The sequence below is a fragment of the Python bivittatus genome, unplaced genomic scaffold (assembly GCF_059951505.1).
Source record: "Python bivittatus isolate LINGU-HERP-01145 unplaced genomic scaffold, Pbiv_v1 ctg000140_np1212, whole genome shotgun sequence".
Lineage (NCBI taxonomy): Eukaryota > Metazoa > Chordata > Lepidosauria > Squamata > Pythonidae > Python > Python bivittatus.
The window spans coordinates 17,401-1,170,833 of NW_028277043.1; the positions used below are offsets into that span (position 1 = coordinate 17,401).

Below are 1,153,433 nucleotides of genomic sequence, written 5' to 3' on the forward strand. Positions count from 1 at the left end.
CACCTTTCAACCATATATACAGTATATGGTGGTTTGATGATGCTCTCCCCACCTTTCAACCATATATACAGTATATGGTGGTTTGATGATGCTCTCCCCATCTTTCAGCCATATATACAGTATATGGTGGTTTGATGATGCTCTCCCTATCTTTCAGCCATATATACAGTATATGGTGGTTTGATGATGCTCTCCCCATCTTTCAACCATATATACAGTATATGGTGGTTTCTTCATGCTCTCACGACCTTTCAACCATATATACAGTGTATGGTGGTTTGATGATGCTCTCCCCACCTTTCAACCATATATACAGTGTATGGTGGTTTGATGATGCTCTCCCCACCTTTCAACCATATATACAGTATATGGTGGTTTGTTGATGCTCTCCCCATCTTTCTACCATATATACAGTCTATGGTGGTTTGTTGATGCTCTCATCTTTCAACCACATATACAGTATATGGTGGTTTGTTGATGGTCTACCCATCTTTCTACCATATATACAGTATATGGTAGTTTGATGATGCTCTCCCCACCTTTCAACCATATGTACAGTGTATGGTGGTTTGATGATGCTCTCCCCATCTTTCAACCATATATACAGTATATGGTGGTTTGATGATGCTCTCCCCATCTTTTACATATATTTACAGTATATGGTGGTTTGTTGATGCTCTACCCACTTTCAACCATATATACAGTGCATGTTGCTTTGAGGATGCTCTCACCATCTTTCTACCATCCATACCGTATATGGTGGTTTGTTGATACTCTCCCCACCTTTCAATCATATATACAGTACATCGTGGTTTGTTGATGCTCTCCCCACCTTTCAACAACATATACAGTGTATGGTGGTTTGATGATGCTCTCCCCATCTTTCTACCATATATACAGTATATGGTGGTTTGTTGATGCTCTCCCCATCTTTCTACCATCTATACAGTATATGGTGGTTTGTTGATGCTCTCCACACCTTTCAACGATATATACAGTATATGGTGGTTTGTTGATGCTCTCCCCACCTTTCAACCATATATACAGTACATGGTGGTTTGATGATGCTCTCCCCATCTTTCAACCATATATACAGTATATGGTGGTTTGATGATGCTCTCCCAGCTTTCGACCATATATACAGTATATGGTGGTTTGATGATGCTCTCCCCATCTTTCAACCATATATACAGTATATGGTGGTTTGATGATGCTCTCCCCATCTTTCAACGATATATACAGTATATGGTGGCTTCTGATGATGCTCTCCCATCTTTCACAGCCATATTTACAGTATATGGTGGTTTGATGATGCCCTCCCCACCTTTCAACCATATTTACAGTATATGGTGGTTTGTTGATGCTCTCCCCACCTTTCAACCATATATACAGTTTATGGTGGTTTGATGATCCTCTCCCCACCTTTCAACAATATTTACAGTATATGGTGGTTTGTTGATACTCTCCCCACCTTTCAACCATATATACAGTGTATGGTGGTTTGATGATGCTCTCCCCATCTTTCAACCATATATACAGTATATGGTGGTTTGTTGATGCTCTCCCCATCTTTCAACCATATATACAGTATATGGTGGTTTGATGATGCTCTCCCCATCTTTCAAGCATATTTACAGTATATGGTGGTTTGTTGATGCTCTCCCCACCTTTCAACCATATATACAGTATATGGTGGTTTGATGATGCTCTCCCCATCTTTCAACCATATTTACAGTATATGGTGGTTTGTTGATGCTCTCCCCATCTTTTACACATATTTATAGAATATGGTGGTTTGATGATTCTCTCCCCACCTTTCAACCATATTTACAGTATATGGTGGTTTGTTGATGCTCTCCCCATCTTTCAACCATATATACAGTATATGGTGGTTTGATGATGCTCTCCCCATCTTTCAAGCATATGTACAGTATATGGTGGTTTGATGATCCTCTCCCCACCTTTTTACCATATATAATGTATATGGTGGTTTGATGATGCTCTCCCCATCTTTCTACCATATATACAGTATATGGTGGTTTGTTGAAGCTCTCCCCATCTTTTACACATATTTATAGAATATGGTGGTTTGTTGATGCCCTCCCCACCTTTCAACAATATTTACAGTATATGGTGGTTTGTTGATGCTCTCCCCACCTTTCGACCATAAATACCATGTATGGTGGTTTGATGATGCTCTCCCCATCTTTCAACAACATTTACAGTTTATGGTGGTTTGATGATGCTCTCCCCATCTTTCAAGTATATGTACAATATATGGTGGTTTGATGATGCTCTCCCCATCTTTCAACCATATTTACAGTATATGGTGGTTTGTTGATGCTCTCCCCATCTTTCAACCATATGTACATTGTATGGTGGTTTGATGACGCTCTCCCCATCTTTCTGCCATATATACAGTATATGGTGGTTTGTTGATGCTCTACCCATCTTTCAACCATATTTACAGTATATGGTGGTTTGTTGATGCTCTCCCCATCTTTCAACCATATATTCAGTACATGGTAGTTTGATGATGCTCTCCATCTTTCAACCATATTTATGGAATACGATGGTTTGTTGATGCCCTCCCCACCTTTCAACCATATTTACAGTATATGGTGGTTTGTTGATGCTCTCCCCACCTTTCAACCATATATACAGTGTATGGTGGTTTGATGATGCTCTCCCCATCTTTCAACCATATATACAGTATATGGTGGTTTGTTGATGCTCTCCCCACCTTTCAACCATATATACAGTATATGGTGGTTTGTTGATGCTCTCCCCATCTTTCAACCATATATACAGTGTATGGTGGTTTGATGATGCTCTCCCCATCTTTCAACCATATTTACAGTATATGGTGGTTTGTTGATGCTCTCCCCACCTTTCGACCATATATACCGTGTATGGTGGTTTGATGATGCTCTCCCCATCTTTCAACCATATTTACAGTATATGGTGGTTTGTTGATGCTCTCCCCACCTTTCAACCATATATACAGTGTATGGTGGTTTGATGATGCTCTCCCCATCTTTCAACCATATATACAGTATATGGTGGTTTGTTGATGCTCTCCCCATCTTTCAACCATATATACAGTATATGGTGGTTTGTTGATGCTCTCCCCACCTTTCAACCATATATACAGTGTATGGTGGTTTGATGATGCTCTCCCCATCTTTCAACCATATATACAGTATATGGTGGTTTGATTATGCTCTCCCCATCTTTCAACCATATATACAGTATATGGTGGTTTGTTGATGCTCTCCCCATCTTTCTAACATATATACAGTATATGGTGGTTTGATGATGCTCTCCCCATCTTTTACATATATTTAGAATATATGGTGGTTTGTTGATGCTCTCCCTATCTTTCAACCCTATTTAGAGTATATGGTGGTTGGTTGATGCTCTCCCCACCTTTCAACCATAAATACAGTGTATGGTGGTTTGTTGATGCCCTCCCCACCTTTCAACCATATTTACAATATATGGTGGTTTGTTGATGCTCTCCCCACCTTTCGACCATATATACAGTGTATGGTGGTTTGATGATGCTCTCCCCATCTTTCAACCACATATACAGTGTATGGTGGTTTGATGATGCTCTCCCCATCTTTTAACCATATTTATAGTATATGGTGGTTTGTTGATTCTCTCCCCACCTTTCAACCATATATACAGTATATGGTGGTTTGTTGATGCTCTCCCCATCTTTTACACATATTTATAGAATATGGTGGTTTGTTGATGCTCTCCCCAGCTTTCGACCATATATACAGTGTATGGTGGTTTGATGATGCTCTCCCCATCTTTCAACCATACTTACAGTATATGGTGGTTTGTTCATGTTCTCCCCACCTTTCAACCATATGTACAGTGTATGGTGGTTTGATTATGCTCTCCCAATCTTTAAACCATATATACAGTATATGGTGGTTTGTTGATGCTGTCCCCATCTTTCAACCATATTTATAGTATATGGTGGTTTGTTGATGCTCTCCCCACCTTTCAACCATATGTTCAGTGTATGGTGGTTTGATTATGCTATCCCCATCTTTCAACGATATTTATAGTATATGGTGGTTTGTTGATGCTCTCCCCACCTTTCAACGATATGTACAGTGTATGGTGGTTTGATTATGCTCTCCCAATCTTTCAACCATATATACAGTATATGGTGGTTTGATGATGCTCTCCCCATCTTTCAACCATATATACAGTATATGGTGGTTTCTTGATGCTCTACCCAACTTTCAACCGTATATACAGTATATGGTGGATTGTTGATGCTCTCCCCACCTTTCAACCATATGTACACTGTATGGTGGTTTGATGACGCTCTCCCCATCTTTCTGCCATATATACAGTATATGGTGGTTTGTTGATGCTCTCCCCACCTTTCAACCATATATACAGTGTATGGTGGTTTGATTATGCTCTCCCCATCTTTCAACCATATATACAGTATATGGTGGTTTGTTGATGCTCTCCCCATCTTTCAACCATATTTACAGTATATCGTGGTATCTTGATGCTCTCCCCACCTTTCAACCACATATACAGTACATGGTGGTTTGATCATGCTCTCCCTATCTTTCAGCGATATATACAGTATATGGTGGTTTGTTGATGCTCTCCCCACCTTTCAACCATATTTACAGTATATGGTGGTTTGTTGATGCTCTCCCCACCTTTCAACCATATATACAGTGTATGGTGGTTTGATTATGCTCTCCCCATCTTTCAACCACATATACAGCGTATGGGGGTTTGGTGATGCTCTCCCCATCTTTCAAGTACATGTACAATATATGGTGGTTTGATGATGCTCTCCCCATCTTTCAACCATATATACAGTATATGGTGGTTTGTTGATGCTCTCCCCACCTTTCAACCATATATACAGTATATGGTGGTTTGATGATGCTCTCCCCACCTTTCAACCATATTTACAGTATATGGGGGTTTGTTGATGCTCTCCCCATCTTCAATCACATATACAGTGTATGGTGGTTTGATGATGCTCTCCCCATCTTTCAAGCATATGTACAATATATGGTGGTTTGATGATGCTCTCCCCACCTTTCAAGCATATTTAGAGTATATGGTGGTTTGTTCATGCTCTCCCCACCTTTCAACCACATATACAGTACATGGTGGTTTGATGATGCTCTCCCCATCTTTCAACCATATTTACAGTATATGGTGGTTTGTTGATGCTCTCCCCACCTTTCAACCATATATACAGTATATGGTGGTTTGATGATGCTCTCCCCACCTTTCAACCATATATACAGTATATGGTGGTTTGATGATGCTCTCCCCATCTTTCAACCATATATACAGTATATGGTGGTTTGTTGATGCTCTCCCCATCTTTCAACCATATTTACAGTATATGGTGGTTTGTTGATGCTCTCCCCACCTTTCAACCATATATACAGTGTATGGTGGTTTGATGATGCTCTCCCCATCTTTCAACCATATATACAGTATATGGTGGTTTGTTGATGCTCTCCCCATCTTTCAAGCATATGTACAGTATATGGTGGTTTGATGATGCTCTCCCTATCTTTCAACCATATATACAGTATATGGTGGTTTGTTGATGCTCTCCCCACCTTTCAACCATATATACAGTATATGGTGGTTTGATGATAATCTCCCCACCTTTCAACCATATTTACAGTATATGGTGGTTTGTTGATGCTCTCCCCACCTTTCAACCATATATACAGTGTATGGTGGTTTGTTGATGCTCTCCCCATCTTTCAACCATATATACAGTATATGGTGGTTTGTTGATGCTCTCCCCACCTTTCAACCATATATACAGTGTATGGTGGTTTGATGATGCTCTCCCCATCTTTCAACCATATATACAGTATATGGTGGTTTGTTGATGCTCTCCCCATCTTTCTACCATATATACAGTATATGGTGGTTTGTTGATGCTCTCCCCACCTTTCAACCATATATACAGTGTATGGTGGTTTGATGATGCTCTCCCCATCTTTCTCCCATATATACAGTATATGGTGGTTTGTTGATGCTCTCCCCATCTTTCTACCATATTTACAGTATATGGTGGTTTGTTGATGCTCTCCCCACCTTTCAACCATATATACAGTATATGGTGGTTTGTTGATGCTCTCCCCACCTTTCAACCATATTTACAGTATATGGTGGTTTGATGATGCTCTCCCCACCTTTCAACCATATATACAGTATATGGTGGTTTGTTGATGCTCTCCCCATCTTTCAACCATATTTACAGTATATGGTGGTTTGTTGATGCTCTCCCCACCTTTCAACCATATATACAGTATATGGTGGTTTGTTGATGCTCTCCCCATCTTTCAACCATATATACAGTATATGGTGGTTTGTTGATGCTCTCCCCACCTTTCAACCATATATACAGTATATGGTGGTTTGTTGATGCTCTCCCCACCTTTCAACCATATATACAGTATATGGTGGTTTGTTGATGCTCTCCCCATCTTTCAACCATATTTACAGTATATGGTGGTTTGTTGATGCTCTCCCCACCTTTCAACCATATATACAGTGTATGGTGGTTTGATTATGCTCTCCCCATCTTTCAACCATATATACAGTATATGGTGGTTTGTTGATGCTCTCCCCATCTTTCAACCATATATACAGTATATGGTGGTTTGTTGATGCTCTCCCCATCTTTCAACCATATATACAGTATATGGTGGTTTGTTGATGCTCTCCCCACCTTTCAACCATATATACAGTATATGGTGGTTTGATGATGCTCTCCCCACCTTTCTACCATATATACAGTATATGGTGGTTTGTTGATGCTCTCCCCATCTTTCAACCATATTTACAGTATATGGTGGTTTGTTGATGCTCTCCCCACCTTTCAACCATATTTACAGTATATGGTGGTTTGTTGATGCTCTCCCCACCTTTCAACCATATATACAGTGTATGGTGGTTTGATGATGCTCTCCCCATCTTTCAACCATATATACAGTATATGGTGGTTTGTTGATGCTCTCCCCATCTTTCAACCATATTTACAGTATATGGTGGTTTGTTGATGCTCTCCCCACCTTTCAACCATATATACAGTATATGGTGGTTTGTTGATGCTCTCCCCACCTTTCAACCATATATACAGTATATGGTGGTTTGTTGATGCTCTCCCCATCTTTCAACCATATTTACAGTATATGGTGGTTTGTTGATGCTCTCCCCACCTTTCAACCATATATACAGTATATGGTGGTTTGTTGATGCTCTCCCCATCTTTCAACCATATATACAGTATATGGTGGTTTGTTGATGCTCTCCCCACCTTTCAACCATATATACAGTATATGGTGGTTTGTTGATGCTCTCCCCACCTTTCAACCATATATACAGTATATGGTGGTTTGTTGATGCTCTCCCCATCTTTCAACCATATATACAGTATATGGTGGTTTGTTGATGCTCTCCCCACCTTTCAACCATATATACAGTGTATGGTGGTTTGATGATGCTCTCCCCATCTTTCAACCATATATACAGTATATGGTGGTTTGTTGATGCTCTCCCCATCTTTCAACCATATTTACAGTATATGGTGGTTTGTTGATGCTCTCCCCACCTTTCAACCATATATACAGTATATGGTGGTTTGTTGATGCTCTCCCCACCTTTCAACCATATTTACAGTATATGGTGGTTTGTTGATGCTCTCCCCACCTTTCAACCATATATACAGTATATGGTGGTTTGTTGATGCTCTCCCCATCTTTCAACCATATATACAGTATATGGTGGTTTGTTGATGCTCTCCCCACCTTTCAACCATATATACAGTATATGGTGGTTTGTTGATGCTCTCCCCATCTTTCAACCATATATACAGTATATGGTGGTTTGTTGATGCTCTCCCCACCTTTCAACCATATTTACAGTATATGGTGGTTTGTTGATGCTCTCCCCACCTTTCAACCATATATACAGTATATGGTGGTTTGTTGATGCTCTCCCCATCTTTCAACCATATTTACAGTATATGGTGGATTGTTGATGCTCTCCCCACCTTTCAACCATATATACAGTATATGGTGGTTTGTTGATGCTCTCCCCATCTTTCAACCATATATACAGTATATGGTGGTTTGTTGATGCTCTCCCCATCTTTCAACCATATATACAGTATATGGTGGTTTGTTGATGCTCTCCCCATCTTTCAACCATATATACAGTATATGGTGGTTTGTTGATGCTCTCCCCACCTTTCAACCATATATACAGTATATGGTGGTTTGTTGATGCTCTCCCCATCTTTCAACCATATATACAGTATATGGTGGTTTGTTGATGCTCTCCCCATCTTTCAACCATATTTACAGTATATGGTGGTTTGTTGATGCTCTCCCCACCTTTCAACCATATATACAGTATATGGTGGTTTGTTGATGCTCTCCCCACCTTTCGACCATATATACAGTGTATGGCGGCTTGTTGATGCTCTCCCCATCTTTCAACCATATTTACAGTATATGGTGGTTTGTTGATGCTCTCCCCATCTTTCAACCATATATACAGTATATGGTGGTTTGTTGATGCTCTCCCCACCTTTCAACCATATATACAGTATATGGTGGTTTGTTGATGCTCTCCCCATCTTTCAACCATATATACAGTATATGGTGGTTTGTTGATGCTCTCCCCATCTTTCAACCATATTTACAGTATATGGTGGTTTGTTGATGCTCTCCCCACCTTTCAACCATATATACAGTATATGGTGGTTTGTTGATGCTCTCCCCATCTTTCAACCATATATACAGTATATGGTGGTTTGTTGATGCCCTCCCCACCTTTCAACCATATTTACAGTACATGGTGGTTTGTTGATGCTCTCCCCACCTTTAAATCCATATATACAGTATATGGTGGTTTGTTGATGCTCTACCCATCTTTCTACCATATATACAGTATATGGTGGTTTGTTGATGCTCTACCCACCTTTCAACCATATATACAGTGTATGGCGGCTTGTTGATGCTCTCCCCATCTTTCAACCATATTTACAGTATATGGTGGTTTGTTGATGCTCTCCCCACCTTTCAACCATATATACAGTATATGGTGGTTTGTTGATGCTCTCCCCACCTTTCGACCATATATACAGTGTATGGCGGCTTGTTGATGCTCTCCCCATCTTTCAACCATATATACAGTATATGGTGGTTTGTTGATGCTCTCCCCACCTTTCTACCATATATACAGTATATGGTGGTTTGTTGATGCTCTACCCATCTTTCTACCATATATACAGTATATGGTGGTTTGTTGATGCTCTCCCCACCTTTCAACCATATATACAGTATATGGTGGTTTGTTGATGCTCTCCCCACCTTTCAACCATATATACAGTATATGGTGGTTTGTTGATGCTCTCCCCATCTTTCAACCATATTTACAGTATATGGTGGTTTGTTGATGCTCTACCCACCTTTCGACCATATATACAGTGTATGGCGGCTTGTTGATGCTCTCCCCATCTTTCAACCATATTTACAGTATATGGTGGTTTGTTGATGCTCTCCCCACCTTTCAACCATATATACAGTATATGGTGGTTTGTTGATGCTCTCCCCACCTTTCAACCATATATACAGTATATGGTGGTTTGTTGATGCTCTCCCCATCTTTCAACCATATTTACAGTATATGGTGGTTTGTTGATGCTCTCCCCACCTTTCAACCATATATACAGTGTATGGCGGCTTGTTGATGCTCTCCCCATCTTTCAACCATATTTACAGTATATGGTGATTTGTTGACGCTCTTCCCACCTTTCGACCATATATACAGTCTATGGTGGTTTGATGATGCTCTCCCCATCTTTCAACCACATATACAGTGTATGGTAGTTTGATGATGCTCTCCCCACCTTTCTACCATATATACAGTATATGGTGGTTTGTTGATGCTCTCCCCATCTTTCAACCATATTTACAGTATATGGTGGTTTGTTGATGCTCTCCCCACCTTTCAACCATATATACAGTGTATGGTGGTTTGATGATGCTCTCCCCATCTTTCAACCATATATACAGTATATGGTGGTTTGTTGATGCTCTACCCATCTTTCTACCATATATACAGTATATGGTGGTTTGTTGATGCTCTACCCATCTTTCTACCATATATACAGTATATGGTGGTTTGTTGATGCTCTCCCCACCTTTCAACCATATATACAGTATATGGTGGTTTGATGATGCTCTCCCCACCTTTCAACCATATTTACAGTATATGGTGGTTTGTTGATGCTCTCCCCATCTTTCAACCATATATACAGTATATGGTGGTTTGATGATGCTCTCCCCATCTTTCAACCATATATACAGTATATGGTGGTTTGTTGATGCTCTCCCCATCTTTCGACCATATATACAGTGTATGGCGGCTTGTTGATGCTCTCCCCATCTTTCAACCATATTTACAGTATATGGTGGTTTGTTGATGCTCTCCCCATCTTTCAACCATATATACAGTATATGGTGGTTTGTTGATGCTCTCCCCACCTTTCAACCATATATACAGTACATGGTGGTTTGATGATGCTCTCCCCATCTTTCAACCATATTTACAGTATATGGTGGTTTGTTGATGCTCTCCCCATCTTTCAAGCGTATGTACATTATATGTTGGTTTGATGATGCTCTCCCCATCTTTCAATCACATATACAGTGTATGGTGGTTTGATGATGCTCTCCCCATCTTTCAAGGATATGTACATTATATGGTGGTTTGATGATGCTCTCCCCATCTTTTAACCACTTCTACAGTGTGTGGTGGTTTGATGATGCTCTCCCAATCTTTGAAGCAGATGTACAGTATATGGTGGTTTGATGATGCTCTCCCCAGCTTTCAACCATATTTACAGTATATGGTGGTTTGTTGATCCTCTCCCCACCTTTCAACCATATATACAGTACATGGTGGTTTGATGATGCTCTCCCCATGTTTCAACCATATTTACAGTATATGGTGGTTTGTTGATGCTCTCCCCACCTTTCAACCATATATACAGTGTATGGTGGTTTGATTATGCTCTCCCAATCTTTCAACCATATATACAGTATATGGTGGTTTGTTGATGCTCTCCCCATCTTTCAACCATATTTAGAGTATATGGTGGTTTGTTGATAGTCTCCCCACCTTTCAACCATATATACAGTACATGTTGGTCAGAAGATGCTCTCCCCATCTTTCTACCATCTATACCGTATATGGTGGTTTGACGATGCTCTCCCTACCTTTCAACCATATTTACAGTATACGGTGGTTTGTTGAGGTTCTCCCCACCTTTCAACCATATATACAGTACATGGTGGTTTGATGATGCTCTCCCCACCTTTCAACCATATATACAGTGTATGGTGGTTTGATTATGCCCTCCCAATATTTCAACCATATATACAGTATATGGTAGTTTGTTGATGCTCTCCCCACCTTTCAACCATATTTACAGTATATGGTGGTTTGTTGATACTCTCCCCACCTTTCAACCATATATACAGTACATGTTGGTTTGAAGATGCTCTCCCCATCTTTCTACCATCTATACCGTATATGGTGGTTTGTTGATGCTCTCCCCACCTTTCAACGATATTTTCAGTATATGGTGGTTTGTTGATGCTCTCCCCACCTTTCAACCGTATATAGAATACATGGTGGTTTGATGATGCTCTCACCATTTTTCTACCATCTATAGACTATATGATGGTTTGACGATGTTCTTCCCAGCATTCAACCATATTTACAGTATATGTTGGTTTGTTAATGCTCTCCCCACCTTTCAACCATAAATACAGTACATGGTGGTTTGATGATACTCTCCCCATCTTTCAACCATATATACAGTATATGGTGGTTTGATAATGCTGTCCCCATCTTTCAACCATATATAGAGTGTATGGTGGTTTGATAATGCTCTCCCCATCTTTCAACCATATATACAGTGTATGGTGGTTTGATAATGCTCTCCCCATCTTTCAACCATATATACAGTATATGGTTGTTTGATCATGCTCTCCCCATCTTTCTACCATATGTTCAGTATATGGCGGTTTGATTATGCTCTCCCCATCTTCCAACCATGTATACAGTATATGGTGGTTTGATGATGCTCTCCCCATCTTTCTACGATATATACAGTATATGGTGGTTTGATGATGCTCTCACCTCCTTTCAACCATATTAACTGTATATGGTGGTTTGTTGATGCTCTCCCCATCTTTCAACCATATATACAGTATATGGTGGTTTCTTCATGCTCTCACGACCTTTCAACGAGATATAGAAGACATGGTAGTTTGATGATGCTCTCCCCACCTTTCAACCATATATACAGTGTATGGTGGTTTGATGATGCTCTGCCCAGCTTTTAACCATATATATAAATGGTGGTTTGGTGATGCTCTCCCCAGCTTCTAACCATAGATGTGGTTTGCTGATGCTCTCCCCACCTTTCCACCATACATCTATATGGTAGCTTGATGATGCTTTCCCCACATTTTCACCATATAGTTATATGGTGGTTTGATGATGCTCTCCCTGCCTTTTCACCATTTATCTATATCGTGGTTTGGTGATGGTCTCCCTATCTTTTCACCATATATCTATATGGTTGTTTGATGATGCTCTCCCCACCTTTTTACCATATATCTATATGATGGTTTGATGATGGTCTCCCCATCTTTTCACTATGTATCTATACGGTGGTTTGATTATTCTATCCGCACCTCTTAATCATAGATGTATGGTGGCTTGATGATGGTCTCTCCACCTTTTCACCATATATCTATATGGTGGTTTGATGATGCTCTCCCCACGTTTTCCCGATATATCTATATGGTGGTTTGATGATGCTCTCCCCACCTTTCAACCTTATATATATATGGTGGTTTGATGATGCTTGCCCTATCTTTTAACCATATATATATATATATGGTGGTTTGATGATGCTCTCCCCACCTTCTAACCATAGATGTATGGTGGTTTGATGTTGCTCTCCCCAGCTTTTAACTATAGGTGTACGGTTGTTTGATGATGCTCTCCCCACCTTTTCTCCATAGATGTATGGTGGCTTGGTGATGCTCTCCCCACCTTTTCAACATATATATATGGTGGTTTGATGATGCTCTCCCGATCTTTTAACCATATATATATGGTGGTTTGATGATGCTCTCCACATCTTTTAACAATACAGTGGAACCTTGGTTTACGAACTTAATTTGTTCCGTGACTCTGGTCGCGACTCGAATTGGTCGCGACCCGAAGCAAATTTTCCCATAAGGTTCAATGTAAACAAGCACACCAAAAACCTTCACAGAACGCTAAGAAACAAACCACAAGCCTCACCTTATTTCTCCTTGCTACCTATTCTCACCGACAGGAAGCTACGACCACGTGTCAGCAGGGAGAATGGCCCCGTATCCTGTTTGCAACCCAAGGTGGAGTTTGCAAAGGAACGCAAATTTTTGCGGCAGGAGCTGGTCGTCACCCAAAAAGTTCGTGAACCCAAGGTTCCACTGTATTTTGTCTTGAAAGCAGCGTTGAAGAGCTGCTTTGGTCAAAGTCTCAATGAAACAAAGAACCCCAACATAAACGGAGTCTTAAAATTAAAAAAAAAAAAACAGCTCTTGTATGTGTCTTATTTTCAATGCATCTTTCCAAAGATGTTCATATTGTTAATGCAGTGTACACAACTCACCTTTTAGGCTACATAAGTACAACTTTTTGTGCCCTAGGCAACCTAATTTAATCAATACTCTAATCAAAGTAACTTTGTATGAAAGATGCTTTCATTTATAGTGGCGCTCCATTGTTTTTCTTTAGTAAATATGCAATGTTTTTCGACAAAATGTTTTCCCCAAATATGCTAACTCATATAGTCTCCTCTAATGAGGGACTAGGAACATCAGCTCTTCATGGGTAGTGTGGCTAGCTTTGCTGTCATTAGGCAGATTGTGGCATTTCCCCATAAAATGTATCTGCTGTACATTTCTTTTAAATTTCTACCTGGGACTTTCTGTCTACAATGCATGCATTATATCAATTTATGATCCCTCCGTGGACAGTTTGTAAGCCAGGCATTTTGCAAAGAAAATGGTTTGGATTCGCTTAGACTTAAAAGTCGTCTTCCTTTGCCTGTTTGATCCTAAATTGGTTTTGGTCTGTTTTGTTTCTCTGAATCCAGTCACCGTGAGATGCCTGGAGATAAGAACAGGATTCTTGGTGAGGTGAGGTTTATTGCATGGGTACTTGACCCCTGTCCCTTGAGGGTGATTAAACCAGATGGAGGAATGTAACTGACTGGATAATGGAGGTTGTACATGCCTTGTTAAGAGACAGTATACTGCCAACAGTTTTAGAATCTACAAGGGTAGTTCATTGTACTGAAGAAACTTTCATTAGATCCTGAAAGTTGAGAGAGAGAGAGAGAGAGAGAGAGAGCGCTATCATCCTGTCAAAACAATCACATTCTTGAAAACAGGTAGGTATATCACAGCTATAGAGTTCCCAAAAGGACATAGACTATTTCCTATTTTATTTAGTTTGGGGACAACTTTAATTAGTCTGTGCCAGGACAGGGAATATCTTTTTCAGTTCTCCTGGACCCATTAGTGGTATTCTGTGAGGTCAACAATGACATCCTCCTGGACTACCAGACAAGTTCTTGGAGGAATTTTGCTGCTCCCCCCCTCATTCTTGCTACTGGTCCAAATCCATCAGTGAACTTAATGGCTGATTGGTGGCATGAATTTGGGCCTTTCAGCTGCCTCTCCAGATCTTTGATGAGATGGATGGATTGATGGATGCATGGATACATGAAAGGATGCATGGAGAGATAAGCAGATGTTCAAATGGAATGACTGCAATATGTAATTACAGGTATTGATTAAATAATCAGGTAACCAGGATTATGTGGACAATATTTATAATATGAATACTTTATAGAAAACTGTAGAGGGTACCTTTCACTGAAGCAAAGTAAAGAGCATTTATCTTGCCTAGGAGGAATGTGTCTTCTCTGGTGAGACTTGCTATAGTACAGGGCGACATAATATAGAAGCAAAGGAATGTTCAGAAATGAATTTTAACTAGATAGAAAGGTAATCAATTAACTGTATAAATTTTGAGTCAGTAAATGAATCAAAAAATGACTTACAACATTGACAGCCTTATTTTTTTTTCTCTATGCATGCCTAGTCAGAAGACCACTGGTTCATTGAGACTTCCTTACAGATAATAATGCAAATGGATTGTAGCTTCTTTTTGCATCCACCAAAACAGAAAAAGAATTGGATATGAGATGAGAGTGACATTGGTTAAATAGCTTTATTTCAGTCCCTGTCTCTTGTTTTCAATGTACAATTATTCACATTCATTCTGCCTGAGACTCTTACTATTACACCAGTTCCACTTGATTTCCAGTGTGCTCACTTGTATTCTTGTTAGGAAACAAAAAACAGTAAGGTATAATACTTTATGCTTAGGAGCTTTGAGAAGACTTGCAACCATTCCTTGAGTTCTGAAGTTTTGGTTTTTGTAAATGGGGATACCACCACCATAAAACTTACTCCTCTGGACAAACAATGACAGGGGTATGAATGCTCCTGGAAAGGGCAGGAGTTTGGATCAGGACCAGGATCATGGTGTAAATGTAGTTCTCTTAGGATTTGTTCTTTGAATGATACTGATAGTGATGATGGTGACGGTGATGATGATGATGATGATTTATTAGATGTATTATAGCCACCCATGCAAAAGACTCTGGGCGGCTGGTAATTTTCTTGCTGTTATGTTGATGGAAGGCACGTCTAAAGCCAGCGAGCAGCTTCCTTGTGACCTGGACATCAAGATCAACAGTGAAATGTTCTTTCTCACAGGAAAAGAGAAAAGAAACACTTGCATAGAACTTTCATTCACTAGATAATAGGTTCAGGAAGGTCTCTGGACAGTGATGTTCTTAAGAGAGAGGGAAACATAAGGAGAAATAGCTAAAATAAATTGAAAACCACTACAGCCACTACAGTGATTGAAATAAGAATAAGAGTTGATATTTCACCTGACTCCTGGTGACTCTGGGTAGTTTACAGTTTTTAAAAAAACATTAAAACCAAAGAAACAACAAAAAATGAAGAGTAAAGATGGCAAATCTTTTTAAAAAAAAAAATTCTTTTTTTTCTATTTTTCTTAATTAAATTGCAAATAACATTATCAATCCTCTCTCTCTCTCATAGCAGAATTTGTGCCACCACCAGGAAGGCTTTTTCCCTCTCTCTGGTCATATCTGCCTTACTAATGGCAGAAACATCTGAAGGGAATCTATCTTAACTAGATATGGTCAGTAGCTTGCCTATACAATTACAAATATTCTGGAACTCGGCTTCTAAAGCTACAGAGATTGAGGAAGACTGTGTAGAAAGCCATGGAGATAACCTTGGAGAAGATATCCAGAAGCTGTTAGGACAACAACCCTTGCAGAAGCAGCAACAGCAGCTAAGTCCAAAGAGGCAGGAGAGCATTAGAAAAAAAGACTCAGGCTGGCTCCTCCCTGACTCTCTGTGGTGTAAGAGGGAAGGAAGGGAAAACACAATCAAACTTGCAAGATTCTGTTACTACAGCCTATCTCAATAAAGTACAGTGGTACCTCGGTTCACGAACTTAATTCGTTCCGCGACTCTGGTCGCGACCCAAATTGGTCGTGACCCGAATCAAATTTTCCCATAAGGTTCAATGTAAATATGGTTAATCCGTTCTGACCCCTACAAATTTGGTCGCCAACCGATTTTGGTTGCAACCCGAATCAAATTTTCCCATAAGGTTCAATGTAAATACAGTTAATCCGTTCTGAACCATGTTTGTTTTTTTTTAAACCACAAAAATATGACACAAAGTACAGTACAAAGAGAGAGAATGCTAACCTTGCTCGACGCGACTTCTGGCGTGGAGGACAGGAAGGCGGGTGGGGAGGCGGTTATGGTTTGGAGGGAGAGTCCCCCTCCCTACAGGAAGCCACGACCACGTGTCACGGCGGGGAAAATGGCTGCAGATCCTGTTTGTCACCCGATCCGGCGTTCGTGAATGGAAGCAAAATTTTGTGAACGGTGCTGTTCATGACCCGAATTGGTCATGAACAGAAGCGCTCGTGACCTGAGGTACCACTGTATAGTTCTAGTCTTCCTGTAGAGTCAGTTTCCTGATCTGGTCTCTCTCGTAGGACTGACAGACTGTGAATGAATGTGGATGCTCAGCAGTTTTTTTAAAACTGTGAACATATTAATGGCATGCAATATGACAAAAACTGAAACTAACATGCTTCTTACTCTAGTTTGCTTCAAATCTCTGTGAGAGAAGCAGAGATTTTAATCCAAGCTGTTTTATTTCTGTGGTTCCATTCATACATGAATCTCATCGCTTGGCATTGAGATTTATCAAGCATGCGCAGAGTAACTGTTGTTCATTTGAACTTGTCGAGGGTTAGCTGCAGCTGACATTGTGTGTGTGTGTGTGCATGTGTGTGTGTTAAAAAGGAAACTAATGAATTAATACATTTTCTGGGTGTGCATTATGCACTGAATTATAAACTGAGCACCTGTGTTGGCTTCACAAAGTATGCTATGATACAAAAACCAAAACCAACCCACATGGTAAACTCTAACCAAGCTATACGTGTTGTGGGAATTCAGTGGCTGGAGTTTTAACTAACCTATTTTAGCGTGCTGAATGAACACAGCAAGACATGTCATCTGTTTCATTCTCTTCCAGATAATTCAAGCATCTCAAGGTTCTCCTGTTGGCTTCTGCTGGCTGTTAGAAGCATGCATGGGCAACCCAACTGTCTTAACCCATTGTCCATTGGCTTTTAAAATTACAATAGTTTATCAAAAGAATTTCCAGGTCTCTATATTTCCCCAGTTAAAGGCATCTGAGCAACATCCATCTCAAGTGGAACATAATTAATTTGATGTGAATTACACCTGGGATGTATTTAGTATTCTCCTGTTCTCAGCTCTCCAGCTAATGTAATGCTTTCCTTCCAAAATAGAAAATCAATGAAGAAAATCATATACACACACTTCATTTATTCAGCTGAGAAAGATACAATATTAAAGAAAATCTCTCCTTGTTTTATAATACCCTTGGTGATAGCATATTGAAATTCTTGGGGGGAAGAAGAAATGATTATATCAGAAGCATCAAACACTGAAACACTGCCAAAAAGCAAAACAAATCAAAGCTTGGTGTGCGCGCGTGCGTGTGTGTAGGAATGGTTCACTCACGTAATAGAGTGCAGGAGGGATAAATAATTAACAGATAATATACAATAGCCTTTCAACTGTGTCAGACTGAATCATGTCACTGGTCTCTAGAAAAAATGGACAGTTAATAGAGAAAAGTGGGGGACTATCCCCAAAAGTGACATCTGTAAACTATTCAAAGATCCCTTATAAATACAGCATCCATAAGAAAAAATAGCCTTGCCACTAGAAATACCTTTCCTTCTACGGATTCCCAAATTGTATTGCATTGGCCACTTGCAGCAGGGAGATTCTGAGTAGTATTGAACATGTCAGCAGTAATATTATCCCAAGGGATGGAATAAGTAAATAAGTAAGTAGCTTTTATTACAGTCCCAGAGTAGCAACATAAATGCCAATACCTAAAAATATATAAAGTGCAGGTGTAGAATATATAAGCACCTTGCAGACGATAGGCACCTCCACAGTCATCTTTTCGTGAGCTTTCTGTGAGCTAGCCCAAAGAATCCTGCTACTTTCTTTCGTCGTAATAGGTTGTCTGATCTGATAAAAGGCGAGAACCGTAAATATCATCTGAACGTCTAGGAAGAGCCAATAAAAGAGGTAAAACCAAATCATTGTATCTCTTTATTTGTAAAAAGAATCTAATCATCTAATGCGCTATGGCCTACGCAGGAATCCATATACAGATGTTTGAAGAGCTAAGCTTTCAAGGTCCTCGCCATAGATGGAGCATTCTACCGTTTTGTGTTCTCCCACTTTCTTTTTAAATATAAAGTTCTTTGTACTGATTTAATGAAGTGATCTGCAAACATCTCATCTGCAAATGAACCCTCAGTAAAATCCTGAATGGCCCTTTTCTACCTTTTATCTTTCACCCAAGAAGATCTTCAAATGGAACTGGGCTATGAGTCAGCAGAGCATCCAAGCCCAGTGAGATCCTGCCTTTTGAAAACTTAACAGATTGCTTTCTTTTTGCTCTTGCTTTCCATCCTAAAAGTTCCAAACATGTCCATGTATATTTATTCTTGCATAAAAGTGTTGAATAGATGTTATATATTCATTGTTCACTGATGTTTCCAATGATCATATGCACTTTGTTCCTCATCAAGGTCAGAGAAAGCGCAAGTTCCCTTCTACTTTTGAAGAGTAATTCCCTATGAACTATACATTCACTCTCTTTGTCTTTGATTTAGTCAGCAAATAAAATAATAAAATAAAATAAAAGGGGGGGGGGTGGCAGTAGGGAATGTTCATTGAAGAGAGGGGTAGTTTATCCATGTTTCCCCATGTCCATGAATCTTTAGCAGAGGTCAGATGGAACAAAAGTTATCTAAGAAAAGATGAAGTAGCCCGAATGCTAACCGGACTTCACCTTTCTTAGCTTCTGATTTCAGAAAAGGTCACCCATCTGCTGCCATCTGCTGAGAAAGTCATTATAACTGTTTACCAAAGAACACAGTCTCCAGGGACTGTATCCTATCAGAAGTTAAGAGAGGGGGTTATATTATTAAATTGTCTCCTATTGAAAATATCTTTGCTTGCAGAAAGCCTGTCACACGAAGGGAAGACTTCTATCTCAATTATATGGGCTTTAGAGACCCAAGAGGATGAAACAGGGGGAAGGGTCTTTATTCATATCAATAGGGGAAACAAGGTTTGTCAATGACACTCATTTCACAGGTCAGATAACTACAGCTATTGCAAGCATCTGCTTAAGATGCCCTATCTTTGAGGGCAGATACCTAGCATGTGTATCTTTCAAGGTTGTAGTGTGTGTAAGAGCCAAGCAGTTATATACTATGGAGTCCTTGGAGTTCTCTGAGCTTGGTTGTTTTCTTGCAAATGTTTCATTACCTGGCTAGGTAACATCTTCAGTGCTAGAATGGGATGGGGTTTGCTCTCTGTTTATATACAGTGGCATGCCCTGCCAGTGTTGGTGGGTTTTCTTTTTCTTGGTAGTTCCTTGATTAGGGTATTGTTTGTCTGGTGTTAATCCTGGTGTTAATCTCTGCTTATCTGGGTGATGACTGCTGGTGAGGAGATGTTCAGGTCTTTTGTCTTCCTTTCTATTGTCTCTTTTGAATTGTGTGTAGATGTTGTTTATCTCTATGTGTCTGTTGATGGCTGCCTTGTCTGAATACCAAGCTTCCAAAAATTGTCTTGCATTTTTGGATTTAGCTTGGTCTAAGATGCTGAAAGTTTCCCAGTTGAAACCATGGTTACGTCTGTCTACGTGTTGTGAGATTAAAGAGTTTTCATCATGTTTTCTGACTGCTAGTTGGTGTTCATGGATGCGCTCTGCTAGCCTTCTGCCTGTCTGTCCTACATAGTGGTTATATACTAATAAACCAGTTATGCTACCATTTTTTACTTGAGTAAGCACATTTGCAGAAAGGTAGGCATGGTGGCAACTGCATTTTAGTATTCTAGAGGTATCAGGAATAGTGAGTTGTTTCCTTTTAAATAACTGCAAGTGATCTGGGTATCTTTAACATAATTATTTCATTGGGTACATTTCCAATTAAAACTGAAAAAAAGCAAAAAATATTGGGGTTCAAAGCACAGACAAAGCTGCTATAAAACGGTGCAGTTAAGCAAGTCTGTACTTCAACATTTCCATCATGATCTGAGATAGAAAGTTCCCTGCACGACCAATTTCACTGGTGTATCTCTTCATTTGGAGAAGCAACCTGCCATTTTTGCACTCCATTTAATTCAGCCCAAACATTTCCTTTCCATCACTTGCCATTCAAATCTATGTAAAACTCACTCCATTTGAGCATTTGGCTGTGAATAAAATACATATTAATTCCCAAGTAATACATTTGTGCTGTCAGATAGCATTCCCCTGGAATGCAATTTTCCATCGAATGAACTTTATTCGCTGCACAGCAAGGTAGATGCACCCACAACAATATCTTGTCAGATTTATTCATTATCCCAGGCAGTGGGATTTCAGCAACATTGGATGTTTTTGTACTGATGGAGCCCAATCTACATGTGTGTCCTTCTATGAATCATTGTGCTACATAATGGGAACAGGGTGAGAAATAGCACAATTGTTTTGATTGTCCTTTGGACTGATCTGAGAAAAGCAATTATCACATAGGGGTCTTATATCCAAGAGGAGGAGATGGAACTTCCATATTCAGAGCCATTATAGCTTTAAGGATCAGAAAGAGTTAGGATGGCTCTGATCTTCACATCTTCCTTGTCTATTCATTGGGGTATCTTGTATCTGCTCTTGGAAACCAAACCTGGTCTAATCTAGTAGAACTTTGATTGGCTTGCTGTAGGTTTGATTCCCATTGTTTAAGGATATTAAACATACTTTCAGAGATTACATTTAGAAAACACATCTTGTGGAAAAAATGCATTGCAAAAGAAAAATATTAGGACACATCTAAATGCCATGTTTCATGCTGATTCGTTTAGTAGGAAAATGGGATAGATCAGACATATGAAAGAACCTGTAAGAATATGATATGGACCATGCAAAAGCTGCTATGGATCACTGGTAGAGAGTGAATATTTTAGAAAGAAGGTTGTGGGTTCAATACCCAGTATCTTCAGGTGGATCTGGAGAAATTTCTGCTTGAGTTCCTGGAAAGCACTGTCGACAATTCTGAGGTAATGGTCTGATCCATTACAAGGAAGCTTCCACTGTTCGTATCTTCTGTGGTAGTAGAACATCTGATGCTGGAAAGGATTCCATTCAGAAACCATGAGAAGCCACTGCCAATCAATATCACTGATCCTGGGTCTGATATTGTATGAGAGGAAGAATTAAAGCTCCTCAATCTGTCACTATAGTTTTGTATTCTTCCTTAGAGAGCACCATTTTTATTTCTCGCCAAACTCTTAGCATGGTCCTCATCCTTCTTCTGCCTCTTCAGCAAAATAATTCACTGTCCCAGGTAGCATCTTCTGATCTTGACCAAGGGATCTAGACCAAGGGAGCCATCTCATTTCCCCTCCTTCCCCCCACCCCCATTTCCTGTCTTACCAAACTCCCTCCTTCTGTTCTCCAGCTGTATGCGAGAACTCCAGGAGACTCTTCAGACAGTTGGAGTCAATTTATAGGCTCCCAAGAAACAGCAACAACAAAAAAAGTAACCTAGAGACAATGATACCACAAGGAACAAGATTGATGGGCTAATAATCTGTATCCATTTCTCTCCTAAAAACCATCAGCATCAATTACGGTGGCAGCTGTAATTGTGTTGTCTCCAAGCAAGGAAGAGACTGACACCACCATTGTTCTAACAAGTCAAGAGGTACCATCCTTAGAAGTGACATCGTTCAATACGGAAAGGAGGGGAAGGTTCTTTTCCTTGAAAAATATGTGTAAGGTAGGGGAAAAACCTGTGCTATTGAATACATGTTGTAATTAGTTGTAGCTAAATAATTAGCAACAGAAAACACCTCCAGGAAAGAAGTCGAAACCACTCTTCCCATTCCTATCTAGGTAGACTGACCTCACTTAGCACCTATTATCAGGCATTTTCCAGGTGTCTTATTAAATTCTGTATTGCCAAGATATCCAGGGCTTGACATAGCTCTATTTTGTTCATTTTACTACAGCAACGGCAGTGCAATAGCAACTGCTTAGGAGATTAATTAACTTGTCAAATAATTAAGCAGACAGCTCTGTAATTGAGGTTTTGGTTTCATAATTGATTTATCACTTTTCTAGGTCTGAAGTCCCTCCAACCTTTTTTGGTGGAGGAATTAAATATCAAATTATCTCACATTTAAATTCCAAGATCTTACCCATTTCCTAGATTTTTCTCCATTAGATCCTTCTTCCCCTCTTCCTCCTTTTAGCAGGAATTTGGAGAGAGAGTTTTCTGTACGGGAAAAAACAACAACTGCCATTGCTTTGGTATCTAAGCAAAATGGATTTGACAGCCCAGTTGAAGATTTGACTCCTAAAATCCCTGGGAAAGTTATCCTTTTATTAAACAGCAGTAAAGCTGATAGATAGCTGATGATTGCCTTAACTTTTATGTATGTCAGCAGTTAAGAAGGAGTTGAGACGTCCTCTTGATGAGGCACAATTGCCAGTCATTCACTACATTAGCAACCTCCCCAAAGAATATTTTCAATACAGGTATTCCAGTTATGGAATTCTTCCCTGCCCAATTACAACTGACCCTGAATCTAGTTAGCTTTTAACGTTAATTGAACACCCAGCTGTGCAGCCCATCTTTCAACAGTATTTACTTAGTGTGTTTCTTGCATTCCTGTCCTGGTTAGGTTTGAAGGTTTGAATATGTATAATGTTGCATGAAGTTTGTCTCTTTTGAGTAGGTGGTAAATTTTGTATGATCGCGTTGGTTTGCTTTATTGTGCTCCACTTTGGGATTTATCCTAGAGATAAAGGAAGGATTGTAAACAGTAAGGTTCTGCTGCCTGAAGAGGCAAAGTACAAGTCAACAGCTCCTTTGTTCCACTTTTGGAACTTGGGCTTGAATCAATTCTGTCCTCCCCAACACCTGAGGACATTGATCCAGCTTAGGAAGGGCTGGGCAAAGCAGCTAGGATGTTCAGTTCTGGCCTTCCACAGACACTGCTGCTCTCTACTCCAAGTTCTGAGCATTTGCTGCCCAGTTTGGCCCCTGGCCAATTTGGGCTGCAGAAATAGAGTCTTTATGTGATGCTGAAAAGTCACCTTCGGCAGCAAGCAGATGCAGCTGATATTGGTTCTTTCCCTTTCTTTTCCTAAAGGCCAGGAAACAAATTCCTATTCCATTAAGAAATGAGGAGACAAAGAGAGAGAAAGGGAGGGAGGTGATAATCAGCATGACCATGTCCTTTCTCCTCGGGCCTGACCCTTACTTTTGCTGGTTTGATTATTCTTTATGGGGGATATCAGTCTCCAAGTCAGTCTACCATGCTACTGCCCTGCATTCATACCATTTCTTTCCCAGCTCAGACACTGAATATCTTACTTGTAGTAGCTTGCTGCCATAGCCAATTTCTTTATAGGAAAGAACATTTTAATTGGCCCTGATTAAGTGGCAGGAACCAAGCAGATTCTTTTGCCTTTCCTGAACATGGATACATGAAGCATTCCTTAAACTGGCAGAAAGAGAGAGAGAGCAAGAGAGAGAGAGATTTTACAGGGATGAGTTAATAGGTAGTTAGAATTTGTCCTGTCAAACACTTTGGATTAACTTACAGGCTTGAGCACCTCTTCCAGTTTCTAGAAGAAGCTTCAGTACATGTATTACACATGTGTGGAAGTCTTTTCTGGTGCTTCTGGTTGTCAGCTGAAACACTCTTCCAGCAATTGGACTTGCTAGTCAAGGCTGCAAAAGATATCTCAGAAGGGTAGTGAAGCAAAGCAAGACGGCAGTTTTGGTTTTAGAATCAGCTTTGCAAAACAGCTTCACAGCAATCTTGGCAGAAACTTTCAGAGAAATTATAGCCACAAAGTATCACATTCCAAGAACAGTCATGCAACATGTACTTTAAAAAGAGAGGTGCGCAACTTGAAACTCTGGAGCACGTGTGGCTTTCCAAAGCCATGGGTGTGAACTTCAGAACTCTTTCCAAAGTTGCCACCAAGGTATCATTTTCAATGTGGCAAGAGGGGAACATTATTAAACACATGGGTAGTAATTAGATCAACAGGGAATGAAATTAAACATTTCGTTTTCTTCCCCTGTCCCACCTAATTTCTGGACTGTGATCACCCCCTCCAAACATTTCATTAAAAAGCATAACTCCTTCCAAGCTGTTCAGTAAAAGGGAAAATAAAGGGATACGGTAATATTGTTCCACTGATACTATCTTCCCTCAGGGCGTGCCTTGCATGCTTGAATGGGCTATTGCAAAATGTCCATATTGCCATGGACCACAATTAAAACTTCTCAGGACAATCAGTTCACCTGAATGTCTAAGGGTGTGATCTTATACACAGTTCCCTGACAGTAAGGTCCACCAAACAGAGTGAGATTTACCTCTGAGGATGTATGTATGGGATTAACAAGATTTAATTCCAGTGGACTCTGGGTAGCAAACAAAAATAAAATGAACTTAAGCAAAATATGGGAGAATAAAATTAATATGTCAGTTTCATATGAAGGCAGCCACAATCAATGGGAGCCAAAGGCATGATAAAATAGGACCGGTTTCATTTGCTTGTGAAATGCAAGGAAGGAATCTCCAACAAAAGGTAGTCCCAGAGGGTGGTGGCTACTACAGCAAAGTCTGTTGTATTGTCCAGGTCCCATGTAGCTTACAAGAAACGGGGTAATCTCAACAGCCCCTCTCTAGATCTCCAGGCCACATGGGCAGATTCAATTCCAGCAAATGAGTACCTGATGTATTTCAGAATGATGCTATGGAAAGATATAAAATGAATAGCCACCAGTTTGAATTGGGTCCAGGAGCATACTGGTGAGCAATGAAACAACTTCACAATTACTGTTTTTTGTGCCAGTAGGGTTGTATCATCAGCTGCCATATTCTATACCAGTTGCAGGTTCTTACTTATCTCCAAAGGAAGCCCCATATAGAATGCATGGGGAAAACTGCTCCTTATTAAATCAGTTTCCTTCAACTGGACAAACTGGTTGGGTATGTTAGCATGGGGAAAGTCTTTTATACAAGCTTTCTCTTAAGAAATTGAAGGTTACCTGCACAAATGGCTGACAACAACTATAAAACCAGAATATATTTCAAAATCACAAATAAAATAAAGTGGCTGGTAGGCTAAATCTATTTTTAAAAGGTCAACCCCTTAAAGTAACTTCTAATGCAATTTCACATGCATTTCATATAAATAAAAAGTCCAATGTATCTGGATGGTAAATGTAGCTGTTTCATATGTTGCTAAAAAAGTTAACCTAAAAACCATCAAACAAAACAAAACAAAACCCATTAAAAAAACAAATCAAAACCCCTAAAAATCCAGTTTCATAAAATCAGCAAGATAAAATTAGCAGCACTGACAATAAAAGCCAGTCTCATTATTAAACAACAAACACACACACACACATCAAACTGCAAATTCGTTGTTTTTAAAAATAGACCAGCTTTATAGTGTTTCAAATATAACTTAAAATAACATTTATATAATATTCCCCAGCCTTCAGCAACTCATGAACCCTGCTTTGTAGGCAGGCAGAATAATTGTAGAAAAAGCCTTTTTCTTCTCGATTACTTATTCTTTACTGTGCAATTTTCCATGTGTCTTCTCAGAAGGCTGTCCCATTGGGTTCAACTTTGGCCCAAGTCAGTTGTCTCATGGGCCAGAGCTGCACAACCTAAAGTCCTAGAGCCAATGTATGTCCCTCTGCTCCAAAAGTCTTTAGTGTGGCTTCCAAAGACTTCAAAAAGGGCTTAAGATAAAGGGTCTTTCAAGTTGATTTCAATTCCTGGTCATTTCATGAGTGCATCTACATATTTTTCTTGGCACAATATGGAATTGGTGTGTTTGTTTGTCATGTTTTATAGGGCTTCCCATCTCACAAATGTGACTCTGGGTTGCTGACAAGGATTTAAAAATACAATATAAAATTATTTTTTATTGATTTGTGCCTTCGAGTTATTGTTGACTCCTGCCAACTGCCTGGACAAGTCCCTGAAGTTTTCTTGGCAAGATTTCAGAAGTGGTTTGCCTTTGCCTCCTTCCTAGGGCTGAGAGATAGGTCCCAAGGCCACCCATCTGGCTTCGTGCCCAAGATGGGACTAAAACTCACAGTCTCCTACTTTCTAGCCTGGTGCCTTAACCACTACACAACACTAGCTCTCAACAACATAAATACAATGTATAAAAAATACAGTTCTCAACCAATTAAGCACAAAGTGGATCCCCAAAACATCATATACCAGCATCATGGGCTCAATTATCCTCCTGGCCTGGAAAAACAGCCAGGTCTTCAAGGGTTTCTGAAAGGTGAACAGAGTCAGGACCAGGGAAACCTCAGGTGGTGTGATGTTCCTGAGGGCAGGCACAGAGTTTGTCATCACTAGGTCATTTTTGTTCTGTGTTTTTTATTTTTTTAGTCCTGGGACTTCCTGGTCATCCCTCATCCAACTGCTGTCTGACTCTCTTAGCTTTCTGAGATCAGCCAAAGTCAGCTAAATAAATTCTTTTCAAGTCAGGCTTGGTAGCTAGTGACTTCATGTCCATGCACAGTTTTCTTGACATCAGTATGGAATGGTTTGCAATTGTCATCTGTCAGAATGCCTTTTTGAGCTTTTTTTTTTTTTTTTTAACTTCTCAGTCTAAATTAAAGTCCTTTATTTTGGTAATTGGCCAGCCTTATATAACATAAAGCTTGGGAATAAAAGATAAAAACAAAACAAAACACCAAAATGAAATAAAAGATCAATTGAATACAGCCAGAACAAGTGAAGCCTCCTTAGTTCACGTCAACCACTTTAAACATGGAGACTATTTGTTTATTTAGCAAATTGATATGGCTGTTCATTTTACAAAAAGTGACTCAGAGCGGCGTACGATAATGCAAAGGTTTCAGTGAACTCTTCTAAATATGGCTAAAAATATAAATTGGAGGGTCAAGATGTATTGTTGTTATAAAACATTAGTATTGTTGTTGTTATTTGTTATGGCCATCTATTTCAGTAGACTCTGGATGGCTTACAAAATCCAAATGCACAGTTAAAACAATTTTTTAAAAAACATAAAATAAAACAGAGAGCCTACAGACCTGGATTTCCTATGGTCTCCCATCCATGAATTAACCAGGACATGTCCTGCTTATCTTCCAAACTCAGACAAGCTCATTGGCCCAATTATTGCCTTCCTCTTTCCCCTTTCCCCACATTCTAACTCACTGGAGATCATGTCTCTTCATTTTAAATTTGATAGGTATGAAGAAATATAGACTGGGTCTTGAGAGTGGAGAAGAGGTGAGTAAATTGTTAAAGGGGGACTTTCAAAAAAGATTACTCCATTCTGAAAAAGAATTTCAAAAAAACCCACCTTGGTTTGATCTTGTTTGGTATAAGATGGAGTGGATTCCCAGATTCTGTTCCTGTATGCAGCAATAATGAAGAACACTCCAGGAAACCCTGCCATTCCTCTTTCTTGACCTTGACTACCTCAAAGGGCTGACCACAGGGTGATTCAGAACATCTCCAGTGGTTATCATGCCCAGCAATGACACAGTTATGGATGAGGGTGAGGAGAGGGAAGAGGAATGAAAGGCAAGTCACAATTGCTGAAATCAGCAACCCAAGTAGGACATCGTTGGGTTTTTTCTTAGCAAGGTTCCTTTTTCTTCCTAATTTAAAAAGCAGATGCTTGGGAAATAAAATTGCCCCCTCTGCCGCTCATCTATTGCACTCAGCAGGGCTGGCATTTACTCGTGAACCCCTGCATCAAAGATAAATGAATCAGCTCCAGTAGTTACTTATAAATAGTTTCCCATTAAATGCTCAACAGCAACAACTTAGGAAGACAATGGGCCCTGGGTGACTCTCTCTGCATACAACAGTTCATGGGCTTCACTCCAATTATCCCCAAAGATAACTGTAAAGATAACACTGTTTAAAAATATCTAATGTTTTATTCAATATTGTGGTGAGTTTCAATTACTCCCAATTATAATTCAACAGCTTTCTATTTAAAACAATTATTGTCCTTCACAATGTGTTTGAAGTTAAATACAATGCCTGACATTATTCATCATTGTGTTGTGTTGTATTATGTTATGTTGTGTTGTTTCATTTCATTTTGTTTCATCTCATTTCTCATTAAGTTTGCCCAAGCTTTCATTAACCCTTCAGGACAACTGCATGCTTGTGTGAAATAAAGATATTCCAAAAAGTTTGTGTATGGTCAAAATCAATTTACTCCATTACAAATTAATCAGATTCAACAAACAGGGTATAAAAAAGTGTTTCCATTGTGATTCTGGAGCTCCTTCACTTTTTTTTTTTAAAAAATTGTTGCTAGATTGCAAGGGATAGATCCTGCTTGCTTTAATTTAGTCTGGGCTGCAAGATCTAAGGAGGATCAAAGAAGATGTCTTCCACACATACAGATGCCCTGGAATCCACCTTTCTTTCTCCACTTCCTGCAAAGTTTGGATCTGCTTTTCTTCTCAAAGGAGAAGGATCAAGATATATCAAGTATTACTCAGGGTAGAGAAGGGTACATCTACATAAACAAACAAACAAATAAAAGATCGGTATCTGGTGCTGAATTTGGATACTGAATGGTCCAGTCTAAACAGCACCACTGACCACAAGGATATAAAGTATCTGACTTTAAAGGAGGTTAAAGAAAAGCTCGTGAAAAGGGGCTTAGCCATTTCTAAAAGAGCAATAAATTGAATGCAGGTGAGTAAGAATCGCTGAATTTTTAATAATCATGGATAAAGAACAAAAGGCAATGTCTGAAGTACTATATGGATGTAGGGGAACAAAGGATGGTTTGCAAGGAGAGATATAGTGAATGTTGTTGACATCAGCTTGACTTAGCTATGTTTCCTTTTCTTTTTCTTATTTCAGGTATCCGATTTCTTTGGATTATTCTTTCTTACTCCTTTTCCACAGTCTGCATCACATTGCTTACCTTGAAAGGGAATATCATGATGAGTATTTAGAGTGTTTACATATGCACATAACAATCATAGGCAGTTGTAGTGTATTTGTCAAATATAAATAGAGAGGGTTTAACAGCTTATAGCACCTCCACAGGGTTGGAAGTCCTGATTCCTATTTGTCATACATGGTTAGAAGTGACAGCAAAGTGGTTGAACAGGAAGACAAAGAGGCTTCAGGGATCAATCGAGGACTCCCAACTGAGGTTCTTAGTGTTAACACGTGGCTTACTAAACCAATCTTTGATCCTTAGGGAACAGTTTTTGGGTTCCCCAGAGGTCCTGCTGAAAAACAGGGAACTGTGTTCACTTCCATTTCTTTTCCTGATGGACAAATATATGATGTAGATCCTGCAATGCAATCCACTGATCCTAAAGAGTGACCAAATGTCTTCCAATCACATTAAAACAAAAGTATAATTGAAAGAGGAATCTTAACACAATGTTCTCTTAGCTTTTTCTCATTTACCAACCCGGAAATTTAATTCCATGCATGACATATCAAGGATTAGAAGAAGTAGCAGACTTGATAATTTCAAGGGCATTTCCTCCCTGCAACTTATTTTTAAATTCAGCAATGATTACGGACACAGGCATGACAAAAAAATATTGGGATGAATGATCTGTCCTTTGGATAAAAGATTTGCTCCATCATGCAATACTTTAAATAATGGCAGATACCATTGTAACTGCAGCTATCCTTTCCTGTACAGTGATTCTGGAAGATGTGTTGTACCATCACTTTCCTGTTCTAGGATCCCTTTTCCACATAGGGTTCATGTAATTAATAACAGATCATCATATTGAACCAAACAAACTGGTTTAGCTCAATACACTAATATCCACACATACACAAAATTAACCAAGGCTAACACCAGCCAAGGTTAGCATACTGTGTTTCTGCAGCAACACAGTCTTTAACTGAACTAAGTTAAAAATTTTGTGTGAAGACAGCATCCGTAAGCTCATCGATCTCCAGCTTTCTAACCAGGTGAAGAAGCTAATGTCAAGCAAGAAGAGAAATCCTTTAAGGGACAACCTTTGGATGACTTTACAAATAAAACAAGTTAGCCCTGGCATGCTTCTCTTGAGTGAGAAGTTTAAGAAAAAAGTCTTGGGGAAAATATGGATCAAGTTCATTCATACAAGAGTATAAAATTATTACCTTGAACATCCTTGCGTTCATACCAAAATATTATTGCTGTTAGTGTCTCTGGAGTTTTAAACCTTCATCAGTCTTAGACAACATGATCACTGGGAAGAAGTCTTCTACTCAAGGTAGAGGGTAACTTTTCAATGGCTCCATGATGTAGTTAAGATTTATGGAAAGGGAATCCACTGCAGATGGGTTAATAGTTAAGAGGGTAGAGATGCATCATACATCAAAGCAGGGATGAGATTTTCTAGTACTTTGGGGAGAAGGGGTTGTGAAGCTTAAACGAGGGCTGTCACCAGTTTGCATGATTGCCCTGCCTCAAAATGGCAGGATACTATACTCTGATGCCCGTTTTTGCTAATCAGGCAAATTATCAGCATTTGACTGGAGAGCAAGCAGAGACATCAACAAATGAAAGAGAGCATGAGAGAGAGAGCATGTTCAGGTAAGTTACCCACGCCTATTGTAAGCAATGACATCTGGTTGGCTGTATCATCATTCCTGCTAGAAAACATTCTTCACAAAGTTTCACCAATCTTGCTCACCAGCTCACCAAATTCTGCAGAACAAGAACAGCCTTTCTGCCAACTCTGGAGCTACAGGGTAGGTACAATGAATGAAGCCTGTGACAAATGCCTCAGATAAGTTTTGTTCTTTGGAGATTCTTTTCTCACATAAACCAAAATTCCACTTCATTTCTTCCTCCCTGCCTCTAAGCTAGAGAGGTGGGAGGAGAGGTAGATCATAGGCCTTGTTCATAACAATATCCTTGAAAAAGGAGAGGGTTCTGGTGATATCAATTTTGGGTTGGAAACTTAATTCACAAACTGTATGACAAAACTGGTCTTACAGTAAGATGTAACTGGGGAGGGGACCTTTCTGACTTTATTCAGACTGCCAAAGGGGTGAAACAAGGTTGTATTTTAGCACCATTGCTTTTTGACATATATATTGACTCTCTGATTAAAACCCTTCACAGAGCTGATATCTACATACCCAAATTAGGCGACAGACCTCTCCCAATTCTGCTCTACACTAATGATGCAGTTCTTCTCTCCTTGTCTTCTGTAGGCATGAAGCAGGCACTAAGAATCCTGGCATTATACTGTAATAAGGAACAACCAATTATCAATTATGACAAATCTAAAATTTTAGTTTTCTCTAATAAAAGACAAAGGCACAAGTGGACCATTGAGTTAGAGCAGGTCAAATGTTTTAAATACCTGAACATAGTATTTCTGGCCTCCAGGAAATTAACAGCCCAGGTAAATTATGCCACTTCCACAGCCCAAAAGAGCACACACGCAATACCCAAATTTTATAGGCAACAGGGTGCAAACTGCATTCCAGCAGCTATCAAACTGTTCATGGCTAAAACAGTTGCCCAACTATTATATGGGATACAACTTGGCCCATATGCAAACTTAAGGGCTTATGAAGCAATTCAATCGAATTTTTTTAGGACTCTGTTTGGTACCCCAAAATGTACCCCTAATGCAGTCTTGAGGCTTGAAGCATTAAGGCCCAAGCCTGGACCAGGATTCTAATCTCAGGTCTCAGAATCAGGATGCCTCTGCTGCTGTCAGACAGCTACCAATCTCATTGGCACCATACTTGTGTAGAAGAACTTTGCAGCCTTGGCTGCTCTCCAGAATATTTAGGCCAGTGAACCCTGGAAAAGGCCAAATCAGTAGCAAAAGAAAGAATTAGGGACATTGATCACCAAAATGAGATCATCAGTGCGCCTGGATTCTACTGCCAATTGTTATATAGCTGCAAGCCCTCTACTGCGGGGTATCTATACAATCTAACCCTAAGCAAATATAGATAGGCCTTTTCCAGAGCCTGCTTTGATGCCCTCCCTTCAGCACTGCTGGTCGGAAGATTTCATGGGGCTCCTTATTTACAGAGACTTTGCCCTTGTGGATCCAAGGAGGTAGAAACTCTTGTTCATGTCCTTTTATGGTGTCCTTTTTATGATGCCCCAAGATGTGCTCTGATCTCTCCATTCATCTCTAAATTTGAGGGCCATACTGATAAATTTTATGTTTATTATTACTTAAAAAGTAATAAAGGGATGCTGACTTACATACCAGCTGGTCAAATATCTAGTTATGTTACACAATTGCACAAAACTTTTAATTAGTTCAGTTGCATTACTGTTTCATTGTTTTCCTCCTCCCCGATAACAAAGTATTGTGTTGATTATTTTTACAAAGGTTAGTCATAGACCGTAATAAAAATATTTGATTTGATCTGAAGATGAAATAAATGCATCTGAGAATGAATATTCATCCATGTAATGCTTTCTCTTAAAACTTACCTTAAAAGGCTTCCTTTTCTCCCTACTGAAGTTACCTTTTCTTGCTAGCTCATTCCCATTTGCTCTTGGGGTTCCCCACCCCCACCCCCAGATCCAATATCTGTCCACACTGGAGCTGTTCTGAGATTGCTTTGCTGCTGTGGTGATGTGATTAAAGAATTAACTACCTCACTATTAGTACATTCAGCTCACTCCCATCAAAAGCAATTAACGTGGATTACATATATTTTGCATGGAAAATATCTTTCGTTTCCAATTTGGAATGACTCCAGGGAGGATTAACAAGCCCAGCTGAATAAAATAATATGCATAAAATAGGTCACATATCACTGATAAATTTAAATCCAGAAAAGTGCTCCAAGAATCTTAGTGGCAAAGCATGTCTTACGTTGCACTAGCAAAGACCTAATACCTTTGATCTACCTACTTAGTTTCATCCCTCAGAACTTACTGATGTTCTGACATATATTTCTTCTTTATTATTGCCTAGAAAAAGGGCATGTGTTATGAAACAGTTTTTTTTAAAAAAAATTAGCATTATCTTTAAGCACTGGAATTATCCTTTCCTTTCAAAAGAATCAGTGAAAATAAAATCCTAATTTATGAAACCTAGTTTTGAAGGCATCCTTAGCAACATGGTTTCTCATGGGCCTGTCATGATGGATTATAGTATGGAGACATTAAAGGGAATGGGCAGTAAAAAAAATAAAAATCTAATTTACAAAACAATAATAAAAAACACTACAATATCAAGGTATCTTATCAATAGAAGGGAATATATTTAGCTCAGGGTTGAACTGTGGAATCCTTGGGGTTCTCTGAGCTTGGTGGTTTTCTTGCAAATATTTCATTACCCGGCTAGGTAACATCTTCAGTGCTAGAATGGAGGTATCTTATGTAGGAACTTGTCTATTAAAACATGAGGGGTTCTTCACAATCAACAACTCACATCTTCAGCCTAAATTGATATTATACATAGTATAGCTCACTTTATTCTGTCATTTGTTAATATCCTGCCTAAGAAATGACAATAAGGATGAAGGTGATGTTGATGGTACCGGTGGTGGCGGCGGTGGTATCCACTGTGCTCGGTGTTGCCTACCACAGAAACATACCAAGGACACACCTGTGTTCAGAAACTAAACTCTCAAAAGAAATATTTTCATGCTGTTAACAGCACATTGATTGAAAATAATACTGAAGTGAATAGAACGGTCTCTTAAGTCATCCTTCAGTAGCTAAAAAAAGTCTTCTGGGAGAGCTGTCAAAATTCTAGGGATCTGCAATTCCTATATTTATACACTTGTTGAATGGTGCAGGTGGTATGTTGTTGTTGTTTTAAATTTATTGACCATCTAGCCCCAGTGGACTCTTCTTCAGAATAGCACATAATGTTCTTCAGAATAGCATTTTTTTTTAGTCCAAGTCTCTGTTGGAAAAGACTTCTTGGCTTCATCCATTTTAAACTTCTTCTGAGGCATCCAGTTTATTCCACACAGTGCTGCCTTCTTATAGGGAACAGTCAGATAGTAGGATAGACTGCAACTCTGAGATTCCTTGACGGTTAGCAATGCTAGCTAGGCCTCATTGGCATTGTCAGCCAAAGCACTTGGAAGACATCAGATTGGTTATCATTAATCTATGTTCACCAAGGCATTACTCCCCTGAAACCTGAGTTTAACAGTTTTATCTTGCCCATCCCCCTTCAAAAGCATCTGGGTAATCCTGAACAGGACAGCTGGATGGGAATCTATGGATGCAATAAGTACAAAAAAGACCCTCATGACTGACTGGGCTTGTACTTGAACATATACTAGAGCTCACTCATATTCACTTTTTGTTTTATGCCACTTTCCAATTGCTTTATCTCCCACAGGTCCTCTGAGAGCCAGGGAGATGCACAGGACTGATGACAGAACAGAGGATAAGCAGAAGAATGTCGTTCAGCATATTGGCTATCTCTGCATTCCAGGAGTCGATGAGACACTGCCAAACTATCTAGAAACTCCCAAAGCACTCTCTAGAAACCTTCAGAATCCAACTAAGAATCTCTTTTCCCCTATGAACTCTTTGGCCATCTACTCCAGATCTTCCCTGCCTCCAGTCCTCTTCAAACTGATCTTTGGAGGTTACTGCTTAGGCTGATATGTTCCCAGCTCCCAGCCTTCTGCTTCTCTGGCCTCCACATCACATCCTCCAAGCTGGCAGCTATCTGCTCTTCACTTTTGCCAATGTTTCTCTCACTGACCTCTGCAGGAACACCATACCTGCCACCTGAAACTCAAACACTCCACTTAGGTGAAACTCTCTCCCACAGTCAGCCAGTCAATAATGATAGCTGCCATATTGTGTTGGCTACAGCTGCCAGCACGGTTCGCTTTTTGTTACTTTTGCTGCTGTCTAAGGATAACATCCAACTCAATCTCTCAGAAAGGTTTTGGTACATTGCTCCATTGCATTGTCCTTTGCCTTAGCCTTCTTTCCTTCTTCCAACATCACCTCACTTTCATCATAGACTCTAATACTCAACACTTTTTCACCACTGTCCTCCCCAAACAGTTCTTCTTCCCTTCTATCATTTTATCATTTTATCTATCATCTCCACAATCCTATCACAGTTGCCCTGTAAAACCACCACTAAAATAACAGCAAAACCTCACACCAGCTGAAAGCACTGTGCGACCTGGGTACTTTTTCAGGTGAATGGGCAAGAGAATCTATTCATGCTGTAACATCCATAGAAGTCTTATTTGGTACATCATCCTGAATTGAAAGTAGGCCTTTTTCCTTACTGCATCTGCGAGACCACATATTTTGGGATCATCCTTTCATTTTTTCCTTTTCTAGATAGTCATGAAAATGAGTACAGCTTAAAAGCTGCACTGCATCCTTACAGCACTCTTTTGGTTTACACCTAATGTATATTCAGTTTCATGCAATATTAAAATTCATCCTTGAGCATTCTTCTTTTTTGATTTTCCACCCATCATTCTCTGAATCCTTCTTTGTGGCTTGTAAACCTGAAGACAGACCATCCCTTCTTATAAGCTGATATGGCACTCCTTCCTAATGAAGTGCAAAATACAAATACTCCAGAGAAATGAATAGCCTGGATGTAAGATGGATTGATACTCCTTAAGGTTTTTCCTTGAAAGAAAAAAACCCATCTACAATTGCTCCAGACATTTTATTCCTGAGCTATTCAGACGTTCAAGAAGACTTCTATTTTTTTACCATCTAAATGTGTTGCCCTCTTATTCTGTTTTGTGGCTTCTTGTTCTAACGACTCTAAGAACCAAAGGCTGCATGATGATGATATTGATGATGATGATACCATCCACAAGTAATTGAATAAAAAAGAAATTAACTACATTGCTTAATCTATTCCTTCTGTGCTCTCTTCATTCGTATATAAGCACACACACAAATGCACACACACAAACACATACACACAGAAAGATGCATGCACACACACATGGTTGTTCCATACTATTCACAGGTTTTTGTCACCTGCAGAAGCCAATTACTGCTATACTCGGCATGTCTGTTCAATAGGCATTACAACTGTAATTACTTTTGCTTCACTTCCTGCTTATTTCACAGGTGACAGAACCGGGGCATTAAAAGAGTAGACATTTGCATGCCCAGAAACTATTGTCTTGCATACAAATTGTACCCCAAGCCAAGTATCTGGCAGTCCGGAATTGGGTCGTTTCAGAACAATAGCAACAGGGCCTGGAAATAAAGAGAGGGCAAAGTTTGTACTGAAGAATTCTCTTGCCCTGATGGTTAGAAATACACCTAGGGACAACTGAAATTGAAATCTTGCATACCAAGGAATGATATGAGTGAATTCTTCAAATTTTGCTCAAGGAAGAAGAAACTCTCCAAGAGGTTCTTTAGGACAGGATTCTCCATTGGTAATGATAGTTGCACTCTTACCACTCAAAAAACTCCATGGAAGAAGTTCCTTCTTGAGCTGTTCCCCTGGGATTCAATGGTGTTGTGGGAAACCAAGGAGGCTACAGACTACAGAGTAGTGAGTGTCCAATAAAAAGTAACATTCAAACACACAATCTGGCCATGAAGTAACTGAATAAATACAAGAACATTGCCTTCCATGTATAAGAAATTTCACTGAAATTCTGTTCTGTTTTGAAGAAATCTCAGATACAAAATTCCTTTTATTCAATTGAATGAGAATTGGTAAAAAAAAAAAAATGAAGACAATTTTCTACAAGGCACTAATTAATTCACTTCCATTTCTGGAGCTGTCATCTTCCTGGGGCAGGTGAAAACCTTGAATGTGGTCCCATTAATCAGTGCAGTTTTCAATTTATCCCCCTATGTTGAAGTTACTGATCTACATTTTCTTCTTACCTTTTCTGTTTGCTGTAGTTGAGTTTTGCCATACCTTGGCAGTCTTTTTCATGAAACAACAAACTGGCCATACAACTGAGCCCCAGTGGTTCAGGCTAGCATTATCAGATGCTACATATTGTTTTCCAGGTGTGATGCACCCCTCTGTGTACATAGACATAATCTATTTTGTAAGCTTGCAGAAAGCTCAAATTCAGATATTGCCTTGGGCTAAAACTGAAGATGGGCAGAGAAAGGGAATGACAGAAAGATACATACAGGAAGTCATCACATTGTTTCAACATAGTGCTAAAACTTCAACAAAGTTTTCTGTAAAGAAAAAGTCTGGTTGAGCTAAAGAGAAACATACAGGTGGACTGAAGTTTGTACATTTCCAAGATTAAAAATAAGAGGCTTGTGATGAAGACGTATTTTCTAAAAACGGAATGGAACTTCTTAGAAGAAAATGTTTGTATTGATTCAAAAGCTCCAATTAACTGTTGGAATTTCTGGTTCTCCTTTATTTGGTGAAATTGGGGAAGCCCCTTTGCTCTCTGTGGATATAGCGAAGAATGTCAGGCACAAGTGAGCCTCAGTGAAAAACTCAGTAGTGTGGATTGGTGCCTGCATTGAGATTAGTGAGTTCTATGTACAAGCTGGGCTTACCCATGAAATTCTCTATGATACAGTGGCCCAATGATTCTCTAAGCCTAACTTACCCAACAGGGTTGTTGTGTGGGCCAAAGGAGGGTGGATTGAGCCAGGACATCTTGATCTTTCTGGAGGAAAGCTACAGTGTAGATGCAATCAATATAAAGTACTGTTTAGTTTCTCTGAAAGACAACTTGCCTATCCACTTCTTTCATATCATATGTCATTGCTTTAATACATTGCCATAGAATAGGACAGATAGGCTTTTTAAACACTATCAATCCACACTCTACATTAGGGTCATTTCATGACATTTTGGTGCCTGAAGAAGAGCAACAGATGGTGTCCTACTCCTATCACCCAAGTCAAGGTGCAGACATCATGAAGTCAGCCCAACTGCTTTGGCCCCTGAGATTTTTAAAAAGAAAATTCTACAAGTACCTCTCCCCATAACCAGAAGAAAACATTAGCTAATAAGTTTAGTACCAGCTGACATTTCTTTCCTGACACTCAGAATCTGCTGCCTTGAAGCAACCACATCACACTTCCTAATGGTAGTGGTGGCCTTGAATGGAGAACGTTCAGAATGAAAACAGCAGGAAATGGGTGTGGATCCTGGAGAACTGAAGTCATAAAGCTAGTTAGCAAACAGCTACTTAAGCAGCATAATACCAGAACCTGAGAGCTCCCACAACACTCATGGAAGTATTGCAAACTCAGGATGTTGTTGTGTGACCCATCTCTTTGTGTGTGTTACTTCCTCAAGAGCCACCGAGCTACTGCTTCTGTCTGGTGCTGGAAACCTTGTGCAGTCAGACAGCCTCCATGGGCTTTTGAAGTTCATTAATTAGCATCTTTTCTTCCTTAAATGCTTGGATAATATTCGCCTATTCTAAGGCATTTCCCCAAGCCCTCATTTTAATAAAACTGGTACTTATGAATATTTCAGTATTAAAGCCCTTGGTCATAGGAAGATGAAGAATGCATTTTAAAAGATGGCAACTCAGGAATGACTAAATTGGAGAGGCCACCTGTTCCCTCTGGGATTGGTAGCACTTCCCCGATAAAATATTGTCTATGAGGCAGTCACTCTTTTTTGAATGTTTCTCAGATATGAATTAGGGGAAAAGAGGCTGCCATGCTTAACAGAGTGGGAGAAGGGAGACTTCCACGAATGCTTGTTGAGAAGACCATTCCCCAAAATGTATGACTCACAAAGGACAAGGTAATTCAGTAATTAAGGCATATACAGTGGCATAAATACAGTGAAAGGTTACAGATGCAGCTGCATTGGGGCTTACAACAGTTCTTCTCTTCTCTTACTAATTACTCACTCTAAAGTGGAACTACACTATGACATCTCCATCCATTCCTCCATCCATCCATCCATCCATCCGTCTGTCCATCCATTTCCATCTCCAGGAGTGACTCATGGAGAAAGACAATAGGGAGGCTTTTTGAGGTCAATTAATCCTTCCTTTCAGGAACTCTGAAAGTTTCTGAAACTTACTTGGGCACAGTGGCTCCAAGTCTTATTTAAAAGGAGAAAAATTTAAAACAAGTGACCTCTAGGAGAGAAGACTTTCTTGGTCTGTGGCACCAACTTTCAGTCAAGGACATTTTTATTTCACCTGCAGTTTAAAAAATAGCTTTAGTCCCTTGGTTTAAAATTCTGTGTTTTAAAATTTAGATATTACTGTTTTTCTTGTTTTTCTACCGTATTTCTTGTTGAGAAATTTCTGCTATGTTATGGCTAGATAAATAGAGTTAGTAAGCAAGTAAGGAACCATTCTGCTTCAGTTCTCAGAATTTTAGGAAACCTGTTAGTATGAAGTTAAGCATTTTGGCATGGATGGCAAGTTAATTCACTGGGATAGGAATTTGAAACTTGTGGATTTTGCTGTCTGGCTCCAGAAATGTATTTCAAATACTAAATCTGAATTCAAGATATTGTTTCTTCAAGTGCATGCCGTTTTCTTGGCAAGACTTTCAGAAGTGGTTTGCCCTTGCCTTCATCTTCTGGCTGAGAGAGAGTGACTGGCACAAGGTCACCCAGCTGGCTTCATGCCCAAGGTGGGAGTAGAACTCATTGTCTCCTGGTTTCTACTCTAGCACCTTCACCACCAGACCAAACTGGCTAAAGTTCACCCATCTGGCTTTGTGCCTTAAGGCAGGACCAGAACTCAGAGACTCCCAATTGATATACTGTAGCCAGGTGTCTTAAACCACTACATCAAACTAGTTATATATACACACATGGACACACACACACAAATGCATACACACAAAGCAACAGAGAGTGGGGAAATCAATTAAATTGTGAAGATTTCTGTGTCATCAGAATTTTACACAGACCATATCCTTGGCTCCTCTTGTGTGTTAGGAACTATTACAACTGAAAAGGTTTCCTTTTCAGCACTCATATCATTCAGCTTTCAGGGATGCCCTGAAAATTCTTAACTGACAACAATATTCTATGCCCCAACAAAAGTAAAACATTTACTCCCATAATACATGCGCACAACACATTGCCTGTATTTATTTGCTCCCAATGCTGGAATTCTGAATTATCTTGATCCTTGTTCTCAAGTTGCACCAATGGGTGATTTATTATTTATTTTTAATCAATGTATACAATGGCAGGTTTAATCTTCATAATAACTGCCTTTCTCTGGGTGGATTACTGCATTAGAGAAAACATGCAGACCAATAACAAAACTAATAACATAAAAACAACGGAGGAATTCCTAATCAGTTCAGGAGGACAACATATTTGCAGGTGTTTGTAACCAATAATAGGTGTGCAAGGTGGAGCTCAGAATTCCATCTAGAAGGAACCAAGTTGCGGAAAACCGTGCTTAGTGGGCTCCACATTGCATTCTAAATAGGTCTTATCTTCATCAATGACAGAGATCTTTTGAGGCAACTTTCTCTAATACAGAATTTTCCAGGTGTGTTAGTGCAAGGGCTAGAAGGACCAAGGCCAAACACAGAAAGCATGTCAGCCTTGCAAGGCAGTCCAGACAAGAAGCACACTCAGAAGTACTAGGTCTACTTTATTGTAAGGTTCAGAATCTTGCAAGTCTGAAAGTCCATTTCTCAAAAGGGTCCCTTTTGAGATATTTGCAATGCCCACATTCCTTCTGCGGGCTAAACTGCCTCTTACCCAATTGTTGTCCTGCCTGTGGCTCTTCTCCCTGTCTCCCAAGATCATTTCCATACACCATTAGAAAGCCCGAGACCAGATAAGTCCATGCCACAACAATGCACAGATCTCTCTCTCTCTCTCTCACACACACACACATCAGGAAGAAACAACCCTCTCTGAGTCCATTAGGATGCACAGGTAAAGCTTGAACCTTGGGATTGCTAGCTATATGCCCCCAGGCTTATAGCGGGCAGTTGCTGATGTTCTACTTCCTTATGGCTTTTCTAGTAGTGTAATAACAAGCCAACTTATCAAAGAGATCAGTCCAAATGACCACCTTAGTAAAGCTTGACAGATTTTATCTTCAAAGTAAGCTGACTAAGAAATGCAGGAGTTGTAGCTCAACATATCTGGAGGGCACCAGTTTAGAAAAAGGGTGATACAATGGAAGAGTTGTTTCTGTGAAAGGTAGCTTGCATATCAACATCTACTCCCTGGCCCACAAATCCAGCAATCTCTTGCTTGTAAGTGCTCCCGCAAAGGGAAATCACCAATGAGAGAAGCAATGTTTAAGTCTGCTAAGCTTTCATTTATTATGCAAGTGTCTGTGTCAGGTCCTGCAAATGGAAACAGTCATTTTATGGAGAATAAATGGGGTGTGTGTGTGTGTTTTAGATGCACCATGTTAAATATTCTCAACTCCCATATTTTATTCCTGTAATTCCCACAAAGATAATTGCATAGGAACGGAGATCCATTCTAGAATAGACAGGGAACAATGATACATATTTTTCATCTAGTAATTACTTAACGGGTGAAAGACATTGTTACCAGTTTGAAGAACGGCTTCAACCCTTCCTGGCCTGAGATGAAACCTCTCTTTTTTTCAGTGATTTTACCAGGCACCTGAAAACATGGTCCTCTCCATCTATCCTTGTAATAATTGCATTTTTAATCACAGTGGACTGTTTACTTCTGAACATCCCACAGGTTGGGAAATGGAATGCAATTGTGGGGTTAATGTGTCCATTCACAGCTCAGATTCCTTGATGATAACAACTGTCAGATTGGCAAGAAATTACAAAAATCAGTTCCCTCCTTCGCCCTCTGTCCCTAATGACTGTGCTCAAATAAGCCATAAAATGTTGGGGAATTGCAAGGGAAAAGGGAATTCCTTCAGATTATCAGAGAAAAATCAGACCAGATGAAAATCCTAATGTTAATTATTGTTAGCATTAACTCCCCAGAACCCTTTCAAAAACTACTGCAAGAGTGTAATTCTTAATGGAACAGATAAGAAATTATACAGTGTATGTATATGTGTATATATGTGTATGTATATATATATATATATAGAGAGAGAGAGAGAGAGAGAGAGAGAGAGAGAGAGAATGAGGCTTAAGCATTGGTGAAAGGTTATTCTCTCCAAATCCTCAACTGTCTAGGCAATCCTAAAAGCAGCCCCATCCCCTTACATGATATTAAACAAGATCTCAGTAACCTTGAGCAGATGAAATAAAGTCATAGCAGTCTAACTAAAGCCTCTTGCATAGCCATCAAGCACATTCGTTTGCATTAAGTCAAGGTAGCGATGCTGCAAAGCTAAAGGATCCCTTCTTCACTCCGAAGTGCAAACATGTGAAGACACATGTTTTAAGCTTTGATGCCACAAATGCACTAATTAAAAAGTGGAAGCCTTTAAAACCATCGTCATCACACAGTATTCTGTCAAAGCTAAAGGGGTGAGATTGACTTTTACAGCTGTTGATACCGATGTAAATGAAAGCTCATAAATATATGATAAGGAAGAATATGTTATCTGCATTCTAACTCCCTTCCCTTTTTTTTCTTTCTGTCCTCTCGCCTTTCCTCTTCCAACTCCCCAAGAGATCACTACAATTCATGTGTGCCAAGTCACCATGGAGACTACATCCCAGTGATGTCAACGGTGTGTCTCAAGCACAGCACTGAAGCTTTGGAACTTAATTATTTATTAATTGGAAACAGGGCTGCCTGACTTTCTCCCTTATCTTTCTTTTCCTCTTTCTAAACCTTAACAGGCTTCAGAGATCAAACATCTTGTTACCAAGACTGGAAAGGAAATAAAAATGAGCACACAGGGGAGAAAGGTTTGCCTCTTCAATTACAAATAATTAATTAGAAACACTCTAAACAAGCCAACAAACATATAACCAGTAGCAGCAGCCTTCAGTTCAGGTGCCTAGAGGTCAGTGAGTTGGTAAATGTTACAAATAGCAACTAGATGAACAGATATTTCCAATCTGATTTCTAAATGAACTGTTAAATGAGAGATGGGTTTTTTTACCCCTCTTTGAAATAATTAAATGAGCATTAATGGTGGAAAGAACGTTACACATGTCTAAAGGTAGAACACTTGAGGAATTCAATCTCTGTAAATTGCCAAATGAATTGATTTGATCTGCTGGTCCCAGATAAAAGGTAAATGAAAGATTTTAGTTATCCACTGTTTCCCAACCTGTCCCTGTGATCTCAGCTCAAGAGAAATAATGAAAACCTGTATCAAAATACATTTCAGAATGCAAATTTCAAAAGAAAATATATTTAGAAATGTTTATCTAAATATGACAACCTACGTATACGGGCTGCATCAAATTGACTTTCCAAAGTAGAGCAACAATTCAGATCGAATAGCCAAACTGAATCATTGACTTGAACTGGATGCTTCCCGTTTTCTCCTCTTTCAAATAGATTCCAGATCAAAGCAAAGCCATTCTCCAAACTGGTTTTATTCAGAGCTGATCATGCACATCATTGTATCCCTCTCCCTCTACTGAGAGAGAAATACGGGAGATTAACACAGAAATGTAATGGGATGGAACAAACACAAACAGGCAATATAGTAGCAATGCACGAAAGAAATAGATGGATCCATTCACCCATCCTTGTCAAACGCTATCTACATGCATTTCACCTATCAGCTGCCTTTCCCAAATGGGATAGAGTTGTCTAATACTGGATGAGAGACTAGCAGGCAATTCCAGGTCAAAATAATTTCCTGGAAGAAAGCAATGGGGAACACTTCTATATTCCAAAAACTACACGCACATTGACTAGGAGGCAATTTTACCTTCAGTTATTAAATTATAGAGAATAGTCTATCAATTTTAATTTAATTTAATTAAGTTTGATTAAGTTTGCGTTCCAGTCATACTTACTCTGTCCTTATCACTTTTGGTAGTCCCATGTCCAGCATACTGCTGAAAGAAAGTGGAGGTTCTGTCTTCCACATCCCCCAAAAATGTTCTGGAGGGAACGTCCTCTGGTGTGGTGGCTAGGGCACCATATCAGAAATGGAGAAGCCAAAGTTCAGATCTCCATTAATTAATAAACCTTCCTGGTGTGAATTTTCTCCCAACCTAACTCAAGGATGTTGTGAAAATAAGATTGGGAAGATGAACTCTGCCCTTTGCATTAAACTCCTTGGAGAAATGATATGACAGAAAAGAAAGGTCTAAGTCTCTTGCAACATCTTGAGGTAGATAGATGAGGATATTGTACTTAAATTTCATCCCAGGCACAACAGATCCATGCAGTGAATCCAGAACTTGCTCAGTCCTTAAACCCCTCCTTCAGCAACCACACTGGCTCCTGATAAGATGGCTTAATCTAGTTGTCCTATTCTCAGGCTGCTTTAAGACATTTCATTTTCTGAAGAAAGGGCAAATAGCTCCTCTCCTCCTGCTAGGATCCCCATTTAAATTTGCAGCACCATTCAAATAGACTTGCCCATGCCTTTCTTTGGTCCTACCTACTCCCTTCTGGTTTACTTGAGACTGGTAACTTTACTCTGCTGTACTCTACTTTACAGCAGTTGATCCTCCACTTTACTTTGTGGTTAATACATTGTGTGTACTAGTGACAGCCCAAGCTGTTTTAGATGTGGCTGCATTCACCCTGAAAGAGCCAAGCCAGGGACTGGGAGTCTTTTTGACCCTCAGCTGCCATTGGAAATGGTGCTATGGGTGAAGTGCCCCTTTGCACAATTATGGTCAAGGCTCCTGCTGTCATAGTTCCTGAGCAAGTCAGATCTGGCGATGGTTACCCATGCTTTGGCTGTATCCTGATTGGAGTATTGCAATGGGCGCTCCATTTGGGCTACTTCTGAAAAGTGTCTGGAAGTTGCAACTGGTGCAAAAGTGAAAGCTGCAGAGAAGAGGAGGACAGTAGCTAGGGTTCAAAAAGCAGTAGCTAAGCTGTGAACTGGTGTGAGATAGTCAATATTAAAGATTCACACTGGTTTAATGGACAGACTTTAAGTGGCTGGCCATAAAAGGTTTATGACCCAACTGAATAAGGGACTGCCTCTTCCACTGTGAAGTTGTCCAGCCACTCAGATCTGCTGGAGAGGCCCTTCTGAAGATGCCCTTCCTTTCAAAGACTCCCATTACCATCATTCAGGAGAAAAGCTTCACTCACACTGCTGTCAAGTTGTGTAATGCATTGCTCTAGAGCTTGCCTTTAACCCAGCCCTGTAAGCCTTTAAAAAACCTGTAAAAACACAACTCTTCTGACAGGCTTTTAATTATGACTTAATTTTAATATCCTGTTTCAGTGTATGCTTGCAAGCATTTTATTCAGTGTTGTTGCAGTTTAAATCTTGCTTGTCACCTTGAGTACTTGACTGAGTCGAAATGCAGAACAGAGATCAAGCAAAAGGAGGAAGAAAAGAATCAGCTGCCATTTCAATTTGTCAGCAGTATCATTTTTGATGCCCATAATGCACTTGAAGCCATGTTATGTCAGATATATAGTGGGACATTAATATGGTGGCCACACTAAGCCACCAGGCACCATTGCATGCATCAGGTGGCGATAAATAAAAGAATAAATCCCTCAGGAATTAGTATGTACTGGACAGACCAGGCTACTGGTTGCTCAGCTAGACTCTGACCCTTTTCCTGCCTTGCACATACAGATTTCAAAAAGATACAGAAAGCTGAGGCAGTTCTAATAGGTTATATTGCATTTCTATTGCATGGTGGAATTCAATTTTTCTTTTGCAAAGGACTCTATTAAAGGACACAGAAACGAAGTTCGAAATTCTCCAGATCAACATCAAGCTCTGTGTATTGAAGTGCTATAGGACCAAGTAGGGAGGAAACAAAAACTATTTTACAATATGTCATCTGGCGGGGTAAAAAAAAAAAAGAAACAACTTCAAAAGAAGCAGAAAATGGGGGAAGATTGCTTTGACCCCAAACACAATTTCAAGCCAGGCTACAATGGAGTGCAAGGCACTGAAGAGTCCAAAAAACCCCACAATAAAATAAAATATGAAGCAAATCTAACAAGCAATGAAAAGTAACAACTCTGAGCTCAAAAACAACCATTAAATGTTAAATGTTCCATTTCTAACTTACAATAACAGCAACTTTAGAGGGCTGTTTTACCAGCATGTTCTCAGGCACACTGGGAATGACTATGCTCACCAAAAGGATCAGAACACATTTAGATTTTATTTTCATGTATGGCTCCCTTTTTTAATAGCACCTAAAGATGAGAAATACTGATGGGAAAGAAATGGAAAAGGGATTCACCCCTATCTAGACTAAACCAAATAGATGTCAGGAATTAAGAGACCTCACACTGTTTTTCCAAGTTTTGCAGAAGCACATGCGTCCACAGTTCAGAACCTTGGAGCAGCTGAGACTACAACAGCCAGGCTAATCTTTTCATGAAGACATATATTAGCAGCAATTTCTATGCTAGGATTACTGGAACGTATCTAGCACCATCCCAAGATGAAAGGAATATTTTGTATATTTTGGGGAATTGCAAGATTTGCAGACGTGTGACAAACTGGGTGGGTTCAGCGCAATGCACTAAATCCACATTACCAATAAAGAGTTGTAGTGTTTGTACAACAAGCTGTGCCCAACTAGATAAATCATATTGTGGCTTAACATTATGGCCTGGTTCACACATGTTAAGATCGTGACTGAGTCCCCCACAACAATCTTAACTCCCCAGCCCATTTTAGCCTAGGCTGGGATATTGTGCCTATTTATTTATTTATTTATTTACTTTTTCAACCGCCCATCTTCCCCCAATGGAGGAACTCTGGGCGATTCACAACAAACATTAAAAGCATAAAATATATAAATACATAAAACCTTAATTAAAAACATTACTAAAAAGAGAAGGAGAGTTCAAGAGGATGAAAAATCTGAGGCTGGAGGCAGAAGGCCTCTATGGGGCTAGCCATCCCCATGCTTGAGGTATTCCCACCCCACCCCAGGTGGCAGAACCAGGTCTTCAAAGCCTTACGGAAGGCCAGGAGTGTGGGGGCCAATTGCACCTCTGGGGGCAGAATGTTCCAAAGAGCGGGGGCTACCACAGAGAAGGCCCGCCTTCTGGACCCTGCCAGTCAAATTTCTTTCACTAAGGGGGTCTGAAGCACGTCCCCTCTGTGCGATCAGGTGGGACGGGTTGAAGTCATAGGGGAGAGGCGGTCCCTTAGATAACCTGGTCCCATGCCATGTAGGGCTTTAAAGGTGATAACCAACACCTTGAATTGGATGCAGAAACAAACTGGCACCCAATGCAGCTCGCGGAGCAGAGGCATTACATGGGCCCTCCTTGGGGCTCCAACAATAGCCCATGCAGCTGCATTCTGGACCAGCTGTAGCTTCTGGATACTCTTCAAGGGTAGCCCCATGTAAAGCACATGCAACTCTTAAGTCCTAATAATTGTTCAGTGATGAACTCAGTGGGTTTAGTGGTTAGAGAATGTTCACTGACTCTTGGAAGTTGGAAGTTTGGTTGGAAAACTGAATGGAGTAAAGAAAGAACCAAATACAATGGTTGGACAGAAGTCCTCCATGTTTCATTTCAGTACCAACATGTTCTCCCTGTTTTACTTCTTTCTGCTTAATTATAGACTGAGGCCGGGGGGGGGGGGGGACTGTTGTCAACAAAAACAAAGCTAAGGAGGAAATGGGCATCTGCGAGGGTGTGTGTGTGTGTCAAAAAATCACATTGGCAGGCATTGCCATGTAATTGAAGCATCACCTTCTTTTTACATGCAATGGCCCCAGTGATTGTGGCCATCAACTTTAATGCTTGCCTCATTGGAAGCCCCAGAAGGAAAGGTTTCTTTACATTTCTATGCAAAATACATTTGGGGGGGGGGGGTCTAGGGTCACAAAATGCTTTGACCTGGTTTGATTTTTCATCCGTTAACATCACAAGAAGTTATTGTTCAATGAGTGCACCATAGGCATGCTTGACCTCCACACATAGTCTTCTTTCTCTGTAGAAACTTTTGGAATCAGCCTGTGACAGGAACATGAAGTGTTTTTCTAAAAGTAGAAATTTGTACAATTGCATGTGTGATCAAGGCACTCTGATGTAAAGGAAGTGCAGAAAGACCAAGACCCCTTGTCCATCTTGGTAATCTAATACAGGAAACAAAAACTCTTGCCCCCCCCCCTTCAAATTTCCAGAGAAAATTGTCCCTTTTCTTAGCTCTTTTACTCCTCTTTTCATTTGGTCTTATACAAAGAGGAGAAAAAGAGAAGAAAAAAGACAACACAGGATTAGAACTCAATAGCCAAGCAAGCTCTTTGGAAGAATTCAATCAAACCTTTCTCTTGAATTCACATCTGCTACCAGGCATTGATCATTTGTTTCAAACTCAACAGATTTTGTATTTCCCCCTTTTTCTGGAGGGTGGGGGACAAGCCATAATGGTATGATTAACATAACTAACACTAAGTCACTAAGCATGCTGAGGCATAGTACAATGTGTGATTCATCCATTTTATATGGATCAGAGCAGATGAGTTGAAAGTCACGTTGCTGCTGAATTTGACAACTTGAGGTGCTATTTTGAATCCTAAGGAAATAGAATGGTTGCAGCACAGAGCAATGTCCCATACATCTAAACTGAAGAGGCTTTCAGTAAAAGCAAAGCTTTGGTAAAGCTTCCTTTTCATATTGATCAATGATGTGCCATCAAGTTGGTGCTGACTCTTAGCAGCCACACAGATAGATTTTTTCCATGATGATCTGCCCTTAACCTGATCCTTCAGATCTTCCAACAATGCACCTATCACCACTGTAACTGAGTCAATCCACCTTGCTGCTGGTAATCCTTTTCTTTTTCCTTCTACCTTTCTCAGCATCAGAGCTTTCTACAGAGAGCCAGATCTTTGCATAATATGTCTGAAATATGATAATTTGAGCCTGGTTATTTGTTCCTTCAGTGAGAACTCTGGGTTGATTTGTCCAGTAATCCAATTGTTTGTTTTCTTGGCTTTCCATGGTATTCCCAGGAATGTTTTCCAACACTGAAGTTCAAAAGTTTCAATATTCTTTCTAACTGACTTTTTCAAAGTCCATCCTGTTCATATACTCACCTAAAAATAACTCTTGCTTACCATAGGTGAGCAGATATGGCTATTTCAAAATCTGCTAGATTTGGTTTGCAAAATTGAAGAACAAGTAGATTTTCCTGGTTGATAATGGATTCTTTATCACTTTTACTGTCACTGATACTTCCAAACTAACACAAAGTTCACCGAGACCACTGTCAGTCTCTGGCAGCCATTGGGTGGGCTGTTTCCAATTGTGTCCAACCAAGTCAGCTTTGGCTTGTTATTAAAATTACAATTCTTCTTTCATTCCTCACTCGCTTCTTAAATGAAGGCTAAGACTCTAAATCCCTGGCTGGAAACTTTACTGAAAGCCTCTGGCAAGTTGTCAAGGGGAAGGGGAGGGGAGAGCTTATTATTTGCAAAAGAAGCCCTCCTAATTGGAAAATGTGATGAAGAGAAAATAGCGAATTCTCAGTAATCGCCTTCCAAAATGATAATGCGTGCAGTTTAATGAATATTAATGTACCGTATTTATGAAATGAGGAAGTTTTAAACGTGCGGGAGAAAACTGTTCTTTACATATGTGGCAGTCAAGCATAGAGTTGTACAGTTGCTGTCAGTCTCTGGCCAGACAAATAAATTCATCCATTTCTGCTACTTTCTCCCCTCTTACACACTCTAACAGATTCACACTACTGCCCACTTTGAAGCTAAACATTTTGCTTCTCTCAAGATTTAGCCTTTCTGCTGAGTGTTGCCAGGTTGCCATCCACAATAATGGATGTTTGGCTAAGAATTATAGGGTATCTAAGTTAGATAGGGTGGCCGTGCTCCAGGTCCCCTCCCTTAAATGTTGCCGTCTGATGGGACCTTGTAGGCATGCATTCTTGGTGGCTGCCCAGCCCTTTGGAATAGCCTCCCACCTGAGATCCAAGTCTCGCTCCACTCTTTCAGCCTTCCAGAAGGCCATGAAGACTTGGCTCTTTCCCCAAGCATTGGGCTACGATGGGAGTTGCTGCTTGGTCCGGTGCCTGAGGGGAAGGGTATTTTGGTTTTTAGATTTGTTTTTATGGATTGTTGTGAGCTGCCTAGAATCATTATATGAGATAGATGGCCATATAGGTCCTGTAAGTAAGTAGGCAAGTAAATAAACAAAGGAGGACTGTGTAGGAAGAGCTACAAGCATAGTAGAATGATCTGCAGAGAATGGATGAAGTTTACTCCTGTAAGATGGACAACTCTCACTGGCAAGTGACATAAAGGAAACAAAGATATTCAAAGCCATTTCCATTTATCTTTCATAAAATTACTAGGGTGCTGTGAATCTTTGATGCAAGGATCTGATTTGAAACTTATCACTGAATTAATCTGGTACATCATATCCAAACAGGTGCCATCACATTGACTGGTAAATTTTATTGATGTTTACGTACACACTTTTTTCAGGTTGAATTGTGGAACTCAGATGACCTGTTTAAAAGATTCGAATAGCACACCAGGATTGAATCAACTTGACTTTAAATCAAATCACAAACTGGAACTATCTCACAGCCCTCTAATTATTATTCTGTCTTTCCACTATAATTTATGTTTTGACAGAATCTGATTCTGATCTCTGTTATTATTTCTTGTGATTTATACCAACGGTCAGCAACATGACTCTGCTGATCTTGAGCTTCATGGGGGCAGTCAGGTCACTGTCTATGGCTGTCGCTGAACATTATGTCAGCTATGGCTGGAAGGACTTTATCTGGGATCCCTAGATTGCCTGTTCAGCTATTTCGTAAGGACCCCTGCTGTTAGCAGCCCGATTCAGCACAGTATATATACAGGTATCTGCACTCCAACACTGGTCCTCCCAGGCTTGCCAGGTCTTAGCAGATCAGCCTCCCGGGATTCTTTCCATACACCTTTTTAATTGTTTGAAGTACTTTGGTTGAAGCACCCCATAGAACTCCTCCTCCTAAATTTGCCAATCTTCTGGGATTCTGTAAGTGTAGATACTTGCATAGCAATGGGAATATCAATCTTCTAGAGGATCTACATTTGGTCGTCTATGAGGTTGATATGCTCCTTCTCCATGCCCCCACCCCTGGGCTGTGCAATTGTCTTATCTCACTTGCAACCACAGCAAAAATGTAGACATATAGAGATGCAGATGCAGGCCAGTGATTGGACAGCACTTCTGTTGTCCTCTGCTGATAGCAGATAGCAGAGCTGTTGGAACTGAAGCAAAGCAGATCACTGCCCCTGAATATATCCATCAAAAGCACCTTCTTCACACATGCTAGAATACCTGCAGAGAAATCTGATACTACGTTCATGCTAGAACATCTTAACTGATTTCAACCTGCATTCAGCAATGGGCTGATAATGAGATGAAGGCTATTTCATGAAGACACATCCTTGACAAATGGTTAGTGAGGCATTGTCATGCTATAGCAACCAGGATGTGTGAATGAGCCCTAAGACTGCTATTGCCTTGCTCCAGCAAATTAATCTTCTCTTTATTTCTCTAGCATATCTTCCATCTTTATCTGTCCACCAACTCAAATTCTTTGTCATCAACTATACATTTAATATATATATATATATAAAACAAATAAATCCTTAAATTAAGATTGAGAAATCTGTCACTTTCACATTCTCCCACATTTATTGCTGTTGTTTTTAAAAACTCAATTACTTTCCACCCCATTTAGGAAGATTTTTGAGAATGCTGGAAAACTCTTATCAAAAGAGGAGCTGCACGAACTCATATTCTTCTGCACGAAGAAAACCTGGCATGAAGATTGTAAGGCTGCCTGAGCCAGCCATGGACAGTAGTTCATAGAATCATAAAGCTGGAAGAGATCCAGATGTAGAGGTCATCTAATCTAAGTTCCTACTCAGTGCAAGATCCACTACCAGGTTTCTGACAGATGATCATTGGGCTAAGGAGAGCTCACCATATCATGTGGCAGCCTACTTCACTGGCTGACAACTCAAAGTTAGGAATGTCCTCCTGATGCCTAGCCTGAAGCTTCTTCCTCATTGTTTTAATGCATTGGTCCTCATCCTGTCATCTGGGGCAATACAGAACATGTCCACTCATTCTTGTTTGACAACCCATCAGATAGTTGTAATAGACAAGTTGCCTGGCAGAGGGAAAAAGACAAGATAAAGAAAAGGAGTGACCTCACTAATTCAGCACCCCACGTAGAGTTGAGCACACAAGAACATAAGCTACTTATATAAACCTTCTGCCAGAGTGGGAAAAAAATACAAAAAAATAGCTAAAGTGGATTATGGATATTCAAAGCCCACAAGAAGGGAATTGGATGTCTGGCTGCCTGGAATTCATTCCAGGATCATCATTTGGCAGACTGGATTGCCCCTTGGTAATAGTTAAGATCCATCCATCCATCCATCCATCCATCCATCCATCCATCCATCCATCCATCCATCCATCCATCCATCCCCTCTTTCCCTCCCTTGCAACCATTTACAAACTATATATGTCCATGCTAATGGCAATGTATTACTTTTTGGCAGCTATGCTGCACACATTCCGAACAATGAAACAAATACACTTTATCTAAAATAAAGAACAGGCTGCAGCGCCATGGGGAAAACAGCTTCCCTTCAAGCACAGACAAATCCACTTCTCTGTGCTACGATCACACATGACTCCCATTATAGGCATATTGTAGCCACATGCAAAGGGCCACTGTGTGCATCCTTCAAAGGACGCCTTATGAGCAGTAGATGAAGATATATCTGATCTTCCCCAGACTGATCAGCATTTGCCTTCATGCCAAAGCTAAGTGGGGCCATGCCACTTAGGAGGAAGAATCACAGAAGTGTGTGGGCAAATGAGATGTCAGGGTTTGCAGATGGGGAGATCTGGTCTCTCATTCTCAGCAACGTTCCTGCCAGGTTTGCAAGCAGAGGTAGGTATTAATTGTTTTTCTGCTGTACTTCAGTGCCACCACAACAGATGGTTAGAGAATGTATTGCGGTGGGAGTCAGGTGACAGGAAAGATGAATTCAGTTCTGTTTGGCTCTATAAAGCTGCAGATGAGATGGGAGAAGCAAGAAACTTAGACTAAGCTAACATCCAGCAGAGTATTGTTCCTTCAATGTTTTCTAGCAGCTGCTTTTCAGTTTGATGAACATGATTTTTACTTTAGAAATGTTTTCAGAGGGGGAAGAGAAGTTTAATGATATTTAGGTGGGGTGGGGATAGGGTATTCTGGATTGGAAGGCAGTATATTTATTGACATGTGTCATGTGTAAATGCCCGGTCTTTCATGATATAATCCTCTATCAATAATCTACAGCCTCTCTGGCTTCCCATACTTCAATTAAATTCTAGAGGGAGACATCAGGGAGATCTCCTTCCATGGGGCTTTTCAGTAGTGACTTTAGTGTCACCAAGGAGTTCTGCCCTTGAGCAATTGTTGGAGGATCCTTTCCTCTTCTGCAGAAGTTCAGAGACATTGTCCATTTAATTGCTCTGCCCAACACAGTACAGAATTTCAAAAGACCAACTGTTCCCATCTCTGGTTTGGGGAACCTGCTGTTGTCTCTGAACAACAAAGAGACTTCACTAGCTTGCTTGATTGCAACCTAATCATTTTAGTAGTTCTGAAGAAGCAAAGTCAGCTTTGTGGACCCCACTAGCATTATCAAGGTGTGCTAGTACAGACAAGTCCTTTTCCTACCAGCGATGCCTTAGGTTGGACATAATCATTTACATCTCCTTTGGTGTGAATTGGAAATACAGATTAATGGGGAGGAGGGGGAAACCTCAGTTTCTGTTGATGCACAAAGGATGCTACCTGGTCTGTATCTGTCATTCTGATCAGCAGCTCAGAGAAGAATCTCCTCAACCCTGTAGCACTGTTAGGAATGAACACCCAATACGGGGTTCCATGGTGCAAGGGGACCTCAAGTTTAGCACCATGTGCATTCCTTAAAAAAAACAGTGATAATGTTTGGTTTCATCCACCCTCTGGGAAAAACAAAGATGCCAGGTTTGACTGCAACATGCTTACAGCACCTCTAAACTCTTTCAAAAATTGAAGGAATGAGAAATTACTATTTTCCCTGCTCCTTAGAGGGGAGGAAAGGAAAAGGGGAGATCAGCTGAATCCACACAACAGACTAGATCCTAAATCCGAGTCCTGAAAATGCCATTGCTAAATTCATATTGCATGCTATGCCCAATAAGTTGGCTTCAGGAGATGGCCAGGATCACACATGATGCTAGGAAAATGACTGGCTTCCCACATCATGATGAACTAGACCCGATTCAACCCAACTCTGTTTTAGCTTAATTTAACATTGCTAAGCCACTGGAGGGAAAGGGGGAGACAGAGGAAGAACAGATGGCAGAGGACAGGGAAGGAAACTGGAAGGTAGAGCACTTAGGCATACTTGGTAGGGCTCCCTCAATCACAAAAGCATCACTACCCAGACCCACACAGAGATGGCATGCTTTTCCATTTGTAACATGATTGGTTATTCTGCTCATGACAACTACCTTTCTATCCCCATAAGAACAACTCAGTAATTGGCCCAAAGCACCCAGTAAGCTTCCTTAAGTAAACTTAGATTTGAGCTGCAGCCTCCCTCATTTTAATCATAACACCAAAAGTGATGGCTAACACACAACACCCTCTTGTCTCTCTATTTGTGAGAACAGGCTCCCTAATCTTTTAGTAAGTGACCAAGGAAGTGTCAGCTCTTTGTTAAGCCTCAAGGAGAGAGTGGGTTGGCACAGCTGAATAAAGCAAGTTCAAAGGGAGTAAACAGGGCACACCATTAGGGCTCCTGGTATTTATCTGCACAGTGGTGTTAGATGTTGACAAAAATTGGCCTTGAAATGCCCTGCTACATCACCTGGAGGTCTAAAGAGGTATTTTAGAAAGTGTCTTAGTGAGCAGTAACTACAGTGCACAAGGCTTTTGAAGGAAATTACCTCCTTCTTAAGTATAGTCATTACCTATTCCTGCCGATTTCTCGGTAATTTAGTTTCATAGGTTTTTAGGTTTTTGTGTGGTTTTTTTTTTTAAAAAGAGAGAAATAATTACTGTGGAATCTACACTGAAGCTTAATGGGTGAAGATAATCATGTATTTACTTGATCTTTATATTGTTAATGCCAGGCTGTCATGCGCTTAACTTGAAATTCAATGGTTAGGAAGGGTAACCCTCTAGATATGCTTGATGCTACCTGGAGAGAATATGAGATAATTTCAGATATCTCTTTATCTTTTGACAACAAAACAGACCCTCCTTTTTCAAGTAGTTTTTCAGGTAGCAGCCTTCACAGATTGCCGTTGAGAAAATGTGGTTGTCAGGTTCACCTAGAGATTTTCTCTGTAGACTTCACCGATGTTGTGTCCAAATCTGCCTTACTCAGAACTTTTCTTCACCCCTGAAAGAAGCTTCTGTTGTTCTACCTTACCTTCAGAATGCCTGAGAAAGTCTTTCAAATGGGACAGGCATTCAGGACTGGTGTTAGCCCTTCAAGGTAGGCATGGTAGGGATTCTAGGAATGCTACTTAATGGTTGTAGGGTATATTATTGGACAGGACATGTCCCATCTTATACTAAATAAAATCAAGCTGGGGGTACTTTGAGTTACTTTCTCACACTATCTTCTATCTCTGGACTATGTAATCTCTTATCCAAGTCTCCCCTAAGTGGCTGTCTCATGCCTTCCCTGAGATCAGCTTTAAATTCCTTTACACTTGCCAAGAAAACTACATGGACATCGCCACAAAATCACCAGAAGTCCATTTTGACCAGATAACTTTCAAGCAATTTATGAAATAGTCTTCCTCTTCTGCCAGCGGGGCGGGGGGGGGGGGAGGGTGCGGGGATTACAACCTGTAACACTCTTGAAGTATCTGGGGTTATATCAGCCAAACCTTCCATTGGGTAGAGGTGGAACTCCTCTGGTTTAGTTCAGTGGCGAATTAGGCCAGCATCTACATAGCTCATATGAATAGGATGGTGGCCCCAACATGTCATAGCGAAAGGCCTATTTCCAAATTAAAATGGTATGATTCTCCTCTCCTTTCATTCCTGTGGAGTTCAGAATAAAGAAACCCTAGGGTTTACAAACTCTCTTCCACCCCATCTTCCATTTGAAATTCTGTATGTTATTTGACAGAACCTTCTTCTATCCAGCTGCCATTGGAGACATGGCTTCCTGTCAAATAAAGCTGCCCTGGGTGATGGGCACAAAGCTAGGCAGCTGTCAGCTACAATCTTTCAAGGAAGTGCCCTTTGGTGTACGGTAAAGTCCAGTTTGTTAAGGAACAACGCTGATTTCTTAAATGTTCGTGCAGTATCTAGGGTGCTTTTGGAAGTGCTTAAAGATGGACCAGGAACAGGAAAGGAGATATTCCTGACTATGGAAAACAAATTATTCAACGCCCCCCCCCCCCACGTATTTCTAAAAGATCCATTCTTCTGCTGGGTGTGAAGAAACAGCTTGTATATCGGAAAGAAGTCTGGGGGGAAAGCAGTGTGTGTGTGTGTGTCTGCACACAAAAGTGCATGTGCATGCACGCTTTGCAAGGAATGTGTTGTACATACATCTTTTCGAAACGTTGCTTCCAGTCAAGACTGAGCCTTCCAGTCCTAGACTCTACGAAACAAGTCTGCTTTCTACTGAGCAGATATGTAAGCCATTTTTTGCAACTTTTTTCAACTACCACCCATTCAGTTTAATGAAGGAGAATTGGTTTTTGAAATCTCTTTCAAAGCCAAAGAGAATGTCAGTGGAGAGTTTTAGAGTTGAAAGGTGATGTTCTAGCACTTCTTTAATGACAAGGTAGTTGAGGAATGGGTGTGATTGTCTTGACTTATTTGTCTCCGGCAGTCTGCAGCCTCCCTGGCTTCTCGTAGCCAAGGCAAAGAATGCAGGGAGCTGGAGTCCGCCAAAGCATGGGTTCGACACCTGCCCAACATCTGCCCAACACCTGCCTTTCCAAGGAATAGCTCTGAAGGGGCATTTTTGAGTAGACATCTTGCAATGTAGGATTAAGTAATATTGGGCTGGAGAAAAAAAGACAATTTCTCCCTATACTAGGAATTCATGGTGGTGAAACTGTTGAGTGCAATGGGGATACTTTTCTAAAGGGGAAAGAAACTTCCTCGTGGACAATTTACTAGCATGAAATAATGGCATACTTAAAGCAGGATTTGGTTGGAGTGAGGAAGGTTCCTTAAACCTGGTTAATAAGTCGCATATTCTCTTTAGCTGTTTTCCTTGGGGGTGGGTGTCAAACAGCAGCCAATTTTAAAAGGTTATATATTATAAATTGGCTTTATTTAGCCTTTAAACAGACTTTTGCCTAAGCCATTTCCTTTAAAAATGTACTTTTGCAGGCTAGATCTATATTGACCAAAAAAAGGAAGAAAGGAAGGAGGGAGGGAGGGAGGGAGGAAGGAAGGAAATACAAACTCTAATTCAAAATAAAACCATTACCAAAATTTAATTTAACAGATGTCCATGTGTGTATCTGTATTACGCACATCTGTATGTGTGTATGTGTGTGTGTTAGAGACACTCAACAGTATGTATGCTTTTGAGAACTTGATGTTTGCTTGATAGCTGATAGGTACTAGCAACTCAATACAGCTTTCCCAGTTTTGGGGGGAAGGAGAGAGATAAAGAAAAAATTTGACAGCCTGAATGAAGCTAGAGAAGGAAACAAAAGACTGAACTTTGTATGTGGCTATCAAGAAGATCCTTGCAGAATTTCAAAAACATTCTACCTGGGAGAAACTTAGATTTTTATTTTTTTTTAAAGATAGATATTGTCTCTTCATACTGCTCATTTTGGAAATGTGAATGGTCAGTGTCTATGGCCTTTCCTGGGTTTGCTTGTGAGTAAAATCCTTTAAAAATTGCCTGTGTGTAAAAACACAATTTCTTATGGTTTACAAGAGCCATTTCATTCCTGAACCCAAAAGAAGCACTGAGAGAGAGGGGTCTCTTTTTGCATTATTTTTGCCATTTTCAGTTTTTGTAAGTACCTGTAGTAAGAGTAAGGAGTTGGAGCCAAACTAGTATGAGTGGAAGGAATACAGCCAATTTCATCTTTGGACACATTCCAGGAAGAACTTCTAAGAAAGCTACTTGGGTGTGGTAACAAAGTTTGAACCCATTCTTCCACTGATGCAAGACATTTGCAAGCTTTGGAGCAGGAAGAAAACCATTGCTGGATCCCCCCCTTCTTTTCTTGCATAATACTTTAGCAACGTGTACAAACATTCCCCCCCCCCTTTTGCAAGCAGAAAACAAGCCATTGTTGCTTCAAATATTGCACGTGAAACAGAAAGATCCAACGATCAAGTCTAGTCTCAACCATGAAAACTCATTGGGTGACTGTAATGGTATGTGGGAATGACCTTGGGAGACAAGGGGAAGAGCCATAGCCAAGGGAACAGTCGGATAAAAGGCAGATGAGCCTGCAGCAGGAATGTGGGTGGGGCAAGTGGCTCAGAAGGGACCCTCCCTAGTTTCTCAGGCTGTAAAGGGGACAGGGGATGTACTTTCAGACTTGCAAGATTCTGTTAATGTAACCTTACAATAAAGTAGGATTAGTTCATCTGGACATGCTTCTTGTCTGGTCTACCTTGCAAGGCTGACAGTGACATTGAGTTTGCCACTGTTTCTAAGCCCCACCTACCTCACAGGATTGTAGTGGTGGTGGTGGTGGTGCAGGGAGTTGGCAAGGAAGTGCTACATGTGCTATCTGGGATAGAAGCAAAGGTGGGATATAATCTAACAATGGTCTACATGACAGTTTGGTGATCCTTGTCCTCCAATGGTGAGCAGTTTCTAAGGCAGAACTTCACCAGCCTTGTCATCCTGTGAAGAAAAGCCCCCAATTGCTGGGAATGTGAGCAAGAGGTTGAGACTCTGTGGGACTCATTTTCTCTTTGTAGACTTCCCAGAGGCATTTAATTGGTCACCGGAGAAGAAAATGAGCTGGTGTTGCATACTTCTTAGAGCATTATCAAGGGACTTTTTTCATCAGAGGAGAAACTTGACATCTCTCAATCCTCATTAGGGACAGGGTGAAGTAGGAATAAGGAACAAAAAACATATATATGGACACAATGGTTAACCTATGGGCTGTCTGTGGCCCCAAGCCTTTTTTTTTTTTTGGGTAGACCTCAACCCTTTTCCAAACCAAATTACTAAAATTAGCAACAAGAACTATCAGATTATGGCACCAGAATTCCCTGTCAGTTTTGGGAAATGAATCGAAGGAAATAGGTACGGTATGCTAACATTTAGAGTAACTGCATCTCTCCAAACAAAATCCCAAACCAGCAAAAATTAGAGCAAACACACACAACAGCCAGGCACAAGCTACTAGCCCTCTCTTTTCTATTGATGTGATCATGTACATAATCACTACTACCCTGGCCCAAAATTAATACATGAACGTGTGTTTCCTTGCTCAGAGACACAGCACTCGCTGCTCCTGTCCTAGATAAATCTAGGATGGAACTGTGGCAAAACTGAGCTTCGTATCAATCCAGAATATGGTGGGGGGAGAGGAGATAAACACAAAGGAAGACAATTTTCCATTGCCTCTCACTATTCACAATGTGATCCATGTATAATATAAATTTCCACAAAGACAATAGGACATGGATTACGCCATTCTGCAAAAAAGAATATGGCAGGAGTTCTGCCTGTATGAAACATGGTTCCACCAGTAACTGGATTTCATTATACTTCAGGAGTTTCAAAGAATGGACATGAATACAGAGATTATGCACACACACAGTCACGCACACACATGTACCTACTGCTTTATGGTGGGAAACCTGCTTTGCATCAACCATTATGCTAGATTCCAATAGTTGCTGCCTGCAGACCTTTCGAATTAAATTTTGCATGGATTTTTATGAGCCATCATGGCATGCCATCTCAAAGTCCCCCAACCTCACTGCGTCCTCCCTGGTGTGAGATGAAATGGAGTTCATGGCAGGAGGTTAATGGATGCTTGGGAGCAAATGGCATGAAGTGTATGAGGGTAAAAGGAGAGGGAATCAGCCAATTATTAGATTTGGGAGTGGGGAGAAGCTGAACAAACCTTTTACGTCTCCAAATAAAAACTGCATTAAGTTTTTTGCAAGAAGCCAAGACATGTTGGAATGAATGTGGGCTGTCAGACTGGTGGTGCCAAATGCATTCCATCTTCAGTTCCTTCCAACCTCCTCCTCCCCAATTCTTTCAGTAAAAGGATTTTTCCAAACTTCTTTTATTATCCACATCAGGATCCCATTAAAAAAAGAAAAAGAAAGACGGAGCTTCTTCCACTCCATCCAGGAAGGATCATCAAAGAGGGATTTGGGCATTAAAGTCTATGTCTTCTTCTTAGCTAAAGATCACACTGCCAATTTTGGCTGTAGAACTTCAGTGGTGGTAGTGGGGCAATAGGTTGCTTAAAATACTGGAAGACAATTCTGATTACAGTAGAGAACCAGATTCACTGAACCAAAGGGATGGACAAACTTTTTGGGATATTTTTAATTTGGGGGGCTTCCAAAGGCTGTAGGGTTGTTCTGAATACATAAAGAAAATACATGACCCACCCACCCATTCCCACCACATATACACCACCACTGCTATTACTGTTGAGCTGTCAAACTTTGATGGCACATCAAAGGGGAAGATAGATTTCACCCTTTCCTCAGAGAGAATAAATAACCATTGTGTGGCCAGCAAAAGTCACGACAGGCAACTCCTGGCAGTAGTTTGAACCACTGGTGGTTGGTTAGTTATGGGCTGATAGTAAGTAGTTTCATATGTTGCTGGTGGCATTTTTCTTGGTGGAAAGAAATAGAAGTGAGATTTTCCATCTCTTCTGCCAGAATAACCTGTCTTGCCTTGGTACTGTGCCAGTTTAGTGGTAGGTGGTGGCCCCATCTGCCACTTTAGGTCAGAGAGTAACCTTTCTTCAGCATATCCTGTTTTCTTCTCTCCTTTAACTTTCTTGAAAGAGGAGGAAAAGGGTGCAGAGAACAGCCCCATCCACCACTGCTTGCTTGTAGTGAATGAAGATTAACTGTGTTCTGAGCAACAGGCTTTATGTTTACTAACTATATGGCCTCAGCATGCTGATATTAAATGGGACACTGTGTTTTACTGCCAACCTCACCTGTCTAGTTCCAATTGGGTTGTTCTACAGATTATGGCTAGAACATCTAATTAATATCAATTACTTAGAGTGACCTGTTTAAGAGAAAACTAATAGAAACCAGGAAAACCAGAGGAGGTCTTGACAGTCTGGTTATAACAAACTAAAGAGGTCAAATTGTCGCTGAGCAATTTTCAAAATAGTCTAAGTCTACATTTACTTTTGCTGGTTTCCTGTTCCCACCTACTGTATGCCACTCATGAGTGGCACACCATTGACTTAAGAAAGGGGTGTAAGCTTTTTCCAGTTTATGAAACGTTTCTTCCCTTGCAATTATGGGGGGTATTTATTATTAAGCACACACCAGAGCCTTAATAGTACAGATATAATGGCATATATTGGAAAGATTTGCATTAAAAAAGGAGTATTTGGTATAGTTGAAAAAAAGGTTTGTATTAGGGCTGTCCTGTTAGACACCCTTGTTAGGCTGGGTCATGCTAACTTGCTTTTAAAGACTTTTTAAAATCTTAAAGAAATCAGTGATTGCAATTCTCTACCCATGAAGGTTTTCCAGCAGACTCAGAAAACAAATATACAAAAAGCAAGCAACATTAATGGAACAAAGCCAGCCACCACATTCTGTGATGCTGGTAACAGCCTGGCTCTAAGCAGACCCTGACGCCTTTCCATGCAGATCACAAAAAATATTATGGCATGGGACCAGGTTGTTTGAGAGGCTGCTTCTGCCCAGTTACATCTACCTGTCCCATCAAGACTGGCAGGAGAGGCATGTTATGGGTCCCATCTATGAAAGAGTGTCATCTGGCTGGACCCAGGAAGAAAGCCTTTTCTGCCATGGCACCCACCCTGTGGAACATCATCTCCTCGGATCTTAGATTGGCCCTTACCCTTTCGTACGTTATGAAGTTCTTGAAGACATGGCTCTGCCACCATGCTTGGGGGTCCAACAATGGTGGGGAGCTGTTATAATGGCTGTACGGAGCTGAAGTAGAATGAATTCTGCTACTGATTGCGATTTTACATTTCTTAAATTGATTATAGACTGTGTATATATGTTTGTCTATTGGTTTTTAACTTGTTTTTTATTGTTTTTACCTGTTGTAAGCCTCCCAGAGTTGCTTAGATGAGATGGACAGCTATACAAATCAAAATTGATGATGATGATGATGATGATGATGATGATGATGATGATAGCATCACATATTGGAGTGGTAGAATTGGAAGGCGGAATTTGGAAACAGCTGCCTTATATTTTCCAAGTTGATTAATTTCCTTCATGACTGGAGCTCAGGAAGCAAAAGATATCTCAAGAGCTAGAAATCTAACTTGGGTCAAAACCAAGACAAGAAAACCTGGTGGACAGGAATTGGACAGACTTGCCACAGTAGGGGCTGGCAGTTGACACAGCTTACATCCTGACCTGAAGTTCATTTTACAGGGCCTTAAAGCACCAGCACAATCATTAAAATTAATTCTTCCCCTACCCAACAGATACTCCCAAATCAAAGTGAGCAAAGCATAATGAAAACCCCAGCTTCACCCCTTCCATTAACATTATTACACTAAGGATTATTACAGCCCTTGACCGCCACCCAAAAATATTCTGCCCCCAGTTGCCAAAAAACTGTCCACCCCTGTTTTATATCTAGTCATGAGGTCTCTGTTGTTGAATGCACATTTTCCCCAAGATACATCATTGTGTATGCAATTTTTGAGCCAAGGATGATGCATTTTGGCAAGCTCCATGCATTATGGTCATAGAAGTTGTGACAAAAATCTATTCTCGTGGCCCTGCCAGCATGTTGCTAAAGTCTTAAAGAAATCAGTGGCAGATTTTCTTGTTAAATCTTTATCTAAGATGCAGTGTTTTGCAGATGAGCAGAAGGAGCTATTAAAAAGCAAAAAAAAAAAAAAAGGCAGAAGCAAGGTAATAAACTGTTTGCAATAAACTTGTTTCCAAACAGGAATAGGACAGAATGCTGCATTTTCTACCATTTCTAAGAAAGCATTCACAGAATAAGTCAAAGAGAATATTATCTTTAAAAGCTTATGCATTATTCTCTTAAAATGCAAATGTTTCCATTCTGAGCTGAATGCATAAAGTCCTACAAATCAAATATAACCGGTGTTGATGAGTAACTATGCAGGCCTGGAAAATAAAAGTAGTAGTAATAGTAATAGACAAAAAATAGGCATTCTTATGGAGGGTGGGAGGAAGAGATGTAAGACATTATTTTAAAATTGTTCTATTGATGTGCTGTGAAACAAAGGGGTTGTTAACTTGAGAGAGCCAAAGTAGCTTTTTATTCTTGATCACTTCCTTTTCAGCCGGCTAATAAAGAAAAGCCTTTTGCTGGATCTGTCAACAGAGAGAATGCAAAATGAAAAATTCAAGAGCCGTTTTTCCCAAATTGCCATCTACACCACAAGACACATTTGGTTTTGTCTTCTTAATGTGTTTGCAACGAGCTGCCTGGGTGTGTGTTTTAAGAACACTGTAATCAGCTCTCCATTGGGAATAACATCCACTAACATTTCAAAGTCTGGGTTTTATGGAGCTCTCGGCGGGAGCGTGGAAGAGAGTTGGATTTGACTCCTGCGCAAACGATGATGAAGCTGATTATTGAGGAAATCTATATTCAGATGTCCCAGCACTGAGCATGGTGCACCGGCATCTTGCTCAGTGAACGCCACCAAGACTCTCAAATGCACTTTTTTCCTAGTCCTCTTTGCAGAGAGTAGAGGTTGCATCTAGGACTTTTGGAATACACAAGATATTTTCAGCTGCTAAGCTACGACTTGACTTCTTCCACTGCACAGTGTTTTATGTTTCTGGATAATTTGTTGTTCAAATCATATTTACAGATCTAGTAGATTATGCTGAAAGCCTCTTCTTTTTCTTTTTTTAGCATGCTGAAGGCATATTTAAAGGACATTTCATTAGAACTCATCAGAGGGAGATAAAAAGGAAACAGCCACTTCTGTGCCTTGTGGAGACAGTAGCTCCATCAGATTCCTCCTGTTCCTGAATTGTATACAGCTGGTCATTATTTAGAAGCTGTAAGTTTTAAGAACTGATGCTGGAAACTCCAGTTTTCTTCATCCCTCCCCATCCCCTTTTCCTTTTGTGATATATCTACTGCTCATAAACATTTAGTCAAGCTTTTTCAATAATTGCATCTATGCCATTCTGAGAGGTTTGGGGACTGAAGTGCAAGGTATGAATGTTTTTAAGAAATATTCTTAAGGCAAAGGGCTTTGCTCATACTGGCATTCCTCCCTGCTTCTACCAAGGTAGCAAAAGTGGGAAAAAATGCATTACATTTGAGAAAACTGAATGGGAATAAATAGGCAGGAAGAAGGATACTGTGACACATGGAAGTGACTCCAGACAATTTATGACTGGAAAGAATGCATGGATTGTCATTTCCTCTGGGAAATCATGGGGTTTGCAGATTTTTCAAGAGGAATCTGCATTTCAAGGTTCCCGCATTACTCTATGACAGTCTGTACTTGCATCTCTAAAGCACAAAGTCAAGTCAAGGTGATGCAAACAGTGGGGCCAGCAGATATTCAGTCCCAAAAACAGACTAGAACAGCAGTTGGATGCTTATACGTTTTTTTCCTTGTTAGGTTAAAGTAATTTGTCTTAGCAGAGCTTGCACTTAGAAACAAATCAGCCATTGCCCATAAATATTGAAATTATAATTTAGCTTTTAGTGGAAACTAACACAAACATTTAACTTCAGGGAGGAGCAAGCTTTCAGCAGAACATTTTAACTATGCCAACAAACTGCTATTGTTCGCACATTCTACTAAGTTTTCTTTTGCTTAATGGCTTGTTGAATAAACTACAACTGGTTGGATTTGCACAACATGATAAGGCATAAATCACACCTGACAAGATCCAATCACTGGGTCATATAAAGTGCTAAGCCAAAAACCGAACAAACCGAATGGTGATTCACAGTGAAAAATGAAAGTAGTTAATGTCTTTTTGATTATTCATCCTTCCCAGGAGAACTGAAATAGCCAAACACTACAATTAATACTTATATGCTGAACATAAACAAAGAAATTACTTTCTATTGGCATTTAGCTGCTTTGACTAAAGAAACAAAGACCTTCATCAACATTTTTGCCAAAACCAGAATTCAGGTGAATCTGGAAGTTTTTCCTTCAGAGAAGCCAAATGTGTTCCAATAATTCTAGCACCATTTCTGAAAAATAATTTAATGCATTCCTGAGTTTGCAGTAGACCTCAGCCACCATAATATTCAAAACAATGTCTGGAAGAGGTTCCTCCAGACTGAAGCATTTCAGTGAATTTCAAAGGAAGCCAGCTTTTGATAAAAGCAATGGCATTCCCATGAGAATTTTGTTGGCTGTAGTTTTAAATATCAAAACAGAACATGTTGAAAGTAAATATATCCCTCTTTATGGAGAAACCTCAAACAAAGATGGATAGCCCTTTAGTTGTAGAGAATCAAGATGATTAGATCAATATTACTTAAAAAGTATGGGGAGATGAAGTCTATCTATCTTACCCTGAACTATGAATGAACAGGAGAGCCATAGAACTACCAAAGAGCCTATGGAAGAGTCTATTAAGGCTAGGAAAAGTATTTTGGACTGTTATGCTGGAAATATATGCCTGCAAATATTAGTTTAAGGGGAAGAAAGGCCATTTCTTCCTTACCAGAATCCACCCAAGTAAACATAGAGAATGCATTCTGGCCATTGTAGGAAGAGAGACATGATAGTCTAGGGTAGCCAAAAATCAGGAACTTAGTGGTGCCTACCAGCTCACAAAAGCTTGTGTCTTTTAATAGAATGTGTAGCCTGAAAAGTTCTACCAGGCTCCTTCCTGGTTCTTTAGTTACTGGAGGTCTTTGGATTCCTTTGAGCAGAACCTTCTTGTGGGTCCTCACTCTAGGATTCCCATTTTTTGGACCTTTAGAGATTTGGCCCTATTATTCTAGAATCAATTTCCTTCCTTCCTTCCTTCCTTCCTTCCTTCCTTCCTTCCTTCCTTCCTTCCTTCCTTCCTTCCTTCCTTCCTTCCTTCCTTCCTTCCTTCCTTCCTCTCTGCAGAAATTTGATGGCTTTACACTGGCTTTAAAGACCTTTTAATTTCATTTATTTCATTAGAGATCAGATGGCTTTACAAACCTTTACATTTCATTACAGATTCTTTTTATTTCATTAGAGGGTTAGCGTGGAATTTATTTGTTCTGCCCTACTGTTATTTAGCTAAGAGTTCCGGATTAACACTTATTTTAAATTATCATGTTCTTGATTGTTCAAGATGAATCTTTGTGGTTTTTTGTTGATCTGTTTGTTTTATATGACATTTTAGTGTGCAAATAAACTTATGATAAAGACAATTGCATGGAAAAAGAATTATCTGTTAGATTTAGTTGCATAGGAAAAAAGGAGAGAGATGCTTTTTTGGTGATGGGCTACAGTTGACTACAATTGATGGACTACAATTCCCACTATGCTCAAATAGCATGGATCTAGCCCAAGCAAAACTCCCTTTGGTAGGAAAAGGTAACCAAAACAGTGATGGTATGTATCTAGGAGGAGGAGAGTGATGTGGGAGATCAAGTCTCTAGGGAAGGAGAGGGTGCATTCCAGGAGCGGGGAGGAGTCAAGAGGCAACATGGTCCACAGGGGGAGCATGAGAAGAGTAAGAGGTTCAGGATAGCCACTCCCTAGAATCTCCCAGGGTATGTCCACTAGTTGCTGTAGTATAGATTGAGTTGGGGAAGATTCTGTCTATACGGTATAAGCAAATAAAGGGACTCTACTAGACTGGACTGTTTCATCATTGTTCTTGGGCTGGGCCTGACAAAAACCCAACCAATTCTATATTTCCTTTCCCGCTGTCATGTTCTATCTCATCCTGAGGAACACAAGGCACGAGATGTTCGATCCCAGCTGCCTGTCACGGGTTGCACTTGTTTAAAATAACCAGAGTTAATCCAGTTTTGAAAACACTGGTTGGCCCACTGTCTAACCATTCCAATTTACCTTGCCCCCTTTGGGTACAGCTGAAGTAATTACTTACATCATTAAGTGATGCCTTCAACTTTTAGATCTCCTGAAAGACATGCCATATCACTCATGTCTCCTCATGTGTGAAGTGCATTGTCTTTCCCTTTAAGGAGTTTATTGCCTCAGTGACCTTTATATTTAACAAAAAGGCATTTTAATCTCTGCCTCTGCTGTTCCACTAAGTGGTTTCTCACTGGACTGGCACTGAATGAGCTTTCTTGCTTTGGCAGGCTCAGCTAAACTATTGTGACCTGGACTGAAATCCTCATTTTACAGCATATATTTATTGTTGTTGTCTTTTGTTAATAAGCTCAGCTCATTGTCTCTTAAATCCAAACTCATACATCCAAGGACATGCATGAAAAAAGAGAAGGACTTAATTTATTGGACTTGTTTGAGTCCAGCTTACTCTTAAGAAACTATCCCAGAATTTAGCTGACTTGTCTGGGCTTTGAAGGCCACACCTGGTTAGTACTTGAATGGGAAATCATTGGAAAATACCAGGGCTCTGGGCTACCCTGGAAAATAAAAACAAAATCCCAGAAGAAAGCAGAAGGAATTTGCTTCTGTGGCATTGCCAAGAAAATTATGTGGATATGTCCATGAAATTGCCAGGAATACATCTTTCCTTGAAGGAAACTTTGCTCTTCGTAAGGGAAGAAAATACAGTATAATAATACAGCTTAATTTTAGACTAGGAGGTCGTCAAAACCCATCACATATGGCTTACTCTGCAAAACATGGTTAAGGAACCAATGGCTTAGGCTGTTACCAGTACATCACACTCAGCTCTGGCAATGATTGTCTGAAGATAAGAGGAAGTTGAGTGTTGATGGTGGTTATTAGGTTCACATATTGCATTAAATAAGAAGCAAGCAAATCACATCATAGTTGTGTTGACCTTGGTCACTTAAAAATCTAATTTAGATCATTGATGATTCAATCTATGGCCCAAACCCAGGAAATGGGTTCTTTTAGGAACCAGCTTAAGTGTGTTGTATGAATATAATCAATGATTTAGCATGTTGGGTAACAGAATCATGAATTACAGTGTTGTAGGTCATCTAATACAAATATGAGAAAAGAAATCCAGAACTGCGTTGTCCAGAATAAAAGCGATCTGGAACACTCTTCCAAGGAATTGCTTCCATGGTTAAACTCCTCTAGTAATAGGTTCCATCTATACTTAATATTGAGTTTACAGTTCAGTTCTACTTTGTATCCTCCAGCTCAGTAGAACAGTGAAAAAAAAAGGCAATAAACAAGCCCAGAACAATAAAGGTACAGTAAGGGCTTGCCTCCTCTTCTGAAGTTTCCTAGATTTTTACTCAATTAAAACATGTGGTCCTTAGAAATAGCTTGCCAACTAGCAAGCTAAATCAGTGGTGATTGGTCTTCCATTCCTGTGTCTATAGACCCAGGATGATGGCAGGAAGTGCCTGTGGCAAGGTCAATATTAATGCACCTTAAGTGCACCAGCATTTCATTTCATTTCATTTCATTTCATTTCATTTTTTACTTTTTTTATTTATCAAATTTCTATGGCTGCCCATTTCACAAAAAGCGTCTCTGGGCAGTGTACAATACTTAATTAAAACAATAAATACATAAAAACAATCATTATTTTAAAATGTTTTTAAAAAAAAAAAAGGCACAAGAGAGGAGGAAAGTTAACCACAGTAATTTTCTAAACCTCTTGTCAGTCAAGTGTTTGCCCATTATTTTAAAGTTAGCAACAGGAATACTTCCACATATTAACAAGCAAATTATTTATATATATATGAATGAAACTACCCTCACATATCCTGTGATATACAAACATCATACCACCTGAGCTAGTAAGAGGATGAAAAATTATCTGAAGTACTGATATTATATAGTGCTGCCTCTTTTAACACAAATTTTAACTAATTAGGCTTTGTACAGGAAATCAAATGCAATTGCACAAAGACTCAATTTTCCATACAGCTGAGGATCTGACCTTTCAAGAGTTGGGAAAGAAAATTATCTTTAATTAACATGATTAATCATTTCCTGTTGTTTCCAGTTAATTAGGGTTTGGATTATTTTTTTTTTTTTTAAAGCTAGCCAGATGGATTGATGGATGGATGGGGAATGGTGTGGGGAAACACAATTACTGGGATGATGTCACTTCAAAACCATTACACTAAGCCATGGATTGCCGAATAAATCACAATTGGCTGGATTCAGACAACACACAATGCTTTAAACCATGGTTTCCATGCTGCAATGGTTGAGTTCACACAACACGCTAAATTCAAACCAAACAAGCCACATTTTGAGCCAAGCCAAAGACTTGTTGCTGCTGCAGAGCCCCTGAATGATAGGAGATCAGTCCTATACATCTTCCATGGGTCATATTGCATTGAACTTGGTGCAAATTTCTTTTGCACAAAGGCCTGCACTGGATGGCTCTGTCTTGTCATCAGCCCTCCTATTCACAGTTGTGGATTTTCCTCTTCTGCATTCAGCCTCTCTTTTTATCTATTTTCTGTGCATACCATTTTTCTCTGATGTCACAGTTAATCTAATTTAACCAACATAGCTGAATGCTTAAGAATCATTTTGCCTCTTAATATCTGAGCCCTGATGAACTTTTCAATGGATGCAAATTGATAGGGTAGTAGAATCTTTGTTTACAAGACTGAAACCGCCCAAGCAGAGGGTGGGGGCTTTCTATAGAAACCCTGCCCTGAATATCTGAAATGCTTGGACTGAATCCTAGTTGAAAAGGACCTTTGAAGCCATCTAAGTCAACCCCTGGCTCAGTGCAGAAATCCAAATTAAAGCAGCCCTGACAAATGGCTTTCCAGCCGTTGCTTCCTTATGCCCCATGATTAGGAGTGGTAAATTGGTTCCAGTGAAATCTAAGTGGTTGGCTTCATTCAGATTATTGATCTAATCTGATTTGACTTTCCAAACTGATCTGGAAAATCCAGTTCACTCAATGTTCCATTTTTTTTTAATTGCCCACTTGATTGAAATACATCCAATTTAGAAAAAACAATTTGCAGGTTCAGTCAAATGGTATTTTAATTAATTACTGAATGATACCTATGTACAGCGCCATTGATAGTTCGTGAAGCTTCCTAAGAAAAATTTACCATCTTTCTGAAACTACTTCAGATTGACTCATTAGGCAAAAATTAAACTTGGTAACAGTTTGCAAGGACATTGACAACTGGTTTTGTTTTACTGAATACATTTTAAAGTATAGTTGGGGGCTAGGGACTCTCAGCACTGTCAAAACATGGCCCATCTGAGTGAATGAGGTTGACCTGGGGAATGTGATGTAGGATTGCAGTTTGGACTACAAAACCAGAAAATCTCTCATTCCAACCACTCCTCTTCCATGAACTGATTAAATAGTGTGGTTTGTCCTGAGATCCATTAAGTTTGGTTCTTCCTTCCCCACTTCCCAGCCTTCAGTACTAAGAAATCTCATTAAAAAAAATAATTTTTTCTTCCATTCTACTGCTTTTATAGCAAGATTACAAAAAGTAAACAGGCTCTAAACATACAAAGATAAACAATGAAAGAAATAATGAAATACTGATAAGAATTAATAAACAACAGACACACACACACGCACACACACAGAATAAACAGGTCCAAGAAATAAAAATCACCCCTGCAAACTTAAAAAAAACAACAACAATAGGGTAGGATTTTCAGATAATTGTTTAATCCTTCTGTATTTGATAATAATACAGTATTATATTAAGGTATTTATTGAAAACCAGAGATAGATCGATAGATAGATAGATAGATAGATCGATCGATAGATAGATAGATAAATGTTTAGTACTGGTATTATTTAGGTTTTTGCTGGATTTTTTAAAAAAATCAACTTCCTAACATATGGATTTTGGCAGAAGGAGACATGGAAATCTGACCTACTCCATCAGCTTTGCTAGAAGACTAACTCCATCAGAGTCTCCCTTCTGTGGTAAGGGAGCAATCAAATACAATTAGTACAACCCAAGATACTGAACTACAAAATGCACTTTGTTCATAGTTTATTTTAACAAGTGTCATTTACTTTCAATTATTTATGGCCCTACTTAGTAAACTCATAAAGGCACTCTGGCATATTGTGTTAAAAGTAATGGATTCTAGTAATACAAACCCTGCATTATTAAATTTTGTTGAGAAACTCAAGAACATCAGGGGTATCTTTGGAAAATATAATTGGATCTATAGATTAGGCAAGACAAGACATTTTGGGACTCTTCATACATTGCATGTTACTTGTGCAAAAATATATTAAAACATGTGTGCTGCTATGGTGCAAATATTTCTTTAGCATCCAATCATGAAATACCACTAAGATTCTTTTTCCAGTGTCAAAACCAAGAGGTCTGTAAGTTCCTCTGCAGGAAAAACATGGGAAAATTCCAAATTAAAAACTTGTATTTTTTTAAAAAATATGAAATGTTCTTTGTGTTCTTTGTGTCCTCCTCAAAAATCTAAGGTTTCCCTAGAGTTCCTGTGAATGTATATTAGTGTCAGATGCCTGTCAACTCTTTCTCTTTCATTGCTATCTCCAGACCCCTATCTGTCTATATGGAAAATACTTTCCCAAGTTGAGTTGAACTCCTGGTTACTATTTAGAGATGCTCAACAATGTGGAAGTGATTTCCCTTCCCTTCCCTTCCCTCCCCTCCCCTCCCCTCCCCTCCCCTCTTTTACTTCCTATATCAGGCTACAAATCCTGGATTTTCCCAGTTGGCCTATGACTGCACATGTTTAGCTTTTTAATATAAGCCAAGTTTGCTTATTGGTGCCAGCTACTACCTATAAAGGTCAGGAAATGGGGACTTAAAGCACTAACAGCAGCTTTCTTTCTGTCCAAGGACAAATCTAGGTGGCAATCCTATGTGTGCATATTACAAGTATGCCCTCTGGGATTTCTACCATCTATTAAACCTCTATTTCAAACTATGGAGCACAAACCTCTATGAAGAAGGAGAATTGTGCATGATTTTCTATAAGAGTTCTTCTGGAGAATGGCTTGTTCTTTTAGATAGTCACCCTTAACAGGTGAAAGGATTAAGACCAAAGGATTAAGACTTGGTGACAAATTGCCCTGCTAACTGGCTGATTGGCTGTTTCAAAACCCCTGAACTCCTGGTTTCTTATGATTCTTGATCTTTAAACAGGACTCAGAGGGGGCAGGTCTTCTAACAAAGAATGTCTTGGAATCAACAACTCCCCTGTGAAATAAGAGACAAAGCTACCTTGGAAGAAGTGTCATCCTATGGCAGACATATCTACCCTTGGGAAGGAAAGGATTAGAGAGGAACAAAAATATTATGAAGAGGGAAGAAAAGGGCTGGACATTTCATTGCATGCTGGCTCCAGATGAACATGTTTTCTCTGCTCTTCCATTGGCAGCAAATAGATGTCAAATGAGATTTAGAAAATACTAAATAAAATTTGCCAGTTTCCTCCCCTAATAAAAGGATGCTCCCTTTTTGTTTTTATCTAATAACTCTGTGGGTTCACTTTTGGGCATAGCCAGTGATGTCACTACTCTTTGGTCATCATATTGCCGTCGTTCCTACATCCTGCCCAACCATGGGACATGAGAAGCTGAAAGCCAAGTTTTACCCAAACATCAGCCTATGTTGCTCCTATCCAATGCATCGTCCTCCTCGATCTATAAACAGTGACAATGTTTCTTTTATAACGCTGAATTCCATCTTTTCTCTTTGTAAAAGAACAGATTTGGGGACTTCATTTTCTGCTTTTCCATCACTCTGCTTTACATTGTTTATAAGCACTTATAAACATGAGCATTGCCTCATATTCAGCCAAAGAGGCAACTAAAATAAAATAATAAAATAAAACCTACTTCTCTTCCAATGTCTTTTTGTTGAAAAAATTATAAAAATAAAAACGTTGCTCTTATAATTCAGCTTTGCCCCTGGTCTCACACCATTGGACCTGCCACTAGAATTAAACAGAGACTGTTAAACTGATTGCTCCAAGGAGAGGGAGAAAGAACCTAACACAGCACTTTGAGGTAAAATATCCTAATAAAAACAGAATCTCATTTAAATTTTATTTCTCATGAATTTACAAAATACAGACAGTCCAAGGCTAATAAGAGAGAGGAGTGGGGGAAGGGGGTGACCTTAATTTTGAATGATCTGTTTTCAAAGATAATGCTGAAGATAGCAAAAAAAAAAAAATTTAAAAAACAGAAAAAATGGAAAAAATCCAGCACTAAATTACGCATAAAATTCAACTTGTGATATAGAAGGAAATAGACAAGTCAGAATATATGGCAAACTACAAAATGTTCACCATCGCTGACACCTAGTGGACAGAGTCATCAGTACTAAAGAGGGCCCTTGTTGGGGGGCAGAAGACCAGCACCCCCTTCTAAATGTGGTCTAACCAATGCTTCCATGTCTCCATTTTTAATTTCTCCCCCCCCATTTATGGGCCTATCTTGCTAAGTATATCAACTCAAGCAAATTATGCATGACTCTACATCAGCTCAATTCAAGAGATAACTGCTATTCTTGATACATGGATACATGTTACTCTCTCCTTCCAGGAAACTGATAAAGATTAAGAGCTTATTAGGGGGAATAAACTGAGAACCTAAATCAGCACTACCAAAATGATTGAATACATGAGGCTTCAAAGCACTCAAAGGCTAGAAACTCAGTCAACACTCCTATAGCACACAATCACTCGAATTGCGTCATAAGTAGCTGTTTTAAGAATATCAGGTTCCCCGCTCCTTCTAGGAAGTCCCCGGTATTCCATAAGGTTTTGTTTCACCATCCCAGGACATCAGCAGTCAGTCTTACTTGGCCACTCCAGTCACTAAAAGCCTTAAATTAAGCCTTATTTATTTGGACATATTACACAGCCACCCATCTCACCCTTGTGATAAAACAGATGGGTTTTATTCTGCCAGGGAGTTGAGTCATGGAGAGTCCTGCTTTTTTAAACCACTCTTTCTTGCCAGCTCTTTTCCTTGGAGGACTAGAAAGGCAAATGAGGCAAAATAAGGGATTTAGCTTTGTTTCCTGGATAGAATTAATTTAATCCTACGTTTGATTGTCTCAGTTTGGAGCTAAATCTAACCTTCAATTAGCCATTTTCTGTTGTTCCTGCAGTACACTAACTCCTCATTCAATGATCACTTAATAATTATGTGAGTTGTGGGAACAGAACTACAGATTGTACGTAGTAAGCGTTTAGCTGAAATATGCTTCTCAGCTGTTTTCAGCCATGAATGCTCCCAAGGGCTGTATAGTACGGGCCATGCATGAGCTAGCTACAATCTCTACAACAGCCTTGTAAGGCAGAATTTGGGGTCTTCGGGTACCCAAATTATTTCGGGAGTTACTTTTAATTAACAACAGCCAACAGAGTTGTTGGTATTCAGATGTTCAACAACATCTAGTATATTTCTCATGGTTGGTGTAATAGTTTGTTATTAAACACACACACACACAAATGTATTTCAGATAAGGGGATCTGAGGCAGTGAGAGAGTACATGTCTACATCCTGGTTACTCAGCATACAATCATGGATGTCCCAACCGGTGATCTAATCACCTTTACAGCCTTCCCAGGCATGACAAAGAAAGTTGGTGTGTGTGGAGGGGTCCTTTCCACTTTCTGGTACACTTTTTTATTTCAGCAGTGAAAATAAAAATGTCAAAAAATTCACAGTAGTCCAACTCATTTTTCCCCTCAATTCATGCCCTCTTTCAGTGGCCTATGTGGGATGTCAGCTGTGAACACAGGTAACACAACTGACCAGAAGAAATCTAGTTAACTGTGTCATAACAATGAGACACAGATGCTTCCCTAAGTGCAATGTGGGAATTAACCAAAGACATCACATCGGAATGGGGTAGTTGTTGAATTGCAGTTTACCACTTGTAGTGTAACTCTCTCAGTATGTTAGAATGAGATGGAGCTCCATTGAGTTATGTTCAGTATTAATGCTCACTGAATCTCTCCTTCAGTGAGAAATATGTATTAAGACTGCGAGGAGGAGGAGGAGGAGGAGGAGAAGAAGAAGAAGAAGGAGGAGGAGAAGAAGAAGAAGAAGAAGAAGGAGGAGGAGGAGGAGGAGGAGGAGGAGGAGAAGTCGTCCACCTTCCCCTTAAACAGATGCTTGATAAAAGAACAAGGCAGACAATTGATAGATTTGTCCCATTAAAAATATATTTGTATGATTTGCATTTTATAATTGTTTCTGCAAAGGATGGCGTGAACTGAAATGCAGTACAGCTGTCTCTTTTATGCTCCCCCATCACCACCCCTGTGGAGTGGCAGAATGTTAAATAGCTCCAATCCCATCAGGCAGGAAAAGATGGGAATGTGTTCTTTTAATCATTCCTTCAAGTACAACACCAAAATAGGAATCATCCCCCCCACCCCCATTCACTTGTCTCAGTCTACCCAGGAAGCAAGCAGTGGGGTATGAGGACCAGCTCTATAGCTGTTTCTCATGGTCAAGTTTAGGAGGGGGTTTCAAAGCTCACCCTGACTTCCCACCTCTTTCTAAACAAAGCAGGGGGAGAAATGATGGGTCACAGCTCCCAATTATTAAGCCCGCTGAGATTCTAAACACCGGGCTATTACAGAGTGAACAAAGATACTTGAAGGTTTTCTGATTTCAATTAAGATTATTATCTCCTCTGAGGGATGGGCTGTGGCTGTTGGGAAATCTCTTTAACTAATCTGTTTTGAAATGATAGCAGTTAAATAGAAAATAGTAGGCCTGTTTGTATTACATTAGAGCTCTAGCTGGTCTCGGTCTCTGTTCCCATTCTCTCAAATTCTGCCTTGTAAAAAAAAGAAAAGAAAGAAAAAAGTTGCAGAAATGGCATAGGATGCTGCATTAAGTCAATGAACCACACCTTCTTTTCTGTAACAACCATGTCTGATATGATGTTCGAGTGCCTATCAGTTTGAGTTTTAATCTCTTTGTTTTGCAAAATTCTCAGGCACATGGTCCCAGGGCTGTTTTGCAAACAGTAAAGCCAGATTTTCTACATAAATTCCAATGGACTGTTTTTGCAACCTTGCATGTCATTATACTCTGGGTGATTTTACTACAACCACTACAATTTCACCCTTCACTTTCACATAATCAGCATTTGGCATGGTCAGAAATATAATCGATTTTGGTTTAGATAGTATCAGTCTGCTGGGCTGGCTCTTGAGCTGCCATGATTGTCCTCTTAATTTCCTTTTTTTAGGAGTGTCAGATTTCAGCCATGATCATGTTAGACTTCAATCTACTTTTCCTTCAATATCATGCATATACTGATCTGGAGTGGCTTGTTTTTCCAGGCACTAATAAAACATTGAATCACTTCCTTCTAGTATTCTGATTTAGGTTTTTGTTGCCTTCAAAAGCCTTTCTTTACAAACATCCATAAAGAGAGTTCATTTTTCCTGACGTCATCATTCAGATTATATGTTTCTCCACAGTTTGTTCCTTGTAATAGTCTTCTACCACCTCCATTTCTGGATATGAACTATAAACATTGTTACACTATTATTATACTATTATTATTATTATTTTTAATTATTTGTTAGATTTATATCCTGCCATTTCTCAGGAGCTGGAGGTAGTTGTCAGTCCTATTAGGTAGACCAAACTGGAAAATCAACTACAGGGATCACTGTACTAGTTAAGATATTGAATAAGATTGGGATATCAAAGGTTGCCCCCAGGGTCCTGTAATAACTCCTGTTCTGGAACTCAGTGCTCTCACAGCAAGTGCCACTCTGCTTGGCTAGATAAAATACTTTATTTCAGATAGAAGCAACCATAGATGTGATGAAGAACCACTTCAACAGAGAATAAAAACCTGGTTCTGTATATAAAAGGAAGGGAGGCTAAAAATACTTCTACTGAGATTGACTATAATAACTGAATCTTGCAAGTCTGATTTGGCTGTGCCTCTCCCCCTCGCCCCCCAGGATGAGATGGTTAGATAGCATCACTGAAGCAATGAGCATGAAACTGAGCAAACTCAGGGAGACAGTGAAGGACAGGAAGGCCTGGCGCGATAGGGTTCATGGGGTCACAAAGAGTCGGACACAACGACTGAACAACAACAACCCCCACACACACTTTTTTTCATACTCCACTGAATCAAGGAAGCATCTGCCTGAGCCACTTCTGAATGTTATTTCATGGTTCTAGACTTAAAAAGTGCTTCACCCTCTTTTGCCTAGGTAACGGTTCTTACATTTTTCCATCAAGATCATCTCTCTTATTCTCTACATGAGTAAGGTAGCTCTTTTCTTTACCCCACAATAACAAACTTGTGATGAAAGTTGGTCTCAAAGAAGGTCAGTCTCAATAAGGGAGTTTTGGGGGCTACAGGTGGACTTGAACCTGGGTTTCTCTTGAGGGGGCTGGAGCTGCCAAGCTAGGAAATGGACTAAACAAGACCATTTTGTAAACCCTGACCAGGTGGCACCAGGTCAGTATGAGAAATAGACTGAAAGCTATCCATTACAAAAAAGCAGGATAAAGCAGCTCAGGATTTAAACATGGGTCATGCATATATGAGAGAGCCAGTTTGGTGTAGTGGTTAAGGCATCAAGCTAGAAACCGGGACACCATGAGTTCTAGTCCTGTCTTAGGCACGAAGACAACTGGATGACCTCAGACCAGTTACTCTCTCTCAGCCCTAGGAAGGAGGCAGCGGCAAACTACTGAAAAACCTTGCCAAGAAAATGGCAGAAACTTGTCCAGGAAGTCACCAGGATTTAAGACTGACTTGAAGGTGCACACACACATGCATATATAGAGAACCAGGTTTTTATTCTCTGTGGAAGTGGTTCTTCATCACATCTATGGTTACTTCTATCTGAAATAAAGTATCTTATCTAGTCAAGCAGAGTGGCACTTGCTGTGAGAGCACTGAGTTCCAGAACAGGAGTTATTACAGGGCCCTGGGGGCAATCTTTGATATCCCAATCCTAGTTCAGTATCTTAATTAGTACAGTGGTTCAGTATCAAGCAAGTTCTGGTTCTCAGCAACTCAAGGGAACTTCAGCACCTTAGACAGCACCCAGAAAGTCTTCCTCAATGAAAACGAGCTCAGCAGGGGGCTGTTGCTCGAGCAAAGATTTATGCACAATTCTTGGCCTTAAGGTGGTCTGATGTTGCAGCATCTCCAATCTTGTGGGACGTTGGGGTTTAAATGGTCCTAGCTGTTTCTCTTAGACTTTGAAGTTGCTGAGTTTGCAATAAAACATGAAAAATTCATCCTCAGAGCCACAGTCCAAAGTTAATGATTTGTACAACCACCTCAGGCCTAGAAAATTAGGAAGAAGTACAAGTGGGGCACCCCATGGTTCACAGACTCTGAGTCTTCCAGCACTGCCAAGCCACTGACCCAGGAGATATGACACTTCTCTAATAGGTTATTATATCTCTCGAGATCTTTGCATCTTGCTTCTGAAGACAATTGCACGTTTGTATAACTTCTTACTGAAACATGAAGGCAACAAAATTCATACTGCTGCTGGCAAGGTTTGTTGCAAACAGTTGATTTGTAACTACCTGTGAAAGATTGCTGGGCATCTTTGCTAAAATAATGATTTCTGTGAATTGCTAGCTTCAACTTTCCTCTTTTAATGCACCCTTGTCCCACTTTCCCCAAAAATAATTCTGTAACTCTCAGTGACTCAGTTGCAATGAAATTGCTAGTGGGTTTCTTGTTTACTAGTCTCTCTAGAATCAGACTGCTTGTTGCCTTCAGGTGGAAAGTCCTGGATCTAGTGGGTGAGTGCCCTACGAGGCTACCACATTTCCACTGACTTTCCTGATTAATAGGAGATCAGAATATGACAGCCCTAGATTTCTTCCTTTGGATCTTGACATAATCCACCCATCCATTTTATACCTGTAACCCTCCCCTAGATTTCCCACTCAGCACACTTCTTGAAAGATTTCAAAGGGGGTTTTGATTGAAAGGTTTCCTGGTTTTCACTTCCTGAGGATGAGAGAAAAGTGAAATCTAATACTTGAGTTTCAAGGCTTACACTTCTCTGATATGTGTGTTTCTACTGCAAGAAAGCTGACGGAAAGGTCTTGAAGGTAGATATTACACTCACTGACCAATCTATCCTTGAAGCAGATACCTGATACTTCTATAATCTGGACACTTTCCCCCCCTCATCACTGGCAAAGAAAATAAAATCATAAATCAAATTATAAATTGCAAGCCCAATATACTACACGATGCACTGCTAATAATAATAGTATACCGTAAGCTGTCATAAGTCTTTTTGTTCTTTTTATGATTATGGATGCAATACATAATTTGAGTCAATCAATAATTTTATGTTGCATAAAATATAATTTATTCCTTTTTGACTCCCTTTGGTAAAAGAGACATGTAATACCTGTTATAATTTTTTAATATATTTGTTTAAAGCTTGAATAATTCTCATCACTGTTGTTCATGCCACCTTATCTTTTGTCTGTCTGTTTGGTGCCTCTGTTTTTGGTTTCTTGGGTATTTAACAGAAGGTTGCTGAATCATTTTCAAAGGGTGCCCTACAAAGAGTATATAGAGTAGTGGAGTCTGAAAGTTGCAATAGCGTGCATTTTGCTTAGTTAAAATATAAACGTTTCTTCAGTAGATTCTACGGTGACAACTAAAATGAGGAAAGTTGATTTTAGTAATGATTAAGAATTGTTCTGTTGTTTTTAATCGTTATTTAAAAGAGGGATCTGCAGATAAAAATAGAAGTTCATATTTTAGTCAGCTGACCAACTTTGCAAGTTTCCAGAATAAGCAATCTAAATTCAATCTTGGACTGCATTCCTTACTTCTGTTATAACATCTTGTCTGATTAAAACAACAAAGAAACCTGAGGAATGCTCAGAAAGATGAAACAAATGCCGTTACCTTGTGAATGGATGGTGTTGTTTTCTCAACCTAGCTCAAAGATCTGAGCTACCAGATTTTTTTCTGTGCTCTTCCTCCATAGAAGATGGCATGTGTAAGATTCCCATGCAGTCCCAACCCAGCTACTAACCAATTCCAGATCCACCCAACTATTGGGACATAAGAAGCTGCCCTCTACGATGTCAGACATTGGTTTATACATGGAATAGTAGAAGTTCTCCAGATCAAGCAGCTCAAGAATAGAAACATTGAAGCTATCATATAATGAATCAGACCATTACTCCCTCTAAGCCATACTGCCAATACGGGCTGGCAGCAGCTCTTTGGAGTCTCAGACTGGTGGCTTTCCTAGCCTTGCCTAGAAACACCAAGGATTGGCCTTGCGTGCAGAGCTACAGCCCTCGCCCAGAAGAGGGAAACAAAGCAGCTCTCATATAATGAATCGGACCACTCATTCTTCTAACCAGTATTGCCAATTCTGACTGGCAGCAGATCTCCAGAACTGAAGATAGGATTTTTGTCAGCCCTACCGGAAAATACTAGAGATTAAACCTCACATCTTATTCATGCAAAGAAAGTTCAGCATGTGTGAGCTATGGTGGTTGTGTAAATTGGGCTGGCAGGGAAATCACAACAGTCATAGTCCTATATTTCTGATAATATTCACCTTGAATAGTACCACAGCATATACTTAATCAACCAAACTTAAAAAAAAATCAGCCTAAGCTTCCTTTTTTCATTTGTCATAATATCTAAGTATTCCTAATGTTTAACTGAACCATCTATGTGCACATTATGGAAAAAAGGCTTTTGAAATCTACTCGCAGAAGACATTAATAAATAGGGAATTAGATTGTCCAAGTCATACCAGAGATGAATTCCTTGCATTGATACCATCTCCAGCAAATGGGCTACTTGGTTGGATAAATGTATTTATTAAATGGATGGAAGATTGGTAAATGGAATTCTTGTCTCACCAAACTGTATTAGCTTCATCCTAACTTAACATTTGTTTTCTTGAGATGAGACAATGTTTATGAAATCTCAAAGATGTCATGGACTAAAAGTGGCCACTGTTGATTTGATCAGGCTTTCGATATTAAATTTTGCAATTTGCAAGCCCCATCTCTTTGCTTAATCCACAAAGATACCTCACAAGCATGACAGAAGACTCCAGAGTAACTGTTAAGTCTCCAGTAGACTTGAAAACAGGGAAAGGAAATCTACATAATATTTAATAAATCTCACCCAAGTTTTGTTTAAATCTATTTAACCTCTACTTTAAAATGAAAAAGGAACCTTTGTTTTGGTTTTTTTTTTCCCTCTGAAATTTCTTTGACAGGGTGCCCAAAACCTGGGAAGAGTTATCAGATGCAGTAAAATCCTATTAAACTGTCATGAAAGGTTTTGCATTTCATTTTCCTTCATTGCTGATTAATAACATATTTTTGCATAAATAGCTGCTTTTGACACTCCATCTGTAACACTGAATTGCTTTTTCACTTTGCTGTTAATTCATCTGTTTGACCATTCAGTACTAGAGCTGATCTGAATGTGGATTTATTCCAGCTATTCCTCCTACTCCCCTCCCCCCCAATTTTAACCTTGATTTTGTAAATATTGCTATAGTAAAAATAAAAAGAGAATGGATGAAGTATCAATTTGCCATTATTTATCATATGTATTTTTACAACCATTTTCTTCACGGCATTGTTTGTGTGTGTGTGTGTGTGTTTTAATATTTCAAGGGAACTTTTAAAGTGAATGTAGATAAACACAAATGTCTAGAAATCAAAGGGCTATGTAGTTTAATTAATACTGTACCGTTCTGAAACCTTGTAAACTCACCATACTAGTATAACTCAGCTTGATACATGCCTTTTAAATAATGCAAATACCTCAATATAGATGTTCTTTTTGCACACCGCTTTCTAAAATATATACTCATGGGGGGAATAATCTTTTCAAAGCATGGTTTTTAAAGTGGATTATAGTCCAGTCCATTTCCTGCTTTCCATATGTGCTGCAGTCAAATTCATTTTGTCAATTCATGCAATTAACTCTCACTGAAATCTGTGGCAAATTTCTTTTACATCCATTCTGTAGATGGAACTTCTCACTGTGGGGATGAGTATGTTGAGGTTCTTTTGACGTATACAAATCTAACTGTTCTCAGAGATCCTGTATGCATAAAGTAAGATAAAATCTCAAGCTCAACTCTTAATTACTTCATGAACATGTCCATGTAGTTTTCTTGGCAACAAGCTGAAGAAGTATCCCATTGCCTTCTTCTGTTATGTTTTCTCAAATTCTCACCCTAGCATATCACCTTTGGATTTCTATCCAAATACTTACCATGTTGGACCCTGCTTAGCTTTTGGGGGATCAGCTAGGTGCTAGCACCTCCTGAGGACCCACATATGTGTATGTGGGTTAGGATAATAGACTTCAAGAGCTGTGAGACCAGCTAATTCAACCCATTGCCCAGTGGAAGAGTGCTACAGCATCTTTGACAGATGACCACACAGTCTCTATTTCAAGACCTTCAATGAAGGAGAACACACCACCTCTACTGGCCGATTGCTTGTACAGTCAGGAAGCTCCTCCTAATGTCTAGCCCAAACCTACTTCTTTTTAGTTGGTTTTGATCCTGCTGTCTGGGACAATAGAAAGTTAGTCCACTCCCTCTTCTCTGTGACAACCTGTCAGACATTTGAATATTGCTATCATATCTATCTTCAGTCATCTCTTGCACAGACTAGTCATACTAGATTCTTTTAACCACTCCTAACAGACTTGTTTCCAAGCCTCTCACCATCTTCACAGCCCTCCCCTGAGCTAGCTCCAATTTATCATTGTCTTTTTTGAACTATGATGCTGTAAAGACTGTGGGAACTAGATGGCATCAGAGGAATTCAGTGACTGCAAGAAGAGGTACACAGCCCAGATGTGCAGGCTGTGGGAAGGAAATGTTTTAAAGAGACAGGATTAGCTTGGCACAATTTCCCTTTTTTATGTATATAATTTGTATTAAATAAATTTTTAAGAGAATAAAAACAATACAAATTATGCAAGAAAAAAGTAAAGAAAGTAAAGAAAAGTAATAAGTGAAAAAAGTGCAAAGAAAGAAATACAGTAGTACCTTGGGTTACGAATTTAATCTGTTCTGTGACTCTGGTCGCAACCCAATTTGTTCGCAACCCGAAGCAAATTTTCCCATAAGGTTCAATGTAATTACCATTAATCTGTTCCGGCGTCCGCGGACCACGCGTCAAGGGCGGAAAAATGGCCGCGGACTGCACGGCAGGGCGGAAAAACGGCCGCGGACCACGTGGCACGGGCGGAAAATGGCCGCGGACCACGTGTCATGGGGGAAAATGGCCACGGATCCGGTTCGTACCCTGAGGCGGAGTTCGCAAACCGAGGTAAATTTTTGCGGCCGAAGCTGGTCGCAACCCAAAAAGTTTGTAAGCAGAGGTGTTCGTAACCCGAGGTACCACTGTAGATAAGAAAAAGAAGAGAAAAAAATATATAAAGAAGCAGTTTCCGATCTTCTTAACAGCAGTTACAAGTGCATCTATATTTTACCCTTTCTCTCTAAGGCTGTAATATAATTTCCTTCCTTCCATAGCCTACCCTTTCTAATCATCAAACCCATAAATCACAAGTTCATTTCCCCCCCTTTTTTCAGCAAAAAGTCCATAAGGGGTTTCAGCTTGGCACAATTTCCTTATGACCAACCCATGTGAGTTCCTGTTCATTGTAGTACACTTATCCAAGTGTTCACAAACATGCTGCTCGTTAATCTGATGGGACTTGCCCAGTATAGGTAGGTATCAAGCTAACAGGTCTGTAATTTCTCTAGTTCTCCTTCTTCTCCTTTTTGAAGAAGGGGATGACATTTGCTCTCCTCCAGTCTTATAAGATATTACCAGTCCTCTAGGGGCTTTCAGAGGATATTGAGAATCTATTATCACCTATGTTAATTCTCTCTGCACCCTCAGATGTAAACCATCTAACCCTGAAGATCTGATTTTTAAAAATATTACCTAATTATCTGTGACCCGCTCCTTAAAGAAATCTTAAACTGAAGCTCCCTGCTCCCACCTTCCCCAGTGGTATTAATAATGTGAGCTATAACTAATGATATAACAACGGCTTAACCAATATGCATATATCCTGTTCCACTTTGCCAGAGCCTGTCCTACTGAGTGATGGCTAGGTTGTGACCTGGAAATCTGCCAGTGCCAGGTGATCTTGGCCATTTGCAATTAAAAAGCTAGAAATGTGCACATTTCCTCCAATTTTCTTCCAGATCACTGCTCGTTCATTTAGCTTCAGCATTGTTTGAGTATGATTTGACTAAGAAAAAAAAAAAAACCAACAAAAAAAATCAATTTCATCAGGCTTTTGAAACTAATCCTGATTGAAATTCTAGAAGAAGCTGATCGTAGAGTATACAAAGCACGCAGACACCATGTTATCTGATCCTATTCGTGCACAATAAGTAACTCCAATAGAGGAGGACGTATGCCGTCCTCCGTGGAGGCCTTGTGCTCTCTGAGCTTGGTGGTTTGCTTCCAGACGTTTCATTACCTAACTAGGTAACATCATCAATGTGAGTGTGGGGTTTGTTCCCTGTTTATATACAGTAGCTTGCCCTGCCAGTATTGGTGAGGGTCTGGTTTTCTCCTTGATAGTTCCTTGTTTAGGGTATTTTTTTCTGCCTGATTGTTTGTCTGATATTAATCCCTGCTTATCTGGATGTAGGCTGCTGGAGACGATGTGTCTGGTCTTTTTCTTTCCTTCTTAGACTTTTTATTGTCTCTTTTGAATGATGTGTACATATATTTTATTTCTATATGTCTGTTGGTGGCTGATTTGTCTGAATGCTAAGCTTCCAGGAATTCCCTAACATTTTTAAATTTGGCAACAACCCACACTAACCAAGTGCTCCATTACCAAAGCAACAACCCAACCTCCCACAAGAGAAGCTATGTAAGAAAGTTATTCAGACGAGTACAAATGCACTGCAGCAACCCAGAACACCAGAAAAAGGAAAAAGGAAACAGACTACCTGAACAACATCTTCCAACAAAAGGATGCCCATGCAACTTTATCAAAAAGTGCCTGTCTACTCAACTCACTACAGCACAATGAATGCAAGCTATGAAAAGGCTAACACTACTATACAACAAAAACATCTCAGAAACAACCAACAGACTATTATAACCACATAGCATCACCATAGCACACAAACTAATTAAACCCCTCCAAAACATCTTAAGTAAACCAAAAGACCCAGTGGCCCAAGAGGGGAGGGGGGAAACAGGAGTCATCTACAACATTCAATGTAAGGACTGTAACAGCCACTATGTAGGAGAGACAGGCAGAAGACTAGCAGAGCTCATCCATGAACACCCACTAGCAGTCAGAAGACACAATGAAAACCCTTTAATCTCACAACACATCAATAGACCACAGTTTCAACTGGGAAATTCTGAGCATCCTTGACCAAGCCAAATCCAAAAATGCTAGGGAATTCCTGGATGTTTTGAGGAAGATGCTAAACATTCAAATGTAGGAAGAGCCAGAACTCAGCTATTTTTTGCTTAATTCTCGCATAAGACTACAAACAGTAAAAGCTCCCCTACCCCACTTCAGAATAAGTCTGTCTTAAATATAAAGTGATTCCAGTTTTCATTATGATGGATTCAACTCCTAGGGTAGCTCTGAGTTTATTTCCCCCTTGCTCTGGAGAGCCATGAGATGAGCAAAGAGAATCAGATGAAATTGAGCATCCATTAGAAAACCTAGTTGGGAACAAGAACAGAATGGAACTCCTTTTGTCAATGTTACTCCAGTGGAATTTCCTCACGGTCCACCATGGGAACTGGATGTGCCATAGAATCTTATCCCTTCTCAAAAGTAACTTAGATCCGCATATTCTCAGACTGTATCCTGACAAAAAAAATCACACATAATCTAGAGACTTGAAAAACCTTTTGGTTTGCACAGATTATTGGCCAGATCTATGGAGACCTGCAGGTATCCCCAGAGGGCCTTCAAGGAAGCAGAAGTGACATAGTTGTATCTCAGCACATAGGCGCTGCCTCCATAAAGCTCTTTTCAATCAGGCCAGCAATCACAAAACCTAAGTGCAGACCATTGTAAAGAGATTTCAAATACACTTGACTTTGCTATTTTGTCATAATTAATAATACACTTGTAATAAGAAAATCTGTATTTCAAATCCCAGTATATTACATTAATGTCAAATTCTATGATTTCAATCCCTTCCATTTTCAAAGCAGTTTAAAAAAAAAAAAGATGAAGAAGGAGAGGGGGGAGTGCAGTGGATAAATGTTGAAAGCAAGCTCAGTTATTGAAAGTATTTGGCTGGTAGGATAAAGATACCAGCACACAAATAGGATTAGCTTGTGTGAAAAATTATCGATGGCCATGCAATTTACACAGGGTTCATAAGCTTAGCAGCTGTGCTCTCATGATCAGGGTTCCTCTGCTTCTATCTTCGTCCACAAGGAAGTCATGGTCTCTTTCCATTCGGAGCCTTCTTTCATCAATCTTAAGGAATGATGTCTCTGAAATCCATAATTACTTAGTCCCAAATGTATTTTTTTTTCAGCTCATGCTGCTTCTCTGTTTACTGCATCGGAACTAAAGTTTTCTAAATGCCTATCTCTATGCTATGGATTTATGTATCCTGAGAAAATAAGGTCTCCCAAGGTCCTTGTCACCTAGAATGCCATCATTGCAGCATTCTAGGTGCCACAAAGAAAAGGTAGATGGGCTACCACCAAAACCATTTTCAACCATTTCACTGCCATTACCTACCACTAAGTGGGAGGAAGTAGAGGCTGGGGTTATAGGAGGAGTGTGGGAAAAAATTCAGATCTCAATGCTCCAAATTATTTTGTTTGCCAAGCCACAAAATAAACAGATTAACTCTCTCCCCATCACACATAAACCCACAAACACCATCACCAAACTATTTTCTGGTGTCCTTCAAAAATAGTTCATTTGTCAAGCTTGGATCCAGATTGATGTGTGAAGAGTTCAGCCATCATAGTAGGAGAGTTCGCTCAAGAAAACCATGGACATTCTACAGTAGGTAACTATCATCAATGGTAAGATGAGAATTGTGCAAGCCATGGTATTTCCTGTGAAATATGGAATATGAAAGTGAAAGTTGGACTTTGAAGAAGTAGGATAGGAAAAGTATTGACACTCTTGAATACTGGTATTGGAGAAGATTCCTGAGAATACTGTGGACAGCCAAGAAAGAAAACAAACTGATGGATCATCAAATAAATCAACCCAGAGTTCTCCCTCAAGGGACAAATGACCAGGCCCAAATTATCCTACTTTGGACACATTATGCAAAAATCTATCTCTACAGAAAAGGCTCTAAGGCTGGGAACGATGGGAGGAAAGAGAATAAGAGGACAACCAGCAGAAAGATGGATGGACTCAATTATGGAGGCGATGGGCCCACCACTGGAAGATCTGAAAGAACAGGTTAGCAATAAATTGTCATGGACAAAAATCTATCTATATGGTTTGCTAGGAGTCAAAAATGACTTGATGGCACATAATCCATCAGTCATCACTGGTGTGTCAGAAAGAAATCTCACTCCTTTTTGTTCTCAAATTCTCCATTTGCTTCATATTTTACATTGCCACAAATTCCATCTCTGTTCATTCCCGCTGCTTTCAGCAGGAATTCTAAATGCCCTTACAGAGCTCTAGCAACTCTGTTTTCCATCTAATGAGCATGAAGTTTTCAGACATTCTACTAATCATCCATCTGCCAGATTTCAGAAGGTTTAAAAGAAAAAGCAGGTGCTGGTTTCATAGGCAACTATAAAAGGAACTACAAATGTATAGTGTGATTCCTCTCCTTTCTCTCTTCTACCTTGGTTATGGTGCTTTTTTTTAAAAAAAGGGTCAAAACTGTTACAGTCGTCAGTACACAGTTAGAATTTGGGGATGATGTCTCTGATTTTTGCCTCCAATAAAAGAATCATTACTGACAGAAGGAAAACAAAAATTGTGGAAAGTTAGTTTAACTACCTGAGCATTAGTTCTTTTAACCTGAATCAAGCCTTCACTATAGCTTAAATAATCAAATACCGAGCTGATTGTTCTGGACACATATTCCAAAACCCATAATAACCCTCAGGGGGACCCATAATAATCCCCAGGGGTTATTTATTCTTTTATGTAGACACCTAGTTTGATTTTCTGGCCATAATCATCCAGGCAACCATTTTGTGGCAGCACCCATAACAGGCTTTCATATTCCAAATATGCCCACAGTCCCAAATCTAGAAAGTAGGATACAAGTAAGGATTTAGAAGAATAAAAATAAAATATACTAAGGAAATCTCAGTGAGCAAGTCAGCGGCGTAATTGTTTTTGAGAAGTTGAATGGAATCTCTCACAATTACAACAATTATGGAACATAGCTTCTAAAATCCATAGGTGATTGGGATCAATAAGGCATCACCCTCCAGGTATCAGGAAACTATAGCTTCCCACATCCTTGACCACCATGACCTTGTGTGGTAGGATGGCCTGAGAGAGAATAAGTGTCCTAAGTCACTCAGTAATCAAGTTCAAAATTAAAACTCAGCTATCTTATTCCAAGTCCAACATCTTAGCTGGACACATTTGCCTACCTGCTGTATCCCAAATCTTTCTAACACATTAATTGAACACTCAGAATGAGAAGAAGGGGGGGCGGGAAATTGGCCAAAGAGCTACATGTATTTATGGATTTGTGTTTTCCTTGTAATGCCTTCCCAGAAGAATCAGCAAGCTTTTTAAAAAGTGGAGATCGTGGCCTCTCTGTCTCTCCCTGTTTCTCTCTGCCAGTACATTTCTGCTATTGAATGGAGATCTTTATCATGAGTAATTACAAATGGTCCTGGGTAATCATCCACGTCATGGTACATTGAACTCATCTGTGTGAAACTGAGACATCCTTCATTTTCCTGCCTTTATCATAGATGTTGTGAAAACACCTCCATAGCATAGAGTGAATAATTCCGATGTGTTTATTACAACCTCTGACACAGGACTGGTGATAGGAGTAGAAATGTAATACCATTTATTTTTCCATGGCATCTTTCAGATATGATATCATTCTGAACATCAGTGGGAAGGTCAAAATGACCTTGGGCAGTCTTTTTTCCCCAGATGAAGTCCCCAGGTGTTACTAGCCTATTGCTTCCATTATCCATAGAAAGCTAGGTACAGGTCAAGTGATTTGTATATAGCTGGGAGAAACAGAAAAGTTTTCAGTGCCCTTTTTAAATACCCAGGATCCTCCCACTCTCCAGGCCCAGCTAGATATTAGTTTACTTGGAAATAGTCCTAGCATCTAAACCCTGGAGTGCAGACATATATATGGGCTTTGATTGCTGTGAAATGCAGTAGATAGAAATCCCATGTGTATATGGCTTCATGCTTGTTTGCCATAAACACACTTATCTAGGGGAGATTTACAGCCTGGGAGAAGCTTGACAGTTCTTTGGAACTGGTTATATAAGCATTGCTCCATTTTCTTTTCTTTTTTACAGTAGAAGAAGGAGGTTTATGGCAGGCTCCAGAAGTGAGCCTGTTGAAATCCTGGAGTCTTACCAGCTGTCTGAGAATGCTACCCAGAGATACCAGAACAGCATCATTCCTTCACTCCCAACAGCGACATGCAGTATAATTACCTGTAATCAGAAAAGGCTACCCATTGCAAAACAGGTCTCGCACACTTTCACCACACAGAATCTCCAGACTAGGTAGATGACATATAACAGGCTTCTAGCATTCAACCTCACTCTATTTTATAAACAAACAAACAAAAAATTAAAACTTTTTGAAATCCAACAATCAACATTATCTACTGAGCCACATCTTTCCTGCAAAGGGCCAATGGGACCGCTTGCACTTTGTATCCAGGAAAGTCTCTCCCAGCAACTGGAAAAAACAGCACTTGTGCAAATCCATCTGGGGAGAATTCTCTTGACTGATCATTCCCAAGGAGGGTTAATTTGCATCAGGGATTGTCAGTTGCTTAGAAACCTGTTTCTGATAATGAATCCATTAATGCTTTCCTCCTGTTTGCTCTTCTGAACTTTAGTAAAGCTAGTTTGCCTGTCATCTGTCTTAATTAACAAGTACCTACCAAAAATAAATATATGAGCTCCATAAAGGGCAGAGGCCACTTTTATGTCTTCTTTATGTACCTCTTCATTCACCATCTGACAGAGCTGCCACTTCTGAAGCCTTCAGTTTTATTCCACTCTTTCATCCACGTGCTTCCTCTAACTCCAAGAGGGAAAGTCTTCTCAAAGCTGCTGAGAAAACTTTCGTCATAGCTCTAGAGCCTCCAGAGAGCCAATGGCTACCCTTGCTAGGCTGAATTTCACATAGAGATGAACCTACATTCCTCTGAAGCTACTATTCTGAAAAGACCCCTCTCATCCTTTCTAAGGACCCCATTAGGCATGGATATGATGTTTTCTGCTTCCAACAAATCCATGGCAGGATGAATAAGCGCTAGAAATCCAGCTCAAACTTGTCATTCCCTTGAAGGTGTCCACTTTCCTTTTGAAAACATGCAAAGTGACCTAGACTCTTGCCTTTTCTTTTTTTCCACAACACAAAAATGCCCCCTAGAGAGGCACATTCTGCTTTGCAGCACTTCCTAGAAAGATCGTTAGAATCATGCAACGTTATATGGTCATGGGGGGCAAACTGTCTTCCAGCTAGACTTCTTGTACTTAAAACCTTGGGTCTTGCTCAGGTGGTAGATAGAGAGGAAGACCATAAATTATGAATAGGAAACAAACCCAAAGGACATAAGCCATTTTCCCACTTGCTCTCCCAATTGCAATTCTGGGCAGTTTAGAATCCATTTTGCAACCAGCTCTTATCTACTAATTGTTTTGCATGTGGAATTAACTCTGTCTTTGTTAGGGAGCATTTAACCAGTCTTGGGAATCCAGACAAAACGAGCACAAACATAAAACATAAATCATAAATCAACTTGCCAAGCATTTTTCCCCTTGAAATGCCACGAACTACCAAACTGGACTCTACCACAGCCTGGGTGACATAATTAAAAACCATCCGCTGCTGTCAGTCATTCCCAGCACACAAATTTGCAAAAATTAGCATACATTTTGGAAGAGTACATGGGAATCATGATGGAAGCTGAGGTTTAAAAAAAAAAAGGCAAGCTAAGTTATATTTAAATAAAGTACTGATTAGAAAAAGTATTGCAGAACAAAATTTGTGTTGGGTGGTCTTGTTCATTGCACAAGAAAATATGTACATTATAAGGAAAAGGTAACCAAGCTATAGGCTAGCAATTGTAGATGTAGGCAGTATTTTTAAAAGGAAATTTGCTAAGAAATTAAGTGAAATAGCATTGGAAGTGAGCATGTGTGGCATTAATATAGACTAGATTTTTTTATTGATCCTTACCCAAGGAAAACCTGGTATTAGGGGTAATAGAATTTCCCATCTGAGGACAACTCAAGTTTTACCCCATAATATTTTTTCCTGAAACAAAATCTGGTCCATCAGAAATGCTACCCCAGCCCGCATCATTGCTCCAGATTTCCATAATTTCTCTATTTCCCTGTTTTCTTCTAGCATGTACAGTTCTAATAGCAATGATGGAAGACAAGAGAGAGAAAAAAACTCATAGCCATGTGAGAATGGCAAGAAATGCTCAAAAACACCCTGAAAAGAAATTGAAAAGAAATCCTCAAGCGAGATAGAACAGCAGCTTTTATCAGAATGGAAGAAAGTCTTTTTCTTCACCCCCCACTCTCTAATGTTTCTGGTTAAATGCTATGGTCTAAAGTGGCTGAAGAAAATAAACCCAATTCCTTAGATGGCCCCCCCAAGACTTCTGGGCCAACTAACAGCCTGATTTCAGCTTAGAAGGCCGTTTACTATATCTTCCCATATCTATGTTGAAGCATCATCCTCACAACAAAACGAGAACCAGTTGTTTTCTTGATGCAGCAGAAAAGTAGTTTATTGCTTGTACTTGTTGAATCCTGCTCTTCCCAGAAACCAAGCACGGGTAACAAAGTTTGTTCCAGAGACTCGCCATATGCTTTGAAAGCAAAGAAGTCTGACTTGCTCCTTCATTAAAGATGCAGTGTACATTTTCTATTCATTTTCTATTCATGGGCGAAGGAAAGGAAGAGAACATCTCTGTGGTTGCCTCTTTTATAAATAGGATTAATTAATGGTTGTGTGTGTCCCTAGCAGCTTATAGGAATTTTAAAATAAAATACTAAATTGAGGGACTCAGCAGGAGATTATGCCAGGGAACATGGAAAAATCAAAGCGAGCAAGCGAGAATGGTCTCAGTCCATTCATTGACAATTAAAGCTGCATAGATAGCAGATGAGTTCCCAAAAAAGATTCTCGCTATATACACTAATCTGTGGAGTCCTTGGAGTTCTCTGAGCTTGGCTGTTTTCTTGCAAACATTCCATTATCCGGCTAGGTAACAACTTCGGTGCTAGAATGGGATGGGGTTTGCTCTCTATTTATATTTTGTGGCATGCCCTGCCGGTGTTGGTGGGGGTGTGGGTTTTGTTTTATTTTTTCCTCTGGTAGTTCCTTGATTAAGGTATTGTTTATTGCTTGTATGTCTGGTGGTAACCTTGGTGTTAATCTCTGCTTATCTGGGAGATGATTGCTGGTGAGGAGATGTTCTGGTCTTTTGTCTTCCTTTGTTTGGTCTCTTTTGAATAGTGTGTAGATGTTGTTTATCTCTATGTGGCTGTTGATGGCTGCCTTGTCTGAATACCAAGCTTCCAAGAATTCCCTCGCATGTTTGGATTTAGCTTGGTCTAAGATGCTGACAGTTTCCCAGTTGAAACCATGGTTACATCTGTCCATGTGTTGTGAGATTAAGGAGTTTTCATCATGTTTTCTGACTGCTAGTTGGTGCTCATGGATGTGCTCTGCAAGCCTTCTGCCTATCTGAAGATGTTACCTAACCAGGTAATGAAATGTTTGCAAGAAACCACCAAGCTCAGAGAACCCCAAGGACTCCACAGTTCAACCCTGAGCTACACATATTTGCTTCTATTGATACACTAATCTATTGAACTGCTGGTGTGTGCTTCTTTGATTATAGAAAAGCCTTTGATTGTGTTGATCACGTCAAGCTGTGGAAAGTGCTCAGAAAAATGGGAATCCCAGAACATCTCATTGTCCTCATGAGAAACTTCTATACAGGTCAGGAAGCCACAGTATGGGCAGAACGTGGTGAAATGGACCAGCTCCAGGTTGCTAAAGGAGTATGGACAAGGCTGTATACACTCCCCTTATTTATTCAACCTATATTCGGAATATATATTAAGAAAAGCTGGATTGGAAGAAGATGAGCATGGTTTTAAAACTGGAGGAAGAAACAAAACGAAACTGCTAGGGCTGAATATTGCCCCATTAAGATAGTACTAACATAATGTCTGTAGGATTTTGAACGTTTTGCACATCCTGACCTTCAGCATCTGGGTTAGGAATAATTTTTTCCCTTCCATATTTTCCCAAAATGCATTATATATTTGGCATTTGAACAAAAAAATAGATTACTATTTGTCACCTTTTTAAAGATAGACAGTCCAGTGCATAGATATTTATATTCTCTTTTCGGCTACAGCTTTTTTTTTTTTTCAGAAACACATAACCCCAGTAGAAGTTTACTGTTTTCAGAATCTAAGCATTGCCACCAAAATAAATTCATATAATATATCTTCATTTGCGCAGCCAAGCTGTCTCTTCCCCTTAAATGGGATTATGATATGTGGACAAAACCCACATTACTAATTCCTTTCTTAATACATTTGCTGAAATGTAGGCATAGGCCCATTTGGGTTATTTAAAGCACCAGTCTGTCTAGTTATTGTTAAAACTACAGAAGCTGAACTAAGCTGCAGTCTCTCTCATACTGAGCTCAACAGCTGGTAAGTAAATGGACAAATCTAGATAGTTTTTTAAATTAGAAAATGGAAGTAGTTTGTCCCTGTCTTCCTTCAGGAGGTTTTTTCAACTTCCCTATCTAGCCTATAGCCCTGGGATTCCTGTCCAAGTACTGAGTCAAAATCTCCTTAGCTTTTTCAAGATCAGACTAGGTTAGCTAGATACAGCCATCTGCTATGAAAATGAAATTTAAAATGCCCTGGACTAGAATCAGTTTGAACTCTTAGTGACTATATAGACACATCTATGCAGCTTTTTTGGAAACAGAAGTGACTTGTTTTTCTGGGAAATTTTTGATTTCCTAGCCTAGCCTAGCACTGTGGTGTTTTTTAATTTTTATTTATTTTATTTAGTGGACTTGTCCCCGCCCATCTCCCCACAATGGGGGACTCTGGGCGGTTTACATCAAATTAAAATCATAAATACATAATTAAAAGTTATAAAAAGAGAACCACACTTACAGAGATAGAAAAAAGTTCAAAAGATCCAAGAGGCCAATAGAGGCCACACCAGGCTGCTAAGGGGCTAGCCTACCCCATTTCTGACATCCTCCCTCCCCGCCCCAGGCCAGATGGCAGAGCCGAGTCTTCAAATCCCTCCAAAAGGCCAGGAGTGAGGGGGCCTGTCTCACCTCCAGGGGCAAGATGTTCCAAAGGGCCGGGGCTACAGCAGAGAAGGCCCACCTTCTGGACCCCGCTAGTCGGAGTTCTTTTGGGGAGGGGGTCCGGAGCATGCCCTGTGAGATTGGGTGGGACGGGTTGAAATCGTGGGGGCGAGGCAGTCCCTCAGGTGTTCCTTAGTGGTCTCCCATCCAAGTAGTAACTGAGTCTGGCCCCGCTTAGCTTTCAAACCCAGAATAAGCTACCAGCAATTGTCACCTGCTGAAATATAGTATGACTTTCAATATTCTCCACCTTTGACTCTACTGGCTAGTATTATTGTTTAAAAAATGGCATTAAAGGCATAGCTTACCTTTCTGTTCTTTTCTGAACAGACTTCCAACAATGCATTTGCCCACCATTTTTTCTTTTCTAAGAATGCCTGTTGGAAACTTTCATCTGGATTTATATGGAACCTTGAAGCTTCAGTTCTGAAGGGATTTAATTGAAGCACGCCTCTGCATCAAATCTGATTTTTGATTAAACTGATTTGATGCATTGAATCAAATTGGACGCCTACAGATTGAGCCAAAGATTTGATAGATCTGCGCATGTGTGTGGGCACTTTCATGCACATGTGTGTATGCCCTTTCATGCAATCAGATTGTCAAGGACACTCATTCTGATGATTCCAACTGCAAAATCAAATTGAATCACAACTACAAAACAAATTGACCAATTCACTTATCTCTGAATTACTAAAGCAATAAGGATCAATTGCTTTTTCACTAAATTACTTTATGAGCTAACTTTTATGCATATTTCCATAGGCTTATGTAGTTGCCTATCAAAAAAACAGAACCCGTTTTTCCCCTTCATTCTGATTTGTAGCAGTTCTGGTCCCTTGGATGAGTAAGGAGTGGCCAGAAAGCGTCACCTTGATTTAGTAGATACTGAAGCTTAAAACAGCAGAACAGCAGATGAATTTGCCATCAAAAGGAACAGGAACTTAAAGCAAATTTGTTTTTAGAGGAAAAACAAAGATGAAACAAACCAACTTTGAACAACAAAAGTTGTTGTTCCCCAATACATTGGGGAAGATGTATATGTTGGTCAACACATTGAACAAGTTCTACAATTACAAAGTTAGGCTTGCTGTGAAATGCACTTTAGCATCCATCTTCAGAATTGTTTCCCAAATATTGGCTGGACCTAAAGCATCAAAAGGACTCTTTGAAGTATTTGCTTTGATCTCCTACCTGTTTGGCTGCCCACCTGTGCTTTCATTTACATTTGCTTCCATTTTAGACTCTTGCAGTATTTTAAGGAAGATAAATTGGGAATGATGCCTTGAATTTCCCTTGTTATCATCCTCTTAAAAACATCTCCTGAGCTACAGATAGCCAATCTGTGCAGACACCATGAAAACAAAACAATGCTCAAGTCTAGTTCAGATGAATAGTAACAACCTTTGTGATTGAAAGAGATCCTTGGGTTGTATTGAGGAGGACAAATAATACTCCCCTATTACATGATGCTGACCTGCAAAGCAGGCAGAACAGGCACACTGAAGCTGTCTTATGGCCCATAAAAACCTGGGTACAATAAAAGAAGTTATTTATGTTAGAAAGCACTAGCGTCATTAGAAAGGGTGGACTTGGAGTGTCTTTAGAAGAGCAGAATGTAGAAGCACAGGTTAGTTCATAGCAAAGTCACCCATGTTGTTATCAGATCCTACATTCAGGCAGTAGAAGTAATTTTTGTAAATCCTATGTTATAATGCTTTTGTAAATTCGATGTATTACTTCGAGGGTATATCACCTGTAACATGGTGAGTTTTGGGGCTGTTCTGCATTCCTCTGATAAGAAGCCCAGTGATCCCTGTAACTGTGCATGCCAATAAAAGATACCTTGTTGCATCTATCTCCAAACCCTTTGATTCCTTATTTAAGTGGGTATTTTTCCCACAACAGTATCCATGCTCCTGTGATATGCTTTGTTTCTTTGATGCTTGAAGGGAACAGTGACCAAATTTCATTGACCATTTAGGACAGGGTTCCCCAAAGTGGTCAGTATTGACCCCTGGGGGTTATGATTGTTATTATTATTTGTAGTATTCATTAAATCAGTATTTATTAAATTATTTTCATATAATACATGTTTTGGCGGTCAATGAACAATCTGAAACTTCTTGAAGGGGTTGATGAACTGAAGGGTTTGGGGACCCCTGATTTAGGAGGCAAAGAAATCATTAACTAAAGCAAAGCAAAACAAGGTGGTAATGAAATGTCTCAACCCAAAGGAAGAACAAAGTCTCAGACAAGCTGAGGACATCTCAGAAGTTGATTAACAAGTAACACTGAGCACCAAATGCAACAGTAAAAAATTACATATTCAAGCATATGTTTCTGCAAGCCAATAAATAATTTGGAGAAATCATACCATGGATTTTGTTGAGCACTCTTATGCTTGTCAGAGGACTTTTTCTTCTTTTTATTTGGATGATGTTTCGTTTACTTATTTTCACAGCATGCTGCTATGTAACATAAATCAAATGTGCCATTAAGACCAATGCAGAAACCCATTTAACATAAGGAATTTGATCAAGATTTTAAATTGCAAAGCAGACCAATACAGAAGGGTCTGAATCATGAATTGGGAAGTTATTATTAAAATGGTGTTATTTATTTGTTTATATACTGCTATCTCCATCCATGTTGGTTTACCATGTAATATAAGCATAAAGAATAATTGGGCTCCATCTTGACAATGAAGGAAGTTACTGGAGCATAAACAAGCAATTGGGACTATATAGCTGTTACTGTTTTTCCAATTTCACAATTCAAATTTGGAGAAAAGATTAGCAGCATCACTAAAGCTGGCCCAAAAATAGAAACCTTTAGAGACCATATGCTTGCTTCAGATATGAGGCAAATATTATCACCCCATCATTGTATTTCAGCTTGATTTAAAATTTGCTATGCATGCATTAATAAAACACTGCCTCTCTTCTAGCAATCTCAAATAGATTGCATGTATGATTGAAAAAGAAGAAAACAAATTAAGACAATGTACTGCAATATTAATAACAAGCATGTGTTCCTGTACATGGGAAAACACCCACCATACACACACACACCCACACACACACACATATATATAGACACACTAATATATATATATAAACACCCTCAGTATTTGCTATGCATCTAATCTCATCAAAAATCCTTTTTTCTGTTCTGGTAATGGTGCACACTAGGTTATATTTCTCAGTGAGGAGGGAGAGTAAATCACTGAATGAACTAAAGAGATTAAAAGGTATATACATGCTAGTCAAGTAAAAAAAAAAAAATGAGAGGAGGGCTGAATACACAAAGCAATGGGTAATTCATTCCTAATACGTTTGATCTAAAGACTCAGCTCAGAATGCTAAAATTCAAGATGTAGTAAAGGAATGATGGACCTTTAGTTTAACCATGAAAGGCAATACAGACAGATCTGCTTCACAGACTCTTAGAAATCATTTAGACCAAATCTCTGATCAGCTGATATTTAAACGCTAGAAAGGCCTCCAATAAAAGTGAATCTGCGTCTTCCTAAGACAATATCTTTTACCATGGACACTTCTTACTGTTGAGGAGTTCTCTCCTCCACCTCTCCCAATCTAAGTCTGAACTGGCTTACCTACAATGCTTTGCAAACCAAGAATGTGAGTTCATATAGGAACCAGGTTAAGCGTGTGGCATGTTTGCAGCCAGTGAGTTCTAGTCTTCCTTGCTGGCTGAGGAATTCTGTGAGTTGAAGTCCACACACCTGAAAGTTGCCAAGCTTGAGAAACTCTGCTCTGGAGGAACAGAGAACAAATCTTCTCCCTCATTTATCTATTTTGTAAATGCCTTGCCTCATTTGCATTTCCTCCTAAATTATGTTTCCAATCTGTTGCCTGTTTGTTACGATCAACGGAGAACAAAATGGAAGTTCTGAGAGATTGGAGGAACTTGACCCCTCCCTCCTTCCCTCCGAACCCTCCTCCTAGCTTCTTCACATGGTCATGCCTGCATTGTAATTTCTATTTCTATTTTGTCCCAACTGTTCACTCTGTCTCCACATCTGTGGATAACTGTCGTTCCATCTGCTCTTCTCCCTTCTATCTTTTTTGCTTGTTTGTTTGTTTCCATAATAAGCTACCAATCTTGCACAATGTTCTCTGCCAACTCTCTGGTTTGAATAAAGGAAGGTTTAATTTGCACCAGCCAGGCTGGCTTTCTTTTTAACTGTCTCTTTGTGACATTCTTCAGGTGAGTTTATCAAAAGTGAAGCAAACCAAATACAGAACGCTGCTTTACGATCGCAGTTTGATTAGAGCTTATAAAAGAGACTGTTTTTCTCCCTTAGTCTCAGAAAGCCCGAGAATGACTTTCCATTACTGTTGGTGGAGTATACAATATTGTTGGAGGTGGCTGAAGGTATGAGTGGTGACTGGTCTTTTTTGGCCTGTTTCTTCATATCTCTAATAGCGCTCTGGCTGCTAACACTTTCCAAATTAAGAGAGCCCAAAAGGAAAATTTCCTTATTGATGTCCTGCTTTGGGATAGAAGGGAAGCTAGTCAAGCATCAGAGCACCGGAGACTACGTGATGAAAAATGGAATATTCACACCTTTTGCTACCTTGTCACCACATTAGTGCAAGAACTCCACCCAGAAACAATTTGCCAACATTCTCTGTTCTTCGGTAATACATTCTGAAAACAAATTCTCTTTTCCCAAACTGAATAAGAACTGGTTTTTAAAAATTCAGGAGAAATTCTCTTCTTGACCAAGGGATATGTATAAATGTCCTGTCTGCAACATTTTGGACTTCCCACATTTCCATTAAAGAGTCATGCTCCGGTGGAAATGGGCGGCATACAAATTTAATAAATAAAAAAAAATCTCTGATAAGGTAGAGTCCTTTGATGAAGAATATGTTGAAGAATTTCTTCTCATGGAAAAACTCAGGAAAATAATCCAACTACTTTCCCTACTAATAATTTGGTGGAGAATTCTGAAAGGCTATTTGTCCACTTCTAATATTAACACAGCAGATGGTACATCCAGCTGAACTTGGCTGTTCTAAAAACAGACTAAGCAGGAACAGAGCTATATTGAGAAGTTTAAAAAAAAAATCAGAAAGAAGGCCACAGTAAACTATTTTGACATTGTTTTCCAGGTAACAAGATGAACTAATCAGGAGTCAAGTGTTCCCATTTTTCCTATTAGTGGTCACCTCACCCTCAAGTCCAGAAAGGATAATTTGGTCCAACAGCAGTAAGCCAGTGCAAATGTTAAATTTCATGTCCCCTCAATGACAGTCCTTCAGAAAGGAACTGAGTTGCTATTCCACCTTCTGCCTGTCAGATCTTATTACAGTGATGAGATAATCTGATTAGGGAAACTGGGAATTATCAAGATTCATTCCCCATCCTTATTTTCATAGCATAACCAGAGCAAGCTACAGAGCATCAGCAACCAGGAAGCACATGTCAAGTTGCCTATTCAATTCTCTAGATCCCACCCCCCTTGCAAAAAGAAATCTCATTCCAAAATATCTCACTTTTCAACCCTTTATACTTTCAATGCATGGCTGCCTTCCATGTCCTCTGCTGTTGAAGACAGCACTGAAAGAGATGTGCTGAAATGCACCCCAGACCATCAGTGATCATTAAGGAGGCGTCCACTTCTGCTTGCTTGAGTGTTTCCTTCCTTATGGCTACAACCAGACTGAAGGAGATAACAATTACTTGATAGACATTTAAATAGAGTACAGATGTCAAAGGTGGCACCATGGCTGGTAACACCACCACAGTCCAATAGAAAGGTTGGCATCAGAGCCAGCAAGATCCCTCACTAATGCACCTTTCCTGCTTCTCTGCTGGTATGCCCAGCTAAAGGGTAGAACATATCTGAATAGGCACTTACAACAGTTGTCCTGATGCCTCCTAAGGAATAAACTCAGATCTATCACTTAGAATAGATAAAACTGACCATCAGGAGGCACTACATGACCAATTTCACCCTTTATTGGAACTCTTCAGACACGGGTAGCTAGATGTTATTCCAAGGGGTTCAAACCCTCTACCAGGTATTGAATTCATGGACATTCACACTTTAGATGGCTATATATATATAATGCACTAGCTGTAGGAGCTACCCAGGTGGCAGGAAGGGATATCCAGAAGTTCTCAGGATAGTATATAGAGTCCACCTTCTCTTAAGCTCTCAGAGCAGAGAGATACAAATGCTATATTATGTCATTCCCTCAGTACTTATTTATTTATTTTATCAAATTTCTCCCCTGCCCATCTCCCCCCAATGGGGGACCCTGGGCGACTTACAAAAAACATTAAAACCACAAATATATATAAAATACATAACACATCTAAAATTTATGAATGTGGTTTTACATGATTTCCACCCCCATACATGGGGGCATGATGTAATATAATCTGTGGTTCTGGGTGCCTTCCCTTTTTCTTCTATAAACAGAAAAGCCTGCATTGATAAAAGTCATCTTTTCCAAAAAGCTGTCTTGATGCAATTTCATGTATGATTTCATCAAGATTTTTTGTGTAGGATTTTGCTGGTGCTCAAAACACACTGTGTGTGCATCAGCAAAGCACCATGCGAAAACAACTTTACTGCACTGTTCCATCAAAGCGCATCTATGCATCAGTAAAAGTTCAAATGATCAAAGAAACAGAAAGCTGTGGCTGATTGCCTCCCCTCTCCTGTCCCTCCACCCCCAAATTAATGTTAGAAATTCCCATAAGACTAGCTACATTATTCATGGTGGTTTAAGATAGAACAACTCCAGTTATCTCATAATTCAGGGTAAGGAGAGGAAGGGCAGAGAAGACTCATGAAAAAGAATGGATTAGAAGAAGGGAAATCCTCATATATTGTAGGGCACCCATTAATCACTGAGTTTAAACATTGCTTAAGACTGCCTGCCTTCTGACTGGGCTTGCCAATAGCCTGCATGAGTGCTTCTCAATCTTGGCAACTTGAAGATGTGTGGATTTCAACTCCCAGAATTCCCCAGCCAGCCTTCTGGAGAATTCTGGGAGTTGAAATCCACACATCTTTAAGTTGCCAAGGTTGAGAAACACTGGTTTGCATAAACATGTAAGACCAACACAGAGTCTACCTTTGATCCCTGGAATCAACCTGAAGAAAAACAATGTCAGTCAGTACTTTCTTCCCAGAGAGGGGGCTGTTGGGAGTAATTGCAAAGCAGTTTTCAGTGCAGCATCTTCAAAATCTTCTTGTCATTGACATAATAGGATTGTCATTGTTTGCATACATAAGCATTTTTTAAATTTTTTTTAAGTACAGCAATATTGGGATATGAGACTCAGCTCTTGCACTGGCCCAATATGCTCTAAAATTTTATAGTCACTTGTGAGGGTTTTCCATTAACATCTCGAGAAAAAAAGAAAATGTTAGGGAGCATTGTTGGGATATGGAATTTGTACAGAGTATTTTAGCACTGATTAACACAACCATGCCAGATTTTTCTCCACGATCCCCTAGCCTTTGCCCATGGCCTTCTCCCCTATGCTCAGTCATCAAGTAGGAAAAAAGTTCAGCCTGCTTAGTCCAAGCTTAAAGCAGGGTGAAGGGGAGGAATGATGTATACTACTGACAGATTTATTTGGAAGTTTTAATCCTCAGCTGGGACTGAAACAAATCACAAATTCAGGGAAGGTGCAGCTGTAGAAAAGGCTAAGATAAAAGGGGATTGCAATGAATTCAGTGAGCCAGAGTGAGAAACACAAAGAAGAGAACATTTGACAAAGAGGGGAAAATATGGCACCGAACTTCTGATCTGGAAATTCATACCTCTGCATGTAGGCAGATGTATTAATATATGCAAAATGGAATGTATGAACAGGAGAGGAATTAGAAGCCAAAGGAGAAGTGACTAAGGTGGAACTCCGTGGATCTGGGAGTTTGGGAAGAGAAAGATCCATTTGGGTTCACCTTCCCACCTTGATCCAAGGAAGCTAAAACATGCTACTATTTACTTGCCTTGTTAGAGAGAGAGATGAGAGAAGATAGGGCTCCGAGGAAGTTATCACACTCTCCCAGTGGATACCTGTGATGGCTTACAAAACTTGGGTTAATATTATGAATTAATATTTTAAATCCCAGGGGAAACAGACTGCTGTGATTGGTTGTAACGGATGAAGTGATGGATGAAGTATTGTCTTGTGCATGAGAGAAAGGAGAAAAAAACAAGGAGTGCTGATGAGTTATGCAGGTAGTTATATCACAGACAAACACCTTTGGGCTTGCGATTGCTTTGAGCTGTAAATCACACGAGGCTCTCTTCCAATTACAGTGAGTTATGCAGGAAGTTGCAATAGAGGCCAGCATTCTGGTGATATGTCCTGATCAGGTTCACCTTTTGGGCTGAGCAAACAGCTTGCTGATCTACTGACCTATTTCAGCTGGAGCGTTCTTCTGAACTTTTTGAAGTTTGCATCTCTTACCATTGAGCAAGTCATTTGATAAAAGGCAGAGAATTTAGCACACCGCCATTTTCCTATTAAATAAATGTGCAAGGGGCAAACCAGTCTATTTTCCAGTCTGTATCACTTTTCACGCTCATACACACACAAAACACCTTACTCTACCCTGTGTCTGCATCTATCTACATTAATAATGGCTTTTTAAAAAAAATGGGTCTTGAAATTTATATTTATATAAATGTTTCTAAACTTTTTGTGTTGATACAGCCTGCAGTCTCCAACAGCAAAAACAAAGATCTGGCAGCTACAGTAAAATGATCCCTCTGCCATATGAGATTGATTCAAATGTGTAAAGGAACAAGGCAACTCACACAGATCCCAGTCCTTTGCTCCAAAAGTGATTCAGCCTGATTGTTCTTTTATGTAATGCAACCCAGCCTTATAGTTTGCATATAATTAGGAGTTCCAGTTTGATTAAGGCAATATGGATCAATTAATCATGCTTGAACTCTAATCTATACATTGATTAATAAATTAATTGCTTTGCAAAAACTCCATATGCAGAATTGTTATTTCTAAAGCAAGGAATGCCCAACTATTTTGTTTCTTAGCACCATGTGCTACATTGTACCAGATCTCATTTGGGAAAAGACATTTCTTCAATATTTTGACATACATTAATGATATGTCATACTGAAGATGATTAAGCATAGGAAGCTACCTTACAATTGGGTAGGATCACTGGTCCAATTCAGAACTGTCTGTTGTCTCAGTGACTTCTAGGGTTTCAGTTTTTTACACAATAATCTTACTGAAGCTTGAACTGGGGACCATTCACATAAAAAAGAGCTGATCCTACTTTTGGCTAGAATGAGGTAACTGCCTCAGATATCAGCTACAGGATCTGTGATAACACAGCATACTGAACCAATTCAGATAAAGACCTAGCAACTATATTTGCATACCATACTAGACTTGATCATTGTTAACCTCGGTTAGGTTTTTGTGGCTTAGTATGATGTACAAACCCACCCCAGTTGGTTAGTTTATAGTTCAATTTATTGTGCAAACCCAGAAATGCATTAAGCATGCTATGCACAGGCAACCAGCAGGCTGCAATGAAAGCACAGCAATTGTATCTCGTAACCTCCCTTCTCTCGTTAAGCTATCCGATTGCACTTAGGAGATTGGAAGAGGTTGGTCCACTGCAAGGGTCAATGAAGATTCCGATGGAAGTCAAGTCAGCTGTTGCCCATGAAATGAAAGAAGATTCCATTTTGCACAGCTAGCAAAAGATCTTAGTTCAGTCTTTGCACTACAGACCTTCTGAACCCTCATAGCTCTTTTTTATATAATTGGGCATGCTGCTTGCCACAGTACAAACACAATTTACCAAAATATTGTTGTGAAAGGCCAACTTGCTTGCTTTTTTCCTCTCACCTTTCTTTGCTCTACACCTCTTTTGGATAGCAACCAACAACACCATCTTGATGCCTCTTAAGAGGAACAGGCAAGGATGGGAGGGCTCAAAACTAACGCCTCCACAGCAGGATTTGCATGGTGCATTTAAGTCAGCACTTAAAATTCCAATTAACTTTGTAAGTTCATACTGACACAACCCATTTCAGAAGAAAGCACATCCAGGAAGAGCATGTTGCTTTCTCTTTTTGCTCCTCTTTTACTCACCCAGATCTTTTTTTTATAAAGCCAGTTGAGGGTTATCTTCTTTTCTGCTTTTGGAATGATGAATTGTTGAGTAAAGCTCAGCTGACACCAAAGAGATGGTTCCATTCAGCTGAAGAAACTACTCTCCCACAGTTTGGCAGCACTATTTTATGGAAGTGGACCATTGGCTTTCTCCCCATGAGCAGCTTCCTCAGCCACCACCTGCAGCAAAACAGTTTAGATCAGTGACCAAAAGCCATCAGAGGGGCATGAAGCAACATGAGTGCCATCACAAGCAGTTGGAGGGTGCCAGCTGATTCACAGGAGCATGCAAAATCTTCCTGGCTTCACACAGGGGCTTTCTGCTAATGGCATCACACCGTCAGTTTCCTAAGGACGAAGCAGAAGAGCCAGATCATATTTGCATGGATTTCACACTCTTTTCATTGGCTGAGAGGATATTGTGCTGTTCGGTGGGTATTTCTTTTCTGATTCACCACTCTAATTATATTTTACAGCAAGAATCTGGCCATTTTGTATATATATATATGTATAAAAAAAAAGCTGGCAGGAAGAGGTGAACAGATGTGACTCAGGAGAAGGAAGAAGAGAAGAATTCGTAAGATATCCACAGGTCTGGATGAAGCTGTCCAGGGTAACTCAACTGAAGGCAAGGGGTTCCCACTATTGGGGGACTGGTAGGAGCAAAACAGTTGCCATGATAAGAGTGTCTAGTGACAAAACACCTGTTCACAAGACGACAAAATGATGAGATTTCTCCCACTGCCACCTGTAGCCCCAGGACGGTTACCATCATCCTAATTTTCCTTTGTCTTTCATTGGGCACATGTGCACATTTCTAAGCAAAGCCCTGAGCTGCAGGCACACTCTTATTTTCAGTTTGTAAAAGCATATAACCAATGTATGTTTCAGAAGCATTCCTGGAAATTTGCTGGAGGATGACACTATGCTTTGTAGCAAGTCTCAGTCTCTCTCTCTCTCTCTGTCTCTTTCTCTGCCTCTCCCTTCTTTTTAAAGAAGAATCTATTTCAAAGGTTTGGTTGATGGGGAGCGTGATAGGCATCAACTGAAAACTCCGCTAGGCTAGGCAATATTCAGGGTTAACCAGCATCCTGGAGTCCTCAAAAACATATGTTCAGCTAGAAAGCCAAAGTGAATGGCAGGGTTGATACAAAAGTGAGTAAAATCTCTGTACATCAGTAGCATGTACACTGATGCAATAAGGCTAGGACTTAGGGCTAAACTCCAGGCTTGGTAGTCTAGGAGCTGCCAAAGATAATGGGGACAGACGGCAGCACACCTGGCATAAACCCTTGGGTAGCCTTCTTTCTTTTTTACATTACAGGCAAAGATTGTACTGGTCACGTACATGGATGGAGATGAGTTCTGTGTACAATGTGTGTGTGTGCATGTATTGCTCTTACAATATTCACGTGAGAATAACTGGTGCTTATTCTCATGTGAATTACTTGTTTCATCTGAAGGAATGCACATGACTATCTAAAAGCAGGTATTCTGTAAAACTACTGCATCTGGAGTCAAAATTATCTAGCTGTACCACTCCATTGTGGACGTTGAACACACCAGCCCAGGATGAGCACAGCTGGAGGCAAAACAGCAGTGTATGGTGATGGCAGAGGATAGATAATCGATTCAAAAACAGAATTGCTCACAAAGAGATCCCTTTGGGAGAACCAACCAAAAGAAACAAATAAATCCTAGAAAAGAATACAAGAGACACAAAGAATCTGCACCTGAAAAGGGGCTTTTCCCTTTAAAATCAAATTCTGTTCCCCAAAAATCTTTCCTCTAGAATGTTTGATGTAACATTATTCTTTCTTCATCTTCAGTAGCATTAACATCTCTGAAGAAAAAACTCGGGAGGCTTTAAGAATCAGATCCCAGCATTTGTTTTTTTGATTTATTTTCAAGCAGGGCATTTCAGAGAAAGATGGAAAAGGAATTATAACGCAAAGAACATGTCCTAGAACTTGAGATTTCTTTATTTTCCTGGTGGGGCAGAGGGACTTGTTCATGATTAAGGATGAAATTGCCTTGGGTTTTGATCCATACATTTTCCTGAGATTTTTACTACTGAGAGTAGTCATCTCCAGGTAAACAATGACTTTGGCTTTGCTGGAATATGATTATTTTCACAAATGTATGCTCATAACTTGGTTTCTCTTTTCTTTTCTAGGTTACTTCTCCACAGGCAACAGAAGGAACTAAAAAATCTGAGGCTGTAGGATACATCCTTCAATTGTTGTTCGTTATGAAAACTCTTCTGCAAAAAGAGAATTAGCCTTTTCTATCCCTCCATAAAAGATCTTGCCTGCCAGGATGTTCTCCACCACCACCACCACAGATTCGATTGCTTTCTTTATTCCTTAAAGCTATTCCTTAGATCTATATGCATCAGAAACATGCTCCAAGAGTTGTTGGGGTTTTTTTTGGCTCATAATATTGCTTCCTTTTGATTCCCCATCCTGTACCAGAGTCAACCTTAAGTCAGCTTTAGCTGTTCTGGCTTTAAAGTTGTGTTTGACCTCTCCGCTCAACACACTTATGCTGTGGATACAATGTAGCACAGCAACATTGCATTATTGTCAGGGAGCTCCACTTTAGGCTGGTGGAGACACACCTCCTCCTCTCTGGTCCCTGGACAATGACAATGTCCCTTTGACAATGACAATGCCACTCTGGTTTGGACAGCGTGAGAGTCCTTTCTTTCTTCTTCTTCAGAATAGATTCTCCATCCATACCTACCAAATTTCTGAATGGGGTGGTGATTTGGAAACCTTTTATCTGAACCACATCTGCCTGGGAACAGCGGTGGTGGTGGAACCATGTGATGAATTAGAAGAGTTAGGTTTCTCCCTGCTGCTTCATGGTATATCCCTCCTCACATCTCTCTGCTCTTGTTCAGGCTGCTTTTAAAGGCAGGTTTAGTGCTCTTCTGGAATAACATTAAACCTGCATTCAGCTACTTTGAATCAGATACCATTGTACCCATCATCAAAACATGCCCCCCGATCCTATTTCCATCCTATATTGAGGAGAGTAATTAATTGATGTTTTCTTGCCAGCTGGTGACATTGGGAAGAGGGAAGGGAAACAAAGCTGGGGGAGTCCACCCATTCTTGACCTTGGCATGCCCAGTACATTGTAAATAAGGACAACACCATTTACCAGCACTGTGTCTATGGCAGAATAGGGATGGCCAGTGGGGGCAGCAAACCTTATGCCAGTACAGCTTTCTGCTGAATCAAGAACTGGTGGATAACCCTTTAATTCAGCCATGAAGAAGAGCCCTGCCTTTTCTGCTGGCGCATACTCGTCTTTCCAAGTATTCTTAGAAATTAAGATGCTAAGGACCAATGCCTTGCTTTGCAGCAAGCTGGCTGCCTATTGTTAAAATATTGCTTTTTCTGTGTGAGCCACCTAGAGTCACTTGTATAGTGAGATTGGTGGCATACAAGTTTGGTTTATAAATAAATGAATAAATAAAACTGTGAAAAGATTCTAAAAAATCAGATGGGGCAGCTAGAAGACATCTGTGTTTATACTGGGATTTATACCTGGTTTAAAAGCTAGGAAGGAGGATTTGTGATGAATACAATGGGAGATGGAATTTTCTATAGTAGCTAAAATATTAACAGATGCTGTCCTGATGTATTTTTTGTGCTAAGCTATGGATTGTTTAACCAGAATATCTCCTCTAAAACTACAACTGGCTGTGTTTACACACCGCATTAAGCCATAGGCCAGAGTTGCAAGCCACAATGACTACATTCACCCATCACACTAAATCTTGATTTAACCATGGTGCATTGACTTAAACCACAATTAGATAAATTTACATAACACATTGAGCCATAATCCATGGCTTATAAATCACAATGGCTGTGTTCACTCATTTGCACTAAGCCAAGATCAATATGACACAATATGGCTTAACATTTTAACTTATGTATTGCACCTACTGTAAGTCACTCAGAGTGTTTCTGGAGGTGGGCAGCCCCAAATCAAATCAAATCAAACCAATCAATCAATGATACACAATTCAGGGTTTATACCGGACTTGCACTTGGAAAATTTGAATTCAATTTCAATTTAGCCACAACTCTCACTGGCTGACTTTAGGTCTCCTTTCACAATAATGTGCAATAAATGTATACCCCTTGAGTTTCTTGAAAGTAGTGTAAGATTTTGAAGAAGTCCAAGAATAGTTACACCAGGCAGAAGCTGCCTGGATGGAAGGACAAATCAACATTTGCCTTCTTCATGAGAATGTTTTGAGTTTATTTGGTTTATTTTGCACAAATGGCACTCCCAGATTGCTTTATAAATTAAAAGAAACTAATCTGGGATTTCTGACATTCAGATGTGGGTTAAAGCAATACTGAAGCATTCAGCCATAGTTGCCCTACTCTGGTGGTCATGTCTAGCTCAGGAGTATTTTCTTTGACATGAGTCATGTTGTGGGACCAAGGCTCATTAGTCAGATGGAAGAGGAAAAGCTGGGGTATCTTTTTTCTCCTCCTTTGTATGCTTTGTCTATCTTACTGTGTTTGAAATCAGTTGTGACCCATTTTGAGAACTTTGCTGGCTGGGGATAAACAGTCTCAAAGAGATAATAAAAGGAAACCAAAACCAGAACATCTTCTTTGACAGCGAAGCCCAGAAATGTGCTGTGCTAGCCTTCATTAGAGCAACAGACCCTCTCATTCTAAATAGATCATTACATAAGATTTTAAAAATTGATCTTACTAAATGTTGGGTCCTATTAAGTCCCAGATCTTATAAAAATGCCTTTTAACAAGGATGTCTTATCAATTCATAATTACTGTGTCTTTCCCAGAAAAAGCATAAATGAATCTTACAACTGTCAGTGGTGTTTTTATTTATCTTCTTCTGTCATTTTCCAGTTGTTAAATCTGGAGCATCAAACACATACTCTCTGATGTTAAATTAGGCCTGGAAAAATAGCCAACTCCTTTTTTTTTTCTCAACCAGTAGAGAGTTCCAAGTGTAAACATATGTTTTGCAGATTGGAGAAATAAAGACTCAGTTCACTTTCAGACAGCAACAGATGTGGGCCACAAAACCATTATTGAGCCAAAGAGCATGGAGAAAGATACGAATGCTTAATTAAAATAAGAGCTCATACATAATGATAGTTAAGTTCATACTTAATTATAATTCAAACTTAACAAAACAAACACTGGGACCTTGAAATTCTGCCTATGGCATATCGTTGCTTAATCTTCCTTACTGATGCTCACCCTTCCTTGGGTTAAGTTTAACCCCTTGGAATAAACTTAACCCACCTTCCCACCCCAACCCAGAGGCCAGCAATACAATACAAAATCTAAAATCATTTACCCAACAACAATATACACAAATATTATTTGTGCGGCTGTCTTCCTTCTTGCAACACAGGCCTATCCAGCACCATCCTCCCCATGAGAAAGAATCCAGGATAAAGAAAGGCAGATTAGCAGAGAAAAAGCAATAATCCTTTAAATAGGTATCTGCTCACGCTGGGTTTGTTTTGTTTTATTATCAGTGTATGGTTCTTAATACACATATTGCATTTCATTAATCACATAAACCATTTTCAGGACCTCAGTCAAAACATAGAATAAATATCTATTCTACAAACAGCTGGTCATAAAAGAAATAAAATAAACTTCTTACCTTGAAATCCTATGATCCACCAGAGTAGACTCTGCTGAGAAATCAGAGGCCATCATGGTCTGTGTTGTTCTCACCTAGAAGAGAGAGTAAATAATTATGGTTATATTTGACAGAATCACACAGTGCACAACCTATGTATATTTAGATAAGTTGTGTTCAAATAATCAATACGTTTTGATTAAACTGTGCTTAAACTTACAGAGTGGACCTACTTGGACTTTTATTTTCTAGATACGGTTAATAGGAACAGAAATGGCTATGTTAAGACCATCCAACAGGAGCAGAAGTAGCATGTGTCCCATAACATAGCCCATTTCTTTTGTCCTGTTACGGTCATAGAATGTCAGGATTTTCCCATGGGAAGAAATTCATCCCGTTATCTGTACAACAATATTATGTCTAGCTTATGTAGCTTATGTAAACAAAACAACTTGTGACTTTTGCACGCATACTGCTAAGTATTGCTACCTATAGGCGTGTGTATGCTAGTTACCCAGTGGGGGGGTATGGAGTGACAATATAACTGGAGTATTGTATGCCTAATCCTACAGTTGTAGGACTATAATTGCAGTTGTAGTAGAGCGTTAGCCACTATGTAGGTATGTAGTTTATGGGTTATGTAGTTGTAACTAATAACCAAGTAGTGTACCTCTTCTCAGAGTTTTTGTCTAGAGACTTTATGTTTGTGGATAAGTCTTAGATGCTGAATATATGAGAAGAAGTGTTTTTTCCTATATTTTGTATACAATTTGTATTTTATGAAGTTTTGCATTTTTATTAATAAACAACCAGATAATATATATTTTCTGGCTGAGTTTCTTTGAAGAACAAGATATGGACATTGCAGTTTGCAAACCTATCATGCTGGTGTGTATTTTTTCCCTGGGCAAAGTTTTTCTGGGAGCACTGCTGTACTCTGCTCAACATAGAAATCTTACCTGCACAACCCTTTTATCAGCTCAGTTCCTGGATGGATTGATTAATCAACCAATCTTTGGATTTCTACATGACAGTGTGAAAAGAGAGAGAAGAAAAAAGGAGGATCTGAATCTCATGCAAAAGGAGCTGCTCTGAATTCAGAACAACCCAAATATCCAAGAGGGAAAGAGATGCACAGACCACAGAATGTCAGATCTTTTCAATCTGCTAATTCTACCTTGCTCAACTTGCTTTCAGAAATATAAAAAGAAAGAACACCTTAGTCCTAGCAGCCTTAAAGAGCATACTTTTATCAACTTGTTTGGGTACATGTGTATCAAGGTGTGGATGGGAGCAAAGGAGGAGGACAATGGGAATTAAACCCGATACATTTAGGAATGAACAAGCCAGAATAATCTCCCCCATCCCCTCATGTTATTCAGAAGTGGCTTTCCTTGCATTGATTTATTGATTACAGAGGATTACTTTTGGGACATGACATTTTTCCCAGTTTTCTAATTGCATTTTCAAATTACGACACACAGGGAGGACCTCAAAGCAACCAAGGACATTAGAAACATTCACATGTTCAAAAATGTGCACTCATCATTAGCATGAATGCATAAGAAGTCAACATTCACAGAACCTCCAGCATGTAAATAAGGATGATTTGAAATCTCATTTCCACTTTTTAAAAAACTTCCCAATCCAGTCTGCAATTTGAGTGATCTCCCATCCTGGTACTAACCAGATCAGGCTTCCTTAAACTTTTTGAGGGCAGCCAAGCTTCACAAGTGCTGCCACAGTGGGGACAAATACCAATAATTAATGGGAAGATGACCCCAAGCCCTGCTCCCAACCCATGTGGGTTGACTGAACTTTGGAGAGACACATAGATTTGACATACAACAGCGTTTCTGAGGATTCAACATGCTTAAATTTGCACATCCACTGGTATATGCAATTCTATGTGCACAGTTCCAGGTTGGGCTAATCTTTCTTCTTCCACTCTCCCCATGCTCATTCTCTGGGTGCTTTGCTTGCCTGAAAAGAACTACAGATCAAAGAACTTACATTCATTTTATTTATTGCTGTGCTCACTTTGTTTTCAAATCATGCGGATGGAAGCAGATTTCCAAATACTTCCCAAATACTTTATTTCATTTCCAGCCCATTTGGCATTCTACGAAAATCTTATGAAAGTTGTGAATTCTGCTTAGAAACCTGTCGTGGAACAAAATTTTGTTTGGGCATTATGCTTAGGTTGTAGCTATGTTTAAGGGAATCGTATACCATAGGAACATCATGTGCTTCTAGTGCTTTTTCTTCCAAGGAAACTAAATCCTGCTCAAGGCTGGCAAAACATGTCACAGCTTGCAAGTGGGGTGCTCATATATAACTTGATGGCATTTGCTGGAAAGTCCTGTTGTTGAACGATGGGTGTTTCCTGCAACATTGCAGCAGATGCCATATTGGGCTAATAAACTGAATATGATTGACTTCCTTCCAGTACATCTGGAGAAGTTCTTCCCCATATATTTGTTAGAATAAAATATTACTAATGCTAGACAGCAATATAGTCAACATAGCAGCTATATAATCAATCCGCCACATAAATCTGCTCCACCAAGGAAAAGCAGAGACAAAAGAGTTCACCTTTTCTTAGAGACTTTCATTTCCCCAATTTGAATCAGAGTTTAAATCTTCAATGTTCAGGAGTAAGAAAGATGAAAGAATATTTAGCAACATCTTAAGCCTTTTACGTATGGCTTACCTGAATGCCAGGTACGGTATAACTCTTGAACATTCATATCTGGTGCAGTGAAGGGATCTCTCTCAAAATAGGTCCATTATCACCAATCGGTTTATTTTGCTGGCAATATTTGCACATCACCTTTTAAGAACATCAACAAAATGCAGTCGTTTTTACAGCGAAACAAGATAGCCATTCTTTTAAAAAGTTGGCTATAGAATCTTAATTCTAATATTTTTGTTTCTACTTCATCTGCACTCCAAGATCCCCCAAACTTTTTGGGTGGCATGATTGCTGAAAAATTGGTGGAGTGCCTTCCTATCATTCTGAAAGACACAATAAAACTGGAAAACGTATTTGACGCAGTTGAAATACAAAAATGAAATGCCTCAAAATGCAATTCTAAATCTAGGGAGAGTTATGAAAGTTGCAAGAGCTCATTGAATGGGTATCATCAACCTGCCTTCCCCCCATCAAATACATAACACAGTATATTAAAAAATAGTTCCATCAGCCACAATTTTGCCGACCTTTGCCTTACAGAATAACGTTATCAGTGGCTCCTGTCCTCTGGAAGTTTTGTTGGTGGAAGTTGTTGAAAATATTGGCAGAATCAAATTGTTGCACAGAATCATGTAGGGGGAGGTATATTTTTAAGCATCAGGACAGGTAATGTAAGATGTTACTGTCCAAAAGAGATAGGGGGCTAGTTCTTCACTGGTTCATTTCAGCTGTTCATTTTATGACTGTACCAGTTTTTTCCCCCCATAGATTTTCAAAAATAATTTTTAGAGCGTTCATAACCATTTACATTTATCACATGCAAGGGTATTCTGGCATTTCCCTTAATTTATATAAATATTAGCAATTATGCAATTTTTTCTGTCTTTGGCAGTTTGTAGCCTCCTTGACATCCACAATTCAGTTATATCTTCTGGGAAGCCCTCATGATATCATTGCTCCCATAGCCCTTTTTCTGGGTGGGAAGAATAGGCAGCCAGGAACACTTCAAGATTATGGGAAGAGGTGTAAGAGAAAATAATCATAGACATATATTCTTTATCAGTCCAATCCAGAAGTAAATTTAGTAACAGCATTAAGCGAAATTTGAGAGGAATCCCAAATTTCCTAAAAGTAAGGTAGAAAAACAAAAGCCTTTTTCACAGGGAAGAAAACTTCTGCGAAACTACAAATTATGAAACAGCATTAATGCTATGTCCATTTAGATTAAATTAAATCTCATGTTTTAGTTAAAAGTTGCCAAGGCTTACCCTTACTTTAGACCAGGTACACAAAAAGATGTCTGCTCAGTTCAGTTCAGAAATGACATCTATGGTGCTTGGCAGACACCAGTGAAAAACACCAATGAAATCAAAGCAGAACAGGATGATGGAAGAAAAGTGAGGAGGAAGGAGAAGAGAGAAACTTTAGAGCTGGGTGGATTCAAATCATCTTCCTACCAACCATAGGGTAGCCAATTTTGAGTTTCACCACCACGGCCTTCTGGTGTTACAGAAGGCAGAAAAAAAAAAATCTTGTATGAGTGGTGCTGCTGTTCTATAGAAAATAGATTCCAGATCAAAGGGGCCTGCTTAAAAAAAGTACATATGCCAGCTCCAGGGGGTTTCAAATATTTATACTTTGCTACATTTTTAAGACGCTCTTCGAGCACTGTGCTTGGAATCTGATAACAACACAAGCACTGTTCAAAAAAGCTCTTGGTCTTATCCAATTAATATAATAAGAAAATAAGCAGTAGTGTCTGCAGCTAGCCACAGTGAGGGGGAAATGATGACACATGCATAGTAACGTCACACTAATGCAGTGATGCAAACCCCACCTTTTCTACTTGCACCTCAACATAGGCTCAGGTAAGTCACAGGGTTTGCATGACGTTATGATACATTTTGTCAGTTCCACTGCTTCCAGAAATACCTGCCAACACCTATGAAGAGAGAGGAAGGAAGAACAGAGCATTTTTAACATTCATCTAGAGCAGAGGATAGCTAGCTTTTAATTTGGGGAAAGGAGGTTATCGCTACTACATGCAAATTGTTTTCAGATTGGAAACTATCCATGAAAGCCAGCCCCAACTATCAACACTTCTTTGGCCTTTAAATAAAAGCTCAACATGGAGAAGCAGTACAAGGCTTAAATTATGCTTGTTTTCAGAGCATATCTCCCCACCACACTATACCCATTCTCAATGGAGCTCTGGATTTCAGATGCTGGGGTTAAATTGCAAGACCTAGTTGGATTTCATGCCATGATATTATTCCCAGATGGACTTTGGGTGGCTAATCACATTGAGTAAATGCAATGATATGTGGGACAGACCTTGGGAGATTGGGCCAAGAGATGCTGCCAAGAGAATGGTCAGATAAGAGACAGCATCATCCACAGCTGGATAGTGGATGGGGAAAGAGGTTCAGAAGGATGTGATTCCTATTTTATGATAAAGCTACATTGACAGAATCTTGCAAGTCTGAAAGTACAATCTTCCCTCCATGGTCAATGGTATCGAAAGCCACTGAGATATCCGGGAGAGCCAGGACAGTTGCACCCCGCCCCATCCCGGGCCCTCCGAAGGTCATCAGCAAGCACAACCAATGCTGTCTCAGTGCTATACCCCAGCCTGAACCCAGACTGAAAAGGGTCCAGATAATCTGCTTCCTCCAAGGCCCTCAGAAGCTGCATGCCAACCACCCTCTCAACAGCCTTCCCCAAAAAGGGAAGGTTGGAGACTGGACAAAAGTTGTCTAACCCAACTGGGTCCAAGGATGGCCTCTTCAGAAGGGGGTACACCACCACCTCCTTGAAGACAGGTGGTACTACCCCCCTAAGGCCACAAAGAGGCCTTAACCACCACTTGGACCGAGCCACATGCCACCTTCCCAGAGGCCTTAACCAACCAGGAGGAACATAGGTCCAGAACACAAGTGGCCAAGCTCACAGCCATGAGAACCCTGTCCAGTACTTCAAGATCAACCAACTTGAACTCCTCCCAGATAACAAGGCCCAGATGTGCCTTGGTCACCTCCAAAGGATCTGCTCAGCCAGAGTCCAACTCCGAGTGGTTGGGGAATTTTATCTGCCAGATGCTGAGAATATTCCTCACAACGGCCCTGCAGGGGCTCTCCTGGCTCCTCCTTACCTAGGAGGGACCTGGTCACCTGAAACAGGGCCACTGAGCGGCTATCTGCCAATGCAGTAAGCTCCCAGTACTTTGATGAGATTAATCAATAAAGCCTTTCATGACTCAGGACCATATTATTCAAAAGAATACTTTTCCCTGTAATACAATATTGATCTTAAGAAACCTCTGCCAAACAGTGATTTGAACCTCATCAACTAACCTCATCAACTAACTTGAGTAAACAGACATTTTCCCCAATGGATGGACGTAACTAGTGGGGTTCAGTCCTAGGATGGGTGCTTTTTAACATACTGAATGATCTGAAATTAATGACTAGTGAAATAGCCAAGTTTGCTGATGACATGAAATAGTTCAGAGCATTAAAAACAGTAAGGGTTTGCAAAGAGCTCCAAAGGGATCCTTGTACATTAGAGGGATGAGCATCAAAAATGGCAGATATCATTGTGAGCAAGCATAGTGATGCGCATTGATGCCAAGTATCCTAACCACTCATATACATTAATGGAATCAGAGCTAGGAATGACTGACAAGGAAAAAGATCTTGGAGTAACGGTAAACAGTTCAATGAAGGTGTTGACAATGTGTATCCACTGAAAAAAAAAAAGGGTAACGCAAGTTAGGGATAATAAGAGATGCTACTGAAAATAGAGATGCCAGTATAATAATGCCCATATGGTGCAATGGTGCAATCACATCTGGCATTGTGTGTAGTTCTGATCACCACACCTCAAAAAGGATATAGTGGAGCTAGAGAAGTTTCAGAGGAGGGCAATTAAGATGATCAAGGGGCTGGAGCAGCTTCCTTATGAGGAAAGGCTGTGACACTTAGGGTTTTTTAGTCTAGAAAGGAGGCAAATAAGAGGGGACATGATTGTGATATACAGGATTATGCATGGTGTGGATAAAGTGGACAAGGAGAAGCTATGTTCCCTTTCCCCAAATACTAGAACCAGAGGTCACCAAATGACATTGAATACTGGAAGAAATCAGGGCAGAGAAAATAAATTATTTATTTTTACACATCATGTAAATAAACTTAAGAATCCATTACCAAGCAATGTGGTGCTGGCTACCAGCTTGGCTGGCTTCCAGAAAGCGTTGGACCAATTCATGGAAATCATGGTCATTCATGGCTATTAGCCTTGATGGCAGTGTGACTGCTTGTGAAGGCCATCTGCTGGGAGAACTAGCAGGTTTCCTTGTACAGCTAGTTGGCCACTGTGAGAACACACTGCTGGACTGGATGGGCCAGAGGTCTGATTCAGTAGGGCACCACTTATGTTCTTATGTTCTTAACCCCAGTTGGTGTGGTTTGGATTAGATGATGTGCCATCAAGTCATGTTCGACTCCTAGCAACCACATAGATAGATTTTCTCCCTGATGATCTTTGTGCAAGAGGTTCTGTATATACTGGAGCAGATACAATACACGTTTGACTTTCAAGATGGCAGTGTGAAACAGAACAAATGGGACAGTGTGCATTCCTGCAACTTACCATTCATTTTCCACCCCAGGGGAGAAATATTGTAGTAGGTGCCACAGATAGACAGTATGTACGTATCTCACTTTCTCTCTCCCCCAACACCCATCTTTCCTTTTGCCATATGCTGTGCGCTGTAGGGATTTTCAAACACCTGAAAGGGCTTGAAAGTTCGCAGGTTTTAAGTAGAATGGCATACTGTTACATGCTGTTATTTAAAAGGCAAAAGGCACCAGAGGGAATCTACTGTAGCCTTTGAGTTTCTCCTTTGAAAATAAAACAAAATGATAGATTAACAAGAGGTAAGATCTCAACATTCATAGGTGTACATGGATCAGACTCTTCCGTTGAAACCAATGGGATAGAGACCCTTGGCTGACCTTAAAAAAAGCTAAGCAGGGCCAGAATTGATCAGTACTTGAAGGGACATCACCAAGACTTCCTTGCCCTGCAGGTAGACTGTCAAGAAAACATCTCAGAAGATGACAAAGACAAATCATTTCATGTTGTTGCCAAGAAGACAACAGCTCACCCCTAAGAGGACTCTACCTGACTTCTGTTTGTCCTGCAATGGTCATTGACATTTACTCAGCTGCAATAGGGAGGCATTCCATACCCCAAAACGCAAGAGTTTCTCTTCTGAGATTAACTGCCTTCCATTGTGGTGTGTGATACATTAAAACTGTGCTTCCACATTCCGGTTTACTGCAACATAGGAAAAGATCTCTATATCTATCCCTGTCTCTATATAAAATCTTAGAGATTTTAGGGATAAGCACACGAGCAAAGCTGGTGGGCACATTTAGAATTTTGCAAATGGGTTGTGGCTGCTCTCCAAAATATGATCTATTGCAGAACAACCATTAACTATCTACCCTGTCTTTCTGAATGATCACAATTACACCAGCTTACCATTATCTTTTTTTTTTTTTTTTGAGGAGAGGGAGGAGGAATGAATAGTTCTGATTTTAGACAAAGCTGCAGCTTTCCATCATTTTTTTCTTCTAAAAAATTTCTATGTAGACTCAGAGCTTTCTTAGAAAATTAAGATGAGGCTGGTGACAGATGTTTTGTACCCAGCCAATAACCTAGGAAAAGAACCTAAATGAATACACTGGGGTGATAATGCTTGATGGGAACCAAGTCACGTGTCTGGAAGAAAAAAGTTGCCCTTGACCTGCCGATCTCTGAAGCAGTTCCAATGGGCTTGAAAATCTTTTACCTCTGAAAATAAAAAAGATTCCATCAATCACTGTGGCCCACCTCCTGACTATTTATAAATATTAGTTAGCATTGTGAACATATAGATCTATTTCTTGCAACAAGAAAATGGAAGTTAAGAACAGATCGATAAGTGTATTAGCACCAGTGGTCCCCTGCATACTTTTATTTGTCAAATATGACATCAGCCCGCACAGAAGACAAGATAATGGTACTCATTATGTTTTACACAGAGATGTGGCAAATGTGGGTCCAGCTACCATCCTAAGAATCTTTAAGTCATGTGCTTCTTGACTATAACTATCAGACAGTGGTTAAGAAAGCCAACTAAGAGAGTCCAGTCACGTTCAAGCATTATACCAATAAATAAAAATCCACAAAAGGGCATGCTGAGAAGTGCTGAACAGTTATGAACCTGTAATACCACCTTAAATATGGAATAAAATCACTGAATCGTCTTTCTTAACAGATTCCAATCCAAATATAACGGATGCTCAGGTTTCAGTCAGACAGAGACCTGGGTTGCTTAAAAATTGTTTCTGTTGATCCTTGTTCCCACAACATGCTTAACTGGGTTGATAGCAGTGGGGGTGGGATGATGTGTTGTGGGAACCCCCAAAAGGCTTAACTGACTCAGCCAACTAGCCACAATGGGGGTAATCTCACCATGCCCAAAGTTAATTCAACACCACCCCGTGTGTGGTGTAATGGTAACACCTAACCCTATAAAAGCCATTTTTATACGGAGGAGGAGGAAGAGGAGGAGGAGAGCAACAACCACAACCCTGGAGAAAAGGATTAGCAGAAGAAACAAGTCAGTCCATTATGGATCGTACTGCCAAAGCCTAGCAGTAGAGAACACATTTTCCAAATGCTGATTGAGTATGGAATTCAAGTCATGTCAATGGATTCCTTTCTTCCTAGTGAGGAAGATATTAGCAATGTAGATGGCCTACAGCCTCATGAAGAAATGCATAGCAGAAAACAAGAGCTGCAAGACCCACCACCAACTTGCAACAGTACATCCTTATTGGTTGCATTTATATTCCACCTTTTACCCTGGAGCTCAAGGTGGCTCAGAACATCACCAAAATAAATTCTAAAGGACATTGAGAATGTGGTAAAAAAGCAAAAGTCTCTTCTGCAGGAGGGGAAAAAAAAAAAAACTTTCTGGAGATCAAAAGAGAATGTATGTCTTAGAATCCCTATCAGCCTGACAATAAATTCCCTACTTTCTACTGATGCTGATCTTACGAAGCAATGGAACCTACACCCTCTCTCTTTTCATACAAACTGCCACTCTTAATGACAGGCATTTAGTTGGTGCCATATAGGACTACTCAACACTACATGGAAAACAGATTTAAGGTGGCAAGAAAAATTACCTTTCAGAGCCATTTTGTTTGAAGGTACAATGGGTCAGTGAATGGCAAAAATCCATCTTCCTTTAAAGTAAGCCATGTTGTAATCCTGTCCATAAACTCACCAGACTGGAAAAATGAAAGGTTGCATATCTATCTTTCTATTTGTCTTCAACAGCACAAGTTATCATCTGCTTTCATAAGAAAAAAAGACCCCCAGGAGACTATGCTCCACTTGCAAGGGCTGACAGCAGGTGAAATACCAGATGGGAAAAATGTTGAATAATAAATAAGCCTATCTTTTAGAAACCGATGTAGGAACATATTAAATGTTAATAGGGATAACAAGGTGGTTCCCCCTCCCCCGACATTTTCAAATGCATCCCAACTTCCCCAGAAGAACATTTTAGGTTTTCATTTTCAGGAAATCAAGTTTCTGAAGACAGCAGTATTTTTAAAAGAGGTTTGTTTCCTTGTTTCCTCACAAAGACAACTTTGGTTGACTGATGGCTCTCCTTTTCAAAGAAGGTGAGGAAAAGAGAGAGAGAGAAAGAAAGAGAGAAACACTATCTCTACCACCCAGACTGGATTTTTTAAAGACATAATTTGTGCATAAATAGGGTTTCAGCTGAATTTCAGGTCAACCTGTAGATAAATTTAGTACACAGTGATGTTCTAAATTCAGTATTACTCTGAACTGCTTTGTTCCTAGAACTGGATGTATCTGCCAATTTGGCTTTCTCTCATATTTAGCATATATAGTTGATTTCAAACCCATTTATGGAGAAATTTGGCTCGTTATGTTTAAGTGATGATTCCCTTAAGCTTTACCATGTTACCAGCACAACTGTCTCTGGGCAGTGTAAATTTCCATGATTTTTTAGACCTTTAGCAAGGTCATGGAGCCTCTGGCGCAATTATTTCATTGCCGTTGTAGACATAAAGTCACTATTTTCTAATCCTAGATAGAAAGGCACTAGCAATAACAAAGAGGTTGTTTCAGTACTCACTGCAAGTCTGACTTCAGAGAAGAACAAGAGGAGCAAGCACCTCTCAGGTCAAATAATTTGCTTCCTACCACTTGCAAGTTGAGTCAACTCACTAAACTGAATCCAAGGCTTTGGGATTGATTTAGATGACCCAAAATACTCTGGCACACAGGCAAACTGAATTCTAAGTCTGAACTGGAGCACTGCCCCAAAAGGTTCAAACTCCTTTTTCCTATGCCCCTATTCCTATGCCCTTATTAATGTAATTAAGTCCCTTTTGAGCAAAGGGTTTGAGATGCCTACTCAATGGGTGGAAGAAGATTCAGAATGCCAAGAACAAGAGAATTTCAGAAAAATCATTAGGCTTAACCAGTCCCATATGACAATTATTGATAGTATCAAAACTGAATAGGGAGAAAAGTGATTTCATTGCTAGTGCACCTTTAGGACAAGAGTTACACAACCTGAAGTCCCTGAGCTGCATATAGCATCATAAGCCTTGGACATGGACTCCTGATAATATCCCAAAGTGGCTGAAACACTGTACTTTTTAATGTGACTAAAAGGGGAAGATACTAAATATAAGTAAAATAATCATGTTCAATAAGATCAAAACAGTTAGCATGATTATTTTGCCTATAATTAAGTGGAATTACATTTAAACATAAATGAACTTTAATGGGCTTTTTATTCTGACCTTCCCCTACCTCCTATCCCACCCCCGCCATTAAATTCTCAAGTGTAGCCACTATGCAGGCCACTGAACGTTGATTCTTGGACCTTAAAATGCTATGCATTTCATTTTAGGAAAAGTTTCATTGGTAAGTGGAAACTTCAACTCCTGTACCAAGTATCATCATATGTTAATATCTGCAGATCTTATTGCAAAAACATGGCTGGTCGAAAAACACTGACTGCCCTGCCTTACTTACTATGGAGGCTCCCGAGATACCAAGCAAGAATCAATTAATGCCCTATTGTGGATAGAAGGCTGTACAGAATAATGAGAGGGAGATGGGGGGAAGCCAGAGAAGAAGAGAGACATGGAAATATTTCACCAAAGGTGAGGTGTTTGCAACCTGTAGCATCCCAGAGAAAACACTTATCTTACATACAGATGTCCGTCATGGGAAAATACAACCTGATCTTATTGTAGATTGCATTTCCCTTCCAAAAGGCAGCTTCTACTTGCAGAGATGAAATTGTTTGCTATTGAAACATTGCCAGTCAAGGACATTAATTGCTGGGGGATAAATTAAATGAGAAGGCAAAGAACTAAGATTCAAGGCCAGGAGGAGAAGGAGGAATACATGGTGGTGCGCAGGGAATAAACAATTTTATCCCATAAATAATAAGCTTTGAAAAGAGCCCTGATTGGAAAGATTAATCTGCAAAGAACCACGTTGTAACTAGGTTCAAGCTCAAAGTGTGTAGCATGAAACTGATGTTTGAAAGACAAATTCACCCTCAGGGTTCAGCTGAGCTGAAGTCACTAGTTCTCAAAGGGAACCAGAGATGCAAATGGCAGAGCAATCCTATTGTTTCTTGGAGTGCGTTGATTTTAAAGTTCTTCCAAAAATCCCCAATAACTTCCTGACAAGGACAGACATATTTCTGTCATTCAATCCTCTTCCAAAGTTTATTTATTTATTTTCAAATCCATCCTTCCTGTTGCTAGTCTTAAGTTTGTCTGACTGGGAGCTGGGAAGCTAATGAACCTTCTGATCCTTAGCATCTCCCATCAGGGGACTATCAAATCAGGATTTTCCCTGTGTCAGAAAGTCCCACGTTGAATTTGTTCCTCAAGCAAAGTCTCAAATCTTGGAATGTGGATGTAAAAAAAATAAAAATAAAAAAAAAATCCTATGGCTCCTGGATAACTACTTACTATATTAGACTGGAATCTGATTCTTTAGAAACTGTAAATGCAGAATGCATGCTATTTCTAATTTGCAAACTTACATATTTGTTATGTACTTGCATTTTTCTTCTTTTGAGACAAAAGCTATACTTAAGAAACCTACATTCTGAAGAATAATAAAACACCAGAAGCAGCTAGAAATGGATGTGAAAATAAAATGCCAGAAGTTTTTAGCTCCATATTTCTCAAGGTAAACTGCCAACTATCTAACAGATATCTTGTTAAAAAAAACTCCAGAAAAAAATTAATAGTTATTTGGCATTAATTTGTCATGCAATAATTATCCTATTAAATCTAAATTAAACAACTGACTTGCACACTTCATTTAAAATGTGAACACAGCAATTAAAGAGGAAAGGGGGAAAGAGCCTATCTCTAAGAACATCCTATCAAAATCAGTGTTATTATGAGGAGAAATTAATGGGTGAGTGTACAGATCTCAGAAACAATCAATTGCATACTGTATTTGACAATATTTCAGGGTGTTTTTAATTCTATACACCACCTGAAGACGCACTATGAAAGAGGCAGCATAAAAATAGTTCAAATACATGGAATTAAATAATACGTAAATAATAGTGTTAAGTGTGATGAGCAAGCTGTAGTTCAAAGAGAATTCTTTGGTTCAGTTAGAGATGTATAAACTTTTATGCATCCAGTCCATGCTAGTTTCATGCATACTCAACCATATGTTCATACTGTCCAATTTCCAGATCAGCCTGCAATTAAAAATTCTATGCAAAGCTTTCTAATACAGATTCCTTGGGCACAATGCTCTCTACCACACTTGGCTTTGTATATAATTCAGTTTCAGTTCAACTGTATGAAATATGTCCTCATATATTCATTTCTAAATGAGGTTCTGCTGAAGTCAACAGATAAAAAGACAACTCTGTTTTTATCCACATGGCAGTCTAAATTGGGAAGATGCTGTGAACGGCCATCAAACTGTGGGTTAAGGCAAATTCATGGAGAATAAGTTTCTCTGTAGCAAATAGTTGTGATGGTTTTTACACCTTGTGCAACTGATATGTCTAACATCAATATTTTAAAATATTTTATACTCAAGTCTTTTAATTTACCTAAAATTTGTTAAATGGTTTTTAATATATAAAGCTATCCAGAGCCATTTATGAGATGGAGGCATAGACATTTGTAAAAAATTAGTAAACACATTGCCAGTAACAGAAGCAGTTGCTGATTATTGAAGAAGTTATTTAAGAAAATTATTTACTAATCATTGAAGAAAGTTACAGAAATCAAGGCAACCTACCTTTCTTGAAAAGATGGACATGAAAAGAGAGAAATATTTATTAGAGAAAGGAAGAAGGGATGGCACAAATATATGGAAGAACTGTACCGTCCCCCCCAAAAATCCACAAACTGAACATTCACACAAAGGTTTGGTCAATAAATAGGAGACAGACATTCTAGAAAGTGAAGTTAAATGGGCTCTAGAAAATATTGCTAACAAGAAAGCTGTAGGAGCTGATGAAATACCAGCGGAACAGTGGCACAAGGACAGCTTTCTTGAGCCCATGAATGCACAATGTTGTCCTCAACCCAGCATCAACCCGCTGTGAAGGTGACCTCTGCATATCTTCTCTTGCCGTCCATCAAAAGTAGTGTTCTCTGACTTCTGCCAGCAGAAGCACTGCTGTGCAGTCTGCCTGCTATATTTCATTCCATTGTAGGTAAATACTTCCAACTGGCTGTCATGTGCTCCCTCCCCACCGATCACTGGTCTACAACCATGTCATCAAGATCTGCTTGCCCTCCTCTGAAGGGACCTTCTGATGGTGGACTAGTGAAACAAGGAGTTAAAAAAAAAAAACAAGTTTAGCAGTTGACTGGGGGAATGGGGTGTTAGAAAAGTGATTGGCACTTGCTTTCCCAACATGGATGGGAAGAGTAAGCAAGCAGAGGCATCCACCAATGGAGAACCATGGTAACTGCTGTCCAGTTGGCCACCATCTTTGCTAGAGATGAAGAATTAATTTAAATTTTAAACTATTTCTTAAGCTGGATCCATTTCCATCTGGATTCAGCACAGGAGACCAAAAGTTTAAGGCTACGGTGCAGAAGAGCCCCAAGTGCTACACATGATTTCAAAGCATTTGCTTTGAAATCATGTGTAGCACTTGGGGTTCTTCTGCACTGTAGCCTTAATTCCTGTTATATGGAATTAAGGAATTCCTGTTATATGGAATTAAGGAATTAAATATGGAAGGAAAGCAGGAGTCAAGAAATGGGGAAACATCACTTCATATTCCAATACCAAAAAAGGACATGGTAAAAAAAGGCTCAAACTATCAAATGGTTGCACTTATTTCCATTCTGGTAAAATTACACTCAGGATTTTGCAATCCAGACTTCAACAATCCATGGAACGAGAACTGCCAAATGGATTCAGAAGATCCAGGAGAAGCTGAGATCACACAGAGAACATGTTATGGATCATGGAAAAGGCAAGAGAGTTCCAGAAAGTCCTGTTTGCTTTAAAATAAAGCAATAACATTGCTTTATTGATTACACAAGCACTTTTGTGTATGTAGGCCATGACAAACTGTGGGCAGCCTTAAAAATATGGGTGTGCCTATGGAAGAATTTCCATGATTACCAAGAATTAGCAGGACAAAATATGGAACAAATAAATGGTTCAAAATTTGAAAAGAAGTGCATCAACGTTGTGTGCTGTTGCCTTATTTATTTAATTTTAAGGCAGAACGTATCATGAAAATGTTGGGCCAGAAGAAATAGAAATTGGGATTAAAATCACCAGGAGAAACATCACAAACCCCCAGATATATTGATGATATCACTTTGATAAATGGAAGTAAGAAAGGTTTAAGAAATCTCTTGTAAAATTTGAAATAGAGTGCAAAACCTGGCCTTCTGCTCAACATTAAGAGGATTAAGTTATGGCGAGAGGAAATGCCAACCCAATGCAAATAAGTCGAAAATTTGTTCAAGTCATAACAGACTTTATTTTCCTAGGGTCGAAATTTCAAAGGGATGGTGACTGCAACCATTAAATAAGGAAATGTTTGCTGCTTGGGAGAAGGGTAATGGCAAATCTGTCACAAAGATACATACTGTCAAAGCCATGGTTTTCCCAGTCGCAACATATGTCTATAAGAGATGACCATCAGAAAGGTGAATAAAGTAAAATTGATGCCTTTGAATTGTGATGTTGGAAGAAATGGCTGAAAACCCCTGGATCACAAGAACAATGAATAATTCAATACTGAACGTGAACACTTTCAAGTCAGCCTGGACTCCTGGTAACTGCCTGGACAAATCCATGCAGTTTTCCTGGCAACATTTTTGGAAGGGGTTTACCATTGCTGTTTTCCTTGGACTGAGAGAGAGGGACTGGCCCAAAGTCACCCAGGACTCAAATTCATAGTCTTCTAGTTTCTAGCCTGATGCCTTTAACCTAACCCTCTAATTCAATACTAGATGACATAAAGCACATTGCTAATTGGAAACACTAATCATAAAGCTAAAGCTTAGATATTTTGGACACATAATGTGAAAACAAAAGATGTTGGAGGAGATCCTGATGCTTGGAAAAATCAAAGGGAATCAAAAAAGAAAAAAGGGAAAGGAGAAAGGAAAAGAAAGGAAAAAGAAACTGACAGAAGGCAAAATGGCTAGATACTATTACTGATGACACAAGCAAGAGCTGCTGTGAATTCAGAGAAACAGTTAGTGACATATAATCCTGGGGAAATGTTGCCTATTGGGTCACAAAGAGTTGGAAGTGATTGAATTACTGGACAACGTAACAGCAACAGATGTACCATGCTGGGAACACATGTCTTATTTTTGAGCTTTCCAGTGACATATGGTTGGCCACTGTAGGAAGCAGGACTAGTAAGGACTTTGGTCTAATCCAGCATGTTTGTTAAGAGGAACCTGTCCCCTCCTTCTCTCCAACAAAAGCATAACCCAAATCCAGTTCCAGCTATGAGATTAAGCATAGAAGCCTTTGAATCCAAACAAATAAGAGGTAAGACCACTTTTCCCTTCTAGATCTGTGTCCTTTAGAGGAAAAAAAACTCAAATTCTATGCACAAAGTGTAGAAATGTCAGGAAGTGCTCACTTTTGTAATGAAAGCCACAATCCCATGAATTGTCCACTCATTCCTTATTGGTGTTATGGGAGTGAGGGCATCAATTAACAGGCTGGCCATCCAGGTTTATTGTTCAATGATCAAACAGATATTTAGACACAGATGGTTCAAACTCCAGTGTATGAAGCTCAAAGTAAACAGGGATTTGGAAGGCTATTTTTATCTAAAATAAGCATTTTGGGGGGTAGTTCATTAGAGTTGCTAGTCTTTAGCATTCATGCCTTTCTCCAGGTACTTGCAACATTACATCTTTGAGAAGGCTGCATCTGATGCACCTTGTTTCTGGCCATGAGCTGCTGTTTCATGTACTGCAACTGCTGGAGTAAACTTGAGAATATATTGACAGACATTATATGTATATTTTAATTCATAGTGTTAGCAAAACAAAACAAGAGCATCTCGGTTCTTTGGAAAGCAGGCAACCTTCATGCAATTGAATAGAACATGCAGTGGGAAGAAAGGTTTTCACTGCCAGGAAGAAACAATGCTTGAATAGGACTTGCCCGTGATCCTTGCTGTCACATTAGGAGGGTTACGACTGTGTCCTCCCTTGCGTCTGTGAAATGAAATAAGGCAATACAATTCATGCTGTGTCAAAACACGTCTGGGGATCAGGCGATGGTTCGGAGCCTGCTAGATGGTTGCATTGATTGATGCATGACTTGTACTTCCCTGCTTATTTATTTGGTTTGAAATTTTGGGTTTAATTGTGTTTTAATGGGGCTATTGCTTTTATTAGCTTTTGTATATTGGTTGTATTGTTTGGTTATTTTTAATTATGTGTACTACCCAGAGTCACAGATGTGAGACGGGTGGCTATACAAATTGAATGAATAAATAATAACATCTGTTCTGGAATTTTTCAAAGATTCTTTTGGAATTTCACTTATATGTGTTTTTGAGCTTATTTTCTCATGGGAGGTGATGGGGGTTGTTGGTTGTCTGGCATTGGTGTTTTCTTGGACATGATTTTCCATCATCATGAAGCCTCCTTGGCTGCCCACACTTCTTCATCAGAAAATGGGAGGAATTCCTACTTGGAATCTTCTCTTGGGATTGAATAGAGGTAGGGAAGTCACAGAGGCTGCAGATAACTGGAGAAGAGCGTTAGACAATGAAAGCCAGAATATGCCCACACGCTTTGGCATTTTGCCACCAAAAAACAAGACAAAACACCACACTCCAGACAAGCAAATTTCACTGAAATTTATTCCTCCTTTGAAAGAAATTTCAAAAACAAATTCACATTTACCAGCTCAAATAAGAACTGGTAGAAAAAATACGGATGATTTCATGGCTCTTCATAGAGCAAAGATCTGATCTCAGTGACAGGGTTTGTATTAAATGTGGCTTGCTTTTGGTTTAATGTGCCATGTGAAGCCAGCCACTGCAACTTATAAACCATGCTTGATAAACTAGAGTTAATTTATATCAAGGATAGTTATGACTTGTTTAACAAATTGTGACTCCGAAGAATGTATAAACTCAGCCACTAGCAGACCACTCTTATGTTCCTACAGTTGGAGAGAAAGGGAGTAGATGTGGGAAAGTCAAGATGGATGAGGAGTCATATTATTTCCTTGGCATCTTCATATCTTAGAATGAAGTCTATGTGTCAGACTCTCCCGAATTATACTACTACACATAAGATTAATATTACAGGGATAATTTGCTCATCTTTTGTAATGGTATGTGGGAATGACCTTGGGAAACAGGAAAAAAACAAAGCCAGGGGAATGGTCAGATAAGAGGTAGCTGAGCCCACCACAGAAATGTGGTCATGGCAAACATCTCAGAAGGGACCCTGCCTAGTTTCTTGGGCTGCAAAGGTGACAGGGGAGAACTGTACTTTCAGACTTGCAGGATTGATGTCAGCCTCGCAAGGTAGTCCAGACAGGAAGCACGCCCAGATGAACTAATTCTATTTTATTATAAGGTTACATTAACAGAATTTTTTTAAACATGTCCTCTGTTTGAAGGGTGATCATGTCCCTGTCCAATTTAAAGGTAACCTTTTTAAAGAAGATAGGAACGAAGAGTCCTTGAAATTGCCCAAGAACATTTAGATGTTGGACAGCAGTGAAGTGTCAAGCGATCTTCTTCCCCAGCATACAAAAGAGATCGTAATTCTTCTTAAATTATAGTTGTTCTTTCTAAATCTGCATATTCTCTCTTTTTTGCTGACCCATTCCTTCTTACCTCCTTTTCAGCAACCCTGAAGAATGCCTGTGTTGTGCCTGATAAATGCAAACCAAATGAATTTCTTCCCCATCCCTTCTACACGTACTACGCCCTTGAAAAAGTAATTTAGAAATGCGGGCAGCCCTTGAAGAATACACTCCCAGCAGAACTTTATGTGTGCTCCCTCCCATCAGAATTAAGGTGATGGCATCTTTCCTCCATTGTGACATAGTGGGCACACCACTTTTATATTTTGACAAACCATTTTATGTTTTCAGTATGGTTTTCATGCTGTTCTTTTATATAGCTTTTTAAATTGTTGTAAACTACCCAGAGTCATGTATTTGAGATGGGTGGCCATATAAATTGAAATGATATATAATCATGTCAACAGATCGAAACAGCATACTCCTTACTGTATATTATTCTTGATTTGCTGAGATTGTAAAGTTGAGAAGAACAATGCTACTTCTGCACTAAGATAGTAGGGTAAAGGTGAGCAGGCACGGAATATATGTATGCATGCATGTATGTATGTATGTATATATGTATGTAAGAGCTTTGTCGTGGGTTTTGTTCTGTTTTCCCACAAAGCCCTTGCAAGCTACATTTTGCACATTTGAAAGCCAAGCCTTGTGAAGATTGGGCTCAGCACTACTTCCAGTACAGAACAAGGAAAGTCTCTGTACAATCCTATCTGAAAAGTGACCACAAATGCAATTCAGTGGAGAATGCTATAAAGGATATTTGTTTTGCTACAAGGGCTGATAAAGAGAAAATAGATGGGAAGTTATTTCCACCCCCCTAACAAAAAAAGTCTCTTGACCACAGAGGACTGTTATAGCAAGGAGAGAAGGAGGATTAAAAATTGAAATAAGACTAATTTAGAGATCTAATTATTAGCAAATAGGTTTTGTATCAAACCCCCAAAGCAACTGGTGTTCTATTAGAAGTGCACCCTGTGGTTCACTCAAGAAAAAGGGATTAACCAACTTAGTCTGGAATATGGAGGCAACTGCAGTAAAGAATTACACTATTCTTTACTGCTAATGATCTCCCTCCGAGCCAGATAACTTTATGTTTCCCTTTCTCAGTTCTTTTGTATAGCTTTTAACCATAATTAGAAAAAGATTGCAGTTTTGCTGAAAATACTACTTTCAACTGAAAACAGTACTATGATTTCTCCTCCCACACTTGACATTCTCAAGAACTTCCTATCTTGGATGTGCCTTTTTTCTACCCAGAGAGCTTTATTTTCAATCCAGAATTGTATTATATCACCAAGTAACTTGGTAATATTAGAGATAAAATTTCAACCTGGGTGCCTTACCTTGAGAAAGGTTCACCAACATCTGGCTTCTTCAAAGGTGTAATACACGTTGGCTACATCAACATTCAAAGGAGATCCTCACCAAGGAAAGATTGGCAGATTTGTCACCCCACCTGATGTTCCCAGGAATCCAGCATAACCAAGAGTGAGAGATGCTGGGAATTAAGATCTCCAACATCTGACAAGCTGCAAGTGTTACAACCATTTAAAGGAAAACTAAGCAAATGACACCAGCATACACCAGAGACTTGTTTTTTAATTGTTTGGGCTCATTGTGGAAGACTTTATCAAATGTTCCCCAACCTAAATTAGCTATTTAGTTTATAGCTCTCAACATTTTGCTATGAGCCCTTGTACGACAGCTGAAGGCTGTAAAGGCAAAACACAAAACAGCTGAACAAACTTATTCCAAACAATATTGAATTCAAGTACTCCATCTAAAGAAGCTGTAAGATCAATGCAAAGCCAGGCAGAAAGAAAATGTATCTGGAGTTCCCTCAAAAGCAGAGATGTAGAATTTCTATCAGAGCAAGAGTCACGCTAGGTTTGCATAGTTTATCAAGGGCTCAATCCAAAAGAGCTCAACCGAGATCGATTTGGATTTCTTAAAAGAATGTAATTGTTTCTGCAAAGACTTAAAGGCATCTATTTGGCTCCCTATAATAAAGTGAGGTGAGACCAATGCCTGGTTAAGACGGCTTAAACTTCCACAGGCATGCAACTTTCTTGGGAAAATATATACAAGCAGTTTGCTATACCTCCTTCAGCCTCTCCAAAATTTCTTCCTAGCTTATTTGACAAGGATTGTTGGAGACTGCCAAAAGGATGCTGGTAAACCAGTCTTTTTGCACTACTCCTCTTTTAAGATCCACCAAAAGAGGAAATCATTTTCTTAGCGCTCAGCCAATAACTTACTTTAATGACAGGTAGGAAAACAGGGATTCTGAAACTAATGTTGGGCTTGAGACAGGATCATATGGGAGCAGACAGTCATTCAAAGAACCTGACTCCAGAATGATCAGAACTAGGGTAGACCTTGCCTATACCTTGAATCCAAAAAGTAATGCAAGCAAAGTGCCCAGATTTCCTTCATGAGCATACAGGTGTCTACATTTGGTATCAAGTAAAGTCTCAAGTCTCTGCACTGTATTTAAAGGGACCCTTTTGTAGAGAGCACTGGGGTTATATATTGGGCGGTATACAAATTATTATTATTATCATTATTGTTATCTCTAGGTATAAAGCAGCCACACAATAACCCAGTTAGACTAGTACTGTTTACTGTAACTGGTATTACCTCTCCAAATAGAAATCTATCCCTGGGCTGAGCAATGCCCAAGATGCCAGTTTGGATCACAGATGTAAAGGGGGCTCAAACTTTCACCTGCAGCCTCTTCATTAACCCCACACATCCCCACACTGAGGTTAAGAAAAGGGATGTTGTCAGCATTTGCACTAACTAAAATCATCTGAATCAGATGCTCATATCATATGAGATCAGGAATGAATCAGGGGCTTTCTATATACCAAAGAAGTTTCTAATGAAGCTCTTTTTTAAATAAATCTTGAGAAACATTTCAGAGAAATCTGAAAGTTTTGAGAAACGTGGTAGAAAGTGGTGTAGCTAAGTCATCCAGTCCTTTGATTTGATCTTAAAGAAAAGAGGAAAGGTGTGTACATGCATTACCTGAGAGTAAATTGTGGTTGTAGCTATTTTGTCCTTTGTCAGCTTCCCTTTTTTTAATTGACTTCATTTTTTCTCTACATCAGGATCTTCTCCAGTGGTTTTGGACTTTGTGTTCACTTAATTCTCTTAGCTTTAGCTTCATTCTTATTACTTTCAGTGAGAGTCTGGTTTACATAATATAGAATCAAACTATTGGTTCTTCTTGCGGTCCAAGGTATTCTCATAAATTTTCTCCAGCATCATAATTTAAAGGTACCCATTTTCTATTGTTCAGCCTATGTGATCATCCAGATTTCACAGTCATATTTTACAAATGGGAAAAACATGGTACGGACAATATGTACATTTTTTGTTGATGTGATGTCTGTGCACTTAACTTATTTGGGAGTAAACCACAACAATACATTTTAAAGTAAAAACAATCCAATAGGCATATATAACAATGTGGAGTCAGTTTAACCCTTTGTAGCTCTAAACTGGAGCTGTTTGGAATTCATTTTAACTGCTGGCAGTTAGTTGATCTTTTTCCTAATCCCACAATATACTAAATCAATCCTACCCATTTCCCCAAGTATGAGTATTGTGGGAAGAGGTGAACTACAACTCCCAACAACCTTAACCAGTTTGGCTAGTAGTGAGGGATACCCAGAGTTTTACTTCATCAATAACTAAATCTAAGTTTTAGTTTTCTCCAGCAAAAGACAAAGGGACAAGTAGACCATTGATTCCCATGAGTTAGAGTATGTTTTAAATACTTGGGTATAGTATTTCAGGCCTCTAGGAAATTAACAGCCCAGGTAAATTATGCCACTTCTACTGCCCAAAAGAGCACACACAATCATAACATTTTATAGGCAACAGGGTACAAATTGCATTCCAGCAGCAATCAAACTGTTCATGGCTAAAACAGTTGCCCAACTATTATATGGGATACAACTTGGCCCATATGCAAACTTAAGGGCTTATGAAGCAATTCAATCAAATTTTCTTAGGACTCTGTTTGGTACCCCAAAATGCATCTCTCATGCAGTCTTGAGGCTTGAAGCATTAAGGCCCAAGCCTGCACCAGGATTCTAATCTCAGGTCTCAGAGTCAGGATGCCTCTGCTGTTGTCAGACAGCTACCAATCTCATTGGCACCATACTTGTGTGGAAGAACTTTGCAGCCTTGGCTGCTCTCCAGAATATTTAGGCCAATGAACCCTGGAAAAGGCCAAATCAGTAGCAAAAGAAAGAATTAGGGACATTGATCACCAAAATGAGATCATCAGTGCGCCTGGATTCTACTGCCAACTGTTATACAGCTGCAAGCCCTCTACTGCGGGGTATCTATACAATCTAACCCTAAGCAAATATAGATAGGCCTTTTCCAGAGCCTGCTTTGATGCCCTCCCTTCAGCACTGCTGGTTGGAAGATTTCATGGGGCTCCTTATTTACAGAGACTTTGCCCTTGTGGATCCAGGGAGGTAGAAACTCTTGTTCATGTCCTTTTACGGTGTCCTTTTTATGATGCCCCAAGATGTGCTCTGATCTCTCCATTCATCTCTAAATTTGATGGCCATACTGATAAATTTTATGTTTATTACTTTTTAAGGGATGCTGACTTCATACTCACATACCAGGTGGCCAAATATCTTCATCATGCTATACAACTGTGCAAAACTTTTAATTAGTTATGTCGTTTTATTGTTTTATTGTTTTCTTCTTTCCCTGATAACAAATTATTGTACTCTTTATTTTATGAAGGCTGGTCATAGACCGTAATAAAGATATTTGATTTGATTCATCAATATCTGGAAGGTCAGGTTGATTATTCCATCTAACACACCTAACCAAACACGAATAAGTGAGGGATATCTGGGCAAAAAAGGTGTTTTTGCATATTTTGTGAAAACTAGGAAAGATGTCGTCCCTCCCCATATAAACCACTGTTTGCTCCTAGAAAAAGGGCAGGGTATAAATAATAAATAGCTACTTTTAAGACATCTTTAAAAGTACATTGTTAAAAAAAAATGCACTTATTAAAGACATTATCAAAAAGACATTAAACTGCATTCATGTCAAAATAAACATAAATGCAAATCTGATTTGGAACTGAGGCATTGTTATTCTAGCCCATATCTTTTTGAGCAACAAACTATAAGCATGAGAAAGAAGACCAAGCTGAGGTTTTTTTAAGGTTCTTCCTAGTATCCCATGGAGACTTCAAGCTTATTTACTGTGCTTATTTGGAACTGACAACAAAATATAATTTATGTTATGTCTCTTCAATACTTGGTCCTCAGCTGAAAAACTTCCAGAGCTTACTCTTTCTCCTTTTGCTAGGAGGCATCCATTCTCCTTCCTTCTTTTTTACCTCTCTCTTTCACATTCACAATTGGCCTATAAACTTGCTAATCAAATCCAGGTCAGATGCTGCTGAAGATAGTATGAACAGATGTGACTTTGCCAGGGTTGGGACAAGCAGATGGTTTCTGGATATATTGGATTAACATGCTTTAATTTGTCTAGAGTATTGCTATCCTATCTGCTAGGAAATGGAAATAGCATACTGGTATTATACCTTGGCTTGCTGTCATTCGTGGCCTTCCCCAATCTGCCCCATGCAGTCTCATGGGAGGGGAGGGGAGGGGAGGGGTTAACTCTAGAAAGAAAAAGGACAAGCAAATCAGTCCTTGGAAGAATGGTGAATGTATAAGCCAGATTGCAAATATTTAACCAAGATTGTCTGAATCATTTTTGCATGCATTATTTATTTAATTTCAGAATGTTTACTCTGCTTATGAATGATTCATGGGAAGAATCAACCTGTCTCACACACTGGTATATACACATAGAGCAGGTACCAATAGCTCTGTGTCTAGGTTTATGAGCTAAGGAATATGGCATGCAAGGAGAAGAAGGAAGGAAGGAAGGAAGGAAGGAAGGAAGGAAGGAAGGAAGGAAGGAAGGAAGGAAGGAAGGAAGGAAGGAAGGAAGGAAAGGAGCAGGAGCAGGAGCAGGAGCAGGAGCAGGAGCAGGAGCAGGAGCAGGAGCAGGAGCAGGAGTTGCTGCTGCTGCTGCTGCTGCTGCTGGCGGACCACTTTTTAAAGTTCCGGCTAGAAGATATCGTTCTCATAACCTAATCAAAAGACTAGCATTACGTGTCAGGTCAGATTTGGATGAAAGCAGTTGGCCTAACATAGCACACACACAGACATAGACACACACACCCATATATAAATTATCTCCTTCAAAGACTGTGAGTGGGTTGGATGATTCTCTCTCTCTCTTTCATAAAGCCTCTGTCTCTCATAACATCTCTTAACAGCAGAAAACAGCCCAGAAACAAAGATCAGTTTATTGGTTAGGTTTATTATCAAGAAAGTAAAAGGATCATATCAGAATCTTGGAAACTAAAGATGCCAAAACTCTAGCTCTCATTACTGAATTAATTCAGATGGGATCTCTCAGAGACATTCAAAGTTCTCTCTCCCAGAATGCAAGACTGAAGGACTGACCACCCTTTTTTCAGATAACACTGACACATCTGTCTGTTCATTGCTGCTTTGAGATACTTCCATTTCTTTCCCAGACCAAATCAACCACAGAGCACATATACATGTGTTTACAAGAATCCTGTGAGGTAGGTTAATGTGATAGAAAAGGGCTAAAACAAGATTGGATTCAATGACAAGAACTCAGAGCTAAACTCCCATTTTGCCTGCTGTCAGGCACAGGATATATTACCTTGGAACAGGGTCAATTCCATATGATATGAGAGGAAAGATATTAACTATAGTTTTTCAAACAATCCATCAGCAATAGATTTAGGTGGAACCAGAATCACTTGGTTATATACATGTTATAATTCTGCAGGAACCCAGGCGGACAACTCTGCTTCCTGCTAATATCAGTTACTATCAGTTCATACCTGGCATAGCAATGAACTCAACTCTCCAGACACTTCACCCCATATTCAGGAACTTCCTTGAAACAACAGAAGCTCATAGACATAACAGAGTTGAATACATTTCTTTATTGCAGACAGGATAGAAGCCATAAAGGTCCCAAAGATCCGCCTACTGCAGAACACAGGAATCAAGTTCAATTTTCTCTCTGTGTGTTCTAGGGTTTAAATACTAAGCCTTTCCCCCCACTCTTTTTTAATCACTAGAAATTTGACCATTCTCTTTCTTCTAACCTTGAGAATAGGAGAGACCTGCTTCTTTTTTATACAACCGTCCTGCCTGACCTGAAAATTGTTGTTTCTATTGATAGCTTGGGGCTTACAGTTACTTAAATTCATAACACAACAAAACAGTAAGAAAGTTTCTGATTCTCATGGTTACTAAATGCTGAGTAATAGCTCATATGCCAGACAAATTGATGAATATGATTTTGAATAATGAAGATTAGGCTCAAAGTCCCCCTTTACATCTCCCAGAGGCCTACAAACTAAAATAAATTGAGTTTTATTATATTACATGCAGAGCTTAATTATGGGAATGAAGTGGAATTATGCTGATATCCTGCCATTGAAGAAGTGACACACATCTGGTAGACTGCAATGGAAAACCCACTCTTATTTATCTAATCCAAATTGCTTAGGATGCCATTCATTGTTCTCTGCTAACTCAAGCCCATTTGATTGTCCCAACCACCTTTCAGGTGGCTTAAGTTGTAGGTGTGTATCCAAGTGAATCAGAGAGAGTGTGAAATGGATAACTGGCTTGAATCTCAAGTAAATTAGGTCTCCCCAACGGCTGTTTGGGCACTATTAGTCAGAGATTCAAGAGTAAAGCACAGAGGAATGCCAGGGCGTCTATTACACTCTAAAACCTGTAAGCGTTGGTGCTTTTGCTGAAACCTTATGAGATTGGGTGAGATTTCCAATATTTTCAGAAATGGGGAGGCATTTGGCAGCCTGAAAACACTACTGTCCCTGCTTGAACTGTTGGACTTTTATGATCCTCCTTACTCGGTGAGCCATTTATTTCATTGTCTGTTGCCAGGACTTATTGGCAGCTCTGATTGACTGAGTGACATACAACTCCCCAATCCATAATTGTGATTAAAACCACATACATTGAATTAAAAATGGAGACGTTATATTCCTGTGAAACTGGGAGTCCTGACTTAAACCCTAACAATAGTAATGAAGACCAATCCACTGGCGTGAGGGGTAGTCCTAACAGCCCAGCTTCCCTGGCTTATGAAACAACCAGGTTTTCACCCTTCTTCTAAAAACCAGGAGGGAGGGTCCAATTTCACATCCTGTTCCAGAAGAGGGGAGCATCAACCTTACCCGAGGCAGATTTTGGTTATTGCTTGCTTCTTTCCTTAGCAGAGAGTCTGGACAGAAATGAACAAGTCTATCTTATTGACTGAAATACATCTGCAAATGTGTCTTTATGTATATGTGTGTGTGTGTGTGTAATCTGAAAACACCGTGCTTGCCTTTCAGCTGCAAAAACCTCTGTTCGTTCTATTTTGTCTTTCGCCGCTGCTTGACGAAAGCAGATATGTTTATAATGCAAAACAACCTTCTGACTTCCAGCTTGTTTATTAATAGCTATAATACCATTACCTATCATCATAATAAGTCCTCAGAAATGTTTTCCCCTCTTGTAAGCGCTTTAATAATAGGAAGATGAAACACATTCTAGGTCAAGCCAGTAGTGTTTTTTCAAATAAGCATGAATCTCTCCTTCTGACTTTTTTTCTTTCCATGCCTTTCCATTATGCAGCAATCTCTTGTTTGGGGGTTATTATTAAGATTATTAATAATATTATTTGGGATTATTATTAATATTACCAGTAGTCCTCTTTCTCTATCAGATCATTTAATTCCCACTTTTCTTTTTGTAAGATGCAGTGCCAAATTTAAAACTAGAGCAGTTACAGGCATATCACAGGTAATGGATGCTAATGTAATCCTGAAATCTACCTTGTAATTTCTCTCTCTCTCTCCCCCTCTCCCTCTCTCTCTCTCTTTTCCTTTCCTTTCTCTGCAGAAGAGGAGAGGAAACGAAAAAACCTTTTATTGTCAAAGCCTTTGTTCTCATGGTGCTTAAGAGTTCCTTTCAAATCTCTCTTGGTGGCATAGTTCACACTTCTCCTTGTTCAAGATGGAGAAGAGTGCTCCTTTGTATGCTATTGTTTTATACCACATATCTTTCCATCACTCCAAAACTATCCTAACTGTTCACATTTCCCATTTTTGAAAAAAGATCCAAAGGAAGAGTTCTTTCCTAAGGTTTGGAGAGAATGGAAACATGGGAAGCCAGAGAGGTGACAGACTGCTAGAGAGAGGATTGCCCAGTGAAAGTCTTATTTTGTGACAGGATGGCTAAAGTATGCAAGTCCATACCCTCTTTTTCATTATCTAATTCTCTCTCCAGCTGTCTGCAGACTCCTTGGCATCTCACACGTCCATGAAATCCCAAAGGAAGACAACATAAAGGAGATCCCTTTAGGGAGACCAGAAACTGCTGGAGAAATGAAAGGCACTACTCCTTTGCCTTCCTCATAATTAAATAAGTGCAAGAACATTGTACTCCACTCTTCGAAGCTTGCTTGCTTGCTTATTTGTTTGTTTGAATTTATTAGTCACACACCTCCAAAGTTCTCTTCTTGGCTGAAAGACATATCAAAACCTTACTCTGTTTTTTCCAACCAAATGACAACTGGGAGGGGGGAAAAAGACAGGAGAATTTTTCTGCATGGTGTGAATGTTTGGTGGGCTTGGAATGCACACTTCACCTGGGGCTTCCTGCCTCACAACTTATTCTCTTTGAGCATCCCATGTAATGAATAGGAAGCATAATTTCCTTTCTTCATTAACGTTATTAATGCAATGGGCTCTCCCTCTATTTGGAATGATGAATATTGGAAGGCAGCAGCCTTCGACACATTCAAGATGTGTTGTGTTACCCTCACCATATATTTTCAGCAGCAAGGAAGATTTCATAAAGAAGTTATCCTCTTTCTTCCACCTGTTTCCTGATACTGCAATATATATTAAGCTTAGGTGTTAGGTGCATTTTATGGTGTATACAGTATTTCATAGAAACAGAGAAACCTATTGTCAGCCAATTCCCCCTTAATGGGATGGATTAGAGATTCAAGGATGACAGATTTGTGATAAAGGTTTTAGAGGTTACTGTGCTAAAAAACTAAATAACAGCCTCAATTGTTTTCACTGTCTAAGAAATGTCACCAGGGGCATTGGATATCATGAGCTGATACTGCCTGATGATCACAACAAAGATTATTTTATTGCAAACAAAATTCTGTTCATGAATAGAGGTCTCTGTTCCCATGGAGAGGTAGAGGAAAAGAAGCAGAAACATTGATGGTGGAAATATATGCCCTACTCAATGCTCCCCCAAACAATTGCCCCCTCCATCAGCTCCAACAAGAAAACAACTATATGTCACCAAGAGAACTCAGAAAGAAATTCTCAAGCACCTTACAGCAGTGTAAAGAAAAGCTTTTTCACAAACTGATCAGAACATTTAAGAGAAATTAGAAGGCAGATTCCCCCTTCATGGATTTTCCCACCCTTGAGGAGCTCTTCTTAAGAAGTTGCAAAGATTTTTTTTAAAAATAAGAAATTACATTCTGGTTGCTACAATTTAAACAGATCAGTTTAGGAAACCACTGTAGAGAGATGGAGAACAGGAACAAATGCCAATGTTAACATCTAGCACCTTAAACAAGAGAGTAAATTTAAAAACATCATCCAAAGAAATCTGAAAGAAATTCTCAACCTTCTTGAATAAAAATGCTAGCCTCTTTTACATGGAAAAATGTTGAGAAATAGTTTTCAGCACTTCATTAATTATCAACCTTAGACTTCCCACATGTAACTTTTCTTATTCGTAACCTAGAAAACAAACCCAGATCTACCTCCTTGTAGGACCATATTGATTTGGCAGAAGTCTTGGAAGCCAAGTTCCAAAAGATTGGATAGATTTTATGCTAGATTTTGTCAGATGATTCTATGAGAGAGCCAGTTTGGTGTAGTGGTTAAGGCATCAGGCTAGAAACTGGGAGACCCAACCTCCCACAAGAAGAGCTGTGTAAGAACATTATTCAGACAAGCACAGAAGCTTCTTTTGGAAGGCAACAGAAGTTTTTTTTTTTTTTCTTCCACAGTACTAACCTATATCTGATCTTGACCCTACAGGTAATATATAAGAACTTTGTTCCTGAACTTATTTTATAGCAAGGATTTGTTTGTAATCCTTGCTATAAAATAAGGACCATCCTGGGCAAGGGTATAAAGCAATAAATACTGCCTTGAACCCTAACAATGAAAACATATGATGGGTAAACAAAAGCAAGCTCATTTTTATCCAGATGCCAGATTCTCTGCACCAACCTCAGACATCTCTCATCCTCCCCCTAGTTTCCTTGCCACCTGTTCTGGATGGCAGAGAAACATTTATTCGGATTAGCACCAAAGGACTGGTGACTTCTCCAAAAGATAAACAGTTCACTGGGACGCTCACTGAAAGCCAGCAAGAAGGAAAGGCAGCAATGGCAGTGAGTGCAAACAATGTTAAAGGAGCTGCCAAGGATGAAACAGTAGAAAACACAAGAGTGCTTTCAATCTTGTCAGAGAGAAAGCGTGCCATCCTGAGTTAAGATCAAGATTTCTATATGTGCTCTCTGCAGCAACTTTTCATCCAAGATACCACCCATCTGGCATTTGTTGTTTTTACTTTGAAACAATATTGTACATTTTCTGACATCCCTTTAACTCCCCTTCTCACTATGAAATTACATTCTTTGAATGTAGGTGGTCCGGGGTCCAATCTCAAGAAGTCCAAGAAGGGCTGGAGAATATCACCATCAGCTCCCAGAATTCTTAACCATTATAGGTTAGTTAAGACAAGCATTCTGCCTCAAGATCATCTGGTTGAGGAAGATGGACACAGATGAACCAAAGGTTTGATTTCCTGACCTGGATAGTTCACACAATGCACTAAGCTATGGATGGTTAAATCATGATTCATTGCATAATAAATCTCAACTTCATACAACACACTACTGCAATGTCAAATAAAACTCTTACATACAATTTGTGCCAACCAGACTTCTGTGTTCCCCCAACTTTATTCTGTGGGAAAGCCAGCTTCAGATTTTGGCCAGTCTTGGGGAAGATGCTTTTAATGGACTTCTGTGCTCCTCATAACTAACATCACCAACCCATCTAACTTGCTGTGTTCATCTGACTTATCCACACCATCAGCCAAAAGCAGGGCACAGTGTTCTCTGCCTTCTTGGAAACAACAGATAAACAGGTAACTACAATTCATACATACATTCTTAAACTCTTACAAGAATGGCAGGATATAAACGTAATAATATGTAACATGTAAATGGTATACGATTCTATATAATACTATGGAATATGAGACAGTCATCTCCTCCTCTTTTTTGGGGGGGGGGGAGAATGGTGGCCATTTTTATACCTCCGTTACTATGGACTTATCATACACAGAACAAATATCAGCTAAACAGGAGACCTATCTATGTTACTAGAGTTGTGGCAGATGATCAAGGTTTCCATTTATTGATTTTTCCAAGAAATTTGCTCTTTATGTCCTGGTTCAAATAGAACCTTACCTGGTGATATACCAGCACATGGATGTACAGCAACAGCTAGGAGAAGGTAGTCTTAGTAGGATCATTGATCTTAGTGCAAGGATTGGGTTGGGTTCAACTTTCTTCTCAGAACGACTACCTGCATCCCAAAGAGATGGGTTTGAAGATGTCTTTCTCAAAGAAATAAAATTTCCTTGAGCAACTTCATTCTGCCTCAGGATTTCTCTAGTCTAGTTTTTGTTTGTTTTTGTTTGCTAAGAATAACTTGATTAAAAAAAAAAAAGTAGGAATCCAGAGAAAGAGTTGTGGTAGAAAGAGGCTAATCAAGCACCGGAATAAAATGGAACATTTAGGAATCTCATTTTCTATCTATCATTTTTGTGCTATCAATTTATTTCATTGGTATTTTGGAACATAACTAGCAGATGTAAATTCCCTTTTAAAGACACAAATGTTTACCATGTAAACATTAATCTTCTGGAGCAGAATGAAAGTGACTTGGTTTTGAAGGAACAAAACCTTTTCATATCTGTCTTAGTTATGTCCCATTTCTTGAATTGAAAAACAAAAAGGAAGAAATAGCAATGTTTAATTAGATCAATGGAGCTCTGTGAGTCAGCAAAGAAGAGGGGAGAACATTTTTAAAGATGAGATACTTTCAAAAGAAGTCTTCTCTGCAGATTAGAAATAAGCAGTGTTTTAGAATGTCATGTCTAGGAACAGTATGATATTTAACCTCCTCTTGATTCAATTTGGAATCTGGCTGGGCAAAGTGAGCTCATTTCCAAAACCAGCTTCTATTCAGGGAGGAAAAATAAAGATGTGTGAGTAATAACGCTGTGCTGAAATCTGTTTTGCAGTTTTGAAAAGTTCTGTTTTCCCTGTGAAATCCTTCTCTTTCTCCCTCTCTCTCTCTCTCATTTTTAAAAATTTTACTCTCAGGGTATGTGAGAATTTGTTTCCAATTTCTCATGGTTTTTATGAGCTTCCTTCGTATTGGGGGTGGCAGGGGGTGCAACTGCTTCTTGTTTCTAGCTCCACATCCTTCCATCCCTCTGAAGCTTCCCTGGCTTCTATTTCTCTGTCTGAAAAAGCCTGAGGAAAAGATGTTTCTCCTGAAGTTTTCTTTTTGGGAGGTGGAATGGATACATGGGAAGACATGGAGGTTGCAGACTGCTGGAGAGATGAAAGCAGGGCAGAGTCCTGGCCACCTCACAACTAAATCAATACAAGAAGAGCACTCTCTCCATCAGAATTTCTCCAACATTCTCCTTTGAAATACATTTTAAAAGAAAATTCTTTTTCATCAGATTGAATGAGAACTGCAAAAGGCAAGGGAACTTTTCTGCAAGCCATAGGTGAATAAGGATCTGTAGGAGAACAATTTATGGGTTGCCCCCAGCTTTGTATATTATCCGTCATGACTGGTAGAAAGTAGGAAATGTGCCCATTTCACATGGCCAACAGTCAATGGCTTCAAAAAGTTTCAACTGGAGATGTGGGTATTGGACCCAGGGCCTTCTGCATGCCACGTCGATTATGTATCATTGAGCTATGGGGCTTCCTCAAAAAAACAATACAAAACAGAACTTCTTTTAAAAAAATATCAAAGCAATCTATTTTCCGTTTAGCCTAGTCTTTTTGCTCCAACAAACTGCAAATTTCTCCACATAGATTATCCCCTCATTTTGATTAAAACCAAACCTAAAACTTCTTCAATATAAACATCCAATATCTATCACTCCTCCCCTAGCAGTCTTTGGTGGAATTCAATACAACTGTAATTTTTGCTCCCTGTCAACCTTTCAAGGTAGATCAGACTAGGAATCCAACATCATGCAGGTCACTATTACCATAAGTAAAGCTATAGTAACAGAATCTTGCAAGCCTGAATGCACTTCCCCCCTCCCTCATCTTCATGAGAACTGTGGAGGGCTTGTCTGAGACACTTACTCAGGTTACATTCCTGCCCCGAACTTGCCTTTTATACCTGACTGTTGTCTTGGTAGCAGCTCTTCCACCTGTCCCTCAAGGCCATTCCCTCTTCCCTCTATATTCCCTCCCAAAGATCTCCAAAATATTGTGTTGTCAATCACTCAGTTGGCTTGTCTGAATTCACCTCAGTTGGTTACAAGTTATGCAGACTTGCTTTCATTAAAAATAAGAGATTTCTTGATAGGCTTGCTCCCTCCACCCCACACCCCCACCTAGCACTGCTGTGCCATCCATTTAAGTTCTGGCTAAGCCAACATTTTCATTCATGGCTCAGAGCATCTTCTGTTTCTTTATTTTAATGTTCCAAATTGAGCTAGGACTTCTGTTGGGCTCAGGTAATTAGTGCTGGAAGACTTCGATTATCTCTTTGTACCAGTCCTCAACATCTGACACAAACCCACAAAATGAGCTTTGTTTCTGACAAATGCTAGCTCTGCCAGCATCTCCTCAGAGGCTGGTCCACCAAGTGAAGAGGAGAGATTTTGGCATCCTCTTCTTGCTAGGTGCCAGGTCCTTTTCTCTTATTAATACTCATCTAAGAGCCATGGATGAATGGGCTAGATGGGTAGAAGGAGAATCCCTTCTATTATCTTTCCCTGTAGCCGAAGAAACATATGGTGGTCAAGTATTCTTTCCTGTCTCCATTTTAAATGTTTTCCCCCCTTTCCAAACTTGCCTTGGGATAATTAAAAGGCAAAACAAATGGACAGTAACCTGAACAAGCCAAGGGAATCCAGATTAAATATTCAAACCACAAACATACACACACAGAGACATGGGAAAATGAGTCAGGTTATTAAATAAAATTAAGCAATTTCCCTTAAATGGAAGGGGGAATTAAAAGATGCATTTTGAACATAAAGCGTCAACAAAGGCATAATGAACAATTAAGAGACAAAAAAAGCTGTTATCTCTAGCCATCCTGGTGTAAAGATGCACCATAAAGAGGTTGTTAAGGAGAAGGAGGAGAGGTGGAAAGAGCAAACAAATCAGCAAAGGTTGACTGGAAGGAGAGAATGATTGGCAGAATGAAGGACCTTGGGGACACACAGCTCTCATTAAAGAAGCTGGCCATGTGCTTGGTTCTTCCTCCAAACAATGAATGGAGATGAAGTGAGGGGTGATACACCTCTTGATTCCAGAGCAGCTTATGACAGATGTGACCCTGATTAGGTGTTGGACTGAGGAGTGCTTTGCAAGTTCAAGTGTTATCTTTACCCTTATATGAATCAACTCAATTTGCACTTAACTTATTAATGCCTGAATGAGGATATAATTATTAGACTTATGAAAACATTGACAGGCTTGCTCCAGGTTTACATCCTTAACTTTGGAAAGAGATGAACCTTTAGAGTTCAACAAACTTGGTCCCCATGTATGAACATTATTCAGGAAACCAGCCTGGAAAAATATACATATGCATAAATAAATGACTATCACATGTTCTTCAGACCTGATGGGTAGTTAGATAGGAGGCCATCAGGCAAGGTTCACCACCTTGATATCTTGACCCAAACCAAAGGGGCAAAGGCAGCAAGATCTGCCAACAAACTATTATAATAGTCCAAATGAGACACCACCAAGGCATAAACTAACTTCTTCAATAGTACAAAATGATTAAATTCTCTAGATACTCAAAATATAGATTCCTGTTGCAAATTCTTGTGGTTTTACTGAAAAGGTTTAAGACAACGTTTCTCATCAAGTAGAACTCCCAAATCTCTTACCGCTGGCAATGCTGGCAGCTTACAGTACTGAAAAACAAAGGAAATGGGAGAAGGAAAAAAAGAAGGAAGACCAGGAGGAAAAACAATAACCTCAGTCTTCTCCAAATTTAAAGTTGGTGGGAACGCATCCAACTAAAGATCCCAGTAAGACAATTGGAAAGAGTAGACTATACCATATCATCCAAGACTAGAATAGAGAAACGCACCTGGATATCATTGGGATAAATAGGATAGCTGAACTTTAAAAAAAGAAATCAGAGAACAGAGATAAAACCAAGCCATGAAGAATACTAGAACAAACCAAAGCTTTTGGTCACAACATTGCTAGGCTTGTTCTAACAATGCAAAGAAATCAATAAGATCTGTATGACAGGAATCCTTATTATCAGCAGACAGATACTGTAATGGTCTGTGGGAATGACCTTGGGAGACAGAAGGGAGAGCCGCAGATCGGACAATGAGTATGCAAAATATATCTCAGTCTACAGAAGGAAAGGAGGGGCATGAGAAGCATTTCAGAAGGGACCCTCCCTAGTTTTTCAGAGGGTAAAAAGAAACGAAAGGAGAAATGGTTTCAGTCTTGCAAGATTCTGTTAAGGTAACATTACAATAAAGACAGAGCTAATATTCACTGTTGTGCTTCTTGTCTGGACTATCTCGAAGGGCTAACATCAATCTTGCAAGACTGAAGGTATTTCTCTTTTCCTCTCCTTTTGCTCTCTGGAAAACTAGGGAGGGTCCCTCCTGAAGTGCCTCCCATTCCCCCTCCTCTCTTTCTGTGGACTGAAATATCTTCTATTCACCAGTTTGCAGCTCTCCCTCCTACCTCCCAAGGTCATTCTCACATACGTCTTATAATTGTGTTCTACTTCATGAACATGTGACCTTTGTGAATCACAGCAAGGTTTTGGTGGCCATACATAGACGTGGGGCCTCTGGTTGCCCAGGTCTGGAAAAATAACCTGGGGCAGAAAGTTGGGAAAAATGAGACAATGAACATGATTAAATTTCAAGGATTCACCTACCTTATCAAGGTAAAGAAAAAAGGTGACTAATCTCAAATGATTTTGACCATGCCACCATGAGGAATGGAAGCAGAAAGTGAGTGATGGGAGTGAAGGAGGAATATTTGAGCTATAGAAAAAGAAGAGGAAGGACTCCAAAGTCAGCTACCCTATATTGATGGTCTTGATCAGCATGTCCCGACTTCCAGATATGTAGATTTCAGCTCCCAGAATTTCCTAGCCAGCATGGCCATTACAGAGAATTCTGGGAGTTGACATCTGTCCATCTGTAAGTTCTCAAGGCTGGAAAATACTGTCCTACATAGACTACATAGAGCCATCACAATCTAGTTTTGCTTTGCCAAACATTTCAAGAAGAGACAGGCAGATCAACAAGGTTTGATCTGTAGGGATTCATGCAGTAAGTGAAAAACATCTGAAAATAAAGAGAAATTGTTTTTGGCTTCATCTGTTCCTGTAATTTTTTTTAATATCCATTGGCAGAACAACTTCTGACTAGAAACACAGCTCACAACAAATGATTACCTGTGACTCTTATTTCTCTGAGAATAACATGGGGGTGGGTGGGTATTAATAATAATTTCACTGCCCAGAGTCTTGAAGATGTATTAAAATGTTGTCTGATAGATAAATAAACAAACAAATATATTTATTGTTAACCTTAAAAAAAAAATTGCACGAGCTGATTGCATGTAAAGTGTAAATAACAATCAGGATGTTGTCAGAATGATTAAACGCTCAACAAGCAGTCTAGAAGTAGAATCATTCTTCCCTTCTCAATGGTTTTTCTGCCAGATTTTGTAATAAGTGTATATATGCTTGGTCTCCCTCTCTCACCCAAACACACACAGTCACTCATACAAGGGGAGAGAGATTTTTTAAGCATCCAAAAATGAGTTACAGGTGCAGAAAGCTATGACTTACAATGAAAGATTAAAATAACTAAACACCCTACACTTGGCAGGAAAATAACTTCAAGGTGGGGAGATGATAAATGTCTCCTAATATTTGAAATGTGTTCTTGCCAGGAATGGAAACAATATTATGATGTGTGAGGAGTAGCAGGTAATAGAAGTAAGAAGCTTGTTTGTGAAATGAGAAAGGTGATGTTGATAGTGGTGGGGAAAACAAACAAACAAACATTGAAGTTATGAATGTTCAGCCTGGCAATGGAATATCCCTTTGGAATAATATGCTGTTAAATGTGGGGAGAACCTCCTCTTATAGAAATGATAAAGGCAAGATATGTCATTGTATTAAAAATTGATGCCAAGCAGAGAAACTCTGCTGGGTTTTTAAAGATATTCAATTTGATGAAAGAGAGGTTGCTTTAGAAATTCTAAGAATAGAATTTCAATAAACTTTTGTGGGTGGAATGTTGAAATCCTGACTTTGAGAAAGTGTTGGAGACCTCCTTCTCCTGGAGAAATTTGGAGAAAGTGGCCACTTCATTTCTCTGCCCAGGAATTGGGTGGAGAATTTCCCAAGGCCATTCATGCTCAGCTCCACTCAAAATCTTGTGGTTGCCACAGGCTTTGTTTAAAGACTTAGTAACCAGCAGTGAGTTTATTAAGCCTGGATTGAGTTATCTTCAGGATGAGTACCACTAGAATAAACACTAGAAAGCAAGTGTTAGCTCTTGGCACAATATATGGACAGTGATCAGGATGCATGTGAGAACTGGTCCTCTTCAGCCTCCTGGTAATGATGGTCAAAATTCTAGGGAGGGTACAGTGTGCAGCCCACCAGGGGAGTACAGAACTGCTAAGCACATACTCACAGAGAATGAACATTGAAACCACACTTAGTTGAACATCCTCCTTACACTTCTTTCAGATTAAACGAAGAGCTAAAAAGGACTTGGTGCACATGCCCTTTGCTTCATGTATGTGATTTCTGAATGCATGAAAGCAGTTTTCCCTTTATAATAAAACATAACTTCATGCATAGTTATCTTGCACCCTCCTGCTGTTTTTTTTAAGCCTTCTGCCTTGAGACCTGCCAGTATTAATGGCTCACTTTGTCATAGCCAATAATTCCTCCTTGGATGAAGCCTGGGGGAGGAAATCCCCCCAAATAAAATGGGCCATTAAATTGATCCAGGAACAGCAGTGACATTAGCTTGTCAGCCAGCCTGAGCTTCCGCATGGGACCCATTGACTAATAAACAGATTGTTAACTTCTGGTAATAAAGAATGTCTTCCAGATCTATGGTTAATGCTCAGGCCCGAAGACCCAGCATCTGGGTGGCTGGTTTCTCCATTCAGAGCTGAGCTCCATTAACAGAGAGAAAAGGAGGTCACATTGAGCTCTGAGACCCATCTGAATGTGCTTGAGATAGGTTCAGGGTAAAAGCTATTTTTTCTTCTGACATCTTTATGCAACTGTCATGCTGCTTCCACAAGACACAATGAAGAAGGGCTTGGGTGTTGATTTCAGTTCCATCTCTACTTCAGAATGACAATCTACAGTTTGCTATTTATTTAATACAGGACTTATATGGCCTCCTATCTCATCCAGTGACTCTAGGTGGTTCACAACAATCCATAAACCCTACTTAAAAACAAAGGTGCCCTTCCCGCCAGGCACCAGACCAAACATCCTCCCAGCTTGACCCCTATCCTAGCCCAATGCTTGGGGGAAGAGCCAGGTCTTCACAGCCCTCCAGAAGGCTAAAAGGATAGGTATTCCTCTGAACTCCAGTGGAACCCTGTTCCAAAGGACTGGGGTAGCCCCCAAGAAGGTGTGCCTCCGAGGTCTCATCAGATGGCAATATTTAAGGGAGGGGACTGGAGCTAATTTGCAAAGTAAACCAAACAAATATATGCAACTCTCTGTTTACATTATCTCTCTCTTGCTTAGTCGCCAATACTTAGTTTTACACATCATGCTAAGCTTGGTGTGCTACACGGACCAGGCCAATGAAAAATGCTGTAGCGTGCTACATTGTTGGGAGAATCCACAACTGATATGTATGGGATAAACAGGAAATCTGCAGCCTTCCAGATGTTGCTGAACTTAAACTTCCAGCAATCCTAGTCCATGTATTTACTTCTTGAGAGTGCTAGGAGCTATAGCTCAGCAAATTGAGATTGCCAGGGAGTCTCCATCTTTGCTCTAGTCTTCCAGTGGCAGAACCATTTGATTCCTTGGTCTACAATTTTCAGCTGCCCTCAAATATGCCTGCTAATCTACTTCCTTCCTGTCAACAGTATGCAACCTTAGGATAGCTTTTCAGTTATGACCTTTCTTCTTTTTCCTTAACTAATCCTCAGTTCAGCATCTCTATCCTATCCTATCCTATCCTATCCTATCCTATCCTATCCTATCCTATCCTATCCTATCCTATCCTATCCATCCATCCATCCATCCATCCATCCATCTATCTCTGAGGTTCAGAGGCCACCTAACCTCAAATTAACTCTGGGCAGCTTATATCAAAACAAGAACAATAAGAAGAATACAATAAAAAGGCAATCCCACGCATCTAGACAACATACAACCTCTAACAACCACAAAAACATCTCTAACAGGACTCCACAAACATCCCACCCCAAGGCCTGGGAGAACAGCTGAGTTTGTAAAGACTTTCAGAACATCATCAGGATGGGAACAACACAGATCTCTGGGAGGATATCATTCCACAGAGCAGATGCTGTGACAGAGAAGGCCCAACAGGTGGCATTGTTTGACTGAAAGGTCAAAGTGCAGTGACTCTCTGATCTTACTGAGTGGACAGAAAGAATGGGAGACAGACAGTCCCTCAAAAATATGGCCCTATGCTACAAAGGGCTTTATAGGTGATAACCAGCACCTTGAATTGCTGCAACAAATACAGCTTGCAGAGCAGAGGTGTCACATTAACATACTGGGGCATGCCCATCACTGCCTGCACCACTGTATTCTTGACCAGCTGTTGCATCCTTGGACCATTTTTGTTGCATTTGCTGAAGCAGCAGTTTCTTGAAAGAGAAATTGTTCTGAATTATAGTTTATGATGTAGGATGTCATCTAGTTCATTGTATTAGTCAACAGCTCAGGGTTAAAGCAAGCTTAATGTAATATAGATATAGATATATAACCAGTCTATGCATTCTACTGCTCTTTCAACCTCTTTGAATATGTTTGCACAAGATTTTAAATAAGGTTAATTGAAAACCTGTAGCTGTATTTGCATCCCATCTTAAACATGATTAGTGTTAACTTTGGTTGGATTTTCCCCCTTTGGGGCAGCTTAATGTGTTGTGTGAACCCCGGCTGTTTGGTTAGTTTACAAATCACTGTAATGTGCAAACACAGATTGTGCACTAACTCAATAACAGAGTTTAGTACATTAAGGGTTCATTGTATTTGGATGAACTCAACACTTCCCTTAGGCCTACTTGAACCAGTGCTTTACCGATAATCTATGGTAGCAATAATTTATACAACAAGAAGGTGGGGATTCTTTTATTGTTTTTGTTACACTATTTTATTTTTATTTTAAGGTGGTGGGCATAATTACAAAACACAATGGATCCAAAAAACAAAATGAACTTGATTAATTTTTAACCATCCCTACAGAACTTCAGGAATCTGCTGATTCGGAGCAAAAAAAAAAAAAAAAAGTATTCGAAGCTAATATTATCCCCATCTGGGCAATTTATCTTTTAAAATAAACTAGAAATGACTCTTGCCTTTGTTCCCTTAACAGAGTAAAGTCTCTTTGAGGAAAAACAGAGTACCAGGTGCGCAAGTTAGTAATTTACAGTAAGATGACTTCTTATTTTCAGCAATAGAATTTAACGTTCCTGAATTCTTTTCTTTCCCTTCTTAAAAATCAGAAGTAAACCAGATAATATGCAAGGCTGAATGCTTTTTCCAGGTCTAATTCAGAAAGAGTTTGGATGGATTGAACTGGTTATTCATAAAACTAAGGTAGTTCTAAAGTGGTATTTTGGATATCTATTATACTTATCCAAATATTGCTTAAGAGTCTGTAGGCTCTTACAATTTGTGTCCTTTTTGGAACAAAACGAATTAGCAATGGCTGGCAGCTAGTACAAAGTATACCTATGTTGCTTCACTGAGATTCAGAATTAATGGAAAACCAGAACTGGCTGAACAAATTTAGTAAGTGTTAGACCAGGGATGGGCAATCTTCAGTCTTCAATCTAGTTTCAATTTTTTTTCTGCAAGATCAGTTCAGATCTCTGGTAAGATTGACCTGTTCCCTTCATGCACCAAAAGAGAACAGATGATTTTGCTCTAAATCCATCCACTGCTTGCTTAAGCCCTGACCACCTGCAGCCCCCAAGAGAATACCCTTGAAAGTATGCAACCATTGACCTCCCCCCCCCCCCACTTATGCTATGTTAATAGCTTTGAATGCTTTTTTTAGTAGCAAACAAAGAACTAAGGATACTCAAATGGCAGGAGTGTGCAAAACGGTACACAATTTTCAGGAGCTGCTGCTGAGAAAACAAAGGCAGGATGAAGTTAGAAGACAAAGAGATTAGGAGGAATTTTTTTTTAAGATGGAAGAAAGCAAACTCTCAGAGAGAGAAATGATATGTCCTATTCCCATAGAAGTCTATGGGTAAACCAAAAACCAAAATATTATCTTTAGAACTGAGATTCTAAAGCCACTGACAGAGTCCCCACCACCACCACGAATCCCTCTTAAGTAATGAATTCCAACAGGTAAATTATGTACAACATGCAGCATTTCCATGTCCTCTGTCCTAAACCTCCCACCATTCAGATTGAATGACCCCATGTTTCCTGGCTGCCACACTATGCAGTGTCATATCTCTTTCTCATTTCTCCCCAATTTAAAAATCCACAACTGTTATAACCTAACAAAGAAGAGGCTTTGTGCCCGGCACTCTAAGCCAACATGATGGGTTTTGCTTGGCTTTGACTGATCATGTTGTGCAAATCCAGTGTTGCATTCGATAAAACATGGTTTAGAGTTTAATGCACGCTGTGAAACTAGGCAGTCAAGATTTACCTAATGAGGAGGAGCTTAGTACTATATATTGTTATATAGCAAGACGTTATGTCACTTTGCCAATATCACATCTTGCTGGCATAATGATATATAATTCTGTCTCTTATTGCTACCTTATGGGTTTTGTAGCAAACAAAGAACTAAGGATACTCAAATGGCAGGAGTGTGCAAAACGGTACACAATTTGTAAGAGCCTACAGACTCCCCCTAGCTAACCAAGGGGACTGTCTGCATCGATGGGTGGGTGAATATTTTGAGACCAATGATAGGCAGATGAAAAACCAATGGTATGCTTTTCTGTACTTCCTTCTATCACATAGTTCAGCTCTATTCATTCAACGGATGCTTTGAGGTGTCTCCGGATGAGAAATGGTATGCAACTGTATTAAATAAATTCTATAAATACTCATGACAGGTTAACCATTGCACTGTAATGGGACCTTGATGGCTTAGGAAGGAAGGATCAGATTTTTGGAGATACTGAAAACAGTAGATCATTATAGTTTATGGATGAGATCAAACCAGCATCATGGTGACAGGTGGTAAAATAAGCATTGCCAAGCCATTTTGGTGACACTGTTGGGTACAGAAAGAAGTCTCTTCAAGTCTCTTGATTAACAAATCAATAGTTAACAATTAACAAACAAATTTAGATTTCCCCCACCAATTAATGGATCTTTATATTTAATTTTCACTGAACTATACTAGGGTGTGACAAATGTCATGCTAATCAAATGCAAATGATTATTGGATAACCAATGAACTGAATCTGTAACAACACCACATTTTATATAGGCCTTAGGGAAATGGATGGGGAAACAACATTAAAAATTATGCAGGGAAGTCAAAGTGATTATAATTCTGTGAGAAATGTTACTGACTTGAATTAAATCTGTGAAGTTTTCCTCTAACCTTGTGATCTCTAAATATGATCGATTTAATTCCTATCCTAGCTGAGAATTATAGGTGTGAAGTTCAGCATATCTGGAGACTCCTATATGGCGGAAAGCTGTCTAACATTACATTTATCCTTAAGCACACAGATTAAGTCCATGCAGAATTCAACCCAATATCTTACCTCTCTCTGGGTCTCCCTCAACTGTACTGTCAATGTCACTGAAGATTTATCTACCATGTCATCAAGAGTTTAACTTTGCTTAAGGGCAAAACACATTAATAGATGAAGAGCCCTTTATCTTGTTCGAAAATCGTGAACATGGAAAACAGGAAGCTCAACAGCATTCAGGTTGTCCTACTTGGGCACAAAGGCACCAGTGGAATGAAACCTAACCCATGACAAAGAGCTACATTGATGCTAAGGCAGGTGATCCTTTTCTCCTTCCCTTTTTTTCAGAGATGTGCTGCCTGTTCACAGCATTTCAGACAACGATGTGAAGTTGCTAAGCAACAGTCCTAGTGGCCTCCTGTGGGTGGCCAGTTAACTGACACAGTGCAATGGGAACCATCATTGTATGTTGGCTTCTTTTCTTCCACATCTTTAAGTCAAGGAGGGCTGTTTTCTAAATATTTGAAATCCCAGCCTTTAGTTCTTCCGCAGCATTGCCCAGGAAATCTACCTCAACTGGCTGAGTTGGCTTTGCAGGAGAATTCATTTATCTGTGGCACCAAAAGATACAGTTTAATTGCCTGAATAGAGATGAGTCTTTGAATCAGGAAACTCTACTTAGAGTTATCTTCTGCTCCATGTTTTGTGACCTTCTCCTCCTGCTTCTCTCGAAAAACATAGTGTACAGAAAGAACATAAGCTTCACATAGACAAAGATCCAGAGTCTAATTAGGGATGGAGGAGAAATTATCTCAGCTTCCTTTTGAAAGCCATCTTACCTAATTCACACTTCATGAACCAAAACACAAATCAAAACACAGCTGTACTATGAAATATGGCCTTTCTCTGAACTGTGTGATGCAGTTCTTCAATCAGAAAATGTGTTGATAAGGAAAAGCACAAAATACGTCTTTTGTAAAGATTGTGAACAAAAATGCATTATATTAGGGAAAAATTGCTTGCAAAAATGTGTGTATTAAGGAAAAAAAGATAACAAGAAAAAGGATATGTATCAAGGCTGATGCACACAAAAGCATATGAAACTGAGTGCAGGGTTTTAATTTAGGAAAAAGATGAAAACAAGTAGATCCTACTTACTGGAAATCTGTTTTTTTTTCTTCTCTTACTATTATAATAACACCAGTGACATCTCGATGCACTTTCATCACAGATGTTTCTAGCTATAGTAGAACATTTTCCAGGCTGCAATTAGAACTGCAGCAGTATTTAATGGCTATTTTGCCTTCCGCCCTCTCCCCAGCCTGGAAACACAATGTCTTCCAAAATATTGCAAAAACAACAGATCCTGCCTTTATCCTACTGGATTAATTTTTAAGAGGCTCTGCCAGAGTCTTGGTGATGCAGTAATGTTGTCATTAACACAAGCTATGAATGTTTGCTTGCCCATTTTGTTAACATTTTGGAACCCTGATGTATGCTCAGTTTGTAGGAACGTCTAATTAGCAGAACACTGAAATGCCTGATCAGAAGCAATCTAGGTCAAGAGGCATCAGAAGTGCCAAATACTCATAATCAACCATAAAGAAAGTAAGGCATTGGTGAAAAGTCAATGAGAAATTTCCAAAGATGACTAAAGAATGAAGTAGAGAGTCCAGAAACAGTCCAAAAGGACAGAGATAAGCATTGGGTAATAGACTTCATGCAGCCAGCATTCCTGAACCTCTAGTAGGCCCAGTTGCTTGCTTTAAAGCCACCTAAATGGAATCTCTCCTCATAATAGGGTTACAAAGCCCATCTCCTGGTTAACCAGCCTGCCTCTGAGTCTGGGACCTCAGCTATGTGTGATTCCTGAGGATGGGTGGTACTTTAGGTTTTCAAAAATCTCCTGTCGGAAACAGGAGAACATCCTGAGATCCTAGATTCTTAAAGAAGAGATTTAGGGAAATGAGCATAAACATTGCCTCCCCTTCCTTGATAGGCTACCCTTAAGTCAGATAACATCCATTAGAAGATGCCGTGGGAAACTCTGAAGTATGACTTGGAGAACTGGCAATTAAATTGATCCAACTGTAGAAGTGGAATAAGTGGGGCTGTTATGCTCCTCAATCAGGGTTAGAAATAAGTCATTCTTTTTATTTCAGTGGCGGAGCCAGGTTACATTTGCTGGTTAATCATTCTGTTCTTTTTATCCTAGCTGTAGAAGAAGGATCCTGTAAGACAAAATGTTCTCTTCGCATTAGGAGGAATATGAAAAGTGGCTCTTTCGATCCAAGATAGGAGGAAGCTCCATGGATTCTTCTGTTGTGGGATCCAGCTCCAATCCTGCTCCTAACATTTCAAAATCTCCTGAAAGGAATACAAGTGGAATGAAGGAGAATTACACATTGATCAGCTTATGTGCTAAATGTCAGAGGACCCAAAGAGCAGCTCCAAAATATAGTATTTGGTGACAGGCTTTAGCATCCCAAGAATATCAGTGATCCCCTTTTAAGGGCAAAAAGTTTCTAGTCCCTGGGCCTGCCAAATCTGACTGCGGTTCAGTTCAGATTCACTGTTTATGCTTCCTTCCATTCAGCAATTGACTGACTGCTTAATCCTGCATGTATTTCAGTTTGATTAAATCAAGAGCCAGGGAGGATATTTGTTTTTAAATGATACACATGTATTTTGCGATAGATACAGTCTTTGAATATTCCCTCTAGTAGGAGAGAGAATAGAAAACAGGAGATGGATGAAAATTTCCTTCAACCGATTAGTTTGATAAGAGTGCATTTTAATTTGCACCTTCCTTCACAATGGAATGTTGAGATTTAAAAAAAAAACTGTAATCAAGTGAAAGAGAAAATGAAAGAAAAGTGAAACTGACATATTTATCTGCTGCAGACAAAGGTTTTGAATGCCTAGCTCTCAAAAGCTGCTACATGAACTTCTGGGTATTTGCGATGATGAGTAAGAGTTGTATTCTTTTTTCTCTTTTCTTAGGGAATTGATATTATGAAAGGTGAATAAACATTCTGGGAATAACTGTATCTCCTACATTTGTCAATAGAGGCAAGCATTTCTATCAGTGTGTTTTTGATAAGAACTTTCTACCATCTGCAAATTTCTCAGTGTACCTCTAAGACTCCAAGGTACATTGGATCCTCACCATTTCTTTTCCTTGCATTGATTTTAAAAAAAAAATTGTTGTGAAAAAAGTTTCAATGACCCAGGCAATGGAAGCGTCTGGGGAAATCTGAACTACTGGAAGAATGACTAGCATTAGATTTTACCTACTGTTATAGCCTTGAATGAAAAGTATCTGTTTATCCAATCACTTCAAATACTGAACCATCTTTTCAATAAGTGTATTGTCCCACAATGCTTCTTCTCTTGAAAAAGAAAAAAAAAAGTGGCCCTGGAATTTCTTCCTAAATAGAAAAGGAAATATATGTGTTTGTGTATGAGAGAGAGAAATGGGGCTATATGTAGAACAATAGCTATGAAAAACACAAGAGAAGGAAAAAGATGGGAAATAAAAGGAAAAAAAGTACAAGAATATACAACACTTGTATACTAATCAAAAATAATTTGTGTGTGTGTATGTTTGTGTGTATGAATATACATACACACACATACTGGTTTTGGTATAGTGTGGTATATATGTGTGTGGCATGTATATTTTTGGTATATACAGTATATGTGTGTGTATGTGTATACACATATATACACACAGAGAGAGAGACCACTTTAGACCATTAAATTATTGATAATTTAATAATAAACTGTTAAGCATGCTATAGGACTTGGATCACTGCATAAAACTACAATATGAAAAAGAACAGGGGCAGAAAAAAATAGCAGAAATCAACCATGGATTTCCCAAAACTTGTCTGTGAATGTGTTCAATGAGAAGTCCCAAGATAATCACTAATACTGATTCAATAGCGTCAGTGATAGTACAAAGGGGGAGGAGGCATTTCATATCAATAAAGGCCAGGCAGTTGGCAAAATTCTTTGGGGTAGAGATTAAAAACTGGAGATTCTGTGCACAGTCAATGGTATCGTCCTAGTGCATAGGGAAGAGCGGTAGAAACAGAGAGAACACCAGTCTGAAACAGTACAGGCTTTATTTATTTATTTGTTAAATTTATCCCCGCCCATCTCCCCCTATGAGCCTCCAGATGGATTTCCCATCTCAAGTTTCTACTCCTTCCATATTCCCCCCCTGAAGCCAATGGCTGAACATTGGGAGGGGGATATTGTCCACTGGGGGCTCTGACATTACAATGTTAGATACATCAGGGGGTCTTCTTCATTTATTTCTTACTATCATGCATACACTAAGCCTCTCCAAAATGGAAAGAAAATGATTCTCCCTTCATTCCCCCCAAAAAAGGCATCACACGTTTTCCATGATTTGCCATGAAATGTTGAGAGCATGATGCCAGAAGGTCCCAAGAGCTGAAGGTAGAACATTGCAATCTACCCTTCTGTTTCCTAAATGATATTTTGTTTCATCCTTTCTTGGGAGGAAAGGTAACACAGGAAAAGGACAAACTTCAGGGTGTTTTGTTTTTGTTTTGCTTTAATTGAGTTGAAGAGGAAACCAACCGACCAATTCTTTCATCCAGCCAGAGGGCTTGGAAAGACTTTGAATCCTTGTGCATTCTAGCATGTTGGAATTACCAAGTTGTGTTTGTCTCTTTTTCCTCTTCTGCCCTGTTGCTCATCTGCTAGATCAGCTGCTTGGCAGGCAAATTCACTGTGATCCCCACTGTGTTGGAATTATTGGTATGTATGGAATTACTTGATACAAATAGATGAGAATTTCCTTTCTTTAGCCTTTGATCAGATTTTACCAAACTCTGCCCATTTCGTTCATCTAAGATTAGTAAAATTCAGATACAGCTGACAACAAGCTGTTGGCTTTACCTAGCACTACTAAATAGCGACAATCAGGGTGAATGTGTAAGAACCCAAAGGTTAGCTCAAAGACTATTTCAAGGGGTGCTTAAAGTTGTGGCTAATGTTGGGTTGAAATAACATCTTCCCTTGAAATTTAATGGAAGGGTGGGAAGCCAAGGAGACTTACATGACTGAAAAGGTGATTGTTCAGTAGAAGACAGGACATTCATATACACACACCTTTGTCCCTTTCTAGCAGTGTCCCAGAGAGCTGGTCTAGTGTAGTGGTTAAGGCACCAGGCTAAAAGCCAGCAGACTCTGAATTCTAGTCTTGCCTTAGACACAAGACCAGCTGAATGACCTTGGGCCAGTCACTCTCTCTCAGCTCTAGGAAGCAGGCAATGGCAAACCACTTCTGAAATCGTTCCAGGAAAGCTGCAGGGACTTGTCCAGACAATCACAAGGAGTCAACACTGACTCAAAGGCCTCCTGGGGGTAGGGAGTATCCTGGGGGGTAGGGGAGCCCAAACTGTTCAGTCTAATGAGAGCAGCATCAATCATACCTTTGCTGGCTGGGGAATTCTGGGAGTTGGAGTCCACACATCTGAAAGCTGCCAAGGTTGAGAAACACTGCAATAGAAGCTCTGTCCTTTTGTAAGTACATGGTGACATCATATGCATGTCTAAAAGGGGTGGAGTTTGAGATCCAATGGTACAACACCACTTTTGTCATGTTGATGAAAATAGTCAGAGCTACAGATCTCCATAGCCCTCTCATTTCTAAAAAAGAGCAAGAACGCTACTTTTTAACCAAGGCTGTTGGTTCACAGTATTAAAAACAACTTTCTACTTTAAAACTTGAGTAGGTCAGGCTTTTGAAAGCTTCCCTGTAAAAGATCAATCCAGATCCCTGGCAGAGTATATTTTTCTCTCTCCCTAACAGCCTTCTGGGTGGGGACAGAGATAAAATAGTACCAGAAGAGCCAACATGAAAAAGAAAATGAATGGGAGCTGCCGAGAAGGAGTGTTAGAAAAGAAGAAATAAAGAGAAATGGAATCAGCGGTGATCTCTATATGAAGAAACTACCATTCAACAGTTCGGCTTCATCACTCTGCCCATCCTGGATTATTAGGAGAAATATTAGCATTTGTTTGTCAAATCCTTTGTCATTCACCTTGTATTTTTAGAAGCTTAGGCTATGAAAAAGTAAATAGGAAAAAAAGCCAGCCAATCCCAATTTTATAGATGGTTAATAACTAAACCAAGGATATAAAATACAAAAGTGGAAGAAAAAGAGTCAGCCTAAACTTTTCCTGTGCATTCTTTAAATTTTTTGTTCAGATCTGCAGGATGCCCTGGCCGGTGCTACTAAGAAGGCAGCAACACTTCACAAGGTATTGAGATCCTTCTTTTAAATCATAATAATGATGACCATGATGATGATGCTAGGATTAAACTAACTGTGTTTTGGGGCTATTGTTTGGCGGGAGGGCTGCCTGGTTTCTATTATTGTGGTTGTTTTTAGCCTGGGCTGTTTCGTTTTGTTGATGTTTTTAACTACTTTGGCTATGTATTGGATTTTGTAAGCAGCCCAGAATCTACTGGAGCACCCAGCCGTAAGAGATCTCATGAAATAAATACTGATTGTCTCTTCTAATAAATTACATCAAATGACAACTGAGCAGAAAAGATCAATGTCCTCAACTTCCACTGTGACAAAGGCATAAATTGGGGGTTGGCCACAGGTACCCAACCCTTGGGTGTGATTCCCAAAGTGTCCTCTCCAGTCCCCAAAAACCTTGGTTCAGACTCCAGAGTGTCTTCAAAAGGTAAAAGAAAATCGTACTACTTCATATAAGAGAAGGTAAAGATATTAAATATGTGAAGAAAAATAAATTAATTCATATATATCATGCTAACTTATATTTCTTTTAATGTAGTTGTAATTACACTGTAAATTAGAGTGAACCGGTATTCCTAACAAAGCATGGGGTTAGATGTGATCTCCCAAATTGCTTTTCCATCTTTAAGATTCTATAGTTCTATGAATTTCAGTTTTTAGCTGAACTGCTCCTACTTTGTGCCTTTGTCCCATTCATTTATAGACTGTGGCCCTGACTCAACCATAGCCTGAAACTTTTACATTCTTCCAGTATAAGTCATTACCTTATAAAAAGGAACTGTAGAGGGCTTTGGTGAGAGCTGGCAAAATATCAATTTCTTTCTCAACCTGATCAATTCTAAATACATAGCCCCTTAGGACAGAATATATTTTAGATTATCCTGAGGCATCTCTTTCCAGGATAGAGAGCTCTAATAACTTCTTGAGGGGGAAAAATATAATTGTTTTATAATTTAAATTCTGTCTTAGCCAAAACATGTTATCTGCAAAGGAAATAAATCTCCATGTTGCTAGATTTTTGTAGTAAGGATGTTCCAGTTAGATGCCAAGATTTTCTCATTTGTGGAATGAGAAAGTTCATGGAACGGGGGAGGCACTTGTTTCAAAACAACATTTCAGTCTGCTCAGCCAAATTTTGGCAGTTCCTTAACAATACTAAAAAATTTGCCAACAAATAATCCGAGTGTGAAATATGAAATTCAACCATAAATAAAATGGTTGGGTATATTGGAGAGAAGGTAAAATAGTTAATCAAATTCCATTCTGAATGCAACCTGTATTGAAGTCCCACGAAGTCAAGAATCAGTAGGGAGCTGAGCCCAGCAATCATGGAGTTGTCTTGGCAACAGTACAGAAGTAGCCTAACCCCATGATTCCCCAAATGTCTCCCCTCCAATTATTAACCAATTTTCACCCTGCTTAACTTTCTGAGATCAGCCAAGGTTATTTCAAGATCATTCTAAGATCATTTGAGATCAGCTGGATGATTTCAAATGTTTCATAGTTGTTTTAGTTTGTTGTATGGAATTTGTCAGTAGCAAATCTACAATCGAGTGAAGAAATTTGCTGGGTTCAATTCTGCCTTGAAATTTCTCAAGAACATGTAGAAGAAAAGAACATGTCTGAGAACTACACCCATAAGAATGCCACTTTTTTCTTCTTATGATTGAAGAATGAAGACAATCCCTTATAAATGTTATTTCACATCTAATGGACCCCTCAGAGAATGCTGAAAAAAAGGGACCCTGGATTTTTGTGCTGACATGCCAATAAATTTGAGCACTCTTTAGCTCATATGATTTTCTAGACATAGCTTCATTTTGGTTTCAAATCACAGCATATGTTAATCTACTTTTGCAAAAATATATAAGAGTCAGAGATATAATTAAAATGTTAAACAATAGTCCTAAAATATGGAATTTGTCATTTTATTTGTCTATTGAGCCTGGAGCTCAGGAAAGAAGATAATACGATGGCAATGAATAGAATCTTATCCTCCTGATATTAATGGATGGATTCAACATATGAATCTGTTACCCATTTTTGAAAAGTCTTTATAGTCTAAAAATCAGGAAATGAAGGAGTGTTTCTATATTATCTAGATTTAATAGCAGGTGTAAGGATTGAATTAATTCCATATTGATGCAAATGGATATTATATGGATCTTCTTTATTTTCTCCTTTCTGTTACGTTCAGTTTATTTGAGTCACAAAAATGTTTATAGGATTCTTTTTAATGGTATAACCATCACTGTGTTTCTTTTTTGTTGGTCTTGCACATTATATGTTTCATTATATAACAAAAGCAATTAAAATAATATTTTTTAAAACCTGTAAGAATTTCACGGAAGTTCTCCTTTGCAGTCAAGGTTGAAAGCCTATTGTCTTTCATCCAACTGAATGAAAATTGGTAAATAAGAAAAAGTGTAGGAAATTTGCACACACTCCCTGCTCATCTAGTCCCTAATAAGTGCACTTACGAGAATGTCACAAATTTCCCTTCTCCTTTGAGGGAAATTGGAAGGTAAATTCTCTTTCATTCAGTTTGGGGAGGGTGGGCAATGTAAGATCATTTTTCAGCACAGAATGAGAGAAAAACCAGAGTGGTGTACTAAGAAGCACATCCCTGAAAAGATTTGACATTCCTTCCCACAAGCAGCTTCCAGTGCCTTTGGGATGGGGATGTTGATTACTTTCTGGAAAGATGATGAAAAATATCTGCTCCCTGTGCCTGAAACGCAGCCTCTCTTCTGCTGTAACAGTTTCATTCCTTAGGCTATTCTTGAAGGACAGTTGAACTCCTGCCAGATTTTTTCACTTGTCTGCCAAAATATGGACCTTTTACATTTAAAGTGGGGGGGGGGAGAGAAAAAGGGGGGGAAACTCAACTGTGAGAGATTGTCATAGGAACACACACAGAGAAACACACATATTCAGCTTAATATATATATGTTTTCCTGCTATTAAGCTGAAGCACAAAACAGAGTTCACCCTCTTTCAGCCTTGCGAGATAGTCCAGACAAAAAGCACGTCCAGAAGTACTAGCTCTAACTTTACTGTAACATTACATTATCTTCCAAGTCTGAAAGTCCATCTCTCTCCCCTCACCTTTACAGCCCAAGAAACTAGGGAGGGTCCCTTCTGGGATATTTGCCACATATTCCTTCCTTCTGTGGACTCAGCTGCTGCTTGTCTGACTGTGGTCTAGTCTGTGGCTCTTCTTCTTGTCTCCCAAGGTCATTCCCACATCTCATTACATCCTCTGCAAAAAAAATTAAGAAAGGTGAGCTCAGGAGCAAGTTATTTTGGTGGTGGCTCCTGTTCTTTGGAACATCTTAACCTCTGAAACTTGTAGAGTCCTCCCACACCTGTAATTTCAGGAGATCATGAAAACTGACTCTTTATCAGAGCATTTGGAAGGTAGAGCTGGAACTTGGAATGCTTTATCCCTGATTTTTTTTTATATGATGATGTTTTAATGTTGTTTCATGACTAATTAAGTTTTAATGTTTATTTATGTTATTTTTTTTTACTATTATTCTTTTAATTAGGCTGCCCAGAGTCTTGGGAACAAGGCAGGCTATAAATTGTGGTAAATAAATGTAGTGAGGATAGAGATATATGTCTGTGAAAGAGACAGGGAGAAAAAAAAAGAAAGAGAAAGAATGCAGTAGATTAATTAAAAGTGACAAAGAAGTTGCTGCTAGTGTCATCTGTTTCCAGCACTTGGCTGCCAAACACTGCAGACACATAGAGACATTAAGGTTTCTGTTTTCAACCCTGATTGCCAGGGATCCAGATGATCAGTTTGTTCCAGGATCTTCTGCAGCAGAAGCCCTATCATCTTCCCCCAAACCCTGAACTGGCATATTGACTAGGAAAATGTATTCTATAAAGATAAATGGGATATATATCACCAGAGAGGTAATATCTTCTTCTGAGGTTTAACTGAAATGCTGGTAGCCAAGGGTCTTGGAATATTAGAAAAATAATTGTATAATGAACCTCATGATCCTTTGCATTGAAACTTCACATAATGCAGAAGTGCAGATCCAGATCAATGATAGACCTAGGTGGTTAAAACCACGATTCATATTTTGAAAGGAAATCTGGATTTTTATGGGAAGAGCTAAACAAATTTACGGAGAAAATGAAAGAATCAAAAAAAGAAAACCTTGAGAGATAAATCAGATTATAACAAATACTGTATTTATCCATGGTTCAACAGACCAACCAGGCATTTAAAAAAAAAAAATGGGGAAGGTGTAGCATATGGAGAACCATCAGATCTGTCTAATTGAAATAAAATTCACTTTCCCATAAAACATCATATCTCCTTTTAGTGCTCAGGATCTAACACTTCTTTTTTAGTACGCTCTACAGAAAGTTGCAGAAAATAAAAAAAAATAAAACCTGCTTTAAGAGAAATTGGAGAGAACTTCTGAAGCAGCCTGAGAATAAGGCAGAAAAAGAGACTCCTCTTTTCACAGGGGAAGAGAACTGTGGGAGAAATACAGGTCTGATTTACGGATGTTATTAAGACCATCATGACATCATCATCATCATCATCATCATCATCATCATCATCATAATACAACAACAACAACAACAACAACAACATCTAATTGTGTCACAAAGACACATTGCTAAATGTTTTTAAAGGATATGGCCTCATAACATCACCTCCCTCATTCCCAGCCTGCTGCAGAGGCAGCCTGAAGTCATCTTCACTGACTTTCACTGTTAGACTGGTGTTTTCCCTCTTCTCCCAACACAAGTTAATGTGTGGAGTCCTTGGTGCTCTCTGAGCTTGGTTGTTTGCTTGTAGACATTTCATTACCCAACTAGGTAATATCATCAGTGCACTCTGATGATCAGAGCATCAGTGCAACACTGATGATGTTACCTAGTTAGGTCATGAAATGTCTGCAAGCAAACAACCAAGCTCAGAGAGCACCAAGGACTCCACAGTTCAACCCTGAGCTACAAATATTCTCCAGAATATATCCTCTAGAATATATTGGAACAACTCAACATTTTTTGGTTTTTTGGGTCAGCTCCAGGATGGGAGAAATGCATCTTGTTGTGTCCTTAAGGAAGTGCCCCGAGGTTTAACTGAGAAGCCCTTTAGAGTACTTGGCTTCTTCCATTATGTTGAAGACACTTATTGTAGGGCAACTATGGGGAGATGTATTGCCTTTGTGTTGCACCCATGAATTTCCAGCAAGCATAGAATAGCTCAAAGGGAAACAGGATGCTAGACTTCATGTTGTTGTTGTTTGAGTTAGTACATCAAAAAAGTATTTGGGAGTTGATAACCCCAATTCATCAATGCAGGCCTCAAGGTTATACCATGGATATGAATGCCTTTTCTCCCCCCATCCTGTTCTTCTTCCTCTCTCTTTCTCTCTTTCCTTGGTAATTATTTATTTTGTGCTTCAAACTCACCCAAAGCTCTGCAAGACGTCAAAGGAAACAGCATTCAGCTGCAAAACGGTTATTGCTGGTCACAGGATTGCTGATATATTAAGGAGAGCAAGGATGCAGAGATTTCAGGTCACAGCAAGCAGCAGCAGTTCAGTCTTGGTCTTATTAACATGGGAAAAGAAACGGTCTTAGCTTGGGTCACTTTTAATAAAGGGAATCCAAGCAGCAAAGGTTGGAATGTGCATCTCCTTCAAAGAATGGCCCAATGACACAAGTCTGACAGTAGTTTTGACAGGTCCAACTCATCCGGAGGAAAAGTTTAGAAAGGCTGAAGTAAATTGAATAGCAATGTTTAACTATAAGATGTCTTTGGAACCCTGCTTGGTTGAAAAGAAAGGTGAAAAGCAAGTAAAATACTACCACAATGCATTTTCAACAGTTTCATACAGTGTCAAACAATTGCAAATGTAGCAAGCAAAGCCATTTTTATTTAGGGTGCATTTCAGCCTTGCAAGGTGACTATTAATCCTAGATCTCTGCAGTTTGTTCAAATCATATAAAGACTTCAGAATTCTTCTAAGCCCAGAAAATGCTGTGCCATAAAAACAAGTCACCATATTTCAATTACAGTTCAGGAAAAGCATACTGTTCCTCAGCATCTGATCCTACATTTGATATCTTTGGCAGATGGACTCCTGAGCTGACTCCATGGCAGGGTACTACATGATGGTCCATGCAGCTCTAATGGTGGCCTACAGTTGCAAGCTGCAGTCATCAAACACTGAATGGACCCTTCCGAACCAACCTGTGGAATTTCTAGGAATATATTCATTCCTTACATTTATTTCCCACCTTCCTTTCATTCTGAAACTCAGCACCATTCATGAAGCCCCCAGGTATCCTGCCTTCAGAGGCATGATCAAGGAAAGATCGGCTTAGCTTCAAGAAATCAGGGGTAGAGAACTTGTGTTTCTGCAGATGTAATAAACTACAGCCCTTCAGCATTTCTCATTACTGATGTTGCTGGAAATTGTCATTCAAGAATAAGTGGAGAGAGAAAGATGGGCTGGTATGCACAGAGATGAGGTACTACACTCAACCAATATAGACGGAAAAGGTCACTAAAATTTTAGCTGCTTTTGATGCTTGTTTCGCAAACTCTTGGCACATCACTTCAAGAGATGATGCTCAAGGGAATGCAGTCCTTAACAGAAAAAAATAAAGGGGGGCGCGGGAGGAGGTTCCTTATCCTTCAGACAGCCATTTCCAGATAGAACAGGCTAAATGGATTAATGCTCTAATCTCCTTTGAATTTCAGTTTAGGTGAAATATGATGATATTTCTTTCAACATTCTTTGGGCTGTGTCAGTGATATCTTTAATGCGCGCCACAAATAGAAAACGTGGTACGCAGGAAAATCCCTTATGGAACACAAACAAAAGGAGGGAGGGACGGAGGGACACACAAACTTGGTATTCTCCTCTCTTCTCTGTTACTCTTCACTGCTGGTAGTTGGTGCCACATTCTACTTTAACCTCTTCCTTTCCACTTCTCAGCTTGCTCAACCGCTCAGGGACCACCCAGAGACCAGGACAAAATCTATCCAGCTGCCTCAGATTTGGATGGCTTCTCCAAAATGGCAATCCAACTAAATTGCAGAGAGACTACTATCAGCCTCTAGGCACACATTTTCTCCAGCCATGCTGGAAAACCATCCACTACAAAAAGAAGGTGCTTTTTGACATCACCGAAAGTACTCCTCAAAAGCTAAAGCTTTTCAGACTAGCCCTGATTTCAATGCAGACCTGCCAAGGACCTTCACATTTTTTCAATGATTTTGCGGTGCCTGAACATAAATAGGAGAAGGGCACGCTAATAAAGAGAGGTGCTTTCTCTTGAAGAATATGTGTTGTTTTCCTCTGCTGCTCCAGGAAGCTGTTTAACAAGAAAAATAATAAATATTTTCATGCTTTTTTACATATTCCAGAGCAAACATGTTCACGATACGAAGATGGGGAAAGGCATTCCTATGCACCACTAAACCCTGGAGGAAAGATGACTCTTTCTCAAAGAATTCTAATGCCCTTCAGTAGAAACCAAGATGCACAGTGCTCAGAGTCAGCGCTTCACTCCACCTTTCCAAGAAGGTGAAGTCACAAATGGTAGAGAGGTTTAGTTCCAGGATGGACCAAGCCAGAGCTGTTGTGCAGTGTGACAACTTCGCAAGATTTCTTTTCTCTTCCAAAATGTATACTTGAAAAAAAGGCAGGCCTTTGTTTTAAAGAGATCACTGCAGTGGTGAATGCCATACAACATTAAATGTGTGTTTCATAACAGCAAAATTGCTGTAACTATTCAATGTGCAGTAGAATGTGCACAAAATGTTACAGCCAGACAATCTGCCATGTCTTCTTCTATGGGATCCATTCTGTCCCCCCATTTCCATTTTCCAAACTGTTTTCTTCCCAACTTGTCATCGTTCCTTGACTATTAACCATGTTCACTCTATTCTGAACTCTTTTAATGTTTATTTTTGTTTTAACAATTTGTACATGGATGGGTATTTTCCCATATTTCTACAACTTTGGGGTCCCCTGAACTTATTGGTATCTCATGGAGAGGGAGAACTCAATAGTAGATAGGAAATTGTGAACTAATTGCTACCAAAAATATTAATACTTTCAATTGAACACTTCTAGATTCCCTTTAGAACCCTAAAGGCTGAAGCTGGTGATGAAGCTGAGTCAGGGCAGAGTAAGGCATTTTGTAACCATGGGACCTTCGAGGCTGGGAAACAAACAGATACATGGTCCTTGATTTAAACAGGCAGAAGGAAGTGGGTCAAGATTCAAATATGGGGAGTGATGTATCTGTAGGTCAGGTTTTCTGCATGCAGCCTGATACAGAACTTTGTTCTATGTATGGCTTCTTAACAGTCTGCAATAAATCCACTGATTGTGTCTGCTTAAGGTCTAGTCTATCTGTCCAAACTTAGATGCGTGGCAAAGGGCTGGCAAAACGTAGGATCTATGGGTTCCACATCATCTTCTAGCATTCGCATCCATACCTCTTTCCTATTTCAGACTCAGCCTTGGGAGCTGTTGAACTATGTCTTGCAAAGCCAGACAGAATATCATGAAACACCAGTATAACACAATGAAAGAATGGCATCATGAATCGTAATGGGAGATTTTATGTATTTTCTGAACCAACAGGAGATGTTGAACAGTGAAGTTCTTTACAGAAAAGAAAATGCAAGGAAAAAGCTGGAAAACCTGAAACATCTACTTCACTCCAAACCTCTACCAGAAACAAAATTACCGAGACAAAGAAAAGTATGACAGTTGTCCAGCCAGGACTTTTTCTAGCCCTACCAGAAAATGTCAGGAATTGAATTGGGAGCTTTCTGCAACCAAAGTATTTGCTCATCCATGGAACCTATGCAGTGCCGTATCTCTCCATAAGAAGACACATCACTAGGAATCTGTCTCCCTTCCTTTCACTCCCCATAAAAACTGAAGACCCATTTGCAAAATACCCTCTGATACTTTTTTCCCCTCCCGCTGTTTGGTATTTTCTTCCCATTCGTTGTTGCTAATGTTTGCAATGGCAGAAGGAAAGACAGACATACCACTGGGTGGTGCAAATGGAGGTTGTAACTGCTGAGAAATGATTAAAGTATTTGACCTACCTTGAGAGGACCTGCTATAATAATCCCACCCTGCCAAAACTTTTCTGATCACAGCGAAGGTCATTTTGAAGGTATTTACACAGAGGTCTAACTGATATAGAACAAAACCCTCTCCCTCCTTCTCCTTCTATGACATTACAATATTAACAGCAAAAAGAAAGGAAAAAGGTTTGGGGGGGGGAATCTGTATTGAAGAGCAACAGGAGCAATGTGTCTCAGGCTTTAGCTGTCACTAGCAAAGCAGCAGATGAAGTGATGACCTGTTTCCTCTTTGCTGGGGAACTTGGTGTTCAGCCCTGTTCTCTGCTTCCACTGAAGGCCCAGAGTAGTGTGGTGGGACAGGTTTGAGTCTGGCTGCTCACTGCTTAGAGACAAAAGTCTTCTTCAGAGCTGGGAAAGGGGAAGGAAGGGGTATCCATCCACCTATGTTGGCCTCTGCTTCTGCTTTCCCACTTTCAACCCTTTAAGGGACATTCCTGGATTTCTCTGTCCATGTCCCCAAAGTCTACTTCTTGGTCAGAGCAGCTATCAGTGTTATAATCCACTTCATCCCCACAAGGAAGTTCATCATCGGTCTCCAGGCTGCAGCTGTTGTTGCTTCTGCCAGAGATTCACACACACAAAGAAAACAGAACATTGAATTGGATGGAGAGGGAAGCAAAAAGATGTTCAGTTTCAACTTGTAAGGCATCCAAGCACATATTGCAAATTCTGGGCTCAGTGGATAAGGAAAAGATTAGTATAACAAAGTCAAAGCCAGCAAAAGTCACTCCTTTTATAAAACTATCCTGAGAACTAATGACTTACTTTTGGTGCCATCAGACTTGATGTTAAGGCATATTGTGAGTGGTTTATACAAACATTGTGCTGAAATCTGCCTGCAATTTCAAAAAAGTTCCCTTCCCTGGCAACAAACAAAATAACCCCAAAAACCTTCTGTTTGCTATCCCCTTCTCAAAATGTTTAAGCATTTCTTTTGAATTTTTCTTTTGATTTTTTTAAAGCTTATTTTCTCATTGGAGGTAGCAGAAATGCTAGCTCTCCATTGTTGCTTTCTGTTTCCTTCACTTGGGAGCTTCCTTGACTGCCCTCACTTTGCAATCTGAAAAAGGCCATGGGAGGAGTTCTCCATCATAATGTCTTCCTTTAGGAAGGATGGACATTCATGGAGTCCTCAGGCTGATGGAGAGAGGACTATACAGTGAAGATAGGACATCCACACACCCATTTTTGGCTATCCCCTAATACTCCAATCGTGAACGCTTCATCAACATGCTTTCCTCCTTTCATAGTACAATTTGGAAACAAAAACCTCTTTTGTCACATCGACTAAGTGGTAGAGAATAGGCAGGAGAACTGTTTGCTATGGCAACGGTTATAGCATATGGGGGAGAACTAGAAGAGGAAATGCTATGTATGCTGTCTTGAGCTCCTGGAAGAAAAGTGAAATATAAATCTGTTAAACTCAGTTAGCTCTTTATCAATGCCCAAGTAAATAATGTTGTTTGTCTAAACTCTAAAAGAAACCACCATTTTCTATTAATGATGCTTTTAGCATGTTCATCTTCATGTCTTCTTCTCAATTCCTTTACCCATGCAATCTACAGCTTCCAAAATTTAATTTTTAGGGGTGCATCTGGTTACTAAGAAGTTTCAGTGAGAAGATATTTCAGGATATTCCACCTTCTTTTCCTGAGCAATTTCACTTGCCTGGCTTCCCTCAGAATTAAGAAAGAACATTTCCCTTAAGTAGAAAGTTTGTCACAAATGAGTCCTCCTCTGCCCCCACCAACCCCCCCCCCCCGTTGCCATTAGAAGAAAGCTAGAAAGTTGGAAGCCACTAGTATGAACTCCATTCTAATACTGTATATCGTTTTGTGTCATCAATGTATCATTATGCAGAGGTTAGTTGACCTGCACATTTAAATCTAACATCCCCTAACCCCTATCAAGTGTGGTTTATAACAGTCTCAGAGCAATTTGCAGCTTTAGGATGTGATAAATAGAATTCCTTGTTTTGATTTTTCATTTGCATATTTATTGAGCCATGACTTGATCTTAATTAGTTCTGCTTTGAATGTGTCTGATTGCCGGCTAGTTTGTGTTTCCTGAAAGACTGCTTTGTTGGAGTAGAGTTCCATATTCTTGCTGACATAACCAAAACAAGAGAAAAGACGAATCCAATGGGGCTGGTATTTATTCTGATGTCAAAAATTTCTCTCGCGCTGGCTTTCAAACAGCACTTCCTGTTCTATTAAAGGCACTCAAACTTCTGAAGCCAACCACCCAGATGAATTGCACTGAGGATATCCCAAACAGCCTCAATTTTCTCCTAAGAATAGGAAATAATATATTTGCTGAGTGTTAGCCATTTACTGGCTAGCTGAAAGTATTGGGAGAAGGTGATCAATCAGGAAGGGGGGGAAAAACCCCTAATTCATATTTTTAAACCAACTATTTTGAGCTCAGCACATATTTGGAGTTTTGAGAACATATTATGGTCTCGCTTTCAAAAACACAGCCACAGGGGCAAGAAAAGAGCAGGTTGGCTTTTCATAAAATGTCTTTAACGGTGGGCATGCATTCATTTGGGAAAGTTTATATAAAAGGCCTCCAGGAGGAAAAATGGCTCTTTTTGTACATCCAAATATGTGCATGAAAATACATAAGAATATTTATGCTGACTCTTTAAAAAAAGATGCAAAAATGGTACAGAATGACTTGTGTCTTTATGCAACAGCAACGAAGAGTGTGGAAAGCAATTTGGCTCCAAAACATCCCAAGATAAATAGCAGTAAACTAAGCATATCCTGAGTCCCCAAGACTATGCCTATTCCCTGTGGATAAGGACTCCAGAGTTCTTCCCGAAGTTGCTTATCTTACAGAAAAAATATTATTCAACCAAGCATTAATCATCCCAACTGGATTTCATTAAGTGAATGTGCTTCTTAAATTAAATGAAAATGGCCCCACCACATTTTTTGGAGCATGGCCACTGGCATGTCACTCAAAGGCAGAGTTTGACTTTTAGTGCAGTTAGTAGAGGGCAATGGCTTAACTGAGCATAAGGCAGCTCTCTTTTCTATGGATATTTTGGAATAGAGGTAGCCCAGGTTCACTGTACATCTCTTGCGATTCTCCAGACTTCAGGAGATCCATATCTCACCAACAGAGACTTTGTTATTGTGGTCATATTTTTTTTTCTCCAAGAATATGAGCTCTTTTTATTTATTTATTTATTTACTTACTTATTTTAAGCATAACTCAAATAGATATGGATATTGATCAGTTAGATAGATGCAGGGGTTGGGGATACAAATGGAATGGAAGAGGAGGATGTATCCCTAATATATATATATATTTTTAATCACCTTGCTGTTCTTTTCCTACTTTTTTTGTACGTCAATATTTCAGCAAGAAATGTATAAATAATAATCAAAAAGATAGATGGATTCAGTGATTAGGTGAATAAAATCTATTAGGCTTTGTCACTCATTACCTTGGAACAGTGGTGTCTGGGGGAATGTCAAAATCTGCAAGATGGCACATAGATCTTCTGCAAGATCTATGTTGATGCATCCACCATCCTGCAGATTTTGACTCCCCACCACACTCCAGGGGACATCTCTGTTCCAGGGTAATGAATGTCAGAACCTAACCGAGACTGCCAGAAGGCTGATTTACATGACCAGATTATCATGGGCAAATACGGGCCACTGACCATTTCTCAAGGGCAAGAACACATGATGTCATCTTCTATCCACACCAAACCCACTAGGAATACAACCTCTCCCATCTTTTTCTGCTAGACATCCGAAGCAGACTTTTCTGACTTGGGCCAGCTCAAGCACTGGCATCCTATTTGCCTGCTACACTTCATTTCTCTGTAAGCCAATGCCTCCTCTTCAGTTGGCTCTTGTGCACTGTGGCAAGAATGATGCCCCTTCCTCTCCAGTAACTGTTCCCCACCCTCCATGGCTTCCTTTCCTTTCCTTTCCTTTCCTTTCCTTTCCTTTCCTTTCCTTTCCTTTCCTTTCCTTTCCTTTCCTTTCCTTTCCTTTCCTTTCCTTTCCTTTCCTCTCCTCTCCTCTCCTCTCCTCTCCTCTCCTCTCCTCTCCTCTCCTCTCCTCTCCTCTCCCCTCCCCTCCCCTCCCCTCCCCTCCCCTCCCCTTCCTCTTCCCCTTCCCCTATTCACTAGAAGCTATTCTGTTTTGTTGTTTTTACAAATTCACTAATGGAGCAATAAAACAATGGACCTGTCTTTTGTTTTAGAAGTAAACTAATGAAACAATGAAACAATGTACCTATCTTCTCTCTGTCTCTCTCTCTCTTTTTTAAAGATTCATTGATGGAACAGTGACTCATGGACCTATTTAAAAAAATTGGCAAGAATTCTGCCATTTTCATTTTCTAGCCCAAGGGACAGGAAAAAATTCCATAAAACTTTTATTTACGCTCTTTCCGTAAAACAGTTTTTTTATGTTAAAAAAAACTTCCATAAAACAGTGCTGTCTTTTGTTACTTTTTTTAACTAGTCCAGGAGGGGTAAAAAAGCAGGGGTATCTATCAATCAGGTCCAGACAGAACATCCAGCCATCACTGTGGCCAATGCAAAGGAACGGGTTGAAATCCAGAAAGGGTTTTCAAAACTGGCTAGATTTCTGGCCAATTTACACATAAGATTAAGGCTGTAATGCAGAGAAGTTTAAGGTAAGGGAAAAATATTACTTTAATACCAGTAAGTGTAAGCATGACTTCATCCTTTCGGACTGGGGACAAAGAGAGAGGCAACATCATGGGGATATGGCAGAAAAAGATATTGCCAAAGTGTATTTGTGCCAGGTTGGGTCCAGGAGGGACAGGTCCACGGTGCTGGGTAGCTAAGCCCATTAGAAAGCAGTGATTTAACACAACTTTAGATTTGTAGAGTTTTGAAAAGAGAACCATCAGGAAAAAAAATCAGACCACCTAAGGGCCATCGACTGCCGATAAAAAAGGAATACCCAGAAATGGATATTTCCATAAGTCCCTAGTCTGTGCTTCTGAATAAACACTATCATCATCTAATACACATTTGTAGACTGTGCTTTTATGCTGGAGTTTACTTGTTTTCACTCCAATTGTGCAGGGGCACCTATTCTTAAATTTTTAATGCTGTTCTTTAGGCTTATAAATGGTCAAGCATTCAAAATGGTTTTTGGATGAAAGAAAAATAACTTCAGATGATATTCAAGAGTATAATACATTCTGGATGGGGAGTGATGAGCAAAAACTGTGCCTGTGCTTCTGAATACCAGTGACGTATTCCATTTCCTACAGTGCATTATAATAATTCACAATAGAGCTGAACAATTGTCTGTCTGTCTATTGATTGATCGATCGATCTATACATCCATTCATCCATCTACCTATTCATCATCTCTCACCTAGAATGTAGACTTGAGACATTTGCACTCAGGTAAGTGGACTGAACTCTAGGCCACTGCTGCTTGCTTTCTTTTATTTTATCTAAAGATTTTTATATCATTCTTTAGACAAAAAATTCTGGATAGAGGACATGGCAATACCTGGAGACAGCAGAATAAAATGGAAAGAACTGGAGAAAATCACAAAATACAAAGACCTGCAAATAGTAATAGAACGACTGTGGCAAAAGAAAGCAAAGATAGTACCAATAATTATGGGTGCCTTAGGTGCAATCCCAAAACATCTGGAGCACCTCTTGAAGACCATCAGCTTTGACAAAATCACCATCGATCAATTGCAAAAGGCAATTTTACTTGGAACAGCTTACTTCCTGCGACAATAACCTTTAACACCATCAAACAACAACACCTGCCTATCCCAGATCCTTGGGAAGGACTCAATAGGTGGATAAAAATTCCAAATCCAGTCTAAACATCTGGCTGACTGTTTGACCAACCTTAACAATAATATGGTGAGTAGGAGAGCTAGAGAAAGGCCACAAGTTCTGGGTTTAATCTTATGTTCAATCATTAATTTTCTTTTTACAGGAGAAAAAAATCTTTCTGTCAGTGCTGCATGAACATCACATCTTTTATCATCTGATAGCTTTAGGCCAAGCAAGCATTAATAAAACAAACTGACTTGAACAGATGCGTGGCAGCTGGGAAACAAACAGAGGGAGGGTTGAGCCTCTGCACAGATCTCCAGCATTCCTTATTTTTTACTTTTAATTTTTCCCCCTCAATTTCCCCCTTGGATAAAAAGAAGGCAGCAGTTACATTTTGGCATCCAGCTCCTGAAATGATCTGGGTGGGGAAAACATTAACTAGTTTCTCGACCTACTGATATGCTTATTCCCACATTGCTGCTCAACAACAGAAGTGGGTAACTTGAATCATCCATAGGGGCACTTTTTTTCACTTGTTCTAATTCACAAGAGTGGCATCACTATGGTAACTACAGAACAACATTTTTATAATGGTTTTAACTCGGTGTTTTCTCTTTTTCTAAAAAAAACAGGCTTTGATGGCCCCTAAGTTGTATCTTTCTGCATCTCATAGCATTCTTTCTTCTTCTCCAGTATCATAGCACCACAGTTCTGCACCACAATCTCTCATAAAACTCTTTGAACCTCATGTACACTCACTCCACCCCCAGCTCATCTTGCTTCTCTCTATTTTTGCACCAACTTGGTCCCATTCAGGTCCTCCATTTGCAAGTATCTTCTCATACCCATTTCTCAACTGCTCTCTCCCTAAACCACATTTCACTAGCTCAAGATTACATGGTTCTCTCTATACCCTATTGCCCTTTATTGTATGTATATCTTATTCTTTGGATCTCTTTCCCCTTTTCCCAACAAAGAAGGAAGGCTTTCTTTCTACAGTACCTCTCTCATTTCTTGGCTTCCCTTTCCACCAGTGTAGTATCCTTAGATGTATTATGCAATATATAGAGCTGGAAGTTTCTCACACTTAGACAAGACTATGGGGCCTTCCATAGGTAAACTCATTAATCCAAGATTTAGTGCTGTATTATTCATGTTCTGTATTATGCAGTGGGGCTTCAAGAGCTGAATGAAAGCTGAGCCAATTAACTCCAAAATTTAATCAACTTTCAGTCCCTTAGATGTGCTGCAACAATTTCTTGGGGATCCCCGCTTTGTTCTACCTCTATTGGTATTTCTGCCTTCCATGCAGAAGCTAAGGTGCAGTGGTTTCTTCACCTTCCCATTGTTCCCATTCTTCTTCTAATGGTGACTTAGTATCTTCTGTAGCTCCAGCTAGTCTGGACTGTAAGTGTGGTTAATGATATAACAGTCAAACTCAAGAAATTACAAATACAAGGATTTATAATGCAGCTGGCCAACTACTCTGGTAATGGCTGGTGTGGGTCTTCCAGGCTGTGTGGCCGTGTTCTGGAAGTTTTGTTTCCTAACGTTTTGCCAGCATCTGAGACCGGCATCTTCAGAGGACAGGAGCACAGACAGGAGCAGTTCTCTCTGTGCCCAGAGTGATGTGACCCTTTTGTGGGTATTTATAGAGATCTGGGGGGGGGGGAAGGGGGGATTGAGGGGGATTGGGGGGGTTGGGTTACTGAGTGGCTGCTTGTTTTGGTGTCAGAATATGTGTGCAGAATACACATATTGATATATGCAATCATTAGGTAGACTGGAGTAGACAACTTAACCAACTAACTTCTGCAACTTGACAAACAAAATTTACAGAGAAAAATGTTTTAATCATTTTGAAAATCCTTAATTATCCAAAGGCCCTTCATGTATTCAATATTGATTAAATCTAAGGGTGGTGGGTTTTGACTTCAAGTCAGTGTTGATTCCTGGTGGTTGCCTGGACAAGCCCCTGCAGTCTTCTTGGCAAGATTTCAGAAGTGGTTTGCCATTGCCTCCTTCCTAGGACTGAGCCAGAGGGACTGGCCCAAGGTCACCCAGATGGCTTTGTGCCTAAGGCAGAACAAGAACTCACAGTCTCCCACTTTTTAGCCCAGTGCCTTAACCACTACACCAAACTGGCTCTCTAAGTCTAAGTTTGGGGTTACAGAAATATCTTCATATCAAACTTGTTTGCCAAGTTCTTTTCCATCCCTTGGTGCATAGTTGTGGGGAAAAAAACCCTGTTTGGATGTTGGATGTGAGTCTAACTTCTCAAAGATTTAGAGGAAAAAAATGTGGTTTCAACAGCTGAAAAGTCAAAAGTTGAAAAGAAGCTACATCAATTTACAGCTTGGAACCGTGGAATCTTTGAACTTCCTTTTCATGAATGAACTTTACTTTGAAAGCTTTGATCGCATACCTTTTTTGGGGGAGGGGTAGTACAGCTGAAAAGGGGAGAGAGTGCTTTGTCCATATAGAAATGTTTTAGATAATTAGTTCTTATCTGTCTAATGGATGTGTCACTCAAAACTAGATCAGACAATGACAATTTGTAAACAGCAAGAGCTCCTGGTCAAACAAGACAGTAGGTATGACCTGGAAACTTTTACTAAGGGACAAAGTGATCCATTTGCTCTGTTTTCATCTACTGGGGCCAAGGCTTTTTCAGTTTCTGAACAGTGGAGCCCTTGGGGTTCTCTGTTTCTGAACAGAGTTTCTGAACAGTTCCCTAGCTCTCCTTACTCGAGCCATAGATGTGTTATTGAAACATTGCATGAAAGCAATGCTGAGATCCTGCGAGGGATCAAATGAAGGCCCGCTAACAGGGTTCATACTTCACAGTAAATCATGGTTTGCTGAAAAAAATTCAATTGGTTGAGTTTGGAAGCTGTGGCCCAGTTCTCTTACCAACTCGAAGACTTGTGTTACTCTGATATGTTCATTGGATAGCAATGTATCAATACAATATAAAATGAAAATAAAGAGAGGGGGAACAAAGGAAATTAGATGAGATGTTTCTAGGACAGTAAACCTTCATAAAAAAGTAAGGGAAGTGAAGAATTTGGATTTAGCTTTCAGAACAAAATATCAGTCTTAATTTAGCATGGTTATACCAAACTGTGCTGCCTTAAGCATTGATCAACCAAAAATTAAGATTAAACAAATGACCAAAATTTCAGCATTCAATTTTACTTAAAAAATGTTCAAAAACTTATATTGTACCTCTGTTCTCTAACCCCAACCATAAATATCATCCGTTTTATATCTGATGTTCACAATGGAAGTACCACTTATCCTATGACCCAACCAGGACCACCCTCATATGACAGATATTAGCAGGTTTGGGGAAACACTGCATTTTACAAAAATGAAAGAAAAATAAGCCAGAGGAAAAATACGGAGAAAAATGAAGGTGGATTGAGCATGGCATCTTCCTTGGCAGGTAAGTAACCACTATGTACATGTAAAGAAAAATCTGCAAGGCTCATCAACTTCCAACAGAGATTAAAGGATGAACTTCTCCAGTTCATTCCATTTCTGATTTGTGCACTGTTTGCACTATGGAATTTTGGAAGATGAAAGAGAAGACCAGTAACTCCAATAGCAACAACTCTTAGCACAATTAAACCTTCAAAGGAGCCTATAGATACAATGCCGTCCATTTTCCTTCTTCCTTTGAGAGGCATTATCCTAAAGGAGATATTTAATCAATTGTTTCATCTGGACAAAATGAAATGCTTAGCACGCCCTCTTTGCCTGGCCCCCATACATCTGTCTCAAAGGGACCCAAATTCCCATACAGTTTAGAAAGACATTACGTAGATCTATCTTTAATTGTTTCCAACACCAAATTAAATACAAAACTAGCTGTGAAGTCTTCCATTTACTTCTAGGATTTACACTGATTGATGGCAGAGGAATCCAAAAGGTGCCAAGTGGCCATCTCAGAAAGTTGGAAACAAGCCGCTGGGGGATTTCTAAGCACCACATGCTGAGAATGTGATTAAACACACTTCAGGCAAGAGGAGAAAATGCCATTCCTATTTCTTCAACTGTATTATTATTTTTCTAAGCACCTGAAGCTTAGGTGCTTCAAAGGTTGCAGCATGTTCTACCTGCCTTACTCCTACTTGTGAATCTAATAGACATCTTTCGAGGCAGGGAAACAAATAGCCTTACTTTAATGGAAGTGTAGCAGACCCAGCATGATGCAAACTGTTTTGAAACCTAGATTTTTCAGATCCCAATCCAGGGAACTATGAAAGCAACTTGAGAGCAGAAGGCACATTTAGAAAAAGGCAGATTTCACCTGAGCAACAAAGATTCCATTATTAATACCCTACAGGTTAGTCTGTATATAAAATACAGTAACATCAAAGGAATTATACAAGTAATGCTTGTATTTTTCTTGGAGCTAGAGCTCAATACTAAATAAGCGTCTGAAATTCTTTACCACATTTGTAGGCACAGAAATTGGATTTCAATAGAAGAGACTATACGTAGCTCAGGTTTGAACTCAGGAGCACTGATGATGTTAACTAGTTGGGTAATGAAACATATACAAGCATACAATCAAGCTCAGAGAACACCAAGGACTCCAGAGAAATTGGGTAAATGATTTCTCCAGATTCTTCCAGGGAAAGAAATTCTCCAACAATTTCTTAAGGGAAGGACTCCCTATTAGTTGCATAGTAGAATCATTACTGGAAATGTCTCTCCTGAGATGCTCCCTCAGAATTTAATGGAAGCAGGGGAGGCCTGGATGGTTTCGAAGAATGGATTGGGGAAAGACAAAATACTTATATGTTTGGCCCCTTCATAACTACTTAAAGATAAGAATGCCACACTCTTCACAGGAGGCTTTCTCCAAAACTTTCCTCTCCTTTGAAAGAATGTTGGAAAAAAAATTAATCTTTCATCAAATTAGATGAGAATTAGTAGTGAAAAATTCATGAGAAATTTTCTGAGAATTTTGCTGCTCTACTTTAAGCTATGTTTTGTGATTATATGAAAGAAAGGATTCAGATGAATTCCCCTCAGTATTCTGGATATCCAGAATATCAAGCAAGATTTTTAGGAAACTGTGTCCAGGAGCTGACTCCTTCCCCCACCAGTATCACTTTTGATAGAGAAGTTTGCAATTCACTGTGCAAGTTTTGCCTGTCCATTCTTAATTCATTACTTAACATTCATAACTAATGTGTCCAAACTCTTTGTTCTTCTATAATTCACCCCATTCATGAAACTTTGGAGATGTCCTTCTTTTGTTTCTTCTGCAAAAACAGTCATCTAACTATGCAAAGTTGCATGGCCAGGGGATCCAGAAATGACAAATGTTGAGCACTGGGTTCAAGAGGTGATTATTTGTTCAAGCATTTTTTAAATTGGCCTTTCAATCAGGAGATCCTAGCATTGTACAGATAACTGGCATTAAAACATATCACAATCTAAAAACAAAACAGAAGAATGGGAGCCAGAAAACACAGACAGATAGAATCAACAAAATTTGGGGCAGATAAAAAGGCTTGGAGAGAATGCCCAAATAAATGCAGGATTGTTAGCCAATTGCACTTCAATAAGAAGAGTGTCCTGTGTAAGGTTTGCCCCGTTCGACAGAGAAACTCTCGTGACACGTGTGGTTCACAAAGAAGGTTTACTCATGCGTAACGTAGTAGTCACAAGCAAAGCCAGGACTGGCTTGGTACAACTGCATCACTTGTTATATTCCCCCCTTCCCGCGCTTTTTTCCCGCCCCGCGATCACGTTGCAGCTGCGGATTATTGGCCCCCAATAATCCCCCTTGATTGTTCATGATGGCAGGATCGGTTAGGGTCCATTGTCCTTGATTGCCAGTCCCCCTCCGGCTGGGTTGGTCCCTCCCCGTTACGTGCAAGCCCGCAGGTTCTGTGCTGCGTTGCGATCTTGTTTCGCTGCCTGCGGCCCCGTTCATTGCTGGCTCGCGCCGTTATCAGTTTATAGTTAAAAGCTTCCGCTGCGGTTTTCCTGTTTGGCTGGGCGCAGGTGGCCCGTTAACTAGCGGCGCTTTCAGTTCCTCTTTTCCCCGCTAGCTACCGCCGGTGGATTCCGCGTGGTCTGGCTGCGAGCTTCCCTGAAGCCCCGTGCTTCCCTGAAACCCCGTGCTGACCGAACCTGACATCCTGTGGCATGGTGCTACTACAATGTGCTCAAAATACGACAGGAGTTCTAGTCAGTGGCAGGAGTCCCAGGTAAGGAGTGCGGGGGTGCCACAGGGGGGTGAGGGAGGCCCTAGGAGGACTGGCAAAAGCTGCACATGAGCTGGGAAAGGCCAGAGGAGGGCTTGTGAGGAGCGCAGCAGGCCCTATGCAAACGTAGGAAGGCTAGGGGGTGGATGGCGCCGTGTGAGTGCAGGAAAGCCAGGGGAACTTACCAGAGCAACTCGCGATCTTCCCTGCCAGCTTCCCCATTGACTTTGCTTGTGGGAAGCCAGCAGGAAAGGTAGCAAATGGCATTCACATGACTGCAGGGGCACTGCAATGATTGGAGCTTCAAGGACCGGTCGTAAGTACCACTCATTCAGTGCCGTCACAACTTCTAATGGTCACTGAACAAGTGGTCGGTAAGTGAGGACTACCTGTATTGGGTTTGCATTTTAATATGAACTGATCTATTTCTAACTGTAGTCAATGTTTTATTTGGGAAGTTAGAAATAGATCAGTTACACTTCCTTTCCCCCCCCCCCCATTTTTCCTATTTTGTGATGCAGTTCTTTGTTCCACTTCCAAAGGCCTTATGTACCTTACATACAAGGCATAAATATATATATATTTATGCCTTGTATATAAGGTACGTAAGGCCTTTGGAAGTGGGGACAGGGGAATTAGTGAGGTGGCACCCTTATTTTTAACATCCTTTTATTCTGTTTTATTTTGCTTTTTTTAAATATAAATATAGAGAGAGCTCAGAGTCACTTTTTGTGAGATCGGCGGTATCTAAATTTGAAATATAAATAAATATAAATAAATAAATAAAATATTCATTCATTCATTCATTCATTCATTCATTCATTCATTCATTCAAATTTGGACACTGCCCATCTTACGAGAAAGTGACTCTGAGCGGTTTTAATGTATTTATTTGCTGTTTTTATCTTTGTTGTACACTGCCCAGAGTCACCTGTGGTGAGATGGGTGGCTATATAAATTGGTTTAATAAATAATAAATAAATAAATATATACATTCTGTACACTAACGAAAGTATATCAGGGGAAATCCACTGCAAAACCTCATAGCAGAATGAAATCCATTAAAAAGTATGCATCTAAATGCATATGGATTTGCCCATGGAGCTGCTAAACATAAATAGGAGTAGAAATGGGGTGGAACAAACTCAGACTTAACAAAATATTAATATAGAAAACAAATATGGTATAATAATTAAAATTACAGGTTAGGACTAGGAAGAGCCCATTCAGGTCCTTGGAAGTTTGCTGGGTGTGAGCTCCACTAGGTAGACCAGATGAGGAAATCAACTCACCAGAAGGCTAAAACTACTTATTGAGATAAGTATATAATAACAGAATCTGGCCAGTCTGATTCTGCTTCACCTCCTCCCCTTCTTGTACTCCAGTGAATTAAGGAAACGCCTGCCTGAACCACTTCTGAATGTTATCTCTTTGCTCTGGACCTAAAAAATGTTTCAGCCCCTTTTCTCCATCAAGGTTATCTTCCTTACTTTCTACACTGGGTGACTTTGGCCCAGTCACTGTCTCTCTCAGCCCAACCCAATGGTTATACGGATAAAAGGAGGGGAAACTTTCATGTGGAAGATAAGTAGACAATAAATCAAATAACAATAAAGTTACAGAAAGTGAAACCAATTCATGCAGCAACTAGCTGATGACAGCTGGTCTCAAAAAAACGTCAGTGGGACTGGGAAATCTCTGAGAAATCCCAAAGCTGTAAACTAGATTGGGAAGCTGAAAAAAATGTCCTGGAACAAATCAGTGTTAATCATGTCCATATTGTTGCTAAGAAAATAGCATGTCCATATCTATGTAGTCACCAAGAGTTAAATGTGACTTGAGTTCATCCTTATTGTTAGTACATTTTAATATCTAGTATATTTTTTCTAACCAAATACCGCTACATATATTTGTCTAGCTCTTAATAAAATCTACCACCACATCATTTTGAATTCAGTAAGACTTTCTTTTCACAGTGTATAATCAGCTACGTTAATAAAAAAAAAAACTTAGCCTCTTGCCACGAGCTTCATTATTTTAAGTGACCTTGTGTTCCAATGTTTTTATAAAGATGAACAATTCTTCCAGATTATTTGTTCAGAATTGAATGCTTTTCTAAAAGCTGAACATGGTCACATGACCTGCTTTGTTTTATGGGTGCAAAGATGCTTCCCCCCTGAGCTCTTTCTTTGGATCAAGAATAGTAGGGAGTAGATTGTTTCTTATCCCCATTAAAATCCCACACAGGGATCTTTGGGAACCCCAAGTGAGAAGTAATTGAATCCTATAGGCCTAAGAAAAGTGACTTACAATATTGGTGAAAGCAATATGATAACTGTATCTGTCCTGTCAATCTTGGTCTATTTTTTTTTTTTTTTTATGAAGGGATGCTATTTCTTTCCATCTGAAAGTGGGAAATCATATCCCTCAAGTGCATTACTTTTTCATCTGAACAGCTATCTGATCTTAGTCAGGTTTGCTATCTGCAGCTTGGAGAGATATATGAAGTTTTCAAACAAAGTTTCAAGCTTAAGGTAACATCTAAAATATAGATTTCTCAAATCGCCTTGGCAGTGGTTGCTTGATAGGCTGCTTTGTGAGATAAGCTGATAACCCACCTTGCCCCAGGAGATGTTTTTTTGCTTTTAGACAACTAACCAGCTGAATAGCAGCCCCATTAAATCTGACGAAGTATATCTGTGGAATGACCATGGAGAGAGAGAGAGAGAGAGAGAGAGAGAGAGAAAGGGGGGGGGGAGCTATAAGCTATGGAAGAATCATTTGCTGGTTTAGTTTCACCCAAGGAAGAGTAATCTTCTATCTGATTGAGGTTTGAAGCCATGAAAATTCTCCAACTCTCCGTCAGAAAAAACCCTTTCATTCCAATTTCTAATATCCATCAGTCATGATGATTAGATGTTCTTACTAATATGCTAATGAAACAAAATCCCACATGTAAAAACATGAATGTATCTTATGAATCCATCTTTACATGCTGTTGAGAAGGAAGGAACAATCCTGAAAATCTCAATTTTCTGTTTGGTTTTAAAAGCCGTTTTTTAACCACCTTTCTTTCAAGAAATATGCTTGAATATCTCTGGGCAATGTCTATTGAAATCTCCAAAGCTGTAGAGGCTGAAAAAATGAAGCTCCTAGAGGACAGACAGGGAAAAGGATTTATAGTGGAATCTTAAATATGTCTACCAGAAGCAGCCTATGGCACTCAGTGTGAATTTCAGCCAAGTAAGCAGGTACAGAATTAAAATCTGTGTGTCTCCATAGGTTCTTTCTCTGTCCCAATCAGTAGGAAAACCAGACTAAATACCTAAAATAGCACAAATAGAACAAGCGATCAAAGAGATAGTTTATCATGCAGTTAGGACTGAAGATAAATATGATACCATTGTAATGCCTTCATACAAATCTACAGCTGGAGTTCTGAGTATAGTTCTGGTCACCGTATTCCCATTTATAATAGAGTTGGAAAAAGTGCAGAAGAAAGCAATCAAAATGATCATGGGATTCAAACATCTTCTTTATGAGGAAAGGCTACAAAGTGTAGCATATATAAATATTTTATATTTATATAAATATAACTACATTTATATAAATTATTTATTTATTTGATTTCTCCCCCACCCGTCTCCCCCCAATGGGGGACTCTGGGTGACTCACACAAAACATTTTATACAAATAAAAGGTGACCAGAGGAACACGATCTATAAAACCACACATGTCAAGGAGAACAGAAACATGGAAGAGTTCTCCTCTTTCTCCTAAAATATTAGATTCAGCAGTGAAGCTGATTGGAAGGAGATTTTGAATAGTTAAAAGAAATCATTTCTTCCCTTACATGAGCCTGTAGAATTCACTACCACGAGATGCGGTGGAGATCCCTTCCTTGGATGGCTTTGAAAGGGATTAGATAAATGCATCAAGGACAGTCTAACAAGGCCTATTAGATGTGAAGACTCAAAGTGACCTCTCAGTCAGAACAACATGCCTCCAAAGACTAGTTGTAAAGGAATACCAGTGGGAGAGAGCAACATCTCCAAATTCTATTTGTAACCATCCCAAAGACATCCAGTTGGCATCCATTCCATTCTCAGAAACAATATGCTGGATTAGGGTATCTCTATCAATCTACAATTTATAATTGTACTTATAACTGCTGTAAAGAAGATTGGAAGCCACTTCTTTATATCTTTTTTCTTTCTTTTCTATTTTTCTGGTACTCTTTTTCTTTTTTGCACTTTTCGTTTTTTCTTTCATTTTTTCTTTTTCCCTCTATTTTAGTTTGTATTAGTCTTATTCTTGTGCTTAACATTTTCGAAAAAAAAAATGAAAATTACCATCAGAAGAAAAGGGTGTGTTGTCAATCCTGATTCTAAATAGTTCAATTAGGAACTGCCTTCATCATTTCATGTTTCCTCAATTAACATTCCTGAGCTTTCGCGTCTAGCTTGTATTTTTGATCCATGCATGCAAATGGCTTCCCCGGTGCACATGCGTAACTATGATGGACAGTATGTTTATTATTCATTGCAGCAAAGGAAAAACGCTTTAATACCTTGATAATTTCAGCATCCCTATTTTTGTTGTATTTTTTTTCTTGTCATCTGGATATATGGTCTAATTTAGAGAACTGTGTCTTTTCTAAACATAAGTATTTGTATCAGTCCATCCATCCTTCCATGTGTGTGTGCATGTATGTGTGTTCAAAAGACATTTCCCTTAAAAAACATTATCCGATTAAAAGAAAACAATCCCTCTCTCTCAAGATCAAGTTATCCTTAGCACCTTGCAACAGGCTTCCTCTTCTGTGAAAAGCAATGTACGCCATTCTTTCCTGTGCCATCTAAAACACATTCATCAGGTCTGGAGAGCTTGGAAGCATACTGATAAATGGTTGTTCTCTGCCCCAGCTAACATCTCTTAAATGTTTAACAGCACAATTAAACATATGCCTGTTGGCTGCTCAGTTTACTTCTTTAGACCAGGCACTCTGCCATTCCTTGAAAATGTGTGTGAGTGTGCACATTAAATGTTCACGGATGGCAGAAGGAGCTGGGGAATCTATCTTCTGTATTTATTTATGGCATTTATTTATCAACAGCATCTATCGCACAGCATTGCTCACTGCTTTGTAAGCAATAGCTTTATCCATTTTTTCAGTGTACCTATTTATCTAGCAAGACCCTTCTCTCTGAAACATCTATCCATGATATTTGCTGTCTTCCAAATCATTTTAGATTCTTTCCAATATCCATCTCCATATATTTGAATTGTCTAACATATATCTACCCAAAACATTTACTGTGCCTCCCTGTGGTATTTCTTTATCTGACTTCAGAATCTTTCTGTAATGTTCTAGCTCAGTTTGGGCAACTGAAGATTCTGGGACTGGGGTAACTTCTTCAGGCTGTGACAGCTATCTCTGAAATGTGCCAATTAATTTATCCTCTGTCATAGGAAATATTAGGCACAAGGAAATGAACTTTGAGAAGGCACGCATTAATTTGGGTTCAGACCTTGTTTTTCAGACTTGAACGTCTCCTCTTCCGTTCTGCATATAAAAGCCATTCATTAATAAGAAAGTGAGCAAGTAAGAGCAAGGCTAATTGGTGGAAGAAATAGCATTAATAAGGAACATAAAAGTGAAGGGATGTGGATTCCTTGGAAGTCTCTATGGCTCACAAGAAGCTAGGTAGAAGTCCTTCTGCAAAACTTCACAAGATAGACATTTGTCTGCCTAGCACTGATCATCTGGAAAGAGGAATTAACCCCATTCCATCTCTGCACCTTTGAACTCAGACAGCCATCATCACTCAACCCTACAAGTGACATCCCTTCAAAGTTTGTCTAGTCCACCTTAGAAGCTCCATTGCGACATCCTCTCAGTAGACAGCTACCCATCCTTGGCTTTATAACTTTTAATGAGGAAGAGTTCGCCACTTCCTTAAAGCAGTCAATTCTGTTGTTAAGCATCTCATAAAATCCTAACAGTTTTCCAAGTGTTTTTGAAATCCTTCTCCTTGCAATAGAAATCCAACCATTTGAGTCCTGTCCTCTGCCAGGCTAGCCTATCTATCAAGGGAAGATCTAGGCCACCCTTTCTATCCCCTGCCAAAGAAAGACCATCATGTCAGGGAATACTGGCTCTTTGAAACCATTGTGTTAAATCCAGGTAATTGAAAATCAAATCCCAACTCCTGACCATACACCTGCCTCATATCTTCACCTAATCATCATCACCATCATCATCATCTTGAGGAAGGCAACTTTATCTTACTCTAAGAATTATGGCTGAATCTGGAAAAACTTCCAGGTTGGGGGCTAGGTCTTCCAGAGAAAGTGCAATTCCACCAAGACAATTAGAAATATTTTAATCCATATCAACCCGCTTACCTGTCCATAAAATCTCTGTCTAATGTAATTAAGATTTAAATCTTTTATGGAACTCCTAAGTGGCACTGAGAACTAGAACTGTGCATGGACAGCATTTCTTCTGAAACTCTGTTACGCTCACACACACACACGCATGCACACATACAGACACACATACATACATAAGTAAAGGGAGATTTCTGCCAATTTTCCCTTTCTCTATAGTTCTGATAACTTCCAGATATATGGACTTGAATTGCCAGAATTCTCAGCAGTAGCCATGCTGGCTGGGGAATTCTCAGAGTTGACTGCTACACATCTGGGGGCAACCCAGGTTGGGGAAGGCTGTTCTAATGATAGTGCCAAATATCTGACATCAGTATGGAAGTATAGAAGTGCACTGTTGTGATGTGCTCTAGAGAGATGTCAGCCCCACAATGTAGGGTTCCTTTTTTTTTTTTTGGTGCCTTCAAGTCAGTGTTGACTCCTGGCAACTGCCTGAACAAGTCCCTGCAGTTTTCTTGGTGAGGTTTTGGAAGCGGTTTGCCCTTGCCTGCTTCTTCCTAGGGCTGAGAGAGAGTGACTGGCCCAAGGTTACCCAGCTGGCTCCATGCCTAAGGCAGGACTACAACTCATGGTCTCCCAGTTTCTAGCCTGGTGCCTTTACCACTACACTAAACTAGGTAGAGCAGAACAGAAAGTCAGCTCCACAGGAAGATTAGAATTATACTGCATTGATATAGCCTAATATTAGAATCTTGCAAGTCTGATTGTGTTCTACTTCCCCTCCTCCTTATACCCCAGTGAATCAGGGAGGTGTTTACCTGAGCCACTTCCAAATATTATTTTGCTTCCCAGGACTTAAAGAGCATTTCAGCCCTCTTAAATTAGGTAACAGTTCTTTCATATTTCTGTCAAGGTCATCTCCCTTACTCTCTACATAAGAAAAGGAAAATGGAAAAAAAAACTATGATATACGACGAAAACACTCTTCCCTTCATGGAAAAGAACTTCAGAGCCAAGCTGATGTTGTATCTAAGGCCTGGGGTTAATTTCCACAATACAATATTGGAAGGAAGGAAGGAAGGAAGGAAGGAAGGAAGGAAGGAAGGAAGGAAGGAAGGAAGGAAGGAAGGAAGCCAGCCAGCCAGCCAGCCAGCCAGCCAGCCAGCCAGCCAGCCAGCCAGCCAGCCAGCCAGCCAGCCAGCCAACCAAAGAGATGGGACATGTATTTCAGACAATGGGTCCAGGAAATACTGTGTGCAATCTCTAGCTAAGAGTTTCATGAAGCAGGTGATTGTAAACACTTTCTTCTGCCTTTAGAAGGCATTATCAGTCACAGAAGACTATCCTGGTTCAAATAAATAAAGCATCAGCTAAGAGAACACATGCCAAAAAGAGAGATGAGATAGTGGGGGATTTGCTTATACAATACAACCCATTTCTTCTGATTTAGATACACATCATTTAACCCACACAGGCAATTGTCAGCCTTACAGGACAGGAAACATGACCAGATGAGCTAATTCTACTTTATTGTATGGCTACACTAACAGAATCTTGCACGTCTGAAAGTACAATTCTCCCGTCTCCTTTACAGCCCAAGAAACTAGGGAGGGTCTCTTCTGAGCTCTTGCCCCACCCACTATCCAGCTGTGGGCTATGCTGTCTCTTATCTGACCATTCCCTTGGCAGCATCTCTTGGCCCAGTCTCCCAAGGTCTTTCCCACATACCATTACAGCAATCTAGTTCATAACATCCATTTTCAGCAGTTAAGTACATTTTCCAACAAGTGAATCACAGCTAACAAGGTTGCCAGTGAGAAAGACAGTTTTGTATCTGCATGTTTTGCTTCTCCAAGCAAAAGACTTAATGCAGAAATCTTCTAGGAAATCTCAGAACATTATGCAAGTTACAGTTCCTTTTTTCCTTCTTTTCTTTTCTGCTCTGTATGCTCTTGGTTTGTTTTGTTTTGCTTTTTTTCCAACTTTGCTGAGACGAGATTGCATTGGGTGGGTGGGGGAGCTAGAAGGAGGGAGCAGAAAACATCAGTGGTAACCATCTTAGATACAGTGTGATTAAATCCAGGTCTCACTATAATTACACTACATTTAAATAAACTTAGTCTAGTAAGTGATTGTAATTAAACTACAATTAAACACTTTCTTCTGTAGCTGCTGTTTACCTGCAAAAAAAATCTCTTTAATCTAATATGGTGAAGATTGTGAGATGGGAATAGATATTCCTCCAGTGCTAGTAACATATTGCTGATATTTCCTGAGGATCAAGTGCAAAACACAGTATCCAGTCATAGGTTTCTTTATGCAATGACAGAATAAGGGTGGTGAATTGTCCAAAGACAGAACCAAAAAAAGATAATGAAAAATCAACCTCCTTTTGCCTAAAGAAACACAACTCCCAAACAAACCTCTCAGAATTTGTATTTTGGTTATGTAATTTGTGTAATCTCCAAAAAGGAAGCAGGATAGGGCTTTTTTTCAGTTACAATGCTGAATATTCCAATTCCCTACCCAATGAAACCTACCAAGCTAACTCCTTTAGATCCCCCTCTACCATCTTGCAAAATGGTGGAGCTGCTTCTTGGAGCTTTTCCTAGGGTTTGTATGCTTTCTGGATATAATTTTTGTGCATTTATTTCACTATCATCATTGGGGTGGAAGACAAGGCTATCCAGAACTGCTCATCAGCTCAGGAGCTAATGTGGTTTTCCACATCAATATCCAGAGAAAAGAAGCAGAAGGGTTTCATTGCACTCAGTGTCGTGCTTAGGGGCTTCTAAGAGAGATCTGGTTGGTTAGTATGGTGCCATACTTTGGCTCTTCCCATGACGTGAAAAACCACTTTTCTTTCAATTGAAACCAAACAGCTGAATGAAGTGAAACCCAAATGATCCAAAGAAGCATCGCAGTGGAACTTAAAACCTATACAACTTGGGGAAGGAACATGAAAAGCCTCCTGGAAGGACAGCAATAGAATCTTAATTATGTACCTGAACACAAGCAGAGATGAAACCTGGCAATTCCCCTAAAGGAGCATTCCACTATTCACAATCAGTAGGAAAATTCTCCAAAAGATCTAAAGTGATATCAACTCAGGGACCGTGTGGGAAAGTAAAATAGCAAAGGAGAGCAGATGCAGGATGCAGGATTTGCCATATCCCTGACTGAGGCTGGACATCTCACAAACCCAGAGCCAGCCTTGAACCTCAGTATCTCCACAATGAAGCCCCCATTTCCGGGTCCATCAGCAGGGCCTCCAGTGATAAAAAAAATATATGGAGGCCCTGCTGATGGGCAAATATATGGAGGTTGATCAAAACATGTGGGTTTGATATTTTATGCTTATTCTAAAAATGAATTCATTTTTATTTAGGTGGCTTTGATCCTACATTTCATAAAGAAGGCTTTTAAAAAACAGATCTTTTATAAATAAAGTCAGTCACCATTTGGATTTTCCTTGAACATTGTTTGAGGGCACCGTTAGTGGCAGCTCTGGCTGGTCCTAATAGCTTGCATGGATTTGGTTGGGTTGCATTGACTAACAGAATAATCCTGCCTTGACAACTTGAGTTTACATGCCTTTCTGAAAACAAAACAAAACCAAACAGGTCATTTATTTCAGCATAAGGGCAAGTGTGCGGCCCGATCTGTCACAAATGCTAGAATGTTGTGGCTGTACCTCTGTGGTGGGGGACATCAAAGGGAACTTGTCACAGCCTTTGCTCTCCTGTTGTCCGTAAGCATTGTGTTGCCCTTAGGCTGCAGTTTGACATTACCATAAGAAAGCATGTGTTATTTCCATGAGTCCACAGTGAAAATGGAAAAAGATGAAATCACGCTCTATTAAATTCTGGCTTATTCCAGAACTTTGGGCAGCACTGGCTGTTATACAAGTGGATTACAAATGGTCCTCCAGTAGAATTTCATACCATACATTTAAGTTTCCTTTCTCTCTTTCGTGACTATTTTGCTTTGTTTTGATTTAGGACTCAAATATAATTAGTTTATATAACTAAATTAGTTTATCTAATCCAATATATAAATATACTGGATATATTTAAAACAATATATTTAAAACAACAATTTCTCATACTTTTGACCATACTACCTGGGAGGGCAGCAACCTGCAATTCACAGCTGCATACAACATCCCATAGATTGCAATGCCAAAAGTCAGCACAGAATGATAATTTTGGGCACCACAATTTCTAGCCAGCTACGCTCTAGTAACCACATTTATATTCCTTTCAAATACTCCAATTTTTGAAAATATATCTCCTGGGCATTACAATGATATAATACTATCATCATGTCCCCTGGATCTCTAAGGGGCAGAAATGATGAGGGTGAGGATAAGGATGAGCATGACAATCACAGTGCAACCTCTGGTTAAAAAAGGTTTCACATATTTTATGTTGCTTAAATGCTATGCAACAGATGGCAATTTCCAGATGTGCACAGCTCAGCTACCCTCCACCACCATCTAAAATAAGTAGGGCTGGATGGGGGAACAGCAGGTAAGCCCAGAGCTGTAAGCTAGATTGAGAAGTTAAAAAACAATGAAGAAGCCACTAGCAAACTATTTCTATGCTGTTAACAACAAACAACAAAAATGCATGGACATTTCCATGAACTCACCCGGTGTTGAGCTTAGCTTAAGAGAGATCTTATGTTACTTAATGCTATGGGATGTTTAATATGCTTTAATATCCTTTAATATCCACCAACTGGAAATAGATGCAAACTTGTAGTTGGAAGAGCAACCACATCATTCCTCTACAAACTAAGAAGCCCACAATGTCTTCCCTTGGTGCCCACTGAAAGAAATTCACAAGCTGCAAAGCAAAATATCAGGCATTAACATCAATTGCAATCCTAAACCACCCAGAGTCACTCTGCAGTGAGATGGGCAGTAACAAAATTTAAGTAAGTAAGTAGAATGTTATGATGGCTGCATTTCTTTGTTTGAAAATACCTGAATTATGAATAAAAACAAGCAAGATTTCTCACCATCATCCTGAAGCACTATGTTTTTTTCTCTCAAGTATAAAATTGAATTAATGGTAGGGAGCTAGAATAATATTGGAGCAACAGTAACATTATCTACCAAGGCAGAAAATCACACCATCATTTTGACAAAGTCTTGGCCAAACAAAAAGACTTTCACACTTCTGGAATGTTTCAATCTAGTTCCCAGCTCAAGCAATGAATCAAAATGCATTTCAAAACAAAATTAGAAATGTGCATTTTAAGAGAACAGGCACTGAGAACCATGCATTTAAATACATATTTAAATAATAACATTAATATTGAGTTGTCCCATTTGGCAAATCAGTGATGAATGGGACAGAAGAATCATATGGGTGACCATGTGCAAATGTGACACGGATTAAAATTAAAATGATTTGTTATTTTCTAATACAAATGTGAGAAATATTGAGCAACATTTGCATGATGAAAACTATAGAAAATACTGAATGATATCCAAAAACCCCACTGCTTGATTAATTCGAATTTCAGCCCAATAATATCTCTGCCTTTCACTGCCTTCTCAAAGCAGCCACCAAGGGCCAGAGACCATTCATTTCCTTGTAATTCAAGCTCTGGATTTCAAGGAAGAATTGAACTAACAGTGTGGAAAAGTACACAGTTAACCTCAAGACAGAAATAGGAAGAGCTCTATTACCTAAGAATAGTGAAAACATTAACAAAAATTGCAGGGGGAGATCTTATTCATCTTCTTCCCATTTAGTGCTTGTAGCTGGTCGTAATATTAATTTAACTGTAAAAAGTGCTGTCTGAACGAAATCAGATAAAAACATGATTCAGGTAACAGGCTCTGTTCTTTAACAGTTAGATGGAATTACCCATTTCTCTGGATAAAAGAATGCCATATTTGAATGCAAGGACTTTTTAAAGAGCACGAACTGCCCCAAACTGCCACATGGAGGAGGCCCTCTCCAAAGTACCATTCAGTTTTTGAAATGATCAGTTAGTTCCAATATTGGCAGCAAGTCAAATCAGTCAAAATGCAATGGCAAGAGTTATTTGAGGACATAAGAAAAATGGAGAAGAAAAAATGTTGACATAGGATATAGTGAGAAGGAAATAGGAAAAGGACTCTAGCAAACATTTTGTCCCTGGTCCTTTCAGAGTCTTAAAAGAGTCATGTTTTAGCTAGTTAACTGCATAGCCCATAAAACATATGGTTTTCTCTGTTCACAGAACAGCCACAGAAAGTAAGGACTCAAGTTCCCAGTCTAGCCTACGCCTCTGAGATTTCCTGGGGTCTTCCATCCAAATCATGACCAAATATGCCTCTCCATAGCTTTTTAAATGATCATCCCACTATGGCACACAGTGGCCATAGTTTGCATAATATTTGTGTTCTGCCTCTTCCATCTGGGTGGAGATATATGTCAGTATGCGTACTGGTGGAACTAGATTTGCTCCATCTCTGTACAATGTTTCCTACTTGAGAAATATTCACTTGAGAAATATTCATTAATGTCAGGATGACTCTGTGCAAGTCAGACTGGATGAATGGATGGATTTAGAACTTCATAGTTCTAAACATTGTCATAGTTCAAGACTTTCACCTCTGCATTACATGATGTATGTTTGGTGCCGGTCCATTTCTTCTCCAGATACCCCCACCATTTCTTTCCCTTCATTTTCTAAAGCCAGATTATCCTCTCTGTGCTTATGAATCATTTTAAGAAAAATGGAGCCAAGCTTTTTGGCAGCTGCATTTCATGTATTGTTGTTTGTCTAAGTTGCTCATGCTGTTCTAGCACCTGATCTTGCAATCAAACCATCAGGGCTGAATGAAGCTTTGTTGATTCGGTTTGCTTCTCTTACTATTCTTGATCAAAACCAGGATGTGGCTGTTACCGTTCCATGCTCTTCAAACCACGTAGCTTCTTCCAAGCACATCTTTCAGTATGAGAAGCTATGGTTGTTGATTTGCTTTTTGTAAATTCCTGAAGAGATTTCTTCTATCTGCTAAATATGCACAATTGTGAGCACATCTCAGGGAGAAATGATGAAACCAAGATTTAAGGATTCCCCAAAAGCATTTCAGTTCATTTTCCATGAAGTTGCTTGGTTCATTTAAGGTAAAGAGTCCTTTGAGCTGAGCTCCACATCTGAGGACTACCTGGAAATTCCTCTGAATCTTGTGTAGGATTCAAACAGGCATGTGAAATCCCGTGTAGGATTTCAAATAAGTACATCTGGCCTCTCAGTTTAGATCCAGACTTAATTCAAAGAGACCTGGACCAATCAACACTTTCACAATTGTCTCTGGGAACATGAAAAACCACTGCATTTCACATGTGCCAAACTACATATTAAGATCTCAGAGATGTTGGGCAATTCTGAGTAACAAAAGTATTGAGCTTGAGTCTTAGCAGGCAAAGCTATCAAGAATTCAGGTTTCTTAACCCAGAATCCATTGGAAAAAGATCATTCATCCTGAACATACCATCATAAATAGTATATCTGGCAAGAGATGATTATGATAAGTTTTAATGATAAGCACCATGCTTATGTAATTTTTTTAACATGTCGTGTAAAGCACCTTCAACACAATACACAGGAAACTAGAAGTCAGCACAGATGTATCTACTTAGATTAACCTGGCCTCAGTTTCTGACTGGGCTAGTTCCTTAGTAAATTGTAGAAATTTTGTGGACATATATTGAACATGACATGTTTGACTAGATCTATAGTTGCCTTGCAAAAGAGTACTCATCAATAGTTCCTTATTAACCTGGAAAAAGGTATCAAATGGAGTGCCAAATAATTCAGTCCTGAAACTAGTACTCATCTTTCGGACTTGTGAGACAGAGAGAGAGTTTATCAAATGTGCTGGTTATACGTAATTAGGTAGAATAGCTAATATCTTAGAAGACAGAAACCAAAGCAGGGCCTTGGATATAATGGCCTAAGGGACTCCTTCCAATAAATCCTTAATTATCTTCTTACACCCTCCCAGCTCCTTATGGTCAGTTGTGAAGAATTCCTGCAACTCAAGCCACACTTGCAAGAATTATATGATTAAAGAGTGGAGAGGGTGGGAAAGGAGTTGGTTGACGTTGGGACAGATTGCAAAGCATGCCAATCTTGGTCAGTTTGGGGAAGAACTATTCTATCAGCCAGAATGATGTTCCTCTGAGTTTTTGTGAGGCTCACAAAAAGACCCACCTAAATTCAGGTGGTTATATGCTGCACTTTCCCATTTTCTTCTGGATGTGTAACAAAATGAATGAAAGCTTCTTTACCATTTAGAAGGGCCTCTTTAACTAATGGAACAGAGTGCCTGCTGTTTAAAAAGAGCATCACCCTTGAAATACATTAGGGAAAATCAGAACAGGCTCAAAGACACTGGTCAGGAAGAAGAAAACCAGATCAAGTGATTATGAGAGCATGTTCATCATTAATGATAAAAGAGATGGAGAGACAGAAAAGAAATTGGCTATGATTAAAAAAAGAAAAGTAAAAAAAAAAAAAACAGAATACCACTGAGACTAAATGGAGATGAGCTGCGGTTACTTATCAAAGACACAATCTCTCTGACATTACCCACAGTTTAATATCTCAAAGAATTAAGGGAGGAAAACTCTTCTGATTATGCTCCATTAACAGCTGCATGTATTTTTAATCCATTTTGCCAGCATGTCACACCTTCTTCCTTCTCCCTACTGGCATCTTAAGTACATGCTCTTTAATAGAATTTTTATGTGCTCTTTCTTTTAATAGAAGCCCAAACTTGGCATCTATGAAGACCATCAATGTCCCACACTGGTGCTCACTGGATGAACCGTACATCTTACCCTCATCAGTCCTTCTAATTATAAAGCCCAAATGGAACATGACTCCAAAATTCTCCCATGACCTTTGCTTTGGCCAAAAAGAAATTCCCACAGAGATTGAAAACCCAAACTTAGAAATGCTTTGATTCGTTTAAAAGGGCTGGAATAACAGACGAGGGACCTATAAGGAACTCTATTACATTGCCTTCATTAAAATAAGAAACTCCATCATTTCTGTTGCTGCCCCAAGAGAATGCTCCATGCCTAAAACCACATTTTAGCAATCTAACTCTGCATTTCTCTCCTGAGCCCCTCACTGATCTCTGGAAGTGGTGCATTCAAGGAGCCAGTTAAAATGCAAACCATTTCACTCTCCTTCCCCCCACCCCTTTTTTAGAGCATATTTCCACTTCCTCTAAGTCAATTAAAGATTACCACATCCTGCTTTAAGTTTTGATTTCTGTGCACCAAGAAGAGTAGCAACGGTTATTTTCTTGCCTATAGCACTAAAAAAAAAACCCAAAAAAGTGATGCTATGGAAAACTAGAGATCTTGAAAAGAGAAAAAAGATCATTTTCTGTTTGATTTGCCCTGTTTGTCCTCTTAATATGAAATATACTTATTATTCACTACCTAGTAAAATGGAAATCTGAAAAGAATAGTTGGTTATCTGTTTCCAAGCTACCTTTCATCCAAGTAATGCAGCCATCAGCACATAATATTTCTGGATAAAAATTAAGACCCACGGCCAGTTCACCATGGCAGAATCTGGTACTGAAAAGCAGTTCAAAGTAAGTAATTGAAGCAACTTCTCATCTTCAGAGCCCCAGTCCTGCAGCCGTTGCCTTGATATCAAGGTTATGTTGACACTCATTGCATGTAGATAGTGGCGGTTGTAGGTACCTTTCCCAATGTGTTTCTTCTGAGTTAGATTATGTGAATCAGATAAATCCAGTGTGCTTTACTGTCCATGTTACTAAAGCAGAATTCTAGTCTGGCATTATTTACTACAAATTAAAAAACATTGAAAGAAAACTTCATGCTTGCAACAATTCATAATACATAGATGCTTTCTATGCACCTTCCTTTCATTTATATAAATGAAAGTCTCTTTGATGTGTACTTTTCTCTGATCTAGGCTTTCTTCAATGCAAATTCCTTCAATGTAGGCTCTTCTTTATATGTAACTACTACTATTTAGAAGCAATTTTCAGGGGTGTACTTTGCCATAGATTCTGTATGTAAACATGTGCGTTTGCATGCATATTTATAATTTATATTTATTATAAATATTATTATAAATGTAAATATTTATTATATTTATATAATATATTATATTATATATTATATTATATATTTATTATATATATTATAATTTATATTTATAAGTCTACATATTTGACTTGGAGAAAGAGAAGTGCCAGCAAATTTTATTTGATACTAATGTTAACCACACCGTGGTTCAGAATTACTTCCAAAATAATTTATTTACAGCTATACTACAGGAAAATTGGATAGTTGATTCCATGCTGACTGTGCTGGCCATTCCTGCCACAGTTCCTGCCACAGTTCCTGCCACAGTTCATCCATCTCTTCCCTGGCAAGCTCACTTTTGAGGAAAAGAGACCAGGGAGAATAGCTTAACCACATTTGTAAAAAACTTCTCAAAAATCTCTACTGATTATTTACTCTAGAAAAAAAAATCTTAAAAAGGGGAAACATTTTACCAAATTTCCCCAATGGAAAATAATTTTTCCAACAGTTTCTTGGGCACTGAACTCACTACTGGCAGAGTAAGAGTGAAGCTCCTATGCCTTCAGGGAAAAAGACCAGAACACCTCCTCACCAGCAATCAACACCCAGATAAGCATAGATGAACACCAGGATTAACATCAGACAATCAATCAAGCATTAAACAACCACCTAATCAAGGAACTACCAAGGAGAAAACGGCACCCCCACCAACACTAATGGGGCAAGCTACTGTAGAGAACAACCCCACTTCCTTCTAGCACTGAAGTTGTTACCTAGAAAACAACCCAGCTCAGAGAACCCCAAGGACCCCACAATTTCAGCTCAGCCTAACAAGAGATTCTTCAAGCCTAGTGCCTTTTAGTTCCCACCTTTCTCTTCTATTAAAGATGGATTGAAGATTTAAGTAGAAGTCCCTGTTTAATTACAGAACTACTGTAACTGAGTAACTTTTGCCTTCTCTTAGAGCAAGGAATTGTAGCGATGAAGTGAAAGATTTCTATGCATGCCAACTGAAACAGAGAGCAGAAAGGCTGCCTATAAATATAGTGATCGCTAGACAGATAATCTTCTTTCCATACTTTTTGTCCTTTATGAATGTCAACCCCTAGAACACATGCATATACAATATTTTGGTATTTAATCACTTCCTGTTATACACAAGAAAACCCCAGCAGATACCTCTCCAAAGAAAACTTGCATGAGCATGATATACGAAAAATAAACTCATTTTCAAACTGAGCTTAGATCCTGGTGCATGTCATAGCTTTCTTGGTTTCAGAACAGAAATTATTTGCCATTGCCTTCTTCCAAGGTGGTGGTGGTTATTTTAGCATATAGTCCTGTGATTCTCTAATGTTCTCCCATCCAAATACTAACCAGGCCAAATCCTGCTTAGATTGTGAGCTCAGACAAAGCCAGCCATGTGCTACTACCAGTTGAAGAATAACAACTAAAACAAAATTAGGCTTAGTCTTGGCATAGCACTAAAAGCAAAACCTTTTGGAAGTGGAGAGCTGGGCACTAAGAATTTGTCTCTTGACCTCTGATTTTGTGGCAATGAGAAGAAGAGATCAGAGTCAAGAAATTAGAACTGATTGGTCAATTAATCACTCACCTCCCCCAAATCCCCAACAGCTACGTAGATTCTTTAAAATACACACACACACAGAGGGAGAGAGGCTTTGCCTTGAGGTAAAGCCAATTCAATTATTTTCCACGGCATAACTGTCAAGACCCAAATACTGGGTGGAATAATGAACTGATTAAATCCAGTAATTGCAATTCAGTGGAGAAAAGCGAACATCACTGAGATGGCAACAGCCCCCATTTTCTAAAATGCATTGAGATACCAATAAAAAGATGGCAAGGAAACTACCTTTAATGGAAAGTTAGTTCCACTAGGGAATTATCTGAGATATAATTGTAATTGGGTCAGGAACAGACAAGCACAATCCCCACCACTTAAAGATAGCAATAAAAGGTTGCTTTCTGTGAATTCCACACTCCCCACACCCAATTGCCAGCTGCTCAGAAGCAACCAGATGTATTTTGTTAGAGGTTTGCTGGATCATTACCATCAAAAGTTAGATTGTGCATCTCTTCCTTATCTTGTTTTTATATGTAAAACATTTTTATATATATAAAATGAAGCTGGATTGAAATAGATCACAGATGGTCAAAAGAAGGTTACTTCTTGACTTAAGAGAGAATTCCTTTGAGGATCTGCTGTCACCACAGAAGAACATCAGAAAAACTATACTGGATCAGACTGAAAGATAATTTAGTCTTGCATCCCATGAAAATGCCTCTGGAAGCCTACAAGCAGGTTATGCAGACAGTTATTCTCTCCTACCTTTAAAAAATGATTTTGTAGGATTAGACACATTCAAGGAGGGTCGCTCTACCAACTGCCACAATGGCTATAGAATCACCAACTTCAGAACTTCCCCTGATTCTAGTTGTTGGTCCATGCAACTTACATGCCATACATGTTCATCTTCCAGATGGAAACTGTGAGATAGAGAATACTAGACTATATCAGCCACTGTGTTATATTCAAGTGTTTGGAACTGGCCATTCAACAGAAGCAAGTCAAGGATGGAAGGAAAGATGTCACACATGGAAATGTTAGGGTCAGGTTCTACACATGCAACTCTGTCACTTCTATCTAACTCAGAGATGATTTCTGAACAGGGTTCAGTTTGAATGAGTTTTCAAGAAAAGAGCTCACCCACCCTGTTTAGTATTCATGCAAGTATTATTTCTATTCCGACTCAGTAAATCATCTATATTTTGCCTTCTGTACCTCATGTTAGCACTTGTGATCAAATTCAGATTAATCTGCATAACCTGGCTGATGAGTCAAGTGACATCTTGTATGAATCTATGATGAAATGAATGCTGTTCCCCCATTCATTCATGTGCAGATGGCCATTGCCCAATGAACACCACATCAAGAGATTGTTCACATTACCTAATCTTGTACTGCAAATCAAAACACTCCATGTAGCACTTTTTAAAATGACATCACATCTTAAAATGGAGTTACTTCATCCATTTCTTCAGCTTCTTATCTTCCTATGTGTTGCATAATCAGGAAGCATAGAATCACCAGCTTGTAAACTAGCCGCCATCTTCTAAGCACTGATTTCTTGCCACAAACTGCTGAACGCTGTTGTAAAGGTAGGTGAATGTTTTATATAGAGAAAGGTGAGGAAAATCCATTCTTCTCAATCACTAAGAAGCATTTAACAAAGTTTACATCTGGGAATCAATAAGTAAAGAAATGCATTAAGAGACAAATATGAATCTCATTTGGCCCCTGGCTGAGTTTGAATTTACATTTTTGACATTTTACACAGACACATACATCCGTGTACACGTATACATGCTCAATTACAGCATTTGTAGGGAATCTAAGGTATAGCTTCTATACTTGCTTTGTTCTTCCTCCCTTTCTTCAGCATAAGAGAACTGGGGGGGGGGATCAACTTATTGTAGGAGTTTGAACTGCTGGCTTATTTCTCCATGGAATCTATACGCTTTTCAACTCTTTTGAGATACGTTGCGCTGCACTGCCAAGTCTCTTAGTCTAAGATGCAATGAATTAATACAGTGCTTTAATGCTCCTCCTGGTTTTTTTTTCCCCCCTTCTTTCATTCGCTGGTAAAAAAAACAAACCAACGAGCCAACGAAAACTTACTCTACCTTATCTGTAGTTTCCAAACCCCAGTTCTTTAGAAGCAAATGTGCATTTATTTCACTGTGATGGTCTCAAGGGAGACATACCAGACGCACCTGATTCTTGTGAAAGATGCAGCTTCATCCAAAGAAGAACGAGGAGAAGGAGGAGTTGTAAGAGCTGTCCCAAGAGATTGTGGTGGTTATAGGGGCACATGCAGGCACTACAGTGTGGTGAATGAAGCATTAGAGGGGGAATAGTTACCTTAGAATGAGAGAGTGTTTGTAATTATTGCTTGAGAACAAATTATCCATACTCATGTGATGAGTCTATCAAAGTGTCCCCAATGAAGCTGGTGTAATTAGAAATGTTATGACAATGAGGCATGAAATCATCCTGAGTCAATATGCCACCTGCTGAATTGGAGGCTACTCAAGAGGCAGGGTATGTATTTATGCATATATGCATGTATGTATACATATATGTGTGTGTGTAGAATATACTTCGTATACTGTCCAGTCAATCTGCTGAGCTGCAATTCCGTATTCCCCTGCCTTGGCGTAAACTTCACAAAACTCAGTGGATCTTATTTTTAATTAAACATATGTATAGGTTTGTACCATGAGAACCAGTTTGGTGTAGTGGTTAAGGCAGCAGGCTGGAAACTGGGAGACTCTGAGTTCTAGTCCTGCCTTGGGGATGAAGCCAGCTGAGTGACCTTGGGCCAGTCACACATATTCAGCCCTAGGAAGAAGGCAATGGCAAGCTGCTTCTGAAAATGCTGCCTAGGGACTAGTCCAGTCAGTCACAAGGAGTCAATACTGACTTGAAGACACCAAAACAAACAAACAAAGGTTTGTACTATTATTCTTTTTAAATATGATACAATCCTCTGCAGGTCTATTTCAGCTGAGTCCTAGGATTGCAGCCTTAGTGGCTTACTAAGAGGTTCACATGGTCTAAAATTTTATTATTCCACCTTAGGTATTATTTAATAGGTATGTGTTACATACTTTACTTGTCATGACAAGTATGGTGTACACAGCTACCACCTTTCTCTTTTTTCTCTCCAAAAATAAAATTTAAATGCATTGAGATACCCAAAATACAACCACAGAGTCATTGCATCAAAAAAAAAATATTTTAAAAAATCGGAGAGATTTGTAGGGAAGATAATAAAACCAAATTTGCATAACTGTCTGACATATACGAACAAAATATTTGTTCATAATTCCAGAGAGGACACCCCAAAACCAAAGAATCCCATTTAATAGAAGTCCATTTCCTTTGTTATTTCTACTGTGGATTTTCTCCCTGATAATGATGATCACAATGTATTCTTCGGTTGGGCTCACACAACATGAGAAACTTAGCTAAAATGGGCCTGGATATCTTGTGGGTCAACATCTTGTTTGTGAATCAGTTCATCATGGATATTTATGTGTTTAGATGTCGCATGTTACATGCATACCAAATCATGGTTTGTTAATTTGGATTTAGCCTATTGAGTGAATTGGGCCAAGTGTTAGTAAACACTTACCCTGTCCCACAGCTACTTTCCATCAACTTATCCTTTCTCCGCTATTTGTTAATCTATTTATTTACTTATTTATTTATTCAACTCTCCCAGATATGTTTATAGGCATTAATCATAACCTCACTAAGTTTTCTTTTCCCCTTCCATACATAAATTTCATTTCTTTGCCTTACAGCTTTTCTTTCTGTTCCCCCCCCTCCCACCTTACCACAGTTGGACATTGTTTTACTTGCTGGTTTATGACCCTCTGTGACAGGGTAAGGACAAATACATAAAAATGTTTGTCATAAAATGTAGTAGAACATATTACAAATCAACTGTATCACTGGACAGCAGCTGCCGATCTGTTCCATCATGTGCCAGATTAGGCGATTTCATTTTATACTATGCCAAAGAATTCCATAAAAATATACAAGCATCAAGTTGTATCCTATCCAACTGGCTAAATTTATTCCGTTAAATATAATAAATGAGCTGAATGAAGCAAGAGCATTGAAGGAATGTCTCTCAGTCTCCCTATGTATCTGGGTGTAAGAGCTTTAGTGATAAGTCTCATTATCTTCATATATGGAAGATGCTAGGTCATCCCACCAAGAAATTGAGTTGTTTATAATAAACAACTTTTAAGAGTAGCCCAAGGAGATCAATTAAAAGGATGACTGCCCTGAAAAGGCAAAGAACATAGGTCTCAAATTTGTCACAGAATCCAGATGTGTGTTGTTGACTCCTTTCAAGAATGAGAATATGAGGTTGCCTGATAACATGGGCTAAGAATTTTGGTTATAATATACAGAAGGATCAGTGGGAAAGAATGTGGTTCAAAGGGCTGAAATTTGCATTACTGTATCTTATAACTTAAAAGAAAACTTCTATAAATGATGTACTATTGGTATATGCCACCAGAGATATTATCTAAAATGCATAAAAGCACTTCTAATCATTGGTGGAAATGTGGAAAACAGGAAGGGATGTTTTACCATGCATGGTGAACTTGTGAAAAAGTGAAAACATATTGGATACAAATACATATAACGATGCAGAGAACTTTAAAAATTAATATTTCAATGAAACCAGAATTTTTTTTACTAGGACTTATTGATAGCCAACTAGAAAAGACAGAACATTGGTTTTATATATGGTAACTGCAGTGAGTCTACTATATATGCAAAGATGGAAAAATACAGAATGATCCACAATGGAGAATTGGACTGTGAGGATGACAGAATTAGCAGAAATGGCATAATTGACCTGTTTGAACAGAGGCAAAACAATAACTCCTTTTCTGATAGGCTGGAAACCCTTCAGGGACTTTTTGCAGAAAATGGATAAAAATGACTTGATCATTTCTGGATTTGCTGATTGAAAAGGGTTGAACATGGGAAGAAGTGAATTATATGATGTGACCTTGATGGGGGAGGAGTGACAATAAGTATCTTTCTAACTGCTGTAAGGAAGATCAGAAGTTGCTTCTTTAAATATTTCTTTTCTTTCTCTTTTTTATTTACCACACTCTTTCTTTACCTTTTTTCTTTTTCTTAATTCTGTTTTCTATATTTTTTCTATGTTCATCTTTTATCTGTTTAAAAGTTCTGATAAAAATTCTAATAATAAAAAGAGAATGAGTATATGAGGCAAGCAATGGGTAAAAGATCCACTGGAGTGGGCCGCTATATTAAATCTATCTGCTGGTCAATGGCTTTGATTTGATATATTAAATCTAATATAACAAGAGCAATAATACATTTATTTCTATAACTGAAAAGTCTACGACAGGATCAGCAAAAGGGATAAGTGCAGGTTGCTTGGTCTTCAAGTTATGATCTTACACTGTTCAAGATGAACATGTCCCGATACTCATTTGCAGACAACTTAAGCTGCCAAAATGAGCTTTTCACTGACTGCCCACCTTGAAGACTTTCAGCTGGGACAGCATTTGATCTGATAGGACTTGCTAGCTGCTCCCACCATTTTTCTTCTCAAGCTACTCAACCATGAGAAGCAGGAGGGTCCCCCTCATCCCTTAATCTCTGATGCCTCTGAACTCCCAACCATACATCCTTTCACATTACATGGAACCTAGAAATTCTATCAAAACGATACCAAAAAGTGGACACTGAAAGGGGCCTTCCTCTCTCCAAATACTGTTTGGTTTATATATACTAGATAAGCTCAGTATACTTCAAATACATTATTTATCTGAAAGAAAAACTATCCTTCAGTCTTTGAGTGCTTTTTATGTAAAAAGCAAAAACAAAATAGGAATGTCCAGTATAGAAATATTTTAAATAACTAGTTTTTCCTTCCCCCAATAAATTGTTTTTTAAAAGGGAAGAAATATTCACCAAGAATATGATAATGAAGGTAGATGACTTTTTTTTTTTTTAGTTAATCTTCCTTGTTTGGCGAGGGGAGGTGTCATCCTGAATTCAGGCCTGTCTTCATTGATCTCACTTAATATTTGGCAGTTGACATATGACTATGTTTGATAGCTGGCATGTAATGATATTTAGAATTTGACAGTATTAATAATTGCCATACAGTAGTATTTAGTATCTGACAGTATTTGAAAAATGGCAAGCAGTGACATTTCTATCAACTTTTGTTGATTCAGAATAGTACAATTTAGTAGGTGACAGGTTACTAAATTAAGTATCTTGAAGTATTTGTTGATTGTTGAACTGTATTTTATATTTGGCAATGGTCAACTTGCCATCATGGAATTTAATATCTGATGTCACCAAAATACAGAGGGAGGAGACTTTCTCCCATGACAGGTCCAAATTATGTAAAACACTCTCTCTGAAGACCTCTCAAAACATGTCTCTTTAGTCAGACCTTTAAAGGTCAGTAGTGTTATTATTTGTGTTTTGATTTATTTCTTTTTATCTTTTGTATTTCTGTATCCTTCTGAGTTTGTTTGAAACTCAAAAAGGTCACTTGGAATGTTCAGCATGAAAAGAAAGACAGCATAAACCATAAACATTAAGTCAATAAAGTAAATAGATACCAACAGGCTCAAAGTATTCTAGCTTCCAGGGTGGTGGTGAAAATCAACATTTAAAATAAAATGAAAGAACTGATGGCAGAGTAAGGGGAAGAAGTTCATCAAATTTTGAATAATGGAAAGTTACATTTCAACTTTAGAATGTTCAGGAGATAACAGGGTTGTTCCAAGCAGTGTGAACCAAGGAATTATCCTCCAATTTTTCTAGGACTGGGAAAAAATATCAATAGATTGATTGGTCTGGGCCCAGCAAACAATTCTGGGTGGTTCATTATTAGATACATTGGATTTCTCTCACAAAAGATACTTGGCAAAGTCAAATCCCTCACTGTCATCTGAAATATTTACAGGATTTATTTCTATAAGCAAGAAAACTATTTAATCTCCAAAGGAGATTTAATTCTTAGGTGTAATAATATAGCCCCAAGATGTTGACAGGTGGTAGCTTCCTACCCACAGCCTGCACACTTTTTAAAATTTATTTTAAAAATATAACAGCAAGTATAAAGTCTCAAAAAACATGAGTGCTTCCTACAAGAGAGGATTGATCAACAGACATTAGCTGTTTGAGTATCTGCATTTGAAATGGGCCAAGTTCATATTGGATTAACTCAGGAAGAAAGCCAAGCTCCTTCCAAGCAGCGAATAAGCAGCCTAGATTTGTCTGGGGGAGCCAATCTGATTCTCAAAGTCATCTACTGAGTCTTTGCCAGTGAGTTTGGATCGGCTTCAACAAAGTACTTCGCACTGCAGAGGTGGTACAATACTCTTTCTTCAGGCGAAGGAACAAGACAGTTTATCTCAATAAAGTACTTCATGTCAGCTCACAGTCCCAAACAGCACTTGCAACACCCAGAAGGTTCTTCTGAAGAGTTGCTCCACTTTTAGAAGCTATATGACTTAATAAAACAGCTCTGAAGGGAGTGTTCTGCTCAAACCCTTCTTGAAGGAAAGGTCTCCTTCAAAGACCTGGACAACTTTATTTTCCATGCTTTCAATTTTGGCTTCTCAATTCGCAGAGGCCTCTCGGTTCTGGTTCATACTTGTGGAACACAGATTCTAAAGAACTTGGCGCCTATGCAGATTTTTTTTTTCCCAGTCTCCTCTCTGAAGCATTTTTAGAGTTTTGTAAGACTCTTTGCAGCCCATCCTATACTGAGATAGGGTCAACAAGGATGCAAAGAAGAATGCGATGGCAAACCATTACTGTATTATTCATCATTAGTTACTCTGATTTATTTCCTACCTTTCCTCCAGGAGCTGAAGGTGGTGTCAATAGCACTCCCTGATTCCATTTTTCTTCATAACAGTGGCTCTGTAAAGTGGGATGGGCTAAGAGAGACTAATGGGCCCAAAGTCACCCAATGAGTCCTTGAGAGGGAATTAGAATGTGGTTTTCCCTAGGTCTAATCCAAGACCTTAACTACTATGTCACAATGGCTCCATTGTCGCTAAGAAAATAACATGGACTCCCCATATAGTTATTAAAAGGTGAGTTCAACTCAAGGAGATTTTACCTTTATTGCTAACACTACTGCCAGTAATAATCATAAATCATAACAACAGCAACAACTGTCAGGTCCTTGGGAAGGACTCAATAGGTAGATAAAAATGGCAAATCCAGTCTAAACATCTGGCTGACTGTACGACTATCATCATCCTCATCCTCATCATCATCTACAAGATAGAATGCCTACTGTGAAAAGAGAGAGAGAGAACTCCATACCAGGGAATCAATAGGGAAGGAATGAAAAAATAAACTGCATATTCATGAGAGATGAAAGGAAATACATCTTCCTCCAGTATACTGAAGTTGTAGGATTCATTTGCCACAAGCGGTTGTGGACACCAGTTTGGATGGCACTGTTGGAATATATTCCTTATATGTTTACAGTAAGTTTAAATTAAGGATTGATGAAAGATTGTATAGGCAGTAGTAATGCCATTTTAGGAAAAGAAAAGGCTGCCTCCTGCCATTATAGATAAATGAGCACATCACATAGCAAAACCTATGTAAAGGAAGACATATATCTTACGTATAGGAAGACATATGTATAGAAAAGATAAAATGCCCATTTATATAGACATTGTGGTTAACTATAGATAAGGAAACATCTGTTTTAACAGCATAGGAAAGGAAGGAAGGACTACATGGGAGGAAGATACTCCTGCAGATAGAGCATGAACTATTGTAATAAGCGAATGTATTCCATTCTATTGATAATGACTGGCTACATCTTTAAACTAAAAACCTATAAGAAGGAAGACAGAAGAACAGTCTCAAGCTGATGCTACCCAACATTACTTGACAACCTTGGGTTGGATAAATGTTATTTTCTTTGACCATCACTGATTGTTGGGTGTGTCTTATTGGATTCCCAGCTTGGGCACCAACTGAGGGAAAAGAAGGTGTCTGATCCTTCTGACAATATAAAAAAGGGACTTAGACAAATGGATATACATGAAGGATAAAGTGGTCATTGATGATCAGCCATGATAGCCATAATCTAAAATAGTAGTTCTCCCATTTTGTGGTTTTGTAGCTCCCTAAAATAATAATTGAATTCATGACATCGTTAAAGATGGAGAAAACAAAAATATCCCAAAACTCAAAAAGCAAAAGAGGTTAAAAATGGTCTGCTGAGACACCAAAAGTAGCTGAAGAAATAGGAAAATAAAAGGTAGCAGCAACATAGGAAAAACACTATCCATCTCAATGCTGAGCTTCAGAGAAAAGCAAGGAGAGATGAGGCGCTATTTCTAGATACAGTAAGCAGTGCAAAGATACTGAAAATAACATTTGAATGGGGTGGACAAGAGATTTAGTTAAGAAAATTACAGAGATCAAGGAGCTTTTCAGGCAGTGATAGGCATGGTAAAACACCAAGAAGGCAAAGGTGTCTTGGAAAAAGAAGATATAAAGAAGAGATATACACACAAACATATATAGTAAGTATTAAAAAAAAGAGTCCCAAATCACTGATTTATACAGTGGTTTGATAACTCAGTCAGACATTGTAGAAAGCAAAGTTTAATGGGCCCTAGAAATTTTTGCTAACAACAAAGCTGCTGGAGTTTATGAAATGCCATGCAAACTGTTTAAAAACTTGCAAGATGATGCGGTTAAAGTGCCACTTGAGGTTTCTAAGCAGATATGTAAAACACAGCAGGAAAAGATCAATTTATATTCCAATACAAACCAAACGGAAGGGCTAAAAATACTCAAACTACTAAACAGTTTCATTTACCCCACATGCTAATAAGATAATGCTCAAGTTTTTTTGACCTCAACAATACAGATGTTGAAAAGAACTGCCAGATACACAAGTTGGATTCAGCAGGTAGAGGCATCTAAAACCATACTGCGAACAACCAGTATATAATGGAAAAAGCAAGATTATTCTAAGGCTCTTTGACCACGTAGACCACAACACACAGTGACTAATCCTTAAAAACATGGGTGTCCTAGGCCATCTCATATGCCTCTTGAAGAACTGTCATGATGACCAGAAAATAATAGAATATGGAGGACCTAAATGGTTTTTTAATTTATATTTTGTTTGTTTTGAGCTAAGGAAATATATCTTCCTCGACTCAAAATTTACAGAAACGGTGACCATAGCTATGAAATAGAGACATCTACTACTATGGAGAAAGATTGTAACAGACCTAGACAAAATGTTAAAATGTAGAGATATCACACTGACAACAAAGAATATGCACACACAAACTACATTATGGCTCTCTCACCAAGGAAAAATACTTTGGATCACAAGAATAACAAATAATTCAAGCGTAGATTTGTTTATTTATTTGCAGGGCTTATATAGCTGCCTATCTCATATAATGACTCAAGGTGGCTCACAACAATACATAAAAACATGGTTAAAAACAAAAGTACACTTCCCCCCAGGCGCCAGCCAAACATCCTCCCAGCTCAGCCCCCATCCTAGCCCAATGCTTGGGGGAAGAGTCAGGTCCTCACAGCCCTCCAGAAGACTAAAAGGGTGAGGATTCCTCTGATCTCTGGTGGGAGTCTGTTCCAAAGGACTGGGGTGGCCACTGAGAAGACATGCTCTGAGGTCCCATCAGGTAGCAACATTTAAGGGAGGGATGAGACAAAACCAGACTGCTTGCTGGAAGCATTAATAATGAAGCTAAAGCTTAGATATTTTGGACACAGTGCAAAAGCAAGACTCACTGGAGAAGACCCTGATACTTTGAAAATCAAAGGCCATTGAAAAGGAAATTATCACAAGGTGAAGTGGCTAGATATTATCACTGATGACAAAGCAAGAGTTTCCAAGAACAGAAAGAAGCAGTCACTGACAGACTCTCTATTTGTCTGTCCATCTATCTATCTATCTTGTCCATAATCCTAGTGAATTGATATCTACTGAGTCATGAGGAGTCAGAAGCAACTGAACAGCAACAGATACATTTTAAATTTTTTGTATACAGAACCTCTCCAAATAAGGAGAGGACGGGAGATTACCCACATGTGCTCCAGACAGCTACTTTTCCCAAGGAGACCACAGAACAGAGGTCTTCTGTGGATTTGAGTGCTAGGAGATGAAGGGATCAGCCATCATGCTCACAACGATGGCAGAGCCTTTTAAAGGACACTGGGTTCACTAACCTCACTTTCTAATCACTTTCAGAATCACCTATTTACTACCTTAAGGCTATTAGAGATCTTTGGAACAAGACGTTTGAAAAAAAACCACCTGGTGAGTTTACCTTCATACTTGAACAAAAGAAAAATGAATGACAAGCTTCAGAATTTAAAGAATTGGAAATAAACAGCAAAAAACTAAATAAGATTTTGACCCAGGAAAGGTTTAAACAAATTAAGGGTCCAGGTGAATTTGGAATATTAAGACTTTTACTACAAGTTTTGGAAATAAATGAACTGCCTTTTGTGGGAACTAAAATGTTTTGGCTTTACTAAATCATAACAAAGATTGAAGACTTTATGATTTCAGAAACTGGACTAGCCAAACAGCAATCAACCAAAACTGAGTTCAGATGTCTATTTATGGTATCCCAGGTTTACTGTATGCTGCTTTTTCCATTTGCCCATGTGACTGTACTTAAACACAAATGCATCACTGTTTCTAGACTTATCAGAGCTGCCAGGAACAGCAAGTGTTCCAATTTCCTTTTGGCCTAAGAAACCATCAGATTAGTGGTAAGCGATTACATTTTGAAAACCCCTAATCTGGTATTTTAACAAGGCCATCATCTGCATATCGGGCCACTTAGCCAGCATATCATAAGAGGATAATGACGTGGGTAGCTTTTTGCTTTTATACCCAAAGCTCTATCTTTCTTCAGATCACAGGCAGCAGGCATGCTTCCCTTTGTGCTATTCCTTGGAATATATCAAAACACTTCGCATACCTTAATTATAATTAATTGCTACTTCACAAACTATAAAGAGATGAGCAGCTTTGCTCCTTTTTTTTTTCTTCCCCCACTCTTCCTTTTCTTTTTTTATATTTGTTCCCTCTCTGTTATTCTTTTTATTCCATCCAGCAGCAGAAGGGACAGAAAGAACATCAGAGGGGTGGGGAAATCTGCCCATCTACTCCTTATGGTACCTTGAGGTCCTAAGACTGCAGGATATCTGAGACCCTTTTTTGTGGCCAAATAACCATTGAAAATCAATGGGCCCACTTTTTTATTTACTTACATCATTACTTTTTTTCAGGATATCAAGATGCATTCCTTTCCTCCACTTATTTTCCCCTACAACAACCCAATGGGGTAGATTGGCCTGAAATACAATGATTGGCCTAAACTCACCCAGTAAATTTTAGTGGCTGAAGGTGAAGGAGAACTTGGATGTCCCTGGTCTTAGTCCAATTCCTTAAGCATTTCATGACATTCACTTTCTTTAAGGAGGAAAAGGCGTGGAAATTATAGTGTATGAAATTATATGTATTGTCATTTTTCAGAGAATCAAAACCCAAACTCCAATCAAAGCCCCTATCTCTCCCCAAAAGAATAGAAAATATGAGCCATGAATACCTTAGTTCATCTCCTTTCCTTATGCAGTTAAAATGTTGAAGGGGCTTACTTCAAGTCAAATCAACAATGTAAGCAGCAGTGAAGCTCTTTTAGGTAGAAGTGTTGGCTGTTCCCATTTACCCACCCCAACTTCATTGCCAAAATCCTCTGGCCACAATATTTGTATGCATCTCTCAAAGTTTCGGGCATCACCCTATAGCCCCTACCATGAAATTTACCATTTTTAATGTGGCAGGAGAAAATGATTAAATGCATCAGGTGTTATATGAGTGGTGTTGGATTAATTTAATTCAACGTAAATATAAATTAAAACCATTTAATTTCAGCATTTTTCTGGGCACTGTCCATTTCTTTGCCTGGACTCCACCTACTTTCTGGAATATTATTCCTGTTCCTTGTTCTGGAGCATCCTTGGGAAAAAGACGCCTCCCTGGAGGAGAAGGCATGTAATTGCCATCTAGAAAAAGCTTTACCTAAAAATGTAACGATTTTCTCAAATAGACATTTCACTGGCTTTTCCCAAACTCAGTGGCTTCTCTTGGTCTTCACTTGAAGACCCTCATCCAACTAAACATCTAAGTTCACTTTCAGATTTGCTGTAGGCAAAAACCCAACCCCAGTTCTAGCTTTTATTTATGCCCATATTGCAACACATTGTTTATGGTGCCAAACGGATTTCTGACTTGCCTTCATAATCTTATTCTCTGCCAGAATGCTTAAAAGAGAAAGCAGATTGCCCTTGCTAACCTGTGGCATACTGTCCTCGAGTAGAAAAGGGAGGAGCAACGATATGGCTCAGAAAGATTTGCAGGGAGCTTCTTCTTTCATCCTGATCAGAAGGGAGCATCAGCTTGCAATCAGAGGCATAATAGCTAAACAGAAAAGATCAATTGGGAGCTATCAGTAATTAGTGCTGCTGTTACTGGCCTTTGCATTGGCGGGGAGGGAAATGAAATGGGCAAATCAACACGTGGTCCTTGTTGAACAAGAGGCCCTTGTTGCATAGAGACCTGGCCGTGGCAGGAAAGAGGCGAAGTAGAGGTGTTGATGTTTGCAAATTACCTCTCACTTTCCGTTCCATCACAACACTTGTCGCCATCTGGCCCTGTGTGCATTCTGTCTCCGAAGGCTATTATACAACCATCTGGTTCTCAGACTGAGCCAGGTGATGCTGGGACTCTTTTCCTGCCAACGTTGCAAAGCAAGAACAGTGGAGGGAGAATCAGCCTGGTAGGAGCAGCAAAATTGCAAATGGGGCACGTCGTATTGCTTGCATCGCTACTTTTCCAGATAAACGCATGATCCCAAATCTGTTTTCTTTCCCCCAAAACTTGGGGAAGCCAAATGCTAAGCTAATGCGCAAATCAGAGGAGGGATTCACACAATCTGCTAAGATTCAGACAACCATGGCTTACTGAATAGAGTACAAGAAATGAAACCAGGGTTTCAAGTTGAGCCTCAAAGAAGCAAACCACATTTTGACCTAGCATGCTGGGTAAACCCAGTTACTTCATTCTCTTTACCCAAGTCACCACACTCAACTATAGTCAAGGACATGGATATTAAAAAGAATTTTTTCTTCTATCAAATTCAGAAGAGTTGAAAGTGATAGATAGATAGATAGATAGATAGATAGATAGATAGATAGATAGATAGATAGATAGATAGATAGATAGATAGATAGATATGGAAACTATTCTATCCACTTTTCAATTTAAAGACAACTTATAAAACATATACTTATATATCATGCTTAGCCACAGTTATATATAAAGCACAGAATAAACCACAGTTGGCCCAGTTCACAGATCTTGCTAAATCATAAACTATGTTTGAAAACAATATTGGCACGCTGACACAAAACAAAGCTAACTCCAATGACAGACTCCTCATCTTCAAAAGCTAAACAACAGGAAAATACAACATGATCATCAATGAGCTGTGAAAATATATAACTTTTGAAATTGGCCAGTATATATTGATGTGAATTTGGTTCAGTTTGTTTTCCAGCATTTATCCAAACTCATGAGTCTTCATAAACAAAATGGGAGAAACTGATTGTTTAAATACACGTGGAATGTGGGAGAAAATGAAATGGACATCGTTATTTATTCCACATCCAGGCCTAGTTACAGGAGATCACTGGTCTGACCCTGGCTGATTTTAAAAAAAAAGCTAATCAGGACTGGATAGTACTTTGATGAAAACTACCACAAAATCCAAAGATAAATGGGGATTAAAAAAAAAAAAAACTTCTCAGAGGAAGACAGTGGCAAACTACTTCTACACTGTGGTCCCATAAAGTACATGGATGCATCCATGGAGTTATCAAGATACCAAGTTGACTCAAAGAAACATTCACCCTAGCCCAAGTTCAGAAAGATCTTATGTCTTTCAAAAGAAAGAAAACAAAGCATGGAAGCAACAATTGGGAAAGGAAATAAATAAGTCACTTACTTGTATAGATATGTATGCTGCAAACATCTTCAGATTCAATTTTAAAAAGGTATATAGTTTACACCCACACAGGCTTATCCCAGGTGCAAAGACATTTAAGGGAAAAGCTTAAGGAAGGCTCTATGGTGGAGCTGGAATGAGTCTGAAATGGTGGTGGAAATAGGTCTACTATTCTTAGGCTGCAGACATTCAGAGGATCACTAGACGGCAGCAAAGAACTAGTGTTTTCATCATTACTTTGTTGACCTCTGGTGGTCATCTGCAATTTTGCAGCCATATTTGGTAGACTTCCATAGGTCAAAACAGAGCAGCTCTATTGGTGTAGTTGTTGTCGTTGTTGTGGTTTTGGTATATAATTTTGATTAAGAATTTTGATTATAATAGGAAAATCTAATAGAAACTGAATTTAGAGAAAGAAAAGAAAATAGGAGTGAAAAGTGCAACGAAAAAGAAAGAAAAAAAGAAAAAGAAAAGAAAGAGAAAAGAATATAATAAAGAAAAGAAAAGAAATATATAAAGAAGTGACTTCCAACCTTCATCACACGTACAAACAAATCTAGTAACTCTTCGGCCTCTCTAAAGTTACAAACATTTATCTCTTCATTCCATACTCCATCTCTTATCTATAAACAAATCCATAAAACATCATCTTTTCAGTCCTGGTGTCAGCAGAAAGTCCTGGTGTCAACAGAAAAGAATAGCCAGAACTAACAATATATCTTATTTTAACCTTGATCAAAAAAACAACTTTATATTCCTTCCTTTTACTTCTAACAGTCTTAATCTTTAGTTTGTTCAAATAGTGTTGTAGGATTTGATTTCTCTTCATTTCTTCTTTGTTTCATCACAGGGCATTCTTCAAGGCTTAACAAGCCTCTTTTGTAAATCCAGTAGAAAAATATTATCCAGGTCACTCTCTTGGTATGTCATTTGTATTTCCTTTTTAAATTTTAAAACCTCCGCCAGTTTCTTTTGTAGATCCAGTGAAACATCCTTTTCTAAATCATTCTCTTGGCCTGTCAGTTGTAAATCTACTTTTGATACCACCTCTATCTTGTCAGATAACATTTCTTCTGCATCTGACATTTCTTCAATAACATACAGTCTATCCATAGAAGCAGACATCATTACTGACATTCTTGATATTGTGGCTACTATTTTCTGATTCCACTCCTTCAGTATTTTCATTGTCATAACCAACTTACAGACCTATATTATCTTTCCTCTACCTAACATTTTAGCCCCTCTAGTGTCGTGTTTTTAAAATCAGGAAATTATTTATCTATGTTGTATCTTGTAAAAACCAAAACAGGATCTATTTCCCACAAGAAGCTGTTTGTACTTTATAATTAATTCCAAAATCTTATTGAAAAAGTTTCAACATTCCAATTTTATCTGGAGCCTTAATCTGTTTATAACTTTCTAAGATCAAAATCTTATTTAACTTTTTGCTGCTTATTTCAAATTCTTTAAATTTTTAAGCTTATAATTAAAGTTTTCTTTCATTCAGGATTAAAGGCATGGTCACCTGGTGTTTTCAAACTTGTCATTGTGAAGGTCTCTAATAGCTTAGAAGTAGTTAATGAACAATTTCCAAAAGTGATTAGAAAGTGAGACTTGCAAATTTAGTGTCCATCATCTCCCGGTGCTCAAACCTGTGAAAAATCAGAGCACATGTGGACAATCTCCCATCCTCTCCTTATCCGAAGAGGTTCCAAGGAGCTGGTCTACTTACCGGTTCCTTGGTCTTTCCCACAGATGTTGGCTCTGCTTTTGCACAGCTGTCTTCAGTTTGCCATATCACCCCTGGAAGTCTATTGCTGCAGTTGTGCATTACAAGGTCCTACCATCCTTTGAACTGATACCCTGTCACCCTTCCTTACTTTTAACAGCAGGAGTATTTTGAACTAAACTAAACAGAGCTCTTCTGAAATTTAGGAAACATCCTACAGGAAAGAATCAAGAGAGATGATTTAAAAATCTCTAAATTTGAAATATAAATGAATCAATTAACAAACAAGCAGTGCCAAGGAACCCTGCCAGTACTTGTAAATAGAGATGACTATTGTTATATTACCATCCTTTCTTATACTTTTTTTTATGCAAAGCCCCATTGAATTGGTGGGAATTGCTTAGATATTTGTAGCTTTGTTCATTCTTTTCTCCACACCCTTGTATAGAATGGAGAGAAAAAATATGTGGTCTCCATTTTCTACAAGCTTACAATAGTTATATCATGCAAAGATATATACTAAGGGATGTGCTTTTGCAAGCTAGAATTTGCAGCTTTCTCTGCAATACAGTTTGCATCTCAAAAAAAAAAAAAGGGTTTAAATTTCAAATTTTAATGCCCCTTTTTCACAACAAGACATTATGGAAGTTGTGATAGAAAGAGGCATAGCATCGTACTAATAGCGGTAACCACAACCTCAGTGTCTCCTACTTCAAAACAGCCAAAGACAGACAAAATAAACCTAAAGTGCCCAGCAAATAAAATGTCAGACTGGATTCTGGGAGAGAAGATCAGCACAACAGAAGCTCAAATCCATCTCTTCCACTCAGTAGGAGATGTCTGGCTTCCCAGCCAATGAATGACACCCAGAAGACCTTCATTAGCAAATCTACATAACTGCAAAGTCCTCTGGCAAGTGTTTGTGTTCTGTTTTTGTTTTTTCCAAACAGAAAATATATTGCAAGCCTGTCTTTGTACTTGGCCAGTTTGATTATATTAGCTAGCCTTTATTTTATTTTTTTCCCTTGCCTTCTTCACTGACCTGAGATGACCTCCAGGCAATGGAGCATAGTATGTTAATGAGAACTAGCATTATAGTGCAGCTGGGGTTCTAAGGAATCTGCAACCTTAGTGCTCCGCAGGTAGGTTGGATCAAGGTAGGTAAGGTAAGCTTGCCAGGTAAGGTTGCCTTAGAGGGTGGAAACAGCCTAGCTCTTGAATCTTCTTTCCATATACCAGCTGATCTCATCTAGGCCTGGTTTAATCACTTCTCTTCTGCTTTACTTAGATGGCCATTTGGGAGGCAACATTTTAAGATGGTGGGGAGAGAGAAACTATAATATGTATTTGTATCTACAGAAGTAATGAATGGAACAGATAATTTACACCAATCATTTCGAAATATGCAGAAAAGGCACTGGTACTGGACTTTCTGTTTTAATTAGGTGATGCCAAGAAAATACCCACCACTATCCTATCATAATGCTTGTTTCCATTTGTGCAAACCGGTTGTTAAATTCAAAAAATCCCCTGCCCTCCTCTTTCTCTTACTGTTTCTTTTGCATACGTTCTCCAGCCTTTCCCAGTTCCAAGTTTTGAGGCATGGTGGGGCATTAAAGCAACCCCAGCTGGAGCTAAGGTGAAAGGAGAGTGGTGGGCAGCCAGGTGGTATTTGCCAGGATTCCTGCTTCTAATGAGAAGGGTTGCAGAGCGATCAGACGGAAGCAGAGAAAGACAGCACTAAACCAAGGTAGTTGTGATGGAGTGGAATTGTGAAGGCCAGGCTCAGGGAGATAAACATTTTGATTGATGTCAGGCCTAGCCCAAGGAACTCCAAGAGACCATGTAAATTCAGTCCAGCTATGTTTATTAGCTACAACCTCTAGCAAGAATCTTCCCAGACTGAAACCCCAGTCCCCGAAGTCAGCCAGTCACAACAGTGTGAATTCCCCAGGGAGGTGCCAGTCTCATCCTCTTGTTCTTCCCATGCTGTTCTGGCAAGCTAAGAAAATGTTTATCTCCCTGAGCCTGGCCTTCACAATTCCACTCCATCACAGTAGTAGAAGAAAAGCAACTCGGTGCATCATTGGGAGGCCGGGGGTGGGGGGAATGTCTGGGCCCCAGGGTCATCCAGTTGCTCTCCATGGCAAAAGTAGGACATGTCATGTATGCAGAGAGCCAGGTGGGCCAAAACAGTCCTCTGCATTAGCACTTCTTACAGTAGTGTACTATGGGAACCCACCAACAGGTCTAGAAATGCACATCTGAACATGCACACCAAATGCGACTGCAGTCGTAGTACATCAGTGCCTTCAGAACAAAGCCTGTGCTCATTACTTATTGATGGAACTGGTTGTTGCCTGATTTGGAAAACATCTCAGACACCGGTTGTTAAATGCCTCTTCTCTGAGGCTGAGTCTTGCAAAACTACATTTAATTGCATTTGAGCTCGCCTTTTCTTCTAATTTCCGTTTGGATCCTTTTTCTCCTTAATATGCACGCCCATGTATATACTTCCAACTGTCTTTTTAAAACATTGACTTGTGTTAAGTATATCATTCACAAATGGCTTGTTTTGTTTTTGAATGAGTCAGTTACTGTATAATAAACAAACTGAATTAAGCCTTTGAATCTGTTTCTGTTTCGTAGTCTGGCATCAGACAATACTGAGGAACTGACTTGCATCCCAAGTAGTGAGCCTGCTCATTCCATCTAATATCAAATGCGGCGATTTCATGTCTTATCAGTTTGGTGATGTAACAGGACAACCCAAAATTAGGGCCTTCCAAGGAGATCCCCAAGTTTGGGAAAAGTAAATTATTATGTACATTGAAGAAAGCCAGTTTGGTATATTGGTTAAGGCACCAGGCTAGAAACCAGGGGACCGTGAGTTCTAGTCCCACTTTAGGCACAAAGCCAGCTTGGGGACCTTGGGCCATTCCCTCTCTCTCAGCCCTAGGAAGAAGAAGGCAAGGGCAAGCCACTTCTGAAATCTTGCCAAGGAAACTGCAGGGACTAGTCCAGGCAGTCACCAGTCAACATTGACTTTAAGGCACAACAATAAAGTACACTGAAAATAAAAGAACGTTAAAAACTAAAGAGAACAAAAACTCTCAGGACCCTCTAGGATTATGGCACATCAGGTGAGGGAGACTGGAATTCCTCTGCTGAAGTTCCCAAGTGATTATGCTGGCATTATGTGAAATTAGAAAAATCACTATCCTCTCTTCTTATACAGTGAAGGATGGGATCAGGACATTTCTCTTTCTAGTTCTCCAGAAAATCTCTATAGGGTTAGAGGTGCCTCTTACCTAGCAACAAAAAGAGACTGACATTCTTTCTCCCTCCCTCCCCCTTCCATCTCAACTCTCTTCTACAGACTCTTACCCCAAGCATCCCCAATCCAGGCACATGGAAAAGGTTGTGACAGTCATCACAATGGTGCAAAGAGAACAGGATGGTCTTATGTAGGTGGGTGAAGCCAAGATTCTCTGTTCCCTTCCCCTTGAATTTATGTCTGTGTGTTTGTATGTGTTTCCTTTTAAATGACATGTACTGTAGCTCATTTCATAGATTGCACTACAATATTTCTGTGTGTCCCACCTCAAGATAATTGAAAACTCTATTGCCCTTTTTTCCCCAGAAAATATGTTTGGAGAAGATCTAGAGACTGCAAGCTAAAGGCTCATAAACCTCAAGCAGCTTTAGAACTTCGGTTGCTCACCCTGATTTAAATTGTCAATGACCAATATTCTATATATCACAGTTGGACAAGTTGGTGATACAGCAACACCAAATTTGGTGTTGTTTACAGACTATAAAGTTCATAAAAACTCTTTTCCAGTTGAATTCATCTTTAGTACAGCAATTGCTTTGTTAACTGTAATTCCAACTTTGTTCATGCAATTCCAGCTTGAGCTGGAATTCAGAGAACAGGGCAGAGTTCCCTGTTCTTCAACTCCCAAATATTAGAGGATGCTTCTGAGATGGTACATTTCTGGATCAGTGTGCAGAAATGGGTCTGATGGAGCTATTTTAAGTTGCTCTATTTGTTCCTAGAAATTGATTTCTATCTAGTGCTCCCTAGTACTTGAAACATGGTAATTTATTGGGTTTGAATTCTGGTTATACAGTTGTCCCACATTCACATCATGTTTAAATCTTAAAGGATTTTTCTGGGGAATCAGGTTTGGGGGATCTTCAAGATTCATGAACATGAAGCTGTAGAATCCAGAAATTTGGACTTCATAGTCTTCAGTATGATAACAGCTAGATGCTTGACAGAATATTAAACTGTTGCATGCTAGTTAGCTATCCCAAATGAAGTTCTCTTGGCTTGAAAATGGATGGAGGATAACATAAAGTTTCCTTCAAGTTAAGCTCAATGCCTCATGACTTCATGGAAGGGCATATGGATAGAGCCCCCATAAAGACAACCTTATAGAAGTAGGCTTTTAAAGTCCCTGGATTTTTCAGTATCAGCATCTAAGAAGAACTTTTGCTCCTCACCAGCCCCATCTCTTTCTTTCTTTTGCTTACTTCTTGCAAGACAGAACCAATGGAAAAAGAAATGGCAAGTGGGTGGGGAAAGGAGAGAAGGTAGTTTCTCTATAACCCAACACACTAAGTACTGTAGTGTGGGACTAACTATGGGACACAGAGCATGGAAGATTGTTTGTAAAAGAAAAACAGTATAAAATGAAGCCAAACATGAAAAACCATGAGAGAGATACTTTCCCAGATGTGGCTACAAGAGGAGCAGTACATTTTTTGAGGCAAAAGACAAAGGTCATATTCTGATGAAACGTTTGGAAAAATTGCGAGAAGAGTTAACACATTTGATATGATTAGAGAACCACCTCCAAAATTGTACCCTTACATAATAAGTAGGATGGGATAAATTAATTCCTTTCATTCCTGTTACCTGCATGTACCTTCAATCATAAACCTGTCACATTTGATTTCTGCAATTATCTGTAGAACCGTACAATTATTTGTACAAATATATTTACATATGCTACTTTCCCCAAAATATGCACTTTGTATGCTAATTCATTCAATTTTATATATGTTCCCCTGATCTACTCATTCTGAATGCACCTTCCCGATAGGTATCTATTTTTTAAACTAAAAACTGCACCCTAAATTTCAAGTAATGCCCAATCTGAAGGTTTGTTTGTTCTGATACACATATTTATCTAGAAAGTGAATGGTCAGTTGACTTAAAAATGGGAACCCAACAAATATCCAGGACTATAAGAGGCAATGCACTTTGGTTCCATTATACTAATAGATGCTGAGAGAATAATTAATTCTTAACTCTTCATAGAAGACAATTCTTCTGTGAGTAGCAGCAAAGAAAAAGAAAAAGACAGAATGCATCTAGATTCTCAATAGACTGATTATTTTAATCTCTCTCTCTCTCTCTCTCTCTCTCTCTCTGAAAGAACAGCAGAGTGATGAATTGTACTACCAAAACTGCATAGGTTGACTGAAGCCTGATTGCAGCTTTTTCATGGAATTAGAGTATTTTGGAAAGATGTGTAATTCAAACACTCACTGCTTACCTTTCACTTAGGGTTATACATTAAGGAAGGGGTCTGTTAGACACCTATCCATTTGCAATCAGTTATTTGTGTTTTCCACTTCCAAACACTTTGCAAAACTTCTGAAGAAAACATTCTGTATTAAAAATACCTGCTTCACCCTAAGAATTGCATTGAAGTAATCAACAAGAGACAGGTAAGATTGGAGGCACAGTCAAAAGAACGCTTGCTGAAATGTGTTAGATAGAAATTGCCTCTACCCAGGCTGACCATTGAAACAGAGGTGAGTTTCTATTTCTCTCTCCTTTGCAGATGTACGCTTCATTCATTCATTCTCCAACCCATTCTGATTCTGCTGCCATGGGGATGTGAGTCCATTTGAAGGCAATAAAATCAAGGCATAGTTAGTACAAATGTTGCTTTTCAGTACAGGGAGGTAAGAGCTTCAGAGACACAATTTGCAATTTTCCATCATGCTGTTTCTCTCCAGCTCAGCGTTATTACTAAAGGCTGTGTATCGCTCACCCCTCATCTCACCCATTGGTTTTATCCTGATGCACTTGATACTGAATTTGGCTTGATGCATCTTCACATCATCATGCTAACAGGGAAGCTGATTTTTATTTTTGCAATTACTTCAAGGTAGGGATAGGAGAAAAATGGTGGTATTTCTAAAGAGCATCATGGCTGATAGGAATATCGTATGTAGCAATTTGAAAGAAAATCGTAATATTGCTCTATCTGTGCATGCTCATTAAAAAAAAAAAAACTCTCCTCAACTCAGTTTATGGGTAGTTCTAGCCCTGTATCGTCTAGCTGTCTAATGTCCAAAAGCAGAGTCAATTTTTTGCTACTCCTCTAACCTTGAATTTGACCAAGAATTTTCAATAATGGTCCACCAAATAGGTCTCATATCTCGGAAAGAGATCTAGTTTAATCGGAACCTTGGGCTTGTTGGTTAGATTTATATCCCATGTCTTTTCCAGAACTCATAGTAGTGTACTTCGTCCTCTAATTTAATTCCTCCCTGGCAGTGAAATAGATAGTAACTGGCCCAATGTCATTTAGTGTCCTTGTGTTGCTTGGAGTGGATTTGAATCAGACTCTCCTTGTTCCTAATCCAACATTCTAATCACAATACCTTCAGATAGGAAGCAAGGTAGCTAGCTAAGAAATATATATGACTGGAAAGAGGCTATCAATGGTAACTAAGTTTGAGCTCTCCTGGAAGGTGGAATACTCTGGTAAGCATGCATTACACATGAATAAATCAACCCTCTTGCACAAAAGCTGAACTCACTAATCCCACTGTTTCCCAAAACTGATTTTGTAAACCAAGTTTTTTTTTTCCTTTTCTTTTTTTGCACCTTTTGAGAGTTTTGCTCTGGACAACTGGCTATAACACTCCAAAAACCTGATATCTAAGAGTGTTCTTTTTAACTAAAATATTAAAATATTATACACACACATTCAAATAGACATAAAAACTAGAACCATAGGAATCTGTGGACATAGAACTAAAAGCTCATTTATTGTCAGCCCTTCAAGGTAGGCCAGGTTAGGAAAAAATTGACAGCATTTTCCCTTCCTCCCTCTTATACCCAAGAGAGTTAAGGCAGAATATCTTTCTAATGCTTTCTTCCTCTTTGGGCTTAATTTATGTTTTACTAATTGCCATAATATAGTTTCCCAACATCATCTTGTGGTTCTCTACACTTATAGAGATTATTTGACAGGATGCATATTTGAGAAAAAGGAAGGGGGGGGGATATCAGTATGCTTAGCAAAAGAGCATGAAAGAATGGTGGAGAAATAGGAAAATATTCTTGTTTAAGAAAAATAATCTAAAAGGTTGCACACACACATATAAACCCTAAGCAATGTAACAACAATTCCCTATGGAAGTAGGAAATGGCTCCTAATTAATTATGCATGCTATGCAAGAGATGTAACCCAGTTTCAGAATGAAAACCCACAAGGAACAAAGAAAAAAATATATATGTTGGCGATAGCTTCATTGTCATCCTAACTTTGAGAAGGAAACAGAAGACCGCAGTGCTTGTTTTAAAGTTGTCCTCAACTTTTCCTGCTAAAACATTTCTCTGCTAACCTTCAGAAAGAAGGGAGAAGAGAATTTCTGACCATAGTTTCCAGAGAGACTAATATTTCTTGCAATCTGTTCTGTGGCTCACTGGTCACTGAATTTGCAGCTAGAGCAAATGAGATTTGTGTCAGAGATTGCCACGCTCAAAGCAACACTTTAAAGGCAACACCAGGAAGATCATTGCCTCTGGATATGCAAATCCTCCTTGTACTTTTGATATTCTATGCATCCTTTCCAAGGAACTCCAACACCTTTTATGCCTCTTCATGCCTAAACTGCCAGGAGTTGATCTTGGCTATGGCAATATATAAAGACAAGATGAGATGAGATGAGATGAGATGAGATGAGATGAGATGAGATGAGATGAGATGAGATGAGATGAGATGAGATGAGATGAGATAGATAGATAGATAGATAGATGATAGATAGATAGATAGATCTCGAAAGGAAAGGAAAGGAAAGGAAAGGAAAGGAAAGGAAAGGAAAGGAAAGGAAAGGAAAGGAAAGGAAAGGAAAGGAAAGGAAATCTCAGTATTTCTCTGACTCTTGCCCAGAAAGAAAGCTCCATGTGAATCTAAAAATAAAAATAAAAGCAGGTCCATGTAGCAATGTACAACTAGCAATTTACTTTAAAAATGTTGTTCTGCTTAATCTGTGCTGGTCTAAGATGGCAATAAAAAACTCTGAGTCTGAGTCTTTTCTGCTTAAAATTCAATGAAGCCACAAGCTCAGGAGTTTTGCAAGGCTTCTCAGGGTTCATAAGATGTTCTCAATTTCATTTCACTGTCCAGAAGAGTCATAGAACACATTGGATCCAAAATTCTCTCATTACCTAGCACAGGAATGGACAACTCTTGAATATTTCTAACTTTTTTCCAAATACTATTTATGCATTACTGAATTTTTACTCTGTTTCTTCCAGCATTCAAAGGTGGCTTATAACCATTTAAAAAATACCAACGCTCCATCATTTTAAGTAGCACCATCCTCTCAGCTTTCTTCTTCCACAATAGCAGCTAAGAATGGTAGATCCCTGCATGATTTCCATGGCACTTAAGACAAAGAAAGAAAGAAAAAACATAAAGACTTACCCCTTCTCACCATAATCAGGCATTATGTAGATTATTTAGGGGGCCTGAACAAAGCATTGTGTGCAAAGGGTGAACATTTCTTTCGTCTTGTGGATCATCTCAGATAATTGAAGGATAAAAACATTAAAGGGGGGGGTAACATGCAGACACAACCCACTCCTTCTTCTGCAAAAGAGAAAATGGAGATGGAGCACTTTAGAGAGACAGATCATAACTTCTCTTCCATTAAATGATTCATGTTTTCATCATGGGGGCTAGCAGGATACTTCCAAACAAACATTCCTGCTAGAATGGCCAGAAGTGGGAACTACCATCATTTTATTATAAACATAGCAGAGATATAGTAGTAAACCCCTAAATGGGCTCAGAATTGGAAGAAGGAGGCCTTCACTGACCTTGTGACTGAATTATGGACTTTCTTGTCTCAGGTGGTTGACCTGAGTTTCAGTCTCATTGTTGGCTTCCAAGTTAAGATGATTCCTTTTCCTCTAGGTATTTGAACCTGCTGTGCTGAGAATCTTTTAGTGAATGTATTCCTTGTTTTAAAGCAGCTTTAATTACCATGTATATTGTTTCTTATGACATCTCCAGCTTAAAGTACAGTTTATGAAGCATCCAATTTGCAATGGGAAAGCAGGATGTCAGCTGCCATAAATAAACAAATATAGAACATCTCAGGAACCTACATTTAATTCCTTCCCACAAGAAAATTGTTTTATTTGATGCATTTATACCCTCCTTTTCCACTGAAGGTTGCAGAGTATTTGTACATTACATTGGTGGCTTCTAGTCAAGAAGGCGTGATATTAAAAAGGAAAGAAGAAAAAAATTCCAAGAACCATATGATCAGAATCTTGGTGGATTCTGGGAGTATAAAAACTAGGCCATAGAGTTTCATGGGGACCATCTACAGAGATTGTGCCATATCTATACTAGACATGATCCAACTATGGAGCCGGTGTGGTTGATTCCAATCAGGAAGAAATCGATAAGAGGTAAACTTTAATTTTCTGTGTCCCACCCCACATAACTGTTCACTCAATTTCTTTAGCAAAGCTTGGTTGGCAGATCTTGAGGTTCTAGTAACAGCAACATGGCAAGCCTAGAATGTGCCTACCCCAGCATAATAACAGCAGAGTAAGAATGTTATAATTACCCCTTAAAAGAAGTAATTTGCAATATTTAATATAATAACCAAAGCCTGAGAGAGTAATTATTTCTCTAGCAGGGAATTCATCTTGGGAAGATGGTTTCATAATTATGGTGTACAGGCAAGAAATCTCTTTCCTTTGCAGTCACTAAGTGCCATAAACAAAAATCTTAAGAGGAGGGTGAGTTATCTAAGTTGAAATCTGGTGTACAAGAACAAGAGGGAAGAAACTCACAGATGTCTTCCCCTGGGTTTGGTCCACCAGAAGAATTAAGTACTCTTTATCTAATAGTACAGAAAAGATACAGAATGAGAGGCCACCTGCCTCACTTTCAGATCAAAGGACATGGCGTTGCAGAATTCACTCTTTTCTGGGAAAGGAGTGGGCCTTGAGAAAGGATTGACTGGATAGAATGATTTACAATACCTCAGTTCACCTCTTAAGTTTATTGCAATGGCTTGCTTACCTAGCAGTTTCCATGGTGCTTCAGATACAGGCCCAGTTCACCTGGTGAGTCCTTTCTATGAATGAATCAGTATCCCTGTTTGATCTTTGATATAATGAGACAGTAAAAGCAGCCTGGGAGAAAGACATTAATGTTCAGGCAACTCTAGTATGGTGCTACAAACATGATTGAATACACTGGGATTCAAGCCTAATTCTTAAGAATCGAGGCCATAAAGTGTTTTGCTTATTTTTTTAAAAATTTCACTTACGGCCCATGGAAAAGGAGTTGTGGAAGAACATTATGCAGATGAGTACAAACACACTGCAGCAATCCAGAACAGTAGAAAAAAGGAAACAGATCACCTATATAACATCTTCCAACAAAATGGATATCAAAAAGTGCCTGACCACTCAACCCACTACAGCACAACCAACCACAAGTTATGAGAAGGATAACACTACCATACATCAAGAACATCTCAGAAACAACCAGCAGACTATGACAACCACATGGGATCACCATAGGACCCAAACCAACTGAAGTCCTCCAAAATATCTTATGTAAGCCAAAAGAACCAGTAGCCCAAGAAGGAAAAAAAAAAAGGAGTCATCTACAACATACAATGTAAGGACTGTAATGAAAACAACCAGAAAGCTGAAAGTCTACAGAGCTGTGGTTATCGCTTCTCTCCTATATGGATGTGAGTCCTGGACTCTGTACCAAAGGCACATCAAACAACTGGAGAAATTTCACATGCGCGCTCTCTACTCCATCCTTGGCATTTGTTGGCAAGATTGTGTCTCCAACCTGGAGGTCTTGGATTATGCAGAGTCCACTGGCATTGAGTCCTTGGTTATCAGAGCCCAAATGCAGTAGGTGGGACACATCATGAGAATGGATGACCACCGTATGCCTCGTCCCTTAAAAGAAGTAATATAGTGCATTGGACTCTGGGAAGAGACCTTGAGATCGACCATGCAAGCACTACAAAGACACTGTGACAGAAACCCTATGCCACTGTGACATCCAGCCAAGAAAACTGGAAGCTGCAGCTGCTGACAGAACCCGCTGGCAAGCTTTGGGCTATGAAGCCTCCACCAGTTTTGAAGACAGGCACTGCCAAAAGCTGATAAAAAAACATGAGCGGTGTCACAGAATAACACCCACAGTTACTACAACAATGGACTTCCAGTGCCATTGTGCTAGACTCTGTGGTTCCAGACTGGGAAAGTAGAGTCACCTCTGTGTCTACAGATGAACTGGACGTGTGTCACTTTTGAACCAGAAGGACTACCATATTATAGTAGCCACTATGTAGGACAGACAGGCAGAAGACTGTCCAACATCTATGAACACCAACTAGCAGTCAGAAGACACAATGAAAACTCCTTAATCTCACAACACATGGACAGACTCCCATAGTTTCAACTAGGAAATTGTGAGAATCCTAGATCAAGCTAAATCCAAAAATGCTAGGGAATTCCTGGAAGTTTGGCATTCAGTCAAATCAGCCATCAATGCACACATAGAGGTAAACCACATTTACACACCATTCAAAAGAGACAATAAAAAAACTAAGAAGGAAACAGAAAGACCAGAACACACCCTCTCCAGCAGTCAACATCCAGATAAACAGGGATTAATACCAGACAAACAATCAGGCAGAAAAAAATACCCTAATCAAGGAACTACCAAGGAGAAAACCAGACCCCCACCAACACTGCCAGGGCGATCTACTGTATATACTGTAAACAGGGAGCAAACCCCACACTCACTCACACTGATGATGTTACCTACGTAGTTAGGTAATGAAATGTCTGGAAGCAAACAACTAAGCTCAGAGAGCACCAAGGACTCCATGGTTCAACCCTGAGTTACATATATTCTACTGGAACTACTCTATCAGTCATGCACAAAATATATAAAACAAGTGAAGAAACAAACAAATAATATGTGCTACAAAAATCTCAGAAGAGTTCCATAATACTCTATGAACTGGACTGCATTGGCTTGACAGAATAATTCGTACAGCTTCTGGGAAAATTTGGATGTTACAACTTCAATTACCTAAAGGCAGAAAATCCAAATTGCCTGAACTTTAGTCACTGGAAAGCCTAAATTCATTAGGTATCCTCTGTGTTAACCAAGATCAGTGATTCCCACTGTGCAAACAGGACTCACTTTGATTCAAATAAACAATTTAAATGGAAGTATGTGCTCTCCGAACCAATCAGAAATTAGTTCCCATCTAATGTACACTTCTGCTGCCACCTACTGAGAATACAATATAGTGATAACTTGTGTTTTCAAATAGTGATGGGGAAGTCCTTCCTGCTTGTCAACCCCCAACAGGGTGTGGGTCACCTTAACAGTGTTTTTGGACAATATTATGCCAACACAGTAAGAGTAGAGGGATATTATTGTTTTACTACCTTTATAATTTCTAACCAGGATTCATACCTGTAGTCAGTCATATTCACTCCTCCTTTTCTGCCATTAATGTTCGATTCCAACCAGATTTGATCCAGATTTGAATTCCTCCTGGGAGAATATGCTTTTGCGAGCTGAAAAGGATGAGGTTTTCTGTGCAGGCACTGCTGGCTGCCAGCCAACAAGATAGCAAGCTGGATGTCCTCCACCATCCAGTGATATGTAAACAGAGGCAGACCTTTTAGGAGAAAAGAATCCTTTTTACCTGTATCTAAAGATGGCAACTGTAAACACGGTTGAAGTCTTGGCAAAGGTCAAGACCAGGAACCCAATAAACAAGTGATGAATCCAAGGGAGAAGACAGGAGACAGAATGAGGTGGAACCCAGAGTTCAAAGCAAGGTAAACACAACAGGGTTGGGATTTGCAAAGTTGCTCTCAGCATTTTCTCTCAAGGAGGGAGGCCAATAAATAAGCAAGTTGAGCCACCACCTAAATTTACAGCTAAGATACATTACGTATTGGAGTCTAGTGGCGTGCTGGTCTGCTTTTTGGCCAGTCTGACTGACCTGCAGAGCTCAGCCCCCTGCTGTTGTATTTTACAGCATGCTTCTGCTTGGGACTGGGTGGGTAAACTTCAGAGGCTGTCAGTGATTTCAGGTAATGTCCTGGAGGGCTGTTGGATCTGCCTCAGCCAAAGTGGAGTTCTTGGCTTCAACACTGCTGGAATCATCCCATCCAGGACTGTTATCTCTAGATGCTCCTGGCTCTACTTCCTCCTCCTCTTCATCAGCAGGGTCATAACATGTGGCTAGATGATGATGTTTACATTGCACCCATTGCCTCTGTAATTGAATCCATCCAGCTTGTTGCTGGTCATCCTAAATTCAATACCTAAATGGAAGTCTCATAGAAAAAAAAAATCCCCTTTTTTTTTCTGCCATCCCAGTCTTCAGGGTGTGGAATAATAATATTAAATCACAGGAAACCAGATTCAGATTGAAAGCTAGGAAAAAATGTTCTAATAGTAAGTGCAGTTTGATAACAGAACCAATTGCCAAGAATGGTGATGAATTCCCCATCTCCCCAACAGATAGCAATACTTTGGAGATGTTTTAATTTGGATTCCTTGCTGCCTGCTTCCAACTCTATAACCTTGTGACTCTGTCATTGACAAGAAGACCCCTGAGCTACTCACCCCACATCCAGCCTTCTACTGATGGACATTCATTTTGCAAAAGTAAGTTGGAAAGAAATGTGCGGGGAGGGAGAGACTAAGACTGACTGTGCATGTCTGGATAACCATCACTTCATGGACCCCAGTGTTCCATTTTCTATCTTTTTTGTACTTTCAGAAATTGTCAATAACAGAGTAAATGTTCAGATGGCAAACACAAAAATTGGGGAAGACAAATGAGCGGGCAGCAAAATGAAAGTGCACAGCAAATGGTTTCCTACAACTGCTGATTAAACTTCATCTTTCCACCTCCCCCTATTCTTGATTTATACGATATACATCCCTGCCTCCATGTCCCTTGCCTGTCATTTTATTAGCTAGCAACAATTTAGAAGACCCACAGATTTCCTTTCTACATTTCACTTTCTTATAATAAAGGGGAAAGGAAGAGGTGGTAAAAAATTTAATCATTTTTGTCCTCCTGAAATAATTGCTTTGTGTGTGACAGTGGGGGTGGGGGTGAGGGTTAAGTTTTACAACTCTACATGTAGTTGGGAAAGCAAGAGAACCAAGCCTTCTTTTTGATCATGAGTGATGATGTATTCATTGCAGCACCCAACGAGATAATGATTTTATAAGCTATCACGATTCTTCTCACTAATGGAAATTAACTAGAGATATTTTATTCTGCTTAAAAATATCTCCATATCGTTTGGTGTTAATTTAAGTTTTGGCACCTATCAATGGCTTTCTCCAGAAAAGGTTAGAAGGTGGTTACAATGTAGAAGAAGGGGATACCATTGTCATCTCCAAGAGGAACACCTGCAATTACTGATGCTACTGACAGTCAAAACCAACTGGCTCATCACCTGAGTCCAGTAGAGTGGTATTCTCAGAGGCTTAACCAGTTCCAACTTTATTTCAGTAAACTTTAACAGGTTTATAACACAAACCCAAACTGATCAGTATTGTTTTTCTACAGCATCCAAACCCTGCTCAGATCAAATGGGTATCAGCCAGGGTTGAACAATCTGCATTTCTTATCTTGATTAACTCCTTCTTATTACAGCTGCCACTGTTCGTGGTGCAGTTGCCACAAATTGTTGCCATAGTGAACAATTGCTCATAGTTAATAAAAATCATCCCTGCCTGATAAGAATTTCTCTGAGCTTGATTGTTTGCTTGCAAACATTTCATTACCCAATTAAGTAACATGGACTACTGAGTGCTACTGAGTGTGGGGTTTGCTCCCTGTTTATATACAGTAGATTGCCCTGCCAGTGTTGGGGGGGTGTTGTTTTCTCCTTGGTAGTTCCTTGACTAGGGTATTGTTTTCTGCTTCATGGTTTGTCTGAAGTTAATGCCTGCTTACCTGGTAGTTGGTTGCTGGGGAAGATGTGCTCTGGTCTTTTTGTTTCCTTCTTAGCTTTTTAATTGTCTCTTTTGAATGTAAATGTGGTTTATCTCTGTGTGCCTATTGATGGCTGATTTGTCTGAATGCCAAGCTTCCAGGAATTCCCTAGCATTTTTTGGATTTAGCTTGGTCTAGGATGCTGACATTTCCCAGTTGAAACTATGGTTGAGTCTATCCATGTTTTGTGAGATTAAGGAGTTTTCATTGTGTCTTCTGACTGCTAGTTGGTGTTCATGGATGCGCTCTGCTGGTTTTCAGCCTGTCTGTCCTACATAGTGGCTGTTAACAGTCCTTACACTGTATGTTGTAGATGACTCCTGTTTTTTCTTCTAGGGCTACTGGGTCTTTTGGCTTACTTAAGATGTTTTGGAGGGCTTTAGTTGGTTTATGTGCTATGGTGATGCTGTATGGTTTTAATAGTCTGTTGGTTGTTTCTGTACCAAACCATCACCATCCTCCCAGCAGACAAAGACTAAACCATGGTTATTGTGGACAGAACACAATACATACAAAAAGCCAAAGAATTACTGGAGGACAAAGAAACCTACATCCCAGTAAACACCAACCCAATACAGAAACTAGACAACCTGATCGAGAGAACCAGAGAGCACCAAGGACTCCCCAGTTCAACCCTGAGCTACATATATTCTCTTCAATTGATAAGAATTTATCAGAAAAATGTATTTGTCATTTCCCACTATCATGAAGTTTGGAAGGTTAAGGCTAGAGGGAGTTAATTCTCAATAGCAGCTCCTATATTATGAAACAGCTTTCCCCAAGAAAGTAGATTGGCCCTGACATCATTGTGCTTCCTGAAGCAATCAGAAAGGAACTCTCCTAGAGGGCTTTTAAATCTTTGGTCAGATTTTTTTTAGTTTTAAAAATAAAGTTAATTAATTTTAACTTCTAAAGTGAATTGATTTGGTGAACACCATATATATGCTCTAAGTTACAGTTTTTAATTTTTGTAATGTATTATTCTATTGTGGATATTTTGCATTCTGTAGTTACTTTTGTATGCTGCTAAGAGTTGCTTAATTGTAGTGGTTCAGGAATCTAATAAATAAACAAACAAAGAAAGTCCTGCCATTTCTGACATAGGTAATTATGAAAACGATTGAGTTTACTCTTTAAAAATGACAGGAAAAAAAATTATATCAGTTGGGGTGGGGAACCAAAGAAGGGGGGAAAATCAAATCAAAAGCAGGAAAAAAATGGAAAATCCTAGCCTTGATCCCATTAGTGATGTGGCTTCTAGCCACCCTGCTGTAAAGCAAGAACATAAACTAATAGACAATCCAATAATTGACTACATGCCAAAATTATGTTCCTATGATGTATTTAGATGAATTGCATATGCAGCAATTCGCAGAAAATCCAGAACATCCTAACCATAGAGAAACTGCATCCAAATTCATGAAGCTGGATGGGTAGCTTCATGATCAAAGAATGCAGTATGATGCGAGGAGGATTATTTGTGTTAAGAAAAGGGTCTGAAGGCCACTTCTTTTCAATCACAGGTGCTCAGTTACAGATCCAGAAAATCATAGTTATGGCCTCCAGAGATCTCCAAAGCCATAGCTAGTTCATCATTTTTCATGGGTTAGGGAAAAAAAAGATCTCACATTGGAATATGTACTCCTGCAAATGTTGCTATGCAGTTCTTGGCTCAACAAGTCTAAAATGCACTTTAAATTATATTACCTCTTTATTTATTAAACCAGTTTATATAGCCGCCCATCTCACCATAGGCAACTCTGGGCAGTGTACAACCAAGCTAAAAACAATCAATACATACATTAAAAATATAAAAATCAAAATAGAACAGAGAAGAAAAGGATATTAAAAATAAGGGAGCCACCTCACTAATTAAGCATATATGTGTAGGTCAGTCTATTTTTCCTAATCCCAACTACAAACCCTTTGAGACAGCCAGTGCTCACCACCCTGAGAACTTTTTATTTGTGACAACATTCTGTTCACCTTTTCTGTTTCAAAAAAGACAGACGTACTGGTGATGCAAGTTCCTAGGCTGTTGCTGTCAAAAAAAGAGATTTCGAAACAATCACAGATTGCGCACAGCCTGGCTTCCCCCCTCATTCTCTCAGCTCTGAGAGACAAGAAATCTCAAAGAAGACAAGAGAGGGAAGAGGAGAAAATGATTTAAGTAATACCCTTAACCAGTGTCCTATATTTTCACGTAAGTTACAAACATGCACTAAATCCATTAACACTTCCAAGATGAAGAGATCATATTGCAGACTCCCTGCATGGAGTCAGAGATGATTAGACACTCAGATATGCTAATGGACAGGCAGACTTTTCTTTATCACTGAAGAGGTCCATAACTCTCATCAGAATGTAATAAAGAGGGCCACTTCAGAGGGAAAATCTGGACATAAATTCTATTCTCATTCTTCACCTTTTCAAGCTTTGTATTTTGATCTCAGAGTGGGGAGAGATGCCTTAAGCTAGGAAAGGAAAAAGTGACCTGACAGTTTTTGACACTTTCCACTCTTCGGAAGAATCTGAACAATGATCCCATAAGACTATTCAGCCTATTAAATTATGCTGCATTCACTCTAGGTAAGAAACAGCACAGATTCAGGTTTGCCAGATGTATTTTGTCCCATTTCCGGAACTCTAAACACCTTTAGTGAGAGCTCAGTAGAAAAGGCCTAGACTGAGAATGAAAAAAAAAAAAAAAAGGATTGTCTGAATCTAATGATTTGTTTTTGATATCAACACAGAACTCAGCTCACACATCTTTCACACAAAGATTCACTTCTATTCTGTCTGCCCTGAGGCCTCCAGTTTAACTATGAGGTTCCATGACATCTGAACCATTCCCTGGGGAAATTAAGATGGTAACACTAGCAATTCCATATGCCTGAAAGAACACATGCAAAAAAGATAGCATGTGTGTCATTCAAGGTGTGTTGAGTTGGGTTCCATCATAAGACTCATCAGCAATGTGCTTGGCAAGCAGCTTATTCAGAGTTTCTTCAAACCATCTGTGCTTTGGAAAGTCTTAGACTTTAGCCATGGAAAGATCCCTGGTATTTCCAATCAAAACACAGAACACATGATTTACAGAGCAAATTCGTAATGAATTTGACCATGGTTTCCTTGAGGAGCAACTTGAACAGAGAGGAAAAGAAAAAAAGGTGAATGCGGGATTTAGTTTTGGAAGCCACCATAGCTATTAGTTAGAAGATTTCAATTAAAAGGACTCCCATGAACCAATTAAATTAATTTTGTGTCATTAAGCAGCTAAGGAGGATGCATTCCCTTTCCTGCTTGGCTTGAGTTTGAGTTTCCCTGTCAGCATCTGGCAGACGTAGAATGACCCTGTAGTATCCATCAATATTTGTTATGTCCCATGGGGGAAAAGACCTGAATTTAAGAAAGAAGTGTTTATAGCCAGCTGAAGACTGGGTTCACACATCAGGCTAAGTTATAATATGGTTTATTTCCTTTCGATCCATCATGTTGTTTCAGCCCAACAACTATGCTCTATAGACCAAAGTTAGTGGTTTAATACATTGTGCAAATAAAGAGTACATCTGCACAGTTGCATTAACATGCCTCCTTCCAAACCTTGAGATGACAGAAAAGTATATAAACATAATCTGTGCTGCTCCCATAGCTGAATAATGTGGTTGGAGAGTGGAACTATTCTTACAGATGTAATGTAGGAAATTGGTGCACTCCTTGGTTTCTATTCCCTTCCACAATCAGTGTCACCTACTGTCAGGGAAAGCAGCCACTGGTCACATTCCATAATGTGAAATGAAAAATGGGGTGAGACTGGGGGCTTCCCTTCAGCTTTATTCCATGCTCTATCTTTGCCCTACCAACCAGTCACCTATATTTTTTTTAACCACATGGTGAACAATCTCTTTGGAGATCAATAGTTCTGCCAAAGCAAGCCAGCAAACAATCAGCTTGCCCCATTAGTTGATGTGGAGCTGATATATAAATTAACAGGTGCCTCATCCTTCATCCCACTCCTTCCATATACCCCACCAACTGATCAGCCAGAAATTTTTGTCATAAGACTAAACAATAATAGCAGCTTGAGATGTCATTGAAGATGGAGCTTGCATGGAGATTGATGGAGCTCTCTTTGCTTTATCCTGCTCTCCTTGTCCATGTAGTCAAGATGGGCCATAGCCAGGTTTAGTTTATTAAATAAACTGTGACTAATTAGTTAATCAGCCATACTTAAGGAAACCATATGATAACACAATAGGTGAATGCACTGAATTCAAAGAAATGCACTATTTTAACCACAGACTTCCTGATCTGCAACTTCATCTCATAGCCATCACATTAAATAATGGCAGGTTGGTTCTCCCTTAAGCAGAACACGCAGCTTAATCCAACTGAAATATATATATATATATATATATTGATATTGACTTTCCATTTAAAACAAGTGTCCGATTAGGACTGAATCCAAAGAAACATCAGTTTTGCTCTACCATTCATTCATGCAGCTCACGGACAGTAAGTGCCAGTCTTCACTCAACTATCAGAATGCAAAAGAGACAGCCCATCATGGCAGGGATTACAAACATTGATTGAAATGAATCAAATACCACACGTCCTGTGTAAACTGAGGACTAAATTTATAGTTACAGTAACTGCATCATTAGAGCTAAACATTAAGGGTATCACACGTCCCAATTCTAGCTCAATAAGAAATATTGATCAACAACTTTGCCAACACCTGTAATCTTAATAAATAGCAGACGGTATATTGTAGAGTGTGCATTTGCTCAGGTCTACGATCTGCTCATTTCTACTCCTTGTGTTTCAGTGATGTTTGTAGAGCTTGCATAAAGACTGCATCATTGCTTTCAGGCTGCTGGGGAATCGGGACAATAAACGTAATGCACTTTTGGCCTTTGATTGAGTGAGGCTATTCTGGTCCACCAAGATGTTAATACTCATTCTTCGTATTTTGTGTTTCTAAGTTACTCATATACGGCAGAAGAGATTTCTCCTTTATCAAAGGCAAAAAGAAGACACTGCCTTGACCCTTCTTTTCTACTTCGCTTGCATTAAGCCAAGGAGACTTTGACCATGAAACTATTATAAAATGTATCGCTTCAAGTGTAGGCCAGCTTCATAAAATAGAGGATAAGGCTCCCCAGAAGGTAATTCAGGCCAGATGGATGCTACCCTCTTCTGAAAGCATCCGTATGGAAAGGTGAGAAAACAGTAGCATGATTAATTCACAGATGGCAGTTTGCTAGCATGAATACAAAGCTAGAGGTGTCCATGAGTTTGGCTATTTATTTATTTATTTATTTACGTGACTCTGTTTTCTTTTTCTATTTGCATATTTATTTTACGACATGTCAGTCCTGATTGTCACTGATGAAAATTTTCCCAAGCACAGATACAAAACATTGAAATTATTTATACGATATTAAAATGATTTTTCCCCTCAAATGTTGCTGCAAGAAAAACCCACACTTTCAACATGCCCGCACCTTTAAAACCATAAAAGTACTGCAAATTCAGGAGAAAACTCCATAGCAGAGATCATCAACAGAAATACGGAAGCCACTACAGCACCAGTTTAAATCTGGGCGAATGGGTACGTCATCACTTGAAGCTGAAATCTTGGGAGGCTCAACACCAACCATCTTTGAATATGGAAGGAATTCCACAACTAGGACACTAATATTGACACTACCTTCTCTCTTGAGAGATTTCTGATGATATTCAACTATATCTTTCTTTCCCTGGCAAAGTAAGCAATGCTGTGGATGTCCTGGCCTGGCATCTGGATGCTGTAGGGGTCTGGATGGGGAACAATAAACTTCAACTGAACCCTGGCAAGACTGAGTGGCTTTAAGTTTTAGGACCTTCCAGATCTGGGACTTTACCATCTTTGGTACTGGATGGGGTGGCACTGCCCCAGACAGACCTGGTTCACAATCTGGGGGTCCTTCTGGACTCATGACTCCTGCACAAGGAACAGGTGGCAGTTGTGGCCAGGAGGACCTTTGTGCAACTTTGCATTGTGCGCCAGTTTTGCCCATTCCTGGATTGTGAGGCTCTGCTCACAGTTAGTCATGCCCTAGTCACCTCCCCTATGGACTCTACATGGGGCTGCCCTTGAAGAGAATCCAGAAGCTGCATCTGGGGCAAAATGTGGCAGCACAGGCAATTATGTGGGCCCCTAAGAGGACACATGTTACACCTATGCTTTGTGGGCTGCATTGGTTACCCACAAAGCATAGGTATAACGTGTGTCCTCTTAGGGGACGCACATCTGGATCCAATTCAAGGTGCTAGTTTTGACCTTTAAAGCCCTACATGGTATGGGGCCAGGTTATCTGAGGGACCACCTCTTCCCAATTACCCATCCCATCAATTCTGGTAGGAGAGGCATGCTGCAGGTCCCATCTGCAAAGAAATTCCATCCGACGGGACCTAGGAGGTGAGCCTTTTCTGCTGTGGCACCCACCTCTGGAGCATCATCCCTCCTGAGATGAGGTTAGCCCCAACCCTCATGTCCTTCCGGAAGGCCCTTAAAATGTGTTTTTTTTCAACAAGCCTGGGTATCCCCTGGAAATAGGGAGCTTGCATGTTGGCTGTATTATGTGTAATATTCTCCCACTTGTGGTTTTGTTTTTATCTTTGTTTACTGTTTTGTTTTTAATTGGCTTTGTAGTATATTTTTAACAGTCGATTTCATGGTATGCCACCCAGAGTCACTTTGTGTGAGATGGGCAGCCATTTACATGTGACAATTAAATAAATAAATTTGCCATTTTCTTTGTTCGTTTGTGCCTTCAAGTCAGTGTCGACTCCTGGTGACTGCCTGGTGGAGTCCCTGTGAGAAAAACGTTTCTTGGCAAGATTTTTGGAAGTGGTCTGCCCTTTCCTCCTCCTTCCTAGGGCTGAGAGAGAGTGACTGGCCCAAGGTCACCCAGCTGGGTCTGTGCCTAAGGTGGGACTAGAATTCACAGTCCCCCAATTTCTAGTCTGGTGCCTTAACCACTACACCAATCTTCATTACAGACACTTTAACTTTGTCCAAGGCAGATAACTTGCAAAATTCCCAGACAAAATAACTTGTTTCCACAGTGCCTCCCTTTTGTCAGGATTCAGCTTTATTTTATTGACTCTCAACCAGTCCACTGCCATGTCCAAGCAACAAACTAGTTCTGAATAGCCTCGCCTAACATAGATGATGCAAAAAATCAGAGTTGGGTAAACATCATCAACCTACTGACCTTCACAGGATAATATGTAGTTGTATATAAAAGAATAAGTTTATGATTATCATAATACCTGAGCAGGTTCAGTATAAGGTTGATACCAGATGCTTAAGAGTACAAGGATTGTGTTAATTGGGAATGAGAATGTAATACTGCTAAACAAAGCTTCAGATTGACATCAGATCAAATAAGCAACGCACAATATTGCTTATTTGGGAATGAGAATGTAATAATACTAAACAAAGCTTCAGATTGACATCAGATTAAATAAGCAACACTTCAGTAGCATGTATATAGCTGTACATTTCTAAGAATGGTTTGTAATGACAATCATTTCAAAGCCATTTTATTCACAGAAAATTGGTTATTTCAGTTTGCTATATTTTTAACAAACTAATATTAACATTAAGGTCTTATCAAAAATGGAATGTGTTCAAAAGCAACACAAAGGCTTAAAGAACAGTCCATACCATAATCTTGAGGAAGAGTGGATGAGTGAAATAACTGGGGTTTTAAAATGCTGTTCTATGCATATCTAATATCAAATATGCCCTGCGGAGTTTAATTAGTTTATTCCCAATTGAATGCATAAAAGACATAGCAAAATGAAATGTTGACAAAATGTGTGTGTGTGTGTGTGTGTGCACGCACATACACAGGATGAAATTTAATAAAAACAATTCTCTTTGAATCATTGGGCCAATTTCATCAATATTGGGTTGAACTTGCATTATTAAAAAAATGCAAATAGCTATCTGTAAAAGATACATTGCCTTTGTTCCACATATAGGATATAACCCTCTTCTAAAGTGATGCCTTAAATGATCTACATATATTCTCAAAATGATAGCATCTGGGGTTTTCTTGCTTCAAAACAACAGGTCTATTCATATGCAAATTTAACAAAAATTAGTTCATTGATTGGCTATAATTCACATGGTTAATAAGCTAGGAATTCTTTAATCAACTGCCTGTTCCCAAGTCAAATAGCATCACCAGTGAATTTTGTTAGAAACAATACTTGGGGTGGATTTAGTATTTCAAGAGATGCATGAAGTGTTTTCATAAGGCTTGGAGGAAGAATGATCAGGGTATGAAGGGCTTCCACAATTCTAGGCTGCCATCTAATTCCTCCAAAAGCCATGAATTTAGAAATGATCTATACATTTGTGACCTTTTGTAGAGTTTCCATTAAACCTGACTGAAAATGAAACCCCAAATGACTATTACTGAAATTTCTAGCTCAAGTGAAATATTCGTAGTGAGCTAAAAAAATGTCTTCCAAAATGTATTTGGAAGTTTTAAGCCAATCCTCTAGTTTAAAGTCAATCCTCTTCCTTCCATTGTGCAGCTTTTGGTTCTCACCTTGGTCTCATCTTACCTTGATCTATTGGTTGAGCTAGAGCTGCCTCTGTCTTTAAAGATTAATGCCCTTGTATTCCACAATTACTTTATGGTCCAAGCTCCCTAGCAAAAGTTCCTTGATTTATCTTTCTTGCGGTGGTGATCCTTACCCTGTGCCATAACCATGAAGGTCATAAGACGAGATATTTCTGTCAGCTCACACAGCATGCTGGTTGCCAGCACCACTTAATTTTCTGCGCTGTCAGGACACAAGGAGTGTGGTCAGGAGAGCCCATGGTTGCTTGTGTGTGTATGTGTGTGTGTGTGTGTGAGTGTGTGTGTGGGTAGGTATGTATATAAAGGTGTAAGATGCAGGCAGGAACAGCATACACTGAAAGGCGCAACCAAGGAGCTGGCATTGTGTACAGGAACATCTGCACAGTGTATGGGCTAGACCCTCCCAAGTCCAGATGGGAGATTCCACAGAAGGTCATGGAGAATAACAGGGCTAAGATCCTGTGGGACTTCCAGATCCAGACGGACAGGCAGGTACTGGCCAATCAGCCAGACATCGTGGTGGTAGACAAGGAGCAGAATACAGCGGTGGTGATAGATGTAGTGGTGCCAAATGGAGGCAACATCAGGAAGAAGGAGTATGAGAAGCTGGAGAAGGACCAGGGCCTGAAGGAAGAACTAGAGAGGATGTGGAAAGTCAAGGCCAAAGCAGTCCCAGTGGTGGTAGGAGCACTCAGGGCTGTGACTCCTAAGCTGGGAGAGTGGCTCCAATAGATCCCAGGAACAACATCCCAGCTCTCTGTCCAGAAGAGTGCAGTGCTAGGAACAGCTCAGATCCTGCGCAGATCCCTAAAACTCCCAGGCCTCTGGTAGAAGACCTGAGATTGAGGAAGTGTAATGGAAGGCATGTGTGAAGAGGATACTGGAATGGAGGATCAAGGTTATCAGAAGGAGGGGGAGCATTCCTGGAGAGGTTACAGAGCAAGCGGTTTCTCAGCCCACAGCAGGACCATGAGAACAGGAAGAAGCTGAGACTGGCCCTTCCCTAGAGTCTCACGGGGTATGTCCACTAGTTGCTTTAGCATAGGTTTAGTCTGGCGAGATTCTGTCTATTAGGTGCAAGCTAATAAAGGAACTGGACTGGACTGGACCACCTTGTTGAAGTTCTTGGGGTGGTCCTGACAGGAAGACACATACCATGCATAAGGATTAGATGGGATATATATATATATCCATCCCCTGATCTAGATCTCCTTTACTCAGGCTGTGTTCTCACTTGGACATAACAAATACATGCCCAAGCCTCACAGATTTCCCCCACTGTTCCACAACATTGGACTTATCTTAACTCCAGTCCATGAGTAAGACAGGCTTCAGTCACCCTCAGCTGTAGTAGTGTCAAAGTAGTATTTTCTTCCATATTTTGACACAGACCAATGACAATTTCAGGATGGTTAAAGTCCGTAAGTTTCCATCACCTATTATCTGGGAAGCTGACTACAGAAATTGGGAACAGACAGAATAGAGGCCGGATGGGGATCAGCAATGAAGGACAGCAAATTTCATGCCAGTATTATTTTCCATAACTTAAAGATGAGTAAAGAACATTTCAGCTAAGTAATGGGAAAAGGCTCCACCATGCACTAGGAAGGCTGTTAGTCTTTGGAAGTTGTCCATCTCTGAATTTGCAATACCACTGTTGGCTCAAAAAAGGCATTAATAAACTGTATAATGCAAATTCATGATATGAGCACCTGACTATTAAACAATGTTCTAGCACATTTTATTAAGAAAAATAAACTGTGAATTAATGCAAAAAAGATTGTTTGGAACAGACCTCTGAATGAACACAACACCGACTCAACTAGAAAAAGATTGATGCATCTATCAGTACCAGAAACGTGAGCAACTGTTACCGGGAATTAGACTTAAAATGTGAGTTTTCCAGTGCAAGTTCTCTTGCATTCAAAAGGCTAAACTCTCAGCTTGTAATCAAGTGTGGAATGCAATAGGAGGTAGATAGGATGATGACCACTGAAACAGATACCTTTGAAAAGATAATAACTAAAGCCATGGATATTATTACAAGGGTAATAGGCTCACCTGAGAAGTATAAAAAAAGTATTTAAACAAATCCAAAAGAAGGTAATGTCAAGCAACTGCCAGATTGTTGCAGACCAACAAAAAAAAAATATAAATTGACACATCTATATAATCACCAAGAGTTGAGTTTACTCAAAGGAGTAATTACTCAAAGGAGACATTATTCATTATATACAAGCTCTAGAAGCAGAGACACCAGGTCTTGGAATCCAATTGCTACCTGTAGGAGGGGGTACTCTATTCATATCCCATTCCTAAAGTTTCCTGTGGCATTTACTTGGGCACTGAGAGAAATGGGATGTTGAACTTGCTGATACTTCTATTTGATCCAGCAATAAACTTCTGAAGTTCTTACATACATATCAGGAGTCTTAAAACTGATTACAGTATTGCAACAACCTAGTATAATTTGTTCACCTCGACCTGTCCTGAGAGAGAGAGAGGAACTTTTATCACGGTGACCAGCTTGTTCCATCCCAATAGCACTGCATTCTAACCATGAACAATCCACCTTGTTCCCATGTTCTGTCGCCATGAATAAAACCCTTGGGATCCATCAGGAGGCAATGAGCTAAATAAATCTGTTATTGCTATTACTGTTTTGTCCTGCATTTATCCACAGAATAAAAGGTTAGGTAAGTTAATTTTCCAGATGCTTTTGCTTATTAGTTGAACAAAACTATCTGAGTGCCCGGCTATTACTTACCATCAAATTTAATTTGGTGACTAAAGCCGTCTTATCAACCTCTGAAGCCAAGACTTTATAATCAACTTAAGGAGTCATATATTTACTAAGTAGCAGCCAGGGGACATTCATATCCACCCAAGGGTCCAAACTTTTCAGCTTTGAGGGACAATGCAAAGGCTTTCGGGCTGATCAGATTCAGGATTTTTTTTTTTTTTTTGCTCTTCTCAGAGAAGTTATTTTGGTTCAGTTTGCAAATAGTGATCATTTATAAGAATGTTAGATAGCAATAAGTTGGATTAGATGGAACACCAATCTTACCCAGCATTCTGCTTATAGCTATGGACAGCCAGATTCACTTGGGAATCTCACCAGCTGATGAATCATCTTTAATATTTGCCTTCCATTTCCGATGCTTAATTTAGTTGATACAGAAATGCATTTCATGATTTATTTATGTGTTGTAGGGAAACATATTGTATTTGCCTGTAAGGAAGATTAGTTTCTCCCCAAATAATTTACCTTTAAAATGGAGGGGGGAGGGACATCTTACTTTCCCTGAGGATGCAGTAACGTATAATCAGTTTTTCTGAGGGGGGGGGGGATCATCTTAAATTCAGCGTTGTCTTCCTTGTGGGTAATTATGGATATTCTGTTTTTCCTGGACTTCCAGGAAAAGGACTTTGGAAAGCTGTATGATCATAGCAGATTGCCACATACTGAGTGAGATCATCAAGTCATCTAGCCCAATATAATATTGACTCTGATAGAGAGCAACTCTTCAGGGTTTTAAGCAGGAGTCAGTTTTTTTCCAATTCTTCCTGGAGATCACAGAATTCTAGAATCGTAGAGTTGAAAGGACCCACAAAGATCATCTAATCAAACCCTCCAAAGCATGCGGGAAAACCAATCAAACTATTCACAGTAAGTGGCTGTCCACCTCAGCATCTCCAGAGGTGGAGAGCCCATAACTTCCACAGGTAGACTGTTCCACTGTTGTACAGATCTTACCATCAGGAAGTTTTTGTTTATATTTAAATGGACTCTAAGTAATTACAACTTGTACCCATTATTTCTGAAGTTGGTAATTAACCCTTTTTCAGTGTTCCACTAGTGACAGGAGAACCCCAGGCTAGCTTCTAATTATCTAAACAGGAGAGCAGGAATGCAGAGAATGTAAACATGCAACCACCATCAGTGGATGGAATGAAGATAAGTGAGAAAAGGAACCCAAGACTTCTTTTTATAGAGAGCAGTGTTGTAAAGGGGCATGGAATTATATTCCATAACTTTCTTCCTGCCCACTCAGAAACTTTCAACTATCTAATATGGCTACCATATTCTGAATAAAATAAATAAATAAATAAATATTTCCTAGCTAAGTAATCCTTGAATCTGCAGTGAGTCTGAAAACCTCAGAACTTCTGTGTGCAAAACATGGACTTTGCCACTGATCAAGAACTCTTGGCCTTACTGATTAATTGCCATATCCTAAATACATTGGAAGTTTCCTAATGCTGAGTCTACAATCAGTTGTTGACTCTGGCAGTATGCAGTTTTTAAGGGATTCAGATCAGTGCCTTTCCCACTCCTTCCTAGGGGTATCAAGCAAAGAAGATGTCCTAGCATCAAACCATGGCTCCAATTGATCCTCCATATTTCCATATTGTCTGTGATTTTTTAATGTTTCTAGCATGCCTTTGATTTGGCCTAGACCTAGGTATATACATGTAAATATCTTAATTAGGTCAATATCTAGGTCTAGATATGAGGAAGGAAGGAAAGTAATCAAACAGGGTTAAAATGTTTAGCTCACATTCTTTCTTTCTTTAAGAAAAAAGCCCAGGTTGGCTTTAGCATCCAGCATTCTTGGACAGCCTCTACAACTTTCATTAGCTCTGATATATTCTTTAAATATTTACTTTTGTATATTTGCAAGTGTGTTTTTTCAAAACACACCTTTCTAATTCTCTCTGCCCATACTTCTCTGTTGTTGTTATTGTTAATATTATGTGCAACATTCCTGAGCAGAATGGGAAATAACAACTATTATTATTTCTAAACTATTTTATCTGTAAAAACAGGACTGTAGATTATTTTGGTACCTTGCTTTGTTTTGCTTTTTAGCTAGGAGCTACATTTCCAAAGTCAGAGCACTATGAAAACAGTTAGATAACTGAGTTGTTCATTAGTCCAAGGGTGGAGATGAAGAGAGTTTGCATCCCTGAGCATCTGAATGTCAAGACAAACGAAGTAATCAGAAACGCAATTCTCCAGTTACTGAACTTGGAGACTCTTGAGAAAAGAGCTTCCAAAGGGCATGGTAGGAGGGACTATCTTCTGCTCAATCCAGTTTTTCTGGGAAACTTCCCTGATGGGATCAGATTACCAAATAGTCAACACTTGGCTTCTGCCAGACCGTGGAAAGTCATCCTTTCCCAACACCTATGCTTTTGATTCTGGCATTCTACGGTTAAAAAAAAATCATCTCCCACAAAACATGAAGAGTTACAGTTGAAACTTCTTTGTAAGATGCCTGAGTTCTCTAGATCCTGATCTGAATTTGCTATCCATAGAACGGAATTGATCCCAAACAATGAATTATGGATTACCACTCTGAGGTTTAATTATACAACTTATCACAGATTGATTTACTGATCTGATTTGCAAAGTATTTGATGGTAGTGAAAAACAGTCTTCATTTACAGTATTTTTTTTTTTTATTGGCATACCTGGGCAAAATAAAAAAATAACAGCAGCAACTTTGGCTGCAATCCTATAGGCACTTACCTGAGAGTAAGACATATTGGTATGTTTCTGAATAGGATTATGCTTTTATTCATTTAAACTGCTCTTGGCTGAATATTATCATGTGGCTAATTTGTTTGATTATGTAGCAGGTTCTGTTCTATGGGGAAAAAATCAGCTTGCCATGTAAGTTATTGCATTTCCTGCATGATCTCTCTTTGGGTGGGATTTTCCATGCAATTAATACAGAACATGAAAATGCAAACAGTAGAAACAAGATCAGAAAAATATTGATTAGCCAATATTTGGATATTAGCCTGACAGGTAGACCTATTGGTCAATTTCAATTTCTCTTAGGTTCAGTTTGGCCTGTTTTCAAATCATTAATGAGATGAGGGGGAGGGGGAGAACTAAAAGGTTTGTAAGAAAATTCATGTGTTTTCTTGCACACTCATTTATAGAGCTTTCCCCATATGCACATTTTGCAAGCATTTTTTTTCCCTAATAGAATTGACCCATCTATATTATTTTCATTAGTACATGCTATTTAGAGCTCTTGTTTTTAATAGTGAAGTAATCGTGCTGCTTTGCTTTGTTTAGCTTCACAAAGCTTTTGGTAAGCAGTGCTGAAGATACACTATTTACAACCTACAACTTGTCCCAAATTTTGGTGAGCTAGACTGAGGAACATCTCTCCCCATCTCTTCTAGTGTGCTCCCATCAAAATCTAAGAGCAGTCTCCCCAATGACAGGGAGAAACTTTATCAAAGCAAATGGGGTTGCCTTTTTGTTTCAATAAAAAGAATCACATTGCCTCCCCAACTCAGATTTCTTCTGTGAAGCAAATCTGGATCACCCTGCAGAGGCCTAATGCATTTTTGTAGATGTTTTTCACACATTTTTTTAGACAACTTTTAAACTTAAATATATATTCAGTGTGCCCCAGTTTGCAAAACAAAACTGTATTGCAAAATTTGAACAATGCTTTATACAGTAAAAAGTAGACATGCATTAATTAGTGTATTAGCTCAAAAAAATGCTACAATGGGTAGGTCTATATTAAAAAGCAAGGTGTACAGATTTTCCCCCATTCCTATTCCTTGAAAGATAATTCAGTTCCACTAAATTAGCAAAGTTTTCATTTGAAAAATCTAACATGGAGTGCATTTGGTACAGAATTAACATTAAAACTACAAGTATTTCCCAGAAGTATTTGACTTTAATGGAGGTTCTATATAATCATTTTCTGAATCTTTGTGTATTTATTTTTCATGACTCCCTTGTTGGGGGTTTGAGCTTCCCTAAACTGTTCTTTGTATTCTTGAAAAATTAAAGATTATCCATCTGGATACTGGCAATGATAACTTAAGAGAATAATTGTGGAGTGTTCTCTGAATAAATGCTGAATCCTAAAGCAGATTTATCTTGTTATTAGTTTCTCATTAGTTCGATGTATTCCTAGAGAACCTATAAGCATGTAATTATAGGTTATAATCTCATGTGTACGCTGGTAGAAATTTTCCCCTCCTTTTTACTTGAGGGAAAGTCTGGAAATTAGCACAAAGGTAAGGTTGCAGAGTTGAAATATTTTCTGCTGTGGGTTTGAAACTCCCATTATCCCCTGATTATTGGGCAGCCTGGCTTATACTGATGAAATCTGCCATCCATTGCATTTAGCAGGCCCCAGTTTGCTTATACCTGTTCCAAAAGGATCTGTCATAGATTTTTGACATATGTATCAGCCAGATGACAACCCAGTAAGCCACTGGTGAGGATTAACATTTAGAACAAGCAGTAATTTATAAAAAGTATCATCCGTTTGAAGGAGGAAGTGGACATATTTCAAGTTAAAGAAAGGGGAAGAGTAAAAGTACCATTAATGGATGGAACTTTGGAAAGTTTTTTTGAACCAAACTGTATATATCCTATGATCACCCCAACTGAGGGCTGCAAGGAAAAAAAGGTGGAATATTTGGCAATAAAAAAGCCAAGAGTCTGAGCCACGTATACATTAGAAAAGTAGTTTAACATGTACACCCTCTGACAATTTTTTTCTCTAAATATTTAACTTAAAATTTGAAAGAAAAAAACTGCCTTGCAAAGCAGGTGGTAAAATGAATTAGATTGAACCCAATGTAGGCATCTTTACCCTCTGTGGAGTATAAATGTTCTCCAAGTTTGGGAACTGAAATGCAGTTCACTTGCTTCCTGTTTACTGGCTTGACACATAGAAGTACAGCTTAACAGGTCCATCCACGAATTTCATAATTAGTCCCTCTTTTAAAATTCACCTCCCAGTTATAGATCCCTCTGTAAAGTAATCAGAAGCCAACTCTATCAAGGTTCCAAAAGAGAAAAGGTTGTATAAGAGCCTTATCAGAGCAAACCAGCTGGAAGAACATGGATGGTATCACTAGCCTGTAAGCCATCACTTTAACTGCAGTACTAAATTCTGAGCATCTCCAATCCTTTTGTCACAGAGGTGACTAGAACCTTTTGAGCAACAAAATGTCAAAGAGATCTATATCCCTCCACTTTATGGGAATGGATCAGAGAGGCTCAGTAAAACTTGTTTGAACTTTTTCTTTCTACAATACTTCTCAAATGTAAAAATCCAGAAGAATTAGATTTCCACCAGACATGAATCCAAATTACCACGTTTGTCTGTGTGTGTACACGCAAGTATTTCATCAGTGCAGAAAAATGCTTCTCTTTTTTCAGCATCTTTTCCCCCCCACTCCTGATGAAAATATTCACTTATTATTCATGAATGCCTATTCTTGTAATAATTACACTGCTTTCCACCCTGACAGGGTGAACACTTACAAAGAGGATTCAGCTTTTATAACTCCTCTGTTGCTTATTTAATCATCCCATCCCGTGCTTTCAAACACAGCTTTCCAATCAGAAGGTCTAGCAACTTCATTCATTCATTCATTCATTCATTCATTCATTCATTCATTCATTCATTCACTCACTCACTCACTCACTCACTCACTCACTCACTCACTCACTCACTCATTCACTCATTCACTCATTCTTGCATTCTTTAAAAAGGTAAATATTAAATGTTCAGGTGAAGAACATACTAAAAGCTGAACAAACTTCCTTAATACAATTATTTAAGTTCCACTTCTGCTGTATCTTGCCTTTCATGCCTAAACTGATTTCTGTAGATGAAGTTCCTCTTCAGTTGCCTTTGGTTACCAGTGATGCAATTTCCTTTGTTATGTGTTGATCTATAGAAGACTTGTAAAGAAACTATTTGGCAGTGGAAATCTAATCTAATGAGGAATCAAGCATAACAATAGTGGCTCTTCCCAGTAAGTCTGGCATCAATAGAGACAGAGTACAAGGAAACTGCAAAGCTTGAAGGAGCCTTCGGTTTGAAAGGCACAGAAATGGTTAGCTTGAAGGATGGTCCATTTTCATTCACTGCTTCCTATTACGATGATTTTGTTGTCATGCCTTGCTGAGCCGGTTTCTTTCATGCCAAGCAGTGAGGAACGTTGGCAATAAGAGAAAATGAAACTCCTTTTTTAAAACAAAAACTTACCTCTATTATTGTTACTTAATGCTGTCCCAAAAAGGCAGGAATGTATAGGCTGACATACCAGTAAGAAGTATTAAGTGTTTGTGATTTTCAACTCATTAGGCTGGTCAGAGTTTCCTTAACTGTCTAATAGTCTTATATGTATGTGTGTGTGTGTATGTGTGGGTGTGGGTGTATCCTTACAAAACAATGTGATCTCCTTACAAGGACAATGCAGTAGAAACAGGGAGCTTTATGAAATCTCTTTTTTTACAAAGAGGGAATCCAGTTACAATGTTGGGACATGCAGGGATGCCAATAAGAGACATGAGACAGAGTTGGCAGTAAGGCTTTGGATAGCACCATATCGTCATGTGGGGGACGCGGTGGCGCAGCGGCTTAATGACGCTGAAAGTTGCTGGCCAGAAATGGCTGACGCTTCAGTGGTTCGAGTCCAGCCTTCGCGTTAAACAGGGTGAGCTCCTGTTTCCTCCCCAGTTCCTGTCAACCCAACAGGTCGAAAACTCACGTGAGTAGACAAATGGGTACTCTCACTCTGCTGGGAGGAAAAATGCTGGTGGCACCTTGGAAAAAAGGAGTCGGGAGCAGTTGCTGGTAAAAACACAAAACCGTGCTCGCCTGAAAAGGGTGCGAAGCAACGGAAACCCCACCTCCTGCGCTCGCCAGCTGGGCTCTGCTCTAGGAAGGAGGCTCTGGCAAACCACTTCCGAAACACTTGCCTTGAAAACTGCAAGGACTCGTCCAAGCAGTCACTGCAGAGTCAGTAATGACTGAGCGCAGATAAAAAAAATAGATATATATTGTCATGTAAACTGTAGATGCAGTGTACATAAAAGATTTCTGTGTTATTGTCTTACTTATACCTTGATTCCATACCAGTTCTCCACTACCAGCCAGCGATCTTCTCCAGCATCTCCTTGGAACAGCCAAGGACTGAAGATGAGACACTCGACATGCAAAGCTTTAATATGAAGTCCTAGTCCCCTTTGTTTTTCTGCACATCTTGAGCCAGAGATAGCCCTGATGATGTAGGCTAGAATACAAGAGAATTAGCATCCACAGTTATGATGATTTTGTTACAGCACAGGCCCTGTTAAGGCCTTATCTTTGCATGATCAACCCAATTTAAAAGAAAGCTTCCATATGAACTGGAAGCCTCCACAGTCAGTGAGAAAGGGCTTTTTTACACAATGTGTAGTTAAACTGTGGAATTCATGGCCGCTGGATGCAGTAGTTGTCACCACTTCAGGAAGCTTTAAAAGGATACTCCTGGAAGATTGGGTTGTCAGTGACTTCTGCGACCAATACCAATTGTTAGAGGGCAAGAGTAGAAGAGGTCTATTGCCTTCCTTGTAAGGACTAAAGCTTGTGAGATGTGAATCAGTATGCCTGAAATTGGACAGAACTATTGTGTGAACATGGTATTCCAGTGTTAACACTGGGAAAAACATGGCCAAGAGTCCACTGACACAAAAGGGTAGAAAGAAATGGTTTAAGAACTAAACCATGGAACATCCATCCATCCATCCATCCATCCATCCATCCATCCATCCATCCATCCATTCTATGGCTTGATTTCTGTGTTCTGTAGCAGGCAGATTTTCTCTGTATGTAGGACTTCTTTCTTGCCTCCAATGAAGTAAAGTATTTAGCAGCAGTGAGTTCTTGATGTTTCTACTATTATCAAGTTCCTGAATGCAAGTCTGAACTTCTGGAAGTTTCTAAGCTGCCTGGCCTGATACTAGATTCTCCTCCCCAGGTCTGCAAGCTTCTCAGAAGTACCTGGGTTATCTCTGAATAAAGAATGAATCTCTGACTTGGATTTATCTAATTTTCTGTACATAGCCATGGATAAAAGGTGCCGTCTAAAGCCCAACAACATCAAAGGCAAAACTCTCATTAATCTGAACAGAATTAAAGTGCATCGCTATGTTTATAAAGCTGCCAGCCAAGCTGCTAATTTTTTCCACCTCCACGGGCCTCTCTTCCATTGAACCTTCTGTTCACAAAATGTGTCTCTTTTAGACAAAAGATGGGAAATGAATATCTTCTACCTTTTTCAGTTTTATGACTTGCTCACCAACCAGCTAGGGTTCCCCCCCCCCCCGAACATTTAATTATCTTCCTTTATGAAAATGAGAGAAAACTGACAAAACTTAATTGAGATTCCTGCAGTAGCATTGCCAGTCTTATCCCCACCTCTCTCACTTTCATTTTTCAAAAATAGAAATATTCCCTCTCAGTTTGTTACTAATGCTTGCCATTTCTTTAGAATGTTGCTCATCTCCACCATCTAGTTCCATGCCTGTCCTTTGCCTTTTGCTGATGCACGTGAAACCAATGTGGAGGTCATGGGTTAAGGGGTTGGACTGAGACCAAGGACACCCAGTTTCAAATCCCCATTTGACCAACGAATTCATTGAGTGCGTTTGAGCCATTCTGATTCATCCCAACCACCCCACCGAATTGCTCACCAGCCAACTATACTTCTCTTTGAAAATATCATCATTCTGCTTTAGGAAAGCAAGAAAAAAGAGAAAGTCTTCCTAGCCAAGCCTAGTTGAAGACCTCTAAGAAGTAAGTGAAAGATAATGACAATTAGAGGAGAAGGCAGAGAAAGGTACTGTCAGGACCTTGGAAATCTCAGTGCAGGATCATGGAGTTAACTCTTAATAAGAATTCCTCAGGTGAAAACTTGGGACTTAACTGTGTATTAAATATCCTACACTCTGAAATATGGCCCCTCAAAACTGGACCAAGAACACGTGTTATTCCATTTTCCCCCTCCAACTGATTTTTCTTGGGTGTTATATTTTTTAGGCTGTAAGCCTAAGAGCAACAGAATCTTTTTTGGCTAAAAGATGTAATGGAATGCAATGCAATGCATAATAAATCTTCATTGTTTATGATCAAGAGAGTAGAAACGAAGTCCAATAAAGGGAATTTGAAATACCTGGATTTGTTTAGCCTTGGGAAGAAAAGGGGAATGGGTATGATAGCAATCTTCAAATACCTGGAAGGATGCCCCATAGAAAAGGCTCAAAACATGCTCTCTATCATTCCAACATGCAGGACATGAAATAATGGATTTAAATTACAGGAAGACAGATTCCAATTGAATGTTAGAAAAACATCCTAACTAAAAGCAGTTTGACGGTGACATGATGGGTTCCCCTTCATTGGATGCATTCTGGACAGCCATCAATCAGTTATTTTTTATTTGGATTCCTGCACTGAGCTGGGGTTGGACTCGGTTACTTCAATGGCCCCTTCCATTTTTGATTTTATGATCTTTAGAAACAAAGGCTATGTTGAAGGAATCTCTAAATTCTTAACTGGTTGTTTATCCTCCCTATATTTTTCAAACCCCTCAATCTTCATTCCTCTGTAGTGAAGACTTCTCAGAACTACAGTTATACCCTGATATTCACCCTTTGGAGACTTTTGAAATACCATTCCCCAATGGAAAACTGCTTTAAAAAACTGCATCTTTTGGAAAAGGGTGCACAAAAATGCACCTAATAGTGAATATAACTTGCATATTCGTATTTCTAGATTAAATGCTTGGCCTGCAAAAAGTAACTGGGATTACAAAGGATCTTTCCCTAGCAAAAAAACAAAACAAAACCCAGAAGGCTGACTCATAAATGCTATTGGCCAGTCTCAGATAACTTCTCTTAGCTTAGTTCTATGGGCTGCTGTACCCATGAATAAGAAAACCAACATTCATTTTATTAACAGCACCAGCAGGAAAAAAGGGAGGATGTTTCAATAGAAGTCAGATCTAGAGCCAAGAGACTCTAGTCAGAAGAACAAATCTTTTCAACTGACAAAACAGTGAATAAAATTGGGCATAGTATTCAGCTGATACTTAGCAAGGAAATGTTTGTAGGTTTCATTTTAATGTTTATTTTACTTTAAAGGATCAGCTAAAAGTCAAGCAGAATTTAGTGTAATAACCGCAAGCCTGCAAAAATTAGCAGTGCTTTTTGAGTTTTATCTTTACTTTCTCAATATTTCATAATATTCCCTACATTATTTTTCAGTGCTAATCTGCCTTCTACTGAGTGCATTATTTTAGGAGAGATGAACAAGTTCTTGGCTTTCTTGAGTATAAAGCAATTCTGTTCCAAATCCTGCCTTGCAGTTGCTCAAAAACTTTCTTCGGATGCAAAAAGGGCTTCTGTTTTTGTAGCTTATTTCAAAGATGACTTAAGATCTTCTTTCCTGTTCTTCCTGTGGTGTCCACAACTCCTAGTGTTGGAGGTGGCTGAAAGTGCTACAGTTATTTTTCTGTGACATGCTCTTCCTTCACTCTGCAGCCTCCCTGGCAGCCCATATTCCCCAATTAAAAAAAAAAAAGGTTAAGTGGAAGAGCTCCATCAAGAAGTCTTCCCATAATTTTGAATGAAAGAATGGAAATGTGATAACCCTTAGCCATCTTGTCATTAAATAAGCACCATCACCATCACCTACTGTACAAGAATATCATCAAAATACTGTAGATGTAGAAAGGGAAATTTAAAGGCAAGTTCTCTTTCATCATACTGAATGAAAACCAGTGGGATGAAAATCACATCTCTTTTCTACTCATCTCCAGAAAAAGAGAAAAGAAGGGGTGCCCGTTAATGACCATCTTCCTGTAATGTGGAGATAGACTAACTGGAGTATGCATGTTATAGCTATAACCCCTCCAGAGAAGATAGTCAAAGGAGCATGTTAAAAATGCTGTTTGGGGGAATGTTTGGCTCAGGTCTAGCTTGGCAGATCCCCAAAGTCAAGGTCAATGAGGAACCAGCCAAGAGAAACAAGACTTCCACGCTATGCAGATGTAGGTGCATGAATCATGTCCCTAATGTACTCCCTGTATCAAAATTATTTGTTCCTCTGCCAATACAATGGACATGATTATACCATTATTGTTCCCTGAAGGCCTTCAGAATGAGATCCCCAGGTGGGGAGTGGCAGGGGGCAGGGGATGATTTTGTCTTGCTTGCCATCATTTCATCTCCCTCATTTCTCTGATTTGATATAAAACCTATTGAAGTTAATGGAAAGCTTCCCATTGATTTCAGCAGGCTAATAAATCATTCTTCCAATCTTCACACAGACCTGGGTTGCAATTGTATGATGAGCAGAGAAAGCAAAGGAAAAATACCTTGAAACATGAAATGTGGGGTGGTGGTGGGGGGGGGGAGAAAGGGAGGGAATTGAAATCTCCATGTTTTGGAATAATGATCATTTCATCTCCCTCATTCCTCTGGTTTGATATAAAACCTACTGAAGTTAATGTAAAGCTTCCCATTCTTCTAATCTTCACACAGACCTGGCTTTCAATGATAGGACCTAGCCATTTTTCTAAAGTATCACTTGATGCTAAGAGATAGTACATCTCTAGTATTGTGACCGTACCCAACCCAGCCAACAAGGCCACAAGATTTAATAGCCCAGCAAATATTTGGGATAGTTGGGCTGTTCCATTGCTTCTCTTCTCTGATGCTGGGCAAGATTGAAGGCAAAAGGAGAAGAGGATGGCAAAGGATGAGATGGTTAGATAGCATCACTGAAGCAATGAGCATGAAACTGAGCAAACTCAGGGAAGCAGTGAAGGACATGAAGGCCTGGCGCGATATGGTTCAGGGGGTCACGAAGAGTCAGATACGACTTAACGACTGAACAACAACAACAAAATTGCTTCTCTTTTATTGATTCATGGACTCTAATTGGCAAGATCAAGGCAAATCTCTCTCACACAACATCCTATTTCCTATGGCTGGCCAATCAGTTACATCCTGAAAGTTGAAAGCCCAACATATTAATGTCTTGGCTTAACAAGGAGAAAAAATAAAACCTAAGTTTTGTAAAGTTTTATTTCCAGATCCCCTGAAAGCCACCCTATATTCCCCATAGGTCAGCAATTTCCATAAACCTGACTTAGAATGCTCCTCATGTCCCGAACTGTTTTGTTGCTTCCTACTCAACTCAGCCTGTGGGATCCTGTCTAGTATTGTATCAACCTTTGCACACATTTGGCATGAACATATTTCCATATTGCACACACATTGAAAGTTTGTTTTCGTAGAATTGAATTCTGTAAAACACACACAATAAGTTAACCTGAAAATAACAGAATAGTCATAATCCACCAGAGATCTCATAATGATAAGTTGTGTGTGTGTATGTGTTAGGTTCTATGGTAGATTAGCAATTCTGCAAGGATAGCTCAGTTGTTATTTCTATATTATAGATGTTTGGCTAAGGCTTAGCACATCACATCCCTATGCTTATCTTCAATTGGCATCTTGGGAGAAGTTTGGAGGAGAAAGAGGGTCATACCCCATTGAACTCCATGCACTCAGCAGAAGTTGTGAATACGGTTCAATGGTAACTCATCTGCTTTGCATGAAGATGATCAGGTTTCATCCCTGGCTTTTCTAGGAAAAGCCTCTACCAGTCAAGTTAGTAGGTGGACCAAGCAGCCAATGGGAATAGAAGCACAACTTCTATTCTAAAATCTTCCAAGAAAAAGCCACGCTATTTGGAAGCTTTTGATGATATAGCCTAGACTTCCTATAGCATTTTGACTCATGTTTTTTTGAAGAGACAGCTAGGATGCTGAGAGCAACCAGGCCGAATACAAAGCAGAGCTTTGTATTTTTTTGTTGTTGTAGATGGGTAAACTAATTTTCAGCAGGCATCCCAACTGTGCTGAGTTTGATGGACACAAGTTGAATTTTGAAAATCTGTGGGTGCTCTTGTAAGATGGCTGTGAGGGGGCTGCTTGCCCATTTACAGATTGGGAGGCAGGCATAGAAGATAAAGTCCAGTTTACCAGACTGAGACTTGTGCCCTGGTTTCTTTGTCTTTATCTCTGTACAGGTAGGCACACTTCCAAAGAAAGCATCTTGGCTGCAGCCAGCCATCATTTTAATTTTCTTTAAAAAGAATGCTTATACAGCTTAGTTGGGCCCAGAACCTTTCTTGGAAACAAATGTGATGCTGGAAGCTGGTGCTCTGTTCTGCTTTGCAACAGGCCAGGTCCACACTTCTTACCCCAAAATTATTGAATACAGAAGTCACTGAGGGCAGGTAGCATAGTAGGAATCAAGAAAGATACCTGAGGAATACTGTCCTGTTCAGACACCATGTTGGGGTCAATAGGACTATCAGAAATAAGTACACACCTTCCTAAAAGCCACATTCGTGAGACAGGCAGCTATATACGTAAATGTGATGAATGAATGAATGAATGAATGAATGAATGAATGAATGAATGAATAAAATGAAAAGAAATGCTGATTTTGACCCTACCAAGAAGGTGCTAATATTTTCCCTTCACTTTTATGAGGATAAATAGTGAAAAGTATAATAGGATATCTTCAGCATGAAAAATAATGTTTCTCTTATTTATAGCTGCACAGGTTTGTTAAGGCATATATTATGAATGCAGAAGGCTTTGGGTGGCTAGCTTCATTTAACATCTGGGTAAGGTGATTCTACGAACTGGGCAGTGTCATAACTCATGAAAGTGGGGAAAGGATGTCCCATTTTTTTCCAGTTTGGAGGAGGCTGGGTATGTTGTAGAAATTTCATTAAAAAAAAAAGAAACAAAATTAAGTGATGTGTATTGGAGAGCTGGCACAACAGTTTTTGCCTATTTTCCATTTTAGGTTTTAAAAATATATGGATGGAGGGGGCTCTGAGTACTGAAAAAATGGCTTAGAAGACACTCCCAGCTGTAGGCGTATAGGCTATCCATCTCTGCCATAGACCTGGCCTGAAACGTTGAGAGCAGTTCACTGGAGCTGGTTTATTACTTCATGATTGCAATAAAGAATGGTTGCCAAACTTGGATCAACTTGGTCTTTAGTTAGCCCTTCTAACCTTCCTCTTAATTATGACCTGCTTTCCACATTCACATGATAATTCTGGCCTTATTATTCACTCCGCTGGTTAAGTGGCTCACCTTTATATACTAAGAGCAAACAGTGTAGGATGACCGTTGTGTATGCCATTGTTTTCTATCTTCCTAGCTGCTACAAAAAAAGCTGAGGAGCTCTCATTTCTATTTTCTGTGATCCTTCTGGGCTAGCCATGGCCATTGATTAACTGGATGAAGTTGTTCCTGCAACACATTAATCACACACCCCAGAAGGAGTTGGGTGGCTCATGCCAAATAGAGCCACTATATCCAAATGCCATTTGTGAGGTCTTCAAATACAGGCTGAACGCAAGAGGTGCTGAGTTTTAGCTGATCACATCAAAATGTATTTTTTTAACCTTTTATTCTTCTTGGACTACAAGGACCTTTCTTCTCCCAGATGCGTGAGCTTTCTTGTCCTTAAGCAAAGGAGGAACTCATGTGATCCAAGGCTTTGGAAACCTTGGAAGCTTAATTGGCTGTAGGATTGTCTGGGCCAGGAAGTATTGGAGAATGAGAATAAACTGCTGCACAGCCACTTTCCTTGGTGGCAACAATTCTAGAAATCCAAGACCTTGCTACATCCTCAACAGGTGCTGCTCAAAACAACTGTCAGAGTGGAATTTGATTGCCTCCCTGATGGGAGCTTTAGAAAATCTGGAGTGGCAGGAGATCATCTTTCCCAAGCAGGTCAAGTGTCATGTTGGTTCATTAACTGTTGCATTTCTAAAATACATATATAATCCCCAGCTAACTCTCTAAGTCTCTTCATGAACATAATGTGTGGCAACTGAAGAGTTTGCATAGAAATTTTTATTTTATTTTTTCCTACCCTCATGTCTTCATATGGTGGTTATGAGGATAAAGGAGAGAAAGAATGATGGTATCCTGGTCTGAATTTTGAGGAGGAGGAGGTATGGGATACATAGATGGGGTACATCCAGGCCCCCAAAGCCCTTTTGGAGACTTCTGAAGCTACCTCTGATCACTTCTGCCCAAAATTGGCCAGATAGTTTCCCAGCATATTTAGTCAGGAAAACATATAAACCCTAATGTAAGTTTATCAGAGAAGCAACAAGTTAAGTTTCCTCTTCCACCCAAAAATGAAATCTTCCATCTAGAAAAAGGGAGGGAGGGAGGGAGGGAGGAAAAACGTCCCAGCCTTGCTCACTTTATATTATCACCCTACATACTATTGCCCTACGCATTTTAATGGAGGTCCTAACCCCAAAATCTTATTCCTTCTCAGTATAATATAGTGCATGTGAATAATTAGGAAACCAGTTGCTTTCTGGCCACTAGCTACTATATAAGTTTGGTCATTTCTGCTCTGCATGGCATCTTCTGAGCTGTCATGTTTTAGAATAGAATATCTGGCAGCTGAGCATTCCAGCATTAATCCACATAAAATCCCCTCCCAATTTCTTACATTTCATGTTGATTCAGTTCTCAGTTTACTACATCCAGCTCAAATTCCAGGCAACTGAAATTCTTGAAAGTAGAAGTTGACAGCAATGGAGAAAGCATGTCTTTGAGGAAAATCTCCATTTGAATTTCAGGGTTGGAACTCATAAATTAGGCCAGTGCCGGCTTTCTTTTCTTTACTTTGAGTCCATTTCATGATTAATTTAGTTCCAGTGAATTATCTTTACTCGCTACGGAGCAGAAAACACATTTCCTAGCCTATTAATCTCCACTCCGGACCCATTTAGAGAACTAAATGAGGGAGAAGTCATTTGAACACTTTGTTCTAAAAACAAGACACTTCTGGAATTCTAAAATATTCCAGGCCCTGAAAGGGGCAATAAAAATCATTAAAGTTGGGAGCAAGGAATCTGCTGATACAGTTAATGCCAAAGGTGTCCCCCTCCCCTGCCCATAGCAAAAGCAATGGAATACCAAAAGCAATGAGCAAAATCTGGACTCATTTCTGAGGTCCATTTCTTTAAAAATGTTTGTTTGGTTTTTTGGTTTTTTTGTTTAGAAGAGTAACAACATCTCATTCTCTCAGGCCTTACAAGCTTAACTCTCTATTTACACTGCAACAGAGTGTTTAAATCAGTCTTGTATTTGCTGCCCCTATTTTCTGCTTTCTAGAAGGCATATCAACTTATATCTTTATTATATGTCATGATTTTCAATTGTTTTAGGGATCCATTCTATGTTCCTGCTTTTAGCTAAGTTTACATTTTTATTTCGTTATCAATAGTTTGCAAGGGGGGGGGGAAGAAACACTTTACAGTGCTCCCTTAAAAAATCTTTGTTTGGAAAGATACAACTTCTTATGTTAATAAACGTGGGGCAATTTACAGTTGGAAAGGGAAATGAATGGCATGTAAATCTCCACCTAAGGTTTAATAATCAACTGGTAGTTCTTTGCTATTTCATACCCAAAAGGAAGGAAAAAAAGTCAAACAGCTAGCACAGCCAGGCAAGAGACGCAAAGCTTGCTCATTTGCAGCTGGTGTATAATTTGAATAACCTTGCAGATTGCATTAACAAGCAACACAATGGTAGGGGGTAGACATTGCCAGCTTTGATGTCTTCCATTGCTGTTTCGAAATTGACTCGCTACCTGCCTGCCCTGTCCTCAGAGTCATTAAATGTTATTTGATGAATTAATTATCTTGGTGACCTTGCCCACCAGGACAACCTCATCTGGCCCTTGAGCCTGACTTGGGTGTTTGATAACAAATGTGGAAGGCCAGTGGCTCCAACCTTATTTCAAAATTAAAAAAAAATAATCAGTTGGGTAATACAGAAAGGAGCAAATGGAGGAAAGGAGCTTAGGAAAACGTTAATGGCAAGGAGCTGAATTAGAATGGGCCGCCTATCAGGCCTGATGTGGTGTCCATCTGAATAACAGATGAATTCATTACTGCCACAGAGCCTGTGAAGAATGTGTTGGATAATGCTGGTGGATGGGGATGATGGGAAGAGAATACTGTTTGCAAAGAGATGGACAGAAAGGAGCGGAGAGGAGGAAAAAGAACAGTTTCACCTCTGAGAAAGTCTCTTTCCTCTGCATTTGAATGGACACAACAGCACAGGGGATCTTGTCACCTAGGGCCAAAAATTAAGCTCTAGGGGATATTCAAAAGCAGGTTAGATTGTACCCTTGCAGGCAAAGCCTGTGAGAGATGCACAGATCAGTCTACAACCTGTCTAGGTCAGCATTATATGTATTCAGTCATTAATTCATTCATCCAATTCAGTCTGCAAATTTATAGTATCCATACCCAGATGGTAATATGCATTTGTCTTATTATTAATTTTCTGTAGCGTGTGCATTTTGTAGAAAGCTTGCCCCTATTTCCTAACATATCCTTTTTTTTTTCCTATGCAACCTTTTGCCCATGTATGCACTTTGCTACCCAGATTTTCCCCATGTACAATAACGTTGCTGAGAAATATTATAAGACAAATGCTAGTAGACTCCGAATTAGATGGCTTGTTCATATCTCCCCAGATGCAGTTTGGGTACATCATGCCCTTCCACCTAAACAGAAATATGTCATGGGTTTGTCTGAAAGGCCTGTCTTATATTTGGTAAGGAATATCTCCCTCATTCTACAGATGACCCTAACAAAAATGAAGGAGCAAACCAAAGCAGACAATTCCAGTCAATCCATTCTAGCAGTGAGCCAAATTTCCTCCATTGCCCAGAACTAACATCTGTAAATGATGCTGGATAGCATCAAGAAAACTGTGTGTATGCCACATGCACTAACTAAGCTATACATGATGTGAAATATGACCATTGGATGTGTTTTATTGTTTATTTGTTTGTTTGTTTAAATGTATTGGCTGCCCAACTCCGGTGGACTCCGGCAGGGTAGAAAACTAGGGAAAATATAAAACAGCTAAAAACATTGAATCACACAGACAGCCCAGACTAAAATAATCTATACAACAAAACAAAGCAGGGGCCATTGAACAAATAAGAAATAGCAACCCCAAGCCTGGGACCGAAGTCAGGTTTTCAAAGCTTTCTGGAATCCTAGGAGAGAGGGTGCTGTCCTTATCTCTTGGGGGCAGTGGGGGGGGGGATGCTGTTCCAGAGGGTGGGGGCCACAACAGAGAAATCATGCTTCCTTGGTCCCACAAGATGGCAATGTTTAATGGAGGGGACCTGGAGCACACCCACAGCTGGAACACACTGGGTGGGCAAAAACAGTTGAAGATAAGTGGTCTGTCAAATACCCAGGCCCTATGCCACACATGTATGTTTTATACTTGAGTTTTCTGTGCTAACTGATTAAAATAAGCTAAACGAATTAACTGTTTTAACCTCCTGAACACCATGATCAAGTGATTTTCTGTCACTTATTTTCAGAAGATGAAGAGAAGTGGGAGGCAAGGGAAGGGGAAGAAAGGAAAAAAGAGGGAAGGGAGAAAAAGGAAAGATCAAAAAAGGAAAGAACTGATGGGAAGAGTGTCGAATCTCGGCTAGTTCAAAGATGCATGTCCAACAGAACGGGAGGAAGCCTGGCGAAGGAATCCCACTGATAAATCCATGAATTTTAATTGTGGCACTGTTGTTGTTGTTCTATGCATATTGCTGTAATATGCTAGGTACCTAGTAAATACCCATGGAAATAAAAATGGGGACTGTGCGGAGGAAGCTAAATTGTAGATATGAACACATCCATGCCTCTAAGGCCTCTCCTCTTTTCTACATGTTCAGTCATTGCTGACCTGTAAGGAAAAAAGGGGACACTAAAGGGCTTTTGATTCCAGGGGGTCTCCACTTAGAATAATTTATTTAATCCACCTTAAATTCCATTTGAGCCAATTTTAACCCAATGCATAAGCATCATCCTGGAAACAAACAGCATATAATTCCCTGCAGTGCACAGAAAAGATTTTCAAATCTAAGTTCACTGAAAGAACAGCAGGGGTGGGGGGGGGGGGAAAGGAGGGAGTATATTAGAAAGCCAAGATAAAAAAAGAGAGAGACATACTTAAAAAGAGGTTTTGTTTCACCGCCAAATCCAATGAAAAGAGGAAGCTGTACCAGTTACCAACTCTTCGCTGGTCATGACAAATGCAAAAAGGCAGAAAGCTTTGACTAGAACCTAATAGTTTTTCTGGCAAATGAGGCATGAAAGTTATTGTCAAGAAACAGGATGCCCATTGTGGTTGCTGGCACTTCATCTTCCCAGGTGAGAGAACTCCTAAAAGTTTAAGGTGACTGTGGGTTGTGGGCTATGAGGAGAGTTCATGAACACCACATCATATGATTTGATATGCCCCCTGAGAAGAGCTAATGGTCCAAGCAAAATGGGGAAAGACAACTTTCTGAGTGCTGGAGCTGAGTTGCCACGGAAGCAAGGTTAGGATTCTGGGCACAGATAAAAACACCATCTCTGACACCTATGGCTGTTGCCATGGCCGTAAACCCTGCGCTAAGAGAGGAACATGGACCAGAGCAACAGCTGAAGGTGTGGTCAGGCCCAGGCATCAAGAGTAATTTGGGGCCTCCAAGTAAGGGGGTAAACAATTCTTTAGGGTTGGGGTATCATATATCTTGAAAAGTTTTGCTCAGGGAACTGGTCCTTGATTATGTCGCTATATAAATGTAACCAAAAAAATGTTACAGCATCTTTGATAATCATGAGGGAAAGGGATTTGTGGCTGCTTCAGTCCCTAAGACATGGGTAGGAAATCAGGGCTGCAACTGGGTGTGCCCTGCAGACACAAAAGATGCAGCCTGCCGAAGCTCGGAGATATCGATACATGCAACAGATCAGATGATCAGTGTGATCAGATGGTTGGAAGAAGAGAGATGGCTAGAAATCCAAAAGATCATTAGAGTACCCAGAAGGAGAAGGAAGTTTTTTTATCTCTTTCCCACTAATGACAATTTAATTCATTGTGTGTTGGAGGATATGGGAAAGATTGTGGGCAGCAAGTCTGTGCGTGAATGGGAAGTGCAGACGTGTGGTTGAGGTGGTAAGCAAGCTGTCAGAAGACAACCAAAACAGTCCTTGGTGTTAAAAAGATTACTCACCTGATGAGGAAGGAAAATAATCTATTTTTACTTCAGATGAATCCTCAGTTCTGAAGGAGATTTTGGCAAGCTAGATTAAACGTATCTCCTGATAGAAAAGAGCACTGATTTGAATTTTGGACATATGTTTGAAAGTTCACATCAGTAACATATTCATTCCAGGACGTTCGACAACAAGTCAAGCTGATTTGGTTGGTTGGTTTTGTTTCATTTAGGAAATGAAAACATTTCATCTCCTAAACTGATATTCGGAAGGGGAAATCAAGAGAACATGAGGCTTACAAAAAGTGCGTGGCTGATGATACTTATCATGGAAGGGATATTGGACAAGGTCCATCCCAAGATGGCTGTACAGAGATCTGCCCTATCTCTGTATTAAGAGATGAGGCTATTAAGTTCACTAGACTTATCAGGCTGTCAGTGGGAATATTTCCACCTTACAGATGTGGCTATTTTGTATCATGGCCGAGCTGGATGGTGACTTACACAATGCCTCTGCTCTCTTAGGCATGCTTATGAACGCTGTTGGCGCCCTTTGAAAATATCCAGATTTGGCTTCTGATCAGATGAGTTCAAAAATGTAGAAAGGTGGGTAGTCAGTTCTGTATCCTCTTCTGTGGGTAGAAGGGAGCAGATGTGAAGTTGAAACAGCTTGGAAGCATGGATATAAAAGCTTGGATACAAATACAGTAATCTCTGATAGGTGGCATTTCTCACTGTTGCAGTAGGATGCTCAGTTGGAGAATAACATTGGCAGCTGAAGAAGTGGGAAATCAGAGTTAAACTATAGATACTTGTAATATGAAGGGGTTGGACAAAGCAGAGAGACCATAGCTCAGTGACAAAGTATAGGTATCACATGAAGAAAAAAAAAAATTCAGAGCAAATCCATTTAAAATGATCTCGGGGAGCAAGGGATGTGAAAAATTACCTTTCTTTGAGATAAGATGAATGTTTCTATATCAGAGGAGACAGTTCTGGTCCAGATGGGGAAATAGATTGGCAGATTCTGCTGGAGATGGAAGCTGTAGGGACAGACTCCCAAGAAGCTTTAAAAACCAGGCTGTTTCCAGGGTGAATCCAGTTTGATTTCAGTGGGGCCGCAGTGGTTTGTGAACTGGTAATGTTTTATTCTTTTTTGTATTTCCATAATATGCTGTGGGCATTATTATTGGTTTCTTTTTCTTTGGTTTTCTATGACTTATTTTTAAAATTGGTGTACCTTGCAGTTAGGTAGCTAATACATTGAATAAAATCTTCTTCATCATCATCATCATCATCATCATCATCATCATCATCATCATCATCATCATCATTTCCTGCAGAAACATTGGTCCACAGCATCCACTAACTGACCATCAAACTAAGCATTTGGTCTCTTCAGTTTTCATTTGTTGGACCATGGCTGACAGTTTAGCATGTGGTTTATTCAATAAACTATGGTTAATGTCGCTCTGCAGTGAGATGGATGGTGACAAATGTGAAATATAAATAAATAAAAATAAATGTGAACAATCCATACTTTAATGCAGTGCATGATCAAGACTTTTGACAGCATCCCAGGTTGTCAGGTACAATTCCATCCACTTTTTTTCCAGTAAATCAAACAGATAAGCAAAAAGACACTGGAAAGATCTGCATATATAATGCCTGGCAGTTTTCCCTGATGTATTCCCTTTGCACAAAACTTTTCCCAATACATACAACTTTTTACTACATTTGCACATAGCTTTACTTGCTTTGTGTGTCCTATTAATACAGCAAACACCCAAATTATGCTCAAAAAACTCAGCTGCTCATCAACATTTTTCGGTAACCAACTTTCCTAAATATATATCCTGTTGGTGTGTATGTATGTGTTATATTACATGTAGTTCTTGTTGTTAATTTTTAAACAGACAGTGTTGGATGATAGAAGGCGCTGTTCAGAATGTATACGTAGGGATGAGTTTTTTAACAAAGGCAAGGCTGCCATTGGCCACAAGCCAGGGAGAGGCTAATTTTCCTGTTGTCTAGGTCAGCTGCAAGCTCTAAAATTAAGCTAACTTTACATCACATTGAGAAATGACAGATTTGGCCCACTGACTGCCAGCTGCCAACTTTTAGAAAGATATTTTACAAAGTCTTAACAATAAAAAGAAAGGCACTATGGAACCATTAGTGCGACAACTCCGTTCTGAAAAATATTTTCTCCAGCTGACCTGTCCATTAATATGTTTTCTTGTCAAAATTTCAGGCAAATGAACATCAGCTAAGAACAATAACATAAAAAGTGTAGATGGGTAATAAGCAGCAGAGTGCATTTCTTCTCCAAGTGGAGACAGACTTAATTTCACCTTCAATTACTTCAGGAGACTTGAGTTCTGAAACACCTTGACCCTTTCTCCCACTTGTCAATCTGCCTCATGTTTTCATTCCTTGCTTTCCCAGGTGCCAGGAGTCTGCCTTCCTCGCTCAGTTATTTTGCTCAAAGGCTTCACCAGCTCCAAATTCTAAAGCCTGGGTCCTGATTTATGGCTGTTATGCATCCGTCTAGCCAGGCCCCAATGATTCCCTTTAATGACACACCAATCACTTGTCAGGCAGCTATCCATGGCCAGCTTGGCATTTGAAACACACACATAAATACATCATTTCTACATTCACATGTACCAGTGAGCATGACTAAGCTAAAGAAATGTCACTATTTTTTCTATTTTCTTTCTTTCTTTCTTTCTTTCTTTCTTTCTTTCTTTCTTTCTTTCTTTCTTTCTTTCTTTCTTTCTTTCTTTTTCCTTCCTTCCTTCCTTCTGCTAGAAGCATTTAAAAGGAATGAGCAACACTGTAAATATGGTCTCCAGCATCAAGAACAGGTGGTGCTAATGACTGCTAAAGCATCCCTGATGGGAAAGACTAAGAGCCCACTATAAATTATGGAACAGTTCTGATAAAAAGAAGGAAGAGGAAATGCAGTCTTGTGTTGGGGGAAAAATGGGGAAAGAATTATTTCAACAAAAGGATCATCCTGTGAACTGGAATTCCTTGCAAGTTGATGTGCTACCTTTCTCCACCTTTACAGGGGGTTTAAGCTAACTGCTTGGGACCAGATCATTTTATCATCTTGTCTCTAGTCAAAATACATTTTTCCATGTATTGCCTGCACCCAGTTATGTAAGTCCATTGTCCTCTTTGCAGACTTGTTAGGCAGCCTACTTCTAAGGAAATGAGATTACTCCTGTTTGGACATCTAATATGGGACTTTGATCTATACCTACTGGGGTATTGAAATCTGTTAAACTGGAGTGTTTTTAAATCTGGTAAAGACTTGAGCCCCTCAACCAATCTTGGACAGGTGGGCAAATATATAGCATGGTTATGTTCAAGCTAGGTGCATCATCCTGGTTAGATAGTTGGTGGGAACTACAATAAGACCAAACATACCAAGCAAGAAAATAGCCTTCCATCAGCAGGTTGTAGCTGATTTGGTGATGCAACTCAGTTCTTACAAGAACTTCCAATTTAAGGTTGCTTCCTGCTCTGATCAATTTGAATGCCTGGTTCTAGATGGCCATTCCTTCCTCTCAAGCAAAAGAAATTGAGTCAACTGGGAACAACAGACTGAACCAGTTTGCATGCATTTTGGCCAGCTTCAGATAGCAGGGGATGGGATCAACAACCTTGCTTCTTAGATTATGATAACCCTGATTAGGAAAACAAGGATCTGTTCTACCCTTAAGGTCTTGAACCTTAGCACATCATGAGATTTTAGATGAAATCTGGTTTCAGTTCTTTATTCATTTTGACACTGCTAATCATGTTCTCTTATATCAAATACCCATAACCCTTTCCCTGGATGTCTCCATCTTTCCCATTCATCATTATGTTTCATTATATTATAGTAAGGCATTACTAGGTTTAAGTTGTTTTTGTTGCTTGTTTCTGTTTTAAATGTATTTTTGTTGTGGTTGTTTTCTTATATGCCTCTCAGAGCTGGTTTGGAATGGAACAGTTAAGAAAATTTAATAATATTAATAAAACTACTACTACTTCTACAATTGCATCCTCATCTTTTTGTTTTCACTAGATATCCTCTAGTAGCTAAAATTTAAACTTGGCCAAAGCCTTATAGTCTAGGTACTAGAAAGCTCCTTTTAGCTGAACATTAACTTCAGTATCAGATTACATAAGGCTGAGAAAACATCAAAACCAGGACACAGCATGAAAAGTACATAAAGGTCCCATTTTCTGGTACCTTGAAAGCCAAGAGCCATTTTGGTTCCAGATAAATTGTTTCTGGTCTGACCTTTGTGCCCGGAGATCAGCAATTTCCTCTTCCAGATCCAAGAGAGTCTCTGCCTGGGCCATCACCTTCTTGCTGCATGGCAGGGATTTAAGCTGAAGGACCAGAAGTCCAAGACAGAACTTGGCGCCCATCTCTTCCAGTTCTGAAGTTCCCAATTGAAGTCCCTAGAAGCAAGAAAGGAGATGAAGGGGGATAAGTACCATTAGAACCTATAAGGACATTCTGTAATTGGCGCTAGCCTGGATCTTGTGTGTGTGTGTGTGTGTGTGTATCACTCCAGAGAAAGCAGAAAGACAAGTGATCATTCAAAACATTTTCCAAATGGATGTGGAAAACAAAGAGCCTTTGGCAGGCCGTGGGCAGGAAAACATTCAGGCAGTGATTTTTGATACAAAAAGAGGTGGTGCAAGCTGGTGATGTGTCCTTCAGTCCTCCAGTTCCACAATCCTCATTGGTCTCCCTTAGCAGACCCCCTCTTTACTTTCTTGCTACAATGAACTAAGAGAAATGTTGCCCCAGGCAGACTTGAAGAAATAGGGAAACAAATTCCCTCGATCATGATTTCTTTCCTCCAACCACATTAGAAACTTAACAATCACTAAATGCTTGTCTTTTGCTTGTGTATGTACATCTGTATCAGTTCCCTTTCTTCCCCATCTACTTCCTCCTCTCAGTCCAGACTGTCCCTGAAAGCCTTGGCACAATGCCTAGGTTTTCAACCCCTATTAAAATTATTCACAAGTAAACTAAACTGATGAGGTTATGTTGCACTTTGAAGGTGCACTTCAATGCAACAAAGCTTCAATCAAAGTACCTCTTTGAAGGAAACCAGCTAATCAAAGCAGCACTCCTCTGAAGTGCCAGATGAGAACAACTGCCCCACTTTCATCCAGATACCAGAGGGGGCTTATATGCAGAGAATGAGACTTCATTCCACCAGATGGGAATAGCCAGCCACGTTGAGTTATCCTACTTTGAATCAAAGGGTGGAGGTAGATTTTCTGAGGAGAGGGCTTCAGATTGAATCATGGCAACAGTCCTGATTCAGGCAATGGCACAGAGTGGAGTAGAGTCACTTCACACAGATTCACTAATTGAACACTCAGGAACTTCCTGTTAATTGTCCTCCATCACTCAATGTATGGCTGTGAGAGCTGGACCATAAAAAAGGCCGAGCGCCGAAGAATTGATGCCTTTGAACTGTGGTGCTGGAGAAGACTCTTAAGAGTTCCCTGGACTGCTAGGAGGTCAAACCAGTCAATCTTAAAGGAAATCAACCCTGATTGCTCATTGGAAGGATCGATAATGAAGCTCAAGCTCAGATATTTTGGCCACCTAATGCGAAGAGAGATCTCTTTGGAGAAGACCCTGATGCTGGGAAAGATTGAAGGCAAAAGGAGAAGAGGACGGCAGAGGATGAGATGGTTAGATAGCATCACTGAAGCAATGAGCATGAAACTGAGCAAACTCAGGGAGGCAGTGAAGGACAGGAAGGCCTGGCGCAATATGGTTCATGGGGTCACGAAGAGTCGGACACGACTTAACGACTAAACAACAATCACTCAATAATATTTTCTTCAGATCACATCTTAAATTATAAGCCTGTTGAGTGAAAAGTGTATCTCTTTTCTGGTGTTACTTTCATGTCATTTATGGGTGTTATTCCCAGGGCGCCCATTCTTCAGGGGAACATGTCATATCTACACATATTCTTTTGCATGACTAGTAGGTAAAAAATTAATATAAACATTCTAATGGACTAACTCATTCTATTCTCTACCCTCACCATGACTTTACAGGAAATCCAGAGTTGCAGTATTTCCAAGGACTACTGGACAACTTCCTTCCTTCCTGAAGCTCAAGCCAGAGCCTCTGCTCTCTGTATTCACAAGAGCTGGGCAATGGAATGGATCATCTCATGATTCAGTTGCAGAGGAGAAGCTCTTTGGATTCTTTGTGGAGCAGTTCTGAAGAGCTGTGCCAAAAGAAAGCATAAACTTTCTTCACTTCCAGAATTTCCAGGGTTAACTTGCTGCTTTATGTTAGGGTGGCTGACTTGTCCATGTTTGGAAGCTAAGCAGCAGGGTTGTCCCTGGTTAGTACTTGGATAGGAGATTGAAAATTCCAGAATTGTTGGCTTGACTGAGAAGTTGCCAAAAAAAAAAAAAACACACCTAGAGGAAATTGACAGAAATCCACTTCCACGCCATGGCTAACCACCCCCCCCCCCATAGTCTTATCAATGGAGCCAGCAGGAATCCACCTAAATTCAAAGGAGGCTTTACATCTGTATCAGGGAGCTACATCCTCCTCTAAAGAGTTGCCTTGGGGAGAATATTAACATTGAGACAAGAGAGTCTCTTTCCTTATTAAGAAAGTAAAGCACAGCAAGGATATCCAGCGTTGAGCTCAGCTCCTGGTGATTGTATCCATGCTGTTTTCTTAACAATGTCACTGAAGTGATGTGCCATTGCCTTTTTCCAGTCCAGATAACAGTTCTGGGCTTGATTCCTCATCCAAGCACTAACCAAGTCCAGCCCAGTTTAGCTTCCAAATCCAGACAAATTTGGCTAGCTGCTGCATAAGGGTTTTCGGCTTTTAGCCTTCTAACATTGTCCATGAGGTTTTCTTGGCAAGGATACTGGAGAGGGTTGCCATTTCCTTCTCCAGTGGACCACATTTTGTCAGAACTCTCTGTCATGACCTGTCCGTCTTGGGTGGCCCTGCACGGTATAGCTCATGGCTTCACTGAGTTACGCAAGCCCCTTCGCTACGACAAGGCAGTGATCCGTGAAGGGGCTCTTTGGAAAAGACCCTGATGCTGGGAAAGATTGAAGGCCAAAGGAGAAGAGGACGGCAGAGGATGAGATGGTTAGATAGCATCACTGAAGCAATGAGCATGAAACTGAGCAAACTGAGGGAGGCAGTGAAGGACGGGAAGGCCTGGCGCAATATGGTTCATGGGGTCACGAAGAGTCGGACACGACTTAATGACTGAACAACAACAAGCATAAGGGTTTTCCTCTCTCTCCCCCCCCTCCCAAACGTGGGTAAGTGTGTATTCCCGAATATAGGCTTGCCAAATAGGCATAACATTGGAAGACCAAAGTTAAAAGCAGTAGAGCAGTGTTGTCCAAACTTGGCCACTTTAAGATGAGTGGAGTTCAACTACCAGAATTCCCCAGCCAGCCATGGTACAATTCCCCAGGTATCCTTGCTGTGCTTTTCTTTCTTAATAAGGAAAGAGACTCTTTTGTCTCAGTGTTAATATTCTCTGCATGCTGGCTGGGGAATTCTGGGAGTTGAAGTCCACTCATCTTAAAGTGGCCAAGTTTGGACAACACTGCAGTAGAGGTTTACACACTCCCAAAGTCTGAGCCAGCTTCTGGGTTTGGTCTTTGCAGCATTCAGGATAGTTCCAATTAATATGCTATCCAACAGCTTGCCGCCTGAATTAGTGGGGAAGACGACTGTCAATTTATTTATACCCAGCCACAGGGCATTACCACTGTGTGTGTGTGTAAAGCTATTGTGATGCAGAGAGCATTCTATGAGCATACATGTGCAGACTAGCTGGTAACAAGGCAGATAATGCCAACTATTATCCCCCAGAGAGAGCACCTGGAATATTCTATTGCTCAGTGGATATAATTCTGGGTCGATTTCTTAATTTTCTTCCCCTCATTTTCTCCATGAACATATGGACTTTAAAACCTGGTGCTTCTTAATGTTTGTGAGGGGCTAATGGACCAGTTCCCATCTGCAGGTCCTCTCCATTTACAAACGAACCTTGTTTGGCAACATTTCTGCTAGTCAGGTTGATAATAGTGGCCTATTAATATCTTTCTGTCTAGTTCTACAGATCCTCTGGAGGACAGTTCATCGAATAAGGGAAGGATTTGCTTGTGAAGACATTGAAACTAAATATTAGACCTTCCCAGATAATTATTTGTGCCGTTCTGCTTTCCTGACTCTTGGTTAAGAGATGATGACTTTTTCGTACACTGCATCTCCCTCCATGGTTTCTCCTGAATATTTTCCAAGATGGTAATTTCTCCTCTTTCATCCATCACCATCCATTTTCTAGAGAATGCATTTATACTGCAAAATACAGCCCTGGAATAGGTTACTGGCCTTTGGTTCAAGTTGCTTAGGATATTGTTTTGCCTCTACTGCTACTCTCTGTGGATCTCTCTGCATGTTCTTGGGGCAAGGATTCTGCATGCTGAAATGCTGTTTGCACATTGGTGTTGCTAAATTCATAAAAATAATATTCTTCTCCTTTCAACTCTACTTCAGCAAAGGGAGGGAATCCAAAAGAACAAACAGTCTGGTGGTTTTGTTGAGTTAAAAACTAAAGCCCTGACTTGATTTGAAGAGAATTCAAGTGTGCTAAAAGTAATCCTCCAGCCATGGTTTTTTCCAGCTCTTATACCTGAGCTGTCAGGTTTACTAAAGCAACAGATGGGACTCTGAGCAGGTTAAACAAAGTGGAAGCAATTACAGTGGGGTGTTTCCCACGGCTGTTATTGTGATTTTTTCATTATTATGATGTTCCTGCCCATAAAGTTGGCTTTCCTTTTTTTAAAAGGAAAGCCTGTTAGAAAAATCTTAATACATTCATATAATGCTCAGAATCATGAAGCCACGGAAAAGTTTTAGCATGGTTGCTTCCTTATGCCTTGCAGAAAAATTGGTACTTTTTTCTGGATGGGAAGCTGCTGTGGTGAGTAAAATCAAATCCTGCCTGGCAGTGACTTCTGGGAACTTCTAGAATCATCTAGCCATTGCTGAGGTGATGTAAGCCTCTCGTCACTACTGCTACCCCAGCACAATGGTAGCTGGATGTATTCGGAAGACAATAGAAATTATTAGATGAAATGGCCAGAATAGGACCTCATCCAGTTTTTCAGCTTCTGTGTAAAGATTAAAATATTAATTGGGGTAAGGTCCAGTTCCATCTGGAGACTGGATTTCTAGGGGAGGAGTTAACCTACTCTCCATAAGTCTATCTCCTTGGCTGTTCCTTTATGACATAAAGCATTTTTTTATAAGAGCCAGTATAGTGTAGGGTTGAGATGGACTTGGAGAATCCCAAGTTCAAGTCTGCCCTTGGCCACAGAGCCATTCCTGACCTTGGGTCAGTTATCGCTTAGACCAGTGTTGTCCAAACTTGGCCACTTTAAGATGAGTGGACTTCAACTTCCAGAATTCCCCAGCCAGCCATGCTGGCTGGGGAATTCTGGGAGTTGAAGTCCACTCATCTTAAAGTGGCCAAGTTTGGACAACACTGCCTTAGACAGTTGATCTTTGTGAAAGACTATTAGAGGAAACTTCCCCATGACAGCTATTTTGAGTTCTCACAGAAAATGTGGAACATAAGAATAATGTGTTGGCACTGACTGCTCAGCACTTCATGTTCTACTGACCACAAGGAGGCAGTAGATAGAGTTAAAATTTACTGTTTCTACTCTTTGTGTAAGAAATTGCTAATCTTCCGCCTTTATTCCACACACATATACAAGGCCCATTTTTTGTAGGTCTCTTCCTGATAGGATATATTTGACTATGTGCTAGGCTTTGCCTATACTTAGACTGTATTTCCTGTAAATAAATCTTCTTTTTCATTTATAGCTATAAAGGCTGCTTCACTAATTCTTACTCAAGTTAGATTTATGTTCTCAGGAATGTACATACATACACAAGAATGCTTCAACCTCCATCAACATCATAACCATGACCACCACCACCATCACCGCCACCACATCACTGCAGCTTCACCAAGCTAAGTCCCTCCAAATGTTTTTGATGCTAACCCCATCAATCCTATCTTGCATATTCCTGGTTTGAAATGGAGCTCAAGTCAAATGCATCTAACAGGATCAAAGTTGACAACAGTCAATATAAACCAATTAGCGTACATGATATAGTCAACCAAACACTTTCAGCAGTGTCACCTAACCATGAATTATGAGCAAGCCACAATTTCTCAGGCTCACGCTCCACACCATGCCATAAATTACGATCTATAAATTCAATGGCTGGATTCACATTCTATGCTAAGTGATGGGATTAGTGCACTACAACCAGAGTATATATAATGTTTAGAAAATACTCAATCCTATTACTAAACGTCCTGTGAAACCAACAGCATGTGGCACATGTATGATTAAGACTGATGACCTGATCTATACCTTTCTGTTCTTACTAAAAATGCTATATATAAAGGTCAAGCTTCTGGTGAGAGGTGTTACATCCAGCTTACTCTGTGATCCAAAGGCAATCTGATTGCTTCGGCCGATCTAGTTGGTTAAACAGATATCCCTGTCCTCCTTCACTGATTTATGTGCTTTTCTCCTAAAGGCTTATGGGGTTTCCCATTCTCTGGTCTAGACAAACCATAGCTGCAGACAGTCTTTGGAATGGGGTCACTCTGCCCTTTGCCACAGCAAGTAACACTGACCTCCACTTCAAAGGCTACCATTTCCCATATACAGGAACATCAACCATATATAACTGAGCCAGAAATGGGAGAAAAACAAGGTGCAAAACTACATGCATTGAATGGTGGCTGTTCTTACCCTGACTTTGCTCAAGGGTGTATAAGGCAGGATTACGGTTCTATGTGGCCTCGTGAGCTCATTTTGGCCCATGCTGCTCATATGCTACATGGTTTCCTACACAGATCCAGGCTGTTGAAATGTGTTAAATGCAATTCATTAGAGAAAAGAGAGGTAATCTATTTTAGAGGGGAATTTTTATTCAGAGTTTGCCTACCTTTTGCAACACAGTTCTCTGGCATGCTATTCACAAGATAATACCCCAGAAGTATTTAGCTTTTCTCCCCTTAAATTTCATTGAGCTGGAATAATGTGTTCTTGGGTTTTAACAATGTAGTGGGGTGGGTGCATTGGGGTCAGAATAAAAGGGTTTCTGGCCTTCAGCTGCTCATCTTTGTTATACATCGCGATGCTCCAATGATGCTTAAGAGAGCTAATCATTGATTCGAGTCATTAGATGACAGAGGGAACAGCCTGCAGTGGAATCCTTGTTCCTCTGGCTGATGAATGGGGACAGAATCACTTTTCCCCATCTTCTACAGTCCTAGGGCAATTGGTAGTAATTTCTGGGTTTGGTGGAAAAGAAAATTAAGCTCCATCTCAGAAAAGACTAAAGCCCAGGTAGACTTCATCTTTGGTATGAAGAAAGAGATACAATCCTGTCCTCTTTAGTCTCTTGTTCATCTTCCTAGTGGCAGGATGTCTTTCCTCATTCTTATACAGACCTAGAGCAGCTAACATTGGCATAGTTATTTTAATAGGAAATGTAAAGAGACATAAGAAGCTTCTTTGTTAGAATGGACAAACGAAGCTAGACAGCGTTATTAAGCACAGGCACTCTGTGATGTGTGATCAGCTCTACCTACTGCTTTCAGAAGCATCAGATGTTTTTTGAATTGAGCACAAGCCATGTTTCCCACTGAGATTCATACAGAAGTATCTGCAAAAGCAAAAGGCAGCACATTTTCTCCCCTGCTGTTTCCCCACCACTTATTAAAATAACACTATTTTCAAGCAAGGTATCACACGCATCCCAAAAGCCTTTTGCGTGTCGCTCCTTCTTTAGAGGGACCAATCCACTGGGGATGAATAGGAGTCAGAAGTGATGCATGCTGTTTTGAATGTCAGAGATTCAACCCATCACCTGTGTCATCTGTGATGAGTTTCCACAGAACCAATGGCTGAAAAAAAGAAAGGCTGGGTTGGCCTTTTCTTCAACTCACTTGATCACTCATAGACTTCTCCCTCCACCCAAAAAACCCCCCAAAATGCATAGGATTATCCAGAAGGCCTTATGCTACGTAAATGTACTTCAGTTCTTGGCACAGATTAGCTCAACAATGTTTAGAGAATGGCAAAACAGTTATTACATTTAACAATCCCTCAGTAATCTAAATTATATACCAAAATAGGTCCAAGAAAGAAGTTGCAAAGTTTTTAGTCCTGGCAGAAAATTCAGATGTCTGTAGAAACTGGAGCTGTGTCCATACTGTCTCAATGCCTGGACAATATTTGTACCTGAATGACAATCAGCCATCTGAAGCTTAATTCTGATTAAGATCCAATTGCTGATGGTAAGCAGGATGAAATGTCTGGAAGAAGAGAGCCAGATGGTCCATATTATGTCATTCTCAAGAATTTGTCTGAAGTATGTGTTGGAAACTTGATGTGAAAGTTAGTTCTCATACAGGCCAAAGTAACAACTTAATACTGCATCAGGCTATTATCAAAACAAAGAATAAAAGGAAGTTGTAATTCCTGCCTCAGAAAGAATTGCTTCTAGCCCTTTACTTAAGCAGGTGGGAGAAAAAGACCATAAGAAATTTGAGCATGCATTATAATTTTAGAAGTTCTCATTTGATATTCAGCTGTTGGAGGAATTCTTTCATTATGGTTTCTTACCTTTTCTATAATCAAATCTATTTATCAGAAGTTGGATTCTTATGGGCCCACTTAATCGTTTCAAGCCCTGCCTACAGGGGAGAAGCCTGACCTTTGAGACTAGGGTGTCATGTTAATGCTACTTCTTACTAAGTTATATGTAGGCAAGTATTATGGTCCAAACCTGCTTCTATCATCTGAGCCCCTCTTCTCTCAGATCATATGCAGTACATGTTCTGGTTTTATAAGAACTTTATTAAGTTATAAAAAGCAAAAGGATAAATGCCAACAAGAACTAATAATCAAGAAGAAAAGTAGAAAGCAAGAAAGTTAGAAATAGAGAAAGAAAACAAAAGTGGTGGAAAATAGAGAAAAAGAAGAGGAAAAAAGAAATACAAAATGAATAATTTCTGGCTTCTTATACAGCAGACATAAATGAATCATACTGTGTAGTAACCTCTTACTCTAAACTACATCTTGATATATATATTTGTATAATCTATTGATTTAACTAATCATCAAATCCATATATCATAATTTCATTTTTTTTTCTGTTTCCTGCAAAAAGTCCCAAAGGGGCTGGCAGTACATGTTCTGGTAATCTGCAAAGTGAATCACTGTAATCTGCTCAACGCGGAGCTTCTCTTGAAGCAAATTCGGTGAGTTCAGGCCCCACAAAATGCAGTAACCCTGTTAATTCAGGAATGTCAAACTTCCATTCTACCATTCCTATTCTTCAGAGGGTTAGATGATTGCCTTTGGCTCTCAGGGTATATAAAGCCCACAATAGCTTGAGATCTGCATGCTTGACAGTTGTTTTATGCACATCCCTTTTCCTGTGAAGATTTGGTCACAAGAGGAAAGTGCTCAGGTTGTTCTATGCCACTAGCCGTAGTGTGCAGGATCTACACATTTTTGTGAAGGGAAGGGAAGGGAAGGGAAGGGAAGGGAAGGGAAGGGAAGGGAAGGGAAGGGAAGGGAAGGGAAGGGAAGGGGAGACTGTTCTAGCACACTCCAGCCTATAACTGTATTATTTAGATAAGCCAAGCACCTTGAACATGTTTCCTTTTTCCAGATGCCACCCAGCATCCACTACCCTGGACACTTGGCGAAGTGGGGCTGGTTCCTTCCATGCTTTTGGGCAGAGTCTGGCATGATGTGTGCATTCTTGGAATGTTTTGCTCATGTTTGCTTAAGTCAGTGCCAGGTTGCCCCAGGACTGACACATTCCTAGGAAGCATGAAGCCTTACTCCTGCTGTGATGGACAGCATGAAAACCACTTGAGTTTCGCTAAGTCTGATAAGCTGCTGAAGAAACTGTAAGGATGCTTGCACAACATATGGGCAGAAGGGAAAAGAACGGAAATGGATTTCAATCAATTGTCAGGATTTGTTTTGATACAAGAGCAATGTTGACATATATGCTTGGACAGAACAGGCCAAGTATCACCGAGCGTTACATGACAAGCTAAGAGCTTACCACGGACCTCTCTAAAGAAAATAGCAAGAGGAGAAGCAACGTTTGTACTTCTGCTCATCAGATTTCTGGATTTCACCCCAAATAAAAATGCAAAGATAGTTCTCGGGGAGACACACATGCTAGAACAGCAATTATTAATTTCTCCATGAAGGAAATCCCCACAGTACATGCTTAACAGGGCATTGCCTTCTGTTAGTCATGATGATGATTTCATGCATCATTTTAAAAAAATAGGAAAGCATTGCTTGTTTATCACTAAAGAATGGAACATACTTTCCCCCCCACCCTTAGTCCTTCAAACTAATTTCAGTCACCTTGGATGCTTGACTTGAAGACGGTGATGCACCACTTGCCTCTCCATCTCAAGCAGTCACATAGCTTTGGATGGCCGGAATGAGATCTCAGAATCAAGGAGAAAGGAAGAGCACAAGCTATGCATACTTTCTTTCTCCATGTTTTGGAATACCCAGTGCAGCCAGTTCATTTATATAAAAAATAAGGCAGCAACATGCTTGACACTCCAGATGGCACATAGGAAGGTGTACAATAGAGCACAATTTCTTCTGAAGCAGTACGCATTGGAAATGTTGAAAGCATCTCATGGACTTTCTCACAAAATAGCTGCCATGTCGTGGCTTGCCTTTTGGACGAATAGCAATGTAGTGGACGTGGCCAGTCACAAAATATCTGAATGCTACAGAGGCAAGCAGGCAAGTGTACTTCAGTTTATTTGCTTCTGCAGTCCCGTCTTCTGATATGCTGTCATCATTAGCCAGCCAGTACTGAATAGATCTAGCCTTTTAAAAAGGTAAAGGTGTGTTGCCTTTCAGAGGCTTAGCACATCATGTCCACCATTCCTTTATTTTAAAACAGGGTAAAAAAAAAAATGCCACCAAAAATTGACCATTTAACAGTGCAACATGAGGATCCCATAGCGAAGAACAAAATGGGAAGCAGAGGAATTGCAGGTTGCCCACCTCTGATTTACCAGCAGGCAAACAGATGGCATTTTCCTTGCCAAGCCCTCTTTGGCCATTTAAAATTCACACTTAACAAGGTTCTGGTAGAGAATGAATAAAGTAACAAATCAGTCCTTTTACTATCATACTTGGTCATAATGCCATAAACTGGTCCTCAATCTTTTATCTGAGTTGCAAGGAAACCAATAGCAGCATTAATCAAGGTTCCAGCAGCTATCCAAATTTAACTCAAGGTTCAAGGAGGAAGATGGTGGCCATTATCAGATCCAGGGCAGGGAACAAGGAATTCACATAAGTTGGCCCAAGACACATAACATCGTGGTAAGGCTGTCACTGAATTTACTCCAACAAACCACCTGTTTTCTGAAGCAACCTGAAATATTCAAGTCTTCTGCAGTCTTCACCCAGGTGCAGTTGAGGCTAAGCAGTCTTGATTTTGCTAGGATTCAGTTCTCCGAAGCTTCAAAAGCCTTCCCTGAGAACAGCGACTCCTTTACCTGGCTAACCTCTGTTTCTCCCACTGTTACTACTGGAGTTCTTGGGGGAGTTGAGAGACTTGCCTCCAGTTCCAGGCGAGAGTCCTCCAAATCAGGGTGGGGAGCAATACAGTCTGCTTTAAAACTTTCAGGGCTGGTATTGGGGCTTGGTTCTCTGGCAGCTGGCATCATCAGCTGCATTGTCTTCTGAAGATGACATATCTTGTTAGGTCTTGATATCAAAACACTATCATCTCAACATGCACCTGCCTTTTTCTTTTCATTTTTCCTGGACAGAAGCACACACATTCCTAGCCAAAATGTTCATCACCTCTAGAGAGAGCTACTTTATTGGGTCATTTCATGGTATAACCAGCGTGATGGAAATTATTCAGGAGGTGATGCATGAAGATTTTAGAGGAAGCCCCAATGGGTGCATCTCAAGCATAGAAACTCTGATAAGGTCATCCAGATTCACTATTAGCATCATTGCATAGGGGACTTCCCAAAGTCTCTCTTCTCTCCTGATTAGATTAGGAATTGGAGTTGCCTCATTACATTTATTAATGCTTGACCAGATGTTGACGAGAAATCAATGATCTTCACAGGTTCTGCTTGTGAGATCCTTTTCTGTCACTCATAATGTGTATTATAGATATATTCTTCATAATAAAGATCCCAGGGACTGAACAGCTTGGTTAAAACTTTTTCCAAGGCCATCCTTATCATTAGGCAAAACCATGCAGATGCTTCAGTGGCTATTCTAGGGAGTTATAAAAGATCAGCAAATGCTTTCTTTAATTTACTATTATTTTAGGTTTACTACCAGGGAAGAATAAAGTTGTTTGTGGCATTTCCTGCTCCAGGTGTCCAAATAACTTGATCAAATACTATGCACATTGGTGTGGGGAGTGAAGTGGGGAGGCTGTGCTTCACAGCCTTCTGATTTCCATATTTCATATTTAACTACCTGACTTCACACCAGAGCTCAGCAGTAAATCTCAGTTCTCCAGACACTTAACCCCTTATTCAAGAATAATCTTCCTTGGCAGAAGATTCTCAGACAGGACTTGGCTACATGAGACTCCTTATTTCAAAAGTCATATATACAGAGATGATTTGCCCTTTGCATTGCAAACAAGTCCAAGCTTTTGTATAACTCTGAGCTCCAGAATTTTCCTCCCACCTTTCTGAATGAACAGACACTTGGCCATTTACTTGGCAGACTGGGGTGTTTTAGATATGTTTACACAACAGTTCTTTGTAGGCTGAGAAATGCTTTTTGCTTGCCAGGTTCAGCCCTTACACTGACTATATTGCCAGCCATACAGACTGCACAACAGTATCACTCTTTTGATACTACCCATCCCACACATATACATACAGTACTTTTTCTTCTGTTTGTCATATTTTGCAGGAAGTAAATCAGAAAATGATCTTTACCCCTTTGGTTTGAATCCCCTAAAGCAGAAGTACCTTCTAGGGGCCAAGGACCATATTTACCACTGGGGTTGGGGGGCTGCATTACACATGGGGGCAGGGCTGGGTTTGGCAGGGGGAGTCCTAGAGCCTTTGATTGTGATGCACTTATTTTAAGAGCTGCACTACTCATGTGATTCCCACCTCAAAATGACAGGAAACTGCACTGTCAGTTTTGAGCAATGATAATCAAAGAGATTTCCAAGAAATGCAAAAAAAAAAGTTGTGCAAACCCATCCACACTGATTTATTCCACCACAATAATGAAACCAACCATAGTTTAGCACGATGCGTGTCCACTCTACCAGTGTTAACTAAGCCTTGCTTAAGCTTTCCACCATGCAAACGTCAGCCGACATGGGAGAACAGTTTCTGGAATGTCCAATCTGTGAACCAATGACCACATTCTCTTTATGGTTTCAATCCCAGAGCTACATAGGAAGCTAGATATGAATCAAATGCCATTCTTTCCCATCCCTGCCTTCAAAAGGTTCAGAGGTTACAAAATGTTGTCACAGTGCTACACAGACCATCAAGACTGGTCACTTCAAGATCTCAAGCAAGCACAAACAATGAGGACCTAAACAGGGAGGACAAGTTGTGTTTTTGCAAGTACAGTGGTACCTCGGTTCACAAACTTAATTCGTTCCACAACTCTGGTCGTGAACCGAATCAAATTTTCCCATAAGGTTCAATGTAAATATGGTTAATCTGTTCTGAACCATATGTATTTTTTTTTAAACCACAAAAATATGACACAAAGTATAGTACAGTATGAAGAGAGAGAACACTAACCTTGCTTGACGCGACTTCTGGCGTGGAGGACAGGAAGGTGGGTGGGGAGGCGGTTATGGTTTAGAGGGAGAGTCCCCCTCCCTACAGGGAGCCACGACCACGTGTCACGGCAGGGAAAATGGCCGCGGATCCTGTTCATCACCCGATGCGGAGTTCGCGAACGGAAGCAAAATTTTGCGAACGGTGCTGTTCATGAACCGAATTGTTCGTGAACAGAAGCGTTCATGACTCAAGGTATTACTGTACTAAAAAATAGGTTACAAAGAGTGACATGCTTTGACCCAGCCAGAAATGTCACCATAAAGAACACTTTTTCCTCTCTGCCTAATTATCATGGGACTGACATTAAATTGCATTGAGAAGGCAGTGGTGCTAGGATATATACCATGCATATATGAAAGTGTTAACCACTTTTAATAATAAGGACTAGAGCTGAAGCTACGCCGTGCATGTTTAGATGCAAAAAGCCTCCAAGTGATTGGTGTTCTTTATTAGCTCAATACAAATTAGGGCTGCTAATTAGAGATACAACAGGAGGGTAATATCCTCCTGCTAAAAACAAATCTCTCCCTTTTTGGAATTGAGTTGATTATGCCCAGTCATAATCAAATGGCCTGTTCGCCAGCCCCCAATAAATCCTAAAGCGATGACCCGTCAAGATTGGTTTTGTAATTCCCAGGAATTTGCTTCGGCATTAATGCGGATTTATTAAGCAAGGAGGAGGAAATGCACCACAATAAAAATGAACTAAATGGCCAGAAAAATCAAATCCTTGGACGCAGAACTCATTTGGAACAGCTCGTTTCGGCTGGCCTCTTCCGCATCCAAAATGTTCATTCCTGCCTCTCATGGTAAACGGGAACTGAAATATTTGAAAGAATCATCCACGATGAGAGCCCCACTTCACAGAATCTTCTGGGTTTTTTTTTCCCCCAATATTGATATGCTTTGGGGCTGATGGCCGGCCCGTATATTATTCACACCACATGACTGACTTCGTCAGCCCCTGCCTTGGGGAAAATGCTTAACCTAGTGCTGAAAACTCTCAAGCATTAACAGTTGGGTTTGTTTGTTTTTTTACCGTCACCATCATCATATAGGGATTCATACATTAATGCAAAATCCATGTCATTGGTATGTTATCTGATTCCATCAAGTAGAGCTTTGCTCTTTTCCCCCCTACCTGAAAACATCAGACAATCTGCACTTATAAACATTTTCACACATGTAATCAATAGACCGTTGAAGGAGCTGCCTTTTCTTTATTTACATTTCATCTTTTCATGCAACAGGATGATTAGAGCCGCTTAGAAAAATAAAGCCAGCAATTAAAGCACATAAATACAGAAATAAATAACAAAACCGTATCGGTACAGTTATCCTAATAGACGCTCCTTTATCTTTCTCTGAGAGGTGCTTTATTTAAATGCAAGTCATACCGATAAATAGTTTTGTATGCATCAGAGATATCTGCAGCAAGAACTGTGAATACTACATGTAAAAAAAAAAATCCACGGTGGATTTCTTTGACATCCCTCTTCTGCCCTCTTGAATATTCACAAGCATCAGCAAGAGTTCTACTATATACCTTCAACTCTTAAAAATAATTGTCTCCAATCTCCAGCCTGAGATGAAGAATAATAGGCTGATCGATGATGGCACATGCCAGCCACCTGCCCACCCCACCCCCAAGTTCTTCAAATTTCTAAGCTTGCAGACTTCCCAAGGTCCTGCTGGAGAAGGTGCTGCCCTCAGGGTCACAGACAGAGTTACCACCATTGTTGCAATATTGTGTGTTGCTCTTTGGCAAAGCACAGTACAGTGAGTAGCTTGTGTCTAATTACTTGCAAATAGAAAAGAGCTGAAAAGGACATATCCCCCACCCACCCCCAGCTCTGCATTTGCTAAAAGGTCATGGTGGAAGTGAGATTCCCCCCCCCCTTTCGCTTTCCCACTGAAGAGCATTATCAGGAGTTAATCATATTTGAACTTCATCATTAACTGCATGTTCTTCTTTTGCTATTTTCATTTTTAAAATTCTTTCTCTCCTGTTCTGTGATTATCATTTTCAGAGGCAGTGACTTCCTGAAGTTACAAAGTATGGCTACCCCAAATGCTATGGCTGCCAGTTTCTTAATTTCTTCACAATCCCAAGGCAAGGTTAGTCCACGAGGCAGGAAGCTAGAGAGCAACTGGAAGCTATGATCCCTCTATTCCTCCATCTGGATGTTGAAACCATATTTTTTTCCCAGATTCCTTCTTTAGTCAAATCAGTTCAGTGTGCAATCTGAACCTGGGCATAAACTCCACTGTACTCAAGAAAATGTATTTCTGACCCCCACAGGCAATCATCGTCCAAATCTTTTTCTGTATTCACACAACATAGTTTCCTACAATTTGCCTAAATGACAGGTTACAACTTAACCTCATTAACCCAATGGCCTAGAGTCACATGACACTCTAAACTATGAACTAGCCACATTGCCCAACTTTGCACAATATACGAGGCCAGGCTAAAAAGTGGTTAGCTAATTTATAGGTTCAGCCAAGGAGTTCTGAGAACACTGTCTCTCTCTTAAAGAGAGGGATCACAGTTTTAAGAGAATATTTTGAAAACACAGAAAAATAGAGTGATACCCCTATGTTGAAGGCAAATGAGGTTTTGTTTACTGCCCCTCTCTCTCTCTCTAAAAATGAAAAATTTCACTTGTTTCTATTCCAGAGATCACCTTTAAACCGCACATGTATGTCATATGAAAATCAAAAGATCTAGCAAACATTCTGGGAGAAACTCTAAACTGTTGAAGTTCTAAGTGAAGCCTAGCCACTAACCAGAGGTGAGCAACATGTGCACTCTCCAAACTCTGGAGCCCTATTAATCCTTGCCACTGGCAATACTAGTTAGGGTTGTCATGAGTTTCACAACATCTGGAATGGGCTACATTTCAAGGGCAGTTGGGTTGCTTCTTCCTATTCCAGTTGGAAGAGAGTCTTGTGGATAACAGCAAAAGCCAGACCATTAGAGGTAGCCCTGATAGAAATCATAATGACAAAACAAGGTTTTCATCCAGGCTGTAAGGGGGTAACCATGGTTCTCCCTCTGTGCATGGTATCCTTACAACAACTACTTGTCAATCAGAAGCTAGGAAACAGTGGGATGGTCCATGATTCCCTGGGGAGCATCCTTGCTGAATGAGAATTTTCTCTGTTGCCATTGTCAAGGCAGAGTCACTCACCCAAAAGGCAGGATATAAATAGAAGCAAAAGTGAAGACTCCATACTACTCTTACCTTTTTCTTCCCTCTCATAAGCCTATGAACAGAATCTCTTTCGAATACAAAACTGGTTCCTTCTGCCCCCTGCTGGCAATATGCATAATTCTGGGTCCATCTCTCGCCTCTCCTTGCCCATACATGTTTTTCCTGATCTTTCTGCAGATTCCTTTCCCTGCTTTATGGAGCTTTCTTCCACCTGCCTTCTAACTTGTGGGGTCTTCGTTGCTGATTTCTTTCCTTACCTTTAAGGCTCTAGTTCTTCACGCCACACGAACCTTTTGTTTCTTTGTGTGCTTTCTGAAAAAGTGTTGTATCTGCAGGAAGCTTTTTAGTGGAGATGGCCTGTCAGATGAACATTCTCTGTTCCCCTACATTCTTTCTGGGAAAGAACCACCAAGTGCTTGCATTTTTAAATCAGCTTTCACCATTGCCTTGGGAATTTAAGGCATTTCAGATCAATAACCACCAAGTGCCCTTCAATCCAACACTGTCAGCTCCATCCGCTGGCATATGTAGTGACCAGAATGTTGACTACAGAAGAGAGGGCATCAGCATGCAAGGGATGTTAGATAGATACTGGAGTTAGCATCTAAGCGTGATAGCTGTGGAGAAACACTTGGAAAAAGTTGCATGCAGCAGAGTGCTTCTCAGGCAGCACGATATTTTTCTATCACAAATTAGAGTGAAGCTGTGGATAACAGAGCATCTTCTTCTTCTTCTTCTTCTTCTTCTTCTTCTTCTTCTTCTTCTTCTTCTTCTTCTTCTTCTTCTTCTTCTTCTTCTTCTTCTTCTTCTTCTTCTTCTTCTTCTTCTTCTTCTTCTTCTTCTTCTTCTTCTTCTGTGCAGAGGAGCCTGAAATCTAGATTTGGCAATCCCAAATACAATCCCCCAAACAAGTGAAAGAAAAGTCTTCTTGCAGCTCAGACTTAAAAGAATGCAAGGAAAAGGAAAAACAAGGTATAAATCCTGTATCTTGTATAGATCAATAGACCATGAATTGACAGTATGGTTTCAAGCAACTCATTCTGGATTCAGTTTCATGCTAGCAGAGTAGCAAAGGAGAGGGGAGGCAATGCAGAGGAAAGACCCTGAATATTTAGAGTCAATAGTATGTGACATTAGATAAGATAAAGTCTCTTTCAAGCTGAGCTGACTTCATAGACACACCCAGGTAATTTTCTTAGCAACAGTCCATAAGTGGTTTCCCACTGCTTTCCCTTGGGATTTCATAATGTCTATCATCCAAGTTCTAACTAGGTCTGGCCCTACTTAGTTGTTCAATATCATGCGTTAATACTGTAAGGGCACATAATTCTCTTTACAGAAAGATCTCTCTTGCCCAGGAAGATTTGTTTATCCATCAAATAATTATGTATCCAGACTTTTAATTGGATCTCCAGAAATTCCAAGGGAGGGTTTTCCCATCACCTACCCTTTCTAGTGGGAGCTAGAAGTTACTGATCTATAGTTGCTTCCATTTTATTCCACTCTTCAGATTAATAGCCTGTTCCTTCCAAAGAGGTAGTATAATTAAATACTGTATATATTGGAAAACATACCCATGTCATCAACTGTTACTTAACATAATCTTGATCTAAGAGAGCTAGACATTTTAGTGAGTCTCCAGAGAGAAGGAGTTGCAAACTTTGAGGTCAGGGCCATATTTCTTTTGCTTAATGCTGTGCTAAACGTGGCCCTACAATTTCTCAAAAGTTTATTTCCATGGTGAAATAGGCTTCTCTTTTTTCCTCTTTCTCCTAATTCTCAGATTTTCTTTTCCATTTCTCTTAGGGGTGTTTTTGAGCCTCCTTTATTGATAAAGGGGGCATGGGGTGCTATCACTGCCTTTATTTTCTGTAATAAAGTTTTCTATCATACTAAAGTCTCCTAGGCAGCCCATCCAAAGCAACCTGGACAAAAGTCCATGGGAGGAATTCTCTTTTGAAGTCTTTCCTTGGGATTTCATGGAAGACTGGAAAGCCCAGGAGGCTGGATTATGCAATGGAAGAGAGGACTATCTCTCTCACACAGACCCTGCCCCCCCTTGGCCACTTTGCAATTAAACACATCCAGGAATGCTACATTCCATCCATGAGATGTTCAGCAAAATTCTCTCCTTTGAAAGAACATTCAAAAGCCCAAATCTCTTTCATCAGATTGAATGAGAAATAGTAGAGGAAGGGGCAAGGAGGAGAGGGTTTTTTGCATGGTATTAGTTTTGTTGAGCCCAACAGAACTGGTAAAGTCCATATGAGGGGAACCATCATCATCATCATCATCATCATAAGTCAACCCAGCGACCATCACTCCTCCAAAGGACCACAGCTGTCCATCAACAAACTTTATGGGACAAGATGCATTCATCCTTCATCTCTTCTTTTGCTTTGAACATCATCATGAGACTTTTGCATTCAACTTTGAGTTGAAACAGTAATGCACATTCAAAATTCTTCATCCCAACTAATGCATAGCAATCCTGCTCCAAAGTGCTTCTGTGCTTATTAGCACCAGCTCTCAGCTCAAATGCTGCACTTTCCCTGTGTCATAAGACTTTCCCAATTCTGAGTAACAATGTAATTCCCACAATTGCATGCTGCACAGTTCAAGTTTCAAGCCATCAATGTAGCTAATCATCTAAATCTTGAGCACTGTTCAGTGTCCACGTCTTGTTCCAAAGGCAAAATTTTAAACATTATTATAGGACAGATTTTCTTCTTTCTAACTGGTGTGGTCTTGGCTCATATTTTGTTTTCCTGTTTTAAGATTACAACCTGTCAATTATCCGAGTGCCTTCTTTTTACACCTGAAGTGAAGGATGTGGCTAGGTTTGAGTAGATGTTGATTCCTTGCTATTCTTAAGATCGGCTTTGATTCTACTTCCAAATTCCAGTTCAATTTAGCAAGTTTCTAAAACTTGATCCCAGAACAGTAGCATGTGCAATATGCCAGAGCTTTCAGTTCCTTCAGGTGATCTGCATTTCAATAATCACCACCATACTACTGATGCCCATGTGTGAGCTGATAAAATGGTGCAAAAAGCTACTTTGATGTTATTGGGTGTTATTGTATGAATGCATCAGAACAAGAGTTTTTTTTCTGAGATGTTTCACTGATGAATGCCTTTGCACATTCATCAAACCAGTGGGTTGTGTGTGTGTGTGTGTGTGTGTGTGCGTGATGTTTTATCAGTGCCCCCATAAGCTCAGAAGCACTGCATGAAAGGAACTTGATGTAACTGTGCAAGCAATTTCATCACTTGTTTGTTTGTTTTCTGTGTCTTTCTCATTTTGGTTTTTGTTCTGCTCTGCCTATAAACACTTGCTCATTAGTAATGTGGAGGAGATAAAAAGGAACTGGAAGCTGTTAGGAAGCTGTCCAAGAAATTAGTTTGTCAACATTTCAAATAGTTTTTCAACATTTAGAAATAAGAAGCAAGACAATGGAGGATTCCTATAATATAAATTCTACTTCAGAAACCAGATAAATTCCAAACTCTTAAGGGAAATTCTATTGAGGAGAGTTTAAGAAACAACCTTTGATGAAACAATCAAGTGATCTCTCTCTCTTTCTCTCCCACACACAGGAATATGCCATCAAAGAAGTCCTAACTTCTGTGAGCATAGCTCAACTCCTACTCATTGCAAAAGGCTGGGACAAGTACAAAATCTGATTTGTATGATAATCAACTTCCACAAATTATGTCTAAATATGACATTTAGGTTCAGGATGCACTCTGAAATAAATGCATTCTGCAATTCCAGCTTTGCCTTTTTTTCCTGCTTTTTTTGTTTTAGATTCATCAGTGCCAACATTTATATACTAACTTTTTAATATTAATTATGCATTATAGGAAGGAGCCATCCAATGGAAAATTCTAGTGCAGCTGATCTCTGTGCCAACCAGAGTAACTGAACTCCTTTTTTGTAGTCATTCTGGTGTTTTATAAAGCACTGTCCTACAGGTATCTGCAAGAGAGCAGCTAGAGATCCATTATGCAAAAGGAGGAAGAATGGTTAAGAAAAGTTAAGAAGAAAGAAGTCAGACTGTAATGGAAGGCAGATCTGGAATTTGAAAGAAACAAACAGGGATGCTGCTTTGGCCAACCAAGACTTTATATACAGCAATCAGCCATACAGCCAAAGCTCTTGACCTCACAAAGTTATAACAAAGCTGACTTCCTAGCTGTAGATGAAGTTTGCACGGTCTTATCCTTTGTTTCTGAGAGTAAGGGGAGAAGATAGATCTAAATCATCTCATCATAATGATTCATTGACCTGGTATCTCCCTTATTGTCATATCCAGATGTCAGATGTTTGTCAGAGATCATGACAGGTGACTCCTAGAACAGGTAATATCCCCCTATGCCTTTTTCCTATACCCATCCACCTTGGCTTCTCTTACAGCAATGTAAGAGTTTCCTATACCCATACACTGTATAGTTTTCTATACCCATACACCTTGACTTCTCTTCTCTTCTCTGGAAGCTTTCCCAAAGCTCTGTTCTCTCAGAGGGTTGCCTTTCTATCCTCTGGACCAAAGAAAGCAACCATTTTTTAAAGGCCATTAGGGAATCAGAATGCAATAGCCAGCTCAGACATTTATGTACCTCTCAAGCAGCCAGGGGCATCAGCTACAGATTCAACTCTCACGAGCAACACGCTGCTCCTGTTGAACAGATGTGCACAGCCTTGTCATGGATGGTTTATGTGAATATTACTATCAGTGCTAGAACTTTTTTTTAGGATAAACATTCCCAAAGCTTGGGCTCGCATATGTTGGTAGATTACAACACTCAACATTCCAAGTGATAACATCCATTGACCAGGAATGATGGAGGCTAATGTGCAAAAATATCTGGGGAGCACAGGTGGCATGGTAGCCTGTAGGATTAGAGGAGAAAAATGCATAATTGTCCCTTGATCTTTTCTCATTGTCTTAAAGTACATACTCGTGATAATTTTATTTTGTGATTGAACAATAGGGGTTACTTATGCTTATTTATATCATTCTAAGTATGTATGGTTTGAACTGTGGTGCTGGAGAAGGCTCTTGAGAGTCCCCTGGACTGCTAGGAGGTCAAACCAGTCAATCTTAAAGGAAATCAACCCTGATTGCTCATTGGAAGGATCGATAATGAAGCTCAAGCTCAGATACTTTGGTCACCTAATGCGAAGAGAGATCTCTTTGGAGAAGACCCTGATGCTGGGAAAGATTGAAGGCAAAAGGAGAAAAGGACGGCAGAGGATGAGATGGTTAGATAGCATCACTGAAGCAATGAGCATGAAACTGAGCCAACTCAGGGAGGCAGTGAAGGACAGGAAGGCCTGGCGCAATATGGTTCATGGGGTCACGAAGAGTCGGACGTGACTTAACGACTGAACAACAACAAAAAAAGTATGTATGGTACCTTATATGCTGACAAACTAAAAGTGATTTGAATTTCTGTTCTGATCTACACAGATATCGAGGAAATCAGATTTTGCTCATATTCCAAACATCTCTAACCTCTGGGCAAGTGGCTCATGAAAAGTGCACAATGGCCAACAACCTTTAAACAGATCCTTTCTTCCCGTGTCTCCTTTGAACACTGAATGACGCTAATATGATGGTGATTTATAACATTGCACTATTCACAGTGGGTGCAGCTGAAATTCAATCTCAGATTGTTAGTAACAAGATAACAGACTGTAGCAGTGACAAACATAAATGATTGAGAGTCTGAAATGTGTTTTAGATGTATATGGACTATGTGTGGATTTGATTTGGATCTGTGGACTCCTTTTTGAATTTCAATTCGTCTTGTTAATGTTGTATTGGATTGCTGGAATTTCAGATCCAAGGTGACAAGTACTGCATCTACTTAGGGATCAGTGTAAATCTGCTCCATTTTGTTCTCTGTATTAGTAATAAAACATTCAAATCCATGGTGAGCTTTGCATACAATTGACAATACATGCCAATTCTGGAATATATTTTCCTACCCAAATGTTGTCCCACTGTTCTTTTTATTTCTACATAGAGTTCCCTAATGCAAGATTTTAAAATATTGATTTCTCCAATGTAAGCTCTTTTTAGAATTGTAACTTACCCCTCTTGTCCATTCTTTAAAAATACAATTATTCTACCACAGTCATAATTGTGTACATTCTTCTTCAGATGCACATTTTGCTAACAAATTCTTTCCAAGCAGTCTTTAGCCCAAGGAAGATGAATGCCAGTGGATTCTGCTCAGCACTGCTATTCTGCTTGATCCCATTTTCCAGTTATATAAACTGTAGTGTTTATAGATATAAGATACCATTGGCTCTTAAGTCTTCCTACTACATAAAAATAAGGCATTTCTGACTTGAATGCTTGGTGGCCTTTATAGAAGCAGCGGTCCTTTTTCCAAACACAGTTTTCATGTTCAAGAATCTAAAATGGTACCTTTTTTAATGCTAGGGCAATCACTGGGGTCTCTGAACCATGATCCTGAGTTAAACCAAGATAAACCAAAGATTAGATGCAGAAACCAAAGGCACAATTCCATCCCACTTTACTCAAATACAAAGGATAGTAAAATGTAATGGCATGATAATTAAGGAAGGATGAAAGATGATAGAAACAATGCACCAAAAAAACCTTATTATATTGACAGATTCTAAATGTTCTTCCTCTTTGTTTTCTCCCACTTCTCTTTTAAACAAAACCTTCTTTTTCTTCTTTTGCCCTTACACTAGCACTTCAAAACAAATGTTTATCTCCTCTCAGGTCTCATTTATCTTAAAAAAAAAAAAAAAAAAGTTGAAATCATTTTGTAAACCATTGGCAATTGCTTAACGAATGTCGGCCTCTATGTCTCTCTCTCTGTGTATGTGCATGGATGTCTGTGTGTGTGCACATGTTAAAGAACACTCCACTGAAATGTAAATTGACTTTCTGATTAGACTGGCCTTAAAAAAGATAATAGAAATCTGGCAGGAAAAAGACCTTTAAATCAGGCCAGAGCTCAGAAGGTTCTCAGTCACTGCTGATGGTTCTGTCACCTCTGAAAATCCCTCCTGCCACTCTTATTCTCTGTTTTATTCTGTCTACCTGCTTTTATTTTGCCTTTTCTGTTTTTATTCAGAGAGAAGCAGTGTAGTTTACAAAGTGCCTAATGGACTCTGGCAAATTGGATTTTCTATCCCTGGTTTTTTCATCACATATTTTTAGTTGCTCTTTCAAAACTTCATGACTGCTTGGTGGCCCCATTAATACATTTCTCAGAGCAGGACAATGATCTCAAAACTCCCCAACGCTGGCAAAATGCTCATTGGAGTCTTTAAATAAAGGGCATTCAATAAATGACAGAGTTGGCAGACATTCTTTTCTACTTCCTATTAAATCTCTGGAATAACTTCTATTGAGTCCTTGCATTCTTCAGTGATGATGGTCCTTTATGTACTGACTTGCAAACCAGATAAAAGTTTTGGGTTGTTTTGGGGTTGACTTGTCTAGCTGATGTTGACTTGTCTAGTTGAAAGCCTTAGGTATGCAATAACCCCATGGGGGAATATATTTTTTCCTGAGCAAAACGGGCAGTTTGAAATTCTCAACAAATTTGTGGTTAAATGAATTGGATGGATAACTTCCCTGCATTTCTTCAATAATTTCTCCAGGGCAGGAACACCACCACTGAAAAAGCCCAGTGGGAGGAGTTCCTCTTTGATGCTTTCCTTTGAGAATGAACAGAAGCCTGAGAAGCCACAAGGAGAGGATTGTATGGTGAAAGATGTATGCCTTGGTCATTTCATTCATAAATTAGTGCAAGAGTATCCCCTGGCTCCATTTGAATTTCAGCAAAATTCTCCATTGAAAAACATTTCAAAAGCAAATTGCCTTTCATCAAATTGAATGCAACAAGATATGGGGTCATCACTTCTTCTCCCCAAATGGCTTTGCATCATGAGACATAGATTTAGTACAGTTATTTGGTCAGAAAATAGAAACTCTAAGGCAAAAGTGGACTGATTGGGAGGGCCAAGTGCCATGTCTGAGTTTCGAAAGGTATGCTGAAAAATAATTGGTTCCATTTGATTCATAAATACAGTGGTACCTCGGGTTACGAACTTAATTCGTTCCATGACTCTGGTCGCACCCCGAATTGGTCGCACCCCGAAGCAAATTTCCCCATAAGGTTCAATGTAATTACCGTTAATCCATTCTGGCGTGGAGGACAGGGAGGCGGCTATTGCTTGAAGGGAGAGTCCCCCTCCCTACGACCACGTGTCAGGGGCGGAAAATGGTCGCGGACCACGTGTCAGGGGCGGGAAAATGGCCGCGGACCACGTGTCAGGGGCGGAAAATGGCCGCGGACCACGTGTCAGGGGTGGAAAAATGGCCGCGGACCGTGTCACGGGAGGGAAAATGGCCGCGTATCCTGCTCGTACTCCGAGGCGGAGTTCGCAAACTGAGGCAAAATTTTGTGGCCGGAGCTGGTCATAACCCGAAAAGTTCATTAACAGAAGTGTTCGTAACCCGAAGTTCCACTGTAATTTCAATGCAATTAATAGGATTACTTCCCTGGATTAATAAAGAGCTAGAAATAAAAGAAGGCAAATATTTCTGCAGTCATGAGTCCAGATCGTGGCAAAGTCCAGGCTGTAAAGCCTGCTAGTGTAAAACAGCTGGTTCCAAATTAAATGCACCAGGGAAAAGACTTGCCTATGAAAAACTAATTGCCCCACCCTGAAGAAGCACATATTTATTTAAACTAGACTTTGTGAGGAGTAAACCACATAAAGAGTGAGCTTATAAAACAATAAATGAATAGATTGAGGAGTTGGGGAATTACTCATCTCTTTAGTTTAGCATTTGACTGCAGAAACAAATCAGATTGGGTGGGTCCAAATCCTTCTTGACAGTGGAAAACATACACATTTGCACAGTATTTTGCAGAGAAACCATATGAATGAGAACATCTGCACTGGCTTTTGGCATCGGGAGGGATTCATGGCCCCAATTATATTATGTTTGTTTAATTAAGCAAAGTTTGAGAAACATTTGGGAGTACCCTGGGGGTCTTCCCAGGATTAGGCAGGGAGACCGGTTCCATAGCTCCAGGAAAAATAAATCTTGAATTCCAGTCTCGCAAGCCCTTCTTCCACTATTCTTTTAAAGTATAGAAGTTCTACTACACAAAAGAAACGGGATAGAGAAAACACATGCACTCTGTCCACAGTCATCTCTATTCTCTTTCCTTTCCACTTGTGAATGATGACTGTAGGCAATGAAGAGCAGAATCTGTTTTTAAAAGAATAGATGGGCTCTGAGTAGGTACACTTCCAAATTGTACATCCACTTACATCAGCAAGGTGGCATGATTAAATGGGCTTCCACTGCTTTGGTGCTAAGTACGCTTGGGAAGAGATACCATTTGTGGCTGAACAAGATGAATACATGTCTAAAATGAAATAAATAAAATGAGCAATTGTAAGCATATGTGTGCTTGGCTATCCAGTGGAACATTTTAAAGCAAAAGAATGCTATAATGAGATCATCCCTGTGGGTTGTGACATGTCTTTTTTTCTACCCTACCATCTCCTGTCATACCCTGGCTGGTTATTTGGGAATCCTCTGGATTGTGAGATCCTGAATTTTAGCCTTAAAGCTCAGCTCTGGCTGGACCACAATAAATATTCTGACCATTAATGCTATTTTGATTACCCCTTGTTGATCCAGACCCCTTCCCTTAATTTTGCTACTTGTTCATCTCCATCATTATACTGAGCCAGTCTATAAATCAGAGTTACCTAGATTTCTTCCACACAATTAAAGCAACTCAATCTCCTAAATATTCACTTATGTTAATTACTTGATGAAGGAATCATGGGAAGGAAGGCTGGTGTGGATTCTGTCCATTCTTTTTTTTAAGAATTAAGTGACCAGGTTAAGTCTAAATCCAGCTCACTGTCTGCTCTGAGAAAAGAAATTCATTCCAGCAGAATTTCATTTGTAATTAAAACTTGGTAGAAAGAATCGTTAAATCAGATCTGAGAACAGTCAGGAGTTACATGCATCTCCTAAAATGAATAAGATGGCCAAGATTAACCTATCTTTAAACTATCAATCTTTCCCAGCTGCATAGGGCTGGACATCTTCCAGGCACTTTCTTGACTGATCAGGTGACCACACAATATCCAATCCAAGAAATATGAAGGAAAATGCCAGTACTTTTCAAATAACCCAATACTGCAATAAATATGGTAGCGAATAAATGAATGAATGATGAGAGAGATCTCATAGCCATGTGCAAAATATGTAGATGCTAACTTTATCCATCCTCACCATGGGGTTCCCTCCACCCCAGGGAACTACATATTCCAGAATTCCTCCTGTCATATATCCGTTCTAGTTACATTTCCAAACTCACTCCCAACAGATAAGTGGTGGAATTCTTTTTAATCCCTCCTCTCTCCTGTATCAACAAGATAGCCCATAACTGAGGGAGTGAATTTACAAATTCTTCATTTCCCTGGAATTCTGCAAGGAAAACCAAACAACCAGCTGACTTTGCTGGACCTACATCCTGAACGGATCAAGCAAATCAATGAAAAGCTACTCTGGACTTTTGAAAATGGAAAGGGAAACAAAAACAAAATGTACATGGAAGAGTCTTTGAAGTGTTCGGACGTACCTCAAAAAATCCATGATAAATGGAAATACAAGCTGTGATTCTTTTCACTCTGGTTTTTCATCAGCTCCCTATGCCTTATTTGCTATGCGTCAAGAGTTCATGATTATACTATGATCTTCATCAAAGGGCAATTTTCAGCTGCCAGATATATTTGTATAATAAATCTACACCAGATTGTGCTGGGCCCTATTAATGAGCAAGAGAGACATCCAAAATAAGTAACAACAAAATCTGAGCTGTTATAATTCCACAATAAAATTAAAAGGATGAAGTAGAAATGATATTTAAATGCTTTAAGGAGACACCATCAACATGATGCAATTCATATTCTATCCTTCCTTCTCCTCTGTTTTCTTTCTTTCTTTTTTTTTATAATTCCTACTTTACTACCCCTTTTTTCCACTTCCTGCTCTCACTAGATCCCAAATAAAGAAAGCCAATGGTTGCATATTCAAAGCTATTTGAAATTACATTTCTCCAACATGATATGTGAACCCAGTCAGAAAGGAAATTTGACAGCATAGTGCTGCTTGTTCTTGTCTGGTTCAACAAAATTTATGAGTTCTGCTCAGGATTAAACCAAGAATTGCCCCCTCCCCATCAGTTCCATGGCTAACTGTCCTATAGCAGAGTCATTTAAAACAGCCAGAAAATTGTACCTCTAACATGCCTGGAAGGATAAATTAACTTCATCTAGGGTAGGATTTACTACAACATTTTCACATTTTGATAACTTCCGGATTTCATTATTGCTCTCAAGATTACCCTAAACATGTTTATCAGAGTCAGAAATATATTACAGTAATAACCTATTTATGATATTGGTTTACACACAGGCATCGTGAGGTAGGTGTGTCCCATTTCACACACTTAATTCCCTCTTTAGCAGGTAGGTAATGTTCGGTTTTGGAATAGTCGTGCTCTATGTTGTCTAAGCTTCGCCAGGTGTGGTTATTCAGTAAACTATGGCTTATTGTGGTACATGTGCTATTCCATCCTTTGCTTAATCCAGTTTTATTGGATAAATCATAATGGTATGAGGCTGTATTATAGGTAGGTACAATATATATGTAATTCTAACTCAACGTTTTAAAATAATAACTTGTTGGAGAAACCATAGCAGCTTGGTTTGCACATAACATAACATCAAGCGATCAGAGCTGATTTGAAAACCCCAAATGATGATTCTTCACTGTTGCTAAATATCTAAGTTCTCTTAGGAATGTAGCATTCAGGGTCTCCACCTTAGCTCAGAAATTTTCAGCCCTGCTGTAGAAATACTAGCATACTGTCCCTAGAAACAGTTGACTTTATAGGATAATTTGGTTTGCCCTAGTTTTTCTAAACATTCTTCTTTCCTTGATAGTCCTTCACAGACTTGACAAAACAGAGTAGAGAATGTAATCAGCTTAAATTTTAGCCCAAAGACACCACCTAATATTACCAAGACCAACATTGCTCTATTTTTTTTTTAATACCTAACTATTTCAAAATTCATGGGAGCATCAGAGAAGGCAGGTCTTAGGAATATCATGGTCAAAAAGTGAAAAGGGACCTGGGAAATAAACCCTAAGACTGTGGGACAGTCAGGACAATTATTTAAAACTCATTACATTTTTGCATGGTCAAAGATACGTCTATCCTATCATTCAATCACAAAGTTTTCACTAATGAGTGAAGGGGGGGGGCAAGTGTTAGAGTAAAGAAAGATAAAGAAAGATAAAGAATCCAGATGCTATTCCCACAAAAGCAGGGAAAAAATCAAATAACAGCAGATGGGAGGGAGGGAGGGAGGGAGGAAGGAAGGAAGGAAGGAAGGAAGGAAGGAAGGAAGGAAGGAAGGAAGGAAGGAAGGAAGGAAGGAAGGAAGGAAGGAAGGAAGGAAGGAAGGAAGGGGTATCATTTCAGGCTGAAAAGATGGATCTGAAAAACACTGTCTGTCTTCTACATCCACAGTTTCAGAACTATTCTGATCTCCTTGTTGTTTTTCAATGCATGTTCTGTAATTTAACCATATGGCCTGGGGTTTATTCTCTAGTTACAGGCTTGGTGAGGCCCAAAATGTCAGCCTCAGAAAGAGAAGAATGGATTTAAGACATGTTGTTCTGGCTAAAGGGAGAGTTAAGCCTTTTGCTAATGGTGCAGCAGACACAGATATCTTCAGATGTTGCAAGGAGAGAACTTTGAAGTAGCTTCCAAAAACCCCAAGCTGTCTTTACGATCTGTCATTGAAAGCCATTTCTCTCTCTCCCTCCCCAACATTTTGTAATTTTGTTGTTGTGGCTCTTATATAAAACAGGCTGAGAGGATACATCATCCACTTGTTGCCTCAGCTCTAATTCAAAATCCAATTTGCAAGCCCGACTGTTGAGTAATGCCAGGAAAAGGTCAGGTGTTGATGCAATGCAGAAAAATCAAAAGAACACTTTGTTTCCAAAATTGGTCATCCTGGGTAGCGCAAGGCATCCTGCAGTGGTTGGGTGGGGGAGGTTTGAGTTAGATAAGACTGAAATACTACCGTACTAATGCAGAAGCCAAAAAAGAATAAGGGTGACAGCAAAACTGTACAAATATAGCCTAGACCATCAGGAAATCAACATGTACAAATTGTGTACAATGTTATATATAAGCGAGAGACACGGACAGAGATTTGAAAGAGCAGAATGTAGACCATCAGCTCAGTGAAACCATTAAGTGAAGAACTTCTGGGAAAGGATATTTCTAGAAAGGCAGGGAAGACAAATTTCCCAGGTCCCACACATCAAGAAGGCCAGATTCAGTCTACAGTTTATAATCTGAAAGCATTACTTGAAATAGTACCTGCTAATGATTTAACTGAAGCTAAGAATTGGTTAAAAACTAATCCAAATAATTAGTCCAATGCTTCCCCCTACGTGTTTTGGCTATTCAAGTCAAAGGCTCCCATTTCTGGGCCTTTGACTTGAATGGCCAAAACACAGAAAAGGAAAAATACAAAACTGGTTCAGGTATAGGATGCAGCGAGAAGATAGTGTTAAGGAGAGATTGCATGAATATTTAATGTTTCTAAAGGCCGTGCCAGGACCTCGTTTAACCCAGAAGAAGCTTAAATGTAGTGCTTCTGGAAATATGGAATTACTGTGTTTTGAAGTAAGGGAAGTAATAGATGCAAGCATCTAAAGAGGAGGAGGCTAGAGGATCACAGCATCTGGAATCTAGAAGTTACTTAATTGTAAAGCCAGATTGCCACCCAGAAAACCACAGCACAGGAAAACTTGAGAGCAGTTCCTCTCTCAATAGGTCACCTATATCCCCTCCATTCCACTTAACACAACCAGGTTTGTAATAGGTCATGCAAACAGTAAAACTGCTCACCAAGTAGTCTTTCTAAGGAGAGTAATACTACAATTCAAAGCCTAACTCTATAGACCATGTTTAGACCTTCCTGCCCAGGCACAGATTACTTTAGAATGGAGAGATCCTGTAACTGTCTCTGGCGTTACAGGCCAAAATTCACTTCTAATGCAATTTTGAATAAAACCAGGTATGACTTTTTGAGTTCCAGCATCCCAAAGGAAATAAACGAGGCAAAGCAAAATAAGCCAACATAGATTCTCCTCTATTAAAAAGAAGTTTCAAATAAATATCCATGCTTTTCATTAAATCAGAGCCCATGTTTTTCTCTTTGCTTACATTACTTCCAGAAGGGGTACTCTGCTGCTGCAGAGATTGAAAGGCTTCTACCTAATATTTAAAGCTGCAAGAAAAAATAATCACATTTCAGAACCTAAACATTTACAAAGAAGTAAACTCTGATGATCTTGATGGAACCCTTCTCTAAATAAATCCTCAGTGTTATGCACACATATGCTGTAGTATGTTCCATTTAGCACTTTGATGTTGAGTAAACATTCATAGACTCCATTGATCCATGTTTTAGTTTCATCCATATCTGAAGAGCTTTAATTATAACTTCCAACAGCAAGTTCTCTCTCATTCTCCCTCCCACATAATGGTGAGAAAATTGTCATCTTATGGAGCAGAAGGGAGCCTGCAGTCTTTCTCAGCAACTCACAAACATTGAGTCAAGCAAAGGGATGGTCGTCAAGTCAAGCTAAGCAAAACAGTCAAAGATATAGATAAAATTAGAACCAAGGCAACAGATCAGTTTGAAGCCTAGTAAGATAGCTGGTCCCAGAGAACTGAAGAAATATAGAAAATGCTATGTGCAATGTTTCAAGTCATAACCCCAGCCCAGTTGGTATGATTTAGGTTTGTTCAAGATACAAGCAGTTTACAAGCCATAGCAACTCCCAGGTAGATCAATACATGAGTTTTTACCTACAACCTGGAGCTGTTGTGCCTGTTGCACTTTTGATATTTAAGATATGGCATTATTCCTGTGGCCTTAGAGGTTGTGTAGATGAATCCATATAGGAATCCCAGAATAACAGTTCTGGGATTGTGGGGGATGATTCTTCTCTAGGATCCAGATCAGTGAATTTAGAGGGTTTGAAGGCCTCTACTAACACATCTTCCTCTTCTGAGAACAAACTAATTAGAGAGTGATACCCTTTTCCAACCTGATGTCCTGCAGATGTGTCAGACTTCAACATGCTGGCTGAGAATTCTCTCATATCCAGAGAGCACCAAGTTAAGGGAGTCTGCTGCACAATCCTGGTGATTTGAATTGTGCATTTAGAAAATGTGTTCATATTTTGAGTTGTGAAGCACAATTTTTGAAAGTAACCTTCTCTTTTTTTCTTTTTTCATCTCCTGTTTACAACACCAAAACTCTGAGAACTTACTTGGGCATACATCTGTTGCAGTTTCAGTTCTGGAATCAAACTATTTATTCTGATATCATTGGGTTTAAGTCAGTAGAGCATGATTCAATACTTTTATATCTTATGTTTGTATATAAAAAACTTACACCATGCATAACTATTTACTTCTGGCATATTGCTTTTTACATATGCAAATGGAAGGTCTGAATTGGCTAGTTTATTCTTTTAAAATCCCATGTGCTACTTCTATTAGCATTATACATTTGTGCAGAACAATCCCCTCCCTCCAGCACCAAGTGCCAGAATCTTTCAATGTGGAGCAGAAAACAGATGTTTTGTTTGACAGCTGAAATCCACTAAACCATGTGTCAGGGGAAAACTTTCTCCAAGATAGATCCACAAGGCCCCCTAACAGATGGATCACCACTTGGCCATCATCTAGCAAGCATCTGACACATATGTGCATACATTTGAAAAGAGATTATAAAACTTGTGTCCTGCAAAGGAACATGGTCTTCAAAATCAAATAAAATCAAATTATTTATGCTAAAAAATCAGCAATAGATACAACCAGATAAAATCAAACAGTTAAAAGTAAAGGAAAGAGAAAAAATTGTCAGGTTATGTTTGAAGCTAGTTCTTGCTTCATTTTAACTGCTGCAACAATACATTTGCCTACTGTGTAGGTGGCTTCATGGTTTGATTCTGAAAGTAAAAGGTGGGTGTAAAAATCATCCATTCTCCTAGGCGCACTTAGTAGGAGAGAGGTTAAGATATCCTTTCGAAGATCCGTATAAAGTTACAATAAAAAGGAACATGTTGAATTGTCTCAATTTCCCCAAAGTCACAAGGGTCAGTGTGCTGAGTAGGGGAATACTGGTGCCAGATTATAAGACAACTGGAAGGATGTCATGCCTGGCCCTGAAAGATCCTTTCTTTATGCTAGAGGAAGAAAGGGCATACAAATATCTTGCAGGTTCTCAGGAGCCTGGGTCTAGTTTACTTCTGGGGCTCAAGAGAGTCAATTGACTTCAGATTGATCATATTGTCCAATCTTTGCAACCCCAGCTTTTTGGCCTGAACAAAGTCTGAAGTTAAGGAATCTACAGGCACTGCAGATGTTCTTAACTTCTGCTGTACTGCTTTTATCCACAGTGAGAAATAATTGTTGGCTAAGACTAAAGACTAGGAACAAATCTGATCTTTAACCAGTATGAAACTGATAGTCTCCTTCTTCTTCAAAGTCCAATTCACTTCCATACAGTGTCACAGGAACACCATTGGTTGCACTATTCTGATATTTGTAGGTATAGACACATCACAACATCTGAATATCATTTCCAAGGCCTTTATGGCAACTCTACTAAGTGCTAGTCTGGGGCATATTTCTTGTTCCTTTATTGTTGATGGTTGATCCTAAAAGGCAGAAGCCATCTACCACTTCAATATTTTCATTGTCAGTACTAAGGCTGGTTATTGTATCTGTTGTTAAATATTAAAAAAGACAAAATTAATGACATTAGTCCCATTTTTTTCATGGTGCTCCTTGACTTTTATTACTAGAGCTTGCAGATCCTTGCATTTTCAGATATTAGAGTAGTGTCATCAACATAGTTTGGCATAATTTGGGTAGATGTTTTACTGATCCTTCTTCTGCTGCTTGCCAAGTTTTTGTGGGAATTCCATCAGTCCAAGGTTGGAACCTCCCTTCTGAGTTCAGTGATCTTTTGGAAGACTTTTCTTATTTTTCCATGTCTGTTTCCAACCAACTACTATAGAGACCTATATACTGACCAATAATCACTTCCCAGGAACAAGCAAAAAAGCTGTAGCTTGGATTTTCAGGCATCGTAAAGCCCTTTCTAACAATCTTCTATCTCTGCAAAGCAGGTGCAGTAGCTTCAGAACCCTGGACAGTACTGCCAACACCAACTTAGATTTTCCCTTGCATGAAACATTGCAGCTAGCACCTCTCCAGTAAAAGTAAGAGAGTTACCTTAATAAGGTAACTTGTAAGGCCTGGAGAAACTGACTGGGCATTATAGTTTGGCCAAAAAAGTCATTCCAGTATCTCCATGGCCTTACACTAGATTTCATAAAAGACTATTGCCTTAGTTGCTTATTACTTCTGAGGATCAAGGAATAATGAAAAAGGAAATAGCTGGAGAATATTTTCCATTATTTTTCTGCTTTCTGGAAACATGCAACATCCATGAATCAGAGCCAACCAGCACCAATACTGTCCTAGGATTTAGTGGACAGGATGCAAGATCTAAGATAGACAACTCTTCTAGAGAGGGCCCAGAGAACGAGTTGATCTCATCCATGGAGAAGCCATCTTTCTCAGACCAGCTAAATGGCAGATGGATAAAATTGGCATTAACATCACAAATAATACGGCTAAATGATTTGTCCAACCCCGTTTTCCCCAGAACAGGTAATTTGACTCTCAATTTCTCTTTGTATTTAAAACTAATTCTACATTCTGCTCTCTTCTTCACAGATGATGCTAAAGACTCTGACACTGGGCTTAGTTATCCCATAATACAAATCAAGAGCCTTTAATTCGTACATACCTTGCAATCCACTCTCCATAGCTGTATACACGTGTTGTGAATTAAGAACTTCTTGTCTGATACTCATTGTATCAGAGTTCTGCTAGAGCTCTGGCCCAAATTTGCACACCTCATTTCTTTACCTGTCTGCAAAGACTGAGCAGCTGTCAGGCCTAGCCCAAGGAACTCCAAGAGACCATGTAAATTCAGTCCAGCAATGTTTATTAGCTACAACCTCTAGCAAGAATCTTCCCAGACTGAAACCCCAGCTCCCAAGTAATGCCAGCCACAACATTGTGAATTCCTCAGGGAGGTGCCAGCCTCATCCTCTTATCTCTCCCTCTCGCCTCAGGAGATGAAAGAAAATGCTTTTCTCCCTGAGTCTGGCCTTCATGATTCCATTCCATCACAGCAGCACAGGTAAACCTAGTCCCTTTCAAAAGCTTTGGCTGTTTGGAACGCCACCTCTATAAGCTTTCAACTTTCCTTAATCATCAGAAGAGTGTCAAGGAAGTCTCAAAAGAAAGAAATCAAATTCAGCTGCCATCAATGGGATCGCATTGTGCCTTCATGCCTGACTCAAAAATGATGAGGAAACAAGACCTGCTCAGCTTCCGCAACTTAGAACAATTATAGTGGGCAGTGCAAACCCTGTGTTTCTGATTCTCCCTAAGGCTCTCTTCAAAGAGAAATCCATATTACAAGTAAAATCCACTTCAAAAGAAGCTGCCAAGTATCTGCAATCATTTTAAAACTAATTTCTGTCATTCCCTGTATAGAACATCCTTTGGTAGCTTGATCAGTTTTGCTGTCAATCGCTTTATCCAGGGCAGAACCATGTTGTAGCAAAATTCTATTTGGAAATCATCACGGACAGCATCATGCAAGGATGTGTACAGTGATCCATGATGCATCATCAAAGAGGAGCATAGAGTGATAGAATTTTATAGGACTGAGCAGCAAAATTAACACATTTGATAGCTAGGAAAACATATATCCAGAAACTCTCCCATTGGCATATTTTACTGATTGATCCATTTCTTCTCCAAAATCTAATCATGCTTTGCAGGCTTCCCAGAGGCATCTGATTGGCCACTGGGGGAAAGTGCTGGACTGAGTAGGCCTTCGATTTCATCCAGCAGAGTTCTTATATTTTTATCGTGTCCATTATATGGTGTAGATCATTCCAGGAAAAGTAAAGAGACATCAGAAGAGAAAGGTAGGAGATTTGTTGCCATAATAATTCATTAAGGAAAGGAACAATGGTTGATCTCAGCAGTCACTGTCAGCATTTTAAAAATGACTGGAAAAATCATTCTTTCGTGCTTACTAATAATTTTCCTGTGGTTTTGCCATTTTCAAGCAAAGGGAGTGAGAAATGACCATTATCCTGGTCATTTCTTTTAGCAAAAGTCTCTTTGCTAATGACTCAATTGGACTTTGAAGAGCAGAGCAGATATTACTCTGGGGAGGATACTGGAGGATTTTTATTCTTCCTCTTCCTTCAAGAAGAAAAGAACCATGCACAAGATCAATAGTTTCTTTGGTTTTATGTTTCAGTTTCTTAAAGCCAGTCAACTTATTGCATTTCCATTGATCAGACATACATGCAGGGCAGCTCAGCTGGGATCAACCAAGTGTTGCAATTTAATTCTCAGCACTTTGGAGCAAAATGACTAAGATAAAGTAGTGGAGGAAAGTGGGCAAAATTGCGGTCAGAGTATTGCTAGGATCAAACTCTGACCTCTTTTCCTCCTTGGAGGCAACAACCACACCTCCTTCCAAAATTAGATTCTAAATTTTGATTTCTAGTTTCACATCTGGAAGTCTTAGCATACAACAATTTTGTTGGAGAAACGGTCTATTTCAAACTGCAGAAGGGGAGGGGAATCCATTTTGCAGATGTATTTCAAGACTAAATGCTCCCTCATGTTCAGGTATTAGGATTTAAGAGAAAATGTTAATCTACAACTTGTGAAAAGAAAGGCTTGAAAAATTTAATATTGGAGAATTCCAATATGAATTGAATTGACTTGGATCTTTGTAACGCTCAAATTAAAGGATGTGATTCAAAGCTGATTCCACTGAATTGGAAAGTCAAATCACATTGTCAAATGAGTTACCTCCAAACTGATTGCTCAATTTTGAATGGCATTTGTGAGGTGCAAAGGCTCATTTTCCCAAATTACTTCAGAAATCAATTAGAATGATTCAACTGGATTAATACTTTAAATTAGCTCCAATTCAAGTTGTTGACCAATCTGCATACCCCTAATATTGACACAAAAATAAGCTGGGGAGGAGGAGTTATTTCCTTACTCTTCGGTGTATATAAGACATGCTGTATAACAAGGGTACCCTATACACTTAGAAGTGCAAACGTCTTAGTGAAATGGCTTATACTCCCTAAAGAAGATAGAATCATTTCCCCTTCCATGAAGATGGGCAAGGCTTCCATATATTCTCATGAACGCTTTACATGCCTCCTATATCACTTTCACTGCATTTAGCAACTAAATATTATTTAATTCAAGCCTATTCACTTTCTCACACTGTATACATTCTCTAAATTGAAAAAAAAATGCAGCCAACTTCTTTATTCCTACTGAAGAGCCAAAACCTAGTCTGCACACCTCTGCCCAGGACAGAGCCACACTACACTTCCCAGATGTTGCTGGTTCTTGCCTCTTCTACTCTTTCTATTTTGCCAGCCTCTTCCCAGCCAAGCTGAGCAAAGTAATCCACAGTAGTTTTTGCATTCACTCTTACTATCTTTCTCTTTCCTCCCTTTGGGGACTATAATGGCACTCTTTCAATCATCAAGCACAGATGTAGTCTTCACACTATTAAACAAGCTGCACAGCGACTGCATAAGCAAACCATATCCATATTTTAACATTTCCCCAGTTACATTGTCTATTCCTGCAGCTTTAACGTTTTTCAATACTTTCACAGCATCCTTCTCATTAATTTCCTTTTCATCAATTTTTTGGGGAATGGGGTGGGTGGGGGTGGGAATGAACATTTGTAGCATTTGTTTCAGTTCTGTTCTTTGATACTTCACAATCATTCTCCTACAAATTTCTAGAATCATCCTTCAAAGCACCTTCTTCCCTTCAGTTTCACGCCAAATAATGTTATTCTTAATTCCTAGTAGACTTGGTTTGGGTTATTTATATATTTACTTATTTACTGGCATATTCGTGCGTCTAAGTGCCCTCCGTTGCTGAAGCTCTCTGCATGGGAGATTATTTATTTATTTAATATAAGTTAAAACGATCTATTAAAAAAAAAAACCAATGGAAAGAAGTACAAGCGGTGTCAGAAAATCAGCAGCAACAATAAGCATACTGACAAATGCAGTAGATCAAATCACAGAAAAATAAAAATAAAAGTTGAATACTTCAAAAATGTCCCAAAGAAAAAGAAGACCTTCACTTAGCAACAAAATGACACGATGAAGATACTGGGTAAACTCTCTTGAAAGGCACACAAAGGTAGTGTCACCACCAAAAAGGTGGTATCTCTATTTTTTTTTTTTTAGATTTTTTTTATCCCACCTTTATTATTTTTACAAATAAGGTCATTTGTCACACTTCTTTTTGGTTTGTTTTGATGGTTAAATAGCACATCCCTGGCATAATGTAGGAATAATGCTACATTATTTTCCCTGACATACAGGAACATTGCTATGATTAAACCTCAGTCCTATGTCTATTTACTCTTTAGCACTCACTCTTCCCAGTATGCATATATCAATTTGCTTAGGGCTCACCTCTGCCGATTAAGGTAACAAATCCGAAAGAAACAGTTTCTTTGTAGGACAACATAGGAAAAGCTCTCTGCACTCTTCCAAGAAAATGCCATATTGCCTTTCAATTACTCAGCCATGGGGGCAACCTTAAAACAATCATCCGTTCTCTTCTAGATCAGTGATAGTCAATGTTCAGGATAGGGGAAGTGGAAGAAATAGGCTATTCTCAAGGCAGCATGCTCTGGGCCAGAGGACTGTTGAACCACAAACTCTGTCCCACCAGCCAGGTTGCATGCTAGATCATTGGCATGGGGGTGGGTAATTATTAAGGCCAAGCCCAAACCAGAACTTTTGGTTGCTGGGCCTCAACCATGACCTGTAGTAAGTGTCCTCTAATCCCAGAGGCTCAAAGATAGGTTTTAGTTGCAAGTGGGGAGAGATGCAAAAGATAGAAGGCCCTGCTCAGTTGGTGGGTTGGATGGCTTGGAAGTCTCAGAGCAACTCAAAAATCACAAAGTGAAATCATTGTGCTTCCTCTGATCTCCCCCATCCCACATACCCCTATATACATATTTACAAAGCAATTCAATCCTTCTCAGATCTTTTTCTAAAATTGTTTTGGCCAAGTCCAAACAAAAAAAATGTTTCAGGAACTGAAATCATCAGATGGATACTTTTCATTCAAGCCTGGAAAGCTAATCGAGAGATCGTTCCAGATTTCGGGTTTTCACATTCCCATCTACTGGATTACTGACTTCAATGAACAACAAAAATAAAAAATGGAGTAAATCATAAATTGGTGCAGTGAAAAGAAAGTTGATGAGGGTTCAACTTCTTCATTTGTGAGGCCAGGGCATTGACATTGACTCCCCTCTAAAAGTGCTTTGCAAATCTCCTTTTCCTTTTTTTCATGAAACAGTGATAGCCTTTTTGCTAAGATAAGTATAGTACCTACAATTCATCACCATCTTCACCTCCTGCAAGAATTGTGCAAAGTTCCATATACTGTCTCTTAAGAACTCTGTTTTTTTTTTCCTGGATCAAGCTCCTCATCAATAAATAGACAGAAGTATTCCCAGTCAATCCTGCCCTTGTAGTGATTTATTTTCAGCTAATACAGCAATAGCTTCTGGCTGGTTGATTTCTCTGTAATTTAGAGGACTGAAATGGATTTTAAGCATTTACTTGGCATTTTGACAATCCAAGTGGGGAGGGGGCAAAATGTTATACCACCTTCATCCCATAAAGCAGCTGAACAACAAAGAAATGGGTATGTCTTTAAATCTGCAGCAATGTAAAATTTAGGAACAAGAAGATTAGATTAGGTCAAACAATTATTTAATAAAGCACACTTTTTCCACAGTGGATTACCAGCACTTAAAGGTGATATTCTTTGCTTAGTATATTCCCCCTCCCTCTATGTGGAAATCAGTAATATACTGCCACTATGCGTATTAATCATGAACTCCAAGAATAAGTTCTTAAACAAATAAATACCATCATCCACAGAGGAGAAGGAACTTTCAGCAAGCTCACGAAAACCTTGAGATTTGCCGAAATGCAAAAGACAGAAGGAGAACCATGAAGTGGAAAGTCCAAAAGCAAACAGATAAAGACTCTACATGCTGGCTCATTGTTGGAGGGAAGACCTCAGACCAAAACATTGAAGGATGGGGACCTGGAATGCATACTCAGGAAGAGTTGGCTGAAACTGATGAGCCACAAAAAAGTTGCTAATCCCTAGATCCCAGTTATGTAGGCTTTTTAGATATTGTGGCTGATGGACAAGTTCAACTTCGCTTCAAAATGTTTTTTGTTTTTGTTCTGTTTTGTTTGTTTCTTGAAATTCTTTGCCATACAGATGAGAGAAAGTTGAGTGGGAAGAGAGGGACCCTTCATTTGAGAGTGATGTTGCCTCTACTAGATCCATCACAGCAGTTATCCCTTTTATTTAGAGAAAGCTTTGGTTGTTGCTGCTGCTGTTGTTGTTGTTTAAATAGGTTGAGGGATCTGACATCAGCAGTTAGTGCTCAAAACCTCACTGAACACCAATTTGCGGGATTAGATACCCACATGGCTCAAATCAAAGCATATACCATTGACTGTGGACTGGAATTAGAGAGGTGAACAACTGCCAACATAACCATTACCTGGAAGAAATGAATTGACCAATAATCCATGTTGCATAGAGGTATGGATGGAGGTTAGAGACAATGAGATTCACAGTGGAGAGGAACAGGAGGGCATGGAAAAAATATTTGGAGAAAGACAGCTGAAAAGGTAAAAGAAAGTTGGGCTCTTCTCCAGTTACTTGCTAAAGTTTATACTACAGCCACACTTCTACGAACTCTTTCACCATTTGATGAGCATTTTGTAAGTAAGTTACAAGGCATTAAAATATTAATTATTGGAAAATAATAGCTTTCAGTTCCCTTCTGTAGCTCCAATATAAATATCAGCATTTAAAAATTGATATTTATATATAAAATATATATACTCCCTGCAGGGATAACCAAAGGCGTGAAGGTCATGCCAGCTGCCCAGTTAAAGCAAGCAGACATCTATATCAGGCAGCAGTGATATAGGAAGATGCTGGAGGCCAATGATCTTCAATATCAGCATTTAAGAATTGATATTTCATTTTGGGTGTGGGATGAACAAATCAGTGACTTAGTGTGTTGGAGTGAGATGACAGACTATTTGAAAGCTGCCTGAACCAGAGATACTGCAAGCATGTTTATATTCTTACAGCAGAAGAGGGGAAAATGCACCCTTGGGCATATTTTAAGCGTGCTCCATTTTTTGACTAAATGATAATGCTAAAGAAAAATAGAAAAAAGGAATTAAAAAAAAATGAAAAGATGACCCTACCATTATTATCTCCTGATCCAGCTGGAATCGAGCTTCCTAACTTGCAAAAATCATTTGCAATATGCTTGGAGAAGAAATTTTTATACTACTTTATAGCTCATTTGCTTCCTTACAGACCATAAAAAATAAAGACATAGTTTTCTTAAAAAATATTTCCCCCCTTGTCTCTGATTGCGCTTCATATGCACCACTACAATATGTCTTATTTACAATTTACTCCATGCTGAGCAACCCCACAAATCCTGCTATGCTGCCTTATCATGGCAGAGAGTGAGGGGTTTTATTTCTGGGAGGAATAAGTGAAGAACACAAAAAGTGTACATTAAAAATATATATACTCCCAGCAGGGGCAGCCGAAGGCATGAAGGTCATGCCAGCTGCCCAGTTAAAGCAAGCAGGCATCTATATCAGGCAACAGTGATATAGGAAGATGCTGGAGGCCAATGATCACTTTAGCGATTTCATAATAGATGGGAGAAGGCAATGGTATATCATTCCTGTATTTTACCAAGAAAACCACATGGATGGATAAGATAAAGTGCCAGATGATGGGCCCCTCAGGTCTGATAGCACTCAACATGCTGTAGTGGAAGAGCTGAGGATGATTTGGAGTACTAATGGCATTTATGACCCAGCTAGATTGCAGCCTTGAAGATGTCTAATGGCTGATGTTGCTGAACAGGAAAAGGAAAACCAAGGTAGGAAAGGCAGAATTACAGTGGAAACACAAAAGCATAATCACGGGAAAGCTCAGCATAGTGAGAAACGAACTGGATTGACACACATTAACATCTCAGGCATCAGCAAGTTGAAATTGACTAGAATTGAACCCTCTCCATCACAAAATCATCCTATTCGTTACTCTGGATATGAAAAACAAAGAAGGAGTTATGTTGCTTTCCTAGTTAAGAAGGATATCGCAAAGACAGTTCTTGGGCCCACTGTATCCAATGACTGAATAATATCAATTCGATTTCACCGATATGTCTTTTATTTGAGTTTAACCTGTGAAGGAGAAGCAGAGCAGGTTGATGAGTTTTACGGTCAACTTCAATCTGAAATTGACAGAACATGCAAACATAATGTGCTGCTTGTGGTTGGAGATTAGAATGCCAAAGTTAGAAACAGTGCAGTGGAAAATGAAGTTGGACTGTGTAGCCTTGGAAACAGAAGCAGGAGGCTGGCTTATCAGTCTCTGCCAATCCAATGATTTCTTCATGGCTAACATAATCTTCAAACAACCAAAACGATGCCTATATACGTGGGCATCCCCAAATGAAGCACACAGAAATAAAATTGATTATATTATTGGTACAAGCAGGTGGAAAAACTCAATTGTAACAGCAAAGATATGGTTAGGGCTGAAGGGCTGACTGTGGAACAGATCATAAACTGTTCATGTGCAAGTTCCAACCAAGTTAAAGTGCAAGGACAAAGCCAACCAGTTTCCATGAGATGATTTTGGGCATATATCCACCATTTTCAAGGAAAACATCAGGAATCACTTTGAAGTCCTGGACCTCATTGGAGAGAACCAGGGGAACTGTGTAATGAAATCAAAGCAGTTGTTAGGGATGAAAGTGAAAAGAGACTGCCAAAGACCAAGAAACAGAAGAAAGCAAACTGGGTGTCAGAACCAGCCATGGAAATTGCCAAGAAGAAAAGAGAAGCCAAAGACAAGAAAGACAAAAATTTCAGAAAGGAACTTAATAATGAATTTCAGAGATCTGTTCAGAAGAGATAAGAAGCAGTGTTACAATGGCATCTGTAAAGGCATTAAAGATGGAAACAAATATGGAAAAACAAGGAAAGTGTCCCAAAAGATCTTTGAACTCAGAAGGAGGTTCCAACCTCAGACTGGTATACTAATGGATGCCAATGGAACAGATAGTAACTGGTTCAAAGAAGATCAAACTAATTTGGAAGGAGTAAATTGAAATACTGTACAGTAGAGATGTCAACATCTAAGATACCTTACAAGATATTCCCTATTTACAAGAATCTCTAGTACTAGATGAAGTTAAATCAGCAATCTGGTCATTACCAAGTCAGAAGACTGTAGGAAATGATGGAATATCTACAGAAATATGGCAAGCAATAGAATCAAGATTCTAACCAAATTATGCCAGCAAATCTTGAGAACAATGCAGTGGTCAACAGAACTGAACAGATCAGTTTACATACCAATACTAAAGACAGGAGACTTAACAAAATGAGCTAAGTATTATACAATATCCTAGTTTTAGAAAAGGCCAAGGAATGAGATCCATTATTGGTGATACATGCTGGATAATTGAAAAAGCCAAAAAATATAAAAATGAAGTCCATATGTACTTCAATTATTACAGAAACGCCTTCAGTTTTGTCAACCATGTCAATCTGTGGGATGTCCTTAAAAATGGGATCCTACATTTTATTGTCCTCATGTGAAGCCTATACATAGGAGGTGTGCATCCTATCCTGTGTATAGGCTTCACATGAGGACACTCTGCCTCCAGATCAACATAATACATTAAATAAGGCATATGGTTTGTTTAACCACAGTTTATTGAATAAGCCAAAACTGGCTATATTCACACTACATTCTAAACATTACATTCTGGTTTGGTGATCGTAAAGACTGAGTTCACACAACACATTAAACCACAATCAAACAACTGACATTGTAGCATAGTGTGTAATGTGAACTAACTAGAGAATGGTGGCTGATTTCAACCTATGCTCCAAAAGTTGCAGAAGATTCAACAGAAATATTAAAATCAGATGAGCACATCCATATGTATATGCATTGCCCCTGCAAATTTCCAATAATTCAACCATGTAATTGCAATAATTATAGTAATCACTGTAATTATTGTGACCCATATATAAGGTCAAGTGTTTGCCATATATTAAATTATATCTTTTTTAATCCCACATTTTAATGGTATATGGGAATGACCCTGGGAGAATGGGGCAAGAGACACTGCCTAGGGAATGGTCAGATAAGGGACAGCATACCCCACAGCTGGATAGCGGGTGGGGCAATAGGCTCAGAAGACACCCTTCATAATTTCTCAGGTGCAAAGGAGAGAGGGAAAGAATTGTACTTTCAGACTTGCAAGATTGATGTCACCCTTACCAGGTAGACAGCATACCCCACAGCTGGATAGCGGGTGGGGCAATAGACTCAGAAGACACCCTCCATAATTACTCAGGTGCAAAGGAGAGAGGGAAAGAATTGTACTTTCAGACTTGCAAGATTGATGTCACCCTTACCAGGTAGACCAGGCAGGAAACATGACCAGATGAACTAATTCTACTTTATTGTAAGGCTATATTAACAGAATCTTGCTAAGTAGCATGGGAAGCTCCAATTAAATGTCCTGCCTAAGACACTAAAACATCTCTGGTTTAGAGACGATGTGGGGCAAAAAGGCCAAAGCTATCCACAGACTGCTTTTACTGGTCTCATCGGAGGAAAAGATAGACTAACATAAAAGTCTGCTGAATTCTACCTGTCCTTCCACAGCTTCCAATATTATTCATAACAAATGAGAAACTGTCTTTTGTAGTAGCTGTTCGTATACCCCAGGTGTCTGCTTATTTGTTCCTTTGAAGTGGGATATATTTTGTGCACTGTTCCAGCCAAACAGAACAAATCTATTTGCCTCCCAAATGTTCTTTCCATATTACTCCTCTGTTTACCATTCCAAACAGTTGTCCTGGAATCCTCTGCACACTTAGAACAGCTGTTCTGGTCCTTTTTGCTCTGCTTCACTGATGCATGGAGTGACAACTCTATGGAGATGGAAACAAGGCCCCTAATTCTAACCATAAACTTGATTGCTAAATAATCATTTGTCTATTTACTTGCATAGGAAGGAAGGAGGGAAGGAGGGAAGGGGAAGGGGAAGGGGAAGGGGAAGGGGAAGGGGAAGGGGAAGGGGAAGGGGAGGGAAGGGGAGGGAAGGGGAGGGAAGGGAAGGGAAGGGAAGGGAAGGGAAGGGAAGGGAAGGGAAGGGAAGGGAAGGGAAGGGAAGGGAAGGGAAGGGAAGGGAAGGGAAGGGAAGGGTCCCATCATTTCTTTCTCCAAGGAATTCAGAGACGTTTCTTGTGATGCTCCATCCAGACCTCATCTATACTTAGATCTCTTGAGCTTCAAAGGAATTGAACAGTATCTGGAATGCCCTTTCTCCTTACTCTGTTGAATAATAGCCAAGGTAACAATTAAGAGGATCTATACTTTCTAACATGGAACATAGCAGAAATTGTGAAAAAGTAGCACAGGAATGGAAAATTCATCCTTGTTCAAACACATTGCTGCCCAACCTTTTTGAGATGGCGGGGGGGGGGGGAATTAAAGATTTCCAATATGACCCAAACAACCCATCATCAACAGTTTGGAGAGGGAGGGCTGAACTGATTAAAGAAGGTGAGAGGGTGAGCCAAGAACATTTGCTTTACTTCCTTTCTTTATACCTTATGATAATGCAGCACTGCTCAGTTATCAACAACAATACAAATTGTTGTAGGCCTGCATGCATCTCCCAAAAAGCTGTGGATGTAGCCCCCAACAATCAAATACACACACAATGTACGCACACTCATGCACACACACCCCCTTGGGTATACAATAGCTTTCTAGAAAGCCTCTAAAGATGGGCATTGCCAAAGTTAATTTTTAATGTGCTAGACAGGGAAAACTATTAAATACATAGAGAATCATCATAAGTGTACTTAATTGAATTTTAAGTAAATTTCTGGGGTTCTGGAGAATGAATTAAGCAGGAATCACCTAAGTTGCATAAATGGGAAAACTGCCCTCAATTCTTTTTGGAGGAGGAACAGAGTGTAAGAGGAATTTGCACAAGTCACACGTGGATGGGAGGCTTTCTGACCCAGTACAGAAATTGGCAATTCCAACATACACCCCAATTGTATCCTAAAGATCCTACCATTCAGTCTGGAGTAGTGATTAGTGATTTCTAGCTGAAGCACATGTAATTTAATTAGAGGAACAAACAGGGTGTGTCTGTAAGAACTAATGTTTGTCCTTGCAAAGGCTGGAGATGTGTTTTTAGTTAAATTACTAATGCTTTTTGATAATCTTACCAAGAAAACATTTGTCCTTTTACCTCAGTTCTTTTGATCCTACTGCACAAAATCCACGCCTGTTCCTCCAAGAGAAAACAAGAAGTTTTCTCAGATATTTGCCCTTACTAAATAGGGCAAATACTTTGAAGCACCATTAAAGGACAGAAAGCTGTCAATTATTTAGATTATATTTTTACCACTGGGGGGAGCACCACATGGGGAATTTCTGGGTCAGCTATCAAAAACTTTGTGGATATCTCTTGTCTTCACTTTTTAACTATTGCTACAAACTATCTAATATCAGTTAAAGCTGAACTGACATGCATGACTGAGTTTTCTGAACATTTCATACTTTTGTATCCTTTTAACATAATACTTTTTTCCCCACCAAGAGGGACAAATATTCAAAAAGAACTACTAGTTTTTTTGTTTATTTTTATTACAAAGTTAATTGTATTGGATCATGACATGCACAGTTTTACTTTTTTCATCCAGTTTTTGATTGACATTCTGGTAACGGTGATGAAAATGTTAATTTTTCTGTCTTGAGCATCAGTTATTGTGTGTTGTTGGTTTAGTATTGGATAATGTAATCCCAAATTGTATTGGGCTTTCTATAGATAAAGCAGAAAATAAAATAAACTAGATCGAACTTTTAAAAATGAAAAAAGGGGGAAAGAAAGTTATTGCCTGTGCAAAGCCCCAAGGAAAGGGCACGTCAGCTTAGTTGCCTTGGCAATAAAAAAATGCATTTACTTTCCCCCCATCCCCAGTGAGGGAAGTCTAAGGAATGGTTTTGCCTTTGGTGATGTCACCATACAAATTTGGCTGGCTATCTGGTGCTATGACATCATCATGACAGTTGTGTGATTCCTCATGCACTGGGATGAACAGTCAGAAGGGGAAGCATTTTTTTTTATCAACATCTGTAAGCACCACAAAGAACGATGACAAACTCACACCTAAAAAATATCCTCACTCTTTCTCTATGATATTTTAGATCCAATTTCAGTACAACACTAACTCTGCTATTGGAAAGCACAACGTATTGGAAATATAACTTGAATGCATTTCTAAATCTATCTCATACCGAGCCCACAGAGCTACAAAAATGGGTTACACCTTTTATGTTTCTCCACTTACCCCATGTAATGCATTGTACATTACATTGTAATGTAATTAATGCAGTGTTTCTCAACCTCGGCAACTTTAAGCCAGTTGGGGAATTCTGGGAGTTGAAGTCCACACATCTTAAAGTTGCTGAAGTTGAGAAACACTGCATGAATGGGATAGTCTTCTACTGTGCTTTGGTCTGCTCCTGAGGTGGTGATGTATGTTGCAATGAATAATTGCCATTTTTGCAAGCAGCCCCAGGCTCCTTCATGCTTAGCTCTGAAAAGAGCAGATATTCTTTCCCAGTAGTTGCTGATTGAATAGGACACATTGGCCTCACACTTTTCCCCCCATTGTTCGCTTTTTGAGTTAGCTAACATATAAAATAAATTGTTGTTTTGTGAGCTCCTTAGCCAAAAGATGGCTCACAAATATATTAGCAAATGCATAAATAAATGCATTTATTTATGCACCCTGAAGCAATGGAAGTGAAGAGAAAGTGAGCTGCAGTGCCTTGGAACAATGCTACGTATTGGAGAAATTATAGGAGCAAGCCCTTAAGCCAAATAATGGTGCTGTCCTAGGTGCTGAATTAAAGCATTGCTGTGTTGTCTTTGGAAAGATCCTGCAGCCCATGCTATTCAAACAAAGTGTGTTTGCTAAGCCAAAGTCACACTACCTTATAGAGTCCATGGCTACATCCAGAATAGGTGCTCTCCATGGTATAACTCCGCAGCACTCCTATTTCCCGCCAGACCACCACTCGGGCTGTGGAATCACGTGACTTCTCCACCAAGAAGCTGCAGCTACTCATGAGAAATGCAGGAGCCAGTTTATCCAAGATCTTTGGCAGAGTCTGTAACATATCAAACAATGGCACTGTTGGATCAATTCTTCTTTATTTTGGCACTTGCTTCTTAATGCTGTCCTTAAAAAAAATCTTGGGTTGATTTTCAATGGAACAAGCTACCCAGGAACAACTAGCCAATTTTGCTGGACTTGGATTGGACTTGCTTAGTACTTGAATGAGAAACCACAAGGAGATCCCAGAATTCTAGGCTAGGCTGAGAATTTGGGGCGGGGGGATTAGAGTTAAACTCAGATCTAGGAGGATGTGGTTATTTTTAAGCCATCCTGACTGACTGTTGATGAAACTAAGAAGTGAATTGGGATAGTACAGATTCACCTCTCTTTTCAAGATGGAGCCACCAGAGCAGCCCTGGGTGAACCTTTGTCCCTTAACCTTATGCCTTGCTTGACTAATAAGAATTTATTTATTTGGTTTATTTATATTCTACCTTTCTATTTAACTGAATATTGAATACCTGAGGTTACAGGATTAGAGAGAGAGATAATACATTTTATATCTATAGACACTTAAAATGTGCTGTTAATAATATAGCAATTCAGGTAATTATAAGAATTCAGCCTTGTACATTGAATGGAAATAACACATAAAAGAAGAAAATGGAAGTGAAAGGTAGCAAAGATCTGTCAAATGTCAGAATGACGATTTTTTTTTTTTGTCTTTAATTAGAAAGATGTCAGGCAGATACCAGCATTTTTTTTAACAATACAAACAATATGAACTAACAGTCATCAATACCCACAAAATCTGGATGGGCAGCAAATTAAAAACAAATAGAAGAAAATACATTATGCATAATAGATAGATGGAATTTCTTGCCACATTTGGATGTTATTATATAATTATATTACTCAGGCTGCAGAGTGAAAACTTTTCATCCATCGTATGAAGAGCTCAGAACTGATAGAAAAAACTGAAAAGAAGAAAAGAAGGAAGGGGAAAAAAATACTCTGCAATGCAAGCCATAGTGAGAAGCCAAAGGGCAGTCTATTATACGAGACATAACCTAGAGCTTGGAGGACATGAAATATGAAAGCTGTGCAACAATGTTGCTTCTGCACTGGTTCACAATCAACAAAATTCTTAGAGCAGCTGGACGCGTAGACACATTCGGACAACCTGGACACTCTTGGACCGTTCAGATACAATGCATTTTTCTTCAAGCTCTGATTAATCTGGCTGTTGATGATGATTTTAGCATGAGAGAGATGGGAGATGCCCACAAGCTAGAAACTGATTTGATAAATCCATTGGGAGGGTACTGTATATATCTTTCACTTTACCTAAGCAAATAATACTACATCTGAGTCCCATAAATGAAGGTAATTCTTTTCACTGATAAACTCTGTTTCTGGTCATCCTTCTGATGGTCCAGGAAGTTTCATGGAATTTTCTGCCAACATTATTAACCAACATGAAAAAAATGGGAGCTTTCTGCTTTGGAAAATTAGGGATAGATTCAGGAGCAATTCTGACAGTTTTAAAATGGCAGCAGCAAACACATGTTTTTATCAAAGGATGCTTGACATCCACCTTCTCTATGTTGCCTCACACTCACATCTGTTTGTTTTTTACTGGCAAACATTCTGTATTATATTATGGAAATCAGTCTCCTCATCACACACAGATAGAAAATTGCCACACAGCTAGACAAATTTAATAAATCTTTGGGAGGGAATTCCTTCAAGGCAAGTCAATGTTGCATAAACTGGCTTCTCCATGTGTTGGACTGCCCTCTAAGACATGTTTATTGGGAAAGCATCAAGAACTGAAATACATCATCCAACTAGCCTGCAATGCTATCTTCAGCTTCATGCCAGCTATTTTACTTGCATTTTTCCCTATCAGTTTCCATTCAGTGTTATTTGCTTTTGAAAACAAAGGGGAAGTTCTCTGAGCAGAGCATGATGTCTTTGTACTTACTGAGAAATAAGGTGGGTAAAAAGCTGCATTTCCAATTTTTCATTGTACAATTCTTTCTTTGGCAGTCTTAATTTTTGCAGGCTTTCATTCAAGGAAGGATATCAGGGGAGAATGTTTACCATGGACCTTTTCAGATTAAAAAGGATGAGCAGCCAGGATATTTTCAGTTGTAGCATTATCTACCACTTCCAGCAGGAAAGCAAGCTCAAAATCATTGCCCAAAGAAATCAGAAAGAAACCTCTTCAGCATGGGATAAAAACTGGAAAAACCAAGGAAGACTTTTGGAAAATGCTTCTAGCTTAGTCACAACACAGACATCAAGTCTTGAAAATAAATGGTGGCAACTTTTTTGAGACCCCATGTACCACTGAATGACTTTGCACATAGATCCATCTACACACAGAGCACAAAAATGGCTTCAAATCTCTTGAGATGTTGGTGACTTCATCCAATGTTACTTTGAGAAGATGTAGGAAAGGACAAACAGACTAAAAATGTGACACCTCTCCAGTAATGCTACTGATCTGTTTATGCATTTGGCCACCAATCAGGGGTTATAACCCACTCTTCAGAAATCAAAAGCTGTCCAATGATGAGTGAATTTATTTTTTTCTCTTCTTGATGGTCTTAAATGATCCCCATCACATATTTAATTTTTAAAATTCTGGGTAGGCTCCCAAATGAGTGCAAACAAAGAAAAGTTGACTTGCTTTTGTGCGAGTAGCAGCAACTACATCTCCAGAAATCAGCAAGCAAGCAAGCAAGCAAGCAAGCAATTAATTAATTAATTAATTAATTTCCTCGGCAGGGAGCTGAGCATGGGCACCTGCTGATGTTTGCAGATAACAGAAGACATCGAGAAATAAAATTGGTGGACGGCAAGCTTTGGTTGTAGCTTGACTGCTTTAAATTCTTGGGATATCTCTCTTTAAAGGCTGTTAGATTTACTTGGAAACTCTAGACGATACAGAATGTTCTGATACATGATGCTGGATCTTAGCATTGGCTCAGTAATTTACTACTCAGTTACAGTGGGGTATCTTAGGACGTTCCATATGCTTGTATCATTATAAATTCACACATTGAGCTAAGCTATGGATTGTTTTTATTGGCAGCATTTAGTTATAAACTCAAGGATAATTCAAACATGTAGCAGAAGGATACAGAAAAGAATAGCAGAAGAAGAATAAGCACATTAGCACAACCTAGTTGCATAAGCTTAAACCAACTGAGAGCAGCTGATCTACCATTTATATTCTGGTTGCCACTTAGCTTCCACTTACACTATAGGTTATGTTTTCACAATGTGTTAAACCATGCACTATGGTTTATACAATAGCCATGCCAAAAACTCAAACAAAGCCAGCATATGATCCCTTAGTAAAATGCTGTGCATCCTGTTTCAGTCTTGCCAATCCAACTTAAACAATGAAAAACTATATGCAGATTGCGGAGTTCACTTTAGCGCCTAAAAAAAATAGAAATTGTCTTTCTAATCAGCCTTTTATGTTAATTAAAGAACAATGCTGGTAGGTAAATGGAACGTAGGCATGTGTAGCACTCATTTGTAAACATTAGCAAATACGGATTTAATATTCTGTTTGTTCTAACCATGTTTCTTGGGTCTCAAGCTAATGATTCTCTCCCCTCTGTTTATTTCCTCATTAATTGCATTTTAATTGTACATTTTCAAAAAGAAAAAAAAAGTAAAGTAAAAGATCCATTTACAATAATGTGTGAAGTGTTTGGGAAGGAGGGTTTGCCCTCTCTCCTAACATATCCAAGGTCCCTGAAGCCGCAATACTCCTTTTCTGCTCACTCCAGCCAAGCTAGAATTTCTCAGGACTAATCTCCCCCTCTTAGAAAATGTATGAGATTTTTCTTCCTTCTTTTTTTCCCACCATCCTTGAGAAAGAATGTATCTCTGAAGGATTTCCTTCAAATATACTCATCATTATTCTTTTACTTGATTCCTTGGTTAAGCAACTTGTCCTCCAGATGGTTTCAGCAACTTCTACCTGCCCCATTTGAGGAGACTCAAGAATGAAAAGCTGGCAGGGGGAGTAAGCATGTAGAAAAGGGAGGAGCATCATACTGAGGTGCCAAATCTTCTCAGCAGGGTTTAGCACAATGCTTCTCTTATCTAACCAACAGCAGCCTGATGTTGGAGTCCTCCCAAGCCCTATTACCTGAGAACCTTTAATCGAAGATGCTAACAATTGAATCCAAGTTCTTCTGCAGGCGAAGTGCATGTTCAGATCCTGAGTTAAGCTCTCCCATTCTGTAATAAATGCCAGTAGTGTTATCTGATGATGAAGAGGACTTCATCCAAAAGGTTAAAAACTGTTAGCTTTTCAGAAACTGCAATGGTATGTGGGAATGATCTGGGGAGACAGGAGGAAGAGCCACAGACTGGAGAACCATCATGCAAAAGGTATCTCAGTCCACAGAAGCAGAGGGGGTGTGGGAAGCATTTCAGATGGGACTTTTCCTAGTTTTCTGGAGACTAAAAGGAAAGGAAGGGAGAAATACTTTCAGATTTGCAAGATTCTGTTAATGTAACCTTGCAATAAAGATTCATTGTTGTGCTTCTTGTCTGGGCTACCTTGAAGGGCTAACAAAAACCTTGTTCTGCTTTTATGCTATAACAAGGTCAAGATTTGGATCTTCATTTGTTCCTGTCAGTATGACAACTGATCAGGGATAATAACACTTGTAGCAACTTTTGGAGAATCGTACATCGCCCATTATTGTGGACAAAGGGATGTACAGTGTAATTTATATCATAGTGGGGACCACAGTTCAAGGATTCAAGGATAGGGACCTTCTGGATGTTGCTGAATCACAACTCCAGCATCCTTTTTGACGCTGCTTGTAGCTTCAATGTGCATATTTCAACAATATCTGAAGGATCACATCCATGCCCATCCCTGTGTAAGAAAATAGGCTACATAACAAACTACCAGTAAGATCAGTTTGCTTTTGGGCCATTAGCTGTTGATTCATGCCATCCACCTAAATTCCTGGAAGGAAGCATTATGATTCTTTTAATGAACCTGCCAGCATTGTCTGATTCCCCAAAATTCAACTGAAACACAACTCCCAACCTGAACCCAGAACTGATAGAGTCAATTTTGATCTTTCAGGATTCTACCATTGGCTTAGGCCACACTGAGGGATAGGAAAACAGTGAGAAATGGATGACATATCCACTCCTACACATATTACTAGGGTCTGGAGCCATCCAGTGGAAAGAATCGAACAATTCCTTGTGAAAGAGAGTAGACAAAACGTTATACTCTGTGAAAAAAATATGCAGAATTCCTTGCACCCAAATGCACTAAACGGCCACTTTGATAGCTTCTAAAAAAGGTTCCACAAATCTGCAGAAAACTATACTAATAACACTTAAATACTTAATTAAGGTATAGTATATGATATCTCTGGAAAAATTAACACATAAAATAAGATGTATTATGCATATTAAGGGTATGCAGACCAAGAGATTTATCTGATCAATGGCATTATTAGTAACCAAAAAAAAAAAAAAAAGGATAAGATTCCTCAGAACTGTAAAATACTCGGTCAAATATTTAATCTGATAATCTCATGTAATTGCATTATGTGTACTGAATATCATTTTTTATGAGTTGTTTGATTGTTTTTTTTCAATAAATTAATTAAAAAAATGTTTTTTTCCAAACAAATGTTTGAACAGAAAAACAAAACAAGGATATTTGAAACGTTTGTGTCACTCAAGCGCACACATTCCCAATTAGCATTCTCCCTGTTTTTTTTTTTCTTTTTCTTTTTAATTATTATTATTTGCTGTTGGTTTTGCCTTGAGTTGCTTTTGTTTTCAATTTCACATTATTACTGCCTTTTAGAGGGTTCTTTGTTTATTTGTTTTTTGGTTTAGTTTTGCAAAAACAATAAAATTGGGGGAAAGAGGGGTTTAAAACTTTGCTGAACAGGAATATGACAGCTATCTGCTATAACTTCTAAAAAAATCATGTTTCCCAGTGCTGAACTAGATACATCATCTTAGCCAGTGAGACTCCACTTGTCTTCTTCATCACATCACTTACACAGATGATGTAAATCCATATTTTCCTGGTCCAATTGACAAGGAAATCCCTTGAATTCTAAGAACTGTTACCTGAAAAACTGTATTCATGGATCAATGTATTGACCTATTTATGGATTTGCATTGCCCTTGCCTCTTTTTCTGAGTTGCTTCAAGGGACTGACATGGCAGTCAGTCTCCAGGTTTCCTGACAAACAGGTTGTAAAATAAAACTTTCTACAATCATCCGATGGCTGAGATGCATTTTTCAACTTGGGTCTCCCCAGTTTAACATCTGACCATTTCTGCTTTTCAGGGCATGTGGCTTATCTGACTGAACTGAACAATCTCTATCTGGGAGTTGCAATAAAATGTTGCAGCATATCCTCGGTTCTTAATGGAAATGCATTTGTTCAAGATCCATCGTTCTAGTTCACGATGCCAACCTAAGAGATGCAATAGGGGAATCCAGCTCAAACAATCTTCTATCCAACCCAAATGTGGTTTTTCTTTTTGTCTTTTCCAATCAACACACATTTTCTGGTGACGGAGTTCAATCATTATTATTTGGTTTGTATACACCTGATTTCTCTTTGTTTGCCTTCTTAGGTTAAAATATTTCTTTAACGTCTTTAAAAGGTCATCAGCCCTGAAAGAATTGGGTGTATTCTCCAAAGAATCCTCCAAAGTAGTACTTGCTTGGGTTTTAATGTAAGAAAGGATTTTAGTACAGAGGAATTAATTTAACTATGCTTTATTTGGAGTGGGGGTGGGGGGGGGAGGAGAACAAGACAACAGATGCAAAGAATAAGAAAAGCACAAGACTAAATATCTGATGGATAAATAGGTAATCTTATCTGACTACATTTCTACATTTTTTGTTTAAAATAGAACAAATATGAGTTTTTGCCTCTACCCATTTCCTCAACTTGGCTCCATCCATTTTGGGGAGGGGGGCCCTAACAGCCTTTTCAAAACAATTAGTGACTCTTGCCCCCCACCCCCAAGTTATATTTCTGTATTCTACAAATCTCGGTTCCTTTATGTCTTTTTCCTACTACTCAGTGCTCCCCATTGGTTCTGTCTCTGTGGTTGCTCATGATCTGATTTTTCCACTGGAAATAAAGATTGAAAGATGAATCCAGAGATGAGCAAGGCAATTTAATTTGGAATATCTATGCAGATGAAGGGGCTGTAAGAAGTAGGCCTTACCCGATAGCCAACATCCTCAGTGACCTTGGATGTATCTACTGTACATCCTGCCTGCCAGAGAGTCTCCTTTATGCTACATCCATATAGAAAGACATTCTTTCTCTGGGAGTGGCCATGGTAATCACAAAACACCTGAAGATAGAAAAAGAAGAAGAAACCAACTAAATGTTCAAGTCTCACAGGACTGGGTTGAGTCGTTGCTAAGAAACTGCTGCCCGAGAGTCAGAAGAAGTTAACATTTGAGATATCTGAGCATTACCTCCAGGCAAATACACATGGGATCCAAGAGAACCAATATTGATGGGGATACCAATGTATCACAAAGGACTTCAAAAGGGATCTAGGGTTAGTAACAATCGCTTTATGCAAAATAGTTGATTCCTAATAAGAATTAGGGACTATATTTCACTTCCTTGGCCTATATTCATCAGGAATAGAGAGTCCTATCTTGCTTCCATATCCTTTCATATGAAGAATTAAGCCATTGGGTGTCCTTGTCTTTGGATGGGATGAGGTGCCATCAATGGGAGTGGTGGTTAGACTCTGGATTTTGATCAGGAGAAACCAATTTCATCCACATTCAGATCTAGAAGACCAAGGATGATTTTGACTCTCACCCTAACCTACCTCATGGGTATTTGGAGAAATCATTAGAGAAGGGGAATACACTGTATACCCCCTTCAGTTTTGTAAGCAAAGGTTGGATATAAATCTAATCAAAGAAGTAATACGAGTGCACAATTATAGGCTCTAACAAGGACAACATATGTTCCTATAGCTGCTCATTGCCTGACACAATGTAAGCATTTTGGTTACCAAATGCTAGTAGATGCTCTACTGCTTCTAGGTAAGGCAACTTGGACAATTTTTAAATATGTTGAGTGGGTGCCCTGCTCTGCTTTATTAATAAATCCAGGATAATAATAGATAACAGGGGGCTTACCTGAACTATTGATCCATATTAATTTTAGGCACTCAAGCACCCCACTCTCATTCTCATTTACCATTCACAGAATCCACAGGAAAACTAAATCCCTTTTGACCCAGATTAAACTAGAGTACAGATATACTCTTTAAAGACCAGTTCTGGGATAACATACTGAGCAATAACAGGCTCATTTGCTTCCAAACATACCCTGTTATCCTTCTTGTAAGAATCAACACCTGCAGTTTACAAAGTAATTAAATACCTCTTGCTTTTCTTTACATTCATAGCATACAACATACCAATTTGAGTCAGAGCATAAGCAAGCAATTATGTGAAAACATTCTTGTACGCTATTATTTTATTGTGTATATCTCAGCGAAACAAAGAACAGGACTTACCTTCTCAGTTAACTGTTGTGTTTCTCCCCAAGTCATCCCCTAATCTAATCCATCTGCCTAGCTTCTGTTATTACATACAAAGGCGATAGTCTTGTCCTTTGCCTACACCAAATTTAGATTGCCTTTATAAGCAGTTATTGACTCTCATCACAGTGAAAAACTGGGGTTTATTCACACAAGGGGCTAATATTGACCCAGGCTTTTGAAGAACAATCCATTGTCCAGTTTTGCTGAGATAGGAAGTCAATACCCATCAGACATACATAACTTCTCGTGTCTTCCCTCCAGGATTTGTAATCTCTGTTACAAACAGAAATTCGGTGTCTTTAAACTAACATCCCCAAAAGGAAAGGGAAATACTATATATGGAAAATCAGAAGTCTAATTAATCTCCAACTCCCCACCATTGCTTCACTTATCCCAGGAACTTGCTTTCTATCTTTCCTAGCTAGCAAAGGGAAAGAAAATAATACATTCATTGTAAATCTCTCTTACTGTACAGTTTCAAATCAATATCTGAAATAAAACTTAGCTGTCCCTCAAAATACATACTTCTCCAAATTATATAATAATAATAATAATAATAATAATAATAATAATAATAATAATAATAAAATCTATCTATCTATCTATCTATCTATCTATCTATCTATCTATCTATCTATCTATCTACCTACCTACCTACCTACCTACCTACCTACCTACCTAATTCTTGATATTAGGGGAAATTGTTTGCAAAAAAGCTGAACATTAGGCAAAAGTGCAGAGAAAATGTTTAGATTTGGAGAAATGAATACAAAAAATATACACTATTCATACTGTGCTTTAAAAAAAACAACCAGCTAACCAATCCTATATCTGCAAAAATAAACAGAAGTAAACTGAAACAGAGAGATTTGGGCATCTCCCAGTCCTAGCAGCATTTGACAGATGATTAGTGCAGTAGAGAACAATCAACTATTTAGTAAAACCACTGCGATGCGCAAATCACTTCCCAAAGATCCAATCTGACATGGTTTGTGATCTGCATCTAAATAATTTTAACAGAAAGGTAGGGTTGATTCTGTGAGTGTTTTTCCACCCGAACAGTGTGAAACTAAGAGAGTGGGTATCAGTCATCTGTTAACTTACACAGTAGTCAGATACACCAACTTACACAGTTGTTGGACACATACTAAGTCACTTTATTTATGTGAACTCTAGAGAATCACATCATGGGGAAGAGGATCTCACACCAAAAAGCATAAAAAGGGATCCCAACACATACAAGTGTATACATTTCCCAAATTTGGACAATTCAGTGTCATTATTTGAAAGAAAGCATAGATCGGATAGCCCCTCAAAATGACTGGCAAACCATTCTCTTGTCAGTGCGACATGTCTCAGCTAAAAACTCAAGAGTAGACCAAATCTACTTATAGCATATCTAACTATAGGCAGTTACTCAAGTGTAGTCAGAGTTACGAATGAAACCAGCACAGCCTTGAACCACTTCTCTGAATCAAACACATGCTTTTTCTACCAATTATACCATGAAGCAAGCCTTTATATACTTCTTTCATGGACCCAGTAATGATACTAGCTGAAAAGTTCATCTTATCTTGGGTTTATTGATTGATTGATCTATCAAATTTCTAAGGTTGGCCAACTACACAACAACTCTAAATAGTGTACACTATTTAAAAAGTTAGCATATTATAAACAACAGAGAAGAATAAACATCTGGAAAGTGCAATAAAATCATGACCCTCAAGAACACACATTCCCCAATGGGGCCTGCCATACTCTCTACCCCAGGGCTTGGAGAAAGAAACAGGTTTTCAAGGCTTACTTAAACAAGATCAGGGGAGGGGTCATTCAAAACTTTGGGGGAATGTCGTTCCAGAAGGCAGGTGCTGCAATAAAGAAAACTCACTTCCTGAATCCCATCAAGTGGCACTTTTTAATTGATGAGATCTGAAGCATGCCAGCTCTGTACAATTGTACAGGAAGGGCAAAGACCAAAAGTGACAGATGGCTCTTCAAATAACCAGTCACCATGCCATGAAGAGCTTTATAGATGATATTGAATACCTTGAATTGTACCCAGAAGCCAACTGGCAGCTCACAAAGCAGAGGTATTACATGGGCAAAATATGGCATGCCAGTAACTGCTCATGCTACCACATTCTGGTCCAGCTACAGCTTCTGGGTGATCTTCAACAGCAGCCCTATGTACCACGTATTAAACAATAGTCCACATACAAAGTGATCAAAGCATGACTTTGAGGAGGGCCTCTCAGTCCAGAACTGGGCACAACTGGCACATAAGATTAACCTAGGAAAAAGCCCTCCTGGTCACAGCTGCCACCTGCTCCTTGAGCAGCAGCTGTAAGTCCAGGAGGATCCCCAAGGTGTACATCAGTCCCAGCATTGACTGGAACCAACCACAGAGAAAGGAGAACCACTGCAACACCATGCCCACACTCTAAGTCTAGAATAATATCATGATTGATGGTATTGAAAGCCACTGAGAAATAAAGGAGGGCCCAGTTGGTTGTACCACCCCATCTTGTCTCCACCAGAAGTCATCAACAAGTGTGATCAATGCTGTCTCAATACTATCCCCTACACTGAAACCTGACTGAAAAGGGTCTGGATTTCCTCCAGTGCCCTCTGAACTGCAGCCCAACCCTATGTTCAATAACCTTCCCTATAAAAGGAAGGTTGGAGACTTGATGAACATTGCCCAGGACTGTTGAATCCAACAATGGCCTCTTGAGGAGGAGGAATGCCATTGCTTCCTTCAAAGTGGACAGACCCATTCCCTCCTTCAAAGGATATCACTTCCCAGGCAGCCTTCACCAGCCAAGAGGAATATGGATCTAATAAACAGGCAGCCAGATTAACAAACTTGAGAACCCTGTCCACTTCTTCAGGAGTTATAGATTCAAACTTGTCCCAGTCAACCACACAATACTATGCTTCCATCACCTTAGTAGACTTCAGAGTCCAAACAAATCAAGTGTTTTACCCACATTCTAATCTTTCCAGTCATAGTTTGATCTAACCATAATTATGAAGGGTAAAGCTTGCTTTTTGGCTGCTCCTCCTCTAAATATCAAAAGGATTTCATAACTTCATCCCTGTACTTCACCGTAATATTTGGTATTGGTGAACTTTACTTAGCGAGTCTTTAATAGGGGTGGGGGGAGCTTACTTCCAAAGCAAGGAGAAAGCAGAGAGGGAGGGAGAGGTTGAACATGTATTAAGTAAAATCAATGAACTCTTCAAAGACAAGGAAAATCCAGTTCTCCTATAGCTTGTCAAGTTCTGAAGGCTGAGAAAGAGTGAAACAGAAGGATCAATAGCGAAGTCTAAAGCAAAGTTTGCTGATTGCTGGCACTGGCCTCTGGGTAAAAATACACAACTCTCTAGGTCATTCTGGATTCTAGGTAGCAAAGAGTTTATTTGGTACGTATGTTTGTTGAGCATTTGCTGCTGTTCAGTCCCGCTGAATGCAGCTTTGAACATTAAGTTTATTCATGGGCACTCTGGTCTAGACGTTTACAGTACTTTAATTTGCAAGTGGAGCCAAGCTTTCAGAAAACAGAATTCTCTGGAAAATTATCATACCCTCCAAACTCTCCACAACAGTTGTAAGCCACCTTGAGTCATTTTCCTGTGAGATGGGCGGCTATACAAAGTTGATTAATAAATAAATAAAAATGTCTTACAACACCCTAATAAGCATTTCTAAGAAAATGAGACCCAAATTGATATAACAACTTGATTGCAGTTATATGCTGAAATTAGCTATTTTCTCAGTGTTGTAATGTGGTTCAGAACTTTAAAAAGATGGATACATTTTTTTTAAAAAAAACATTATTTCAAAAAAGTGCACATTAAATACATTACATTAGATAAACTCCTTGTAAAAAATGAGCATATTAGGGAAATAGCAAACAGGATATATTTTACCATAGGCTAGAATTATGGGCATAGTTACTTATACTAACCACAGTTTCTTGAATAAGCCTGAAACAAATCAGGGTTAGTCTCACAAACAAGAAGATTGGTTGGCCAATTCCTGATTTGTTTTCCAGCCTTTTTAATCTGCCATTTCTTGGCAGGTTGTTCAGAGGCTTAGAGAGAATGAAAAAACAAATCAAGAATAAGCCCATAAATTGCAAATCCCAACCTGATTAGCATATCAGAAATAAGCCACAGCTGCAGTCAGTTAACCCCAAAGTCATGGTTTCAAATGATTATTTACTGCTTTAAAACAAAACATGGTTTATTCACTGGCATGATTACACATCACACTCAAGCTAAACAAAACACATAATGATGTAAAACTAAATGCTCATTCAGCAGTTAAGAAGGAGGAAAACTTAGAAGAAGGTAATTAGGGGTGTCTTCCGGAAGGGGGGCAAAAAAAAAAAAAATCAAGGCAGCCACAATCCCATGATTGAAGCCCACCCCTTTTTATATCTGTGTCCAACATGTGCAACAGAGTGGAGCTTCAACTGCATGATCATGGCCACCATCTTGGAGGTCCTGAAGGGAAATGTAAAAAATGGCAGTGACTCACCACTGGAACTCGTCCTTGGCTCTTGAGGTAATAAAGCAGGCCCTTGGTGTGGTAAATGGTGGGATGGTACACCGAATTGGGGCTCAGCCATTGCCTGTTCAAATCATCACCACTCAAGGAACACCGCTGGCTGGAATCAAGGCAGAAGGGGAAAAAAGTCTGAATAAAAACAGATAGAAAATCACTCCTACAAAAGGTGTGAGGGCCAAGTCCGTTCTGGATTCCTCTCCTTCTATTCTGTATTCCTAGAGGCTTCCATTTGAGAAAGAAGTGGTTGGAGTCAAACCTCCAGAGCTGTTTATTCGAGAAAAATCATTTCTCACTTTCATTCTCATTCTCTTTGCCAGCCGACCCCTGTGCAGATGGATTTAACAAAATTAGGAGCAGCCTTATTTTACAACGAGAGATAGATAGGGAAGGCTTTTACTTTAGAAGAGATTAATATTAGCACCTAAGAGAAAGTACACAATACATGCTGCTTTAAATAACTCATTGACATTAATATAACTGGAGTGCAGCAATAAACAATATATGTCCCCTGAAACAGTGTGGACTCAGGCAAGACAAAACAAAGCCAAATTAAAAAAAAAAAGTACATCAACTCTCAAGTCACTATATTAATAGATAATGAAATGGCATTGTTATACAACATTTGCTTGTCAGTTGCAAATAATTAGACTGAGATGGTGAATGAAAGGCTAGATTTCTTTTATAGATGTTGAGTGTCATATAAATCACAGGAGCCTGAAGAAGGCCACGAAAAGTTGAAAAACACCAGAAGTAAAGTTTCAGGAGAATAGTGGCCTGGGCGCTGCTAGGCATGTGTGATCGCATGGTTATTCCAGGAAGTGCTGGGGCAAAAATCTCTAGCCATTTAAAAGCCTTAAGCACACCAGGCTTTTTAAAACCATTTAAAAAAAAAAAAAAATAGAGAAGACACCTGGGCCAACTCAAACATTTTAGAAACCAAATACAATCCCCATTCCCACCCCACCCCGCACCAAATCTTAAATACAGTTGGGCAATTTCTTCGATGGATTTTTTATTTAAAAAATGGTAGGATTATTTGCCGGATTGCAAAGCTGTTCACTACAGCCACAGTAGACTCTTGAAAAGTAGATTTTTCCCATTAAGATCACTCTCTAAGTCTCTTTATTGCTTGTAACAAAACCATCATCAGTTCTACAAGGCCAAAGGGATAAATGTTTAAAAGGAACATTTAGAGTTTGGAACTAGTTTGCTTGGGACAAAATGTCAAGTTCCCCTCAGCAGACAGAACTTTGTGAAGCCTCCCAGAGATGTGAAATGACATGGCGAGGACTAAATATTTGAATTCAGGAATGGTGGCCATTACAAGCAGCTGTTAGTAATTATGAAGATAGGACCAACTCCAGAACTTGTTATCTCTCCTGTGTCTTCCTCTTTCCACATCTCCCTCTGGGTCAGGGGGTTATGAAATTCTGGCTTTTGTTTCCCTCCCTCACTAATTCATAGCAACTGCATGTTTGCATTCACTGCATTCCTGCTCCAAGAATCTCCAGTCAACGACGACACTGAATTGTACCAGGTTAACCAAAAAATAAATAAATAAAATCCAAGATCAAGCAACAAAATCATCCGTTCCTGTTGGGCTACTGTGCCACATGGAAGACCTTTCCAGAAATGGAATGGAAGCTCTTCAGACTGAAGACTTTTTAGCCAAACTTCAGAATCCTACCCAAGGTTCAGAGATGGCTGTTCATCAGGATGGCCTCATTTATGTGTCATTCATTACTCATAAAAAGTAACTTCTGTTTCTTAGTTGGGCACTATTCTGTCTGAACATCAACTGAATTTGGGCACTCTGCTGCTGGCATTCAGGAGAGCAAGATGGTGGTTCACTAGGCAGTTTTGTATGGGTGATGAGTTTTTTGCAACCTGAAAGACCAGCCCAAAGAAGTTTCCTCCAAGGGCATACTAGTCCCTTTCCTGCATTACAGTTAGAGAAGTTCAAGAAAAAAATAGAATGGCTGGTGTGGGTCTTCCGGGCTGTGTGGCCGTGTTCTTGAAGTTCTGTTTCCTAACGTTTCGCCAGCACCTGTGACCAGCATCTTCAGAGGGCAGGAGCACAGACAGGAGCAGTTCTCTCTGTGCCCAGGGTGATGTGACCCTTTTGTGGGTATTTATAGAGATCTGAGGGGGGGGGAAGGGGGATTGGGGGGTGTGTGTGGGGGTTACTGAGTGGCTGCTTGTTTTGGTGTCAGCATCTGTGTGTATCTTCCTGGGGATTAGGCAGGGATTTTTCTTCTATTGAATTGTTAACAAGGGGCTGCTGGGGGTGATTAGCAAGTTCATTGTGTGAACTGTTCACACGTCCTGGTGGTTGAGCTGAGTTCGTTGACCTTTTGCAGGCTGTATTTTTCAGGATTGGTAGCCAGGTTTTGTTGATTTTTAGACTCTCCTCTTTTTTATTGAAATTGTGCTGGTGTTTGTGAATCTCAATGGCTTCCCGGTATAGCCTGGTATAGTGGCTGTTGGTGTTGTCCAGTATCTCTGTGCTTTCAAAAAGGATTTTGTGTCCAGTGTGCTTGAGAGCATGTTCAGCTACTGCAGATTTTTCTGGCTGCTGTAGTCTGCAGTGTCTTTCGTGTTCTTTTATCCTGGTATGGATGCTGCGTTTTGTGGTCCCGATGTATACTTGCCCGCAACTGCATGGTATGCGGTATACTCCTGCGGCGGTGAGGGGATCCCTTTTGTCTTTTGCTGATTTTAGCACTTCTTGTACTTTTCTGGTGGGTCTGAAGATTGTTTGGAAATTGTGTTTTTCCATCAGTTTTCCCAAAACAAGCAGCCACTCAGTAACCCAAGCCCCCCCACCCCCCAAGTCCCCCCTTCCCCCCCCTCAGATCTCTATAAATACCCACAAAAGGGCCACATCACCCTGGGCACAGAGAGAACTGCTCCTGCCTGTGCTCCTGCACTCTGAAGATGCCGGTCACAGGTGCTGGCGAAACGTTAGGAAACAAAACTTCAAGAACACGGCCACACAGCCCGGAAGACCCACACCAGCCATCGTATGCCAGCCGTGAAAGCCTTCGACAATACAAAAAAATAGAAGTTTCTTGAAGCTACCAATATAAGCAGGTTGACTACTGCTGGTTATGGCCTATATGGCAAGGCTGCTGGATATATGAGGGATCACCTTGCTAAGCATGATTCTGCCCAAGTCTCCCTATCCTGTCTGGACATCTATAGAGAGCCTGCTTCAGATCCCATCCCCCTAGGAAGTGAAAGGAGTATGGGATACAAGACGGATCTTCTCTGTGGGCCACTAATTGTATGATTATGATTTCTAGAGTTTTCATGGATTTTAATGCTTGTGTTCAGCACACAGAGTTTTTGAGGTCGGGGCAGTATATAAATGCTGTATAGTCAAGTTGGAAATGAAAATACAACATACACATCATTATTAGCTGTGTACATAAGGGCCAGGCCTTTCAACAGATGTGGCTTCCCTCATTCTCTTCTTTGTGTGTCCAAAGGAGAGGCAGGATTTCTGTTATCATTTGCAACTGACTATTCTGATTATTCTGATTTACTGAACTAAGATTGAGCCCTTTGCTAGCACACCTAGTCACAAGATACGATAGTGACCTGTAGCTTAGATTGCTTTTATAAAATGAATTAGGCAAATGAATAGGGCATTTCCATTTCAAAGTTAAGTGCTCTGGAATTTATTTTATTTATTTTTGTTTATTGGATTTTGAGGCCACCAGACTCTGAAAAGACTCTGGGAAGCTTACAATGGTTAAAAGAAGAATAATTGGGGAGCGGGGAAAGGAATGTGTCTGCCTGGACAAAATGACATGAATAACATCCAAAAAACAATTCAATCAGATTCCGCTGATTCAGTGGTAGAACAGAAATCATGAATAAAGTTGGCACTCCTATCAAATAAGTAGTGGCTGTGTTCACACATGTTAAGCCAGTTGCTCAGACTGAGTTCAACACACTGACTCATGTTTAAAGTTCAATATATAATGCAAAGTTAGAATCTTGGATTGAGTAACTGTACTAAGGTTACTCAACCTACTTTTCTGAATTTGCATACTGTGCTAATCTGTAAACAAACCACATATAATCATATCATGCAAATACAGCTTAAGATTTTAGATCTCTGAGTACTTAGAAATGCTGTTACTTTATTTTTAGAGACTGGCTGGCTGCATACATAGCATAAAACCATGGTTTGTTGAACGAGCCAAAATACCTCATTCCACTCCAAAGACTAAGCTATAAACCATGATTTACAATCCACCTAGGGTTCCTATACTTTGAGCCAAATAAATCACATTATGAGCCTCGGTCTACCAGATTCTGAGATCAAATATGAGATAGACACCGTAGAACCACTGTGTGATTCTACTTTGAGGACAAATAAATTAACCATCTTCTAGTAAGATCTGGGATCTGGTTAACAATGGTTGAACAGAACAATGGGCTAGATAGCTAATAAGTCATACAGAGTTATGAAACTTTGTCTCGTACTCCCAGTATAATCCAGCTTTCTCCTGCAATAGCTCCACAGCCCTTAGCAACACAACCTTCCCACATTGGCCACCTGATACACTGTGACTGGAGTATCCCATGATTGAACTTGCATAACAGCTATGGCACTGCTGGAGAATTATATAGTCTGTCTGAACAGCCAGAAAGGACGTTTGTCTCCAGCTAATAAAATCGAAAGCATTATCTGCTTTTGCAAAATAGTAATGGTATATGTACCAAGCACAAGTTACAGACACTTTATAGATTGCCAGGAGTATTGAGGATTTTATCACTCATTCTGCATAGAGCAATTTATTACATCCTTCGCAGTTCGCTTTGTTGTTAGCATAATGCCTTAATTTAAAACTTTATTTTTAAAGAAAAGAAAAAGGGGCTTGAGGATTTTTACAGTATCGCAAGCTCCACAACAGTTTTGTTCCTTTCTCCTGAATTGTTTTCTTGACCCTGTAATTTTAATTTTTGGTCCCCCTGCTATTCATTCTACAGACAGCAAAGCATCTGCTGTTTCATATAGCCAATAAGCTGAAATCTGCTACTGAGATATCAGTTAATAACGAAGAAACATGCATACCAAAATACCGTCTGATCTAAACGTGAATAAACCAACAATGACTGATTTTGGCAAGTATACATAAACCCAAAGTCAAACGAATGGTTTTGAAGTGCGTGTGATCATTTTTAAAATTCCAATACTGTTAACAACATTTTGTTGTTGGGCCATTGGAGTCCATTGGAGCTGGGAAGACAATACATTTAAATCAATCAATCAATCAATCAATTTAAAATTGCTTTTCAATACTTGATTGTTTAGAAGCACAAGTAGAAAAAAAATTCCCCAAAGAGCAGAGATTCAAACCAGGGCCAACCCTACCATAAGACAGATTGAAACCACTTCTTCAGTCAGCAGGCACTAGGTTACAGAGCTGATGTTGAATGTCTATGTATTTTGATTTGAACAGTGCCCCTTTAATGAGTAATTCTCAAGATCAGGTGGAGAAGTTCTTCTGGAAATAAGATTCAGTGGCCGGCCAGCCTAGCTTCTATGCATGGAAGGGGAGGGTACTAGAGCACATCTAAGTCATTTAGCTACCTGAAGGACAGGCCAATAGAACTCTATCCCCTGTGCCTGAAATCAATATAAAACTGACCAACACAGCAACTGGATTTTTCTTCAGTCCTGGAAAAATATAGTATCTTCCCCTACACCAGAAGGGAAGACTCTAGCTCAGACGGGTCAGGTTAGGAATCTCACTGGCACAAAGAGTTTCCTCACCAACATTTCCCCATTATTCAGCATTTTGCTATCTGAGGCCAGTGATTTACCCTACCTAAACCTAGGGATGGGTTTGAAGAATGAACCTTGGGCCCCAAAATATATTGGGCAGTCCTGTTTCTTATCTTATCATAGGGATGGCTCTTATCTTTCCTAGCCATGGAACTTCTTAATTCTGAAACTTAATTCTTAATCTTAATGGAAGCTTGCCATTCCCCCCCCCCCCCGCCAAAGGTTGGGGCTTGTGATGGGATGTATCTACGAGGAGGAGAGTGATGTAGGAGATCAAGGCTATCTGGAAGGAGGGGGTGCATTCCAGGATGGGGGAGGAGGCAAGAGGCAACACAGTGCACAGGGGGAATCTCAAAGAGATTCAGGATAGCCACTCCCTAGAATCTCCCAGGGTATGTCCACTAGTTGTTGTAGTATAGATTGAGTTGGGCAAGATTCTGTCTATACAGTTTAAGCAAATAAAGGAACTGGACTGGACTGGACTGTTTCATCGATGTACTTGGGCTGGGCCTGACAGGGCTGTATTGGGATGGCCAAGCTGATGTAGTGATTGGAAAGTTAGATGGACTAATGGAAGCCCAGAATCCAATTCCCATTCAGCGATGGAGCCAGTGCTACTAGATCTGGAATGCTAACATCTGTTGGACCCCTGGAGAGCAGTAGTTTGGATGATCATCTGGATGTTTGCAGTCCAGATCTGGTAGCACTGAATGTACCTCACTTGCACCATTTGTTTCCGCTCCCTCAGCCTAGCTTCCCACATAGGATTGCGAGGATAAAATTCTGGGATTGGAAAGAAACAATATATACCCCATTAAACAACTGGAAGAAAAATAAATGAACTTCACCAGATGCTGTAAAATTTCAGCAGCTGCCAAGAAAGTCTGATCCAAGAAATACAACCTGCCTCAAGACAGAATGAAAGTACTCAACTGGGTAGAAAAATCAGCCCCTAACATATTACCATCTTACGCAGATGGAGCCTTAGTTTACTGGACTCTCATCCTGTTAATTACTATACCCAGGAGACTCCCCAAATTCCTAGGAGAACAGCAATAACATTACTTTCACTTCCTAAAGAAAATCAAATAAGAACACAGATGAAATTGCTTGAGGGAAGGCTTTCATGATTTGTGGAGGACCAAAGTGGCGATATTGCAGCTTTTTATGAAAGGGCAACATCTGGTCAACCTTGGCCAATCTTAGAAAACTAAGCAGGGGATGGGAAACTTCCAGGAAATTGCAGGGCTGTAAGCTGGCCTGGGAAATCAACAAACATTTCAGAAGAAAGCAGTGGGAAACTATTTCTATCCTGTTGCCAAGAAAATACCACACACCTGTCCATGAAGTCCCAAGGAATCAGCTTTAGATTTGCAGGAGAGCTTTATGAACAAGCCAGAATTTGAGAGGAAATGTCTCTTATAGAGGAATGAATCACAAGGAAGAAGGTATTATACAATTACAAGCTCTTGACTGCCAGGATGAAGACAGATATACCAAAGCCACCGTATTATTTTCTGGATCTATTCTACCCAATAAATCAGAACAAAAGTGACTCTACCAGTTAATTAATATTCCCCTGATATCTGAATATGCTCAATCCTCATGGGGCTGTTCCTTCATCCTTAAGGTTTTGTTAACACACACACACACACCCAGACACAGTTATTTTCTGTCCTTCAGCAGGCTTTGTGGTTCCCACAAGCTTGCTATGTAAGAGACTAGAGATACAGTATCTCTTACATAGAGATTAGAAGGACAGGGGACTGTGCCCCACAGGTAGAAGAAAGGAGAGGGAAAATGGTGAGGGGAAGAAACAGAAATGCAGTGGAAGGAACAGAAAGAAATATGAAAGAGTAATTTGGATACTGATGTAGACAAGGAAATTCCCTCTCTCCCCTCGAACTGGAGGCATAATATCAAAAGGAAATGAATATGAGAGAACGTGAGACAAAGAGGACAGGAAAAACTCTCAAATCACTTTTTAGGGAGAAAATGCTGCTGCAGCTGAGAGGTAAAAATGATTCCAAAATCTCTTGCCCATTATAGATAACTAGAAAGACAGGGCCCTTCGTATTGAGTGAATGATGTTAGGAGCGATAATAGCAGCACCTGGGGCACAGCCAGCTATAAAAATCTAAAGGGACATATTGTGTTTGATCTCTGGAGAGCAGCTTTGCCATTCACTGTGCATTGTCATAAGACCAAGGAAGCCTTGATGGTGATGTTGGGCAAGCATAGAGAGAGAGAAGGAAAAGAGAGACAAATACTCATCAGGAAGTCTTTGGAGCAGCATTTGGGCAGCAGCCATGTGACATGGAATTAAATGGTTCTTGCTAAGGAAAGAGGGGACAAGATCCCCCCCCCCCTTTTAAATGTGTGTTATGGAATTTCTGGGCTGAGCTCTTGGGAGCAGCATTTGAAAAATCAGACACAGATATTAATCTCTTGTCTTTGAAGAATTGCACTATGTTCCCATAACATCTCTGTTTAAAGACAGGGTTTGCAAGCTGGGCATTGGACACTGGTAAGTCCCAGGTCATAGTTTTAGATGTTGGGATCCACTTGCCAAACCCATTTTAATGGGTCAAAGGGACAGCTCCAGAGCTCTCTTGTTTTCCCAAAATCTCCTGTGATTATGTCACTCATTTTTGGGATGTGCTATTTCCTGCCATTTCAAGATTGGAAACATATGAAAACTACAGAGGAAATTCTAAAAACAATGAAGACCCATTTGCAGTCATCCCCCCAGCAGAGTGAGTGGAAAATTCTGTCTCTTTTCTGGTATACATCAGTTTTAACTTGAACTCTACCCAGTAAAGGTGGTGTGATAGAACTGATTTTTTAAAAAGGGGTCCAAAAAGCCCCAGTTTTATTTTTTTTTCAGTAGAGGCGAATCTCTCTCTCTCTCTTTTTTTTTTTTCCAAAAGTCCTGTTGAAATTGTTGACAGGACTAGGGATGCTATTGAGTTTATTACTGTAATTGTCACATGGAAGCTGACTGATCCTTTCAGCCATTCACACTGATAAAAAAACAAGACAGAATATTTAAATGCTTAAGTGTGATTTAACATAGAAAGGTGGATTTGCTTTGTTTTTTTCCAATCTTCAAATAGCTCAAAACATTATTATTAGGCAATTGAGCATGTTCTGGATGTGTCAAGTCCACAAAGTCCAAACCCCAATTCAGAAGAATTTTCATGAAACCAGGCCTGGTTCAGATAAATGCTCCTTTATTGTGTGGTACATGCAGCTTGAAACAAAACATTGCTAAAATGAAAGCCTGGGTAAACTTCCCTCTATTTATCCCCCCTCCCCTTGTTGCCCTGGTGCCTCAATTCCTTTCCACCTGGTGGTGACCTCTTTCCTTCCTCCCAGGGATACATAGCTCCTTCCTGGCCATCAGTCCCCCACTGGCCTTGCCTGCAATCAGGTCCGGCCTCATTACCCATATAAGGTTAAGCTCCTCACCATCTCCCAGTACTACTCCTATTACAACCATTAACTACTAGCCCCCCTCCCTAGTCACAATTGGCAGAAGCAAATCAATCAAACTCTTATTGACTGCTATGCTTTGTAAATTAACAATTGTTGGTTGATGCAGGTTCTGACAGGATGATTTAAGATTCAGGGGTTTTTAATCCCTTGAAAAGAAGATACAGAGAGAATGCATCTTTTTATCACTTTTCCCACAAAATGTGATTCCCTATTCCAGGTGTATAGAAATTTAAGCATTAACTTATGTGATATGTAGATTTATCACCTGAAATTTCTCTTGATTAGACTAACAGTTGTTATCCTGTTAATGTTTTAAAATGTGTATACTATTCTTTGTTTGGAGGAAAAAAACCCTCACCCTAAGCAGTATATGTGCAAATTTTTAAAAAGCACAGGCCTATGGATGTCTGCTTAGAAATAAGCTCTACTGAGTTGAATAGCACTGCATCAAAAATCCTACTGAACTGTAGCCTGCTTTCAAACAAACATGGAGTTACATGGTTAATACAATTTTAAACTAGTATGATACAGTAACTCAACCAATCAACCAACTAAATTAGGTTCCTTCAGAATAATATGAGCTGACCCACAGAAACCTTCCAAAAAAGGGAATTCCAAAAGACTTTGATCCACAATAAAAGATCTCTGCTTTTGGGAAGAACACCTGCATTCCCCATGCAGCAACTGGCTGACCCTTTAAGATAGAAGACTGGAGGTCTCAAACCTCTTGAGAAGGTCTCTGATCTTTACCTCCTGCTTTGGGGTTGCAGTTTAGTAATTCCTTAGCTTCCATACTGCAGTCCACCTGGTGTCTAAACCTGGTGTTAGACCTTTAAGTTGCTGCCTGAACTGAAAGTGATTTTTTTTTTCGCTAAGCACAAATCACAGGGTGTCCTCTTCAGTAAGATTTACTAAGGAAAGTAGTGATATAAGAATTCCAGCAAGTGAATTTAATTTTTAATTTAGAATCAGTATAGCTAGTGATCATAGAAGAAATCAATCCAGAGAAGACACAAGAATACGATAAGCTCTAGTTCCATGAAGCCAAGAAAACAAACAAATGGATCATGGAACAAATCAATTCAAAGTTCTCACTCAAGGCACTAATAACCAGGTTCAAATTATCATATCTTGAACACTTTATGACAAGACCTAGCTCCCTTTAGAAATTCATAATATTGGGAAGGTTAGGAGGAAAGGGAAGAGGATGACAACAGCAAGGTGGATGGATTTGATTACAGTGGCAATGGGTACCCCATTGGAATACTAAAAGGACAAGTTGGGGACAGATCATCCTGGAGAAGATCTATCTGTATAGTAATTAAGAATCAACACCTACTTGATGGCACATAAGCAATCTTAATATATCTAGTATACAGTATGTTAAGATGGAGAATTTCTGAGCCTTTTTCTCATAGCCTTATGGTGTGCTGAGCGAGAGGTGGCTCTTTTCACTGAAAATGAGGACATTTGCAGGTGCTTGTTTACATAACAGCTGCCGGAATCTTAATGAGTCTGAGACCAACATAAAATGCAACAATTCTTTTTAACTTTAAATATTAAAACACAAACATTCAGCATTGAAGGAAATAAATTTCAGAGCTGCCCAGCAAATAGGAAAAGCAGCTGGGAACTTAAATTTTTCAAAATCCCAAAGAAAATACCATGCTTGGTGTAGACCAAACTGCCATAATCCTGTTCAGAGGTGACAAAGGCATGACTGTCCTTTGTCAGTGCCCCCCATTTCATGAAAGACCACAACTGAAGTTGGCCAAAGCCCTTGGCTCTTGACCGATCCAGTAGTAGCTGTGACTCAGAAAACTCCCAAGATTATAAGCCTTCTCTTACAGGGGGAGCACAACCCCATCTAGAGGTAAAGTTGAGCATCTCCTGCAATCAATTGGCTTCTGAATTAACAGCCATTCCAACTTGCTTGGGTTTAGCCTAAGCCTGTTTTCCCCCTTCCAGACCTTAAAAGAATTGCATTCATGGGGCATGAATAGATTAGGACTGCACTGGAGATAAACCTGTGAATTATATATGGAAGTGAAATCCACAAATTCTTGCTATACAATAACGCTGAAGTGTGATGTAGCTGCTACTGTAAAAAGTCATTAAAAATATAAAAAATAAAATGCTCTTAATGCACTGAGTTTGATAGGGATGTGCACCGTTGCAAACCATTGGAATTTTCTCAAATTCTCCTACAATCCTTGTATTATCTCCAACCCCTCCCATCAAAAAAAAAGGGGGGGACCATGGAATCTGAAGTGATATGCTTAATTTTTTTTTTCCTCCTTCAATATCTTTTTAAAAAGCTACTCATATGGAGATTTTGCTAAGAACATAAGTAGTAGCTTTTAGATCTTTCCCACAGAGGCCCAGCCAGATGCTACTGAGAAACCAAAAGCAAGGCTTAAAAGCAACAACTGTTTATATGCAAATGTATTTAAATATAACCAAGTGATAGGCTGGAAGTAAGATCAGCTAAAATTACACCATTACTTCAGAATTCCCAGGATGATGCATCACAGAGACCCAATTTATCCTTAGTATTACTTCTGTATCCTAGGACAATGAATTGTAAAACAGTAGCATGCCCTAATTTCTTGGAAATTCCTACTTCTGTCTTTAAGCTTTCAGTTCCACATTTGGGGTAACCAAAGCATGACACTCAGGTGATTCTGTGCCCAGATGCTCTCCAGGGGAAAGAAGTAACAGATGCTCTCATTCTGCCAAGGGATCACAAGCCTTCAGTCCATTTTGCTAGTGCATAACAAAACACAGCTGAAGAGCCAGAGGGCACAAGCAGACTTTTGATTCTGTGTGGATGAACCTTTTCCAGTCTGCTCTGCTGCACCTGCTTTGCCCATGAAATATTTCCTCACCCATTTTAATGAAGCTGTGAAGGATAAAATGTCAACTACAGGTCTTATCTTCAGGGGGAGGGGGGAGTACTAGCTGGCTGGTCACTGCAGCATCCCTAATGGTGCAAGGAGATGTGTCTGCTCAGGAAAGGAGCCTCCTGGAGGATTTAAGGTAAAATTAAGGCCAAAATGATTTTGATAAGGTCACACACAGTTCCATTCAAGCTAAACAATCTCATTGTAACTGACTCAGAGCCTGGCTCAGCACTGAAAAGAAGAAAAATAACCAGAAATCTGAAAGCCTTCCTGTACGGTTTCCAATCTTCCAGAAGGTCCATCTGATCCTAATTCACCAAAAAGCCTCCACTTTCGTCCAGGATCTTCTGGAGCTCATGATCTGCTCAGAGCTGTACAAGAACCTCTAACTTCAGCATAGGCTGAGCTGTGACCTACTTGGCTGAGCATTCTTAGACATCTATGGTCTATCATGGCCTAGAGAGGATCAGAAGAGGGTCTTCTCCATCCAGGCAATGGATAATATACCTGCAGAAGTAACGTGCAAGCTACAGCCCACCTCTTTTAACTTGGCCTTTTGGAGTTAATGATTTGAGCCCAGATACCCCTTTTTTCCCCATTTATTGTGCATTTCTGTATCATTTTAATGTGATCCCCTTTGAGCATTCAGTTGAAGTAAAACAGTCCATGTCTGTACTCCCAAAGTTTTCAGTGGCAATGTTAAAAATCCATAACTGTCCACTTAACTCCCCCAAAAAGTTTCACTTAGGAAAAAAAGTCAAAAGCCTTGTTGTAACTGATTATACTGCTAATTACCAAGGTCTCTTGGTGATTTTCAATAAGGTGCAAAATCAAAATTAACCCTGTGATATTAAAAGAGTGGAGAATATAATTAAATTCTATAGTTGAAAGCTTGTTTTAACCTACGTGTCTTTAAAACCTGCCTAAAAATTATCAAGGAGACTAAACCCAATGTGGCCCTACTTCTACCCCTTCTAATGGTGACTCCAGACCACCATCAGTCCTTCCACTTTTTTCAGCCCCTCGATGGCTGAAAAATGAGAAAAAAACATAACATTGGACCTCCAGCCACAAATGTTGCCTCCTTTGACATAAATAGAATAAATAACCTCATACAGAATGTTACAAATCAATCCTTGACACCTGGCAATCCAAACTGTACCTCCTCATTGTTGACCAGTTTCTATTCTGGATCTATCCACTCTCTTCACTTCCTGGACCAACTGTTTTGGCTAATTCTCTTCTTCTGCTTTCATTCCCAAATTATGAGCAACCAGACAGCTTCACACAGCATCAGTTATGAAGAAAGGCCTTTTAGACAGGGGTTTTGTCAGCCCTTCAAGGTAGTCCAGACAGGAAACCAAAACTATGAGTACTAATATTACCTGTATTGTATTCTTACAGTAACAGAATCCTACAAGTCTGAAAGCACTTTCCCCCTTCCCTGCCTTTATCTTCCTGAGAACTAGGGAGGGTCAATCCTGAGATACTTTCTCAAATTACACTTCTGCTTTGGACTCAGATTTCTCTTATCATTTTCTATGCTGCAGCTCTTCCTCCTGTCTCCCAAGGCTATTCTCACAGCCTGTTACTGATTTCCACTTCTCTTGTCTCCTGTGCATTTCAACAGCACAAGCACACATCAGCAACCAGGGTGCCATGCGCTATTTGTGCTCTTTGGCTCCTGACCAGCTTAATAAAACTGCTGAAGATCTCCTTCTTACTTAAGAGGGGAGACGGTGCGGCAGCACAGAGGAAAGGCAGTTCCAGCCCTTTCTAACGCAGCCGCCGTGTGTAATATTTCCTCTTGGACAAAGAGCCCTCTGAAGCATCGGTGTGCCTTCTCCCTCTTTGCCTCCTAACAGCTTCGAACACTACCACCACCAATTAGCATAATGAGTTTTTGGTGTTTCACGTTCCATGTCTGACTGATTTTTGTCAGGCAAGACAATCTGTTTTTCTTAAGACAAATGATGCAGAGGCCATGTGCCTTGAATGTGGCACATGTGCCACTCTGGCAGATTTTCTATTGCAGCAATTAATGGTCCCCAAACAGCAGCAGCAGGACCACTCTGGTTTGCAGCCCACCCTTCTGCCCATAAAGCGTTCCATGTAGCTAACAATGAAAAATATGGGAAACTTTAAAAGCGATGAAAACGAGCTCAGATGGGAAAAGGCCTGGCTAAAGAGAAAGGCCTTGACTGTCTTCCTGAAAGGAAGATCTCAACTCCCCAGGGTGTATCTGTTGAAGCTTCCCAGCAATGAATGTAAGTTAGTTTGGATTTTCATGTGCAAATCAATCCTAAGTTCTATGGGAAGGAGAGGGCTGCATCAGGAGTACATAGATGGAGGCATCATGCTCTTGTTTTTCCTATGAGAGGTAACTACAGAGACTAGGACTAGAAATAACAGGTGTAAACTGCAGTTGCATGTCATTTGAATGTAAGGTAACATTTCCTGACAGTAATATTTGTACAACAGTGGAAGAATCCACCTATGCATGTTGTGGATTCTAGATTATGGTTCAACTGGTTTTTACGCTTTTTGCATAAAAGTTTGGGTGACCTTGGGCCAGTCCTTCTCTCTCAGCCCTAGGAAGGAGGAGGCAAGGGCAAACCACTTCTGAAAAACCTTGCCAAGAAAACTGCAGGGACTCGTCCAGGCAGTCTCCAAGAATTGGACACGACTGAACAGATTAAAAAAAAAAAAATTAAGCTCTCTCACACACATTCTGTTTTGATTTCCCTGATTTTTCCTCCTGCCTTTTTAATAAGAGGTACAAAGTTCCTCTGGGATAATTCTTTAACTTTTGCTGGAGAATATGTCTTCAAAATTACTTTGGTGACTTTCATTGGAGGTGTAATTCAGCTACACGCTGATACAGAATCTCTCTCTCGCTCTCACACCCCCCCCAAAATTTTCCCTCTCCTTTCCTTAAAATTGTTTTTGGAAAAGGAATTGCTTTGGATGTCCTTTTAGGCAACATTCTCCTTTCAGTTACCCAGCTTGAATCTGGAGTGGTTGCTCACCTCTTCCCAGTAAGGCAAACACAAGGGTTGGACATGATTTACAGCAGATATAGCCACCAGCTGACATGCAAGAAGGGACTTCATACTTCTCCCATGAAGTAAATTATAGCTCTTTCAAGGCAGCATTAGCTGAAATATGCTGAGTGAACAATCAAGCATGCCTTTTGCTAGCTCAGCTCCCTTCTCTAGGAAAACAGGAATATAAAAGGGATTTTGAATCTCTGTGATCTTCTCTGTCCATAACTAATAGTCATATTAGTGCAGGTGTGTCCTATATGGAAACAAGAGTTGCCAATTTGTGGTTTTAAGACCATCCAATCAAAGGAGGCAGTGATGGCTGGGGATGATGGGAGCTGTATCCCAACATGTCTAAAGCGCCCCAGATAGAAGATGGCTGGAACAGGATTGCATAGTTAATGTGCTTTTGCATTTAGCCTATTTAACCACACACTCCTTCTCTGGATGTTCAATTGCTAAAGGAGCATGGCAAAGAAAGCAAGCAAATTAAGTTTCTAGAAAGTAAAGTCAGAGTGAGTCCAGAGCACAGGGCCACCAATGATATTCAAATGATTCTCAGACTCAAATAATTGTAACCAGAAGAGTCAGGAATACATTCAATCCATTAGTCCAATCATTAGGCAGAAGATGGTCCATATGTTTAACCCAGTCAAGAAAAGGAAAAAAGAAACTTTGACATCAGTAGAGCAGCCAAGCTGCTACAAATGTTGTTTCAGTATCTTCCTATTCTTTACTGAAGGCTTTCATAATTCAGTTTTAACTTTCCACCCCAACTCTGTTATAATTATTCAAGATTCATCAGAGATTCTTGGGAACAGGACCCAACTCCAAGTAAATTCCTTTTCCTGAATGCTTTTGGCTTCATCAGAAAGAGCTGTCAAGGTCTGGTGAACAAGTTCTTATATCCAAGTCAAACTTCTAGGCATTCAGAGTTAATAAATATGACACTTGAATCAGCCCATTCTTTTGGCTCGGATAACTCAGAAAGCAGGATCTACTTCATCCATGGATGAGGATTCTTCTGAGGGGAAGGAGGGCAATGACAATATGGGGCAAGCACTACTACATCCCCAGAAAATTAAGGTAGACTACGTTCTACACATGACCTTAACAAACCCTTCAAATAGCTTATCATCCTGGCTTTGAGTCAAACCCTTCACCCAAGGTCTAACCAAAGACCATGTCTGACCTTGTATCTCTGTATGAAACTTCCATATGTCCTTATCTTTGCCCCCAGGATAAGAACCAACTTCGAGGGAAAATAGCATCAGTTCCCCATTTTGAATCAGCAGAAAGCATAAACCCTCAAAGTTTACGATTGCCTCATTTGTATTTCATTCTGGACACATAATAATGAGGTGCTTGTAATGCCAACAACCCATCTCTCCTTGAGCGGCTTGCAAAACATGTACTGAACAACATGGATGAAGGTCTTCTGTATCCCTTTATGTTGCGTGTTTTCTCTCCTTCCAAAGAAATCTTTCAAACAAATCCTCTTTCACTAAATTGGGAAAAAAAAAAAAAAAGCACTAGCCCCAGAGCATCCAGCCACAAAAAGAAGTGGGAACTCCAATTCACAGGGCTGATTTATCTAAATAAAATTGGAAAAGAAAATTAAATCAAGAGATATGGATGCTCCAAGCTTCTTTCTTTTTCTCATAATATGAACCAACATGCTCCATACATTATTTGAATGCTAATTTCCTGATCTCTGGTGGGGAGGGAAGGAAGGAAGGAAGGAAGGAAGGAAGGAAGGAAGGAAGGAAGGAAGGAAGGAAGGAAGGAAGGAAGGAAGGAAGGAAGGAAGGAAGGAAGGAAGGAATCAAACAGGCAGCTGCACTCGCATAACAGTTGCTCATCTAACTACAATTTCTCTGGGCGCTTCTCAGTTGTAAAGTGAAATGAAGCATTTCATGCACATTTCTAAAATAAATGCAAAAGGAGACAAGAAAGGTTCTTTTAAATCTCCGTTGAAACTTGGCTACCTTTTGATTATACATGATCCTTGCTTGCAACAGTGTGTCTGCAGTGCAACTTGGAGAAGCAAATTAAAAAATGGGTCAAGTCAGATGGAATTGTATCAGCAGGTGGGGGGGAAGGTTAATGAGAAAATAGATGGATTATACGGAAACCCCCTGAGAATCTTGAATCTAAATGGTTTTGCAGACCAAAGTTACTTGGGAAAACTTAATTTTAATATTTGAGTTAACAAAATACTGGGTGGGTTGTATCAGGCCAGATTTGTTCATTTCTACTGTCCAGGGTAATATATGGATTCTGTAAGCAAAATGATGACTTCTAACTGTGTTCAATTTCTAGAACCTTACATGAACACTTCCATGCAATTTTCTTGGCAGCAATACAGAAATAGTTTGCAATTACTGTATCACAGGATGTTTCTCAGATTTCCAGTGTAGCCTGGAATCTCTAGTAGTCTAACTCTGTCAGCCTTGTCAGGTAGACCAGACAGGAAACATCATCAGATAAACTAATTCTACTTTATTGTAAAGCTGCATTAACAGAATCTTGCAAGTCTGAAAGTACAGTCCTCTCCTCTCCTCCCCACACCACATCTCCTTTACAGCCCAAGAAACTAGGGAGGGTCCCTTCTGAGTCTCTTGCCCTGCCCACTATCCAGCTGTGGGCTATGCTGCCCCTTATCCGACCATTCCCTTGGCAGCGTCTCTTGGCCCAGTCTCCCAAGGTCTTTCCCACATACCATTACAAACCCCCATCCAAGTACTAACTCTCTCAGATAACTTTCAACCGATGGTTGAGTAGTCCAAGTCAGTATATTCAATGGTGAAGGATGGTGGGAATTGCAGTTCAGTGACATCTTGAGTCCCACCCTTTGCTCCAAGAAAATATATCAGCTTGTTTTGCAGATTTTCTACTGATTTGTTTCTTACATTTTATATGTTTGTTGATCAAATAATATGTACACTGTATTAATTAAAGTCTAGAAGTGACTTTCCACAGTTTCAGGATCTTTTCCAGTCTTTTGTAGAGATGTCAGGATTTGGATGGACCCTGTGCATTCAAAGAAAGTGCTCTACCATTGAGCAAGTAAGCGAAGTCAAATAATGCTGTGCTGAAGTCTGTCTTGCTGTTTCCTCAAAGTCAAAAAGGCTTCTGTTTTTCTTTCTCATTCTCAGGGAGCTTTAGAGTTTCTTTCATATTTCTCTGGCAGCTTACATATTAGGAATAAAAATAGAGTCATGTTACTACCAGATCTTAAACACACTAAGGTGGAATGAGACTCACCGAGCAGAGTGGGGATTCTTTCTGAGTAAACCTACAGAGCATTGCACTGCACATATGGTAATTCTTAAAGCATGACGGTGCAGCTGCCAAATCCTTGCTACCCTTAGGGAACTCCAAATCTGGCTGTGCTTTCATTTTTATACAAGTCTGCACTCCATCATTGGCTGGAGGAGACAGCATCTGTTCTGCTGTCAAAACCCGGCTGTTGCCTACTAGAAACAAACGTGTGAATTAACACTACATGTAAATATTAGCAAAACATGAATTTTGAAGTCAGCTACTGGTGTTGGACACTGAGAGAAGCTCTCCAACAGAGGCTTATCAACATGTATGACAATGGCTTATTCCTGGAATATGCGAGAGGTACATGATTCTTGCTACCCACTGAGTTTTTGAAGTGAGGTGAGATGAAGTGAGTTTATACATTTAAATACATCAGAGAGGATAGCATCTGCCAACAAATTATGACACGGAGCGCTCAAACATTTTTCTTCCACCAAGCCCTCACATTGCAGGGAAGGAGTCATTAAAGGCTGGATTTTAAAAAAAAGAATCTACACCCACAGAATAATTGAGGGAGAAACCTGAGCAGAAGCAGAGAATCTGCAAATTCTATCCAGGATACCTTGATGAATGGTACCACCACATGGCCTGATCTTGTGCTAGAACATTAAGCTTCCCAATATTTTGTGAAATCTCATGCAATAATGGCAAACTTCATGAGATATTGCAAGATTTTAGCTATTTTTATTATTCTTTTTTTAAATTTTAACCTAATTGAGAGGAGGCTATAGACACCATTTTGTGGGGAACAGAGATTCTGGGCCACACAGATGCCATGTTGCTAGTTTTTCTCTTGAACCATGTAATAAAGAAAGCTGGGCCATTTCTGATATCATCCACAAAGACAATGCTCTGGAAGACTGCTAATTGGACAAATTGAAAGATCATCCAAAATCCCTCAGGAAAACTCTCTTCTAACCTGTGTGACCCTCAGAATGGCTAGAGGAGCATAGCTTTGCTATGAACTTGTCCAGTTGTTGAGGCTTGCCAAAATGCATTCAAATACATTCTGATTGACCTTTAAAAACAGAATCGTAGAGTTGTAAAGGGCTTTAGAGATCTTCTAATTGTGGTCCCTGCTCAGTGAAGGATCCACTACAGCATCTCTGACTGGTGACCATTCAGCCTGTGTTTGAAGACCTCCAGTGAAGGAGAATCCATCACTTTGCATGGCAGCCTTGGAGATTTTCTCCTCTGCTGTTCCTAGACTATGAAATAGCTTTCCTTTACACTCAGATTGTTCATCCAGAATCTTGGATTTCTAAGGAAGGTTTTGAGACATTTGATTAAATTGGTACTTTGCACAACAAGTCTTCCATCTGATGTTCCTAAAAGAGAATTAGTCACCCTAAAGAAAACTGTTAGATTAGGAAATCAATGCAATAAGGGTGGAGAAGCAAACCCACTTTGCCTCCCTTATTCCCATGGTGTAGGCTTGAACATAAGCTTTGAGGAAGAGAGTAGCCTTGCTGGATTCCCTTGGGACAGGGGAGGAGTTATATCCATCTAAATGCATTTAACTCCACTAACACCCTCTCAAGTCAAATGTTATGCAGTGCTCTGAAAATGTTCCAGAATAGTTTCTCAAGAAAAATGGGTTGGCATTTGCAAAAAGTTGCAATCAATGTTGTGTGGTTGTTTTGATCCTGCCTAAAGGAACTGGCCCACCTACTGCTTGGAAGGCAGAGAAACATGACAAAGAGCCTTGAACTGATTGCTGAGGGTGGTCACCAATGAGAAAGAAAAAAGGACTGACTGGCCAATGGTGTGGGAAATGATGGGTTTCAATGCAAACAGGGAAAGGAACCAGACATGCAGAATCTGTTTTCTGACCTGCTAGTTTCTTCAATAGGATGAAGTGGTTAGAACCGTGAAGTTCATAACTGATGGATAGAGAGTGTTATTTTCTTTTTAGAAAAAGTGAGAGTTTTCTGAAACATGGTGGAACAGCTACAGATGGATAGCATCAGTGTTCCATCACAGATGTCAGAACTTCATGGTTAATCTTAAAGCATATTCCATGTTTGCTTGAACTCCACCCACCCACTTACTTTTTCTTTCCTTGTTCTTTTCCTCCTGTATATTTCTCCCTTAAACATGTTTTTCAGTAACAAACAAGTAGGCTTGTTGTAGATGGGTAAAATTTAAGGGTGCGTTTGTCTATGTGTTTCCTCTAATCTAGATATGAAGAAAGGGTGAAAAAGATCACTCTGTATCTCCATATTGCTTTAGTTCCATTATTTCACCCAGGCAAAAGACAATCTCAGTCTTTTTTCTCTGGATACACTTGAGTGGCAAGCTATAGATGATCCAAAAGTTGTCCTAAACTATTTCCTTTGACAGGTAATTTTGATTATCTGCTGCTTTGCTCAAGCAGGTAACTCCAAACTCTCCTCAAGCTTCACCTACGGCAAAATTCCACAACAACTTTAACCTGAGGTTATAATGGAAGACTAGATTTCAGAGGGACTAGATTTGTACATTAAAAGCTTGTGAATTAAGGATGGTCTCATAACTGATACCCTCTGGAGATGCTCAAAAGCTAGTTTAGACCTCCCCTTTTTAGTGATAACAAATTGGAATATTAAAGAGGAGAGTGAAGTTTTCTCTACCAGCTTTTATCAGCTTATAGGTCCATAACACTTAACCCTTTTCCTTTAGCATTATTCCTTTCTTTGACCTGGCTTTAAATGATTCCCTGAGATCTGAGCATCTTTACTCCACCTCTTTGGCTCATCTCAAAATCTTGTCCAGCAGTACAGTCCTTTGATGTAGTGTATAGGGAGGAATGACCTTCTAAAGCCTTCAGGTTATGGGATTTAATTCAACTCTGACATGTTTCCTCAAAGACGTTTTGGAGCTCTGCCCACTCAGCTTGGCAGAGATGGGCTTCTGAGGGTTCTGGCACTAATCATTGATTGATATGCATGTAAGCTGCTTGCTCACATCTTGCCAATACTTCTGAGCAATAACAGGCTGTCAATTTCCACTTCCTCTTGCTGGAGGGGATGCAAAGAATGTCTCTTCACTAAGCAGCTATTTATGCCAGATGTGGTCTTGGCAGGAAGCTTTTGATTGGCCAATACCTTGGTTCCAAATGTTATTTCTTGTTGCAAAAGATTTAAAGCCTGGTAAATGCACACTTCAAGGGTCATCTGTTGCTGTCTGCCTGAAAATTTGAAATAATTTTGTTGACTGTAAAGCCATGACTGGGTTTCTGCAGCCAGAAGCTGGAGAGGTTTAGAAAGTTGCACGATGAAGCAATTCTGAATTGTTAAAAAATGACGGTCATCTTCGAAAATTAGGGAGGGGAGCTTTCTATTATTCCTGCAACTTTCTCTCTTCCTTGACACAGTTTGTTTGTTTGTTTTATCAGTGCCTCTATGGATTTGCATCAGAGAGGGAAAATTGCAGATGAACTGAATGCATCGCACTTGGGGCGGGGGGGGGGGGAGGACTTTTTATGCAGAAAACACTGCTCCTGTAATTTATTTTAGAATTTCTCCTCATTCAACTAGGCATTAGGAGAAAAAGAACACAATACAAACAATATAAGCTGCAGGGATGCACCAGTATCCTTTGGTATTAAGAAAGCCACCATTGAAAAGCTTGTATGCACTTAAGCGTCCAATCATGTCTAGTCCATGTCACTTTTGTATAGGTTCATTCCAAATCTATTCTGCATTGTCCACCCATGAAGCATCCACATTACTTTTAAAGCCTTTCCAAAAAAATTAAATCTGTGCGTATGCATTTCTACCCACATGTCTGCCCTTTGCTACAGAAAGATTTCAATCATATATTTGTTTGGGAATGCTCTAGGCCACACCTTCATGAGGCATGTTTATGCCAAAAGAGAACTGTACTGTTAAAATGTTTTCCTTTTTTCCCTTAAAGGTCGGGAATGCTTCCCACTCTTTTTCTTCATGAATAAATCAGTCCTTAACTATGTGGGGATACGGGTTTGTGCCAAAGGTGCTGAACAGGCAAATATAATTGCTGCAGAATATGAAGCACCCAGAGTCGTTCTGCAGTGAGATGCGCAGTGACAGATTTGAAAAATAAATAAATAAATATAAATAAATAAATAAATAAATAAAATCTAGTCTGTAGGCTTCAGCTAGTCATTCATCATGCCCTGAAGAATACTCAAGTTTGCCCTTTACTTTCCTGGCCTGAGGATGTAACATGACCCTTGACTTTGAGAACTCATATGAGATTTCCCCACGGTTTCTCTTCCTTTTAGCTACATAGGAATGCATAATTTTAGTAATGTCCAAAAAGCCTATAAGCACCAGAGTCCATATCTAGCAAGAAGTACCCCCCCCCCAAAAAAAAAAGGAACTGCCATTCTTCCCAAGGCCTCAGGAGCATGTTACTGCAACAAAAAAATCTTCTGGTGAGAGGATAGCCTAACTAGTCATCTCTATTTGTGCTATCCAAGGTACTGAATTTCAAAATCTTTAATATTAAGACCCTCAGTTTCAAAACCCAGATCTTGCTTGATACTGCCTTGCTTCTTCTGATATGGCTTTGGCTCAGATTGTCTGCAGGACCACCTCCTTCTGCCTAGTTTCTCCCACATTCTTCAACAGAACAGCTTTTGCAGGTCCCACCACAGATAGAGTTAACATCAACAACGCATTTTTTTCTGTGATAATACCTTTGCAGTGGAACCAATTGTAGCAGAACATGAAGCAAGCCCCCTGCTTATTACAGTTTAGAAAGGGGATTTTAAAGTTTCAGGGTATTTATTCTGCTAAGTGTAAATGGTTTACATAAATGCTTATATCTTTCTACTCCATGTTGCCCAGAGCCATTTGGAAGTGAGTGACATATAAATCTATAAAATAACAACAGCAAGAAGCTCCCTTTGGATTATCAATCAGGCATGGACACCATCCCTGTTTTTAAAAATGAGGAAAGGACAGTGCAAAGGACAGTTATAATTTTTTCCTTCAATCACTGTAGTGGAATACAAAATAATAAATGATGGGAAGTTTTGCAAAGTGACAGATGCTTATACTGTGTGATGGAACCTGGGAAACTTTTTCTCCCAAGCTGTTCACAAACAAATAAAATATTCACTGTATGATCCCAGCAGCAAAGAGGCGCCCAATCAGTCTTCTACTTCTTCACTTTATCAACTGAGATTTGAAGAGGAAAAAAAATGAAATCTGTTCTCTGCTCCATTTTAAAGGATCAATTATTCTGCTGTCCTTCTAAATCCTCCTCTTGTCTCTTTGGTATGATGTGCTGCTAATATCGTAATTAAAGAATTATTAGCTCAAAAAGGAATTTTCAAAATTCTGTTCATTATTTCTTGGTGATGGAGAGAAGGTGCCATGGAAATGAAAGCTATGGCTGGGAAGATATAAACCTTATTAATAGGTTTTCAGATGGTTTTAAGTTTGAGAAGAGTCTGAGCAGAAAATATACTATGAATGGTGTTAATGAGAACGTTTAGCATCCTCTTATTCAGTATAAAAACAGCTAGCTCCAAATAATCAGCAGGAAGTTGCTTTTATATATATATTGCAAAAATTCTGAGCCAGTCAGAAGGCAACAGCCTACACCAGCTACTGTCAGAATTGAATCCAAAAAAGAATAATTGAGACAGAACTATAACTGCATCAGCAAGCAGGATCAGCTTGCTTCCTTCTTAAATATATTAGGTGAGGATTGGAGCAATATTACAAGCTATGGGCTGTCAGACTTCAGACTAGAGAGATCCTAGAAGAATTTCAAAATCTTTAGCAAGTCAGGCATCCACCAAGACCAACACTTGAGCTGGAGGTCCGCAGGTGATTCAAGAAGACCTCTGATCAAGCTAGTGGTCCTTTTGATCAGCACTTTGCTTACTTGTCCTTTCCCTTGGATTACAGTCAGGCAAAAATACACAGAAGAAGAATAAGGCTGAAGCAAGACTATTGAGGAGAACAAGGAGCTTCCCAATGAAGGGTCTGAGCTATAGGCTACTTTTAAACTGCGTCAGAAGTCTAAATTGTTCTACATTATTCCATGCTGGTTAGATCTCACTCCAACTATCACAACCAGTTTTGGACAACGCATTTTAAGGAGGATTCAGACAACTGGAATAAGTTCAGAGAAGGATACCAGAGGATTGGAAACTAAGTCTTATGAAGACAGACTAAAAGAGCTGGACATATTTTGCCTTGAGAAGGGAAGAATGATGCTGGGCAAGATGATCGCACTCTTAAAGTGCTTGAAAGGATGTCACAGAAAAGAAGGCCAAAACACTTTTTATATAATCCCAGAGAGCAGGAAAAATGCTCTCTGGGATTATATAAAATGAGAAATATACATTATTTTACATGTATATAAAATGCTCTCTGGGATTATATAAAATAAGAAGTATACATTAAAGATAAATTCTGGTTTCATTGTTAAATTGCTTTTACGTGTTAGGAAATGAAACGTTTCCTGGAACCGGTGACCCAAAGACATAGTGGATATACTCTAGTGGAGGCTAACCAGCCTTCTGTCTGCTATGTTTTGATTTAGATTTCTGCAATAAATTGGAATTGGATTCAAGGTACAGGGTGGTTTAGGATGAGGCCAAGAAAAACAGGAAAGGGATGCAGAAGGAAAGAAGTTACAGCTGTAAGCTCCCAGAATCTGATGTTACCTAGTTTTTTAGACTCTCTAATATCAGTCATCCAATATCACACACCCCTTCATGGATCACTGCCTTGTCGTGGCAAAGGGGCTTGCGTAACTCAGTGAAGCCATGAGCTATACCGTGCAGGGCCACCCAAGACGGACAGGTCATGACAGAGAGTTCTGACAAAATGTGGTCCACTGGAGAAGGAAATGGCAACCCACTCCAGTATCCTTGCCAAGAAAACCCCATGGACAGTGTTAAAAGGCTAAAAGATATGACACCAGAAGATGAGCCCCTCAGGTCGGAAGGTGTCCAATATGCTACTGGGGAAGAGCGGAGGGCATTTCCAAGTAGCTCCAGAAAGAGTGAAGCGGCTGGGCCAAAGCCGAAAGGACGTTCAGCTGTGGATATATCTGGAAGCGAAAAGAAGGTCCGATGCTGTAAAGAACAATATTGCATAGGAACCTGGAATGTAAGATCTATGAACCAAGGCAAGCTGGATGTGGTCAAACATGAGATGACAAGATTGAACGTCGACATCTTGGGAATCAGCGAACTGAAATGGACGGGAATGGGTGAATTTAATTCGGGTGACCATTATATCTACTACTGTGGGCAAGAAACCCTTAGAAGAAATGGAGTTGCACTCATAGTGAATAAGAGAGTGGGAAAGGCAGTAATGGGGTACAACCTCAAAAACGACAGAATGATCTCAGTGCGTATCCAAGGCAAACCATTCAATATCACAGTCATCCAAGTCTATGCCCCAACCACTGATGCTGAAGAAGCTGAAGTTGACCGCTTCTATGAAGACCTACAACACCTTCTAGAACTAGTACCAAAAAAGATGTCCTTTTCATCATAGGGGATTGGAATGCTAAAGTAGGAAGTCAAGGAGTAATCGGAATAACAGGCAAATTTGGCCTTGGAGTACAAAATGAAGCAGGGCAAAGGCTAATAGAGTTCTGTCAAGAGAACAAGCTAGTCATAGCAAACACTCTTTTCCAACAACACAAGAGACGACTCTACACATGGACATCACCAGATGGTCAATACCGAAACCAGATTGATTATATACTTTGCAGCCAAAGATGGAGAAGCTCTATACAGACAGCAAAAACAAGACCAGGAGCTGACTGTGGCTCAGATCATGAGCTTCTTACTGCAAAATTTAGGCTTAAATTGAAGAATGTAGGGAAAACCACTAGACCACTCAGGTATGACTTAGATCATATTCCTTGTGAGTACACAGTGAAGGTGATGAATAGATTTAGAGGATTAGATTTGGTAGACAGAGTGCCTGAAGAACTATGGACGGAGGTCCGTAACATTGTACAGGAGGCAGCAACTAAAACCATCCCAAAGAAAAAGAAATGCAAGAAAGCAAAATGGCTGTCTGATGAGGCTTTACAAATAGCTGTGGAAAGAAGGAATGCGAAAAGCAAGGGTGAAAGGGAAAGATATAAGCAACTGAATGCAGATTTCCAGAGAATAGCCAGGAGAGATAAGAAGGCCTTCTTAAATGAACAATGCAAAGAAATTGAGGAAAACAATAGAATGGGGAAGACTAGAGATCTCTACAAGAAAATTGGAGATATGAAAGGAACGTTTAGTGCAAAGATGGGCATGATAAAGGACAAAAAAGGCAGGGACCTAACAGAAGCAGAAGAGATTAAGAAGCGGTGGCAAGAATACACAGAAGAACTATACAAGAAAGATCTTAATGTCCCTGATGTCCACGCTGGTGTGATCACTGACCTTGAGCCAGACATCCTAGAGAGTGAAGTCAAGTGGGCCTTAGGAAGCATTGCTAACAACAAAGCTAGTGGAGATGACAGTATTCCAGCTGAGTTATTTAAAATACTAAAAGATAATGGTGTTAAAGTGCTGCACTCAATATGCCAGCAAGTTTGGAAAACGCAACAGTGGCCACGGGATTGGAAAAGGTCAGTTTACGTTCCAATTCCAAAGAAGGGCAACGCCAAAGAATGCTCAAACTATCGCACAATTGCACTCATTTCACATGCTAGCAAGGTTATGCTCAAAATCCTACAAGCTAGGCTTCAGCAATACATGAACCGAGAACTACCGGATGTACAAGCTGGGTTTCGAAGAGACAGAGGAACTAGAGATCAAATCGCCAACATTCGCTGGATCATGGAGAAAGCACGAGAGTTCCAGAAAAATATCTACTTCTGCTTCATTGACTACGCAAAAGCCTTTGATTGTGTGGATCACAACAAACTGTGGCAAATTCTTAAAGAGATGGGAATACCAGACCACCTTACCTGTCTCCTGAGAAATCTGTATGCGGGCCAAGAAGCAACAGTTAGAACCGGTCATGGAACAACCGATTGGTTCAAAATAGGGAAAGGTGTACGACAAGGCTGTATACTGTCACCCTGCTTATTTAACCTATATGCAGAGTACATCATGAGAAATGCCAGGCTGGAAGAATCACAAGCCGGAATTAAGATTGCAGGGAGAATCATCAACCACCTCAGATATGCGGACGATACCACCCTAATGGCAGAAAGTGAAGAAGAACTAAAGAGCCTCTTGATGAGGGTGAAAGAGGAGAGTGCAAAAGCTGGCTTGAAACTCAACATTAAAAAAACTAAGATCATGGCATCTGGACCCATCAATTCCTGGCAAATAGAAGGGGTAGAAATGGAAGCAGTAACAGACTTCATTTATTTGGGCTCCAAGATCACCGCAGACGGAGACTGCAGCCATGAAATTAAAAGACGCTTGCTCCTTGGGAGGAAAGCTATGGCAAGCCTAGATAGCATATTAAAAAGCAGAGACGTCACCTTGCCGACAAAGATCCGCATAGTCAAAGCTATGGTTTTTCCAGTAGTAATGTATGGCTGTGAGAGCTGGACCATAAAAAGGCCGAGCGCCGAAGAATTGATGCCTTTGAACTGTGGTGCTGGAGAAGACTCTTGAGAGTCCCCTGGACTGCTAGGAGGTCAAACCAGTCAATCTTAAAGGAAATCAACCCTGATTGCTCATTGGAAGGATCGATAATGAAGCTCAAGCTCAGATATTTTGGCCACCTAATGCGAAGAGAGATCTCTTTGGAGAAGACCCTGATGCTGGGAAAGATTGAAGGCAAAAGGAGAAGAGGACGGCAGAGGATGAGATGGTTAGATAGCATCACTGAAGCAATGAGCATGAAACTGAGCAAACTCAGGGAGGCAGTGAAGGACAGGAAGGCCTGGCGCAATATGGTTCATGGGGTCACGAAGAGTCGGACACGACTTAACGACTAAACAACAACAACAACAAAATATCACACACTTATGGAGAAAATCTATCTACGTGGTTTCTAGAAGTCGAAAATGACTTGATGGCACATTATCCTCATCAGGATCAATCAAACATGGGACAGTTCATATTTGCCTCTTCCAAACATGAGTGCTCCTGTCCAAAGTTTCAACCAGCCCCGCTAAGCTACACTCATGTCTGAAATTCCTATTCCATTCCTCCCCATTTCCTTTGGTAGCTGACACTTTCCATAGCTATTCAGCATGTCCAATCACTGATTAACAATTTGGGAGTAGGATGTTGTTCTTTAACAATTACTTTTTTAAAAAAAATCTAAATCCGCAAATTGCAGGATTGTCCAGTTATGCTGCTATCTCAACTTTAATCCCAGATGATGATAGCATGACCTGGAACTTTAAATCTTTCATTTCCAGCATGCACTTAAACACATACAAATGAATAGGAGGCATGCTATATGGTAACAGTGTAATGGGACAATCTCATGTGAGAAGAAAAAGAAAAGAAATGATTTGGTTCCTTTTCCCGTTACATGATCTTTATCTGTGTCTGTATTTAGATCTAGATAAGAAATGACAAGAAATATAATGTGACACCCTACATAGAGAAGCAGTGCTCTTTTATCCTTACAATAGCCCTGTGAGGCTGATAGAAAAGAAGAGAACAAGACTCTTGGTAAATCAGCTTACAGACTCAAGTACAAAAGAAATAACTCAAGAGCAGAGTGCTCACTTTGCATGCCAAAGGCCTCCAAGCACCAATATGTAGGGATGGGAAAGAGTCTTCTTTGAAATCTTGGACTACCCTGACAGTCATGGGTAAGTCAGTAGAAGGCTACTGATTCCTTGGCAGCTGAATCTGGTCTTTCTATTCCAAGATCGACCTTGAGACTGCTCATGTATACGAGATGGCTTCTGTATGTATACCTGGCCTCCTTCTGAAACAAACTGAATTATTTCCTTCCTTCTGTTTTCCATGTATCTCCTTTTACTGATTCTCCCTTCTCCAAAAACTGCCCCCTGCATCATTCCCCATCACTCTCTCTATTCATCCGGTCCTCTTTCTCCACAAGCAGAGTGTGTAGTAGGCGTGGGTAAAATTGGCTGCTTTGATTAGAAACAGGTGAACTGGAAGGAAGATAATAGTCTAGTCTTCCCACAAGTGATCTCTCAACAAGGGGTCAGTGATGGGGGTCAACAGCTGTAATCAGAGTCCCAATGCATGAAGGAAGAGAGGGGGGAGAATCTGTATCATCTAATAAAGCGCAATGGAGCAAAATGAAAGAAAGAGATGTTGGACATTCTCTGAATCTGAGTCATTTTTGTGTTCAAGAGGTGTCATTATAAGGATAAGAATAATGGACCCGGAGATGCAGAATCTCTGTTGATCTTGTAAATAATTGCTCCCATCCTATTTTCTCACCCCAAACTGATTATTTTGTGCTATGGATCAAATGTTGGAGTGCAACCAGGTGGAAAGGGGATATTGCCAGGTAAATAAAGTATTAAGATGCATAGAGAGAGAGACACAGAGAAGAGAAGGAAAAAGAGAGTCCTCTGTTGGGGCTGGAAGAAGTTTATATAGCTGCTCTAATTTTGTATTTTCAAATCATTAATTGACTTAAGTTTTTTTTTTTTAATAATACAATACTGTTTGCTAATTTTGGTTTTTTAAAAATGTGTTAGGGAAAAGTCTGCATTTTAGATGGGTTATACTATAGTTAACAATTTCTCTTATCTCAAAGAAAGAAACTGTAGCATAGCAGTTGGTGTTGGACTGGGACCAGTAAGACCCTGATACAAATCTCACCCCAACATATACCTCATTGTCTCCATTTCTCACTGCAGCCATCTCACAGGTTGTTGTGAGCATAAAATTGGCACTGTTCAACCTCCCATATACATGCCACCTTGAGTTCCTTAGAGAAAAGGTAGGATATCAATTGCAATTAATGACTATAAGCTGCCCAGTCAAATGTATGATGGTTCTGGAACAGCATATAGAAAGAACAGAGCAGCTAGAACCACCTTTTCTAGTACACGCTCTCCAGATGTTGTATCTCCCAGAATTCAGTGATTCCACACAAAAAAGAAGAATAAAAAGAAAAGAGAAGTTCCTGGCTGAGCTCGAGACACTTTGTTGCCTTAGGCAAAGGATAACACGAGAGAAATCTCAACGAACGTAGCCAACAGCATTGTTACCACCACAGAAAATTGGGTTTGTGTCCCACACCACAGCACAGAAAACACATTAGATTAAGAACGCTGTATGATTCTGAGCACCAAAAAGGCACAGAAGTCAAATAAATAAACAAGTCTGTAGTACCCTTGCCTACCCACAACGTAGGTGTCAAAACTTACACACTTCCCACATAGTCTGATTCTCTTCCACTCAGTGCTTATCATGGCAGAAAAGAGGAAGTCAGCATGACGGATTGCAGGAGTCTCTTGACTTATTGTGTCATTTATCACACAATGGCTTCCCATCCTGTGAATGCGGCCCTGTCTATACATCAACGTCGTTTCCTGCACCACCTCAGTGCATCAAAGAGAAACATTTGACTATGGCAAAGCAGTTCCTCAGGCTCATCTCAGTCCCAGATCTATCAAGTATCTTTGCTTTGCTTCTCTTAGGTGATTCTTGGTCACATAAACACATGCACACCAAGGATGCACTGAGGTTCTGCCTGCACTGGACAAAGGCATCAAGTGAAGATAGGAGGTGGGTGGAATAAACTAAAAGTCACAGGAGTTTAGGTAAAGGAAGAAGAAAGGGCAAGAGACTGAACTTAGATATAACACCAATGCTTCTGGTTTTTCGCTCCCAAAGAAAAAAATGCTGTTTTGTCTAGACCAGTGTTGTCCAAACTTGGCCACTTTAAGATGAGTGGACTTCAACTCCCAGAATTCCCCAGCCAGCATGGCTGGCTGGGGAATTCTGGGAGTTGAAGTCCACTCATCTGAAAGTGGCCAAGTTTGGACAACACTAGTTTAGACAAATGTGCTCCAAGGAATAGACTGGGGAAATGTAGAAACAGAAGGTACAATATACAGATCAAGCTTGGTGGGTCAGGGATATGATGGCTTTACTTATCTTGCCATTCAAGCCCAGAAATATGGCCATTCACTATGTGCTGTGGCTTAGTTTGCCATGTGAATATGTGCAAATGATTAGCTTATGGTTAAGCAGTCACTAATCCTCTTGGAAAACAGGAATGGCTGCAATGCAGAGCTAACCCAGCAGTAGCAGGTCTGGTGCTGCCCTTTATGTAAGTGCTGGGAGCCGGTGGGAGAAGGGAAATGACCTATCCCTTATCCACACAAATAGTATCTCTGATCCCATATGAGCCACTGTGAGTTTGCTCTCATTTGCAAAACAAACCAACCAGAAAATAGCTATTTCTCCTATTCAAAAGTATAAACTAGGGATAAAAAAAAACCCTACTTTTGTTGGCTTTTCATACTTCAAAAGGATGAAATCAGATGTTTTAAGCTACTACGAGGCTTAAAGCCCGTATGTTGCCTCCTACACCTGTCCCAAAGCTCAACCCCTAAAAACAGCCAAAATGCTGGCCTTGCAAACTTTGGAAATCCCTTCATCCCTCCAAAAACGTTTGACTATAACACCCATAATCCCTTGCCTTTGGCCATGTTGATTGAGGTGACAAAAGTTGAAATCCAACACATCTGGGGTGGGGGGTGGGGGTAAACAGACTGTTTGCCCTTGCTAAAGGTGATGTTATGATTTTTTTTAAAAAAAAAGTGAATGCTTTTCCGAAGACTAAAAAAAAAGATGGGGGGGGAGTCATAGAAATATGGGCTAAGTGGCCTGCCAAGTGAGGCCTTTGTAATCTCAGTCCTTCTCACAAGTGAGAAATTATTCATTCATTTTAAATCATTTATATCCTGCCTTAAATCAGAGCTGCTGTAGGCAGATTTCAAGAAGGTCAACTGTATCTCCATTAAAAACATTCTTTACATGCAGTAACAGCAAGACCAAAACAGTGCACGAAAGAGCAGAAAGGCAAAACATAGCTCAAATGTTGAGATTTAAAAAGAGAGAGGCCAATTAAAACAGCAAATAGAATTACCAGCTGAATGTCCTGAAATGACGGGAATTCTGGAAGATTAGTACTAAGGAACCAAGAGGAGAACTTGACCATCAACCAGTTTGGAACCATCTCGCCATTTAAGCTGCTTCGGTTTACAACATACCCATCTTTGCTACTTTATTGTTTGTGCAGCTGAAGTGCTCCTAAATAAGCAATGTTCCTGTTCCATAAACATGTAACGCAGCTGCAGAAGGGATCATGGGCAATTTATGCCTAGAAAATTAGTCAATAAAATTTTATTACGCTAGTCCTTAATTCTTTTATTAATATAAGGAAACCTAAAATTAAGTCCTTCCCAGCCAGAGAGTTATAGGCAAAACTCTGCAGGTCTCTGGAAAAGCTAGCGAGCCTCATGTAAAAAACATTCCTCCTTATTTTCTCGCAAACTATTTTTCTTTGCACAGGATGCCCTCTGCAGGTGCTATCTTTCTCAGAGACGAAGGAATACCAGAGTTCCAGCTACATCGAAAACCTGTTGGAATCTTGACTCAGAAATCGAAAAACGAGCTTTCTCTCCAAATGTTTTACCTCAAACATCACACTTTTGGGAGAGGTAGTATGAGACTCTTGCAAGACAAAAAAATAGTCTTGCAACTAACTGTGACCCAGCCATCCTTCAGTCAATGAGCTGTTTTACGTATTTGTAGGGTTGTGCAATGCTTCAGATTGGATTGCAAAAAAGAGAAATTCAGAGGGTGAGAGTGTGTGCGAATATAGCACAGGTCTACAGTTCTTTAGGGGAGCCCCATGGCAGCTGAGAGGAGAACTGAGCAATCCTGGGAAAAGACAAAGAGATGCAGTAAGGGCTAGGTTTGCACCCTCATGTGTGCTTTTCCAAATTATACACAAAGCACTACAAATCTCTCTCCCTCATTTTTCGATATAATAAAAGTATACAGAACAACAACAACAAAAGATAGAAAGTAAGGAAAAGAGAAGAGAAGAGAAGAGAAGAGAAGAGAAGAGAAGAGAAGAGAAGAGAAGAGAAGAGAAGAGAAGAGAAGAGAAGAGAAGAGAAGAGAAAGGGAATGAAAAAGAAGAAAACATATAGTTATGCTCTCTGCCCTTCTTCCTATTGAGTAATCATCTTATTCTTTTCCTTATCCTCGTTGGCCCTTTTGAATCCCCAAATCCAGAAATCATCAATTCAGTCTTTACTTCTTTCAACAAAAAGTCCATATAAGGTTTCCAGTCTTTCCAAAAAGGTCTTTGTTGTTTTTTTCCCTGACCAGCAGTGCACAGTCCTAATGTGTGGTATGATTAGAAACCATGGTCTTTGTTTAATTTATGGGAAATGTTGACTGTCCTAAAGAATGCTGATGTAGACCAAGAATTCTTACACCTTACATATGTTATCCAATAGCTCAATGCAAGAATATCTGTCATATTGAACAACTGTTAATGAATGGTGAATACTTCCAGGCAATTCTCACTGTCTTTCCCCTCTTTCACCATTCCCCCTTTTTCTTTTCTCCTCAGCCTGCCCCCCATATTTTTTTTCTCCTCCATTTTAAGACACCATATTTCTGTTATTATGAGGAAAGCCATATTAGTCAATGCAGCCAAAAATCAAGAGTTTGCTTGCACCTCTTCGGACTAACCATTTTTATTCAAAGGCATAAGCTTTTGTGAGCCATAGCTCACTTCATCAGATGCAGAGTGCCTAAAGTAATGTAGCAATAACTCACAAAAGCTTGTGCCTTTCGATAAAAATTGTTAGTCTGAAAGGCACTACTGGAATCCTCCATATACAGTATCTTATGAAAGCTTAAGTAAGAAATGTCTTCAAGGTCCCTCAAAATTGTATATTTTGCATGCAGACAAATTTCTCTATATTGTTGTTTTCTTGTTTCTCTAGTAAAAAAGGCCACAATTTACTTTTTTGGAAGTCAAATTAATTGCCCCCAATAGACAAAGAAATTAACAACCAAATAAATCTGGGACTCATCTATACAAAATGCAAGAGGTTAAAAAAATGATAGTCATATAAAAGTATTAGAAATATATATGTACTAGAATAATATTTGCATTAATTAAGTATATATAGAATTGTAATTGTTGTTATGACATATTAACATGCTTTTTTTGTATTTCTTTCACTTCTTTGTTAATCTTTCTATGTGTTTTTGTTCAATAATAAAAAAATAAAAAACAAAAAAAATCCCAAATAAATCTAGCCACTTGTTTGCTAATAAAATGGGCTTTACCCAGCCCAAATCTTAGTTTACTGATTTATAATACATGACGCTTACTTATGATGAAACTATCTAGAAATATCTTAACTGTTTGAAGAGTATCATTTACCGCAAACCTTGTTTCCAGATTTATCAAGTCAACAAATTGGTTTACCTATATCTGTATCAAATATTAGTAATCTAGAGCCTTCTGCAGACATTCTGTACGTACACAGAATCTATTACCTCTTCAGTATTTAACATGCTGCTGCTGTTTCTTGTTTTCCACATTGACCTAATGAATTTTTAAAAATGCATCTGTGATGTGATCGCACATATACATAATGGTACCAAAACTCTTCATAGGTAGTATTCCACTGATGGTACAGTGCCCTTCTGCGCAGAAGTTGTACATTCCCACCCCGAAAGAATTTCAATACAACCCTGTGGCTGATCACTGCATGTTGGTTTTTCTAGCAGCATTTCCGTTAATGCACATAGGCGCATCAGGAAGATGGTGGGGTGAAACAAACTGAAGAGCCTAAAGTCCACAGCAAAATGATCAGGGTAATGTCCAAAAAGTGACCTCTGTTCCTTTGTAATGCAGTCAATAAGAAACTAGATAATTTCGAACTCCAAAATCCAAGATGAAGTATGGGATACCAAAGATGAGAGGAGGGTCCCCACAGCTCTGCCTCCCTCTATCTCTCACACTGTGCTGAGAAGCACTGTAGCTTAATGGTAGAGCATCTGCTTATCATGAAGAAGTTCAGCCCCTAGCTTCTTCACTCAAAGTCTCCAGCCTGAAATTCTGGAGAACCATTGCTAATCCATGCCAACAGTCTTGGTCTAGATGGAATAATAGTCTAATTGATTTTAATGCAGCTCCCTCTGTTCCTAGATCCTAAAGGCAAGTTATGTATCTGCTTAATATGCAGAAAATCCACTAGTTCAATTCCCAGCATCTTCACATGGAGCAGAGAAAGAATCTCCAGAGAATAGTGTGGTAATCTTGTGCCACCTGGAGCAATAGCGTGGTCCATGGAAGACTGCTTCTTCCTAATCACCCGGCCTAGCTCTGCAAATAAGAAGTGAAAACTCCTAATAAGACCTAAGGAATGATACAGGGTTGTAATTACTGACCCAGCATCCATTTAGGTTTGATTTGCTCACCATTTGCTGCATACCCACCCCCAAAAAGAAGTCCAAACCAAGAATCTGGTTTGACCAATCCATTGATAGCTCACAATTTAAAATATGAATACTTTAAGTAAATCAACCTTCCAGCAAGCAAATTGGTTGCCTTATCTGGGACTTATTTTTGATAGTGAAAATGATTGCTCCAAATCCTTCTGACAAAAAACCAAAAAACAAAACATTATCCATCTGAAAACAGTCATCAACTCCTTCCCCAACCTTCTCAAAAATTTTAAAAACCTAAACAATCCTTTCCCTTGTTCTCTGTCTGCAAGAAAACCTTCCATTATTTTCATCACTTGTCTTTGAAACCACTCCAATTTATCATCATTTTTCAGTGCTGGGGTGGGTTGAGGAGTTCCAGATTGATAACTGGAAAGTTTTTAGGATCTTCTTTCATACTATTTTAGAATGAAAGGAAATGGGAGTACAGCATCTTTAAGGAATGGTTCAAAAGAGAAGATGGATTTCTTGCTGCATCCGAAGAAAATACAAACCAGACTACGATTAACTATCTGTTTAAAGAGGCTGCTACATTCAGGCTACAGGTTTAGGGAAATATGACCTTTCCAGAAGTAATTTCTCTCTACAACCCCCCCCCCCATTTATTCCTATTTCTAACAATCACTTCCAGCAATAAACAGAAAAGAGGCTCATTTCATCCCCACATTTCCAAATTCAGAATGGTCTCCGTTATTCCAGCCATGCAAAATTTGCTTTTATGACCAAAGGATGGCTTCCATTTTTTTAGCCTTGCCCTGTGATTACCTCACTGGCTAGTTTGTTCAATATTTCAGCCAAGTCTTAATCACTTTTCCTGGGATCTGCAGCCCAGAAGGTGTGTGTGTTTATTTTTAAGGGAAATAAAAGAAAATGAACAAAGGAGCCTCTCTCTCTCTTTCATTGATTCAGTAGGAATCAACACACATGAATCTGAATGAATGAGAAGAAAAGAACGATAAAGAATTCATTTTTCATTCATTTATTTTTATCGGGTTTCCTCTAGACTCTAGAGGATTTGTTTGGCAGGAAAGGGAGAGCAGCTACGTACTGCTTCTCCTGTAGTTTTTCCCTAACAGTTCTCATTCTATTTGATGACAAAAAGGTTTTCATCTTTTTTTCAAAGGAAAAGTGAATTCTGATTTTTTTTTTAAATCTAATATGTGCAGTTTGATGCCCTGTCTCTCACTATAAGATCATCATTCCAATCGGCTGGCTTCTAATACTCAGATATATCCCAACAGAAAATATCATAAGGAATGTATCCCACTGGGCTGTTGGAGACTGGGAAGGATGGGCATTCAGGAAGGGTTTAAGAGTGATGGGAAAATGTGACACAGAAAATACTACTAACAGCAGAAGTATCAGTAAGAGAAATTCAAAAGAAATTCTCAAGTACCCTGAATATAAAGTAGAAAAACAGAAGCCTCTTTTGCAGAGATAGAAAACTACTGGTACACCACAAAGCAAATTTAGCACAGCATTATGAAACTTCTCAAACGTGGTGTCTTCCAGAACTGTTAGAGAAGAGTGGGTTCAACTCCACCAATAGAAACAGGACTCCTTCAGGTTGGAAAGATCTGGCAAAATGGGTCTCCTTGCATTGGAATTTCAAGAAGTGTGCAAGTATCTAGGGCCAGATCTGAAAGCAAATCCCTTTCCTCTTCCGATAATATATCTCATTCTATACAACCATCCTTCAAATCCCAAGAATCAGACACTATGTGCAACTGAACTGACATTTCTACAGGCCAGAGTTATTTATTATTATATTCCACCATGCTGGGGAAGGCCATTCTTTTTATAATATACTTGGGAGTTCTCTGTGGGTGCTACTGGCTAGCTGTTTTCTTAAGTGATGTGTCAATATTTTTAAGTGTTGTGTCAATATTTTTTCTCATGTTTTTCAATTCTCATTCAATCTGAAGAAAAGGACATTGCCTTTCAATTTTTTTTTTTTCCCTAATTGAGAAGACAACCTCAGTGCCATTATGGTGGTCTGAGCGTGGAGTTCTTACTGTCCTAAGCTCTTCCTCTGAAGTGCCAAGGTGGGTACGTATTTGTGTTCTGCTGCTCTTTGTACAATCATTTCCCCAGCAATCTACAAGCATCTGTCCAGAAGTATGCAAGCTTGTCACGCTTCAGTTCAGCCCAAAGGAAAGGCATTAAGACAGAACTCTTCCCAAGGGGATTTTTCAAATCAGGCAGCCAGAGAAGCTGTAGGGTGATGGAGCAATTTGAAAGAGGAAAGAAAAACAAAACTTCCTTTAGCTGGCTTGCGAAAACAAAGCTCAAAATACCTAAAAATCATGTTAATTCTCTTAAAAATGGAAGTCCTCTTCCAGTGAAGAAGAAACATTTCAGGAGACTGGATGAGAGATCTGCACATGTTCTAAGAAGGATCTGCAATCTGACCTCTGTTAAACACCCCAAGTAACATGCAGAAACCACAGAACAGATGGCACTCACTCATCTGATGGCCGCATGTACGAAAATATGAGACACACAAAAAAGGGAAGACATGGAATGTGTTGAAGCAACTTTCTCCAACCTGGTGCTCTCCAGATGTCTTAGAAGTCAATTCCTCAAATCCCTAGTGAATATAGGGGTTAAGGATTAGGGGAATCCAAATCTAAGGCATCTGAGGGCACCAGGTTGGGGAAATCTCTTCTAGAGGGTTGCAGCTCATAGCCTAACACAGATCACTGCAATAACAGAGGCTGGTGATGGATCACCAGTCTTGAAAACACCCCAGGCAGCAAGTTAGTCAATTTCAAAAGCCCAAGGTTGCAAGGAGACAGCTGAGTTTTTGTGACTGTCACACCTGGCTGCTAATTAGCTACAGTCTTTCCCTTCCTTTGCCCAGTGGTGCCAACACAGCACTGAGTAGATCCAGAGTAAATTGCATTTTACAAAATCCCTTTCACCACCTCCCCTCTCAGCTTTTTATTTATTGTAATTACCTGAGTAATAAGATTTGTTTTCCTTGTTATTATATATATTACCACACAGGGCAACAACAAAAATAACAGCAGTGACAACGGCTGGGAGAAAGAACAACGGCTGAGAAGAATTATGCCTTTTATTTATCTCTGTGGTCATTATGGGGCCACAGAGCACAGACGGGGGAAGCGGGAGCAACGCAGAAGGGAGGGGCACATGGGGAACAGCTGTAAATAGAGAAGCTGGCATGTTCCTAGGGAGCAAAGATATTTAGGAGCGCATTCGCTAAGGAGGAAATAGTGGTGCTAAATGAACCCAGCTCATAATTCATGCAGCAAGGCAGCTTGGGCAGATAAGGGACAGAATAAATAACTCTGGAAAAATGAAGGCAAGGGGAGGAGATCTGTTAGCCCAGGAGCAGATTTTGAAGACCTGGTCTGCCAAACCAGATCCAATGTTTTCATTCCTTTGGGCCACTCCATGTGGACCCGTTTGGGATTTGCTACTCAGATGGGGTGCGCAATCCACCCATGGAAGATAAACCTACGCTTCTGTTGTAGGAACATTTGCATTTTGATCACAGGAAGTGGGTTTCTACTGAACTGGGCCATCACTCCATCCATCCAGGGACCTGTTTCTTGGTTATGCTAGTGATTATGGGGCACAATATTTCTTGCCTGCTATATATTTTAATGTTTGTATTGTCGTCATTTTTATTTTAAGTCTGTTCACTGCCAAGAGTCCCTTGACATGGGCAGCGATGCAAATGAATTAATAAACAAACTCAGGCTGGGTTGTGTGAATGGCACACTTGCCCATGGTTAACCTAACCATGGTTTACTCATGAACTCAATTTGCTAGGTTCACACTGTAAACCCACCACATGGGCTGGATTCACACAGCACAAAGTAATACAATATGTTGGCTAGCACGGGGCTCAGTGTGCCTTGCCCACCAGCCTGCGACTGGCAGGTATATCCCATCAGACCTGGCTCTGCCAACTCGCCTGGGTGTGAGGAGGGTAACCAATCCTGGGGGTGGCTGGCACCTTCAAGACGCTCCGGCAGATTAGCAACCATCACTTACCATCAATTCCCTTGGAAGATGTTACTTATTAATTGAACATCATTTGTTTGTATTTTAATCAATCTTTTAACCAGTATTTATTTTTGTTTTTACTGTAAAATGCCCAGAGTCGCTCATTGAATGAGACGGGTGGCAAATAAATTTGAAGTATAAATAAATAAATAAATCATTAAGAGCAGGAGGGCAGCAGAGAGGTAGAAACACAGTGTGAGAGAAGGTGTTGCCATGGTTACCAATGCCCTCCCGGTGCCATGATAAAAAAAAAATGACATCCCCAATGACATTGCAAGTGATGACATCATTGGAATATCCCACATGGGATGCTAACTTCTGCTCCACCACAGCTTTGGAGTAGGTTCTCCAGAAGCTATGATTGGTAACAATTCTCCAGTACTTGAACATAGGTCTTACGCAGTCTTTGCTTCCTTTCATCCCTGGAGATCCCACAAGTGAACCAGGATTTCCAGCAAGCAGTGTATGAATTTTATCAGTTCACATTGCTACAGAAAGGTTGGGGAACCTGGCAGTTTTCTCAAAAGTTCCTCTGCAAGCATTTAAAAACTATCAGAGCTGCTGGAAACATGCCTCACAGTCCTGATCCTTGCGGTGAGCCCCTTTTGGCTAAAAAGGGAAAGAAGAATGAGCTGTATGGTATCTTTGCCCCAATGTGCAAAACAGATCTTCACCTCAGCAACAAGTAGTTATTGCCCTAATTCCTCCTCTCCTCCTTCTCCTTCTCCTTCTCCTTCTCCTTCTCCTCCTCCTTTTTCTATGTCAGAGGTGGATTACCTGCTGTATTCAAACTGAACTACAATTCCCAACACCCTTTACCATTAGCCATCTGATCGGGGTTGATAGGAACTAAAGTCCAATATATCTGGAGAGCACCAGATTGCCCACCTAAACTAAGCACTTCCATCCATTTGTCTGCCTGCTTTTCCCACCTAGGTTCACATGATACACTGAATCCACTTTAGCCTTGTGTATTGCAGAAACTTAGTCCATCTATTTAGTTCATGGGGCACAGAGCCAGAGCTACATTTAATAAGAGGCTCCCAACCTACTGTGTAGAAATTATCTGGATGAGGAACAGGAATGTAGATAATGTAAACATGCAGCTGTCTTCTGCAAACATGAAAGAGTGGGAAAAGGAAGTCAAAGACATCACTTTGTTGAGAAAGTTGTGGTGCCATAAAAAAGCATGCAGGATTTGAAGCATGACTGGGTATCTGCACCATCACTCCCAGCCACTTAGAGACTGTTAACTGTTATGGTCACCATTCTACCAAGATAAGCCTGGCATGGTGATTGGAAAAGGAAGGGAAGAGCCATCATCTAACCTATTTAAAGGCCTCGTGCACTCCTTCAGCCTTAACATCATGCTGGAAAGATTATGGAGATGTTGCATCTCTTCCTCCCTTTCTCTCTTCCTCTTTTTTCTAAACATTTCCCTAAGTTGAGTTGATCCTTAGAATCTACGTGGTGCCAACTATCAGGCTTTCTTGGCAGCAGCATGGTTGCCACTTGCCATGGCCTTCTTCTGAGATCTTGTTTTGACTTTCCAGTCCACCATAAAGCCTCAGGAGTCCCCAATGGTCTCCCATCCAAGTACGAATCATACCCAATCATCCCTGGCTTCCAAACCCAGACAAGGTTAGCCGGAGGTGCCATGTTCTGAGACTTTATTAGCAGGAAGAAATATATCATGAACAAAACTCTAATTGTATTTCCCTGGGAGTCAGGGGCATGGAAGCAAAAATGCCTCCCACCTTGCCTAACACCTCCATGGAAGCCTTCTGAACTGGATGTTGGAAATATGACCTTTTGATATATGAAATATAACGTTGGACAGATGACCTCAGGACCTCCCAACCTACTGACCACAAGAGGCATTGAAGACTAGATATATAGGACTTCCCCTGCACTCTATTTTTGTGAGACAGTTCGTCTCAGTGTTTACTTCCTCCATTTGTCTTCCCGGTATCCTTGCTCTCTGATCCTGTGGCTAATAAGCTGTACCTAGTAAGGAGCTAGGCTTTACCTATGTATTTCCTGTAATAACGTTTCTGCTGAAATCACAGACAGATATCTCACTAGTCCTTGCTCAGATTAGATTCCTACTTTCCAGGAACATAGGATGCATTGCCATTAAAAACAGTCAGCCTCGGCTGCTGGTGGGGAGGATGACATCTGGCCTGGTGTCAGACCCAGCCCAACGGTGAAACTGTCCAGTAGAGTCAAGTTCCTTCATTTGCTTACACCTTATAGAGAGAATCTTGCCAGACTCAATCTATACTACAGCAACTAGTGGATATACTCTGGGAGATTCTAGGGAATGGCTGTCCTGAACCTCTTTCGCTTCCCACACTCCCCATGAGGACTGCATTGTCTCTTGTCTCCTTTCCCTTCCTGGAATGCACCCCCTCTTTCCTGATAGCCTTCATCTCTCACATCACCCTCCTCTTCCTAGATACCTTCCAGCACACCTGGATTCACAGTATACCTTCTGCCAAGACCAGGAAAATGACATGATAACTTTGCATGGGGTGTCAAACCAGCCACTAGTTTGTGAACCATGACTGGATCAGCATGCTGTGTAAATCCATCCAGTTGTGTTTTGTTTATTCAAGAAGCTACAAGTAAGCAAACCCAGAATGTGTGATTCCTGGCCTAATGTCAGATCCATCCTTTGGAACTGACTAGAGGGAAACAAATCAATTTATGGTGACCAGCATGCTATCCCAAGGGCTATGTGATTACCGCCAAATTGCAAAGACCTTTAGTATTGAGTGTGTATATTCTTCCATCAACTCCAAGCTTGATCAATGATCCTGCAGCTCTGAATCATTTTTAATTTAATACTTCGGGGAAGAGGATAAAAAAAAAAAAAATTCAATCAAACCCAGGCACAATTGGCAAGCAGGGGGAATTAGCATTTGGCAATGTTCATTATTGCTGTTTATGATGTTTGGAGGGGGGGTTGACTGATGCAATTAATAACCTTAAATTTAGAGATCATAAATAATAGTATTTCTCTGGAGCTGTAATGTCTGGGAAACATCAACTCAGAGCTCAAACTGCCACCAGCTTCTGATCCTGGCAGATGCTGCACTCGCTCACACACTTGTGTAAGTGCTGCCAGTGTGAATGTCAAACCGATGAACGTAGCAGGACTTCCACCAGAAGAGACATTGCTTGCTTCATCCGTAGGTGAGAGCTTCTGAGAAACTACAAAGGGTGCTGTAAAGGGAAGTGGTGGCAACTTCATCACGGCCGTTGGGCAGTGAAACACACGTGTCCACATCAGCATCTTTTTTATGACAAAATGGAATCTGTTGCCTTGGGTCTGCCGTGGCATTTCATTCTTTCTAAGGCTGAAGCTATGTGAACTAGGTCAGGGTGGGAGTCTATGGCCAGTTTTCCCCCGTGATGATTTATCAGCAAGCTTGAAAAAAAGATTCAGGCAGGATTGATTTATCCTGATTTGTAGTCAGAATCACCCCAGGTGAATACCTAATCATAGTAAAAGCAACAACAACAAGATGGTTATTTTGTTCAAGCAAGAGATCAACAGGGGCAAGTTTTCTTTAAACTGCTGACAAATGTCCTCCTTATGGTCACTCCCTTCTCTGCCTAACCTAGGAGCATCAACGCCCTTGAAGTCACTGCAGCTTCTCTCGTCTCTATGGCACTTCCCTCCCAACAGCTCCTGTAAGAGGAAGCAGGAAAAACTAGCTGGCTGGCTGGCTGGCATCTAGTCTTGTGCCTTAATTTAATCCCCCATGTTCACGTATTTAGTGTGCAGCACACCAATTTTCCTTTTTTTTTTTTCCTGCCAAGTCTCCCTCAGTTTGGAGAAAGACATTTTACTTCCGAGGTTCTTTCCAAGGAGAAGAGAATGGTGCAGAAATGGTGCACCACAGGGGTGTTGGGTTCATGCAGTTTATTTAGCAACCTAGGGGCAGAAAGATAGGCTTCATGATACAGTTTGTTCTCCAGTAATCTGCAACTTCCTTGGATTCCTATGTTGCCTTTACCTCCCACAAGGTTTTTTTTTCAGCTGCTTCAAGAGAATCCTGCCTTAAATAAACTGTGATAGGGTTCTGCCACCCCCTGGACATTGTAAGAGGACAGGCACAACAAAAGTTTATGCCTTTTAATAACATTGGTTAGTCAGAAAAGGTGCAGCACTTTAAAAAAAAAATTTTGGCCATTCCCTGGAGAAATTCACAGGAATCATTGCCATCAAACATGGTAGAAAAGTTTGAAAGCCCAGTTCTATTCAAGTGCAATTTAACTTTCTTACTTTGCTTTTGTCTGACCTTTCTTAAATCCTGTCCAATTTGTTCACCTAAGTTCTTTTTTTTTTTTATTGTCTTCAAAATTATATCTTGTGTCACTGGTCTTCCACCTCAAATATTACCTAGATTCAAAGACATCGCAGGGTCTTTATGGCAAAATCTGTATGATTCCCAACTTCTATACCTCAAAATGTTCACCTTCATAGCTTTGAAGAGCCCAAATTCATGATAGCCTGAAAAGTATTTCTTCCCTACACATGCACACATTTATGTACCACAATGAAATATGAACTCCATCTGCAACTGGGAGATGCTCTTTCAAAGAAGTGCATATCACAACAAACTGGGCTATTACAACCATTCTGAAATTAGCTTCCAAAATAGAAGCTGCTAATTTAAAGATGCAGTCAAATTCACATGATTGTAGATTGCCCGGTGAAAAGATTACATTGCACAAATTCCTTTAATACCTAAGATGTACGCAGTTATTTTTTCATCCAGCGCAGAATGTTAGCATGCAGCCCTTGGAACCAAATTACTATAGCTATTTCACATTCCACTTACCTCCACATGCTCAAATCTCGCAAGTCTGAGAAACCTACTTTGATCTGGTTTGATTTGGTTTGCTGTGAAGATCAAAATCATGATCTTGCATTGCTCACACAATCCACTACTGGTTTAACGGTGCAACAAGTCACCATTCATGTTCACAGCAGCTTCATGAAAATAGTAACACTGCTATGCTTCGCAGGTGCATGACTTAATTGCGCAGCCAGCTTGCAAAATTTCCTTTCCACTGGATACACTGTGAGGGGGGGGGGGGAGATTTGATATGACTACCCTTATATCTGTTACCTATTCAAGACATTTATCTAGTAGACATTGTATTAAAATGTTGGAAGCAAAAACACACCCACACACCCACAAAACTACTAGTGGAATCCCTAGAATAGGTCTAGAAGAACTATTAAAGGAGGAAGATTGCGTGCTGTAGAAATGTATTGCAAAATTATGATCACATCTACATTAAAACATTCACCATTTTCAATTTATATTTGACAGACAGATACATCCAACACAACTCCTGTAGCTTCGAGCAAGGTCATCAAGCAAGGATTAGGTCTCCTCCACTCATCAAAATGTATGAAAAGTGGAATCAACTTGCTTGTATGGTGGCAAAGCCCCATTCCTAAAACCCCATTTCTCAGTCCTGCCTCTGTGACTAACCAGGAAAGCTCTAGTGCAGAACATGATACTTCAAGGCAAGGCAAGGAGAAAAAAATCCCTCTTAAATCAAGAAAGATGTTGGGACAAGTAGGCAGAAGTGGCATCAATAGCATAACTAAATGGAAGGAGGAAAGATTTATAGGGGTCTGAATGTATTAGATGCAAAATCATTCTGCTCGTTAATAAGTCAGATCCGAATGGAGATACTCCAAATAATCACCTTGTTCAAAATTGTCCTAGTTGGCGTTTTTATGAGCTTTCAAAAGAAAGGCGACGACATTAATTTATACTATAGCATCTTGAAGGCAGTGAGTTGAAGAGAGGTGTGACCTGAAATAATCTAATGCATAGGAAACAGAAGTAAGCTGGAACGGTTCAGGGTTTTTCATAAATATTTACATATATTGGAGAAGAACACCTTCTCTATGGGGCAATTTGTTGGCACACCTTGCAAAAAAAGTTAAGCTATTTATTTACATTGCCTCCACTTTCCATCAACCATAGGGATGTCCTTATGTAGCCAAGCCTTTTTGCTTATCAGATATTACAGTGTCATCTTTCAGTGTCATCAGGAACTCTGATAGACTGAGATTTCCCTGGTCCCCCCAAGAAAAAAATGCAACCAAGAGGAATAATGTCATTCGATGGGAAAGCCTTCAGTAAAGTCTTCAGGTGTGCCCCACCCCAATGAGCCACCAAAGAGAGACAATTCAATATTCTCAGCACCATTTATAGAAAAATGGAGGTGACAGGGTGGGGAAATATCGACAGATACATGAAAACTCAAAGAGAACAACTTTAAAAATCTCAAGAGCACATTGATGAGTAAAGCTCAGTGGACAGAGAATTAGGATGGACTCATGGATATGGAGAATAGAAAAGATGGGGAAATGAAACTGAATTATCTTTAAAGGCGGTCTTACAATCTGTCTGAAAAGATGAACTGGAGCACTCCATGCTGCAATGTTTTGTGGTGGACCCTGCTTATATAGTATATCCCATGAGATAAAGAAACAGAACTCACAGATAATGCTCTTCATCCTCAAAGAACCTCCTCTCTCCAAAAGTTGCAAAGAAATGTCAAGAAAGGTCAGCTGAACCAGTCTCATCCCCCTTCTCCACACTTCTATTACTGACCATTGTAATGAGGTGCAATGATACTGAAAGGTTAGGAAAGCAAAAAGCATTGAAAGCAAAGTAGAGTCAGATTTGGTTCATAGTTGACTGAGGAACCATCTGGAATATCCAGGACTGTAGGCTAGACTGAGAAATGAAGAGAGGGGGGAAAAAAAAGAATATCTTGGAAGAAGGCATCAACAAACTACTTCTGTATCATGTCAAGAAAACTGCATGGATGTGTCCATGTAAGTTACTAGGAGTCAAGCCAGCCTGAAGGCAATTTTACTTCAATTTTCAATTTTGTAAAGTACTTGAGTATCAAAAAGACTGATTTAATAACCAACTCAGGGTATTAACCATTATTCCCCTGAATCCAGAGATCTCTTTGGCGTGTCTTCTCCATCAGAGCTTGGAAAGACCAGCCTGATTCCAAATCCTTCCTTCAAAACTTCTGTTGCTTCAAAGCAGCAAGAGAAGAAAATTAGAACATAAGAACATTCCCCATGTAGTCCAGCAGCCTGTTCTCACAGTGGCCAACAACTGCACAAGGAAGCCCACTAGTCTCCCAGCATGTGGCCTTCAGAGGCAGTCACGCTGCCATCAAGGGTAGTAGCTATTGATCTCCACAACTTCCATGAATTGGTCCAACCCTTTTTTGAAGCCAGCCAAGCTGGTAGCCAGCACCACTTTGTAAAGAGCAAATGGCATCTGTCATACCAACCCCTCCACTGCCATAAACCCAAACACCATTTCTAATCTTCATCTTAGGAGGGCAAAGATAATAGCCTACTTTACAAATTACTGTATTGTAAATGAAACTGAAATAAGGTATGTGACATTATGCATAGTGACATTTCCTGCCAAAGATGCAACATTAATCTTTTTCAGATGGAATCATACTTTTAAAATGAGTAACTAATTACCATCACTGACCAGCACTCAAAACACAAAAAACCAACACATCATCGTCGTCATCATCATCGCTATTGCTATTGCTGTTGTTGCTTCTATGGGCTACAGGGTTACACCATTAGAGATGTCATTCTTTGGGGCTTAGGGGATTAAGTAAAATAAAGGGGTTCACTTTAGCAGCAAGTGCTGGTTTGGGGACCCATTTTGAAAAAGTGAGCTTGGGAGCTTCAGGAAAGGAACCTAGGGGCAACATACAGCAAACAGGTTTGCCTTACTATCACTTTAAAATGCAGTAATGTGTGTGTGTGTGTGTGTGTGTATTTGTATCTGTATTGCCATCCTTTAAAAAGCGGAGGGATAAGACCATTAAGTCCAGAGGCTTGAAAAAAAAACCTAACTGCTGTGGCATTTCAATCATCAGCTCCCTCCAGAGGGTTTCTCTAAGCTAAATCTCCATGGGAGAGAATGGATGCACCTGGGGGATGTTATTCATGCCATCTTGGCTAAAGCAATAAAGACTCCTTTGAGCTGAATTCAATTCCTGGAGACTTTATAGACCCATTTGTGTCATTTTCTTGGCAACAGGACAGATGTGGTTTTCCACTGCCTTCTGGGATTGCTTGTTTTTTGACTTCCCAGTCTACCTACAGTCCTGAGATTTTTATGATGGTCTTCCATCCACCTATTAACCAAGCCCTGTTCAATTTAGCATTTTGCAATCCAGCAGGATTGGCTAGGACCTGCCAACCTGTGATTCTTCAGAACTAAATCTCCCTGAATTCAGTGGGACTTATTATCTTTTAACTGTATGCTAGATTGCTCAGGAAAGGCGCCCTGCAATGCACAGCATGTCATTTTACACAATGCAAGGTTTTATTTAAAAAATACTTTTTTTTTAATTGCAGATAACCAATTACATGGTAATCTCTTTTTTACTTACATTTTAACAAAGGGAGGAAAGACTGAAACTATTATCTTGGTTTAAATTCAGTGCAGGACCATTACAGAGTAAATGGGACCAGTTATGTTTGACAGCACATTAAAGAGAGAAGTTTCAGACATTGGTCCTGGATAAAAGAATGTGGGTGTTGCACAAGCAAATCTCTTTTTCAGCCTGTGAAATTCAGGATTATGCTGTTTTATGCATATTTAATCACATGCAAGCCCCCATGAAGTTAACGAAGCTTTCTCTCAAGTAAGATTGCAGCCTTAATAAAGTAACCTGATCTAAGGAGTACAGATAATTAATTTTTTAAAAAATGGGTATTGTCAGTTAGCAATTATTCAAGATTTCTTTCCATGAAAGCATTTTTAGCAGTGATGCCATTATGTAAAAAAAAATCAGCCTTTCCTGACTCAAGCAATGCATTTTAAGATAATTTACCAAACAACTAATGATTCTATTTTCCCAGGTTAATCAGTCAATAGAAAGCGTTGTCTTCATTAAATACATGCACACTGCCACTCTTACTGAACTGTTGTAATATTTATGTTAATTTGCTAAATAACTGATTAATTGGTTAAAAGGTAGGCAATTAATTTACCATAAAATGGATTAATCAGTGAACAGTCTTTCTAAATTCAAGCTTGGAGAACCCTCAAATAGATAAGTGGTGCCTACTCCCGGATTCCAACTATAAATGATTATAAGATAGGCCATAAATATTCTGTAATATTAACAGATATTTGACTACCATTGAATTACATAAAATTAGTAGTAGTAGTAGTAGTAGTAATCTACAACTAGATTCACAGTCAAAGACTGGTAGAAACTTAATAATTCAAGTCCTAACCAAGGACCTAAGAATTATTAAGGTAGCGTCTGAGGATATAGGCAGTTCCAAGCAGGGTATTGTTTGGTAAAATTAGGATGTTCAGGTCTGATAAATTCAAAATTTCCAAATATCAAGGGAGTCCTTTAGGTATTGCTCCCAAGGCTCCAATCACGATTGGTATAACAGTGAATTTCTTTTTCCGTAGAAATTCAATCTGCAATCTGCAAGTCCCGATATTTTGTAATTTTTTCCAATTGCTTTTCCTTAACCCTAGCATCACCCAGTACAGCGACATCAATGAACCAGACTTTCTTCTTTTCAATAACTGTTATATCAGGCAGGCTATGAACAAGATGCCTGTCTGTTTGGATCTTAAAGTCCCGTCAGATCTTAACCCACTCATTTTCCAAAACCTTCTCAACTGGATGGTCCCGGTGGTTCTTGCTACATTCAAATCCAAACCTCTGGCAAAGTTTCCAATGAATAATTTTGGCAACTGAATCATGCTGCTGCCTATAGTCAGTTTGTGAAATTTTGCTGCAGCCACTGATCAAATAGCTGTTATTAGTGTTGGTCGCTAGTCAGCCAGATGCTCAGAATGGATTTGGCATTTTTATCCACCTATTGAGTCCTTCCCAAGGACCTGGGATAGGCAGATGTTGTTTGTTGGGGTTAAAGGGATTGTCGCAGGATGGAAGCTGTTCCAAGTAAAGCTGCCTTTTGCAACTGACTGATAGTGATTTTGTCAATGCCAATGGTCCTCCAATGATACTCCAGATGTTTTGGGATTGCACCCAAGGTGCCTATAACTATTGGTATTATTTTTGCTTTCTTTTGCCACGGTCATTCTACTTCTATTTGCAGGTCTTTATATTTTGTGATTTTCTCCAGTTCTTTCTCTTCTATTCTGCGGTCTCCAGGTATTGCCATGTCCTCTATCCAGACTTTTTGTCTTTCTTATCAACAATTGTTAAGTCTGGGGTGCTGTGTGGCAGGTGCTTATCTGTTTGAATTCTACAGTCCCAGATGATGATGATGATGATGATGATGATGATGATGATGATTTTATTATTATTATTATTTGCAAATTGGAAATGTTACAATGTTTTGGAAAGCCAGCGATAGAAAAGCAGATATCCGCTCATTTAGGAGGTTTAGCAAAGGATGCCAAGTCACCCACCCTTCCTTTCCTTGGAGTTGAACATGGGTAGCCTCAAGAGCTAAGTGACGTTCATATACCAGAGCAAATCCAAGGGAGAGCAATAGTCAGAAGCAAAATCCTTTCTCGCGTTCCCTAACAGGTTGTTATACACCCATTCACACATTTCCATTTCCTATTTCCCACTGATGTCAGCCTTCCATGCTCAATTCTCAGTGGAATTTGGTGGGGGAGAGGCATCTTAATAGCCTCATTATAACTCAATCCTCTTGGCAATCACCTCTCAAGCTTCCTATTAGAAGAAGTGATTTGTGATGCCCACTCAGCCTGCACATCTCTGCACATCATTCCCACTAACAGCAGGCAGCTCTTTTCCTGAGCACTCTCTGTACATACTAGATTAGATCCTCATCCCTTCTCACTCGAGATCTCATGAATTGGTTTCCCTTCTCTTCTCTATATTGTACAATGTTTTTTTTCTTTCCTTTATTTCCATGGGCCATGCATGGAAGGTAGATTTTCTCTTTCCAAGACTTCACCATACATATGAAAATGAACAGGTAACATCCTGGTTTTTTTAGCCAGATAGATAACACCATCTCAAGATTAAAAACCCCATGGCATTCTCAAGGAATGACTAGCTACTATTTGATAGATCCTACTCTAATGCTCAATTTATGGATGTTGAAATTGGAATCCACAGTTTAAGGTAGCAAAGTTATCTATACTCCAATGGCAAACCAACCCAAATTTGGCTAAGAGTCATTATGGTGATCCAAAAATTCAATAAACATCTAAATATAACAACTCACTGGCCACTGATGACTCCATCTGGATTCAGCATGGGAATAATCTTGAAGATAAAGCATTGCCGCAGGAGATCAGCAAGGGGGTCGCTACTGAGGAGGAACTCCAGAGTCCCCTTCATTACCCAGCTGGCATTGCTCTCACCAGGGTGGACCCGTGCCATGAGTACCACATAAGGACGGTCACCTAAAAAAAAAAAAAGAGTATGCTTTTTATAATGGTTTTTTTTTCTTCTGCTTATCTAGTATAGTGTTAATAGTAGTAGTAGTATCTAAGCATGTGCTTACTTTATTGTTTTATAATCAAAGACCAAAAAATGAGAAAACAAAGAGCAATAATACAAATAAAAACACCATGAAAAAAGCATGGAAGGCTTATGAAAGAATCTGTCAAGTGATGCCCCTTAAAAAGCCTCAATTACCTGTATTACTCACTGGTTCTGAGAGCCAGTTCACACTGATGTTGAACTTCCAGTATGTTTTTACTTTGCCTTTCATTTGTAGCTATACCAAGTATGTCCTTTGTTCTGTCTGATCACATTTTAATATAATTTTTAGTAAAACTTTTTTTTTTTTAACTAAAGTTTAAAACTTCATAAAAGTTAGAAAAACTAATACCGACGAATACAAAGAGAGGAAGAAAAGAGAAAAAGAAAGCAAGCAAAGAGAAAGCAAAAAGGGCAAGAAAAAAAGTTAACAATAGAAAGGAAAGAAAAAAGATACAATGCAGTAGCTTCCAGTATTCTTCACAGAAGTTATAAAAACAATTATATTATAACCTCTTTCTAAAGTTACATCCTACTTTTCTTTCTATACTCTTCTTTCTATAATCTATCCTGCCTAATCATCAAAACCATAAATCACAAATTCATTTTTTAAAATGTTTATGCAAAAAGTCCATCAGAGGTTTCCAGTCACCAATCAATGCAGATACAGTGGTACCTCGGGTTACGAACGCCTCTGTTAACGAACTTTTCGGGTTACGACCAACTCCGGCCGCAAAAATATACCTCAGTTTGCGAACTCCACCTCGGGTTACGAACTGGATCCGCGGCCATTTTCCCTCCCGTGACACGGTCCGCGGCCATTTTTCCGCCCGACACGTGGTCCGCGGCCATTTTCTGCCCCTGACACGTGGTCCACGGCCATTTTTCCGCCCCTGACACGTGGTCGTAGGGAGGGGGAGTCTCCCTCCAAGCAATAGCCGCCTCCCTGTCCTCCACGCCAGAACGGATTAACGGTAATTACATTGAACCTTATGGGGAAATTTGCTTCGGGGTGCGACCAATTCGGGGTGCGACCAGTGTCACGGAACGAATTAAGTTCGTAAACCGAGGTTCCACTGTAGTGTCTTCTTCTCTAATCAAAGAAGTTAGTTTATCCAATTCAGCAAGATCTGTCAAGTTCACCAACCATTCCTCCATAGTGGGTAGAGTCAAATCTTTCCATCTCTGTGCATATAATCATCTCGCTGCAGTATCATATATTGAAATAATCTTCCATGGCTTTTTTCTAACTGTTCATCCATTAGTCCTAAAAGGAAATGTTCTGGATGTTCTCTCTCATCATGACTGTTCTTGTATGGAACTGGAAGGAACAGTTGTGGCTTGGTCTTTGTTACGTGCAGAAACAAGACCTTCTACCTGGTGCCCTCCACGGTCATTGCTATACAAATCTCAACCAATCCAGTCGTCTCCAGCATGGCTGAGAAGTTTGGGAACTGTAGTCTAACATATCCAGAAATCATAAACTTGGGAAACCCATCCTTTTGGTGGAACCATACCAATTCATCCTACAGACTAAAATAGCATTTTTGAATACTTGCTCACTGTTTTTCCTAAACCCTACAAAAAGATAAAGAGGCTGCACGTTTTAAAGAAATGTGCCATCTTTCAAGAAATGCAGCCTTTGAAGCAAGTTGAAATGGAATCAAAATAACCATCATAAAACCATCATAAAAAACAACGGTAAGAAAAATTGGTAATTGCCGTCACAGCAGTAAAACCACTTTGCTGCTTTTTTGTTTTCGTTCATATTCTTTTTATGTCCTTTCTCCTGTGGGAATTCTCAAAACTAGGGTATCGTGTTTGAAATGGTATAATTCATACTATTACTCCAAGATTCCCCCCCCCCCAATTTAGATACTCGTGTTGGGGCAGGGGCTTTCACCTTGTTAAGGACGCGTTGTTAGAAGACTTCTCTGAAGTAGCGGTAGTGGCTGTTAGAATCAAAGGACAATAGGATAGCGAGACTTCAGTATCTCCAATCACTAGGAAGTTAATGAAATGGTGGCGCAGCGGCTTAATGACGCTGAACGTTGCTGGCCAGAAATGGTCGACGCTTCAGCGGTTCGAGTCCAGCCTTCGCGTTAAACAGGGTGAGCTCCTGTTTCCTCCCCAGTTCCTGTAAACCCAACAGTTCAAAAACTCATGTGAGTAGATAAATGGGGACTCTCACTCCGGTGGGAGGAAAAATGCTGGCGGTGCCTTGCAAAAAGGAGTCGGGAGCAGTTGCCAGTAAGCGTGAAAAACCGTGCACGCCCAAAAAGGGCGTGAAGCAACGGAAACCCCGCCTCCTGCGCTCACCAGCTGGGCTCTGCTCTAGGAAGGAGGCTCTGGCAAACCACTTCCGAAACACTTGCCTTGAAAACTGCAAGAACTCGTCCAAGCAGTCACTGCAGAGTCGGTAACGACTGAGCGCAGATTAAAAAAACAAACAAAAAACTCTTATTTAGTGTCTCATTTTAAACATCATTAGTCTACACTGCAAACATGATTCCAGTCTCTCTCTCTTGCTCAGGTAATGAACAGCCACTTCTGATTCCAAATCCCTTTCAAGGTTTGCCAATAAGAAGGGAAAGAGAATGAAATATCTTCTTTCTGAAAATGATGTGCGTTGACAATCTTGATCCATAACTGGCAGCCTCTCTGACAATTATATGATTTGGTGTGACACTCCATGAGAGATCACTTTCGTTCTGTGGAAAAACAGCAATTGATAGCACCAGGCTGCTTTCAAAACTATTTTTTCATGCTTACCCAGATCACTTCTCAGAGATGAAAAGCTACCTTTAGTTGCTTCGGAGGGTTCAGATGCAGCCAAGGACAATGCAAAAACTGTATTTCTCACTTTTAGGAAAAGACATAAGTCTTTGCCCTTTGCCCTTCAGTTACTCCATGGATCTTAGGGTGAATGAAGCTTCTCTGTATAGACCCCCTAAATGCTGATGGATTAAGAAGATGGCAAATCAGTTTATTTGTAGTCCTCATCATTGACATATGCATTCACTCATAGACCTTGGTGCACAGAATCCGTCTCATCTAATCAGGGTGAGTGGTACAGATATAATATCATTCTAGTCCATGCATATCTATTACCAATCAAACCTGTCAAGCAAATGACAGTTAGTTTTACAAGGAGGACAATCCTGCTTTGACTGCTGTATGTGGACATTACAAGGATGGCCTTGTTTTCTGTCTGTGGAGCCTGGAGGGTGTTAGACAGGAATTTAGCTCCAGACCTTGCTTTTCTTACAATAGGGTTAATGACTTGAGCCTTGCCAACAGGAGGAATGGGGTTGCCAGTCTCCAAAGAAGTAGCCCAATCTTATGCAGTGATCAACCCAGGACACTGAGATTCAACAACAATAAAGCTTTTGGGATTCAACGTGTATAAAAGAAAATTCAAACCCACATTCACTCACTCATACAAATAACATAATACCCTATAGCTAGGCTGGCCAGACCTAGCCTTGGTTCTGGGGAGGACAGCTACATAGCACAGAAGAGGGCCCACAATTTGGGGTCTCCCAACAGAGAGAGCTTGTTCTTTTATCCCTTGCCAGCAGCACCCATCATACATTACTTTCTGCTTCTCCTCAACCTTTTGTGGATCTGTTCAGTTGTTGAGTCAACAGTTAACTGAGTACATGACAGTTAATTAAGTTTAACTGTTAATGTTCTTATCTATGGTTTCTACTTTCTGGTCTCTGTCTGGTCTGATCTGATCTTACTAAATCACTCCACTGTTCCATGCCTTAGTGCATGACCATAGTAGGCACCAAGCAGCAGATCCCATTCTTTCATACCCTGGTAGTGATCAAATTGCTTTCCTTTCACATTCCACTCACCTATTATTTTAACTATCCCTAGTGCCAGGTTACTTGCTGTCACCAAAGTTCAGAAAAAGTTAAATGAAGTTTGGCCAAATGTATAATAGAGAATATATACCTAAAAAGTGTTCTGGGTGTTTCTGTAATAGGAGTATAGGAGGGTGAACAAAGGCCAATCCACTGTAGTGATCCAAGTTAAAGGCAGAGTTGTGCCAGCTCACTTGGACCAGCAAAGTGAACCCCACCACTTCTTTTAGGAAATGGCTTCAACTATCAAAATGTGGTTACCTTAGGAAGTTTTGTTTTTCCCCCTAACATTGCATCAGAACCTGCTTGCCTATAACTAAAGACCATTATTCTAGGTCGGTTGTGTGTGGCCCTTCTTTTATTCTGCAGGTACGCCTTCTTTCAAGTAATACTTATTAAGTATTATCTTAAATCAATTTCTACCATTTGATTGGTAGATCTTCCCCAAAGGTGTTGTTCAAAAGGACCAACTGGTTGACCTATGGCCCGATCAGTGACATCACCTGTCTACTATACTGGCTGGGTGATCAATAAGCTTAAAGCTATCATTATTAGTAGTAGTATCAATAATATTAGTATAATAATTATCCACTCTTACCTGAAAGGAGTTGAGGTGTATATTTCATACTTCCAATTCCAAAGTCATTGCCTGCTGACCCCCTCCCCACTGCTTTCCCTTCTTCCTTCCCATTTTTTGCTTTGTTTTCTTTTTCCTACCATCATGATTTAGGGCTGGTCTCTGTTCTTATTGCTTGAGTGAAACTTATAGGACTGTACACTTGTGACTAGGAATTGCACTCATGAGGGCCCTAATGGACAACAGCTATAAATAGCACAAGGCCAAATAGAACTTATTGCCTTTTTCTTGTTCTTGTTCCCTCTAATTACCAATGACTATAGTTGTTAACCATTCTGATCTATTCTCACAATTTGATAAAGTGTAGCAAAAGATTATTGCTTCATTTCTGATTAAAGAGATGAGCTCTAGCAATCCAGCATGCCAATAATACTCTGAAATCTAAGCCCATGGTTTGCACAAGTTAAAGAGTAGAAGAGACAAATGAAGTAGATGTGGGAAGTCTCCCACAGGGTCACAAGTTCTGTTCTGCTGGAGTAAATTCAAACATTATTCCATTTCTAGCGCTAAGTAGAGTCAGCTTCCTCCTATTCTAAGCACCCCACACTGCCAGTCATCTTCTCCCTGCCCCTATACTTTAATTAATTTGCTGGAAGTGGTTTTTGGAAGGGTGCATCACCCCTGTCATCAAAACTGGAGAATGCTGAGGATTGGAAGGGCAAACAGTTGTTTCATTTGCCCTTCCAATCCTTAGTATTTTCTGGTTTTGATAGCAGGGCTGATGCATCCTCCCAAAAATCATTTTCATCAGCAAATTAAGTAAAGTATCAAGCAGCAATAATCTTCTGGGCTAAATGAGCATGGTCTAATTTTCTGGTGTCCTATCATTTTGCCAACAGTTGTGGCTGGCATCTTGAGAGGCAAAGTGATCTACTTTGTAGTGCACTTCTCAGCAGCTCACAGGCAACCGAGCAAGGACTGACTCTTAATGAACCAGCAGCAAAAAGAACTTCATCTGAAAAGACACCAAGCAGTAGCCTATCTCAAAGACAAGCCAGTCAGGAACTAGTTCTCTTGGATTTTCCTTTAAACAGACCAACTGGAAGTTTACCTGGATGAAGAACCAATCAGGAACCAGTTTTCTCTGATCCCAGTGACATGGACCAATTAGAAATTGGCTTGACTGGAAAGATCAGTCAGAAGCTAGATTACACAGTTACAAATACACCAGCCCAGTCAGTCCTTGCTCAGGTGCTTGTGAGCAGCCAAGGAGTATACTACTACAATCACTGCTTGACTGACGTGAAAGGCTAGATCAGCATAACTAAAATATGTGGTTGACCTTTCTTAGCCCAGAAGACATTCCATCAAACAAATGTCTACTTTCACAATGGGGTGGACACACTACAATTATGTTTGTCCAAAATAGTCTAGTCTAGTACCATGGAAAACAATTCTCCTCTATTAGTTTTGGTGAAATTTGGTGAAATTCTCATGGATTAGGGGTAGTATTACTGAATTCTTAAAGTAGGCAAAGGATATGTGTGAGAACATCTTGCCTTCCATTCTTCTTCTCATTCCAGCCTTCTCTTCAGAGAAGCTCTGCAGCCTCCCTGGCTTCCCAGCCTTCCATTCATTCTCAAGAGAAGACCACAGGACAGAACTCTTAGCATCAGGGATTTTTATTTCTCCAAATGTGGAACTAAAACAGAAAATACCACCAACAATAACCCCTTCCATCAACTCAAACAATAAAGTAAGCTCAAAAATGCCACCAAGTGGAATTTAAAAGAAATTCTTAAGCATCCTGAAAACCAAGTAGAAAAAGAGAAGCTGAACACTTGTTGAGAAAGGCAGGCTTCAGCACAAGAGATGACACTAGTAGCCTTTGGAGACCTGCCCAACTAGGCTGTCTTGCACCTTTGCACATGAAAGACATAACAAACTCAGGAAACAGCAGAACAGAATGGGAGAAATCTGTACACTGCTACTGTACAGCACCCATACCACACTGATGTGTATACCGGTGCATCACATGTAACATCCACAGACTTAAACAGTGCCTGATTATCCTGGTCATCAGTACTGCCTATGTGTGGTGCCCCTAATTCACAGCTGTCTAAAGAGCTGATCAACTCCTCCCTTGGCATTGCAAGATTCTCAGCACATCTTTATTTACATGAAGAGCTCAGAGCTCTTGATGATTCCTGGAAGCACGGTTAATTGGAGTGATGGGTGATTGCAGACCAATGCTTCATTTGGAAAGAGGCCCAACTGCCCAGAGCAAAAAGGTAAGCTGGGGTGATAAAGAGCACCGTAAGAGTCTAGATAGGAGGGAGAAAGCTCACTCAATCACTTTCTGACAAATGGGATATTCAGTGGCAGCTGTTCTGCAAAGAGGCAAACCTAATCAATGCAGCCATTTTGCAACAGGTCTCCCAATGTGCGCTCAAAATCTAAATCTGCTTCCCCAACCTCAAAGAAAGTGGCTTCCTAAATGGAGCAAACATCTGCCTGAGGGATGTCTAGTCTTGCAAACTAGGTGCATGCTATACAAGGCTTGATAACAGGCAGAGGCCCTTCAAGGATCCCCATGAAGATCAACTCTTTAGAAGTATGTGGTGGCTGTGTTGTGCAGCGCACTTATTGGATTCTGGGGAAGCTGCCAGTGAGCTCAGTTTGGCCATTTATCTCTGCAGAAACCTCATGTGGCGCATAACCTTCTTGGGGAATGTAAATAATGAAAAGCAAAGGAACCTTTTTTCTGCTACATAAACCCTCATCCAACATATCACGTCTTGTTACACTGCACTGCATTCTGACATGCTCAAACCGGAAGGCAGCAATGCTAACAAATGCCAATGGAAGAGGAAAGGGGTGCGTATCTGTTTCTGGCTTTTTCCCTGATTCAAAAGGGGGTGGGGGATAAAATCTAATATGGACAGGATTGAACCCCAGCAGTACTCCACAAATAAAGAGTCCATTGGTGTTGGGCAGCTAATACATTCAGATTAACCAAGGTTCTCTGGAATCTCCATGGCAAAGGCATTTCCAGTCTGGCTTGTTTCTTTAACTACAAATGCTAAGTTAAACTGTAAATTCCTACCTGCAAGAAACTAGCTTTTACCCCTGAATTATGCTGTTTCCTTTCATATACAGTAGAATGGGATTAATCATGTTGGAGTGGTAGAAGCATAGCATTTGTTCAGAAGATAAGCAGCAAACACTATTTTGAATGCTCCTTGACATGGAGTGCCTATCTCCTCTTCCTCATAGGTAGGATTTCCACTTTAAAATTATTAAATACAGACTCTAATATTTCTTAGTGAGGCACTACTTTGATCAGGACAATTCAAGATCACTGAAGGTGTAGTCAAGACTTCCTGTTCTAGAAAACCTTACTCAGAGAAGAAGGTAAATTAAACAATGGGAGGAAAAAAAGAAGGGGATCTGATCAGTGTCGCAAACCACATTTGTATTTTGTTAGCCTCAGATGAAACCTGGGAGTATACTACGGCTCTGCTAATGGGAAGAGAGACTTTTTAGAATTGTTTCTGAAAGCAAGAGAGATGGGGAAACCCTGGGTTGTCTCACAAGATTGAATAAAGTAAACGGTCAACTTTTCAAAATGGTGGAATGCTGCCCTTCAGGAAACCTGGTGAAAAAGTGAGCTCTGTTTTTGTGCATAGAGATTATTTTCACAAAATGAAGTGAGAAACTTTATTACCGCTTGAAAAATGGCTGTCACTAGCTTATGTGGCTTGTTTTAAAAAGGTGGCAAATTAAAAAAAAAATGTTATAAACAACTGCCCTCAGCATTCAAAATAAGCCTGCATAGAAGGAGGTAGTTCCATCATAGAATGTGACTGTCCCACTCCTGCCTTACTTGAATGGGTCCAGTGGCATCTCACCACCACTGGGAATGGCACTGGATGAGATGGACCATGGATCAGATCTAAGGAGGAAGAAAAAAAAGTTGCCACCAGAGACCTTTTGGTTGAGTTCTCCATAAAAGAAGGTCTATTGAGAAATGCAGCTTCCTTCAAGTCAAGCTTGATTTCAAGTCTGTGATTTCATGGACACATCCAGATAGTTTTCCTGACAGCAATATGGAAGTAACTTGCCACTATCAACTTCTGGGATGTTATTTCACCTTCCTAGTCTAGCCTAGAACCCTGGCATTTCCTGTGGGATACTAAACACATCCAACCCTGCTTAGTTTCCAAGCCCAGACAAGGTTTGCCAGAAGCTGCAACCTGCTGATTGAATTTTTAAATTCAATATTCCCTTCCCTTCATCATAACATTTCAGGTGGTTTTGGTTTCTTCTTCTGATAGCTTTCATCCATGCTTTCTCTCTTCTTCTTAACCTTGCTTCAAAGCATCTATGTACAGACATAGATTTTGGATAAAGCACCCAGAAAAAAAAAAATCTCCTTGCTTCTTCCTTACACTAAGCTGACTATATATCTGCCTCTATAATACACAGCAGACCTTTGCTAGTGTTGCACATAGTAAATAAGAACATTACAAATGTTAAATTGCTTTTTGCCCATGAACTGCCTTGTTCTCCATTTTCATATCCTAGTGGGGTTGTTTCATGAGCTGCGTTGCCTGGCAACCTCTTTTTGTGCTAGAATGGTATGAATGGACTAATCTTTTGAATGAGAAAGACTCTGAAAAGACCGGGCCATAAGGAGAAGAGTTCCAGACATAGAGACATGGCGCCTTTACCCACTGTTAAGCCCATGACTCAAGAGAGTTGGTGATTCCACTTAGAGACCCAGTTCCTAGCACAGCAAAGCAATGGGTGATGTAACATTGAGTGTAGACTTGTATGCTGAAAGTTTCAGTTTCAATCTACCTACAGCATTCTGAAGCAGCTGTCACCACCCTGCCATGACACAACGCCACTGTATGGGACACAACCTCACCTGTTCAACTGTGATGGAATGGTTTGGTGAAGGCTGCGGTCAGGGAAATAAGCATTTCCTTAGCCCCCAGCAGGAGCGGGGGAAGGTGAAGAGGATGAGATTGGCACCACCCTAAGGAATTTGTGGTGTTTGCTTGCTGGCTTGGGAAGTTTAGATTCAGTCTGGTGAGATTGATGTCAGGTTCAGCCCAGAGAACTCCATGAGACAGTACAGGTCTAGTTCGATAGCTTTTATTAGCTTTCAACCACAAGAATCTCACCAGACTGAATTTAAACTTCCCAAGCCAGCAAGCAAACACCGCAAATTCCTTAGGGTGGTGCCAGTCTCATCCTCTTAACCTTCCCACGCTCCTGCTGGGGGCTAAGGAAACGCTTATCTCCCTGAGCGCAGCCTTCACCAAACCATTCCATCATATCAACAGAGATGAAGGCTAAGAATTAGCAGCAAGACCTAACAAGGCAACTAGGTGGGCAAGACTAACAAACAGGGAATAAGCAAACAGTTATTAATCTGGCAACCAACAGGACCCTTAAACAGAAGGCTTTTAGGGCCAAGCATTCGGAGCACCACCCAAGCTTCCCTGGGGGCCATCAGAGAAGTTCCTCCAAAGTTTTGACTCCTAAGCAAGCCCTTGTTATGAGCAGATCTTTTCTCACTAGGAATCCAACCCCACAGGCACTGAATCAGTTTTATACCAATACTGTTGTGCAGATCGCAGTGGGATGAAACTGAACTAGCAGACACAGAGGATCTCAAGGTCCAGGAGGGTTCTTGCCAGTTGGGCCCTTGCAGGTACCTGATCATATCAAACTTTGGGTCTGGCCTGCTAATTTAGGTTTCTAATCCTTCCTAAGAACTCAGGCTGGCAACAATATTCACATTGGTATTCAACAGCCAGAATTTAATGTGGAAATGCAGTTATCATTACACATTTCAGTGGGCGATCTGTTTGTATGCATGGGGGTACACTTCATTTCATTGTGGAGTGCTGCTATCTACTTAAGACTGGCATCATTAAATAGGTCAACAGTAGCCATGAGCAAAATGAACAAAACAGGGAAAAATCCACTTGCTGCTAAATAAAGTGTCTTCATTCAGACAGAATCAAACCCTCTTCAGAGACACCGTGTCTATAGTATTATTTCAAGTGGATTTTTGTAATGCAAGCATAAATGGATTCCCTTCACCTCCCCTTTTTTTCTCAAAGTTATGTCTCCTCCTATTTAGGCTCAACAGTAGTGGTGGTGGTGAACTTTCAGAGATACCTCACCCTGAATCTAGGTGAGACAAAGCATGAGAAACCCAACTTCCAGTATCGCTGGAACTGAGAACAGAAGATCACAGATGGTAACATGGCGTGCCTGCTTCTCCCTCCAGTTGCAATGCTGTTGTTATTTCCTAATGCCAAAGTCACTCTTGTAAATGCAGACAGTACTAAATTGGAGTCATGGGGGCAGAAATATCCATCATGCACCGTTGCCATAGTATCTATTTCAAAGCCTGAATTTATTCTGCGGCAGGAGACAATTTGGGATCCTCTTAAGTATTTTCTGTTGATTGCTGGCCTTCTACCTGTTTCGAAAATGGGGTCTGGAATAGGTGTGTCATATAATTCCTATAAATTGCTTTGCAGAATGGAGGTGGGTTTCCCAAGACATGATTACTGAGGAGAAAGGGCTGGAGAAGCTTATATCTTTGGCTGAGCCTTACTAGTGGTGAATTAAACTAAGTTACGGCCTTTTCACATCATTTTATGTTACCTGAGCAAAATAGTACAATGTCGGCCTTCACAATCCAGGGTTCCTTATATACCCATCTGAGGAGGGGCTGAAAATGGAGCAGGTGATGCTCAATCATATTTATTGAGCAGAGACAGTGGCTGAATTTCTCCAGAATGAAAAGAATCTCCCCAACAATTTCTCAAAGTCTCACTTAGCAGCAGCATCACTGCTGAAAATCCCCCATGGGAGAACTTTCATCCTGATGACTTCCCTTAGAATTGAATGGAAGCCATGCAGATGGCAGATTACTAGAGAAAGGATTGTACAGTGAAAGACAGGCCACACACACACACACAGGGCTATATTAGCATTAAATAAGCTTAAGAATACCATTCCAACCATGTGAATTTCACCCAAATTCTCCTCTTCTTGGAAATAATTTGAAAAACAAATTCTTATTCATCCGATTGAGACATTTTTTATACAAAAAAGACAGAAGAAATTGGACCTTTTGTGGATTTTTAGAATAAATATATGTATTTGCATAATTCCTTAATATATGGGGCTAGAAACTGGGAGAACATGAGTTCTAGTCCAACCTTAGGCATGAAGCCAGCTGGGTGATTTTGGGCCAGTCACTCTCTCTCAGCCCATGGAAGAAGGGAATGGCAAACCACATCTGAAAATGCTGTCAAAAAACCTGCAGGAACTCATCCAGGCAGTTGCCAGGAGTCAAAACTGAATTGAAGCCACAAAATCACAAATTATGTGCACAACTTTACTCTTTCTACTTAGCTGTTAACATAGATTCACTGAGAAATCTCTTTTATACCAATTTCCCTGGTATCAGTTTTCTTTTTGTTACACTTATTCCCTGTTTTCAGTGCATCATTCAAAAAAGTGAAATTGTTTAGGTTTACCTCCTGTAAATAGATGTTCTTGTGTAGGTGGATTTTTTACTTGGGAAAGAATGGTTCTCATCAAACCCATTCAGTTCCATCATCCATGTTGCCATGGAGTCTCCCTGGACTGCTGTCAGTTCAAGATTTAAATAGACTATCCACAAAGGACTCAGTCTCTCTTGGACCTATTCTGGTGGCAGACAGGAATCCAAAATTTGACAGGTAGCCTGAAAGAATCTTCAAGTGCCAGCTTGCAATGATTGTTCCAAACACACTCAGTATTTTGACCGGGTCTTACTCAGAAGGAAGATGAAGTTTGCTGAGATACCTGAGTTTTCATCTCTCCAAGATTTCTCTGGGAGCTTTATATGTGAGTCATGCAGTGTACCAGTTGTTGGACTGTGACTGGGATGACCTAAGTTCAAGTCCATCTTCAGCCTTAACTTACTGGATAATTCTCAGCCCAACTTAACTCACAGGGGATTTTTACTGTAGGGATACAGTGAAGGGAGATCTTTATGTAATCTGCCTCAAACTCCTGGAGGAAAAGCAGCATATTAATCCAATAAATAAATACATTTAAGGAAGTCACCAGCAGGTACATAACACTGGACTGTGACTGAAATATGTGGAAGATGCATTTATTTTAAATAACTGAAGGAGATCTCACAATGGGGAAGAAAATTGGTCAGGGGGAAAAAAAACAATAAAGGCTTTTTAAAAAGACCAGAAGCCTTATATATATGGACTTTTTGCTGAAATAAGAAAAGACTGAACTGATGATTTGGGGATTAGAAAGGGTTGAAGAGGGAGAGGAAACAGTACATTGGCAATTACTCGATAGAAAGAAGGGCAGAAGTCAAAATTCTACATTTTCATTCTCTTTTTCTCTTTTCTTTTTTCTTATTTCCTATCCTTTTTTCTTATATTTCTTTTCCATTTTTATACTTTTATTGTATTGCAAAATTCTAATAGAGATGTTCAAAAAAATAACAATGGGGAAGAAAATTAACACCCTCGCCAGATTGCTGCTCTTATGACTTCACTCTCCTATGCCTTTGAAACTCTTCTCCAGCCCTGGGCCACGTACAAAGTCCTGGAGCCCTGAAATAGACTTAACGTAACAATTAATCCAGGCTTACATTCAGCCAGTATCCGAACAACTCTGGGGGCTCTCTTGCAGTTAGTGGAATCTGCAGAACTCTATCCCCATCTAGTGATCCAGTATTAAGCGTGCAAGAGGGGCTGAATTTAAGAACATATGTTTAATTTGCATAAAATAATCCCGTTTCAAGCTGATAAAAGCCCAAGACTCCAGGTTGCTTGTTGTGAAATGGTGAGGTCAGTACATTAGCCAAATCCTTTTGGAGAGGCCAGACGTTCCATCCTGAAAATGAATTGTCCAATTTTACAAGACGTGTGTTTTTTTTCCTTTTCAGCAGCCATTCGAGATTTGGGGTATTGAAAAACAGTAGGAGACCAAAGAGTTACCAGCAACCCTCTAGAGACTGGAAATGTTAATAATTCAAAGAAATAATATCTATAATCTTTACTAACAGGAGCAGCATTGTTAAAAAAGCAGGAGAGGCTATGCCCCCTCTTTTTCATACATATGCATGTATGTGCATACATCCTTACACACACCAGTTTGAGGATCACATATAATTGTTCCTTTGGAGCCCTTCATTTATTCTACGCCAGACTTACGTCTGTTGCTTGGCAGAACACCTTCATGGGAGAGCTGCCTTCAGGAGACGGCATTTGAAAATGACTACAATTGATCATTTGGTTTGGTTCTATTTGGCTGGGATTCAGTTCTTTTGAAATGTGCTTTCTCGATTCTTTTCTCAGTGTTCAAATTAGCATAGCCAAAGTGATATGTTTCTGTTAATAGCAGTTCCCTGCACTAGAAACGGGGGCCAGGTAACTCTTTGGTGGGGCTGTACGAAACCTGCTTGCAAAGTTGAGGGAGGGGGAAGATTACTGGAAGGCTAGGATCAAAGAGAACCTTGTGAGGTCCTATGAGTTATTATTAAAGGTAGGTTTGAGGATAGGGTTTGATGTGAGTTATTTTTCAGAGGAGAAGCCAAAATGGTGACTAGCTAACCCCTCCTGACTTATGACCAGTCTCACTCCCTCTCGCTTAATCTCTCCTTCCTCAACATGCCAACCAGAGGCAAGAAAAGAATCTGGACCAGTGCCAGTAATAACACTGGGGCTCTAAATCCAATTAAGAAGAGAAGCCAATGAGGATCAAGTCCTATCTCCCCACTGCAAAAGACAACATGAACAATAGATTCTCCAAAGGATATTATAACATGGACATAACATCCAGTAACAAGACAGGATACCTCCCTGACTCTCAAAAGATTCAACTCAAACCACTCTCTGGAGCAGAGTGATAATGGAGACAACCCCGAAACAAATCTTTCCACCCCCTACAGTTACATTATTCAGGGTTTTCATGATGTCTGCTATTGTCAGCAAAAATTCTGCTCCTGGGTTATTTTTCTTTGTTTTTAAACCGAGTCATTCCTATTTTAGTTTGTACAAGGACTACCATATCTGGGTTGCAAAACTCTAGTTGAGCCCTAGATGGCACCTAAGAGCTAGAATTATTTGGATCCTCTTGCTGCCATCTAGTGGTCACCAATTTACCTGCAGCCAGATACAATAGTCCTATTTATACAATACTCAGCACATTTCCTGCCTCAAAATGGGTAGGAAATTATGCCATTTATTTTTAGTCATATGCAATCCAAAAGAGTTTCAAGGGTACAGTATTCAAGACCACATTCCCAACATTATAAAAATGGTCACTGTGCTTTTTTGGAATAGTTCTGAACTTTGCATAGAAACCCTGAACCTTCTGGCATCTCAATTCATAACTGTTTTCTCTCTGTGTGTCTATTGATAGATGGTAGGAAGATTAAAAGATATGCCTGCCATCTCATGACAGACTTAGTGCATTAAATGGAATGTGCTATAATCAACAAATAACATCATACAGTCTTCCATCTTTTGGATGCTACTTGCCTTCAGCTTTATATTCCTGATTTCAAAGGGAGAGAATTAAATTTGGGGGGATTCTGTCATCTCAGAATGTTTCTGCTAAAAATTGCAGACAAGCATCTACTTTAGTTATGCAGTTTGGCATGTCAGAAGAAAATAAGGAAGGTCTGAATTCCACTTCCTCCTGGACAGAAAGCCATTTGTATCCAGACAGTGCTATTTTTGAATCCATTTTTTTCTTTTTCTCATACTTACATCAGCAGACATCAAAAAGCCCTTTAAATAAATAAATAAATAGAAAAGGCACTTGTTTAACTAAAAGAATACATTTGCAAATCTTAATGACAAGAATGATACCTTATGTATTCCATGAAGCTCTTTTTTTTCCCCCCTGTTCTTCACTTTTTAGAAAACTTTTTATGCCTGGATTCCAACCAGGAGGTGCATGACTTCCATCCCACTACAGACTTCAAATTGCTTTAAAAAGGTGTGTGTGGGAAGAGAAGATAAATCTCTGTCAAGAACTAGATTTAATAGTTTTAGCCCCATTATGAAAAGCAACTCTTTTTTTTTTTCTTTTCAAAGGTCAGCAGGCTTTTTATGGGAAGAGAAATACAGAGGGGGAGAACTTGGTAGTTAATAACAGCATTAGACCAACATATTCTATTCAAACTTTTCTCAGCATTTCAGGCATAGGCAGAAATGAATATCAAACATGGTGTGATTTGGGGAGATGGGGAAACAATTTAACAGCTTTAGCAACTTACTGTGAACAATATGAAGTGGAGAGAGTTGTCCTCAAACTTTATCTGGTTTAAAAGGAAAATAAGACTTTTTGCTACCAGTTCAAATATTGGCAAAGCTACAATAAATGCTGAGAGACAGTTTGGTGTAGTGGTTAAGGGACCAGGCTAGAAACCAGGAGATGGTGAGTTCTAGTCCGTTAGGCACAAAGCCAGCTGGGTGACTTTGACCTAATCACTCTCTCTCAACCCTAGGAAGCTGGCAATGGCAAACCACTTCCAAAATCTTGCCAAGAAAACTGCAGAGACTTGTCCAAGCAGTCACCAGGAGTCCACATTGACTCAAAGATACCCCCAAAAACCCTCCAATAAATGTTACCAGCCTTGCAGACTTCTTTACCCAGTGGGAATCAAAGTGCATTGTGAGTTTCCATTATTCACAGCCATATTAGGAATATTTTAAAGGAAGACAACAATTACAATATATCTTGCCGGCTTCAAGTTGGAGGAGAATGCTGTGCTATGAGATGCGCAGCCCCCAGAGAGCAGAGACTATTTTGATTTTCTGTTTTGAGCAAAGTGTGTTGCTTTGGAGCTATCCATGGTCCTGATGGTACTACGTGTCCTAGTTCTTGATGAAAGAATACAACCATGTGCAGACTGATATGCAAATGGCAGGGGACAGGGAGGAGAAAACATAATTGAATGTTCCCCTTACAAGGCAAAAAAGTGCTACATTGATAAAACTATCATGTCAAGAAGGTTAAGATAGAAGCCTACATGGCTAGCTCTCTGTTAAGGAAATATTCATTCTCTTCTTTGTACAGGAGCATTCAGCTATGTGAAATCTGACTTGTTGTTTAATGGGTTCATACGCATCACACTAAATGAGGGTTTACTTTATTCAATGGTGGTTAATAAGCCATAGTGATTCAAGCACAGTACTAAGACATAAACCATGATTTACAAAACACAGTGTCTGGGTTCACAGATGGCAGTAAGCAGAAACTAAACAAATTAGATTCTGGCTTATTGTGAACCACCCATCATTTAATCCTTTCATTGAGAGTCATCTTTCAAACTGATACTCAGTAATTTTATCAACTTTGGCATTCCAGATATTAAGTCTGCACAAAGGGGGACTTTACTTTGGGAAAGCTTGAGTGAAGTAGCTCTCCAAACCCAAAAAATGCATTAACTTACTTCAAACAACAAAGTTTGGCTACATCACCTCACTTTACTGGATACATGGGTTTCTGTACATACTCAGTGCATGTGTGGAAGCCCCAAGCATCAATCTAAAGTATAGTACTAAAACAAAATTGCCTTGATGTGATAGGACCATTCACCATTCTTCCCTGAGGCAGACCCAAGTTGACCCTCACAGCTTTATAGCATGTAATCTGAATCCAGCTGTGTCCCTACCATCATCCCTGTATCCCTACCATCAGGGTTGAGGTACAGCCAGCTCTACAGCCTAGGTTTAGAAACTGAAACAGAAATCATGGCATAGGTTAAGATGGAGTCATATTTACTTATTTGACTGAGAGGAGACATGAGTGCACATGCAAACCATGTCCCCAACATTCACATGCCTAAGCACTAAATGGGCAGTATAAAGAGAGCCTCCAATCTCTATTGGCTTGACAATGACTGGAACCCATCATCAGATTTACTGAATGAGCTCAGGATTCAATCAGGATTCACAGACTACAATAAACTGTTAACTGCATGTTAGCCTAGTGTGAAATGCAAACCCAACTGAAATCTTTTATATGGCCCTTGTTGCTCAGGAGAATCAATGACTAGCCAGGTAGGTAGAGAAGAAAGAATGATGGAACCACATGAGTCCGTATAATCTTCTTCACCTTCTGAAACAGCCAGTGCACTCTTTCCAACTTTTGATTGACTGAAGACAACCCATGCTAAATTGCATCAAGCATCAGGAATGAATTCTGTCTCTCAGTCACAGTAAAGCACAATGCAGTGTTGCTGGGTAAGACAGAATGTTTGGAATGATCAAGTGTTTGGAGCCAACCTTTGTTGTATCTAGTGGCTTCCTGGAAAAACAAAAACAAAACCTAAAGGCAACATCCTTGATAAGTTCAGCTTCTCCTTCCCCATTACAGTTGGTTAAATGAATTTGGTGAAGAAAAAAGAAAAGGGGGAGACAAAGGCTTATTAAAAAAAAAAAAAGAATTATCAAGGAAATTACATTTCCCCCACAACTAAGTAGCATGACAATTGCAACTGATAGAGCAAATTAAATTCTAAATGCACTAGTGATTTGAGAGATATCATTTTACAAAGTGCTAGTGAGAAAGCGTTGCTGCTAGAAAATGGAGTTAAGATCCAGAACAAGCCTTGGCAGTTCTGAGATCTGATCCAGACCCAATTACAGAGGGTTCATTAATGTACCTTTAAAAGATAGGGGGAGGACAATCCAAGAACAGTTGTTTCTTTCTTCCTTTCCCTTGGTACACCCCACAGCACATACAAAGACATAGTACACATACATGAAGCCACGGTTTGTTTAATTATTTTTATAGATCCAACCACAATTGGCTGGGTTTACACAACCATACTAGCTTGATGTTTCCCATATGGCATGCCAGAGGTACAATGTCCCACTAGTGTTTGCCAAGCTGATGGTCATTCTTTTGAAAATGAGAGGTTGGCATGCTGCAAGTATCTTCAGGTCATGCCCTGTATGTCCTCTTCATTTTCAGGAATACCTGAGGCCATATAAGCTTTCTTAAATGATAATTAAAAAGATGAGTGGCTTTGTATAGCATTGCTTACTCCAAATAATGCGATAGATATATAAGTATATACTGTAGATAATCAATCCATCTAAGTTTAATACTGCTGACATTGACTGGCATTAGGACTTTTGAAGAGAAGACAAAGGCCATACACCACAGCAAAGTTCATTGGCATGGCAGGGGGAAACTAATATCCATTTTATCTCCTTTGGTGGCCATTCCACCAGCTCAGTCAATGTTTTGCAGCCATCTGTTTATTAATTTGCCTGTCAATTTGTGTGTCTGTTTTGCATTATCATCTATGCCAACTGGCTTCCTATTCAGATTGTGAACAATAATCAATATAGCCATTCAAAATGTAATATCAAGCAAGGGCGGCCAAATATTCTGCAGCTGGAGAGACGGTCCCTTTCTTTAAACTCTATTTTTCACATTAGTTCTGAGGGCAACAAGAGGAGATACTGTCACAGATTTTTGACCACTTTTTCAAAGTGGGGAGAGGAGGATTTATTTAAAAATAACTGAATTGGGCATGTTAAGTCTAGGGAAGCCTACAAAGCTATTTTATTGGTTTTTTAAAAATGAAAATCACTCCTGAATGTTGATGGTGCAAATTTCTTGGCTCTGGGGGATTAAAAAAAGAAAAAGAAAGAAAGAAACAGCTGCCCACGCTGTACAGAACTGTAATAAGAAGAATTAGAGCCTTAATATGCTCCCCTATCTTTCTATTACACACACACACACACATTTTCTTTTACATCTGATCTTTTAGCTTGTAAGTCTGAGATGAGGTCTTATGTTGTGCCCTTTTCTTACTACACTCAAAAAAACCCTGTCACCACAACATCTTCAAAATCATTTTTAAAAATGCCTTGAATTTTCTAAATGATTTTTGCACAGGGAATGCAGCTGGTGCTAAATGCTTCTCTGAAGAGCAAAAACACACACACACACATACACACAAAGCCTTTGTGCATTTTTCACAGTATGGCTTTCACACAATTAATATTCACGTTGAAGCCCAGTTTCAGCTGTTTTCATTCTCATCTGACACAAATATTGTGTTTCAAGAGAGATTAGGTGGGATGAAAAAGGGAGGCGCTTGTAACAGCTATTAAGGAACAAAGCAAATTTTCATCTGTTCTTTTGAAGACAATGGTTCAGCCATTATATTCTTCTTTCCCTCATCTTTCCACTGTGTGCAACTGAAGGGGAAGTGGGTGTTGTATTCCAGGAACCCAGCTGGAATATGAAAAAAGAGTGGCAAATATTAAATGTTCAAAGCCGGGTCTCCAGGTAAGAAAAATTAACTCATCTGCAGGCTAGAAATAAACATAAAGCACTTTTCTAGAAGAAAACAGGTTCACTGGGGAAGAGCAATAGGGAAATGAACAGCCAGGTTTCAGCCCGAAACAAACAGATGGCACAACTTCTATTTTTTAAGGCAGGGTAGGCAAATGTTAGGTGGTCTTTTAGGGAGGAAGCAAAGGCTGTGGTTGGTGACACCTGATGCAAAATGAGCAAAGCTTCATGATGCACTTAGGGTTTGGGATGGCATTTCAGGAATATCTTGGCTTTTCTTTCTTTCGGGGGGGGGGGGGGGCTGAATGCTTGTTTACATGATTGTTTTAATGGGGATTCTTGCCAAAAAATGGAAGGTAATTCTGCTCTCACTTTGCAGCAGTTGGAGGGGGGAGGGCTCTAGGGGTTGCAAAATGGGCTGGGTTGGGAATGAAGGAGCCATGGCATTGCAGCTCATTCATTCATTCATTCATTCATTCATTCATTCATTCATTCATTCATTCATTAATACAATTTTGAGGCCACCCAACTTCTAATGACTCTGAGTGGCTTGCACTTAAAAGACATTTCACCCCATGAATGAAACTCTTTTAATTCTTGCTGAATTTCGACTCAGAGCAAATGAAGATTGTACATTAAGTAAAGGATACTTATTAAGGGAAAGGAGAACTGTTTCCACTCTTGTGACATCACTACAATGTGGTCCAACAATATTATGCCCCCTATAATGTTCTGTTTCTTATATTAATCACACCTTGCCTTTCCTGTAAGTAACTCAAAGTGGCATAGATAGGTTCATACCTCATTCCTCTCCTCACAACTGTACAAGGTAGGTTGGGCTGAGTGCAACTGGCCCCAAATCATTAAATGAGTTCCATGGTTGAGTGGGGACTTGAACCTGAAGTTTTAAAAAATGTCAATGTGTGACTAAAGGGGGATTTGAACCAGGGTTGCCCTAATCCACACGCTTTGGACATGCGATGCAAGTTGATAATGAGGGGAAAAATGAACATGTTTGGTGAAGCTGAGACAACAGAAGGGGATGATAAACCAAAAAGTGGTGGATGGGATTTAAAAGATGACTAGAATGTGTTTGGAAGAGTTATGAATCAGATAAAAGAGCAAGAGTTTGTCCATTCAACTACTAGGAGGAGAATGCAACTTGAAGGCATCTAATTAATTCCTCTTGGTTACACCCTTTGTCAGTTCACTACCCCACTGTTACTAAGTACTCTTTCTTCACTGAGCATGTAGGTTCTGTTTTCCTTTTTCCTCCAGGACCATCCCAATCAGTAGAGACAGGATAACTCTGTTTGAGCAAGAGAGAAAAGTAACATGGCATGCTTGGGGCTGCTGCAGTGTTCTGTCTGGGGAAGAAGGAAAGGGGAGGAAACATATCCAGAAAACTGCCAGAAAGATGAAGTTGCCCAACTTGAATAAACTTTAAAAACACATTTAAAAAAGAAAGAATATGGGATTCAAAAATGGTCAGCAATAATTCCTGGAAACAGTTGATCAAAGGCAACTCAGTATTTGATGGAACAGAGAAAGATTAAGGGTCCCAAGGATGAAGAGATGGAAGAAGTCAGAAGCAGGAGAGAGAAAGTTGGGCAAAGTCATCCAGAAGGGATGTTCATGGCTATGCAGGCAGCTGTGTTCTAGTGACTCAGATCATTGGTGCAGATGGTCAAAATCAGTCAAAATTCATGGGCAGCAGCAATTCTAGATTTCAGGAGGAATTTCTCAGCTCTATCTAGAAATGATAGTGACATTTTTATACCACCAATCTTTGCTAGAACTGCCTCTTGGCCCAGGATAAGAGTGCAAAAAGTATGTCTTATCAACCATTTATAGTCTGGCAAGATGTTCTGTCTGGTTCAGCTTGAATGCCTAGACAGTTCTTGCTTAAACATCACAACATGTGACCTTTTCAACCATACCTGTCTAGCACTGGACAAGTGATGGGAATTTACTACTGAACCTCAGAAAATGCAGAGCTCCATGAAATCTATACATTTGTTCCATGTCACAGTCTGGGTGGGATATCAGGGACCGTTCAAAGCTCGTTCACAATTTAGAAGGAGTTTACTATCTCGAGTGCCATATTTCACCCTTCTACAAGATAAATATTGGTGACTGGAAGCCCAGCACACATTGGGTATGTGAAGGCCTTCCTGGAACCAATCAGATTGGTTCCCACCCATTCTGAGCAGCACAGGAAATGAGTCCTTGCAGAACAGTGAACATGGGGTCCCTGCATTGCATCCTTATAATTTATTTCTAGGGCTGCAGCATGGAAAAGAAACTAGACAATAGCTCTGTATAATCCATTTCTAGCTCATCAGCAAAGGAATCACCTCAATGGCACCCATAGTTTGAAGGAAAGCTTAGTAAGGAAACCAGTCCTTACTACAAATAGGGATGGGAAAACCTACTATATCAGGGACTACAGTGACTAAGGTTTATACAGGACACTACTTGATGATATCTCCAATGTAGGGGTGTTTGATTTTAAAAAAACAAAAACTAAAATACACTTATCTAACTATAAATTAGATCACTTATCTAACTTATCAGAAATTTTATATAGTTATTTTACCCCAAACCAACAGATATGAGTTGGTATGGTTTGTGTTGTAAAGTGCGTGGGCTAATCACTAGGTGTTGTACCCAGTCCTGCTACGTTTAAAAGGAATCATTTCTTTGGACACATTTACTTGGTGGAGCCCCCTAGCACAAAACCCAAGAATGGCCATCATTCAATGGATGATTTCCCAAGATATTAATCACTACTTGGTCCACCATGGAGAGTCATCACAAACTCACACTGGTTATATCCCGCATGCTACACATTAACTATATATTTACTCAATGGAACAATTCCAAAAAGGCCATATTCTCATACATTTCCTATGTCAGCTCAGAAACACCATTTCTTCCTCCAAAAAGTTACTGAAAAGAAAGGGGAAGAGTATGTCTTCTTCATAATTAACATGCAGCAATGCCTGTCATGCAGGGAGAAGGCATAGTTATAATAACTCAGGAGTCAATAATTCATAAACCCTAATGCATTATTAATCAATTATTGAGGCCCAAATTACATTTAATGAGATTAAGCTGATTGGAGCACTAAGCTGTTTGAAACATATTGATTTAATCAATGTGCTTAATTAAACTGTGTACATTTTTCCACACAATCATTAGTTCACAGTGCCTGGCAAAAATGGCCATTGCTCACTGCTCCTCTTTCTCATTACTCTGCTGGTGCTGCTAATTGGGAAGGGCCAGGGGAAGCAGCGTTTACTGAAAAGGACAGGCTTCTTCCAAACCTCTTCCAAACATGGATCAAGCAATACAGGTGACCTAAGAAATGGATTTTGCTGGAAAGCTACCAGAGTCTGAGCATGCACCAAGCTGAGCTCGCCATTTCCATTAATATATCATGACATTTTCTAGAAAGGACATGATTTTCTTTAATTGAGTGGAGGTTAACCCATTGACCATGGGCCACATGTAACCTGCAGACCTGTGAAGTACTCATTTATGTCGGCATAATTTTCTATCAGAGGAGGAGGAGGAGGAGGAGGTTAAGCCACTTCTAGGCTTAATGCCCTGTCAGCCCTTCGAAATTGTCCAGACAAGAAGCACAACAATGGATACTAGCTCTATCTTTATTGTAAGGTTATAGTAACAGAATCTTGCAAGTCTGAAAGCATTTCTCCCCTCCTTTTCTTGTACTCTTCGGAAAACTATGGAGAGTCCCTTCTGAAATGCTTCCCATGCCCCCTTTCCTTCTGTGGACTGAGATTCCTTTTGCATGATGGTTTTCTAGTCTGCAGGTCTTCCTCCTGTCCCCCAAGGTCATTCCTACATATTGTTATGTGCACTGATTTAGCAGAGAATCTTCCTCACACACAACTGAATATTTAAAGAAAAGGGCAAAAAGTCCAGCTTTTCCTGTGATTATACCACTGCACACCCTATAGCCTTTGGTTACCCAAATAAGTTCCCAAATAAAAACTGTAGGCCTTGGATGTAAAAAGGATTATCCTTCACTCCATTCTACAGAATTCTTTAGTGGATGTCTTGAGAATAATGGTTGAAAATGTAACTGGGTTTATATTTTGAGAAGATAGCCAACCTAGCCTGCTTTGGCTGATCTTTGAAGCTAAGCTGGGTCCCCTGGTTAGCTTTTGACTAAAGTGGAAAGTCAAAAAATGCACCCTGGAAGAAAAAGATTGCAAATTGCTTCCATGTTGTTGTCAAGAAAATTGCATGAAAGTGTCCATGAAGTCATGAGGAGTCAAGCTTGACTTGAGGACATCTTTGTTCCTGTTCATTGGTTTTTATTAAAATTGCCCAGGGTACTTATAAGTCTTCATAAGAGGGGCAGAACATACTTGAGATTTAACAAAATCCAAAGGTAGGGAAAACTACAAAGTCCTTCCTTTCTGGCAGAGAGCTTCGAGTGTTTAGCTATTACAATTCTGGATTGGCATCCCTCCATATTCAGCCTTGTTATAGAATACTGAATCAGAGTTTGTTTGTTTTATTGAGCATTTATGCCGCCAAGTCTGAAGTGACTCATGGTGGTTAGCCATGTAAATAAGCTGTAAAACATAAAGTCCTCACAATTATAAATCCATAACAATAGTAACAAGCAAAAGTATAAAAATATGATAAATAGAAAAAAAAATAAGACAATCGTGGGCACCACCCCAATCTAATCACTGCAGTGCTGACCATCAAAGGACCTCCAGAAGGTTCTGATTAATAGTCTTATGGAATGATCCAAGGTAAGAGCTAACATCAACCCTGATTGCTCATTGGAAGGATTGATAATGAAGCTCAAGCTTTGGTCACCTAATGCGAAGAGAGGACTCTTTGGAAAAGACCTTGATGCTGGGAAAGATGGAAGGCCAAAGGAGAAGAGGACGGCAGAGGATGAGTTGGTTAGATAGCACCACTGAAGCAATGAGCATGAAACTGAGCAAACTCAGGGAGGCAGTGAAGGACAGGAAGGCCTGGCGCAATATGGTTCATGGGGTCACGAAGTCGGACACGACTTAATGACTAAACAACAACAACAAAGATCTAACAACATCTCTGGGGTAGGCTATTCTACAAGGTGGAGTCAACCACAGAAAAGCTGTTTCTAGGCTCCCACCCCTTTTCATAAGGCCCTCATACTGCAGGAGTGCAACAGAAGACATTGCAGGAGTGCAATAGAAGCTATTGCAATATCTTTGAATGCAGAGTTGGTGAGAATTTTGTTTTCTTCATCTTTGAGAAGAAATGACCAAAGTATGCATATTTACTCCCAAATGAGATCCAGACAGCTTGACATTTTCATTTTTTTTTTTAAAAATAATGCAAATACAGGAAGAAAGCTAACAAAGCTTTTGCTGTCAAGCCGCTGAAAAAAATAAGTTTCCTCGGGCAGGGAGGCTGCAGAATTTAAGCAGAACACTTGCAAATACAGCAGGATTACAATTCATGGGGATCTCTTTCAAATATACAAAACCAGAATGTATGTGCACTGAGGGGTTTTTTTTCCCCCTAGCAAGATTCACTTGTCTTCAAAAGCAATATAGTGGTTCAGGCATCAGGCTAAAAACCAGGAGGCGGTGAGTTCTAATCCTGCCTCGAGCACAAAACAGCTGGGTGACTTTGGGGCAGTCGTTCTCTCTCAGTCTTAGGAAGGAGGCCAGGGCAAGCCACTTCTGAAACCTTGCCAAGCAAACTGCAGGAACTAGTCCACACAGTCACGAGTCAAAAACTGACTCGAAGGCACACACCAGATTAAATAAATTAAAGCAGAGCGACAGTCAATAGGTTCTTCCCAGTGCTAGGAGTTCATAGAATGAATAACAGCCAGTCATCATAGTAGGAAAGGTAAGTGAGGCAGTATCTGAACTGTAGACTAAGCCCCACTCCTGGGAAAGGTGAGGAAGAGGTTTAACAGCCAGGCACAGAGAAGAACCTCCATTCAGAACCTTCATGCAAGCGTACTGTGGCAGTAGACTCATGTTGCCTCTGCCTTTTCTGTCTGCCTGTTTAACAGTGGAAGAGACTACACTCATATTTGATAGCATCCTTTGAAGTGCCCCAATATTTATCTATAGCTATCACACATGTTCCTTTGTGACGAATGGATAGACAGATAGATGGATCACATTGCAGAACGTATTGATCAATTTTGCAAGAGTTCCCCATTCATTCATCTACATCACCCTTTTCTGTGCCATGCTAGGCACAACAAATGAAGAGCAGGCTTTTCTGCTGCCGACCTATTCATGTAGGCTAGAGGTTGACACATACGCAGATCTGGAGAACCCTAGCCCAGTAGAGCAGCCGTCCCCATACCACACTTTCTACATTCAGAGCTCTCCTCATACTTGACTTGCCAGTCTTAAATGCTAGAAGTGATAGGGAGTGAGGCAGGTGAGGGCAATCTAAACAATAAAGTAAAATAAACAAACATGTTTGCAAATTGCTAAACAATTACACACACACACACACACACACACACACCCTAGAGAGAGACATGAAAGGGTACCCAAGAGTCTTTGGCACCACCCATAGCTCTCATGGAAAGCAGATGAGTTATCTCACAGTTTCAAACTCAACAGGCTATCACAGTAACCACTCAATTTTTTTTAACGTGATCATTAAGTGTTTGGCTCAGTGACAGTTTAATTTTTCCCATCGGTGCAGTTTCTATAAGATGCAGCCTGAGTACAATGCATAATAAGGCTTTACACTTTTCATAGCAAATAGTCCTGGGTAGAATCTCTGTTTTCGTTCCTAAGCAAGAACCAGTCACAGATATTTGCTTAGCTTCCAGATCCCAGAATGGGTCATAGGGGAGGGGGCATAAGCCAAGGGATATGGAGCGGAATGACCACATTAACTTCTTTGAAAAGTCAGCTTTATCCAGCACAAGAGCATTCGAGAGACCAAGCTCAATTAATTCAAAGATGGCTTTTCTTCTTCTTTTTCTAGAAACAGAATGACATTTTAATAAGCAGGCTCAGGTAGCTTGTGAGAATTGATCCATATCTCTAGAATTAGAAAAGGGCTGTGCCACTGGGATGTATAAAACGTGCACTTCTTAATAGGTTTGTGCATAGGAATTGAATACCAGGATGGCTTGCTACCCCTCTTGCCCATGTTCTGTGGGTGATAAGGAAGAAGCAATTATTGCAGAAGCTTAGAACAATTGGCAAGCTGAAACAGCCCTGAAATGGATATTTTAAATCACCAGGACACCAGTGGCAGGCCCAGCCTGGGAAATGTGGCCACAGAGCCCAAGCAGCTTGCTCTCTATACCACTGGAGAAGCCCCAGGACTAAGGAAACAGTTGATCTAATTAGGTCTTACTGAACTGCCACACCAGTTTCAGAATGTCTTGAAGGTGTATCTCAATGGGATAGGTAAGTTGAGGTAGGCAGGTCTTCCTTCAACCAGATACACTTTAGATATTTCAGACAACAGCTCTCTACTTGGCAATTATAAGAATCGTAGTTTAATGCATCCAGACCATGGAGGGCACCAAGTAAGAGAAAGCTGATTTTGAGGGACTTCAAGCTTAGTTCTCAACACCAAGAAACTCATCAGCCACAGGCAATTCTCCACTAACCTCTGAAACCTAGATCCTGTGCCTTCCTTGGGATAATGCTATCTACTTCTTGTCCTCTGGAATCACCTTTCGGGCTTGTTCTCCGGGAAAACATTGCCTGTCTGAATGCTTTCTCTGGTACTTGTGATGGACTACAGAACACAGCAGGTTCTCAGGAAGGAGGGAGCACATTCCAGGAAGGGAGGGGGGGTGAGACAAGAGACAACACAGTCCAGAGCTGGATTGTGGGAAGAAGAAGAGATTTAGGATAGCCATTCCTTAGAATATCCCGGGGTATATCCACTAGATTAGAATAATACAGATTCAGTCTGGCAAAATTCTGTCTATATGGTGTAAGCAATAAAAGAACTGAACTTGGCTGGACTGTTTCTCTGTTGTTCTTGGGCTGGACCTGACAGTACTTGACTTATTAATCCATTTAGAAGTTACTTACCCTCTCAATAACTTTGGGCAGTTTACAAGATACAGAAAAACTTAGTTTATATTAGCACTATGCACTATACTACTCCATACTTTTTTATCTTTGCAAACCATCCTTGTTTCCAGCATATCCATCACTGCTTCATGCATTGCCTTTTCTTCTTTAAACTTCTCACCTCCTTCTTTATGAGTGAGAAACAGCAGCAATAAATTGGGGGGGGGGGGGACCTAGAGCTTGGAGACAATATTGCTTATCCAACAACCTCCATATTGCTTATCTGCTCCCATAGGGTGTACAGGATGTTGTCTCATTTATTGAAATAAAATCCAAGGGACAGTTCAGCTAGTTTCTATGCGTGGCAGGTGGAGAGAAGAGACACCACTTTCACCTTCATTCCAAGAAGGAAAATGGTCCAGGGTAGATGCTGAAAAGTCTTTTCTGAGTCTACTCATATCCTGGAAATCAGATGTGCATTGGTGTTGATGACATATGGGACCCAGAAATGGTTCCCCCTGCCACTTCTGGCTGTTCCTCAAAACCATCGCATCAACAGTTGCATCAGTAACGAGGATAATTGTCTCATGAATTCAGCCAATGAGTCTTAAGAAACATACAAATGTAGGCAAGCAATCCATTTATTAAAGCTGAATAATTAAATTATTGCCAGACCTGGTTATCTATGTATATTGGGTATCCATACAAAGAACTTTCTAAGGAAGCAAAATCAGGCTTTGTTCACATAACATGCTAAACCAGTGATGGCGAACCTTTTGGGCTCAGCTTGTCAAAAATTCAGAAAATGCCTAACTTGACTCCACTGGCATGTCACACGCACACAACCCCCCTGAATAAAAGAGAAACAATTCACTTTTTTAAAAAAAATAAAGTCCAGTCATGTGTGGTGCTATGCATTATATAAAGAAACGTCAAATAATTACGAAAATGAAATACAACAAACTCAGTTTCTTTGGTAACTCAAACAGGGAGAACAGTTGTTGTCAGGTGTTGGTGAATACTGGTGTGTCACCCAAAATGTTGTGGCAGGTCACCTTTGACGCGTATGTCATAGGTTTGCCATCACTGTGCTAAACCAAGATGTTCAACGTGATTTACTGAATAAATCTCAATTGGCTACATTTGCAGAGCATGCTAAAGTAGGAATCAGGATTATAAGCCAAAATAGCTGGGTTCATAACTGTGTAAAATCCAAATCATATTTAGCATGATGAGTGAACCCGAGCTTACTCTAAAATGAAGTATGAAAGGATATAATCCCAGAAAAAAGAATCACATTATTCATCAGGAACTGAAAGACTTGAAAATTGACCAATAATAATAAAAGCAAAATTGCTAGCAACACCTCTATTTTTTCTGATCCTGGCCAAACATCAGCTAGTGTCCACATGGTCATTTGTCAAGTAGCAAAGGCTAATCTGAAAACATTTCCTCTCCTACTTCTGTCAACAAGACCTTTCAACCTCTATTGCATTTTTGCAAATCAGAACTGCATTCATCATTCTGAAACAGTTCTATTAAAAAAAAACCTTTCATAATCATTTCCTTGTCCTGTAAATTAAAGAACTTCTATAAAGCTAGGGGAAATGAATCGAAGGTAATGAACTTCCAAAAGCTGTAATTCACCAGGTTGCTTCCATGAAACAAAACCGTAGATAATTATTTCTGAAGCTATTTTATGGTATCTTCTTTTTTCAATATTTAATAAAAACAATTCTAAAATGTAGATAATTATTGAGCCTTGCCCCAGTGCAAGACTGAACATGACATGGTCTTTTCCTGCCAAATTACCCGATAAAAACCAATAGTCTGCAACATTGCAACAAAACTCTGGTTGTCCTTTCTGGAATGTACCTTACATTGAATTCCATTTAACCAAGCAGCAGCAGCTGCTGAACAGACATCTGTTCCTGAAGCAACTGTCCTTCATATAGATTTTTCACACAAGGAGTTGAACCAATGCCTACTTTCATACTGAGTGCTGAGCTAGTTATTTAACCATGGTTCTTGAACAGACTGGGCCCCCATAGCATGTTAAGCCATAAACCGCAATGGCTAGGTTCACACAGCACACTGAACCACAATCAAACCACACAACTGTTTTGTGGAATGTGTTAATCAGATCCATATCTTTCTCTTTCCCAAAGCACAGCTTCAAGGAGTCTCTCAAAAGTGTAACAAAGCAATGAGCTTTTCTCAACAGCAATGAAAATGGACAAGGTATTTGGACTCAGACCACAGTTTTACTGGATGCAGTTTACAATATTCAGGTGTGTGGTACTTAAGATCTAGATTGAGTAGAATAAGAGCCAAATGAAACAAATGACTTACGGAACTGTTTCAGGTCATCCCTGCTTTCTGATTCAGGCATGGCAGTGATGGTAAGAAGAGGGCATGGATTTCCTGCTAGAGTGTGACAGAGGGTCTGCCTCCTGAAGAAGACTTTCTTTCTATTCCTGGTTTGCTCCAAGACGTCAAGGTGGGACTGCAAAAATGGAAACACAAAAATGCAATAATTTACAAAAAGTCCTGCTGGATAAAACCATCTAGCCCAACACCTTGTAGAGTATAGGTATAAAACTGGAAGCCCCAAGGCCATGGGCAGACTTCCCATTAAAGTCAATGCCATAAGATACTGGAGGACAACTTCCTTCTCTCTCATCATCATCAGGTGTGAACTCTGATTTTAGCATTATGAGAACAAGAAGCAAGAAAATGAACTTAAATAATGGGAACATGTCATAAACAATTATTCAAGCCATTTTCCTATTTAAAGGTCTCCTGACTGCTTGCTGATAAATCATGAAGTGCAGCTATGAAACCAAATGTAAAGGTCTTTTGATCAGAAGTGATGTAACTACAGATCCCAATCCTCCCTTTGTGGGGCATCCTTCTGGGATAGCCAAGTCACCTAAATCAAGTCTTCACTACCAGCCTTCCCTAACCTTATACAGATGCTATAGTTACCAGAATCTTCTAACTAGCCTCCTACCATCTTAGTAGGCATGCTTCAACTAGATTATCTACATTTTAGCATTACAAACTTAGGTTGGCAAGCCCAACTAGCTGCTGAGCATCAGAAGTTGCAGCAAGAAGGACAACGTATGCTTATGACTTCTCTTATCACCCAATCGTCACAGGTTCTGCTGCAGAGAAGCAACACAAATGATGCTAGAACAACTGGCACATCACATTACAATGTGGGGGTTGTAATCATAGCCATTACCCTTATCTCTGGCGTCTTCTGCCTACGCTAAAACCTAGGCTGAGATTCACTTAAACTATCTATTCACCTTGCTGCAAGAGTGAAAAGATAAATGCTTTTATTATTAGTCCTATTCCTCCTGGTCATCATCTGGTTCTACTTCTGACTTTCTTTCAGTGCACCTCCTGACCCTAACCAAATTGCAGAGAGAATTGCAGAGAAAATGTTTCTGCATTTAGGAGATCCTGGGTTTGGTCCCTGCCATCTTCAGTATGAAAAACCAGGGGAAAAAAATTCTGTTTGAAATACTTGGTGTTGCCAGTCATAGTCAAAAATATCAGATTAGCCTGAACCAAAGATCTATCTTAATATAAGACCACCTCTTATGCACTGTTGTGTTTTGAATGAAAAGCTGGAGTTTTCAGTTTGGCTGTGCTTGCACGGGCAAACAATGCAAAGAAGAACATATCAATAGCTATTTGTTGTTATCACCTTGAAGAAAACACAATTGGTTCTGACTCAAAGAAATGCTAGCATTTAATACCAGTCTTTCATGAGGTTTCTTCTCAGTGTGCTGTAAATATGTCTGCAGTTATTAAATGCATATTAGATTGTGAACAGGGTTTCCAAGTCAGTTTCCCTACAGTATTTTATTGCCTTTCCAAATGCCTAGTGCTCCTGGGTTGCAAAACCACTTAGAATTCATTACCACTCTGAAGATAGAGAGGGGGAGATGCACCCATGACACCTACACACACACACACACGTTTGTACAGACTGATGCTGAAAAAGAAAACCTAGGGATGCACATATGTGAAGTGTGTTTTTCATTTGGGGTGCATGGGAATCATGCAGTCTGTAAAAATGAAATTGTTTTCCCAGGATTTTTTTTTTTTTTTTTTAAACTGCTTTGTAGTTGTAATGAAAATCTGCGAGTTATTTAAGTGACCCGGTCAAATTTATCTCTACAAAGATGTCCAAAGATGAAATTATGATTCAGGCAATGTCAGGAAATGAATGTTTCTCTGTATCTTAGTGCAGCAGAAACTGAACCTTCTATTCGTTTGACGCGTAATGTAAAATTAAGCTAAAGCTATGCCTAACTTCAGAAAGATTTCTCTCCTTCTTTAAAGCAGTGTAAAACAAAAACCTCCTTTATTGTTACTTTTGGGGGCAGTGTTTACACAACAGGTCCTTCTTACTCCTAATAGCTCTTCCTTTTACTGTAACTCTATCTCACCCACTGAATACCCATATAGCCAAATCTTGCTGAGTAAAACAGACATTATCTCACACACTGCATACTCTTGATTGGTTGGGCAGTCTATCAAGGAGCATCCTCCTGACTCTCAACTGGTTTAATCTCTCTCTTCCCATGACATTATTAGAGCTTTTGTTAGATGGGTACTAATATTATTCGAATTAATGAGCTGTATTTCTTTAGGGCTTCAGACCAGAGTTCTCTCTTAATCCTCCCTGTAAATTCTGGGACCCAATCTGTATTCTGAACACACAGATTCCACATTGACCACCTCTTCAACTGACCACCCAGCTACAACTGCACTCTAAATATGTTATCTGACCCTGGAAACAATTATATACTCTAGAAGGAAGGCCCCAATTTTACATAAGCCTCCCAATCTTGCAAGCGGTGATAGAAATATTAAAATTCTGCTAAAAATTACTTGCCCACAACTGATGGCAACACTTAGCTGACCCTGGTTGATCTCAAAAAGGCAAGAAAAGCAGGACCTGATTTTGATTAGATGGGAGACCACTAGGAAATCTTAGGGCTATAGATTAGACTTGGAAAGCAAAACAAGGAGAAGGCCGATAACAAACCACTTAAATATTGTTGCCCTCAAAACTATATGGAAATGCTCATGAAATTACCAACAACTGAACTCAACTTGAGACCTTCCATTTACAGACTAGTTAGAACACCACTAGCTATACATTCCATAGCTATGTTTGCATGACAAATTAAGCCAAAATGCTGGGTTAATGAGCATGTGCTGGTTAACCATGGGTTTTGACCAACTGTGTCATGAGTCCTTCCCTTCAAACTCTGGAAAAGCAGCATTACCATCATGGTAGAGTAGGTGTATGGATAATGGTAGGCCAGGTAGCAAACATCTTCCTTGTGAGGGAAAACGAGGCTGAAGGTGAGTGTATACAATGACTTCCCATGGGGACCTCCTGCTGCCGCTGCTGCTGCTGGACAGTTTCTGTAGTGGTTTCTGAAGGGAAAAGGAAGAGAAACAGTGGCTTTCATGGCTGCCTTCAAAACCAAGAAAGTAAGATTTAAAAAGAGGGTACAGTGTACAAGCTTTGGGGAAAAATATCGGAAGTGTTCATTTTTGTTATTTTTCCAGTAAGGTAGCCAGGCCACAGAATTACTTCTGGTAGTGCAGAAAGGTGAGGATTTGCCCACACTCACCCATGGCAGACAAAATGATAGGGTGGGACTGGTGGGAAGGGAATCTCCTCTCACACCCTCTACCCATTGAGTCAAATTCTACTCTCAAGGCTGCCTTATTCTGGATGCAGGCAGACACATGCAAAGAAAAGCAGAGGAGTTTAGCAGCGATCGAGACCCATGTCCAAAGCATGCAGAGAAATTCAGTCCATGAGGTCAGTGGAATTTGGTTTCTCTCTTCCATATTGTGCCCCTTTCTGCTTTGGGAATCATTCTCAGCCCCATAATGGCAACTGGCTTTTGACTAAGATTGACTCCAATTTGGAGGGGTCCTGTTCAGGAAGTGGCCTCAGAGTGTCCTTTCCTACATCCATCCTCCAGGTTTGTGCCTTGTAGAAAGTCAGTAGAGTTTTTTTTTTTTTTTCCTGATCCTTTTTTAAAGGTTGGTATAACTGATGGGAACAATAGCATTCTGGAGGCCACTATTCAGGGTCTCTACAATCCCCTGGGACATTGTTAGCCATAAATATTATGGAAATTTTGTGGCATCAGCCACAAAAAGGTCTTCATGGCCTTCTATCAGCCATTAACATTTTGGTTTTTTATTTCCTGCAACAATCCAGATAGACTGAATATCCAGATTATTATGGGGAAAAGAAGATGATGGCAATCTCTTCCATGGCTTATTTAGGCACAGCAGCTGGACACCTTCTCACTGAGATAATTTTTTTTCCATTTTGTCCCATTAGCCATATATTCTTCAGTGCCATGGAAATTTACCTTGGCAGGTAGCTTTTCACCTCCACTCATTGCTATAAAGTGGGCCCTGATGAAGTTTCTGAAGGATGTAGCAGGTTCTGTAAGGGGCTGAAGTGAGTGAGGTGGGAACACCCGAGTCTCACATGAGGCAGAACTGTCTGTGATACAAGGGATAAGTGGACAAGAGTTTCAAGAAAAGAATAGACCAAACTGAAGTGGCTTGAAAAGGTGGTAGGTCCAGATCTGAACCTTGAAACAAGCAAAGGTATGCAACAGGTTTCTTGTGAGCTGTTATATGCAGAACCTATTCATACGTATGGCTTCCTAATTCTATGCAATAAAATTACTTATTTAACTTTCTAATAAAGATTTGGTTTGATATTTAACTTCCTTGTAACTTCTTGAGAAGAAAGAGCTGGGAGAGAGGGAAGTTTATCCCCGAGCTTGGTGAAAAATGACAGGTTCCTTCTCAGCCCAGAATGGACTAAAATATCTCAGCTATTTCAGTGAAGAGAATACTGTAGAGCAGAACACAGATTGTCTCTGAATATCTATGCCTCCCGCACTTCCTTTCTCAGTTGAGTTCTTTTTGTTTCCACTTACTCACAGACAGAAAAGAATTATACCAAGATTTTCTTTCTACAACAACTTTTTCTTTCTCCCCTTTTGGCATTTTTTTTTTTTTTTAATAGTCACAGTTTCAAGGCTGATGGTGAAAGATTTCCCATTAGGTGTGATGAAGAGCTAATTCACGCATTTCAAAGAGACAGTATCGTAGCAAATTGCATTCCCGAGTACATTCTAGACAATAATTTCCCCCACCTAGCACCAATTATTCCACTGCTGAAATGTCCTGCTCTGAAGTGCCCTGTGATTCTCTCCCTTCCACTTTTTGATTGATACTGTTCCCAGTGCTACATTAAAATGCAAAAAAAATGCAAGAGACACTATTTAAATTGCCAATATATATATGTCATTGATTTTTCAGGTGGATGGTGGTTTTGTTTTATGCGAGGAGTTGGGGGTAAATTTCTAAATAATTATGTGGACACACACATACACATACATACATACATACATACATACATACAAGGGATTCGGAATAATTCTGATTTTCCTTGAAAAGACATTAGTAAGAATCTCTCAGCACAAATTCATTTTTGGAAGCGATACCTCTTAAAGCTTTTGCCAGTCCCAAACCCAAAATGCAGCGGTTGCTGATTATGTTGACAAATGTCTTCCACATGCACAAAAGCCTCCCCCACTGTCTAACACAGGCAATAAGAAACAAACAAGCTAGTTCTAGGAATGAACATATCAAGCCAGTCTGTCTGTCTGTCTGTCTGTCTCTTCAAGTCAATTTTTGACACCTAGCGACTACCTGGACAAGTCCCTGCAGTTTTCTTGGCAAGGTTTTCAGAAGTGGTTTGCCACTGCCTTCTTCTTCCTAGGGCTGACAGAGAGCAACTGGGCCAAGGTCACCCAGCTGGCTTTGTGCCCAGAATGAGACTAGAACTCACGGTCTCCTGGTTTCTAGCCTGGTGCCTTAACCACTACACCAAACTGTCTCTCCAAGCCAGTCTAACTAATGTTAAGGACTTGCAATGCAGTCCTGTGCCCTCTTCCTAAAAGATCCACTGGGCTATTTTCTGGTAACCAGGACTACATGGTTTATTGATTGATTAAGGTTGCCAAGTCCCTCACTTGGCAGCACAGGGATTAAATGGCATCACTTGAAGAAGCAGAGCAAGGAATGCTGGAATATTCTATCACTACCACCCATCACTTTTTATTTTCTGGGTTTAAGCTTAGCCAAGGCTTAACACACCAGGGTTTTTTCCCCCTCTGAAAATTTCTGGGATTATCATTTGATATAGGACAGTAAGTCCTTGCCCTAGGATCCCTGAATTCTCTTTCTGCTCAGCAGAAATTTGATCTCCTGTCCTATTCTAATGACATCCCTCAAATTGGTCACCCTCAAAGTGAACAGCAAATGGCCATGAATCCCCATGAAGGCTGGGGATGATGGGGGATGTAATGCCACACTTGTGAAGGGGAAAACGGTAACAAGACAGAGTCTGTGTGAGAAATACAATATACACACAGAAACCCACAGACACAACACTGCCTGATTTGATGGCTGCAAATTGCTGACCTCGGCTGAATTTACCTCCATCCTTGGCCAAAAAAAAAAAAAAAATCAAGAATCTGGGATCACATTTGCTGACTAACCAATGTTATTAAAAGGCATAAGCTTTCATGAGCTTTTAATAGCATTTGTCAGTTGGAAAAGATCTACCAAATTCTTGATTACTGGCTATCACAGACTGACATGTTCTTCTCCTACAACATCTTCCAACCTTGGAAACCCTCCCCTCTGAGAAAAAAAGTGGTTAGAAAGAAGATAGTCATACAAATAGCCATGCAATTAATATGCAAATGCAGGGCAAAGGGCTACAGAATCACTTTATAATTGTCAAAGCCCAAAGTTAGCTCTTTTTTCCTTCAAACGTTCCATCCTCCTCCTATCCCAGCTGGCATTACCTGGTAATTAATAATCATCATAATTATTATTGTTGCTATTATCACTTACTGTGCAGATTGTTTTTCATGTTCAAAGTGCTTTACAGACATTATCAAATTACTCCTCCATCTCCCTTCCTCAGCTAAATTAGCCAAACCAGAAGCAAAGAGATTGTTGCTATTTCAAGCAAGAACTCAGCTGAAAGCAACTCAGCCCTGTTCTTAGATGGACCATTGCAGGTGGCAACTCCTAGCTAACCTTGGCTGACCTGGAAAAAGCTAAGCAAAATCAGACTTCATATTTAGGTGGGAGGCCACGTGAAAACCTTCCTGTATGAAAGTCAGTTTTGTCTAAGATGAGCCCTGTTGAAATGGTATGTGGGAAGGACCTTGAGAGACAGGAGGAAGAGCCACAGCCTAGACAACCATCATGCAAAAGATATCTCAGCCCACAGAAGAAAAGGGGATGTGGGAAGCATCACCGAAGGGACCCTCCCTAGTTTCCTGGAAAGTAAAAGTAAAGGAGGGGGAAAATGCTTTCAGATTGGCAAGATTTTTTTACTGCAACCTTACAATAAAGGTAGGGTTAGTATTCATGGTTTGTGCTTCTTGTCTGAACTACCTCAAAGGTCTGACACCTGTAGAAGCTATAACATATTTCTTCTTATACGCTAATTTTATAAGGATATCCAAGCACTATATATATATATATATATATATATATATATATATATATATATCCCCATTAATTTTCCAGGCATTCACATCTATTCTATCTTCAATATCGACTGTCAAATAAGGATCTTGTAATCTTGTTAAATTATCTAAATATTGTAATATTGCCTATAGAATCTGTATTGAGATGGCTGCTTAGCATTAATATTTTTACTGTGGCTCATAGATTTTAGATTTCGTGATTATGACATTTTTGTGCTTGCATACTTTTTTAATTGGAACTGATGCCAATAGGTGAAAATGTGCTTACCCATCTATTTAAGGAATATCAATTCCATATGTATACGAATCCATTAAATATCTAGGCATGTGCATACCAAAAGATATAACTCAGTTAGTAGCATGTCATATAAATCAAATAGAGAGGTTTCTTCAGATATCAATAGATGGGAGTCATTAAACCTCACCCGTTGGGGAAAGGTGAATGCTCTCACAATGAATATTATTCCCAGATTAATTTCTTTTCTGAGAGAAATTCCAGTTTATCTATCTGGAAAATATATTCAGAAAATACATTCTTTGTCTAGGAAATTTCTATGGGGTTCTTTGATTCTGAGAATATCTTTACAGAAAATGCAACTACCAATTAATGAGGGAGGATTCAGTTTTCCGAATCTGGAGCATCATGCTGTTGTCAAGTATTAAATACTGGAAGCCAACACCAATGTCCATTTTCCCATTTGGGCACATGGTTTCCTAACATTCTTAGATGGGATAAATGTATGACAACTGCCTTGAGAACCCCAAAGGAGACTTTTCAATATGAATCTTTCAAAGTTATCCCAAGAAAGTTGCTAAAGAAGCAACTTCCTACAATTTCTGCCAAACAAAAAGTCCGGGCCCATTCCAATATGACAGTGCCTCACCCCCTTTGCCTTGTCTTCTTCACACACACACCCCGCTTCTCATAGAGGAATATTGAGACTGCTTTGAAGAAGGAATGCAAATTTAGGTAATCATAAATTTTACATAAACATCAGCTTAGCCCTGAAAGAGAAAGGGGGGTGAGAAAGAAACTCAAGATTGCCCCAGCTCTTGATATAATGAGAGAGAGAGGAACTTTGTCAGGCTTTCAAAATTTATTTTATTTATTTATTTTTATTGATTTATCATATTGGTCACCACCCATCTCGTTGAAACTCTGGGTGATTTACAGCAGAGATAAAATTCATTAAAATACAATATAAAACAGTCCTAATAATAAGTAGCTCCCAAGAAAGATGGAGAGTTGGGTAATCATTCAAGGGAGCATCATCAGGGCACTAACCACCCCCAAGCTTGGTTAGGGCCCATATCGCCCAATGCCAACCGGCAGAACCAGCTCTTTAATCCTTTTTGGAAGGCCGGGAAATAATATTCTGTTATTATACCCTATAACAGCAGAGTTCCAATTATTATTGTGGTGTCTGTTTCCTAATCTGTCCTACCTTGAATGGCTGACATCCCCCAACAATAAATGTAAAGAACAGTTGCCCATTTCTGATGGATTTCAAACAGGGTTGAAATGACGTGATCTGTAAAAATGGACTCCAACCCAACCCAGTCAAGCAAGCCAGAGTTCACCCATATTGTTCCCCACTCCAAAATGCATGTGAAATAGTAATATTGTAGCCAATGGGTGTATTGTAGTCATTGGATGTAAACAAAAAAGTGTGGCTAATTGTGAACGTTGCATATTGAAAAGCCTATATTAAGGGCAGTCACTTTTTAAACATATATACTAGGATGATTGCATCAAATACAACAAAAATTGTACACCAAACAATGTGGTTAGAAAAAACTGTAGACAACCATGAATATCATATTTTTTCCATTGACTTTTCTTGTTTTATTTTTTATGTTGCCAAAACCATGAAGAAAAGGAATAATATGTGATAGCCTGCAACACTTACTGGATACAGAATTAATCTTCCCTCCCCAGCTATGAGTTGAGACAAGAATTCTCAATTCTAAACTTCCAACTCATTTTTGGAGCATCCAAGCTGGATGCACAAGTGAGCTTACAACCCTCTAGCAAATTCAAAATGATATGAGTGCTGGAATTCATGGGATCCAGAAGGGAAAGAAGCTTATATTAAAAATAAATCACAGGAAGATACCTGGGAAGATGCCAGCAAGTGGTCCGTTTAGTAGGAATTATGTGTGTAAAATTCCATCCTTGGCCATCATTTGTGGTTCTCACTTGTCCTTCGCTTGTCTCTTAGCAAATGATGTCAGCCATCCATTTAATCAGGGAGGAAATTTAAATCAGGAAGGTACATGCCCTTGCTAACCAAAAAAGACCATGTTATTTGTAGTTTGATAGCAAACAGTTCAAAGTCCTAGCATGAAAGAAAACTCTGGATATGATGCTTTTGATCCTTCTGTGGTCTGACCGCAATGTTTTTCTTCCAGGGGTTGAACAGGGGCGGACAATTTCTAATGGCTAGAAGCTAAACTTTTAATTTTTAGTAGATATTGATATTGACCTCTGAGGGCTGCAGGGAATCTTTGTGGTAACCTAGTGATGCTGCCATAACAGAAAGGGGTCATTTTGATTCTTTTTTAATGGGTTTCATTGGGTGGCTAAAATCACACCACTGAAAATGAATGGCTTTGTCACCCAATTTCATTGGCAAATCTGGGGAGGGGCTTGATGGCAGCAAAATGGGTCTATGGATGATGCTTGTAGTGAAACAGACTCATTGACAGCAGGGCAGATGTTCAAGACAACACTCAAAATGTCCCAAAGCGATCTAATTTCTACTTAGCCAATCTGGTTCCTCAGATCTGCGAGGAAGAAAAATATTCAATATTTTGAGGAAGGAAAGAGCAAAACCCTCAAATCCCTTGGATTCTTCAAACAGAAGCATCCACATTGGTCTTTGAAGCAAAACCAAAAACACATCTCCTCAAACCTGAAAAGGTAAATTTCATTCCCTATAAAATGAGGAAGCTGGAAGAGAAGTTAGCTTTTCTGCAGCCTCCTGCCCCCAGCTTTGTTCTTTTTAACATCTTGCCTCAGGAAGGACACCAAAGAGTCAACAAGCAAAGCAAGAAAAAGGGAAGAAAATAAGGTTACATTTGCAGAAAACTAGGTGAAATTTCAACTATTGGCCTAGAAACAAACAAACAAAAAATAATAATAATCAGCATCCATTTAGCCAAGCTTCAAACCATCCACTTTGCCTCAGCTGAGGTTATACCAGGCACTGGAAATGACCAGTGGAATTCTGTGTTCAGCTATTGCTGCACGTCTTCAGTGCTGCTCTTGGTATAATCAATGTAAACAGTTGCCAGGAGAGCAAACAGCAAATTAGATCATTTTATAAAGGCTACCGTGATACCTCTTTTTTCCGGTGGTAAGTCCCTTCGTGCATGTGTCTGTCACTTGGCAAGGGGGAGTAAAAGTGAGCGGTGCTGTCAACAAGACCTCTTTTGACAGAAACGTTTCTAATAATCTCAGTAACATAAAAAACTCACTCTGGAGAGGAGAAAGGAAGACGACACATGACCAGAGCTGTGGCTGTCACATCTGTCTTTGTGAGTGAACTGTCCCTGCCTCTCCATGAGAGCAAGACGGATGTGAGTAGCGATTAGACTCTATGCGCGACACAGACTAACACAGCATACAGAAGAGAAATACTGGCTTATTTTAAAGGTTCTCCCATCACAGACAAAGCACCCACTAACTACAGAGGCTGCCTTCTGGGTCTCTGCCATGAATCTCTGCACTAGACCCCATCTCCTTCTAATTTTCTGCTGGGGGAAAAAGGGAAAATTCTGCTTCAACTCTGTGCTGAGAGTGACGGGCTCACTCCAATTCAAGGATGCAGCAGGAATAACCTTCAAAACTGGTTGCATCTCAACATGAGTCTCTCCTTTAACCTGACTTATTTCTGAACCTGTATGTCTGCACCATATGTGACCAGATCATTCAATCGCTTTTAGTTGCAAAGGGATAACAGAGTTAGCCGGTACTAAAAACAATCACCTCCCAATATCATCAGAAATGTTTCAACCAGAAAATTGTCTACCTATATCAGTAGTGTCTATATTGATTGATAATAGCTGTGCAGAGCTTCAGGCGGGAGTCTGTTGCAGCTGGAGTCCAAACCTAGGGCCTTTAGCATGCACAGTATATGGGCTCCCACTGGTAGAAAGTGTATGCTCTCCCTCGCCTCCTTAAAGTCCAGAAGGTGCCTGATTCAATAATATACAGCAGTGCCAAAGGAAGACTACTCCGAAAACAATGAACTCTCTTTGGTTTTGTACCCTAAAAAGAAAACTTATCGTAAGCTTACTTATTTACTTACTTATGGGGCACCATCTGAAAATATTTTACACAGTTGACCGCAGGATTTACTAATAGTACAATGAGCACTCCTGCAAGAGGGTCCACACATTATGCACGCATAGATAAGCATTCCTATTAGAATACATAACTGTATGAAGTTTCTGGATTGATTAAAGCGTTGGGTGATTATGCTTCAGGTTATGACATGAGACATTCACTTCTGAATGTCTCAAGCTATTGCTGAAAGTTAAAGGTGGTTAATCAACTAAGAAGTCATAACTAAAAAAAAAATAAGGAAAGGGTAGAATATTATTTGTCCTCCACAGATGGGGGACACAGAGGTTTCTTCCAATCTGGACTGAACCCTTTTATTAAACTCCCCTGATGAGACCTCTGTCATTTCTCCCCTCAAATCCCAGGATTAGTTTTCTATTACACTTTGTATTCTATGTCAAGCTTCTGGTTTCCATGTTTATAATTCTCCACCAGTCTGATCCACTTGATGGGGCAGTAGTACAATCAACCAAGTTACTGAGTTGGGATGGTAAAAAATAAAGACTTCTTTGGGTTGAGTCAAGTGCTAGTGACTACATCAATGGATTTCTTGTAGTTTTATTGGCAGTAATACAGAAGGGGTTTGTTCTTAACTCCTTTTGGATTCTCCCCAACTTCCTGCTGTAGCCTACAGCCTTAGCATTCCTTGGAGGTTTCTCATCCAAGTTCTAACCAATAACTCTGCTTTACTTTTCCAAGATCAACCAAGGTTGGCTGGATGCTGCCACTTGAACCACGGTACATGTAGTTTGGAGAGGGCATTATGAAACCATAACCGTTTGACAACTTTGAAGTTGAAGCTTACAGTATTTTCCTTCAGTATTCAGCCACTCTATAGGGATCTAATATCTGTGTTGAGGTTAAAGGCCACCTGTTTTCCTAACTCTTGTTCCAAGATGGAGGAAGCTTCCTATATAAACCCTCCCTTTCCTCTCCTATGGATTTCTTCTAAAATAACAAATTTTAATTAAATTATAATTCAGATTATAATAACCCTATCCCAAGAGCCGAGTTATATTCTGTTTGTAGTAATATTTTACAAAAGTGCCATGCACAGTGATTTAGCACGTGTCAGCTGCATGGATTTCAGAACACCATCTTTGTCTTCAGGTGTGCCTCATAAAATATCCTAATTATGCATCACACAGAGGTGTTCAAAGGGCTTTACATTATCCCAGCAATCTTCATGGAAAAGTGTAGTATGATTAGATCAGATTAACAGAATTAATACCTCCATGTTACAACAAAAGGAAGGAATGCATGGTTGGGAGATACTGAGTGGGTCCAGACATCGTGCTAACGGTGTCTCCTCCTCTCACTTTCTCTTCCTGACATTGCATATTCTCTCCCTCACCATTTACCAGACTATTGCAGATTGTTCCCAGCAGAAGACTGGACTGATGGCTTGCAGCGAGCTTCTGATATCAGGTCACTGTCTGCATAAAATTAGATCAAGGGCCATAGATCCCAAGGCTGATGGTTGTCCTCTCCTGTCCTACACCCCCTTTTCCTAGTTATTATCCAGAAGGCTCTTCAGGAATAAATATTGAAGCTTATTTTCCTTCAATATTCAGCCACTCTATAGGGATTTACCTCTAGACTTGAGGAAGGATAAAATGGTTACTCAGCCTAGGGAAAGTAAAATGCCCAGGAAGGAGATTCAGAATAGCCGTACTTGTTGTCTTGTTGTCCTTAAAAAGGGGGCAGTGAATATTTTGGATAGGCCTTTAAGATTCTATTAGATCCTGCAACAATAATGTAGCATTCCTAGACTCCCCATAGTGGCTGTTTTTGGACATTTGGGAGGGAGGGGGCTTTGAGTCAGTCTTGACTCCTGGCAACTGCCTGGACAAGTCCTCCAGTTTTCTTGGCAAGATTTCAGAAGTGGTTTGCCATTGCCTGCTTCCTAGGGCTGAGAGTGTGTGACTGGCCCAGGGTCACCCAGATGGCTTTGTGCCTAAGGCAGGAGTAGAACTCACAGTCTGCCATTGTGCCTTAACCACTACACCAAACTACTGGCCTACCTCAAAAAAGGGCTGAAGCCACTTCCTTTCTTTGATGTAGGATACACAAAAATCAACTTCTAGTGTGGATTAGAAGACATGTTTTCCCTCAAGAAAAACTCCAACAAATGGGAGTATCTGAAATGTCAAGATACTGAAGTGGATGGATGGACTTCAAATTAAAAAGGTAGATGTAAGGATTAACTGCAAAACATGTACATACACTTGTTAAGGCTTCCCCCAACATTTCCCCCCTACCAAGTATTTCATGGACATGTGTAAAGTGGGCTATTTTGCAAATTGCTCCCCTTAATATCCTGCATTTGGGGGGGGGTTGTTACAGGTGGTATAATTTTGGCCCTATAAGTAATATTAGCTATAACCTTCAGAAATAACTTTTCAAGAAATACTGTAGTATAAGAAGAACAATAGATTAGAGGTGCCAAGCGGATTTTGGAACAAGTAACATTTAGGGATATAAATTCAATGACAGGTTTGTAGCTTTTCAGAGCACTTTGGCATCAACTCCACTATATTTCCCATCCAGGGAAAATGCAATGGGAGAATCCCATTCCATCATCTGCAACCAGGTTACAATTAAGGACTTAATTGTACTTCCATAATTTAATCGCACCAGTCAGCGGCGATTTAACCATGACATAGTAACAGCCTTCTTAATGCTATTATGGCAGTAATCAGCTTCTGTATGCTTGCATCTGTTTAAGACTTGCCATTGAAGAGAAAGCCATTCATGCTGAGAGAAGCTGGGAGTAACAGAATCATGTAAAGGCCAAAGAAGGCTACTTAACTGGCTAGGTTGCTAGATATCTCAGAACGAACACACTGAGAAAAGCATAACCCCCCCCCCCATAAAAGAGTAACATATAACAAGGGAGATTAACTGTACCCCAAGCATATGCTGAATAAAATAAACAAATCAAGCACATTTCAATAGAGTAGACCAGTCTTTCTCAACCTTGGCAACTTGAAGATGTGTGGACTTCAACTCCCAGAATTCCCCAGCCTGGCTGGGGAATTCTGGGAGTTGAAGTCCACACATCTTCAAGTTGCCAAGGTTGAGAAACACTGGAGTAGACTGTTACCTGGCACCTACTAAACACAGTGACTTTCAATGCTTCAGAGTACCAATGGCAAAAGTACAGAGGCCCCCAAGGTTTGTTTGCTTGTTTATTTATTACAGTAAATTTATATGCTGCCCATTTCCCCCAGAGGGTGACTCTGGGTGGCTCACAATTAACATAAAACCTCAAAAACAGTTAAAAATATAAATATCCACATTAATTTAGTTAAAAAGTCAAACCATATAAAAAGTCCATGAATGTAAAAAAGACTAGAAACATTCAAGATGATGGGGGGGTGGGTAGAATCAATGACCCCATGAGCCAATTCCAATGGCGTGAGCCCCCATCAGGCCCCCAGGACATCTGGCATAGCCAAGATTCATCATCATCATCATCATCATCATCATCCTCCTCCTCCTCCTCCCAGCAGACAAAGGCCGAACCACAGTTATTATGGATTAATCACAATACCTGGAAAAAGTCAAAAAGTTATTACAGGACAAAGAAACTTACATCCCAGTTAACACCAACCCAGTACACAAACTAGACAACCTAATCAAGAGAACCCTTAACAACCTAACCAAGAAAGGCCAGATCACAAAGGAAGAACAGTGGCGGATGAAAAGCAATGGACCCATCTTCCCACACTTCTATGGACGACCAAAAATACACAAGCCTGACATACCGCTCTGACCAATTGTATCTTTACCAGGGACTCCAACATACAACATAGTGAAAGAACTGACAAAAAAGCTTGGACACCTCACAGAGAACAGTGAATATTCTATCACCTCCTCACTGTTTAAACATATGGTTTAAACCTACAGTGCCTCCAGAAAATAAAAGATGTACACATACAGTAGATGAATATGAAATTATGGTCTCATATGATGTCACAGCACTCTTTATGTCCATAAATCCAGAACTAGCAAAAGAGTCCATGTCAGCAGTACTACACAACACACCCGACTTAACCAAATACACCCAGATTGAAATACCCAGAATCATGGAGCTCATCAACCTCTGCCTCACTACCTATTTTCAGTTTGATGGACAAATATACCAACAAATCAGAGGCACACCCATGGGATCACCACTGTCAGGACTCATAGCAGAGATAGTAATGCAACACCTAGAAGCTACAGCACTTCCACACATACAACCTAAAGTATGGATCCGGTATGTAGATGACACCTTTGTTATAATAAAAAAGGAACAACTAAAGAAGACACATGAAACCATCAACTTCTTCAAAGGAATAAAATTCACAAGAGGGGAAGAAAACAACAGCACACTACCCTTCCTGGATATCCTCATCAGCAAAGGAAACAACAGTAAATTAGAAACCCAAGTTTATTGGAAGACAACCCACACTAATCAAGTACTCCATTACCAAAGTAACAACCCAACATACCACAAGAGGAGCTGTGTAAGAATGTTATTCAAGTGAGCACAAATGCATTGCAGCAATCTAGAACAGCAGAAAAAGGAAACAGACCACCTATTCAACATCTTCCATCAACATGGATATCCATGCAACTTTATCAAAAAGTGCCTGACCACCCAACCTATTATAAAACAACCAGCACAAGCTATGAAAAGGATCACACTTCCATACATCAGAAACATCTCAGAAATCACCAACAGACTATTACAACCACATGGCATCTCCATAGCACACAAACCAACTTTGTTGTTGTTGTTGTTTAGTCGTTAAGTCATGTCCGACTCTTCGTGACCCCATGAACCATATTGCGCCAGGCCTTCCTGTCCTTCACTGCCTCCCTGAGTTGGCTCAGTTTCATGCTCATTGCTTCAGTGATGCTATCTAACCATCTCATCCTCTGCCGTCCTCTTCTCCTTTTGCCTTCAATCTTTCCCAGCATCAGGGTCTTTTCCAAAGAGATCTCTCTTCGCATTAGGTGACCAAAGTATCTGAGCTTGAGCTTCATTATCGATCCTTCCAATGAGCAATCAGGGTTGATTTCCTTTAAGATTGACTGGTTTGACGTCCTAGCAGTCCAGGGGACTCAACCAAAAGACCCAGTAGCACAAGAAGAAAAAACAGGAGTCATCTACAACACACAGAGTAAGGACTGCAACAAACACTATGTAGGACAGACAGCAGAAGGCTATCGGAGCATATCCATGAACCCCAACTAGCAGTCAGAAGACATGATGAAAAGTCCTTAATCCACAACACATGGACAGACTTAAGCATAGTTTCAACTGGGAAACTCAGCATCTTAGACCAAGCTAAATCCAAAAATGTGAGGGAATTCCTGGAAGCTTGGTATTCAGACAAGGCAGTAATCAACAGACACATAGATATAAACAGCATCTACACACTATTCATCTGTGGATGTTTTTTTGTTTTGTTCTGTTGTGTTTCGTGCCCGTTCTTCTAAACCATACGTTTCTAGGCAGGAGATCCTTTCTCTCCATCCCCTTCACTTTATATAAACTTCTCTGGGAGACTTTAAGGCCAAAAATGGGATTTAAGGGCTTCTGATCCATAAACAAACAAAACCTCCTTAAATGGGAGGTCTTCATGTTGATCGGTGCTTTTTAGGAAGAGGACCACCTGCAGACCTTTCAAGGCAGGAGGTTATTAATTAGCAACAATCGTTCTATTTTAAAAAATATGTTAGAAATCATAGATATGACCATTCAGAAGTATCCGTGAGTCTAACCACAGGTAGGTATATTACAGTTTGAAATGTGGGTATCCATGGCTGTTATTAACGAGTAAGCTTTCTCCCATCCCTGTATATAGAAAGCTTCCAAGAGTCTCTGAGGTCATTATCCTATTTAGCCAAATATTTCCATTCAATAACAATTTGCTTGGTTTTAATTTCTAGCAAGCTGAAGTGGGAGAAATGCTTCTTATCCATGCAAAGGCTGAGAAAGCAAGAATGACTGTACCACTCAGAGGAGTTTGCACCTTGTTCCTCTGCACAAGTCACAGTGTTGTGACTGTGGAAAGATCTAGGTGAACGGCTCTTGGAGAGTTGGCCAGAAAGTCTTCAATCTGGAATTGGATCCATGTAGAAATACCCCAGTAAAGATTGGAAACGATCAATGGGGAAAAGTTTCAAACAACCTCTCTGTCTTTGAAAGGGTTAACAGTGTAAGACATGTGGAGAGAAGAGAAACCCCACTGGGGAGGGGGGATTTCAGAGCAGGAAAAGAATGCATAGAATATTATGGGGGAAATTGCTTTTCCACTGTTAGTATGCATCGCAGGCATGAGCTGTGCATTCTGCATCCTTCAGCATACACACAAACACACCAATCCTAAAATCCTTTGCTGCATGTTTGCAAACCATGTTGGAGGATTTTAGTTTGGAAGATTCCTGGGAAATTGCAAAACATACTTTCAAATGTTCAGGGACTACAATCTCCAGAGTGGCCATGCTAGCTGAGAATGTTGGGTTGTTAGTCCCAACACATCACCCATTGCTTTTGAAAACCCTAAAATGTGTATGCATACAATGGAGTAAGTAATGCTGATAGGCAGATGTTAATGGAATAAATATAATTAGCAGGAAGCTCAAATGTCACACAAGAAGAGGAGGAGCAGACACTTACTTGTAATAACAGATATCATAGCCCACCCGAATCCAGTGAGGTCTGCCCTGGAGAGCTTCCTTCACTGAATATATGACTGGTTGCATACCTACACAAAAAAAGGAGTTTGGGGTTGGGGGGACATATGATATGATTTCCACTGCAGTGGGATGGGAACAGCTGTTTTACTTATGGCACTTTTAGGGGTGAAGACAGAAATAATATTTTTTATACAACAAGAACTTTCTGATGCACCTCTACTGCTGACAATCTGAAGATATCCATTTGTTCTGCAAGTTCAAAGCAAAACCTGATTGTGTCAAACCTAGATTGGTGGACCTCTTCTGATGTCATCAATTTTTTTTCCAGCCAGGCCTCCAAATAGTTTTGCATTTGAGGGAAATGAAAAACGGCTATATAATATATTTTGATGGTTGATCTGATATTTGATTTGTTCTATGCATCAGTTATTCAACCTGTTCAGTTGGAATTGCCCCACACTCAGGAGATGTGTGAGGTTACAAGTCCTCCTTTCATATTATTTCTGTTTTCAACTTTCCCTACGCCCAAGCCATGGTCATTTCTCTGCTTGATATACATCAAAGTACACATTACTGGAACTCTGTGTTGAAGTCCCAAATTGCTTTGATTTTATAAAAATGCCATCCCCAGTTCTGACCTCTTTCTATTAACAAGGAAAGTCTCATGAGAGGATAACTGCCTTGCACAAATCTTCCAATCATACAGAAGACAGTAAGCACATTTGACTGAGTAAAACTGCAAGCTCTTTTCAGATTTCAGAAGTCAGTTATATGATCATTGCACACATTTCTGCATCTCTCCCATCCTTCCAATTTTGTAATTTTGTACATGGGACTTCCCATCCTTTAGGATCTGGGGGCAGAAAGGGCAACATTAATTCTCACAGAGAATTCTTACTGCTCTCACCAAATTACAAGATCCAGGAATCCACAATGAAAATTGGATGGGTTTGACAACAAGCTCAGTTTGTAATTTAGGCAGGTTATGTTACTAAAGTAAGTACAAAGAATTCCGTTGCAATAAAGTTGGTATTATATGGTCTCAGAGTTCCATTGCAATTGATGGCATTGTCTTTCAGGAGCCTCATTCCAAGCAGCTGGGACCAAGTTTCCAACTGACAAAACAGCCTTACTGTACTGACAAGTATGGGGTAGTTTTCTTTTTTCTTTTTTTATAAGCCAGGAAGAGGAAGAGAAAAATGAAGCAGCTGGACATACAGGAACAAGAAAATAATTTGTGTTTCTTTCCAGAACCTGTCTCCTGCACTACAGAAGAAACCCCCAAATAAATTATTTTTCAGCATCTGACGTTGCATATATTCCTTCCATTCCTTTGTTGTGCACCTTGGTTAAAATGGTAGATTTTGTTCATGTTGCATTTTAATGCAGCAGGTAAACAACAAGTGACCCAACAGGGCTCTAATCTCAAAGTGCTTACAGTATGGAGGGAAGGAGGGAAGGAAACTTATTTTTACTTTCCTGTAACTATCATGATTTACAGGTAGTTCTCATAATATCGCCCTACAGTAGGTAGACAAACTGCACGTTTCCTCAAACGTCTTCTAAATTACCATCCTGAAATAAGTATGGCCCTCTGCTCCTAACCTCTTTCTCATCATTTCCTATGACCCACCCACATCCTCCCTGCTCATGTGCTTCTTAAAAAGGAAGAACAAAAGCAGGAGGAAAATGAGGGGAAGAGGAGGATCCCATGGCCTCAACTTCCATTTCTTGATCATTCAGCTCCCAGTATACTTAAATGGAGCATTTGGAAGTGTTCATTCTGAAAATCAGGGATCTAGAACTGGAGGTCCCAGGACCACCTGTGACTCCAAGGGTCCCTCTAAAAATTGGTACTCAGGGAGCATTTAATTCTAGTTAATTTAATTTCAATTAAATTGTATTTAAATTCATCCACATGAAGGTTTTTTCACCTCCTTTCCAGTGTAGCCAAGGACATCCCATGACCTGAAAAAAGTTGTGAATTCCTGGTTTAAATGAACTAATCTTCTAGACAGCACCATCCTCTTAGTCAAACCCAAAAGAAGGTCAGGCTGCACTTCTATACCTCCCTTTCTATGCCTACCCCCTATTTGGGATAGGACATGCATCTTCTGACTTCTTTTGCCTTCAAGTCAGTCTTGAGTTCTATTATATCCATGGTCAAGTCACTGCAGTTTTCTTGGCAACATTTTCAGAAATAGTTTGCCCTTGCCTTCTTCTTCCTAGGGCTGGGAGAAAGGGATTGGCCCAAGGTCACCCAGCTGGCTTCATGCCTAAAGTGGAACTAGAACTCACAGCCTCCCAAGTGCCTTTAACCACTTCATCAAACTGGCTCTCTTTTGCTTCTCTTACTTTACATATATTGGAATTCTGTGGAGCCACACACCAATATGGAAACATCTCAGTACACAGTAAGAAAGGTGAAATACAAGAGCTCTGGAAGACTCAGGTTTTAGGGGCTCATTCACTTGACTTTCCCAAGAAAGGGCCTAACCATGGACAGTGGGCCCAACCCCTTCCCTGTGAGCGAAGTATGAGGATTCTTACCAAAACAAAACTGGCTGTTTGGCTTGTCACAGTTGATGATGTTGAAGCGGTATGGGATGGCAGACTTCATGGCACTGACCTCAAAATAGAACCACTGATGGTATTGGGGGTTGTTGATGTCAGAGTTGAGGATCAAATCATATTCGTACCTGGATTGCAAGGCACAACAACAGAGGTTAAACATCCATAAGATACAAAACAGGTTCATCTGAGAGCACTAATTGGCAGAATCCATGGAGTGTTAATGGATAACGCATATTAGTGTCATGACACAAAGCTAGCCAAGGAGAACAGGTAACGTAAAAGCCTAATCAATTGGCATGTACTGAAATAGGCCATTGGACCAGGGACGAGAGGAGGAAGAAAACGTTAGGCAGGAGCCTGATGTATTACAGGACTGTGTGGTCTGTTTATATAAGCTGACTGTCCAGCACTAGATGTAAGATATATGGTAGCCTTGGCTCACTGGTTGGATCCCCAAACCACTGCATTTTCACAAAGGGCTGGGCAAACACCTGAAGCTGCCAATCATGTGTCTCTCTTCTGAACCAGTATTTGAACTTGCAAGTGAAAACAATCAATTCTGGGAGTTCTCCTAGACTCACAGCTCCTGCTCAAGGAGCAGGTGGCAGTCATGGCTAGGAGGGCCTTTGCTCAACAGTTGTGCCTGTTCCTAGATTGAGGGGCTCTACTCATGGTCACACATGCCCTAGTCACCTCCCAGCTGGATCACTGTAATGCGTTCTATATGGGGTTGCCCTTGAAGAGTATCCGGAGATCCAGGGAGGTAAAAACTCTTGCTCATGTCCTCTTACAGATATTTGATCTGATTTGAAGGAAGAGTATCCAGAAGCTTCAGCCAGTGCGGAATGAAGTAGTGTGGGCAGTTATGTATGTTTCTAGAAGAACACACATTACACCTCTGCTCCACAAGCTGCATTGGTTACCAATCTGCTTCCTAGTCCAATTCAAGGTGCTGGTTTTGACCATAAAGCCCTACATGGCACGGGACCAGGCTATTTGAGGGATCACCGCTCCCTGATTACATTTGCCTGTTTCAGCAGAGAGGGCATGCTGCAGGTCCCATAGATTAGGGAGTTGGCAGGTCATAGGTGGTGGGCCTTTTCTTCTGTGGCCCTGCATTATGGAACATTCTTCCCCCCAAAGTGAGGCTGGCTTCATTCCTTTTAACTTTCTGGAAGTCCCTCAAGCCCTGGTTGTATCATCAGGCCTGAGGACTCTAGGGGACTGGTGAAATATTGAGATGGCTCCAGTGTAATTAACACCTTGTTGTTGTTGTTCAGTCGTTAAGTCGTGTCCAACTCTTCATGACCCCATGAACCCTATCGCGCCAGGCCTTCCTGTCCTTCACTACCTCCCTGAGTTGGCTCAGTTTCATGCTCATTGCTTCAGTGATGCTATCTAACCATCTCATCCTCTGCCGTCCTCTTCTCCTTTTGCCTTCAATCTTTCCCAGCATCAGGGTCTTTTCCAAAGAGTCCTCTCTTCACATTAGGTGACCAAAGTATCTGAGCTTGAGCTTCGTTATCAATCCTTCCAATGAGCAATCAGGGTTGATTTCCTTTAAGATTGACTGGTTTGACCTCCTAGCAGCACCACAGTTCAAAGGCATCAATTCTTCGGTGCTCAGCCTTCCTTATGGTCCAGCTCTCACAGCCATACATTACTACTGGGAAAACCATAGCTTTGACTATGCAGATCTTTGTCGGCAAGGTGATATCTCTGCTTTTTAATATGCTATCTAGGTTTGCCATAGCCTTCCTCCCAAGGAGCAAGCATCTTTTAATTTCATGGCTGCAGTCTCTGTCTGTGATGATCTTGGAGCCCAAATAAATGAAGTCTGTTACTGCTTCCATTTCTACCCCTTCTATTTGCCAGGAAATTAACACCTGCTCTTCATCTAATATTTTTTATTGTTTAGTTTTGTACCTTTCGTAATTTTAAACTTTTTAGTAACAACCACAACAATGTAATCGTTTGTATATTGTTTTTAGCTTTGTTGTACACCACCCAGTCACTTGCTTGTGATTTGGGTGGCCATATAAATATGAAAAATAAATTCAGTAATTTAATAACTTAGTCATTTCTTTCTTGTGTCATTTCTGTCTTCTGAAAACAACTTTTCTTAAGAACTGTGTGCCATGAAAGTATTGCTCTACTAATATGATGGATTTTCAAAAAGTTAAACATGGTTTATATTTTCCCCTCCTAGGTAACATTGGCAAATCATAGGCAACTGTTTCTCTTCCATCATGGTCTCCAAGCCTCATTTTTCCCAAAATGGCCTTGAACTCCTCACAGACACTGCTATTTATTTATTTGTGTATTTATTTATAATTTTATAATTTATAAACATAATATGTATATTATATTATTATATATATTATATATACATCAAAAATTATAAATATTATAAATTTATAACTTATAAATAATACTATTTGCAATACTTACTCCCTCACTTGGATGGCTTTGCGGAGATTCCCGGATTCAAATCTGGAAAAGAACTTTAAGCAGTTTGGTTCATCTGAATGTAAAGAACTGAAATAAAAGGCAACAAGATTAGCGCAAAGCTGACTGAAAAACAGCTATGCCAGTTACCCACTGAAGAAATTAACAGAAAGCCATGGAAATCACAGAGACACAGGTAGTTCACAACGATTAGGATTCCCCATAGGTTTCTATGTGTATTTACATCCCCCCATTTTACTGGGAGAACAAAGTGGCTTATACAGGGATCACAGTGCAGTTTAGCTCTACATCCAAACTCCTGTGAGGAACTTTAGGCTGATAGAAAATTACTCCCCAAGCTATCAGCAAACTTTTCATACAAATTGGTATTTGAACCTGGGTTCCTCCAGCTCAGATCCAACAATGGTATCACTACTTTATTTGTCTTTCTCCTGTCTCCAGCAGGGGACTTTCCAGGTCAGATTTTATGGATGTATAGAGGGGGAAGAAGGCTGTCAAGAGTCCATTACTCATCAACTCTCATTAACAATGTTCTAAACTGGGGGAAAAAAAAACACTTACCCAGAACTGTCTAAATCAAAGACAACTCGCTTGATCATATCAGCTGGTTGGACCACACGGCGGATGTCTTCAAATATTTTGGCCCTGTGGTAAGGAAAAAAGAGTTGATCTACTGGTGAAAAGATACCCAGAAGAAAACCTCTATGTTGGGATTCCTCCTTTTAGAACATCTCATCTCTTTCTTTCACTCATGGTCCTGTAAAACATGGGGGAACCATGTTGCAGCATGAAGTGGTCCTATCCAGACAGTCATGTCCTATGCCAGAAAACTTCAATCCATCTCCCAACTGTAGATTTGTTCCCCCCACCACAAACAGCCTATTTATTGGGCTGGGGGAAGATGTCTTCCCTAAAGGTATCAGAGTGATATCTGCTTTTCTTATTGGCACACATCACCTTAATACATATACAGTTAGTGAGCATGATGATCAATATGTCCCCCTTTGACACTTTGCTATCTTCCTATCCCTATATCTTTACAGCAGGGTTAGATGTGAAGGGAGAGAAACTTACTTTTGGATACCACATCTTCTTTGTTGTAAAGGCTGGCTGTAAGGAGGGGGTTGATGCCCCCAGAGATCTGGGAATGCCAGTACTCTGTAGTCTGGAATGGATCGGGTGCAACTAGCCCTTGCCATAAAGAAACAGGGATTGTGGAAAGGGATATTCCCAGGATGCCTCTCCAAGACCTGTGTGACCACTTCAGAAGCTTCCACTCTTTCCTGGCAGCCAGGCCCACAGGAATTCATATGTTGGAACTGGGATGTCTGCCTGTTCTGTAATCCATCTTGAGCTGTATGACCCTTACTAGAGATGATGCCTTCTCTGAAAGAAGTCATCAAAGGCTCCAATTCACCAAGAATTCTTTTTCCAAGTTCTTGAGGTTTCTCTTTTCTTTCCTCTCTGTGTACTGTCTTTTCTGAAGCCTTTTGGGTTTGTTCTTCTTCTTCTATACTTTGGTCCCCTTCTCTACATTTGAGCTCGTGCTTCAGAGAAGTAGCGCATGGAATGACATGGAGGCAGGAACATGTCAGGGTCCCAGAGATATCCTCAGAACTCAGCTCATCTTCAGATTCCAATTCCTTCTCCTTCACAATAGGAGAAAAAGAATAAACCAGTATGGATCATTGCATACAGCAGCTTTCTGAATAGATTGGAAAGTCAAAACCCCAGAAGGATCTCACCTGAAAGTTATACTGAACTTCAGGACACATGATCATATATTGTTTCAGTTCCGATTCTGGTCGGTCAAGCTCTGGTCTAGATAGGAGCTTGTCAATATCCTTCTCTAGATCATCATCCTTTCAAGATAAGAGCCAGTATGAAAAGTATGAAAGGAACCCTCTCTTTGGATTCATCTTCACCCATAGACTTGCCTCAAGTCTACTCCCATTATATTCCATATTCTACCACCACAACCATAACCAGTACAACATGGTAAGGAACACAACAGGATGTTTCTAAATGACAGGTCCCAACATCCTTGACTATGGGACATGCTTCCTGAGATTCCTAGCTGTATTTCCCAACATCTGGAGGGCCATGATTCTTGAACTGCATTTAAATCAACTCTTGGTGGGATGAAGGGAGGAAAAAAGGAACGCATAAACATTTCACCATGTATTTCAACTCATGCCTGGTCATTTTTGACAGTAGCGGGCATCATATATATCCACAGTTATGAAGAATAAGAAGGTAACTACAAAACAGGTGCCTACTGTTTTGGAATTTAATCTTGCATATGTCCAAAAGCCAAACTTCAGGACCTTTAGCTCAACATTATTTATAGCACCAATCTAGATATTTCTATAGTTAAATAAGACTTTTTCCACAAATAGCAAGATGATGGCCTTATCTATTTCAATGCATATCCCATTTTTATTCCACCATGGATTTCAATATATGCTTGGACCCTGGTTTTCTCCTCCCTTCCAGACAAGAGCCAGACCTAAGACCAACTTATCTGAAATGTAACAGTTATTATAATGTTCCTTCAGATTTTGGCCTGATCTGAATCTTGCTTCAGCAAGGCAGCTCTATGGCTGATTGGGGCTTTGAATATCTTTGCAGACATACAGAGAGGACAAAGAATCCCTGCTGATCTCCCCTCTGGCTTCTCATCTATTAAAAGTAGAAGGAATTAAGGCCTGGCTACCAAACACATGGCAGGTTGCTACAAAACAGGGTCACTTACCTCCTCCTTATTCTCCACATTGTCATTATCAAAGTCTTTCTCAATCTCCTCCTCAGCATCTTCATCACCATAATCTGCAAAGAAAAGACAACTAAGCCAAAAGTTGACAATCAAACTGTCCAAAGAAGTTTCCCACATGGGTCACTTAGACATTTATAGGCTCCTCAACACTAAAATAAGACTCATTGAAAAAAGAAACAATAAACCATGAATATCTATCTATACATTTGCAAAACAGAAAAAAACTTATACACAAAATAATAAATGTTAACCCAAATCACCAACATACCCTTGGGGGCGTGGGAGCTATTGGCATACATCTTAAATAGAATTGCTTTCTGATCAACTATTTTTTAAATCTTTCCATAATTGCAGGAAGTTATTACTGATCCTGCATGTTTTTGTCTTGGCTTATGGTTTGGAGCTTCCACCATCCTGCCAAACTATAACAAGAAATGTTTGGCACATCAACTGCCACCATGCTGTATGAGTTTCTTAAATCTTGGAGTTATCCTCATCTCTCCACCCAAAAAAACACCAAAAAAAAAAACCAAAACAGCCATACTGGTCACAAGGAGGAACCTTCTCTCAAGACAATACTATCATCAGAGTAATGAAAGGCTTACAAAATAACATGCAAGTTTTCATAGTTCCAAAAATGATTTAACTGCTCCATTCTATCTTCCTTTCTTGTCTTGATTTTTAATTTTCCCGGCACCCTTGCCCATCAACACTTCTTCTTCAGCAAGCATACTGAGTTTTTACAATCTTTATTGGCTTTGTTTGGGGGGTAGAGGTCTTCCTCCTATGGAGGATATTTTTCCCCTGAGGATATTTTTACTTCTGCAAACCTCTGAGTTGCCCCAAGTGTGCTGCTATTGGCTGGTGTGGGTCTTCCAGGCTGTGTGGCCGTGTTCTGGAAGTTTTGTTTCCTAACGTTTCGCCAGCACCTGTGACCGGCATCTTCAGAGTACAGGAGCAGAGACAAGAGCAGTTCTCTCTGTGCCCAGGATGATGTGACCCTGTTGTGGGTATTTATAGAGTGACACCAAAACAAGCAGCCACTTGTTAACCCAAACCCCCTCCCCACACACCCCCAACCCCCCCCCCCCAAGATCTCTATAAATACCAACAGGGTCACATCATCCTGGGCACAGAGAGAACTGCTCCTGTCTGTGCTCCTGACCTCCGAAGATGCCGGTCACAGATGCTGGTGAAACGTTAGGAAACAAAACTTCCAGAACATGGCCATACAGCCCGGAAGACCCACACCAGCCATTGTATTCTGGCCATGAAAGCCTTCGACAATACATTGTGCTGCTATTCTTTCATGGCACAAGGGAGAACGTTGTGCACTACATAAAGATCAACCCTTGCAGCCTGAACATAGGAGACAAGGAGAATCATATCCTTTTCCTTTTCTACTTGGGGTATTGTAACAATTTACCTTCAGGCCTGGGAAGTGAAGATTCCGTTCTCCCAGGAATGGGAAAGGAATAGGAACTGATAATTGCAGCTGAAGGAAGGGGCATCTTTGGATAGGTTTTCCTTAGGATCTGAGCCACTGTATTGACAATAGGGTCCAGATGCTTGCTAAACAGGCTGCCCTAAACAACAGCAAAAATGAACATTCAGATTATCACTTTCCCACTGCAATGTTCCCAAACTGATTATCCTCGTAACTCATTCCTAGCAATTATAATCTTTAGCCAACTTAATTAAGGACTGCCAAAAAGCACACTATTTGTGGGAAATAAGACTACTGTACAAGGTCTGGGTTGCTGTGATGGAGTGGAATTATGAAGGCCAGGCTCGGGGAGATAAACATTTTCTTAGCTCGCCAAAACAGCGTGGGAAGAACAAGAGGATGAGACTGGCACCTCCCTGAGGAATTCACATTGTTGTGGCTGGAGGACTTTGGGAACTGGGGTTTTAGTCTGGGAAGATTCTTGCTAGAGGTTGTAGCTAATAAACATACCTGGACTGAATTTACATGGTCTCTTGGAGTTCTTTGGGCTAGGCCTTGACATCAATGTGTATGCATAATATAGAGGTGAAAGGACAGCTTTTGAGTAGAAGCCACAAGATAGATAGATAGATAGATAGATAGATAGATAGATAGATAGATAGATAGATAGATAGATAGATAGATAGATAGAAACAATAAACCCGCAACATCACTCTGGATCAGATCATAACAAGGTTCTTTCTGGTGTGTTTGCTGAAGGGTGTATAAACTTTTGCAGGTTGGTTTTCTGCTGCAGCACTTTAGTTGCTCTTGGGGAAAAAAAACTAAGCAAGGTCAAACTTGGTATCTTCTGAGATGGAAAACTGCCTGGAAATACCAGGTCCATAGGCTGAACTGGGAAGTAAAAAAAATAAATAAATGAATTCTGAAAGCAGCAATCGTAAACCACTTCTATACTGCTGCCAAGAAAACTATGTGAACATGCTCTTGAAGTCCCCAGAAATCAATCTCGATGCAAGGGAGCCATTCTGTTAAATTAATTACAGTAAATATGATTATTTCCCATGTGTTTAATATCTATTTTCTTCTATCACATGAACAATTAAGTTTGGTGACCATTTTTAGAGGGGGTCTGAAGGCCGTACATGTGGCTTTCAGGAGCACAAGCAGCCAAAATTGTGCTACAGGTTTATTTGTTGATAAATAGATGTTTAGTGCTACTAAACATAATGTATTCACTGTACAGTGTGTATTTATTCCAGATGGAATTGACAGTTTCTTGTTCAAAACAAATGGGATGAAAATCCAATCACATTCTTATGTAAATGGTCATCACTCAGCTTAGCAAGAAAGATATGTGATACCTGGGCTGTTCTGTTTCTCCCTCTCTGGAGACCACCGTGTGTGAGCTAGCAGCAAAATGTCCAGTGCTACAAAACGCTACACTTTTAAAATGGTAAAAAAAAAATAAAAAGGGTCTGGTGATCGAGGTCATTTGGCTCTTGGGATAAAGCTTTTTAATTTGTTGGAAGTGCTGAGGTAAGTGCTTAGCTTAAAATCACATCATAACTATCATTTCAGGGTCCCCTTCATGCAGATTTCTTTGCCAGCTTTAGAGTTCTGAATTAATTCAGCTTGTTTGTGAAATGAAACCAATATAATAAAGATGCAATTTGCGAGTGTGACCAGCTAAGGTTGTGCCTATTGCTTCATTCCTCAATCCAAACTAGTCCGAGATGCAAAATCTGTAACAGGATTAAATATTTTAAGATTAACAAAAAGTTATGGGGTCAAATACATATATGCCAACCTCCCTCCATCCCATTTTAAAGGGAGACAGGGAGAATTTTGTTTGCTTTGCATTTTCAAGCAAATAAATTTCACTCCTATCTCTTGGACCATTATATGTTTCGGAACAGTTAAATTTTTCACTTCTCCGAATTTGGTGATGTAGTGTGGGCATCTATTAAGGTAAGCCGCACAGGAAAATACATGTGTTTGAGGACACTGCATACAAAATGAACGTGCAAGAAAAAATTCAATTCCAAAATAAATGTGAAATTTCAACTTCGGGGGGGGGGGGAAGCTTACAGATGCAGAACTGAGATAGAAAAGACTGACTGAATTATTTATCCATAATTCTAACAGGAAATGTTACATCATTTGGGGGATTTTCTTTTAATTTGTACATTAAAACTGGATTAGTTAATAAACAAAATAAGACTCAGCCTGCAATATATTGTTGACTATCAACTAATTTCTCTATTCAAGTTAGACTTTATGTTAATTTATAGCCAGACTTTATAGTTAATTTCCAAAAGACAAGGAATTGGGAACAAACTAGAGTGTTCATACTTTACGGAGGACAGATCTCTATTTGAAGGACTCTTGAACTTTCTGCTTGAGGTTGATTTCTAAAAACGACCTAATCCAAATCTACATTAAAGGTAAAAAACTGAAAGATCAGGGATCATGAATATAACCATCAATATTTCATCCCTGTCTATAAGCTTCTTTTGATCACAGTCTTTCCAAGTTTGGTATTTCTATTTAAATTATAATAAAGATGCCAAATCATTATACAATAATTACACTAAAATACAGAAATCTACATTTTCTGCAGGGTGTGTATGTTTTTAAGTGATGCATTTTGTCTTTGGGACAATTTGTAAATGGCCACTGTGGACCGTGTACAAAAAATATAAAACTAATGGAGTGCCTTGGCAACCACAAAGTCCTAACTCACTAAAGCCATATTGCGTGTTTTAGAATGTTGATTGAATACAGACTATAGGTCAGTTTATCATTAAGGCAGAGAACTTTAACCATAGCCTGTAAGTCACATGTTTTAATTTCAGTTACATTACCTAAATGTGGTCCATCTTGCAAACTGAACCTAATTCTTGTTTCCACTAGCTGTTATTGATCTGTCAAGGACAACCTCTTGAAGCAACCATTAACCCAAGCTATTCAAACAAGATTCTCTACTGCTCCAGTGCCTTCACCATCTATGAGCAAATGGGGAAGAGGATTAATTGAGGTCATGAAGGGGAAAAAGGACAATCTAGCTATTCCCCATAGTGTATGGCTCCAACCTAACAGAAAAAAAAATGGTGTCCCAATGTCAGATGAAAAGAAACCCAGGACATGCAGGAGACAAACCACCCCAAAGGCAATAGGGATATCTGGCTTCAGTGGTAGAAGAAGTGGATCTACTGGTGGGGTGATTAACAATTGGCAGGAGAGACCTCAACTATCTCTAATGCTGAGCTAAGTTCAGGATGTTATACAAACTTGGTCACTGAAAGTTTGCTTACCTGAGTTGTTCTGAAGAGGGTCTCCATGCCATGAATAAGAAGGAAACTCTCTCTCCCAGAGCGGACATTGGTGATGTGCTTGAGACAAAGCAAAAGACCCCTCCGGATTAGAATGTAGTTATTGGAGGTGTCTCGATGATGCCAATCCTGATACAGCCGGAGCAGTTGACAAACATAACCTCTGTGTACGGCTCGGCGACTATTAGATTCTGAAAGCAAAGTGCAGGGTGATTGAACAGCTACCGGAAACACGTGCAGATGGGCACATTTCTATTATCAGACATTGTAATGAGTGGGAAAATTCTACTTCAAAAGGTTCAGGTTAATGGAAAGGTAGCTGAGTTGTCCACCCAGGTGATGGGCAGAAACAACAGAAACTTGGGAAAATCAAATGCCAAGAAGCCAATCAGGAGGTTGGGTTTCCCTTCCCAGGTGAACTCTTAAAAAAGGAGAGAGTGGCTTCCATATTGCATCTTTGACTTTAATTTGGGGCATTGTGTTTTCTCTTCCAAAGCTGGCTGAATTTGGATGGCAAGTTAGGATCTGTGACACTATTTGCAGAATAGATCCTGTTGTATTTGATGGACTAGAATCAGAATTGTGCAAACTTGTTGTGCTACGTGTGTTGGTCTGAATAAAGATTTAAAATTCAATCAATGAGGGTGCTCATTCTTGGAAATGGATGTGTTTCTCACGAGCTTCCCTGACAAATCAAGCTACTGAAGGAACAGTGTAGCCGCTGACCTCCTCCCTGGAAACTAAGTGGCAGAGAAGATTTCTAGACTAAAGTAGCTAGTTAATACTCACCAGGATTGTGGAAAAATGCATTAAGATTGTGGGATGAAAGTGTGAAGACCTCTTACAGGATTCAGTGAATGCCCAAGCCTGCCCACTCTGTGCAGGCACCCATTACAGATGTTAACATCTATCTAGTTCAATTTGACATACATGCACCATTTTAGAACCCCAGCAAAATTCTATTTGGTATCTCTCTTTTCCACAGGAAACTGTTAATTGTGGCCACTATTGCTCCCTCACTCAGAAAGCTTCACTATGCATAAAATGTAAAGATGCCTTAAGCCAGGGTCAAGTCCATCTCCGTGCAGTTTTTTTTTTTTTGGCAGCAGTACAGATGTTCTTACCATTGCCTTCTTCCAAGATGGTTTTTCAAATTCCCAGTCTTGTCCATAACTCTAGAACTCTCTAGCAGTTTGTCCAAATGGACCATGCTTAGCTCCTGAGCACAGATAGGTTCAACCAGAAGCTGCCCACAGCTGTACTTGGGCTTTTAAGTTTGTTCCCATTCATCATGGGAGTTCAGCATTCATTAATACCATACTAAATAGCCAGTCAAGTGGTCACCTTTAGAAGAGAGGAGATGGAAGTGGCTCATGCCATTCCAAACATGGACAAAAGATTTTTTTTAAAGCAATAACCCAACACAATCTCTTTGTCCCCAAAGGGTTAGGGGACAAATCTTTCCTTAATCTTTCATGAGTACTCCATAGAGGCAAAACATTGGAAAAGTTGCACACAAATTATCATGTTTATGGATATTTTCATCACCTATAGAAAAATGCACAATCTGAGGTTCCTGAAAAATTTAAATTGAGTGCATATTTAGATTTGGTTCTAACTCCACCCATTTCTGCATCCTGAACTCACTCATTCTTAAGAGCATGGCACCCAGCATGTCAAGTGCAATCCCCAGACAGAAGGATGTTATAGTACTGTATACCCCCACCCTTCTCCCCTTTTGCCAAAAGTCCAGAAAATCCTGGTCAATGGCAGTGACACCATGTCAGCAGAACTCAGAGACAAAGAAGAACCTGTTTGCTTTGCAAATATTTAGAAAGGGATTCCAACTTGCATTTGCAAGCCACTGTTTTAAAGAGCCATGACATCTTGCATCTTGACATAACACATTGTTATTGTGAGTTGCCCAGAGTTGTGTTTTAAGATGGGTGGCTGTACAAATCTTATAAAGGAAGGAAGGAAGGAAGGAAGGAAGGAAGGAAGGAAGGAAGGAAGGAAGGAAGGAAGGAAGGAAGGAAGGAAGGAAGGAAGGAAGGAAGGAAGGAAGGAAGGAATTTCTTGTGAGAGTCAGCAAGACTACAGTGCTGCTGTTTTTGGTCAAATACAGTTATGATATGATAATGATAGAAGAAATGGCAAAAATATCCTAGACTTAGCAAGGCAATACTGAAAGCAGTTGGGCTGGAGTACACAGTACTTTTGACAAAAGCAAGGTGGATTTGGCTAAACCCATCTTAATAGAATTGCATGCTGAAATTCTGCGCTTCATAAAGTTCAACCGCTGTCTTAATTGACAGCATATCAGATAGGCCTGCATCCTCCAATGAAACAAAGACAGTCTGCATTGCAGAAACATCCCGACCTCATAAGGGTCTTTTTTTGGTTGCTGTTGTTGTTGTTAAAGGTCAAACTCATCAAAAGCTGTCAGAAGCTCAGTAATCAAAGAGACTAGTGAGCAAACACATTCAAATAGCAATCATGAACAGCCATTTAGACTGCCTGGTTGGTGCTATATGTGTTCTCTACTCTTCTAGACTCAGATTGACCCAGAGATACTAGCAAAGCCCTTGCATCATTGAAGGGACAAGTTTAAGGCAAGCTCCGTTTGTCAAACCTAAGCCTGCTTCAAAGATAGCCACCAATACTTATGATATAATTATCTGCCAAGATTAGTGGTCTTCATAACCATCTCCCCAAAGCTACAGAAACATCCTTTTAAAAAAGAACCATTGGCCATCAAAAGGAAGGAAGGAAGGAAGGAAGGAAGGAAGGAAGGAAGGAAGGAAGGAAGGAAGGAAGGAAGGAAGGAAGGAAGGAAGGAAGGAAGGAGAGAGAGAGAGAGAGAGAGAAAGAAAGAAAGAAAGAAAGAAAGAAAGAAAGAAAGAAAGAAAGAAAGAAAGAAAGAAAGAAAGAAAGGAGGAATAATTTATCTTCACCATCCTTTTAAAAGGATCCTAGAACCCTCCTTTTTCACTCATTCAAGAGACTGGTTTTTGGTCTTTAAACTTTTGTTATCTGTCTTTTTCTGATTTTCAATCATGTTGTACAGCTGCTATCATTCCACTGCTATCATTCTGGTATTGTTGTAAGGTGTTTTTGGAACATGCCATAGGGAAAGGTGCACAAAAATGCTTTTAAATAATGAGTCCATTTCTTAGTGAAAGATAAGAACTGATCCATAAAGAAAAAGTTTGTAAAACATTCAATATTGCTCTTATATTGTATTAACAGAATAAGCATTAATGATTATATTGAATTAACACAATTATATGGAGGAACCCAGCTAGGGTTGCACTTGGATCTACACTACAGGGACACACTCTGTGGCCCAAAGCTACCAGTGGTCCTACCAAGGCTTTAGACTAACCAATAAAGAGAGTATCTGCAGCTCAGGGTTGAACTATGGAGTTCTTAGTGCTCTCTGAGCTTGGTTGTTCTCTTGCAGACATTTCATTACCCAACTTTACCCTAGTTGGGTAATGAAACATCTGCAGGCAGGCAACCAAGCTCAGAGAGCATCAAGAACTCCACTTTACATGAACTTTTCATAGGAAGGAAGGGGGAAATTATAAATGACAATGGAAATAATGTTTCATTAAATCCAATCAATTGATTTTCTGCCTGGCCATGCTCACTTTTTGGGCTTCCCGGATACCACTCAGAGTTCAGCTTTGTCCTTGGACCAAGAATGACAACAGCAAAATGTGCATCCATCCGTAATGCACATTTAAGCCAGGAGGAGGAATGCAGAAAAAGCTAAATGATGAATGAGTCTGAAGCACAGTAGCTGTCACTCTTATCTAAACAATAATCAGAAAAAGCAAACTTTCTAGCATTGTTTTCAGGCCAGACTAACCAGGTCAGGGATTTCATATTTCCTGTCAAACATAGGGGGGAATATCGGAATATGTCCCCTTTCCTCATCCATAGGGAAGTCTGATACTCCAGTTCTTGATCCCAAACTGAATTTTCACTAAAGATGTTATATTCCCAGTGGAAACCTTTAAAGCTTGTCCCTTGTACTCTTCAAGGGATCCCAAAGAACCGTTGGCCATCAAGTAGCTTAGGAACATGGATGCATAGCTCTCCAAGTATTTCCTATTTAGTGTTTAAACATAAGGCTTAAATGGTTAAGTTATTGTACTAGAACTGGAAGAAGCCATGGAAGATCAGCGAGTGGCTTTGTGCCAATCCTTCTCTCTCAGCCTAGCCAGACTCACAGAGTTCTCATGGGGGGAAAATGGTGGAGGGCATACTAAGTATGCTGCTTTGAGTTCCTGAAGCAAAGCAGGATATAAACCTAACAAATTAATAAAATAATATTCTTACTTCCCAACAGTCCCCCAAACTTATACTTTGGAGCTGAAGCCAGGGGTCCCCCTCAGCTGAATGAGAGGAAGACACCAAGCATGGCAGGTTGGTTTACAAATTTGGAAATAAGTAAAGCAGTATATGTTACTATACTTCAGGGACCCATAAATGTGGGGTCTCTCACTATGTAACTGCATCTCTTGCCTCTTATTTGCTTTGCTAAACTACATGCAGTTTTACTCTGACCAAAGCATTTACTTTCCAGTGGTGGGTCAATGAGAATAGTCAGAAGGAAAGTGCTTTTTCACAAAGCACATAGCTAACCTGTAGAATTAGCTTCTACAAATATTCATAATGGCTACCAACTTGGACAACTTTAGAAAGAGCTTAAATTTATGGAATGTATACATTTATAAATTTATGGAAAAGGCTATTGATTACAATGTCTCTACATCGGCCAAATTCACACAACATTTGTTGCTTATTCAATAAAGCATAGATAAACCAAACAATGGTTTGGCAATGTATCCTATCTCAGAAATAATATGCCTGTCAATACCCATGCTGAGAAACAGAAGCAGAAGTGTGCCATTGAGTTTATGCCCAAATTGTGAACATCTTAAAGGCATTTGACTGGCTATTGTAGAAACAGGATGCTAGCTTAGATCCATCTTTGGATTAATACAGCCAGACTCTTCTTATATATTTGTAAAATGTCTGTTTAGCTAGGGCGTATACAGAATGCAACATTTATAATAACAGCAAAACATGAAGATGAGTTAAACAGGAGAAAATGTAGTTTTGATCAATATTGTCAGTTGTTATTTAGTTAGATGTTTTCACTGTGACATTTCCCTCTTTCATATGGTTGTAATTTTGTTGTGCTGAATTTTATTCTTTGTCTCCAAAAGAAAAACAAATACAGCAAAACACTGTCTACAAAGAGTTGTATTGTTAAAGTTTTGGGCTGATCCTCTTATCATTTGTAACTCAACATCCATATACATTAGCATGGAAAGATTTGGGTGAGAAAGGATCAGATTGGACCTGAGCTATACATCTGAAGAACTGCACTACTATTGTTCATATTCCAATAACGGTTTAACATGAACTACAGCAAACCCTTAGAATATAATGCTTTTTAAGAAAACTATCTGAATAACTCAAAAGGTCAAAACTATACTGATAGAATAGTACAGAATGACACTAAGGAAGGACTGGGTTCCCACCAGATCATCATCATCATAACAAACCATTGTGATCTGGTTAATGTTAACATTAGCCATGGTTTACACATCCCAATGCCTGCAATCATACAACATTTCTGTTTTAGCATGTTTTAGATCCCATTCTGATTTAGGGGAATGTTGAAAAACTTTGTTTTGTTTTTTTTCATGAACCTTCACCATAATCACCTTTCATTCAGTACCTTCTCCAGGGAATAATTGTAAGTATTATATAACACAACTTCCATGTGAAATAGGGTTTACCAATGATGTTTCTGCGACTGTTCTAATTTTAAGTATATCATTCCATAATCAACAGCCTACATTGGCTCAAAGTAAGAGGTTTTGGGCATGACCTTTGGAGGGTGACTGTCTCTTTTGATACCGTTCAAGAGATTGCCATGTCCAGTTCCTCTAAATTGTTTGCTTTTCCCTCAAAAAGACAATGCAACTGGCTTACCCAGGCCACCTTTTTTCTGATACCACCAAGCAAAGGCTCTGAGATCAGCTTCTACAAGCTAATTACTTTTCAAGATGCACAAGTTTCTAATGCTGGGGAATGCTTCATAGTTGACAGTGACAAATATGACCAACATTAGATTAAAATAACAAGCTGATAAACAAATTACTCACTAAAAATAAATACTGGATTAAAGCTTTTGGAGGACTGGAATAGCTATGGTAAGAGCACCCCCATGTGGAACCACAAAAATACAAATTGTAAGAAAAAATAAGATTCAGGGTATGGAAGAAGAGAAAAGCAAAGCAACAATATTTTAACTATATCCAGAAGAATTTTAATTAAACCAGCTCAGGGTTTTACACTACTTTGCAGAAGATTGTAACCCCCTGCTTCTTGGTGTAGGGTGCAGCTTCCATTACAAATTATAATATAAAATAAGTAAAGTATAACTTTTTAAAAGTGCTCCAATTCCACAAAAGCACGCTGTGTGCCATGAAAATATCCTAGTGGATGTCCTAGCCAAAAACAGACAAATTTGCTTCCCTGATTGAATTTGATATGAAGGGAGACATTGTGAAAAAGAAAAGAGAGATATTAGCTATGGGGCCAGGAGAATAACATTATGCTGTTCTTGCTGGACTGGGCCACTTCACGCCAGAGATGGAGATTCTCTTATTTAAATGCTTTTTTTCCCCCTATCAATAATTCCCAAACACAGAAAACGTAGAACAGTTCCAGCCTAGCCTTTTCCTTAAAATGCTGATAACTAAGGTACAAAGTGATGGTAGCAGAAGGTTAATATAGGAAAATATTCAAATAGGTGACCATTCAGTTTATTTATTTTATTTATTTATAAATCAAACTTGTATGCTGCCCATCTCACTATACAGTTGCAAGTGTAAAGTTGACAAGGTGATGGCTCAGGTGAGAGGATGTATGGCTTTCTGAAGCACCTTTGTGAAATGCAAAGTTCAATGAAAAGTTCAGCACCATGGAAAGTTCCACAAAGTACTGGCCCTGAGGTTCTGGATTTCAGAGCCATGACTTGCAATATTGCAAACCAAATCAAATCTTTATCATGGTCATAGACCAGGAGGTGCAATGCTACAATTCATGTCAGAGACAAGCTACTTGATAAGAATATATGAGAAACGTGATGCTTCAGATCACAGGCATCTCTAGTTCATATTTTGTTACTTCATGGCAGACTAGGTGAATTCAGGATGCTCACAGTCAGCAAATAATGGCAATTATACTCTTATTCTGGTTCATTGATATCTATTATATTCTGTCTTTCAATCAAAAGGTAATATGCAGACATCAGTGGTACTAGCCATTAATAGCCATACATTATCCTAAATACACCTAAATTGATGTCCATCACTGCGTCTAGTGGAAGAGGCTTACAAAACTATGTATACACAGCCAACAGAGATCAGAGCAACTTAGGCAGAAGACATTTAGAAACTCCATCATTCTCCGTCAACTTTTATTTCAAAAATAAAGGGTTTTAGGCTAAACTTCTTCCTCAGGATTGTGGGAAATGTCCCAAATTGCCCCTGGTTTGATTTTTCTTTTATAATAACCATGAAAGGAAAAACATGCCTTAGAAAGAATCAGATCTTGGTGGATTTGAACCAGACAGTGACCTGGTTGACACAGTGCATTAAGTTGTGGTTTACCAAATAAACTGCAATTTAACTGTATGTTAAATGGAAATGGAACAAGTTACCTTATGTGGCTGTGCAATATGTACACCTAATGACTCTCTACTCTGACTTCTAGTAACTATCAGGAAAAGGCATTTTCCAATTTTGTTGCCCAGAAATCAATGCAAGACTTTCATGTTAATGCATGTGCTTTATCACCAAGCTATGCTCTGTGAATTCTGAGTTTCTTCACCAACTGCACATTATCACATTTGTACTGATACCTCGCCAAAGACATCCTGGCACATACCATTTGTCCTTTACCTCTTTGGGGCTTTCAGTGACTTTTCTCCAAGACTCAGAACTCAAATACTAATATTGACTAGCCTTCTTGATTAAGAATAGCAATGTGAAACCTTGTTGTTCAACAACCAGCACAGTATAGACATACTGTAAACCCACACCCATAAAAAGGGAACAAAAGCAGAATTTTCTAATTTTCTACTACACATGCTCTCATTTCACTAGGGTATGTCTGATCAAAGTGGAACACACAATGTTATGCCCACACAATTATTTCTGTTCCTGTTATGTGCCAAACAGTGGTATATTGGCACTAAATCACAGAGTCTCCATGGAGATTCCAGATGTTGTGATCTGGAAGCATCAAATGCTCTTCCTAGTTTAAAAAATAATTTTCCAAATACAGGGGGAATGGCTACAAAGCTCCATGGATGCTTTTGTATCAGTGTATGCTTTTTTTCTTTAATCCTTAAAGCTACACACTGGTGGTAAGAAGATTTATTGATTTATTGATTTTAAAGAAAACTGGGAGGAAAGTATTATGCTGACTACTTAGTCCTAAATTAGACTGGGTCACCAAATACTTAATTACATTAAATTAGAAACTGAAGCAGGACAGTTTGCGTATTATCTAGGTTAGCCATAGAGGTGAGGGTAATTGAAGGCAATAGAAAAGAGAAGTATAAGGTAAAAGTATCTTCTCAAGGAATACCTCCTGCCAAAAAACTGGAAAAGGATGACTTTTTGTTCCTCAGTAACACTATTCATCAAAACGCTCCATTCTCATGGTTGTGCTTTAATGCTACTTCGATAATGTCAGATCCCTGGAGCTGGCTAGCAAAAGAAAAGTTTAAAAAATTATCCCTTCCCATTGATTTCCTCTTTTTTAATGTCCAATGTTTCCATTCTAAAAGATGAAGGCAGCACCAGAGTTGACAGATTAAGATTTAAAGCCTGAATTAAGGTGTTTCCTCATTGTAATAATCTGACCTTTAAATACAGGTACCAAGGTTAATGCTGGCATATTATTTGTGAATTGAGAACTTCAACCAGTGGGTTTTAAAGAGCAACTTCTAGAGCTTTGATGTTTCACAAAAGCATTCAAATCCTAATGTTCATGAAAGAGGAGAGAGTGTGCAAGTATTTGGGGCAGGGGAAAGGAGGGGATACTCATGGGTGAGAGAGGAGGAGGACAATACAGGGTTGTGATTTATCATCAGGAAGATTGTCTCCAATCAAAGAGCACTTTTTCTTAATCAAAGCTTTATTAAATTCTGGTAATAAATGGCTCAGTTGTTTAGGGATGGAAGAAAGAGACATCGGAGGATATATCGTTGGCTTCAAGAACATTCATTCTTTGTCTATGCGGGATTGTGTGAGGGCCTTTTCCATTTGGCAGATACTTTAAACACAGCATAAATACTGCTGCAGCTGAGTGTCACCATAACTTAGCAATGTTCAGTGGTTAGCTTTTTTCTCCAAATTGAGGTTTTCCTTCTCTGCCACCAGGAACCTTCCCTCCCCCACAAAAAATAGATGTATTCAAGTTTATTTCTAAGCCAATTTCCTGGTCTGCAAAATGTCATCTCATCTCTCCTTGAAGTCACACTGATCCCATCAGGATAGTGGAGGTAGTAGTGACATAAGAATCACAGGAAGAAGCAAGCCCATCTCTCCCTTCCCTTAGTGGACTTGACACTCCTCCCAGCATCATACTAGGACAGAGGCTGGTTCACCCTTAGGAAATGCATTTTTGTAAGGTACTAATATTGGAATGGTTCTTGGAGGATGGGGAGCCAACAGACTTTCTCATCCAGACTTTCCCAGCCTTGCACCTCCAATTATTTGTGGACAACAACTCCAAGCATCCCCAATGGTCAAGGATTACTGGGGGCAGGGTTCTCCAGGAATTAAGTTAGAAGCCCTATTTGAAGATGCTGAAGAAAAACAACACTTCATAGAACTTACAATTCATGTATGATTCAAAACAGAAGTCTGTTCAAATGGGCAGTATATTAGTGCTGCTTACCCAATTCCCTGCCCTAGGTTAATTATACTAACAGCATCATCTTTACTTACCATCACAAAAATGCCCCTTGAGCCTATAGGCATTCTTGCAAAAGCAAAACAAGGTGATAAATCTCAATGCTTGAGTTAGAATAAGAAAATAAGATAATTTGTAAGTAGATAACCTTCTGGAGATGGGGAAGGACCTAGAAGTGAGACCAAGAATTAGCCTCAGTTTGCCTTCTGTCACAACTGACTAGTCACAGCCACCATTTTGTGAGAACGACTATACTATGAATCTTGCCCCTTTATTGATGGCACCAATAACTTTCTTATTGCTTTTGGTAACTTATGAACCCTAAAGTGAGGTACACATGGTGTGACATGCTCACTCTGCACTACATTTTGACAGTCTCAGGGTCCTGTTGCATTTTCAGAGGAGTGATACTAATTAGAATGAAGGAGGGAAGAGATGGACAGACTTTAGGGAAATGAGAATATTGCTGGGTACGCAGACAGCACAGGAAACAGTGAGTAGGCAGAAAAAGTGAGAAAGGTAGAAAAGCTTACTTGATTTCAACAAAGCTGCCAGAGCTTCAACAGCTGCCCTAGGGAGAGAAAAGGAAAAAAAGGGAAAGATCATTTTCTTCCATAATTTCAGTAACCTTTGGCTTTCTAATCTCTCCTGTGGTCCCCCCAGCTACTGCAAACTGATAAAAGAGCTCCAAATAAAAGATTTTATTTTGGTATTCCTACCAACTTGGAAGGCTTCATTTTTTGGGCTTGGTTCCATGAAACAATTAGCCCTGGAGCTTTGCATTAGTACTGGCTGATCTGCACTGGGCAGTTTGTACAGTTATCCCAAATGTCAAGGCAATTTGGGCAATATTTTATTCTTGATTGAGTGTCTTCAGATCTTCTCTCTCTCTCTTGCCATCTTTTACTGCTGGTTTGGCATTAATAGTCAGATCAAATCTAGGCTTGGCTATTAACTAATTTCCTGGTGCTTCAGCCAGCTGTTGCATTCATAAATAACACTAAACTGGGATTTCTGATTTTTTTTTAAGGCACCCAAGAAGTACTGGATCTAGGAGAGTTGAAAAAGGGGCCTCAGGAGCTCGGAACCAGGACTAGTTTCCCATTCATCTCTTTTTCCTTTCCCATTCTTCATAAAGGAAGACTGCAGTGTGCTGTAAGTTCAGGTACACCACACCCAGTGCTCTATTTTCGTATTTCAAATTATTTTTTAGGCCCATTTGCATCTAGTTTGCCCACAGTTATTTGTTAAACCTCCTTCTACAGGACAATTAAAATCTGGAACTTCTTAAGTTCTATCCTACTCTAGAAAATTATTGTGATTTTGAGAAAACATTGGGGGGATTCTTTTTTCTGAATTTAAGTAACATCTGCCAGTGGAATTGGGGGGAGGGGGTATGGTCAATATCGGCAAGCTGGCAAATAGAAAGTTACGACGTGCACATTCAAAAGGGTGGGGGTTGCATCGCAGCATTTCTCCTGCCATGTTTTGACCAACCCCAACATTCCCATTCAAGGAATATACTTCAACAGCAGAAATATCAAAGGTGGAATTCACAAAGGCTCAACCCACACTATCTATTTTTCCAGAACAAAACATATACAAAGTCTTAAATGGTCAGGAGGCATCTACAAAACCCTCACAGCCTCACTACACTATAGTTTTGTTATGTTATTAGCAGGTAGAAATATCTATGTAACTCTGTTGTGATTGTGGTCCTTCAAGTCAACCCTGACTCCTGGTGATCAAGCTGATGCAGTTTTCTTGGCAATATTTAAGAAACGGATTGCCACTACCTTCTTCCTAGAGCTGAGAGCGTATGACTGGCTCATAGTTGCCCAGTTGGCTTTTGGGCCTAATGTAAGATTAGAATTCATGATTTCCTGGCTTCTAATCCAATGCCTTTAACCACTACAGCAAGCTGGCTCCATCTGGGCTCCAATGATAAGCAGGACTAAGCCTAATTAGAACTTGGATGGGAGACGACCAGAAAACCCCAGGGTGGCATGATAGATTGGGAAATGGAAAAAATAATGGAGAATATGCATAGCTCAGAGATGAAATGTTGGGATCTTTGTGTTCGCTGAGCTTGGCTTTTTTTCTTGCAAAGGTTTCCTTGGCAAACTAGGTAGCATCATCAGTGCTTTGACATAAGAGTGGGGTTTGCCGGCTGTTTATGTGGGGCAGTTTTTCCTATCTGTCTTGTTGTAGTTTGTGAACCTGCTTCTGATTTGGCTTGATTGGTTGCCTTGTTGCATCTTAGATTGTTCTTGATTGCACAACCAGCAATCAACATATGAATAAGGGAGAACCAACACTATAGGCAAACAAACGCTTGCAAGGAAAAAGCCAAGCTTAGCACACACCAAAATTGCAACAATGGATAAAATACCCCAGATGTAGCTGGTAACCAACTAAGAGAACTACGTCCCCATGTCCATGAAGTCACCTGGAATCCAACTCAGCTTGAAATTGATATACCTTTAAGCTCTTTATCAACAAAGCCTCTAATGATTCACATTAACTTTGGCCCCAACCCCATTATCAAGCTGCAGCCAGAAATAAATATTTCATTGCCATCCAACTGTAACACATTGCAAGTCCACTCCATGGCCAAGAAGAACTGAGATCCTAGCACATCATTTCCCACCAACATCTACTGCTCCAAGGTCTGCGCTCCTTCCTTGTTTGACACACAGAAGCACACACAAATATTTTGGAGCCCTAGAAGCAAGCAAATGAATAGCCCGTAAGAGCCAGCTGGGCTGACGCTTTGGTGCTAGCAATTTGCTGATTGAAAAACAGGGGTGTGATCACAGTCATTGGAGGGAGAAATGACAGCCAGACAGTTACTGAGAGCTGGCCAATGCAATACTAGCCAGTTTGAGCACTGGGGTGCCACCTGTTGGCACAACTATTAATAGACTATGTCAGCCTACATGCAGTAAACACTGAAATCCTTGTGCCCAGTGGAGATTATGAAGAGGAACAAGATGGAGACAGGCAGCTTTAACAAAGAAGGGAGAAGAAAATTAGCACTTCACCCCCACCCACTCCAAAGATGTTTTGCATTCACTGGAAGAAAACGCAAAGCATTAGCAATACTTGTGTTACTGCTGTGATACCATATTTCATTGGTACAGGATGATTTACCAGATAAAACCAACCATATAAGAAAAGCAACAACATCACTATCCAAAATCCAACAACCAGCTTAAGTGAACAGTATCCATTTCTCTGGGGCTTGAGCAGCAAAATTAACCTTAAAAGGGCAGGGTAGCTGCGTCATATGCACTAACAACACCCATTGATAACACAATTTAATAACTTCCATTCATAACTAGGAAAACATGGTTCATCCCAGGTCCTCTTCCTTCAATAGTCTCTTCCCAGCATTATAAATACCACATGGGCAGGCCTCCATGAAGTGAATTCCCTTAGACCTCCTTCAGAATAAGAGTAGATCCAAGGGATTTTAGGCATGGCAGTCATGGCAGCTGGAAAGAAGACTCCAGAGAGCTCCAAGTTCTCCCTTTATTATATTACATACTGTCTTGGCACACTCTAAAGCCAACTAAAACTTAGCCACAAGCTCTTGAGAAGTTATCTAAATATTTAAATGTCCTTTCTAGATTTTGTAATCTCAGATGCCTACAAGGTTGAAGATTTTGGGGGAGGGCATTATTCTTTGGGCTTGAGAATGATTTCAAGGCTGCCTCCTCTGACTTGAGGAGCCCCAAATATGAACCTGTCTTCCTCTAAAGACTTCTCAATCATGTGTTCTTCTTGAACTAGAAAGTCTAAGGGTTGAAGGACAGCATTGCTGGGTTTCACCTCCAGGACATTTCCTTTCTAGAGATGTTTCTGGATAAAATATCCTCAGTGAGGTGCTATGCTTCCTTGCAAAGTCCCAAACTTTGTTCATGATTCTAGATTCCAAGGGATGGGGTTTGTTGACTTAACACTACTGGTTAAGTAGGAGGAGGTGGTGGAGGGATAATTGAGAAATGTATGGGGATGTTTGTGCAAGAGTGAGAAATATAAAGAGAGAAAACAAAGCTCTGAAGCATAAGGGAAAGAGACCATATGCTAAAAGAACAGCCTTAACCTTTGATATGAGAAAAGACACATGGCAAAACTTCACACCAAAGTTTTGATTCACAGACCTTGTTAATGGCTTTTGCATCAGTTTTCTGTATAAAATAACCAAGTTCCCAGCCAGCCTTCTCATAACATAGACGCAAAAGTACATATCAATATAACAACAGTATTGCCTAATATTCCCAAATTTTGGAGCTTTTGGATACATTGAATTACATCCCCCATGATAAATTTTAGTCATTGAGGGCATATGTGATTGATGGGATTAGAATGGGTCTCACAAACATAGAATGAGCGATACTAAGTATTAAATCACAATTTATCAAATTGAAAATTACAAGAAACTGGGACAAAGAAGGTTAAGGTGCATATTAACAGACAGCTCATTCCCATTCTAAATCTATTATTTATTGGCATCAAATCTTCATGATGGAGAGCCAGATCATAGGTCAGTTCAGTCTGAATGCCACAGTCTATCCTGAATGTACTCCTATTCTGCATAATTGAGTGGATGGACTGGCCCATCCTATTAAGACTTCACAGGTTAGCTTGTTTTTGGTCTACAGTAGTATCTTATAGAGGTTTGTAACCATGATCTATGGCTTAAAAATGTAAACTCAGCCAACTGTAGCATACTTTAAAAAAAAATTACCAAAACCTTGGGTTTTGTTTTGTTTTTCCAAAAATTGGCCCATTTATGGATCATTCCAAAATCTCCAAGAAATATTTTTTTGGTCTACACATTCAGTTGGTTGGCTGATCAACTAACTGGTGAAAAGGCAGATGATGACTCTACAAATTCTTTAACAGGTTGACTGCTCTTTTTCTATGGTATAATCATACAAGCTTCTTCATAATCAAAAAACCATTGGAGCAAGGAAAACAGAGGGGAAACCTGTAGCAATCTGGCCACAGAGCTCTGAATGACAAAAAGCTTTTGAAGCATCTCCAAATTACAGACTGAATTGTGAACAAGGAAACAGATTGACAAATGCTGCTAGCAAATTAAATGTACTCATACTTGAACAACAGAATGCAGGGAATCCTCTATTGTTCTCCATGCCAAATGAAAATTGGATTATCTAACAAGACTGGACAAGGACTGTAATAAAGAAAGAACAAGCTTTTATCTTCATGACGCCAAACCTGAGAGAACTTAAATCAAAATTCTTACACTTCCTATATACTTTTGCAAGGGGATATCAGACCAGATTTCACACTTCAATGACCATAGTCAAATGCATTTCACCACAGCTGAATTCCTCGACATGCATATGTGTAAAATAAATGCACACTCTGCACATTAAGTCCTGCAAAATTTCTGGGTTGAATTTTTCAGTATTTCAAGTTGCCCTCCAATTTAATTTTCCAAGCTGAGTTGAAGCATGCAGCCTGATTAAAAAGAACCACACAGAAGATTATTAGCAATAATTTCATTGTTTGGAATGGATGCTTTCTCCCAGGTCAATTAAAACACCTACTACTTTGTTTACACAAAAGGCTTGTGACTCAATTCAAGGGATTTCAATGTAAAGGTAAGTGAATAAAAGCTAAACTACATAACCTAGTGGAATGTTGGCTGGGTAAGCTCTTTTCTGTTGCAAAGTTGCCTCAAGAGGAAGAACCCTGGAAAAAATAAATAAATAAACAGCATGCCACCCCTCAGTCATTGTCCATGTAGGATCAGCTACTTTCCTCAAAAAAAAAAAAAAAAACAAAAAAACTGTCTCACAGCTACTTTTCTATTTACTGTATTTTAGAACCTTGTTAGCAAAATAAATGAAATTCAAAAACAGTACCAAGAAAGGAATTTCAAAAACCTAGCAGGAGAAGCATATTTCTGAAAGGGCTGACTAACATGCATATCCACAGAAATGACAACCAGAGATCCTCCCTATGATGATGGACTACAACTCCCAGCATTCTTGAGCATTGGGCATAACAGTGCTGGGCAATGTAAGGCAGTAATATCTGAAAGGCTACAAATCCTGTACTAATTCTGAATCTAGCATGAAGATTTTGTTTTGCCCTGAGGCTGAAACCCTATGCATTTACTCTGGGAGTAATTTCCATTTAACCCAGCAGCTGGATTTATACATGTCCTAAGCCATCCACCAAAAGGAGAAGAGGACAGCAGAGGATGAGATGGTTAGATAGCATCGCTGAAGCAATGAGCATGAAAGTGAGCAAACTCAGGGAGGCAGTGAAGGACAGGAAGGCCTGGCGCGATATGGTTCATGGGGTCACGAAGAGTCGGACACGACTTAACGACTGAACAACAACAACAAAAAGCCTTTTAATCCATGGTTGGCTGAAGAAATCTCAATGACTGAGTTCATACAACAAACTGAACTGAAACCAAACCAACCATTTAACACATATATGAGAATTCTTCACTGAAAACCTCTTTCCAATAAAAGGACCTCAATGCCATGCTTTGGCTATGGAACTATGCTCTGTAAACGTCTTCCTTCTTCAGTTCTATCACTTCAAATGTGCACTTTAATCAACAAGGCAGACTCCAGTAATCTGAGACTCCAGTAATATAAATTATTGTAATTGCTATGGTTAAAAATTACAACCCAAACTGTTGCCTTCACCACAATGAATAAAGGCTTACTGATGGTATTTCAGCATTGCATGAAATCTCAGCCTCTAGAAATAAGCTTAACAAAATAATGCAGCAGTTGTAAGAGTGCAGTTTCAGGATCCATATGAGAAGATGCAATTGTCTGATATCACACCAGGCAGGATGTTGGTTTGTACTAGTGCTTTTTCCTCCAAGTGGCTTCAGTTATCCAGGTTCATAGACAGAGAGATTTCCTAGTTTTGCTCTTTGAATTCCTTCTTAACAAGAGGTCCTGGGAATGTAATATGGGTCTTTCTGCACACAAAGGTTCTGCTTGGATGTTAATCTGTAAGATAGAATCCTCTTCAAGCCAAGCTTGACTCCAAGTAAGATACAGGTATTTTTCTTGGCAACAGTATAAACCTGGTTTGCTATTGCCTTCTTCTGAATACTTTCTGCCCACTTCTCAGACCACTCTACAACTCTAGAATTCCCTGGTGGGCCCCGCCCATGTATTTACCAGGTCTGACCCCACTTAGCTTTTGCAAATCAGCCAAGGTCAGGTATATGTTGCTACCTAGCTTGACCACTCTAGCTGCTCCTTAAAAATTAAAATTCAAGATCCTGTTCCAATGATCTGGAGAAGCCCCATAAGATTTCAAGTCACTAGGTGGAGAAGAAGGCCTGACACATCTGACACTAACCAAGTTTCTCCCATGCCACAAATTATACTGTTTAGTTGAGGGAATACATTCTGCAAATACTTCTTGCAAAGAAACATCTTCATTTGCCGGAGTTATCTGGTATGCAAAATAAGGCCTTCCTATATTCTTGGTGTAAGAATCAGAGTACCTTACTGCAACATTTTGACCCAAAGGAAGATTCTGTCTTGAATTAAGACCTAACCTATTGTACCCTGGCTGTTGAACTCTCTTCTATAAGCTTCTGTATTCTCCAGCCAGTGCATACCTTTCAGGCACTTTGTAGATAAAAGATAATTCCTGTCAAAAGAGAACCTAATGCAAAGTGTTCTCAGGCCATTGCTTGCTGATGTACGAGAGATAAGAGTCCTCATTTTTAGGCTTATCTATGAAGAGATAACATGCAGCAAAACTAATTTGAAAACAGATGAATGAATGAATGGGGAGAGCTGGGGACAAACTAAAAAGAGGAGATCAGCCAACATAGCAAGATAAGAAAAAATGGCAGGAGATTATTCCATGAATAATAAATCCCTGGCCAGAGGAGTGGAATAGATGGCAGTGGAAAGAACCAGAAGACGACCTCAATGGCAAAATCAAATACCCATCTCTCCACAATCTTTGATGAGGGCAAGGAGCGAGGTGAAAAAATGGTTCTTTCCTGTGGAGTCCATGGGGTTCTCTGAGCTTGGTTGTTTTCTTGCAAACGTTTCGTGCACTGAAGATGTTACCTAGCCGGGTAACGAAATGTTTCCAAAAACACGTTTGCAAGAAAACAGCCAAGCTCAGAGAACCCCAAGGGCTCCATAGTTCAATCGTGAGCTACACATATTCACTTCAATGGTTCTTTCCTTCCAGGAGTTTAAAGGGCCTGACATTAACTGCATCTCATCCATTAGGGCAGGAGGTAGAGAGTGAGGGGAGCAGTGAGCTGTAGGGGAAAAGCTGCCATGGGATCTCCTCAGCACCATAGTAGAGGACCAAAGGCAGCATTCCAGAAGATGTACCAGGGAGAATGCCAATAGCCATGATCGCCCGATTCCAGTCATTTGGGCATCTGTGGAGACTTCAGCACTAAAGATGGCTAGCAATGATGGCAGCTGTGATCCATCATATCTGGAGCACAGCAGCTGGGAGAACATAGTTGTACCAAGGGATTTCATGGGATGAAAGTTGTGGAGAGACGCAGCTTATTGCCTTGACCATCACCTGGTAGAAAGGCAGGTACAAAGTTGGCAAGGGTTTCTCAGCAATGGGCTGAGGAATTTGTGAGCTAAAGACCATGCATCTGGAGGTGGTATGTTTGCTTTTCTAATGACACCCTTTTTGCTTGTCCTATCCTACCCATATCATTTAGTCTTTAGTTCCACATGGAATGTCTGGCCAAAGGTTGTCTGCAATTGCCTTCATTTACCCAGGTGCAGAATGGGGACTTTTCAGTTGAAGCACCACCACCCTGGAGGGTATGACAACTTTTAAAGGATAGGCTAGCACTTTATCATTGTTATCATTTTGCAAGGTTTCTCATTTATTTTTATTCTATCCTGCCTGTAAGTTATTTTATAGGCCTTATTTTAATGCATTTTGATGTTATAAGCTTGCACTTAGCTGACATTGTGATGTTGCAAACTACCTTGAAAGGCCCAAAGAAATATTTCTTTTACTTAAACAAATCCATCCAATTTACACATTTGGGGAGCATCCTTTGGCAAGGCATTTTTGCTGTGGCTTCCTTTTGGGTCTGCCTTTTTAGGAGTGTCTCTTCCATACCAGCAAAGATTTCAGCTTCTGCCTGGAGCCAGTCTAAAGAAAACTCAGCTGTAGAGTTTTGTTGATAGATCTCTGCCTTGGCGCTGCCAGCCTTGATAACAGCCCAAGAGGTATGAGTGATGTGAAGAGCCTTGACAAGCTTATCACAGCAGGAACCTGCATATTGTTTCTGTCACTAGTTGGCCATCCCTTACCTAACATATTAAACTTGGCCTTGGGTACAGCCCTGGAGATGCCAAGGATTCCAGAAGAGGCCTGGATAAATCTTTTACTGTGGAAAGTCACATAGAATATGTTTATATATATAATTCCTGCTCATTGATGATATGTGGCTTCTTCAGCTGACCAATTGCCTTTGGAAGGGGCACACAACCCATGCAAATTTAGACCATAGATTTTTCTCTTTCTCAAACCAAACTCTCTCACTTGTACTTTGCAGTGCCAGAATCAATCTACAGAAGCTGACAGGGTTTCCACCAAGCATGTCCTGGTACCCACCTCGTTTGTCTCCCTTACCTTTGTCTCCAGCTCATTAGCTCTGTCTATTTCTGAAAACTCATCCAAAAACATCTATTCTCCCACCATAACCTGCCCTTCTAATTCTCCAATTCCTCTTTGCTGTTGCTACTTCACTCTTCCAGCATCAGTAACACAAAATTGGCAGGGTAATCATGTCAACTCTAAGAAGCATTTCTATGAAATAAGGCTTTATTGCTTATTACAAGTTGAGCAGGTTGTTCAAGGAGAGAAATGATGCAGACATAAAAACAGAGATGCATCAGGAAGTATGTAAATGAAACTACTTCCATCTTCAGAGCTCATTTGTTGCATTCAAATGGCCCAAGGTATACAGCTAAAATACAATGTTTTATTTACTTATCTTACTGATGTTTCCTCCCTGTGTGCCAAGCCATCTGAATTAACAAGTTAATAACTACTGGCAGAGTAATAAGTACAGTCCTTCCACCCATCTTTTAGCATGATTGCCATTTTTAGTATTATCAGCATGGGAAGCATTGGACCAAATGAAGAAGCAGAACAGAGCCCACTCAATCCTCTACAAGAGATCTTGGGTAGATTTGCATTTCACACTAAATCATGGTTTGCAGAACCATAGCTTACTGAATGAAACACGCTTGACCAGGTTTACACCATGCACTAAGATAGGAATAGGCGATCTATAGTTCTAGCTTCATATGCAAATGTTGCATCTCCTTTCTATAGCTCCGAGAATCTGATCTGACTTTAAACTGAATTTTAATTTCCCATCATACTGAGGCAGGAAACTTGCTAACTCTACTGTAAGCTTAAATAGGCTTAATAAAACTTAAAAAAAAAAAATTAAAGGAAACCTTTACTCCATCTCACACACACACTGGCACACAACCAGAAACAAAATCTGGAACTCCCAGCCCCACTTGTTAATGAATACATTGACTTTGTACCATAACACATATAACATAGCAATTGTCAGCCTCCCAAAAAATACATTAACTGCAGTCCACAGCTATCAAAAGTACTTAGCTCTTGTGGGAATCCATTAGCATTTACATCCACAAAGGATGGGTAAGGGGGCAAGTGACATCAAATGCATCATGTCATCATACAAACAATACAAATTAGGTACTTTCATCAGACACAAAATGATGCAAATATGTAATTGGTGTCATTCATGCAATGATGTCATGACATACACATCATCTTTTTGACATTGTAAATTCTACCAAATGCCTTTGGCTGTTAGCTATATTTTTTCCAGCCAGAATTCCAGACATATCGCATTAAGACTTTGGGTGTGGGACTAATCTAATTACAGTAGTAAAGAGATTAATCTTACATCAACCCCACTGGGCACATAAAACAAGCTGCATGATCTATAGACCCCAACCCATCCCTTCAAACCTGCCAGCAAACTTTAATTTTGAACATAACAGAATGGGGAAAAAAATCAACATATTGTGAATAATCATTAAATGTGTGAATTTAATTTTGTTGAATTTAAATCATTTTAGCTTCATCCTGCTTCATTCCATCGTTTGGCCTAATTGGTCACTTTTTCAGAGGCCCCTCAAAAACGACATGCTGTCCTCATTTTGAAAAAGTTTGCAAACCTCTGATACCAAAAAAATGGGAAGGTTTAAAGTGGGAAATACACATAACTTGAAACACCTACTAGTTGGCTAACTGTCTCTGTACACAGTCTTTCTTCTTCAAGAAAGCAGATCCCTTCCAATTTTGTTTTAAAAGCAGAATGCTCTGTTCTAAACCCCATATGCACGATTGGAAAGGAGACCTGCAAATCTGCCAGCAACTAGCCAAATGTGCTTAATTTTTAAAACTTGGTTTTTGCTGGGATCCATGCATGGTACGTTCACAATCCCTTTCCAACAGGATTAGTTGCTGCTTTCCAAGTAAAACTTAGCACAGTTAAAGACTTGCACGGTTCAGAGCCTGGATATCTTTGAGACTGCCTTCTGAGTTAAACATGCCCACTTGGTGAGACCTAGAGGAGAAAACGTACTGAGGGTCTCAGATCTGAGGAATTGCTATCTACAAGGACCCTTCACCCCAAGCTTTATCGGTGATGCCCCCTCCCATCTCTGGAGCACCCTGCCACCAGCTGTTTGGATCATCCCTTCCCCCATATCGTACTTTCAAAGAGCTGTAAAAGCATGGTTCTTCAGAGAAGCATTTAGGAATGTCTGAAGATTCTGCTTCTTGAAGTGTGACCCATTAGGGCCTTATTGTTGTTTATGTTATTGACGTTTTATGCTTTTATTTGAAAACTGCTCAGAATCTTTATAAACGGAGCAGGCAGGCAGGCAGGCAGGAAAAACCACCAGCAAGCAGGAATTAATGTTCGCTGGCCTCCCACTTTATCTCCAAAGCTGTTTAAATATATCTAGGGGTCTCCATAGAATATTTCTCAAAACAGACCAGCAATATTGTCTGTTGCCAAAGAACAAATTGGTGTGTCGGTGCACTGAATTCACTTCTCATGCTCAAAATATAGGCTAGCATGGAGCAAAGAAACATGGGTGCCGTCCAACCTCTGCTCCAACCAAGCACCGTTAAACAATCAGAAAGCAGAGCTGCATTCAAATACCAGGTGGGGTCCACTGAGGGCAACATTTCACAGCTTCAGCCAACTGTGTTGCCTTAAAAAGTGCATGCTTAGCACATGCTTGTCTTGTTTTTCTCTTGCCCTTATTTCCCAATACATCTTTGCCTGTTACTTTCCCTCTCCCAACTTCAGCACTTCCATCCATCTGAAGAGCCACATTCCAGAGTTTCCTTGCATGCCTAAGAAATGAGTCCCCTAGCTTTTGGAACCAACAGGCCCATCTAGGATTTTAAAGCATGCCACAGAAGGCACACCCACTCAAAGGACACCCAGTTTCCAGAAGACAAATGGAGGAGATGGTTACCTCCTCCTCTCTAGCATCCCAGGATGCTTTCCACCAAGCCAATATACTTTTATCTTGGGGGATGGGGGGGGAGTGAATCCATCTCAAAAAACAAGCAGTGGTTTGCACCAATTCACCACTTTTATCTACAATTAATATTTCTGAAAGTTTGTGGGACCCAGAATTATTATTGGAAAGGTAAATTAATGTTCTTGGTGGTGATACAGAAATAGCTTGCTCTTGTCTTTTTCCAAAACATTTTTTCAACTTTCCAGTCTAGCCTCCAGCTCTGGGATTTCTTGATGGTCTGGCATCCAAGGGCAAACTAACCCTGATCTCCTTTAGCATTTTTGGAATCAGCCAAGGTCAGTTGGGTGCTGCCACCTGCTGTGATTCCATTTACATAATCATTTGAAAGTATGAGATAGATGCTGTGGCACTTCCAATATTTATTTTCCTATTTTGGGTTTTCTTTCCTGCCACAAATCCCCTTCTTTCAAAGTGACCCTTGGCCTCCTTCCCTGTTACACTTACTAAGGTGTTCATCAAAGATGGATAGGGACATATGAGCTGATGTCAGCCCTGTCTAAGATAGCCTCTGTGGCTTTGATTCATGGAGGAACAAGAACTGCTGAAATCCTTTGAGAGTAAGCAGAAGTGACAGTAACCTATGCTTATCATAAATTATGGAGTAAGCTAAGTGTTAAGCATAGGGACCATTCAGCGTTTGGGATTTGAAAGCAACGAAGCACATGGGGTCAAGCACATCACACTTGTCTATAACTCATTAAAGCAGCTGGGTCTTCTTCTCCCAGGGTCATGCATTTCCAATGTGATCCTGGGAAAAAGTGTAACTGGCTTAAGGAGCTGCAGACAGGTGCTATGTGCATGCATTATGCACCCTGAAGCACCTTTATTCCTTCAAATTCAAAGCAGTGCACAGACCTATTAAGCAGTCCTAGGATCACAAGCTCTTGTCACTCACTCCCCTTATTAAAATTGAGAAGGCCTTCTAATTAGATTGACAGTTCTTTGAAGGATTGCATCAGTGGGTTTTATTCATTAATGACAATATAGCATATATTATTAAAGGTAGCAGAAAAGACTCCCCAGATCAGATCCAAGATCAGAAAGGACAGAAGTCCCATTTCTGATAAAGAATCCTTTGGCATTTTTCCCAAACAGGGTCAACTGGGGCATTTGGTGAACCTTCATGTAGATAATCCAAGAGTTGGCACTAAGTGAAATAAATAGCAACATGTATCTTGTTACTACATGCTTGCTGGCTTAGTAAATAGTTGAAATCCCAATGATCAGAGGAGCTGATTCTCAAAATGACCTTGATTTAATGGGGCAAAGACAGATAAACTGCATGGGATAGGAGATGGGCAACTAGGAGAAAGGGTGAGTTGCCAATACTATTTTCTTGGCAGCTAAGTAAGGCATGTCAGTCCTCAAAAAGAGATAGCTCATTCTATCCTTCCTACAGGAAGAGAAATTACTGCAGACCTTGAGACCAAAATGTGGAATTTGACATGGGTAGAAGTCTAAAAACTTGAATGGCAGATCAACCCCAGGATTGTAGGTTAGATCTGAGAAGTCAACAAGCATCTCAGAAGAACACAATGACTTCTGCATTGTTGCTAAAATATTACATGGATGTGTCCATGAAGTCATCAGGAGTCAGACTGAACTTGACTCAAGAAAATAATTACTTCATGATATGTGTAGCAAAGAGGAGGTGTGCACCTTGAAGTGATTGTGTTAGATTTTGAATGCCAGGTTCAATCTTGTCTTGACTACATTTAGGCCACTCACATCTCTTACCTACACTGAAGGCCTACCTTCAGTGTTATTGTGAAAACAATTCAGTGGCCACTTGAGAACCTCCAGCAGAATTTATTATGCATTCCAAGCAATCTATTCTATTCCTGAGCTGGTAACCAAGACATTTCTCCAAACATTCAAGTTCCTGTAACTTAACCTTGTTAATTCTAGGCTTATGCTTGTCTTTTAATCAAGGGAACAATGCAGAAAAATACTAACCTCCTTCACTAAAAATCTCTACACTATTTCCTATCAGACATGGCAACTTCTTGGATTAGCTGTGCCAAAGGTGTCAGAGGCAAGGCATTTAGAGCCAGCAGACAAGCTGGGTTTGCTATTGATCATGTCTTCCCATCAGACATAACAGTCTCAGTTACCTTCCCTGCTGTCTTTAAAAAAATAAGACAGAACTGCCTCAAACTAGTCTTTTGAGACCACATGTCTACCAAAAGAGAGATATTTATCAATGAAGACATGTAATTTGTTCTTGTTTGCTAGACCGTTAACACTGCAATGAAAGGAACAGGAGAGGAAGAAAGGAAGAGAGAGGAGGAAATTATTATTTGATTGCCATTAGTCTTAAACTGATTTTTTTAAAAAATGGTTGAGTCATAGCAAAATCATATGTTTAATCAGAAGTGATTCTCATTTCATTTCATAGCACTTCCTTCCAAGTAACTGGCTTGAAATATCACTCTTCCATTGTGATTCTTATTCCAAAATACATGTGCCATGCACCAGTCCAACCAACAATAACCTTCCGTTGAAATCTATGGGATATTAGTGCAGCAATCATTCAATCAGCGCATTCCTTCTAGTTTAAGCACCACAGAAGGCAGAAGGGCTTCCATCTGAGCAGGGATCTATTGTACCATAAATTCCTTAACTCTATCTAGAATGGAACTCCATATGTGCAAGTCAGCATCCTCCCGTGAGAAAGAAAGCAACAGCTCACTGGATCTGGCCAATAGCTTATCTAAGTCAATGTTCTGTGTATCAGCAGTCAGTCACATACATTCAAAAATCTTACCCATATGGACCGGAGAATGTTTGCCCTTTTCTATTGCCTGTCCCCGATGATATTTAAGTGATGCTGCCCTTTAGAAAGTAGCATACCAATGCAGTGATCAAGACTGTTAGCCATTGATGGACTGATCCTCCATATATTTGTTCAGCCCCCTTTTAAAGCTGCCTATGGCTGCCGTCACCATACATGGTGGCTGTGACTTCATGTTTTGAATATACATTGAAAGACCTTCTTCTATCAGTCCTCAGTCTCCATTTAACATAAAAGAATGGCATCATATACCAACTGCATAGGAATAGTAGAAAGACCCTCCTCTCATTTTTTTTCAGACCACTCTCTCTTTTATACACCTCCACCCTATTCTTCCCTCCTTAACAGTCTTCTTTGGAAGCTAAACAGCCCAAAACATTGCAGTTGTTCATTTCAGAGAACTCTAATCGTTTGGTTACTCTTTCTCACCATTAAGTGAGCTTCAAACCAAGATACATGAAGTTGCATCCCAGAGTTTGCAATAAGCACTCCTAAATTAAGTTTGGCATTAACACAGCTTGCCACTAGAACATTTCCTCCAGCACTGTTGGGACTGTTCGTTGATAGCACCTGAAGCAGCTAAGCATATCCTGTCATCTCTTAGCCGCACTGATGCATGTCCCATTCTCTGCATATCTGCTTCTCTGGAGTTATAATGTGCTTCACTAGTTAATCTTTCTGCAGCAATCCAGCAGAAAAGACAGAAAATAGGGCAAACAGGATTAGCTTGCTCACTTAACTGTAACTAGGATGTATCAATCATTTTTCCAATAGTTGCCCTGTCTGAGGCTATATGCTTTGGGAACCAAGCAAATCCTGAGCTTTGTAGAATACCCCTGCTCTTCCTTGTCTTTCCCAAATATCCCAGCTCTTAAAGTAAGAGCACATAGGGACATTTCCTTAGAAAGTTTCAGATGCCAAGGACACACATAGGCATTGCTTATTGAACTGGCTGCTGCTGAGCTTTAAATATTGCAAGGGTATCTTGTTCCCAGCTTAAGCAAGTTGTTCCATCAGGTGGCCATGCAGTTTCTAGTTAAAACAAGGTGAATGGCAGCCAGAAGAAAATGCAACTTTGCTTTTTGAATAATGGATAGTTAATATCCTACCAGTAAGGAACTGTGGTTTGAAAATGCACACACATATATGTTCCATAGTGATTGCTGAGACACTTGAGTCATCCTGATGTTAACATTTGTCCCCCAGCCATGCCCTCTGAGACTAGACCACGTCAACAGAAGTTCTGACTTCTAACCATGCCATCTTTACTTCCCCATAATTCCCTAGGTTCTATACAGATCCTAAGGGAAGGAAATGGCGGACAGTGCCATCTCTTCTAGATATAAAGAATGCTGAATTGCTTTAAGTCACCATGTGATTTGTTTAGTTTGGGATTAGCATGTTATGGGAACCAACGGTATCTGTTTTGACAAATCACAGCATTTTGCTCTATGCTGTGTTCTTCTTACATCCTTAGCAGTAACATTATATTCTACAAGTTTGGATTCAGGTTTCTGCAGGAAATGGAAGAAGAATCAAGTGATATCACATATATCATGACATCATACAAATAGCACAAACTACATAGTTGTGTGTCATTTGTGCAATGATGTCATAATGCATATGATGTCACTGTAGCTTCTTATCATGCCTCTGAATATAGACAAGATGCACTTAGGAGCATAGCTAACACAAAGAAGACCTTTCTTCAATGTGCATTGAATGGGATTTTTGCTATTTTATTTTCTCACTTAAACTTATATTTCCAGAAACTCCAGGCAGTTTACATTATTTAAATGAAGCGGGGTTAAAACCAACCCATTAGTAACCATTATAACTCAATCAGATGTACATTTGCAGAAGCATGATCTTCACCTGTCCTTGAAGAAGCACATCTTCATAGCTCTTCAAAATCCCACGAAGGAGGGGAAGATTTGGAAATTCATGGATGGGCTGTTCCAAAAGGAGGGGGTGGCATCACCAAAAAGATTTGTGTACTCCATTTCAGGGAAGAAACATTGGATTCTTAAACATTCTAGAAGCAAGTTCCAAGAAGGAAACAAAGAACTGACTCAAAGATTTTTATCTTATGTTGATGAATCTGCATACTCATTACATAAATCTACCTGTGCATTAAATTTATCATCATAATAAATATGAAATGCAATGGCAGAAGTGACTGCAGCAAGCATATGTTGGCTTAGTGCCTTTAATGGAAGAGAGGATTCCTAAGGTTTGGGAGAGGGGGTTTTTTTGTTTGTTTTTTTGATTAAGCCAGCACATGATATAAAACTAAGAGAAAACAAATTTGTAAAAGCCCTGGCAAGCCTATTCTAGACTTCTCAAGCAGTGAAAAAAGAGGAAGATGGATGGGAAGATGATGTGTTCATTAATGTAAATTATAATGTGAAAAACGACCTTATGACCAGAGATAAGTAATGGGAATATCTTGAATTCTAACAAAGGTAATACATGAACTGAAAGCAGATAGGATTGCATTACTATACAGTGTTAAAATCTCTTGTGATGGTGAATGCTGTCGTTTGGAAGAAACTTTGAAGCATAAACGTTAATGGCTGAATTTTATTTTATATGCAACTTTTGTCTAGCTGCTCCTTGAGAATGTTCATACACACAGAGAGATCATTTAAACATCTTTTCTTTGATGCATTTGCTTTCTGAAACAGTTTATTACATGTATCTGCTAAGCTTTTGTATTTACTGAGTTACAGCTTTCCTTTTGATTACAATTGTTGCGCTGATTGCAACACAGCCTTCATTTGTTCTAAAATGTATTTGTCCCTTATGAAAACATCACACAATCCCATCTAAAAGAGAGGGGGGAAAATGGTTTTTAAAAAAGCAAGAATCAATAGTCACACGTACAATAACTACCAAGGCTTCAAAACAAAGGGGATAACAACTGAATACAGAATCCAATCCAATCCAATCAAAATTCCAGGCACCACATTTTTGGAAGGACATTGACAAACTGGAGCATATCCAGAGGATATCAGTCAAGATGACAAGGGGTCTAGAAGGAAAAACGTGAGGAACGATCGGAGGCATTGTGTATGTTTAACCTGGAAAAGATATGAGAACTGTCTCCAAATATATGAAGTGTTGTCATGTAGAAAACAAAGCAGAATTGTTGCAGAAGACAGGACAAAAAGCAATGAGTTTAAATCATAAGAGAGTAGATTCTAGTGAGACATCAGGAAATTTTCCTATTGGTAAGAATTGTTCAATAATGGCAAAGACTGGTTTGACAAGTGGTGGACTCTCCTTTGCTTGGGGGCATTTAAACAGAGTGGATAGTCATCTATTGGGGATGCTGCAGCAGTGGATTCCTGCACTGACAAGGGGTTGATGGAGTAGATGATCTCCAAGGTACATTTCAACTGTTATATTCTATGACTCCGTAAGCCAGGCATGTTGTGTTTTACAAAAGACCCATGCTTTCATTACATGGTGGAACAGACCTGGCATGAGAAAACTGGCTATTCAGACAGCTGTCAGGATCCCCAACCTGACAAAGTTCATGAGAGCAATCACTATTCCTGCCATTAGCAGCATTCCACATTTTCATGGGTGCAGAAGCAACATAATGCATCTAATTCAGTACTGTCTTGTTTACAGTTTTGTTTAGCTCTTTGTCGCTTCCCGTTACCATCTGCTAATGGGGCCAACAAATTGTTCATTTGCTAAAAATGTTAAGTGGGCCCAACAGATGCACTGCTTCCTGCAGCTGTCTCTTCACCAAGGCTCTTCTGATTTTTGGTGGGAGTAACAGCATCTTTTCAGCTTTTTCAATAACCAAAATCACGGGCAAGCTTATGACAAGCTTCTGTTATTTGGGATCCAGCATGGTTTAACAGCCACAAAAGGGCCTTGGTGAAGCTTAGTGGTGACTATGGGTCGCCTGTCTCCCACCCTACCATATCTTGCCATTTTGTTTTGTTTCTGTGAGCTTCAAATGGAATTAATCACATGAATTAATCCCTAATGCCTTTGTCAAAAGTAACCATGGAAAAGTGTTTCGGGAACACAAAGAAGACAAGACTTGTCTAAAATAGGCAATCTAAGTACTAACTAACTAACTAACTAACTAACTATCTATCTATCTATCTATCTATCTATCTATCTATCTATCTATCTATCTATCTACCTATCTATCTATCTATCTATGCTGGACTGGAATGGTGGGAGGGGAGTAAAGAATGTGCTCTCATCTCCAGAGGAGCGAGGAAGAGATAAGTGGAGGAGACTGGCACCTCCCTAAGAAATTCCATCGCCTGGGAACTGGTTTCATTCTGGGAAGATTCTTGTTAAGGGGTTGTAGCTAATAAACCTTGCTGGATTGATTCTGCATGGTCTCCTGGAGTTCCTTGGGCTAGGCCCAACATCAATCTTCCCAGAATCAAACCAGTTCCCAGGCGATGGAATTTCTTAGGGAGGTGCCAGTCTCCTCCACTTATCTCTTCCTCGCTCCTCTGGAGATGAGAGCACATTCTTTACTCCCCTCCCACCATTCCAGTCCATCACACTATCTATCTATCTATCTATCTATCTATCTATCTATCTATCTATCTATCTATCTATCTATCTACCAACCAACCAACCAACCAACCAACCAACCAACCAACCAATCAACCAACCTACATTTTAGGTAGTTTGGGGTTTTCAGTGACAATGGTGACTTCTCAGGTCTTGCTAGACCACAGTATGGCTTGCTTGGCCTTCGGGTTAGTATGGGAACAAAGGTTAATGTGTCGAACTAGGACAGGAGAGACTCAGGTTCAAGTCTATCCTTGTCCATCAAAACTCACATGGTGACTAAAGGCTCGGTCTACTTTCTGGGATTGCTGTTGTGGAAATACAGTGAAGGGAGGTACACCTGGATCCCACTTTGAGGTCGTGAGGAAAGGTGGGATATAAATCTAACAATCAAATGCTGCAATGTACGAACCAAAGCCTAGTGGTTTATGAAGTGTAATGTGCAGCTTGATACATTGTGTGCACCAGAACACTATGGCTTGTCCAACAAACTGCTGGTAAAATAAACTATCGTTCAGTATGATAAGAGGCAGAGGGCTGTAAAGGCCATAGAGAAGTTTGAAGAAAACAAAGTGGGGTGCTTAGTGACCATCAAGAGCCAGGATGTCTGCAAAAAATGGCTTTGCCATTACCAACATTGCAAATGCAGCATTTCAGGACATTCCATCTCCACAGAAAGCTATAAACCATGCTAAATTAAGATTCCTCCTTCTTTGACTTTTCCTAACCTAGGAAAGACACAGCCATTGGAACTGTTCATCCCCTTGGCCTGCCCTTTCTGTACCTTCTCCAGCTCTTTCCCCGCCTCTCCACTTACTCCCTGCCTTGTCAGAACTATGAAAGTGGGAGAAGCAGGGGCACTTTGAGCAGCCTGAAGTCTGTGGGCCTCTCGTTGAAAATGTGTGCATGTCTTGTAAATCTCACTCTGAGAACTGGCTAGGGACAGGACTGGAGCAGACAGCTGCATAGCTAATTTTAGCTTCATGTAAGAAAGCCAGGGCAGGTTTAAGTCTTGGCCGTAGGAGAGGGAAGGGAAGGAGGCGCTGAGTTCACAGTAAAAGAATACAGTTTCTATCTGCCCCTTGAGGCTTTCCAAGTAGATGCAGATGAAAGGCAGCCTTCCTGAGTAGCAGTTTGTGATCTGGTACCTCAACACCTTCCTCCATACCAGAGATTGCTAACTGAGTTGGATTTCTTCCTCCCAAAGCAAATGTATCGGCCCCATAGTAATATCCCAAGCTCTCTCATTCAGCATCTTCCAACCTAATCCAGAGCCTTATCATTCCAGTAGAATGATCCTAATGCCCATACTAGATTCTCTATCATCCTTTTCCCCCTTGGGGAAAAGGGGCAGTTGGAATGGTTTCTACAGCTTAGTTTTTTATCTTCTCTTCTCACCAACTCAACTCTCCCCTCACCAAGAGTCTCTTCAGCTCTGGAGTCTTTTCAGACACTTTGTTGCCCAAAGATTTACTCAAGAGAAAAAGCAAAATGGTTTGAACTACATCTCTTGTAGTTCAGATATGAAGTATATGCTGGTCTTTGACCGTAATAAAGATTTGATATGATTTGATATTAAGTATAGCCAACGTACTATTATGGAAATGTATTTATTCTGTTGTTTATCAACATTATGTATAGACCCCTTTTCTATCTTAAAGCTGGAGGGATCATTTTTTCTGTTCCAACACAGCACTGGGTAAGCATTCCAGCAACTCCAACAACCCCATTTGTTTGTCACCCTCCCTGTCTTAAAAAACACAACACAGTTGCTTTTTTATGATTCAGTTTGTAATTTAGTTATGCTGATTTTACAAGTGTTCTGGTTTGGTTCTTAGCAATTATGCCAAAATGAGATACAGAAGAAATGTTTAAATAGCTACTTAGAGTATTTACATATAATATTAAAATGTATATTTATATAAAGAGACTTTTTTAAGAATCATAAGTGAATGCAGAAACAGATTTGAATTTATGGGTTAAAAACAAGTAGCAAATTCCTTCGTTTCTATTTTCCATCCAGCAAAGAAAGAGAAACAAACATAGGATAAATTCACAAGGCAACATCAGTCCATTTCAACAGTTAACATCCAAATTACTCTAACCTTCCAGTATTTCATATCAGATCATTCAAGGGAAAGGTTGCAGCCAAGTGGTAGAGTTTATGCTTTGCATGCAGAAAATCACAGATTCAATCCCTAGCATCTCCAGGCACGTAAGATAAAAAATGAGAATTGCCCTGCACAAACATCCAAAGAGCCTACGTGGTCCAGCAACGTGGGACCCACAGTGGCTAAGCAAGTTGATTTGGGAGGCTCATAAGCACAGACACATAACTCTCTTCCCATCAACTCCACCAGATAGTATTTAAATTATGCTGCCAGGATCCAAGAGGAAGCATAGAGCATCAAGAGCCATGGAGAGTCTTCCTTTTTTCTTTTATCCACATAGAGTTTCATGCTTTGGCTTCCTTTGGATTGAGGCCAGAAGATAAAATACTCTATTCATCCAGACTACCCCAAACACAGCAGCTGGTAGCTTTCTTCCCAATCTGACATGTCTAAAGGTGTATTTTATGAGTTTCTCAGCTTACCTTGTTGTGATGGTATGCTTCTTGGTATATGGTGTGATAACGTGGAAAAGCAATTCCATCGCTCCATTAATGCCCAACATAGTTCCTACTGAAACTGCAATGAATGAAAAAGGGGAAAAGTAAGCTGAGAACATGGAACCTGGGAAATGATTTCTGGGAGGTGCAACAGAAAGAGGTGATGTGCAATTGCCTGCCTGCTTTTTGACTCTCTCCAAAATCTTCTCTCTAACCAGTCCTGAGAAATCTCCACAAATGGAAGAAGCATCTGTATTGGCTTAAAATCTCTTTTCACCACATCCACTGCTCCATCTCTTGAACCATGGGCTTTCAAACTATATTTTAGTTTCCAAAGCTGGCAGAACTCTGAAGGTACACTGTCCAGCACCAAAACCAAGGACTCAGCATAGATGGTGCCAGTTGTCACTCTAGGGCTATGAGTGGAGGGATGGGGTGGGCAACGCTGACAAGCAAAGTGTCAACTAACTCATGGTCTGTCAAAAATTTTAACACCGAGCCATACATCCAGCTTAGCAGAGGGAATCAAAGATCTGAAAGAAGCCATTTAGACCCAAGAGCAATGCAGGAATTAAATTAAACCATCCTAGACAGATAGTTGTCTAACTTCCACTTGAACAGATCCAACGAAGGAGAGCCCACCACTTCTTTGGATAATTGGTTCCACTCTTGAACTGCTCTTGCCCTCCAGAAAAAAAAATTAAGTCCTTAAACTTGTATTTAAAACGTCTTTCGCTACGGATTGAAGGAAACTCACCCAGTGCTGTAAAACCTGTTGATCCAAAGGTTCCTAATAGCTGAGAAGCAGTTAACAAGCAGTTTCCAAAAGTGATTAGAAAAGGAAGTATGCGAACTTAGTGCCCTTTCAAAGGCACCGACCGCAATTTGAGCAAGATGGCTTTTCCGTCATCTCCCAGAGCTCTAAACCTGCTGGAGACTGCTGTCTTGCAGTCTCCTCCCAAGGAGCAACTATACAGAGCACTTGTGGGTGATCTCAAGTCCTCTCCTTCTCTGGAGAGGAATTACAAAGAGCCAGTCTACTCACCAGCTCTTCATTCTACTGCAGGTGTCAGTTCTGCTTTTAGTGGAGCCATCTGCAGTTTGCCATTTTTTCCCTGGAAGTCCCCGAATTGCTCTTGCTGTCAAGGTAGTTTTTTTTTTACTAACATTCAATAGGAATGCTCCTTTAACTTAAATCTATTATTCTGTGTCATGCTCTCTGGAGCAAGGGAGAACACCTCTTTCTAGGTGACATCCTTTCAGGTATTTAAAGAGTGCTAACATTCCCTCCTCAATCAACTTTTCTTAAAGTGAAATATGCCCTAAATATATATATAAAGTCTCTAATGCTAGGAAAGGTGGAAGGAAAGAGAAGAAGATGACAACCAACAGCAGTGCTGGATTTAGACTTGGTGAGCTGTATAAACCTTGGAAGCCCCTTATTAAAAAGTTCCACCAGAAGGTCTCACTAAGGTGCACACCAAAAGAGGACCTTCAGTCTCCACATGTATATGCCTTTTAACTATTTAATAGCAAAATATTTAAAGTGAAAAATACAAATTATTTTCAAATGAATACATTTACTGATTAAATATTTATCATTTGGCTGGCTTGATCTCTCTCATAGATTATAATATAGCATACCCTGGAAACAATACTTAAATCTAATTTTTAAAATAATTTTAAGATACATTAATATATATATACAAAATGCTGACAAAATAAGTAATCAGGATCACTTTTCTTAATACAACTAACAATGAACTTGTTTGCAAAAATCAGAAAACTGATATTCTGAAATTTTGTGAGGCCCTACGGATTATGAGGCCCTAACCTGTAGCTTGTTTAGTTTATGCCTTAATCCAGGCATATCCAGGATTCAGTTACAGTGACAACAAGTGCACTGTTGGAAGACTAGAAAGATCAGGTTAGGGATAGATGGTCATGGAGAAAATCTTTAGGACTTGGTTTTAGCCTCCTGATCACTTTTGTTGCCCTTCTTTGAACTTTTTTCAGTTTATCTGAGTCCTTTTTAAATTGTGCTGCCCAGGTGAGGTTTGACCAGAGCAAACTAAAGTGGAATTATAACTTCCTTTGATTTGGAAATTATACTTCTGTTAGTATAGTACAGATGCCTCTTCCCAATGCTAAAAACAACTGAGATCCATCCTTCTTTGTTGTGTCACCCTTCTCTTTAAAATGGAATTGTCTGGAGGTGGAGTCATGGCAGTTGACTTCTTTTTCTGGTAGAGATGTTTCGCTACTTGTCCAAGCAGCTTCTTCAATCTAAAAAAGTTGGTTAGGGGGACCCCATAAAAGTCTTCCATGGTGGCTGCGTTTCTCACTGACAGGGACAATAGGCAATGTGATTAGTAGAGTCTTTGAGATGTAGATGTCCACTCCTAATCCCTTACTCATCCCCAGGGGGATGTTAATTGTTGCCTTCCTGGTGAACTTTTGAACCGTTCTTAATTTTCTTGGGGACTGTTGAAAGGACAGCCTAGAAAATGGGGGACAAGTTGTGTCTGAGGCCTCCACCTCTATTGAGGGAAGAATTTTCCACTTTGGCATAAATGGATTCCTTCACTCCTCTCTCAAACCCACCTACCTACTCTGTCCAAAATGTGAACATTATTGTCCTCAGATGAATGTCCTTTTTCTTTTAGATGAAGGTAAACTGCCGATTCTGGTTCTGTGTTGTTGCTCCTCCTGTGCTGGGCCATCCTCTTGTGTAAAGGCTGTTAGATTTCCCAAGAGCTCCGAGCATTCCTCACTGCACTGAATTGCATATACTACATTGCTCTTCTTATGTTTTGGTATTCGATCTTTAGGGTGTACAATCTCTGTCTCAGTGTGAGACATGCTACTAAGAAACACAGCCACCCTGGAAGACTTTTATGGGGTCCCCCTAACCAACTTTTTTAGACTGAAGAAGCTGCTTGGACAAGTAGCAAAATGTCTCTACCAAAAAGAAAAGAAGTCCAGCTGCCATGACTCAACCTCCAGACAATTCCACCTGGATGACTGAGAATCTTCATAAACAAATTTAAAATGGAATGAAATTCAGACTATCCATGGGATGAATGAAGTTCTGTTGAACTTCTGGTAGCAAGTTCTTTGTAAAGTTGCATTTCATATGAAACAGTGAGAGCAGCATCTCTTCAGTTGCTCCTTCTAAACTATTTTTTTGCCAAAAGACAGAGCTGTGTAGCCCATGTCACTTGTCTCACACCCTCTGAATGGGCCTTGAAAGTTGCTGGATTCTTACCAACATTAATGTAACTGTCATTTAATTCACTGTCTGTAAACGAAAGCAAGCACAGGCTTCATCTTGCTTTTCAGGGGAAACTTGGAGGGCAATCAGAAGCATTGACAGTAACAGCATCAACCACAGCTGTCTATTCAATGTTGGTAGAGAGAACAATAAGATCTCACCACACTTCCTGAATAACAGGATCGCTATCTATGCAGCACACTACACTTTCCTTGTCAGTCTTCCTCACTTTTTTTTTTTCAGTCAGCACTGGAGAGATCTGTGGTAACCATCACTGCCTGTCTTGAGTTACTAGTCCATCAGTCTGCCCCTACATTTCCAAATACTACCTTCTCTTCCTGTTGCATGTGAAAGCAGCCCCAAAACAAAAAAACAAGCCATAAGGAAAGACTTTGAATGTGCAAGGCAGTGGAAATAAACACATCTAAATCAAGATGCCTTTCAACTGTCATCTCTGTTACACACACCCTTTCCAATACTGCTTATCTCAGAGAGAAGGCCAAGGGCCATGGCAGGTTGGCTGCCTGCCCAGGAAGGCCCAGAGTGTGTGAAGACCCCCGGGGTCTTGAATGCCCACACAGAGAACACACAGGGCCAGAAGCCAGTAGCACTAAATCTTCAAGGGGAAGATCTAAAATGCTAAGCATGTCAAACTGGGCCAAACTGCTGCTGATACAGTTAGAAGTCTCCATAAGGGAAGCGATAACGAGGTTAGAGAAGGTGAAGGGAAAAAAAATGAGAGCAGCTGGAAAAGGCTGGACACACTTGGAACTCCCAGAGATCCTCCAGCAGAACCCGACCATGTGTAATGTGGTAGTCAAGGCCAGCCCTGACTGGCTGCAGAGAAACATAATGCAACAGAAGACATAATAGGGGAGAAATAGATGAAGGAAGCAATGTGCCTGCAGAGGTTCTTCTGGTGTCCACAAGGTTCCCTATGTGATTCAGTTTTTTATTAATTTAGAATGAATGTTGGGGACAACTTCCATCTTTTGGTGTATGGATAGTTTGGAACTTGCATCTTGGCCACTGTTTTGTTTGAGTGCTCATAATATGCTCTCAGAATTCCAGACAATCCTAGTAGCCCATGAAAACTGCCTTATCAAATTCTGACTACCAAAATGTGCTTTCTACCAAACTCTGAAGTGGAGTGGCCAAAATGGAAGCAATCCCACACTTACCAGTGGAAGCATAAAGTTGCAGGACCCAGAGACAGTGGGTGAGATGCTCATGATGGTTAAGATTTTTTCGTGCCAAGCTGAGAGTTACATCAATTGCCTCCAGACGTTTTGCTTTTAGTCCAAACTTCTTATCTAGGAAAAAGAAAAAGGGAAAATAAATATGAACTAAGAAACCTTCTACTGTTAATAGGGAGAACAGTTGTCTTGGATATGGGGAAAAAAACTCTTTCACTGAGATCTTCCAACTTCACATCTTATTCATCTTTTTAAAGCTCCACCTGGAGTTTTTGTGTGCTTTGGTTCTCCTGCTGACTTCAGGGATGCCAATTTGTGTGGCTTATAATTTCAGGGCAAAATGCTTCCTGCCAGTGCATCCGAGCTCATGCAGTTTTATTCCCGTTTTCTAAAAATCCACCTTACTACACTCATTGACATTAGCCACTTTCTTGCTACATCATCTTTTAAAGGACCCAGCATGTGAGTGAGTTTGAAAGTCAAGCTGAGATTTCAACCTATACATGTTTATTTAGGAATAAGCATCACAGAACTCAGTAGGACTTACTTCAGAATAGAGATGAGTCTGAGGACCAGGTCCAGAGGTCAGTTTTCCCAATCAGAAATAAATAGTGGGAATGTAACTCCAGGATTTTCCAGGTTTGAGCTGAAGTCTCAACAGATTCTATACTCTGTGCTCATAAAACCTCTGGGAGATGCTGAAAAAGGCTGCTAAAGATTGTGAGGATGAATGGATGCATCTGATTCAGAAAGTCAACATGGGATTGAAAAAAACTTGAATCCAGATCCCAGTGCAGTGGGTTGGGGTATTACCTTTCATCATTTCCTGGATTACATTGTTTCCCTGATACTATCCTAAGTAGCAAAGCGGGAATTACAGGAGCATATCCATTTAGATTGATTGACCTTGATATTAGGTTCCAGCTTTCTTTCATGACACATTTGGCAGTTCCATTCAAAACATCACAGTGGCTGAGCCTCTTTCTAGGTAATAAACTACATAACGACTGTATGAAACCCTACCATTACTATTCAAAGCCTGAGTAAGTAATTTTGCTACTTATTTTTGTCTGTAATAGGCTAACCATTATATCTGGGGAACGTCACACATAGTGGGTAACTGACTTCTCTTCACAATGTTGGCGTGAAGGCATAGCTCAGATTATAGCAGTGTAGTACTGATCCATAAAAAAACAGGCTTAGCAGTTATATCTGGCTGTTTGCAGTCTGGGGGTTCTCCTTGACTACTTCAACAGCAGATGGAAGATGTGGCCAGAGGGGTCTTTGTGCAGTTACATCAGATGCACCAATTCTAGCCAATCTTGTATCAGGAGGTATTGTGCGCAGCCATCCATGCCTTTGTAACCTCAAGGTTGGTCTATCACAACTCACTCTACTTGGGGCTACTCTTGAAGACCACACAGAAACTTCAGCTGGCATAGCATGCAGTGACCTAGCTATTTATGGGCATATCTCGATTCGTCCTTGTGACACCACAAGTACAAGAGCTGCATTGGCTGCCAGGCTGCTTCCAGGTGCAATTCAAATTATCGGTTGGCAGCTTTAAAGCTCTACTGTACATGGCTGGATATTTTGGAGACCACCTGTTACATGCAGAGACTGTCCATCCAGTAGAAGAATGCTTGTTAAAGGTCCCTTCTCCATGGGAATGAAAGAGACTCCACAGTCAAGTCTTCTCAAAGATAACTCCCCTTCAGTGAATCAATTTGCCCCCTTATATCCAGAGTACCTCATCCTTGTTGAGCTGTGAAGACATGGCTCTTCAGGAAAGCATTTATGGGCAATAAGGATTGATCTACCTCTGTTGAATGGCACAGCTGGGGATGCTTATGATTTAGATGATAATGATTAATGATATTGTTGCTTGATGAAAGCCATTCTGAACTATTTGAAATTGAACAGCATATAAACTCTTGTCAATAAATACCTTTACAGCCAATTTTGACCAGCAAGCGCAACAGAGGTAACAAGATGTCATAGTCTGGAACGGACGTTTGTGCAGCATTCACCAGTGCCTGCAAAAGGGCTTCGCTGCCCCCTTTGCTAATAGTGTACTGGACTCTCCTGTTTGTCCCTGGGGAAAGGAAAGGACAGTTATAAAAACTATTCCAGATACCCAACATGTAGATTTTAAGCAGCTCAGGTCTACTTTGCACAATGATTTTTTTGCATCTAGCCAAATATGCCATCTCCATATCAAGTAAGAACCATGTTCACTGCAGGGATTGTCTAACCTGACTCTGACTTACTGCCCTCCTGATGACTTTGACTTCAGTTTCCAGAATTCCACAGTACGTCTGGGCTTGTTACCTGGAAATTCTAGACACTGAAATCCAAGAACTTTTGACATAGCAGGTTGGGGATGATATACTGGAGCTGATATACTCCAAAGGAGAAGATACAGCAGCGCTCAGAAGCTTTTTGTTGGTGGTAGTGGTGATGGTGGTGGTGCCTTCAAGTCAGTTTTTGACTCCTGGCAACTGCCTGGACAAATCTCTGCAGTTTTCTTGGCAAGATTTTGGAACTGATTTGCCATGGCCTCCTTCCGAGGGCTGAGAGGGAGGGACTGGCCCAAGGTCACCCAACTGGCATGGTGCCTAAGGCAGGACTAGAACTCACAGTCTCCCATTTTCTAGCCTGGTACCTTAATCACTACACCAAACAGGCTTAGAATCTTAGATCATTCTAAAAGCCAAATAAGGCAATCCAGCTGAGTATTCTGCCAGTTTAGGGGAAGGATGTTTTCCAATACACGCAGCACGGGGGGCTGTGATCAGGGTGTAAAAAGTAGCTGGGTAAAGAACTCACTTTGCACAATTTTCCTTCACACTCTAAACTGAATTAGCCACCCTCGACAATTCCTTTCCAGTGGCTGCTTTTCTTGTTGCAAAGCAACCATCTAGTTCAGATGTCACCCTGCATCCATTTTAATTTGTGGAATAGACAAAATCCACAGAGGATAAGCTTTCTTGGTGGTCATTGAATATGATACTAAAAATAAAATCCTAGGATCTTCTTCTGAAGATCTTAATCCATATACGGGATGAGTGGGAAAAGGTGTTCATTAGGATACTGAACCAATTTAATGTAAATAAAGCATTCCATATTACAGTATAAAATGTGGCGGTAGAAAACTATTAATCTAGAGACTGATATTAGCCAGTTGTATTACTGGAGATTAGTCCATTGGAACCTTTCCAATACAAGATTGTCCATCTTAAACCCTACAACAGAATGTTCATTTTTCACTTACCAATTGAAAGAAGATTTGTGAGAATACTCAGGGTATTCAGAATCACATCTTTGTCATGAGAACTCTGCAATATAAACAAAACCCTTCATAAACATTATTTTGCTTTTACAATATATTGTATTCTTTTATAAAAAGGAATCTCACTCATTAAAGTGTTTTAGGCACTCTAGGGGTGAAATGGGCTTGACAAGAGCTCCACAGAGAACAGACCAATTGTCTGTGTCTGCATAAACACATGCTACATAAGCTGCATTGTTCAAACATGTGATCACACTGCAATTATGAATCCTTTGAGCTATTGTTGCTCTGAAGCGGGAAGTTCAGCAAGAGATCAAATATACAAAAACAAAACACCATCAGAGGCACTTTTAAGATGAATTTAAGACAAATGTCTCTATTATAGCATCAGCTTTCAAGAAACAGAATCTACTTGTTGATGAAATGAAGAGTTATTTTAAGTTCATAGGTATAGACAGATGCGGTACAAGGGGCATAAACAATAAGATAAGCAGGGGAAAAATGCAAATAATTGCATAAAAGATTAAGCATAGGTAAAATAATGACTATACATGATACAGTTATGATAACACAAATGCCCTGGCACTGGAGAATTAATAATAGCTATAAGAGAATTTTAAAAAATAATTGGCTAACGCACGCATCATGCTAACTCACAATGTGATTTGTCTGGATTTGATTTATCTTGTCATATGAAACCAGCTATGTTTTGTATCACTCAGCAAGCAATCCAGAAAGCTAAACAGTGTTGGACCTGTAAGTATTTGGATGGGGATCATCTGGGAAGTCCAGAGATGTAGACAACACTGTCCACAGCAAATCACTCTGGGATCATGTCAAGAAAACTGCATGAATGAAGTCAAACTTGACTTGAAACTGACTTTATTTTCTGCCATGGCTTACAGCCTAGCATGTAGTATAAACCTAGCCAATTTTGGTTTGTTCAATAAAACATGATTATAAAAATCATAGCTTAGCACAATGTGTGAATCAGAGAATGGGAAAGAAAAGCAGTAGAGGTTGAGAATTAACTTTGATGTTCCCCAAGAAAGATCATGGATTAAGCATATATTTATAATAAACAAGAGTGCTGCTTTCCATGTCATCCAGACACTTCCAGATTAGCTCTCCCTAGGCTGGTGTTAAATGCTAGGTGAAAAGTTTAACAGAGCTTACATAAGGCCAGTTTGGAAAGCGTATCTCTCCGTTTCCCTTGGGTAACATGCTTGAGTCCTGATAAACTAATCAGCAGCTCTGAAAAAAATAACCTTATGTCACCACGGTTTGTGTTAACAACTTGGCAACAGGGAAACTGATTGACACAACATAAACAACTCCGTAAGGGGACTATAAATCAATTAAGATTTGATTGCTGACACCTAACCATGACATTTATCTACCCAGAGAGAAAAAGATTACATTATGCTAGTACTCCTGGACATATGAACTGATCTGTCCTTTAATTGCCATCTTCAATGGAGCTTTGGGCAATTCATCACCAAAGGCCTCTTTCCAATCAACCTGAGTCCTGGAAGAAAGGACACTCCAACTCAGGTCAATCATGAACATCTCCCTGATCTTCCCAAAATGTAATCCCATTTTGGGGTTCTGCTCATGAAGTCCCAAGCCACCTCAGAACCTTTCAGATCAGCTTTCCTAACCTGCTCAACTTCCAGATCTGTGAATTTCAACCTTCAGAGTTTCCCAGCCAGAATGGCCATTGCTGAGAATTCTAGAGTTGAAGCCTACACATCTGGAGTACACCAAGGCTGTGATGGCTGTTCTAGATGTAGTCTCAGAGAAATCTCCTTCTCATAGACCAATTTAAAGAACCGAAAACTCAGTCAGCCTGTCAACTCTCTAAGGCTGTTCAGCCTCAAAAAATCTTTCTATTTCTGTTGTATTTTACAAAGGTTGGTTTCATTTAAGCATGGCTTATTGAAACATCTATTGTGGATTGGTTCATACTAAGCCATAAACCATGGGTTACAAACAACAGTGGATGGGTTCATACCTTACCCACAGCCAAATCCAAAGCCAAACTAATCCTGTAGCTCAGCTTCCTAATTTATCCTTTGAAGTTGACTCCTAGTATCAAAGAAACCTGGAACTAATGGCCCTTTGGTCCAACCCACTGTGGAGTAGAGAAATCCAAATCAAAACATTCCTAACTGATGGCTATCCAGCATTTCCTTAAGAACACCCAATGGAGGTCAGCTCACTACATCTCTGGATAATAGTTCCACTGTCAAATAGCTTTTTCATTATTGGGAAGTTTTCCTCAAAATTCAACCAGGATCCGCATTCCTCTAACTGAAGCCCTGCATGCTTATAGCTTTCTAGGTGACGCCCTCTCAGATACTTGAAAAGTACTGTCATATCTCCCTTCAGTCATCCTATGTAAGGCTAAATCAATATCTCCTCTTAAGACTTTGTTTCTGACCCCTTCATCATCCCCAGTTCCTGCTCCTCATGCCCAGCTTGACATTCCTGTTAATTTAACCACTGCAGGTTTCAGAACAATGTCAGAAATTCAATACTTGAACCAGACCAAGTTTATGGAAAAGGGAAGAGGGGGGACAAGATATTTGATTGTTTAAAAGGCAACACATAATTTCAGCCTCCCAACAAGAGGTGGAGTTGTTGGGAGGGCCAAATCCTAGAATACATGAATTCTAAACTTGCTTTTGAGATTATACCTTCCTTCACCCCTTCTACATAATTCCCTTTGCCAATGTCACTGTTCTAATATGGCTGACCCTGCAGCTTGTTTCTGCTAGATTCAAATGTGTGTAGCAGACTGGAACAACCCAGATGTCAAGACAGCTTTATTAGCACCAGATATAAAGTCACAAAAGAGTCAAACAGCAAATATTAGGCAGAACTGTGGAGTCAGCATCAAGGATAGGAAATTATTGTTACAAGAGAAAGTTAGCTAGCTTCAATGACATCCTGTACACTATATCCACTCCTTGGCAACTAGCAGTCTGAGAAATATGTGTTGTTACTATTGCAAACACTCCATTATTCATGCTGTACTGATTGATATCAGGATCCAATTCAACCCTAAATACCTTAGTTGTCTTTCATAGAGAATTCTTTGGAATGCTCCAATCCTACAAAAAGACCTAAGGAATCTCCAGTGGAGTCCCATCACAGGGGTCCCATTCTACAACTTCTATTCCTGACTCTGTTTAGCTTCCTCTTGTCTCTCCTGAAATGAGGACTAGAAAGCTGTCCTCTCCCCATAAAGAATGAGGATCCACTTGAACTACCTCATGGTTCCTAAGAGCTTGCTCCTTCTCAAAGAATTCTCAATCTTTTTCTGAAGACAGTTTTTCTATTATCAGACATTATAGTTCCTCACAAGAGGAGAAATCAGATCACATCTTCCATGCATCTTCTCAATACTTGGAGGGGCCTACTCCAACAGCTATATGGTCCCTGGTTCTTCCAATCCTTAATATTTACAGACCCAGCAAGATACTGACAAAGAAGGGCCTACAGAGGTATGCATATAAATTCACTTTTTTTTTTCAGACAAACCCCTGGATTTGCACAAATGTCACCATTACAGAGTGCTCACTATCTTACTATGTTTCAGTAAAGACCCAGGTCACACAAGAAAGTATTAACATCAACGATAAAGCTAGCCAAGTTGATTTCACTTGCAAAGTACATGCATGGAGAACACTCTAAAAAGTATGTGTCTAAACAAGATGGATTAAATATAGAAAACTAGATCCACATGTTGCTTCTTCAGAGAAAGGACATCTACAGAAAAGGCACACTGGGAAGATGGGGAGAGAAAAGAACCCAGCTGCCCTCTGTATAAGTCTGGACAATGCACCTCTGTTGTAATGTTTCCTGACCTTTGGGAGAGAGCAAGCAATCTGGCATCAAGGATAGTTAAATTAATAGGTGAGTGGGATAGAAGAAGAAAATAAGTATCACTTTCTCTGAATGGAAGAATAGAGACTTCAACTGGGAACACTGATGCATGGAACTGGGAAACAGTTGATCAGAGACCAGAGGACAGCAACCAGAATTAATAGCTAACTGCCATGCTGCAAGTCACATCTGAGTAGAAACCTAACAGATTAACAAAAAGGCTGAGGTGATGTGGAAAGAAATGTGTGACAGACATTGCTGACAAAACATAAATAGAACAAGCTGTATGGATCTCTGTTGGAAAACCCCATTGTCCCATCACCTATGCTATGTAGCTGTCTTCCCAGAACCCAGGCCAGGCCTGGCCAACCTAGCTGTGGGGTAGTATATAAATAGTATGAGTGAATGAATGTATCTTTGATTTTTTTTTAAAGTTTGAATCAATAAAGCTTTATTGTTGCTGGATCTCATTGTCTGGTGTTGCTCCCTGCATAAGATTAGGCTGCCTTTCCAGAGATGGGCAATGCCTCCCTCTCCCCAATATCAGCAAGGCACAAGCTGTTAACCCGATTGTATGAGAAAGCAAAAGCTGTCTCATGGAGCTAAATTCACACGTAAAACCCTTCACTTATTTAGTGTGGTCTTTATCAATAACTATTCTATTTGATGGATGTTTATCTTCCCTGCAGTGACACCTAATAAGCAATAAGAATAATAGCTCTTTTAAGAATAGAGACTAAGTGGGAGGCAGAATCAGAACGGTGAGGAGAAAAGGCAGAATTCCTCTCTATTATTGGTACAAATTGAATGAGATACTGTATACCTCCAGATTTTTAAATCCTGTTATAAAATCATTGCAAGCATATGAAACTGACAAAATTAGTTTTTACTAGATAGATACCTTTCCAGAACATGCTGCAATTTACCTATTCTCTGGGTTGGCACAAGACACCAAATTCTAACCTAAAGAGGCTGGTTTGCACCACATACTCAGCCATAATAAAACTAACCAAGATTAGCTTGCATGAAGGCAGCCAATAGGTCTTTAGCTCCCCAATAGGGCCAGATCAAGACACTTGGTGCCTGTAGCAAAGATGGGGGGGGGGAGGGTCCTTTCTTGCTATTTTATCCACAAAAGCCAAATAAGCTAGTAACTGATTTTTTCTTGAATACAGTTGAGGGGTAACGTCACCTCTATCATCTGAAGTCCACAGGCTGGCTTCAGGGGCAGAAGACAAGCATGTGATACACAACTCTATACTTCAACATCTACTATCATCTCTGAACTTGTACAATCTGAACTATTTCACTCTGCCTGTTGGGGGGAATGGTCCTACTCTTCAGGGGCAGAGGAAGTGGTCTGCCCGCTTTTGGAGAGAGAGAAATCTGATTTACAAAAGCCTCCTCTCAAAGGCTGAAGAAAGATAGGCTGAAATCACTGGGAGGGATAAAGCATTTTCAAAACAAAGCCTATTTCTTGCACATATACCTTAGCCCAGTAAAGTGTGGTCTTAGGACCTCTGGGAGTCCTCCAAGACCTTCTCAGGGATCCACAAAATCAAAATTATTTGCCAGCCTACGTTGAAAAACATAATATTAAAATCCCATCCAACAGTTGTGAGAAGTGGTAGCAGCAGCGAATGCATCCATTTTAATTTTTAATACAGTGTGTATCGATAAATATAGCCCATACAAACACAAGGTGTTTTGGGGTCCTCCTTAATTTTTAAAAGTGGGAAGGGGTACTGAGACCCACCCTTGGATTTGTATCAAATGGATTTAATTAATTTAATCTGAATGACCTTGTATTTAAAACAAGTTTCATTCTTATCCTGGGTCCATCCATCTTGCTTTGGTCCTAGCTACTTTAGAAGGGCTACCATAGCATGTCACTAAAAAGCCAAGTGTGGTTCCCTAGCATGAAGAAAAATAGCACACGCTACCCTACAATCCTCCACCATAAGCTATCAGAGCACAGGAATGGGACTTTTCTCGCTTCACCTTCTCCATTGCTGAGTTGGCTTTCCTCTTGTATTACCTACCTGCCATCATTTCAATAAAGCATTTGCCCATACAGCCCTATTCATATTCTTCCACTTTACTTATAACCAGAGAAAGTTTTTTCCCCCAGGCTTTAGAACAGCTGATTGTGGCAGCTTGTATCAGATACAATATTTGTTTCTAATGAGAACTCCTAGCTGAGGACTTCCGGGGAGGTATGGCAAACTGAAGATGGCTCTGCGAACGTGGAGCCAATAACCACGGCAAAGACCAAGGAACTGGTGAGCAGACCAGTTCCTTGGAACCTCTCTGATTAAAGAGAGGATGGGAGATTGCCCACAAGTGCTCCAGACAGCTACTCCTTATGAGGAGACCACAGGACAGCAATTTTCTGTGGGTTTGAGTGCTGGGAGATAAAGGAATTAGCTATCTTGCTTGCAATTGCAGCAAAGCCTTTTAAAGGACACTAAGTTCGCAGACCTCACTTTCTAATCTCTTTTGGAAATCGCTCATTAACTACTTCTAAACTATTAGAGACCTTTGGAATGACAAATTTGAAAAGTCTTCATAAGGTGAGTTCAACTCTGAACAAAAGAAAAATTAACTAGAAGCATAAGAACTTAAAGAATATGAAATAAACAGCAAAAAGTTAAATAAGATTTTAAATGTAGAAAGTTATAAATGGATTAATTTGGAATAATGAAACTTTTACAATAAAACTTTGGAGTTAATTATAAAGAACAAACAGCTTATCTTGGGAAATAGAACTGTTTTGGTTTTTGGAAGACATAACAGAGATAAGTAATTTCATGATTTAAAAACTGGACACTAGAAGGGACTAAAGATTTTAGGTAGAGGGGAAAAATGCAGGCCTATTAAATGCAAACATTATAACAATGGAAATAGTGAAGGAGACTTTTGAAGAATGAAGTCAGAAATTAGTAGCCACAATATCAACAAAGTCAGTAATGATGCCTTCTTCTATGGATAGACTTTGTCCAAAAGATGTTATTGAAGAAATGACAGATATAGAACAAATTTTATCTGACATGATAGAGACAGTATTGATTTACAACTGACAGGCCAAGAGAATGACTTAGAAAAGGATATTTCACTGGATCTACAAAAGAAATTGGCTGAAGTTTTAAATTTCAAAAGGGATATAAATGATAAACCAAGAGAGTGACCTGGACAATTTTTTCCCTACTGAATTTACAAAAGAGGCTTGTTAAAGACTTGAAGAACTCTATGCAATGGGACAAAGAAGAAATGAATACAAATGAAATCCTATGACAATATTTGAATGAACTAAAGATTAAAACTGTTAGAAATAAAAGGAAGGAATATAAAGTTGGTTTATTTGATCAAGGTTAAAGCAAGATATGGTGTTATTTCTGGCAAGTCCTTTATGGACTTTCTGCTGACATCAGGATGGAAAGGATGATATTTTATGGATTTGTTTATAGATAAGAGATGGGATATGGGATGAAGAGATAAATGTTTGTAACCTTAGAAGGTGTGAAGGGTCACTAAATTTGTTTATATTTGTTGTGATGCAGGTTGGAAGTCACTTCTTTATATATTTTTCTCTTTATTATATTCTTACTTTTTTCTTTCTTCGTTCTTTCTTGCACTTTTTATCCTTTCTATTTTCTTCCTTTAAGTTTAGTTTGTATTAGAGTTTATTATTATAATCAAAATTCTTAATAAAGTTAAATAATAATAATAATAATAATAATAATAAGGAGGAGGAGGAGGAGGAGAAGGAGGAGAAGGAGAAGGAGAAGGAGAAGGAGAAGGAGAAGGAGAAGGAGAAGGAGAAGGAGAAGGAGAAGGAGAAGGAGAAGGAGAAGGAGAAGGAGAAGGAGAAGGAGAAGGAGAAGGAGAAGGAGAAGGAGAAGGAGAAGGAGAAGAAGAAGAAGAAGAAGAAGAAGAAGAAGAAGAAGAAGAAGAAGAAGAAGAAGAAGAAGAAGAAGAAGAAGAAGAAGAAGAAGAAGAAGAAGAAGAAGTCCTAGTTGACCTTGGTTGGTCTTGAAAAACTAAACAGCCAGACCTGGATAGGACTTGGATAAGACATCATCAGGAAATCCCCCTCAGTCTAGACTACCAAAAAAAAAAAAAAAAAAAAACACACAAAAATGCAATGGTAGTCATACCTATATTGTTGCCAAAAAAATTAACTCAACCCCAAACCCTATACAGACATACATAACTATGAAGTCACAGGAGCTACTTGAACTCAGTGCAAAGGAGACATTTTAGCATGAGAAGAAACAAATACCATTTGGAGAAATCTCAATAAAAATAAAAAGCTCAAATTTTATCTTTGTTTTCAATTCAGCCAAGATCAAATTATTCCCTTTGCATTTCTTCCATAATGTTCTAGCTAATTTACAAGTCCATAATGCATGAATATATATCTTCTTTCTTCATTATGACATTTCCAAGAATTAGCATTCTTTAAACCATATATTTTACATAATTCTTATGGTGTTACATACTAGCAAGACATTGTTTTAAAATAGTTTGCCTGTAGATTAGCACATAATGAAACATTATTTCTCTATAACCATATTTTGTCTCATTATCACAGATGTAATTAATGATGTTAAATCTTGCTCCTCTCTAATCATGTTGTTTTAGCTCTTGCTCTTCGTGATATTAGTTAAGCAATATTTTATAGGGTTTTGATAACAGATGTTTCTCATCTCCAATTAATACATAAACTTTCAAAAGAACATTTTCAAAGTAATGAAAAGTGGATACTGAAGATCACAGAATACCCTTTGAATGCTTTGTTTTCCACCAACCATCCAAACCAGTTTAAATCAACTACAACTATGTATATTCGAACATTTCCATATTTCCAAATTCCCTAATCCAACAATCACATCAAAATCTGCATCACAAACCATTGTTACCTTTAAAGGTCTCAGCCAACCAATTCTTGTCTCAAAGACAGCTATTGCCATAATAGTACTGTGATTAAAGTTAACCTGTGATCAGGTTATCTGAGGAACCATCTCGCCCCGGTTGTTTCAGCCCACCCCACTCGCCCTATGGAACATCTTGCCTCCCGAGGTCCGGTGTGCCCCCTCCCTCATGGCCTTCAGAAAAGGGGTTAAATCCTGGCTCTGCCAGAAGGCCTGGGGGCCGGATGGGGGCTTGCATCTGTGGAGATGGCTGGTGGGGTGATGGGTTTTGGCTCCCCCCCCCCCCAGTATCTTGAAGGTTTTAGTGCTAAAATATACAGGGGGGTTTTAGGACATTTTTAACGTATGTTTATATTTTAATTATTTATGGATTTTAGTCACTGTTGGAGGGATTGGTGTGTTTGTTCTTTTTTGTTATTGTGAGCCGCCCAGAGTCGCCCGTTGGGGGAGATGGGCAGCATACAAGTTTAATAATAAATAAATAAATAAATAAATAAATAAATAAATAAATAAATAAAATGTACCTTACAATTCTCTATTCATTCTCTTTGCCGCTACCCATATTTTTCTTTCTCTCTGAAATCACTCTGCCCACATTTCCCAATCAGAAAGTCTGATAAGAGGAGTTCCATCCTGATGTCTTTCCTTGGGATTTAAAAGAAGCATGGGAAGTAAGGGTGGAGGTAAACTACTGGAGAAAGGATACATAATGAAAGCATTCACACATATTTAGATACGAGGATACATATAAATGCCCTTCCTTACACTGCTTAATCCTCTCTCCAGCAGTCAGGCAACCTTCATGGTTTCTTGAGCTGCCATTGAATCCTAACAGAAGATGTCAGGAAGGGACTCCTACCAGAGGGCTTTGCAAGATTGAGAAGCCAGGGAGGCTGCAGAATGCTAAATAGAAGATTCTGCAATGAAAGAGACTTAAAGAGATATGTGAATGCTCTACTTCATAATTTAATAAGTGCAGGAACACAACCTTCCACCCAGAAGAATTTCACCAAAGTTCTCTTCTCCTTTAGAAGAAATGTTGAAGCACATTTTCTTTCATCAAGCTGAAGGAGAACTGGTACAAAGGGAATGGAGAAGAATTATTGTGCATAGCACTGATAATAAATTATTTCTCCGTCTGTAGCAGTGCCCAAGTGCATTAGTCTGATCTTGAAAATGTAAACAGGATCAGACCTGAGGGGTACCTGAATGGCAGACAATCAGGAAAGCTTAGGGCTTTCAAACACATCCTCAGAAAAAAGTAATGGCAAAGCATTTCTTTCTTCTTGCCAAAAATGCAACATGAAATCCTCAGCACATTGGTCTTAAAAGTGACTAACTTCACCAGGATTTTTCATTTACTTATTTATTGCTTACTTCTCAGTCCAGACCATATTCTTGAAATCCCCTGGCCTGTATTGAATCCAAGAGAATAGCTATTCAGATACATAGCAATATTCATCCAATTTTGGACCCCTATATTATTATACATCCTTTTCTACTGATTCATATAAAGAAATGAAAGGCCATTCTTCTTTCTCCTGTACTCAAGAAATGGGCCTGTCAACCTATCAGATCTCTTTAGGCTTTTGCAAAAGCAGGCCAGATCAATGTAAGGGGCCATCTTTAGAAGTGGTGAAAGGAGTCTCTGGAGACCGTGCTCCAGACATATTAAGTAACAGGTTTAATCCTGCAAGAAAAGTGTTCACAGCTGAAGAGGATCATATAACCCTCAGACTGTACATTGTTCACCTAAAGAGACATTTCCAGAATATGATTCATGATTGGCAAGTTGTTGTTTTCCCCCTTGACCTGCTTGATCTACAGAAGATCATTTCACACATTACCAAATGTCAATATTGGCTGATACACTAATTTCACCCACCCATCCCATATTTGGGTTGTCCAAAAAGGGAGTTACGTGCACTTCTGCAGAAATATTGGTATGTTGGAAGGGGCGTTAAGGGTAGCAACTGAGTTTTGTGAGATGGACATAGTATTCACAATTTACCATACATGCTTCCCTCAGGGAAAAAAAGAAAAGAAAGAAAGAAAGTTCGAGGCAGATTAACATTCATGTTTAGCTGATTGACGTTATCTGAAAGCTTCTCATATTCTATTGCAATTGAGTCTGTAATCAAGCTTTAAACATTTAAATAAATGCGTCTTTCCCCTGATTTAACCCTGCCACCCCTTTCTTTTCTTTCCTCTCTCAAAATTTAGCCTATGAGGTGCTTGAGATGGGTAACTATCCTCTTGCCTCTGTAAAGGGCTATGTATATTGATGATGTTTACTTTCTATGCTAAATACTGTGTCTACTTAGAGTCCAGAATACATCCAGTGCTAGATGAAGCTACATCAGGGGTGGGTATATTTCATGCATGGGGGATTTACCATTAGAGCTGCAAAATCTCAAAGCCCAAGCAGAAAATAGTAGCTCAGATGGAAAAGTATTAAGCATTGAGAAAAAGCGTGTCTGAGCATATGCTTCCATGGGGAAAACATGCCATGAAAACATCACCACCAAACTCACTATCCTTTCATATTAAATCCTGTCCTGGATTAAACCTCCAAAGCTTTCTTTGTTTCAGCAGCCTAGTTTTGGGAAAAGGAAAAGAAGAATTTTACTTTCATTTTTAATCAAATATCTTTGCTGGTGTACTGAAAGATGGTCCACAAATCCACCAACAGAATGAACTGTGGCTCAATCTTCTACCTACTTAGCTGTATAGCATGGCTATTCTATGCCATTTGAATCCACACTACAGAGGGGTGACATTCAAGAACTCTCCAGCTTTTATTTATTTATGTAAAGTTATTGGCTGCCCAACTCCAGTGGACTCTTTGTATCAGTTGAGAAATCAAAGGGAGCTACTGGGACCTTAAACACTGCTCCATCTAGTCTTCTTAGCTGGTACACATGTTAATCCAATGGATAACCTGGTTTGCTTAGTTTGGGGATATAATGTCATATAAACTCAGTCATTGTGATCTGCAAACAATTCTTATGCTTAGTGTGTTGGCCAAACTCAGACAACTGCAGATTATTCAACAAGCCGTAGTTAATCCGTTCTAGTGTCCACATATAAAATGGTGGGTCTCACCCTTGGTTTTTAGAAGGGTACTCACTATACTATATCATCTCCTTGGCATCCTATTTGTCCCACCATAGATAACTGCCTGAGTTAGGCTTTATAGTTTCAATGTTTCTATATCCTTTCTCATAAATTGAATGGCTTTTCTCCAGTCTGACTATGAGATGTGTGGTCTTTAACAATAAGCAGCTGGAACAAATTAGTACCTTTATGCAAACGCCACCCAACACCCTCTGAATTGCTTAGGGCTCTTCCTTTGTTTCTCTCCCCCCTCCAATCCAATCCTAATGCATTTCAAATCACACATTTTATTATGCAGAACTTGTCATAAAACATATTACTGCATAACCTTAAAAGGGCTCTCATCAAACAGGAATAGTGAGAGAATCAAGGAACCCTGAAAGAAATCAAAACACCCGCCCCTTTGTAAGTGCCTTTGCCCCCATTTATGTCATATATATTCCTTCAAGAAGCAGAAACCTAATTTTCTCTCAGGGGCAAACCGTTTATTTCATAATGGGTTGCTTATCAGATGTTTCACTTTAAAATTTGCTTTTATTGTTCATTTGCTCTCTCCTTCCTTTTTACTGTAGTTAATGTAGTTGTATCTTTACATGAAACTCTCTTCTACTGGGGTCCTGTTCTTTTTGCTATCTATCCCATTTTTTCAGAGGCTGTTAACCAGGATCTTTCAGTGTCATTTGGTGCCTTTTTCACTGCAGCAAATGATTTGTACAGGTCATTCCAAAAGCCAACCCTTTCTTAGCATGGCATCAGTTCAAGTATTTCAGAACTGTGGCTCCATTAAAACAACCTTGCTAGTTCACATTATAGGGCTGCATGTTGGAGAAAGTTGCTTTAAAATGTTCAAAGAATAAAGAGTTAAACTTGACTAATGTCATTAGTGAAAGTTATACAAAGATCACAAAAGGGCTACCAAGTGTTACGAGTTTAAAGAACTGCTGCATAACTGAGTACTGCAAGTCATAACTTTTGGAATCCGATGTCAAATTCACTGGTTCTTAATATGGAGATAAAGGACATAGGAAATTGCTTTATGCTGAGTCAGGCTGCTCCATTTAGGGCAGACATGCATGGCTATACATTTCTGGATTGTTTGCCCCCCTCCCCCCCCCCCGGCCAAAGCTTTTCCAAAAGTTCTCATCAAATGCTAATTTTTAATATGATGGAGTAGGACATATTGTGTTATATGAACTATACTGAATTATTTTCAATTCAATTTAAAGTTTAATTAAATGAACTCAAATTTTGTCCTGGGCCACTCTCCTTTTGGGCTGCATCCCCTGGTATCCCACTCAAAGGCTAAGAGCAGCTTTTGCCCTGGAAAAAATTAGGCACCCAGTTTGGGAATTTATCATCCTATCTTTGAAGAACTGAACAAAGAGACAACGTCAAGCTCCATTTAAAGTCCTAAAAAGGATGAATAGGAAGTACCCTGAAGGTACATATAGAGACAAAGAGCTATTTATTTATAGGTCATCCCAATCCATACAGGTTTGGGGCTGTAGTCTTCCTTTACCATAAGAAAATTCTGGGTTTGATAAAAGGCTTTGTACATACAATCTATGTTCCTGTTCCTACTTCATGTTTAACTGGATCAGTGGGGTCAGGAGACAGCAAGGCAGGCCATTTTATAGCAAACCCAAGAAAAGACCCTTTGACCTTGTCAATTTTAATTTAATAAATGGCAGGTTTAATTTATCCAAAATTAGATTCAGAAAATTCTAGATTAAATTAACTCCAACCAACTGCTTATCCAGTTTTGACCTAGCCTACCCAATTTTGTATCATCGTCAGTTTTGCTAAGTATTCTCTCCACTTTTCATCCAAGTCATTAACAAAAGGAGTTCTGGACTCTAGTTCAAAGATGCAGTGCCCCATTCAATACTTCAAAGTCCTTCAGCTCTATGATTCCATGACTCTATGGTCAACAATCCAAGATCAAGCCCACGGGCTAGTTTGTCACAGCAATGGAATTTCTGTCATTACGATGAAACATCCTAAACTGAGTTTCTTCTCTACATGCTGTCTAATGCGTTACAATGCAGAGAGATGCAGATCTCTCAATATCAGGAGAGATTTGGGCTTTGAAAATATATTGGAAGTTCTTATGAGAAGTCACTGGTATTCCAGAGAGAAGGCGCTGTAATTTAAAATACTTAGTTCTTTCTCATTAAACTGTTCTCTTGTCTGTCCTCAGAATAAAAGAGCTTTAACCAGCAAAGTGGTGCTTCAAGCTCTGATCTAATAAAACGAGGATCTGTCTGAATCCAGCATCCCTTCTTAAGCATAATTCTTATTCAAGCAAAGAAATGCAGTCATGGATGTGAAGTGGAAACGCATCAGAAAACAGTGGCAGGTGAACAAAGACTGTCCTAGGCACGATCCAGCAGAGCTGCAAGCATCTCTTATTAGTACACCTGAACTTTGCCTCTGCCTCTGATCCACATGGAATGCAAACTGGTGTACAAGAACTCCTTTATCTCACTCAGAGGGACAGGCTTTATAATCTACCCCCGTGCTGAAATTTTCATCTTTATTTTTCAAAAGACCAATCTCTTTCACTTTGCTGGGAAAGAGAATATCCATAATATCTAGGGGGTGGGATTCCTGCAACTGCCCCATGCACAAGGTGGCTGAACTGGATGTGCACTGAAAGCCTTGTCTTTCTCTGTATAGTCTTGTCTCTAGTGGTCTGGAGCCAACCCTGGCTTCTCACCTTCCCATTCAATCTCAAGGGAAGAAACTTTTCCCATGGGAGAGGTTTAGCTGAAAGGCAACCACATAACCCACTGTCACCAGTGGGCTCTCTGCTACTTCCAACTAAAAACACTCAAAAACATCATAAGAAATTCCAGCAATCTCTCAAGATTCTGGAAAATAAGGCAGAAAAACAAAACCTTCTTTGGGAGGAGAGAATCAAGGAAACACAAGGCAGATTTTGGCCCAGCATTAAACTCAATAGAGATCTTTCCCTGTAAGTAAGATGCTTCTTCTTAATGATTACTCAGAATCAAGTAAATGTTTGTTGCAGAAAGAGAATGGGATTTGGTTTTGTCTGCTTTAACCTTTTTAGTGATTTGTTTGGTGCAAAAGTTATTGCCTTTACCACTCTACTCTTGGAATCCAAAAGGGTAAAGTCCAGGAAAAATTACAGGGAGTCCCCAGGTTAAGAACACCCAGTTTACAGATGACCCATAGTTCAGAACAGAATCTATTGTAGCAAAATTTGAGTTAAATACACAATGATTTGAGTTAACTACACAATGGTTCAAGTTCATTACACAATACTACTTATACAGTATTATACAATAATACTGTTCTGGCTTATGTACAAATTCGACTTAAGGACAGACCTTAGGAATGGAACTCGTTCTTAAAGTGGGGACTATCTGTACCCATTAGAACCTGCTGGTGGCATAACCTAGCCTTTTCCAGCAGACATTTAGATAACATTGATTTGTTTCCATACTGGCAATTTATTCCTGGGGAAATGAAGGCTGGGAAAGGCTGCTCCGCTTGTTTGGCTCTGAACTATTTTAGCCAATCCATATTTTAATCACCAGGGAAGATGAAACATACCAACCTTCCCTTCCACTGGTGTCCTTCTGGCTATCTACCGTGTATACAGGTGAGGAGATGGGATGCCAAAAGTAATCAAGTATGTTCTTCCAGTGCTTTTTTCCCCTCACCCATCTAGGCTTCTAGATAAATTGGTACAAAACAGAACAGTTATAGCATCATTTTTAATAGAATAACTATGCCTAGGATATCTCCCAAACACACAGTCAGATATTAAATGCTAAGGATGCTCTGGGCATTCTCAACATTCAGATTTCATATGGACACCTATTAGAAGGTTTATGATATTTCCTGAAAGCCATTTGCATTTGAAGAAAATGCCCCTTCCTTCCCCTAACCCCATCCTATTTGTGATTATTGTTTCCCTTGGCTCTTTCTGTCTGGATGCTCTTTTTCCTCCTGCCTGCTATTTTTTTTCCTCCTTCCTGAATTAGCCCTGTGAGTCCCAACCAATCAGGAATCTGGTCAGAATGCTACTTAATCAGATTTCGTTAAATAAAAAGCCTGCTGATGGGATATTGAGACAATGAAATAGGGCTGGCCATGCTTTGAAGCAGCAGATCAAGGATCACCCAGTGACTGGGATGTCTAAAAATAATCATCTTTAGTTGTGGGATAACTTGACATGCTCTTGATGAAGTTAATTGAAACTAAGAGGAAAATGGGGCAAAATAAATGAGTGGGAACGTTCTCACAAAGAATATCAGCAAATTACACAGTCCAGATGAGCTTGAATACTTGCGCTGCATTGCAAATTATTAAAGGTGGGTAAATGCTAGGCCAGTTATGAATCTAATATTGTCTGCAGTCTAATATAAGCAATAGAGCATTAGGGATGGGGGAAAGGATATACATACAATATTTCTAGTCTCATTTTAAGCATCACTTTGTGCTAGTTTTGTACAGCATACAGAGCCTCAATGTGGTTTGTTTGGTTTTGGTTCCGGGCAATGTGTGAAGCCAGCCACTGTCCTTTGTTCAAGAAACCATGGTTAAGCAAAACCATGTTTTTTATGGTGTGAACCCAATCTTCTGCCTCATGTCTGAATTCCAGTTATTGAAATCCCAATAGAAGAGAATATATGTAGCTCAGGGTTGAACTGTGGAGTCCATGGTGCTCTCTGAGCTTGGTTATTTGCTTGCAGATATTTCATTACCCAACTAGATAATAGAAAACAATACTTTCAAGCAGAAAACAATACTCTAATCAAGGAACTACCAAGGAGAAAACCACATCCTCACCAACACTGGCAGGGCAAGCTACTGTATATAAACAGGGAGCAAACCCCACACTCACTCACACTGATGATGTTACCTAGTTGGGTAAGGAAACATCTGCAAGCAAACAACCAAGCTTAGAGAGCACCAAGAACTCCAGTATTATTGAAATATTTTGGAATACATATATAACTACTTTAGGTTTTCTGGTTTGATGTTGTATTCCTTTCTCCATTCACTACTATAATCCAGATGGCTCTATTTTCAGTGGATAGTAAGACAAATGGTCCCTATCCTATGTTCACATTTTCTTTGGATTTACTAGTTTTTCTTGGATAACACTGTACAAAATGTTAGCTTTCCAAGAAAATCTGGATGTACCCGAATGGTTTCTACTTATGTCAAGCTCCAAACATCTCTACACATTCCAAAGGCTGTTTTTCATCTGATGATCATCTAAGAATTAAGGTTAGCTTATCTCTTTCACATCAAGAAGGAAGAGGGAAAAAACCAGGAGCTGCCAAAAGGAGAACCTTGAGTCTGTTTTCTGCTAGACACGAATCCAACCTATACAGTGTTCCATTGATACATAATTTTCACCTCCTCCTATCTGAACTCTAGCTTCTTCTGAAGCTTGCCACCCAGCACACTGGGACTGGGTTCAAGCTGTCTTGGTCTATGTGAACTCTCAGTTGGCACAGAGATTGTCATCTCAGGAAAACATATGTTATTTCAAGGGCTGGACCTAACCACAGGCAGCCTCATGTAGCATTTGCATGCATGCACCATCGATTAAAACATCCAGAAGAAAACCAAGAGCCTTAAGCAGAATACTAGATGGCTAGGTGATAATCATCCCTTCTTATACCTCTTTCTTCCCTTTTCTGGCATGGTATTTTTCAGTTTCCCTCCATTTGAAATGCTGGAGCCCTCATCTGGTTTTGTTTTTTTGTATTTGTTTTATTTAACTAACCTTCTTCCCTCCAACTCCTTTGGACTTCCACTTCCAAAGTCTCCAGCAAGCATGCAGGTTGGAAATAAAGGGAATTCCATTCCCAACTTATCCAGAGAATATCAGGTTAGGGAAAAGCTGCACTAACCCAGTTTCAGAATTATGTGCATACAGAGGGGGGAGATTTGCAATAAAGACCAGTTGTTTGTTTCCATTTTGTTTTAAATGTGCAAAATTTTAAAGGAGAAGAATTAACTGGATCTCAAGTTTCTAAGACATATCTATCCAGTTCTATTTAAAAAGGAAAATGACTTAAAAACGTGTAAGTCAAAGAAATAGATAAACAGCAAGGACAAATTGCTAATTCAGAGCAGAAGCAAATATTTGAAGGGTAGGACATAGATTTTGCAAGGCAGAACCACTGTAAATGAAACAGAATGATTCATAGCACATTCAGCCTCGCAAACAGATAGGATCAGTTTATACCATCAGCTGGATCATATCATACAGCTTTTCCAAGGATATAGATTAATAGATTTAGAACCTCCAAGGTCATCTCATCCAACTCCCTGATATAACACCAATATTAGTGCCACATAAAGGTTTGTAGCTTGAGTTTCTGCGTTCCCACATTCTTTAATATTTATGAAGGCAGCTGATCATCTTCACAAAGCACATTCAGCAGAAGGAAAGAATGGCAAGAGGAGTGAAATGAACAGGAGGTGTTAGTCATCACCTAGTGTCCAAGCTTAAATTGTTGGTTTGCTTGCTTATTATGAGTTACTATTATCAGTATTTCTGCATTAATTTTCTGGGCAAAAAGCCCTACTAAGATGGTTCATGTATAAACTAAACATACAATGCAATTAAAATCAGCTAATTTAAGACTGCCAAACTAGAATAGCCATTTAAGCCACTTTCAATCTGATACCACAAATTCACTAAAAGAAAGCAATTTAAAACAAGAGGTAGAAGCAGGACATATAATTAAAAGATATAATTGTTGTTTGTTTCCTTTGGTAATACTGTTATAACCCTCAGCATTTCTTATGGGCCAGAGGTAGCCTTAGGAGAAAATGCCACCCCTAGAAAACAGTTTATTTTGTCACAAGCAGAATAACACCATGTGTCAAAATAGTTTTGCTTCAAGAGTGTTTTGGCAAATAATGATGATCAACAGCCATTGCTATGAAGGCAAGTCAGTAGAATCCTTTCTCTCTTCCACACCCATATAAATACTTGACCCTCTTTAAAATTTGAGCTGAAGAGTTCAAAACTCCAACTTAGCTTTAATTTACATGCAGAGGCAAGTGACATCCAAACCTCACTTCCAAAGGATCATCATCTGAGGAAGCAGAAACTGAAATAGCAGCAATGAACAGCTTTAGCCAACCAACAGTAACAACCAAAAGGAAACTTTTCTAGAATAGGAGAGGAGGCAAAACAAGGGCTGGGTTTGCCAACACACTAACCCATTATTAATTAAGCCATGGTCTAACTAAATTATCCCATTTTTAAAGATTTAGATAACATACTGAAGCACAGAGTAATCACTCAGGCTGGGTTTGCCAGCAATAGCTGGCTAATTTGTGGCTGAGTCTGTTGTGCAAACACAACCAATGATTTATGAGGCAAATGGATAAAAGAAACTACAGATTTTCCTGCATAATTGGAGCATATGGCAGCCTCTAATGCCCAACAGGAATTCAGTTAAACTTATTTGCTCTCTATCTCTTTGCCTTTCTGGAATGTGTCTTGGCAAAACAGAGCTGTGTCTACTGGGCTGTATAGTCCTTTTGTAGGCCTAATGATGTATGTTTCAATAATTGCTATGAAGTTTCAAAAATACAAATGAGAGACAATGCTAAGTAAGTAAAGCAGAACAAGCTAAGGCACATTGATTGAAGAGATACCAGTCAGTCAGGAAGAAGGTGGCTCGAAAAATCCAATGCACTTCTACATCAAAGTGAAGGTGGCTGTTTTCAAGAGCCAATATATAAAAAAATGAAGGAGGCAGTAATAGCAACAAGGATGGCAAGCATCAATAACAGGTCAGGGCATGTGAACCATATTTGAAAAGGCTGTGGTTTAGTGGTTTCCTTCAAAGAGCCATGCAAGGGATTGGGGCAGTGGAGAAGAGGAGGCCAGGACTGATTTGCTGTTCAAAGGCACTTCTAAAACAACAAATGAGTAGAATGAGGAAGGAACAGATTTAAGAATGCGTGTGATATGATTGTAATCCAAGAATGTAGCTTCTGGTTGGAATGAAGGTGTAATGAATTTTCTATTGAGGTTATATAGATAGAATAAACGTTTTTCTCTTCTTACTCTTCTTGTTTGCTTCAAGACTACCAGGAAACTACCCTTGCAAGGTCAGATTCTTGGCCCATTTAGTTCTAATATTATCTATCCCATAGGAAAACAACCGGCTAAGCCACAGAGGGTTCCCATGGCCCTTCCTCTGTGAATTCCAAAGCTTCTCAAGGTTGTTATTGAGTCCACTAACAATGTTGCAAATGTTTTAGAAGAACTAAAACTGATGCATGAAGCTTTGAATCGAATGAAAGCCTGATTTTGGCTGATCTCAAAAGCTAAGCAAGATCAGACCTGTCAGTACCTAGATGGGAAACTACTAGAAAACCCCAGAGTTAGATTGAGAAGTTGACGAAAACAATCAGAAGAAGCCAGTGCCAAACCACTCCCATGCTACTGCCAAAGAAACTACATGAACATGTTGGTGGACACCAGGAGTTGAGCTTAACCTGAAGGAGACTTCACTCTTTCTATTTCACTAGTAATGGATCATTTTTTTGAAGAAAGAGAGGCAGGGCTAAAAAAAAAATTAAACCCCATAGTGACATCTACTTGCCTTCAGCATTATCACATAAGGGTACCCACAAAGAGATTTTAAGGAACTGTTTTTTAAAAAATACAATTCTGACAAAACATTATCTGCTTTGCCTTATACAAACTAGCAGCAAGTCTCAAGGATTTCAGGCAAGGCATTTTTTAGCTCTACCTAGACCTACCAAGGATGGAACCTGCAACCAACATGTCAAATTGATATTCTAATAGTTCTACCTTTTGCCAAGGCAGAGCAGGAAGACAATAACCTCCTCCATCAGAGTTCAACTGATAGTGAAACAGCTGAAACTCACTATCCCTGAACATGGAGGCTCCATTTAGTGACCACAGCTAATAGCTGCTTTTATTAAACAAGGCTAGATAGACCAAGGGTTTCGGCCCATGTTCCTGTCATCTATGAAAGGGTCAAAACTCAAAGAGCACCAGCATGCAGAAAATCTCAGGTTTAACCTCAAGAGAAAGCCGAGAAAGATTCTTATCCAAAATCTGAAGAGCTCTGCCTGTCAGGGACAACGATACTGAGCTGGGTGGGGCACAGCTGCTTCTATTTCACTTTTACGCTCTTCAGTAAGTAAGGATTGCCACTTTCTCATTGTCTAAGGCTAATAACAGCATTAATTGTTGTATACCTCCCAGAGTCACTTTGTGTGAGATAGGCGGCTATATAAATATGATAAATAAATAAATCTAAAATAATCTCTACTGTAACACAGCTACTAGCACTCAGTGCTGGAAACATGTTGTGGAGTTAGGATAAATCATGGCAGAATTATAGCCTTCATTTCTAATGCCCACCCATTTGTAAATGGACCCCCCCAACTGGATGTTGAGGAAGTAAGTTAAGACTTGGGTTATGCCTGGGCAAAAAGGTATCCTACATTTGGCAACTCTTTTTCACCCAAGTTAGTTCCAGGCAGAAACTAACTGCTAAACCTGGGCATTTGTATTGTTCTCCCACCTGCTTGCCTTAATTCTCCCCCAGCAGTAGGTTTGCAGCATCTCCTTTAACACAAGTTATGATCTGGAGGTTGAGTCATGGCAACTGGACTTCTTTTCTTTTAGTTTGATACGTTTCACTGCTTGTCCAAGCAGCTTCTGAAGCTGCTTGGACAAGCAGTGAAATGTATCAAATCAAAAGAAAAGAAGTCCAGTTGCCATGACTCAACCTCCAGATAATTCCACCTGGATGACTGAGAATCTTCATCAACAAGTTATGATGTTTTCCTCACTCTATAGCAACTCCTGAAACCTAGGCTCAGGATGTCAGATATTACAGCAGGAGCAATCTTTAAACATTGAAAGCTTCATTTTCCCATTATGAAAACTCTTATTTTCTGTTTAGGGTTGAGAACATTTAAATCCTTTTCCAACGTCCTGGGATAAAGTATAAGTAATCCCAAAGCTTTTCTTCTTACTCACTTACCATGTTTAAACAACACAGACATCTGACTTAAGCAACGTTGATATAAAATACATATACATACACACACTTTCTCTCTCCCTAAATAGATCTAAATCCAGACTTGATACCTGTTTAGCAGGGTACTTAGATTAAAAAAATATTTTAAGAACATAGGAAAAAATATTTTGCTATAAAGCCAGAGACCCCAAAACTTGCAGAAGACATTGAAAAAGAAGAAGAGCTGTCCCCATAATTCCAGTGTAACAATAATATTTATAAAGCACCGCTGAATGTTCAAAGCTCTGAATGTACAGTATAGACTATTAAGGGAGGTATTTCAGAATCATTGTGTCTAAGGTATAACTGGGGTGGGGTGGGGGTGGTGAGCTGTCCTAAAATAACCACATGGCGAAGTCCGTAGCAGAGGTGAGATCTGAAACCAGACTTCCTGGCTCACAGTATTGCCTCCTTTTGTACCTCCACTGTGACCAGTGCAGAGAATGCTCCCCTCTGCTTTGGGATGCAGGAAGTATTACATATCAAAGCTTCTACTGCTGTACAATTCTCCCAGCTTGTCTTGAGAGAAAGAGAAAGGAAGGGAAGGGAAGGGAGCCACACAGCCATCAGATTTCTCTCCAACTAGTTGAAGTCTTCTTACCTGGAAAGTAGAGAGAAGGACCTGCAAGCCACTACTTTCTTGCTCAGCCATGTTGCTATGCTCGATCCCACCCCAAAACTTTTAATTCCAACAGGGAGGTTTCACCTAACTGCTTTGCTGTTGTCCCGTCCTGATCAAGAGAGCAGCTAAATCCAGATCAGGAGAGAATAAAAAAAAATCAAAGCAATACAGTTCTAGACCTCCACATATGAAATAAATACACACACAGACACACGCATAAACATCCCACCCAGGTCTCCAGTCCCTTTGCTGCTCTCCCCGTGTGACGGAGAGATTAATTCCTATATAAAGAATCCGGGGGATTAAGGAAAGCTCTCGGCAAAAGGTCTGGGTGTTTAGTGCACAGCCGGAGGCACGCAGGGTAGCTGGCGATGAGGGAAGAGGGGAAAAGCAGAGAAAGAGGCAACTTTGCATAGTCCAGGCAGAGGGACCGAGAAGTGGGCGGCTGAACTTGGCTGCCTGACAGGCATTCTCAGCTGACTGGCTGATCAGTTCCAGAGGACCTTCTGAGGCCACTTGGTCTGCCTGCTTCTGTCTCAGTGTAATCGGAGAGGCCTGCAGATGGACACGAGACACACGAGTCCAGGGAAGCAGTGGGGTACAAAGAAGGGACACTGGCAAGCTCTTAAAGACACACTTCAACATGAGGCTCACTCGTCAGACTAACTGTGGTTTCCTCGGCCTCAGCGTAGCATAGTGTGCAAGGATGGATTGTACAACAGAGCTTAGGACAGGGCCAGGTATGAACCCAAGTAACTGAGGCTTGCTAAACGAACTGCAGCTAAAAGAAACCATGCTTATGGCAACGTGGGGATCTTTTGAGTGATCTGTCAGTCTTCAGAAGTTTAACATGTAGCGGCTCCCCCATTTGTACCTCCCTCAACTCGCTAGTGAATTTCAGTGAGGTAATCGTAGGTGCTCGAAAGGCCACAAAAATGCAACTGCTGGCTTCTCACAGTCTCTGCCAGTGACCAATAGGCCAAGTCCCTCAAAGCTGACCCTAAGTAGCTGGGAATTCTGGGAGAAGAAAAGCCTGGCAAAGGTTGATCGAGGACGACTGTATAGCCAATTTTGCTGAAGAGCAAGGACAGGAAGAAAGAAAAATAGTTATCCCCTCCCCCTTTCTGGAATCAGACTTGGATGAATTGGCCTTTCTTCCCCATTTTTTACTGGAGGACTTGTCCATTGTTTGCCTATTCCTGGCTCCCTGGAGCTATGAACCCTCCACCCTACCAGGCAGCATTAGAAAAAATACTCCTAAAAATACTGCTTTCTAACCGATGTCACCAACATCTAACTTGGAGAAAATTAACACAGCTGTCAGTGGTGTTTCCAGGGTCAGCCCTTGAAGTATCTGTCTCATCCTGACAGGACCCAGAAAGTCTAATAAAAGAAACTTATGTAATAGCCAAGGCAGACTTGTGGGATAATGTTCTATGATGAGCAGAAGAAAGAAGGGTGACAAAACCCTTTTAAGAACTTATAAAAGCTTGGCTAGCACTCAGCATGCTTCACTGATTAATCCACTGGCTGCAAAAATGACTTGAGCGCTAATTAAAGGCAGCTTAAAGAAGCTGTTGGGCTGTTCTCTCTCACTTCCCACTTTCCCCATTCTACAGATAAATGTACCTATCACTGAAGCTGGATGAAGCCATGATTACCTAATGATTAAAATAACAACAACAAACCCAAACCATTTGCCTATTCATGGACATAACATTTTCCTTTTTCTGATATCGAGTCCCAAAATTATAGTATTCATCACCAAGTCCAATTCTTTCCAATTCAGAAGTCCTTTGCAGCTGCCCAAACTCCAAAGAAATCTCCCATTTCCCTGAAGTACACATCATGACATAGCCCAGTAGGTCATGTGTTGGTTTAGTTTGTTATAGGAACCCAAAGAATGCAGATATGAGTATCTGACTGGGGGCAGGGGGCATTATCTGGCAACAGAATCTAGAATATACTGGTGTAAGCTTTCATGGATTGTATCTGTTGGGCAGTGTCAGGCTTCAGGGTGTAGTGACTGTGATGTAGACAAGCAGACCACCTTGCCTCTGAAGATGCCAGCCACAGTTGCCAGCAAAACATCAGGAAATCTATTATCTAGACCTCAGCCACTAAACCCTGAAGCCCAGCATTGCCCAATAATCTGGATACTTTGAAACCAAATTCTGCTTTCTGAAAACATTCAAATTATACATGGTATAGTGAAAGAAGACCAAGTGGGAGCATTTTCCTCCCAATTTCATGAACTAAGACTACCAAAGATGGTCAATGGGAAGAGAGTTTGAACAGGCAAAAGAGAGTTCTTCATCTAGCACATTATCAACCTGTAGTTATTTGTGTTATCAAATTACTAAAGATTGGGTGACGGCCACTAACCTGGTTGGCTTTAAAAGGGAGTTGGGAAAATCCATGGAGGGCAAGTCTGAGGAGTGGGTTAATCCTGAAGACTCAAAGGTACCTCTGGATTGGGAAAACAGGTTTCCAAATAACAGTTACAGAGGAACAATGGAGGAAAGAGGATAGATCCCTATCTCCTGCCTGTAAGACACATTTGTTGGCCATGATAAGACCCTAAAGGTTGGACTAAGATGGCCCTTGACCTGATCCATCATGGCTATTCTTAACAGTTCTGCCCCATTTTTCACTATTTAAAAAAAGGTAAAGGAGCAATCAGAAAAGAATTGTTATAACATTCCAAACAGTGTATCAAACAGATTAAATATATATAGCAGCAAAAGCTTCCTTTACAGCCACCAAGGAAGATAAAAATAAAAATCCTTACAAGCCTGACATAATAAAAAGTGTTTCACTGCCCATCTAAAACTAGAAAGAAATAAAGCTTGGTAAATTGTCCCAAATGTAGCATTTTTACCAAAGAGGTCTCACCCCTCCTTAATTCTCCCCTCTCTGACCTTTACTAATCAAAAGCCAGAGTGAAAATTCTCTCATGCCAGGACTGTGCTTTGGGTAGGTGAATGTTGGCATAAGGGCTTGTTCAGATAACTTAGCCTAAAGGACTATTTAAATAGTCACCAGCAACATTATATTGGGTGTAAATGCATCCCTGAGCTACCTTCTCCCCCAATACCCTTTTCTAAAAAGGTAATTCCATCTGAAAAACAGATGGATTTTTTTTTTTAAATGGTTCTCTGTTGGCAATCAGCCTTACAGATTTACAGAAAGGCAACTACTTCTGAATTTCTTTTCCACATGCCTATTCCTAAATAACTTGGGAAAATACAACTGAGATTTCTGATGAAGCTTTGATCTCCCACTGAATCTGTTTGAAGAGTTTTACCTCTCCACCATCCTGACAGAGTAAATAGGGCCAAAAGGTTGAACTGCTGGTTTCAAACGAAGCCTTTCAACAGGGATCAATTTATTCTCCTTTGACCCTAACAGATTGTCAATAGATTGCAGAAACACTGTGGGTTAGGCTCTTGTTCACATCCCATTTATGATAAGCATGTCTTATTTAAAAAGAAAATGAAAATATATCATGGGTCCATCCTTCGGGAGCTTGATTGTAGCCAGGCTCCAAATGGAACCTGCTTCTCAATGGTAATGAATAAGGCACCATATCGGATGCAGCCCACATGCTGTGCTTAATTTGTCAACGTTAGGAGATGGGAAATACTTGCTCTTCAAGAAAAAGTAACTCCCACCTCCCGCCCCGCTTCAAGAGGAGCTCAACTACCAATGACGTCATGGACAATCCCTGCAGTTTTATTAGCGATTATACAGAAGTCATTTGCCCTTGCCTCCCTATGGAATGGTTTCTGCTTCCCAGGGGGTTTTTTGGTGGTAACCGATTGAAGTAGTAACCTGGGTCATCCCTGCTCAGCTTTTTTGAGATCAGCCAGGGTCAGCTAGGTGTTGGGACAAAGTTAAAGACTTGCGTGAGTTAGACTCAACCCTCGGTGATTTCATGGACACATCTATGCAGTTTTCTTGGCAACAGCAGAAAGATGGTTTCCCATTATCTCCTTCCAGGATTTCCCCCCCAGTCTAGACTACTACAACAGAACTTCCTGGTGATCTCCCATACAGGTGGTCACTAAGCCCAAGCCTGCTTCACCTCCAAATCCAGATAGCCAGGTAGTATCCCCAGCTGAGAGGCTATATAAGAAGAAGAAAGATGCAAGACCTTCCTAAGACAAACAAAAATCCCAGCTTGCTAATATGATAAAGTTGCAGTGGTTGGTAGACCCTTCATGCTTAGGAGAAACAAAGTAACAATGAATAACAAATATATTTAAGAATAAAGTAAAAAAGAAAGGCATACTTGATTTCAAAGACTACCTAATAGAAAATCTCTAGTAGCTGACCAACCTGCCTACAAACTGCTTCCTTGTAAATAACCAAGTTACATTTCTGAAGACAATCCATATGGGAAAGGTACACCCCATCCAAAGTGTTCATAATTTAATAGCAACCTAGAGCTCTTGCACTGAAAATCTTAAGATTAAATGCATTTCAGATTAATTTAAATAACCATAAGCAATGCTTGCCAAAATTGTTTTTGTCATCCGTAATTGAAAGCTACTTTAAGAATGGAGATTCATTTGTAAAATATAGTTACAAAAAGATTACCCAAGGAACAGCTGGTCCCTGAGGACTTTGGCAATAATCCAGCAGTACTGCTATGCTGTGTAGTGAAGAGGTACAAACTGCGCAAACTTTTCTGCATATGCTTTATTTGGTACAATTAAGTGATACAAGAATACGGAAGATTAACAAACCACTTATTATGAATAAATAGCAATGGAACTACAAACCAATAACAGCATCCATACAAATTGCATGGGAGAGGCAAGGAAAACACTATTCAAGTTAATGCCAGGGAAAATGTCTGCATCTGTTCTCCTGCTTTCAAATCTGCATTTATCAGTAATTTCATGATTGACTCAAGTATGTTACAATATTTACAACACAGACTTCAGCAACTGATGTTGTCTATATTGTCTGGAAATTTGGAGAGTTGCAGTCTTAACACATCAAGGGGACAACAGGTTGGGGGAGGTTATTCTAACCACACCACCTTTCTGCAGGGACAATTTTAATAAGATGTGTTCAACTGTGGAGGCACTTTCATTTGAATTACATTGGTCATAATTCATGACAGCACAAAGTAGATCCTTCACTGAGTGTTCCTCCCATCTCTGCTGCTTCCTACCCTGCCAGACACATCCTCATTTCCCTTCTTCAAGTCCCACAAGATATTATTTTGAGGAAGGGAGACACAGGGAACAAGGATTGTGGAAAACAAGTAGTTTCTTTGAGCATAGAGGGACTTCCTAGTAGTGGTACCCTTTCTGTGAGATACTCTCCCTAGCATTCACAGTATACCAACTTTGATCTGTCTGAAGGCTATTCTTCATGGGCATTTCCCTCTATTCCTGAGTCAGGAGAAAAGTACATTTACATGAATTGTGCTACCCACAGCCCACCTTTACCCTTTCTCAACAGAAAAGTAGTAGTAATGTGCTATAGCTTCAGGGCAGCAATTAGTAGACTCCTTGCTGTCCTTCCCCTTCCACCCAGCATCATCTATCAGTGGGACAACCAGCCTCTAATTGCTTTTCTGAATGTGTACTGGGGTCAGATTGGGGATTGAAGCCTTAATTTTATTTACTCAACCTTAATTTGTATTATTTACTGTGTACTACTACTGACAAAACTATCAGTCTCCCCAGGAGACAGATAATCCTATGTAACAAGCACATGGCAGCATCTATGAAATTATTTCATAGGTTTATTGATCTCCTGAAAGATCAATAGCCCTGTCATAGAAACAGAAGATCTATACATCTGTCTCAAACACATCCCTCCAAAATGTCTGCCTCGGTGATCAGAAGAGTTGATTTTAAATGTAAAGCAGAGACGCCCAAACCAGAGAGTTCTCAACATGATTGTATCTCTGGATCTGTCCTTCCTCCCTACTGAAGCCAATCTCTTGCAAATCAGTTTTGATCTTCTTTCTCCCACCCACCCAACTATCCCCAGTGCCACATCTGTGTGTATCTCATGCACTTTCCCTGCTTTATGGCTTCCCAGCATGCATCTACCACACGAGTTCTCTCAAGTGTTTTAAGGAGCACTTTTTAAGGTTTATTTTTGCTTATGGAAATATCAGTCCCTTGGAGGACCTCGATTTGGTCCTTCATATGACTGATATGTCCAAACCTCCCAGAAAAAGAAATAGCTTGTTGAAGTGTGGTTTGATCTCTCTTGCAGCTGCAGCTGAAATGGGCCTGGAAATGCAGCAACCAGTGACTAAATGGGGACAGGGTGATTCTTCAGCAGACCTGCCAAGACGACAGATGACTCTAGCCACATTACCCCAAAGCCCCTCTGCCATGCACATTGGATTGTCTGCTTGGGAAGTGTCATGTTGAGATAAGAGGGAAAACTCCACTTTCACACCTAAGGATGACTTCTAGCTGCTTTAAGTATAGACTAACATTGAAATAGAACTGACATCATAAGGACATTCCTTTACAAATGTTTAGTGGCGGATCTCCATGCTGTGGCAAGTAAAACATGCTGAGGTGCCCTTCAGTGCCTCCTCAAAATGCTTGTCTTCCTCCAAACATTCTGTGCATGAGTACCATTATGTGATGCAGGTTTGTAGTTCTAAAAATTATGACAGATTTATGTGTTACAGTTTTATATTATATTTTTGTTTTAAGGCTGCTTTACTTCATGTATGTATGTATAAAATTCCCTTCTCACTCCTATGGGTGGTCTGTGTCTTCCTCAACCAGAGGCCTGGGAGTTTGAGGGGTCTTGCCAGGATCTTAGCTGTTCCTAGCACTGCATTCTTCTGCACAGAGAGCTCTGATGTTGTTCCTAGGATCTGTGGGAGCCCCTCGCCCAGCTTAGGAGTCACAGCCCCGAGTGCTCCTACCACCACTGGGACCACTTTGGCCTTGACTTTCCACATCCTCTCTAGTTCCTCCTTCAGGCCCTTGTACTTCTTCAGCTTCTCATACTCCTTCCTGATGGTGCTGTCACTTGGCTCTGCTACATCTATCATACGTACACACACACACATTCCAGATCATTATCTCTCAGTCTTGCCTACCTCACAGGATAGTTATGTGGGAGAAAAAAAATCAACACGTTACCCTATTATTTGGGAAAAGGACAGGATAAATTTAAATGAGTTGAGGTCTTCTTGCGGAGACCCCCATCACTTCAGCAGGACTCACCCTGGAGAATTTTCTGGTGAGTTTTCTCCTGAGCTTTTGTCCTGAGATAATTATTTATTACCTCCTTCATTCTAAGAGCTCAAGCATAATTATAAGCTGGTTTAGCATTAATAGACAAGTCTCTGTCCCTTGAAAAGCTCACAGCAAAAGTGGAATGGATTAAAATGATGACAGAGAACAAAAGGTGAGATGAATTTCCACAGAGTTGATTCTTCATTTTTCTCCTCAACGTTCCTTTTCCTTTCTTTAATGTTTAGCTTGGTGAGTGGTCAAACTGATTTTATGGCACACCTATTTTATTAATAAATGTGATTACCCTTTTGTTTTATTACTCCAACAGAGAATTCAAGGTTCTCTGCAGACAACAATCCTTATAGAAATCAAGGGAGAAGACAAGCTACTTTGCCCATCTTTCAAAACCAAGCTTATTAAACAGCCATAGCTAGCTAGGTCTGCACAATATGCTATGCCAAAAATAAACTACATCATGGCTTAGCACAGTACCCGAACCCAGCCAAAATCTATTGCAAATCAACAGGCTCATCCATAAAGCAAGAAACATATTTTTCCCAATACATTAAGTGGATATTTGGCCTTAGCAACCAAGTTCTATCCATGATGAGGAAATTACTGGGTTTTCCATTCATTTCCCTGAAGCTCCATTGGAAATCTTGCAACAGACACCCATGTCCTACCCAATCCCCAGCAAGAAAGGCTATTTATGGCCTTACAAGGACAGTAGGAAGAATATTAATCCTAGGAAAGCAAAGCTCAACAGAGCAATTTCATCACCAGGCTGAGCTTCACAGCAGTCAAAACCCAGTGATAGTATTTCTTATATCCTGCTCTTCATTGTAAAATGATTGCATACCAGCCACAGTATGTAATACATTAACATATAAATCTGATAAAAATGCAAACAGACAGGGGCTGTGTTCATGCATTAGTATTATGCTAAGTCTTTAACCCAACCAACCATTGTATCACATAACAGAATGTAGGAACCCAGCCAGTGTTCAGTTTCAGCTAATGTCTTTTAACCATGACTTTGTCCTACAACCATTTGAAAGGCCTGATGGGAAAAAAATAGTTACACCTTGAACAAAAGGCTAATATTGGAATCTATCTAGCCACTAGGGACAAGGGATTCCATAACCAGGCTACTGAACTACAAGCTCTTTTGATAAGTTCCAGGATTCCTGACCATGTGCTGATGAAATAATCAAAACAGCATTCCTAGCAATTCTTATGCTCTAATGCCCTCCTTTCCTAACCCCACACCAATCTGCCGAATACCTATCTTGCTGAGATTCCATTTTAATTTATTCCCCTTCATCCAACCTATTGTCCTCCAAGCCCAATCCAGCAGCCACATAAGTCAGAGCTGAGCACTTGCAGAAGCACTCCAGATCTCTAGTGACTTCAAGAGACAATTTCATATAGATATTGGGATCCCACAATAAAATGGCCAAGAAGCCAAAACAGAAAAATACTTCATTGTCATATCAATTTTGAGACTTACCACTTGATCTTAGCCAAAAGGCTGAGAAGCAAGACTAACATTGAAGTGCCTCCTGGATACTCTCATAATTGGATCTTTGCTGTCTTTGATATAGACACATGTAGCCAGGAGCCAATTCGGACTCTTGGAGATGTTTACCTGCACCACAGGAAGTCTCAGTTGAATGCTTGAGCTCTTAGCAACATTATCATGGAAGCTAGGAATGAAATGATTTAGAACCAGTTTTTCTTATACACTGCTGTATATGAGGTGAGAACATTCAACCAAAGGACAGTCAGATACTCGTGCATCCTTGTGACTAGCCAAAATAATGACTTATGTAGCCTAAATAGTTCTAATCTAGCAGCTATATATGATGGTCTATCAAGGCAACGGTCCATCACTTCAGTTTTGCCATATTCAAAAGAGGTGAGACAAAGTTTTAAATACTGACATTTGGCTATATTTGGTCCAACAGAACATATATTTGACAAGGCTGACATAAAGAAAGCAGATTCTTGTGAATTTTAAATGAACACATGAACAGCTTCTATAAAGTTTCCTTCCATTTTCCCTTTTCAACATCTGCCACAGCTTTCCCCAAACTGGAGGGGACTCCAGATGTATAGCCTCCAACATATATGGGGGGGCATCATAGCAGAAAAGAATAGCCTATAGCCCATCATAGGTCCTTTGCATACAAATCATTCTTTGCATACATGCATACTTGCACAATACCCTAAGGAACAGTAAAACTACAACTTGCAGAGTTAGAAAAGACTTTTAAGAGCTTTGAAAGTGCATATAGTTGGCTCTTGTACAAAGTAGAGAAAAGAGAGAGCAGAGCTTATAATCATTTTATGATAACATTGCCTTTTATGAACACATTTTGTAACACTGAGTTCCCTAATCACATTCAGGTATTGATCTTTACGGCATTGTTAACTCAAAAGGAGACCATATTTGAAATCATAAAAATCTAAAGGGTATCTTAAAGAAAAGATGGATGGGCTCAGCAGATCAATTTTCACAATAGAGAAAGGAGAGCATAAATCTCACCAGGTAGGGAAATAAATATGTGTTATGCACATCATGATGAATTCCTGACTATGTCAATTTCCTCGCAAATCTGTAAACTGTCAGTCATAATTCATAAATGGGGCTGCGAGAGCCAGAAAACTAAGAGCAGGTAAACTGGAGAGCCTATAGGGGTAGCTCAGAAAGGTGAATGGAAACTTGCTTTTCATTTAATTTCAAGCAAAACAGCAGGCAGATAGTATATGTCTTTCATTTCAAATAGCATACACAAAGTGAGTAATATAGAGAGAACAGAATCATAACACTTGGTTGGAGGAGAACTCTCCTTCTAGTCAGTGGCCATACCAGACAGAGAGAGAGTGAAATTTCAGCAGTATGACCTTATAGTGCCTAGGTCTTAAAAAAAAGCTTGGGAGCCATAGCTGACTGATATTGTGAGTCCTGCAATAAAACGAGGCAGTGAGTTTCCCCTTTAAACCTGTTACAGATGACATCATAAATTCCTATCAGTCTAAGACTGTACACAATGATCTGTAACTCTTCCACTGTGAATGGCCTTTAAAGGGTACATACAACTATTAATAGTTTACCTGTAAGTCGGTGAAAAATCCATCTGTATAGAATGAACATTAAAAAAAAATGATATACTTTAATAAAATTATTAGTTAAAATGATAATGATGCAGCTCTTTATCAGGATTAAGGCTTTGATCCTAAAATCCTTGAGGAAGAAGAGAAGCAATACCAGGGATCGCTAAGGGACAGTCCACCCTGGGTTGAAGATAGAGAAGGTTGACCTCAACAGAGAACATCCAACTTGGATCAACCTCCCATATCCAGATCCTGGGGAAATTTAAACAGTGCTAATCCTTCTGACATCAGAACTCTGAGTTGGAAGACACACGGAAGAAGTAGACAATGAGCCTGTAGTTCCCAGGCACATAGCCAAGACAAGGTCATGGTAGGGGAGAAATTTGTTTCATATTTGAACATGAATGTATTGAATTCTGAATTTTTCAAACAAGACATACCTGAAACTCAGTTATCTTTCAAAATTCATGTTTCTCTGAATTTTCCATGCAGTTTGCTATTTATTTTTTTTTCTAAAAGCAAAATTTTTATTAAGGGAAACCTTGATAGATTTCATCATCCCTATACAAGGAGAAAATATATATGCCAAGCCTGGTGTGTTTGTGTGTGTGTGTGTGTGTGTGGTGTGTCTGTGTTTTCTTCACTCCAAATCCTGACTGTAGTGGGGTGGACATGAAGGAAGGAAGGAAGGAAGGAAGGAAGGAAGGAAGGAAGGAAGGAAGGAAGGAAGGAAGGAAGGAAAGAAAGGGACCACTTTGCATTGCTAGTGTGAGGCCACAAAGAATTTGGCTAAGCTCACCACCCTATCTTTCTAGAGTAGCAGGTAGGTTTGCTTCAGTGAATGAGCTAACTTGAATAACTCATATTTCATACCCTTTGTAAAAGGGGGTTCAATTTTCATAAAAGGTTTCCTTTAACTTTTTTAGCATCTCATGGTTTAATAATACATTCTATCAATTTCACCACCTGCCATGTTTTTAATAACCACATTTTGAGTGAACTCCATCTGTCCTTTTAATAGCAAAAGGCATTACTACCACTATTATTAGATTCCATGCTAACACTTGAACTACTGATGTATGAAATCTCTAATAAATCCTTAGCAGCAGGATTACAACATTCGATAAACTTAAATCTCATTTAGCCAGGAAGTTCACTGATGACCTTGGGCAGTTGCTAACCTTCAGCCTAACCTACCTTGCAGGATTGTCATGACAGTAAAATAGGGATCGTTCCTTGGAGACAAGCTGGGATCTAAATTACATATACATCCTCCAGGCTATTTTAATTTTCCGTTACTTGAAATCTATTCCTGGATGTCCATGTTACCAACTTGAAATCTGATTTAGCTCTTTTAAATTAATTGTCTTCTGCTAAACTAACAGAAGTATAGATACGTACAACATGATTAATGATAAACAATAAAAATAATCGGGGGCTAGAAAACTACCATCACAAAACACTAGAAGAAAACTACACCTGATTTGCAGGAATGTACTATAACAATTACAAAATCTGGGGAGCTGTTCTAATTCAGTCTTAAAGGAGACCTTCTGAACACAAAATCAGAGAAGGGTTGGAACCCTCTGCCCAATGTAGGAATCTACTACTATAGCATCCCCAGTATAATGGCCATTCACCATTGTTTAAACATGTCCAGCAAAAAAAGCTCCACCAGCTTTGAAATTGGACTGTTCCATTGTTGAACAACTCCTGGTGTCAGGAATTTTTTCCTGATGCCAACCAAATTCTACTTCCTTGTAATTTAAAGATTTTCCCTATTGGTTAGGATCAGGACCAGAAGACCACTGAAAAATTCTGGGCACCTTGCAATCTTGGCTAAATGGGTTTTCCAACATTTATCTGGGTAGTTAAAGTCCCTTGTTATTGCTATGTCTCTCCTCTTTGAAAACCTCTTTAATCTGGTCCAGGAGGGCATTAGCCTGGTTTGGCAAGCTATAGCACACCCCCACAATAGCAGCTTCATTGCTTCTCCTTTGTATTCTCACATGCCCTTAACGGGACTTAATATATGTGTACTTCCTTCACATATAATACTACTACCCTTTTTTGGGCAGGGGGTGGGTGTCTGGATACTCTTTTGAATAAGTTATACCCTTCAATCTTTGCCCTCCATTCAGGAGTTTCATCCCCCCAAGTTTCAGTAATACCTCCTAACACATTTGGCTTTGTGCATTAAGATTTCTAATTTTATTCCCCCATTCAGTGCATTTGTATAAATTCACTGGAATCTTCAGGTCACTTAATCTGACCTACTGGTTTACAATTATTTGCTTTGATATTACAAGAACAGTTTTTGATCAGCAAGAATATGTGTCTTATCAGTAGAGATCTGCCAAACATACTATTTTTGTTAGCATTCAGTATTTATCCACATCTCAATGCAAGAAAACTTTCTTGATATAATTTAAATCTTGGCATCCCTGGTTGAAAGGAAAATGTCACTTTCCCAAGACCTTGGAGGCCTATTGCTGGCTGGCAGTTCTGGAGTTGCCATCCAGCACATGGAGGGTGACAATATGGGAAGGGCCAGACTGGACTAGAATCCTAGTAAGTGTATAGCACCATATTGATATATTTTTATTGTGAGAGACTGTCGCAAGGAAACAGCATGATACTAGATTGATCTGTCACCAAAACAAGAGACAGGTGAAAATAGAATGTTGTCCTTTCTGCCCAAAACAGATTAGTGAATAATAATAATAATAATAATAATAATAATAATAATAATATATCAAATATGATTAATGGAATAGAATAATAAAGCTATAATAATTTGAGCCTTGATTTCATTAAATGTAGGCATTACTTTTCATCCAGAGCAATCACTGGAATTCTTTTATAATGTCTTCTTCAGCTGTTTACAATAAGCCTACTTATCTCAGCTTTCATGTCCTCACTAACCTATTCTTCCAGGTTCTTGTCCAACCAGCCCAGAATTCTTACATATATACTGTAATTATTTCAGGTCAATGTATAAATTTAGATGTCATACTCTCTTATTTATTTAGCCACACAGGTCACTGGCTCCCAGTCTTCCCCACTATGGTAAAAAGAGGTTGGTTTTTTACATATACATTTTCAACTGCAATTTGTTCCTTTGGGCTCTGGGCTTTCTGTTTGTTGTGGTTTTGGGAGTGGACAATTTTTTTTTTTTTAAAAAAAGGTACATAGCTATCTACAAGAACATACATGACAGAGAAGAAGCAAGTTAAAAAAGGGGGAAAGGAAGGAGAAAGGGAGAAAATAAAATGAGAAACTATTTTTAAACAGGGAGCAAGCTTTTCTACTAAAATTACAAAGTACTTTGAAGTAAATGCATTCATAAAAGATTAAAATACCCAGCAGCAGAATGTACTTATTGCTTCTTTTTCCTACATTCACTGTTGAATCCTCTAGTAAACTCTCAATTATAACAAGATTCCGTCTTTCTTGCTTAAGTTGCTCTCTAAAGCACAATGAATATCAGGCTGAGCAACAGTCCTTCCGCACTTCTGCAGGGCCAATATTATTTCCATTTATTTCCCAGCACTTTTCTTTCTTTCTCTCTCTCTCTCCAACATCCTCTTTGATCTTGCTTCCTGCCGGGACCTGATGGCTCATTTTGATCAGCATTCCAAACTGAGAGCTTGCCATGAGCTTTTGAAATTAGGCCAAGGGCTGCATGTGGCCCCTGGAGTTGTGCATTGCCCAGCCCTTTGTACACTGATGGCTCAATAAATGATTGTAATCTGGAATGAATGCCTTTGAGATGGCAAAGATGCCACAATGGAGACCAACTGTCACCCACCTGGGCTTGCTTATGTACTCAGAGTTAAAAATCTTACTAGTGGATTGCCACCATCATGAATCCACATGCTTGTCTCTAAAGCTAAGGAAATATAGAATAGTTCAGCCCAGCTTGAAATAGTGTAGCTGAATCTGCATCAGAAGGCTTAAAACCTTGTATTATTGCAGATGAGCGAATGCAGCTGAGGCATAGCATAGTACACTGGAAAAACTATTTTTTCAGTACAGCCATTTTGCAGGGCTAAATGTAGCTGCAAGATTGATAATCAACCATGTACACATTAGAGAACCTGCGGGCAAGAGAGATCAAATTCCATTTTTTCCCTAAAATTGCAAAGCATTGTAGATAAAGTTGTGGACAGAGATGATTGACTACTGTCCTCTGCTGAATAAAACCAAAATCAATTTTGTCTCAGAAATGGAGCTTTATTTTAGGTTGTTGTTGAGCTTTTGGTTGTTATTGTTGTTTGCAAAGAGCAATATGTCTTGGTAATTAAACGTCAAGTTTTGTTCTATGATTTTGAAAATCTTGGAGCAAAAACAGAGTTAACTGATGGGACTTCCTTCCCCCTTGGAGAAAAAGCCATGACTTTGGTCTCTAACTGTAAATGATGATGATGGTGGTCATGGTGGTGGTGGTGGTGATGGTGATGATGACATGGAGAGAAGCATTATGAATTGAGGAGTATGAAATTTTAAAACCCAATGATATATATCCACATTTCCTGAAAGATCAATTCATAAACAAGAGGCCACCACAGAGAAGTCTTTGTTTTTTTATTGCCGGCCTAATTAGTTCTGTCATCAGGCAGTCAAAGCATTCCTGGCTGATCTTAAAGATAATGCAGCTGAAATAAGTCCTGGGAATCCATTGAACCTTCTAAAAGTCTAGGCATCAGCACACCCAACAGTCCCAAAGCTGTAGCTGACTCTAGAAGAGATCCAATTATCTGGCCACAGCAAACATTTCAGCTGAGTATTCTGTACCAACTGAAGCTTCCAAATCATGGGAATGTCTTGAAGAGTTGGCTGTTCCCTCCAGCACTGGGGAAGAGTGAGGCTGGAGCCCAGTGAAACTGAATGTTGATGCGCAGAAGTGTGTCATTTGGGGGGCGTAGCAATGCATGAGTGCTAATAAAAGCACCATTTGCCACCTACACACCACAGAAACTGCCAAGACACACGTCAACCTTTTCCTAACACATTCACATTTTTCTAGGAAACTTTTAACTTCAAAAGTAAACACTGTCTTAACTTGGGGGGGCGGGGGAGGCAAGCTATTTACAAGGAAAACAAATAAACAGATGTCCCTCTGCAGCACACCCAAAAGTTGGAAGGACAAAAAGAAAGAAACATTCCTAGTTTTGCTGAGGGTGCTGGTAGAGAAAAAAATAAACATGGAGGGCAACTATGCTGGACCTTGTCTAAGGCCTCCACAATCATGACTTGGTTTCTCTTGCATAATTTCTCTCTGCCAGATTCCAAATAAAGGCCTGCAGATGCAGCATGAAATCTGCCTAGAGGTTTCTCAAAAGTTTTCTTCCTCCAAGGCAGAGGTCGTGGTTTTTCTAGTTTATTCTCAAGGTGCTTGAGAATTTCTTTCCAGTTTGTCTGGGTGATGTTTTTGAGCTGGGTCTATCGTTAAAGGGGCTGGAGGGGGATACCTCTGGTGTATTTTCTATCATTCTACAGCCTCCCTGCAATTTCCCATCTGAAGAAAACCCATGGAAGGAGAAGTTTCCTTCTGATACATTTTTGGGATTTAAGGAAACCCAGAAAGCCAAGGAAGCTGCAGACTGCTGGAAAGAGGATGGCCCAATTAAAACAAAAACAAAAAACAGGATATTTATAGAATGTAAGAACACCACACCCAAGTCAAGATTGCAGCAAAATGACTTCCTACTTTGGAAGAAAATTCAAAAATATGCTTGCCATTATCCAATTGGGTAAAAACCGGTAGGTAAAAATGCATGAGAAATTTCATCATCATTCTAGCAGGAGCAGAAAGACTGAACAACATCCTACCTAGAGAGGGACTGACCTCAGCCACAGCTTCTTTGCCCTTCAGCCTTGTACATTTTTGAGTAATGACATTTTTGGGGGGAAAGTAATACTAATTAAAACCATGGAGTCTTTGCCTAGCCTTCCCCACGTGCTCTGCCTAAGAATTGACTCCAGGCTGGAAAGCAGAACTCCTCTTAAGAATTCAGCTGTCTTTTCTTTGCACTGCAACTGTATTAATTTTATTTGGGACAACAGCTGCTTTAGAATGTTTCACCCTTGGCTGAAAGTATGATCAAGCTTGAAACAGGCTGTAAATAGGAGCCCAAGTTGCACAGCAGACTCTGATTTAATGCCTAGCGTATTTTATTAATGGTGCAACATTTATTGTATTTATTGATTTTTATTCCAACAGACATTTTTATTACAGGAGCTAAATAAAACCCGTTTCCTTTCCTGCCTACTCTACTTGCAGTGAATTCAAGTTTATTGGGAGGAAAGCGAAGATGATGAAGCCAGTGCTTTCCTGATTGTCCAAACACACCTTTCTCCAGTGAAAAGGAATCGGTCTGTGCTTACCAGTGAGCAACAGACCAGGTTAAACATTCTTCTATTATAGCACTTCCTGATCAGTTTTTCTGGTCTTTGATAATTGTTGAATAGAATGATGCTGTTGCCTTGCTCACCCTGGTGCCCTTCAGATGCTGGCTCTGTGAAAACTGTGCCAACAAAAATCTCTGTGCCCTCCATGTATTTTGAATCAAATTCCAGGAAGAACTTAGCAATGCTGCTACATCCTGAGCCTGTTTTCACTCACTTGCCATCAGATATAAAGTGTGTGAATCTAATCAAAGGTGCTGTCAACAACAGATGAACTGTATAACACAAAGAATATGTCATCCAAGCATGGCAGACTAGCTCATATTTCATAGAAATTATCAAGATTGTGTCTCCTTATAATTTCCCATATAGGTTTTTGTTTTTTTTAATCTTTAATGTCATAAGGCTTAAAAGTTGAACTTTCCTTGAATGGCCTTCTCTCCAATATAAGTACAACCTCCCAAAGAAAGTGGGACATTCTATATTCTCTCTCCCTCCCTCCCTGCTGCATTTATCAAAGTTACCCTTTTCCAATATTTAAGACAGCCACATGGGGAATTAATTAGCAATTAAAGAAATGTGGATAAGATTTAACAGTTCTCTACCCACTTGCATCCACACCCTGCACTAAGCCAAAACCAGATAAACATAGCTTACAGCACCATTGGGTAGCGATGAGTGCACTGTTCACCATTGGAAGAGCTAAAGGAACAGGTTAGGGACAGATCATCATGGAGAAAATCTATCTCTGTGGTCATTAAGAGTCTACAATGACTTGATGGCATGTAATCATCATCAGAGCAACATGGGAATCCAGCCGTTGTTGTTTGCAACCTTACAATTTTCGGCTTTGTACAGTGGGTAAGCTAGTCAATTGTCAACAAACGATGCTTAAAAATCATAAAGCAAGTATGAACTCATCACTTCATGCACTTTGACCTTGAGAACCAAGTCACAAATGGACCATCTAGATATAATACCAGTTAAAATGATTTCTGCTCAAATCTATACTTAGTTTTAACATTTAATTCTCAGAAGTCAGAACTAGCGATATACTGATATGACAACATATCCTTTGGATAAGTATTATAGTTAAGGTGGTCCTCTTTTCAACCTGATCAGCTAATGTATCCCCTGGATAGCTACATTCTGCAAATACATAAATGAAGTACAAAGAGAAATAAACACTTGTTCAAAATCAAAAAAAAAAAAGAGGGGGGAAAGTGGTTTTCTTCACCAGTCAAGTTTACACTGAGGTTTTCATTATCCATTGGCATATTTTATAAGACGACAACTGTAATGGTGGCAGGGTTGGAAGATGGAATGAGGGGTTCCCTGCACAATGTGAATTTTTCATGACACGCAAATACTTCGTCAAATCTTAGAACAAGAATGGCAAGTTTCTAATATAAAGCACTAAGCAATTAGGTGACAGATTTACCTCTCTGTCCTAAAAGCATTTTTACTGTTTAATCAATTGCAAGCAATTTATAAACAAGGGTGAAGTTTTATAGGGAATCATAAATCTGCTGTATTTGCTTCCTTGCAGAATGGAGAGTCTGTATGGAAAATCTCAGTTTTCAAATGATATCTTTATCAAGTAACATTTTTAAAAGGAGCTTGGTGGTTATGGTATTTTCAGAAGAAAGCATCATAAGGGGAGATAAAACAATGAACTACATTAACAGGCCACTCATTGGTATTTAAAAGATGACAAAAACATTACAAACTTAAGTCTGTAATGTTTTCTGGACACAGAGGCAGTTCCTAGGTGCTGATACTATGATTGTTGAGAGAACTAAAACATTCATTTAGAATCCATACAATAAACTTATTAATGTCATGCTTTGTTAATTTCAGAGGATCACCCCCAATAGCCTAGAAAATATAGGGGCTGAAATAAGATCCCTGCCCTTCTCAAAGAAACCCCTGAGTGTAGGTACAACCATTATGATTACTGTATGTATTTAATTAAAATGCCTTTTAACCTTCTTTCATCCTATGAGAGCTCAACCACTTGCAGTTAATAGGAAGTGCAATTTTTGGTACCTCAAGTCCAACTGGGGAAAAAAAATCCAGACTGAAACCCTGGAGAGTTATTGCTAGTCCATGTAGATCTTGCATTAGGAGAGATGGATGAAGGACTGATTCAGTATAAGCCACTTCCTATGTTGCAATTATACAAAGAGGTATGGAAAACAAAATATGTCATGATCTAATGCATTATTTAAGACAACAGAGAGGAAAGACATCAGAACAGCAGTGCAAACAAACATAAGCTGATGTAATGCTTTTAAACACAGGGGCAAATAAGTTTTAACATGACTTCTGGCACTTCCACTGTGTACAACTGGGAATAGAGGTATGCAATTTATTGATTAGAAACACAGAGAGAAGGGTGTGTGATGAAATGCAAATTACATGAATTGCCTGCCTGGTGTGAAAGTTATGGATCTCCCACTTCATATAAGCTAGGGAGTAATAATTCTGGAAGCCCTTTATTTCTTCTCCAGAAATACACATGACTGCATGGCATCCTTCAGCAGAAGCATCAGAAAATGGTCTGAGAGGAAGAATGTGGAATTACCTAAAGCAGCAAAAATAGTTTAGCAAAGATGGAGAAAACCATCTGTTCTTGACTGTTTAGACTGTTTACCCTCAAAATGTATACTTTTTGTCACCCCAACAAGTTTAGTTCTTGACTCTTTTTGGACCACCTCAAACATACTTTTGACTATTATCAAGAACGCTTGCTTCAGATGATTACAGATCTCTGTACGCTTTACAGATCTCTGTAAAGTACCCCACATTAGCTCAAAAATCATTTAAACTGAATGTCCCTCTCTAATTATGAACAAAAGAAAGCTCCAATCTGTTTTTTTTTAAGTCCAAAGCAATTAAATGGTCATTAAAATAGCTTTTCCATGTTAAAAAAAAGAGTATCACAACTTCATTATACTGCTTTGTATATCAATCCCCAAGAGATTCCACCAGTTCAAAAGCATTAAGCTTTTCACCAGAGCACCATTTCAATCTATCATTTGTCAGCCAAACAGTTGTCAATCAACAGCTATGCAACAAATTGAGCACAACCTTATCAGGGCTGGAAAGATTCCAGTTCTCCATTCATTCAATGCCTAAAAACACATGTCAGTTCAGGTTTCAGGGGCAAAGAAAATCAATTGTCACCAAGACTGAAAAGCCCATTATATACCTAACATCAAAAATGATTTTTAAAGGAGGAGAAAATTTGCACGGTAATTCTCATGGATGGGTTACAAAGTTCTATGTGTACCATAATTACAAAGAGGCCAAAGTCTCTGTGTACAATATCCTACCTACCACTATACAATCATGTCTCCAGAGATCTGCAATGCCTCTGGCTCCCTTGGAAGGCAAAATCTTGCAGTGAGACTTCTTTAGGTGAAAAAGCAGGGACAGTCAGGGAAGCTGCAGAAATCCTGTTTTGACAGGCAATGTACGTATTTTAAAAATAAATGTTTCATGGAAGAAAATGCCAGCATCCTTCACCACCTTGCAGATAAAACAAGGACAAAAACATTTGCAGTCTTTTTTCAAAGGAAGAAAACTTTCATGAAATTGGAAGCCAGATTTTTGCACAGCTTTAGTCCTAATCCGATAAATTGCCCAAGACTCAAGCAATTAGTAACAATAATCCTTTCTTTCTAGGAGTTGAAGGAAGGTTATCAGCATTCTCCCTCACCTCCTAATTAAGGCCAAATCAGATGTAAGAATGACAGCTTCTCCTGCTCAATGCTGTGACCTCACTACTCAATACCCTGACTTAATAGAAACCAAGGAAGTCAGCATCCCCTTGAGAGGTTACTGTACTCATGATTTCTGAGTTTCAGTGTTCTACCATCTGGAGGAGAAGAAAATAGTGTAGAAAGTTCATAGATTCATACAAATCAGGAATGCAAAGGAAGGGTTCTTGAAAGGATTCTTGGAGACCACCTAGTCCAATCCCCTACCCAATGCAGGAACCTACTACTACAGTAGAACCAAGCTTCAAGAGGGTGGAGTGTCTTCATTGACTCCATAGCATAGAAAGTAAAGAAGGCACTTTAAATTACAAAGTCCATTGTAATAGGAGTCATTATGGTGGGCTGATGGAAGGTACACACTAAAGCTTTTGGAAAACATTAACTTGTCTAACAGTGACACAAACAAGGAAAGGGAAGTTATCTCCAAAAATATGTACATCAAACTGGTTCTAAAAATTCATCAATCTAATGGACCCAATAAAAAAAATCAAGAGGGCCTTCAGTAGGTAAAATTAAAGCCTACAGAAGTAACAGCAGGCTTTGCACTGGATAATGCAAAGCAGTAAAATTATCCTTTCTCTCCTTTCACTTTCTCCCACATTAATGTCTGCTTTAATAGAGAAGAGGAAAGGGCTGAACTTAGGGAATATTTGTTGTTCTGCATATCAGTTCTCTACCATGTTTCTGAATCATGAAGTGAAGCTGCATTGGTTTACCAGAAACAAAGCCAGAAGCCAAGTATGGTAGAAACTAAATCAAAGACAGCGAAGCCAGCAAACTAACAAGCTGCTGGGGAAGCAAAGTAAACAAAAAGAACTGGTAAACCAATGCTGTTCCATCAGTTAGCAGTCTTGAAACTGAAGGTTACATCGAATATTCAGTGGCCAGTAGCAAGACCCTACCCATGAGTCTTTTCACTGTTCATGAGGAACTTTGTAGGGGTGTGCAAAAATTTCAGAATGCTGAGTTGAGAAACAGGTTGTTCCAACCATGCTGGAAACATTATGAGAGTATTCCAGCTACTCTGGAACTCCCTTGAGCAAGAAACAGCTGTTTGAGCTTGAAACAACTCTTTGAGATTGAAACTAGAACATATTGCACTTGGATGCTTCTGGAATGATTGGAACACCACTAGTGTAATTCTGGTAAGGCTGGTGGTCCTCTTCTGAATTTAGACTGGGACATTTTGAGCTTGAAACATTCAGACTTCAAAAATGATTTGCACATTGCTGAAGTTTTGCCTAAAGCAGACATTCCTGTCTATCTCTGAGCTAGTATTCTGTGTCACTTAAGTTCATGACATCTGCGGACTGCCTTAGCCAGTGCCTCTGAAGTGAAGAGCAGCTTTTTATGGCCTGAGGTAATTGATCTCTGGGAAGTCTCTCAGGAACAGAAGAACCTGGTTCTGTTGTATTAACATTCAGTTTATAATCTGCAACCTCCAGAAGTTCTAAGCATCTCCAAAGATGAGTGCTCTAAAGAACTAGTAGGACCAATAGTAAAATTCCCTGCATTTCTATGTGTAAATTACACTACTTTACTGTACATTAGGCACTTTACTGGCATTTATAAGTCCCATCTCTCTTTGTATAGATGGTTGTGCACACACATACACAGAGGTTGCCCACAATCATTCCTCTTTGATGCAGTTGGTCACTCATACCTAGATTATTGTGTCCAGTTCTGAATGCTGCTTTTTAGGAAGGACGTTAACACACTAAAGCATGTCCAGAGGAGAGTAACCAAGATTATAAAGATCCTGGACAGAAAAACATACAAGGAACAGATGGAGTTATGTTTAGCACAGAAAAGAGAAGACTGCAGGGAGACATGACAGCTGTCTCCAAGTATCAGAATGGCTGTCATGTAGAAGATGGGGCATAATTGTATGAGAAGGCAAGAAACAACGGGATTCAATCATGAGGACATAGTTTTTGGTTGGACATCAGGAAAATTTCTTGACAGTAAATGCTGTTCAACCAGGAACAAGACTGCCTGAGGAATGGTGGACTCTCCTTTGTTGGAGGCATTCAAACAGAATAGATGGTCATTTGTTGGAAATGCTAGAGTAGCAGTTTCTTGCACTGGGCAGGGGATAAGATGAGATGATGTCCAAGGTCCTTCCCAACTCTTACATCCTATTGTCTTCCAGTTAGCTTTTCAACAAACCCGCAAATGAAAAAGGTATTACTGAAAATACTCAAGACCCAGTTACTCCATCCCCCCTCTTGCCCCGCAAGAACTCACAGCAGTTATAGGCTATGATTTTGAACCCAAGTTCCTTGTTTTTCAGCAAATTATATAGCTCAGTTCTTAAACTGGGGTGGGGAAAACCTTTGAAATAGTTAAAGGGAATTTCCAAATATACACAAGTATAAATTATGAAACAGGTAGTCCTCAACTTATGACCATTCATTTAGCAACTGTTTGAAGTTATGACAGTGCTGAAAAAAGTGACTTATGACCAGTCCTTGCACTTATGACCATTACAGCTTCCCCATGGTCACATGATCAAAATTTGGGTGCTTGGCAACCGGCATGTATTTATGATGGTTGCAGCATCCCAGGGTCATGTGATCACCATTTGCAACCTTCCCAGCCAGCTCCCAATAAGCAAAATCAATGGGGAACCACATGATTCACTTAAAGACCATGTGATTCACTTAATGACCATGTGATTCACTTAATGAACACAGCAAAAAAGGTCGTGAAATCAGGGGTGGTCGCATGATGCCTCACTTAATGACTGTACTGCTTAATGATGAATTTTCCAGTCCCTCTTGTGATTGTAAGTCAAGGACTACATGTAAAGCTGTATGTATAGAATAAAATATAGATAATCAGATATAGATTCCAATATAGAGATATGCAACCGTGCTGCAAAGCCTTTGGGCCATTATCTGTTGAATGAACTATGTTCCATGCAGCAACTGTACAGAAGCCTCTCACATTTCACCGCTTAATAGGAACAAATGTATATTCACACAGTTCACTGCTTTAACAGCTCTTCACATTTTTGATTAATAGCCCATTATATTTTCAATTCCTAGACTTTTTATGAGGGAGAAAAATAAAAAGGTAGAAAGTCACTGGCTTATACTGTGGAAATACAGTAGATGAATTGCTATTTGCAAGAAATCCAAGCTAGGAAAAGACCCTTAATATTTAAGAAAGAGAATAATTTTATAGTGGGATAGGATTTATGAGTTTCTAACAGACCGGTCCTACATTTTCTTGCATATAAAGAGACAACAAATAGCTACAAGGGCTTCGTCTGTCTGATCCAAACCTTTATATAATCTGCCCCCTATTTTTTCTCTGCTCCACCTCTTTCAATGCTCCTGAAGATCAGAATTTCCACCAAGCTGGGCAGGTCATTCAAATTCTCCCTCTAAGGTTGCAAACATAACTCCAGCCCTGGAAAAGAACATCAGGCATCCTGCGGTGGTTCCCATGTTGTCTCAGGGGCCATCAAATTACATAATCAACTCCTTGTATAGGACTTAAGCAAGACAGACACAAATCTAATATGAGACTGTAGAAAACGGATTACCACATTAACTATTGGAAAACATAGGACCAATTGATAAATAATCGATGTGTGCTTTCTTTAGCAGGCTTAAGCTTTTAGCAATCGAGAAAGATAAATGGCCTCCATGATCTTGACCACAACCTATCACACTCTTTCTTCATGCTTTTAATTTTTATTTATCTACTGTACTGGACCTGCATTAAAAACCAACATCCCTTTCAGTTGCACCCAAATGCCCATTACTACCAAACCTAAAGCAATTGTTGCCAATGTCTGCATCAAGAAATTGAGAGATTTTTTGGAAACAGATCAAGGGCCCTCTAATGAGATATCTGTCATAATACAGAGGCAGCACACTTGAAAAACTTTTTTTGGAAACCCACTGATGCAGGCAAGCCTGGGGCAGGGCTGGCATTCAACAGAATATTTCTGTTCTGCTCTGCATCTAACATCACAAAAATACAACAGATGAATCCAGTTAGCCAGTGAGAGATGCTGGTGTTCCTATCATGAGCAAGGGAAAAGAAGGGCTACCTATGCGGTTTCTGCTTCCTGCTCTTTCTTGACCATCTTCTTTCCTCCAGCATCTTTTGGTAAGGCTCCATGGTAGGTGAGAAGTTCATTGCAACCTCTGACCAACCAGCTCTCTTCATCCATTTTCAGTTCAGATCAAGGAAAGTATCAGGGAGGAACACAAAGCCCTCAGCTCTAAGGTAGGAGCAGGCAATATTTTTGAGCCCATACTTTTTATTAATTATTTGTCAGCCTCCAAGGGCTGCAGGGACATGGGGGCTACTCCACAACACAACTGGTGGGCAGAACTGGCCTTTCTCTTCTCCCCCAACTCCCATTTCTTGTAAGTGATCTAAAAAAATCAAATGGGACAAGGCTCAATGGACTTACTTGGGCTTGTTTGCAATATGCACACCCTATTGCCACACCCAAATCTGGCAGTTTGCCACTGAATTTCAACAGTGGGGAAGAGGCTTTGGAGCCTCAAAAACAGGTCTGGGCAAGTGATCCATAGGTTGGTCACCTATGGCCTCTCTACAGCAACCGTAGTTCAGCTCTGATGGAAGAAAATCTAATTTTACATGGTAATTTTTTTTTTCTCTCTCTCTGCTATATTCATCCTAGCCAAAGTACTTTGGACAAATGTAAAAGGCCACCTGAGCTCTTATTCCCATGTGTTCATGCTGAAGAATAAGAATTCAGCACTCAGGAAAGTATGTGCTGGTCAGGGAAAGGAGAAACCAGACATCCTGAGATCACTTCACCAATGCCTTTCCATCTAAAGGCTGCAAACTATTGAACCTCCTGGTGTCTGTAAGTTGGGTGGGGGGTGGGGGTGGGGAACAGCTCACCTCCACAAGTCACATTCCACAAAGCAGGGAGAGACTTGAGCAGGATTAAAATACTTCCAAAACAACCCCCACAGAATGAAAATGACAGATAGGGCTACCATATATACAGTATTGCCCAGACAAGTTTGAATTTTAGAATGGTCTACCCAGCTGAGAATCTAGAAAAATTATAAGGTTAGATTATTCATTCATTTCTTAAGAGGTGTCTTGCCACCGTTCCAACCTTCTTCCTCATTCTGAACTTGTGTGCCTTCCTATCAGCTTTTCTTCTCTTCTAGATCTCCATGCTTCCTCTTTCCATGTTTTCCTCTCTTCTGCTTTTTCCTCCCATCCCCTTCAGTCCTTTGCCTGAGCCTAGCTGCTTCTGATTTCATGTGTATTTATTATATCTGTATAGCCACAGGCCGTTATACCCATTAACAATAAAAAATTAAAAAGATAGACTTAAAAAATTAAAATACAGTTAAAACTGAAGACTTTAATTCCACCTTGGCCCCACTCCTCCCATCATTTCCACATGATTTAGATGACTCTTTTGTGCAGCAAGTGCAACTAGAACTGTACCCTGACATGGCTTCATTAAAATCAAATAAAAGGAAGCATAGATTTTTTTCATCTGAACTTAAATGGAAAAAAAATGGTTTGCCAGATCTTGTCTGGACATGTCTCTAAGTTTTAATTGAATGAGTTTCAACTATTTATTTTGTAAAAAGTGCAAGAGAGCTAGAAACTGAGCTGTTTCCTGCATGACCATAGGAAGAAGGTTTAGCTAAGCTGTAGTCTCAAAAGGCAGACAGATTGATAACCATCAAGACAGACGGGGCTAAATAGAGCTCTGAAAGATTGATTGTATGCCATCAAGTTGGTGTGGACTCTAGCCACCACGTAGATTTTCTCCATGACTATTTGTCCCTAATGTGGTCCTTGAGGTCTTCCAACATTGAAGGATTGGGGACATCAGTTGACGCACTCGTGCTATATGCCCCCAATATGCGCAAGGTATATATTTATAATTAATTCCCATATTACACTGTGTCATTCAGATCCAAATGGCCCCCGTTGCAGAGACCTGCAGTATAAGCAAGTTGCAAAGTCTGGCTACTAGACATGTAAGAGGGCAGCTGTTTCAAGTCCAGACATCATGGCAAACCACAGATCTCAGGTACAAGCTACAGGAAGACCCTGACAAAGAGGGACAAATGCTCAGTAACTGACCTTTACAGTTAGCATGTTAGGTGAACAGAGTCTAAGCACGTGATCTCTAAGTCCTTACTCCAAAACAGCCTATGCTGACTATGAAACTGCCCAACCCCACATCCTATCCCACTGTCTGAATATATAGCCCACAAGTTCACAATGCACACTCAAAGCAAAGGCCCAAAGTGCTCTTTCTGCTTCATCTTATAATCCTGCATCTTCTTTATGGCTGCAGGTAGAACTGCAAAGGACAGATACTTACCCTGAAGGTTCTAGTTACATATTAGTCTGCTTACAATTCAGAATTCATATTCACAAATATCTCCTTCACCTTCAATCTCCTGCTCATTAAATGACAGGTTTTAATCTTAGTGCTGCCCTCCCCCCCATCCCCAACTAGTCCAAATTTTTCCAGAGAGGATCAAAGTAACTATTTTATTTATTCTCATTATTTTGCAACCCTTGGGCTCATTTGCATACTAAAGTGGTTATTAGGGGGAATAAAAGTCACACATGCAAATTTGACATTCAGATGTCAACCCCCCTCCATAAATAAGGTCAACTATGATGAGGACACATGTTACATCTCCAATTATAAGGCTCTTAATGTCTAAATAATGCTAATGTGAAACATCTGCCATCAGTTCATAGCTGAACTTCCCCCCACCACAAAAAAATAGGAGGAGGGACGCTCAAAGATTCATCAGTTGGGTTCTGCTTCTGCCAAAACTTCCATATAGTGGCAAGATGCATTGTACCTATAATAAGCCAAACACTAGCTCTTTAGCTAGCTATCATCTAGCAACTGTATGAGCAAGAGTGGTGCCAAGTATTTCCTCCTGCTCTGGATGGATATCAGAAGCAGACATTAACAATGCAACATTTTTATTCCATGAAGCTATACGTTAGCACACATAGACATCTACATAAAAAAATAGGGGAAATTAGGGTTGGAAAAAATGGAAGTGGGTGCTAACGATGCTGGGAAGCTGGAAACAGATATGGATGAATTAGTTCCCCAGATCTTTGGTTACTACTGTTTTATCAATATCAAATTGGTTTATAACAATAGTATTTAAAATTGTATAGCCTCAAGACATTTCTTCAGCTGGCCTAAATTATGGAGAGTTGCGATCCTTCCTTCCTTCCTTCCTTCCTTCCTTCCTTCCTTCCTTCCTTCCTTCCTTCCTTCCTTCCTTCCTTCCTTCCCCATCAATTATGTACCACCAAGAGTGTACAATCTGTTTGCAAGAACCCCCCAAAGTTTAAAGGTGGGGAGCTATTTCTCTATTTCCATCTAAATATCAGGTGCTCATCCAAGAGATTCCTGTGTGTCTCTCCAAGCACTGGCAAGCAAACAAATGACATGATAACACATAAGCTTTAGTATTCCTCAAATAGCTAGGAGTGTCATCTGCAAGACTGCTGGTGACCCGATGCCCCCACAAAAATAACTGAACATTTTGCATCACTGTTCTTCTCATCTTTTGGCGGGAGGGAGCCTTTAGTCTTTCCAAAACAATGAGATGTAGCCACCAGCCACCAAAAGATTGCCCAACCACAGTACCTAGGCTGAAGCAATCCAAACCAAGCAAACCAAGTTATGGTTCAGTATAACAGCCATGTTCATAAAACATGCTAAAATGCAAGCTAGTCACCATATTTTAGAACACAGCCTTGATGGACAGTTTATGGTTTCGTATATTATGCGATTAGGAAATAGGCTTCCATTAAGTAAACCCACAAGGGTGTACATTAATAACACTGCCTGAACTCAGCCATGTTATCTTCAATGGGAAGAAAGATATGTAGGTAAGTAGAAAGTCTCCACACAGAATTTCTGCTTCCATCACTTATATGAATAAACTGAAAAGCAAAGAACTGATCCTGCAATGGAAGAAGGTTAAGAGGCATTGTGGGAGATGTAAATGCTTTTCCAGATATTATCTGCTTATCTGTCCATCTATGCATTATCTTGTTTTGTAAATTGTTGCAGAAACTCAGTTGGTGAAGGTCAGGCAGAAATAGTTAAGAAATCCGGTTCTGCTCTACAAAATCCTCCAAAATCCTCTACAAAATTCTAGTAGCTCAAGTTCCTGCTGGGATTTGCAGAGATGCCCCCAAAGTTCTGATGACTCTGCTAGGCCTGTACATGAGATGGGCAGGCCCTTCAAGGAACCAGTCCCATGAGCACCCTATAATTGGCAGCCATTGTGGGAGATGTTAACCCTTCATTAACAAAGTCTTTCTAACTCTAGGACTGACTTTAAAGTGTACAATTTCTTTCGTATGAGCCTTTTTTCCTGGAGAGACTCTTGACCAAATGAAATTGAAGGCTAGGAACGAAACCAAAATCTCCCCCCTGCCTCTCAGTTTCACTGTAACAACTTTCTTTTTCTCAAGAATCTCCCAACAAAGAAAGAGCCATTGTATTTTCATCCCTGCCTTTTTTATTTTTATTACATTTATCATAAGTAACAGAGGTCAACATTCATACAAAATGTGTCCATTCAACCATATTTCCCTATCCATGATAGATACAGACTTTGCTTTGACAAATACCTTATTTTTCCCTGCTAAGAGCCATGGGCCACTCACTTCCTTGGCAATTGCTTCAACACAATTATTGTATTGACTTGATGCAGCATTAGTCCTAAGGTGGTTTATGTTTTTTAATTTGCAATTAAATAAAACGATGTCTGATGATGGCTTGGATTCTGACAGCAGCTGATGAAGTGAATTTTTTATTTGACTTCATAAAACCCATTTCCTCGCCTAACTCTGAAGAATGTTTCTACTTCTGTCTCTCCAAGAGATTTCTAACTTCCAGCAAAGATAAAGCTGCTGTTCCAATGAATTCAAAAATGGCTCATGTAAGAAGAGCTACAGAGCAAAAGGACTAGGAGAGAACAAGTGGAGGAACTGTTTTGCTTTGTTTTTGCTATTGATAAGAGTAATTGTGATATTATCTTTCACTTCTATGGCCCCTGTTTGTCTTTCAGGATTCAAAAAGTACTTTAACTTAAGAAATGGGTCTATTTGCTCCCTTTCTCTTATACCCAGCCAGCCCAAGATGGTAATGCAGAATCACAGAACACCGAGCAGAGTTTTCTTGCCTCACTCTCAAAACTCTGATAGTAAGTTCTATCAAAATAACCTCCTTGTATTTGTGCCTTGTTGAGAGAGATGTAACCATTCAGTTAGAGGCAAAGAAAGCACTTGGATTATTTAAAGTGCATGGGAAGAACACTGGAAAAGCAAGAATTATTTTGTGTTTGGAGAAGTGCATTATTCTCATAAAATTCCTAAGGGAATGGTGCTAGGTGATTTATAGTCTGCTCCTGATAGGCTTCTGTTTGATTTTTAAGCCAAATTGGGAAATGGAAGAGATTGTTTTCTGAAATGCAATCCTCTTTAGAACTAGCGCTGGTTCCTATTGATCCAGCACCATTGCACTCTGTACCAGCTACTGTTACTATTTTGAGGAAACCAGGAAGGAGAAAGTATGTACTGAATGAGATAATATCACATTACACAGTGAACAGGATATGGCTAGGTAAGAGCTACTGAGTACATCCAAGAGTGAAAATGATCTTCCAGGAGCTCATTGGCTAGGAATCCCTGAGAGACTAAGCTTACCCTCACCCTAAGCCAATAATATACATTGCTAATATATCCTTAGGGGCCTTCAGAGCAATCTTGGGGTAGCTGGGAGCAAACAATTTGGTCTGTTTTTAGAGCTTTCAGACTTCATACCAGACCTGGCAACAAATTTCCTGCCTCCAGGAGCTCAGCCATGAATGTAGCAACTAACTGCAGAACCTTCAAGGTCACAGCATGGTTAGAAAAGTAGCTTTTACTGTAGTTATGAAAGAAGTCATGTATAGAAGTTGTGTATGCACAGAAGATCACTCTCCTGAAAAGCACAGGAATCAAGGAATATATATACATACATACATACATTCCTATGTCTATGAGCGAGATAGAATGTTTAAATCCAGAGTTATTTCTCCCATCTCTTTGAATCAATGAATTCTTAACCATTATCTTCCCAACCATCAAGGCTGATGTCTGTTCCATGTTTACCCAACAGTTCTGCCTGGCCTTAGAGTATTTTGAGGGTTTAAGAGACTAATTTTGAGGTTTAAAAGACTTAATGGGTGATAAGCCCATATGGATTTCAGACACTTATTCCCTCTCTTAAGCCCTCCTATAAAAAGCAGATCAAATATTTTGGGCCCCTCTACTCCAATAATGGCATGAAGTATCAATCACGCTCTCTGCAACACTTTGAAGCCAGTTTAATTTTTTAAAAATCATATGAAAGCTGTAGACCACTGACCTTAGCTATGTGGTTTTGTTCATTGTTTTTGCTTAGCATAACATGTGACTTGCCTATTACTGCTTGCTCAAACAAGATAGCGAAGGCATGCAAAGTATGGCATCCAGAATTCTTTCCAATACAGGAAACGTCTACATTTTGTTCTGTGTTGCAGCAAGAACAGCATGGAGAAGCCTGTTGAGACAGCCAAGTCTTGCTAGCTTTAGCGAAAACTTTAGAAAAAGCTAACAGAATCAGAGCCTTCCAATATCATCAGCCCTTCAAGGTAGGCAAGGTCAAGAAACACGAGCAGCAGGGATTTCAGGAATGCTTTTCATTGTAAAAAATGTTCAACCTTGAAAGCCTGTCAGTCTCTCTACCTCTTCTTATATCAAACAAAATCAAGGCGGAGTTACTCTGAGTTTCTTCCTCAAGCTTTTTACGTTCTCAGGACTGACTAGTCCTTTCTCATTTCTTAACAATTGGTTGTTCCCTTCCCAGGTGGTTTCACAGATATGCTGTTCTAGAAAAGAAGGACAATAAAAGAAGGCATAGTTCTGGGAACCTTACAGATTACATTCCTTAAAGGCAGAGACCTGGAGCAAGCCTTCTCTTCCAGATCTCAAAGGATGGGCAGAGACTACCAGGAGAAGGCAGACCCACCAATATCCAGATGCTGAGCCACAAAGATCTCACACTTTTATGCAATTCCTTGCCAACACTGAAATGAATGAAAACCCATATTTAAAAACCTGGCTGAATGAAACATATGACAATAAATGCAATCTGAGTATAAACTGAGAGATGACTAGCTTTAGGTATCATACTAAGCCATCATCGTTTGCTTGATTTTGGCTCAGCACTACTGTGCAAGTCTTTACAGTTGATAAATCATGATTTCTATGTTGTATTAACTTAGCCCATTGTGGCTCGCTCAACAAAAATATGTTCAAGCAAGCTATGGCTTAGTGTTGTGCTGCTATAGAACCAATCAGATTTGGCCACTGGTAATGCCGTTGAGTACAAATAAATGCAATTAAGAGGGCAAGAAAATGAGGTAAAGCAATAGAGTCAGTGAATTTTTTACAGGGAGAGTCCCTAAAGAGTAATAAAAAAAGAGGGAGCAGTTTTGCTCCTGCCAAAAATGCCCATGAAATCATTTCACCTCACTTGCCTGGCTATTATCTTATCCAGAAGATCTAGAGCACATCCTGATAAAGTTGAAAGCTTTGCTGAATAGCTTCCATCTGGTACAGCAAAAGAAGAACTCAGCATGTCTCCGTCCTAGATTTTCCTTCTTGCCTTATCACACAGTTGAAAACAAAGATATCTCCAAAAAAGGGGACACCATTTTATTCTAAATCCAGAATGCTGAGGAGGAATGCCTAGCATTTGGTGGATTCCATGATTCACATACGTTATCAACAAATGGTGCCTGATATTTGGCTATGCCTACGTGAATTTCATGGCAAAGGACATAAGATCTAGAGTACAGTCCGGCATCCACGTTGGTACTGTATATGCATTCTAAATGTGAGGAGGAGTAGGAGAAGACACTTAAGGTAAAATAGAAATCTATAGTCCAGAGTTAGATAATAATTTCATGATGATTCAACCCAAACATGAAAGTTTTCCAGTTCTGCAGAAGGCTTTATCAAACCACACTGTCATGTTTAAGCTACTAGTCTATAGTTCAGTAAACAAGTTCATACATTGTGCTTAGCCATGGTTTATTGAGTAAGGAAGTTCACTGCATGAATCACAATTAGCTGGGGCTATGCCTCACACTAATTCAAAACCAAACAAACCACATTATTTATTTTATTTTATTTTATTTATTTATTTCTCCAATATGTTACTGCAGTGTTCAGAACTTCATCAAAGAGTTCTAGGAAATTCAAATTTCTGTGGAGTCCTTGGGGTTCTCTGAGCTTGGTTGTTTTCTTGCAAACGTTTCATTACCCGGCTAGGTAACATCTTCAGTGCTAGAATGGGATGGGGTTTGCTCTCTGTTTATATATTGTGGCATGCCCTGCCGGTGTTGGTGGGGGTGTGGGTTTTGTTTTGTTCTATTTTTTCCTTTGGTAGTTCCCTGATTAAGGTATTGTTTACTGTTTGTATGTCTGGTGGTAACCTTGGTGTTGATCTCTGCTTATCTGGGTGATGATTGCTGGTGAGGAGATGTTCTGGTCTTTTGTCTTCCTTTCTTTGGTCTCTTTTGAACAGTGTGTAGATGTTGTTCATCTCTGTGTGCCTGCTGATGGCAGCCTTGTCTGAATACTAATCTTCCAAGAATTCTGTTGCATTTTTGGATTTAGCTTGGTCTAAGATGCTGACAGTTTCCCAGTTAAAACTATGGTTAAGTCTGTCCAAGTGTTGTGAGATTAAGGAGTTTTCATCATGTCTTCTGACTGCTAGTTGGTGTTCATGGATGCGCTCTGCAAGCCTTCTGCCTGTCTGTCCTACATAGTGTTTGTTGCAGTCCTTACTCTGTGTGTTGTAGATGACTCCTGTTTTTTCTTCTTGGGGTACTGGGTCTTTTGGTTTGCTTAAGATGTTTTGGAGGGCTTTAGTTGGTTTGTGTGCTACGGAGATGCCATGTGGCTGTGTAATGGATGGCATGAGTGGGGAAGATTCTGGAATGGAACTTCAAGGTTGTCAGGAGGGGGGAGGGACATTCCAGGGCAACCGCCTCCTCAGCCCACAGCAAGAGTGTGGGAAGACGAAGAGGATGAGGCTGGCCCTTCCCTACAGTCTCACGGGTTGCTTTAGCATGAGTTTAGTCTGGTGAGATTTTGTCTATTAGGTGCAAGCTAATAAAGGAACTAAACTTTATTGCCTCATTGCTGTTCTTGGACTAAACCTGACAGGTTGTAATAGTCTGTTGGTAGTTTCTGAGACGTTTCTGATGTATGGCAGTGTTATCCTTTTCATAGCTTGTGTTGGTTGTGTTGTATTAGGTTGAGTGGTCAGGCACTTTTTGATAAAGTTGCGTGGTTATCCATTTTGTTGGAAGATGTTGTATAGGTGGTCTGTTTCCTTTCCTCTGCTGTTCTGGGTTCCTGCAATGCATTTGTGTTCATTTGAATAATGTTCTTACACAGCTCCTCTTGTGGGAGGTTAGGTTGTTAATGTATTGTCGAAGGCTTTCACGGCTGGCATACGATGGCTGGTGTGGGTCTTCCGGGTTGTGTGGCCATGTTCTTGAAGTTTTGTTTCCTAACGTTTCGCCAGCAACTGTGACCGGCATCTTCAGAGGGCAGGAGCACAGACAGGAGCAGTTCTCTCTGTGCCCAGGATGATGTGACCCTTTTGTGGGTATTTATAGAGATCGGGGGGGGGGGGGGGACACTGGACAACACCAACAGCCACTATACCAGGCTATACCGGGAAGCCATTGAGATTCACAAACACCAGCACAGTTTCAATAAAAAAGAGGAGAGTCTAAAAATCAACAAAACCTGGCTACCAATCCTGAAAAATACAGCCTGCAAAAGGTCAACGAACTCAGCTCAACCACCAGGACATGTGAACAGTTCACACAATGAACTTGCTAATCACCCCCAGCAGCCCCTCATTAACAATTCAATAGAAGAAAAATCCCTGCCTAATCCCCAGGAAGATACACACAGATGCCGACACCAAAACAAGCAGCCACTCAGTAACCCAACCCCCCCACACCCCCAATCCCCCCTTCCCCCCCCTCAGATCTCTATAAATACCCACAAAAGGGTCACATCATCCTGGGCACAGAGAGAACTGCTCCTGTCTGTGCTCCTGCACTCTGAAGATGCCGGTCACAGTTGCTGGTGAAACGTTAGGAAACAAAACTTCAAGAACACGGCCACACAACCCGGAAGACCCACACCAGCCATCGTTAGGTTGTTACTTTGGTAATGGAGTACTTGATTAGTGTGGGTTGTCTTCTGATAGACTTGGATTTCTCATTTGCTGTTGTTCAAATTTCTGCACACTTTGCTATGAAATTTTGGTGGAAATCTTGTGAATGTATTGCTCGACTGTGAATTTTGTATTTTATTTTTTCATGAATCAATATAGTATGTCTTTATTTGTTATTAATGTATACTTTACTCTGAAGTTCTCACTGGCAGACTTCATTTTTGGATGGGAAAAAAAGGATTTTTATTTGTAATTCAAATTGAATTCACATGTTGGAAAAGATCAGACATATCAAAAGAGTGGAGCCTTTAATTCTGTTCCTTCCCAGGTCAAATTCCTTCAATTTCCATAATCTTTAGGGATTAGTGTCCTCTATTTTCCCAGGTGACACTTCAGCTCCCAAGTCTCTCCATTTCATACTACTTAACTACTTCAAACGTGAAGAGGTGATTCTAAAGGGACATTTAACAAGAGGCTTAACAAGGCTTGAGAAAGGAGAATTATATTTCATATCAGGGTAATCAAAGAATAATTTGCTTTGCTTTCTTTGCAGCAAAAATTCAAACCTGTTTTATGTGAGAATGTTCAAGACTAAAATCTAAATTTTAATTATTTGTTATCAGAGAGGAGAGTTTTGTTTGGGTTGGGCTTTTCTGGAGATATCTACCTTCATGTTCTACACTGCCACTGAAAATAAGCTTCTGGGCTTTTTTTTTAACTGTATTTGTATTAGACAACCCTTCAAACAGAGATTGCCTTCAAAGAGGTCAGGGATCAGCAACTTTTTTTTTCTTGAGGGCAACATCTGTCTGGAACTGTGAGCCAATAAACACTGGAAATATTGGACACCACACACACACACACACACACACACACACAGTATCTTCTCTTCTTTTTTATTACACAGCAGAAAGAGACATAAGAGTCCTGTGAAAGGACTTGGAAATCAGGCCAAAGATGCTCATGACCCAAGAGATACAGGCTGATCGCTAAAACAGACCCTCCCAAAACAGTCTGTTTTAACATAACCCAACTCTTTAGTATTTTCTTATGTTTCACATTTCTTATGCCTTATCCCAGATTCTGATGCATTATGTATATGTGCATTTATATTTTTTGCACCACTCACTAGGTGGGATCACTCATTGCTGTAAAGCAGTGTTTTTCAACCTTGGTAACTTTAAGATGTGTGGACTTCATCTCCCAGAATTCCCCAGCCAGCATGTTATGGGGAAAGGCTGGGCAATTCTGGGAGCTGAAATCCACACATCTTAAAGTTACCATGGTTGAAAAACACTGCTCTAAAACATAGCCATAATATAATACGCCAAGACCAAACCAACATTATTTATCTATTTATTAAATATGTAAGGCTGACCAATTCAGAAATGTCTCTATGATGATTATCATCATCATCATCATCATCATCATCATCATCGCTGCTTGCTTATTAGGGAGTAGTCTTTTTTTTTTTTTAACCCATTTGGGGAGAGGGGATTCCTCCTCCCCACCAACAGCAAGAGTAATCTTGAATGGATTTTCTCACACTTTTTTCTAGCATGACTTGGCTACCAAACAGCCATTGTATGCTTGCACAGGGATGTGAAAATGCTTCTAATAATCCCAGTTAATGTAATTACTTACTCAGCTGGTCCTGAAGCCTGGTGGGCTGAGAACCACACAGTCAGCCTCTGGCAACATTACTGCCCCTTGATTTTGAAGTAGCCAAGGATCCATCTTCTCAGCTCAGGTTAATAACCCTTGCATCCCAACCATTCGGACTGTTTACTTATTCATCACAGGAGCCAGGCAGGAGGCATCTGTTCACTTCATCAAGCTGTTCCAGCACCGATGTCTCCATCTGGAGAGCAGAAGCCAAAAGGAATGGCTAAGAATTCACTTTCTACAGCAGCAATTCTTAACCCTCTAGATTTCAAGGGATCCATGAATTTGAGAGCCAGTTTGGTGTAGTAGTTAGTATCATACCATCAAAAGTAGACTGCACCAGACTGGTACAATGGGTTTGTCTGTGTGCCTCATGCATTATGAGAACCTGCTAAATTCCACAATCGGAGACAGTTTCAATGGAGTGCAGGGTGTCTGAGTTGATTTCTGGGATAGAAGTGAAGGGAGCCAAGCACAACTTAGATGACAATAAGCAGCTTATTTTACAGCCAGAGATAAAGACTTGTTAATATTTACTAATCAGGTTAGAAACCGGGAGACCATGAGTTCTAGTCCCACCTTAGGCACAAAGTCAGCTGGATGACCTTGGGCCAGTCCCTCTCTCTTCCTCTAGGAAGGAGGCCATGGCAAACCACTTCTGAAATCTTGCTAAGAAAACTGCAGGAAGTAGTCCAGGCAGTCGCCATGAGTCAAAAGCTGACTCGAAGGCACAAATTAAATTATGAACTCGGATGGAAAAAACCCTAAAGCTATTTTCTCCATTTCATTTTATGTACTTAAGCACATGTTTTTGAGAAGGTGTCTGTAGGTTTTACCAGTCTGTCAAAGGGATCCATGTTACAAAAAAGTTAGGAACCCCTGCTCTAGAGAAACTCAATCAATGTGGGAAGGCAGATGCCTTTTGTCTAGGCAGAATATAGATCAAGTAAAAAGGAAGTGCTTCTCTTCAGGCACTCCTGTCCTACAGAAAACCTTTTCTTCTTATCATCTATATCAACAAACTTTTGGAGCACATCTGGAATTTTGAAGGGACATCATGGATGTTTTTAACAAAAACACCCATTTCTTAAAAAGCAAACCAGCAAGCCTGCCTTCCATTACCCCATTAAGGTCCCCATCATTCCTTCTCTTGAGGATGTTACCACCTTCAGTTTTTACTTGGGAGGTGCAGACACACTTCCCAACAAAGCACTGGGTTAATACTTGCTGCTTCCAAAGGTGGTTTTGTACTTTAGCATGGCCAGGACTCACTCATTCCGTATATGTTGTAATTTTTCTGGAGCACAGGACAAATAGAAGACATATAAAACATCAAACGTAAAATGTAGTAGTTTCCAAACCATGCCAGTTTCTGGCTCTCCTACTTCAACATCTCAGAACCACAAAGGGGCTCAATAAGGTAAGCCATCTGTTTTAATCATTTGTTGAACAAGCCACAATGTCTGGGTTTATGCATACTAACCCTTAAACCATGGTTTAAAAACAACAATGACTGGCTTTGTATGAAAACTAAGCCACACACACAAGCCACCATGTTAGCTTCATATATTGCTCAAACCCACTAGACTAGGGAAAAACAGATGAACTGAATAACAGGAACTTTTGGAATCAGCAGCTGTGTTGAACACTGTGCAGAAGCTATGGATAAATTGTATAAAGAAATAAAACTGGTAATCAGATGTATAAATGTTCCACCACCCTTACAATAAGCCTTTTGTAGTCTAAGTCTCTTAAACCAATGATTAGCAATAGGCCTACTTTTCTCTGCTGTAGTCATTAGATAAGAACTAAGTCATCAAGGCCAGGGGTTACATTTCTTTGTTTCTTGCCTTTTCATAGCTTCTCTTTTTATTATTCAGCTCATTAAAAAACCAGAGTACAAAGGCATTTAGCTAAAGTAAAACCCTGAGCAGCAAATTCATTGTAAGACTTCCACGGGGTTTAAAACATCACAGATACGCAAGCTAGCCATCTTCCAGACATTGAGTTGTTTCTACTGAGATTATATCAAACCATTTCAGGGTCCTTCACTGAGCATATCAGAAGCCATTCCCACCATCAAAACCAGTGGAAAACATCCACATTTCTTCCTTCTTTTCTTCCCACAATGCAGAGGAACAAGGTAAGAAAGGTTGAGCTTTTTCTCAAACCCAAGCTGTTTTCCTGTCGAGCACTACAGCATAGAGTCTGCGAACCATTTGTCTATGACCTCTAGAGTTTATTGCAAGCATATTCACCACCTTCAGATGGTTTAAATATGGACTAGACAGGTTCACAGTGATCACCCCAAGTCACAGGCAAATGCCTTCAATTAGGGCTCCCATACCTGGATTGCAAAAATCTAGACAACCACTACATGACAGAAGAGAGGGTGGGGTGGGGTTTTTTTGGTTTTTTTGTGGGGGGTTGTTTGTTTGGTGCCTTTGAGTCAGTGTTGACTCCTGGCGACTGCCTGGACAAGTCCCTGCAGTTCTCTTGGCAAAACTTTGAAAGTGGTTTGCCATTACCTTCTTCCTAGGGTTGAGAGAAAATGACTGGCCCAAGGGCACCCAACTGGCTTCATGCCTAAGGCAGGACTGGAACTCACCATCTCCTGGTTTATAGTCCGGTGCCTTCACCACTACACCAAGCTGGTTCTCAGAAGAGAGATTACAAAATCCCAAATCAATGCTGCGATCTGGTGGCTGTATTTTTGCTGCCCTGATATGGTGGCCATAATTAAATGCCAACAGGTGGGAAATTACCAGAAGACAGTCATTGACTTTCTGATCCTGCTTGCAAGCTTCATGAATAAACCAGGCTGGCTATCAGAGACCCAGAATTCTGGCCTAGGTTTGCTCTCAGTCTGCCTCAACTGGGTTTTTCTCATGCAAGCCTACACATACTTCTTGCCAATTCCACTAAGCACAGTGAGCTTTATTTCTGCAGAGTGATATAGAATTGGCACTGTTACTTCCATGATTTATTGATTATTTGTTTTATAACTTATCCAAGCCACGTGTTCCCACTTGATGGCTCAGTTTTTATCAAAAGGGTAGTCTAACTGCAGAATTAGGGATAATCAGTGGACAAGCTTACACAAACACAATAAAACAACTTAGATGGAGTGGGAGGTCAGTTAAATCTGGGGCTGCAAGACAAAACTCTCTTGATCTTAACTTGCTTCTGATACATTACTGCCAAGAGGACTGGAGAAAAAGGAAGTGTTAAAGATTAGATTACCTATCATAAAGACAACAAACACCAGCTGTTATTTAATGAATGTTAACATTATATAAAACTTCCTCCACACTCTGTAACAGGTAACCATAGGAACCATTCCTTTAACTAAATCAATCACTTATTTAAAAAGAAGATGACAAATAATTTCCAGTGAGTTGCCAGCTCTCACTTGGCTACAGCTGGTTAGATGTTTGTAGACTTGAAAATATTAGCAACAGTGTTACTGCACCAGGTCATGAATATCCATGTTTTATTCACAACAAACATGTGCATAACAAATCAGCATTGTTATCCCCTTGTTGGAATAGGTTATCATGTTCTATCTAATCAACATCTAAAGGTGTTTACTTTTCAAGTATGTAAACTTATGTCAACAGGACCAGCCTGTGTCTTCTAAGGAATACTAAGATGCACTTTAGATGATTACATGCAATGCATTTAGGAGCTATCCAGGTGCTGGCATCCAGTGGAATCGCCAGTGGAAGGGATATATAGAACCTACCAGAATGATCTAAACAGTCCATCTTCCCCTAAGCTCTCAGACAGACACAGATGTTACATTATGTCATGCCCATGTGTATGGGGTTTTGCATGACTTCTGCCCCACACCTTTCCTCAAAACATCTCATGGGTTCATTCTGCCTGACCTTGGATCCCGGATGATTCCAGATGATCTTCCATCTGAGTATACTAATCAGACTCAGGACATAAGCAGAGTCAGGCCTGATCAGTACATGGATGGAAAATCATCCAGAATCCAGAGCCAAGACTATACTACAAAGCAAAAACAGCAATAAAAGATCCTGGAAGAAAGCAGCAGAGAACCATTTCTGTCCTGTGAATGCCCCACTCACTTTGGTCCCACCCCGAGTTTTGCAAACACATAGTCCTGAAGAGATGATCACAGAGGAAAAGTAGCCCTTGACTGAAAAAAGGCCCGACCCATTTTATATTGCATAGAGCAATAGCATTTTTGGAAGAATAGTATACCAACATAATCTGTGCTGCTCTGACAGCCAAGCTGTAATCTGCCTCACTATAAGGGTTACGAGTGGTCCTCTGTTTACAGCAGGACAAATTAAGTGCAGGTATTGGTAGATTTACCTGACTTTGTTTTCCCTCATACTCACCATCACCAGCTGGGAGGAAAAACCCACCACCAATCATTCTCCTAAACATATGGAGGGTCATCTTGAACAACTGTGGTGGTACCCAAGACAGGGGTTTTATCTATCTTTCCAATTGCCTGATAGGTCACCAGCACAGATGTGCTCAAAAATGGTAATAGATTACACAGGCTACTTCTGAACACAAGTCTACCAGACCTCTAGAGATCTGGTAAACCTCATCCAGATAGCCCAGCTGATGGGTCAAATGTGTCTTATGTGGTGAAGAGAAAGAAAAGAAGACAGCTCCCTCTTTCTTGGACAGGTGTAGCCAAAAGTGGTGAACAAGACGATTGCCAACATCATCATAAAGGTTTCATAGACCATTTGTACAGCAAGACTTGATTCAGAAGTAAACAGAAACATTACTAAAACAGCTATGGACAAACAGAAGCTGCCTCCATGGTGAGTTGGGAATGAGATGAAGGCTGAGTCATGAGGCCACATCCTCTAAAACTAGTTAGTGGGATTATCGTTGTGGGACAATAGGTGGGGCGTGAAGATAAGCCCTTAGTTACTCTGAAGTATATGGTCATGTAATTTTTAATATAATGCAGAGAATTAGTTTAAGTGTGATGGTGGGTTTAATAATTGATACTAACATGGTTTATACATTAGCTTGCCACTCTGTGTATGCATTGGGAGAAGAGCACACATTCCTTTCTCATTCCAGTATAAACAGATAAAATGATCCTTTGGAAATGTCTTCTGTAGAGCAAATCAGGTCTTTTTGGAAATAGGTGACATCACAAAATGTACAGCTTTACAGGAAAAATGGACCGTGTGTGACAAAGAAGCAGTATTGGATCTGTTCTCCAGTTAAATTTTTAACTCAGGCAATACTGAAACAAGGACCATTCCTGAACCATTTTCATCCAGTTCAAAATTGAAGTAGGATGTAGTTCCAGCTATATTTCAGGAGAGAGGTGGACCTCTTGTAGGCCTATCATTTTCTTCTTCCCATGAAGCTCAGTGCTGAGGTCCTCTGGGGACTGAGCATTCAAAATGGTTTCCTCAAATTAGAGGATCAATTTTTTGAGGTTTATTGAAAACACCATACCTCTAATGCTTCATCTTACAGTGACTGATAAACTTATATCATAAAAGGTAGCAATTCAGCATTGCCACTAGTTTTTTAGATATGTATGTTTAAGTTCCTTCACTTCTATCTAAAAATAAAATATTTTTATTGCTAAAGATCATCCATTTGATCATTTCATTTTCTTACTATGCCTGCATAGTAGTCAGGCTGAGAAAGTGCAAGTGGCTCAGTTTAATATCTAAATACAAATCTGAACCCAGGCAACCCTTAGGTTCCTCTGCATTCAATCCACCTTACTGCAATTGCTCACTTCTATTATTACCATTATTCAGGCCCACAATTCAAAGGCAGTTCATATTTAAAACACATGATCAAAGCATTAGCAGAAATTAAGTCTAAAACAATAAATGTATCATCCCTGCCTCCTTATACAACCAAGTAGGAAGATAATTTCTGGGTCCTTATTCATGCTATCCCCTTTTCTACCATTATGCCTACTCATTTCTTGACCCCAGTTTAAAAAAAATATGAGAGGGGGTTGCTTCTTTTTTGAAACCAGTAAGTGGTGCTTTTTCCACATCAAGCAGCAAGAAGGAAAGCTATTGCTTTCAAAACTTTTCAGAGTTTGCCAGGCACACTCTGCAAAATTCTGTGCCAGACAAGCTCTATGCAAAACGCTGAGACAATATGCTGAAAAAAATGAAGCTATTCAATCCCAGCTACCTCATCATTGATATTCTTACCACAATGGCAATTTTTGCACTACGTGCTAACTAAAAAGCTTGGTTAAAGGACATGCACTGACCTTATACCTGTCCCTCTTATGCGCGGCATTTTAAGCAAGTACTCTGGCTCACTGTGTTATTCAAATCTGAAATGGATGGCATTTAGGCTTGCCAGAAACCCAGATCTGTAACCTTCAAGGCCCCTTGGTTACAAGTCTTAGAAAACCAGAAGGACGCCCATTAGAGGTTGGACCAAAGTCACAATGCTTGATTCAAGTTCAGCGCACAATGGGGACTCATTAACTGAGCTTTTTAGCCTAGCGTATTCTGCAAAGATGGTTCATTTTTTTTAAAAAAAGGGGAGTTCCCAAATGTAGAAGAGCTACATCTCCCCATTGCTGCACTAATGTAGACCACTAATATACCTTCTTCTCTTGAGGTTCATAAGACTGTTAAGCTTAGGCGGTAAAGTTAGAGCACTACTAATTGCAGCCGTGCATCAATGGCTAAAGGAACATAATTCTGGGCAATGAAATGGGCAGGGCAATAGCCTGGAATTGTGCTCAACCTTGGCAACTTTAAGACGGGTAGACTAACTCCCAGAATTCCCTAGCCAGCCTTGCTTAGTGGTTGAGGAATTCTGGGAATTGAAGTCCACTCATCTTAAAGTGGATGAGGTTGAGGAACCCTGCTTTGCAGTAGTCAGCACATCATCTTGCAAAAGGTTCAGAGAAAGGAAGAAAGGGAAACACTGATAGGGAAACACGGATGGAGCACCCCTGTTTCGAAGGGGCTGTCTGCAGAGGACTCAGGTCCAAGTCCAGTCACTATTGCACCAGCTGTTGCCTTTAAAAATACATGAGTGAAGGCAATTCATTGGCTATATTCCAATTCTATGCATACACATCTGGCTGAAGTTCTATTAAATACAGTGGAACATACAGTATGCCCAAATAAACACACATAAAAGTGCTCTAAATAGATTGGTATGGGCCATAGAAATCATATTGTAGATATCACACTAAGTCAGATGGTTTTTTAAAAAAAAAAAAAACAGTCCCGGCTCTAAGGGCATCTTACAGTGTCAATGTGCTCCTTTGACAAGCAAAGCATTCCTTGGGCTTCTGGAAAGGACTCCTACCCTGAATTCTTAAAGAAGTTCATCCTTTGAAGCTTTCTAGGATGGGGGTGGGTGGGTGAAAGAAATGAAGTGTTTTTAATGAGTAAAACATGAAGTCAGGCTCATCTAGGACTGAAAGCGAAGAGTCATCAACAGAAGCCAATGCTTTAACAGCTACTGCCATCTTGTGATTCATTTTAGAATAAAACTAGATACAGCTGCCCAATTGCACAAGATGGGGAAGGAGAGACAGGTCTTTCCCAACAGAGGCCTGTCAACGTGCTGGAGAGCAGAAGCGCTGCAGTCATTGTATTCAGGTAATCCAACAGAAAGGGTATCAGAGGTGAAGCCAATGTAAGATTTGGCTTGCTGAATCACATCATGTTCCAGCTGTCCTAACATTTTGTTTCTCTCAGCTAGATGTCTTTATTATATGTACCTCCAAACTGTCCTGTTATTGATTCTCAGCATCTGGTCATTACAGGTAAAACTGACTTTACAGAGTAAACCACAATGACCAAGTTCACACATTGCAATAAGCCATATGTTCTAACCTGACCGCTGTAGCTCCTGTGTGTGAAGTGAATGGCTGGGTTCACAGAACAGGCCCTGACAAAACCAAAGAAATGGTATCATGCCTCAGCGTAACATGGATTCAATTACTAAATCGTTTTTTAAGTCGATGTCATAAGCCATCAATGAAGTCAGGATGACTGCAAGAGGTCAAATATCCCTTCAGCTCCTAGGCTCCCAATCCTGGGTCTGAGCCTCAAAAAGCCTGGCCAATCCAGACACTCTGTCAATCAAATCACAATTGAAAGGGGACACTGAGTCCAAACACCTGTTCATTGCAGGAATATAGATGAAAGCTTTCCAGATAGATGATTTCCAGCCTTTGCTTGAACATATCCAATGAAAGGGAGCTCATCTCTGGGTAACTGACTTCATTTCTAAGCTACAGTATTCTTAGTATTCTGATTTTTGTTTCTATCATTTCACCAAAATATGCTTCCCAAATCCTACCCTCTGGGATGTGAGAAAACAGGTATTGGCATTCTTTTATGCCAATCTAGCCAACTTGTATGAAAAATGTATGCTGGGTGACATTTTTGGAAATTCACTGCACATTGTAAGACTTTCTTGGCAAATAAATTCTAGTTTTCATCTTCCTCCATGTTCAAACTGAGTAGGTCAAAACAGCAGGCTCATTTCTGAATACTGGTGTAAAATGACGCAAGAGGCATATAGCGTAAGTACTGCTTTACACTGGAAACTGACCTATCACAAAATCCATGATCTACAATGAATGTTGTACAATTCTTCTGATTAATCAGAGAGTATTAAAGGGTTTAAATTAGGTACTTCGTAATTTTCATTATCCATACAGATAGTAATAATACAGAGTAATGAGTTCAGACTGCTAGCTGGCTATACACATAATCATGGTTTCATCAGTGGCCTATATTCACACAATACACTGAACCAGATCTACAACCAAGTCAAAAAGAAAACTATAACTCACTAGAGTCCTAGAATTCCCATGATGGGCTTCTCCCAGCCATCTGGATTGGAAACAGATAAACAGGTATTCAAGGAGGTAAGAACTTCTGATTAATAGATTTATTGTAGAAAAGCTAAGAAAGCCATTATGAAAGAATTCATGAAACACCTGCACCTCAAATGTAAAACATATTTATGATGAAACCAAGGTTCAGTTCTTGCATCTCTTTCTCCCACCTGCACAATATTTGATCTAGAAGCAAATCACTCTGGGGGTGGAGAGATGGTTTCCTCTTGCCTTTTATTTTGGTAATGGACGTAGCTCATAGAAGGGCATAAACAAAAAGCCTGGTATGTCATAAACCAAGCCAGATGTCATCCATGATGTACAGCCCATCCTGAACAATGACACTTACATGATCGGATGGTAGGCCAGTACTTGCCTCAAACCATCAAACCTTAAATAAGTACTAATCAGGAACAATGAATCATGCCATACTAATACAGATACAAAAACCAAACCTCTTGCTAGTATGGGATGTCAACTCTGATTGATTCATGCCCACATATTATTGTCAGCCATGGCTTGTTCACCATGCTTTATTAGCTAAACCAGAGTTGTTAAGCCATGTCTCCAAGCACTACTAGCCAGCCTGGTCAACACTAAGGAATACTCAGAACTCTCAATTCAACCATATCTGGAGAGCCATAGGTTCCCTTGCTAAATCATGATTTAAAAGCCACAATATCTGGGTTCACTTCATACGGTAAGCCATGAAGTGCTTCTTTCTTCAAACTTAACTTTGTGTGCTATATGAGCCCAGGCCTTATGCCTTATCTTCTCTTGCAACACAACTACCGCATCCCTTACAGTACCAGGACTTCATACAGTGAAATCTAGGCTATTGTTCAGCAGCAGCAGCAGCCCACTGCATTCTACAGTGACAATCAGTCTCTGCACAAAATAATAAATAACAGTACCCAAAAATCAGCGAAGGGAAACAGCTTAATTCTCAAGGGCAAGCCAAGAGACTTATGATTTTATTGCATAACAGCTGAGCTAGACTTTATCCAAAGGTTCAACAATGCCATTATTAATCCATGAAGGACAAAAGATAATGCAGAGGTTTATGGATCAAGCCACAACCCTCTAGGTTAACACATAATGCCAAGATATAAACCACAACAACTGGATTCACACAATATGCTAAATAAAACCAAATAAACTACTCTATAACTAAATAAGCTGCGTGACCCCAGGCCAATATCAAATTATTCTTCTCTCATTGCACGCATGCATCAGATCATACCACAAAACCATTTATCACACCAACACGTGTTGTGTTTGTTTTGCAAATGGCAACTGTCTATAGACAATAATTGTCCATGCCTTCTATATTTTACTAGCCACTCATTTCATTCTTCATTACTTTCTTCCCAAAAGCAGTAAGAATATGCACACATCTACAAACGTCCTCTCTTATAAAAGTACAATCCATGGAAACCAATGGCTTCTTAAATTTGTAATATCTGAAGTTAGGCATTTGTAGTTGCTGCTGCTGCGATACATATCTCACCGCTCTGGAAGTGTTATTTAAAAAGTATTCTGTACTACATAAAGGGAGCCAAGAATCTGACTTTTGCTATACCCCGTTGCCATATTGAATGCTGACTAAGCAAAGAATTGTAACAGGAACTTTGTCATGTTTCTTGTTATAGATCTGTTATAGACAGACTGGAATCTGTCACTAATTATTCTCAGACGCTACTAAAGCAATAAGCTTGAATCACGGCCAAAAATATCTTTGCAGAAATTATACCCTTTCCCCTTCTGGATTGCATAATTAGAATTACATTTCAGTCCAGAACCCTATACATATTCCATAAAAAGGGCATGTTTCTTCTTTGCACAATTGGTTATCTCACATAAAACAGTTATCCTAGTCTCACTGTGATTTCTTTCATCGCTGAGATCATTTTCTTGAGAAATTCTCCAAATCATTTAATACCTTCTCTCCTTATGACTAAAGGTTCTGTCTATTGACACTTTCCATGCACACAAAACAACACTAGGACCCAAGCAGCCAATCTGGGAACATAAAGGTATTAACAACATTAATATTATGAGAGTAAAAAAGAAAAGTACCTATGTGAAGAGACCGGCCCATGGCCAGAGAAAAAAGAAGATCCATTTCAAGAGTCATCCATGAAACAAACAAGATCCAAGTCACACATCATGTACATTCTGCCCAACTGAAGGTTCTTGCTAGATAGGCCAAAGAAGAGGAGTAAAAAAGAAAAGTACTTATGTGAAGACACCAGCCCATGGTCCAGAGAAAAAAGAAGATCCATTTCAAGAGTCATCCATGAAACCAACAAGAAAACAAAACCATGGAGACAAACTGCTTCATGATTAGGAGTACAAGAATGGTTATAGACATTTTTCCACCAATCCTTGCTTGTTAAGCCCTTGTGCTCCCAGCACTCTGCTACAGTTAATCTACAGTATTCCTGGGGGGGTGAGGGGTCCAACAAACGGAACTTTTACCATCTAATAGTTCTTTCTTCCTGAAGAAATCCTACTTTTTTATCTCTTAAATAGGCATTCTTGAACCATGGCATTGTTCTGGACTTGCGCCTCTGACATTGGTTCTGCAGCAGAATATGAGGCGGCTCAGATCTTCCCTTTGCAGCAGACAGAGACTCCCCACACTTGGCACATCCTTCCAGGGCATTTTCTCAAGCTTGGTTATACAACTTCCAGACTACAGTGATTGGGTTTACACATAACGCTAAGCCAAAAGCAGTAAAACATACTGGCTGCGTTTGCCTGAATCATGATATTCTCAATTAACTTCATCTTCTGACTTCTAGCAACACACCAAGCCATAATCCAGCCCCGCAGGCAGAGTTCTCACAACCCACTGAGCTAAAATGTGATTGGCTAATTTGTGATTCAGCATCTAGGCTGAAAACAGCCTTTGGATTGTTGGAAGGTTCAAAGAAAGAAGTATCTGTGTATTGTTTTTGACTTCTCTAGAGGATGAGCAAGATAAGGGTTTAATTTCAAAGCAAACTTGGCTGGGTCCTTAGGAATTCTGATGCAGAAAGGTTTAACCTACTTAAGTGAGCTAAACAAGGTGTTACTAATAAACTTCAGATGGTTTTTCATGATGCCTCAAACAATGCAGGCTCTTCCCCAGCATACATTGGGGCTGGTTTGGAAAGCTTGCAAAACATCTTGTATATTTGTCTCCTCCTTCCCTTATTCCATGCATGGACATTCATGCAAATTGTAATGAAAGGTGTGTGGGGAGTAAAGGCACTTTCCCCTGCATGACTGGAATACAGATAGATGACATGCAGGTTTCTCGGGTCACATTTCTGATCCCTCTGAAGAAGCATCCTTGTGCTTTGCTTAGCTAGTCTGCTTTCTTCATGCTGCAAATAAGCAATGATGTTAGGAAGAAAAATAAAGGGCGGGGAGAAAGAGAAGTACTTCATTGTGGTAATGCAGAAGGCAGGCCAGCATCCCTCTTATCTCCAGGAAGGAAGAAGATGCTGAGAAGAGTGCAGAGGAACATCCATCTGCACGTGGGTATCGTTCCCTAACTACAGCACACCACCTCCTACAAAATGGAATTAATCAATTACCTTCCTGTTGTGACACCTCAGCATGAATTCCACTTTAGCCCTAATTCAGGAAAGTTCACAAACCAGTCATCTCCCCTGCAAACATCCGTTCCTCATCACAACTCCTGCCACTGTCCTTTTCAAGAAAGAAACAATTTAAAATACATTGGGAACAAATGTACCTTTGGGTAATCACAAAGAAATTTGAGCCTCGCTCAAGTGCAAGGCTATGTTTAATATCAAGAACAAGCTCTTCTGGAAGTGACTTGTGTCTAGAGTAAGTAGAGCTGAACGAAGTCTGGAAAATGAATTTCTCTCCCTTCCATTTACTTGTCTGTTCTATTTACACTATTAACAAGGCAGACATGACTTCGATAGCAACAAGGAGCAACCAAGGGGCTTCCTCTCTATTCCAGGCTTGTCACAGGGAGAGACAATGGAAGGAAGATTAATGAAGGGAATAGATGTGACGTGATAACATCAGCTGAAGTCCTCTGAAGTTATGAATACATGGAAGGTGGATCACCTCAGCCAATTAGGGCTGGCACTGCTTATCAGATTGAGAGTCTCCTCTCCCTTTTCTGAGGGTCAGGTGGCCTGGATACCCTGGAACCAGTACAGATATCTCTGGGGGATGGATCTGGAGACAGCTGAATATGACACAAGAAGGAAGGAGAGAGCTCAGAATGACTAGCAAACAGCCAATGGACAAAGATGGCTGAGAGGCAAAGTAATCCTTTTATCATATATTGCATTAGACAGGATTTATTTCAATATAAGTAAATCTCCCTTGAGTTGAGACTGATCTCAGGTGACTTCATGGACACATGTAGGTTCTCTTCTGGTGTGGAGAGAGCCTGGTTAATAAACAGAAATATATGGAGCAAATAGATTATGCAGACAGTAGCAGGAACTAGATAGCTTTGAAGAAATCCCCTGAAGTAAATTCTGGGAAATGCCTGAGTTGACACAACCACCTTAGTCCTAAACTGGTCCTGATCTGCAAATAAGGGGAGAATGTCCATACAGAATGCAGGTGTTATGAATCTACTAGAAAAGCATGTTGCACATGACATGATACAACCTTGCTTGGCTATTCATAATAAATTATATGCATATTAATTAAATGAATGTGTATATTCTGCTCTTCTTTCTATCCAAGAGCTTTCTTTCTTTCTGGAGAAGTGACCCATACTCACTGTCCTTTTTTTATGGAATAAAGATGCACCTCATTCAGTTTCTCCACTTGTTTTTTTTTTCACTTGGGATATTTCCCCAACATTTGGCAAGGATATGGAAGCAGAATGCCAATAACTTCTTCTGGCATATTTTCAGACTTCCCATTCTACCTTATCTTTCTGGAATTCCTGGTGGACTCCCATGCAAGTCTTAATGAGGTCTCACCCTGCTTAGCTTTTTTAGACTAGCCAAGGTCAGCTGGGGTGGTCACCTTCTGTGACCTATACCTACATCTTTAGGTACAGTCTGCTGATTAAACCATAGTTGGATAGGTTTGTACAAGATGCAAACTATTCATCTGCAGATTTACAGAGCAGAGTGAGCCAAAGGCTGGGTTCACATATCGCCCCAGTGTAGAAGATGGGCATCCATGCTGCCACTTTGCCATCTACTGAACCCTGTTCTTTCACCAAGCCTTGTGGCTTCCTGTTGGTTTTTCAACCTAAAGCAACAGCCATCTGAGGTTTCCAGAAGCCAGACTGAAGTCCCGACTTGCAGTAACACAAAATGGTAGCTGCCACAGATTCGTATGACACAGCTGAAGAAGAACAAGGAGAGGGACAGTAAAACTGTAGTACAGACACAGGCCCATTAAGCAAACTTTTTAGCTGAGCTGAAAGGTCATGCAAACACAGCCTGTTTTTTATTTTATTTTTTTCTTAACATCCGATTGAGGCATACCTACCCCACTTCTAGACCTGGTGTCTTTGACGACGTTAGCCTATCACCAGCATACCCCTGCAGGCCTTCCCCAGAAAAAGAGTTTTTGAAAAAAGGGTACGTCTCCTTGCTGGGGGGGGGGGGGGGAGCTCTCCTGTGCATGAGAAGAAAGAAGCATTTTGTGTGTCACTCACTGTCCTTGTCCAGCTCCCTTAGCAGCCTCTGTGCCTAATGCAAACTAACACGTAATGATGCCTTTGTTTATGGCAAGGACACACCGGTCCAGTCATTCAGCAAGCATTGCATGCTCTGATAAGCAAAGCTCCTACTTGCCCAACCATCCGCTGCCTGCCTTCAAACACAGCTTCTAATTAATTTAACCCCAAGCCCAGCACGGGCAGTGTTTCCTGCTGGCAATTAACAAGAAAAGAAAAACAGGCATTTGGGAGGGGGATCGGGGTTCCCTCCAGAGTCCAATGTATCTGCAACAGGGAGTATATCAGGAGCAACCAAAGGGGAAGGGGACACCTCTGGATTTAATTAAGTGCAGAGCCCACTGCAATTAATAAAACGTGCCAGAGGAGTGCAACCTGTTGGTTGCCTCGGCAGCCAAACATCTCAAGGCTGAGCAAAGAACACAGGGAGTTGGACAGGCAGGCAACAGGTGTGAGCGTGGGGAGAAAATAGTCAGCATCACACAAATATTTACAAAAGCCATTTTTCTAGATTATGAGCATGATGGCCAGGGGAGGAAGCAACGGAGTCTGAATCGTGGAGGGATTCCAACACATCATCTGGCTTTACACACCTCACAAAGTGGTGGATTGTTTAACCATGGCTTGTATGTGTAGGAGTCACTCTAAGCCCTAAACCATGAGTGACAAACTACAGTGGTTGGGTTGACTTATTACATCGCAATGACATAGGCAAACTTCAATTACATCTACCTGTCCAGCAGGAGAGGGATGTTGCAGGTCCTATCAGCCAGGGACTAAGGAAGAGAGCCTTTTCTACCGTGGTGCCCACCCTGTGGAACATCATCTCCCCAGACATCAGGTTGGCCACAACCCAGGTGGCTTTTCACAAGGCCCTGCAGACATAGTTTTGCCAAGGGGCACGGGGACCTGGGTATGTGGTGGAGCTGGTGCAGTGGCTGTACTGATTGTTTAGACGAATGGGATTTCCTTGGCTGTAAGTGTTATGTATTTAGTTATGGTTTTTTATATGCTTTTATGTTGTTGTTTTTTCTTTTTTTTTGAATTGTTGCATCATTATTTTTTGTTGCTTTTAGATTTGTAATTTTAGATTACAAACTGTAGATTTGTTTGTAAGCCACCCAGAGTCATATATATGAGATGGAGGGCTGTATCAATTTGAATAATAAATAAATATTCCAGAGGTCTTGCGGTTGAACTGGGGAGGGGTGCAAGGCATCTGGTCCAGCCTGTTATGTGTGACTGGGATGGGAGGGAAGGAAGGAAGGAAGGAAGGAAGGAAGGAAGGAAGGAAGGAAGGAAGGAAGGAAGGAAGGAAGGAAGGAAGGAAGGAGCAAAAAGTCAAAAGATGCAGAATTGGCCCCACTCACTTTTCCATCTAAATGGGTGCCCCCATTTTGCCTTTAGCCACTCTAAGTCCCACCCTTTATTGACTTGCACCTTCCCCTCCAGATCATTCCCAAAGAAATGCAGCCTTCAATAGGAAAAAAAAATCTACCCTTGTCTTCTCTAGCCAGACATGTTGGAAACTATAAACCCTGGAATTTTTGTGCTCCATATTTGGCTTTATGGCTTAGTGTGTTGTTTGACCCCAGATAATTATGCTTGATCAATAAACCATGGTCAAGCAAAATACTGCTCAATGTGATAAGTACACCAAGTCAAGAAATTAATGAGCCTGTGGTTCACTTTGCATATTAAACAAAATTGTAATTGGCTACTTTGTGGCTCCTTATGTGGTATGATTCAGACATTGTGGTGAGGTTAGAAATTTGGGGCATTGTGAGTGAACTCAGCCAGCTGGTTGATGCAGTGAACACTAATTAAGCAAACCATGGGTCAGTTCATAGCTAAGTTCACACAATATGCTAAACCTTAACCTGAATTAACAAAACACAATTGCTGGTTCCCATAACATCCTGTACCCAAGCAAATGAATCACATTATGGTTTGATGTAAGGGCCTATTTCATATAACATGAAGTCAGTGGTTGAGTTCCCACAAGATGTTGAATCTGTTTTTAGGTCTAGTAGATCTGGGTTGCAAAAATCTGAACCAGCACTAGAGATTTCTGTATATGTAGAGTTCTTGGGGTTCTCTGAGCTTGGTGGTTTTCTTGCAGACATTTCATTACCCGACTAGGTAACATCTTCAGTGCCCCATCAGGGCATCATCAGGGCACTGAAGATATTACCTAATCAGGTAATGAAATGTCTGCAAGAAAACCACCAAGCTCAGAGAACCCCAAGGACTCTACAGTTCAGCCCTGAGCTACAGATATCCTCTTTTATTGGATTTCTGTATCTCTTAGCTACCATCTTGTGGTCATCTGGAACCTAGTTATGATAGTCCCACCGTGTTGTACAAACCCAGCTTAAATGTCTAAAGAGAAGCAGAGTGGAAAAGGTGTACTGAGCATCATAGCTCCTTATATCAATTTGTCAAGCCACAATAGTTTAATATTCCAAGAACTGGTATGAATTAACACTGAATTGGAATTTCAGAAACCTTGAGCAAATCTCTTCGTAGTCTGAAAAGCCACCTACCTACTAAATGCAAGGAGCATTCCCAAGGACTTTCACTCCACCCAATCATGGGCTCTAAAAAGGCTCAAATGCTCTCTCATGTCTATGCCCACTCCGTTTTCCTTCCATTGGGGACAATAGCTTATCAAAAAGCACTTCCAAAACACACTCTCCGAGGAAAAATTCTTGCCAAATCACCATCTCAATTTTCTGTTCTTATCGGTGGCACTCATCACTGAATAATGGCTTGGAGTCAGGGCATTCTGCTCTTGCAGTTCTTATGTGTGGCATTTGGGGGGATAAGTGTTTTTTACATACAGCAAGATGTATCATCAGTCTCACTCTAATTGCCCCTGTGAGAAACACTTCTTTTTCTTTTTGGCTGTTGCTGCTACAGTACTTCTGCTGCGGTTGTTTTTTAGAATATGCTGTCTTGGTGGAACAGAGTCACAAAGAGGCATAACCGTGACAAAACGTGCTTGGGAATCTTGGTCCTGCAAAGGCTCCAATCAACAGTGCTTTCTTTTAGCCACAAGAACCTGAGCTGCAATGGGCAAATAACACTAATGCCTTTACAGGTTCATTGTACGGTTTTAACAAGCTGAAGGATGCCACCTTTCCCAAGCAGTTGCTTTCCAGTTTAGCCACAAGGGCTTCTAAGTGTTCTGGTTCCAAGAGATCTGAGGTCAGACCTAGTCCAGACAGAAACCCAAACTATCAGTACTAATACTACCTTTATTATCAGGTTACAGTAACAGAATCTTGCAAGTCTGAAAGTGCTTCCCCCCTCCCTTGCCTTTACTTTCCTGAGAACTAGGGAGGGTCTCTTCTGAGATGCTTTATCCACCCGCATTCCTCCTTTGGACTCAGATTTCATTTATCAGACTGTTGTCTAGACTGCAGCTCTTCCTCCTGTCTCCCAAGGTTATTCTCACAACCCATTACAACTGGTGACATCTTGAAAAAAGGAGATATATGTGAAACTAATGCTAAATCTATCATAAATAGGAGATAGAGAGCTGTTTTGGGGTAGTAGTTTATTTATTTATTTAATTTATTTATTGGATTTCTCCCCCGCCCATCTCCCCCACAATAGGGGAGTTAAGGCACCAGGCTAGAAATCAGGAGACCGCGAGTTCAAATCTCACCTTAGCCACAAAACAAGCTGGCTGACCTTGGGCCAGTCCCTTTCTCTCAGCCCTAGGAAGGAGACAATAGCAAACGACTTCTGAAATCTTACCAAGAAAACTGCAGGGATTTGTCCAGGCAGTTGCCAGGAGTCAACCCTGACTCCAAGGCACAAAAAAAATAAATTTTAAAAAATCATAAATAGGACGATTTATTACTTAACTTTTGTTCCTATTAGTGCAAGAAAGCAGAGCAATGCATGTGTCTGCACTGACATGTGCTCATTTTGCCACAAGTACCTGTACCACAATAGGAACAAAACAGCACTATCTTTCTAAAGGGAGCTAGGTTGGAGGAACAGAATGGCCTCTGAAACTCTGAAGTCAAGGATCCATATTACAGTATATTCTTGTGCAAAGGAGTTTCAAAGATCCGGATCACTACCAAAAAGCCCTGTCCATCACTTCTGTCGTATAAGTGTCCTTCATGGTGGGTCAAAGAACCTACAAATGCCAGGGTCTTCAGTAGCTACTGAAAACCAAGTGATTTGTTTTCAAGCATGATGCTCACAGCGTTCTCTTTAGCTAGCTTGACTGAGACAAAAGGGGTGGAATTACATGAATTCCAGCAACTGAACTATTTTCCATTGAGAACCAATATATCCCATGGACATTAGGGTAGAGACTTACTGATTTTCTTCCAACAGCCTTCCTGTGATTCCACAAGAAGGTGGGTTTTTTCACTGATAATAGAGAAACTTATAAAAGTTTATATAAAGATCTCTCAGATCTTTACCACTCTGGGAATCAGTGACTGCACCAGGTAAGCTCACAGGGTTGTCAATCTGGACCAAAAAGATTGTTTTGCTTTTCTGATGAGACCTGTGTTTCCACAAGAGTAATCTGTTGGGGAACCACCCTTTTCTCTCTCTCCTTTTCTGCCTTTTGAAGAGGACTTCTTCTCCATCTTTGTCAGCCCTTTCCTTCTCCCCTTTTCTGCTGATGCTGGATCTCAGCTAAGTTAGTCAAAGAAACTTCAACCTATCAATCTCATCTCATCTCCATTTCCATAGTTCATGCTACCTTCAGAAGAAACCCAGAGGCAAACCTAGTTTAGATTAATCTAAATCCATGACTTTCCCAGAAAACAACATTTAGTATCATGGAGCCAAAGGGCATCCCTGGGGCCATCAAGTCCAATTTCCTGCTCTGTCAGGAATCCAGATAAAGCATCTCAGACAGATAGCTGTCCAGTCTTTGCTTGAACACATCTAGTGAAGGGAAGCAAATCCATAACATCTCTGAATATTAAGTTCCATTGTTGAACTGCTTCATTGTTAGAGAATTTTTCAAACATTCATTCAGAATCTGCCTTCCTGTAATTTAAATCCATTATTCCATGTCCTGCCCTTTGGGAAGATGAAGAACAGGTCTGCACCTTCTTCTGTGCAGTATTTTGGGTATTTAAAGAGTACTATCATATCTCCAGTTCTCAAGATTAAAGGTGGCAGGGTTCTGTCTAGTTACAGCTACATAGTTTGTTTATCCCCTTCCATTTTAGCGATTAATATTAAAGCAAAAAGGTGTATCTGAAATTGCCCCTAATAAGCGTTTTCTTACTGCCTATAAATTTCTCCTGAGCAAAACCTGAAAGCAAGATTCAACCACTTCTGAAATACTGCAATTGCTCTTTATGAAATTGCAGAAAGGAATAATCTTTTTTTTTTTTTTAACAACTTCTAGAAATGTCCTTTTATAAGACCAGAAATAAGTTTCTCAGATTTTTGCTGCCACAACTGCCAGTTGTAGTTATTACCTTATTATTGCTGTTATTATTCCACTTTTTCTCCCAAGATACTTTTTAACCAAAGAAGTGGGTGAGGGAAGGAGGTAGAATACTAATCATGTTCAGTGTGACTTGGAGTAAACCAGGATGGCTCTATTGCCCTATCATTGATTGGACATTTAGGCTGAGCAAAGTATACCTCCCTGCTGCATAAAAGCCACTTCTAACATGAAAATGTCACTTCCTACTAAGCATGTAAATTCTCCCAATCTGTCTGGGTATAATCAGCTGCAAATTTGATCCATTCAAGTGTGAACCAATTAAAATGTTTGTTTAATTAGATGACAACCCACAAGGGTACCCTCCCTTTTCTGTGAGCTCACAGAGAAGAGGTCAAACAGGTGAATCACATGGGACTCTCAGGGATTCAGAGAGACAGAGAAGGCCAAGCTGGCTGGCTGGAGAGTTCAGACCAAGCCCAATTTTTATTGACTTGTTTTGGCCATGTCTAGAGCACTGGGAGGACAATTTGCAACCTAAACAGGAGGCTTTGCTGAGTTCAGAGCTTGTTATCATCATCATCATCATCATCATCATCATCATCATCTCCCAAGCACCTGAGGGTAAGACAAAAACCAAAGGGTGGAAGATTTATAGTGGGAGATCCAGACTTGAACTAAGGAGGCATTTCCTGGCTGTGAGAGTCATTAAGCAATGGAACAGCCTGGGTCCTGAAGTTGTAGGTCTCCATCACTCTAGGTTTTCAAGAAAAGACTGGACACTGTTTGCCCAGAATGGTCTGAGGATTCCTGCACTGGGCAGGGGGTTGGACTAGAAGACCTTCAAGGTGCCTTCCAACCCTAGGATATGATGATGATGATGATGATGATGATGATGATGATGATGATGATGATGATGATGATGGCTTTCTGAAGCCTCCTGGCAGCACCTACAGGCCATTTTTGTCTGGCAGCAACTTAACATGGGTGTGACTTTCACACACACAGGCACAGAAGCAGAAAAAAATATGAAAGTGGGGAAGAAAAGGAGAGAGGAAGGAAGAGGAAAGCCTCAACCAAAATAAAGCACCCTGCAGCCTTTTATCGCTAAAACTTGTTACCATAGGAACAGCAAAGTCTGCTTTCTGACTTGAAAGCATGGAGCTGCAGTGACATCTGCAGACAGGTTACGATACAGCTAGAAAAGGAGAATGCCTTAAATAATTAATACATGGGTGGGAAACAGAAAAGACTTCAGCCTCTCCCGGTCTGTGGAATAGAAAAAAGCACTTACTGCAGATGACTCCCCCCATCAGAATTTGCATTTGGCCCTGGCAAAGGAGGGAAACATGCTTTGGGTTGTTGTGGCAGGTGTTATTTGTGACAATGTATGCATACACACACACACACACATTTTCTTCTGTGAGTTTTTTATGAAGCTTACTTCTGAAAGGAGACCAGCTGAAAACTGCTGATATATTTATTACCTCCAGTCTTTCTGCCATGCCAACTTATATTAGAGACTTTGTTATATGTAGCTCCAGCCCATGGGCCTAATTCAGCCCAAGGAAGGTCCTCCCAACCCCCAGCTTTCAAGCTCCTTAGAAAGGCCTTACTTTCAACCAAAATAAACTCCCAGCTGTTCCTGACTTAGGGCACAAGGGTTAGACTTTTGCTAACAATTCTCTCTCACTGAACCCCAAAGAATATGCTTTATGGTGCAGACATCATCCAGGTTCTCCAGGTTTTTCTCATCTAAAGGACAGATGATTCTGTGATCCTAACTTTAGAATGAACTATTAGGTAAAGTGAGGCAACTGTCTGAAGCAGCCAGTTTTGAGTGTCATGGAAGAGATGCAAATTATCCATTATTAAATGCATCTTTATAGGTTCAGGTTCAGATTCAGAAACATACCATACTCTGTTGTTAAAATTTGGGTCAAGTACCCTTACTTATCAAAGAAACACTGGGAAAAAGAAAAGAGGTTTTTCACCACTGGCTCCATTTTCACCCAAAATGTTCAAGGTGCCTCATTTTCACGTCTATCTGGAGGTCGAGGTGCTGAATGTCGCTATCCCTGTCACATTTTAACCTGGCGTGACTGTAAGTTGAGGCTCTCCAGATTCTCAACCCCTTATTTTGGAATTGGCTTATTTGGCAGCAGACTCCTGGACATGACTCAGTTAGCGTTGGTGCTTTATTGCAGATAAGAACAAAGCCAACTACAACTGAAGATCTGCTTGCTGCAATCACAGACAATATCTATCTATCTATCTATCTATCTATCTATCTATCTATCTATCTATCTATCTACCCATCCATCCATCCATCCATCCATCCTCTCAATGCTCCAGAGTTTCATTTCTAGATGTTTTCCTCCCATCTTTCCAAATTAACAGGTGTTTGGCTGCTCTTTCCAATGCCATAGAAGTTGGCTGGAATTTAATGATATAACTGTTCTTACTAGTCTGGGAACACCATTGGTCCCTGTAATGCCAGCTTCATTCCTGCTTCTGAGCTTGGAATCCCTGTAGAGTACTAAGGAAGTATAATTAATTATGGGATTCGTGCTGTAAAGCTAGAAGCCCTGATGAAGAAAATCTTCAAAAAAATTCTTCTAGGATCAAAACCAAGTCCTTCAAAGACAGTGAAGGAACTGAGAAACAAGTGGATTTGAAATCATACTCAGCAGGATAAAGGGTATGCTTCTCTGATGTCTCAGAATTTGAGGGATTGTCCTAACCTGGGGGTGGGGGGGAGGGCATGGGCACCAGGTTGTAGAAAGTTGCTCTAGTCCTTTTTCCAGCAGACACATGCCTTTTGAATAACAGTCTGCCCCCATCACCATACAGTTATCTTGTCTGGGCCAAATCATCCACTTTCTCTTCTTCATCTCCCACTGCAACATCTGGAATGGCTGTTTCTGATCCAAATCAATATATTGCCCAGTTGTGTTACAAGTATTTGCTTATTTTTGTCCCCAGTTATTTTCTGGAGAATCTTTGATACAACTTAGCTTCCTCTCTAGACCTGATAATTGGCACATCAGCACACAACTTGCCACCTCGATCGAAGAATGTAATCTTAACACTAACATGGCTAACGTTTTTTTAACCATTTTGACTGAGGAGGAAATCTTAAAAACCTGAAAGTCTGCCATGCCCCTTTGAAAACTGAATTAATGTAACTCAGATAGGACCTTAGTTACATAAACCTGTCTATGTGGTCACTAGGAGTCAAAAATGACTTGATGGCACATAATTAATCAATCAGTCAAGGTAGGGCCTTAGTATGGATCCCCCCCCCCCTTCTCATGGCCTTCAGGCCTGTTTTTGCTTTTTTAATACAGGCCTTTTGTTTTTAAAAGTGGTGCATTAACAAAGCAGTCCTCCAAAGGTTGACAAAACTGTGAATGTGTGAATGGCATGAATGAAGACATTATTATCCATCTGTTCTCAATAGTTTCCCTACTGAAGGAAGCAGCACCTCATAATGAAATGCAAAGCAAGGAAATTAATTAAGAATAGGTGAGAGGCACAGAAAAACATGCATTGTGATGACTACAGACAGAGTTTAAGGGCAGTTACAGAGCAGAGGCTCCCAGATTGTTTTTAGGCCAGAAGACACTTTTGAAATGACGGAGAGCATGTTGTGGCCAGTCCAAAATATGGCTGCTAGGAGGGGAAAGGACAACAGCCATTATCCAGGGGGCTTCTTCCATCCCATTGTGTTTTGTTTTTTAAACAGGCAGATGGGCATGATCTAAACAAAGTCCTAGGCTACTGCCCCCCACCCCTTTCATTTTCCAGAAAGGCCCATGGATCCTATGTGGAACCCAGAGAATTCTTGCAAACAGTGATTGTGCCAGTCCACTGCTTGGCAGCATTCCAATTATTCTTTCACCTTTCTTAAAAAATAAAAATCAAGTTTGGGAAGATGACTAATGAGCAATAAGCAAGTAACTTCATTGTATGGAAGATACCCTTAACTCAGTAGCAATTCAACCTTTCCACATGTAGAACCAACTTCAATCTTAATATGGGGTCCAGTTTTAAGTTTTGCCGCTTAACTGTTCTTACCTATAGTTTAGTTAGCTCTGTATTCTTGTGGAATAAGCCAGAATTAGATGTCCTGTATCATAGTTCATTAACAGTTTAAGAATTTGGCTTGTTGAAAACAAATACACAAAAGCTTCTGATTCAGACATTTAGTTTTGTTTTTAAAAAACATCTTTTGCAGAGCTGGTGTTATTTTCATATAAATCAATTTTGAATTATGGTACAAGGGAGAAAAAAATCATGTTAGGCATAGATTAATAGACAATGGAGCTGTGCCCCTAGCTTTTTGTAGGTGAGAAAGTCTAATAGAAAGAAATCAGCAAATTTTAAGCCAAAAATTCTTTTTTTCCCCATTCACTAGAGGGCTCTCTCCAGCAGAAAAAATATTCCTTCAGAATAATTAAAGGTGGGGGAAGGAATGCTACAGGACGAATTTGAAGTAGATCATGCAGAAATTCATTTAAGGTGGACCTGTCAGCATCTTAGAAAAATAGCCAGCTTGGATGGTTGTTTAGATTTGGTATCAGTTGCCTGAAAATAAGATACAACAAATTCATTTCTCTCCTCTCTCCAAAAAATCCAAATACTTGCACAGTGCTTGCATTACAGCCTTCCAGAAATCACTGGAATTATTTTGCTTATGTGGTAAAAAAAAAAAAAAATGAAACAAAAGCAAAACTACTTGAATTCATGGTAACAATTCATTGCTGGGTTCTATTCTTTCTGTTCCCTTTTTTGAGAAGTGAGAGAGGGAATGAGAAATGAGATGGGAAGTTCTCCATCCAAGATTGCAAATCAAAGCAAGTACACAGGAAAATAAGCCCTATTGCTTTATACGGGGTTTTGGTTTACTCATGCTAAGAATCTAGAAAATAAATTATTTTTGTTGTGCATAATCCATATTAGAAAACCAGGCATCAGGATTAAAGCTGATATCTATGTCAACAAGTACACCCCCTAAAGAAAAACCACAACATACAAGCTGTGGAGCCCAAGAATAAACAATAATTCCACTCTGAAAAAAAAGCATATCAACAACAACAGCAGAACTTATCTAACCTCCCGATCCAAATGCCTGGAGCTATTTAACCGTGATTTACTGAATAAACCACAATCTGCAGAGTTTGTATATAACACAAAACCATTAACTGTCAGTTACAAACCACAAAAGATGGTTTGACAACACAGACTAAGCCAAGCCAAACGACTGAATGTGAGATGTGAATGTAGTCACGGTTTGGTCTGCAGAAGGGTTCAAAAGTGAAAAGCCACTAGACTATCTGAAAGGAAAAGGGATTCCTACTAAGAAGCAAACCAGTGGGTTTTTAAAATGCAGACATTTTACTTGTTAATGCTCTATAATTAATTTTATATATTGATTACAGAATCAAATAGGTATTTACATAATAAAGGTAAGATATCAGCCTTGCAAAGTAAACCAAGTCAGAAAAGAGACCCCACAAGAAATACCAGTATTTCTCTTTCTCTGCCTCTCATACCCAATAAAGTCAAGACAGGCCAGTCTTGAGTTTCTTCCTCACCCTTCTCCTGTCTTTCTGGGCTAAGCCAGTATGTTTGTTATAGGCTGCCACATAGTTTTTCAAGGAGGTCAAACCAGTCAATCTTAAAAGAAATCAACCCTGACTGCTCATTGGAAGGATTGATAATGAAGCTGAAGCTCAGATACTTTGGTCACCTAATGCAAAGAGAGAACTCTTTGGAAAAGACCCTGATGCTGGGAAAGATGGAAGGCAAAAGGAGAAGAGGACGGCAGAGGATGAGATGGTTAGATAGCATCCCTGAAGCAATGAGCATGAAACTGAGCCAACTCAGGGAGGCAGTGAAGGACAGGAAGGCCTGGCAAGATAAGGTTCATGGGGTCACAAAGAGTCGGACACGACTTAACACCTGAACAACAAAATCTCTGTAGTCCTCTACACAAAGGTCTCTGTTGAGTTAAGTCAACTCCATGTTGTCTTCTTGCCAAGAGTACCTAAGGGGCTTGCCATTGTCTTTTTCTGGAACTTTTTTTTTTTTTTTTTTAACTTTTAGCCATCCAAGTATTAACCAGGTCCAAACTTGCTTCGTTTCAGGCTCAGCCAAGATTGTCCCAGCACCGTTGTCATTTGCTTTGGCTGAAAGTATCAACTTGCAGTGTGCGTATAAAATAGAAGAGGGCAGATCCTTGCCTTTGGTACTGGAGAACCAGTAAGCAAATGGGAGAAAGGAAAGGAGATATGGGTAATGGGGGAGGGGCAACATGGTGAACTCTGAGTAAAAAGAGTTTCACCATCTGGAGATTAATCAGAACATTCCCTGGCTACAACCTTTTGTTACGGTCCCACTTGTGATATTGAAGCTATCTGAATTTTATCACAAAAGACTTTCTGAAAAGCTAAGCTTCCAGAAATCCTTCACTCCTGATTGGCATTTTGTTTTCTCCCTTGTTGTAAAGATTTCTCACTGTGGAATTAGGGGCATTTGGATTGCTTATCCCCATGAAAGAAGAAGGAAAAAAACCCTCCTGTTCAAAACTCTCAGCAAATTACAAGAAAAGATACACCAGCAGGACAGGCCCTACCATTAGGCAAAACGATAAAATGTCTTTTGGCAAATGATGTCAGGAGTCACGAGAAAACAGCAAACAGTGGGATTTAATTTATGGATGCTATATTTTTACTCTCTGGGTAAAAGGTCCTTGTGAAGATCTTTTTTGGACTCAGCAAATAATTGGCTTGTGTGGAAAGCAATACATGCTGGATGAGGGGTAGAAAGGCATTCCTGTTGGTCCTCAGACAGCAAACTGTTGTAGCCTAACTAAACTCTTCCCAGTGTTAACCTTCAGCCTGTAGGAAACTGGATTAAGAAAGTGAACATACAGCCATGTGATCTCTTATCTGCTGTCTCAAACAGTTCAAGTTACCTTCTGTTTCTCCTAGTGCAGGGTTTTCCAAACTGTGAGATGCACTTCCCTTGTGGAGGTGCAGACAGAGTTCAGGGGAGGTGTGAAGAACCTCTCCGTTGTACATTGTTACAATCAATCCACCTTTCCCAAAATTTCATTGTATTGTTTTCATTGTTCATTTGTGTTCATTTTGGTGTTTGGGTTTTTAGGGGCGGTGTGTACATTAAGATTACACTAAAGGAAAGTATGATGGCAAAAGGTTTAGGAACCCCTGCACTAGAGGCAAATCCAAGGGACAGATCTGTGAAGTGGAAATGCCATATTGTCTTCCTGTTCCTCTACATGGAGACAAGGAGTTGAGATTTCTAGAGCTTCATGAACAGAGTGCAATGGTGTGAACTCATCTTCTTGTTCTCAGTTTTCATAGAGGTGTTCCTCCCAGGAAAATGTTTGATGTTATCATGGAGACAAGATCATTTTGGTTTGATTTGGTTGAATAAGAACAAGAACAAGAACCACTCTAAGTTTTTCCTCGACTAATGTTTTCTAAAATAGGTATTAAGTTTCCTATATTTCCAGTCTGTCTTTCGGCAGATTTCTGCTATTAGTATTTCCTTTGCATTCCAAGGTGAAATGGGAGAGAAAGGGTTACGTTTCACCCTGATCATTCATAAATAGGATGATTATCTTGGGAACAGAACGGAAGGAGTTAAATACCTGCGCAGGTAGCTCAATTCTTTTGCAATGGGAGTAAAAGACTTCCATATTCACTCCAAGACTTAAAGCATAAACCTAAGGGTCTCCAAAGGAGAGGTGGGACATAAGATCATTAAATTCAGACTCAGAAGCTATATGAGGTCATCACTGGATGCTCCTTCCTTCCACAACAAATAAACCTGATTTGTGCTGTAGAAAGAAGGAGGGAATCTCAGCAGGATGCAAACTTTCAGGTTCACTTGGCCAGAACTGAGAACCCGTGATTAGCTTCAACATCCTTTTGAAATGGCTTGCCCCATCTCAAAGACACATTCATTGTCCCAAAGGCCCAGGGAAGGGTTGTGTGCATGTATAATTAGTTCCCCATTAGCAAGGCTTGCAGACAGCAGATGCAGGCTTCCCTTCTGCCAACAATGACCCATCTGTTGTCCCTTTGGTCTCATTTTCACGGGCACCTCTGGTTCTATATTTAATAGCAACACATTTACAGCCATTTGAGGGGGAGTTAGGGACACGTAATAGCAATTAAATTGGAGATGCAGTGCTTTGTTTCTCCCTTTGCTGAAACTTCTGGTCAAGGGTCATGAAAGAAGAATGCCAGCTGAAATAGCTTCTCACTAGACACAGGCCAGGTCCGAATACTTTTAGGAGAGATGGTAGGAGCTCCTTTTCTTCAGAGGAGGCTAAAGGATCTGGGAAATCTTCCAGAAGCGTGTGGCTTTCCAAGGTAGAAGTGCCAAGAATTAAATTTGCTGGGTAAACTGAGGAATTATTTTATTTTCCCCTTGCTCTTCCCTTTCCTTGGGAGTTCCTTTTAACAGAACATTTTTGCATGGCTAATAGATATTTAGGTTTTAATTCATCTTGTTTATTTGTTCAATAAGTATTTGAACATACTTAAAATGCCTTTCCTGTAGGAGCTTAAGGTGGTGCACAGGGAGGGTGTGGGAAGAAGGAAGAAACTCCCCACATTTTTCTCCCCAACAACAAACCTACTAGATAGATTGGGCTCAGAGATAGTGACTGGTCCAGAAATACCAGGGAGTCTCCATGGCTTCCTCGTTCTCTCAAACCTTACAAACACCCTACTCATTATGCCACACTGGTCCTCCCATAAATGTTATTATCAATGCATTAAAACAACTTTTTTTGTTTCTGCATTGTGATATTTGGCATTTTATTTTATGCAATGAAATATACCACCTGTCTCCTTCACTCATCAAATGAATTGCTTTCTCGAGAATTACTTTCCAGAAAAGTTTGCAAACAGCTACTTAGGGCCAAATCCCCACTCTTCCCTAATTCTTACCTTGCTACTTGGCAACATTTCCCACTAAGAACATTGCCATCATGGGTCCCCACACAAGGGGGGGGGGCAGAATGGGCCAAATACACATTCTTTGTGATGTCACGATGACATCACAAAGCACATTTCATTACTTTGGCATCTTTGTAGCTAGCTGCACATGCCTCTGAGGACCTTGTATTCACTCTGGACCTGACACAGAGCAAGCAATTTTTGTTAAGCAAATCTAATGGGCCTGCCTTCAATTTTAAAAAGATAAAAGTCAAGTCAACTCCTGGTGATCTCACAGACACAACCATGTCATTTTCGTGGGGACAGAATAGAAGTGGTGTTCCATTGCCTTTTTCCAGGATGTTTTTGACTTCCCAGTCCAGTCTACAGATTTGAAATTCCTTGGAAGTCTTCCTATCTAAATATTCATGAGGATCAAGCATTTCTAAGCTTCTAAGCCCAGTAAACCTCAAACAGAGTAAGAGCTGGCAAAGCCAAGAGTTATGCAAGTGTAAATCTCCTAAAAAGAACTAAGTTAGACACCATGGGGGAAAAACACATGTAAAAACTGTAGGATACCCCCACCTCCCCAAAAATCCCTCACTTTTCTTCAGACTAGTGTTATAAATTTTCCATTCTCTAGAAATAAAGAAAGGACAAAGGACATGGATGGCAGCAGAAGTAACTCAACGCAGCTGAGACAAGAGCATTATCCCTTATGAGGCTGTTTGAAACTCCTTTCCACATTAACTATGTCTCAATTTATATTTCTTGATAGTTCTTTTACAGTCTGAAGTGGCTGGACAAGAAGCAGTTAGAAAGGGCTGGGAAACACTAGTTTCTTTTTGACTTATAAATGTAGTCTCCATTTAATGTAAAGGCCAGGGGAGAAAGAAATTAAGTTTCCTTGCTCTAATTCCCACTCCTTTTTTCAAGTTTCAGTATTATTAATTTTACTGCATATACAATATTTCTGTCTTGTCTTGTCATACCCACCATGGAAGATTTGTAAGATGAGAGACCGCAGATGTAGGGAAGTATAACTCAGCTCTTAAGAATCAACAGGATTATAACCAAATTGCTCTCTCTGATAAAGGGGAGAACATCACTGGGGGAAAACTGAAGGTTTGCCGAAGTTTAAACACACACACCTTCAGGGGAAAAATGGGGCATGTTATCTTCTCCACCAAACACAGCCCTGCATGGTCCAGGTATCTGCAGAAGCCTTAGAAGGTTAAGTCCCTCTCAGGGAAGGAAGAGATGACATGGTGCGTTCTTGAACAGGGCATGGCTGAAAGACTGAATAGGAGGACTGCAGATGAAGCAATGCGTAGGTCACCCTTGTGAAAATATTACCTATGTTCTACTGTGCCTCTACAGTCCAAAGGATGAGTGTGCTACATCCCTGACCACGTCTCATAGATGCAGATCAGGATAATCATGTCTTGCTATGAAAGGATCTACCTTCTTTCTCTTGTTTTTACTCAGAGTCCTGTTTTCACAGTCACCTGGAACTACTGGAAAACCATTGCTTCAATCCTTCTAACGTTGTTACCATAAATATCTCTGTCCTTCTGACTTTGCCTGTATTGCTCCATCAGCCTAGGATTCATTTCCATCACTTCTCCATCTTGGTCTATTCTTGAGCCCAAGAAAACGAGACTATCTACCACCTTCACTTCGTTATGGTCAAGTCAACTCTGAAATTCACAAGGGTGCTGATCGACATTACGTGTATCTTCTTAACTTTTAACATTAAACCCAGATTAAAAAAAACTTTTCTCCTTAAATTTTCATAATGAAACCTTCTATATTTTCATTACTTTCAGCTAGCAGAGCGATGTTGTCTAATATATAATTGTCCCAACCATGGGAGGGGAAACAAAGGGGCAAGTCCAGGTATAAAATAAGGGACACTGTTCAACACAACAGCTACAGTGTGTAAGGCAGACAACAGGCATTGGGTATGCAACCCAAGGCTGGTTGACCAGATCCCATTGGTATCTTGGTTTATTCAGGATTTTTACGATTTATATTGTATTTTTCATTGATTTTATCTTCTCTGTAAGCCGCCCAGAGTTGTTTTTTTAACGAGATGGGCAGTGACAAATATGATATATAAATAAACACCCTAAGTCCAGATCGAGCACGTCCCACCTACGGCATAAACTAGTTAGAGAAATAATCAAAATAAGTAAGTAAGTAAAACGTTTGGGGGGGGGGGGGAAGGTTGTTGCTGCAAGGAACTCAAAACTAACTTCTTAGCGGACGGTGGAGCGAAGGTTGAAGAAGCCAAGAAGAATAGCAGGAATGCTTTTATGGGAGATGCAAAACTTCTTTAGCGCCCTAAAGAGAAGATTCACATCAGCGAACAGGCAACTGTCCTTAGAAAGTCCCACACCACCCGCCGGCCGTCAGCGATCCTGATTGGAGGCGCCTGTGCCTTTAAAAATCAGACTTCTCACTTCCCCCTCCCGCCGGCCTCCGCTCCATTTCTTAGTCCCCCTAAAACCCCGCCCAGGAATTCCTTTCTAGACTCTGATTGGTGCGACTTCATTTCCCTCGCCCACCGCGGGAAGGTGGTTAGCCTGATTGGTGCGGCGGCAGGTTTCGTCACAAAGGCCTCCTCCTTCCGATTGGTCCCCTTGCCCTGCAGGGCTACTGGCGTCGCCTCCTGTTTAAGGAAAGTAGCGACTTTCAAACCCCTTGTTACATTTGTATCAGAGGAGCGGGGAGGAAGGCGCCCCCGAGGGGCGGTGGTGGAAATCTACGGCGATCCGAAGATCCAGTCACCCCCCCCCCAGGAGAGATCCAAGAGGTGAGGATTGGTGAAGTACATTATTTTCTGCAACGTCTGCTTTGCTCTGGGAATTTTAAAAAAAAGGGGGGTCTTTAGAGGAGAAAAGAGATAAAGAACCCCAAGTTGGATATAGATAGCAAATGTAGCGGCCTCGCGGGGAAAGACCGTCTCTGAAATAAACCCGTGCTATTTGGGTGCTGCTCCGCTTTCCGAAAAGGCTTTCAAGCCAAAGTTGCCGGGAAGGATCCGAGAGAGAGAGATTTGGGAACTTTTATTTTTTAAAAGTAGTTTCTACCGGATAAGCCATTTTAAAATTAAATAAACACACAAACTCTTGGGGCGCTCAGAATTAACACCGAATACTTTCTCTTCCCCAAAGTTCCTTTGTGATGCTTTCTTGCAAAGCTTTCAGACTATTTTAGCGTGAGTTCCAGTTTAAGAGAGTTCATTTTCCCTCTTTTTTGTGAACTGTGTGTGTGTGAGAGAGAGAGAGAGAGAGAGGATAAATCAGGCTATTCTCATTTATATGGATAAATAATGCTATTTTATTAAGACAAGCCCGGGGTTCACTGTCTGACGTGGAGGCTTCAGAGTGAACCCATCCTTTTATCTCCAGCCCGATGTTTACTATGGACTATAGAAAGCAAATGGGGGTTGTAGAAGAATGCTTACTGTACAGTATTGAGAGTTATAATGGGTGTCTGGCTTTTGAAAGGAAGAGTCTGCTGACAGAAGGTGAACCTGGGATACTCGTAAACCATCTAGAGTCTGCGCAGATGGAGACGGTGTATACATTTCATAAGTAAAGATAGATAAAAGCCTATTTCCTTTCATTATCCTCACATACTTTTTGCAAACACGCTGCTTTCAGTTTCACTTGTTTTCTATTTACATCAGACCAGAAAGATTCCATTATCAGACATAACCTCCCCCCACATTTTTGCAGTATATGTTTTATATCCAAATGTCTTGCCTTTAAGATTCTAATATTGACTTTCCCAACAGCTACCAACCCAACTTTGCATAATTGTCTTGTTTGATAATGTAATCAGCTGTTGCCTTCCCAAGCAAGAGCTCTCATCGTGATTCATACATTACCACTTTTCAACTGTAAATACACAGATGAGACTCTGGAATGATGTAGCCTTTGTTTCCTGATCTCCTTCTTTGTTCATTTATTTTATTGCAGGTACATCACACATAGAGATTAAACTGTAGCCCATTTAACTGTGTTGTGATGATTAAGCCACAATTGCACACATTGTAGTAAGCCTTAACCTGTGGTTTGCAGATCAGTGCTGAACATGCATATATTTAACCAAACTCTCTTATGGGTTAAAATACATGGACTCGGTGGGGGAATGGAAGATCTCAGGTGACCTGTATCTCTCTGTATGATTAAGTTCTCACATTGCAATAAGCCATAATGTGGATCATTTTGGCTTAGCACGTTGGTTAAATCCAGCCATAGTAGTTTGTAAACTGGTTTACAGTTTAGCACAAAGTATGAATTCAGTTAGCGATGGCGCATTCCAACATGCTTAAAACCATAATTGTGTGAATCCAATCTATACGTGAGGGAGGGATAAGAATGTGTTGCATGAATAGCAACAAATCTTGGGGATTGCATGTAATTCAAAAAAGGCAGTGAGATACTTCAGCATAATCATACCCTTGAAATTCTTGCATCTCACTTTCCACACCATCTAGTGCAGTGAAATAAAAGTATCCAGCATATTCTTTTGAAACTCATCTATTTAAAAAAAAAAAAAAGCTAATTCAGCAGCAAACAGTCATTTTTTCTGCCTCTGCAGAACACATTAGAGAAAGAATGTATTCTAGGAACCCATTTTAAAACCTGCTGAAATGAGCAGAAACCACCAGTTTGTCCTTAAAAGACTGCCTTTCTGTAAATAATAAAGCCTGTATCAAGAATATCCAATTTGGAATTTACACAAAGGCTGCTAGTTGACAGAGAGGCTCTTAATTTGCAGTTAGTTCTGTATGTTTTGTTTAAAAAACAAAACAAAAACAGCTTACCTGCACAAATGGGCTCTTGCAACTGTAGCTTGTCTTTAAGAGTTGGAAATGACCTCAGACAGGAACTTACTCCAGTTGCTGCCCTGCCTTTGAAGCCTTTCTTCAGCCATGAGGTCTGAAGACACAGAGATTGGTTAAATCAAAGCTTAAGCAGCTGTATCATTTAAAGGGGCTGAACTGGTAGGTCAAGAACTCTGCACTTTGATATCTCCTTTTATATACTACCCCCCTGTAAAATAGTCATGGTAACTGACTTAATATAATGGCAAACACACCTGAAAGGAAAAATGTGTGGGGCTGGTGAGGGGGAATTAGAAAGCTGATATATCATACATATCCTAAAATGAAATTACGTAATGGAATTGCTGGAGATAACTTTTCAGAAAAGGCTGAGAGTTAGTCTCAACGCATTTGGAAGCACCAGGCCTGATTAGCTAGTCTGAAGGAATATGGGAATTCTTTATGTTAAGAATCAATGTATTAGGAATCTGGGGGGGGGGGGCTGGTAGACCATTGTGGCTGGCTGAAAGTTGATTGCAGTAGATGGTAAACACCTAGCAAGGGTGTTAGAGCTTGAAATGCTTTTGAACACAGCTATTTCCCAGTTTAAGAACGAGTTCTGTTCCCAAGGTCTGCCCTTAAGTCGAATTTGTATGTACACCGGAACAGTATTATTATATAATACTGCATAAGTACTGTTGTGTAATGAACTCAAACCGTTGTGTATTTAACTTGAACTGTGTATTTAACTTGAATTTTGCTACAATAGGCTCCGTCCTTAACTATGGGTTGTCGGTAAGCCAGGCATTCTTAACCCGGGGACTACCTGTCCTCTGAACATCACGTGGCCAGTTTGAAGAGCCACTACGGTACAATGGTTAGAGGGAAGATCCATTTTCAAATCCCACTGAGTTTTGCAGTTTCTCTTGCTTGACCTTCACAAAGTTATGGAGGTCAAAATGGGGTGTTGGTCCCCTGTAGTGCCTTGAGCTCCTTAGAGCAGTGGTTCTTAAAATGTGGTCTTAGGACCCCCGAGGGTCCCCCAAGACCCTCTCAGGGTCCGCAAAAATCAAAATTATTTACCAGCCTATGTTGAAAAATAATACAATATTAAAATCCCATCAACCCCATTGTGAGAAGTGGTAGCAGCAATGAATGTGTCCATTTTAATTTTTAATACAATACATATTGATAAATATAACCATATAAGCTAAGCTCTTTGGGGATCCTCCATAATTGTTAAAAGTGGGAAGGGGTCCTGAGAGAAAAAAAGTTACAGAAAAGAGAAGTTAGAAAAGTTAGAAGTTAGGGAAGAGAGAAAAAGAGAAACTGTTAGTCCTTCGAGGTAGTCCAGATGAGAAGCACAGGTGTGAGTACTAACTCTATCCTTATTGTAAGGTTACATTAACAAAATCTTACAAAACTGAAAGTATTTTCCTCTCTTTTACTCTCCAGAAAACTAGGGAGGGTCCCTTCCGAGACGTTTGCCACACCCCTGTTCCTTCTGCGGGCTCAGCTGCCTCTTATCTGACTATTGCCTAGTCAGCAGCTCTTCCTCCTGTCTCCCAAGGTCATTCCCACATACCCATTACAGAAACACTGCCTTAGAGGAAAGATAGGATACAGGAAAGAAGTGATATATACTGTAAATCAGGTCCTTATGACTTGCTGAACAACCACAGTTGAAGTAATGGCTTGGCTTGAGGTCTGAATACTGCTAATACTTGCTCTGAAAAGCGTGCATTGAAGAAAATCAGTACAGCCTTAAAAAGTCTTTCTCTCTCAGCCCAACTCCACAAGGTTGTTGTAGGGAAAATAGGTGGAAGAAGGAGTATGGGTATGTTTGCCATCTTGAGTTGTATATGAAAAAAAAAAAAAGTGGGATAAAAATCTAAAAAAAAAAAAAAGATTTCCTGGTTTGTTTAGCCACTATGATTGTTTCCCAACCACTCCCATTTGGCTCCACCACCTGCCCGAGGGAGTAGCCAAGCGAATCAGGAAACTTGTGTCTATGGTTTGTTTAGCTTTCCATCTAAACCAGGAGACTGGGTTGTCGCCCTCCTAACAAGCCACATGTTGAAGCCTAACTCTGGCATATCATAATATGTGTCATGTTTAAGCTTGTATGGACAGAACATTGTTACATGATTTCAACCCTCCCTCCTGCAACCCTGCAAGGCTGCTAGAATTGTTTTCCCCACATTAAGTCGAGAATGCTGTCTTTTTTTGAAGGCAACTGCAAATTTTGTGACTAAGACTCTGAACGAGCTGTGTGGCGGCTTCTTCTCTGCCGATGCACTTTCCCGTGATCTTCTGAAAGCATGAGCGGTATCTTGTAGCAATTTGCTGATTCCTCAACTTCTTAAGCAATAGTCGAGAGACTGGAGCGGCTGAAACAGGACAGACAAGGCCAGGATAAATGCGTGGATAGGCAGTTATTTAAAAAGTGTGGTGGAACAGGGTTATGTTCTTTGCTTAATAATTCAATCTCTTTCCATACCACAAAAGACTAAATTGAAACAGAAGCATCTGTGGATTATGCTTACTTTGGTACGGTTATTAAGGGGTTTGTATTTCACCTTTAAGTATTTTAAGGCAGCTAACAGATAATTAAAAAAATAATAATAATTAAAATAAACTGACACATGAAATCAAGTTAAAATAGCTTTTTAAAACAAAATTACACATTTTTAAAAAGGCCTGGGAGAACAAATCATCTTTGATGCAACCCTCCCACCCCAAAGGAGGGGGCTTCCACACGAAGCCCCCAAAGCCTGTCCTGATGGGCAGTGTAGTCCAGGCTTTGGTATCCACTTTTCCTGAGTAAAGAAACTTCAGTAGAAGCTAGGAGATGTGTCTCCAAGACAGGCCTGTGGCAAAGAAGTGAATCCAACAATTACATTTGGGAAAAAAATTATTTATTTATTTATTTATTTATTTAGGTATTAGCTTTTCCCCACCATAGGGACAAGTTTGAAGGTACAAAGATCTTAATAATCCTGACTGCCCTGTGTATCTGGAAATTTTACCAGCCACTGCTGACGGATTCAAGCTTATTTTCTTAGCCTTGATGATTATAGCCTTAAATTATTTAGCAGCGAAAGAAGTCTGGGGCTGCTGATTTGTGCACTGCAGCTAAAATTACCCCAGTAATTTGAACATATTCTACAGCCTAATATCCATAGATTGCTCCATAGGCTGGAGAGACTAGGGGATGGCCAGACAGCCCCACAGGGATACAACCGAGACAAGTTACTAAGGGTCTGAGTTGCTGAGAACATTACAGGGCAGTAACTATCTGTTGCCATGAAGAACTGGCATTTTTGCAGGCCACATGTCCAGTTGAAAGGGCAGAAGGAAGTCTGTTGCACCAACGGAGAATGGTATATTATTGGGAGTGGCATTTAATCTAGCCCTTTGCAGAATATCAGGACAATGGCTGCCTTCCCTAAGCTGTATTGCTTAACCATGTTTTCTGCTGAAGTGGTTGCTGGGAAGCATTTAGCAATAGCAAGATACATCAGGGGCCCCTGATGTAGCTTTGCACTGTGACCACATCAAAGCCTCTTCCCATCAACATTACATCCCACAGCAGCTGTTAGCACTGCTTCAACTGACAAAGCCTGCTGGGGCACTTCTCTTGCCAGTGGCAACCAGATCCCAGGCTTCAGGATGGGATACTGACCACTGCACTTTAGAAAAGGTTTAGAAAATGCCAATGCTGACAACTGAATTTGTCAGCTCCAAGTCAGGCTGCTTGCAGCAGACACGTAAGGGGGGATCACCAGTGGGTGGTGTAGAAGTTTGCAAAATTTGGAGTAAACCATCCAAGGAGGGTATTGCACGTGCACCATAATCTACTCACTGATGGATTAGACTGTGTTTGGGCACGCAGATTATGCTGGAAGGTTGAAAGATCACTGTTATGTTTTTCTCTGCGCACAACAGTCTGATTCCCTTTTGGTCAGAATCCTGCTCTGGACATCCATTTCTGATATTCTAGGCTATTTTGGTCCACCAAGAAGTTGAAAATGTTTATGCTCCCACACACTTCCCACCAAGCCTCACTTTTATCACGGGATGCTGACGAATAGCATATTCACTCGAGCTATTATTAGGCCAAAGTAACTCTTCACAATGGAGAATCAGTTTGGTCTAGTGGTGAAGGCACCAGGCTAGAAAGCAGGAGACGGTGAGTTCTAGTCCCACCTTAGGCATGAAAGCTGGCTGGGTGACCTTGGGCCAGTCACACTCTCTCAGCCCACAATGTCAGGCTCGTGTGACAAGCCGGTTGGTCAATTCCTGTCGCAACTAATGGATCAACATTTGATTGATTAGAAAAAGCGGGAAAAATGCTAGGATGAAAAAAAAACCCCTCTCCTTCACAATGCAGGTACAAGTTCTTCTGACTAGATTTCCATTGCTTTTTCTGGCCTTTTTGTTCTTATAGGTTCAGAGCTGCAAGAATTAGACTTTCCAGACAATATTAAAGGCATCCTGCAATGCAGCAAGATGTCGGCATAGTATCCCTGGGCTGGGAATCCACCCAATAATGCATTGCAAGTAGGAAAAAAAAAATCAAATAGATGGAAAATTGTAGTGTCTCATCTTACAGGCTAAGCAAGGTTATTGTTAGCTTCTATCTCCCGCCCCTGGAGCTCTATTGATGATAGAAGTGTGCAAGAAAGATCATTTGCTTGGGGCATTGTTTAACCCAAGGCAGTTTTCCCCAGCCAGATATCCTCCAGAGGATTAGACTTCAACTCCCAGCATTCTTAGCTGTGCAGGCAATTCCCTGTGAATCACATGATTGCTGGAGTGGAAGAAGGAACAGCACTTGATTCAAGGGTAAAATTACTAAAATGGGTGACTTGATGGTGAATGTGAAGCTCAGGCAGTAAATGCTGCATCTAGGTCTGAAAGACTACAAAAATTAGGAATCGGGTGTTCTTACAACCTAATTACAGGGGCATGGATTCCAAATCTGTGTAAACTGCTTGGGCTAAAATAAGAATGTCCACACCCACCTTAACTTTGCTTAAAATATAGATGGGGAAACGCCTTTAACTGCTACACCAAAGGAGGAATGTGTTTTCATTAGGCAGCAGACAGGAATGTAATCCTTTTTCAGGTATAAAGCTAGCTAAATGATCATAATTCAGAATGTTCCCTACCTAAAATTAACTGGAGTCCTTATCTGCATGACCAGATTACTTTGGCATGTTTTGTTGTTGTTGTTTAGTCGTTAAGTCGTGTCCGACTCTTCGTGACCCCATGAACCATATTGCGCCAGGCCTTCCTGTCCTTCACTGCCTCCCTGAGTTTGCTCAGTTTCATGCTCATTGCTTCAGTGATGCTATCTAACCATCTCATCCTCTGCCGTCCTCTTCTCCTTTTGCCTTCAATCTTTCCCAGCATCAGGGTCTTCTCCAAAGAGATCTCTCTTCGCATTAGGTGGCCAAAATATCTGAGCTTGAGCTTCATTATCGATCCTTCCAATGAGCAATCAGGGTTGATTTCCTTTAAGATTGACTGGTTTGACCTCCTAGCAGTCCAGGGGACTCTCAAGAGTCTTCTCCAGCACCACAGTTCAAAGGCATCAATTCTTCGGCGCTCGGCCTTTTTTATGGTCCAGCTCTCACAGCCATACATTACTACTGGAAAAACCATAGCTTTGACTATGCGGATCTTTGTCGGCAAGGTGACGTCTCTGCTTTTTAATATGCTATCTAGGCTTGCCATAGCTTTCCTCCCAAGGAGCAAGCGTCTTTTAATTTCATGGCTGCAGTCTCCATCTGCGGTGATCTTGGAGCCCAAATAAATGAAGTCTGTTACTGCTTCCATTTCTACCCCTTCTATTTGCCAGGAATTGATGGGTCCAGATGCCATGATCTTAGTTTTTTTAATGTTGAGTTTCAAGCCAGCTTTTGCACTCTCCTCTTTCACCCTGTGGTTAATTTAATCCTGGTTTATTAACCACTTTTCTTGTACAACAGATTGAACCCCACCAGACATTATTGTGGTCAGCTATTTTGTGGTTCAATGTGTTGCGCGAAAGCAACTTCATAATTTTGTTTAGGTGTTAAATCCAAACAGGGTAGTAAACTCACAGCAAGAATATAGAACTTGGTTTTCTTCTTGCATCAAAGTGACAGTAGCTAGAATACCTTCTTCTGACTTGGCTGCTCAACTTGGCAAAGGCAGGGAGGCAGAATTAGGAACCAGGGGAAGGGACTCGTTGTTCTTTCAACAGACAATGAAATGATGGGGCAATTCTTTTCGAACTTTAAAAAAAAAAAAATTGCTGATTTCTGGTTGTCAACTTAAAAACACATTTAGCACTAAGTATAAAATGCTATTTTTACTTCTCCCTTTCTGGAACCTACAATTAGTAAGAAACCTCTACTTAGGGCCAGCTAGCTAAAATGATCAAAGAAGAAAATGTTTCTCCAAGAGTGGCCAAGAGGGAACTCTTTGTTTCTAATAGAAGAGAATATCTGTAGCTCAGGGTGAACTGTGGAGTCCTTGGTGCTCTCTGAGCTTGGTTGTTTGCTTGCAGACATTTCCTTACCCAACTAGGTAACATCATCAGTGCTAGTGAATGTGGGGTTTGCTTCCTGTCTATATTCAGTAGCTTGCCCTGCCAATGTTGGTGAGGATGTGGTTTTCTCCTTGGTAGTTCCTTGATTAGGGCATTGTTTTCTGCTTGATTGTTTGTCTGGTGTTAATCCCTGCTTATCTGGCTGTAGGCTGCTGGAGGGGATCTGCTCTGGTCTTTTTGTTTCCTTCTTAGCTTTTTTATTGTATCCTTTTTATTATGTAGTTATAAATCTAGATACATTATATTGTTTCAGTACAGTGATTTTATATAATATGATTTAAGATGAACATTCTATTTAGATAGCTTAGAGTATTGAGAAGAGAAAGAAAATATTCTATCAATGTTAGTTACAAGTTAGGATATCAATATTACAAGCATAAAATTGGGCTTTTTCAGTTGAGCATAACATTGAAAAAAAGAACCACTACAACTCACATCAAAGTATTTGTTGTATAATAGAGTTTCGAACTTAACCTGATTACTTAATATTAAAATCTCCATACACACACAGGTTAATAAAAAGAAAAAAAATAGATAAACAGAACAAATGTAACAAGAATTAAAATAAAAAGGAAAAAGGACTATTGGATTTCTGACTCCCTTTTTATACATCTGCTGATTTGCAACAGTTGTAGACATTTAGGCCCCCTTATATGCCAGAGTGTAAGTGATTATATTTGCTATGCTGTGTGATGTGTTAGATATACGAGAGCCATTGCTGCTTCAATTTGAGCTTCTATGGTGTATATATACTGTTAGTTTTGCCGTTGCTGCATATTCCCATAATGATTTCTGTTGTACAAATGCACCTTTACATTCCATATATAGTGAGGCCTGACTCAGGGGCACACTTCTTCTGGTTTCTGTGGGCCGAAGCTGAAATGAGGCAAAACGTATTGCCTAAGGCAACATTAGTTACTAGTTAGCTATAATAATGGGGATATTCCAAGGGAGACCCAAGAAATACTCTAACTGAAACCACGTGTACACAAACAGCCACATTTTGGGGAATATCTGCAAGGGGAAGTGTTAATAAGCCATGAAGGTAAGGATCATTCATTGGGCTAAGCTTTAAACTGTGGTTTATTCACCCCATGGGTGGACTTGTGCAACAGGCTAAGCCAACACTGCAAGCAAAAGGTAAAAAATGTATAAATAAAACAAACCCTAATGCAACCAGGATCTTGTTTTCTAGACTATAGTTTAAGAAGCCCACAGTTTGCCAGATTCACACAGTACTCCATGTCAATGATGAATAAGCTCAGTCTTTGGTCTCAATTCTTCCTGATAAAGCAGACTGTTTGCACCTCTTAAAGCCAATCTCAATCAAGCTGAGATTGAGTTGTGAAAGAGAAAGTACCCAGTTGGAACTCATTTCTATTGCAAACTCACTAGATGGCTTTTGGAAAGTGCTGTTTCTTTAAGAACGCCCTCCCACCCCCCAGCCCCCCACCCCCAGCCCAGTCCCCTCTTCTACAGGAACTTAATATATAACACAGTGTTGTAAAGAGGAAAAATAGATGAGTATGTGAAATCCTTGGGCCACTTGAAAGGTATTATGTTTGCTAAATGTATTGTTGTTATTCCCAAACGGTTACAAACTTTCCAAATTCGCTACACAGAATACAGTCTGCAGCTACTGAATGCAGATTAAATGTATTCATCTGAATCCTTTTGTAAAGGTAGATAAATAGAAGTGGAGACGGGCTGTGTCCTCCTCCCCTCTCCCTTGCATCTTGCTACTCTTGGATGTTATCCAGGAGTTTGATCCAGGTGAATGCAAGCCCAAGCCTATTCACCAGTGGTGGATTATACATTAGATCTCCAATTTACAGAATAGAATTGCTGTCTGACTGACTCTCCATAAACTGCTTAAAGCTTATTGGGGGAAGACTTCGTCATCTCTTACAAATAAAACAGTGCATGGCATTGTTCCAACCAAGTGGTATGCCCAAAGCCAACCCTTGGGAAGGTCCTTATTCTACATGCCAAGATGCTTCAGATACTATCATGTTAAGCCAAAACTTGCTTAAGATGTTGGACTAGGACCGAGGAGACCAAGGATCATGTCTTCTCTTAGGCGTGCACTTTGGTGGATGACTTTGGCCAGTTGCTCTCTTTCACCCCAGCCTATCTCCCAGGGTTGCCATTGGGATAAAATAAAGGGAAGAAAGCTGGATATAAATATAGCAAATAAACACACTAAGTCAAATTAAGCTAACCACATTATGGGTTAATCTAATGTGCAAACCTACTCTTAGAGTAACCAGGGGACAATTGACTTGGATTTCTTTAAGGTTTGATTTGCATCTGAAGGAAAGACTGTGATGTCAAAGTAAAGGTGATCCATGCCTTGTTTTAGGAGAGGCATTCCTTAATCTTAAAACAAGAGTGAGCACTTCTTTGAGATCAAGAGCTATATTTGATAGCTAGACAATAAGTCATGATGCATCCCCCTTGTTTCTCCCATCTCTGCTAGAGTATACCTGGAATTAATTCTAAGCCTCTGTGTACAAAGTAGTTTTTCTGCCACTAAGCTATAAAGCATTTGTTTGGTCATTGTAAAAGTGAGGTTACTTAAAAAGACTCTGCAGAATCTTGGCTTTCATTCCAAAATACATTTGGAGAATGCATAGGTGCAACTATAGCGCCAGTCTACAACTCTTTAAAGCAGCTGCATCTTTCCCCAGGCTCATGGAGTAGTTGCAGAGGGCAGCCCCGTGATCTTGCAAAAAGCTAAAGACAATTTGCAGCAGGTGTTATGCATGTGTCCCGTCTACTTCGAAGCATCTTTTTGCCATTGAATCCAAAGTGCTACACAATGCTTAATAATACAGCCATGCTCACCTAATTCTGTAGGATGGCTTGCCATCTTAGTGGTGTTGGAGTGATAACTCACAGATTTGAGGGAGAGCTGCTGCTTGTAAGGCTGCTCACAAAACAGCTTTGATTTCACATTTCAGCATCTCTGCTTTACTTGGGCTTGTTCATGTGAATCAATTGTATCTTAAAGCAAGGGGCAAATCAAGTGTATAATATAGGCTGCTTTAAAAACAGAGCCCAGGAGCTATGGCCCATCTAGTCCCCCATCTGTGGCCCCATTCCCAAACAGATGGCTTCAAGATGGTTACAAATCTGAACAGAGGACAATGCATCTCTTCTACTCTCGATTCCCAGCAGCTGGGATTTAAAGTAGTTGCTGATGAGGCAGACAGTCAGAGTAATCATTGATAACCTGATCCTCTATGAATCAGTCCATCCCCCTTTTAAAACCAACTATCATGGTATCTGATAGCAGCAAATTCCATAAGTTTAATTAACTGCATGGGTCATTGCTGTTTGTGTCCTTTTTAAATTGCTTCCAGTCCCTCTGAGCCTTCTGGAAGGTATGGAAGCTTTAAATGGAAGGGCTTGTATTCTGTAACTAAAGCCTCCTCATCATAGAAATCAGCCAACATTCTGCTACACTAGCTGGAATTCAGGGGTTTGTAATGCATTAGAAAATGTTCCATAACCTGGGTGGGAGAGACCACTAAGTTGTGTTTAGATTAGTTGACCTAAGCAAGATGATCAGATTGGGAAGGACAGGGGTCTGCCAACACTGGGTTGAAGAAGTTTATATCCTGTTTTCTCACAGTAGGTGTGTCTGCTTTTCCAGAGAGAAATCTCTCAATGCAGAGTTGTACATGCACAAAAACATGCAGCTGATGTTTAGTTTAGGGGTGATCTATCAGCACCCCTCTGCATTCTCCCTGGCTCCCACCAACTTGCTCACCTTGGATCCAAGCTGCCTTGAAAATGTCCCACTGCCCTTCATCATCCAGAGAGGTTTTTGACCTGCATGTAGCAAACAAAATAATAAGACCATGAACTGGAATAAGTATTCTTCCTGTAACCAAAACTAGTTACACGGAAGTATTATTATTGTGGGTTGCACAGTCAGCCAGATGTTTAGTATATATAGATCATCATCATCATCATACAAGATTTATAAGGCCACCCAACTCAAACAGTGTGACTCTGGGCAGCGTACAACATTAAAAAAAGCAAATAATGACCCCCAACCTCCTTCCCCAAATCATATAACATTAAACATATACAATATATAAATATAAAATGGCAACCAAACAGCAGAACAGAAATATTTGTTTGGGCAAGGCAGTTCTGTCAAGTCAGCTTTGCATACTTTGATTTAAATGGTACATGCCAACAATTTCAAAGATTTGTGAAGTATTTTAAGACATTACCCTTATCATTTGAGTGGGGAGAAAGGAGAATGAAGTCACTGAAAACTAAACATGATCGTTGCAGTATTCCCAAAGGAAAGTCACTTAAAAAAAGTTGATTACATCTGTGGTTTTAGTTTAGACCTTGAGTCTATTCCAGTTGTCTAGTTTTGACACACGCTCTGTGCCCTCATGATTTTACTAATCCTTATGGAACAACACATTTCTGAGAAATAGATTAAAGCACAGGTGCAGAACCTTGTTCTGAACAAAGGCCTATGAGTGACATGTGGGTTCAACTAAAAAGAAAAAAAATTATGTAACTACAGTGATCTCTGGTATATTATTGTTGTGGGAAAATAGGTGAAGCATCATGTATGCTTCCTTGAGTTGTACAAAATAAAAGTTGGATATTATTATTCCCCCCTTAGCATTACTGCAAGTATTGGGGGGGGGGATTGGGGCCACCCCCAGGCCTTCAAGGATCACACATTGCCTTAGGCTGCAGTTGCAGTGGAGGATCATAAAAGGTTCCATTTATATCTTGCATTTCTCCCAATGGAAGTTGCTCCTGAAAACTCTTTGAAGATTTGCAGTTGAGTTTTCATTCCCAGCAATTGGTATTCTGTTAGTTTATATGTTTTAAATTGTATTATCATCATCAGAATCATTTCATGGCAGGATGGAGGTCTCTTCACTGAAGGTTGTGGACCATGATCTACCATGCCTGTCTACTGTAGTGTGGGTTGGTAGATACTGTAGATGTTTTTCAGCTTTTCTCTGCAGGGCTGAGAGAAAATGACTGGCCCAAAGTCATCCAGAAAGTCTTTGTACCTAAGGAAGAACAAGAACGTGAGTCTCCCTTCTTCTAGTCCAGCATCTCCAGAACTATCCACCTTGATTCTTGGGCTGGGAGGGAGGGAGGGGACCAAAGTCACCCAGGTGGCTTCTGTGCCTAAGAAGGGGTAGAAGTCCCAGACTCCCAGCTTCTAGTCCATCACCTTTAACCACTACACCAAACTAGCGGTTATAATAAAGAAATACACATCCACACACACTTATGTGCATGTACCCATCAATCTCCGGGCCTTTGCCTGTTGCTTAGTAGTGTGTATCAAGACAGAGGGAAACGGCTTGCAATTATTCCTTTGGGATTCCAACTTTGTAATCTTGGTGGAATCTGTAATTCCAACCTGTTCCTTCAAGCTAGATTTCATTCAGAGGGAGACTGTGAGCAGTATGGACAGTATGGAACAAAACAATTTCCACAAATTAGGGCTGAATACTCTGTATGAGTAAATACTTTTATCAAAGGCTTTGGACATGCAAGGATCCAGGTGAGTCGCTAGAAAGAAGCAGGTGAGAAAACCAGTAAAAGAGTGTGTGGTAGGCCTTTGGTTAACTTGTGATCAACTGCACATAGATCTTGCAGACATGCATGGCTGCAGAAACCATCACCCTGGTGCTCCCCCTTTTTATTTATTTTGGCAAGCTGAGTTTTGCAAACCTGCATTTTTGTGGGTGTGATCGGCAGGCTACATTCAGCTTGAGAAAACCACAAGCTTTCCGCTCTGTGCAGAAGAAAATGAAGCATCACTGGTTTTATCATCATCTAGAGGAGCATAGATTCTTAGGAAGATACTTTCTATCACAGCACCTTTTTAAAAAAAAAAAAAACACTGGCAAAATTCTCTTTTTCCTTTGTGCATCTTCCTTCTTATATATAGAAGGCAGGATTTCCTGGATCTATGCATAAGTAGAGATTGGCCTATGGTTTGGTTTTTTTTTAAACTACAGGTAAGTCCTTGCTTAGCGACTACAGTTGGGACCAGCAACTCGGTCGCTAAGTGCCACGGTCGCTAAGCAGAAAATCATGTGACTGTGATGGGCTTACAACCTTACTTCCCTTTTGGTCATTAAGCAAAGCTAAGGGAAGCATCATGTGACCGTGACTTATGATTTTACTTCCAGCTTCTGTATTAATTCTGCTTATTGCAAGCTGATCACAAAGCATGTGAATGGCAAACACGTGACTGGACCACTGCGATGGTCGTGAGTGCGAGGATTGGTTGCAAAGTTATTTTTCCATCATAACTTTGAACAATTGCTGCATGAAGCAGTTGGTAAGCAAGGACTGCCTATAGTCCCCCAGAAACTCCCAAACAAATGTCACTGGGAGGGGCGAGAACAAAACCAGGTGCAGGTTGGTGTTTTGGGGTAAAATGTAGCACAAGAGGTGAGCAAAACAGTTCATTTCAAATTATTTCAAGCATAAAGCATCTGTCTCAAAATGTCCCACTCCAAGGGCAAAATGGGCAATTTTGAGCTCAGATCCACTTTTTCAGCTTGAAATGTTTCTGATTTCAGAAACATCCTGCTCCATACTCAAAGGAGGACATTTTATGAAGTTTCAAACCCAAAATGGTTCAAAAGAAAACTTTTGGAATACTCTCATTGATGGCCTGTTGCAGTTTATAAATCAGCCTTTCCCTGATTTAGTGCTTTCTGGGTGTATTAGACTAGAGAAGCCCATAATTCCCATAGCAGCTGAGCATTATAGGAAATTTAATCCACTTATCTAGAGGGCAACAGACCAGGGGAGGTTGGCTTAAGGCAGTGTTGTCCAAACTTGGCTACCTTAAGATGAGTGGACTTCAACTCCCAGAATTCCCCAGCCAGCTGGGGAATTCTGGGAGTTGAAGTCCACTCATCTTGAAGTGGCCACGTTTGGACAACACTGCCTTAAGCCATCCAGTGAGATAATTGTACATGTTTAGGCACTTGCTTGTCAGGAATTTTAAGATAAATAGGGGCAAATCAAGGTATACAATACAGGCCCGATCACTGGCAACCAAAGTATTCTTTTATTTTCATATGGGTATCCGACTCAATGGCTTTTTTAAAAAAGAGAGTTTGGCTTATTGTTGCTAAACTAGTGGATGTCAAAGCCCCCTGCTGAAGTCCAGTAGTTCATCTAAAAATCTTGCAGTCGTTCCCATTTGGGTCTATAAAAATAGTAATTGGCTGCAGTCTTGCTGAGACACCGACGTCTCCTGACATAAAGGCTATGGGATGGAAGCACAGCTTAGTTATTCCCTTTGTTTTACAATACATGAAATTAGCTCCCTCTTTATTCATGCAGCTTCCTTGCAAAGTAGACAGTCCCAAATATGACAGAATTACCCCACCGGCTATGTTCACAGAACACATGCTTAACTCGGTTCCTGAATTCCCCTGTTTTCTGGGTTTGAACAGTATAAAAGCCAGCTGGGTGACTTTGGGCCAGTCATTCTCTCTTAGCCCTAGGAAGAAGAAACTAGCAAGCCACTTCTGAAAATGTGGCCAAGAAAACTTCTGGGACGTGTTCAGGCAGTTGCCAGGAGTCAAGATTGGCTTGAAGGCACAAATTTCCTTTATGGAGCTCTAAACAAGGAGGAGCAATCTTTGGGGCGCATCAGGGGGTGCGCTTATTTTGGGAGGGCAAAATGGGTGGGACCACATGAGATGTTTTGAGAAGTTCCTTCATGTTTTTAATGGCAATTTGGCTATCCTACAATTCGCATTACCATTGCCGTGGGTTCTCCACCTGAACCCTGAGAGGAGCTGTGCCATTACTTTTCAGCAGTCATAGGAAGTTCTGAGGCCCATAAAAAGGCAATGCATACTTGTTGCCCATCTCTGCTATAAATGATCCAAATGTGACATGACAAGAAGAAAAATGTAACTGAGGCTCACTCTAACCAAGTCTATCATGTTGTGAAACTGCACTGACCAGGTTTTCACCTGATTGAACCTCTGTGACCATAACCAGTATATTGCAGAAGTTGCTTGGTGATGGCTATTGAGGATTTCTGGCTCATCATCTATTTGTCTTTTGCTCTTTGGGTCTTAGCAGATCTCTAGGACAAGAAATGCAAAACAAATGAGAAGGGACAGATGGGAAGGACTTCTTTCAGCACCGTGTAGGTGTTGCACTGAGTTGCATTTCTCAGGAGACTAACCGGAGACAACCTTGGCTCAGCTCCATTCTTAATCACAGCACCTGCATGGGTGACCTTGGGCTCCCTAATTATTTCACACCTAACTTGTTAGCAATGAAGCTGGTGAGGCAGGAACCAGCAGCTCCCGCACTAGAGAGAATCATTGTGTTAGCATTGATCAGGTCTCTTTTAAGGCCATCAACAGAACAACCAATTATCCATTTCTCAGAAAGCCAGGATGAAAACATCTGGAATTTAAACCCAGGAGCATAAACCTATTGAAGGGCTATGAATCCTGTATATGGCTTCATCCTTGTCTATATTAAAGAGACTAATCGTGTCGTGTCTGTAAGCCTTCTGCTCGCTAAGCCCATTTCGGAAGAAGAGGTTAAGGGTCTAGAACCAAAATGTATAGCCATAGCTACCTCCCAGAGTTGTTGTCAGGAATGTAAAAAGTAAGGAATAAGTACACCATGTTGAGTTCCTTGGAGAAAAGGCTGTTCTGAAAATAAATTGAACAGTTGTCATGAGATTATGTACTCTTCCACTGAGCTATGGCTTGTATTAGATCAGGGATAGTCTTCATGGCAGAGGTCAAAGGACAGAATTTTGGTCAAAACCAAGGCTGGACAAAATGTGTCTCTCCAGATGCTGCTGAACAATTCCCAGCAGCTCCAAACAATACAGGTAGTCCTCGCTTACTGACTGCAATAGGGACTGGCAACTCCATCGCTAAGCAGTGCGTTTGTTACGTGTGATGTCACATAACTGCACTGACGATGTCAGTTCTGGGCATAGCTGTTAAGCACGACATCATGTGACCATGACTTGGACTTTCTGCTGGCTTCCCCATTGCCTTTGCTTTTGGAAGCCAGCAATGAAGGTTGCAAATGGAGATCACATGACTGCAGGGATGCTGTGACAGCCACATCTTCGGGAACCAGTTGTAAGACTCGTTTTTCGGTGCTGTTGTAACTTCAAATGGTCACTGAACAAGTGATCAGTAAGTCAGACTTGCAAGATTATGTTAATGTAGTCTTGCAATAAAGTAGTATTAGCACATCTGATTGCGTTTCCTGTCTGGTCTACCTAGGAAGGCTGGCATCAATCTTGCAAGCCTGAAAGTACAAATCTCCCACTGTCCCTTTACAGCCTGAGAGGGAGGGTCCCTTCTGAGCTTCTTTCTCCACCCATTATGCAGCTGCAGGCTATGCCCTCTCTTATCCGACCATTCCTTAGGCAGCATCTCTTCCCCCGTCTCCCAAGGTCATTCCCACATACCATTACTGTAAGTGAGGATTACTTGTATTTCCAATGGCTAGGACTAATGGGAAACAGCCACATTTGGAGGGCAGGGTGAGGTTCCACTCGCATCCTAAACAATTAATAGGATTCACTTAAGTCATTTCACATGCTAATTTTAAAGGGCATTATATTTTGGATGTAGGCCAGTGTTGTGCCTACACAAAAATGTTTAAGGACGGTGCTGGAGAACAGTGGCAGGTTGTCTAGCAGCTGGCTTGAAACAAGTTGACAATTCCCAGAGTTCTGCTGTATTTTCTGATGAGAAGTTATCTATTTTGCAACACAGATTTGTTCAACCAAGCTTCTCCATTCTGGCCCTGCAATTTGCTGGAGATTAAGATTACAGTATATCTGGAAGGTTGAGTTAGAATTCAGATACAAGATTCTGTGCATTCTCACTCATTTACTCCTCCATAAAGCTTCTTATTTTATAAATAACCCTCATTTCCATTTCCACTGAAAATGGAAGTCCTCTAACAATCTAACAGATTATCTTTTACAGATACGTTCCACCCACCCAGCCTTTTTTTCTGGGCCAGCATCACAATTTGTCAGGAAGTAAATTAGCAAGATATAATTCTGCTCCAAGTTAGAGAAAAGCAAGCTTAGGCTTTATTGCAGCTACCTGGAGTAAAACAGCCTTTGAAAAATTCCTTTTGTCCTACCTTTGAGGACACACGGTGCTGTGGTTAAGCAGGGATCGGAGACCAGTAAGTTATCAATCAGGTGACCAAAGGAAAAGCAAAAGAGAAGGTCAAAAGAAATCCAAAGTCCAGAACACAGCATCAGAGGATATTCACAGGCAAGAACTTAATTTTTATAACTTGTTCTTAGCGCTATCCAAAGGGAACAAATGTTGTAAAATGCCATGCTGAGCCTCCATCCATTGCGCAGCTGAGATTCATTAAACAGTAGCTGCAGAGTCAACTTTCCCATTAGCCCTCACATGCCCTTGGGCGAGCCTCTCAGATCTGTGAAGTCCGGCTCTCTGCTCCTAGATCTTCATTAACCACCTCTGTTTAGAGATGGCTGAACTTCTGACTCTCCACGGTAAGGGGTCCTGTGAACTTGCTGGGGCTGTCAAAATCAGAGTGGGTCAATGGCTCCAGTATTCCTGGAATCTCCAGTGACAGGACTACTACCACTTGATGCTTCTGTCTCTGCTTCCTCTTCATCTGAAGACAAGTCCCTTGCAGGGTTGGAGCACCTGAAAGACTAGGGAGTACTTGCTGAAGATCCCCTTCTATTGCAAGTCATGATATGATGGAAAGGGGCTGAATGGTGTGTTTTCTATGGGGGTTCCCCTCCTATAGAATAGCTTGACCTTTCTAAAGACTAATGAAAATTTGGCTCTTCCAGAAGGCCTTTAGCTGTTGCTTAGAGTCATCAGCACCAGAATAGTTGGCTTTTTAGTGTTTGTATTATTATTACATACTTTTTGTTTATCGTGTTTTATATTTTCTGTACACTTCCTAGAACCTCTTGGGATTGAAGTGGTCAATAAATAAATTCTACATTTTATTTCTATTATAAAATGAATTAGTAAAAAACAAAACCCTATAAAATAAGAAGTAAAAATTCAAACTCAGCATGCTTATGCCCCAGCTGAGGACAATGCCTGTTTCTCTGAAAAGATTGCTGTCTTTACCAGCAAAACATGATTCTGCATGCAAACAATTCCTTAAAAAGGGCAATTGAGGGAATGCTGGAGGTTTTTATTCATTTTTTTTAAGTTTACTTTTTTGCTTCTATAAAGTCTCCAGATTGAATATTCTCTGCTTGAAACATATGGTTGGATTTGAAAAACAGTTATAGATGCTACAGCAGACATTCCCAACCACACATCCTGCAGACATCTTTTACTATAATTCCCATAATTTTCAGGTGTTTTAAACAAAGGATTTTATAATCCAGTGTGGCTGGAGGGCACTGAGTTCAAGAAAGTTGTCTTACAGGCTACTGTAATTGGAGTTGTATTACTATTGCTGAAAGTTTTAATGAAAAGTGAGTTATTTTTTAATTAAATACAAATCAATTTACAAAAAATATTTGCTGTTACGGGATTGTTCAAAGACTGGTGCCAATTTTAAATGTCAAATCAGAAGAATCATCCCGTAATGTTCATTGAGTAATTTCACATATTCAAACCATTTCAGATACATAGTTTAGTTGAAAGCCTTAAAACAACTCTACATGGACAACTCAGTATTGATGAGTGAGATGGGCAGTGACAAATCTGAAATATAAATAAAATAATAATAATAAAAATGAGCTCCTCCAGGATGGCAGAATTGACTGAGCAAGAATATCTTAAGGAATTTGTACCAGAAGCAAAATGCAAACACTTCTCTTCCTGGTTCGTTGTTCAACCTCTAACCATGTAGACCAGGGTTTCTCAACCTTGGCAACTTTAAGATGTGTGGATTTCAACTTCCAGAATTCCCCAGAGCTAGCTGGGGAATTTTGGGAGTTGAAATCCACACATCTTAAAGTTGCTAAGGTTGAGAAACACTGGTGTAGACATTTGCTTAAAAATAATCCCAATTTCATAATAGGAGTTAGAAAATAAGAACTGTTAAGTAAGTACAAATGCAGGGTTTTACATCAGCTATTAATTATAGTAACTCTCCAGCAGGGTAACACAATCTGCAATCATGGAGTGCTCTAACCACAGAGACTCAATCTGCAGTTGTGGAGTCCTCTAACTCTGATGCCATGGCTCATTTGAACTTTCTCTCGGGAAGAGTATAATAGACGGCTTTAGGAACTTTCCCCCACCCAACCTCTCAGCCTTTTTTGGCATTGCAAAACTGGAATTTCCAATGTCCCAAATAGCTAGCCTTAGAAGATGGCAACCACAACAAATGTGAAGCTGTCTCTTCAACATTTTCATTGTTTATTTTTACACATATAAAATTTCAAAAAAAAAAAAAACCCACTGCTATGAAAAATAAAAATAAACCAGCAGGGAGATTGGGAATGGAAATCCAGATGTTTTAACCAACAAGGAAATTTGGCCTCCAGCTTAGAATGAGGAGCTTGTTACTTTTCTTTCAGAGTGTAATGATTACTTGGCACAAACATGCAAAAGTAGCAACCAGGAGGATTTTGTGTTTGTGGGTGTGAATGGAAATGATGATTGGATTGGGGAAAGAAATTGACAGAAGGGTGTGATTTGGCATCCATGAGAAATGGAGAGAATAGAGAAAGTATGCCAGCAAAGAATCTAATCTTGATTTTTAGTGTTGCCATTCCAGCAAGAGACTCTGAAGAAGAACTGGGAAAGTCCTTGGAGGAGGATTTTTTAAGGACAACTTGAGCCTTGCTCTTTTATTTTATTCAGCCTTCTGCCACGATGAGATCAAGGGCTCATCTTATTTGTTATTCCATTTCTGCATTTCTTCTTGTTGATTGGCTATTAGAAATGGATCAAGACATCTATGTGTTTACTACTCCCACTGATGGGTAATCCTGGATATATTTCCTTAGATTTTAGGGATAACATTTTATTGTTCCAGATTATACCTCTTTATCATCCCACCTTTATTCTAACAAGCTTTATATGGTGTCTAGAACATCTTTTTAAAACTTTGCTAGGTATACTAGGCTGAGAGACTATGACTAAGTACAAGGTCACCTAGATTTCATTCTGAGTCTCCCCAGTGTTAAATTCCACTGTGTTTGTCAACCACTATTATTTGAAAATAAGGATTTTCTTGTTCCTTTTCCTACAGTTTATACTCCAGCAGTCATGTCAGTCAGTGTCCACGAGAACCGTAAATCCAGGACCAGTACCGGCTCAATGAACATCTTGCTTTTCCACAAAGCCTCCCACTCAGACTGTGTCTTGTCTCACCTCAATACTATGAGAAAGCACTGCATGTTCACTGATGTCACGCTCTCTGCAGGGAATAAATCTTTTTCATGTCACCGAGCAGTGTTAGCTGCTTCCAGTAGATATTTTGAAGCCATGTTCAGCAATGGCCTTCGTGAGAGCTTAGGGGATGAAGTTAATTTCCATGATAGCCTTCATCCAGAGGTGTTGGAGCTGCTGCTGGACTATGCTTACTCATCCAAGATCATTATCAATGAGGAGAATGCAGAGTCCCTCCTGGAAGCTGGAGACATGTTGCAGTTTCATGATGTCCGAGATGCAGCTGCTGAGTTCCTTGAGAAGAACCTTTGTCCTTCCAATTGCTTGGGAATGATGGTCCTTTCAGATGCTCACCAGTGCAAGAGACTTTATGAGCTCTCTTGGAGGATGTGCTTGGTCAACTTTGAGACAATCCACAGGAGTGATGACTTTAACAACCTCTCCAAAGATACGCTGCTGGACTTGATTTCCAGTGATGAGCTGGAAATTGAGGATGAGGAGAAGGTCTTCAAGGCAGTTATCCACTGGGTGAAATATGACTTAGGCAAAAGGAAGCCTTTTCTTCCAGAGCTGCTAAAGAATGTGCGATTGGCATTGCTGCCTTCTGAATGCCTCAAAGAAGCCATGGCCTATGAGGAGCTGATCACAACAGAGGAGGAGAACAAGGAAATCATGGGTGAGGCTCTTCGGTGCAAGAAGAAAATCCTGCAGAATGACGGGGTGGTCACCAGTCCTTGTGCCAAGCCCCGCAAAGCTGGGCATACTTTGCTCATCTTAGGTGGGCAGACATTCATGTGTGACAAAGTTTACCAAGTAGACCACAAGGCAAAAGAGATCATCCCTAAATCAGACCTACCCAGCCCACGGAAAGAGTTTAGTGCTTGTGCCATTGGCTGCAAAGTTTACATTACTGGAGGGAGAGGCTCAGAAAATGGTGTATCCAAGGATGTCTGGGTCTATGACACGGTTAATGAAGAATGGTCCAAAGCTGCTCCAATGCTTATCGCTCGGTTTGGACATGGTTCAGCTGAGCTAGAGAACTGCCTCTATGTAGTGGGTGGTCACACCGCAGTGGCGGGGGTCTTTCCTGCTTCTCCTTCTGTTTCGCTAAAGCAGGGGGAGAAGTATGATCCGGTTGCCAACAAGTGGACCATGGTTGCTCCCCTGAGGGATGGTGTCAGCAATGCAGCAGTTGTCAGCGCACGGCTCAAGCTCTACGTGTTTGGTGGAACCAGCATTCACCGGGACATGGTGTCCAAAGTCCAGTGCTACGACCCCATCGAGAACCGGTGGACTATCAAAGCTGAGTGCCCCCAACCCTGGCGTTACACAGCAGCTGCTGTCTTAGGCAGCCAGATTTTTATCATGGGTGGAGACACAGAATATACTGCAGCCTCCGCTTACCGTTTTAACTGTGAAACAGACCAGTGGACACGGATTGGGGACATGACAGCTAAGCGGATGTCCTGCCACGCATTGGCTTCAGGAAACAAGCTTTATGTGGTGGGGGGCTACTTTGGGACACAGAGATGCAAAACACTGGATTGTTATGACCCTACCTCAGATACCTGGAACTGTATCACCACAGTGCCTTACTCCCTCATCCCCACAGCTTTTGTTAGCACATGGAAACACTTACCGGCTTGACAGTCAAGAGCATTGATTATAGCGGAGCACCAAGAGGTAAGATTTCTTCAGGGAAGTTCCAGTCAGGGCTTACCTATCTTTTTTTTGCAGGAAAGCCCTTTGAAGGTGGAAACATCTGAAGCTTGCAAACATAGAAGATCTGAGAAAACAGTTTTGGAAAAAAAGTGAATTTGGATATGTGTTTTGAACTTTGTTTAGGGTTTTTTTTTTTTTAATTTAAGGGAGTCACTTCAGATTTTCAGGGTGACTGACAGTAATATGTCAAGAGAAACACTTAAAGCAACAAATAAAAAGTGACAATAAAACACAGCACTTAAAATAATCTGGGTAACAATAAAAATACACCAGAAGTTAAATATCTGGACCGATGAAAAGGTCAAGAGGAGACCAAGATGGCCAGATCTTAATCATGAGTCCTTCTATGTCTTTTCATAGGTACAGCCTCTATTTACTGCCTTTCTTTCTACTCACAGAGTTCTTTAAAGGTGTGTTTTAGCACTGGATGCCAGCCTATTTCAGTCGTGCCAGGTAGGCCAGACAGGAAATACAACCAGCTGAGCTAATTCTACTTTATCGTAAGGCTACATTGACAGAAGCTTGCAAGTCTGAAAGCACAATCCTCTCCCCACTCCCGGACTTCTTTACATCCCGAGAAACTAGGGAGGGTCTCTTCTGAGCCTCTTGCCCTGCTCACTATGCAACTGCAGGTTATGCTGCCTCTTATCTACCGTTCCCTAGGCAGCGTCTCTGGGTCTAGTCTCCCAAAGTCATTCCCACATACCTTTATACCTATGCACAGCTTCAGCTGAAGGTACAAAGAGGTAACGATGCTATGAAAAAGGGTTGCTTCTTTAGCTTAGTCCCAAGGGCATCTTAAAAGTGGATAGTACTGTAGTTGAACCCAGTTTCTAGACAGATTGCTTTATTGCTAGAGATAGAACAGTGGCTGTAGGAATTGTGCAGCTAGGTTTACAAATTACACAAATCTATCCTGTAGAAGATTTGATTTTGGCTTTGTCCTAGTGTACGTGTCTCCTTTTGTCTTGTCTGCAAAGGATGGAGTTCTGTCTAAACACGAACCCAGACAAAAGCAGCCTACATCGCTGTGACACCGCCATAGGTTCTCACTGGACTGATTTGGATATTTTTTTGCTGCTAATAACTGCTTCTCCAAACTCTAGTTCAGCCCCCGGATCCTGCCGCAACAGCTTGGGTGTCTATGAGCTGTCGTTCAACAATTAATTGCTTTTGCAATGTGTGGGAAAAGTCCATTTTCAAGCTCAGTTTACAGAGCCCTTTAAGATTTGCATTAGCGGTGGAAATAAAATTTATATGCCTGTCACGCAGGTGCCTCTGAATGCCAAAACTGCAAGCCAGAAGCATCTGTAGTCAATGCTTTTGAGTATATTTTGGGTAAGTGCTGCTGAAGGATTTTCAAAACTGAAATAAAAGGCCAAGCCATTAATTGTTTCAACAGCTAGTATTTTCCCCTGGGAAATCCCCTTAGACAATGCACATATTGTTCTAAGATGCTCCGGCCTCTTACAACTTTTTGGCTGGTGAAGTTTTTTTGTTCTTGCATCTGTGATTTCCAAGGGTCTCCTTCGTCTTGGCTCAGAATAAGGAGGTCTTCTGAATAGCCAATGTTCTGATTTCCAAGCTGCTTTTGTTTGGGTCCTCTGCCCTGTACAGGGCAAGATTTAAAAGCTTTTTTCCCCCTTAGACATTCTGCTGAAGCTCTAAAACAGAATCAAGGGATCCAGAAAAATTAGGGAAAGAGTTCTTAATATCAAGTTGCAAATTACCGGGGTGGGGGAGGAGGAGGAAGATTTCTTGACTTGCATTTCATGCCAAGTTGTAGTTGCTTAACCATGATCTGTTGCCTAAGCCACAATTGTCTGAGTCCACATATTACTAACCAGAGTGTGTGCAAACAAGTATTTAGTGCAAACAGCCATAACTAGGTACACACAACATTCTAATCCAAAACCCAACAAATCAAATTCTGGAATATACTGGTGTAGGCTTTCATGGTTGGTATCTGTTGGGCAGTGTTGGGCTTCAGGGTTTAGTGACCGTGGTCTAGACAACAGATTTCCTGATGTTTCACCAGCAACTGCTGGCATCTTCAGGTGCATAGCAGACCACCTTACTTCTGAAGATGCCAGCCACAGTTTCTGGCAAAATGTCAGGAAATCTATTGTCTAGACCACGGTCACTAAACCCTGAAGCCCAACCCTGCCCAACAAATTCTGGAACATTGACAGAAATATTGTCAAATGCAGCAAAAATAAACAGTAGTTCTGTAGAACAACTGATTAATCCTGGTCTAGAAGAGAACCTGAGCCACACTTGAATCTTGGAAGGGTTCTTCCAGAGTGGGGAGATTACCATGAGCTCCAGTGTTGAATAAAAAAATAAATTATTTCTGTCAGAGTACACCAGAGCTGACATCAAGAAAGAAAGGATTATTTAATATTTTATTTAATGCATTTATTTAATTATTTAAGGAGTATTAAGTACGTTTGCTGCCTTGAGTTGACCAGAATATATAAAAGGCAGGATAAAAATAGATAATAATTATGATTATTAATTATTAATCCTGATGCTTCGGTTATGTACCATATATACTTGCAGATAAGCTGAGAATTTTAGGTTCCAAAATAACCCCCCCAAAATTGGATTTAGCTTCTCTGCAGATGGCTTATCCACAAGTATATACAGTAGCTGTTTCTTGTTAAGGCTGTTGTTGCTTTCCCTGAAAGATTCCTCTGACCGCTTAAAGAGTTTTTATAACAAAGAGAAATGCATTAGAGAGAGCTGTTTTCCCATCATTCCCATCTCTCAGCCTTTCCGGGATTCCAGGAACGCTACAGGTAGACCTCGCTTACCGACTGCCTCGTGCAGCAACTATTCAAAGTTTACAACGGTGCTAAAAAAATAACTTTGCAACCCATCCTTGTATTTACGACCATTGCAGCATCCTGCAGTCACGTGATCACCATTTGTGTGCTTCGCAACTGGCACACATTTTCACTTGCGACGAGAAGAGTTAATACTGTTCAGTGTGGAAGGTGGAAGTAAAATCATAAGTCATGGTCATGTGATTTTCCACTTACTGACTGTGTCGCTGGTCCCAATTGTGGTTGCTAAGTGAGGACTACCTATATTTTATTACTGCAGGTTATATTATCAGAATCTTCAAAACCTTCATTGCCCCTTTTGAAGGACAACAAGGTCAAGATGGGGTTGTTCTGAGTCTCTTTCTCATGTTTCCTCCTCCTCAAGGCCAGAGCTAAATTACTCTACGGTGGCTGAATGTGAAATCCCTTTACACTATCTCTGTATTGGCAAGGAGCAGCAAGCTCTATGTGTTTTTCCTCTTCTGCATTTAGTCATCCCCAGCATCGTTCCTGGGTCCCTTAAAACTTTGAAAGCTGATAGTTTGATGGCACATTAGTTGTTAAGCAGTAGGTTTTCCCCTGGTCATTCTCTCAGGATCATTTCAAAGAGAAGTATTCAGAACAACACAAATGACAGTTTAATATTTGTGCTCTGCATGTGTTCCCTTGTGAGCTCAGTTTGTGAAGCTGTTCAAGATTCAGCTACTCCTAGAGTTTGCGTAGCTGCCAGTCCTCAAGCTTTGATGCGAATGAACACCACAGCGGCTGAGGCTGTTGCTATCTAATCTGATGCTGTTCTGAATACCGAGGTAGTCTAGTGTGGCCTTTAAAACTCAACAGCTTGTTGCATAGATCCTGTTGCAGTAAATGGATTTCTCCTGTAAGTATAAACCCGTTGCCCATTCTGTGTACCCACCTCTGCCCTACCCTTTTTGCCCACTACTTCCATTTTCTAATAACATCATAGGGTGGAAGAAAATTGTGGGTTATCAGGTGGAGAGACAATGACAAGCCACATCTCAGATGCTGATATGCCCTTAAGAGCCCTGGCATTTGCTACTAAAATTTGACAGTGAGCTGTTGAGGACCTGACCTGTTGGGCACCCCTTCTCTCACACAGACTTCCCCCCCTCTTGCCTTTTCTATAGTCTGAGTTCACACCTCATATTAACCATGAGTTGCTTAACTGTATATATTATAAACCACAATTAGCAATATGCTAAGCCAGAATGAATTAAACCACATTAGGGCTTAGTGCACGGTGTGAGCCCAGTCCATGTCTCTCATTCCTTTTGCCCTGCCCCTCCATTTAATCTGTGTAGGCTTTTCCCAGGGACAACAGAGAACTGGAGAACAAGAAGTCTTGAAACAGAGAATCCAGAACCACTTCCTGCTTGCTCTTCCCCCTTTCTCATATTAGAGCAGCTCAGATAATCCTGCCACACAACATTCTTCAGCTGCCAATAGTCCAGGTTGCCACTTGTGGACACATTGTGCTTGATGGAGGACTTAATTGGCACCTATAGTATAATATGGGTGGGGATCAGGGTGGCTACAGCAGATGAGCTGTTTCTGCCAAGTTGATATTTGGTTCCAAAGCCTGTTTATCTGGCCAAGGTAAGTGGGAGTGGCTGCCTTGAAGAAAGGTGTTTTGGCAAGTTAAGCCTGGATTGAGTTCTGAGCTCAGTATCTTTCTGCAGCCATTAATAACAAAGGCCCCTGTGCTGCTTTTAAGATAAAGTAAGATGATCCCATGGTGAGGGCAGCAGAGTGATTTTTGGCATTATTCTGTTTTCTCCCACTTTTCCATCTTTGGGCATGTTCCCACTCCACATTCAGGTGACTTTGGAGGAATCTTCTATCTCATGCCACTTTGACTAACTCAAAGCCTGAAATTCAGAAGACGGGATGCATATCACAGCCAAGCTCCTCCCACTTGTCACTGAGATCCTCAATTTCTATAAACAGAGAACAGGGACATCCTAAATGATCTCAGTAAGTGGGAGGGAGAATCTCATGAATGTTCTCTCTTTCTCCTGCATAGACACTTAATAGTGAAGAAGGAAACCTCGGTAGCTTTATAACCTTTCAATCTGGTGATGGACCAGGAAGATGAAAATATATACTGTATATATATATTTGAATGGAAATAAAATAGGATTCAACCTGCAAACTCCCAGTGGCTTGGACACTTTTTTCCAAACTGGACCATGTTTTGCCATTCCAGGTGTAAACATTTGCAGGTGTATCACAAGCCAGCCTTTCATCCTGGAGCATTGCTTTGCTGCTGAGAAAGTAATACTGTGAGATTCACATTTCAGTCATAATTAGGACTGCCTCCCCCTCGGGAGAATCTTATTGACAGTCTCAGAATTGCAGAACATGGGTGTGGTAGTGGTGGGATCCATAAATGCGTATTACTAAATGTATCATGGAGGTCAGCAACATTATCTCTTATTGACCTCTGCAAGATTGCAAAGGTAAATCAGTTTTTTTTAAAAGTTTAAACATTTTTAAGGAGGCTAAGTCTGGTCAGATCACTAAATCTCACAATATTTCAATATTACTGTATTCCCATGAGATGCCATTTTAAGCAAGAATCTAGGGAATGGGACTTTCAGGAGCTCACAAAATTTGGCAATTCCATTGAGGTCTTGCTTGTGTCCTTAAATTATTTTCTGTTGGTTTTGGCATCCTCGCCTTCAAAGTTTGCTGACTTCAGCTATTGTGGCTTTAATGTCTTTATTTCCAGAACATTTTTTAAAAAGAAATTGCCTTGTGTAAGGGGTTGGATTTGATAGCCTAAATGATCCCTTCCAATTCTATGATTCTAAGCTACATTTAGATATACAGGGCACAACTCAATGCACCTTTGCTGTGTTACCCATTTGATCCATTCCTTAAACAAATGAACCCTGTCTGACTTTTCTCCACACGTTATGCATAGTTGCTGACCTTGGGAGGTGATAAAAATCCCCATGAGACAGAACCTAAGCACCAAAAGAGCCGCAGGAAAATAATTACTTCAGGCTCCAACTGATATTCCAAAGGGAGAGACATTGGACTGCCAAACGTTGGACAGACTTTTAAGTATCAAAAGTGGTGCTGCTTATGTTATGGGCACAGCTCCTTGCTGGATTGGGGTGAATATCTTTGGAAATGCAGCTGATTTTACATCTCTCTTAGAATATTCATCCATGCATCAAGCATCTATCTCTCTTATTTAGGACAACCATCCATTCATCCCTCATGTGCTATTTCTCTCTCTCCAGAAATTCCAAGTCATGTTCTCAGTCCTTTCTATTAGCAGTTGTGAGTGCTGATAGGATTGGAGTCACCCAGAACCAAGAAGGAGACATCAGTCTAGTTCAAGGGAAATCCACATTAGAAGAATAAGAACAAAACCTAAAGAAGCAAAATGCAAAACAAGGCGGGGAGGAACATCCATCAGCCACAATTGGGGGAAACATTAAAGAAGGGCATATAGTAGAATCATGCTTAGATTGGCCAATTCAATTGCTTTCCTTCTGAACAGACCAATCCAAGCATTCCAGTTTGTGCATTATCAAGAAGAGAATCATTCAGAACAAGAAGGGGTTCATGGTATTCTGGACTGTTTTAGACAATATCATTGCAGAAATACAAAAATGACTCTGATCAGCCTATTCAGAGGAAGAGCAGGGAGTGAAACCCTTCAGAGATAAAATGCTCCATTTTGCCCCTATTCATTTATTAGATGTATAGGCTGCCTCCATCTCTACCACTCTGGGAGGCTTACAGAATGCAACAATAAAACTTCAGAATATATCATCCCATAGAAAGTCTGGAGAAAATCAACCATCAATTAAATATCTCAGAAGGGTCTACCATCCATTTGAACCAGGTCCTGGAAGAAAGTGAAAAGGCTGAATGAGATGGCTTCCTTGTTGCACATGGAGTAACAAACAGTGCATTCTAAAAAAATCTTCCTAGGAAAAGTCCTTTCCTGCCTTTATCAGCTGGTTATAATCGAATGCCTACCTTTATAGCCAGTCAAATGCTCTGGGTGTTAATTAGCTGTTTCTCTCTTCCCAGATGCAGCAGTTTTATTCAGCCATCAATGGAAGCCACACCAGCAGCTGGAGACACCAGCTTTGCTTTCTGACTGCTCCCACAAAATCCGGTCTATTGGTATGCCATCTTGGGATGTCGGCCTGTTCCCAAGGTTTGGATGGATGGAAAGGCTGAGCAATCCTGTTGACTTTCTCTAAGGAAAAGCGAACAAAGCAGCAAAGAAGTCCTTCTATAGGGACAGTCTTGCAGGTATCACTTTGGTTCCAGGTGGTATGGAGAAGTAGCCCAGTAGCCTTAAAAAGCCTTGATGATTTCCATTCAAGGACTTCAGAAACTCTCTCCTGCAGGGAGATTGAAGCACAACCATCTCAGAAAGGGCTTGAATTGCACCAAATTATTATTATTATTATTATGGTTGGTCGCATAGTCAACCAGATGTTGTTGTTGTTGTTATTATTATTATTATTTGTACTTTAATGTTACCAGGAGTTCTAGTAAATGTTAATAAAACTGTCTGAGAAGCAATCTTGCTTGGGTAGGAGTTTTCTTTTTGGAGTGCCCCTGATGAAAGTGCAACAATTGCTGAACGGTAACTCTGGATCCATTGCTTCTTTATTGGGATCTTATCCTGAGCGCAAACCAGCAAAGCTGCAGCTGCTTCTGAAGGTCCGTAAGACTCAAGAATTGCTTTCCGCGTTTGGAGAAGGACACTTAAATATAAGGAAAGAGGGACATCTGCTGAACTCTGGAAGCATACTTTTCAAAAGGCCACATTCCCATTGGTGACCCCACACCCTTTCTAAGTCTAGGTTGACCCAACGTAACTAAGCAAAACCAAAGAAACCACATCACAGCTTAGAGTACTGTGCACATCCAGTCAATGGTGGTTAATTCAATAAATCATCGGTACGCTTATCACAGTATGACTTAATTCAATATGTGAGCCAGTGTCCTACTTTGTCTCTAATGTGAGATCCAACATGTAGTGTAGTTGAAGTGCTGCACTGGCCCGAGGGAAACCCAGGTTCAAGTCCACAGCAGACCATGGAGTTCCCTTGGGAAATTTTGGGCCAGTTCTCTCTAAGCCCAACACTCAGTATAGTATAATGGTGAAGGTGTTGGAGTGAGGAGACTCCAATTCTAGTCCATTTTCAGTCATGGATGTTCAGTAGGTGACTTTGAGCTGGTCACTCTTTTAGCCCATCCTATTTTAAAGGGGCATGGTGGGGAAAATGGGAGGAGAAAGTGCTAAGAACACCCATTGCAAGCTTTTGAGTAAAAGGCAGGATATACATTAAAAAGTATCCCCCTCCTCCTCCTTTCCCCATTCCAAGGAAAGGACAACTCTTGCCTATCAAAGATTCAAATTAACAACTTTGTGAGGACGCCAATAATCATTCCTCTTCCTACTCCTTCCATACAGCTATTGGAACCAGAAATAGTGAGCGTGGTACAACTATTGGCAGCTGGTCAAGCTAGACTGTGATTTCTTTGCTATTTCTGAGGAAAACACATTTTTTTAAAGATTTTTTTCCCCCTCTTCCTTTATTGTTTTCAGATATTGCTTTGGTCTTCCATAGTGACTCACTGTCATATCACTTTTATAGGACCAGTGCAATACAATTGCTAGGCTGGGGTAAGGAGGGAAGAAGAGCTGTAGATCATTTATGCGTAAAAATTATTGGGGAATCTTAAACCAGCCTTGCTCTCAACTTGGTACACTTCTCAGGTTCATTCTGAGGATAAAATATATATTGGAACTATTTTTATGACCCCAGTCTCCTTGAGAAAAGGTAAATGGAGATGTAGTGGTAAATCATTTTACCATTTTTCTCCAGTTTCTGTCTTTTTCTGTGCAGGTTCTTGGTACTCCTTTAGCATTTTTTAAAAAATATGATTTTAAACCCTGAGTTCTTATATTATTTCTGCAGCCCTTCACAGAGTTCAGTAGGACTGTCCTGCAAAATTAAGCAAAAACATCAACAAAAAAATCATATCTATATGGCCTGTATTTACCTTCTGTTATTTTTAATTCGCAGTTTGACATTTCTGGGCATAGAATTTGCATCCAGCAAACAACAGAATTTGCATCCCAGAACTTCAGTAGTATGTGATAATAGAAAGTTAGGAATTTTTTAAGCTATTCCTGCTTTGAAAATAAATTTGAGGAGGCGTGGGAGGCATTCAATGGGGAGAAGACTGGAAGGGAAAGTGGGTCTATTACGGATAGATTGGTGGATACACACCCAAGGGAGAAAACGGATATTTTTCCTCTTCTTCTCTCATGTTTATTTGGCCAGAAAGGCGATTCAAAGGCTTTTGGCAGAGATACAATAGCCCCCATTAGTTGCTAAGAGATTAAACAAGAGGTGGGTGGCATAAAAGAGCCTCTGTGATAGCTAAATAATAAGGGATAGATTGAGGGAGAACTTGATTAATCCTTTAAAAAAAATCTGATCTGGGATGAATTTTCCAAGCTAGAAACAAAGTGCATTCACTGGGCTGTCTCTTCAAGGTCAGATGTTTCCCCTTTCTCATGACCAGTACTGTCTTTTCAGACAATGCTTCTTATCCCTCCCTATGATGCCAAAGTTCCATAAAAGTTTCGTTTTTCCTCCCTGCAAAAAGGCATCATGTTTTTCTACCTCAATCTCAGAAAGCTTTTCATTTCTTTACAGTTTCTAGATGGGGTCTTTTTGAGTTGATCAGATAGTTGCAATAGAACAATTCATCCCTTTTGCTTTGCATTTGTTCGATGTGATTCCATCACTTTGGATCTGCCCTGGTTGTTCCAGTCCTCCTTTTCAGCCACCTAGAAAGTGAAGGAAGGGCTGGACTGCTTTGCTATAGCCCTATCAGTGTCACCAGCTGTTTCTTCTCCTTTGCAAAAATCCATTGGAGGCCGTTTCTTTTCTGTCTACTTGACTTTTTTTTTTAAAAAAGGTAATTTTTCAACCCAGCACTCCTCTCTCACGTTGGATGCAACCTCTGGCACAGATCCAGGAATAAAAACTTAAGAGTTTGACCTTTGGCCATTTGGCTGTTTCCAATCTGTCACAAACCATCTTGCTTAAGTAAGCATAAGAGAATTATAATGCTATTGTTAGGCTTCCAGAGATAGAAATAGAGAGGTAGCAAGATGGTGAGACAGTGATATATATTTTTGTTGTTCAGTCATTAAGTCGTGTCCGACTCTTCGTGACCCCATGAACCATATCGCGCCAGGCCTTCCTGTCCTTCACTGCCTCCCTGAGTTGGCTCAGTTTCATGCTCATTGCTTCAGTGATGCTATCTAACCATCTCATCCTCTGCTGTCCTCTTCTCCTTTTGCCTTCCATCTTTCCCAGCATCAGGGTCTTTTCCAAAGAGTCCTCTCTTCGCATTAGGTGACCAAAGTATCTGAGCTTGAGCTTCGTTATCAATCCTTCCAATGAGCAGTCAGGGTTGATTTCCTTAGTGATATATATACACATATGCATTTCACTCTCCCCAGCATCTATCTGTTCTGGTTTGTAAGCTATCAAAATGCTTCCAGTTGACACTGTATGATAGAATGCTGGATTAAATGAACCTAAGGCCTGATCCAGCTTCAGAACTGTTCTTATGTTATCTTATCCTATCACACTGATCACAACTCAGATTAAATTGTGATACCATGATGATACATTTCTAAAGAAGTGTTGATGATACCTCAAGATCTGGAGATGGTCAAGTTACATCTCTAGAGTGTAGCATTTGGTCCTCATCTTCCAAATGGTCACCTTGGAATGCAATCCAGATATAGAAGGGATTTGAATCTTAGGAGGAATGGTTTGAAAAGGTGAGGATGTTAAACCTGAAGTTGGTTAAAAGAAGACATTGTCCAGAGTCTGCTCTGGAGAAGACAGAAATCTATTCTCCCAGACCAAGATCGATGGCTAAAAAGACAGGAACCAGATCTTTCTAACTATTAGGAGAAACTTCCTGAGTGTATAAGTGGTATGATAATAGAGGGGATTCGTTCTACTGTGCTGAAGGCATCTATGCCAGGGTAGTCAACTTGTCAGTGTGTGGGACTGCACTGATCATTTTTGAGGAGAGTAAGAGCCACAGTGGATAGAGTAAAGATGCACAACAAGAGGGACCAAATCATGCATATGGGTGATGCTGAGCTTTTTATTCCCACCACCATAATTTTGACACTGTGGTGTGTTTTAGCCATGTCATGTTTAAGATCTACACTAGGGCAAGATATTCCAGGGGACATATCTGGGTTTTGGGGCACAGATTAAATGAAAAGGACAGCTGTAATAAGTGGCGCAGTTCTTTCAGATCTTCAGAACTGAGCAAGGATTTGAATCAGGGTCTTGCAACCAACAAAATCTGCTCCTTTTTTGTATACCATGAGCTCATGAGAGCTGCCTGCTATGGGAAGAGAAAGACACTCAGCATAAAATGGAGTAATGTCTTATTTGAGTTAAATCTGGCTTCTGGTGGCTTCATTTTATACCCTTTTTATATTTTATATAAACTTTATACCCTTCTTGGTAACAATACAGAAATGAATTGAGTTGCTGTTGCATCCTTCCAGAATTTCTTTTATGGGAAATTAAAAAAAAGTAATCTATGGTCCTAGGGTTTCTTTGAAGCCTCTCATCTAAGTTCAAAGTCTCATTAATTGCAGACAAAATATAAAAAGGCACAGCACTAATAATGAAAGAATGAGCACTAAAAGGAATGAAAATCTATATCATAATTATTTGTTTGTCAATTTTTATTATGTTTATGCTACAATGAAGTTTTTAAATTAATTTTATTTCTGTTTCTATTTGCTGTTTGCAGACTGTTACAGCATTTTAAAGCTCTCTGTGACCTTCAGATTTTCAGCTTCAATTTTTTAAGTAATGGTTCTAAAAACTATGCTGGGAAAATTTATTTAGAAGTCAGGAAAAAAAAAAAGCTTCTAAACATTGCCAATGATAAGGGTGGAAATGCATTGATTCACCCCGATTCTGATTTTAAATGGCATACTTCCCAAGGTCTGGCTAGACAGGCTGTAAAAGAATTGCGTGGAAAAGGCGAGAACAGAATGGTATTTTCCATGCTCATTTTCTCCCTTTCAGTAATGTCTGTTTAAAGAAGAAAAGCAAAGGATTGACGGCCTTGGGAAAACAGTGGGAGACAACTCATGTCTTGTGACTATTTCACACACAATTAAAAAAGCTTTCCTTGCTAGAAAGCTGGCAATGGTTTCATGGTTCGTGTTTCTGACATGTTCTGGGCTTACCATGCCCTTTTAAGGGTGATGCCACCATCTCCCTCACACACGAACTAGTCTGCTTTAGACCTGTGGCCAGTACATAGCTTTGCAGAGCTGAAGAACCAAGTAAAATAATCCAACTCCTGATGCTTCTGGAGGGTTCCCTGAAGGCGTTTGGAGAATTTCCTGTATTATCTCTTGATAATACTGTTGATCTGGGCAATATACAGATGGGCAGCTGACAGGATTGTTCGTAAATGTTTTCTCACCCAGCCAAGTCAGCCCTTTGACTTACCAGCTAAGGGTGATGAAGTAGATGGAACATGAGCTGGGGCACAAATGAAGGAATTCTTGAGTGGATCAGAGGGTATAGAGAGTGAGGTCCCTCTGAACTCCCGTTTCATGGCAGTGAAGGCAGCAAACTTCTCTGATGAGGTTGCTCGTTCATATAGAGCAGCATCTCTTCCTTCATGTTGTTGGAGAGAGGCTGCTGTCAACAATTTGCATGGTTCTTTGTGGACAAAGCCAACTGGATCTACCCTGACATGGAATCCAGAGTTTATCTGATTGAATTATAAGGACATCCAACTCTACAATGACTCTGGATAGCATATGTCTAAAAACAATAGATGCAACCTCAGCAGTTGTTGGTCCTGTTATTTTGGATTCTTTTCAATGTGTAGATCTCAAGGATGAGAAGAGATGGTATAGAAAGATGTAAGCAACCACCTTTTTACTCAACTCTTGCTCATTCTGGTAATTAAATCACACTTAAGAAAAGTGACCAATGCTTTCTTATAGGAAGGATAACATTCTTCCCCACTCCTGGCTAAAAGAGACAGTAACAAGAACTTACCCAGGGTAGGAAGAAACCTACCCTTACAGTTATAAGCTAGTTTCAAATGTTCCCATCCTGGGAAAAATAATGTGGTGGCCTCACAGCTCCAGATGCCTGTGAATGGTGTGAACTATCTGGATTAATTTCAACTGGGCTTTGGTCAGAATATGCTACTGAAACTGCTTTGGTTTCTTAAGTGGGTGATCTGTGCTAAGAACTGGATGTGCTGCTCCTATACCTCTCAGCAGCTTTTGACAGTATTGATATATATGGTATATTATGTCATGGAGGAAGCTTGAGCAACACATTTATGGAAGCAGAACAGAGCCGAGAGCTCACTTAATTTAATCCCGAATTTGGGGTTTTACTTTCACAGGTAATGTGGAAAGAAGAATACAAAACCCATTATTCAGTCAGGAAAAGAGCTGATCTCTAGAACCTGCTCATTCTCTGGATCTACAAGGTCAATTGTCTAAAGAAAAACAATGAAATATTGACCTCTAACAGAGATGAGCCAGTTGGACTCCAAAATTAAAAATGTTTCTTTTCAAAAGCAGCTTTGGATTTTGGCCAGTGAGTTAAAGAGATGAATGTAAACCATGAGGGAGGTCATGAAGCAAATACCTGGTTTTTTAAATACCTGGCTTTTTAAACAAAAACATTTGGTTTACATAGCATTTCAGCGGTTGTTGGCTAAAACTGCTGGGCCCTTTTCATCTATAATTAGCAGCTTCTTGTACTCTTCTAGGCTTCTTGTACTCTTCTAGGCCTTGTGCAGAACTGTCCCTCTTGATGGTCATTGTTCCAAAGAACATCACTGTGTCATGGTACTAGATTTCTCAGGACGTCGACCTTGCAAGTCGTATCAGTTGAATGTACTAAACTTGAGGGACTGGCTCTTTATAAGGAAAATGCATAGTGGATTCATACAATAATGGCTGGTTACAAAATGTAACCAAGTTCCAGACTTGCACAATATACTGCACCATAAATCGATCAACCAGGTTAGGTTCACCCATCATCCTAAGCCATAAAAAATTTTTTAATCAAGAGTAACATCAACCAAGGTTAAGTGTATTTTACAAATGTAGTTGCCAAGTCTTTAGCTGACTTGATTCAGCATATTATGTGAACTCACCCCATGTATTCTACGCAAATGTGCAAACAGTGCAAACTGTGTTTAGTCCTGGCCCAAGCAACTCCTGAATTGGGCATTTATCCAGAATTTCACACCAACACATTCACCCAGCCACCTCATTTCCCTGGTGTGTAAAAACCTGCCTTTCCCAACTGGTTTAGAGGACAAAAACTGGGATGATCAGTGTTCTAAAAACCAAGCTCTATGAGGAACGGTTAGAGGAGCTACCAATGTTTGGTTTGCAAAATAGAAGACTAAAGGGAGATGCAAGAGCACCTTTACCTATGGAAAGAGTCCCCCATTCTCTGCTGAAAATGATAGGACAAGTATTAATGGAGCTAAATAAAAAGCTAGGAAATTCAGGTTGGGAATTAGAAGAAATTTCTTGACAGTAAGCACTCTTAAGCAGTGAAACAGACTGTCTGGAGCTCTGGTGGACTCTCCTGGCTGGAAGTTTTCAAGCAGTGAGCAGAGACTTGGAAAGGATGACCTTCCAATTCCCTCATTCTATGATGGGCACCAGGTTGGGAAAGACGGCCAATCAACAGTGAAAGGAAGATGCTGTGACACAGATAGATTACATTACCTGTATGCACTAAGGAAGGAAAATGCCTCACCTCTTCCTTATTCAATGCTAGAGCTATGGGGAGAAATAGAAACATTCTGAGGGGAAAAATCAACTGCATTTTTATAACTTTGTCCTGAAAAAACTGGAAAATTGGGGAAAAATAGATAAAATATTTCCTCAATATTTTCTGTTAAATGTTCCATGAAATGGTTAAGAAAAGTGTTCACATGATGCAGTTTGTACTCCCCAGCAGCTTTTACTCCCCACAAAGTTATGGGACAGGAAAAAACATATTACATAAAACAATCTACTGTCATTATAAAATTCTCGAGGATTAGCTTGTACAGTGTAACTCTCAGAGCCAAGGACAGGCAAACATTTCTTTCTCCAGAGTAGAGTGACTTTTTTTTTCAAGTTCTTTTTTATAGATTTGCCTCATTTTCTTGACTGGATCTAGAGGTCGTCCCTGCTCTTTATTAGACCTTTAAAACACTGAGAATGGAATAAACAATGGAAATAGTATCCATTTATTTATATCTGCTGGGAGGGAAAGCTAAAACAACTGTCTACATTTCATTATTCCCCAAAGGTACTGACCCCCATTTACCCCAACCCCAGAAAACTCTCTTTTCCCCATTAATTCAAACGTTCTGGGAAAAAATTACATCTCTATTCAGCGCAACACAAAAACATATTTGCCATCCACCCTGTAGCCATACAGGCCTTCCTTCCTCTGTTCTTCTGCTTTGTGTGCAAAATGAAGCAACTTATTCTCTTTTTCATCCAACAGTTTCAATCTGAAAGGATGGGTGAGAAAACAACAGACACAGACCTAGAGAGGCCAGCAGGCAAAAATTCATCCGACTTAAAATCAAAATTTATTTAAAGGGGTGGGGAAATTTGACTTTACAAGAGTTTTCATAGCAAGAAAGGTAGATAAATAAAAGAGATTATGAAAATCTGTTTTTTTTTCCTTTTTTGCAAATTATAGGGTGGGGAATTAAAAATTTACAATCAGTAAGCCTAACTTAATTTTTTACATAATTACAAATGAATATATAACATTTTTTTCTTTTTGACTCTCTCCATTGATGTACATTTTTATTTTTTAAAGTTTTTTTTTTCCTTTCAAAGATATATTTCAATCGGAAACACGCAACTGGTACCTTTGCACAAGCCTATGGGAAGAAGTGGGGAGGAACCCAAGTGAGAGATATTCATTGTCATATAATTTGTGAGGCTAGTGCACACAGTCTTTGCCAAAAAGAACTTATCACAATAATCAACCACAATCCAGCTGAACAGGAAAATAACTAGATTTAAAGAACTTGTAATACCCACAGATTTCCTTGAAATACATAAATCCATCTCTATCTGTAATCATGTTATACATGGCCTCTCTGTGAAGAGAAGGAAGAATGGCAGCAGAGATTTTGGCTAAGAAGTTTCCTACCAACTGGTATCTCTTTTTGCTCCCTGTCTTGCATCTTTCTGCACTCATGCTATGAGTTGCAGACATGAATAATACAGGATTAAACTATATTAAACTCTTTTTAAAACTTAAGATATACAGTAATGCTATTGCAGAAAGAAGGAGACTTGCCAGCTCAAAAGCACTTGGTGCAGGAGAGATGGTACATGGTGATTATGATGGAGACAACCATTTTGGAGAAAAAGGAAAGTGGTATTTCAAAACCTGCCATTCCTATTTAGCACCAGTGAAAGTGGAATAAACATACACACCATGTGAACCAACTCCAGTTTCAACCCATCTTCAGTTTTCTGCAAAAAGCTTGCCCCAGTCTTATCATCTTAAGTTTGCTTTGGCCAAGAAATGCTGAATGTCAGATCGTTTCCTAACAGTGGTTGATAGCATTTAATGCTGGTTTTATTCAAATAGCACATCAGTAATCAATTATATATTTACACAAGAAATAGAAGCAACAACAAAAAGAAGCACAGACACACACAAACACACACACACACACACAGACGCTCTTTAGGCTTCATAAGCCCAGCTTAAAAATAAAGTAAAACAGACAATCCAAGTAAACGTTTCTCATTTTAAAAATCCAGACTTCTTTCAAACAAACAGAAAGATTTTTTTTTTCCAACGCAAGCCCAGCTTGCAAACTGAGAACAAACTTCACATAACAATTGTGGCAATAAAAATAAAAATAAGAAATAAAATTCTCTAGCTGCCTCTGGCTTTGTTTTTCGGACAGCGTGAATTTGTTTTAGAGGGCATGAGATACAGCCAGGTCCTCAGAGATCCTCCACCTCTGTAAAGACAGGCTCATTAAAGAGCTGTTTTTGTGCTGGTCCTGCAAATTAGATTGTGTGAAAATGGCTCCTGAGGTGCTCTGAAGAGAGAATACAAAGGTGGAACAATAGTGCAAAACCTTTGAAGGAGTGGGGTAGACAAAAATGGTTTTTCAAGCTTTGAAGGTAAACACATTGTGTGCCATTTGCTCAGCCTACTGGAATAATCAATGGGATGACAGTGAGAGGTGAGAGAGGGTTGTGACGACTTGCAAAACAAGGATGTTCTTTCGTACTCATCCCGTATCGCCAAAATGCTTATTGGTCCTTCCAATCTCTCCTTTCTCACCATGCCAGATTTCTTGCTCCCACTGCAATGAGGAATAGGGTTTGACACTGACACCAATATGAGGGGAGAAGGGAGGGAGATTAAATTTGGATCCTGGGGCTGGATATAGTTCCCTATAAACTATGATGGGCCAGATGACCCTAGAACAGTGATTTTCAACCTTGGCAGCTTGAGGATGCGTGGACTTCAACACCTAGAATTCCCCAACCAGCCATGTTGGCTGGGGAATTCTGGGAGTTGAAGTCCACACATCGTCAAGTTGCCAAGGTTGAGAAACACTGCCCTAGAGGGTTAGGCTTGGAGGAAAAAAAGGCCTGACAACTACTTCCTCACTTGCATCTACTGTTTGCATGCAAGAGCAAGGGAAAAGCTCAACCTACCCTCGCTCACCTCTCCCTGGAGCAAAGCATATCCACGCTTCTCTAAACAGAATTGAGTGGAGAGCAGGCCTAGGAGGCAGGCGTTCCCCTCTCTTGCCATAGGAGATTAGGAGACAATGTCATCCATTTGCAGGTGGAAAACAGAAGCAAACCGCTTTCCTAATTCCATGCAAAGGGGACCAAATTCAGACGACTTATTTTCTGAAACTGAATGATCACTATCCACACACATACAAAGCAAATATACCCTTTCGTGTTGACCGCAGATGAAGGCCTTATTGCACTTGGGTAAATCAGGACGACGACGTATTAAAGAAGCGATTGGAAGGAGTATGTATATAGGAAATCGTTTTGGGGTGTCTGTACATTTACATACATTTTTCACCTCCTGGCAATTCCACCTCAGAAATGATGGGGGGTTCTCACACAAAACGGTGATAGCATCGAGATCGGGACTCTACAATTTTTAAAGCAACAAATCTATCCTATTTGGAAAGTTATGTTAAGGGATGTGGTGGATTGTTTAGTCCATGTAAAGGAAAGGAAATTCTACCTAACCAACATAGTTGTACTTCTCTACCACAGCTCTTTCACCCAAATGACAGCCACCCACTTCCTCAACATAGTTCCTAGCAAGAAGATACAACGAAATTGGGAGAAAATGGGAAGCTTGGGAAGAGAAGCCAAGGAAGCAGGAGCAGAGAATTTGACCTGTGTTTGTATATTCTTCAGACTCTTTGAGGGCAAAACCCACTCAATAGTAGCCTCATCCCAGTGGAAACAATGTGTTTCTTCATGAGAAGGAAGAGAAATCCCATGGCAGGGAATCAGGATGTACCTTGCAGTGCAGTGGGAATTAAGAGTGCTTGTGATTTAAGCTTTCCCTCTGTAGCTCTTCTGAGATGACTTCTAGAGCATACCTTCTGATTTCCCGCAATGGCCCTTTTCACCTCTCCAACCTAGGACCCCGCATTGCTTCCAATCCATTTTGTATTTTTCTGCCTTTTGGCAACATGCCAGCCAAGGGCTTCCCCCATTCCCCCAATGTGCCTGCACAGGAATCTTGCCTTAGGGGCCCTTCCACCTACAAAATGATCCCTGTGGTCGGTGCAGAATGCCAACTTCGTAGCAGGTGGCAAAAATTCACGGACCCAGCCCAAACTAAGAGATACTGTATAACAGTGACCCAATCCCTGAACAGTTTTACTCAGGTATCTACCAACCCCTTTAGGATACAACTGAGGTTCCCTAGCTTTTCTGTACAGACATAGAGCATATCCAAAGGATATGGAGCCACATTTATTTGTGTGTGTATATGTATATATTTACGTAAGTATGTATAGAAGTGTGTATACATTATATCTATATTGACCAGTGTAGAAACACTGCTTAAAGAGTCCCATCTTTTTTCTGTAGAGGGTTTTTGACTTCGGGTGGTGGTTCCCTAAGAGAAGGTTAGCTACTGTATGTTGCCCTTGTTCATAAGTTCCCTGTTTTTCAAGATGAAAAGGAAAGAAGGGAATGTCTGCCTGGGCAAGTCACTAACTAGCATTGCACAGAGAAACAGTGCTGTTCAGAGCACATTCAACCCAAACTGAGCCTGCCCAGTCTGGCTGCATCCACAGTTCTTCCATGTGGTTTTTCCTCCTCCTATTGCCCTTCTGGACATATTTTCAGATGTAACATATTCAAGAAGATCCAGCAGTGGGAATGGACAGTGGATTGTAGGTGTGAAAGGTGGGTTTTCACTGGAAGAAAGCCCAGCACAGTTCAATGTCTAGGATGAAGAATTGTTCGATTCCTTGGCCCCTCACTGCAGGGCAGATCTGGAGATGGCCTGGCTGGAGACAAGAAATGGGATCAGCAAAAGATCTCCTCGCTTTCTGGTGCTGCTTCTGGAGAGTGAGCATCTAGGGAAAAAAGAAATCAAAACAGTGTTAACACACAACAGAGAGAGACTGCTATTTTTCCTGGCTTCCTTATCCAACACTGTAAAGTTTAGCAACTAACTGCATCCTACCAGAAGCCCAGCCAGAGCGTAAGAGTTCCATGTGTCTGTGGCTTGGGAACAAAGGTGCAGAGCTTAGCATCTTGTAGATAAAGACCAGGCAGATTGATAAATAGAGGACATGGAATAAAACCTTAATTATCTATCTACATGCCACTGCCCTTGTCATGGTAGGCTGTGAAGTGATGAAGAGCCTGTACAGCTGAAATAATACTTCCAAGATATCATCCTATGCAAATCCCTCGCAGCTGTCCATCCAAGGTCAAGCAGTTAAATGTTTTTGCATAAGTATTTACTTATTTATTATACTACAAATTTGTCACCGCCCAGCTCACTGCAGTGCCATAATCAGTAGTCCTTCCTTCTGTCCTTCTTTTCGATAGCAGGGAAAATGCAAATTCATGAGCAAAAGGTACACCTAAACATATCAGCGCTCCATATTAGAACTAAAGATCCTTTTCCCTTTTAAATTGCTGCCTCTATTAGCCCACCGGCATCAGCACTCAAAGAATAAATTCAAAGGGAAAGCAAACATGGAATGCTGTCATCTCTACTACGGTAAAATTTTATTCCTTCCAACTTGCAAGTTCAATATAATAACTGTAGTTCAGAGAAGGGTAAAAACCTTTATTTGCCTGGACTATTTTGAGTAGGAGTTAGGCTAATCTTCCTCTATCTGGTATCGTCATATCCTGAACATCCATTCCACTTTTCCCAAATTCCACGTATTAATCCTGGAATTGGAATATGCTCAATTGCAGATAATCTACTTATTTACATATTTCCCACCTCTTTTTTTTAATGTTGCATCTGTATGAATTGATGCCTGCCCCTGCCCCAAAAGACTTTGATTTCACTGGAATCACAAGACATAAAACTTGCTGGCCTTAGAGTGCACTTCTGTGCATAAACAGAACAATCCACAAAGACAGCAAGTTCCAGTTGTATATGCCATCACAGCAAAATGGCCTTTTTGAGGTGTTTTTATCCATGTGGGAGCCCCGTCTCAAATATTTCTTCACTGCAACAAAGCTAAGTACCATCTAATTGATGGGGGACTTGAACCTTTATCTCCCCAGTCCTAGTCCAACCACTTCAGCTTCACAACTATACTGTCCCTCTTGATGCTGAGGGAGGCACCAAGCTTATTCTTTCCAGGCCTCCCTACTGATCTTGCCTGCTGTCTCTACTGATCTGTAGCCAAGACTCAGATCTGGACCACCAGCAAGCAATTTGGTAGAAGGAGATCTGCCATACAGCTTTCCATCCTTGGTTCTCCACTTCAGAGAAGAACCTTTAGGAATATCAAGCCGGCCCTCTGCTTACCAGATGGCTGTGAACGATGCCCTTTGCTCTTCTTCTTCTTCTCCTTCTTCTCCTTTGGCTTGGCTAAGCCAAAGAGGCGGTTGGGCATCTGCCCGTGTCCCTCGGCTGGCTTGTTGGTTTGGCCTGATGTTGTAGTGCCAATCAAATGAAAGGAGGTCTTCTCTTTATGTGTCCTTGAGAGACTGTTCCTTTTGGGTGATGCAGAAAGTTCTGTATCCAAGTGCCCCTGTTTGGGCAGTGAAGAACACAATTGCCTAGAAGACAAGTCCTCTGTTGGAAGAAGGGAAGGGGTTCTACTCATTTTGGTATGTTGGTTGGGATGCTGGAAGACACAAGACAAAACAAGCAATAGGTAAGGTAGCGGACTGTTTATGTTTGTATTTATTACTTTTTTAAATTTCTCCAACAACCTCAGTTCCCTGGGCACTGTAAAGCATGTTAAAAATGCAATGTAAAATAAATAAAAATAAAACAATAAAAGCAGCAGTAAGCAATAGCAACAATAGATAAAACACTACAAGCAAGCCAAACCAATGCTGAATAAATCTAAACCAGTTTCCTAACATACTAGGAAAATAAAGTGGTTGTATCAGAGTGCCACCATTGAAAAGACCCTATCTCTTGCAGATGTGCACTTTATCTTAGCAGTAATGGTTCTGGCACTATCAGTACCATATACATGAGCACACCACAACATGGATAAGACCAGGTTAGACAAAAATTGTGCTTCCAGAATCAAATACAGGTGGCCTCGGAATTCATATCTGGGACTGTGCATTGCACAAGAAAACCAATGCAGTTGTAGAAGAAAAGCATTACTAATCTTTTGAAGAAGACACCCTGATAGGTTTCTACAGAAGTGTCCATAGAACATCATTTGAAAACCACTGATCTAGAACCTCTGCATCTTCAAATGCTCCACCAGCCTCCTTCCTTTGATGCCAGAAAATTTACAGGTACAAAGGAGCAATTACCAATCTGAGGTTGGACTCCATCTGTGGCTGGGATATTTGCTCCATTTCCCTCTTCAACTGCTCCTTTTCTTTCTCCAGTTGCTTCTGGGCTGTCCGGAGATGTTCCAGATCGAGCTGGTAGGTTGCTTTCTTCTGCTGCAGCTCCTCCCGCTCCTTCTCCAGGCTGTGATGCCCTTTCTGGATCTGCTCTTCCCTCTGGGCCAGCTGAGCTTCCCGCTCAGTTAGCTCTTTCTCTCGGGCCTCCCAATCCTTCTCTTTCTTCCTCCTTTCCTCCTGGTGCAAGGCCTGTTGCTTCTGCAGGTTGGCAAGCTCTTGCCGCTGTTTTTCCAGGCTGCGTTGCTTTTCCTGCTCAATCAAGGAGTTGGGCCGGAATGAACTGCGGCTCAAAGTCCTCTCTGTTAGCAGCAACTTCTGGTCTTCAATGTAGGTGTCTTGTTGTACAACAACAGCCTGTACAAAAAAGGGGAGAAGGCTTTCTACTAGGCAGAGCAATTTGCTTCAAAGGTCCTATGTACACTCCCTTGCAGCACAAAATCGAAATTCCTGCTGAGAACCTATGAGAGTCAATCACCATAAGGCAGGGGTTGGCCTTAGAGGGTATCTGCAGATTGCCCAATTAAATAAAAAGAAAAAAAAAGAAACATCTTGCCAAACTCAGATGTACTGCAGACCATTTCAAACCACCCAAACTAATGGGACTGTTTCAGGATGACAGTTTCCTCCACTTGGGGCCTATGTCTTTGACTACTCACCCTGTGGGAGGCTGCATGAAATACAAGAAGGTGTCTCAGCTATCTTTCTTCCTTACAAAATTAAGACCTTCCTCCCTCTGCAGAAGCTCCTGTATTTCACTGACCCTGCCCAGAATAAGGGCTCTTCCCATGACTTCGTCAGGGCCCTTATGCTTGGGAGTATTGTTAAACAAGGCCTGCAGAATTCCTGAGGGGTCCTGAGGTCAGTGATAACTGACCACTGCTTGTCTGGGCTGTTAATTTTAAGTTTCCTATACCATGATGAGATTGGTAAGTCCTCTAAAGACCTTTTGTCTAACCTGGGCTAAAAAGGGCTGATGCATCCAGATATGTGAACCATAAATAAGCATCTCATTCTTTCCATTCCTTTAGACTGGAGGCTAAGGACTACCCTTAGCCTTTGAGTAGCATGGGAGGGACCCCATTCCACAAACAGCATATGTTTAATTCAAGTTCAATTAATTACAGTTAATCTGACTTCTCCCCTTGTCTTTCATGAGTTTCTTGTCTGGCTTATCCAAAATTACAATTTGGCAAAACTTTCTCAGAGCTCAAAGGTTCTGGAGGACATATCCAGCCCTGAAGCTTCTGGTTGGAGGCTCCTGCTTTAGATGTTGTATCTCCTGCTGCTAAGTGTCTTATTTTGCTGAAGTATTAGACTAGATAGGCTTTCATTTATCAGATAAGCAGAGAGGTGTTCCCCGTCTCTTTCCCAGCACTTACCTGCAATAAGCTCAGCAAGCTGTGAAGCTGAGTTAAACTCTGGAGGACCTGCTACAGAAGAAAAAGAGAAACAGAGAGAAAGACACTGTCAACAGCTAATTAATGTATTTGGTCTACTGGACTCCTGCCTTTTTAGGAACTCAGAAACAAGAACTTGGCCAACAGCAGGCAGATGAGCTGTGCTGATGGAACACAAGTCCCTGAGGATTCTCCACCTTCATTCCCACGTGACACTGACTACCTGAGAATAGCCACCCACCCACAAATATCCCCAGAGAACAAAATTCTGTGTACCTCACACTCAGGAAAACGTACCCTGAAAATTATACACCAGGAAAAGTGCAACTTTGCAATCTGCTGCTGCAAATCTACACCTCTTACTTTGCATAACTTGGTCTTTCAAGGCACAACATTGATTTTAGGTTTACTTACGGCATTTGGAAAAGCACAAAGTTACATAAAAACATAATATTTCAAAGTAAGTTTGTTTTATCTAATCTAGTTCTTTTGTGACTATATACACTTTAACAGTTCAGAATTCACTAATATGACTTGTAGCCGTTTCATAACACTTACCTATTGCTTTGAATGTATACAGGTTAATACTATAATGTGTCACGGACCTTTTCATTTAGAGGCTTATTTTACATTATGTTATTTTAATTATATCTAGATCTATTATGTATATATTATTTTTTGTACCTTTCCATATATATGTAACCTATTTCATATTACTGAGTTTGATTACATACTGATCTTTGACTGCAATAAAGATTTTCACTCACGATATTATTTTAGGATTTTTTTTATTCTATATCTGTAGTTATGAGCACATAATAAATAAAACTACTACCACCACTAATAAAACGAAGTGATTTTTCATCAGCCACTGAGAAATACCACTTTCCACCGGCCTTGCAAGATTGCACTGAACTTTCAGGGACAATTCCCATGTATCTTCACAAATTCAAAGACTGGGAATTTCATAAATCTTCAGAAGTTCACTTGTGTATCCAATTCAATGTGGCATGGGTTTTCTCTTCTCCCACCCAATGACAGCAAGGACAACCTGCACGTTCTCCAACTGTCCCCTAACTGGTGCTCTCTAGATGGGAGTACAACATCCATTATGCTGGGTCTGTGGTCCAACCAACCGGAGGATACCCAGATGGAGAAGGCTTAACCCAAAGCCTGTGAAGATGTGGCAGATGCATTAATCAAAGCCACCCTAATAATTAACAGAGCAAGAAAACAACCAGATCCCAGATCGGAAAATAAAAAAATTTAGAGGAGGAGGTATTTCACTGAGCACGAGAAGGGGCTGATCTCATGTTCTAGATGCTTTGTAAACAAAAGAAAAAGGCCATCTTTGAACAGAAACACTTACCTCATTGTTTCTTTTCAGTACAAACATCAAGTTAGCTGTTCCTCCCTAAGAAGAGACCATACATACTCTTAATGAGAAAGACACTAAGGACAGAGAGCCAGGATCCAAATAAATCATATACAACAACCCGTTTTTGAAAGCTTGGGCTTCACCTCCCAGCGTTCTTGACCATTTTCTGAGGATACTCAATCAATTTATATTTATGGTCATAGACCAAAATTCTGTATAAAACACCAAACAACAAAACATATAATAACCAAAATATAAAAGAGAGAAATGTGTAGCTAATTGCCTTCTAATATGAAAATAATCTACCAGAACTTAAGTTTTCTTACAGCAATCGTGATTTAACTGTATTTTGTTACCTTTTTTGAGGTTTCTAAGGTTTTATCAGTTAACAGGAAAAATGTACTCTCTTTCATAGAACAGCTGGAGTGATTTACAAGGAAGGGTGATACTAATTAAGGGTGTCATGAATGGTTCAATAGACAGCTCAGCAGAACGTGTGGTGTTGGTTCAATGGCATCCTCTGTGCGGGGACAGATTCAGTGCAAGAAGGACCACACTGTTCAGGTCACTGCTCTTGCCATTGCCTTCAGGCTCTTGCCTCTCACCCCCAACTTCGCAATCAAACATACAGATGCAGTGCAATGCATTCTGCAAAATGTAAAGCAGCATTGGTAAGCTCTGATTTGCAGGAACGAATGCTGCTAGGTGGGAAGGCAATGCGTTATTGGGAAGGATTGCCAAATCACTGGTAGATGTGGAAAGGCAGGTGATCACTGTAACCAAACACGGTGGGCGGATAAGTCCCAGGAACTGTTGGGTGTGGGTTTCCCAGCACAACAGATGCTATTTTACATGGCTGCATCTTTTTCCAAGGGTGTATACGTTCCCTACTAGCTGAAACTCTACAAGATGGAAGATGCTGGAGGCTGAATATGGAAAGCTGTTGACAATCTGTTGTTCCATACCTTCTTCAACACACTGTCAGACTCTGTCCTCCGAAGATCCTGTACTTCTTCTCCTTCATCCTTCTCCCCACCTAAAGAGAAAAAAAAATATCAGATTTCTTGTATAAGCAAGAGACTGGGGATGGGGGACCCATATCATACTAAACCATAAACCATAGTTTGTACACAATGGCTGGGTGCAGACATCATGCTAAGCCAAAATAAATAAAACCTACGATGTTCAAAGTGTGAATCTTGGGAGTGACTGTAATTATGGTAGAAGCAGAGCTGTGAGGAAGCCCTCTTTCCCTCTTCAGGAATCTTAAGTTATTGCAAACTAAAAGGGCAAAGCTAGAGCCTGGGGTGGAGGTAGAAAAGACTCACCTTTATACACATTCATCTGGTGGCTGTCAAACCCTCCAAAGGTCTCTGCCCTCCTGGGGAGAGAGATGGGCCCCACGCCCTCCTGCTCTGAGACCAGACTGCTCATCTGCTGCCCAAGAGCACTTCCGAGGCTCCGGCTCACCAAACCTTGCAATTGCTCAACTGAAAGAAGAAACAGCACCATCAGAAGACCATCCATGTTAATGTGCTGCAACTTGCTTGCTTGCTTGCTTGCTTGCTTGCTTGCTTGCTTGCTTGCTTGCTTGTTTATTTATTTATTTATTTATTTATTTATTTATTTATTTAAAAGGAATTATATAACTGCTCCTATTGTAACAACAACCCTGAGCGGTGCACAAAACAGGAAAACAAACTAACTCCCGCAAACAATCAGAATCATGACTGGTGTGGGTCTTCCGGGCTGTGTGGCCGTGTTCTGGAAGTTTTGTTTCCTAACGTTTCACCAGCATCTGTGACCGGCATCTTCAGAGGGCAGGAGCACAGACAGGAGCAGTTCTCTCTGTGCCCAGGATGATGTGACTCTTTTGTGGGTATTTATAGAGATCTGAGGGGGGGGGATTGGGGGTGTGTGGTGGGGGGCTAGGGGGTGTGTGGGGGTGTGTGGGGTTTGGGTTAATGAGTGGCTGCTTGTTTTGGTGTCAGCATCTGTGTGTATCTTCCTGGGGATTAGGCAGGGTTTTTTTTTTCTCAATAGAACTCAATAGAAGTTTTGGTGTCAGAAAACAAGCAGCCACTCAGTAACCCAACACCCCCCCACACACACCCCCAATCCCCCCTCCCCCCCCCGATCTCTATAAATACCCACAAAAGGGTCACATCACCCTGGGCACAGAGGGAACTGCTCCTGTCTGTGCTCCTGCACTCTGAAGATGCTGGTCACAGTTGCTGGCGAAACGTTAGGAAACAAAACTTCCAGAACACGGCCACACAGCCCGGAAGACCCACACCAGCCATCGTATGCCGGCCGTGAAAGCCTTCGACAATCAGAAACATCTTTATTACAGTCACAGACTAGAACCAAACAATCAGAATAAAAGTCAATCAAAACTCTATAAAATTCTATAAAAACTCATTGCACCCCAGGGCAACATTCTCCTATACATCCAGATACCATCTTACTGGGCTCCAGCCTCATCTTACCCCAACATTAGCATTTAAATGTTAAGAAGGTAAGCTATAAAGAAAACAATGAACACTATGGAGACTTGCAGCACTTTAAAGCAGAACACATCTGGATTTTGGGTGGTGTGCTAGAGTGCTGCACTGCAAAAGCAGGCGGCTGGTTGGATTGGTCCCTATCCAAAACAGCTCATGTTATAAAGTTTGATGAACAGGGTACAGGGACATCAGAGGAAGGGAGAGAATCTATGGAAACAAAGTTGTAAGGTCTTATACTTAGTTTCAACAAGAGGTTGGGCTTCAAAAGTTAGCAAAAAGAGTGGAAAAGAGTGGAAAAATAAAACAGGAAGAAGAGAGGCATTGCTTTAGCATTAAAGTAGTTTCAGCAATAAAGCAGGTCAAGGAGGAATGCACCCTAATCGGAAGCAAGGGATTGGACAAATCTATTAGCCCCTTTTAATATAACTCGGAAGGAAGGAAGGAAGGAAGGAAGGAAGGAAGGAAGGAAGGAAGGAAGGAAGGAAGGAAGGAAGGAAGGAAGGAAGGAAGGAAGGAAGGAAGGAAGGAAGTTCCCTGAATGATTATCTGTTTCGAACTGTATTCTCAGCCTGTTGCAGTTTACTTCCTTGAAATGCAGTGAATATTCAAAGTTTGGACTCTTTTAGAAAAGCAAGTGACAAATGGTGGGTCAGAGACCAGCTTACCTTCACTGATCACATTCTTCATTATGCTTTCTCCTTTTGGTGCCTCATCTGTGTTGGCCCGGAACAGCATCCTGGCCCCCAAACCTTCCTCATGCCCACTACAATCTGTCATATCTCTGAAAATCTTCTCTTTTTCTTCTAAGAGGGCTATGATCTGCTGGTCTTTTTGGTGGAGCTGTTCTGTGGGATGGAAAAGAAGAAACGTCAGCTAAAGAGCTCTTACAAGAGATGGAATGTTACTTAAAGTTGGTGGGGCTTACAATCTCTGAGGCTGAAACTCCATCTTGTGTTGAAACAGAGAATTGCTGGAATCAGGAGACTAAAATTCAAAACACGTCATCATTTTGTTTTTACCTTTCAGTTCCCTGGCCTTTGTGTCCAGCACCCGCTTCTCCTCTTCTGACTCGCTAGGGATACCTTCATCTTCCTCTTTGTCCCTACAGTAGAGTCAAGCAGATTGAAAATGTATGCTGGAAAAGTGTTCATTCACACGTCATTTATGCTGAACTCTCTCTCCCCCTCTACTTCAGCACAGTTCCATTTCCTTCTTTGGAATGACTACCTACTATATATGTCTGTTTAGTTCTTTATAACAATATTCAAGATGTAGAACTCTTGAGACAGTTGGAAATTTCACAGTAGCTTTCCCATCCTAAGTATTATTCATGTTGCAAACTGATAAATGGATATCAAACATAGGAAGCTACCTTACATAATTGGGCTACCTCATAGGGGTTTGTCTATGGTTTGGCAACAGGGTTTCAAATCCTAGAGCTTTTATGCAGAAAGCCATGATTACCAGATCTTGCTGCAAAAATCCAGATGAACAATAGATGGAGGTAAAGAAACAGAAAACTCTACTTCTACCATTTAGTGGTCATCTAGGTTTTTCTAGCTTAGATGTCTGCAAAACAGCCTTACCAGATCAAAGATCTTCCATGCTAGGTGGAAAAGATGGGACACGTAGACATTCAAGAGCATCAGAGAAAGATTGCTCTATTCTATCTTTCCCCAAACCTCCATTTACAGTGGTACCTCGGGATACGAACTTAATCCGTTCCGTGACTCTGGGTGTATCCCGAGTTGGTCGTAACCCAATGCAAATTTCCCCATAGGGTTCAATGTAAATCCGGTTAATCTGTCCGCCCTCCGAATTTGGTCGCACCCCGAAGCAAATTTTCCCATAAGGTTCAATGTAATTACCGTTAATCCGTTCTGGCGTCCGCGGACCACGTGTCAGGGGCGGAAAAATGGCCACGGACCACGTGTCAGGGCGGAAAAATGACCGTACCCTGAGGCGGAGTTTGCACATCGAGGTAAATTTTTGCGGCCGGAGCTGGTTGTAACCCGAAAAGTTCGTTAGTAGAGGCATTCGTATCCCGAGGTACCACTGTATATGGAAGCAACCCCGAACAATATCTCACATTCCATCAACAATTATTTAACTCCTTACATAGTGTTGATAGTGTCCTGGATGATTTGAATCCAGCTGTTACGCTCCTCCTTAGAGCTGGCATGGACTTCCACCATCTCAGGGTCTTTTCCTCCCATGCTAATTAGGAACAAGCCCTTCTCCTCATGGGCCACTTCTCGGACAATCAGCTTCTTCAGTGAGATTACGGTGGATTTTTGATCCTTTTTTTGAGTAGGGGAAGAGAAGCATATGCGTTAGGTTGATTGGTGCAACCGGAAGCTCCAAACATACAACCAAACCCACAACATGGTCACCCCTATGCCACAATGATGCTGGAACAATAGTAAAGGCACATCTAAACTGGATCCCTAATTCAACTTGTCTCATCAGTGATATCAGCGGAAACCTGAGACGAGATCTTTTACAGCCTGTTGCTCCCACTGCAACAGGATAAAAACCCAAGCAGACAAAGGGACCATTTGATGTGTTTGTCCCCTTCCTTACTATTTTAACTGATATCTTGGTATATACCTTCTTTATGTAAACCTTTCAGTAATAATCTTCCCTTGGCAGCTACACTAAAGACTGAATCACTCCTGAAACAGCTTTGTAACTTCCCACTAAGTAGGAGACAAGGAGCTTATCTACCTTTCAAATGGTCTGCTAAATTTGTTGGTCTCTCCACAGCTTGATCTTTACATACAAAAGCCCTTCTGTCAGAGTAGATTTGTTTAGACAGCTCTATTCCTCTGTTAGTTGCCAGTTGTAAATGTATATACAAGGCATACATTTATATTGGGAAAATAAAATTCTTTGTGACTTAAGGTAATGTCTTTCAAAAAATAAAGGAAAAGAGGCTTGAGAAGAAAGAAGAAGGGCAAAAACATTACTGAATCATTTTCTTCTTCTACTACTGCCACTATACATATTTGCTTATTGTATTTTTAGTTCACTTTTCTCCTAAGGAGCTTAAGATGATGCACAAATATGTCATATTAGTCTTACAAAAACCCTGGAAAATGTTAGGCTCAGAAGTAGGAAATGTGAGGTTCAGGTCTTCTCAGTCTAACACTTCTGGGAAGACTTTATGCAATGCCATTTTGCATACTCGCTCACCTAGGCACTTTATAGGCACTTCCATTAACACTAGCACTTTTATACCTATTCGGTTTAGAGAGCCATGTTACAAAATTCTGAAATGTTGAAACATAGCAGGATAACTACGTTCTGGTTTGCTTATTGACTTAGAGAGGATTTGAGTCCAAACAGACGTAAAACCTGCATCATACAAAATAGATGTGGATTTTTTTTTTTTAATCAAAGGTCTGTTGACATTTGCATTTTATGGTGCTCTGCTGTTTTAACAGTTTATTTATTGTCTCCGTATAATTATTGGCATGACTCTGAATAATTAAAGCAATAAAGCCAAGTCATTAAAAGTTCTAAGAAAATTCTACTTTGGACATGGTAATTTATTTTTCTATATATTGGCTAGGTTTACACAAAATGTTTAGCTAAGTCAAAGATACAGCAGTTGCATGCAAGCAACAGACTAAGTTTGGTTAGTGTTACTTGGGTGTGTGTGTATGTTTGTATTCACGTATTATGTAAGCTGTCATGCGTTCTTTTTTAATTGGTACCCAATTGGATTGACCTAGACTCAAGAGAGACACAAAAGAACTAGACCCTGGACAGGTGGTTCCTTTATATCTCCCCATAAGAGCTGGGGAGATGTTTTATTTTGTAAAAACAAACATATAAAAGTGATATATGAATGCTTCCTATATTCTGTTCTATTGCTATCTCTCTACTATTACTATGATAATTACTATTAATTATCATAGTAATTACTATGATACAAATTACTATGCTATTATTATCCACTTACTATTACTATGTCAATGTTTATACTATACTCGGTACTATTACTATACTCTATTATCTATTACTCTATTTCCTATTACAATTACCTGTATACTATGCTCTGTACTATTAGTGGTATGTATCAACATTTCTTTCTTAAGCCTGTTCTGCCTTAAGTCCCCCCTCCCTGAGATTTCTTCTTTTTCTGTTAATGGCCAACATATAGAGCTCTTGAATCTGTTTTACATTGTACTTTGTCTTGCTGGGCCTCTATACTTCTCTTCCTCTCTTTTGGACCATCCCTTTCTTCTGTACAAAAAACACCTTCTTTCATTTGGCTGGTGTACTGTTTGTTGGTGGCTGCAGAGCTCCAAAACACACATCTCCTCCATTCTCCTCTCACACCTGTGCCAAGGCTGCAGCTTTATTGGGAACTATGCCACGCTGATGCCAGGGAGAAGGCCCAAATAAGAAGGAAAAAAGGCAGCACAAGTGCCTACGATTTTGTTCAAGCAGCCTGCTCTTCCACACAGGCCTAACCTACTTGCCCGTTTTTATGGATAGATACATTGGCCAAATCCAGAAAACAGACTGATTCAGTAACCACATGAAATGTGTTGTGCAGATGCAGCCAAAGTGTACACCAATCTTTTTTAAAATGGAAAAAAAAGTGTAGAATTCCTTACCAGGGATGCAAATACATATTTTTGATCCTTTTCCTGGAGGAATATTAGAACATCTGAGAGAAGAACAGCCAGGACCTCTGACAAGGGAAGGAACATCAAGACATCAGGTTGTAAAACCAGCCAACCAAACCCTGACATATCTGCATTTATCAGTATTGCTGACAACATCTCATATTTCATTTCCTGAAAATTGTACCCAGTCGTAGGTGAAATTTCATAGAAGCCACCTGCTTGGTGCCTACCAATTTTCCTGTTTAGCTTTTGATCCCATTAATTTTCAGCTCTTGGTTCAGACCAAAGAGGAGTTTGTCTGAGAGAAATTCAGGAGGCTCCTGCAAAACTTTTTCCCCCCCAGCCCTCCAGGCAAAATGCAGTTGAACTACTTTCCCCCAGCGTGCAAAGTGTACCACTTTACTCCCTCCACCCCCGCAACTAAGATTTTATTTGAGATAGACGATTTCTCAGAAGCCGTGTCATTTGTATGTGGCAAGAAGAATTTGCAGCCAGTTTTTACAGCCTAGAAAGCAACCCTGTTTAGATGCTGCACCGAGCAGATAGGGAGCGGACTTCATAGTGCTTAGTGTGTCCTTTCCAATGAATCGGGGCAAAAAAGCAGTGCTGAGTCACTGTGGGATCGCACTAAAAGCTCCTCTTACCTTTCAATCTCCCAGCCACGTTTTTGAGAGAAACAGGCCCATCCCGGACAAACTTCCTGCGCCTCAGATCTTCTCTGGCAAACATCTGCCCACTCTTCATTCTCATGATTGACTTGTTGTCCGTCCGGGTGTAGATCTCGTTAAGGCGCATCTTCTTCTCATAGTTGCTAACTTTGCTATCGACTGCAGTTATGACTTCCTTTACCAGGTTTAACGAAAGCACCAAGTCTTGATGTTCAGTATCGTTTTCTTAAACAGAAGAAAACTTCATTTATGATCTTCTTTCCCTCAGATATTTAACTTCTTCAAGCTCAGCCCTGTTTTTTATCCTGTCTTTCCCTGACCAACAACTTATCCACACAGTAGCTAACTTCTAGATCACTTCCCACAGAAACATTTGCTTAGAACAGAGGGATCCAGGCCATCTAACTGACCAGCAATGTTTGCACCACCAAAATTCATTAACAAACCGATGAACAAACAGCAGCACAGTTCTGCACTCTGATTTTCTGAATTTCCAAGGTTGATGGCTGCTTACGTGGGCTGAATTTCATGCCCAACTAGCTTAATGCAGTTTTAAAAGTAAGCACATCGATTTCCACAGAAGCCCAAATTCTTTGTGTGTGCCATAATCCTTCTGGTGACATCATTACACCACTGTCTTTGGACACCAAATTATTTATATACACCCACTAAAGTGCTTGACTACAAAAAGTTACCTTTCCTGATTTAAAATACTGATGGCCAGCTGTCATTCTTGTATCCAGTAGTTGTATCTAAGCAAACATCTGTCATAGGAGGAATTAGAAAGGGGTCTAGTGAAAGACCACAAGAATATTTGGTTTGTTTTGCATGTGACCCTGAGCGCATCTGGCTCTTTGCCTACAGTAGGATAGACCTCTCTTTCTTTTGCACTTTGCATGCATGGATGTGTAGGAAAGAGACAGAAAGGATGGAATGTCACCAAAAGAGCAAACACTGCAATTCTTCCATTTGTGAACTCCAACCAAACTGTATCTCCCCAGTTGATTCATCCCATGGATCACTGGCTTTTCACAGGAAAAGGGTTTGCACCCCATTATGCATTTACTTAGTCTTTCAAACCTACAACTGAACAGGAAAACAAAACTAAAATATTTTAAAAGCACTTTCATTTTAGAAAGTCAACACTGTAAAGGACAGTTTCAGTGCTCAGAAGCTGAGCATAAAATCTAAGACGACAATCCCCGAGCAAGCAAACGTAAAGGAATACCCAAACACTTAAAACATGGTCTGTAAAATCATGATGAGCCGGATCAAATTAATGCCACTGTTCTGGGCATTCCAGATTAGAAAAAAGGTCAGTGTTTTCCAAGATGTTGGCCTTTTAATTCTAGAAAGGGAAGGCAATTAGAGGAGAAAATGTTACCGAAACACCTACCTTTGGTATATTGTAGTATTCTCTGTAGCAACACAGGGTATTTGGTAATTCTCTGTGTTACTAACAAGATGCATTCAGGAATGCCCAAGCGCCTCACCACGGAGCAACTCATTTTTTTCTAAAGAAAGGAGAACAAACTGAAATACCTAATAGGGAGTAGTATCTTATGTATTAGTCAGCTGACTACAGACCTGAAAATAGAATCCCACAGTCACCATCTGTGGCTTTGTACTGTGAATATGTCTGAGGAACACTGCAGGTCTAAGGTTCTCCAGAGAATATTTAGTAATTTCAGATACACAAGTGTGGGTCCTCCAGATGTTGTTAACTTCCATCATCCTTCACTGTTGGCAAAACAGTGGCTGGGGCTGATGGAAATTGTAGGCTAACAGCATCTAGAAGACTACATTGCCCATCGCTGATGCCAACAGAGAAATCACCAGATGGAGCAGAATTTTAGTTCAATAAAACCAGGTCAACTGTATGTGTATAACATGCAAAGCCTGGAAAATGTTAATCTTAGTTAGATTTTGTGACTTAGCACATTGTGTGAATTTAACCCACTTGATTAGTATTTTGGCCAATGTACTGCATGAACGCAGAAAAGGGTTTAATTCTGAACCCAGGTTAAGCATACTGTATTGTGCGAATGCTGCTAGGTTCTCCCATCTTTCTAAAACATCAATTTCCTATTCCTGCATCTTTTCCTCAGAGCCTTTTTCAAACAGAAAAACAGATATACCCAAATGAAACCAGAATTTTGGGAGAAGAATACATTTGTTAAATAACCTTTTGGTATCAGTGGCGTATTGTGTCCATAGTTTTCCTGAGGGGTAGGCAAAATGTTTCAAAATCAAAACACTCTGACCTCAAAACCCTGTATTTCCTGTTCCAAACTGGCTGTCCAAACCATCCCAGATGTGTTTCAGCCTCAAATAATCCAATTCCACGTTCAATAACTATTTTGAGTACAAAACATTTCTCGGATGATTACGACCACCTATTCCAAGCTCAAACATACAGTTTCAAATGCCCTCAGTCTCCTTTGTTACGACTGTATGGCTAACTGTGATGCAGTCTTGGTGAGGACACAGAAAATCCATAACCACCTTCAGTTGGCATGTTTCTAACTCATTCCTATCTTTCTATGGACACATCCACAACCCTCGCAAAACATTATGCCCCTGCCAGCTTACTTTGATGAACGCCTGAAATCTTTTCTCCTTGGAATGAAGGTCTTTGAAGTAATTCACTGCCTCATTGTGATGCCCACAGAACTTCCCGTACGTCTTCTTCATTCGCTCTGCGTTTTCCCCAGAAAACTGCAAGATGCAAGAGATCAATCAAAAACCTTCAATGGGGGGAGGAAAACCAAGCTAGCTCACTTGAGACAACACAACCAGCTACTGGGAGAGGTGAGGCAGTGGACATCTGGGGAAAGAGGTTTTTAAGTGGGATATCTCTGCAAATGCAGAGGTTTGGATATTTCATAGATGGGTTGTTTAAATTCTTCTTGAGGGCTTAACTGAACCAAATAGGCTATAAAGTTATGTGGAATGATTTCGCTGAATCTGTATTGCTCCTCTAATCAAAGGAAACCATGCTTCTGTGCGGCATCAATTCCACCTTCCACTTCTGATTTTGTTTTCGTTTGTGTCATTAAAACTATCCAAGGGGATAATGAAAAAAGATAAACGTGTCTTCAATAGTGGTCACTCTGTGGAAATATCCATGCAGTTTTCTTGGCAAAAATACAGAAGTAGGTTGCTATCAATAAAATAGGTCAGACAGTCCTCCCTTGAGATTGAATGGAAGCCAGGGAATCTGTTGTAGAGATGACTCAAGAAGATCTTCTTCCAAGCCTTTTGGCCATTTCATCATTAACATAAGCACAAAAACACCACACTTCACCCATGAGAATTTCCCCAAAATTCTCTTCTCCTTAGAAAGCATTTCCAAAGCAAATCTTCTGTCATCAAATAGATGAAAGTGAAAAAGGAGTGGCAGAGAAGAATGAAAATGAAATCTGGAACTGGTGGCCTGGTGGCTTTTCACAACTTACTTGGTTCACTAGGATGTCCCCTATCCTCTTGATGACAAAGTTCTTCTCGCTTCTGTCAGCTAGAGATTCCTTTTTTCTCTCCAGAATTCGCTGGAAGAACTGGCTGTGGATGTTTAACAGGTTGTCCAAGCAAGGAAAGATTTTCTCCACCATCTGCTGCTCATATTGCAGCTCCTGTACCATGCCTCTGCTGTAGACATCACTCATGATCTTCAAGGTCCGGACATGGTGCATCTCTGTCTGCATCAGTTCTGGAAAGAAGGAGCATGGAGGGGAGAATCAGAAATATGCATGAGGCTCTGCCAATGCATGGAAAAACATTCTTACAGCTTTTCTTGGTTTGATTTAGAGGTCAATAAAGCTTTTATAGCTGGAAACGATTCACAAAGTGCTTGAATGCCTATTTGACTGTATCTACCTCATCAGAAAACTTCAGAAGCAATTCACTGGCAATATGAACCCAAAAGAATGCAAAATAAGAACACATATGTCACACCATAGAATAAAACAGCAGAGAACAGAATAGAGAGTAGAAAAGTTGGTGTGTAAGATGCTCAAGAGTTATTTTAAGAAAGAATAATTGGGGGCAATGCCATCAAGTATCTCAGAACCCATTCATGTAAGTAAGAACTGCATTGTAAGGACTTTTGTCATTTCTATGCCTAGTGGCCTGTTCTCAAAACTAGGAAAGAGGAGAGCCAACACATTACACGGTCTGTTGAGTAAGCTACAGGGACTTAGTTCATGAATAACATTAGGCCATTAACCATGCATTGAAAACCACAATGGCTGGCTTCAAACACACATATATCCCAAATCAAGCAAACCACACTATGGTATCGCTAAAAATGCAAATATGACAAAACCACATGATTTGCCTCTGTATTGCAGAATTTAAACCAGGAGATCTCTGTTTCTTCCCTGGCACTCACCATAAATGACGTCTTGCCGCTTCACAATGTCTTTCTTCTGCTGTTTGAGAAATTTGCTGTCCACCACCTGACTCCAAGACTGAGCTTCCAGCTGTTTCAAGTCTGTTTCAAAATCTCCCATGAGCTGACCTTCATTCATGTCTGCCCCTGGGAAGAGGGAGAGATGATATGATTTCTGCACCTAGGTTTGCCTCCTGTATATGAGACTTTAGTATCAGCTGGTGACCCTGCACTTTGGTCTCTGGTGAGTCCTTTGATGATGATCCAAAGGCAAGAGCCTTGGGTGCCTCCTGGTCCCAGAATCTATCTATTCCACAAATATCTCAGAATACTAGTTTGGAGATTATTTTGATTTCCTTTAGGCCTTGCATGTAACACTTCTTGGGTTTAGAAACAAGCCAAAATAGGACTGTTCACAGGGATCTTCACTCTAGTAATGTGCTCAGAGGAGTAACCAGTGGAGTTTAGCTGCTGAGCTCAACAGAGAAAGGGAATTCTGTTTTACAGGCAACATGCAGCTGTTGATTAAAAACTCTGCAAAATATGACTTTGCACCTTGGACAAGAGTTCTCTGTCCTTTCCCTGAAGTCTGCTGCTTGTGTGAGAGAGAAAATAGGGTGTCTGAAAGAAAAAGGGGTGTTTGACAGACACCAACTTTGGACTCTGGCTCCTGACTTGCTTCAGTCCTGCTTACCACTACCTTGACTATAAAGGAATGAAGTTATCGATTGAAAAAAGGTTTCCCCCTTCTGCACTCAGAAATGTCACTCCCTTTGGGGCAATAATTTACGGAGAAGAGAGTCAAGCTGCATAGAATGCAAACTTTCTCCTGCTTTCAGTGAATGTAAAAAAGATTGCTTGCACTGAGTTGGGATCTTGTGAGAATGCTACTTAGTTTGCTATGGCTACAAACATCATGAAGTTATCACACTGTTTGGGCTGCATCCACCATAAGCATAGGAATCTCCTTTCATACACCCAAAAGAATTGGCCCAACTCCTGCGACCCTTCAGTGTTAAAACAGCAATGACAACACAACCTTTTCAAATGTAACTTAGTAATTAATGCTAAGTAATTCCACAATTACTGTGCAAATCTCCCAGAGTGAGCCATTCATGTAATTTCAGGTAATTGCGTTGTAATTAGGATGTAATTTATCTGCCTTTGTTTACTTGGGTAAATTAACAGAACATCGGAAGACTATTGGGTGAAGCTGGCAAAATCAAGCTATGGAAGCAATTTACACAAGTGTCCGGAGCTGAAGAGGAGCTCAGAGGAATTGTTCACTCGCCCTCCAAATCCCATTCTCTAAAATACCTTGGAGTTCAAGAAATTTATCAGCTTCCAAGGTAGTCCAGGTCAATGCTTAAGCATTTCATTTGCCCCAGGCTGGCAACAGTTAAAACAAAAATGTGTGTGTTCTATATTATTTCATATAGTTTTCCCTCTATCATATTAGTTTTCTGTGCCCAAGATATCCTCTTGTAGTCTTACATGCTGCAGTCCAGTCACGGGTATACTTGCTCAGTAAGAAACTAGATCTAAAAGCTCTTTTATACATAGTGTGAAATGTAGCAAATGAATCAGTTTAGAACAGTATTTCCTTCCTGGGTTATTTCTAGGTGTCTGGACTTCAGTTCCCAGAGTTCCAGACAAGGGCAATGCTGGCTGGGAAAGTTGAAGTCTATCAGGTTGGGAAACACTAGAGCTGAAGCAATATACAGCCCTTCAAACATCGCTGGACATCAACTCCAAGAAGTCCCAACCAACATGGTTATTGATGAAGGATACTAGATGTTATAGTCTGGCCCTCCAAATGGCATTGGAGAATTAGCAATCATTGGCTTCTCCCATGTTTGAGTTGTATAAGAAGAGATCTATGGTAAGCTTTTTTTGGAGTTAGCTTTCTTCATGCAGGAAATGTAGCATGTGTGAAAGTATTCTATTCTCTACTGATGTCCTTCAGCTTTTCTCCTATACTCAAATCTGTTACTTCCCAACATGGTCACTTACCTTCATCTGTTAATGACTCCATGGATTCATTCACCCGGCTGATTTTATTCAAGGAGTCCGTTGATTGGGAGAGGAACTTCCACGTATGAAGGACACTTTCATCATTTCCAACTCTGGCACGACAAGAAACCAGGAACACAGAGTAAACGACTGAGAAGCAGTGGTGTCCATAACAAGCCACATTGACATCAAAATAACACATCATGTCATAAGTGAGCAAATGACACAATTAATGCAATTTGTGCCTGATGCATTAATGATATCTGGCATAACAATGTTACCTTTTATTTATTTAAGTCAATTGATACAGCCTCCCTATCACTAATGTGACTCTGGGCAGCTAACAAAGGTTAAAAAATGCAATATAGATACAATATAAAATACATGTATTTTTTATATATGCATAAAAACACATACATGACAACACTATGATGCACATGCTGCCATTTGTCCCTCTCTTGTTCTCATGTTCAGAAGCTCAGGCTAGACTGGTGGGTTTGGAAGAGAATCATTTTTTTTGTTAAAGAGTGACACAGCTCTTTCTGTGTTGGAAAGGAAAGTCATCCTTTGAAATCACACATGGGAAGATTCAGACTGACAAAAACAAGCTGATCTTTATATAAGGTATTGTAAAACTTTGAAATTCATGGTCATTAGATAAAATGAGGCTCATACATTTTAAGATTTAAAAGGAACCATACAATTCATGAAGGTTGGACTATCAATAGCTAATCGTTTTTGATAGTTATATACAAGCTCCTGAAACCCTAGCAGTATTCTTGGTGAGCAACAGGGGAAGAAAACTCTCCTGTCCACATCTGTGAACTTCTTCAGTGCATTTGATTGGCCTCTGTTACACAATCTTCAATTAGATGGATGGTTGGTTTGGTCCAACAAGGGTATTTCTATGTTGTTGCTGTTAGTGCTATTTTTATCTGTAGGATGTACTGTTTTACAGAATACAGTGGTACCTCAGGTTACGAACGCCTCTGTTAACAAACTTTTTGGGTAACGACCAGCTCCAGCCGCAAAAATTTACCTCGATTTGTGAACTCTGCCTCGGGGTACGAACAGGATACGCGGCCATTTTCCCTCCCGTGACACGGTCCGCGGCCATTTTTCCGCCCCTGACACGTGGTCGTAGGGAGGGGGAGTCTCCCTCCAAGCAATAGCCGCCTCCCTGTCCTCCATGCCAGAACGGATTAACGGTAATTACATTGAACCTTATGGGGAAATTTCCTTCGGGGTGCGACCAATTCGGGGTGCGACCAGAGTCACGGAACGAATTAAGTTCGTAAACTGAGGTTCCACTGTAGTATGCTATATGAACTAGGCCTTTGTGGCTTCTCCAACCATCAATCCCTAAAACAAATTCTGGCTTAGCATTAGATATGAATTCAGCCACTGCCATTCAAAAAGGAGAAAATGCATTGAACACAGGAAGGGGCCTTTCATATGCTGAGCAAGCTCAGTAACATATCTAGCCCCAACCCTCTCATCCAAGATCTTTTAAATGGAAAAGTCAAAAGCTGAGTTCGGAATCTTCTTCCCATGTTCTTCACCTAAGCAATCTTTATAATCACAGATCATACACATGTGTATGTGTCAAATAGAGTCCCCCTCCAAAAAGCAAGCAAGCAAACAAACCCTTACCCAGCAATGTTCTGAATTGAGACACTTTTTGAAAGGGCCAGGTTCTGTTGGGATCGCCTACTATTGAACACTGAAGTCGTCGTGACCTCATCAGGAGCCAGAATAGCTGATCTAGGTCGCTCTTTTGGCTGAGCACCTGCAAGAAAAACATCAGCAGATACAGCAAGAGGTTTAGTGAGACATCAGGTTCAGCTCAGGATTTGGAATAGTTGAAGTGGTGTTATTGGGTAGGAGAAGCAGACAATAAATTCATAAATATCTGCCAAGCCAAGAAGGTTTCTGAAGTACTTAAAATGCAGGGTGTATTGGTACAATAACATTATTGGACAGATGCTTTCTAACTTTAAAAATCTATAATGGGGATCTTGTGGTTCATGAGATAGAACTCTTAACCCCTTTGGCTATTTTGGTGGGGACTGCTCAAAGCTTTCAGCAAAATCTAAACAGCTCCATGTCTACAGGTTCACTGCTGATCTGTAATATCAGGCAAGTTCCATTCTAAATAAAATAGGCCAAGTTGCCATGCCTGTAACAGTTTTCTGACAACCATTTTTCAAATTTAGTTCTTTTCAGGTTATTTATGCTCAATGTTGTTGCTGGTGTCTATAAAAGATTTCTCCAGTGTAGTGTCCTCCAGATGTTTGATTCCCACTTCTCAGAATTCCTCCTGAATGAATTGTGATCCTGTACTGGGGAAGACTGATCTATGGGATTTGGGTCAACCACTCACTGGAGGGAGCACGTTTTGTCATTAGTTTCAAAATGGTACCTGGATCTGGCAATGAAAAAGATAGATTTAAATGTGCTTCCAGTTTTGTGGTGATTGCTCTGAGCAATGATGACTAAAACGGTGAAGTTGCAAATGTTCTTTGGCATCAAGTAAAGTTCAAACTCAGTGGTTGGATTCTCATCATGAACTAAGCTATACAGTGGTTTGATTTTGGTTTACATGGTCTGTGAACTTAGCTACTGTGGTTTGCAAATAATGTTTCATGGCTCAGGCTGAAGCATAACACCAATCAATTACAGCTTATTCAGTGAACCCCAGTTAAACAAGCTATGGGTCATTAGGAAGCATGAACCCAGATAGCATGATACGGATACAGATTTCTTGCTGAATTAAACCACTAGTAGCCAACCACTTCTTTTATCCAGCAGGTTAACAAGGAGATTGTGGGATTGCTATTCTGTTTCTCCCAAGGATTTGGTATATCCCCAGACATTCCTTAGAGCTGTAGATGATTCAGGGCCAAGTTATATGAAGGGATACCTTTGTCCATAACAAAGGTGCCTGCATCTTGAGATCAGTCATGGAAATTCTGCACTGCCAATAAGAGCAATTAAATTGACTGAACATGTAGGACACAGCTTGCTTCATCACAGCCACATGGCTATGTCGCTGTAGCTTAACCAAAATTCATAAAACCTGATCAATTCAGATGCTCAGCGAAGCTATAAAGTCTTTGTTTTGAGATGTGGCTGTTCGTCCACAGCCCCTATCAGATCCTGAGAATCATCCGATAGCAATGAAATTACAGTGAGCAAAAATCTCAGGCTGTGATTCACAAAACGTGATAGCGCTAGGTTCACAGCACTAATCCATAATGTGATTTGTCTGGTTTTCGCTTAGCTTCTTCTGCAACCCTAGGTAACTGTGGCTTGTTCAAGAAATTATGATTAAACTACCCATGTGCTGTAATATAATAATGCAACGTGTGAATCCAGCAAACAGTTGATCACTCATGGTCCTGTGTGAAACTGAGATAGAGAAGGTACCAAAAAGGCCTCCTTTCTGGATTTTTTAAAAATAGCAATGGGTTATATTCTTCCTAATTCATAATGCAATACATGAATTAGAACAGCATTCAAAAAATGGTCATGAGTATGGAGAAGTAAATCAGTTTTGGCTAAATCGTGACTTCTGCACTCTATCAGCAAGGTCTGCAAGAACCTTTCTCAATGGAAGTCAGGATTTGGTTGCTTAACTAACAAACATGTTCTTTTTTTCCAGTTGTTTTTAAACATCTGCATTTAATAGATCATGACTATAGCTGGGCACACAACAAAATTATAAGCTTTGGGTAACTTGGACCAAGAAGAAAAAAAGAAGCTACTCACTCTTACTTCTCATAATTACTGTGGGTAATGATGAAGTATCATGAGGCTGAAGCCCACCTGGGGTTTTTTGGAGCTGAAGTAGAAAAGGATAAAGGATTCATTTCAGCCTTTCTTAGATTATAATTAGAACAACTTGTTATAATATAAATTCCATTCACACATCATGCTAAACTATGGTTTGAGTGGTTTGGCTGGGTTTATGTAACAAATTAAGATATCATCAACCATGGTTTACAAATCACAATGACTGGTTTCATGCCACAAACACCAAGACAAAGCCAATTAGACTCATGTGCATTGAATATTTTCATCCCAATCCCACTTAGAAGAAAAATCCATTTAAAAGTTCTAGGGGTCAAAGTACTGAAGTCCTCACACAATTATACAATCTCAACACAGATAAGAAATTGTTTTAAGTGGCCCTAGATTAAACTCTTCTTGCATTTTAAAAATATTTTCCTGCTATATAAATGTTTCTAGCCTTCAACATACCAGGAATTTCTGGAAGGCTTTTAAATCTCCTAAGTGCATTCCAAAATGCCACAGTCCTTCAGGAATGCCTTGTTTTCAGGGCATCCAATACAGCATTAGATCTACTGATACTGACAGTTACATAGATGCCTCTGCAAATCAAGGTTACGACAGATTTATTGCAAATAGATCATTGTAGCAAAGAGGAAGAATCAAAGTTGGACAGTTCCGGTAACTGGTTGCAACAGGGAGAGCTGGTAAAGAGCCCACAGGCACAAATGGAATAAATTAAAATAAATTTGCATATCTTCCTTCTCCTGCTTGTGGCCGTAATCACAATGAACCCACCAAACAGCTATGAACTGAATTTGGATAGAATGATATCACAACTAAAATAGCAGTAATAGGATTATTAATACATCTCAAGATGGAATAAGATGCAGGATTCCTGCCACCTAGCCTTGATCTACTGGAAGCCCTAGCCACAATGAAACAGAAGCTTTCTTTCTCTTTTTTTCCTGCATCCAAGGCGGCTAGAAATTTATTTTAAGGAAAACAACAACGAACTGGAGATATTTCAGAGCCTTAATGAACCTGCACATATGAAAAGTGGAGATTTTTCTCTTCCCAAGTTACGATCATTCAATTTAAAAAATGCACACATATGCATACATGTGAATACGTTGAAGAAAAAAACAGAAGAATCCTTACTTTCATTTTGACCTTGGCACAAGCAGCCACGCTCTCTTTGCAGCTTTTATGGACAATGGTACTACAATCTGTGGAAAACAAAGAGCGCATCTTAATGTGCAGCCAACTAGAAGCTTAGCTGTCATACAGGGTCCACTTCATACTCCCATTAAATGTGTCTCATCATTCATAATTGCAATTTCCTCTGATGCAAATAATAATAAAGGCAGCTAAAAATAGCTCTTTTTCCTGGACTTTCTTTGAGCCAGAGCTGAGAAACCCACTGCATGAGTTATTAGTTAGTGCCATCAGTTCTTGACAAGATTTCCACTGAGAATTTTCTTTGAAAACAGACAATGGCCAGCTCTTCCATCCAGAGTGAAAAAGAGGTAACAGAAAAGCTTATGTCAAAGTCATATATGTAAGCAACTCTCTCTCTCCTCCCTGAAACACTAGTTTGGAAATGCTGACAGCTGTAGCAATGAAGATCAATGGAAATGGGTTCCAGATCAAATCAACTGCTTCTCAGACCTCTTCCTACATAGTTTTCCCGAGTACAAACCCAAGCAATCTACAAAGCTGTGATATTTGTAGCTCCCTTTCCTCCCACACAAGAACAGGTCTGGTTTGAGTCACCCCACGATGGAGCTGGATTAAGCAACTTCTTTAGGAGGCAGAGTCATGCTTCTTTTCCAAGGACAGAATGGCAAAGACAGGGCTGAAATATTTGGCCCCTGTTTGGGGGGGGTGTGGGGTTGTTTCATGCAACCCAGTTATGTTAAGCAGCACAGAAAGGGTGAGGGTTCACGGAAGTGGTAATTTGTACTAGCCGGACAAAAAGGAGGAAGGAAATATTCAAGTATTGGTGGAAATCTTTTAGCCAGCTTACATTATGCCCTTGATAAAGGATTTCATTCAAAAGGCACTGAACTTGTATGCAGTAAAACATTTCCTTCCCGTTTTGTCTTGTTCCCAGTGGCTACCCGCCTTTTTGTGACTGTTTACCTAGGTAACCCTAGCCATTAGCCTATATCTTCAACTCCTTCTCCCAGCTTTGCATCGGTTAGTCAACAAGCATCTCAACCAACATTTCAACTCATGCTATCACAATGCTCTCCACCCCATTCTTTGTGTAGGGCAGCAAAGGGGTACTCCTGTCCGGAGGAAAGCAAACTGCTCTGAAATCATCCTACGGTGGGTTGGGCAAGAGGAAAACCTGTGATAGGTTGACCTTTAACACTCACTCATGTTTCCGCCTTAGTCAATACCAATAAACTGGCAAGTTCAGGTTCCCAAACAGGAATTTCCCCTTGAAGATAACATGATTCGGTTTCAGTTTTCTAAGCCTGAAGTGGCATGTATGAAAGGAAATAGTGGATTAAGTCATTACCAGTTAATCACACGCAACACACATGTAGATTCATCGCTTCACCTGAATCTATATTATATTCCGTTTAAGAATTCAGATGATAACTTCTGTAATAACCAGGAAACGTCAGAATCCTTTGATTTTAAGAGAACTATACTTCCTACATCCTCCACGTACACACTGATTTGCCCCAGAAACCAACCGGAGAATGCACGACTGGCAATAACAGCAACAACAAGAATAATAATGTCAAGTGTATTTTACTATACTATGAATGGAAGCATGAATTCATTCTGGGCAACTTCTAGGCTTGATAATAGTTTAGTATTTTTTCATTATCACCAAAAATATATTCAGAAATAAACTGGACACTGTCTGATCATATGAATCAATCAAGCAAGCAAGCAAAGGATTAAATTTCCAAACTAGAGGAAAAGCACTAAAAATGAACACTATGTCTGAGAGAAATTAAATTAACCAGCACGCTTTGCCAAACCACCGTAAGAAAACCAAAAGGAGAATGTTGATGTAAACTTGGATGAAAACTGACAGAAGTTAAATCTAATGTGATATCCATTAACCAAATGAAAGAGTCGCACAGCAGGGCCCAGAAGCATTCTGGGAAAATTAAGATAGCAACATTCACTTTGGGGTGTGCGTGTGTGTGCGTGTGTATGTGTATGTATGTATGTATGTATGTATGTATGTATGTATGTGTATGTATGTATGTATATATATATATATATATATATATATATATATATATATATATAATCGCCTTCAAGTCAGTGTTGATTCCTGGCGCCTGCTTGGACTAGGCCCTGCAGTTATACTAAAAGCATCTAGAAAATCTGGGGTCCTGTTAGGGTAGAGACTTTGGTTCAATAATCCCAAATCCTAGGTTTATACAAAGCACCACTTAATCAGGATCAGATAGCATAGTAAAATGATTAGGACTAAGCTAGACACTCTACAACACTCACTAAATGACCTTGGAAAAACCATTCTCTTTTGACCAAACCGACAGTAACTCAAAAGATTACTGAGAGGATAATATAGAACCACCATCAGGAAGTTGTAGTCCTCCAGATGTTCTTGGGCCACAACTCTCCTCATCCCCAGCCAGTGGCCCTGAACTCTTTCCCACTGTGTGTAACATGATAGGGAACTTCCATAAGTTGCTACATTTGAACACAGTGCAAGGAGAAGAGGGGAGACTCAAATACAATACTTTGAAATAGATATATTCGAGGTGGTCCACCGTTGTTCAAGATTCTCCCACCACTGTGAACTGTCCTTAGGATCAAAAGGGCAACCAGTGCTGATCATTCCATATACCTAATTGTTATCCATTCTGGTGCACAAAGCAAGAAACAAATCACTTACTTGCACAGGCGAATGAATCCTTGTTGAAGGGCTTGAGACAATGGTAGCAAGTGATGGGCCCCACTGTTGGGATGGCACTGAAGAGATGGCCATTTAGCATCTTATCTTTGTCTCTTTCCTTGGAGTCTCTGTCCCGCTCCTTCAGTTTCTCCTTATCTTTCTCCTTCTCCTAAAAAAAGAGGAGTGGAAGGAGGACACTCATAACATAAAAGGCTTTTTTCCCCTTTTTTGGTAAAAAAATGTTCTTTCATGGGCAAAGTAGAATGTATTCAGGGACAACATCATCAAGAGGTGAGTTCCATATGCCAAAGATGCAGACAGTTGTCCTCCAACCTAATGTTCATTAATGACTCCAAACACCTAGGGCAATGCTTACCTTGTTCTGAATCAGTCCTCATGACCTAAGGCCATCAATATGTAGGAACATAAGAAATTATCTTATCCTGAGTCAGAACACCGCTCTATGTAGCTTAGGATCTTGACTGGCAGCAGATAGCCAGGGTTTCAGATAGGAATTTTTCCTTAAGAACCCAGGAGTTCAAAACTACGAGTCCTATCACGGAGCTTTATGTACTTCCAGAAGTGATTGTTCTTCTTTGGTGTGAGAACTGGGCTCTACAAAAATGTGGGTTCTGCACATTTAATATCTTGAGGTTAGAGCAGTGTTTCTCAACCTTGGCAACTTTAAGGCCTGTGGGCTTCAACTCCCAGAATTCCCTAGCCAGCCCTGCTTGGTGGCTGGGGAATTCTGGGTGTTGAAGTCCACTGGTCTTAAAGTTGCCAAGCTGAGAAACGCTGGGTTACAGTTATGAAGAATTATAAAGTCTACCTTGGCTTTCCTCCTGCACACTCTTAAAGCTATAGCATCCCAATCAATGTAGCTTCCTCAATTCCTCTAAATTTCTCTTTCAATCAAAGTTTTGTCTCACTAGGAGGATAGAAATCTATCCTCCCCAGTTAAAACAAAACTCATTGGAAACAAAGTTTCCTAGAAAGTGTGAAGATAATGTGATAATGTTATCAACAGATAAAGGAAGGTGGAACTTCGAGAAAACCATCAGCTTGACTAGAATGAATTAGAATGTTGTCTGGGGACGCTATATATTGGTAGCATTGTTTTCCATGTTGCAAACTTATTTTTCCCAATAAAAGCAAAAATGTGTCATGAACCTCCTCAAGATATCCAGGTCAAGGAGGAGTCCTGGCTGTCATTGCTAGTTAACGGATTCAAAATAACTAGTTCATTGCAACTACTAATTATGCAAACACCCCCTTGCAAATAATGTTCATCACAGGAGCATATATATGAGCACTGAACTGAAAAAAAGCCCTCCAGTGCAACCTTCTTCTGAAAGAGGCTTCCAACTCTAGATGGGCTGGGATTGCAACTTTTAAAATTCCCATGTAGCTCAGCTAAAGGTCAGGTTGGCAGGTAATCCTGGGAGTTGTAGTCCCCAGACAGCTGGAGAGGGTAAGATTAGCCTAAAGATGGCCCAGGGAGGGGACAGGGGCTCTCCTTCAACCCATCTCAGTCTCTGGTTTCCAAGTCAGGTTCTAGAGACACCTCAGGAGGTTCAAGGTAATACCTGGATCTGCCAACTTTGGACAAATGGAAGGGTTCAGGTCTATCTCCTATTCTGCTCCCCTTATTATTTTTATGGTCTTGTTCTGGTCAAGCCCTCTAAAAAAAGGAAAGAGCTTCAAGACAACATTTTGCTTAGGATTCCCCCTTCTATTTACAGGGGAATTATGAACATGGTCAGTTACAGCAGGCAACTTCTTCATAAACAACTGTCTGCCCTTCCTTATCAATCACTAACACCAATTTCTATTTTGGGGGGCGGGGCGGATTCCTTCAAATCAGTATTGAGTCCCTGCAGTTTTCTTGGCAAGATTTCAGAAGTGGTTTGCCCTTGCCTGCTTCTTCCTGGGGCTGAGCAAGAATGACGGGCCGAAGATCACCTAACAAAAAGGCAGGACTAGAAGTCACGGTCTTCTGGTTTCTAGCCTGCTGCCTTTAACCCCTACACCAAACTGGCTTTCTATATTTTCAGTGACTAAAGGGTGAAAACAGCAGCCACACGGTTAATGTCAGGATAGCTGAAGATGGCAAGAACAGAAGATGGAGATGACAGCTTTTGCAATTCTGATCACGAGGAAAGGCTCTGAGTCCCCTGGGTGATACATGCAAATACAAGTAAGATGGTATGTAGAACTGCGTCTCTCTCTTTCTCTCTGAATTCAGGCAGAAGGCAAGAGCTTTCAGAAGCTGAGCACATACCTACAACTCTGACTGTAGCCCCTCAGGCCAGTCTTATTGGCTTTTCTGGCATGCATTCCAAAATGAAAAAAACAACACGGGGTAGCCGCAAGTGTTGCAATGGACCAGTCTAAAGCTGCAGTGTTTCTTTTAAGCGGGCTTAGCAAGGAATAAGCCACATTAAATTTCATGGGCTTTATTTCAAGTCAACGTAGCAAGGCTTGGACTGTTTAACATCTGCTTTATTGTGACTCTTGCACGCACTTTTTTTCCCTAGCATTCTCAAGTCTCCTGCCTCTAAAGCCATGGTTACCTGGAAGAGCAACCAAAACAGACAGCAAGTGAAAATAACTGGATGGTGGCAATAAGGCTGAGAATGGCTGAAAATAACTAAGTTAAGCAGATTTGAACCTGGTGCTGTTTCTTTGCTAGAAACCACTGAAACCGACATCCCTGCCAATTAGGTGAGAGTCATTCAACGGAGGCTTCGCTGAGTGAAGGCCACCTCCTCTAGAAATGACAGAGTTGAAACAGTAGTTTGACAAGGAATAGTAATAGAGATATTCAAAGGACTAACAACTTATATTTCAAAAATAGCACTTGTTTCTCCCTCTTACAAACCGTCTTTGCTACTATGGGGAAGAGAATTCTTCATAACCTTTATTATTCTCCTCCTGCCTTAAGTACACAGTATTAAGCCATGGACCTGTTGACTAAGCTATAACTGGCAGGACTGACACATGATGCTAAGTCCTTAACCATGGCTGATATCATTGTTGATCACTGGGTTCATACAATGTGTTAAACTATAATGACATTACAATTCCTGAATTGTACATTATAGGTAAACTATAATGTACAATTCCTGAATTGTACATTATAGTTAAACTATAATGACATTACAATTCCATACAAGTACCTGAATGCCCAATGCAGAAAGGGAGTTTGTTTCTTGGTCTCCATCAAGCTCCCTGTCTTCCCTAATAATATTTCTTTTTTGATAATTTTAATTTAAAACAGTGAATACTTGAGCCTGGTTCTCCCCATGGAAATGCCCACAGATAGACCACTAACGTGTAGAATGTACATGACCAAATGTTGCCTTCCATAAAATGAAATCCCACCCAGCAAAATCAGTACGACATTGAAAACTCATGTATTTCTAATTGGAATTAGCAGTTTCTATTACACGAACCGGGACCTAGAACTTAGACAACTTAGAGGAACATCTAGTGAGACTTTATGCATACTTGAGAAAACATTCAACACCCCAACTGTTTTCCAATTAATATACACAGCTTAGTAACTTAAGCACAAAATAGGACATTTTTTTTTTAAATTAAAAAAAAACAACACTCAGCCATGAATTTAATCGCTTCATACACAGTATTAAGCCATGGACCTGTTGACTAAGCTATAACTGGCAGGACTGACACATGATGCTAAGTCCTTAACCATGGCTGATATCATTGTTGATCACTGGGTTCATACAATGTGTTAAACTATAATGACATTACAATTCCTGAATTGTACATTATAGGTAAACTATAATGTACAATTCCTGAATTGTACATTATAGTTAAACTATAATGACATTACAATTCCATACAAGTACCTGAATGCCCAATGCAGAAAGGGAGTTTGTTTCTTGGTCTCCATCAAGCTCCCTGTCTTCCCTAATAATATTTCTTTTTTGATAATTTTAATTTAAAACAGTGAATAGGAAGTCAGCATGCTATGAGGCAAAGCCCTAGTCTTAAGCATAACCTGTATTTCCAACTCTGTCTCTGGGGCCCTCACTGATGTTATCACAAGTGAGCAGCTTACAAAATCACAAAATAAGTACAGCTATATATATAGCCTAAAACAGAAAAAGTCCAGGAAAAACAAAACTAAAAAATCAAATAATCCATTATTCCACAAGAAGTCTGCCTCCACTCAACAGAAAACCTGGGGAAAGACTATTCTTCCTGGGTCAGGGTGGGAGCCATATGAATATCTGAGAATTCAGAGAGCAGGCACCATGACAGAGAAGGCCTGCTTCCTGGGTGCCATCAGATAACAGTTTAACTGATGTGACCTGCGACATGAAAATGAAAAATAAAATGGTGGACATCAGTCACCTCTGTTTTCTTCTGAGGTGTTTTGCGATTGGCCTCTGTGTTTTATGATGGCAATCATTTTGGGATAATGCCCATAACATATTCTCAACATCTGTGATGGAATGGAATTATGAAGGCCAGGCTCAGGGAGATAAGCATGATCTTAGTTCACTGGAGGAGCGTGGGAAGTTCAAGAGGATGAGGCTGGCACCTCCCTGAGGAATTCACGGTGTTGTGGCTGGCTGGCTTGGGAGCTAGGTTTCAGTCTGGGGAGATTTTCTGTCTAGAGGTTATAGCTAATAAACACAGTAGAATTGAATTTGCATTGTCTCTTGGAGTTCTTTGGGCTGAACCTGACAACATCCCAGGGACAAGTCAAAGGTCTGGGATTCCAATATCTAAAAAAAGTGTCTGGCTTCTGAACATTCCCAGGCCCTGAGATGTTCTTCAGAGATATTTTTTAGGTTGGATCCTCCAGTTTCTGCTGCTCTCCATTTCTTTTGTTTCTATTCTTAAATTTGGTTGGGCCTGTTCCCATATCATCTTAGACATTTTCTTCTAAAAAGTGGCATGAAAATATTTTTACCCACAACTCCTCTGAAGCAAGCATTTTTGCATGCCACTTTACCTCAGAAATGCACAATTGCAGACAGCCTTCCCTTAATATAGTGCATTTTTGTACATCACTTACACGAACATGCGTATTTTAATGCACAAATTTTCTTTATGCAGTATTTCTTTAGTTGAACAAAATCATGCGTTGGGAAAGTGCGTATTTGGAAAGTGCACACTGAGAAATGCAGAGGGTTCTAAGGCTACATTCAAATGGGAAACTTACTCAATTTCTCTCTCGACTCATCTTCCAAGATGATGCATGAGAAAGACCTCTTCAATAATGTCCTCCCACTTACGAAACTCACACTTGTGCTCCACCTACTATCTTCTCCCTTCCCTTTCAAACTTTTAAAGTATATATTTTTAGCTTTTTTTAACAGAAAGGCCCGAGGCCCCAAGCGTGTAAAGAGTACCATCTCCTGGTTGTGCTAACAACCATTGATTGTGATATCTTCTTCGGCTGCTGTGTATTTTAATTTTTGTATTTTTGATGGAAATTTGTTTTTAATTTATTTTAAGATTGTTTGCTACCCAGAGTCACTTGCTGAGATAGGTGGCCATACAACTGAATAAATAAAGTAATAAATAAATAAAGTAATAAAAAAATAAAGTAATAAATAAATAAATGAAAATTTGCCTCATGAACAAAGTAGGAAAAGCATGCTAAATATTAATTTTCAATTAAGTTTTTAATTTTTTTTTTTACTTTATTTCAGATGGCTGCATTACCCTAAGATACTAGTGTTTCTATGTTTTAACAAATTCTTCATTTGCTATTTTATTATTTTTACTGTTTTCAAAATGTAATGTTGTCAACCTCTCAAAGACCTCTGATAATTGTGTGGCTTAAAAACCTAATAAATAATAATGAGAATGATCATCAGTGCAGTCTGACAAGGAGAACAGAAGGATTATTAATATAAGGAGTAGACTGCAATGCTTTGAGAACAAGGCTGTGTGAATGCAAAGCATATTAAATCTATCACTTCCTTTTGATTTCTAAATGCATAAAAACACTTGGCTGCTTCATTTGACTCTTAACCCTCTCGCTCAAGAAAATGGTGTGACTCAACAAAATTATTTCCAGTTCTTTAGGCATCCTATTGTCCAGTAAAAGGGGCTTAGTCTACCACTGGCATTTCCAAAGAAAGCTTGTCCTGTTTTGAGGGGAAACATCGCCTAATTGCCTTGATTTGATTAGTTTGATTAGAAAGACGCAGAGACATCACAAGCAGATTGAGTTAGAAAACAGGAAATGATGTTTCATTTTTGGGTGCAAAAAGTACAAACAGCTACAAAGCGGGAAGAAAAACACAGTCCCATATACTTTGGATTTTAATCAATTGCAACTTGTTATATATAAGGAACATATATAAATGAATCTTCTCCAACTGAATAAAGATAGTATAGCAGCTTATGCCAGCCTGGAATGCAAAGCATGGGCAGAAGATAAGTTGGACAGGATGGTCCAGCCTAGACTTGCCATCGACATTTCAGCACCAACTGATGCACTCCAGACTAATCAACCAGGCCTTTCCTGACCATCACTGGGCTGCCCCCACCAATCCTCAACACCCAAGCCAAGATAGAAGTTTACCTCCGAGTGGAAACGTCCCATCAGTTTCACTGTTATGTGGGGCACGTCGGAAAATCGATGCCATTTGAGGGACATGCTGCCCAATGTCTGTGCAAGAGAGTCTGCCCAATACCTATCCATCCATCACGTTAGAGATAAAATAAACCCCAAGCACCGATCCTGTTCAGCTGCTCAGTCTGCTGTCATAAAAGGAAGTCAGAAACAAGTTGAGCAAGAGAAGGCAGAGGGGAGGGGAGAAGGAAGAGCTGCTGCTTCTGAGCTTCCTCAAAGACTATATTAACCCTTCAGGCACTGGAGATGTCACGGCTGACGCTCTCTTGGGATATTTAAGTTACCAGAAAGAAAAAAGAAACAACACTTGGGGAAACAACACATGGAGGCGCTGAGGATTTTTTCTCTCTCTCATCTCTTTGCTAATTAGCATTTCCAAGTCCTGAATGTAAAGACGCAGTCTGTGATGGTTTATGCTTGTCCTCCAGGAGATACAGAGCAGTAAGACAGAAACAGCTGTGTTTTTAAGTGGCAGAAGGACTAGCAGTGTTAGAAACTTCCTGTTATGCTTCCTCTTTCAAGATTATTTTTCCCCTTTTCTTTCTCTCTCAAACCAAAACGGAGAGAGAGGAGGCGAGGAAACTAAAATACCCTTCACACATTTGAGAAAAATGTGCATGCAACAGTTCAAGATGAAAATGTCCTTTCCACGTGAGAAAGGTAAACTCAGTCCTAATCCCTAAACAGTAAGAATGGAGAACTTCTGGATCTAGAGTAAATGCCACCAATAGGGAAGAGCGCCAGTCAAAAATAGAAGCTGTGTAGATGAAGTTCTCCCCAAATTAAGATTGGGGCAAGGCAGATTTTCGGAGTCTCATTGAGGTTTACCACCCTAGTACCTTTCCCTTGCAGGTACGTTGACGTTGCAATTTTCAAAATGCTGTGTTGATGTTGTGGGAATTGAGCCTCAGCACATCTGAACACATCAAGCTGGTGAAAGCTGGACTAGACATTTCAACCTCTAGGCTGCAAACCTAAACAGGAATCTCCATTCCTTGTAGAACATAATTCTACCTCCAGATGGTGAACAATCAGGAGAATGAACAATCTACTGATTTACACCGGGGGTAGGCAATTCCTTGGCAGGGAGAATTTCAACAGCATGCTGTGTGCGCGCTCACAAAATGGATGCCATGGGAAGACTGTGCTCCATTACAAAACAACCATTTACAAGGCAAATTGCTGAGGTTGTTTCTGATCACTCCTTTCTTCCTATAAAGTTCCTAGGATGACACTCACCTTTGTTCTTTTTAATGAATGAGTGGTAACAACTTAATTTTGCATGTTACCGTGCATCATTTTTATTTTCTAAAACATCCTATGGGGCCAGCATGGAGCCCCAATACATTTTTGGAAATAAGGATGATGCTAGAGGCTGGTGGTGTATTATTAAAAAAAATCAGGTGGGGCAGAGGGCTTTCTATAGGTACATTTGTACCAATGGACCACAGACTGTCTACCTCTTTTCGTTCATATCTGAAGTGGTTGAAATTTCATGGAATCAGAAGAAAAACATTGAATGCTAAGCTGTTTTTACCTGTACATCTAATTGACTGTGCCCTAAACATTATTTATTCTGGCTCCAAAGTCATAACCTACCCAAATCAAGAAAAAAATGACAGCTGCACAGTGAAGGATGCTTTGAAATGGAGAGAACTGCTTTTCTGGCTATTTGATCTTTCACAGACGGAGGAATTTCAAAACACTCATAAAATCTGAATGTGTGCCCACAAGCAGCGAGTTTCCCTTGCACAATTGTCAAGCAGTGTAGTAATCATTCAAAAAAAAAAAAAAAAGTGTTGGTACAATACAATAGAGTTCTTCAAGACTACTGTCTTGACAATTGTGCAATGACATTTTGCCCATCAAGGAGAAGAGCCACCTGACTGGATAAGGATTTTACAGACTGGATTTTCCTGTAAGAATTTGTGTTCCTTTTTAGAAATGAGAGATGAAAAAGTGGCTCCAGTTGCTGAGTAGTAGGAAAAAGGAGCAAATTTCTGGCTGACATGCAGAAGTCAAAATTGAAGGAAGATTATGCATTTTAATCTGATTATCCAAAGGGGTCTTTAGCTCATTTTTTAAAATGTAAAGACTGGCCCCTATAATGATAAGCGAAAGATCACAGTAAAAGTATGCTTTTTTTAAAGAAAAAACATTAAAAAAAAGTTTGTTTTAATAACTTCCTAAGCTGCAATGCTACTTAATCACTGCAAGGGTAAAGAAAGATCTTCTTAGAAACAAGATTCCCAATTCTAGCTATGCAATAATTGTGAATGGGGAACATCTACCCCTGTCAAAGAAGTAGTACTGGTGTAACTCAAAGGTCTGGTTTTCTAAACTTCTAAAGCATTCTTGCCAAACAGAATTTTCTCAGCACTTCTTTCTCAAAAGAACAAGCTACTTTCAGCTCACTCGTGACACTTCTTCAGAGTAAAAATATGAGAAACTGGTATCTTCCAAACAGGTATAAAACATAAAAAGTTAAGATGAAAGTTCTACAGAGAAATGCTTTTCCATTGATTTTTGTTACAGCGCAGTTGTGGTTGTAACTTGGCTGGGTGTCTACTAAGACATCTGGCTCTTCATACAACTTAGAATACAGTGAGGGCATATGCATGATGCCATGACACAACATATTCAATTTACATAGTTCTCATCATTCACATTGTGAGGTAATTATCTCATTATGCAAATGATGCAAATTGACTTGAGTAATGTGATTGATGCAAATTATATATTAAATTCAAAAATGCAAATAGATGCCCCCCTACCCCCCAAATGGCCTTTTAAACTGAAATGAAGGAAGTTGAGGTAGGTACAAATGGTATTTTATGCAGAAGAAATGTTGACTCTCCCCAGAAGGAAGATATTATAGGCTTAAATTGTTGGATAGCCCATATCTTTTATCCCTGATTCCTGATGCTGGATCTCAGGTTTTAGTTGAAAAAAAGCAAAACAGTTCCCCCAAATTTGCCCATTCTGATATAATCTCAACAAAAATTGGGATCAAAGTAGCAAAGGCCAGAGCTTAGGTCTCATTACAATAATAATACTATAATAATTACTGCTAGTCAAAATAAACAACAATACTGATAAGGTTGGGTTCACACAACATGCTAAACCATAATATTGTTTGTTTGTTTTTAGATTAGTATGTTAACACAGCCAACTGAAGTTTGCTTAATAAATCATGTTTATAAAAACCATGACTTAGGGAACCCAATCTATTGCTTTAGGAGTTGCTTATGTGCATCTTTTGAACTACTGTAGCAGTAGCTCACTGATAGAATATATGCTTGCATTAGATCTCACATCACATTCTGAACTTGAAATAAAAAGATGGGCTGGCCGGTAACAGAAAAGACCTTGGTGAGCAAAATACTGTTTGTGTATGCAGCCCCAGGATACTACTTCAACGAAGATGACAGTTACCACCATTGTGGTGGCCTCTAATCTCTCTCTGGGAGCATTTCAAAATGTTGGTTTATGACCTACAAAGCTTTCACTGCCTAAGGACCAAGTAAATTAAAGGATGTCTTTATCTTTTATGAACTTGGTTGAATGTTGAGATCTTCTAGAGAGATCCTTTTCTTTCTCTAGCTAATATCTGATGTAATAATTTGATATAATTTGGTGAATAGGATTTGCAGGGTTAAGGTCAGACTCTGGAACTGGAGATTCATCTAGGTCTCCATTTTATGTATGTCTAATATCAGGGACTAATTCTTCTATTTAAACCAGCTTTGCTTTGCTTGTGTTTGAACAGGCATGTTGCTTTCATTGAATGAAGTTTTAAATAGGTAACATTTTTATATCCCTTATCTGATTCTTAAAACTTGCTTGTATGTGTGCATATTAATGCTATTGTAGCCATTCTGGATGTTTTTTAGGGACAGTCTAGGGAGAACTACAAGTAATAAATAGAAGATTTGAAAGAATAATCCAGTTCCCTTTAAAATTTACCAACCAGAGGGAAAAAAGGAGAGGAGCTGAGGAGGCCCAAATCTTTTCCATGTGTGATGGTATGTTGGAAAGACTTTGGGAGACAGGCAAAGAGATGCTGCCTAGGGAATGGTCAGATAAGAGACAGCATAGCCCACCGCTGCATACTGGGTGGGGCAAGAGGCTCAGAAGGGACCCTCCCTAGTTTCTCAGGCTGTAAAGGAGACAGAGGGTGGGGAGGACTGTACTTTCAGACTTGCATGATTGATGTTGGCCATGTTGGGTAAACCAGATAGGAATCACAACCAGATGAGCTAATTCTACTTTATTGTAAAGCTACATTGACAGAATTTTGCCAGTCTGAAAGTACAATTCTTCCCCCATCTCCTTTACAGCCTGAGAAACTAGGGAAGGTCTCTTCTGAGCCTCTTGCCTCTCGCAGGTTATGCTGTCTCTTATCTACTGCTCCCTTGGCAGGGTCTCCTTGCTCCATCTCCCAAAGTCTTTCCCACATACCATCACACCATGTTCCCTATTTCTTAGTCATTTTGTCATTAGCATATAGTCATGACTGCAGCTGGAAGGAAAATGCTCCTAGTTATTTTTACATAAGGATCTTTTCTTTTCCTGGAAGGTCATCTCCCTACCCATGGTCTTGGATCAGGATGGGTTGGAGAGCCACCAGGACAAGCATAATGATGACATCCCTGATCCTCAAAGCACTGGTGTCAGAAGCACAAGGAAGGCCCAAACTCCTGGGCTTACTTACTTTGCTCTTCTTACTGCTGGACATTTTATTCTTGAGGTAGCTGAATGTGCGACTGACTTTTGTTCCACTTTTGGGTTCCAAGTCTTTTCTGGAGGGACTAGGGGGTGGAAAACTGCCACTCTCCTCGCTGATGCTAAAAGCCAAGAGATAAAACATTTCAGGCAGTGCACAAAGAACAGTGCTCTCATCCACTTCAAGCTGGAGACACAGCATTTTCATTTGTACCTGCCTAGGCTTCAGTTAAACATACAGGAACAATTTCAAGGAGAAATGAGCAACTTTTGCTCCAAGTCACATGTCACCCCCACCCGCAAAGGTAGGTTCAGTCCCCAGATCCTCAAGAAACCTGCTATTGAGTTGTAACTTTGAATGCACCCCAGGAAGAAATTACTGTCTATAGAACAAGTCTACTTAACTTTAAGTACAATTAAATCACATCAAATCCATTTTACCCAGTTTTCAGAATATGGTCTCTTGCATGCCTCTTAAAAGACTGAAAGTGGCCCTTGATCAGTCAATTGGTCAATCAATCAATTCCTTTTGTGTGGCACAGCAATACTTCCTTTTCCACACTAATCTTGGTGGCACAGCAATACTTCCTTTTCCACACTAAGAGCTTTTTTACCTTCAACAACCCAAAACTAGTAAATTTGTCAAGTTAAGCTTTTTGACTATAATTCAGAGGTATGTAGATTTAATTGTTCAATCAGTTGATAATTAGGCCAACTTTTTTACAGTGAAATCAACTTAAAAAAAAAAACACCACTGTCATGTTTGTTTAAATTCTTGCTGAATTCAAGGAAGGAAGGAACTATATTTCGAGTATGTTTAAGAGATTAATAAAAAGATCACCTTTGAGTCAAGTTGCTGCTGAAGGCTCGGGTACCTATGAAAATACATGGAGAAAGTATTACAATTAAAAATTCCAATAGGAAACATATCAAAACATATATAGTGGTATGAATATATGATCTTATTAGAACATATGTTCTATTAAGACAGGATGGAGAAAATGTCTCTAGTGCCAGATAACTTTAGACTCTGAATTCACCTAACACGTTAGGAGGATGAGTTGACTACAACATCTAGAAGGCCATACCCTTTATTAAGATTATAAATGATCAATGATGTTGATTTCCTGCCTCTCTTTTTATGAAAACGATTATTCTGAGAACCAGCTGATGGGACCAGAACCATTTCTAGAGTCATACTTCAGAGTCTTCCCAAGTTCGTGTCTGTGGTCATTTCGGGCAATCCGTGAAAAGAACAAGTACAAACGTGGTTCAAAATCTAAACAGTTTCCTTCACATTTTCCAGCAAAAACAGACTTAAGAAAGCTGTCAAAGAGGAACAAGCATGCATCACACCCTCTTGCTTGAATTAGCAGCTGGGACATGATAATCACTGGGGATAGTCTGCAAGCTGAATCTGACAACGCTCAACACGAAGTGTGGAGAATCTTCTTGTCAGTTTTACCCCCAGACAGCAGGAGCTGGAGATCACATTATGACCTTTGCAAAGGACAAAAGAAACATGTTCTCAGGAGTTGCCTTGGCTACCTTCTGGTAAGAAATTCAGCCTAAGGGATTCATGGGGCACTTTTAAGCTGTCTGAATTTGAACAGAATTTTCTAACTGTAGATGTCCAATATCATATATACATTCTGACACGCACACATCCACGTCCCTTTGAAATTAATTCTATGTTCTGTTCCATTTGCTTTAAAGATCTAGTCACTGGTAGGAAGTTTCGTGGTGTACTTTGCAAATTAAAATTTTAGCTCTTCAAAATTCACCATATTGGAATAATTCTAAAACAATCCCCCAGTAGCATATTCCTCACTACTTCAAATCACCCCCTCTCCTCAAGGCAACCTTGAATATTCCTTGATCATAAATGACCATATATTCCTTGGTTTGCATTTCCAGTAGGGTTTTTCAAAATGGTCTAAATATTTCTTCATGATCTGATATCAAAAAGCAAGGATAAGGCGAAGGATACAGAGTTTTATCTTGCTGCCATTCGTTGAAGGCAATTTTTAAAATGGTGATTTAAAAGGATTGATTTAGGAAGACCTCTCTTTGGAAGACAACTTACTTACATCCCTTGGATTTGTTCTAACTACTTCAGGATTTAACCATCTACAATAATGATCTTATCCCCCAATGAAAATCTTCCTTTCCCATCTATTTCCTAAGAAAAGGTACTGTCCAACAAAAATATCCATTATTTTTTACAAGAACAAGTTGCAGAGGCAGCACCTTCTAATATTTCTGAATTCACAAGTTTCATAAAAGTACTGTCTTTGTTTTCCCGAACACCTGATAATGGGAAATAATCTAAGGGTAAGTTAGCCTATAGCAACATTTAAAAATTTTGAACCCAAGCAGGTACATAGAATCTGCATATGTGTAAATCCAAGTGTGACTTCCTACATCCAAATAAATAAATAAAATGTGATGCGGCAAACTTGTGACAGTAGCATCGATTCCTGTGCATTAGTTCTATACCGTAACATTCCTTATTGGCACATGGGCCAAATGAAGAAAAAGAACTTTAGAAAAACTTGCAGGCCAATCCATCAACAGAAAAGTGAGCTGAAAAGCACCCCTGCTAGAATCTGCAAGCAGTAGGGAAGACAAATGAAGAAGCAAGCTGTTCAGCAGAGACTTCGCCCCAAGCATTTGCATTAAAGAAAGTCATGCAAGAGTCTGAGCTTCTCCGCTAAGAACTGTGCAATGCCAGCATCATTTTGCCCAAACAAGATTACTTACTCTCCAACTCCTCATCATCACTGGAAGAAGAGTCAATAGAAAAGACAGTTTTAGACTTAGGAATGAGCGGAGAGATGCTGAAGGAGAAGAAAACTCGTCTAGATGGCTGAGTTCGTCCCTGTGCTGAAAAGTGGGTTAATGGCAGAGGTTAGAGCATGCAATTTCGACACGAACAACAGACAATAACAAAGAAAGGGGAGGGGAGCAAGAGCAAACCAAAGAGGACAGCAAAACACATGTTTGCAAAGCAAAGGGCTACAGCAACAAAAGCAGGGAAGGGCTTAAAAAAAGGGAGAAAAAGAAAATGCAGGTTTCATTCCATGCATAAACTGCAGATTGATTTTTGGCAGCTTCCCGTAAGGCTTCCATCACTACACTGTAAGATGGAGATGTCTCTCTTTAGTAATCCAGTACTAGCTCCCCCCCCCCCCAAAAAAATCAGCCTCTGACCAGAAAAAGCCCTTTTCACCAGTTTGAGCAGATACCCTAATGGGCTATGCATCACTGGAAGAGAAAAGAGTATACAAGATGATCAGCTCCGTGGGATAGCCATCACCTATCCATCTCTATGATAAAATATTTCACTCTGAGCTCCCACTGAGTGTGCCCCTTCCGCAAGAGGCCATTGCTGGACCCTACCATCCTGGACAATTTTCACCCAGTCCTTAACCTTCCCTCTTTATGGAAAGTTGAGAAGATGGTCAGGTTGCAGTTAGAGAGGATCCTGGAGGAAGTGGATTATTTGAACCCTTTTCAGTTAGGCTGCAGGTTGGGACAACATTGGTTGGACTTACGGATGGATGTCTTTTGGCAGACCTGGGATCAGGGAGGTGCCCTCCTTAATTTCTCAGTGGATTTCCATTCCAATTGACCATGGCAATCTTCTGGGCTGGTGGCAGGGAATGTGATTGGGGGGCAGTGGTTCTCCTCCTTTCTCTACAGCTGGTTCCAGTCAGTGTTGGTTGGGAGGGAGAGGTCAAGCCCAGAGACTCTGATCTGTGGGACATTTCAGGGCTTAACTTTCTCTCCTCTCTAATGTTTCCCTGGAGATCTGCATGTCCTTGTCCTTCTTCAAGCACTCTTTTAAAAGCTGGATTTTCCGATTGGCCTAGGGTTAGGTGGATGTGCAGGCTTCAGGAGTTGTGAGGAATTTGAGAAGGGGTGTGTGTGTTCCCTGAATGGATGCTATTTTTATTTCTAGAGTTGTTTTGTATTTATGGGATGTTTTTAATTTTGTAAAGTTGCTTGTATCATGTGGAATGTGACAGTCTATAAATTCCATAAACAAGTTAACAAACTCTGGCAATTCTTGAAGTGCTGAGCTCCCTATGGCCTCTTAGAGATGTCTTCCAACTTTTTCCTCTGCTGCATATCTTTAAAACACAATCCAGTTGTGAAAAAAATGTGCTGCCAAGCTGCCTGAAATCACAACACACTCCTGAAAATCAGCGTGCCATATTTCACCTTGATGAAATAGTCTCTCTTTTTCCTCCTATTTGCATTGACAAGATAATTAATTAAATCAACCTGCATGTAGAAAAAGTGTTCACCTTCAATCTGACGCAAGTTTTCTTGATACAACCTTTCCCAATCCAGCTGAGGTGTGTGACCTTCAAACCTCTGGGTGTTGGAAGTCCCAACACATCTGGAGTTCGAGGTAGTTTGAGCAGTTACAACACAGAGACCTCACCATTCCCATGGATCTAGAGGTCAAGAAAATACTGTGGTTTTGTTTTATTGTTTGCCTTTTACAAGATGAATGTGACATGTGGGCAACAGGCATATCTCTCATGCAGCCTATCTGGAAGGGATGGACTAGCTAAGGTCTGAAAAAGCTTCCCTTATTGGATTACAACAGTGCCATCTTTTGTTCTTTAAAAAATAAGTAAGTAGTAAAATCGATTTGTTAAATCCTTATTTCCAGGGACATCATTCCATTAATGCTTTGGGGGTGGGGGGAAGACTAGAGGTAGTTTCTGGCTGACCAAATATTGCCTATTCCTTGTTGTGCTGTAAATCTTCCATTAAGTACCATGGGGTGGGTTTTAGCTTCACTACTATGACCACAAAGAAGATCTATCCAAGAAACTGATCTGTCAAGGTGACTGAACAACATTTATGGGTCAACAAGGTTTGTTCCTAGGAAGGTACTACAAAGTCTTACCTTAGTCTTAGAATATTGTAAGCGCTGCACCGTACACAAATGCCAAATTCAAATAATGATGAAATAGTTGCAAGGACAGAAACACTTGAGGGATCTCTTGTGTACTGGAGCATGGCTAAAAGGTCTGGGTAGAGGTCAAGAGCTTTTCTACTACTTTAGAACAACTTTGCTACGACAAGCCAGAAGACAAAGGTCGAGAAGGAATAAAGAAAGAAAAAGCCAAATCAATCCCCAAGTAAACAATCAACATGAAGTTTACAGAGGGGAAAATTTCTCAATAAGCTACATCAAGAAAAGACTTAATTCTTACTTCAGGATTTCTCAAAATCTGAAATATCTGGAACTCACTTGTATATGCACCCAGACATCATTATTTCTGTGGCACTTCCCCACAAATTGGATTGTGCCTACACTTTTACACTTACACTTCCTTTAGTCCTCTTGAAAGGGTCCAATTTAAATTCCTAAGGACTATATTCCAGGTAGCCCCTTGCGTTCCAAACATAGCATTAAGGAGGGAGACAGGGCTATCTAAAGTCAAAACAGGTGCATGGACCTGTATCATGGCACATTGGTTGAAGTTACAGTTCTTTCCCACAGGTTTGAGTTATTTCCTTATTGAGGACAATTACAAATCAATATGGTTCAGGACAATATCACAAACATTTCAACATCTCGGCTTTTCCAGGGAGGCGTTCCTAAGGATGATTTCTGAGCATGCACTCAGTGCATTTAAACAACGTATCAAAGACCTGGAAGCCCAACAGGAACAGTCTGCTCTACCTAGGGATGTTTTTCTGAGCACTCAAGCCCCTTTTTATAAACCAGCGAGATACTTACACCACATAACTATTTCCAAATTCTGAAGAGCACTAACTTTAACTTGCTTCAATGCTCTCCCCCAGCAGTTTCAGAAGGCTGATACAAAAAAAGTCCCCTAGGACTTGAGACTGTGCCCCTGTGGACAAGGGGCTGTTGAAACTACAGCTGATGTCCTGCTATACTGTACCCTCTATAAGGACTCAAGGACCCATCTTGTAACTCCTTACCTGGTAAAACAGTCAAGAAATTCTGATCTGTTTTATGTAGAGTTGTTATTATCAGATCAGTATGATTCAGTCTCCTTGAATGTACCTAAATTTTGTTATACTGCCTGTAAAATTAGGCAGACTTTGATTATCCACTGATGAACCCATCCCCAATTGTAATATTTTATCTTGTTTTGTTTTTACTCTATTTTTATTTGCAATGTGTTTTTGTTTGCAATTCTGGTCAGTGACCATAATTTAAAAAAAAAAAAAATCAACATTGGATTATGCCTACCAAGTCCTAATGAAATCAACTGGGGAGATATACGCATATGCCTCACTTGGAGTGAACTGTGCTCCATGCGTTCAACAACAGTGTATAATGCAACTCAGAGCTTATCTGTTTCCTCCAGCCTGAGAATTCCCGGCCAACAATGTCACATGGAAATACCGTCTCTAAATTATATGACAGTGAATATGGTTCTACAGCTCCCAGGTTCAGCCTGGGGATGATTTCTATCCTTCTATCTGAAGCCAGTTTGACACAGTCCAGACTAGGGCCAAGTGACCTTGTTAAGTCATGGACACATCTCAAACTTTGAAAGCATCTTTTAGGTGCTCTCACAAAGTGGTCATTATGGATTATGGCTTTCATCAGAAGGCCAATTTGTTCCCCCACCTTTTGCCCTCAGGATTCTTTGTGTGACCCCCAGTTTACTTTGGTCTTTTTTTTCCCCCTGAACATTTCCAAACAAAGCTCTGGGCAGAGGCACTCACCATGTTTATTTTTCTAAGAACATCTATGTGGGCTTCAGAGGTAATCCTGCAAATGAAGATCATGCTGGAGGCTACCCATGTTCCTCCCCCCCCCCCCGCCGCCCTTTTGGTATCTTTCAATTTAATTTCAAAAGCTGATGACTGACTCTTAAAGTCAGCTAATTTTGGGGCCTTTTGGCTGTAAAATAAATATTAATTAATTAAAGTCAGCTAAGCAAAGAGCATAGCATGAATAAAGGGAAAACTTGTGGGGAAGCTGATAACCACAAATTCCATTGTACCCTATTTCTGGTCTAGGCAATGCTGACCAATTGTCCTAATCAATTTAATGTAGCATAGATTTAATTGGACAGAAGCATGGAATGCTGCTTCTGGTGTTGACTACATCTAAAAGCATTTAGAGGCCAGGCTAAGATACTGTTATTTACCAAGAATTTTAAAGAGCATATATAGTTACTAATAGATAAAAGATGAGATACGGGATGAAGGGATTTTTGGTTGAAATGTTAGAGAAGGTGATCGGTTACTGAAATGGTTTGTACTTGTCTTAATGCAGGCGGAAGTCATGTCTTTATATGTTCTTTTTTCCTTTTATATTTCTTTTTTCCTCTTCTCTTTTTCTTTTTTTCCCTTTGCACTTTTTATTTTTCCTTTTTTTCCTTTTTTATATTTTTCTTAGGTTGTGTTCGTTTTTTATCTCTGTATTTTTAAACTTTAATAATTTTTTTTTTTTAAAAGCACAGATAGTATTCTGCACTGTTGGGCCAAATTGATGTTCTTTATGATGCCAATTTTTCCTTTTTGCTGCACTATTATCTGCAGAGATCCTACTCCACTCTGGCACCTGATCAGATAAAGAAGAGCATCGGCAATGCTTTAAATGAACAAAGATATCAATAGAAGAGAATATGTGTAGCTCAGGGTGGAACTGTGGAGTCCTTGGTGCTCTCTGAGCTTGGCTGTTTTCTTGCAAACATTTCATTACCTGGCTAGGTAGCATCTTCAGTGCTCATCATCTGAAGGTTACCTAGCTGGGTAACGAAACGTTTGTGAGAAAACAACCAAGCTCAGAGAGCACCAAGGACTCTACAGAACAAAGATATAGTATCAACTTTTAAGGCACAGAACAGTTGATGGTACTGTGGGGTGGCTATCAGTTATAAGCCCCCTCCAGCACTTTGAGTTTCTACTTGACAAGGCCCATGTTGATTAAATGGCCACTTCCATCTTCATTGCATGTTTGGTGAGTCCATTTTTTCCTTGCTATTAATTTGAGCTTTGGTAGCGCTTCCAAAAGGGAGATTTTTTTTTGGAAAGGAGTGGGAATTGGAGAAAAGCATCTGCAAAGAGGTTTCCTATAATAAAGAGAAAATAATCAGTTTCTCAGACAAACTGGTTTTCTAGGGAGAAATTCTCTTTCCCTCTTTTTAGCAACTTGGAAAAGAGGGATGCCAACTGGCCCTTTGCAGCATACGTGTGTCCATCCTGTATGCGGATATGCCCTTAATGAGGGGCTTCAGAAGGAGGAAGAAAATTGGTACATTCTGGTCACAGAAGATGAAATGTCTATTTTAATGGATGGACAAGTGTTTTGGTTACTATTGCTAAGGGACAAGCAAAACCTAGTCAACAGCCTTATGACTCACAAGTCTTGAGGAACTAAAACAGATCTTCCAAAAACGTTAGAAGAGACATTCTCAATGGCAAGCTCCCAATCCAGAGGCTTCCCTCCAAGAGGAAGAAAAATGCTTTTCTTAAAAATGCATAGTGCTTTGGGGACCCACTCTTTATGTCCAAAATAAAATGTGGTGCTCATTCTGTTATTTATTTTTAGTGACCTTTTTTAAAAGATTGTACCAAAGAGCCCCAGATAGCATACATGGTTCTCTTCCTCTACTATCATCACCTGTCTTCATAATAATCCTTCAAAACAGGTCAGAATATATGGGAAAAACTGGTCCAAGAATCCCCTGAGTTTCACTGGATCTTTTTACTTTTAGCCAACAGGAAGAGAAGCCTCCTCCCCCCCCAACCCCTTTTCTTGGCTGAGAGTAATCTATCTGGAACTGTAAGTCCTTGATACATAAGACCACAGGAGTGGGAAAAGTCATTGTCATATTTCCTTCTCTCTTTCCTCCCATCAATCTCTCTCATCCTGTTGCTTCTTGTCCAACACTCTGTTTGAAAAGAATTATCCTATTAGAGATCTGAACTGATCCTTACTGCAAGGCTTTGGAAATTAAACCATTCCCAAGGCTGGATTCACTAGATCACACTAGATCGCTTGCTTGTAGCTTTTGTGTGAGTTTATTTTAGTTCTAAGATCATTCCCTAACGTCAACATTGCTTAGCCTCAGTTGGGACAGAATCCAAGCCTAAATTCCACAATTTGTCTGAAACTCAATTAAACTTTAACATCCATCCATTTTTTGGAGGTGATATATATCTTACCATAACTCTGCTGCTAATCAGAGCTGCACCAATGAGGGTCCTAAATAAATTCCACCTTGCATTTTGCAATTCTATGTTTCCCATTTCTATAGATCAGAATTTGAGAATGTGTTGGGGGATTTTTATTCCTCTAGGGAAAATATTATCTTCACTGTAGTGACCTTTTTTCCCTGCAAAACTTTGTTCTAGGTGTTTTCTGTATGGCCTCTATCCTGGCTATATTTTCAAAGTCTCTGAAAACCTGGCTTTTTCTGCAGTCCTTTGGTTTGAGTGGGTGGTTGAGCCTCTTATAGGTTTTTATATGTTAGTCTGAATGCTTTCTTTTTGGGATCTACATGGTTCTTTTTTTAATTGTTCCTATGGTTTTTAATGTTGCACACTGCCTAAAGTCTTTATGGAGATGGGTGGCCTTCTAAAGAGGACAAACAAATAAGTAATCTGACCCATTTTTGATCACTACCCTCATTTTTACACAGGCATCATTACAGTTGTGATGTAATAGTTAAATTTAGGGGAAATTTAAGGAAATGGCACCTGGGCAAAATTCCTCCACATTATATAAAATCTGGATTTCCAATTGGAATGAAACAGGAAGAGAATCCCTAAGACACTGGAGTAATCATGGAGCACAATCATTCTGTTCCAGTCTCATTTGAGCCACACCACATAACCACTGGCAGAACAGTTGAACAATGAAGCTGCACCAGAGACACAATTTTCACAACTACAAGTCAGAACCCACTGCCGTTGCCCCAGGGCACACAAACATCCTATAAAACATGTCTCACTGTCATTTCCGCTAGAAAATGAGGCAGATGCAGAGACAGTTTGTTCTTCACCTCTCTCAAAACTCCAGATAGACGTAAAATAATCAAGGAGACATTTTCCAAGAAGAGAACATTAGTCATAGTGGGGGCGGTCTGCTTGGTCATTTTGGAGTGTCTCTGGCACTTTAAAGATGGTTTCCATATCTCCCTGAAGAAGCAGTTGCTTCTGCTGTAAATGCATAAAATGTGACAAAGGTGGTTATGCCAAGAGTTCAATTTATTCAGTTTATTCTTCTTCTTTCTACCACTAATCTTATTTCTTGGAAGAGCATTGAAAAGGAATAACACTTCAGTAGTATGCTTTGCATACAGTAAGTCTCAGGCTTAATCCAGGGCATTCTACATTTCAAAAAACAAATAGGCTGGAGTAATAGAGAAAAAAAACCCAGGTAGCTTTATTGGAGTGACTAGTACTGGGCAGAGCAGACCAAAAGATTCATACAGTGCAGGACAACTTCACATTTGCCTTCTCTGCAAGCTATTTATCTCAAAGTGGCGCAAAGCTATGCTGGCATAGGAAAAGCAGAAGGTGTGATTCATACACTCACAATTGAACGCTAAATGCAACAAAAAATTAAAAAATTACAAGTACTCACTATTGTCTGATCCCACTTGAGCAATGGTCATCAGCGACATGGATTTCGTTAATGGAGGAGAAACGGGAGTCGTGCAGAAGCTGAAGGCATGTGGCTGTGGTCTTTGGAGAATCTGTGAAATGCAGGATTGTTACACTTAAATTCAGTCTTCTCAGGGTTCAGAAGGGGGTCAGAGTTCTGCAATCCTGAGTTAAAAAGAGGTAGAATACTGCAAGGAGGAGGAGGAGGCATTCTAGAACTTAGTGATCGAACTGAAGTTCAACCTTTCTAGCTTCCACTTCAGCATCAAAAAAAAAAAAGAACACTTAAACCTTTTTCTCAGTCTAGCTACAACGTGAAAGCATCTTGCCAACCAGGTCCACCATAGCATGCCTGGAGAGGAAGGTATTTGTAAGTAAATAGCTTGTTTAACATAAATTAACCATGAAAAAAAATCTATACACCACCACCACCACCCCAAAAAAAATTAGTCCTAGAAGTTAAAGTAAATTCTTCTTTGAATCCAACTCAACTTTTGGTAACTTTGTGGAAATGTCTATGCAGTTTCCTAGAATGGTACAAAAATGGTTTGCCACTTCCTTCATCCAGGATGTTCACGGTTGTTTTTTTAACTTCCCAGTCTAGCCTACAGCTTTGGAATTTCCTAATGGCCTTCCATCTAAGCAGGCCTGACCCTCCTTAGATTTTCAGGATCAACCAAGGTCACCTTGAGGCTGCCATAGCTGGGTGGGCCTAAAAGGGCTTCAATATACTGCTAGATTTCTGCTCAACTCTCCCTAGCATTGATCATGAGAGTGGATGGTGAAAACTGAGCCAAGGATCAGCTTCTAACAAAATTATGAAAAGCAACAGTGCCCTCTTACATCAAGAGACGCAAACTGCTTCTGCCCACAACTGGCTTAGTAGACCATGCAGATCAAGCTGGAATACTGTATGCTCGGAATTACCTTTCTTCTTACCTGACTTCTCATTTCTCCTAGCTCTGATTCCTGTTCCTCTTCAGTGAGTGAGACCAGTGATCCTCGTTCATCATTTGCTAGAGGACTCTGCCGAAGATCTTTGGTGTTCATAGATGCTACATCAAGACTTGAGGATGGCTTAGTAGTACCATCAGCCTCTCCAGAAAGTCCTTCTAAGCTGTAACTGAAGACAAATTACAAGCATTAGGTTTCTCCCAGTTCTTGATGGATTAGCTCACAAAATCTTGAGGCTTAAGCAAGCTTGGCAGGAAGTTCCCAAGTAATACTGTCTTGTTTCCTTGATTAATTAGTATGTTACCACATTAGTACAGTTAGAATGAGGGACCCAATCCACCTGCAATAGCTCCTTTGCAACTCACTGCTGCATTTTATTTATGCCTACATTTGCAGACCCAAGGACTTTTCGTCAACAGCCCTACTTTTTACAAAGTATAAATCTGGTCTTTCTCTTCATGAGAAAGATACCTTCGTACAAAGCTGCAAAGAAAGGATCAAGAGGAGCTTTATTAGTACTTTTTAGTATGAGTTAGCTGGGTTTTTTTAAGCAGTTCTCTAATCAAGAATTGCTAAAAATGGATTCCAGTTAATGCTGAGCAGAGAAATACACCTGCATTTTTTCAACCTTCTCATTCAATTTAATGAGAGAGTTTGCTTTAGTAATTCTTTCCAAAGGAAAGCATTTCAGAAATATTATCAAGACTTGACTGTGGCATTTATGCACTTATTTAATTATAAGACTTCACCAAGTAATCCTTTTGCTTGATCCTCCCTGACTTCTCCAGTTTCAATTTAATCCTAAAGGAGACATTGTTCTCCCTTGGGACCTTTTCAGCAACGGTGTTGTTGTTGCTGCTTTGCCTAGTTGGGAAGAAGCTGCCTAGAATAGATTGTGTCCTAACACAATCTGGCTTCCCTCCAATTCAGGGAGCATTTGGGACAGATATAGGATATAAAGACTTGGAATATATTCAGAGCACAAATGTCACAAATATCCATAATCTTCAAGCTTTCCATGTATGCAGTCTTCCCGAAGTCAGCCTGTTGGGGTTCTTATTTAGGAAAATGGGACTACCTGACAGATTTTCAGAAAAGGAGGGGAGCAGGAATGCAAAAATACCCCAATGGGCACTACATATGCTGAGTGGGCCCAAAAGATTTGACTGATTTAGGGTTAAAACACATGGAGAACTAAGGGGAAGTGGAATGGAACATCTTAGAAGAGGATATGGCTAAAAGGCTGAAACATGGAAGAGGAAAATTCTACGCTGCAACATTTTTGTTCCCCTGGTTAGGTAGAAGCCACAAAAAATGGTAATTTGGTCAAAATATGTTTGGCCATGAAACCTGCATTGATTATATGTTGTCATTCCATGCATGATGATAACTCCTACTCAGTTTTCATGTATAGGTTTTTACTGTCTTGCAATATTTGTCTTCAGATCCATATAATGTACTGTAGTTCCTTTTGTCCTTTTAATATTAATTCTTACATTAACTCCTCAGGACATAATTCCACCTTCAATGCTTCCCATGCAAACCCCACAATATTAAGTGGGGCTTCGGTTTTGCCCCATTTGTATACTTGATATTATACGGAAATGCATATGCTTTGTTAAGCATATTTCCTTCTGAATTTGAAAACCCAGACTGAGCCTAGTAAAGGAGGAAACATTCCACTGACAAACAGATTACAGTGGAAGCCACAGGCCTGAATACAGTTATTCACTTGGTCACCTATGGTGAGCAAAAATGGCTTCCAGATGACTAGGGCAATTTTTCTCCAAGAAGGTGACCTTCCCATCTTATACCATTTAACCAGTCCATGTGCCCTGTGGTGTTGGCAAGTTGCATTGCAACCTGTGTTAATTCCAGAAAGCCCAAACCCTGCTCAGCATGGCAGGAGGCCTTTCCCTGCTCTGAAGAATTGACACCCATCTTCTTTGATTTGGTGATACGGAAGATTGCATTTAAGTTACAGCCAGAGACCTTGTCAAGCTTAGTGTGACATGAAACAAGACTCTGTACTCCAGTTCAAGTAATAAGGAAGGGCTAGGACATGGTGACCACAAATACCAGGCAGCCAAATTCTGGAACCCACAAAGTATAAAACTTAATACAAAGAAACTGATTCAGAAACAGCACACCACCCAAGCTAGCAGATACATTGCGGATGCAATGAGGCTACAGACATCACACAAAAAGCTGGCAATGCTAGATGCAGAAGCTCCCTTGGATGCTACGGCACACCGATACTCTACCTTCGACCATTAAAGTCAGCATCTATGGCAGTGCACTGGACACCAGAGGGACACCAGCTCAAACTGGGAATAACAAAGGTAAGAGACAGCAAGAGGTCTGCCATTACTTGACTGATCAGAGGGGTAGATGTTTGCCAATTTGGCTACCCTGCAAAGAATTATACCTCCTTTTCCCCCATCACTTTGTGCACATATGTTCCTACATGGTTCCCATTTTTTCCCCAAAGAGAACCTGGATTACCACTATGCCATGATTTAAAAGCTAGTCTGTTAGGAAGCCCTAGCTATTGGCTGAGCAGCTTGGCTACCCCCGAACATGCATCAACATTCCAGTTCTCAAAGAAGATTCCATCCATCGAATGTTGGCCATGAGCGCAAGTGTTTGTATGAAGTGGCATATTATTTGGCTGGGACTAAAACCTCATACTCTAATGGACCAGATGGAGTATGATTGAAATGAAGGCAGAGACTGAGCTAAGAGATCTCTCTGAGAGGCAGCAATAGGGGAAAACTGAGGAAGAATGAATGACAGAGAAAAAGTCCAAGAGGGATGGCTGAAGTATGGAGTTTGTGAACAGAAAAAAATCAAAAAGAAGGAAATGGTAAGAAGAATATTTTCAAATATGCCTGCAGATCTGTATGTCACCAGCAAAAGTAGTTCTGTAATGGCTAGGCTATATGAAAGTTAAAAGGCCTCTAGGTGGCACCAGGAGAAGCATTATGCTGAAATACCGGATTAATGATTCAGTAGTGACTTTCTTTTATTTCTATCTTAAATATAGTATCAGCTTTTCTCAACTTGGTTGCCTCTGGATCTGCTGCACTACAGCTCCCATCCTCTCCAGCTAGCAAGATCTAGGGATGGGAGTCATGGTTCTGTACATCTGGAAGGCACAAGACAGAAAGAGATTGAGCTCCTCAGTGTATACCAAACTCTTCCTGCTTCGTCATAGCATTTAAAAGCTCACCAACTTCTTAAATACGCAAAACAGAAGTTTCAAGGGCAAAAACATAATAAATAACTAAGTGCTGTCATTAGCTCCAGAAATGTGTGGCTTTTTTGTTTTGTTTTGGTTTTGTTGTTTGGTTTTGCAAAATCACCATTCAAGCATTGGATGCTCTATTAATTTTGGCAGAATTAGGCCTACTGAAGTTTTTGAAATATCAAAAGATTGCCTAAAGCTTCTTGTTTAAACATAAATTGGAGGGTGGAGGGAAAACTCAGAGGACACCGAAAGAAACAAAAGAGCCAGGAACAAAAACATTTTCTTTTTATTTCCAAGGAGGTGGTTTGTTTTTTCCTTCTTTTTGTTTGCTTATTAATTTCTTGATATTTGTTTGTTCTTTACGGAAAATATGTACTATGGTCCTTAAAAAAAAATGGTTATATCAGGGATGTTAAGTATTTTGCTAATCAATTTCACTTCTTTCAAGTCTGGGTATTATTATATAATCATTAACTGTTTTAACCTGGTTTATTTTTGTCTATTAAACAAGACCAGTTTAATAAATAGAGATTCCCAGCCATTTCATATGCAGTGTAATGAATCCTCCAAACCATGGAATGGTTTAGAAAGGTGGGAACAAGCTTGGTGCCTACATGCTTCCCAGGTTTTCTTCATAGTTTAAGAGTCAATGAGTTATTCCTGATAAGAAACCACAGTTACTCTGAGCACTGAATATACTATGGTTTGTGCTAACTGCCAAAACCAATCCTGCAAACTAGCATTTATCCATAATCCTGGTTTGTAGGGTAAATGCAAGGTAGCATTTGTTGATTTGTCTGTAAAAGAAAACTATGATTTACCAGAGGCAGGAAGTAACTCACTGGCTACATTCAAACAACACACTTAACCTAGTTACTCAATTAACTCATTTTCTGAATTTGCACATGTACCATAACCTAACCAAACAGACTGGTTCTTGTAATGCTTTCAGCCACAAAGTAACCAACCTTAGCATAATGTGCAAATGCAGCCAAACATTTTTAACTGATTTGATTAAGTGGGTCATGTGAAGTCTAAGCATAAGGGGATGAAGGAAGATGTTACAAGGCTTGTTATTAAATTTCTAAAGCAATGTTGAAGAAGACTGGAAAGATTATGTACCAACAAGCCAATTCTACAAAAAATGACATACAATGAAGAATGAATGAATGAATGAGAGAAAGACAGACACACAGACTGATCAAAAACATGTGTTAAGAAGAGTGGGAGGCCTGAGAGAAGAATATTTAACTGTCCCCCATCTCAGTGCATCCTACAAAAGTGTAATTTTCTTTCCATATTTCTTTGCCCACCAAAATCTCTCTCTTCTGCCCACCGGTAAAGAAGAACATATGAGGGACCCCAAAATAGTGAGATGGTGCGTTAGGTAGTTATATATTTTAATAAATTAATTTTACTACTTTGTATTAAAAGTATTCATCCATCTGATCATTTCAAACAGTGAACTATATTTTGGATGAGCCCACTCCTCCAGTGCTCCACTGAACCCCCTAAAAAGAAGCTTATGGTTGAATTCTAAACTAGCTTTTCCCAGTCTGGTTCCCTCCCAATATGTTGCACATTTGTGCCCACAACCTCCAGCAACCATAGCCCAATCTCTGCCAGTTGGGGACTATGGGAGCTGAAGTCTAACACATCAAGAGGAACCAGATTGGGGAAGGCTGAGCTAACAGTGATTAACACAAAAGCAGGAAGTTAGTCGCCACTGAAATGCAACATGGTTAGTCAGCCTCAGCATATCTGTGCTGTACCTTCTTCTATGGGAAGGAGCCTTCCTTACAACTTCCCCCAGCAGTCGCACTGAACTGAAAATGAATCATGGAGAATTATCAGCAACATCATTAACCAATCAGAAATCTCCAGACAGAGACAGAGGAGGAGAAAGGGTTGGTGGGGAGAATCCAAAGGGGAAATGCTGAAGGATAGGATGGGTGATTAAAGGGAGTGGAGAAAAATGACATGGTGGCAAAAGGGTAGGAACAGTGGTCTGTTAGGCATGAGAAACATAGTCTTACCATGCAAGTTCACAGTGCCATCCATGGCCAAGAAGCAAGAACTAAGTTGTCCTTGGCTCAGCTTAAACATATTAGCACTATCAGGGCACAAAGACTTACCAAGATCATTTCCCATACTGATTGCCCAATCCAGAGTTACACAACATGAGTAACTGATATTGAATTCATTTGTTAAATTTATATTCCATCTTTTCATTCAGGAGCTCAAGGCAGCATACTTAGCACTCCCTCCTCCTATTATTTTTCCTCATAGCAACTACCCTGTGAGGTAGAGAGGGCCCAAAGTCACCCAATGAGCTCCCAAGGTAGAAGCTAGATTGGCTAGGTTAGCAGCACCCTAACCACAATAGCATGCTGGCTTATTTATGCAAAACAAGACCACTAGTTCTGCAGACATTGTGGACATCACCCAAACTCATAGGGAAGTTGATCCCATGCAACTAGGGGACATCAACTTATGGTGGGCTTGCATATATGGGTGGGAATGCAGAGCTTCCCAAAGTTTAAAGTAACTTTTTGCCAATATGCTATTTTGCAGAGTAGAGGGAAGCTCTCTCTCCATATCACCCTATCACTGTGAGGAATATTCAGGAAAGCAATCTGTCCACTTGCAGCCAAAGGGGATAATGTAGGGCAATCTTCAAATTTCATTCTACTAACAGCAATGAAAAGCGCTACGGCTGTGGCACCAAAGTTATATTTATGTTGCAGGAGATGCTCCTCCTTCCTCAACTCAAATCATCAATGTAAGAACTTGGCCGAACCTCCTTGAAAGCCACTTCATCTCAAAGCATTATTTTTCACCTCTAACTTGTCCGTCATCCCCACTCCCCTCCACAAACACACTACAGATGAGGGTGAGTCATTGTGTACAATAACCTGAGTCATGATAATTACTTAAACTCTTGTCACAGAGTATGAAACATCAAGGAAAATTCAAAAATCCTCCCAGGCCATGGTGACACTGCTTTCTCCATAAAGAAAGAGAAGATGTCTTTCGATCATTCAGTCGGCTCTCTCAAATGGCTCATAAGCTTTGACTTAGAATAAAAAAGTTTTACTCATGTTGGTGTGAACTTTAAAGCACAAACCCAAGAAAAAAGGCTGCCAGTTTGCTTTTGATGTGTGGAAAAAGCACCAGCCCCCCCCCTTTTTTTTTTTAGCAAAGAAGAGAAGAACAACAATACTTATTTGAATAGGCTCACTCTATTTTTTGGCTGAAAGGACTGCATTTGCAATTCAGCTAAAACAAAGGAGGTCTCTGCCTTCAGACATAAAGGGAAAAAGGGACGGAACACCCTCTTTTAAATGATCATTCTTAATCAATTGGAGAAGGGCAACTGTGCTAACCTATTGCAAAACAAAACACAGACCCCAATCCTTCAGATTTCTCCAAGATCCTGACTTCCCAATCTACAGAGTAGCCCAAAGAAGACTTAGTTGATTGGACGGTCCTGCTTTGGTTTTCACCCTCTGCTTTTTACCTTAGTAAAATGGAAGCTCCGAGGTTATGTCAGAAACTAACAGCCTAGGACATGCACACTCATAACTCCCACTACCCATGGCTACTGGATAGGGTAAATGGGATTGGAGTCCAAAACACCAGGAGAGGATCAAGTTGCTTAGCCCTATCTTGAAGTTTCCAGCGGTATGAGCTGGTGAGGAAGTTCCAATTAGAGGGATCCAAAACACCCAGAGCATGACAGATAAGCTGTCTTCAGCCTCCAATATTTCCCATTTGGATCTCATGCTTTGATCCTGTGGTTGAACATGACTTCTCCTTCCCATCTCTTTCCTTCTGGCATCTTGTAAACCCCACATTTCCTTAGGCATGGATGATCAGCCCCTTCCAAGAACCCATTTGGCTTACCTCCTGTGGTTGATCTCTGCTTCGCTGTTGCTACTGTTCTTCCCTGGGCCCCAGCTATGTCGACGGAAAGGAGACAACGGCCTCAAAGAGTTCCGCAGGCCAGAAGGTGGGGACACCTCCGTGACACTATCCAGCAATTCGTCCAGCTCTCCAGAGACTGCTGCCATGCCATCTTGATCCTCTCCACTCGCCGCCATGTTGAAGCAGCTGCCGTCTGGACTGTACCTCTCCTGGGGCCCAAGGAGGCCAGGAGTCCGAGGAACAGAAAGGTTACTACCAATGGAAGAATTCCTTTCCAGCGATATCGTATCATCCACTGAAGAGGTTGAACTTGTACTGTGTCCGACTGATTGCTCCTCTTCAGGCTGCTTTGGGGTTGCAATAATATAATAGTAATGGTAATGATAGCAGTAGTAGTAGTAATAATACCACATTTATTTCAGATATTGTAACGATATTTGGGAAAGACCTTAGGAGATTGGGCCAAGAGATGCTGCCAAGCGAACGGTCAGATAAGAGACAGCATTGCCTGCAGTTGGATAGTGGGTGGGGCAAGAGACTCAGAAGAGACCCCCCCCCCCAATTTCTCAGGCTGTAAAGGAGACAGGGGTGGGGAGGATTGTACTTTCAAACTTGCAAGTTTCTGTTAATGTAGCTTTAAAATAAAGTAGAATTAGCTCATCTGGTCGTGTTTTCTGTCTGGTCTACTTGGTAACACGGACATCAAACTTGCAAGTGTGAAAGTACATTTCTCCCCCCGTCTCCTTTACAGCCCAAGAAACTAGGGAGGGTCCCTTCTGAGTCTCATGCCCTGCCCACTGTCCAGCTGCGGGCTATGCTGTCTCTTATCTGACCATTCCCTTGGCAATGTCTCTTAGCCCAGTCTCCCAAGGTCTTTCCCACATACCATTACAGATTATGTGTAAGTAGGTTTCTTCCAAGGTGATCACCTCACTGTAACTTTTAATGTGACAGAAGGGGAAGCTTATTAAATACATAAGTATGATCGTGTGAATTGTTTGATATTAAATGTATTTAAAGTAGTGGCTTTTACTTTTCATTAAACGCAAACATTTAATTTTAAATGTAATTTTGAAATTACGTTTTAATTTAAAATTTAATCTCTCCATCAACATGGCATTTGATCTTAGCCCGTAGACCAAGACATGATTCCATCTGATTTAAAGTCAAATACATCAGATGGAGTTTTTGTCCTGGCTCCATCAAGATTTTAACATTATTTATTTTGATACAATACTCATACATTTTTTTTATTTTTTTTAAAAAAAACCATCCAAATTACAAAAATAAACAAGAATCCAATCGGAAAACAAACAAAAGAGGGGGAGGGGGAAACAAAACTCAAATGGCAAATACTCAAATGGCAAGCTCATTGCTGGTCTGAAAAAAAATAAAAGATGGTTTCAAAGCAAAGGGGTCACTCCAAGGGGAGCTACACTTCTCCCAGTCCCAGTTCTAAGTGCATCTAGTGGGAGGCCAAACCAGAGAGAGGAATTCAGGTCTTGCATAGCAGGAGCCCTATCTGTTACCAGAATCACTGCTGGATAAAACTAGCAATTAGCTGTGCAAGGACTGAATCTAGAGATAGGAAGGGATAATTCCAAGAAGCTCTTCATGCTACTCGAGGCTCTTCCTCTTCCTTTTCTTACAGTCACAGAAGCCACAACAGCTCTGAGTGGGAAAAGCTTTTGCCATAGCCTCTGACACTTATTATAATGCTTGGTTCAGACAGCAGAGCCAAGTCCCTAGGCCATAAACGTTTGTCCAATTCATCATACCTTGCTGAACCAGGACTGGATTGTTAACAGCTGTATGCAGGCCACTCTACTCAAACCGTGGTGATCCCAAGGTAATCTACGTACTAGTCTAACACAGAAGCCCAAGCTAAGCATGTCTTTTCAAAAGATTTGCAACAATTCCCCAAGGAAATAGCAGACACAGCAGACAAACTTTCCCCAGTGACCTTATTTCTTATATAAAGAGCTGTTGCGTGTTTTGCTTCTTGCTTACATAAGTAAGAACACTGTCCCTCGCTATCCTGGATTCTATAAGCTCTAAATCTGGACACTCATTCCTTGCATGAACCAGTTTGTGCTTCATTAAACCTCACATCACAATGAAACTGAACTCAGGAAAGAAGGATGATCTCACCAGGGACAGTAATTCCAAAGGGGATGTACAAGTTCCTTGCCAATGACTTAAATGTTTAAGTAAAGAAGAAGTGATCTCCGTACATCCTCCTTCCAAATCTTTAACTCTGCACAGAAATCCCCTAAAGTATATTTGAATCCAAAAGTGATGAGGATTTGTGGGGGGGAGGGGTGCAGCACAAGACTGCTATCTCATGACATCACAAGGTGGTTGATGGGTCACAAGCCCAACATTAACACTGGTATATTTTTCAATCCAGGAGTTTTCCATGACACCACAGTGAAGAAGCAGGTGAACTTACACTGAGCACACTGAACTGTGTGTTGGGCTGGGGGGGAGGGGTTGTGTATGTGCTGAACGACAGTTCCCAGCAGACTAATCCTGTAAAGCCAATGGGGAGGGATGTTGGAATCTGAAGTGCAGCAATGTGTAGAGGACCACTGGTTCCTTATCCTGTCCAAGAGAGGACCTTCAGCTACACAACTTGACCTGCCTAGTTTGCCCAAGTTCAAGGCCCATGGTGGTCCAAGTAGAAATATGCCAAAGATGGGCTACTAGAGACCTCCATGCAAACTCCTTCCTTCTTGATGTGCCACAAAAGCTGAGGTTTGCTCTAAGATGGCAACAGATCAGCTGGCTGGAAAAAAACAATGGGATCTATCTTAGTTCTTCTGGAACCAGTTTACTTAAATCCAAATTAAAACGGGAATCTCCAGCAAGGCAGTGACACTTTTATTCCAAAGCAAATGAAGCAGGGTACGCTAGACACACAGAGTAGTATTTTCCAAATTTCAATGCCTAGAGCTTGACATTTTTCTTTTTCTTTACATACTAGGAAACAGATGCTTTCTTCAAACACCTCCCAGAACAAGGGACAGGCATCCTTCCTGCAACTGTAAGCGCCTCCAGTTAAAAGCGCCTCCCAGCATTCTCCTCTTTGCTCCATCAATGAGGATTCAGGGATGAGATTATGCTTGCTTTTTGTACAATGGGGAAAAACTTGAAATTCCCATGTGTCCACCAGCTGTGCTGCAAGCCCTGTTGCATTCTGGCTCCCTACTCTTCGGATGAGGTCATTTGCAGAGGAAGTTTCAATCCTGCCCTCATAGCCCTGGTCTGACAGGAACAGACAGTTGATGCATCTGGCATGGTGACTCTTGTCTTGGTCAGCCCTTTTTAGCCAAGCACAATGGCAGAACATCTCTGCTTCCCAGCATGTTAATCAAGGAGACAATGCAGCAAAAATTGCTTTGCAAATGTTCCCCCATCTGGCTTCAATACTGGGCTCAAAATAATCAAGTTCTCAACAACTTCCTTTTTATTTGTCAATGCTAAGTTACACAGATGTTATATAAAAGTGTTTCTCTGAAGAAAGGAACACAAGATCATGCCTGCACCAGAGGCTACTATAACAACGTCTTCTTTTATTTGGGGATGGGGTTCTAAATTGCATAATAAGGGTAATAATAATATTCAGAAAACAAAGCCAGAACTTTATAGGCAAAAATTCCTGTTCCTTTCAACGCCTCACCCTTTTCTTAGGCACTCCCTAGATTTGTACGCAAGGCCAAAGGAATTGGGAAAGTGCTTTTCCCTCCAGACTTGCATCCAGAATAGTTTTTCCTCCTGGCCAGAACTGCAGCAGCTTAGCTGGGATCAGAAAGCAAGGGTGGCCCCTAATTTACCAGGATTCTCTTTTCTTTTAAAGGATGCTGCTGACTGGGAACGATGCAGTCTGTATTGTCAACATATCTAGAGAGTCCTGAGCTGGGCAAAATACTCAATGGTTGAAGTATTCAGATCCTCAGAAGATCCAGCAGGGAAAGTGGCCTATTTATCAGGGGAGTCTGAAAACAGACTGCAGGAAACGACTTCAGACTGCATGATTCATTTAGATGGGCCACTGTTGCAACATAGGCCTGTTGCAGTGAACGTTTAGCTTGAGAAAAGAGAAAATTCAGAAGGAGATTTCCAGGATAACCAATGGGATCTTGCATTCAGGCACTGCCTTGGGGATGCTTAGTGCAAAGGTGGGGAACCTGGGACTCTAAACCAGGAGCAGCCCCCCAAATCCATTTTTCTGCCCCCTGCAACCACTTCAATCTCAACAGCTGAAAATCAGGGCCACAGATTTCTGCCATTTTGAACAGGAAACATGAAAACTGTAGGGTGAGTTCTAAACTAAGATTGGCACCATTGAAAAAGGGAGGAAAAACTGCTCAAAACGCTGCCCTATCCTTAATCAGACAGATAGGCCTGGTCCTGAGCACAACCGTGACACAAGTTCTCCCACTTTGCATCCCTTTCCCATGTACTGTATTCCTCCCCCAAAATGTTACGTGTGGGTCTCCCCTCCCTTAATCCAGTCTTTTGCAACAGTGCCCTCTGAGTATGCTGGATTTCAACAGCCAGCATCAGGCATGGATTCAGCAGCACTGGAAGAGCCCTGAATAACTTCAGAGCAAAAAAATAATCTCAACTTGGATGGGTTGGGACTTCAAAACCCATCACCATCAGCCAGTCTCCTACTAGCTGGGGATTGTGGGCAACGAAATCAAAAACACTTGTGGGGTAGTCCAGCTGCCTGAATCCAGTCTCATCATCGCAAGGCGAATTACACTATAGACTTTATTGTGATTAAATGTAAACATTTGTAAGTTGGAGGAGTTCTCTCTCTTTAAAATCATTTTTTCATACTGGAGTCCTATGTCAGTCTACATTGGAAAGATTCATCAGTCAGTGGGTACATCTGCATGTCCTGCTTGCCCTGGTTTTTACTGATTTTGGGGGCCCTGAATCTACAATGTCATCCTCAACATACCTCGAACCCATCACAAAGGCAACTTACACCTATTTTTTCTTGCTCTCCATCAAGGGAAGTGTAAAGAAGCAAGGGAATCCCCCAAACAGGGGCTATGGATACTCCTATTATTATTATTTAATTAAATTTATTACAGCCACTCTCTCCAATAAACCTTGGACAGCTACCTGTCTGGCTAAAACACCTGGTCAGCATTCCTGCTAAAGTTTGAAATCTAGACAGTGATTTCTTAAGCTGACTTCATTTCTAGCCAGTATCAGCACAGGAGACAAGCAGCTTAAGGCTGTTGTGCAGAAGAGCCAAACGACAAAAGATGCTAATGATCATATGACTTTGCAGCCAAAGAAAGAAACATCCGTAGAAGAGCTTCAGTAGATCTATTGGGCCAATTCTCATCTTACCTTTCTAAAGTCCACCTCATCCAGTCCATCCCTGGAGAAAGGAAAGAGTTCGGATTCACTCCCAGATCCTCTCTTAAGGATGCCTTGTGATGAGGCGCCGTCGCCACTTAATCGGTCTTCTAGAAAATTATCACTTTCTGGAAGAAGAAAAATTTAAAATACATGTATGTATGTATGTATGTATGTACGCATGTATGTAGGATATAATCGGAGATTTCAAATTCAATCAGAGCCGGAGACACTGTGGCATAAATGCTAAGATATAAACGAAGATGTGGTCAACCATGAACTAGAGGGCATCTCAAGTTATTGGGGAATCCCAGGTGAATGACACAGGATATAGCTCCATTTCACTGACTGACACCATGTGGACTGGTGGATGGGCTCTGTTTAAACAAACAACAGAGCAGCATCTTTCGTGTCCTCACCTGAAGATAGCAGTCTAGTCCAGAGCACAAGGGACAAGGGCTCAGTCTACCAATAGAGAGGAAAACCTGGGTGGAGGTCATCAGAAGAGGAAACCAGGCAACTATGTACCCTGATGAATAACAGGACTGGACACCCAGCCTTACTGACCCAAGAACCTAAGGAGCCCTTGCCTAAGAAGTTTTTAATTCTTATGACTCCTTAGTGTTTCCATAGCATTTTCTAGCTTTCACAGCATTTCTCATCTATTCAGTCAGTAATTCTTCCATCAATCCTGCAACATATGTCAAATAATTTTCTCTGCCAAAAAATACAATAAAAATGCAGTGTAAATGTCTATATCCAGGACATTTAAACCCTGAAAGAAAAGGGGGAAAAAAGATTAATTTTTTGGGTGACCTGGATAAAATGTGCAAAACTTTCCATAACCTTTTTCTTATTCTGCAGCTGTCATTTTTTTTCCATTATTATTCTATTTTCAACTGTTTTAAGGCGGTAGAAAAAGGAAAACATGCCAAATGTTATTAAGGAACTGCATTTTACCCTCTCTCCTTCCACCCGCAAGATGTTCCAGCCATTAAGATAGGTCTGTTCTGTTAGTCACGTTTATTTACTTATAAACAGAATTATTTTACACCCAGTGTTTCCTCCAGAAGATAAAGGTGTGTAAATAAGAACTCCCTGTTTCATTTTTGAACTGTGAATGTCAACCTTCAGAGGAAGACTGGACTGAAAGATAGTGACTGACTTTGAATCACCAATAAGTCCCCCCCCCATTTTTTTTTTACAGCCTCTGTGCCCCTACCTCTCCCAAGATCATGCTGACAAAATTAAACCAAACACTAGTTGGTTTAAACCAAACCAAAGAAACTGGATACATTAAGCATATGACCTGCTCTTCTTTTTAACATCTCCCACCATAAAAAGGATCAAACACTCTGATGGTGACTTCATCACTTTACCAACATATTCCCTGCAGTCTTTAATCTAAAAATGTTGCTTAAGAGAAAGATTGGACCGGGTTATGAAAAGGTTCTCACCTACTCCAGATATTGTAGGAGGGGGGGCCTCAAGTAACCCAAACCTGCAGGACCAACCAGTCTTCCCTTCCCTTCCTTTCCCTTCCCTTCCCCTCCCTTCTCCCAATTTAAATCCTAAATCAGTCCAGCCTTTCTCAACCTTTTTACCCTGGAGGAACCCTTGAAATAATGTTCAGGTCTCAAGGTACCTCCTGCATAAAAACTGCAAGACATATGAACCCTTCACCATACGCTTCACTTCTAACCTAGGCGATCCATGTTTTACAAATTTATAACAACAACAAAATGGCAAGCCAGGAGCTAAGTTGTGGTGCATAAAAATTCCCACCACTGTGAGTGCTAGCATTACATGGTATGCCAAGTTTAAAAAAAAAATTTTTTTTAATCGTGATATCTTGTGGAACTCCTAGCCAGGGTTCATGAACACCAAGGGCCTAGCCACTCTGTGCATCTGATGAAGTGAGCTGCAACTCACAAAAACCTTTTAATAAAATCTGTTAGATGGGGAGAGTGTTCTCAGGCTCCTCCTGAGGTTTTGCTTACTTACTACCCATTTCTAAGAACTGGACAGGCAGATTTCCTATCAAAGCTCAGACTTTGGCCTCAAGGGCAGTCTATTATGAAATTTGCAAGAGTCAGTTGCCTGCAGTGGATATCCCAGTGTTTCTCAACCTTGGCAGCTTGAAGTCCACACACCTTCAAGCTGCCAACGTTGAGAAACACTAGGATATATAATGTTAAGGAGAAGGGAGGAGGCACCATCCTCATCAGCCTGCATTTCTTTTCCATAAGTAGAAAAAGGTGAGAGAAGGAAAAAAAAAGGGAGGGGAGGGAAGAGGGAGAAAGAGAAAAGCCATACAATCTGCAAGCCAGAATTCCCACTGATCCAGCTGGCAACTTAACAGAGCATGTCCCACTGCATTCCAGGCTGAAGGACAAGCCAGCTCTGTACCAAAAAGGAAAAAAAAGAACAGTAACAAAACACTGAAATGGAAAATGGAAAAGGAAGTTCCAGATTGGCCACTGGGCAGGCACTAATTCCAGAAAAATTAATCAACTCCTGTGCTGAAAATGCACCGCAAATTTGGCAACCTGTCTTCCCTCTCCTCTAATTACCCTAACATTGGTAGACATCACATTACTAATCTAAAGGCAGGAGGATGCGGGCTCGTTCTCAGAAATAGCCCCCTCCGCACACAACCACACACACAATTAGATACATCTGATATTGGCCTGGTTCAGACATAACAACGTTTGTGGATGTGTTTTGCTAAGAGAGCAAGGAATATCAAATTGTGGGTATTCCTCCCCTCCCCTTCTTGTTGTCATATGAGGACAGGAAACTTTCACTCCGGGATTAAACAAATCATGGGTCCAGGTTAACCTCTGAAAGAGAGGAGCTGTGGTTTCTTTAATTTCAGTCTACTGAGCAAACTAGAATCAGAAAAACCATTGATTGATCCTGGCTTCCTCTTAGCAGGAAGCGTGCAAGCAGGTCCAAACAATACAGGCCAAGCCATTCCTCCATAGTTGAAGAACCCTAAGCGTATGAAAGAGTTCCAGTCTGAAGGAAAATACTACCAGCCTGGAGAATCAGTTATGACCTGAAAAGGAAGGAAAAGTAACAAATCAAACGAATCAAGGAGGTAGGAAAAAGTAAAATGTAATAAACAAGAAAGATATTAGGTACACAGCTATCTCGTAAGGGCTGGGAGTTTTCTGAACCCAAAAGCCACCTTGGAAACACTCCCTCTTCTTTCTAGGGAAACTTGATTTATTTTTCTGTTTTCATTTGTTTTGCTCTACGTGTGCACACATTGTGCAATCCAAGATTATTTCCACCTCCTCCGATGGCCCGATAAATCTCCAGCAGCACGAATGCCACTACAACAAAGCTGGAAGAATGACAAGTTCCCAACAGAGATGCCATTTACTTCCTGAAAAATGCAATTTATGGACTGACCTCTCTATAACCACTCCTTCCAAAGCAGAAGAAAGGAAACCATGGACCTCTTTAATGCACAGTAAAAGGGCCAAGATGGGAGCTGGGCACGCCGCAGAATAAAATATCTCCCTTGCCTGCACATGAACCAGAATCAAGTAGTATAATGAAAGGGTGCTAGAACAGCCTGGCCTCCATTTCCAAATACAGGTGGGAAAATCTATTTCAGTATCATTATATACTCCAGCTTTTAGGATAAATCTGCACAAGGAGCTCACTATAACAAACGTGAAACAAACGGCAGACATTTTTAAAACCTCCCCTATAAGAAGGAACCAGGTCAGCAGACAAAGTGTTGGGTTATAGAGAGGGCTATTTAATGAAAAAGGCAATACCTAGATTTTGAGCATCATTCAGGAACTTTACTCCCCAAAAGTAGATAGTAGCAGAACAAACAAGTAAGTAGAGCCTTATATTTAATTTCACGTGCATTGGTAGGCATTAAAACCATGGTTCCCACGTTTTTAATATCTCTCTCCCTGAAAACTTAACACTATAGTCTCATAATGACTTTGTATCCCAAGCTTTGGGAAACCACACAAAGTTTAGCACAACAGGTTGTGCCACTATAGGCTAGAATCTCTTGCTGATTTAATTCTTACCTATCTAATGGGAATCTCCTTCCTGCCTTTTTAATATAAGGAAGCCTCAAAAATGAATTATATTCCACTTACAGTCTACAGCTCTCCATCACCATCTTACTTTAAGACACATCTGGAAGGCAACCAGGATAGCAAATCCTGATGTTCTAAGTTATAATTTAAAGTGATCCTCATGCCTATCTGAATCGCAAAAGAGATTTGGTATTTCTGGGTCAGTATTCATTTTCTTTCAGCCTCTCTCTCATTCTCTCACACATGTGTACACACAACCTATAATGATGATGCTCGTGATTCTCTTTGCTGTCTAAAGGAGCATCACACTTATTCTCTGGCTGGGAAGGATGGAAAGAGACTTGCTTTTTGGAAAGAGGACACCTCCAGATGTGCTGGGATGCAAATCCCAGAATTTGATGCTATCTGGCTGAGAAAACTGAGGAACTAGAGTCGCAATACATGGAAAGTAAACCCTCTCAGCAAAGGTTGCCTTATTAACACATACATTTTGGTAGGAAAGGTGTGGTACTGAGTTTTACAGAGGGAAGTGGAGTTCCTTCTTGATGCTCACTGATTCTCAGTGATACTATCAGCTGTTGAAATATGAATCACTCTCAAGGATGCATATAAAATGGCAGAGAGGGGAGCTCTGTCCTGAGCTCAGAGGCAACAGCCTTTTGCATCCTATTACTTATTCACTCTTGGAATATTAATTTCTTTCATCATTCTCTTTGTCAATTTTCTGTAGATTGGCTGGTCGTTAGCACTCATCTTGGATTACAATTTCAACCTACCTTTCTGGCTTTAAAATGAAAATGAGGGAAGAAGCTTTGTTTCACATTCTTAATATTCCCTGGGTTACAACACTCAGAATATAACTGAAAAAGCAAGAGTTGTTCTGTTCTGATCTTGGCTCACATATCATTTTGGGCTTGGAATGTTGCCACATCCCTGGTCACCACTGATGTTCGTAGAGACCGTGCCACAACACCATCACCCCCATCTCTTGTGATTTCCTCTCCTTGAGATCCTAGAGGTTTGACCCTCAGCTTAGGAAATCAGATTTGAGGCAAGACTGTAAGGTGAAAACAAAAATGTTTGCCGTAGGCTCCAGATCAAGGAGGCAAAATTCTTTTACAGTTTGGGAATCAATTGCTCCTTTTCCCTCGAGGGTCTACTGACGAATCAACTCCTTTCATCACAGGCGCTTTGTCATCCACTGCATGGTTCAGTCAAACTGCTCTATGGGTAAGTCAGCTGATTACATCAAGCCTGGAGGGCTTTTAGCTTTTTAACAGGTTCCAGGGTCTGAAAGTCACCAATGTCATTTTGGAAAGGGTGTTTTTAAATCAGAAAGCAGAGCATTAGCACGCAAACCAGCATGCTTCTATTTCCCAATAACGTATATTCAAACCAATCAAACTGACATACAGAGGATGACTTTTTGCCTCAGTGCAATCACAGGGGACCCTGTGGTGAACATTTAAAGGGATTATTACACACAGGCCAACTCTTATATTCCAATTCAAACTAGCCCAAAGTTCTTACCCAGCTCAGCCTTCCCCCAAAGGAACTCCAGATGTGCTGAGAACAAAGCTCCCAATTCCCAGCCAGCCTTTGAAAATTATGGGAGCTGAAGTTTAACTTATCTGATGGTTACAATGTTGGAGAAGGCTGACCTGATCCAGTATTATCTACTATGACTGACAGAAGATCCCCAGGGTTCTGGTAGGGGACTTTCCTATTACCTGCAAGTAAACTAAAATAAGTGAAATCCCCTGTGAGCAGAACTCAATTCCTGGAGACTTCGTGTAATTTTCTGGGCTTGACGTCACTTTCTTACAGGTTGTTTGTTTCAACTTCTCAGTCTAGCCTCTAGCCTTGGTATTTCCTGGAGGTCTCCCATCCAAGGCCCAACCTTGCTTAGCTTCCCAGCCAGACAAATTAGCTGGATGCTGCCACCTCCCAAGACATTACTTGCTACCTGGTTCATTTTAACTAGTTACCAGGCAGTGAATGTGAGGCCTTTTATATGCAGAGTAAATGCTCTGTCACTGACCAATGATACTTCCTCATTACATCTAAGAAGTACTGAATCTACACAGGAAACTAACATCTTGGAAAGGAAAGATATTTCATCCTGGCCTGCTAGCTTTTTAATGTATGCATTTATTTATTTACTTAATTTTGTAAGAGGCACTGGAGCAACATATGAACCACCTTCCACCTACAATCTGAAGTGATACAAATCAGTAGTGGTTTGACCAGATTCATACAGAAATAGAAGAACGTTACACATTTTAATACAGGGGATGAATACTGATTTCCTGCCAAATGTCACCTTCTAGGGGAGGCAGGGTGACCTAGCGAGAGTTATAGCAAGACAAACACACTAATCAAGACGGCATTACATGAAGAAAGGTGTTATAACCTGCCAGCAATACCATCAGATGAAGCCACCAGAGGGCACATTTAGGATAGAGATGGGAACGTGGGTCACAAATAGAACTGCCAGCACTTTGTGGGTGATTTTTTTCACCTGGAGTTAAAATGGGCCTCTTCAAAACTTTGGCAACCTCAGCAATGAATCCAGCTTACGGGCCTTCCAATGTCTTCAATCCATCTTCCGCTCCCACTGCTTGTGGCAAGGAAGACACCCCGAAGTTGTATCCCAGAACACAGAGATCCCAATTTATGACCCTTGGAGTCCCCTAACATTGTGATCTGCTGAAAAATAATGGTCCATTTTCCTGTCAGCTGGAAGCAACGAAAATGATAGTGCATGCCCTAAATCCAATAAAAGTGAATGACCCTTCCCCTGCCAAAAAGAAACAGAGGAAAACAGAAAATCCTCACCTGCTCAGGTACAAGATCTACATCATTACCTTATTTATTGTGGTCTTTACTCCCCGCTCCCCATCCTTTAAGCACCCTGCTCTGCTTCCTCATCCCCCAAAGGCTGCCCATTCTGCGCACTGCAGGCAGAAGATACGCAAGAGACTGGTGGAAATACGGGAGGAGCAGAAGGGCGAGCCAAAACTATCACGGACTCACGTGGTACGATGAAGTTTTTAAAACAAGAGGTGTGGTTTGCACAACTATATTTCAGTGACGGCATTTTATAACCCAGGTTTCCTCTACCTGATACTCTTAAGGTGTGCTGCAATGTCACAGGAGGAATAGCAGTTTGGGAGTTGGGAGTCCAAATGTATCTGAAGGGCATTATATTGGAGGACCTTGATTGTGCTCTCCAAGAAGTTTAACCAGATGCTTTTTAACCCAGCCCAGATATTCTATGCATACAAAGTTTGCATTCCCCAAACACAACACACTGTTTTCGAGATCCTGCCCTGAATCGGTAGCTAGGGTACAGCTGAATTGGCAGCTGAGTCTCCTGCAGCCCAATAAAAAGATCCATGTCATGTAGCTCCCCAAAAGTAAAGCTCAGGAATAACACAGCATTCTTCTTGTTTCTATCCGTCAAAGAGAAAAGTATTCCTCCTACCTGCAGAGTTGCAAGGCTGTTTCTGCTCCAACAGTAAGGAATCTGGAGAAGGCTCGACAGGACACCAGCTTTCACGGTTGATCTAAGGAAAAGGGAGAGAGGTGACAAATTAAGGTGGGAATCTTTTCATGCAGCCTCTGTATCGATGAGCTCTTATCTCACCTTGGTCAAACTTCACAGACTCCCAATGAATCAAGTAAACGTAACTGGTCTTATGTAAAATACATATTTCCTTTACACTGAATCAAAAATGGAGTCAATACAATTCCTTTTCTGTCATGCATTTCATGCGGACACATTATGTGAAGACCTAACTCTCTGGAGAAGGCTCTACTACTGGGAAAGGTGGAGGGAGGGAGGGAGGGAGGGAGGGAGACGACCAGCAGCAAGGTGAATGGACTCAGAGTGGTGATGGATGCACCATTGGGAGACCTGAAAGACCAAGTAAGGAACAGATTGTCATGGAGAAAATCTATCTATGTGGTCACTGAGAGTCGACAACGACTTAATGGTGCATAATCAAATCATGCATTTCATCCATTCCCCCCCCTCCCCATCACACTGAAAATCACAATGTGGCACCAACTTCTGGGGATGGCAGAGCCTTTCAAAGGCCAAATACAGCTTTGACCTGACTCACACCTGCTTGGACTGTAAGTGGCTGAAGTCTTTCCTATCACCTGGTATTGTTTAACCTGGAGAGGTGCAAGAGAGCCCTCTCTCTAGCCACTGCTTGAGTGCTCTGGCCTGTCCCGGGTCACCTCAGTCCACGCCTTATTTTGACAACTGAAAACCTGCCAAGAATCAAGTCTTTTGGAGGACTCAAACTTCCGAATACAGTTATAGCAAGTAATTTCACCCAGAAGGAACAAAAAAGGGGTGGGGGAAGCAGATTATTTTTAACTTTCATTTCCTTTTTAAACCCTGGGGTCCACATTTCCTTTAATCATGTTTTAATTTAGCTTCCAGTGTGCAAAGGACATGCTTTTTTTCCTGTTTGTCAAAAGTTATGTCTACATTGCACCATGTGCCCCAATTCCCAGTTTTGACTTCTAACACAACATGCTTTACCAGCGTGGTTCCAAACCTAGTGGTTATATTCATTCAGTCTGCTAAACCTGATTAATTTAACCTAGGCCAGGTTAAAAGAAGCCACAAAGCTCCATTCACATACCACACCAAGCCATGAACCATGGTTTACAAACCATAATAGCTGGGTTCACATACTGCACCAAACTACATTATGATTTAATGCAATGTATGAATTCATAGTACTATGTATGATATGGACAATGTTATCAGGGCAGTGGCAATTACAGGTCCCATATGGAAAGATAATAATAGCATTTTCCCATCCATTTTTACTGTATGCACACATCTTGTTCTGACCACTCTACATCATCCAGGTTCCCTCCATCACTCAGCAGTTAAAGCAGACCAGAAGAGTGAAGACACTCCTAAGGCCACTTTTGCGACCTAACCACTTCTGCATTACAGGCATGCAATTAGAATTGCTTCGCCAAGACCATCTTGGCTAGAAAGCATGGGAGTGGGAATCTAAAATTTCTGGAAGGCATTGGATTGGCAATGCCTGCTTCCAGCATTCAAATAAGAACACAATCACTGTTATGCATCAGGGGAAAGTGAATGAGACAAAAGTGACTTCAGCTCTCTGATCTTCATAATGCAGAATTTATGAATCAGGAACTCCCTAGTCAAAAGAGCTCCAGTGTGGCAACTGGAACGACAAAAGGGCAAAACAGAGTTATAATCCATGAGTTAGGAAGTCTTGAAAATGCTCTGGCAAAGGTTTTAAGGAAGCCAACCATGCAAGGAAGTGGGTGTCCTCCACAGAACGAGAGATAAGATAGATCAATTTCTGTCATGAACAGAGAAATGCAAACTCAACGTTTAGAGGTCAAAGAAAGAAGCAATGGGCTTCAGTTTCAGGAAGCCAGACCATCTGTCCCACTTTACCTAAGAGCCTTGAGGCACCTTTACTCATCACTGGTGACTAACAATGTGACTGTTTACAAATACAACTTACAACCATACCTGTGCAACGCCCACCCTCCAGAAAGATGGAAATGAAAGAGCTGAGTCCCAGGCACAGACTCAGAAAGTTAGAATTTTAGAATTCTAAACTCAGAAACTCTCAGAATTTTATCTTTCTTTCCAAGGAAGATCATTGCTTGTTCTTAGGGCTGCAGTGAAAAGCTTGAGAGCCTAAGACTGTTAAACATTTAGAAGGGTAGGACCATAACACCTATGGCAATGAGCATACACGTTTAAACTCTTTTCTAAAAACAGAGTATGGGTTAGCTTGGTTCAGAATTCATACTTTCACACCCAAAGACTGGAGCTCTTCTTGCAAACAATGATACTTCCCTAAATCCAAGCTCAACCAGACAACTTCTCTCTTCTTTTGTGCAAAGTCACCATGTGTTCAGCATGATTTACTGAATAAGCCACAACACCCTCAACTATGGTTTGCCAACCAGAATGGCTGAATACACAGAGGACAGTGCTAAATGAAAACCAATCAATCTACCTTAGAGCATAGTGCAATGGGTGAACCGGATCTTTGGATTCTGCTCTGCTTCCTTTGATTAAATCCCATAAAACTAGCTATTCTGGGAGTTCAGAAAGATCTAGGAAAGCTATGTATGACCCCACCCCCTCAGCCTCCATTTTAGACTATTCCCCATTTCTCTAATACATCCAGGCCAGATTGTGTGAGCCATTCAGCTGGCTGCTTTCCTCCAACTGCCGTTCTCTCTGCCAGGAAAGTAAAGCTCTTAAGAGTGACAAAACATTCTCAGACTGCCACCTTACTGTTTGGTGGAGCAGCTCCTAATTTTAGCTTTGAAAGTGCACGCAGGGAAAGGGGGAGAGCGGAAAAATGCCAAGGACCGTTAGCCAAAAGAGGTATCCGCCTCCACACCCTATTTAAAGGCACAACTAACTCCAGATTTCAATAAGAAAAGAAGTCAAACAAGAACACACAGACTGAAAACTCTGGGACCAGCAGAAAGAGCGGATGATTATTACAAGAAGACTTGGGGAGAGTTACAATGTCATCCACAAAGCAAAAGGAAAAACTCATTCCCTTGGCCAGAACAATCCACAGTGGACCTGTGGATGAGGATCTAGCTCTCCTGAGAGCTAAGGGCCTCATACACCTGAAAGTGTATGGATTGCACAAGGCAATCAAAAATGAACTTAGGAAACCACATGCTCGTTTTGATTTGGCTGCAGAATGGATTATTGGGTCTCCACTTAGTGCTGAGTTAGGATGAGATGGGGAGGTGGATTTTGAAAGTGGGTGGGAGGGGAGGAAGTTGCTGTATTACCAAAATAGGATGCCGGTATTAAAATGCCAAGATTTTTTTCTGAGGGCAGGGGAGATGTTCAGAGGAGGCTGCAAAAGTGGATATGCCAAAAAAAAAAAAAAAAGCAAATGATAGTCAAAATGAAAGATGTGGGTCCAGCTTTTCTCTCTACCATGAAACTCAGTGGTCATGGATTTAGTAGGACATAAGCTATGAAAGGCCAACATAACATAGTAGATCACTACTTTGGGTTCAAATGACTGATCATTTAGGCAGAAACTTAACATGGGAAAAGCGTTCCCTCTTGGCCTAGCCCACCTCATGGTGTTGTTGCAAGGGGGCAGAAGCAGAGCACAGATTCCACAATATTGCTTCCTTGAGAAAAAGAGAGATCAAAAGTATAATGCATAGTACAGAAAAGATCAATATGGCTAGGCAATTTCCTGATTAAAATATTAGCAGAAACCAACTGCAAACCTAGCTAGCATGAGAAAAGGATGCCAATTGACAAGAAGAAAGTGTGAAACTTAATATATGTACAGCTGGAAAGAGAATTTTTTAAAAATTATATGGCATTTGGTTTATTGCCACCATTGTAAACATTATTGTACCAGACTTCCTAGGCATAGGACTATTCACCCTTTCAAAAAAATATTTTTTAAAAAAATGAAAAAGATATTTTAGAGACATCGAAGCAATGTATCCATACAAATCTAACCAATGCTTTCTCTTTGGAGGCTGAAAATCCTACACAGGGGTCCTTGGGTATCTCCTGGAGCTTACGTCTGAATAATCATGGGTAGTATTGTCCTGGGTAGCATCCTGCTACTCTCTGTTTCAAATCCTGCCCTTGGAAAGAGACCGATTCCTGATGACAATCAAGTACCCCCTTCACAAGAAAAGGGAAGGGAGGGAAAGCAAGCAAGGACTAGCCATGATCTGACCCTGATCACCTTAAGGGGGGGGGGAATGCAAGTAGAGATGCAGCTCAGCCAGGGACACAAGCTATGCCATACCTTCAGCAGCACCACCTCTACAGCCCTCTCTTCCTTGGAAATCTCACACAGGCTGTATCGTCTCTTGTGCCGCTCATACATTTTGCCCAAGAAAAGAAAAGGCAGAGAAGAGCCAAGTCAACCATTCACTCCTAGAGAGGGTCAAGCAGTCCAAAATCCTCTCCCGGATGTCTTGGCTGAGGGTCCTTGCGCCTTGGTGTGCTCCCTCTCTGAATCGCAGAGCCCAGCCAGCTCGCTCCCCAAGAAGAAGGAAGAAAACAGAGCTCCACAGCACTCCAGCTGGTTGATAAAAAAGTCTTCTTGGAACACAGAGTTACTTGCATGGAAGGGAAGAACGGCACGCAGGAGGAAGACGCAGAAGGAGACGGTTAGCCGTGCAAAGAGGTATTTATTTTAAAATCGGAACAAGCGAGTCTTCCTTGAAACTTCTCTCCACTGAACATTGTCGAGTCTCTTTTTAATAGCAGAACTGACTCTACATCCAGGAAAGGAGAAGACGGGGAGAGAACAGCCACCAGCAAAAGCCAGATGTCCCAAACAGAACCTTTTCTAGCAGACCGACCAAAAGAAGGCGGAAAAGAAGGCAAGGCGAGGCTAAAGCTCAAACGTGTCTAATTCAAACCGAAGGATGGCAACTAGACCCAAAGAAAATAGTGCTGCTGAGGGAAGAGAGGGAGGGAAGACCAACCAGTAAAAGGAAAAAAAAAAAATTAAAAATAACAATAATAAATGGCTGTCCCAATTGGATTTCTAAGCTTCTTCCTGAAAATGTTCGCCTTTCACCCAGCCTTAAAGGTTGCTCTTGAATCAGTTTTGAAGGAAAGTCTAATGACAGCAAAAAGCAGATGGTGGTTGGGCAGATTCTCCCTCTCAACCCAAGTTCAGACGTCACCGTTTTTGCTCACTGCCCCAGAGTTCTGTGAGAGCTGAAAAGTTAATTGCAATTGTGGGACTATGATTCATCTCTTTGGAGAGAGGCGGGAGAAGGCCGGGCAGAGTTCTCCTCCTACGGTCCCGATTCATTCTGCGAGACAAACCACACAGAAAAGCTTCAGCTCTTCCTGAGGGATGGCTGACTTTTACACTGAAACTGGGAAGAGGGGCGGGGGAGTGGGATCAGGAGGAGAGCTCTAATTGTGGATGTTGAATATTTTAAATACAAGAATTCAGGCCCAGAGCTGTCTGAAATCCAAGACAGTCCTCTGGCTCAGAGCTTCTCAAAACACAGACAGGAACTGGGGGGGGGGGGGGGGGCATACTCAGGATTCATTCTGCTTTGAGCAGAGAGAAAGAAACAAAATGCTCAATTGACTTGTTAAAGGAGGGGAAAAAGTGATTCCCCCTTTTTGTTCTAAGCCAAGTGACAGAGTTCTTGAAAGAGCTCCCCCTCCCTTTCCCATTTCTACCTTGGCTTTGGCCAAAGCCCTGTGCCTCTTCTTCTCAATGGCTTATTCACATCGACCAAGCCTGGAGAACACACTGCCACACAGTTTCCTGTTTTCAAAATAATTTGAGTCTTTTTCAACCTTCACCTTGGCCCCTGGTCTCTCAAGAGATGAAATCTTCCTGTAACTCCCCATCCCTCCAACCTTGCTTTAACCCTGATTCTTGGTTATAGATGCAAAAAAAAGGGGGGGGGGCAGGAAAAGTGAGGTATGGGGAATGCCAAGAGAAAGCAAGTAAGGAAGCAGGGTCCTTTTTTATCCTGTTAAGTTACAGGAGAGCAACTATACAGGCCAGGCAGAGAAGCATCCAGGATTCACTGCTTCTTCTCCCCAAAGATAAAGAGAGAACAAGAGGGGGGACTCAAACATAGCAATTTTGAGGAACTTCATCTGTCTCCATTCCTCCACGAAATGTCCCAACTGGCACCTCTCAGACTGGACCTACGCTGCAGATTTTGCATTTCCTCAAACACTGCAAAATCAGTAATTTACAGGGCTGTCCTTTGCACAAAAACATCTTTAGATCACTGCCCGAGACCCATTCCCAGTGACCCTGGGGCTCCTTCCTATTTACCAGCCTGCTATTCTCAGCCCATCTATTCTTTTAATGTCCCAGAGTACCACCAGATTTGATTGCAGTGGGGCCCTGGGGCAACTAAATTGTCAATTGTCTACAGTGCAACCAGCAGTACCCATTTCTGCTAGATATGTCCACCAAACACAGAAGAGTCCAAGATTGCCTTCTCCTCTGCTGCTGGCCGCCAGCCGCTTCTGCCATCCTTATGCATGCAATACAGGCAAAGCTCAGAGGTGCGGCTCAGAAAAATCACTACCTGCACAGGTGGTGATGAGACAGCAGTAGCCAGTTACAGAGGAGAAGAGCTGTCCTGTCTCTGCTCTCTCTCCCTGAGCAGTCTAACAAATATTTCCATCTTTTCCCAGTAATTGATGCCTTATGAGAATAAAGAACAAACTGGGGGGGGGGGGGGGAGTCAAATATTCAGGAAAGGCTCAGGTGTAGCCCAAGTCATGCATTTCTCTCCCTGCATACAAGAGTGCAAAGTGAGTCCTGGGGATTGCACTTAGATTGCACTTTTTCACTCTTTCCCTTGCCGTGTGCTTCTCCATAACATCTGCCTGGTGGCCATATGCGTCTCCATAACATCTGCCTGGTGGCCATATACATCTCCATAACATCTGCAAGGCCCAGAGGCACCTCCACTTGGTAAGCTGCATCTGAAATGGGGCTGAGTGTGAGAGAGGAGAAGAGTCGTGTAAAGGATTCTTGCTGGATTGGCTAGTGGTCATGACGGTCATACATTAATAGCAGCAGAAACAGGATGCTGGGGAATGTGATTGGCAGAGGCCCTTCTGTCCTACCTGTGTGCATCTGATTGGCCATTGTGGGAAGAGAAAGACAGATGAGATAGATCTATGGCCTCATCCATTCCCTGAGCATTTCTGGTATTATTACAGTGAAAAAAGTGGGAGAGATGCTGTCAGAGAATCATTAAGATGGTAAGTAAACAGGCAGATGTTCCATAATCTGATTTCAATGGGGGAGGGGGGGAAGATATGGGAGGAGTATCTTCCTTTATGATAAAAAAAAAATCTGTAGAGCTTCGAATGCACCTTGACATGGAGGAAACGAATCAACTTTTTTCTACACAGACCGCAAGCCACCTAAAACCTCACGACGAGATAAATACCTACGTTCTGCTTGACTAATTCTAGCATGCAAACACACACACACATTCTGAGGGGCAATATGTAGCATTAGACAGATGAGGTGCAGAGAGAGCATGATCTGCTAGCCATAGTTTCTGAGCGCTGCGAAAGCCAGATGCTGTAGGCAGGCACCAAAACCAAAGCTGGAATAAACAGTTCATTCTGTAAGGGTTGGACCTACCAGAAAGCTCACTATGTAGGATCGTGCTAGAACGCTGCTAAGACTTCACATCTTAGCACTAAAAATGCAATTTCAAGTTAGGGTTGACAAGACATTAATCAATGACTGCACACACCATACTCCTTTAAACCATAGTTTACAGAACAACCCAAAGGAGCCTGGTTCACATACAATGCAAAGCCATAAACCATGACTTTCCAAGCCACTGGATTCATATTATAAAAATAAAGTCTCCTTTGATTGAAACTCGATTCCTGGTAATTGCATCTGCAGTTTTTTGGTGGTTTGTGGAAGTGGTTTCCCATGGCCTTCTGGTTTTTTGTTGGTTTTTTTTACTTCTGTCCAGCCTACAGTCCTAAAACACCATGCTGATCACCCACCTAAGTATTAATCTGGCTGTAGAGAACCACGGAGAAGACCCTGGAGAAGGAATTCAGAAGTTGTTAGGAAAACACCAGGTTAGGAAACACCAAGAAACATGTGTTAAATCAAGAGAGTGTTATAAAGAGACTCAGACTAGCCCACCTACCTCCACCCGTTTTCCTAGGGTATAAGAGAGATGGAAGAGAAGACATGGACAGACTTGCAAGAGTCTGTTATCACAGCCGAACTCAATAAAATATAGTTCTAGTTTTCCTGTGCAGTTGGTTAGCTAATCTGGTCTACCTTGAAGGGCTGACATTGGCCCAGCCCTGCTTGGCTTCCAGGACTAGATAAAGCCAGCCAGGTATTGCCAACTGGTGGGACATTTATATAAGCCCAAACCAGATGTATTAAGGTTTAGTGAAATTTGTGGATCTAACAATTCCTTCTAATGGTTATATGGAACTATCATGTTTATTAATCATTGGCTGGGTTCACTGGCTGGGTTTTAGATTAAATTTGCATAACCCTATTTTAACCAGAATTCCTTGAACAAGATCTAGTAGCCTGCAGCTGGGCACATCCATCGTACTAATCCCAAATTGAATAATTTATTCAATTGCTCCCCACTAATTTGTTTGGGCCCCTGCAGGCCCCCAGATCTTGACCAGAATTTCAATGGTACAAATTTCAATCAGAGCAGCAGAACTTCCTGCCAATTTTCAGCAAGAAATTTAAGTAATAGGTGGGTTAAGCCCCCATCCAATTGAGAATACACGTCCTGCACTGGGGGGGAAATGTACATTGGCATCAGAAATTCTGTGGCACTTTCTGGTGATAATTATCATGCTCTGCCAAGTTCCTCGTGGTCTTGGATGCCCCCCCTCCAGCCAATGTTTATTGAACAATGTGGTTCTAGATACCAAACAATGGTCAAATGCAATAAAATGTGTAAACCAGGCCATGGCTTTGTCATTTCCATCTATAGGATTGAAGAAGGGAGGAAAGGAAGGTACCAGATCAATTGAAGGAGACCTGAAGAGGTAATTTAAAACCACCCAATCTTCAGGATCACTTGCATCTATTCCACCAAGAGATAATGAATGCACATTCCACAGGCCTTTGAAATAAGCTAACATAGCCCCCATTCTTATATGGGGATGTAAAATGTCCAGCCTTAGGGTCACAGGCAGATCATCAGCATCCCTTTTGCAACCCCCAGAGTGTATAGAGGAGACACTTTCAACCTAGCGTAATCTTTTTGGCATGTAGGAGGTTGGGGGTTAATTTTGCAGGGGCTTAAGCACCAACTTAAGTATGAAGCATAGAGCAGCCATCTACCACTGAGAAGCAAGATTCTCAGAGTTTTCTTTAACCAGATTTATTGAAAGGGAAAAGGAAATTAGGTTCCAGAAATCTTTGCCACTGGATGCTTACTCTACCACCCAATCTATTTCTAAGGTTGTTATAGCAGAGCTTTTTTTGCTTCCAACCTCTTTGCCAGGTTCAGAGTAGCCTGTTATATCTGATACTTTCTTGAGTACTGAGTCCTGCCTCATCTGCTTTTGGAGTTCAGGCAAAACCTAGTGCAGCCTTTAAGCTAAGAGAAATTGAGCTCTACTTGGTGTTAGAAAAAGCACCCTTATTCAGACTGGTTCTTGTCTTCTGCTAGGGCCCCAAGGCACAGGCTCGGCATCTTGACATGGTAATACTAAGGGTCTTCTCAGTTTTTGCAAAGGATGGGATGGGGGGAGAAGAGCCACTGAAGGAATGGAAGCATTAAAAAAAAATGATCAGAGTTTACATCTATGTAGAAATGACTTGGCCACAGTGCAAAAGCAGTAATAGATGAACACAGCCATGGATTGGACAACAAACTATAGTTGAATGTGGCATGCCAATGAGAGCTTATCACAGCCTAACAATTCCTTTCCCAGAGGAAGTTGGTTTTTAGTGTATGTTACTGGATGAATGTCACCTTCTTGCCTTCAGTGCTTACAAAGATCACATTAGTGCTCACTGGTTCATTATAATATTTCACTGTAACATAGGTAAAGCTTTTCAGAAAAGGATGGAGCTTATGAGGCATACAAGGTCCCACTTGAGGCATGAATACAAAGAACTTTACATCCAGACGAATTTATTAACACTGTAATGCTACAGTGATTCCACCTTGTTTAGAAAGTTCAGCACTAACATTCTGCATTCTTATTTTCACATTCGGCCTACCCACAGTAATGGACTTCTTCTCAACCTAGTCCCTCCCAGTCGTATAGAGGACTTCAGTTCCAATAACTCCAACTCATGTTAATCACATTGGGTGGAATTTCTGGGAACTATCATCCCCACACTTTTGAAGAGCATAAGCCTGGGGAAGGTATACTTGGACTCTCTGAAATAAACACAGATAGACAGGATTATACCACCCTTCAGGGGCTGAACACAGGCTTTGCAAGTAGAGGGTGCTACCCTCAGTCCCCAAAGCCCGGGAAAGACCCCTAACTGAAATCCTGAAGAGCCATTACCAGTTGCTGTAAACTATACTGAGCCTTTTGGATTAAGAGTTTGACTTGGTATAAGGCAACAATCTGTGCTGATGTGCAAATGGATTGACCAGCCCAATTTTTCTAGCTGGAACCCTACTGAACCCTCCTGTTGACTACAACCCAAACTCTTGGAGATCTAGAGGTGATTGCACTACAATGTGGACTTCTGGAGGTGACCGCACTGCAATGCGCACCTCTGGAGATGATTGCACTGCACCGTACCTCCAAAGCATGGCATACAATATGTTTTCTCAGAAGCTACAAGCTGTACTGGATACGCATCAAGGCCTTTTCCATTAGCACGGTCTGAGGTCTGGCCCACAGTGGGACCTGCCAAATTCCGAAGAACCCAAATTTCCAAACCACCCCTCCAAATTCCACCTCAGTTCTCCTAGCATGCCTAAATACTCAAACTGAGGAATCGAGTGGTATATGCATTTAAATCAGAACACCCTTGGTTTAGTTCTGTATCTGCTTCCATTTCTCAGGGCTTCAGCTAAACATAATCATTAATAGCAGCTGCCTCCCCAGCCTGTTCTGGGGGTTTGGCTAGCCGCAATTTTTTCATGCTGTAAACAGTTGTGGTGAGAAATAGCCAGATTGCTTGCACTCACAGTTCGACCCGCTCCACTTTTCTCAGATTTGGATGGAGGCGCTGATCCATCACATACAGGCTGCCTTTCTCCAGTTTCAGACATATTCTTTTTCAACTCTGGGGCAAGGAAGATATGGCTCAGAAGTTGTGTAGGTAGGACTTCTTTTTCCCGTTTTAAACTCATACGGTTGCTATGAATAGAAGAGCCACCAGCAAAAATGGCGTGCAAATTTCTCAAACCAAGCTATTACCAATCTGGGCATAACAGATTTCTTGGGGGAAAGAAAAAGCTGGTGTATCATAAAAAGCACATTCATACAATAGCTAAGTTTGCCTATAATCTAAAGACAAAAACTCTTCCATTCAACTCCACTGGAAAGTGAAGAGACAAGACAATGTCTGTCTAAAGGAGCATTTGGTACCTGTTTTGAAAAAGCTACATTTTGTCCATTTGTTTGCTGCCCAGTTCCACAGCCTGGTCCATTACACTAAGCCATGATTTCCTTAACCATGGCTTAGTGAAGAAACCACCATTTTCAGCCCAGCATTATTCTGGGACAGCAATGCTCCAAATTGCTGGAGGGCACCTGGCTGAGGAAGGGCTGTTTTTTCAGAGAAACCTGGTGATATGAAGGACTCCAAAAACGACATCAACATCGCCTGCCGAAGAGATGCTTCCAAGCTGCCTTATTAAAAACATCTGGAAGAACTGCAGGGCTGTGTGCTTTCCAGAGCTTTTGGTGATGCGTACAAGCCATTTCATTTCCAAACCAAAGTCTGGGGCGGCAGTTTTTTAAGACCCCCCCTACATTTTTCCAGCCAAGCTGTGCTGTGGCTGTTCCAGCTCTATCCTCCCCTCCCTCCATTCCCCTTCCAGTCACTGACCTTTTTAACGACAAGGAAATCATAAGTTGCCCAGAAAACAGAGAGCCCCTTTGATATCTGTTTCATATTAGGCCAGCCACATTGTTATGAAAGCTTGAAAAATGATGCAATCTGGAGAAATACTGTGGCACTTTCATGGCCTAAGCTGCGCAGCTCGACAGCAAACGGATTCATGAAGAAAGGCAGGGCGGCAGTCGATCGGCTGAGCTTTTGAACCAGAATCAAATTTGAAATCAGGAGATACGCTCAGAGCCACCCTGCTGGCTCAAAGTTAGAGTCCTCTTCAGTAAACAAGATCCCATGATAAAGTCATGGTTTACTGACCATGCCACCACCACCTGAGCAAACACAACACACAAAGTCACCATTAAGACAACCCCATTTTGCTTAACTTGTTGCATGAACCCAGATGGAGAGAAATATCTCTTCGAGGCAAAGAAAAGCACGCCTCTCTCCCGTCTCCAACTTCTCTGCAATTCACAGCAAATTTGAAAGAAGGAATCCTTTATGCTGGGTCAACATGGAGATCTGCATCAGCTACTGGAGCAAACAATTGCATGGAACTTATGATTGTAAAGCATCATTTCAGGGAAAATCTCATTTACGGTGTCCACATGGCACACCAAGCTGCAAACTAGTCAGCCTCATTTTAACCAAGTCTGTTACATTTACCCAACCCATACAGTTAATCTATGGTTCAGTATTTTTTACCAGCTGGAAAATTGGATTTCCTAGTTTTAGTAAGCCATAGCTGAATGAACTATGGGTAAGCATGTCTTGCAAACACACATCCTGTTTTGTTCACAAAGGAGCCCTACCTTCCTGTCATATAATTTCTGTAGCTTTGAGAGATGTTGATGGCTTTTCATGATCCATCTTGAGTTCAGACTCAGGATCCTGGTTACACATTCAGAGCTCTGCATTACAGTACTTGAAATGAAATTGTGCTGGCCAGAGAACACCATCCAAGCCGCCTGCACCAATATCAACAGATAACAGAAGGAAGCAGTCTTCTAGGGAAGCTGGTCTGCTAGCGCTGGTCATCTCTACAGAAAGCTGTAAATTAACTTCCAGAGAAACTGAGATTCATCTTCCAAACCAAGCCCACATGTTTATAACCTCCCATCTGCCAATCCACCTGCTGGTTTGGGGTTTCTCCTACATGGAAGCCCTTCTGAGGAGGCAACACAGAACTTGTGTGAATGTAGGCTCTTATTTAGAACTAAATTCCACTGGACTGGACTGACTGCCAAGAAAATATGTTCAGACCGTAGTCCCAAGAAACATTTGGGTTTGCTTGCAAGGAAGCAGTGGGAGGAAAAAACAGTCACTGAACAGCAGGCAGTCTCAGAATGCCGTTCTTCGGGAGTAGCAGGGTGCGCCTTGCGCTTGCGTCACTGAAGAATCCACTGCGCATCGGCTGAATTGACAAAACTCACTTGCATCCATGTACCAGTTTTACTCATGCCAACTTTATAGAACTTTAGGGCTAGAGGCTAAGCAACCCATGTTGCACTATTAGCTCTTCGAGAATGAGGCCAGGGGATTCTACAAATGACCACTGCAGCTATTCCCAACCCAGCACTCTTCGTTCAAATCCCAACCGTCATGCTGGCTATGGATGGTGGGAGCTCCAATTCCACAGCTGGGGGACAGCAGGCTAGAGAAAGCTGGCATAGGCAATAGCTAGTAGACAGAGCCATAATCAATAATAAGGTAACGTTCTCTTCTCTTAACAGTTTCAGCTTCTCCATTAGGTAGAGTTCAGAGGCATACTTTTCAGTAAGAACAATACCGCTACTGATGCAATCTAGATGCCACCTAGTGGCAGACGTCATTCACTCACAGAACAAAGGAGAGGGGAGATCTAGGTAACTCAATCATCTCGCTCAACCCTCCCCGATCTTGGCAATCTCCAAATAAGTGGGCCAAGTCCCAGAATCCTCTGTAACAGTCATACTGGCTGGGGAATTCTGGGAATTAGTCCACACATCAGGGAGGTGACCAAGTTCCTAGAAGCTGATGTTGCCTGAAGAATTTTGGAAGACCCAGAAGGTTAGACATTGGTTATACCATTTTGGTTAGCTCAAATCAATTTATCTGTCCATGCCTCCCACCCCCATGAACTAACATGGCTATGAGGATTTGTTCTGTATCTCAGGGGCTCTGTTTTCCTCAGCACTCTCACCTCTAAATGAAGAGAATAAGCAGTGTAGAAGCTCTGTGGAAAAGAAATATGTTGGGTAGAGTAGTAAAGATATGTAAGATGAACTATCTCACTGGAAGTTTTTGCCGACTTTGGTCAATTCATAAAATATTTAATTCCTTCCTCCTCTTCCCCTCCTCCCACCTATGCATTCATATATTTTTATTCCAAGAAGTTTTTTTTATAGTTTCTGCTGGACTGCCTGTTCAAATTCTGAAGAGGGAAAATGGAATAATAGTAGTAATAACAACAAAACAATAACAGCGTGATTCTTCTCCACTAAGCAGGCTGAAATGGAAGCCATGCAATTAAAAATAAAAGCCTGTAAAAGCATCCACCATCCAACAGCATTTTTTGCAGTCAAAATCTTTTGCTTCATTGCTAATGAAAAAGGACAAAGGGGATCAAGACACCAAATTGTTTGCCTTTTCAAAAGGGAAAGAAAGAGGTTTTGGGGAGGGCCAAAGTTCCCCTGGACTCCATCCATAATTGGAATGGGCCTGCGATTAAAGCAAAGAAACTCTTCTACCCCACAAAGCACATCAATGATGGCAAAACTAATTGGCCCTTTTTAGTTCTGCTTGTTTGGAGAAACCAAAGTCAAAAACTCCTCAAGTAGGAAATATTAAGCAGTGGAAGAATTTTTTAAAAAGCTGCATTTTAGAAAACTGGTGGCAATGAAGACCAAGCAGACAGGACACAACTCGATTCAGTTCAATGTTTTAAAAATGTCCTTCCTACTTTTTTCTTGACCATCCAGATCCCTAATGGACAGACCTTGCCACACCATTTGTAAAACGTTTCCTTAAAATCTTTGGAAGGGTTGAACACCTGCAAAGAATGGCACGTTGGAGAGCTTGGAGCGTGACAAAAATGTCAGCAACTCTGTTTTTGTAAACTGGTTTCAGGAAAAGGAGACAGCATCATTTCAGACCAAATTAAGCACAGCACTGCCCAGTATCACCACACTGACTAGCAGAAATTGTTCATGATTTCAAGCTGGAATGTGTTGCAGCCCTACTTGACCTTTTCTGATAGGAGATCCCACAAGGTCTAATTGGAGACAGACTCAGGACCTTATACCATTTAAGCCTAAGAAATGCAGAACTTTGAATTTTGCCTCCAACCTAACCAAAAGAGGCAACGGGCAATCTGCTTTTAAAATTCCTATCTAAAAGGAGTTTCTCAAGGTTGTGGTAAGGAAGCCCCCAGATAAACCAGCAGAAAACCGATTCCAGTGAAATCAACAACCTTACAACAAAGATATTTGGAAGGTAGACCAGGAGTAGAGGAGATTCCAAAGCAAACCATGAAAAAAAGGAATTCCTTCTATTTAATGGCTGGTTAATTAACTGGTCGGCAACCCGCTTCTCATCTCTACTTCCGTATGTGGCCAATTATTCAGGATCAATCTTGGTTGTTTCTGAAGTCGGTACAAAACAACACCAAAGGAGTCCTTCAAAACATTAAATAAAAACATACTAATGAATCCCATATGAGGACAGTGACATTATTCCCTGGTTCCCTAAGAGGATCAAGTTCTCCTAAAGCAGCTTATTTTGGGCAGATGCTTCAGGGGGAAAATCCATCAAAAGATCTAAACAATTAAACTAGAGATAGATGACTGACAACCCACAGGCTTGCCGCAGCCCCCAGAGCAATTTTGCCCAGTCCCAATTGTTTCTCAAGCCTTTTTATAAGACATTCATCCCCAGACCTCCTTGTAAAGAAACCACTTTTATAATTATAGGATCAGGTATAGACATAGTTTTCAATTGATTGTTTTAATGGACTTGTATTTTAATATACTTCGGTTTTATTAAGTGTTGGTTTGTTGGGCATTTATTGGTGTAAACCATTATTAAGTCTTTAAGATTCAGCAGCATATGTATTTAATAAATAAACAAATAAATCACAGGGCATTAAAGTATGACATACTGTAATGCCACCTTCTACAATCTGATGTGTCCTCTAGATGTGTTGGGACAACCCTGACCTGATAGGTCAACGTGCTGGATGAACATTCTGAGAACTGTCCAACAGACCTGGAGGGCACCAGGTTGAGGAACACTTGGACTTTAAGGCATATAAATGCATATGTTCATACACAATGGGATTTCTCAGCCCCAAAACTGAAACTCTTATGATTAAGGAACAACAAACTTTTCTTAGGGACTTGTTACCCTTAAATAAGGTTATTCTTCAAGAAGCCTGCTAAGGTTGGTTGACTAGACCTGCCCTTTTAGATCCAATGAAGTTAGTCATAGGTAAAAGACATGGGACAACAGCAGCATGGATAACTCAGCCTGCCGAACAGAAAGTTGTTGTTTCCTAGTTTTTGCATTATTCTAATTGCATTAGCAAAATATGCATTAGGATAAACATCATTTAGAAGCAAGTTTAGGATTAGGCTTAACTCATTTTACTCGACCCACAATCAAGGATCTATGGCCTCCTAGCATTTCCCTTTTGGCACAGGGGAGGCCTACAGATCACAAGAAGGATGTCTTCTTTTCAAATAAACTTTGCCATTGTATCTATCTATCTATCTATCTATCTATCTATCTATCTATCTATCTATCTATCTATCTCATAGAAATATTAAGGGAAGCAGCAGCAGATGGCAGCACTGCCTTGAATTCCTTGCCCAGACTTTCTCAACAAGAGTGCTATCCTGCCTGGCCGAAAACAGAGTCTGCACCGTTACCCATTTCACTCTTCGTTTGCTTAAAAAAAATGAACATACAGGAGAGGGGTCTTCTTACATGGAAATCCTGCAAGGCTCTTCCCTTAAAACCATGGTTCTCTTTGTACACGTTGAGCCTACTTAGTGAATTAACTCTTTTTGGGGAGTTCACATAATACCATAAATTCAATGTGTGGGTTTGGTTTGTTTGTGTACTTACAGTATTTGTAAATTGCCCCAATCAACTGAAGTGCTGGGCAGAGTACAACAAAGGAGAAAACAGCAAAACAATATAGCCTCAAATCATAAATAATGTAATAATGCCTAGCTACTGAGATGGCCCATGATCAAGCAACAAGAAAGGCACATTGGAATAAGATGCTTCCAGCAGTTCTTAAAAAAAGTAAGCAGGGATGGGGCAAATATACCTCCAGGGGAAAGATATTCCAGGACACGGAAGCTACTGAACATACTTGCCACCTGACCCTGCGTACATCTCAAGGAGGGGAACCCTCAGCAAGACTTCTCTTAGACCAGATGTTTAGACCAGATGGGCAGATTCAGTTTTGGCCAAGTGGTTCGTAGATGCTATAAATGGTACACCTTCTTCTCTTATTTGCTTGCACTCTCAGACTAGAGAACTACAGGTGTTTGGGCCTCATACTAGAAGCCTCAACACCTCCCCCTCCTCAGGGGGTTGTATAACTTAGTATTACAATGGCTACATTCACTGCTGAGCACTAGGAAGCAGCCAATTTTGTTCCGGTTCAAATTCATAAGGCATAGATCGACCCCATGTGTAAGATCTATATGTTCATCCCTTTACCAGGATTTGTACTCACAAATCTCGCACTTTGATGTCTATATTGCAATGCATTCCACTTTAAGACTATCTTTGGTCTGGGTGTCAGCAGTTTATAGGAAGGGAAGTCTATAGATGAAGGAAGTGGTTCCTGATGTATTCTGGTACTATGCTGAGGAGGACTTTATAGGTAATAACCAGCACTGTGAAGTGGCCCTGGGAGCTTACAGGCAGTAAGAATTCTGTAACAATGTGTAGGACTGAAACAATCATCCAAGTAAACAACTCTTTGAGCTCTGCTTCATAAAAAAAGAATGCATTAAGATAAGGGTTAACGGGACAAGAATTCCAACAAGTACTTTTGCTTTCAAGTGTGAACCTTATATATACGTCATTTAAAACAGTCACTTGTAATTATCTTTCTCCAGCACTCCTGATGGAGAGGAGATGGAACCTGTTGCTTCTGGAAATGTCAGCTGGCTTGAACTTGAGCTATGTTTACACAATGGCTACCAGACTCTCTATCAGTTTGGGAATCCACATTCACAGGGGCAGCCACTGAAGTGGCCTTATAACTGGTGTCATGTTAGCAGTCTGGCTGCCACCTTCTCTACCAGCTACAGCTGCCAGGTAATCTCCAAAAGCAGTCCATACTGAGTACATTCAGTAGTCCAACTGCATGGTGATGAATCATCATGGGCATGGTGACTCACTGTTGTCATGTCTTTTCGTAGGGTCACACAACATGGAAAGATGTGGAAAATAAACATACCAAAGTAAAAAGTAACCAAGCACATACTGTGCATATGCAGCTACTGGATCTTCCATTGACTTGGTTAAATGTTTCAATGTGTTGTGTGTACAGAGCTGCTATGTTCCTCAATGGAAAAAGATATGGATTTTGATTACTACTACCCTACCTCCTCTTTCAGTGGAAGTCAGTAATCTCCATAGATTGCACCAAAAAGCCAATTTTGATAGCACAATTCCCCTCTCTTTTGGGCTGCAAAAGTGGCATTGATGCTACCAAATTAGCAGTTGCTATCATATCAGAACTTGGGATTCTCCAACAACAACACCCATCCTGGTTTTCAAATCAGACTCAGCCATGTAATGGTGGCCTGTCCCCACTCTGCTGGTAAAGAAACAGCACAGAAGAAAAAACACACACACATAAGAACAGAGCACCACAGACTTCCACAACACAGTTATTCTCCTGATCTATGGACCACCCTCCCCCCCCCCCAAATTCTCAGCAACTGTCATGGTGGCTAGAAAATTCTCAGAGTTGAAGGAGGGCACTCAAATTGGAGGACCTAGCAATGGAGGAAAGGGTGGGCAGGAGGGAGAGGATTGCTCTGAAAGAGGAAAAAAGTGACTAAACCTTCCCGGATGACAGTAACAAGTCCCAGCTGTCTACATTCATCAGAACTTGCATGTCAGATAATCATCACTCAGAAAAACCAGAGAGACTCCAGGGTGCCGGGCATCAGATTAAAATCAGAGGAGGAAAAAGATCTATCAGGACGCTTCCTGCTGACTTTATCTGATACCACTAAAAAAAAAAAAAAAAAAATCCACATCCAGCAAGGGCTGGAGACTACTTTTGCAACCGGGCAGGCGCTCAAGGCCAGTGGAACACCAAGGAGAAAGAGATGAGCCAGAACCAAATCTCAGCTTATTTAGGAAGAAGCTCAAAGAACGGTTGGAAGCCAGAGAGCAAGCATACTCCAGCTGTGTTGGACTACAACTCCCAACCTCCCTGTGAAATGGTATTCTGCTTATGGGGAGCTGAAACCCCAAATATCTGAGAGCACCAGGCTATTTCTACCAGCAATAACGCTCCAGCTTAGCTCACTCTACAGGATGTTGTGAAGGTTACCTGGAGGGAGGCAAGGCAAGGAAAGGGACAAACAAATGGATGCAGGTTGCCTTCCCACACCAGTGCCTTGGAAAGAAGGGCAAAATAAACATGAAATGAAATAACGTAGAGACAGCCCAGATCAAGAGCCTGGCTCTGAGTTATGGTGACATCTCTGGAGGAAAAGCCCTGATGTTAAACAGACCAGTGCCAGGTCTCTGAGCTCATAAGCCTGCCTGTTTCCTATCTTCTGGGTGAGAACTGTCACTCTCTAAAATGGTTGGGGCACTGGCACATATTCCCTGATATGCTGAAAGTGCAGGAAGGTCAAAAGGACAGTTCCTTTTAGCATCAGGGGAAGCTTGCATCCATGTTCTTATGGGATCTGCCTCTTTTTAAAGCATCTGGACCCGACAGGCAGGAGAGCATGCCAGATAATGCGCCAACAAACCGAGCTCTTGTGGAAAACGCCACTTGGTCCTTCAGCTTCCTTCCTACAAAGTGAATCTTCCAATTTCTCCCTTGAGAAGTGCCTCTTCTTTCTCTTTGTGAGCTACAGAGGGGGGTGATACTTTAAAAGCCTCTAGAAAGCCTACCTGAATAGTTGTTTTCTTTTCTCCATCCACCTCCACCAGAACTTTACTTGAGGTTTGGCACCTAAATATTTGTTTTGGAAGAATCACACCCAGGAAATTGGCATCGCTCTGCCTTGTCACAATGAAACCTAGGAAGCTAGGTTTTATTCCTGGCTTGTCACTCTGGCTTATTAAGAGAGAAACCAGCCAGAGTTCCCAGTTCAATGAAAATGATATGGGGCTTTGTCCAGCCCATCTCGAGAGCACTCATTGAACGTGGAGGATTGTGTTTCTTTATGCAACCAGAGGGGTATCATTCACACATAAAGAGGGAGGGAATCCCAAGGTCTATATACATACAGCAGCTCCCTCTATATTAAACCATCCATCACACAATTGGTATATTCAGCGGCAATGACATTTTAGACTTAACGGTCTTACTAAAACATGGAAAGTTGGCTTTCCTGCATTTTGGTCCCTTTCTAGTTTTATCAAATTGAGGGGGAGGGGGATCCCAGGTTCTCCTCCTCATGTAGCCCCCACTGTTCAGTAGCCCCAAAATGAGAAGCTGCTCTAGCAAGGCAGACATGGGATACAGGACAGAATATCAGAAAGAGGGCATGGCTGACGGGCGAGCAGCTTCACTGAGCTCAACATTTTGTTGGAAGTCTCATTTTTACGTCCATGCTTCTTTTTCTATGTCACTAGAAAACATCATGATTTTAGTCATCTTTAACTTACCATTGCCTTGACAGGCAGCAACCTGATCCAAAAGAAAGAATTATTTCCTTCCAGATTACGTAATGTGGTCATCTGATTTGGTAACGTGCAGCTTTGAAACCCTTCCCCTCCCACCCGAGACAACTATCCATATTGATAAGTCAGCATTTGTTCTCTGAGGTCAATCCCACATTTCCCTCCCTACATTTAAGGAGAAAGCTAACTGCCACTTTAGCTGGAGCGGAACGAGAAGGGTATAAATGCTTCAACCCTTGTAATGGAACAGATTCAATGGCAAGGAACACGACTTAAGGAATTCTCAAGCATGCTGCCGTTTAAAACAAGTTTTGCATCAATAATACCAAAGGCAAGGATGTCCTATTCAAAACTGTGCTACATTTCCTGCCCAACAGATGCTCAGTTCCACACTTGTAACTTTCTATGGGCCACTAGAATGGAGTTTTGATTCATTATTTAGGCCCAAAGCAGCATTGCTAGGCTTGGCCAGTGCATACAGAATTAAGCAGTCAGGATGGCAAAGCCTCCTTCTTGTGCATGGCCAGAACCCCAGAGGGAGACAGAACCACTGGAGGATCCAAATTTCCATCAAAGACCAGACCACTAAAATCATGTTGTAGCAATCTTGTCTGAATATCTCCAAGGCATCAGTGGCCTACATGCCTGATTTACATCTCAATGGGCTGTCATTACATCAGGAAAGCATGCCGGATATAATGGCAGTCTACTTCATTTTAAAAATATATACAAACATTATTTATTTGCTTATCCATCACTGCCACACACACACAGCCAGAACAGCAGACCTTGCCATCCAAATAATACAAAATAAAATAAGATTGCCTAAAATCCCAAAATCACTGGGATTGAACTGCCCTAGGTTAATATACAACTCAAAGAACCTTTAGACATTCCATAAGGAAGCTAAATAAGGCAGGAGAAAAACATGCCCTAATAGCACATGCACTATATTAAAAAATTCACTATGGTCTGAAAAAACAGAGTATTCAAACTAAAGAATTACAAACATCAGCTATCCTAGTACTCACACTTTTTTTTGAGTAGCCTCCTCTATTGTATGAGAGATCCTATCAGAGAAAGGGTGACTGTGGGTGTGAGAAAGATTAAACAGTGACTGAAACTTTGTCCAGCTATGAACCTAGTCACCATAATGTCATCTTTCTGGAATTATGCCCTGAGGGCTGAGGAGCTTTTCTGGACCTATGGCATCTTCCCTTCCTTACAGCTTCTGGTGCATCCCACTGTCCTACAGTCAATTTAAACCCATTCCCAAAGGCCAGCCACCTTAACATTCGGATTTTTTTAAGGCCAAGGGGACTGGGTTGGAGTTGCTTTAAATGCACCTCCTAATATTAGATGTGTACCTTCTGGATCCATTTCCAGAAGAATGGGCACAAACTACAGGAAGACAGGTTTTCCAAAATCACCCCTCCTCTTTGCCTCGACAGAGTTAAGGTGTTGAGTTTCTGAGCATCATTAATACTTCTTGGATTTATCCATACCTCTCTCCTGCAAAACAGCCCCTTCTTAACTCTTCTAAGAGGTCATCCCATGCAAAGAGACAGAAGAACAACGCTCTTCTTTGTCTCCAATTTTGGAGATGGGATATGTTGACTAAGCTGTCCTCAGAGGGTCCTTTTCATCCCTAATGGCCATTTTTCCCCTTAAGCCTAGGTTGCCCTTTCTTTGTTGGCTGAAAGCATTGATTGTGTCATGCCGAATGCATCAAGGGCCACAAATGGTGGGGAGGGAAGGAAAATAGATGAGGTAAATATGGGAAGTGGGTTGGCCAGAGGAAGAAGCATCTTTTTCACATCCATAAATTGACTCTTGCTTTCATCTTTAAAAGCCTGCATTTAATTTTAACTCCTTCACCTCAAATCATCAGTGTTGTGGTTGTGACCAGTTGGACCACCACATGCCAGTTCCAGTCCATAGCAGTGCCCAAAAGAAAGGAGGAAAACAGAACCTTCTCCTTGCTCAACAAGGAAGGTGGAGGGAGGGAGGTTCTATGGCTTGGGAACTAGAATTACATTCACTCCTTGTCCATTTACCATAGAAAGAGGGGCAGATAACAAGGTAAGGAAAAAAAAAATATGAGTAACCTCAGCCTATGAAAGTTAGCAGTAAACCTGGAATCTATTTTTCTGCAGATGTCTAAATATAATCATCTGTCACTATCCCTAATTCTTGCCCAGTGGTGATGAGGAGAGGGCTAGGAACTCGCCATTATGAACTGAAATCCATCACAGGGCTCAGTTTGGAAACCCCTGTTCCATATTAGAGTTAGGTCAACATGTACTATAGTAGTCACACGACACCAAATGCTCCATTCTTTTCCTTCCAGATCTCCTAGTACTTCAAGGAAAAACTTCCCTCAAAGTTCCTAATAAGAAACATGAAGAAGTCTTCCCACAAAGCGAAGCTTGCAACCAAATCCTCAAGACTCACTTAATGACGGAACGTTTTCATTAGCCTGCTTACTCAAAATATATGTGTTAATAACATGATATATATCCTGACTGCCTGAATGGCATCAGCTTCCCCAGTTTGGTCACCTGTTGGAAGTCTTCATCAACACAGCCAACCCAGTGTCTAGTTATTCCAAGTTTGCCCCCGTGATGCACAAATGAAGAAAAACTGTGTACAAAATCGTGCGCATTCAGTAAAAGGTACAGAAATCTTTTTTTTACAGTTTTCTTGCATCATCTTTTAAGTGCAAACTAATGTAAATGTTTAAAAGAAGGGGGAAAAAATGAAAAACCAAACCTGAAAGAATCTACAAGCTCTAGTAATAAAAGTCAAGGAGCACAGTGAAAAACTGGGCTAAAATTAAATACAACGAAGTTCAAACTAATGAAAACAAATACACAACTTGTATTTCAGAACTGACGATAAAGATATTGAAGTGATAGACAGCTTCTGCTTTTTAGGAGTAACTGTCAACAGTAACAAAGAAGCAGTCAAGAAATACGCTGCAGATTAGCACTTGGCAGAGTAGCCATGAAAGCCTTAGAAAAGATAGTCAGAAGCCGTGATATTTCTGCACCTACAAAGGTCAAAATGCTGCAACTAATGGTCTTCCCTGTGACCCTCTATGGAAGTGACACTTGGCCTTTGAAGAAGCAGGATAGAAAGAGTATCGATGCTTTTAAACTTTGGTGTTGGAGAAGACTCCTGAGAATATCATGGACAGCTAAGAAAACAAACAAATGGATCATTAAACAAATCAATCCAAAGTTCTCATTCAAGGCACAAATGACCAGGCTCAAATTATCCTCCTTCAGGCACATTATGCAAAGACTTAGCTCTCTGGAGAAGGCTGTAATGCTGGGAAAGGTAGAAGGAAAGAGAAGAGGATAATAAGCAGCAAGACAGGCTCAGTTACAGCGGTGCTCAGTACACCACTGGAAGACCTGAAGGACCAGGTTGCGGACAACTTATTCTGGAGAAGATCTGTCTATGTGGTCGCTAAGAATCAGCACTGATCTGATGCCACATGATCAGTCAAACCTGGAAGGGCCAGATTGGTTCATCCAAAGATGCTATAACCCTTTGCATCCTGGACCATCCCAAAATGATAGCCACCCTTTTTCCTGTACCGTGTTCTGCTTCTTTAGGACCTGCAAGTGTGTATTTTGTAAAGGCATATCAGACACCCATAATGCCAAATGCTTGCAAACATGAAAAGGATAAAGATATTTTGTTTCCAAGCAGTACTGAAGACTAAGACCATATAAACATGGAGATATGTGTGTGTGTGTGTGAGAGAGAGAGAGTGTGTGTGTTTGTGTGTGTTTGCTTATTTATTTATTTATCTGGAAGCACTGTGAAGGGGGCAGAACTTGCATAATGATGGGGTGGGCAATTTGGTGGAAACATTGGCTCTTGCAGAAGCCTCTGCATTGTATTTTAGCACTCAGTATGTGAGACTAGGAACAGGGAGAGAAATCCAGCCATACCTACAGATGCTCTCTGGGTGATTTTGGGACAATGACTATCTCTCAGCACTGCCTACCTCACCGAGGTGTTGTGGTAGGGAAATACTGGAGGAGAAACGCTATATATGTTGCCTTAGTCTCCCAGAGGGAAAGCAGGATAGAATTCTAACAAATACATAAATATCCCTTTTTCAAAATGAGCGGTCCTGTTTTCATGCCTGTAAATCGAAAAGCTGGGGGTGGGAGAGTCTGAACCAAATGGATTGAGCCAGATTGACTTTTGTTCTGTCACAAAGATCAGGGGAAAGCACAATAGCCAGGTTTACCCAACCGAACCAAGAAATCCACATTACAGCTTAGTGCCATCTCAGTGAATCAATGTAAGGTAAATATTAAAAATTATGAAACTATATTGAGGTTCATTGTTAAATACAATTTAACAATGTTTAAAATTTAAATTAAATAGCATCGCAATTGCACCCCAAATCTGCAATGTTCCTAGAAGTTAATTCTTAACACTTTAGGGCCAAAGAACACGCTAAGTCAACCTGTAGTTTGCTTGTTCATACTGTAACAAGCTGTTAACTACATTTAACATGGTTTGAGAACACAGCCAACTGTAGTTTATTCAGTAAGTCATGGGTATACAAACTGTGGCTTAGCATGTTGTATGAACACAATTTATAGATGAAATTCACTGCATGATCGCAATTAATCTGCCAAGAGGTAAACATTTTCAAAAGCAGTTATGATGGGAGGAACCCAAACTGGAACACCTTGAATTGAGGGAGGGTCAACTCCTTGCCTATATCACAATCTCCATGAAAATCTCTCCCCAGAAGCTACTGTTTGCCCTTGGTATTAATGAAGGCTTTAATCTTGGGCTTATAATGATTTCTATCAGGACTATGGCATAAGGGGAAGAGATTAAATATGCCTCCCCCAAGCACCAAAGCACAAATCTTGATTATACACATCACAGTTGTTATTTTTTCTAAAAGTAGATATTAAAAATAATAATAATTTGAAGTCTTCCTGACATTTTGGACTACAACCCCCATAAGCTCAGCCCTTGTGTTTGATGATCAGGGATTCTGACTTATAGTTCTAAACATCTGGAATGCACCCAGTGCCTGTCCAGGGTTAACAGTACAGCAATCATACAATTAACGCTGGGTCTACTTTGATACTTAATGCAACTTTTTTCTTCCACTTGAAACCTCCTGGCATTATGAAGAAAACAATGCAAAACGGATGGGAAGGGGCACGCCTTGTCTTAACTACTGCATCATCACAAGCTATTGTGTTGTTCAGTGAGCATTTCTTGCCACATTGAAGTCATTTAAACCATGGGTAGACAGAAAATAGATCAGCGTCTACTGGTGATCTGGAGGAGATATGGCAATTCTCCCCAGCATCTAAAAAAGCTCTTGCTTCATTGCCAGTGTAGACAATTGCTGTAAAAGAATGATTGAGGGATAACCAAAAATAGGTTTATATATAAGCAAATCTGTGAGCCTGGTGGTGACATGAAGACATTTTCCAATCTGATGACCTTCAGATGTATTGATTTTAGCACAATGTCTCAATTATTATTGGCCATACCATCTAGGAAATCCACCGGGGAAGGCAATCCATCATATACCTCTAAAAATTAGCTCTTGAAATCTCAGGAATCTGTAAGAAGCCAGTGCAAATAGTACAGAACTTGCACAGTATGTGAAGATTCTTAGCATTCACCAACATCCAGGAGGCAAAATGTTGCCCTGGCTGGTGCTCCTTTTCAGAGACAGCTCGCCTAAAAGTGCATTGCAAGAACATAATCTGGAAAGATGTTGCCATGCAGTTAAAAGAGCCAAAGTCTGGCTATCTTAAATAAGAGCCACAACTGGCCTAAAGTTTTACCTCTGCATTTCCTGAGAACAACAAGCCCAGAAGTTCTTTCAGAACTTGCCTGATCCCTCAAAGGAATGCAACCCCATCTAAGGTCAGTTTTGCACCACTATCCAACTTAGCTCCCAATCCCTAAACTCTCCATCTTCTCTGGATCAAGATTCAGCCAATACTATCTCATGTGTCCTCTCACATCAAGGCCTTTATTCAGGAGGACAGTCACCTCCCTGAAGCTATGGAGTGGAAAAGAGTGTCATATAATTAATCCATATGTCATTAGCATACTGGAAAACAATCTAATTTTCCAGGATGACCTTTCTCAGCTGCTTCTTATGGATTGGAAGGTGGAGATCCCCAACCATTGGTCTTGACAGCTAGAGAGGTTTGTGGTCCTGCAACATCCAGAGGGCCACAGGTTCTCTATTTGTGTCCCTTTTTGAGCAAGGAATGGGTTGTATTGAGCGTTTCCAGCCTGAAACACCTCAAACTGTTTCAGTGGTCAGATGGTTGAAATAGCCTGTTTCATACCCAAGGAAACAGAATCACACTTGAAACATGAGGTTTCAAAACTCAAAGTAGGATGCTTCAAACCTGGGGCAGTTTGAATTCGAAACATTTTGTGCACATCTACCAATAGAATACAAAGGCCTAGCTTTCCACAAGGTCAATGTCATTGGATAGAAGAAATCATTGGAACTACTGATTTTGGGAGTCCCAAAATGACCAGCCTATCTAAAATACTCCACCTCCCAATTCTAGGCTAAAGAACCAGGACCGAAAGAAATCGCGATTAACGGTAGGAGGTTCTGCAAATCTAGATCTGTTCTCCAACTGCAAGTGATATATCAGAGAGATCAAAATTGTTGCAATCCCAAACTCACAGCTGGATCTAAACCAGTCTTGAGTCAAAGTAATCAATTCAGACTTCAACAGCGTGTTTCTGCCTTCTCCATTGCTTCTTAATCGTCATACCCGTGGAACCATCATATTGAACACATCTATCCTATATTTAAAAATAATATTCATTTGGGAGTTACAGTTCCATGTACCTCAAACATATTTCAGCAGTTTTTAAATGTAGTTAATGAAGTGCAATGTGCTTGTTGGCTTTTAAACTTCTCTCTCTTCCACACTGAGCAACAGGAAATTGTGGTTGCTGGTCCTGCAGCAAACTTTCCATTTGCCTTGATATTCCTAATGCCATACCAGAAAAGCTCAGTTTAAAAGGAATTATTGAAGGAGAAGGGGGAAAAAAAGATTGGCACACACACACATTTCCACTAGTAACACACACACCCCAAAAAACCAAGAAGTATCTCCATCCTGAGTCATTCTAATTAGACCATTTGATTTACAAGGGTAGCTGTCTCTTCCTTTTTATCTGCAAGCAAGCAAACCAGCTAACCAATGAAAGTCCTAGAGTCCTTACTTGCTAGAGGTAACCAGAGCACTCATGGAAAGAAAGCTTTACTAAGACTTAACATAAAATCAAAAGTCAGAGTTTATTCATCTGGAACTCTCTGACAGATAGCTGGCCTTTCTGTTCAAAGCAAACACCCAAAGATTAGTCACTAAAATATCTATAACATGTCAAGAGGCATGCTGAGTGAGCCTACAACGCCTTTTAACTCTCTAATCTTCTAATAAAAGGGGAGATGATTCAAGAATAACATGCATTTGATTATCAGAAGGCTAGTAACTGGGTAACCTATGTACTATCACAGCAGATGACAGCATCTGGTTGATATGGACAGATCCACCAAAGCTGAGAAGGACTTCAGTGGGAAACCCCTAGCTGAAGGCTGGATTGGACACACAAAAACACACACATTGCCTGGAAGAAGGCAATGGTAAAAAGCTTCCATATCATTACCAAAAAAACCCAGCCCTACATGGATGTCTCCATGAAATCACAGAGTCAATCACAGCTTGAAGGAGATGGTACCTATCTAATCTAGAGTGAGTACAATGGTTTGGAGATTGATCAGCTACAATGGGCTGTGTTCATACAATATGTTGAACCAAAACTAAACAAACCACACTGTGGCTTTGCATGATGTGTGAACACAACCAGACTGCTATAGGAACAAAGAGATGGAGGGTCGAATCTGCACTCCACCATTAAATTCACATGGTGATGTTCCCTTCTCTCTTTGCACCTTGCCCACCCAAAGTTGTTGTGAACCGTGATTTACCTGAAAGAAGGTACTTGATAAAACAATTTACAAAAGAACAACTGAAGTATGTTGTTCATAAGCTAGCAATCATAACATTACACTCAAGACTAAGATGGCAAACGGGCATAATTATTCAGTTGCCTAATTAACTTTCAGGAGAAGCCAGAATTTTTGTGCACCTCTTCTGAAACGATCCTTCAGCCTTCCTCAATCCAATGTTGGTTGGGAATGATGGGGATGCTGGCAGGAGATGATAGGAATGCTGGTTAGGGAGCAGGAGTCCAATCCATACAGAGGGCATCAGGTTGAAAGTATTTTTTTTTTAAAAAAACCTGTTGTACTGCAGCTTCATAAACGCTTTCTGTCACTGTATTCGGATCTTAGTCATAACACAAAACCAAAGAATAGAACCAACAGCTGCTCGTAAAGCCAGCAGCAAACACTGATAGGCGGCCTTCCCTCATTTATGGAAGCCTTTCCTCCTCCCACCCAGAAGTACTTTTCTGACACACAACACGTAATCCAATTTATGGAAACCATTGCCACAAGATGCGATTACTGTGGTTGGTTTTTCTAAATATTATCTTTGTTAAAAACACATGGGAGATTGGACGTGACTAATAACCATAACCTGTAGCAAGAATGCAAAGCTTGTATGTGCACAGACATTACACTTTAGAACATTATTAGCCAGGATCAAAAGCAAGAGCAGGCCAAGAATTATGGGAGCTGAAGTCCAGCACAGATGGAGGGCCCCAGATTGAAGAACATGCTTGACTCACTTTTTACAGCAAGATGGACTTTTGAGTTAGGGTTTAGCCAAGCAATAATCTGCATCTTCTGAGAAAATCCCAAACTCCAGAACTATCCTAACAAATCCACAAGGGGGGAAGCTGACTCTGTTTCTCAACATTACTGCAAAATCTCAACTTCTTAAACCTTGCACTTTAATGATCATCGGTGCCTCCCCAGACAAAAAAAAAAAGCTAGGTCAACCACCTCCCCATCTGGAACCAAAAGGGCTAAGCAACACACCCACCTGACTAATAGGAGCTTTGCAGCAGATACCCACAGAAGCTCATCTTCCCAAAGCTCTTCCATTGGCTTTGGGGATGGACAGCATGCCAAAAAAACCCAGGGTTTGCTACAGGAGGCATAAAGCATAAACTCTTTGATCAACCTCTTCTTCCACTCACCTGGCTAATGTAAAATTATGTGGAGGTAATAGGGTATAGTAATGCTTCAAGCAACGCTGTTGGAACACAATAGATTACACATTTGGAAGGGGCTATTAGGATATGGAGTCCAACCCCCTGCTCACTGCCAGACTGCCCTTTCCTTTCACTCAATAGCCTGGAGCCACCTGTTCCAAGTCCACTCATCATGCTGACTCTGGAATGCAGGGAGATGCCATGACAGCCTGTCTGGAGGCCATCAGGTTGGAGATACCTATTCCAGAGAAGCACTACTTCCAGGTGTATTGTAGGCAATCCAAACGATGGCTAGGTTCAGCCATCTGACACTGCTCAGAAAATCAGGGTGGAGAGGACACATACAGGCAGACATCTCTGAAGAGCCTTGCAAAGGAATTGTTTACACAAGCAGCTGTTAGCTGCCAAACTACTGACGATAAGTAAACATTTATTTATTTGAATGTGTTACTTCAAAACATGAAACTGATATGCATATGCATATGAAAAGCCCAGGATGAGCATCACCTTTTATAATAGAGAGAAGAACTTGTGCTTCACTGGGCCTATGGCATCTCTGAATTCATGAGGATGGAATCAGGTCCAAGAGACCACAGAGCTCTCCAGCTATGTCCACAGGTTCCCACATTTCAGGATTAGCAAGCTGCACATAGATTTGCATATAGTTCAAGCACACCTTGGATGCTCACAGTTTCCTTAACAGGAAGCCAGTGACTGATATCTCTGCAACTGGCTCAAGCAGAACATGCCCTATCACTACACACCCTCTGTTTCATGCAAGATGCTGGTGAGATCCAACAGCCTCTCTCCCATGAGAATGGAGCACATGCCTGGAACAGGGTCTCTCAGCCAACAGTATATGCATCACTGGTCATGCACAGAAAAGTCCAGGTAAGAGATAACACCTCACTGCAAACAAGGAAAGAGTCAATGAAGGAGTAGAACAGAGTAGGAAGAAGACTGGGACGTTACTGTTCAGTCACATATGTTGAAGCAAAGAAACTAAGCATTCTGAAAGAGCATTTCCTGCAGACCCTGAAAACGTTGGGCTTAGGAGCCAAAACAAAATAAAACTACTTTTTGTCATATTTGAAAGCAGTGGCATACACTGCTTCAGCCCCAATTCTCCCTCACTCTTTCTTGCTGTATCACCCTATTTCTTGATTTTCTTGATTTGGACTTACAGAAAGAATGGACAGTGTCAACACTGTTTCAAGTCCAATTAGGTCTCACTGAGACAATTTTTACAATTACAGCACTATTTCAAGAGTTTTACTGCATTTTATGCCCTTTAAATTTACCTCAACCAATAAATATAATAGCACAATGCCTTTTACTATAGATGCATTCTTCTCAGAAAAGATTACCTTTTTATTTCTGTCATCCAGGTTCTTTGCTAAAGCGATTCATTGAATTTAAGATGCTACTTTAGAATATCTTCCAAAATACTCACACGTGGGGAGGGTTCAATATGGAAAGAGTGTTTTCTGGAATTAGGTGTGAAAACCACTGTTAAGTCCAAAAAAGAATACGTTTACCTCAACTATTTCCTGCATGACACCAGTACAAAAAAACCCTCTGATAACCAACACAATTAACTATTGTTAATTACAACAGCATAACCGCAAAACATAATCAATGATAAATACTGTCATCACCCAGGTAAATAATTCAGTAAGATCTTATTCTTCAGGAGGGCTACAATAAAGCAGGGGTGGCTAACCAAAAACCAACATGGAGCTTCCCATCCCTTTTTTGCAGCCTAAGATTACAGCAATGAAACTTGGCAGATGAATTTCCCACTCACATTTGGGATACAATGACTAAAAGATCACTTTTGACGTTTGTTAGAGACTTACATTGTACATTAAACACAGGGAGGAAACCAGCTAAAAACTTGCCCCTCTCACAACATTATCCCATCTGCTAAAGAACTTGGTGGACAAAGTAATTTTACAAAGTGCAACACCATTCAGAAAATGGTTGCCTAGCCTTGCTTTCAAAGGAGTATAGTTCTCTCAAGTTGCCCTCATATCATATTGTGATGCAAAGAGCCCAAAGAAGAGCATGCCAGTTGCATCTATAAACACACTTCTTCAATCTCAAAATGTTCTAAAATCAAACAGAGCTCCTACTGTGATTTGGGAAGCATCTGAAGTGCTTCAAGAAGAGTGGGTGGATAGGGAAAACGCCTTTTCATCCAACATCAATGTACAGAAGATCAAAGCCACCTGCTGCTGAAGCTAAGAGGTCCAGGGTAGGAGACCAACTGGGAACTGTATTTATTTAAAATACTTTCCATTCTGCCCTTTGGTTTGAAATTTCAAAGTCTCTTTATAATTGGTCACAAAACACAACCAACTGCCACCAACAGCAAAGAATCTAGGGCACCTTAAACAGTAAGGAAGTTTACAATTGCAAGATGGTGCCCATCTCATCAGCTACTCCTCTGAAGACTCTTGTAATAAAACACACATCAACTAGTCAGTAAAAGACAGCATTAAAACAAGTCACAAACCTTAAATACCTCATCTTAAGGTCCACATGAAAGGCTAAATGTAAGTTTCCAGTGTGCCTCATTACTGGCTATGCTCTGTATACTCCACGCTCTTATCTCCATACAGGCATTGACCAACCCAGGCCCAGTTGGCTTCAGCAAGGCTTTATGTGCTTTTAAGGGAAACATGGGACCAATGGCAGAGACACAAAGCTCTTGCTGAGAACAGCCAGTTAAAACAGAAGATCAACTTTTTCATCCATCAGAAACACACATGTGCCTGTGCACTAAGGCCCATTCCTGCCTACCTCTCCGCCTGCAGTCAAGGCTTCTTCCTTCTACCAACCAACTTTATCCCTCTCATTTCAGAAACCTGAAATGACACCACTACCCCACCATCTTGCAAATAAGCAACTGTAGGAACCATCAATCAACATGCACCAGACCCACCCAAGTTTTGGTCATTTGCACAAATGCTTATGAGTCCTATCCAAAATGCCTAGAAACACATTTCAGCCTTCAAGCACATTCATTTTAATATACAAGATATGTTCTCAACTGCCACCTAACCTTTAGCAAAGAACCCTCCAAATTAGAGATAGCCCACCAAGTAGCAACTCATTCCCAAGGGTTACCAGAGATGGATAAAGACATTGTAATCCCCATCACAGCAGAGAGACATTAATCCAGTTATCTTTCTTTTATATCTCTTGGTCCCTGACTCCCCTGCATAAACCAGGACCCAAGCAAAACAGGCAAGCAGGTAAAAGAGTCTCAATTCCTGCCATTATTTAATTCATTTATCTAGTTATAAAATCCATAACCTGCTTGGCACCAAGAAAAGTCCTTCCAAAGCAGGGGAAACAACACTCTTTAAGAGCAACTGAACCCAAATACAAGGGATATGAAAACAATAGTCAACCGTGCAGGGAGATCCGCCTAAAGCCCTCTGCAAACAAAGGAGCTTTCAGATGCCTCCAAAGGCTCACAGGAGTCAGAGTGAAGACGACCACCAAAAGGGTTTCATGGACTGAATTGTTTACCATGGGAGGGGGAGTAGTTAAAGGGCTCTTTGGGTGAAGTACTGAGTACATAACAAAGGGAATGACAACTTATGCACAGTGTGATGTGTAGATTTAGACCAGCGTTTCTCAACCTTAGCTACTTTAAGACATGTGGACTTCAACTCCCAGCATGCTGGCTGGGGAATTCTGGGAGTTGAAGTCCACACATCTTCCAGTTGCCAAGATTGAGAAACACTGATTTAGACCCCAGAGCTATCCATAACATACACAGAAGATGACAGTGGTGGAGAAAAGAAGCAAGCCAAGGAGAGACACCTTTCCCAAATGGTAAATGTTGGAACAGTCATTCACTGACATTTAGTCAAGTTCTCTCAGTCCTTGAGTCAGAGAGAGGTTCTCCATATAACACCCACCAGAGAATTTCCTCAAGCAGTCACAACACCCATCCACAAGAGAAAGAGACAGTCCTTCTTCCTGCAAACTGACTGCATAAAAGCCTCAAGCCACGAATTAACCAGCCCAAACTAGCTTCCTGCCATTATGGTTCAGAAAGCAATCATTTCAGAAAAGCGCCAACAGAGAATTTTTGAAAAAAGGAAAATCTGCTTCCTCGTGACCAAAGACCAAAAAAGAAATAGAAGGAAATTAACATTTTGAGGTGTCATGTGCATTTTTGTTCCTCCATCAATGGCCAAAGCTCAGAGATGGGAGATGAAAAAAACATTACCATTCCTTCAGAAGCAACATTCTCGGCTAGGACTGTCAGAACATCCATCTCTTCTTCAGTTTTCATTTCCAGAGGGTCTGCAGAAAGAAAAGAAAGGAAAGTGTCCATGTGTGTTTCTATAACTTCCCCAATGCACCACTGTTACCAGCATGGCTTCCTTTTCTGTCTACCCACCCAGGTTTCTTTTTTGGTCATTCTGTAACTTCCCAATTCTTCCCATTCCCTCCCCCCCAGGCCCATACACTACTCATCCCTACATATTGCCTTCTACATCACCCATTTCATTCCAGTCCAAGTTGGGAAGTTTAGTTCATTTGATGTCATTTCTGAAACAGCTCTGCTTTTCTCAACCAAAGAGGGCAACATCAAGAAGTGACGGGGGCGGGGGGGGGGACGGGACAGAAAGAAATGAGCTATTGTGGATTGGAATTCAGAAGATAGAGGGGGAAAGGATTGGAGGAGCTCCCCACCCCATCCCTGAATCTGGTGTTTCAGTTGAGCTTTTAAGGAGTATAGATTTCAGGTAAAACTTTGATCACTTTTTTAATAGACAGGAGCGTCCTGATCTGATAAGATGGATCATCTCATTACAGGCAGATGGACTTAAAATCTACATTGTAACGGAACACAGAGATTCGTTTTCTAATTTTCACTGAGATTTAGGCTCATAGGACAGGGAAACACAGACAGACATCTTGGAAAGCTGGAGAGAATATCAGGACTTCTTTGAAGAGAGGAAGGATACTAAGGGGTAGAAGGGGAAATTAAGCCACTAGGGAGCCAGTGCACGCTTGCAGATGAATCCATGCTATCAGACAAAGCTTTGGGGAACAGAACCAAAGGCACTCTGTGTAACTGAATGCTCTGCAAGAGATTCCCCCCCCCCAAGAGAACAAACACTCATTCCTGTCTCAGCCTTTTCCCTGATATCTTAATTTTCTATGTGTTGAGAAGCACATTGGTAACAGCATTAAAATGCTTTACAGCTTCACACTGCTGGCTGAATCAATTAACCCTGAGCCACTGGCATTTCTGCTGCATGTGAAAGCAGTTCTTAAAATGCCACTCAGAAGAAGCGAGTGGATTGCATGAAACGTAGTGAGAAAACAATTTCCCTGCCATCTCGGAAAAACAAAAGTTTCTCTCGTTTCCATTTGCCATGTTGTACATCAGCACATAGTAATTGCGCTAGTGATTTGGCAACACTGGTTTACTTAGTATCCGTGAGCTGTTGAACCATCCTCCAACAAGCATTCAAAGAAGCCTGCACCAACTGGTTCCCCAGATTTAGAAAACCTGAAACAGACAGAAGTCGATTTTGGGCCTCACAAGCCTGATCAATTTGAATTTCAAGCTGTCTGATATAGGAATTTGGAACAAGTAGGCACTTCATCCCTATCTGCATGTCTATCCTGTCGCAAAGGGGGAGGGGGTCCTTTTGTTTTTCCAAGGGAAGGTACTTTGGATGACCCACCCCACAGTTTTGACACCTTTCAACAGCACCCACCATTGAGAAACAGAGAGAAAGAGAAGGGACTTGAGAATGGGGGGAAAGAATGAGTTGTAAGACTTAGTGTTTGTTTTTGTGGAATAGCGGTTACGTCTCCTCAAAGTCACAAGGGAGAATTGGGAGCACACAGCATGCCTTGGCAAGAAAGAACAAGCTCAGCTTGAGCTCAGAACAAACAACGCAGGCGTGCTTGGCAAAAGGGACTGACCGCAAGCAGAAGAAAAAGTGGTGGGTTGGATTTTACATCACAGAGGGAGAGAAGGGGAGACAACATGCCGGGCAATTCAAGCCAACCACTCGCTTCTTTTCCACCTCACAAATTTCTTTCCTGCCAAGTCACCTAGAGAAGATTCCTGCTCTCCCTAGGTGAACAGACAAACAGCCTAGGATTTTTTTCCTCACTCCCATCTTGAGGTCTCCCTACACCCACCTTACTTGGTTGGCTCCTGAGACTCCCCACAGGTTCTCTTGCTCCTTGAGGTCATTTCTACCTATGTATGGGTGCATTTGCTGTGTTCTGGCACAGCGGAGGTTCCTGTTTAATCCTGTTCCTCCAGTTGCCCAGGAGCCTTAATAAACTACACAGGCCCAGCATCATGGCTACAGCAGGTGCAGAGCAGGAAGTGCATCTTAATTACAGGTGTCCGTTCCCAGCCCCTCCCCTGTGCCTTCAGTTTTAGCTTTCCTGCATATTCAGACCAAATAGTTTTGATGCCAAAGCAGCTTCCAGCAAAGACTACCATGCAGGTCGAAATGTCTACTTTCAAGGCCCTCTTGCTCTCCAAAATCCATGGCAAGATTTCTCCAACAGGCCAACCTTTCTGATGATAGCCAGAAAACTATCTTTAGATTGATTTTTTTTTAAAAAAAATGAGTTTTTTTTTAAAGTTGGCGGCTCTTCATCTGTTGCGCAACTTGATTTGCTCACTCTTTCTTGATGCTGCTGCCTTGAATAAACATCCAGAGTTTAAAGGGGGTGAGGGAACAAATTTAGGAGGCAGCCGCTGAAGTCAGAAAGGAGGAGATGAACCACCACTTCCCCAGGATCGCATTACAGCCACTCCCATACGATTGAAATATCAAGCCACTATATCACACAAAAATAAAATGGAGCTTGCTGAATGCCAATTCCTGTCAAGCCGGGCCTAAGAGCAGCTGTTATATTTTTTCCAGGCTGAAGGGTGCTCTTTCCAGTTTTGTTCTTATGAAAAATGCTCGCACTTGCACACACCCTGTATCTAGGGCTCTGCTAGTCCCCAAGCAGCAGATGCTCCTGGTTTTTCCTCTATTTGCAGTTCAGTCCTGGAATGATAGGGCAGGCAGTTGGGGGGAGAGGGGGGAAGGGTCCTTCATATTGCATACCAAAAAAAGAAAAAGAAACAGAGCACGCGCATAACATTGGTTCAATCTGTCATGTTCTTTCAGTTCTAACTTATGAGAAATTTGCTGGTACTAATTTGCAGCAGATCAAACTTAACTGGGGGAGGAAGGGAGCTACCACACCTGTGACTCCTCAGGGCAAGCCACATAATAGCAGCAGAGAGAGATCAGCTGTTTTCTTTTTAACAGCTGTCTGAACAGGTGGAGCCATAAAAGCTTGCATTAAACTATCATTAAGCATTGCCAACAATTATGCCTCTAGGTTTACAGCTCAGATTGGGGGGAGGCCTTCCCTTCTGTCCCTCACCACCTTCCTCGCGCTCACCTTAACAAATAATAATAATAATAATGAAAACAATATGCTCTAAGAACTCCTGTTACAGAAGAGGCAAAATGGTTTTAAGAAGGCGTCCAACCGGTCTGTCTTGATCCTTCAGGTCCTCTCTTGTCAATGTTGCTCTCGCTAATCAAACTCCTTCGCCCGCCCTTTGTTTTCTCAAGTCGGAAATCAAAGCTTGAAGCCCAGTAAATGTTTGCGTATACACTGGGAAAGAGTGGGCCCTGTACTCAGCAAGGATTTTGCAAAAGCAGAAATGGGGGCGAGTTTAAAAAAAAAAAAAGTCAGCTTTCCTGTGACCTCAGAGTACATTTGGGTCCAGGCCATCTTGGAAAGACACTTTTAGAACTTGAGCAGCTGACAGGCAGAAGTTTCACCAGCAGCTCTGTGGTCTTCTCTGATGCCAAGCCAGCAAGAAATACGGACTCCTCACAACATATGGGCACCTGTTCTAGAAGGTAGCCTGCCTTAATCTAACACACATTCAATGGTCATTCTCAACAGACTCTTTGTAGGGCACATCCGTATACCTTGATGACAAATTTAGAGGGGAAAGTACAAAAAGAAAAGGGTCGTGTAGGAAGCAGGTCTCTGCCTCAAGCAATTTATATCCTGAATTTTAGTTGTGTAAAAGGGGAGAAAGAAGTTGGGGCAACCAGGTTACCCCCTACAGATTCTCCAAACGAAGAGACAGGGAGTTTGTTTTGTTTTCACTTCTCAATCTTCTTTCCCAAGTACTTTAGTCACATCCTTTCAGCAAACAGACCCCCACCCACCCTCACCCACACAAACCACATATCTTCCTTCTGCTGGCCTAGAGAAAATCTGAAATCACTTTAAAAAAAATTTTTTTTTTAATTTTCTTACCTGCAGTAGGTGAAGAGCTGGTTAGTTCCAGGGTGGCAGAGTCTGCTTTGCTACCCGGCTGCAAATTTAACTCCTCTTCTCCATTAAGGAGACATCCAGACTCAGAGGTGGCTTCCGCTAAGGAGGGGACTTCCATGGGACTTCCAGCAAGAGATTCCGAAGGGACACGCACTTCTGCCAGCAACATCACTTGACTGGGCTTCGGGTCAGCATTATCCAACAGACGATCAGGTTCCTGAGCAGAGTCTTTCGTTCCTGCTTTGTCCAACTGCTCAATCACAGGAAAAGGGCAGGGGGGCAAGGGAGGTGATTCTGGTTCAGCTTGGCTAGCCTTTCTGTTCCCCTTCTCCGACTCTTCCAGCTTCATAACATCCGTCTTGCTAGCCAAGAGGGGCATTTCGGGACCCAAATCACCGTCACACAGGGGCTCTTCAGCAATTGGCTGAAGTGATATTCGGGAAGGGACATTCTCCAGTTCCCCTTCCTCCTCCTCCTCTCTGTGCTGTGAAAGACTAGCTTCCATGGACAGTTCAAGGGCCATCAGAGGAGCTTCCATCACATCCAATGTTCCACCAGCTGGAGAGGCTGCCTGCCCAGCTGGGCCAAGCTCAAGTCCCGGGTTCAGCATGATCTCAGGAGGAGGAGCCCCCCTGTTGCAAAGAGAGGCCCCCTTTGCCAAGCCAGGCTCTGGAGAAACATTCCTGACTGCGTCTACCTTCACTTGCTCATCAGTTTCCAGACTGGAGGCTTTCTCCTTTAAGCCAGTCTCAGCATTGCTTCCATCCACTGGGTGCTCTCTGCCCAGATCACAAGGATGCGATTGCACAAGCACTCCTGGAGTGAAGCTCTCCGGCAAAGCTTCCTTCTTGCCAAGCAGTTCCTGCTCACTTTCAGGCAGCTGAGAAGAGCTGTGTGCTTTGTGTTCTTCCCAGCCATCCACCAGAGCAAGAGACGTGGCTGCTGGCTCACCTTGCACTGGGCTTCCCTGTTCAGCCACTCCAGTCAGCAGCTCTTCTGCTGCTGCTGCTGCTGCCGCCTCTGCTATTGTTGCTGTTCCTACTTCCTGGTTTTGTTTGGAGTCTTGATTATGAGCAGCAGAGGGTGTGCCCATTAAATGCTCCTGAATACACTGGGTGCCCTCACCACACAAAGGTAGGGCAAGGCCCTCCAGCTGTGAAGAAGCCTCCTGACCAACAGGGGCTCCTCTAGCACTGTCCTCCTGTGTAACCATCAACTGAGCCTCCCGAATAGCTTTTTCAACAAGCAAGGCTGATGTCAGGGCTATGCATTTTTGGAAGCTTTCGCCGGATTGATCCAGTTCTTCTTTGCTTCCTATCATCTCTGCTGGTCCACAGAGAGACTTCTCAGTGGCAGAGGGCAGCATAAGAGAGTTGAGAACATTTGGATGTGATTCAGGGACATCAACTGGATCTGCAGGTAGTACAGAGCAACTGAACTCTTGCTCTTTGCCAAAATACTGTTTATCATCCTGGCATGCAGCAAGAGACCCTGGACCAAGCATGGTAGGATTGGCATTTCCTTCAGAGCTGCAGCAGGTGGCTTCAGTCTCTAATGGTGTCGAATCAATTACTTTTTGCTCACTCTGCACTATAGCTGGGGTCTCTGGGATATCAGCTCCACCACAGACATCCTGGGACTGCACACATGTTTGGCTTGCCCTGGGGTTTTCCATGTTACCATCTGGAGAAGTGCTCAGTCCTTTGCTGCTCACGTCCAAAGCACTCTTCTCAGTAGCCATGTCTGCATCTCTCAGTTGCCCTGGATCATTCCCTTCCATCACAGGAGGATGCTCCGGAGAAAATCCTGAGGTGTCTGCAAGGTTTATAGCCACCAGTTCTATTCCAGGGTTTGGAGCAATGTTCTCCTTCTCCTTCATCTCTGACAGTTTTGTAAAATTGTTTTTTGCTTCACTGTCAGTGGGATTCTCTGCTCCAGTCTCTTTGCTACTTCCACTGTCAACAGAACTCACTTCTGCATTAACAATCACATCTCCATGACCCTGTTGCACTGAGGTTGGCTCATTCTCATCTTTGCAGACAACAGCAGTGTCACCATCTCCAAGGAAGGAGGCAGCAGGATTGGTGTGTGATGCTTCCATAGCTGTGGTCCCTGAAGGCTCCACATCAGTTTCCCCATTTTCCATACACTGTTGGGCTGTCACGCTAACATCCATAGCCCCTGTGCAGCTCTTGCATTCACCCTGTCCCATACTTACATTGCTGCCCTCACAGGAAGCTGGAGATGGAGTGTTATTTTCAGCTGCTCTTGATTCAGCCAGCTGTGGTTCCTGGAAGAAATTATTTCCTTCACATAAGCTCCCTTGCTCCAAAGAAACATTGGAGGAGCTCATTCCAGCTTCTTTGCTGGTATTTCCACAGGAGGGGAGGCCAGCAGCATCACGAAAAGTTCCCCTGCTGTCATTTTCTTCCAATACTGCCCCAACATCTACAGCGGAGGATGACCCCTCCCCTTCCTCTTTGTGTGGCAATATTTTGCCTTGACAGGAAGTCCTTTGGTTCTGCATTTCCTCCAACCCCAACATCTCTGGTGATGCATCTAAAAGCTCTTTCAGTTGCTGGGAGCTGCCTTCCTCCACAAGGTGGCCAGGGGGTGAGACCTGAACTGCATCAAGATCCAGAGGATCAGAAGAACCTTTCTGAGTTGCTTCAGCTACCAATACATCCAAGCCATGCTCTGCAGCAGCTTCAAGGCCCTCAGGCCCAGATCCCAAATTGATGTCCTCACAGGTCTGCGCTGGACAATGATGTTCATTCACATTCTAGAAGAAGACAACAGTTTTATTATTATTTTTTTTAAAGTTTTTTTGCAATGTACCTGCTAACCCTTTTTTCCAGAAATCCAAACATAAGAAGCAACTAAGTTGCTGTATCTGTTATCTTTTAAAAAGAAAAAAAAAACCAAGTCAGGCAACTTACTTTATTCTACAGCCCTGTTTGACAATTAGTTTGGCTAGAGAACCAATCTTGGGTGGGAGGAAAGGGCCACAGAAGACACACCCACCCACCAGCATCTTCCTTGATGCGTCTGAAGTCCGCCACAGAGAAGAAGGGGAGTGGAGTTGCTTTGAAAGTTGCCTCCTCCTGTTCTGTACAGGAAGTTTTTCAGTTTGCCCTGAATCACCCTTTCCTCTGCTCTAACTCTAAGCAAGTTTTGTTGCTTTCAGCTTCTGGCACTCTCGTTACCTGAATTGTTCAGATAGATTCCACTGCAGACTAATAACTGACTAGACTAGACCAGCCTTACCTGACCAGGCACTCTCCCAGTGGGTTGGGATAGCATCTCCCGTGCTGACAGGGAATTCTAGGAATTGCAAACCGCCCACCTCTAGAAGGTACCAGGTTGGAAAAAGCAGCCCTAGGTTAGTTACCTCAAAATTAGATGGGGATAGCTGTCTTTTTTTCCTAGCTTCATTTTCCTTTCCTTTTTCTGACATTCTTTTTTCTCCCTCTCCACATGAATCCAGGAAGGGGCAAATCATTTTTACCAGGAGTCTGATCTCTTGCATGCATTTTGAAATGAGGTCCAGGGTCAAATGACATTCGCCTGAAGGCCTTGTGCCAATTTTGCTGGGCACGCGCAAAGAAGTCTTGCATACATATTCCGGGGGGGGGGACCCAAGGTGCTGATCTACCCAAACACCCTCAATTCCAACAGAGCTTCAAATAAAGAAAGCTGCTGAAAACTGCAGCAATACCAGAAGGAAACCCTTTGGCTGGGAATCAGCCAGCAGTAGATGCAGACACAAACACTTGTGCTGAAACACAAAAGGGTTCTGTAGAGTCGGGGGAAGGGAGAAAGGGAAGGGAGGAGAAAAAAACAAGGGGAGGGGAGAAGAGACTATTAAGATTTTACTGCCATCCTCCCAATGAAGTCATTCTGGTTCCCTCAACTGAAAAAGACAGATCCTTCTTTGCCAGGAAGTGAAGAATCTTTCAGCTGATCCTGCCTGAACTAAACCGAAATAATTGAAGACTCTGGTCCACATTCAAATTAGATTAGATGTGAAACAAACCAGGTCTCCTGATGGAAGGCCATCTAAACATAGCCTTTCCGACTGGTGAGACATGATGTACCCTCCAGTGCTTTTGCTATCAGTTAAAAATCAACCAACCAAGACTTCGAATGTGGTAGGTCATTAGCTCTGTTTCATTGCTGGTAGACAAGCAGTGGGAGCCCCAAGCAACAATTTAAAAATATACTGAGGCTGTGTTCACACAGTGCGCTAAACCCAGGTTAGTAAAACACAATTGTTGTGTTCACAGAACATGCTTTACCCAACCATATAAACCATGTCAGGGCTTAATATGATAACCTGGTTCACACAGCATACTAAGACAATGGATAGGTTTCTCCAACACACTGAACTAAAACTACCCAACCTCATTTTAACCTAGCCATACAAGCTAAGCTCTGCTTTGTAATTTCCAGCACTTGGTGAACTCTAGAAAGTCTCAGGGGAAGACTATAACTATGTGGTAAAACTTGAAGTACTGCAAAGGGAGTCGATGATGACATTTCTGTCCCATGGGCCATAGGTGGTCCACAGTTTACCCCTATGCAAGCCACCCACTCCACAAAGATCTGCTTCTTGTAGATCCTTCTGCAGTCAATCTTGTGTTCAGAAAATCCAACTGCACCCTTTCTTTCTAAACACCAAAGCAGGAACAAATAGGATGAGAATGTGTCTCTTAGCATAATTTGATCCTTGAGTCAAAGCTCCCTATCCTTAACTACAATTCTACAGGACTGCAAGGTTGCCTTTAAATGATATCCTAGTATTAGTTCTTTATTTTCAGTTTCTTCTCTCCAGAAGTTAAGCTAAGTCACTTTCATTCGTAACCATTCCTTACACCCTTGGCTTCTCCGATTACCGTACCTGCCTTTGAAATGATTGTTTATATTATTTACACCCTGAGTTCCTTTAACTGAATTTGAGGGAGAGTACATGGGGCTCTCAGATAGTTATTCCTTCACTGGCCTAGATCTATGCTGATTATCACCTGCCTTCAACCACTTCCCCATTTTGGGGTCATTTCCGGCAGCGTGAACACATTTTGACTGTAAGCTCCCGGGGACATTTCCTCCCCCCCCCCCAACTGTATTATTTACATGCATATTGTGCAACTATAGAAATAACAAGCAGGGATCATTAAACATTTACAGATGCTTTTCCTAGCATCATATTCCTCTCCCCATCTCATTAATCTGCTTGCATGCAATTTATATACATAGCAATCAATTATTCTCAATTGTGGCATCTGAGAGAGTTTATGTCAGTTGTCAGAATGAGAATGTTATCTCAGAGCAATTTATTCTCAAGAGATTATCAAGAACAACTCAATAAACTGTCTACTTATTATAATCAAAACCAAACCTATAATCCTATCAGCTTTTTAAAAAGACAGCATGGAACATATCAAGCAAAAAGACCATCACAAATCGGAATTATTCAGAATCAAGATCAGTTAAAGCAATCCCACATCAAAGGTACTGTAGTTTGAAACAAGATCCACCCAATGAAAAACAAAGTTAGTTCTCTTTTTGGAGGATGCAATAAAGCTGTTCTTGCTACTCTCTGCATTCCTTCCTATAACATCATCTTGATCAAAGATGGGTCTCCAGATGTTGGTACAACACCTTATATTCCCTCACCACTGACTATGCTTCTTAGGGATACTATCTGGCAACATCTCATGGATTGCCTACCCCTTATCTCTTTTATGGTTTCAATGCATGGGAAAATGTCAATTTCCTGGATGTGATAAAAGCAGAAGAAATACTTAGGTATGGGGCTTATATACAGTTCCAGTGGAGAGAAGGCATTAACATCTGCACTCAGTTTTCACATTGCTGAGAACCCAGAAAAGCAGCAACAGTAAACTCTGTCCATGCTCAGTGGTAAACCATCTATATGCAGACAGTCCCAGGTTGAATGTTTGCCATCTCCTGGCAGGGTTTGTAAATAGAAAAGTTTGAAACCCAGGAAAGTTGCAAAGTATGTTTCAGCAATATATCTAAGACAATATTGCAGCCAACACAAAATCTCAGAGTTTTCCAATCACCACCAACCAGATTGCCACCAAACTGCAGTGTTTAACTGGATGCAGGAAAAAATAATTAATGGGGAAGAGGAGGGGAATAGGGTTGATAGCACCTAAACTTGAATTAATTAGATTTAATTTGGTACAGGCCAAGCAGAGCAACATGAAGCAACGATCACGCTTAGAAGGCAGCTCTTTGTGTTCTTCTCCTTCCTTCCCCATGGGCATTTAAGATCAGGAGAGAAAGGGAGAATTTACAAAGCTTTTTTTCCAGCACACAAAATGAATTACATAGCTCAGTATGTCAGCTGAGCAAGCGAAGTCTCTATGCCAGGCTATTTGCTCTGATAGCAGCTTTTGGATGCCAGGAAAAGTTAGCAGAAGTGTCAGCAATCTTTTCCTTGCACTTTTATCCAGGGGTCTGAGAACAGCGAGTTAGATATTCCTCCTTCAGAACCAAAACAGAACAAGTAGACAGTAATCTTTTGCTCTCTGAATGGCACCAATCTAACTCAAACATCTGCACACTGAGCCAAAACAGCTCCTTTCCCTTACCATATGCTGGAGTTTCTGGATGTGCATCTGGAACTGGAGGATGTCTTTCTCCATGTTCAATTTGGCTCCTTCCTTCGTTTTCACTGTCAGAGTGTAAACATTTAGGCCTTGGTGGTGCTTGATGCAGAAGTCCACAGAAAGTACCGTATGCGACAGGGTGCTCCAGGAATCTGGTTCATTGGCTTCTTCTCTGGAAAACACATGCACACCCAAACTCTCAAATTCATAAATTTTGAGTTGGCCACAAAACGCTACATCCTAGCTAGAGCTGATTATTAACAATGGATCAAGCCTTTGGGTTGCACTCTAGGATTTGAGAAGTGATATCCAGCTGAAGGTATTTCAAACAATTTGACAAAAGTAATCTATAACAGATGTGGGATGAATGCAGATCAGGAGCTACTAACAAACCTTTGAGTGAACTTCTGCAGCAGCAATCAAACTCCAGTTCACAGATCTCGTCTACAGAGGACGAAGTACTAAGGTTCCCTCTGAGATGATGATAATGATGAAGAGTCGCTTGCCCACTCCTTCTTCCCTCATGTTTTTATGACCTCCCAGTCTAGCCTACAGTCCTGCATTCAAGTACTAACCAGAGCAAAATTCTCAAACTAACATATTTCCCTCCTTTGGAGGGAATCAACAACAGCATCTTTGGAAGAGAACCAGTTTTGAAATGCATACATGAGATGCTACACAATACACAACAGCAGTTGCTGAGATGAATGTTCCATATCAAAGAAATGCACATACTGTGATGTCTCCAATTGGTGATGTTCTTCACCCCACATCAAGAGGTACAGCTCCCATTCCTGTTATTACCTAACCAGCTTCCCCATGAATGGCAACGTCAGCAGGATAATACTAATCATCTGTGCTAGATTTAAGATTCCTATATGCAGGGATTTGTATTTTATTTTTATTTGCTTATCTGTAAGGGAACATTGTGACGCAAACTTAGCTGTGCTGCTTGGGAAAAGCTTTTATTCCTTGAACCCAGGTGGAAATATTAAAAGTGAATTTTAACTGGGCCCATAGATCAATTAACGCAACAGACAAAGTCAAAAAGATGTCCACTGGATAAGGACATGGCCCCTGCACCATGCTGCCAAATCACCCCCCTCCCAATTAAATTAAAATTAAAAAATAAATAAAATGGGAGAAATCTCACTGAAGTTTTATATGCAATCTTGCAAGATTTCAATCATTTGGGGAGGAGGGCTGGGGTCTGAAGAGACCAAAAACTATGATCTCTGGAATCTATACTTCTAACAATACCATTGTTACCACAAGCAAGGATTCTCTTCTCCTCCTCACAGGATCTGGGTCAGAATGAACCTGGAAGCTTGCCTTCTGCTCTAAAATGGAGGACCAGGTTGCTCTAAGTGGGGGCAACTGATAGATTCATTGCCTAAAGAAGCCAGCAACTTTCCCTGTGACAGCTAATTTTTTTAAAAATTTTATTTCAAATTTGGACACCGCCCATCTCACGGGGAAGTGATTCAATTGAGATGAACTGAAATTAGCATTATTCTCTACACAACAAAATGTAGTTCGTCCCCCACATGAATGACACCAAGCAAAATTCCCTAGGTCAAAGCCTTGCAAAATTCTGTGTTTTAGAAAAGGGAGACAAATTAATTGGATGGGGAGCAAGAAGTATTTCCTTAAAGATCTTTTGTACTGGGGTTGACAACTTTCTTGCAGCTCAGGACCACCCATTGAATACATATTTCAAGCTGTTGTTGGAGCACTGAGGGGAAGGGAGAAGAGGTGAAATAAGAGCCTTAAACCCTGAAGCTCTTTAAAAGTTTCCCCAAATGAGAACATTTGTTCATCAGGGAGGATTGGGGTTTTTAACAGCAGAAATGAGGACTCTTCTGTAAAATATTAGATACTACTTTTGCCCCTTACACCCCCCTGCCTCCTAGAAAGTAACAACAATTGGGCCCCACCTTATGGTGTGCTCCAGGGGCCACATGAAGCCCCAAAGTTGTCCACATTTGCCTTAGAACTTTCTCACCAGTATAATACCAACATTATACTGATTAGCAAAACGCTTACAAGCATTTAGATCAAATGACTTATAGCACTGCTTGGTGAGTTGACTTATAGGCAGAAAAAGGGCCATCAGGAAAGTTAGAAGATAGAAAGTGGCCCTCTCCTGAGTGGGCAGTTAGCTCCTCTTGCTCAGCATTGCTACACTGACCAGCTTTATCAGCCCAGAGTTTCCAGCCCTACCTGGGGAAGACTCTGGAAGCAAGGGAGGAAGTGACCCAACCCATCCAGGCAAGCAGGTCCTTGCCTGGATGGAGGACTGCTTAGAAACCATCTGAAGAAGCAAGAGTTAAATGCAAAAAGATGAAAGCCTAATCAATATCAACGGTCCTTACTTGGTTAGGATCTGATGCAGTTTCTGGTAGCCTCTCTCCAAGGCCAAGCTCACCGGTGTGGCTCCTTCGCTGTTGGGAACTCTCACGGCCCTTCTGCCACCTGGTTGCTTCAACAGAAACCACGTCAGCCGCAGCAAACCAAGTCTGGCTGCAAAGTGCAACAAAGTCTCCCGAGGAACATTCTCTGGAAACAAAAGCAGAAAGGAGAAGGCTTCAGCCTTCAGGTTGACATTCATGCCATGTCTTGAAATTTCCCACTTGTTTGGAGCATGAGAGTTTATACATCAGCAGGGTTCCCAGTGAACACTGAGAAGAGACTGAGCTTCCCCAGACAACTGAGTCGAACGAGGTGATTGAATCAAACTCAGAAGGTACATGAACAATCAGGTTTGTGCCTCCTTACTTTCTATCCATTATTATCCTTTATTTCCGCCATGATTTACAGAACAGTAGCATCTAGCAATGTCATCTGTTCAATATCTAACAGTGCCCTCTGTCTGCCGCTTCCCTCCTTTGCAGAGCAGTTAATTCTCCTCCTAACTTCATCTTGAAACCTGGTTTTGCTAGTCATCAGGGAGGGGTGCAGCTCACACAGCACAGGAAACCTGCCTCATTCATCCCAACCGCTTCTATGATTTCAGCCAATGTGACTCACCTATTGTCATCTCACAGCCATGAGGACTAGAAGCTGCCTGTTGTCCTCCTAAAAATGAAAGCTGAGCTCTCCGGAAGCTCAACAATCTGCACCACAGAAGCCCTATTAATAGTAGCATCTTTTTTATTTAAAAAAGAAGAAAATGAAAAGCCCCACATGCAACTGATTTGCAGTTAAAACCATTCTGTTGATTAATTCTTGGAAGACAAGTTTATTCTCTTTATGCCCCACTGGCTACTTTAAGCAGTGTTTTGTCAGGAGTAATAAGCAGATTAGAAAGCATTTCTACATTTTTATTTCATTCTCTCAATTCGCTCGAGAGAGTTAACTTCTCTTTCCTGGCATAAATCTGTCAACAATATTTTATATAAAAAAATTAAAACCAGACAACATTGGGGCTGAGAACTGGCAACTGAGTAACTGCAGAGAAGAAAAGCAAGGCTCTTCTTCTAGAAAGGTTTGTAAATGGCATAAACATGTCGGTACCTATATAGGCTCAGTCAGAAGGCAATATTGTCAGTGCTTTGAGTCACACAACATTTGTTCCTGCATAAACTTAACCTGCCCTTAAGAGTCAAAAGAGCTGCAAGATCTTGCAGTGCTAAATATATCTGGATTACATTTTGGCAGGAAGGCATTGTGGCCTCACCCTTGTAACAGCCAAGAAGGACTTATTGCTCAGTAGCTGGCCTTAAAGCACTTCTAGAGCTGTTTGGAGAAAGGACTGATTGATTGATTGATTGATTGATTGATTGATTGATTGATTGATTTTATTGCATTTATATGCCACTGCAATCAAGAATGACTCTTGCTGGTGTCCACGATAAACAGAAAGAATCAAAACATCCATGGTACATCTGATTCAAAACTTCTAAAATCAATCTATTATAAAAGCATCAAATGTTCAATATCAATAGATGGCTAATTCTGAATTAAAAGCAATCTACAACAGAGCTCAGTCTTTAGCATTTTCTTAAATGTTGTCAGGGAGGCGGCTAGTCTGATTTCAGCTGATGCGATATTTTTTTTTTTTCAGTTTAAACAGGAGGAATAATAGGAGATAGCTCATTCTCACCTTTGTGCCTCATTTTTATTCATTTATCAGCTGAACGGCCACAGATTAAAGAGAGATTGACATGAATGGAAATTATACAATAATGGAGAGGAAGAAAGGTATGCGAGCAATGCAAACAGGTGAGTTTTGTAGCTGGCAAATGCATTGGAAACCAAATGTGATATGTGAGTCAAGCCCAATAGAGACTGTCATGGCTGACAAACTCTTCTACAGAGATTAATAAAAGAAACAGAGAAAAGCAGTCAAGAAATAAAATATTAAACAGAAACTAAACCCAGACTTAGTTAATGATAGCGCCATTGCGATGCTAACATTTTCAGGACTGAATAGATGTTTCAATATCTTGGCCTTGTAATAGCTGGTCAATGACTGGCACCACATATTTAGTGGTTGTTCAGTTGGAGAGTTCCACTGTGCCCAGTGATACCTAACATCTGCTCCTCCACAGCTGTCCACTCTCCTTCATTTCCACAAGTTCAGTAAAAGGGTGTGAAATGGCTCTGAGTGTTTAGGATTCTGCTGCATATCAATCCTAATTGGGTGGTGTTACTGATGATACAGAAGAACCTCCAACAGCCTTCTCTCACCTGATGCCCACCAAGTAGGCTGAGATTTCAACTCACAAAATTCCTAGGCAAGATTTGGTGTCACTACATCAGCTGAAGTCCCAGATATTTTAAGTGCACGGTTTGGAGAAGGCTAGCCTATTCTGGTCTTCCTTTGCTTTCCACCGAATACACAAACCAACACAAGTAATCATATTCCGCAAGCACATGTTGAATCAGAAAGACCAAGGACAGCTTTAAATCCAAAATAAAGGCAACTTGCACAGAGATATTACTGATATCAATAAAATATTGTGGCAGTAATATCTAATATAGCCCCTCTAGTTATTTGTCAGTTTTAACCTTAAGTATTGATTACTCCTACCATGGAAGACTAGAGCTGGAAGTGGCCTTCCAGATGTTCAGCTCCAGTGACCATCAACCTCAGCCATTATGGCCCACAGTGAGGAATGCTGGTAGTTGTAGTTCAGTGATATTCAGAGGGCCATTGGTTCCCCACCTTTGCTTCACTGGATAGAAAGGGGCATTGTTTTAAACCACTGAACTAATGATAACCTTGGTCCTTTCTCTTTTATGGTAGCTCAATAGTTCTGGATTTCTTTTACCTGCCAGAGGGAATTGCAGTTGAATGCATTTGACACACATACATATTTTGCAGAACAGAGCACTAGAACAAAATTGAGAAGCTCAGAAGTTACCTCCTGATAACACCGAACTATGGAACTATCTTACAAATCACTTTTTCTCCCACTTTTTGGGGGGAATCAGACCAGATCCTTTTGGTGGCTCTTTTCTAGACAACATAAGCTTACCTGTTTCCTCAACCAGCAAAGGCTGGTTGAGTCTTTACAATACTGTCAGCTCAACATTAGATCTTTTGCACTGTGAAATGTAGTTTCCACATACATCCCATGTCCCACTCCATTTCTCCTCCTTCCATATACTTTTCTCATTTTCTTCCTAATCCTGAAATCTGCTCTGACCTTTGGATTCCTGGCACGCTTCCTTCCAAACATCCAAACTTGCAAAATTTCACAAGATTTCAGCTTTTTCATCCTAACAACTTGTGAAATCATTTCCCCCCAATTATAAAAGTCTTGTGAGATCCATAAATCTCATAGGATTTTTTAAAACATCACATTTTATTCTACTTACTGTTTTATTTTACTTGAGAGAGACATGGGGGATGTTTTGGGATTTGATGGGCACAGTCACATCCAGAGCTGCTATGTTATTGACAGTGCATTGCATTGCATTCCAGTACAGTACAGTACAGTACTCCAGTACAGACATGAACTAATTTAGTACCTAATTAAGCATTTGTTAGTAGAAGAAATCACCTAGAACACTGAATGCTACCTCAGATGTTTGGGAATTTTAGATCTAGCACAAGTGGAACCTGCCAAGTTGGGGAAGCTTGCAATACTTGGATTTAGTGCAAAGTACAAATTTTTTGTAACATTTGGAGCAAACCTGCAAGAAAGCTCTGAGAGACTAATCCATTTGCACCTGAGAGAGACAATCAGAGGATCCAAATCACAACAGTGGCCCAATAAGTACTCTAAGCCTGAACTGCACTACACAGTGATTGAGTTCCAGTCCTCAAAAACCTATTGAATGCAAGCAATTTCATTTCCACTTGGGAACAAGTATTACTGCTTTTCCAGGTTTGTTTGTGGTTTTTTAAAGAATGAAAAAAGCATCCTTAGTGTGTCAATGCATCACAGATACCTACTTGGTGGGATAGTAGATTGCAGAAATCATCTCAAAATTAGAGATCTTAGTTTGCACAAAAGGCATGAGCATGCTTGGGTTAAAGTTCAGCTTAGTTGCCTTTGTGTCGTAGTGATCAAAGCATGCCAAACCTTCCACCAGAAGTTGGTGGAAGTTGGTGACGAGGGTTAAACGAGAAACTTCCAACGTGATGAATGCAAATCAAAATAAAAATGATAAAATGAGATGAAATTAAAGTGAAGCAATCATGGAAGAAGTATTTGAGAGATGCATATGATAATTATGCTGATATTACAACAAATGCTACAGAAGGAACCAAGAAAAAATGGATGAAAAGTTACAAATGCTAAAGGAATGTGGAAAACGATAAAGCTGCAAGTATAGATGGTATAACTGGTGAAATATTAAAATATGGATGTGGCTTATTTGAAGAATTGTTGCACAAGTTGTTTAACACGTGTGAAGACTGCATCTGTACCTGACAATTGGAAAAATGCCATTTCTGTTCTCTGCTAAGAGAAAGGCAGCAAGACTGAATGCAAAAACAACAGGGATTCGTTTGTTTGGTGTCTCTGGGAAGGTGGTCCACAAAATTCTGGTTGGAAGGACGCAAACGATGACCATGAGCAAAATTTGGGAAGTGCAGTGTGGCTTTATGCCAGGTGGGGGGCTGTGCAGACCAGATTTTTTTTCACGCATGCAAGAAAGTGGATGATAGAGCGAGGAGGCCTGCATTTTGAATGTTTTGCACAAATATGGAAAGTCAATTGCCGAATGGGATAAGAGTGGCATGTGAGCTACGTAAACTATGCATGAGAATACATGGAATGCTTAAAGAATGGGAGTAAAGAGTAAGACCAAGATATGTGACGTCACCCTGGTTGTTTAATGTATTTATGCCTAACGCTGCTCACCCCAAAAGCAAATAGCAAGATTGCTAATCTCTGGAAAGGAAAAACAAATTATGGTTACGCTGTACAGTCAAGTCAGCTGCATGCTGCAGCCACAGAGAAACCAGCTGGTCAAAGAATAACTAGCACAACATGACCACAAAGAACAGTTGATAAGCCTGAAATAAAGATACAGGTGGCAGAGAAGAGAAGGCAAGGTTCAAATTCTTAATATCTAAAATTAGCATCCGATGCTCCATTCTCCATTTCATTTCAATTTTATTTACTTTACAGACGGCCAAAGAAAAGTGGATATTATGGAATGGGCAGTAATCATGGCCTTTTCGATATCTCTGCATGGATACTTTAGCAGGAAAGAACCACCATTTAATTTCAAGATTTCATGCCCCGAGTTTTTTCGTTTCTGTTTTTTTTCCCTCTCTCTCTCCATTTCAAGGAGGAATGGTCTTGCTTCCATTCATGAAACTTAAGCTGTCCTGGAAGTCCTTTTGGTTAATGCACAGGATAAAAATGCTACAGGTAACATCTACCAAAACAAACAACAACTTGGTCATTTCACTGAGATTTGTTTGTGTTGAGTGGGATTGTAAGTGCGCATTGCTTCAAAAGCTAACCTGGGCAGACCAAGCGGGTACTAATAAAATAAAACAGGTTTATGGGAAACAGATTCAACTGTCTATTTACAGCTATACTTTGCAGGGAAAAATCAGTAGAGTCTGTCTAAAACATGATGTAGGGACCCAGCAACTAAGTGTGATTACTGCAGTAATCATCAAATCTGCACCATACATAAAACATTGCCAAATCTCACCACTGAGACTGTGGTCTGCTCCCAACACGTTCCACTCAGTCGGCAGTTTCAGGTGACGAAACGCCAACGTTACTTTCTCATCTAAAAAATCCAAATCCCCAGCGGGTGGCCTGGAGCGGTCCAGGAAACGTGTAAAGTTTAACGCTTGCTGGTTCCCAGCGCATGACACCAGGAACTGGGCTGCATCGTAAGCTTCATCCTGAACAAACTGGAAGCTGTCCTCCGCCACCACCAGAAGAGGGTGGCCTTGCTTGGTGGCACAGAGAGAGACTTTCACTGTCTCACAACAGTCGTGGCCTGGGAAACAAAAAGGACATAAATTAGACATCTTCTTTTTCATGGCCATCCATCTACAGCATCTTCATCAGGGGTGTGCAACCCTTTCTGAGTCAGGGGCTGCGCAAGTCTTTTGAAGAGCACACGAGAGGCCAGATTTCAAAGCAAGGGACAAGACAAACATTGGCATTTACTCCATTTTCATTAAAGTTAAACTAAATCAGTTAGATCCAGTTAATGCACTATTAAAATTAAAATGCTTAATACAATTATGTTTAAAAGAAATGGTTAAGGCGATTACCCCTTTTGTATTTAATGATTATCTCCTTGTTTTACAGACAATTGATTCTAATTTGCAGATATTATTTATGTTTCTGCTTTACCTTACATTCAGGAGCTCAAGGTGGCATACACAGTCCCCCCCTTATCCCATTTCTCCCTACAACAATAAACCTGTGAGATGGCGATTGACCCAAAGTTCTCCCCAGTTCATCCAGTTCCTTAATCATACTGGCTCCATTAATATAAATTTATTTTTCCCTGCCTTTTTAAAAAGAGTTTTTGAAAGGTATCTGCATGGACATGGACAAGTATCACATAAGGGCATTTATCCAGGCAGAAAGAGTTTCCAGGATTGGTTTCAATTGGAATCATCAACTCAGGGTTGACAAGGTAAGGAAGCTGGGTATTGCACAAGGTATTTTAATTTTTTTTTCTATTCTTATATTTTTTTCCTGTCCTTTTTTTCCAGGGGGGTAAAGGGTGTCATCTCAAGCAAGGGCATCTTCCTTTTAGGTAAATACAATCTAGCCAACCTTTCCTCCAGAAGTTTTAGATGACATATGTATTAGAGCTGTGCAATATTTCACATTTAGTTTGGAAACGATAATTCAGAACTCATTGGGATCATTTCTGAATAAAATCCAAACTCAGGACCACACTCAGGACTATTTCTGAATAAAATCCAAAGCACCACCAGCTCTAATGTGGAACAATTTATGTCCTATTTTATTTTCTCAGCAAGATAGGTTCACAGCAATAGTTTTAAAGTTACTCTGTCCATTTTGTGGATTTGAAGCTAGGTCTGTGGAGTCCTAAACCAGCATTCTGACATTACACCACCCAGTGGGCCATTGTAGAGAGGAAGGAAGATGATCTTGATGGAAATATGCAGGAACCGTTACCTAGGGAAAAGGAGCTGAAGCATTTTTTAAATCCAGAACAATGAGATAACATTTGGAAGTGGTTCAGGCAGATGCCTCCCTAATTCACTGAAGTCTAAGGAGAAGGAGGAGGTTCAGCAGAGTCAGACCTGCAAAATTCTATTATTGTAGCCCATCTCAATGAAAATAGAGTTAGCCTTCCTGTGGAATTAATTTTCTGGTCTGGTTTAGCTAGTGTGGCTGACAGCCACACAGAGTCAAAAAAGAGAAGAGAGAAGAGAAGAGAAGAGAAGAGAAGAGAAGAGAAGAGGAGAGGAGAGGAGAGGAGAGGAGAGGAGAGGAGAGGAGAGGAGAGGAGAGGAGAGGAGAAGAGAGGAGAGGAGAAGAGAAGGAGAAGAGAAGAGAAGAGAAGAGAAGAGAAGAGAAGAGAAGAGAAGAGAAGAGAAGAGAAGAGAAGAGAAGAGAAGAGAAGAGAAGAGAAGAGAAGAGAAGAGAAGAGATGAGATGAGATTTGGCCTCTCCTAAATCAGGGAGTAAGGATATGGGTTATCAGAACACTCTACCTGGGCTAGTCATCAAAATAAGTCAAAATGAGACTTTTGCTACCCTTTGAGCAAAAAGGAGGTGGCTAAAAAATCAGAGGGTCGAACAGAAGGCAGTTCTCACAGCCTAATCTTGCAGACCAAGCTGAACAAGGATTATACAGAGCATACAAACCCAACCCGCCCCCCCCGAAAGTTTCCTATTTTCAAAACCACCATTGTTTTATTGGTGGATCAAGGCCTCACTTCTCCTTTCTTGTACTCCCTTGCAGTTACCACCCTCCACACCCAAACTGGACAGACCATTCATTAATTACTGGAAAAGCTATTCTGCCAACTACTTCAGTCCCTTGTTGCATGAATCAACCTTTTCCCCCGCCTCCTTCCTCTCTCTTTATTTTTAATTACATAAATGAACTCAAATGACGTTTTCTTCTTCAGAAACAGACTTGAACAGTTCACAGCTGCTTGCCGGACAGTGGCAGCTGGGAAAAATCCTTTTACGGTAATATGGCAAAAGCAATTCATTCGCTATTGAAGAGGAAATTTGAAGCAGAAATTGGGCCCCTTAATATTTCAGAACTAGGATGACAATGTTCTCCATAATTGGGGTTTCATAAGGAAAGGGGTAACTGGAATTAAGAATCCAAGTGGAAGGAGCAAAAATTTGTAGCTGTTCAACTTAATTCTGTTCAAAGATAAAGGAGAACAGGTAGACTCCTGTGGTCAAGAGATATGTTTTTTTTTTATAACATCTAATGCCGGGCAGGGCTCAAAGAAAATGGTGATTAAGATATTATCACGGCCAACAACAACTCTCCAAACAGTCTGAACTAAAATGATGCTTTTCTCTCTCTTCTTCAGTCAACCATCCCACCGATTCAGACACCGTGTGCAATTTGCAATATAGGGCACCAGTTCATTTATTTGTATTATTATTTATATGGCTGCCCATATTGCAGCAGTGACTCTGGGTGTCATACAAGGATTATAACAACAACTATAACATATAACCCATGATGTCCAAAGTTAGTAAACCTCATATCACAGAAACCACATCAGCAGCAGAGCTGGCTAACATCCTGGCCAAACGCCTGGGGAAACAGATCTTCAAAGCCTTGTGAAAGGTTAACAAGGTCAGGGCCATCTGTATTTCTGGAAGGATGCTGTTCCACATAGAGGATGGATGGGTGGATAGATATGGATATGAATGACACTGAAAATATATACTAGTTTTTAAAGTACTGTTAGCAATCTAGGCCAATTTCAAACAGTACTTCAGGAATACTTCAGGGAATTCTAGAATTGGAAGCTAGACTGGGAAACTGAAAAAAACATCCTTGTTAATAAGAAAACTACATGGATGTCTTGATGCTCTTAATACATCTTGATGGATGTCCAGAAGTTCATCTCAAAGGAGATTCAAAGAAAATGGCTGGGTTCATGAGTTAAAGCATAAAGAAGTTTCTTTGGTTCTGGCTTAGCATGAAGCCAGCAATTATGGTTTGTAAGTTTTGGCTTATGATTTAGCCTATTGTGCTTTATTCAACAATCCATGATCTTGGCAATGTGTAAATATGGTCAACCTATGTTACATACTTGGGCAAAAACTGGGTAACCCAAAGATCAAATTCTAAAATGCCAAACTTCCAGGTCTGAGAATAGTCATGCTAGGGATGAATTTTGGAAAATGCAGTCCCTCACATCTGGAGAACATCAGGATGGGGAATGTTGGACCTAATGGTAAAGAGAAACAGCCAGAAATCTGGGATCAGAAGAAACAGTACACAAAATGCTGGGCAGGGATGCTGAACTAAGCAGCATTAAAACACAGTGCTGCAGCTCTTAGAGATGAGAACAAGGTGACAAACAAGGTTTAATCAGATCAAACAAACATCCAGCTGCAGAGGGCAACGTGTCTGCTCTCTTTCAAGTTCTTTGATGTTTTTCTTCTCTTACAACTGACATGCTCTCCCCCATCCCAGAACTAGATTTTGACTTTGTCAATTAATTCAAAAGAAAGAAAAGCTATTCCTCAAAGAACATGGTGAAGATCTAAATCGCTCCAGGACTTCCACAACCCATCCCATTAAAAAAAGAAAGATCTGTGCCTCGCAGTGTCTGCTTCATATTGCTTCTAAGGCTGAACGACAGAAATCAAATTGCTCAAAGAGGCAATTCAGTATTATTGATTTGTAAAGGAAGAAGGCAGGAGTGTAACAAGATTAAATACACTCCCCCACACACATAAGCTGGAGCCTAAAAGCTAGGCTTTATTTGCCCCCCCAAGAGATAGATCGTATGGTCATAGAGCAGCACAAAAACAGTATATAAGAGAATTTGCAACTAATCCAATAAGGACAATCTTAGCAGTACAACATGACTAGACAAGATATTATAAACAGAGAAAAGGATTAAATACCTACAATGTCTTGCACGACTTTTGCACTGCAAAACTAAAACTAATTTAGGAGATTACAAATACAACTATCCCCCCCCCCCAAGAGTGCAAATACATATGTATAATACATGGAAAATGTGCAAATAAAGCCTTGCAAATATTTTTTTTAATCAAGTCACCTGCATTCTCACAATCCTTCCTACAAAAAACATTGGACCATTGGCCACCGGGATTAAAAACTGGAACAGATGAACAAGCAAGTAAGAGTGAGACTGATCTTCGAATACATTCTTCAATGTAAGTTATGAAACCTTTGGAATAAAAAGCCACTGTTTTCTGCATGTATGTAAGAAAGTCACTTATTCATGATATAGAAAGCTAGCTTATACAAAATCCTCCAAGCAGAATCCTCACCAGGAATATTTCTCTAGGTTTCAGACACAAATATTTTTCAATCTACCTGGAAACCCTGGAGCCTGAACTGAAGATTTCTGCAATCAGCATGTAAAACTGCTGTTCTTCTCCTGTGCTAGTCTGTTCTATGTGTGCAAAGTTTAAGCGGAATATCCTTTGATCTTAATCAGTTCTCTTACAGGTTGACTGTATAGTATTGTGCATTATCAGTGGGATGAGATTGGACACTAGTGACTCCATAATTGTGAAAAGGGTACACAGCTATTACCACTGATCAAACTGGTGCTGATGGTGCTGTCTAGATACCAACCCCACCTCCAAGCTTTGAGTATGGCCCTTGAAGGTCCCTTCGAAATATACCACCAATTTGTAATTTTTGATGTGTGACAGAACAGGAAAAGAGGAATAGTAAGAGCTGTACAAGGGGAGTAGTACAAGGGGAGTAGTAAGGGCTGTAGACTACACTGGGAAATAGAATAGAGTAACACTTCCCAGAAGGAATGGCTAACCACTTCTATAAAGTGCCAAGAAATCTGGATGAATCTATTATGGAATTACTCCTGATATATCACCAGACGTTCAGCTTAATTTGAAGATTTTACTCATTGTAAATGTATATAATAAAATCCATTTGAATTAAATTAAAAAGTACATTTCATTAAGATGGGAGAAACTACAACTGTCATCACTGGGGAGAATTTCTGTGATAAAAATGAATGTCTTGCCTAAAATTATGTTTTTGTTTCAGACAATACCTGTTTTGACAGCTGATACAGCATTTAAACAGTGGCAGAGGGATATATCTAAATTTGTACAGTGGGGGAAAAAACATGAGTTAAATATAACATGCTACAAGATCCAAAGGGAAGAGGAGGATTGGGTCTACCTGATTTGAAATTGTATGTTGCAGCTTGCTGTTTGGTTTGGATGAAAGAGTGGGTGTTGCTGAGAAATTGTCTGAGTTTAATGCTGACTGTAAATCCCTTATTGATGTTTTGTGTGAAATAGAAAAAAAATGAAATTATGATTTATAGTTTTGATGATTAAACAGGATAGATTATAGAAAGGACAGAGTTAAGTTGTAACCATAGAGTAAAGGGTAAATTTATAATTGTACTTATAACTGCTGTAAAGAAGATTGGAAGCTACTTCTTTGTACCTTTTTTCTTTCTTTCCTATTTTTCTTTTACTTTCCCCCCCTTTCTTGCCCTTTTAGCCTTCTCTTTTATTTCTTCCTTTTTCTTTTCGTTTTCTTACTTTGCATCAGTCTGCATTTGTTTTTATCTTCCCTTTTAATATCTTTAATACATTTTATATATATGTGTGTGTGTGTGTGTGTGTGTGTGTGTGTCACTCAAAGACCAAGGCTGACCTTGAGACCCCAAACGGTTGTGGATCCCTGCTGCCACTCTACAGCATTGCTATTTGCGGGATAGCTTTCCTTATAGAGTCCCCATCGTCTATAGGACTTGGTGGACCCATTGCAGCAAATGCAGACCTCTACGCAATGGAGGAAGTGGGAGCTGCAGGTACAGATCACACCTTTAAGATGCCCAGCATGGACCATCCAAAGGTAAGGATGAGTGTACCCACACCTAGATTACTTGAAAAACATTTGGTGCGCCACGTTGTTTATTATATGCTTGTTCCTAGCACATATCCTGTTCCAAATGACTTGCTACGAAGGCAAATCCTGTGCTTGGTTTTTGATTGGTCAACAAAACTGAATTTCTTTTAAGCTTAACTCAGGATCTGTTGGCTTCTTTCCCTTCAGTACGTAAGCACTGTATGAAAGATCAGCAAACTTTTCAGGCGTAACATTTAAAGAAAAAAAAATGGTACAGATTGAAATGGTGTATGATTTCAACATCTCATTCACCATGATCTTGTACAGTGCAGGGATTCCAAAACCTCATGAGATGGTGATCATCTCATAGAATTTATTACCTGCCCAACTCCAATGGACTCTTATATGTCATCTACACATGCCATATGCACCTTGGATGTCATGTTATTGACACCTCAATACATGACCTGCTTCTATATATCATAGCTGAGTATCTGAACCCAAGTCTACCTCTACAAGTTTAACCAGTGAGAAATGCTAGGCTCTCTTGGAGAGAAAGCCAGCAGTAAGACTTGATAGACAAATAATATGGAAGACATTCCCTTCATGCTGACATTTGGCCTCCCACCCAGCTGTACTCCATTCAAGTAGACTGCTTTATCACCAAGCTGCTTGGAGACACAACACTGTTGTGACTAAACAAGCAATATTGGCTGCCTTACTATAGCATGACTTCACATCCTATCCAGCCAAGTGTGGAATCCAGCCTATACAAGAACTCCTCTTTTGAGGACTCAAATCTCAGAACAGACAGCAGAGTTTCAGCAACTATTTTAAGCCTCTTTAGAAGCCCCAGTGTAACGTCACTTCTGTGGATGATCAAGGATAACTATATTAATTGGACTCCTGAGATCACTATGATGCGGTAAAGCTTATCAAATCTGGAGGTGTTTACTGAAATTCATTGAAAAGCATGGAACATCTCTAATACATCTCTCATGTATATTATCTAAATTCTGGGTTATTGGAAAGGAAGACACTAACATTTGTTCATGAAGATTCAGCTTGGAACCTCTTTTGGATTTTAGCACAGTTTGGCAGTTAGAGAGTCCCTTGGGTCAAATAGAGCCCATAAAAGTTGACTCATGGCAAGCAAGCAATTCAAAGACTCGAAGGAAGGAAGGAAGGAAGGAAGGAAGGAAGGAAGGAAGGAAGGAAGGAAGGAAGGAAGGAAGGAAGGAAGGAAGGAAGGAAGGAAGGAAGGAAGGAAGGAAGAGCATACAACAATCTGAAAAGAGGGCTGGGTATTTTACTGAGGGGGAGACTACTTGATATGTTTCCTAAGAAAGTATCTTATTAAGCCAAGCCCATATGGCTATTACATCTTACGCAACTTGTTTACTTATGTGGTCACACACTACAAAGAGTATTTCATCAAAGGAGAAAAAAAGCATGATCTTTGCAAGACACATAAAAAACTAATAGTTCTGGAAAATTACTTGAGAATAGCAAAACAATAGTAAAGATAATATGTATGTGTGCATGCATAATTAGGTACAAAGGTGCAAAGTGCACATTCAAACCCAAAGTTGAAGATCTTTATTCAGAAAACTCTTTTACCAATTCTTGGGTTAAAGCAACAATTTGGGGTGCGGGTGGGGGAAGAGACATGGCCTCCTTCTGTAAACAGAACAATGGCATTTGTATCATCATGATTAAGAAAGTAGGAGAGATGCACCATGCTTCCTCACTTTCTTTCATTGGGCTTAACCTGTGGTAGGTGCATTGTTAATGGATACCAATCTGCTGAAATCTGTCTTGCAATTTCTCAAAGTTTTCTTCCCCTGCAAAAGTGATTTCTGGTTTGCTACCTTATTCTCAGGGAGCTTGAGAATTTCTTTCCAATTTCTCTTGATGGCATTTATGAGTTTTTTTGGTTGCTGGTTGTGGTAAAGGGCCAATAGCTGGAGCTGATCTTTTCTGTGACACATCTTTCCATTCTTTTGAACCCTCTCTGCTGCCCAATTATCCCAAAAGAAGATATTCTCAGCAAACCCTCATGGGAGGAAATTCCTCATGATGTCTAATCCTAACCCTGGGGATTTAACTGAAGCCTGGGAAAGCAGGGTAGCCGCAGGCCACTGGAGACCTAACCATACAGCGAATGAAAGAATATTTACACACAGCACTTGAGCATCTTTTATGATGCTCAAGGAGAGGTCCTTCCACTGTAGCTTTTCTATATCATCCACGCAGCCCAACCTGTGTATTTCCAATCAGCACCATTTCTCCAAATGACAGAAAAGGGCTTCATCTCCACTACAGCCCGTCTCTCACTTGTTTTATTAACCCTGCAGCATTCAAAGAACGCTGGCTCTGAGTCACTGCAATTACAGTCAAGAAAACTGCCTCAAGACAAGAGCGTCAGCACTTGATGACACAAGTTCATTATGGGGGCAAGAGACAAAAGAGGGCTGCAGGCCAAGAGAAAAGGAGGGGGCAATGGCTTCCTGACCCAAATGGACCCTCCTGCACTCTCAGGACATGGTGAAGGTCAAAGGAGAGCATGAGGGTCAAAGGACATTTTTCTTCTTAGTTCATCTTTCACAGAACGTTCGCGTTTAACTGGAGCAACAGCTGATCTAAATCAGAAGAATTCAGCTGTAAAATTGTGTGGATTATACCATTTCAAGCAACAGAGAGGTGCACATATCTGCCATGTCTGAACTCTCTTTCAAGAAAAAAGCTCCCCGCCCTTGGGGTGGTGGACAAAAACCTAGGAGATATCAAGTGTTGTTCAGCGTTAAGCCCACTCCTTGCTTATTACTCCACTAATGTCTTCACAACTATCCTACAAAGTAGGTTAACCTGAAAGAGAAGCTAAAGAGAAGTTTAAAAAGCTCGCTCACGTTATAGATCAGACATGCTGTGGCTTGTAAACCATCATTCATGGTTTAATGCTCTCAAACTGTGGGTCACAAGCAACTTAAAGACTTTTTTAAAGCTTTTTTTTTTTTTAACCTGATTGTGCTTGTGCAGATAATAGGAACACTATCAAAACACATCCTGGGCCTGTGCAAAGCCTTAGCAGGCAGGGGATACTGCAAAGCTGGAAAAAACCCTGTGATGTCTAGGTTAAATTGCAATTATTAAGAGTAAGTGGTACAATTATGTCTTGCCTGACCTTAACCCCAATGAAGTTATTAGTTTTATTCATGGGAGAAGAAACCCCAAAAGTATCTTATTTTAGGAGACTCTGGTGCTTGAGAACTCCTGGCTTAGTATATTCTGCTAACACAACCAACTGTGGTTTATTCAATAAACTATAGATGTGAACCCAGGCCCTTTAACATATGGCTAAGCACAAATCTTCCAATGACCTGAACACAGCTCTTCCTGTTCAAAGGACACACCAGCCACACTGTTTCAGTGAAATAAATGTTTAATTAACTGGCTTAATTCCAGGTTCGGACACATTATCCAAAGACCCAGCTCTCTGGAAAAGGCTGTAATGCTGAGAAAGGTAGAAGAAAAGAGAAGAAGAGGATGACCAGCAGCAAAGTGGATAGACTCAGTTATAGTGGTGATGAGTCTCATCGTTGGAAGACTTGACAGAACAGGTTAGGGATAGATCGTCATGGAGAAAATCTATGTGATCACCAGGACTCAAAAATGACTTGATGGCAGACAATCAATCTATCAATTAGATTTTGACGACACTTCCTGGGAGACAAAGACCTGCCCTAGTTCTGATAGACCCCCACCCAGTATTGTATTGTATTGTATTGTACTGCATTGCATTGCAAATCTTTCTTCATTTTATCCCCACAATAAATAACTCTGAGAGATGGGTTGGTCTAAAAAAAAACAGCATCTTCTGGCTCCAGACTGATCCACCCAAGCACCCCAAGGGCTGTTTGTTCCAGGTGAACTTTGCTTGAGCAAAAAAGATTTTCCAGGTCTCAGGTGGACCTCTGCAACCTTTGCCTCGTCCTTCAGGTCCAATGATTCACTCACCCCATGATCTTATCCCTCCTGATTCATTCTTTAGTTCTGACCTGCTCTTCAGGCCATGTTTCCTGACCCAAAACGTATGCTTTGGGTCAGGAACCAGACCTTTAATCCTAGGTCTGATAGTTAGCAATACTAGTCACATACATTATGTCCTTCGTCACTTTCAAGGAATTGTGTCAATGATGCAGCACAGTTGAGACAAAGCACACTTTCTTCCTATGACTTTTTTGAAGCTATGCTAAGTCCATGAACCCCACCAATAATACTTTCAGGTGATTCATCAGCGGGACCATAACATGAATGTATCAAAGCACTAGATTTCATCGTTCTATACTTGATCAATTCCTCCACCCCAATTCCCTTACTCAAGAGCAAACAGAAATATATAGTTTAGCTGTACAATCATATGGGAGCTCAGAACAAGTACAGAATTCCGCTGCTTAAAAAAGTGAGCTGATTTTTTTCCCTTGTTACTTTGAAAAGTGTAGGGATATAAAAAAGTTTGTCTCATAGTGAGTCAGATCACTGATCTATCAACATCCGTATTGTTTTCCCAGACTGGAAGTGGCTCTTCATTGTTTCAGAAGAGAGTCTTTCCCAGTTCCATTAGGAGGTAGTGAGGTTGACCCTATGACATGTTGCAGAAATGACTGAATAACATTTCCAGTGGACAATGGGTGGGGATGCAACTCCCTGCCTCTCCAATGAGTTGAAGCAGCAAAATTATCCAGAGCAAAGGAAATGACAACATTCAGCTCTTGGTAATGCAAACTTTGTATAGGGCCTTAATTTCAGAAACATCTACCCTGCTCATCTCGGGTTTGCAAAACCCTTAAATGCAAAATGAATATGATGCATTAAAATGAAAACCTTAAATGCAACTGAAATAAATGCAAATGTTTATGTTCATATAAAGACCCATCAAAACATTCTATTTATTTTTAAGAGTTAAAAGAGAGCTAGCTGTGCAGGTTTCCAAGAAGGAAGCTCTGTATTGGAATGCCCACCTCATTAACACCAGCAATTTTTTTAAAAGCCCTACTGTTTTTTAGAGCACACAAAGGGCAGCATCTCTCTGGCTGCTATACTGTTTTCCAAATTCCCAGCACACCAAGGATATCCTCCCCAACCGTCCCCTTGCGGGATGTGTAGGCTTAGTGGTTCAGGATGCTTGGCAAAGCCAGCCCTTGTCTCAGCAGGCTGAACATTAATGTAACTTATTGGCACAAGCCAAGCTTGTTCGGTGTCATAAGAGCAACTCTATGTTACTAAGCTGGATTTAGGGTTAAAGTATGTTGGGTGAGCTCAGACTCAGAAGCTCAGCTCTCCATGGTTTTCATCTCTATCTTCCCTCCTCCCCTTTTTTCAACTAAAAAAGTCATTCATTGGCAGTGCTTGTCCTCTGCCCATTGTTATAGCTCCTTTCTCCCAAAGTTACAGCCCAGTTCTTCCTGGGCACATGGGCTCACATACAGACATTTGCCCACACAATTGCCTGGGCACAATGCTGCTCATATGGGGGGAGTGCCAATTTTGCACTCACGCTCCATTCCGATGCATGGACCCAATGCAGTAAGAGCTACAGGAGGGGAGGGTTATGCTTTTTGCTTTCTATTTTTGCAAGCTTACCTGGAGCAATGGTTTCCAACGTCCCCGAATCAAGTTTCCTAGTGCTGGTGCAGTGCTGAATGGCGGATCCAGTAAAAACAAGATAAAAAATTACATCGTCACTTTCGACTTGGTCATCTTCTGTAAGCAATACGGTGATTATGCAGTCACCCTAAGGGATCCAGGGATAGAGGGAAAAAAGAAAAGTATGAACTATTAATTTTATAAAGCTGAAGAATGGCAGATTCCAGGAATGTGCTTGTATCGTACATGCTCTCCCTCTGTCCTATTCTTCAAGTCTCAAGGTACATTCCAGAGACCTGCTCTTTCTTCTATGCTTATATTGATCCACGGAATGTTTAAAGCCCCACTGTTTTACCTATGGCCCTGGGAATTCCTGTCTCCCATCCAACTACTAACCAGGTCCAACCTTGCTTACCCATTCTCATCCAAGATTGGCCAGTTACTGCCAAATGCTTAAGACAAACTAGGCTAAGGAACATTAAAATGAGAAACTGCAACTGGTTGTTCCAGTAGAGAAGCAAACTTCACCAGACCTGGAATCTGATTATCAGAGGGAGCACCTTTTCCTTTGTGAATGTGTTTGGATCTTAAAACCTGCATAGAAAGCCCTACTGAAGATGCACTCTAGTGAGGCCTTCTCCTGACTCCCTTTCAAACTATGAAATGTACTTCCTGATGAACTGTACTCAGTCCCAACTCTCTTATTCATTTTATTTCTTTAAAAATATAACAGCCCCTTTTCCCAACAGCTTTCCCAAGCTGGGTACACTTAAAAATTACAGTTTTGTGATGGTTCAAAATGCACAACATATAAACAAGCAGAGCATTGCCAGAAGACATCCATTGATGAAATAGGTCTGTTTGCACACAAAACAATAATAATAATGTATAAAATAACATCTGTTATTATTACAACCTGGATGAATTAAAAAGCCTGGTGCTAACATGATTTAAAAAAAAAAAAATGACAGGCGGGTCTTACTAAGGGTGGCTTTCAAGGACGAGATGGGGGGAGAGAGGCACGTCTGCCTTTGAAAGAGCAATTAAGCTGCATCACTTTAGCCAGTCCTTTACATGCTAATGATTTTAGTTGGCTTTTTATCTTTCTTATTTTCTGAATTTATTGGATGTCATTTGGGCCTCGAGTCTTCATTCTAAACAGAAAAGGCAAGAAATAGAACTGGAAAAATCATAATAACCCCTACCGAGGCCAAACCAGCTCCTTGTGCAGGAAAAGATTACCTGTGCTCCTAAATGCCACATCAAAAGTCAAGAGAGATGTGTTGCTGGAACTGGGGTAATAAATAATCTCCAAGAGTTTGGAACAACAAAATAACCCCCTACCCCATCCCCTTCATCCTTAAAGAGAGGCAGAAAAACAGAAGCTTCCTTCAGACAGAGGAGAAACAAAATCAGAATACAAATTTTGGTTCAGTCTTATTTATTACTCTTTTTGCAGAGATAAAGATTGATCCATGGGCCACAAATGCCACATGCAGAGAAACAGGAACAGTCAAGAACGGTGCTTGAAGCAAGGTAACATATAGGTCATCGCTCACAAGAATATCTGTGTGAATCAGAATCAGCCACCAAGCTCATAGATGACTGTCAGCTTGCCCCCCCCTCCCCCCATAATTGAGGTCGCAGCTTTGTTGCAAAGAAAAGGTGGGAATCAGGAACACAGGAAGAATGCCCTGAATAATTCGAAAATCATTCACATACATGATCCCCCCCCCCCAACCTGGGAATGCTAACAGAATTTGTCTCATCCCATTTTTACAAAACAACAGAAGATTGAGACATCTCCCACCCACTCCATAAACCTGTTAGGAAAACAGACTCACACCTTGCAGTGCAAGGGCCTCCAGGTTTGAATAAATCCAGAGGGAAAGCAACTGACCAGAATTTTTGCCATCAAGGAAGGTTTTCCCCTTCCAACAGTCAGGTTGCCTTGAGCTCTGAAAGAGCCATTTAATTCAAGCGTGTTTACCTTTCCTGGTTTATTATTACCCAAATAATGTCATCTGTTTGAGATCACTACCACACAAGGTGGTTATTATAACCCCCTTCACTTCAAGCAGCTAACAAATGACTAGCTGGCCTTGCCAAGGCCCATTTGGAGAAAAGACTCCCAAGATCAAAGCAAGCTTCTGGCACAGACAAGCAAACAAAAGTATATGTTAATTTCGTACCTAGTTTGGACTGACTAACATTTACTTGGCTTGGTGCCCCACTGCCAATGAAAACAGATCATTTTCCTCCATTCAACAGACACTAAAAACAGTCAGCTTTCCTTTCGAGTCATAAACCTTTCAGAAAAGGTGTGCCTGGATACGTGTGGAAGGATTTCTAAAAGGGGTTAGAGCACCAGGAAAATGGACTTTCAAAAGGGTTTCTGGTGGTTTAAAAATAAGTTTCTTTTGAATCCTGTCCTTTAATTCCCATGCAAGCTTGCACCTTTGATTAAGGGAACAAATCCAGTATGAGGCACCAATATGGAACTGATGCCAAAAGGTCTTTCTGGTATAAAGGTCCACCCACCCAATTCACAGCCCATCAGTAATGTTCAAGTAAGTTCTCTCTGGTGGAAACATAATCAGGACATGTCAACGGAAGATACTGGAAGAAACTCTATTATTACAGGGTATAATAACAGAATCTTGAAAGCCTAACAGTTTCTTTCTCTCCTCTCTCATACCAAAGAAAATCAGTGAGGAACAATCCTGAATTTTTTTTCTCATCTCCTCCTCTTTTTCAGGGCTAAGATGGCATTTACATAATTGCTTTTGCATTCCTTCTTCAAGGTTACCTCCATACTCCTCTATCAGACAATGTTATTTTCTCCATTTGTGTTCAAGAACATTGGTGAACAAAACATTTGTACATAATCTGGGCTGACGAGCAAGTTTAGGACCTAGTTCTAATTATCTCCAGATGCTTGGGACTTAATTAACCATAATTAACCTGTAGAATTCATTACCACAAGTCATGGTGTTGGCCAATAACTTGGATGACTTTAAAAGGAGACTGGTCAAATCCATGGAGGACAAGTCTATCCAGGTGTATCCTATGTTACTTCCAGATTGGGAGCAGCATATCTCCAAATTCAAGTTGCAGGGGAACAATGGCAGGAGAAGGTTATGTCTCCATCTGCTTGTGAGTACTCCAGAGACACTTGACGGGCCAGTCTGAAACACAAAATGCTGGACTAAGATGGACCTTGGATGGATCCAGAAAATCTCTTCTTATAGACTTCAAGTCTCAGCAGCCAGAACAGCCAATGGAAAGGCTATATAGGAGTTATGATTCAAATGGAAATACCTTCTCCAGGGTCAGAAGAAAGAGCAAAGTTTTCCTTCAATTCCATACTCTCTTCAGAGCAAGCAAATTACTGGCAAGCACATTTGTGAGGCACCGGTAATGCAAGAATCATGCAACTGGAAAATGTTGCCATTTGACACATGTTGTACCACTTAAAGAGAAATGTCTATTTCCAATCTCTGGCTAATTTAAGGAAATCTACATGTCAACACAATGGCTTTGGCTGTTTTGTTTTAGACTGAAGGGCAACCTTTTTTTAAAATTATTACTAAATGTAGAACGTCAAACAGAAAACAAATACTCAACACTTGCTCATAACACATTCATTCTGCATGATAGCGCTGGATGATTAATACCAAGCTGTGAAGTTTCTGAGGACAGTTGGCAAACCTTCACATCACAGCTGGCTATGAAACTGTATCACAGATACTCGAGGACAATTGTCCAAGACGGTGTACACAAAACCTCTCTGACACCTTTCATCAGGGTTCCTTTGCAAGCAGGCAACAGCCAGAGGGAACTTCCATTAAGAGTGCCCAGCTTGGTAGGAAGACTTCATTATATATAAAATGGCCTGTTGCTTCCCATCCAGAAACGGAGTGCAATGAGGTCACACAGAATGTGATTTATATTCTTGAACTTTTGATGAAGCAATCAATCTAAAAATATTTGTTTTTTGCGTGGGGAACAAACAATGTGCCAGCAACTTATTCTAAAACATACAAAGAAAAAAAGGGGGGAGGGAGGGAGAGAATCAGATGTCGTCTCATAAGCAAGCCTTTGGACTTAGTTCTCAGACATCCAAGCTTTCTGGGCATCAAATCTGCCTCCTTATGCAATGAGACTGGCTCTGTCCCTCCTCCCACAATTTTTTTCATTTCCCCCGCCCCAAGCCTTGACACTTTCTTCTGAGTCCAAACAATTTTCATTCACCACATTAAGGTCAGGTAGAGTCACTCAGAGGTTGGCTTCACACAAGCTAAAAATGTTTAAGAACAGATTGCTAGGTTTATGCAGTATGCTAACCTTGGTTAGTATTAATACTGGTTATTGCGTGTGTGACTTGACTGCTATTCAAGCCCAGCCCATTTTGGTTGGTTCATGCTTTATTGTATTATCTGAGCCTATAATATAGATTAATTCAGTAACCAAGTTAAACATTATGTGTGAACATAGTCAGTATCACTTATCTTGCCCACTCCAAGCATTAAAACTTTCTCATACCAGGTTAGATGATTGAGTCTAATTCTAGATTATCTGCTCTGACTGGCTGAGGTTCTCCAGGGTCTCAAACTCAGAGGTCTGTCCCATCAACTACTCTTCAGGGTCCTTTCCTTTCAAGATGCCTGAAAAGCAGCTTATCACTTTGAAAACACCATGGCTTCTTTGTCACTGAATTGCCATGTTACTTTGACCCTCTGCAGAAAGGATGAGATAAATCAGGAGGCCTGAAGTCCACATTTGGCCTCTGAGTAGTATGCCAAGGACCACTCCCCCCCACAAAAAGGGGGAGAGGGCTCAACCTCCAATACTCTTTCATTTCAACGTACATCTAATTAAGATATCTCAGTTCACTTCTTCCCATGATTACTTCGCAGGTGTTAGCTACTTCTCTCCCTTGTGCCCCTTTAAAAATTGGGAAAGTCTCTTGGGTCACACTCAAGGTTTCTGGGGCTGAATTCACCTGACAGCTTGTGGTTGTAGCCATGTCACAATCCCTACTGATGAAGGGAGGAACATCGGGAATTCTGTCCAGAGGATCCAGGAGTTACAAAGATGCTGGTTGCATTGCACCCTTTGAAGTTCCAGAGATACATGTTCACACAGCAAAGCATAACCCCGGAGGCTTTGGCCAAGCACATAGAAAAAAGGACTTTGTCACCTTTTGCAGATTAAGGCCACTCAGAAAAAAAATCCAGAAATAAACGGCATGGAGAATGACCACTCTGGCATGGCTGCAGTCAGAATAAGACTACTTATTCTAAGACTACTTGTGTGAAAATATGACATTACAGTTTCAAGTATTTTCAGCACAATGGAAGCTGTAACAATGCATTAGGATTTCATATTTGCTATCAAGGTTTCAATAAGCCTCATCTCCTATTTTTCTTACCATCATTATCCCCCTCCCCGCAAAAATCCACAGTGCTTGCTAATGGGGTAATAATAAAAGGTTGAATGATGTTAGAACAAAAGATAATGCTGCATATTTTTAGGTGAATAGTAAATAATTAAATATGTACCTCAAATTTTAATAGAGAAATGTGGGAAACATGGAACATGAAAGGTTAAAAAAAAACCCAACAGGATTGCCTTCACGCAACTTGCAGCTTGATAGACAGAATTAAGATACAATTTTTAATTGCTGACCAAGCTGCAATTGCAATAAATAACATACCATGGCTTACATATTGTACAATGTGCTAAGCTGAAAACAAACATCATATTATGGCTTGGTGTTGTGTATCAACACAATATCTCTGGTGATCTGGATGTAATTTAGCACTATAATAGCTTCAGGCTGGCCCTTGTTCACTTTTCACTTCAAAGTTAACCCACCGATACTGTTCTCTTGACCTATGATCTGTGGATAAACTGGTTTAGGAAACAGATCAGGTTTTAAAACACTGCTTAAAGTTGGTTTATTTCCCTCAAACATAGTTAGGACAAACTACAGTCTACTTGGGTTCAGCTATAAAGAACTATGTTCTGCAGTACATAGTTGCTCTTTCAATTCTTTGCCATATTGTTAAGAGGTGGGTTCTGTTAAAAGCATTTCCCCAAAAGATACATGGTTGGATAGTAAGAGTGCTAAACATTTTGGTTTTCCTAGCAGCTGCTGGGCAATCCAATGACAAATGTTTCAAGTACCAAAGAGGGGGTGGTGTGCTGTAAGTCCTTAGTACAGCTAAAGGAAAGACGAATAGGCTGTCTGGACTTAATTCCAAGTGTAGTCAACCAGCTGGAAAGCAGGCACAGGACTGTATTCTGCCTTCCTATCATAAAGCTTAACCAACTCTCTCTTAATCGGTGGTTCTAAACAAGTCTTCAACCCCACTAACAGTAAACCCAAGATTCTGTGTGCCAACCCTCCTGCAGCCAATAGGCAGAACAGAAAAAAACCAAAAGGAGGTCCTCAGCATACTCAGATGAATCCCAAATAAGTAATTAATAAAGATTCATTCATTCATTCATTCATTCATTCATTCATTCATTCATTCATTCATTCATTCACAGGACTTATATGGCCGCCTATCTCATATAATGGCTCAAGGTGGCTCACAACAATCCATAAAAACATGGTTAAAAACAAAAGTACACTTCCCCCCAGTCGCCAGACCAAACATCCTCCCCAGTTCAACCCCCATCCTCACCTAATGCTTGAGGGAAGAGTCAGGTCCCCACAGCCCTCCAGAAGGCTAAAAGGATGAGGATCCCTCTGAACTCCAGTGGAAGGCTGTTCTCCAAAGGACTGGGGTGGCCACAGAGAAGGCACACCTCTGAGATCCCAACAGATGGCAACATTTAAGGGAGGGAACCTGGAACACACCTACCCTATCTAACCTAGTAGGATGGGCAGATACCTTCAGGAAGAGGCAGTCCTGCATGCAACCTGGCCATGTGCCATGCATGGCTTTAAAGGTGATAACCAGCACCTTGAATTGCATCTGGAAAGCAACTGTATGCCAGTGCAGCTCATGCAGTAGTGGTGTTACTCAGGTGAACCATGGGGCACCCAAAACTGCACGTGCTGCTGCATTCTGGATCAGTTGCAGCTTCTGGATTGCCTTCAAGGGCAGCCCCATGTACAGCGTATTGCAGTAATCCCAACAGGAGGTGACTAAGGCATAGGTGACTGTGAGCTGAATAAATAACAGAAACAGAAAGGGACAACCTACCCATACACAACAGTCCAAGGATAACTGGGTATGCTCGATAGTGTCTCAAGAAATTAACACTAAGAATTATATCTACCTGAAAGGCTGAGTTTTTCTCCAAAATAATTTACCTTTAAAATGAAAGAGAAGAGCCAGATAAGGTGTTTCATTTATTTAAATATCCTGGGGATCATCATCATCTTTTTGGGTAAATACAGTATGAGAAAAGTCAACCAAAACAGAGAAACACTATTGGGTTTCTTGAACCCCTAGAACTGGGGCTTCCAAATGTATGGACTTCAATTCCCAGAACTCCTCAACCAGTGTGGTCTTTCCTGAGTCCTGAGGATTGAAGTCCACACATTTTGGGGGGAAAGGCTACCCTATCAACTTTCAGCATCCTCCCAAAGGCATGGCTGGCTAGCTGGCACCCTAAATTTAAAGGGTGAGGATATACTGCAACATTTTGCTATAGCTCTCAACAAATACTCATTGCTATTTCAAATCCTGGTTCTGTGGGTTACAGATGTATCTGTTAACCTCTGTTAACTTGGGAAGGTGAGAACATTAAGTTACAGAAGAATGAGGTGTTGTAAGGAAGAACTAAGCCAGGGACGGACAATCTTTTTGGACCTGTAGATGTATCTAGCATTTTGAGAGCAGAGCAGTGGACATTTTTAGGAGTTTTGAGAGGCCGTGCCACTTTCACAAAATGACTGCTGTGGGAGGGCAGTCACTTGTTTCAGCCCAAAAGGGTTGCCACAAAGGACTGGCCAATCATGAAGCCCTCAATTAGCAGAAGTCACGGTCTCCAACTCTCCAGGCATGCTTTGAAACAGAACGCTGAACAAAAGCTCAGCAGATTTATTTTCTAATAATGCTTATGGAACTCTGTGAGGCCCAAAGGGTTTTGTGAAATGAGGGGATTCTGGAGGATGGCCCTTTGTGTCAGAGAATGCCTGTCTTCCTTTCAAAAATAAATCCATGAAGCCCATACAGGCCAAGGAGCCTCAAAGGCACCAAGATGATGTCTGCAAGCGTATATGGTGCCCCCTCCTGAAGATACGCAATTCTGCAGGTGGCTTCCCATGTCTTTAAACTGTTAAGAATGCTGGCATCCCTGCTAACCTGAGTCATAACTATCACAATTATTTTGATGTTTTCTGGGAAACTGAGAAAGAATTCATATTTTTTAACAGAGGGAGGATCATTTTCCATACAGCTCAAGAAACCCAGCTTCTTTTGTTCCTTTGAAAAGTAACAGGGATGGGGAGGAGATCTTTGGGATCATTAGTAAAAGGTGATGGGTAGGTTTGCAGTGACCACTGGGTGGCACTCCACAGCTCTCATCCAAGGTTGAGAAATAATGAGAAAAAAGGAGGGAGAAAAGGAAAAAAAATAAGCACAGTATTGGAAAATGAAGGCTTTTGGATCCTGACTTCCCATGAAAGGAACGCTTAACAAGCTCAACAGTTCAACCCAGAGGTTATCAAGCATTCAGCAACAGGGTGGGTCAGCTTTCCATGCCAACCTAGCTGCAACCTCTTCTGCATGTTATGAAGAATTCTGGGATAAGAGTGTTCCTACAAGTTGTTGCAGAGGATTCTGGGAGACAGTGCTGCGGTCAATTACAAGGATTCTGGGTAAGGTACAAGGGATTCTGGGAGAGAATGTGTCAGCACACAACTGTCTCTCTTCTCGGCACTGCCCAACTCTGCAAGCTCTTGTTCCGCACCCGGTAAGCCAACCAAGGAACGGTTTCCACATTTCTCTGCAGCTTCATTTTGCAGCCAGGGTATATGGATTAAGAAGATTACTTTCTTCACCGAGTTACAAGAAAATCCCATCATCATCTCTGTATAGATTTTGAAAGCCACTATTTTAGCTCTAGTTAAACTCATGCAGATCAAGGCAGTAACAAGGTTCACATTTCATATGATGCTATGTGCCTAATTGTGGTCTATCAAATAAACCATAATGGCCTGGGCTCAGGCAATATACTAAGAAAAAAAAAAAGGAACAAATGACATTGTGGATTAATGTGATGTGCTACTCAAACCAATAAATCAGTGTTACTGATTTCCTCCTGAGCTGTTTTGTTAGAACTGACCGCTCTCAGTATTTATACCTGGTGGTGAGATACCTATGGACTTCCAGATTCTGGAGAACCAAAACTTGTAATTGCCCCAGCCAGCTTGGGCCAATGGTGAACAAGACTGGGATCTGTCAGTTGGTAGATCTGGCTACACATTCTCCACCGCTGCTAAGGATAATTCAAATGTGTAAGATCCTTTTTGCTTTGGTCCATCCACCCAGTCCCATCCCTGGAACTTCTTTTCTTGCACTCCCTCCTCTGCTTTCCGAGCATTTTCATACAAAAAGGACGGTAGAAGTGCAGCTAGATCTCTGGTTTACTTACAGATTCACCTGTTCCTTCAAGCATTCATAATGAAGCCACTTGTAAAATATAGGCTTCCTTTGTCATTCAAGAAACATTTCCCCCCTACCTCTCCATTTGGTTACACCCTTGCCACAAGGTAAATAACGCACCAAAAGAAGCCTAGCTTATAAAGCATTCCTTTTATCCAGCATGGTTAACAAAGGAAGGCTATGTCATACCAGCAAGAATGTAGGTTCCTTTCTTCAACATTCCAATCAAATATATTCCAATCAAACGTATCCAGACACTCAACAATTAAGAGTTGTGTTTTAGAGACAAATAAGGACCCAGTAAGATAAGGATCCCCCCAAAAGCTCAACATTTTCAGAGCATTTAATCAGAGCACTAGGAAAATGCCTCCACAATTTCCAGAAAGGGCCAAATCCAGCACTGTCTTCCCACCACCACCACAAAAATGTATCTTTGGGGAAGGTTCTATCTCATGATAGAGGCAGTTAGTGCCACGCCAAGCACACAGCTGCATGCTACGTTCTTCCAGTTTTGCAAGCCTTTAGTGGAGAAGGCCAAAGAATGAGAAGGTGTCAGCATTCTCACATACAAAGCCAAAAGATTTCAATCTTCTCGCATGCAATTCTCCCCCAGAGGCATCACTTTTCAGTTACACCCCCTCCCAAAATCAGACTTGCTCATTCTAGAAGATGTTAAAGATGGAGCTGTTCTATAGGGATTCTGACGTTTAGCTGTCACTATGGTTTCTATCGTGGATTTTATTTTATTAATGTTATTTTCTTTGGATGGATTTTGCATCGGTACAATTGCTCCATTAGAATCCGTAGGCATCTTTAAGTAGAATTTGACCTTTTCTGGGGATATTTTAATTTTTCTGTTATTTATTTGGTTGGTTGGTTGGTTGGTTGGTTGGTTGGTTGGTTGGTTGGTTGGTTGGTTGGTTGGTTGGTTGATTCATTCATTCATTCATTCATTCATTCATTCATTCATCATCCTCTGATTCACACAATCATCAAGAATGTCATCCCATATTGCAAATAAAACCTATACATTGTCAATAAAAAAAGAAACCCATAAGCCAACATATCAATATCATGCCCTAGTCTTCTCTTAATTGGACTACTACATGGAGCTGCCCTTGAAGAGTATCTGGAAATTTCAGCTGGGGCAAAATGCAGCGTGCGGGCAGTTATGTGTGTTTCTAGAACATGTTTACACCTCTGCTCCACGAGCTGCTTTGCCTCCAGGTCCAATTCAAGGTGCTGTTTTTGACCTTTAAAGCCCTACATGGCATGGGGCCAGATAATTGGAGAGACTGCCTCTCCCTGATTGCATCAGTCCATCCCATCAGACTGGGCAGAAGAGGCATGCTACGGGTCCTGTTGGCTAGGAAGCTACATTTGGCAAGTCCTAGGAGACAGGCCTTCTCTGACATGGTGTCCACTTTATGGATCATCCTCCTCCCCAAAGTGAGGCTGGCTCCATCCCTGTTGATCTTCCGGAAGTCCTTCAAAACCTGGTTATGCCATCAGGACTGGTGACCCCAGGGGACCGGTGAGATACTGAGGTGGCTCCATTGTTATTAACCTTGTGGGTTTCTTAAATAATAATAATAATGTCCTTGGGAAGGACTTGATAGGTAGGTAAAAATGCCAAATCCAGTCAAGACATCTGGCTGATTGTGTGACCAACCATATTAATAATAATTATAATAGTTTTTATATATTAATTGTTTTTTAGTCTTGCTGTACTCTGCCCAGAGTCACTTTTTTGTGAGATGGGCAGCCACATAAATTTGACAAATGAATACATAAATCATATAGCTGGGGTTCACCAATCATATACTGCATCTCCCAGAATAAGGGCTAACAAGACTGGGGACATCTCAATCACGTGAGTGTGAGTGTGTGCACACGAAAGAGACTTGTTCCAAAGTGCAGGGATTGCAATAAAAAAGGTAGGGCTCCAGGTCCTATCGGATATCATTGCTTCAAGGAGGGAACCTGGAACATGGCCATTTTGTGAGAGCATGTAGGATGGGCAGAGATAATATTTTTATTGTTGTAAATCACTGGGAATCTGTGGTTAACTCAGCAGGTTATAAATGTGACAGATATCTTAGGGACGAGGTTGTCAAAACTTCATGGAGATTTGGGTCTTTTGGGGTGGAGGGGGAAGAACTGTAGAGGAATTTACCTCTGGCCTTGAGAAGGAAGTTAGGGGAGGCAAAACGACTGATCAATCCTGGAAAATAGAAAATATGAGAAAGGACTCAGAACAGCCCTGCTTTGACCTAGTTGTCCTTCAAAAGGGGCAGTGAAGGTTGTGAACGGGCTTTCAAGATCCTGTTCGTGCACCCTACAATAATCAAGTAATATTTCTGGAATCCTTGCAGTGTCTATTTCTTGACCCTGGCCTGCCTTGAAGGGCTAGCAAGAATTTACTTTACTTTTGGTGCCCATGAGATTGCAAGATAATGGCTGAAAAGGCAACCAAAACAGCAATACCAGCTTTGGGGTATCCAGGAGAGGTCCAAAGACAAAGGCAAGCGTGTTCTGTTTGCAAAGAGAGCTGTTTTCAGCTTTGCTCACCTAAATCCCGCTCACAAGCATTCAAGCAGAGGCACAAGCACTGCCAGCACTGCTACATCCCTTACACCACAGGTTTTAATAATTAAAACTATCCATCTGAGAGCATCTGATCTCAGTGATTGATTTCACACACCATCTTAAGCCAGAACGTTTTCCTAATGTCTAAATCCCCCAGATGGAAAATGTAAATTTAAAACATGGTTTACTCACATACAATGGACCTTGCTGTGGATTAAGTTTCATGACCCAGAACGCTAAGGGAAAAAATAAAAACAAAAAACATTAGTCCAGTGAACACAGAAGGTTAAAAAGAAATTGACATCTGATAAAAATACTCTAGTCCCTGTTTTGGCTTACAGTTCCAGTCACTGGGGCAGGGATTAGGGAAGCAATAGTCCAAAAGTTCTGGAGAGCACCAAATTGTTTGTCCTGAATTCATATCATAATAAATGTGTTAGTCTTTATGGTGCCAGAAGACCCTCTGTGCAATTTATGTTTAGAAAACATTTTTACATAGTTGTTTCCAAAAGGAAAACAACCAAACAAATCCTAATTACTTATAAATGTTTCAGATATTATTTGTGATAATAAAAGGTAGAATTCTATCCAGGTAGCACCAAACTATTTGAAAAAAAGGAGGAGGAAGAGAAGGAGAAGGAGAAGGAGAAGGAGAAGGAGAAGGAGAAGGAGAAGGAGAAGGAGAAGGAGAAGGAGAAGGAGAAGGAGAAGGAGAAGGAGGAGCCTGTTACAGAATGTTAATGATGTACATTTTGTTTTTCTATACATCCTCCTAAATCTCAAAAAATAAAGTACCTGGAGACGTGCACTCTGAGTTGCCCTGAGCTTGGCCAAGAGAACAAGGCCTTCACTTAACAAGACAGAGTTAAGTACATTTTTTAAAGAACGATTACATTGTGCATATATCTCTCTCAAAACATACTAAGCGGTCCTGCTGGCACTCTGCGGAGTTCAGTGAAGCCCTTCAAGATTTGTCAAACGCACAGACGCTTTAAGATTCAAACAGCATAACCATACTTGGTGTTCTCTTACCTTGATGGCTCCGAGCTCATGCAAGCCTGATTATTAACTGCTCTTTAAACATTTGCAGAATCTGATAAAACTTCTCCTTGTATGGCCTTTGCAGAAGAGTGTCCTAACAATTGTTAGTGATATGATTCTCATGTTTCTCTTTGCCAGATAAACTCTGCAGACAATTTGCCAGGGTACTTTTAACAAGATAGATTCTCTACTCTGGCAGTATCGTTTTTCTCTTTTACATGCCCCCCCCCCCCGGCCCCATTGTGATAGCACAGGAGACAATAATAGCAGGAGGTACAGTTTTATGGCCATAAACACAGTCAGTGTGGATACAAAAGATTTCCATCTATTTTTTATAAAAGGTTGTATGATGATGCCCAAAATCATTGATTTTCTAATTTATGAGGGCTGGAGATGATGGGAGTTGTGGTCTAACACAGCTGGGGGTGGGGGGTATTAGATTGGGAAGAAGGCTAGGAGAATCCAAAATAGTCAGGTTACCACTTCAGGAACCTTCAATTCTGAAGATTTTCAGATGTTCCTCAACTTCGATTCCCATCAAACTTAACAAGCTAGGCCAATGGTAGGAAACAACAGAATCTATTCCAACAACATCTAAAAGGTCACACATTGTACAAGCATTGGGGCACGGGCCACACTTTGCTTTTGAATGGTGTCCCAAGAGTCACCTTCCCAAAAGGGAATAGGGCCAAGACAAAATTGTGTTTGCTTTTATTTACATGAAAAACTGTTGCCATCATTCTTTCATGCATGTAACACCTATTTAAACTTGGCTGATCTTGATAAAGATCTAAGCAGGATTGGACCTGGGTAGTATGTAGAATGAGATACAGGTGGTCCTCCTTTAACAACCACTTGTTTAGTGACCGTTCGAACTTACAATAGCACTGAACAAGTGGTAGTTATGACCATACCTCGTACTTATGGCTATTGCAGCATCCCCATGGTCACATGATTACAATTTGTGACCTTCCCTACCAGCTTTCCACAAGCAAGGAAGGGGAAGCCAGCAGGAAGTCAGAAGTCACAGTCATGTGAGGTCTTCGCTTAATGATCCGCGTGGTCCTTGCTTAATGATGGCAACTGGGACTGCCAGAACTGCCATTGTAAGCAGCATGGTCGTGTGGTTTTTCAACTTGCAACCAAATTGCTTAACACTGGAGTTTCTGGTCCCAATTAGTGTAGTTAAACAAGAACGGGATATCCAAACACCCTAGAAAAAGGCAACAGCATACTTCCATACTGTTGCCGAGAAAACTGTATGGTTGTGTCTAGGGAGCTGAACTCAACTTGAGGTAATCTTTTTGAAAAGAAATAAGTTACTCCCCAAGCACTTAATAATTTCTCACTTCTATTATGGTTACAATTTTGGAAGGGAGCAATGCTTGGGTGTTAGATGGTGACAAATCTTATAAATGCTGTCAAATCTGCTCTAAGAGCCACCTCAACTATCCTGAATTACGGAGAAGGACAGCATGCTCAGCAACAGAATTCACATGCTGTGCTGTAGCCGGGCCACAGAAAAGTAGTTTTCTCTGGTTATGTCTTGACCATGGTGCAAGACATAACCAGATCCCAGAAGCCAGGAAGCAGTCTATAATGCAAAGCAACACCTGGAACTGAGAAAAAAGGAGCAGAAACGTGGGGCTTCTACAAAGATATTGCTTCAGCACTGATGCAAAGCCGACTGAGCTTTAAAATAGAATGAGAGAATGCAGCCACATCCAGTCTCAAAGTTACGTGTCTAAAAGGGCCTGCACTCATAGTCTAAACACTGGTTGTGGCAAGGCGGATGGGTTTATTAGGTGACATCTGTATTACCTCATCGTCTGCTTCTGAATTTGAGGATATGGAGAAGCGAGTTTTCAGGGTGGTAGTGGTAGAAAAGTCTCAGTTATAGAATCATTGGTCTATGAGTCATCTTCACTGCCAAACCCACCATTAAGGATCAGGGTTCTTGACCCTTGGCAGGCACATCCGATTCCCAGCATTTCTTGGATGGGCTGGGAAAAATCCCTGGGAAACTGCTGTTAATCATTTAAGATACTGCTGAGCTAGAAGGACCAAGAGAGGAGAAGGAAGGAGGAGGAGAGGAGACCTTAGTGTCCTAGATTTATAGTGGTTAGGCCCTGGATTCGGCCTTCTGCATCTTCAATATATTGAGCTTCCTATGTTCCAGGAAGAGATGGAATCCACAGCCAAAGATCTGGCAAACATCCCAGTACTTACAAGCAGTATTTATTTATTTTTCACATTTTTATCCCCTGCTGGTCAGACCAAGGCCACTTAGGTCATTGTTGATTCTCCTTCAGCAAAGCCTGCTCTTTCACATGCCTACTTATTTTTTCTTTGATGACCAAGTCTACAAAATTTGCCTTTGAGTGTCAAGTAGATGCAATCAGGACCATGTGATTTATTACCATTTGGTCTTTCAAGATATTCTAAAATATCCTCTCTTGTTACCTCCATTTGCTGTAGTTCTTCTGATTCCTTCCTTGAAAAATCAATACAGGTTCCAAAACTGATTTTATATTTTCTGTAGTAAGGACAAAGGCAATGAATTCATCTAGTTTCTCTGCAACCTCCATACTGTCCCTGAGGATCCCTTCATTCCTTTGTCATTTAACTATCTGACTCCTTCCCTGCTGGTTTTCTGCTTTGAATACAGGTAGTCTTTGTTCAGTGACCACTCATTCAACGACCGTTTGAAGTTATGACAATGCTGAATGAAAGGACTTATGACCAATCCTTGCAGCTGCAGCTGTCACAATGTCCCCATAGGCACATGACCACAATTTGGGGGGCTTGGCAACTGGCTCACAATTACAACAGCCGCAGCATCCTACGGTCATGTGATCGCCATTTGCAACCTTCACTGCTGGCTTCCAACAAGCAAAGTCAATGGGAAAGCCAGCAGGAGGTCGCAAATGGCGATCACATGACCATGGGATGTGGCAACTAACAATGGCAACTGGAACAGCCACAACTGCTGTCGTAAGTCGGTGCAGTCACATGATGTTGCGCTTTATGACCACATCACTTAGTGACAGAGTTGCCAGTCCCAATTACCATCATTAAGCAAGGACTACCTGTATATATTAAAAGAAGTTCTTATTGTTTCCTTTGATTTTTTTTCCTGCACCATCCTCATTTTTTTTTTTTGGCATTCCTTTTATTGATTTACACTTTTTTTTACTGGATTCACTGCTCCTTTTCGTTCTTCTCACTAGGACAGGCTTTCCTATTTCTGAAGAAAGCCTTAATTTTTACAGCTTTGTGGACACTACTAGAAAGTCATGCTGGTCTCTTCTTGGATTTGGCTGAACCTTTCTTATATTGTGGAATTCTAACTGAGCATCAATTATTTTGAATTCGTTTTAAATAATTTCCGTAGATTATGAAGAGATTCAGCCCTCTTGACATTCTTATTGGAAGGTAATTAGTCCACAATAGGAATTTCTCAGCATACCTCCCTGAGACATGGAAGATATGGAAAAAGATGCTGTGGATCGAAAGATGGACTCAAAGATGCTTGATTATGAGAACGATATGGAGAAAGAAGCTGCAATGGATCAGAAGAGTGACTTTGAGAGTTTGGACCCACAGAAGGGAAACACCAAATCTCTGAAACCTTTTCTGAAAATAGACAGGGAGAGAATAATAAGAGATTACTATCTGGGACTTTATTTGGAGAAGAGATTGAAGATTGAGCTTTTCAAAAAGGCTCAAAGAATTCAAAGTGGATTTATCAGATTTAAATTTTCTTTCTAAAGTTTTGAAAGAAAACTTTCTAAATCTAAGTTTTGATCTTGAATTGTTAATACTGAATTTCATTTTTCTGACCAGGACTGTAAGATGATGATTTATACCTGTAAAAGTGATTTATTTGGTTTACTTTAAAATATACATGTTATTATTATTATTGGTCTTTCATATACTTAAGGGAAGAGATCTTTTATGTTTCATTTTTTAGAAAAAAATTAGAAGTTAAAATGCAAAATAGCTTAAGCTTTTTATTTAAGCTTAAAATGTACAGTTTATTATCACTGGCACTCTTAATGCCTTTGCTGATTGAATTGATTGTTGAATATTTTTTATAATTTGGTTATTGTTTAGGGATGAGAAAGGGGATGAAGAAGGCTTTTTTCTGTAATATTAGAGAAGGTGTAAAGTTACTGTTAATGCATATACTTACTTGGAGGGAGAGAGAAGTCATCTTTTATCTTCCTTCCTTCCTTCCTTCCTTCCTTCCTTCCTTCCTTCCTTCCTTCCTTCCTTCCTTCCTTCCTTCCTCCCTCCCTCCCTCCCTCCCTCCTTCCCCTTCCCCTTTTGTCTGTAGGTCTTTTAGTTTTGTATTAGCTTTTATATATATAAACTTTAATAAAAATATTATGAAAAAAATAACCCTCAGTATTTTTCATCAGTTCATCACATCCCTAGATATATTTTACATTTAGGATTAGATGTTGCCACCCATAATGATTTTATGGAGGAATCTGGTCTGCTCCTACATAAAGAGCAACACCTCTCCCAGTGCACTCTTCCCTCCTTGCTATAAAGGGCAGTGTCTCGTGGGTTCCTCTCCTTTCCACCACTTTAACTCTGATCTTGCTCACAAGAAGTACTCTCATTCCCCCATCTGGGTTAGAGACTTCTGCCACTGGCATATAAGTAACTATATATCATGTTCTTTTTCAAACGTTGTTGGCATGAGTCTTTTTCATACCCTGCCTTCTTTTCCTCTCCTGACTGAAACAACCAAGCCATTCACCCACTTCCCAGCATTGATCCTATTCTTTTAGTATTTACTAAAATATCTTCCAAACTAGGTGCTTTCCCCAAGGATCAGTTTAAAAGCTGCTTTGCCAACCTTCTTCTATATCTGTTCAAGTGATGCCAGCTCTTCTTGTAAAAGGTTCAGGTTATCCCAAATCATTCCTGGGTGCCTTTCTGGCACTACTGTCCCATTCACACACTGGGTCCCCTTGAATCTAGCTGGCCCAGTGTGTGGAACAGGTAGCATTTCTGGGAATGCTGTCTTGGTGTCAGCCTTACCAGGTAGACCAGACAGGAAACAGGACCAGATGAACTAATTCTACTTTATTATAAAGCTACATTAACAGAATCTTGCAAATCTGAAAGTACAGTCCTCCCGCCATCACCTTTACAGCCTGAGAACTTAGGGAAGGTCCCTTCTGAGCCTCTCTCTCCACCCACTATGCACCTGCAGGCTATGCTCTCTCTTATCTGACCGTTCTCTAGGCAGCATTTATTTATTTATTTATTTTATTTATTAAATTTGTATGCCGCCCATCTCCCCCCAACAGGTGACTCTGGGTGGCTCACAATTAAAATCAGAAACCCCACCAACAATTAACCCCCCCATAAATAATTAAAATAAATTAATCCATTAAAAATCAAATATAGACAACAAACCCTGTACATAAATACTAAAACATTCAGGATGATGGGGGGGCAAGGTCAATCACCCCACAAGCCACTTCCACTGGTGCGAGCCCCCATTTGGCCCCCAGGCTTTCTGGCACAGCCAGGATTTCACCTCTTTCCTGAAGGCATCTCTTTGCCCCATCTCCCAAGGCCTTTCCCACATACCATTATACTTGCCAATCCTAGACCTCAATCTGTTATTTGGCATTTAGCTTCCAGGACTGGCCATTTCCCAATGTCATTGAGACAATCATGAATGTATCTGTTTGTAAAAATTATAAAGTACCTGACTCCATCACAAATTCTGGGCGGTGTACAGAATAAAACAAAATGATACAATATAGAAAATGTCAAAACAAGCATCTGTAAAACTACAGAAGCCAGGCGGCCCCTCAAGAAGCCAGGGTCTATGCCATGAAGCACTTTATAGATGATAACCAGTGCCTTGAACTGCATCTGGAAATCTACTGGTAACCAGTGCAGCTCATAGAGGTGTTATGTGGGTAGATCATGGCATGCCTGTAACTGCCCATACTGCTGAATTCTGGACCAGCTGTAGCTTGTGAGAGATCTTCAAGGGCAGCCCCTTGTGCAGTGTATTCAGCAGTCCAAACACAAGGGGATCAAAGCATGTCTGAAGGGCTTCCTGGTGAAATTGTGTGAAGGCTTTCCTAGCCACATCTGCCACTTGTTCATAGAACAGGAGCTGTAAGTCCAAGAAGACCCACAAATTGTATATCGATTCCACAAGGGGAAGCACAGCTCTGTACAGAACATCTCCAAACCTGGATGGTTCAAATACCACAACCTCTCAGTCTTGTCAGGGTTGAGCTAAGCCTGTTCCTTCCCATCCAAACCTGCATAGCCCCCAGACAATGGGACAAGACCTTGACATCACCTAGTCAGCCTAGGGTTGAGATGCATGATACCTGATCTCAAACCAATAGATGACCTCATCCAATGATGACATTAAACAGGAGGAGAGAGTGTCACGGCCTGAGGCACCCCACATGTCAAGGATCTCTGGCTTGATCTCTCCCCATTGCCAACAATGACTGGATCCAACCACAGAGAAAGGAAGAGAACCACCAGAACACTGTAACGCCCCCCTCCTAATCCCCCCAGGCAGTCCAGAAGGATACCATGGTTCAACGATCCACTGCTGCCTCCACAACACTAACAGCTTATCTAGACCTGCTCAAAACTACTATTATTTCAGGAATAAATGCATCCTTCCAAAGTTGAGAGATGATAATCAGGGTCCTCCAAAAATTGTTTTGTTTTCAAAATGCAAGCCAAGCATTTTATTTAAATGTATTTAATGGATGAGTCTGCAGTGAAGGGAAACAAAGCCACATTCCTGGTCTATGATTTGAGCAGGCAAGCCAAATGGCAGATGTCGGACAAATTAAGTTAAGTATCGTACGTATGGAAATAGACTAGAACGTTACATACTTTTGGAAGCATCGAAGGGTGGTGAGACCGAGGAAAGAAGAACACAAAGGAACATACCACTCAGGTTTGCACATCAAACAGATTTAAGAACAGGTCTGTGCAAGAGAAGGTGGCACTGGAATACATGCCGAGAGAAGGGAGAGTATTATGGTTTACAGACAATTAAATGGAGACACACTGTTACACTCAAGACTCTAATTCTACGGGAGCAGAGAATACAGTACTATGCTCAAAATTCAGCTTCCAGTCCTTTTAGGGAAAACAAAGCAAGTTTCTAGATCATTTGATTGCAAAGATACCCTTGAAAGTTTAGGAGCAACACCTACAAAACAGTTACTTACAGTGGTTTGGACAGGGGATATGTTCTTGTCTTTCCCTAGCCTACAGGAATTTAGCCTACAATTCCTGTTTTAGCTGATTCTGTACAGTATATTTTTATATAGGTATGATCTGTATTCTTACAACATAATACCCTGAGAATACCTGCTAAAGGGCAAGGAGGGAGACCCAGGGGGTCTCCACATGTTGATGAGCTTCCTCTCCCACTTCCTTCCCATGTTGGCTGTTGTAGTACAATGACATCTGGAAGCCTATTGGTTCCCCATTCCTGCTGAAACTACCAAATCTGTCAAATAAATAAATAACCACTGGAACCTCCCCCCCCCCTTTTTTTAAAAAAAATAGTAAAAATGCACTACAGTTCCTATTTAAATCAATCGAAAGATGTCTCACCAGGTGGCAGCATTTGGCCAAATGTGGCTGGGCTCAGAAGCTTAGCAGGATCATGCCTGGTTAGAACATGGGTGAAAATCTCTTTGGAGTACAAGGGCTGTCGGCTAGACCAGGAAGTCATGAAAACTATACAAAAGAAAGCAAGGGTAAACTATTTCTGTATGGTTGCCAAGAAAACTACATAGGCATGTTTGTGAAGTACCCAGGAGTCAAACCACAGACTTTATGGTTTGCACGGATATATGTCTATGAGTATAATAAACCCTTAGTTTAACAGATATCAATTTATCAGACTTCGGATACAACCAACACATTTTCATTTGAACTTCATCTCCCTCTAACAATCTACAGCCCATTAAATTGAAGACCTGTCCCTTAAAACCAGATTTTACTTCAAATGCCACCATTGATGCCAGTGATGTAAATGGGCACATCCCATAAGTCACATTTCCCCACCCCCCATAGTCTAATAAGTCAAAGTTTCATAGCTTGTCACACACACTGATTATAGATAAGTTTTATTCATCATGAAGCACTGGTCAAGATGACAGGGATGAATCTATGATGACTATGATGAGTCAGTTCCCAGCTGGTGGACAAATTTTGCATTTGGAAAACTCCATGTCTGATACATGTCCTGGGCAAAAAAAATCCTTTGTTCCTAACTAAGGTATTCAAGCAAACAGCAGTGATGGGGGCCAAGGGGAAGGGGAAGAGACACTATAGACGGGTGGTAGGAAAAAGAGGAGGAGGGTGCCAGCTCGAGTGTAAACAAAAGAGCAATTGTACTGCGTCCCTGATGTTAAATAAGGATGTTTTCAAAGGGAGAAAGGAACATCATGAGGCCCTGGGCAGAGCATGGAAGCAATTTGATTCCCCATTCAGAAACAAAATTGATTGAAAAGGAACTTCCTTCTCTTCACTGGTGGTCTTCAATGTGGGTTCCTAGTGGACAAGTTTTTCAGTGTGATGGATCACCATTTTAATCTTTTACTGCTGGGAAACAGCATGCTCGTTCTAGGCTAGGATCCAAGATAATGAGGGTCACAAGAAGCAACAGGTTGGTGCCATTGGCCACACTCCTCAACCCCAAGAAACGGCAGCTTGAGGCAGCCACCACCTTCTGCCCAACAGTAGAACTGGCCTTGGGGAATACCAGTGAACAATGGCTGAGAGATTAGACTATTCAATTGGGAAGACTGCTTTTAAATCCTGTGTCAGGAAATGACCTCAGGATGTCTATGTCTTGGGGGAAAAGATGTTGTCTGCAATTGTGGAAGGAGAGCATATGAGAGCCATTTCCGAGCTGGTTAGATCCGCCACATGCCAGAGGACACAATCCAGACCCTTCTTCCCTCATCTCTTCCACTCACAAAATAGACCCCGTTGTAAAAAAAAAAAAGGAGGAAAATCTTCAAAACTCTTTTTTTTTCCATTTTAAAAGCAACTTGTACTTCCCTATTTCAAAGGTATATACTGCATTTTCAAAAATCTGGTTTATGCGTGGATTTTCAATTTAGAAAATCCAATTTTTACTTATTTTGGTAAGATTTCCAAAGTGTTTTTAATAGAAGAATGAGATAAAGATGTTTTAAATAAATAAACAAACAAACAAACGAATAAGATGATGCCTCTGACAAGTCATAAGGCAGCAGGTGAATTTATCAAGGGCAGTAAAACTACCTAAAGCAGCAGAACTACAACAAACTTGATGTGGGCTTCTGTCAAGATTACTCAGAGCAACCATTCATTTCAGAGCATCCACACACACACACACCCCGCAACACACACATACCTATCTGCAATAAAATGATAGTATCAGCTTAACCTGTAGTCTTATAGGATTGTAGCAAGGTAGACTTTCTCAACTGGCATACAAGATATGAATTAAGATGAAACCTCTCAGAATTCTGAGCCACCAGATCCAAACATTGCAATGAAATTATAGGAGTTTCAGCCCTAGTGAAACTGAAGACATCAGGAGGAGGACATCTGAAGTACTACTAAGTTAATGCATCTAATTCAGAAAGGCATTTGGGGACAAGGAAGAGCGTGCTACCTCAAATGGTGGTGCAGCAGATTAATTATAATTGTATTAATTGAATTTTGTTTCTAATCTTACTATATTAATTCTATAAGCTTCTCAGAGACTCTGAACATTATCCCTCTAAGAAATAAAGCACCTAGTGACACTTGTACTCTGAGTTACACTGAGCCTGGCCAAGAGAATGAGGCTTTCACTTAATAAGGCACAATTAAATATGTTTTTAAAAAAAGTTATGTTGCACATCTCTCTCTTTCTTAAAAGATATCAAATGGTCCTTCTGGCACTCCCTGGAGTTCAGTGAACACCCCCCCCCCCCAGATTTGTCAAACGCACAGATGCTTTAAAATTCAAACAGCATAACCATACGTGGCACTCTCCTATCTCAATGATGGTGATTGATTATAATTGTACTGATTGATTTTTCTTTTTAATTTTATTATATTCATCATCTAAGTTGCTAAGAGCAGCAACACGTAAATTGTAGCAATAAATAAACAAACAAGGTTGTAGCAATAGATAAATAAATACCTAAATTGTGTCATCATTCAGAAGTTGGACTCATACAAAAAAGAGAAAACGACCTATGAACTGACCTCAACTCCTATTAACTCACTGATCCATCCATACAGTTTTCTTGGCAACAGAGCAAAAGTAGTTGTCCCTGCTTTCTTCTTTCAGAATGGGTTTCTCAATCAAACTTACTACATCTCTGGGATTTCCTGATAATCTCCCTTCCAAGTACTGACCAGGCCCAACCATGCTTAGCCTTTTTAGGAATTCTTCATTTTTACTTCTCCCAAGAAACTAATACTAGACTAACATCCAAGAAATTAAGTTAGGTGTTAGGAGAGATGTGAAGACCCAGAAAAAAAATAGGGGGATAAAAACCATGGGGCTTTATGATTCTTCGTTGTTGTTGTTTTGTCTCCCCCTCTTTTTATTACACGCCTATTGTGGCCTTTCACATTTGTAGCAAGTTTTATCTTTCCACATTTTATGCAATACATTTCTGGAACAATCATTTCTCTGGCTTTGATCATCAAAAGACCAAAAATCACCCAGACCATGCCAACTGCATCAGAAGTGGTAAAAGCGTCCTCTTTTCCAATGAAAAGATCATTCCTCCACAGCGCAGCATGGCCAGGAACCTATGATAATGTATAAAACAAATTCACAAGAATCCAAGTACACTCACATTAAAGGATCACATACTCAGATATTTGTACGTAGATGTTGCTTGCCAAAAAACAAAAACAAACCAAAAAGCAAAAAACTTGACATTAATATTAGAAAAGAAGGGTGCATCAAGACTGAATTAATCACCTCCCCCAACTGCCTACAGTGAGTAGAGGAACAATGGGAAGACCATCAACCAGCAGCCATAAATAGCAACACATGACAAGTGAGTGGAAATATTGTGAAGGTTTAATTTTGCTGGATAACTGGCAAGCTTTGCATGGTTAGCAGACGGGGCTGTGTTGTCAAAATCCCTGCCACTCAATCATGCCGCAGACCAAGATATTAGGGAAAAGGGATTATTTAAAAAACGCACGTCTCATCAGGATTCGAGGTCTCAAAAACAAGTCATGCCATCAGCAAAACACAGAGAAGGAAGAAAATAAACACAGACATCTTGGAAAGCGGACAAGCCTTTCAGAGCTGAAAAGCAGAAGCTAATTTAAATGAAAACTCTTCCTGAGTCAGCCTTGTCCACTTTTGATTGCAAAGGACACCCACAGAGCACCATCGTTCTTTTTCCAGCTGTATCCTGTCCCGGCCAAAGAAAGTTGCATCCTGCCATTCAGAAGTTCGGCCAGCAGCTGAAGCAGTGACTGTGGGGCCTGGGGGGTGGGGGTGGGGGACAAGTGTATTTAGACACAGAGAGAGAGATCTCAGTCCCACATCTTCCTTTGTTTCTGCTACAGATCTTATCAATCTAAGACTTAATCTAAGTGTCTCCAAAAATATAACTTGAAGCGATCTCTGAAGAAGCACTCCCTTCCTCTCAAGAGGAGAATGCTTCTACGATATATCTCTTCTAAGAAACATGGGTACCATCTCCAAAACCAACAAGAGAATTGGATTTTTACATCCATGCAACTATACGCAGGTTTAAGGTATTTCTATTTTAGTGTAACTAATTTTGTTTGTTAAGATGAGTCTAGCTGGTCAACACAGCTTTAATTTCTTCAGCCATCTCCCAGTTGGCTGCCCTCCCCAATACAGAAATCTCTTCCCCTCCCCAATTGAAGAAAGCCAACTGAATCCTAGGACTAGACTTATATAAGAGAGATGTTAGAATAACTGGGCAGGGACAGGCTGGGGATTATAAATTTTCTAAATAAATGTATTGGAAATAAAGTAAGCAAGGGAAGAGATGGGGAAAAGCAGTCCCCTCTAGAATTATTGGTAACATGTTTAAAGATGTTATTCCCCTGTGAAACATTCCTCCTGCAACTGCAATCAGTAATCCTTCCTCTCACTTCTTTTTCTACTGTTCTCTTAGCAGCAGGCTCAGCTGTGGCAGGATCTAAACAAGACTGGATGAGTTCAAAAAAAGCTAAGCATGGTTGGTCCTGGTAAGTATTTGGATTGGAGACTAAATCCTGGTGCTATAAACTAGATTAGGATGATAAATACAAATAGCTTGGAAGAAGCTAATGACAAATCACTTCCATACTTTACCAACAAGCCACATCAATGTGCCCATAAAGTCACCAGAAGTTAAAGTCAACTCAAAGGAGATGGATTTATTTTATTTTTTTTAATTTAAAAACAATTTATATGTCAGCCCAACTCACAGTGACTCCGGGTGGGAATAAAAATCCCAAATACAAAACCCACTATACCCCCCACCCCCCTGGCAACAACAACACATTTATACTAGCCATTTGATGGATCCTTTTATCTTGGAGGTAGAAACAACAGCAGCCAGAGTACACCATATCAAGAGTTGTCTTCTTTGCCATTTCCTAAGACTGAATAATCTGGGCATTACCATGCCTTCTTTCCTTCTGTTTCCATATCTTCCAAAATCAGTCTTTCCTAAAAATTCCTGCTGGTGACCAAAAGTTTAGAAGATACTCATCTTCTTCTCCCATCTCCCTCCATTTCAAATCGAAGAGCAATATTATTGAAGTGAACAAGTGTGTAAAAAGGATTACTGCCTGGACTGCAATAATAATAATGGAATTTGGCTTTCATCACCAGCCTCTTTCCCCTTCTTTAGAACATACCATACAATTCTCACTATTTTGCAAGAATGATTCATGAACATCATTGTATGCAGAAGGTGTACAACTGCCCTGAGTCACTGAGTCAAGAAGGAATTCAAAGGTAAAGTTCATCCAAATGGATGACTGTAGGAAAAAAAAAAGTGTGGCATTTTTCAAACTAATCAACCTGTTTAATCTACTTTTAAATTCAGAAAGAAGCAACTCTACTCTAACTCTACAGGACTGGTTCATGAGTCCCAATCCAACAATATTCAGGATAAGTTGAAGCAAAATCTGAAAGTAGGAAAAGCAAGTCCCCAGTTGTTCCAATTAGGGAGCACAACTGACCCAGAAACTTTCTATTTTGAACAAGCATTGGCAAGGAAAGAGCCAGTTTACCATAGTGTAAGAACCAGCCTAGAAACTGGGAGACAGAGTTCTAGTCCCACTTTAGGCATGAAGCCAGCTGGGTGACTTGGGCCAGTCCCCCTCTCTCAGCCCTAGGAAGCAGGCAAGGGGAAACCACTTCCAAAAAACTTGCCAAGAAAACTGCAGAGGTTTATCCAGGCAGTCACCAGGAGTCAACACTGACTCCTAAGCTCACAAACACACATACAAAAAAACTCAAGGAACACTAGCTAATCTCTGGCTTCAAGCAGGTTTTCTTGCATGTCTCAATTCTTTCTGACTGGTGTAATGCAAAGGCATTAAAGGCATAAACCTAGAACTTAAACCTTTTGCCCCTGGCCATGCAAACAGGGGACTGAATCATCTTTTAAGCTGTCAATTACCAGAATCCTTGCAGAATCTTATAAAGAGAGTTTGGTCAACTGTTGGATTCCTTAAAGCAGACTTCCCCCAATCTAGTGCTTTCTAGATAGGTTACACTGCAACCCTCATAATTCCTAGGAAGTGGTGACGTTGCCATAAGATAAAGTACTGGTGTCTGCTCTGACTCAACCATGATTTTAATACTCCACACATTTTTAATGGAGATTTATTTTAAGCATGTATGTTCTGCAGTTCTGGCATAATCATAACTGAGTCTGATGATCTAAGACCTTTCAACAACAAGGGCCAAAAGAAAGGACGATTACAATTTCCTGCCTCCTTGTAGTTCCTAGGTGAAAATTGAGAACAGACCTGGAAAACAATCCAAGAGACCTGTTTAAAACATTAGTTTTTTAAGGAAAAAAAGAAGAATGCAAAAGTTCTGTCCAATGGCACAATTTTGCAATGAGGTTCATTAAGTGGGAACTAGGAAAAATGCCACACACTCTTCACTTAACAAGGAGCCGCTGTGCACAAAGGAGCTGTTTCTCAATGAGGCATACTTATGAAGTGGGTGGTGAGCCCAGATTCTATAAAGATCTGGAGAGGTCTCTCACACACATTTCAGGGCACCTGGGACTGCAGGTTCATCTTCTGCAGAACCCACTGACATATGAGAAGATGCTGCTTGATACAGAGGGAGATCTAGCATGGGGCTACTCAATTGGGGCAGGAGGCCAAGGACCCTAAATCAACTAGCTGATTACCCTTTCTGTTTCCTAACTAGAAATTAGACTAAATCAAATCAAAATACAGAATGTGCATCTCTCTATTACTTGCAGACCTCAAGATTTTGCCATCTTATAAGACAAGCTGGGTATACTTTCCCTTTAAAAACCAGTATTCTAGATCAAATTGTAAGCTAAATTATTTGAATCTCATTTAAACAGGGTTCATACATCCCATTAAGCCATAATGGGGTTTGCCTGGTTTGAACTGAGCACATTTCATGAACCCAGCCACTGAGGATGGTAGACTCTCATTTATAATTCAGCATTATGAGGGAGTCCAGCCAATAGTAGTTTCCTCAACAAACAAAGCATGGCTTGGAATGGTTTGTGAACCCAGCCTTTACTCTGAACTGGCTTTTATCTCTACTCATAATTAAAAAGGACAGCATCAGAAAACAATGACTAATTAAAATATAAAGGGCAAAACAACACCAAAACACCCACTCCATCAACACAGATTTACCAGATCTGCCAAACTAGTCCTAAGACTTGAGGCACTGCTTACTATATTCATCTCTCCTAGACTAAAAGTTCTGGTATTTTAAAGTAAGGACATTTTGTTTCATTTGAATCCCTCTCTCTCTCTCTCTCTCTCTCTCTCTCTCTCTCTCTCTCTCTCACACACACACACACACACACACACACACACACACACACACACGATTCTCTACAGCAAGATATTGTGGCAGGGAATGCTCCTGTTCCAGCCAACCATATCCTCTTCAAAGACATTCCATTCCTGCTGAACATTCAGCCAGCATTGTGTACTCACTGAGTATCTGTAGTCTTCATCAAGCTAGTTTTTGGAGGAGAAATTTGGAGGAATGATACTATGAGCTCCTCCAAGTATGATGGTGTCTACCTTCTCGGCTTGGATAGTTTTGTCCTGTTGGTGGACCAGCGCTCAAGAAAACTGGCCTTGTTTTTAGAATAGATCTGTGCCTGCTTCAAAAATGATTGAGGAGAAGTGCTTCAGATCTTGTGCAAGCACAGCATCTCCCTGGTAGCCTGTCTTTTTTCAGGTTTCTGCATGAGCCCCCAAAAAGGATACCATTGCAGAAATGATGGCATCTTTTCTCAGCATATAAGACAGAAGCTTGAGAAAAGTTGGGCTGCTTTAATGAAGAACAGAGATGCTGTGTTTGCAAGAGGTCCAAAATGTTACTTCCTAATAATTTTTGAAGCACGCACTGCCCAATATTTTCCTTTAGTATGTACTTCTTTCAGGTTGCCTGCTGTAAGCTTTCTCTCCCACTTGGTACCCAAGAAACAGAGAAGAGGAAGTGATGAGTGACATTATCAGAAAAAGCCATGGTGCCAGCAGGTGAAAATACCATCAATCAGAGTATGTTCACTAGGTGCTGATGGTGGGAGAAGATTCAAGTTGGCCTCTATTAAAGAATAAACGCAGAATTACTTAGCCCTGTTTAGGGGCCTCTTTGAAATCCCTTTGTACTCTTTTTATTTCAAGTAGTAACAGGTATAAATTATGCAGCCATGTTAAACTTGTTGGATGAAAAAGACTGGATTCACACACTGCAATAAGCCATGGTTTTTGCTGCAATTTAGTGAATAAACCATGCCCATCGTTGTAAGCCATGGGTTGGGTTCATATACTATGCTAAAACAGTGGTTTGCAAGCCACAACTGCCTGGCTTCGTACAACATGCTAAGCAAATTTTAAAATGCTTATTAAGTCTAAGAATTATAATGAATTCCATTTTTCTCTCTCTGTTCATCACTCTCACACACCACTTAACTTACTGTGTCTGCATGAAGCAGCATGCAGGCTTCAGCAACTTCTGCCAAATCCCAAGAATCGGGCACTGAGAGTCACCGCAAGTTAAGGACGAGTTCTAGGGGAAGAATTAAAAAAAGAAAAAAGATTTTATAACAATCTGGAAGGAAAATGTGCACAAGAAAGTAGACTTTATTGTTATGAAGCAGTGAAATCTCTGACTGGGCTGCACCAATTCAGAACACAGGTAAGACTTCACACAAAAGGGTGAGTCTCTTCCCAACAAGCTAATTATCTGCATGAATGGGATGTTTTTATGAGGGAGACATTCTTCAGCCCCCCCCCCCCCCCAGGTAGGAAGTGGTAGAATCCAGACAACAATTTAAGCAATATAGGGAGAAGAACTAAGTGGCCATCAAGAGCAGAAGTTTAGCCAATTTGATATTCAATGACAGTTTCATTACAGAAGGAAGAAACTAGAGTTTGTCTCATTTGCATCTCAGCCTTCCTTCCCTCAAGATGATCAGGCTACCATATAGAGAGAAAACCCTACTTTATCCATACAACAATGCTGGGAGGTAAGTTTGATCAAAGAATGGTCCCAAACAAAATTGTGAATCTCATGTCTGATGGGAAATCTGAGCCCAGGCCTTCCAACCATTCCCAATCCAAATTCATCACATCAGCTTTCCACAAGCTGATGCCTTGACAACAATATAGATTTACTTATAATACAGATGAGTGTGTCATGAACTGAGTCTTAGGACATCCTGTACGTTAGATAGAGAATGCTTGACTCCGTAACAAGTATGGTCTACATATTCTGGAAGCCATAATATCTACACATCTGGTGAAAAACACCAGGATTCAGATAAGTTTAGAAGCCAGGCATGGGTTTCTATTTCTGGAATGCCCAATCAGAGTTAGCAATAAACCCTACCATTGCTAACCCTAACCTATTGTTAACTAAGATGGTAGGATACTTGAGAAGAACAAGGTATTCCATACTGAGACAAAAAGACTCTTCAGTGCTGCAGTCCAGTCCATAAATTATGCCTTCACATTAGAACTACACCAGCCCCAAGAACTTCACCTCCATTATGTAATTTGTGTAAGATGCAGCCAAAATCCCACACATTAGCACTCACAATCTCTAACAAACAAACATGTCCCAAGGGGGATTTATTAGGGAAAGCTTATAAGCTATTAGCAATCTGGCAGAGCTAGAAGCAGCAGCTATTCCCACCTCTCGCAAATTCAGGTGACAACCAGCATCTGCACATATCCAGTGTCTGAATTCCTCAGAAACTGGCATGTCCACGCAACTGCGATTTTGCACCAATAGAACCGGAATTGTGTGTCCTGTTCTTAATTACGTAAACTGCTGGGCCAACTGACTGTGGATTGATTATTTATCCTAGCTGGAGAGAGGTGAGGACAAAGAACAACTATATATGGAACTGAAGCCCAGGAAATATTACTCAACATTTATTATTGTTATTTTGTATTCAACAGTTGCTTATTATTAAGAGTTTTAGTAATACTGTTTGGTTTGATATGCACTTATATCTAAGCACAGCACAAAGAAAGTAACACATTTACAATATACCCAACATCAAAAATAAAACAGTAATCAATTTAAAACATTACCCAACTTTACCATAAGTTGGATGCCACTGGAACAAAAATTCTGGGCAAAAAGGTGGGGTTTTGTTTGTTTGTTCTTCCTGTTTTATGACTCTCAACTAGAATCCCTTCTAAAAATGGCCAAACAGAATGCCTCTGCCAGCGATCCTCAGAAGAAACCGCAAAAAGGAGAATTTTAAAGGTCACAGATAGCTCTTGAGTTTTCAGTTGCCCATATGTGGTCTACGTGCAATTTTATGGGAGGAAATTTTAAGAAAGGTGCAGCCAATATCCAACATCACCTCTAGTGCTTTAGTGCTCCTATTGAACTCAAGCCTACCCCACCCAATGCATGCAATGATAATTCAGTCCTTCAGGAGAAGACAAACGTTCCAGATTATAACGGACATTTTCCCAGCATTTATTTTATTCCAAGGGACAGAAATTTCCCCAGTCAATTTCAGGTAGACCTATAGTTAAGAATGGAGCCTATGGTAGCAAAATTTGAGTTAAATACACAGTGATTCAAGTTAAACACACAATGGTTTGAGTTCATTACACAATACTACTTATGCAGTATTATATAATAATATTGTTCCGGCTTACATACAAATTCGACTTAAGGACAGACCTTGGGAACGGAACCATTCCTAAACTGGGGGCTACCTGTACTTTCCAGGGATGTTTGGACTACAACTCCCAGGATTCTATCGACCATGCTGGTGGGGATTTCTGGGAGCTGCCCCAACATATCTGGGAAGACATCAGGTTGGAGAAGGCTGAAATTTTGGCCCCTTTCAATATACACACTTTACAAAGACTTGAGTATTGCTTCCATTCTCCATAACATTTAAAACATCAGTAACGTCTGCAGGTAAAAAGCAAACATTTATGTTTCTTGCCTCAAAAAAAGAAGGGGGGAACACCCAACTGGAATGTGAAGTTCCCAGATTGTACTTTTTAAAAATTACAGTTAAGAAGAAGAGATTTATGAGCACTCCTTTGGGAGAAGGGGGTTATTTACTTACACAACTGTAAGATAAATCAGCCAAGGCTCTTCCTTCATGATAGTCCACAAACAGGTAGATGGAAAGCTTGAAAACTCAAGCAGAGAAGTCAAATCTAGTGCGGAAGGAGAGACACTAGATTTCTATACAGACACACAAAGAAATGTGCATGTATACACACACATACAGTACATGGGGCGGGGGCATGCGTACACACACACATGGTTTCCTTTTACAGGCTTTTTCTCTGCTACCTAAGTAACAGATCTCTTGGGAAGTTCAGATGGAGAGTAAGCTGCAGAAGCAGATTAAATCCTAAGCAACAAGGATCCTGTTTTCCATGTTAATGTCCTGCCCAATTAGAAGAAATGATAAAAAGCACACAAACAGAGACAAAGAGGAAGAAGGGTAAAAAAAAAGTTTGCAACAGCTAGAAGAGGAGCTTAAAAAACAAACATTTCACTTAACAGGATTTTTTTTCACGGCCCAACAAAGCAAAACTCTCTGCATCTAGCAGAAAGGTTGAAGGGGAGGGGGAGGGGGGAAAGAAAGAGAAAACTACGCTAGGGTAAACCAAACTAAAAATTAAGCTAAACTAAAAGGTTTCACCAGAGTCTATTTCTGGATAGGAACCTTTAGAAGAAGTGAAATCTCATTTATTCTGAGTTTAAGGTGAATTGCATACCACTTCCCCTTTTACTGCTGGCTAATTTTGAATCAACACAACATCAAAGGAAGGAGGATTGAAAGGCTGTTAGATAAATTAGCTTTTTAGTACCACTGGGATGAGGGAGACCCAGTGTAATCTAATGTCTGGAAAATACTATACAAAGGGCAGAGTATAAAATGCAGGGATACCCAGGAAGTCAGTCAAGAAATACAGAAGACTCAATTCTCAAATGTTGGACAATCTTTTTGACAAGGATCAAAGAAGGAAGAACACAACCAGAATAGCAGAAATGAAAAACTGAGAGTTTCCAAAGGACAGAGGACTAGAAACGGCATGATCCCCAAAAGCTATTGAGGAGGGACAGAATGACTTCGTTTGGAAAGGATCCTGACACCCAGGAGAAGCATCTCAATGTGGCCTACGTATCTTCCCCACCCACCCAGGTCCCCAAGTGAGCACTGACATCAGACCTGGGAAACAGGTAACTCCCAGGCAGGTGTCCGCAGAAGGGCAACTCTTTTTCTGGACTGCAGCCTATAGATGCTGATCCACAGAACAGGTCAGAATAGATGGGTAAGGTCCTTGCAAGGCCTAGTTTCATATTGGAGGCTGATCATCCCAGGCGACTCTCCCAGTTACCCTTATCCCTTCAGAACCAGGACCTGATGCCATGAACATTTTACTAGTTCCCATCTAGCCATAAGACAGAATTGTAAAGCACCCTGGTTTACCCTAAATGTGTTCTTTAATTCTCCCACTTGGCTTTATCAACTAACTTCCACAGCATTTCTTCCCTTGCTTTTCCACAGCATGAAAAGCAGCCCCTTTTGGGTTTCTCACAAGAACCCAGAAGCTACGGAGTTCTAGCTCTGGTGTGTTCCAAACAAGAACAAGCCACATTTCCAGGCTCAGGTGTGATGGAAAACTCGCCAAGGCAGCAATGGTTTGTTTAGCCAGCTAGCAGAAGGACAGAGTGGAACAAGTATCCAGCTAAGAGCAATTGTGGCTTATTGTGAATTGTGACCAAAACAATTCTAATTATATTTTAGAACATATAGACAGAGGAAAGTTAGAGACAGCTGGACAAAAGAGTCTGTCTGTTAGTCTCTCCTGAACAGTTGGGGGTCCAATCTTTATTAGGACCACCCTGGGAAGGAGATATTTAATCCTTTCTTTCCCATATTTCATCCATCATTCTATTCCTGCAAGCAGCCAGAGAGCTTAGAAGAGAGTCTCCAATGGTCCCAACGGATACTTGTTTACTTAAGGCAAACAGAAGCTCTAAGTGAGGACTTAATGGTAAAACCACAGCTGAAGAGCAAAGAAGATCCTTTTTACCCAGCATGAAAAAACTTAGAACTAAACCTTTAATGCAATATGTAACTGGGCTCTCACTAAGCTAATAGGCCCCTTAGGATGTATAAGGAGGCAGCTCATTCACCACCCATAGATTTAACACCCTAAAGAGACACCCAGTGAGATTTGATATGCCTAATGTTCCTCCCTCAACACAAATAGAGATTGTGTCAGTGCAAAAGCCAAATTCACATATTATCATACTCTGTTATGTGCAATTTTCATAACATCCAGCACATACTGAAGGTACAGTGGTGCACTGTGAAAGGAGACCTCTACTGCTCCATCTTCTAAAATAACCTCTCAAATCTGTGAACCAATCCAAACAAAAATTCAACAATACATATATTGTTGCATCAATACAGATTGTGTAGCAAACTAGTGTCTTGAGCAATCTGCTACAGAGATTGCCCTGAGTTGTACTTTCATTTGCAAATTGGGCGGGGGGGGAATCACATGCCGAGAATCCATGCTGGAATCCACTGTCTTTCTCTCAAAAGCAGACTTCTTCCACCCAAAGGCAGCCAAGCATTTCTCATGAAGGTCTCAGGTCCTTCCATGCTGCTATATTGAGGAGGGATAAATCACTCAAGGAAAGAGAGAACATAAGGAACATGTCCTTGGTTCTGCCCCTCTTGGTAAAACACACTGTATTCCTTCAAAACATCAAGTCCCAGTTTCTCTCATCATCGGCCATGCTTCCTAGGGATCCTGTGAGATGTCATTCAGAAGCATCTGACATGTCACAGATGGCTTTCATCTGCATTTTCAGAGGTTTATCTTCTGACTAGGTCATCCAATTGTCCTGAGGACCTCTCCCCCCTTGCAAATGTCCTTTTTTTCTACCCAGTCCCCATGATGTTGCATTCAACAATCACCAAGTTCAAGTCATCCTTAGTACGAAGGTAGTCTTTTCCCCATTATTCTGGTGACTGACAGTGAGTAGAAATAGAAGCTGGAGAGAGATCAACAGTGGGTGCAGCTATCTCTAGTTCTTGGCCAAATCAGATGGGCATGAGCACTTTAACTGAACAGGGCAGAAAGGCCCTAAACTCTGACTCCAGCTATAATAAAGACACACCTACATCCGGCTTATTGAAAATGAAATTGAAAAGGTTAAGAAAGTTTGCAGACAAGCATGATGGAAGCGTAACTCTAACTGGTTGGATAAAGTCCAACACCATTTGTTTCCTGAGACCTCCCCCTTAAAAAAATGAAAGCATAAATGCATGTCTCAAGCTATTTACTAGAATAGTTGTATCCTACAAATATTAACAGCCATTTCCAATAAGCGTTCATGGACTCCAATCTACAACCCTAAGCTCTAATGCATGCATGCATAAAGTGCCATAACTCTTCTTCCTTCTACAAATGTCTTACACAGCTAGCCTCTGAAAATGCTAGAAAACCAGAGCGAGGAGACCTTAGATTTCAGCAACTGGAATTTAAAAGTTCAATGTACTTCCTATATATTAGCACAATCAACCTTCACAGCCCAGTAGAGGAGATCTGAGGATTGTACCCTTGTCTTTGAGACCTTGACCTGAGACCACCATAGGGAGTGGTTTAAACCATTTAAAAAGCTAGCAGACCTTCAGATATTTTTTTTTCCCCTTAACGCAGGGAAGAGATTAACCGATCTACAGACTTCAAGATTTGACTGTTTGTTTATGGAGAAGTCCTCTGGATTTGCTAGTTTTATTGTGCTTTTACTTATGTTGGTATCCACATTTTCCAACCCTGAAGCTTTTCTTGTTTATTATTGCACCTGGCTGGGGGAATAGCTGATTAAGTCTGTTGTGGGCATTCAAGATATAATCATATGTTTTTTTTTTAATTCTGAAGACTCAAATCACTTGTCGTTAATGTGTTTTCAAAAGAAGAGGGAGGACTTGTTTTAAATAGAAACCTCTGAGAAACAGCTGACATATTGTGCTTTACAAGTTGCTAATTTGTCTGTTATGTTTATCTGCTTTCCAAATAATTATCTTGTAACTGTCCCCAGTCCACTATGTCAAAATCTTGGGTGACTTAAAAGTGTCACCATGCCAGTCTTCTAAATACAGATTATCTACTCATTGTTTTCAGCACGGATTCTATGGTAACAGTACAACAGCTGATTAGGAAAGTACACGACTGTTTGTTTAGTGATTTTATAAAACTCCAGCTCTCACTCCAGGTCACAAAAACAGGCATTCTTCATCTTGAAACACTTTAGCATGCAACAGATTAAAAACAAGAAACAAGAAAAGACTGCGAAAGAGGAAGAACTTCATTTTATTGTCTCCTAAGATTTGCAACATTTCAATTCCGTTTGCAAATGTTTTGGAAACAGAATGTCTCTGCTACTATTATTTTTTTTTAAAAAAAACCTTCTGGAATGTAAAACATCACACCGCAATGCCTACATTCCACCAGAAACAAAAGGGGCAAAGTCCTGGAATAAAATCCCCTCCAACCCCTCTTACTTAAGTGGAGAACCTGGGGAATTCAAGTTCCAGTTTGTTTATTTCTTATTTTTACCCTACAAATAGCCAAGGGCGGGGCGGGGGGAGGAAACGTAGCAAAAGACAGACAGGAACTGAAGTATTTAAAACAAAAGTCAATACAGTTCCAAATTCCAAAGAGGGCACCAGAACAATATAAGACAATACAATACATAGATCTCTGCTGAGCTCATACAGAATTACTAAGGGTCTTGGAAGCAGGAAAAAAATTATTTTTGCTCCATTGTGGCTGTGCTTCATTCTGCAAACCAATCTTCTCATGTTTTCAACAGCATGTAAGTAATACTAGAACCTGTTTCACATGCTAAAGGTTGCCAGTTCGGTAGGGCAACGAAAGACCCCTTCTGGCAGCTTGTCAGCACAGACCAGCTTCTTGGGACCTGGTGCGCTCATTAGATGGGCCCCAATGAGAGTTGGGGTACCATACATTCAGAAGGACATGCCGGATCTGGGATGGTGATGGGTTTAGCTCCACATTATCACAAGCAATAGCTTCTTGGTTATTTTCAAAACAGAGCATGCAGCCAGAAAGATCACCTGTGCTTCCAGACACCCCTATTAGTACCTATCTTGAGCTGACTTTAAAAAAGCGATTTTAATTTTAAAATATGAAATTGAACTTTGGCAACCTGCAAAGCAAACCACCAGCCTCTAGAGTCAAATTCATCTGCAGCAAGTAAAGGCGATGGAGTTTTGTGACTGGCCATGCCCACAAAGAGCCAGTTTGGTGTAGTGGTGAAGGCCGCAGGCCAGAAACTGGGAGATCCTAAGTTCTAGTCCTGCCTTAGGCATGAAGCCAGCTGGGTGACTCCAGGCCAGTCCCGTTCTCTCAGCCCTAGGAAGCAGGCAATGGCAAGCCACTTCTGAAAAACTTTGCCCAGCAAGCTGCAGGGACTTGTCCAGGCAGTTGCCAGGAGTCAAAACTAACTCAAAGGCACCAACAAACCAAAAAAAAAAAAGCCAAAGGCAAGCCACATGACCAAGCCTCCAAAGACTATCATTCTGTGAGCCTCCTACATCGTCAGTATTGCAAATTTGTCTTTAAATTCAAAATATCGACCACCCCTGTTATAATATCACTACCATACTTTAAAAAAAAATCAAGGGTTTCATCAAACAAATGGAATATTAGCCCAAGAATTGGAAGAGAGAAATAAATGCTATATGATGTTCTGGAGTAGGAGGGAGCAGAACCTCAAGCATGATGGCAGTCACTTTTCATTTTAATAGAACCCCATAACCAGCTACAAAAAATGTGGTTCAGAAGATGAGTTCATGCAAAGAATTAAGGGATGGGATTTTGTCATCTCTAATAGAACTAATGTTCAGCAAGTCTTTTCCATAACCATCCACTCTTACTTTCCACTAAGAGTTCTTTTTCAGCAGCATCACTGAAAAATGAGATGGGCTTTTTATCTGCTGCTTATATGAGACAATTGGGGGAAAGAAATCCTTGGCGATGCAAAGAAAATTACCTAAAGATCCTTGGTATGGAACTGAACTCCCAGAATCTCTTGGTGAAGTGATGTTTGCTTGCAAAATAAGGGAATTCCAAGGAGATAAGCTGTAGCAATAGGTCAGAAATGGTCAAGTGATGGTCTCTGCCCATTACAAAAGAGATTCCTTCTCACTTTGCCCTCAACTGCACAGAAGCAAAATATGGCAACATACAAATGTTGAAAAACATAAAAGCCGAGTCAAATTCAGCTTTATAGTATATGTGTCTTCTATATGTGTCTTTATTATGAAAAATAAAAAAGATTTGTCCAGCAATTGCAATTGTCAAATCTGCTTTGCAAAATCACCTGACCAGGAAAAATGCAAGCTCCACTGTCAGCACAAGTCACCATTTGGCAACCAGTTAACTTTCTAATTTGGTATTTGCATATAAAAGCCAGAGAGAATAAATGCACATTCATCCTTTAGAACTGAAAAGCAGGCATTTTTGCTTTTACAACAGTGCCAACGTATTGACTCATGAACAGGAGAGACAGAGGAGGAGGACATCAACTAAACTTGAAACATTCTAGTAACTCTTAACAGAAATCAGAAGACCCAAATTATCACCACTTAAAAACAAAGTATCTTACTAGTCCTCTGAACAACTATACGAGAATGTGCAAATATCACATTAGTTGATCTCTGTGTTGTTGAACAGTTCTTCAATTTATTGCTCTACAAATATGCTGGGAATTTTAAGTTTTGGGGAGAACAAGGCTGGTGAAGGATGGTGGACCTATATCCAACCACAGATTAAAGACAGCCTACGTATACAATTCAATTCAAATATATAGATGGAGATGCTAGACCACAGTTCGCTACGATAAGAATGCCCTGGTAGCAAAATCAAACGCTTCAACAAGGGCGTGGCAGCTGTTGTTGGAACGACAGCTGGGAAAAAAAAATGTTGGAAACTCATCTTCATCAAGAGCCAAGCGGCGGTAGTGATGAGAACATATTCCCACGCTATATCATGTTGTCAGCTACAAAACCATATCAGTGATCCAGTGCCAAAGGGAGGAAGGAGAGAGAGCAGAGATAAACAACCAGATGCTCATTATTACCATTATTGCTTGGGTAGACTAAAAACCCAAGGAGGCCCAGGTTATTGTAACATAAAAGCAGTAGGGAGGGGGTTGCTTTAATAAGACTGCTATCACATCTTCAGGAGAAGCGTCCTGGACTGAATCCTGTAACTATAATTACTCTCTCGCCAGGGTGAAAGGGAAGGATCACTCAAGATCTACACCTACATCTATGGTTTCAGATAGATTCGTCAAGGTCATCTCCATGGCTCCCTATGCCATGGAGATGACCTTGATGAATCTTTCGGAAACCATTACAATAACAAAATGGGCAGAAGCATACCTTGAGCCCAGGAAGAAGGGAAAGTATGAGGAAAAGTCTCAGACTGGCTTCTCCCTAACTCCTTGGGGTACAAGAGGGAGAGAAGGGAAAATGCAATCAGGCTTGCAAGATTCTGTTATAATAGCCCATCACAATAAAGTAGAGTTCCAGTCTTCTTGTAGAGTCTGTTTCCTGATCCAGACTATCTTGAAGGGCTGACACAAGATGATAAAGATGGGGGAGAGGAATCTTCAGTTGTCCTTTCACACAGGGGCAGCATTAAAGACGATTCCACAGGTGAGACTTTCCATGAAAAATTTTATTATCTCCAGATGAAGGTCAAACTTTTATCAGGGGCAAAGAAAGTCCACCAAAGAGCATGCACCCTTTTGATTTTCCAGGAGCTCTTTGATAGCTGGGATGCCAAATGGGAAAGATGCCAAATGAGGAAGGGAAAAAAAATGTGGCTGGTGTTTGAACCACATGTCCATCTGGTACAAAGGCAATGTTAACCCTATAAGGTGGGTTTTTAAAAAATAATAATCCATATGAAGCACCGAGGCAGACTATTTTTCTAAATGAAATTCAGACTGGTAAAGAAGCCAAAGAGGACACATGTGAAACCAACTCATATGAATGCACATCAAACTAACCCAGACTGAAATTAATCTGATCTGCACATGCCTAGTCTGAAATGCTATAAAGTAGCTGTTACAACTCAAGAGAGGCATTCTGGATATGCCTATTACATTCCAAAGAGCAGACATACAGCCTCCCACCACCCTGAATGATATAGATAGAAATTAGCATGACTAATTGAGCGTTCTTGCCACAGAGCAGCAAAGTAACCAGAGTGGGCCATTTGGCTTCACCCGTGTTGGGAAATGTCCACTGGAGGAAAGCGGCATTAATGTATGAATATGCAGAAAGATGGTCAACAAAGGTAGAGTTAAGGGGAAAGCCTGAACTAAGCTGATTTCAGGATGTGGTTGAACTTAATTATTCCCATAAGTTGTTATACCAGAATTGAAAATGGTCATCCCGCTCTTCTTGGGTCTATGGTGATGCTTTTAAACTATTCTGCTACCCATGTTCTACTTCCTCCTAATACGTCATACAGTAAGTTACTTTGAAAGCCAGGACTCTGCTCTTGGTTAAATCAAGGTTCCTCCTGGAAAAGGTGGCAAGACAGCAAGAAGTGATGATGCAAGCATAAAGTCAAGTAAAGGAGAGAGGGACAAACATTTCCTCAAATAAAGGAGTAATAAAAGTAATAAAAAGAGTTGGCTGATGTCAGCTTCTTAACAGCTGGACTTTACCACCATTACTTCTTTCAGGAAGAAAGTCAAGAGAAGTCCAAAAACAGAAATAAAAATGCAAAGTAGGTTCATACAACGGTGTGTATAGGAGGAAGTACAAGCGTTTTGCCCAGTCACCAAGCATGCATGCATGCATGAATAAATAAATAAATATCAAAGTGCAGCCAGTCTGAAATATTTTTAAGAGGAACAGAGACAAAGAATACATTGCAGGCCTTGTAGAATGTAAAAGCAAAACAAGGACAGGCAAATGTCAATCTTACAGAATCCACATTGATTTCTTTTCTTACAATCTCCAAGCTGTACCAGCCATCATCAACTGAAACATTTCTGGCAAAGGTGGGAAACGGAGAGAGGGGCTATTATTCATTCATTCCATTTTTATCCTGCATTTCCTCCAGGCCTTCAAGGTGGCTTACATACAGCATCCTCTTTACTTTTCCCAGCAACAATCTCATGAGGTGGTTCAGCCTTTGGGATAGTGAGACAAACAATGAACTTACATGGCAGATGTGGACTTGAAAATGGCTTTCTCTTCATCATTAAACTGGCATCTTAATCATTAGACCCATACAGGTTAGATGCCAAATGCTAGGAACTTTGGGAGTTGAAGTCTATAACACTGCATGTCCTCTGAGTCGGGAGGACCCACAGACACAGATCTATCTTCAAGTTACCATATTATGGACTCTAACCCAACTTTAAACCTGGACTACAGTAATTGCAGAGACTCTGGGTTAAGGGCTGCCATCCCAGAACAGCGTTGCTTCATGTTTCATGGCCAAAAATGCTAGTCCTCAGGAGAACATTTCACCTGTATGTTGCAAAGGATCCCACTCTTACCTATTAAGAACTGGGATAAAATAACTGTAATTACTGTCATCAGGTTCTTTCTCGTATACTAATGAATAAAATCACACAATATGTTCAGGCATTATGTGGTTTCCTTGTACATGTATTGTATGTATGTGAGTCACTGTGGTTTGCAAAGCATGATTAATGGTATGGTTGTGTTCAAATAATACTAATTGTGACTTATTCAATAGATGTGGTCAAGGAAACACAGTTTAGTGCGCTATTGTGATTCCTGGATGAATGGAGCCCTTTAATTTCATCCTCTTCCTTTCAATCATGCTTATCAACGTTGTTATTTTTCCACTGCAAACATCAACAGAAAAATATCCATCTTGAGAGCAACAGCTGCCTTGATAATACTTCCTAGGGAGGAAAACAAGGTTAAAGTCACCTCCCTCCATCTTCTGCATCAAATGATCCTGCATCAAATGGATATGGGGAAAAGCAGGCAGATTTGACATTTGTCAAATTTCCTCTCAGATAATTTAAATTCCAGCCACTTTTTCTCCATTTGCATCAATGGATTTAAGTCAGTACCCACAAACTATATGGAACTGGGGTCCCCTTTTGTGAAATCTGCATGTGACCAACCCACAAGGGAGCAGAAGCAAGAGATAAGTGCATATTAACACTAGGTCAGACACAACACTGATTGCTTTTTCTGATTTGTATTTTTATTTCTTGCAGTTCAACTCCTGCTGATCTCTTGCATGGCAGTCGAGAGGTTTTCCTGCTAACCCTGACTGAATCTTTTGATCATCTCTTCAAAACAGGACACAAAACACCCCATTTTCTGAGTTCAAGTAAACATGCCAACCTCTCGCTTTGAATCAGCTTTATGGAAAGACATTAATTTTGATAATTATGGAAATAATTCTGAAAAATGGAACAGCAGGATATCAATTTACTCTTTCCCACTGGGGCGAAAATTCCTCTAATTATGCATAAAGAGGCATATCTAATGACACTAGCAATAATCTATCCTTCAGGCCTGGTTTATAAGTTCCATCGCAACTCTGTGAATCACAAGAGAGGGGAATTTTAAATTCTCTCTGATGCAGCAAAACCAGTACAAAAGCTCACTCACATCAATCAACAAGATGGAATGAAAGCAGAGGGAAGCATTTTTGACTGGAGAATAGTATACTAAACCTCTTTAAGCATTAACAGCCATAATACAGCATTTGAATGACTCAGGTAAAACAATTAATCAGGGCCTGAAACATGCAGGTTGTCACACACTTGATCTAGCTTTGGCCTAGGGGCACTTGTGATGTGATTTGAAGGTAGAGGACATTATCATTAGTCCTTTGTCCCTGGCCAACCAAGTGATGCTGTTGAGATCATGTCCCATACCTTGAGGCTGTTCTGGTCTGAATGGGGAGGAACAGGTTTAAACTCAACTCTGCCAAGGCTGGGTAGATATGGGTGTGTGGTTCTTCTGATGTCAGTGATTCTCCATCACTGGTTCTGAATGGGGTGTCGCTTCCCCATTCAGAGCTGGTATGCAATTTGGGCATCCTGAACTTGATGAACAGATAGCAGTTATAGACAGGAGCATCTTCTCAAGGATTCATCTAATAAGCTTTTCTGGACCAGGATTCCCTTCTCATGGTCACTCATGCCCTGGTCACCTAATGTATGGGCTATTGCAATGCACTCTACAATGAGTTGCCCTACGTGAATTTGCTCCAGCTCTTCCAGAATATAGCAATGGAAGCAATTTGGGGCTCACCTTGGTACACCTCTGTAATATCTCTGTCACCTAAGCTTCATTGGCTACCAGCAAGCTTCCGGGTACAATTCAAACTGGTTATCATCTATAAAGCCTATCACAGCATAGGGCCTGACTCTCTGAGGGACTGCCTCTCTCCCATCATTTTTATCTGCTCCATAAGTTCCAACAAAGCTGGCATGCTTCATATCCCATCCCTTAAGCAATGTCATCGGATGGGACCAAGGAAATGTGCTTTCTCTGTAGTGCTGCCAGCCCTCTGGAATAACCTGAGGTTCAGACCACTCTGACCATGCAACCTTTAGACAATTTTTTTAAATATGTTTTTCTCCCCAGGCTCTCAGATTCATTGTAGAGTATCCATTTGGCATGTATCCTTTGCTTGGTTGAGATATGTTGTCCCCCCATATATGTTTCTTTCTATTTTAATGCTTATTGTGTTTGCTTTTTAGGTATTGTATTGATTTTTAATTGTACACTGCCTAAAGTCTGGGTTGAATTGGTTGGCCTTATAAATCTAATTATAAATGAAGAAAATGTGTGGAGGTGAACAATTATTCCAACAGGGAACTCTGTGATCCCCCAAGTGGGCTGTTTGGAAAACATGGAACAGCACGTTTTCTGGTTCAGCCACTTCTGGAACACTCAGAACAACTCGTTCTGAGGTTGGAACAGCCCATATTCCATGGTAGAATGTTTGAAACTTTCCTAATTTGTATCAGAAATCATTCAGCCTGGACAGCAACAAACTTCGATTGGGTTCACATACTGATCCAATTTAGTATATTCTATGGATCCAGCCACTGCAATAAATCACTGCTTATGGCTTAGCAAGGGGCAAAACCATTCCGTTGTCACTTATTCTATGAAACAAGGTTTAGCACAACACGAAGAAACAGCCAATGTCCATAAGTCAAGCTACAAGGAAGGGAGGAGAAAAGTAACAAAGAATAGGATTTACCACTACCTGTACCAGTGATGGTGAACCTATGACACACGTGTCAAAGGTGACATGCCATGTTTTGGGTGACATGCCAGCATTCACCAACACCCGACAACAAGTATTCTCCCTGTTTGAGTTACCAAAGAAACTGAGTTTGTTTTACTCTTATTTCATTTTTGTAATTATTTGATGTTTCTTTATATAATACATAGCACCACACATGATTGGACTGTATTTTTTTTAAATAAATGAATATGTAAAGAATTGTTTCTCTTTTGTTGGGGGGGGGGGGTGACACACCAGAAGAGTCAAGTTAGGCATTTTCCAAATTTTTGACATGCCAAGCCCAAAAGGTTTGCCATCATTGACCTTTATGTATCTGCTACTCCTCCCCTTACTTTTTCTGAGCCTAATTTAAACAAGAAATTCAGAAGCACCTGCAATTTTACTTTTATTTTTGGAATTTCAGCACAGCAAATTGCTTATTTTGATAAGTTGCCTCTGAAGATCCAAGCTGAACTTCCCTGACTGATTCATATTTGGGTCATGCGCCACAGTAAGCCAAGATACGGTTTGGTTGTCTGGGCTTAGTGTGATAAGCAGGCGTGTCCCAAGAAGGGTTTTCTATCCACAGAAATTGGGTTTGCACATCACACCAACTCCAAAACGCACAAACCACATTATGGCTTAGCCTGACATATGAGGAAGACATTTAGTAGTGAAAAGAGATCAGATTTCCATATTTGTGCCTACCATGACAAATAAGATAAACACAACTCCTGTTTTTTCCCCCAGAATTTGTGTTTATCTCACTTGCCTGGTGGGAAGTGGGTGAGAATCTTCTAGGTAATTGCGTCATGATCCTCAGGATTTCCCAAGCTCCATAACAGAAATAAAGGCTTAGAGATTGGGCAATTACTTAGCTGAGATTCCAGGGTGCTTCGTCTAAAGAGGGATAACCCAACAAGCCCAGAGCCAGTATTCCTCTTTTCTTGCAGAAGGCAGATAGAAGAACCATTCCCCTAACTGTGCAGTGGCCAAACTAATAAAAGTAGGAGTTAGCCATTTGGATTCAGCCATGAAGACCAGTCTATCTCTCAAAAGAAATAAACCTCTGTTTCCCCACTCATCTGCAAACCACTTGAATAGATTCATTAAGCTGAACAGGGAGAGCAGTATTCAACATATGTTCATGCACACACATAGCCAAACAATGTCCACCTGTTGCTCCAGAATGCGTATTGCGACAAATGCTCTGAAGTGCAGAAGGGATGATGGATGAGAAAACACGATGCCCTTACAAAAAGATTCATCCCTGCACTCTTCTCTTGTGCAGACCCCAGGAACTTGGATTTTTTAGCTTCCTTAGGCAAACCCAATGCAAAATTAAAAAATAGACTTGCAGGCTCTGGTAAAGGAGGCTCTGGAAGGTTACCCCCAATTATAGAGCTGGACAGTGGCTAAGAAAACTCATCTCCCTACATCAGAGGTGGGCAACCTGTGGTCCTTAACCACATAGGGACCAAAGTCTAATGTCACAGAGGCCTAGCCAAATTTCAAAGCTCTGCAAGATCTCTGATAGGAACTACCCTGCCATCCCTTTAAAGAAAGGGAGAGTATAAGACATAAAAGGAGAAAAAGAGCAGTGTTATGGAGAAGAAAAAGGATGCCAGAGAGAAAATGGCTGCTCCCACCTGTTTTGGCTGTAATTCCACCCACCATTTCTTTGAGTCCAACCTACCATATATCCCCCAGCAACATGTCTCATGACATAAACAAAGGTTGCTTCCAATTTTAAGTTAACAAGATATCTCTGATGGCGGCTGAAGGCTTCAGGTACAAAGAGCATTCCAGGTCGTATTTCAGGGGGGACTTTTCTCCAGCAAAGAACTAGCTTTCATACCTTCTTTGAATATGGTTCGAATCTCATCTAGTTCCAAGGCTTCTATATTCTGGGTCATAGCAGTTAACATTTGGCCAACTCTGACTGGTCTCAAAAAATAAAGCAAAGTCAGATCCAGCTAGTTCTCTGAAGGGGGACTATTACAGTGTCTCAGAATTATAGACTAGGCTGGGAAGTTGAAAAAAAAAATTGCAGAGAGAGTAGATCCCCTTCCAGGAAATGTCCAAGAAAACTACATAGGTGTGAAGTTGAGCTTGACTCAAGGGTGTTGTTACCTTATATTCTAGAGAGAGAGAGAGAGTACATCAGCTATAGGCCTGTGCAAACCACTGCATGGGAAATGAGAGTTCACAGACATATATTTGCTTGCAAGAAGGCTTCACCCTGCCATAAATGAGCAACGAGCTATACCATGGTGGTAGAACATATATTTTCCTGAAGAGGACCCCAGGCTCCACTGCTGACATTTCTAGGTATGCTGGGAAAGTTTCTATCTGAGATCCCAGGGAGTCATCATCTCAGTCTGGAACTGAGATGTTGGGACTGCAATTTTCTACCAGCTAGACACTGGCCAATCATCTGACTATGTACAGACCTATATAAGGATCTTGCATCTTCACCTGGCTGCAGAACATATGGGAACGAAAGTTATATAGTGATTAAGGAGTTGAATTAGGACTGGGAGAATTTAAATACACTATCAACCATGGAGGCTCACTCAAAGAGCCACTATCTCTCATCCTGGCCTACCTCCCAGGGCTACTGTGGGAAGCAATTAGAGCAAAGGAGTGCTATGTATTGCCTTGACCTTTGTGGAGCAAAGGTAGAATCCAGATATCAAGATCTACGCCCAGATCATCTGAAAGGGGGAGAGATGCTTTATCTACCAAAGTTTCCAGGCACAATCCTGGGTTTTGCAGCTAAGATTGGGAAAAGCTCCAGACAAACCCAGAGAGTTGCTGCCAATCAGTAATACTAAGGTAGACGGACCTTCAAGTGGATCATTCCACTGCAAATAAATACTTGAATATATCTTAGGGATACTTAAGTCATCTCTGAGGTTCTTCTCCATGTGAAGTGAGGCTAAAAGGAAAGATCGCCTCAGTTATGGGTCCAGCTTAGGGAATCCCCCCACTTAGGCAGAAATATCTAGTATCAATATTGATGCCTTCATGGCACCAAGCAAAGACCTTCTTCTCCTGGCTATTTCAATACTTGGCAGTCATTTTGGTTTTCAAGGCCTGGGATTAAAGGATTCGACATGTTTCAGATCTTTCTTGTGTTATTTATTACTTCCATGTTATTGTTTTCACTGTATTGCTTCCTTTTGTTGATTTTTTTTTAATGTTCTGGGTAACTTTTCATGGTTGTAGCAACTACAAGAAGTAACTGTAATTGTTCTAGAGAACTTCTAGAGGCAAATGAAAAGTAGAAGAAATTTCTGAGTAAATGGACTTTTTGAAACACTGCTCAACAGAACAATAAATATTCCATATTCAATTATTGGTGCTGGTGTTCGTGGGGATACTGAGTCCACTAGAGTCGGACAATCAATCAATCAATCATTATCAGCCAAGGCTGGAACTCGATCTTGCATTGCAAACTGAGTGCACATGTGAAAATCAGCCAGAGACACATCCTAGCAAAGGTAACCACTTTCTAGAATAATATCCCAACACAAAATGCCACCCCCTTCGAAATCTCCATTCCTCCATGCTGGAATGTTATTGAATTACTCAACACAAGGACACACCTGCTAATTTCAAACTGATGAAAACCTTCTTCCTGTCCATTTCAAACTGATGAAAACTAAGACTATACACAGACCCGTAAACCTGCTGGTGTCTCATTTCAGGCAGTTCAAAGCATGGTTGATATGAAGAGGTCTGATCAAATTCCTCGCTTTCTCCACGCCTGAATGAAGGGCTCAGCCAAGAGCAAGGAGACAGCAGAGTGACTGATAGGATCTTTTGACCCAGTTTCTCAGGCTAACAACAAATCGTCCAGAGACCTGACTTCACTAAGGAAAGATCTCCTTGACAAACACACACACACACATACACCCCTCTTGCATCCAAGGATTCTCCCTTTCCAGCTTGAGAAGAATGAATTTCCAATTTCCATACAAATTTAATAAATAAATAAACAAGCAAACTCTGCTTTTGTTAACTCAATGAACCATCAATTTCAGGAATTTGCTGGTGGAAAAGGTGACACAGTCACCGGCTTTCGAAGAAAATCAGCAAATCCATGGATGGAGAGATTTGTCAGCAGCTATAGGGTATGATAGCTAAATTAAACTATCAGGCTGGAAGAGGCATGTAAAGATGTAAGATGACAAGAAACACACGTGAAGAAAGAACCTGTGTCTCCAGACATTCCTCATGTGTTTCTAGGAGAATTTTGCTGGACAATGTTGGTGGATCTTGCTTCTTCCAATGTCATCCAACAAAGTTCTCCTTGGAAGGCTAACAAAGAATGCCAGTTTGTTTACAACCCCTAAAGCTAAGAATCTGCAACACAGTTTTCTATTACTTTAATGTTTATTATAACATTTTAAACTTAAGAACATCCTTAAGATGTTAAAATGATCTTTAATACCCTCCCACCATTTAGAACATCAGAGAACATAGGGAACTTTTCAGAAAATCATGGTCCATCCTCTGGAGTCAACTCCAAAATAATCATTTTAAAAGTGTTGCTGTCCCTATTCTTGTTGGATTCAACTGACCCTTGAGGTTCTTACAGCATGCAGATCAATTGTTCAGAAAGAAGTTTTGGAGTGCTAGTTTATACACTTCCAAACACATGTCTAACAGCAGTTTCTAACAAAAAAATATTGGAGGGTACTCCTCCAAGAATTTTCTGAAGAAAGTGAGTCTAATAGTTAAGGTGATGGACTTGAATTGTGTAAGCCCAAGTTCAAGCCACCCCTTAACCAAACACCTTATTGGGTGACTCTGGATTTATCATTTTCTCTCCCAGCCCAACCTACATCTCTGGTTGTAGTGGAGATAAAATGAGCACCCACTTCCATTCAGAGAAAAGATTAAGATACAAATGCAATACATACATAGTCAAATATAGAGGGATGAAGTGGCAGAAAAACACAGGGCACTTACAAATGACTGAAGACCTCTGAATCTTATCACCAATCCTAAAAATGTATAAACAGAGCCGAGCAATTGCACAATCCCCCTCCTTTGCAAGGTTGTCTCAACAACTTAAAAAAAAATAAATGAATGCATAAATGAAAAACCAAGAGCAGCCTTCCCCAGCCCATTTCCAAGGTTTCCATTCCCAGTACATTTGAAGAGCTCCCAGTTTGAGGCAGAAGGCTGGCCAAGAACCTCGTAGACTTTTCAGTGTGCCGATGCCAAGTGGGTCAGGCAGAGGAAACACCTCATTACCAGAACAGATGGCAGATGGAATGAATGGACCATAACCAACGAGAAAGGCAGCTTGGCTCTTGCTTCCTTTGAAAACAGCTCATCTTTCCATATCCATTTACAAGTCCAAAAAGAGGAGAGGCACCAGCCCCCAGCACTGAAAAGAGCAGCAAGCACGCTAGGTCAAAACAAACATCAAAAACACAGGTTTTAACTTTAAGAAGTTTATTGCTGTTCTAACATATTTGTAGAGCAAAGTAAATAAATGCCAGAGGCTTTAAAATGGTAGCCCAAGGGTGCTGGAAATTATGTCTTTTTCAGGCGTAAACCTCTGCTAAACGGACACACCGTAGCGAAGGAAGTTTGAGATGAGAGACGCTAAAACCACAAATGAGGGAGATCCAGTTGGCCAAGATCACAAGAGAACTGGTTGGATGCTCACATCTCACTGCATCATAAAAGTATGGTTTACAAACTGTAATGGCTGTATTCCATAGGTCCTAGGTTCCACTAATTGTTTAAAAATGGAATCATAACACTTAAAAAAAAATGAAAAAATAACTGTATAGAGAGATATAGCTATATATACTTGTGAACTGCCTAGAGTTGTTGGAAGTCAGGTGGTGCACAAAATAATAATAATAATAATAATCCTGCAATGATACCTTTAACACCATCAAACAACATCTGTCTATCTCAGGTCCTTGGGAAGGACTTGATAGATGCCAAATCTAGTCTAAACATCTGGCTGGCTGTGTGACCAACCATAACAGAGGTACACATAGACATACATACATACATATGGATCAATTGTTTTTATATATAATATATAACATAACATAACATAACATACCTTTGAGATAGCTATTCCCATTAGCATTATACACCCCAAAATATGCACATTGAAATAGGAGGTTTGGTTCTTTTGAGCTTTTAGTTTTGTTTAGTTCTTAATTTTTCTTTAAAAATTCTCCAATTTTCTAGGGTCTTTTTTCTCTTTTTGTAAGTCCCCCCACTTTCATTATATAGCTTTCTTTCAGACAACAGGTTGGGGGTTTCTTTTAAACTATACAGTTTTTATATAAAAGTAATATAGTTATATAGTTATATTACAATTCAATTATATAATATTCCAAATTACAAAATGTTTTTTTTTTAAGGAAATGTTAATTGTGATGGTCTAGAAGTTTAATAAATAAAAATTAATTTATTCTTTTTCTTTCAAAATATCTAGGTTCAAAAAGCACATTAAACCACTGTGTATGGCTGAGGATGTATGAATCCAGCCACTGTATATTGTGAATCATGTTCATTATTTAACAAGCTCATGTGAATTCAGCCAACTTTGGTATACACAGAAAACCATGGCTTGGTATGATCTCTTGACCAACTGCCTATTTTAACTGAAGAAAACAGACTTTTTGAATACACACACTGAAGGATGGCCCTCTAACTCCAATGCAGTTTCAATGTGGTCATGGGAAGCCAGCTCAAAACTTTAGAAGTCACCAGGAAGGGAACTTGAGATATGGGGAGGAAGGACCCTGAACAATATTTATCCTGTGCAGGAAAAAGGGATTTAATGGACACGCTCTGCAAATAGATTGAACCTAAATCACAGGGTTAGCCAAGGAGGCCCAAACAGAGCTTGAAGTAAACAAAGTTAAGGGTTCCATACCTTCCAAAGAAAACACATCTGGACATGGAAGAAAAGAGCAAAACTGAACAACTGCAAAACTTCTTTTGGAAGGGAAACAGATGCTACCACAGTTGTCTCCACTGATGGGAACACTGGGTCACCCCTGCAGTTAATTCAACCTTGCCTGACAGTAGCCAGTTTTCAAGGAGGTGCAGTTTCAGTTCAACTATGACCAAAGGTAGTAGTTCAGCCAAGCCAGCATGGCTAACAGTCAGGATCATGGGCATTGTAGTATAATGCAAGATATGGAGAACCACAGGTATCCCAAGCTGTGCCTTGCAGGAAAACTAGGATGGACTTGCTGCAATCTTGCAAATATTAGGAAAGGGGAAGGAGATTTTCAGGTCACAAGCATCGGAAAAGGTTGAGGATTAAGGTATCCTTCATGAATTTGCCCAGTATTTGACTGATATTTATCACTTATGTAGTCCAAGAGCCATTACTTCAGGTGTGGCTGTATTATCCCTAATTTACCAGGCTGAGAGTGAGAGACAGAGGTTTGTGGAAAGGTCACCCCATAATATGTTCACATTGTGGCTAGCTTTAAAGCCATTGTGACTTCAGGTTCATATTTCTTAACCTGCATGCTGTAGAGGGCATGCAAGTTAGAAAGGCAAAAATCAAAGGGATCTGGAGCCCTTGCTTTTCAGGCTCAGGGAGGAAAATAAAATCCACAAAATATTTGAATCAGCTATTCCTGGCCAAAAAGAGGCTAACTGGGACTAATGCTTGCTCACAATGGTAGATAACGAGAGAAGGAAACATGCTTAAGATGAAGGGAGCAAGTCTCAGATTTATTGACACCTCCAAGTAGGGTTTGAAAAAACTCCTTTGCAAAGCTCTAGAAAGCCACTCCCACTTGCAAACTGGGATCAAGCATTGCATCATGCCATGGTTAAACACAGATGACTAAATATACCACAATGATTGGGTTCGTGCATTGTCCTAAACTAGCCACAGGGCACCATGCAGCACACCAACTGTAGCCCATATTACCCCTGAAATTTGGCCACGTACTAGCAGTGTGGTTTGGTTGTTTTAGAGGTAGGGAGTCTCAAAGGCGGAAAAGGAAGTGTTTTGCCTTCCACAGGCTAATTCACAGCCTTAATACCTGTCAAAGGACCAGAAATATCTACACCCCTTCTAGCGACATCACAACGTCACCAGATGGTCTCCTGTCCCCTCAAAAGGTCAAGAGGCTAGACTGAGGCCTCTGATTCTTCTAACACTGCCATTCTAAGCCATCAGTCATGGTTTACAATTAAAAGGAGCTGCTCCACATGGTTGCAATAGTATTGAGGTACAGCTTGTTTAGCCATAATGGACTGGATACAACATAACAATATGCTGAACCAAGCAAACTGATATTATTTCCATGATGAGTGAACCTAACTAGTGCAGACAGACGTCTTGGACTACAATTAATAATCAACCAGGAGGGTATTCTCATCTTCAGGGTACCAGACTGGGGGAGACTGGCGTAGACACATGAGTGAAATCAATGCCACTTCCCATATCCCCAAGTGGTCTTCTTGCTTTCATGTTATACTGAAGCCTGTGGCACTGCAGATGCTGAACTCCCAGCATCCTTCACTACTGGAACACTGACTGGGACTGCGAGAAGTGGAGGTGCACCACATCTGGAGTGCCACGGGTTGCCTACCGCCAACCTAGAAAGCCCCAGCAGTGAATCAGAGTCAGGCTGGACATGCCTTTAATGTGCAAACAAGCTTGCTAATAAAAATGTACTGTACACAGACTTGCAGCTTGGAGAGTTTATTTGCAAGGCCATAGTTCAGAGCACTTTGTTCCAGAAACAAAACCTCCATAACTCTGATTTGCCACTGCATTCCTCCCACTCTGCAAATCAGTGGAAGTGCATTGATGTAAAACATGAATCAGGAGACAAGAGAGCAAAGGCTACTTGCACACAGCGTGCCTTTGTATAGGAGGAAAAGTCCTTCTGCAAGAAAACAACAAAAGAACAACTTAAAATACAGACTTAGCTCACAGCCTCTCGTACCTATTACAAATGATTGTTAAATCAAAAGGAGGCCAAAACAATGTCAGCTCTGTATGGGCTTTCAACCACTGAATAAAGGCACTGTTTAACTTTACTGCTTGAACTCTGGTTGAAAGCTGAACAGTCTAACAAACTTAACTACTCGCCCACTTCTTTAAGCTACCAACCCAGAATACTGATCAGGTCAGTTGCCTGCTTTTGGTATGTGGGACTTGTTGAGCTTTGCTGAAGCTCAATGACTAGGTTCACATATTGTGGTTGGCTTACCAGGGTTCACTGAAGAAATCATAACTGGCAAAGTTTACAATCTCCAATGAGCCCATCGCAACCCATAAATAGATGCAACCATTTTTTTCCTCCCTCCAAGGTGGTATAACAGTGTCAAAGAAAATTAGAAGAGGCTGGAAGCATCCTGTAAATTGCGAGGAGATATCAATCTCTAGGCGGTCATTAAGTGTCACAGAAACATATAATGATTACTTCAAGAGAGTGCAAGCAACAACCACAGCACACTTTGTTGTTGCATGAAGATGATTTTAGTATTGTTGTAGGCAGCAGCATCTAGATGACCTTGGTTGATCCTGAAAAGGCTAAGCAGGGTCAGACCCAGTTAATTCTTGGATGAGAGATCCCTGAGAAATCCCAGGGCTGTAGACTAGACAGAGAACTTGGAAAAAGCACCCCAGAAGAAGGGAAATACAATCCATCTCTATACCATTGCCAAGAAAATGCATGGATGTGTCCATGTAATCACCAAGAGTTCAGCTCAATTTGAGGGCCTCCTCCTTTAAACCTGGCATCAAAACTCAGCATACTTGGGATGCCAAGGCACACTGTGAAGGCTGCTTTCTGCTGTACTGGATGACCACAACTGGACTCTCTTGAATAGCAATGACTGCCATTTTTAATTTCCCAGAATGTCAAGCTGTGCAGGAGTATGTTTATTGTTTTAATCACCTGACACATAGGGTTGGTGATCTCCTCCAACCTGATCTCTAGTTTGAGTCCAGTCTCCCCACTCACTGGGTTCATATGTTGGGGTAAGCCATAAAGCAGTCCATTTGGTCTTAGCTTATGTGAACCCAACCAGCTGGGGCTTGATCAAGAAACCATGGTATTTTAAAACCATGATCAGCTTAAGAGTGTAGCTTAAGATGATGTGAGAGCCAATTTGCCAAGTCTATTCTTGATCCATAGCCTAATATTCCCTGAACTGTGAGTGAAATAATGGAATGGGACAATGCAGCACATCTGGAGAGCAGCAACTTGAAGACAGCTACTCTAAAGCCATCTTCCCCAACCTGGGATTTCCCCTGGTCTGTCAGGACTGCCATGTCCCAGATTTTCTAGCCACCGGTCATACTGGAATTCTGGAGGCTACAGCTTCAAAGCATCCAGGGAGCCCCGGGTTGAGGGAATCTTGACTTCACTGTTGAGGAATTATTTTCATGTGCCGGTGTTCACACAGCCATGTAGATTTTTATGCATCCTTGGAGCAGGAACAAATGGGGTGCAGGCAGGAACCTTGCCTTGCATGAAAGGCAGCCCACTGGCATCTGAGTGCAGAGATGGAGACGTTCACAACTTGTTAGACAGAAAGAAAAATTAAGCAATTGTTGCCTGGGTCAGCAAATTGAAAAAGGGGTTATAATTAGCTGAAGGGGGAACATTCTTCATCCACAAGTATTAATTACCTTCACTTTAATAACCGGCTCTGGTACATTTCACAAAGACAAATCTCCTTCCCTCCTGGTTCAACACTCTGCCCCCCTCTGCTTTTTTCTTTATACAAACCATGCATTATCAAGAGTTCCTGCTATTCACTCTGCTTCCTGTTTGGTAGTGAAAGACCGGTTTTATGTCTCCCTCCTCTCCTCCCTATCAGGAGAGCTGTTAAGCCGACTCAGGCCAAGATCTGCTTGTGATGGAGCCGATAAAGATATTTAAGACAAATTCAGCAGGAAAAGACAGACTCACCAACGGCAGCAAGAGAAAAACAATTCCGTTGACATCCAGTTAAGAAATCCAGCTATTCATTTCATTAAGATACAGTAAGCAGTGCCAGAAATGACTAAACCAGAAGTGACAAAGCACTCTAGCTAGACACCCTTAAATCCTGAGATAGCTCTCTGTGTGTTTTGTGAAGGGGGAGAGTTAATCTAACTTTTTGTGGCAATATTCAGACACGCACATCTGGTGGCAAGCTAAGTTTTTGCTCAGCTTCTAACAGCCAACACACATGAGGCTGCACATTTGATTTCTTCAATAAACCAGAACTGCCTAGTTCATACACTGTGTTAAACTGCAGCTTGTTTTAAACCATGCTGTGCCAAACGTTAATCCTACATTTTTTTTTTCTACCTGCTTGTTGAAACTCATGAAAGAGAAATTGCTTTTGGAGTTTCATTAAATGAGGAAAGAATTTTGGTGAAATTCTTATAGATGGAGGAGGAGTGTTTTTGCACTGGTTAATCCACACAAGTTTAGGGCTGAGTGTCTGCCTTTTGTTGTCCAATTTGCTCTCCAACAATCCATATTTTCATTCAATTCCAAGAGAACTTATCCAAATGGAATTCCTCCACTCAGACCTTTTCAGATAAGGAGGTAGAGGCAGTTAAGGAGGCTGCACAGGGATGAAAAGGTGTGTCGTGGAAAATGAGCATCCTCCACCACCTCATAAACACAAAGTAAACTCATAAAACGCCATCAGGAGAAATGCAGAAGAAATTCTCCATCACACTGAGAATCTGGTAGACAATCTGAAACTTCTCTCATAGATTGGAAAAGTTACACAGCTAAATTTGGTATCGCACTTGATTCATGGCAGAAAGGTTGCCCGCTTCTGGTGTACACAATGCCAGGCTGTCCCTCCATCAGATGGAAACTGCAGGAAGGGAAGAAAATGGTCCTCTATATCTTCATGGTTCATCCCATTCAAAGTTAGGAAGATTGGCTAAAAGAGGACAATGAGGTCATAGGCTGTGTTCATATAACTTCCTCAACCTGGTTCCTCAATTAACTCATTGTATGGTTTCAAACAAGACCTTGACCCTTCAACTAACCAAACAGAATGGGTCTGAACAAAATTCTAAGCAACATACATGCACCCACACAAACACACACGCAAATCACACCTAGCATGTTGTGTTGAAAACAACTGTTAAATCTTTAACAGACCAGGTTAAACATGTAGGGTGAAGACAGTCACTACACCCCAAATTTGGCAGGAATGTTAACTGCTTGGTCCAGGTCTCACACAATAGCAAATGTTTTAGTGTTTTTTTTAATCCTTTTTATTATTATTCCTTATTTTAATACATCAAATACCAGTAACCAATCTTTATAAAAATGACTGTTACAGACGGAAAAAAATTAACTGAACAGTACAGTAATGAGGTCTCTTCACAATGGAACAGTCCTCCCTTTAATTCCATCTTTGGTGATCATGATGATATTTAGTGTACCTCCCATATATACATCTCTTTCTGCAGCAGAAATAAAAACATCCTTTACCAGCTGCAAAGACTTTTCCAAGGACGCTTGTTCCACACCCTGCACGAACCTGATGCCAACCTGATTGTCCAGCATCAGACATCAGTGCATAGATCCAGTGGGGACAGTTCTGTGGAGTCCCTAAGCCACATGCTCAGTGTGTGTTCCTATATATTTCTGATATGCATATTTGTTATATATTGGGTTTCTGGTTGTAAGGCCATAATGAAGATTAAACTGAACTAAATATTCTTAGTGGGCATTGGGGGGCTGGGGGAAATGGGGAAAGACAAAAGATCTTCTCCCCACACACCTGGCAAAGAGCTTATCTTTTTGGGAGGGATCTTGAAAGCTTTCAGACCATCTGGAAACATAATTTTTAGGGAAGAGAATTTCCTTTCCAGCAAAAAAACAGGCAGACAACAGATTGTGTGTTTTCAGCTCAATATTTATGCCTAAGAGTGCCATTCCTATACACGGGAGAATGCGGATCTATTTTTACTGATAAACACCTGAGCACTTCATAGAAGATTACCAAAGATTTCTAAATCCCTATTTTTTAACAGTCACAACAATAAAATGGCACATTCCTCCACCCTTCGAAATGCTACTGAAACCAAGAAAGATTGTGGTAAACTACAGTAGGGGGTGGCAAATATGGAATACAAACGCCATTCTGGTCCTCAAAACAAATACCTCTAAATTTTTGGGCTGCATCTACCCATCAGAGTAACCCATAAACTAGGGTACAAAAAAATGTAGCTGTGTTTTCTGCCATTCTACAAGGCTGGGTTAAAAATCCTTCCTTTAAAAAAAAAACGTTGGGGGGGATTAAGGGGCAAAATAAGTGCAACATACGTCTTAGCCCCATCCATTTTTAGATTGGGACTCTTGTGCAAAACTTGTTGCATTCCTTGTATTGAGGGAAGTTGCATACTCTTGCTGTAAACCATGGGTTATAAACCCACAGAAATTTGGTTCACACAAGCAGGCCAAAATCAAACAAACATCATGGTCAGCCAGCATGGTTGATGAACCAGTCTTTTGTATCAGAGAGCATCTGGTGGATCCTGAGATTTTAAGTTAAAAAAACAGCAACACTGATTCCAAAATTTTGATTTTAGTTCACTCTGATTTATAACTGCTGGAAAATGCTATTGGGTGTCACAATATACACAGAATGATGCCACTCTATTTGATGAAAGAAAAAAAATAATGAATAGTAAGTAAAAATACCAAAAGATATGGATTTACTCTTTAGGATAAAGGCTAACTTTTGCTGCATATTCAAAAGGGGAGAGTTCTAAACCCAGCTCCATTCAGGAGTTTTCCTCCAAGCCAACACCACATCCATTCATTAAAAAAATTATGACTGACCTCCACTTGAAGCAACATCTAGGGAGAGAATCACACTTGCAAGGTTATCAGGATGTTTGCTCATTTAATGACATAAAATACAAGATTAAAAGTTGGGCTGCGTGCAGGCCACAGCGTTCAGTGGAGATGATCGGCTTTGCTCTTTTAAAAGAAATCACAACCTTCCAGTCTATGCTGTGAAGGAGAGCAAATAGCATGCTAAATGCTGTTGAATTATAACTGTAGCCTCCCTTATAACTGGTCCTGCTTGGGATGCCTCAGAGTTGTGTGTGTGTTTGAATGTGTGCATGAAATATATATATTTCTTACCCCTGCACCTAACAGTGTGAGCAATACCTGGTGAATCTCAGAAGCCACAGGAACTACTGAGAAAGTTTTCCAATAGTTTGCAATGAAGTTTTCAGTGTCTGGAACCTGCTCTACTATTAGACAAAGTAGGGAATTGTCTCAAATGGAGACACTCGAACACTGTTGGAATGAAGTTCTTCATAGACTCAGGATAAAATCTAGTCTTGCTTCTAAAAGTAGAGACTAGGATGGCATTGAAGAAAAAAAGGATATTAACCGCATTTTAATGTAATTCGGTTCTATTTATTATGTAACAGACTATAAAGATTATGGAATCACACAGACATGGTGAGGCAACAGGAGCCAATTCGGCTGTTAAACCACATACCCAGGGGATATGCAGCTCACAAAAGCACAGCATTAAAAGAACTTTAGATGTTGTTACCCAATATCTCCCTTTCTCCAACAATTCACAAATTGACACTCTTGGGTATTGAAACTACAAGGAAACCACTCTGGAAGCAGAGATGGGGAATATATTGCTGTCACATCACTGAAGTTCAAGAACATCTGAAGAACAACTGATATTCTACCTCTGGGATAAATAGTAAGAAAAACAAGCATGTTTAAGGAAGACAAGAGATTATCGTACTTTTTGTAAACTGGGACAGACTTCAGAAATTACCAATTTCTCACAACAAGAGCACAGAGGAGGGTGAGAAGTAATTGTTTTTTAATTTTTTTAATTAAAAGTTTTACAAAGCATATAAAAACTAACCCAAGCTAATAAAGAGTAGAAACAATAAAGAAGGAAAGAAGAGAGACAAAAGGCAAAAGTGCATAAAAAAGAATAAAAAAGAAAAAATAGAATGAAACTTCTGATTTCTTTGCAGCAAATATAAGTACAATTGCAAAATTATGTTACTCTATGGTTACCAAAAAAAAAGCTCACTTTTTTCCATTATCCTTTTTTTTTAATCATCAAAACCATAAATCCTAAGGGCATTTTTTTTCCATTTCATGCAAAAAGTCTATAAGAGGTTTCCAGTCAACTATAAATGTAGATATTGCTTTTTCTCTGATCAAGGAGGTTAATTTAGCCATCTCCGTAAGTTCCATCATCTTCACCAACCATTCCTTCATTTTGGGTAGTGCCGAATCTCTCCACTTTTGAGCACAGTCTCACTGCAGTTGTCATATATAAAAACAAAGTTCAATAACTTTTTCTCCAATTGCTTGTCCATTAGTCCCAAAAGAAAAGTCTCTGGTTTCAGTTGTACTTTAACTGTATTTTATATTTTATAATTTATAATTTTATTAAATGGGTGAAATCGATTTATAGCTCACAGCACAAATCATCGTTAATGGAGATTTAACTAAATCATGTGAGATAGAAAAAAGAACAAAGCAAAGTTGCCCACTTTAGATCTCATCCTGCAGTGCTCATGTTACCCAGCCTCAAAACAGCAAGAAACTACCATCACTAATTTCTGGCCAGATGGAAATTCACAAACACTGGGATTTGTGGCCACACTGGACTCAGCCATGGATTCATCCTTCATAGTAGGCATTATATGGTAAGCTTGTTTTTGGCTCAGCTTGTTGTTTGAATCCTGCTACTGATTGAGGACCCCAGGTTTTGTGTAAAACCCAGCCAACAGTGGCTTATTCAATAAAACAAGGTTAAACAAGGTTTGTTTAAACCATGGCCTAGCATGTATAAACTAGGATTGTGAGATTGAGACCTGGGAAGTATTAACGGGCTCAAGAACAACTGAACTGACACCCAACACGTTTGAATACAAATATCCCAATCCAGTTTCACCCTACAATACGCTGATCCTCCAATGCAACTAATCCCCCCGTACTTTTGGGAACAGTTAATCTAAGTGAATGTTTGTATCCATAATTTATATGTGTGTGTTTAACAGTTAGTAAAGCACATATACACACAAACACACCTACTGGTTCCCAGGCCACAGGTATTATAATAACATATCAAAATGTTTACTCAACTTGCCACTTTTGCAAGACCACTGAATCTAATAATGTACAACTTGGGTTGCATCAATACTTCATTCAAATAACATTGTTCAGTAACAATGTCTCAGCCCATTCAGGCTTCAGCAGCATACATTTCCTCTGCCCCCAAACAGTCTAGTTAGGACACCTGTTCTTGCAGGAGGAACAAGGCTTGTATTGTAGCTCCCTAATGCAATACTCTAACCCCATTAAAGGAACAGTAGCTGCAGATAGACCCTGTTTCTGGTCAAAAAGCAAAAGCCTTGATTAATCTTTAAAATTGTGTCAGTATGATTTCTACCCTGCACTTCCCCCAAAAGAGAACCAGTTTGGTGTAGTGGTTAAAGCACCAGGATAGAAACCAAGAGACTGTGAGTTCTAGACTTGCCTTAGATCCAAAGCCAGCTGGGTGATCTTGGGCCAGTCTCTCCCTCTCAGCCCTATGAAGGAGACAAGGGCAAACCACTTCTGAAATCTTGCCAAGAAAACTGCAGGGACTAGTCCAGGCAGTTACCAGGAGTCAACAATTACCCCCCAAAAAACAACCCTTCCCCCAAGTTCCATGGGTTACTCATTTTAATCTCATAACCATCGTGCAAGGAAGACTAGCTCAAATTCATCCAGCAAATTTCAGAGCTGTACAGGTCTATGAAAACAGTTCTACCCAGTCTACAGTTTGCATTCAACCCAAACTCTCTAGGCTAATGTCCTGGCTTCAGAAATGTCTTTCCCATGCTGCCAGGGATAAGCCATTTTTGCATCCTCCCTGGTGGGACCTCTGACTATCAGACATGATCTCAGATAGTCCACTTAGCACCCAATCCTGCACGTCCACATCCAGATGCTTCGTGGCCTTTGAATCCTGGAAACTTAAAATACGATGGTCATCCAGCGCTGTTCGAAATGGCCCATTCATTATTGCCCATTACAAAAGAAGACAGCTGTCAGCAACGATGTGCCCTAGCAACTGCCAAAGATGCAAATATATTTGTCCTGCAAACATTACTAATTCAATAAAGGCTTCCTCAAGTCAAGCTTTTGTGATTTCATGCACACATCCGTGCCATGTTCTTAGCAGGAATATGGAAGTGCTTTGACACAGCCTTACCCCGGAATATTGTTTTTCAACTTTCCAGTCTAGCCTACAAGCCTGAGATTTCCTTGCAGCCTCCCATCCATGATCTACCCAAGGCCAAACCTGCTTCGCTTTGCTCAAGATCAACCAAAGTCAGCTAGGTGCTACCACTTACCGAATGGACTCATGCACAATAAAAGGAAAAGAAGGCTGCTTGTATTCATTGTTCTGTCATCGGTATAAATACCAAAGGAAAATAACTTTACAATAGAAGGGAGACCTTGTGACTGTTATTCATCAACACTGTGATAGATGACTCAATGATCTAAGTCAGTGAGACACCTGTACCTGAATGGTTCCTTCCGGCAAACATTGCTAATTCAAAATTGCTGGGCAATTCTGATTGCACAGCGAGTTAACTGCAGTATGAGCAACCACTTTTCCAGGGAAATTAATCCATGAATGCCCTTACAGATATTATTCCATGAACCGACAAAGCTCGCTCTGTGATTTGAGGAAAGCAATGCAATTTCATGATGAGGGTGGTTCTTCTGAAAATCTGAATATCTGCAGGTTGGGGTGGAAGATGAAGAACCTCCAGCTTCATTTTTCCAAAATAGCATAAATATATAAATAAAGTGGCCAAAATCTCACAAGATCAAACAATCTCCGAAGCACTTGGGGAATGGAATGGAGAAAAGAGGACTGGAATCTCACAAGATTTGGCCATCTCCTTAAATTTTAGCCATTTAAAAATTATTTTTTGGCACCCCTCCACTGCATCAAATTACCTGACTGCATCAGAAAAAAAATTGCTTACCATGGCTGTAGCCATAATGATATTCCTGCCAAACATCATATACTGAATATGTTGCAAGTAACTAACAAATATGTGGGAACAGGAACAAGAGAAAGGAAGAAAAGGATGAAAATGACAGAATAGGAATGAGTTGAACATACCTCCTTAAAATGGTCTCTAGGAAAAACAAAAAATGAAGTTCTAGAAAAGAAATTATGCATGCAAACCATTTCCAAACCAGATTCTGTATATTCAGAAGGCTGCTATCTTAAAAAATGTGGCAAAGCTTGAATAACAATTGCAAACTTCCTCAATTGTATCAATTGTCACACCTCTCTTGGCTGTTGTAAACTTGAACTGACCATGTAATCATTTCCAGCATTAATAAGACCTTCGGTATGGGAATTCTATTTCCTTTGAAGTCTAACAATAAAGCCTTAGACAATACCAGTCCTGGCAGAAGTCAGAACCATTCAACAGTCGGCACTGTTGTGTTGCAATGCTCTTATGGAAATCTGCTTCTCTCATTCCCTACAGACTGTGTTGATTAAAAATGGCTTGACGCGTAAGCACATAATAAAAATCAGTCAAGGCAAGAGTTGAGAAGAATGGAACGCTGTGATTCTTCAAATTTATAACCGACCCATCAAAATGCTATGAAAAAGAATGTGCAAGCTTTTTTAAGTTCTCCAGAACTTGTCATTAAGTAAAGTGGGACCCCAAAGCAAGGGCAGGAGCAAAAGAAAAAAGCTGAACAACTGGGCCATGTAATTTTACAGCCAGGCTCAAGATGGAGAAAGCAATCCAAAAGTACTGGACACTAACTAACAGCTGTTTCAGATTTGTAAGTTTTAGATTAGAATTTACATTCTAATGAATGCTTGTGAACCAGAATAGCTATCTTATTTTTGTTTGTTTGACGGTGGTTCTTAAATTATTTGACCCAATTACCCCCTTTCCCACTCTCAAATGATGTAATCCCCCCCCCCCCAAAAAAGACTCTGTTCTTTTACACAAGCATCTTGGCAGAGACAGTCCCAAACTGGATCTTCGACTCACAATTACAACTTGCTCCATTACCCCCAGGATATGCCAAAATTACTCCCTTGGGGGTAATTACCCCTAGTTTAAGAATCACTGTGTTACAACTTCACCTCCAATTAACAGATCCATGGAATAGGCCAGAGTAGTAGGTAGGTGGAGCTATGGCATAATATGATACACATTTTAAAAAAAGGTAGTCCCTCAAATTGAGTTTGACGCCTGGTGATTTCATGAACAAGTCTATGTAGTTTTTGTGACAATGGTATGGAAATAGTTTATCACTGCCTTCTTCCTGGATCTTTGTTCAACTTCCCAGTCTAGTCTACAGTCCTGGGATTTCCTACTGTTCTCCCACCTAAGGTCCAACCACACTTATTTCTATTTATTTTTTATGTTTTTATTTTTAGATCATCCAAGGTCAGTTAGATGCTACTACTGGAGCCAAAAGGCTGAGAAGTTAGATATTCCAGGGAAGCTAAGGGACTGCAGTACAACTCAGGTATTCTCCATGAAGTAGTTAAGAAATCTGCCCTCTCCCACTTCTATGGAGGTCTTCACAGGACACATGTAGACCCTATGGTCTTCAGGTTGTGTCCCTTAAATGAAGAAAAGATGCTGGTGGCTCCTGAGTTAGAGATACCTCAAGTCCTGCATGGCGATCACCATATGGTATGTTTTAGAAGACAAAGGAACTGGAAATTTGGGCTGTATCAAATTCTCATAATCATCATAAACGAAAATGCAATCTCTTAACTGTGGATTGCAGCACCAATAACTCCCAGTTCCACATTACATTTTGGGAGCCCATTGAACACAGGGTGGAACGCAAAGAAACCAGCTCAATTAGGTATATCTCTACTGATCATAACATCTTCAACTCCGGTCATATTATCCTCAATGCCTCCTCACTGCTCAAAGTAGGAAAAACACCATCATCACTTAACTAAAGTTCAGTTGTTGGAACACGTACGCTAGTACAATTTCCTCAGGCTCTAAAACAAATTCCTCATGAGGGCCAAACAGGGTTAACTTATCTGATGAACTTCTGAGAAGATCTGCAACACTTACCTAGTTAAAAAGGTGGGATTTTCAAAGAAAGTCTATTTTACATTGTAGTATGCAATGAATTTGTCACAGACTTGCTTAATTTTGTACACACTTATGTCATGCGGTGGGACTACAATTTCCAGAGTTCAGAGGTAGTTCAACCAGTTTCTGTGTTTTATTTTCTACTGGTTTAATATCTGGCATCTTTATTCTACTTTGAATAAAATGTCACCGTCAGCCTGAGATAAGCATTGTAAGCCTTTTATAAGTAAACAAATTCAAAAAGTCCCCTGTCGTCCACACAATTATCAATGTCTGTGTAGTGATACAGCAGGATCAAGTCCCCATTACTGGGCACATTGCCAACACACCACTTAAAATTGCTTTCAAGTTATGTTTAAGTCCTGGTGATTCCATGGTCACATCCATGTCGTTTTCTGGAAATCGTGCAGAAGCAGTTTGCTACTTCCTTCTCAGCCTTGGACATTCCAGATATTCTCCCATTCAAGTTTGTCCAAGTACTAACCAAGGCCAACCTTCTCTGGCTTTCTAGATCAATCAATAATGTTGGGTGATTAATAAAAAAGCTAGACAGGCTGAGGTCTGATTAATACAGTTGAATGGGGCACCGCTAGAAAATCTAGGCTAGACTGGGAAGTACAAATAAGTCCTGGAAGAGGACAACAGGAAACCATTTTCATGTTGTTGCCTAGAAAACCATACTGTATAAACACTGAGCTCTACTCTAAGGAAGAACACTGTGATTAGGACAAAACAATTGATATTACCTTATGGACAGGTAATAGCCATGCTGCCAAGCAAGATGTGGAAGCAACTGCAGAAGAAGTAGAAAACACACTGCTTGGAACCAACCAAAACCTAGGCCACGTGCATATTGTCTCTGAAACCAGCATCACAAGAAAGGAAAGCAAGTAAAAGAAGGAAGGAAGCAGTGGGGTGGAGGATATACTGTGAGCAGGGTTCAGAATAATTAAATTTGCCTGCTTATGGTTTGGTTTTTTAATGCTGAAGTTCTCCTTTCTGAAGAAATCTACTAAAGTGAAGTCGGTTGGACACAGAGCTATCCTTAGGTTTCAAAACACTCCTACGTATGTTTAGGAACACAGGAAATGGCTTTATAGAGAAGGCAGAACTTGGGTTCACCTAACCTGGTATTATCAACTCTGATGGGTGAAGGCACTCCAGGATTTTAACCTCATGTCCTTCCAAACTCTGTTTGGACTAAATCTGTAACCTTGGGCATGCCAATTTCCTAAAATAGGTACACAGTACCTTTTTGATTTTTTTTCTGTTCTAATTTTATTTATTCATTTATTTATTTTACACATGGCTATAATCTACACATACTTCCTGCAGTTAACCACAAAACAATAAAAAATATATATAAAATCCCAAACAAGAGTACCATAGTACAATAACTCAGATGGCTCTAATCCTAATGTTAACCCATCTGTCATCTCCCAAACACTCAATGGAAACACTGTTTTCACTAGCTCCCAGAATGTCATTAGGCTAGGAGCTAACTTGGCCTCAAGGGAAGTTATTCAGTTATACAGGGCCTTCAACAGGTCTACAAACTCCTGCTTCTTTATCTTCTTGGTAATGGGGAACCACAAGCAGAGTTTGCTGGGGATTATGCACCAGGTGGGCCAACCTTGCATGAAGAAAGTAGTCCTCAAGGTACTGAGGACCCAAGTCATATAGGGCTGCACAGATTACAGCCACTGCTTTGAATTGTACTAATAGTCCATATAAGTGCAATGGTAGTCAATGCAGGGCTTGCAGAACTGACTCTCATTTGCCAACAGGCTGCATATTCCATCAACAGCAGTTGCTGAGTGGTCTTCAAAGACTGTCCCATATTGAGTGTATTGCAGCAGGGCAACCATGTGGTGATAAGTTATGTGTCACTTACAGATTAAGATACCTACCATTTTTATATTTCTACAACCATATCTCCTTGTTAGGAGTTTGGCTTTAATTTTTACTTCCAGTATTATGCAATTTATTGTTTAACTGTTTGAGGGTTCCCTGATTGGTTGACCTTTTTGTAGATTGCAGGTATCAAAGAAAACAGAAAGATGGGGGTATAAAGTGTTTAATACAGTACGTTTGGTAAAAGAACATGTGATATAACAAATGCTGGACATTTTAAGGTTTACCAAGACTCTGGGTCCCATATTGAATTAGGCTACAGTCAGGCTCTCTTACTTGTACTCAAAATCAAACTTCTTTATAATTACCTATTTGCTGAAGTCTTGGGGCCATTCTGCTCACTCCCCAAAATCATACTCAGGGCTTAGGTAGTGATGTTCTCATCCAGTGTAACGCTGGTGGAATGCAGAAGGACTCTAGGTAGGATGCAGGGCTAGTCCCTAGAGCTCCCCCAAAGGTTGCAAAGTAATTGATATAACTAAATGTGCAGCACATATTCTCTCCAGCCCTTTTGTGGTCTGTCTTCTTGCACCCAGACCTGAAAGTTCAGGAGGAACCATAAAAGCCAGCTTTTACTTCTTTTGCTAGCACTGTAATCCACTACTGAGGGGGAGATCCAGATTTTTTGGTAAAGTGATTGGTCAAAGGATATGAAAGATTGAGAACCAATACTACAAACCTAAATGGGTCATCTCTAGTCTCCGTACCGTTATATATGTAAAACTTTCTACTGAAAGAGATCATATTAATGTTCAAGGTCCTACGAAGAAGACGGCTAAACATCAGTGGTTTTCAAGCCACAGTTGAAACTTACAAACTAGGCTTCTGGGACAGTCTCCCTTTCAGACATTGATCAGATCCATATCAGAACAGCTTAGCAAAGTTGCTGCCCAAACAACTTTCAGATCACAGTCCCGGATCAAACTTAGCTGTTTCTCTAGCACAACTACCCCACACACTATGGTTCTAAAGTCTGCTTGTGAATTGAACTTTCACACTCTTCCTAGTTGTTTCTTCATTTTCAATGGTGCAATTAGTTCTGAGTCCTCCAAAGTAGTTAATCCAGATTCTGAGATCTTTAAAAATAACTACAATAATCAATATTGCTTATGTCTGTTAGACCTGCTAATTGCTTTACATCAATGCAGCTAAAAGGAGGTCCTATCTTCACCCTCCATAACAAAACGAGACTCTTCCAAATCTTTCTGTGTTTGCAGAGATACCACTTCTTAAAACAACTGTTGTGCAAATATGAAGAAAGCTGGGGAGGAAACAGACAGCTGTTTTGACTCAAGGACATAGCCAAAGATTTCAGGAAAACAGACCTCACTACCTTTGCTGTCCTGCTTCTTTTCTTAACCTTTAATCACTGTACCAAAATCAGTTTAGCTGAACTGAAGACAAGATAGATAGAATCTTGTTAAAACAAACACATAAGCAAGGGGGGAGGGAGAGATAACTTAACTTGGATCCCCCCTCCCTTTTTTAAAAATTCATTTCCAGCTCTCTATAATATTAAATAGGTCTTTCTGGTTTAATTTGAAAACGATTTTTATTTTGGGCCCAATTTAATGACATTATCAGCTTGCTCACAAAGCACAGAGGGCATAGTACAACTAACTACATTTTACTGAGTGAAACAAAACTGGCTGGGTTCACATAACATAAGCCACGATTTGCAGTCATAGCAGCTACTTTCACATAGTTGAATCACAAAAAAGTAAACTAACACAGTAGTTGGGCATGGTATGGGAGTCAACCTATCAGCAATATAGACATGAATCAATTATATTATTTTGTTCCCATGACCAATTCTAGTAGATGACTTACTTCTAGCAACTAAAACAGGAGAAAGTAAGCAAGTATCTTATTGCTGCTTTCCCTTTCATTACTAGATTGATGCCTTTTTTGTCCTCCCTGAGACCTATGGATTGTCCAGTCCAGGGATGTCTGGGGGGTGGGGATAAGTGTCACAGACTTGGAAGGGACTATAAGGATCATGTAGTCCAACTCCGTAATGTGCAAAAAACCAGTCAAGTCATTCTCAAAAGCTGGCTGACCAATCCGTTTTTAAAAACCTCCAGAGATGAAGGTCCCACAACCTCAGCAAGTCTATTGTCTTCTACTGTTGTACAGATCTTACTATCAGAATGTGGGTTTTTTCCCCTTATATTTAAATGAAATCTAGATAACTGTAACTTAAACCCACTGTTCTGGTCCTAGTGCCATGAGAAATTGTTCCTTCAATCTGTCTTTATAGAATATGTCCTTGAGTCCCTGTATCATCTTTGCTGTCCTCCTCCAAACCCTCCTTCACCTGTCTAGAAGAGAAATTATAACTCAACATAAATGGTTAACTTAAGGAGATATACTAGAATTTTCCCAGGGAGAATTCAAAATGAAATCAAGAGATGACTTGACCTTAGAAGGACATACATGTCAGTGATTTTCCTATGTACAATTATTAGAAGGATTTAAAGTAGATAAAGGGACTTTTGATTTTGAATATTCTAAGACTGAATTTGAAACAGATTTATGTAAAAATGATGAACATGTTATTGCTAAAAGGTATAAACTTTTATTGCGATTTGAAACAGAAGAACAAGTGAAAGAATGCATGATAAAATGGGCCAAAAATTTTGGTTATGACGTATAAACGGAACAATGGGAGAATATGTGGATGAAAGGACTGAAATTTACATTGTTATAATCTTAAGGAGATTGGTATTTGTCACTGGAAAAATTGTCTAAAATGTATAAAGGTTCAATTTAAATCTATATCTATAGCTGTTGTAAATGAAAATCAGAAGTCATTTCCTTATACTTCTTCTTTCTTTCTTTTCTTTCTATACTTTTGGCTTTGTTCTATCTTTCTGTATTTTCTTTTCTTCCTTTATCTTAAATATTAGTTCTTGTTTGTTTTTATCTTTCTTTTTTAAAAATGTAATAAAGTTATCATGAAAACAAGCCCTCTCTCACTTGTCAATATCCTTCTGGAAATATGGTACCCAGAGTCATACACATTGCTCTGTATTTGGTCTCCCCCATACCAATAAGAGAAGAATAATGATTTTGCATGTCTTTGATACTATGCTCTTCTGGATACAGTCCAGAATTGTGTTAGCCTTCTAGGATCTGTCTCACGCTGCTGACTCATATTCAGCTTACATATGTGTACAAAAGGGGTGGGGCTTCAATTACAATGGTATGCCTGTCTTGCTGATTTTGACACCCCTGTAGATCCCCTGTTCCAATCAGGAGTTGGAGGCTGTGCACACAGGCCTGTCCATTCACACATACTCTTTCACCCACAAAAGTACAATTTTATTCCTCTTCTTTATTCAGCTCCTTCCCAGCCACCCACTGCAGATTGGATTCCTGCTGCCCTTACAGTCTTGTTCTACAGGTCAGATGACTAGGAAATCAGATGACTCAAGGATGGAGCCCATGTCATTTGGTTTTCTTCTTGGAAGGATACAAATTATTAGCTTGTGATCACCCCTCCTTATGTTTTTGAGATAAGCATAAACTGGGCACTAGTTTAACCAAAAATAACATTTTACTTATCTTCAGATGGAAATGGACATCTTATTTTTTCTGCAATGTTGTAGAGTAGAAGCTGATTTACACAAAATAGGAATTTCACCCTCCTGTATAACAAGCATTAAGCTATGGCCTTCTCCCATATACCAACTTCCTTTAGTTAAGACAACTATCTTCCAGAACCCATTTCTTTACACTTCAAATTTTCCAGCTTTTTTCCAACAAAAAAGAAGTAAAGGTAGTATCTCTATTGCTCTATCCTTTTTGGAAATTACTACATCTATATTATCCCATTCCAGACAAAGTCAGACAATCCAAATTCTGCTCTCCCTGTCTCTTTTTCCCAGATACGTTCCACATTTTTAGCAATGACCAAACTTTATTTTGATATTGCTAGTCATGGAACAGGGGAGTATTTGATTCTCCTACCCAGTGTTTTAGAAACTTTCTTCTGCCTTCTGAAATTTCATCCCGTATCTTTTATGCAACTTTATGAGAAGTCCTTAAGGTTTATCAATTCACTTTTGATTTCTTTGCAAATAAATGGCACCAAGCTAAGCTGGGTTGAACCTGGTCAGATAGGAGAACTCTAGAGAATTCCAAGGCTGTAGACTATGGGAAGTTGAAAAGCAACCCATGAAATGTTAAGTAAGTTGCATGGATGAGAAATAATGTCATTATGAGAAATCAAGCTGCAGTCATTTGTAGCTACCAGAAGGAAGAAGAGTTCTGTCAGAGATGAAGATCCAAACACAAGGAAGGCAGTCTTCCTACATTTCCAATTACTCCTTGTGAAAAAAAAAACAAAGATGTATATGGGTTTCCCCCCCTTCCATCAGATGGTTTTTAAACCATATACTATAGAGCTGTAGAAAGTGAGGAAGGAAAATGTTAAGTCAATAGATCAGCCCCAGTGTCTTGGTATCAAATTTTCCCTGAAGACCTTTCAAAGTTTTCATTAGAGAATGCTGCTAGCGTTATGAACTCCTTTGGGATTTTTAAAGCAAGAAGCAACATATAAATGCTGATAATACTAATATTACTTATAATTATTCTTCTGATCTCAGCTTCGGTTTTCCCTGTTAGACAAATCTTTGAAAGTTGCATTTGTGGGAAGGAAGTGAATTTTCTGGGAAAGGCTACCCTATAAAATATTCTACTTCTCTGAACCCATGGATGTCTAGCATTCATTTAGTAAGTAAAAGGATACATTTGGATTGCATTTACAAACTGTATACCTACCTCAAAAAGGTTTTGTTTTCTCCCCCAAGTAGATAAACTGAAATATTTCATTATGGAAAGAAAAGAAAAACAAAACTAAAGCTAAAGTCTACAAAAAATGTAAAGATTTCCTGAAAATTTTAGTTGGAATATTGATAACAGTTCAAACATAATAGCTCAATGTTGTATGACATAATAAGAAGGATTGGAACACATAGAAATTCAATAGCATACTTGAAATTCACAATCTAGATTTGATATCTGGATACCATTGTAACCATTCCGGTTACACCTTGATCTGAACAAAGTTTATTATGTTACATTAAGAACTGCTGTTCTGAGACAGGGTGTTTCTAAAAGCAGAAAGCTTTGTGCTGAAAACGATAATACCACTGTGGGTATGAATGGACCAGAGACATCTAGAGTGCTGCATGAATCTTTGCATAACACCATGACCTGGCATGGCGCATGCATATACACACACACACACACACACACACACATACACACACACACACACTTCTAGTACATTTTTAATCAAATGTACATCTACACAGTTTGGATCACTGCAAGGTATGTTTCTATGCATCTGTGGGTAGATGGGCTCTGAGATCCTTGCAAAACAAAGCTTGATTCCTTCCATGGACATCTTTGGGCCATTTTCTTAGCCACAAGTAGCTTGCTGTTGCCTGTGTCTAGGATGTTTCATCAACTACCTGGTCCAGCCTACAATCCTCGGATTTTCTGATGGTTTCTCATTAACACACTAACCAGGTCCACCATTGCTTAGAACTTTCAACATCAGCCAGGATCAACTAGGTGCTATTACTTGCTACAATGCTAAAATTGTGATATCTCCCATGTATCAACTAAACAGGCTGTTATTTATGTTTGCATTCTCTGCAAGTAATTGTTGCTCTATGCTGCTCTACAGTTGATCTAAATAGCAACCTGCTTCTGCAAATTCATAGGATATAGAGACCAGCTATTAATTTAGCTCTAATGCCACTAAAGAGAAGAAGTTTCATTGTGATTTTTTAACAGCAGGAGGGGGGAATTTTGCAAATGTAGGGGCCAAAGGCACAGGATTTGCCCAACCAGTTGATTCCCCACCTGGAAGGCCCCACATCATCTTACATTTCCTACAAAGCCATTGTACCAACTGCAACAGGATAATGGTTTGTCTGGCCAGGCTTAATGTATTGTCTGAACACAGCTACAACAGCAAGTAGTCAGACTGCTACCAACTGCCATTTAAATGAATGAATCATGATTTATAAAATTGTGGCTAAACAAATCATCATTAAACTAACCATGCACTGAAGTAATACATAAGCTTGTTCACCGAGCAGAGTCCCTCTGAAGGGGCCACCTCCATAAGTAACTGGACTAGGCACATAAAACCACTTAGCAGGGTTCAAAGTAGTTCACCTTTTCTACTTCAGAAGAATCTAGTCACACAGCCAAACCAGGAATCATTTGATTCTCTAGATCAGATAAGCAAAAATATTTGTTTATTTCTAATAATGGCTCCTTGACATTTGCAACAGAAATGTTCCAAATCCATTTCCTAGTTTCGGGCTCGTGGGATTACTCAGGAACCACCCAGTTTGCTTTCAATCCGGTCTTTAATTACATGGTCCTCCCCCATGCCTTGCTCCATAATGAGAGGTACCATTTTCCCAGTGCGTGGTTAAGTTCTGGCAGAAGGCTAATAACCAGCTTGACAGGTTCTTGAGTGTTTGGAGGACAGCCAAAAGAGCAGGATTTCGCCTGATGGCAGAGCAGATGGGGTCAGGTTCGAAGCACTTCCTACACGAATCTTCTGGAACAGGCGAAGCTTGGAAGCATTTAAAAACCTGCTGGAAAGCCAGTTAGCAAATTAAACAACCAAGGTTTTCCACTGACGTTTTTGCTGAAGGAAGTCCACCCACTGGAAGGTGGAAATTAAAATGTGATCTTTTTGCAATTAAATAAATAGTTACACTATCTAGGAATATAAAACAAAACCTTGATTTAAAGGAGCTAGAGCTGGAGCTTTGTGAGGCTCCATTTGTTGCTGAACTACAACTCCCAACATCTTTCATCTTGGTTATGCTGTCATTGGGAGCTTCAATTGAGCAATGTCTGGAGGATCATAGGGTCCCCAGACCCCTGATGTATTCAAAAAAGGAAAGGCGGTCTTAATTCACTGTGTCTGATGGAAGATCACAGACACCAGTTTTGAGTAAAGACTTCTAACCCAATTGCATGACATTCAGACTGAATGATAAAGTCAGATCCTTAACAATACATGGTGAAAACTCTGAATTGTTTAAAAGATTTACTGTTTCATATTCTCTCTCTCTCTCTCTCTCTCTCTCTCTCTCTCTCTCTCTATATATATATATATATATATATATATATATATATATATAGAAGTTGGACCATTGTCACTACTGAATTACTATACTAGAGACCAGAGTTAGGACAGAAAGTCTTCCTGAGAAATTCATTCATGAACTGTCATTTAAGTCAGGGACCCCTTTCTTAATTTCTCCTACTTTTCACTAGATCACACCCTTACAGATGTTCAGGACAACTGCTCTGAATGTAACCGTATTCACAAATTAGCCTACAAGCATTACAAATGGAGCAGATCTAGGACACTAAAAGGAGGCCAAGTCTTTAGCCACTCTGCTATGAAAAATTATTACAATTATTCTGTATTTTGGCACAAATTGCTAGCATGGAGGCAACCTAAGAGGAAGGAGACCAGGTAGAAAATTCTTTCCCAATTCACAGGAAGTTTTGTTCATGCTTACATATGATTTTTAATTGCCATAACGCTCATTTGTTTACAGTTATATATTTCCATTTTTAATTAAAATATTTATATCCTGTCCACTATTATAAGGATCCCAGGGTTGATTACAAGCTATGGAAGTGCAACAGTAATTCGTAATAAAAATCAATAATATTTTAAAGGTTTAAAACAGCAACAATGGAAATGTAAGAGTAGGGAGATAATAGATTTTCATGAGAAATAAAAGGACCAGGCCCATACAAGTGAACAGGGTTGTTCAAAGTACCAGTGAAAAGCCAGGTCTTGCGTGGCACCAAAAAGCAAACTATATTTCCAAGGAAAATATGTTCCAAAGCTGGGGTGCCACAACACACAAGGAGCCCTCTCCTGTGTCCCCACATGACCTACCTCCCCCAACCCTGGGATTATGTGAAGGTTCTTCTCCCAAGTCTTATAAATTTAACCATGTGCTCCATTTCAAAAAGAGTTAAACAAGGAGATTTATGGTGTGACATGCTCTGTAAAATCATAGTAGTTGAACCTTGATAGTGAAAAAGCAAATCAGCATTTTGCTATGTACAAAATCAGTTGACTGAGTAAGGTTCTCCATAAAAATCAAGTTCATAAAAACTGGGCTTTTCCTTTTATGGCTACAAAATTGAATAATCCATAATGTGACTTCCTCCCTTCCCCCCACCCCCATTTGCAAGGTCACCACTTTTCAATCACCTAACAGAGAAAGAAGGTTTACCACATTTTGTAGAGCGACAGAAAAATCACATTTGGCTTTAACTCTTGAACTGTCTTTCTGTCTCCAGAAATTAAAACTTGGGAGTCAAGTTTTAAAGACTATCCCCTTACTACTTCTATCACTATTCTCAAATTATACACCAGTTGTAGGACAGAACTCTCTAAAGTTATTAAACAACAACACTTCCTGTGCATTATCCTGCCATTAGGAGAAGCTAAAAGAACAAAAAGGAAGTGTGTAATACAAACAAAGGCCATCGACTGCCCACTTTTCTCCTCTTCAGTGCAATCCAGCAAAGAGCATTTTTTTATTTTATTTTGCTTCAATTAGACCAGTTAATGTTTAATTTCCCCCCCTTTCTTTTAGAGTCTTGGTCTGATACAATGCTAAGTGAATCCAGAAAGCAGAGTTTCAGTAAAAACTCTACAGCTGCAGCAAACTAAAAAGATGCATTTAGTTTAGCATCCCCCTTTCCAATAATACAGCACCCAACCCACATGCTTCCAGAAGATCACAGAAACCAAAAATGAGGAAGGCAATGACTGTCTTTGTAGATATGAGGGCGAGCAGAACTTCTGAAGATTATCCACTATGAATGCTAAATATTAAAATCTTGACCTGGCTGTAGATTAAAATGGATGTGCTTAACATCTGGCACCCTCCAGATGTTCTGTACAACTCTGATATTTACTGTCCATTAGCTACCTTGGCTGAGGTTGATGGGCACTGAAATCCAAAGTTTTCTTACCCCTGACTTACACCTTTCCACAAAGTTAATGGTACCCAGTGAGATGGACTCTTAAACGAATGCAATGGCCATTTCTCTGCAGCAATGCTTCAGTGGCTGATCAACTTTTTATGACACTCATAGACTGCTTCCCCACAGCCTTAGTAAATAAATTGCAATGGAGAAAATATCATTCAAAGCCAAAAGGCCAAAACTCTAAACCCAATGAAAAAAACCCGTGTTTTAACAAGAGCAGAGAGTCATTTCTAATGCCTAATACCTATTTATGTATTCATTCATTCAATTTGCATAGCCGCCCATCTCAAACCAGCAACCCTGGGCGATGAACAATCATAAAAACAATTAAACAGTTAAAACACAATACAAAAAAGAAATTAAATACAAATAGCAGCCAAGAGATATTATAATCCATCGATGTCAACATAACCACACTTCACACGGGGCCCTTCACACACTCAGGATCCCAGGCCTGGGCACATAATCAGGTCTTCAAGGCCTACCGAAAGGCCTGCAGGGTTGGGGCCATCCTAATCTCAAGAGGGAGGATGTTCCAGAGGGCAAGTGCTACGGCAGAAAACACACGTCTTCTAGGCCCTGCCAGCCAACATTCCTTGGCTGATGGGACCCGGAGCGTGCCCTTCCTGCCAGACCGGATTGGACAGGTAGAAACAACTGGGAGAAAAGCCCCTCAGGTAACCTGGTCCCAAGCCATGAAGAGCTTTAAGGGTGACAACCAGCACCTTGAATTGCACCCAGAAACAATTTGACAATCAATGCAGCCCCCGAAGCAGTGGTGTTACATGTGCCGAATAGCCGACACCGTGTACAACCCGTGCAGCTGCATTCTTTGCCAGCTGTAGCTTCCGAATGCTCTTCAATGGTGCTAAATTAAACTAAACTACACTACGTTACTAAGTAGGAACTGCACTATGAGCTTCCATGACATGCTGGTTGGTGAAAGAGAAAAAAAGCTCTTCAGAAAACATCTCGCATCACTTTGACTCAGTTGCTCTAGACAAGAAACAACCCTTTCCCTTATTTCTTTTTCAAAAAGCCAAGCTGGCTTTCAGGTGTTTGCCTTCTTTCTTTTATTTAGTCTTAATTAGGTGAGGAGCATGGAACAAATGCCAAGGCAAAAGAGAGAGAAAATAAGAACAAAATGCAGGACGCTGCCTCAGATCAGGTAAGATGGGTCCAACATAGCAGATATTTACCCAATTCACACATCATACTAAACCATGACTTTAAAAACTATGGGGTGTTCACAAAGCCACAACCGGCTGAATTAAACCACATTAACCCATGAACTGCCATTCCCAAATTGCAAAGGCTTTTCAAGCAGATGCCAAAACCAAACCCACATCATGGCTTCGAACTGCTGATTTTCACGAAAGGATTCAGAGTCCTACTTGACAATTCCAGGGATAGCCTCGTGAATATGAAGGAAATGCTCTGCATTAACCAGACTGCCTTCTGCCCTTTGCAGGGCCAAGACTATTGCTAACATTGTTAGCAAATTGGCATCTAGGGGAGGAGAAACCCTGCAAAGAAGGCAGTTGTACGTGGTGTCAATAGTTTTATCAAGGTGTAATCAAGGCTTGGTGAAAAAACCTCTTACATTCTTTTGCCCCAGTTTAAAAAAAAAAAAAGGAGCGGAATGACACGCATGCAATGACTTATTGTTCCCTCTCCACATCTCTTCTCTTGCATTGTCCAAGCCTTGCCCAAACTCGTTTGCTCCAGATATAGGGAGCTTGATTCAAGGAGGCATCATTCCATTTTTGGCTTGCCTCAATTTTCAGCTCCAGAAGTCTGTTCTATTCCATTTCTACACACATTTGCATTTATTTGGCATGGAAGCAGGTGAGCCACATAAAAATGCACATTTTCAATATCATGTGCTTTTTTTTACAAGTGGCCAAAATGCCTGGGGCAAAGTGTATTGTAAGCAGAACAGGTTGGAGGACACCAGATTGAGGAGGTATTAATAATATATATCATTCATAACTCCTTGCCTGCATCCATCTAAATGGTTATAGATCCTAAAATGTCAGAATTCCATGGAGCATTTTTGCATTTGGAGCCAAGGACAAGATCAAATGCAACAGTGTCAACACACAACCAAGTAAAGCCTTTCAGAGAACAGCTTGGCACAGCACAATTTAACTTCTAGCAGCTTTTACAGCATTAGATCTAGCATGGTGAAGAAGCTGCACCTTCATCACTGCAGAGGCTACATTCACCATTTTGCTGCAAGCAGTTTTCAAAGCTGGATGAAGGTACTACAAAGTGTGTGCACACACAGCAGGTTTGAAAAGCGCTTAGGGGTGCAGTAATACATCGCCATCCGGGAGGAAAGAAAATCATCATCGTCATCATGTTGTTCCCTGCAAAATATACCCCAGGAGCCAGGATTGAAATGCTGCCTGGGCTCAGGAGTAGTCACGGGGACAAATCTCCCAAGCTCAACTTGTGTGTCCTCAAGCTTGTTACTGAACCAGGTCTTAGCAAAGGGTGTTTTCTGTTTCAACCATCCAAGGTGTTCCATCTTTTAGAGCTGAATCAGCTTTAGCAAATTAAATAGTATTTCAAAGGCACACCCAGTTTACAAAACAGAACTTCCTTATTGGAAACTGTGACGGAAACATGAAGCAGCTAGGTTAGCCCTTCAAGACAAAGTTCAGGTTCTGCAATCCTGCCACTTGCCCCCCAAATAAACAGGAGGCCAAAGGGCTGAGGCAGTTTTAAAATCTAACATTCGGATCCCTACAGGTACACGGGGGCTGGTTATGTACCTGATGTCTGATGTCCCTTTCCTTTAAAATGCATTATCCTTTCCTAAAATAAACTGGTATTTTATTTATTTATTTATTTATTCCCAAGAAAAGCAACAATTCCCCTCTCCCAAGGTAGCTATGTGCTTAATAACTGAAATAATACACATGACCCTCTTGAGGCCATCTTAGCATCACTGAGTCCAACACCATCCAGTCACGCTACTGGGGTCAATCACCCGGTCAAGGTAGCACTAACTGCTGTGGCTTGGACACACAAGAGCAGCATGTGGTCCTATCAAGGACCATACCAAGTACCTATCAAGTACAATGGAAGGCAAATGGAAATTCCAGTCCTGCTATCAAGGGCCAGCTGTTTACTATGACTTTGACCCATTTCTGGGTTCAGTTCAAGTGCAAACATAATCATTCCCTTCAGCTTAGATTCTCTTCTGTTGGGACCTTCAGCTTTATTCAATTCCCAGAGACCTCATGCCACATCCATTTAATTTTCTTGGTTACAACATTGATGCAGCTTGTCACTGCCTTCTTTTCTGACATACCAGCCCAGTCTCTGTACCTGGGATTTTCTGATGATCCCCCATCATGGTGTTCACCTGGGCCAACCCTGCTTTGCTTTTCCAAGTAAGCCTCAGTGGGCTGCATGCTGCCACCGAGCTGGGCATGCAAAGCATTCATATCAACCTATACATCTCTAAGGGATGTTGGACCAGCCTGCCCAAGAGAGCATTTCTTCCAATATTTACCTAGTCAGACCCAGATTTCTTCCTCTGAGGCCCCTCACTTTTGAGGCAAAATGAAAAGCCCCAAGAGAAAAGGGCCCTTCAGCAGTTTCACCTCATTTATGGAATGCCATCCCATGAGAGGCTCACCAACCACCTACACCATAGACCTTTCGGCCACAAGCAAAGATCCTTTTAAAAAAAAAAAAAAGAACTCTGGCATTTTAGAAACATTTTTAGCATTCTTATAACTTTAGCATGTTACTGCTATTTTCATTTTGTTACTATCACTGCTACTGCTTTGTATCTCTTACTGCACAGTATTCTCTGTTGCATCTGTGAGATGAGTGGCTGCAGGTAGTCCTCACTTACCAACTGCCTTGCTTAGTGACCATTCTAAGTTACAATGGCGTTAAACAACAGATTTGCAACCAGTCCTTGCATTTACAACCATTGCAGCATCCCGCAGTCACATGATCACCATTTCACAACTGGCTTCCGACAAGCAAAGTTAATGGAGAACATGGAAGTACAATCACAAGTCATGATCACGTGATGTCTCACTTAACAACTGCAGTGATTCACTTAATGACTGAATGGGAAGTGAGGTCATAAGCTTGTTGCAGTCATGTGATTTTTCTGCTTAGCCACCGTGGCGCTTAAGAGATAAGAGTTGCCAGTCTCAATTGTGGTTGCTAAGTGAGGACTGCTGTATATAAATTGATTCAATAAATAAATACGTTCTTCTAGTTCTTCAAGAACACTGTAATTAATCCGCACACAACAAACTACTTATTCAGTATTGTCTGTCCAACACACTTGTACACTTTCGGCTCAGTTTAATGTCTGGCCTTCTGCAATAGGGAAGGGAAGGATTTATTCATTTATTTAATTTATATGCTGCTCATCTCCCCCAGATGTAGAGCCAATCTGTCATCTGGACAACCCTGAGGCTTTAATCCACGCATTCCTCCAATGTCCTTCTGTAGCAATTTGCACCCTATCCTCATAATCCCTCTTGCTAACAGAGGTTTCACCTGTTCTAAGGATGATTTTATTATTATTATGATTTTATTATATTATTGAGCAAATAATATCTTATAGTATTCTTTATCATTTATAATATTCTTTATAATATATTATTCTTAACATCCCCAGAAGGGTTGCAAAACTACTTTTTGCCACCATTGCTTGATGCAGCGATATGCCATCTTGTTTTCAGGGTTTTATAACTATGTAAAAAAAAAAAATCTACTTTCTAATGGCTTATGTCTTTTTGTCACAAGGGATTGGCCACTGCCCACAATAAAGTTAAACACAGAATAACCAACCAATTGTGGCAACTGGGCAGCCTAGAACAACATATAAGAAAGAAGATATGGCAAGAGCTTCCTGAACTGTGAGAATGAGGAATCTGAAAAAAGGATATGAGAGTGGATTTCAAGGGTTATAGGCATTTTGACCTTGACCAAGCAAAATATCCTCCAACCAGTCAAGTGGATTCCACTTCAGCCCGGAAAGCTTGTGGAAATATTAACCAGGTAAAGGTGGTTGCTAAGCATTTCCTCTTTAAACCTTGAAAGGGACAAAGCTGTTTTGGTGGCAGAGTTCAGAAGGGGAACACTGCATATGATTCAAATGGAAGCTACCAAGTTTTCCATCAACAAACTATGCACGGAATGAAAGGGCGTAGGATATAGAACATGAAAGGGATACAGAACATTTCACAAAAGAAAATCATTAGCCAAGATTTTAAGTGCAGGGAAGAACAAAAGTTGATGGGTTACAGAACCTCAGCAACTGGGGGAATCTATTATTTTCTCTTTCAAACAGTCTTGAAAATGCTTCTGTATGGGAAGATGAAACCGCAGGCACGTGGTCTTAGGTACAGAATTCCATTTCCATTTGAAAATTTCACACTGTTTGGCCTTAAGATTGCAATGATTTGTACTTCTGGGGAAGAAATGGCAGATGTAAGACAGTTCCACGAAAAGCGGAGCTGACGACTGCGGCAGAATGAAGAGCTGGTGATTATACCAGCTCTTTGATAATACCTCTCCGGACAAGGAGAGAAGTTGAGATTGCCCACAAGTGCTCCAGACAGTTGTTTCTCACAAGGAGACTGCAAGATAGAGGTCTCCAGTGGGTTTAGAGCTCTGGGAGACGAGGGAATAGCCATCTTGCTCAACCACGGTCAGTACCTTTGAAAGGACACTAAGTTTGCATACTTCCTTTTCTAATCAGTTTCAGAAATTGCTTGTTAATTGCTTTTCAGCTACTAGAAACCTTTGGATTGTCAAGTTTTACAGCATTGGGTGAGTTTCCTTCAATCCTTAGCGAAAGAAGTTTTAGCTACAAGTTTAAATACTTGTTTGAATAAACAACAAAAGGGTGGTTAAAACTTTGATTTTAGAAAGTTATAAACAGACTAAGGGTCCAGATGGACTTGAAATAAGATTTTGGAATTAATTATAAAGAATCCTTCCTGTGGGGAAATGCTTTTGTTTTGAATTAAAAAAAAACATAATAAGACTTTAAAAATTGGACACTATAGGGAACAAGAACTAAAGGTTACAATTAAAGAAGAAAAACACTCAAATTCGACTTACAATTACAGAATGAAGCAAAATATTTTAACATTGAACTTATCAAAGGATATTTTTGAACAATGGACCCAGAAGTTAATTTTAAGAATGTCTGCCTCTAACAGGTAGACTAAGTCTAAAAGATGTTATGGAAGAGGAACAAGTTCTATCTGACAAGATCAAGACTGAGTTGAAAGTGGATTTAAAAATGACAGGCTACAAGAATGACATGGAAAAAGATGTTACACTAAACATACAAAAGAAACAAAAGATAATTTATCTCCTCTGTAAACTGCCCAGAGTTACTTTTTAATGAGTTGGGAGTGACAAATTTGATAGGTAGATAGGTAGGTAGGTAGGTAGGTAGGTAGGTAGGTAGGTAGGTAGATAGACAGACAGAAAGATAGACAGACAGATCTTTACTATATTCTTATTTTTTATTTCCTATTTCTATTTCTTCTTTTTTTCTTTTCTGCACCTTCTACTTTTTCTTTGTATTCGTTTAATTTTTTCAGTTTCTATTAATTTTTACTATTGCAATTATAATTCTTGATAAAATTACTATTTAAAAAATTGCAGTGATTTGTGTGAATGTACATGGGGAGACAGAATGATGGTTGCATAGAATATTCAAAGGGGCACTTAGCAACTTCGGGTTAAGATTGCCCTGGATTCTGGCCAGGCATGTTTGTGAACCCAGCCATGGTGGTTTGTAAAACATGGTGTGTCGTGTAAACTTAAATAATACAAATAGTTGCTAAAGCTGGTTTTGAGCAGTTGAAAATAAATCTCCATGCTTTCCATCATTCTGCAGAACCACTAAAAGCAGGGAGGGAATCAACAACTGCATTTAAAACCTCCATTTCCATAACTTATCAAGTTACAGTTTACATTTACAAAAAACCAAGACTGTTTATTCTTGTATAAATAAATAGACTGGATCGCACGCTTTTACTAAAAACCTTTTTTTATGGTATTTATAATGTTATTGAAGGAAAATTCTGCTTGCCTTTCATGGTTTAGATAAGAGAGATGGATGGATGGATGGATGGATGGATGGATGGATGGATGGATGGATGGACGGACAGATTTAAAAAGTCATGCCATGAAATCAATGGGTGTGAAGCTATGCACATTCTATCAATGGCATGATTTCAAACTCCATGTGTGTCTATCGATGTGCCGTGCTGAGAAATTCTTTCTGCTGGCACGCTGGCAGTACATTCTTATCATTAACTAAAGAACACAAAGGTAAGATCTCTGGCTTCTAAAGCAGAATAAAGGTTAATTCCATGGAAGGAACGCAGCTAAGTATTATTTAATAAAGCTAATGGACTCACAAGGGCTAAGGCTGAATTTCTAAGGCAGCTCTGTAAATAAGCCGCCCAGAGTTCCTCGCTACGGCTGCCAATTTTTAGCTGGCCTACTCCACCGAAGCAAAGGGGCTGCGTCTCTGCAAGGGTTATGAACAATGAGGCTTCCTTCTTCTAGCAGACCACTCTCTGACCTCTGCTGGGTGCAGAGAAGAAACAGGATTTCTTGCTTCGCTTTTGTGCAGGCACCACTCACCTGTACAGAATTTTCTGCGCTTGCACACAGAATTCTACTCACTTATGGTTGGCTGGTTCTGAAACATAAGGTTGTTCCAAGGGATAGCTATGGAACTACGGAGGGGGTAGGATTCAATTCAGCCTTGTACAGTGGCCCACAGAGGTTATCAACCAGCTTGTTTGCTTGCTTAATTTATATGGCTGCCCGTCTCAAACATGTGACTCTGAGCAGCTAACAGAGAATAAAACCAAGATCAAAACATCATAGAAAAACAATGAATAACAAATACAGGAGCTGATATAACACGCAGTCAACATAACCAAGAAAAGAACCTTACCCTGCTTAGAGGATCAGAGAGCGTTAAGTCTGCTAAGTGGGGTTGGCAAACAAGTTGAGAGGTGCCTAAAAAAGAAGGCTATGTGCACACAATACATCACCTATGATTAACCTAACTAGGGTTTATTCCATCGATCCACAAAGCATCGATCCCCAAAACTGGTCCATTTAACCAGTTTTTCAGTTCAGCCGACACTGTGAATTCACAGGAAAGGGGAATCTCATTCCCAACTCCCAGGCTGGGATTGTACAGGGCGCTAGGCTAAAATGGAGCTGGCTCTGTGGATCGGTGGGTTATGCAAACATAGCCAGAGACTGACAGAAGGTGCCACCCGCTCACTCACCTGCACATAATCCCTGGTTACCTCTGGCAGTCAAGATAGTGCTTAAAGATGAGGCAGGTTGAACTGTTTCGACAGAGTGCTCTATATCAACACTCGTTAAGATAAAGGACAGGTGCACCACCTCTCTGTTTTATTTCCACAAGGGCAAGCAAACAGCAGAGGAATCTCAGGACACGCCTGCCTGATTTCCAGCAGGATGGAGCTGTAACCATCTCTCCAGCGGACTCTGATGCAAAACGAAAACTGACACGCTCTGAACCATGGAGCAATCTCTCTTTGTTTCCCAGGGACATGCTGCTTTAAAGGTTACCCTAAATTGACTGAACTCCTTAAAGAAGAGGTCTACTTTAATGAAAGTGAAATCTGAAGCATTCTTCCCATTCTTTTTCAAAGGTTGCGTAGCCCTAGTGGAAACTGGACGGATACATGCAAGGAACAAAGATAAAAGGAGTAGGGCTTCAAATCTGCAATTGTGGTCGCTATCTTATCTTGTTTGACCATCATCCCCTACTGCAGATGCATGGAGAATGATGGGAGATGTTAGCAACTGAACTTCAGCAGCCCTAGAAGACCAGCTTCCCATGCACAGCTTATGCAAAAAGCCTAGGTTGTACAAGAAAGTGGTGCCCAAACTTCAGCGACATCATTCCCAGCTTTTTTATTTTTTTCCAGCTTAATGGAACAGTGGAAAGCTCAAGACGTTTGAGACTCCTTGGGCCCTTCTATTCCTTTGCAGATAACTTTCTGAAAATTGAACAGGATAGGAGCAAATTCGTGGGAGGTGGGGAGAGAGAAGACAATAAATGAAATGTTGAGTTTAAAAAGGAGGTTGATCTGGCTAGGGGCTATGAAGAAGCATTCCAGAAACAAAATTCTCCAATCCATACCTACCATTGGCCAGTGGCTCAAAATGTTGGTGTCTGCTCCATTCTAAGTGCCATCCTCCCGCCCATTCTCATGATCAGGAGCGGAGCCTACACAGCCCACCCTGTGCTTCCCAGTGCACAAGTTTCACACAAATACACGCAGAAGCAACACTTGATTACAGATGCCTTCAACATCCAGTTGTGTCAATCTAGCCAACAGTGAATCATTAGCTCTCTAAAAGCCAAGTCATTGTTTTTAAAGTATTTTAATGGGATTTAAATGTAATGAAGAAAATTGCTACACCCCAAACATCTGCTGCTTACATAATTTCATCACAGAGCACCTCTCATGATACTATATAGTCACATGTTGAATGTTCACTGTTATACAACTAATAGCCAAGAAGCAGCACCAAAACATTCCTATAAACATTAATAAATAATAAATTCCCCTACTCGGTTATCCATCTGCTGAACTTCTCTCTTTTTCATCAGATTCGTTATTTGTTCTCTGTCCTAAATCCCTTCCAGAGACATAAGGGAGAGGACAATCTGAACACCCTAATTGCTTTCTCCAGACCCCCAAAATTGCTTCCATTCACATAGTGCCCATTTTGAGGTGGAAACACATGAAAGCTGAAATGGACTGCTCCAAAGCAGAGCTAGAAATCAGAAGATTGGCTTCCTCATGGAGAAACTCCAGGGTAACATCTGGAAAACCAACAGGATGTTCTCTCCTGATATAGCAAACTCACTCCAAGTGTGGGCTGTTATGCCTCCAAAATGGCATTATCCAGAATTCAAGGTGAGGTGTCAACTCTTGGTTAGAATCCAAAGGCTGCAGAGATAAAGAATCCAGAGAAAGATCTTAAAGTGGGAGGGACTGAAAGTCAACTCAGGTAGGTTAAACTGAAGAAAATGAAGCAGAACGTTCCGGGGGGGGGCGACTGAAATGCATATCCTTGTTTCCCAATCTCCCAACCTCAAATTGTGCTAGACTAGAACTCCCACCATCCCCAGTCACACCACTCCACAGGCTGCTGGCTGTAGGATGATGGGACTTGTAATCCAATACACCCTGTGGAGGGAAGCATACTGGCTGTGTGCAGGCATGTAGAGAGGACACAACCTGCAAGGGTTTGCAGGACTGGAAAACAGATTCGAGCAAATGAAGGCCTGGGGAAATAACCCTTCTGCTTTTCCATAAGGGTCAGCCTTTCACCTTCCTTAGTGTGGTCTAATGAATGGAAAAAGGCTGTTGGCAGGAGAGACATGCAAACTGCTAAATTTGCTCTTTTTCCACACCCAACCTAGCCCATTCATTTATTAAGCATTCTGTATGCAAACCCAGTTCCGTGTTTGGCCTTGTGTCACTTGTTCATAACCTGAGATCCCAAGCCAGGTTGGAAGTTTTTCCAGTTACACAACATTTGCTTTCTGAAGTATAACAAATTAAAAATCAGGGGAAGGGCAAAAGACGTAAAACAGCCATGCAATCACACACACCCAGGCTTTAGAAACTGGGGACTTCTTTCTGTCCACATTCTGTAGTAAGCCCTGATCATAGGCCATGTTAGCTGAGCTTATGGGGATCATAGTTCAAAACATCTGGAAGGTATCAGGTTGCTCTTCCTCCTCAGTATTATAGGTAGACCCCAGGTTAAGAACGCCCGGTTTACAGAGGGTCCATAGTTAAGAACAGAGCCTACTGTAGCAAAATGTGAGTTAAATACACAATGGTTCAAGTTCATTACACAATACTACTTATACAGTATTATACAATAATACTGTTCTGGCTTACATACAAATTCAACTTAAGGAGTTGGGAACAGAACTTGTTCTTAAACTGAGGACTACCTGAAGTTAGCCCACTGAAAGAGAGACCCACTCCACAGATTTCCCGAATCAATGTTTGATGGCTGGTTCACACATCAGCTGGTTGCCTGATTTTTGACTTAATGTATTGTGGCAAACTCAGCCATTGGGATTTGTGAACCATAGTGAACAGCATGCTGTACAAACTCAGCCAACGATAGTTTATTCAACAGACCAGGATTCAATAAACCATTGTTTTGGCACAAGGCATGGCCCTGCTCATACAAAAGGAATATTGCTATAATGAACCTTCTAAAATAGAAAAGCAGTACAAAATCAGGAAAAATAACCTTCATTAAAACCTATCCCAGTTTCTCATAAGACCTTAAAAATAACCATCTTCTTGTGAAGGATCTTTGTATTTTTCTTGAACCAAAAAGACAACAATTTTAAACAAAAACAAAAGCAAAAACCAAATCTAATGAGAGCTGAAGGTCAGATGGAGAAAGAGAGCCATGCTTGCACCTCTGGCGGGCGTGATCTCCATCCCAAAACAGTAGATATATATTTCCAATTAGAAATTCCAACTCTTGCAATGCTGTTCCAGATGAGAAGGGGAACTGTTTCCTGCAGTTATAGGAAACTAAATTGATTGCAGATGCACATCAAGCCTTCCACATCAGAAAAATTGCAACCATTTAGTACAGAGCAATCCTGCCCAACCTGGTATTTTCACATATCTTGGACTGTAAACCTCATCATTCCAGCCAACATGAGCAATGGTGAAAGACGAAATTCAACTCAATGGAGGCTACTACAGGATGGTACAGGCAGTCCTTGACTTACCACCACAATTGGGCCTGGAACTTCTGTCGGGGTCATTAAGTGAGTTGCACCCAATTTTACGACCTTTTTTGCCGTGGTTGTTAAGCAAAGCTGGCTTCCCCGTTGACTTTGCTTGTCAGAAGCCAGTTGGGAAGGTTGCAAATGGCAATCGCATGACTCCAGGACACTGCAACCATTGTAAATACATGCCAGTTGCCAAGTGCCCAAATTCTGATCACGTGACCGTAGGAATGCTGCAACGGACTTAAGTGTAAGGGCTAGTCATAATTCACTTTTTTCAGTGCATTATAACTTCAAACAGTCATTAAATGAATGGTCGTAAGTCAAGGACTACTGTATAAAGAAATTAATATAACTGGGCACAGATGATGAGCCCTGGGACACCCAAAAAAAAAAAAAAAACCCTTGCAAGATGGGTGGCCAGTGGTAAGAGATCTGAATAGGAAATGGCTGGGTTCACTCATCTCCCTAAGCCATAAGATGGTTGTATGATCCATATATTATGTTGATAATTTATTAATATTAACCATATAATACTAATAAATATTAATATAAATATGATAATATGGTTGGTAAGTCGTATTGTGGCTTATTTGACATAGCTTGGTTGAGATAAATAATGGTGCGGCGTGATGTGAGAAGCTAGTTGCTGATTTCCCCAAGATCTGGTTAGTAAGCAACAAGAGAGAAGAACTCAAGTTTTCCCGTCACTCCCTTTTCAAAAATGCTTCCTGGTATTTGTTGCTCTTGCATAAAGCAATTTAGCCAATCTCGGTATAACAGCTTGACTGCAGAAATTGCCATAAAATGCATGAAGAACACATTTCACTTTTCTTAGTGTCATTAGATAGCCAAATATGATCTGAACATTTAACAAACCTTGACTACTGTCTTCTCCAACCTAGTGTTCTTCTAATATGTTGGACTACTAGACATATAAAGCTTCCAATATACACCCAGTTTCACCCAGTTCAACCAAAAATGTAGGCTCATAATTAACACAGAGACTTAAAATATTTCCTCTGCTATCATCTATCTTCTAGAGTTATGTTTTAAGTTTTATGACTGCAGGGAGATTTGCAAGCCATCAACAGATGCTTATGATTGTTTATTGAGCCTAATTTCCGAAACCATCTTTGCCAGTTGACATCTTGGCACATCTGAAGTTATCCGATACTGTGGAAGGAATACAGAATAGAGAGGCAACGCCAACAGCTGGCACGCAGAGCAGAGATATCATCTTGGAAACTCTTACAGGACAAATCAAAATGGGACAAGTTGCACTGGCTGGTGGAACTCAACTCTACTAATGTTGGCTCCTTGTAAACAATTTTGGGACCAGGGTAAGGATGTACATCATTCATAATAATTGCAATAATGTATATATTTTAATGGATTGATTGATTGTTTTTAGCTTTGTTGTACACTGCCCAGAGTCGCCTGTGGTGAGATGGGTGGCTATATAAATTGGTTAAATAAATAAATAAATAAATAAGTAAGTAAATAAGTAAGTAAGTAAGCTGTGCTGGCCAGCTTGGCTATTGGTCTGATCATTTTAGATAATCAGACTCAACTACCTCAGGCAGCAGATGCTAGAAGAAAGGGGTTTCAAGAGAAAGAGCAACTCAGCAATCCTTCTGAAGTTGTTAGTCCAGACAAGAAGCATAACCAGGAGTCCTAGCTCTGTCTCTATTGTAAGGTTACATTCACAGAATCCTTCAAGACTGAAAGTATTTCTCCCCTCCTTTCCTTTTGCTCTCCAGAAAACTAGAACATGTCTAGTTTTCCCATGTCCCATTTCCCATGTCCTCCCGAATGTCCAGTCTGTGGCTCTCCCTCCTGTCTCCCAAGGTCATTCCCACATACCATTACAGAAGTCTATCCTTTCCCTTTGCTGCTTTTGGATGTGCTAGATAACTTCATCCCTTTGCCTGTGTTTAAATAAGATTCAACTACCATTTCATCAGCAATTGCATTTAGACGACAGAAGATGTCATCTTGCGTGCTATCATCTTAGATGATGAATCATCTTGAATAGGATACCACCACAACCACCAATCATATTTTTATTCTCCCTGCTTCCGGACCCCACTCCAGCAAAGACATCAAAGGCTGTCGAACTGATGGAACTATGGTTTACTTTAACTATGTTTGTTAATAAGCCACATGACTGAATACAAGAACTAAACTGAACTGTATTACTAGTATAATGAATAAATTCAGTCATTGTTGAAGATAAAACTGCCTCTGATTGCTTTAAACATAGTTTCTGGCGTCCGCCTGCACAAGCTTGTTTAAGTGCCAATCCCCAAGTGGCATCCAAATTCTCATGCAAATGACTTCTCCTACACACCTTCATAACAACTATTAAGGGGAAACTGATACAATTTCTTGTATGCTTTTCCCAAGCCTAGTGTTGGTATATGGCTTCAACTCTCTCCCAGAGAATTCTGGGAGTTGAAGTCCACACATCTGGAGAGTGCAAAGACTGGGAAAGGCTGCTCTGTGTCAGATTTTACAAAGGCTTGGCAATAATCCAGAAACTCAATGCTGCTTTTAGGAACTAGCTGACAGCAGAAGCTCCAGGGATCTGATACACTAGATAAGTTGCTTTACTGCAGACAAGAAGGAAGTCATAGGCAGAAGATCTGCCTGCTGCAGAATACAGATCTCAAATCCTACTTATACATCAGCCCCAAGGTTTAAATCTCCCACCCTTTCAACTCAATGGACCTTTGGCCATTTTTTTCCCAGTCTTGAGATTGGAAGGGACTGACTTGAGGTTTATACATTGATTTTATCTGGCCTGAGCACTGCTACTTCCTATCTCATTTACGTCAGCACTTACGCTTTATTAATTATAATGGATGATAATAACTGGGATCTGTAAAAAAAGAAGAGAGGGAGAGGGATGGGGAACCATTTTTAATCCTGGCAACTGATGAAGTTACCTGTCAGAGTAGAAAAATCCAAAAAAGAGAATACAGGTAGTCCCCAGTTTAAGAACAATTCCATTCCCAAGGTCTGTCCTTTAGTCAAATTTGTATGTAAGCTGGAACAGTATTATTGTATAATACTGTATAAGTAGTATTGTGTAATGAACTCGAACCATTGTGTATTTAACTCGAATTTTGCTACAATAGGCTCCGTTCTTATCTATGGGTCATCTGAACCCCAGGCATTCTTAACCCGGAGACTACCTGTAAGAGCATCTGCCTGGAACAGTGGTGACCTTCCCCAGGAAGAGGATCTCAGATAGGGTAGCTGGCCATCTGGCATGGGTGGTTCAAATGGATTCCTGCAGTGAGCAGCAGGCATTGGTCTAGATCACTGCTAGTCAAAATGATCAATGCCAGTCCGCAAACTGTTGTTGGTCCACCATGAGATAAATACAGAATTCAAGAATAAACTTTTAGAAACATTAATAGCAATTTGACATTGCTGCGACATCCAAGCACGTGATCAGTGGACTCATCTTACTGAACAAGATATGGACCAGTTCAGGTGTGATTTAATAATAAAAAATTGGGCTTTTGTATGCCTTTGGTTCTTTTCCTTTCCTTTCTTTCTTTCTTTTTATTGTATTTTACAAAAGTATTGGTCCACAACGGATTGGAAATTAAAAAACCCTGGTTCTTCACCACAGATAGTTTGAGAAGCACTGGTCTAGATGACCTTCAAGATCCCTTCCAATTCATATAGTCTATGAGTTACTAAGGCTAGCCTTCTAGCAGCTTCCAGATGTGCTGGGGCTTCCCAGATGTGTTGGGGCTACCACTCCTATAATTCCCCATCTAGCTTATGAAGAAAATCACTTTGGTTGAGGTAGCTGTAGCCCAAGCAGAGTCAAAACCATTGAAGTACCGATTCTGCAAACCAGCAAGGTGCTGTAGTTAAATCCTTTGGCTTGGATTGGGGAGACCCAGGTTCTAGTCCTCACATGACCAGGAAGTTCTCAGTCTTAGCAACCTCAAAGGGTTGTTGGAGGAATAAAGAAGGAACCTCCCTCCCCCCATGTGCACTATCTTCAGCTCACAGAGAACAGACGGTAGTTAAATGTAATAAGAATGGATAACAACAACAAACAGGAGTTCAATAAGTATCTTGGTTTATTGAATCCAACCCAACCACCTCCTAAACAAAGCAATATATATATGTATGTCTGTATATTCATGTATGGCAAACCAACAAAACATGACAAATCACTTAAGGAAGACAAAGGAAGCCATCAGGGAGTAAGGGGTGAAGAAAAAGCAAAAACGGCATCTGAAAATGTACAGCCCTGGAGAAACTCTGAATTGCCATTCTTACACAAACAAACTGGTTTTAAAAATAATTGCCATGCAAGTCTAGCAACGAGACCGCAACAAAGCGTTCGTGCCTTTGCATTGCTAGCTTAATCAGACTCTCACCCTCCTTTACCCACATTCTTCCGGTACACAGATCGGCACAGCTTCTGCCTGAGAACGGTTCCCCCAGCAATTGTGTACAGTATGTATTTGCAGTCAACCTTTCTTCTCCCACTCATCTAAACGCCACTTGAAGCCGAATCAGTCAGGTGCCTGCTCTCGGACCTTTGCGCATGGCAGAGACAGCCAGTTTTCACACTTTGAAGAATTTTTTTTTTTTTAATATCAGGCCCAAAGGCCACCCGTTAGAGCCAAATGCAAAATAGCAGCTGGTCTGGTCCATTGGGCTAAGCCGTGGTTGGGTTAACTATGGTCAGAATGCGTCTCGGTCGTCTGAAGAAATCACACCACTTGCTAGGCGGAAAACAGGCAGGCCAACATTTGGATGTAGCACAATATGTGAAGTCAGCCTTCACATTATGCAACAAAGCTGCCTCCGGGCACATGCTCAGGCTGAACACTGTCCCTTTGCAAAAATGCCCCTCCTGATTTTCATGCCACACTTGCTTTCTTCTCAACAGTCCTAGGGAAGAAGAGAAGGAACCTTTCTTTCATTGTTAGAAGGAAACCATCGGAAGGCCTTCTTTGTTGCTACTCTTGCAAATCACCCAGAAACCTCCCCAACTGTTTGCTACAAGAAAAGACGAGCAATAACTGACCAAGTAGGAAACCATCTTCACCCAACATCCTCTGGAGACTTTGAGATTGGTGTTCCCAAATTCTTTTGGCCTTGCTGCTTGAGAACTCTGGGAATTATAATCCTAAAGCAGGATGAACTAACAGGCAATCAAAAGCCCCATCGGAAAGAGAGACAGAGAAGCGGAACAGAGGGAGTGAAAACAAAAGTTAAAAGAGAGCGAGAGAGACTCGACCTGGGCTCATTTTAAAGGCCTCCTGTTCTAAGGAAGGGATAAGAGATTAGAAAGGCTCATCGTAATTCCTCTGTACTCCCCCACCCTCCAAAAATATCCTTTAGAACAAAGTTTCCTGAATCCACCCACAACCATTTAAAAGGCTACTTTTCAAGAGCTGAATGTACAATGTTGCATGTCTAATGAAGTGCTTGAGGCCCAGATGTTGCAAAGCAGGGAGACTGCACGCTAAACAGAAAATTAAAATAAAATAGATAAAATAAATAGGAGAGAGCAAGAGAGAGGGAGAGAGGAGAGGGGAAAAACAATCTTTCTATAGGACACCCTTGAAAAGGAGAGAAATGCTAGGCAGGACAGGTGGCAGGAGGGTTTCAACCACCAGGGCCCCCCAGCAAACATTTAATCTCCCAGACCATTCTCTGCCTCCAGGAATTCCACAGTTCTGCCACATGTGTGGCTCAGCATGGAGTGGGACTCCACGGGTCGGGTCGGAGTAGAACAGCTTTAAGTAGTCTCTTTGAAAAGTTGCATATGCAAACTATTTGGCAGGGAAGCTAAGTCTGGGCTCAAGCAGAGTTACTCAGGGTTGCACAGCACAAGAAGAGCCAAAGAGCCTTCTCCCAACACACACACACACACACACACACACACACACACACACAGCTTTGAGGCTCTTGGGTCCTATGTGCCCTACAGAGGCACACCAACTTCATCACACACCTCATCCAAAAGAAAGGGAATTTTTAAAAAAGTTGCAAATCTCCAATATTCAGGATTTAAGCTTAAGCGAGGGGGGGGCGGGGGAGAAAGCCAGACCTTTGCTGCTTCGTGAAAGAAAAGTTTCTTGGGGGGAGAGCATCGGAAGCCCCTCCCTCTTTCTTCTGCAAGAAAGAAGTCACCCCGACTTCCTCAAGGGCCTCCACAGTTCTGCAAGTCTTTGCAATGTAGCCACGTTCAAAAAAAGGGGGGGGCTTTAACTTCGGAGCAGCCAGCCCTAGTTGGGAACGCAGAAGACTTTCGGGGGGCGCGGACGACGAGGGTCTCTCCAGTGCCCACAATCAAAGCCTTCTCCCCTTAGAGAAGCTTCGCTCTGACATTTAGGGGAGAGGGTCCCCTCTCCTTCCTCCTCTTCTCTTCCGCGCCCCCCACCACCACCACTGCCAGCCCGGGACCACTTCGCAAATGTTCCACGTTAAAAGGAAAGGCTGCAAATTGAAAGCAGCCATTTACAGCGCTAACGTGCCGCCCTTCCGAAGTCCCCTTGGCAGCCAGACGACCCCTCCTCCCTCCCATCGGACGCCCCCCGCGCCCGCAGGCCAGGCAGAAGTCCGAGCCTCCCCTCCTCGGCCAGGAGACCCCGATCCCCATCTCGGACTCCGGCGGCGAAACGCAGCACCGCCGGAGAAGCGTGGCCATCCCATCTGGGGCGGCTCTGGGAGCGAGCGAGCGAGCGCGCGGGGCGCCCGGGCTCCGGCGAAAGTTTCCCGAAGAGCCGGGGAAAAGTCTAGCCCGGCGGGGCTGCAGGATGGCAGGGCGCCCGCGAGTCCAGCTCCGACGCGGGGCGCCAGCCCCATCCGAAGTCTCCCCAGCGCCCCAGACGCGCGTCCCGGGTCTCCGCGCACTCACCGAGCCGCGGCGGGGAGGCGTCCTGGCCGTCTCGCCGCGGGACGGAAAGCCGGGCGAAGAGCTGCGCCTGGGGCATCCACGCGGAGCAGCGGCGGGGGGGAAATGGCTGCTCGCCGCGCCTGGGACGCCAGCGCTCTCGGGCTGCCCCCTCCCGCCGCGCCGAGCCAGCGAGCGAGCGAACGAGCGGGCGGGCGGCCTCCTCTCCAGCGCCGTGCGCCTGCGTCGAGGGGCCGCGGCGAAGATCGCGAAAGAAGAGAAGGGAGGCAAACTGGCGGAGGCAGCGGGCGCCTTGCTTCTCACGCTCCGGCAGGGACGGGAAAGGGTCCACGGGCGTCCCCTACCGGGGGGTGGCATGAACGCAGACAGCCCGCGAGGGAGCGCTGCCCATCGCGGTGGGTCAACTTGGTTTAAGAGCCCGCAGTCGGTTAGCTTTGCGCAACGGGGCCAGCCGGGAACCCAAAACACGCCCCTGGGTTCTCTCCTTGCGTTAAACCATCCTGTGCCTTTTTAATTTTTATTCTATTTTGTTTTTTTCATTACACTCCTCTTTTTCAGACTGTAAGGTGGTGCGCACGGATCTACCGCTAGACGGCAGTGAAGAGATTTGGAAGACATCACATGGCTTTGCTGCCATCCAGCGGGCTTTAAGATGGTTACAACTCGGTTTGCTGGGGGTGTAGTTCTTTTCCCCTCTTTTTATCCCCACAACAGTCCTGTGAGGTAGGTTGGCTGGAGACAGCAAGAGAGACTGGCCTAAAGTCATCCTCAGAGCTTCCAGGCCTTCCACTCCAAACTCCTAACCCCTGTAATACACCGTCTCTGCTCATTTTAGCTTGGTGTGTGTTGCAAAGCCAGCCACAATTGTGTGTTGCAAAGCCAGCCACAATGTTCTGTAAGCCACGGTTGATGTTTTGGTATGATGTGTGAACCCATCCAGTTTAGTAAGTAAAACATGGTTTACCAAGCCATGGTTTAGCATGATCTGCCAACCACATTAGGTTTTGTTAATATTTTAAGGGCATGTTTTCAACTGCAGATAGCAGTTTGGAAGTGTCTTTAGAAAAAGCTTTTCCTGGAGCCTTTGCCTCATTTATGGAATTTTTACAAGGGATATGTTGGCCGCTGACATTCATATGTTTTCTAGTAGCTGTTTCTATATTTTTACGACTGCAGAAAATCTGTTAGGACAAGAAGGAAGAGAAGCAGCCCTTCTGAATGTCAATGCAAGCAGTTTCCCATCCAGAAACACCCTGGAGAACCACAATATGTTAATGCAACACGCTATCCAGTTGTTTACTCAAGCTTGGTTTACCAGATTAATCCAACTGTTTGCATTTGCCCAACACATCAAACCAAACTTTATCCAGCCTATCAGGATTCACACAACACAGAGAACGTGGAAGACAGAGGGAATGGCCTTAAGGGACAGAACTGCTGCAGAGACAACGGTCAGATAAAAGAAACCTGAGTCTGGGGCAGGAATGTAATGTATATAAACATCTCAGACAAGGCTTCCCTGGTTCACGCGAAGATAAAGGGAGGCGCGTTCAGACTTGCAAGCTTCTGTAATTATAACCTTACAATAAAAGGAGCATTGGCCTACATGACCTAGTCTGATCTACCTTGAAGATCTGCTGAAGTTTTCCTAGTCTGATCTACTGTGAAGGACTGATATAGAGCCAGTCGCCTTTAGCTCAATGTGCTGTGAGAACCCAGCAAAATTAAAAACAAAATACATTCAGCAGAGTTCAGCTTTTTGCAAACATCTAATCTGAAGCTTCCATTCCTAGTCCTTGCAACCGATACCTTCAGCTTAGAAGAGAGGGAGAACTTCCACCCTTATTGAATGTTTCCAGGCTGTATAGGGTTTGCGAAATCAGTGGCTGTGTTGACACGACACAACTCATGTGTGAATTAAGCCAATGTGTTTGCACACTAGAGCCCTCTTCTTCAGACGCACAAAACTTTATCTTTGGTAGGCACGGGTGCAGGGAAACAGATATAAAAGCAGTCACGTGCCAGATGTGTCAGGCTGTGACATTGCAATGGCATATACATGATAAGCACAGTAATCATTCATAACAGCAGGAACCTGTAATAAAGTTGGCTTCCAGTCTGGGCCAAGTTAGCTTCTTGCAAGAGTAAAAACCCTGCTCTGAACTGGGTCCCCCACCTGCCCACCCCCATACAATCACCTCTGCAGATGACTTGTGTCTCAGGAATGTGATCCGAAATCGTCCTCTTCAGGCTGTTCCTGAAGAATGTTGGGCTTTCAAGCTGGTGGAATTCCAGCTGGTAGAATTCAAAAACAAGAAATCTTACACTTTTTTGGGGTGGGGGGGTGAGCTCTTCACAGGAGAAGATTGCTCAGCCTTACCGTTGCTAAAAGACCTGCTGATAATTAAGAACGATGCATGCATTTAGGGTAGAGTTTCTCAACCTTGGTGGCTTTCAGATGTGTGGACTTCAACTCCCAGAATTCCCCAGCCAGCATGGCTAGCTGGGGAATTCTGGAAGTTTGAACTCCACACATCTTAAAGCTGCCAAGGTTGAGAAACACTGATTTAGCGTCAAGTCTCTTTCAATTTGAGCTCAACTTCTGGTGACTTCATAGGCACATCTGCTGTACCTACTTTTCCACCAACAGGTCTGAAGCGATTTGGGAATTCTTAGTGGCCTCCCATCCAAGCTCTTACCCTGTTGAGCTTTTGACAAGGTCACCCAGCTGCTGGCACCTGTTGTGACGAAGGTCAAGTGTCCTGATGGAAGTTGACTCAGAATCACATCTCTTGAGACCTATGGGTTCATTCCTAAGTAGCTTTATCTAGGGTTATAGCTTTGCAGTGCTGTAGTAGACTGTAGAAGCCACAACTGGGTGTGCTTTCACACCAGCTAAGCCCAAATCTCACTGCTGCTTAATGTGATGTACGTTCAATCTGTGTGGAGTCCCATTGTGCTAAGCCACTTAACAAACCATGGCTTGTTGGCTAGGTTTACAGGACAGTGGCGGGGGTCATAGGACATTCTAAGCCAGAACCAAACAAACCACATTATGGCTTTATCCCAGTCACTGATATTTATTTCCTGATTAAACATATTTCTATCCCAAGGCAATGAAAATGACCCTCAGCAGCTTACCTAGGAAAAAAATACCATTTAAAACATACTCAGTACAAAAGATAAAAACCGACAATAGGATGCAACCAGACGTAAAAATGGAAGGAAAAAAAATAGTGACATCAAATCAGGATGAGGCTGGCTGAAATAGTTCCACCTTTATAAATGGTAACTTACAGTATTGCACAAACGAGGCCAAATGTGTTTTATTCAGCCCATGTCCTTTCGGTAGCATTTGGAAGAAGAGTTGCTTTCTTCAAAAACCCTTGATTATTCTGTGCAATGCCTATAAAAGGAGGCAGGCAGAACTCTGTATCTGCTGTCATTTAAATACCCTGTAGCTTTTCGCAGCCTGGCCTAGGGGGAAAATAACAAGTTTCCCATCCTGGCCTTAAATGCATTTTGTTTTTCAATACGGTGGCTCTTGTTATGTCACCTACATTCCAGCTTGGTGTTTCTCCCATATGTATGACTTTTCTCTAATATATCCAGCTGCTTTCCTCTGATCCATCTTAATTGTTTAGAATATCACATTTCCCTGCTGGAATTAAAAGCACACGTAGGCCTAGGTTTTTCCAAAGCACCAAATATATTTGTTGGAAATTATCTACTGATCCCAACCTACCTTAAACTATAATTGTATCTGATCATTTCAACCTGCTTTCCTGGACTTATTTTTTCACCTTCTCAGTTTATGAATAAACCTGTTCCTTTGCATATACTACTAACATCTTCCCGTAGAAGGTCTGAATCATACAGCCTTTGTACAAGAAAAAAATATCCATTAGAATGCAGGCATATGAAATTAATGGTTGGATTTCCAATCGATCAAGGGAAAATGTGTCTTATGCCCAGATGACTTGATGAAAAAAGGAAGCTGTTATATTTCTTACAAAGTGATAGAAATTACTTAAGACCCCAAACCAATGGTGTGTAGCTTGTACGCAGCCAAACGTGCCTTATTAGCTTATCAGGCCAACTCTGTGGAGCGTGGGGTGGACAACTCACCCATCCTAAACTTCAAAAAGTTGCCAGCTCCTGGCTTAGTGTGAGATAGGAGACCAGCCTGTTTGTTTCTGCAACAATAAAGTTCTCAGTTCAGAGTTGGATTTTTGTTATTTTTGCCATGTTAACACAAAATGACAAAAACAGAGCTAGAAAATCCAGTCCAGAAAGAAACATCATTTTACTCCTTAAATGTTGAACGTTCAGAAAATGTGATGCAAGATGGTGGACCTCGCCACCTAGTGGCCTTTCTGAGAATTACTTTGTTCCCATCCAACGAAGAGATTTTTAGGTGAATGCTCTTTTCAATATGGATTTTTAATTCGTTTAACATCGGTGGTGATGCAAAAGGGGGAAAGCACCCAATTTCTAGACCTGAATAGACCATGGCCTCTAACTCTTTGAAAGACGACATCCTATGTTCATTAAATATATATATATATATATATTAAGTTTTAAGAACAATAATAAGAATAGAAACTAAATTAGAACAGAACAAACGAAAAAGAAAGAACAGAAAAAACGAAAAGGGCAATAAGAAAAGAAAATAGAGGAAAGTAGAGAAAAAAGGAAGATATAAAGAAGTAGCTTCCGATATTCTTCCCAGCAGTTTTAAGTACAGTTATATTTTAACCTCTCTCTAAAGTTACAGTCACACCACTCTCTGAACCTAATTATTCTATTGTTTTCTGGGTTTTCATAATATCCCGAACCATTAAAAAAAAACCCTGAGTTCATGTAACACATTAAGTCACCAAAAAGCTAACCAGGTTTAAAATAACCAAGCTTAGTATGATGTGCAAACGCAGATGCTAGATTTGTAATTGACAAGACTAAGAGTCATTCTTCCCCCCAAATAGGTGGTTCCTCTTAATCCTGCCTCGAACTTTTGGTTCAGCGCTGCAGGGACCAACATCTCTTGGGAAGCACCAAGGACTGTAGCTGATCTTTTGGTTCACAATGAAGGTGTTCTTCTACCTTGCATCACAGTCTCTTCTGTTTTGGTACATGCCCACAGAAATAACAGGAGCTGGAGGGAGAGGGAAGTTTCAATAATCCTGCCTCCTTTTCTTCCCTGAGATGAGGTCTGCAAACTGATCACTGTAACCTGCCAGTCGCTGAACCTGCTTTTGGAAGAGACCAGGTCGGTCTTCGTTGCCCAGACCTCTGTTCCTGTGCTTGGTCCTCCTTCTGGGACCATCAGAGAGAATGTCAAAAGAGATGGAGGACATCCTTATATTTTCTTGCCCAGTTTGGAGTGGGACTTTGGTGAGATTAGGCCGTAGGCAGGCATCATTCATTGCTTAGGAGACATCAGATTCCTCGGTCCTCGGTTTTACTGCAAGAGTCAACTTAGCGCTCCCCAAAGCATAGTGTTTCAATATCCAGCCCTGTTTAATTTTCTGACTCATTTCTGAGTAGAAGCATGCAGGATTGTATGGAAGGTTGATCTGCACAGGGAAACTCCCCAAAATGCTGAAAAAACCCACATTTTATATTGATATTTCTATCATCCAGCTTATTTGTTTTACGTGTAATGATTTCTCTCCATGGAAATTATTTCTCTATCATATCTCTCACATGGCTTAGGCCTTCTCGCAGAGACTCTCCATCCCAGTTTGGCGTTTTTAAGGGTTTTCATTGTTTTTTTAATGACCACAGAGGAAACACTTCTGGCTACAGCCCTTACAAAGCCTATGGTCTGACTCCTCTCCTGTTCCCAATGTGGCATATTTATAGATCTTCAAAGAATTAGCAAGTACCTTTCCTGCCTGAATGTGAAGAGGAAGATGGGAAAGGAAACAAGCTTAAAACAAAATGCAGAGGAAGTAGTCAAATCCTTATGGCATTTTTTTTTTCAAGTCCCCAAAATAGACCATGTAGGTATATATTTGGTTTTCAACTCTCCTATTTAAAGGCTTGGGAAGTTACTGGCTGTTGTAAAAACAGAAGAGGTAGTAATGCAAAATGATTATAATTACCTTTTTAATATTATTACTATTTTATTAGAATTTTTGAATACCATAAAAATATAAAAAACCAAGGAAAAAATAAGAAAAAGATAGAAAAAAAGTACAAGGGAAAAAAAGAGAAAATATAGAATTATGATTTCTGACCTTCTATTGAATAGTTGCCGTCTTATTCGTTAACCGTTTTTAATCCCCAAATCCATAAATCATCAATTAGGTCCTTTGTTCTTTCAACAAAAAGTCCATATAAGGTTTCCAGTCTTTCAAAACAGCTTTATCATTTTTTTCCCTGACCCAGAATGACTATAACTTCCTGTTCCTGTTTGAACGATTCCCCTTTGAGTGCCAGAAAGGAGAACTGCTCTGAAACAAGGACGTCTTGCTTTCCACTCCCTACACCAGTGTTGTCCAAACTTGGCCACTTTAAGATGAGTGGACTTCAACTCCCAGGATTCCCCAGCCAGCTGGGGAATCCTGGGAGTTGAAGCTGGGTGGGGAATCCTGGGAGTTGAAGTCCACTCATCTTAAAGTGGCCAAGTTTGGACAACACTGTGCCAGAGCAAGAAGTTTCCACCGCTTACTTGGGCTTCTGCTCTGAAACAGCCCTGCAGCTCAGCTCCCCTATATTTTCTTTCTGCATTCCATCATTTACTTTGGTTGTCCATTGGTGAAAATAAGCTGATGATCTGGAAATAACAGGAAAATCAAATCAACCTTGAAAAGAAGGGGTGAAGTCACCAAGTCAAGCTTGCTTTGGGGTGACTTCACAGACGCATCATGTTTCTCCGTTCACCTCCAAGCAACCATAGGGAAGCAATATGTCATTGCCCCTTTCCAGGGTGTTCTTGACACATTCCACTCTAGCCTACAGACTCAGGATCTCCCGGGGGTCCTCCCATGTAAGCATTGAACAGATCTGACCAAGTTTAGGCTCCAAGTCCAGAAAAGGTTGGGCAGGTTTGCTATCTGCTGAGCCTAGTGTCCTCTAAGTGTTCTAGAATACAATTCCCATAGGTCCAAGCCAGCCTGGTTAATGATTCAGAATTATGGGAATTACTGTATTGTCTAAAATATGTGGAAGGCCCAGGTTGTCTTCTCCTGGTGAACTTCTCATCCAGCAACACTTTCCTAATGTTGTTAGCCATAGTTAGTGTTGCTGTCTGCTTGACCCAGGAAATTTAAGAATTTAGCTACACGGACCCTTCCATTCACCTTCAACCAGTCTGCAAATGCATGGCAAGGCTTGCAATAACAAACCACATGAATGTTAATCAGCTATAAAAATATATCACTGGACAAAGAGCCCTTTGGGATTCTGTCTACTACTGAAATCCTAGTATTTGGTCTAGGATATAAATGATGTATGTTTAGGTTCTGTTTGTTTATCAATGGTATTTGAAGGCACTGCCTTTACCATTTCCTCTTCCTCTGAAAGTTATGTTGATGTTGGCCAGTGCAATATTGGCTGTGTGATTTAACCCCCCCCCTTGGTTTATAGCTGAGCTGGGGGCCTTCCAGATAATAATCAACTGTAACTCCCACAAGCCTGTCCCACTGGCCATCCTGGCTTGGCTAACAAGAGCTGTAGTCCAAAACCTCTGGAAGACACCCACTTGCTTGTCCCTTCCTTTTGTCCATTGCATGAAGAGTCATTTCTGTTAGTCTAAATATTTAAATGCCAATTTCATTTCATTGGATGAGATTTACTTACATCCCTTGATTTAAACTGACTTTTGCTGGATCGGAAGAACCAGTTTCAGAAGGTATTTTCAATACATGAGAGAGATACACAGGAGAACAGTGCTGAAGAGAACAGCCAGATGGATTGCGCTCATTTAGGATTAAGGCAATTAAGTCCTTGGCCCAGAGTACAACTTTTATGTAAATTTGGATATCAGCATTTTGCTTGAGGTTGCTAGCGTTGGTACTTCTTGCTAGTTGAACAAGCAGTCAGTATTTCACTGCAGGCCTGTGCCTCCATCACCTTGGCAGTTTCTCTAAACCCTATGCCATTGCAAAGAACTGTGTGGTGATTTATCTTTTGACTAGCTGAAGTTGTTTGCTGCCCAATAAAATGTGAACTGTTAAGTTGCCTCACACCATATCAGACAATTGGATTTCCTAGCTCAGTACAACCCACATCAAACTTGGTGCCCACCAATCATGCTGGAAATTGGAGGTCTTCAGCATATCTGACACTTCTGGTTGGAGAAGGCTAGTGAATGGGGTTCAGCTTGGGTGTGAAACTCACCACATGGACCTACAAGAGTCCCTCTAGGCAAGTGAGGGGATAAGGGAGCTAGTGGTGTTCTTCTGGATGTGATGTCCCTCAGTTGTCACCTTCTTCGCTTACCTACTAGTCTCAGCCCAGCCCCTCTTCAGGAGGCTAGAACTGAACTAAAACTCTTACTTACCCAACCATTGTCCTTGATCATCCTCACTAGCATCAAAGCCATCATAGACTAATGGCCTCAGAGCATCCCATCACTTAGCAGTTGCTCTTCTTCAAAGATGACCTTCTCAATGCTGTAACGTGGCATGAGCTCCAGCAGTCTGGAGGGAACGTACTAACAAGTGGACTTTGATGGCAAATCAAATAACTGAGATGCTCGAAACAGCTTGTTAAAAATATATTTATATTTTAAGAAGTTCTCAGGGCTGGAAGAATCAGAGTGGGCGATTTTCAACCCGTGGGCTGACCACCTCAGTGACAAACAAGGTTGCAGCCTCTTTCTGGATAAATATTTTTGAAAGCTTTTTCACAACAAAATACTCAATCCATGCCAAAAGAAGTTTTCAGTTATTTACAGGACAGTGTAGAAAAAGAATTTAAAATACTATTAGTACAGACTGTACAATATTCTGCTCAGATCCGAGGGGGAAAGTACAAGAATGTCAAAGAATCCATAGTTACATTCTGGTTAAGATTGTTATAGAAGCGCCTTGAGAAAATATATCAGCTTTTCGGTGTTCATTAAATATATACAGGATAGGTGGATAAGCTTACGGATCTACAGATGCTGCTGGACCACAGCTCCAATGTTTGACCACTGGCTGTACTGGCCAGGAAGGGCAGAACCTGAAGCACAGCAACCTATGGAGAAATCCAGATTGTCTACCCTAACAGTCAGGGTTCCTTCCAAGTATTTCCTTCAGTGCTTACCTGGATAAATATAACCAATTCACACACTCCATAGCAGCAAATTTGGGTCTGCACCTCAGCACACATTTGCTTGGAAAGCTGCAAGCAATGCTAGCTTTCTGCTGAGTAAATCTAGTTTTGGTTCACCTAGGCATGAAGAACATTTCATCCATCTACTCTTCATGCTGGCTGAATGTACAAAATGTTGGAGGGGAAAGTACTGGGTTATGATAAGGCCAACATTTTAGCCTTTACGATACACAGGACCACAGTCCTCAATGGGTAAGCTGGCATGTGTAAACTGGGTTTGGTTGTCCTTTTTCTTTTCCAAACATATGTTTGTTACATTCATAACTGTACATTTTCAATACATGAGCCGTTACAGGTATATACTTAAAAAAGAAGTCTGTGAAATAGCCCTAAGCAAAATATCTATTTCCATATTTCCATATTATAAACAGCTAGTGCAAAACAACTGCATCTATTTTTTTTTTAAAAGAGAGGAATCCAGTTTTGCCCCTTATCTGAAAAACACAAAACTTGGCATGGTCACCTGATGTTGACTTGCATTAAGTAGAAGCTCCTGGCCAGCTGAGCCTATTGAGAAGAACAACAAGCAGGTAGGCAGATAGACATAATCAACTTCATCTTTGAAGAGAAATGGACCTTTTCTTCTGAGACCATCCTCACCTATTCAAACCAGAAAGGGCTTAGGTTCTGAAGATCCTCTTGCAAAATGCTGTCTAGGGAGCTCTAGCCTGCTAAGTGGGTCTGGAGCCAGAATTTACTGAGCAACAGTGATGAACATTTATAAGCTGTCCATGGGACCTCCCCACCACAGCCCTGTTGGGAAATTAATATGGGCAGCCCTGCCTGCAAATGCACCAGTGGAGTTGAAGACCACCCCAATTAGTGGCCTTGTTACAGAAGTGCGCTCTGGCAACTGCTCAGTGGTCCCAGGTGCTCAAAAGAGACCTGAAGCCAGGATTTCAGTTGCATGCAAACCATGGTTTTAAAAGCAAGGAAGGACATGTGAGACAGAATACAGAGCGCAACCCTACAGAGAAACGCTGACAGCGATCAACAGGAATGATGGCTTTCAATGGCCCCGTGATGGAGACTGTAAAAGCCATGAAGTGGCTTGTGGATGGGGGATGGTTTGCAGTTCAGCTGTGCAAAAGACTGACTTTGCAAGAAAATGTTATTTAAGAGGATGCTGGAAGACAGAGTTTTTGACTTGTCCTGAATCATCTGCATATAAAGGTTCATCCCTTGAGGCTGCAATCAGAAAAGGTGCACAGATCAATTTGATTCCATCACATTAAGTGATGGTTTGCTCCATCGTGGTTTGCTGAACAAACCATAACCAGCTGGCCTAATGCTAAGCCATAAATCAAGGAAGCCCAGTTGGCACCACTTAAAAGCCTTGAAGGCATTCCTAGAGCTTCTCCAACAGTTGCCACCAAATTGTAATTTTTAATAGGAGAAAAGAAAATAAACGTTAAATTCAGGGGGAATATTTATCACGCTGACTCTATTCAATTAATTTAAAATGTTCATCTAGTCCCAAACGCTTTGTCCTGACTCTGCCCCTTTTGGGCATGGCTCTCAGCCTCAAAAAGTTGTATCTGTCTGCCATAAGACATACCCCAGCGGTTAGGCTTCCCAATGGCAATAAACCATGGTTATTGTAACCATGGTTTGTTGAATAAACCACAACTGGCTGGGTTAACAGAACAGGCTAAGGCAAACAAACCATTGCATGCTTCAGTGCAATGTGCAAACCAGCTCTGAGATGTACCGGGAGAACATGCCTGGCCCTAATTGGACTGCCTTAAATAAAAGGAAGAAAGTTGCTTAAATAAAAGTTACTCATCTTCCCCCTTCACTTTTTCTGCCTTGCAGGAACAGTCCTCTGATGATTTCAGCAAGGTCTCCAGGGATCCTGTCTTCAGGAAGCCAACCCAGAGCAGAATCCACTAAGTGCCATTATTTCCATCCTGCCTGGATATGCAAATGTTTATTTCCAACTCCTTATTTCATAATTGGGTACCAATTTTATGCTCAGTCACATTTTTAAATGACTTCTGAAGGATAGGGAAATATTAGTCATAAGGTTTCCCAGTGGCAAAAATGTGGTCATCTCCAGAGTTAAAAAGCTATCGAAAAAGTCATCAGCTGAACTGAAAATGAGGGTCTTGGAAATGAAGCTTATTAATGGAAGCGAGTAAAAAGCGGCAACAATACATAGAGGGAGACTGTGCGTATGACCTCACCCTAAGCCATGGTCTGTTATGCTGACAAATATGCATTGGGCTTGATCTCCATGATGCACTTAGCCAGTTTATAAGCAACATTCAACAAAAACCAAAGGAACCATAGGAATATGTATTCCCAGCCTGTAATCTCAAAAATCATTTCCCCAAAGTTGATATTGTTACTAAGGTGAGTGCCACTGCATGGTGGAAAAGAAGGATGATACCCTCCACGGTGTGCGTGAGAGGCCTGAGCGTGTAAGTTTTGCATGAACTGGCCCTGTTCACACAGATTCTCCAATATATGCCATGCCTATTCTTCATACGAGTGGGAAGTCACCCTGGCAAAAAATTGAAGTTTTCCTTGGCTTCTTATTCCTTATGGCTTGCTCGAGAGTTTGATCAGGTTCACATGCTGTGCTAAGCTACGCTTTGCATAACCATCGTTCGTTGAATCAGCCACAACAGGTGAGCAACACACAACATAGTAAGCCAACACCAAGCAAGTAGGTGACGTGTGAACTAGGACAGTTTCCAAATCTGGTGCTGTAGTTCAATTTCATCCCTGGCAGGACAAGACTTAGATAGCCAAAGAAGAAACTGTCCAGTGCGACCATATTCTACATATTGAGAGCCTCACCAAAACATCACTGGCTGTCTTGGTGGTCAGTGTGCATGTTTCTGAGTGCAGGGCGTGCACACTGCCAACACTTGCAAGGATGCATGGCTTGGGAGAAATAAATAAAGCTGGAACGGGCATGCAGAAAGCCCTCTGCGACAGAGCCATTCAAGAAAAAGGAGAGTCAGAAAAAGAAAAAAAGGGGGGATCCCAAAGAAGAAAAAAGGGGTACCCAAGACCACCCCACCCACTGCTTGCTTCAGCCTTGCCTCCCACGTGCCCCCTGCATTAACCCTGAGTGAAAAAAAAGATTAGAAAGTGCTACAGCTTCATTCCCCACCCAACCTACTAAGGTCTCATCCTGCAGCTGATCTCTCTGCACGGTCTTTGCAAACTCATCCCAGAGAGAGCGAGCGAGAACAAAGCAGAAGGACAGGATCTCGGGCTGTGCAAAACTTTTCTAACTCGAAATATGCCAGGCTGCACTGGAATTTCAAAATTCCGGCTCCAACGTGATGTGTTCCTCGCTCAACATGGCATCACCCCAAACACAACGCCCTCATTCTGAACTGGGAAGAGGCTTCGATCAAGTTGGAAATGCTTCTCAAATGGTGGACGAGCTCGTTTCAAACTCAAACGGTACGTCTTCCCGTTACTGCTTGTCTTCCAAAAACAGACCTTTCCCTGAGGCCCTCTACCCCAAATCCCTCTCTAGCACACCCCACCCAGCAGGATCCAGCCCACAATCTGAGATTACAGAAGCGGCAGTGTAAAAGTAAGCAATGCTTAGTAAGACCCAGCTGCTGCCCTACCCACCCACTTTTAAAACACTGGTCTAGTAGCCTGGCAGAAATTGTGCTCCCTGGCTACATTTCAGCAAAGTCACAATTCAGAATTCAGTTCCTTCCTAGGGAGCGCTTCTCCTATAAACAGTCACTAGGTCCTTTGGGACTCCTTTCCGGAAATTGGTAGGTTCCCTTCTCAGTTCCCCTAAATCCTTCACCTCTTGCAAGACCTGGGTGGCTTGCCGGAGCTGTTCAGTTGCTTCGCTTAGCAGCTCCTCTGCATCTGCTGGGGGTCCCTCGCCCTTCTGGGCTTGCTTGAATCCTTCACACTGAACCTTCTGCAGTAGCTTTTCAGTTCGTTCCTTTTCATAAGCAATTTTCTTCTCCATCCGTACCACATGGAGAACAGACCCCTGCTGGAAATCTGGCCGCAGAAGAGGCTTTTTGGGTGATTCGGAAAGCAACTCCCCTAGAGAGGAGCTGCGAGGCTTGGTTGCTGGAGAACCTACCACAGGCTCTGATACGTCAGCCTGTTCTTCAGAAGGTAGGCTCAATCGCTCTTCCTTTGCTCCTTGCTCTGAGGAATGATCATTCTGCTCCTTCTCATCTTGGAAAGCAGGCTCAGTTGTTCTGTTGTCATCAATGCCATTGACTGCAAGGTTTGAGTCTTCATCAGGTTGCCAATCGCCTTCAGAAGTGTCTACCTCTGCGTTGTTCTCTTTGGAGCTGAAGGCGACTCTAAAAATCTTAGGAGGAGGAGTCGGCGGTTTGATGGTTTCCTTGTTTAATTCAGGGCTATTCTCTTCACTGCCAGCTGTTACCTGATTCTCAGTTTCAGCTTCATGAGGTTCAGGATGATCCCATGTTACCGTCATCTTGTCAGATAAAATCTTCGGAGGAGGTACTGGAGGAATGGTTTCCACAAAATCATCTTCTTCAAATGGAGCCCCATCAGAGTCTTCACTAGCGTCGTATTCTTCCTCTTCTGCATCACTTACTTCCACAGAGTTCATATTTTCACTGGGTGCTGCTACCTCCTTAAGAGGCTTAGCTGGAGGTACTGGGGGCTTCTTGACCTGTGGATCTTCTGGGGTAGAACTGGCACTTAGCTTCTCTGTAGGAGGCATGAGCACTTTTGCAGGAGGCATTGGAGGTTTATGAGTCTCCTTTGGAGGAGGAGTTTCAGCAGTTTCACTTGCCACTAGGATGCTGTTTGGAGGTCCACTGTCTGGAACATCTAAATCAAGCCTCAGGATCCCATCTGACATTGCACTAGCCACCTAGGTAGGAAAGCAAATTAGAGGGATCTCAGAATTAGTCCTCAAGCCCATAACTTTTAAAGAATTAAAGCTACTGACCAAACAAAAGAAATCTCAGCTTTAAAAACCCCTACCTGTCCTGCACAATTTCAGAGTGACTCCCATGCATGGTTGTTTGTTTTTTTAAGTATTACATTTTCGTTAACCAAATACATTCACAGCAGCTCAACCAATGGGCCCCATGGAGTACTCATATTTGGAATAGATGGAGCTGGAACATATCTTTATCCTTTGTTAGGGCTACCATATCAAGGCTGCCAAAAAAGAAAAAAGAAAAAAATCCAGATGACCGTCAGATGGCAATAACCTCTTGCTCTTTGCTGCCAGCTGGTGGTCATCTGGAGTTCTGCAGTCTAAATATGATCACATGCTTGCCAGAATTTTGACTTTGTTCCCTATGATTGACTTCTTGGGCCCACATCTTCTCTTCTTTTGAACCCTACAGTGGGTGGAATTCCTTGTAATTGGGCTGACAACTAGACTGTTGCTAGACCTTATCTTGTTTCATTTTTTGGGTGGTCGTTATTTTGCTTGGGGAAAACTTAGCAAGCTGAACTCCTCGCTGAGAATAGGGACGCTAAGCAAACAGGATAGTTGGTACATGAAAAGACTTGGTTCATGCTGTTTCCAAATTCATTGTTAACTATAAACCAGATGCAGTGCATGTATGCGTCTATACATATACAGGATATCTTCAGGGCCACCTTTCCCAGTAAAAGTCTCCCCAGGGACATTAGTCTTGCTTGGTATCACAACCATCAGAGTTCTAGATGGTGGTGACACAAAACAGGGACTTTTCTGTAGCTATATCCAGATTATGGAACTCTCTCTCCAGCACTAAGACGTTCATTCAGCTCCTCTGTTACCAGTTCTTCACCAGTTTGTAATGATTTCTTCTCAGCCTACTCCTTGTTCTGGATTTTAATATTTAATCATGATTTTATTTAGGAAGTTGAATTATTGGGCTTCTTTGATATGACACTTTGGTTAAAAAGCAGCTAAGAAAGACCAATGTCAGTAAAGAACAAATGATTTATATTGAGGCGGCAACCTCAGTTGAAATAATCCATGGACGCATCCAGATGGTATGTAGGATTATTTCAAATAATCATACAAGCCGCAAATCCAATCTAAGATCAAAATTAGCTGGGGATGGATAATGTGACCCTTCCCTCTTGTGACAAGAAATAGCAGTACCAAAGAACACAAAGTATAGATAGGAATATTGCTGTCAAGATGATAAAGGGGCATTCTGATAAACTTATATAAAAATCATGTTGGATGGTGGTGACCCAACAATTACCTCTTTCAGATGGCTTCTGGTTGGTGGACGACGACCCTGAGCTATCTTGGCTCTGCCTCGAGTTACGTGATCCAGAGAAAGACTTTCATCAACTTTTACCTTCAAGCAGGAGAGAAAATTGAAAAAGGCATTACTCTTGTTTTAATTAATTTAATTCTTGAATGACTCAAAACAAACACCTTACAGTTCAGCCTTCTCAAACTGAAAAATATACAAGAGGTTGAATAATTCCTTCACACATTAATCTATTCAACCCATCAAGCCCTAACATGCTTTTGGCTTCATATAATGTGAAAACCTAGCCCACTATGGTTGATTACGTAAACCCAGATCATTCACTGAAACAAGCCAGAGATTGGCTTGACTTATATATTTTGCCAATCCATAAACCTTGGTTTACAAGCCACAATGGTTGTATTTTCACTAAGGAAAGACTAAATCAAATGGACAACACTGTGAATCAACTTTTGTAAACTTAAATTCAACTCTGTTGAGATTTGTGATTAACAAACTAATCCAGGAAGTACATACCACAGTTGGAGATATATTGCCAAATAAGGGCTATCGTCCCAATGTTATAAGACTTGGCTCAATCTCTGAACCGCAAGCCAACCAAACAGAATGGATTCATACAACATGTTCAGCCACTGAAATGCCTAACTGAGCTTGGTATGTTGTATGCATGTCGCCACTAGGACTTTCACTGAGCTAGGTAAGTGTGTCAAGCAAATACTGCCAACATCAATGATACCAGGTGGCAAGACTGAATATAAGCATCTGCTTCAATGTTGTGCCATGATCCTCTGTCGTTGGACTTGCAAAACAATGTGCTTTCTTCCTTTCTTGTCCGTGCTGAAAATTGATGGATTATGCATGAAGCAACTCCAATGTCAACGAAGAGCAGGGCCCAATTATCTTCTGGTGTACATCTGTGTAATCTTACAAGCTTGCAGAAGGAAAATCTGGCCTGTAGGTCCCTTCTTAGCCCTCTTTCGCGATTCCTTTCATAGAATTGGTTTTTTTAATGGCGCCCCCAAAGCATTACTTGTTTTGGAAAAGTCCTCAGCATGACTTGCATTGGAAATGTGTTCACCTAGGAGACAGTCCTCTTTGGATGCTGTCACCAAAGGACAGGTCAAGTTCATTAGTGTGCATGCCAGCAAAAAAAAAAATAATAATAATATATATATATATATATATATAATAATAATAAAAAATAATATATATATGCCCAGACTTGATAATGTGGTAACTCAGGGCATCCTCAGCTACAAATTCTCTGGCTCTATCCTAGTTGCAGACAGCAAGACCACAGATACCACTAAGGCTGCCAATATCACCCAATGACACGATTCTTCCAATTTCTCCTTCCCGTGTAACATGAGCCACAATCGGCTCAAATCCTGCCTTCCTCTTCTCTCCAGCTTAGATTTGCAAGGCAAATGCAATTAGTTTGCTGTTCCCAGCTGGCCCCACGTCCAATTTGGCACACTGCCTGCAGAGCTCAATTTGAAAGACAGCAATCTCTCAATAATCTGACACTCAATAACAATCCGGTTCTTCTGGAAGGAGGCAGAACAAGCAACCTTCTTGCAGAGATCATAAAAATGGGAGAGAGCAGACGCCCAACTCAAGTGAGTCTGAGGAACCAATTCCCCTCTCAGCAGAAAAGGAGACCCAGAATGCTTTAGTCAGACCACCCTTGGGTTTAAATGGCAAAGCCAAAAGGAGAAAGAATACAAGAAAGAGACAGGGGGAGGGGGAAGGAAGCAGGCTCAGAAAGTTCATTCAGAGTTGACATTCCATTGCCAAAATCATTTGTAGTCCAGGCCATGAAGGACCAATCAAAGCAGTTGCTCCTCTGGCCAAAATAAACCATCTCCCTTGGATACCCCGAACACACAACAGCACAACTCTACTGGCTAATGCAACTGCTGGCTTTCAGCAGAGGGAGGCTAAATACACTTAATCAGGAGGCAAACACTGCATTGGATAAGAGCACATCTCACGTGGGTAGGACTTAGATGGCCTATTTTTCCTGCTTTTTGGGGGGTGGGATTATGGAAAACGTTTGGGGGGGGGTCATGTTTCGGTCTATTCTAGAGCCGCCTCTACAGTCTTTGGTGTTGCCCATGTTAAAATTGTACTGATGATTTTTAGCAATCATGGTGATCCCCCAGGGGTTGCATGAAGTGCTATACTGAACTTAAGAAGAGTTTATGAAGGAAGAAAAAGACAGAGGATTGACCTTCACAGTCTGGACAGGATTCAAGCTAGAAAAGCCAATGAGCCACACCAGCTCTGCTGCACGTGTCCAGATGGCCTGCCAGATCTCTTGTCACTTCCATCATCCTTGACATTGCCTTCCCTTTCCCCACTGTAATGCTTTCCAGATGCCTTAGATTTCCACCTGCCCCTGAAGGTCAGGGGTTGAAGTCCAGAACCTCTGTTAGGCACCAAGGTGGAAAAGACTGCTCCAGAACTTCACTCCTCTAATCCAGTCCTCTATAACATGTTTGGCTTCTGCAGCATATGTCTGCCATAAGTCAATGCAGAAAGGTAGTTCCCTGAAGCCAGGAAGTCTGAAAAGCCACAGAACCACAATTTCATTTCAGGCACCCATATATGTCTCACCCATGGTTCTCTTTTACAGTCACCAATTTTCTCAGCCTCCCCTTTTTAGCTCTTATTTCTTTTGGCTGATTTTCTTTAGCCTCTGTCTCTTTCTACCCATATGTGAATAAATTTTGGCTTGAGGGCTGCAACCTTCAGTCTCCTCCTTAGCTTCTATATGCAGAGCACACTCTCTGGTCATCCAGCCTTTAAGAGGGCAAAAGGAGCTGCTGATTTTCAAACAATTAAATGAAAAGAGAAATATGTTTGGTTTAGGAAAATGTACGAGTTTTATGAAAATATATACTGGGTTTTGGGAAATATATTTGCTTTAAGAGAAAACAATAATAGAAGGGATCTTCATGTGCCTACCTTTTACTCTGGACACATCCATGTTTGGCTTTGACTGTACTTACTTTGCCTATCTAAATTCAGCCCTTGACATATTCTCCAAACCTCTCTTTCAGCCCTTGACCTGAAGAAGCCTGTACACACATGCTGGATACCAGAAGGAGGGAGGCTGGTACCCTATATGCTGGACTACAACTCCCATCAACCCTAGTCAGCATGGCCAGTGAAAAGGGAGTATAGGAACAACTGTGTAAAACATCTGGAGAACACTCACTTGCCTATTCCTGCTTTGCTTTATTCCCCAAATACATAACAAGTAGAACTTTTCCATCATTAGAACATGAGTTGTATCATATCACCTAGTTCTCTACAAGTTGGAGTACCATCACACCTTTCCACAACTTTCTTGATCCTTGTGGCTCTTTCCTTGTGGCTCTTTCTACAATTTTATTGATCCTTATGGCTCAATATACTTCCCATCCTGGGCTTATATAATGAATTGGGAATGGAAGAAGCCTTTACATCAACTTACAGCAAAGTAAGGAGTAACCTGAAGCTAAGAGTCAGAATGGCAACTGACCTCATCAAATATCTTATTCTTTCCTCGGTTGATGCCATCGTTGAGTGCTTTCATCCAGAGTTCCTTTTCTTCTGTGGTTGATGCTTGGAATTTGATATCTTGCACCTGAGCAGAAAAAAAACAGGTAGAGAGTTTGCCTAAAAGCAATTCAGATTTCACTAAAAAAAATAATTCCTTGCAATACCAGCTAGTGCTATCCAGTTTCCCTCAAGAAAAGATTTGCTTATGATGTAGATAATGGCTGGAGAACAGATCTGAAACAACCCAGATGTAAGATACTGGGCATGGCTTGGTGAACCAATTATCTACCTCCCTACCTACCAGGAGTGGAAGACTTGTGCCCTTCCCCCAAGCCACGTCTGATCAAAGCAGATGAAAACTAAGGTATGGGGTATATTTTTGCCATTGTAAGGCAAGAAATACATAAGAACTGTGGTGTAACCCCTAAAATAGGCTTAAACTAGCCATTTTAAAAAAAGTATTAAGACTCCCCAACCCCAGAAAAATAAAAAATAAAATCTTGACTATGTCTGCTTAGGTCACCCCTCCATCCACTGTGGTTCTCAGCCTGCAAAAGGTTGTCCAATGCAGACAAGATCAAGGATGGACATCTTAATGTTTATTTGCTGCCAGAAGAGAGCTTTGCAGTGAACAAGGTTGGGTTGGTCACACCCACTGTGGCCAAGATAGTGTCACAATTTGAGGGAATTTATTTTTCCTGAGTTTTTAAGGAGTCTGAGGCTATTCTTTATGCGAAACCTTTTTTTAAGATGCAAAGCACCACCTTTTTACATGTGTAGTAAACATGGGGAAGCAATGTCCCTGATCTTTGGAAACACTGGAGGATATTGAACTTTTGGAAAGATGCAAACATTGAAACTCTGTAAAACTGAGATTTGGAAGTTGCAGATCACTTCCTCTATTACCGTCCAGCTTTCTCCACCCAGTACCACCCACATGCTTGAAAGAGAAAGTCATAACACATCTGGAGAGTCCCAAACTAGGGAGAGCTGCTGCAGGCCACCTGCCAAGTATTTGCTGGTTCATGAGATTCTTGAAAGAAAGTGGTGGAGTCAATGGACATTTATAATTTAAACACATTTATACCCCTCTTTTCTGTTAAAAGGAAACTCAAAGGCAATTAACAGCTGTTAAAATCAATGGTTTGGATTCCATGAATGAGGAAGAGGTTTATAGAATGGGATTTTGTTTCTCCTCCCCCCTGCCCCAGCCTCTGTAGCTCATCTTTCCCAATAAAATACTCTTAGAGATTGTGAGAATGGTGCAGGATGCGGAACAAGGTGTTTCAGGAGAAGCAAACTCTGTCTTCCCTCTTGAATTCAAGCCAATAACCAAAACGCACAGCAACGTCACCCACAGCAGAACATCAGAGATGGTCAGTAAACCAAGCAATGTAAAAACAACTGATCTTGCAAAAATCACTCATGGAAGAAATGTTCCAGTACAGCAGCTGCACTGGCCCCAAATCATCTTCACTGAGACTGTTATCATCATCATCGTCACCAAAAGGGGATCAACCAAAATATGTCAAGGCAAAGCAGCTTCCTGTGAACTTTGCAGGAATAGCAATGAACCACCAGAGAGAGAGAGATCAAAGCATGTTTCATGAAATAGGGAGTTCCAATGCTCAGGCACAGGTTCAATCCAGCAATGTGGTCCTCTGTCTTTGAAGCATTGAAAAGAATTTGAAGCATGCCATGTTAGGCAGCAGTAAGCAACTTATAGTCCCCCAAAGCCTCAGGTATGGCCTCAAAAATTTCTTAAAGTTATTATCAAATGTTATCATGTTCAAAGGGGAAATTATGTACATGACTAATGGGTAATACTGATTGCATTCACATTTAATATTAAGCAATACAAAATGGAACTACTAACTATAATCATTTTACTTTATTCTACATTTGTTAAACCCCACCTTGATTATCATGTATATTTCTGGTTACCATTTTTATAGAAAAATTCAGACAAACTGGAGTAGGTTCTGGGAAGGGCAAAGAGGAGGACCTGAAGATTCAAAACCAACTCCTCTAAAGAGAGTTGGAAGGATCTGGGCATGCTTAGCCTTGAGAAAAGAGAACTATGATTGCATTTTTCAGATCTGATCTCTCTTGTTCAAAAATGCAGGACATGGAATAATGGATTTAAGCTGCAGGAAGGCAGATTCTGACTGATTATTAGGAGAAACTTAATAACAACAGCAATTCCACAGTGGAACTAAGTACCCAGCAAAGTGGTGAGCTTCTGTTTGCTAGATACATTCAAGGAGAAAGTAGACAGCCATCTTTCACTTATGCTTTAATTTGGATTCCCACACTGAGCAAGGGGCCCAGTGTGTCAGGCCTAGCCCAAGGAACTCCAAGAGACCATGTAAATTCAGTCCAGCTATGTTTATTAGCTACAACCTCTAGCAAGAATCTTCCCAGACTGAAACCCCAGTTTCCAAAGTCAGCCAGCCACAACAGTATGAATTCCTCAGGGAGGTGCCAGTCTCATCCTCTTGTTCTTCCCACGCTGTTCTGGCGAGCTAAGAAAATGTTTATCTCCCTGAGCCTGGCCTTCACAATTCCACTCCATCACACAATGGCCCCTTTCAACAATGTGATGTTAGGATTCTATAAATGAAGTCAACTTTGATTTTTGCCATGGCCCAACCCAAGTTTTGGAGTATATGCACTCAAAGGCCAGAACAAGTTATGCAACCTTGAATTTGGAGAAGGCAGAGCTAGATAGACCAATGATTAGAGTAAAGCAACTTCCTTCCTCCTTCAATTTTTATTATTTTTTTTATTTTTTATTTTTTTGCTGCAGCTGCTGCAAGGGAGGAGTTAGCAGCAGCCTGACTGGAAATAGAGAAGCCAAAGTTGTTGGATGAGCATCTGCTCCGTCCCAGCTCCCAAACAACTGAACCGGAGTCACCCTTATTAACAAAGTCACATACAATAGCGCCTCTACTGAACACCAGAGGCAGTTTTACAGTCATTTAAACTCTAAGCAGAGTCCCAATTGATCAAACTTCCTTTTGGCCACAAGAAGTTGCTGGCTGGAAAACAGGGCAGAGGGGGGAATGGGAGGATCACACTCAGTTTGTTTGGACAAAGGGGAAAAGAGAGAGAGAAATATCTTGGTGCATTCCCAAGTAAGCATGCTTTCTCCATGAAGTCAGGATAGCGTATTCTCTCTCCATAATCAGGAATGAGTCTGTCTGAACAATCAGGCTTTTGCCCTCACTGTAGACTTTGATCATTAAAGAGTTGTGTCACTGGTTCATTCTATTATGATCTTCCATTATTGGATTATCTGTTCTTGGCTGCCTGGTTGAATGCAGTTATACAATCCAGGGAGGAGGCTGCAAATAGCATAGTCCAGAAGGTGAAAGCAAAGTAACTGAGATGTCCAAAAAAAAAGGGGGGAGAACTTCAGAAAAGGCCTTACAAAGGTTCACGCTCTTCTGTCTATCCAAGATATGTCTCCCCAGGAGAAGGCCACATCTGAAGATGAGTATGACCTTCCTGATACAGCATAGACACATCTCTGAACAGAGGCTTGGAAGACATAGTTCCAGCCTCGGTATTCCACAAGGCTGTTTCAGTCCCAGGGGTGGAAGCCTAAAGACGTAGCATCAGATTTAAGGAACAGCTCCTTATGAGCAAAGATTTATCACAGATGTATATCCTGACCTTCACAGAGAATTAATGGGACAGATTGCAAAATGAAGATTAAAAACAGAAAGATCAAGATGATACTGTAAAGCTAAAGGCAGGCAGGCAAGCAGAAGGTCCTGGTGAGCCACCCAGGTTTATTATATAGAAGGTGGGTGCTATATAAGTCTTTTTAAATAAATAAATATTATGCATGTTGGAAGCTTGATGTAACTTCTGCAGAATAATGCTGGTTGTCAACCCAGCTGCCAGATTCCCAGCAAAGACAAGTGGATAATGGACGGAAAGGAAATAAAAGAAGCCTTTCCATGCACAGAGGTCACCTGTTTCAGTTCTTACATTTTATGTAGAGATGTCTCTTTCTCTACCCTTTTGCCATTAGATGGAATAAGATAGGAACCGAGGGCAGGTGGATTTGCACATCCAAAAGCATGGAAGCTGTATCTCTCTCAAACATACTTTTGGATGTCCATCATCCTTTAGTATTATTTGTTTGAAAAATTCATAGCACACACTGCTACCTAAAAGCTGCCCAAAACACCTTACAGTGCTGAAATAACAACAGATGGCCCCTATGTCAGGATTGGGGGGGGGGGAGGGCGTGCAACATAGCAAAAAAAGAGAGAGAAACAGAGAGAGAGAGATAAGGGTGGAAAATGAAAACTTTCTGAACAGAGAAGCTGAATTGGCTTGCTGAGGAAGAGTGTGTCTGGTTTAGGAAGCAAATAGTCCCAGATGTAAATCCCATGAGCTCGCAATAAGGGATCCATCTCGTTAAACAAAACTCCCTTTCTTTTAAATGTCAAACTGGCTACGCGTGTAGAAAAGAAAGCCCTGAGCTTTCATCCTGCCCAAGTCTGTAAGCTGCTCAGAGCCAGTTACAACTGGAGCAGCGTCCCTAGTAAATATGGAACTCAAACCCACCCATTCCGTGTACCTGCAGCTTTATTCACAGCTGGATGTGCAGTGCTACAGCATACAGCTGCACGCAAAAAAATCCCAAACTCAACTGCTTGCATCTCCAGCTAGGGTTTCAAAAGGTCTCCTCTCTGAAAATTGGATAGTGCTGGCCATTCAAAGTCTAAATCTAGGTTCATCCAACAGTTTCTGCAATAGTCAAAGAAAGAAACCACACTATGGCTTAAAGGGATGATCCAGATGGACCCTCCATAGCCCTTGACCATAAGCTGCTCAATCCCATGTTGTGGGCCCGGTGTCAGCCATGTAAGGTAGACCAATGCCATATTGGTCTAAAACTACTTTTCTCAGAACAGCTATAGCAACAAAATCCTGCAAGTCTGTATGTGCATCCCCCTCCCTCATTTTAGGGAAGAGTCTGAGATTTTACTCAAATTAGTTTCTTGGAATGGGCTCACGCCGTACTTGTCTGATCACTGCCTTCATAGTGGTTCTTCCTCCTGCCCTTCAAAGCCATTCCCTATTCCTTCTACATCTAGCCAGGGTGGGCTGATGCTGTTCCAGGCATGCCCTCTGCTCCGTACTCTAGCAGGATCATTTTGGTCCTGCAAAATTAGGAACAACATATTTCCAGTTGCTTTGAGGGAGCACCAGACTGCTCCAGGTTTGCACTGATTTTTTTCCCCATATGGCTGGGGGACGAAGGCTTTGGCCAACCATGCAACAAATGGGGCCACAGCACCCTGGTGTATCCTGTAGGTATTCCTTCAAAGGTCAATGGAATTCAAGCCATTCTATGCCTTCAAGTTACAATTCTTCCTGCAGAGGAAATGCTATATACTATCCAAGTGTAATTGTGTCACAAACTGAGCCTGTTACTCCACAGAGCTCCACCACAGAGAGCGTTAAGTTGTCCCACAAAATATTCTGTGGCCATGTCTAAAAGCCATAGCCTTCATTCCTTCAACCAAAAGGGACTTAGCCAACAGGGCAACTGACCAACACCTTCAGGAAAGGAAACCACATATGAAAACCATGCAGAGCACGTGGATTCTGGAATTCTTTCCTGAACCAGCTGTGGCCAGAGGAGGCATCTGTATTTTCTTCTGTGCAACCAAACTTTCCCTTTGTGTTGGATCTCCGTGTGCATGTAAGAAGCAAAAGGCAGGTTTATGTACCCTTCGCTCTGGGTCAAGGGACCAAGAGGGATGAAGGAGAAGTGCTTAGGAAAATAGCATCCCATAGGGATACACTGGTGAATTGTTTTTCTGGAATGTTTTTCTCCACAGCTCCAAGTCTCTCAGACTCAGACTTTCTTTTGCTGACATCTCTGTCAACACCAGATTTGGTCCCATTCTGTTATGTTTTCAGAGAGTTATTCTGTCGATGTACATGCCCCTTTATGTAATTGTCAACATCCCACTGGGTTGGAAAGAATAAATACAGAGGGGGGTGGAAGGGAGGGAGGGAAGAATTACAGTTTCATGTAGAACAGGAAGGATATCTTACCTTACAACCTGGAGAATGGATTAAAATGAATCGGTTTTTCCTTTTCAAGAGTGCTCGCAAATCTTGGCATCTCTCATATTGCTCCAGTTCAAGACTTTCAACACACTTCTGTTCCTCCTGTAAGAGACAACACTACATTCTTTCTCTATTGCAAAACACGAGATGTGACACAGCACTGCAAGGTAGGTATTGACCCTGGACTAGGGAAGTCCACATTCATGCTGCACCTCAACTCAATCTCTACTGAGTGATTTTACTCTTGACTCAGCCAGCAGCCCACTATACAGAGCTGTATATCTGCTTCTGTATCACCGCAGATGGCAAAATTCCCTGTGGCTGCTCGGAGTAGCAACAGTCTAACAGGGCCAATGCATGCCATCCTGTGTCCCCTGTTCTGCACCACCTCTTGGGTAAAGCAGAAAATATTCTCAACAATAAAGTTAGAAGGTTGCAAAATCTCACAAGAGCAGCTGCTTACAGGAAACAGAAGCCAAAGGAAAGAAAGGCTTATTTTTGGCTGATTCTGACTGATGAAAAGCCTACCCAATAAAAGGATCTAACAGTATGCCAGGCAAAATATTTGCATCATCCCCTCCGCTTTTTTTTGCATTGCAGGCATCTATGCAACTCAATTCCCAACACAGAGATTCTTTACGCCTGATTAAAAGAGTGAAAGCTAAGTTTCTTAAGTAGGCCTATCATTTTTCTCTGCATCAGCCTTCCACAAATCTCTGCCCTTCAGGTGTGTAGCTTCCAGCTATCATGATCTTTGGTAGTTGGCAGAACTGAACCTTTCAGATGCTTCTCCAAAGTGGTCCAGCAGACCACCCACCACAGAAATCGATGCCACCACGGACACAGCTACTTGAGCCAGGAAAAGCCTGTTGGTTGTGCTCTGGAGCACCACACAGTGTGTCCTACTTGGGGCTACTGTTGAAGACAACCCAGAAGCATCATCTTGTTCAAAGAACCCCTCCTAGAGTAACTAGGAATCAACTTGGTAGTCTTCCAGCAATTTCTCCACTGATTTGTGGGCATCCAAAAGTACAGGATCTTGTTACCAACATCTACTGATGTTATGATCACTCGCAGAAAACTCCACGTATCCGTGCCTGTGCATGTATCAAAGGTTACTTATGTTCAGCCTGCATAAATACATGTGGGGAGAGAGAGAGAGACTAAGACTATTTTGCATAAGTAATATTTCTTAAACTTAAGTATTCTGTATGCTGAGTCACTCATTTGCAAGTAAAACAAAAGAAGCAGGGAAAGGAATAAGTGACTTGCCTAAGCTGTAACCCAAACTCTCAACCCCAGCTTGCTGCTGACTTCAAATTACATTTAGCTTCCTTCTTTTAAACAAGCATCACTTGAATATTTCAATCCTACATTGTCATCCCGCACTTCTGTAATCATCCCAAGGAAATGACTTCCTCTTTTATTAAGCATCTTGCATAAAACACAGTGAAGTGTTTCAGGTCATCTTAACAGCCAGCAGAGATAGAAGCTTTTATGATCTGGAACCTAGTCCCTCAGATGTACAAAATGTTACACTTTCTTGGCAAAACCATAAATATAATTCACACATCAACACAGGTGAAAGAATGCTAGGAAATAATGATAAAAAGTACCATGCTTCTATGGGTGGGGTGTTAGCTGCTTAATCTCACATCCACCCACCCCAACACAGGGAGAATAAACATAGTACTAAACATCACAGATGTAAAGAACCACCATCAACCAAACCAATCAATGGAAATCATTAAGAACAGCAGCAGAAGGGAGTGTATTCTCTTCCACATGGGCCCAGTCATTATATGAAAAAGAAGCAGGACGATAGGCTGATCCAAGAAGACCTCGTCTGTTGCGCCTACTCAAAAGAACATGTAGTAATCATAACCCAGAGAGAAGAGGTTGGAGGCAGATCTCTGATGATAGGTTTATTTCTTTCTGCTTGACACCTTTCATTGTTATTTGCATGTGTTGCTCAACAAGAAAAAAAGAGGAAATGCAAGAAAGGCAGGAAGGGGAGGACAACGATGAGGGTGTAAAAATAATCTCAAATTGTAAGTATATACACACAGAGGAATGTTTAAAAATAGTGGCTATAAATAAAACTGCAATCCATTTCACCATAGTGGGCAAAAAAACTAAGCAGGTGAATCACTTCCCAGCTCAGTTGGCTGCTTGACTGATAAGTGGCAACTTCTAAGAATCCTGCTGGTGTTCTTCATTGTAAGCTGCACTTCGCTTGCAAACCATCCTCTGATCATCCTTCCAAATTAGTTTTCCCGATCTTTAGGGTTTGCAAAATAGGGCAAGAGAGCCACCCTTCAGGGTTATCCTTCACAAGGTAAACCCCTTATCTAGAAAAATACTACCGCAGTTATACTACAAGCCTTAGAAACACCATGGAGTATCTAAAAGTAATATAGCAGGCTTTAAGCCGCTGGATTGGTTTTTTTTCCCCACTCTGCAGCACATGAATATTCGTAGCCCTCCAAAACGTATTATTTTGTTACAGAATTCATCTTTTGCTTTCTTCTTGCTTTCATGTCTTAAATCTAACATGCAAGAAGCAGGGAGAAGTTCCTCCTCATCTTAGACAAACTGGTGATATAACTGAAGAGCTGGTGTCCACCATTATGGAGCAATCCTCTGCAATGGGGTGTTTTCACACACATGTGGATGCCTCTATGTAAGCTGGTATTGTTCACTATCAAGGTTCCAGTTCACACTGAAGTGACTGCATGTGGAACTAGCCTCTCTACTGCAATCTCACTGTAAGTATAGAGACCATCTCTTCACGTACATCACCAGCACAACCAGGAAACAGGAGAGATCATTTACCGTTCTTCCTGTGTCAGATTGACCTCATTCATTCATTCATTCATTCATTCATTCATTCATTCATTCATTCATTCATTCATTTTTATATAGCCACCCATCTCACACAAGGTGACTCTGGGTGGCATACAACTACATACAAAATAAATACATAAAAACAACTACATATAAAGAACAGTAAAAGCACACAAAACAGGAGGGGATAAAATGAATAAGGGAGCCATCGTAAAATCTCCCCAGTCCTCTGGGAGCCCCAGGCCCGATCACATAGCCAGGTCTTGAGGGACTTACAGAATGTTAAGAGGGATGGAGCTAATCTCACTTCCGGGGGAAGGAGATTCTACAAGGCAGGTGCCACAGCAGAGAAGGCCTGCCTCCTGGGACCCGCCAAATGTAGTTCTCTAGCAGACGGGATCCGCAGCATGCCTTCTCTGCCAGATGAAGGCTTCATGAAGGTGAAGCCTACTGCCCACCTGGAAAATCGAATACACCCAGCTGTTCCCATGCAGATCCAGTTTGCTGGCTACCATGAAGGACAAGAATAATAATTGGAAACTATTAGCTTCTTCTGAATAAATATATTAGGCAACTTATTGCTATTGGCGTAAACTAGAAGTTTTTTGAGAGAGAGAGAGAGAGAGAGAGAATGAGGGAGAGGGAGAGGGAGAGGGAGAGGGAGAGGGAGAGGGAGAGGGAGAGAGAAGAAAAACAGGGTACTGTGACTCAGATCTTTAGACATACAAATAGCTCTTCTGGATCAGGGCAAGGTCCATCTTAACCTGGAATTTTGTTTCTCCCAGTAGCCAACCAAATATCTCTGAGGCGCTCACAAGCAAGAGATGGAGATATACCCTTCTCCCCCTGTTGTATAATTGGTATTTGAATGCATGTTGTTCTTACTGGGACATAACACTGAGTTCTCTCCCAGTTATCCTTAATCCACTGTTCTCCATTAATTTATGCAATCCCTTTTTAAAGTCATCCAAGTAAGTGGCCACTGCTATATCTTGCACCCATGAATTCTACAAACCCATTATGTAATATGTGAAGTAGTACAGGTAGACCTCGTTTACCGACCATCTCATTTAGCAACTGTTCAAAGTTACAACGGCACTGAAAAAGTAACTTTACGGCCAGTCCTCGCATTTACAACCCCTGCAGCATCCCATGGCCATGTGATCGACATTTGGGCGCTCCATAACTGGTGGGCATTTATGACCATCACATAGTATCTTGAGGTCATGCGATCACCATCTGCAGGCTTTACAGCCAGCTTCTGACAAGCAGAGTCAATGGAAAAGACAGCAGTAAAATCGCAAGTCGCAGTCATGTGATGTCTTGCTTAATGACCTGTGGTGATTCACTTAACAACCACAGCAGAAGTGAGGTTGTAAGCCCATTGCAGCCATGTGATGTTCTTCTAAGCGACCATGTCACTTAGTGACAGAGTTGCTGGTCCCAATTGTGGTCGCTAAGTGAGGACTACCTATACTTCTTTTGTCTTTCAAAGCTTTAATGGATGACCTTCGGACTCAAAGTTCTAAAAGAAGAAGAAACATCCCCAGTGAGAAAGAGAAGGAACCAAATTCAAGCAACAGCCAAGGGAGACCATTTTTGTGTTTGGGACTAAGTCCAAAGGTTTGTTAAGACTACTCTCTCCCCTTTTCTTACCTCATCTTCATATAAAAAGAGCTGATTTTTACGGAGCCGGATGTAACGCTCTTTCCAAAGGCTCAAAAGCCCCCCACTGCTCTTCTTGATCCAGCCAACTTTGTCTTCTGAAGTGGGACTCTTCAACTTCTCCGAATTTTCCTCTTTCAAACCCTAGATTCACATCAGGAAAAAGAAAGGTATTACTGAAAATTCATAAACTGTTTTTGCATTCTGTGCCAAGCCCTGGTTTTCTAAGCTTTCCCTCTGAACTTCAGAGATCATGGAAAGTTCCTTAACTATGGTTTGCTAAGCAAAAGACAGTGGACTGTGTTCACCCAAGACACAAAGCCAAAATGAAACAAGATCATTTTGGTTGAACATAGTATGTGCATTCAGACACATTTTAACTTCATGATATATTACTGAAATATAAATGCAACATCTGGGTATCTCAAAGGATGCCCAAACTTATACATTGATGTGTTGAACAGGAAAACATCTCTTGGCACATGCCTTGCAGTCCACCCAAGACATTTTAGAAGGTCCTCCTTCCATCAGTTCTAGATCCAGAAACCAACCAGACAGGTAAATCTTTCCACAATATTAATGATCCAAGAAGGTCTTCCAACACATCTGAGAGCAAAAGGTCTGTTTAGGACAAGCTGTAAGGCTCACACAATTCTGCCTTCCACTAAGGAGGGTTTTCATGACTGAGCTGCAGTATCTGTCATTTGCAACCCTTATTTACTTTGACCTGTGGTAGAGCTGGCCCTGAACGCCTTTCTTTTGGCAATATGAAAGTTCTTTTCTGCTATCTCTTTCCACCAGAGGTCCAACCACATCAGGGCAGCAGCTTCCTAGGTTTTCAAGGCTTACTGATCTGAAGCCTCCCCTGGAGCTTGAACGGAGGGGTCAGAAGCCATGGAGGCAAAAGAATGCTAGAAAGATGATTGCACGGTGACATATAGGATGTTCACGCATACCGTCCCCTTGGCCAGTTTGTCATGAAATAAATGCAAGAATATGACTCTGAAGCCAGGAGAATGTCTCTGAAATTTTCTTCCCCTTTGAAACAACAAAGCAAACAAAAAATTAAAAGATTCCTTCCCATTAATTTGAATTAAGAAAAATGAATTAAAGTATAACATACAAGATTAGCTTCTTGTTCTGGCAGAAATATAAGGCCTCTGGCTCAAGCCAAGCCTCTCCACCTAAATAATTGGAGCCTGGCTTTCCACAAAGCAATACTTCCACTTCTGACTCAAGCAGATTGGGAAACTTCACATAAATGCAACCCAGTTCTAAATCTGGTTTCAGTTACCGTCACATGTAGCCAGATAGGTACATAAAAAAGCTACACTTGCTTGTAGAGTATGAAAGGCAACAAATCTATTTCTGTTATCATGGTTTGTCCCACTTTTGCCAATATTGTTCTTGGACAATGAGGACTATTCTACATGAACCATGAATAGTACAACAAATACTTCTGGCCACTGCTGTTATCCAGCACATCACCCACAGAACACTACCTAGAGAAGCATCCTAGAAGCGTTTTCTTTTAAAACCCTGAAATAAACTTCAGAGGCCATTCTGAAGGATAGATCTTTGACCATATACAGGTAGTCCTTGACTTACAACCATTTGTTCAGTGACCATTCAAAGTTATGGCCGCACAGGACAAAGTTACGGCCATTGCAGCACCTCCACGGTCATGTGATCAATATTCAGGTGCTTGGCAGCCTGCCCACACTTATGACTAAAAGGGTGCTTCAACTCCCCCCCCACCTATCTCCCCTCCATTTATGTCCTTTTGGCCCCCTGCCACTCTGCACTCCACAGCCTCAACTGACTGCTGTCTTTTTGCTCCTGCTGCTGACAAGACATGCCTGGCCTGGCCCTTTGCAAGGCAGCTGCTGGCCACATGAGGCTTTCTTCCCCAGGTCATGATGGAAATTCCAGTCCCAGGTGTGGTCACAAGTCAAGGACTACCTGTAGCCTGTCCTTGCTAGTCTACTGCTCTTGTCAATTTCAAAAACGTTTGGCCTTAGAATCACCTTGATCTCCGCCATTAGCAGGTCTGAGCAGACCACTTCATCAGCATCCCCCAGTATATTTCCAAAAAGATATACTTTACGCTCTGTGTGATTTACTCTAGGCTTTCTAAGGACAAGAGGCTTCCATTGCCCAAGCCAAGTGCCACCCAGTTCTATTTTACTGTATCTAGTTGATGCTGAAAGGAGAAGTTGCTATCAACTTCACAGCATGCATTTTTCAGATACCAAGCCTTCCTTTCTTGATCAGGCTCCAAAATTAGAACTTCCTGAATAATGGTTGGCATTGTTTTGGACCCAGACTAAAAAAAATAGGCTAATGATCTGAGAGAGGGAAAGTAATAACAGTAACACATAGTTTGTGCATTCACAGATGCAGACACATAGAGGGACATTGAAAGGGACATGGTGTATTAAAAATAAAGTCTGTTTGGAATCAGATGATTGCAAAGGATGTTTAACCAAGATAAGGTGGAGTGCTTAAGTCCTTACTATATTGGACAAAACCACCACCAATTGTTTGTCTTAGAACAAGGTGGGCAACCTATATTCTTTGGGATGCAAGATTTAGTCGACCAATGCTAAGCAATACTCAACATTACTCAACAGCCCTCTGCCAGTAATCTGTTCAGATCTCTGGAAAGCTGTTCCTTCCTAGCAGAGGATGAACATGTGTTGATGGAAAGGTGGGGAAGAAGATGTGATTTCTAACAATAAAAATTCAGGATACAAGTCATACATAAATAAAGACAGAAAAGAAGCCCAGACTCTATGCACTTTCTGCTTACATTAGCTAGAAATTACAGAGGTTGAAATCCAAGACATCTGGAGGGCACCTGATGGGGGAGGGGAGCCCCACTCTGGTCTCCACCAAGGTTTTCCCAACTGCCTGAATGAGAGATTCTAGGGGACTGAGCCACAGATCTTCTGCATATGAAGTATTGGCACTACCTGTGGCTTCTTACCAAGACCCTTCGTAAGAAGAAATCTACTTTGCTGAAAAGACCATCCTAACCCATCTTCTCAGAGGACTGCTGGATGTTTTCAAGCTCCATACTGTGAACTGGAGCTAGCACCTACATCCTAGAATGCAGAGTTTTTGTTAAGCAAGTCAAGGTTACAGGAAAGGCACAAAGTTTGAAAAGTGCGATATTGAAGTAGTTGATTTTGATCTATGCTAAAATTAATGCTCTTCTCTTCTCTAGAACCTCAAAGCTTTCATGGGGGGGGGGGTTTAAGGTAGCAATTTACTAGCCCATATGGTGTTAAACAGGGAGCTAGACATGACTCTACAGTTCCCCCAACATTTCTAAACAGAGAAAAACTGTGTCCGCTTTTTAATTTCTTTTAAATCAGCCTGCTGTGAAACTGTTCTCAAGGCATTTGGGGCACTCATAGAAATTTCCATCAAGGTCCACATGAAAGAAGCTGGGTTTACAGATTCGGCAATCGGTATGTCAATCACACAGTGACCCTCCCCTTGTACAGAGTTCTGATTGAGTGACCGAGGCTGTAAAGGATGTCTAAAACTGAACACAAATAATGGAAGAGATTAATATAAAGAAATGGGGGGGGAGAGTGAAATGAGCCAGCTCCTTGACACGGAGAAGTGAATTCAGCTCAGTTACCAGTTCCTCTAACCTTCCAGCACACTTGCCTATCAGAACCATGTACCTTGTTAATTTTGATAGCCACAAATTAAGGAAGCGCCCCAATTTAGGACTCCCACACAGTAGCTGGGATCATACCCTGCACTAAACAACCACATGAATAGTTTGGTGTTGGCTTCACGTGTTGCATGACTTCCTCCAACTGTGGTTTATAGAATAAGCCATGGCTTAGTGCAACGGGTGAAGCAGTCTAGAAACACATAAGCAGTTCTCTGTCAAAGCGCAAAATCCATCTGATCCTGCGTATACAATCCCACCTAACAATGTGCACAGGACCATCTAAACCCAGTCATAGCCACCACCCTCCCATACCGTTTGTGTAGGGGAGGGAATCAGATGCAAAATCCCTTTGCTAGTTTCAGGATGCAAGTAATATTTGCTCAATTTATATTCGTAGAAGCTAAGGCTTGAATGCATTACACTCTGCCTGGAGCATGTTCCATAAGACAATAGGACTTATTTCGAAGCAGAACTGCAGAAGATAGTGCTGTAGGATATGCTGAATGTGAAGCTTTTTCAAGTGTCAACAACAGTATTATTATTCAAAACATTGCAACGACAATAACAACATCTAAATTACTAATAACAACCTAAGAAGGTTACATCAGTCCTAATTTGAAATCAGTTAGATGATAGCCAAAGTTTCATGATTTAGGCTTATTTCTGCTGATAGCTTGTTTGGAGAGGCTGCAAGATTCTAAAACAAATCTACTTAAGACATCAGGAAGTTGTGTCTTTCCTGTAACCTTCAGATCTTTGTACAAATTTAGGCATACTAGGACTTCTGATAGAAGCTCTTTTGATGCAATTTTTAGAAACAGAATGGCTTTCAACACTATTCTTGCACATGCAGCCTTAAGCAGGTTGCACTCTTCAAGACAGCTTGCAAACCATTTAAATAAAATAGCTCTAAGGTCCTGTATGCGTTGCTCCCAAATGATTCAAGGGAGCTTGCCCACAGAACTTTAGTTTATAGTAAAAATGGCACTGAACCTTTCTGCCTAACTGACCCCAAGTATCATGTCAGTGATCGATGCCTGCAACTGCCTTCAAAAAAAGTATCTCCCCGTTGCTGGAATTTGCAAGTTTTATTCATCCTAATTCACCTTTTTGTAGTTATCCAACTTTCATGTCATCCAGCAGATCCACAATGAACCAGAAAGTAATGTACCTGCGCATGTTCTGACACAGACTCACGTGATGCCCTTTAGCAAGTTGCAAGGCACGCGTGCAACCAAGAAAGTTAATTCTATTCTTTCTGACACCACACTGCACATCAAGTCTAAATACCATGTCAAGGCTTAACACGTCAATACCATGTTAAGCCTTTCTTCCTTCTCTAAACTTTCTTCCAGGTAGCAATAAATAATAAGAGATTTTTCTTTCTAATTGAAGTTGCCTTAGCAGGGGTTCATCTAGATGAACTTTTCTGGGCTTGAAATCTGAGTAGTACCTGGAAGGAAAACCACCAGAAAATCCCAGGCCTGTAAGACAGACAGGGAAGTTTAAAAAAAGGCATCCCCACATAGTCACCAGAACTCAAATTCAATATGCAGGAGAGAAAACCTACATCTACAAACTGCACATATTCTGGACTGTATCTTTTTCAGAATACAAGTCTCCATCAAATAGAGAGCAGCTCTCATTCCAAGTCAGTCAGCGTCAACCCTCCCAAGTAAACCAGACAGGAAACATGACCAGATGAGCTAATTCTACTTTATTGATAGGCTACATTAACAGAATCTTGCAAGTCTGAAAGTACAAATCTCCCACCATCCCTATTTACCGCCTGATCAGTTAGGGCAGGTCCTTTCTACATTTCTTTCTCTGTCCATTCCTCAGTTGGGGGCTCCTTCCCCTTTTATCAGATCATTCCCTAGACGGCATCTCTTCCCCCACACCCAGTCTTCCAAGGTCATTTTCACATTCCATTACAATCAGACATCATACCTGTGGGTTAAGGTTGGGGACTACAATTTATGTTCGCCAATAAATGTTGTGATTGGCCAGTAGAGATCATGGAGAATTTACCAAAAGGCTGAGTTGGTATAAGATGCAAAGCTCTGGTTTACTGAACAAACCATTTCTGGCTAAGTCAACAGCATGGTAAGCTACAAAACCTGGTCTATAAACCTTAGTGGCTGAGTTGACATAACATATTAAACCATAGAAATGTGCAAAACCTTTTGAATTTTAACCATGGTGAACTGAAAAACATTCTCTTGAAAGCTTAAAATGCCCCACCTTGAACTTAAAGCAGAGGGTTGTGAGTGAAGGGTGGGTTGTACCCCACATTTTGGAAGCAACTTGAACTCAAAACATCTTCAACTTAAAATCCCTATTCAAGAACGAGCTTCCAAAATGCTTGGGACAGTCCATTTTGGAATGTAGCATTTTAATTCCAAAGGGTCCAAATGGGAAATGTATCTTCCTGCTAAACCAAAACTAAGTAAACTACATAATAGCTTAGAATGTTTTACAAATCAGGTCAAAATACAATTCCTTCCCAACCTATCCATGAAATTAAAGTAGAGGCTGGGGTTTGTTTGTATGGCTTCCATGACACTCACAGAAGTGAAGAAGAGGGATGTCAGTATTGAGAAAGGGGACCCGCATGATAGTGCATTAGCTTATGGCCACCCACAAGCTCAAATTGATGGGTACAGGTTTGCTGCTGTTGTTCTTTTAGATACCTCCTCCAAAATCCCTTTTAGAGGGAAAAAAAATACTTTGCACATGAACCATTGAGCTCCAAATAGCACTTCTGCAGAATTACAGATTATAAATAAGAATTGTTATCATTTTCTACTTCTTTACATTGTTGGAGGACTACATGGCAGTTGAATGAAGTTGTAGAACCTTGTAAAAATAACCACATGAAACAAGAGGCTACATTGTTTGAGTAAAGGAAACATATCTAAAAAGGAAACAAAGAGGTACAGGCTAGCGTCAATGGTTTTAAAAATAAATTAAACCTACCGTTTATAAATCTGTGTTCCTTTGGCAATTAGCGAGAATAGATTAACAGAAATATTCCAGATGCCAAAAGCAAACAATAACATAAGGACAGGAGCATCATTAACTGGTTCAGAAGGACCTAGTTGACCAGTTATGGAAAAAGAATGTAAAGCTGCATCAACTGATCCAGCAACGTAACTTTTATATACCTTAAGTTCCCAAGGACAAAAGTTCAGAATACAGGAACAGTTGCCAGATCTTTATAGCGTGTGTTAATTCATTTGGAAAAATCACCTCAAGGCCAAACTCACAACCTTAGCTAAAACTCCTGTTTTTACCAACAGAAAAGACAGGAAGGAAATCATTCTCTGGTCACTCCCTAGCTACAGAACGATTGAAAGGAATAATTTGCACGAAATGACTGGATTCCCGCAGCAGACTGAATCACAAGTTAGCCAGCCATGTTTTAGACTAGTGCATCGTACAGATCCAGCCAGCAATGGTTAGTTTAGGGTTCCAATGTTGTACGAACTCAGAGAATTGGGTAAATGGAGCAAATCATGGTTAGGGGAATCAGGAATACCCTTTCTCTGTTTAATCTCCAGATTGAGTTGGGAAAACCAGCATCGGCTACCGTAACCCAACACTGGGCCGTTCAGACAATGGTCTAGCTTGGTCATGGCTGGGAGGGAGACGATGGATTTTGTGGTGTTGCTAAACTGCCATTTTCTGGTTAACTCACCAGTGTGGAGAGATGATCCCAATCATCCTGGCCAATGATGAGGGAGGCCAGGAATAGTTGTTTGCTGGTGGGACTAAACGGTTTCAAAGCAATTTGCTTGATCCATACCATATGTTTATGCTAGTTTTAATGTGACTTGGTACCTTCTCTAACAACTACCTGCAGATCATAGATTGCAGCTCAAGATTCTTTAGATCACCTCCCAGCTCTCAAGCAGGATCAGACCTATTTAAGCTTGGAGCTTAACTATATGCCTTCCTTCTCTGTGCTGCAGGCAGGGAGCAACAGAGACAGATCAGCAGATTTACACTGTACCATTACCATACCCTTATAAAGCAGTACAAGGCTGTTTCCTCTTCTGAGAAGGCGGAACAGCTGAAGGGCCTGTGAAAAGCCATTTTTTTGTGGAACAGCCCCTATGAGCAGAAAAAAGTGGCTTGTGGTGCCAGGATAGAAGGGCCCTGACAGAATGAGTGCAAACAGGTTGTTGGCAAAAGAAAGCAGCCCCTATTTGAAGAGACAAGACTTCTAAAGTGAAAGAAAAAAACAAGGAGGAGGGGAGAAGCAGCCAAACACTAAAGAAGAGACACAAATGAATCATTTAAACTCTTAAGGTCAGGGCCAGGAATGGTTTGCTCTGGGTCGGAGTCAGTTCAGATTCAGAAGCACAAAAGATGCTGGAAATTCTTTTGAAAGGAATGGTATTCTGTTCCTTGCAGGACAAGAGCGTCCTGTTCTATAGTGTTCCCATGCTAAAGATTAAAAAATGGTGCTGCCAAAGCAGGTCTCTCTGGAGTTTTCCATCGACGAGTTTTATTTTCGCAACAGCAGAGCAGTGAGACAACCGCTGGAATTCAGGAAACAGGACCCACTGGTGCCCTATATTGCATTACATGAAGTTCCTGAATAAGCTACAATCAACCAGGTTCCCATGACATGTTAAGTCATAAGCCCTGCTTTATCATCCTGTTCAGTCCCCACATCAGGCTGAGCCTTCCCCACAAGCCACATTGGAGTAATAGGTCACCCCAGCTCCAAAGGAAAGGGACATCCTTACCTTCCTCTCAGCTGGTTCTAGACCAAGCTTCGTTCTAGAAGCAATTCCTTTCGTTCATACAGGAAGAAATGCTTCCTCCGAGATAGCAACCCAGATCGTTCTTTTTGCAGAACGTGCGTTTCAATCGATGCATCTTTTTTTTCAGGCCTTCCGATGCATTTGGCAAAGGATGAACAGGGGCCTCTTCTTAATCAACCCAAATGTGAGTTGAGCCAATGGTTCCATCAGGAACAGGGAGCCTGCTCCCCTCCTGCGATTTTTGAGCTACGGTTCTTAGAAGAGAAAGGCGATGGGGGCTGTAATTGAAAAAGCCCCTTTAGGTCGCTCTTCCTCTGGTTTAGGCACAGCTGTTGAACTGTGGCAACCCCTGACTTCCACTGGCATCTGGGGTTTGGAGAAAGGGTGCCAATTTTTTATTTAATTGGGCTGCATAAGCAGGTCACATCCTAAAGAGGGGTCCAGGAATGCTGAAGGACTGGATCCCAGACTGTGTGAGTTCAAGGCACCATAACTTCCCCCAAATCTGGCAGCACAAGCCACTATATCTATTTCTTCTCTGTCCTAATGGGTCTTTGGAATCAGATGGTTAGAAGGGACCTCCAAGGTCCTCTAGTCAAACCCCCATCCATGGAAAAACAAAGAAAACAGAAAGCCGGCAGGCTACATTGACACGATACTCCACACGTGGTGAGCTTGGCTCCTGGATAATTATTATTATTACTATGATTATTTTGCTCTGCTGGGCATACAGTTTATGTGCAAATCCAGGAACTGAGATTCACTGAATAAACCATGGTTATTTTAAACACAGGCAAACGTGCCCTACGAACACAGCCAGGATATCTGAAGGACCGAAGAGAGTGCAAAAAGACAGGACTGACTGGGTCAGAAACTGATGGGAGGGGAGGCAGGCTGAGGGCCTACAGCGCCTGGGGGTGCCCCATGGCTCTGCTTAGGGCTCCTCAATCACCATGGCTCTGCTGAAAACATCACCAAGAGGCGAGAAAGACACTGCACTTCGAACCTGAACGCCAGTCACTTCTCCCCTACCTTGCCAAAGGCGCATAGCTACTTGCTGATCATTTACCTGCTGCAAAATACAGAGGAACGGGGCCAGTTTAAACACCCACCCACCCACCCACCCACCCATATTAACCTCTCAAATGTTCCCACTTGGAGCATCTGCCAGGCCACGAAGCAAAACTTTTCCTTTCCCTTCCCGGCTTATTCATCAGCGCGGAGTCCTTTATCAGCCTCGGTGACTATCAGACAAATAAAGGCTCCCCCCTCCCACCAGCCCCCTCGGTTTCCCAGGCTGATGCCAATCGGAAAACAAACCTTTCCAGCCCTTTTCTTGGGAGTTCCCTCCGTTTCATGTCAGCTGCAATCTTGGCAGGCAGAAGAAAAGGCCTATTTCGCTTCTCCCCCCCCCCCGCAAGGCCTCTATCCTCCCCCCTCCATCAGCTCTTTCAAAAAAACACCCCACCACCACCACCACCCCACACTTAAGAACCTTTCCTCCTTTTCGCCTGAAACTCACTCCAGTTTAACTTTTGAGCAACACAAACGCCGGGTGAAAAAGCTCGAGTGGAAAGAGGGGGCTGGGGGGAAGCTGGCGCCCGGATTTGGGGTGGCCACCGAAGCGAAAAGCCACGCCGCGCACCACCTACAGGACTGGAAACTTAACTTTCTCAACGTGCGTTCGCCCTCTGCTTCGGCAGCCCCTTCCCCTACACCGAGCCTTTTAAACCCCCTTTACTCACATCTTCCATGGTCGGGGGGTGGAAGGAGCGAGGCGGCGACCTTCTCTCCCCGCTCGGCCGAAAAGGCGGAGGAATCCGGCGGGTGGCGGCTTCTGCCCCGGCCCGGCGCCCTGAAAATGAAAGGAAGAAGCGCCGCGCCGCCGCTGCCCCCTCCGCCCGTTTCACGCGCCTCGGGGCGGCTCCATCTTCGCCCGGACGCGCTCGCTCTTCCGACCAGGCGACCCGCGAAGCCGGCGCAGGCAAGGCAAGGCAGGGCAGGGCAGGGCGGAGCCGAGGGGTGTAACTTGGGGGGGCGGGGGGCGGCGAAGGAAGTCCTGGGTTCGAAACGCCGCCGCTTGGGGCGCCCCTCCGGTCCCTGCAACTTTGCGAAAAGGAGAGAAGTTTCCGGTGGCTGCTGGTGCGGAAGAGGAGCCGGAGAAGACCCCGAGCGAGTTGGCTGCTAAGGGAGAACAATCCTTTCCCCAGCTCCGGCCGCCTCTCCTGCGGGGATCCAACGTAGCCTTCCCCAACCTGGAGCCCTTCGGATGAGTAATTCCCAGCTGGAGGGAGGATTCTGGGAGCCGAAGCCCAGCCCATCTGGAGGGCGCCGGGTTGCAGGAGCGGTTTGCAAACGCTGCCTTCTCGGAGGCTGATGCGAAACAGCCTGGGGGCATCAGAGAGCTCTTCGGCATGATTATGGTGAAAATAGGAATCTTGCCTCGCCTCGCCTCCCCGGAAAATCTAAAACGATACAGGAGTGGATGGGATTACTTAATTAACCCACTTTTGGGGGTCTCAACCACCTATTATTTGGCTGAGTTCACCCAACACCCTGGGCTCAAATGGGGGTTCACCTTGATTTCACATGTGGTGTGAACTCAGCCAATCAGCCATGGCTTATGACTTTGCCCATAAGCTTATGACTTTGAACCTGGACAGTAAACCATAGCTAGGTTTGGACTTAATATACTGCATCAGTCCAGCCAATGTAGTTGGTAAATTACGGTTTGATATGGCATGTGGTAGATTCTTTAGTAAACCACAATTAAGCAAACTCCGACTTAGCATTGCATGAAGGTGTCCAAAGCTGAAGGTTTGTATACAGTAATTTCTGTCCTATGACACACTTTGTCAATTTCAGTCATACTGAAAGTTGGGGAAAGTTGCTTATGGACATCAGGTTAATTTCTAGTATCAAACATGCCCGCCGTGTTTATACTATAAAAAACATTCTTAGATGCCAAACGAGGCACAGAGCCAACCCTCCCCCATTCTGTCTTCCAGCTGTGTTGCTTTAAAGTTGTGGCATTTTGAATACCCTTGGGGAGAAAAACCATGCACCTGCCCGCATAACTAACCGTGACTTTCTCCTTTGCAAGGATCATGACTCCATTTCTGTTTCAAACCAGCATGGCAAGTTTTAGAAATAAAGCAAAAAAATATTTAGGGGGAGGAAAAAAAAACATGGTATCACTCTCTCTAAGGCATGCTGATTGGAGATACCATGTTCACAACAACCTTAATCCAGGATGTTAGTGGCTGATGCAAAGTTGGTTTTAACAGATTCTCAAACCAACCCAAGACTGGTCTCCAGATCCTTCTCCACCTCCAAGCTGAAATGCTGTCTGTTCATTCTTGAGCTGGCCAAAAACGACACCAGCCTGAAACTGATGCTCCACATTGCTGATCCTTATCCTGCCCTTTTGCCTCTGTTCCCAGTCACTGCACTCCCCTCTTCTCTCCAAGATAACAAAGATGTCACACACCTTGGGTGGTGGCAGAGTAAGGAGGAAAATATTATTTCAACCCTGGTGTTGCTAACGATCGCTTAAACTAGTTCTTACTCATGGAGTGGTTCTGGCAGCACGGCAGAGATAACATCGTGGAGACATGGCAGGGGAGAAGAAAAAACACGAGCAAAGTATGTTTGCGCCATGGCTGCAAACAAGCAGAGATGCAGCCTTAAACGAAGACAATGGAAATGTTACTCTGGGCCCGATCAGCTCAGGAGAAAGTTTATTTTTTTCTTTTGCCTTATAAAATGGTAAACTCCCCACCACCGCTTTGTGAAGCATCGTCCAAGGGCAGTTCCCAGTTGGGGAAATGATTGCATTACGTGATTGCATGACGTCCTTTATCAATATAGGGCAGAGAAATAACCCGGCTGCAGCACACTCAGCAGTGATCTTTCAGGACCTAGTTGACATCAGCCAAGGAGACTCAAAGCTCTGAGACCCTCCTTTTTGCTGGCTGTTGCCATTTGCCCCTCTGGAACAGTCTCTGATGCTGTTGGCAATTTTAATTCGAATGAAATGCAAGGGCCGTCCTTCAGGACGCTTAGCAGTTATTTGCAGCTTCCACCTCTGCCGTTTTATAGTTAGATCTACTATGTTGTCTGAGCTACACCATATCATACTGCAACATTGATGCATCGTGTGGGGCATCCTGCTGTTACGTATTGTGTCTGATCAAGAGCAATTTTGAACAAGCAAAAACGGCTGTAGAATGATGTTTCATTTTCTAATATTCCTATAACCCGAGAGGAACTCAGAAAAGTCAACCCAACTTGACTTTTAAATTGGTGTGTGGCGGCTGATGGGGAAGTTGATGAACGTAGCAAACAAGAGAAGTGGAACCTTCAGAAACGTGGGATAGTGTAGAAAATTGCACAAATTAGTTAAGAATAGAGGATCATAGCACTGTGTTTCTTACAAACCTGTTTGAATTGCCTCCCCCAAGGGCCTCATAGCAAACTGATGAGCACGTTCATTTTCTGTTACTTTTTTTTGACTCTGGTACAGTTATTCTGTTATTAATATATGCTAGCTGTTTCCTCTCACTTGGCCTTCTGCAGTAGCAGAAGTGCGTTCTGAACTTTAAGAGTTCTTCCTGTCAAGGTATCACCTATCTGAAAGGCTTTTCGACCCAATGCAAGAGCACTGAAATGCCCCATGAGAAGTTAGCACCCAGGAAACAACCTGAAAAGGCGCACAGTTGTTCCCATGATAACAAATGGGGTTCTGTGTTTCTATTTAGGACAGAGATGTGCAGCAGTTCTCAGGAAAAAGGACATACTTCGGCTGGGATTGCACTCTCAAACTGGGCTGGATTAGCAAAAATGAAATTGGATTAATTTGAATTGTACCTTTATTTCACTCAGTTTACTCCCCCATGGATTCAGTGCCTCGTTCTGTCATATTAAGAATTATGCTTTGGCATCAACTCTGGGAAGGGTGCTCTGAGGGCCCTGCTCAGGATTCTGGAGTATCACAAGGAAGCTGGGGGCATTTTTAAATTCACTATTGCTAAATTTGCATCTGTAGCTCTAGATTAGTTATATGCAACCTATATTCTCTCTTGTCCTCTTGTTTGGATTTTTGCATTTTCCATCTTGGGAGGGGTGGTGCATTAATACAGGCCTGGTCAAAGCCAACTGAGTGTGTTCCATACAATGTCCCAGGATTCGGGATTTATAATTTAATAGTTTCCATTGTTGACATGCAGGATCTGTTCCAAAGCAAAACAAGTTTCTTTCTAGTTTGAATGTCTGGTGGGGGGAAAAAAGATCTTCAGTAGTCCTCCCCAAAGTGAAGTATTCATTCGGTGTTAAAAGCTTTCTTCATATTTGCTGACGCACGATGAACGAAAGGTTTATAGATTACTTTTACTGGCGATATGACTATTCTCCATTTCACAGCTTTATATCTATGTTGGATAGAGGATCTATTCCCCATCTTAGTGAGGAATATTTTTTTTCCTCTTTCCCTCTTTCAGTGTCACCTTGGCCAGCCCAGAACTGGTTCTTCCAAGGTTTAAATTAGCTGTCTGTTACAGCTGCTCAACCCTGTCAAATCCTGGAGATGGCTGTATTGTAGCAAAATTATTTGCCTGCTTAGAGATTATCTATTTCAAGAGTGGAAAGCTAAAGATGGTCCTTTAAGGGGCATACCTTGCTTCAGAGCTGGCTTTGATGGCTGGTGGCTATTAGCTGACAAATATACCTGACACACTTAACTCAGAGCCTGAAGAAAAAGGTTTGGTTCTCTAATGTGAGTGGTTGGTTCAGAGTATTAATTGCACGAACCCAACTGCACCCACTTGTAAATCATGGTTCTCTGCTGAGCATGTTGTTGAACCTTGCTAAATGTGTGTGATTTAATGAAGATGGTTGAGCACACTGCGGCTTAGGAGCATGTGTGAAGTTAATCATCTGTGCTTTCTTGGAAACAGATGAAGACTCTAAGACCACCATCATTGATAAATTGTATGAAGAGCTCTCTTTGAGTACAAGAGATCTCTGGCTCGCAGACGTGCAAAGCTAAACACGGACATCTGCCCTGATACACAGCCATGTGTTCATTAGGGGGGAAGGTGGCAGAGAATTCAAGAGGATGAGAAAATGCAGAGAAAAGCCATGGGGTACTCGGCACGGATCCCCATTGTAGAGAAAGAGATGGGTGAGCTATGAAATGTTGCCAGTGATGTCATATTCTATCATGATTATGATGTCCTTATCAGTACCACTATCTCCGGATGTATGTATGTATTTATGTATAGTCAGAGGATTTTTTTCACAGAACGATTTAAAAATATCTAGAATGCCTTTCAGCACAATTGAGTTGGAAGTCTTATTTCATAGGCTCGGTTTTGATTTGTGTTATTCCGCAGTTTGTTTAACCATGACTAAACCAGAATTGGTTGGACTTGCATACCTCACTAGGCCATAAGTCATGGTTCACAAACTATAGTGGCTAGATTCACATAACATGGGAAGTTGAAACCAAATATCTAGGTCTCAGGAATCCACAGGGGGGAAGTCAAACAGGTCAAGATGGGGCCACAACCATGGGATTGAAGCCCTGCCTCCTTTTTACATGCACTGCCATCTTAACTTCTTTTATTCCCTCCTATTGGCACCCCTGATCCAGGTTATGGCTTAACTTGTTTTATGAGCCAGGCCAGAATGCATCCATGATATTTTGGTGGTGAGCTCCCTGAGAAGAAAGGGCCTGGCTTATCCTGGTTAGCCCTCACCTTAATTGGTTGCACAATAACAGCTTTATTCTACCCTTGAAGCTTGCAGGTTTTTGAGCCTCTTGTTAGCCCCAAACAATCTATATCTGGGCTTCAGGATGCTAATAGCCCAGACAATAAAATGTGGTGACAATAGAGGTGAATATGTGTAGCTCAGGGTTGAACTGTGGAGTCTTTGGGGTTCTCTGAGCTTGGTTCTTTTCTTGCAAACGTTTCATTACCCAACTGAAGCTGTTACCTAGCTGGGTAATGAAACATTTGCAAGAAAAGAACCAAGCTCAGAGATCCCCAAGGACTCCACAAAATGTGGGGAACCTCATAAACAAAGTTAAGCCAAGATGTGGGCCTAAAACATTACTCTGATTTCATTAGTCTCAGCCCATCAGCTTCATGTTTCCTTACCATACGTAACTGAAACATCGCCCTTCTTAGAGATCTTTCTAAGGCTTGCCTGGTTCTTGAAGCACAGATGTTTTGATTTCTGGAAGACATTAGCTAGAAAGTCAAACCTTTATACACTTATAAAAATGCTTGTCCCCCCCCCCCCCAAAGTGGAATGAAATCTTCATTTGGAAAACAAAACATAATGACAATTTTAATTCATAATAATTATTCTACAAAGCACAGTTAAGTCATACAGTAGTACATTTATAAGGCATATGTGTAATAATGTTGCACATGTAGTGTAGAGCTCCACATGTTATACTAATTTATAATGTAGTTTATGTGCATTTAGTTTAGCCTATCTACCTCAGTCCAGCCATTGTGATTTGAAAGCTATGATCCATTCCTTAGCATGTTGTGCAAGTTCCACCAATTGTAGCTTATTCAGCAAACCAGGATTAAGCATTTTGTGGTTTTGCACAGTGTGGAATATCCCAGTGTTTCCCTAGCCTCAGTTACATTATTTTTTTCCCCCAGACACAACAGATCAGCAATAATCTGTGAAACTCTATCTTTAGAAAGCAGACATGACATTCTTTTTTTTTAAAAGTACACTTAAAATGAAAAATAGTGACTTACAGATAGAATATTTATATTCCTCTATTTTGGATTTCGGTATTCAAAAGGATTGAAGGTAAATCTTGTAAGAGAAGAACTGTATTAGTCTATGGTGGGCAAAAATCAAGAGGAGTCTGATAGCCCCTTTTCAAACAAATTTTATTAAAAGGCATAACCTTTGCGAGCTACAGCTCTCTCCATCAGATACATCTGAAAAGATGTCACCAGGCTCAAGTACGTATGTGTAGCTGAGACCCAAAATGTTGAAGGCACCTACTTGCTTGCTTTAAATGTCAAGAGATCCTACTTATGAATCTTCTGCCCCAATGTTTCTCAACTTCACCACTTTAAAATGGTGGGCTCCAAGTTCCAAAATTTCCCAGCCAGCATGCTGGCTGGGGAATTCTGGGAGTTGAAGTCCACCCATCTTAAAGTGGCCAAGGCTGAGAAACACTGTTCTACCCTATTGCAGAGATAAGAATACACCAACCATTCCATTTGCCCATCCCTTGACAGCCTTATTGGTGATGAAAATGATTTGACTGTGGATATCCTCCATTTTAAATCTCTTACAGGATGATCCATCAAACTGCAATGAAGGAAATTTAAGCCAATGGCTTATGGGAACCCAATATTCAGGAGGAGCTGGGTAATTAAGCCCTGCTCCTTGGTATAGCTACTCAATGAGTTCAGCTGATGGGGAGCCCAACCACCTGCAGGATGGTTGCAGGACAGAACTAAGTGGCTGAATACACACATTGGCTAAGTCATGCTTTGTTTAATCATGCTTTGTTGAACATGCCATCATTCCCTGCCTTTATGTACAAGCCATCATCCAGGCTTTACAAAACCCTGGGTCAGGGTTCCCCTATTGGGATATGCTAAAATCAGCAAGTGGTGTCATGGCTTGGCATCAAGAGTGCCACCTGAGTATAACCTTTGCCCATAAGATGGAAGCAAGATTGACCTATCAATCTGGCTGACATTTTTCTCTTTTGGCAACAGAGACAGGCCTACTCTGGGCCACATCAGTGTCCAGAAAGTAGCGCTTGCTATCAGCCCATCAACAGTGCTGCTAGGAAGATATGCAGAACTATCAGAAATGGGGGCTTAGAGCAAGTTTACTTTTTACTTACTTTTTACTCCAAGCCAAGCAGAGGAAGTGAACCTGTTGCAATCTTCTCCTTCCAAATGTTCATCAAAGAGGACGAGGAGAGTTTCCACATCTCAGCCATCACTTTGGGGAGGGGATTTGGGGATGCAGAAGTGAAACACGGAACAGGGGACAAAAATGTAGATCATATGAGCCAGTCAGAGGAGAAAGCAAAGTAGTGGATATTTTAAATCATCAACAATTCCACATTCAGCTCTTATTAGAAATGAGAACTGTCAGGAAATTCCCTGTGGTGTTTGCACAATCCCACGTCGATTTCAATTTGGCATCTTTAAAGCAGAGCTTCATGGGTGGCTGTCATCAGTTTTGAGGAAAAGAACAGGAAATTTCTCTGTCTCTCTTTGCATTTGCCATACAAGACAAAAAAGGATGCAGCTGGCAAAAAAAAAAAAAAAACACCAGAACAGAACAGGCAATGATTAATGTTTTTGTCATCACTGCATGAGTTTTGTGGTGACAAGGGAGGCGGGCTGTTGGTTCCACCATCCAAAGCTTGGTTTTGCAAAATTCTGACCTGTGGGAGAAGGATACTACTGATCACCCTTGCAGGACTGTTGTCTGAGTCTAAACAAATTACCCAGGAAATACACTGAAGAAACGGAGTGAATGAAATGAAAGCCAATGTGGTTTAATAGCTAGATTAGTACTGGGGAGACCCAGATCCAAATCCCAATTCGAATGGGAAGCTCAAGGTGACTTTGGACTAATCCAAACACAGGTCATTAATCAGCTTGACCAATGTTGTTTCTATCCCATGTCTTGGCCTGAACCTGGAGTAAAAAGAGTCCAAATAATCCACTTCTTCTTGGGGCCTCTGTAGTTGCTTCCCCAACTTATTTATGTTATTTATTTATTTTAGAAATGCATAAGGCTGCCCAACTCTACAAGAGCTCTGGGAAGCATGCAGGAAAAACAATCATGCAATACAATTAAAAAATGAAAAACACCCAAATGTTGGAAGAAAAGCAACCATTAAGAGATAATCAGACACACAGGACCTACCAACCACTCTAACCCAAGGCCTGGTGAAAGAAACAGAGTTTTGCAACTTCTTTTTTTTAATTATAATTTGTCAATGCAATAAAAGTATACTGAGAGCGCGCGTAAGAAAAAGGAAAAGGAAATGAAAATAAAAAAAATACAGTTATGCTTTCCACCCTTCTTTCTATCAAGTAATTATTATCTTGTTCTTTTTCCCATCCTTTTTGGCCCTTTTAAATCGCCATGGGTTTCAGAGCTTTTTTGAACAGAGCCAGGGTGGGGGCCAGACATATCTTGGGGGTCATGGTGTTCCAGAAGACAGGAATTGTGAAAGAGAAGGCATGCTTCCAGGTCCTATCAGATGTAAATAGATGAAACCTGGAGCTTGCCAACTCTACCTGATCATTCAGGCCAGGCAGAAGCCATGAAGACAGATGGTCTTTTAGATAACCAGGCTCTATGCCATGGAGGACTTATGGAAGTTAAAGTCCTGGGCATGAATGTATTCACAAAACATTCACTATCACATCAATGAAAGACCAATGGGCTATGTTTGCATTATGTGCTAAGTTTGTTTTTAATCTTGGCTAATTGGCTTGTGTGTGGTGTAGAGCATTGTGTAAAGCCAGGCTACTTGGGTAGTTCATGGCTCAAGTCAGCTGGCAACTCATGCCTTGATCACTGCACAATTGGACTACTGCGATGCATTGTACATGGGGAAGCCTGCAGAGATGACTTAGAAGTTGCACTTGGTCCAGAGCACAGTGGTCAAATTGCTGGACAATGCCATCATTGCAAGATAATACCAACTTTAAGGTCACTACGCTGGTTACCAATTGGCTTCTGAGTTTGAATTAGGCTGGTTGTTTCCTACAAAGCAGTATACAGCATAGCACCAGGTTACATCAAGGACCTTCTTGCCAGAATTGATTCTGCTTATCTGGTCCAAACATCTTGAGAGATGTCACTGAGAACTCCACCTCCATGAGAACTTCATGAGACTTGATTCATCAAAAAGCCGCCTCTGTAGTGGTCCCCAAGTTCTGGAATATGACCTGCCCAGAGGTGCATGTCACATCCTTCCTCCTTGCATTCTGTAAGTCAGTTAAAACATTCTTATTCCACCGTACCTTTGGCCTTTGTTGACTGACTGTGAGTGCTTCATCTTGGTTGGTGTGCTTAGTTTTATTTGAACTTCCATTGCTTTTGTTTCTCTTGCTTTGTTGTTCATGTTGTCTTCATTGCAGCAGTCTACAAATATTATAAATAAAGAAGCAAATAAATAAATTGTGCCAACCCAGAAAATGGGTCAACTCAGTAACCAAGTTAAATGTGTTGGGTGAATGTAGCCATGATGATGTTGGGAAAGGCTGGAGTAAAATATGTCCTAAGACAGAGTTTCAAGGTTTGGAGAGGACTTTGTGGGCACCTTGAAACTGGTGTAAGTAAGGCAAACACGTCAATTCCTTTTATGGTACTGCTGTCTGACCTTCAGGGCAATTCATATAAACAATATAAACAGAGAATGGAGGACTGTGGAGGAAGTGTAAATTTTTCTGATTTCCACTTGCAGCCAGATTGCTGGGAAATTCCAGGCCAATTCCACAATGTTGTTAATACTGAGAGGACTCTCCATCAATAGGACATTTGGGAAACGTTGTTTTGATAAACACAATGTAAACCTGGCAGACTTACAAATCCATTATCTCATCCTGGATTGTCAACCATCCACACCCATTTTAATTCAAAAACAGACAGCAATAAAGATGTGGATTTAAAGGCAACTTTGGGTCCCGGTCTCCTCACCTCTTGAGTGAGGAACCCATCCAGTTCTATCCATTTCAAGACTGATGAGTCAATCCCAAAGTTTCACTTTCACTCACATCTTCTTTTTAAGGTGAAGTTCTCTTCATCCTCTTTGCAAAGACATCTGCAAATGTTGATAAGCTCTTTCCTTTTCAAAAGAACTGACCACATTTTTCAAAAACCTGCATGTGCGAAAATCAATCATTTACAGCTGTTTCCACAGATGTGACAAATCTGCCTGCATGTAACTCTTAAAAGATGAGGTACCTGCTGGGGACGCACTTGCTGTATCTGCAAAGAATCGACTCTGCTTGATCATGGTGAAGTTTCCAAAAACAACACACTATTCTAGAAAAGATGTCATGGGATTCAACCACCATAATCCCCAGCCTGCATTGGCAATACCATGCTGACAGGGAAATTGTGGATGTTGGTCCAAGAGGGCAGCAGGTTGGAAAAGGCTGCTTAGCAGGATCTGAAACTGAAAGACTCTGAGCTTGAAAAAGGCTGTTTACTCTAGAATCATCTCCATAAAACCCGATTCTCCTTAATATATTTTCTTACTTCTAAAATGACAGGGGAATAATTTTGTTTTGTCATGCTCATAATTTAAATTGGCTTAGGCTGTAATATTATTCCCACCCCACTCTCCAATCTGATCCATTATATTCTCATTTTCATTTCATTTGATCCACCACTTCAGCTGTGCCACAAGACTTGCAGGCTAGTCTGGCAGCTCTTGGAAGGGATGGAAACAGTAGTATTTGCTGGATGAAACCATGCTGCCTAAGAGCAAAAAATGAAATAAAAATCTCCCTGACAAACAACAAGGGAGACAGAAAGATATGCTATTCCAGTCTTCATTACCTAAAGCAATAACCTTCTAAAATGTCTCTGGATCTAGCTGTAAATTTCTGCTCAGTTTCCCTTCCCTCCAAGAGAATCTCAGATGCGTCTAGTTCATGTACTTTCATATTAGCTTAACCTTCCCTAATCTAGGAGGTCTTCAAGCTAAGCCTGCATCAAGCTTTTGGTTCAAGCCTTTGGCTACTCCTTTGTTGGTTTACTGTACAGTAAAATAAGCCACAATTGGCTAGGTTCGTATATCCCAAAGCATACGTCAGGAGCCTGTGGAACTCAAGCATGTTGATGACTCGAATTGTCTTTGCATTTATTTATTTATATGATTTATGGAGCTGCCCATCTCACAGCAGAGACTCTGGGCAGCATACAAAGATTAAAATCACCACGACACCCTGGTTAAAATAACCTCCCAAAATGAAAATCCATCTCAGTAGCAGAGCTCACCTAACCTCCTGGCTGAAATTCCTGGGAGGACAGCCAAGTCTTCAGGGTCCTAAAAAGACTTAAAGGGCCAAGGCCATCCAGAACTCTTTTAATGGAACCCTTTTTTTGATAAAGAGGTTTTGACAGCTCAATAGCTTGCTCATTATTCTGTAACCTCCAATTGACCTAATAAGGTCTTGCTACGATATGAATTTCGAAGCGGTCCATGTATCATCAGCATGTCTGACTTCTGTTTACTACTGCTTTTCTCAACTGCCTTCAGAAAGTAGGTTAGGATAAAGTGGATTATCCCTGCACTTACTGGTGTCATGCGAAGTTTTTCATTTTCTTATTGTTATCCATATGGGGAAAGCCTTCGTTAAGAATCCGCTCATGATTTCTAATCAATTAATGCCAATGTGGAGGATTCTAAGCCCAAGGAGAGCTGCAAAGGGATATTGAAGAGTCAAGTTTGCAAAGTTGGGTCATGTCCCCATGCAGGGGGAAAGCTTCTTCTGGGCTTAAGAGTGGCTTATTTGGAAAAAGAGAGAGAGAGAAGATTCAAACCAGGGCATGCTAAATCACAGACAGAGGTTCCCAATTCATTTGCAGCTGTCACTGCTGGGGGGAGCAAGAATGAGTGATCTGAAGTATGTGGATTTATGGGGACCAAGCAAAGATGCCAGCGCATTCTGCCATCGAAAACTTTGGCCTTATTGTGATGTCTGGATCTGCCCTGTGTATTCTTTCTCCATTGAATGTCACAAGAGAATGGCCTCATTGCTGCAAGCCTCTTACTCACTGCTTTTTCCGCAGGGGGCGGAAGCCTGGCGGCTTCCCAGATGCTCTTAATAATCTTCTTCTTTGAGTGACGGTAGTCGCTTCCTGTTTTCTGAACTGCCTGGTTACAGCCTTGTAAATAAGATGAACACCCACTACATTGATCATCCTGCATTCACACTTTATCTGGCCCCATCTCTGTTTTGCTTGTTGCTGCTATCAATGTTATTGCCTCCTTTAGCTTCGGAGGTTTTGTAGCAAACAATAAAATCAATCAAGGAGAGGAGTTTACAAGCTTTCTGGAGTTAACTGTCTATTCCCCGTGAGAGCAGAATGCTGGACAAGAGGAGGGCTTTTGGTCTCGTGTGCTGAGATGTTTTATGTCTTCAGCTGGGCAATGTTGGGAATCGTAGTCCAATCAACCAGCATACAGTTGAGGAAGCCTGCTTCAATTTCTACCCTGGGCCTTTTAAAAACTGTTTTTCTCGCTTAACTTCACTGCAGTTCTAGAGCTGTGTAGTGCAGCGATTTTTTTTAAAAACTGGACTGTAATCTTATGCATGTTTCTCCATTGAATGTTGTTGTGTGTATAAAACTAACTTGGAGTTTCTATGTTCTTTTGTTCAGCGGCAGGTTATTTGCCCAGCATGCCGGCCGCTGACTCCAGGTTTGATCCAGGACATCTCCAAATGACATAAGCTTAGAGTGGAGTCTTTATGCCACCCCAAGCATCCTTCTGGATGATAACTTTGATAACAGGCATAGTCATAGTTTCCTGAACTAGTTAACTCAAGTTGGCTAGATTTACATGGCAGTATCTGCAAGGGGACCCAGGGAGGCAGAACTACAAAAGCAGTCTTGCAGAGTTACAATACAAGTCCCACCTCTTTGGAATATGGGTTGTGTTATCACATCTATGTACGAAAGAGACAGAGCTTCTAGTGAAATGTCACCCCGCTGCTTGACAAAATCAGCAGACTCCTATGGACCCCCATGGGCTCCCAGAAGACATTTAACAAGAGTCCAAGACCCAGTGACTGCATTTGTACAATCTGCAAAAGGCAGCTATTCTTAAGGTCGATTCGTTTTTAAGCATTCCACTGTGTTTTATGAACCCAACCCTTCTGGTCATCTGATCATGCAAATAAATTTTCAGCCATCAAGTGAAATGATCTGCAAAGCAGCCACAGGGGTGCAAACTAACCACATTCTCTGGGTTCCCGTGAAACCCTGAGCTACAAATGAGTCAATCACATCTTAGATGAGTGTGTTATAGCCAACCCCACAGGTCTCTTCCTGACGTGAACAAACTTCAGCCCAAGTTCTGAACTCGGATCAGTCAAGCCAGCTAAGAGTAAATTGCAGAGCAGAAAGTGGAAAACAGATCTCACAGCAGATTAAGGCATCCATTTAGTAACAGCAACCAATTTGAAACCTTCATTATTACTATTATTATTCCAATAAATGTCACCCCATCTTTGCTTTGGGTTGCAATGGAAACAGGTGGGTGGGTGTAAATAAAAAGCAGATGGGTTCGCACTGTAATTAATAATATGCAGATAAGGTAGCTGAATGTTTTAAAAAAAACAATCATACTGATTTATGGGCTGGCTTCAAATAAAGATGCAAAGTCTCTGGCACCACAAGAAGCCCTGATATCGGTACGGTATTGCTTGTTTTCCCACATTAGGCTACATCATAAGATGGCTTAGTTTTGATTTAGCATGTAGTGGGAATCCAACTGGTTGTGAATTATGCAACTTACCAGGCGTAAAACAATCCATGTCTTAGCAGCGTGATGTATAAACTCAGTTTATAGATTTCTCTCTTAAAAAGGAACCCTATGATGGTGATAGAATTGTGATTGTCCCATGGCCACACGGATTAATCGGGGTGGGAAGAGCAATGACTTCAAGTGGGAGGAGAAGCATCATGCTTGTTCTGTGTTCAGATTTCCTGGGGGTGGATGAGGGAGGGAGGTTTTCCCTCCCTCTTTTTTCACATTATTAAAGTTATATCGAACATGTTTTTTACAAGGTGGTTTTTGTGCATTTCCAGCTCAAAACCTCTGAAAATCAAACTTCTGAAGGGGCAGTGGGCCTGCAACAACGGGTTAGAACTGTATGTGGACACAGCTTAGTCCCCCCCCCCGCCCCTTTTCTGTCATGTATAAGTCTATTTGTTCCTTAAATAAGCAAGTATAAACACGCAGCATAAAATTAAGCAACGGTCAGCTAATTGTCCTATGGATGCTGACACAAAGAGACATATTTTCAGCACCTCTGCCTTTCTCCCTATTAGTAATCTAATTAATTATTAATTATTGAAAGGGGAGGGTAAAAATGAGCAGACCAAATTTTGACCTCTATACTTTACAAAAAACAAAGGCTTCTATTAGAATATATGACCACTGGAGGGCACTAAAGTATTTTCTTTGACCTCTGGAATTGTGCTTCCAGTAAGGGCATAACAAATTGGATTACTGTAGACCTTTTACTGGAGCAAAGACTGTTAACCTGAAGTGCAGGTAAGTAATTTTAGATTCTGGACTTACAAAGAGATTCACTTTGGATAGCCATGTTGATTAGTTAGAAATAAACACTATTTTGATGGCTGGTGTGGGTCTTCCGGGCTGTGTGGCCGTGTTCTGGAAGTTTTGTTTCCTAACGTTTCGCCAGCTTCTGTGACCGGCATCTTCAGAGGGCAGGAGCACAGACAGGAGCAGTTCTCTCTGTGCCCAGGATGATGTGACCCTTTTGTGGGTATTTATAGAGATCTGAAGGGGGGGGATGGGGGGGGAACTGCTCCTGTCTGTGCTCCTGCCCTCTGAAGATGCCGGTCACAGATGCTGGCGAAACATTAGGAAACAAAACTTCCAGAACACGGCCACACAGCCCGGAAGACCCACACCAGCCATCGTATTCCGGCCGTGAAAGCCTTCGACAAAACACTATTTTGTTATGGAAAAGACTAATGTTTTTGAAATAGACGATTAGGTTAGTATTTCTGACTGTATTTTTAACAGTGAAGTGATGCTGCATGAAATCTTGGTGGCCCATTTAAGGCCACAGATTGTGACTTGTTCATACCAAGTTCCAATTCCTGCAGATTGATAATAGCATTTGTTCTGGATTGCCATGACAAAATGAATCTTGGGCAAATCTCTGCACTTGGTTAAAAAGATGCATATGAACCTGGGATAAGTTCTCAGGTTCACACAACACATTGGTCCAGGGTAAAATGGGGGTGGCCCATTTGGGTTCAGCAGGATGGAGAAAACCCAGCCAGTATCTTAGTGTACTGTGTCAGCCAAGCTATTACAGAAATCTATCATCTGGTTCACTTGCTAAACAAACCATGTAGAACAACCATATTTTGCTAGATTGGGTTGAGGATTGAGTGTATTGTGTGAAGAGCCTGTAGAGGCTTCAAACTTACTCAGTCTAGTCTCCCTGAAGGACATGGTATGGAAAAAGAGGCGACCACCTAAAATGGTCCTTATCAGTACTTGATTGAAGGAAGTTGGCATGGATGGAAAAGAGATGTTCAGAGATGTTCTGGGATCTGGGAACAATAGATTTCTGCTGAGTCTTTCAGGTATTTTCCTCCTCTGAGGACAATGATGATGGCTCTCTTAAAGCCAAACTTCTCCTGGCAGAATCCAAACTTTTTCTCCTAGCCATCATCCTAGAAGCCATCTTTCGCATCAAAGAAGAGTAAGAGGTGTCTTCCTTAGCCTACATGCAGAGGACAGCTAGAAGAAACACAAACCTTGGCTGCCATTTGGCCTTCCAGAAGTACACAAGGGCCAGGGACACACGTCATTCTGTAGCAGTTTGCTAGAAAGAAAAATCTGGGTGGCTCAGTGCAAAAATTAACTGCCAAAGCATAGACAATCCTGCACTTTGCTAGAAAGGGTGTGGAAGTCGTAAAGGAGAACAGGAACTCTTTCCTGAACTATTCCACCTGATCTGTTCATTTACTGAAGCAGAGCTATGACATTTGAAAAAGCACGCAGTAAGGCTCTGTTCTTTCCATTGTTCTTTGTCATTATCCCCCCACCAATTACGGTTTATTTAATAAACTAAGCTTAAACCATTGAGGTGTGTTATAGGTGAATAAAACAATTGAAGGAATTTGCTTTTTGTGGCTCCATGAAAGTGCTTTTACAGCAGGACTAACAAATGAACCCAAATGCATGAAAATGAAGCAACGCACATTGGCATCAAAAAAGGTAGGGGAGCAAGAATGTACGTTTCCTGTTCCTTAAATAATTATTGACTAACTCAGGATAAAGTTTATAAATAATCACTTTGATTGGAACAGAATTGTTTCTGCATGGAAATTGCACAGTAGCTTTTGATTGCAAGAAGGAAGGGAGGTTGGATGGTGAAAGCACGTCTTTATTTCTTTGTTGTTCAGTTCCACTGAAGCACTACTTAAGATTTACATTTTTTAAGCCACGCAAGTCTCATTAAAAGATGCAATTTCCTGCATTCTTGATACCATCTCATGGATTAGAATCAAGCCAGACATGGGGAAAAAAAGTTCTCTCATCAAGCAGCTTGTGCCCTTGATATATGCATTCCCCGTGTTCAATGCTTCTCAGACTTTGTTTTGTACCATAATTCAAATACTGAGCTTAACCTTTTGGATGCAAGGAATCTTTATCTCTTGGGGGACTGGAAAGAGTCTGTTGGACCTGATTCAGAATTACTGAAATTTACTTGATGTAAAATTATTCTGAATAATTTTACATCAAGGATATATTCTATAGCTTAGATTCTGTGCAAATTGGAGAGTCAAAGTGGATGTGATGATGCAAGAGTGGGGGGGGGATAAAAAAAGTCAAAATGATCCCCATAATCATGTAATTGAAGCCTCATCCTTTATTTACATGCATAACATGCACAGAACATGTAAAACAGAACAGGCTTTGATCACAGGGCTGCAGCCAGCGCCTTGACAAGTCCTTCCTTCTCTGTCCCGCCTCCTTGTAAAGGTGGTAGTCATGAAAAATATTCTTGAGTCTCCCTTCTTATGCCTATCAGGGAAGAGAGAGAGATCTTTTATGTATTTATTTTATCCATTTTCAGTAACAATACTGTAAGTCCTTTGTGGCTTCCTAAGCCAAGAAAATGTTACAAAGTAGGTTAAAAGGATAGGAGAAGAATACAGCAGAACTGGCAATGATGGACAACTTCTTCCAGCTGTTCAAGACTTAGATGATTTGTTAATGCAGGAACTCAGAGCTGAAAAGCATAAATTGTGTTGTGTCTTTATTGGCAAATGCAGAAAAATGGAATTGCCAGGTGCACCTAGAGGGGAGAAAAGGGGACTAGGGATGTTGTATCACTAGGGCAAATGACACAAATGACATCATGATGCACGTGACATCATTGTGGCTTGCTCTAGAGGCATATTGTTTACATCAAAGGATAAAGCCTTTTTCCATTCTTCATCTACTTTATCTGTGAAGAGGGCAGACTTGACCTACCCCAATATTGATTTAGCTGAATTAGCATTCACTACTTCCCTCCAAGAATTCAAACCTGGTTTTAGAGTGACATCATAATGTCTGGTCCTTCTGAAACTATCTTCATAGAGATTTCCCTAAACCTGTGCCCATGGCCAGGCTGACCTACATCTTTTGGCAGCCTTTTCTGTGCTAGCTGGGGATGATGGGAGTTGTAGTCAAGCTCCCATCCAGAAGGTCCTCCTTTAGGACAAACTGTTGCATGTGGTCTTAAGAGAGAAGTCACGTCGATGCTTGGGAGGAAGGCAAGGACTCTGTGTAAGAGCAAATGTCTTAAATGCAGGAGAGTTTAGGATCAAACCTTATCTCATGTTCAGATACTAGTGTTAGGGCCCTCTACATCATTGCTGGGAAATCATCTGCTCCTTCACCAGGGCTGGTATTGTCTTCCTCATCCAGGGTTGTCAGCCATTCACTAGAGTTCACTGCCAATTCCTCACCCATAGCCATTCCAAGGAGAACCAGGTAGCTGGATTGAGCCAAGCTTTTGATTTGCCACCATGCCTTGTGCTGCTCTGGGCACTGTAGGAAGTTAAAGAGTGGCTTGATTGCATTGGCAGAAGAGGAGTCCCCTCAGAATATGTGTTATCCAAGACAGCCCTCAAATATGGATGCACATACTTGATGCATCTTCAAGGCTGTGGGCCACTACTCTCTCCATCTGCTTCTCTCTTCGCACCATTAAATCTTTATCAAATGCTCCTTTGCTCTGGGCCATGGTGGCCAATTTCAGCATGACAAATCTTGCCATGACAGATCTTGCTATCCATCCATCTGGCTGGCAGTTTGCTTGGTGATGGCTATAATGAGCCCAGCATCTTCCCCCCATTGAGCAAGAGAAGCCTTAGTTGCTCTGCCTTTGCCTTTCAGACAGGGACTTCTGTTCAGACAACACAATTAGTGTGTAATTTGTTGTGCTCCCGGCTGGTTGCAGGCAACTGTATGACTCTCAGACTGGTCTACCTGTTAAAAACTCAGAACACCCATGCACACGTGCTTGAGACAAAACTTTGATACATTTACAGTTTGGCTGCCTGTTTGCTCTTTTCCATAGAGGAATGTCAGAAAAAAATGTTTGTGGAAGGAAGAGGAAGAAGGACATCTTTTTTGCCTGTGGAAGCAGCAATCAAGCCCTTTCAGAGCTCCAAATGAACGCGGTCACTCACCATGCTTCAAACAATAAGAGCATCACCAAAACAAAGGATGGAAGATTTGCATATGTTAATGCAAAGTAGTCAGTGCAGTGACCATGGACAGAAATGGGCCTGCGGAAACATCCCTGGGTACCCATCAAGCTCCCTGCCATAGATGACTTTTTCTTTAATTAAAACACTCTAAAAAGAATTAAGTGGAAGCTGGCATGCTTCAAAGCAACAATCTCTAGCATCAGCTTCATTTCCAAAATGCCTCTGAGCTCCACAAGTCTCACAGGCATGCTTAGGAAATAAATATGGTGGGTGGCTACAGGCCAACGGTTTGGAAAGAAAGAAAGAAGGAAGGAAGGAAGGAGAAGGAGAAGGAGGTGCATTGTGGGTGTCTACCTGGAACATCTAGGAGCACCAGGTCAAGCCCAGCTCAGCTAGCCAAAAACAAAGAATCAGGAACTGCAAAGATTTCAGTGAGATATCTTTAATGCTTGTCCGGGGTAAATACTGAATCTTGTAAACTGTACTACAAATATCCCAGCCTCATTCATAATTAGGCAGGACTTCTCTGAATTCTTGGAAATCCTTCTTCCCAGATTCCTCTCCACCCGGGCTAAGTTGCCATTGATGAGAGAAGCTGTGCATTGACTTGCTCTCTACCTCATGATTGGTTATGGCTGGGTTTCTCTTCCCTTCCTTTCCCAGCCTTCCTACTATCTCTTACACAATTTCATTCATTTTCCTTGGCTAATTAACTTTTGTGGCTAAAAGGGTAGTGCTAGTCCCAGAACACTCACTGACCAAGAGGCAAAGCAGGTAGCCATATTTGGTCAATCTTGTTGGGGCTTTGGAGTCAAAGCAAAGTTGGATCTGCTTAGCACAGTTGCATGGGGAACCCCCAGGGAATTCTTGGGCTGTAGGATAGGCAGTGAAATAAAAGGAAATGGAAGGAAGTAGAGACAAATCATGTTGATAATATTGCCAAGAAAACTGCATAGCTGTATGCATGTGGCTACCAGAATTTGAATTCAATCTGAAGGTATCTTTACTTGGTAAAATGAATGGTCTGGCTGGTGAATATGCCTTTGAAACTGTCTCTGGAACAGTATTAACTGCTGTAAAAGCAGAAAGCATGCTTGGGGAGGAGGTCTCTAGCCTGTCTGCTGAGGCAATTCCCTGATGGTAGGGCAGGTCCTGTGAGGAAGCACATAGCACCAGCAGGGGTAGATGCTGAAAACAGACAGGACATAGCTGATGGGTGAGCAGCAAGATTGCAAGAAGGCTAGCTCTTGTCCTAGTTTATTACAGTGGGCTGACTGAGAGGACTCTAACTTTATTATTGAGAAATTAGTGACTTAAAAAAAGAACAAAACCCTGGGAATACTTTTGTCCTACTTAAAGGATAACAGGGTATGCAGATATGATTTCCATCTGCTTCTTGAATGGCTTCCATCTCGGCTGCTAAGGTGGCTCTCAGAGGAATTCTGAAACAGGCGTGACACCAGCGTCCTTCCAACAGATGTTGGGGTGGGGGGCCAGCTCCCTGTCCTACAACATGCTTTCAGATGTTCTGAATTTGCAAAGGATGTCCCGTTTGCCCCTTTAGATGTTGCAATGTGCTTAGAAAGAAATCAGAAGATGCCATACGCCTAGCTGTTGCCTTGGGGAATATTTATTTCATGGTAGCTCACATATCCTCTTCTGTTGGTACTAAATCCTTACTCGGCATCTGAGTATCTTAGTACAGGAAACAAAGTGAGGGGCCTGGCAGTAGGAAGTTTATAGAGTTGCAGCTCTGTCACCCCCAACAATATGGATAAGCTAGAGCTCCCAGCATCCCCTGCTTTCATAGATGATGGGAGAGCTGCTTGAAGGTATCTAGAGCACAATGCATGGTTTACTCTTGCTAAGATGTAAACTCAGAAATCTCTGGTTAATAATCAGTATTTACCCTACAGGACTAACATGTGGATCAATGGAATAATTTAGATAAATTACTTGGTATACCGTAATAAATCAACCATGAGTAGATATAGAAGCAAACAATGTTTCAGGCAGCTTCTTGGTAATGTAGAGTATGCATGATTCTTTACAACAATTTAATAGAGCATCCAACTGATCTACTCTTGCTATCCCAATTCTTCAATTTTATGACTGGTCTCACTAATTACACTAAGCATTGGCTGAGTCTATGCAACTTGCTAAGTCCAGACCAAACAAGCTGCATTGTGCTGTACTATAAAGGGTGGACCTATTTAGAATCTATTTAGATTCTAAAAGTAATCCTGCATCAAACTCTTCCAACTTAATACTAGAGTGATGGTTTAGATGTATGTTACTGTATATCAATAAGCATTTTAAAATAAAATAAATAGATGCATTTTTGGACTAGGTTTGTCCATTGCATGTCATAGTTGGCCTAGCTATATAAACCAATTGTAGAATAAACTATGATTGGCTGGATTTGCATAATATTCAAAGCTATAAACCTTGGTTTATCATACACTAAAGGGTCCGTTAGATCTTTGTACCAGCACCTTACCCGCAGTGCACTTGACTTGTTTAACCAGAGTTGGTTATTATTTGGAACTCACCATGCTCTCCATCATTCTGGATTTATGGAAACCAGAAACTGAAACTCAGGCCTGTTGTAGTCTATCTCAGTTTAGCTATCAACCCATGCTATGAACTACACATAGCAAAGAGGGGCAAGGTAGTAACTTGTATGCAACTTCATAATCCCTTTTATATGGTGCCATATGTCTACAAAAATCAGCCAACAGCTGGTTTCATGTAAGCTGGCAAGCTGATAGCAAACAAATTACATTATAACTTAGTGATATGTGAATTGGGACCTTTTCTATGCAGAACTAAGCTAAAATTGTTTGCAAAAGACATATTCCATGTAGGAATGTGTAGGATTGCAACTTCAATGTATTTTTTAAATTTGCTTTCTAATTGACTATTATGGGTCTTTTAATTGGATATAGACCTCAAACATACAGGCCAGCAGATAATGGTCATAGTCACTCCAACACTTGAATCATGTTTAATATTTGGTTTTTAATTTCTGCACAATCTTAGAATTGCATTAACTTTCTATTAAGCATTAATCATTCTTCTGGATACCTCATTTTGTGGACAGAGTGTAATTATGTCTAACAAAGACTAATAAGCTGTTTTCAAAATAAGGGCATATTCCCTTCCCCTTGTCCTCCCCTCAATGAAGGAGAAACTGATGTTTAATTTAGAGCAGCTTAATTTATGGAGCCCAAGGTACAATATGGGTCAGCTAAAGTCCATGAATTTTGTTAACATTTCAACCTGTGGTTCGCCAGAATAACTGGCAGGTCCAGTAATGATGCCTAGCTGAAGAGTAAATGCTATTTTTCTTTTTATTAACTATAATTTGAGTCTTATGTGATCTACTTAAGTTCCACCAGTCTTTCAGTGTCATCATGTGACACTAGCTGCCATTTTTGAATAGTATTGAACAATGAAGAGCCTTTTCAGGATAGTGTCTGAAGAGTCCCTCAGTGAGCTGGATGGGGTGAGATCTTTCCAGAACTAGGATTTGAGGGGCTGAGGAATCTAGACACATGTTAGGAAAAGTCAAAGGCAAGTGCATCTCCTGCAACAAAAATTCCTGGAGAAGAAAGGCTGCTAGAATCTGAGTCTCTTCCTGATCCTAAAGAGAGAGGAATTAAGGTACAATGAGTGCTTAAGACTAAAAATCAGTAGGAACAGGAGCACCCTGTTTGGTCCATCAATCATGTGGGATAACACAGCTTGGCAGCTACAAGCAAGCGCATTGCTCATTCTTGCTGTTGTTTGCAACTGCTGTCATTCGTTCTGTACCTCTGCAAGTGGTGAACCATGGATCTACTGCTTGGATTCAGATACTGCCAGAAGAGTCCTGAAGACTGGACTATGAAGGACTACTCATTGTAACCCCCTTTCCTGCTCGGGTTTCTGAATTTGCTTGCCACTGCTGATCACTGATGATGCGCCTGGCCTGTTTGATTAATTTATGGATCAATGTGTTGTAAAACCTGGAAAAAAGTAGCTAGGGCACCAACCAGGTTAAGCATGGTTGTGTCAGGGTCACCAATGAATTTGGTTAGGCTGATCAGTGTGATAAATGATTGGTTACGCATTGCATTAAACCCTAAGTACGGCACCTACATGTGTTGTATGAACCCAGGTACAGTTTGTAAACCATCATTGAGAGCTTAGTGCAGTGTGTATGTGAACTCCACTAATAGGAGTTTATTTACGAATATGATTAAACTGTGGTTCAGCTTGATATGCTAAGTGCTCTGTTATTGTGCAAACCATGGATCAAGCTGCCATCTGATCCTGTGCCTGTAACAACTTCATATAAAGAAATTTAGTGGATAAACTATGATCCCTTTTTGTGCAGAGCTTTTGAGGGGAGGGTCAAGAGTTCACACTGGTAAGCTGGGGCCACGCTGTGAAAAGTGGGCCCCGTAGGGAGAAGAGCTCAGTTTGATTTCATCAACATTAAATTAAGTATGCTAAAACTGCATTAATGAATACAGTGAATATGATTGTTCCCCATGCCTTTAACAAGGTCCCCCTTCTGTCATGTGAAACATTGCAATCTAGCTGCCACTTTCAAGGGCTTCTAAGAGGCTGCCCTTTGAAGTTGGGAGGGCCACCAGTTTAAGCTTTACCTGTTTAATTTCTCTGCGGAGTTAAAAGACAGGCCTGCAGGTACCATGGCTTAAACATGGATAGGCAAATAGCAAGAACTGCTGCTGCCACTTCTGAAATAGAGAGGGTGTCTTTGTATGCTGTCAAAGCAGAAGCTAACTCAGTGGTTTTCCACTGGATTGTTTCCATTCCCATTTCCAGCACAGCTTGCAGAGTTTCTCAAGGGGAGCAGAGGACAGCTCATAAAGACTTTAATGCTTTATTTCATTCACTAATATTTTCCTGGAGGCACCCAGCATGTATTTATATGAGGAAGAAGCAGAGTGAGGGGGTCCAGTATATTTTTCCCTCTTTTTTGGAAGGGGGAAATCCGTACTCTGGCTGTTTTCTGTCGACAAAACAAGCTTGCTTATTTCTTTCTTTCACTGACTGAACTCAAGTTCTTGAAGGTCCAGTTGTGCACAGCCTGGTTCTCTACATCGCTATTAAAGAAGAAGAAAACAGAATCTTGGAATGAACAGAATGGAAGAGAGAGTTGGATGAGAACTTTCCCTTGCTTCAAATGTGTTGGTTGTGTAACTCAGCCAATTGTGATAGATTTTATGAACGGTGGTAAGTAAACCATTGTTTAGTGTGCTTTGAGAACATTGCCCCTCTGAGTTGACATACTGTGCTAAACCATCATATGTCTTGCTTGGCATTGGTTTAAGCGTGTTATGGAAGCCCAGGCAGTTGTGGTTTAATCAGTACACGATGTTGGAGCAAACCATGGCTTCATAGATGAACCCATCATACTCTAGGACTGGGTTTATACAGGGATATTTTCCTCAGCATTATGCAAATACAGGGGACTGCTGTATTTGGCTGGGAATTCATTCTTTTTGTATGTTGAAGTCCACCACTTCCCAGGACCTCTTTAAATGTTGTGAGACGTGACAGTAATGGCTTTCCCCCACAGGGCTCCCATTTCTGAAAAACCAATCATTGGATAAGATAAGAAGATCTGCTTGATGGGATTCCAGTAATGTAATCTGTGCTTTGGCAAAGCAAGATATAAACCACCTCTTTGGATAAAATCAACCTTGGTTTTAGGGGCTCAGAATTGCTCATGAGCAAAATTCAACTTCCTCAGCCTGGTATCTTCCAGTTATAAGAGGATTGCAACTTCTAGAACTCCAGGGAGCATTTGAGCTAGGATTGCTGGGAATTGTGACCCCAACACCCCTGACCTCGGGCTGGGAATTGTGGCCCCAACACACCTGGAAGGGAAAAGGGCGGGTAAGGCTGCCATGGTTGAAATCACAGGTCCCTGGCATTGGCTGTTGATTTTTCTCCATGCTCAGTTCCATCTCCACAAGCAACAAGAGCCAATCTTGGGTCCCCCTCCTTGCCCCCTCAATTGCAGAATGGGAGGTCTGACAGGAATGTATTCCTCTGCACTGTATAGTAAAACGATACATTAGGTGGCAGGACATGGTTGACTTTGGTTCATCTCGAAAAGCAAACCAGAACTTGGTAGCCCTTGGAAATCTCAGGGCAAGAGACAGAAAGAAAGCAGTGGTGAACCCCTTCCATATCGTTGCCCAGAAAACTACATGGACAATGCATTGAAAAAGTCACCAGGAGTCAAGGATGTCTTTGAGGTCAACTTTATCTCTTTTACAGTAAAACAATAGACTTTGCAAAGGCCTCTTTGGAGATAGGAGTTTGTGTGCCTCAGCTGGCTTGAAGGTTACCTGGCTGCCTTTTGCTGGATTCACACAACACACTAGGCTAAAATGTAATTGTCTAGTTTGTCGTTCAGTAAGCTGTGTGGCTCACCCAGTGTAGCTTGAATACGTTTCAAAGTGTTGTGTGAAGCCAGGCAGTTGAGGCAATTTAGTAAGCCAGATTCAGTTAACCATGTTTTGGTATGTCGTATGAACACAGTCAATGGCTGTACTGCTCTGAACATCCAGAAGATGGCTATGTTCATGCAACATGCAAGGATATGTTTGTTTAAACATGGTTTATGGGGGGAAAAACCCTCAAATGTTTGTGTTTGTACAACCCACAAAGCCACAAAAAAACAAATAGAAAAACTTAGCAGGATGTGTGAATCAGCCCACAAACAGGCATTTTAAAGGGGGTAAGGAAAAATGGGAAAAAAAGAGAATGGAGTGATGAAGTGCAGAAAGAAAAGTAAGAAACACTCTTGCAGATTTGAACTTGCTCGCCTTGGTGTTGTCCCCTCCTTTCTTCCTCTAGTGGGATATTTGAAATGGTTTCTCCTTACCCTTAATTGCTTGGCTCACAGATATCACAGGCCTGCTTGCTTTAAATGGAAACATTCATAAAGGTTACTATGGGAAACATTCATTTCATGATTTTGCAGGCAGGAACTGGGCTGAATTCAATACAAGGATGATTTGAAATGAGCCACCTTGGGGGCAGGGGGAAGCAAACAACATGGTTGCCATGACCTCAATACTAATTCCATCAAACTTGGAGAAATTGGAAAGGAGATCTAGGAATAATACATTCTTACACCATTAATAATTTTATTTTTGAGGCTGTACTCTGCTGTTACTCTAAGGAGTTCAGAGCAACCTAGATTTTAAATTTTAAACTTCCAATTTTTCAAGGGCATCATAGTAAGCAATTGGAGAAAAAGTCCTTGAAGAGGTGCTACACACCCCAAATAACCAACATTGGACAAATGGATTGACTCCTGACTTGATTTCAGTCAAGATTGCCCTTCCTCCCAGCATGCACAATCCTAGCCATTGTCATACCTTCTTTCTCTACCCAAGAACAGACTCATTGTATGATACATTATTGGTGGGTCCTCATTAAACAACAGATCAAGCTTAGGGTATCAATAAAAAAGCAGTTCTTCTTTTGATAGTGTAATATATCAGTTCACCAATAGGTTGTTCCAATTATGTATTAGCCCCATCCATCATTGGCAAGAAGTTCTATATGATACAGTGTTAATATTTGCTGAGCAGAAGAACCATGAGCTTTATGAGTTTAAGAGTGTGGCAGATGTTTGCACCTTAATGCAAAGTATTATATAACAGTGACAAATATACAATATTATAGATTAATACTGTTCTGGCTTACATACAAATTTGACTTAAGGACAGACCTTGGGAATGGAACTCATTCTTAAACTGGGGACTTCCTATAATGAAACTTTTACAATGAGATTTTGGAATTAATTATAAAGAACCAACAGCTTCTTGTGAGAAATAGATCTGTTTTGGTTTTTGCAAAACGTAACAAAGATAAGTAATTTTATTATTTTAAAAACTGAACAACAACAACAAAGATTCTAGGCAGAGGGGAAAAAAAACCACAAGCCTACCTTTTGTGTTAATTAATTGGAGCCTACAAAATGATGCAGAACATTACATTCGAAATATTAAAGGAGACTTATGAAGAATGGAGCCATAAATTAGTAGCCACAGTATCAACAGTGTCAGTCATGATGTCTGCCCCTATGGATAGACTATATCCAAAAGATGTTATTGACGAAATTACAGACATAGAACAAATTTTATCTGACAAGATAGAGATGATACCCAAAGTGGATTTACAAATGATAGGCCAAAAAATGACTTTTGGAAAAGGATGTCTCATTGGATATATAAAAGAAACTGGCTGATGTTTTAAAAATCAAAAGGGAAATACAAATGACAAACCAGAGTGACCTGGATTTTTTCTTGTTGGATTTACAAGAGTGGCTTGTTAAAGACCTGAAGAATTCTGTGTGATGGGACAAAGAAGAAATGAAGAGAAATCAAATCCTATGATAATATTTGAGCGAATTAAAGATTAAGACTGTTAGAAGTAAAAGGAAGGAATATAATGTTGGCTTATTTGATCAAGTTAAAACAAGATATGTTGTTACTTCTGGCAACTTTTTATGGACTTTCTGCTGACACCAGGACTGAAAAAATGATGTTTTATGGATTTGTCTATAGATAAGGGATGGGATATGGGATGAAGAGATAATTGTTTGTAACCCTAGAGGGGGTGAAGAGTCACTAAACTTATTTATACTTGTTATGATGAAGGCTGGAATTCACTTCTGTATATGTGTGTGTGTGTGTGTGCGTGTGTGTGTGTGTATGCAGTGGCCTGATTCACACATATGCTAAGCCAGGATTTTTAACCATGGTTTGTGGAATAATCATAATGGCTTGTCTGCACAGTACCCTAAGCCAAAAAGAAGGAAACATACTTAAAGAGGTGTTATTTTGAAGAGAGGTATCCATCTGTATCTTTTCTATGGCAACAGATATATATATATATATATATATATATATTGAATATACTGTATATATTCAAAAAGCTAAGCAAGGTTGAATGGGAGACCACTAGAAAAGACTAGGCTGTAAACTAGGTTGGGAAGTTCAAAAAAGATGACAGATGAAGGTAAGAGCAAATCACTGTGGCTCTCCTTGAAGTCATCAGAAATTGGTTGATTGAATGAATGGTCCATAGCCTATCACTTTGGTACTACTGCCCCCAAACCCTACCTGGATGTGCCTCTGAAGTCACCAGGAACCAAACTCAACTTTTTTTTAGGTAGGGAAAGGCTAAAAGGTTTGGGAGGAATCCATTTTCTGCCATGGAATTAATGCAGATGTCAGCCTTACAGCCTGAGAAACTAGGGAGGGTCCTTTCTGAGGCTCTTGCCCCACCTACTATCCAGCTGTGGGCTATGCTGTCTCTTATCTGACCGTTCCCTTGGCAGCATCTCTGGGCCCCATCTCCCAAGGTCATTCCCCCATACCATTACAGTAAGGCTGAGAAATGCTCAGCTGCTAGACTTGTGATCAGGATAGGGCTCATCCTCATGATTAAATGCTGAACCCACATGAAAACATTGTTTTGTTACCTGGTAAAGAAAAATGTAGTGTCTTAAAATAAGGGTTAAAAAGGTTTAAAATCCATGGTGGAAGATGACTTGTTCAGAATCCCAATAAATAAAACTCCAAATCCTTATAATTTTGTAAAGAGCTTTCAGAGTACACATATCCTCTGATTTATGGACTAACCTTAAGTCTTTTTTTTTTTTTAAGGTATGTTCGCTTCTGTTGCCACAGAAAAGATACAGATGGATACCTCTCTTCAAAATAACACCTCTTTAAGTATGTTTCCTTCTTTTTGGCTTAGGGTACTGTGCAGACAAGCCACTATGATTGTTCCACAAACCATGGTTAAAAAATCCTGGCTTAGCATATGTGTGAATCAGGCCACTGCATAAATTAGGCAATTTTCCAGTATAATGTTGCTATTTTGGAGTTCCTAAGAATTCCTTATTTAGGACTTACTGTTTTTGTCCCCTAAATTACTAAGAAAGTAGTTCCTTTATTCCCCATTTTGGCCTTGGAAGAGTGGACCATAAGTAGAAAAATCAACTTTAATTTAATCGGTATACATTGTTTGAGCTATTGTTATCCTGCCTTACTCTTTTCTTCAGTTTGGGAAAGGCGGTTATTTTTTTTAGGATTCAGCTTCAGTTATTTGGGGAAAGCACCATAGAAATCAACGAGACTAACTGAACCCCCATGAATGTCAATGGGACTTGGTTGTGACTAATTCAATTTAAATGCTACTCATGAATTTAAAAAGCAACTTTGAAAGGCAGTTTGCAAATATACACAACTGAATACAATGAATGTGTTGCCGTGTAACCTAATCACATTTTGAAATGTGTAAATAATAAATATACATAACATGTCATTTTTATTAAAATAATGTGTTCCTCTTCAACTGGCTAGTTTAAATGCAACTCAGATTTTAGATTCTGGATGTAAATGCCATATATCTTCCCCCTTTATACATCCCTTTAGAGATAGATTCCTCTCTAATTCTAGAAGATGTAGCATGACTTTGCCACTGAACAGGAGATACTGTATTTTTAAAGTTATAAATAATAGAATAACCGCTCTTGTCCCCTGAACACAAAGATTAGGTTCAGATAATGCGTCAAGTCAAACATTAGAGGGTTGCCTGGAATATGTTTTGGTTCACAGTTTAGCCTGCTGCAGGAAGCAAATTGTGTTCTTTTTCAACCAACCATGGTTAAGCAAACTGTGATTTAGAATGATGGTGTATAAACATAGCTAATGTATTTTTTTAAAAAAAGAAAGGACACTGGGATGATCAGCAGTGAGGTGCTTTCTCAATGAGGTGCTAAAGGTGGGAAGAGCTGAATCACGCAGACATCACCGATGCTGTATGGACTGTAGGAGAATTCTATCTTTGATGGATGATGTGCTAGAAGGATCCAAAGGACAGAAATGCTGGCATTTGGGAAGTGGGGTTTTCAAGGACCCTACCATTTCAACTATGCTCCGTCATATACTAACCAACTCGCTTCCCATAATTGGAAAAAAACGGAATGCTCAAATTAGCTTGTTCTCTGAGATGGTATGATTGTGCACAGGAAGCTCCTTTTAGGCAGAACACAACAACACACTTCATATGTAGGGGCACCAGTATTTTACAAGAAGGCATCTTGTCAGAATAGGAGCATTCGTGCTAACACCGGATTTACATGTTCTGCTCAACCATAGCATGGTTAATTTTTTTTTCAATATTTAATTTATTAGTTTTAAGTCCCTGAATATATTATATCATGTACTCACTTTGTTTTTTCTCTTTTGTTTCTCTATCTTTTTTCCTTTTATTTTCTTTTTTCAAAAATAATTTAAAAAAATAATAAAGCCACCTAGAACAATTTGTTTGCTTCGACTTAGTGGGGTGTATGAACCCAATGAACTGGGATTTATTCAGTAAATAAGTGGAGCGAGCCATGGTTAGGCACAAGTTATAAACCTGATTTATAACTTGTGCATAACCATGGCTCACTCCACTGTAGTTTACTCAGTAAAATTGTCAAGGAAGTGTATAATGTAAATTAAGAATATAATATTACATTATACTGAAGGAGTTACATCTTTATCCCACTTGGAACCTCCCCCCCCCCCAAAAAAAGAATTAGAACTATTTCATTTTGTCTGGATTGTGAACCATTTAAAAATAAATAAATAAATACATTTTTGTTGTTCGGTCGTTAAGTCGTGTCCGACTCTTTGTGACCCCATGAACCATATTGCGCCAGGCCTTCCTGTCCTTCACTGCCTCCCTGAGTTTGCTCAGTTTCATGCTCATAATAAATAAATAAATAAATACATACATACATACCTTTTAGAATGATTTAAGGAGAAGTTGCTCCAAATATCAGTACAGGTAGTCCCCAGTTTAAGATTTTGTCCTTAAGTCAGATTTGTGTGTAAGCCAGAACAGTATTATTGTATAGTACTGTACAAGTAGTATTGTATAATGAACTTGAACCATTGTGTATTTAACTTGAATTTTGCTACAGTGGGCTCTGTTCTTAACCATGGGTTGTCCTTAAACTGGGCATTCTTAACCCGGGGACTCCCTGTAGAATGTCTTCAGCAGAACTGGCCCTTTCAATATACCTGTCTGGATGAAGATGTTGGGGGTTCCCATGGCACAAGGACTGAAGTCAATGGAGGCCTGGGAATTGTTTATTTATTTATCTATTTATTTATTGTGGCCCCCACCTTATGATGATCTTGGTGCCATTTTGAAAGGCTGTTCAAAGTGGAATTCTACAGGGGTTTTGAAAGCTAGTTAATTATTTTTTGTGTTAATATTGAATATTTCTCTGTAGGTACTTAGCAAACCATAATCCACTCAAGTGGGCAAGAGAAGCTCTCTCAATCTACTTGGCACCTCTGTCAATATGTAAACTTGCTCTTTCCCCTTTTTCTTTGTTTCCAAGATTACAGTGTATATGTTTTTTTCCACCATTGTCAGTAACCTTGAATCAAATTTCCCTTAAAGATGATAAAAAGGCAATGACCTTCTGCTGCCCAGAAGTTTGATTCAAAGCCTTTCAAGTCATTTGGGGGTAAGATGTTGAGAAATGTGTTGAGATTGGCCAACTCCATCTAATGACCTGGAATGGCTTTTCAACCTGGTGCCTTCCAGGGGTTGGATTTCACTGACCTTCATGGAAATTGTAGGTAATTCCATCAAGAATCTTATCTATGGTTAGTTAACTTAAGGATAGTGTACTAATTAAATTTTCAAACCATCCTTAGAAATATCAACTAAACAAGATGTACCTGTAGATGTCAGGTTAAAAGATTACTAAGACTGCAGTTCAGGGTCATTGGAACTCAAGCCAAAATCTAATACATTGGCTGTTGGAGGTGGGGTTTATGATATAAATTTGGAAAGCTCTAAAGCAAAGTTTGTAAATGGCACAAACTGATTTTACCCCATGCACTAAACTAAAGCTCAATTAATTATAAAATGCTTTTGTGAATTATTTTAAACCAAGTTTGTTGGATGTCCTCGACTACTATTGCCATGAAAATAATCATTTGAAGTTGGATTGGGTCAAGCAATGGGGGATGAGAATGGCCCCTGGAAGATCACTGCAAACCATTACCTGAGATGGTCATCCCTTGTTGGCTTTGCTGGCTACCTTGATGGCTTTCAAGAGTCTGTGATTTGGTGGCTGGATCTGAAGGGGATGGAGTTTCAAGCCTGCTGTGATCCTCCCTGGAAATTGGGTCTCATAGTGAAGGACTGTGGTTCACTCCCTGGTCTTTATATCCCAGTGGATCCATCTTGTCTTCTATGTCTTTTAGTAGTTGTATGGAACCTTTGGGATAGATTCTTCAGAGATCTGGTTGGCCCTGATAGGACCCCTGTGTGATGTAGTGATTAATCCCAGATGTTAAACTAGGACTTGAAAGACCCTTAAGTCTGCCCTGAATCACGAAATCTCACTGGGTAACTTTGGAAATAGTTACTGTCCTGGTGCAACTTGGCTGTTGCAGGGAAAATAGGGAAGGATAGGGCTCTATACTTTGCCTGGGGCTCTTGGAAGAAAAGTAGGATATAAATTAAATCAGTGTTTCTCAACCTTGGCTGTTGGAAGATGTATGGACTTCAACTCCCAGAATTCCCCATGCTGGCTGGGGAATTCTGGGAGTTGAAGTCCATACATCTTCCAACGGCCAAGGTTGAGAAACACTGAATTAAACCCATAACTAGAGCATGTCTTTCCACTGAATTCCTCATTCCAAAGAGGGAGCTACCAGCTCCAGTCATGCCATACGCTAAGCTAGAATACCATTTGCCTTTATAGCTTAGTATGTTGGATGAATCCAGCCAATTATCGTTTATTAAATAAAGCAAGGTTATACAAACGATAACGTAGCATTGATGGGAAGTCAGCCAATGACTAGTGGCAGCAGGCTTGTCTGCAGGAAGGGGGGGTTAAAAAAAGGGGGGGGGAAGATGGCCCCATGGGATTGACATCCTGCCTCTTTTTTACATATACCACATAGTAAAAAAAAAGGGAGAGGGCTTTGACTGCATGGTTCTGGCCACCATCTTGACTTTTTTGACCCCCTTTGCAGAGACCCAAGAGAGAGAGCTTTCTTCATTTATGTGAAGAAATTGAGTTGCTAGAAAGCAAAAGCAAAAAAGCCTTGCAATCTTTCTCAGCTTGACCTGGAAATTCTGGGGTTCAGCTTGGGACTTCACAGACGCAAACCTACTTTCTGCACTGAGTTGCAACTGTTTGCCCACCTTTGTGAAGAACAGCAAAGCCGTTCTAAACGGTGCATTTAAATGCTTAGTGGATTCCTTGTTCGAGTAACAGTGGATTCCCTGTTCCAATAACAGCAAATCTATACCCGACTGTTATTTTATTATGATTTCCACAGGCAAAGTTGCATTGGTTTCCACTGGGGCAGCCGTGTTAATCTTTTGTAGCAAAAACTAAGACATTTGTGACACCTTAAAGGCAAACAAATTTATTATTATAAGCTTACATAGCAATGCATTCGTTATTCTTTAGGAAGCCACAAGAGTCTTATTTTGTTTCGGAGGCTGTATATTTTAGTTTTAATGTGCCTGTTGGTTTTATGACTTCAAAATCTATAGAAAGGCAGTTATTTATCGGGGCAACTCAAGGTCACGAGAGTGTAAAAGCTTTAAAAGAACTCCTTGTGAGACAAAATGGTAACTAAAGCACAAAAGGAGAGAAAGGTAGGGAAAAGCAATAATGTTACGTTTGGAATTCTGCTTCCCTCCTATTATACCACCATCAACTTGTTCAAAAACTAAACTATGTAAAACACTAGCAGACAGCAACGGTGAAAAAACCAGCCTCCATCATCACGCACCCAGGCACGCATAACCGATACTTTAAATTGAAATCAATAGGAGTAAAGTACAGTTGAGCCCACCCTTGGCTTTCCGGGGCCGACAGCGAAACAGAAATTTGGCCACCGAAACGGATGCGGAGTCCCTCTGTCAACAAAATAAAATCGCTGGAAACTCCGTCCTCGAAGAAACGGTCAGGATATTCTAAGCCCTGGCGGGGTGACTGATGCTTTGCTGGGGTCGCAGAAGCCCCGGGGAAGAACGGGGGGGTTGACCAGGTCGCGGCGACCGGCTTTATTGGGTCGGCCCGGAGCTCTCCCGGCAGCGGCGCTAGCGGTTCCGACGGCCCAGGCTGCCTCGCCGGCTGAAGGCGGAATGCCAGCGGCAGCGGCAGACACCCGTCCTCCGTTCGGCAGCATCACTGACCCAAGTCCAACCCGCCGCCGAAAAGCTCCAGGGCGGGGAGCGAAGCGATGGCTGGCGACCCGCGGCCGGACTGCCCGTCCCAGCTGGGACCCGCCGGCGGCGGCGCTTGGCTCCGGCGCAGCCAGCCCGAGCGCGCCCCTCGCGGGGGAGGCCATCCCCGCCCGCGCCTCCACCCCCTCCCGGCTTCCCCCGGCCGCGTCCGCCTTAAGAGGTCGAGGCTCCACCCACCGGCGGGCTAAGGCAGGCGGCCGCCTGGCTGCGATTCGCTCTCGCCGGGCTTCCAGCGGCAGGCTTCTCGCGCGCGGTGGTCGCCCGCGGGGCTTCTTCGGCGCGTCCAGCTGCGGCCGCCGCCATGCGCCCCTGGGAGACCTGCCTGCTGCTGCTGGCGGCGCTGCCGGCTTGCCTGGCCAGGCGCTCCCGGACCGTCTACACCAACCATTGGGCCGTGCGGGTGCTGGGGGGCCCCGGCGAGGCGGACCGGCTGGCCTCCGCTTACGGCTACCTGAACCTCGGGCAGGTGAGGCGCACAACTTCCGCGCTGCTCACGGGGCTGGACGGCGGGGGAGAGCGGGGCGCGGAGGGGTGGCGGGAGAGAGCCCCCCGCGCGGTCCCTCCTCTCCTGTAATTGCGCCGCGCCGCGGCACTCCCGAAAGAACTTTCCCACTCTCGGCACCGCTTTTTCTCCCGCGACCCACCTTCTCCTTGACGGAGGCGCCGCGCGGAGGGGAAACCAGCGAGGGAGCGGTGTAAACCGTCCCGATCCGGTTTGAAGGCAAAGTGCGAGGTCCTGTTCGATCAGATGAAGAGCCGGAGGGATGGGCGTCCTTCTCGGGAAGGGAGAAATGCCCGCTGGCCCGAGGCTGAGATTCTCCACTTTGGCTAAGTCTGGCGAGGCGAGGCGATGCCTCTCAGGTTCACCCGGGCGCGGTGCGATCCTGGCCGAAGTCGACTTGGGGAGGTTCGGCGAGGCGCATTCCCCAGTCGCTGCATCAACCGGGGCTGCTTACTTCCGAGTAGGCACAGCGCGGATTGCGACAGGCTGGGCTTCCCAGTCAGGTCAACTCTCCATTGATTTCAAGCTTGCGGCGCCTCTTGGCTGCCAGCGAAGAGGACTCTCCTCGACTGGATCGGTGCCTTGAAGAAATGGATAGCAGATGTCTCCCTGGGCTGAAGCCGAGCATGTCCTACCCATCTCTTGCCCGCTGGAGGGGGCTTTTTAGCTTAGGAAAGCAGACATCATCCCATTGAGCTGGCTAGACTTTTTAAAATGGTGCCAGGTTCTTTCCTGGTTTTGCACAGATTTGCTGAGGTGTTACACGGCAAATGAAATGCCCAGGCGCATGGTGGTGTAGTCTCAGGATGACTGAGGAAATGCTAGAGAGGTGAAAAAGCACATTTCTCCATTTTTGCTTGAATGCGCTGGCCTAAAGACCCCTTCCAGACTGGGCAAATGTCACCTTTAGACTGTCTAGAGAATGAGCCACCATATTTGGAGATGGGCCTGTGTGGCTCTCTCTGTTCCAGCATGGCAAAGTTCTTTGTTGGCTTGAACAATAGATGCTGGGGTTTTGAACCCACAACCTCTATGGCAAAAGCTAGTTTATTTCTCAGATTCCTTCTTGGATGGATGTTGGGTTCTTTCTTGAGCAGGAAGTTGGAAGGAGGGCTCTGCTGGTTTTTAGGGATTATGACAGCTTGTGAAGCTATCATCTACCTTGGCTAAACTGCCTCATGTCTCTCCTATACATATTCCGCTCCCCCCATGCACATCCTTGGCTGAATTTGTGCCCTGGGTTCCAGGGTTTTCTTCCACATCTATAACCTTTCTTCACCTGTTCTTCCTCCCCTTGGCCCATAGCCAATTAACTTTTAATTTCCAACCTCAACTTTTTGCAGAGGACTTTTCTGTCCAAAGGATTGGAGTAGAGATTTCCAAAAGGAGAGGACCCAAAAGGTAATTAGCTAGATCCTGAAAGCTGAAAGAAAGAAAGAAAAAAAACCCAGAAAAATAACCAGAGATGGACTCCAGAGGGAACTGCCTGTTGGAAATGAATCAATATTTAATTTTTGCCCAGCAAAACATGCCCTTATCAATTTAATACCATTTATAAAACCATTTATATATTTCTTCCCAGCTGCAATATATGTAAGATTAATTGATTTCTCTGTGGGTTTCTTTTTTCTTTCTTTTTTCTTTTTTGAGGATTGTGGCAGGAAGAAATGGAGGAAGTCCTGAAATACCTGCAAAACTGAAACTTTTGAGATTCTTGCCAATACTATGTTTTATCCCTCTTGGTAACTGTATTTGGCAGCTTTTGCAGATTTTAATAGTGTCTCTTTTTTTCCATCCCATCTCAGAGTTAAAGATGATCCTTTGGTTTAGGGGGCTTTGTTAAAACAAAAGTAAAGCCACTGGCTGCATTCGTACTGAAACCCAAAGTAATCAAACGTATTTTAGCTTAGCTTGTTTTGTAAAATCAGACCATGCAATTAGTATATGGTTTAGTGTGGGCTGAGAATCCAAAAAGCATGGTTAATCATAGGTAAATATGTTGTGTAGACCCAGCTATTCCTTAAAAATAATAGTTTATGCAGTACTTTAAGTCCCTTGTTGGTTAGGCTTAGTAAATTGGGTGAACCCAACCAGTGCAATAAATCACGGTTAAGGAATAAAGTGCAAACCCAGTTATCAAAACACAGCCAACTGTCTTTCGTAATTAATGAATCTCAGAAAGGGAAAAAGCATTGCTTCGAAAGGCAAGGAACGTCTGATGGAGCAAGAGAACTTTCTGTAAAAATTGAGGGCACCACATCCGAGGGAGGAGATTGACGGGCTGGCCTGTGCTCAGGGGAAGGTGATAATATTGGGAAGGTATCCAGCATCCAAGACAGGATAGCTGTGAATAGCAGTTGGTTGGCAGTGGGGCACCGTTCTTCATTAATACCCTTTGTGTAGGTTTTCCATCAGCCTCTGGTTAGTGATTGTGAGATGAGGATGCTGGACTTGGGCCAGGGGTGATGGGGGTTGTCGTTCATGACTTACAGTCCAACAGGAGAGTGCCACATTTAGGGAGACTTGCTTTAGGTTATATTGTGATTGCTTCTGGCTCAAATGGAGGTCATTCTGCAGGTTGTGAATTTCTGGTCATCTTCTTTGGCTTGCTAGTTGAAAGGATTCTTAGCCTACCTTCTAATTATTCTGGTGGTGGTAAACTAGGATTAGATAATACTGCTTGAGACTATACAAGGAGCTCCTGTGATTGAATTAATGCCCCCCCCCAATCTGCTTCCTTGCAGACAAAACGTGAACAAGTTAAGGAGAAGCCTAGCTGATGTTTCTCCAACATGCTGATAGACAGCCATGACTGACTGACAGACAATGGATGGGTTCACACAACACGCTTGCTTGTTTATGGCTGAGTGTGTTGTGTGAACCCATCCATTGTCGGTCAGTCAGTCATGGCTGCCTATCAGTTGTATGAACCCTCAACTCAGGTTATCCAATAAACCGTGACTTAAGCCAGCGCAATCACAGCTGTGATCTAGAATTATACATCTAAGATACAAGGGCAAGAGGGAATTTAACTCCGGAGAAGGCACCTTGATCAGAGGCTGGATTCATGTAATAGTCACAAACAGACTATTAAGGTAGTCTGTTTGTGGTTTAACCATTGGGATTTATAAACCATAGTTTATGGCTTAACACAAGGTGAGAACCCAACTGTTTTAGTATTCGGTGCATATTTGAGGAGAATAATAGGAGTCCAGTTAACTTCACTGTGTTAAAGTTTATTTATTTGGCAGTTTGTACTGGAGGTCCCCTCTATCACTCTCTTTTCTTGCAGTACAGCTTTACCCCATGTTCTGATCCAGCATCCATCTTGTTGACTTTTTTCTGTAGCTAGCTTATTTATTTGTTTGTTTGTTTGTTTATTTGCCATATTTATATAGCTGCCCATCTCACACAAAGTGACTCTGGGCAGCATACAACAATTAAAAAGAATAAATACATAAAAACAATTACAAATAAAAGCTATAAAAGCATGATCACTTCCAGGCACATGTAGGATAAACTTTGGAATGAGGACAATGAAGGTGCAATCATGTTGAAATAGTGTGGGCAAAAAGAGAATTTAAAAAAAAGTGGTCTCTTATCAAGGGCACTAATAAGTAATGGGGGTTATGTTGTACATGATTTCCCCACATGATTAGTAGGATGCCAGGAGAGAAGAGAACACTGTTGTTAGCAAATATCTAAGCCATCAACTCAAGTTTAAAGATAATCTCAGTTATTCAAACCCTAATGCTGTGCGGCATTCCACATGAAGCACTTGTTGCTCTCTGTGAGAGAATGAAGAACTTGGATCTAAATGGATCCTTTGGCTGCATTGCAAATCTTGGTCCAATCCTAGTTACAGGTGGTGCTTCTGATGCTTTGCAGAAGATGCTCTCCTGTGCGAGAGAGTGAGTTCTTACTTAGTCCATAAGACACAACATGATAGCAAAACTAATAGTGGCAAAACAAATAGAAACAGAGCAGCTGGCTCAGAAGAAGGGGCCAAGATATGTGGGGCAGGAAGGAGAAAGATATGCAAGAGATGTTGAATACTGTTTCAACATATAGGACTTTTTCTGAAAACACAGCAGTTGGTCATGGCTTCCTATTTTCTTAAATAAATAATACTTACCAGAAGTTCTTGGGAGGTTGCCTGAATGGTCCAGTTCTCTCTGTGGGCTGGAGCCTGACATTTTGTCTGCATGTGTCAATGGACTGCAGTTTGTATTGGTCAAAACCCCTGAAGAACTTTGTCAGTTCTTGGCTTAAAACTCTCTCCAGCATTTCTTTGAGTTTTCATTGTGATGACCTCTGCTGAACTTTGATTCTCCCAGGATGTCCTGCAGTCTTTTTTTTCCCTATGTTCTTCAGCTGCAAAGAAGTTTTTGATTTTTTTTTTAATCCCTGCATATTGCTTTTCTTGCTGGCTCTACTGTTTTTTGATCCACTGCTTCTCTGTCCTGGTAGCAGGGCAATTTGGGTGCTAAAAGGACTGGTAATAAATTTTGACTTCTACGTTTCAGCCCTCTTTTCAGTACAGTTAAGCCAACAAGCTCTGCTGTTAAATATTTAAGGTGCCTGAGGGCAAAATGGGGAAGACCAAATTGACTGAAATAGGTCAATGTCCCGGAATCAATAGCTATGGTCTAAGACTATGCAAACCCGTAGTGGACTGAACTCACACAATCCACTGAACCAAAAATTAACCATATTAACTGGGTTTGTGCAACAGACTGAACCACAAATCAGCCAAACATACTTTACCTTTGTTTTACAAACCATGCCAACCTCTTGAGAGGTTGTAAAATAAATTAGCTTAGTAATTAGAATTACAGTTCTCCCAGGAAGCACAGCTTGGAGGCTGGGTCACATAATATGATAGACGAAAGCATGATTAGTTACTTTGGATTCAATGTGTTATCCGAAACCTATATATTCACATGTTGGGTGAATACAACCTAGAACATCACCTCCAGAAGTGCTAATCAACTGGAAGAAGGCTGTGAAAAGCTGCACTGATACTGTTGTCAAGAAAGTGATACAAACCTGTTCATGAAATTGCAAGGACTCAAGTTCAACTTGAAGGAAGCTTTACTTTTTATCCTTACTTTTTCCCCCTTCATATTGCAAAATGAGAGGGGGAAATATGAGTAAGTCTTACTATGCAAACACAGCCCATAATTGTGGAGACAAATGGCATGGTGGGTGAGAAGCCATGAACGTGGCTTCGTGGTTGTCCAAGGAGGTACAGGATGAATGAGTAATATAAAATCACTGCATTGCTTTTGTTCCTGATCTTTAGAGTTTCTTGATGGCCAACTTCCTGGAAGTTTACCCTTAACCCTTGCCCCCATCTTAATTGATGCTAGATAGCTGCCATCCAAATTTTTCTGTCTTTCTTGTTTCTGTGGAAATAATTGGTGGAAGTGTCCCAACTTTGAGATGATCCTTCTCCATATGACTGCTTTTGAGTTGAGTTGAGTTGAGTTTTCACAATGTCCAATTGCAGGTAAGGGTGATAGATGACTCCCTGACTTCTGGCAGGGAGCATTTATTTGGGTGGAATTGGCAGGCCCCCATTTCCATGGAACAGATTAGCCTGTACCCTTCCATGTGCTAACAGTGGTGGTGCTACAGAGCAAAGAATGCCTTTTCACTGTTTGGGATTTGCCCACTGCAGACATAAACAGGCTGAGCCAAGCAGCACTGATCTGGTGGCTTGGGGGCATCAAAGCATGGCACTGCAGACAGAGGCAAAAGAACAGGACTTTTGCCCATTTGGGAAACCAAAACAGTTTGGAGCAGCTTGAGTTAACCCCATTGATGCTATCTGTCCTGTTTGCAAATGAATATTGGCATGGCCACTTGATTATATGGCTGATCTTAGCTGGTCTTTTGGAAGAACCTGGTTGGAAATTTGGAGTAGTGCCCCTTTCCTATAACTGCCTGTCTTCAGAATGGGTTGGGCACTTGGCTAAAAGTGTTAGCAATGCTACTACAGCAGCAGAAATTCTGTTGCTCTGGGATGATGATGATGATGACGACGACGATGATATTTATATCTTGCCTTGATTTTGTACCCCTTGAGGTGGCATACATACTGTTCCTCCTATTTTCCCCACAATAACATCCCTGGGAGGTGGGCTGAGCTGAGAGAAAGTGACTGGCCCAAGGGAGGATTAGAACTCATGGTCTCCCAGCTTCTAATTAGGGGTCTTTACAGTACTAGTGAATGGGACAAATGTTCATTTGTTGAATGACTGGCCTGGCCTTTAAGAAGAGAACAAGCTCTTCATTAGCCTTCCTTGACTCAATTCCCTTTAGATATAGTGAACTCTAATTTCCATCACTTTGGCCATGCTGTCTAGGGATAATTAGTATTAGGTAACAGTGGTGAAAACTGGATAAGCCTATTCAAAAAGAGAAGATGAGGGCTGGGATCATGCAGCTTGCTAAGCCAGACTTCCTCAACTTGGGCCCCATACACTTGGGCCTTCACTTCCAAAATTCCTCTGCAAACATGTCTATTGCTAAGAATTCTGGAAGTTAAAATTCATGTATTTGGAGACTGCCTAGGCTGAGCAAGGCTGAGGTGCACCATGACTTTTTTTTAACACTGGTTTGGGGTACAAGTCTTAATGCTTGGGTTCACATGCCACACGAAGCTGAAACCAACCACACGAAAGCTTAAAACTGTCTAAGCTTGCATGTGTTAGAAAAACTTTCAGCGTGCCCACTACACAGTCCTTTGATGATAGAGCTTTCAGAGATCTATTCAATGAGTTCACTTGGAAGTGTTTTATTGAGCACTTGAGAACTGCTGCCAGATCAGATAGACCTGGGCTAAATGGACTATTAGTTAGACTAACAACCAGATGAATTTACTGAAAACAATTGGCCTGGTAGAGAGAGGAGATTCCAGGCAGACTTTGGAAATAATTCCAGCTGGGATTCCCAGGTGCCTTTTCTCAATTTTTTAGAAAACCTTCCTTGAATTATTTCTTCATCTGTTTCTTAGAACAGGGCCTTGCTGCAGACATCTGTGCCTAAAGGAAACTATGTTTCTATGATGCTGGGTCTTTTTCTTTGGCCTTGAATAATTTTTTCCTCTTTTGGCCTCTCCGGCTGCTTATTTTCCTGCACTCTTTTGTTAGTGGTGCATTTCCAATCTTGCGTTTACAACTTAGAAATGACAAACATAGAGAACCGCATAGCTCTTTGCGGGTGGTGGAGAATGTGAATGCTTCCTTTGCCTTGATTGTTTATGAATTTAATTTATACTAAAAATGAAGACCCCAGGGATTGCAGATTAGAACTAGATTTAGAGTTTAGAACTAAATGAACATAATAAAGACGGGAAAATGTAAACTCTACCAGCAGGGGATCAGGAAGGTAGTACTGCAGAAATAAATTACTAACAAAAGAGAGACAACAGAAGAGGCATTGCAAAAACTGGCTTGTGTGGCTTGTATGTACACATAAATAGTAGTCTATATTGTGTAAAAAAAAAAATGATAAAAACTCATTCCTGATGTCAGCATAGACAGATATATGCTCAGATTTTCCATGACCTTATAAAACATGACTTTCAGCCTGTGCAAAGCAAAAACAGGTTATGCCAATTACAGCTACAAGCACATCATCTCACAGAACTTCTAACATTGACTTCTGTGACCTTTGTTGTGGTAGAAACAACTTGGTTCAACCTGCAGAGACAAGTTGGAAAGGGCAGAACTGTTGGTTGTCTCCTGAAACGCAGGAGCAAGTCAGCAGGCAAATTAGCAAAGCAGGAAAATGATTGTGAATAAGTGTGCAGTTGGGGTTACAAGGCTGGGCTGCTGCAAAAGGAACTTCCCAGGAAGGTTAAGAAAGAAACTCTGACCAATTGCTGATCCTTCACATGACTTTGCTACTAAGACATGGGCCTCCCTTCTATTTCACATTAAAATAGAAGCTGCACATTACTTGGCTGAACTCTTGTATGGCTTGCTAGGTTTTGGCTTAATTTATGCTAACCCAGCCCCCGTGATTTGTCAACTCAGGCATATGGCTGTGGTTTGTTCAACAAGCCACAATTAAACCATAGTTTAACACAATGGGTGGCTCAGTCAGAAAGCCTGAAAAACGATGGATTGATGTATTCACCTTCCCTTTTGAAGATAATATATGTAGCTCAGGGTTGAACTGTGGAGTCCTTGGGGTTCTCTGAGCTGGGTTGTTTTCTTGCAAATGTTTCGTTACCCGGCTAGGCAACATCTTCAGTGCTAGGAGGGAGTGGGGTTTGCTCTCTGTTTATATACTGTGGCACGCCCTGCCAGTGTTGCTGGGTGTGTGTGTTTTTCCCCCTCTGGTAGTTGCTTGATTAGGGTATTGTTTACGGCTTGATTGTTTGTCTGGTGTTAATCTTGGTGTTAATCTCTGCTTATCTGGGTGATAATTGCTGTCAGCATTTTAGACCAAGCTAAATCCAAAAATGGGAGGGAATTCCTGGAAGACAAGGCAGCCATCAACAGGCACATAGAGATAAACAACACCTACACACTATTCAAAAGAGTCAATAAAAAGGAAACAAAAGACCAGAACATCTCTTCACCAGCAATACCCTAATCAAGGAACTACCAAAAAAACCCCCAACCCCCCACCCCCACCCCCACCAACACTTGGGAGGGCAAGCCACTGTATATTAACTGAGAGCAAACCCCACTCCATTCTAGCCCTGAAGATGTTACCTAGCCAGGTAATGAAATGCTTGCAAGAAAACAACCAAGCTCAGAGAACCCCAAGGACTCCACATCTTCCCTTTTGTTTTTTAGCTTGATTTTTTTTTCTCTGCAATTGTTTTTCTGGAGGAGATGTAAATATTTAATTTTGCAAATTCCCAGATATAGTTTGTTGCAGCACCATGCAACCAGCACAGTGAAAAGACAGAACATGAGTTGCGTGGTGCCCATTTGTCATTGTGGACATTTAAAAAAAAAAATCTGGTTCCCTTAATATTTTGCTCCATTTGGGGTTGAAAGCTTATAGATTGCTGAGCATGATATGGGAAAATCGATCAAAAGTCGAGGGTAACTAATGTCCTAACAAGGCAAATGGGAGTAGATATGGGAGAACTAACAAGGAGAAGGTGCAGAGAACTAACAAGACAAGGAGTAGAAACACTGGGGAGCTAATTTAACAGCAGCTGATTGAATGTCAGGGTCTCCAGGACTTTGGAGAGCTCCGCTGGCTGTCCAAAGAACCCCAAACAAACACAGTATTGCATAAAACTTGTCATAGTTAAATTTATACCAAAAATGCAAACTTAGAACCAGGGGCAAGTTGAATGTAATCCATTTCACCATAGTGGATGAATTGAAACCAGGTGATCTCTAGCTGTTCTGTCTGCTCTTAGGGTGCTAACTCTGAGTGGTGGCATTCAGGTCTCCAGAGCTTTCTGGTTCGTTCAAGTGGACCTGGATGGGACATTCCTTCAGACAGAGGGTTGTTCTGTGGAAGGCTCAACAGATGCTTATCCTGAGTCCTTCTTTACATGAACAATTTATTGAATTGATTTTGAAAGCAGATCCCAATGGGGGGACCATTTCCCAATCTATATCTGAATGTGGGCTAGTTGCAAGGCTGTTAACCCTTTGTCCCCTGCTGCATTTCTAAACCAAGCATACTCTCTTTGCTTTAGAAGGAATGACCCATTTGTAGAAGTTGAAGCTTGCTTTCTAGTGCAAACAGCTGATGGGGCAACTCATTCAGCCCAGGTTGTAGCAGAAAAGACCCAGAGTGAAAACCCTCCTACATATCTGTCTAGGTTGAATTGAAACATGTTTGTTTTTTTTAACCCATTTTTTCAGATTCCCACAACATACTGAATTATGGGCCAACCACCTAGTTTAGGCTTACACAATGTGTTAGGTTAAAATGTGGCTGGCTGGTTTATGGTTCAGTTGCATGAATGGAGGCATTGACATTTTATTTTTCATAACTCATTTGGGGATTTTGCTTTTTAGAGTGCGCTAGACACCATTCTGCAGGCTAAATATAGATATGTATTTCTCTGCTTATTTATAACCTTTACTTCTTGGGAGGTAAGAATTCAGCTAAGCAAGGCTCAAACTTGCTTCTGGCACTCTGCTAAAGAGTCTTGGAGGATTACAGTTACATTCTGTCTGCATTGATTGTTACCTTTTTTAAAAAAGAAGGACAAACTCCAAACTTAAAACAACTTTGGTGGAGAAACAAAGTGCAACTTTTGAATAACATACTGCCCCTTAAAAAAAGAAAGTGAAAAAAAAAATAATGGTATGTGTTTATCTCCCACTCCTTCAGCCAAATGGGGTGGGGGTGTATGGTAGGATTTGCACGCTGCGCAAAACCAAAATGATTCTGATTTATTCAGTAAACCATGGTTCAACAAATACATCTTTGCTGGTATGCTGGATTCTAATTCCTTGCATTACCAGCATCAGTTCCCTGATTATCCATGAGAGAGTAACAATCAGTTTCTCATCCCTGTATTAGTGGAATTGAACTGGTTCAGAAATAAAATGTATTCTTGTTAGTTTAGTCTCCTCGATTGCACCAAATGACTGGGAAAGATAGGCAGTGTAGTCCAAAACATCTGGAAGGTACCAGGTAGGGAATGACTAGTGTCATATGGGAACTGGAAGCAAGTGGGCTGTGTGTGTGCGTTAGATAAAGCATTTCCCTGACTCCTTTTGTTCCAGGGTGCTACAAACCTCAACATGACTGGGTTTGCCCATCATGCTAACTTGGTTTGTTTAGGTTTGGCTTAGCACGCTATAGGAAGGCAATTATTAAACCATGGTTTATGGCTTAGTGTGTTGTATGAACTCAATCAGTTGTGGTTTAGCCAATAAACAATGGCTAAAAAAATTGTACTTTAGTGCATTATATAATCCCACCTATCTACCTCCTTCTGCCCACAGCAGTCCATGAAGATAAAACTGTTATGACATATGCCTACATTATCAAAAAATGAAATATTTGTTTTCCTTTTGTATTAATGGTTTATTTATTCCAATACAGATGTATGCAGAAAGCCAGATTCCAGCCATGGAAACTTAATGAGTGACTTTAGGCTAGTCACTCTCTTTCAGCCCAACCTGCCGGGGGGGGGGGGTAGAGAAAAATTGGAAGAAGGGTGTTTATGGTTGCTGCTTTGAGCTTCTAAATGAAAGGCAGGATATAAATCTGACAGACAAATAAAGTTCTATAATGCAGTCTGATATACCTCCAATCAAAATTAAGGTTCATGGTTCTCAATGAAGCCTATTCCCTGGTAAATGTGTATAAGACTGAACTTTTAGTGGATCAATACAACTAAGAAACCTCCCTGAAGGTGCACACACTACAGAACCTATGGATTTGGCTAGATGGCTAACTTGACTGACACTGGGGTTTTGTTCTTTTCTCCTCTTCTCTCCATTGGATAAAGTTGTGATGACTTTGTTTCACTCTTAAATAATTTAGAGCTGTGTTCCTCAACCTCAGCAATTTTAAGATGTGTGGACTTCAACTCCCAGAATTCCCCAGCCAGCTATGGCTATGCTATGTGTGGAGTTGAAGTCCACACATCTTAAAGTTGCTGAGGTTGAGGAACACTGATTTAGAGGGTTACAATGATTGCCCTTGCAGCTGTTGGCCTGGAGAACATCAATGTTTCTATAAGCGGTGGGGTTGTTGTACTTTACAACCCATTTTCCCGGAATCAGTGTCCAGATCCTTGCCACACCAACAAAATAACCATGGCCTTTAGCTTCTTCTCAGATGGGTGCACCTGTGAGGGCCAGATGGTTTTTCTGAGGGTTTTGATTCCGAGTTCTTGCCTGCTTTGTAACTTTGGGGGCTATTTTTCAGATGAAGCAGATTTTGTTGCTATAACAGAGCTGGAGAACAACAAAGGTTAACTTTGTTGTATGAAGCTCTGAATTTTTTTCTTTTCTTCCCCCCCCCCCCCCAATTTCGGTTTGGCTCATTCTTCTAGTAAGAGGCTAAAATTTTGAATTTATCTATTCACACACGCCTTTGACCAGATTAGACAGCCTCTCTATCTTGGTTCCGGTTGGACTCAGTCCTAGACAGTCCAAGGAGATTAACTTAAATACGGTGGCAGAACTGATCTTTGGAGGCAGTGCAAATGTGCAAACAGTCAGGCTGGGGCAAGTAATCATACCTGTGGAACAGCAGTGCCCAAAGAGAATTAGCTCATTCTCCAGAGTTCCCCAGAAGGAAAAGAAGGTAGCTGCAGACCCACATTTTACATTGAAGCATTCCCAATGCTCAACATCAAGGTTTAAACAACTAATGTATGACAAGCACATGCTATTAAAGTCCCTCAGCTTTAGATGATGGGGCTTCTCTTTGCGGAGTAGATGTTCCCCATTATCTCCTCACCCTCTGCGCTTTCAACTCTGTGAAGAAAATGGGTGGAAGGAGGATGAAGAACATACAAGAACAATAGTGAGGATTCTCCAGAAGAGAGGGAATCTATTCTGTTGGGTGGATGTTATTTCCCCTTTAGTAGGGGGAATACAATTAAATTTCCATCACTGTCTTTAAATCTTTATGACTGTTCCCAGGATATTTTAGGTACAGTTTTGTATTTGTCTCAATGAGGAGTTAAACCTCATTATGCATATTTTATTTTATGATCTTTTTACTAAATAAATATTTCAGGCCAAATTGTTGTCTACTAAGATATATTAAATTAATATTATGTCCTTTTTTAAAAAAAAAGTTGACTGAATGTAAGTCTAATAATCATGCTTTATCTATGTGTTCTCTAGAAGTCAAAAACAACTAGATGGCACATAATCAATCATGTTTAATCAGATCTCTCTTTATTTAAGGGCAGCTTTTCCTAACCTGATCTCCTGCCAAATGTATTGGGGGTACATGTAAGCTGCATTCGCACAAGACCTTAATCTGGTATTATTCATTTAATCCATTTTCTGAATTTGCACAAAAGAATGAATCATTGACTAACCAAGCAGGTTGGGCTGAATTTAATTAAGTTTAACACTAACAAAGCCTAGAATGTCTATGAATTATCTATTCAGTCTTTACCTGATCTGGTTAAGCCTGTTGAGTGATCACAGCCATCATAACCTTTCCTGATTTTAAATTGCAGACCTTATGGTTGTGACCTTTGGCCTGATTTTGATCTTCCTTGCCTTTTTCCCATCCTTTGTATTTTTGGTCCAAAAAATTCAAAATATTTCAAGTTCCAGACGAGCTGTTCTGACCTTACAGATCACGTTCTGATGCTGCTCCAAGAAGTGTTTTGACTCCAAGATGAATGTTCCAAGCTGAAAGCAACATTGGCTTTTAGCTCAAAATACTGGGATGACATCAGAACACAGCCTATGAGATTGGAATAGTTGTTTTCAAATTGGAAACAGCTATAGTGAGCTCCAAATGGGGCATTTCCAGCTCAAAATGTTTTGCATTATAATGTGCAAAACATTGAGAATTTGAGAAGATTCAAGCTTGAAATGCGGTGTTCCAACTTCAAGACTGCTGTCCAACTTCACCAGACAGTGTTCCAATGCTGTGCCAGCCATTCTAGAATTGTTCCAAGCTCAAAACAGACCCCTTTCAAATTCAGTTTAGAACTGGAAACAATGCTATTTCAAGCTTGAAACATTTCTGGAACAGTTGGAATAGCACTGAAACACATCCAGTGAGGTCAGATCAGCTTGTTTTGAATTTGAAACAAGTGTTTGAAGCTCAAAATATTTTTCACACCCCTCATTTTGTAGAATTCAAAAGCTCCACAAATTCTTTTCTGTTGCCCCTATTGGGTACAACAAAAATATCATCCATCTATGGATTTTGCATTCATTCTCATGCACTAGCATAGTTGTGACTGTGTTTGTCCATGCTGTCTGGTAATTCTAGGAATTCTAGCATCAAGGGATCTGAAGATCATGAGGTGGAGGAAGGCTGATTTAAGACAACAGAAAAAAATCCATTTCAGTATTTTCTGCATCTCTGATTTACATGTAAGTTGAAGAAAATAAATACCTGAATTGGTTAGTTTCGTGACTTGTTTTTGCACATTGATTGTTACAGGTTGGGAGCTTGGAAGACTATTATCACTTCCATCACAGCAAGACGATTAAAAGATCAACGTTCAACAGCAGAGGTCCACACAACTTCCTCAGAATGGATCCAAAGGTACATGGGTCTGGTACCAATATCACCTACCATGAAGGCCATGACCAACGTGACTCCAGGTTCCAAAATGAAGGGAAGTCCACCAAGTAACAGAAAATCGGTGGAAGGCCAAATTATACTTGATGGGTCATGCCCTAATTTCATTTCCATGTATGCTATGTTCCTGATTTTTGTGTTGTGTGTTGTTGAAAGGTGTTGTAAAACGTACCTACTCTGTGGCTCTGCTTTTCTTAAACAAAAGGCAATGTATGAATCAATGTATGGGTGTGGTGGAACCAAAGATGGTTTGCAAGGATAGAAAAATACAGAGAGATATAGCCAATGCTATTGATGTAAGGCAGTTTTAGCTATTTTCCTTTCTTCCTTTTTCCTTTTTCCTTTTTCCTTTTTCCTTTTTCCTTTTTCCTTTTTCCCCTTCCCCTTCCCCTTCCCTTCCATGTATTTATCCTTTCCTTTCCTTTCCTTTCCTTTCCTTTCCTTTCCTTTCCTTTCCTTTCCTTTCCTTTCCTTTCCTTTCCTTTCCTTTCCTTTCCTTTCCTTTCCTTTCCTTTCCTTTCCTTTCCCTTCCCTTCCCTTCCCTTCCCTTCCCTTCCCTTCCCTTCCCTTCCCTTCCCTTCCCTTCCCTTCCCTTCCCTTCCCTTCCCTTCCCTTCCCTTCCCCTCCCTTCCCTTCCCTTCCCTTCCCTTCCTCCCCCTCTGCCTTTAATTTCTCTGAATTACTATTTCTGTATGTCTGCACTGTTTATAACCTTGCTTATCCTGAAAGGGAATACCACAGTGGGTATGTATGTATGTACAGCACATAAGCCAGATTTGGCTTAGCCAGAATAGGATGTGTTTGGTTTTTGTGTTAGCATGTTCAGTGAATGTAGTCATTTGTATAGTCTGTAAACCGAGGTTTATGGGTAACTGTGTGTAGCAAATCCAGTCACTTTTAGTTAATCCAGTAAATGGATGGGTAGGAAATCATGGTGCTGGATGAAAATGTGACTGCACCTGAAGCATAGGTGGTTCTGAGGTTTAATTAATTAAATAAATAGGCTGTGGCCATGCACAGAATAGCCATGGCTAATTATTTTTATCATCCATGCGAGGCAAAGGAGGCTTTATTTCAAGCTGCTATTCAGTCTCCAGCTAGGACTTCTCGTCAGCGTTTCTCCACCTTTTATTTTCTGTTGGCACTATCTGTCACTGAAGTGGGGAATATGTTGTCTCTCAGCTCTGCTCTTTCAGCTGAGAGCTTGGGAGAAAGCTTTAATAAGAGGGTGAATACTGCTTATTCCTTTCTTTCCACTAGCTGTCCTTTGCCACCCTTCTTATCTTCTCCCTCTGCATTTGAATGGATTCCTGTTTTGGAGGTAGTGGTCCAACCAACCATACAGTAGAAGAGGTTCCCACATACCAGCTCCCTGGCTAAATCTTCCCTCCCATGTTTCTACCTTTTTCTGTGTTATCTGCTTGGTGAATTGTCCTTTTTTCTCTTGCAGTTTCCCAGACAGACTGTCTAGTTCTTTATTGGGGGGGAAAAAACACCTTTCCTTGAATACCTCTTTGTGTCTTGGTTATCAGCCTGTACGTCTGCTTTCTTTATTTAGTCCAGGTTCTTGAGAGAGTTGCTGTGTCAAATTGATTCCTTATTTGCCTTCTAATGGGCTCCTTGATCCATGTCAATCAAACAGGCTATTCAGCTCAGAATGATATTCTGCTGACCAAGTCCCAACTCCTCACATTGGTGCTGGTTCTTTTGGCCCTGAATCAGCATTTGCTAGTCTTGTCCACCAACTAAGTTGCTGTCTAGGTTATGATCCTTGGGTACATTGGCTGAGTGCTGGTTTGATTCAAGTCTTAGGTCTTCTTCTGCAGTATTCCATGTTGGCTTACAATGCCAGGAATTTTCCCTTATTGCAGCTGTCCCTCAGGAATCAGTCCTGGCTGCCCAGATTTTCAGTAACACAGTTATCCAGATGAAACCATGGTCTGTCAGTCTTTTGTCATCCTTGATGATGATGCATTGTCAGCTGTGACAGAATATCTCAGGAGCATTTTGTCTTGGATGTCCTCAAGTTGCATATGGATAACACAAAAATTGTCTTTCCATCCTCTCTTGTGTTTCCCCCCGCTGCTTTCCAGGCTCCTGGATCATCCCAGTTCCCTCTGCCTATGGTCTTGGGGTCTTGACTGATAATCAGCTGACTGTGACACAAATTCTCTTGTGAGTTCATTAGAATCAGGAGAAGGGTGTTGATGGAAGGGACTATGGCTTTATTGGGACATGTTTTGATTGATTCATACTTAAGATTATTGCAGAGATCTCCTGGTAGGTGTCCCCAGTTCCTCTCTCTAGCCCTAATCCTAGTCCAGAACAGCCATTGGGACTGTTTTGGACCTTCCAGGCTATTCTCATATTTTGTTATATTGCAGGACTCTGTACTGGTTCCCTGTCCAAGCTGGTGCTTGTGTTTAATGCTGTTTGGTTACAGTCTCCCTTGATCTGTTGGCCCATATTTCTCCCTACAACCCTGTTTCTTTCTTATGTTCCTTTGGGCAGGGTCTTCTCTCTGTTCCTCATTCCAGGGTCACATTCTCCAAGGCTTCATGCTTTCAGGGACATTGTCCCATGACTGTGGGATCAACTCTCTCCTTATGGCTACTTTTGTGAAATTCTGATGACTTTTAAAAAGAGTTAAATAACTTTTTATTCGACTAGTATATTAGAATGGGGCCTAGTTATTTTATTCTGTTCTCATTAAGATTGGTAGTTTTCAGGTTAATGTTTGCTTTATATTAATTATGTATGTACGTGTGCTCTGCTGTTTCATGGGGTGTTCTTTTAATTATTTATGGCTGTTGAGTTTGATTTGTATTATAAATACTGGTTTTATAGGGTTGGCTGTTAAGTTACGAACTCATTTTATTGGACAGAATTGTATAACTATTGTGTTTTCTTTTGCTTTGTACTATACCTTGGTAAGGTATGTAATATTAATAATAAGTAGCTAGGGCACAAATAGCCAGCGATGATGATTTTTTTAACTAATAATCGCTAAAATTCTACATTTAGAGAGCCACTAAGTGATACTGGAACATTTCCCAAATTGACCTGCCAAAAAAGACTATTTAAAAGACTTCTTTAGGGCCATATGATAATTCTGGAATATTTCATATTTCTCTCATTGATGAACAGTTGTTTTTGTACTACTGTGGATTGAATTAAAAAGATGCTAATTAGGTCTAATTGTCTTTGAAGAAAGAGGGTTATGATGTGCTCTACTGGTTGAGTATTTTGTCCTTGGGGGATTTTTTGGCTAGTCTGTCATTCCTCTTTTGGATTGAATTGTACATCCCTTTATCTTTGCTGCAGGGCATTCCAACCTTGTGGTGGATTATTAACACAGAAGCAAACAGATAATATGTCCTTTTCCCTTTGATTTGCATGAAGATTTTGAAACACAAAAATCATTTATTCAGATTCTGCTTTGTCCAATAACGTTTGCCAATCACTTATTCTTGCCCCACTCTTCATTTTGGGAGGTTTCCAAGACACCTTTTTAATTCCAAGCTGTCCTTACTGGAATTCCTAAAAAAAAAGTAATAGACAGAAAGCAGGACAAATATTATGAACCCGGAAGGAGAAGAAAACATGGTTTCCTTTCTTCTCAGCGCACAGGCTCTATTTTTCTATTCTTTTTTTTTTCTCTCTCTCTCTCTTCAAAGTCATTGATGAAAGACACTAGGTTGAGTTCAACATCAACAATCTTCACAAGTGATCCATCTGTTCCTGTAAAGCTTGCATCAAAAGCTTTACCGGGGAGGAAGAGAGGAGGAGGATCCACTTGTGTTACAATGTTGGGCTTCTGCAAGATTATTGAAAATCTGGGCTGCTGTTTTTCAATCAGATGAAGATAAAGGGGGAAAAAGAGTTGAGGCAGAGTATAAATATTTCCTTGTCAATTGGCCAAGGATACAAATCATCTGGTTATAATTCTTTTTCTGGGGGTGGAGGGACAATTTGAAGATGCCAATTTTAGGAACTTGGTACTGTACTCAGCCCACGGCCTCTAATGGAAGACACTGTTCCCTAACCCAGAAACCAATTCACTTAGAGTTTAGCTACACATATTGTTTATTGTGCAGCTTGAACTATATGAGAGAATTTTAACAGTTCAAAACCAAGGGCAGGGAGGCATTTCACAGAGAGAGGGTCATGCACGGAGGACAGACTTAATCTCCATTCCCACCTTAACCCGTCCCCATATAATCGCAGCATGGAATAGAGTTGTACAGAATTAAAAATTTTAAAGCAAAACAGAATTTTGATGCTAGTGGATGTAGTCCCTGTCTGCAACACTAAAGCAGCTGTGTCCTTTGTGAGTTGTCCTCCATAGCTGCTACCGGCTTTGGTTCCAGGAGGAGATACATTTCATTTAAGGAGTTGCAGAAGGTGCTACATCCATGCCTCTAAATACTCTGACATGTGGACAGGCCTAATATGGAAGGGTCCCAATTTCTACCATAGTCACTGTTGAAAAGCTTCAGAAGCCCCATTACAGAGCTCTAGAAATGTTTTTTTTCTTGGTCGCATGGACGTGGACAACCTTTTTTGGTTGCAAGTGCCGTGCAGAATGTGGGTTGGAGGTTACATATGAGTGTCCACCTCCAAATTCTCACACACCTGTCTCACTTCCTTCTGCTGTCCCAGTGAACTTGGTTTGGGATTGGTGACTGGAAGGAGGAAGCAACGAGGCTTCCTTCTACTTCTTAGCAACCCATTGCAGATCAAGGGTTTCCTGCTTCCATTAACAGCAGGGAAACAATGATCATTTGGCTAGTAGGTAGATGGGTCTCCCCTGGGATTGCAGGCCATATTTTTGTAACCAAGGGCAAGTTGATATTTTTTTCTTTTTGATGACTTTGAGTCAATGTCGACTCCTGGCAACTGCCTGGACTAGTCCCTGCAGTTTTCTTGGCAAGCTTTTTCAGAAGTGGTTTGCCATGGCCACCTTCCTAGGACTGAGAGAGAGGGACTGCCCCAAGGCCACCCAGCTGGCTTCATGCTTAAGGTGGGACTAGAACTCATGGTCTCCCATTTTCTACCCTGGTACCTTAACCACTACACCAAACTGGCTCTGATTCTGGGCCATATCCTCTCCCTAAAGAACCTTTTATAGAAAACTCTGTGCTTACAGAAAAGGATATGTCTAATACTGCACACTGAAATAAACTCAGAGTATGTACACAAAACCTACTTTGTTGCTTGTATCCTTAATGCAAGTAGACAATGCAGCTTCACTTGTATTGCATTAAGGGGACTTAGACTGATCTCTGATAAAAACCCTTCCCAATCTTGCAGCTGACCCCAATCTATAAAAGTTCTCTGTCAACTTTTTACTCAGTGTACTTTTCAAAAGCTTAAATATTAAATATTAAATTGAAAAACTTCCATTCTGTAATTTGATCTTATTCAATAGCAAAAACAAAGGCAACTGTCTGAGTGTCCTATATCAATGGGAAGAAAAACATTGGGCTGTTAACTTTTCAGAGCAGTATTAGATTTCAAAGAAACACAAGACAGATTCCTAGTGTGAAAATGAAGAATTTCTGCAATAGAAAAGCAGGTGTTTAAATTGTTCTATAGCAATGCATACCACTAGTATTTACCTAACCATGCTGTCCAAAATTAGCATGGCAGCATTCAGGACTTGGCTTTATTGTGACTTCATAATCTAGGAGTACATTTTTAGTTTATTTTAGGAAGATGGATTACTCTTTGACTGTTCCATTTAATGTGTTTGTGTGAATATGCAAATGATGGTGGTGAAACCTTTACTTACACTGACAAGTAATGCCACCTGGAATTCAAATGGGAGAGAAAATACTGTGTGGTTCTTGAGAATTCTTATAAATAAGGGGTTTGGGAGGGGAGAATGAAAAGGTAAGTAAACTTTATGTCATCTAAATGAACGGATGCTTTTACAGCTGAGATTTTTTTTCCTAATGTATGCATGTTTTTATAGACATTTGCATTCCAAAGGCTTCCTGAAATTTGCCAGTGTAATTAGTAGATCAAGTGCCTTTTTGCTCATGTTTAGCAGATTGTCCTGTTCAATTTAACTCGAACTGCCTTGATGGGTGTGCAGTGTGTTCCTAGGAGGAAGAGCTGCAAAGCTGCCAAGCCACCTTTCCATTGTAATGCCTTCTGCATCGGCTGAAGTTCAGAAGAGGGGAGGATGGTGAAGTAAGAGATCCTATAAATGGGGAAATGGACTGCTTGCAAGCTCATCGTGCTGCTACACTTTAAAGAAAACCTGAATTTAAAATACAAATACCCAATAGCTGAATTAGAAATAAATCTGTTCAGCTCTGAAATGTAGCAATTCCAGGAGTTGCTGTCCATAGGACATTGCCAATTTGGGAAAGGGTAGGCTGGAGTGTTATTTTAGTTAATATTCCAAAGCAAATTGCCTAGGTAATTTTTATTCTCTTTTCACAAGTTGTTCATCTCTTGGCCTCTGTCATATCATTTAGACAGGATTAAAAATAGCCTGGCAATCAGCATCCAATTAACCACATGAGGGTTTCTGCACTTTTTTGGGGACATGATTGATTCTTAAAGGAAATAAATGCACTGAAATGTTGCTGATAAAAATGCCATAAGAAATGAAGAGGAAAAGCGCCTTTTGTCTACAAATTATGTGCGTAGTATGTATCCAAAGGCGGTATCTCTGTGCTTTAAGTAAGCAACCTGCAGCTTTCCAGATGTTGATGGATCGTGACTCCCATTAATCCTCTCTGTTGGCCATGGTGATTATGACTCATGGAAACTGGAGTTTGCCAACATCCTTCAAGTGAAAATGTTATTGTGGTTATTGACCAGAAATCCAACATAATAAATAAAACCTAATATATAATAAAACATTCAGTAATTTTCTTAGGCCAGCAAGATTACCTTTGCAGATAGTCGTGCTGACCCACGATGATGACATTCTCATGGCATAGCCATGTTGCTAAGTAGCAATATTGTGCTACTGAGTAAGTAACTTCTGGATTTCTGCCCACTCTAAAGTAGCTTATATAAAATTGTTCAGTATGACTGGGAAGATGTTAAAAAACGGGTGGCATAATTTTTGTATGTATTTGTTTGTTGTTCCAATTTCTATAGCTGCTTGTCTCATGGACATGACTCTGGGTGGTCCTACAATAATACTAAAGCCATTTTGACTGGAGTAAGCCATTGCCTTAAATCAGAATAAAAGGAGCAACCTAAAAATCATGCTCTATGGATTCAGTTATACCTGATCCACACAGGCATTGCCTTTGTGATCCTGGAATTTTTTGGAATCTGCCCTCCAGCATGGCTGAAGGGAAAGCATGAAAGCCAGTGTGGAAAAAGTCCCAATTCTTATTGGCGTGTATGGATTTGCCACACTCTGAATGATCACACATTGCTGATGTTTCCTCTTCGAGTTTTAATTCTTTATCATGGTGGCCCATTATGTATGCTATGATTAGCCCCATCCTGATGTTCATCAAGATGATGAAAATTAAAAGAATAAAATGACAATATGCCCACTCTAAAGTAGCTTATATAAAATTCAATCCAGGGAAAGAAATGTGCAGGTATAAATGCTGTCATTCTAATCCAGTTTGGGTTGTTCAGATTTACATAACCAGACTAGAAGAATGTATTTGACTGGTGTGGAACATATAACAACATTGGTATCAGGGCATCTTCTTTCCCACTTAACTTGTGGGGAAACCTCAAGGAAGCTCTCCAAAGATGACCTAATGGTCCATATGACGTTGAGAAGAAGTGATGTTCTCCCAAACCATTCAGAGTTTTGAAGATCCACACCAACACTTTAAATGCACTTAAAAGCTGTTGTAGATGACAGCCTTGTATGATTATGTCAGCCACCCAGTCCCAATTTGTATCTTTGCACTTGTCTTCTGCACTCACTGATGTTTCTGAAACTGGGTTGTAGCCACAGGTACCATGCATTGTAATAATTTAACTGAGATGGTGCCAATGTCCCCCCCCCCCAAAGCAAATTTCTCTGTGGGCAGTTTAGCAACGGTTTAACAGAATACGTTATCACAGTTTGGATAATTAACTCTAAATCTCTGACCAAATAAAGTTGCAGCTGATACAATGTCAGGCTCTTTGACATCTGCCTGACACCAAAAATAACACCTTTTCCAAGCATGATTCTCACAGAGTCTCTAGCAAGATTTTTTTTAAAGAAAAGAGGAGGGATGGGGTTACAAGAATGCCAGCAGCTGAACTATTTCCATCTACAACTATTGTGGTCCAAAGGCGAGACTGGAGTCTTCTTCATTAACTTTCTGTGAACTGGCAAACTGATGACGAAGGAGCTTGCAACTAGTTGAATCCTTATCAATCTGGGGACCAAATCTTTCATGCAACTGCCTGAGTTGATTAATGGTGTTCCTTGCCACTTTCATCTTCTCAGGAGTGAGTTTTAGTTTTATGGCCCTCATCTAGTCCATTGTTCAGGCATCAGTTCAGGATATCGACTATCACATGTTGTGGAGATCAAACAAAGGTCATCTGCACATTGATATCTCAACCTACATTCCTGGATAACTTCTCTTAGCAGTTTCTTAATTCTTATTTTGATTTGGATTGTCTTAAGATGTCTTCTCCAACGTTGTGCCCACCAGCACTGTTGGGATAGCATTCTGAGCCTTTAGATATACTGGCTAGGAATTCAGGATGTTAGTTTAGGAAAAGTTCCTCTTAAACTCAACACTTGCAAAAGATGCAGAATCTGATGAGGAGGAACTCCAAACTTTCATGCTGTAGAAATCCATGCTGAAAACATTTTTATTCACCTTGACATTTGATATCTCACAATGGTACTATTCTCTGATTTATGGCCCCTGTTATATTTTTACCTCTAGCTTTATTTTATTTTCAATGTTGTGTTGAAGGTGCTCCAACATAACACAACACCTGGAAAAGGAGGCTATGAGTGATAATATATAAATATTTTAGATAAATAAATCCATGGTGCACAGTGGAAGACAACAGAATTGGAAAATTACTTATGTCTGGAGAATGATTAAATTTATTTGCTTTCAATTAATTGTAACAGAAATCAACTACTTTTTAGAGTCTGCCTTGAGATACCAGTTGAAAGCTGGGTGTAAAAACCGAGGAAAAGATGTGAACTCCTGGAATAAATCGCTAAAAATACTACAGGGAACTCTTCTTCATCAGGAAAGAACACTGATAGACCATGATATATCAGGTGGTTCTTCTGGACTCCTAGAAAGGCTTCTTTGATAAGCTGATTTGCCCATATAACTAAGGGCAACCATGTTGTTCTATGGCTGTGTCTTTAGTAGGCGGTGTTTTGCCTTTACCTAGCTTTGAACAAACTCATTTTGTCTCTCCACTTCTGGCCAGCTTGATAGAAGCTGTGTAGCAAGGCATTCATCTGGACCAGCTCTTCTCAACCTCGGTGGCTTCAGTGCCAGCCATGGTGGCTGGGGAATTCTGGAAGCTGCTACCCGCATCTCAAGAAGGGTCATCTAGATGAAGAGATTATTATAAAAAAAAACCTGCCCTACTTTTATTAGGCCCCCCCATCATAAACCACACTAGATGAAAGCAAGACCATTTGAGACAAACAGCCCAAGCAAGGGATTTTAATATCTTTAAGGTTCTGAGGCTAGATGTTTGATGATCCTCTAGAACAATTACTCAGGAATCAGTTGAGCACATATTAAACATCTGGTGATGTTCTGCAGCAGTTGCTAAACATGCAGCATTTGAAAAGGTCACAGTTGTCATTTCCCCCCCTAAGAATTCCTATTTATTACTATCAAAATGTGAGTCTAAACTATGTATAAGACTCATTTTCTGAGAGTCCATTATAGATTCCCTGCATTCCTTTGGGGATTCTACTTACCTTGGAGCTTAATCCCAGATTTTATGGTTGTTTTCTCTGAAGCTGGGGAGGAAAAGGGGGAAAAAACACACCCATTTCCTTTCTCCACTTGTGTGGTGAAGATCACATCATTTCCAAGTTTTATTATCATCCTTGTATGTATATAACGGATAAACAATATTTAGCCTCCCGTTTTCAATGTGCAGGAGATTTATCATTTGATTTATCTTGTTAGTGTGTGAACAGGACTCTCCAGCTGCAGAACAGCTGTTGTAGCAAAGCTGCACAGCAAGAGCTAGAAGCGTTATCTCTGACTTTGATCAAAAGGGATTGAAATTATTTTAACAGGGAAACTGTATTTTGTTGTGACATTTATTTGAGCTGTCATTGTTGTTCGGTCTCAGGCATACTAATCACTAAAAATTAGTAATTTTTTAATGGTTGTACGCCGTCCAGAGTCACCTTGTGTGAGATGGGCGGCTATATGAATATGATAAATCAATAAATAAATTGTGTTTCTTTTTTCTGAAATGTGTTGGATGTTAGAAATTAAGACCTATATAAGAGAAAGAGAGCCAGGTGTAGTGGTTAAGGCACCAGGCTAGAAACCAGGAGTCTGTGAATTCTAATCCTGCCTAAAGCACAAAACAGCTGGGTGACTTTTGGGCAGTCGCGCTCTCTCAGCCCTAGGAAGGAGGAGGCCAGGGCCAACCACTTCTGAAAATCTTGCCAAGAAAACTGCAGGGACTTGTCCAGGCAGTTGCCAGGAGTCAAGACTGACTCTAAGGTAGAAAGAAGGGAGGTGGGAAAAAGGGAACAGAAGGCAGACCGTTGCTTAGAAAAATGATAGAAATGTTCACAGCTTCAACACTTTTCATGAGATAAACCATCTCACTATCTGAAGGCATTATTTGGAGGGGAAATTAAGCACCGGGCCTGTGCAACACGTTGGATTTGAAGGAAAAAACGGTGCTTGAAAGCACCAGCAAGCATCCCCGTCACATTTGTTGGTAGTTCCTTATAACTGCTGCACCTTTTCCCAGCTGCAGTGTGATCCTGGGAAAAGATGTTTTTGGTTTAAGGAGTTGCCATCCGGTGCCGTGGAAGTGCCTGCTTGTACTTCCAAACCCCCAAGTGTCCTGGTGTAGCCTACAGCACAGTTTCCCCTCTGAATCTGAAATGCTACCCCGTCCTCTTAAACATCTTGGTTGTAACCCCCTACCTACTACCTAGGAGGGACTCCCATAGAGTATTTCTAAAGCAGAGCTGTGAACTGCAGAAAAGGAACCATGCGAGGAAGAGAGTTATGAGGACAAGAACCTTGTCTGGTGGCCCCTTGTTTCTTGGATCCTTATCTCAAGAATCCCACCAATTCTTTTCCTCTTTCTCCTTTTTAAGATCTAGCTACTGCTGATGATTTGGGAAATTGCTTTTCCTGATTAATGAGATTCACTTTGATCTTTTAAGGCTGGGCCTCTGTTGTTATTTAATTATCTTAGGGGAGAGCCACTGAGGAGGTATCTGATGAGCCAAAAGCCAAACATGAGATGTCAAATATCCTGTTCTGAGGAAGCAGCTGTTTAAAAGCGAAAGCAAATGGGACTGATGCAGCTTTTTTGATCATTTTTTAGGTAAAATGGATGCAGCAGCAAGAAGTTAAACGAAGAGTCAAAAGGCGAGTTCGAAGCAACCACCGTTTCGTTTCGTTCAATGACCCGTTCTGGCCTGAAATGTGGTACATGGTAACTATACACTTGTGTGTGTGAATGGCAGTAATTGCCATAGGGAAGCTTAAGGCGCCCTAATCTTGGAACGATGTCATAAGGAAGTCTTTATTCTTTTAACTAAATTGCATTGTCCTTTTCTCTGTTTTGTTTTGCTTTGTTTTATGTTGTTCTCCTTTGTTTGCTTCTCATGCATAAATTTCAATTGGCAAGTCTTGATGGCGCTTTTATTGCTCTTATTGTATTTGAGCCTGCTTTAATGGGTTATTTTAGTGTTGCAGCTACTTTGCTGGTCATTGACAACAGAATAATAATACTAATCATGGTGTGTGTGCTCAAGTAAATGCAGATGTGCAATAACATTAATTGCTGGGTAAGAGAGGCTTAAATCCCTCTTTTGTATGATGAACTGCAAGTTTTCCCACAGTGATTTCAGCTCTCAGGTGAATCATAATAGCTTTGTGGGATGCTAGAAGAATCATGCCACAGGGCACATGCTCTGTTGTTTCTGCGTGTCCAGAGTCACAGGGTCATTGTCTCTCTGGGTGAGGAATCTTCCTGTATCGGTCTTCAAGGGCAGCTGAGGGGAGGGTATGACATCATGCTGGAGTAAAGGCCCTCTGATGTTTAGGTACTTTGAGTTTAGTTAAGTATGCCATAGGAGAGGCAGAGTACCTGTTGGATTCACTGGCAATAAAGGTTGGGGTCCTGGCTAGATCCAATTGGCACTCTGTGTCTACTACATGCTGTTTAATGAGTGATTTGGCCCGATCATATCCCATGCTGAGTAGAAGACCTGGAGAGAAGCCCTAGGATGAGATTTTAGTTGCCACTGCCTGTTTCCATATGGAAAGTCATCTCTCATAGTTAATGGGGCAAGGCCAGGGGGAAAAAAGGACTGTCTGAGCCAATAGTTGAGTATGGTCACCCATACTCTAGCCTCCACTTTCACGAGGCCTGTCTCTAGTCTCAGGGTGGCATTAGAAACACGTTTTGGGACTTGAAGGGCCGATTGTAGAAATTTGGATTGTACAAGTTCTAATGGTGCAAAATTGGAGAAGGGCCCAGCTGGGCACTATTGGCTTGGCTTCAAATAATTTGAGAGCTGCAGGTATATAGTGGCCACCTTTTGTATTAAGTACCATATATAGTATCAGTCTACCATGAATCTTTTCTAATTCATTGTCCATAAGTCCCAGAGGGTTTCCTTCTCTCTGGTTTCTACCCACCCTTAAATAGCAAGAGAACCTGGAGGGAGGCTCTGAAAATTATGCAACACACAGGCAGACTGATACAAAAGCAGACATTCATTCAATTTCTTGAGCCCCAAGCTGTGCAGGACTTTGCTGGTGAAAACCATTTAGAAATGGTCGGAGTGTTCCTGAAATTCTTTAAATAACAGAAAAATGTGTTCTCAGTGATTTGCTTGGTTAGTAACTAAAGCTGAGCTGCTGTAGTTTTGAGCAGACTGCAACTCCTGGAGAGTCTTCAAGGGAAGTTTCACATCTAATGCATTACAGTAGTTGGGCCAGCCAGTTGCCAGAAAAGGAAGATAGTTGTGGCCAAGCTTTTTCTGTCTAGTTCAGGTTGCAGTTACCTCATCAACTTAAATCCACAAAAAGGATTTGGGTCTGAAGTGAGAAAGCTAGATCTTGGAAACTGAACACACTGTGGCTCATTCAACAACCACTGTCTGAACCTGGCCAATATCTGAAGTAATGCAGTAATTCTTTAATAAACAAGAGAATGGCTATTTAATATTTACAAAGCGGGTGTTCCTATAACACACCAAAGGATCAATTAGGAAAGTTTAACTTCTACTGAACTTCTGGTATCTCCATTCTACATATAGAAGCCAACCAGGTTGGCTGTTATTTCCCCATCCCCAATGGGATATAGGTAATCCTCACTTAATCCCCACAATAGGGACCAGAAAATTGGTTGTTAAGTGAGTCATCATATGACCGCACCCGATTTTATTATTTTTTTTGTGGCAGTCGTTAAGCAAATCATGCGGTTATTAAGCAAATCATGCGGCTCCCCACTGATTTTGCTTGCTGGAAGCTGGCTGGGAAGGTTGCAAATGGCAATCACATGCCACCAGGATGCTGCAACCATCATAAGTGCAAGCTGGTTGCCAAGCACTCAGATTGTGATCACATGACCATGGGGATGCTGTAATGGTTATAAGGGTGAGGACTGGTCATAAGTAACTTTTTTCAGCATTGTCATAACTTCAGATGGTCGCTAAATGAATGGTTGTTAAGCAAGGACTACCTACATAGTTTTTTATCACAGGCCGAGTGCAACAACCTAATTTAGGGTGGGTGTGGCACCCACAAATCTCTCCAAGAAATGGGAAGGGCAGAGGGCTTGAGAGGAACAGCTGAGTGGGCAGAATTGCTTCTACTGCCTGGGGCAGTGGCTTCCTCTACCTAATGCAGGGCTGGTCCTAGCATCTGCAAACTCAGAGTAGCTACTGGAAGCACATCTTGCTGACTTGGGTGTGGCAGAATGGAAAGGAAAGCAATGGCTCACTCATTACTGTCTTTGTTCTCAGCACTGTGAAGACAACAACAGTGAATGCAGGTCCGAAATGAACATTCTGGGAGCCTGGCAGAGGGGATACACTGGCAAGGGTGTTGTAGTAACTATCCTTGATGATGGCATAGAGAAGAACCATCCTGATCTTGTACAAAACTATGTAAGTAGAGGCGGGAGCTCTTTGGCACTTGTCTTCTGGCCATAGTCTACTTGTACAACATAAGAAAAAGAAGCAGGGAAGTCTGAACTCTTTGCTATGACTTCAGCTGCCTTTGCAGTATCTCAGCAGAAAAATAGAGGCAGTTATTCCAGTAGTCTGCATAACAGAAGGAGAAATGGAGTCGGGTCTCACCCTGGACCCTGCAAAGTGTCCATACGTACCTTTTGCAACTTGTTCCCTTGGGGTGTCTGTACCTGTTCCCATCCCAGAGGGGTGGGAGAAGAGTTGCTTTAAGAGGTATCTGAATTTGGAGTTTTGCCCCCTTTCCTTCTCCATCTTTTTTTCTTGGATGTTGTGTAGAGCAGGGTTCCTCAGCCTTGGCAACTTGAAGACGTGTGGGCTTCAACTCCCAGAATCCCCCAGCCAGCCTTCAAGTTGCCAAGGTTGAGGAACCCTGGTGTAGAGGGATGCCATCTTTGGATTCAGAGCAGGCAAAAGTGCTTCGGATCTGATGCGGATCCCCTCTCTGTACTCTTTCTGAGTTAAGGAGATGGCAACAGGATAGCAATACAAGACATGTCCTCTTGTTACCTCTGTCATGGCTCTTAAACAAGTATTTTCCTGAGCTTGTACAGCTGCAAGGCACCATTCTTTTAGGGAGCTGATGACAGGCCTAGAGAGGGTGTCCACACTAGCCCCAAAGTGCCTTAATCTGCTTTTGATCCCAACACTACCTGCCTCCTGTGTTGTTCTTTTAGCTTGGAGATCTGACAGCAGTGAACCTCTCTGAGAGCCTCTTTCAGCTAAAGGGATTGGTTTTCTTTTTACAACATGCTTTGAACAAGTAAATAAGCAAGCCAAGGCTTGCTTGCTCGAGAATGAGTCCTGTTGAACACAGTGAAACTTACTTTTAAGAAATCCAGTGTAGGCTTGCACTGTAAACCAGCAATGAATTGCTCAGAGCCACCTGATGGTCTGAACAGGCCTCAGTGCAGAGATGAGAATCCCAGATAAATCTTCTGAGATCTTTGGAGGAACAGCAAGGTTATACATGGAATGAAATTTTTCAGTCCTGAGGTTTTGCACATCTTGTTTCTGATTATTTGTTTTTCAGTTGTTATTTTTTTTCCCTTAGGACCCTCGTGCAAGCTATGATGTCAATGGAAACGATGAAGATCCAACTCCGCGCTATGATCCAAGCAATGAAAATAAGTGTGTTCAGTTTTCTCCCCTCCCCTACCACTTCCCGTTAAGAATGGAATTGTGCTGCATTTTACTGTTTTACCCCTGTTTTTGCCGTTTGCTAGTGAATCATTTGCCGTATCTCCCTGAAATACAGCTGGCTACTATGTCCCTACTATGCTTTCTGCAGAAATAACCTGTACTCAAAAGCCTCATTCAAAGGAGAGTTTTATGTTTAAAAGGAAAATTCCAAATTTGGCTAAGGGATGGGCGGTTGGGAGAATGCAAAGCAGATAATCTTACATCTGTTTTGCACATCACAGCCATGTGGCCCAGTGCTGTTTGCTGAGCTGAAAGTTTTAGCTAATTTGGGATTTTTACAAGGGCCTGGGGCGCGGGGCGGGGGGGATGGAGAGGAGGGAAATCAACCAGTTTCAGGTTTCCACTACTTTTTCTAGCGAGGCTCATTAGCTTTTAACAGCTGTGAATTGAGCAAGGTATTTCTTTGTTCTTCTCTCACTTATTACAGCTTTTGTGTGTTCAACAGTTGCACTAAAGTTCTGTTACTCTGTTACCAGAAAAATGTGGTGGCCCTACAGTGTGTTAGGGAACCAGTTCAGATATGATCTAGCATTGATCATGCTGGTTATGCTGTCTATGGGCTCAGTGCTTTGCAAAGAAGAAAGAACACAGTTTAGCCCTTAAGGGGCTTGCAGTCTGAAAGTAAGCACAAGAAAAAAGACAGTGGAAGGAACAGAGGCAAAGGGGCATACAGGTAGTCCTCATTTAGCAACCATTCACAGTTACGATGTTGATGAAAAGTAACTTTACAACTAGTCCTCGCATTTATGACCTTTGCAGGTCTGTAAAGTAAAGGAAAGCTAAAGTAAGATCATAAGCACAGTCACGGTTTCAGTTAGTGACCACTTTGCTTAATGACCAAGCAACCAGTCCCAATTGTGGTTGCTAATCAAGGACTATCTATAAAACACTGCATCACAAACAAGTCAAATTTTAGCCTTCTGTGTTATTACAAACTCAGCCCACATGGTTGGTTAGAGTTCAGTGCAGACCCAGAAAATTGAGGGAATTGTGTATCATATGGTTAGTTTAATTCTGGGTAAGCATGCCAAGCAAATGAAGCCAACATCATTCAGGTTATGCATGTTTACTTGAACGTTCATGGGCTTTAGGATTTCTGGAATTTTTCTGAAGGTATCACAGAAATGCTAAGTTTGGAAGAGGGATTTACACTGAGAGATGGCATCTCCTGGATGTTTTGAGTGGGAATTTCAAAGCATAAACCCAAAGGCAAAGGAGGGGTTGGGTGAAGGAAGGTCTTAGGGAAAGGTGCATCAAGATAGATGAGTAGGGGAAGAGGGCAAGGGTAATATGGCTAACAAGGCTTTGAAGTTAAGGAGATGCTTGCAGAAGATCCAGGCATAACTAGGAAAGGGCCATAGGATTTTAGGAACAGCATGATGTCATTACAGCAATGAAACTTTGCTTTGAAATATTTAAAAAGTTTGTTTTTTCCCCCAATGGTGGGAGTGGCGTACAGGACTTAAGACCATGCAAGAACTCAGATCAAAGCAGGGAACCTGAAGAGCTAGTAAAGCAAGGGTACCTAAAGAGTCCCAAACTTTCTGGTAAGGCAGATGTGCAAGCTTCCTTTCAAGCAGGAATGCACACACAGGTGTAGAACTTTTGGCATCAGTGGGCACATTTAGAATGCTCAGTATGAGTTGTGGGTGCTAATGCAAAATGGGTTTTGGGGAAGGGCTTGCCCATATATAAAATAGCTGCTCTATGGGCCATAGCCAGCTACAGAATACCTATTTAGCAGTTGAGTATCTGCTCCTCTCCTGCAAGATGCTTCCTCCTACTCTTGTGTTTTGTCCTTTTCCAGAGAAGGGGACATAGTTCCAAGGTAAACCTCTGGTTGTAATCAACCCATCACCTTTATAAAGAAAGTTTACAAGGATCATTTAAAATGTTATTTATTTTGCAACATGCTAGCTCACAATTTTTTTTTTAAATGTTTAAAATATTAAAAATTCTGGTGGGCCCTCAGCTGCTCCTGAATGTCTGCATTCAATCCTTCTCTCTCTGCTTAGCATTTCTATTTCTTAAGAGCAATTCTGGAGGTGGATCAGCCATTGGAACGATAGTTTTCTGTCAGGGCATCCAGCCAAACCATAGTTAAGCTTCATTAACCATAGTTTGACATGCTATCAGAAATAAGATGTTACAGTTGCTTAATAAAGTGTAGAGCGGCAATTCCCTAGGCCTAGTTCTTTTTTTGGGGGGGGGGGGTTATTTGTGCTGAATTCTGCAGCTGTTTGGCTGCCATGCAAATGTATTCTCCAGACTTGCAGGACTTTATCTTGGTATGTAAGCTCTATTTCTAATATCAGCTTTTCCTTTAATGATAGTAATCCTCTGAGCACTTCATTAATTGAGGGGATTAATTATCAAAAACTTTTAGGCACTTTTGAAACTTTTCAGAGCACAGGCTGCTGTAGAGGCATTCCACTTTAATCAGAACCAGAAGGCAGAAACGTAACGCAGTAATTCCCTGGACGCGCTTGTCCTTGATTTGCATAGAATGCCTTTGCCCATCAGAAATGTACCTTAACTCTAGCATTATTTATAATACATGCTGCAGTAATGAAAAACAGCTCTGAGTCACCATCCAGAATGGCTGGGTTTACACAGCACCCAGAACCATAAGCTAGCTAAACGTTTTAGCATAGCAAACCGTGAGAGCCCCAGCGTGCATACTTAGTGTTATATGAACCAAACCAATTGAGTGAAGCTGGCAAACCGCGGCAAGGGGATTTGACAAACATGGCAATTGAAAACTAGTTTCCCTGGACCCCTAACTCTCTGCCTTGACTGGATTACTTGAAAAGTCAGGATCATAGGATGGATTTTCCCTGCACGTACGGAACACAGAAGTAAATACATAATTCCCTGCACTTAAAAAGGGAAATATTGAAAGGCCTAGGCTAGCTTTGGTGTTGTCTTGGAATGTCTATATGCATGGAATTGAACTTTGCATTACATATTTAGGAGCGTTTCAGTGGGTGGAGTGTTACAGTCTGGAACTAGATGTGTGTCAGATGCGTTATTAATACCTGGCATTGCAAAGTGAATGATGAGGCCCAGAAAGATGATTCCAGGCTTCTTTTTAAGAACGGGAGATGCGCTTTTAGCCCTAGGACCTGTCTTTAGCATGCCTTGAAAGAGCATGGCCCCAGTGCTACAGAGATGAAGTGCCTCTGTCTGAACAACAGGCTACGCCTTCTGCGTTCCACCATCCCAAATAAAGCTTGCAGGGAGGAACTAAGAGGAGAAAAACTACTATGATGATAACTTCTAAGAGTTGTCTTATAAGGAGGAATGGCTATCAAACCAGAAAACAGTCCTAGTTTATTGCCTTAGTGAGATCCAGGCCTTAAGCCAGGTCTCTCTGGCTGAATTCTGCATTGGTCTCTCTCTGGTATCCGCTCCAATTCTTGTAAGGTTTCTACTGAATTCTAAAACCTTTGTGTGAATTCTCTTCCTAGGCATGGCACCCGCTGTGCTGGAGAAGTGGCCGCATCAGCAAACAACTCCAACTGCATTGTGGGAATTGCATACAATGCAAGAATTGGGGGTAAGGAAGAACGTTCTTCTAATATTCAACCCAGAGGTGCATTTTTTGTCAGCAGCTGATCTTTGTGGAAGACTGTTTTAAGAAAGCAGTTCCTAATGCAGTGTTTCAAGGACCCCCATTACTCTATATTTGTCTCACCATCTACCTCTTTCATTCTTAGTCTCGTCACTTCGGGATTCCAGAAACCAAATTTGGCTCAATGGATGCCATTTGTAACCTCTGCTATATATCTTTTACTGTTTTTGCTAAACCAACTTGGAAATATAAATATAGGAATGTCCAGTATTTTTTTTTCTGTCTATGCCTCCTCTTCCCTTCCAATTTTATAATGCACTAGACAATTTCTTCTGCTTTCTCTGAAGTATAAATTTTATTTAAGGGAATGCAGTTCCTATGGTGAACTTACTGGCGAGGGGATAGTGCTGGGTGGGGTAGCCTACACAGAGGTGAGGTGCCAGTCTAGGGAGAAAGAAAGCTTCAATTTGTTTCACATGCATGTCCCTTTAGCCCTTAGAAAGGAGCACTATTATCGCTGTTTTATATACTGAGTCAAATCCATGCTTAAACACACAGGTCTAATATCAAATATTTAGCTTGGCTCTCATTCACAAAATCTTACAAAGTGCAGTTGATGTCAGAGTCCCTCCAGAGAATAGGACTACTGCTTAGAAAGTATTTCATGATTGTATACAGGATATATCAGGCAGCTGATGGGCTCTGAGTGGGTGGGAGAAATGGTAAGGAATTATATCCAATCGTATTTCAAAGGCTTCACCTCCTTTTACTGCACAGCCCCCATGAAGAGAAGTCTTCTGCTGCTTTTTCTCGCTGGTCCTCATCCTGTCCGTTGGAGACAGTAGCATGTTTACATTCTCTGCGTTCCTGTTCTCTGTCTAGATAATTCCACAAGTTAGTCTGGGATTTTCTTGCCACTAAGGGAGGCCTGATGCTTGGAGCAAGTAACACATGAATTGGCCCTGTGTTCTTGTTCTTGAAAGTTTTAGTTCTCTGTTGGACAGATTAATAGGCTTTACAGTGTCCCTGGTGATAACCAAGGCTCCTCTGCCCTCTTGAATATAAAGTATTTGTGCACTGCCATTCAGAACTTGCTTGCTTTTAGATGTCTTTACAAAAACTGAAAACTATTTTATTTCAGGTCTGTCAAATTTCACCCTGACCTTCAGTTCCCCTCTTCCACTCAGATTGAAACTCAGGAGGTGCAGGTTGGAGGTGTGCTAGCAAGGAAGTTCCCTCCCAGCCATTGTTTAAAGCTGTTGCAGTTGAATAACTTTTGCCTGTCTAATCCTCTTGTTCTATAACCTGCTGTCAGAAGATTGGCTGCAAGATGATGGCAGAGTCATGGTGGGGAATATAGAAATAACCCCTGAAGCATATTTGCAAAGGAATGGAGAAACCAAATGGGAAAAGCACAGGAAGCGAATAAGAGATTTTCCCCACTTCTTGTTTTTGACCCACCAAGCTCTTTATCTGTGAAAGTTCCCCTGAGCTTAAGGATGGGGCACCCAAAGTTTAAGGACACCTTTATGTCTTCCAAGCTCCCTCCCATTTGACTTTTTATGTATTTTTCTCAATATTTTTTTAATAGAAAAGCTGGCATATGGCCTCGCAATCTGCCACCTCCAATATCCCCTTTATTTCCAAGGATCCCTGTGGTCCACAAATGGACCCCAAATTTCTTTTTTTTTTTAAGGAATTAATGGGTGGCATTGCCAAGATCAACGACCTGTCCTCAGCATTGCAAATGGGCCCATCAGCCTAAAAAGGTTGTGGGGCTGGGTTCAAGGACTTATGCTGGTTGTTCATATTTCTTGTTTATGCTGATGGATGTCTTTTTCTCTCCCCCATATTAATTTTTATTAACCCCTTTCCTGTTCTAATATAAGCAAAGTACAATTGAAAAAAGAGGCAAAGCAGTAGAGCACTGACCCCTAAAGCAAATTAAGGAGTGGCCTAAGTTATTGGCCAGAGAAGCCCATGCTTTATCTGGAAGTGCTTCTTGCAAGGGAGAACACAAGCCAAAACTGTACTTTAACATCAAAATTAAAATATGAAGATATCAGCTTTTGCCCACAGTGGAATCTTGAATTTGTAGCTGGGTGCCCCAAACGCATCATGAGAAATGCCAGGCTGGAAGAATCACAAGCCGGAATTAAGATTGCAGGGAGAAACATCGACAACCTCAGATATGCAGATGATACCATCCTAATGGCGGAAAGTGAAGAAGAACTAAAGAGCCTCTTGATGAGGGTGAAAGAGGAGAGTGTAACAGCTGGCTTGAAACTCAACATTAAAAAAACTAAGATCATGGCATCTGGACCCATCAATTCCTGGCAAATAGAAGGGGTAGAAATGGAAGCAGTAACAGACTTCATTTATTTGGGCTCCAAGATCACCGCAGACAGAGACTGCAGCCATGAAATTAAAAGACGCTTGCTCCTTGGGAGGAAAGCTATGGCAAACCTAGATAGCATAGGAGAGCAGAGACATCACCTTGCCGACAAAGATCCGCATAGTCAAAGCTGTGGTTCTTCCAGTAGTAATGTATGGCTGTGAGAGCTGGACCATAAAGAAGGCTGAGCACCGAAGAACTGATGCCTTTGAACTGTGGTGCTGGAGAAGACTCTTAAGAGTCCCCTGGACTGCTAGGAGGTCAAACCAGTCAATCCTAAAGGAAATCAACCCTGATTGCTCATTGGCAGAATTGATAATGAAGCTCAAGCTCAGATACTTTGGTCACCTAATGCAAAGAGAGGACTCTTTGGAAAAGACCCTGATGCTGGGAAAGATGGAAGGCAAAAGGAGAAGGGGACGGCAGAGGATGAGATGGTTCGATAACATCACTGAAGCAATGAGCATGAAACTGAGCCAACTCAGGGAGGCAGTGAAGGACAGGAAGGCCTGGTACGATATGGTTCATGAGGTCATGAAGAGTCGGACACGACTTAATGACTGAACAACAACAAGCCCCAGACTCTTGCTTCATGCCAGGGCTAAGCCCTATGCTATGGTTTGCAATGCCAGTGGCTTTAAGCTAAATCAAATGTGAAATCAGCCAGCCATTTTCCTTCTCTTGGAAGGAAGTGGGGGAAAGTATTCTTTCTTTCTTTGCTTCACAGCTTTCATGGTTTGCCCAAGGGAGACCCATTCTGAAGCTTCTAGTCTGAGACCCTTTCTCATCCAATGTCTTCTGCAAAGAGGCCTGCTCTTTGAAGTGGCCATCACAGAAACATGTTGGTTTTGTAGCTATGGTCGATGGGAGGCCCCCTTGGGTTCTTCTATGGACGCCAGTGTGCCTTTATCCCATGCACAGTTCTATGCTCCTTAAAGACTAGCAGATTTACTGTGACATCAGCTTGTGCAGCCAACAGCCCATTTTGTCCAACTGAGAGCAATGCTTTAAACTTTAATCTGTGCAAGCTGAGGCTGCAATAAATCTGGCACTCTTGAAGGTTCTATGCTGGCCTGCCTAATCAAGGAATCCCTTCTGGAATTGTTGTCTTTATAGGTGTCAAGAGTTACCAAACATTAAGGCCAACCTTATCATAACCAACTAAGATCATCCACAAGGTTTGGGGAGGAAGCCTTGCATGTTTCTTTGGTCATCACACCTGTGCCAAAAGAGACTCACTGGAAACACACTGGTTGAGGACTGGGCTCTGCTTGGTGGGGAGCCCTACCCATCACATTCCCAGAGCTCCAATCTTACATTTTTACTTGCTCCCCTTTCATTGCCTTCCTCTTTCTGTTCTGTTCTTCTTTGCCAAGGGCAGAGTACATTTACCGTTCAATAAACGAAGAGAGGATACTAACCCATCGTTCCTGTTTTCCCATTTCTTGAAAGCTGTGAGCCATCAGAAGCTTTTATGGCTTACACTGTGGGAAATAGCTGATTTATTTCTTCTCCTTTCCATTTTCTTTTTTAAACCTTGACTTCTCCCTGATAATCTATCGATTCTCCTTCAGTTTGGGTGAATGTTTGACTGGAATTGTAAGGTCTTCTCTTAGCTGCTGTGGAGTTCAGATAATGGCAGGGGTGTCTGCAAAGGAGGGATAAAAAAGTCAAGATTATAGCCACATAATTAGGGTCACCCTTCCCCCATGTTATGTCCCCAGGGAATATGTTTCTCTCTTTATTGGTCCCCTGTTCAAAAAGGCTACTTCACAAGTGGATTCGCCTCAGTGCCCTAAGCCCAAAGGGTTTCCTTGCTTGGGGTTTAGCATTTTGTGTGCTTTGTAAATCATCATTTATGGTTTAGTGTACAGGTCCACAACTTGAGGCCACAGGAGACATACCACAGGAGAGGAAAAATATTAATGCACTGCAAATAATCCTATTACAGTGGTACCTCTACTTACGAACGCCCCTACTTACGAATTTTTCGAGATACGATCAGCTCCAGCCCCAAAATTTACCTCTACTTATGAACTCGCCTCGACTTACGAACCGGATCCGCGACCATTTTCCTCCCGTTCCACGTGGTCCGCGGCCATTTTTCCGCCCCTGACACGTGGTCCACAGCCATTTTTCCGCCCTGCCACGTGGTCAGCGGCCATTTTTCCTCCCCTGATGCGTGGTCCGCGGACGCCGGAACGGATTAACGGTAATTACATTGAACCTTATGGGAAAATTTACTTCGACTTGCGACCAACTCGACTTGCGATCAGAGTCACAGAACGGATTAAGTTCGTAAGTAGAGGTACCACTGTAATTGTATTTATTTAATATAATGCAGTTACAGTGGTGATGAGTGGCCCATTAGAAGACCTGAAAGACCAGGTTAGGGAGAAATCACCATGGAGAAAATTTATCTATGTGGTTGCTAAGAGTCGACAATGACTTCATAGCACATAATCAATCAATCAATTGCACAAAATAGCTGCTTTGTTAATGTGCTTTGTGAACTCGACCCAGTTAAGATGTCAACAATGGTTAAATAAACCTAGATTTAGTGTGCAACGTGAACATGGCCTTTGGGTATTGGAGGGCTGTGTTAGAGAAAGTGAAGTAAAGAACATGAGGTATTCTGAATCTGATCAACTCTATGGAATGAAAGGAGAAGGAAGAAGTTAACTCTTCCCCTTGTTAGACTTTCCTCCTTACCATCTAGTCTGGAAACAGTTAATTCAAAGAATAAGAATCTGAGCTCTGATTAATAGTATTTATTAGAAGGAAGGTTAAGGTTACAGCACAAGAATTCCAGCAAGTACTCTATTTTCAGATGAGGAATCAAGCTTAATTTGAATGAGATTCTACCTTTTCTGCTGGTAATTATCAATCAAGGATGCTTCCAGATCCACAACTCTTTGCATATCAATAAAAAAGGCAGTGATTCTTAACTGTAGCTTTCTCTCAACTCCTATTTGCAAGTTGCTTTTGGTGGAGGGTTATTGCATTTTTGTCTCTGCTTGGTGACTTAGTCATAATTGTATTTGTTTTTATTGTATTTGAAATAAAAATGCTTTAATTTATTTTAAATTGTTGGTTAATTCAATCGGAATGCTGGTCAGTGACTGCAGTAAAGACTACTACAACTCTGGCTGAGTGGGCTTTGCACACTTTAGAGGCTGTACCTGGACAACCTTGGCTGATCTCCAAAAACTAAGGATCAGACCTGGATAACCCTCGGATGAGAGACTATCAAGAAATACCAGGGCTGTAGATAGACAGGGAAGTCAGGAAACATCCTAGAGGAAAACAGTTGCAAACCAATTCTACATGGTTGCTGAGAAAACTGCATGGATGTGTCCTTGAAATCACTGGGAGCTAAGCTCAACTGGAAGGAGAATTAGCTGTAATGGGTTCTGCATGTTTTTGAACAGCGTGGTTAACCATGAATTCCAAAATTTGGTTTCTGGGATAGACATTATGCTAAAATTCTATAGAAGTGTTGTTTCCCAAAGCCTAACATGGAATCTCAATATTGGGGTTCTTTGTTAACAAAGGTCTTCTCATGCAACCAGTCCCCTCCAAACTAGTGTATTATTAACAGACCAAATGTGTGTACTACTATAGTTCTACCTTAACTCAAGTGGTGGAAAAGCTTTTTTTGGATCAAAATCCTACTTCCCCTTCCATTTAGCCTATGTTTTGGTTTCCTACAAGCTTTTCCAGTTTTTCCATCCCTGTGAGATCGTGAGCCCTTTATTAAATGAAGTATAATCAAATCTTCCCATTGCAGACTACAACTTTGGCAACAAGTTAAACAAAGTTAAAGCTTTGGCAGCTTTATTTTTCCAATATTTCCTAATGGGTGAATGTAGATGTGTTTGTGCTTAGTGAGTTGAAACTGTCTGGTATCTTTCTTTTCACCCAACCAATTATCTCAGGAGCAAAGCAGAGTCTGGCCTTGAACTTCTAGTAGCAATTATAGAAATAAGCCTGCTGCAAAAGGCTGGTTTGAATTCAGCTCAGGGGAAGGGGTTTTTTTTGCTAAACCACCTAGATTCCTTCTGTGCTATCAGAGGATAATGTTCAGGAGGGTTTTTTAAAAAACGGCAATCTACAGTAAAGCTGCAGCTGTAATTAACTTTTTCTCTTGATTTTTTGTTCCTTAAGGAAAAATATAGGTGGAAAGAAAAACAAAATCTTTTAAAATAAGCAGAGGCCTTTGTACTTAACCATATTATGCACTAAGATTACCCTTGGCTGCCCTTTCTCCTAAAAGAGCTGCCACCCATGGCAAGCCTCCAAACTGTGATAAATAATCAGTCCTTCCTCTTTACAGAAAGAATGAATCAAGCTCCTAGAATTTTTCGAGACTGTTTCATGTATATTCATTCATTTATTCATTCATTCAAGGCTAAGCACTTTCTTTTTAATATTACAGTGTCTGCCAGTTTGGCAGCATTTTTCTCTCTTAAAAAAAAAAAATCTCACAAATTCAAGGAGGATGTTGGCCCTGATCCAGCAGGCACAGCTGTTGCCTGGATTCCATTCGTTTTGAGGAGACCCAGCCAGCTTTCTGGTGGACCATGCCCTTGCCTACTCACTTCCAGCAAAGCCGTGTTGGCTAGCTGCTGGACTGGTGCTCATGCTCATCAGAGAAGAGTAATGCACCCAATATATTTCCATAACCAACTTATGCGTCGCTGTGCAAATGTTCCATCTGCCTGTTGGCTTCTAATGTGTTCTCCCCCTGTCTTTCTTTATTCTGCAAGGTGTTGCCTGTGGTGTGCCAGAACTATGCACAAAACAAGCCTTCGCTCTTAGGGACAGCTCCATCTCATTACAGGGCAGCTGTGGAGTTGGCCAAACATGAGTATCCATGGCTTGGTAACCTTCCAGTTGCACTATCATAATGGTTTCTATCTGAGGCCGTTCCTGAAGATAATGCGGAAGCACCAGCTGGTTCAGAATTCATTTTGATTTGGATTGCTTCTGTCCTAGCTGTCTTCTCAGCGGCCAGTCCCTCTGCAGACAGCCATTCGTGCTCCAGGCAGCACCTTGAACTAAAGCCTTTGATTGCTGTCTTTGGGTACCTGTACAAAGAGCTGTCACAACCAAATTGTTCTTTCTTTTTAAACCTCTGGGTGGGTTCCTTTGCAGGCATCCGCATGCTAGACGGTGATGTGACGGATGTGGTGGAAGCCAAGGCGATTGGTGCCAAACCAGAATATATTCACATCTACAGCGCCAGTTGGGGCCCGGATGACGATGGCCGTACTGTGGATGGGCCTGGTCCTTTGGCCAAGCAAGCATTTGAACAAGGCATTAAAAAGGTGTGAGGAAAATGTGATATGGTGTAGCCCACTCTTTTCCCTTCTCACGGGTGGGGGTCTTTTTTGCTTTTCTTCAGATTTTGTTCTCCATTTTGCACCAATGCACCGTCCAGTTATGGGTTTCAACATGCTTAGAACTGGAACTAGACATCCCACAGCCTCCCTCATCTCTTTTCCGGAAAAGCTACTTCAGGAGCAATCTTGATCACAGAAGTGGCAACCAAGTTTGTTACTCCTTTTTCTGTGTATGGCCTCTGTACTCAGTTTTCTGCAACCAGATGTGTTTAATCACAACTCCCATCATTGCTATCAGCCCTTGAAAATAGGCCAGGTCAAGAAACAGGAACCGGAGGGATTCTGGGAATACTCTGTAGAATGACAGAATCTTGAAAGCCTGTCCATGTTTGTCTTGGTCCCATCTTACAAAATCGAGGTAGGGTTGTCTCTCTCTCTCTCTCTTAGATTTTTTAAAATCCCGCCATCATCACCATCATCATCATCATCATTGTTATTGTAATAACAATAACAATAATAATAATAAATAACTCAAGGTGGCGAACATACCAAATACTCCTTCCTCCTCCTATTTTCCCCACAACAACAACCCTGTGAGGTGAGTTGGGCTGAGAGAGAGACTGACTGGCCCAAAGCCACCCAGCCAGCTTTCACGCCTAAGGCAGGATTAGAACTCACCATCTCCTGGATTCTAGCCTGGAGCCTTAACCACTAGACCAAACTGGCTCTTGTATTTCTTTCTCACCTTTCTTCTTTCTCAGGACTATGTAATTCTGAAAGTCTACCTTAAAGGCTCATTCATCCCTTCCCTATCCCAAAGGCCAACTCTCCTTTCCTTTACACCTGCGGTCTAACCAAATGTAGAGAAACTACATGCTTTCCCACTTGTACTTCAACTTCCTTCCTGCTCCCCCAACCTTCAAACATGTGACTATCAGGAACAAAAGCCAATAGGTTTTCTGCAGTCTGCTCTAGCCTGTGTGTAAAGTTGTGTCATTAGCTCTAAATCTGGAAAGTGGACTGTCTTTAGGATGAGACCAGGGTACTGCTAGGTGAAGGGTTGGGTAGGGGATTCAGTTTCATCTACATTCTCTCAGTCCTCCAAAATCTTTATCACCTGAAATATTGCCTCCCCGCCCCTCTCCACAATGCTGCCCTATCAAAAGAAGTGTGGGCTGCTGCTTGTGGGATGAAAGCTTGAGGTGATAGTGTTTCCAAGCATTCCTTTTGAAAGGCAGAAGTCCCATTGCATTCAGTAAAATGCTTTATGTTCAGTCATATGTATTTGGTCCACCATTGTGACATTGGGAACTACAGTTAAAATGTGACGATTTACACATTTTACTGAGAACGAAACTTTCCAGAAGTTAAATTCAATTAACATTGTTCATACTGGATAGAGCTTTAGGAATCTAGGTAAAGTGGTCAGTCCCCTTTCCAACCCATTTTCTTCCCCAATGCCTAGGGTCGTAGAGGACTGGGTTCTATTTTTGTGTGGGCTTCTGGAAATGGTGGCCGAGAAGGGGACCATTGTTCTTGTGATGGATACACCAACAGCATCTACACCGTCTCCATTAGCAGTACCACCGAGAAAGGGAACAAGCCGTGGTATTTGGAGGAGTGCGCCTCTACCCTTGCTACAACCTATAGCAGTGGGGCCTTCTACGAGCGGCAGATTGTAAGTAAACGGTAAAACTTTGAAACAGTACTTTGCTTTGGTGATGCTTCTATTTGCAAAGGAGTGCAGTCTCCTGCTTGTAAAGAGTGAAACTTTGCATTGTTGATCTGACACTCTTGTGGCCTATCCAGTAACAGAAAGACTTCTGTACAGGCATTCGGTAGATCTTCCAGCGGGTGGATGACTATAAAAGCAATACAGAGCACCTTGATGAGTTAAATTGCATAACTGCCACAACTGAACAATACCGGTAGCATTGCCTCAGCTGTGCAAAGCACCTTGCCAAAACTCAGTGAAACAGCTTTACACAAGAATACAGAGTTAGAACATTTCCTAGACTCCATAACTGATTAACGAGAATTCCTTTTTTTTTACTACTCAGGTCCAAGTTAAACAGTTCCCCTTGTTGACAGATCATAGAGGAAAGGCCTAGGTCTGATTTTTTTCAACATTTTTGCTCCATGGAGACCCAGTCATACTAAACTTCTTGTTTGGAAGAGGTTATAGCAGGTCAGATTATCTCATTTGTCCAAAAAAGAAAAGGAAGGAAGGAAGGAAGGAAGGAAGGAAGGAAGGAAGGAAGGAAGGAAGGAAGGAAGGAAGGAAGGAAGGAAGGAAGGAAGGAAGGAAGGAAGGAAGGAAGGAAGGAGGGACTGACATACTATGGCTTACTAACAGAAGGCCAAAGAGCAGTTGGTATCTTCTTGACCTTGGCCATTTATGGTTGCACAAAATCTGGGCTACACAGTGTGATTTAAGCCTTGTTTCTCCCTTTCCAGCTCAGCTAATAGTGACATCAGCTTTCTTCTTAGGTGACCACGGATCTGAAGAAACATTGCACAAAAGGCCACACTGGGACTTCCGTTTCTGCCCCCATGGTAGCTGGGATCATTGCTCTAGCTCTGGAAGCCAAGTAAGGATTCAATTCATCCTCTGTTGTATAAACATTATTTGTTAAACGATTGTGTGTTTTAATCTAGGGAAAAAAGAAGGAGAAAGGATGAAGATATTATCCTTTCTATGGTTGTTTTTTTTTCAAATGTATGCAACTGTACCACCCTGAAAGCATTCTGGGTGGTACAGAGGCCTGCTGAGTTGCTCCCCTACAACCATTTTAGAACATGTTCTCTGCTATTCCTTGGTCTTTTCATTTGAATGTCTTCTTTCCTGCAGAGGCCAACCAATTTCCTTCTTTGGTTGCTCCATAGCATCTGATAATCAGAGAGATGCAGTCTGTAATCTTGATGACGGCAGATACTCATATGTGCTCATAACCTTCTCTGTGAATTTGTCTAATCCTCTTTAAAGACATAAGTTAAAGACATGAGAGTCTTGCTTCAAGGTAGTATTGATGATTTTTCTCCAACGTGATGACCGCCAGGTGTACTGGACTACAATTCTCAGATTTCTGAAAGTTGAAGCCAGTGTATTTGGAAAGCACCAGTCTGCAGAAGTTGGCTTCATGCAGATGTGGCAGGAGAGGGGTGGCATGCATGCAATTTGGATATCCAATTAAACATAAGCCTTTTCTTAAAATAAAAATGGGTAAAATCTCATGAGATTCAAGAATCTCAAGTTCTTGCATGAGATTTTGGATGAGACCGATGAGATCTTTTGAGATTTGGGGCAATTTTTAAAGTTTCTTGATGTTTTGGTGCATGCCCCCCCACCCCCCACTGTGGGGCATTAGCCAATCACAACGGAATGTGTGGAGCTACAACTCAAAAAGTTTATCTACTGTTGTTTCTTTTCTTGACTGAGAAACCCATGATCTTGCAGAGATAAGCTTCTGAGGAACCCCTGAAAATCTGGGTGAGACTGCATTGTTTCCCATTTTTCAGTAAAGAACGGAAATGAATTTCCATAGAGATGTTAAAATTGGTCGCCTTTGTTTAGACTCAAACTTTTTCAGCTTTTATTTTTTTTTAAATGAAGGGGAAGAGAATGATCTCCTAGCTATCACTACTGACTACTTTTAATACTCCCATGCTGTGACTTTGGCTTTCAGTGCTAATACATTGTTAATTGCTGTGACTCACAGAGGCAGAGATGGGTTGATTTATTTACTTGTTTTGCATTATTGTACTGAAGATGGCACTTTTTTCCGCATTATTATGATGGCGGAGATTGAATTGTCTCACAAGTATAAGCACAAGCATTGGCACCTTGGGTTTTAAGATGGTTTAAAAATTTCAAAACTTGATGTGTGACTAGGACTCACGGAGAGCTCCACATTGCTTGCAAATAAATTGGTGGAAGCTGGGTCTGTAAATTTGGGAATTATTTAGCTCTTTGACATAAAACACTCCATTAAATGCTCAATCCCAAACATGTTATAGCAATATGGAGTGTTCCAATGTTTCTATCTCTTGCCAGAGAGACAATCAACTGACAGTTTTATTCCTAAATGCTCTGATTATTATAACATTTATAATAATTATGTACTATACATAGGTGCATACGAGACATTTTGAGAAACACCTGCAAGACAAAAGCATCGTAGGGAAATGCGATAGCCAAAACTGCTGTTTTTTCTGGATATTATTTTATTTATTTATTTAAAAGACTTAAATAGCTGCCCATGTTCTAACCACAACTCTGTGTGGCTCATAAAACAATAAAACCAGCAAAGAACTCCAAACCATCATGATAAAAACTCATGGCACCCAGGGCAACGCTCTTCACCATAGCAAAGTACCATCTTACCAGGCTCCAGCCTCAGACTACCCCAGCACTTGTGGGAAGAACCAGTGCTTCAAGGCCTTTCAGAAGGCAAGGAAGATGGGGGCCTGTTGGAGCTCAGGGGGAAGGGTGTTTCACAGGGCAGGTGTAGCTATGGAGAAGGTATGCTGCCTAGGTCCCACTAGATGACAACATTTGAAGGAAGGGATCTGGAGCCTGCCCATCCTATCCAACCAGGTAGATTTTGGCTTTTATGTCCACTTACCCCTACACTTTCTGAACTTATAGTTTATTTTCTGTCACGCTAAAGAATTTGCTGAACTCCAAATCAGTTCAGGAACAGCACCCATCATGCCTAGCTATTTGTTGGCTGAAAGTGATTGGTTTTGTAATCCAACACTTGGTTTGTTGTTTGCTTGTTTATTTCATTGATCTGTGGCCTATCTTCCTGTTCATATAGTGGGGAGGAGTATAGTGGAGGAGACAGCTTGAGAGAGATCAGGGTTTTTTAGATGCTTTGTACCAGCCTTTCTTGAAATTATGAGGTTGCATCTACCTTCAAGAAGTGATAAATGAACAGATTCTTGAAGTCCTCCTGGAGTTAACCCTGACCCTCTTCTAAACATGGTTGCAATGTAATGCTCTTCAGTGACAGAATGGACTACTTAGTTTTGTTTCTAAGGGCCACAACTCACCCTCTCTCAAATTAGTGTTCCTGCTGGGACTTCCTGGGAAAGATGGTGGACTGAAGACAGTTCCATGTAAAGTGGACCTGACATCTGACTTTAATAAGGAAATGATTAACATATCAGTTCCTATGATCCCCTCTGGATAAAAGAGAGAGATGGTGAGATTGCCCATTGTTTCTCCTTATGATTGTTCCTTCTCCTTGTGGAGAGACTGCAAGACAGTGATCTCAGGTGTGTGTGTGTGTGTGGGGGGGAATTCTCCATAATTGCTCAAGCCACAAATGGAGTCTTTTTTAAAAGGACACTAAGTTCATACACTTCCCTTGCTAACTACCTTCTAACTGCCTATTAACTGCTTCAAAGAAGTTAGATACCTGCAAAGTAACAAGGCTGGAAATAGCTGGTGAGTGCCTTCAGTCCTTAATATAAGAGTATGAAAACTTATAAATTTTAAGAACTTAAACAGCAAAAAGCAAGACAAGGTTTTGGCTATAGAAAGTTTTTAAACAGATTAAGGGCTCAGAAAGCATTGGAAATTGGATTTTGAATATTAAGACTCTGAAATTACTCTTAAAGAATAATTGCATGTTTGTGGGAAAGAGAAATTGTTTTTGAGACTGAAGACATAATAAGACAAGTAATTTAAAATGGCGTTTAGAGGTATCTTTGAGGAACTGCATTGGGATATTGAATCAATTATGACAGCTATGTTGTGTTTTTCTGAGAACAGTTTGTTTTCAGAAGATGTTGTAGAATAAGATATGCAGCAAAAGTTACCCAAGGAAAACACGGATGAGAATCTGTATAAGAACTTTTCACCAGATATAAGGAAAAAAACTGGATGAGAATTTGAAAATTAAGAAGAAAATAAATATGATAATCCTAGAAAGCAATTGGAATAATTTCTTTTTGTTGGAGTCACAAGAGAGATTGTTTAAAGTACTGAAGAAAGTTCCAACAAAGGTCAATTACCATCTGAATGGATTACAGAGAAAGATTGTTCTGTATAGAAGAAAAAAGGAATATAAAATCGGCGTATTTGACCAGGGATAAAATGGGACATGTTATTCTGGCTGGTTCTTTTTCAATTTGCAAATATCTTAACTGGAAAAAAATGTGATATACTGGATTTGTTTACACTTAATAAGGTGTTTAAGTTCTTTCCTTTATTGTTATTTTATGTATCTTAATTTCATAGTACTCAAATTGGCTTTGTATTTAATTGTCTTTTTACTTAAAGTAAGGAAATTTCATCTTGTTTTCTTTAACTATTTATCTCTGTTATGCTAAATTTCAGTCTTTTGTGGATTTGCTTATAGTTTAGAGTTGAGATATGGAATGTTTGTCAGAATGGGATAAGTTGTTATTTAGGGTAAAAATGTTGTGCATTGGAGCTTGTCTTTTGTAAAGAAGAAATGGTCTCTTTCTGTTATATTAAACCTTTCTTTTTACTTTGCTTATCTTGGGATATTGGAAGCATTTTATGCCTTTTAAATGGGATTTTGTTTTAGCTAAGAGTGGACATGGAGAATGTTGAATTTTATATATGTTAACTAATGTTAATATTTTAGAGCACTGTTTGGACTTTTTGCTGAGAATTGGATGGGAGAAAAGGTTACTTATTTGATTTGTCTATTGTTAAGAGATGGGTTATGGGATGAAGAGTTGTATATTGGTGAAGAGATTATGGAATTTTTTATAATTCTCACGATGAGGGTGGGAAGTTACTTTTTTAGAGGGGTGAGGGGGTTTTATTTTGTTTTGTTTTCTTACAACTTTTTTTCCTTTTTCTTTTTGCTTGTGTTCTTTCATTGTTCTGTCTAAAGCTCTTAATAAAATTATTCAAATCACCATTCCTGCTAAAAGCTTTGGAGTGTCCCTGTTTCTACAGACTTCCCTACCAATAGAAAACGAGTCTGTCTGGTTGTGCTTTTTCCTGGATAGATTTCTTTTCTTAAAAAAAAAACTGGGGCATTTTTATATGGAGGAAGGTGAGGAAAATGTGCTCTCCCTGTCATGCAGCCCGTTCTGCTGTCTCAGTGTTCTGTTTTTATTCCTCTGTAATCAGGACTAGCTTACAGCATCCTAGCTGCAGGGAGGTGGTTTCTCAGCTCATTGACCAGAACCCTTTAGATAGTTATTGGCTGAAGTTGAAGAATATTTCTGCCACAGTGGTTCCCTTTGGCTGAGTCCTTTTTGAAGCCCACCTCTAGAGTCAGCAAGACCTGCTGCATGCATGCATACAATCATTCATACATATATCTTTCTCTGTCCTTCCTTCTGTGATTTTTAGCCCTTTGCTGACATGGCGAGATGTGCAACACCTGCTTGTGAAAACATCCCACCCGGTGCACCTCTTGGCTCCTGACTGGAAAACAAATGGAGCTGGACGTCGAGGTGAGATTTCTGGTATATTTGTGTTGGATGGAATTCAGTTTCCTTCAGCAAAAGGAGACTGCAGTGTTCATTCTGCTGGTTAAAAGGAATCTGTAGACATCTTTGGGACCGGGTATGAAGGAATGTAGAGCTGACCTTGGGGATAGGGAAGGAATGAGCGAGCCATTAAGGGGCGGGGGAACTTTTAGAGAAGATTACACTGTCCTGAGATAGAGGGAAGTGTAAGAAAAAAACTCAGAATAACTCCACCTTGATTGGGTTTGGTGTCAGGTGGGGCAGAGAGAAACATGGGCAGTTTTTCAGGATTATGTTATTCTACCTTATTACAATAAAGAACATTCCTGGAACCCCTGCCATGCCTGTTTCTTGACCTGGTCTAGCTCAAAGAATTGGCACCCTGCCATATACTGCACTTGACTAATCTACATGCAAAAACTGAACAGTGAGCTAAATAACATTAGTGTTTGGGGGAAGATAACCTTGTTGTGGTCAGAGGTCCTCCTCCTTTAAAAAATAAACCATTTGGAGGGCTGATGGCAGTCTGTTCCGGACAATTCCAAAGCAGCCAAGACTTCCAGCCATTTTTAGAATGTGTTGCAAAGCTGAGTATTGCAAAGTTGATTTTTGCTCAAAAACACTTGCTTTAGAAAACAACAACATTTAAAATAAAAGAACCAGTATGGTCTACAAGTGAAGATGTTGGACTAGGAGCAGGGAGACCATGGTTCTAGTCTCTGCTCAGCCAGAGAAGGTCACTAAGTGACTTCAGGTCAATTCTTCCCTCTTTCGCAGCCCCAGAGCTAGCAGAGTGTAGTGGCAAAGGTGTCCTAGGAGTAGGGGGAGACCCAGGTTCTAGTCCCCACTCAGCCACAGAAGCTCTGTGGAGGATTTGGGGTCAGTTCCTCCCTCTCAGCCCCAGAGCTAGTATAGTATAGTAGTGAAGGTGCTGGACTGGCCCCAGGGAAACTCATGTTCTAGTCTAAGCCCAAATGTCTCAACGCAACCAATCTCACAGGTTGTTGTGGAGAAATATACATGGAAGAAGGCCTCTGTATGCCAACTTGATCTCCTGAAGGAAAGGCAGGATATAAATCTAAGAAATAATAAACGCAATAGCCATTTGAAGGGAAGAGGCGTAGAAGCGGGAAAAAAATAGCTGTGCATTTCTTAAGAAAATCACAGGAGACAGAACGAAATAAAAGTTGAAAAATAGGTTGATAAATTCCCCCAGCGCAGGACCATATTCTTATCTAATAAGAGGCACAAAAAATATTGAAGCTCCAACAGAAGCCCACCTTCATTTCCAAAGCCCCTAATAGCCCCCCTGGAGTGGGGGTGGGGTGGGGGTGAAGAAGCCTGTTTTGGCTTCCATGAGGCCAGTAGCATACAGGGACATTTTTCTTCAGATGAACAGATTTCCCAGCCAGCTATTTCAGCACAGCTGCTCTGATCCAATTCCCCCCTCCTGTGACAGACTTATTAAACTACTTTTTTTGCAGAAGGGAATTCTAACCACATATCACACAATGGTTGCTCACAGGGGAGCATGATCTCTATTTGTTTTGCTTGGATGGATGGATGGATGGATTGCTTTTTCACTGAAGAAACAAAGCAGCTGGACAAGAACTTAAAAAAAAAAAAGTTAAATCTAGAACAGGACCCTTTCCTCCCCCAAGTCAAAGGAAAGAATCAGAATAAAAACTTGAGGGCATTGGTACCACCCATACACATCTCTATCTGCATGTGCAATACATATGCAATCTTTTTAAAAATGCATCCATATTCCAATTTTCAATCTGGAGCAACTTTATTTATTATTTCAGGTCACAGATCCCCCAAGCACAACAAAATAAAATGCAGTAACAACCTCTGTATAGATGAAAGTTGTCTATTGGGGAAAATATTAATATGGCTATTTGAATAGTGGCCAGATTTGAATAAACATAACCTTCATTGTAGAACTGAATTGATTTTTCAGAGCTCTTTGTTGTATTAAAAGCAGTTTGTAACTCTTTCAAGTACTACGGATCCAATGAAAGAGGTATTCTAATTTCCCAGGGTTTTGTAATAACAATCCTGGCTACTAATAACAAGAATTAAAAAACCAAAAGCAGGATTTATTGCGAAACATTTTGGGGAGATTTTCTCAATTTCTTCAAAAATATTCAACCAATGTAAACATCCCTGAGTGGTTTAGGAACACAGAATCACAGAACTGTAAAGTTGGAAGCAGTCACAATGCTCACCCACTCCAACCCTCTTCAATGTGCAGGAAAACTAATTAAACCATTGATGAGAGGTGCCTGTTTGGCCTTTTCTTACAAACTTCCAAAATGGAGAAAACACAATCTCTGTAGGTAGATTGCTCCGTTGCTGTACACATCTCACTGATGGTAATGAGGAATAGTGGTATAGTAATGGATAAGATGGTAATAGACGCCAGTTTGCTTCAAACCCTATGAACACAACTTAGAAAGGTAGGAATTTATATAATGCAATTTTAGCGGAGTGCCCCCTATGAATTACCTTCATGGTCAATTGATGATTTTGCTGAAAGAGATTTGAAAGGAATTCTGGGCCACCCAGAATTCCAGTGTCCTTGGTCAGGTCTTCCTTCTTTGCACTCCAGCATGTCTTTGCAAGGTAGAAAGAACACTGTATTTTTTTTTTTTTAATTTACTTCAACTGTGGTGCCCTTGACTCCAGGCTGACTGGGTGGGCTCACAATACAACACAAATACAACAAAACAAATAGAAACACCCTAAGAGAAATAAACAAATAGCAAATCCAGACAACTATATCCAAACATATGTGACATATGACAAACACATCTAACAACAGGGTTCTATCCACCCTATTCTAAGGACTGGGAGAACAGCCAGGTCTTTAAGGCCTTCTGGAATGTCAACAGGGTGGGAGCCATCTGGATCTCGGGGTGGGGGAGACCTTATTCCAGAAGGCAGGCACCACAGCAGAGAATATGTTGCTTCTTATCTGTTGTAACCCTTTAAAGTAGGGGTGCTCCTTCCAAAAACTCTGTGGCCAGGACAAAAACAAATTAGACATAATTAGCTGTAAACATATATTTAAATAAAACATTAAATATGTCATGAGTATGACTACTCTCTGTGTATTTAATCGTATTTCCCTCCGTGACATTAGAAATCACAATTTGCTGGCAACTTTTGTGGGGTGGGGGGAGGCTGTAACCAAAGCTTTTGAGCAATCTCTACGTGCAACCTCTGGCTTAGTCAGCAGAAGAAATTGCAAATCTTTTTATTGCTGCAGCTCTCTGCGTACGATAGCATCATAGAGTCAAACTTATTTTCATTGAGAGAGTTGAGCTAGTGAAACAAATACCATTTTTATTCCCCAGCAGTTACAGTGGGTGTGTTCATCTGTATTTTACCGTAAATCTCAGGATCAGATTCTTGAATTCCTTGGAGGTTTCTGATTAGAAAAGTACTCCCCTCCACCCCAATCCCACTGGTGTTTGTGGAATTAGAAGGCCAAACTGTCATCACCCTAGGTTTCTGGAGCCAGAGGCCTTGAGCATCTGTTATGTGTTGTAGACCCACCAAAAAAAACGATCCTTCATCCTTCTGAGGACTGCTAATCCTCTTAGAGCCATGCTTTAATCAGGGGGTATTTACAAGCTCCTGTCTGTTTCAGCAGGCAAAATCTTAGGCAAAAATAGCATTCAGAGAAGGCTTAACTTTCTCCAAATTGATTTCTCTAACTTGATCTGAGTAATTCCTCTGCTTTTTTTTCTCTCTCTTTGTTTTTCTTAGGTTTAGTTTTTGCTAGAACCTTGACATTGTCAAGGTTCAGAATAAGCCCTTGTCAAAATTACATTCTGCCTCCTGTGTTCATTTTCAGTGACTTTACTGTAATCATTTTAGTAAAACCATTGGCAGCTTCTGAACAAGAATAGCTTGTTGCTCCTCAATTTTTCTATGACAAATGGAAGCAGATGTGCCTGTACACACATGCTGATAGAGAGATGTGTTATGGGTGCCAAGGAAATAACTTTGCAAGTGTTTTCTGATTGATGTGATAGGCATGAGTGTCCTATGTTGTCTTACAATAAAAAATTAAAATCCTCAGGGTTTTTTGACATATGTTTATCTTTAGCATAAGAAACATGACCAAAACGAGGCAAGAATTCACTTTAAGGAACAGAACTGGCCCAGTACAGGTTATTGTCATACTATTCTAGCTTTCCCCAAGCTGGTGTCCTCCAGATACGTTTGGATGACAATTCCTAGAATTTCTAGCTAAGCATAATCTTTCTAATGTAGCTTAGTAGATTTGTTATGATACAGATTAGCAATGAATGGTTGAGAAATGTATAAGTTTGGCACAATGAAGGCTGGTCTAGATCTTGCAAACTTTTCAAAGAATAAAAGAAAGCAATTGTAACCCTGTGTGTGAGATTCCTCAGTCCTCATGCCTCAACATCCAAGCTCAGAGAGCACCAAGGACTCCACGATTCAACCCTGGGCTACATATATTCTTTTCAATTGGATTCCTCATTTTGTTCATTTATGAACTTCTCTTGCTATCATATGACCAGCTCAATTTGGTCTGTATAGAGCTGGGAAATCTGAGGACCTTTAGATGTTGCTGAATTATATCTCCATTGGCCAGGCTGGTTGAGGATGCTGGAATTGTAATACGTTAATATCTGAAGGGCCAAACTTAGCCCACTCTGATTGACTTTATGGTAGCAACTCTCCTAAGCGCATGAATATTTTAACCTGCTCGAGTTAATGATTGAATTGCTGGCTATCTGTATGCAAAAGAACTGTTCTGCCTTGGAACTGTGCCCACTGCTCCTTATAACAACTGAAAAAGTAGTTGATCCAGCTTTGCAGCTGTGGGGGAGTAAGAACAGGGCACCTTTTTTCCTATAAACATCTCAGCTGCTCAACTATAACTCCATCTTAGAGGGACAGGAATGACCACTGACACACAAGGTATAGTACAGTGTTTCTCAACCTTAGCAACTTTAAGATCTGTGGACTTCAACTCCCAGAATTCTGGGAGTTGAAGTCCATACATCTTAAAGTTGCTAAGATTAAGAAACCCTGGTATAGAGGTTTTGATATGCGAGTTACTATAAGCAACTTTGTCAAGGATGGTCAATAACTTTTTGGTGGTGGTGGGGCTTCTGGATTGATCTTAGTAAACTGAAAGGCAGTGGAAGGTGCATTTTAAATGTTCAGACCTTTTTTCCTTTATTGTTTAACAAGATAATTTGTTGGAGGTTAAGTCACTGTACAAATAAAGTTTATTGCATGTGGAGATGAAAGGAAAGTCTTGAAACCAGAATGGTATGGAAAACAGGGATACATAAAGGGAAGGGCTCAAAGAGGACATCTCAAGAAAAGGACCTTGCGTCTTAAAAAGTTATGCAAAGCCCTTTCATATTTACAGATATAATCCTTTCTTTATAAAGTTGTGAAAAATAATTGTTTTTCAAAAAACCAGTGACTCTCTGACACACCTTTCTTTCCAGTTAGCCATTTGTATGGATTTGGCCTGGTAGATGCAGAATCTCTGGTTGTGGAAGCAAAGAAGTGGAAGATGGTCCCTGCCCAGCATATCTGCATTGGAACCTCAAATAAGAAGCCTTGGTGAGTGTCATGAGAGTGCTCACATCCTGATTGATTGACTCTTTGATTATGTGCCACTGTATCGGTGTCAGCTCTTAGCAATCATATACTATATGTAGCCTTTCTCCAGGATGATCTCTCTCAAGCCTGGCCCTTTGGGTCTTCCAATGAGGCACCATAATTGAGTCCATCCATCTTGGTGCTGGTTGTCCTCTTCTTCTTTTTCTGTCCATGTTACCCAGCAGTATGGGCTTCTCAAGACAGGTCTTTGCATAATGTAGCCAAAGCTTCTTCCTGCTTCAACAGTAGCATCTTTTCCCTTTGCAGAAATTGACATGGTGTAGCAGAGAGAAAGAGAGATCCAGAGATTGTTCTATAGCAGACCTCCAGATAGCCTGTTCTCTAAAATAAGTGTTTTGACTACTCAGCTTTGCTGGAGTCCCCCCACTTCACCCCGCTCCATTGTCCTCCAAACCATGACATTGAAAATTGGCTGTTGAATTTATTTTCTGCAATTTGTTTTGGCAAATTAAGAAGTAAAATAGGCGCTTGAAGGCTCTAATAGGCTCAACCCACCTTTTTTTTCCAAAAAGCCCATTTAAAAAAAATATTTCAAACCCCTCCAGAGTAGCGGAGAGTAGAAAATTCTAATCTGGAGTTATTGCACTGTAAATAGACAACCAAAAATGGAGGAAAAAAGAGGGGAGGTTAGGATTTTTTTTTTCTTTTAAAACTTCAGAACCTAGGAAAACTGGGCTTAGCAAATCCAGAACAGAGGGTGGGTAATGGAAAAGTGGGAGAAAACAGGGGAGAGGAAGCATGATATAGAGTAAACATAAACCTGAATAAAGACTTTTACCTTGCAGCATTTTTCTTGCAGGTCTCAATTGTCCATAATGAAATTGACAGGACCTGGGGAAAGTAGAGGATATTGTAGAATGCACACCTGAATCAAGCGAGTTGGAAAAATTCTGGCAAGAGATGAAATGCCCCAGCACCTCTCTGGGATTTAAGGAGCTCCCTTGTGGGTTTTAGCTCAAATGAAGCATACTTAATTGCCTGGGCATGGAATTGTTTTATGGGGTTGCTTTGGGCTTGTTCTTTGCAAGACTACAAACAGAGACATGTTCCTAAATCTTCTCAGGCTCCCCCACCCCTTTATTTTTCATGCCTTATGTTCTTGGTTCCTTTCCCTCTAAAAGTTTGTTTTCTCCTGATTTAGTTTGGTGTGGCTTTTCTGATGACCACAGGTTCTAATTGCTGAACTGTGCAAAACTTTTTTGGAACCCAGGGACGGCTGGAAGTTAATTCACTTTTGCCTTGATCCTTATTCCATGCATGTACAAACAATTTCTTCTCCTCCTCCTGTTCTGGGGTGGGGATGCATTACAAAGGAAAATATTATTGAGTTATTAGATGTAGCTAAATAGGGCTTCAGTTTTGCATTAGAATTGCATCAATTATTTCCACAGCCTGTTTCAGAATCAGTGCAGTAAAACTGTTAGAATAAGAGTTTGTACTGTATGTCCTCTTGGCCATGAAGAGACTTTGGGTCAACCTCACTCTTTAACCTCACTCTACTTCATAATAGAGGTGTTGTGAATATACAAGTAAGAGAGGATCACGTGGCCTGACCTCTTGGAGAAAGGGAAAGGCTGAATAATAAAGATTTGATTTTTAACATTCCTTATTTATAAGGTGGCTAGAATTGCTTTGCATGGTGCAGGATATAAATTAACACAAGAATGCAAAACAGGAAGGAAACTAAAATGTATACATGCTTACAATCTAAATAAATATTTGATATTTATTTGCATCCCCAGAGCAGCTATATGACCATATATACACACACAAACATGCTGCACAACATATTATTAAATAAATGACTATCCATGTTTAATAAATTATAATTGTAATAACATCAAGCAAAATACAGCATAAACTGAAATTGCAAGATGTATAACTGTTGCCTCCACCTCCCAGAATCCCTGTTGGCCATGATGGCCAGGAACTCTTGGAAGGCACCAGGTTGAAAGAGGTTTACTTAAAATGGTCACAGCTCATCAATACAAAGTTATCTCAGTAGATATCCTAAGATTGCAGGCATGGAGTTGATTTTATGGCTTGCCAAAAGTTGCCTTGAATTAAGCTCTGATTGGTTTACCACTCAGTCTTTCAGGTGTTCCGCTGCTCTGTGATTCCCAAGGAATCTGTCAGCCTTCTGAGGTAGTCCAGACAAGAAGCACACCCGGAAGTACTAGCATTAACTTTATTGCAAGGTTACATTACCAAAATCTTGCAAGCCTGAAAGTACATCTCTCCCCCCTCACCTTTACAGCCCAAGAAACTAGGGAGGGTCCCTTCTGAGATGTTTGCCATGCCCCCATTCCTTCTGTGGACTCAGCTGTCACTTACCTGACCATTGCCTGGTCTGTGACTGTTCATCCTGTCTCCCAAGGTCATTCCCATGTTCCATTACAGAATCTCAACCTAGAAAATAAGTTACCTATGAATTTTCTTTGATCTGGGCTTCAGCACCTCCACTACTGATGATTGCAATATCTCCCATTCAGCATCTAGTGATGCCAGTTAGCTGCCCCTTGCTATCTTATCTATTCAGTGTGAACCATTTTCTTCAGGCACAAACTTGGTTTCTGATTGCACCCCTTACCCACTTTCAGGCTATCAGCCCTCAAAATTCATTATTTGATTTCTTCCCAGACATTATTTTCCATGGATCTATCTCACTCTAGGATAGTTAAGCGGCCTTTTTCAACCTGATCCCTTCCAGATGTGTTGGGCTGCAGAATTGGAATTCTGAGATTTCCAATCCCAACATACTTGGAGGACAACTGCTTGCTTTGTAGGTCACCTGGCAACTGGAGTTAACAGTGTTGGAATGTTGAGAAATATTCATTCAGTTTAGAGCTGGCTGCTGCAGATCACATCATTATCACATTTTTCCTCTTTTTCCACTTTTTTGGTATTTTCCTGAGTGGAATGGGGAACCTTGAAATGAGACATTCTGGAGAAGTTTGAAGAAACAAGTCCCAGATTTCAACCCCGGTACACTTGTAACCTGCCACACCTGCTCTTGGCTTCATTTATTGATTGATTTATATTTATATTTCAAATTTAGACACCACCCATCTCACAAGGGTGACTCTGGGCAGTTTACAGTAAAAACAACAAATAAATATTAGTTAAAATAGAATATAAATAGTATAAAAATACAATAAAACATGGTTCAGCACGTTAGTTCCATTCCTCGATTACTTCCAATTTGTGTAGCTCTGCGATCAGCCAGAGATGCTGATTCAATCCATCCATGCCCTTGCAGGCATTTGTGTGTGGTGCTGGCTAGGTTGACTGCTTAGCCATCTTCTTGAGATGATTGGGTTCAGATGGGTATAGGTATTCTGTAGAGGCACTTATGAGAAAATGAGATGGCATAAGGCTCAATTTAGACTCTATGAAGCTAAATGGACCGTTGGCTTGTACGAGACTGCTTCTTCGATTCATTCTTTGCCATCTCAGTTGCTGAGTGGGCATCCTTTGCTTAGCTGTTCATTTTAGTAGTGTCAGATTCTGTCTTTATTTGGACCATGGGAGCTGCTCGGCTAGAACCAAAGAGCACAGATGTGTGTCCTGCTAGCTTATGTAGCAAGCTGGTAGGAAGCCAGGAAGAAACCATTTTTGGACTGCAGGATGAGCAAAGAATTGGCTTTCCCTTGATCAAGGAAGACTGTCAAGGCCATCTTTCACCTGGCTGCATGGTGTTCCCTGCGATTTATGATCTGAGCTCCTGCTTTGTTGCTTTCCCCTAGCAGTTGTTCAGGGGAAAAAGGAACTGAAGGAAGGTTTCCAAACAATAGAGACTTTTTGCTAAAAGGATATTGTTTTCCCATTCCTCTAGCATCCTAGTGGTGACAATCATATTGGTGTTTGGCCTTGGCTTTTTTTGACAAGAAGTCCTATGACATCCTTAGGGCATCTAGATACTCTAACGATTCAGCAGCAAGTAAAAGAACTCAGATGTGATCCAAGAAATTATCGCTGCTGTGCTATTCTACTTAAATGTTTTTGTCCTGCTAACCCAATAATTTTAACATGCTGTTCTTTTTTTTTTTTAAAGCTGTCTTTTAAATATTTTGTTCAATCTATCAAAGTAGTGCTCTGTTGCACAAACACTCTTGCACACATGGAGAAACAGTTACAAAGCTCATCAGAATAGAAGACAAAGAGTTGGTAGCCCTAAGATGCATGAAGCCATCAGTGAAGTCAGCATAAAAAAACACATTCCTCATCAGTGACCATTGCAATAATCTGAAAAGGGAGACTGTAGCTTGCCACCAAAGTGGCAAAAGGGCCTTCCACACCACCTGTTATGTTCTGTATATGAATAGTCCCAAGAGGCTTGTTGCCACACCCCTAATCAGTGTCTCCAGTACCAATTGCAAATCAGAGTGGATTTATGTAGTTGAGTTTAAATACCCTAGAAGAAATTATGATTTCCAAGGCCACCACTTTGAACTGAGCTTGTAAACTTACTAGAAGCCAGGAAGGTTCCTTTATGGAGGGGATATGAGAGCTCCCATCCATACGCAGAATACTTTGTTCAAATTTCCACATTTTTTTCAGCAAAGGAAGGTACAGTAGACTGTATTTCTTTTAGACTCACTTGCTAGTGTTGCAGAGGGCCTGCTATGCGGTGGGCTGCATCGTATCTGCAGCTTCAGATTTGGAAGACAGGCTGGATTTGTATATTATGCACAGATGTTAACTGGTTGGTTTGGACTTAAGGCAATCATCCCCAATCTGGGCACCTTTCAGTTACAGGCTTCAAAAGTCTTGGCAATTTCTGTGTGTCTGGGGATTTCTGGAAATTGAAGTCTGCATATCGGATATAAGCCCAGTTGGTGAAGGCTGGCTTAATGTGCAAACAGTATCAGTGAATAAACCATAGTTAATCTTAGCACATTCAGTCACAGAGCTAAGCCATGACTGTTTGGCTTGTCGGAAAAAACAACTGTCTTCTTCAACAAACTGTGATCAAAACAAGTCAAACTTACCAGATACACAAACACAAATATTGGTAAGCAATATCAGCATACTGTTGGTTTAGATTCCCTAGAAAACCTTGATTTCTTGCCCCATTATGCCATGTCTCTATTTTGCATTGGAGCACTGGAGCGGGTGACTGCTTAAACCTCACACTGAGAATAACTGAGCAGAACAGCCTTTAGAAAATGAAATCATGCTGCACGCAAATAATGTTTTGAAGCTCACTCGTAAAGACCCCTTTCTCCCCAAGAAATGACATCACTGCCTATGGTTTTCATAGATTCTTCCTTTATGAGTAAGCCAAAATGAAAGACCAGTAACATTATCCTCAAGAGAATCTTTCACCAGATGCTCAGAAACACATCCCTAGAGCAAGTCTGGAACTGATGAGCAAAACTGTCCCCGTAAATTAGACATTAGCAATATGTTTTGGATTCTAAATGAGGAGTTGGTTTATTGCTCGTGGGGAGTGGCAGTACAGCAAAGTCAATGGTCTCCAAAAGCATGAAATCCTCACTTGAAAGAGATCCCAGAATGCTGTTGATTGTCCCTTTCTTCTAAAGGGAAATGATTAAAAACAGTTGTAGGACTAATGTTGGAAGCTGTCTTGCGTTAAATCATACCATTGGTTTCATCTGGCCCAATTTGTTCCATAGTGACTGACAGTGGCTCTCGGGAGCTACAAACAGGATTGGGGTTTGGGGTCTCCTGGGCTAACCTGGAAATGATTGGGATTGAATACAAATTGTATTTGAACTAGAGGAGATGGAGTTGAGTTAATCTTGAGAATCTCTACTTTGCCTGCCTTTTACTTAAGGCAAACCTTCCCCATGTGGATTCTGCTGCTTTTGAGAGATGATGGTAGGGTTTTCTTTACTTTCCATCACATAGGTTCATCCCTGCCAATAAAACAGTGCGGACTGTGACTATAACCAGTGCCTGTGTTGGTAACCCAGAGCATCATGTTGTATACTTGGAACATGTTGTCGTACGAATTTCTGTTGCACACCCTCGGCGGGGAGATCTACAAATTTATCTAACTTCTCCTTCTGGAACCAAGTCCCAGTTGCTGGCAAGGAGGTGAGTGGCACTGAATCTCCACCAAGACACCATTGGGATCCTGAGTACTTCAGTCGGGATGGGCAATGGCAAAAAAATCTTCTCACTGTTTCACAAAGGAGCTGCTGGGGAGAGAGGGGCAAACGTTTTGAATCTTGCAAGAGGCCAAGTCCTGATGCAACCCAAAGAGCCAGGCAAGGGAGCAAGAGAGAGAACTGTAGAACAAAGCTTTGATCCAGTAAAGGTGCTGAGCTTGTGAGTTGCAGAAAATAATATGGAAGAAGCAGATGTGTGCTGTGAATGCTGCCATAAATAACAGACATCCTTGTTCCAGATTAGGCCTCAATTAGATAAAACTTTGAAGGTTTCTCAGAAATAATGCAAAATGCTTTTTGACGTAGGTCAGACTTCAGCTGATAACAAGCGGCCTTCCTGATACTCAAGCTTAGATATTTGAAGGCTGGGGGAACAAGACTTTCAGTGGGTGACTTATCTTCCATCTTTTTTTTTTCCTAATGTTCCACCCTTATCTAGTTTTCCTGGATGGATTCTAGTTGCATCTCAATCTTTTCTTCTTTGAACTCCCAGGGAAATGAGAGGGCTTGGGTGCCAGGAGATGTAATGAATGGGTTCACTTTTCATGCGAAACCAGAAAGAAACATTACAGCTTAGCACTGCATATGGACCAGGCCAGCTGAAAAGTGTGATTGTAGTTTGCCAGTTGCCACAGTACATTTTCTAGAGCCTGTGATTATTGGTCTCCTTCAACCCATGAAGTTTTTGCATAATTATACCTTTGCAACTGCCCTTCCAGCTGTACTATTTTGTTTTCATATTCCTACTTGGTGATTTGAAAATCAGGGATCTAGTGGAAAATAATGGGTTGTAGGGAATAACATTCTCCCTCTTTCAGATGTGATTTAATTTGCCATGAACATGGACAAGCGGTCTTAATCATCCTTTTAAAAAAGGGGAATAGAATTTGCCTTGGCTAGTCAGGGTTGGCTAATCCGAGAAGGCAGCAGTGCTCTCTTGATACAAATCATTCTGCAGCAACAGAGTTGAAGCGAAGCGGAGTTAAAGCATTTGGGCAGTGCGTTGGCAAGAATCAAAGGAGTAGAACTGGTAGCGCACACATGTGCATTAAAGTTGAAATGAATGTCTCCTTTCCACATCACTTTGTCGTCTGCAGATTTTGATGACAGGTGTTTGTCAGTCATTCTGGGAGAACACATACTTGTCATTCAGTTGGATGACACGTTAGATGCCAAATCGGTCATTTTAAACTCCAGTAGCAATTTCACATTCTGGAATTTAATTCCGGGCTTTAAGGTTAACGTCGACATCCAAACTTTGTAACCTGGATTTTTGTTTTCTTTTACTTTGGGGATAATCTTTGCAAATGCGTTTCCAGTGTCGGTCTCAAGATGGACAATTATTTTAAACGATTTCTTGGTTTCAGAATCAGAATATAAGAGAAGCCCTTGAAGGATTGCAGTTGTTAGATGATAAATATGATACCCATATCAGAACTAGTTTTCTGGGTCTGCTGTGGCAAGGGTACAAATATTTCTTGAATCAGTTATCAAAGATGTATTTTATTTATATTACTTTACTTTATATAGTGCCCAATCTCCAAAATTCTGGGAAGTTCACCTGTTGATTAGTTTGTGGTTTCCTTCAACCCACCGACTTTTTTCTGTGAACCATCCCCATGAAGAGGATTTAAAAAAAAAAAACCTGTTGGAAACTAGTGTTGTTTTAATATATTTGTACCCATCCCTTGTCATAACATGGGATAGATAATTAATTATTGCTAAAATGTGATTCAAGGCAGAAGTTGAAACTCAGAAGGACAAGGAGTATCCAGAGTTAGAATTCTGGAAGGTACTTCCAGCTTGATTTTACATGTTTAATGGCCCTTAAGCTTCAGATGTAGATTGGAACGTAATTAGATACTATAGGAAAATGAAGAAATGAGAAGATGATTAATTGAAATATGGTTGACTGGCCCTTCCATTATGATAAAGCTTCTTATATTCTGCACATAAGCTTGACCAGATAGAGCTTCACTAGGACAATTGTGTTAAAAGCAGATATGATAGCTGTTTCCTAGGGCTAGCAAGCCTCAAGAGCTGTTCAGCCAAATGCAGTCCTGGACTGCACTGCATTTGGTGGCCCTGGAAATTATCCCTGCTGAATTTTATAAACAAACCCCAAGAAATGGAAACAGAGTTCCTGCTGTTTTTAGGAGAAAATAACAAACAGGTGCATAACCTTTCTTTTAAAGCATGAAATAAATCCCAACCTTCTCCCCAAACCGTGAAACCACCCCTCCTCTTCTAGGAATGCTGACTCCACCTAGGACAATGATATGATGGCCTTGGCTGCTCCAGGCAAATACAGCCCCCTTCCAATTCCGTGTTTTGATCAATCAATTTGAGAATGAACTCTTGATGCTGATATCTTGTTAACAGACAGCATGATGAGTCTAATGAAGGCTTCAAACACTGGGAGTTCATGACTGTCCACTGCTGGGGCGAAAGAGCAGCTGGAGAATGGACATTGGAGATCCAGGATAAACCCTATCATGTTCGAAACCTAGACATACAAGGTACGCATGCAATTTTCTTCCTGTTTTTTACAGTGGCTGGGTTCATGCTTGTGCCAAGCCATACCTTGTTTAATCAAGGCTGACTAACTGAGCTATAATTGATTATGTTTACACGGCAGTCTTGACCATAAGTTGTGGTTTATGCTCTGCAATGCCTAGAGTCATGCTCAGTTAAGCTGAAACTAAACCAACCACGTTGCAGCTACTGCCAAGCCTTCATTCTGAGTGTCTCCCACTTTTAATATACACAATTGGTGCTGATTGCTTCCAAAGGTTAGTTACAAGCTGATTCCTAAGAAATCCTTTTCTTTTGGTTTCCATGCTTACTTGCCCTTGATTTTTTTGAAGACGAGGGGATATGGAGCACTAACTCTATGGTGTCCAGATTCCAGGAAGGAGTCCTACTGTAACAAATAGACAGTTTCCATGGAGATTTTCAACAGCAAATGCCTATCTACATCTTTGTTGAACTGGGTCAGTGGGTCATTTGATGGATAAATGAGTGGGAATTCTCATCATGGGGGTTCTTGGCTGTTACACCTGTCCAAGTTAATGTCCAGAAGGTGCAATATCAACAGGCAAGGAAGAATGCTTATAAACACGTCCCCTGATTTGCAAGCCATAACGCTTTGTTGGGAACAGTGACAAGAGGGTCACCCTAGAAAAATTGCATCTCCTATCATCAAATTTGTTGATTTATTGGAAAAGCAAAGCAAAGAAAAGAAAATTCTTTTCTGGCACTTTTTAGAAATGTATCTATGTCCTGGGCAGACTTTGAATTCATCAAAGCAAATGATATATTTCTGTTCTATGTCACTGTCCTTTATTATAGCTTGCGGTCTTGTTTGAGAGTGACATTAATGACTGATGATGAATTGGTGCTTGAGAGGAAGGCCTCTACTCCTTGGAGTCTTCCCTTCACCTGCGGTTTTGGTCCCTGGTCTCTTTCCCCAACAGAACCATAAATGATGTTCAGAAGCATTTCCCCCCAGTCTAGGCGGGCCACTGGAAAGCAACAGATATCTCTGATACAAATGCCATTAGAAAGCATCAAACTAATTCAGTGCTGACATACAGATGCAAAGAAGCTATGCCAAAATGTAGGATTTATTTTATTTTATTTTGTTTGTTTCTGGTCTTCCAAGCCTTGGCAGTGAAATTAAAAGGTGTAATTGCCCTTAGCCTCATGCAAAGTATGCAGTGGCTTTGCCGTGGCTCTGAAGCAGTTGGCATCCAGAACAATCATAACTTTGCCAGTGGTCTAAGATCAATCAGATAGCTGGAGGTATAAACAAATGTCAGGGTGAAGTGGATGGAAGAAGGGCAGCAAACCTGAACAAATGGAAATGTTGGGCAGAGCCCCAGTGGCTTTTAAATGATTGACCTTTCTCATCCCCTGTAGCACAGCCTTTCCCAATCTGATATCTTCCAGACTCCATGGGATTTTATCTCCCAGAATTCCAAGGACCACAGCTCTGATGCAGGCAGCTCTCTTTTAAGGACCCACCTGTCACCGCCCAACTGTCTTGCCTTCTCTCCATACAGTCATCCCTTCACCAGCTGTTACCGCCACAGATTTCCTAACTATGTCCCCACTTACAATTGCTGAAGAGAATTGTTCTCCAAACAGTCCTTTTTGGAAGTTTTTAATGCAGATGTGTTGTGTACTCATAAGGATTAGTTAACAAGTTGCCTGATACTTATTTAAGTCCACCTGTAGAGCTTGACTGGAACACTGGGGATTCTTCAACAGTCAAGGGTTTGGCCAACAGTTTATCCTGGAAATTTAACTGGATGATAGTGGTGTCCTGTAAGCTTATCAGCAACAATAGAGCACTTTCTCCCAAGAGAGATTGACCATGTCTGCAGATCTTCTCTACAATATACTTGAAAATGTTAGGATATTCCAGGAGGTGTTTTTTGTTCTTGCCAGGGATGTAGATATCCCAACAAGCTGGGCCAGAGTTCCCTACGAAGATAGTGTTGACCCTAAAATACACCTTTTTATTCACCCTGTTACATTCCAGCCTTGTAAGCTAAGATGGAATTTATGATATAAACCCAATAATGACAGACTATATATATTAACTAGGGTTGTAGAGGATTTGCCACTAAAATTTCAGCTGATTCATTTGTGAATCCCACTTATTATTTGGGGAAATGGTATTGTTCTGCTACTTGGGAATGGTATCACCTCATTCCAGGAATAGAATTCAAGGAAGCATTATTAAGTAGCTTATTTTACTCTTTAAATACAAACTCTATACTTCCTAAGATGTCAAAACTATTTAATACACGTTTTGCTCACTTACACCCCTTTTAATGGGTTCTTAATTCATTAAGGGAGAGGACTTCTCAACCCAAATTATTGCTGATTGAGGAAGGCAATATTGATTAACGTTTAATCTTTCATAGGGAAGTTAAAAGAATGGAGTCTCATTTTATATGGAACAGCTGAGCATCCTTACTCTAATATCAGCACCCAGCACTCTAGGTCAACAATGCTGGACATGCCATCTTTGGAGATGGAGCCCTCAAAAGTTGCTTTCTTCCAAAATCAGATGGAGATACTGGAGGAAGAAGATGAATACACAGGTAAAGTGCCCCAAACCATTTATTTCTTCTCCCTAGCTCTGTTTTTGTGCACAAGCAGCCATCAGTTGTTTCTATTCTTTTTTCCTTAAGAAAACTAGAACATGCAGTTTGTAATCTAGTACACTGAGAACATTTACTCCATTTTTGCCCAATCTCCCACAAAGCTAGGCTGGGAAATGCTATTCTACAAACTTCCAAGAAGTCTTTCTCTTAAAAAAAAACAACAACACAAGGGCATCCCCTTTCTTCCATGGGACCACAAATACAAATTCAGATACAATAAGATTCCTTTCAGATTTCCAAGAATCTTGGCCTTAATTTAAGCAACAAGGAAGCGGAGAGATTCTGGCATTGTAGGGGCTTGCATTGTTAGGCTTGCAAAGGGATGGGAAAGGTTTTTGGAATTATAGAAACATCTGAAGTTGATTTCCAATAGCCAGGGGGTGGAACTACACAGCCCACAGTGCTTCATGTGTCTCCTGGTGGCTGCCTTGTTCAGAACAATAGAGACAGTTAAAAAAAAAGAATACCAATGTCCTTCATTTTAATACAAAGCACAACATTTACAGGGCCTTCCCTTCCCTTCCCTTCCCTTCCCTTCCCTTCCCTTCCCTTCCCTTCCCTTCCCTTCCCTTCCCTTCCCTTCCCTTCCCTTCCCTTCCCTTCCCTTCCCTTCAAGACCAACATTGGTCAGACCACAACTGTTGGGAAATACAATTGTTTCATAATGTAAAATGTCATAATGTGATAGAACCACATGACAAGGCCAAAGCAATTAAGTGTCTCCTGAAAATTAGCCACTGTCTCTATGTGGGATGTGCCCAGTCCAGCACTAAGCACACAATATACTGTTTGTATATTAACAGTGTCTCCATCCTGTAAAAAGAAAGAAAAATAAAAAATGCAATGGCATTTTTCATGTTGTTCCAAGGGGAAACTTGGAGACATTACTTTCTAGGAAACACAGTCCTCTCACTAACCCCTATCTGGGCAAAGATACATAAAGGTTATCAGAGGTGGATGGTTGGTTTTTCAAAGGAACAAGTCTGTCCAACTGTCTCCTGACCTTCCTAATGCAAAGATGTTCCTGCAGAATTGATCCCTTCTCCCAGAGATAAGAACTCACTGAAATTGTCTGAGGCAGCCCTGCAATTCAGAGTAAAACGTGTGGAGGTAGCCCCAGACTGTCACCTTGTTCAGAAGATTCTGAAAAGCTAAAGTCTTCAAGTCGAGCTTAAGTCTGCAGAACGTCATGGACATATCCAGATAGTTTTCTTAGCAATAACAGAGAAGTGATGTGCCCATTTTTTCTGAGAATGTTTAATTATTCCCAATCTAGTTTATATTTTAGTATTTCCTAATGATGCCCTATCCAAGCCTACCAGGCCAGATCTTGATTAGTTTGTTCTGAGATCCGCCATCTATCCTTAAACACTGATGTGCTGGACAATCAGTGGGAATGGAAGCAGCAAAATTTAATGGAGCTGCCTTATTACTGTAACAAAAATCCTTGGTCAGGTCTTTGCTATCGATATAGTTAGGTAAATACATATTTTAAAAACATAAGACACAGTTTATCCCCAGTTGATGATGCCAATGGCGTTACCAAATATCAAACTTATGGTAAGCCACTCTTACACTTGGATCAGCCCAAGATAAATGATGTTCCTTGCCAAAGATAAGATTCCTGCTTGCTCCATTTCATGCGCAGACAAGGGCAGACTCTAACTTCCATCCTGGGAAAGTGATAGCCATCTTTCTTCCACCTAGGACAGCAGGCGAGTATCAGCAATGCAGGATAGGCTGTGGGGTATATAAATAGCCTTGTTACCTAAAAGAGAAGAATAGCTTTAAGATGCAGAAGAATGGTTGGGGAGCTAAAGCTGCTAAAGGTTTTTAAAAGGGCAGGAATAGGCTCAGCTTCATATCCAAAAGAACTCCTCATTCATTTACTCCTGAATTCTCAACACTGTTGGCTCACAGGAAAAGATTGTCTGTGTTAGGAGTCAGACATGTTGCATGCAGAATCGAACAGTCATAATATTAGGACACAGGATATTGGCCAAACCCTAACAGTGGTTCACATTACTTTGTTGTCTCTTATTGAGCTTACTTTGCAAGACCCAAGTAAAAATATTACTAGTCCGTAAAAAGCTTAGCTGGAGCTCTGCAGCTTGCCTATTTAGTTAAGCAAAAGCAGTAGCTATTACAAGGCATTAGTGCATAGATAGCAGAGATAGATAGGGTAAAGCAAATTTATTTATGTATTTATTTATTATGAAATGTATAAGCAGCCCATCTCCCCCAGGGGGGGGACAATTAAAATCCAAGACAATAAAAACAATAAAAATATATATATCCCCCAATTAAAATCACAAGGAACAATTCTATAAAAGCCAGTATACAATTCAAGATGATGGGGAGGGGGGAGCAGTATCGATCAACCCACCAGCCAGTTCCAGCAATGCAAGCCCCCATCAGGCCCCCAGGCTATGAGGCACAGCCATGTTTTTACATCTTTTTGGAAAGCCAGGAGAGTGGGGGCAGCCTGCATCTCAGGAGGTAAGCTGTTCCACAGGGCGGGGGCCCTCTTCCTAGACCCCACCACCTGGAATTCCTTGACTGGTCAGGTCCACAACTTGCCCCTTCTGCCAGATCAAGTGGGGCGGGTGGATATAACGGGGATGAGACGGCTCCTCAGATAACCTGGTCCTGTGCCATGAAGGGCTTCAAACACCTTGAATTGGACCTGGAAGCAAATTGGCAACCAATGTAGCTCACATAACAGAGGTGTTCCATGTGCCTCCCTAGGGACACTGCTGCATTTTGCGCCAGCTGTAAATGTCTCAGGCCACAGGTGCTTTGTGGGGAGGTACCACCAAGACATACTGAGTATTTCCAGATATATGGTAAACTGATAGACCAAGTGCCGGATGCCATTTTGTAGGTTGAACTAGGAAGAGTTTTATATCTCTTCTTTCAACAGATCTGTCTGTCTCCCTAAGGTCTGTGTCATAGGGAATGTGGCGACCAAGGATGCGATGGTCCCAATGCTGATCAGTGCCTGAATTGTTTCCACTACAGCCTGGGAAGTGTTAAAACTGGCAGGTAATCAGCAGAAACACCAGGAAAAAGATGGGGTCGCTGGTGAGGGGCAGGAACAGAGAGGGTACTCAATGTATTTTGCACAGTTAGTTCCACGTGCTAGATTTCAAAACTAGCAGCAGTAGTATGTTGTACATAACCCATTCCCAACCTCGTGCCCTCCAGATACTGTACATTGTGGTTATTAACACCAGAATTTTTATAATTAACTTGGCCACCAGACAATATCTTACCCTTTTTCAACCCCAGTAGCTTCCTCCTTCTCCCTGGCTATAAAGCCAGCCCTGATTAGGAATCAGATTAACAGAAAAGCTCTCAGACTTCTCCATTCTATCTCCATCTTTCTAAGGCAGATTTCTCCGATCTGATGTCCTCCAGACAGGTTAAACTACAACTCACATAATTTCCAGCCCATGTAGCCAAACATGGAGCTAATCCAACATATCTGGAGGGCATTAGCTTGGGGAAGATCCAAGATCCATACAAGAAGGGGATGTAATGTTTATGATGGAAGATATCACAGAAAGATTCTAATAGCACTATGAGAACTACTTTGTCCCTCTTCTTTTGGCTGGCTCTTGCCATGATGGGTCATCTTCTGGTCTAATCTGGAACATTTGTGGACTTTTTCCAGGAAATGTGTGAATTCCTGCCCCCCTGGCTACTTTGGGGACAGTCTGCAACATAAGTGCCGTAGATGCCACAGGGGCTGCGAAGCATGCTTGGGCAGAAGCCACAACTCGTGCACAGCGTGCAAGCGTGGTTTTTATCACCACCAAGAGACAAACACTTGTGTGAATCTGTGTCCAGCTGGGTTTTACTCTGATGATGGTAAGAAAGGGAAATCAATGCTGATCAGCTAGCACTCATGGATGGGTGAAAAGTTTGTTTTCTTCTCGGAGGTGACATTTAAATCTACAAATTTATCTACAATGGTTTCTGTCCTGTTGTAACATTTTTAGGTGCCTTTTGATGAAGATGGCATGAATAATTCCTGTTCTGACTGTTTTCTTTCTACTGCTTAAAATTATTTTTATGTATTTTTAATCGTATTCATCTTAGTGTATTTAGTTGGTCTCTTGCAAACCAATTCTAGGTTTACAATGATTAGCAGCAATATAAAAATACATTGACTAACAACCGTCATAGTTTTAAATTAAATACTTTGTCTTTTAATTGATTTTACATTTTTCAAAATGTCAAAGCTCTTATAAAATTGAAGGGAGGGTATAAGACTTCACAGCGTATTAAACAGGCGCTTCTAATCTTTGTAGCAACCTTAGCTTTAAGGAATTTTTGTTTTCATCCTTTCTTGAAACTGAAATAGCTTCTAAAACCATTAATGTTTGCACTTACTCCACAGTTAACACTAATTGATTGTTGTCCTGCTTAGGGAGGGAGAAATCAATCAATTTCAGTTTTGCTACGTTGTAGGAAATGTCAGTCTATGGTGGCGAAAAATGAGTCTGGTAGCACCTTTTTCAAGTAACATTTTTTTTAAAGGCATAAGCTTTCGTGAGCTACAACTCTACCAGATGCATGGAGTAGCTAGACTGATGTACGATTGACACTGGGGTGAGATGGGGGATGGATGGACAGAGGGGAAGACAGAGGATTACATTACTGGACCCTGCATTTAAATAAATGATATCTCTAATTGCAAGTGAAGAATTCCAAATGATGCAGCTAGATTGATGTAATCAATAGGATTGAGTAGCACTATGAATTCACTATGCACATGTAACCTGTATCTGCATTATCAATCTGTCATCCTCTCCCTCCCCCCCCCACTTCACACCAATGTAAATCTTACATAATTGCAAGCTTATTTTATCAGCTTATGCCTTTTAATAAAATGTGTAGCTGGAAAAGGTGTTACCTTCTGAGGTTTTGCCAGATGTTTCTACTTTTCCCTTCTGAAATTAATGTTGCTTCAGTTTCCTTTTTTTCCCCAAGCACAAAGAGGTTTATTTATTTGTTTGTTTGTTTGTTCATTTATTTATTTATTTACTTGGGGCTTTTGAAAGCCATTTTCCCTAATGCACACAATTTGGACAGGCGAACCACTCTGACAACATTTGGAGAAGTACACATATTGTGGCAGAAATGTGTTTTAGCTAACAAGTTGGGTTAATGTGGGCAATTTTCCCTCCTATGCTTGTTCCTTGCTGATTAAAATAAGAGATCTGGGGATTTATCAAGGATAGCTGTGGTTGGTTGATTGACAAGTTCAAACTACTGCAGGATTACATTACTGGACCCTGCATTTAAATAAATGATATCTCTAATTGCAAGTGAAGAATTCCAAATGATGCAGCTAGATTGATGTAATCAATAGGATTGAGTAGCACTATGAATTCAGTTCCAAAATGATGGTTTACAGGGACATGAATACAGTACCTATATCCAGGTTTTTAAAGTAGATTCTGGGAAAAGATGCAGCTGCTTTGAAAGGTTACAGACCCACCATCCATGTCCTTGCATGCTATGGAGAAACATTTTGGATTCAGATCGAAAGTACTGCATAGCATATTAATCAAGATATTGATTTAATCTCCTGCAAATCTGAGAAGGGCTGAGGAGGGTTTCTGACATCTTGAAGTAAAATGTGAAAAGCATCAGTGGCTTTAAAATCAACATTTTAGATTAATCGACCTGGGTTTTGAATATTTAAAATATGCTTGCCAAATGTTAGGATTTCTCCAAAATCAAAAGGTCTAGGAAGTGATATATTTTAAGTTGAAATAAGTAGTTAATTATTTCTGTCATCCAGCCTAATTTTAAAAAAAAGTACCCTTATTGTTCAGTGCCAGGTGGTTTAACTTGCCATTAAATTGCAATACTCTATAAGTCATAAACTTTACATCTGCAATTATGCTTTCCTATTTGTGGAATTTCTTTTCACTCTGACCTCTTCTCCCTACCCTGAAAAGGTCAAAGACGTTGCCAGAAATGTCATCAAAACTGTAAGAAATGCTTTTGGGAGATGGACAAATGTTCTGTCTGCAAAGATGGATTCAGGTGAGTAGCTGATGAAAAAATAATCCAAGGTTTCAAGAGGTTATTCTAACCCCTTTACCAGAAACTAGCATTGCCAATCTCGGGGGATTGGACAAAGAAAGGAGGATGCCAGAAGTTGTATGGGTTGTTGACTTCCTTGCTGGATCTCCTGCAAACATCACAGAGAGTATGCGATACACTTTCCAGTTTCTGTGTCCCCATCATTTGAAATGTCAGCCTTCCCTAATCTGCCCCTCTCCAGTAATGCTGGATGAAAATCCCAAAATTTGTAGTCATGTTTATGAGGGATTCTGGGAGTTGCAGATAGCTGCAGTATACAGATGATCACAAATGGGAGGATTTGCTTTCCCCACCGCTGATAATATTTTTCTAGGGGTTTGGGGTTGGGGACAATTTTCATTAGAATGCATGGAAGGGAGAAGGATTTAGCCTTACATCTCCTGGTTTTGATTGGGCCACGGATACACTCAGGTGCCTGGGTGCTGCTTACATGGAGAAAAAAGTAGCAAGGTTAAGTGATTTAAAAAAGATATATTTCATAACTTTATGAATAACTAATGATATATTGAAAAACTAATTTCTATGACAGCTCAGGTCCCTTACTCGCATCTTACTTGTATTTTACTTGCCTTTTATCCTTCATGGCTCATATACTTTTTTAAATGCTTAATTTTTAAAAATCAAATCGGATAGGATTAGAATATAGCTGTACTAATCAGGAAGCTCCTAGGCCAGATCCCTTTTTTAAAATTGCTTTTAAAATAATAACAGAAGAAGAGAAAAAGAAAAAGGAGCAACACACACAGATACATTCATTGTCAAAAAAATAGGTGGAAAAAATACAATAGAAAAAAGAAAAAAAATGGAATATATATCTCATTACAACAGTACACAGTTACAATTCTATATATATTTATCTAATGCAAAGATTATGCAAGTGTGTATGTGTGTGTGTATTTCTAATACATTAATATAACTATCATGCTTTTTTTTTTACCGACTGTATTTTGTATAAATGAGTCCCATATTTCATTATACTTGTCCATACAAAGTCTACATCTACAGGCAATCCGCTCATAGGTGGCAAGTGTAATCAGGTCTTCAAACCGTTGACTAAACGGGGCCATACATTTATCTTTCCGATGCTGCAATATCAGTTTTTTGGCCACAGTAAGGGCACAGAGAATCCATTTACATTGTCCAGTGGTCAAATTCCAAGTACTAGGTATGTAATTCAAGAGAATATTATCCTCTGAAATTTTTAGCTTTTGTCACAGCCACATTTATATAGTCCACTACTTTCTCCCAAAACCTAACAAATATAGGACATTGTAAAAACATATATTTTAAAGAAGCATTGTCCTTATTACATCTCCAACAAAATGCTGTTTCCAACAGTTCTTTTCTGTACAAACGTAATGAAGTCCAATACATTCTAAATATTATTTTTTGTTGTATGAGTCGTAGTTTGGGGTCCATTGACACTCTTGTCATAAAAGTTAAGACATTCTCCCATTGTCCAGGGAATATAGGAACCTCTAATTCTCTTAGCATCTGTATATCAAATTGATTTATTGATAACAAATATCTATAAAAACTGATAGTAGGTTTTTTAGTTTTAAAGGATTTAACAAATTGTTCTAGTATCGCAGGTGTTTCAGAAGCTGAAAATGCGGCTGGCCCAAATAGTGTTGTTACCAGATATTGTAGCTGTAAATATTGCCATTGGGTTACATCCAATAGATGATATTTATCTCTTAACATAGCATACGTTTAAAAAGTATCTTCATCATCCATCAATTGGTCCAAAGTCAATATCCCTGCTTCCATCCAATTTGTCCATATCACCATCTTTTTCCCAATTTTTAGTGTTGGGTTTCCCCATAGAGTCAATTTAGCATAGGAAAAAGGACTGGATCTTTTTTTATTAGACATTGCATTCCACAACTTTCTAATTGACATAATTGTTTCCAGAGATACTAGAGTTCTATTGTATTTAGATCCTAATACTGTTCATCCAGCTAGAGGTGCTATATATGTATATTCCAAAGTTGCCCAAATCGGAAAATTAACACCACTTTTGGCTTCCAATATTTGATGCTTGACAATGATAAAGCTCCAGATTCGGAAAACCAAATCCACCTTCATTAATTGGTAATTGCATTTTTTGTAAAGATATTCTTGGAATTGAAGAACTCCATAGAAATTTTCTAAACAAAAAAATTTCTGAAAATATTTTCCAGATATTTGAACAGGAATCCCTCTCAGAATGTAGATTAATCTGGGAATAATGTTCATTTTGAGAGCATTCACCTTTCCCCAAAGGGTGAGGTTTAATGACTCCCATCTATCCATATCTGAAGAAACCTCTTTATATACTTTATTTATATTATATGTTACTGAGTTATATCTTTTGGTATACGCATACCTAAATAGTTAATAGATTCGGTACAAATTCAATAGATTCGGTACAAATCTATCCTATCCCAGATCTTGTCTTTGACATGAACTTATTCAGTTGATTTCATCCTCCTGTTAGCCCCCATTCTCTATCTGCAATGTGAACCTGATAATATAAATCTACCTCCCAGATGTATTGTAAGGATCATGACACCATAATATGTGTGAAAAAATTTTGAATGCTGTAAAGGGCTTCATACATGCTATATACTGATTTACTATAAATCATGTCACTTGTCAATTTTACCTCACTTGGGTCTGGGGTATGGAGAAATTATTTAATTTGGGGTTGTAGACACCAATTATCCTCATGATATCTATCTATCTATCTATCTATCTATCTATCTATCTATCTATCATCTATCTATCTATCTATCTATCTATCTATCTATCTATCTAAAATTCAAATAGAGTAGATGTTTCTGGAAAGATATGCAATTAACTTAAAAGGGGGAAGGGAAGAAGAAGAGCAAATAAATACATTTATGTTGGATCTTTATAAAGCACTCATTTTCTGCTCAACCTCTGATGCCTCCTGGCTTTGCAATATGCACTGTACAAGTTAATATTCTAAACAAACTGTGTTTGCTCGCTGTGAGAGGCGTTGACCAGCCAGGACCTTACACTTCTAATAAGGGCACTTTTAATAAAGAGACCTTTTGGCCCTCTTAGTTTTTTCTTTCTTCTGAAATTCTGTGAGCAAGAAATTTAGAAATGGTTTTAAAAACATTTATAGACAAATCCTGGCATCAAATAGCAAATTTCTATAAAATAACAAAGCGAAGTGTGATTTCACAGTATATAAAGTGACATTCCAGAACACATTTTAGTAGATGAAAGTTGATGCAGGAGAAATTTGGCAGAAAGGTCCTATTATATTTATGTCTTCTCTTTAGATGAGAGGACATAGATGATGTTCAAGGTGGTTTCTAGGGAGAGAAAGAGGTGGCTGATGGATGGAGGCATTGCTGATTGCAGTAGATAAACTTTTGGGACCAGTGTGTACATTTAGAGGTTCGAAAAAACTGTTGTGTACATTCTCAGCAAATGACTGTTAGGATGGCATGACTAATTAGAAAATATCCATTTGCTATGAGGGAAACTGTCTCAGCAGGTGGCAGCAGTTGGCTTACCTTGTCTGGTCTTGGAAACAGGGTTGGAGCCTAGGTAGTCAACAGACCAGGCATGGCAATCAATTTCCAGGAACTCAGCTCCATTTTCAGTAAACAACTGAAGCTTAACATACTTGACATTGATAGATAAGTTGCTTCACTGCAGAAAAGAAAGACGTCATATATGTGTAGAAGATCTGCCCACTCCAGAACATGGAAATCAAGCCATATATATGTCATTCCCAGGCTTTCAATCCTAGACCTTTTCCTCTGTTGTTCTGAGCCAATGGGTTCTTGACTCTTCTTGGGCTTCAGTGTTGTAGCTATCTGTTTCATGTTCATATAACTGTTCTGCCTGATCTGGGAATCACTGGTTTCTGCCCTGCCAGCTTCACTTCTTATATTAGTGCTTAATTGGGAAACCATCAGAAAATCCCAGAAGAAGGCAGTCACGTATTTTTATTTCCATACTATTGCTAAGAAAACTGCATCCAGTGGTGCCCACCAAGAATCAGAAAAGGTAAACTAGCAAGATGGCTCCTTGCTAGATCTTCTCTAATTCCAGAGGGGCTTCCTCCCACCCCCTCCAGCTTACTTTACCCTTTTCCTGGACATGCTTCAAAGAAAGTCCTGGGCTGAAGCTATCTACCATTTTTCTCTTCTAAAAATGCTTCCCTTTTCAGAAGGATAGCTTCCCCTTAAATTATTTTTAAATCATAGGAATATGAAACAACAAAGAATGTCAAGTGGAACAGAGCACCTGTTGGGCATCAAGGAAGGCATATTAATATCTAGTAGTACTGGCTGCCTGCTGATTCATTAATCGGCCCCACAACCACTGGTTCTTTTTCTTTCTTTCTTTCTTCTTTTTAATAGGGTGGGGAGGAAACAAACTCCTTGCAGTATCTCCCATTTGTTTTGATGGTCAGGGGCAAACATGTCCTCCTATTATTGGAGTACAAAATGTTTTGGTCCAGTCTTCTGATTGCTTTTATTTTATCTATATTTATTTTTTACAACCAACCTTAGAATTCAAAAATTGTAGGACAAGTAGCAGGAGACCCCATAAAATCATACAATACTATAACAAAAAAATCAGTGTTGTAGATAAAATACTGTAAGTTCACTAGTGGTATTTAAAAAAATAGACCAGCACTAAAATCTCCTTACTCTGGGGAGAGGATTCCAGTGACAGGAAATGTCCTTTATCCACATAACCTATATATACAGCTTGGTCCTTGAGTGGGGGGCTACCGCTTGCTCCCCTAACCAGCTGGAAGGTCAGAAGTGACATTACTGGAAGGCTGTTGATGTCTCTGGAAAAGATGGGGCCAATTCAAGGATATCAGGAGAAGAAGGATGCTCCTTTGGGAAGCTTCACAACTTTACATTTTGGGAAAGAAAATGCTTTTGGTATCCACTCTTTCCCATGCATTCTTAAAGATGTGTGATAAAAAAGAGCAAATAGCTGGATTTATAAACTGGATTTATAAGCTGGATCTGGCCACTTAAATGGTATTTGCAAATTTCTCCTTCTTTGCCAACCCAGACATTTGAAAGTGGGTGAGACAAGTGCCTCTATTGATGGAGGTGGTTAGGAAGTTTTTGAAGGAGACTGGAGCAATGGACATTTGACCCTCACCCTCTTGCAATGGACATTGACCTTCAACCCAATTCTAAGGGTGCTTGGAATTTAGCAAGTGGCTGCTCAAAGATTAACACAAGCTGTTGCGTCTTAATAATCCTTTGGGTACCTCCTTCCAGTCCCAGCAATAAAGCTGCAACTTATTTTGGCTGCCTTCAGAAACAAATGATGCAGGGCAACTCCAAATGAAATGAGGAGGATGGGCCTGAATGATAAGTTTTCCCAAGGAAAGACATGTAGCAAAAAGTGTCAAACGCCAGAAGGTTGATCTGAACAATTTGTTCAGCAGGAGGCCCAAAGCTTCTTTGCAGGATTCATTTAGAGGACAGTAATTGGACTGACGTGACTGCTTCAATAATGGCACTTGGGCAAAAGTAGAAAATTACCAAGTTTCCAAAAGATGATCCACAACAGGAACAGTAAAAGTGGCTTCCCTTGGCTGCAATCTGTACAGTGTTTCCTTTTATTGTTTGCTAACCTTTTAAGCTTGGCAAGGTTTTGCCAGCAATGTTCCTGTCTTCTCTTATTTAAAAAAAGAAAGCAGGCAGATTGACATGTGGGTCAGCTGTCAGTCACACACAGCATGGCTGTGCCACGTGGACACATAAGGCATTATTTTCAACTTTGCTTAAGGCAGCTTTTCCCCATTTGCCATCCTTCAAATGTGCTATGCTGGCTAGGAAGCAGGAAATCACAGTCTTGACACATCTGGAGCAGGGAATGTCAGTTGAGAAAGTCCTTAAAGTAATGACAGGTAAGAACATCTTCACAAACCAGTTGAAAAGCAATGGCCTTGATGGATGACCCACCTAAGATTAAGGTTCATCTCATCCATGAGTACAGTTCAGTCTGGTGGTCTTGTGTTTTAAACTACATGCAGTTTGGGGTTTCTGATTGTGTAAATGCTTGCAGAGTGGTTGGTTGGGTTTGTAGAGCAAAGAAGAAGGGATAGTTAGATCTGATCTTTCTTCTCTGTTAAGCTTCTAGTTCCCATGGCTAGAGAAGAAGCATCAGAGTCTACCTGTATTCATGCCATATGCTTAACCAGATCATTTACCAACCTAGTAGCTACCTTTACACAACACACTAAACTTGGTTAGTTTTAAGCTTGGTTGGGGCGTTTGTGTTTTTGTTGCATGAACCAAAGCCATTTGCTTAACTTGTGCTTCCCTATATTGTGCAAGTCCAGAAAATGGACCATAGATCTGAGAGATGCTTTCAATATCCTGGTTCCTGATTAGTGGAAGAGCTTGTTGGGTTAACAGCCCCTCCTCGTCTTTAGCTACTCTTTCTCCTAAGGACTTTTGGCTATCTAAGCTCTAGTACCAAACGTTTCCTTTTCTTCATTGTCATCACTGGATCTTTTCAACCAGCTTGCTGCTCTTTGGAATCCCAGAAGAGGCCAAAATAATGTGGATCCACACCTTTTTCTTCAATAAGAAAGGTTTTCTCTTTGATGCAGAACTGTTTAATTCCCCCCCCCCCACAAACATACACACACACACACACCCTATTTGATTTGGAAATGCTCGTTTCTGCCTATGTTGTTAGCCTTGTTTGATATGACAAGGAGCTGCAGGTGAGTTTTTCATTTTTGCTACCAACTTTCTCCATTGCTTTCTTCTACAGCCTTGTAGACAACAACTGCATTTCAGGATGCCAGCGGGGCATGTACTTGATAAAGGAACCTCTGCAATGTGAGGGCTGCCAGACAGACTGCAGGACATGCGCAGGTACATTAATGATCTCCTAGATCTCTAAATGCACTTCTTTGTCTAGAGCAGTAACTAGTGGGTGGGAGAGAGGAGAAATAAGAAGGAAGGATATAGTTTTTTTCCCCCTCAAAAAACCCCAAGCCAGGTGAGGTGTGCCTGGTCAGGTAACTGAGGTTTCATGCTGAGTATGTCATGAAAACATAGCCTTCGTGAATCTTTCTTGGTGGCAGATCCATTCTGCTAGGATTTCAGAATGCTCAAGCTGATCATCATCTGGTCCATCCCAGGACTTATACTAGACTGCAAGAACAAGAGAGAAATGTAAAAGAAAAAATAAGAGCCTGGTTTCCTTAATGCAAAGAACAGCATCTGACATGGTTTGCAGATCACACTGTACTTATCGGAGATGTGAAAACAACCGTAATCATGGTTGATAGCTTAGCCTAATGTATTAACGCAGCCAATTGTGATTTATTCAACAAACTACAGTTAAGGAAGCCATAGCTTAGCATGTATTAATCCAGTCTGTATATCTTAAATTTAGTTTGTACCCAGATTCTTATTTTAAACAACCCTAGACTGTTAGTGTCTTATCAACCCTCAAGGAAGAACAATGGATTCTTTCTTGTCTCTGACTTGTAAGGAAAATCTAGATTCCTTCTTGCTATGCCTTCTGTGCTTCTAAAAGTGTCTGTTGTGAACATTTATTTATTTATTTATTTATTTATTTATTTATTTATTTATTTAATTTTTCAACCGCCCATCTCCCCCCAATGGGGGAACTCTGGGCGATTCACAACAAACATTAAAACATAAAATATATAAACACATAAAACCTTAATTTAAAACATTACTAAAAAGGAGAAGGAGAGACCAAGAGGATGAAAAATCTGAGGCTGAAGGCCTTTATGGGGCCAGCCATCCCCATGCTTGAGGTATTCCCACCCCACCCCAGGCCAGGTGGCAGAACCAGGTCTTCAAAGCCTTACGGAAGGCCAGGAGTGTGGGGGCTAATCACACCTCCAGGGGCAGGATGTTCCAAAGAGCAGGGGCTACCGCAGAGAAGGCCCACCTTCTGGACCCTGCCAGTCGAAGTTCTTTCACTGAGGAGGTCCGAAGCATGCCCTCTCTGTGTGACCGGGTGGGATGGGTTGAAGTCATAGGGGAGAGGCAGTCCCTTAAATAAGCTTACCTGAATGGAATTTTACCTTTGCCTAAGATTTTATTAACCAGAGTGGTCCTTTTGTATTCCATCACTTACATTTGGAGAATACTGGTTTTTTGTTTTGTTTTTTAGTAAGTTTGGAGTATTAAAGTTTATACTTCTGCTTTAAAGAAAGAAGTCTTACCTTTTCATGGGTCTCAATGGGCAGCATTAAAAAGCTTTTAAGAATAGAGCTCAAAGGAGCTGTTGAGCATCAGAACTTCAGCCTTACATGGCAAAAATGTGCAACTTCCTTTTGAAAATTCACTTCCATTTCCTGCTTTCTGTCCAGCAGTAACTTAGCAGCACATACATACAACACTCAGGCAAGTTTGGACCTGTTGAAAAGTGGATATCTCCTCTCTCTGGGAGGTTTAGCCATGATCTCAAATAGCTTGCATGAGCTTGAAAGTAATTCTGAATTCCCAAGATTCAACCCCTATCATACCCAGATTCTGACACGTCCCTAACTTTCATGTGTAAGTTGTCAGGTGGTTCCACACTCGCAGACAGAATATCTTTTTCTCAGGCACCAACTTCTGTTCATTGCACCTCATACCTCATGGTTAGAGAACAGAACAGCAGAGAACTAAAGCTGGGTGTTAACTACTGCCATCCAGACTCCTCCTGCCTTCAGAACTGATTTTTTAGTTTAAAAAATTGGAACTTCTGGCATCCTCTTCAAACATTATTCTCCAAAAGGCTTGGCCCTGTCCATATATGCGACATAAGTCTTTCCACTTTCATGTCATCATCTTGCTCACTGCAGCACTTACTAAACAGCACTTAGCTATGAAAGTTGCCGTCTTTTCACTACATTGTCTGGTGTCAAATAAAGTTCTTTGAAGAGTTTCTTTGCCTGCAGATGGGAAACCAAAGAAGTCTTCTTTCTGTTAAGATGACATTTGGTAAAAAATTACAGTGATTTTAGCTTAGACTTCATTTTGATATTATCTCACAAGAAATGCCCATGCTGTTCATTGATGCACCTTCTTTCTAAAGAACGAATGTCTCGCATACTGATATTTCTTGGCCACTAATGGGAGTCATATTAATTCTGTATAGTTCTAAAGAATCTAGTAACGCCTCTCCTCTCTTCTCCCCACCTCACCCCCACTTTGCACCTGCAACTTTCCTGACTGGGGGCCATGTTTTTCCCATGATCCTTAGGGCCCAGCCAAGAAGAATGTCTCCAGTGTGCCAGGAAGCTCCATGAGTGGAGGTGTGTCCCAACATGCGGAGAAGGCTATTACCATGATGAGATGCTCGGATTACCGTTCAGAGTCTGCCGAAGGTAATTATCTGCTTTGGCAGCCCGATATGAAAGCTTTTAGAAAACTGGTCTGGGAATGAGCTGGAACCCTCACTGAGCAATCTGCTTTGACATGCTGCAAACATAAATCTTTTGTCTTGACTGTCTAAAATGGTTCTGATGTTGTGAGATTTACCAAGGAAGAAAAACCAAGACCCTTAACTACTCAGATGCTTCTACAATAAGGCCATTTAGAGTTCCTTCTGCAATCTGGAATCTGATTTTATTCTTGCCAGTTCCCCACATGCTCATCAATCTGATATTGCCCCTCCTTAACTTCCTGCAACATCTGCTCCCAGAACAAAAGATGGGAGATGCTTTGCTGCTAAGTGATCTTTTATGAAATACTTTCCCCTACAAGGGATACTGCTCAGGGACCAGCGCTCAAGCTTTGTGCCTAAAAAGTCCCAAGTTCAGCCAGATGGTTCTCCTAATACTCCTAGAAAAGCCTGAGAATCTTGGTCAGCATATGCCAGCACATGGCTTGCAAATCTTGGTGTTGGAATCCCAATAATTTGGTAGGGCATCAGGGTGGGGAGGCTGATGTGGACAGAAGGGACCTGACTTGCTTTAAAGCAGCTTCCAGTTACTAAGGAAGGCATATACTATATGTATGGGTGCTGAATTATGTACAGCTAGATACCTCCCCCCACCGCCAATGCATTTTTCTAAATAAAATTACTACTACGAATCATTGTTTTTTTAAAAAAATCAAACTAATAGAGATTTGTAAACTTCTTTACTTTTTGCAAAATAGATCCCATTCTGCAACATCAGCCCCCAAGATGTTTCATCCCTGATTTGAGAGCTGCCTACACGTTCAGCCTAGCTGATGTAGGTTTCTCAGAATTGTTTCTCTCGTTTTAAAGTTGTATCAGGAAACAACAACAACAACAAAACTCACTCAAGTCAGAGTCAGAGAAGAGAATATCTTGAATTTTAGGAATTTGTAGCTGGGTTTGTACATTGATTCAAGCCAAAATAGGACTTAAACTGCTTTTGATTGCATGTTGTATAAACTCAGCCAATTTATTCAATAAACCATAATTAAGCCAACCCTACTTTACTGCAGTAAGTGAAGCTAGCCTATATTCATATAAAGACAGAGGTACAAATGTAGACAAAAATATATGTAATGTATATAAGAATAAAAGGTGGCGGAATTATGAAATGGGGATCAGATGTCTTCATTCTTCTTCTAGGAATATGTTACATATTATTTGCTTAACCATGCTTTCTTGAAGAAGCCACAGCGAATGGGTTCAACATGCTAAGCAAAAACTGACCAGCATGACTCTGAGCTACATAATGTGGTTTGTCTTATTTTTGGCTTAACATGCACAAACCTAGCCATTAAACTTTGGTTTACGGTTTAGTTTGTTGCACGAGCCCAGCCAATGGTGGCTTACTAGACAAACTATGATTAAAGCAATGTATGAATCACACCCATGCCTAAATTAAGATTATATGTGTACCACTAGTTATCAAATAGTTATTTTCTATTGTCAGGTGTGAAGATAACTGCTTAAGTTGCGATAGCTCTGGAAGAAACTGTTCCAAGTGTAAAGAAGGTTTTAATCTGATGAGTGGTTCGTGCATTGCTAGTGACAGATGTCGCAATGGTATGTATTTTCATGGATCGTTAGCATGTGAAACAATGTCTGTTTAGTGTGTGGCTACAAGTAGTGGAAAGTAAGGGTAGGAGTAGCCATAAGAGTTAATGTTTTGAATGTGTGGGATGTGGTAGAGAGCAGCTGAGGAAAAAAGAATCCTGCAGTTCAAACAGAATTAGTTTAGTATCAAAATAAAGAACAGATTGGGAAGAAATGTATTGGGACTGTAAGAATTGGATTTTCAGTCAGGCCATTACTAGTTCTGCATGCCTCCATTCCCTAGAATCTCATCCTTCTCTTCAACCAGATGTTCCTCATTCCTTTTCTTTCCTGCATCAAAGAGGAAGGCAATTTTAATTGCTTTTGTGGCTGAAATTTCGTATTTATGGAATATATAATGAAGCCTACTGGAATTAAATTGGGGTCAGAGGCATGGATGGAGAAGAATTAGTGATGTGAAAATGGGCAGGTAGAGCTATCAGTGTAACTTATTTTGATATAAGAGTCTACACTGAGCTGCTGCAGAAGCTTCTGAAGGACAGGAAGGATTTGCATATTCAGATCCATACAAGACATTCAATGTCAGTTGTTCTTCTTAAAGTTAGTTAGTCCCTCATTGCAGACTTGGCTGGCTATTCTGTTTGAACGTCTAGAAACATGCTGCAGCAGCTATGGGGAGTCTAAACTTTATTTTTACTCCACCTTCACTGCTGGGGGTAGGTAGAGTGATTATAAGAAAACCTGCTGCCGTTGCTTTGTAGTTTTGTAATGCTACAATATAATTATTATATGGGAGAGATACGTAGCTTCGTTAGTAGAGCATCGGCCTTGTGTGCAGAAAGTCCAGTTCAGCCCCTGGCATTCCACTTGGCTCCTGGAAGCCTGAAACTGTGGTAAGAATGCGTAGACAAAACAGAACTCATTGGAACCAAACCTTTGATGATGTATTCCCACTTCTTAAGTGGTGGAATCCCATCAGACTCTTTGAGAACAAGACAGCAGGAACTCATTTGCACTATACCAGCTTTTGGCATTATCCAGTGCAGTGTCAGCTTCTCATTTTACATTTTCCTATTCAAGGGAGGTACAATGTTTTTCAAGGGCTGCTGGCCATCCTTGGCCTCTGAATGCTGGGCTAGAGCCATGTTCTAAAGATTAGGCAAAGAAATTGGTGAGACAGCAAACAGCAATTTTGAACTGATATATTTAAATGCAACACAGTTCATATGATCGCTCCCCAAGTGTTGAATGGTACTCCTCCCATCATCTTAAAATGATAGTTTGGTGCTAGCTTGAGTGGTCCTCTCAAAGATTGGGGGGGTGAGGGCTGAGACTCTACACCCCCTTCCTATTCCATTATTTTCTTGAGCTAGAACACCCTGAGAATAAATACAAGGTTTGAAGAGGGTGCTTTTGTGTAGTTCCTTGTAGAGGGATGTCTTTTGAAGGCTAGACTTCAGAATAATGGGACAATGTGTTACTTTTAGTTCATCCAACAGAATAGATTTTGTGCTCTTATGAATCCTAGTCTGTTCAACAGAAATGCTAATCTAATTTCTCTCTCCCCACTGTCTCCTCTTTCCAAATGCATACTCCCCCAGCTGATGAGATATTCTGCGAGATGGTGAAATCCAACAAGTTATGTGAACGCAAGCCATTTGTACAGTTTTGCTGTCGGACATGCTTCTTGGCTGGCTAAGCCAGCATTTAATATCTGCCATCTGGAGGTCCTAGTGTGCCAGTTCCTTACAACAAAGTTTTCTTTTTTTCTTTTCCACTCCTACCCCCCACCCTGGCCCTAACCTTCATCTAATGCTGGCTTCAGCTTCAGCTTGCAACTCAGATTGTTTCAGTATCACCTGCAAGTTTGGTTCCTACAATGTAGTAACTCTAAGTCCTAGATAGCATTATCACCTTGCTTGCTACATCTTTACCAAAAATAAATAAAGTAAGTAAGATAAAAAGGCCAATGGCAATATGAATCCTTCTCAGACATGTCATGCGAGCAGAGATACACATGGTCTCAACTTCACTCATGCTAGCCAACTTGTCCAAATTGTTCCCAGGCACCAGTAAGGATGCAGATATACATTATTTCTGCATTTCCAAAAAGGAAAGGGCATTTCTTCTTTCTCCCTCCCAAACCCTTTTAGAATAGTTTACAAATTCCTTGGATCAGCTGCATTTGATAGATTTGCATTCTCACCACTGCAACATCATGATGTGATATGATTTGTTCCTACAACGTTGTGCTGAAAAATAAGCACATTCCCCATTGTCTTTTGATGGCATCATGGTCTTAGTTTGACAGTGACCCAGAGGGATTTATAGAATTAGCAGGGGACAGTGGTCTCCACTTATCCCCACATGTTCATCTCCTTGTACACTGATCTCAACATTCAAGCCATGCCATAAATGATCTGGTGTGTTGCCTACGACTCTGATCAACTGGATTTAAAGCCATCTCTGGAAAATAACTGGTAACATGCTAGACTCTTGACCACAGATGTAGCTACAATCTTCTCTCCCTGCCCCAAATAGATCTCTGAGCTTTGACAGATCGCTTTGCTTTCCTTGGCCCACCGTATCTCGCCAACAAAACCTTCCTGAAAGATGATAGCTCGTGATTTCAGGACACAAACCTTTCCAAAGGGTGCTTCATTTGGCCAGTCAAGAAGAAGGGAAAGAAAACAGCCAATTCTACCAAATCACATTGAACAGAACAATGCATCTGAATGTATTCGCTATACATAAATATATATAATATAATATATATATATTTTATAGTTTGTCATGTGGTGTTTATATAATTGTGTTAAGATATATTTGACTATGTTGTCCTACAGATTTTTTAAAAAAAGAAGTAACTTATACAGTCATTGCCTTCATAGAATTTTTTAATTATTTTTTACAGGGACATAACTTTTTTTAAGAAATGTGTTGCCCTCCTTTCTAAATGACATCTTTGTAAGCTTCAACAAAGTTGTTTCTTTGTACTCAGACATATGTAAACAACTTTTTTTTCCTCATATAATAATGCCTGTTCTGACTCACATTTTTAATAAGTTAAAACCTCCAGTCTGTGAAACGTGAAATTGGCAGTAAAATGTTAATTGGCTCTTTACAAAGTGGGTTTTCAAAATTTTGGGGTGGGGGAGGGTGGGAAACTAAAAATTAATTAGTATGTTCATATTGCTTGAACCCATGTGCTGTCAAACTGGTGAGATGAATACTGTAAACCAAGCTAGTGTTTCTGATATGGCCAAAAAATGACCACAACATGAATAAAATATTTATAGTCCCATGAGTTACTCTGTGTTGATTTTATGCTACTAAAGTATAATGTTTTATTTTATTATGTAGAATAGCCTATTTCTTATCATCTTTTATAACATCTTTGGGAGAGACCAAAATATACATATTGGTAAGTAGCACGTGGGTAAACATTTCTTGGGTGCAAAATCCAACTCATCTTTTTAATTAGGCTGCATCATTCCCTCTTGGTGGACCAAAGACTCATAACACAGTTTGGGGCATGTCTAATTAATCAGGCTTCAATTATCTATTTGTACATGTATTTCAAAATATAGAGATGGAAAAGGCATCCCGGATCCTTTCTTAAACAGACCATCTCTAAGATGGAATGAGCTGTGATCCAGAAAACTTACTTGGGCATTTTTTCTCTCCTAATACCAATTTCACAGTGGATAGAAGATGTCCCATCTTCAGTGATCCCATTAGGTTCGCTTCAGCCGGCACTGTCTTTCTAGTTTTAGAGATGGGAGGATTCAAAGGAGGAACTTGCTGTATGAGTATAAGCATTTTGGATAATTCAGAACCTCGGTTGCACTGTGACATGGGATCCGTTTGATCGTAGGACCATTTTCCTGCTGGCAGACTTCCTTTCCAAGATGGTGGAGAAGCAATGGGCAAGATGGGATTAAGGAGGCAGTTGAACTTTCCTCTCGTGGCCTCTTGGTATTTCCTTCACATGTTGCACTAACCCATAATGAGGTCTGTTTGGTTTTGATGTAGCTTGTTCTCTGACCCCCCCCCATTGTGGTTTGTAAGTCATGGCTTATGTCTTAGTATGCATGAACCCAATTGTTAGTCAATAAACCATGATTGTGGGTGAGCGTGATGTAGGGCTCTGCCTGAGGAAATAATGCATTTTGTTGTGACTGCAGAGTCCCAAAACTCAACTGGGGAATGCCTGGATTGGTAATTATGAAGTTCATTTGCTCTGTGACTCAGAACTGTAACAATTATAATATAATGTCCTCAAAATGTTTAATTCTTCAGTGTCCTCAAATCCCTGCCAGCAGGAGTGTGGAAAGAAATGCCAGTACAATAAGCAAATAACAGAGGGGCAAAGTTCTTAATGGATTCTGTCTTTACTGCATGAGTAATTCCTGGTACCTAACTGTAAAGAAAGGGATTGTATAACGGTTTCTACCAGAGCAATTCCAGACACCTTTATTCAGAAGTAGGCCCATTAAATTCACTGGGGCTTTCTCCCTGGTAAAATGGATATAGCAATTTTCCCAGTCAGCCCAGAATTTAGAGTGCAGTCTGTGATCCAAGGGTTGAAATAGTGGTGACAGGAGCAGAAGAGAATTAAAAGAAGGTTTAATTTAGCCAAAGCATCGGCTGACCCTTCAAGCTGTAAAATGAGATCTAAACTCTCTGCCTAAGCCCTGGAAGCAAACACCTGCTCTTTCATTCAAGGAATGGGTGAGCAAGGCTGCAATAGTCAGAGAAAGGTGTTTGGAAAGAATGAAGGAATGGACAAAACTCTTTCCCAAGGCTCAGTGTGTTGTGCAAACATGGCCACTGGCTTAGCATAACATTTAGTTTATAACAGCCTGGGAAGTAAATGGTGGTTCAGTGTGTTCTGTGAACCCAATCACAGATTTGCAAACTACCTAACAGAAGCTGGGCTATTTCAAATAATTTATGCAGCATGTTTAGGGCTCTAAATCTTTGGCAACCTCATTTTCAGCGCTATCGTATTTGGTTATGCTCTTAATATTCCCAGTATAAGGTTAACTGAAGAAGTCTCCTTGTTACTCAGAAGTAAATCCGACATTCAGCAGCCCTTCCTCTGCTTCGTGTAAAGATTGTCATTAAATGTGTTCATCGGCGTTTCGAGATGGAAATTCAAGGCCAAACATGACTTAATTTGAGGGGATTTCAAAGAGAGGAAAACAGCAGTGCTGGCAGAAATGAGTAGATACCACTGGAATAATCAATCTTTGTAAATGAGCCATGTCTCTAGCTTTCAGCCAGTTAATCAAATATCATGTATTATATGCCTCCTAGATCTCTGTTAGGTCTCCACTTTTTAAACTTCCTTTTGTACTGACTTTTCTCATGCATGGTTATTTGTGAATCATGATATTATGAAAGTAGGAGTCTATAAATTTGTGTCATAAATAATACATAAATAAACCGTTTGATTGATAGGACCAAGGAAGCTTAATTATGTTTTTAAAAAATCAATTGTAGTTGAGTATGGCACACTGGTTGGTGTTTTCGTAATAATTTATTTCTTGGCAAAAGCTGACTCTTAGTCCTCCACCAGAATTTGTGTTTTTCACCAGACTATCTATATATCTATCTATATATCTGTCTTGCATCTGTCTATCTATCCTCCCTGGATGTGCAAAACATTTTTCTTGTTAAGTATGCAGTTTCTGATGAAATAGACACTTGGCATAAATTTCTCTGATGCTAGTATGCCACCTTGTGGTCTCCAGTGACAGGAACATAAGATTTAAAACCAGTTGTTGCAGTTCAGAAGGTGCCCAAGGAAGGGAAAAATATTAATTCTACTGACATATAGCTTTTTTACTTCTCTATCTTGATTTCCTCCCAGCAAGCTCAGAGCAGGAAATGTGAGCTTTCTTCCCAGTAAATGCAATAGAGAGAGAGATGCAGAATTGCCTTAAGCCAGCAACAATGGATGAACTTTCAACATTTGATAAACCTAAAAAAAGAACATTAGAAATGCCAGATCAATCCATTTTCCTCGAGCAGCAATACAATACATTCCTAAAGTAAAAAATCATTAACATCACACACATACAGAGTCAGAGAGTACCAGCAATAATATCTCTTGTATATCCGCAATGTTTATATAGCTGTAACTTTTACCTTTTAAAAAATCATTTGGGGGGCATATGAAACAGTGGGGAAGCAAAGACATTATAGCATCACACAAGAATACAGATCCAGGATTTCCAGGGATTGTTTGCATGTTGTAGTGTAGTAACTTTAGTTGTTTCTAGGTGCATTAAGACCCTTTACACATTTATTTTGTTTTCTATCAAAAACCTGCAAGAAATTGTGCCTCTGTTATTTGGTGTTCCATTCCAAAGGAACAGTTTCAGAAGATGGGAGAACAGAAAAAAATCATTTTGTGGGTGCACGTGGACTTTGGTTGCCCATTCCTTTTGCATCTGTTTTTCACCTTAATTTTGCTATTTGAAAATTTAAAGTGCAATCAGATTTGCTTTTTTCATGTTACAACTTCTCCTTGATCTTAAAATTCTGAGGCTGCAGTCCTAGTTACACGTCCTCTGGCTTTCTTCCCTACCAACCCTTAACATGAGAATATGTCTTACTAATTAGCAGTATGCTGCTCTAACTGCTCTGCTGGCTTGTTAAAAAATGTATTATCCTCATTGATGCATGCAGGCCTATTTTAAGGACATTTCTTGGCTGATGAACAACCAATAATATATAATGGCTAAGATATAAGCACCACTCCTGGGAATCTACAATGGCTGATCCCATGAACATGCCTCTCCAAAAGACAGAAGATGTGCATAGTAAATTTTACATGCCATCGCTTCTGTCAATTTAAGTATGAATAAGTCAGTGTTGTGTTTTACATAGAAGACTGGTATGAAACTCTTTAAATCATGAACTGCCAATACTGTGATTTCTTAATGTTGCCAAGATGTTCTAACATCGGGGTAACCTACAGTTTGAAAAAAGGACCAAGTTGTATACTTGGCTATGTCTACATGCATACATATTGGCATTAAGAATCAGAACTTTTTGGGTGAAGACAGGAAAGGAACAGAGGCCTGCATATCCTTGATTTTGTCAAACACACAGTCAATTTTTTCAGAAATGTGTCTGTCTAGGGAGTCTGTCTAAAACAGCAGAGGCCTTGGACCTCGTATCAAAGATGCTTCCTTGAAGCCATTAAAAGAGGCAAGATAAGTGAAAGAAATTTAACTAGAGCAGGAGAGGCAAGTTTGGACAAGCAGCTAAACAAGTGGCCTTGACTGAATTAATTTTGTCTATAAAAATGGCAGTTCTTGGAACAAGAGTACAATCTTCTGCATGAGCTGACTTCAAACAATGCGCTTAACCTAATTATGGAATGAATCCATTTTCTGATTTCAGACATACAGTGTATCAACCATAAACTACCCACACAGACTGTAGGTGGATGCTAAGCCACCAAACAAAAAAGGTTTAGGATTGACCATGCTGAGCATATTGTATGAACTCAGCCAGGTTGACTACTCAAAATTATGCCTAAGGTGCAGGTGTGTGCAAAAATGTAAATGTTGGGATCTATAGTCCAGTTGCTTACAGGTTTCTGCCCAAAAGATTGAATTAGTAGATAAGAAACTCACTGGTATCAAGTTCTTGGCAAAAGACAACATGATTCTCACAAAATCCTATTTAATCAAATTTATTGGAAGGGAAAGGGGATTCAGCTTCAGAAATTTCAACAACTGGGTACTTTCACTTTAGCACCCAACTTATCTCTAACCCTCTTAATTCTCTTGCTAGCAACTGTTTGATAGCTAGAGGAGGTGGCTGTTTTTCTGATAATGAAGGAGCATGCAAATGTTCTGAGCAATCAATGTTTCATGAACCACTAGCAGTTTTCTCAGGCTCTGAGAAGTCGGTTACAACTGACTGCATTCACACAACATGCTAGACCAGTGTTTCTCAACCTTGGCAACTTTAAGATGTGTGGACTTCAACTCCCAGAATTCCCCAGCCAGTCCCAGAATTCTGGGAGTTGAAGTCCACACATCTTAAAGTTGCCAAGGTTGAGAAACACTGTGCTAGACTAAAATAGGCCATAATATAATGAATCTGTTTGGATCTCACATAAACACACCCACTATGTTTGGTTCATCAAACATCAGACTTCTGCTGTAGCAACCCAGATTGGAAGTAATTAACCCCAAGGAAAGTCTCTCAGAGTTCTGATTCCTAGTAAGATTTATTAAGGAAGTCAAAGTAACAACCGAGGAATTCCAGCAAGGACTCTACTCTCCAATGAGAAACCTATATTTAGGCAAAATAGGGTGAGAAGTTTCTGTTTCCTTTTCTCTAGCTCTTCTATGGAAGGAAGGAAGGCAGGCAGGCAGGCTCTTGTTCCTTTTTTTTGCCTACCATCAATGTTAAAAAAAACTCATGCTTTTTTTCTTCAAAAACTTTTGCTCACTGCGGATGTAGTTGATTGGTGCGACACCCTCGCAATTACAATTTATGCAGTCCATAAATTCACAGAGGTACCTATCAACCATCAATCAATAACCCTCACCTTAACCCATCTGAAGGGGTGAAGAACACAACATAGCCAAAATAAATGGAGTTAATTGACTGGTATACAAAACTTTCTGGTGGGGAAAAACTTTTTGGGCAAGCAAAAAAGGAACAAGAGCCAGAAGGACCAATGGGCCTTATAAATGGATATCATATTTTGGTAGATGTTCTTCTTTGGGCTACTTCTGTTTTATGTTCTTTCAAAAGACATAATAAAGAATTTTTTAAAAATGGTTTGGAAAGAGCAACTAGACTGAGATCCAAGGGATATCTACCCTTGTAGCCTTCCAGAGGGTTGTGAAGACCTGGCTCTTCCCCCAGGCATTGGGCTACAATGGGGGTTGAGCTGGGAGGCTGTTTGTTCTGGTGCCTGGCAGGAAGGGCACTTCTCTTTTTATCTGGGTGTTTATGGATTGTAATAAGCCACCTAGAATCACCGTATAAGATAGGTGGCCATGTAAGTCCTGTAAATAAATAAACATCTTATCAAGCTGAGAACTAGCTGTCACACCCTGATTTAGCATGTTGTGGGAATCAAGCCATTGCTTTAGTACCTGCCACGATGTAGAGCATTCCATTAAATCTGTGTTTCTTAAACTTTTTGCTCTCAGGACCCCCTCTCACTTTTGAAAATTACGAAAGACCCCAAAACAGCTTTTGTTTGTATGGATGATACTTATCAATATTTCCTGTATTAAAAATTAAAATGGATGCATTTGTAGAATATTTATTTATTGAATCATGTAAAAATAGCAGTATTAATCCCCTTTGATATTAGTATCAATAAAATATTTTTCATGAAACTTTTTTTACGAATAAAAAATAAGAAGAGGGACATTGTTTTAAATATTTGCAAATATCTTCAAAATCTGGCAAATCATTTTGATTTCGTGGATCCCGGAGAGGGTCTTGGGGGACCCCCAGGGTCCTTGGTCCACACTTTAAGAAACATTGCATTAAATCCTCAATGGACTTTTTAGGGCATCTTTGATCAGAGCAATAGTGTTTTGCTGGCTACGGATTTCCTTTGCATTTGCATTTGCAAGTAGGCTTTATTGGGAAGGGGCAGAGCATCTTCTGTGACACTGTAAACCCAGGTGGAGGTTCCCAGGTAAATCCAAGCCCCGCCCCTTGAAAAGAGGCGGGCCTTCCACGCCAACAGCGTCAGCGTTACCATGACGACGGAGTAACCCTGTGCTACAGCCGGCGGCGCTCGATAGCTCGGCTTTCCGCTCTGGCCGCTCGGTAACTCGTCTCTGCGGACTGCGTCAGAGGTCGCCGCGACGCATGCGCACTCCATTAAAGCGCCTTTCTGGCGGCGGTGTGCGTTTTGTGGAGACTGCTGAGGCGAGGAAAATGGTGAAGCTGACGGCGGAGCTCATTGAGCAGGCGGCGCAGTATACCAGCGCCGTGCGAGACCGCGAGCTCGACCTGCGCGGTGAGAAGCCAGCTTGGGGGTTCTGCGTCCCGGGGGCGGAGCGCGGGTGAGCTTGATCCTGCTCGGCTTAGTAGGCCCCAGGGTTCCTAGGCTGGCAACGCAAAGCCCCTTCCGAACGGGATGGTGGCCGCTGAGGGTCTTATTTCGAAAAGCGCGCTCATGGAATATTAGGAGACGAGGGAGATCGCGTAACTCTGTTCTCCGCGGGTTTTACAGTTCCTCGGGAGGCTCCCAGGAGCGCCGTCGGGAATGGCTCTACTTCCGGTCCTCTGGCCCCGGGGACCATCTTTATACCCAAACCTGTTTCTGGCCGTCGGTTCCGATTTGGTGTGGCCTGCAAGGCCCTGGCGTGGCTACCTGGACAACAGCAGCCTTGATTCTCAGTGCACGAACAGGCAAAAGAGCAGGCTTGGTTCTTCGGGGTTGGGGCCCCGAGAGAAGGCTTGACCTCTCTGTTCTGCCTGTCCTTGGCCTCTTTAACTTGCCTTAAGTGAAAAATGCGCCCTTTGGGCCTGGTGTAAGGCGGCTTGGCCCTGACCCTCATGGGTGATAAGCTCTGATCGTGCCGGAAGCATTCAGGGCTCTCTGGCTGTTATTGGTGGGCCGGATTTGGTATGTTTTTCCTCCAGAAGGCCTATAAAAACAAATTGGTTGGTTTTTGCTGATTAATTCACTTTGTAATAATCTAAGTTAATTGATACCTAGAAGCCTACAAGTAAGAAAGAAGGCCAGGATCTTTTGTTTTTGGTTCCCAGCATCTGTTAAAGTGTGCAGTTCTGGGTTTTTTATAATGTTGATAATGCTGTATACAGGACTTCTATATCTAAAACCATTGAACAGCTTTATGAATTTCATTAGATAAGTTTATAAAGTTATAGAAATGCTGTTTCCTTCTATCTGAGCTTGCTGCCATTCACTCTGGCAGACTCCCAAGTTCTCTTGTGAATGTGCCCCATTTTGCCAGGCCTCCTTGCCAGATTTGTTGTAAGAAGTACAGCAGTGATAGTTTGCTCTTAAATGTTATCAGATGCATGCTTAGAATGTATATTTTCCTTTTTATACTGCTCTGTGTTTTATCAGGATACAAGATTCCTGTAATTGAGAATTTGGGTGCCACGTTGGACCAGTTTGATACTATTGATTTCTCAGACAATGAGATCCGGAAATTGGATGGCTTCCCGCTGCTGAAGAGGTTGAAAACATTGTTGATGAATAACAACAGATTAAGGTGAGTGTATTTGCCGCCACAATTTTGAGGCCTGGAGTCGTCTTCTATAAATCTGTGGTTCAAATGGAGATTCTAGATTGTTTATTTCTGTTGCAAATGTAGAAGAGGATGATACCTGGTAAAGAGATTCTATTCTATCAGATTTAGTTTAATAGCCTTCTTCTCTCTTTACGCTGTCCTTTTTTTTTTTTTAGCCGAATAGGTGAAGGACTGGAACAGTCTTTGCCAAATCTCACTGAACTCATCCTTATCAACAATAACATAATGGAATTGGTAAGTCAAAGGAAAGAATAAATAACTATATGAGTACAAGGGTGATCTAGAATTTGAGAGTTATGTTCAGTTTCCTTCTCACAACCTAAACATTCTTAAACATGAACACTTTAGTTGGGCATGCATAAAACTCTGGGAATTTGTATGGTAGTTTCTAGATGAATTTCTACATCATACTAAGCCAGAAACTACAGTTTGCAAGGATATTGGCTGGATTTACAAATCACTTTAAGCCAAAACACAACAACCAATTTGTACCTCATCTATCCTGAGTTGCATAGCTAAATGTTCTAATGGTTTTCTTTTATTCTCCTAATCTGAATTACATGTGTACTAATATTTTAATTTCCCGTTTTCCCGTAAAGAGGATATTTGTTTCTGTGTTTAATGACAGAATTTTCCAAGCCTTTTTTCTCTCAGTTTTAGTGTTACATCATTGGTTCATACAGGCACATACGTGTTTAAACATATATGTGTCATTAATATAAACAGAAGATAAAAGTTCTTAGGCAAGAAGCATTGATGAAAGCAATTTGAGTTGTTCTCCAGTCAAGGTTTACAATTTTCCCCTCTTGAGGAAACAAAGACAGGGCTGGTCTAAACGTAGTTTGACAAAAACACAGGTGTCATTGTGAGCTTCTCTAATTTTAGTCTATATGTGCTGTTCTGCCTTGCCAATGGCTTGGGCCAATCTGCAGAACATTACTGACCTTATAATGCATAAACTTGGGCAGCCTTTCCTCGTGTAATCTCCAAAGGGCGATGTTTCTTTCTTGAAGAAAAAAGTTAGTGGCTTTCTCTAGTTCAGAGAGAATGCTGTGCATCAGGGAGGCCAGGAGTTTGTAGCCTAGAAGTTTAAGCTGTACAGGTCAGCAAGCGTAACAGTATGAAACATCAAAGCTTCAGATAAAATATGTATGTATATATATATATGGTGAGTGCTAAGCCTAAATCTTTTTTCTCAAACTAAATTGTGTACATGATATATATTTGTTCTGTACTACAGCTTGCACTTCTTGGAGATTAGTTTCAACAATGCAAAATGTACATTTTAGTTTAAAATTAACCAAATGTTTTATGTTTTATCTTAGGGTGATCTTGATCCTTTGGCAACTATCAAATCTCTAACTTATCTAAGGTATAAAATCTTTATTTATTTTTCAACAATCTTTCTGGTTGTTGAAAAAACTAAGACTGCTATTATTTAAAAACAAATTTATGTGTTTACTTAATTTAATTCCACCTTTATTTTGTACAGCTAAAGGTAGTCTGCATAATGTTCCCTCCTTCTATTTTCTCTGTAACAATTCCTCCTCTGTGAGGAAAGTTGGGCTATGGTGATACATGTTGGAGAGAATGCAAAGATATTACATAGTTGTCACTTCCTCAGTTTTCATTGAATTTTAGATTTTCTTCCTGAAAGATTTATCTTTATAGATCTAATACTTGAACATGTGACTAGATGTCAAAAAGATTTAATTAGAATACATTTAGGCAGATAAAAAGCTTGCCTTGCAAATTCAAGTGGTACTCTAGAAAGAAATATGGTGTTGTGTGAAAAATAAATTTGCTTTTCCACTATAAATTGAACAAATAGCTGGTTGAAGTTAGTGTCATAAAATTATGTAATTATGTGTTTTATTTAAAGATATTGTTCCTTTTCCATTTGCAAGGTAGAATGGGTTGCTTACAGAAACAAAATAATACAAACATAGATGCTTTGGCTATTCCAAAGGTTATTTGAGTCTGGATTAAAACTTCTTTTTATGAGAAGTGTATAATAAACATGAAAAAAATATTTTGAAGTCTGAAAATATTTGCACAGGAAAAAATATGTGAGCTATTTAATAAAACATTGCAAAGTGTTTTTCATAACAGGTAATCAAAAGCCTAAGTTCCATGTATTCTAGAGGTGTTGAAAATATTTTGTAGTCAAAACCTGAGTTTGGAATATCTAATCTCACTAGAAACATTCTGATCTTGGGAGAATCCTTGCCAGTCTGAAAGTGGGTTGCTCTGACTATGAAAGGAGGCCACAATGTAATGTTCCAATATCAGAATGGGACATTTTGACCTTGTAATGTTTTATATATGTATAATGCATAGTGTTAATCAGGTTATATAGGGTAAATTTCTTGATATGTATTTGAAATAAGTGCTTTCTTTTTTATATGTAATTGCAATGTTTGCAAAGCATAAGAATTCTTCATTCATACAATAGCACGTTCTTTTTCACATGTAAACTTAGAACCACCCTAATATTTTTTTTTATCTGCAGTCATTTACTGATTGGTCTGGCAAACTCTTATCATTACCAAAGAAGTGTGTCTGTATTGCCTTTTCTTGTAATTAATCTGTTGTTTGGATGTGTATTCCTCTGATCTCAGGTTTCACAATTTGTTCTTGTAGCTTACTGTTCTATCCTTTGTGGTCAAGAAATGACCTAAGAATTCAGAAGTTTATGAGAAACACAGTTGACAAAAATGGAACAGAAAGGCCAATGTTTTTCTCTTAATAGCCCCTGTATTTAAATTGTCTAAACACATTTCTCCTTTTGGAATTGAATGTCTTCCTTTTCCCTCTTTAGTGTTTTGAGAAATCCTGTAACAAATAAGAAGCATTATAGGTTGTATGTCATCCACAAGGTTCCACAGGTCAGAGTGCTGGATTTCCAAAAAGTGAAATTAAAAGTAAGTCCTCTGACACTTTTGCAGTACTGTTACCTGACAAGTATATTTATTTGCTTTGAGTTTTTCTATTTAACCTAATTTTCCGGGTAGCATTTTGATTATGGATGGACTTTTGTAACTGTAACGTGAAATGCTTTCTTGTAACTATGCTGGTTTTATGGAAACACCACAAATGCAGTCATAAGGTTAGAAGTTTTAAAAATGTAAACTTGTGTTCTAAATTTAAAAGCTATTTAAAATAAAACTAGGAATTCTGGTTTTGTGTGCAACCAGCGTATGACAGACCAAATGAAAGTTTAGAATTCATTTTGAAAAATGTATTCTGCAAATAATATCAGCAGCATCTAAGCTAAATAGAATTTGCTATATGACATAGTAGTTTACATGCCACCTTTGACAGCAGCACATCCTTTTTTAAAATAGAAGACATACCTGACAAACTACTGTACACAATTTCTGGGGAAGAATTGCAAGTTAAAATGCACAATCTTGATGTGTGTGTGTATTTATATTAGTTATTACTTATCCTGCAACTTGCTTTGGGGCAAAAACCATGCACAGTATGCTTGTTTCTATTGATGTTGCATTAACTTTGTGTGTGTGGTATTGCTGTAGGAGCGTCAGGAGGCAGAGAAAATGTTCAAGGGCAAGCGGGGTGCACAGCTTGCAAAGGATATTGCCAGGAGAGCCAAAACGTAAGATACGGATAACCACTTTAAACCCTTCAGAAACACCACAGGCAAATGAAAACCAAGGTGAAGAAGCTGTAATTAGCATTACATTGCTTCGTATACTTTTGAAGAAACAATATGACTGTCACCAACCTTGATGGTTCAAAATTCAAGTCAGCAACTTAACCTGTGTGTACCATTTACATTTTGCTTGGGACAGTGTTCAAGGGTGGGATTAGGGAATGCTTTCCTGCTGGTGTTTCTGAAAGAGCTATTATTTAATTGTATCAGTTTGTTAACAAAGATAAGATACTACACTTGATTGAAATCTGGGCTTCCCTGTGCTGTTCTTGGGAAGTTCGAGAAGCAGGTGAGGACCTTTTCAAATTTAACAATACATTTCTTTCTGAAGTTTCAACCCAGGTGCTGGTTTGCCTACTGACAGAAAGAAGGCTGGCCCCTCCCCAGGAGACGTGGAGGCTATAAAGGTAATACTTTCAGACCCCATAAAAGGAGCGTCAGTCAAGAAAAGATACTCACTGGACAGATCTAGCCAAAGATTTGATGTAAAAGTACATGCTGCTATTAATTTCCAGAACTTTATTTTGTTTTTTTTGCAGTTGTAAGTTTGCTTTTGCTACTGTAATTAATTTTGTAGTTTTCTCTCTTTTTTTTTTGCAGTTGACAAATATAGATTCCTTACAAATTCATAGCTATATTTGTTACTGAAAATAATATCCTTTGAGCAAATCACTTGACTCTTCATTGGCCTCTGTTTACACTAGACAGCCTATGACCCACTGGGTCGTTCTTTGCTAATATTTACCAAAAAAATGTGGGAGTGATTTCTGACTTCCTGCTGGTTCCCCCATTGATTTTGCTTGTGGGAAGCTGGCAGAGAGCATCAGAAATCACGATCACCTGACCTTGGCAGCAGCCACAACTTTCCCTGGTCTGAAGATCCTTGAAATTTCAATTCTGTAGGAGCCACAGGTCCCGGATTTTGGACGCATCTTTAAGTTAGCCCATTTGAGGTGCTTTGCTTCAAAAATTGTCGCCCTGTGATGCACTGTTTCGGCCAATTAAAGGTTACAGACAGATGAGTTTTAGTAGTATATAGATGAGTGACTTTTGAATTTTCTTTTCAAGAACGCCATTGCAAATGCCTCAACGCTGGCTGAAGTGGAAAGGCTTAAGGGCCTGTTGCAAGCTGGTCAAATACCTGGCAGGGACCGTAAAGCTGGTAAGGAGTAGCCACTCTTCCAACTTACAGAAGGGGCAGCTGACCAGTTTCTGTTGAAAGAACAGAGACTTTTCATGGTTTCTGGAGCAAGTTAGGGTAATTTTGAAGGCAGAATGGAACATTTCGAGGCTGAGGTATTTAAATTGCCATCTTGTTGAGAGTAGGTTGTTTAAAATACGAACAAAAACAAGTAATACAGAATTAAATGCTTCTTGGTGTGGTAATGTGTCCTTCACTGCAGTCTGAGGTAGCAAAGAAGGGCAGAACTTGTAAATAAAAGGAAGTTGGTGAATTGGTGTGGGATGTTGTAAATTAATCTTTCCAAATGAAAAAAAAAAACCTGAGTACAACTGTTCCTTCTGTAAGAATATGATCTTTCACATCTCTGGTGGAGAGAATTAAGTTGTTGTTTTTTTTTAATTTCTTACCTGTTACTTAGGCCCTTCAGATGAGGCTGAGGAAGAGATGGAAGAAGATACAGTTGCCAATGGATCTTAATATGCACTTTTTTACATCTTGGATGATCTACAGTGTACGATTGTTTGGCTGAGCTTTTGAGTTCTTTCCTGAATATAACTTTTTTGTTTAGTTTTGTTGAGAAGTACTATGGAAATATGCCAATTGTAGTTTGTAAATTTTATACTGTACATTTGAAATTAAATAAAGCTGCCTTTTTTGAAATGCATTACGCCATTCAGTGTAAACTGTTTTAATGATGTTTAAACTATGTTCAACTAGATTAACAGTTTAATAAACTAATTTAGTAGTATTAGAACTGTTATTGGGGTTGCACAGTCTCCCAGCTACATCTGCTCTTATGTTTTCCTTTATTGTGCTGTTCTGTCACAAATAGCAAACTCTTTGGGAATTTGCTTTTTAAGTCATGTTTGCAGGCTCAGATTCAAGTAAGATTTCACTTACTGCTGATTGAAAATAGCAAAAAAGATGAAAAATGAATAGCTGAATGTTCAGCTGAGCAGAAAGAAAAGTAGATTAGTTACTATGCAGTGCAAATTTAGTGTTCTGGATGCAACATGCCAACTTTAGAATTAATTATGGTGAAATTTATCTTTTTAGTTGGCAGAGTTGACACTGATACTGAAAAAATAGATTGTGAGTTCAGGTTGCTGGAGTTGTAATGCCATGCAGACAAGCAGGAATCGTGGCCGCTACTTTGACTCTCAATATCTGTCAAATGGTGAAACAGACCTGTTTTACTGTTCCTGATTTTTTAAAAAAAGCTTGTGTGGCCCATGATAAACCAGATAATAAGGTATACGTGTTTGGACTTGTCACTGGTGTTATCAAAGTAGCTCTTTTGATCTACCTCCTGTGACTACCCCGTTGGCAGTGCACCCAGAAAAGAACTGAAATGTCTGTCCTCGATGCCTGATGCCACTAGTCAGAACCCATGTATGTTGTTACAACTGGGAAAGTCCTGTCTGAGAGAGCTCTTCCTTGGTGCTCAACGTCTGATGCGTTAAAGGGGAGACAGATAGCTTTGGTCTGAATCTAGACAGGCCAGAAATCACTTTTTAGAACCGTTTGTGTTACAGAGGTGTTCAACACATGAAGAACAAAGACCCATTGGGCCTATTTCTATTAAATGCCCGTGCACGTGTGTGCACGCACCGGTATGTACATAAAACATGAAATGCATTTTGAAGCGCATGTGTTGAGCTCCGTTGTATAAACGTGTGCCTCTGTATTACAGGCACAAAACGCATCTCAATTTTTTTTCGGCTTCTGCAAACTCGACGCAGTGTACATTTCCTCCTCCACGCTTGTAAGTTACGCCGGGCTCCCTCAAGTTTCCCGCAGCTCCTCGCCGCCCCGCCTCCCGAAGTAGCCACGCCCCCTAGAGAAGCCTTGCCTTCGCCGTTCAGCCTAGTCATCTTAACCTTAACCCCCTTCTCCTGATTGGCCGAGACGTTGCTCCGCCTTCTCCGTTTCGGCTCCCGATTGGTCCAACCTTTTCTACGCCCCCACTGGGAGAAGGAATTCTGACGTGCGGCGTTGTCATTGGCTGGCCGTCGGAGAGCAAGAAACCCGGATGCGGCTGAGCCGTTCCGGCTTGTGGCGGGATGGAGGGTGACGCGCCACCGCCTGCCCAGGGCCCCCCTGTGGGACAGGAAGGCGTCCAGTTTCTTCTCCACGCAGGTGAGGGTAAATCTGTTCTGGGGGGCGCTTTGTGGCTTCCTTGGGAGAAGTTCCGAATTTAGGGCGTTAAAATGGAACCTCCATGCTCAAAGGCAGTATACCATTTCTAGTGAGTAGGGGTTGCGTGGGCCTAAACCGAGAAAGAAGTGGGCGTGTTGTTGCGCTTTAGTACATTCTACAAAGATTAATCCAGCCTTTGCCAGCCTGGGGCTCTCCTGAGGGGTGGGGATTACAATCCCCATAATCCTCAGATGTGCGGGCTTCGAGTTTGGGGAGCTACAGGCACAATGTTTGCGGCGGCGACCAAGCTCAGGAAGGCTGGATGACGGCCCGTATACCTTGCGGGGATAAAAAAATGTAATAACGCTAAGTATCGCTTGTAATAATAATAATGACAACAACAACAATAGTGCACAACAGGAGGGAGCACGGGGTAGACTGGAATGTTCCTCTCCATTGCTTAGCAAGATCCATCCTAAAAAAGTGGGCTCCCGCCCCCCTTCTCAAAGCCAGATGGCTGAAATGTGGGGAGTAGAAAAGTGGGCAAAAGTCTTCGCCTTGTGGGATTCCACGCATTGGGGCACTCTTGGGTTTTGATGTTAAAGTGTGGGGCTTTTTTATGCTCCAGGCGCTTTCGGAAATTCAAAAGGAGACGAAGGACGGAGAGACTGTTGTGGCAGTCCATCAGCCCATCACTGACGCCTGCTGCCTTGCCTTTGGGTCATTAGAGTACTAAGGAGGTCTTTTGAAACAGGTGTTTATTAGGGCTGGGCCCTACGTGGATTAGATGGTTGCAAAAAAGTTCCCCCAGTGTGTGGTAGCACAAATGCAGCACCTGCGGGTCTTTAAAGCAGCTGCGTCTTTTCCAAGATCACGTGGCAGCTGCCGACAAGTGCTACATTCACGGTCCCCGGCATTCTGGCACTTCTTTTTGGAATCATACTGAAGCACCGACAATCCTAGTGCATATGGCTTTTTAGAAGAGACTTCCCCAGCCTGTGGTTCTTCAAATACTGGGATTATGGTTTTTAGAATTCCAGACAACATGGTAAATGACACAGGATATAGTCCCCCCTCACCCATGATTTATATCTGCAGAAGGACACCATCTTGGAATCAACGGTGTATTAAAACCCTGATCTACAGCAGTTTAGATGCAATGCTGAATTTGAATATTTAGGCTGATGCATTTGGTATGATTAAGATAATTGTGCTGCTGTTTTGCACCTGGATCTATTTAGAGATCTTAAACGCAGCAATAATAAAAGTCTGTGTCTGTAATATAAATCCCCCTCTAATTCCCCATGCAAAAAGAAGAAGAAATGGGAGAGAAAAAAATCATGTATATGGAATTGCAGAATACGATGTCACGTGGGCCTCATATTGATAGATCCAAACTTTTATTTTGGTTTGGGTTTGATTGCCTTCATTATATATTCTTTATTCACATCCACCCTTTTTCCACCATGAAACTTACGGTTTCTAAGAACTATCTACATGAACCTTTTTTCAAACCTTGACTAGACTGATTTCAGTTAGATTACAGTGTCATGAGCCTACATACCAGATGTGCTGTAACATTACATTACGCTTCTGTTCCACCTTTTTAGTCAAGTTCCCTGAGTGACATATAGCAATCATGTCATAAAACATCTTCAGAGATTTAACTAAAGGACAACTATATTTTATTCAAGTTATATCTGGATTGAGATGTTGGGAATTAAGAGTATGGTTTTCTTAATTCTGACTGTTCGAGGTTTTTGCTACTGTTTCATGTGGATGTTGTATCATTTTTAACTCTTTCCTTTCTTGTTTCCTTGTTGCAAACATGTTTACTGTTTTGGGGAAAAACATTTTTGAAAAGTGGGAAAGAAATGGTTAAAATAGTTAACATAAATATATCAGTGGTACTATATGACACAGTAGCTTCATAGCTTCAATTACAAAATAACACAACAACCAAATAAAACTGCCCTTTGTTGTAAGTATAAAAAAGAGGCATTTCTTCTGGAAATAAATGAATCTTTCAGCTACATCTATAAGGTGAGTGAGTTTTGAGCAAAGAACAAATAATTGTGTTAGTCATGTCTGTTAAGATGATCCGTCAGTGTGCCACAATAAAATAGAAAAGATTGAGAGTAGAAATAAGTACAGGTAGTCCTTGCTTACTGACCACTTGTTCAGCGACTGTTTAAAGTTGCAACAGTGCTGAACGAGCAGTACTTCGACTGGTCCTCGAAGTTCTGGCTGTTGCACCACCCCTGCAGTCATGTGATCACAATCTGGGCACTTGGCAACTGGCTTGCACGTATGATGGTTGCACCACCCCACAGTCACGTGATCACCATTTGTGACCTTCCCTGCCGGCTTCCCACAAGTAAAGTCAATGGCAAAGCCAACAGGGAAGGTCGCAAGTCACTCAGGTAAGCACTCACCCGGCAGCAGCCACCCCTGGGCCCAAAATCACTCGTGCATGCTGCTGCAGCCACCCATGCACCCTCCCCCACCCAGTAGCAGCCACTTATCTGCCTGACGGCATGCTTGCAAGCCATCTGGGACTTGCAACTTCCTGCCAGCTTCCCCACTGAATTTGGCTGTGGGAAGCCAACAGGAAATTGTGAGGAGGTCCTCGCTTAACAACCCGCGGTTCTCACATAATGACAGCAGCAGGGACTGCTGGGATTGCTGTCGCTAAGCAATGCAGTCACATGATGTTGCACTCTATGACTGCATAACTTAGCAATGGAAATTCCAGTCCCGATTGCTGCTGTTAAGCAAGGATTACCTGTATGCAAGTTCTGGCTTTCTAGAAGCACCAGTTTAGAAATGACTGACTGACCCAACAATGCAGCACTTGGATTTTTATGACAGGGTTCCATTCCACTAGGAAGAATAGAAGTGAATTGTCTTGAACAGGATGCTTATGTGTGGTGTGATAATTTTAAGGACCTCACAGTCCAGAATACCAGTCTCTCCGCCCCCCAACTTTTCCTCTGAGCATCAGAGAAGAACTGCCTTCAAAGGATGAGCAGAAATTTGCTGTGCTGTATTAGCAATGGGAGCAATTGACTGTGCGTGATAAATTACTAGGTATCTGTCACCATAGATGTATGGAATAATGTTTTTCTGCCTTTAGTTGGTCGTTTGTTAGCTTAACACAGTTGTATTTTTTCAGTGCCACATTGCTGTTCCAGCAGACCAAATCCTGACCTGTTCCTTGTTCTTTGTTCTGTATCCAAGTTAAATTCTTGCCTTGTCTTCTCTTCCAGTGAGCTCACTATTGTCAGACTATGGCTGGTATATCCTCTTCAGTCTTATTGCTATTTATCTACTTGTACACAAACTCTCGAAAAATCTTCAAGGCGCTAGAAAACGCTACGCACCCGTGACAGCTGTAGGTGCGTATGAGCGGTGCTCTCATATAGCTGTTGTCTCTATGTGCATGTCTTCAGGAAGATGTGTGTGCATCCAAGCAGGATATATTTATTATCGCTATTGCTAACAAAATGTGGACCGTTATTAGGACCTGGTGTTAATTAGGGGCAAGATGAGCTTGTCCTCTTGAACAGAGTAGGTAAGCCTGGGAAAACTGGGAAAAAGAAGAGGATTTGAAGCAACACAAAGAAATAATCTACTTAGGAGCCATAGACAAAATAGAGGGAAGATGGCGTAAGCTCCTCCCCTCTGTTCCTCCATGTAGAATTTTAGACTGCAGTCTCCTCGGAGCAAGAATCTTCCTTTTACTTACCTTATTCCACAAAGCTGCACGCATCTAGTGATAGGCTACAACAAAATCCCAACAATTGCTTGTTAGTATTGTGTTATCATCTGCAACTGTTGCTAGCTAGCTACCGTGATCATCATCTCCACAGAACTGACCAGAACAAGGATGAGGTGTCCAGTTTCTGTGATTTGTGAGAAATAAAATACAATTGCCTTCGTTCCCTGGTTCTTGACATTCCTCGCTGTTGCTTCTCTTAGTTAGCAGAAGAAATTCATCCTATCTCTTTTTAGGTTTTTGGAATGTTTGTCTGCTGGGATTGCTTCAGGAAAGTGGCCCCCCAAATTGTATGTGTGTAGAAGTAAACTTATAATGTTTTGGGTCAGCCAATACTAATTATCCCTTCGTTTTGATGGGAGGGATGTTCAGATTAATCATGTTTTATTCCAGAAGCTTAGCTTTGTTCAGTTCTTTGTATTTTGGGTTAGTATATTTGTCTAAGAGCGCTAAGGGTGGTGGGAATTGTCATCAACGTTCCAGAGAATTCCAGGTTGGAGAATTGAGTTATTCTGCTGAAATATTAAACCAGGTAGAAGTGATTAACTCTGAAATCTAAGCAGCAGTGGCAAATTAAAGTAAGGTGAGTTTCAGTGTCAGAACAGGTGAAAAGTCACTTTGTGTGAGATGGCGGCTATATACATAAGATAAATAAATAAATAAAAGTATAAGGCTAGTGCAAATTCATGATTTCCAGGAGACTTTAAGCTTTTGATAAATCTCTCTCGTGATCGATTCAGAACCAGATGCTGTGGTTAAACAACAAGAAGCTCTTCTAGCTGCCCGGATGAAGATGCAGGAAAAATTGAATGCACAAGCAGAGAAATTCAAGGAAAGGCAGAAGATGGTATGTCCCGACCAGATGGCTTTGTCTCTGATAGTAAAGCAGCTGTTCATAGAACTACCATCTGCAGCAATTTTATAAGACTGGCAGCTACACGTGTGCTTTTTTATTCAAAATCATGAGGAAAATATACAGACCTTTCACTGGGAGTCTGCATCTGAAATTTTTTTTAAAAAAATCAGTATCATAAATAGCATTTTCAGAGTATAATTGGGGATCTCTAAAAAGCTCATTTAAAACTTGACACAGGAGTTTCTATTCTGTTGTGCTTGTACATAAGGCAGTCACCACGATGAACTGGATTCACACGTTGCAATAAACCTTACAGTGTCTTATTTGCTTGCGGTTTGATGCAGCGTGTGATTGTGGGTTGTAAAAAACCCATCGTGGTTAGTGTGGTGCGTGAACCAGGTTGCTCTGGTTTGTCCAACAGAATTGGTAAAGTAAATCATAGCTTAATGTAATAGGTGAACATGCTCAGTTTGGATTGTTTGGTTGTAGACGAATGCTTGAAATATGCAGAAAATATTGGAGGCTTGGGACACAGCACAGTGTACATTCTTTCCCTCTACACCCAAAGTGTGGGATTGCTGAAGTTTGCAAACATGCAGAAAGTTAGCTAGCTATAAGTCTGAACCTGCCAAGAGAGGAAAAAATGGAAAGTGAACTGCATTCTCCTCTGTTGATTTCAGCGTGGTATCTTCTCAGTCATCCAGATTGTCCTCACCCTCCATTCCAAATAACTTGTTTAGTTATCTGGCCGTGAAGATAACTCTGTTCCTGTGACATCAGTGTAGGCTGGCTTACTTACTCCTTTCTCCTTATATTGAAGGGAAAAGGTGCACTACAGTCTGTCTTGGGTTAAGATGTTCTCTAGGGTTAACCCCTGGAAGAATTCTTTCCATTTCTGCAAAATATTAATTCAGTCTAGTGTTTTAATGACTTTTCAGATTACTCTGCTTGCCTCTTTGGAAGCTTTTTCCTGGAAAAGCAACTCTTATGCATAAAAAGGATATGCGACCTTTGGCACAGAAGCTGTTGAATTTAAATCTTGTCACTTGATGCTAGTTCTTTTCATTTCTGTCTGCCTACATCAGGCCTGCTCAGTGGAAGTCATGCTCCCCAATTTTGTCTTCTCTAGATAATATTGGACTTCAACTCCAGTAATTCCCTCTAGATATGCTGGCTGGCAGTTATTGGAGTTGAAGTCTAGCATATTTGGGGGGCACACAAGATGTAGAGAGCCAGACTCCCCTTCTCTCTGTGGTCGTCCTACTTCCCTTTGGATCGTAGGTATCTAAATTTGAAATATAAATAAATAAATATAAATAAATAGTCCTTGGTAGCTTGCGTTCAGCCTGGAGGGCACCCAAATTCTACAATTCTGTTTAAAGATAATTTCATTTTAATCTTCTATATTCACATTTTGCCTCTCAGGTTGAAGAGGAGAAGAGAAGGCAAAAGATAGCCATGTGGGAAAGCATGCAGGAAGGAAAAAGTTACAAGGAGACTCTCCAACACCACCAGGTTGGTCCTTTGTGCTCAGTGGGAGAACTGTTCGAATTAGAAGGGTGAGCTGAAATCCAGTCTCTGAATGAGTTTTTCTCTGAATTTCAGGAGCCCAAACCTGGAGCCTCGACATCAAAAGCTGTCTCAAAGCCAAAATCCAGCAGAAAGCCCTTACGAGGTGATGGTAAGTTCTAAACCAAGAATTGTGTGTGTGTGTGTGTGTGTGTGTGTGTTTCTGTTTAATAAGTAATCTTGGAGGATGGGGCACCTTTCAACATGGAACTTCTTGCTTCCTTCCATCAAGCTCTGTATCTCATGGATTCGAAACCTGAGGCTAGCTGAATGTAAAATTCCATGATCTGGTTGTCCCTCCAGAAAATTTTGTTTTTCTCCTGTAATGCGCTGATTCCATTGTTCTTGAGACAGGTTTTTTTTTTTTTTTAATTATTGCAAACCTATTCTATTCTGTTACTGGGCCACTGAGTTTTATATGTTCCTACTTGTGATTGAATGACAATTTCATCAGTACTGGTCAGCATGAAGATGATGATGAGGGGTGCTGGGAGCTTTGGTTAACCAATATCTGGAGCATCTGAATGCTAAGGAACTTTACCCAGATCAACAGGATACTGATTGCATGCATACCTTTACATCAAGGGCCTGGGACGTTTGCAAGAAACAGAGGTCCTCTACCACCTCAAATAGAAAATCAATGTTTTCTCCTTCAATTCCTATTAGTACTGAATATCTAGACGTTTAACATGTTTAATCTGTTTTTGTCATCTTTTGGCAAGTTTTATTAATAAACACTTTGGCTGATTAACTTTAATGGCACCTGGAAACCCCATGTCAAATAGAAAAAGGAGCACTGCTATTTAGAAAGACATACAACAGCTAATTCTTCTAAAAAATGTGCAATGGAAAAGGTTTAATTACTCTATTAGTGTCTTCTTCCTTCCTTCAAAGCATGGAGATGTGTACACCAAATCTTTGGTGTATCTATTGAAGGATGTCAGTGCCTTGCAATGTGCCTTTCAGTTTTAATGCATACTGTTGGCCTCTTTCATAAGAGCTGGTCTTGCTCTTATGTGATCCTGGGCATATGATTAGCACAGTGTGGACCAGGGTTTGCTCCCCAGTGAAGACATAGGAAATAAAATCCTTGCAGTGTAAGGGTACAATAAGCTTGTTTCTCTTAAAGATCATTAGAGCTACTTAATCATCCTGCACAAATAAATCTGATTGTGTGACCTGAGTGGACCCAGTGGATCCTAAACTTTTTAAGAATTCAGAGTATTGATGAAATGACCTGCAGAAAATCCAAATTAAATCCTTGGTGATTCCAAATAAAAACATTTTAAGTAGCACAGCTAGAGACTACCACGTTTTGTGACTGAGATTTGCAAAGCCGAAGTCAGAGTAGGTAATACTAGATTATTTAGACCCGTTGTCTACTCCAATTCAAAGCTATTTTGTACATTCATACTTCCTTGTTACCCTCTTTTGAACAATGCTCTGGTTTTCCCCAGTGCAGTATCCTCTCAGAACCAACAATTTATATTCAGTGGACATGGTTGACAAAACATCTTGTGTGCAAAAATTGGTGAAATTGCCACTCATGCCTACTTATGACTCTGATTATTTTTTTAAGCCAGACATGAGCCAATCCAGCATACATGATATAGATTTGTCTACACATCTCCATGCTTTGAAGGAAGGAAGAAGACACTAATAGAGTAATTAAACCTTTTCCATTGCACATTTTTTAGAAGAATTAGCTGTTGTATGTCTTTCTAAATAGCAGCGCTCCTTTTTCTATCTGACATGGGGTTTCCAGGTGCCATTAAAGTTAATCAGCCAAAGTGTTTATTAATAAAACTTGCCAAAAGATGACAAAAACAGATTAAACATGTTAAACGTCTAGATATTCAGTACTAATAGGAATTGAAGGAGAAAACATTGATTTTCTATTTGAGGTGATAGAGGACCTCTGTTTCTTGCAAACGTCCCTGGCCCTTGATGTAAAGGTATGCATGCAATCAGTATCCTGTTGAATGATTCCTTAGCATTCAGATGCTACTTTCCCCAAATACACAGAATCTTTTATTCATACAAAAAGATTTTTTTTCCCTTGTTGCTGTTACTGGTTTTGAAGAATTCCCAATTTCCTTTTCTTTTGTTTGTGTTCTTCCCTACCCTGTTCCCTGGAGGAGAATCATGTGATAAAAGTTCCTCTTTCTTCTCCCAGGTTATAACCCCCTGTCTGGAGAAGGTGGTGGGACTTGTTCGTGGAGACCAGGACGCAGAGGCCCTTCCTCAGGTGGATGAGGCTAATTCAACCGGTGTCTTCCTTTGACACCGAAGGGCATTAACTTCACCTTGCAACCAGTGGCTGTCTGTGGGTTGCTTGCTGTGGGGATTTTGGAGGAAAGAAGGAAAGTTGGTGATTCCCTACATGGCTCTGCCATACTCTCCTCTGAACTGTAGAGCTTGGCTCTGGAGTTTCTGTTCCCACCAACTAACAGAAACAGATTCAAATGAAGTTCACTGATGGTTCCTTGTAGCAGCCAACAACCATGGATGACGTGGCCCTTCTAAATGGTGACCACACCACCGAGGGCAACTGATGTTAGAAACCATTGAGCAGGGCAGTTCTTGCCATACTCTTTTTATCATTTCTGCTTTGTATAACAAAAATACTGTAAATAGCATTTGCAAGAGATCTGTTTCTTTAGCCTTTTTCTATAGAGAAAAGTATGTGCTCTAGTTTAATAAATGTGTCTTAAGGCTGAAATCCTGTATGTGTCTAAGTGGAACCAAACCCTGCTGAATGTGGGAAGCTCACTTCTGATTGGGTGTGTACTGGATTCCATTCTAAACCAAGCTAACTGTACTTAATTTATAACCACCTCAATCACCACAGCAATACCAGGTGATGTATAATAATACCATGAACGCAGTTTAAAATAATAATGAAGAAATACAAAGAATAAAAAAAATTAAGAGCCCACACCAGGGAAGCAACACCGCAGTTGCCCAACCTGCACACATTGATTGATCACTGTCAAGTCAATATCCAAAGTGGCCTCACGGATCTTCCTGCCCCAGGATCTGCTGCAAGAGGTGGGCTTTAGGACTTTCCTGAAGGATAACGGGGTAGAACGGTGCAGATGTCAGGAAAGTGCTGTTGTAGAGAACAGGGGACGCCATGGAGAAATTCAGAAAATACTTTGTGCATTACTTGTTCTGAGCAGGTCTCCCTGTTCCCTAAATGTTGCTATTTAATATTGTCTATGTAGCAAGTTCTCAGAGGAACAGGAGCAAAACAAAAAGATAGGTCTCTGCTGCAATTTAAGCTCTCACCAGAAGGGAGGATATTGGATCTTTATTTTATCCTGCTTTTTTTCTCAGGTTGACATATGTACAATGATCCTTCCGGTGTTTGGAATATCTGTACAGTGCCTTAAAAACAAAAAAACCCACCTTCTTTTAAAAGAGATTGTCATTTTCCAGAAGCTTGCTTATCTAACAAATACTCAAGGAATTCTTGACTTTGGCACCCGATATTTTATGGTCCTGATTCTGTCAGTATCATGAAACTCTGGGCAAAGGTCTGTATGCCACATTAATTGCTTGTTTTCTTTCACAAAAACTTTTTGCATGTTTCATTTGCCTGTATGATCAAGTCCTTCTTTGGGGATCTTGGATGCCAATACTCTTATCCAAATTAAGTCATGCTGGGTGTGTTCCTCTGCCACAAGAAAGCCTAAAGTTATTGATGGCTTACTACTCATTACGGAAGGATATTTTTCATACCTTTAATCTGTGTGTTTGCCAGTTGTAATAATCAGTTTTATTTATACCCTGGGTTCACACATCACCCTAAATCAGCCTTTGGCTCAAGAGTTACTTCCAGGGTGAGTAACAAGAGTATCAATAAGATGCTGGATTGGAGAAGATTGTGCTAAAAATGGATGATTAAATAAATTACAGTGACTGGGTTCATGCATTATGTTAAGCCAAAACATTAAAAAAGCTGCATTATACTTTAGAGTGAGATATGAACTTGGCTCTGGGGACTGTAAAGCTACTTAATGTTCATAAAAGCGTTTGGTCTCATCTGGGCATACTCATATGAAGTTTAAATACTGATGAATTAAAATTTGGAAAGAGCTGTAGTGATTCAACCCTTAAGAAAGCTATTCTAAAAACAGCAAGTTGTGAAAGGCTTCTCGTGGTTGGTAGATAAAAATGAAAGATGGCAAAAGTTGGCTAGTTCAGCTGTTGGTTGACAAAGAAGCAGTCTTGGAAACGTCTGGTGGAGCAAAAGACACCTTTTAAGTTTCATCTGAGTTTCATCCGTAGGGCATTAGTCCCTGTTGTGCTGCTTATAATGTGCTCAAAAATGCAAGATTTGGCTGGGTTCTGTGATGGAATTATTATGTGACTGACAGATGAACACCATAGAATTGTTGGATGCATTTCAGGACTCAGTTTTGTACTTAAGCCTGTGTTTACTGAAGTCTTTAATCCTTCAAGGTGCATAAAATGTGTGCCAAGGTACAAACAGCCAGAGGGATTTTTCCTTTCAGACACTGAGAAGACAAATTATTCCTCCATTTGAAATTAAAATGGAGAGCCTTAAGTTATCATGTAGAAGAATCCAGGGACTACACCATGGGACCAGACCTGCTCTAATTCAAGTAAAGCATCATGTTCTAACTTGTTACATCCAAGCTGTAGACTAGTTTTGTCATAAGGAGCAAGTGTATCTTCTTCAAGCACGAAAATACTTTACAATTTGGCATTGTAAGGAGAGGAGAACCTGGCCTGGTTCAACAATTGCATTACAGCATGATTTTGTTAATCATAGTTTAGTGAATAAGGCATCATAGGCGGCTTTCACAGAATAATAGAGCCACAATAACCCACTTTCTGGCTTTGCATGATGCATGAGTTAAGCCAAAGCTAATTTGGCCACTTCATAGAGAGTTGTTTCTTCTTGTATGTGTCCCCAAGTGCTGAGTTTTCAGATGGACAAAGTGGACCCTATTAGGTAGACATTATGTATTATGTTAGGTATAAGCAAATTGAGAAAACCCAAAAGTTTGCAGGAGAAGCACACGAGTGTGCATGTGCACCCTTACCATAAAAGGGTGGAGGAAACCCTCCAACTTAAAATGGCTTAGTGGAAGACAGAATGCAGCAGTTAATTCCATGGGGCATTCTGGAAGAGGACATGAATAGCATGCAAGGTGAACAGCAACGCTCCCAGCAATCACCCTTGAGGTTCAGAAGTTGATAGCTGACTTAAAACAAAAAAAAAAACCCTTTCAAAAGGTTCAAAGTCCCTACTATTAGGCCAAGTGAAAGGTTTGAAAAAACAGTTCTAACCTTTTGCCATTACCAAGACAGTTTGTCAAACAAGATGGGTAAGAAGGAAAAGGAAGAGGAGGAAAAATGGAACTCAAATTCAAACCATGTGGATAATGACAACAGTGCATCCTTATAAGGAGTCAAAGGAGACGCATTATCAAATTCGCATATTATCCAATTCACATATTTCACGATGTGTGTTTCTATCCACGTTGGAATGCTGCTCTTCTTGAGAATACTTATTTTATCATCATTAAGTTATTCTGCCTAATTTGGGTTTATTTTTTCTTACAAAGCTTTAAGATAGTTGTTTTATTTCAGTCATTGGCCAGCAAAACAAGAGTCACATTTCACTTGCTGAATATCAGTGCAGCCTCTACAGCACAGAACTGACTAGAGTAAAACAAGCTATAAGATCATATAACAATGCAAGTAAAATTGTAAGTTAAAGTTTAAGAATTTGGAGCATAAAAATTAATATAGTAAGGTATGGTATAATGTATATAAGGCAATTAAACGATTATAAAATTATAGAATAGTACAATTACCAATCTAAAATGCAGAGTCATTATAGTACTAAAAGCCATGGAAAAATTGTAATTAATATTATATCTAGAGAAAATGAAGTGGTGTAATATGAGTACATTATGTAATATGTAATATGGAGAGTGATACATAAGACGTGATTATGGTTCCAGAACTAAACGTCAGAGTCCAATAACGGTGACTATATTGTTAGAATGACTCTGGCAGCTAATGAAAATAAGACAGAAATAAGAATCAATTGATAGGACATAACACATTGATATAAAGTATGACTTAATGGGCAGCTGCATTTGAAATGTTTTTGAACAGAAAATATCTAGGAGATGCTTGAAGAAAAATTATGGTGTATTGTACAAACTTTATTAAGATACTGGCAGAAGTAAGCAAGCAGTGACTCTCCAGGTTTTTTAATATTTCAACTTTCAGAGTTCATCTTGTAGGATGCTGGGAGCTGCTGTTTGGCAAGATCTGGAAGTTTATGGGTTGCCCATCCTAGACTGCCTTCTTGATCACTCTCTTTTCCACTTCTCAGATCATCTGCATATCTCACAAAGGATAGTAACCATTTCCTTCATGTAACTGAAACACTAGTCATATTTTTTCACCACCCCCACCAATATTTTATTTTCACTATGATTTTAAATCTTTTTCCATGACATAGAGTTCTTGGAAATGCAAAGGCTTGCAACTTCTTTAAAAACCTTTAACTGGTTTAAATGCGGATTTGGGATATTTTCCGACTGCTAAAATACTTCATTTTTCAAAAGTGAAGTATTTGCAAACTCTTCTTGGCACAAAAGGTGCATGAAGCCCTCAGGAGGGCAGCACTGGTTTGGATTTTGACAGAGCTCCTTAGCACTGCTACAATGGCAAATCTGGGTATGCAAGAAGCTGATTAATACTTGCCAAAGGACAAATTTCCAGAGCGATGAAGTGGAGATTCTTTTCAACATCTGGCTTCAAAGAGGCCAATGAGAGAAGTTTTGGGTGCTAGAAATCTGGAGGGAGCTGCAGGTCTTCTGCCTTGTCCAGAAAAAACATTGACGGGCTGGAAGGAATTATGACAGCCACAACATTACTTCTTGCCTAGCTCGACTTCTCTACTGTGATTCCATTATTTCACTGTCTCAAAGATCTGCTTTTTTAACTCCAGTCTCTGACTGGTTTGAAATGGGTGGTTGGAGCCCCAGTTTCCAAAGGAAGGATCTTAGATCCAGTTTTCAGAACCGTGTTTGAAATAAAATATTGGAGGTGGCAAAGAAATTGGAACAGTTTGGAAAGATCTTCCCAAGAGTTTTGTTTGATCACTGTGTCTTCATAGCAGCACACCAGAATCTACATACCTTTTTAATCTGCTCTCCAGGTGTTCTCTCTTTTCTTTCAATTTCAGAGACCCTATTTTCCTTTTCAATTATTATTTTTTTAATTTTAATGATTCTTTACTTTTAAAACAGCATGGATCAGATGGCAGGCAGGGCAGGAATGAGCATTCTGAAAGCCCTAAAGGCCCTTCTGCTCCTGAACTCCTTTTCTGAACCTTCCCACGCCCCTTTGTTTCAGCAGGTAGCACCCCTGGCCAGCCTTGTCATGTAGACAAGGAAGTCAAAAAAAAAAGATCCTGGAAAAAGGCAAAGGCAAAGCACTTTGGTATTGCTGCCAAGAAAATTACAGGGACATGTCCATGATGTCGCCAGGAGTTGACCTGGACCTTGACCTGGAAGAGGCTTTACTCTTACTAACTGAAAATGTTGTTATTCTGTGTCCATCATTTTGGAAGCAAAATGGGATGGACTTAGGAAAATACAGTGACAGTGTTTAATATCTAAGAAAACCTTAAAATATGTACAAGTAGATTTCTATTGAAATAAATCTCCCATATACATTTTTAAGAAGTTAAGAGGCTGTGTATATATCCTTCTTTCATATCCACATGGAAATTCCAGGTTGGCCATGAAGGCTCCAGTTACAGTCACGATTCTGTCTTCCAGCACTGCTGCCATTTTCTGGCCTCTGGCATGTGTCCTTTGAGTTCTCCCATCTTACTCTACTCTTGGCAGTACAAGCAGGATCACAATTTATGATTTTACCAGCCATCTTCATATCTCAGATGGGATGGGATGGAAGCATGATCTGAGGGACAGTTGGAATACAAGTTGTGTTTCAGACCCAAACTCCAATTGTGGTTAACACACCACATCTGAATGCAATAATATTGCCAAAGCTGAGGAAATCACCCCCGTGTGATCTTGGCAGCATCCTACTCAGTGCGGTCACTCACGTTTCTGTGTTTTGTAAACATTTGCTAAATTTTTCTGCAGACCTAACTCTTGCTTTTGCGCCGTGGAGGGTTCATTCTCATTTCACAGCAAAGGATCTCTTTCCATGTTTTAGAAATATTATTCAGAGCAACTGGCTTGCTATCTGGAGCTGAGCCAGACTTTTGGCTCTCTGAAGTGGAGACTGGATCGGTACTATTTATTTATTTAATTTAATTTAGATGCCACCTGATTCCAGCCGACTCTACCTTCAAGTTAAGGTGTCTAGTAACCGTGACTAGCTACATTAGAAGGAAGTAGAGTATTAGTAATGTTTACAGTCATTGACCAGCAAAATTTACAAAATATATAACATGAAAGTCAAATCAAATGGGTGAGATAACATCATAGCAAGGAATCTCTATAGTAAAAGTATAACATGAGTTGCTATAAAAATGCATATCAATAAACTGCAAGTATAAGTTTAAAATACAGTCTATAAAGTAAAAATGCACGTCAACTAAAATAAAATAACATGATTGCAGAAACTGCATATTAAATCTGGAGTGGTGGTTATGAGGAAGAATTTTAATATCTCTACTCTTCTGGTAACGATGTTATAAAATTAATAGCTTATTGCCTTTTCACAATATCCAAAGACTACTGCAGGAGGCTGTGGGCTGGCCAAACTTGATGAGAATTCTGGGAAATTAAGTTGGACATGTTTGATGCACACCAGCTTGGGAAAGACTGCTGTGAACTTGGGCCCTGATTTCTGTAAGTCAAAATTTAGGGTGTGCCTTGCGTCAATATCATTTAAGAACCGACAAAAGGAAAGCCTGGAGAAAGCGTAATTCAGTCTTCCCCATCCTGATGTCCTCCAGATGTATACCAACTACAACTCCCAGAATTCTTAGCCAGCTGTCAAGACACCTGGCAGACAGCAGCTGTGGAAAACAGTATGGAGTTGGCTCAGGAATTGGGCAAATCTGAAATCTAATTTCCTTGGTTTTAGCTTAATACGTTGTGCAAGCGATATGTTGTGATTTGTAGTTTATTCATGGTCAAGCAAACCAGTATTTCGTACGATAAGACAACAGCATGCTTATGTGGCATATCGGGTAATGTGGAGTTGATTGTGCAATCGATTCTTGAATAAATACGAAAGAGTACAACTTCTCTTTTGTAACCCAAACCTATGGACTGATATGTCCCTTTGAACGAAGTGAAGGGGATGTGCTGCTCTCCGTGCCTGCCCTGTGGAACAGGATCCCCCCAGAGGTCTAGATGGCCTCACCCCTGTTAGCCTTTCGTAAGCCTCTGAAGACCTGGCTGTTTCTTCAGGTTTTGGGGCCAGGTAGTTAGGCAAGCTCTGTTGGTGTTGGTGATGTGGTTTTGTTTTGAGGGTTATGACTGAATAGCGATGTAATGAGCCTGCACTATTAGGAATTTTTAAAAATATTTGTATGCTGCCCAGAATCACTGCTGTAAGATGAGCGGTTCTATAGGTTTAAATGAATGAATGAATAAATAAATAAATAAAATCTCTGCATCTCTTTGCCGGAAGGAGACAGTATAGATAGGGGAGGTTGATCTTGTGGTCAGTGGATTCATCCACCCCACCTGAATATCCCATACAGAGGATCAATATAGAAAATGTGTGGGTTGCAGATTGTTGAACCCATCGTGTTTTCCCCAGTGTGAAACTAGGGAATGTAATGGAGCATCATGAAGGAGGATACGACCAGCTAGCTGACTGTTTGAAAAAGAACATTCCCAGATCTTCCCCTAATAATGCTTAGATTCTGACTGGGTGGGAGTGGGAAAGGAGAAAGAGGTTTAAGTCACATGACACAAAAGCAGGTTTTCAGGGAACTTTGCATCTCTGTGCTTCGATTGCCTCTTGAAAGGGGAAGTGGAACGCTGGCAATTTGCAGAGTCTGAGAGATGTTTGAAAGACAGGCTGCCACGTTGAGCCAATGGCTTCCTTTTTACTAAACAGGGAGGCGGGCTTTCCCTGAGCCCAACAAAAGTGGGGGGGGGCAAGGGGAGTGGGAGGGGATGTCATCCTGGGTTGGAAATAAATGAAAGTGACCTCTTTTCAGGGCATGAAAACTTGAGTAAACTGATTTTAATGAAAAAAGAAAGCACTTCTGTTCGATGACGAATAATAATAAAAAAATTAGACCAGCTTTCCCCAACGTGGTGCTGTCCAGATGGATTGGACTTTCAGCCAAACTGGCTGGGAATTCTGAGAGCATCTCTCCAGCTGCTTTTCAGGGAAATGTTTTTGGCAATCTCTGATCTGCGTTATGATCAATTGTATTCCTATTGTCCTTCTGCAAGGGAGGTGGTCAAACACAATACCTGTCTGCAGCAGATCGAAAGCTATTTATAATGCATATGTTCAATCACCTTTCCTCCAAAAGCTCAGACTGGTGCACTTAGCATTCCTTCTTCCAATTGCCCTCCACAAAAACCACCTCACAACTGTGTGCACAACACATTTATGGTTAACGGAACCATAGTTTATTATATTAATCCAATTTTCTGAGATTTTCCAACCCACTCAGTCATAAAATACTCCAGTATTTGGGTCTGCATGATGCAGTAGGCTGAAAGGTGGTTGGCTAGTTTGTGTTTAAATGTGTTGTGCAAACCCAGTACTTGTGTGTGTGCATGTGCATTGTTTTACATTTTTTTCTGGAAAAAATGGGGTTGAAGCTAAGGCCGCCTTATTTTATGTTATTTGAGTGAAATTAGTTCTGTGAATTTTAAAGTGGCTCATAGATTTTGGGATTATAGATATATTTATGTATACCTCTTAATTCTATGGATTTTAACCTTAATGTTTTATGGTATAAAACTTACAATAACATAAAGATTTTTGACTTATGTTTATTTACTTGTACAGTAGTTTTAATTTACAGAGCTATAGATTTAGAATATATATGTTTTATGGTAGACATAACACTTAGCGTTATAGTAACAAAATTACTGGATTAATTTTGTAATGTTGATTTTACACTTTATGCTAGTCCAAGAGTACATGTGTGTGTGCTTGTATGTGTGCAAACACACACACGTGTATGCACATCCACACGTTTCCATTTTGAAAACCAGAACATGATGCAGATGTTGTCTCTGCCATTTTAGATAGACTGAAATCTGCTTACTGTTAATGGAGCCTCCTAATCCCAAGCAGTTTCAGCACAATCTGATACATATTGAAACAGAAATATATACCTTTGATTACAATGGGACTTATTCTCAGTTCAGTGGGACAAGAACTGTGGCTTAACTCAACTCTTGAAAGTGGGTGGTTCCAATAACAAAGCTTCCTCCCACTTCCTCTATTTCTGAATCATATCAGATGAGGAATTCTAGGGAACTCAAAAGCTTGCTCACTGTTTCATAAAAATGTGGGTGTTACTGATAAATAGTCTTATAGAAGATGTTGAAGTTTTTCTAATTGGCTAGCATGGTTTCCTCCCTCGCTCCCTCCCTCGCTCGCTCCCTCTTCTTGAGTCCACCAAAGGGGACAGAAAAGATATCTTACCTGTGGTTGCCACCAATGGAGCCAAGATAAGGTTTGAATTCCTGGTCCACCTTTTCCCAAAGCTGGATCAGAAGCATCTTCCAGATGTGTTGACACCATGAATTCTGGGTTACCCAGTTGATATGTATCCTAGCCATGCAGTTTGAATATTGCAGGGTGATGTCCGATGCTCATGAGAGACACCAGTTTGGTGAATGCAACACTAGATGTTGAGATGCCATATGCAAACTGCATGTACTGTCTGATTAAACTAGGGTTTCATTTCCTGTTAGACTTGGTGATATGAGGACATGGTTTGACTGACATGGAAGCTTCTGGTGAATTGTCTTAGCGTTTTATGAAAACCAGGCCATATTATGGAATAACGTTTATTTGCGTTATGTGAACATAGCCGCTGAAGTCCCTTCACCTCGTTTTGTTCAGAATGCTGAGCGAACCCAATTATGTGTCCACAGTTAGCAAAACAGAATTGTCAAATCCTATGACTGACGTTTAGAAAGGCCATGCACATTTTTTTCTGGTCTCTAATCTAGTTTATCTATTAACCAAGGGGGAAACTCCTCTTTAGTTCCATTGTCCTGAAAGAAACTTAAGAAACTTCGGGGGGGGGGGAGGAATATGAGTGCTTTTGTGCTCTTAGACACAACAGTTGAATGCACACAATAACCCCCCCCCCCCAAAAAAAGGCCTGGGAGCAGCAGGATCCCTGTTAGGCAAAAGGAGAGGAAGAAACTTAAGGTCATTGAGCGAAGATGGGTGCAAGTTCCTGACTGACACTGCAGTTTACAGCGTCGGCTTTGAACTGGCAGGTTCCCTACTAACCCCGGGCGAAGAAGGCTGCCCTCCAAGGGCCCAGCTGGACTGCATCGAGGGAAGATGCTCGCGATGACCCAATCTTGATGCCATCTTTGCGGCTGGAAAAGCGCGTTTGCCAAGCGGACTCGACTCCTGATCCCCACCGCCTCCCCGGGATCCCCTCGTTCCGTCTCCCCGTCGATCCCGCCCCACCCGCGCCCCGTCCTCGACTGCTGGCCGCCTCTGCTCCTAAGCCTTCCCCCGCCCAGCCCTCCAGGGCTCTTTTTCTTCTTCTTGGGCGCTTGCGAGGTCACGGGGATCGCGAAGGCGCTCCGTTTCGGGAAGCCAAGCGCCGGCCTGAGACCGCGCGCCCCGACGCGCACGCGGCACGGGAGACTTGGCCGCGTCTCCGGCCGGCTGGCGAGCCGGCAACCGGGGCAGGGGCCTTCTTCCCTCCGCCCCGCACGCCCCGCCCCCGCCCGCCCCCGCCCGGCGCGCCATGGCGAGCTAAGCCGTGGGGAGATGCGCGGGCAGCGTCTTCGGCTCGGGCCACGGCGGTGGCGGCAGCAGCAGCAGCAGCAGCCCGGGCGGCAGCCCCAGCGCCCGTGCCAGCATCAAGAGCCGGAGCGGCCAGGCCAGGCGGAGCGAGCGGGCGGCTCCGGGCTGCATCCAGGCGAGCCACGGCAGCACTAGCGGCCGCAAAGGAGGCGGAGCAGAGGCGGAGGCGTCCGAACAAAGCCCGCTTCCCCGGCACGGCAGCGGGAGGAGGCGGAGCAGCGGCGCCCCTATGGCCGCTGCGCTCTCGGCGAGGCTGCTTTTCCCTTCCCCGCCGGGGAAGCTCAGCTGGGCCGGCTAGGGAGGCAGGGAGAGCGAGGGAGCCGGGGCAGGGGCGGAGACCTGCCCGGGGCGCTGGGCGCTCTCGGGCCGGGGCCGGGCCAGGGCCGGGGAGGAGGAGGAGGAACCGTCCCGGCTGAGTTGGGGGCCGGGCGGGGGGCCGGCGGGGGGAGGCGGCGAGGAAAGCGGCGGGAAGCCATTGCTGGGGGTCGCCCGCGGCACAAGGGCGGGGGGCCGGCCGGCAGGAGGGCGAAAGCGGGCCTTGCCTTGCCTGCAGCGAGGAGGAACTTGCGGAGGAAACGGGCGCTGGAGGTGAACGAGGCGGCTCGAGCGGCGCCCGGGGGGAGTGGTCGGCCGGGGAGCTAGCTAGCTAGCGGCGGGGCTCCGCTCCGGAGCGGGAAAGCTCGGCGGGGACGGGCGCGGGCGAGCCCCGCGCGGAGAGCCCGGCCAGCGGGCGAGGCGGAAGCCCGCCCTGCCGGAGCTGGGGCGTTGGGGAGGGGGCGCGCGCCTTGTCTTTCGGGGCCCCCGGGCGTGCTGAGGAAGGGGGTGGGGAATGGCTGGCAGAAGCCGCCGCTCCTGGCTCAGCGTCTTGCTCGGTCTGGTGCTGGGCTTCACCCTGGCTTCCCGGCTCATCCTGCCCCGCGCCTCGGAGCTGAAGAACGTGGGACACCGGCGCCGAGCCAGCCCGGAGGGCTGCAAGCGCGGGGGCAGCGGCGGGCTGCTGCTGCCCAACCGGGACTCCCGAGGGGCCCTGCTCTGGCACCAGGACCCTGCCCAGCCGCGCAGCGAGACCGCGCCGGCCAAGAACTTCCTCTTCGTCGGGGTCATGACGGCGCAGAAATACCTGGAGACCCGAGCCGTAACAGCCTACAGGTGAGGACCCCGCCGCCAGCTGGCCCCGACCCTGGGAATGGGAGCGGCGGGCGGGAAGGCTTGGCGGCCCGGCGGTCCGGTTCCCGCGCTGCCTTCTGAACTGAACGTGGGGAGGGGTCCCTCCTGCTTCGGCTGGGGTCCTGCCCTATCCGGTCCTTTTCTCCCTTCTCTTGGCCTTTATTCCTCCCTACATATTTGCAAGCCATCTTGGGGGTCCCAGAGGAATCATACGTGCCGCTGTAAGCGCAGCTCTGACCCCCTTCCCTTCAGTGCACAAAGGCGTCCTTCAGTGGCGCTGGGGGCCATTCGTTTTGGGGCTGTTAAGGAAATACAGGATTGCGTGAAGGAGGATTTTGTATCCCCTCAAGCATATCAAACCTGCTTGCAGATTTCAGGGAGGCTGTGTCCATGCACGCTTTTCTGCAAACCCACTTTTTAAGGAGGGAGGTAATAATCCGATCTCCTCGATACCCTTAAGAGTAGTCTATCTTTACATCTGGGTTTTAGGCTCAGCCCAACTTATATGATTTCAGTGCCCCCAAAACAGAAGGGGGAATTTCCTCTATACCTAATTTTTAGTGAGTAGCTGATCACTTTAATAGGAGAGGGAAAACTACATTTCTCCAACTATACTGGTTTAAATGCTAAGAATAAAAGTCCTTTGTGATCCAAACTTTGAAAACCAAGATACTTAAAGTGTGTGTGCGTGGATATGTGGATATTACAGTAATTTCAGATACTGAAAGTTTTAGGTTTTGTATGGCCCAGTGAATACACCCTTTGGCTCTTGTTTGACTGAATCCCTTCTTCCATCTGCCAGCTTCAGCATACTGGAGATTGCTTGCACTTAAGGCATGTATCAAGATAATAACTAAACAGTTTTATGTGGAAAGGGATGAAACTGGCTAGACGCACAATAACCTGGGAGGAGAAAGGGAAATAAATCATTCTGCTTAATGGTTCTTCTGGCCCAAACTAGTGTCACTAATTAGTTCAGGAGTATGCAATTCTTATTTTAAGTTGAATTCTCTTTCTCTTTAGGGGAAAAGAAATCGTTCATTTCATTTTGCAGGGAGAGGTTTCTGTTTCCTGAGCATATTCTATATCGACATTGGGCTGTTTGTGACACTCTAGAGATGCATATGATTGGCTTGGGAGAAGCTGGGGAGTTCAAGTCCATTTCCCACCCCAAAGCTGCAGGAGACAGAAGTACCTATGACAGCCCTCTCTATCTGGATGTTTTCCAGATGTGTGTCTTTCAAGTCCCAGATTCTGCAGCTGGAATGACTCTTGCTGAAGATTCTGGGAGTGGTCCTTATCTCAAGACATAGAAGACTGTCCTGCAACATTGTTCTATAAAGTTTTTTTTTTTAAGTCTTGATTGCAAAAAGAAGAAAACAGAAAAGTGCTTTAACAAAAAAGTAAAAACAACAGAGAAAAAAGTGTTAATATAACATGACAGTTACTTTTCTATATCTACTTACCTAATACAAATATTATTCAGGTAGATGTTTATTTCTAATAGATTTATATGACTATCATGTTTTTTTTTTTAAACCTACTCTATTTTGTATAAATGAGTGCCATATTTTATTATACTTGTCCGTACAAAGTCTGCGTCTCTAGGCAATCTGTTCATAGGTGGCAAGTGCAATCAGGTCTTCAATACATTGAATAAATGGGGGCCTACATTTATCTTTCCAGTGCTGCAATATCAGTCTTTTGGCCATAGTAAGGGCACGGAGAATCCATTTACATTGTCCAAATGTCAGATTCCATGTCCTAGGAATATAGTTCAAAAGAATATTATCCTTTGGAAATTGTAGCTTTTGTCGCACATTCATATTTATATCGTCTACTACTTTCTGCATTGTTCTATAAAGTTGATAAAAAGTCATCTGCCTTTATAGAAACTGAAAACAGTTTCAAGAGGGAAGGCTTGGTGTTTACCAGATCTGTTGGGACTCCAGTTCCCAGCATTTCAAGGGTATTCCCAACATGGGTGGAAGATTTTGGGCTGGGGAAGACTTCCTTAAAGGGGTGATATAATCATATGTTATCTGGTATCAGTGGTGATGGGCAGATATGCCCTTTGCAGCAATGATGCCAATAATTCCCATACTTTTAGAGGGATGGTGGTTCTTCTTTTATGGAGAGAAAGCAGGGGTCACACAGGAATCCTGTGGGTAGATCCTGTTCCTGGTAACCCATAGATTGCTCTGGCCCGTAGTTTGTCTTGGACTTTTTTCTTGGTTGAACCAAAGATGGAGAATTAGGTGGTGATGGAAAAACAATGTTTTAGTCAAGAACATGTGATTTGGGAGCAGAGAGCTGATCTTCTCTGTTCAGTTATGTCCAGAACAAGGGTGCTTTCTTGTTGACATACCAGCTAAATCATTATTATGGAAAAATGGTCATGAGCCACTTGAGGACCACAGTTTAAGACGCCTTGTTCATACCTCCTCTTTTTCTCCAAGTCACTTTGGTGGCATCAGTTTAGTGTCCTTGTTCCCAACAAAACTCTGAGCAACTAATGTTCATGTACTGAATTATAAATTATGGTGAGAATTCTGGCATGAGCAAATCTGTAATTGAAACCAGCCTATTTTCTTTTCCCCTTTTAACAGAGTGGAAGCTTTTAACTGAAATTGGGAAATCGCTGGTCTCTTTCTCTCCACCCCAACACCCACCCACCCCACCCACCCACCATCCAAAGAAGGAAAGTTGGATTTGGTGGGGATTTCTTTTCCATCTGGATCAGTGACTTGAAATGCCCTCTAAGCAAATACGTAACCAGATCATCGACAATGTATATGCAGAGAGACAAGGAGGCCTTGTTTAGCATCAGCCTATCTATTCAGCTCTCACTTGGGATTGTTGGAAATTGTATCTTGGCAGCAAACCAGGACCCCAGCCTCTGGTCTACTCTGACAAAAAACAGTTCTTGGAAGTTGTAGGATCTCTTTTTCATTTCAGCTACATAAGTATTCCCCCCACTGTCAGAGCCAGAGGTTTGAATCTGAGGTGGTCTGCATGCAGAATAACTGTATGCTAAATCAAAACATGGTTTGTTTGGTGGCTTAGTGTGTTGTATCAACCCAGCTGCTGTGGCTTGTAAAACATGGTTTGAGACTTAGCATGTTGGGGAACCTAAACCAGTTGTATTTTAGCTAGTAAACATTGGTGCATCAAATCATAGAGTAACGTGTAACTCAAGCCACTAATTTACAGCCAATCAGGAAGCCTTTTGCTGTCCAATTAATAACAAAAAAAGTCTTTGTTCTTTACCTGGTCTGCAGAAGGCTCTGCCCTGCATATGCGTATCGGTCTGAACGAGGGTCTGTATGTATATAGGTATGTGTGTGTATACACCCACAAACATACCCACAAACCAGTAATGACATTGTGCTTGTTTGAAGATTTGCCCCCACATTTCAAAGATGCCTTCACTGATTTGGTGATTCAGTAGCATCAGGTTACTTGAAGAAAAAGTGTGCAAAGGCTTACAGCAGACATATGATTGTTCCTGCTCTCTTGTGGCTTTCAAACATAAAATTGTTCAATGCAGAACATGGTGGCTAAACCCTAAGGAGCTTCATCTGAATTGATATCCCTTTTTGATGCTCCACAATGTAAGAAAGATGCAGTTTCCTGCAGGTAGAAGTCTGCAGGGAGCAAGTTGGAATTAAGAAATCCAGTGACAAATATTCGAATTACTGGTAGGCTTTTAAAATGACTATTGTTACACGTGGACCATAGCACGATATCTTCTAGAACTGGTACTGTTCACTAAATGCGGCAGCATTTGGTGTTCAAGCCAGATCTGTCTTGATTTAAAGCTGTTTTGCCTCTTGGTAGTAGAACTAGGATTTTTTCCCCCAAGACCTGGGCCACACAAGACTTTGTGTCCTAGAGGCAATTTTGTATCATTGTAGTACTTTTCTCCTGGCTTGTTTATGTAATCAGAACTCTGTATCCTTTCTGAAGTACGGTATGATGATTTTAATTTTTGGTCAATAAATATAAGTGATGGAGGGCTACATTGTTGCTGAAGAAAGGGCAAAGAGAAAGCAAAAATGTTTATAAGAACTTCAGACTGTAGGCCTTAACTACCTGTAGTTGGTCTTTAGCAAAGCAAAAAGCAACCAAGGGCATGTTTAACTTTGCTGGGATACAAAGTGGCCTCTTCCAACCTGATATTCTTCAGATATGTTGGACTACAAGTCCCATCGCTCCAAAGATTCAGTGGCTTAGGAATGGTGGAGTTTTTTATCCAATGCATTTGGAAGATGCCATGGTTGGTTTATGGTTTTGCTTTGTTTGAGAATTATACCCTGGACTGTTCAGCTAGAGCAGCGTTAGGTACTTTGGAATTTAGGACAATTTTGCTGAACCACTGGTTATACTGGTAGAAGTTGCTGGGAGGTGTAGTTCAACAAACTCTGGAGCATCACACTTTACTCATTGCTACTGTAGAGGGAAAATAATTCAGTGTTCATGGTCAGTAACTATCAATAGTCCTAGGCTTCATAAATTTTCTAACACTTCTGGATTTCAAAAGCATCTGTGATACTGACCCTCACTACCCAGCAAGATAATTTTGCAAATCTATACATCTGAACTTAAGTTCAATCAGCTTCATTGGGTGACCCATATTGCAGCTACGATAGGGGAAAAGAAGGTCTTTGCATCTCTGGTGGTTGCCTTAATTCTCCCCATCTAGTTTTTCCTTCTTCCCCCCCCCTTTTTTTTTTTTAATCAGATCTAATATTTGGTAATTTGTGATGGGAACAGACTGCAAGTCCAACCAGGCTCCTTCTGCTGACAGCAATACAAGGCTTGAAAGGCTGGTGGAAGTAGAGGGTGATTCCTTGTAAATATTCTGCTCACAATCCCAAAATGTAATTTCTGCACAGTTTTGGAAAGAAGGTGGATGAGACAAGAGAGCCTTCTGACAGACAGCTGGGCAATAAAATGTCAGGTTCAGAAGCCTTGATACAACCTTTTTCTGAAGGATCCACTTCCCCAGGCTTCACTTAATTTTGGTTTGTGGAAGACAGAACCATGGGCTGGGTTCACACAGCATGCTAAACTGTGGTGTATAAAGCACAATGGATGGGCTTATGTTACACAAAGAAGTCCCACAGGCTGTGTTTCTGCAATATGCTGCTTCTGATAGCACCATATTGGATTTTTGGGGGTTCTTCCTTACTTAGCCCTTGAACTGAAGTCTCAGGAATGATGGATTCCTTGGATCCCAAACAGACACGTCACAATTTCATGGCATAGGTGAGGGGACGGCTTCCAGTCAAGAATGAGGAACTTGTGGTCCACCAGGAGTTGCTAATTTTAACTCCCTGCAACTCCAACTCGTGCGGTGAGAGGTGCTTTCCTTTTACAGGGCCAAATGTTCCTTCTTTGTGAAATTCTTTAGAGGCAGACACTTTGAAACTCAAACCCGCTGCCTTTGTTGAAACAGGCCCGTCGATCGGCTTTCTCACTGTTGTCAGTTGCAGTTAATCTTTCATGGTGCGAGGAAGAGCAATTAATTGGTTCTCATGAAGGGAAGTCATTAAACGGAGGAGTAGCTGGGAGAACCTAATCTCGCCACTTTATCAGATGGATCTGTCTGTGGAGGGAAAATGTGGTGGAGCGCTCTTGGAAGGTAGCACCGCAGTTGCATTATTTACAGAGAAACCAGCTTTAAAGAACAGCTGATTAAAAAAGAAGAAGCAGCAGCAAACCTAACACCGGATGCTTACTTCTATACCCAGGGCTCGCCGTTTTTTGCAGCTTCTGCCTTGAGTTTCATTTTGTGTTTTAAAGCTTGTTATGATACTCTCGGAGGAATTTTCATCTGGCTAATGTCTGATTGGAAGAGACTGCCGCTTAGTTTCATTTTTGTTTAATTAGGAGAGAGGGGAAGCCTATTTCCTAAATGTGACTTTACTGTCTGTCGCTTGGCTTTTCTTAGCAAGGGTAAGGATCCGAAGGAGCAATAGAAAAGCATCCTTTTCCTTTTCCCCCAGTATGGATTTTAGTTAGAGTTGCTTATTTCAGCTTTCAGGAGAATTCCCCAGCTGGGCCTTGTTAAAAGTGGGGGGGGGGGGGAATCAAGAGCTAAAGGATTAGACGATGAACATCATGGATTTACATGGCCGGCTCTACCGATAGGCAGATGTCTCAAGCAACCGATGCAAGGAGGGAGCTTCAAGCTTCTAAGCTAGCCTTATGCTTCAAGTGAACGGAAAATGTTCTCCCTCTACCGACATCCAAGAAAGATCTAGCTCAATTAGCTTGTCATCTTGCTCATCAATTTAGGCAAGAAAATGTTAGGCCGGCTCTGTGGACATGGACTAGGATTACAGATGATCTACCCAGAACAGAAGCTTGGAAGGCAGCAAGAAACTCATAGTTTTTTCATGACGTTTATTCACTTGGCACTTAATTTTTTGCATTTGTATGTTGTGAGTCTCCTTGATTGTCTTTTGGATAGGATAACAAATCAACATTTAATAAACAACTGACTTTAGGATGAGGCCATCTCTGCCCAGATCCTTTGTATGTGTTTGGGCAGAAAACATGTTTTCAGATTGAAATGACAAATCTTCACATTAGACTGGCTTTCCTAAATATTTGCTCCTGAATATTCATCGGCTTAATATCACCACTAATTTGAATGAAAGAAATCTAATAGGTTCTTTTCTTGAATTAAGTTTAGGAGGTAAAGTAACAGTGGCTTCTGCTTTTTCTTACTTTCAAATGTTAAAAAAAAGCCGTCCGTTTCTAAATATATTAGCAGTTTAAAATGTGTATATTGTTTATATATCGGTTCACATTATAAGCTGCAGATTCACTTAATTCAGCCAGCCTCCCCCCCCCCCCCCCGTTACTTTTTAATGCACGAAGAGACCCATTTTTTCATCTAAAAATATCTATGAATTACTGGTATAAAATAGCAAAGATGTCTTGAAGGAGCAGTTTGTTTTCACACGTTGAGAGCACTTCCCAGCTCAGAACCTAAGTACAGATTATGTTTGGAACAAGGCTACCTGATACTGTATGAGCAGGAAGCTGATGGGTTTATTGTTGCTGAGCTGAGTAACACTTTTTCACACCTTCCTGCTAAAAGTGCACATTTTGTAGATGGGAATGCGGGGAGGGTGGGGTGGGGGGAACGGAAGTGCCTTTGAACTGAGCTTGACTTTGTCACAGACATGTCCATGTCATTTTCTTGGCACAAATAAATAAATGGTTTGCCTTTTTTTTTTTTTTTTGCCCAGCCTGGCCCACCCCTGGGGTTTCATGATGATCTCTCATTCAAGCACTAACCAGGTTGATTCTTCTGTTCCTTCTAACCAGGAATAGTGGCTGAGTTCCCACAAACCCTCTTCAACCTAGATCCATCAATTCTGCAAAGTCAGACAATGTGCACATAGCTGGTTCTCTATCTCTCAGCTGTACCCTATGCCAGGGTTCCTCAACCTCAGCAACTTTAAGACGGGTGGACTTCAACTCCCAGAATTCCCCCAGCCAGAATTCTGGGAGTTGAAGTCCACCCGTCTTAAAGTTGCTGAGGTTGAGGAACCCTGCCCTATGCCTCTGTTTCCCTTTGCTAGGTTCTGCCATGACTAAAATGCTCAAGAATGGCAGAGACATCAGCGGTCAAATCTTTTGTATTTAGGACTGTTAACATTTAGACAGGATTTCAGTAAGATATTCAGAAGGAAAGGCTGATATTGCACCACTGGGAAGATAAATGCATGGGACTCATTTATACAAAATACAGTAGGTTAAAAAAAGCATGATAGTTATATAAGTGCGTTAGAAATAAATACATATTCACTTGCATAACGTTTGCATTAGATAGCTCTATATAGAATTGTAACTGTTTACTGTTGTAGCACCATATTTTATTTTATATTTTTATTTTTTCTGTTGTATTTTTTCAGTTTTTTAAAGTACTTGCTATGTACTTTTTCTTGACCATATATGTATCTTTGTGTTTTGCTCCTTTTTGTTTTTCTCTCTTTTATTGTTTTAAAAGCAATAAAAATAAATACATTAAAAAAAAGGTATTCAGAAGAAACGGACAGAATGCAAAGATGCACTAAAACCTAATGATCAGGTCTGTCTTCCCTAAACTTTTCATCTTTTTTTTTTTTCTTGGAAAGTAACTATATTTTCACAAACAAAGCATCTGTCTTGCAAAAAGCTTTTTTTTTTTTTTTTAATGCAGGCTATCTGGGGCATCCTGCAACGTAAAGATGATGCTAGAAGATAGTGCTTCACCACCCAGCCTTCTACACTTCCTTCTGGCTTCATGTTACTTAAAATAATAGAAAAAGGAATCATAAAACAGAGTGGGTGCCAGGAAAGATTTCCTTGGCACGTGGATATCATAGACATCCCTACGTTGCTTCAGTCTAGGCATCCTTCTCCAACATGGGGTGTGATGTGTTGTGATTCCCAGAATTCATAGTCAGAAATTGTCTTTCTATGCTTATTGTCTTTCCTGTCTTTTTCTCCTCAGATGTTCTGGGCAATAGTAGCCCGAAAGGTAGGGTAAAAAATTCAGTAATTTTTTTACTTGGTTTTGGTTTCTTCCTCCGCAGAACGTGGTCCAGCACAATCCCTGGGAAGGTGGAGTTCTTTTCCAGCGAGGGCTCAGATACCTCCCTTCCGATCCCCATTGTGTCGCTACCTGGAGTAGATGACTCTTACCCACCACAGAAGAAATCGTTTATGATGCTCAAGTACATGCATGACCACTATTTGGACAAATATGAGTGGTTCATGCGAGCTGATGACGATGTTTATGTTAAAGGAGACAGGTTGGAGAACTTCCTGCGGAGTTTGAATAGCAGCGAGCCCCTGTTCCTTGGGCAGACGGGGCTAGGTACGACTGAAGAAATGGGGAAGCTGGCTCTGGAACCCGGAGAAAACTTCTGCATGGGGGGCCCAGGGGTAATCATGAGCCGAGAAGTGCTTCGGAGAATGGTCCCTCACATTGGGGAATGCCTTCGAGAGATGTATACTACCCATGAGGACGTGGAGATCGGCAGATGTGTGCGAAGATTTGCAGGAGTGCAGTGTGTCTGGTCTTATGAGGTAAGCTGGGGCTTGGGTAGAGGAGGTTTTAAACATCCAAGATGTCCTCCAGAACTGTCACTCTAAACACACACACACACACACACAATTCCTGTGAACAAGCAAAGAAAGGAAGCTTTGAATTGGATGCTAGATCATTCCAAGGGATGAACAACTTATGAATGGAAAGTCATCATTCATATATTATTCACATTATACAGCCATGTATAAAGCAAGGAGGGGTATCTGTAAGAGGGAAAAATGTCTTCCAGTGACTTCTCTGTCAACTTATTGCCTCAAGCACTAAGAATGCTGAGCTCAGGAACAGGGTTCATGTGGAGAGCAAAGGTTAGATACATTGCAATGTATGTATCTATTATTTATTTATTTATACATACATACATACATACATACCTCCCATTTATATCTGGTTGATTTCATACTTTGCACTAAAACTGGGCTTTTTTGACCCTGATTTCTAGATTAGCCCCATCAAGTTGAGCTACGCATTCTGGTTTAAAGGCCAGAATAACTGGTTCACACAGTACATGAAGCCATAAAGCATCCTTTATAAACTACAGTGACTGGCTCCAAGGACTGTGCTGTCTACCGTGCATTTAGCTCAGTGTGTTGTGTGAATGTAGCTTCTGTGTATAATAGAGGAGAAGCCTGAATTTCTCAGAAGGACAAGTTCTGTCCTCTTCAGCCAGCTTCTCCTTGATAAACTAGTTTTTTCTTCGGGCAGATATGATAAAAGCAATCACGCAGCTGTGGTTTTGAGACAGTGTGTTCTGTATTAGTCCAGCACTGTTACTTTTAATTCCTGGTATCTTATGAATGACCTTCATGGGATCAAAGAAGAGAGGAGAGGGTGAACTCTGCATTTGGTACATATATGGGGTAGATGCCTGGAATAACAAGAGGTTGGCTTTTATCAGGAAGTTCAGTGTGGATCTGCTTTCAGGTAGTCAGTCTTCAAGGGGTTGAAATCTCTGCTGGTTGGATCCAAGAGTGTCAGTGCAAGACTGGAAATTACAAAACAGTGTGAGGCCATAATGTAGAGAAATCAAAGACCATCACATAGTTGGTTGAGTGTTCTGAAAAAGCTGATTCCTGGTGGGTTATTGACTACATTCTTCATAACCAACCATGATCTTAAACCCAATCCAAAAGAAATATCCCAAATCTGCCCCAAACAAATTACCAGAAGTATTATGATCCCATCAAAACTTTCCTCAAAGCAAGTCAAATAAATTCCCTCTAATCTTTCTGAGAAGTATGGAGAAACAGCAGTCACTCAGCAATGCCTCTGAAATTTGAGGCATCCAGTGTTGAGGAATCAGGGGCTGCCCAATGAACCCTTAAATCCTCCTATCGAATGTTTCTCTTTTTTTCTCCCTTCCCCCCATGCCCCATAGGCATCTATTTCCCCTCCCCTCTAGGTTTTCAAGGTCCACATTCTGGAAACAGGTGCAAAATAGTGGCTTGAGAGAGGTTACAGCAGTGTTTTTCAACCTCAGCAACTTTAAGATGGGCATGCTGGCTGGGGAATTCTGGGAGTTGAAGTCCACCCATCTAAAGTTGCTGAGGTTAAAAAACACTGGGTTATAGGATGCCTCAGAATACAGGGCTCAGACTGGGTGAAGAAATGTCTAGCAGGCTATGGAAACCCCAAAGAGGCAGCGGGGCAGTTAAGGGAGGAAACAGGGCTGTTACAGAACAGATACCTAAGTTCAGGGAAGGGGAAAAGTATGAAAAAGAGGCACAAAGTGAACTCTTCCTTAAATGCGCTAGATATAAGTTGATCTGGAGAATTGCTTTGGCAGGCTTTCAAGATTCTGTTACGTTCCCTTACTACTGATAAAGATCTTTCCCAGAAATCCAAGGGGTTCTTATTTCCTGAATTTGCCAGCCTCACAGCACTTGACAAGCACATAAGTGCAATTTTTAATATTGGAACTGAACTTAAGGATTTTTTCCTACACAGATTCAGTCTGGATCCACTTAGGTTTTTTTTTTTTTTTTTTAACTTAACAGCCTGATTTAAGGGAGTAACGGAAATTTTATTGTCAAGTAACTGGGAGACAAAACCACTCACCAGCGTGTTAGTGGATAATTCACTGATACGCCAGCTGATCTGGAACTATTTTCAGTTTACGCTCTTGAGTATTTTCTTATTAACAACCTCCTTTGTTAATAAGAAATTAGACAGGTTAGGTTTTTATGAGTCATTTCCTTTTCTTCCCATTGTTTTTTTTTTTTTAATCACCCAAGTGGTTGATTTATTCCTCTTTTTCTTGCTCTGTATCTTAGCAGTGCGTGCTTGTAAAATAATATGTTTTTAAAAGAAAGGTTCAGTAGGTATTTTTGGAACTGGAACTGGAAACAATGGGCTGGTGCAAGAAGCTTCTTAAAATAAGTTGTGCGGTTTACAAAGGTTCTCTGCAGCAAAGGTTCTCAGTTTTGTGCACACCGTTTTTTGTTTTTTTTTAAAAAGCTCCTGTGCTTTTTCCTGCACTAAAGTGGAACCTTATGACTGAGATGGAAACTCTTGCACACACTGTCTCCTGGCAGACTGTGCAAGGACTGCCTGACACAGCCCCATCCATCAAACTTTGTCCTTCGCAAAAGCTTCATTCCCAGGCTCTGAGAAGAGAGCTGCATGCATTGTCTTGCCACGTGTGGAGATGTCTCAGAAACGGCATTTGGGCTTCTTTGATCTTTAGACTGCTGTCTCATGAATAAGTTGCCCAAATGACAAGGTAGGTGGGGGTGAAACTTTCCTCCAACCCATTGTGTTTGCTTCCTGCCTAGCCCCAAAGGGTCCTGGGTTTGATGGAGCTTCAGTAATTCCTGGGATGGAGCTTCTCAGGATTGGGAGTTCCTGGTTGTCGCTCTGCTATCGCATCTGTCCCAGCACTGATACATTCTTCATGTGATACACGCCAACTTCTGCCACTGGGTTTGGAACAGACAGGGAGTTAGCTTGCTGTCATGCCAGCAGTGCAGCTATCTTTTTCTGCATCATGGGTTTGTGTGGGTTCATTTCCTACAGTGGTTTTGGTGATTGCCATGTCATGCAACGTGGTGGCTGCCAGACTTGCTTGAAGTGTCAGTTTGATGGCTTGCTTACTGAGTCTTGATCGTGGAATGGGAAGGAGAGAGTCATGCCAGTGTTTCATGCTGCTCGTGTATGTTGCTCTTGTTTTAGTGAATGCAATTCATTGAGTGGTGCTGTATTGTTCCCAAGGGGCTTACTTTAGGCTGCCTGGGCTGGTGTTGTGTGAATAAAGTGAATACGGTATGTGACAATCATCTTTAAGAATCCACTTTTTAACGCTGGAACAGTTTTCTCCAGTTTGGAGCTGACTAAATATCTAGAATAGTGTTTCTCAACCTTGGTGGCTTGAAAATATGTGGACTTCAACTCCCAGAATTCCCCAGCCAGCAAGATCTAGAACAACAATCCCCAGTACTCCAACCCGGCATCATGATTGGTTGAGCTGGCATGGAAAGAGGAGATCAGACACATTTGGAGTTTGCCAGATTAGAAAAGGCTGTCTTAACTGCCTCTGAACACAAGTGTCCCACTTAGCTATCACACCCATTGATTCATTATACAGATCAATAGCTTTTTCTTCTGTGAACTTGCTTTGTGCAACATAGGTTTTGATAGGGACATACAACATTTATTTATATCATTTATATAGTTGCCCATCTCACACAAGTGATTCTAGGCAGCTCACAAGATTAAAAACAAACCCCCCCCTGGTGCCCAAGGATAAATGATTAACTATGAACCACCTGTAGTAGCAGAACTCTTTTCCACCTGGACCCAAACATCTGGAGGAACAACCTGGTCTTCAATGCCTTACAAAAGGCTAACAAGGTTGGGGACATCCGAATTTCCAGGGAGATGTTTTGTGCATGAAACATTCTGTCCATGACACACCTGGATTTGGAGGGTACCTGCCCAAATTAAAAGCTGCATGTTCAGGGAAGGGGGGGGGGAGCCCATCTGTCGTTGGAGAGACAGGAAAGGGAAGGAAGGGACTTGACTTGGAAAATGGGAGGTAAGTGGGCCAGTGGGATTGTTGCACAGGAAGCTGCTGAGGGAAGGAGGAGAAAGAGGGAGAGGCATGCCCCAACTTTCTCTTACTCCCCCCATCCAGATTTTATGTCCAAAACCTGGAAGTGTTCCAGATTTTGGTTCTGCCGAACCGTGGCAGAGTCAAAACGATTTGGCAGAACTTCTGCAATGCAGTGATTTGTTCCATCCATGAAACAAAACATCCCCATTTTGTGCATTTCCAATTTTTGAGGACAAGAATGGACCTCAGACACGATGCAAATATAAAGCAGGGTTATAGAAATTTGGATACCCAGGAACTTCTGGCAGCCAAAAAGTATAGGTTCAGGGACTGCTGAAAGCTATTCCAGATTACTGACGTTTCAAAAACATTTCTGAAAGTTTTCTTCCCCAGTCGGATTTTCTCCAGTTGTTTGGGATTGCAACTCCCAGCAGCTTCCCTGTCTGTGGGGCAGGGGAAACATGCACCAGTGAAAACAAGATTTCATCTCTCACTGTTGAACTCTGGTTCCCCCTTCCCCCTCTTTTCTTCCCAGCCATGAGCCTGCCTTGTGACCCTTCTCACTTAATCATGTTTTGCTGCAGAATCCCTTGAAGTTCAACATTACAACAAGGCTTTCTGCTTATCCAGTTCTCTGCTTTGAACTTGACCTCAATTCTAGATGCTTATGTTAATCTATCATCTTTATTCAAGTTTCTGAGCTGCACTGAGCTGACCCTTCTTTCGTTAGGAGTTTTTGAATTATTGGAAATTCCCACTGGCAAAATTGTGTTTTTGCATGTACTAGAAGACTAATGTAGGTGTCTTAGTAGAAGACTAATGTAAGAGCCCGTGTGGTGTAGTGGTTAAGGTGCTGAGCTAGGAGCAAGGAGGCTCAGATTCTAGTCTTGGCTAAGGTGCAGAAGCCAGCTTGATGACTTTGGACCAGTCACTCTCTTGGTCTTAGATTGGGGTGTCAAAAAACATCTGTCTACCAACCCACGCTGAACCAGTGTTGAATCAATGCTTTAATCCTGTACTGGATTGGTTCAGGTTGCTGCTGCTGATAATAATAATAGTAATGATGTGTGATGGATTTATACTTTAGTTGCTGTGGATCATAAATTGCAATAATCCTTTCTCCCTTCAACCTGGTTCCTAAAGAACCTTTCTGAGGCCAAATTTATTCCTACTCCTCCAATGATTCTCTGAATAATAACTGCCAACAGTATAAAAAGCTTGGATTTACTTCTTAGCTGAGCAGATCTTTGTTCTTTAGTTTGCTTTGGGGCTTCTGATTATGACGATGGGCCAAAAAATCAACTCCTGTCTCCAAAGCGGCTGGAAAATCTGATTTAGTTTCCTTTGAGGCTTTGTTCAGAATGGCCATAATATTGGTGTTTTGGCTTCTGCTTTCCTGAAATTGCATGTGGGATTGTTTGGAAGGAGAAAAAAAAGTAACCTTGAAGTCTGCTCTGCTTTAAGAAGTTTTCTTGTAGTCTTCTACACCAGGGATGTCCTAACATCTTTGGATTGACAGGTGTTTTTTTTTTTGAATTTTGAGAATATACTGTGAGTTCCTTCATAAAATAGCTCCTGGTGGTGGGGCTTCCCCATTCACAAAATGATTGCAGTGGGGTGGGGGGTTGGGGAGGGGAGAGTGTGACTCTTTACAAAGCACTGATTTTTTGGTATGTTACTTGCTATCCTCTCTGTTGCCTCCCTTTATGGGACACTCAGTATTCCTTCTGCTTATTCTTGCCCTTTTTGTGGACAGGTTGGGCACACTCCCAAGTAAAGCTGTGGGCTACATCCATTCATCATTTTTTACATTTTATGTAGCTTATGGAACCCCTATGGGCTCCATCAGCATTCTTGAAAATTCAGGAAAGGCTGTTGCTTTGCTTTGCAGCAAGCCAGCTTTCTATCTTCTTTTTAATTAAAAGAATGTTTTAAGTAAAAAGTTGGGTGGGGAAGGAAGCCTGTTCGGAACCAAAATAAATGCCTCAAGGCACACTAGTGCCCCTCTTTATAGACAGTTGGTGATGTTTAAAACCAAATAAATCAAAGTTTGGGACTCTTGTCAGTATCTTTATCTTGTTTGCAATTTTGACATCGTAGAGACTTGGATGTCCTCCTAGATCTGTCAACTGTAGAATTGCCCTCAACTAGTTTTAGGTGTTTTCCTGAGAGTGAGTGAATTTTGTCCACAGAATTCATGCTCTTCTGTTGCATCTCAGGAGATGCTGCTGCTGTTCCCCATTGTTCTTTCTTTTCCCTTTTAGAAAACCGCTCTCTGTATAAATATGATTCTGAATCTGAGATATTATGAAAGGTATCTTGGTTTCCTTCCACATATTTTAGACAACTCCCACAGTCCTTTGTTCTTGACTATGCTCACTAGGCTGATGGGATTCAAGTCCAAATGTGAGCAAGTTGACTAATAGCTACTGGTACCCTGTTGAAAATCTGGTCAAATATACGTACACCCTGGAAATGACCAAGAAAAGGGATCTACAGAAAGACAGCTGGAATTCTGCATATGAAGCTATGCAAAACTGAATGTTCTGGGGCTCCCATTTAGGTATACAGGATCACACAAACTAGATACGCTTTAAGAGACAGTGGAGAGTGAATAAAATTTGCTTCCTGTGCCAACATCTAGCAAGCTTGGCCCCATCACAACCGTGTTCCAAAGTATATGTTTTGATTTTCTCCCATAAAAGCAAATGCATGATTCTCTTTTTGCATGGCAAAGAGTCAAACACTGAGACTCAACATCAAACTTGAGAAACAAGGAGGGAGTAGCTGGCTGATATATCCTCCAAAAGTTCTGGTTCTTTTTGATTGGTATGTATAGAAAGGAGGATTTGTTGTTTGTTTGTTGGAACTTCTCTGATCTCAGATAAAGGAATCCAAGACTTTATTGCTTATAAGCTGCCATATTTATCCTTAATTAAGCATTAAGGTGTCTCCTGTGTATAAGTAATTATTTCCTATGGGTAAAAGCTTATCTTGCCTCCCACTTCCCATGCATCATGGTGAGGAATTCTTTGTAGAGGGTTGTTGCTCTGTTAAAACCTTTACCACAATGTCCAACTAGCTAAAAGGGAAGGAATTATCTTCATTCTCTCCCTGGGATAAAAATGATCTTTCAGTTCCTACTTCAAAAGCCAGCATATCGCTAACGTTGTTTGAACTTTTGAGGAAGTTTGAGTAGCTCATTCATTTTCTTTGAGCTGATGAATTACTCCTTCAGTTTAAACTCTTATTCCCATGGCTGTTGTCCACTGGAATCGTATTCAGCATCAAAGACTCGGTGTGTGGTTCTCTGTCAATAAATGAAGAGTTCATCCTTTTCTACCTACTGGAACCGTGGGCTCATGCCCCATTTTTGTTGCAACCAGATCTCAGCCTGTTCAGTGGCAAAGAGGGTAAGGCAAAACTGTTTTGCCAAGTCTTACATTTTTGAAGGGTTTAAGTTAGTAGTCGTCATAAATTGGTTTCTTAGCAGGTCAGGGGGGCTTTGCTAAGTTTATAATGGAGGGATGATTTTATATGCTCAGCTACACTGAGGGTGGTAGATAGAAGAATCACTTTTTGTGGGTCTTTTTGAGGCTGTACCACTTCAGGCCGCAGACCAAGGGGGCAGGCTTTAGATATTTCTCCACTTAAACGTATACCTCGCCTATAAACTAGAATGACAGGCAATATAATCTAGCTGTCTTCCTGATGCTCCAGTAGCTCTTCAGGCAAGATAGATTTTGGTGAAGAAAATAGTCAAGCAGTAATTTTCTCATCTTCCAGTATCAAATGGTGCAATCAAGATAAGGTTCTTCTCTACTCTGCCAAATACGCAAGGGCGCTCAGTTTACCTTTTACGAGATACGCTGAAGATTCTCTTATGGGAATGATAAGGCTTACTACAACCCCTTATTTTACCTGAAAGGAAACATTAAAAAAAAAATGTGTTTCTTGAAACAAATATTGCCTGCTCTTCTGCTTTATGTATGTATTGCCCTTCTTTCCACAGTCATTGCAGAAATGTCCACTTCCAACTGAAGCTCCTACTTCCTTCCTCCCACTTGGGTGAGGATTAACTGTCATGGAGTTACCGTATTCTTTGCTATGCTTTGCAGGGTCTAATTCCATAAAGCATAATTGTACTAAGCTGAAATGTGATGTGTTTGCTTGGGGTTTTTTAGGGCGTGGTTTGAACCCAGCTGTTGGCTTTATAAGCCACATGGATTATGACTTAGTGCAGTGTGTGAACCTGGCTAAGTGGTTTACTCACCAAGCCACTTCTATGCTAACTATTGCTTAGCGTGATGTGTGAACCCTGCTGTTGACCCACAAGGCTTGGAAGAAGAAACCACAATAGCGTTTTCCTGTCCTTGGATGTACAAAATATGAATATTTGTGTTTATCCTGAATTTGTACTGCCTTGGAGTAGCTGGATCTTTTTCATGGCATCCCTGGGCTACAATAATGGCTTGGCCCAGACCTTGTGCTCAGGCATGGCTTATTCTCACCGTGACTTGTTGAGAAATGTCCTGCTTTTCACATATCACTAAGCCTTGAATGTAGCTAGAATTAGGTCAACCTTGCTGAAGACCTTCTTGTCTTCTAGAAATGTCCAGAAATGTAAGAGCTCTGTAGAGTTGTGGCAAATCCAGCCAGTGCTTAAAATCTAATTAACAGCACTTAAGTAAGAGAGGGAGCCTAGACTTATCTCCTAATAAGGTTGCAATATTTTGGACACTTAGATAAGAGCAGACCTTCTGGCGTTGGGTGTCTTATTTTTATTTTAAAAATGTTATCGTGCCAAGTCGGCCAGTTCTGAATCTCAGGGCAGCTTCTATAATAAACCCACTAGAAAGAGGTGCCTGTTTATCTATTCCCAGAAAACAGTTTCTCACTGAAATTGTGAAGGCTGCAGGTACATGAAAATACATGCCTGCATGAAAGGTCTCTCTCTAGCTCTTTCTCTTGTCTTCACAACAGTATAGTTTAGCTAAGCGGATATTGCTTTCCTTCCTTTTGGCAACCATTAAACTGTGAATGTGAATGCAGGAAATAGTTGTTAAAAGTATTCTATTTTTTTTTCATACTTTTGACCATCATCATTCTTCATCTTAGCTCTGAAAGGAAGCATATGAGTACCCATAAGAGTTTTTCCTTCCAGAATGTGATGAGATAACTAACATATTCAAAATGAGCATATTGAATTGCGTGAATATACCTCTTCTTTCTCCCTGACAACAGGTCACCTTAAGTGGGCAACAAGTTCAACATCTGAACTTTTCCCAGCCTGGCAGGAAGTTATAGGAGATGTAATCAAACACATCTGAGAGCTTCCAGATTGGGAAGCCTGCAGTATTCTCCAGTTCCCCAGCCTAAATATTTATTCCTGAGTAGTCGGAATATCACTGCTCTGTTGAAAGCACTTCCATCATTCTTAGATGTTATTGGCTTTGGGGCATGATTGATGACCTGATACAAAGTCCCTGCAAAAAACTTCCTTGGACTAAATCAAAACTCTTGGACTGTTTGTCTCTCTCATCTCGCATTAGTGCCCATGTAGGAAAGAAGGCCGAAGTGGCAAACAGTTGCCGAACTCTTGCATGTCTGGTTCTGTGGCTTTTTTTCTTTTTCTTTTTTCTTTATTTTGTTTTGAAAAAGACGGTTCTTGGTACAACGGTAACAGTTATGGATAGGGTCCCGGTGATAGGACATCAGTGTCAAGGTATTAGACTCAATTCTACCTTATACCAGCTCAAACAATTGTCTTCAAGTCCAGTGTTGACTACTCTAAGTTGGATCATAAGCATAAAGCTTCAACCTCATTTGTTAGTTGATTCTGTTAAGTGGAGGTGCCAGAATTGGAGCTTATGGGGTTCAACTACTGAACAGAATCTCTTTGGTATAATGCTGTTGTCTTAATATGTTACTTAAATAGGCCCTCACTGCAGTTATGTTTTTAAGCCCAAGGTTAGGTTTTAAGGTGTGGCATGGATATATTGCATCAATGTGCTGGTCTTTTGGGGCAATATCTACCTATATGTGGTCCTCCTTTTGTATTTGTAAGCTACTCTTGGAACCAAGGGAATAAGATACAAATAGTAAGTAGTTATTCTGTGTTCTCATAATACTTTTCAAAACACTTCGAGTATGTAATAATATATGCCATTCCTCTGCCAGTCTCAGCTGTTTATCATACACATATGTGGATCTTATCGCATAGGTGTCCCATAACAGCCTCAATGAGGTCACACACATTATGGCATCATCAAGCAAATGACATAAGTCACATGATTTGCATGATGATGGCACGGTGCACGTGATGGCACCCTCTTACCGACCCCCATGTCTTGTCAGTCCTTACAGCATCTCTGCAAGCATTATAGTTCCCATATTACAGGTCACTCAAGGGATGAATGGACTGCAGATGATTCAACGTCTAGTAGATCTTGCCTGAACTAGTAATAGTTTGCCAAGAGTTTCTTAACAATAGCAACAGCAAATGGGTTCTGATGATTTCTTCCGCCTCTGGTATTCAAAGCAACATGAGTTGAGCTCAGGGTGTTTAATTTCATTTGTATTTTGCCTCTGGCCCTTGGGTTTCTAGTCAAGAACAAAATAAGAATATGATGATTTGCTCATAGCACCTCGCATTGGATTTTATTCCAAGACGAAGTTTGTTTGTTCTTCACCCAGTCCTTAATAAGGAGCCACAGACATTACAAGGCTGAAGTGAATACAAATACGGTCTCTTGCCTGTGAATCGTGCACAAAATGTGAAGAGGCGATGATCAAAAGGGCACCAGGATGAGTTGGAACCAGCTCCTGTGTAGGAGAAGGAGGAATTTCAGAGGTAGCGTTAAAAATAAACAGAGGCTGCCCCAGGCAACTCTTTGGGCCACTGAGAGGCCTCTCTCTTGCAAAAATAACCTTGTTCCTCTGGGATCGCCACAAAGGAGCTTTTGTAATGCTCTGTATTGCACATCTGTTGTGGTACCACTGACTGATTGCTGGACACTCTGATTTATTAAAAGGGGACTTTTATTTTTCCAGGCAAATGCATTTGAAAATGGTTGATTTTTCCATTGAACCTATGTTCTGTTCTTTTTTTAAAAAAAAGATCATAAATCTCAGGATATATACCAAAGGAAATATTATTTTCCTACCCTAGGGATTGATTCATGCCATGCAATTTCCAGATCACTTCCCACTACTGTTCTTGCCATTTGTTTCCTAAACTCATCTTGCAAGTAGAATTGCAGTGCTTAGGTATTTAGGTATTGTTTCATTGTGTCTTTCATCAGTAATAATTTGGAAATGGCTTAATTGGAGTAGCTGATCTGTGTTGAATAGCATTCAGATGTAACACGAGGATGCACTTAAGAGTTAGTGGCATTTTTATGGGCCAAATTTAGGTATGCATGTATATACAGTGGTACTTCTAGTTACGAACGCCCCTCCTTACGAATTTTTCAAGATACGACCAGCTCCGGCCCCAAAAATTTACCTCTACTTGCGAACTCTGCCTCTACTTACGAACCGGATCCACGGCCATTTTCCCTGCTGCCATTTTCCCTGCTGTGGCTTCCTGTGGGCGAGATTGCGGTAGCAAGGAGACGTTCGGTGAGGCTTGTGGTGTGTTTTGTGGCGTTTGGAAGGTTTTTGTGGGATTTGGAAGGTTTTTGAGGTTTAAAAATAAAATGCATATGTTTCAGAACTGTTTAGCCGTATTTACGTACATTGAACCTTATGGGGGAAATTTACCTCGGGGTGCGACCAAATTCGGAGGGCGGATTAGCCATATTTACATTGAACCTTATGGGGAAATTTGCCTCGTGGTGCGACCAAATTCGGAGGGCGGAACGGATTAACCGTATTTACACTGAACCTTATGGGAAACTTTACCTCGACTTGAGACCAACTTGAGTTGCAACCAGAGTCACGGAACAGATTAAGTTTGTAACTAGAGGTACCACTGTATGTGGGTGTGTATGTGTAAATTTCATTTATTTTGTCCAGCCCTCATTTCCAGGGATTTATTTTATGGGCTGGGGAACAGGTTTGCCACTTTCCCCCAGCCACATGGGCCCTGGAGTAGTGTGCCAGGACCCCCTTGGAAAAGTAGAAGGTGCCAGGAAAATAAAACTGGATTTGATTTCCTGTAATTGCCATCTCATCTAATTAAAATGACTTAACTGCAATTAAGATGATCTCTTCCCGTGCGTGTCCTAATGTTCCTCTTCTGTAATTAAAATTTACAATTAAAAAATGACTGTTTGGAAGGTGGAGGCCGTACCCAAAGTCTTGCTTGGGCATATCTGTATTCTGGGATGGCAATGCTTTGATCTAGAGCAGTGTTGTCCAAACTTGGCCACTTTAAGATGAGTGGACTTCAACTCCCAGAATTCCCCAGCCAGCATGGCTGGCTGGGGAATTCTGGGAGTTGAAGTCCACTCATCTTAAAGTGGCCAAGTTTGGACAACACTGATCTAGAGCCTTTGGAGACCACTCAGAGGCCGCAGCTAATTCAAAGTCTGGCTATCTGATGACTGAATGGCCAGTCCTGGTACAGCAGAAGCACCCCATTGGCTACCAGTTGGTTTCCAGATACAACTGAAAGTGCTGGTTATCTTCCATTTTTATGGGACTACTTTCTCTGAGCAGAATCTTCCTGTCCTGCACATGCTCTGCAGGAAGGACTATTGGGGATCCCCTCTTTCCAGTTGTTGGGGAGGGTTGTAGCAGGGAGGACAGCTATCTCATATCACTAGCAACTCTCTTTTGCCTGTGGTCAGAATGGTCCTCTCCTTCCTAACCTTCCAGAAACAAGGGAAGACCATCCCCTTGTTGTGGGGGTTCCCCTCCTTAGGAGCAACCAGCGTGGGCTGGAATATTTCCTTTGGTATATATCCTGAGATTTATGATCTTTTTTTTAAAAAAAGAATAGAACATAGGTTCCATGGAAAAATCAACCATTTTCAAATGCATTTGCCTGGAAAAATAAAAGTCCTCTTTTAATAAACAAGGCAAGAGGGGCTCCCTCCCTTACAGCTTTCTGGAGGCTTGTAAAAACCTGGCTTTTCCAGAAGTCTTGTGGAACTTGATTGGTGGTATCCTTAGTGCCAGAACACCTTAATTATTGCTTGCTTTATCACCAGTCATAGTTGCTGCACTGTATTATTGCTTTTATTCAAACTTAAGCCTGTACATTGCCTAGATGTTGATGAAGATTTTCAGACATCCAGGTGGAATTATCTGGAGGTTGAGTCATGGCAACTGGATTTCTTTTGGTTTGATACGTTTCGCTGTGAAACGTATCGAACCAAAAGAAGTCCAGTTGCCATGACTCAACCTCCAGATGCATTGCCTAGAGTACATTTAAGGAGCTAGATAAATTTCATAAATAAATAACAATAGATACCATGCAACCACCAAGACGTATTAGCTGTCGACACCCTCACCTCCATGAATGTGTCCAGTCCCCTTCTGTTGGTAGCACATTCTCTTAGCTTAACTCTGCATTAGGTAACTTCTCTCTCCTGATCCTGCTGAGCTATTTGGAGAAAGCAGGGTTACCAGTATAGGGTGAGCATCAAAAGGTCAAGATGAGGGATGGATGGGACTCAGGGAGGGGTGGGAGATGTGCAGAGATGTCACTGATCCTCTGCAGAAAACTTGAGCCTGGAATTGGAAATGAATACAGCTCCCCGTGGGATTTCTAGTGAACTGATTTCTAGGAAAGGGAATACAAAAGGATCTTTGTCTCTGGCGGCTGCAGAGTCATGCCAGGCTGTTGCGACAGCTAATGATGCATAAGATGAACAGGTCTGTTACTATGCAAACTCTTCTCCAGTGCTTTCTCAGAGCAAAAGCACTGAATTCCAGTGACCATCAGCCCTTCTTGACGTGGAGAGACAGAACCCAAGACTTTGACTGCCTATTTTTTGTGTGTTTTCAGTCATTCCTTCTCTTATCTGTACTGGTAGAATAAGGAATTTGTTGCTGCAAAGTTGCTCACGTTTTATTTCCATTTTTTGACTTTAAAACGGAAACATTTCAAACACTGTCGTTGTATGATTGATTCATGATAGAATTTGTAGAGGGTGGGCTCAGCAAACTGTGGCTATCCCAGGCATTTGGGTTTGTCATCCAAGAAATAAAAAAACAATAGTAAATACCCACTGAGCCCCTCACCCCTTTTAAACCAATAGTCCTAATGCAGTTTCTTTTGACATATTACCAACTAAATGGGTTGAAGTTCAACTCCAGGGATTCCCAGGCAACATGATGGGAGTTGTAATCTGATATGTCTGTTCTACTGAACAGCTTTTGAAGGAGAAAAGATCAGTAACATGGGCTTTAGGACCCAGAATAAAATAGATTATGTTTGGCACTAGTTCGTTTTTTGATTATTTGAATTTATGTATTGATGTGGTATTAGGGGAGAGCATCTCCCATAGGGAGAAATGATGCTCAAGCTCCAGTTTGCTCTCAGTTACAGTATTATTGCTGCCTTGACAATAATATTGTTGTGGGGTTTTATGTCCTTAGAAGTTACTATTCCATAAATATTATAACAGAATGCCTATAAGGGTTCTTCTCCAGAAAAATAGGATTTTTCTTTGTTTCTAGCTGGGTGATCCTCAGGTCCTTTGACAGAGTGATGGTGGAACTTAAAATACCAAAAACTGAGAGCCACCGAGCTAGCTTATGTTCTTCTGGTCTTGTGGGTGACTTGAGTGTCACTGATCAATTCTACTTATTCCTAAGATTTATATCGAGGCAGCATTCAATTTTAGGCTGTTTAGAAAAAAAAATAATTTGTGTATATTATCGGCTTATTCTAATGTCCTCTTTTAAGGGCTTGCCAATCCTGAACTGTGATCTGTGCACCAGTATGTTTAATTAAAACTTCCCTGAGGACAGCAAATAAGAATAGCAGTACTGTAGGATTACATGCAGCTTAATAAGGATAGTGGTTTTTTGTCTTATATTGAGCCCTATTGATTGACGGTCCTTGAGTGTAATTAAATAAATCAACAGGTACTTTTGGGTTGTTAAGTCGAGATCATTAAAAATTGTCTGTCTTGGGTGTTTGCATCTGTCTGTGTCTCTTCGTTTTGCAAGAGCTATGCATTTTTGTTGAAAGGTTTTGTTAAGTCATCCCTTTGCTATACCATTTTATTAAACCTTTGTTCCCTGTTGAGTTTGAAACACTTTTTGAGGGGGAGGGAAGGGGAAGTTCCCTTTTAAAAACTTGCACCCTTGTAAAAAGCATGAGGAAGTCATACAGTCCAGCTTTCACAATGGGGACTGAGTGAATTCCCCAAACTTGTGGTTCCATGTTGGACAGAACAATCTTCTAGCAATCTCTAGAAGGAGGAGATGAGTTTCTTTCCCTGCTTTGTCTTCTGCTTTCTTCTTTCTTGGCTCCTTTCTGCCTCATCCACAGCATTCAGTTTTTCCTTTTCACGCCCTCTGAATTTCCATACCACTGAGAGCCGGCGTGGTTTAGTGGTTGGACTTAAATTGCAGAGATCTGAAGTCAGCCATGATATTTCTTCCCATCATGGGGTCAGCCACTTTAGTTCATCCTAGAGTTGTCTTGCCTGAACCTTGTTTGCATGTCTCAGGGTGAACCGAAGAAGTACTTTGATCTTCTTAATCTAATCTATACTTATTGCTAAGCGACAGGATCTAGACTGTAAGGAGAGAATTAAACTGGCGAGGCAGCTATGGCGTGCAACTTCGGCAGTTTAACCAACAAACGATTGCAGATGAATAACAGCAAGAACTGAACTTTAGTTTTATGTAGAACTGCCCAGCTATCTGAACTCCAGAGCTTCCTGGAGCCTTCTTGGCTTCTAGACTGGGCCTAGCCTCCCCTGCGCCCCACCCTGTGGCCTTTGGATCCTTTTGCATAGGAAGACCTTGTTTCGGCCACAGTAACAGCAGGATCTTCTCAGCTCTGTTTTGTGTCTGTGTGTCCTGACAGCTACCTCTGGCTCAACAATTACCCAATGTGTCACAACTTCATAACGTTTGAACCCCCCAACTAAGTTAGCTTTCATGCCAAGCCTGAAAAGGAAAAAGAGGGTAGTTAACAGAATGGAATCTACCACTTCAGACTAACTGGGAAGAATACAGTCTTCAATGTCCTTTACCACATAATACGATACAGCACAATGCCATACAATATTCATTGTAAGTAGAAAACTAACCCTACTGGGTCTTGAACTTTTCACTTTCTCCATTAGCTTTCTGATGGGTGGGTATTTGTTTTTATTCTTAAGAAGCTCTGTTACTGCCTTAATTTCTTCAGTCAACTCAGTCTGTTGTGTAGATGGATTTAAAGAAAGCGTCGGATGTTCTGATCAACTATCAACGTAAAACAAGCCCATTGCTGGATTTTATTCCCTCCACTGCTTTTGTTTTCTAGGAACTGGTATCATTTATTTTTGCTTCAGACACATTCCCAGCATCTTTTAGGAACCCATGATTATAGCTAGTGGGGTTTAGAATTGTCTTTTTTTGCATCCGTTTTTAGCCGAGTGGTGTTTAAAGCCTGGCCACAGAGGACAAGTTGTGAAAAATCTAACCCACAATAGCAAAAAACAAAAAACCCTCTGTGCGCATTCACACATCTTTGCTTGCTTTTTCTCAAGCTGCTTAATTCTGTCTAGACTTCAGAACAAAAACTATTTTGGCCTGTAAATGACAGATAACTCTTCTAAAATGCTTACTCTTCCTTGTGTGTGTGTGTGTGGTTTTTTTTAATCTGTCAGAAATTCAGTGATATAATCAGGAAGCCATTCATGCCATCCATAAGGAGAATGATCTCTAAGTCTTCTCCAACCTGGTCCATTTAGGTGTGTTGAGATGATATCTATACTCTTGGCTATCTTGCCTTGATGTAAATCCATGGCTGTTGGCAAGTCTCCATGCATCTTTGCATTGGTGGATTTCTCTCTTGGATTCAAGGCTGAAAAAAAGCCATCGTTTCTTTTTCCTTATATCTTCCAAGCCTGGGACAGGTTTTCTTTTGGAGCTGTTGGGAGTTTAGTTAATATCTGGAGGGACACAAATTGCTCACTTTTTCTGTAAGGCAGTGGAAACATCCTTTTATTCTCACTGTGGACATATCTGCTAAGGAGCTGCTTTGAATATAAATGGACCACTGGATCATTGATAGCTTGCCCCTGACAGCAACTGTCCAGGAACTCCTGAAGAACTTTCCAGCTCTTCTGTCTTAAAATCCTTTGATGAAGATGCTGGGAATTCCATAGTTTCTGTTCTTTATGTTCTAGCAATGAGAAATAACATCTTCCCATTTCATTGTCAGGGATTCCTCTAAAGTGAAGATGCACAATTTTCTTATGTAGAAACTGGGAGACTGTGGGATCTAGTCCTGCTTTAGTCACAAAGCCATCTAGGTGACCTTGGGCCAGTCACTCTCAGCCCTAGGAAGGAGGCAATGGCAAACCAATTCCAAAATCTTGCCAAGAAAACTGCAAGGACTTGTCCAGGCAGTCGCCAGGAGTCAAAACTGACTTGAAGTAAATGTATTTAAATATATGATCGTTAGTTAAAGATTATTATGGTCATAGACCAGCATCATAAAATGAATTAACATATCCAAAAAGGGCATATACGTAACAATAAGGATAAAGATGTAAAAACATGCAAATAACTCCTAAACAAAACTTTTTCATGGTGCACGAATAGTGAGTGCATGTATTAATTGGATTAAAACAGATGCACAGATAGAAAAAGAGAAAAGAACAGAAAAAACACAATAAAACTAAATCATACAACCAGATCAAAAAGTAAATGTTTAAAATTAAATATATTAAATACAATTAGCATGATTTATATTTAATTATTAAATATATTTAATTACGACTTCTATCAATATTTAATCATTGTGTCAAAAAAAAGGTTTCTGTAGATGATGATAATTTCATTGCAGGAAAAAATTGCTAAAATAACTAAGAAATGGTATTTCTCAAACTATCAGGAGGGTTTTGCCCCTCCTGATAGTTTGAGAAAGTGGAGGGCTCTATGAAAAGCATTCAGATTTGATTTATTTATTTTATTTATTAAATTTCTCCCCGCCCATCTCCCCCCAATGGGGGACTCTGGGCGGCTCACACAAGACTTTAAAACCATAACTAGATATAAATACATAAAACCTAAAAATTTAAACAAAACATTACTAAAAAAGAAGGGGAAAGTCCAAGAAGATGACGGATCTGGGGGTAAAGACAGCAGGCCTCTATGGGGCTAGCCATCCCCACACTTGATGTATTCCCACCCCAGGCCAAGTGGCAGATTAGTTGTTCCTGTTGGCTGTAATAACGGTCTTAATTTGATTTGATGGGTATTCTTCAGAAAAGTTCTGCAGTGCAGTTAAGAACCAATGAGTGCTAAGTATCTCCTTCCAAGATCTTTATCCATCCTGCAAACCTCTTTCTCTCCCAGGAGAGAGAGAGTGACAGCTCATCCATTTCAGGTCCCTGGTGTCAATATGTCCTGCCTCAGCAATCAGTCTAACTCTCTTTTGTCTCCTTAGCTTTAGACACTCCAGCTATTTTCAATGCTCATTTTGTTGCTAGAAGAGGAAATATTTCTGGCTTGATGTCTCAATTAAAGCATTTCCCTTGTTGTTGTTTCAGCTCCATCAATCATTGCAACCTTTTTATTTCTCTCTCTTTTCAAAGCCATTGTTGACATGCTTTCAGTTGCTTCTTTCCTGAACTTATCCCTCTGCTTTTTCTGCTGCCCTAAAGCTCTTGAGAAACTCCATCGCAGTTGCTTTTAAGAAGTCTCTCTCCACTCTTGGAAACAGGAACAGTGATCTGGTAAAATTTGGGTGTAGACTACTGCAATGCGCTCTATGTGGGCTGCCCTTGAAGGCCATGTGGAAGCTACAGTTGGTCCAAAATATGGCAGCATGAAGAGTAATGTATATTCCTTGGTATGTCCATGTTTCATTAGCCGTATTAGTTGCCTGGAAACCTCCAAGTGCAATTCAACATGCTTTTTATTCCCTGTATAACACTACAGAGCCTACCTGTTTCAGGGACCTCATGTCTCCTGTGGTTTCTGCCCATTCAGACAGTCAGCATGCTCTGGATCCCATCCATTAAGCAGTGTCATCTGATGGGAACCTGGAAGCATGCTTTCTCTATCGCCGCACCTGCCTTTGAGAATAGCATTCTCCCACAGATTTGAGTGGGCCCTCCCTGTTCTCCTTCAAGCAAGTCTTGAAGATCTGTTCTTTCCCCAGGCCTTGGGTTAGGGTGAGTGGGGGGTTCCTTTGTGTGTGAGGAAGGTTGTGGGCTGTTGTCTCCAGGTTAACCATTATGTCTTTTTCAGTAATTGTTTTTATACGTTGGTTTTATTGTTATTCACGGCTCACAGTAGTTTAGAGTTGGGCAATCTTATAAACATGATTCATAAATATGTGATTTAATAAACAAATAGCTAAATAAAATTCACTGGCAATGTAGAATACTTCTACTGAGAATCAAGGAAGTCAGCACTGGTTTGAGTCCAAAGCTCCTGTTATTCACTTAGGTCTATAACCATTTTCTAAACTCAGAACCAGCTGGTCTCAGTGCTGATATTTTTTTAAAATGGCAAACGTGGGCTGAGTTCACATTATCCACTAACCTGTAATATCACTTGGCTTACTTAGATTTGGTTTATCATACTGGACAATCTACCCATAGTGGCTTGTGAATCACCTGAGGAATCTATATTTCCAGGGCCTGCTATGCAAGCTTAAGTGAAGGTTTGAGTGTCAAAAACTAGAAATAAAAACAGTAGCTGGAATCTTGTGAGATAACCAGATCTCACAAGATTTCAGTGTTCTCACAGCCAAGATCTTTTCCAGTCTTAATCAAGGTCACCATTGTATTGCACAGTCCTGTGAGATTTTGACATTGTCACTTAAAACATCACAGACTCTTCTATGAAAAGCCACACGCAAGATTTTGCGATTGTACCAGTGTTCATCCATTTTTAATTTAAAAAATAATAAAATCTGGCAATGCCATCAATATATTGGCAGCTGTATTGTGCCAATTCATCCATCTCACTTAAAGAAAAAGTGATGTAATGGCCTGAGCAAATCAGGGCAGTATGGCTTCCTTTGTGGCTAAAACTTCAGTTTAAAATAAGCTGTAATTAAAATTAAATTAAAATAAGCTGTTAAAATATGCTGTTTTATGTGGATCCAAGTGCACCAGGTTATGGCCCTTGGAGTGGCCATGATTCGTCCTGAGCTGGTGCTTAGTTGTATATTTTGCAATTTAGGTTTTACCCGTTATCCCTTATAGGGCTTCAAAAAGGTTTATTATTATGCTCATTGAATACGTGATGCAAATTTTAAACAGGTGCATTAAAATCAGTGTGTCCAGTCTGAAAAGAAATGCAAATGTCTTAGAACAATGCACTTCCCTCTTTCAAGCTCAGGGTGGCTTGAATTATTTCTTTGACAGCTTTTGCTTTCCTGATGGGCTAGTGCATGATCCTGATGTTATAGTGATGGACGTTACGACAGAAATAGCATTGCTAAGATGGAATTCTTGAGATTCCTCACTGATGCTGGAAAAGTACCATACAGGCGTTCTATCTCCTGAGGATGTCCTAGTTCCTCCTGACCTTCCGAAGTCTAATAAAGGGACATTATTCTTTTTTTTTTTTAGTATATTTTATTGATTAGTCAATTGACCATATTAAAGCATGAGCATCAGCCACAGTAAGATACAATAAAATGAAATAAAGTGAAGTACAATAAAATAAGATAAAATAGACTACAATGAGATAAAATAGATAAAATATAGTAAGGTAAGATAAAGTAAGGATAAAAAGTAGGATAGAATAGTATAAAATGGAATAGGGTGCAGAGATATTAAAATTAAATTAAAATTAAAATTAAGATGAATATTAAAATTGGAAAACGGTGCGTGTTAGGTGAATTCATCGCCTTTGCATGCAACCCCAATGTGTTCTATAAAATTGGCATTATTCAATCATCACATTTCCATTGGGATAGCATGAACAGAATTAACTTTTTTTATCCTGGGGAACCCAGAAAATATGAAGAGATGTCACGGTATGGAGTTGCAATTGAGGCCATGGCTGCAGACCAAGTTTGATGCAGCCATGTACTCTAGCACAGCACAAGGGTAAGAATCCCAAGTGTTCCCTGTTCCTGAAATGCACAGCCCCAGCTCTGAGCCCTGGTGGTCTGGGCAAAAGGGAGGAAAGGATCCATGGAGAGCTATTCTAATGGAGCAGCCTGGAATATGTGGTTGACATGGAGGTCTGCTCTTCTGCAAACAGGATGGATGGATGGATGGATCTTTCTGTAGAAATTCCACTTTTAAAACTGAGCCCCTGGTATCAAAGGGTTGGAGAACTCTGATTTCTGACATAGTGGTTTGGATCACGTAACACTAGCCTAAAATGGGGTTGGGAGTTGTATGAAGCAGTCCATCATCTTAAGTCATAATATAGTATATTGTATGAACCCTGCCATTCACAGCTTACTGACTACTTAAAGCCTTGTCACACTCTTTCCTGTCTTTCTGCTAATGTCTTCCAGGACTTATGAAGTCTTTGTTTATTTAAATGTTTCAAATTCAGCATCTGTAAAATGATTTTTTTTTTTTTTTTTGCAACTGGAATGAGTTATTTGTCTACTGCTGGTTTCCCAGATACGTGTGATGCCTTTCCTTCTCTAAACATTAAATGTTTTGTATAAACATTAAGGGTTGTCCAAGCCTTCCAAAAATGTGGAAGATAGTGAATTTGAGTCAATGGAAGGAATGGGTGGGGAAGAAGAAGCATTTAGTTTCTGCAGGGAAATGATGAAAGTTCTGAATTTTTCAGATTCTGGAATTTGGTTGCATTCCCACTTGAAGTTTTGGCAAATGTTGCAACCAGTAAGTAACTTGGGGAGGAAGCTAATACCCCCTGTAAGCTTTACTGTACACCTGCTTGACAGGCTTCTCTAAATACTACGACTCACCTTCTAGCCCTCCCTTCTGGTTTCTTGAGACTGTGACTTTTCTCTGCACTTCAGTTCACAGTGGCAGTGTTCACACATCCTGTATTCCTGTAACATTCAAAGCTTGGGCAGTGTTAATCTCAGTTATTTTTTTTATTTTGGGGGGCAAACCCATATGCAAGATTAGGCTATGAATTGATGTAGTGCAGAAACGTGGAAAATGTTTGTTGAGGAACCCAAATCAACCAGTAGAAACCACAGAGAAGCAGAAGTGAGCACCCTTTTTCATCTCGCGCGTGCAATATTGGCCCAACATGGGTAATGTAGCCCACTTTTTTTGCCTTACAACAAAAAAGCAAAGCACGAGGAAGCTTGCTTCAAGTTCCAGTTGTTCTCTGTGGCATACTTTGATTGTCATTCTGTCCAAACACAGCAAGTAAAACATTCCAAAGCAACCTTATGAGAGCAGCTGTTTCCTGCTAGGCTAGGAGCAGTTTTTTAAAAAATAATGTCATGCACACCCCTTGAGTCAATATATAGACTTCAGATAATGCTCTGGGGGGAGGGGGGTGTTTTCCCACTTGCTAGAAGGATCAAAACTTGTTTCATTTCAGGATTAGCTTTGTATCTGAGAGGGCTTGGATAAAATAGAAAGATCTTCTTCTAACAGCAGAATCTGGACTTGCTTGTGTATCGGGTGACAAATTCGTACTGCGTGTGTGTGCCTTATGACATCTGCACCCCCAACCTTTGGTTTTCCAACTTTCTTGTTTGTAATGAATGCATTTTTTTGATATATTCCAGTTTTGTTCAAATAAAACTCTCATTGTTCTCTTTCCTTCTTGGTTATTGCCCTATCCTTTCACTTCTGTCTTGTTAGCTTCCTAAAGCTCCGATGTCTATCTTTGGAGTATTTTGAAATGTAGCCTTGCATTTTCATGTTTGAAATACCTGGATCCTCAGTTGCAATGATAAATAGCATGAGTAAATGAATATAAGTTTGAAGTGCAAAGTTTATTAGCAAGTGAGTCTCCTTCACCCCCCACCCCCGTCTCTCTCTCTCTCTCTCTCTCTTGCCTTTTTACCTTCTGCCCCTCCCTTCAGTACTTCCAGAGTTCAGCGCTGGACATGTTTTTGCTTGAATGTGATTATACCATGGAAGATTAATGATCTGAGCTGATTAAATCCACTGAGATGGAGTTTGACTTCCTGTGAGTTCTGGGTGTGCATCTGCCCTACAGCTATTAAGATCTTTTGCAAGGCCTCTCCACAAGATCTATTCCAATCCTGCAAATGGTGAGTTGTTGGGGACAAGCCCTGACAGCTGATGGAAGTCTGACTTGTCTGAGTTTGCAAAGAAGGTAGCAAACTGGGATCTTTGTATGGCCTTCTTTTAAGGAAACCTCATTGTCCAGCAACACGTGCTCAGTTTCCAAAACCAGAGACCTCAAGGTCTCCTAAAAATAAAACTATCACCCAGCTCTAGTTGCTTGACCCAGACTCAGGTAGCACACCCTTTTTTGCAAGAATCTTAAACAACCTGCAGATGCTAGAATAATTGTCCCCAACTTAATGCCCTGCAGATATAGGGATCTTTATTACCAATAAGTCTAGCCAGCACATTTTCTGTCCAGACTGAGGGGGTTTTTTGCCAGCACAAAATTTCCTGTCCAGACTGAGAGGGTTTGGTTTTGTTTTGCTTTTTTCGCATCAGCTAATCTACAAGTAGACTTTTGCATAGAGGATCATAATCCATCCTGGTCATGTGACTGAGTGGCTTGTTCATTTATCATTCTCATATCATGCCGCTCAGATTGTGGCTAGTGGAAAGATGGTAGAGGAGAATGAGCTTATGGGTGCTTCGGATAAACTCTTGGGAAGGAATCAGGTTCGGCGACCTTTGGTTTGGAGGTAGCTTTTGCCATGTCCAACATCTCTTCTGCCTGACCTGCTGCTGGTGACCACAGGTGACAGGTATGAATCAAGATGGTGTAGCGGTTAAGGCACTGGACTAGTTTCAGAACATCTCAGTTATATCCCCTTTAACTGTGGAGCTCCCTAGGTAAATTCTCCCAGCCCAACCTAACTCACAGGGTTGTTGTGAGAAGAAATTGAGAGGAGACCTCCTCCTCCAATAAATGCTACTTTAAGCTCCCAGAGGAATGGTGGAGAATTAATCTGATGAGCCATCAATAAGCAGTTTCCAAAATTCCTATGAACTTGCCTCCCTTTCATTCGAGGAAAGGACTGAGCAAGCAAAAGAAAAGGAAATGACAGGGGCATCTGCAATGTTCTTCTGAACACACCTCATGGCTCCTCAGCGTTTCTTTACATGTAGCTTTTGCAGCAATGGAATAGGTCTGGTGGTCTGAAATTCTTGATTTTAGGAAAGGAGAAGAGCTGAGGACATTCAGAATTGAAACCTTTTCTATATTAAAGTCAGATGCTTGACATTAAGGTCCAAGTAACTTCTCGTGCTTTTGTTCCTCTTTTTTTCCCCCTTTAAAGTTGTTAGTGGTTTATGAGGGTGCCGTGCATCCATGGGTTTAAGTATTCTGTAGGTCTTTGCTCTCTGCAAAATAGGATTTTCCACCCTCCCTCATTTAATTTGTAATCTTTCTCACACCCTTTCACTGAAATTCCAGGCTTTTGTTTCCAAGTGTTTCCAAGTACAGTGTTATAGCAGCTCAGACACAGCCTTTAGTCTTTGGCTTCAGAGTCTCCTAACTAGATTCCAAAAGTGGTCCAGCACATTATTAGTGTTTACCCTGTTCCTTTTTGGCACTCCGCATGTGCTAAGACATGTTCCCTCCATATTAGTTGACTGCGGTGATGTTGATGCTAGTTTCAAGGGGGGCTTGGAGAAGGTAACCTTAGTAGCCTCTCTCTTGATTGCTGTATTTGCATGTCTTCTCCTTTAGGGCACAGTTTGTGCAGCCTGAAGAGTTCAAGGTGAACAGAAGAAGCTGCTGCTTCTCCTGAAGGGAAGGAGAGTATCAGGAACAAGGGGTACTCTTGCTGTAATGAGGCCTCTGCAAGTGCCAACTTTTGCTGGCACCAGCCCTAACCTGTGCCTTCTCATGAAGTTCTCTGCTGAGAAGCAAGTGTTCTTCAAGAGCTGGTCCTGAGTCAACTGGTATCTCCCCAAAATAGTAACCATTACTTCCATTAACCTAAATGGAAAAGTCTTCCTGCTTCTTTCCTTTCCTTTCCAATCTTCATTTTGCCACCAATTCTGCAAATAACTCTCTGACTGTGGAATTTCTTGGAGCGTTGGGTGATTGTGTTATTTAATATGCATCTTCTTAAAGCCAGCCGAGTAAGCCTTTGCTAAGGTTAAATGACTTTCACAGTTGGGATTAGATCCTTGCCTTCTTAGTAAGCTTTAAAAATCCCTACCCACAAATTTCTTCCCCCAAAGTCAAGGTTGAGTCAGTCATGGGTAAGAGAACTAGTTTCAGTTACCACTGTTCCTGTCATCAAGAAATTAGAGATGAATTGGAAAAATGAACTTCACCTCCTGCTTATTCTCTTCTAGATATGTATGGCTGCTTGCTGGTAGAAGTTGCATATTGGGTAGCTGAACTTTTGTCTAACACAACACAATCACTCTTAACATTCTTTACAACGCTCTCCAAAATGGTTTGGTGTAGCCGAGAACATTTCATTTGCTTTTCTGGTTTGATTACGGAAAACGTGTATCATCTGATTGAAAACTCATTTAAAATTCTAAACCAGGTCTCCACGTTTTGGGTTGGTTTCCCTCCCACAGCCACCCATTGAGGTGTGTGTGTGTGTGTGGCCTTTTTATAATTGCATGCAGCTCTTCCTTATTTCACATTAAAAGCATTTGCATAGATAGAGGATCTGGGAGTCAGTAGTCAGCCATCTGAGACAAATAAGCAACTTATTTATAGGGATTTGTGATGTTTGTAAATACATGGATTTGTGACTTTGGGAAATGGCAATCCATAGTCCATTCCTGATGGATTACTTAGAAAGTGATATATCCATCTAATAAATCTGCCAGCAACTTTAATCCTCTTTCCAGAGGAGCAAATACAGGAAATGCCCATTCCTTTCTCCAAGATGTCCTGCAATACTTAAAAAACTGCTTCGAGCCAAAAAGAAAATGTCATGTTTTTGTTAACTTTGAGGGCTGATGAAGTCATAACACTGCTGATTGCTTGATCATGGTTAAGCAAGCAGGAAAAGGCTATGGAATGATGTGTTCCTTCTCCCCATGCTCATTCTCCTTTCATGACCTCTCCCAAATTTTACTGAGGTACCAATTTCACACCCTGGGTTTAATAGCAATTCAGGATTTAACCATGAACTGGTTTTTTTACCCAGGACTAAATAAAAGTGGGCCATAGCTCAGTAGTAGAACATCCATTTTTTATGTTAAAGATTCCTGCTTCTATTTCTCACATCTTCAGGTAGGGTTGAGGAACACTCCTGTCTGAAAATGATTATAAGCAACACTGAGGAAGATGTATCCCCAACAGGGCAAAGTCAGATTTTTTTTTCATGGCTACAGGCCATATTGTGTTTTGGTCTGCTGTTTCTGGGGGTGGGGGAGCAAGAGATGGTCAATGATGCCATGCAAGTGGGAGGATCTGTTTTGGTAGTGAACTTCTGCATCTTTGGAGCTTGTGGCTAATGAACTAAGGTTCGGTTTTGTGATTAAGGTGCGCTAACTAACTTGAAAGGTTTTATGCCCTTGGGTATTTGCTTCCATGCCAGAAATTGGGAGGAAATGGCACTGGCAATATTCAGTCATCTGTTGCATTATTTTGCTGGTGTTGTCCAGGAAGCAGTAGGGGGCACAAAATGAAGCCCATTGGTTTCCCATCCTTGGTGGAAGGCCAGAAATTCATGCCACTTGCCCAAGTTTAGAATCTATTATAAGCTATTTTGGGGATTCTGACTTTCTGTTTAGCCCACATAGGGAGGTGATTTTTATTTTGGAGGGAAATAGAATGAAGGGTAAACTGTCTTCACATCTGCTTAACCTTAACCAAGTAGTGTGAACATCTGTATGACCCCTGGCTGTCTAGAAAGCTGTAGAGAGAAGCTGTGTTTGCATATCATGCTAAGCCATCATGTGATTTTGGGGGGAGAGGGCTTGGGTTACTGAATGAATCCAAAAAAGCTTGGATTTTGGATTTCATGGCTTTCAAGACTCTCTGTGACATGGCTCAAGAATCAGCAGGTCAAAACTAGAACTCCCTCTACCATTCTGCTAGGATGCATAAACTTCTTGAAGCATGGCAAAGAGTTTTATTGAATCCTAGCCCTGCTTGGATCGATTGATTCTATGCCATCTAGTCAGTATTGACTCTTAGTGACCAGTGACCACAAAGATAGACTGCCTCCACAATGATATCTCCCTAACTTGGTCCTTCAGGCTTTCCAGTCTAGGCCTTCTGTAATCCAGAAGGATAACCTGGATGCTTCAAAGCCCTGGGAACCACATCTTTTAAGATGGTTGAAAGTGATTTAATGAGGAGAAGAGAGGATTAAAGGAAGAGGGGGTGGGAATCTGCGCATACCTGAGAGACAGTCATGCAGTGATGGGATCAAATGTGTTTTCTGTTGCTCCAGAGGACAAGAAAATGGAAACAGCAGATTTTTGGCTGACTGTTAGGGAGTTCCTATGGTAACCATATGGTAACCATATGGTAGCCAGTTTACTCTAGTCAAGTGGTTAAGGCATCAGGCTAGAAAGCAGGAGACAGTGAATTCTAGTCCTGCCTTAGGCATGAAAGCTGGCTGGGTGATTTTGGGCCAGTCCCCCTCTCTCAGCCCAAGTCATCTCACAGGATTGTTGTTGTGGGGAAAACAAGGAGGAGGAAGAAGTATTAGGTGTGTTCAACACCTTGAGTTATTTAGAAAAATAATAACGGTGGGATAAAAAACCAAAAAAAAAAAAAAAAAAAGACCTATTCAATAAGGGAACCAGGAGTGTTAGGAGTTGATGGTCTTTCATTTATTGGAGAAAGGCAAAGGTTGCTGAAGTTGTAATTACATTCTGCCTTGTAGATCCTGCCCTGACTAAGATCTCCTCCTTAATGTTCTTCTGTAATTCAGTGCTGTTGCACCCTTTTTCAGGAAGGACAGATAATCCTTAGAATTTATATGGCACTGTCAAGTGATCAAAGCAATTGTGTTCATTACTTTACAGGGCATTTCAAAAGATTACAGCAAAATATGCTGCTTTTATCAAATTAATTTTTTTGGGTTTTTTAGGTTTATTGTGAAGTTTCGCCCCCTACTCTTAGTCATTGTTGTTCTTTTTTAGTAGCCTGCCCAAGGAATATAGCAAACAATTAATAAAATTAATAGCAAATTCCAATTAATAAAATAAATAAGTAAAGCAAGCAATGCCATGTTACAGACCTAGCCAGTAGTATTTGAAGTTGCAGAATTCTTTAAGATGGGATGGAAGAAGGAGCCACATGGATTCCTTTCTCAGCAGACATTGGCCCAGCTTCCTTTCCTTTCCTTTCCTTTCCTTTCCTTTCCTTTCCTTTCCTTTCCTTTCCTTTCCTTTCCTTTCCTTTCCTTTCCTTTCCTTTCCTTTCCTTCCCTTCCCTTCCCTTCCCTTCCCTTCCCTTCCCTTCCCACTGAAGTCTGATTGATATCAACTGATTGGTTGATTGATTAGTATTGCCACACTGAACTGGTACAGGGAAATGCCATTTTAAAAGGTAACTTGAAGTTGATTCAACTTTAAAAAAAAAACAGTTTGTTTTTTAAGTTCTTGCAGTAGTCTGGGAACATTGAATCCCTGTGTTACTCTGTTGTAATTTGTACAGAGATATGACTAGTGAGTTCTTAACACCTCTCATTAAACCATTCCCCAGATGACCAGATGGATTCGATGTAAGTCTTCTTGCAGATAAAAACTCTAAAATAACACAGGTCATTGCTAAGTTTGCATTTGTAGTCTGTACAACTTACGGTTTGTTAAAGACAAATTTGTTTTGGATTGATTTTGGTTTATCTTATGCAGAGTAGACCATTGCATAGAACTCTGGGAGATGACATCATTCTTACCTTATTTCATTATATCTTACTTTTGTCTTCCTGTTTGTGCTCTTAGTTTCTTTGTTTTTATTTTGATATGTTTGGTGAATCTGTGACTTGTAATGAAGTATGCTGATTCTGTTACAGACAGACAACCTCTAAAGAGCAGCTTCATCAATCACTAAAGAGACCCCCACTTGACCTGGTGCCCTTCAGAAGTGTCAGACTACGGTGCCCACCCCCTTCATGAGAGCTGTAGCCCAACGTATCTGCAGGTTGCAGAATAGCTCTATTCTTGAGGTTTAACAGACATTTTCAGAAAGCACCATTTAGAAACACTATGAAGCAATGAAGGGTTTCATCAGGAGTTCCCTGGCAGTTTTACTCTTTGCCACTCTGCTGGCTAGCCTTTCGTACAATGCTGTCAATTATTGAAGAATACATGGCTAATTCAAATTGGGCCATAGCTTCAGAATCCTCCCTGGAAGGATCCATTCTATTCCTTTTCCTCTTCTCTTTATTTGGCATGCTTTGGGGATTGACCTGCCTGACTGCTATCAGACCAGTCCAACTGACTATGTATTCACCCAGCCTGTCTCTAGAAAGAGATTCTCTATAGCTCTCTGCATGCTATTTTGCTGTATTTTGCTATTGCCCTACACTTTTGGGGTGAGAGGATGGGGATGAGTAACCAAGCAGGATATTACACTATTCAAATTCTGGACAATCTTAGACTCTGAGAGATTAAAAGTGGATCTTTCCCATCATGGTTTGCACTGTAGTATAAATAATTTATTGCAGCCGTCCATTTCCACTAAGTCTTTTTCTGAACACAGCTTTAGCGTGAGGAGAGAGAAGGACTAGATGAAATGCTGAGTTTATGCCAGGTTATTGAGAAATGCATGCATATGAGAAAGTAAATTTATTACACTGTTGGTTTAGAAAAAGCATATGGTAAAGTGAATAAGCTTAAATTATAAAATGTATCAAAGACCAAAGTGGTCATGTTTATCGGGGAAAATGGAGCGAAGAATTGCAAGGTATACATGAATGATGAAAAATATAGATGAATTTGGGTATGCTGATAGAATATATATTAAATATGAGATAAAGAAATGTTAAGATATGCAAATACTTGTAGAAAGATAATTGGTAGTGTGTGGTCTGCTATGAGGAATGGATTGAACAATTGTCAAAAGAAACCAAATCAGCTGCATATAAGAGTTTTTCTGCTCACTTTGTTATGTGGAAATAAGATTGATATGTCAGAAGAAACATAAAAGGAAGTTAAATGCCATGGAAATGGGGGACTGAAGAAGTGTGCATGATAAAATGAGACAAGCTCGAATGGGTGCTAAATGAGTGTGGATTGAACACAAAAGTGAGTTTTGTATATTTAGCTGACTTAGTCATGGAGACAGAGCAAACGAGGATTGGATTTTGCAGAACAAATTTTGGAAGCAAAGATGAATAGTTGATATAAACTACATTCAGGGTTTTTTTTTTCTTTTTTCTTATCTCATGCTTTACTGCATTGGCTTCCTATTTCTCACTTCTTTTCTGTGCTCTGTATAAGATTGCTTATCCTGAAAGGGAATAGCATGGGGGGACAGATGAATCGTGGGCCAAGTGCTCTGAACTGAGATCTAGCGGCATGTACCTTCTGGCTGGGGAGAGAGGGGAACTGCTTGCCTTTTCCTTCCAGTTTTGGTTGACTGATAATGGACTACTCTTAACTGGTAAGCTGAAAACCATCCTGGATAGACACAGTGGCTATTCACTTCCATACCCAGGGGACCACATGGACACACCTTAAGGTCCCCAAGAGTCAAGATCAACTCAAAGGAAGCTTTACCTTTTCCTAATACAGTTGATAGTATCTTCACTATTAGTTGACTGCCTGTGACCTAATCCACTCAGCGCACTAAGCCATGACACGATTCGGCTGAACATACTATCCATACTCAGGCAAGCGGAGTACCGTTAGCACAACCCATAACTAGGGCTCGTCATAAGCTAGCTGACTTTATATGGTCCATGGCATCATCAATCTTTTAGAAAATGTCATGGGGTCAAAAGCAGTTATAAAACAGAGCCACCTTCTACAGCAGTATCTCTGTGCACTCACTTTGTTTTTGCTCCTACAGGCACGCGAGGGATGAATCAGGGACACAAACGTGGGGAGACGCAGCCACTGGGTTTGTTGTTGTTGTGTTTAAAAACAAAACAGGAAGGGCTGGCCGGCAAGCCACTACAGAGGTTGGTGGAATAGGATCTGGTAAGCATGGCTAACACTAAGTCATGCTTAACATGTTGTGTAAATAAGATCAGTGCTTGGGTTTCCTTGTTTTGCTCTTTATGTAAAATGTTGTTCCAGGACTTGCTTCTATTAGAGTAAAAAAGATAGTTCTGAGATACAACCACCAAAAAGGAAGCTAAGTCAGAGGTTGGGTGCTGTTGACTCCAGTTTTCACATACTTGGTACCTTCCAGATGTGGGTGGAAGAAGCACCACCCTATAATTCTCAACTGTTGCTGTGTGCTGGTTCAGAATACCTGGAGATGCGGTCCCAACCATTTGGAGGGTGTCAGCTCTGGGAAATCTGGTCTGTTCTGTGGTGCAGATACTGTACGTGTTTAGAGACATGCTGGCATAACTCAACATGAGGCTGTGTAGTGTGGAGTAAAGGACTCAGATGGGTAGGTGATTATCAGTCTATGTGACATGAATTTCTTCTTAATTCAGGGTCTTCTGTCTGCATGCTCTATTTTCAATCCACTGAGTTATAATCCTTATCCCAAGTTTAGTGTGTGTCTCTTCAAGCATTTCCCAGTTCCCTGATTTTCAACCTTAGGGCCTAAACTCTGAATTTGTTCCCACTAGAGCCAAGCCAGTACTTTGTGTGATGTGTTCTTTTGAGGTACAGACAGAATAGGAGCATCAGTAGAACCCTTCTATTAAAAGCAGCCCTGTTTCCATTCATCTTCACACAAAGGCAGTCAATATATATCTTTTCACACTGAAAAGCTATAGAAAAAAAAAACCATTTTGGGTCTAAGGTTCTCACTCCCCCACTTTCAGGTCTGTACATTTGAACTTGGGCAGAGATTTTTCCTCATTGGGATAGTCAGCTGGACCACATCAAATTACAAGTAAAGACTTTCTTGGAACAGTAGAAGAGTAGAAAATGGATATATACTCAAGCTGGCCTAGTACAAGGATGGGCCACATTTTTGTGAGTGGGTGGATATTCCTCTTTTTAAATATATTCTTTTTCTACAGGGCCACAGGGCTCATAGTGATGGTGCCATTGGAAGGGACAGAGTTAAAATTTTTATTACTGTTTTGGGGGAAATTGTATTTTTAACAGTAATAGATGTTTGCCAGCTGAATGTTCGGAGATCAACCTCTGTCATTTGGTGCTTTGGGACTGAATTTCAGTGACATGATCTTGGGGGGCTCTGTTTGTATGTCCCCAGTCTGACTTAGTAGGGAGGACTGGAGAGAATTCCTCCTAGAATCCCTGGAAACCCATTGGCAGTACCCACTAGAACATGGAGCTTCAATTTCCAGTGTATCCCACTCAGCATGGCATCTCTTCCTGTAGGGTTGTACACCTGCCAAGGGATATTTTGATTTGCCTACAACCTTCCCCCTCTCTGTCTGCTGTCCAAACCCCTTATTTGAAACTTCTCCAAATTGTCTTGATCTGTTCTCTAGAGTTGCACTTTGGGCTTGAAACTAGTGGCATCATTATTTGTGGGGTTTTAAGGGTGCCCTTTGAAATTGGTTGTCTTCTCCCTTCTCCTCCTCTACAAACAGAAAGGAAATTCTTCTTTCTCTTTTAATAGATCTGTATTGTAGAAGTTGCATGAGACTTGGTCCATCTGCTGTTCTTGACATAGGCAAGCATCTAGCCTGTCTTAAGCAATAAACAAATGGACTTCTGCATTTGAATAAACGTTTTTTAATATCGTTTATTCAGGGAGGGGTAACAATGTGTGCCAGTCCTTAAAACTCCATCTGCAGTCATATCTTATTCTCCTGTTCCATCTGGCTTCTGAGATTTCAGCAGATGCTGCCCATATGTTTTCCAGCCTATCAAGACTGCAAAGGCTAGAATCTTAATTTTTTTATGTTGAACTAAAATGTCAAGCCATTGAATGTCACGTCTTGTATTGCATTTGTGGAGTTTCTGCCCTTTGCTCTATGGGAAATTGTACCCAGAGGCAGCTTTGGAAAGATGGTAGAAGTAAAATAAGAAGTGCTTGGATAACCGTCTCTGTAAAAGTCAAGACTGACTTGCTGCTAAAATGCTTGAAAGTCAAAGATTTAAGACTGCAGAAATGAGCCATAGGTTGGATTCTTAGTGGGTAACATCAGCTCTCAAACATTTCTAGCAAGAAGTCAATTTGTCTCCCCTTTTTTTTCTTTCTTTTTTTTCCTTTTGGTTTGTTATTTTTGGCTGTTTGGGCTTCGTTTTTCCTGGCCGCCTTGCCCAGTGTTGCAGCCGTTGCCTCTTCCTTCAGTGATTATACCCTTCCAATGTACTCATCCTTGCTCCATAACTCATTTATGAGAACTGCACCCTTACAGAAAACTTACTGTCAGGTCTAATTTAGGCATGCTGACCTACTGTTAAGCCTGCAAAAAATGGCCATAAACCATTTTTTTATATTTTGCCTAGAAACTGTCCTTTCCTACAACTTCTACCATCCCAATATCTCCCACTTATGTGTGCATCTGCTGGAAACTTTACCTTCCTGGCATTGACCACTTTAGATCCCCTTTCATATTTGGGCTGAAGCCCTCCCTTATTATATACCAACTGGGTTCTCATGTCATATTGAGACGTGCTTTGATTAACCATGGTTTATTGAATCAGTTGGCTGGGTTTTTCACCAAGCCCAAATTGAACTTTGGCTTGAGGCAAAGGAGGTCTCCATCCAGGAGGTATGTAAACCACAATTTATTATTTAGCATGCTTAGATACTATGATACCAGAATGTGCTCTGGTACCATCATTTGAGATGTTTGAGGTTCACATGCTTTTCATCCAGGTTTCTCTGTTAGAATCTCCAGTGTCTGGCACTGGAAAGAATCTCCTATTCATCAGAGGCAACTTTCCCCCCTCTGTGAGTGAATGAAGTCATTTCCTCTATTGACTTGAACAGGTAGAAGGTACTTGAGCTCTGCAGCATCTTTAGGAGCATGCCACAGGTTTGGAGGGCAGCCACAGGAAAAGAAGCAGATGCTTTATGGTGTTGCTAGCCAATGTGATATGAGCACCATGTGTGCTCTGAATCTGAAATGCTGCAAAAAGCCCACACTCTGTGGCTCTTTACTTGCCCTTTATCCGCCTTCTCCCTGTGTAGGAGAGAGTCCTGTCTTGAAATGCACCAATGTGTCCACAGGTCCCCCAAAGTCCATGGACCCTTTCTCGAGATGATTTTCCTCCCATCTGCAGCAGCTCCATTTTTGTTGGTTGTTTAAAGGGTGCAATTCACCAAGCTCTCCTGCTGCGTATCAATTTTATGCGAGGTTTGCATGGGAGCTGAGGATTGGGCACAAATTAACGGCCTTGTTTAACTTGAAAGACGCGTTCTTTAAACAATTGCTGTGAGAGATTGATAAAGCCGTTTCTAATTTGCCGTGCGCTTTGTCGTCTTGGAGTTCTTTCTGTGACAGCCTTGCACCGGAGATCCACCCACCTCCCGCCCCTGTGTCTGAGGCTTTCAGAAAAAGGAAGGTTGAGAAGAATTGGATTGCTTCATTTTGTCCTAATCCCAAGACCTGAACCTTGTGGCTCAGGTTTCCATCATCCCCTCTGTGCCCACAAACAAATGGGCAGTGCATGGATCTTTTGTAAAATAGAAAATTCCAAAAATGAACTTGACGTTAAGTTGCATTGTAGCCAAAGTGGATTATAATAAGCAGCTTAAAGCAATTGCTCTGCCTCACTTCCCACTCATAATACTGGTCTTTTGGTAATTACACGGCTGACATAGAGCTAAGGTAAGACTTACTGTAACTTCCCCTCTCTGGCGTATCACTCTTCTCCAATCCAGATGTATTGCAGTTCCATTGCCAGTGGCTATGCTGGTTGGGAATTATGGGAATTGAAATCAACACATCTGGAGGGCATCATATTGGAGAAGGATGGATTATATGAAAGTAGGCCAATCTTATACTAATAAGTACTGGCGGTAGGTTTTACTTTACTATTACTAGGTGTTTTTTTGTTTTTGTTTTAATATTCTGTTGCTCTGTAACTAGAATACAGGAGCTCATTTGTCAGACAAATATAGCCTTGGTCTTGTCTTGTTTTTAACGCTGGGCCCTCCAAGGTCTTCCTATCTGTTTTTCATTAACTATTAAGTGATAACTCTGCTTGATTTAACATGTTACCCTGCACCATGGTTTGTTATAATAATGGTTTGCTAAATAAGCTAAGTGGTTGGGTACATAAAGCATTCTGAGCCAAAGCATTAAGGTCTAATGCAAATGTGTGAATCAAGTCACTGTACGGATTCCTGTCAGGGTATCTTGACTGTGCATTTTTGCTTGTGAGTGTGAATGAAGAGGTCTAGGAATCTGCTCCAGTAGTGAAATGCAGCCAGGGTTGCATGCCTGCGAAATGCAAGATACGTAGAATCAAAGATATGGTTGAGCAATACCAGGTAATATCCAAAATTCACCCGAAGTCAACTGTATTTTTAAAATTCAGTCGATTGTAGAATCAGATAACATACCCATATGTGTATTGCACAGATATATTTCCTGCGTAGAGATATTGCAGGATCAAGTCTCATCAGCTTGAACAAATGTCACCTGATATCTGTTGTGTCTAAAGCAGGAGCAGCAGCACGCACTGACTTTTGAATAGCCCTTTTTGCTTTGCTAAATGTTTGCTCCATTTGTTTTCTCAAATGGGATGCCCTACGGGCAGAGAGAAGTTGGAATTATGTTAGAGGTAGGTGTGGTTTGGCTTTCCTCTGGGTGAAAGTGATTCTTCACTTCTTTTAAGGTGAAGAAATCAACCTGGGCAAAGCTGTATTCATGCCTTTAAGACAACCAGCACTGTGCTGCATATAAATGTTGATATTAATAAAAGTGGTTTACCAAAATAGCATATTTTTGTCAACCTGGTTCGCCTACAGGAACCAAATTGTATCCATTGGTTAAACAGGAAAAAGCAAAAGCTAGCTTTTGGGGTTTCCAACAGGAAGCTTTGAACATTGGACAACGCCTGTAATTAAAGGGTAATAATTGCACTTGTGGTCTACTAATTAAAGCGTTATTAAATTGCTCTTAAGACTGACTTTTTTTTTAAATGCTGCTGCAAGCAGAAATCAAAAGCATGTTTCTATTTAGGTTTTAATGGGAAGAGAGAGGAGAGGAAGATGAATTTAAACGTGGGTGTGATGGGAAGTTAGAATGGTTAAGCTGTCCTGGCTAACTTGACATGCCTCACACTAAAGCACACCATAATGTGTTTTATTTGAAGTTGGCTTGATGCTTTTATGAGGCCAGTCATAGATAAACAAAGCAAGGCTTAGTGCAGTGCAGAAGTCCAAATTCTTGGGTATCCCTTGGGCATTTGGTCACTATGATCCATAATGGCCCAAACTCTTTCTTGGGGTTGACGCTCATTGGTACATGCTTGTGCGGAGACTATCCGAGATTCAGGGTTCAACTCTTATTCAAGGCAATAAGCAATAGAGGGAACCATGATAGTGTAGTAGATAGAGCAAGTGTGCCCAGTTCCTGTCAGCTCATGGGTTGCAATGGGCTTTGCCTGGCATATCAAGGGCTTAATTCTCCAAGGGGGCAAAGTTAGGATTACATTTTCAAGGCTTTTAGGGGTGGAACAGGGTTCCTCAGCAATGCCTAAGGCACCCATTCTTCCCCTTAACTCTCACCAAACATGTGGAGTGTTTTGCTCCCATGCAGCCTGTGGGACTCTGGGAACCACAGATAAAGGCCGGTTGGCTCCATGCAGCCTATTCAACACATTTTTTGTGTCTCTGGAATAGAGAGTTGGATTCTCACTGGGGCCCTGGGACTCAAAGCTTCCTTTTAGGCCAGTCATTGGCTGGATCCCTTGCCATGATGAGTTACATGACTTGGTTAATGGAAGCATGACCATTTCTTCTTAATTCCAGAGGTTGCGGTACCAATTATCCAGGTTTTGTTTAGAATTAAGATAATTTGTGAACACAAATGTAATCAATATACACCTGGAACTACCTGGAAAACATAGCTGTGGCTTATTGTAAGCTTTCTTGCAGTTCTCTATCTGGTTCCAGTGGCAAATAGATGCTGGCCTGCATGTGTCCAACTCATTTAACCCAAAAGAGACCACAGTGCCAGTTACTTGCTAGTTATAGATGGGGGACCATTAGTTTTGCTAACCAAGCTTTGTGTGGGAATGGCAGACCTGTGTGCCCCCCCCCCCCCCAGGGATTACAGAATCTAATAGAGGTGAATATGTGTAGCTCAGGGTTGAACTGTGGAGTCCTTGAGGTTCTCTGAGCTGGGTTCTTTTCTTGCAAACGTTTCGTTACTCAGCTAGGTAACATCTTCAGTGCTAGATGTTACCTAGCCGGGTAATGAAATATTTGCAAGAAAAGAACCAAGCTCAGAGAACCTCAAGGACTCCACATTACAGAATCTTTTGCCAGCTGGCTGAGCTGCTGGCAATTCTAGTTCTTCAGTCTTTGGGGAGGCTACAGATTCTCCACCTTCCAGTTTAGCCCATTGTATTTGCAGTCTCAACCCATTTGCAGTCTCAACCCATCTCTCTCAGGGTTGTGAGGATGAGCAAGAGAGAAACAAAAACATGCTATCAAGACTTTGGGAAAAAGGGGGGGACTAAGAATGTCCATATCAGGAGTTGTGGCTGGGCATTCTGGTCCTAACGTACCTGGTAGGTAACAAGCTGGGAGATGGCTAAACTATTTGTTGACTGGGTTGGCACAGCACTATTAACTTGGTTAGTCCATTTTCTGGTGGCCCTTTCTTGGGGAATTTAAGAAGTGTAACATGTACCCATTTTGCCTCTTAAACCCCCCCCCCAAGAAAGTGAGCCTCACTGGGGACACAGAGTTAGGCTTTTCAAAGATGATACACGTGTCTTCAGATACCCATTTTGCCTGTGGACACTCCAACTGCCTCAAACAGGTTGTGTTGGGCTGGGTGCATTGGTTGTGCTTGCTGTTGATCTAGGGTGAAGTGAAAAATGGGAACAGTTAAAACCGTTGTTAGGTTGTTTTCCTGATTACAGTTGTGGCTTAGGGCAATATGTGAATAGGATACATGATTTGCTTATGATTTCCTGTTTTCTTTTTTTTGCTGCCCGGTCCAAGGCATTGATCAATGTACAGAGACCCAGGGCAAGAACATTTCCAAAAAGGAAACCAAACAAATTGGGATTGGCCAACCAAAGTGCCAAGACATTTAAGTGGTCAGCAGAATCATCATCATCATCATCATCATCATCATCAGTCATCATTATCATCATCATCAGATTAGGCTGTAAATCTTCAGTTCTATCCTCTCAAGGTTTGGGGGACTAACGATAAGGAAAGGTTTCCTTTTTGATGCAAGAAGCTGGAAGCAATTAAGTGGAAGAGGTGACTGCATTAATATTGTAGAAATTTAGCAGCTTTTCCAAAACAACTGCTAAATTTAATTCTTCTAGATCAGTGTTGTCCAAACTTGGCCACTTTAAGATGAGTGGACTTCAACTCCCAGAATTCCCCAGCCAGCCATGCTGGCTGGGGAATTCTGGGAGTTGAAGTCCACTCATCTTAAAGTGGCCAAGTTTGGACAACACTGTTCTAGATGGAATGTTTATCAGTGTAACTTAAAAAGGAACCTTACTGGAACCCAAATGTCTTGTTTTCAGGTGATAAAATATTGCAGTCTTGGTTGGAATGGGGAAGACATTATTAAAATTGTAAGTGTCTTGGACAGGCCTGAAAGAGAGGTCAAGCATTTAGCTTTAAAGTAGCAAAATGGATAGGAATCCCTTCTGTGTCAATCCATCTTGTTCAACATTGCAAATGAAATTTGCTATCCTCTTCGTCATCATATGTTCTCAGTCACAGTCTAGCTCCAAGACGGTGATTTTTTTTTTCTTTGCTTACATGGCCCTTTATTTAGAGTAACCCCAGGGCTTAGCCTTGGAAACCAACTGCATGTGTCTTTGGAGAAAGTAGTCTTATGAGTTACAAGTGAGTTACATCAGAAGGGCGTATCTTTGTAGTCTTTTTTGTAGCAAAGGGGAAGTGGAAAAGCCCAGCTTTACATGTAGGAGATCCTAGGTTCAAAATCAAGCATCTTCACCTAAGGCTGGAAAACCTTCTGCCTGAAACTCTAGAGAACCACTGCTCACCATCATTGACAACAATTAATTAGAATGTGTACCGCTTTCCAATATTCCTATAGTTAAAATAACTTGAATTTCATTTCAAGATATCATCTGCCATTGCCCTCCTTTCCAAAGTTATACATTTCTCATTTCATGTTGGGCTTTGGGGAGGCTTAAATTTAGCAAGAAAGATTCTCAATTCTTCTGAATGTCTTCAGGGAACCTCTGTAAGGATGGCTCTTTCTGTCAATATTCTCTGTAATGTCAGCGACTTGAGAACAGAGTAAAATTCATTTTGCTTCCAGATTCTTTAAAATGCATAGTCAAGTTGGTGAAGGTTCTCAGCTTTATACTTTTCACTGTAAAGATGGAGGAGCCCCGGTTTAATAATGTGAGTGTACAAGATAGATAATGAATAAACAATATTTGAGATTTAAGAATAAGAAAGACAGAGATCTGATTTGATCTTACCATCATGTAAATACTTTTTCTATAAAGGAATAGACGTTTGACTGTTTAAAGTGCTTTCAGATTATACAGCCCATATATATACCAATTCATTGTCTTACAGCACTAGATGTTCAATTTTCTACTTCTGCAGTCCAGAAAGTTTGGAACCTGAATTTTCTGAGAATTTTTATTGCCTTTGAAGGAAAGAAAAATTAATCTGCCAGCTGTTTCCTTGTACAAACTGACTATTCTGGTCCTTGAGTTGTATGGTCTGTGAATCACCCACTGGGAAAGTGGTAATTTCGGAAAACCAGCAGACATATCAAGCTGCTAGTTGGATTTTGGTGACTTGCCCACAACCCTACTCTAAGTGAAAAGGGCAAATTAAAGACAAAAATAGAAGTGAAGTGCTTCCCCCCTTCCCCCAAAGTAGGAAAACCTATAATCTTCTATATTGCCAACTTTGACTGCATTGGATAAATTGGAAAAAGAGTGTATGAGGAGCCCTTGAATACGTAATTTCTATTTAAAAAAAAAAAACCTTCAAGCTCTAATCGTTTGTTCTGTAATAGAAAGATCTGATGAGCCCGAAAGCCACAAATTGCTTAGCACAGAAGGTATGCATAATTTTTTTACTTTGGAAGGAAGAGACAGGCAAATCTTACATAAGATCGCATGTTCTTCCTTGTGTCTGTGGAGTTTTGATGTTCCTCCATTAGCGTAGGCTGTAAAAGAGCTGGTGGTCTCACAGTGTCTCCCAAATAGGAAGAGGTTTAAAACTCACTGTTTTGCACAGCAAGATATCTCAATGGAGTTGAAAAGTAAGCCCAAGTATTACAAACCAGATCTTGCTATCCATAAGCAATGGGTAGGTTTTTTTACTACTTTAATTTTGCTACCTGGGGGATGAGTATAGCTTAGTTATAGAACTTCTTAGGTTCAATCCTCCAATTCAAACCAGGTGATAAGAAAGAGCTGAGCCTGAAATCCTGTACAGAATGTACTAGAAGTAAGTAGCCAGGCACCCTTCAGATATGTGGGACCCAGCCAACTTGGCCATTGATCAGGGAGAACATCTGGATGACACCTAACTGCCTCCCTCTGGAGTATTGAGCTAGATGGATACATTTCCTTATCAAATAAAGGTAGCTTTATCTGAAGACAGGTAACTTTTTATTCAAAACATCAGTAATGAGGTCTACTCTCTGAGTTCTTGTTCATCAACCAGACTGTACTCCCCCCCCCCTTTGGTGAGAATTCCCAGAGTTGTTGGCCAGTGTGTCTGGCCAGTCTACTTGAAATTATGGGAGGTCTTTATACATCTGAAGTACACTATGTTAGGGGAGGTTGAAACAAAAACAAACACTACCATAATCTGTGGTAGAAGTGGGGAACTTGAGACCCTTCAGATAGTGCTGTACTACAGTTCCTAGCTTCTGTCACCCTTGGTCATGCTGGGTAAAGCTTCTAGGGGTTGTAATAAGAAGTAAAACACTGCAGGTTCCCATCCTGAATTATGCAGAAGAAAGAACTTGGAAGACAAAGACTATAGTCCTATAGACTATGGACTGTATGTTGGGTGATGGGTTCCATCTTCAAGAATATTTTGGGGATTCTGCCATCATCCTCATCTTCTGCCCCATGAATATAAATATCTTGGGCTTGGGCTTTGCTGTTTTACATGTTATCAAATTGTTCATTCATATTAAAAGGGTAAAGCCCTTCAAGTTGAACTTGTTTCTTGGTTACTTTGTAGGCATGCTGATTTAGTGTCTTTGGCGACAAAATAGAAGTGGTTTGTTGTCTTCTTCTCGGATGTTATTTTGATTTCTCAGTCTAACCCACATCCCTAGAGTTTCCTGTAGGTCTTTCATCTAAGGACTAACCCAGTCTGATTCTGCTTAGCTTTTTCAAGATCAGCCAAGGTCAGCTAGATGCTGCCACCTAGCTGGGCATCTGTTTTTATTCATTGATTTAAATAATTGCTTTAAACATTTGGGAGGCTTCTTAACTTAGCTCTTTTTTTTTTCTGCACTGATTTGTATCTTCCATTCCCTCCATACCTGCTGGAACCCAAGAAAGAAAAATAAGTTTATGCTAAAATCTTGTGAGGTCATGGTAATCCTGCAAAAACATCAGAATCTCCGAAGAACTTGCCATTTTTGCACAGGAGCTAATCCACTTAGGAGGGGCAAAGGAAAGGTGGGCCACTCATTTTAAGGGAGGGGCTTTCTTCTGCTTGCCATGATTCACTGCTTGGAAACCTCTCAGGCTCTTATTCCTTCCACCTCCTGTCCCAGTCCAGGGAAAATATTCCTTTGGTTGAATTCAAAACTATATATGCAGGCCCTCCATCCAAGGAAAAGCCATTTTTTAAATATGGCACGCAACCTTCAAAGGATTACTGTAGTTGCTGTTCTTGAGTGCCAGGCTGAAGCTTTGTTCTTCGTTTTCTCTCCTTTCCTTTCCCCTTTTCCCTTTCCTTTCTTTCCCTTTTCTGCAGTTTTCCAGGCACAATGCCTCCTTCCCTCCCCTCCACTCCCCTTTCCTCTCCTGGCTGAGTCAGACCAGAAGACACTTACTCAAGCATTTAATTTCCCCACAATGACCAATATTTTTTAAAGAAAAGTCTGGTGGGATGGGGAGCCTGGTGAATATTGCCAATACTTCATGCTTTCCACTACTTACAAGTTCACTTATAAGGACTGTTAAAAGTTTAGATGCAGCCACATGTCAAGACCTTTGCAAATGCTTCAGGGCATAAATGTCCCTCCTTTGGATGGGATTTAGGGTTCTTTCTTTTGAGCCTCCCTGTTCCAAATGAATCAACACCATTTTTATTTCTTTCAGTAAAAACAATCCATCTCTGTACATCAGGGAGAGCAAGCGGTGGGGAAGGATCTTCTTAGATGATAAAAATAGTGACCTAATCTTTCTACAGCGTCCTTTCCTGTACATGCTGTCCTGTACATTTTGCATCCTCCAATAAGCCAGTCCACATCAGTTGAGTGACAAAGAGTCTTGCTTAGTTGAGCGTTGTTAGCATTAGACCTGACAAAGATTTCTGCCTAAACTTTGTAAAACCATTGCTTGTCAGGGGTTGATAATTCAGGGCCAACAGATACGACCAATAGTGTAAAGCAGATACATGTATGCGTGTACTGTGCATATACATATATGACCTTGAGTGACAATGTATGTGTATGCAGGTGTGTGGCAAGTTTTCCATTCCAAAGTTTTGAATATCTGCTATGGGCATTCCGGTTATTGCTTATGTGCCTTCAAGTTGTTGTCAGCACTTAGCAACCACATAGATGTGGAGTCCTTGGAGTTCTCTGAGCTTGGTTCTTTTCTTGCAAACGTTTCGTTATCCGGCTAGGTAACATCTTCAGTGCTAAAATGGGCTGGGGTTTGCTCTCTACTTATGTGCTGTGGCCTGCCTTGCCAGTGCTGGTAAGGGTGGGGGGTTTGTTTTGCTCCTCTGGTAGTTCTTTGATTAGCAGACTACCAGAGGAGCAAAACAAAACCCCCACCCTTACCAGCACTGGCAAGGCAGGCCACAGCACATAAACAGAGAGCAAACCCCATCCCATTCTAGCACTGAAGATGTTACCTAGCCAGGCAATGAAAAGTTTGCAAGAAAAGAACCAAGCTCAGAGAACCCCAAGGACTCCACAGTTCAACCCTGAGCTACACATATTCACCTCTATTGGAACCACATAGATAGATTTTCTCCATGATGATCTGTCCCTAACCTGATCTTTCAGGTTTTCCAATGGTGAGTACAACCTGAGTAGGTTGCTATCTTTGCAAATATGTGAAGTGTTTTGCAAATTAATAAACAACAACCACAAAAAAGTTTGGGATCCTGCTGCCCATGTTGGTTGGTTTTTGTTGAAGCAGGCAAAAGATCGGAGTCAAATAAGATACAGTTAGATTTACAGAATGTTGCAAGTTTATGGCCTTGAGTATGTGAGACTTTGAAGTCACACATTTCAGTGCTATTTCCAAGTGAATGCATTTTATAGTTGCCGATTAGAAATGGCTTCCACTCGATTTGGGACTCAGGAGTTATATAGAATGTAGCTGAAATCCAACCAACAATCCAGTAATAATAATAGTAATAACAAACAATAACTAAAATACTGCTACTATTATGAAGCCCATATCCTGAGTCAGACCATTAATTCTGGAATAATAGGAAGCTTTTTCTCTCTTCCTTTAACCTCCTGGCAGGGCTGCTGTTTTTATGCATCTCAACCACCCTTGGGTAGTCTTGAATGCCATGGTCATGCTATATGGACTTATGCCCTAGTGTTTGAGACTTGGATTTCAAGAGAGGCTCTTAGCTTCTTCAACCTAGGTTGTGGGCAGTCAGCCTGCAGCCTAGCATCTTATCAGAACAAGGGACTTTGGGTGTTGGTGGCATGTCTGGCTCGTCAACCTAGCTGAAAAAGTGGGTGCAAGCACTGCCTCAGGCTTCTCTTCCCAACACTGTGGACATTGCATATCTCTAGAGTTGAGATAATCCCAGATGAAATCAAGGCAATAAGCTGTCTTCATAGAATCATGGTATTGGAAGGGGCCGTTTGGGCCATTGAGACCAACCTCCTGCTCTAGCCAGGAATCTGATACATGGCTGTTTTGCCTCTGCTTGAAGCTGTCCAGGGAAGGGGAGCCTTCTTGAAAGTTTTCCCTAACATTCAACTAAAACCTGCCTCCCTGTAACTGGGAGGATAGAGAGCAGGTCATGGTTTTCTTCTTTGTGACACCTTCACGGATCTTGAAAAGCGCTACTGTATTCCCTACTCACTGCAATCAACTTTTCTGAGAACTAATCATGGTTAGTTCTCTTAGTGTGTTCTTAGCGTGCTCTACTTTCCTGTCCCCGATCATCCTTATTGCTCTTCTTGAATCTGTTCTATTTTCTCTCAATTGTTTTTGAAGTATCCAGAACTGAGCACAGTTGTTGAGGTGAAATCTAATCAATAGAGTGGAACTATTACTTCCTGTAATTATCTTATTGACTAAGATTGCAGATTTCTGATAAAAGCTATTGCCAAGTTTAATGTTGAGCTTATTTTAAAAGTAGCATATCAATCCTACTAAGGTTGAAACCCTCTTCATTCTTATTTGGGAATCAGCCCTAGTGAAGTCAGGCACACTTAATTTTTATGTAGCATGTATAGGATTGCCCAGTACATGTCCTTTATTGATTTTAATTTCCTTATAAAATGTTTCAGTTCAATTACTTCGGGCTACTGGAAACAGTTCTGAGGAATTGTTACAATCACATAAAGTTAATATAGCATGCAGTGTGATTTTTTTTTTTAAAAAAAGCTTTACTTATAAATGAAACCTACTAGAGTCTCTGTTGATTTAGAATAGCATTCAAATTTTGCCTCATTCACTCTGTTGGATACAATTTAGTCATTTTTGGAGGAATCTTTCTGAAGTTGATGGGAGTTAAGTTAGTCATGACCCTAAATCCCACCAATTTCAACAGACAGAACTGCATGTGAAGAAGAAGTTCACAGAGATGAAAACAAATTCAATTCAGTTGAAATATCAGTTGACTGGGTTCTCTGATGCTACTATGTTTCAGATGGACTTTTGTTGGCTAAAAAAGAAATGGGTTTGATAAAGATGGAGACATTCTCAGTGTTCCTCTGTGCTACAGAACCACAGCATTGTTGCAATCCTTTCAATGCCTGTGGGTTGATACTGTTATTTCTATATAGTGAATGTTGAAGAAAGGGCAGGCTTAGGAAAGATTCTTGCTTAAGCCTGATTCAGAATCTGGCACATGACCCTTAGAAGATCTTCATGGAACCCATGAAACCTTGGATAAAACCTCTACAGCCTCTTGGAAAGTTGCCATAGAACTAGTTTTTTAATGAGATACCTGCAGAAAGGCACATTGGGAAATAACATACTAAGTGAAGTACATTGAATAAATTTTTAATTCTAATTAAAGCTGATTTAGGTTTTGTCCTATCCCCACCCACCTCCTTGTCCTGGCCCTACCTATTTTTAAGATTGTGGCCTTCTTCATGCCATCAATGACCAAGAACGTTACCAAGGTAAGGTAAAGACACCTTTGGGCACAGCTTGTAATGGGCTGTGAGAATGACCTTGGGAGACAGGAGGAAGAGCCACAGCCTAGACAACCATCATGCAAAAGATATCACAGCCCACAGAAGGAAAGGGGACGTGGGAAGCATCACCGAAGGGAACCTCCCTAATTTTCTAGAAAGTAAAATAAGGGAGGAGGAGAAGGGCTTTCAGACTTTCAAGATTCTGTTACTGTAACCTTACAATAAAGGTAGTGTTAGTTCTCATGGTTTGTGCTTCTTGTCTGGACTACCTTGAAAGGCTGACAAGCTTGACTCGATGACTTAACAGATATGTCTATCTAGTTTTCTTGACAACAGTCAGAAATGGTTGGCACTGCCTTCTGGAATATTTCTTCAGCTTCCCAGCCCAGCCTACAGCCCTGGGATTTCTTGGTGTTCGTCCAACCAAGTATCAACCAGTCCAACCCTGCTTAGCTTCTCAACCGCAGGCACCCTCAGCTAGATGCCGCCACCTTTTTGGTCAGAAGTGTGAGATTCAACCCAGAAGCATTGTGAGCAGATAAAGAGTCCAGGCTGTGTTTAAGCTATCAGTATAAAAATGTATATTAGCTTTCTTTTCATAACCTTGGAGCAGTTTAAAAGTATTCAAGTTACCATGTAATGGCTGCTGGCAAGGAAGCATCTTGCCTCTAGCTTCTTCCTCTTCTAACAGTCCCTCAAATGCTTGCAGAGAAACGGTGCAGCTTTTCCCCCCCAAATATTAATTTCATTGTTCTTCTATGGACTTGCAGATGAGGTCATCATTGACTTCAAGCAGCAAGATGTGAGAAGAAAAATCAATACATGAAGTCAAGGTCCATTTTATTGTTTCCTGCCCTTGAATTGCTGGTGTGAACATTAGTTGTTGAACTCCCATCAGCCTTGGTAACATGATCAGTATTCAGGGTAGGTGAAAGTTCTAGATGAAAACATCTGGAGGGTATCAAGTTGAAGGCAATCCTGAGTAAGCAGCCCAGTGACCTTATGTTCTATGCATGCCATGAGTATTATAAAATCATTATTGAAATTCTTTGATGGATGGCCAATACCTTGTCTTGCCGTGAAAGATGTGCTTCACTAGGAGACTGTACAATTATGTGCACAAACCTCCATTGGAAGCAACACTTCTGCTTCACACTTATAATTTATAAATTATAAATGTATAAATCAGCAGTCGATGTCTCTTGAAGGAGTGAACAGGTGTGCTTGGAATTTGTACAAGAGTCTTTTTCAGCATTAAGGTTTGACGCTTATTTGCTAGGGGTCCTGAAGCTTGTGGCTTGACAATACTGAGAAATTTGCTGCGAGCAGTTAAAAGAGGCTTACTTTTTACATCCTGTGAACTTTTCTTCTTTTTTCTTTTTCTGCCTTTATAATGCTAATGCTGACCAGGCTGTTACGGCCTGAAGGAATGTTTTAAGATTGACATAATGGGTTTTATATTACTGGTCACAAATTACAGAGAGGTTTTTTTCTTCTTCTTTTCCTGTGTTTGGTTACTGATGTTCATTGCATTCCTGAGTTATATAGCTAAGTTATATAGCTAAGTATTTGATTCTGGTATCAGCCCTACCTTGGGAAGAAGGGATGTGTTGCAGTCAGTGTTACTATGTGCAAAAGATCCCCTGTCTAGTTGTTGGCATTAGGAGAAATGGGAAATTGATGGGAAGTGGACTTTTGGGGGACCCCTGACAGTTAAGGGGTATAAGGGTCAAAAAAACAGAGTGGCAAGTAACCCTGCTAAATTCCGGTATATCCGGCTATTCTGCTCTATTGCTTTTGAACACGGTATGCTAACTTCACACAACGTGCTTAACTCAGTTGAGCAAATCTAGCATTTGCCTACCAAGTGTTTTTGTGCCATAGCATGTTTGTGATCCCAACCCATTTGGCTAAGTTTATGGTGGAGTGCGTGGTGCAAATCTAGAAGAGCAGTTAATTCAGTAATCAGGCTGAGTGTGTTGGGTGAACTCAGTTTATCAAGATGGGACTGTAACTATTTGCAAATGGTCATTTTTAATAAGGTATTTATTTCTCTACTTTAAACGTTCAGTTTCTCTTGGACCTTGCAGTTCCCTTGTTCCATACAACCACAGCTGTGTAGCACTTCCAGTTCAATCTTCAGATACACAAGAGCATAAATACCATATGTGCCTGCAACATCTTAAAGCAGCTGCACCTTTTTCTAGGAGCATGTTTTCAGGTGCTATGTTCAGGGGCAACATTTGCACATTCCAAAATGTCTTTTGGAAATCCAATCTGCAGTACTGTAAGGCTTTAAAAAAAAAAATCCTCATTTAAGATAGTGCTGTGTGTATGTGATAGAAGAGATTAGTGTTCACAAAAGCTCTGCATTGAAATAAGTTGACTATCAAACAGGATAACTCTGCAAATAGAACAGAATGCAACCAAATTTGGGTTGGAGAAGAAGATAGATGGATAGGATAGGACAGGACAGGACAGGATAGATAAATAGAGTGAGGTGGATAGAGATAAGAGATGGATGGATGGATGGACGGACGGACGGACGGATGGATGGATGGATGGATGGATGGATGGATGGATGGATGGATGTTTTGAAAGATGGGCTGGCTCTGGTTTGGGGCCAGAAAAAAAATCAGAAAAAGGTTCCCCAGTAGATTCCTATGGGAGAGGCAATTGGGCAGTAGCTTGAAATGCTACTAACTTCTCCATCCTAAATCCCCTCCCTTCTAGTCCTGTGACCCAGAGGGAAGTGTATGCCACCCGCCCACCCACCCAGTGCTTTCCAATAAACACAAACCCAGTTGCAAAACAAGGGGGGGGGGACAGAGAACATCCACACATGGAACCCATTACTTCATTACACAAAAGAAACCATAGATATCTCCTATGGTCATTTTTGGGAAGGGTCTTGGAAAGAATTCCTGAAGCCAGGCTATGCGTGCTTTCCCTGTCTTGCTTTAGATATAGTTACCCCAAGCTTCATGTGACTCATCCAAGGAGAAAAGCAGGTTTTGACCATCTGTGTTTGGCCTGGCTGATTTTATTTTATATTGGCCTACTTTAGAGTTCCTGTAAGCAGATTTATAGCCATTGCTGAAGCTTATGTGTTCAACTACTGAATAGGGAGAAATTAGTCTATGTTGCCTGACACAAAACAGTTTTTAACTCCCTTCCTGTCCTAAATATCACAACTTCTGAGCTACCTAAATTTTTTGACACTGTATACTTATTTATATAAATGTTATTGGATGTCATTTACTTAACTGAAAGACAAAACTGAGATTGAGGGACACTTTCCCATACAACCATAATAAAAAAAAAAAATCCAAAATACCATAAAATCAGCACTAATAAAGCAACATTAAAAATACTAAGTCCAAATGAAATGAAAAAGTAAAAGGATTTATTAAAAGAGGAGAGATGATTGCATTCTGTACAGGTGCTGCAAAGTAAGGTATCCAATTGCAGATTTCCAAAATGTCAGCGTCCTTTTGGACTTAATTTTTTAAAAAAGGAAAAAGGTTATTAAACGTATTTCTATGTTCTTTTTCCTTGGCACCCCTAATCCTATCCGAAAGTAAATATGCGTATTATTGGAGAACATGGATGCAAATTTTATGACTCCTGCCTGGAGAAATTGTAGCAGGTCCTATCTTCTCCAGTCAGTGATAGTAGAAGAATGCCAGCAGATAATTATACTGTATTTACACTGTGTTCAGCATAAAAGGGGTTAATCACTGTGTTGGGTCTCTCTGAGTTCCCCAGGGAAAAGATTAATGTTACCTAGCAACCAAAACAGTTTGCTATTGGAGGTAAGATCTTCTATGGAGGGATCCTTTTTTTCCCTCCCCTCCCTAAGTTAACACGTTGTGTTGTATTTGTCTTTATCTTAATCTCTTGTTGCTTGTAAAAGTTAAATGAAAGTATCAGTACACATACATGCACACATATACATACATATACACACATACAGACAGATACAGAGGCGCACACATATTGAAATGGGCCTTTATCCCCCGATGGAATCTTGAATGTTCAAGAGGATAATCAGGTTGGACCATGGGAAAAATGAGGAAGGAATGACGATTGTGGAATCCTGTGGAAAAGTCTACAGAGCATCTTTCAAAAACATTGGCTTCTCTGCTGCTTTGCCCCATCATAAAAATCTGAACTTCTCTTCTTCTACCCTTGGTTGGGGGACAACCATGGGAACATTTATGCCATAGTGCTTCCAGGTCATAGGTGGAAATAACGCAGTAGGGATGGTTCAAAGATAGAGAAGGAAATTTAAGAACACAGGACGGTTGTTGTCACCCATACCTTTGTGTTCCTTGCATTGTGTAGTTCTGCCATAAATCCTGCTGCTGATGCTGCTATTGTTACCATCATCATCGTTGTCATCATCATCATCATCATCTACCCAGAAGTCACACCAAAGGGTTTGTACCCTTATGGCTCTATGAGTCACCCAGTTGGCTATATATAAGTAAATACCATGGGTATTTTCATGGAAGAACTATTCATTATTCCCATATCCCAGCACATTTTGCCCTTAAAAAAAGAGTAAACCATTTTAGACACATCTTGAAATTCAGGTCTTTCCAGCATCCTCATAAAAACAGTTCATATTGGTCCAGGGTCTGTTTCAATGACTGGGAAAATGCCCTTGCTAATCCTCATAGTATCATTCTGCTCCAAGATCCGCAATGCTCTTGAAAGAACCATTGCATTGAGCGGGTGGTGGAGTGTGTGGTTTTAGCACACAGTCAAGTGTGTTTCCCGACACAATGTAGGAGGTGGTGTGGTTTTTCTCCCTTGCAGCTCTCAGCAATAGTCAAGCAATGGTTTTGGCAAGGCTCCTTTTTAAGAGACATGCTCCATTTGTTAGCCAAGCTTCATGGAATAGCTCATATGGTTTCTCTCTTGTGCGCTGCAGGGAATCAGTTTTGGACTACAAGCCTAAAGTGTAGAACTGGGTTTCTCTCTCTCTCTCCTATCCCCCCCCCCGCCAATCATTAGATATTGTGTGTATTTCAAATTTTTTCAGGCTGCAGAACCTGTTAGCTAAAAACAAACAAAGCATGGAAGTTCTTCTGATCAAGAAGCAATGCTCTGGGGATAGAAAAATGGATGGTACCCTATCAAGTTCTTGCAGAATTCTAGGGTTCCATGAAACACAGTTTAAAAAACACTGTCCTGGATGATTAGATATAGAAGTTCACCTTGGCCGTTTATATTATCTCCTGCTGAGGTGTGCAGTTGACATTGAAGTGGTATGCCAGGGACCCTCCAAATAGGTGTGGCTAGGAGAAAGAAGTGGATAGGACAAGGATGAAAATGCAATTTGATTTAAATTAATTTGAAAATAAATATGACTAATAGAATTACTCCCTTGCGTATTAATAATATTCCCTTTGAGTCAGATTGAACACTGAAGCATGCTGGCAAATTTTTGGATGCTGTTCATCTCCGATGCAAACTGTGCAAGATAACAGATTATTACAGTCTTTGAAAGCTTAAAATTAAAAGAACTTAAAGTAGACCGTGTTCAGGTCCTTTAATAAATGAATTTCCCTTTGTTATTTCTAAAGTATAGAAATTGTAGATGATGCAGGAATTTTGCTGATGTGCTTTTAATTGGCGTGGATAATTTGCAAGTGCTAGGATTTCATAAATAATTGTCAATGAATTTGTACTTTTTAAAATTTAAGTCCTGCGTTTCTGTGTCTAAAGCTAATGAGATCTTTGTACTGCTTTCTAAATCTTCCTTTTTTTCAGTCTTCTTAAGAGTTAATTCCTTCATGTATGTTTGTCTGTAAAAACCACTCCTATAGCCCTGGAGGGGAAGGCAGAGGCTTCTGAAATTAACGCCCAACTCTCAGCTCCTTATTTATTAGATAAAATGGACTCTTACTTAATGAGTTCATTGCATAATAATATAAATGCAAGACTTAAAACTGAAGCCTGTTCAGTTTCTCCATTTCACAGCTGGATTTAAAGTGCCTTGGGAATTGAGTGACCTTGGGCTTGCCTTCCTGCAGTTTGCCTTCAGAAGCTGGCTTTCTTCGCTGAGTTTTGAAACCCATATTTTCCAGCACAAGGCACTGTGAGGAAAATATTGGGGACCTTTGGCTCCCCACAAAACTTGCTATATCCCTTACAGCATACTACTTAAAAGCAGTTCATTCTGCTTCATCTAGTTCACTGTTTTATTTGCATCATTTAATTGTTTGCTTAGGTAAATGTGAACAAGCTCGTGGCTTAAAATGCTTTTCTTACATCATGTATAATGAATCTTTCCAAAATTTGCTAACAGTTAAAGCCTGTGATACTTGGAGAACAGCGTCTAAATGCTAGCGTTGCTGTACGGGAGATTCCTGCAACTCCACCCCTTTATATTTAAAATAAGAGAAAATAATACCCCAAAGGTCATACTAGAGCTGATCTGTGAGAACGCCAGCATCTCATGTCATCTTACTCAGGAATGCCAAAATCTCGCCCAAGATCTTACAAGATTTTGGCACTCCATTATCAGACCTTGGGATAAGATTGTGAAATCTTGCAGTTGGGATGGGGTAGTCTGGATTGTTAGGTATCTGGGGCCTGAGAAGGTTACCAGCTCCTGGATTACAACACTCTGAACCTTTAGAAGAAGAGTAATGCAAGAAATATACAAAACTATTTGTGACCTTGCTTGGCATTGCTTCTACTTTTCATTTGCAATGGGATTATGTAAATGTTGGAAAAGATAGAAACAGTTTGAATTTTAACAGTTGACTTTTGTATTTCCAGAGATGAGTAATCAGCCATGGTTGGTTTGTTTCTTCTTCTCAGCAAGCTTTGCAACCTAGCACTGTTTCTGCATTGAGTAGGAGCTAGATTGTATGTTTATAGCAGCATACACCTAGAAAAGTAACTGGTTTAGACTTTCAACTTTCAACTTTTATTGATTAGTGTTACAACCATATCAACAAGGATAAGAAACATCAGCAAAGGTGAAACAAATAACTAATACACAAAATCCATGATAAAATAAAATATTATAATAATAGAATGGGATAGTACAAAGTATAATACTACTATAAAATAATAATGTAATGCTAATATCTAATAGTAACTGGTTTGGACATGAGCAACCCTATTACCGTTTTTCTCCTCGGACCTTTCCCCCTCCAAATTTTTAATTGCCTTGCCAGATAAAGTATTCCTGGAAACTCAAACACTTGCAATTCTTTTGTAAATTTTCAGTTAGCCTAATGATGGTATCAGCTCTTGCTTGGGAGATCTTAGTAAGTTTTTATTGAGAAATTTCTCCCTTTCAAAATAAATATGTTTAATGACAGTCAAGTAGTCATGGATGCCATCTTGCTTGAGGAAACAAATAATGTAGCTTAAAGCCTAAAGAAAAAAATAGGCCTGTTTTCCCTTCTTGTCCCTGAAGCAGGGACCTCCATCATGGGTGGGAGGGAAGAACTTTCTACAGTATTTCCAAAGTTGGTGGGCCTCTTTATAATAAACACATTGAAAGAAGAGCATGAATCTACATGTTGGTAAGTTAAAACGTCTGTGGTTATTGGAAACCTTATTGAATCTGGATCTAAATTTTTATAGTTTCTTCTTGTAAGATTGTATTACCAAAGTATGCTTTTAAAAAAACATCATAAAACTGAACGTTGCTCTCCGCTTGCTTCTTTTCTGAGCCCGCACATCTTTGGCTCTTTCTCTTTTCATGTCCCTATCATCTCCTTTTTTTACAGAGGAGCAGAGCCCTTACCTACTAACCAAGTCCAGTTGTCAGTTGGTGACTTAGATGCTCCTTTTAGGTTCAATTTGCTGCACATGTCATTCAGTCTCAGCAAAAGCTGGTGGCTTGTCCTGAGCTAAATCTGACCAAGAATGGAAGAGAATTGGTTTTGGCTGTCTTTCAGACTACCTATACATTCATTAAATTATTGAACCAGGCAAATAGAGCAAGGAGATATGTTTAGGGCAGCTTACTCATTTGTAAAATTAACCTGGTCAGAGCTGTGCAAAGTAGAAAGGCAAAAAACATCCTTGCCTTGAGTTTGAATTCTGGTGACTCTGCAGTTTTCTTGGCAACAAGACGGAAGGGGGTTGTCATTGCCCTTTTTTCAGGGTGCTTTTCAATTTCCCAGTCTAGTCTGTAGCCTTGGGATTACAAATACTATTCTGGCTCAAGCTTCTGAGCCTAGATATGGTTGGCCAGATGCTACTTCCTGCTTACTGGCTAAAGATTTCTGTAACACTGCTAAAAAAATTGCATGGATGCAGTTGAGGCATTGGGCTGACCATAGCATGCCTTTACCTGTTTACTTTGAGTAAACCTGGGGGAGTGGAGTACTCTGGAAGTCTACCCTTTTCAGAGTTGGAAATTATGTCTTACTTAAATAGAGAACCAATGAGATAGTTAAGGTCTTGGGCTTGGACTGGGGATAAGAGAGGACCAGATTAAGTCCTCACACGACTGCAGAGCTCATTGGGTAGCATTGGGACAGTCACTCTTACAGCCTAACCAACCTCATAAGGTTGGCACAGTGGAGATAAAATCAGGAGGCATCCCCACGTGTGTTCTCTGAGAAAAAGTGGGGTATGAATAATGGCAGAACTGCTGCTGTTGCGTCTGCTCCTCCTCAGAGCAGTGTTACTCAGCTCTCCTCCAGTTACTTTGACCACCAAAAGGCATCATACACAATATACACTGAGTAATAATAGAGAATAGAGGGTTGAAGTCATGTAAAACTCCATTTGTGGGGGTGTGACATCATATAACACCCATATCTTGCTGCTCTCCCCCCCCCCCAAAAAAGCACCATTTCCTCTTAACTCATTGAGATGGCAGAGAGAGGAACAGCAAGGTGGGGGAAAGATCTTTAAAGAAAAAAAAAGGATTTTATATTCAAAAGAGACATTAGACTCAAACCTTCCTGTGGATCTTTTGGGACTTGAGCCAGCCATTCAATACACTGTTGAGTTTCAAGCAATGGGGTCTTTAGATGCTTCAAGAGGTTAATGGTGAACATTATGCTAGTGGGGGTCCAGCTATGATTCTGAGAACTCATAGAAGTTTCCCAGGGATTTCTGTCATTTAAATTGGATTTGTAATCCTTTGAACTTTGGGTGCAGTACCATTTTTAACTGCTTTATTTCAGCACTGTGTTTGTTTCTGCTGTTTTTAGCAGCTGTCTTGATTGTTCAAATGGATGCTTTCTTGTATCTATATTTCTTTTTACTGTGTATCACCCCGAGAGCTGTCATTATCTGTTTACTTACAAATTTTAGAAATGAAGAGAAAGCCAGTTATAACAGGACACCATTCCCCGAAGATGAGTTTAGGTATTACTTATGTTCAAAGTCCAGCCATTTATTTTTTTTTTAGCATCTTTTGATCCCCAGCTAGTTGTCCCCATCTGTCCTCCCTCCCATCTGGGTTGCTTCTTCCATCTTCTTAATATGACAATTTAACCTTTCCCAACATACAACTGCATAGGCTAACTTTCCTGGGCTTATCAAGGGGGTGGTAAGATCAAGGGGGTGGTAAAATGAGTTAGACCTGTGTTTCTCAACCTCGGCAACTTGTGGTGGATTGGAGTAGCAAGCAAGGTTATCAGGAAGGAGAGGGTACATTCTGAGGAGGGCAGGGAGACAAAAGACAACACAGTTCAGAGTTGGAGCATGGTGTAAGAAGTGTAAGTAAGTGTAAGTGTAAGAAGTGTAGGATAGCCACTCCCTAGAATCTCCCAGGGTATATCCACTAGTTGCAGTAGTACAGAGTTAGTCTGGCAAGATTCTGTTTATATGGTATAAACAATAAAAGAACTGAATTTGGATGAACTGTTTCCCTGCTGTTCTTGCATTGGGCCTGACACGACTTGAAGATGAATGGACTTCAACTCCCAGAAGTCCATTCATCTTCAAGTTGCTAAGATTGAGAAACACTGAGTTAGACCTCCCCTTCTTTTCTCTGCCCCCAGGCCATGACCATACCAATGCAAAGGGAAAGGTCCACATTTTGCAAGTCTGGAGATACAGCTGCAAAGTCCTATGACCGGTTTGGATTGTGTCATTTTCACTGCCACAGAAATATCGTTCTAGGTCATGAATTCAGAGCAGTGGGGAACAGTGACGCCTAAGGAGGCCTCTCCAGTTCATTGCAACCAATTGAGTCTGCACACCAGCAAGTTTCAGCAATTCTGCCTCATGCTGGGATATCTTGGCAGATGAATCCGTCTGGGAAAGATTCCTAGAATGGAGTGTGTTTTAAAACCACACAACTAGAGCAGTGGAAACTAGTACTCCTTCACATATTTCATGCTTCTCAAGCCCTCTGTGGAGAACAATCAGTTCAACTTCCTAAGGATTGTGTAAGTTTGAAATGCACACTTTGGAAGAAGCGTGATCTTGGAAAGGTGGAAAACACATTGGGCTTGAAGAGATAAATCAGACATCCAACATACATGAGTGAAGAATGGTACATTCCATCTTGAGTTTTTTTTCTTTTTCTTGCTTGAATTGAGGTGTCCAAAAGAAGTTTGTGTATGTGTCTGTGAGAAAGAGAGAGTTGGCACCAGAAATAAACAGCATCTCTCTTGACTAGGAGGAAAAGACCTACAGTATTACTTTATGAAGTTCTAAAGAGTCTGACATACTTGTTTCACCGTTTTTTTTTAAAGCCCCTTCCATTTCTCTTCAGATTTGTGTGTAAGCTGAAATTCTTCTTGTGTACTTTACAGATTTACAGATCATAAGGCACTAAGAGGAGCATGCTGTTGCAATCACATCCTGCCTGTAGTTTTCAATCGGCATCTGTTTGGCTAATATAAGAACAGAATACTGAGTAGAACAAAGACTAAAACAAGCTTTTGGACTCAGCACAGTTCTTCTGTTTTTAATCTCTTTTATTTGAAAAAATAAAGTAAAGCGAGCTCCTAGCCCTTACAGCTTTAAATATACTGGTTTATTATTTTGGAGTGGTGGCTGAATAAGGTTTCCAGTGGCTGGGAATTTGCTTTCTATATATGCATAGCTGCTTTGCCTGTCCTCTGAGTTATATTAAGAATATAATCTTTGATACATATTTTAAAGTCAAACAGAAAAATAAATATTTCACTCCACTTTAATTATGTTTACCCAGTGTCAAAATCTAGCTGGGGTGTAAAATCTCAGGCTTAACTCTATGGATTCTTATTTCAAAGCATTGAATGTAGTGAGATTCAGTGGAAGATTCATGGCACTGGGCTCCTTTTTTATTTTTAGGAATAATTCCAGTATGTTAGGATTTCAGGAAGACAGAGCGTCTCGCTGAATATAGAAAATGCAACATTTACTCACTTTTTTGTAGCTTTCCTTGAGTTGTGAAAACTGCTCTATTGTTGGGTGGCTTTTCATCAATATTAGCATGCCAAGACAGAGTAGTATTTCTTCTTCTAAATGAGAGGAAGCAACCTGATTCCCTCCCTGTGGTTAGAACTTCAACTCCTATCAGCCTTGGCAGGAGCTATAGTCCAAAACATCTGGAGGGCATCTGATCGTCTCTTCTTCTTGGAGGTGGTTTTCTTTTTCTTCTCAGACTTGATCTATCAAGGAGGCAACTAACACCTTCTCCAACATCTTTTTTTAATCAGGCCCCAAAGTCTCCCAAACTGCACATATGCAAGATGATAACCAGAAGGCAGCTTTTGAAGGGTCACTGGTTCACATCTTCCCTGATGATCTCGTTCAGTGGTTGACAGCTGCCATTCATTAAAAAAGGACTTCTTCCAAGGGGGCTGGGCTGTAATCCTGCATGTCTTAATACCGAGTCCCATCCATCAATGACTTCTTAGAATTCAGTTGGGTAATCAACAAGTGTGTCATCTTCTCTTAATTTCCTGATAGAACCTCTTGCCAATTCTGTAGGCAGCGATAACCAGGATTTCATTTTGGGCTCAAGCTCGTTTGCTTCCCTTTCTGAAACTCATGCCTTGCATTTCAGAAACCACCTAGTGCTCGAATAAAATGATGCTAATTATGTCGTGTTTCAACGATGAGAAGTGTTACCTACTTAAATAACTGTCCTTATTCCTCAGCATGTCAAAGTCTCCCCCTTTCCCCCCCCCCCCAAACAAGTAGCTAGTTTTCTGGATTATTCAATAGGTCGCTTTTCAATTTAGTGTCCTTGATATGCAGATTTTATGGAATATATTAAATAGCAGTTGTTTTCTGCTTTGTGGTGTTTTGAATCCAAAAATCAAGACAAGGGAGATACTGGAAGGCAAGCAGAAGAAGACAGCGTTAAGCTTTGCCTGCGCATTTTTAGGCATAGATATTCTAGGTGTAATTACGGGTTTCATGAAGATCAGAAACTGCTTTTATTCCCTCCCTCCCCATAAGATTTCCAGACTTGCTGAAAAGTACAGGTTTATTTCTTAAAGAAGGCACACATTGTACTCTGTTGTCCCTAACATAATTACAGCACTTGAGATTTCCAGACTGCATATATGTAGCAGTTTCATTAACATTTACACTTTGTGGTTAAATGTACATTTTGGGTAGTGACCGATGCCAGACAAATGAAACTCGCTTCATTGAGCGATACATATAAATGCCTCCCCCATATATTTTCTTGGCCTACCTCCCAGCTGATGGCTTCCACACAGGAAGAAGAAGTGAGAACTGTGTGTAATCTGACTTTTCCTCCTACCTCCTGTTTCCAGTTTGTGGCTACAGGTACATCACAATTTTCCATTTAATTATAAAGCCTCTAAGATAACCCTCAGTCTAAACATAGCAATAGTTAAAAATGAATGCAGAACAAAACAAGCAAACATAACAAGCAGGTACAATAATTTAACTAAATTATTAAAATATATGGCTTCTTCTCAGGTTATCAGAGCCCCAAACAATGTAATAATCAGAAGTACCATAAGATACATCATACAGAAATGAAAAGCCACCAACATTGGAAAACTGCATAATAGTGTAAAATACAATTCAGGATAAAACAGATCTGCAGAGTTAATAGTCTGTTGTCAAAATGATGTGGGATTTGAGTGTCAACTGGGTGGTTTAAATTTAAAACAAATAAAATTACATCATGATTTATTCACTGGTCAAGAAAATTCTGTAATCCTTTCAAGTAACAGCGCATTCTTGTTGTCTGATAACAGGAGTACCTATTCTTCTATCTTCTGCAAAATAGAAATACAATTTTTAGAAAGTACGTATCATAGAAAGCAATGATTAGTCATTTTAAAAAAAACATTGCTAGCTTTTAAACAGTTAATCATCTTGTTTGTTTATCTCTGTGTTAAGAGGTCAGTTACCAGATCCATTAACTTTTCTCTCTCCTCCATATTAGCAAAGAGAATAAACTCTAATTACAAATTATATTCCTTTTTAACAAAATATGTTTAGCTTCTACAGTTTTTCTTTAATTTTAGAACATTTATTTTTATCTGCCCTGGGTGACAGATAAACTGTCTGGTGAACTTTTCCCTTCCAACCCTTTCACATTTCTGAAAATAAGCAAAACTTTTTTTAAAAAACAAATCATTCTATGGTGTGAGTGCCATTACTGAAAAGTGCCTGCATGCAGAGGTCATGCATTCTAGACCAGCATTTCTCAACCTTGGCAGCTTTCAGATGGGTGGACTTCAACTCCCAGAATTCCCCCAGCTGGCTGGGGAATTCTGGGAGTTGAAGTCCGCCCATCTGAAAGCTGCCAAGGTTGAGAAACGCTGGTCTAGAGACTGAAGTCCATTCATAGGTTAGACTTCTAGACATTTCACAAGCCATTTCATATGGAACATAGTCTATTACTTCAGTAGTCTAACCTGGATAAGAGCAAAGCTTGCGAAATCCATGGAATCAAGACAGCTCCTTAAAAAAAATAACTTTGGGCCATTTTTGGAACTGACTGGTAAATAGGGATACCAAAGGAAGGAGGTACATGACCAGATACCTGCTTTCAATTATCCTCTTTCTTTTTTAACAAAAGCTGTGAGGTTATTTTCCTTGTTGGCCTGGATTTTCCGTTCCATCTCAGGTGACGTACCATTTATTTGGTTGATCGCAGTTGATAATTTGTAGGTGTTCAGATTCTTATCAGTTATGCCTAAAATCTGCCCTTCATGTCAACTTTTCCAGATATTGAACATCTAGGAAAATGTTTTTAAAGGGTATTTGCTGGGAGAGAATTCTTCTATGGCCTGTTCTCTCTCCTGGGGATAGAGACAGAAGAAAAGTCACTGAGAAAGCTATTAATGTCCAGTCTTTACATACCACGCTCCACTAAGGATCCACCGTTCCAAATGTATCATGGCTGTCGCTCATTCCTGCAATCCTAGCTGTCAGTCCAATTCCTATTTTATTTAGGGCATTTAGCATACAGTATTATACATCAGTGTTCCCTATTTGGTAGAGTGGGCCAACTGAGGTTTAGCAGGTGTTCAAATTTTTTTAAGCTGAAATATTTATGACCACTGGCTTAATTTGAGTCCTCTTTTTTTCTTCTCCATCCATCAATCATTTATGGGTTTAAGATACCTGTGTTTCCCCTTGCTGTTTCTTGATACCAACCGTTACCTGAGATGTCATTCAATAGAATTCAGAGTGCAGCGATTCAGCTTGCTTTGGTATGTGAGACCTTCTCAAGCCATTTCTCTTCCTCTCCACTCAAATGAAAATCAGAGCTATGCTTCAGTCTTAACTTTTAAAACATCTTTCCCCAACCTGGTTGTATCCGTGTATTAAAAGTAAATGCATTCTCAAGCTAGGGTTGACTCTTAAGTGACCTCATGGACATATTCATGTAGCTTTCTTGGCAACAATAGAGCATGACCTTCTTCCAGGATGTTCTTTCAACTTCAAAGCCTGGCCTACAGCCCTGAGATTTCCTAGTCCTCTCCTGTAGAAGTACTAAGCAGACCCAGCGTAGGTTTTTCGAGATCATGCAAGGTTGGATATGTGCTGTCACCTGTTGAGGCTCTTTTGGAGTGTAAACCTCCATTATCCCCAAACAGGTTGGTGGTAATAGGAGTTATGCTCTAATATAACATGCCAGCACAAGTCTGAAGATGGCTATTTTAGCCAGAATGAAACATGAATAGCTGCCTTCCAACAAATTGGACCAGATGCTAGTCCTTTTAAACTGGAGATGTTGGGGTTGAACTCAAGAGTTTCTGCATGCAAAGGATGGTGGGAGGTGGTCTACCTCTGAACTATGCTATGTCACGTCAGAGAAGCCTTATTTCCCTAATATATATTTGTTGTTGTTGTTATTATTACTATTATTATTATTATTTATTTGACTTGTCCCCGCCCATCTCCCCACAACGGGGGACTGGGCGGCTTACAACAAACTAAAATTGACAATACATAATTAAAAGATTATAAAACCAAAGTACAAAGAGAAAGATAAAAAGGCTAAAAAATCCAAGAGGCCGATAGAGGCCACACCAGGCTGCTAAGGGGCCAGCCAACCCCATTTTTGATATCCTCCCTCCCTGCCCCAGGCCAGATGGCAGAGGAATTTATTGTTCTAAACATGTTTCCTGGGACAAGGGAAGAGCAGTAACTCGTATAGAAACCCAATATAGAACTCCTTCCAAGAACAGGTAATGTTAGTATATCCGTACATCACAGCTGGTGCAAAGTAGGGGCTGCTGCATTTTGTAGAGACCCCAATGCGAACAAGTAGAACTGGAACATGAAATCCTGCAGAGATGCATCAGGAAGGCAGACTCGGAGTTCAGAAGAGCCTTAAACAAGTTTAGTTTTATGAACTCACTCCAGGGTATGCAACTTGCCGTTTCCAGAGATTGTTGGGTTACAGTTCCCCAAATGCTGGCATGTTGGCAACTCTGTAAAGCAGCTGTGCCTTTTCCTGTGGTTGCATGGCAGTTGCAGAAGGCAGAGGCATGATCTTGGGGAGGGGGCTACAGAGGAACAGAAGTACAAGGAGTTGTGGATGGGTTGTGGCATTGTGACCTCTGCTTGCTCCAAAGCACCTTTTTTGAAACTGACCCCACACAGTTGCCCAGTCCTAGAGGAGAATCCGTGAAGAAGACACTGCTAGCACCATATCTTCCCCACCATTCTTAAGGTGGTTCAGTATTTGAAATGATCAAATAGATGGACGTTATTCATTCCAAGCTGTAAAACATGAAGATTGAGAGCTGGCCATCTTTTTGGAATTTCTTCCCCAGTGCGAGATGCACAGATTGTATGTTGCTTTTATGATCTCCGACTTGTTACTGTTAATTTTGCCTAAGAAATAAACAAGCTATCCCTGTTATGACCCCTAACCAGGATTGCACTCAATATAACAGAATTGACAGAAAAGAGAATAAAATACGAGGACTAGAATGCTAAATGTAAAATTAAGTCATTAAATTATAAAATTGCTTTGTGAATAATATATTCAAATCTTAAACTAAGTTTCCAAAATACTGAATACATGAAATACTTCAGAATTCCCAAAAGTGGAATATTAAGGTATAAGGCATGGTCAAAAAGCAAAGAACAGTGACGTTCTCTTGTGAAATAGAATAACATATTATAAACATTTAAATAGGATTGCCAGGTTACATCATTCGTTTCTAGTCAGATTGAATAACTGTCATGTTTCCCTATCTGTTTCCTAATACTTTTTTTTTTCCTGTGCCTTCGAGTCAGTGTTGACTCCTGGTCGCATTCTGTTCTATCTGCAGAGAATTATCCTGCTGATAGTCAATTTATTTTGATGTAGAGCTTTTGAGAGCCTTAATCTGTTCCATTACAATATATACATAAAACATTACCTTAATTTTTGTGAGTATGTGTGTGTGTGCGCCTTTGAGTCAGTGTTGACTCCTGACAACTGCCTGGAGAAGTCCCTGCAGTTTTCTTAGCAAGAATTTCAGAAGTGGTTTGCCATTGCCTCCTTCCTAGGGCTGAGAGAGGGTGACTGGCCCAAGGTCACTCAGCTGGCTTCATGCCTAAGCCAATACTGGAACTCATGGTCCCCAGGTTTCTAGCCTAGTGTCTTAAGCACTACATCAGACAGGCTCTCCTACTTTTTAACCCTTTTAATTTAATTAATTTAATTTAATTAATTGGTACCTTTTAATTTTACACGCACATGCTGTGTTAAAATATTTTTTTTACTACTCGGCCTGCAGCTCTTACTTTTATTTCCCACTTGAATCAATTCCATATTATAATGTGTTGGCTTTGTTGGTATTTGAATTATTGTTCAGTTTTTATTGTGCAATTTTAATGGACTGTAAGCCTCCCTGGGGAAATTTGGTTTTGAAGGGCAATGTGTACAATTTAAGAATAAATGAATAATTGGTCCAAAAAAATTTTTTTTTCAGTATTTTAGGAGGTTCCCCCATATAGTTTTATGGACTGTGCCATTGATTTTAGTGGCAAATAATGGAGAAGAAATGGATTGCAGTGATAAGGAAGTGGTGATGGTGATTTGTGTGTGTGCAGGCACATTTTAACTTTCTGTCTCTTAAAATCTCTAAATTTGGTAAAGATTTGGTTTGCTTTTTCTGCTTTTGTTTTTCTTTCTTCCTTTTTTTTATGCCAACCAAAATCATTTCACTCCACAATAAACCTTCAGTGCAATTTAAGGGGGAGTACTGTACTGATCTATTGCTAGAACAGGCCAAGTTAATCTCCAATCTCTGGTAGATGCTTGGTTTTATTTTTTTCTTCCCCTCCCCGTCTAAAACTTTTAATCCTCTTAATTCTTTAGGCAAGCTGCTGATTTAGCTAAACTTGGGTCTAAGGGCAGAGAGTTGCTTATCCCCCAAAGCCCTTCTATTTGTCTAAGCCACATGCAAGGCAGATAGATTTTTATCCAGTAGTGGACTCCTATAATAACACTCTTCCCCTTCCTTTTCTTCTTTCTTAGATGCAGCAGCTCTTTTACGAAAACTATGAGCAGAACAAAAAAGGTTACATCAGAGACCTCCATAATAGCAAGATCCACCGCGCCATCACTTTGCACCCCAACAAAAGCCCACCTTACCAGTACCGGCTTCACAGCTACATGCTGAGTCGTAAAATAGCAGAGCTGCGATACCGGACCATTCAGCTGCACCGGGAGATTGTCCTCATGAGCAAATATAGCAATACAGAAGTCCACCGAGATGACCTTCAGCTGGGAATTGCACCTTCCTTCATGCGATTCCAACCGCGCCAGCGTGAGGAGGTTTTGGAGTGGGAATTCCTGACCGGAAAGTATCTGTATTCCACAGCAGATGGGCAACCACCTCGCCGAGGCATGGACTCTTCCCAGCGTCAGGCCTTGGACGACGTTGTGATGCAAGTCATGGAGATGATCAATGCAAATGCCAAGACTAGGGGGCGGATCATCGACTTTAAGGAGATACAGTATGGCTATCGAAGAGTTAGTCCCATGTATGGGGCTGAGTATGTCCTTGACTTGCTCCTTTTGTACAAGAAGCACAAGGGTAAGAAAATGACTGTCCCTGTTCGGCGACACGCATACCTGCAACAGACCTTCAGCAAAGTCCAGTTTATGGAACATGATGAAATGGATGCCAAAGACCTGGCCAGTAAAATCAACCAGGATTCAGGATCTTTGTCCTTTCTCTCCAATTCTCTTAAGATGTTTGTCCCATTCCAGCTAAGCAAGTCAAAATCTGAGAAGACAGAACCCAAAGACCAAAAAATCAACATCTTAATTCCTCTTTCTGGACGTTTTGATATGTTTGTGCGCTTCATGGCCAACTTTGAAAAGACTTGCCTTATTCCTAACCAGAACGTCAAATTGGTTGTCTTGCTATTCAACTCCAACTCAAATCCTGATAAGGCAAGGCAGGTGGAACTGATGAGAGACTATCGTATGAAGTATCCCAAGGCAGACATGCAGATCTTGCCTGTTTCTGGAGATTTTTCCCGAGCTCTGGCACTCGAAGTAGGGTCCTCTCAGTTTAACAATAGGTCTCTGCTCTTCTTTTGTGATGTTGACTTGGTTTTCACAGCAGAGTTCCTCCAACGATGTAGAGCCAACACAATTTTAGGGCAACAGATTTATTTTCCAATCATCTTCAGCCAGTATGATCCAAAGATTGTCTATAGTGGGAAAGTTCCAAGTGAGAATCACTTTGCGTTCACGCAGAAAACTGGTTTCTGGAGGAACTATGGCTTTGGAATTGCCTGCATTTACAAGGAGGACCTCATTCGGGCAGGGGGGTTTGATGTTTCTATCCAAGGCTGGGGTCTTGAGGACGTGGACTTGTTCAACAAGGTGATTCAGGCTGGTCTCAAGACGTTCCGGAGCCAAGAGGTTGGCGTAGTCCATGTACATCACCCTGTCTTTTGTGACCCTAACCTTGATCCAAAACAGTATAAAATGTGCTTGGGATCCAAAGCATCAACATATGGTTCTACGCAGCAGCTAGCTGAACTGTGGCTTCAAAAAAATGAGCCAAATTTTGGAAAGAACACAGTTGCTAATGGTTCCCTGAGGACAGCTTAATATCCTGGGAGAGGGGAGGACAAAAAAGACACTGTATTGAATTTTTTAAAATTGCCCTAATTTATTTTTTGTTTTGGGGAAAATGTTTTGATAGTTCATTTTTTAAAATGACCGCACAAGGGTATATTTTAGAAATCATCGTTTTCTTACAAGGACCTTTCCACCTTTTTTCTGAACAAAACTGTGATCAACCTTTGCCTTTTGGAAAAAATAATAATAATAATAATAACTGGGGCTAAATATTATGACTTGCCTGGTTCTGACAACTTGAAATAAGTCTCTTTTTTTTGTTTTCCTTTTTTGGCTGATAAATGGACCAAAAAAAAAGAAAAATCAAGGAGAAAAAATCTCAGCAACTCTACACATGGTACTTTCATTGCTCATTTAGTTGCCTGGGCTGTTCCAGTAGCAATTAAATGCAAGGTGGCATAAATGATTCACTTACTTTTCCCCCATCTGCAGGAGTGTGTGTGTGTGTGTGCGCGCGCGCGCGTGTGCGCCCGTGCGCGTATGTGTGTAATGTTGATTAATTTGCCTTCAAGAATGTTTCATTTGGTTGCCTGTTTCAGCCTTAAAATGTCTTTTTGCTCAAAATGTTTTCAAGCAACCAAAACAGATGTGGAAAATGAGCACGACGTTGATTATAAACACTGTTGTCTAAAAAAAAGAAAAGAAAAGAAAGAAGAAAAAAATACATTCTTTCTTGCCCAGGTCTAGATCTGACGTTTTAAAAAATCCATATCAGGTTCTAAGTTCGAAACATGATTTTTGTATGAAACAGTATTGATGACAAAGAACAAAGCTTTAGTTAATAGAGGAATGGCCATTCTGTGCCAGAAAAAGTAACAAATGTAAATCTGAAACACTCCAAATTAAATGTGTTTGGGAAAATATTTATTTCCCCCACTGGTTAACAGTATTCTGATTGGGAACAATTTGCTACATTTCATTTGCTTAGTTTTTTTGCTTTCTGTATTGTGTAGGGTTTTAATTTATTTAATATCCTTTGTTTTTAGGTTCCTGTCTTTTTATTTTTAATAACTACTAGTCATTAATATTTATGTATCCTAGAAATGTATTGCCTTTTCTTACTGTTTAAGGTAGCTTACATCTTCTTACTTTGCAGTAAACCGTTCTCCAAAGACTCTTCTAATGTCTCCTCTTTTATTTGCTAAAATGTCTGTCTTTCTTTTTAAAGAGTAATTGGAAAACCTGGATATGGTTTTTGATGCTCCAAAATGTATTTCATTTTTCAGGAGGGGGACCGAAACTGTGAGAGAGAGGGAAAAAACCTGTATCTAAGCACAGAGCAAAACGTTTAAAACTTGGGCATGTTGTTGCAAAATAAAATGCATTTGAATAAAACTAAGCCTACTGCATTGTTGCAATTCCACCAGAACTTCTATTCAGGTAAAGTCATTTGTAATGTGTGGCTGGATTTGCACTTCCCCCTCAGTCGTAATTCTTTATGGTTTTTTGAACAAACTACAATTAATTGGCTTTCCCCAATACACTAAGCCATAAACCATGGTTTTCAAACCACAATAACTGGTTTCCTCTATGCATGAAGCCAAAGTCAAACAGGACTTGGCACAGTGATATGTGATTCCAAATTTACATTCCCCCCCCCAGGAAAAATTACATTAATAAATAGTCTAAGTTTATTTATTGCATCAATTGATATAGCTGCCCATTGTACAGTCACAACTCAGCACACACAGGATTAGAAACCAACACAAATATAATCAACAATAACATATCATCAACAATAACAGAATAATAGTACAATGGCAGCCAAGGGCGATCTAACTCACACCACATAACCGTAGTCATGTCAGAAATGACAGGCTCACCCAGCCTACAGGCTTCATGCTCAGGGGAACATCGAGGTCTTCAAGGATTTACAAAACGCCAGCATGGTTGGGGCCAAGCAAAATTTGGGGGAATGATATTCCAAAGGCAGACATTGCTATAGGGAAGGCCCACTTCCTGAGTCCTAGCAGAAGGCACTGCTTAATAGGTGGGCCACGCAAAAACAATGGGAGAAAGGTGGACCTTCAAATAACTTGGCCCCATGCCACGAGGGGCTTGGTAGGTGGTAACCAGGACCTTGAATTATACCCAGCAGCCTCCTAGGAGCCAGTGCAGTGCGCAGAGCAGTGCAGCACTCTGTGGAATTCCTTCATGGCTTTATTCCCAGTTGTGCTTCTATATGGAACCAGTCAATTTATATAAACAATTAGAATAAAGCAGTACCTTCCGAATCCTAAATATAAGGGAATCTTCTAAAGCTCAACCACTTGGGATTCCAGGGTATGGGCTGCCTTCAAGTGAACATGTTGGAGAGATTTTGCTATGTAGAGGATGGATGGATGGATGGATGGATGGATGGATGGATGGATGGATGGATGGATGGAGCCATTGTGCCACAAAATACAGCATCTGTACTTACCAGGTAGGCCTGATAAGATGTTGCTAGGTGCATAATGCTTTGAATTTGACTTTTAACATTCTGAATAATAAATCACAATAAGGGAATAACAAGATGGCTTACGAGAAATAAGCCAAGACGGACGATTTCAGAAATCATCCAATTTGCCAAGACTGACAATTTCAGAAACCATCCAACATGGTTCTACTTGGGGGATTAGCTTTTTCAGAACATTTCCACTTTCCCATTTGGGGTAAAATCTCAACGTATTAGACAAACAATTCCAGCTAAGCAGCCCAACGGTGTGAAAATACAGGGCGATGGGGGGGTAATAAAGGACCTAACAATGTTACAGATGACCGTACCAACACTTGCATGCAAATGAAAGTATGCAGCTTATTATTTAGAGCTGGGTAAAAGAAAAAGCACAAGTGATCCATCAAGTTACGTTTCAGCTTGATTTATATTTTTTGTTTGACATCTTCCTTCCTTCCTTATTACCCTAATGGGTGTTACACGAATGTCTTCTCTTTTTGGATTGAATTTGGCTGGGTTTCAGCAGCTTGATTGTATCAGTGATGGTTTTCTGAGAAATTATGCACATTCCACTTTTCTGTGAGTGAATGCAGAAGAATGCTTTGTATGTTGGGATCCAGGTTTTGTAAGGTAGTTAATCTTTACTGTTCGGTAGGTTTGGGGAGACTGAAGGAGGCACTTTGACGTCTGTTTCCATTTCCTTTAGATTGTCATGACATTTTGTCTCTCTATCCTGTAACAGTTTTTTGCGTGTGTTTGAGAGACAAGTAGCAATTCCTTGGCCTTTAGAACTCCTTTGGGTGTGTTTTAAATGGATTTAAAGCTGCTTTCTTTCTCTCTCATATGTTATATCGACCTGAATATAAAGAGACCCTGGCTTCTGAATTCACTTTAAAGGAATGGAATGCAAATCTTTCAAGAATTGATATATTGTTGTTAAAGTGCTGTGGGATAGGCAATCTGTTAAAATGTGTTTGAAAATAATGGAGACTTTATGCTATATGCTTTGGCTATGAGTCTGATGCAGTTTATTTTGGCTGCACAATTGTTTTGATGTCCTGGGTTTGGAAAAAAATGTTACAGTATTGCTGTCCTTTATAATCCACCTGTTATACAATGCATATAGTGTTTAACTTGTTTCAGGTGTGTACAAGTCATATAATGATTTCCAAATGTGTGCAGTATTTGGAACTAGGGTGGACATCCTCAATATACAGTGACATTTATAGTTGACATATCACTGAACTGATGAGGACAACTATTCAATTTCTGGCTTTGTAAGAATCTTACCATGTCCTAGATTTTCTTGATGCTAAATCAGGAATAGATAAATTGCAAGGTGCTGGGCATGACACCACACCTCCCATCTTGTAGATTTTGACACATGCCCCTGCAGATGTCCATGTCAAGCATCACCTAGTAGAGGAAGGAAATGGTATCCCCATCCTTCTGATTGATTATGTGTCATCAACTTGGTATTGACTCTGACTACATAGATTTCCTCCATGACAATCTGTCCCTAAGGTCTTCCATCAGTGCATTCATTGCCACTGTAACTGAGTCCATTCATCTTGCTACTGGTTGTCCTCTTCTTCTCCTTCATTCCACCTTTTCCAGCATTAGAGCCTTCTCCAGAGAGCTGGGTCTTCACAGAATGTGACCAAAGTAGGGTCATTTGAGCCTGATCTCCATCATAGGTTGCCATTTAATTTACAGTGTCCTATTGACTCACAAGTGTTTGCAGACAGCTGGCTCACCAAGGGTCTGCTGTGATGCAGTTAGTGCCTTTAAATAGTGAAATTGACATGGGCTCAAGCATTCCAAGCTTCAAGAAATCCAGTGGTTTTCATGTCTAATTAAGATGAACCAAGATGGCAAGGCTATCCAAGACCTATAGTGATCTTAGCTACCAGAGTCAATCTGCAAAAATCCCAGTGACCATGAGATGGCAACCAAGAGTTTTCTGTACATCTTTGCTGCTGCCTAGTGGTTGGATTTTTGCAGACCAAATCCACTACCCTTAACCATGACGTAGATGCATAATTTATGACCAAGAGCCATAGGAGCCCTTCTGGAGCTACTCTCAGTTGGCACCAGTTTGCAGAAAATTAAAATTAAACATCCCTACTTCAAGCATAGCCGTTGTCTCACTCAAATGCAGCTCCTGATACATTCCAGAGATGCACATGCAACCTGGGGCCAAAAAGGTTCCTGCAGTCTTGTGGTCTCATTCATGTAAGTCATGCTCAACTGATGTTAAGTATTCCATGATACCTCACCGATCATCTTTGCACACAGAAAACCAGCATGCCAGAGCAAAGGTTTTGGCCACAACCTCCCTGCTACCCCACAAGATTTTTCTAAAGGTGCATTGAGACATGTTTACCTGCATTTTATCCCAACTCAGTAAAGCATGACACTTTATATTATATGGTGTGGTATGGTATGGTGTTACACAGCATTATATTTATTATATAATATAATAAAACTATATTATATTATTATAATATTAATGGGCCACCAAATTCCCAAATGACTCTAGGCAACTTAATTAAAGAAAAATACAACAGGCCAGAAAAGCAAAGTACAAAAGCAAAACTAATCAAAATAAAACAAAGCAACAAGGGGGCTGCACAATCAGCCTATTCCCAAGGCCTGGGAGATAATTTTATTAGGTTGACTGACCATATATGATAGAAGTAAAGCTTCTGCCACTGATAATGTTCCAATTGGCACATGACTGTTTCATGCAGCATGCATGAAGATGGCAAGTAGGTACTTGAGATATTTAGTGCTAGATCTGTCATAAGAACATTTTCTCAACATTTTTTAGAGTTGGCTTTGCTTCATTTGGCTGTCTCTAGTGGGCTGGGACCTAACCTGTTGAGTCAGAGGAAAGCCGATGGGAAAAGGTTCCCTGAAGCTGAATTGGAGAGTTTTGAAACTGGAGCTTATTTTTGACAATGAAGCATGTTTTGACTGAGGTGGAGATGGTGAAATAGGGAATGTTATTATCTAAGCCCGTTGGTAGCAATATAGCATTTAGGAAGGAGGAGAACTGATGAATCAGACCCTAAGTAGAAGGAAGATCAAAGAAAAGAGTTTGTTCTGGTCATTGATGATAGAAGCCAAGCCAAAAACTAAGGGAGGAGGTGAGTGATAGGAAGGGAAGGATTGAACATAACTCCCTACCTTTTCCAATTTTGCAGCCCTGCTTACCTAAGGAGAAAGTCCTGGGCTTAATTTCAGTTTGAGCATCTCACAAAAACCAAGACAAGCTCTCAATGATGCAAGAAATGTGTATTTATTTAAACTGCATGGACCTTTCAATAAAGGAACTAAATGAAGCCCTCTATAAGCAATGGATCAACAAGGATAAGGCTGTTTGTTTTCTTTCGCTCAAGTTTCTTTGAAAGGATTGGAATGGGGGGTGAGGGGGATTTTACTGACTTTCCATTGTCAAACAGCTGGACTAAAGTGCAGTGTTGTTACAGTGGAGACAGGATCATCTATTCCCCCCCCCCCACTCCACCCTCACCTTGATTTGACCACCTGGACTCAAGGAATTAACCTCTAACTTCTTTTCATACTCCTCCATCTGTCCTATGATAGGAGGCATTTAATATTTCATAGATGGGAAATGGAAGAACACAAACCAGGATCCAGCTATGCCATGATTTGAACACTGCCAGAAGCCCAACCCCCTTCCTCTCCCAGAAGCATGAACTACATTGTGTGCATGATAGTTTCTGACAAGGCAGAAAAGAGAGAGTAGCATTAAGTAATGGGAGCGTATGGAACAATTTATCTCTATTGAAAAAAGATGATGACAGACTCTGGTTAGAAGCCTTGATAACAATAAACATTTTATATGGGTGCTTGAAACTCTTAGTAAAAATATGTATAATGTTTTAAAATGTTCTCCCTCACACATGCACTCACACACACTCATCTATGCATGTTAAAAGGGGTGGGGCTCCAATCACATGGTCACAGGCACCATCTTGACTTTTTTGACAATCCCCCCCTCCCCCCCCCCCGCCCCCGCACACACACACATCCCTGCTACTGGTTGAGATTGCCAGGAGCTCTAGCTTCCTGCAGTCTAGAAAAGTCAGAAATTCAGAGTGATGAGGTTGACATGGGTAGAAAAGTTGTCTTTGGTCAAGCAATTTTTAAAAAACCACCATATATTTCCTCCCTAGTGGAGTAAAATGTGATCAGATTATGAATATTTCAGAATTTCTCATATTTAAGATATGTTGAATTTGGTTGTTCATTCATCAAAAAAAAAATCAAAATTAATCTGACAGGTCTTGATTCATTTTAGAGAGAGAATTGTACAATGAATATGCTTTTCTTCCAAGTTCACATTCATTTTTGAAGGTTAGTTAAATTCCCATTGTTCAAGAATAGAAGAAAATTTTTTTAAAAAATCTTCTGAAGATCTAACCTGATGTGCAGCTGCAAAGAAATGGCTGGTTTTTATGTGGTTTTTTATTATTATTATTCTTAAATGTCTTTAACAATTGTCAACTGCCCAGAGTCACTGGGAGTCGGGCAGCATATAAATTTAATAAGCTTAATATATCATCATCTTCATCATCATCATCATCACTGGTCCCTATCCTTGCAAGAATGCAGATCACTCCTTGCAATCTGTATGGAAAAAATAATTCTGCTGTGTGCTGGCAAAGGAGTGAGGATCTGCGGTTGAGCAAGAACTCTGAGATGAAACTGAGCTTTTCCAAATAATTCTGCCTTTGTCCAAGGACAGATAGAATCCCCACTAGGTCCCTTTGGGCCTGTACAGTTGAGTTTGTACTTCCACAAAGAAGCTAAATGCTATAATGGAAGTTGCATCTTTCATGCTAAGCACAAAACTATTCATGGCCTCTCGTTCCAGGGAGCAGATTTGGAATCTGTTAAATGCAGAGGCAAGTCATTTTTGCTGGAGTTGATTGCTAGGTGAAGTTCTCCGGATGAGTGCAGACATAATGCCAGTGAGGCAGGAATTCCCACAAGAATCAGATCAAAATTGATTGGGTCATTTGCAGTACATGAAGACTAATTGCTTTTACATTGGAAGCCAAGGGAATACAAGATCTTTCCCACCCCCTCCCCACAAAACATAATTATACTGTGAAATGAAGAAAACTTAGGATAGCTACAAATAATTTTTGGGAAGGAAAGAATGCTGACTGATGTGGTACTCAAATAAATCTCTGGCTGCTGAATTATTCGATTCTAACTATGTGCTTTGTGCCAAGCTCTGCTTTGGTTGATTACAGGATTCGTCTCATAATAATAATAATTTTGCAAGCCTCATCCCTGCCCATCTCTATCTTAGCTTTGTGATGTCAACCACTTTCAATTGTTAAACAAAAGCACCCCCCTCAAAAAAGACCAGCTATACCACCTCTACAGCTTTTTCTCTTTACTTCTGTTCTCTGTCTAATAAGGAAGAAAGAATGGATTTAACAATGGTGTTACTTTTTTCTCCCAGTGATCCAGAAGGCAGTTTTAAAGCCTAAGTAGCATCTCGTAGACTGAAGTTTAATCCTATACATTGTTCACTCTCCTCCAACTTCTGTGATAGGATGGGCAGAATGGTTGCTCCATATATATCGGTTCTTCAGATCTCAAACTGTCAGCCCTTCAAAGTAGACTAGACCAGGGAACCAATGCCAGGTGGGTCAGTCATACATTTGTTGTAAAGCTATAGTAACAGAATCTTGCAAGTCTGAACGTGCCTTCCTCCCTTTCTCTCTGTGTGAACTAAGAAGGGGTTTGTATGAGACATTTTCTCAAATTGCTGTCTTGGCCTGGGCCCAGGCCCCTTTTATCTGGCTGGCTGTTCTTCCTGTCCTTCAAGGCCATTCCTTCTTCCCTCTACACAAACGCAGACTAGTGTGTCCAGGGACTATAGGATTTGTAGTCCAAAACATCTGGATGACACAAGGTTACGTACTGCTTGATATTAAGGCTGTGACTGAAAGCAGACATTAGGGTTAAATCAACAGATTTTCTTTGTTGCTGTCTCTGCTCCCCTCTGTCTGGTTTGGCAGCCCTCCTAACGAAAAGTGCTGGAGAATTTAAAAAGTTTCCCACTGTTTGTGACATTTCAGCCAGTCCTAACAAAGCATGGGACAGCAGCACAATTTTCTTTGCTTATAACTTGGAGATGTTTGGGAAAAACTGGTCTGAAAGACTTGGCTTGTATTTACTCACGCTTACTCAGACTTACATAATATACAGCCACCAGTTCAGATAGTATTAAGGGGGCTTCAACAGATTCATGGAAAAGAAGGCCGCCAATGGCTACAAATCATCATGGCTGTTTTCTACCACCTGACTGTTGGGAAACAACAAGGGAAGATGATCACCCTTCTGTTCTACTTGTGAGTTTCCTGAATGCAACACAAAATGCTGGGATCTTCTTACATTATTAGTACACAGTCATATCTTATTGTCTTCCTCCAGGTTGAAGTCTTCTGCATTTTACAGATGGTTAGGAGTACATCTCATTTCTCTCAGAGCCAGTCTAAGAAGTTTTCCTAACCTGGGGCAAAGGACCAGAAAATGCTCTCCCATCTCCATTCTTAACTGATCTGGGAGGGAATCCGAAGGAGTCCAGGAGCTCCTTTGGGACTAACACATTTTATTAAAGGCATAAGCTTTCATGAGCTGCAACTCACTACATCAGATGCATAGAGTGGCTAGACTGATGTAGGATTTAAATTTAAGTGTAGGATTTATAGGATCTGACAGGAGAAGCTTACTTCAACCCTGGAAGGCAGGGTAAGGTTCTCCAGCTCCATGAAGGGCAGCAGGAGAGAGTGAGCAGAAAAGAAAGGACTTTCCTGCAAGAGAGGGAACAGCTCGGGGACATGTGGCAAAGGAATGGCTAGCGAACCTGTCCTTGTTTCTGGCATCTCCTGCCTGAGGCCATTGGTTCATCTTGCCTAATGACAGGGCCAGCCCTACTTTCTCTGCAACAGAATCATATGGTAAACTGCATAAGTGCATGATCCAGGTATATATTTTGGGAGAATATATTATCTATCGAGAACCAAGTAGGCTGGTGAATATATACCAGATCTCTCCAACAGAGCACACTTGGTCTGCAGGTACTGTTGGTCCTGAGCTTGCTAATTTGTGTGGAGTTTGACACTACTGTTAGGTTCTCCACTTAAGCCAGGAAAAAAATCTCCATAGAATTATAGCCAGTCACGAGGAAGAACAGCCTCCTGCGTTTAATGCCCACCAGATATGTAGGACTTCAACCCTCCTAATATCATTGGCTGGGCTAGCTACGGATTCTGGAAGTTGAAATCCCACACATCTGGAGGGCACCAGAAGGCTGTTACTGAGGCCAGGAACTTATCATATTTCATATAACTTTTTAAAAAGTTATTTTCCACTGCCTTGAAGTTCTATAACTGAAGTAGCTGGGGCAGGAATATAGCCAAACAAGTGGGTGCCATGTAGGAGAATATTAACAAAGAATGAAAGGCTATGTTGGTGGTGGGGGGGTGTTTGATTCCTTCAAGTCAGTGTCAACTCCTGGCAAGTGCCTGGCCAAATCCCTGCAATTTTCTTGGCAAATTCTTGAAAGTGGTTTATCCTTGCCTTCTTCCTAGGGCTGAAAGAAAGTGATTGGTCTGAGAGCTGGCTTTATGCCCAAGGTGGGACTAGAATTCATGGTCTTGTGGTTTCTAGCCTGGTGCCTTAACCACTACACCAAACGGGCTCAACCAATATTGGTTGAGAAATCAACGTAAAGATGCTTTGTGGTTCGAGAATGGGAGTCAACTTCTTAATGCAACATGGATGCAATTAAAATCTCAGGAATAAAGAAATACTCTCAAAACATTGGTCAGCACAGCAAATAATTTCAGAGGCGTGAAATGACAACCACCCTAAGAGGATAGGAGACCCTGCAGAATTGTTCCCATTTTTACAAGTTAGGAGATCTATGGAGAACAAGTGGGTCACTAACAGTTATTCCTATGCAGTTAATGGCAAAACACAAAACTCAGATTGGGTGATGGAATGGTTTGATGAAGGCCGTGCTCGGGGAGATAAGAATTTCCTTAGCCCCCAACAGGAGTGTGGGAAGGTTAAGAAGATGAGACTGGCACCACCCTAAGGAATTCACGGTGTTTTGGCTTGCTGGCTTGGGAAGTTAGATTCAGTCTGGAGAGATTCTGTCTTTGAGGTGGAAGCTAATAAACGCAACAGAACTGTATCTGTACTGTCTCGTGGAGTTCTTTGGGCTGAACCTGACAGATTGCTAGTACACATTCCAGTTTGCAGCATGGTCTTTCAATGCTTGCACCAGGTCTGCAGAGTCATCTGTGCCTAAGGAATGCATTTCTAAAGGCACTGGTACAGAAAACCTTTTCACTATCATATTTTTCTGGTCCTTCAGGATGCTGGAAAGACTTGGAATTGCAAAACTTTACTGGGAGGTCTTGGACATAAGCCGTGATTTATTTATTAAACTCTTGTCTTTAGCAAGAACTCTAAGCACAAACTATCAAAATGGGAAAAAAAAGAAATCACTGTAATTGACTCTGTCTTGCCAAAGAAAAGCAGTGAGGGGGAGGAGACAGGATCTTAACACTATCTCTGACTCAGATAAACCGTGACTAATGAATGACTCCAAAACCATCTAAAAAAGATCCAGATGGATGAATTTGAAATAGCAACCCTTTGTTCTGTATCTATCTGTCAGAATTTGTCATTATGTATTTAAAAATACTTTTTAAAATTAAAAAATGAAAACTTTTATCGCTCTTTAAAAAAGTTCTTATGAGCTTAGCAGCTCGTAAGGACTGTAGGCTAGACAAGGAAATCCAAGAACATTCCAAAGAAGGCAATAATGAAATATATCTGCCTTGCTCTAAAGAAAAGTTGAAATTAACTTTATGGAGAATTTACCTTTACTGTAGCTTGTGAAACAGAATTAACTTCCCATGAAAGGACTTTGCTGAGCAAGACTTAGAAATCTTTGCCAGAGACTATAGAAAGCCAATGTTGATCCACAGAAGATTAGATGGTTCATCAGCATCACTTGGTATGAGACAACTCAACTGACACTTGTTCCAATTTAAGTTAGTTCCTGCACAATGAAACAAAGCTCTCTATGTGGTTTGAATGACTGATATTGCCATAGAGAAAATCTGTACCCATGCAGCCTTGCTTTGTGCTTCTCTAATCCAAAAAAAACTATTGGTCTAGCAGAATTCCTCTACATTTCTAGCACTTTGGAATAATTGGAGGGCAGATTTTAGCAAAGTGTTCTTTGCTTGAGAAAGAGGCTTCTGTTATTTTATTAATTTCTTTTTCTGGCAGGTTAGGCATTTGTTTTATGCATGTGTGTGAGAGAGAAAGAGAGAGTCCATCATCTGCCATGTCCTTGGCTGCTCTTCCCTCCTGATCTGAAAAAGCCCCAGAGGATGGTTTCATTGACATACAGGAAGCCAGGGAGGTGGCAAGGCATGACAAAAGGGTCCTCAAAAGCATCTCTCAGCTGTCTTCAACTGAAGGTGAACGGCAGCAACTCTGTCCCCTTACACCATGAGACTTTCACAAAAATGTTCTTCTCTGTTGGGAAAACTGACAACCATTTCTTTCTCATCCAAGTGAAATGGGCTTTTGTCACCTTGTGCCATATGACTCCCTGGGTGGTGATGGTTTTTACAGGGATGGCCCATCTACTCGTATCTACAGATCTACTTGGAAGTGACGTCTAAGGCTTCCTCTCTAGTTTTGATGCTCAGTACAACACACAAAGTCAGCTTTCACATTGCGCCCTGAAGCAAAAGGCTTGTGATCAGTTATACAACCAGAGATAATCTCATTCTTCCTCATGCCTGGGATCATTATGAGGTTTTGTGACCTTTTATGGAACGTTCTGACTAAGAAGAAGAGGAGGAGGAGGAGGAGTACTTTCTACAATAAAGCCCCCAACTTTGTGTTCTTGAAATAACTTTCACTATGGCATCTTTAAGCCAGGATGACTGGGGGATGATAAGGCTAACAGGCAAGCAAACTAGGACAGCGTAATGTTGGAAAGGCTACTTTTATCTTCATATTTACTTTATGACACTGTCATAAAAAGGGGGTTTGATTTCTAATGCTTAGGTCATGTAACAGGCAAATATGTGAGTTCCTTACTTGGAGACAGTGTATTCTCATTTAAATATGACCAACTGTGATTTAACAAATCATGGTTAAGCGAGCCAAAGTTGAGCACAATGGGAGCACCAGGTCAATTTATCCAAGTTGCTCTTTTGTTTTTATATTTTGTGGAACAACTAAATAAATGTGGCCCTGTTACAAATATTCACACACCTGGCCGAATCAGACCAGCTCCATGAATGCAACCAGTGACTTTTATTCTCTTAGCTTTAGGGCCTTCTGTTTACTATAGTTGGCTGAGATAGGAAGGTATCTCGCTATCCTTGACCAAGCACCTGAGCATTATTCAATGCTTCTTTTAGAAATCATCTTCAATCACCTATTTTCTTTCTTTTTAAAGGGTTCCCTTTATGAGCCAACTTTGGCACTAGCAATTTATAGCAACCCCTAGCCATCATTGTGGAATATAACACCTGTCCTTATTAGTGAACTATCACCACAATAATGTATGGATGGTGTTATAAACAGCTAATGTGGAAAGGACCTATGTTAAAAATAACTCACCCCAAGGAAAGCTAGAGTGGGCTGCATTCCCTTATAAGCTAGGTTTTTACTTATGGAACATTAGATCTGTGTCTACCTTCTGAAATATGAAACATCCCAAAAGGTGTTCTGTAGGCCACAATTTTCCAATTCAAGCAACTTCCTTTGTATTCTATCACCATCATGTGTAGAAAGATCAAGTGTGAATCAGTGGGTTTAAAGAGAAGGCGCGTTATAAAGCGTTGATTTGTAGTTCAGTTTTTTTCAGAAAATCCCCTTTATCTGTATAGCACATATTTCTCTCATATGTAATATCAGGATGGATTCCTTTGGTTTACATTGCTCATTTGTGATATTTTTATGAGCTTAAATCAGATGTATTAACAAAGAGACACGATGACCAATCTCTCCTGGAATTAAGGTTTTTTTGGGGAAAAAAGTCCATTTTCTAGTCCCTTATATAGACATTAACCTAAACTGACCAATTGTAATCTGGTTAGTCATTTAACCAACACAACAAGAAAAATAACACACTTCTGGGAAGGGCGGGAGAAGCAAATCTAATCTGATTTTGCCAATTGTTTTGCAGTAATAAAAGGCTCAAAGGCTCCATTCTCTGCGTCTTGAATGCCAAGATTACAATTCTGATACTCAATTTGTTTGGTTAACCAGCAGCAAGATTAATGTGGTTTCTTAATTCCACTAAGAAAACAAAACTGTTTTCCTAGTTTCACAGTGGCATGTAATCTTTAGTGGCCTATGGACAGGGAACATGTCAGAGAAATGTTAAATTCCACATCCAGGCTGGCCTTGAACTAAGGAAATTGGATTTCTTCAGCAGCCAGGTGGGCATCTTCAGTAGATTGCTAGTGACATAGATGAGCAAAGAGCAAAGAGACAATCAACTTGTATCTACTAGAGGCCTTAGTGAGCAACTGCTCTGGATTCTGAAAAGTTCCTTGGCCTTTTTTGTGACTTTCAAAAAGAAATGCATCTGGGTGTGACATAGTCCTTAATTTTTCAAGCCATCCAAGAACATTTCATTGATGTTTCATTAATAGTTTGCTTTTTAAACTGAAGTAAAATCCATGCTGTCTCAAAAAATGGCACAAAAGGATGCTAAGCAATACCCAATAGGAAACTAAATGGAGAATGAGTTTTTGGAAGTGGAACACACACACACATAGACAGACAGACAGACAGACAGACAGACAGACATCTAAGAGTGGCTGAAATTAAAGCAAGTAAACAAATTAAGTTTAGCCGGGCATCTGGTAAAATTAACAATTTTCTTTCTAATTTTACCAAACAATAAGGCTACTTGATTACTATTATAAAGAAATACATCTTCTAGTAAAAGGTTAATACTGTCTGTTTCAGAGGCTGTAAATCTGCTGATAATATGGCCTGACATTTTGGTTCTGATTGTTCCTTAAAAGAGATAATAAAGAACATTGTGTTTAATATCTTTCCTTGTGGTCCCTGACAAAGAAATTGTTCCAGTGGATTTTTTGGGAATCTTCCCTTGAGATATGCCAAGGGCCAGGTTGGGAAGCATAGAAGTGACCTCCTTAGTGATGAACTAGTAAGATCAGATAAGTATCAAGAATTTCTTCTAACAAGGACACCCTATTTTTCTTCCAAGAAGGATAACATAAGGAAAACTTGGAACTATGAATGAAATCAATATCTTGCCTGGCATCGTGTTGAAAGAGCCAAATCATGGAACTTTTCTCTGTCTGAGCTGTATTCAAACAAGATCCTTTACCAGGTCAGGTCAGCAGTTAATGGTTGCATTTGTACACAAGCAAATCTGGCTAATGTTAACCATAGAGTGTGCATGTGTGCAACTTAACTTTGTTAAACTGAACCTACTGTATGCCATTTCCTTAGTGTATGCTTTAATGTACACTCTAAGCCCAAAGCATCAGCTCAGAAATTAAATCAAGTGTATTGTGTGAATGCAATTATTGCCTATCTGTTACAATAAGGAAATCAAACCTAATGCTGGGATTAAGTGATACCTGCTTTGATCAAATAAGGCAAGCCTGTTGTGACCAAGTCAGCAGATCACTTTCTTCAAAAGAATGAAAAACGCTTCCCTGTTTGCATTCTGTTGCCCAAAACACAAACGGAAATTAAGCTGATTAGAAGTGATCTGGATGAGAACAGGAAATTTGGATGTCAGAAAGCCAGCTCATACTTAGTACACTTTGTCCCAGAGGCAGGGTACAACATGCAGCTGTTTTACCAACAATTCAAAAGCTCTGCGTCTAAGAAATGCCAGACGTTCTCCAGTACTTAACAGACGATGCCAGACATCCAAGAAGGCTTCTTCTCATCTGAATTTCCAAACTGACCTTCCCGTGCAGAAACCTGGGCCCAGTTCTTATAAACAACCAACCAATACAGGTGGGCAAGCTTTTGAAGGATGGGAGCCACATTTAATATTTATAGGTGCGATTTATCTATTGACTCAGCCCCAGTGGACTTATTTGTGGGGGAGAGTTGAGACCCAAGTCAACATAACAATGATTCAAAGGATGAGGGTCTTCTTTTTTCCCAGGACTAGGGGAAGGAAGTTTGGATTCTCCCCCCCCCCCCCTTGCTTAATTTATGCTAGGTTTGGGTACCAAGGCAATGAAGAGCTACTTTCACTGCTCTTTGACAAAATGCAGTGGGTTCTTCTTAAAAGACAATGTTCTGCATGTTACACAAATGTGGCTCCTTTTTGTCTTTTGCATATTCCAATTACAATATTCATTTCCGCTGCAACAAAACAACCACAAGCATCACATTCAACAAAAAAAACCCCATTTTTTCTATATTTACAAGAAATCTGTTCTGGGGTCATTGATCTTATTTTTAATTTATACACTGCCCAGAAAGCCTGCAGGACTGAGCTTTCTGGATTATTTTATTCATTCCCCTCCTGCAAAAGCTTGAGCAAGCTACCTACCTGTCTTGAACATTATTATGTATCTTTTCAGTTTCTTGAATTCACCAAGACTAGGATGAATCAAAACTCCACTCCGTTTTCAACATTATATCATCTTTTTGCTCAGAACCACCAAGTTATATAGATAATTCCTCCTCCATTTGTTCTCCACAACCACCCTGGTAGATTACTGTTATACAAGTAGGGATAAAACCCAAGTGTTCTGGTGAGTTTTGTGCTTGAAGTAGGATTTGAACCCAGATGTCTTGCATTTTTAATGTTGCCTTCTACCCAGTATAACATAGAAAAGAAAAGAAAAGAAAAGAAAAGAAAAGAAAAGAAAAGACATAATAGTGTCCCTCCAGCTTCAATACACATTTTTTTTTCCAGAGTGAGGGCTGCACTTGTCCTCCAAGTAAAGGTAAATCTTCCTAAAATCAAGTTCCCTGAATATATCTTTATAATTTTCTTGGCAGTAATTCAGATGTGGACTGCCATTGCCTTTTTGATATATTTTTTTTTTAGTTCCCAGCCTAGCATACAGCCCTGGGCATGTCTAGTGGTCTCTCCTCTAAGCACTATCCAGACTGAACCTGGTTTAGTATTTTTTTATATCAGACAAGACTAGCTAAGGGCTACTACCTGAGATAGGCTGACCTTGGTGCAGTGGACTCCAAAAATCATCCAGGACATAGGACAAAAATAGATTTAATTTAATTCAATATAGATTTAAAGTTAAGATGTGTCATGGGAAGTAGGAATAACCTTGAGGAACAGGAGGAAGAGCTGCAACTAAGGCAACAGTCAGATAAAAGAAATCTGAGTCCAGGACAGAACTGTAACCTGAATAAATGTCTCAGACAGGACCCTCCCTAGTTCTCATGAAGATGGAGGGAGGGAGGGAGGAAGTACATTGAGACTTGCAAGATTCTGTTTCTGTAATCTTATAATAAAAATAGCATTAGCATTCCTAACTCTGGCATCTTAGTCTGGTCTATCTTAAAGGGCTGACAAGATGACATTAATTAAATTAAGTGAACACAGTTATGTCTCATGTATTTAATAACTTCTCTTTCTACCGCTTGCATAAAGTTACAATTTGGTGCACCACTTCTTCACAACTCTGAACTCATACCATACCTGCAACATAAATTAATTTTAATAGCACATAACTTTCTTAATACACAGCTCCATTATTTCCTTCTTCAGTTCACATTCAGTAGACTTAGAAGCAGGCAGTAATGCCCAGTGATTAGGCCAAAGCTTGTGGACAGCTGTAATAGATTTCTATTTAATTTTCTTCCCCCTCTACCTGCCTACAAGTGTCAAATGCTGAAAAATCTTCAATTTTTAAAATATTTCCTGCAATGAATTTTCTGGCCTGGTTGCCAGCTATCCCAAAATGCAAGTTCAACATGATGAAGGTGAAAAGTGCAAGATCTCTTTTTTCTTGGACTCTCTCTAGTCTTCCTTTTCTCTCCTCTGCTTACATCAGCTGGGTGCCTCTGTTTTATATGTTCTGTTCTTGTGCCATTGCACAGGAGATGGGTGAATTAGTGAAGTGGCTCCACTATTTTTAACATCCCTTCATTTGTTATTTTTTGTTTTAGTTTGGGCTTTTAATGTTTTACATATTTTTAATGTACTTATTGACTGTTTAGCCCTGTTATGTGCCACCCAGTGTCACCTGTGGGTGAGATGGACAGCTATATAAATTGTATAAATAAATAAAATAAAAATGAACGTTACCCTTTCTTACGTTGTTAAATAGACAAGATGAGAAAAAGAGCCATTTGCCTGATAATGGATGGAATGGGCCGAAAGGCTCCGGAATGCTAATGAACCCAAGAAGATCACTTTGATGAGTTCTTGGGACTAGTTCTTGGACAACATGTTCGTTTGCATTAAAACAGCCCCTTTGTGCCATACAGCAGTTCCACAAAAGCTGCTTTCCTCTGAGCAAGAAAATAGACTCTTGATATTCTATGGATAGCATTAGCTGCTCTTGGAGTGACCTTCCCTTTGAAATTCCCACCAGGAGCAAAGGTTGATAGAATTCTAGGACTTTGACTTTAACCCACCAGGAAGGTGATTGCTTGAAGAACATTACCTTGGAAGATCAATTCTTGGTGCAGGAGCTATGTCATGTTTAACAAACGTACGATATCCTAGGAGAGAGTGCAACAAGTGAGGGCCACCATGACGTTTTCTACAGCCACTCAGAATGTTCCCCCACATTGAGTAGTATCAAAAATCTTGGCCTTTTAACTTTTTTGAGAGAGATGGCTATGGGGGCAAAATGGTTATCTTAAACCTTACAGAATCAGAGACAGCTTCAGAATAAAGAAAGCACTGATATATATGTGTGTGACATCATGTTGGCCATAGCAAAGGGACGGAGCATGCTTGCATTCCTTCAGTAAGATGCTCTTGTTTTGTTGTTTGACCCATTTTGCACACGCACGTGCACACACACACACACCCTTGGGACACTTCTGTATTAAGAGATCTATTTTGCTTCTAAAAGACCTCTGAAAGCCATCCCAAAATAAGACGTAGCCCTGTCTATTTTTAGAATGTGGCCCTTCCCCTGCCAAGCCAACCCTGTGTGGCCCTTGAGCTGAGGGAAGTTGCACATTCTTAGGACTGATTCCCAACAGCAGCACAAATTCTTGGTACCAGGGGTGGGGGGAAGGGAAGAGAGAAAGATCTGCATTTTCAACCTTCTATTTCTTTGGGAGGGGGACGCGGTGGCGCAGCGGCTTAATGACGCTGAAAGTTGCCGGCCAGAAATGGTCGCCGCTTCAGCGGTTCGAGTCCAGCCTTCGCGTTAAACAGGGTGAGCTCCTGTTTCCTCCCCAGTTCCTGTCAACCCAACAGGTCGAAAACTCACGTGAGTAGATAAATGGAGACTCTCACTCCGGTGGGAGGAAAAATGCTGGCGGCGCCTTGCAAAAAGGAGTTGGGAGCAGTTGCCGGTAAGCGCGAAAAACCACGCGTGCCCGAAAAGGGCGCGAAGCAACGGAAACCCCGCCTCCTGCGCTCGCCAGCTGGGCTCTGCTCTAGGAAGGAGGCCCTGGCAAACCACTTCCGAAAAACAATTGCCTTGAAAACTGCAAGGACTCGTCCCAGCAGTCACTGCAGGGTCCGCAATGACTGAGCGCAGACCAAAAAAAAAAAAAAATTTCTTTGGGAAGAATTGTTTGTTTTGTCCAAAGGAGAATTTTGATAGTCTTCTCATGAGTGGCATATTCCTGCCCTTATTTTGTGATGAATTAGCCAAAGTGTGTGTATGATGGTCTTCTTTCCAGCAGTCTGCGGACTCCCTGCCTTTCCATAATAATTCCATTAAATCCCATAGGAAGATATCCAGAAGAACTCCTCCCATGAGGCCTTTTCGAATCAGGAAAACCTTGGGCTTTTTCAGACCAGAAGATAGCTGAACAATGGGATATTGTGCAACAGAAAGCAACTATGGTGCCTTCAACCTCCTTGCAACAATCAAGTAAGTTCAAAGTAGCATCTAAACAAAACAGTAGTGCCATCATACTTGTACTGCTACAATTGGCAGTAAAATGGCAATTTTGGCAGTGCCTTTTCTTTTCTTTCTTTCTTTCTTTCTTTCTTTCTTTCTTTCTTTCTTTCTTTCTTTCTTTCTTTCTTTCTCCTTCCTTCCTTCCTTCCTTCCTTCCTTCCTTCCTTCCTTCCTTCCTTCCTTCCTTCCTTCCTTCCTTCTTTCTTTCTTTCTTTCTTTCTTTCTTTCTTTCTTTCTTTCTTTCTTTCTCTCTCTCTCTCTCTCTCTCTCTCTCTCTCTCTCTCCTCCCCCCTCCAAAATAAAGGCTAAAGTAAGTGCTGCTCCTCGGTGTAACACATGTATTGTGTCTCTAATCCCTACTTAAACAAGAACCACAAAGAAGGAAAAGCTCTTTGCCCCTTCAGTGATGCCCCCACCACACCCTCTGTGGTTTCAGCTTCCTCCAAATGTTTTAACAATCAAGTGTCACCTTTCCCATGGTTAAAAGAGTTGACCCCCCCCCCCCATGCGAATAAGGTAGAAAAACAGAAGACTCTTTTATGTGGGGAGAAATTTTTCAGGAACTCAGAGGAAAGACTTTGGCAGAGGGTGGCAACTTGTGGCATTGCTAAAAGAGATTTTTAAAAAAGCAGAATCATCCATTTTCTTCAATATTCATGGGAGGGAGGTGAAGAGTTAGGCCCTTTTAAACATCTTATCACATTATCTTATAAAAACCACATGGATTTCAGTGTCTGCTGCCCAACAGAGTATCTAGTTTTTAAAAACATAATCTTAGGGAGCAACTGGAAAATCAAAGGTTAATCTGGAAAGTATGTGCCTTTCTATTTTTCAAAACAGGAAACAGGTCCATTCTCCAGTAACTCATCCATGTTTATTAATAGGCACGTAGAGCTGAAAATTTGGCAAAACTACGAAAGAGGTGCTTCACAATGCCATGTTGTTTCTGAAGTTCTGTTTTCCCCTTAGCTCATATTTTCATCCTGAGTCTGGCTTTTTGTCTTGATTCTTTGATCAAGCAGCCTTCTCCTTTTCAGTTTCTTAAATGGCACCTTCACTGTTATTTCTCTATTCCTGAAATAATACAACTGTGCCCATGAATGGAAAATTTCCCTAACAAATTACCTAATGGTGAAGCCATGAACAGGCATGTGCACATTTCCTTCACTTATAATTTTCTTTTTGTATGGATACCTAATTTTCTGATGAAGCAATTACTCAAATTTATAATGTTGATGGTGATGCTAATTGAACTGGTATTGAATTAAATACTCTCTCCCTTCCCCCAAAGTTCATCACTCTATTACTAAATGCAGATAGTAACATAAATGGAACCATTTTTATTTTCAGTGTCGAAAGTGGTTTCAAAAACTGTGTTTAATTACTAAGGATGAAAAGGGAGATATTGGCAGAGTTGCAGAACCTCGAAGTTTGTCCAAATACCAAATACTGTAAATAAGTAAAGGAGGTGTACAACAGATTTTTTTCAGTAATCTTAGAAATATAGTACCATGTTGGCAGGGGGAGGGAATCAGTCATAGAGGAAATGGACTAGTTGGCTGAATCCATGGACAGAAGCAATGCAACAAGTCCTGTTTGTATCCTATTAAGAGAAAATAATGCACAAGATGGTCTAAATAGAGAATTTATTGCTCACCATGAAATGAAATAAAACATTTATTTCTCACCATGAAAACCAATGTACAGGAGTGATGAGAAGGACTGCCCATCTCAGGGGAGCTGAGTGGCACTGTTGAGAATGTACACTGAAGAGTGACTTGTGATAGGCAGGCCATAGATGATGGTTCAGGCTAAATACGATCCACTGGAGAAGGAAGTGGTAACTCACCCTATTATTTTGCTACAAAAAAACAAATGAATGTTCACAACCAGGACAACGTTAACATGATACTGGCTTATAAGTCTCCCCACCCTGATCAGGAGATATCTAATGAGCTGGGGAAGATCAGAGGGCAAGTATGAGTAACCCTGGGGCTCAAGATATGTCTGGATTAAAGCTTAAAGTGTGTACAGCTGTTGAAGTCATCATAGGGAAAAGGAAAATTTGACACTGCAAAGATGTATACCATTAGTACATGGAATGTCAGAACTATGAACCAAGATGAACTTCATATTGTCAGAGCAGAAATGTCGAGGCAGAACATTCTGGGAATGAGTGAGCTGAGAATGACTGGAATGGGTCACTTCACAGCAGAGAAGTATAAGATCTACTACAGAGAAGGAAACCAGAGAAGAAATGGAGTGGCCATTAGTACTAATAAAAGGGTGTCAAAGTCAGTGCTTCGATCCAACACAAAAAAATGACAGAATGATCTCAGTTCAAGATCATAGCAAGCCACCTCAATATTATGGTGATCCAAATCTATGCTTCAACCTCAGATGCAGAGAAAGTGGAAGCTGAACAGTTCTAAGGTGAATTGCAACTTCCAGTTAACAAACACTGAAAAAAAGATGTCATACTTATTATAGGAGCTTGGGATGCTAAAGTAGGCAGTAAAATGGCATCTGGAACAAGAACATTTGCCCTTGGTCTGTGCAGTTAAGAAGGAGATGGACTCATAGAATTCTGGCAAGAAAAATCCAATGTTTATCACAAATGGTTTCTTCCAACACCTAGATGTCAGCTCTATACATGGATATCACTGGATAGACACAGCTGAAATCAAATTGGCTATATATGCTGCAAGGGATGATGGAAAAGCTCTCTTTAGTTCACAAAAGCAAGACCTGATGTTCTGGCTTAAATCTTGAACTCCTTCTTGCAAAATTAATGAACTGAAGAAAACAAATAAAATCATCAGACCAACTTCATCAAAATCCCATATGGTTCCATATAGCGAAGGTAAAGGATAGATATCATGGATTAGGTCTGATAAAAGGGCCTAGTGAATTTGGGCCTGAAATTTGTGACACTCTTAAAAGACAAAGCAAACAAACCCAAGATTCCCAAAATGTAAAAAAAATAAAAAGAAGACAAATTCGTCATCTGTTAACACACTGGAAAAACTAAAGAAAGATGAAAAGCAAAAGGAAAAAAAAACCAATAGAGGCAGAGGAAAATTTGCCCAAGTAAATACTGAGTTCTAAAGAACAAGAAGAGGCAAGAAATTACATCAAAATAAGCAATGCAAAGAAAATCAAGCAAACAATCAAATGGGAAGGACAAGAGGTTTATTGAAGGAAAGTACAGAAATCATGGAAACATTTTATGGAAAGATGGGCATTTTAGCGAAAGATGGGCATGATCAAAAGCAAAGAGGTACCAGAAAACAAGAGCTAGATAAAAAATGGTGTGAATCTAGAGAAAGACTATTTTAAAAATCCTCAAACGGATTATATGTATATCATAGCTGAAATGTTTTGGATGAATAATGTAAAGTCATTATTCACTGGGGAAGACCCAGATGCTTGGAAAAACCAAAGACAATTGGTTAAAAGGCTAACAGAAGATAAAGTGGGTAGATACTATCATTGCTGGCTCATGCATCAGCTTATGAGAACTCAAGGAAGCAGTCACCAGAAGACAAACATGAATGAAATTATCCCAAAGAATTGGAAGCGGCAAAATCATCAACAATGAAAATAGAGAACAGGATATGCATTATCCGAATTGATCTGTAAATATCTCTTGATGTGCTCAAACTTACAAGTCAGTTGTGGTTTTCTTTCTAAATCTCATCACGGGATTTATTCTTCTAAGGTCAGGCTAAAGCATCTTAACCAAGTATTGTTTGAGAAGGAAGTTTCAGTAAATTTGAGGATTATCTAAATACAGTTTAAACCCCTTTGCTCAATTGAACTTAATCTATTTCCTCCTATGGAAGAGAGGACAGTTTTTCCTTTGTAGCAGGCAAGAAAAGCTAAAATCATTGTCCTAGCTAAGTGGGTTAAATATTAAAACACATGGAGGAAAAATATTTAATGCAGATTATGTAACCATCGATAAATATCAAAGGTTTTCTAATGACATGGCTTTATTTCAATGGTCAATGGAAAGCATTGTTCAGGAATCAGAAGGTCAATAGCAACTCTGCAACTGGCTGACCTATGGATGTCTTTGACTACGATACTCCTGTAATCTCAAACTGGGCATTATGGTAACTGTAGTTCTGGCACATCGAGAGGACACTAGATTAGCCTATTCAGTAGGGCAGAATCAGCTGTCATCTTCTTTCGGAGAATTCCCTCTTAGAGTCCTTTCCATAATGGTCACTGAGCAATTGGAAACTTTAGGGCACAGGAAATTAGGGCTGGGCTCTTTTCCTTTCCCCTCCCCATATCTTTCCTTTTGTGTTGTACCTTTTAACTTTGAATCATGAACCTGAATGGCAAGGCACAGGTCATCTTTTTTGATACACTACTTAGAAAATATTAGATGCTTTCTAAATTGTAACCATGTAGCACACCCTCACCTCTGAATAGGGAAGGGCCTCTTCAGAGTTCTAAGGTACCCATGCCCGCTTCAAACTAATATAATTTGAATGATGATAAAAGAAATTATTCCACGTTCCACTTCCTTACTTTCCCATTATTTGTTCAGTATCCAATTAATAGTTCAGTGACTATTAAGCATGCTCAGTTTTCATAGACTACTTTTTTGTTGTCGTTGTTGTTTTCTGGAGACATTGACCTTCATTTTGTTTTCCTGGTTATTCTTTTGGATTTCTACAAACCTTGTAATTTTTTTTATGAGCATGTTAATCTCTTCCTTTTGATTCTCAAGGGACGTGTTTGTTTCCAATCCTGTGGATAGAGACCACCTAAGTTTCTTTTAGAAAGAAGAATAGCAGTAAGCTAGACAAAACAAAAGAGATCTACAATTTGATCTCCCGTTTCTTTAAATGTTGGCAAATGGAAGCCAAAAACTGGGACATGGGACCATGATCGGGGTAGGGAGGAGAGAAATTAACTTTCTGCCAAATGGCTATATGGCCTTCTTCCCTTAACTACTTTTAACACAGCCAAATGCAACTATACAACCTAGACAAAGGACATATTCAGATTACTCCACCCTTCTCAGTTATGTTGCAAGGATTCTTCTTCAGCATCTCAGTCCTTCCTTATACTCAGCCTAAGGACAAACTGTTACTTTCTAAATGTATTGTTTTAAAGTATGTTTTTGTAAGCCCACAAAATTATCTAAGTCTGCCTGTCCAAACATCCCTATCTTAGTCACTGTTGACCTACAAACCAATGTTTGTAAAGCTCAGTGGCTTAATCTCCTGAAAGCAAAACTTACCTCCAGCGGAATGGCTGTCGATCAGCTTGCTCTGCAAACGGATCAGCCTGGATTAGCTAAAATCATTGAGATTTGCATGTGTTTTAGAGACGGTTCTCTCTCTTGGACTTGGTTTTGATAATTCTGGGCCTCTCTGAGCACATAGGCCAGGCTTCCCCAAATTGATACCCTCACTTGATGGATTGGGATCCCAGCTCCCTTCATTCTCAACCCCCATAGACAAACTGGGAAAGTGTCCCTAATAACAGTGGGAAGGGGGGGGGGTGCCTTCTGCCTTTTAAGTCCCACCAAGCACTGAGGCAAAGAACCAGTGTCCAAGGATGATAGATATGAAGTGCTTACTTTTCCCACAAAGGGCATATACAGGTAATCCTTCAGCGACCATTCACAGTTCAACAGTGATGAAAAAGTAACTTTATGACCAATCCTTGCATTTACAACCTTCGCAGGTCTGTAAACCAAAGGAAAGCTGAAGTCACAGTTTCACTTAGTGACCACTTCACTTAATGACCAAGTTGCCAGTCCCAATGTAGTCACTAAATAAGGACTACCTGTATGTCTTTACAGTTCTCCTGCTGTGATGCTTATCATTCCTGGTAAATTTTAAAAATGGAATCAAAAATTTCAGTGGCTTACACGTCCACCTGAGACAGGTACAAAAACAGAACCCTCTTTCAGAGAGGAAGAAAAATTGGGGGATGTAGAAAGATAGATTTTTGGCCCAGTGATAATTCTGTCTTCCTATGGATATCCTCTTATTTATACTGCTAGCATCAGAGAACATTTTCCTTCCTTCTGGACTTTTTGTAATGAGAAATAAAGATGGAAGAAGCCCCCAGGAAAACACAGGAGGGCAACAAAGGATCAAGGATGATGTCTGAATAGTCCCTAATATTTTGGTGAATGTTGTAGGGTTGTAAAAGCTTTGTAAAAGCTAGTCTGGAAGCATCCACAGCTGGCATGTCCATTACAAATGGCCTCCACTAAGAGTCTAACCCCCTTCTCTGTGGCTTTATACCTTCTAATGATATTCTGAGACTATCCCTTAGATAGGGAATTTCTTCTGGGCCTGGATCCAACCCTTCACACGTGGCATTATTGAAGGGAGAAGACAGAGAGTTTGAGCAGTTTGTGAAAGTGCAGAACAGCTGAGGAAACACAATAGCTTTATTTTAAGAGAGCCCCTTTAAATGGCTGCTTTGCTGAGTCAATCTGGATTGGATTGGCAAATTCTGAGTCATTTTAGTTACTTCTTGAGGGAGTAACCTTATGGCACAGCTAACCTTCTTTTCCCAAAGCAGTTCTTTGTTGTTAAAGAGTAATGTAGTCTGTCGTCTTCCCCTGCTTTTCTATTTTTTTTAATACTTTGCTAAGAATTTTTGAATTTACGTAGTAAGCAGTGGTAAAACCTCTTTTCCCACACACAAAACCCCCCTTGAAAAATGCCAGTAAGAAAGAAACAGAAGATCCTGTTGCAAATAAATTCTAATCAGAAGTCTAAAATGCAGCATTTATGGAAAAAAGGAAATGATCTTTCTTAAATAGATTCCAGCTTGGCTGCAACGATACCATTAATTTTCCTAGTTCAGCTAGATAATAAATTTTAATTCAGGCCCTTTCTCATAGATGAAATGTTATGATTTCCAATTCTGAAGCTAGAAAAATGTTGTGCTTTCAATATTTTATTCCAACTGAACTGTGGTTTTTGGAATTGTTAAGCAGTGTCTTCTGTACTGTAGCAAAAAAAAAAAAAAAAAAATCACAGCTGCAGCGATAATCCATCTCCAGCAAATATACATTGTATACCAATATATGTGTGTGTGTGTGTTCTAAATATGTACATTTCCCAGTAAATGGGAGCACTTAACTGACCTCAACTGATCTTGGAAAAGCTAAGCAAGGTCAGATCTAGTTATTACTTGGATGGGAGACAACAATGAAACTACAGGCCCGTTGGTTAGACTGGGAAGTTGAAACATGTCAGAAGAAGACAATGGCAAGCGACTTCTGTATTGCTGCCAGAAAACAACAGGGATGTGTTCATGAAGTCTCCAGGAGCCAACTCTGATTTGAGAGTGACTTTAGGTGAAATTTAATGACAACAGGTAGAACAACCAGCCTTAGAATTGACAATAAATTGAAGTGGTGGAGAGCTTCTGACTTTTAAGATCAACCATTAACAGTAAAAGAACAAGCAGTCAAGAAATATGCCACAGACTAGCACTCAGCAGAGCAGCCATGAAGGCCTTGGAAAAGATATTCAAATGCTGAGATGTAAATATACTTACAAAGATCAGAATTGTGCAAGACAATGGTATTCCCTGAGATGCTCTATGGAAGCAAAAGTTGGACTTTGAAGAAGCAGGATAGGAAGAGTATTGACACCTTTGAACTTTGGTGTTGGAGAAGACTCCTGAAAATACCATGAATAGCCAAGAAAACAAACCAATGGATCATCGAACAAATCAACCCAGAATTCTCACTCAAGGCATAAATGACCAGGCTCAAATTATCCTACTTCAGACACATTATGCAAAGACCTAGCTCTCTGGAGAAGGCTCTAATTCTGGGAAAGGTAGAAGGAATGAGAAGAAGATGGACTCAGGTACAGTGGCAACAGCTGCACCATTGGGAGACCTGAAAGACCAGGTTAGGGATAGATTATCATGGAGAAAATCCATCTATGTGGTCACTAGGAGTCAAAAACAACTTGTTTGGCACCTAATCAGTTAGTTGAAATACACACACACACACACACACACACACAATGTATTAAAAGCTCACTCAGCCTAATGTACAAATGGAGTTACATTCCAAATTTCTTAACAACTGGAACATGCAAAGCCTTAAAATGGAAGGAGACTATATTCCAAATGTATTCCTTTGGTACTCCAAACATATAGAAATAGTCCTAATGGAAAAACTCACTAATATAATGCACAATAATACATAGGTCTAATAGCCATTTCAAATTAGTCCTGAAGGATTTTATCCAGTTTGTTAAAAAATCACAATTAATTAAACAACAACTATCTTCAGTGATTATGCGGATTCTATGGGGTGATGATGAATCAACATTTCAAGAAGGAGAATTCTAAGAGGGAGCATGTCCAGGATTTTGGATATGTTACATTGTGTGTGAAATAAATCATTATTATTACTAGAGTAAATCCCTTCTAATCTGTCATTTATTATCTTATTATTGTAGCATTTGCTATTTGAGTTCAATAGCACAGCATTCTGTGTTTTAGTTTCTTAGATACTTAGCAGATCAGGTAATTAATATCTTTAACATTTTAGCCCTTCTTTAGTATTTTAATAATTCCATGTATCTGTTATACCAGCTAGACCTATTCTAACTGATTAGAATCTAGCAACTAAGAAAGCTACTTTTTTTGTGTCGTTTAGATCCTTTTGAATATCTTGTCATTTGCAATTATATTCGATTCTAGGTACACCCATCTTAATAGTCATAATATTTGGCATCTTAATATTTATAATTGGTTTAGAATTGGTATTAACTATCTATCTATCTCTATCTTTATCTATCTTTCTCTATCTCTATCTGCGTGTGTGTTTTTTATACTTAACAGTAATTTAAACACTTGGAGATTTATCTTATATAAAGCTTACCCAGGGAACATCACATTCAATTCTCTATATTTTCAATACATTTTCATTAGTTTGTTTGCATTCAAATTGTTTTTAAAATATTAGAGTAAGGTAATTGAACAACAGCGGACATCTATTTTTAGGGGCTAATGTTCTAAGCCCACTGCCCTCAGCCCGATGGGCAGATGTATTGGGACTGCAACTCTACGATTTGGGGGAATTCTGAGTTTTTAATCTTGGAAGCTGTCCAGAATGGCTTCCATGGTTACTCATTCCAGCCAGCACAACTGGTCCATGAAGTTCATGGACTTCAAGTCTGGGAAATCTGGAATAAGCCATAAATCAAGGAAACCTTATTATGGTTTAATGTGATGTATGACAGCCTAAGCTTGAAAAGAGAACAGAGTTGTTTGCAGGAGAAGGTTTAAAAAATCAAGATGGTGGCCATGCCTGCATGACTGAAGTCCTACCCCTTTTACATTCCCCTCCCCAACGCCCTGAAGAAGAGTGTAAGCTTAAATATCAGGGTCAGGGAGATGGGGAATCTTAGCCTTCCCCACAAGACATAAATATGGTGTTTCCAGGACCTTGGTAGAAATAATTTCTTGGCAGCAGTTTGCAGGGATGCTGAACTGAAGATGAAACTCTACATTGATTTGAAAAAAACAATATTCTGTTTACTTTACTGTTTAAACAATGAAACCAAATCTTTGTGGCTGAAGAGTGAATTGGAAAAAGGTTGACTGAGGAGGGTGTGAGAGCATGCTTAATAAATCTGTGTGAACTGGGGAACATCCAATAGCAATTGTTGACTTAATTTGGCAAATTGAGCAGAGCGGCTCAAACTATTAAATGGGATGGATTTGATTCAGATTTGATCAAAAAGAAAAACATATTTTCAGGCAGAAAGTAATCCAAGATGCCCAAATCAAATTGAAGGCAACCCAGTTGAAGGGATGATCTGAACTGACTTTCCTATTCCATTCAGAAAGTTGACTCGATCCAAAAATGTGATTAAAATGCCATTGAATCAAACCTCTGCATTGAATATTCACACTGCCCTGGCCCTCAACTCATCCCTCAAGCAGTATTGCTACTCAAAATTCCATTCTCATACATATAGCATTTCCCCCTGCAGAAAAAAAAGATAAGGGTTCTTTTGTTTGTCTCCTTTCTGAAAATAGTTTGCAGAAAAAACATAATTAAGAACAACAGATAACAGAGGAAGTGCTGAGCACTGCTTTACATTTCTCTCTTCTTCCATCCTGATTCCAGGAACTGTTTTTTCTTTTCTTTTTTAAGTCAAGGAGTAAGTTACATGCAATTCCATGAAATATGCACTTTGGTGTTCTGACCATACTGTCTAACAGTTGGGCTTTGTTCAAAAAAATAACAAGTAAGCAAAGTCATAGAATACTAGTAAAGATCAGTGCCAAGTCAAAGTGGATGGATGAATGCCTATTGATTTGGAAGTTTAAATGGTCCACCCACAAATAAGATTCCTTGGCTATATTTACACACCATCCTTAACCAAGTCAGGTCAAGATTTAGCAACTGCATTCACGCAACATGCTAAGTTTGGTTAGTGTTAATTCTGATAATTGTTTGGTGGCTTAACCTCTTGTGTGAACCCCATTTTTGGTTCCATGTATTGTGCAGATAAACTGAGCTCATTCAATAACATTAGTTGTGTGTTGTGTGAATTCCATAACCAAAGGGAATCTAGGGATTGTACATCTACCAAAGACTTTTGAGATTCCAAGATTTACAGAATATTGAAGAGTTAGATAAGGACTTCTTTCTGGTCCAAGAGATTTGGAAGAGAAAGACTTCTCTTAAGAAGCACAGATTCTCTGCGATAGCTTTTAAGGGGACTTTCAAGAGTGTTTCTGCAGGTGGCAGTACCTGGCCAACCTTATTTGGGCTTGGAAATAAGCAGGATCAGCTGTACAGTAAATCCTCAATGTAATGGGTCATGCAGAGGGAAAGGGTGTCAAATCAAATCAAATCTTTATTATGGTCAAAGACCAGCATAAGGAGGGTAGGGTGCAGCCAATTTAAAAAGCATAGAAAATACATCAGAAAAATAATAATAAAAAGCTAAAAGATATAAATTAGAAAGTATAGGAAAGGGTGTCTGTTAAAGCAGAATGTCTGTTAAATCCAAAGGTACTTTTTCTACTTGCATGGCTCTCACCCTGATGATGTTCAGGAAGCTATTAAAGACTTGGCTATTCTCCCAGGTTTTGAGCTCCTTTTGGGTGGTTATTTTATTTTATGTTATTTTATGTTATTTCATGTTATTTTCTTTAATTTTTTCTTATGGTTATTCTTGGGCTGCTCATGATTTTTTTCTTTCTCTGATTTATTTATTTATTTATTTATTTATTTATTTATTTATTTATTTATCAGTTTTTAAACTATAAGTTGCCCAGAGTTGCTAGGAGTTGGGTGGCCTCCAAACTGTAAAAATAAAATAAAATGCCCATCCAGCCTTTGGTAAATGCATGAAATTCTGTATTAAATTCTGCTGGCCTGCACATTCAAATCCTCCCAGCACCCTTCTACCAGACTATATGCTCCCTGTCCTCCTAGCACCTTCCCAGTAGCCTATGTACCTCCACTGATCTTCCCTAACTTTCCCTGAAACAACAAGTGCTTGATTCAATGGACTTGCCCATTATTTTGCGGGGGGGGCTGAAGTCTGGACCAGTACATCTGAAGTCTGTTAAATCAAGATCCACTAGTCAATGGCTTACTGTGCTTGAATGGAGCTCTGCCATAGAATTCCAGTTTGGTAGGCTAGACTAGGAAGATCTTTCCCCAAATCAAGATGCTTCCCACAAGTACTTTGCCTGTTCTTTGCAGTAAAAATGCAGTAATAAATACCTAACAATGGGTTTCTTTCCTATTGCTCAAATCTGTTTGAGGTGACTGTCTCATTCCCCTAAGAGTAGGGCCAGCCCTTGGCCAGAGGGTGAGCCGTTGCAGCTTCACACCAGTCTGCCTGTTCTCCTCAGTGAAAAGTTAGAGAGTGGACAGGGCTCCCCTTTGGGCTACAGATGCAATTTGTCTGCCTTCCCTACTTTGCAAGCAGACAAGCTGCTTCTATCCTTTTTTAGCTCACTAAGAATAAGACAGTGTTAGGCCTTCTATGACATCAGCCTTGGTGAGCTAAGGCATGGGTGAGTGTGTATAAATAAATAAACGGAAAGGAAGCCAGCTGGCTTTATGAGACTTAAGCTGCGGCGAGAGTTACAAGAAGACTGGGCTGCTCGCCTGGAGATGCTCTCCTCTTCAGTCTTACTACAGCAGACAATGAAGCCTGCAAATGGCTAATATTGGCTTGTCAATGAAAGCCAGGGTACTCCCAAGAAGGTCCATTTCTACCTGGAACACCCCGTTGACCTTCTAATTCAAATGGAGTGGGAATAAAAGGTCAATCCACTCTCTCTCTCCTGCCCCCACCAAGTTTCTGATCCAAATCAGCAGGGGAAGACAGAACATCTATTTACTTTTTAAAAGCCATTTATCCAAACTGAATTGAGTCCTTCTGCACTTTGAAATTTAGCAGATTGGAAGTCCTCACGGTTATAGTCTGTCCCACAACAGAGAGATGTCTTAGGGTAATTATTTATAAAGGTATGTCTGTAATTACACATTGGCATATGCTGGATCACAACCCCCATGATTCCCAGTCATCACATTTGGAGGTTATCAGACCAGAGAAGGCTAGCCTACAATTTTTTCACAACTGGCTCTATTTCAGCTTTCACGATCCTCCACATATGCTTGTAAAATGTTACCATTCTTCGTCCCACGAGTTTAATCAGATTGAAGACTCACGTCTTTAGATTAACCCTGCCTTTTCTGTTTCACTGATAGCAACGGAATGGAAACACCACTGGGCTGAGTCATTTGTGTGAAATGTCATGCTAGCTATCTCCTTTAAAGGAGCTTGTTCCAGGTTCTTTTAGAACCACAACCAATCTAGGAAAGTTGGGTTGTTTACCCACCTAATTTAACACTTTTCTTTAGCCACGGCATTTTTTTTAATGCACGTGTTGAACATATATGTGTACTTGAGTTCATGCATGCAAATATTATCACGGAGATCATGTGTCTTAGCCTGTACAATGAACATTTAATAATGAATTTGTAGAGGCTGCAGTTTTTGTCGTTGCTTTTGTGTGATTGTTGTTGTTTGTAATCACTGATTAGTACTTTCTAGGGCAGTGCAATGCTTTGGTTTCCATTCCAAAAAGCTGCTTCAAAGCATGGCAGGGGTGCCAATGTATCTGTCATCTGCAACTCTTGAAAGCAGCTGCATCTTTTTCCAACCACTCAGGAAGCATCTTTTCTTGTGTTGTCTAGTGTTTTAAAGACCTTTGTAGAATACAACATTGAAAAACTGCACAACCAATACTCTATATTCTCTCACACTCCAATCTGAATCTGTGGCTAAATTCACACATTTTACCAAGCCATTCTTTGTCTTTAGATTAGTGGCTATGTGATCTAATCATCATGCTTTGCAATCCATGTTTTAATATGTTGTGTAACCTAAAATGACTATTTTGGCTATTTAAGCTGACTTCATTTGATATATGAACTCTGTGATATCCACTAACCAATATTGTGATAAACAATTCTGGCTTTGTTTATGGTGTGAATTCATCTGTTGTCTGAGTTTGTTCAACCTAAAATATAGTTGAGGATTTTTATGGCTTAGTATATTTTCTCAACTCAGCCAAAGTGATTTGTTTAAGATTCAGTGTCTTCGTCTGTGCAACATGCATAATCTGATTACTGAATCATTTTCTTGGTTTGTACAGTTAACTGGATCATAAACACACTAAGCCACAACAAAATCTAACCAAGGTTAAAACAAACAAAGCTAATGCAGTCTGCGCAAATACATGTGGTAACCTTAACTTGATCTGGTGAAGCATTTATAGCCAGGGTAATATGAGGCAACTGGGTTAATTCAGAAAACCCTGACTGAATATAACAAGAAGTAGTTGTACAAACACACCATTATAATTGGAAACCATGGATTGGGTCGTAGCACATTCTGTCAACCTAGTTATAAATTATTCAACCCAGTTATAGATTGCAGGACTTGATTATTAGCCAAGATTTTTTCCCTCTCTCCTCTTACTTTATTTAACAGTTATCTTGATGAATAAAATCCAGACAGATATTTTGTGCCCTTGACTTGGCCTAATAATGTATTTTTGTTTTCTTACTGGCAACCTTTGTTTTAGCATCTGTTGGCTCTGTTTCTGGTTGACATCTGTATTATGGCTGTTGCATGAACATACAGCTGCCTTGAAACAGGATTTGTTCTGAAATGACATTAGGTTTAACCAACCTTTCTCTGTGTAGTTGGAGATCTCTGACCTTTTGCTTCCTATGAGTGATCCCTTCTATTTGTTATTTCTCCTGTACTGAAACAGAATTTCTTGACATCTTTCCCTTGTGAGAGAAGCCCTGTCCCTTTTTTACATGTGCCATGCATGAAACACACTAAAAAGGAATCAGACATTGATTGCATGGTCATAGCGGCAATCTTGGCTTTTTTGACCCTCTCCTGCAGACATTCTTGCCTGTTCCAAAATGGAACTTCTTCTCAAGCTGTTCTTCCAACTTCTTGAGCTGTTAAAGCAGCAAGTGGTTTTGCTTCATTTGTTCCATTTATAATATGCTGCTGGAATTTACAACTGCTCTTTGCTCGAGCAGACTGGGCAGGGCCTGGAGTTCTGCTGGTGAAGTTTGAGATTCTCTGTTTGTTTCTGGTTCCTCAGGTCTCCTCTCTGCTGATTTATGCTGGGGATTGGATACCTTAAATTCTACTGAGCAAATGAAGTTTCAGAAATCTCCTAATTGCAAGAGATTTTAGCTGCTCAGTAGAAGTGGTATTCAATGAGTTTGAATTGTCCTTTTCCAAGGATTTAACAGCAGGAGCTACCCAACTCTGGTGGGACATGGTGAACCTGAAATGAAAGAGCTTCTTGTCAGCTGTGGCCAAGTTCTGGACTTTGCACACCTTTATAAGGAAGGGAAGGGACTGACTGCTCAATGCCCAGGCATTGTGGAGCTTGTACAAATTCTTTCATCACTGCAAACATTGATAAGCAACTTCCATGATAATTGATACTACTCCATAAATTGAAGCATTTATATAAGGACCAGAAGCAAAGGTTTGCCATGCCTTCCCTAACCTAGTGTCCTCCAGATATATTAGGACTCCCAGAATTCTCTGCCAGCAGGACCAAATTCTGGGAATTTGTACTCCCAACACATCTGGAGAGCAACAGGTTGGGGAAATGCTATCACATACCTACACACACACAGAGTCTTTCTGAAAATTGCCAGGATATTATCAGCAGATCTTTAAAACTGAAAACACAGTTCCCTCTGCAGTAGACCCTGGCTGTCTTCACACTTACCTAACTAAATATATGAATTAACACTCTTTCTGAGTTCTTGCAATATGTTGGACTGCAAGCTAATCAAATCATGGTGTTTGCAATAGCATGCTAAGCCATAGAGAACTCAACTTAAGGCTACAATTAACCAGACTTGGCTTATTGTGTGAATGGGACTGCTAGGTTGTAACTGATCTCATTAAGTGTGTTGTGTGAACACAGCAACTATCTCTGAGCCCAACCTGCTTTACAGGATTGTCACTGTGA

At 40.5% G+C, this 1,153,433-nt stretch overlaps 8 protein-coding genes across 31 annotated transcripts; 5 read left to right on the forward strand and 3 right to left on the reverse strand.

The window, feature by feature from the left end:
- Window positions 1–22,332: 22,332 nt before the first annotated feature.
- On the reverse strand, window positions 22,333–506,685 carry AGBL1 (AGBL carboxypeptidase 1). 15 transcript variants are annotated; one of them, XR_015795341.1, is made up of 29 exons: window positions 506,271–506,685; window positions 483,634–483,697; window positions 482,308–482,454; window positions 480,345–480,476; window positions 475,875–475,968; window positions 453,826–453,863; window positions 443,261–443,469; window positions 439,923–440,082; window positions 438,476–438,549; window positions 437,466–437,582; window positions 436,795–437,369; window positions 436,282–436,365; window positions 435,703–435,789; window positions 433,228–433,376; window positions 430,658–430,745; window positions 415,302–415,455; window positions 412,342–412,495; window positions 381,846–382,026; window positions 330,509–330,638; window positions 324,610–324,741; window positions 317,219–317,395; window positions 268,771–268,985; window positions 116,149–116,253; window positions 114,330–114,449; window positions 112,576–112,639; window positions 111,638–111,711; window positions 105,938–106,138; window positions 32,073–32,181; window positions 22,335–31,258 (listed from the first exon to the last, which is right to left on the reverse strand). XR_015795341.1 is itself a non-coding variant. In XM_088136389.1 (24 exons), the coding sequence occupies exons 2-24, from the start codon at window positions 484,873–484,875 to the stop codon at window positions 171,002–171,004; spliced, it is 3,354 nt and encodes a 1,117-aa protein (XP_087992515.1). In that variant the 5' UTR covers window positions 484,876–484,905; window positions 506,271–506,685; the 3' UTR covers window positions 166,390–171,001. The 15 variants fall into 15 exon arrangements, 6 of the variants coding, with proteins under 6 accessions (XP_087992518.1, XP_087992515.1, XP_087992516.1 ...); XR_015795340.1 differs by having other exon boundaries at window positions 22,337–29,892; window positions 31,086–32,181; XR_015795338.1 differs by having other exon boundaries at window positions 22,358–23,185; window positions 24,520–32,181.
- Window positions 506,686–574,444: 67,759 nt separating this feature from the next.
- On the forward strand, window positions 574,445–605,721 carry KLHL25 (kelch like family member 25). Its single transcript, XM_007430322.4, has 3 exons — window positions 574,445–574,594; window positions 596,463–598,285; window positions 605,227–605,721. The coding sequence occupies exon 2, from the start codon at window positions 596,480–596,482 to the stop codon at window positions 598,247–598,249; it is 1,770 nt and encodes a 589-aa protein (XP_007430384.1). The 5' UTR covers window positions 574,445–574,594; window positions 596,463–596,479; the 3' UTR covers window positions 598,250–598,285; window positions 605,227–605,721.
- Window positions 605,722–613,847: 8,126 nt separating this feature from the next.
- On the reverse strand, window positions 613,848–847,855 carry AKAP13 (A-kinase anchoring protein 13). 10 transcript variants are annotated; one of them, XM_088136396.1, is made up of 40 exons: window positions 847,700–847,748; window positions 782,932–783,023; window positions 765,860–765,903; window positions 753,447–753,597; window positions 741,441–741,737; window positions 735,689–735,872; window positions 733,296–733,485; window positions 726,658–729,457; window positions 722,564–722,640; window positions 688,113–688,194; window positions 680,544–680,680; window positions 675,150–675,514; window positions 673,016–673,069; window positions 670,258–670,320; window positions 667,979–668,162; window positions 667,020–667,131; window positions 659,177–659,299; window positions 657,255–657,288; window positions 656,403–656,535; window positions 645,064–645,232; window positions 642,330–642,397; window positions 641,148–641,220; window positions 639,030–639,165; window positions 637,377–637,489; window positions 635,364–635,510; window positions 634,432–634,682; window positions 633,566–633,691; window positions 632,370–632,487; window positions 630,950–631,198; window positions 630,294–630,370; window positions 627,784–627,965; window positions 626,685–626,767; window positions 626,331–626,510; window positions 624,487–624,648; window positions 624,124–624,194; window positions 623,150–623,194; window positions 621,763–621,813; window positions 620,288–620,737; window positions 619,314–619,635; window positions 613,848–617,889 (listed from the first exon to the last, which is right to left on the reverse strand). In XM_088136396.1, exons 3-40 carry the CDS (start codon window positions 765,890–765,892, stop codon window positions 617,840–617,842), a joined length of 8,142 nt encoding a protein of 2,713 aa, XP_087992522.1. In that variant the 5' UTR covers window positions 765,893–765,903; window positions 782,932–783,023; window positions 847,700–847,748; the 3' UTR covers window positions 613,848–617,839. The 10 variants fall into 10 exon arrangements, with proteins under 10 accessions (XP_087992522.1, XP_087992524.1, XP_087992523.1 ...); XM_088136398.1 differs by having other exon boundaries at window positions 641,154–641,220; window positions 675,150–675,517; XM_088136397.1 differs by having other exon boundaries at window positions 621,763–621,810; window positions 675,150–675,517.
- An 8,537-nt stretch (window positions 847,856–856,392) lies between these two features.
- Window positions 856,393–888,478, reverse strand: PLEKHO2 (pleckstrin homology domain containing O2). The gene is made up of 6 exons (XM_007423559.3): window positions 887,607–888,478; window positions 877,384–877,536; window positions 872,866–872,982; window positions 866,759–866,863; window positions 863,215–863,313; window positions 856,393–861,872 (listed from the first exon to the last, which is right to left on the reverse strand). The coding sequence occupies exons 1-6, from the start codon at window positions 888,180–888,182 to the stop codon at window positions 860,715–860,717; spliced, it is 2,208 nt and encodes a 735-aa protein (XP_007423621.2). The 5' UTR covers window positions 888,183–888,478; the 3' UTR covers window positions 856,393–860,714.
- A 33,393-nt stretch (window positions 888,479–921,871) lies between these two features.
- PCSK6 (proprotein convertase subtilisin/kexin type 6) lies at window positions 921,872–1,008,236 on the forward strand. Its single transcript, XM_088136406.1, has 21 exons — window positions 921,872–922,165; window positions 936,296–936,400; window positions 947,945–948,055; window positions 950,598–950,741; window positions 951,877–951,953; window positions 955,496–955,584; window positions 963,152–963,324; window positions 964,805–965,017; window positions 965,830–965,930; window positions 970,682–970,785; window positions 976,308–976,425; window positions 982,360–982,548; window positions 985,005–985,141; window positions 987,557–987,736; window positions 990,742–990,844; window positions 991,476–991,672; window positions 993,775–993,862; window positions 1,000,709–1,000,812; window positions 1,003,169–1,003,292; window positions 1,004,820–1,004,932; window positions 1,006,525–1,008,236. Exons 1-21 carry the CDS (start codon window positions 922,001–922,003, stop codon window positions 1,006,620–1,006,622), a joined length of 2,733 nt encoding a protein of 910 aa, XP_087992532.1. The 5' UTR covers window positions 921,872–922,000; the 3' UTR covers window positions 1,006,623–1,008,236.
- A 6,525-nt stretch (window positions 1,008,237–1,014,761) lies between these two features.
- On the forward strand, window positions 1,014,762–1,021,734 carry SNRPA1 (small nuclear ribonucleoprotein polypeptide A'). The gene is made up of 9 exons (XM_007423557.4): window positions 1,014,762–1,014,944; window positions 1,016,025–1,016,172; window positions 1,016,367–1,016,445; window positions 1,017,537–1,017,583; window positions 1,019,033–1,019,135; window positions 1,019,751–1,019,830; window positions 1,020,219–1,020,294; window positions 1,020,956–1,021,049; window positions 1,021,489–1,021,734. Exons 1-9 carry the CDS (start codon window positions 1,014,794–1,014,796, stop codon window positions 1,021,545–1,021,547), a joined length of 837 nt encoding a protein of 278 aa, XP_007423619.3. The 5' UTR covers window positions 1,014,762–1,014,793; the 3' UTR covers window positions 1,021,548–1,021,734.
- A 1,347-nt stretch (window positions 1,021,735–1,023,081) lies between these two features.
- Window positions 1,023,082–1,032,134, forward strand: SELENOS (selenoprotein S). Its single transcript, XM_007423556.4, has 6 exons — window positions 1,023,082–1,023,209; window positions 1,026,479–1,026,607; window positions 1,027,728–1,027,834; window positions 1,029,269–1,029,358; window positions 1,029,449–1,029,524; window positions 1,031,589–1,032,134. The coding sequence occupies exons 1-6, from the start codon at window positions 1,023,134–1,023,136 to the stop codon at window positions 1,031,672–1,031,674; spliced, it is 564 nt and encodes a 187-aa protein (XP_007423618.3). The 5' UTR covers window positions 1,023,082–1,023,133; the 3' UTR covers window positions 1,031,675–1,032,134.
- Window positions 1,032,135–1,042,226: 10,092 nt separating this feature from the next.
- On the forward strand, window positions 1,042,227–1,119,586 carry CHSY1 (chondroitin sulfate synthase 1). Its single transcript, XM_007423555.3, has 3 exons — window positions 1,042,227–1,043,578; window positions 1,052,194–1,052,689; window positions 1,116,639–1,119,586. Exons 1-3 carry the CDS (start codon window positions 1,043,259–1,043,261, stop codon window positions 1,118,229–1,118,231), a joined length of 2,409 nt encoding a protein of 802 aa, XP_007423617.2. The 5' UTR covers window positions 1,042,227–1,043,258; the 3' UTR covers window positions 1,118,232–1,119,586.
- The last annotated feature ends 33,847 nt before the right edge of the window (window positions 1,119,587–1,153,433 follow it).

Coding starts and splice junctions, on each gene's coding strand:
- AKAP13 (XM_088136395.1), bottom strand. CDS start 765,892: ATGAAACTTAATCCACAGCAAGGTCCATTGTAT. Junction 688,195..722,563: donor ATGTTGCTTCTGAAGGAATG/GTAATGTTTTTT, acceptor CCTTTTCCTTAG/ATCAACCGTGAAAGCTGGTG. Junction 624,195..624,486: donor CCAGATGAATGTGTATAAAG/GTGAGTCTTTTC, acceptor TTTTCTCTTTAG/GTGGGGAGAAGGATGAAGGA.
- PCSK6 (XM_088136406.1), top strand. CDS start 922,001: ATGCGCCCCTGGGAGACCTGCCTGCTGCTGCTGGCGGCGCTGCCGGCT. Junction 922,166..936,295: donor GCTACCTGAACCTCGGGCAG/GTGAGGCGCACA, acceptor TGATTGTTACAG/GTTGGGAGCTTGGAAGACTA. Junction 936,401..947,944: donor TCCTCAGAATGGATCCAAAG/GTACATGGGTCT, acceptor ATCATTTTTTAG/GTAAAATGGATGCAGCAGCA.
- PLEKHO2 (XM_007423559.3), bottom strand. CDS start 888,182: ATGGGCTGGGCTTCGGCTCCCAGAATCCTCCCTCCAGCTGGGAATTAC. Junction 877,537..887,606: donor ACCCCCCGACCATGGAAGAT/GTGAGTAAAGGG, acceptor ATGTGAATCTAG/GGTTTGAAAGAGGAAAATTC. Junction 863,314..866,758: donor AGAATAAGATATTTGATGAG/GTCAGTTGCCAT, acceptor TCCTGCTTGAAG/GTAAAAGTTGATGAAAGTCT.
- CHSY1 (XM_007423555.3), top strand. CDS start 1,043,259: ATGGCTGGCAGAAGCCGCCGCTCCTGGCTCAGCGTCTTGCTCGGTCTG. Junction 1,043,579..1,052,193: donor CGAGCCGTAACAGCCTACAG/GTGAGGACCCCG, acceptor CTTCCTCCGCAG/AACGTGGTCCAGCACAATCC. Junction 1,052,690..1,116,638: donor AGTGTGTCTGGTCTTATGAG/GTAAGCTGGGGC, acceptor CTTCTTTCTTAG/ATGCAGCAGCTCTTTTACGA.
- SNRPA1 (XM_007423557.4), top strand. CDS start 1,014,794: ATGCGCACTCCATTAAAGCGCCTTTCTGGCGGCGGTGTGCGTTTTGTG. Junction 1,017,584..1,019,032: donor AAATCTCTAACTTATCTAAG/GTATAAAATCTT, acceptor TTCCCTCTTTAG/TGTTTTGAGAAATCCTGTAA. Junction 1,019,831..1,020,218: donor ATTGCCAGGAGAGCCAAAAC/GTAAGATACGGA, acceptor TTCTTTCTGAAG/TTTCAACCCAGGTGCTGGTT.
- AGBL1 (XM_088136387.1), bottom strand. CDS start 506,321: ATGGCTGAGCAAGAAAGTAGTGGCTTGCAGGTCCTTCTCTCTACTTTC. Junction 440,083..443,260: donor CCCTCTTCAGAACAACTCAG/GTAAGCAAACTT, acceptor GCTGTTGTTTAG/GGCAGCCTGTTTAGCAAGCA. Junction 324,742..330,508: donor GCCAAGGACGAGTTCCAGTG/GTGAGTCACTGC, acceptor TTCTATCTTCAG/GTGTTTTGTGATTACCATGG.
- KLHL25 (XM_007430322.4), top strand. CDS start 596,480: ATGTCAGTCAGTGTCCACGAGAACCGTAAATCCAGGACCAGTACCGGC.